Source organism: Epinephelus fuscoguttatus, linkage group LG10 (genome assembly GCF_011397635.1).
Source record: "Epinephelus fuscoguttatus linkage group LG10, E.fuscoguttatus.final_Chr_v1".
Classification (NCBI taxonomy): domain Eukaryota; kingdom Metazoa; phylum Chordata; class Actinopteri; order Perciformes; family Serranidae; genus Epinephelus; species Epinephelus fuscoguttatus.
The window spans coordinates 41,694,176-42,810,015 of record NC_064761.1 but is presented as its reverse complement, the minus strand read 5'-3'; the positions used below and the strand labels follow the sequence as shown (position 1 = coordinate 42,810,015).

At 42.8% G+C, this 1,115,840-nt stretch overlaps 26 protein-coding genes and 1 long non-coding RNA gene across 61 annotated transcripts; 16 read left to right on the top strand and 11 right to left on the bottom strand.

Annotated features, from left to right (window-relative positions):
• Positions 1-77,397: 77,397 nt before the first annotated feature.
• On the bottom strand, positions 77,398-81,269 carry faslg (Fas ligand (TNF superfamily, member 6)). The gene is made up of 4 exons (XM_049588217.1): positions 79,112-81,269; positions 78,429-78,495; positions 78,266-78,325; positions 77,398-78,174 (listed from the first exon to the last, which is right to left on the bottom strand). Exons 1-4 carry the CDS (start codon positions 79,469-79,471, stop codon positions 77,756-77,758), a joined length of 906 nt encoding a protein of 301 aa, XP_049444174.1. The 5' UTR covers positions 79,472-81,269; the 3' UTR covers positions 77,398-77,755.
• si:dkey-86e18.1 (uncharacterized protein LOC557342 homolog) lies at positions 79,224-84,937 on the bottom strand. Of its 2 annotated transcripts, XM_049588216.1 has the most exons (6): positions 84,819-84,937; positions 84,417-84,457; positions 84,265-84,339; positions 83,987-84,176; positions 81,450-82,025; positions 79,224-79,357 (listed from the first exon to the last, which is right to left on the bottom strand). In XM_049588216.1, exons 1-5 carry the CDS (start codon positions 84,883-84,885, stop codon positions 81,469-81,471), a joined length of 930 nt encoding a protein of 309 aa, XP_049444173.1. In that variant the 5' UTR covers positions 84,886-84,937; the 3' UTR covers positions 79,224-79,357; positions 81,450-81,468. The 2 variants fall into 2 exon arrangements, with proteins under 2 accessions (XP_049444173.1, XP_049444172.1); XM_049588215.1 differs by lacking the exon at positions 79,224-79,357 and having other exon boundaries at positions 81,398-82,025.
• Positions 84,938-89,670: 4,733 nt separating this feature from the next.
• On the bottom strand, positions 89,671-93,840 carry LOC125895370 (CARD- and ANK-containing Inflammasome Adaptor Protein). Its single transcript, XM_049587126.1, has 4 exons — positions 92,676-93,840; positions 92,326-92,509; positions 90,505-90,727; positions 89,671-90,420 (listed from the first exon to the last, which is right to left on the bottom strand). The coding sequence occupies exons 1-4, from the start codon at positions 93,838-93,840 to the stop codon at positions 89,671-89,673; spliced, it is 2,322 nt and encodes a 773-aa protein (XP_049443083.1).
• A 3,093-nt stretch (positions 93,841-96,933) lies between these two features.
• On the bottom strand, positions 96,934-98,999 carry jun (Jun proto-oncogene, AP-1 transcription factor subunit). The gene has a single exon (XM_049588212.1). The coding sequence runs from the start codon at positions 98,645-98,647 to the stop codon at positions 97,664-97,666; it is 984 nt and encodes a 327-aa protein (XP_049444169.1). The 5' UTR covers positions 98,648-98,999; the 3' UTR covers positions 96,934-97,663.
• A 65,938-nt stretch (positions 99,000-164,937) lies between these two features.
• Positions 164,938-213,576, top strand: LOC125895968 (uncharacterized). The gene is made up of 4 exons (XR_007450228.1): positions 164,938-165,053; positions 167,260-167,425; positions 167,633-167,710; positions 213,474-213,576. It is a non-coding gene; the product is annotated as an uncharacterized LOC125895968 (long non-coding RNA).
• Positions 213,577-223,355: 9,779 nt separating this feature from the next.
• On the bottom strand, positions 223,356-230,167 carry prdx6 (peroxiredoxin 6). Its single transcript, XM_049588208.1, has 5 exons — positions 229,986-230,167; positions 227,561-227,717; positions 225,151-225,294; positions 224,766-224,912; positions 223,356-223,694 (listed from the first exon to the last, which is right to left on the bottom strand). Exons 1-5 carry the CDS (start codon positions 230,075-230,077, stop codon positions 223,569-223,571), a joined length of 666 nt encoding a protein of 221 aa, XP_049444165.1. The 5' UTR covers positions 230,078-230,167; the 3' UTR covers positions 223,356-223,568.
• Positions 230,168-230,293: 126 nt separating this feature from the next.
• plpp6 (phospholipid phosphatase 6) lies at positions 230,294-242,428 on the top strand. Its single transcript, XM_049588220.1, has 2 exons — positions 230,294-232,063; positions 237,006-242,428. The coding sequence occupies exons 1-2, from the start codon at positions 231,571-231,573 to the stop codon at positions 237,371-237,373; spliced, it is 861 nt and encodes a 286-aa protein (XP_049444177.1). The 5' UTR covers positions 230,294-231,570; the 3' UTR covers positions 237,374-242,428.
• Positions 242,429-242,648: 220 nt separating this feature from the next.
• On the top strand, positions 242,649-249,412 carry LOC125895932 (flavin-containing monooxygenase 5-like). Its single transcript, XM_049588187.1, has 11 exons — positions 242,649-242,725; positions 244,040-244,178; positions 244,327-244,515; positions 244,624-244,789; positions 244,981-245,123; positions 245,212-245,411; positions 245,558-245,693; positions 245,779-245,998; positions 246,090-246,162; positions 246,922-247,174; positions 247,267-249,412. The coding sequence occupies exons 2-11, from the start codon at positions 244,047-244,049 to the stop codon at positions 247,414-247,416; spliced, it is 1,662 nt and encodes a 553-aa protein (XP_049444144.1). The 5' UTR covers positions 242,649-242,725; positions 244,040-244,046; the 3' UTR covers positions 247,417-249,412.
• A 2,678-nt stretch (positions 249,413-252,090) lies between these two features.
• On the top strand, positions 252,091-258,873 carry LOC125895928 (dimethylaniline monooxygenase [N-oxide-forming] 2-like). Its single transcript, XM_049588172.1, has 12 exons — positions 252,091-252,152; positions 252,327-252,458; positions 253,648-253,790; positions 254,013-254,201; positions 254,310-254,475; positions 254,645-254,787; positions 254,932-255,131; positions 255,267-255,500; positions 257,477-257,598; positions 257,686-257,758; positions 257,875-257,944; positions 258,032-258,873. Exons 3-12 carry the CDS (start codon positions 253,659-253,661, stop codon positions 258,401-258,403), a joined length of 1,701 nt encoding a protein of 566 aa, XP_049444129.1. The 5' UTR covers positions 252,091-252,152; positions 252,327-252,458; positions 253,648-253,658; the 3' UTR covers positions 258,404-258,873.
• Positions 258,874-263,875: 5,002 nt separating this feature from the next.
• On the top strand, positions 263,876-275,915 carry LOC125895933 (flavin-containing monooxygenase 5-like). 3 transcript variants are annotated; one of them, XM_049588189.1, is made up of 10 exons: positions 263,876-263,971; positions 266,454-266,628; positions 268,285-268,473; positions 269,477-269,642; positions 269,789-269,931; positions 270,039-270,235; positions 271,255-271,390; positions 271,795-272,014; positions 272,218-272,290; positions 273,010-275,915. In XM_049588189.1, exons 2-10 carry the CDS (start codon positions 266,497-266,499, stop codon positions 273,407-273,409), a joined length of 1,656 nt encoding a protein of 551 aa, XP_049444146.1. In that variant the 5' UTR covers positions 263,876-263,971; positions 266,454-266,496; the 3' UTR covers positions 273,410-275,915. The 3 variants fall into 3 exon arrangements, with proteins under 3 accessions (XP_049444146.1, XP_049444147.1, XP_049444145.1); XM_049588190.1 differs by lacking the exon at positions 263,876-263,971 and adding an exon at positions 264,070-264,928; XM_049588188.1 differs by lacking the exon at positions 263,876-263,971 and adding an exon at positions 264,070-265,051.
• Positions 275,916-278,213: 2,298 nt separating this feature from the next.
• Positions 278,214-314,148, top strand: LOC125895930 (flavin-containing monooxygenase 5-like). 12 transcript variants are annotated; one of them, XM_049588178.1, is made up of 10 exons: positions 278,214-278,362; positions 278,874-279,012; positions 280,753-280,941; positions 281,096-281,261; positions 281,572-281,714; positions 285,461-285,657; positions 287,293-287,440; positions 287,578-287,785; positions 287,863-287,935; positions 288,041-289,135. In XM_049588178.1, the coding sequence occupies exons 2-10, from the start codon at positions 278,881-278,883 to the stop codon at positions 288,453-288,455; spliced, it is 1,671 nt and encodes a 556-aa protein (XP_049444135.1). In that variant the 5' UTR covers positions 278,214-278,362; positions 278,874-278,880; the 3' UTR covers positions 288,456-289,135. The 12 variants fall into 12 exon arrangements, 10 of the variants coding, with proteins under 10 accessions (XP_049444135.1, XP_049444134.1, XP_049444141.1 ...); XM_049588177.1 differs by lacking the exons at positions 278,874-279,012; positions 280,753-280,941; positions 281,096-281,261; ... (4 more) ...; positions 287,863-287,935; positions 288,041-289,135 and adding exons at positions 294,654-294,792; positions 296,134-296,322; positions 296,477-296,642; ... (4 more) ...; positions 303,742-303,814; positions 303,920-305,300 and having other exon boundaries at positions 278,248-278,362; XR_007450225.1 differs by lacking the exon at positions 278,214-278,362 and adding an exon at positions 304,685-305,300 and having other exon boundaries at positions 278,671-279,012; positions 288,041-288,805.
• A 906-nt stretch (positions 314,149-315,054) lies between these two features.
• Positions 315,055-341,923, top strand: prrc2c (proline-rich coiled-coil 2C). 3 transcript variants are annotated; one of them, XM_049588132.1, is made up of 34 exons: positions 315,055-315,292; positions 322,140-322,309; positions 322,460-322,634; positions 322,745-322,854; positions 323,172-323,297; positions 323,413-323,714; positions 323,832-323,911; positions 325,082-325,218; positions 325,352-325,439; positions 325,552-325,732; positions 325,828-326,473; positions 326,590-326,762; positions 327,183-327,444; positions 327,572-327,782; positions 327,861-330,305; positions 331,167-331,330; positions 331,452-331,606; positions 331,746-332,205; positions 332,299-332,384; positions 332,474-332,668; positions 333,321-333,578; positions 333,864-333,956; positions 334,092-334,193; positions 334,290-334,461; positions 335,874-336,095; positions 336,210-336,331; positions 336,422-336,600; positions 336,732-336,963; positions 337,076-337,186; positions 337,341-337,535; positions 337,674-337,774; positions 339,350-339,476; positions 339,593-339,835; positions 339,959-341,923. In XM_049588132.1, exons 2-34 carry the CDS (start codon positions 322,195-322,197, stop codon positions 340,220-340,222), a joined length of 8,532 nt encoding a protein of 2,843 aa, XP_049444089.1. In that variant the 5' UTR covers positions 315,055-315,292; positions 322,140-322,194; the 3' UTR covers positions 340,223-341,923. The 3 variants fall into 3 exon arrangements, with proteins under 3 accessions (XP_049444089.1, XP_049444090.1, XP_049444088.1); XM_049588133.1 differs by having other exon boundaries at positions 315,055-315,451; positions 336,219-336,331; XM_049588131.1 differs by having other exon boundaries at positions 315,055-315,451.
• Positions 341,924-344,127: 2,204 nt separating this feature from the next.
• On the bottom strand, positions 344,128-354,833 carry myoc (myocilin). 2 transcript variants are annotated; one of them, XM_049588204.1, is made up of 5 exons: positions 354,102-354,833; positions 350,358-350,423; positions 350,183-350,275; positions 345,369-345,580; positions 344,128-345,277 (listed from the first exon to the last, which is right to left on the bottom strand). In XM_049588204.1, exons 1-5 carry the CDS (start codon positions 354,592-354,594, stop codon positions 344,696-344,698), a joined length of 1,446 nt encoding a protein of 481 aa, XP_049444161.1. In that variant the 5' UTR covers positions 354,595-354,833; the 3' UTR covers positions 344,128-344,695. The 2 variants fall into 2 exon arrangements, with proteins under 2 accessions (XP_049444161.1, XP_049444162.1); XM_049588205.1 differs by lacking the exon at positions 350,358-350,423.
• Positions 354,834-361,387: 6,554 nt separating this feature from the next.
• On the bottom strand, positions 361,388-373,654 carry vamp4 (vesicle-associated membrane protein 4). Of its 2 annotated transcripts, XM_049588231.1 has the most exons (9): positions 373,192-373,654; positions 372,299-372,447; positions 371,307-371,408; positions 369,347-369,393; positions 369,094-369,144; positions 367,914-368,014; positions 364,851-364,930; positions 362,965-363,016; positions 361,388-362,878 (listed from the first exon to the last, which is right to left on the bottom strand). In XM_049588231.1, the coding sequence occupies exons 2-9, from the start codon at positions 372,299-372,301 to the stop codon at positions 362,853-362,855; spliced, it is 462 nt and encodes a 153-aa protein (XP_049444188.1). In that variant the 5' UTR covers positions 372,302-372,447; positions 373,192-373,654; the 3' UTR covers positions 361,388-362,852. The 2 variants fall into 2 exon arrangements, with proteins under 2 accessions (XP_049444188.1, XP_049444189.1); XM_049588232.1 differs by lacking the exon at positions 372,299-372,447 and having other exon boundaries at positions 373,192-373,647.
• rangrf (RAN guanine nucleotide release factor) lies at positions 372,682-375,933 on the top strand. Of its 2 annotated transcripts, none has more exons than XM_049588228.1 (2): positions 372,682-372,899; positions 375,114-375,933. In XM_049588228.1, the coding sequence occupies exon 2, from the start codon at positions 375,118-375,120 to the stop codon at positions 375,697-375,699; it is 582 nt and encodes a 193-aa protein (XP_049444185.1). In that variant the 5' UTR covers positions 372,682-372,899; positions 375,114-375,117; the 3' UTR covers positions 375,700-375,933. The 2 variants fall into 2 exon arrangements, with proteins under 2 accessions (XP_049444185.1, XP_049444184.1); XM_049588227.1 differs by lacking the exon at positions 372,682-372,899 and adding an exon at positions 374,739-374,943.
• Positions 375,934-380,519: 4,586 nt separating this feature from the next.
• itpa (inosine triphosphatase (nucleoside triphosphate pyrophosphatase)) lies at positions 380,520-384,795 on the bottom strand. The gene is made up of 8 exons (XM_049588226.1): positions 384,714-384,795; positions 384,416-384,473; positions 383,095-383,159; positions 382,936-383,009; positions 382,817-382,848; positions 382,594-382,706; positions 382,435-382,511; positions 380,520-380,845 (listed from the first exon to the last, which is right to left on the bottom strand). The coding sequence occupies exons 1-8, from the start codon at positions 384,774-384,776 to the stop codon at positions 380,713-380,715; spliced, it is 615 nt and encodes a 204-aa protein (XP_049444183.1). The 5' UTR covers positions 384,777-384,795; the 3' UTR covers positions 380,520-380,712.
• Positions 384,796-384,961: 166 nt separating this feature from the next.
• On the top strand, positions 384,962-396,229 carry mettl13 (methyltransferase 13, eEF1A lysine and N-terminal methyltransferase). The gene is made up of 9 exons (XM_049588157.1): positions 384,962-385,193; positions 389,249-389,521; positions 389,635-390,103; positions 390,198-390,397; positions 390,484-390,676; positions 393,356-393,520; positions 393,657-393,869; positions 393,970-394,101; positions 394,461-396,229. The coding sequence occupies exons 1-9, from the start codon at positions 385,041-385,043 to the stop codon at positions 394,751-394,753; spliced, it is 2,091 nt and encodes a 696-aa protein (XP_049444114.1). The 5' UTR covers positions 384,962-385,040; the 3' UTR covers positions 394,754-396,229.
• A 312-nt stretch (positions 396,230-396,541) lies between these two features.
• Positions 396,542-425,679, top strand: dnm3a (dynamin 3a). Of its 2 annotated transcripts, XM_049588152.1 has the most exons (21): positions 396,543-397,318; positions 399,434-399,507; positions 401,050-401,199; positions 401,292-401,495; positions 401,713-401,811; positions 402,589-402,749; positions 404,687-404,829; positions 404,922-405,057; positions 405,159-405,226; positions 405,362-405,500; positions 405,599-405,685; positions 405,795-405,865; positions 405,961-406,021; positions 407,044-407,070; positions 407,713-407,826; positions 412,536-412,645; positions 416,742-416,853; positions 417,506-417,667; positions 420,536-420,759; positions 420,844-421,002; positions 425,274-425,677. In XM_049588152.1, exons 1-21 carry the CDS (start codon positions 397,158-397,160, stop codon positions 425,305-425,307), a joined length of 2,496 nt encoding a protein of 831 aa, XP_049444109.1. In that variant the 5' UTR covers positions 396,543-397,157; the 3' UTR covers positions 425,308-425,677. The 2 variants fall into 2 exon arrangements, with proteins under 2 accessions (XP_049444110.1, XP_049444109.1); XM_049588153.1 differs by lacking the exon at positions 407,044-407,070 and having other exon boundaries at positions 396,542-397,318; positions 425,274-425,679.
• A 1,706-nt stretch (positions 425,680-427,385) lies between these two features.
• Positions 427,386-431,042, bottom strand: pigc (phosphatidylinositol glycan anchor biosynthesis, class C). Its single transcript, XM_049588218.1, has 3 exons — positions 430,959-431,042; positions 429,336-429,567; positions 427,386-429,237 (listed from the first exon to the last, which is right to left on the bottom strand). Exons 2-3 carry the CDS (start codon positions 429,561-429,563, stop codon positions 428,581-428,583), a joined length of 885 nt encoding a protein of 294 aa, XP_049444175.1. The 5' UTR covers positions 429,564-429,567; positions 430,959-431,042; the 3' UTR covers positions 427,386-428,580.
• A 1,499-nt stretch (positions 431,043-432,541) lies between these two features.
• tmed5 (transmembrane p24 trafficking protein 5) lies at positions 432,542-439,456 on the bottom strand. Its single transcript, XM_049588225.1, has 4 exons — positions 439,124-439,456; positions 438,409-438,506; positions 438,143-438,323; positions 432,542-435,762 (listed from the first exon to the last, which is right to left on the bottom strand). The coding sequence occupies exons 1-4, from the start codon at positions 439,310-439,312 to the stop codon at positions 435,547-435,549; spliced, it is 684 nt and encodes a 227-aa protein (XP_049444182.1). The 5' UTR covers positions 439,313-439,456; the 3' UTR covers positions 432,542-435,546.
• A 2,798-nt stretch (positions 439,457-442,254) lies between these two features.
• suco (SUN domain containing ossification factor) lies at positions 442,255-495,673 on the top strand. 3 transcript variants are annotated; one of them, XM_049588137.1, is made up of 24 exons: positions 442,255-442,534; positions 463,934-464,054; positions 468,215-468,316; positions 470,387-470,721; positions 471,516-471,650; positions 471,979-472,165; positions 473,833-473,944; positions 474,451-474,578; positions 474,712-474,779; positions 474,900-475,007; positions 476,548-476,653; positions 478,416-478,436; positions 478,731-478,786; positions 480,276-480,367; positions 480,716-480,781; positions 481,706-481,789; positions 484,151-484,235; positions 484,508-485,896; positions 486,055-486,142; positions 486,256-486,360; positions 488,422-488,576; positions 489,723-489,814; positions 490,646-490,701; positions 492,384-495,673. In XM_049588137.1, the coding sequence occupies exons 1-24, from the start codon at positions 442,482-442,484 to the stop codon at positions 492,930-492,932; spliced, it is 4,293 nt and encodes a 1,430-aa protein (XP_049444094.1). In that variant the 5' UTR covers positions 442,255-442,481; the 3' UTR covers positions 492,933-495,673. The 3 variants fall into 3 exon arrangements, with proteins under 3 accessions (XP_049444094.1, XP_049444097.1, XP_049444096.1); XM_049588140.1 differs by lacking the exon at positions 471,516-471,650; XM_049588139.1 differs by lacking the exon at positions 478,416-478,436.
• A 3,843-nt stretch (positions 495,674-499,516) lies between these two features.
• Positions 499,517-509,297, top strand: mysm1 (Myb-like, SWIRM and MPN domains 1). Its single transcript, XM_049588151.1, has 20 exons — positions 499,517-499,680; positions 499,874-499,949; positions 500,044-500,114; positions 501,827-501,901; positions 501,993-502,071; positions 502,218-502,316; positions 502,539-503,073; positions 503,175-503,406; positions 503,482-503,612; positions 503,723-503,826; positions 503,905-503,982; positions 504,098-504,180; positions 504,279-504,333; positions 504,735-504,785; positions 505,144-505,218; positions 505,305-505,493; positions 507,955-508,087; positions 508,292-508,397; positions 508,531-508,588; positions 508,714-509,297. Exons 1-20 carry the CDS (start codon positions 499,625-499,627, stop codon positions 509,068-509,070), a joined length of 2,643 nt encoding a protein of 880 aa, XP_049444108.1. The 5' UTR covers positions 499,517-499,624; the 3' UTR covers positions 509,071-509,297.
• A 1,975-nt stretch (positions 509,298-511,272) lies between these two features.
• Positions 511,273-526,431, top strand: oma1 (OMA1 zinc metallopeptidase). Its single transcript, XM_049588191.1, has 8 exons — positions 511,273-512,082; positions 513,897-514,125; positions 514,369-514,542; positions 514,708-514,815; positions 517,567-517,695; positions 517,892-517,966; positions 520,173-520,322; positions 524,327-526,431. The coding sequence occupies exons 1-8, from the start codon at positions 511,715-511,717 to the stop codon at positions 524,675-524,677; spliced, it is 1,584 nt and encodes a 527-aa protein (XP_049444148.1). The 5' UTR covers positions 511,273-511,714; the 3' UTR covers positions 524,678-526,431.
• Positions 526,432-538,563: 12,132 nt separating this feature from the next.
• Positions 538,564-892,508, top strand: dab1a (DAB adaptor protein 1a). Of its 6 annotated transcripts, XM_049588158.1 has the most exons (20): positions 538,564-538,810; positions 544,828-544,953; positions 555,669-555,748; positions 749,864-749,917; positions 807,478-807,751; positions 832,713-832,852; positions 838,703-838,801; positions 853,904-854,035; positions 861,873-861,992; positions 862,456-862,494; positions 862,954-863,016; positions 864,436-864,489; positions 874,887-875,033; positions 876,815-876,877; positions 878,746-878,842; positions 879,759-880,165; positions 881,870-882,065; positions 882,154-882,302; positions 883,661-883,757; positions 890,405-892,508. In XM_049588158.1, exons 5-19 carry the CDS (start codon positions 807,682-807,684, stop codon positions 883,739-883,741), a joined length of 1,857 nt encoding a protein of 618 aa, XP_049444115.1. In that variant the 5' UTR covers positions 538,564-538,810; positions 544,828-544,953; positions 555,669-555,748; positions 749,864-749,917; positions 807,478-807,681; the 3' UTR covers positions 883,742-883,757; positions 890,405-892,508. The 6 variants fall into 6 exon arrangements, with proteins under 6 accessions (XP_049444115.1, XP_049444118.1, XP_049444116.1 ...); XM_049588161.1 differs by lacking the exons at positions 538,564-538,810; positions 544,828-544,953; positions 555,669-555,748; positions 749,864-749,917; positions 874,887-875,033 and adding an exon at positions 767,675-767,946; XM_049588159.1 differs by lacking the exons at positions 538,564-538,810; positions 544,828-544,953; positions 555,669-555,748; ... (1 more) ...; positions 862,456-862,494; positions 862,954-863,016 and adding an exon at positions 767,675-767,946.
• Positions 892,509-897,504: 4,996 nt separating this feature from the next.
• LOC125895918 (FYN-binding protein 1) lies at positions 897,505-915,720 on the top strand. Of its 5 annotated transcripts, none has more exons than XM_049588146.1 (20): positions 897,505-897,807; positions 898,458-899,530; positions 899,642-899,793; positions 903,630-903,824; positions 903,917-904,205; positions 904,290-904,417; positions 904,803-904,831; positions 904,976-905,010; positions 905,213-905,381; positions 907,611-907,770; positions 909,769-909,895; positions 910,016-910,050; positions 910,126-910,210; positions 910,379-910,413; positions 912,161-912,230; positions 912,341-912,412; positions 912,543-912,562; positions 912,779-912,812; positions 913,213-913,324; positions 913,407-915,720. In XM_049588146.1, exons 1-19 carry the CDS (start codon positions 897,799-897,801, stop codon positions 913,307-913,309), a joined length of 2,814 nt encoding a protein of 937 aa, XP_049444103.1. In that variant the 5' UTR covers positions 897,505-897,798; the 3' UTR covers positions 913,310-913,324; positions 913,407-915,720. The 5 variants fall into 5 exon arrangements, with proteins under 5 accessions (XP_049444103.1, XP_049444102.1, XP_049444101.1 ...); XM_049588145.1 differs by having other exon boundaries at positions 898,338-899,530; positions 903,630-903,818; XM_049588144.1 differs by having other exon boundaries at positions 898,338-899,530; positions 912,546-912,562.
• Positions 915,721-919,488: 3,768 nt separating this feature from the next.
• prkaa2 (protein kinase, AMP-activated, alpha 2 catalytic subunit) lies at positions 919,489-1,113,865 on the bottom strand. 3 transcript variants are annotated; one of them, XM_049588173.1, is made up of 10 exons: positions 934,097-934,337; positions 931,215-931,356; positions 929,996-930,089; positions 928,075-928,219; positions 927,070-927,157; positions 924,612-924,836; positions 924,335-924,497; positions 923,871-924,209; positions 923,660-923,786; positions 919,489-922,516 (listed from the first exon to the last, which is right to left on the bottom strand). In XM_049588173.1, exons 1-10 carry the CDS (start codon positions 934,194-934,196, stop codon positions 922,266-922,268), a joined length of 1,674 nt encoding a protein of 557 aa, XP_049444130.1. In that variant the 5' UTR covers positions 934,197-934,337; the 3' UTR covers positions 919,489-922,265. The 3 variants fall into 3 exon arrangements, with proteins under 3 accessions (XP_049444130.1, XP_049444131.1, XP_049444132.1); XM_049588174.1 differs by lacking the exon at positions 934,097-934,337 and adding an exon at positions 933,688-933,859; XM_049588175.1 differs by lacking the exons at positions 931,215-931,356; positions 934,097-934,337 and adding an exon at positions 1,113,860-1,113,865.
• Positions 938,161-976,839, top strand: plpp3 (phospholipid phosphatase 3). Of its 2 annotated transcripts, none has more exons than XM_049588214.1 (7): positions 938,161-938,761; positions 957,328-957,482; positions 960,363-960,455; positions 962,706-962,893; positions 962,992-963,049; positions 966,566-966,742; positions 974,559-976,839. In XM_049588214.1, exons 1-7 carry the CDS (start codon positions 938,623-938,625, stop codon positions 974,685-974,687), a joined length of 939 nt encoding a protein of 312 aa, XP_049444171.1. In that variant the 5' UTR covers positions 938,161-938,622; the 3' UTR covers positions 974,688-976,839. The 2 variants fall into 2 exon arrangements, with proteins under 2 accessions (XP_049444171.1, XP_049444170.1); XM_049588213.1 differs by lacking the exon at positions 957,328-957,482 and adding an exon at positions 957,827-957,984 and having other exon boundaries at positions 938,163-938,761.
• Positions 1,113,866-1,115,840: the final 1,975 nt, after the last annotated feature.

The following is a 1,115,840-nucleotide window of genomic DNA, read 5'->3' as shown; positions in this document are numbered from 1 at the left end:
GACAAAAAAACAACTACAAAGAGACACAAAATGACCATGAAGAGATACAAAACAACTACAAAGAGATACAAAATGACCATGAAGAGATACAAAACAACTACAAAGAGACACAAAATGACCATGAAGAGATACAAAACAACTACAAAGAGATACAAAATGACCAAAACCCACATGACAGCCTCACAGAGACACAAAAAAACAACTACAAAGAGACACAAAATGACCATAACCCACATGACAGCCTCACAGAGACACAAAAAAACAACTACAAAGAGACACAAAATGACCACAACCCACATGACAGCCTCACAGAGACAAAAAAACAACTACAAAGAGACACAAAATGACCACAACCCACATGACAGCCTCACAAAGACAAAAAAACAACTACAAAGAGACACAAAATGACCACAACTCACATGACAGCCTCACAGAGACACAAAAACAACTACAAAGAGACACAAAATGACCATGAAGAGATACAAAACAACTACAAAGAGATACAAAATGACCAAAACCCACATGACAGCCTCACAGAGACACAAAAAAACAACTACAAAGAGACACAAAATGACCACAACCCACATGACAGCCTCACAAAGACAAAAAAACAACTACAAAGAGACACAAAATGACCATGAAGAGATACAAAACAACTACAAAGAGATACAAAATGACCACAACCCACATGACAGCCTCACAGAGACACAAAAAAACAACTACAAAGAGACACAAAATGACCACAACCCACATGACAGCCTCACAAAGACAAAAAAACAACTACAAAGAGACACAAAATGACCATGAAGAGATACAAAACAACTACAAAGAGATACAAAATGACCATGAAGAGATACAAAACAACTACAAAGAGACACAAAATGACCATGAAGAGATACAAAACAACTACAAAGAGATACAAAATGACCATGAAGAGATACAAAACAACTACAAAGAGATACAAAATGACCAAAACCCACATGACAGCCTCACAGAGACACAAAAAAACAACTACAAAGAGACACAAAGTGACCATGAAGAGATACAAAACAACTACAAAGAGACACAAAATGACCACAACCCACATGACAGCCTCACAGAGACACAAAACAACCACAAAGATACACAAAACAACTACAAAGAGACACAAAATGACCATGAAGAGATACAAAACAACTACAAAGAGATACAAAATGACCATGAAGAGACACAAAACAACTACAAAGAGACACAAAATGACCATGAAGAGACACAAAACAACTACAAAGAGACACAAAATGACCATGAAGAGATGCAAAACAACTACAAAGAGACACAAAATGACCATGAAGAGATACAAAACAACTACAAAGAGACACAAAATGACCATGAAGAGACACAAAACAACTACAAAGAGACACAAAATGACCATGAAGAGATGCAAAACAACTACAGAGACACAAAATGACCACAACCCACATGACAGCCTCACAGAGACACAAAACAACCACAAAGATACACAAAACAACTACAAAGAGACACAAAATGACCACAACCCACATGACAGCCTCACAGAGACACAAAACAACCACAAAGATACACAAAACAACTACAAAGAGACACAAAATGACCACAACCCACATGACAGCCTCACAGAGACACAAAACAACCACAAAGATACACAAAACAACTACAAAGAGACACAAAATAACCATGAAGAGATACAAAACAACTACAAAGAGACACAAAATGACCACAACCCACATGACAGCCTCACAGAGACACAAAACAACTACAAAGAGATACAAAATGACCACAACCCACATGACAGCCTCACAGAGACAAAAAAAACAACTACAAAGAGACACAAAAATGACCACAAAGAGACACAAAACAACTACAAAGAGAAACAAAATCACCACACCACCACATGACAGCCTCACAGAGACACAAAACAACTACAAAGAGACACAAAATGACCATGAAGAGATGCAAAACAACTACAAAGAGACACAAAATGACCATGAAGAGACACAAAACAACTACAAAGAGATACAAAATGACCACAACCCACATGACAGCCTCACAGAGACACAAAACAACTACAAAGTTAAACATATTGACCATGAAGTGTTGCAATACCACTACAAAGAGACACAAAATGACCACAACCCACATGACAGCCTCACAAAGACAAAAAACAACTACAAAGAGACACAAAATGACCATGAAGAGATACAAAACAACTACAAAGAGACACAAAATGACCACAACCCACATGACAGCCTCACAAAGCCAAAAACAACTACAAAGAGACAAAATGACCATTAAGAGATACAAAACAACTACAAAGAGACACAAAATGACCACAACCCACATGACAGCCTCACAAAGCCAAAAAAACAACTACAAAGAGACACAAAATGACCATGAAGAGACACAAAACAACTACAAAGAGACACAAAATGACCATGAAGAGATGCAAAACAAATACAAAGAGACACAAAGTGACCATGAAGAGATACAAAACAACTACAAAGAGACACAAAATGACCACAACCCACATGACAGCCTCACAAAGACAAAAAACAACTACAAAGAGACACAAAGTGACCATGAAGAGATACAAAACAACTACAAAGAGACACAAAATGACCATGAAGAGATACAAAACAACTACAAAGAGACACAAAATGACCACAACTCACATGACAGCCTCACAGAGACACAAAAACAACTACAAAGAGACACAAATGACCATGAAGAGATACAAAACAACTACAAAGAGATACAAAATTACCAAAACCCACATGACAGCCTCACAGAGACACAAAAACAACTACAAAGAGACACAAAATGACCACAACCCACATGACAGCCTCACAAAGACAAAAAAACAACTACAAAGAGACACAAAGTGACCATGAAGAGATACAAAACAACTACAAAGAGATACAAAATGACCACAACCCACATGACAGCCTCACAGAGACACAAAAAAACAACAACAAAGAGACACACAATGACCAAAACCCACATGACAGCCTCACAAAGACAAAAACAACTACAAAGAGACACAAACAGTGACCATGAAGAGATACAAAACAACTACAAAGAGATACAAAATGACCATGAAGAGATACAAAACAACTACAAAGAGACACAAAATGACCATGAAGAGATACAAAACAACTACAAAGAGATACAAAATGACCAAAACCCACATGACAGCCTCACAGAGACACAAAAAAACAACTACAAAGAGACACAAAATGACCATAACCCACATGACAGCCTCACAGAGACACAAAAAAACAACTACAAAGAGACACAAAATGACCACAACCCACATGACAGCCTCACAGAGACAAAAAAACAACTACAAAGAGACACAAAATGACCACAACCCACATGACAGCCTCACAAAGACAAAAAAACAACTACAAAGAGACACAAAATGACCACAACTCACATGACAGCCTCACAGAGACACAAAAACAACTACAAAGAGACACAAAATGACCATGAAGAGATACAAAACAACTACAAAGAGATACAAAATGACCAAAACCCACATGACAGCCTCACAGAGACACAAAAAAAGCACGACCAAGAGACACAATAGGACCACAACCCGCAGGACAGCCTCACAAAGCAACAGAAACGACTACACAGAGACACAAAATGACCATGAAGAGACACAAAACAACTACAAAGAGATACAAAATGACCACAACCCACATGACAGCCTCACAGAGACAAAAAAACAACTACAAAGAGACACAAAATGACCACAACCCACATGACAGCCTCACATAGACACAAAAACAACACCAAAGAGACACAAATTGCCCATGAAGAGATACAAAACAACTACAAAGAGATACAAAATGACCATGAAGAGATACAAAACAACTACAAAGAGACACAAAATGACCATGAAGAGATACAAAACAACTACAAAGAGATACAAAATGACCATGAAGAGATACAAAACAACTACAAAGAGATACAAAATGACAACAACCCACATGACAGACACACAGAGACACAAAACAACAACAAAGATACACAAAATGACCATAACCCACATGACAGCCTCACAGAGACACAAAAAAACAACTACAAAGAGACACAAAATGACCACAACCCACATGACAGCCTCACAGAGACAAAAAAACAACTACAAAGAGACACAAAATGACCACAACCCACATGACAGCCTCACAAAGACAAAAAAACAACTACAAAGAGACACAAAATGACCATGAAGAGATACAAAACAACTACGAAGAGATACAAAACAACTACAAAGAGATACAAAATGACCATGAAGAGATACAAAACAACTACAAAGAGACACAAAGTGACCATGAAGAGATACAAAACAACTACAAAGAGATACAAAATGACCATGAAGAGATACAAAACAACTACAAAGAGATACAAAATGACCATGAAGAGATACAAAACAACTACAAAGAGACACAAAGTGACCATGAAGAGATACAAAACAACTACAAAGAGATACAAAATGACCAAAACCCACATGACAGCCTCACAGAGACACAAAACAACTACAAAGAGACACAAAATGACCACAACCCACATGACAGCCTCACAAAGACAAAAAAACAACTACAAAGAGACACAAAATGACCATGAAGAGATACAAAACAACTACAAAGAGACACAAAATGACCATGAAGAGATACAAAACAAATACAAAGAGATACAAAACAACTACAAAGAGATACAAAATGACCAAAACCCACATGACAGCCTCACAGAGACACAAAAAAACAACTACAAAGAGACACAAAATGACCACAACCCACATGACAGCCTCACAGAGACACAAAAAAACAACTACAAAGAGACACAAAATGACCACAACTCACATGACAGCCTCACAGAGACACAAAAAAACAACTACAAAGAGACACAAAATGACCACAACTCACATGACAGCCTCACAGAGACACAAAACAACTACAACGAGACACAAAATGACCAAAACCAGCACGTGTCTTGGTCCTGTGGCCCCTTTGTCCCATAATCTGCCCATGGTCTCAGTGTACAATAATGTGTGGCACCTGTACAAAAGTAAAGCTTAATATTTTCATTTGAATGCATTTTGTGTGGCTTGAGGAAAAGTCATCCAATGTGGGACTAACAGAACAGGCATCATGGTGTCGTGCTGCTGTTACATGTTTGCCCCAGGTTAGTCTGTGACGGTTATTAAACGTGAAATGAAGTAGCTTTCCATTTGCTGCTTTAAAGAAAGAAACACTCAAACCTGACTGTTATTGAAACAAGTAACCTCAAGCTGATTCATAATTTTAACTTCATCCGTTACAGGGTGACTAGAAATAGTTTAAAAAGTTCACGCGACCACTTCTGTGTTTTGTTTCCTAGAAACCAGCTCAGCTTCCTTTACATCTCTCCCTACACCCCCTGATCAATATTATGGGAACAGTGATTGAAGCGTACATGATGTGGGAGGTTTCACTCCACTCGCTTTGAGTGCCAGCATCACTGTGAGCCGCCGTGCAGCAGAGCACACTGTCAGCCAATCAGCTCCCGGTGCGCTGGTTTCACTCCTGCCTCTCTCTCACGCTGTGCGCGCGCGCGTGCGTAGCCGTCTTTCAATGTATGTGTGTGTTTGCAACCCCCCCACCCACACACAGACGCACCGACAAAATAAAGAGTAGATCACGAGCGGTTTCTTTCCAGTCACTCCCCTCCTTTCAACTTGCCCACTCGCCTCATAAAAGCGTCGCTGACATCCTGCAGGGCGCACAGAGCACTGATGGAGCGGAGGAGGATGGATGCTAACGGAGGCCGCGTGGTCCACCGGAGAAAGCGCACGAGGAGGCTGGCGATAGTTGCAGCCGTGCAGAACGTGCTGGTGACGGCGTGCCTGGCGGTCACGCTCTACGTTTACTGGGACGTTCAGGTGAGTGAGGAGCTGGACTTTTTTTTTATCATTACAAAACTGTTATTTCTGACATCACTTGAATGCAGCATGATATTATGAGCACTGTATACATAGTAAACTGCACTCAGTGCTGCTGGCTCAGTGTAGATTTATTTCAAGTACTGCTCAAAGTTTACATCAGAATCTGAAGCACAACAACCACCTCATCTGCTTGTGCACAAATGAATTAACATTAGCTGTTACACCTTATAAAACCCAGACAAACTTTTTTTTTTTTTCATACACAACATGGAAACTTTTCCCTCGGTGCTGCTGCGATACATTCATACCATGAGTGATGATGAAATGTCTTGTTTTGTGAAAGCAATCTCAGGAGCTGCATAAGCAACTTGTACTTTGTAAAGAGACTGAGACCACAAAATTGTCCTTATTGGCTGCTTTTTGAAATTGAAACATTTCCTTAACTTGGTAAAATTCCAACATTACCACTTGATAAAAAGGCTGAGAAGTTATAAGCGCTGTTTTTTATAGTTTCTTCTCGTGCTTGTACTGGCAGCAGCTATTCTGTTTTTACTGAGTCATGCTTTGAGTACGCAACAGTTTTAGACTTACATTTTTTTTACCAGCTGAGGAATGTCTCCAACTGTGGGCTTCCTCACAGAGGAAATCACACATGCTCTTACATCCTCCCGCCTCGATTCACCTGCTTTAACAATCAAGCTGTGCATCAGCTCCAAATCCTTCAAAATTCAGCAGTTACACTTTTGACCAAAACAAAACAATCCTCACACAGCACATCTATTTTGGCTTCCCTGCATTGGCTTCCAGTTTCTTTTAGAATTCATTTTAAAGTGCTTTTAGTCACATACAAGGCTCTCAGTGATCTGGCACCGGAGTACTTAGCCTAGTACTGCTAGTCTGGGTCCTCTAACTTCTCCAGAGTACAGGTCAAAGGAAAAGAGTGATTGAGCCGGTCAGTCCTCGCTCCTCGGCTCTGGGGCAGCCTCTCGCTGAGCATCAGATCAACTGACTCTGTTCAATCTCAAAACTTACCCTTACAGATGGGCCTTTCCCTCTATAGTTGTTAGAATTACTGCGTGTATGGGTGTGTATGTAATTGCAGCCATGTGCATCGTATGCACACATACAGGTATATGTGTGTTTAAGTGTATATGTTAGTGTAGGTGTCTGTATATGCTTATGTCTTATTAATACCACTTTTGTATATTTGCCACATTCAGCTCGAAATGTGTTCAACAAATTAAATTATTATAATTATTAATATTAGATGTTACATTTTCAGTTTTCAGCTGTTCTCCCTGTGAGAGAGCTTTCTCATACAGAAAAAAATATTGACTAGGATAGTGACTAGCTGCTGTAACACAGTGTGCTCATATTCAAACAGGATGCCACACTGGACCTTTCACTATGATCATATATGGAACAAACACACCGCCTTCATAAAATCTACTGTGGTTTTCAGTTTTAATCTTAAGCCTAGAGTCGTATTTAAATCCATTAAAAGTTTGCTTTAGTCTGGTAGAAGTGTCACCTTTTAAAAGTCAGAGACGACAGGAATGGGTGTTGAGAGCTTCTCCAGATATCCTATGACCTGGATGACTGATAGTCGGCGTGGACATATCAGAAGAGTTACTGTATAATGATCATTTTAATGACTAACATTTGTTCTACATTCAGGCAGTGGTGTTTATCGTTGCAGTGCTACTCTCACTTCAGTTATTAATCATCCCACTGTGAGACTTTCCCTAGTTTCTATCAGCCTGCCTGTTTTCACACCATGTTAACTTAACCACCGTATCAAACAAACAAGTGCTTTGTGTTTCACAGAGTCGACCACCGAGAACAGAGCAGCCTTTTCAAAATAATATGCACATAGAGTTTTCTGACATACCAGGTGAGAAAAATACTTTTATTTCTGTCCTTTTTCTTGTTTTTAAACACTCATCTTGAAAAAAAGTTTCTCAACAAGCTGTGTATTGACTTCTTTCCCCTCATTTTCTACATTTGTCTGTCTGACACGCCACCTTTCACCCTCTAGACATCTCAGGAAATGTGACGCTGGCCTTCCCTGATGTTAGTAGCCAGAATCAGATGATTCTGGCCAACAAGAAAGACAAGATCTACATCAACTGCACTGGACCCTATGTTTTGTATGTGCGCCTGTGTTACCTGGATTTTCTGGAAGCAAATGCCACAGGGACCCTGCAGCTGCAGGTAGTAGGAAAAGAGGAAAAGACTCCTTTCAGCTTTCCAACCCTGTATGCTACTGCACATGAGGTCTGCAGGGTGCTCCATGATATAGTCTACCTCAGCAAAAAGAATGAAGCCAGTCTGCACTTGATTTCCTCACTTGGGTTCAAGATTAAGCATGCCCGTGTGGGCCTGAGCTATTTGCTGGGGAGCCAGTGTGTATACCAGTGAGAGCAGGTGAACGCTCTCTGAAGGAGGAGACATGAAGATCAAAGCTGACTGGTACGAGGAGGGAAGAAAGCTCAGCACTCGTGTTCATCTGCCGCTGTGAGAACAGACACACTAAGCAGGACTCACGCTGATGGTATGATTTGTGTTGTGTTTATGCCTCGACCAAAGGAACTACGCACCTGGAAGTCTCATCAACTTGTGCATGATCCTGGGCAAGAGCAAATCATATGATTACGTTGGTGGTGATTCTTATTTTGTAGATATAAAATAGCTAAAATAACTAAAGCCAGAGGAATAACTTCCCTTTGATAAGCAGCCCCTTTTTTGTGTGTAAGCTCAAATTTTGGCTACTGCACTTTTTTTATTTATTGATTATTTTCTCCATCAATCAATTAAATGTTTGTCATGTAATTCTGGAGAAAGTTATTTGATTAAGTCTCATTTTCAGGTCTTTAATCAACCCAAAGTGTTGGTATTTGACACAGTCTTTATACAGAGATGGACGACATGACAGCTCCTCAAAAGTGAAGCCGGAACATTTTGATCTCCTCCTGGTGGCTGGCCGCAGTATAGCTGATAAACCCTGCTCCCTCCATGTTCGCAGATGGGACATGGACCAAACTAAAACTCAATAAACACCAAAGATGGTTTCTGTCATTTGCAGTAGTTCTTAACATGCTGATGTTTGATAAAGTGTTAGTTTGACATCATGATTGACAGTGCTGTGTGCCAACTGGTGTGGTCGCAAACGGTGGTGCAGTTCGCAATTGGTGTATGGGCAGGAACTCCGTACAAAGGAGAATGCTACTGCGCAGTTTCTGGCTCCAACTGACATCAGCAGCGCAAGGTGGCATATTTTGGCTTCATTTTGTACAACAGGAGAAAAACAGAGGTGCATTGTCTATTGTACTTGATGACCTGGAAATGAGACTCCACAATCAACTATCTTCCTCCAGAAATGCATGCTGCAGTTTTAATAGTTTGGTTATTTTAAACATCAAATAATAGTAAAAAATGCAAATGATGTCAGACAGGGGAAAACAGCAATTCATCACATTTAAAAATAATCTGGAACCATCACGTTTGGCGTTATTGTTTGACAAATGACTTGAATGTTCATCAATTTTGTAAACAGTTGCTTATTTTTCTGCATCACAGTCATGGTCCTTGTCTATTTGAGGCTCACTATCCTGTGAAATGACCACGACCTCTGAACCTGAAAAAGATCATGTTTTTGGTTAAAATAACTACAATTGTTATAAGTATGTCCTAAAGTGACCTAACAATGTGAATCTGACTAAAAGTGTTTGTTGAGCGATCCACCAAACAGACCTTTTCATTTGAGGTCTTTCTTGCTCTTCATACTTTCTCTGGGGCTGTGACTTTAACCACCACCCATTACGTGACTTTCTTGAACCAGGAAATTCATGTTTCGTGACAAAGGATCTCATTTGTCTTAACATTGGCACTGTGTCCATTGTGCAGGCACGCAATTTCAACACAATACGTCGTGAGGTTGTGGTCATTTCATGCATTTCTATGAGACCAGGTTGTATCAAAGTCTGTCTGGGACTCAGCCACACCGTTATAAAACAAATGTACCGTCCTGTTTTTTAAATAATCCTGCTGCAAAATGAGCAGCTGTTGTTGAAGTAAAAATGTTTTACACATGTAACAGGTTAAAAAGCAGTTTTGCACTCCTCAGGTGCCTTCTAGTTTATAAATATATATGTAATAGCTAATATACCATCATTTTAATTTGTTTGTGTACTACCGACTAATTGTATTTGTTATTGGTGCATTTTTCATGTGAAGCTCCAATCTGAGTCTTACAAACTTTCTGTGTGCTGTGCGACTGTACCAAACATGAGCTCAAAAACTGTTTATCTCACTTGAATTACCAGACTGGTGGCGTTCACCACAACAATAGCAGCCTCACCGACATGGTTATCATCTGCTGATGCCACCGGAGGGTTAAACACATGTCAGACAGGTTTGATGCTGCAGTTGCACTGACATGCAGACAGCTCAGGGTAAAGATCAGAGAGGAGGTGGATGAAGAGGAAGTTGACTGTTTTGATTGTATTTGCACGCACAGTGCTGAAGCTTTGTCATTTTGGTGTTTTTCTTTACTGTGCCTAGTTATGAAGCAGGAACCAAGTGTTGAATGTTCCTTGTGTGTTAGTGAAGCTATGATATTTTCAATGAAAAGCCGTGTTGTAATAATTATGAGTAATAATGATTAAGTATGCTGTAAGGCACATTTGACTGTACTCTTGACAAAGCATAGCACGGTCAGGTTTACCATCTGGCCCAAGCTTTAAACAATGTCCTGTTCAGTGTCATTTTTGTTTTAAATTTATTGGTTTTGATCTCTATTATATCATAAATAAAGTATTTTATATGAGATCATGTGTCTAAAAGCAAGATCTTTTTTTTTTTTTTTATACCCTAATGTTTATCATTGATGGTTTGAATGGCTACCACAGTTTCTTATTAATGTGAAATTATGGGGTGATATGAGAATGCCACTTTATGATTAATCCAGGGGATATACTGTGTGGCTAACTCATGTAAGCTTTGATACTGAACACGTTTAAATGAAACTTTAATAAAAGAAGTTTCCATTTGGCAATAAGCCTCTCTTCTTTGTTTTCCCCGCCCGGCCGCTCTCGCTCTGTCTCTCCCTCTCTCTGTCTGTCTATCCGCTGAGAGTCAGCAGTTTCGTCATCATTACCTGTCACGTTAAACACTGTTTAACCAAAAGTGAAAGCTAATTGCAGAAGGATCCCTCTCGCGTCACACAATAGCCTGACGTGTCTGACCACAGCTGGAGGTCTCAAGAGATTAAGGTTGCAGTTTCAGACTCACTTCCAGGTGTTTGTTCTTCTTTCTTTTATTTAGCTTTTTAATCAAAGGATGGTATCGTGTTTGTTTGAAGCTCTGAATCTACAGCGTTGCTTGGTTTTAGTTGGCTCTTGTCATTTCTAAAAATAGAGCAACAGACATATTTCCATAGAAAGCATGTTTAGACACAACAGGCTTTCCAGGATGTGGGTGGAAAAAATTCCACTTTAGTGTTGCAATTTGACAGTTTGTCTGCTACTCTGGTATCAGGAACAAGGATGGGTTTAGTTTTGGCTGTGTTTGATTTCTAAGTCACGAAAGTCACGAGCCCTTGAACACCTCCAGGTATACAAGTGTAAACATGTGTACGGACGTGTTCAGTGTTACTGTACAAGTTCCCACAGATCCTTAAAAAGTCTTGAAAGGCACTGGGTTAATTAAGCTAAAAATAAAGCCTTTATTGTAACTAAAAAATCTTATATCAATCTTTCAGAGATAGGATTTTATGAATGTTTTTTTTTCTGATGTTGCATTGTAAAATCTCAAAATAATCTGTAGCACTGATTTTTTTTTTAAAAAATACCTCTCACATACAATGGAACAGATCTCACAGATCTGGACAGTGGGGTCATCAACACTTATGTGTTTCTGCTCAGACCAGAGGATCCACTGTCTGCTCGCTAGCTGTCACTGCACCTTGACGACATGGAGAAGTGTTATTTTAATGCAGTACTTCTTAAATGAAGAGTTTGCAGCATGGCTTAAACAAGGCTGCTGCTGCCATCATTAGTCATTAGTCATACTTCTACTGTTATTATACACATGTGACTATTGTCACACATGTATACTGCCAGATATTAATACATACTTTCAACATATTGTACCACAGTAGCCAGAACTATAACTATAATATTATTACTTTCATTAATGTTGTTGTAAGCTACTGTCATTACCTGCATCTCTCTCTCTCTCTCTCTCTCTCTCTCTCTCTCTCTCTCTCTCTCTCTCTCTCTCTCTCTCTCTCTCTGTCTCATTGTGTCATACAGATTACTGTTAATTTATTATGCTGATCTGTTCTGTGCGACACCTATTGCACGTCTGTCCGTCCTGGAAGAGGGATCCCTCCTCAGTTGCTCTTCCTGAGGTTTCTACCGTTTTTTTCCCCGTTAAAGGGGTTTTTTGGGGAGTTTTTCCTTATCCGCTGCGAGGGTTCTAAGGACTATGCGGGACTTGACCGGGAGCCAGTGGAGATGGATGAGGGTGGGGGTGATGTGCTGCCAGGGCTTGGTGCGGGTGAGGACCCTGGCAGCTGAGTTTTGTACATATTGGAGCCTGTCCAAGGTTTTGTTTGGAACCCCGAACAGGACACCATTACAGTAGTTCAGGCTGGTAGAGATGAAGGAGTGGATGAGTGTTTCTGCAACTGAGTCGGTGAGTGATGGCCAGATCTGGAGATGTTTTTCAGGTGGTGGAAAGCAGATTTGGTGACAGATTTGATGTGGGTCTGAAACCAGGTTGTGGACCTCAGCAGATGGTAAGATGGTGGCACTGTCAATGGTTAGGATTAGATCCCCAACCTTCCCGAGCAGTGCCTTGGGGGCCACAACCATGAGCTCTGTCTTGTTGCTGTTGAATTTGTGTAGATTAGATGTCAACCAGGATTTTATTTCGAGGAGGCAATTGCTGAGAGACTGAGGGGGCAGATGGGCACAGGGTTTTGTACTGATGTAGAGCTGGGTGTCGTCGGCATATGAATGAGACCATGGCGGCAGATGATTTTGCCTAACGGGAGCATGTAAATGTTGAACAGAAGGGGCCAAGCACTAAGCCTTGGGGGACACCGTGATTGACGGAGGGGGGAGGAGGAGGAACCAGCATGGGTTACAAATTGTTTATGGTCAGAGAGGTAGGAGTGAAAGAATGAGAGGGCGGAGTCAGTGAGGTCAAGGTATTTTGCAAGGCGGGTGAGGAGGATGGGGTGGGGGAGACGGTGTCAAAGGCTGCAGAGAGGTCGAGGAGGATGAGTATACTGATCAAACCAGAGTCAGCGGCGATGAGGAGGTCATTGGTCATTTTGAAAATGACAACAAAGACACAAATATGCCTCAAAGAGACACAAATTGACCTTTAAATAAATATAAAATGACAACAAGGACACAAAACTAACAAAAATGTTACCTACATAACTCAGTGAGAAACAACCAACTGCAAAGAGACAGAAAATGACCAAAAAAGGCACAAACTGACCTTTGAGGACACACAAAACGGCAACAGTGAGATGCAAAACAACCAAAACAGACACAAATATATCTCAAAGAGACGCAAAATAACAACAACAGAAAGCACATCTGTGTGTCTTGCTCGACAGGATGGGAATCGCGGCAGTGAAATCCTTCACGTAGGATTAAAAACACAAAATCATCAAGAAAACCTGCCAGTTATTTCCCTTGTGTGTGTTTTTATTATTATTTTTTAACATTTAAAGTAGCTTTATCTAACTTTTTCACTGGACCAAAAAATTAAATCATGTAATATGTTTTGTCTTCTTCAGTTTTGGGTTTTGTAAAATTGGTCCTAAATTTCATTGCAAGTGAGGTTAAAAAAAGGTCCTAAAACATCTTAAACCTAACTTGTCTGGAGCTGTATGAGGGAGCCTGTAAAATCAGTTTAGACTGCATAAAATGCTTGGTGTTATGAATATTAATTTTCAGAACATTTGCAAGTTTAACCCTCATTAACTGACTTTTATGTTGTAAGTACAATAAATCATTCAGTCAATCAGAGGTAACAGTTATTTGAAGGCTGTGTCACTCCCTCATGGATGGATCACTGAACGGACCTGCCAGGCACAGGCCGGTGCCCAAAGTGTCCGGGGCCTCCCAGGCCTTCAGTTGCAAATTATCACTCAAATGAACATGTATCGGTCAGGAAGAGACTCAAAGACCACAAGGAGACACAAAATACTACAAAGCCAAACAACATGACAAACAAAATGTTACAAAACAACCACAAGGAGACACCAAATGAATACAAAGAGACACAAAACCACCACAACCACCTGTGTGTCCTGCTGCTATGCATGCACACACTGCATACTTCATATGAACAGTGATCTTTGTTTTCCTTGCTGGTTTTGGACCACATCCCAGTCCACTATGGCCTCATGCCAGTCATAGTAAGACAGTCACAGATAAAACACTTGTAACTTTAATGATTACAAGTGACTAAATCTGACCTGTCATCTGATATATATTATGTATTTATATATTATCACCTTTGTTTGTAACCACAGTTTAAACCTACCCATACTTTCAGTTACAATGATCCAACATCATACTCCCACTCAGATGATTTATTACAATGAGCTGAAAGGTCAGCTCCATTGTAAGATATACACAGGAACAAGCTTGCATGAGATATGCAAATATAATGGAAGGAAACTGTGATGACACAGCAAGTTAAGTCCTCACAGGTTGTGTCCTGAAATGAATCAATATCATCAACATAGGCAGCACAATGATCATGTTTGCTTTAAATCCTGAATTACACTATACTACAACTACAAGACAAAGACAGCTGTTTATTGAGCTCATGTAAGCTGGAGGAGGTGGTGAAAAACACCTTGTTACTGAGGGTTTTTTATATTTTCAGCTGATAGGATTTAAAAGGGTCTGAAATGGTGCTTGATGACTGCATACATGATACCATGCTAAAAGACTGAAGCTAAAGTTTGCAGTGTCTTGTTTCCGGTTGATGATACGTGCAGAAGTTCTGGAAATAAAGCATGGCTCTTGTACTGAAGTGTTGAGGCAAGCATATGTTGTTCCTGAGCTCAAAACCTTCTTAATATGACTCATTAAGACCTTTCAAAGGGTTTTATGTTAACAGCGATGTATTTTCCCTCGGTCAAATGTTTAATGTATGTGTGTTTTCCTGAGTCAACATGTTGAAATTACCCACCTACAGCTTATAGCCTACTTACGTCATACCCCTTGAAGCCTACGCCCTCAAATTTGCGGGCAACACAGTTTTCCTGACTTTTGACATTGATATCTCAAAAACAAAACAGATTTTTACCATTCAAACTGCATTTGAAATGCCCATATTCCTTTGTGCTTTGGCAATTCAGATTACAAAGCTAGCCCTTACCATTCTCTTACATTGTTGGTTTATATCAAGAGACGTAGGAGCCTGGTAAGGTAGGGATGACCCCATGTAGAGCTACTTAGTGCTAGTGTTAGCATGGTGAGGAAGAATGTAGAAACATAATCCTCTGTGACTTAATTTCTAATTTCTAAACTGTATCTTTTCTTTTTTGACATTATAAGTGAAGGATTATGACTACATGTGTTCTTCAAGTCTAACCCTAACGTAACTGATATCTCGGGTAATGCTGGCTGGGTTGCTGGAGCGTAGCCTTCTGTGAATAAAGAGCAGGAAACACTAACATCAGCCTAAACCGTATTAGGATCCAGACCAGCACTTCCACACAGTGGCGAGTACTACACAGACAGTAGAAAGGCAAAAGTAAATGTGCGTCTACTCATGGATGAGAAGCTAGTGCTCGTCACAGGGCAAAATATAAATGGCGTCCTCCTCTTGGCTGAGCTGCAATGCTAGCTAGCTCAGTAGTGAGCTAGGTGAGCTAGCAGTAGATGCACGCTTCCCTTTGCACCGTTATACAGTTGAAGGGTGAACGTCTGTGGATTATCTTGAGTAACTGGGTCATAATTTCTGGCAAGGGACATTGCTTTTGAGTTTTCAATAGTTTTCCATGACTTTCCATGTCAGGATATGACGTGCAAGGTACCCTGGGTGCGATGGTTGTTAACGTTCTGGGGTGCCGTGTCAACTTTAGCCTGTTACATGCATCATCTGTTTTTAAAGTACACTTTAACTGTTTGCATATAGTCTCTTTCAGAATAAACACAATACGTTGGTACAACATTGTGAATTGACTTTTTTTTCCTTCTACAATAAATGCACGTGGTTACGATTAGCCAATGCACACACGTGGTTAGGGTTAGGCTAGTCTCTATATACACACTCTGCATTCATTGAATGTAGAGTGTGTAGGCAAACCCCAGAGATCTTGCCTCCGGAAGAAGAGCGGAAGAGCCCTGGTTTCTGGTTGTAGGCTGTTTGTAGTCCTCGTGATATTGACCAATCACGTTTGAGCCGGCTGCAGTTGTTGCCAGGTTACGCTCCGTGTGGTGAACTAACGAGGCGGAACATAATTGGCGTCACTGTAAACTCTGAATCCATCGCAATGGTTCAGCATATTTACTTATATATAAACGGAAGTCGGAAACAGAAATTCACCTTCTCCGCCCAAATCAAACTGGACTGCCAAAAAATCGGGGGTCTGCCCCCAGAGGCTGTATTCGCCGTCTGACTTCCAGCAGACGGCGAATACAGCCGATGAGTTCCGAGAATGGGGTTAGGCAACAAATGCATTTGGTTGGGTTCAGGAAAAAGAACAGGGTTTGGCTTCTCAGTCATACGGGAAGCGAACACCGGCCTCCCGGGTGAAAGTCGGTGGTTGTTGGACCCATTTACCAACCCTCCCACCTGCCCCACTCAGTCATCCGTTGCCTTGAGTTTTTTTTTGTTGTTCCACTGCATTATTCCCCCAATGCCACTGGGCGCTGTCTACGATAATGGCAACTACGTGTCATGCAGATGTGAAAGGACTGCATTTTTTGACAGTGTCTGACGCTGGAAGTCACTGACCAAGCACTGCTTGTCAACGACTACCGAGTGAGACAGGGTAGGCACTACAGACAAGAGGAAAAGTATGTATTTTTGATTTTGTGAACTGTCCCTTCAAAGGATAACTGCTACAGCAACAACAGAAAGGACGACCCCGTTAGAGAGGTTGGATATTGACCCCAGACAGCAATAAATGATTGGAAATGAGAATATTAAAAAAATGAAAGCTGTATTACGCATCAGGATTAGCATTTTTTGGCCACCACATACAGTAAAAAAATAATTCAGTCCAAAATTTATTCTAGTTACTTTTCTGTCCTTCTGATGGGGACATTTGGCTGAATGCATTCTTTAATGATCAACCACTTGTATGGATCAAAAAGCTTGGGACAGAGAATCATTCTTACGTAAATGCTGTTTAAATAGTTTGCTCATATAATCAAGCCGTCCTCTTACAGTGTTAAGTCTGAGTCTCATCATACTTTATGCTCACGATCTTTTGCCTCGCTGACGACCTGAGGCTGGTGCTGTGTGCACAGTATATCATGACAGGAAAAAGAAAGTCAGTTTCATTCAATGAAAACCTTGGTTTTTTTCTGAGCTTATGGCTGCTTGTGAAACCAGTGAAAACGAATGTGCATGGGGAAAGCACCTGTGATTGAAGCCACCCTTGTGAAGTGGATTGGTCATGCCCAGTCACATAACTGCCCCTTGAGTGGGCTCTCAGTGAGGGAAATGTCAGAAAAATTGGCGGCGAGCCTGGAAGAGTACAATTTCAAAGTTTCCTTAGGCTGGTTTGAACAACTTCAGAGAGAAAGAGGAAGTTGTCTTTAAGAAGCTGCACTTGGAGGCTGCTGTGTAGCAATGCTTTCTGTTATATTACTTTATATCCATGTGGTAAATATACAGTTGTCAGTTCAACAATAATCTGCATTAAAAATAAAGAATAAAAAAGCATATGATAATCATCTGATCATATGATGTTTATATTTGGGGAACTCTCACAGATTATGTGCTCTATTGTACCCTCTAGCAACAGAAGCCACTTTTATGAGACTCAATTTATAGGCTCTGCAGGAGCTGAACTCTGTACCTTTATGGTGATACTGCTCTTGTAACCTGTCACCTACTATTCTAATAAAGTGTTTTAAACACAGTTCGCTCAGGAAGTGCAAAGGGCAGCACATAAAAGCTAAAAGGTGCTCATGACTGACGGTTGGTTGTGGTTTTATCTTTGCAAGAAGTGTTGCATTTTTAAGTACTAATCACAGTCATGGAGACATTTAGAAAAAAGGAAGCAAACAAAGCTTCACTGATTAGATATATGCTGCAGGCCTTTGGTAGTTTGGTGTGATATGATCATTGGAGAAAATAATGGAAATGAACTACTCCTAGTCTTACTCCTACAACTTGAGTTTTTCAAAAGAGTGAATGGAATCTTTTATACTGCTTTTATACAGTGACTGGAAGATGTTGGAGAATGGGATTTTTGAGTTGATTCTACACCCAATTTTTATCAGTTTATACAAACAATATAGGCAGACAGGAGGCGGCCTGGTTACAGTGCTATATCTGGTGCTTTTAGGGACTGTAGGAATAGCAATGTTGGTTGTTTCCTTAGTCTACCAGAAGGGTCCAGACTGAAATATCTCAACAAAGTATGGATTTACATGAATTTTTGTGGACATTCATGGTCCTAAGAGTATGAATCCATCTGACTTCTGTCAGAATTTCCTTGAAGGCCATGAGCTCATCAAGGTTTTCACTTATCCGGTGAAATTTTTCAACAATCCAATCTTGGATTATTTGCGCCAGTTTTAACAGACATTCATTCCACATATCCTCATACAACAGTTTGTATCATATCTTACAAATTAGCGCACCACAAATGCTGTTGTCACGTTACGTGCTAAAGCTACATGTGTTAGGTTTAGGGGAAGAATCACGGTGACTATGTACCTTAAAATAACTCAAAAGGTCCCACACTGGTCTCCTAGTGGAAAGTCCTGTGTTTTGTGACCCATTCGCCACCCCGTCCTGCCAACTTACGACATGAATGTATAAAGAGAACTGGGTACTGCGTTGGAGGTGGGACTTCATTCATTCCTACAAAGAATAAAGACTCCCGCCGGCTGAGCCAACTACTTCTAGTTTAGTGCTCCGCTAACTTGAAAGGGGATTATATTGCGCAGACTGTCTACTGTTAAATGTTATCTGACCAAACGCATCAAATCCGGATACTGGAACGAGTAATTTGCAGGGATTGTGATGCTCAAAAATATATATCCACTGATTAACAGACGTCTCTTTCACAATTTAAGTCTATGGGAAAAAGTCTTTTTGGGCCCATGGCATCACGTGGCAGACTCAAAAGTTATAACTCCAATCTTTGGCCACTACAGAAATTAGCCTCAAAGCCTGGTGCACTTACTCAGAATTTTGCTCTCACTACTTCCTTCTTTACTCCTGTCAGTGCATTACATGTGATCACAATCCTCCCGATTACTTATTATTCACTGTTATACATGAATTACTAGCTCATGATTACATGCGTTGTGTACAAAATGTACTGCATTACTTTTTGTAGGCAGATGCACAAACAGTGCATTAGAACAGCCTGATCATAATGACTTTGGTGAACTTTGGTTAACATTTTTGGTTCCAAGTGAAGTGTCTTGACATCTATTGGACTAAATCTTGTGACATTTGTAAAATTGTTCCTTGCAGTATTAATTGCGAACTCTAACAGTGATCCCTTATAGTGGGGCGGCATAGCACAATATTTTTCTAGAATCGTTCAGTTTTGATAAAAGCACCAAATGGAAAGGCAGCATGGTCAACATGGAAGTTGCTGCCAAAACTGACAGATACACTACTGACGCTGGCAAGTGGAATAAAGGAGATCCCAGATGATGCAATGAGCATTATTGAGAGATTAGTCATACTGTACTTCTCTTTGACAGAACCAACACTGCTGTACCGAGTTTTTCCATGGAAAGAGCTTCCTTCTTGCGTCATCTACCTAGCTATCACAAATTTGGTGCTTTTATCACAAAAATGAACAATTTTATAGCTATGCCCCCCACTATTAACATTTAATCAATTGCCAACTGTCAGATACTTTGGTTTATGACTAAATATTTGCAAAACTAAGGTATTGCCCTCAGCCTCAACTGTCCTCCTGTATTTGGTGCTCATCAGCAAACAAATGTTAACATACAAACACACTAAAGTAGAACTGTGAATTCTGACATTAGCATTTAGCTCAAAGCACAGCAGAGCCTGAGTACAGACTCACAGAGCTGTTAGCATGACAGTAGACTCTGTAGACTGTTTGTTAGAAACTGGTCTGCAGACACCAACTATTACAGGCAGGATGAAGCACTTGAGGGTGCTACATGAGCACAGCTTGTTAAGGCTTAGACTCTGAGGATAGGGACTATCTAGAGTTTCCAATACATTCACAGCATAACTCATTATCTATTGAACTGTCTTTCAAATGTCATTAAAGGCTTGTAGGTGGAACCATGTACAGTAGAAGTGCAGAACCACACAGCAATGAAGGTGCTGTTAGTGTGGTATAGGAGGGACCTTCAGTGAGGGTTTGGGGTAAATCCCTGTGGGTTTGAGTAATAACTGTGGTTTCAGGTTAACAGCAGTTTCGACTATAACAGGTTTCCATACAGGTAGCAGAATGAAAGAATACTGTAGTTGCATGTAGAACCTGAAAGCCCACTGTGACCATCGGTGGGACCACACATCTCTCGTTATGATATCTGCATTTGGGGACGCTTGCTGTCGACTGTTGTTGACTGTCAGATTTATTTCAATTTTTAAGAATAATAATCTATATATGCATGCTCTCTGAATGACTCAGTGCTGCAATGATATTCTTTGTGAAATCTGAAAATTGTTTTCAGAGTGGATGTGCTGCTGTAATTTGGTTCTCCCCTTTAATTACCCAATATATTGGCTACGAATAATTAAAGCGACTGCCTGGTTGAAAACCTTGAGCAGTTGAATTAAAATGTTATGCAATAATTCTTGTGCGTGGCATGTAAAATCATGTCCGCCTCATGGTTGAAATAATGAAATTGTTTCCAGAGAAAGTCAGGCCGAGAAGCTGCTATTTGATTGGTTTAATCGTGATTCATGTGAACTTATTTACAGAGAAATAAAGCTTGAGTCACTGGCTCCACTGCTAGTGATGTGCACTGGCAAACTTACTTATATGTTGTAATGGAAATTATTAATATTATCTAAATGGTAATCAACTATATGATAGAAAGGATGTAATTATATAAAGTCTATGCAACAGTTAACACTTATACAATGGAAACTTTAAGCCTCTGTACTATGTGCCACTAAGCAGAAAGACTGTGAAGTACAGGACATTTACTCTTTGTCAGTGTATAACAAGCTGTGTGTGCTTTACTTGATGTCCAAGGGCATGACTAGATGTGATGGCCTAAACTGCTTTGTCACCCCTCTGAGGATGCTATTAAAGATGCCTGACTTCAGCATCTGTCTGTGAGTATAAGTATCTGACATCTCCTGTGATCAGGGCTCACTCTTCACACTCAGCTCACTCGTGACTGAGTACATGTGTTTGACTCAGTACATGTGTTTTGTCTGGTAGAATTTGCCCCCACAAACTTGGCATTGTTGGTGGGATCACTGTCACCTGGAACTTGGCGCAGACGGTAAAGACTGTGCACAGCTAGAGCGCCCGAGAAGTGGGGACCTGACACCTGAGGACTGGGGCTACTGTTTTTTTATTGCTGTTGATAATTCTTTGCTGTTACGTCTTTGTTTTTATGGACTTTTTTCATCACTTTATGATGATTCTTTCTAACCCACTGAATGTGAGCTTAATGCTCAGTCAATCTCCCCTGAATAAGCAATGGTTTAAATTTAATTTCTTGTGCACAGACAGACAAACAAAAGGCCTGCAGGGTAGTTGTGGATCAGCTTACAGTAAAAATTAGGTTCTAGCTTATTATGGTGTATTCTCTTGAAAAAACTGCAACTCACAATAGAGATCTGGTGTTGTTCGGTTTTTCAGATGTCTTTTTTTTCTGACAGAACCAACTGTGGTGATCATAATTCTTTGTCAGAAAATGTACTGTGCAGTTTTACTCCAAAGAAAATTACAATGATGCTGTTTGCAGTAGCAAGTTGTTTTGATTGCATATTCAGGTACACATGGACATAAATCCAGCTTGCACGTGGTTAGACAGTTAGGTTTTTGGACTGTCTGTGCCTCTGGCTACGAAAGCAAGTTTGGTGAAAAACATTCTGTATAGTGCCACACCTCTGTGATTTATTAGACTGTAGGCATGAATAATACTGAGGCGGTATGTATCTGTTTGTGTTTGTCAGCTGGAGCTTCCAGAAACACTGTTGTAATTGTAGTCACACGCATGCCAAGCCCTGCATTATTTCCGCAGCCAAGCTTCAACAATAAAACTTTAATAGAGGGGGAATTTTCTGAAGAAATCTAGTTTTTATTATTGAAACCTGTGGTTGTCAAACTTCTTTTAAGTTTCATGATTTCAAATAAGGAATCTGTTTTCTCTTGAGGTTGACGTTCCTCCACCTCCATGGAAATATATGGACTGTGAAACTAGTGACAGACCAAGTCCTCACTCTGAAGATGATGAAACTGAACTCGAGTGAGATAAGAAATGCACAAGACAGGACTGTGCAAAGAGACAGACAGATAAGCAGTTTCCGTCTGCTGTGTGTCCACTCAAGTCTAAAATGTGTCATCAGACCTGAGTAATAGAACTGAAGCCAAGATGGATATAGAACAACAATGATGATGCAAGGGCTGTTCTTCCACTCAGTGAGTGTGGGAGGGACAATAACAATGATGTAACAGCAGGCAGTTTCTCTTCGTGGAGGAATTTCCTGCTAAATGGGTCAAGGTAAACAGGTAGACTGAAACACAGAGACTGGGAGGGAAAGACGGGTTGTTTAAAAGGTTGCTTTCATGTTTCATTGTACATTCGTGTTTCAGTTGAGCCGTCACTGTTTTGCCACCCCTGCATTTGAGCGAAACAGGTTGCAGGGACAGATAGAGTGGGCAGGTGAAAACACTGTTTGCCTCATGCGCTAGCCAAGTCTTATCATAAAGAGATTGTGCAGCCTCACCTGTGTCTCCATGTTGATAACACAGCTGTTTGTAATGCAGTTTACATACAATCTCTTCGTGTAGGAAGAATGGAAAAGCTGCAAATCATAAGGCACACCAGAGATGACAGTGCAGGCTCAGGTGTTCATTCACGCTTGATAAGTGTTCTACACAAAAATAGCTCTTGGAGGGAAAATGAGGTCTTCTTCCAAAAGCAGAAATAGCTCTGCCTGTCTGTGCATGTACAGCAGACACAGCATTTCTTTTCAATGGTCATCATGAACGTAAGAGTTTGTGGAGTAATAGTGAATGATTGAGTAATGATCAGTCCAGCTCACGTAGTAGAGTGTGTATGAGTGGTGAGGAGCGAGAATGTATTCCTTTAAACACCAGGACGCTGCCTCAGCGACAGACTGTTTAGTGCAAGTTTAACAAATTCCTCATCAAATATGAAATCAACTTTAAGACACATCTACAAGCATGACTGCGTCTTGTATGCCAGTTCCAGGAGATATAAACCAAATGTTTTTCAAGGTCCTGATATGCTCTGTTAGAGACTACTATGAACCAGAGATTACAGACAGCGGACAGTGTAATTATTAAACCAGTTTTGTTGCGTGGGTGTCGAGGGATTCCCTCAGCTCTCACTGTCTGCTTTTTATTGTGCAGGGGGCGGAGTAAACTGAGCTTGGGATTCCCACTTTCATTTTAAGTGTGTGGGAAGACATGTGCTATATTAAGGGACAAGGAGTCAATCTCCACAAGTATCTCAGTCTGCATCATGGAGAGACATCAGGCAGGACAGGAGGAGGCACTGGTGGAGGTCAAGTTGGAAATGGATAGTTTGGAAGCCCTTCATGGACCCAGAGGTTCACCTGCTGACCGCTGTGGCTGCTTCAAGTGTGCAGTTGGTCTGGCAGCAGTGATGGGATTGGTCACTGTGGCTCTAGTGGCTGGCTTTTTCCTGCATTTTTTCATGTTCATGCCATCATGCAACCAGGTGAGTAACATCTCATAGAACTGATAGAAAGTTCTCTCCGAATATATCACTTATGTATCATGTCTATGTATGCATGCATCTCAAATCAGTGTCTTTCTACAGGACGCCCCACCATCGAATGATACAGCAAAAATCAACACAACCTTTAAACTAAAAAGTAAGCATCACTTGAATTTCAGTTGCTTTTGACTTTCCTATTTTGATACTTGTTTCTCAGTGTGCTGATGGAAAATATTTCCTTTTCCTCCACAGTGAGTGGTGACATCTTCACTGTCAATAAAACTGCAACTTACTTAATCTTCGGATGGGTGAGATTCTCAGACGACACCAGCAAAGAGGTGACACTCATGCAAACGCTGAAGGGAAACAACAGGACCATTGAAAAGAAAACCATCGAGGAGGAGTTCTGCTTTATAGGCCAGAAGGTCATACTGTTAAATAGCAGCAGTTTAAGCATTTACTCCAAGTCTCACTACACAGACAGCTTGTTCCATGTCTATGAACTCTAACTGGGCTGAAACCAGGCAGCCTGCATGTGAGCAACACAAACTGCTGTCTGTTTATATGTGGAATGCTGCTGTATTAAGCTGTCAAAACCTTTTGCTGTACGTAGATGTTATGCAGTTTCTCTGGATCCACATGTGTGCACTTATCAGGGAGTAGTTTCATGAACAGCTAAGTGGTTGACGGCTGTGTTTGCTGTGGAGAGTGGGTGTGTCTCACAAGGAGGGATGTCATTTTCCTCCAGAGGTGAGCACAAAGTGCACTCACAGGTGTTTTAGCACAAGTTTATTCAACGTATTGTGGAAGAGCGCTGACCGAGAAACTGTAGAAATGCCCATGTTCCTGATTGTTACACTAAATTCAAGCAGGGTCTCCTCAGGTGAAGCAGCTCACTTAATTTGAAATATACATATTGACAAGAAATTGCTACAAAGCCAAAAGATGTCTCATAACAGTAATGAAAACTCATACTGTACTTTACATTCCTCCCACCCATTCGAGTGTTAATTGCACTTTCACAAGAAAAAGTTTCTTCTTACTCATTTTCATCTCTCTGATTGACGACTTTACCTGTGAGAACGACCAACCAGGTGGGAAATGCAAGTTTCATTTTCAACTCACTCTTAAAGTCAAATTGAAGGTTGTCAAATTGACAGAGGTCTCGGGAGTCTTTAACGCTGAAAAACTCCTGAAGCCTGCAAATGAAAGTTTGCTTTGTATTTAATTTTGCTGTGTTGAGGATGGACACATACTGCTGGCTGTGATTCTCTCTCAAACACTGGGATGCCATATTGGTATTAGCCCAGAATTGTATTTAATCCAAATCATCAACAGATTGAGCACGCTGTTTTCAGAATGCCCTCTGATATAATGTTTATTATTATTATTTTTCGCACTGTAAATAAAGTTTGTAATTATTGTGACTTTGTAATAAAGTTCTCTGTTTTCTCTAAATGTTATATTGTTTTATTGGTAGCTTAACGGAGTAAATTGTATTATATAACCCACAACCCCATGTGTACATTGAAGGAGTCGCTATAATTGTGGATACATTGGCTGCAAAATGTCCCCACAAAAATGCACTATAAAGTTTAGCTGAAGCTAATTTAAGGCTCCAGCACAGTTTCACAAATCATGTGGGTATCTTTTAGAGTCCTTTGTGCAAAAATCCCTCTTCCTCTTTTATTGAGGAGTTGATTCAACTGTGTGGCCACACTGGAGTCTATTGTGCAGTTGAATTGTATTGTGTCATACAGAGAGATGTTTCTCTCACAAAAGACTTATTTCTCTCAAATGTTGGTCACAAATTTGTCATCCATGTTAGTAAGCACTGCTCCTTTTCCAAGGTAATCCATCCATCCACCGCTACGAGTGTAGCGTATCAAGATGAGCAGCATGACTACACAGGTACACAACCAACGAATTTCTGCACAGATGGTCTCAGGGAAGCTCATGTACATGCACTTCACCAGAGTTGTCAGCTGACTACAGCTCAGTACTGTAACTGAGTTGGCACATGTTCACCTTTAATGACTTCTGGCACTTTGAGAAGTGTTTTCTTCATGAAAGAATCTCATGTGACCAAAAAATGTGTATCTGTAGCTCGATGTGAAATCTGTAGCTCAGAGTGCCTAATAAATGTCTATTCTGAGGTTTAAACTACACATTTTCGAGTTGCCTTTTATTGTGACCAGCCCACGGCACACCTCTCTAGTCTGCGGACGTGAGGCCAGTTAGATGTGCTGCCATATTCATGGAAACAGCACTGAAGATGACTTATGGTAGTGAAAAGAAGAATCAGTTCACAGGCGACAGCTCTGGTGGACATTCCTGCAGTCACCATGCAAATGGCACGCTCCCTCAAAACTTGAGACGTCTGTGACATTGTGTTGTGTAATAAAACTGCACATTTTAGAGTTTTATTGTGAACAACCCAAGGCACAGCTGCGCAGTAACCATACTGTTAATCAGTATCTTGATATGCCACACCTGTCAGGTTTATGGATTATTTTGGTAAAGGAACATGGACTTTTAAAATGTGTGCGCAAAATGTGAAAGAAATGAGCATTTTGTATGCATAGAAAAAAAAGCTTAATCAGTCAATCAGACTTTATTTATATGGCACCTTTCATACAAAGAAGCAGTAACACAAAGTGTTTCACAAAATAAAACAGTAAAACAATGACCTCCCACGTACATACACAAACACAGAGAGAGAGAGAGAGAGAGAGAGAGAGAATAAGGAATAAATGACATGATAAAAAAACTCAGCAAGATAAAAACAGGAACTGAGGAACTGGGGAACCCCTTAACCCCTTTCAGACCGTTTTGTTGCTGTTTGCAATTATACTGATTTCATTTTCATAGATTGATTGACTGATTTCTTATCACTGAGTTTAAGTACTGACATGCATCTGTTCTATTTATTCGGTTGGTACCACCATGCAGCCCGCCAAGTGTCTGGGTGGAGGAGGAGATTAGAAACTGATAGTTGTAATACAATGGAAAAGTAATACTTTTATAGCCACTTTAAAATGACTCAGTATAGTCATATAAATAATGTGCTGTGATTGTGTTTTTCATTTCCTTTTAACTGTCTGTTATGGCATTCAAACTGATATATTATGATGTTATAATGCCCATAAAGGAGGACAGACAGCCATTTAACAAACCTGATAATGTGTAAAAATTGCAATAACAATTCAGTGTAAAAGCTAACCTGCTCTCAGATATAAAACAGTTACCTGTTTCGGCATGACACTTCAATGTTACACCCCCACATATTTGGTCAACAGACTGCTCTTGTGAGCTGTAAATCACTTTTGTTCAAAGAGGAAGTGAAAGTCATTGTGATGCAATATTTGCAGGAACACCTACAGTTCGACTGCCCCAGGCATCCACCCATTCACATATGAGTAGCATTGCTTCATCTAACCAAAACCAAACACACACATCACAATGTTTATATTACTCTGAAGGGACTTTTAATCAGCTTGATAGTGGTACAGTGCTTTTACCAAGGTCAGACTGGGAAGGGAAAAATGGCCTTGAGGCAGGGAATTTACTGATACAGCGTGAAAGGCTGCATCAACCAGTAATTCACATACATGCTATGAGGTGGTTTGTCAGACTGGAGAGAAGACATTAAATAAAACAAGCACATACAAACCAGGAAATATAAAAACATCCTTATAAAACAGATGCTTTTTAAACATTTACAGTGACAAATTATTTCACAAATGCGGCTCAAAGGTAAAATGATCTAGTCATCATCATATTTCTCCTGTTTTAGCCTCTCTGCACTGGCTCACTGTAAAATCCAGAACTGAATTTAAAATCCTACTCCTTAGTTACAAAGCTCTGAATGGTCAGGCTCCATCATATCTTAGAGAGCTCATGGTGCCCTATTATCCCACCAGAACACTGCGCTCTGAGAATGCAGGGTAACTCGTGGTCCCTAAAGTCTCCAAAAGTAGAACAGGAGCCTCTTCTGTGGAATCATCCTCCTGTTTCGGTCCAAGAGGCAGACACTGTCTCCACATTTAAGACTAGACTTAAAGGGGCAAAAAGCAAAATTGTTTCACCGCTAGGTTCGCTGTTGTGCGCTGCCTGTAGACCAAAACAAAGTCTGTCATGAGCCACTCCTCCCTCTACCTCTGCAACCCCCCCGCCCAACTTGTCTCATCTAAACTTAGTTTAGCAGCTGGCAATGTTTTTCACTCACTCTCGGTCTCTGCTGTGTTTAGCTATCCCCCTGCCTACTTCAATGATGATGGTGCCTGTAATAAATGTAATATATTTGCTGAGATGGAGGCGAGGCTCAGAGACTAGAAGAGCTGGTAGAAGCGCTCCATAGCTGTAAGTTACTCCAGTAGCTGGTGGCAGCTGACTCGGCTAGAGCCATCGCCGGATCCCGGCTAGTGCTAACACCAGGAGCTAATGCTAACATTCCTACTCTTCTCTGTGAGTGAGAGCAATGTTTTAGCCTGGCTACATTTTACAATGCTAATTACAAATGTTAGCTGGGCTGCTGAGCTACTCACCTAAGACAACCGTAACGCCTGACCCATTGCTGGGACCGAGCCGCTAATAACTCAAGCTCCGGACATTAACCCATGCTACGATTGTAACATTAAATTTAATTGAATCAACATAGCGACATGTGCCTAACGTTACTGTAACACTAACTTAAACAGACATTTGACTTTATGTTGTTACTTACATGTTACCTGTCCAGAAGAAGAAGAGCTAGCTCCGAGTCAGATTGTAGCCCCTTTAGCTCTCGCAGTGCTCGAGTGTTTCTTTAGAGGTAATGTCGGATCCTGGTCGTCTTCAGGTGAACATTTCGTTCCGCTCTCTGCCATTTCGCTTCAAAAATACGCGCTGCCATTGCTCATTGGCTGTAGCCTTTTATAGGGAGGGAGGGCTCTGAGAGGAGGGAGGAGGTGACGATTCACATGAACGTACATGAACGCGCAGCCGGACCGGCTTGTAAACAATGGGCTGGACACAACAACAACACAGAGAGAGGGTGTGTGAGGTCATGCTATACTCCAGATGAAATTACACCTCTAGTTCTTCACATAGCGAGTTTTTAATTCCTTCAATCAAGAAATGATGAATTTCCGCTTATTGCTCCTTTAAGACTTTCCTCTTTGATAAAGCTTATAGTTAGGGCTGGCTCAGGCTTGCCTTGTACCAGCCCCTAGTTAGGCTGACTTAGGCCTAGTCTGCCGGGGGACCTCCTATAATACACTGAGCCCCTTCTCTCCTTATCTCATTTCTCAGATTCTGAAAACATTCATGTTCTCTTACTGCATGTCACTAACTCGGCTTCTTCTCCAGAGCCTTTGTGCTCTACTGTCTCGCAGGTTTCCTCCAATGACGACTACGCCTTGATTGTGGTTACAGTGCTGTCGTGGTCCTGCCTGATGCCTCCTACTACTGCTGTAATTATTAGTCATGCTTCTACTATGATTACACACATATGATTATTATTGTCACATACATATACTGTCATATATCAATATTTTCTTATAACATATATATGCTACTTTACTCTCTCTCTGTCTCTCTTTATGAATCATTTTGTCGTATGGATCACTGTGAATTTATTATGCTGATCTGTTCTGTACGACATCTATTGCACGTCTGACCGTCCTAGAAGAGGGATCCCTCCTCAGTTGCTCTGTCTGAAGTTGCTATTGATTTGAGATTCGATCAGCATCCTTTTTCATTAAGGTTTCCAGTCCTCTGGTTTCTGTTGGCCTTTACATCTTCCTGTGAATTACGAACAGCCTGCCAGTACTTGTGGTTTTCATACAACAGATACTCATTTTCAACTAACTTTCCCACTATTTCATAAGCTGCTCTTTCAGCCTCTGTTCAACAGTCAGTTTCAACTATACAAACCACATTCACTCAGTCAGTATCTGCATAACCCGCAGGACCAATATCCACCTGTATTATGCAGGCTGACAAAGTAACTTCATACTTAACAGTGACTTGCTGCACCAGTTGCACCAGTCCCTGGGCTGGTACATTTACTACATCATACATTTTGATTTTGTAGTTTGTGGTTTGAAAATTATAATCCTTTGTTGTTACCTATGATTATCCCGACATGATAGTAAGACCAAAGTTATCAAGTCAATTATACTGAAGTACTATGTGTAACAAAGTCAAATGTACATTTGTAATATTAAGTGTGACAAAGATAGTTAGAAGCTAAAGCCAAACTATAGGCTACAGATCAGAGTGTAAAAGTGAACCACCACATCACTGCTGATCGCCACACAAGACAATGAATATAACGGGAAACTTTGCGGATATTGAACCAGCTGTGTGGCATCGCAGTGTGTGCAGATGAACGGTGTTTGGCTTTGCCCAGGTACCGCTGCCAGCACCAGGACCTCCATCGCTGGACGGGCAGTGATCTCCAGGGGAAGTCAAACAACACACAACACAATGACACACAGCTGGTTGAATATCAGCAAAGTTTCCCTGCTTCCCTTCACTGGTTCCTGTACAGCAGGGTCGGTCTTTGTTTCACTGTTATAATCATTTAAAAGCAAAAGCAGCATGTGTATACATTCAGTAGGGTATATCTTCAGTAGCTAGCTAGCTAACCCTACACTTCTCAGGGTTTGATTTTGGTTTTGGAACAGGGAAGAAACGTATATCTTTTTCCAACCTGTCCAGGTAACGAGTATCATTAATACACGACGTGCCCCAGGCACAACATTTAGCTCCAAATCCACAAAACCAGCCTGGAAATGAAGGAAATCTGAAACGACTGCATTAGACTCAATGGAGCACAACTGTGTTGTTGTCGGACCCTGGTCTGAGCCGGCCCAATGCTACATTATGATTGGCCAGTCTGTGTCCGGGGGCGGATGCAGACTGGAGGCATGGGGGGCAAAGCCACACATTTGAGTTTAAAAATAACAGGACAACACTGACTCACAAATAAGACTCAAACCCCAATCTCCTGAGCGACAGTCCTGTGCTTAACCCATACACGCACTACAGCTTACTCCCTCTGTGGACTGGTGCAAGTTATACTATGTCACCTGACCTTCTGACTTTGTAATTTTTTTCTCATAGATTACCACTTTAATCTCAGAGAATACCACAGTTTGGCTAGTACAAGCACTCTGACCTCTTTGCCCTAATCCTAACTGCTCCTGACATCAACCTACTGGCCAATCACAGCAAGCAGTGGGATCTATAACAATAACATGGTGCAGAGATGGATGTAAACGGGTAAGTATCTGCAGTGTGACTATTCTGACCTGGATTCAAGTAAGAACTTGTATAATCTCTGTTTAACCCTCCTGTCCAGCTTCACTCAGTCTATGGTCACAGCTGTGATGCTGCCAGCTGGATCAACTGTTTTAAAGGGATAGTGCACCCAAAAATGAAAATTCAGCCATTATCTACTCACCCATATGCTGATGGAGGCTCCGCGCTCATGTGTGCGCACTTACGCGAGACCAGCGAAAGCATGAGCTTTGCTCACCCGTGTTTACATCATGTGACATGTGCACTGCAGGGGGAGACAACAGTAACCACAGTAGCTAAAAGATAATTTGCACTACGGTCTTTTAGCAAAGGACAGCCCAAAATGTCTGAAGACTTTGAAATTGAGGAGGAACAGCATTTCTTTGTTGAGCCGTATTTGTTTGAGCCCGAGTATACTTATGTGGAACTCAGGCTACTGGACGAAGCAGCCGCCACAGCTCATGAGCCTAACCCTCAGCCAGCCACAGAATACCAGAATCAAGCATTGGAAACCTGGTGGTGTAGTTGTTTCAAATGCAAAGCAGTGCCAACGGATGAGGAAAGTCTTTGCTACTCAGGCTGGGAATTGGCTGTGCCTGCACTTGACAATCTGGACATCAGTACTGACGAGACTGCTGCTCTTCAGAGATCACCAATCACCCTGAGTGTACACACGTGAGCGCGTAGCACAGAGAAGCAGTCAGAGCTACAGGCTACAGTGAGGCTAAAAACAGAGTTCGCATGACGTTTTTCTAAACAACTTTTTATGTTGGGGCTGCAGCACACTTGGATCACTACAGATGGGCATGTTGGAGATATTTTGTGGTTTCAGTTTTGTGTTCTTGGATGTTAGTCTGGGGCGCCGTCAGCCCCCATTAGATGTGCTAGCCGCTCCCCCCACCGATCTCCACAAGGGATGTGAGGACTCTAAGACTAGACTTAAGACTTTCCTCTCTGATAAAGCTTATAGTTAGGGCTGGCTCAGGCTTGCCCTGTACCAGCCCCTAGTTAGGCTGACTTAGGCCTAGTCTGCCAGAGGACCCCCCTATAATACACCAGGCACCTTCTCTCTCTCTCTCTCTCTCTCTCTCTCTCTCTCTCTCTCTCTCTCTCTCATATCCTATTACTGCATCTTGCTAACTCTGCCATTCTGGATGTCACTAAGCACCTTTGTGCTCCACTGTCTCTCAGGTTAACTCATATCGCAGCGGTGCCTGGATACGTGACGTGTGTGGTTGTGTTGCTGCCGTGGTCCTGCCAGATGCCTCCTGCTGCTGCTGCCATCATTAATCATTAGTCATACCTCTACTGTTATTATACACATATGACTATTGTCACACATGTATACTGTCAGATATTAATATATACTTTCAACATATTGTATCACAGTAGCCAGAACTATAACTATAATATTATTACTTTCATTAATGTTGTTGTAAGCTACTGTCATTACCATCTGTCCTGCATCTCTCTCTCTCTCTCTCTCTCTCTCTCTCTCTCTCTCTCTCTCTCTCTCTGTCTGTCTCTCTTTCTGTCTCATTGTGTCATACAGATTACTGTTAATTTATTATGCTGATCTGTTCTGTACGACATCTATTGCACGTCTGTCCGTCCTGGAAGAGGGATCCCTCCTCAGTTGCTCAGTTGATTGATAAGTCTGATCATGAAAATAGAGCTGTACAGTTAATAAACACCTAGCTAGTTTCACTCAAGTTTTCACTGCCCATATTAAATGTATGCTGGATGATCATCTACTTTTTATTCTTTGATAAACTCGACTGCAAGTGCAGCTTGAAACAAACAAGCACACAATACCCAAAATCCATGCAGGTATAACAAAATCAATCAATCAATCAATCAATCAATCAATCAATCAATCAATCAATCAATTTTATTTATGAAGCCCAATATCACAAATCACAATTTGCCTCACAGGGTTTTACAGTTTACTGGTATCCCTCTGTCCTTTGGACCCTCACAACGGATAAGGAAAAACTCCCCAAAAAACCCTTTAACGGGGGAAAAAAAAACAGTAGAAACCTCAGGAAGAGTAACTGAGGAGGGATCCCTCTTCCAGGACGGACAGACGAGCAATAGATGTCGTACAGAACAGATCAGCATAATAAATTACCAGTAATCCGCATGACACAATGAGACAGAGAGAGAGACAGAGACAGATGCAGGACAGACGGTAATGACAGTAGCTTACAACAACATTAATGAAAGTAATAATATTATAATTAATAATAATATATTAATATTTAATAGTATACATATGTGACAATAATCATATGTGTATAATAACAGTAGAAGTATGACTAATGATAACAGCAGCAGCAGGAGGCATCTGGCAGGACCACGGCAGCAGCACAACCACACACGTCACACCATCCAGGCACCGCTGCGATATGAGTTAACCTGAGAGACAGTGGAGCACAAAGGTGCTTAGTGACATCCAGAATGGCAGAGTTAGCAAGATGCAGTAATAGGATACGAGAGAGAGAGAGAGAGAGAGAGAGAGAGAGAGCGAGAGAGAGAGAGAGAAGGAGAGAAGGTGCCCGGTGTATTATAGGGGGGTCCTCCGGCAGACTAGGCCTAAGTCAGACTAACTAGGGGCTGGTACAGGGCAAGCCTGAGCCAGCCCTAACTATAAGCTTTATCAAAGAGGAAAGTCTTAAGTCTAGTCTTAAATGTGGAGACGGTGTCTGCCTCCCGGACCGTAACAGGAAGATGATTCCACAGGAGAGGAGCCTGATAGCTGAAGGCTCTGGCTTCTGATCTACTTTTGGAGACTTTAGGGACCATGAGTAACCCTGCGTTCTCAGAGCGCAGTGTTCTGGTGGGATAATATGGCACTATGAGCTCTCTAAGATATGACGGAGCTTGACCATTTAGAGCTTTATAAGTTAACAGTAGGATTTTAAATTCAATTCTGGATTTTACAGGGAGCCAGTGCAGAGAAGCTAAAACAGGAGAAATATGATCACGTTTCTTAGTTCCTGTTAGTACACGTACTGCTGCATTCTGAATTAGCTGGAGAGTTTTTAAGGACTTACTAGAGCTACCTGATAATAGAGAGTTACAGTAATCCAGCCTAGAGGTAACAAAAGTGTGGACCAATTTTTCTGCATCTTTTCAGGTCAGGATAGGCCTAATTTTCGCAATATTACGCAGATGAAAAAATGCAGTCCGTGAGGTTTGTTTTAAATGAGAATTAAAAGACAAATTTTGATCAAATGTTACTCCGAGGTTTCCTACGGTAGTGCTAGAGGCCAGAGCAATGCCATCTAGAGAAACTATGTCATCAGATAAAGAGTCTCTGAGTTGTTTAAATAAGAACAATAACTTCAGTTTTGTCTGAATTTAACATCAGGAAATTGGTGCTCATCCAGGTTTTTATGTCTTTAAGGCAATTATGAAGTTTAGTTAATTGATTGCTTTCTTCTGGCTTCATCGATAATACAACTGTGTATCATCCGCATAACAATGGAAATTTATAGAGTGATTTCTAATGATGTTACCTAAAGGAAGCATATATAGAGTAAATAGGATTGGTCCGAGCACAGAACCTTGTGGAACTCCAAAACAAACTTTAGTACGTAAGGATGACTCATTATGAATGTGAACAAACTGAAAACGATCAGATAAATAAGATTTGAACCAGCTTAGTGCAGAACCTTTTAGGCCAATTAAGTGATCCAGTCTCTGCAGTAGAATTTGATGGTCAATAGTGTCAAACGCCACACTAAGATCTAATAAAACAAGTACAGAGACAAGTCCTTTGTCTGAAGCAATCAGAAGGTCATTTGTAATTTTAACTAGAGCTGTCTCAGTGCTATGATGCACTCTAAATCCTGACTGAAATTCCTCAAATAAATTATTATCCTGGAGAAAATCACACAGCTGGTCTGCGACTACTTTCTCAAGGATCTTTGACATAAAGGGAAGATTAGATATTGGTCTATAGTTGGCTAACACCTCTGGATCCAGGGTGGGCTTTTTTAGGAGAGGTTTAATTACAGCTACCTTAAAAGACTGTGGTACATAGCCTGTTAATAAGGATATATTGATCATATCTAATATATGAGTGTTAACTAAAGGTAAGACCTTCTTAAGTAGCCTAGTTGGGATGGGGTCTAAGAGACACGTTGATGATTTAGATGAAGAAATCACTTCGGTCAATTCTTGAAGAGAAATCGGGGAGAAGCAATCTAAATATACAGTACAGGCCAAAAGTTTGGACACACCTTCTCATTCAATGCGTTTTCTTTATTTTCATGACTATTTACATTGTAGATTCTCACTGAAGGCATCAAAACTATGAATGAACACATGTGGAGTTATGTACTTAAAAAAAGGTGAAATAACTGAAAACATGTTTTATATTCTAGTTTCTTCAAAATAGCCACCCTTTGCTCTGATTACTGCTTTGCACACTCTTGGCATTCTCTCCATGAGCTTCAAGAGGTAGTCACCTGAAATGGTTTTCCAACAGTCTTGAAGGAGTTCCCAGAGGTGTTTAGCACTTGTTGGCCCCTTTGCCTTCACTCTGCGGTCCAGCTCACCCCAAACCATCTCGATTGGGTTCAGGTCCGGTGACTGTGGAGGCCAGGTCATCTGCCGCAGCACTCCATCACTCTCCTTCTTGGTCAAATAGCCCTTACACAGCCTGGAGGTGTGTTTGGGGTCATTGTCCTGTTGAAAAATAAATGATCGTCCAACTAAACGCAAACCGGATGGGATGGCATGTCGCTGCAGGATGCTGTGGTAGCCATGCTGGTTCAGTGTGCCTTCAATTTTGAATAAATCCCCAACAGTGTCACCAGCAAACACCCCACACCATCACACCTCCTCCTCCATGCTTCACAGTGGGAACCAGGCATGTGGAATCCATCCGCTCACCTTTTCTGCGCCTCACAAAGACACGGCAGTTGGAACCAAAGATCTCAAATTTGGACTCATCAGACCAAAGCACAGATTTCCACTGGTCTAATGTCCATTCCTTGTGTTTCTTGGCCCAAACAAATCTCTTCTGCTTGTTGCCTCTCCTTAGCAGTGGTTTCCTAGCAGCTATTTGACCATGAAGGCCTGATTCGCGCAGTCTCCTCTTAACAGTTGTTCTAGAGATGGGTCTGCTGCTAGAACTCTGTGTGGCATTCATCTGGTCTCTGATCTGAGCTGCTGTTAACTTGCGATTTCTGAGGCTGGTGACTCGGATGAACTTATCCTCAGAAGCAGAGGTGACTCTTGGTCTTCCTTTCCTGGTCGGTCCTCATGTGTGCCAGTTTCGTTGTAGTAGCGCTTGATGGTTTTTGCGACTCCACTTGGGGACACATTTAAAGTTTTTGCAATTTTCCGGACTGACTGACCTTCATTTCTTAAAGTAATGATGGCCACTGGTTTTTCTTTAGTTAGCTGATTGGTTCTTGCCATAATATGAATTTTAACAGTTGTCCAATAGGGCTGTCGGCTGTGTATTAACCTGACTTCTGCACAACACAACTGATGGTCCCAACCCCATTGATAAAGCAAGAAATTCCACTAATTAACCCTGATAAGGCACACCTGTGAAGTGGAAACCATTTCAGGTGACTACCTCTTGAAGCTCATGGAGAGAATGCCAAGAGTGTGCAAAGCAGTAATCAGAGCAAAGGGTGGCTATTTTGAAGAAACTAGAATATAAAACATGTTTTCAGTTATTTCACCTTTTTTTGTTAAGTACATAACTCCACATGTGTTCATTCATAGTTTTGATGCCTTCAGTGAGAATCTACAATGTAAATAGTCATGAAAATAAAGAAAACGCATTGAATGAGAAGGTGTGTCCAAACTTTTGGCCTGTACTGTATATTAGGTTTTACAGCTGTGTTTGAGGTTAGATAGGTACTATCTGAGGACAGGAGGTCATGAATTTTGCCTCTAATAGTCAGAATTTTGTCATTAAAAAAGCTCATAAAATCATTACTGCTAAGGGCTAAAGGAATACAAGGCTCAATAGAGCTCTGACTCTCAGTCAGCCTGGCTACAGTGCTGAAAAGAAACCTGGGGTTATTCTTGTTTTCTTCTATTAATGCTGAGTATTAGTTTGCTCTGGCATTGCGGAGGCCCCTCTTATAAGTTTTGAGACTGTCTGTCCAGATTAAACGAAATTCTTCCAGTTTGGTTAATCGCCAATTCCTTTCAAATTTTCGCGATATTTGTTTTAACTTACGGGTTTGAGAGTTATACCAAGGAGCGAACTTTCTTTGCTTTGTTAACTTCTTTTTAAGAGGAGCTACAGAGTCAAGTGTTGTTCGCAGCCTACGGCGCTATCGACAAAATGATCAATTCGGGAGAGGTTAAAGTCGGCACGGGAAACCTCTGTTACTGAAGGACTTGGTATTGAATTTAACGACGGAGTAATCTTTTCCTTAAATTTTGCGACAGCACTATCTGATAAACATCTAGTATAGTAACTGTTGCTGAGTGGCGTGTAATCGAGTAAAAAGAAATCAAAAGTAATCAAATAATGATCCGATAGCGAGGGATTCTGTGGAAAGACTTTTAGGTTATCAATTTCAATTCCATACATCAGAACTAGATCGAGGGTATGGTTAAAACAGTGAGTGGGTTCATGTACACCCTGACTGAAGCCAATGGAGTCTAATAATGAGATAAACACAGTAGCCAGGGAGTCATTATCAACGTCGACATGAATGTTAAAATCGCCTACAATAATAACTTTATCTGATTTAAGAACTAAACTGGATAAAAACTCTGAGAATTCAGATACAAATTCAGAATATGGTACACTATAACAAATAAAAGTGGCTGAGAGGTTTTCCATGCCAGCCATGCAAACTCAGAATGGAACATAAATAGTATGCAGCCGTTACTGTAAACGGTTAAGTAGTGAATGCCCTGCCTTTTCCACCCACACACTGCAGCTGTTTACATACTTGAACAATTGATGAAACTGTTCAGGCTTTGAGCACATGCAAGGAGAGAGAAAAAAAAACACATTGCAGAGATATGAGTGGAATGTTAGCTGGCGGGATCTGAATGCTACTTTGGAATATTGTTTCCTTTATACTTTCTAAGCATCAGAAATTCACATTGTCTTTCTATAAAAATAACAGTTCTTGTCTCATGTATCACATATTAATTTCTGTAACTTAAAGATACTCTCATTATAAATGCTTTCAGTCTTTACGTTTGTACATTGACTGAAGAGGGTGTCAACAGTCCTGCTGAGGCTAGTAAGGTTAATGACTAATAGGAAGCAGGGTAGACAATGAAGTCAGGGCAGGAAACCCAACAGCCACAAGTAGACTGGTAGAGAATTACCTGCAATGAAATGTCAGTTATGACGGAGTGAGATTAAACAGAGAAAGCAGACACAGATAATGGGCATAGATCAGACAGCAGACGACAATAAACAGCAGCTGTGAATGAGCACACATTAAGGTTTACACAGATTTGGAGGTATTGGTGTGTGGACAGGCTATGACCTTGGTGGGTAACAAAATAAGCAGCACTACTCTCAGTTTCACAAACAGTCATAGAAAGTTACCCAGCAGTGTTGATCTGTCTCACCATGTCATGTAACTGAAGATGAAAGACTAGGTGAGCTCAAAAAGTGACTTCTGACAGTTATTTCAAGCAGCAGGTCACTCAAAAAGGAGACGTATACCACTAAAATCAAGAAAGAACACAACATGCTAACACTGTGGAATAGTTTCATATTGGCATGAATTAACCAAGCCAGTGAATTATGGAAACTAAATATGGTCAAAAGTATTCTAGCTGTGTATCACCATATCTGAATGTGTTCAACATTTTATGTGAATACATTTAAAGTTGTGAATGTGTAAAAACATTTTGATCAAATGAATTAGAATACAGGTGCAGGTCCAGATCCCAAATTTAAGACTATTTTAATGACACACTCTCAGTACCTTTGGAACCAGCCATAACCCTTCAGACATGGTACCTAGACCCTAGGTCTCCTTAGCGTTTCCACCACAAACAGTACCCTGAACATTAAAGGGATAATGCACCCAAAAATGAAAATTCAGCCATTATCTACTCACCCATATGCCGAGGGAGGCTCAGGTGAAGTTTTAGAGTCCACACAACGTTTTTCCAAACAACTTTTTATGTCGGGGCTTCAGGACACTTGGATCACTACGGACGAGCAGTATGGAGATATTTTGTGGTTTCAATTATGTGTTTTTTGGACGTTTGAATCTGGGGCACCGTCAGCCTCCATGAGGTGGAGTTGTGTTGCTACCTCCTCTCCCCTTGGATCTCTGCAAGTGTTGTGAGGACTCTAAAACTTCACCTGAGCCTCCGTCGGCATATGGGTGAGTAGATAATGGCTGAATTTACATTTTTGGGTGGCCTATCCCTTTAACATTTTCAGAACAAAATAGAACAGGCTGCAGTGAGAGTCTCTCTCCATGGGATATTTAAAAATAGCAGCATTGTGCATTTAGTCCTTCTCAGGCAAGCTCAGGGGTTTAGTGTTGCTGTAACCCACAGGAACGACGCTCAGTGAGTGAAGATTAGAATATATGCCGTTATATGATGCTGAGAGCAGTTGATACAGTATAAAGAGTGACAAAGGCCTCGTAGGTTTCTCCCAGGAGACCACTATCCATGTCCCGTGTGAAACCAAAGGTCAATGCTGGTTGAATGCAATGCTATGTAAATCGATGCTGTTTTAATGTAATGGTACATTACTTAGGTCACATTCTTCACTCACGTGACATATTTACGTCACATTAAGTACAAAACCCAAAACCAGTGAAGTTGGCACGTTGTGTAAACCGTAAATAAAAACAGAATACAATGATTTGCAAATCCTTTTCAACCTATATTCAATTGAATACACTGCAAAGACAAGTTACTTAATGTTCGAACAGGTAAACTTTGTAATTTTTTGCAAATATTAGCTCATTTGGAATTTGATGCCTGCAACATGTTTCAAAAAAGCTGGCACAAGTGACAAAAAAGACTGAGAAAGTTGAGGAATGCTCATCAAACACTTATTTGGAACATCCCACAGGTGAACGGGCTAATTGGGAACAGGTGGGTGCCATGATTGGGTATAAAAGCAGCTTCCCTGAAATGCTCAGTCATTCACAAACAAGGATGGGGCGAGGGTCACCACTTAGTGAACAAATGCGTGAGCTGATTGTCGAACAGTTTAAGAACAACATTCCTCAACGAGCTATTGCAAGAAATTTAGGATTTCATCATCTACGGTCCGTAATATCGTCAAAAGGTTCAGAGAATCTGGAGAAATCACTGCACGTAAGCGACAAGGCCGAAAACCAACATTGAATGCCCGTGACCTTCGATCCCTCAGGCGGTACTGCATCAAAAACCGACATCAGTGTGTAAAGGACATCACCACATGGGCTCAGGAACACTACAGTTCGTCGCTACATCTGCAAGTGCAAGTTAAAACTCTACAATGCAAAGCAAAAGCCATTTATCAACAGCACCCAGAAACGCCGCCGGCTTCGCTGGGCCCGAGCTCATCTAAGATGGACTGATGCAAAGTGGAAAAGTGTTCTGTGGTCTGACGAGTCCACATTTCAAATTGTTTTTGGAAACTGTGGACGTCGTGTCCTCCGGACCAAAGAGGAAAAGAACCATCCGGACTGTTATAGGCGCAAAGTTCAAAAGCCAGCATCTGTGATGGTATGGGGGTGTATTAGTGCCCAAGGCATGGGCAACTTACACATATGTGAAGGCACCATTAATGCTGAAAGGTACATACAGGTTTTGGAGCAACATATGTTGCCATCCAAGCAACGTCTTTTTCATGGACGCCCTGCTTATTTCAGCAAGACAATGCCAAGCCACATTCTGCACGTGTTACAACAGCATGGCTCCATAGTAAAAGAGTGCGGGTACTAGACTGGCCTGCCTGTAGTCCAGACCTGTCTCCCATTGAAAATGTGTGGCGCATTATGAAGCGTAAAATACGACAACGGAGACCCCGGACTGTTGAACAACTTAAGTTGTACATCAAGCAAGAATGGGAAAGAGTTCCACCTGAAAAGCTTCAAAAATTGGTCTCCTCAGTTCCCAAACGTTTACTGAGTGTTGTTAAAAGGAAAGGCGATGTAACACAGTGGTAAAAAGGCCCCTGTGCCAACTTTTTTGCAATGTGTTGCTGCCTTTAAATTCTAAGTTAATGATTATTTGCAAAAAAAAAAAAAGTTTCTCAGTTTGAACATTAAACATCTTGTCTTTGCAGTGTATTCAATTGAATATAAGTTGAAAAGGATTTGCAGATCATTGTATTCTGTTTTTATCTACGATTTACATAACGTGCCAACTTCACTGGTTTTGGGTTTTGTACTTATGGATCTGGGTTGATTGTCCTTTTGGGATAAATAAGGTCGTCTGAATTGAACTGAACTACACAGTCAAACCCAACATCAACACTGGGTTGTTGGTTCAGTTCAAGGTTGTTGTTACTTGATATCCTTGGAATGAGATTACGCAACCAACTATTTTTCTCCAGAATAATTGAAGCTTTAAGAAAGGGTAAACACCTATTCCTCAGAAACTGAAAACTCAGTGAGCCATGCCCTAATGGTTTTATCACAGAGAGGGATCCTTACAATAAGATGAGACAGTGAGATCGTTGCGATGCCCCAACACATGAAAACGAACACAATATAATGGCTAAAGGCTTTGTTAGGTTGGGCGATTCAATGTCTGAGAAAATGATAAACAAAAAGTGAACTCAATATGACTCAAACATTCCACAGTGTTTGTTTGTTTGTGTTGGTAAGCTCTGGTCTGCAGGTTCATTGGAAACCGGTACATGTTAGTAAATATATATAAAATAATATAAATATATATAAAAAAATTCAATGTCACAATACCACCAAGAATTTCCAACATGTTCTCATCCCATGTTTCACATTCTGCCACTTTGTCAGTGGACTATAAAGTCTTCATATTATGTGCTAGGTATCCTCCTGTGTCTGCTGATGACGTTCCGAGGCATCACCATCAACAAAAACATGGTTAGGTTTTGAAGAAAACATCTCGGTTTGGTTCTACATTCATGAGGTAAACTAACACCGGAGTCCTGGGTGAAAGTGCAGGGTTTATTAGACCCATCCACCACACCTCCCACCAACCCTATGGGGACTTTCCAGCACCTTATATTACATCATTATTGGCAGCATTTTAATCTGACGCCATCCAGCAGTGTATCATATCACCCCGACATCACTGACAAAGCGGCAGTATTTGATGACTTCAGAATGAGAATAGGCTGGAATTTTACATTGCTTGTTATTACCGGTGATTGAAATTACAGCAATTGTATCAGGGGCCCACCCTGGCCCACCATCGGGGGTGCCACTGGATTTATCCAGTTCTGAGACAGAAACCTGCAAGAGTCATTCTCGCTGGCAGAAGATGATGAAGCCATCAGTATGAATGAGTGTGAAGAGCATAAAAGCAGTCTCACTCCAAAGTCGTCAAAATCCGACGCTTGGGCAGTGACCCGCGGCATCAGAAACCAACGAAAAAGGCATCCTTTAATGCTGGCATCATACGCGGCCAGTTGCCGTTAGAGTTCAACGTCGCCCTGCGGTGTAACCACACTTTTGTTGCCTGAACCTAACCATGTGTGTTTGTTGTTGAAGGAAAAGAAAGTCAATTCGTGGTGTCATACCGACATAGTGCGTTGATTTTGAAAGAGGCTGTGAACATTAAATTTCCTGTGAAAATGGAAGTATGTTTTGAAAGAAGACAATGCATGTAACAGGCAGAACTTGAGGAACGTCAACAAACAAAGTCCATGACCAAATGTCGATATGTGACGAGGTCAGAGTGAGAATGTGTTGCATAAAACATAGACTCCCAAGTCAGTCTTTAGACGCTTTGCTTAACTAAAGACTGATGACTTTCTCCCTGATTTTGTGTTTAGATGGGCGGATACAATTTCAGAGTTTAAAAAAACTCCCTACATTGCAGAACCAATAGTAAATCCGCAGGGCGGTCCTTCGGTGGCTCGCGGAACTCTTGTGCTCGTAAACATAGTCTGACTGCGTTAGAAGTTTTAAACAAAGTCGCTGTAAGTCCTTCATTTCCACAATCTTGTGGACTGAGCACATGTTTGATAAAACAGAGTTAAATCTCTCGGCATCCATTTTCAAGCTCTCTGTGTGTTTGTTTCCTTGCGGACGAGAAAAGAGGGAGCGCACATTTCCAGGAGGGTGTGTCCTTTTCAAAAATGCAAGAGGCGTTGTTTTGTTGCCGGCCGTTTTCTCCGGTGTGTTAAACACACTTTAGAAAGGAGTGTCCCCAGACTATCAGAAGGCAGAGATCTCTGATTGTCTGGTGGCGAGACTACATAAAACATAATGTAAGATTCCAAAACAGTGCATGTTTCTTATGTATTTGTTGTATTATGTGAAGGATCATGTTGTAGTATTTTGCTATAAAAATCAAGTGTATTGTCTGCCCTGTGCAGTTACCAATACTGCATATAGGGGTCACTGAACCTCTGGTGCTTAATGCAAAGTATTCTAATTTGATTCATTCACAGTCTGCTGCATTTGTTATCAAGATAACACTCATAGACTGAGTTGTACACCTTAACTGAAACTAAGACCTCAACTTTCTCCCAAATTAAATGCACAGAGCGACATCCTATTGCTGCAGGGACTGTACCTTTTTTCTGACAGTGTAACAATAACAACTCCAAGGGGGTCCACCAGTATTTATTATTTTAGTCAGCAGAATGGTTCCTGGAATTGTACAGTATATAATAAATCTCTATAAATTGCTCACAAATGCCTATAACATGTCTATGAAGGTTAATGCAGCTGGAGCAGTTCACAGATACCGGCAGAGAGCTGCAGGGGGGATTCCCTGTGCCATCTTGAAGCTTTGTGAGCCTGTTTATGGAAGGCAACGATAAACACAGGCAGCGGTAGACAAACAGCTCTGACAGAAGCCCACTCATGACGCGAGATAAAGCCTATCACCCCGTGTGGAGGTGGGACGAATAAGCCCCGCGGTGGCTGAGCGTGGGGGACTCCCCTGTCCTTATATTGGGAAATCTATCTCTCGTTGTCTCTGATTCTCTCTGTCTGTTTCTCTCACTGTCTGTGCTTCTTCCTCCCCTCTCCCTTTCTTTCTCTCTCAATTTCGATCTCTGCCCATGGCAGCGTCCTCACTGCAGTTTCATCTCACCCCTGCCACATGTGTGCACACAACACTTCTTGATTTTCCATAGAAAGGTGCGAGATGTTTAAGTAGGTCTCTCTCTCTCTCTCTCTCTCCCTCAGTGTCCTGACACTGTCCTCTCTGATGCATAAACAGGTTCATAATGACTCAGCCAGTAGCAGAAGCCTGTTCCACACTGCTCTCCACTCCCCACAGCCATCACAATTGCTGTTTTGGGAGCACAGTACCAAAAAGTGTGGGTGTGTTGTCCAAGAAATGTGCCCATCTCCTCCTTGTGTGAATGAAATGGAAAGTATGAGTTTACCAGAAATGTAGGTTGCAGATCAGTAGATTATATAAACAATAATTTCTGCAAATAACTAAGCAGTTTTTATTTTTTGGTCTAGTGCATTGCAAAGCAAGATCACCACAAAGTTCCAATGTGATGTCATGTTTTAAGTGTTACTTGCAGCATTTCAGCATCAAAGACATTAAAGACACAATGTTGAGACTGTGCTAGAATTACCATAAACGATCAGACCACGCCACACATGCTGTATTTCTTATCACGGAGAGGTTCTGCAAAAAGTGTCACTTTGCAACAGGGTTTATGAAAGACCTGCTCTATATTTTATAGGAGCCCTATGCGATATTCAGAGCATATCTATGATTCAGAGGTTGTCTGCACACAGCTCTCAACGTGTGGGTGGCTGAGCCGGCAGCTAGCGGCTAATGGTGCTAACAAGGCAAACAGTGCTAATGATGGCAACAGTGCTGACAGAACTAACAGCGTTAACCAGGAGGAAACCAGAAGGTGGGCACTAAGCTTACGTGACAACAATGTTTCGATATCAGTGGTAACTGCCGTATGAGCGCAGTACAGAGTGGCTGTCATCAGCTAGCCATTTGGATAATCAGGTTCTCCCCAGCAATGACTCCCAGCTCCTTCTGGGGGACCACGAGGCGTTCCCAGGCCAGATGAGATATATAATCCCTCCAGCGTGTTCTGGGTCTGCCCCAGGGCCTCCTACCAGAGGAACATGCCCAAAACACCTCTAATAGGAGGCGCTGAGGAGGCTCCTGATCAGATGCCCAAATAAAATCACAACCAATTTAAGTCCAATATTATTTATCTTTTAGTTCTGTTTTTGGTCTCCACCAACTCCTGAGGGAAATGTCTATCTCTGTAGCTGCTAAATGCTCCACTGTGTTCACCAGCTAGTCACTAACTGTATCAGGGGGTTTTAGAGCTTTTCAGTTTGTCGTAGTGCAACTGAAAACAACGCTGCAAGAGCGGTGAGAGTGAACCAAAATGGGACGGAGCTGAAACTCACTACAAAACTCCGTAAAGCTGAGAGGAGCTGCAGATTCAGGTTCATCACCACAAGTGGCTCCTTTCACACTGTCACGTTGTTTTCACATTGTTAATATGAATGGATTACTGTCATACTGTCATGGCACACTTGAATAGAACTGAGCAATTGTTAATATTATTTGTTACACCTGTGTTTTTCCTACTGTCAGAGGTCGAGAGTTCTGCCATCGTTTTGATCATTGCTTTACTTAAGTTAAAAGAGCTGAGTTATTTGATAGGTGGCAAGAGAAAACAATAATTGGATGTCTATTTGCTAATATATTAAAGCAATATTTAAATAAAAATGTGATGACAGTTGTAACATTGTCAGCTTGTCTTGTCATGAGTGCCAATCTGAACAAACCATACAGTCATAATAAAACAGTACAGCTGAGTTTTTGACCGTTAAACTCTTAAAATACTAATTGTGGAGTTTATTTCACTTTGATTCTCTGAAAATTTATTAAAGAAATACTGAAAACCATGTGATGTGTTAAATGTGTATCAAGGCTCATGGTTTAAGGTTTTGGAGCCTTTCTCTTACAGTACACACACATATTTGTATTCTTGATGTCTTTAAGGAACATTTTGTCCCATCTACTGCAGATGTGCTAATACAAGGGGTATGTTACCTGCATTAAAGATGCCACCAGTTGTCACCAGAATGATTTGAAAAGTGTTTTGAAGGCAGTTTCTCTGACCCATATAATTAATCTGACAGGAAGCAACCCTTCTTTCCCAAATGTCACATGCTGCTGTTGTTTGTATCTTTTACAGGAAATTAATCAACTAAATGCTGATTCTAAATTGAAATATCTGTGAGAGCAGTAAATCTTACAAGTCCAAACTCTACTGTATTACTAAGAGTGCTTGTAAAGTCCCTCCACTCACTTTAGTTTGACCACCAAAATGACACAGGATATAAAACTGAACCAATCTAGGGTACTTTTTTGAGTGTCAACATCAAAAAGCTTTTGTAGATTGAATCTTCTATATTTTAATGAAACTGAAATATAGCTTTTGTCTTTACGGAGAGATGGTGGGAGGTGATTTAAAGAAGCCCCTGCAGATCGGAGCCCACGGGACTCCCCCACATCCATGTCACTCTCTTTTCTGTGAAACGTAAATCTATTTATGTCTTTAAAAACAGTGAATGTCCCGCAGTGAATGTAACAGTCAAAGCTGAGCTGAATGATCAGACCTACAAGAGTTACCTCAGGTCAACTACATGAATACAGGACATAACACTGATCAACTTTCATGAATGAGAACATGTGGGCAGCGAGAAAAGGTTTAGAGACTCATTACTACAATGCTAGGCAATGCTATAGTCTAATGCTATATGCCATCCAAGGGTTTTCTTGGGGAGTTTTTCCTTATCTGCTGTGAGGGTCCTAAGGACAGAGGGATGTCATATGCTGTAAAGCCCTGTGAGGCAAATTGTGTTATGTGATATTGGGCTTTATAAAAAAAAAAATGATTGACTGATAGTAATTCCAATAAATATTAGGGGGCTAATGTGGTTAAGTGGTATTGCCGTACCCAGTAGAAGCTGTTGCTTGACTGCTGTGGGGAGGTGCAATCTGTGTCCCTGTACTGTACTGCCTAGCGATTTCATTGTTTTTTAAATGTACTAAAAGGAACAAAACTAGAACAGGAAGTTGTGTTGATGTTTGTCATTAAAAAAATATAATAAAAGGTCATAAAAAAGTCATTGTATAGTATGTCATTAAAAGATATTTTAAAAGGTCATAGCATAGTCTGGCATAATAAGGTTTTTAAAAAGAAGTAGTACTGTAATGGTCATAGCATATGGCATAAAAGGTCATAAAAACGTCATAGTATAGTATGTCATCAAAATATCAGAAAAAATGTCACAGTATAGTATGTCATCGAAATATCATAAAAAATGTCATAGCATGGTATGTCATCAAAATATCATAAAAAAAGTCATAGTGTAGTATGTCGTCAAAATATTATAAAAAAAACATCAGAGTACGGCATATTGTCAAAATATCCTAAAATATGTCATAGTTTAGTGTGTCATCGAAATATCACAAAAATGTCATAGTATAGTATGTCATCAAAATATCATAAAAAAAGTCATAGTGTAGTATGTCGTCATAATATCATAAAAAATGTCATAGTTTAGTCTGTCATCGAAATATCATAAAAACATCATAGTATAGTATGTCGTCAAAATATCATAAAAAATGTCATAGTTTAGTCTGTCATCGAAATATCATAAAAAACGTCATAGTATAGTATGTCGTCAAAATATCATAAAAAACATCATAGTATAGTATGTCATCAAAAGATAAAAAACTTCACAGTATAGTATGTCGTCAAAAAATCATAAAAAAAGTCACAGTATAGTATGTCGTCAAAATATAAGAAAAAACGTCATAGTATAGAATGTTGTCACAGTATCCTAAAAAATGTCATAGTATAGTATGTCATCAAAATATCATAAAAAAAGTCACAGTATAGTATGTCGTCAAAATATAAGAAAAAACGTCATAGTATAGAATGTTGTCACAGTATCCTAAAAAATGTCATAGTAGAGAATGTCGTCAAAATATCATAAAAACGTCGTAGTATAGTATCTCGTCAAAATATCATAAAAAACGTCATAGTAGAGAATGTCGTCAAAATATCATAAAAAACGTCATAGTATAGTATGTCGTCAAAATATCATGAAAAACGTCATAGTATAGTTTGTCTTCAAAATATGATAAAAAACATCATAGTATAGTATATCATCAGAATACCATAAAAAAAGTCATAGTATAGTATGTCGTCAAAATATCATGAAAAACGTCATAGTATAGTTTGTCTTCAAAATATGATAAAAAACATCATAGTATAGTATATCATCAGAATACCATAAAAAAAGTCATAGTATAGTATGTCGTCAAAATATCATAAAAACGTCACAGTATAGTATGTTGTCAAAATATCATAAAAAACGTCATAGTATAGTATGTTGTCAAAATATCATAAAAAACGTCATAGTATAGTATGTTGTCAAAATTTCATGAAAAACGTCATAGTATAGTATGTCGTCAAAATATCATAAAAAACGTCACAGTATAGTATGTCGTCAAAATATCATAAAAAACGTCACAGTATAGTATGTCGTAAAAATTTCATAAAAAACATCACAGTATAGTATGTTGTCAAAATATCATAAAAAAACATCATAGTACAGTATGTCGTCAAAATATAAAAAACGTCATAATATAGTATGTTGTCAAATTATCATAAAAAACGTCATAGTATAGTATGTTGTCAAAATTTCATGAAAAACGTCATAGTATAGTATGTCGTCAAAATTTCATGAAAAACGTCACAGTATAGTATGTCGTCAAAATATCATAAAAAAAAGTCACAGTATAGTATGTCGTAAAAATTTCATAAAAAACATCACAGTATAGTATGTTGTAAAAATATCATAAAAAACATCATAGTACAGTATGTCGTCAAAATATAAAAAACGTCATAGTATAGTATGTCGTCAAATTATCATAAAAAACGTCATAGTACAGTATGACGTCAAAATATCATAGAAAACGTCAAAGTATAGTATGTCATCAAAATACCATAAATAATGTCATAGTATAGTATCTTGTCAAAATTTCATAAAAAACGTCATAGGATAGTATGGCGTCAATATATCATGAAAAAAGTCATAGTTTTGTATGCCGTCAAAATATCATAAAAAAACGTCATTGTAGAGAATGTCGTCAAAATATTATAAAAAAAGTCATAGTAGAGTATGTCGTCAAAATATCATAAAAAACGTCATAGTATAGTATGTCATCAACATATCATGAAAAAAGTCATAGTATCGTATGCCGTCAAAATATCATAAAAAACGTCATAGTAGAGAATGTCGTCAAAATATCATAAAAAACGTCATAGTAGAGAATGTCGTCAAAATATCATAAAAAACGTCACAGTATAGTATGTCGTCAAAATATCATAAAAAACATCATAGTAGAGAATGCAGTCAAAATATCATGAAAAAACGTCATAGTATAGTATGTCATCAAAATATCATAAAAACGTCATAGTATAGTATGTCGTCAAAATATCATAAAAACGTCGTAGTATAGTATGTCATCAAAACATCATTAAAAAACGTCATAGGATAGTATGTCATCAATATATCATGAAAAAAGTCATAGTATCGTATGCCGTCAAAATATCATAAAAAACGTCATAGTAGAGAATGTCGTCAAAATATCATAAAAAACGTCACAGTATAGTATGTCGTCAAAATATCATAAAAAACATCATAGTAGAGAATGCCGTCAAAATATCATGAAAAAACGTCATAGTATAGTATGTCATCAAAATATCATAAAAACGTCATAGTATAGTATGTCGTCAAAATATCATAAAAAACGTCATAGTAGAGAATGCCGTCAAAATATCATGAAAAAACGTCATAGTATAGTATGTCATCAAAATATCATAAAAACGTCATAGTATAGTATGTCGTCAAAATATCATAAAAACGTCGTAGTATAGTATGTCGTCAAAATATCATAAAAACGTCATTGTAGAGTATGTCGTCAAAATATCATGAAAAACGTCATAGTATAGTATATCATCAGAATACCATAAAAAACGTCACAGTATAGTATGTCATCAAAACATCATAAAAAACGTCACAGTATAGTATGTTGTCAAAACATCATAAAAAACGTCATAGGATAGTATGTCATCAACATATCATGAAAAAACGTCACAGTATAGTATGTCGTCAAAATATCGTAAAAACGTCGTAGTATAGTATCTCGTCAAAATATCATAAAAAACGTCATAGTATAGTATGTCGTCAAAATATCATAAAAACGTCGTAGTATAGTATGCCGTCAAAATATCATAAAAAACGTCATAGTAGAGTATGTCGTCAAAATATCATAAAAACGTCGTACTATAGTATGTCGTCAAAATATCATAAAAAACGTCATAGTACAGTATGTCGTCAAAATTTCCTGAAAAACGTCATAGTATAGTATCTCGTCAAAATACCATAAAAAACGTCACAGTATAGTATGTCTTCAAAATATCATAAAAAACGTCATAGTACAGTATGTCATCAAAATATCATAAAAGAAGTCAGAGTATTGTATGTTGTCAAAATATCCTAAAAAACGTCATAGATTCTGCCTAAAATGATGGCTGACAGCAGCAGAGAGAGCAGTTTCAAAATTTTGCAGTGGGAGAGTGCACCTTGGCTGACCGTCCAGTTGGTTTATAATTGTGGATTAAATACTTCAAACCACATAATTCTTGCAGATAAAGGCTTTCTAAAAGAAGACACTTTGCCTCAGGGAGTGTCAGTGACTAAGGCACCATTGAGATAACTGTGGTGAGCTGATAATGACATAGCCTATAAAACAGGAAGCCCAGCGTCAAAGCGTGATTGGATAACTACAAAGGTGAACGCCCATAGTCAGCTGATGAGAGGATGCAGTGGGAGTGGGATGGAGAGAGTTATGAATGAATGAGCACATGGAAGGTCTTCCTGATTGAACTTACACTGAGCTTCATAAAAAACATTATTGTATTGTATGTAATCTAAATATTATAGAATATGTCATAGTACAGTTTGTCTTCCAAATATAAAAAAATGGCATGGTATAGTATGTCATCCAAATATCATAAAAAATGTCATAGTATGGTATGTCGTCAAAATATCCTAAAAAACATCATAGTATAGTATGTCGTCAAAATATCATTTTAATCAGGAGAGACACGTTTTTTTAGTAAAATAATATTTATAAACATGTGCACATAAGAATGCAAAACGTGAAAGGTTTTTGGTGATTACACCCTGTAGAGATGGTGTGAGTTAAGAAGGATGTTGAGTCCATAGTCGAATAGAGACCCCCCCCCATGCGTGAAGATGCGATGACAGGAAGATGGAGAAATGACGATCATCTGGATGAGCTGAAGAGTGAGCCTTTTTTGAGCTTGACCTGGACTCTGGTTAAGATGGCTGGAAGTGACCGGGGTGGAGGTGGATGCGAAGATTCTGCCTAAAATGATGGCTGACAGCAGCAGAGAGAGCAGTTTCAAAATTTTGCAGTGGGAGAGTGCACCTTGGCTGACCGTCCAGTTGGTTTATAATTGTGGATTAAATACTTCAAACCACATAATTCTTGCAGATAAAGGCTTTCTAAAAGAAGACACTTTGCCTCAGGGAGTGTCAGTGACTAAGGCACCATTTGTTCAACATGAAAGTGAAATAAAAGTATTACGTCAGGAAATATTGCAATACTATATGAATCACATGGAAAAAGGACATTCCTTGTCTGAATATTAACAGTGATGTAGTATAGTACATAGTCCAGCTGGGCCTTGGAAAATATGAATAAAGATTGTTGTGAACAAATGAGTCAATTCAGGACAGTATGGATAACCATGTCTGTTTGGAGGTATGCTGCTTTTTCCATCAGGCTTTTTCATCAGATCAGCAATAAGGACTGAGCACACGGAGTTTTTTGTATGGGATGTACGGGGATGAACCTCTGGCTCATGTGAGCATTGCCAGGAAACTCACTGAGGTTGCCCTTGAAATGACCTGTGAAAAATAGCTCAAATGTAACTGGCTGTTTCATGGGTCTATATGTGAAGTGGTCCAAAGAGAAAATCCTGCAGAATGGTAGCATTTGTGCGCACCAAGTGTGAAAGTGAGGCCGGCTGAGATAACTGTGGCGAGCTGAGAATGACATAGCCTATAAAACAGGAAGCCCTCTTGAGTTGCTGCTATAAAAACGCATGTTAAACACTCAGCATGTATCACAGGGATATCACACGGTAGTAAGGTGAACATATGTACACCAGCACAGCACAGTGTTTGGTTCAGTATAGGTATGAATCCAACCAGCGGATTGTTTCTGAGGATTTTTGCTCTGCTTAGTGTCATTAGTATCTGCGTTATACACACATGCTGATTTACATGAGACATCTGTAGTGAAACAAGAGACCTATAGTGCAGATATCCATCAGCTGTGTCCTGGGGCATGTTGGAGTGAAACGGGGAGTACAGAGGCCTCCCTTAACACTCTCCCTTCCCAAACATAGAAGGGTTGAATCTCATTCAGTTTTCCATGGTGATGGTGGCACTGATAGCAGAAACTGGGACAGGGACACTACAAAGAATATGTGTTGCATTCTACTGTCTTCAACAGGGGGTCCATGACCCACTGTGGGGGAGCAGGGAGTCCTCAGAGTTAGTGCATTAGGGCAGCCAAATTATTGTTTTATTTTTTCTATTTATAGTTTCTATTTTCAAAAATTAAAATATGTATAATATAAGTCTTCTTCTTCACCTATCTGAAAAAGCAAATTCAGGTCAAGACTGCAGGCTGAAGGTGATATGGCCCTCTGCTTGACAGCCTCCATCAACCCAGTTTAATATGCACCTCATGAGGAGCCATACACGCCCCCTTTTTTTGTTGTTTTCAATGTAGATGGAGCCATGCTCAAACACCAGTGCAACACACTCGCCTCTGCGCCTTTTTTTCAGGGCGCAACAGCTGCACCCTGAGACCAAGCAATCACAGCTGACAGAGATGTTTCCCTTCTTCTGTAAATATCAGTCTGTGATGAATATGAAGAAGAATTTGATCATTTTATTGCAGAGCTGCCAGAGCTTCACATCTGTCCTACAGACAATATTTTTGGCCTAATGCACACTAACAAAACAGTGCCTGGATGAAGATCAGCTCTGCACTCAGGGTTTCAGGCTATGATACAGTGTTGGTTATGGTTGCTCAGCAACCTCAGGCATAACCTGCATCTGTGCCCTTGAAAGTGGCACAAGAGTAGCAGCCAGCGCCCTACCTCATGTTTTCCAGAGAGTTAAAGACCCTTATATTCAGCAGGGGGCCCCGGTTCAGTTTCTCATTCAGTTAAGGGGTCCTTGGCCTGGAAAATGTTGCAGATCTCTGGGTTAAAGCATTTAAACGATTACAAATAAGATTACAAATTAGATGTGAGCAAAAACTCAACATGCAATATGTGAATTAATAAAAAGTTTCTAATCACCAAGCAAACTTTTTCTTTCATCCACCATGTTTGTGCAGATATGACATCAACTCAGCAACTCATGTACCAAAGGTGTCACTGACTTCAGGGGGTGTTCATGTGAGTTTTTCCAGTCGGGAAGTCATTTTTCCAAACATTCCAAGACCACACGAATTGAGGGTTAATCTGCAGATGCTCCAGGTAGAAATGTTGTTAGTTTTTGAGCCAAGGCAAAGTCCTTGTGAAAGAGGGCTTGAACTGAGCCCATCTCTAGCCAGAAATTCCTTTTGCTAAATGATTTTGTCAATCACTCGTGGCTCCTGCCAGCTGGTTCAGAGGAATGAAGAACATCAGAGTTAAAAACGGTATAAAACAGTCTATCGCCACAACCATGAGAGGCCTTTGAGCATAAAGTCATCAATGTGCTGAATCAAATATCCAAAGTCCGTTTGATTTCAAGTAACAGTAAATGATATGAAGAATGTCTCAGGGTTATGAGGCAACACAGACGTGCCTTTACCTGTTCTGAGATCTGACTGAGCCGTGTGGGTGAACTGACAGTGTATGGACCATTTGTTCACCTGCCCTCAGTACCAGACAGTTACACAGGAAGTCTTCTGACCTGCGTGGTGTAATGAAGAGGATGTTTATGTGTCACAGCGGAAAAGACAGACCATGTGGTATTGGTAGATATACTATGTTCCAACATCACCTCCCACGGTATATCAAAAGTAAAAGGAAATGGATGATGGTGGAGTGACTGTAGGCGAGCTCTACGTACATACATACACAGAAACACACACACACACAGTGGGGGAGGGGGGGGGGGGTGTCAGATGGGCAGATGGGATTGTGGTACAGGTGGAAAAATAAATGGTCTTGTGACATAGAGCAGAACACCACAGACTTTCCCAAATACACGAGAAAGGAAAAATCAGCTCCTTACTCCTACTTACATGTTCTTGTCTCGGACTGTACTTTGATTGATCTTCTTCACAAAAAGTGGTTGTTGATGTGCGAACGCAGCAAATGTCATCTGAGGTCAGCTCTAGACTGCACTGAGGGTCTATCAGGAAGTCATTCATAATCTTAATCATGGAGTAAAGCACTGAAGCCAGTCAAGCCAAGTCAATTAAGTTTTAAGTGCTGTAAAGATAAGAGTTTATTTCTATTACAGATACTGAAGCTTCCACTCAACTTTTCACAGTTACTGTCATGAGTCCTCATGATTCTTCACTATACCTGCTCATGAAATCGATGCAAAGGTGATGATGCCAGGCTTAACAGGAATCAGAGAAGAAATCAAAATGTGCAAAACTAACGAACATCTTCCTTTGAATTTGTCTTACTCTTGTTCAGTGCACTTACACAGTCAGCTGACCTCAGGCCTCACCCATATCATTTTTAGAAATTTACTAAAAGCTAATAAGTGTGGTCCTAAATTTAAAACAGAATCTGAACTTAAGTCACTTGCAGATTTTCTAAGTTTTGATTCTCAGGAAATAAAAGTCTTGACTGAACATCCTCGCATCTATCCAACAAAACAGGCCATTTATCCATGCTGAAACAAGGGTAATGACTTTTCTACAATGATCTGCCACCCTTTTTTGCAAAAATATGATGAAGTTAAGGCAGCAAAATGTCTGTAAAAGCAGAAGCACACTCTCTAGTGTCAAAGCTACTCACTTTACATAACTCAATTAAATGCTCTTATGAGGCATCTCTGCTTTACAGAGCAACAACATACACAACTGCATGTGAGAGCTGGAGGCTGTTAGCTGCGGCTGCTACAACAGCAATTTCGCAAATCTTTTAGCTCCACCCACAGATGGCTCTGTATCAAATGCTACAGACTTGTGCTACAGACATCCCCATTTGTACAACCTTGCTGAATTTGTTATACATGGAATTTTACATTGAAGAGATATGGTAGTTGATCAGTAGTATGGTGGTGTTTTACTAATGGCCACAAGGTGGGGCTACTGATGACATTGTTTATATGTCAATCACTTGTCATGGAGAACTTGTTTACCAAGTTTCATTTTATTAAAGTAAACAGAATTGTAAAAGTATCATGTTTTATATTACTGTTGCGCCCCCTGGAGGCAGATTTCTATGCCATCTCAAACACTTGTGCAATGTGGCTGTGTGGACAACATTCTCAAATCTGGTTGCAATGCAATCAGGCAGAGGCTTCATAGGTTTGGATGATGTTGCATGATACCCAAAACAAACTTGAGTTTTGTTTGGGGTCATCTAAATGTGGTATGTACCAAGTTAAGTGAAGATTAGATGGAATATGTGCTAAGAGAAGCAAAAAAAAAAAGTGCATATAAATTCATTCATTCATTTACTGAAACCCCTTATCCTGTTGGATGAGAGGCAGGGTTCACCCTGGACAGGTCACCAGACTATCACAGGGCTGACACATAGAGACAGACAACCATTCACACTCACATTCACACCTACGGACAATTTAGAGTCACCAATTAACCTGCATGTCTTTGGACTGTGGGAGGAAGCTGGAGCACCTGGAGGAAACCCACGCTGACACAGGGAGAACATGCAAACTCCGCACAGAGGGGCTCCCAGACCCTGGATTCGAACCAGGAACCCCCTTGCTGTAAGGCAACAATGCTAACCGCTGCACTACCGTGCTGCCATGCCTTTAGCACTTGTAATTATTGAGATTTCAGCTTTCAAACATAGCTCCTGTTGAATAAAACTGAAAATTATAAATTTGAATTGAAAAGATGAAGCAAAAGTGTGTCAAAGTTTAACTGTGTCTTTGCATATCTAATGGAAAAAATACAGTATTAACAGCACACTCAGACTCTGAATTAACTTAATTTCCTTTCTGAGTTAAGTTTTTTTCTGAGTTCACAAACTGATTAGATTGGAGATCGGAGTCTGATGTCATGTTCTTACTCACCACACATTAACACACTTTTTACTTTACCGCAAATGTCAGCTAACAGAGGAAGGGGGGTGATGTGGTGAGACTGTCTGATATTCCACTTGATTATTTTCTAACACCTCTGACGTTGTAATTAAACAAACCCCTGGATGTCCAGGTCTGGAAAAAAAAGCCCACACCTCTGACCAAAAAATATTATATATAGATACAGACTTATGATGTAAAAGAAATGACACAGAAGCTGAAAAGTCCCTTCACCAGTGAAGGAAAAGAAGAAGAATCCCTCACATGGTAGGAGGAAAGATCTACTATAGATTAAACTCAAGATACTGGTTACGAGTCTGAGCTCATAAACTCAGTCGGGTCATTGCTGTTGGTTCAGTTTTATGCACACTGAGGACCAAAAAGCTGTAAAGCTGTTCTATAAGTTTTGTGAGTTCAACCAGACCCCCTACAACAATTACAAAGCATTTGTGTACCTTGTGGCTAGTTCAGAACTACTGAACCCCTCAAACGTCAGCTTCTTGGTTTGGTACGACTCTTCTTGCCCCTGAACCTCTGAAGGGGGCTCCTGCAGGAGGCTTATTCTCCTGGACCTCGACCGAGGTAGAACGTCAGGCAGGAGGACCTGCTACGCCTTTCCCCTGTTTTCTCACCTCCGCATGCTCCCAGCAGGCACAGTACCTGAAGACCAGTTAGTGTGCCAGACACAAGGTTTGCAACTAACTTCCCAGCAACAAGGAGAGCCAAGTCAAATTAGCACCAGACTTCTAACTCTGCAAGGACACCGAGCAACCTGACTCCTCAGATCTGCATTTTTGGAACAAGGACACAGCAAAGACTGCATCTGCAACCCAAGTTCCTTCCAGCCTTCAACTGCTGGCTAACAAAAGCAGCACGCCACAGCATCTCCTTCAGCCCTCCATCCATGTGACTACTGGGCATAGCAAGCTACAGCAGTACAGCCTGAGCAGGACTCTTAGCCTTTATCAGTGCATGTGTTACATGCACTGATCGCTTTTAAATGAGCTATTGTTGTGATCTTCTCATAGTTAGTGTAGTGTGCACTGGACGTATACTATATGTGAAGAACTAAAACTACACGCAAATTAAACCCCTTCCAACTGAAAAACACCCAAACTTAAATTATATCACCACAACTCAACAGGCAAACTCCTCTGCACCAGCTGCCCCTGTGGCTGGAGGCCAACATTTACTGCAGCGCTAAAAGATAAAACCATATGTAAATAATTTACTAAAATACAGATAAAACAATGTACAATGAATAACACAAAATATAACATAAATTGCAATCAGCTCTTTGCCTGTAAATTAAACACAACACATGTTAATCTTCATCCACCCACAGGCAAGCATGTGCACAGGAGTGTTCACAGACTACATTCAGGTGGATCTCACAAACTAAACTGCAACAATTATCAGGGGTAAACTCTGTTGACTCACGGTGCTGGATCTGCCATGTTGTTACTTTGCCCCTTCTGGTGGTAACTGCTGAAGGAAGTGGATAAGTGGTGATGAACACTTATAAATATCTGAGTATTTTAATTAGTGTATGTGTAGTACCTGGTTTTTAAAAAAAAAAAAAAGACTAAAACTGAGATTTTATTTTTGAAATAAGTTGTTTTTTCCTTTAAATATAAAAAAGCAACTTGTTACCATCATTTTTTGTTTGTTTTTTGTTTTCTTTACCTGTGTTGCTTTCTGATGATCTTTGTCATATGCATACCTCTGCCTATTGTCTTAATATGGATAACACATCTTGCTGTGTTTCCCTGAGGTTCATTACTAATTGTAAAGTCTTGACTCACTATTGTGAGTTACAGTCCACTCTCAGGGAGGATGGCCTGCTCTGGCCTTCCATAGGCTCTGCCATTGGTACATCCTTATATATATAGTATTATGCGCTGCTCCCATACTACCCCTGTGTCTCTATCCCACAGAAAAGTGTTGGACAATACTCTTTGCATTTTCAGGGCTTATTAAATCTCAATTAGGCAATATTTGATTCAGCCTGATCAGGTCAAAGTCTAGTTCAATCAATCAATCAATCAATCAATCAATCAATCAATCAATTTTATTTATAAAGCCCAATATCACAAATCACAATTTGCCTCACAGGACCCACGTAGCTGATAATGAAAAACTCCCCAAAAAAACCCTTTGACGGGGGAAAAAACAGCAGAAACCTCAGGAAGAGCAACTGAGGAGGGATCCCTCTTCCAGGACGGACAGACGTGCAATAGATGTCGTACAGAACAGATCAGCATAATAAATTAACAGTTACATGGCATGTATGTACACCTGCAAGTGGGACAGTCTAGCTGCTTCTCTCTTTCCATCTTTCAAAGGTCAAACTGTGCAATTGTTGAGACAGATAGTGGCTTCACAATAAAGTAATAAACACAAAGCACCAACTGTAAAGACAACCAATGTGTATGATCTAGGGGTATGATTCACGTTTTCATTAGCATATAATCACCTGACACTGAGAGATGTGTTCTTGTTATCTTAGAGTAAGTACTTCATAACTGTATAGGCAGTGGGTCCTCGTCCACGGAGTCCTTAATGTTGCTCTGCCATGAGCAACAGACAAACCAAACACTTCTCCATAGAGGGCCATTCCCATTTTTACCCTGAAGAAAGTGAAGGCAGTCATAGGTATGGGTACAGATATTACAGAGAACAGCAAATAATCAATGTGGGAACTAACTGCACAACACCAACAGCACAGTTTATTAACTAATTACATGTGTAATCATGATTTATTGGTGCAGCAGTAGAGCTCCACACACTGTAGGTAGCAGCTACTCAACATCAGCTGGGTACTGTGTGAAATCGGGTGTTAAGTAGCCGGATGGCTTAGAAATAGAAACTCACTATGATAATGCTGATCTTGACACCATCTGTCAGATGGCAGCTGGGTGAACAGTGTGTGTGTGTGTGGTAAGAGACACTGACTATCACACAGGCCTTCCGCAGACAAAGTGTGTAGGAAGTGTCTGAATTGGCTGGGAGCTCCCTGCCAATCATCTGCTTCACAATTCTCACATTACCACCCTCTACAGTTGTGTGCACAGCTGCCAAACCATAAAGTGATGCAATCAGTCAGTGGTGCATGGGTTAAAGTTTCACCAGGCCTATGTGCCAAATTTCTCACAACTCTCGAAGAGGAAGAGGCATTGAAACACACTTAAGATGTTATCAGAGCAGCCATTCTACATCACTTACTGCACCTAAAGCTCAAGCTCTACTTTGTTTTTGTTGCACAAATAAGTAATTTGTTTATAACTAGTCCATAGCCACTGGTAGCTTTGTCACCTTCTGCCTATGCCAGTCCTCAATGCCTATGTGCAGTTTCACATAGATTGACCACGTCAGTGAGTAGAAAAACGTGGGACAGACAGAATGACTGACTGACAGAATGACACACTGACAGTTTCCGTGATTATGTACAGCATACCATACCATGACTTAGTCATACCAAACATTAGAAACAACACCAACATTGGTCCACAGGGGGAGCCACAGCGATCGGTCGCATTTTAGCCATTTTGAAGCATTTTTCTGTTGTTATAGCGCCACCCAGTTGCCAATTAGAGTTACATTTCTCCAGTCACCTTGAGGCGTCCTGTTCTACATATCTACCAAGTTTAGTAAAAATCCATATGGCGGTTAGGCCTAGATAAGAAATGAGCTCTCTAGCGCCCCCATTTTGTTTGATGGGGTCAATAATGGAGGGGTCCCCTCAGATTATGTGTGGTCATATGCCTACAAAGTTGCGTGGTGATGGGTGAAACCCTTGAGATGTTCTACACCTTTATGTGATGAGCCACGCCCTCCGCAATATTCATTGCCTTATAGAAGCTCAGTTTTAGGAAGTTTTCCAACTTTTGCCAAGAGGGAACTTTAGATATTGCTCCCTAGATTATGTTCACCCAGTTTCATGCAGATCGCTCAAACTTCCTAGGAAGAGATCCATTTGAAGTGTTTTTCAAAAAATTCAAAATGGTGGAAAATGGTGGACTTTTGTTTTAGCTGCCACTGGGTTATTTTTCCAAATCATTCTCACTCCGACCACGTCACATATAGACGTTTGGTCATGAACTTTCCACATCCAGATACGTAGTGCAAGGTACCACGTTATGTCTGTTACATGCATTGTGTTCTTTGTAAATATACTTACGTTTTCACAGGAAATTTACTTTTACATAAAGTCTCTTTCAAAATAAAGTTGACATTTTTTTTCCTTCAACAACTAACACAGGTGCTTGGGTTTAGGCAACAAAAACATTTGGCAACAGGGTTTTGATTATTATCGGGTTTTATTTACTTATAATCTCACAGGAAGCGAACACTGCTCTCCTGGGTGTTGGTGTTTGTTGGACCCATCCTCCACCCCTCCCCTCCGCCCCACGCGGACTTACCCCACCTTATTTTTGTTCTTGTCCCACTACCTTTCCCCCTGAAGCTGCCATATGTCGTTGAACTATGACGGCAACCAGCCGTGTATCATGCTGATGTTAAAAGTGTCACTGGTGTCAAGGTGTCAAGTCACTGCCCAAGCGCTGGATTTCGACAACTTCGGAGTGAGTCCAGGTTGACTTTTCCTCTTGTAGTTCCAACACATTCTAATTACAATACTGACACCTTCTCATGCCGCTCTGTGTGTGATACTGATGCAGAAGGCACCCTTTAGCATCTCTGTGTGATGCACTCTTTAGCATCTGTATGTGACGCACAGCTGTCATGTGGCTGCAGTTTGGTTTAAGTAACAAAACTACTTGATTAGGCTGAGAGAAAAATGTGTGGCACATTGTGTGGTCCCATGCATACTGACTCACATGAGGACCAGGCAAGGAATAATAATTCACATACTTCAACAAATAAATTAGTAAACATATATAAACATTCTAGTGCATTGCATATTACTTAACTACATTCATTGAATGCATGGGCTCGCCAGCCATGTGAAGAAATACAGACACAGAGTAAACCAACTATGTTGTTGACCACTGTCAACATTTAGCAGCCTGATAACAGCAGGAATAAAGGACTTAGAGTAACGATTTGTTCTCCTAAGGAGTGCTTTGTAATTCTGGCCTGAGGGCATTAAGGTGAATTCATTAGACAGGACATGATTAGATTGGCTGATAATTCCTTTTGCTGTCACGGCTATATATTTCTCCCAAACTGAGCTTAAGTCTCTCTGCTGGACTCCGATTATCTTGGTCAGACCGTAACAATACTGTTCAGGCTGTCCTATCCCTCACAGACAATCCATTTAACCTTGTGAAAAGTTACAAGACTTTTAATAAATATCTGGTAAAAAAAAAAAAAAAAAAAGCTTTAAATGGTGTTACGGACTTTAAAGGAGTTAAGTTTCCGCAGTAGGTGTGTTCTTTGTTGTCCATGTTTGACGATTGACTCCATGTTCACGTCAAACTTCAGTTGGGAGTCGAGCAGGGTCCCCAGATACTTTTAAGTGTCAACAATCTGAACCTACTTGTCTTGTTTAGTGGTATCTTTGGGTTAATCATCATTTTTCGTAAAATCAGTGATAAGGTCCGTAGTTTTTGACATGCTGAGGTCGAGGAAGTTAGCATCACACCAGTTAACAAAAGCAGGTAGGGCACAATCATGGTCTGACTGAGCTCTGAAGAAGATGGTCAGTGGACTGCACTTGTCTTCCGACCACTCAAAGCACTTTAACACGACATGTCACTTTCACTCATTCACACACACACTCACACACTGGTTGCTGAGGCTACCATACAAGGTACCTCCTGCTTCTCAGTAACCATTCACTTGCACTCATACACCGATGGAACAGCCATTGGCAGCAATTTGGGGTTCAGTATCTTGCCCAAGATAGTGGACAACCGCACTCTACCTCTGAGCCACAACCATTCTAATACGAGACAGAAGTGAAGTGTTGTCCGAGGACATTATCAGGTAACAACCCTTTTTAGACACATGTAGCTGTCCATGAACAAAATAAAAAGCAAAGGGGAAAGAACACAACCCTGGAGTGACTATGTGTTTGATGCCAGGGCGTTGGACATAACTCTGTTGACTAAAACCTGTTGGGTTCTGTCCGGTAAGAAGCTGAAAGGCAACAATAAAAGCTGATCAGGAAAGTTAAAACAGGAAGCCAGATGATCAATTAAAATGTGAGGTTGCATTTTGTTTAAAGGGAAATTTCGGTTTATTTCAACCTGTCTCCTATCGTCCTAAATTTGGTTCAAGTGACTAGTGACATAAAAATAATAGTTAGCATGTTAGCCGTTAGCCTAGATACAGCTGGGGCGCATAGTAGTGTCAGACCTGTTAAAACGTAAGTGAAGGGGCAACCTTCAAGTGCAAAGTTGGTCCACTAAACAAGCTTTTTTCCACAAAGACCGCCTCATATCGTTAGGATAAATGTCAGAGAACATATAGAAAACGACATGTAAACGTGTTGTCTTACCTTACCGGTGTGCTGCCATGTTTGTTTACCATTTAGCTCTGCTTTCCATAGCGCGGCCGAAATATATCTGGCGAGCTCTAGATAAAGCCCACCTGGATACTACTCCAGGTGGAGGTGTCTCGTCCTCGGTCACATCCAGACCTTGAAAATAAGGCTGCAACCGGTCCCATTCCTTGCAACAGAGGCATTCCTCTTCTGTGGGCACTGGGGCACAGCATTCACAGATACACCACCAATCTCCAGAGCTACGCAGCCTTGCAGCAGCCATTCCTCCTCTCTCGTCCTCTACCTGTTGCGCCTCTCTCTCTCTCCTCCTCCGTTCTTCAATTTCACGAAGCTCTTCGTCAGTGTATTCTGGCTCAAATAAATAAGGGCGGCCATCAAACTCTGCAAAATCAAATTCCTCCTCCACAAAGTCAAAGTCTGGCAAAAAGTCAGCCATTATTCTATAAATCTTTCATAAAATAAATGAATGAACTTTTCAGGCTACTGTCCGGTTCTGCCTTCCAGCTGTTGCTGCTTGTTCTCGCGAGATTTCGGCCGTGCTTTGGAAAGCAGAGCTAAATGGTAAACAAACATGGCAGCACACCGGTAAGGTAAGACAACACGTTTACATGTCGTTTTCTGTATGTTCTCTGACATTTATCCTAACTATATGAGGCAGTCTTTGTGGAGAAAAAGCTTGTTTAGTGGACTAACTTTGCACTTGAAGGTTGCCCGTTCACTTACGTTTTAACAGGTCTGACGCTACTATGCGCCCCGGCTGTATCTAGGCTAACGGCTAACATGCTAACTATTATTTTTATGTCACTAGTCACTTGAAACAAATTTAGGACGATAGGAGACAGGTTGAAATAAACCGAAATTTCCCTTTAAGGCAGAAGCTGCACATGAGAATTGGGTTTCTTCATGTGCTTATACACCGATCAGCCAAAACATTAAAACCACTAGCAGGTGAAGTGAATAACATCGAACATGACAAAGAGCTTTAGGCATCAATCTAGCTTTCAAATTCCCCAGATCCTGATCTAATTGAGCATCTGTGGGATAATCCAGTGTCCCAGAGGTCCTTTGTCTAGGCCTCGACAGGTCAGAGCCAAGTCCAATCTATGGAGGAGCCTCTGGCCTGTCGAGGCATGAAGACAGGACCTCTGGGGGTGTCCTGTGTTGTCTGGCACCAAGGCGTCAACAGATCCTATGAGTCTTGTGGTTTGCAAGGTAAGGTACCAGCATGCCCAGTGGATGTTCGATCTGATTGGGAACTGGGGAATTGGGAAGCCAGGTTGATGCCTTGAGCTCTTTGTCACAGCCATTCCTGAGCAGTTTTTGTGGTGTGGCATGTCCTGCCTGTCCTTGTCCTCACATTTTCATGATGTGACTCTGTAGGTCTCATGTTTGTTGACAGTTAGGCTGCTCATTTCTATCCAGTTTCCACTTGGCAGCCAAAGTAGAGCATGAAGTCCCCCCCCCCGGACACAGACTGGCCAATTATAACATAGCATCAGGTTGGCTCAGACTCTGATGCAGTCGTTTCAGATTTCCTCCATTTCCAGGCTGGTTTTGTGGATGTGGAGCTAAATGTTGTGTCTGGGGCACGTCATGTATTAATGATACTTGTTACCTGGAGAGGTTGGAAAAAGATATATGTTTCTTCCCTGTTCCAAAACCAAAATCAAACCCTGTAAAGTGTAGGGTTAGCTAGCTAGCTACTGAAGATATAGCCTACTGAATGTATACACATGCTGCTTTTGCTTTGTATTGACTCTAAAAAAAGACCGACCCTTCTGTACAGGAACCAGTGAAGGGAAGCAGGGAAACTTTGCTGATATTCAACCAGCTGTGCGTGGTTGCATTGTGCGCAGATGATGTTTTACTTCCCCATTGTTTTACTTCCCCCTGAGATTCCTGTCCATCCAGCGGCGGAGATCTGGGTGCTGGCAGCAAAAGCAAAGCCAAACACCGTTCATCTGCACACACTGCGATGCCACAGAGCTGGTTGAATATCAGCAAAGTTTCCCTTTATATTCATTGTCTTGTGTGTCGATCAGCAGTGATGTGGTGGTTCACTTTTACACTGTGATCTGTAGCCTATAGTTCGGCTTTAGCTTCTAACTATCTTTGTCTTTTTAACCTGTTGTTGCTGCTGAGTCAGTTTGACATCCTGGATATATCCTTCAAACACAGACTGTAGACCCCCCCCCCCCCCCCCCCACCCACCCACCTTTCAAAAAATATGATAATATATCTTATATCTTCAGGGAGTTGAGTTAGTTACAGTTTGGGCTCCATGGTTACTCTGGCAGCTTGTTGGACCATCATGAAGGGGCGGGGTTTAGCGAAGGGTCAGTTAATGTGTGCTTATTCCAGAGGTTAGCAAACTAATTACAAAACCATTGCTGGGAAACAACTCTAAAAACCAGCGTTTCTTGGAGTATGAAACACAGCTCTGTTGTATTTCGTTTAGTTTCTGTTTATTGTTGACTATTAAGTCTTTGCTATGGTGATTTGCTTTAACTAAGAAACAAAAGGGTAACAACTGTATGACAAATGTAATCATACCAAGATCTGGAGGAAAGCTAGATTATAAAATCTGAGGTTCAGCACAAACCTAAGTGATTCTTTAGTCATCACGGTTTTTGTGTCCCTGTCAGAAACAAGGTTTTTGTCACACTAACTTGTCACTAAAAGGAGCACACAAAAATGACAGATCAGTCATTATTTTTAATATATAAAAAGTGTTCTTTTATATGTAGCTGTTGCTTTATTTCCCTTGTTCTTTAAATGTACGAATAATAAGAAAAACAACATTTTATATTGTGTAGATTATTTTGTGTATATTTGCACTGCAAGAAGACATTAGCAAGCCAACATATGGTTAGATTTAAAAAAAAAATGCCATGTCCACAACAGTCATTTCCATAACTGTGTTTATAGTGATAACAAAGACGTATCTTACTATATAATGACGAAAACTCTGTGTGTGTGTGTTCCACGTTTTTCTCCTCACTGACTTGGTCAATCCATGTGAAATTTGGCACAGTGGTAGAGGGTCATGGGAGGATGCCAATGAAGCAATATTACATCAATTGGCCAAAGGGGGGCGCTATAGCAACCCATTGAAATGTCAAACTTTGAATGGGCATATCTCATGCCCCGTATGTCATAGAGACATGAAACTTTGCACAGAGATGCCTCTCCTCATGAGGAACACATTTGCCTCAAGAACCCATAACTTCCGCTTATATAGATTTTCCACCATTTTGAATTTTTTGAAAAACACTTCAAATGGATCTCTTCCTAGGAAGTTTGAGCGATCTGCATGAAACTGGGTGAACATAATCTAGGGAGCAATATCTAAAGTTCCTCTTGGCAAAAGTTGGAAAACTTCCTAAAACTGAGCTTCTATAAGGCAATGAATATTGCGGAGGGCGTGGCTCATCACATAAAGGTGTAGAACATCTCAAGGGTTTCACCCATCACCACGCAACTTTGTAGGCATATGAGCACACATAATCTGAGGGGACCCCTCCATTATTGAGCCCATCAAACAAAATGGGGGCGCTAGAGAGCTCATTTCTTATCTAGGCCTAACCGCCATATGGATTTTTACTAAACTTGGTAGATATGTAGAACAGGACGCCTCAAGGTGACTGGAGAAATGTAACTCTAATTGGCAACTGGGTGGCGCTATAACAACAGAAAAATGCTTCAAAATGGCTAAAATGCGACCGATCGCTGTGGCTCCCCCTGTGGACCAATGTTGGTGTTGTTTCTAATGTTTGGTATGACTAAGTCATGGTATGGTATGCTGTACATAATCACGGAAACTGTCAGTGTGTCATTCTGTCAGTCAGTCATTCTGTCTGTCCCACGTTTTTCTACTCACTGACGTGGTCAATCTATGTGAAACTGCACATAGGCATTGAGGACTGGCATAGGTAGAAGGTGACAAAGCTACCAATGGCTATGAACTAGTAGTCATGAAAATGAAAACGCCAGTGTTATATTACTAAAAAATCTCACACCAAAATTGACCAAAGTTTAAAAATGAGATGATTTTACTGCTTGTAACTAATTTATTTGGTTTAATTTTTTACCATTTTGAAGGGACTCTGCTGTGCAGTGTTGCATTTTCTCCATGTCTTTTCATAATACAACATAGTATGTCAAAAAGCAGTATGAGGTAATGCACAATGCTTGATGGCACTTGGTTGGTGACCATTCCTTGTTCACTTTTTGCAGCGTAGGATAGTTTGATTCAATTATAAAGGGTATCATTAAACTCACCGTAGACTTCAGACTCTACAGTGAACAAATCTACATAGTGAATAATAAATTGTGGAGTGGTGATCAAAAATGCAATTATTGTTACATCAGCAGGGTTGGGAAATACAAGACACTTCGGGGTTGTGAAAGAGGAACAATGTCATGGTAATACTAATTCAGCTTTTTCTAAATATATTAACTGGATGTGCCTCCTAAACTTGTGTAACTAAACATAAAGAGTGCTTCCTAGGTATTTTATACACCCCCGTGTCCCGAACATGCGTGAAATCTACGCATTTCACAATTTTGGCAGCATTGCCATATGGTTATTACTAAAAACGTAACCAGTTACTTTGAGAATTTTTTTAAAGGAGTCATGATGCAAAAACCAGTAAGACTAGTCAAAGTAACATCATGCAGGTTGCCTAATACTTATAGCTTCAACAATCTCAGATAAAAAAGCTCACAAAACAAGAGAAAAAATAATTTTACATTGAATATTTTGACAGAAGGTATTTGTGTCATTAATCGGCTAAAATATATCATGTGCAAACATTAAACTACATGTGTTTAGCATGTTATCTTATTTCATGTACTAAAAACACTGCAGACATTTTTTATTTTATAAATGTATACACTCATCGGCCACTTTATTAGGTACACCTTGCTATGGCACTATGTGTGTGGTTGTGCTGCTGCCGTGGTCCTGCCAGATGCCTCCTGCTGCTGCTGCCATCGTTTGTCATTAGTCATACTTCTACTGTTATCATACACATATGACTATTGTCACACATGTATACTGCCAGATATTAATACATACTTTCAACATATTGTACTGCAGTAGCCAGAACTATAACTATAATATTATTACTTTCAATAATGTTGTTGTAAGCTAATATTTTAGTAAATATTTTAAGGTATTTTATAATTTTGTAGATACAAACAAAACAAACAAACATGGGATTGTAGTTTTAAAAAGAGTACAGTTTTAAACAGGAACACTGCTTGGAGAATAACGACACCAAATACCAGTTCACAGAAAGGGCCTAATGTCAAAATCCTCATTAAGGCCATTAGGTGACATGGTATTGAGAAAGAAGATCCAGTAGGTCTCCCTTTGAAGGAGTCTTCTTTCAATATCACCACCCCTACGTTGTTTTATAACCCTCTCCACTCCTAGATAGCGCAGAGCACTGACGTTGTGGCCTGCTTTTTTAAAATGGGCCGCAACAGGGCTGTGCTCGTCGCCTAATCTGATCTTGCTCCTGTGTTCACTGATTCTGGTACGTAATTCCCTGGATGTTTTCCCAATATACGCAAGGCCGCATGGGCACCGGATCATGTAAATCACATGTGTGGTACTGCATGTGATGGTCCCACGAATAGAAATGTTGCGACCTGTGTGTGGATGGGTAAAAGTCTTGCACCTCTGCGTGTAGACGCATTGGGAGCAGCCCCCACATTTGTAGTTACCATCTGGTAGACTGAGAGGTTTTGGTGTGTTTTGGGGGCTGATGTCACACTAGTTTGGGTGGTTCAGTGAACACATGCTTGAGTTTAGGGTCTGCCTTTTTTCTAGGTTGGAGGCACTCTTCTTGTGTCATCTGGTCATAGCGCCCCCTGGCTGCAGCGACCCACTCCTGTCTCTAACCTCTATTAAGGAGCCTGTTGGAAAGGTCTGAAGCCTGTGCTGCATGTGTGCTGTCATCACTGCATACTCTGCGAATTCTGTGAAACTGACTGATAGGCAGGCTTTTGATAAGTGGTTGAGGGTGAAAACTGTCTGGAGTGGAGAGGGTTATAAAACAACGTAGGAGTGGTGATATTGAAAGAAGACTCCTTCAAAGGGAGACCTACTGGATCTTCTTTCTCAATACCATGTCACCTAATGGCCTTAATGAGGATTTTGACATTAGGCCCTTTTTGTGAACTGGTATTTGGTGTCGTTATTCTCCAAGCAGTGTTCCTGTTTAAAACTGTACTCTTTTTAAAACTGCAATCCCATGTTTGTTTGTTTTGTTTGTATCTACAAAATTATAAAATACCTTAAAATATTTACTAAAATATTCTAAAAAGTTTCTTGTCTAATAGTAAAGTTGTCTCTTTTGTACTGTGTTTCCCCAATAACAATTTGTTTATTTTGTATATCTGTATTCTTTGCACTTATTGATATGCAAATCCTTTGTGCATACTAAGTAGCCATCATATGCCTATATATGGCTCACTTGAACGACTGTTTGTTTGTTTGATTGACAGATGACGTGGGTGGGATGACACCTGGCTCTTAGCCTATATGTATACCTGCCACCTGCCTTTTCATTCATTCTTTTGAAGTTGCCTGAGGAAGACCGTTTGGGTCGAAACGTTGCTTTTTTAGTCATTAAAAACTTACTGGGAGCTCTAATTCAGTGTGCGGATATTCTTTTTCTTTCTGCATGGACCCCCATTATCCAGCACCTGACCTAAAGCAGGATTGGATGTGCACACAACTACTCTGTCTTCATAGATTCAACAAGGTGCTGGAAACATTCCTCAGAGATTTTGGTCCATATTGACATGATGACATGATGACATCACACAGTTGATCCGTGACACAAGGTGTCTTCACATCCATCTGCTCCATGATGTCATCATGGAGGAGTGGGAGAGGATTCCTGAAGCAACCTGTGAGCTCTGGTGAACTCCATGCCCAAAGGGTTAAGGCAGCGCTAGATAATAATAGTTGGCACACAAAATATTGACACTTTAGGCACAAATTGGACATGTTCACTGTGGGGTGTACTCACTTATGTTGCCAGCTGTTTACATGTTGATGGCTGTGTTTTGAGTAATTTTCAGAGGAAGGTAAATCTATACTACTCTATAAGCTGTACACTGACAACTTTAAGTTATATCAAAGTGTCATTTCTATAGTGTTGTTCCATGAAAAGATATAATGAAATATTTGTAAATATGGGAGGGGTGTACTCACTTATGTGAGATCCTGTATAACCTAAGAGGGCTTAAAGTAGAAACAGTGAAACCGTCTTTTAAAGTCCTTTTTTGAAAATAAAATGTGATTCTTGTGTGGCTGTTGTTCATTAAATCCAACACAGTAGTGAGTCTTTCATGATCACACTTGTCATCTTCAGATGATGTAGCTGCTCGCCAGCTGGGTAACAACACATTTCCCAACAGCTTCTGCTACAGGATAGTAACCAATACGTGGGGCAATAAAATGTGAGGCTCTTCATCTTAATAAGAGCTCCAAATGGGACTTGAGTTTGAAACCAGCTTTAGCTAAAGAGCCTGAGTTCAAATTTAGGTCCCTTACAAACTCAGGTAGGTGACAGGAGCCTGAGGCGTGTTATTAATGATATAGATGACACGTTGGCGCCCTCTAGTGGCATAAAGATAAATTGCATGGCAAAAGTTTGATACAATCAATAAAAGGAAGTTTGTAAAACCATCGAAAATATGTCTGAGTTTTATTTTATTTTATTTTATTACCTACATATGGTTGAATGTTTTGTCACAATGTTTGTAAATTATGTCTATTGAGCTCATGTAGTTTCCAGCATAGTCTGCCCATCTCAGGCTGCTCAAGGTCAAGTAAGTAGGATTTAGGAGGATGCATCCTTATTCGCTGTGAGGGTCCAAGGACAGAGGGATGTCATATGTTGTAAAGCCTCTGGGGCAAATTGTGATTTGTGATATTGGGCTTTATAAATAAAATTGAGATTGAAATGATAACAGGTATCTTTTCTCTACAGTTTAATCACCTGAAAATAAGAACTGTTGTGTTTTCATTACCTTCGAATGAGCTGCTTATATCTACATATGGAGCGGGTCCTCGTCCATGGAGTCCACCATGTTGTACTGCCACGTTTCTACAGTAGCCCAAAACAGACAAACCAAACAGGCAAGTACAGTGCTTTCCTTTCGGGCACTGTAGTTGACAGCCCCTTTGTGACGAGTCGAACAGCTTTGGAAAAACAACGCTGTATCTTATCAGACAACAGCAAACACACAGCACACAGTAACGACATGGACAACATCATATATACTGTACAACAGCACACAGTCGGAGACAGCAGCGTACACTCGGGCCTGTTCAGCGAGGCCTATTATGGCTGGCTCTTCCCAAAGTGAGCCCTTCTACACCTCAGTGCTCTGTACCTGCGCCCAGAGGGCAGTGGGACGAGGCAGTGGTGATGAAGTGGGCGCATGATGTGTTGTTCTATTGAGGTAGCAATGCGTGCAATAGCCCTGATGTTTAACTCAGTGAGGTTGGGTGTGGGGAGACCAATTATCCTGGCAGTGGCATTAGTGACGCGTGTGACTTTGGCCCGATTGTACCAGATAACATGGTTGTTTTAGAGAGGAGGAGACCTCTGTGGATAATTCAGGTCCAGGTAAAACAAACTCCTGAACAAAGACCACTGGAGAAATCCACCGAGAGTTCACACTTGGCACATCAGAGAACTCGCAGCTGGTTGCAATCTGCAACACTCACCACCAGATGCCACTAAATCCCACACACTGCTCCTTTATGTTGCATGACAGTCTGCTGCAGTGTTTTGATAGCAATAGTGACGGGAGCCATAGTAAATTAAATGTCTAAAATTAAATTTGAATTTTCATCTTTTAAAATTTAGTTGAAGACATTTTTTCTTTAGCTGTGCATTTAATAAGCCGGGTTAACTCTTTTTAATTAAATTTCATTTTCGTCAGGTGTGCTTTTATTTTTACTGGTTTATTGGTTTATCTATTATTTTATCTTATTATCACCTTTTATTGGTCTATTAATGTTATTTTCGTTCTTTTATTTCATATATATTATTCTCTTTTAATAGTCTAGTTTCAGTATTATTATTTAATTTAAATTCATTTGTCATTTTTTTTGTCAGTTCTGTGTCACGTCTTTGTATTTTTATTGGTTTATTCTTCATCTTAATTATTTCATGAGGTTTTATTTTATAGTTTCAATGGATTGTTACTGGCTTTGTTTTGTGCCTGTAACTCCTACCTCGCACTTTGTGCAGCACACTGTGCTTCTACTTGGAATGAAATGTGTTATATAAAGTTTTGCTTGCTTTCCTCAAGAAAAAAGAGAAAACACCTGCAAATGTAAAAATAAAAATAAATAATGTAAATAATAATGATAAGTGAATAATGACATGTAAAAAAAGATTTTTTACATTTATTTGGAGGATTTAAAGTTAAAGGATTAAAGTTTTGTTTGTACAGTTTGAGCTTTGTCAACACTGACATTTTACAGCATGTGGTGCCATCGAGTTTAACGTTTGTTTTATTCATGTACAAGCAATGAAATATAGGTTTAAACACCAGACGTATCTTTTAGTGTTTGAAGACTAAATAAAAGAAGGGTAGAGTGAGAGATCTGGAAGTTTTAAGTAAACCTGTCCACATTCATGATAGAGAACAAAAAGAACAAAATTTTTCTTGTAATAATGAAGCAAGACATTGGTAGTTATAGCAGAACATCAGCGCAGTGCCCAGGAATAATTCATATTTCAGATAAGAAGTTGCATCAAATGCAGTTCATAAAATATTTGATAGATGGAGCTAAAGACAAGGTGCAGCTGGTACCCGGCTTTTCCTCGTCACTGTGGCTGAACATGGGTCATACTGCATCATCTGCAGCTTGTCGATGTGCGGGGACTCTTACATACTTAAATATGTGGACGTCTGTAGATTAAATCCATATGAACGTTTTTAGGTCACGCTAAGACTATGTGCATTGATCTGCCTCCACTCCTCTGGTTTTTAGTTTGCCCATCAGGTGCTTGAACCTGTGTGCAGAGGTTTGCTCCTGTTCAGCCACATGAACATTAGTGAGGTCAGCCACTGATGCTTACAGGTTTATACGTTCAGCCTCTATGACACTGTTTACACCTGGTATTAAGATGCATCATGGGTTATCAGATCACAAGTGGACAGCTTAAAGTACAGGAGGCAGTGTATCAAATGTGTCCTCAATGCATCTTGACATCCTGTGGTTCCCAACTGGTCTAGCCATGGTGTCCAGATTTCTCCTCAGGCATTAGCTCAAGGTCCGCACTGTTTAATACATTCAGCATCATACTTGCGTTTGGCCATGTTGTCAAGCTAGTTTACTGTCTCTGTCAAGTAGCTGTAGCTGATATGTCACTTCAGATAAAAACTCTGTGCTGGAAATTCACTGTACTTAAATGTACAGTGTTTTTTTTTTTTTTTTACAAACTTGACACGTTTGTGGACCCGTGACCCACCACCAGTTGGAAACCACTGGTTTAGACTGCATCTGAGGTGGCCTGGGCCACAAATGGCCACAATCTTTCAGCAGTGTGTGTGCTCATATGTCCTGGGCCACATGGAGGGGTCGCCCACTCAGCTGACATTCTTGCCTATCAGCTCCCACCAGTAGACGCTGCACTGAAGCTGCTCTTTTCCTGGGGAAAAATCAGTTTAACGTCTGACCGGTTACCACAAGCTTACACAGCAGCAGGTGTTAAACAACCCCAGCAAACTCACACCGACGCCTCCATGGCTTAACTCTGTTGTTAAACCTGTTAATAACCAGTAGGTACCAGCAGTCACTATATGTGTGGGTGGGCGGATTCTCACCAGTGAGCGTATAGCACAAATCTGCTGCAGGTAAAAAACACACATTTGGTCTATGCAAATAACAATCATATACAAGTTTATCTGCATGTAGAATGGGGAATTGAGTTTCGATCACAAGCGGTGACTGGAGGTGCATGTGGAGACGCATTCTAAGCCCAGGTGTGAACAGACTTTGAGCTGTGCACTTGTGATCCGATCACAGGGTTCATGTTAATAACCCCGTGTGAACAGGCTCTAAGTCTGCGTTGAGGTCAGGGCGCTGCACATGCCAGTCCCACACACTTGGAAACACAATTCTTTATGGACCCAGCACTGTGCGCAGGGCCATTGTTATATTGAAAAAGCGTCTTCGCGTTGGAAGTACGCCATTCGTAAGTGCTATATCGTAGGCAGCTGAACTTGCTGGCGTTTCTTGAAGACGTTTCGCCTCTCATCCGCAACCTTAACGACTCTGAAACTAAGAGCTCACATGTGACCCCTACGACTCCGTAAGGGTTCACACACACACAGGGTTTAAAGCCTGCAACTCTGTACCAGTCATGTAAAACTGAAGAAGCTTCTTGGAACGTCTTCAAGAAACACAAGCCAGTCCAGTTGCCTACGATATAGCACTGATGATTACCATGACAGTACACCATTGTCCAAAATATCACTGTATATGATGTAGCATTGAGATTCCTTTAAAGGCCGAATCACCTTCTTATTACAAGTATTGGATCCCACAAGAACTGTTAACATATTATTTTCTGCCACAGTTAGATCTCTTTCTTTTTGCTAATTCCAGATTATTCAATATTTCTGTTTGTTTGTTTTTTTTGGTCTTTGATGTGTTCTTGTTGGTTTCAAGCGGGTTGAGTTTGGTTGGAAAATGGTGATGGATTTGAGTCAGAGTTTGATGACAGTTGGTGGGTTGTCTGGCCATTGTCATATCTGATGAATCCATACCCACACAGTCCTGATGAAGCGCAAGAGCTGGCTTCTTCAACATTACACATTACACAAATAATATCTAAAAAATATAGCGAGATATATACAGGAAATACCTCAGTTTTGAAGCAAAATTTTAACTTTAAATGATGGGTTCAAAATTTTCAAGTCCAATTTAATAGCAAAATTCCAATGTAAGAAGTAGAATACATTCTAGTTCAACTGCTGTTAGTATGAGTGCATATCTTAGAAAGTTTGTTTTCAGAAATACAAATCCCTCTTTATTATATCATATTAGATTTGTTTGATTTTTATTTGTCACAGAAAAACAACCTCAAACTCTTCCATTGGATTTCTATTAGTAAGGGATCACTTCACGGCCAGTATAGGGACATGAGAAACAACTACAGCAACCAGTAACCCTTTGAATGTACATATGTCAGTATTGCTTTAAGATAGACCTGAAAAAATGCCCACTCACACCCTCTAAACCAGTGTTTCAACTCCAAGTTCACGCCTGTAGCAAACATGAGCTTCTCTATTATGAATCGTGGCTTTAACTTTTGTGCAAATGTCACATAAGCATTTATATGTCATGATTAGACGCTGAAGTGATTGCTTAACCGGATATTTCACCTTCCATTTAGTGGTTTATGAAGCTTCAGTGCATATCTTGTGAAGTAACCAAACAGTTCTCTCTAATCATGCTATCTTAACTTTATCTCGCTGTGTGGTTTTTAACTTCTGCAGTAAACAACCTGCCTTGCAACATTTGGTCTGGCCTTCAAATGGTCTGCGTAAGTTAAGTGCTTATTTACATCTTTATCCACTGGCTTCACTTCAGTTTCAAATGGACATACACTATAGAAACTTACAGCGTGCACAGGTGGGATCATAGAAAAACATAAATTACTGTATTCTAATTAAGAGGAAGGGTGAAAAAAAAGAAATCATCAAAATGCTAAATTGAAATGTCCATGAATAATGAGTGTTACTCACATGGAACACTGCACATTTCATCCTGGCACAGCATACAAAAATGACCATTATTATCAAAATCGATATAAGAGGATTGCCATGCCGCCTCGTCTGATTGCAACACGCTTGACAGGGTGCTGTTTCAGGCTGACTGAAATGGAAACAGATACAAAACAAGTTTTTACAGCCCCCTTTTTAAGTGAGGTGATAAATTTTGAGTCAAAAGAAAGATCTGTGGTAGGGTCTCACTTTAAACAGCCAGTATTGTGATGAGTAAAAAGTGATCGGAACAAGATGCAACCACAAGTCCGTCGATTGCAGACGAAGTGTTCAGACTGAGTTATGTTATTAAAGTTGCTAAATAAAACCCTGAACACTCTCACATCCGTGGTTCTACTGAAAAAGGGTGTCACGATAACTGAGTAAAGCTTCACATAACAAATTAACCGTTGATATGTTTTGTGAAATGTTGCTTTTTTTTCCCTCTTGAAAGGCATGAACACAGGTCACCTTTACACGATATCACTCATGAATCAACTTGCTGTAGTAACATGCTGATGGGAAAGAGAACACAAGGGGTCTTTTTTTGTTTCTGTTGATCAGTAACCACTGAAATTCAGTGGGGACCTTGTGGTTTAGGCCGAAATGACTAAAACACGTAACTTTGTCTGTGTTAAAAAGAAGTATTCTGCTCTTGTTACCAGGCACTCCGGGTCTGCAGACAGAAATGAACTGTAAACTGTAACTATTAAAGGAAGCATGAACTCTTTCACAAAAATCAATGTGCGCACAAGCAGGACCCTCATGAAGTTCACACAGGAAGGAAACACACGTCAAACCTGCCCCTGTCTTCTCTCCACATCTGTGCCCAGCCTGCACGTCTTTTCACACACATTGCGTGAACATGAATGTTTGTGGTGTACTATACACAGCACAATGAGGGTGTTAAAGCTGCGAGAGAAAACTGCAACGATGCAAGTGCACTGCACTGTCATCTGTAAGCTTCATTTTCAGCTTTTTAATACCCAGATTGTTTTTTGTGCCTACATGAGATAACTACTGCTTTGGAGAGTTTAACCGTATCTTTCAAAACACCAAGCTAGACTTCTGCTGCACCTCCGTGGAATATATGGAAATCAAGTTCATCATCAGGAGCAAAACCACATTTGAGTTGGTGTCTGTATCTAAATACTTTCCAGTGGTCATGAACAAAACTCGTGTGGGTGTGTTACATGACAGATGAGCAATACTCTGTTTCACCAAATAAAACTGCTTAAATTATCTTTATTTACTTCCAACAACCATTACATAACACGTTCTTACACATTTAGACATCATACATGTCAGATCAACACTAAAATAAATATTTTAAAACTGCTACACCTAAACTAGTGTTAGTGTTAACTGACTCTCTCAACATTTATAAAAGGCACAATATTTGTTTATGCATTTGTGTGGAGACTGCCTCTAAGAATTTCGCTACTAATTTTAAAGCTGTTTCGTATTATGCTGTTCAGTGCAGCAGTTACAGCAATCACATTCATCTCAGCCATCAAAGTGATGAGTCAGACTAAGAGACTCTGACCAGTTTACATTCTTTCATTGGGTAAAATTTCTACACTAAGACACAAAGCCTTTAGATCTTGTAGAGACCAAAGAAGTTGGCGTAATGTGTGTGACTAAGAAGGGTGGGGTGAGATACATTCACAAAAACTCTGTCAGATTTCTGCAGCTGCAGGGCAGAGCCGAGGTAACTCTCTGTGGTCCAGGAGTGTACCAGCTGCTGAGAGCAGAAACCTGCTCTGTGGGCCACCATCAGGGTCAGGGGTGAGGTGTGCCCCACTCTCCTCACAAACACAGTGTGATCGAAAGAGGATGTGGGGGAGCAGCCCCTAAAGAGCAACTCCACTCGAGAGTAAATGTGGTAGAGTCCAGTCTGGTTTACTTGCAGGGCACCATCTTCAGGCCTGTAAGCCACTGCTCCAGATATGAACGCCTGACCTGTCTTCCAATTCCATCGCAAAGTCTTTGGGAATGTTACACTTTCAATGCGCCCTGCAAGAAAAGAGGAATGATGTTACCTCTTTCAGCTGGATGTTAAGATAGAGATTCAGAGTATAGGTTGCATTTTTTAATATTATATTACCTATCACATGTGCTGCAGTCCTGTCTTCTTCCTCCTCTCTTTTCATCTCATGATTATGACCTGCAACAACCGTCAGATTAGAGTCACATCACCTCTTCTTTGAATTCACTGGGAACATCTTACTGGGAGTAATTTACGTGTCGTGAGAGGTGTTTATATTTACCAATTTGCTTCTCAGGTGCATTGAACTCATTATGCGCCAGTGGTTTCACGGTAGTTATGGATTTTTCCTTTAGTGACACGAAAGAGAAACAGAGAAATCTCAATACCACATCACACAGACACTTGTGCTTTCTTCTCGAAGCACTCTCAGAGCACAAGTTATAGAGAGGATATCCTGTCTCTTCGGACCAGTGACCACAGATGGTGCGATTAAGTCCTTGGTTTGCATTTTTAAATGTCAGAGCAGAGGTGAAGTATAATAACCCCTCAAGTGGTGGCAAAAAAAAGGTGAATCAATTACTAAACTTTGCAGTGTTAACTTTCCAGCCCTGTGTTCCACTCTCCCACCTTACGCCTTTCTGTCACCTCCTTTCCATGCAAAGGCGGGAGAAGTGACACCTTTTTTTTTTTTTAATTTGTAGCCTTGCCCCATTAAAACTACACAAGAAGCAATATTCTACACAAAACAATACTATTCCTATTGGCATTATATCTTTGCAACCACTGCACAATTATTACTTCAGTACTTTGCACAGAGTCATCACTTCACTATTTCTTGACTTTCTACACTGTGGTCAGTTTCACAGCCTCAAAATCATATATCTCCACACTCTCACTTACTAAATTTCAAACCACTCTTCTATGCTTTCTTATTGTCACTCCATATTCACAGTGCTCCCTTACCAGTTTCATGTCCTTCAGCTTGTCCTTCATTCTTTCAATCTGGTAGGCTTGGAACCCCAGGGCTGCAAACACCAGCAGGAACAGCAACAGCACCACTGTAGCCAGACTGGGGCTGACTCCCATGCAGCCCCGACTTTTCTCACGGCTCCTCACCCTCTCCTGGGCCGGCGGGAAGGACCAGCAGGGTATGAGACCCGGTGGGTGGGCAGAGCGCTGCTGACCTCCACCTCCATCCACGAGGAACACCTGTGGGAACGGATAGCTCTGATCACAGCTCATGGTGCAGGTCCTGCTGTAAGACAAAGTGTGTGTGTGTCTGTCGCCTCTGCATGAAAGAGGTGTGTACTTTTGTCTGAGCATCTCTGTCTTAAAAAAAAAAAAAAAGCTTCAGCTGTCACTCACCACCCACAAACCCCTCCCACACCAACTATGGACTGAAGACAAGTGCACATCACTTCTCATTAACTTATACATGTCAAGAAAGTATCAATCTGTTCCCCTCCTCCGGTCTGCACTGCAGCACAGCATTAATAAGGACTTACTGCATGGTTTGTACTTGAAACTACAGAACTTTACTGAACTTAAAGACACAGTTTGGGTGCTGTCTTTGCACAGAGCACACAGAGGACTGTTAGTGTGAAGGGAACAGAAGCTCAAGGCTTCAGCTGACCCGTAACCTCACTAACCACCATCAAGTCATCAGAAATAGAGCTTTTCACAAATTCCACGAAAGGAAAGACTGAGCAACCACGAACACAGTCACCTGCCAAGCATTTCTTATGCAGCGCAACAAGTTTTTGTGACCCAGGTAACATACTTTTTAACACTGATGGGGATTTCTCTGTGATGTCACTGCACTTCTTCACATCTGAACCATGCTCTGATTCTGAACATCATCTTTAATATTCAACCCATTTAAAAGAGCATTACTATTAAAGTGTATTATTATTCTGCCAGTCTTTATGAGACACAGTGTGTTAGTAAACAGTGAGACAGCAGTTTCAGTAGCACACGGTGTATTCTTGGTGGGAAGAAACTGCTGCCACATGAAAAGGACATGTTTCTGTTTCCTGCTTGAGAAAAGCTGGTAGTGAGAGACAGCAATACTTTAGAGGGGTGAGAATTAACCCCAAGTGATACCTCATAGATGCACTTACAGGAAAGCTGAACATGTACACACTGCTTTCCTCCCCACTTAATGACTTAATACCATTGTGGTCTCTCTGCCACATCTGGAGGATATAGGCAACTGGTGCTGCTCTTTTATTGTGGTTGCATCAGTTTCCAAAGACATCAGTTCTTATCAGTTGATTAATAAAGAAAAACTGCCGATGAATATTAATAAGCGCCGTCAGTGGGCTTTGGTGGGCACTTTTCCGACCACATAGATGGGAACTTATGCAGCCGTACAGGGGAGGCTGCTGCAGCAGTGAAACTTCAGATTCCTTATGATTTACATCAACTGTGAAGCCAAACCAATTTTTTATATTGCGTAAAAGTTTTTTTTTTTTTTGCATGATGTGGCACCAGCAAAGTAAGCTCTCAGGCCTCTGCTTTGTCCACTGTTGCAAAAGTTTCATTTCCATCCCGTGCAGAGACGAAGGGAAACTCACCTTGCAGTCTGCATACAGAGCACTAACTAAAAGGGTAACTACGTCAAGCTTAACCATAAAATGTACAGGGTGTCTGCACTCTACAGGCTGATGTGTCTGTTTCCCAGAAGTGTCATGCTGAAAGCGGTCCTCGCAGCAGCAGCAGTAGCAGCAGTGGCAGAAAAGAGTGGGTTAAGTGGGAGGGTGGGGGTTTGGGGTCTAACCAGGTCGTTTTCTGTACCGTTGCTGCTCCAGTTAATAAAACCAGACAAGGAGACTAAAATGTTTCACTGAGTCAGCAAGTATCTCTATCGATTACCGTATGTTTCTCACAGTCTCCCTTCTTTCTGTTGCATAATGGAGGTAGTTGTGGTTGTGATGACTGATTACAAAATAGAGTAGAAAATTCTAATGAATCTCAGCCTGAAATGAATGACATTTCTCATTTCTGTCTTGCAAGCGTACCTTTTTCCTTACGCGGCAGCTCTTATGAGCAAAGTTTCAATATTCAGCCTCTGTATACCATTTTCATATTGAGAAATTGTGATTCACATGACTAAAAGAATAAATGAAATATCCTATCTAGAATGACAGAGTTAGCTCATGCTGACATTCGAAAACAATATAAAAATATATTTTGTCTCCACAAGCCACCACTTACGAAGCTTTTGAATGAACACAGCGCATCAACAGGTTTCATAAAACACTTCACTGTAATTAAGATGTAGAGAAATAGGGACCATTACATTTCATGATCAAACAGCATCATGTGTCACACTCCTCATCAGAAGAAGAGTAACAATCTAGTCCCAGGACATGACCTGTCCTCTCTTCTTCTGTCCCAGTGCTGGATGATTTCCCATGTATCCTTTCTGCTGCTTCACAGTCTGACTTACGATCTTGAACGACACTTTTCTGTTCAGATCCCACCGTTGCATTGCCATCGTTCTGTGCATCTGTGCTGTGGGTTGAAAATGTTTGCTTTAATGAAGCGTTAACAAGGTTTGGAAGGCCGGACTGCAGCACCCTGGCTAGACTCTGTGTTTGAGAGGAGCCTCGTTGAACTGACGGCCCTCTGAACGCAGCAGCCGCCACCGCCAGCTTTGTTTGGTCAAAGGCGAGGGGCCGGTCCTGGTGTGCACACACTGCCTCTGAAGATTCTGAGATTGGGTTGGTGGGGAGGGGAGTGTAAAACTTGGTCTCTGAATGGCTGGGAGGTCCCTGTCTCTCAGGGGCTGAGGTTTTGTTGCTGGTCAAATCACTCTCACCTTCGCTCAACTGACTGCTGCCGTCATGTGGCTCACAGGGCCGCGGGTTTTTAACTGTAAATGAAAGTGAAGATACACAGAGGCATGAATGGTCCGATGTTAGTGCCTTGAAGGAATAGCTCACTCAAAAAGAAATCTGAGATAGAAGCAGTATATAATGTAAAAAATATGCAGTTTTTAAAGGTCCATGTGTGGGATTTAGTGGCATCTAGCATTGAGGTGGCAGCACTCACACTCCTCCTGTGTGCCAAGTGTGTCAGAGAACTATGGTGGCCTACGCAAAAACACAGAAGGTCCTATCTAAAGCCAGTGGTTGATGTGTCAATCAACAACATGGCAGGCTCCATGGAGGAGGACTTGCTCTGCATGCCTTGACATAAACATCTTATTCCAAGGTAACGAAAACGAACAATTCTTAGTTCTTAATTCTTAGAAACAGTTACGAAAGCCGCAGTTTGTTGTAGGTGTGTCATAGCACCATTTAGTTTCGTGTAAAACTGCTCAGTGAAGTACACTTCTCGCACAATATACGTCACCTACATCAGCTAGCTAACCAGGTAACTTAGCTATGTTCCACACATACATGTAATGTTATCTTACCTGCTGTGCTTTATCCAGCGACTCCTGATCTTTTTATGTGCCAGGCAGCAAAAAACAAGCAAGACCTGTTGCCCGTGTGAGTATATCCTGATACAAAACACACAGGCGCCATAGCTTCAGCAACAAAGAAAGGTGTGACGTCACCTACGCAACATGTGTAGTCTTTGTAATTCCTGGATGTATGAAGAGAAATGGATATAGCGTTGGAGGAGGGGGCCTGTTCCTATAAAAGTTGCTCGGTGGCTCATGAAACTAAAAAAAAGCAGAGCAGGTGCACTACAGACTTTCGCTGAATGAGCTACTTCAGGTGTAGTGCTTAATTAGCTTAAATGGGGATAAAATTATTCAATGCTGCGGTTCGTCTAGCCTTTCCAAATGTTATCAGACCAAATGGATCAAATTCTGATTGTAAAATGAATCATTTGCGTCGGTGGTGATGCTCAAAAAGATGCAACCACTGATTTGCAGATGTTGCTTTTGCCACAAAAGTCTATTAGAAAAAGTCTTTTGGAGCACATGACATCTTGTGACGGACATAATTCCACTGTCTGGTCACTGAGATAACGGTCTTCATAGCGTGGCACACTTCCTAGGGGCCTGTCTTAATTACGTATTCAGAATTTTTACAACAAACTGCAACTTTCTTGTCTTGCAAAAATATGTTTTAAATTGACAACCATCATGTGTGTAATTCATGGCACAAGTCAAACAGGATCTAACAATTATTTGTCTCTCACCATTATCTACCATATAGCGCTGCAACGATGACTAATCGACTATTTAAATAATCGGTTTGAGTCATTTTTCATAGAAAAGTACAATAAAAGTACCCCAAAATACTCTTATTGCAGCTTCTTATGTTCAAATATTGGCAGCTTTACACACTCTCCCATGACGGTGAACTAAAACCCTTTGGCGTGAGTACGAAACAAGACTTTAGATGACATCATTTTGGGGTTTGGGAGAGACAGACCGACATTTTTCAACATTTTAACACATTTTTCGATAAAATGATTAGTCGGCTAAACTAAGAAATAATCAACAGATTAGTTAACAATAATCGTTAGTTGCAGCCCTACTACCATACGTATTTTTTCTGAAATTATGTCTCATGGCGGTCCATCAGAAGGGGAGGGACTTTGCCTAACTATTCCCATTTCTATCTACATCCTTGACGGGATATTTGACCATGCTACATCTGGTTAAACCTGGACATGGATCTGTCCCAGCTGCCTTGCAATGTGCTGTCCTGATATACAATCCTCACCTTTATTTTAGCTAACATTCTTAATAGAATTTTCTTTTGAGAGTCAAACCAGGATGGTGATTGAAATATATCTCAAGACACTGTTTGCTATACGAACACATGCTTTTACTGTGTGTGAGAGATGAGTCATAACCTTTGACACACTGACCGATTCTTGGAGCGTCTTGCGTGTCTGCTCTCCTCTTGCAGTACGCTCGAGGAGTCCAGGGCTTGTGTTTGCAGGCGGGGTCAAGAACTCGTAGTTTGGCGATAAAGCTTTTGTACTCTCTTTCTAAAGCTTCGATGTGCAGCTGGAACTCAGCTATCTTCCTCTCCGGGTAATGGGGCAACTGGGATTGCTGGGAGGAGAAAAAAATCATTCAACTTCAGACAAGGAAGTCAGTGTGATCTCTGTACAACCAAGACTGTAAGAAACAATTTACATACCTGCAGATAATACTCTATATCATTCTTGATGCTGGGGATCCATTTTTTCACTGAGGAGGCGGAATTAAGAGTTGACTGTAAAGAAAAGTGTGTTAGCTGAAGCAAGTGAGGTGAAGTGTTAAACTGATAACAATGTATTACTCATTCATTACCAGCTTGGGTCTCCGTTGGTGTCCATCTTTGAGGCGTCCCTCTGTTAATGATATAATGAAGGAGACATTAGTGTAGGTGCCTGAAGGAGCTCAGCATGTACTGTGAGTGACATGGTGAATGATTCTTAAGGAGACAAAAGCAGGACTGTAAGGAAAGAATGAAAAGCTTTGAATATTACTTACAACAACTACCTTATCTTACCTTACCTTATCTACCACCTTATATTATCCTCTTGCTTTCATTGCAACCACAAAGAGTGAACGTTGATCTAATAGCTGACTTAGCATCACTCTAGCTAATAGTTTAAGCTAGCTGTCCGTGCAGCAGGGTGCTTTTATCGGCTAAATATTAATTAAACATTAATTAAATAACACAGTATGTCATGGCTGCAAGCTGCTTACCTTCTCTCTCTTTCTGGAGCCAAAGTCTGTTCAGCTTCCCTTGTTGTTTCTCCTCGTTTCGAGCCATTTTGGACTTCACCCCAGAGATTCTGCGACACCACGGCTCATAATGAACAATGTCACGTGATAAACAGTAACTGTCACGTGACATTGACATCACATGACAGCAACTCAAAATCAGTGGAGCAACTCCCAGCGTCATAATAATAATAATAATAATAATAATGATAATAATAATAATAATAAATCTTTATTTATATAGCACAACAAAACAAACGTACAAAGTGCTTTCTTTGACAAAAGAAAAACACTATTTAAAAGTTAAACAACAACACTGAGCAAAATGATCTACATATGAGGAAAAGTAAAAGAAGTAAAATGAAATAATGTAAAATAATAACTGAAATAATCACTACAATAAATGATTAAGAGGAAGCCGTTGTGTATATATAAAGGTTTAAATAACTGACTTTACAGATAAAAGTGAATTCAGGCCACAAACCCTGAGAAAGTGCACTTATTAAAGGAGAAGTCTGGTATTTTGCACTTTGGGCTCCATTTCTGGGTTGTTTATGATGAAATAGAGTAGTTAAGACCAAAATAGTGACTAATTTTGCTACGATTGTTATGTCAGAACATCAGCGAACACCACTGAGCACTCGGTGACTTTCATGGCTTTGAACACGAACGTTCACGGTGGTTTCTGGACAGGTTCACACATGGCCATAGGCAGCAGTGTTAAGCCAGGCAGGGAAAGCCATATTCTCCGAAAATTAGCAATTGTCACTATTTTGGTCTGAGCCACTCTGTTTCATCCTAACTCGGCTTCTTCTCCGGAGCCTTTGTGCTCCACTGTCTCTCAGATTAACTCATATCACAGCGGTGCCTGGACAGCGTGACGTGTGTGGTTGTGCTGCTGCCGTGGTCCTGCCAGATGCCTCCTGCTGCTGCTGCTGCTGCTGCTGCCATCATTAGTCATTAGTCATACTTCTACTGTTATTATACACAACTATTGTCACACATGTATACTGCCAGATATTAATACATACTTTCAACATATTGTACCACAGTAGCCAGAACTATAACTATAATATTATTACTTTCATTAATGTTGTTGTAAGATACTGTCATTACCTGCATCTCTCTCTCTCTCTCTCTCTCTCTCTCTCTCTCTCTCTCTCTCTCTCTGTCTCATTGTGTCATGTGGATTACTGTTAATTTATTATGCTGATCTGTTCTGTACGACATCTATTGCACGTCTGTCCGTCCTGGAAGAGGGATCCCTCCTCAGTTGCTCTTCCTGAGGTTTCTACCGTTTTTTTTCCCTGTTAAAGGGTTTTTTTGGGGAGTTTTTCCTTATCCGCTGTGAGGGTCATAAGGACAGAGGGATGTCGTATGCTGTAAAGCCCTGTGAGGCAAATTGTGATTTGTGATATTGGGCTGTATAAATAAAATTGAATTGAATTAAACAACCCAGAAATTATGCTCAAAGTGCAAAATACCAGACTTCTCCTTTAATAATGTTCTTAGGAGAGATTTAAAGAGGAACGTGAGCATGCTGGTCTGCACAGCATTTTTGCCTCACATCAAGAGGGTTTTTGGTTTAAACCCAGAGTGGGGGGCCACTCTGTGCAGAGTTTGCATGTTCTTCCTGTGACAGCATGGGTTTTCTCTGGGCGCTCTGGCTTCCTCCCACATATGCACGTCAGATTAATTGGTGACTCTAAATTGTCCATAGGTGTGAATGTGAGTGTGAATTTGTCTGTCTCTGTGTGTCAGCCCTGTGATAGTCTGAATCAGGAGGCGAGCATGAGCTAGCTCACTTTACAGCTCAGCCGAGGAGAACACCATTAATGTTTACTTGTCTTAGATCTCTGTCAAGAGCATATCATGATTTCTGGAAAGAAACATTAGTCCCTTTTACACTGCCAGAATTTCCACAAATGTTGGGCCGTTTTGCCAGCAAGCTGTGAGCGTTTAGACACACAGAGCCGGATTGGCGAGTTGATCCGAGCTGATAGCAGGAATTAGCGAGCAGCTAGTCGCAAGAGGGAAACACAAACCTGACAGACACTGTAAAGATGAGCAACTGGGGAGACAAGGAATTGTGCGCCCTCCTTGTTCTCGCAAACGAAGAGGCCATTAACCGTCAGATGACGGGGACGGTGAAGGACGGGCCGACTTACGAGAGAATCGCCGAAGGACTGACCAGCCGCGGCTTCCCTCCCACGTCACTGTTTACGTCACACACTGAGCTACATGTTTTGTTACTTGCTCACGCCCCCCATTGCCCCGAAAAAGGCACATTCTGTATAAACAAAAGTAGGTAGGCGGCATTTTGCCGCACTCCCTGATTTTGTTTTTATACTGCCAATGCTGAAAGAAGAGGGGCTATTGCTAGTTTCTCTTGTTTTATTTTTTTTTTTTTGGCGCTTTGAGCACCACAAGTGGAGTGCCATTCGGTCCCATAATATTAGAGAAAATGCGGACATCTTCATGCCTGATATCTTCACCACTCAGCAACACCAAATCAATTTAGGATGATCAATAGAGCAACAATAGCATAGCAAAAATATGTGATTTTGGGGTGAACTGTCCCTTTAAACCTCAGGGTGTCAAACTCATTTTAGTTCATGGGCCACATTCAGCTCAATGTAACCTCTGATGGGCCGGAGCAATTACACCATTGGAGAATAACCTGTAAGTACCATCAGCTCCAATATTTTCGCTTTTTTGTGTAAAGAATTACACATACATTTTGTAGATGTTTATCTTTTTACTAAACAGAACAACAGCCTGAGATGTCTCAAGAAAAACAAGTGTAACATCAACAGTTTGTCTCAGATTTTCCACATTCAGTCTACTTCTCACTGTCATTGCGTGTGCATTAATCCACACATTTCCTGATACAGATGCAAGCTGCTGATTAACAACATTTGGCACAATGTTCAATATCTTAAAACATGATCACAGTAAGTAGGCATTGTTATAGAGAGCTGTATTCTGGTCAGGGTGGAAAAGCATCTGCATCAGAATTTTACATGAAGTAGGAAACACATTGTTTAACTTGCTCCTGAAACCTGGCACCTCTTAGTCATCTAGTGGGCTGGACTGGGCCTTTTGGCAGGCTGATTCTGGCCCACGGGGCATGTGTTTGACACCCCTGCATTAGGCTATGTAATGATTTCTAACGGACTATTGAAGAGGAAGTGCAATGGCACTTTCCTGCATCCACACAATGGAATCCAACAGCAATATGAATATCAACATACAGATCAGGGTTTTGCTTTACACAGAAGTTGCTTTTAGGTATTTAATTTCTGTGGGAGAATTCCTGTGTGTGCTATCTGTGTCAGCTCAACATTTTTGTAGCATTCTCTTAAAACATGTTTAACATAGTAGTATTATACTTACAATCCATTTTTCTTGTGTAAAGATATTGAATGATGAGTAGCACAATGGAAACGTGATGCAGGGGAATGCAATGAATTTCAAAGAACTGCAAATGTTGCTTAACTGAGAAAAACAGAAAACTAGAGAAAAAAAAAATCCCACCATGACCTTTCTGGGTCTCCAGTGGTTTTGGTTTCGCTGTTAGCCACTTGCCATGTTGGTCTTTTCTTTAACAATCACACAGGAAGAAACACATCACAAGGCTTATGTGAATCACCTGGAGTTATCTTTCTCAGACAATCATCTAGCACAACTGCATCTTTGCACATCTTAAGTTGATAAAGGGTGAAATATGGGATGATATTTGCTGTAGAACAAAACAGGAAGGTCTCTTAAGACTGTGTTAACCACAGGCAGCCATCTAACATAAAAGCCATTAAAAAAAAAAACATTGATTATGAGGTAAGGAAACCGAGTGTGCAAAAATTCTAATTAAATTCTAGTTTTTTAAAGACTCATTCCTGTACTGCTATATATGATATATATGATGCTGACCCAAAGACCAGACATTTTAAGCACACAAAAAATACCAGGCCCAGGTCAAAGGTGATACCCAATACTAGGTCAACTTGGCAATGCCCCAGTGCTGGCAAAAATTTACTCAGTAGTACCCATTAGTACAAAAACCACCCATTACACCTAAAACAGTGGGTTATTTTGACCCAGATTTAGCGATATTTGTTTAAAATGACTCAGCCCATTAACATGCGGTTATTTTGACAAACAAAGTCATGTTAATATTTCAATTGGGTCATACATTAAACTAGAAAAGAGTGGGTACTTTTAGCGTCACATTATTTTTATTCTTTACACTGGGTCATCATTTAAACCAAAAAGAGGTTTATTCCAGAACTGGGGTTGTATTTGGTTCAGATATCAAGAAAAACGTTATTGACGCAGAGAGTTCTGGACATGGGAAAGGAGGGTTTATTACCATATATTTGCTTTAATAGCCCTAAGCAACCAACATTTGGCTCCTCCAGTCCGCATGTCGATGTTGGGCAAAATACTGAACCCCGAATTGCTCCTGATGGCTGTTCCACTGGTGTGTGAGAGTGTGTGAATGGTTACTCAGTAGCAGGTGGCACTGTGTGGTAGCTTCAGCCACCAGTGTGTGAATGGGTGAATGTGATATAAAGTGTAAAAGCACTTTCACTGGTCAGAAGACTAGAAAGGCGTCTTTCATGCTTTTATTTCTTTTTTTGTTTGTTTATTTGTTTTTATCATGAATTATGCAAAAAATAGTCCTCAATACCTTTCACAGGATATGACGCAAGGTTTGAGATGTGATTTTAATGAGTGATGGAGTGGAGTCCCTGAACTTGTGATAAGATAAAAAATCATTAAGCTGACTTTATATTTTCAGTTCCTGTTGTTTGCTCTGTAAACTCCTCTCCCTTTATTTGATAAGAAACATCTTCCTCTTGAGTAAAGTAGCAATGCTCTCATGTTCTGGGGTGTCTCCACTCTCTGCCACCTGCAGAGGTGTCTTCCCCACATTATTTGTAGCCTGCAGACTCGCCGTCTTCTGCCGTCCCATGAGCCCAGCCTGGCCCCAGTTTACAAGCCTCTTCACTGCCTCCTGGTGTCCACCTCGCACAGCACAGTGCAGAGGAGTGTCTTTACTTTGATCTGTGCTGTTGATCTTTGCCCCGGCCTCCAGGAGCAGCACCACCACACTGTCGTGGCCCCTCTCAGCTGCACCATGGAGCGGCGTTTTCCTCCATGCATTCCTCTCCTCTATGCCTTTGTTATTAAGTAATTGTAGAAGGGCTGATACTGCACTAGCATGCCCGCCAGCTGCTGCGTAATGAAGAGGTGTGGAGCCATCCATGTCTTTAGCTCCTCCCTTTGCCTTGTGGGACAACAGTGAGGTCACAGCAGCCACTTTTCCCTCCATAGCAGCGAAGTGGAGGGCAGTTTTCTTCTCGTTATCAGTGGTGTTTGGGTTGGCTTTGGCTGACAGCAGCAAGTCTACCACACAGTTTTCTCCCTGGGAAGAGGCTGCCCAGTGCAAGGCTGTCCTCCCCAGCCTGTCTTTCACTCCTGGGTCGGCCTTTCCTTGAAGAAGTGGGATCAGTGTGTCTGCATGGCCCTGCTGGCTGGCTACATGCAGAGGGGTCAGCCCATCCTGGGCTACCGCATTCACCTAAAGAAATGACACACAACTCTCAGTCTCCAGAAACATTAAGAAAAATCGACTAAATGGACACTAATGACCAACTGCTTTTACCTGTGCTCCAGCTCTTAACAACACATCCACTAATTCTGACCTGTTGCACTGAGCTGCCAGGTGTAAAGGGGTTTGGGCTTTAGGTCCAGCGATGTTGGCCTCTAATCCTGTTTCCAGTAATGTCTGCACTATGGGCACAGAGCCACTGTGGACAGCCAGGTGCAACGCTGAAGACAAGTCGGATAAAGTAGCATCAAGTTTGGCCTGTTTGGCTAGCAGCACTCTGAAATAAAAAAAAAAGAAAGGAAAAAATCACTACTATAAATTCATATATTATTTCTATGATTAACATGAACAACTCTCCCAAATCCAAAACTCAAATTTGTGATGTCATGGGTACAAAGTCTGGAGCTGCTCCACAGATAATTAACTGGGGAACAAAGTTATAGATGACACCCAGGGAATGTTCTCAGTATATAGAACTGAGAACACTACTATAGAAAAAGCTCATTTGGGTGTAGGAAAAGGGACCTCCTATGATAAACTGAGCCCCTTCTCTGTCTCTCATCTTGGATTCTAGGTTTTGGTTCTTTTCCATTCCTTTTACTGCATGTCACTAACTCAGCCTCCACGTTCTTCTCCTCACTGACTTGGTCAATCCATGTGAAATTTGGCACAGTGGTAGAGGGTCATGGGAGGATGCCAATGAAGCAATATTACATCAATTGGCCAAAGGTATATAGATTTTCCACTATTTTGAATTTTTTGATTGGATTTTTACTAAACTTGGTAGATATGTAGAACAGGACGCCTCAAGGTGACTGGAGAAATTTAACTCTAATTGGCAACTGGGTGGCGCTATAACAACAGAAAAATGCTTCAAAATGGCTAAAATGCGACCGATCGCTGTGGCTCCCCCTGTGGACCAATGTTGGTGTTGTTTCTAATGTTTGGTATGACTAAGTCATGGTATGGTATGCTGTACATAATCACGGAAACTGTCAGTGTGTCATTCTGTCAGTCAGTCATTCTGTCTGTCCCACGTTTTTCTACTCACTGACGTGGTCAATCTATGTGAAACTGCACATAGGCATTGAGGACTGGCATAGGTAGAAGGGGACAAAGGTGACATCTGTCTGCCCTGAAGGAGGGGTCCCTCCTCAGTTGCTCTTCCTGAGGTTTCTACCATTTTCCACTTCCACTGTGAGGGTCCAAGGACAGAGAGATGTTGTATGCTGTAAAGCCCTCTGAGGCAAATTGTGATTTGTGATATTGGGCTTTATAAATAAAACTGAATTGAATTGAAAATCAGGCTCCCATTCATTATCTGTGCAGCAACTCCAGACTTTATATTTGATGGCAGCTCAACTTGGTTTCTGGCTTTAAGAGAGAGAAGCTCATGTAAATATTGGTTGAACTTTCCTAGACCATGGAAACAACATATTGAAATTCTGCAGTGTTTCCCTTTAAGATATGCAAATAGCCAATGAACTGAAAAACTGACTCAGAGTAAATATGGACTTATTAGCAATTAAGCTGGCAGCTTATGCTCACCAACAAAGTCATATTGGATCCATGTAAAGACATAACCAGTAAAGAGAAAGAGCTGCAGCAGTGGACATAGACTATATAGATATAGATTATACCCCCATATTTGTGTCATATAGTATGTGTTGTGTGTGACGGATATTACTTAGATATATTTCTATGTTCTGTTATTGTTCATGTCATGGTGTGTCACTTCCTGTGAGCAAAAATCAGAAAAAATATACAACAAAAACACAATTTAAAGCCACTTTGTGTAAACATCAACAATCACTCAAACTGGCACCCCCTGCTGGTAAGTGTCTTAACAACACTGAGTCCTTGTTGGACAGGTACCTTAAGACTTCAGTGTGCCCCAGCTCAGCTGACAACAGGAGAGGAGTGTAGCCTTGTTTGTCCAACATATTCACATTTGCTCCACTGTCTATGAGAGTGGTCACCACTCCATCACGGTTCTGTTTAACAGCTGAGAAGAGAGCAGAGCCCAGTGTGTCTTCACTCGGAGCTCCTCTGGGGTTATCTATGATCCAAACAAGACACAGTGTGAGCGTATGTTTGCAGCTTTGTGCTTTATTTATGTGCTATTCATATCTAAAAAAAAAAGCAGTCTGCTGCATGGTGACGTAGCATACTTTAAGCTGTGAAATAATATTATAAGTATCATAGTCTTCTGTGAAGAGACTCACCAAGCAACAGACGGAGAACTGATTCTTGGTTGAGCTTAATGGCTTCATTTATAACATCATAGTCAGCTTCAGCCCCTGCGTCTAGAAGGACAGTCACTGTTTTCTCATTGTTCCTGGAAACTGCATAAAACAGAGCTGCTTTTTTATGGCTGTTTCTGGCATTGACAGCGGCCCCGCTCTGCAGCAGCAGCTCAGCCAGCCTCCAGTTATCCTCCACGGCTGCTGTGTGAAGAAACATGTCCTGTGTGTGGCTCACAGACTGCTTGGCCTCCTCCTTCACCAGGACTTTGACAGATTTCAGGTGTTCATTTTCCGCTGCCAGGTGAACGGGGGTTTTGCCGTCTACATCCTGAGCGTAGATAGGGGCCCCAGCTTGTATGAGGGCAGCGACTATCTCAGTGTGATCCCTTCTGGCTGCTCTGTGAAGAGCTGTGTGACCTTCATTATCCTGCAGGTCCAGTCTGGCTCCTTTATGGATCAAGAGCTCAATGATGGGCAGGTGACCATTTTCAGCAGCTACGTGTAATAGAGTCTCGTTGGCTGAATTGACAGTGTTAATATCAGTGTCATCTAACAGCTCCTGTAGCAGTACTAGCTCCCCGTCTGTTGCAATCATGTGGATGAGATTTTCTGATTGACTTTGTTCTGGTTTGTGCTTCTCTGGTTTTAAAAGTGCCACAGTGCCTCTGTCTTCTCTTTCACGGCTAAATTTCTTAGTTCCTTTGGTGACAAGTAAAGTGCTAGTCTTGTGAGTGACAACCATCCCCTGTTGGTCCCTCTCCAGCAAATATCCAATCAGCTGTCTCCTTGTGTCTCGAACACGCTCATTCACACCACCCACATAGGTCTTGATTTGCTGATAGAGGTCGGGTTCTGCCAGCATAAGACACGGATGAAAGAATATCCGACATGCCCTTTCACCTCTGGCCTCCAGGATGTCCAGGACCCTGGAGTTTTGATCTTTGCGAGTCCTGATGGACAAGACGATGGATCTCTTTGCTGCTGTCATGACCCCCTCTGTGACGAGGAGATCCAGTAGATCCTCAGTATGTGAGATCCCATACACTAGATCCCTTCTCTTTGCCCGGATTACATCCACAGCGTAGGGGTTGATACAAGCTGATGCTGCGGCCTGAGCGTCAAAGCCTTTGAGTATATTGAGCATTTTAAATACGCTGGGAAACTACAGATTTTCTTAAGCTTTTGCAAGTTGTTGTTGTAACTTGAAGTTCTGGTTTTATTTTCTCAGCCTGCCTTATTGCCAATGGAGACACCTCACCCTAGCAACAAAATACAGACAGAAACCATTCAACATACAGATCCATCCAGCTCAACCTGCCCTTTGTGGGATTATGTGACATGCTGACATTGTTAGTTTCCATTAGCATTTCTGCAGCATGGAAAAAGTTTGTAATTGAAATAATAATACACTGTTTGTATGGGGTTCCAGGATAACCTTGTACGTGTGAGACTAGACTAACCATGTGTGGGTGCAGAGATGGTGCACTCCCTGGGTTAACCCCATTCTGCCTAATCTCTGAATCACACCTACACACCTACATGTGTGAAAGCTTGTTTTTTATGAGCTTGAGCCAGTTTGCTCCAAAACATGAGCCAGGTATTTTATTTAAAGTTATTCAGCAGCACATGTCAGGTGCACAGTGCTGTCAGTCCTCATAACTTGGTGCAGGCGATGGCAGGGAACAACAGACTGATGGTAAATGTGCAGATATACTGCACATAAGAGGGCTGCATTGCTTCTTTTAATGCATTTGAAATGTTACAAACAATGCAGGGCTTCATCATTTTCTTTAAGTTATTTGTATGTGTCAAATGTGCCACATTAAGTCAGCGGTGAAATAAATATTTAGATGATTTTCTTGAGTACATGCAGCAACACTTTGGCACTGTAAAAACACAAGTTCTAGATTTAATTCTAAAAATCAAACTGATGCACAGGCTGATAGTGTAGGCAATATCTAAATATATTATTTAATTATTATAACTGATGCAATAACATGTGAGCAGCATTATAATACTTGCTGTGGACTCTTCTACTTCATGGTTAAATATTCTGTCTGTAAAATCTTAACCTGCAAAGCAACCAGCAACTGTAACTGTCGAACAAATTGAAGGGAATAAAAAGTTGGCTGTAATATTAAATGCAGTGAATTAGAATTATAAAACAGTAGCCTACTCCTATGTAGTCTTAACAGCATCATGTTTGTAGTTATTAACTACATATGTACAGTTAGACTGAGATATTGAGTTTTCATTGCGATTTTTAATGTTAAAATCTGCATTTATTTATTTATTTATTTTACAGCCAATAGGACACCGATTTGCTGCCGTTGCAATCTCTTCATTGATTTGCCCTTGGGCTGTCCAGTGTCCCCCCTTGGATAACTTCTCAGGGCTCACCGTATTATGCAGAGATTACTGAGTCGATTCACTTCCCGTAATACACGCCTCCTCCGACGTGACGTAGATCTTCCGAGCGCTCCCTCTCCTTATATGGGAGGAAAGGACTCCGCTTTCCGGAATGATGTCATGCTGCCCCAAATTTATGAAATCCGAACAGGTTAAAGCAGATTTATAGAGAAATAACAGCCCAAGGTGTATTTATTATAGTATAACATATATGATAAATAATAATATAGTCTGGAATCAGAATAAACCTGCCTCCAAATGATCAACTTTTATGGTTGGTTCATAATTTAATTGCATATATAATAATTGATTTTGAATTAATGTACTTTAATTTGTTCATAAATAAATCATGATAAAACTGTTGAATTAGACGCATTTGCATCAATATATGTTCATTAATATATGAAAATCCTCCTCATGTGTGTATAAGGAAATATATATATATATATATATATAAGAAAAACAAACAAATAAGAGGAAAAATGGAAAGAAACAAAAGGCAAAAACAGTATTTACACAGTGACAGAGCAGCACATTTGCTTCACATTTAAGCTTTATTGTGTATTAGGTGTTATCCCTCAGACCTCTATATTTTATAACCTGTTTTCTTTATTTGGAAATTAAAATCATAACTGTGTTTATTTAATGCAATGAGCAAACACAAGCTGCAGCAGTGGAGACATGAAGACTTAAATCCAGCAACGTTTCATTTCATCTCTCAGTGAGTCAGTCTGTGTCGCCCTCTAGTGTTTCATTATGAGCAGGACGCTCTGGTGGCTGATGAGTGCTCAGCATCAAACCCATAACCTGAGCAAGTGCCACAGGCTATCTGACAGATCCCGCCTCATCCACCTGCTGTAATGAGGTTGCTGGGTTTATAAGCTAAACGTCTTTACTTTCATTTGCATACAGCCCCTGGATTTTTTTGTTTTCACCTCATACATGTTTGACAAAAGAAATCCTTCTCATCTAGTCAAAGCTGATCATATTGGGATGGATTCACCAGCTTTACTGATGGATGGAGGCATACTATTGGCCCAATGCTCTGAAGTTAAAGGCCTGTCAGTGAGACTAGTATCTTGTGTTTTGTTCTTTGATGTTGCAGCTAATATATTGATCACATTTGATTGATATTTGTTGCTTTAAGATACCTTATCAAAGAGGATGTTACAGCATATTATCATTTAAAGAACATATTCTCCTACAGAAGCACATGGACTTTCACATTTTAGTGTGAAAGTACTGTTATTTTCTAGGTGATATTCAGTGTGTCAGCTATGATGTAGCTAATGTCTATTCATTTGCAATACAGGACCTAAGACTTTATGAGTTTGTTTCAACATGTTTGGGCTTTTTTGATTTACACCAGAACAGGAAATAATGTTGAATAACTGCATGGTGCAATACACCAGAGGATGGCCTGTGATTTTCCTGTTGTTATGTGTCAGATCAGTGATGTCTTCAGTTGAGATTTATTGCTTATTTCAACATGTTTTGACTCAGTACCAGAGTGTCGACACCTGACAACAATGTGAGGTGTTGTATATTTATACTCTTCAGGTAGGTCTGTGTGTGCGGAGACATGTAAGTGAACATCTAAAGCCCTGTTTGCAAGATTGGCCTCCATCAGTAGTGCACGGCCTGTCAGCTAAAACACAATCACTTAGCCTGGATCAATACTAGCACTAATGGAATTTACCTTGAGGTACTGGGAACTAGCAGCTCTTGCAACATGTTGCAACATGTTTTATTGTTTGAGCTCCTGACATGGCACACCCACTTTTTTTTCTGTCACACACTTTTTACAAGAACACAGAGGCAATGTTGCTTCATTTCATCTGGTTTATTTTCTTAAATATTGATTAGTTTCTGAAGTGCTCAGAAAACAAAACATAAAAAATTATACAGTATTCTTATTACAAATGGTAAACATAAGTACTCCAAGTTGATCTTATATACATATAACAATGAGTGAAACCCCATTAAACAACTTTAGAAAAAAACAAGTACATCTTGAAGCTTTTCTAACTGAATTTCTTACAATTAAGAAAACAAGTACATTGTACTGTAACTCAGAAGTCAGGCAGCTTTTGTTACAACTTTTCAGCCGTTTAGAGTTGGCCAACACGCCCAAGTTTGAAGCCAGTATGGCTACAGCAAGAAAAGTCTCTATTGCAGGTTCTTAAATCCTCTAATACTGAATTTCTCCTTTGATGGTCATGATAAGGTCCATGCAGAGCTGGGTGTAAATCAAGAAAACTTCAGTCCTGTCCAGTTCTGTAAAAACAGCACGAAACAGAAACAGAAAGGTATCCTGCTTGTTGCCATGCCCCCTCTGGTTCATGGCTACTGTCACTGTCCCGAGCCCCTCTCTGGGACGCGCCACCCGGGGAGCGCGTGGCACTCAGGAACTTTAGTGCGGCCCCAATCCTGCCAGTGTCGCGCCACATCATCCCAAATCCCGCCACGGTTTCGGGAGATACAGCCACTCACTATCACAGGACGCGTCCGTTTCGTTCAACTACAGTCTTTCTCTCTCCGCCGCCGCTGACGCCACCTCAGAAGGTCTGGAGCTGCTGCGTTAACATGAGCTGGCACCCGCTGTTGACGTGGTTCATCACCTTCTGCTTCAGCTGGGCCACCTGCTCGCGCAACATGTTGGCGGTGGACGCGAGCTCCGAGTTTTGGGACTTGAGGTTCTTCACTTTGTCCTCCAGCCTCGAGATCCGCTCCAGCTTCCTCTTCCGGCACTTGGAGGCAGCGATGCGGTTCCTCATCCGCTTTCTCTCGGCCTTGATGCGCTCCTGGTTCTCCATGTCGATTGGGGAGAGAGGAGGCGTCTCCCCCGGCATCTCAGGCACGGTTTGGGGCTCCTCTTTGAGCGCCGTGAGCCGGGGGAGCTGGGCGGCGGATGGCTGCCCGTAGATGGGAAGCTGCGGCGGGGCTGCGGGGAAGGACATGGTCGGGGCTGAGGTGGTGTAGCTTGGTGCCGAGACGGTGCTGATGGCTGGGTTGAAAGTGTTCAAGTCCTCATACACCGGCGAGTCGGAGCGCATGGCTGTGTTGTTGTTGTAAACGGTGGCACCGGCAACAGATGAAACAGGCGGCAGGGCAGTGTTGACACTGGTCTGAGCAGCTGAGGTGACACTCACATTAGTTGTGCCCGGCATGTGCTGGTGGTGGAGTTCAGCCAGAGCTCGGACAAACCCCTCAGCGAAGCCCTCCTGCTCGTCGGTGACATTCTTGGGACACATGAACTGTGTCGGGGTCGGCGTGGTGGTGATGAGCCCGTTGCTGGACTGGATGATGAGCCGCTCCAGCTCCGGCGAGGCCAGCTTCAGCAAGCCCACATCAGGAGAGGTGAGGATGTCGCTGGCTTTGGCGCGGAGGTGAGGTTTCAGAGTGCCCGTCGGATCGCTGAGGTTCAGTGTCATGTTGTGTTTCAGCACTTTGGGGTTGCTGTATCCGTAGCCGGCGTTGTCTTGCTGGGAGAAAGCGTTGAGTGAGTCGTCATAGAAAGTAGTTTCCATCTTGGTATACATGGAAGAGAAACCAAAATACTACAAAGTCTTTTACAAAACTACTTTTCGTCCCCCCCTCTCTTCTTCCTGGTTTATCAGATGAGGGAAAAACACTGGTTTCCAAACGTCCTCTCTGTGCGTAAAAACTTCCAAACTCTGAGTGCGCACTGTCTTGACACAGGAATCAGAACTTACTTCTTTGAGCCAGCGATGGTTGATTGTTGTTGTAACAGTTCACAAAGTCTTTGCCAAAGTATCCACAGTTCTTGTGAGTCCGTGAATGAAAAGCTCTCTAACTTTTCTCTTCAGGCACCGACTCAGTCTGTGCGCGCTTCCTCCTCTGCCCGGCTGTGTATATACTCTGAGCGCTACAGCGTGGAGGCAAACCTTATCTGCTGCCGCTGCCTCTCTAAAAATAGCCATGATGTCATGACGGGGCTCTCCCATTGGCTGGTGGGCGTGTCGCGAGGCGGGGCCCGGCCCTCCGATAAGGTGCGTTGCCTTGACGACCACCCAGAAGATTCTGAATCTCGCGGTGGATTGTGGGATGAGGTAATGCTGTAAGGAGAGCGTAAGCGCGGTGCATTGTGGGATGACGTATTGTTTTTGAATATCTGGTTACCCGCTTTACTGTCAGTGGCGGGACAGCCAGTGTTGCTGCTGCATGAGGCTCCTCTCACCAATTATTTTGTTGTGAAACAGCTCCGCTATATATATATATATATAAAAAAAGATATTCTCTGTCTTTAATTTATTACACTTTTTCTATTTAATTTAACTTTCTGAAAACATACAAGTCTTTAATTTAACCACCTAAAAGCCCTTAAAAGTACAAATAAATGCCTCTAATAAATTTAATAGAATAAAATATATTCTGTTAAATTCATGAATATGTTTACAGTTATTGAAAATGACTCTTTCTCTTCTCTTTTACTGCATATTAGAAAATTTACCTCACTTCATAACAGTCAGTAACACAAACAGTAGCCTAAATGATAATTACAATCTATTCAGCTCTTGCATTCAAGTTCATGACTGTTTATATGGCTTCAAAACAGCTTTTTTGTGGAAAAAAAAAGGATTATTCTCAGGAAATATAATATTAAAATATGAATAAATAAAATATATAATATTATATTAAGCTATTCAGGGTGTTCCATGTTTGTCTGACTTCAAAATACCATTTTGTGATACCAGTGGCGTAAGGTAGTTACAATGGGCCCTAATACTTGCTAATTAGGGACTGTTCGTTACTTGTTGGGGGAAGGGGGTGGTGCAGACAGGGTGAGACATGAAATATTCTTAAGCACTAGGGAGCGACCCATGCTTTTTAATTTTGCTCAGGGGAGGGGCATAAAATTGAAATGGTTGTATTTTGTATTTATTTTACTGCTAGTGTTTTGTTTGTTGTTTGCAAAAATGGCTTTCGAACCTGTGTGTTTGGAACATAGACTGTATAAAAAATATGGATGTAGTCACCGTGACGTCACCCATTGGTTTCTGAGGAGCGGGTTTGAAGCTCAAAGTAGGTGGTTCTGGCCGTCGCCATCTTGGCAGTGCCTGACTCTGCCCAACTCCTAGGCCAATCAAACATGGGCAAAGAGGTTGGCCAAATGAAGCTTGGTTGCTTAAACAGGCCCACCTCACTCGAAGCTGCTAAGTTAGCTAAGGCTAACAAGCTAGGCTAACAAGCTACGCTACTTTGGCTAGCCCTGTGGTGTTGACTGCTCCCACTCATGCTGCCGCTTGGTGCCAGCTCCCTCACAAAACAAAACATCCAAAAGGCACAAACACGGCTGAGGTCAGGTTCAATGACTTGCGAATTAGCTGAGATGACGAATAGCAGAAAGCCAGCGGCTAGTTAGCCACCCGTGATGGCACCACCTGTCACTCAAAGTGACCACGCCCTTAATTATTTGTAACTTTAAGCCTTAATAAAATTTAAACGGATGAATTATAAAAAAATTCACCCCCGTACAGTTGTGATAAAAGGGGAAATTAGCTATAGAGACCAAAACCGTTTTTTGTACCAGGCTGTAAACGTGTTTATTTCTGCTGTAAAGTTGAGCATTTTAACATGTGGGTCTGTGGGGACTGACTCGCTTTTGGAGCCTGCCTCAAGTGGCCATTCAACGAACTGCAGTTTTTGGCACTTTCGCATTGGCTTCACTCGTCATCCCTGGAGGTTGCTGCTTGGTTTGGAAGGTATGTTTTCTTTAAAGTCACCAAAATCATAGCCACAAACTGTAAAAACAAATAATTGTAGGATTTTCAAATATCCAATGGTCCTTGGACACGTCATGTGCAATGAACCCTTCCGTCAGAAAAAAAAATTAACATAATCAAATCTGAGTTTAAAATGGTGACATTTAACCAAAATCACTTTATTCTGTGTCTCGTTAAAAATTTAGCCAAAACAAGCATACGTGATAAGAGTGAAAACCAGAGGCTTTTGTCAACGCCACGATTTCGTCCTTTGTTTTTAATTTTTACTTTTAACTTTCAAACATCAAAGGGTATGTTTAAAACATCTAATAACAAATTTATGGTGGAGGGAGGTTCATGCATTTTCTGCCAGTTGCTCAAGACAAATCTACAAAAGAAAATAGGAAATTATTCGTTTAATAGTTTTTTATTGGTAAATTATAGTTTTTTAAATAGTTTTATGTAGAATAAGTTTATAATTTGTTATAGATTGACACTGTTTTACAAAACCAGAAAACCATGATGGAGATGGGCATGTATGGAAAAAAAGGACCATTTTTGCTTTAATGTGAGTTCTTCTTTGAACACAGGTGTATTTCCAGGTGGCAGTCGGGCCCCTCCACCCCATGGGCCCCAGTGCAACAGCACTGTCTATATTTACGGCCCTGCTCTTGTCCTCTCTTACCGCTGCTTTTATGTTTGAAAGGTATGAGTGTTTGCTCTGCTTGTCAGTCTTAACAGATTTTGCACCCAAACTAGCTACCGTATATTGTATTGACTTGTCACATGATCAACTAAAAAAGTATCTAAAAATATCAAAAAAGAAAATGAGAAAATTCTTTAATTTAAATATACAGTACAGGCCAAAAGTTTGGACACCTTCTCATTCAATGCGTTTTCTTTATTTTCATGACTATTTACATTGTAGATTCTCACTGAAGGCATCAAAACTATGAATGAACACATGTGGAGTTATGTACTTAACAAAAAAAGGTGAAATAACTGAAAACATGTTTTATATTCTAGTTTCTTCAAAATAGCCACCCTTTGCTCTGATTACTGCTTTGCACACTCTTGGCATTCTCTCCATGAGCTTCAAGAGGTAGTCACCTGAAATGGTTTCCACTTCACAGGTGTGCCTTATCAGGGTTAATTAGCGGAATTTCTTGCTTTATCAATGGGGTTGGGACCATCAGTTGTGTTGTGCAGAAGTCAGGTTAATACACAGCCGACAGCCCTATTGGACAACTGTTAAAATTCATATTATGGCAAGAACCAATCAGCTAACTAAAGAAAAACGAGTGGCCATCATTACTTTAAGAAATGAAGGTCAGTCAGTCCGAAAATTGCAAAAACTTTAAATGTGTCCCCAAGTGAGTCGCAAAAACCATCAAGCGCTAACGAAACTGGCACACATGAGGACCGACCCAGGAAAGGAAGACCAAGAGTCACCTCTGCTTCTGAGGATAAGTTCATCCAGTCACCAGCCTCAGATATTGCAAGTTAACAGCAGCTCAGATCAGAGACCAGATGAATGGCACCCAGAGTTCTCGCAGCAGACCCATCTCTAGAACAACTGTTAAGAGGAGACTGCGAATCAGGCCTTCATGGTCAAATAGCTGCTAGGAAACCACTGCTAAGGAGAGGCAACAAGCAGAAGAGATTTGTTTGGGCCAAGAAACACAAGGAATGGACATTAGACCGGTGGAAATCTGTGCTTTGGTCTGATGAGTCCAAATTTGAGATCTTTGGTTCCAACGCGTGTCTTTGTGAGACGCAGAAAAGGTGAGCGGATGGATTCCACATGCCTGGTTCCCACTGTGAAGCATGGAGGAGGAGGTGTGATGGTGTGGGGTGTTTTGCTGGTGACACTGTTGGGGATTTATTCAAAATTGAAGGCACACTGAACCAGCATGGCTACCACAGCATCCTGCAGCGACATGCCATCCCATCCGGTTTGCGTTTAGTTGGACGATCATTTATTTTTCAACAGGACAATGACCCCAAACACACCTCCAGGCTGTGTAAGGGCTATTTGACCAAGAAGGAGAGTGATGGAGTGCTGCGGCAGATGACCTGGCCTCCACAGTCACCGGACCTGAACCCAATGGAGATGGTTTGGGGTGAGCTGGACCGCAGAGTGAAGGCAAAGGGGCCAACAAGTGCTAAACACCTCTGGGAACTCCTTCAAGACTGTTGGAAAACCATTTCAGGTGACTACCTCTTGAAGCTCATGGAGAGAATGCCAAGAGTGTGCAAAGCAGTAATCAGAGCAAAGGGTGGCTATTTTGAAGAAACTAGAATATAAAACATGTTTTCAGTTATTTCACCTTTTTTTGTTAAGTACATAACTCCACATGTGTTCATTCATAGTTTTGATGCCTTCAGTGAGAATCTACAATGTAAATAGTCATGAAAATAAAGAAAACGCATTGAATGAGAAGGTGTGTCCAAACTTTTGGCCTGTACTGTATTTAATTGAATAAAATAAACGAAATAGTTTAGTCATAATTTTTAGGGTTATGTAGAGTAAGCATATCATTTTGTTAGACATTGTTACTATTACTGACCAAAAATGAGGGAAAGAAAGACAGACAGAAAGCCAAGTTGATCCGAAAGACAGACAGGGCGCATGAGGGCATATTGCCAATAGCAAATGACACACTGTTTAATTTAATATGAATTCTTCTTTGAACACAAATGTAGTTCTGAGGTGGTTATCTGAATCATTTGTCAGGACACCCCAGTCAATCACAAGGACCCTCCATCTCACGGCTCCAGTGCAACTGCACTGCCTGACAGGCTCACGAAATTATCTTCTGTTCTGCAAATCAAGTTTAATCCCTTTCATGAATAAATTACAAATGCCTCCACACATTTCTATAATATACTTCTCTGTTCTCTATTTTGTCCCTTGCCAAATATCTACTTTGCAGCTAAATCAGAGCTCTAATTTCTGTGGTTACAACTGGAGGAAAGACGTGAGCTCAAAAAACTTGGAAAAAGTGAATGAAAACTGTTTCATGAAAACAAATTATATATTTTTCCGTGTGTGGTGGAAAGTCTTCTTGTTCTGACTGTCATTTTGCTTCTCAGTCTGGAATAACACGGTGGTCTCTGGTTGGTGGTCCCCTATAAATTGTCCTATATAACACACACACAAAGAACATTAGTTAAAATTTGACACCTGGGCAGGTTAATATAAACATAGACATATTTACTTATTTAAGAAATGCATTAAAGCTCTGTTATTTACCTGAAGTGTCCACCGTAGTGAGTCATGTACTCTGGTACCTACCAGTCTTTCCTCCCTGCAGTCATTAGGAGACAGATTTAATAGGACCTTTTTGCTTCTACCGCTGCACAGACCACACATCTAAAAAGCTGCCTTTAAGACCTTTTATTTCTGCTACAACTACAAATTGTTAAAGATAGATTTACAGACGTCTGTTCATCCTCATAAAGAGCAAGTGCATTTCCTATTATCCATGTCAGGGTGTGTAATTAGTGTAGTGCAGTCCATTGTCCCCTGGCCCTTGGTCAGAAATCACAGCTGGTTTAATGGCAGGAGGTTAACCGGTGTGTCTTACGTGTTCCCCTCTAGTCCTCCGCACTCCCACTGTCTGGGTCATTTTCTGCCCTGCCAGCTTTACCGCCTACTATCTCCAGCACACCACGTCTAAATATGTCCCCCTTGTGTGACAAGTAAATCAGTCCCCTGGCGCTGGCTGGCTCAGAGAGGCACCTAAGGAGGATGAACCAGATCATAAAACACCACCACAGTCTGACTTTTTATGGCTGCTAATGCTGTCTTTATGTACTGTTGTATATGTCAAACCATGGCAATCAATAACGTCAGATATAATCTGATCTAACTGGTTGACTTAACTGATCTTGTGAAGTTTATTTTTTGATTTAAATGCTTGAGAGAAGGTTGCTTTGCTTTACAGTCATGCACGCACAAGGGGAAGGTGAAGCTGGGTCACACGTACGTGGAACTGGCGTATAACAAACCTTTTTATTTCTCTATTTTCTTTAGATGAAGGTTAACAAGTAACTCCAAATTTGAACAAACTTATACACATTCCTTCATTCACTTTGTCGTACTTTTATCACTGTGGGGATGAAGTAAGACGAAGCAGAATAAGGACTAGTCAAGCTGCTTGTTTATGGGCACATTCTGAAATATTTATCCACTCTGGCTCATTCATCTATTCATGATTGCTTTCCTTCTGAATCAAAGCGCATGAAAGAATCATAAGTAGGTGGTCTAGTGCCCCCCACCTGACAGCAGGGATCCTCATGTATGACTTCACCCATTGTCCCAAATAGACGAATTAAGTTAGGGCAAAACACATGATGTCATTTAAAGTTATTATCTCGTTTAAATTAAAGCTCTTTTCAGAGTCAAATCCCATGGCAAAAGTCAGACCTTGGTAAATTCTGTTTTATATACTTTCAAATAGTGTTTAATACAGAACCCTTAAATGTTTCAATATGTGCGGAGCGCTGGATGAATTGGGTCTGCTTTTCTTCCCTGGTCGCCATGCGTAAAGTTATAAAGGGGTAACCACAGCAGGGTCGTTTGCCAAAGTAATTTTCTGTGGAGGAATGTATGGGAGAATTAACATGGAGGAGCCCCACTGTTTAAGTCACTATTCAACACGAGGTTGGGATATCCTGCTGCTGTCTTGGTTCAGGGCCTGGTCATTTGGTCACTTGTGGTCACATGCAGTACTTATTCAGTATTGTCATCACATGGAGAGAAGACAATTTTTAACAGTGTGGAGACACGCTGCCAAAAAGTAGCCACATCCAATTTGTAATAATTCAAATAATAAATTCTGATATGGATTTTTTTTTTTTAAATATTCTGCCTCATATAAAAGATATACAGATCATAAATCAGCAGACCATATTTCACAGATTTTAGTTGATTCACTGCCACCAGTAAAACGGGGACTCTTTTTTAAGACTCGGTGCTCTTATTGAATTATTTCTGGTTGGTGGGGCTCACTGCAGGCTCTCAGGACTTTGGGAAGTGAGGTTTCGGTACTGTGGAAAAAACAAACTACAGCACAATAGATGGATAGGAAGCAGGATAACTTAGTTAGTACTTTGCCACTTTCCATCTGTGGAAAATCCAGAATCAGTGATGATAATATGGTTTCTGCTGCACTTCAGAAACGCACAGAAGCTCCATCTGTTTCTTATGTTCATTGTTTGGTCAATACCCTCTCCAACTAAAATACAACAGGGTTTCGTAGATTTTCACAGAAAATTATAGTCGTGCAATGTCGATAAATCCCAAATAAGTATAGCCGGCCCAAACCATTAAGCAACATCAGCAGTTGGTAAGGACCTCCTGACCCTTAGAAAAGAATTTTAATGAACACAAGACAATAACAGAATACAAATCACACTTCCTAAACAAAAACTGACAACATTTTGTTCCAAAATTAATGACAAGACAAGCACTGAAGTCAACACACACTGGGATACGAATCTTCCCAAGCTATTCTTTGACAGTTTGCCAGCACTGCACCCCATCATTTAAGTTAAATAAATTGGAGGGCTGTTTAAGAAAGTGGTATCATTCTTTCTATGCAGCCAAATGTTACTATGTCCTTATGAATTTTATTTTATTTTATTTTATTTAACTTTATTAACCTTTGTTTAAGCTGAAAAAAACTTGAGATTAAACATCTGTTTTTCAACATTGTCCTGGCCAAGACAGCCAGCAACATCAGTTACAGACTGTTAACATATAACAAATATACAAAATCAAAGTATTTATCTATTAATTTTTTCATAACCGCTTATCCTGTTTGGGATTATTGGGGGCTGGAGCGAGAGGCAGAGTTCACCCTGGACAGGTCACCAGACTATCACAGGGCTGACACATAGAGACAGACAACCATTCACACTCACATTCACACCTACGGACAATTTAGAGTCACCAATTAACCTGCATGTCTTTGGACTGTGGGAGGAAGCTGGAGCACCTGGAGGAAACCCACGCTGACACAGGGAGAACATGCAGACTCCACACAGAGGGGCTCCCCCACCCTGTGTTGGAACCACATAAGAAATCTGGGGGAGTAGCACAAATGTACTTTAAAATCTAGTGTACGAAAGGTCACTGTAATGATATTAATATGAAGGAAAAAAATGCAAACCAAGTCCTGCCTAGGGCCCCCCTAAGTCCCGAGCGGGCCCTGCAAAAAAGCACATATTATCTACAGTGTAATGTGTTTAGTTTTGCAGGTATTGTGGTCATAAACCAAAGTATTGGACAAGTTGAAATTTTGACGTTATGTCTAGATAAAAACTCAGTGACGTTATCACCGATGTTCATGGCAATCCATACAAAAGTTGTTGAGACATGCCACTTAAAACATTCAGTTGTCAACGTCAAAGGAAAAGTCAGGGGCCCACCAAAGTCATTGGGGTACGTCACCTGGGAACCATGATTTTCTGTTTAAAATATTGTACTAATCCATCATGCAGATTTCACAGGGCAAGTAAAAAAATTAGCAACATATCCTCGACTGTTCATATGATATCAAACAAATTAGTGCCCCGCGAATCATCATGTAAAGTTTCATACTGAACGTAAAATTATGTAGGTTAGGTTTAGTGGAAGAAACATGGAAGAAACATATCATACAATAACTTGAAGTTCCTTTGGTTTCACACAGGACACAAACACTGGTCTCCTGAGGGAAAGTTGTGTGTTTGTTTGACCCATCCACCACGCTTATGCAGACTTTCGCTCTTCATACTACTTCCTCCGTTACTCCTGTCAGTGCAACAGTCACATTATCGCAGCCTTTCCTAATACGTAGGTTATATGTACTCTGGTGTGTTACTTTTTGTTGGTATACCTGGGAACAGTGCATGAGAAGAGCCTGATATTTGACCTCCTGTTGGCAGTGGAGGGAAAGACAGGAAATTACCAAAGTCATTAGGATTCATCCTCTGGGGACCACGACCATCTGTAACATGTTTCAAGGCAGTCCAACCTACAGTTGTAAAGATATCTTAACATATCGTGTAAGATAATTAAAACATTTATACTTTACAAGTCATGGTGATGCTTGCTCTTCTACTGTATTTTATTTTCAAGATTAATAATGAACAAAGACAAACTCACACAAACTATTTGGTTTTTTTGCCAAGTGCTGTGTTCCTGCTCAGCTGCATCCTGACCTGAAGAGGTACAATTTGCCCTTCTGAGCTGTTGAGTCTTGAGTCTTTCCTCTCAACCAATCCCTGCCTCTCACTGAAGTTTTCTATCGTTACCTCCCCCTCTCTCCTGAATCTCACCTCCTTCACTCCCTCTATCCTGACATTACCTCTGCACTGTTTTTCCCTCTGGACCTGATCCCACATGTCCTCAACTTATACCCTCGACACACTTTGCTTTTCTCTTACCATTCTCCTCCTCCTCTCTCCCTCTCATCTTACTCCTATCAGTGGCTGTCCAGGCAGCAGGATTTCCCCTGTGATGGAAACAGGCTGTGGCCCAGTTGTATTGTTTCAGCAGTTCTTTTCAGTAAAAATCTCAGAGTGCCTTCTGTGTTTGTGTTGGTATCATTTAAAGTTAAAGCACTGGCCAAAGCACTGCGCAGTACAAAGGACGAGAACAAATGTAAAGCCAGTGAAACATAAAAAATAAACTTTTGGTCTTTGCGTCAAACTGAACATCCCCTGAGGTCTGCAGGGCGAGAGAGAGACAGGGAGACAGACCGTTGAGGCCTTTGAGACAGTGCGCACTCACAATGGTCTTACCCTGTCAGAGCAATTGTTGTTTCAGCTGTTATGTGAAGGAAAAAAATACACGACGGTGTAGATTGTGTGTCGGACTGCCCGTAAGCTTGTAAGCTCAGATGTGCAGCGTATGTGTGTACATGTCCGGGTGTGCCTTAACTGTAAGTGCATGAATGTATTTATCAAGAAACGTGTGCATCAGTGATTCCCAACCAAGGGTGCCTCTAACCCAGGAGGAGTGTGGGATAAAAACTGGAGTAGCAGATATTTTATAGAGCATCATGGATAAATGGTCAAAATAGCTAAAAATAAAAGTTAGATTATTTAAAAAGTTATCTAAAAGTTATAAATGGTAAGAGCAGCTGAAAGTGATGCTTGTTAATTTGTCAAAAGTAACAGATGTTTGATGGAAAAAGCTTAAAATAATATAAATGGTTGAGATAGTTAGCTTAATAATAAAAAAAAAGGTAGTTATTAAGGTAAAAGTCGTGGACAAATAGTTGAAACATCTGGCTTTTTCCACTCCTAATTGTAGTAATATGAATGCAAACCTAACCATGCCATACTAAACAGTTCAGCTGTATGGAAAATACGAATCAAATTTTGCTTTTATAGTTACATTTATATCTTTTAAAGTTATATGATATCCCATTCTCTGAACCCATCGGCTGTATTCGTCGTCTGACTTCCGGCAGACGGCGATACAGCCTCTGGGGGCAGACCCCCGATTATTTGGCATTCTGGTTTGATTTGGGCGGAGGAGGCGAATTTCTGTTTCCGACTTCCGTTTATATATAAGTAAATATGCTGAACCACTGCGATGGATTCAGAGTTTGCAGTGACGCCAATTAGGTTCCGCCTCGTTAGTTCACCGCACGGAGCGTTTAACCTGGCAACAACTGCAGCCGGCTCAAACGTGCTTGGTCAATATCACGCGGACTACAAACAGCCTACAACCGGAAACCAGGGCTCTTCCGCTCTTCTTCCGGAGGCAAGATCTCCGGGGTTTGCCTACAGACTCTACATTCACTGAATGTAGAGTCTGTATATAGAGACTAATGATATCCACTTTAAAATCACTGCTTTTGGAAGATGACAGGTGGTATCCATGGAGCCTCAACCCAAACTTCAGAAGAATGTGTACATTTCTGCAAACCAAAGAGACGTTACATGCGTACATTATCACACCGTGGTAAACATGGGGTTATGTTTAGGCACAAGAAAAGATCATGTTTCAGCTTAACATACCTGGCTTTGGGTCCCTAAGTCCCCGCTTTAAAAGCAGCGATATCTCACTTTTCATGCCACTATCTCAGCAGCAAACTCAGTGATGTCTCTGTGAAAAACAAGAACCTTTCATGCCACTATCCTGACTGGAAACAGTGACACATTGCTACAAAACATCCATGTTTGATAGCTAAAGCTGCTGAAGACACAGCAATGACTCACTAAATCACAGCTGGTATTCTTGCTTGTTGGTCTTGAACAGGTCTGCAGTGATCTGCAGGTGTCTGACTACGTGTCACGCCATCCACCATCCCCTCCATCAACTAGCTCATTTATTTAATCACTTTAGAAATGTTGATATGATTCTTATGCAGCATGCAAAAGTAACATAGTCATGGTTTGCAGGAAAATACAATGCTGGAGACTGGGCTGGTTGCCTACATGAGTTAATCTGACAAAACTGTGGGGGTGTGTCTGACAAAAAAAAGGTTGAGAGACTCTGGTCTACGTGATAGAGAGGGAATGGGAATGTAGACTGAATGATCTCACTCCACAGTGAGATTTAATACATATCCTAGTTGGATATAACCTTCAGGACAAAGCAATGATATCAATGCATCTTTGAATAACAATTTCAGGGTTTTTTTTTTGTCAAAACAGGATGTTCTTCTCCTCTTTCCCACTTCTCTTTTGTTCTTTTCCTCTTGGCCCTTATCCTGCACCACATCTTTCTTTCTCCCTGATTGCCTCCTTTTTATCATCCTTACCTGAATTATGTGCAGTGTGCACACACATGCTCATCCTCACGCATTAACAAGACACTGTGGCAGCCATTTTTTTAATGAAAAAGGAAAGACACAGCTAAATGACAAACGTCCCTCTTTCCCTTCTGGATTTACGATGTGGTGTAAAAGCAGGAATCGTTGTGTTTGATTACAACACACACACACACACACACACACACACACACGCACATACAGTGAATCTCCCTGAGTGATGTCTCATTGTTCCGCCCTTCACCGAGTGCAGAATGAGTGTTTGATGCCCGTCTTCCACGGCGTTTTTCAGGCTCTGTTTTAATTAATTTGCTCATAAAATGAACCATGATTCCCAGCAGCCTCTCTGGCACCCTCAGCTACAAAAGACTTTATTAGCTTTGACAATTAATCGCCGCTAACTACCCAGACTAATCACATCTGAGATTTATTGTTCAGAATCATATGGAATATCGATTGGCTCTCCCTCATTCTGACCCTTTCAGCGCACCGTAACTCACCCGGCAAGAGTACAATGACATCATTGGGTAAGGGTGGGCACACTGCAGGTTCTTTGACTTTACTTTGGCTTTTTAGGCCACAGATGCTGTTTTATCACAGCTAAGAGGGAATCAAGAAAACACGTTCAGTTAAAGACGGGATCTGTATGTTTTTAGGGGGCGCTTGTCTGCATGCACTTTTATTTGTTGTCTCAGAGTAATTTAATCTATGAGAGTGAGTCTGGGCCTCATTATGTAAATTAAATAACCTCATCTACAAAGAAAGGCAGAGTGAGCCACAGCAGGACTCACACACACGACACACACTCAGAGGCACACAGAAGCACACACACATGCATACAGACAGGCAAAGTAAATGGTCTTTTTGACACCACATAGTCGGTTGTGTGCACGTGTGCAGCCTGTGTGTGTGTGTGTGTACACACTCAGGGACCTGTATGAGTCGTCAGCTGGCTCTGTTCAGCCTGTAACAGGGAGGCGAGTGTGTGAGTGTGTCACCAGGGAAAATGATCGATAGCTATTAAAACCCACCAGTGCCTCGATCCAGATGGAGGACTATTTGTGTGTGTCCGTGTGTGTGTGTGTAGCCGTGATCAAGCACTGTGTTTGTACAGGTGGGACACTGTATGGCGGCAGCGCTAACCTGTTCCACTCCATTTACCTCTGCAAGCTGGGGGGACCTCACCAACCGCACAAGGTGTGTGTGTGTGTGTGTGTGTGTGTGTGTGTGTGTGTGTGTGTGTGTGTGTGTGTGTGTGTGCATTTTTGTTTTAGTTCGTCTTGGGCTGCATTTGTGTGTTTGTGTTGTTTGTGTGTATGCAAGTGTGACTGGGAGGTTGTTCACGTGTGTTTGGACTTGCTGGTTATTCTAGCCTGGCTTTTCAGAGGCAATAAAAAAAGTAGAGGGAGAAGAAGGAGGAGAAGGAGGAGAAGGAGGGGGAGAAGGAGGAAAAGGAGGAAAAGGAGGGGGAGAGTGACAGGACTGAGCGATTGTTTTAAGTGTAGCAGCAGTTTCAGTCTGCAGCCGAGAGAGACCGAAAGAAGGAAGAATGGAAGTTTGTTCATTTTCATTTGCTGAAGAAGAGAGAACATAAAGACAGGTCAGAGAGGCTTTCACAAATAAAACATGATCTACAGCCTGGTGAACATTTTCTTAAATTATATGTTATTGGATATGTGATCAGTATAAGTGAACTTGATCGTGCAGACTGCAGTCCTATGAAACAAGAGACACGCAACTGTAAAAAAAAACCAACCAAAACAGCCTCCTCTCTTTTTTCTCTTTTTTCTTGCTGGCTCTATCTCTCTGTGTCTCTCATGCACACATGTACCGTATGTGCACGCTCACACACACAGATCATCCTCACCACCCTCCTCTGAGACGGCTATGAAACCTGATCACAGATCAATACAGAGTGGGTGTTATGGTTGAGGGGGAGGGGGATCAGTTTTTCATGGTTGTCTGGCTGTTGGATGGCAGATTTTATACCACTTTATGCAGCACTAAGACCGATTAAAATTACACACCATGACACCTCAAACTTTGTTCACATCAAGTGTTTGATCTCTGTTTCGAGGATTGTTTTGCTGGACAGCAGCCAATATGGCAACAAGTGACAATTATGTGATAACGGGGAATGCTAAAAGATAAAGTAAATGGCCGTCCACACCAAGAACTACAAACATGGGCGAATTCTGAGATAGTGGGCCTCTGGGCAAAGACATGCAAAAGGCCCCACCACCTCTCCCACATAGAAGCAAGATACACAGACTTGTTAGTTGTTTAACCTCTGTGGTTTTGTCTCTTTGTGGCTGTTTTATGTCTCTTTGTAGTTGCTTTGGTGTCTTTGAAGCATTTTGTGTCTCTCTGTAGTTGCTTTGCATCACTTTGTAGTTGCTTTGTGTCTCTGTCTGGTCTTTTTATGTTTCTTTGGGGTCTTTGTGGTAGTTTTGATTCTCCTCCGGGTCGGTACGTGTCTCTTCAAGTTTAATTTTTCCATTGATGGCCAGGGGTCCCTGACATTTTGGGTTGAGCCTGAACCTGGTCCGCCCTTTCATTAATGACTGACTGACTGACAGAATGACACACTGACAGTTTCCGTGATTATGTACAGCATACCATACCATGACTTAGTCATACCAAACATTAGAAACAACACCAACATTGGTCCACAGGGGGAGCCACAGCGATCGGTCACATTTTAGCCATTTTGAAGCATTTTTCTGTTGTTATAGCGCCACCCAGTTGCCAATTAGAGTTAAATTTCTCCAGTCACCTTGAGGCGTCCTGTTCTACATATCTACCAAGTTTAGTAAAAATCCATATGGCGGTTAGGCCTAGATAAGAAATGAGCTCTCTAGCGCCCCCATTTTGTTTGATGGGGTCAATAATGGAGGGGTCCCCTCAGATTATGTGTGGTCATATGCCTACAAAGTTGCGTGGTGATGGGTGAAACCCTTGAGATGTTCTACACCTTTATGTGATGAGCCACGCCCTCCGCAATATTCATTGCCTTATAGAAGCTCAGTTTTAGTAAGTTTTCCAACTTTTGCCAAGAGGGAACTTTAGATATTGCTCCCTAGATTATGTTCACCCAGTTTCATGCAGATCGCTCAAACTTCCTAGGAAGACATCCATTTGAAGTGTTTTTCAAAAAATTCAAAATGGCGGAAAATCTATATAAGCGGAAGTTCTGGGTTCTTGAGGCAAATGTGTTCCTCATGAGGAGAGGCATCTCTGTGCAAAGTTTCATGTCTCTACGACATATGGGGCATGAGATATGCCCATTCAAAGTTTGACATTTCAATGGGTTGCTATAGCGCCCCCCTTTGGCCAATTGATGTAATATTGCTTCATTGGCATCCTCCTATGACCCTCTACCACTGTGCCAAATTTCACATGGATTGACCAAGTCAGTGAGGAGAAAAACGTGGAACACACACACACACACACACAGAGTTTTCGTCATTATATAGTGTACCTGGAGAAAACCCAAGCTGATACAGAGAGAACATGCCAACTCTGCACAGAAGGCCTTCCCCACCCCAGGATTCAAACCCCCCACCCTGGGTTCAAACCAGGAACCCTCTTGCTGTGAGGCGACAATGCCATACACTGCACCACCGTGACGCCCCATGACTGTAATGGTAACTATTATGACAACAATGTGCACACTGCACACTTCAGCTGTGACGGCCTTTAAATTCAGGTGGTTTTTAATTGGGTGTCAGTGTTTTAATCCTTCATTAAATAATCATTCTCGGTGAGGACAGCCAACAGTAGCACACGCAAACATCAGTTATAAAGGTATGTCTACTTGACTAACGTGATCTACACAGCTGCATCAGAGTTGGCACACATTAGTCACCATAGACTCATTTTTAGTGTTAGTTTTCATGGGAGCCTGTGACCTGCAGAATGCCACTAACCATAGAAACTCAGCACAGGATAACTTCTGGTTAAATAAACGGTACTTGCGTCCTGTTTCATTTTCGCTGCGATAGGTTGCCATGGTGTCCTGTACACTTTGGTGTCAGAGACCAATGGCAGACATTATGTGTGTGTGTGTGCGTGTGTGTGTGTGTTTGACACTAGTTTGGGCGAGGCTGAAGGGAGGAAGCAGCAGTACATAGCTGAGTGACAGTAGCTGACTCCGATACCCCACTCCATGCTGTGTCTACCTGTAGCTGTCAGAGTGTGTGTGTGTGTGTGTGTGTTGGCACGTGTCTCTGCTTCATAACACAAAGTCAACAATGAAACAATGAATCTCATTCTCTGATTTTTTCCCCCTTTTATTGTTCAACACACTTCTTTTCTAAATGATATATTTTTTTCCCATCTCACAGTCCTCTGTGTTTCCTCTCACTGACTCTCTGGTATCATTGTGCGGATTAGCTAATAAACGTGTTGGCTGTCCTGTTGCCGTGCCAACCAAGCAACAAATATTTGGAGCTATGTGGCACCTTCCACCAACATTCCAGGATCTGCTGTTTTGGAAAGTTCTTCTGTCAGTCGTCTCTTTCTCCTCCTCCTCCTCCTCCTCCTTCCTTCACTCTCCATCCAGCTTTCAGCCCTTCCTCTCTATCTCTCTGTCTCTCTGTCTCCCACCCTTCACTGTCTCTCCCCTCCTCTTTCCTGTCTCCCTCTAGATAAATGGACTCTTTGTCTCCTGGTAAAATGAACTTGAAAACAGTAGTTGGGACAAGTGGTTCTGTCTAACAGCAGGAACACACACTATAACTGGCCACCAATGCAGATCAGGAATAGCAACTGCTTTGTCATTATAACGGGCTAAATAGGGATTTGACATGCCCACTGCTCCGAGGGAATATTACCGCTACTCCACTCGTGTTCTGTAAATGCTCTGACACTTAGGAAAGATAAAGAGCATAGATAGGTCATAATCCAATGTAATCAAGGCCGTGTCAGTGCGATATGCAGTGTGCATAGTATAAACAGGCAGTAGATGCAATGACAGCGACACCTCTCACTATCATGCAGTCAAATACACACAAACACATGCAGTTTCAAATCAAACACCAAAGCTGGGCGGACTTTTCTCGGACCAGTGGTGGAAACTAACTGCTCAAATACAGTAAGGTACTTACTTGAGCAGCATTTCCTCACACAGCTGTTTGAATGATATCAAACAAATTAGCGCCCAGTGGATGATGTTACATACTTAACATAAAGTCACTTAGTGTGGAGTTGTACAGATTAGGTTTAAGTAAAGTTACATTGGTTAGGTTTAGTAAAAGAAACATAGTTAAAGGGAAATTTCGGTTTATTTCAACCTGTCTCCTATCGTCCTAAATTTGTTTCAAGTGACTAGTGACATAAAAATAATAATTAGCATGTTAGCCGTTAGCCTAGATATAGCCAGGGCGCATAGTAGCGTCAGACCTGTTAAAACGTAAGTGAATGGGCAACCTTCAAGTGCAAAGTTAGTCCACTAAACAAGCTTTTTTACCACAAAGACCGCCTCATATCGTTAGGATAAATGTCAGAGAACATATAGAAAACGACATGTAAACGTGTTGTCTTACCTTACTGGTGTGCTGCCATGTTTGTTTACCATTTAGTTCTGCTTTCCAAAGCGTGCCTGAAATCTCGCGAGAACAAGCAGCAACAGCTGGAAGGCAGAACCGGACAGTAGCCTGAAAAGTTCATTCATTTATTTTATGAAAGATTTATAGAATAATGGCTGACTTTTTGCCAGACTTCGACTTTGTGGAGGAGGAATTTGATTTGCAGAGTTTGATGGCCGCCCTTATTTATTTGAGCCAGAATACACTGTGAAGAGCTTCGTGAAACTGAAGAACGGAGGAGGAGAGAGAGAGGCAACAGGTAGAGGACGAGAGAGGAGGAATGGCTGCTGCAAGGCTGCGTAGCTCTGGAGATTGGTGGTGTACCTGTGAATGCTGTGCCCCAGTGCCCACAGAAGAGGAATGCCTCTGTTGCAAGGAATGGGACCGGTTGCAGCCTTATTTTCAAGGTCTGGATGTGACCGAGGACGAGACACCTCCACCTGGAGTAGTATCCAGCTGGGCTTTATCTAGAGCTCGCAAGAAATATTTCAGCTGCGCTTTGGAAAGCAGAGCTAGATGGTAAACAAACATGGCAGCACACCGGTAAGGTAAGACAACACGTTTACATGTGGTTTTCTATATGTTCTCTGACATTTATCCTAACGATATGAGGCGGTCTTTGTGGAAAAAAAGCTTGTTTAGTGGACTAACTTTGCACTTGAAGGTTGCCCGTTCACTTACGTTTTAACAGGTCTGACGCTACTATGCGCCCCAGCTGTATCTAGGCTAATGGCTAACATGCTAACTATTATTTTTATGTCACTAGTCACAAATTTAGGACGATAGGAGACAGGTTGAAATAAACCGAAATTTCCCTTTAAAACGTAATTAAAATCACTTCACTTGATTTCACACGGTTTCAAACACCAGTCTCCCGGGGGAAAGTACTGAAGTGGAAAGTCCTGTGCTCTGTGAGCCGTCCACCGCCCTTACCTACTTCCTTCTTTACTGCCGTCAATGTATTTCATCAGCTTAAGCCTTCCCAGTTTCATGGGTCGTATATGAATTACTGGCTAATGATTTCGTGGGTTACATACAAATTGTAGTGCATAACCTTTCGTACGTGCAAGCACACAGTGCATGAGAACAGCATTTCTGTTTGGAGCTGCTTTATACATATTGTGCAAACAACAAGTCCTCCAAATAATGTTGTGTTGCAGAGATGATTGATGCCGTCACTCTTTTTAGGATGATGGTCTCTGTGCAGACATTGTGAAATTTATTTGAAAGCTATTGTTACAAGTTATGTGTGCAGATTGTTCATACAAAATATAAGCATAATGAAATATGATATTCATACAAAACTTGCTAGAGATAAAAAACAACAACTACCAAACAGTTTAAGTAGTTGAAATTAGCTCCATCTTGACCAATTAAAAAATGCAGCTTAGAGTTGTGTATGTCTATGATTCAAGCTGAAAACACAACCGTGCCACAAAGTGCTGCCCCTAGCACACACTGGATGTGTTCCACTGCAGCTCGTCAACAGACCGTTGATATATATACGTAGATGCCGCATTCAACGGCGCTCCTCATTGGAGTGATACGTCAACGCAGCCGCCATCTTGCCCAGGCGGAGCCGCGCTGCGTAATGCATGTATGTCTATTGAGGCGGGAGACTATTTATGATTAAAATCATCATTACTCGCTGAATTCTCAACCGATTTTCATGCGGTTTGGTTTGTTACAATCGTCAGACATGTAGTTATGATACAGGATACTTGGTTAAATAAAAAATGCAGCTTTTCATACCAAAATATTTGATCTGATGTAGATAAAGTAACAGTAATAGTTCTACAACACATTTAAACTAAACTTTCCCCATGTAATAAATATTCTTTTTTCTTACTAGATGTACAATGCCCACCATGATGTCATTTAATTATTAATTTTGACTGTAAATGTTTATTCACATTTCACACAAAGTGCAAAAAATAGTGTATCAGCAGGGTTGTGCCGAGCTGCAGTGTAGTTACACATTCTGATTAACAAATGTTGGTTTTGTACAAGTGAAAATAAATGACTTAGAGCTGCATGTTTACACAGAATTTTGCTTTAATCTCATATGTATAACACCACAGTGCTCATGGGAGCCTGGACACAGAACTGTTTACATTATTAGCTCATATTTACAAAAATATAATACAGAGGGAGTCCCTCCGTAAACTTAAACAGACAGTCTGAAGTGACAGCTGCAGATGACTGAGGAGTCACTCGGGACAAAGTTCTTTCTCCTCACTGCTGCTACCCATGCCCGTCTGCTATCTGTGTTTTTTGGGAAACTACACACAAAATAAGTGTGTCAGAAAAACGCAGTTCCACATAATTTGTAGTTACAATTCAGGCCACACGTTAACTACTATCGTTATATTGTGTTATGTCACGTTGGTGCCATGAAACAGATAGTTGACAATTTGGAATAACACATACACCAACATAGCTGTTTGACAAAGCATCATAATTTTATAAGTAATATTATATAAATGTTAACCTTTTTTCATTAAGTTGTGTGACATAGCGTTAGCTTAATTTGGCATTAGGTTACTTTACTTGATTAGCTTAAAAGAAGGATCACTTTTTGAGATATATATCTCATTAAACATGTTCGTAACAGTAAAATATTGTAAAACAACTTCTTACCTGTGGATTGTTATTCCCTTCTGCTTGGTTTTAACACTTCTGTCATTCGTACACCCAAATGCAGAGCAAAAATGTGGCATTTTTGCCGAGTCTGACACGGGTCTGAACCGGTCAGAGCACCTAGGCAAGATGGCGGCGGTATTGACGCAGCCCACAAGGCAGGGTGCGGCATCTATGTATGTATATCTATGGTCAACAGACGACCACAAAAGGTTATTACTACTTTTACTGAAAGATCCGTACCTCGGCATTAGCTTAAAATCATGTGTGGACAGCCACTAATTAAACTTGATTTCTCACCTGGAGAGCCAGTCTCCAGAGCTATCACTCACCAGGTGGGCCATTGTCTTTATAATGACGGGATTGTGGGTTGTGAGTCTCTCCTCGTTCATTCTTTGTCACACGTTAGACACAGAAACGGCAATAGACTGCTCTGTATGCATCAGTAGTGAGGAGAGGAGTCGAGCTGCCATAGGAGCTGGTATGTACAAGCAGAGAGTGAGGGGGGGACTTCATTTAATTCCAGGGGCAGCGAGGCTGTCCAGGAGTGCCGACGTGTGTCTTGTTGCGACCAGTGTGGGGTTGTACATTGAAAATAATAGGGGCATATTTTTTTATGAGCAGTGTTCGATGCTAGTGTGTTTAGGCCTTCAGAGTGTGGGGCGGGATTGTCTGTGCCCAGTTCTCAACACGGAGGTGGCTAGCAGCTAACAGCGCTAACCTTATGAACAGCGCTAACAATGGCAACAGTGCTGACAGAGCAAACCTTGTTTCCTGGGGTGAACCGGCGCTTCACGTCTGCAGCAATGCCATCCCAATATCAGCAGTAACTGTCATATGAGTGCAGTGCAGAGCGGCATTAGCTAGCCAGTGGGACACTCTCACAAGGACTCACAACAGTTAACAGAGAAGCTCAGATTACAACACACATTCTGAATTTGCACACAGCTCCTTTAAGCAGAAAAATAATCCAATCCATTTGACACAATGAGAACTTCAAGTCTTGTAATACAAATGCAGTTGACAGATAACATTTTACTTACTGTAATAAAATATTGATTGCAAGACTTTTATTTGTATTTTTACATTTTGGTATCGCCACTTTTACTCAAGTACGGGATATAAATACCTCCCCCTCCACTGTCTCTGACAGTCTTAAAAACTTAACTTAATAATGTCCTACATAAAGTACAGCAATAAATGCACGCCAGTGGAATGCAGAGTTTCAGAACCGTAAGACTGAAATGACAGATAAGAACTTCCCCTAATTGATATGCCGCTTCGATTTCATTTTTCATTTCCTTCCTGTTTGTGCTTTGCAAACCTGAATCAGTGATCAGTGAATCCTCAGTTAATCACTGGATTAAGTTATGACTTGGCCGAGTTATTGTTGGGCTGCTGAAAGGCGATCAATTCTTTTAGCGTGAAATCTGAAACTTCTGACAAGTGATATACAAGTAGTGCCTGGGAATGTGCCTGCCTGAGGATTTACGTGCAGGCTTGCACACACTTACTGTGCACACACACACATACACACACACACACACACACACACACACACACACACACACACACACACACACACACACAAAGTCAGTAGCTGTTGCAATGTTCAGTCTGCATGCTGATGAAAACCAGGAGCAGTGGAGCTCTGCGAGGCATCCAGCTCATCTGGTCTGTCTCGTACAATTCATCTTAAAAGGGGTTTACACCATGATGTGACATGTGTGTAGACAGATACGCAAAATGAAGCACAACCTATTTTCTTATCTCAACTGATTGTTAGTTATTAGATGACTTTGCTTCTAATGTTGCCCCATTGATCACTTAAAGGTAAAGTCTGAACTTACCAAGAAAGACAGCGGGACTGTTGTTGTAAACTGAGCTTTTAAGTGTCCTGTAGCTGCTCAGGGTGCAGAATTTATGAGATCAGTGCAGGTATACAGTGTCTGATTTGCTACTGTGTTTTTGTCTGATGTTACAGTGTCTCATAATGTTATGATCTTTATTGTGTTTTACTGCAGATGACCTTTTCACCTAAATCAGTGGAAGTCCATAGCTCGTGTGTCTCTGAGTAATCAGTGAGTGCAGTGGGAGTGATTAATTTTTGACTTGTAATTTCTAACAAAGTTCTTAGAGGAGATAGCGATCTTGCAGCATGTACTATGTGTGTGTATGCACATTATTTGAGGTGGCTGCGATCAGTGCCTAACTCTGTGGAATGCACTTCCGCCCTCTCAACCAATCATTAATCTGTATTTACTCAGTGTAGCTCGGGGCACTCTGGCCGTGAGAAATCTTTCCCAAATCACCTCTCTGCTTTAGCACACTTGGCCGTGTGTGTGTGTTTGTGTCTGGTGTGTGTAGTCAGACTGGTTTGTCAGAGAGGAATAGAAAAAAGTCTCAGCCGAAACTGACACTGGCGCATGCACATATATGCACATGCTGTCCATGTTTCACATGCAAACACACACGAGTGATAGAGTGAGCGCTTGGAATCCTGTCTGCACTTAGAGCCCTGCCTCTGTCTCAGAAGGTTAAGGGCTACGGCTCTTATCACATACTGAGAATGTGTGTGTGTGCACGTGCATTAGTGTACTTATATGTGTGTGTTTGTTTAACCCTGTACACATGTGTGTAAATTTGTGTGTGTGTGTGTGTGTGTGTGTGTGTGTGTGTGTGTGAGTGCATGTTTGACAAAACACAGACAGGCCCATGGGACTGCTCAGGCTGTGTGTTTTGGCTCTGTCAGGCAGACCATTACTATGGCGTCGAAGGTCAGGTGGTCCGACCAGAAGGCCCAGATATATTTGTATGCTTGAATTAGGTATGCAGGCCTGATGAATAACCTCTCTGGGAAGTTGATGTGCACTGCCTTGGTTCCCAGTGGGTTTTGTGGGATTCTGAAGACGGTTCCCAAGAGCATTCTGCATGTCTTTGTGCGGCTGAAGGGTGAGACACAGATGAGACAGGCCACCCTGGAAGGCCTGCAGGTTTTATACCTGGTACTCCCTAAAATAAAGTATCCTTGAGAAACACTTTGATTGCTCACCTGTGTCAGAGAGATTACAAGCAGCTGTAGAAACTCTGGTGATGTACATTAAAATATGAACACATGTTCTTAAGTCAATCCTTCTTTTCTCCATCACCAGGGAGCTGTTATTGACTTTGGCAACCGAGTTGTCTGCTGTTCAGCACTGAAAGAATTGGACCATCACTTTCATACATGGACAAATTTTTTACATAACATCACAATATCTAAAGATACACTTTGTAGAAGTTTCTTAAAAAAAAAAAAAGACTCACGAAAGGCAATTCCCCATCATCATCATTTATGACCCTCTAAAAGTGTGTGGTGGGGTATTTATCTGCAAAAGCCTTTGCCCTCTGCCCGCATTTTCTAAATTTTACGCTGGGCACACTTGCAGGTGTGGTCGGGACTTTATAAAAAGGTGGCAACAAGGTGCCAGACTGTAAAAAGCATGCATCAAAGAGGAAGCTATGAAAGTTGCAGACACAGTACTGAAAAACACAAATATAGCAGGCGAAACACGAAGCAGTTGGCTTTCACTTTCTCTGGCAATACAGTTTACAAACAGTAGCCAACAATTCCTGCACGGTATACCTTTAAAATACAAACGTTCAGAATTCAGAGTCAACAAAGAGAATGACAAATGTTTTGTTAATACACCACCAGGAAGCGTTGGATCAATACTGTTTGATGACTAATGACATTGTTCCTCATGCCATGATGAATAAAGAAACCTCAGTGATACTAATTACGGCATGCCACACAACAATAGTGCTACTATAACTAATAGCGACACTAATGCTAACACTAACAATAATACTAATACTACGAACTCTTCAGTCACATGGAGATGCAGATAATGAAAGTTCTGTTTTCACTCAAGATATGTGTGTTGGCAGACAGTAGAAAGTCGTCCTGCAGCCCACACATACCCAGGTTACCTGAGGTCAGCGTTCGGCCAGGCTGACCCACTATCTCGCTTCTTCCTCTCTCCTCTCATTGACTCTCTGTTCTTCAGAACCGCCTCTCCTGTCTCCTCAGTCTTTTTATCAGGTGTCGTCATGCATCTTAGCAGGCTGTTTTTAATAATGAATGTCCCGAGGTCTCTGTTTCTCTCTTTTTGTTTCCTTCTCTTTGAATCCAGGTCAACAACCATGTTAATCTTGGGTAACGGATTCCTCAGTGGTTCTGCACAACCCTGGTCGTTTCCCTGGTTTCTGCACGCAAAGGTGATTGTGAAGACATATCACGTCTTTAACTTTACTTCTGGATCTATCTGGTCTGCAAATAATTTAAAAAACTGTTGGTCCCCCTGTCTCTTCATGTTTCCCTTTGCAACTGTAAGCCATTAAAAGCAATAGTTTCACATTTTGGGAAATACCTTTACACACTTTCTTGCTGAGACTTAGATGAGAAGATCGATACTGCACTCACGGCCGTACAGTAAAAATGAAGCTAAAGGCAGTTAACTCAGGGCGCTCTCAGACCTAGAGTTCACTTGCTTTGGTCCGAATCACGGCAGCATTCACAAGCGGACCAGATCAAATGCCTTGTGTGAGAAAGCTGCTCTTGATTGGTCAGAATTTCCATGTGGGAAAAACCCAGGAAGTAAAGCAAACGTTGAAGAAGAGTACACTTGCAAGATAAATGTGACACTTTCTAATGTCACAATGGAGGGACAACTACGCAGGTTGATTTTAGCGCTGCTCATCGTGGACTATATTGCTGTCATTGTTCATTTTAGTCAAAGCATACAGTTTGAAAACGAGGCGCGGCTCCAACTAGAAAACAATGTTTTGATGCATTGGATGTGCCATCTCTTCAAGAAGGTCTTGGTTCGGTTGTTTTGGTGAGGAACCAAATGTGTGTTCACACCTGCCCAAACAAACCACACTTGAGGGGGAAATGAACTTGAGTTTGATTGAACCGATCCAAACAGGGCAGGTGTGAAAGCACCCTAACGGTTTTTAGGAACTCATCCGTCCTGAGGGGTTGTTGTGATCACAACAATTAAGGCAAATTCAGCGAATCCCCATGAATTCCGCACAAACTTGTAATATTATCCAATCACTGTAACTTAACCATAAATAGTCTTTTTAAAAAGTGGTTATCAGTGTGTTTAGCGACAGAGTTGAGCCGTTTTGGTGTTGGTGTGAGATTGTTGGGATTGTTTAACTGACAGAAAGAGCAGGAGGAGAGTGGCTCATGGAGACAGTCCTTCAGCACTGCGCGAAACACCTGAAAAAAAAGACCATCCAAAGAAGTGCCTGTGAAATCTTGGATGGGCTTACCACTGGCACTATAGAGAAGTTTTTTATAGGTTGGATCCTGTTTTGTTTGTCTTGTTCACCAGGACTCGCATGTATTGTATATGTGGGCGACACCTTATGACATTCCTGCCAATAGTTTTACACTATTCCAGTGATCTACATGTGTTGATAAGATGCCAAGATACACTGAAACACACCAACAGAGGCAGGGAAGAAGAAGAATGCTAGCAAGTGCACATGAATGCTAACAATGTGGGATTCAAAATGTTCTTCAGATGGATTTATGATGAAGAAAATGTATGCTACATGCTGGTTACACCTCAAGGGTACACAACAAATAGTGAAACAGCAACAACAAGGTTGTCTTTAACCTTTTTGTTCTCTAAATACACTTTAAAATCAAGTCTCGGAAGCATCGATATAAATGCCACATCCTTTCTGTCCAACCAGAGCAGATTAAATGAGCTGTCTAAGTTGCAGGTGTATGAAATAAATGGTGTACTTGTGTTTGTCAGGACTTTTCAGCTCTTATTTGTGAACAAATTAAAGCCAGTAGCCTTAAGTGAAATGCACCTGATTGATAAATGTACTTTAATTGCTTAATTGTGTCGGGCCTGTCAAGCCCACATATTTAAATGACATTTCCAGACTGATGTGCATTCAAACGGGCAGCAGAGGAAGTCGTTTTGGCGTAATAGCGATAAATGAGTGGGCCAACTGGCACTAATTACCCATTGTGCATATATGTGTGTCAGACTGTGAGTCTGTGACAGGCTGGATAGAGACACCTATGATAACACAGCTGTGTCTTACTCCCCTGGGTCTGGCAGTGATTATATTGGAACTGAATGACTCCCTTTTCATTATTGCGTTTTAAACATATTTGTCTTAAATTTCAGCTTTGCTTCTGCCCATTGTGCTCTCTCTGTCTAACGTGTGGGACGGAGAAATGGAGAGAGAGATGGAGGTGGAGAGAATGGACAGACGTCACTGTCAGTCGATGTAGGAGCTCTCAGACACTCACACACTTTCATTCAGCTCATCACAAACGCCCCCACTGTCTTTGTCTGTCTGGGTGCCATGCCGGGTAAAAGTGGGCGCGTGACGTTATAGTGGAGTAGGATTCCACTCTGTGCTTTTGACGTGCGTCCGCCCTCAGCCGTGTATCTGTGTGTGTGTGCATCGACGTGGTTTTGTGAAGGGGGACAAATTTGTATGTGTGGTTTTGCACAGCACAGAAGTGAAACCAGTGTAGCCTCGGAGATGGCGCCGTCCTCTCTCTTTCAACCATAATGTGAAATTCGCAGATCGAAAGAGCTGCATGACACGCATACAGCGGCCTCGAAGGCCTGCTGTTTCTGTTGAGTGTGCTTTATTTTGTAGCAACAGTTACACGCTCGCACCAATAGCAGAAATTACAACCAAGTCAAGTCAAGTTTATGTATTATATGTTGACAGTGACATTTAGATATTGCACATGAAGAACATAAAACACGTGAGGATTGCACTGCTACCCAGGAGGCTAACCTGTTTGGACAATAGACCATCACAGAGGCATTTCACAGCCATTTGCCACTTTTGAGTGCCACTCTGCCAACCTGCTTTTCAGCTGTGCCATGTTGGATATACGCTGTAAGTGACTGATGTAAACAAATCCCTGACACGAGGACAGGCCTCAGTGGAGCACGAGTTCTGCCTTTCAAGAGCAGCAGGAAGGACTCACAATGAAACTACTCAGGCTGCTTCCTTTTCTGTGCAGAGGCTCTGAAAAGGAGGCACAGTGCCAGTTTCTTCTCCTCTAGCCCGAGGTGTTTTTTTTTTTTTTTTTTTTATTATAGAAAGAACTGCTCAAGAGTTTGGGAACATACAGAGCAAATAGTTTGATGGGCTGCTGACAGATTGATTGATGACTTTGTTTGTGAAGGTTCTGCAAAAGCTGTTCAGGTGTTACATTAGCACGTATTAAATACACACCATGTTATTACGCGGTTTTGTCATGCTCCCAATGCACAAACTTTCACATGCACCATGCCATGTTGTGAGAAATAAGCAAAAAGGCGCTGATGCATACACTTGAGTCATTGTGCTTGTGCACCTGAAAGCTGTGTTTATTTTCCCCGCTGCTGTACATGCAAGCTCCGCTTTGTGTGTCGGTCCTGAGAGCAACTTCCTGAGGCTCTCTCCAAGCTTCCTGTCTGAGAAGTCAGAGGTTATCTGACAACCCCGCCCCTTTCAACCCACACAGGTCCATGCAGCTGTTTCCTCTGATGATTATGGATCAGACTGAAACACACATGCACACATGTTCTGGGATTTCAGGAAGGCCATAAAAAGTGCAAAAGCTACTGGAGGAATAGTTCAGTTTCTGCAAAGTCTTGCTGGGAGGATGCTTTTCTGTGTTTTGTGTGTTCCCCAACTTCTCTTTTTGACATGTGTGAGTGTGTGTGTAGAAGGGGTGTGGTCGTGGTCTCAATTCTAGGACAGGAACTGTTCTCCAAATGAGTGTTTGCGCCAGTGTGTGTGTGTGTGTGTGTGTGTGTGTGTGTGTGTGTGTGTGTGTGTGTGTCTGTGTGTTTTTGAACATCTGCTCCTCGTTGGCTTTGCTTTTCCTCCTCTACATGACCCACCCTTGTAGTTGGCGCTGGACATCCAGCTTTTCTGCTGTTGTCTATGAGAAAGAGAGGAAGACAGAGAAGGAGTGAGGAAGAGATGGAGAGGGGGAAAATCTGCAGCCCTTTCAGCAGAGTGTTAAAAGATTCCATTGTCAAGGGATTAGCATCAGTTGATTTTTGCAGGCTTCAGCTCTCTGTTCCCACTTTTCTTATCCCCATCTCTTTTCTTCTCCTCCCACTTTGTTTTCCTTCGCTCTTCCCTTCCTTCCCCTCAGTGTTTCTCCTGTGGCCTTGCTCGCCCCATCCACCTCCCTCAAGGCAGCAGATGTTGGGTCTGTGTCCAGATGTTTTCTGTTTATCACTCTCCGGTCACATCTTTAACAAACTCTCGTACGGTAAACATTTACAGAGGCGTCTCCTCTCCTCTGCTGCCACACTGCAAAGCAACAGGCACGAGAAGCGACTCTGACAGAGAGTGAAAGAGAGCGAAGGAGATAAATCCAGTGCCACCTACACATCCACATGCTTGTTGCCGAGAGCGACAACTGTCCTAATAAAACAAACACAACGCAAAGACGCACACACTGACACAAATACATATATACAAATGGATTCAGGTATGCACGCACTTCATAGTTTCTGTACTGCTTTGAGTACATCTTCTCTGCCGGCGGTGCTGACTTGACAACAAAGATCTCTCTCTGTCACGTCGCATGCAACCAGATTCATAAAGGAAGTCCTCAGATCTGCCTTCAGATCTTAGTCTTGAAAAGCATTGCTAACATAGCTGCATTTTTCTTTTTCTAACCATCCAATCTGCAGCTTCTCTCTCCCCTCTGACTCGTGTCCATCTGACCTCTCTGTTGCTTCATAGCTGTGTCATGCACGAAACCAAATCCTGGGAGGGATTTTTATTGATTTGTATTTTACATTTAACTGAGACATCATAATTCTGTCCCTGCTGCTCTCTCACACGCAGCCACGAAGGGAAGCATCGGCTATTAATATTGAGCAACTTGGCGGTGAGATACCAATAACAAGATCATAAATAATTCTCCCTGCATCTCACCTGGCTTGTTCTGGCATGGTGGTTTGATACAGCAGGCAGAGAGACAAGCTTACATACCAGCACAGAGACAGATAAATGCCCATGCATGCTTACACACCTTCAAGCAAACATTTATACTACATATGTGTGGGTGTGTACTTTTTCCCTTTATAGCCATTAACATCTGTTATATCTCTAAACAACGTGTATTTCATAACCCAATCTGTAAACTGTTTTATATTTCTACTGCTCATTGATAAGTTTTGTGCTTTTAGAGCGTACATCTTGGTCTTCCGGCTAAATCCTCCAAATTATTGACGAGGTTTCATTTTAAGGTTACATTAATAATATATGGATATGTGCACTATTTTTGTCATGCTAGCAGTGTTGCTTTATGGGTGTTGGTCTGTTAGTCAGCAACTGTGGTCAAGACTGAAATATCTCAACAACTATTATTCAAACATTCAAGGTCCCCAGAAGATGAATCTAATAATATTTGGTGACTTCTTAACTTTACTTCTAGCATCATCATCATCAGGTACAATTTTTCATTTGTCTGTTACTTTAGTTTATGACCACATACATGCAGAACTAATGACATTCCCATCATCCTCAGCTATGCATTGTGTTTACTGCAAGTTACCAAATGCTGGGGCGACCTGGTGGCTGACCGGCAGACTGCGAACTGTTGAGGTAAAGACAAAACAAAAACGTTAGCTTGCTTACACATGGTAAATAAGGTAATATGATAAATATAATCTGCTAAACATCAGCATGTTAACATTGTCACTGTTAGCATGGTTATGTTAGCACTTATCTCAAATCACCTTGTGCCAGAGCACAGCAGTTTTTTATACTTTCAACTAGGGGTGTAACGGTACACAAAAATCACGGTTCGGTTTTTTTCAGTACAGTAATGAAAAAAATAGACAACTATTAAATATCTTTTACTTATTGGTAACCTTATTAAAACATACCACCACAGCAGTTAACTCTTTTTACCCAATTTTTGAATGAAACAAATATATATAAAATCCTGCTTTTTCACATTGTTTGAATGAAAATAGAAATATAAAAGTGAAAAATAAAATCCTGCTGTTTTTTTAACACATTTTTTGAATGAAAAATATAAATATACATTTCTGCTTAAACAGTTTTACTCAGTTAAAATAAAAAGTATAGTGCAGCTGGTCAGCTTTAAAGCCTGCTCAGATTCAGTTTTACTAGGAACTTACTTAGCTTTCCCACTTTGTTAAAGTGCAGTAAACAAAACATGCTTATATCTGAAGTGCAGCTTAAACAATTTTACTCAACTCCAATGGCGTTGGTTATTTCTTTAGCATGATCAGAATGGTCAGGGAAACGCTCTTTCTTTTTAAACGATGACGATATTGTAGTTTGCACCAGATTGCTTTTCCTAGTGGTGCCGGTGTTCAAACTCGGGTGGTGTCACTTTAGATGCGTTAGCATGTTAGACGTGTTTCCAAGTACATACCTGACCGCTGTTCTGCAGTGTCGGCACACTGCTTTTGTCTTGTCAACTTGTTTATTTCCATCTTCGTATTTTACCCTGAAACCAAAGTAGGGATGCACTGAAATGAAAATTTGTGGCCGAAGCCGAATATTATTAAACGCTTGGCCGAATACCGAATATCATTGTTTAGTTGTTCATTAGTTTTTGCAGATGAACCCCCTCCAGATTAGTGTTGTCACGGTACCAAAATTGGGACCCACTGTGCGATACCAATGAAAATATCATGGTTCTGAGTAGTATCACAATACCACAGCAAAAATGAGGCAGATGTGCCTTTTGTCATTTATAAAAAGATAAATCACTTTTCTATAATACATCAGTGATATTTCAATGGAATAAATTACTTACTGACTTATTCATACTTCAAAAACAGCATCAATAAGTGATTAACATAGGGGGGATCAAAATAAAATAAATAAATAAAAATCAACCAGCCACCCTCCTCCCCTGACAAGTCCCTTCATAAGTAAAGAACAGTCCCTAAAGTGCGGTGAGGTTTGTGGGCCGTTACCTGCCACAAAGAGAGAAATGTGAACGGCTCGTTTCTCCTCTGACACATCACATACCTGTGTGCCGCCATGGCTCGGCTGTTCAGGTACTTCTGGGCAGTCATGACACCAAGAAGAGGATATTATTGGAACCGACTTGTCCGTCGCCGGTAAGCCGATGGCCGCTGTATTTGACAGGAATACGTTAACGTTACTGTCTGTGTCTGTGACCCCCGTTCAACCCACAACCGGTGGGATTCGCCTTTCGTTTCTGCTGCTGGTTGAAATCTGTAGGCTGCTCGCACAGCGTGCTGAATGATTTAAGCCTATTTTGCTCGCTCAAAACTATTTTTAGTCGCAAATGCGAGTGCCGTGACGGACGGTTCGCCACACTGCTGACATTTCATTCCACCCATCATGGCATGCCATTTGATTGCGTTATCAAAACACGCCGCTATTATTCGGCCTTGCTTTTAACTTATTCCACTGAATACCGAATGTGTGTTTTTTTGCAATATTCGGCCGAATATATTCGGTTACCGGTTAACTAGATATTTTAAATGGTTCGGCTCGCAAAAACAGAATTAAAATAAAACAAAATAAAACAAAATAATATCCTGCGCCCAATACTTCGGTACAGGGTCGTGCCGAACCGAAAGTCGCGTACCGAACGGTTCAACACAAATACATGTACCGTTACTTTCAACACGTAAGCCCCTTTGAAACAGCCTCGTGGAGGTGGATGTGGTTGGTGGTCAGATGCAGGAGAGAGGTGTGTGTGTGGGGGGGGGGGGGGGGGGGGTTTGCTGGTTTGCTCTCCCTTTTTCATGACCAAGAAGGACACTGCCTGAGTTTCTGGTATAAGACTGAATCAACTGGGAGACATATACTGGAGGAGCTGGCCACATGTTGTTGACTGATTTTGTTGTTGTTGTGTGCTAGGCAGCAGTAAATAAAGGTATTGCATTTGTTGAATCTGTGTCTGTGCTGGAGAACTCACAGGGGTAGCAAGACTACGAGCCTGTCCAAGGCAAGAATGTTGCACCATTATTTTGCCTTGACTTCTGTGCCACAATAAGATTTAAAAAGGAGATAGGAGAAGTTGGCAGCTAATTCAGAGAAGAAGAACAGCAACAAAAATGTCCACAAAATGGGGAAACAATGAGGTCTGGGAGCTTCTTACTCTCAGAGTGGAGGACAAGATCAACCACCATATAAAAGGGACAGTAAATGATTGTTATTGATGGTGAAGTAAAGGGTCGTCGTTATAAAAGGGGCAATAGATGCTGTTGAATACACAGGTAAAAGATAGGCAGACAGACAGGCAGGTCATTGGAGAAGAAGCTTTAGGAAAGACAGACTGTCAGACAGACAGATACTGTAGATGGACAGGGCCACAGCAGCTGATAGTCCAGTGAGTGACAATGCTGAACCTCAGGTTGCTGAACTTGACCGCAGGCCCAGACTCTGACAGGGAGGTGTGACCCTCAGTTTGATGACATGGCACCCTGCTGCCAATGAGGGGGATAGGAGGCTCCTCTCCTCTCCTCTCAAGTCTTTTTTACGTCGACACAACTGACCCAACACTACTGTATCTTCCTCCTCCTCATTCATACCCCCTCTTGCCTCAGACATTAATCCCACTACTGTACCTCTTTCATTCCTTGGGGTTTCTGCTCCTCTTGTTGCGCTCCCCCTCCCCCTCGCTCTATCACCCCCTGCATCACTTATCTAGGTGATGACATCCATCTCATGTCGCAGCAAACAGACTACTCTGTGTGATGTCCAGGTGCTTAATCCTTCTCTTATATCCAGTTAGCCACCGTTAGTCCTCTGACACGCTGGACTGGGGACATGGAGCCAGGGAGTGAGGACATCAGACAGACAGCTGCTGCCGTGGGGTGACAGTCCAACCTCCCCCTACCCTCCCTCCTCTCCCCTAAAGCTGGGTATACACTGCATGGTTTGAGCCTGCTTTAAAAACGTTGTTGTTTAATTCCAACTCATTGTGCGGGTAAATTGTTTGTGATGTAAAGCTTAAGCTCACGATTTATGTGTTCACATTGTACGGTCCGATCATCAGGCCATGACCTGAGTGCTCAAACTGTACGTGTGAAACTGCTTGTCAGCCCCTGTGGACCGTTCAGTCTTTCGACAACTGTTAAGATTTGTTTGAAAGTTCAGAAGCAGGTAAACTTTTGTTTGTGAGTGGAGTTCTGTAACGTCACAAGTACAGTTCACAATGAAGCATTACTGCCAACATTCATATCAGTCGTGACAGAGAGGCAAGATGCCTTCCAATCCGGTGTCCCCCGTGGGACCTCATTTCGGAAAACAAATACACACAGTATTGTGCTATGAATCACAGGTATGATGTTTGTCAATTAAAAAGGTAATTTTGTAAGTCACTAAAGTGTCACAGTACCATTTAATTGTGCATGAAACTGCTCAGTGAACTACGTGTCTCAGCTTGCATGATATACGTAACTAACACCAGCTAGCTATCAAGTAGGGTAACTTAGCTATGTTCCGTACACAAGTGTAACAATGACTCTCTATCCAAGGACTGTTTAACCAAAGTGTGTTTTATCCAACAACTCCTGGTCCTTTAATCAGGCGGGAAAATATTCAACTATCAAGACTTGTTGCGCATGTGAATATAGCGGTACGAAACACAGAGGCATTGCGGCCTCAGCGAGAGAGAAAGCTACGCGACACGTGAAGTCATCTGCATATTTTCACAGTTTTAATCTGTTTTTTTGTAACAAACTGTGACTAATGCAAATACACATTTTTCTGAAATAAGGTCCCATGATGGTCTATCAGAAGGGGAAGGATTTCACCTCTTTATAGAGGAAGGAGATATAGAGGACACCAAAGAGATACATATGCTGTTGTCCAACTCCTCCAACCTGGCCTCCATGTTTTCCATGCCATGGCACTTTCAGACATCCTGTTTGCAATTTTCTGCAGGCACACTGAGAGAAAAGGGCACTAATCTAAGGGAATCAATTCATAGCTCTGCCTGACGATGTCCAAACAAGATATCTGACACGCCAGAAATTCATCCGAATGTCCAATGGCTTGTCGAGAGCAGCTACTTGGGCCATGGTTGGTCCTGAAGCTGAAATTCAGTCCAACTAGTTGGATAATCGCAAATGAGAGAATCAGCACCTAAAGGCAGCATGCCATCAGTTTTAGTCTTTCAATTGATTTTTATCCATTCCATTTATGGACCCACCCAGAACAGTAGCAGCACATTTAGTCTGCAGACAGACCAACAGCTAAAACAACTCACAGACAATGGGAATGTTTTCCTCTCCGTGCCAGCAGTTGTACTTGGCTCATTTGTCCAAAATTTATAGTGGAGGTCTGGTTGAGCCTTTTTCTGCTGAGTGACTGGAAATAGTAAGTGAAGACTTTTCCCCCTTACACTTTTACAATGTTGCTGGCAACATCTGTACATCTGCCTGTATATGAGCGGAAAAAGCAAAGGCTTTAAGCCTAAATGCCTATTGGAGGAAATGTGCCCAACATGGTGAAACGTGTGTTTATGGTTGATAAAGCATCAGTGCTAGTAAACACTGTGGATCTGCACGCATGCATAAAGAAGACACACACACACACACACACACACACACTTATTCATTCCACTTAGTGGTTCTGAGAAGGAGCAATGCTCCCCGTAAAGTACTGAGTCATGAGTATGGCCCAGAATTCAATCATTGTTTTCCCTCTGGTCCCTGAGCTTGATTCCCATCAGAAACACACACACTCACACACATACACACACACACACACACACACACACACACACACACACACGCACGTGCTCGATACGTCTTCCCATCAACACATTACTATTATCCATTGCTGTTTAGTGGCTAATAAATTTACATGCCTGCCAACTGATGCGCGTCTTTACCACTCGAACAAAACGCAAGGCCTGAGTGCGTTTTGGGCAAATGCGTGAGTGTGTGTATGTGTGTGTGCCCTTGGGTATATCAGTAATGAAATAAAAAGGCTGATTTCATGGTAACTGCTTACAGCACAAGTCCCATCCCATAAATTGGCCATCTTCCATAGCTTATTGTTTTAAATGGCTGGAGTGGAGAGAGATAGAAGGATAAAATCTAGGGACTGGAGAGAAAGCATATAGAAAGGTTTATGGGAGGAGGAGGAGGAGGAGGAGTGGTTGATGGATAGATAAGAGGAAGACGGACAAATTATGAAAGAGCAAGCTGGGTCAAATTTATTTGTTGTAAGTCACTGGGGAGTTCTAGAAAGTTTACTCAGTCGCATAGCTGTCAACTTACCAGCTTACCTGGATTAGTGGAGCCCTATTTTATCCACAAGCAGGACAGAAATGTCAAGAATGACTCTCAGAAATGATTTAGTCCAAACGTGGCTCGAAGCAAGTATGTTTGAAAGTGAGAGGAGAGGCAGAAATGTGAGAAGAGAGAGAAGATGGATTGTAGAAAACGTGGGGTGTGTTTCAGATCAGGGGTGGAGGAGGGGTGAGATGGGATGATGTGGAGCGGGGCGAGATGCAGAGATGGCGGAGTGAAGGGAGGGGAAATCCCTCAGGGAGGTTCATCTGTCCACATATGTAATGAAAAGATAGTCATCCATGTACCCGCCTAATGCAGTGTATCGATGAACAGCTAACAGCCTCTTTCTCTCCCTCTCTATAATCGCTTGTGTGCAGCAGCGAGGTTACGGGCTTTGTTGAGGTCTCCCTGCCTGGAGGCAAACCAAAGCCTTTCAACTTGGTGGCTTGCGGACCACCCTATCCCACACTGGTATGCACTCTATCCCCCTCTATCCCTGGCTCTGCAGCAGAAGTCAGAGGTCAGGAGCTGGCAGGTGATTGGATGTTGTTGTGGTAAGGGAATACTGGGCCGCTAAGTGCTGCAAAAACACCAACTGTCTCTGATATTGCTGGCCACAGGCCTTTATCCTACCAGTGTGTGTGTGTGTGTGTGTGTGTGTGTATGTGTTTGCATCTCTCCTGTGTGGTGGGGTGTGTGTGTGTGTGTGTGTGTGTAGGTCAAAAAGGGACAAGGACCAGATTTTTGTCTTGAACTAGACCTTCTGAACCCCCCTCACCTGGAAATTAACAAGATCCATGTGTGTGTGTGTGTGTGTGTGTGTGTATGAGACTTTAAAAGGGCCATATTGCCAGTTCTAATATGTAAAAATATCCTCAGATTATATCTGCCGTTAAATTAAGTTACAGTTAGAGCCTTAAGCTGACCGACAGTAACAGTTGGACATGCACACGCATGAAGCCAGTTTAGGTGCTGGAGAAGTTAAGTCAGGGGAATGCAGACAGACTCTCCAGTAATGTTTTTGATGACCCCAGCTGTGGCTACCTCATAAACCTGCATGGCTGGAAGCGCAGAGTGTAGAAGGAGAGTGAGAAGAGACAGGCAGGAAGTGGTAGAGGAGAAGAGTGTTCAGAAACAAAAGATTTCCACAAGATTTTTGTCTGTGTAAAGTTTGCTTGATTATTCTTGAAAGAGCCAACATTTGGCTACACAGTTGTTAAAGAAGCAATGCTTGCAACCTGCTGAAACTTCTCCTGTGTGCCAAGCATGAACTTCCGGTTTTCACCAGCAACCAAATTATGCACAGAGGTCTCCTCCTTTCCAAAATGAATGGACCCAGAAATTTAAAACTGGTAAAAATGCAGAATAAAGTAGATTAAGGTTAAAAAAAAAATCACTGTTTTTCCAACGCTTTTGTAGCAGAGCAGCTGCTAACTACAGTGGCTGACAGGAAAACACAAATGGCCTTATCTAGAGCCAGTGTCTGGTTTGTCCACTCTGGGCTGTTGTAAAAACATGGCGGTTAAACATGGTGGTACAACATGGTGGACTCCATGGAGGACACACTCCCTGTGTAGATACAGAAGACTCATTCTAAGGTCAAGAAAACGTATCAATTCTTATTTTCAGGTGATTATACACTGAAGAAAACATACTCATTATAATATATTCTATTTCTGCCAGTATATCTCCGTAAATCCTGCACACTGGACCTTTAAAACATTGCTATGTGATTACTAAGATGTCACTAGCTGGTTGGCGGACCATCAGGAGATGGATCCCACGTAAAAAAAAAAAAAAGGTAGCACGTTAGTTGCAAAGGCGTCTGGCTGTGCCACAGAATGCAAGGCCAGCCCTATAAATGCAAAAGTCTGCCCGTGAGTGAGGGAACGAGTGACTGATGACGTGAATGCTGGTGTTTCTTCATTGGCTGGTGCTCTTTCAAAAAAAATAGTTGCTGACAGAGCCGTGGGAGCCAACAGTTGGTCCTGTATTACGTCCTCGGAGGGGGGGCATTTATTTACAGCCATACTGTTTGACTGCCGTTATAGTTCTCTAAAACGTCCTCATGGGGCGCATACAGCTGTTGTGTTTATGGCTGCTGTTCATTTGTTCCAAATCTATCGCACGCTATCATAGTGGCCAAAAGCTGCGCAGCCTCCACCAGTCACGCAGGGACTTAAATCACCAGCCGGAGCTGAAGAAGGGAGGGTGTTAGATGATCAGTGGCTTCAGCTCAGGAGAAAGAGGGTCCTTCCTGCTGTGTCCAGGTGACTTATTCTTCATTTTAAGATGCATTTACATGGAGTTTTTAGTTGCACTGCAACAGCAGGCCAGGACCAGCACTGGAAGCAAAAATTGTTACTATCATACATCTGTTGAGTCAATGCTGCCACTTCCCATTTCAAATTTAAAGCCATTGCTTTAAATAAAAGGCCCTAAAACATCTCATAGATGTTCCAGCCATGTATTAAATTTTGACCTGGTCTTGTTACCAGGTGGAGCAGTTGCACAGTACACGACTGGGTCTTTGAAGTGGAGTTTCCAGGTGTTTGAAGTGGTGGTTTTATAGGTGGATGCTAAGGTTGTATGTTGTAAAGTTGGCATTGCATAATGAAGTCTGAAAAATCTCCTCCGAGAACCGTCACCTTATCATGGTGGAGGAGTTTGAGTGCCCTAATGACCCTAGGAGCTATGCTGTCGGGGGCATTTTGCCCCTGGTAGGGTTTCCCATGGCAGATTGGTTCTGGGCAAAGGGTCAGACGAAGAACGGTTCAAAAGACCCTTCATGATGGTTATGATCAAGGATACGTGTACCCGGCCCGGAGGGTTACCGGGGCCCCGCCCTGGAGCCAGGCCTGGAGTTGGGGTCCGTGGGCGAGCGCCTGGTGGTCGGGCCTTCGCCCGGTGGTCGGGCCTTCGCCCATGGGGTCCAGCCGGGCCCAGCCCGAACCGGCTACATGGGCTCGTCCCCCTGCAGGCCCACCACCCGCAGAGGGATCCAGAAGGGATTGGTGCAATGTGGATTGGGCAGCAGACCAAGGCGGGGGCCTTGGCGGTCCGATCCTTGATTACAGAAGTTGGCTCTTGGGACATAGAATGTCACCTCTCTGGTGGGGAAGGAGCCGGAGCTTGTGGAAGAGGTTGAGCGCTACCGGCTAGATATAGTCGGCCTCACCTTGACACATAGTTCCGGCTCTGGAACCCTAGTCCTTGAGAGGGGTTGGACTCTCTCCTTCGCTGCAGTTGCTCCGGGTGAGAGGCGGAGGGCCGGGTGGGCTTTCTGATAGCCCCAGACTCTCTGCCTGTACGTTGGGGTTTACCCCAGTAGGCGAAAGGGTTGCTTCCCTGCGCCTTCGGGTCGGGAATGGTCCTGACTGTTGTCTGTGCTTATGCACCGAACAACAGTTCAGAGTACCCACCCTTTTGGAGTCCCCGGGACGGGTGCTGGACAGTGCCCCGACCGGAGACGGGACATTGTTCTGCTGGGGGACTTCAATGCTCACATGGGCAATGACAGCGGGACCTGGAGGGGCGTGACTGGGAGGAACGGCCTGCCCGATCTGAACCCAAGTGGTGTTCAGTTATTGGACTTCTGTGCGGGTCGCAGTTTGGCCATAACTAACACCATGTTCAAACATAAGGATGTCCATTGGTGCACGTGGCACCAGGACAGCCTAGGTCGCAGGTCAATGATCGACTTTGTAGTCGTATCATTTGACCTGCGGCCATATGTTCTGGACACCTGGGTGAAGAGAGGAGCAGAGCTGTCAACTGATCACCACCTGGTGGTGAGTTGGATCAGATGGTGGGGGAAGACGCCGCGCAGACCTGGCAGGCCCAAACGAACAGTGAGGGTCTGCTGGGAACGCCTGGCGGAAGAACCTGTCCAGATCATCTTCAACTCCCACCTCCGGGAGAGCTTCGACCGCGTCCTGAGGGCGGAGGGGGACATTGAATCCGAATGGGCCTTGTTCCGCTCTGCCATTGTTGAGGCGGCGGTCGTGAGCTGTGGCCGCAAGGCCGCTGGTGCCAGTCGCAGCGGTAATCAGCCGTCAGGCTGAAGAAGGAGGCCTACAGGGCATGGTTGGTCTGTGGGTCTCCAGAAGCAGCTGATGGGTACCGGCGGGCCAAGCGGAGCGCGGCGGCGGCAGTCGTGGAGGCAAAAACTCGGGCGTGGGAGGAGTCCGGTGAGGCCATGGAGGAAGACTATCGATCGGCTCCAAAGAGGTTCTGGCAAACCATCCGGCGCCTCAGGGGGGGAAGGCGGCAACTTGCTCACACTGTTTACAGTGAGGGCGGGGAGCTGCTGACGTCAACTGGGGACATTGTCGGGCGGTGGAAGGAATACTTTGAGGAGCTCCTCAATCCCACCAACACGTATTCCAGTGAGGAAACAGAGACGGGGGTCTCGGGGGCGGGTCGTCCAATTTCTGGGGCAGAAGTCGCCGAGGTGGTGAAACAACTCCGAGGCGGCAGAGTCCCGGGGGTGGATGAGATTCGTCCCGGATATCTCAAGGCTCTGGATGTTGTAGGGCTGTCTTGGCTGACACACCTCTGCAGCATTGCGTGGACATCGGGGGCAGTGCCTCTGGAGTGGTAGACCGGGGTGGTGGTCCCCATTTTCAAGAAAGGGGACCAGAGGGTGTGTTCCAACTACAGGGGGATCACACTCCTCAGCCTACCCGGTAAGGTCTACTCCAGGGTGCTGGAGAAGAAGGTCTGGTCGATAGTTGAACCTCGGATCGAGGAGGAGCAATGTGGTTTTCGTCCCGGACGCGGAACCGTGGACCAGCTCTTTACCCTCGCCAGGGTGCTGGAGGGGGCATGGGAGTTCGCCCAACCAGTCCTAATGTGTTTTGTGGATTTGGAGAAGGCTTATGACCGTGTCCCCAGGGGCATCCTGTGGGCGGTGCTCCGGGAGTATGGGGTGGGTGGCCCCTTGCTAAGGGCCATCCAGTCCCTGTACCGAAGGAGCATGAGTCTGGTTCGCGTGGCTGGCAGTAAGTCAGACCTGTTCCCGGTGAGGGTTGGACTCCGCCAGGGCTGCCCTTTGTCACCGATTCTGTTCATAACTTTTATGGACAGAATTTCTAGGCGCAGCCGAGTGGTGGAGGGTGTCAGGTTCGGTGACGGGAGGATCTCGTCCCTGCTTTTTGCGGATGACGTGGTCCTCCTAGCTCCATCGAACAGTGACCTCCAGCTCTCACTGGGGCGGTTCGCAGCCGAGTGTGAAGCGGCTGGGATGAGAATCAGCACCTCCAAGTCCGAGGCCACGGTCCTCAGCCGGAAAAGGGTGGATTGCCCACTCCAGGTCAGGGGGGAGGTCCTTCCTCAGGTGGAGGAGTTTAAGTATCTCGGGATCTTGTTCATGAGTGAGGGTAGGATGGAGCGGGAGATTGACAGGTGGATTGGGGCAGCGTCAGCAGTGATGCGGGCGCTTAACCGGTCCGTTGTGGTGAAAAGGGAGCTTAGCCAGAAAGCGAAGCTCTCGATTTACCGGTCGATCTTCGTTCCAACCCTCACCTATGGTCACAAGCTCTGGGTAGTGACCGAAAGAATGAGATCGCGAATACAAGCGGCCGAAATGAGTTTCCTCCGCAGGGTGGCTGGGCTCAGCCTTAGGGATAGGGTGAGGAGCTCAGACATTCAGGAGGGACTCGGAGTAGAGCCGCTGCTCCTCCACATCGAGAGGAGCCAGTTGAGGTGGTTCGGGCATCTGGTAAGGATGCCTTCCAGACGCCTCCCTTGGGAGGTGTTTTGGGCATGTCCAACCGGGAGGAGACCTCGGGGCCGCCCCAGGACACTCTGGAGGGACTACATCACCCGGCTGGCCTGGGAACGCCTCGGAGTTCCCGCGGAAGAGCTGATGGAAGTGGCTGGGGAGAGGACTGTCTGGGCTTCCTTGCTGAGGCTGCTGCCCCCGCGACCCGGACCCGGATAAGCGGAGGACGACGAGTACGAGTACGAGAAGTCTGAAAAATGCATAAAACTAGTGATGAAACTGTGATGAACACAGACATTGCTAAGACATGGTGATTGCTGAGATGTTAGGTTGCTGGGTCTTCAGAAGATATATGGGTTGCAAGTTGGTTGGTAATTGCTGGAATATGCTTGAATATTTGAAGTAGGGTTTCCAGCTGATACATGGGTGGTTTCAAATTACATTGTGTCCTAACTGAGTGAGACACAAGCAAGTGCAAGCAACAAAATTTCTTCTATTGCATTGATTTCTACTGGATTGTAACCAGGGGCGGTGTGGTGGTTAGCACCGTCGCCACAGCAAGAGGGTTCCTGGTTCGTTCCTGGGTGCGGGAGCCCTTCTGTGCAGAGTTTGCATGTTCTCCCTGTGTCAGCGTGGGTTTCCTCCAGGTGCTCCAGCTTCCTCCCACAGTCCAAAGTCATGCAGGTTAATTGGTGACTCTAAATTGTCCATAGGTGTGAATGTGAGTGTGAATGGCTGTCTGTCTCTATGTGTCAGCCCTGCAATAGTCTGGTGACCTGTCCAGGGTGAACCCTGCCTCTCGCCCAATGTCAGCTGGGATAGGCTCCAGCCCCTCCACGACCCTCAAGAGGATAAGCGGTTAGAAAATGGATGGATGTTGGAGTCAGACACCACCCCAAAAAGGCACCTTTTGCATAGGCATGATGCACCATTTGGCCACTGGTAACAACGTAATATCACGAGCTGGAAAGTCCCTGTAGGGCGGGCAGGAGAGGAAGTGGATAGGTCTGACAAACCCTGGACTTTCGCTCATGAGCCCCCTGTTCGCTTCCCGTGTGAAATGTTGAACCAAAGGATGATCTTTTTTCTAAACCTAACCATGTGCTGTTGTTGCAAAAGGAAATAAATATGAGTTGTTTTACCAACGTTGCAAGTTTATTTAAAAAAGACTATGTATCTAACAAGCAGAAACTGCACGTCCGGTGAAAAAGGAAGTGTATTTTGAAAGGATATAATGCATGTAACAAGCGTAATTAACACAGCGTCCCAGAACATCAACAGCAGACGCAGGAGGTTACCTCACGTGTTATATGTAGACGTAATAATCCACCAACAACGGTATTTGACAAATTAGGATGAGAACACGTTACATTTAACTATAAAACCTTTAATAAGGTGGCAGCTGTGCAAAGGCTTCGGAGCGTGTGCCAAGAAACCTACGTTCAAAGTTACTTCAATCACCTTTCTCTCAAATTCAAATGCTCAGTTTGAACTTCATCATGTCATCTTCACCATGTCTACATGACTAAATGCACTGAGTTGCTGCCCCGTGATTGGCTGATTAGCAATTTGCATTAACAAGAAGTTGAACACATGTTCCTAATAAAGTGGCCAGTGAGTGTATACCTACCTGTTTTACACTCTTTGACTAACAGGTTGAACCCTTTTGTGAACCGCTTGAAAGCTTCAGTGCTTCATGAAACTTCATCTCTCAATCACTTACAGCAAGAAGGCTGCGCACCCATCTTCTACGTGGTTACATCTCCAGTCTGATCTCGAGCGCACAGCTGATAGGTACATAGTTTGTTTACATGATGGAGCAGAAGTGCATATTTAAGGGATTCATTAGATCTGGACGCAGTGAGAGTTGGATGCTCACTTGCTGTTCAGAAGCAGTGTCCAAACTGTTTAGAAAAACTGATAAAAACTAATAAAGGTTTGAAGTTGAATAAAAGGCTGCCAAAACATGTACAAGTTTGTTAATGTCAGATTGGTACAAAAAGTCAAAGCACACTTTTCCTCCACAATCTGATGTGTCATATGTGTAGGTGGGAGGGGTAGGACGCAGAGAAATGAAAAGCTTTAAATTATAATACGAGTGTGCATTGCAAGAACACATAATGAATAGAGGGAGTCTGAAGGAAAGGTACGCCCTTGCCTTTCTTGTCTTCAAATCAGCTTTTGAGGCACTGAGGTTTGTGCGAGTGTGTGTCAGAGTACGTGAAGGCGGCTGCTAATGGATGACACGTGACATGACATTTGTAGAGCATGTTCGTAGGTTTTGAGATGTGACTTCGAGTTTGGTAGACAGATGAATGAGACACACACACACACACACACACACACACATACAATCAGTGTTTTCGGCTGAAGGTTGCGGACTGAGAGGATTCACTAGTAATTATGGGTCTATTCTCATCACTCTTCATCTGAAGGCTAAAGTGCTCTCTTGGCACTCCCTCCTCCACTTTAGTTTGATTGAAAAGACTCTCAAGTAGACACAGTTTCAAACATGGTTTAGCTGAAACACAAACACACACATACATACGAGCATGCAAGTGCACAAAGCACACATGCAAACACACACCACAGCTGTTGTATAATATTTTTTATGAGCACACAATGCTCTCTTGGCAGTGCCTCGGCTCCCCAAAGTTCAAACACCCTATAGTTGATATCCTGGGTTAATGCCAGACTGACTCACTGCTCTCATACACACACAAGCTTACACACCCGTGCACAGCCCTAAAGCTTTGACTGCTCAGTGCCCTTGCCAAATGTTTCACTGCAACGGGGAACTGACATGCAGCCGTTTCTCATGTAAGCTAACTCTTTGTCTCACATCTACTCCACTTCTCAGCTTTGACTCTCCCTCCACAGCCTGCAATAAATAATCACAAAGTAATGCCCAATAATTAGCTGGCATAGGTGTGAGAGAGGACTATCGAGCCCTCAGGAATGAGATGATATAGAGGCAAGGAGCACAGAATGAAAGAGTAGACTGAGGGGAGTAAAAGATTAAAAGGTGATGGAGTCGTGCAGACACGGCAGACATCGGAGCAGCCAAACAAACCCGGTGACCCCTCTCCTCGGCCCAGTGCGTTCCCTCTGATGTTCTCCTCTTTTGGCAGCAGTAAGACATCTCCATCCCAACCCGGCCCTGCCCATCCTCTCGCAGCCTCACCTAGCATACCAAATCATGGCCCAGTCCAGCAGAGCAGCCCCGCCCGACTGCTCACCCAACCCTGCAGGAGGCAAAGCATGGAACCTCTGCTGCTCATATGAAACACTGGAAAACTTTAATAGCTCCATAATATTCAAAAACTCCCCCCAGCTCTCCTTTTTTTTCTCCTTCCTACGAAGCAGTCACATTCTTACTGCATGTGCCACAGATGTACTGCCTTTATTGTAGCACTGTCACTGCTATCTTAGTCTTACTTTCCCACTCTATCTCATACCCATTCTTAGCTTTCTCTTTCTCCATCTTCACCCCTCGCGCCCACTCCACCACAGCCTCCACTGCACGCTGCCTCATCGTCTCGCTGGCTTGCTGTAACAAAATCAGGGGCTTAGAGAGCAGTCAGCGTCGAGATCCTCCACAATGCAAAGCAGATGTGTGACACACACACAAACACACACACACACACACATACATACACACACACACACACACACACACACACGTGAGCAGCCTGGAGCATTTCGGGCCAGAGGGTGGAGAGAGAAGTAAGCAGAAACAGCTCTGTTGCTAGGATACAACCAAAATAAAACAGGCGCGGAGAGCTGCAGACTCTCGCTGAAACAGGCGGTTTGTTTCACACACACACTACTAACTGTCAAGACTGGAAAACAATGTTTTGAGAGAGTCCTGGGAAAATAGACGGGCTGAACTCGTAGGCTCTCACAAACTCTGTTGTGTCAGGTTTCTTGCACTCGTGTCTCGTGTTCAGCTCGAGTTTGTTCACAATCAAGCAAAAAGATGCAAATTGCTGGCTTTGGCAATCTGTTGCTCATTATGTTTCAGTGTGGGGTGAATGTGTGTGAGTGTATTCATGTGTGTGGAGAGTTGAGGAGTTCAGGCTTGCTGTTACATGCAAGTGTGTGTGTGTGTGTGTGTGTGTGTGTGTGTGTGTGTGTGTGTGTTGTGTTCAACAGAGGAAATCTCTCACTGATTGAACTGTTTTCCAGGGTGCTTATCGCAGCCAAAGGTCTGCTGTCTTCCTGATGGGGAGCGCAGGAGTGTGTGTGTGTGTGTGTGTGTGTGTGTGTGTGTGTGTGTGTGTGAGAGAGAAAGGAAGGGAAAGAAAAGGTTGGCGGCTATCTATCAGTGTCAGACAGCTTGTCCATCCAACTTACTTTGTCTTTTGTCTCTCCCTCTGTCTGTCTCTTTCTGCTTTCTGTGGTATTCTGGCCTCTCCAGTTTTAGCAGTGTTACTTTCATGGTTGTTAAATACATTCACATGAACGATTCCTCAGACCTCAGACAGAAGGTCTGCAGGAATGTTTATTTCCCCGTTCACCAGAACAGGTGCTATCTTCTTAGAAATCTCATGATGGCTGTAAGCACTCACCAACCCACCCACCTACACACACACACACACACACATAAAGCCAAGGGGGATTCCTGGGACTAATGTTTAACAGGGAGAAATTGGACTGCACCATCAATTTAGCTCTTTGTGTGCAGACACTGTGGTTTACTCTAGATAGCCGGGCCAAGCCTCAGAGATAAGACGACTCTCGGTCTGCCTGTGGGAAACATGAAAGCATTCTCTTAAAAACTGAGTTCTCCCTCTGTGTCTTTTCCACCCTCTCTGTAAGCATGTGAATATGAGAGAGCAAGATTTTGTGGGAGGATTTCAAACTTTAAAAGCAGCTATGTGTCACAAAGATTTTTTTTTTTACAAGTCCTACAATTGCACCCTTAAAGTGTTCATATCCCATCTCATCAAATGCCGCCACTTTGTTAGTGGCCTTACATGTCAAATTATGACATGCAAGGTACCCTCCTTTGTTTTGGTCATTCAGGGATGGCGTGTCAATTTGTGCTTCTTACATAGTTGTGTCTTTTCAGAACTTCTGTTTTCACAGGAAATGTATAGTGATTTAAAATAAGTACAGTTATCTCATGACATATGTCATGGAACCTGCGTCACTAGTGTAGCATGCTGTGAATACTAGCACACTACGTTGTTATTGAAATAACTCCACTGATTTGGTTTCACTGGGGAAACCAACAGCAGGCTTGTTTGACCCATCCACCACTCTTCCCACCTGCCCAACAGGAACTTTCTCACTCTTTATACTGTAGTAGCTGCTGCCGGCATCACAAACTGCGACTGCTGGTGCCTATCATAAGTCCTTTTAAACAGGAATTGTGCAAATTTGCAGGAAAGCCCAATCAGTCTTTTTTCAGCATTGGCAGTATAAAAGCAAAATCAGGGAGTGCAGCAAAATGCCGCCTACCTACTTTTGTTTATACGGAATGCGCCTTTTTCGGGGCAATGGGGGGCGTGAGCAAGTAACAAAACGTGTAGCTCAGCGTGTGACGTAAACAGTGACATGGGAGGGAAGCCACGGCTGGTCAATTCTCTCGTAAGTCGGCCCGTCCTTCACCGTCCCCGTCATCTGACGGTTAATGGCCTCTTCGTTTGCGAGGACAAGGAGGGCGCACAATTCCTTGTCTCCCCAGTTGCTCATCTTTACAGTGTCTGTCAGGTTTGTGTTTCCCTCTTGCTACTAGCTGCTCGCTAATTCCTGCTATCAGCTGTTTCCTGTTTATCCACCGCCAGTGGCTCGCACGTGCAGCGTCATCAACAGCTCCTCCCACAAGTCATCAACAGCCCCTCCTGTTGCAGAAGGCCGCCTTGGTCTGTTTAAACTAAAAGGGTTCCACCAATATGTCTACCCTACGAGGCGGAAAATTGGGCACCTTGGATCAACTCGCCAATCCGCCTCTGTGTGTCTAAACGCTCACAGCTTGCCGGGAAAACGGCCCAACATTCACAGTAAATCTGGCAGTGTAAAAGGGGCTATAGTGATGCAAAGGGCGCCTCAGTGCATGGGTTTTGGTCCACAGACAAAGTGGGGGTATCTGATGAGTTGGATAGTCTCCTGCTGTGTCAGAAACAGCCACCGCCTAGTTTGTATCATACTGCCATGAAGGGCGCCTCTGTGCGTCACTGTCTGACACTGAGATCCACTGACCAAATTGAACTTTGACAAGTTGGGAGTGGGCTGGGTAACCAAAGGATTAGCATTACACTTACCATGTATGTCAAGTGCACCACATATGTGCAGTTCTGTGGTTTAAACACATAAACCATCATACATGATGAAAACCTGTGTACTCTAAATGAAACATTTTCAGCCTGACGTGGTGACAGCTTTAGGTTGTGCAGCTGGATATCGTCATGTTTTCCATATTTGCTCACATGCTGGGCATTCGCAGTGACTTGTAGAGGTCATGAAGAAGAAGAATGGATGTTTCTAAATCCCACAGTCTTCATCATATCATAGCTGAATACATGTCGCTCACCTCGAAGTCAGATGTTAATGAGCAGAGAAAAGTTGCAGGTATACGTTTCAGAAGAAGTGCGGTAGTTAATCTGCAACTTGCCATGCAGCACACACACACACACACAAACACACACATGCACAACTGCACATGAACACACACACTCATCTACGCCCATACACAAACAGACCTACCATGGTGAGTGCAGTGAGTAACTGTAGATTACAGGAGCTGTCAAACTGGCTGCTGGAAGGAGGCAATTAGATCAGGGGTTGTCTTGCTAATGGGCTGCCTGACCCCAGACACACATACGCACACACACACACACACACACACACACACACACACACACACATTTACACGTACACACAAGCAGAAACAGAATTTCTTCGTTACACTCCTGAACTTTACCCTAAACAAAAGCAGTGTACAGTTAAATGTGAGGCTGCCTTTAGGCTCAGAGGACTATGGCTCGCTCTCTCTCACACACACACACACACACACACACACACACGCACACACACACTCAGACCAGGAGTGCAGGATATGCAGAGGCATGCACCACACTAAGCCCTGACACACAGGTATGAAAAAGATTCCACTGGAAAACCACCGGAATACTGTACCGTTTCCCAGGATCTCCTAACTGTTAGTAAACACTGTGTGTGTTGTGTGTGCCCGCATGTGAATATGTGGGTTTGTAAGGATATATATATCAGTGTGTGTCTGTGTGTGTCTGTGTGTGTCTGTGTGTGTGTGTGTACAAGAGGGTGTGGGCCCGTGAACACGTTTTAGGCAGACAGAGGATTCATTGTGATATGGTCGTGTCCCTCAAGGCGCTGGAATCTGGCACATTGTCTTTGTCGGAAACTCAAACCATTTACAACTCTCGACTTGTTTTGATCCTTTCAGAAAATTCCATTTCCTGCGGTCGTTTGGGGAGTGACTGTAGAGAAGCCTCTGGAAGGAAAAGCCTCATTATGGCTTCAGTGGGAGTTGGAAGGCTTGACTTGAAGGTCAGTGCCAGCCTCACACGCTGTAGTTTCCCTGTGGGAGGGTGAACTGTGGATGAAAAGGTGACCCGTAGATAAGAAGAGAACGCAGCGTGGGTGCTTTGGTACTCGATTGGCAAACACAACCCGTTGAGAGGAATGCTGCTGTAAGCTTCACTTGTCAGCACAACCTGTTTGACCATGGGAATGATTTGGTTAATGATTGATATAGTCATTGTTTTAGTTACTCTTTGGTTCACTCAATCAAAATATCAGTTAACTGTGCATTAAAGGAATAAACCACCTGTTTTTGAGCTTTTCCTGATTTTTCCATGTGTGCTCCTTTTCCAGCTCTTTACCAGTTGTGGCCTCGCCTGCTAGTCTGTTCAGCAGCAGTTTCCCACAGCCATGCATGCAAGGGCAAAATCTTCAGTCAGACATTGGAGGGGGGATCAACCCTGTTGGAAGTACTGAAAATAAAATTTATAAGGTAAAGGTAACAAACAATCAGCACTTCATTAAAATAAAGTATGAATTGTCAGTGCTGCTGATCTGAGAGACGAGGCTGTGTCTGTACCTGCTCTTATGTGTATCAGAATGCACACACACCGGGCACACAGTCTGTATATGAGCAGATTTTGTATTTCTCTTTTTTTCATTATTAACTTTTTACCCAGCAGCGGCATGCGCCACAGACAGCGCACATTTCACGTGTCCATTTGACCAACAACATAATGATAACTGTTACGCTGCTATGCTAAACCTGGTTCGTGAAATCGCATCAACTAAGGCTAGCAAGCCCGTAACTTAGTGCCTCTCCCTGTGTGCTGCATTAGACGTGAGAAATGTGCCTGGACTTCCCTGGTGAGCGTGACCTTTCCTATCTGGGGGTTGTGTGTGGTTGACTCACCACCAGGCTGCCTCTTTTGCTCCTCGCGACCATCTCGCTTGAACCGAAAGACTCCACTGGACGCCCTTCAGGTGCCGTTCTGTCGGACCAGTCAGCCAGCTCTTCGTCATGGTTGTTCAGAGTGAAAGTGGATTCACATGGATACTTCGTGGTGGCGTGTGCAGTGCCTTTTCAGTCTCTCTTGTCTTCAGAATCTCCTGCTTCCGGTGTCTCCCTCGTGCCGTACCTGCTCAGCTCAAAGGCTAATAGTGGCTAATGACTCAATACCACCAGCCCCTAAGTGTGACATCAGTGCTGACCCTGCCTACTGTCACCTGCTTAAACCACACCCACATCTAGGACACATCCACTAACCTTCCAATACAACTATCATAACAATAACCTTTTGTTTAAAGCAACACAAAAACTACAGCAACCCAGTCACCAGAATAAATGTTGGCACTGTACGACTCTGCAAACCACAGATATGTTACATGTTGCATGTTATTATGTAGCAGATATTTTTAAATTTAACATTTCAGCAACACTTTGCTTAATATGTTGTTAAGTTCAGGCACAAAAACCAATCAGTTTTGGTTTGGTAAAGATCATGTTCTGGCTTAAAATACCCGGTTTGGGCAGCACGACCCTGGTAGGAAAACTAGTGATGTCTTGGGTTAACAACCACTTCTCGTTCTCATATCCCAGCTGGAAAAGCAGCAACGTCTCTGCAAAAAACACCCTCATCTGGTGCCTAAAAAGCCACTGAAAACACAGCAACGACTCGCTAAATCACAACTGGTTTTGTTGTTTGTTTGCTTTGGAACAGTGGTCTGCAGCTTGGCAGCACGCCACCAACTATCCCCTCCACCTGTGGATGAAAAAGTCAGCACCTATACGACGTCACTTTAAAAGCGTTGACATAATATGTGTAAAACATGCAAATATAATGTATTCTTGGTTTGCAGAAATGTACAACGCCATCATTTTCCTGTGGTGATTGGGCTGACTACAAACCAAGTTAACTAAAGACAAGTGACAGAGTGAATCTCAGATCATCCTCCAGCCTGTTACACCCAACCAGATGTGTTCATCAACAGCTGCTGTAACTTGTTCGTATTTAACATACGCAACAGAGATGCTGGGTTTGTATTTCACCAGACATGTGAGTGATGCACAGCTGATGTGTTCACTGCCACTGGTTGACATTTGAACTAACATGAAGCAGTTCAGTGAATCCAGTGTGTTATGGAGTGAATGTTGAGGAGAGAAAATGACTTTCTTTCAGCTTTTGGAGGCTTTGGAGGATGACTGGTTATTACAAATACTGGGGGGAACAAATTTTCATATTTCATATATTGGTGATGACATAACCCATTCGCAGTGATTATGTGGTTGTGTGCATGCAGAGTCGAGGGATTTTATTTTTCCAGTGAGTGTCCACACACATGTGCATGTGTCTGTAGGTTTGCATGTGTAAATGTGTGTTTCTGTGTGTGATGTAATGTCTGAAGGAGCCGCTTTGCTCACTGCTTCAGAAATACAACCAGGATGACCTCAGCTGATGCAAACTTCATGGACAGTGTGAATCAAGGAACTGGAGCACAGTGAGGAAAAGAGACAGTGTGAGGGAGGGAGGAGGAAGGAGACAAGCTTCAAGGTACTCTATGTGGCCAAAAGTATGTGGACAGTGGCTCTTCTCGAATTAAGGGAAGTCTCAATGCCACAACACACAACAATATTTTACACACAGACAAACAAGGTAGTTCAATGTAAAAGAACACTTAAAAATTATTTAACACAAATATTAACCAATTCAAAGCAATTAATCTTAAAATCATAAAATGGAGTAAGATACAACATTTTAATAGAGTTGCAGCAGCGTGAAGCGTAAAAAGAAAGAGTTTCAGATCTGTATTAGGAAAGTCAGAGCAGGCTAAAGTGAATAGACCCTAGCTGTCTTTTAGTGAGCTGGCTTCTCTGATATCTACAGGTAGTGTGTGCCATAGCTTTGGGGCGTAATCTTCGATCTTCTTACAGCTGTTTCTGGGAACCTCCAATAAACCAGCAGAAGATGACTGCAGTGTTCTTGGGTCTGTAGCTCGGTCCTAGCCCATGTACATGTAGATCTCTTCCTAGGAAGTTTGAGCGACCTGCATGAAACTGGGTGAACATAATTTAGGGACCAATATCTAAAGTTCCCTCTTGGCAAAAGTTGGAAAACTTACTAAAGCCTGATTTATGGTCCTGTGGCGTACCTACATCATTGCCATGACGTCGTCGTGAACCCTTCGAACTTCTCCATCACTCCATTTCGTCGCAGTGCAATTCACCGCCAGAGCGGTAGGGGGCTGCGTTCCTTTCCTGAATGGTTATCGTCGTCTCTAGTTGATTCTTTGTTTAGCTTCCGGCTTTTCCGGTCACAGTGAACAGTGGCGACCGAGAGAGAGAGACTCTTGCTGGAGTTGGAGTTGTTGGATGTCGAAGAAAGTATGTTAATACTGCAACATCTACATCGCAACAGAAGATGTTTAAAGATGGCGGGGATGGTGCAATCTGGAAATACGGAACTGGAAATGCGTTGCTACCAAGCAAACCAATCACAGCCCTCTCGGTCTGCGCTGGGTCTGCGTCGCCTCGACGTGTAGTTACATTTTTTGGGAGGTGGACGTAAGGCTACGCCAGGGGCTACGGCAAGTCTCCTGTGTAGCCACGTACCCTACGACGTAGGTACGTCATTGATTTAACGCAGGACCATAAATCAGGCATAAAACTGAGCTTCTATAAGGCAATGAATATTGCGGAGGGCGTGGCTCATCACATAAAGGTGTATAACATCTCAAGGGTTTCACCCATCACCACGCAACTTTGTAGGCATATGAGCACACATAATCTGAGGGGACCCCTCCATTATTGAGCCCATCAAACAAAATGGGGGCGCTAGAGAGCTCATTTCTTATCTAGGCCTAACCGCCATATGGATTTTTACTAAACTTGGTAGATATGTAGAACAGGACGCCTCAAGGTGACTGGAGAAATTTAACTCTAATTGGCAACTGGGTGGCGCTATAACAACAGAAAAATGCTTCAAAATGGCTAAAATGCGACCGATCGCTGTGGCTCCCCCTGTGGACCAATGTTGGTGTTGTTTCTAATGTTTGGTATGACTAAGTCATGGTATGGTATGCTGTACATAATCACGGAAACTGTCAGTGTGTCATTCTGTCAGTCAGTCATTCTGTCTGTCCCACGTTTTTCTACTCACTGACGTGGTCAATCTATGTGAAACTGCACATAGGCATTGAGGACTGGCATAGGTAGAAGGTGACAAAGCTACCAATGGCTATGGACTGGTTAATATTACTGAGAAAACATCCAGGGCTGGAGCCTCTGCCACCAACTTTGTGGGAACAGTCTTAGAATGGTCATTTCCTGTTTCAGGATGACTCCTGTGGACAAAGTGAGGTCCATGAAGGCGTTTTCCCAGTTTGGTGTGTGAATATTCAACTGGCCCGCACACAGCTCTAATCTTAGCCCCACCCAACACCTTTGGCATGAACTGAATGATGGTCTGACCTGATTAACTCTTGTATTTATTTGGCATTTGCTTTACTTCCACATTGTTTGTGACCCCACTGGTGTAAAAATTACAACAATAATATCCCAAATTATCATTTTGTTTCTGTAAATGTTTTATTTTTCCTCTCTCCTGACCTTAAATATTGAAGTGGCAACTTTTTTTTCTTTGCCACAAAGTAAGCTTAGACATTTGATGAAGGTGTGAAATGTTAAGTGTATTTTTGGAGCAGATCACTGCTGCAAGTTTTTCTTCCAAAGCCTTCCCAGAAAAGTGGGAGCTGATGTAGCAGTAATGGCTGGGAATGAGATGTTCAACAGTCACATAAGGGTGTAATGTTTGGGTGTCCACATCCACAAATACACACATGTGTAAACCCGTGTGCATGCACACACAGACACACACGCTGTGGGGGTAAGCAGGTCCAATGAAGGGGATTCTCCGAGCGTGCCGGGCCGCCTGTCAGAATGCGGGATGGGTCGCCCGCTTTGTTTAGCTCAGACATGGTTTTCCAGCTAATTTCTGTGCAATGTGTATGAATGGGTGTCGTGCATACGTGCCTACATGCAGATGTGAACGCTGGGTTTGTGGCAGAAAGAAATAGAGAGGGACACGAGAGAGTGAGGGAGGTTATTTGTGTGTGACAGAGGGTAGCCTGTATCTGTAGCGTGTGACACACAGTGCTCTCTCTGCAGCAGCCAGGCCACAGTTTAGGGACTTGTGCCAAGGGACAGAATAGCCTGTCTGTTTCCTGCCTCTTACTGAGCACTGATTGACAGCAGGGCTTCTTTGTGTGTGTGTGTGTGTGTGTGTGTGTGTGTGTGTGTGTGTGTGTGTGTGTGTGTATGTGTGTGTGTGCGTGACTTCTCTGCCTCTCTGTGCATGTGCATATCAAACTGACACATTGACAGAATCACACAACACATCGCATGAACGGGGGATGTAAAGAAATTGCCATCTCCACAGAAACAAAAAAGACACCCAGCCTCCTGTCAGATTGTCGTATTTAACAGTGTGTTTATCAGGACCTGTTTTGTTCGCTATATCACATTCATTTCGCACAAAAACACACAACTCTGGGGAACACATGCCCACAACTCACACACATTCTCACGGATCTGTCAGCCTCCATTTAAATAAACAATTTCTCCACAGAACATACTGCGGTTTATTTATGCAGGGTGTCAGAGTGCACACATGAACACACACACACGTACACGCACAAACACACACTCCGGTCTCAGCTGTCATGTTTCTAGAGTGTCAGGTTGTGAAGAGCAGAGGTAGCCGCCTCACCTCTGACCTCACTGTGGTCCCTCGAGTTCATGAGGACTGTAGACGCATAACATGTGTATCCGAGATTTCAGCATACAGACGGAGGAAGGCAAAGATCAGTGTAGGGAGGGTTAGAGTGTGTTTGTGGAGGTCAAAGCGTCTGCAGAGGAGATAAAGAACAGATAAAGATTAAAGGAAAAAAAACAGATGTTTGCAAACAGGAACAAAGTACAGGGTAAAGGATGTGGCTGTAGAATAGCAGAAGATACCACATCATTTAGACTGCAGAAAAGAGTCTGAGCACCTTTTATTTAGAGTGGCACAAATAATGAGCATGTAAGAAGAAATCCAGTCACTAAAAATGATCTATTATTGATACACTAATTGACACTAGTTATGCATGAAATTTGGAAATGGCAATGTCGGACCATCTTGCACGACACTGCCTGAAATCTTTACATTGCATAAGCAATGTCTTAAAATACAGCAGTGGCAACATAAACCTCCCCACTAATTTAAGAAGGTGACATGCACACTGATACTAAACTTGAAGAGAGGAGCAGTCAACACAAATACTGCAAGCGTTAGCATTTTATGCTACTCCAAAAACACACTGGCCTCATCTCGCTGTTCTGAATAAAAGTGTAACCGAGGCCAGGTGCTTTTTTTATGTACAAGAACATGCTCTCATACAGTGTCTATGCTTCAGTATTTGTCATAGAAATATGTTTATTTATCTCACATTTTTATTATTAAAATAGGTTAAATGAGAATATCTAATACTTACTACTAGCTGAATCTAATTGCAGAATTTCATCATTTTTTTATTGGATTGTGGACTGTATCAAATCATTTAAGAGGGAGGGATACACACCCCTACTCATTACCAATTTTTATTTATTTATCTAACCTCCATTTAACCAGAAAAACCTCTTGCAATTAAACGACAGACAGACAACACAAAAATACACAATAAAAATGTAAAGCTCTAAAACACAATATAAAACACAAAATAATATTATTACAAAGAAAAGCCAAAAAGTAATAGTTAATATATGAACGGCTGAGAGGAACCAGTGAGTGCAACTATAAGTCCTTCTGCAGAAGATTCCACACATAAGGAGCTGCAGACATAAATGCTTGCTTGCCAAACTCTGTACGTACCTGAGCTACAGGCAATAAAAACATGTTTTGTGAACACAGAGCAGAGCCATTTCAGTATTTTCTTACTGTTCACACATAAGTATGCTGGAAGTAGGCCAAGTATAGCATGGCCCCTGGGGTTCACCCACAGATGAGGTGGTTCATATTATTTAAAATGATTCACAGATGAATTAGTAAAATCAAACATGTGTTTAATTACACTGAAACTTTACTTTTGTTTGGCATACTTTATTAAAAACATGCTACCATGATGCGATAGGTGTTGCCACTTAAAGCCACAGTGTGTAGGAATTTCTCCCATCTAGCGCTGAAATTATATATTGCATTCAAACAGATGGCGCACTCTAGCGCCTCACTGTTTCAAACACGTATTGCAACAACTATAGCCGCTGTGTACCAAAAAGCTATGATAACACTGATGAAACCATGTCATCGATACTACATGGAGTATTCTTTCAGGCTCCTACACAGGCACACGCAATGCGAGTTGACAAACCCCATCCTCACCATGCTGGCTGTGTTTACAACGTAGGACTGTTGGGGCGGATGTAAATTGAAACAAACCAATCACGTCTTGTCCTTTGACAACTGACAAGTGGCTCAGCCTCACACACCTCATCCCTCTCCTCGCATTACTGCGCCGCTAACAGCTGTTAGTGGCCAGCGGCACTACTGCCGCATAATAAAGTCCCACTCTTTGAGCATAATGCAGGTTCATGTATTATGCAGCATCACTGGAGACGGAATCCTCGTCGCCAAGAAAGTGCAAAAGGGAATCAAAAAGGCAGCGTGACCGGCGAATTAAAAAAACAAGGGTCAGCATTGGGGTTGCCTTTCCCAGGTGGAGAGAGCTCCTGAAGGAGAAAGGTAATACAATCACAGGCCAGCGCTAACAGCTAACAGCGGCGCAGTGATGCGTGGAGAGGGATGAGGCTGTTAGCAACTGGCCGCTAACAGCCAACAGCGGCGCTGGCCTGTGATTGCATTACCATTCTCCCTCAGCAGCTCTCTCTACCTGGGAAAGGCTACCCCGATGTGGGCCTTCATTTTTTTTAATTTGCAGGTCACGCTGCCTTTTCTATTCCCTTTTGCACTTTCTTGGCGACAAGGATTCCGTCTCCCATGATGCTGCATATGCATGACCCTGCATTATGCTCAAAGAGTGGGACTTTGTTTCAAATTTGCCAGGGTAGTAGCGAAGCGCCTCTTGCTCCTCTCCTTCGGCTCCTCAGTCACGCAGTGCTGGCCTGGCTCTCAACAAAAACGCCGAAGGCGGTGCTGTATGTCCCTTGCTGGCGGGTGTATTCTCAAGATGGCGAAACGTAATGGAACCCCACAGACGACTTACCCGCACAATGAACAAACAAATCCGAAATTCTCCTTTTACAAGAATAAGTCAGATTATTGGTGGAGGTAATAGTACACCAGTGATGACATATTTATGAATGCAGACATCGATTTTTGCCAATAAACAACTGAAAATGTTACACAATGTCCCTTTAAAGCAACACTGGAAATTTTACGCTCTTCTTTGTTTAGGTTAAAATGCTAGAGATAGCATTGCCAGAGATAAAAACTCATAATTATACCATTCTCATATGGTTCTAAGAAAAATCAGAGCATCCTGTCTGTCTTCCCCACGTGGAGGCCTCCAACTGACGTAACCGCTCGGGTCAACATTGGCTCTGCTTTCGAGCAATGGCGAAGACGGGTGCAGCTTCATCCTGAGCTGAAAAGGGACGAGATGGTCGCAGAGTTTCTGCTGGACAGGTATTTTTAGTTTGCCTCTAATGTAGCATAGGCTATAACGTTATATATGACAACACAGCATCCAGTGGCTAATGGCTAACGATAGCCTACTGTAGCGTCGCCTCTGAAACATTAACGTTATCTTCCTTGTGCGTTTCCACTTACTAGTAACGTTAACACTTCTATCTAACGTTAGCACTGTAACCTTATTCTAAAACTCATCAGTCATCACTGACTCCGGTTCAGTTTTAAAACTCTCCTCTTCCACGTATCTAAAGTTACCATGCCAACGCCTACGTCTATCATAGACGTGATGAGGATGTAATGGAGGAGGGGGGAGTAGGTAGTAGTAGAGTTGTGGATGTTCAAATTCTTTCTAAAGTGTGAAATGCAAGAAAGGTAAGAGTAGCTTTAATATAAAGATAATGGATTAATAGAAGTCCTTGTATTGAAGGCTGCCAACTGATTATCAGTCGTTTTCCGTTGGGGGTTGGAGGGAAGAGGTTCAATACTGGACAGAATCATTGGGCAGCGTGGTTTGATCTGATGAATTTGTCAGAATGTGAGCAATAAGAGCACAGACATGCTCACTCTATATGTTGTATTACTTGTGTTTTTATATTGGTGCAGACAAGGTTAGAAATGTAGACGGACAGTGCTGCAAAGGAAAGAAACAAGCCAGGAGAAGGATACACTGTGAACAACAGCGCACACTCACACGGTTTTGTTTCACGTTTTGTTTTACAAAACAAGATATGACAGACGTAAAGGACAGCGGTAAAACAGTATCAAAACAGAGTGTAAAGAGGACGCACATGTGGCGGAGCCCAAGGTGTAGTTTATGTGTTTTGTTTGCTGAGGGAGAGAAGTGGAGCGAGGAGACATTAGGAACTATAAACAACAGAAATTGGACACATCATCAAGGGCAGCTGATACCCCCCCCCCCCCCACACACACACACACACACACACTCCCCACCCTCTCACTGGCCCCGCCCACTCCCTGCAATGAGCCCCCTAGACATTCACTAAAGGACTAAACAGGAATCCCCAATAGCCCCCTGACAGACTGACTGACTCTGCATGGTCTACATCACACACCCACCCACACACACACACACACACACACACACATACACACTCAGTCTCAAAGGCACACATGCATTTACACACCAGCTTACAGACAGCACAGAAATAACCTCAGTCTGGGGTATTACCATACACACTATCTGCCCAAGAACATCACCTCATCTACTGATATCACACTGCAGCACTTTATGGCTTTACCACATGTAGTCATTTAAAAAAAAAACTGCACGTCTTGCTTCTCTACGGCTTTTCCCTCTGATATATTTGCCACAATCAACTCTCCAACCTTTCTGTCACTGGTCTCACCGTCTTCTCTGTTTTTCATTGTTTTCATTTTGCGGTTCTGTTTTAATTTCTCTTTCACTCTCTTTCTCACAGTCACCCAAATCCATACGCTAACTCACTCTGTTTCCTGAAAGCACTTCTCTCAGTGTTTATTTCATCAGTACACATTCTGTCAGCCCTCCCACATTCACGTCGACACCACTGGGTGATGCACAGGTGGTGTCTGAGTGACAGTGAGAAAGTGCAGAAGAAAGGAAAGGTCAGGAGTTCCTCAGCCTCTAGTTCCTGACACTGCATCACCTCCCACAGCAGCGCCAATGTGCTTTGGTTCCCCTCAGTGCTCGGTGAAGCGCCTCAACAACAAGGAGGGGCTTTCTTGCGCCCTTTCCCCTCAACATTTGAATAGCACTTACCATTAGGGTTTCCCCTCAAACACAAAATACCGTATAAAGTGACACATGAGGGAACTGTATGGTCTTAAGAAGCCAAAGATTGGGGTGATACATTTTAACTGTCAAAAATGACAAAGTCCTGGGTGTCTTCACGGACACTCAGAGAGGTTATTTGGGAAAACACCTGCAGGAAGTGAGTGTGTCTTCTGGTTTTGGATTCAGCACTTCAACAGAATCAAGATTATAAGAAGGAACCAGAGTTTCATAATAATCCCTGTCATAAATGATGAATAAGACCTCTGCTGTATCCAGATGGCCACTGCTGTGTTTGCCTGAGAATGTAGCTGTCCTCAATTCATCTGTTAAATCCCATCCATTACTCCTTTACACACCATTCAGTGAGAACTGTAGAGATTCAACTTACTGATTTATAATTTTTCCGACTGTATCTATTTTAGCTTTAATGTCCCTCAGTCATGTGACAACCTCTGAAGATCTCGTTGGACCCCAATATCCACTGAATCTAATCTGAATATCCTCTGCCGCTTTTGCTCCCTGCGCTTCATCGTAATAAGTCATTTCAGACCTCTGCAACAGGCTGAGGTGTCCACATCTGATGATGATTCAGTGGTTTCGATCAGTACACACTTACTCGAGCATGAAGGAGCTCTTTATAAAGCAGCATTATGTCAGCAGCAATTCAAATACTGTGTTTAGAAGATAATGCGTGGTGCTGTTGAAAAAAAGACTGGGTGACATCATCAGACACATTCAGAGGAAATCCTTAAAATTCAAAGGAATAGTTTGACATTTTGGTGTAAGGGCTTAATCACACTCTTGCAGAGGTTGCATTAAAAGATCAATACCACCAGTATATCTGTAGCCAACAGCCGCTTAGCTTAGCATAGTGTAATGACTGGAAACAGGTATAGCAGCTCTGTCACAAACAGTGTCGGGGGTAATGCATTACTCAGATTACTTTTTGTGGTAACTAGTAACATACGGCGTTAGTTCTGTGAGTCAGGTAATCCATTATATTGTTACACATCCGCAACATCTCTGTTCATCTCCTACTTCTTGTCAGGCAGTATGCAGCCACCTGCAGAAGTGTCATTGGCAAGTGACATGGTAGAGAGGGCAGCTTTTACATTGTGGAAATATTCACATTATTTTGATTTTGCAGGTGAAAAACATCACAGTGAAATGCAACACTCCCTAACACATGGTGGGGATGGCGATGCTACAGCTCCCAAACAGCAACGACTAGCTTTTAGCTCAGCCAGTACTGTCACCCCGAGAAAAATTAACAAGCTTGTAGCTGGTTATGTTGTGGATGAGATGCTAACAATCTCAACTGCTGTGGAGGTAGATTTGTAATCAAACAAAGCAGTAATGAAGCATTTTGAGGGCAATATAGCTGTCTGTCATTCCTGTAATTAGCCTGCAGAGATACAGATTATGTGTCGGGAGAATCATTTTAAAGAACACGTGCATCCTGTGGATATTAGCAGCAACATACACAAGGAATAGTCAAGGGGTTCTACTCTAAAGGCCCTGACACACCAAGCTGACAGCCGGCTGTTGACTTGTTGTTGAGTTTTTGCAGTGTGTCCCGCACCGTCGGCGGCTTTTCGGCCAATTGAGCATGTTGAATTGGTGGCGGAGCTTGTCGGTGAGAGAGATCACTCTGATTGGCTGTTCAGGTTTTATTTCCTCACCCCTGTAGCGAGTGAATCTGCCTGTAGTGAAACCGGGGCTAACCGGTGCTTCCTCCTCAGGCTCCACTTCACTCAGCTGCCCCACAGACCCGCTGCTTCTTCCCACTTTAACCTGAATAACAAACCGGAGCTAGCTGGGAGGCTAGTGGAGCGTTAGCTGCAGCATGGCCGGAGGGAAGCACAGCCAGTTAGCCTCCGCTAGTCTCTGAGCTAGCCCCGGCTCTCCGTTTGGATCCATCTGGAGCACCGAGCCCTGGTTTGTTATTCAGGTTAAAGTGGGAAGAAGCAGCGGGTTTATCGGGCAGCTGAGTGAAGTGGAGCCTGCGGAGGAAACACCGGGACCGTCTGGATGTAGTAGTTACTCCGCTCTCTCTCACGCAGACGCAGAACGTACGTGCTACTTGGCTGTCGGATGTAGTCCATGTAGTGTGTTCAGATGCAACTGACACAGGGCGACGTGAGGCGACGTAGACGACGCAACAGTTGGCTTTCATCGCCGCTAGTTCTTTGATGTCGGTTTGGTGTGTCCGCACCTTAAGGACTTACTTTAGTCAGTTGGTAACGCTGTTAGGTAACAAGATGATGTTACAAGTTACTTTCAAAAGTAACGCCATCCAACACTGGTCTAAAAAGGAACCTACCAGCAGCTCTAAAGCTCACTGATCAACACTCTCTCTTTTTTTTAAAACTGAAGTTTAAAAAAGACAGTTTGCTGCGATGCCAGTTCATGCTAGGTTTTGTTGTCTGTTGTCTCAAATCGTCTCGTCTGTAGGTATCACACCATCCACCATCCCCTCCACCTCCCGGTGACAAAGTCAGCGTATATACATGTAATTACAACTACGTCACTTTAGAATGTTAATGTGAGACTTATCAGATGTAATGTGTTCATGGTTTGCAGAAATGTACGCCAACATTTTCTTCAGGCGACTGGGCTGTTTATGCAGGGATATGTGCGAGACTATTTCCTGGCTGGGAGCGATCGCCAGGCAACGAGCAGAGGCGTGTTAATTAGTACGATTTAGAGGTGATGGTAGGCAGATTTTGTTACCTTCATACAGAGCCAGGCTAGCTGTTTCCCCTGATTCCAGTTTTCATACTAAGTGAAGCTAACCCTCCCCTGACTGTAGTTTCATATTTACCATACAGACATGAGAGTCATATCGATCATCTCATCTCGTCTTGACAAGAAAGCAAATACCTATGCGATCCAAAACGCTAAACCTCTCCCTTGTCTTTCACAGACCACAGTAACAGCTTAGGTGAAATGAGTGGTGTTTCCCTGTTATTGCCACTTCAGGCAGACGTTCAGTTCAGCACGAGGCTGTGGGCAGATTTGCTATGTCATGATGGCTGCTCAGGACACATGATCCGCTCCACTGCATGCACCCTGCTGGTTTCTGTATCAGGTCAAGCTCAGCGTCAAGAATGTCTTCTATTTCCAGTTGACCTGCCGTGACAGCTAGTTATATACCCGGGTTATGCGATTAGGGCTGCCACAGCGGAGGAAGAGGAGGGTGAGGAAGACGAGTGTGGGGTTTCCTGGGAAGCTCCCAGTCAGACATCTGCTGCCATCACTCTCCCACCCTTCCACTCCCTCCCTCCCACTCTCCCATCACTCTGTCTATCTATCTGCTATTTGCCCTCTTTCTCTCTCAGTGCCTCAGAGATGGCTCTTTGTGGCGAGCGGCAGCGCTCCACTGAATAATTCAAAGAGCCAGCAGGGACAGACAGTGGATTAAGTCCCCGTAGAGGAGGAGGAGGCAGAGGGATGAAGAGGGAGAAAAGAGGGGATTTTACCCCATTAAACTTGAAGGGCTGTGAGGAAATTCATTGACGAGGCAGCAGGGTGGGCACAAGTGTTAAATCAGTGGGACAGAAAGAAGGGGCACTGTCAGAAGTGAAAGGGAAAGGGAGGAGAGAGTAAGCGAGTGAGCAGCGCGTCACATGACCATCGGGAGATCCCTGAGCAGGGCGGTCACCTGACTGACTGGAAAAGCACCCTGCTGCCTGAGATGGATTCCCAGAAGTTACGTCTGTGTGTGTGAAGCCATGCCTCCTGTCCTTGTCCCTAATACAGATTACAGTATAGCAGCTGGCTGAATTATGTGACATTGATCGTCACAGCATGGGATATGTGCGTCTTTTATAGCGTCAAAAATTATACAATTAAATCCTGCAGTTTAAACACATTAGAAAATGAATTTTCTAGATGTCCTTCAGATGTCCGTCTGTGTTTAAGTGTTGGCAGCCGGGATGAAAAGAGGATTTTGCTGAAACAAAGCTGTGTGTTTAAACGTCAGGGAGTGTTGAGTTAGTGTGACTGATCAGAGTCTGAACCAGGGTAATTCTCTCTTTTCTTCTTCTGCTTCTGCTGCTGCTGGACTTTTGGGCCAGCTGCCTCACGCCCACACAGTCACACACGAATACACAATCTCACACACCAAAACAACCAGAACGTCATTTACAGTTCAGTGTGCTTCTAGTTCAGAAAGTCAGGGGGATTTGATCAGTTGGCTTTGAACAATTTGAAAAATTGTTTCTAATTCCTTGTTGATTTGAAATTTAATTCGATGAGCTCTGAGTTTAGGGTTATTACTCTGCTCGGCTATGATTCGTAGTTTCTGTTGGATGGTATATGTTGGTCTGAGACCACTGTGGTGAGTCACTATCCATTTAGTGGCTGTGTGTGGGGGTGGAATCAAGAGGGTTTGATCAAATGTTTGTGTGTAGTGTCTTGTGGTCTAAGACTTTTTACAGCAAATCTCGTTATTCTCACTCTCACATTTTAATTCAAACGAAAGAAAATTCAAAGATGCCAGAGTCATAGTGAGGTTAGAATATTTTCATTGAACAAAACATGACACTTGGTGTTTTAAAACCCACAATATGGTGATATGTGTAGTGCAGTTTGGATAAGAACGGTGTTTATATCTTGAAAAGAAAGAAAACATTGAAAATACTATATGGATATATATGATATACTATACCTCTATATTGGGAGTGTTGCCATATATATTGCCTATAAGGCAATATATTATTATTTTCATATAATATAAGTGGTTAAAACACATAATTTAAAACCCACTTACTCACTTACTGCTTTTAACCACACTTCCAGGTCTTCTTCATTGGATGGAGTTTGGTTATTTGTCATAATGTGACCTACATGTAGAAATTTGGTTATCGACCAAGTGTGGACACCAGTGCCAGTGGTTGTGACGGACTCTGCCACCACCAAGAAAAAATGACTATACAGAGAGAAAATTGCTGAATGTAAATACATGGAATAGTTTTTGTAGTAAAAAATGCCAACCATAAATAGTATCAAAAATCATTAAAAAAAAAGGATTATGACTTTAAAATCCATCCATCCATTTTCATCTGGTTCATCTGGGGCAGGGTCTCGTGGGCAGCAGGCCAAGCAAAGCCCCCCAAACGTCCCTCTCCCAAGCAACACTTTCCAGCTCCTCCTGAGGGACCCAGAAGGCCAGATGAAATGTGTAATCCCGCCAGCGTAGTACTTTGTTAAACTGCTGTTTTCACAACTAAGAATGAACACATATATTTCTGTATCAAAAGCTTTAAAGTCAGTGGGACTTCATATCATTTTTTAAAAGTTTATTGAGAACTTTTCAAATTACCTTGATGATTTCAACACAACACAGTTTCCTTATCTGAGACCAGACACTTTCCTATGAAGCAGGATGGTGAGTAAGACGTTAGTAACGGAGGTTTAAAGGTTAAACAGATGTGAACTTTATTCATACTTCACGTGAAGTTACGTGCTCTGTCCTGAGTCTTCTTCATACCCAGCTGAAACAGTTCATGCTAAGGCTGGTTGAGCAGCATCCAAAGCCCTGTGCATTCTGGGAGTGTGACTAAATAAACACATTGCAACCACAACTGCACAGTTCGTTGATGGACTTTATGACCCTTCTCTGTGCGCAGCGCCTTCAGGCTTTGTAGCAGTGGATGAAAAATGCACTCGGCATGAAAAGACGTTACATACTTTCCATGCGTGCACGTTGGTTTGTGTTCCCTGGAGGACGTCCGCACGTTAGTTTATATGTCCCCAGTGGGAATCTGGTGTTTGCTTTAGTTCCGGGTGGGTTGCGCTCTGGGTTTGTGGGTCGGTGTTTTCAGGCCAGTAGCTCCAGAAACAGGACCGGGCAGGACTCCTGTGTTTGTAGAAGGAAGCCACGCAGCTGTTGTTGCTCTCATCCCCCAAAATGTTTGAGTGAAAGAATGACAATTATGACAAAGTATCCCCTGGTTCTGGGCAAATGTAGGTGAGGTTAATATGTGGAATTCTTAGAGGCTTACTGAAATACACGTAACCAGAGTTGGTTTCAGGGCGCCCACTCTTGTTTCAGACTATCAATAATACTACAGATACAGACCTCTAAACACTGGCTCTGCTGTGAACAAATGTCGGCCAACATAACTGCAATATGCATAATAAAAAACAGAATAGCTCTGTTGTAGCCGCCATTAATCACACAGACATCTGGACATCGATTCAATTTATTAAACTGCAGTGTATCTCAGTTTTATACATGCTCCTCTGCCTCAGATTCCATCTTCCTTGCTCTCTATCCCTCTTTCTCCCCCTCTAACATAATTGAAGTGAGCTTCTCCTCTCCTATGTAACCCAATGCTTGTCCCACAGCACTAAAGTGTCGTTTGGGCCGCAGCTTAAGTACTCGGTGTGCTCTGCGCTGCGCGCTAACTCGTGCAGATCAGCAGAAGCCCAGATTAGACAGATGAATAATTCATCTTATTGCCTTAAATGCAGTTTGTGGTAAAAGATAGTTATAAATCCTATTAGACTTCTGACCCTGTTCATTTCACTGCTATGCCCTGAGGATCATGCTGTGACCAACATTATGGAGCGGTTCAAAGCAGCGCTACACTGATTATTCTTTCTTCTTTCCTGATCTTTGTCTCTTAGTCACTCGGTCTGTCTTTTATGGGAGGTGACGACTCTTCATTATTCCTGCCGGGACCCAAGGACAACAGGGCACATCTGGAACCGCACCGCAACCGAGTGATTTACACATGTATGGGAGTGTGTGTTTTATGTCCATGATATTGACTGTCTTGTATAAAAATGGTGGAAAGTAGTATTCAGTTTGGAGGAGCAGCTTCTTCAAGGCCAAGACAAACATAACGATTTTCTGCTCCTCCTTCAGATCCATTTATATAATAATGGATGTCAACATATTGGAGTGAATTAAGGTGGGGTTGGTGTTAGCCATCATCATCTCTTTAATAATTAATGCAGGTAATGTTTAGCGTGGCTGATATTATGATAATGGGTTGATGCCGCCCAAGTGGATCAGCATGTTAAAACCATAATGTTTTTCCTGAGTGAGTGAGTGTGTGTGTGTGTGTGTGTGTGTGTGTGTGTGTGTGTGTCAGTTGTTTTCACTATGTCTGTCTGTCTGTCAGTCTGCCTGAGCTGCTGTGTCTGTCGGGGGTGAGATTAACCTGATGATCTCATACTGTGGGTGATGCAGTCTTACGGCAGGTGAGTCATCAGGCAATGCTGTGGGCCTCTTACTGGAATAAAGACACGCTCAGATCATCTCCCCTGCAGCTTTTATCTACTGCTGTACTTACTGCTGCATCATCTTCCTGTCCTCCCTCCCTCATCACGTTGCCTGATCTCACTTTCCTCCTTCACCACACGCTCTCACGATCCTCCCCCATCTGTTTTTATATTTCCCTTCCTGCCGAAGTTGTTGCTTTTTTCCTCTTCTCTGTCCACATCATGGCCCCTCTCTTCTTCTTGAATATCAATTTGCAGTGAGTAATAAAACAACAAAAACTTACTCCCTTTCAAGTGAGTAAGAGTGTCTGTGTGCTAAATATGAAGCTAAAGCCAGCCGGCAGTTAGCTTAGCATAAAGGCTAGAAACAGGGGTGAACAAACAAACATTAACCAGTTTGAAGGGGGTAATGTCGCCTACCGGACAATGATAGACTACTCTGGCATGGACCAGGGAGAAATAGTCCAGCGAGAAACAGTCCAGCCCGTTCTCACTCCCAACTCGTCAAATACCACTGCTTTGTCGACGTTGGTGTCAAACACTGACGCAAAGAGGTGGCATGATATGCACTAGGTGGTGGCAGTTTGTGATGTTGCCAGTAACTACCGTGGTGAAAAGAGTGGGACAGTCCATATCCGACGGGTGGGAGAGGAGGTGGATAGGTCAAACAAACACCGGACTTTCACCCAGGAGTCTGCTGTTCATTTCCTGTGTGATACCAAAAGTCAATGAAGTTATTTTAATAAGAACGTAGTGTGCTAGTATATGTAGCATGCGACACAAGTTACATATGTTAGCCAAACCATGATTTTTTTTCTAAACCTAACCATGTGCCTTTGTTGCTTTAACAATAAACCTAAAAAAGAGTGTTTTACCTATGTTTTAAATTTATTTTGAAAAGACACTGTATGCTTTTAAGGAGCACAAACATTTACTGTAAAAACGGAACTTTATTTTGAAAACACACAGTGCATGCAACCAGCGTACATTGACACATCGTCCCTAAACGTCCAAAACTGATGCAGGAGGGTAAGCTACCTCATGCGTCATATCTTGACATGTAGGTCCACTGACAAAGCGGCGGTATTTGACGAATTGGAATGAGAAAATGCTGAATAGTCTGGCACATGACCTCCTGTAAAGATATTAAACTTTGGTTTTTGTACAGAGTAAATTGGAAACAGACTACTTTTCAACTTTTCCAACCTTAATGTTTCCGCGTGAAATTATTGTTTGTCTCGCGATCGTAAAGACAACTGGATTACTTTCCAGTTTCCTCAGGGTCTAGCAACAGGGATCTTTTTCTTTTGCCAGGTAGAGTTTCCACAATTATTTCAATTGTTCCACCATCAGCTATTTTTGCCACTGAGGACTGACTAAGAACTAAGTAACGAAGAACTTAGGTTGATGCTCTTGTAACTGGGGATAGCTACTGATAGCTAACGGGGAAAACAAAAGCACTTTCCTCTTCCTGTTTTGGTTGCACAATGGTAGACACACTTCCTTTGTGCTGTAAATGAAACTCTAAACTCTGATGGTATCATTATTCATAGCATAAAGTTATAGCAACATGCTTGTCTATTTCCATTTTAAACAGACGAGATATAACATGTTAATCAGTGAGCTCTAGGTGCTGATGGGCTGATTTTGTTGCCTCTGTTCCCCCCGTTTCCAGTGTTTATGCTAAGCTAAGCTAACTCACTACGGGATATTCTCATCTAACTCCCGACAAGAATTAAGTGTATTTACCAAAATATAGAGCTATTCCTTTAACGCCAAATAGATAAGTTAATAAATGAATCTAGAGTAGTTACGTCTGAGGCCTTCGTCAATTGCCGACTCCTCCGTCCTCAGCTTGTTTCTCCTTTATTCGTCCTCTAACCGCTTTTCCTCCAGCTTTTCTATGTCACCCTGCCGCCTATTTGCATTTCTACTGCTGCTTGTGTTTTATGCCCTCCATCACACAGCAGTAAACACAAGAGCCACAGAGGCCGCTGGTTTGTTTTTTTAATTAGGTAAATGGACTCGTGTCTGCTGGACCAGACTGAGAAATCACTCTCTGGACTCCAGCGCTGTCATAACGATTTCTTAAATTAATGAGTTCAACTAAATGTTATTAAAATCTTGCCGTGCAGTGGGTGATGTGTTCTTTTACCCAGTGCTGTTTTTGTTTTGGGTTTCCTAGGTTTGCTCCCGGGCTCTGACAAGGTGAACACTCCACAGTTTCCAAACAGCAGAGTCGACAGATGCTCGTGCCAAAAGGGGAATTCACCCACGCAGCGACCGACCTCAAACCTCAGCCTTACCTGCTCCTGACAGGCTGCAATCTGACTCTCCCACACCCACACAAGGTGAGGCTTGGCTGGGTTTGACGGGCGGAGACGTGGCACTGCCCATCTTTCCAGGGTGGATCCCTTTAGACACAACAACAAACATGCGCTCAGACAGACGGGTATTATCTGTTGTTATTATTGGAGATAATTATGTCAGATAATTATATCTATTAGCTATGTTGTGTCTTTTCAGCCACTCCAATGTCAATATTATTTCAATTTCAGTCCTGAGAGCGCTGGACCCCATGGGAAAATACTGCGGGTCGGAAAGAGGAGGTGTGACGGGACTACGACGTAAGTGAGGTGCATAGATTTATTTATTTATGTAATAAACTTTAGTAATAAAGTTCTAGGAATAATAATTAAAAACACAATTATTGTATTTGCACAACAGTTTTAAGGTATTCAAGAGCACTTCTATCCAAAAACAGAAAAGCTGAATTTCAACTTCGTTTTAAAAAAGAGACCGAGAGAGGACAAAAACATCTAAAAACAATAATTGGTTTAAACAAGTACTTCAGTAAAACCATCATATTTCTATGTTATATGCCAGTCTACTGGCTGTATCCTATTGTAGCGTAAAAAAAGAAAATCCCATCTCTGTGTTTTTTCTTATTACCAAAGACACACTGTTACCCAACATCCCCTGTTTCCTTGTCATACATGAGCATTTCTGACTTTTGAGGGACTGTTTCACTCACAGAGGGCTTTTGTGTGCTGCAGGTGTTGAGGTATATGAGGCTGTGCTAAGGAGTGTTTTATTCCTACGGGCCCCCTGAGGCCCCGAGGCCTGGTCCAAGAGAAAGACCAGAAGCTGTTTCAACTTCCTCTACTGTTGTTTTGTATGGAACACAACTTCAAACACTGTACGTCAGAGCTCACAGCCAACCACAGCTACACACACACACACACACATACTTTATGTTTCTGTCTTTTTTTATTACCCAAACTTACCCACGAAATTAAAGCCTCTTTCTGCTGCTGTCCTTTCAAAAATAAAGACATAACTGTGCATTGTTTTGCAGATTGTGGAAGGACAAGACTTGGAACAACAGCTTGTTTACATGGCTGTAAATTATATCTTATATATGTCGAATGAACAGCCCGCCCTATTATTTGCTTGAATCACTGAAATCTACAGGCCTATATTTGGGACAGGCCCTTAATTCCCTTCACACAAAACTGTTGCTCAGCAGAGATGGGAAATACAATCAAACTGTTGATTGAAACCAGTATGAATATTATTTGTATAAAAATTAGATCACAGTTATGAATCATTCATTTGATCTAGCTGCGACAGACAGCGCATCAGAGAGAGTGAGCGTTGCAACACTCAGGGATTACTTGAGGCACCTGGCATACTGACGCAACACCACTTTATCCTGTTAAAACAATACTCATATCTTGGATTAATTTCTGTGAGAAACCATTTTAATACTTTTGATCTGAGGACACTTATGGACTTAAAGCGACACTTACCTTTCTGGAACTTTTACGCTTTTCTTTCTTTAGGTTAAAATGCTATTAATAAGCTGATGGCACACTAAAATGGAAGTGAATTCCACCAGAGATAAAACCTCATAATTGTACCATTCTCATATGGTTCTAAGAAAACACAGACCAATCATTGCATGGATTGGCTGAGCGTCCTGTCTGTCTTCCCCACATGGAGGCCTCCGACTGACGTAACCGCTCGGGTCAACATTGGCTCTGCTTTCGAGCGATGGCAAAGACTGATGCAGCTTCATCCTGAGCTAAAAAGGGACGAGATGGTCGCAGAGTTTCTGCTGGACAGGTATTTTTAGTTTGCCTCTAATGTAACATAGGCCATAACGTTATATATGACAACACAGCATCCAGTCGCTAATGGCTAACGTTAGCCTACTGTAGCGTCGCCTCTGAAACATTAACATTATCTTCCTTGTGCATTTCCACTTACTAGTAACGTTAACGCTACTATCTAACATTAGCACTGTAACCTTATTGTAAAACTCATCAGTCATCACCGACTTGTTACCATGCCAACACCTATGTCTGTCATAGACGTAATGAGGATGTAATGGAGGAGGGGAGAGTAGGCCTTTGGAGGGAGGCGGGAGTTGTGGATGCAAATTTTTTCATGCGTGCTGTGTGAAATGCAAGAAAGGTAAGAGTAGCTTTAAGGAATAATCAAGGATAATCAAGGAATAGACGCATTATTTGAGGTAGCCAACAACCCGTTTTTATACATCCAAAGAATTTCTATAAAAAAAATAAATTAATTAAAAAGAACTGCTTGGCAACCAGACGAGGCGTCTCACTGAGACAGGCATTTATTTGTCAAAATGTGAAGCCACACCAGGCACATAAATGTAAATGTAATCAGTTACAGTCACTGAGTAAAAATATGTAAATATGTAATTAAATTACAATTACTGATCCAAATGTTTGTGATCTTTAAGGGGTCACATCTGAATATATTCTTTACGATAAAAAGTTCATTCGAGTAACAGTTATTCTGTCACTGTGCAGGAATGCTGCAGGATATGTTTCACTGATAAAAATATAAAAATACCAATAGCAATAATTATAAATAATATATAAGATTACATTTTTAAAAAGGTGGTATTACAAGTAAAAGTCATATTAAACTTCTACCTTTCACTGTGCTCTTGCCACACATGTTTACAGACTGGAGTAAAATCTCACACTTGTGTAAATACTTCTGCGAGGCAAAGACTTCGCTTCATCCCTCACAGCAGAAGACACAAAATTTCAATTTCAGCAGCATTGTTAGAACCAAAGTTTCTGTTTGCATCTGGAGGATGGTTACTAGCATTAATGTTCAGTATAAACTTAGTTATTGGGTTGTCTTACAAATTGTTTCTTACTTCTTCTGATACAGCAGCTTTATAATGCAATTCTTGGGGGACAAAATCCCTACAGAATATTTTGTGCTATATATAATATAACACAAATTAGTCAGGCTTAGACTGATGATATACAATACAATGCGTAATATATAGCACCAAATGGAGTCCAGCCAACAGGTAGAGCAGCAGAGACTGAGCGCTCCCAGTATGGATTGTGTTAGCGTCTCTAAAGCCCCTGGAGCCACAACACTGACCTTTCCTGTTATGGAAATGTACTGCTGGCTGTTCTAGGCCCACAGCCACACGCTGCTCGTTTGAATGGTCACACAGGCCCCCTTCTGCTGCCTGCCTCTTTCCTGAAGACTGCTTTTACTGTTTGAGCTGCTGTGCGAGCGCACGTTTGTGGAGCATTGTTCGACAGAACGGGCACGATGTGTTCCCTTTTTATGTTATTCTCTGTCTTTATTTTGGCAACCTTTTACTCTACTGTGCAGTACAATTGTGCGGAAATTTACTCTGAACTCCTCATAATAACCGATACATTATGTCTGCTTCTATCTGTGTGTGTGTTGGATGTAAACCAGCTGATTTGTGATTCCAAACCAAAAAAGTCCAAGTGAGTGGAGAGTCTACTTGTTGAGTCGCAGTAAAGTTCATGCTGCTCGGCGTCACAGAGCCTCCCCTCCCTCCTGTCCGTCACTGTGATTAGGGGATAAACTGGGGCAAATGAAGTGACATGTTTTGCTTTGCAAAGAAAACAGAGCTGTGTTGATCCTCACGTGTGGAGTTGTGTGAGCGTCGGAGCGGGGGCTCGTGCTGCACACTGGGTCAGCAGTGATGCAGCGCTGCACTCTGTCCGCCATCATCTGGACTTTCCATATGTGATGTGATTAGAAAGCAATTTGCTCCTTGACAATGTGATCCAAGAAAAACACCTGCTTTATTAAAACAAAACAAATTACCCCATTTAGCCCCAAAGACAGAACGGCACGGTTTAGCGGCCTCAATACATCACATGGATGGATTATTATAAACAAATAGAGGTTTTAGGAGAAAATCAGAGTACGGCGAACATGATCCTTATCGTGACGTATGGCGGCACTCCACCTAAACCTCCAGTATTTTCGTTTGACCCACAATCTGGGCTGAGAGGCTTAACAGAACACAGCTGAACATGGCTGTTTGGATTATCAGAAGTCGCGTAATTGCAGAGAAAGATCCACTTTAGATATGCTCTGTGCATCTCAGATCAAGTACAGTATTTACATGCTGTGCTGTGCTGCGCGGCCTCTTAATCTACAATTTTCATTTAAGGAATTTTTAAAGTAAGTATTACAGTGTAGCACAACTTAAAGGGATAGTTTTGATTTTTTTGAAGAAGGATTTTATGCAGTACTTATCGATTGTCAGTGTATTGAATACAGTAGATGTCAGTTTGGAGAAGCAGGATGGAGCCTGACTCACTCCGACCTTGTCACACATGGACGTTTGGTCGTGGACTTTCCACGTCCGTATTCGACATGCAAGGTACCCTGGGTGTGTTGGCTGGACATTCTGGGACACCGTGTCAAGTTCTGCCTGTTACATGCATCATCTTCTTTCAAAATCTGTTTTCACAGGAAATTTAAAGTTTACATGCAGTCTCTTTCAAAATAAAAGCACTACGTCAGCAGAACACTGAGAATTTACTTTTTGCTTCAGCAACAAATGCACGTGGTTGGGATGAGGCAACAAAACTCATGGTTAGGTTAGAACAAGGTTTGGCTTTATAATCTAACGGGACGCACACACCGCTCTTTGTTTTTGCTGGACCCATCTACTATTACTTCCACCTGCCCCACTCGGACTTTCACTGCCTAAATTCTCATTCTTGTCTTCTTTCCTTTGACGCCGGCAAGCGCCATTAAACTATTAAGACAACCACGTATCATGCTAACGTTAAAGGACAGCTTGTATTATCAGTGTCTGGCGCTGCAAGTCACTACCCAAGCGCCGGATTTCGACAACTTTGGAAGTGAGACCACGTTGTCAGCAACAAAACATATTTTATGCACCAAAAAAAGTCTAACCCCAAAAAATTTTATATAAGTTTTGGTGAATGCTGATGGGGAGGATATTCTTCAGTTCTCTGTCTATGCTCTCAGACTCCACTGGGAAAAACTATGATTTCACATTGTTGAACACGGGAACCTCTGATCTACTGTTGCCTCTGTCAGTTAGTTAGTTTGTGTTGCTGTGTGACTTTGGTGAATCCAAACTAACCTTTTTAAATGCCAAAGTTACACACTGACACAGTCAAAATTACCGACCAAGGCAGTGGATGAACAGCAGCTCCTGTGCTCCTGTCAGTTGAGTCTGGCTTGGAAGAGAGCGATGTAATGGCTTTATTTTCCTGTCATTAATCGCTGTTTGACGGTAAGGAAAAGCAGTGAAAATGTTCTAAATATATTACACACTTCAACTGATATTGACTTTTTTAGGTGGCTTGAATATGTGTTGTCGCTGACCCTGTCCTCAGCAGCCCATTTCTTAGCTTCCGTGTTCCAGCCTGCTTCTCCAAACTGGGGGCGTGCTGACTGACATCTACTGTATGTAATACACCATCTATGGATAAATACCTCATACAAACCCACTTCAAAAGATCTGAACTATCCCTTTAAATATTGAGTTTCTCCAAAGCCTCTAGTAGCAACAGGCTCATCTTTCTGCATAGTATAATAATGTGGCTGTAAATTTCACATTGTTGAGAAATGAAACAGATTGCGCCCGCGGGAATTACACTGCACTGGGTTACATAAAAAACAAGCTACCTTGTAAAATAAATATTTCTGGATTGATGTGGCTGAAGCGTCAGAGAAATTGGAAGATCTATAGCAGTTTTTCCAACACGTTCTGTATAAATGGGAGATTTTAAAGACAACAATTTTGGCGAGAGAGGTTTGGCCACAAGAAAGTCCCCTGAGGCAGGGGGGGATTATACAGTGTGACGTAAACAAAGATCAGTCCCTCAGTGCTGGTAAAAATAGATTTAACAAACATCTTGCCAACAGGAATTTGGATTATATTTGACTTGAAATATCCTAGAAATGCCATGCAGCTTAGCTCTGCTTAGGCTTGTGAAGCGTCCCATTGTGAGGGCGTTTGTCCCCCTGCAAGCCTTCAGAGAATGGTAATCGCCTTGCCTGTGTTTGTGGGATGTTAGCGTAGCATTGCGTGCCTCAGCATTAGACTAGTCAGCTGTAAGCCCGGATTGTTTATGATTTTTCAGAGAAACTAAGCACAGTGTGATAATCGCTAAGCTGCTGGGATGCCCTTTCAGTTTTGGCATTTTGTACAATTTTGGATGCTTCTGATGTACAATGAGGCCTTTTCATACAATTGTTACACCAGTAAATCTCAGCTGAATGTGTGTTCTACTCAGAAATCCCTGTGCTACTTCCCTTGTTGGTCTCTAAAGAAATCTGTGTTAGAATCTGTTATTTTTTAGTGTTGCAACTGGCGATCTTTCAGGCATGACTGGTCTTCTGGAGAAACCAAAGAGTCAACAGTGTTATCTCCTCTCAGCACAGTTTCTCTTCATCAGCCAGGGTTACCCCCTTCTGCTTATCTTTATCTTCTGATGAGGTCAGTAAGCTCTGTGAAAGGAAAGACCAACATATTCAGAATTTTCATGTTTCTCAGTATTTTAGACTTGTTGTTTTCACGTCCATATGCAAAACCAAAAACATTCTCGTCTGTTTTTTTATGCTTCACTGGACATTTGCTTTCTGTTTGCCTCCTCTCTGTGTTACTAGTTTCTCCATCATTCACTTTCTCTTCTGCAAAGCTGCTGTTACTTTATTCAGCTCCAGACGTCCCCTCTGCCCCCGAGTGTCTCTGTCTGAATATGCTGTGCCTGCGTAGGATGCAATGGGAGAACAGCCAAAAGCAGCATCCCTCACACATGAAAAAACAACCAAAAACATTAGATTCCCAGGCAATATTCTTCCATAACCACCACACTTTGCTCGTTGTTTTGTCATCATGTTGTTCTTCTGTCCAAGACTCACTGTTGCCATATCTGTATTGTATATTGTTATGTAGAATAAATGTTGCCTGTTTTTGCAGCCAGGATATGAAACATTTGTACATTATGTGTTTAAACATTATGCTTCTTTACGTTTCAACGTTGCTCTGGTTAACATGTGGTTATGTTTAGGCACAAAACGTCTTGGTTATGGTTAGAAAAAAGATCCTGTCTCAGCTTAAAATACCCAATTTTGGTGCCATAGCCAACACTGAAAACGTAGCCGTTGTCTCGCTAAAAATATCTCAATGGTCTCTAGCCTAGTCTCACATCATCCTCCATCCCCTCCACCTCACAATGACAAAGTCAGCTTATACATATGTAATCAGAACTTCATCACAAATGTAACGTACCCATGACTTGCAGAAACATACAATGCCAACATTTTCTTCTGGTGACTGGGCTGTTTTATTTTGGCAAACTGTCGTCATTCTAGCGTGTCATGTTTCTGAGCCAGATGCACATTGCAGCATCGTTTACTTCCTTTTTCTATCATCAGCCGATGAAAGCCTGCTTTCTGATTCCTGTTTGTTGTTAGACTGCACTGTCAGACCACCACTGTCTTTGTAAGACAAGCAAATAATATTTTTATGTCATTTTATTTTGTAATTTTAGCAATAGTGTTATTTATTTGCCAAATCACAAAAACAAGTCTGGAGTTTACAGTCATGTCAGCGCTCTGTGAGGTTTAGGCCCTGCAGTGCTTTGAACTAAATGCTGTCATCGACATGTTAACATGGTGCCATCTTAGTTTAGCATGTTAGCTAAAATTTGCACCAATCGCAAGGTACAACTTAATCAAATAAGAATGTACTTAACTTAGCAGGTATTTGCTCATAGACCAAAGTATTGGACAAATTAAAAGTTCCACCTGATGGTGGCATTAGAAAAAAGTCCAGGTCACACCAAAGTCATCAGGGTTCATCCTCTGGGGGAAAAGAGTTGTTGACCGTCAGAGTGATGGACAGACTAGCATGGCTATAAAAAGACCAAATTTCCTTTAATGATGATCAGCAGTGTGTTTGTAAAAGTAAGACAAACTTCTGCGTCCCTGCTTTCAAATTACAGAGTCGACCAAATATAGTACACATCTGCTGCCAACGGTCACATCTTAATGTCTGTTAAGAATATCAGCAGCATATCAGTTTGGCACAGTTTGTTTATGAGTTGAATTTAGCAACTGCTCAGGATTATCTGAAAAACGACCCGTGGTGTTCTGTGGAGACAAACTGTCCAAGTGAACCAGTGACACAAGGGTTTCCAGATAGTCAGAACACCTCCTTTTTCAGTGTTTATTAGCTCCACAGTGACAACTCCAGGCCAACAGTAAGCAGGGATTTGTCTTTCGAAGAGTTGGCCTACTTACGCCAAGAACACAAAAGTCTAAATCTGTTCTTTCAGCGCTTCTCTGTGCGCTCTCACCATCACAGACAGACAGACAGACACACAGACAGACAGACAGACAAGATTCCAGCACTGGTGCCAGGCACAATAGCGTGTGTGTGTGTGTGTGTGTGTGTGTGTGTGTGTGTGTGTGCGCACGTGCATGTGTTTGAGTGTCTGTGTCAGCATGTGTGCATTTTTGGACAAGAGATGGAGGGTGTTAGTGAGTTCAGAGGAGAGCGGTTGGGTGAAAGAAAAGAGAGATGAAGCAGATGCTATTTCTCAGTTGGGGCAATGTTAACCCTGGGCGGTGCCAAGAGGCAGCAGCCGTTGGCACGGGACTAACAAGTGTGTGTGTGTGTGTTGTGTGTGTGTTGTGCGTGTGTGTAATTGCAAAGACGGGAGGGGGGGCTTGTCTCAGTATTGCATTAGCTGTGCCCTTATAAAGACGGGAGCAGGATATACTGTTCTCATACTGAAATGCCATATTAAACAAACACTAAGCAGTGGGTGGTGAAACAGTGTGTGTGTATGTGCGTGCGTGTGGAGGGAGATGGTGTCTTTCTCTGTGTGAGGCCTTTACGGGCTTTAGGAGCTGGAGACCGCAGTCCTCTTGATGTTAAAATAGACTGTATGTACTTACAGGCTCTATACACTCTGTGCAGAAAGGCAAAAGATTCAGCCCTATTATGTTCTGTGTGCAAAAAGGAGGGTGAGTCAATTATGAGTGGACTGTTAGTGCTCACATGGAAGAACGAGAGCAGCTGATGAAGAATAATAAAGGCATCAGTATCACTCTGTCATTTTCAGTATTCTTTTTGCAGCATTATAAACATATTAAATATCAATTTGGCAACACCCATGGTTATTAAAGTACCAGCAAGTGTGATTTAAACAAACTTGACACTGACTTAAATCAATTCTTGGCCTTTAGCCATCCTGCAGAGTGCAACCTGATTTCATGCTACACATGTCGCAGTTTCAGAACACAGTAACTCTTTAACTCGTCTTGTTCCATGACTCGTCACCAAAATGATATGAAACCCCATTTATGATGAATAATTGATTCACGCTAACCTCAGTGACAAATACTTTGCCATAACTGCTTCTCGATTAAAGGTTCTGGATGTGACTTTCAGAACATTAATGTAGCAGCCACCATTTGCTATGTAAATATATAGTGGAATAAGAGCGTCCTGAGCAGATAATGACGTCACACTACCTTCTTTAAGGCCGTAATGCGAGCTTGTCTGTTGTCCTTTGTGGCAAGCCGGTCTGGTTGCACATGCATGTTAGTGTATTTGTGCATCCCACTGGCTAGCTCATCGCTGCCGCTTTGCACTGCGCTCATACGGTGTTTCAATCAGGTGAGACAGAGGAATGAAGTAAAGATGATATTTAACACAGAATATGAGAATATGATTTGTGCTGATTAAGATTTAACAGAAGTCTTTGGTGCAAAGTCACCAGAGGGAGATATTTTGTGATTGAGGGACATCTGAGCGGCACCAGGATAAATCCCCCTATGGAGTCCAGACAGTGGTGATGGTGGCTGATGACTCTGAGGCTGCTGAGGCGGATGAGGCTGATGAATCCGTAAAGACTAGGTGGTGATGTGGAGGTGGAGGGCGTACAACTGCAGCAAGAAAGAACTACGACAGAGAAAGAACCATGTTTAAAATGAGGAGCAGTAAGATTGTTGATTGTGAATCAGCTGAAAATCAGCTGATGACTCAAGACACGTAGAGATAGGTGAACATGCGGGCAAGTAGTGAATGGCAGGGTGAGAAAGTAAACGTACAGCCTGAGCACAAAAAGTATCGTCCTCCTCGCTGAACTTTCACTGTAGCTTAATTTACCGCTAAAATCGGGATGTCATCATCACAGAAGCATAGCGCCCACCCTCTGGTTCCCCCCTGGTTAGCTCTGTCAACACTGCTGACGTTGTTCAGCACTATTTATGGAGTTAGCCCCATCAGCCGCCAGCTGCTGACTCAGTCATCTCCACGTTGAAAACCATGTCCAGACAACTAAAGTGCTCTGAATTTTGCATAGAGCCCCTTTGAAGTCGTCTCATGTTTCATCAGAATGTTTCTAATGTTAATAAGTACTAAGAAATGTTTGGTTTGCATTATCAATAACTTAATACAGCTCTGGTACAGCTGTGGTGGATTAAACAGTTAAAAGTCAAGCTGTTAACAATGAGATAAAATTACAAACAGAGACAGTGGATTATTATTATTTGCATGTTTTGTGTCTGGTAAATCCATCGTGTGTGTGTGAAGGCAATAATAAGAGAGAGATAATAACTGAATGTAAATGCATAGCTGAGAAAGTGGAGATCCTAAATTGCACCAAATATGGCGTCTGATTTCAAAGTTTTGAGGATTCTAACTTTTACGTTTTTTCTAACGTTTGCTCAAGTAATGTCGTGGAGTGCAGCCACTGTGAGACGTAAGGACTATGTAGAGTTTGGATAATTATTTTCATCAGAAAAACAGGTGAAAATCAATAATGGAATCATAGTTTAAAAATACAAGAAACCCATTTATTAGTTTGTTACACATTGGCTCATAAGCAGAAGCTAGTTTGTGTTTCTGCTCTCTTGTCTTACTACCATGTGTTGCCAGAGACTTTCTTTGAGCTGAAAACAAACTTTTAGATGCATTAAATTCGGGCTACAAAGTGATCTGCTGCTTTTAAAGCAAATTTTATTTGGTGAATATCAGTAAAGATTGAAAACAGTGATCCTTAGGAGCTCAGTCATAAACATTCAGTGTAGTCTGATGTGTATCACCTTCTACAACAGCTTAAGATCAAATTGACCTTTACAAAAGGAAAGCTAGTGTGCTGCTCCTTTTCCTCTTTCCTCTTTCCTCTTTCCTCTTCCTTCTTCCTTTCCTCGCTCCCTCCTCTCCTCTCCTCTCCTCTCCTCTCCTCTCCTCTCCTCTGTCTTAAGGTCACAGATCAGCATGTGTGTGGCTCACTCCATCAGCTCTAAGCAGCTGGCACAGGTTGACCCCACTGGTATGGTCCGCTCACACTAGTATTAACACACTCATACACACACGCACGGGCACACTCACATACAATTACACAATCGCACGCTCAGCAGCGACACTTTTAGGCTGACTACTGTAGGAAACACGCACAGACGTGTGCATGAGACACACACCAAATGTTTGTTATGTCTGTCTGTGTGGTATTGTGCGAAGCAGGCCCCATGCAGAGCGTCTCATCTACTTCCACAGTGTGTGTGAACCTTGTATCTGCGTGGTTCACTGCCCTTTTTTTGTGGATGAAGAACAAACGGACAGTAAATTATTGGGTGGGAAGACTTCTTGAAAGAGGCAGGAGACATATGATTGAAGATCAACAAGAGAGGATTACAAACCCTGTTAACGTTGGACTCTCATTTCTACCCCACAGTGCCCTTGTTTTTAACCAACTCTCACGTCCTGCCTGCTTTTAACCTAACATTGGTTTTGCTGCATGACTGCAGCATTACTGATCGCCCTCATAAGTACCTTTGGCCTTTAAGGCAGCAGTTGGCAGAGGCTGGCAGAGGCTGTTCACGTTTTAACCACCGGGACTGGCTTGGCAGCAAAGAGTGTTTGAGAGTCTTTAAGTATTTTGGCATCACAGGTCAAATCTAAGCGTCTGGTGGAGAGCGCATAGATCTGTCTCTGGTTACAGCAGTACACTCTGTATGTACTGACACCCACTTACACAAAAAAAATACATCATATCCATTCCTCTACAGCAAACGAAGAGAAGTGATCAACAAATGAAAAATGGGAATCTACTTCAATGCAAAGACAGAGTCCGAATCAAGGCTGTGTTGGGCAACTTTAAAGGCTTAATGGATTTATAGTTAGAGAGTAAGATGAGAGGACTGATATCAGTCCATCTGTGTGGTCGTAACTTCTGCATGAAGCTAAAGCCACATGTGGGTTAGTTTAGCTTAGCATGTAGACCATAATCAGATGGAAACAGCTAACGTTGCTCTTTGCAAATGTAACAAAATCCACCTTTAAAGTTCACTTATTAACATGTAATATCATTTTTGATTAATCATACATGTTGTGGTTGCACGGGAAGTTATGTGTCGGACTATTTCTTGATCAGTGACAGTGACTCATGGTGACAATCAGACCCTTGTACAACCACAACTTGTCATTCTTATTTTTTTATGTTGGATTACACAAACAAGATATAACATGTCAATTAGTGAGCTTTAGAGGTGCTGGTAGGTAGTGTTTTTTTCTTTGGACAGATCCAGGTCCCCTGTTTTCAGTCTTTATGCTAAGCTAAGCTAAAATGCTTAATATATGGCTTCATACTTACCACACAGACATTAAGAAGTTATCAGTCTTCTCATCAACGTTGTCAAGAAGGCAAATAATAAACACGTCTCCATAAATGTTATAAACTATTCCTGTTATTATGCGGTTCAGTTTACACTCTTTAACCTTTGCATTAACATGTATGGTTTCACACTTTTATTTTGTTGACAAAAATGTCATCTCCTGCGCACCACAGTCTGCACTGCACTTGGAGACAAGTCAAGACAAAGTCATGCTTGGAAGCAAATGAGAAAAGAAAAAATATTTCTCTTCCATTTTAGGTTGCAGTGTAGTCAGCTCGCTGCTTTTAATGAGGCTGCGGCTGAGTGTGCGTGAGGGTGCTGAGTGAGATTACAACTTTATTTGAGGCCTGAAAGTTTTGGTAAAACACAAAAACATTTAAAGAAGAGAATTGTCAAAAATTCACGACAGCTATAAAGTAACCCTGAGTTAAATTAATATTTCACTGCTGGGAAGATGGCCTTTTAATGAAACAAGGTCTAGGAGGTAAAAAGAAATTAGTGCCACAAAAAAAGAGAAAACAGAGAAAAGGGATGATTTTGCTCAAGAGGGAAAAAATCTTTAACTTCCAGAATGCACTGCACCGCACCAGACCAATAAATACTGCCACTGGTGGGTGACGTAATGTGAACATGTCCGATTGAAACAATGGCGGCCGGCTGGCAAGAAACAATCTCATACTACAGTTGAACAGTAAACTAAAACATCTCTGTCTCTGAAAACGTTTGAGGCTAAAAATAGACAAGTCAGAAACAGAATCTTGGTTTTAAATTTCATCAGTGCTGCGTAGTGTAACCATTTGATCTCAGTTTTTTAAGCCTCTGTCTCCACTCTGCAGGAAACAGTGCAGCACCCACTTCCTGTTCACAAACTCACTATTACAGTAATAATGCAACATACTCTTGATATATTCCATCAGCACTGCCTAGTTTTACCATTTCATAGTGTAAGATGAGAATTATTTTCATGAGGACACCTCCAGTATATTGTCTTGTTCCCTCTGTTCATTATTTTGCATCTACATAATTCAGTGTTAACAACATTTACATTTTTTATTTTGCTCTTTATGTTAAAATCGGAACTTTTTGATATTGTGCACCTTATTTGCAGGTAATGAGAGCTATGATTAAGTTTGGCGGAGTGATATCTACATATATATATGATGCAAGATGCCACTGTGGAGGTGGGTGTGGTCCGTAGTCAGCTGCAGGTAAGAGGTGTGGGGGAAAGGCTCAAGAGAGTAATACCAGGTGAGCCGATTGACACAGCTGCTGCTGGTTTGCTCTGATTACATCTGTCCCTCTATCATGCAGTAGTGTGCTGGCTCTTTGGGGTAAAACTGAATGGACTGTGCTGGAGGAGCCAGGCAGCCACAGGCACATGTTGATTTAGTTGTTGTCAACTGGGCAGTAGTTAATAAAGTATTGCATGTAAAGAGAGTGCTGAATCTGTGCGTCTGTGCTGGGGGGGAGTCACAGAGGAAGCAAGACTGTCTTGCAACCGCTGTGAGGTAGCACCTCTACCTCCACAGCCACCACTGTTGTTGATGTTAAGTTGTCCTATGTTCTTTTTCGGACATTAAAGTGGATCAAGAAGCTGTCCCTGTGCTCTTACTTCACCCACATCCCTCTGAAAGTTAATTCAGTAACTAGTAAGTTTATAGGTACGTTAGGAGAGAGAAACCTGCCTTACAATAGGATTTCGGTCTGAGTTTGAGAGAGAGGGGTGGGTCTGTCTCTTGAACTGCCTCAGTAGCCTACTCTTTGTGTCTGCCTGTAGTTTGAGCAAAACTACTCCACCGGATGACGTAAATTACGACACCTGACAAAGTAACGCTGTGGGGCGAGGAGGAATATCTAGGCACTGGTTAGATGAAGGGAAGTTTACCACAGTTAATTTACACATACTACACACATCGCTTTGATACAAAGCTGGTTGAGAATTGGCGACGTTCCCCTTTTAACTGCAATGTTTCACTGTGTAGTTTTCTGTGACAGCAGCCATCTTCACTTTATTCTCACAAAGACAATGCAAGAGAGAGAGACTGACTGAGTCTTAACATTGTGGTGTGGCCTGGTGTGTGTGTGTGTGTGTGTGTGTGTGTGTGTGTGTAGGGCTCGATGCAGATGTAGGGCTGGCTGAGCGCCAGCAGCAGGGATCTCTGGGAGCAGACCCAGGCATGATGTCATTACCAGCCAGACCAAGGAGCCGCAGTAATCTGTGACATTGTGTCTTTCGAAGGAGAGAGCCAAGCACCCAGTGTGTGTGTGTGTGTGTGTGTATTTGTGTGTTAACATTATTTTTGAACCGTGTGTGTGTGTGTGTGTGTGTGTGTGGTAAGGGACATGGTTATTGTCACTTTTCTGTGTCTGGTGTCTGTCAGTCACACTCCTCTTTCATACTCTCCTCCCTCTGGTCATCAAAAGATGACCCTGAGAGGTTCAAGTGTGTGTGAGCGTTTATGTGTCTGTGTCAGTCATGGAGGTGAAATATGAGACTGTCTTGCTGTTTTCTCTTTTCTATTTCAGGTTTATGATTTTAGAGGGACAGACAGACGTCTGACAGGATGACATTTCTCAGTGGCCACTTGAGTTTACAGCTGATGTGATTTGGATGTTGGAGGAGAGGCAGTGACAGTCTGGCCGTCTAATCCAATTGGTCTTTTTATAGGATGGAAACGACAAAACTCACCATGACAATTTTTCCCTTTTCTCATTCACTTCAGCCTGCCGTTTCTGCGAGATGTATGGGGCCTGCCTGATGCTTTCCATGTTATATTTGTTTATGCTTGGCCAGTGAGGGGGAGGCGAGGGGGAGGCATAGAGCCAGAGAGAGGAATCATTGAAGTGCTAGCCAGTGTTTATGTTTGTGTCTGGATTTCCCTCTCTCTCTTTTCCCTCATACCCACAACAGCAAGCGGCTTCAGTTTCTTCACCCCTCTCTCTCTCTCTCTCTCTCTACCTGTCTCACCCCCTCCCACACTCAAATACAATTCAAGTCAGCCCCAACTGAACCTGTCCTGCCTTCATTTTCCCTCCACCCCGCTGTCTCTCTATACACCTGCCAAGCTTTACTCTCCTGCCTGTGTTTGTGCTCCAGTCTGGCTCTTGGCGTGGTCCGTCTGGACGCTGAGGAGAAGGAAAACCCGTCAGGTGGAGCACAGCTGGGAGGAGCTCTTAGGCCGGGAAGAAAGAGAGCCTGTGGTGCAGCACGGACTTCATGGTTTTCCATCGGAACGCCGAAACCCAGACGTCTGAGCAAGCTTTATCAGGAAGGAGTTTGCTCCAAATGCACATACTGTGCAATAGCACACAGAATATGAACTGGAGAAGGAGTGTGTACATTTGTCCCCTCTGTAGTGGAAACTTTAACAGTCTGCTTGACTCATGCTAACTCGCTCTTTCTTTTTCACTCTGTCTGTCTGCGCAAGTGTTCATGTGATCGTGACTAAATTGAATCGGCACTTCAGGTTTCACTTGTCAGCACGCAGTTCTGTTTTCAGAAGGTAGGTTTCAGATGACGACCCAGTCCCCCATCAACGTCTCTTTCTACCCCAAACACATTAGCACCCTCACTGCTGCTCCAATGAGCCCTCTCACCTTGGAACATGAGGTTCACCCCGCACTGCCTTTAACTCATTTCATCATAATTTAGGGGTTCAGAGGTTCCCCCAGGCTGTAAGACTGAGACATACAACAGCACTAAGCTGCCTGTCATCGCTCACACTGGGAGACGTGCAAAATGTCAACCACCCAACTCTGCAACAAATTTATATACGTTGAAACATATTATGCAATATATTAAATGAGATCCGCTGGCTCAACGGCACTTCCCATTGACATTCCTGATTTTTCTATGGTGTTCCTCAAGGTCTCAGTGTCTTGTTGTGGACTATTTTTAATAATTATCGAGTGGTTATAAATGCTTAAATTTAGCACCAAAACTGTGTCACAAATGTATCAACCCATAAAATGCTGTCACAACTTATGAGACATAAATTAGCAAAACGGTCATGACATGCTTCTATTATAATGTTCCAAGGCCCTAACAGTTTTAATAGGTGTGTAGCCAAAACAAAATATTTATTACATATTCATGACAAGAAAAACTTGTCACACAGTGCTGAGCTGCGTCTCAAATTAATCTCCAGGTTGCCTGTTTTCAGATGACGCATACGACTTTATGTGACCTGCTTTCTCCCCAAAAGAAGACAAAAATCTGATGAGTTAAAACATAAATGTAAACATATGGTAGGATTCATACATAACGTGCAATGTAAAGATCATCAAGATATTTTAATGGCGCATCCGCTTGAAGCTTTGTGCAGATATATACATTTTCATTCTGAGTTACCATAAAACAATTGCAGCGTCATTTCCAAATCTTTGCAGGCAAATGTCGTAAGTTAGTGCCCACGCATTCAGTACGAGAACAGTGTTGTTTTCCCAGAAGACAAACAAACAGTGAAAAGGGCTGGTCATTTACCACAGGGCCACCAAGTTTGTCAGTTGAGCATTACTGGAAGTTAAAAGGGGCATACTTCTATTTTTAGTACAACTCCTCCCATTGAAACTGTCAACCCAACCATCAATGGTTTTGTTTACACTGTGTTTGTTTTTAATCTTCTTCAATGTGAATCATCGATCATTAAGAAATATCTTAATTTAGTTGCTCACATAATTTCCCCATTGCATCTTTAAATAACAGGCCTGTACACTATCAACACACTCATGCAAACACTCATTATATCAAAGCTTCTTAGGGTGATTATGGTTACTGGTTTACCTGTGATTACAGGAATTGTTTTTCCTAATTAGAATAATTTAAAAAAAAAAATTCCAGTAACCTGGCTCTGTCTCACTGGGATTTTTGCTGTAGTTTACTCTTGAGAAAGTGTAAACATGTAGAGAAACCTTTAACCTTTGGGTTTGCACTTTCTGTCCACCTCTGCACCGGTTGCAGAGCTCTGAATCTCTGCCGCGCAGCCACATCTGCTGAGGTTCACCTTGTGCACTCATCTGCATCCCTTCTAACTCACCATACCTCTTCAGATCAGGCAGAGAGGGATTCCCAGCTTGTTCACGGTTAGTTAGCCCCCCTTCCTGCGTCGCTGTCACCTCCCACCTCTCCTGTGGTCTCTCCTGCCTACACTGTGGTGACTCTGTCAGTGCGCATGAGTCAGTTAAGGGCTATGGTAGAGACATGCTGTGGTTTACTGATCTTTGTGGCGAGCCTGATGAGAATCCATAAGAAGGAGACCCCCATGATGCCTCACCCGTAACCACATAGGGATGCACTAACACATGCAAGGTGTGTGCACAGTCTGTCATTTTTGCAGAAATGAAACTAAGTGAAATGACAGTTTAGTTTGATTTTTACCAAGATGATTTTGTCATTTTGGACAAGGTGTAACATTGTGATATTATTGCAATACACTGGTTTTTAAACTAAGACAAAGCAGACTGATGGTTCAGGGAAAGAATATTTGTTCCACAGGTTGTAAGTAAGCCAACAGTTTAGCTAAAAGATGCAAACTAATTTAGTTGCAGGTAAAAATTACATTGGAAAATGTAACTATGGTAACTAAGGGCATAGGTTTCGTTTCAACATTTGGGGGGGACACGTATGAAACGGGGGGTTGTGGGTTATCCACCATAAAACTTTTGAGCATCAAACACTCCCAATTTACTGCATTGTGGTCAATTTTAATGCACCAGATTGTGCCTTTTTGGCATAATTTTATGGTGTTAATGTTATGTTATGTTATGTTATGTTATGTTATGTTATGTTATGTTATGTTATGTTACACCCATGGTGGTAAGTATGGTAGGTGAAAGTGTTCTTTTGTTTTTCAGATCAGTTTGTCAAACCTGTTTGACAATAGAATCTATAGCCATGCTTGCTAATTTGTTGGCTGTACGTTGTATATACAGTGGTGCTTTAAAGCTAAATGCTAACATCAGCATGCTAACATGCTCACAATGACAATGATGTTAAGCGATATAATGTTTGCTAAGGTTACCCTCTTAGTTTATGAGTTTAGCTCACTTACTTTTCCGTGATTAGCACTACAAACAGCTGAGGCTGATGGGAATGAGTAGTTTTGCAAGTATGGTCATCAACCAAATTATTGGACCAATTTGACCTCGTAGTGGCTCTGTAAGGAAAATAAAGGGATCTCCAAAGTTGTTACAGTTCATCCTGAGGGGAAGACATTAAAAACCACAAACGTCGACAACATGTTGGCATTAAAAGCAAAGTCGGGAGATCACTAAAGTTTGTTGGCTTCATTTCTTTGGGTCCAGGAATATCTGCAACACATTTCCAGTAGTTCTTGTTTAGTGTTGGGCAGACCAACAGACTGACTAAAATCACTAGAGCTATACCGCTAGCTTGGCTAAAAACTGTTAGCTGAGCCCAGTCACTAGGAAAAGAATGTTGGCATTGTATCTTTCTACAAACCATGAGTACATTACATTTGCACATTTCATACGTATCATGCCATTGTTTCTAAACTGGTTTAGTATAGCCAATGAGCTCACTTCGTCTTTCGGATGACATGGAGGGGATGGTGGATTGCATGACACCTGGGCAGACGCCTGCCAAGCTGCAGACTATTGCAGACCTCAATTGACCTATGGCTAAGTCCCGCCCTCAAACGCAATGAGCCAATCACAGTGCGTATAGCCATTCCCATACACTGGGACATTCTCTGCCTGGACGTCCATTGAAATGCATTACAGAAAGTCAGTTTTGTTCAGTTTTATGAGCTTTTTCTGAGATTTGAAGTTTAAAAATGGTCAAACGGTGTGCATGGGGTACATGCAACTCTGACACAAGGTATCCTGAGAGGCTGGGTGACCAGGTGTATTTTTTACACTTTAAACCACATCTCAACAGAGAAAAGTGTCTCCTTTGGATAAAGTTGTGTGGTAACGTTAGACCACAACATCAACTCAACGTGAATAAGATTAACAATGATGTCTACATCTGTTCTAAGGTAAGTCAACATTGTGTTTGAGGCAACATATTGTCACTTTGCTGGAAAGAAATATAAAGTTATCTTTAACATCTCTAGCTAACGTTAGCTAAAGTTAGCCTAACGTTAGCTCCTAGCTGCGTTGTTCATCATGTCACCTTGTTTGCTGGGAGTTCATTAGCCTATTTTGTTCTAGTTTTGTACTTTGGTGATGGTACATCATTGTTAGCTGTTGTCCAAAGGGCTCTAGTTAAGCTAACGTTAACTTCTGGAGCTTAGCTTCATTAACTTATCTGTAATGGCAGAGATAACAAAGGTTGGCAAACGTTATGCTGAATGATTCAGTGTAAATACTGTAGCACCAAACTAACGGAGAGACACTCTTGGTAAAGATGGTAAAAAGGCCGTTATCCTTTTCTCATATTCTGAGCCAAAAACCTTAACTTCAGTGGCACTTTAACTTGTTGTCTTTGATGGCGACGGCAACCAGATGCGGTTCACAAGCGTACACTGTGACCTGTAAATTTTGGCTTGTAATTTAAGCTTTTCATCGACCTTCTCAACAATAAAATGATGAATATATCCCTCCAATGCGTAGTTTAGGCCCTTTTGGTTACTTCTCAATGACATCTGATTGTTATGTCTCCAAAAATCATCAGTTGCCTCCTGTGAAATGCCGTGTACTGTGACACCTGCCATAGCGCCGGGCACTGAATGTTGATAGTTTGTCCGAGTGAGTGGAGGGGGCGTGGCTTAGCCATAGGTCAATTCGAGACCAACAAACAACAAAAAATCATTGTGTTGTGATTTAGCAGGACATTGCTGTTGTCCAGTGGCTTTTTAGGCGGCAAAGAAAGGTGTTCTTTAGCACCGTGTCACTGTGTGTCCTGCACGAGTGGTGGCATGAAAAGTGATCGTTTCATACAGAGACATCATTGCTTCTCCTGCTGGGATTACAACCTCACCTAACTTCATGTTAACCACAGCGCTGTTGAAACGAAGAGTTTAATATGTCCACTACATAACATGCAAATGTAAAGTATCCATGGTTTGCAGACACACAAACAATGTCAACTTTTTTTTCTTTTTTTTTTTTTTTTTTGGCAACTGGGTGTCATGATCCAGGGTTTTTTCATGTGTAGTCTGGTCTCTAGGGTATTTTTTGTTGGGTTTTCTGGTAGATTCACTCCTTGTGTCATGTCTGCTTTTATTTCTGGTCTTTGTGTGTTTTCCAGCCTTGGTCTTTGTCAGCCCCACACTGATTAGTTTCACTCACCTGTTCTTACTCTCCCAGTTAGTGCCTTTCTATGGCAAGCTGTTTTAACATTTAATCGCTAGACTGGATATTCATTACTGATATCGGCAACATAATTTTGCCTAGTCAAAACTCTTACTCAAGATATCTATAATTAGATTTTGCCTAGTCAAAACTCTAATTACAGATATCTGTAATTCAGTTTTGACTAGTAAGATTCAAACTACTTTTGCCATTCATGTGTGTGGGGTTTGTCATTGTAGATATCTCCAATGTAGTTGTAGATATCTACAATTCTTATTGCGGATATCTATAACTGAATTGGAGATATCTGTAATTCAGTTGCAGATATCTACAACGTCATTTTGACTAGTCATAATTCAAGTTCAAGATATCTTTAATTATCATCAGTTGAAGATATCTACACGGTCCTTTCTAGATATCTTGAATTGAGTCGCTGTCGAAATGATGTTGTAGATATCTGCAACTGAATTATGACTAGTCAAAATGACGTTGTAGATATCTGCAACTGGAATTGTAGATAGTCATAATGTAGTAGTCAAACGGCCTCTCAGCTCCCCGCCTGTTCCTCTCCCTCATCACTTTATTCCCCTCACCTGAGTTTCTCTTCCCTTTTCCTGCACCTGCACTTCATCCCCTCGTCACACTAGGAGGCCGTTTACACTTACACGGTGATTTTGATAAACGGAGACATCTTCCTTCGTTTGTGCCCTTCGTTTACACGCAAACGGAGATTTCTCCTCTGAAAACGAGTCTTTCTAAAAACTCCGGCCAGAGTGGAGATTTTGGAAAACTCCGGTTGCGCGTTTGCATGTAAACTGAGATAAACGGAGATAAACAGAGTTATAGGCAGCCGATGTCACAGTATGCGCGGAACTTGCGCCTGTGTCAAAAGTGTGACCTATGTTGCTATGGTGACAATGGATACATGGAAGGCTTGAGCTTCTCGTTACACTGCCACCTACAGGTTTGGCATGCTCTTGTGTATATATACACGGGTAAGTGTAAACGAAGATCTTTTTGAAAACGGGGACGGTAAAATGTCCGTTTATGAAAATAGCCAGCCACGTGTAAACGGCCTCTAGTTTGTATTCAAGCCCTGGTTTTCACTTCAGTCTTTGCTGGATCTTTAATTTGGTTGCGTGATGTTCAGTTGCTGTTTCCTGGAATAAAAAGTGATCACTGAGTTGGTCAACTTGTTTGTTGCATTGTCTGTATCAATGTTGCAGTGTTCTCACATCTCAGCAATTTAAGTTGTTAAAGAATCTGTGATTTGGTTTAAATATTTCCTCTTTTACAGGCGATAGAAACATTGAATCAGAGGCCTTGTTTAATATTTGCACAGAGGTTCACTATTCTTCGATAGCTGATTTGTCGAAACCTCTCTAACCTTTCAGGAGGCCACAGGTTTTATTTAAATGTCATTATGTGGGGCGTTAACTTCTAGCTCGAAGCTGTGAGCAGTACAGGAGAGGGGATCCCGTCATTGAGACACCACCCCAGCAGAGTGTCACAGATGCACAGCAGAGCGCTCACATGGACCCCACGCAGTGTGTAGGCGGACCGCTGCTTGTCACTTATAATAGCTGTGGGGGGGATTCTGAAACTGCAAGGGGGGAAAGGAAAACCTTCCTTTTAAAGTGTGTGTGTGAGCGAGCAATGGCAGTTGACAAGCGAGCTGAGGTCGCAGGTACATGGCCTTTATCACACCCACTCTTCCTTAATATCTGCAACTGTAACTGCCTCTCACACACTCTTTTCAAACTGTACTTACAATCAGATGATCTTTTTAGAGATTCAGCGATTTAGAGATTCATCCATCAAACGTGATCTTTCAAGTGACAGACAGTATTGATCATGTAGAGCAAGATGAATGAGGAAGTTAAAATAAGGTTTCAGGGGACAATTTTTCTCATTTTCTTCCCAAAACAGAGGTTGCCAGTTCCCATCCAGCAAAATCTACTGGTGCAGCAATATGAATAGGACCCCGCAACAGCTTCCCACCAATAAACAAACACAGCCGTGCCATCCAGATGCACTGCTGAACCCAGCTCTCTCTGCAAGATATTCCAGTTAATTAAAACACAAAGGGCGATTTCACTCTTGTGTGAGGAGATAACCTTACTGGAAGTCACAGCTTCCTATGAATGACCATGAGTTCAGTCAGACATCCAGGCTAGCACAATAGGACACCGAACCACTTAGCGAGGTGGTGACACGGTACCGTACTTCAGCCAGTGAAGAGTATGGAGCATTCGCATGAAGCTGTGAAGGTGCTGTTGTTCTCGGCGAGCGGGTGTCCTGGTTGATAATTAGGTCAGCACAGCCCTCCTGGGAGGAGAGGGCAGAGGGGACACTGTAGAAACCCCTGAGCCCCATCACAGCCAGATGAAAAGAAAACACTCCCAGTACAGGTTCCACATGTCAGGGCGAAGGGTGAAAATGTGTTTTAGATTTTCCTTCTTCCCTCTCCTCTCTGGTCCCGTTTGATTCTGAGCTGGAGGGAAGTAACCTCCTAAGAGCTTTTATAACACCTCTCCGTCCCAGCGTTTGTTTCTACACTATGTGAGGTTGTGTGTGCGTACTGTGATGTGGTCTAGCATATCTGATTCTTCCTTCCTTTGGGTTTTAGCTAATCCACTTCTCTAGGCTTCCTTCCCAGAACAGCAAGACCTTTCTAAAGAAAACAGGGCAGAGCAGCACCTTGGAAATCCCTCCACCTCTCTCATTAAAGATGAGGATAAAGACGAAGTTGATTTTCCTGATTTAATTTAAGCCGGTGAAACTGGACCTCAGCCACGTCGCTCCGAGAGAGGGGTGAAAGACAGACAGCTGGAGACAGAGGGGGACACTTAAGTGAGCAAAGAGGAATCTGTTATATCACTTTCCTGCAGTTCTGGCTGCAGGATCTGAGATCCATCTGTTTAAAGGTTCTGCATATATTTCAAGTCAAACTAAAATTAAAATTCCTTTGTGCTAAGACTTTCTGTGTGCTTTGACTTCCGCACTTATTTGGTCAAAATTGTAATTACCAAAGAGAAAAAATGCTGTTGAGCAACTTCCAAGAGCCGCCAAATAGAGCCACACAACCTCCCCATCACAGAGACGTGGAGAGAGAGGACAGACTATACAATATACTCACAGTACAGACACACAATAGCTAAACTAAACCAAAAAATTGAGTTTCAGAGACTTTGTTTCCTGCATCCTGGTGACTTTAGAAAAATGAAAATAACAAACAATGCATCCGCATCTTTATGTTAAATAAATTAAATTGTTTTTGGTTCATGACCCTGATACTCCAGCAGAGTGCCTGGTGGAGTGCAGGAGGCCAGGCTGTAGGCTCGCCTTTGGGACCCACAGCCAGCTGTCGTCCCTGACCAACACAGGCCCTCGGCCCTGGATGCCTAAGCAAGGCAGAGTGGGAGCACGCAGTCTCTAGACGACAGCTAACCCCCAAGACATCCCTTAGACTCCCACTAGAGCATCTTGTTGGACTTATGCACGTATAATGCGGTCAGCACGAACATGTGGTGCTCACCAACAGCCCACCTGACATATGTGGGCCTGACGGGTACCTCTCTGTGGCCCTGGAGGGTCGGAGAAGAAGGGAGAAAGGTGGAGGTGCCAAGGAGTAGGAAACAGTACACTTTACAGTTGTAGGGCGTATACAGTGCCGGCAACAGGTTTTGGTAACATAAAGAAGAAAAGGTTGGAAAATTTGTCAAATATACTAGAGAACTGTGACCCTGAAAGGAAATCGGGAGAGGGCGACGGGTAACGGGGAGTTTCCCTGGCAAGTTTGACACAGAGAGACAAAGACAAGTACACAAGGAGAAGATGGTGGGACACAACACTCACGGCATCTCAATACAGAAAACATTTAAGCCATGTTTTACTCGCCCTAAGCACAACCTAAAGTGCAGTTTTACACTTTATGTCTATCTCTGTCAACTTGCTGCTCATGCTACGCCTGCTGTGTAGACATGTTGTGAGTGTGCAACCAGTGACTCAGCAGGTGTTGAAATAACATGAACAAAAACTAAAATGTTGTTGGGATCAGTGCTGACATTAACGAGCCAAGCAGTTAGCCTAGTTTGCTAGCTTTTTTTCCCCTGAGCAATACAAATTTAACATCATGACAGTTGCTGTTTAATGTTGTTAAATGACAACTCACTCACATTACATAACCACCGCGACGTGGACTTGATGAAAAAGGGTATCATGTACTCCACTCCACCACAGAAGCTGACAGTGCCTTTCCTAGCAAAGTTTCAGATGCACAAGTCATCCACTCTCATGGCAGAGGCCCAGCCAGAGGCTTGAAGCTTAGACATGTTCACTTTGTCTGAAACAGATTTTATACGACTTTGAAAAATGGAAAAAAAAAACATGCGAGATAGCTGCAGTGTCATCATAGTTTGTAATTCCTTACAAAATTCAGATTCAGTTCAAAATTAAGTTGTCAAGTCAGGAGGAAATGTCATGACATCCACTTGTATTTAGGGAGAGACGGACGCTGTGTGAATGTTTGTGGTTGCATCCTGCACGTGCATGCGTCCACGTTTGCGCATGTGCAAACATGTGCATGTGGTTGTGTACATCATAATGACCCACCAGCAGAATTGCACGTCAGGCAAATGACAGACCTGCAGAGATAAAGACTGTTCTTATGTTCATGTAATTCAAACAATAATCTGCTGTGGACTCGTTGATCCTGCCAAGCTGGGAATCTTCTCTGTAATCACACTCCTCGCGTTTGCACTGAAGAGAAGAGCAACGATTCCTGTCTTCTATCAGGTCCTTCCTCTTTTTATAGCCGTCATTAATAATACAAAAATCCCTTTATCACAGGAGTTCTAAATCACATGTATAAATGTATAACATGTCCTGACACCCAGGCTTATTTTAACATCCTAGTATTGTTGCCTGTGGGGTCAAACAGGCTCTAACTGAGGCCAGGCTGTATTTTCCATTTTCATTCTGTAGGCCAACAGAGTCATCTCAACAAGTACAGCGTGTGTATGATTTTAACGTCTTCCTCTGACACATGAGTGTGAATGTCAGCTTTGTGGACAGCAGTGTATTTGTCTCTGTCAGCAGCCCTTCAGCGCCAGCAAGGATCAAAAACGGTGGAATAACAATCCAGGAAACCAAACATGCTTCAACTGACCGAAGTCTACAGTTTCAGCTGGCAGAGGACGTAAACGAAAAAAGGTTTTTAGTGAGATATTTCTGTCCTGCACTGGAAAGAGAAAAGGAGAAACCGAAACATGGAGAGGTGGAGTGAAAAACGATAATTTCTCCTGAAAATATTAGTAATACAGGTGACCGTAAAATACCCATGAAGCAGTTACCTTGTTGTAAACCAGGTGCTATTGTGAACTTCTGGTGAATCACTGTGAGTGGTCTGCTTACTGGAAGAGTGTGTGGGCCACACAGATTCACACACCAAAACCAGTGTATCCACCCTTTAGGTTATTCAGTATGTAAGCTGCAACATGCTGAGTAAAGGCAACACAAACTAACTGAACTGGACAGACTTTAAAAGTGCAACTTTATCTTTACTGTTCCATCACCTTAAAGCAGAGTGGGAGTAAAAGTGGTCGTGTAAATGCACTTGAGCGGCAGGTCGTAGTTCCCCTCACAAAGGGGGAACTGGTGTATTCAAAGTAGAGCGAGAGTGTGTTTTCACAACTCAAACCTGAGACTACATCCTCTCATCTCACACCGCCAGCTGTGTTTTTGTTGTCTATCCCTCATTTTCTGTCTTTCTTTTTGATTCAGAATAAGTGCTGACAGGGTCTTTCAAACACTGTCGAAACTTTTCTTTCTTCAGGCTCTTTGGCTATTGTTCACTTTAAGTTGAACTGTCACAACCTTTATGTCCAGACAATACCTGCGTGAACCATATTTAAGACCTTGTGCACCGTAAAGTGACTCGCAACATTCTGCTCTTTGCTCGGATTTGCACTGTGCGTCTACGTCATGTAAAAAAAGCTTTTTGTGGCTAACTGAGTAAAATGTATTGTGCAGATGTGTCCATGCTGGATCAAAAACTGCACTCATATCTGCTTGACAAATCATCCCCTTAAAACTCCCCCACCCTCTAAACTCTAGACCTCCCCATACCCCCTCCTTCTGCCTCTCTAGGGAGCCACTACAGGCAGCCTGGCTCCAGTGTTCTGCACTGAGAGCCAGGGGGTCTCCATGGAGGGCATACCCAAACCGTGAGTCCCTCCTCGGGGGCACAAGCACTCTCATCACCGTGGAATCACAGTGGAGTGGGGGGGGGGGGTCACGTGTGGTCATAAACACAGTGCGAGCACAGTTAATGAGTCACAGTAAATCCCTGATCTTGGCTGACATAATGTGTTGTTTGGTGGAAATTTAAGCAGGAAAGTTGTTGTGGAAGCGAAGAGGAAAAGGTCTCTCTTCTCACTTCTTGACTCACTCCTTCTCACTCGTTATCTATGTGCACGCTCTCTTAATCTCTGCATAAACATGACCTTCAGTAATGAGCACCACACCTGAATTAATAAGGAAATGAGAGTTATGGAAAAAAGTTCTGCCAGTGTGACTTACAGTCATTAACATTGCCATTACAACAAAAGGCTGCCAGAACCTAATTTCATGCTATATACGTTACTTAGAATCAATCTCCATGAAACCCTGTACCACTTGAGCACAAATATTCCCAACACACAATCTTTTCCCTTAAGTAGCTTCAAAATTAGATCAAATATTTTCTTCCTTGCTATCTCTGCCATCTTCCTCTTCCAGTAGGCGTCTTAATCAAAGCCACAGAATGCTACTGTGCATCAGAATTATGATGAGTAAAATATTCACATTGATGCTGTAGAGATGTTGTATGCAACATTTTAAACACACTTCCTGTTACTTCAGCTCTGGCAAAGCACACTTTTACACTCTCTTTTACACTTCTGATTTCAACGCTGATAGTTCCTGCATGGCACTTAGGCACAGCAGTGTCGGACGATGGGTCAGTCTGTCTGAAACTTCGATCCCTACAGGAAAAATCTCTACAACTGTTTGATGGATTGGCAGAAAATATGGTGCAGATATCCACGATCCAAAGACAACAGTCCTCTTGTGTTTTTTCTTCTTGCACCACCATGAGTTTTCGATTAAAATGTCTTAACTTCTAGTGCCATCCATGCCATTCCTATGAAAGCTGCTCAGTAGCATGTAAGGCAAGAGATATGAAGTTATAAAATTACCCACATTTGCTGCATCATGGGACCCACAGAGCAAAATGCACCAGGGACTTACAGCGGTCAAGCAGCTAACTCCCGGTTTAGCCCCCCGCTATCTGAGATAGAAATTATTTAATCCTGACGAGGATGGCTAACCGCGCTAAAGGACCAATCTGGGGGGATTTTTGGAATTATTTTGCATGGAAGTTGTACCCCCTCTTGTATGCATCTCTATTACCATGATTGCATTGTATTTTTATTTTTGTTTGTCAAGACTGAGTGTTTCTTTTGATGTGTAGAAGAGTCATGTACCAACCTAAGCAAAATCAATATTTTTTTTTGGGTGGAACTTGTGAAGCTCAAAAAAGTATTGACTGATTTCTAAACATTTTTTTCATAATGTAAATCTATGGGGCAAAAAGTCTTTCTGGGCCTCATGGTGTCATGTAACAGACCCCGACTTTGAAATTACACATTTGGCCATGAAGTAAAATTGGCTTGAGAGCCCAGTGCTGCTCCTGGGGGTTTCCCAAACACCTGCAAAATTACTGACATCCCCATCAGCCTCAGCTGAAATTTGTGTTTAATGCTAATTAACAAATGTTAGCATGCCGACAAGCTAAACTAAGGTGGTGAACATGGTAAACATTATACCTGCCTAACATCAACATGTTAGCCTTTTCATTGTGAGCATGTTAGCAATTGTGTGCTAGCATTTAGCTCATAGCGGAGGGGCTAGTGTATCTGTAGGCATTTATCTTGTTTACTCTTCATTTAACCCTTTCAGTACATTAACTTCAGTTGCTAATATTTCAATTTATACTGCAGTTCCTAACATTTCATATCCAAACAATTAATATTTGACAGCACAAGTTATATCCCAAATGTTGCCTTTTCAGGTTTGACATGACAACTTTAGTTAATTTTGGTCCTGTCTGGGTGAAAAGGTTTACCTGTATATATGTATATAACTCTCTGATGACAGTCGTGCAGTTCAGTATTGCATTTCAAGATAGATGCACGATCATAAATCACCTCTTCAGTGGAGGGGGTTTTTTTGTCTTCCCTGCTGGTAAAAGTTTTGGGGGAATTTACCGCCTTCCTCTCAACAAATTTGTCCACCTGACTGCACAACATACAGTAAACAGGTATATTATATTCAACCTGATAAAGGGCATTGTTTCATAAAAAACAACCGCTGGCACTTTCACTCGCTCACTATAAATGCAAACAACATGAGCCAGTCTGTGCGGATGTAGCTATGTTCACACTCCTCTGTAGGCTTCTGATTCTTTCTCACTGTCACAGATTCATTTGCGAATTGCCCTGTTAGAGACCCACAGGCCACTTAGAGCCTGTTGCCCTCTGACCTCTGGGAGGGGTTAAGTATGGGAATGAGAGGGTCACAGAAAAGCTAAGGGTTAATTGTAGTCCCTCTTAGAAGTAATCGCCAACATCACCCACGCCTAGTGCCCCCCCTCCACTGCCTCCCAGCATACACACACACATTTGACAGCTACAACAGCGGCTCAGCTCTCTATCGTCTACAGTGCCCCTTCATATCCTGGCCTGCAGGCAAACAGTCCCTCTTTTTATGTAGACAGATAGATGTTCAGCTTGTTTCCTGCTACATAGTTAGCATACCACAGAGCGCTAGAAGGTCAGGCCTTGCCCAAGCCTCTCCCCCAGGACTTGGGCTGGACTGTACCCCTGGGTCACCCAAACACACAACCAGACTATAGTCTCAGACATTCAGACATCATTGTGGGACTAAATACAGCAGGGAGTCAGCGCTGTCTACCACTGCAAGGGATGAGGCCGGGGAGGATCTGTAGGAAGAGGAATTTTAATTGGAGTGGAATTTTCTGCTTTTTTTTATAGAGCTTGACTTAATTTATTCAACAATTGCAGTTTGTCATCGTATTTGAGCTTTTCATTTGAAGGACATTGTGGGACTATGTGTGTGAGAAGCGACATGTATGTGTGTGAGCATTCATGTGAGGCAGAATGGATGTGATTAGAGGACTGGGTTGAGCACGGCGGGGAAAGAGGGCCAGATGGAGAGACAGAGGATTGGAATGGGAGGGTAATTGGTTGCGATGAAAAATGAGAGTCCTTGACCTTTTGTTACCTCCAGGGATGGCTGATAGCATGAGAGCCCATCCAATCACCCCATCCCCGTGCCACTCCCTCACCCATAAAGATCTTTAACTACAGGGACGGAGGACAGGAGGGATGAAGGTAAAGACAGGCGGCTGAGCTCAGGGGGGGAGTCGCTTGGTTGTTCTTGGGCGTGGTGGACTCTGTTAGTGTGTGTGTGTGTGTGTGTGTGTGTGTGTGTGTGTGTGTGTCAGGGTCTCAGCTGTCTCAGCCTCCATTAGTCTCTAATAGGGCTGTCACTCTGGGCTTTTAACTGTGCTTGTTAGCATGGCAGACAACCAACAAACCCACTGCCCCATCTCTTTCTGCACACCCAGTCCCAATCCCACAGATGTCCCCATTAGCATCACCCCCTGACCCCCCCACCCCCACCCCCATCCAGGTCCCTGCACTTCATGTACAAACATACACAAGCACGCTGGGTGAGACAAGTCCTACCTCAACCGCAACACCTGGGGTGGTGGTGGTGGTGGTGGTGGTGGGGGGGGATTCTCGACAGCGCTGCTTTCTTTGGAGCAGATCAACAACTACATGCTGGCTCCGTAATCTGATGAGCATACAGTTTTAGCGGGAATTCCCCAGCGTCCCCAGTGTGACCTGTTGTGTCTGTGTGCAGCGTGGTGACAGGTGTGTCCGTTAATTAAAGCTCAAGGCTAATGACAGGGCGGCAGACCTGAAGTCTAGCTGAAAAGAAAAAGGGGCCCAGGGGATGGAGAATTGCCGGCACGAGTGTACTTGTAGGTCGAAATCCTCACTGTTGACAAATGACTAATAACTTGAAGAAAAGGGAGAATCTGAAATTCAATTATATGTTTTCAAGTGACTAAAACAAAACGATGTTATTGACTTAAATGCATAGTTGTTAAAGGAACTAAACTGAAAGCAAAAATGATGTCGCCCATTGGTTGGTGGACTCTTGTTTTAAAGCCTTAAGTTTGGCATTTCAACTGTCACCATCTTGGTTTTTTGGAGCCAGAAGTTACCATTTATGGATGAAGGGGTCGAACTGTGGAGGAGCAAGGGGTGGAATTGATTGAGAACCCTAGGACAGTATCGGAAGACAGCCCGTCACTCAAAACAGCTACGCCCTTAATCGTGCATAAATTTAAGCCTTAAAGTGAAATTTCGGTTTATTTCAACCTGTCTCCTATCATCCTAAATTTGTTTCAAGTGACTAGTGACATAGAAATAATAGTTAGCATGTTAGCCGTTAGCCTAGATACAGCCGGGGCGCATAGTAGTGTCAGACCTGTTAAAACGTAAGTGAACGGGCAACCTTCAAGTGCAAAGTTAGTCCACTAAACAAGCTTTTTTTCCACAAAGACCGCCTCATATCGTTAGGATAAATGTCAGAGAACATACAGAAAACGACATGTAAACGTGTTGTCTTACCTTACCGGTGTGCTGCCATGTTTGCTTACCATTTAGCTCTGCTTTCCAAAGCGCGGCCGAAATATATCTGGCGAGAACAAGCAGCGATCTCATACCGTGCCTGAAATCTCGCGAGAACGCCTCATTGCCTCATCGCTCGAGTTGAAAATATTGAACTTTTGAGGCGAATTCGCGTGACGCTGTGCTGCGAAAGCCAATCAGCGTTGAGATTCTCCCGACGTCAGTGACGTCTTGACGCCCTGACGTCCAGTTGTTGACACAACAATAAAATGCTACTCACCGGAGACAGATGGACAGACGCTCCGCAGCTGAAATGGAGCGCCTGTAGTTGGTGTCCTGCCAGGAGATCCTGGCACCAACCCTCGCCAACAGGTCCTCAAACTGGGCCCCAGTCAGCCTGAAGTATCGCTGAAAGTGGCTATCATCCAGACGGAGTTCCTGGAGGAGGTGGTGAAACTCGCCGAGCTGGATGTGCTTCTGCAGGATAGGGTGAACCCAAAAACGACAGCGTTTGGCCCTCCGACACATCTGGGACTTCCAGAGCAGGTACAAAGTAGCAGTGGTGGTTATCTCAGCCATGGTTGAGGAGAGAATGGCGGGCCAGATGTTGTTATCTAGTGAAAATGGACGGGCTCGCTACTCACGCGACTGACGCGATAACGCAAATTAACAAAATGGTCCAACGTCCAAACTCACGCAATAGGCGCAGCGCGTTACACGCGTTATGCGCAAGTAATTCGCTTCACTCACGCCCGGTGTGAACGCACAGTATCAGGAGGCTTGCACAGAACTGCAAGGAAACAAACATCCAACAGTGAAGAGGAAGGGTTATTTTCAAAAAACAGGACAGAAGAGTCTCACTGGAGAGATGCTGAGATCTGGGAACTTTTGCTGGTAAGGGCCGAAGCTGAAATCGTCAGACAAATTAAAGCAACAGCAAGAGACTCTTGTTTTTGACCAAATTACGAAGCAGCTATGACCGCAGTGTAATGCGTATCATGTCCTGCCTCCTGCATGCTCTACCCAGGCGCCACCCCTCACCTAAACCATATGGAGTGTTTCCAGTAGGTAAGAGCGCTTCTAACACAGACAGTCTCCTGTTGCGCACTATATGTGTGAAAGAGAAACTCAGGTCCATGTCCAGACATGATACTCCAGACAGTGTGGAGTTCAAATGAGAAAACTGCTTATGTTGCATGGTTGAAAAAACTCAAGTTGACTTTTGGTTTCACACAGGACACAAACACAGCTCTCTTTCTAATACATTATTGCCATGGATGGTATTAGATTGGAGTTAGTCGAAAGCCTGGTGCGTCTCATACAGACACTGTAAGGTGTCTTGTGCATCTGTAACAGAAGCTACAGGCCACTGACCAGGCTGCCGTATTTGACACCCGGTGAAAGAGAACAGCTTATTGGTTCATTACGGCGCCAACAACTTTAACAACTTCAAACATTTTTTTGTTTGAGAATTTATCATTTTCACAGTTAAAGTAAAGAACTTTTGTGTTTTAGCGTGCAGGAAGGCAGCAGCACATGGTAAAGTTAACTCCCTATGCTATTGCATAGGTGTCAGTTCTTCAGTTGGAGCTCTGCAACACACCTGGAGACCATGGCAACAAAATTAGATGATTCACTGACCAATGGATACAGAAAAACTGAATAAGCAGATACTATGGACTAACCAGGAAATGGGACAAAGAGCTCAGATACATGGGGAGGGAATTAAAAACGAAAAAAAAGCAGAAACAGGGAAGGATTGAACCCGAGAGAGCAGGCAGCTGTGAGGAGGTGCAGTTTGTCCTTGTTAAACTCGCAGCCATATGGCCGGCATCTGAGCATGGTTCTGGAGGTGATTTTTATAGCCACTTTTATAGCTTGGCAAGCTCGCACTGCTCCAATGAGAGAGTGCCTGCCTACCTGCCAGTGCACGGCCATTCAGCTGATGGAGAGGAATAAACATGAATAATGTCCTGAACTTTATTCTACATTCGGAATATTAAAAAGCGCCGAGATCCTATGCCTTGAAAAGAGATTAGTTGGGATATACGGCTGGGGCTGCTCCCCTGTCCTTCCCCTTTTGTCTTTTCTTTGCTACATTTCTTTGTCCTCTGCTCGATCCATCATCCAACCCTCCAGGCCTTTTTTGGACTATTAAGAGTTCATGGTGAAATATGTTTATCTGAGAGAAAACAAACACTGTTGATTTCAGTCATGTCTTTCCACACTCTGATGGATAACAGCATTTAACTTAAATTCCTCTGCACTAAAGACGTGCCGTGGTCACAAATCAGAGCTCACACCAACAAACAAGGTAAACGTTTCAGTATACAGTGGTCCTCAATCACATGGCCCCCACTTGGCCATTATAATCAATGATCAACGCTTAACAAATCATGCTTGATAGTAACAGCAATGATTACTGCATTTTTCAGATAAGCACATGCTGAACTGTGCACAAATTCAGCACTTGGGGATCATTTTGCACACTTTTTTTTCTTCCTTAAATAGTCAAAGAAGCACAGTTCCCTCTAAGTCAAACCACACTATGGGAACCTGTCTTCATTCATAGTCACACACATACATTATATCTGCCATGCAGCTAATTTCTTTTCATCTTTTCCCACAAAGTTCATTAGGTTTTGCTGCCGTTGTTGTTTGACTTGCCAAGCCTCTCCACCAAATTGCATTTCTCAGGCATTTCTCTCAGCGTTTGAACTGGAAATATGAAGAGGATCAGGTTTCCGTTGAGGGGAATTGGTGAGTGTGTGTGTGTGTGTGTGTGTGTGTGTGTGTGTGTGTGTGTGCGTGTGTGTGTGTGCGTGTGTGTGTGTGCGCGTGTGTGTCTAAATGGAGGTTTCTCGTCCTTTGTGAGACTCTTTTGTAGACAGACAGATGCTCCACACACATATGGCGGTGCGCTGGCTGAGATTTTGCACTCAGAGTTTAAAGTGAGTTTTTGTTGTTGTCAGTTTGGTAAAGCTGATCAGCTAGAAAGCCCAGGTTTAAGAAAGTTCACAGTGGAAAAAAACAAATAACATATGACGTGAAAATTATAACAATAAAAGCAAAAGAAAAACCTTGGATAAGTGTTTAGGAAAGAAAACCTCTAACTGAACAACATAAAATTATGCACAGGAAACAATGATTTTAAGGTCACAAATCTGATTGGCTCACTCACAACATGTCTTACTAAGTCGTGTTCAGACAGAGAGCAAAGCAGATTTTTGCTTTCACGCAAATTTCACTGGACAGTTTGTGCAGTCTGTGTTTATTTGCCCCAAAGAGCCAATGTACCAACTGTATATACGTGAGAAGTAAGCTAGCTAGCAACTGTGTGTGAGGCAGTGTTTCTGTCTTTGTGCTCAGCTCAGCCTCTGACTGAAAGCAGAACTCATCAGAAAAAGATTAGGACGCCCCGGGATAGGCAATAATCACTTCGCTCTGGAGCGTGTTTCTGTCTTTCCATTAAGTGTGTTTCCATCCACCTGTTTTTATGTTTGCGGACAAAAAAAGCTGGGTGGAAATAATGAAATTTAAAAAAAAAACAAAGGTTGAAATATCACAAAAAAGTTTTTACTCTTTGCTGAGGTGGAAAAGTTGGTGCATCGGTAAAAACGAAATGCAACAATGTGCAATGGAAAGAGACAGTGATTTAATCATGACATTTATAACTTGTCACAGAAGAGACAAAAAGTAGCACCAGATGAAAACATCAGGTCTGTCTGAGACAAAGAGGACACAGGTGCATTGTCTCAAATCGCATACATCTGTACTAACACTTAATATTTTGAGTGCATTCACATAATAATATTAACAATATATTTATTTTATTTTATATTTATTTAATATTTTCTCTACTTGTATATAGCTGTGGACACTTTGAAATGTCTTGATCTTCTATATCACTACTTTTTAGAGTAGCAGAGGTGCCTCTTCTTTCAGGTATTTCTTCTTCTTTATTTTTTCTTCTTGATATTACATCACAGTATGACGGTTTACACCTGATGTTCTTTGTCATGTGATCATCAAGTTGTTTCGATCTTACTTTTTCACATGCTGATTGTGAGTATCATTATTATGTATTGATGTGAATTGATGTGTATTGATTATTAGCATTATTGACGATGATTTGTATTGTACTTTGGTGATTAGATATGATCATATATGTATGTATATGTATTTTTTATTATTCTTTTGTTTACCACATCACATGACCTGTCAGGTAATCCCTGACATTGATTTAAGCAGGCGTGTCTCTGTACCAGTTTCACGTCTGATGAAGGGCCTGTGCCCGAAACATCACATGTGGTGATATTCACATTAAATCTTTGGAGCTGTATCTAGTGTGCAGACTCAACTTTTTCTACATTAAATTAGCAGTCTGTAATGATTTGGTACCATGAACGATAACACGAATGCTAATGCTAGTTTGCTAACTAGCTAATTTGCGATCGTCATTTCTGGTGAGTGCACAACGGCCATGTTTGTTTTGAGACAACACTACCCTGTCGAAATTTGCGCACTACGCCAATACCGTAAGTACATAGTGCACACAGTATACTACATAGAAGTGTGCTAACGGAATTATGTGATTTGAGACACACCACAGGTGCTTTTCCATCCACCTCTACTTATGCGCATTTTCAATTTGCACATAAACTAGAATTACCACTTTGAGGTTGTACGTCTCCATGAACCAGTCAAGTTTCTCACAGTTTACATCCAATGTCTGTGAAAACATGGATGCTTCAAACACATCGCCCCACGGCAGCACAGGAGATCTATATAATCAGCAAAGTTTCAAGGTGGACACTCAAGATTAGTGTCACTAAATCCATATCTGACCAAATGTCTTGAGATATGATGCTGAATAATGGCCAGAAAAGTGTTTTTCCAGAAAATTATGATGTCACAGTGAAGTTGACCTTTGACCTTTAGGTTTACAAAATTGTATCACTTAATTTTATTAGACATTTGTGTAAAATTTTGTCAGAATTAGCAAATGAAATCTTGAGTTATGACCAAAAATATGTTTTGTAAGGTCACAATGGCCTTGACCTTTGACCTTCCACCACTAAATTCTACATTTGGACCAAATTTGAGGAAACTTTCTGAAGGCCTTCTTCACAAGAATGAGACAGATGCAAGTTCACAGTGACCTTTGACCTTTGACCACCAAATTCTGATCAATGATATTGCGGCTCCCAAATACAGTGAGTTCAAAAATAGCCGCCAACAGACACCATAACAGGAGATATGATCAAGTCACTGTCTTTGGTTTAATTGTTCTCACTGTTTGATGATCCAGGTGCTTCAGGTTTAAGACTTGATTGACTTGCAGGATGACGCTATAAACTGATGGTCTTAACTGTCGCGTTAAAATGAAAACAAAAATCCCCAAACAAACTTTTCCCAAATGAACAGGCCTTTACAAAAAACAACAGGACAACCTGAAAACATAGTTCCTCCATGTGTGAAGGCATGAAAATACCTGCGTGTAAACGCCAAAAGTTTTTTAAAACTCTGGAAATATCGCAAAAGGGTTTTTATGTTTGGCTGCAGTGGAAAAGTTGATGTATCCATCAAAGGTAAATGTGACCAAGTGCAGTGGATTCAGTGGACAAATGATGTCGTACAGTCATGACGCGCTGTCATTGCATAGACCACTGCAAGTTCGCTTTGTTGTCTCTGAAAGCTTTAAACAGCTTCTGGATGCACACAGGGCCGTGACCAGAACTCTTCCAACAGCACATAGTATTATTTGTTCAAACCTCTGTATTTCAGTTGTCGAGTGTGCTCTCTGTTATTAAACATTTATTGTTTTCCTTTGTTTGAGGTTTGACTGGCATTCTCTTACTTATGTCATCTCATCTGCTGTGGCACCCAACTGGAAGATTAGCCCCTCCTTAATCAAATGCAACTCTACAAGTACTGAAACTCTGCTGATGCGTCAGAGTGAGTACAATCTTAGATAAACTCTTGAGTCTTTGATCTGTTGTCAGAGTCTGTGTCATAGATGAGCATCAAAGTTACATCCATCTATCGGCAGGCTTGACACACGTGCGTGAGTGCAAAGTGAAACACACACTGACGCAAATGTTGGCTGCGAGATTGAGAAAAGTGATCGTTTATCTCTGCGTCAGGTAACCACATCTGTGGGGCCTGTGCTCATGTTTACATCATGATAATAGTGTCTCAACTCACCACATGGCCTCGCTCCAACTCTCTCTGTCTCTCTTTTATCATGACGCTGTGGAGGACCCGTGGATCGTGGGCAGCTTAAACAGTTCCCCCTCTCTTCCCACTCTCCCCCCTCCCACGTGCTGTCACATCAAACCTGACCTTCAGAAACTGACTGCAGGCCCGCTTCAAGTGTGTGTTGTGGTTTTGGCAAATGGCAAAACGGGGATATGTAGGAGGGAGATGGAGGGAGACAGGCACGAATTCAAGTGGAGGAGAAAAGATGGTTAAAAATACTTGATTCGACAGCGTTCATGCAGATAAAGGCAGGCAGAGAAAAGCACAACCGAGAGGAGCTGAAAAGAAGGGTGGTACAAAGCTGAAATGTGAACTCCTGCCGAACTATTGTAAGAGTAGCTGCTCCGCCTGCAGCTGCCCCGGTAATCTTTCCCACTGCTCGTTCCTCCTTCACATCTGTCCTCATTCCCCTTCTGATGACAATCTGATCACCAAAACAAAGAAGCTCTCTTGATCCTAAAAAATCTGGCCACACACTAACATGAGGGTACCTCCATGCCCAAACACACTCCTGTATGATGGATTGGTGTGTCGTAAAATCTTAAAGTGTGCATTCCAAAGAAAGAGAGGAGCAAGGTGGAAATAACTCCAGGTTGATGCACGCAGGGTGAAATGGAGGAGAAAGGAGGGGATGTTAAATGGAAAATGGCCGTGTGCCAAGTGGCAAAGTGCCCTTTCAGCTGCCTGCTTGTTTTATACACACTCCTCCATCACAAACATTTCATCGCCGAGGACAAGCCCCTGCGTTCGTGTACCTGCAATAACTTGTTCCTTTGACCATAAAATGTAAAAGGCTTTGTTTTGCAGGAGGACGCTTAAGACTGTGCTGTTTAGCAGACGGGGTTGCGGACACAGAGACATGTAATTTTAGAGTGCAGCCCTGCTTCCTGTCAGAGACTCATAAAGAGAGATGATAACACACTCATGGAGATGTGCCTGTCACAAGCCTCTCGAAGTGCCTGATAGTGTGTGTATGTGTGTGTGCGTGTGTGTGCGTGTGAGCAGCGTGCTCATCAGTCAAGCTCCTCTCCTCCTCGTCTGCATTCAAAGAAGTGTATTGTCTGCTCTTATCTGTTCATCTGTGCAGAAAGAGTGGAAGGACAGGAGGAGGAGCTGAAGGTTGTTGCTAAACCTCCTGTTGCCTCCCTGTTTTTAAGCTGTGATTTATTTTCACCTCTTAACTCTGACAAAACAGACAGACTGCCTATTACTGAGTGATGAATGATGCTTTTGACGGGGTCATCTCAGACTTTAGGACAGCTCTGCTTTCTCCAGTCGGCCATGAGCTGCAAAGAGGTGACAAATGGAAGGAAAACCTGAATGACTGAGCAAGAAAAACGAGAGCAGATGCTTCCATACAGGTCTCGAGTCGTCTCTGACTGGTTTGATGAGTGTGAAAATGATGGGAATCATTTGCTTCAGCCTTCACAGTCACCAGATCTTTCAGAGCCAGCACCTAACAAGTAATTCTTCCTTAGGTCAGGGATGTTCTCCAAAGCTTTCACCAGGCGGTTACAGTTTGGCTCATCATCATTTCAATCTGCATGAACCAAAACAGTAAAGTAAAGCAAAACAGGCTGCAATGTAACCACTTGGGGCATTTGACACCATCAATTTACCGCTGCTAAAAGTGCTTGTTTTTGCCACTGACAGGCTCAAGTTGGAAAGGATCACTACAGACATAGCATAGACCTTTCATTAAAGAGTAAGATCATTTGTGTTTGACCAGAAACAGCCCCAAAATCACTATCGCCAAACCCATGGATGGATTACTGAATGGGAACATTTAGTGGCCCATTTCTGGCATTGGTGAACAGCATGAGTTGTCTGCGTTGAGAACAACTTTCAACTCAAGTAAGGTATGGTGAACCACATTAAATACATTTTGCAAAGATTCAATGGCCTGTACAAGAGTTGACGCACAACAAATCACTGTGTCATCAGCATAAAAATGAAAATTTGCGCCTGGTTCTGACACACTTTGACCCAGATTATTTATATAAATAGTAAATAAAAGTGGACCTAATACAGAGCCCTGTGGTACACCCTTGGAAACAGTTACAGTATCTAAGCATAGATCTTCACTCTTAATGCACTGGGATCTGTCACTAAGATAATTGGAGAACCTAGCAATTGCTTGTTCAGAGAGTCCCGAGTTGAGAAATTAACACATATCAACCAGGAAGAGACTCACAATGACTGCAGAGGAACTGCAAAGAGACACAGAAAAAGAAACACAAAACCACAAAACAATGCATAAAGACTACAAAGACATGCAAAATGATAAAAAAAAAAAAGAAACACCACAAAGTCTGCATGTTTTGCACCTATGTAGGAGAGGTGGTGGGGCCTTTTTTATATCTATGCCCATTTCTTCACATATGAATAAACAGTAATTTTATCATCACAAAACACACTTTATTCAGATTCAACAGAAACAAAATAAAACTCACAAAACCCTTCTTGCTTTGTCCGTCCACTGTTCCAACAATCACCAACTCTGGTTTGGTTGAAATAAACCCTTAGTTCACCCAGTTAGATGTGAAGATATGCTGCCTCTATACACACCATTTAAATAATTGCTTATTTAAACGGCGTCTGGTTGGTTTAGCAGTAACGATTTCAGGACTGTTTCTGGTTAAAAAGAATCTTACACTTTGACAGAAAGGTTATCTCTGTAGGGATCCTTTCCAAAAGGCTGTCAGATACTTAATAATAATCTGAACCTCTCAGTGGCAAAAACAAGCACTTTTTTTGGACGACACTAACGGTGGAAACCTGTGGTTACATTACAGCCTGTTTTACTAGTGCAGGCACGCTCAATACTGGACCAGCTTCAAAAGCTGTTGCTCCCATCAGTCACTTAGACACAAAAACATGGGAAAATAGGCTCCAGGTTTAAAAATACTGAAGTTACCCTTTAAGTGGAGGCAGAATAATAGTTTTCAGAAAATGAATTGCAAGTATTTCAATCACAGTAATGAGTGGACTTGTGATTAGCTTGTTACTTTCTATGTTATAATGTGAAGCACTTTGAGCTGCCAAACATAAGCCTTTGGTAGTATTGGTATATAACACTATTCAATGTGGTACAGTATAGGTATTGTTTCTGCTGTATTTAGAGTTCCCAGCAGAGTAGTAACCGCAGTGAATGCAATAAAACAAAGACCTCTATTTAAAAAGGGCTCTGTTTGCTGTTAAAATGTTGGATCTGTGATGTGCAGCTTTTGCCCAGTGTGTTCTGTGAGTGGTATCAAGTAGATTTTAGTTGCTATTTTGGAAAGTAAAAAAAAAAAATTCCCCATATCCACTATACCCCACCGTGCCTGATTGTCAGTGCCCTGACATGAGAAAACCTGGCTGGGTACAGGCCAGCTGGAGCGGCCCTGAGCTCCTCTGAGAACCAGAGTTACAAAGGCTCACTGTGCTGGAGTGGCACTGAGAGCTGTGCCCTGGCAGCAGCTCTGAGACTTAACCAACGCTGGGCAACACTTGAAAAGACGTGGGATTTTTCTGTCTGCCTTTCACCTCCATCCACCTCGTTCTATTTCCTACTGGCGTCGCCCTGTCTCACCTTTGCCGTCTGTCTCTGCCTACATTTTCATAGGTGGATGTCAACCTGTCTTTCTCTTTCTGTTTCTCTTTCTACTTCTGTTTATTTCTCTTCTCTTTTCCCGCTCCCTCTCCCAGTATCACTGAGATCAGATTGTCGCTTCCAAAATAGCTTGCCCTTTCGCACGGTAATCCACTGGCAGCATTGTTTTTCAAAATACAGAGTGAAGGGAAGAGACTCTTCTGCCCTGTTTGCACATGTTTTTGCGTCAAATCCCTTGACAGCATGTCTGCGACGTCATCATCGCGAGACGGCTGGGCTGAGATCAGGTGCCTTGAGTTGGAAGCATGGCACTAATCCTGCTTTAAGAGGCCTAAATGGCACCCACTATCTCGCAGCAGGGAGGTAGGGATAAAGTCAAGTGATAACAGGACAGACAGAGAGAGTCGGGGAAATCCCTGTCGAGACCACGCTCCTATTCCGAGGCCTGAGCCCTCCCCTGCTCTACCTCAAACTGGGCCTAAATTAGGCTGCTAAAAAAAATTTCCCACCAAAAAAGCTGTCAGACAGCCAGTAACCTACCTGATGCAACCCACTTCACACGTACAGCTACAGTCTCTGTCTCTTCAGTGGCTAAATTCCAGCACAGAAACAGGAAACACAGGAATTATAGCTGCAATTATTTTTTATCAGTTTTAAGAAAACATGTGAAACCCTGTGGGATATCTGCGACATTTAGATTTGTGATACTCTTTTTAAACCAGTAGTAACACAGACAGCCAAAGAATGTCCTGGACTGAGCTTCGGGCCTAATCACTTTATCCCTTCTTGTGACCGCATCACTACTGTCCCAAACACCCTTACACAAATACTGTACTGCTACAAGAGTTAATACGACCGAGGCCTTTGAGAGAGACATAAATATCCAGGGTTACTCAAACAAGTCACATTTTTGCACCATTCTTGCGCTCGCTGTGCTTGGATCAGGTTAGTTTGTCCATAATCTGAGATCAAACAGCAAATGTTTGACTTTCAGTTTGTTATTCCGTGCTACAGATAAGCTGATATGCGAGGCGACTCTCACCCAGTTGCAACCCTGGAGCAATGGTGTTAAAAATGTTTCTCTCCCTGTGCCACCTCTTTGGAGAGAAAGTGTTGTTTATAAGCTTTTCTTTTGTGAGATTATAAATTAAAGCAATATTTCAGTGTTTTTGGAAATAATCTGTTTCCTTGCCAAGAGTTAGATGAGAAGATTGACACCACTCTCCTGACTGCAGTATAAGGATATATGAAATTATTGTCCAAAAACAAGCCGGACTGAGGGACACATAAGTATAAATATCTATGTACTGGGGATGCATATGTTGCAATAACCATAAGTGGCCATAAAGTGACAACAATTTAAAGGCAGTGAGAGCTGTTTCACACAACGGCATGCTGAGATCAATAAATCAGATCAATCAGATGGTGAGATTATTTTTAATTATAAACAGATTTAACTGCTCTTGTACAGATCACATCTATATTTTGTAGCCTTTCAACAGCCCCAGTGATTGAGGGTTGGTGGAGTTTTGGTCTGGCTGCTCTCTGCGAATGGAGTCAGTGACAGACTTGTGTCGTCTGTTGGATGCTGAGTTTGAAGATGGGAGTGGAGATTTGTGGTTTTTCCATCTTTAGTGACGAAAACTCTGTGTGTGTGTGTGTCTGTTCCACGTTTTTCTCCTCACTGACTTGGTCAATCCATGTGAAATTTGGCACAGTGGTAGAGGGTCATGGGAGGATGCCAATGAAGCAATATTACATCAATTGGCCAAAGGGGGGCGCTATAGCAACCCATTGAAATGTCAAACTTTGAATGGGCATATCTCATGCCCCGTATGTGGTAGAGACATGAAACTTTGCACAGAGATGCCTCTCCTCATGAGGAACACATTTGCCTCAAGAACCCATAACTTCTGCTTATATGGATTTTCCGCCATTTTGAATTTTTTGAAAAACACTTCAAATGGATCTCTTCCTAGGAAGTTTGAGCGATCTGCATGAAACTGGGTGAACATAATCTAGGGAGCAATATCTAAAGTTCCCTCTTGGCAAAAGTTGGAAAACTTCCTAAAACTGAGCTTCTATAAGGCAATGAATATTGCGGAGGGCGTGGCTCATCACATAAAGGTGTAGAACATCTCAAGGGTTTCACCCATCACCACGCAACTTTGTAGGCATATGACCACACATAATCTGAGGGGACCCCTCCATTATTGACCCCATCAAACAAAAGGGGGGCGCTAGAGAGCTCATTTCTTGTCTAGGCCTAACCGCCATATGGATTTTTACTAAACTTGGTAGATATGTAGAACAGGACGCCTCAAGGTGACTGGAGAAATTTAACTCTAATTGGCAACTGGGTGGCGCTATAACAACAGAAAAATACTTCAAAATGGCTAAAATGCGACCGATCGCTGTGGCACCCCCTGTGGACCAATGTTTGTTGTTTAATTTTTCCTTCCTGCTGGAGTTAGGATTGCTTGGGTAATTATAAACAGAGTAAGACATATGTTTGCGTTGTGCAACATTTTTGATGTGCTACAATAATGTGGTGACACATAAATAAAGCAAGAAAAAAGAGAAGGAGATTGAATGTACAGAATTTGTATGGTGCAAAATTTAAAACAGGTGTTATAGTATTGAATATCATTCTGTTATTGTGGCCATAAACAGTAATCCCATCATATCGCACAAAGCCTAGACTGTATTTAAAAATATGTAACTATAGCCAGCAGCTGTTGCGGAGCGAGAAAGAAAGTGTTTATTTCCCAAAATGATTCCTTCCTATTCCTTTAAAACATGAAATGTGATTAGTGGTTTAAAAACTTTCTCAGATCTAATCAGTAAAATCAGTGGCGGTAGTTTTGCTTGGGCGGTTGTGGCTCAGGAGGTAGAGTGGGTCATCCACTAGTCTGAAGATCGTTGGCTCAATCCTTGGCTCCTCCAGTCCGCATGTCAAGGCATGAACCCCAAATTGCTCCTGATGGTTCACTGGTGCATGAGTGCGTGTAAATGGTCATTGAGTCGCAGTGAGAATGATGAACTTCCTCTGAGCATACACATGTATAGGTTAGTTTGCAAAGTGTGTATGCTGACAAAAGTTTGGTCACGTGACAAAGTTTGTTTTCAGCTGCACCCTCAGGTGGGATACACCCACACCCACACAGACTCTGGTAAAGGGCAGCTCCTGACCCTTGATCCTCTAAGGTTTCAGGTCAGACTGGAGGTGATGAGCCGCCACACTCAGTGGCTTCATGTTCAGCATGTTAGCGATAGAGTTGACCTCTGCATCATGGCCACTGGGTCAGTCCAAGGTGTGAAGCCACTGACCCGACATCTAAGCTGTTGTCTCTTTCTCTCTTCATTCCCAGCAGACAAATGTGGCCGTATGTCGGATCCCAAACATGAAAAACATAGTCACACCAACCCGTTCTCACCCCCCATGTCCTCCTCCTCAATTCCTTTGCCCTACCTATGTATAAATAAACATGTGTACAGGCGGTCGACTCACCTTTCCTCTCCACCATCCCCTACTTAAATAAACATACAGGGGGAAGCGAGGGGTTAATAGGGCCAAGTTTAGGGAAAAGCAGGCGAAGGGAGGGAGGGGTGGAAGGTGAGGGAGGCCCAGGGGAGCTCATTATACTGAGACAGAGGAGACATTAACTCACACACACACACACACTTTGACACAAACCTCCAAACTTCTTTAACGCACACATAGAGACTTATTACTCCCCATGTGTAGCATATGCTGGCTTAAAGCCCCATTAACACAGAAAGTTTTATAAGCGTACTTATTGAAAGCAGTAACCCAGAAAACTCACTAGTTCCTGGTGGGGTGAAGCCTGCAAGCTACATTATAACATGAGAGCGGAATATGCTTTCCAGGATATTAAACCATGTGTAGCAAAGAATTGGGGTCTTATATCTGTGGTGTTAAGTGGGGATTTTGTCTCGAGTTAAAGAGAACTTTAATATCTTTAGGGGGATATATTGGCTGAAACTGAAAATAATATATTAAGTGTGTTTTCTTTAGTGGATAATCACCTGAAAATAAGAATGGTTGTGTTTTTGGTACCTTAGAATGAGCCGTTTATATGTAGCAGGCTCCCATCTATGGAGATCACCATGTTGTGTCTCCATGTTTCTAATGCCCAGAACGGACAAACCACACACTGGCTCTAGAAAGAGACATTTGCATTGTAGTTAGAAGCCCTGCTGTAATGAGCAGCATTACTGGGAACACTGGTATTCTAACTTGAAACTGCTTTATTCCTTGTTTTGACTGGTTGAAATCACCCGGTCCATTCTTTTTGGAGAGGAAGAGACCTCTGCAGATAATTTGGCTCCTGGTTAAAACCACCTGAAGTTCTGGATCTTAAATTATCAGAGAAAAATGGGAGCACACATTAGCAGGTTAGCAGCTGGGCGAGCAGCCTATCTACAACATGCCGAACAGTGTCTAAGAAGCACGGATTTGTAACACGAAACTGCCTTTCTCTATGTTTATACCAGTTTGAATCACCGTCTCTGTTTGTTTTGGAGAGGAAGAGGAAGAGGCCTCTGCGGATTCTGCTCCTGCTAAAAACTTCCAAAATGCCTGGATCAGACAAAAAGTGAGCACACGTTAGCAGGTACTGAGCTAGCAGCCTGTCTCTGATGAGCGAAACAGCGTAAAGCCTAGTTCACATTACACGATTTTCACCCTGATTTTGCGTCACAGAGACTATCGTAATCTTTTGAGTGTTCATAACGTACACCGACGTGTTTCTGTCTTCGGAAGTCTCGCCAACTGCGTTACGACCTGTGTGCGCACACCACAAGACTTCTCCACCGAGCCCTCGCCGACAGAGCCCCAGATAATGTGGTGACGTCACCAAACTTGGAGACGACACATCAGACGAGGGGGCCACTTGCTCGTAGGCTTGTTCACACATGAGGACTCGTCGTGGCAGACTATCTGCCAACTCACCTCTGACCCAAGGTGGCTCTCAAGATCTTCTGCGACGTCAAAATGGCGGTGAAAATTGTGTGATGTGAACTAGGCTTAAGAGAGATTTGTAACGTGAAACTGCTTTTTTCAGTGTACTGGATTTAATCACCTGGTCTGTTTATTTTAAAGAGGACGAGACCTCTGCAGATAATCCAGCTCTTGCTAAAAACCTCACGCTGAAGGAATTCTAACCAGGAGAAGTTTCAGCTGGTTGCAATCTGCAATCCTCACTGCTAGATGCCACTAAATCAGAACAGGTATATATGTGATATTATAATAACATTCCATTGTTCTTTTTCTCTTTCCCTGCCTCTCTGTACGTTAGCTTGGCAGTGTTTATTTACAAGTGCTTGTTTTATGATCATCGCTTTAATTGATAGTTAACCATGGCTCTGCTCTCCCACTGTTGGATGAACATAAACAAGTACTAAAGCAAAACATGTGTCACTCTCTCAGCTCTGTGTGTGTGTGTGTGTGTGTGTGTGTGTGTGTGTGTGTGTGTGTGCTCACATGACCCGGGGTGTGAGAGCCAGGAAAGCCAGACTGGTTTCATTATGCTCCAAACTAGCCCCATTATGGTTAGGGAAAATCATCCAAACCCTAAACAGTTGCTATGGCAACGGCATGTCACCTCTCTTTTTTTTTCAGCCTCCCTCCCTCCCGTTCTCTCTTCCAATTTCTTTTCGTTCCTCACCTCCGCGGCCTCCACCCCTTCTTTGCCCCCTCCTCCTCCTCCTCTGCTCTCCCCACCACATCACACTCAACACGCACACAAGCGCAAACTGCCACGCACGCACACACATGAACGTGGCACTCGCTCTCTCTTCCCCCAGCCTCTGCCCTTCTCACACCGACTGCCCTTCGCTTTAAGAAAAATAAACCAGTGGAAAAGAACACAGAGGGGAAAGAAACAGCAACAGGGGTTTGGAATTGTAGGATCTCTATCTTTTTTCCTCTCTGTTTTATTTTGTTCAAAGGTTTGTGTTCCACACAAGGTTTTGGCCTGTCCACTTCCTTTCCTCTTAAGTCCAAGTCAGGTTTCAGTGTGGGGGATAAACGCATGAGGAGTGTCTGAGTAAGATTCTTTTGATGGTCTGTTTTCAGTGCTCCAGGAGACTTACTCCTTCAGTCGTAAAGAAGTCTACCTGCCAACGAAAATGCTGCGTTCACAGTGTCCATGGTGTTGAAAGGTGCACTAGGTAGGTATATTAAGTGTTAAAAAAATGTACCCAGTGCTGAGGAAAATGCCCACGGTCAGGGCCGCTGCTAGCCATTTGAGTGCCCTAAGGATATTGATTTGTTAACACCCCACCCCAAAGAAACTCTTAATGACAAGATTATGATTGATGCCGATCATACTGGACTGTTTTTGTGCCCCCTCCGGCACTGGTGTCCAACCCACAGCACGTAATGCACATGCCCATAGCAGCAGTGCTGGCTAGGGCACATGCATAAGCACATACACCTGTGCGTGCATGAATTTGCAGTATATTTAAGGGTCAGGGGTTTGGGAGTATGAAAATATGGTCACCCTAAATCGATACCCCTCTCATGTTTAAATGATAAATATACAGTAAGGCCACAGCCAGCAGCTGGTTAGCTTAGCTTAGCATAAAGACTGAAAACAGAGGGGAACCATAGACTGTAAATAAAGATGGACAAGGCATCCTCCTTTCCTCCCACTGTACAAAAATTAAGCCAAAATATCCCGGATAGCATCAAATAACTAATTAAAATCAAACTTTTTGGAAAAATAAACACTTAAGCAAGTTATCAGCGTGATAACAAACTACCTAAAATGACAGAAACCATCTCTTTTGATATACGCTTTTGATTTTTAGTGCATTTCTCATCCACTAATATGGAAGAGACCCAGTTTATGACCTATGTGCAGCCAGCCACCAGGGGGCGATCGAGATGTTCTGGCTTCACTTTTAGGGTGCTGTCATGTTGCCATCTTTACTGTACAGTCTACAGGGGAAACCTGTAAACCTTACCCAAATTATCAAGGGATTGTCGGCACTACTTCTGCACTGTGCAGGCTATAGAGCATGTGCACCAGAGACTTAAAGCAGCGGTGGTTGGCCAAGTGCGACTGAACGTCTAACTGCCGCTGGCTGAACAGTTTACTTCAGGTTTAACGCTCCACTAAATTAACTGGGGATAATATGATTTAATCTTGCAGCTCTTGTAGACTTTCCAAATGTTATCTGATCAAATGGATCAACTCCTCATGGTGAAACGAATCATTTAGCTGGGATTGTGGTGCTCTTAAAAAAGGTTTTCCACTGATCTTTTTCCCAATGTAAGTCAATAGGAACAAGTATTTTTGGGCTGCAGGGCATCATGTGATGGACCCTGGAAACTGCAGCAGCCCTGTTTGGCCACTATGAAAATTGGCTTCAAAGCCTGGTGCATTTTCTAGCGGCCTGGGGGACACAGCTGGCCTGTCGAGCACCTACCAACACCTCTTAAGCTCACTAATTAGCACATTGCATTGCATTTGTTTAATATGTACAAGAAGTGTGAAAACATCAACTTTTGGTTTCACACGCTGAACAATTTCTAGGCCGGCTGCACTGACCTCCTGGAGTCACAAACAAACAAGATATATCAATCAATCAGTGAGCTTTAGCAGCGCTAGTAGGTGGATTTTATTAGCTTTGGACGGAGCCAGGTTAGGTTTCTCCTCATCCAGTCTTCATGCCAAGCTAAGCTAATGTCTGTTATGTGTATATGTGACACACAGTCACAAGAGTGGTATCGATCTTCTTTTCTAACTCATAGCAAGAAAGTAAGTAAGTTAAAGGGTTAAAGTGCAAATATCCCCTGAGAATACTGAGAGTGTGGTTTGAGGAACCTGAAACACACACGCACATGCTGAAAAGATTATTAATGACTTAAAGTGGTCTAGTAGTGCTGCGCTTTGTGGCAGGTCTGGTGGTCTGGGATCCTTATTGGGTTGTGTTTGATGTCTCCTCTTAATGGCAAAATCCGTGCAGTATGATCTCTCTCACACACACACACACACACAGGCACACTTTATTATGTGAACAGCCATTTGCCTTGTCGCCATGATAAAGCTCTTGGCGCTCTACTGGGGTGGTTTTAAAGCCCAGACACCCTTAGCCATTACTCAGGTGATATGCCAGCGGCTGGTGATCAATGTGTCTCTAATAGAGAGAACGGGGGGAGCAAAAAGCAAGAGAAAGACAGCGATATTGATAGAGAGAGATAAAGATAAGCACAGAGAGTGATTGCACTTTTACCTTCTCATCCATCACCCTGTTGGTAGAGCACTAACTGGCCCTAACCTGCTCTGTAGTAATAGCCTGTCTGGATGTTGTATTTACGAGGTGCCATCAAAACAATGGCATTTATCTAGGCACTCAGATCATACACTTTCATCACTTTTATCATTATGTCTTCGCCTCTGCGTGCAGGTGTGTGTGTGTGTGTGTGTGTGTGTGAGTCTGCTGAAAGGCTCGTTGACCCGTGCTATAGTGAGAGTGAGGAAAGCTCAAGGGTGAGTGTCGAATGCGAGGCGGTTAATGCTCCTTAAAGTTCAGCCAAATCCTGAGGTCAACACGCATGTTTCTGTTTGTCTGTCTGACCTTCAGTCTGTTGGTAAGTTGGTACAGAGAAATGCCCTGCCCAGTTGCCAGAATACAGTGTTGGCATTGTACATTTCTGCAAAGCCACGGATATGTTACAATTGTAGGTTTCAAAAGTATGACGTGGTTCAGATATGAGCTGAGCTTCTCATCAGGAAGAGGAGGGGACAGTGGATGTTGTGACACCTAGGCAAGCTGGCTGTCAAGCAGCAGACAGCAACAAACTACTGTTCAAGACCAACAAAAGCGGGTCTTTTTTAACATGTTTGGGACATTCCAAGCCGTATTTGTACTGACAAAAGTGGGTACTTTTTCAGCAGTGTTAGTGGCAACAACAGGAGGTATTTTTCAGTTCAGGACATTTCTGGTGGTGTTTGTTGTGTCAAAAGCAGGCATTTGTTTAACAAGATTTCAGGACATTTCTGGTGGTGTTTGTTGTGTCAAAAGCAGGCATTTGTTTAACAAGATTTCAGGACATTTCTAGCCATGTTTGTAGTTACAAAAGGAGGTATTTTTAACAAGAGTTTGGGACATTCAGAGCCCTGTTTTTAGTGACAAAAGTGGGTATTTTTAGCAAGAGTTTGGGAAGATTCAGTCGTGTTAGAAGCAACAACAGGAAGAATTTTTTTTTTACAAGAGTTTAGGACATTTCTGGCAGTGTTTGTTGTATCAAAAGCAGGTATTTTCTACAAGAGTTGAGGACATTTCTAGCCATGTTTGTAGTTCCAAAAGGAGGTATTTTTTAACAAGAGTTTAGGACATTCAGAGCCCTATTTTTAGTGACGAAAGTGAGTATTTTTAGCAAGAGTTTGGGACATTTCTTGCGGTGTTGGAGCAACAAAAGCAGGTATTTTACTGTAGGGACAAAAGCAGATATTTATTCACAAGAACTTGGGACATGTCCAGCTGTGTTTGTAGTGACAAAGGTGGGGATTTTTTAACCAGAGTTCAGGACAGTCCCAGACCTTTTTGAAGTGACCAGTGTATTTTATGCAGAAACATGGTGGGTTTTGCACCTAAACACACCCACATTTTAACCACAGTGTTGTCAAATCACAAAACTGAGGTGTGAAATGTAAAGAAATGTAAAGAAAAACATGTCCGCTACAGATGAAATGTACAAATGTTACATGGTTTGCAGAAACGTACAATGCCAATATTTGTTCTGGAGATTTGGTTGAAATACCCACACATTTTGCAGGAGATTCAGATTATAACCACTGTAAACCATACGGAAGATTAAACAGCACCATGAGGGAGGAAGAAACAAAGAGAAGAGCTGTGCAGTGTTTTGTCTGTGCATGGGAAAGGGAAGCTGAAGAAGCAAAAACTTTGATAAGCGGGGTTGAGTGAGACGGGGGAGGTGCAAGTGTGTGTGTGTGTGTGTGTGTGTGTGTGTGTGTGTGTGATGTGGAGAGTGGGGAGGGCGAGAGAGTGCCAGGCAATGTAGGAGGGAGAGAAAGAGAGGGCACGTCTGGAAAGCATCAAGCCATAGCTCGGCATATGTGCGAGTGTACATGTGGATGCATGTGTTTCGTAGCTCCTCTGGTCTCTGGCTTGTTAACCCACAGGTCACGGGCAGCTTCAATGCCTGGCACACAGCATAGGAATAATGACCTCTTCCATAGCAAGCACATGCTCATGAATTAACACGCATACACAGAAACATACACCCTGAGAGTGTGTTCATGCCATATTTTTTATGCATCTTTACGTCAAAGGTCTGCAACACCTTTAAAGAAATACTTTGACATTTTGGGGAAACATGCTTATTGGCTTTATGTTATCTTTGGACAGTCAGGCCAGTTGTTTCCGCTAGTTTCCAGTATTTATATTAAGCTAAGCTACCTGGCTGTAGCATAGTCATAGTTAGCGTACAGACGTGTCGATCTTCTTCTTTAACTCTCGGCAAGAAAGCCAATTAATATTACTGTAGAAACTACAAGTATCAAGCTCATTTTGCTGATACGGATCCTCTCCTGGTCATCACCTCTCAGGAAAACTGGAGCCTGGTGAGTCTGAGAGGAAAACATCTTCTTCTCTGAGATAAGCCAAGTTTGGTGGGAGGCCACTCCTTTCAGAGTGCTGTTTATGTCTTTGATCAGCAGTATGATTGCGTGTGTGTGTGTGTGTGTGTTAATGTTATGGAGAAGGGCAGAAAGAGAAAAAGAGCGAGAGAGAGCGCAGCAGCTGGTGTGTTGTGTTTTGCCCTGTGAGACCTGGCCTGGGCTGGTGTTGTATTACATGTACTAGTGTTGCCAAGGCGAGGTGGGGTGAGTTGGCTCGATAGCCAAGAAGTGAGGAGTGGCAGATGAACAGGAGGGGGAGGGGAGGAGGGTTTGGTACTGGGCAATAAAGCCAGCGTCTGACACCCAAAGCGCTTCTCATGCTCTGGCACAAGCTATTGTAGTCTGGAATTTGAGAAATGCATTTGATCAGTACGGTGTGTCTGTGTGGGTGTTATTTTGGACGACTCCTGGGGACAAAACAGCCACCAGAGAAGGGAACGAGAGGAGGAGGAGAGGAGGTGGAGGGCAAGGGTTACCTGATGAATACTTGTACTTTCATCGCACATTTGAGAAGCCAGCATCCAGCGTTTTTGTGAAGAAGAATGTGGGCCCTTTCTGTTTCTACACAGAAGGTCTGCTATCTGAAGAAGAGGAAGAGAATAAAAGAAACTGTAAATGAAAACACAACATGGCACTGTTTCTTTAACCTCTGAGGGGTGATTCTGTTAATTGAGCAACTGATTAAAAAGAAAAAAGAAGAATAACATTCCAGTTCACATTGTGTGGATGACAGGAGTGAAAAAGGAGGAGATATTTTATCTGGCTCTGCACACCCTCTGCCTCCCTCCTCACTCAAAGGGAATCCCATCTTTTCTCTTTGACCTCAGCATTCCTCAGACTCCTCAGAGTGAATGCAAGGCCAGGGTGTGTGTGTGCATGTGTGTGTGAGAGATCAGTGCTCACCTTCAAACTACTTCAAGTAATTAATATGATCCTCAGCCATGCAGTTTTGAGGGTTGAATAACTCACAGAGGAAACCAACACTTCAGTCCTGGTTTCAGTGTCTCATCTACAGTTGAGGCCGACCAGCTCAGATGTGTTTACTGTGGCTGAGAAATGAGCGTTGCTTCAGCCCTTCATCTGTGTTTGCAATACAGAGATGTGATGGATACAACACCAGCACATGGACATTTTATTTACACGATGCTGCAGAATTAAATGAAGTAAAAACATATTTATTGTTCTTAAAAATGCATCAATAAAAAAAATCTTTTGTAGCCTGCTTTTTGTGTGATTAATCCTACTGTGTTATTCAAGCAAGCTAATAATGGTACTTAATTAATTAATATATCTTCAGCGTTGGAACAAGTATGCAACTATATAAAAATACTCAATTACAAGTGAAAGTTCTGCACTCAAATTTATATTTAAACAGGTTCTATGGGACATTCAGAATATATGAGTCGTCTACACACAGTACTCATCATGGAGGTGGCTAAACCGGTAGCTAGCAGCTAACGGTGCTAACAATGGCAGCAGTGCTGACAGAGTTAACAGGGTTAAGGCCCAGACACACTAAACCAACTTCAGAGAACTAACAACAATGAGAGCTGCATCACCATACGTCACCTGTGTCTCGGCCAAAAAGTTGCACATGAGCACGTTGCAAAGACACAACCAACGGTGAATCAGCACTTATGTTCTGCGCTTGCGTGAGAAAATATCTCTCTCCTCACCAGCACATGGACGTTGTCCGTAATCGTCATTCTAGGGACTAGCACCAACAAAGGCCAACGGTACAGGACACGCCACAGCAACAAGGGACACAGAGGCTCACGGACGGCCCAACAGTGATGGACTGCAGACTAGGGCCCGACCGATTTGTGGCTACAAATCATCTTCTAACCACTTCATCACCGATTTATAGCCATTAGAGAATAATTATTATTGTGTTAACACATATTTTCATCACTAATAAAATGCAGGGAATATGGTGTTTTACTTAGAAATGATGTCCTTGTGTTACTTTTTGCACTATAACCTGTCTCTGTTAAATGGCAATAATAAGAACAACTTTGGTACTGTGAACATACATGTGAATGTCTTAATTCATATAGACTCTGCATGATTATTTTATTTCCCAGAGGTTTACTGCCTTTTTGCACATCATATTTTTGATTCATTTTGTGTTCAAATTGTTCTTATGCTGCTTGCTCCACACAATTTCTGATAATAAAAGTATTTGAAAATAGTAAAATGTTCTTCCTTCAATTTATATCTTTGTAACGAGTGTTTGAACTATATTTAAGCCATCAAAAGCAGGTATTTCGGGGAGTTTTAAATTGAAAAACGTAAAAATTTAATCTGCCGATATATCGGTTATTGGATTTTTTTACTCCATAATATCGGAATCGGCATGGGCCCCAAAAAATCCATATCCATCGCGCCCTACTGGAGACCGTCGGCTTGGTGTGTCATGGCCTTCAGCCAGGGAGGAACCAGAGGGTGGGCACTGTGCTTCTGCCACAACACCTTCCTGATATTAACGGTAAATGCTGTACTAGCACAGCGCAGAGTGGCAGCAATGAGCTAGCCACTCAGTTTCCAACACACACAGAGGGAACATGACTTCATTCTCTGCTTTGGACGCAGAAATATATCCTCCATGACTGACATTATAAGACTATCAATCAATGTGCCTCATCACTGTACTGTTGTATCAGGTTGAACTGGGGCTAGTTTTACCCCTGTACAGTTAGATAGTGCAGTTCACTGATTCTCAACTTGGGGTCGGGGCACAGACTCCCAAGTGAATCGGAGGGTCGTGAGATTAACTGGGGAAGAAATGAGGAAGAACCCAAATTTGGGTTCATATTTTAGACTTTTCTCTAGTCTGTGCTTTTCATGAAATATATAAGGAATTATGGACAAAATTTTTCCAAACTGGAACATAGACTTTTGCATGAGTCTGGGTCATCTGTACCTTCTGACCCCCCTGATGGCGGGCCTAATCTTGATTTACTAAAGTAACCAATAACTACAACTCTCTATGGTGAAGTAGAAATGACAATATTTCTTCTAAATTTGGTGGAGTCAAATAAAGCATCATAAAATGGATATACTTAGGTACAAATACCCTGAAATTGCACTTTGAGTCTATACTTGAGTGAGTGTACATATGTAGTTACTCTCACTGCATTCCACCCCCCCACCCCCCCTTTGGCTGCTCAGCCGGTAACTTCCATCTGGAGAATGGCATTTGAAAGCCTGGACATGAAGCACAAAACAAACAGAACGATCAATTTAAAAGACTAATCCATGGTACATTAAGACATTCAGACAGCCAGGACATTAGCCTGTAATGCTGAGTTGGCAAAATGATTTAAAATGCAGATTAAAAGGGGAGAACGTTTTGTAAATCTCACTGTGTACTTTGAGAAGCACTGCCGAAAGTAGATAAACTTAATGTGACCAATCCTCTCTTTAATTAATGGAAATGTAAATAGACTTGTCATTTCTGTACATGTGGTACCACTCCCTATCTCTGCAACTGTTCAGAGCAGATTGGTGCTTTCACCCTAATTGCTGTCAGGGGACACCATCAGTGGGCCAATCACTGTGCATATACTGCCATCTACTGATCAAGAGTGGTACAGCAGCAAAACACCAAGGATGACATTTCATGAGGTTGTAGGAGGACATCTAGTGGTACAGTAAGTACCACTCTACATAGCAGAGGAAACTGTTAAAGAATATGAAAAGATTCAAATATTCAGAGGACTCTTGTGAAAAGTGTTTATTGAAGGAAGCAAGGCACTGAACACTGACACTGTAAATACTCCCGGCTCATTGCTGGACATATTGCATGACACTAGTCATCAAACCAGGCAAGTGCATCTATGTTTTGGTCAGTTCTATATGTGAATTACCAACCAGGGATTTCAGTTTCTCAAAGAGCAGTAAACTAGAGAAGGATGTAACTTTAAGCGTATCTTCAGGGCTGGGTGTAACGCAAGTACGATTTCCCAGAAGGCACCTCTTTAGTGGTCACACCGTTGGGGAAGAGAGCGGAAGCTTCAGCCTCGGAGAGCGTGGGAATGACCATGACTTTGTCACCAGGCTGAAAGAGACACAACAACAAGGAAGTGTGTTTTAGGAGCAGGGTCTAGTTTTAAAGTCTTGTAGGAAACCTTCGCTGTGATAATAATCGTGCGTCTGTGGCATGTGGCTTTGGGTCCCGCTAAAAATGAGGTCACATAATTGTTTGTTGGAAGGAATGCACATAGAATTTGTCATATTTATCAAGCTAGATTGTTTTAGTGTGAGTTGCAGAGTGTTTGAGATATCGACCGTGGAGATGTCTGCCTTCAGTCCAATTAAAGGCACTAGATGGCACACTGTGTAACACTGCAGAAGGAAGCGTGACTTTTGGACAAGAGGCTCGTGACAGCACAAGATGTAAACATTAATGGCGTCCTCCTTCGCTGGGTTGGAACATTAGCTAGCTCAGTGGTGCTAGGTGAGCTAGTAGTAGATGCACGCTTACTTCTGTGCAGTGATACGGTTGGTGGGTGTTGTTCAGTAAAGAGAAAATAGTTCCTACATTAAACTGCTCGCAACAAAGTCTGTGGATTATCTTGAGTAACCAGGTTTTGATTTCTGGAAACAGACATTGCTGCTGAGTTTTTTGAAATGTATTTTTTGGCACTTGGAGCACCACAAGCTGAGTACCATCTAGTTCCAATATCTCCAACATTTGGCAACTCACACCAAAACAATCTAGGTTAATAAACAGCACATATGTATTTTTGATTTGGGCTGAACTGTCCCTTCTAGTGTCTTTAACACCGTTTTGAAACTGTTTATCTGAGCGCTGCTCAGTTATGTAATGAGAAGCAGGAGGCTGAAACAGTTGCGTTAAAAGTTTGGACTGACTGTGAGGTCTGTACTGTATCTGAACACAGCCGTGTCATTGGAGGTGGCAAGTGTTACGGAGAGGAAAAGGAAGTAACTGCAGAAACTTACAAGGAATAAAACACACTTTGGGAAATGTGCTTATTTGCATTCTTGCAAAGTGTAAGATGAGAGGGTTGATACCAGGCTCATATCTGTACATAAGTTACAGTTACTGTAGGTTAGCTGGGCACCGTTCACCACTCCAGGGCAAGAAACACACAGTTTAACCCCTTACCTTCCAGTCAACAGGTGTGGCAACTTTCTTCTGCGCGGTCAGCTGCAGAGAGTCGATGACTCTGAGCAGCTCATCGAAGTTCCTCCCTGTGGTGGCGGGGTAGAGGATGGACAGCTTCAACTTCTTGTCTGGGCCAATCACAAAGACCTGAAGTGGGATAAGAGATCAGAGGGTCACCAAAACACCCAGAATATGCCTCTTTTTTAATACAGTGACAAATACGTCCATAAAAATATTAACTCAAAGGTTTCACTTGCCATATTTCTTTGCTATTTCTTCGTTTGCCAGCTGTTAATTTTAGATCACAATGCGGTCTTTGTCTTTCTACTGATGTTATAATAAATATGTCCAGCATTGAGTGTAAAACAGGCGGCAGGTATCTTACACAGCGAGCAGTGAGGGGCATCCCAGCCTGGTCTCTCTCATCAGGGTCCAGCATGCCCAGCTTTACAGACAGCTCTCTCTTGTCATCAGCGATGATGGGGTATGGCAGAGGAGTTTCAGCTGCACCGCTAACTGCCATCACATCCTATACAGAGAAAGAGACACGTGTATCCTTTACACCTTTGATAATGTGTGCATGTCATCACTGTGTAGTTCTCACCATCCTGACAGACCATCTCCATCATCCCAAGGGTGTGATGAGTGACCAGAGGCCTTTAATCTTTAACCCTATGATTGTACAACCAACACTGCTGTCTCACAGGTGTTAATATAACCTGTGAGGAGCAGAGGAGCAGGTGGTGATGAAATCAAAACCACACAGTTGATCTAACTTGACACTTGCCAAGTGAACATTCCCTCTTGGACCAATCAGTGGCCTTGCTGAGGAGGCGACGTTGTGATGTCACAGTTCACTAAACCAAGATTAACACTGTAGATGATCACAATGCTGTGTGAGAGGCAAGCAAGTGCAAATGAAATCAAGTTAATTTAAAGAAGTTACGTAAAAATAAGTTAGACTGAAATTTAAAAAATGCAAATAATTCAGCTCAATTTAAATACAGAGCTAAATACATAATAATACCAAGAGATGGATAAGAGAATCAGAAAAAGAAGAATTAAACTAAATCATTTTAAATGTAATTTAATTTAATTCTTCTTTTTCTCTTCTTCTTCTTCTTCTTCTTCTTCTTCTTATTATTATTATTATTATTATGTATTTAGTTTTGTATTTAAATTGAAATGAACTAACGATAGTTTTTAAATTTCGATCTAATTTATTTGTTTATTTATTTTATTTTAGGTATGTAGTGAATCCTGCCTCTTGCATAATGACGGCTATATAGGCTCCAGCCCGCAGGTGACCTTGTACCAGGATAAGCTGTTACAGATAATGATTGAATGAACCACTGTCTTAAATGTGATTAAAATACATAATATAATAAAATCAATAAATAAATATAAGTATTCAAATTAAAACACAAATTAACTTCAATAATAAATAAAAAATAGAAATTAAAAGTCTGATCAAATATTAGATTAGAATAAAATAAAAATTGCATTTTTTTAATTACATTAAATCTTATGTAATTTAAAAACATTAAATAAAAATGTGATTCTATTTTTTTTAAATATTTAAAATGTTAAAGAAAAATCAAACAATTAGTTATGTTAAAAGTAATTTAATTTACAAATTAAATTAAAAAATTAATTACATTGAAACCGACAGATAGTTTGGTAATTATTTAATGTAATTAATATAATTATTTAACTGTTAAACAAATATGGATCTGTAGAGAATTGTTTCGATATAATTTTTTTAGAACTACGATGTATACGTTTCCTTTTTTCCAACAGTATAAAACATTTGTACTCATTATATTCAGAAAATGATCTAAACATAAACAGAAATAGAAAACAGCATGGACACACACTTCAGCGTGTTAACCCATTGGTCAGAAAAAGCTGCATTTAAATAAATAAAAAAATAAAAAACAAGGAATGAAACATACTAGAAGTAACTGTCGGCTCCACATTATAATCACATGTTTGTGATATGTGCCTGGGCAGAATATAAAAGTACAAGTTTGGCAGAGCCCTACTCACTGTATTAATACAGCCATGACAGGACGCCATCGTTGATGTAAAGATGGATTTTTGTATGTCATTGGCTCCATCTGACAGAGGTCCCAGACTTTTTGGATCCATGTATTGTATGTGGGAGCATCTGCTTTCAGCCATCTAATGCTTATACACTTTAAGGCTGCTGTACATAATATATGTAAGAGGTCTTTCTTATCGCTCACATTCAGACTTTCAGGGAAGTTTTGATTTTATTCTTTTAATTTAAAAGTTCATGATCTGCAGCACATGGCCTTCAGACTGCCTCTAACTTCTCTCAGACTTGTGACCTACTTTTAGCTCTAAAATGCTCTTTGAATTACTCTTAGACCAAAAATGTATGAGTCCTAAAGTAAGAGCTGACACACCCTTTATTTGTAGGAGTTTCGCCTGACTCAACAAGTTAGGAGAAACTGTCAGCCCTGGGATGTTTAGTGGATACAGTCCTTGGGGATTTCAAAAAAAGACACTGAATGAGTTTGGTTTTGGTCAGACTGGGAGGACTTTGAATTCAGGAAACTGGACAACAAGCAGTGACTTATGACACTACTGGGAGTGTTTCTTAATCATAAGCCACATGCAAGCTTTAAAATGCTGCTGTTACACAATAAAAGTTTACCCACTCCACCCACAGTTATCTGGCCTGCTAACAAACTTATCCTTTCACCTCCTACACACCACAGGTCACAGTAGAGGAATACAGTATGTGTGAGTGAATGTGCATCCCCCACCTTGCTCCAGTTGCGGTGATCCTCGACACCGTCAATGGACAAGGCAATCATCTTTACATCTCGCTTCTTGAACTCTTCGCTGAGCTTAGCGGCACGGGCGAGCTCAGTGGTGCAGACAGGGGTGAAGTCTTTTGGGTGGGAGAACAGGATACCCCATCTACAGAGGAAAACAGGCAGAACACAATAAGGTCTTTGCTCTGTTGCACAACACAAACAAAAAATTACTAGGAGAAGCAAATGAGGCCATAATCATCAAACATTCACGTGTTCATATCTAAGACCTTGCAAAAGTTTGGAGTTTATGGAGCAGTTAGCAATTCAGTAAACTAAAGATCAAACCTGCACGTAGTTGAAATAAGTTCTGCTCCCATGTGTCTAAGTATTTAATGCACATTACATATCATGTAGTTTCTGTATTGTGTCTGTTGTGGTTGTACATTTATGTCTGGATCCACCCATGTTTCCCACACAATCTACAATTTAAGGCTCAAGAGCACAAGTAGAGAACATTTAGTCTCAGTGGAGGAAATTCCAGCCGCAGATTGCAGCAACAGGTGTCTGTGAATCTGGCAGACTCCAGCTCGAAACATCAGATCCAGCTGCGCACTAAAAATGCTGCGACGATGAGGAGGTCGAAGAGTGAGATGGACTAGACGAGCACGAAACTCTTGAAATCTTTGGTCTTTTAAAGGATAACTCACCCTTGAATCACATGAGTTTTGTGCCTCACATGATTTATGTGGATTTCCTCTTCAGTGTGTTCGATGTGTTATCACATGATGTGGACGCAACAGAAAAGAGTTGCTCCTCACAGGCATTGTGATCACCTGATTGTGGGGTGACCAGAAGTCCTGATTAGATGGAACAGTCTTATTGTGTTGAAAAATGTCAGTCTGTCTCCCCCAAACCCCAAAATGATGTCATCTAATGTCTTGTTTCATACTCACGCCAAAGGGTTTTAATTCACCGTCATGGGAGAGTGTGTAAAGCTGCCAATATTTGAACAGAAGAAGCTGCAGTAAGAGTATTTTGGGTACTTTTATAGAACTTTTCTATGAAAAATGACTCAAACCGATTAGTCGACTAATTGTTGCAGCCCTACCCTGGACACAGTTTGTAAGAGGGATGTGTGCAAACGCTGATGTTGATTTAAACATTAACAAGGAGTAAAAAGCTTTTTTGCAGCAAAGACTCAGCCTATAAATTCACATTAAACAACACAGTCCAAATATGGGCTACTCTCAGACAAGTGATAAATCACAATGTATTTTGGATATGAACACCACTCACAGGCTTCAAATGTGTCTGTAAAAAGTTGTTTTTTGCCCTGCTGGGATTGGCAGGTTGCAACTTCCTCTTGGACAGCGCCAGCAGAAAACAAGCTCAACCAAGCGCTGCTGACAAACACAATAGGCCCTAAAACTGGGGCACACTGTCAACAGATAACAGCGTTTCACAGTCCAAAATCTACTCCCATTAAGTTAGGAAAGAAGTTAACGCCCATCTACTGGTAGGTAGTCTCCTTATAATCATGGCAGGTTATGCCAGTTTGGAGATCAGGGCCTGCTGCACCACTGAGCTCAACCGTCAGGATAAGGAAACAAATCCTGAAATACTGTATTCAAATCATGAGATACAATACGCACTGTCAAAAAAGCAGAATCTAATTTGTAGAAACGTTTTTGGAATATGTTGCTAGATCAGAACAGGTAAATCTATCCATGTGAAAATGATTCAAATAGCACTTAGTTGGAGCATTGTAAAGTCTGCCCTGTCCCACCGCAGGCTGCATGTGTGTGTTTGGCTGTAATGCATGTCATACTATTCCTTTCTCTCTGCTGGCATAAAAACCAGCTGGGCCCAACAGGGTTAGATACCAGAGGGGATGCAAGCCCTGAGGCACGGCTCCAAGTTCACACACACCAACACAATACAGGCCTTGTGCTGCCTGTGCTCACACCTGACTAATGAATGTGCCAGAGCAGATAACTGAAAATAAAGAAGCCCTGCTGCCACTGATGTCCTTTCAGTCTGCAGCTAGGTCAGCTCTATGTTCAGCTTCATAAGCTTTCATAACACAGACATATTGTGTGTTATATATCGTATTTCTGATCAGTTTCTAATCGAACAGTCATGCTTGTGTAACCCTATCTGTGTCAGCCAGCAGGTGTCGCATGACAGTCACAGATGGATCACACACTGGTGTGTCAGATCTCTATGAAATCATGCGCCTGAGCTTTTGAGCTTTTGAGAATTAATCCGCACTCAGATCAGCGTCAAGCCTCTCAGTGCGACAACAAGCGCGCGCACCACCAGCTCCCCGTGGCTCCATCAAATGCTGCACTGCTACAACATGATTCACAACTCCGATTAAAACACATTAAGTCAGCAATGTGATGCCTGTCCGGTGAGCTCGCGCACTTACGAGCTGCCCAGGAAATCGTGGAACTTGATCCTGCCGATGGTGGTGTCGGCCTCGAAGTTGGGGAACTCGTCTCCCAGCAGAAGTCCAGGCATGGTGGGCTCTTCTCTGCAGCTCAGACACAGGAAGAAGGAAGAGGGGCGACCTGCAGGCTGGTCTGGAGTGATCAGGACCTCTTGAATGGACCCGGATAGAGGCGGGATTAACTTCTGTGATGTAATCCATGCGACCAACCAGGGAAGAGTTGGGTTTTTTTTGTACAACTTTATTAAAACAGCAGCAACAGTGTTCAAGCAGAAACGCAAAGAAGTGTATAAAAGCCAGAGGTGGGGCCAAGTCATCGTTTTGCAAATCACAATCAAGTCCCAACACTCATTTGGTGACCAGTGACACGCTGTCAGCTCTGGGCACTTTACGCACACACAGTCATCTTCATAGAGAGACATTATCTGCGCCACAAGCTGGTTTACACGAGTCTCTGGGACTGCCGCAGTGTGTAACAAATGTCCCTGCATCATGCTCCTCCAACATAAATTCACTGTGTGTAATGTGTGCCTATGCGCCCTCCGTGCGCTCTTACGCGCGCCATGTGGATTCCTACTCTACTCACAACATCGCGACTTTTTTCCGCTCTACATCACCTTAGGCCAGACAACAAGGCACGCACAAAAAGCATGTGTTCTCCTTTTCCTTCACATAAACAGATGTTCACAGAGGACGAATGCGCGATGAGAATGTGCGCACCTCATGCAGACTTCAGGTCAGGTGCAGGTAATGTGAGAAGGAGGTGATTAACAGACCGAGTATAAGTTTAAACAGACGTTATAAATCCGAGGAACAGAGTACTTGTGCATGTTTCTGTCTTTGTACGTTCACACTGTTTTAGTCATGATTCTGCAGAGTTTTACGCATCTGGCCTCTACTCTGCTTGGGCATTTTTTACAATGCGTAATTATCGTCCCGGCTCCACACGACTGCAGGTGCATCATGTAAATGGAGGGTAATGCTGTCACTGCATTGCATTCACACAGGGCCGAGAACAGAGGAGCAGCACCCGGACTGCGTCTGGGTCCAACCGGAAGATGGAGAGAGATGGTGAACAAGGGGGAGGCACTTTGTTCATTTTGCTAAGTGGGATGCCCCCCTCCTCTCCTCTCCTCTCCTCTTCACAGCCGATTTGGCCGCTGAATTGTTACATCAGTCACAGAGAACATCCACTAAGGCACAAAGTGATTATTTGGGTGCTTAGGTCAGAAAAAACTTGGATGAGAAAACGTCTCCAACTATGTTAGTGCATTTTATTGTATTCATTCTCTATTTTGGGGAAATTCAAAGTGCGCTTACAGAGACAGAAGAGTCAGAAGACGCCGTTCACGCGCGCATTTCCAGAAAAACACAATTTCCCAGGAACCTTTGCGCGGAGAACAACAAAGATGGCGATTCAGCTCAATGTTTCAGGACGTGATAAGAATTTTGAAACGTACAACAGATGAATTAAAGGAGCGACAACCGGCACAGCACTGCAGAGAATTTACCACTGCGCGTCAACTACATCACACCCGACTACGTTAGCAGGTTAACAGGTGAAATGCCTTCTCCTAAAGCTAAAAACCCCGGTCGCAGCGGAGGAAGCCCGGTGCTCGGCAGCTCCAACGGCCGTTACGAGTTCATGTCGCTGACGAAGCCGCTGAACCGGTCCTCGCCGCCGCTTCTCCTCCAGCGGCAGGGATCCGACCCGACCACCGCCCGCCTGCGAGCCTCGGAGAGCCCCACTCGGCGCCGGGGATCCAGCTCCTCCACGGGCTCTGGGAGCGGCCAGGGGCTGGCAGAAGAGGACGGTATACGGCTCAACCCCTCTTTTATCCGCGTAGCGCTCAGCTCGCTCCTCGCCATCGACCTGTGGATGTCTAAGCGCTTGGGGGTGTGTGCCTGTGAGGACTCGTCCTGGGGGAGTGTGCGCCCGCTAATGAAACTGATAGAGATATCGGGACATGGCATCCCCTGGCTGGCTGGGTCCGCCTACTGTTTGTACAAGAGTGACAGCGCCGCAGGACAAGAAGTCATGCTCAACCTCCTCATGGGTAAACTATTTCTGTTCCTCCATATGTTGTCACGCTGTGTCTCCCTGTAGGAGCACATTAACGCAGAGACAGCTTTACTTACGCCTGTGCAGACAGGTCTCGTGGTACCACTGGCTGAGCTTGGCTGAGATGCAGTATTTGTGTCACTCACGTCCCCCAGCTCCTCCCTCCTCCCTCCCATGTGCGCCTCTTCTGTCAGATCTCACAGGTGATCCCACCCTCCATGACTATTTATGTTCATTTTCTGACCCATTTTGTCTTTCCTTCACCAGTACTGGCATATTCTCACATACAGATGACACCTGTTGTTCATTCTGGCCTTAATCCACCTGTGTTTGCAGCTACTGCGGCAGCCGGCTCCAAATAAGCTGCCTGACTGACACACTGAAGTATGTACAATGAGGAAGGGATGAGATTGGTTTCAAGATTTTTCAGAAAAGCAAGGTGTTGATCAGTGTGAGCTGCAGTGCAGGTCCATCTGAATCAAAACACGTCATGCTTCATTCACCAAATGTTCTCTGCTGTCTTGTTTTTATTAGGGTGGTCTCAGCCTGAGTGAAGCTCAGTGGCCTGAAGGAGAGCTGCAAGTCAGGTTTAACTTTGATGGACTCAACATGAAGCTCACACTGGTCTGCACTTTATCAGACACACAGCAAAGGCATCCCAAAATTGATTTAAAAACAGAAATTCAGTTTCACATGGATTGTGTCAGTTAAAGGAATACTTCACCCACAAAATGATCATTTGTGTATCAGTTACTCACCTCGTGTTACTTTGAAGTCACAAAGAAAACTTTGTTTTCTCGCACGAAGAACAAAGAATCCAACAGCAGAAAGTTCTTTATAAACTGAAGTAAACAGGGGCCCTGTTTAACAACAGCAAAACTATATCAAAATCTCCATTTAGAAACACTCACACAACTTGTGCAGTATAGTCCAAGTCTCTCCAAGTCACCAAAACGCTACCATTTAAAATATTTGCACGTCCAAGTAGTGCGTATGGGCAAGTGTTTGACCTCTGCTCATGCATTCTATTGATTTGCCCAGCCACACTACTTGTCCGTGTGTGAGGGTGCTTTCACACCTGCCCTGTTTGGTTTGGTTCAATCGAACTCAAGGTTTGCCCCCTCAGTGCGGTTCATGTGTGCAAATGTGAACACAGCAATCACACTCAGGTGTGCACCAAAACAACCGAACCAAGACCTTCTTGAAGAGGTGGTCTCAGTCCGGTGACAGTTCGTTTGTGGTGAGAACATCAATCCGAAGCAACTGCAGTCACATGGCACATTGTTTGGGTTAAACATGAGCATGTTACAGTCCTGGAGGATTATTAATGTGCACCTCCTCCTGTACTGCCTTAATATGCACATTCAGCACATCCAATGCATCAAAACATTGTTTTCTAGTTGGAGCCGCGTTTGCCTCGTTTTCAAACTGTATGCTTTGACTAAAATGAACAATGACAGCAATATAGTCCACGATGAGCAGCGCTAAAATCAACCTGCGTAGTTGTCCCTCCATTGTGACATTAGAAAGTGTCACATTTATCTTGCAAGTGTACTCTTCTTCAACGTTTGCTTTACTTCCTGGATTTTTCCCACATGGAAATTCTGACCAATCAAGAGCAGCTTCCTCACACAAGGCATTTGATCTGGTCCTCTTGTAAATGCTGCCGTGAGAACACGAACCAACTCTAGGCAATGTAACAAAATTAGTCCCTGATTCGGACCAAAACAAGTGAACTCTAGGTCTGAGAGCACCCTGAGATGGTTAATGCAAAAGTGCTTCAAAGTCTTGTTGTTAAACGTGGCCTCTTGTGCTGCAATTTAACAATATATGTCATTGTTGTTTTCTATTTCAGCGTAACACAGGGTGAGTAATTGATATACAAATGATAATTCTGTGGGTGAAGTATTCCTTTAGCAGCCAGTACAAATCTGTAACAAGGTAAAGCACATGCTGGATGCTAGCAGGCTCCCCTCATTTGAACTTTCTTCTCCGAAACCCATAAGTTCACACGGGCATGCACTTTGTATGTCAAGATTAGCCTATTGTTCCAGAAAGAGGATTTGTGCGTCTCCTTTCTCAATTTCAGAGATCAGGTTGTTTTGCCCTGTAACACAAATCCATAATGACAGCTTTGCAGTTTTGTACAATATGAGCATTAGACCTGTTTTCTTTTCTGTTTTTGTAATGAATGGTTTTCTTTTGGTGTGAATTGAATAACGGGGTAGGTGCCTCAGTAATTATGAGGCAGGCCGAGGTAAGTCTGTGTTGTGCATGTTGCTCAGAGTAGAGAAGCTGTAATGAACACTTTCTCAGGGTTCCAATGTGTCCTGGAAAACTTGGTTCTAGCTAGTGCAAGTTTTGCTGTCATGGAAACACCTGGAATATAATTAAAATGAGTAAATATCCTGGAAACTATCTTCGTTGTCCTGGAAAGCTTTAATTGAACTTAGTCATTCAGATCCCCTACAGGTGCATATTGTGTTTGAAACAGTTTGGATGACTCACTGCTAATTTAGGGAGCCAGCATATGATTGAGTCGCGCTGGAAAAGTGCAGTTGCGAGATGTCCACCAAAATCGCTAACTTAAGCAAACAGCACAAGCTTTGATGACAGAATGTAATTCCTGCGACACTCTTGCGGTGTCACTAGTTGTCATGCAACCAGTAGCTTCCTGCAAGTTGTCATCCCTACCCTGAAAGATGCTTGTCAAGGCTCGGACGTACTTTTCACATTGAATTTCCATGGTAGACATGGACGTGCACGTGCACAGGGTTTTATTCATAGTACAGTTGATGGTCCGTGTCAGGCCCTGGCAGTAAACAGGGAGAGCTGGGAGGGGAGCTGACCGTCCTCCTACTGCCAACGTCAGGTGAAACTGAAACTAAGACGCTGCTGCCGGGTCTGGAGGGAATGGCCGTTAAATATCCAACTCAAAACTAACGTCACTGCTGTGCAGCGGCTGCAGCTGGCTTGACTTTAGTGTAGTAAATTGACCTTAAACTGAATTAAAAACCCATTGACGTCAAACAAAAGGAATAGGCCAGATGACCGTATTGTACAGTTAGCAGTTGAAGCGGTTGGTTGTAATGAATCTGAGACACTTCATCGTGAACCCTGCATCATTAAAAAAGGGAGGAATATAACTGAGGTAAAATGTGTCGATGATGTAAGGCCTACCGGTAAATACTACAACTGTTTGTGAGCAAGTGCTGTCCTGTTTTGTCAAGAAAAATGTCCTGGAAAGTCCTGGAAAATGTTTTCTTAAGAAGAGTGGGAACCTGATCAGCACCTGTCTGTGATCTGTCAGAGATTTGGTGGAATGCGTGTCAGTATTAGCTAGTGCTGAAAGTTGATTCCTCGATAAGTCATTGACACCAGTTCTGATAGATGATTAATCTTTCAAGACAGTGGCTTAATGAAAAAGCTGAGCAGTCTCTGGTGTCAGTATCTCAGATGTGAGGATTTGCTGCTTCTTTCCGTGTTACATCAGTTTGAAGATGCAACATTGGGCTCCTGCAACTTGTTCTGAATATTTCTCTTTGCTTTCTGTTTTTAGATTTTGTAGTGGTTAGTAGTTTGTCAGAAATGTTATGTCAGGAACCAAAATATTGACAAAGCAGTTTGTTGCTTAGGTTCTCAAGTCCTGATTGTATTGAATGATTAACCGAACGTTCCACCTCTGTTACGTTTTTATGGCTGCTGCCAAGTGGGCTGCAACAAAAGCTGCATTTAAGAGGCATTGAATGATTGTGCATGTAGAGTGGGAGCTCTCTCTCTGTTCTCAGTAGATAAAGCTGCAGCAGGGAGGAGAGGTCCAAGGGTGCACGGAAGGTTAAAAGTATTGGATAAAGATTTATTTTGCCACCAGACATCTTTCAGTTGTCATTTAATATTTAACAGTCAACCTTCTTGAATGCCTGATGTTAGTCAGAGACAGCCTCTGGTCCTCTGCATGGACAGTTTGTATCTACAGACCCGTAGACCAGCTTTTAACAAGTATTTAATTGTATTATTGTGCATTTAAAACAGGTAAGTATTAAGAAGGTCCCACCTCATCACAAGTTTTTGTGAGTCACTGTGTCGTCAGGATTCTGTCATGGACTAAATACTGACCTCAGATCAAACCTGGCTTTGGTTAAATGTCTGAGCAGCTCTCTAGTTATGAAGTTTTCAACAGCAGCAGTTATTGGACCATTGAGTAGTTATCAATAATGAATAAAATGAACCGTTGCATATTAATTTTTGCTGAAATCCCTTCATTGGACTGCCAGCAGCGATTGGCTCAGTGCCACCTGACTGTTGCATTAATATTTCAGCACTGCAGCACTGGAGTATATAAAGCAGCCTCTATATATGCTCGATGCAACGGCGCAACAAAGAAAAGTCCTCTCTGCTCAAGTGAAGGGCAGCCTTTTAAATATGAACTGCAGATCAGAGCTTTGAGCAGGCCCGACCCTACATGGACCCGCATGGTTTCTGTCCTAGCCCGACCTTAGCCAGAACCACAGCAAGCTTAAGTCAACTAAAGTACTTTCGATGCAGTGACAGACATTTGTGATACATACCTGTGAACCCATCCCAGCTAAAGTTTGGAGAAATAGCTGCCCAGTCTGGCCCAAACCCAGCGGGTAAGGGCCAAATGTGATCCAGGCAGAGTCAAAGCTCTACAGCAGGTATTGCAGCAGTTTCCGTCACCACAAATTGTTTTTATAGACTGGTTCTGATTTGTTTATATCATCCCAATGAAAGAAACTATTTTTAATTTTGCTCACAATCTGTTTCTGTCCTTGTGGTGCAAATCTGTACCAAGGATGTTATTGAGGTTGCAGTAAATCCTCTCTTTATGTTTCTTGATATTTAATTCAAGTGTCTGCCAGTGGCTTTTCTGTTAATGTGATTACAGCATAACTCATCTTCCCCATCTTCCCCTCCAGGCCTGCTGTTGGACCTGGTCCTGGTCGGCATTGTTAAGGCAGTGGTGCGTCGGCGTCGGCCCGCACATAACCGCATGGACATGTTCGCCACCTTTTCCGTGGACCGCTACTCCTTCCCTTCAGGCCACGCCACCCGTGCCGCCATGTGTGGGCGCTTCCTGCTGGCTCACCTCGTGCTGGCCGCCCCACTGAGGGTCCTCGTCCTGCTGTGGGCCAGCCTGGTGGGGCTGAGCCGAGTGCTGCTGGGCCGGCACAATGTGACTGACGTGATGTTTGGGTTCTGGATGGGCTATTGCCAGTATAACCTTATAGAGATGTTGTGGCTTTCACCTCAAACCCTGCAGGGGCTGCTGGGACAGTTAGCTTAACACTGAGGGGCTAGAGGGAGGAGGGATGGCGGTTTAAATCTTGATTGTCAGAGCACATGCACACCTTTTGTCTTTTAGACTGATATATAAGAGGAATTGTCTTTTGACTAGAGAAGAGCGCTCTATCAAACACAGCTGTGTTCTGCTATTGTCCAACAATTAAGGTGCGAGTGTGTAGGGTTTAGGGGGATCTATCGGCTGACATGGAATGTAACATTTCTAATTATGTTTTCATTAGTGTGTAATCGCCTGAAAATAAGAATCGCTGTGTTTTTATTAGCTTTTTATGAGCACCTCATGTCAACACAGGGAGCAGATTCTCTTCCATTGAGCCCAGCATGTTCCACTACCATGATTCTACAGTAGCCTAGAAAGGACAAACCAAACACTGGCTTTAGAGAGGGCAGGGTTTTTGCATTTTTTCGTTACCTGAAGGCCACTGTAGGTTCATATACACATTTGAAAAGAGAGGTGTGAGCAGAGTGGTATTAAGTTGGTTGCAATTCGCAAACTTACCACTAGATGCCACTAAAGTTTACACACTGCTCCTTTGAATTCAGCCCTCATTTCGAGATTTCGATAACTAGCCTTCCGTTAGTAAAACGTACAAGATTTTTAATCAGCGTAGACCACAAGAAACAGATTTGTCCACATTATTTCCTTCAACTCTAAGTAAGCTTTTGTTGCTGAGGAAGTGTTAATCGTGTGAGCCCTCCACTTGAGGATTTGACTTAGATATAACCTATATACACTACAGAAGAAAGGTTAAATAATCAGTCAAGCTTTATTCAATAAAAACACACGCAAACAGCAGTAAATAGTACAATTTTACTACATTTTACTAAATACTGTTATGTAAAAGCAAATGATGCTGTTCCCTGTTCAGAGGTTCAAAGTGTCCATTAAAAACTGCCGTTTAACAGCTGCTCACAAACCTAATTGTTTCATAGCGTGCTCACAGATTTAAGTCCCCTCCTGTTCTTAAACTTTTATTTCTACTTTACATCTGATAGGATTAAACATTAAATCATCTCAAGTAGACACACCCAACCCCTCATAAACTCTAAGTGGACCAATATACTTTCCTTATTGACTTTGGCATCCCTATTTCTTTGAAAGTATCACTGTTGCATTACCAGTCGACCAAAGCATATCATAGATTACTGATTACTAATCAACTCTGAAAGATCACAACCTCATTATTATCAGGGGATATACGTCAGAAGTCAGAAGTGTGTGGAATCCTCTTCTCTGGGCACTGACAGTTTCAAATAGTGTAACGAGGCTGAAGACTGACATAATGTACAATACATCTGTCCATAAGAGAATGGAAAGCTACATACTGAAGGTGATAACTGTATATCTTTACATCTTCATTGTAAAGTAATAAACCGTCCGTTCACTAAATATAACCCTCTAAACTGATATCACAGTTTGGCTCATTGGTAAATGAATCACATATTTGCTGTTTTAATGAAAACCAAACTTTGGTAGACTTGACATTACATGAGCATTTTGAAGTCGTCAATCCAGACCTTCCTCTGATTTCATCATCGCAAGATGTGGCTGCGTGTTATCAACAGTGCAGGGAAATGAAACGTGCCTGAAATGTGTTCAAGTTGATAAACGTGCTCTGACTGAGGCTGATGTTAATCAAGCTCATGAGCCCACCCATAAAGTCTCAGCCCAAGCTGACGTACTGAGACTTTTTAAATGTATTATTTATTTATATTTGCAGTTGAATCACAGGGTCAACCTGATTTAATTTTTGTTATTGGTTCTTACAGTCATTTGGGAGATTTAAAGGGATAGTGCACCCAAAGATGTAAATTCAGCCATTATCTACTCACCCATATGCCGAGGGAGGCTCAGGTGAAGTTTTAGAGTCCTCACATCACTTGCAGAGATCCAAGGGGAGAGGAGGTAGCAACACAACTCCACCTAATGGAGGCTGACGGCGCCCCAGATTCAAACGTCCAAAAACACATAACTGAAACCACAAAATATCTCCATACTGCTCGTCCGTAGTGATCCAAGTGTCCTGAAGCCCCGACATAAAAAGTTGTTTGGAAAAACGTCATTTGAACTCTGTTTTTAGCCTCATTGTAGCCTGTAGCTCTAACAGGACACTTGGATCACTATGGACGAGCAGTATGGAGATATTTTGTGGTTTCAAAACTTCACCTGAGCCTCCCTCAGCATATGGGTGAGTAGATATTGGCTGAATTTTCATTTTTGGGTGCACTATCCCTTAAAAACATTTGTTAGAATGTATAAGGGGCACTTTAAATCAACACCTTCAGGTGATGGTTTCCTATCACCTGAAATGAGAGCTTGCTAGATTTCTGCACTGTGAAAATGCTGCTAAAACACTGGCATTGTACTTTGTTTGCCCCAGCCAGTTTAGCAAGCACTATAATAATTACAGTCTGATAGATATGATCGACTGGTTATTCATAAAGTTAGACAAAAATGTACCAGAATGTGTAACTATCCACATCATTTCCCCCAGCGCTGTGGCAGCACCTAGTTTAATATTGGCATCGAGCTTGGATGAGGACACCTGGAGTGCTGCCAGTGTTCCTGGATCAGTGATCACAGTTTGAAGGTCAAGTTTTGTAACCTTCAACACGATTGTAATGAATGGCACTACAGTGTGTACATACAGGAGGTCTTGACACACAAGAAAGTCTTCTTAGGCAATATCACGTGGCACTATGGGTAGATTTCTCGTGACTTTAATCTTGAGTCATGGGTTTTCATCATGTTTTTAGATTACCCATTAATTCTTTGTTAAAGGCAATAATCGGTAAAGGGATAAACAGCCAGACTGATTTATATCCACGTACTGGCTGCTGACTGAACGATACTAATTTAAAAGTTTAAATGACGCCAGCAGTTGAGATGTTGTAACACAGAGGGGTGTTTGACGTTAGCAGTGTCATGTTGACTGACATGTAAGCCATCTGGGGGCACAGCATGAGGAGAGCTGTGTTAAAGTGTGTGCTGTGCAACATCTGTGCCAAATCTGAAGAGCAAATATCACTGTTCACAGGCAGGAGATGTGTCATTAAAGCAGTGGTGACCCCAATGGGGGGGCAGGGGGGCCATGGCCACCCTGGTAAACATTGCTTTTCCTTTTCGTGACGACTGTACTGGGGTTGATTTTTAAATATATATATATATATATATCTGTTTACATTTAGGCTTAAAGTTATGCATGTTTTAGGGCAGGCCACTTTGAGTGACAGGTCGTCTGTTGATAGTGTACTCGGCTTCTTGGTCACAACCAACCCTCGGTCCTCAACAGTGCCAGCCTCTCGCTCAAATATGGTCACTTCTGGCTCCAAAAAAACAAGATGGTGACAGCCAAAATGCCATAGTTGATGCTTCAACATGGGAGTCCACAAACCAATGGGTGACGTCGCGGTAGTTAGGTCCTTTATTTTTACAGTCCATGGTCCCCACAAGTCTCCCCTAAACTTGCAAGGGCCTGTTCCCAGCAAATCTTTGGTTCCTTACAATCAATGCACTCCTTCAAATTAAAGCTGTGTACTTGGCTTTTAAGGAAAAAGATCATATATATAAATGAACAAAACACATTAAAACAGGATTATTGTGGAACTTAAAATGTTAGTCTATGCACATCAGATAATTAGTAATATTAACTGTTTTAAAATACCCTGTATACTACAGCAGGATAAATGAATCCCTGAAATTTATGGCCTTTGGTTTTGGTGTGCTGTCGCAAGATTTTCAGTGGCCCCATTTGGCCACCCTTATGAAAAAATTCTGCAGGCACCACTGCGTTTAAAAAGGTGTTTTAGCTTATTTGCAAGGAAGCAAGAAATCAAAAGATTAGCCCACAAACAAGTCATAAATCCTGTCTTTATTGTCAGATATGTATCCCAGTAGCCCACCAGGTAGAGCATGTACCATTGAGGCCAAGTCCTTACGGAGTCTAGCCTGGGCCCTTTGCTGCATGTCATCCCCTCCATCTCTCCTTTCTCTGTCACTATCTAAATCATCTAAACGAATAATTGCAACTGTTGAGCATAATTGCTGATATTTTTCCAAAAAGGTTTGGACTCAAGAGATTTGAAGAAAAGTAAAGGAGCTGTGGTGCGTACTACTGCATCACATCCATTCATTTATTTCATGTGCACAGATCTAGTAACTGCCTGACTTTTGCTGGTAAGGACACGGCCGCTCTTCCAGGGTGAAGCAGATTATTTAACAAGTTGCGCAACAGCTGGCTCAGTCTCACTCACTGTACACAGATTTCTTGGTACTGCTAGAAACCAGAACAAGTTCACCCTAATTTCTATGTGTGTTGGACGCTAATAACTTGTCTATTGATTTGTACCATGATGAGTAATGTAGATCAATGACCTCCGTGTAAATGTATGAACTACATTTGAACCTTAAACTGAATCCATTGTAGACTTTCAGTGACCTCTCACATGCTGTGCCCTCTCTCTGCAATAACTGACCACTGAGTGAGCGATAAGATGACCAGCGAGTGATGTGGTAGCTTCCATTCTTTTAGTTTTCTCAGCCTTCTGTCGCAAATCTAAATATGCTGGATGGTGATATTGTGACCAAATGATTTTTATGATGATTTGTGTTGTTTTATATGTTGATATTGCAGTGATACAGACACTTAAGGAAAAGATGTTCATCACAACGATCACGAAATAGATTTTGCACATTCCACATGTCACCTGTTTACTTCACGACCATGAAGAAAGATGCATTCTGTTTGTTTATTCAGCTTTCAGATATTGTCAGCACATCTGTTCTTGCACATTATCAAACATGAAGACAACAATATATTTCACTGCACTCAGTTTTGCCTGCTATATACTATAAATGATATTGTGTGATTCCTGTATAGACTCTGTTCCTAATGTATATACATATACCTGTATGGTCATGTGATTACACTGTGTTATGTTCACTGGATTTTAATGTGCTGCTCAATATTCACTGAGGGCTTGTTCTTGAATGATTTGATTGTAAGAATTTTTAAATAAACGGGGAACATATGTGAAACTGTCTCATGTCATGATAGACAGATACGTGACAATAAAGTAACGTGCACAATAGTTTCTCAGTTACTCATCAGTATTCTTCCATCCATGTAATCTAATTCAGAGGACACAAACTGAACTTTAGTCAAAATCAGTCCCACTGGATTTCAGTAAACACAACCCAACTGGTGCTGCCTTTTTTGGACAGAAAAAAGAGAGGGAGATTTTTTTCTCCATCACCATCTTACTATAAAAGCATGTGCACAGGTGACGCCCGTCCTCATTGGCCCTGCACAAGAAAGGACAGACAAGGATAGAGGTAAGGCGGAGAGCTGCTATACTTGTATTTCTGCTATATTTAACTGCAGAATTCATTTTCTTAAAATTGTTGTGGTTGAGTAAGTTGTTAATATGTCAGTGAGATGTCTTCTGTTACCCATTCATGTGCAAATGATTAAACTGCAACGTGACTGTGAATCGAACAGAAAAGGTTTGTGCAGAATAGGTTTTTTTTGCACATTTCGCAGTGATGAAATCACAACACTGAATCTTTGCACATATGTAGTGTAATAAGTGTACGATCTGCTCTTAATTCTACCTCTTGTAACTGAGAAAGCTACACAGCAGAACCTGTATTTAGTGCAAAAGAGTTCAGTTTTACTGCTCTATGCTGCAGACCATGCAACCAGACATATTGTCAAAGTCATTTTATAATTCAGTGCAGTTTCAACAACAAAAAAATAAATGAAATCATGAGACAGAATGAAATGCAGATGAGAAACCCTGGTTCATCAAAAACAATGCATGCAGCATGCATGTAGTACAGAGTAACATTTACAACCTACAAACCCTCTAAGACTAACCAAGACTAACCCTAACTACTACATGTTCCCAAGACATTTATCCATCACTGCAAACATTGATGAAGGATGTAATTTCATGTAACTTGGAGTGAAAGCTCAGTTCAGTTCAAGTTTGTTTTTTTTAAACTAAGTTTTTATTTCAATTCCAGCAACTTATGCATTCATTTTCACAATTTACATTCTTTTTTCTGGTTCTACAGCTTTGCCTATGTGGCTTACAGGCAACAAAAAGAAATTAAAATAAACCAAGCACATCCCAGCTTAAAGTATTAATTTCTAAATAAAACAAAAGGTATAAATTAGGGAAAAGGAATGTTTGACAAAAAAGACTAAATAAAAAAAAGGTAACGGTAAAGGTTAGGGAGGGGAATTACATGTGTGTGTTTACAGTGGCATGAGTGTATGTATGCATCAAGAGGTGAGTCAGGTAGGTGAGCTAGAGATACATCTGTACTGTAAAACATGTAGGCAGATTTCAGTCACTTCACTATGTTAGTAAGGCCAGGGGGGGGGGCTCCAAATTGGCACAAGGTTTTAATGTGATTCCAGCACACATGCCTTCAGTTAGACTGTTGGCAAAGCAAGACCATACATGCACTAAATACTGCTCTAATGCTCTAATGCACAGTGGCATTCACCGAACTGTCTCACAGATTACAGTGGGCTGGAATGACTTGACACATTTGGCGTGATGTACTTGGGAATGATGCACTTAAATGTGATGACAACCATGAGTTTAAAAAATCTATTTTTCTCTTTCCGTCCCGCAGCTCCACCATGGTGCACAAAGTAGCAGTGATCGGGGCAGGCCCCTCTGGTCTGACCAGCATTAAGGCTTGTCTGGATGAGGGCATGGTGCCAATCTGTTTCGAAAGCAGCGATGATATGGGCGGACTATGGAAGTTCAAGGCAGGTCACCACTCCAGAAATAAAAAACAGCCTTTTTGTGTTTATGCTTTAAGCTATCCAAGTTGGGAGCTGAGGGATCACGTTGCTGCCAGATCTCACTGTTTCCTTTTTCCCACATTTCCTGTCATGTAAAACCTCTTATCTGCAGGAGGTTTCTGATCCAAACAGGGCTAGCATCTACCGCTCCCTTACCATCAACATTTCCAAGGAGATGATGTGCTACAGTGACTTCCCCATCCCTGCTGATTACCCCAACTACATGCACCACTCTAAAATCCTGAAATACTTCAGGATGTATGCAGAACACTTTAAACTGCTGCAACACATTCGCTTTCAGGTAACAAGATACAGTAACAGTGAAAGGAGTGTGTGGCTCATTAAATGTTTTCACTGCAGTTCCAAACAATCCACAAACTAATCTACTGCGTGTGTTTTTTATATTTAGACATCAGTGAAGAGTGTTAAACAGAGATCAGACTTTTCCCGCACTGGTCAGTGGGAAGTGGTGACAGAGAACAGAGATGGACAGGAGGAGAGGCATGTCTTTGATGCCGTCATCTGCTGCTCTGGTCACTACACCTACCCTAACCTGCCGCTCAAAGACTTCCCAGGTAAAAACATATAGCTTGCACATCTCTTGCCCAGGCAAGACATCTTGTTCTGACATCTATTTAAAATGAGTTAATGAGTTAAGTGAATGTTTTTCACGTCTTGCTGTTGGAACAGGATTCCAGTATTTCTTGTAACACACAACAAAAAGGAGTAACAAAACATATAAAGACAACGTTCTGCTGTGTTTCAGGAATTGAGACGTTTGAAGGCAAATACTTCCACAGCTGGGACTACAAGGGGCCTGAACACATGATCGGGAAGAGAGTGGTGGTCATCGGCATTGGTAACTCAGGAGGTGACATCGCTGTGGAGAGCAGCAGAGTGGCAGAGCAGGTTGGCGGAGTCTTTTCTGATTGCTCTTGTCTTCCTTCTTTTTAGTTAATTCATGCGTGTTTGTGTCTGACTATTACTCTTGTCATAGGTGTATATGAGCACTCGTCGTGGCGCCTGGGTCATCCGTCAGGTTTCCGACAACGGCCTGCCAGTGGACATGAAGTACAACACGCGCTTTGTCCACATCCTCTTCCAGCTGTTGCCCATCAACGTGCTTAACTGGATTGGCGAGAACAAACTCAACGCCATGTACGACCACACCATGTATGCCCTCAAACCCAAACACAGGTAGGTGCTGTCAGGACTGCACAAACTATGACTCTGCATAAAGTCTGACTTCCTCACATTGTTGCAGATGCTGAAGCACATTCAAGCACTGAATCTGTGTCCAGTATTCATTTTACAGTATCTTGCTTCTTCTGCTGCCTCCTCAGACTCTTCAGTCAGATCCCAGTGATCAACGATGACCTGCCGCTGAAGATTCTGTCTGGGTCGGTCATTATCAAACCAAACGTGAAGGAGATCCGTGGCTCCACCGTGGTGTTTGATGATGGCAGCATTGTGGAAAACGTTAGAGAACTTTGTATCCAAGGATATTTTCTTTATTTCGAGCATGATTAAATCTTATCTCTAACTAATACCATCCTTGTTACAGGTGGATGTAATCGTGTTCGCCACAGGCTACAGCTATGATTTCCCTTACCTGCCGAGCAATGCTATGTACAAGTCCGGGCACCGTGTGGGTCTGTACAAGCACGTCTTCCCTCCCAACCTGGAGCACCCCACTCTGGCTATTGTGGGCTTCATCCATGCTCTTGGAGCCATCATGCCCCAGGCAGAGATGCAAGCCCGCTGGGTCGCACGTGTCTTCAAAGGTGAGGCTGCGTGTTCATTCTATCATCTGCCACTAGTCAGATTCCAAGCAGCCTATTTACCCATGTCTGTCTTCTGTCTTTTGCACTTCAGGGAAGAAAAAGCTGCCCTCAAACCAGGCCATGATAAAGGCTGTGGAGCAAGACACCAAGGACATTTCCAAAAAGTAAATCTCCCAGTATTCTTTTGCCTGATTATTTGTTGCAACTAACATTGTCCCAAATTCTGTTATGTCCCTCTGGAGTGAACAGATGAGAGCACTTGTATTTTTAGAGCTTCATTCCTTTTTTCCTTTCGGCCAATTGGCAGCAACACAATTCTTAAAATTAAATTAATTTATACATGTGGAAACACCCCAGTCTGAGTGCACACAAAGAATGCTATGTTTTATATAGATGACTGCAGGGATGATGTTTTTTGGTAGGCCGACGCAGGAGTTAGCATCGTCCTGCGATGATTGGATTTTGGATTATTGCCTAAACTAAACTCTGTGGCAAACAAACATTTATGTTATTTACATGTTTTGTTCAGCAAATTAATCTTCTGAGGTGTAAATGCAATCGCCGGAAGTAAAAAGCTAATGCCACACGACAGTCGCATGAGTTAACATCATCACCACAACAAAACTGATGATGTTCTGTAGTCTTATGTAGCCACTTCTTAGCACTTTTTAAAGACACCTTAAAGCTTCAAAATTCAAGAGTTGGATATTTACTGACATTTGTGCTCAGAACCAAATGTGAAAATCTCTTTATATATCTACAGACCTTATTTAAGGTATTCAACAAAAAACATTTTTAAAAAACCCACTGACTTTGAGATGAGAAAACAAGGAGTGCTAACATGCTAACTCATCTTTGCGCTATTACTATACTGAGTCATTGCTTTTACATTAATTTGGAGTTCTGATGTTTCCTCTCCACAGCTACATTGTGTCAAAGCTGACACCCCTGCAGGTGGACTTTGTTTCCTACATGGATGACTTAGCTGGGGAAGTTGGGGTGCGGCCCAGTCTCCTCTGGCTCTTCTTCACAGACTACACAATGTTTAAGAAGGTTTTGTGGGGACCCGTCACTGCCTACCAGTACCGCTTGATGGGACCAGGGAAATGGGAGGGAGCCCGCAAAGCAATCCTTACCCAGTTTGACCGCATGTACCAGCCACTAAAAACCAGACAGGTCTGAGTCCCTACTTATCTGAACATCAAGTATAAATTACGACTGATTGTCTGGACATTTGGCTATAACCTTCTACCTTCCATCTCTTGCAGCTGGAGGCACAAGAGCCCTCCATCGCTGGCCGCCTGTTTAAGCTGAGCCTGACTGCCATCGCTGGAGGAGCTGCTGTCTACTACATCCATGTGCGCAGCCCAGACACCATCCCTACCCTGCTGTCCAAAATCCGCCCACAAGCAGTCTAAACATGCTGCATCAATCAAGCAATTCGAAACATGCTAACCAAACACTATATCTACTGCTTAATCTAGTTCAGTTCACTCCTGATAAGCTGGTGATTATGGCAATGATTAGAGGGGTCGCTGTCTGAGCTGTTGATTAATACTCCAGGTATTCTATTCATTAGTCCATCTATTGCATCTATACATTTAGTTTATCTAAATGCCTAAACTTTTTCCTAAAAAGAAAAGTGATGCTGACATGCAGCTATTTACATTAAATAAAAAATGTACAGGAGATGTCACAAATCCTGGTTTACATTGTGTATCTACACAATTATTCGCAATTAACACAAACACTCATTGCCAATGAGGACTGCTGTCAGCATCCATTCTGTGCAGTATCCTAGTCGTGGTTAAATATAGACGAATAAATGCTTACTAATAGTATAAAGGCAGATTTATACTTGTGCGTCAGCTCTATGCAAAGCCTACGCCGTCGTCTATGCACGTGACCCACGCTGTGTGGGCATTTATACTTGTGGTCTGTCTGTGTCACTCTGCAATTACACCTCCAAACCACTAGTTGGCATTCAGGTTTCTGTGAAGTGCTGTAAAGTTTAATTGATTAAAACTCACCCAAGCAAACAAGAGGATCCAAACTTGGCTGTGCGTTCCAGTCCCCACAGTACCACACTATAGAGTATACCAGAGAAAGATTTACATGTCCCAGTACACGTAGGTGAGTGCAGTATGCCAAAAATACCAGGATGTTCTACTACATCTGGTCCGATTTTGCAGTTTGCAAGCCAGCATGCTTTTCTGGCTGTTCTGACCCACAGTCCTCTGCACAGCAGACGATATATCACATCAACTGAGCTGCAAACAGATGACAGCTTGACTGCTGATCGACAGCTGTCAGAAGTCGCAATAAAGGATGACAGTGGATTCAAGTAACTGATGACGAGAAGAAGAGTAATGATAGGAATATTGATTGTCTAAGTTAACAAAATAATTGTAAATATTACAAACAACAACAGGACATACCTATAAAAATAACCAGAGATGGGACCAAGTCACACATGTGCAAGTCTCAAGTAAGTCTCGAGTCTTAACCTTCAAGTCTCAAGTAAGTCCCAAGTCATTTTTTCTTGGGCAAGTCAAGTCAAGTCACAGGTTATGTCAAGTCAAGCCAAGTCAAGTCCAAGTCAAGTCACTTTATTATTGTAATTTTACCTGCAGAATCTGATCTTAATAAAGTGAAAAGACAAGATATAAGTAACTGTCAGTGAACATCATTGGCCAATGTGTCCAACCTGTTTAAAAAATATGACAGTAATTTGGATTGGCATTGTAATTACTGATATTCAGTAAAATACATCATGGAATCAAACAAAACAGAAATAACTTCATAAAATTATTTATTGATGGCTTTCAGTCTAAACAAGATCACTTCTGCCAGCAGTGTTTGAAATATTTTAGTTGCCAAGAAAAAAAAGGCAAACATATAAAAATCTGAAAGAATAAACCTGTTATAGAGCATCAGAAACATCTGTATGTGTTTCAGACTTCATCGCTGCAATGTTTACTTTGCAGGGACGACCCCCATGCGCACACACACACACACACACACACACACACACTAACCAAGGCAGCGGCCAAAATCTCCCATTTAGCTCATTTAACCCTGTGTTGCTCGTTCATAAAACGTACAGCTGGTCTTGTGATGAACCGGTCGAAATGTTCGCTCACGTTTTCTGGGCTTAATGTTAGCAAATAAATTAAAAAACAAGCCTCAGCCTGCGCTCCTACTGGGTAATCAACATTATTTTTTAAATTAATTTATTAATTTTATATTCAAACTGAAAACATGATGTGAATAACACTCAAGTCATTCAAGTCATCGTGTCTCAAGTCAAGTCAAGTCGCGAGTCTTTAACTTCCAAGTCCGAGTCAAGTCTCAGGTCTTTTATTTTTTGTCAAGTCAAGTCACAAGTCATCAAAACAGCAACTCGAGTCGACTCAAGTCCAAGTCACAATGACTCGAGTCCCCATCTCTGAAAATAACAATGATAGAAATGCAGATGTAATTTCACTGTTGCAAATATCATATGTTAGAATCTACAATCTGTGCAGTTACAGCTTTAAAGTTAAACTACATACTTTGCAAAGTATCAACAGCAGAGCTCTCCAGTTTAAACTGCCTCTCCGGTGAACTCGATAAGTGGCGTTTGTTTATCTCCAAGGAAATGGATATAAAAGCAAGTTCAGGGCGTAATGTTATGAGACACTATACATCCCAATGTTGTGCATACTGCATGCAACAGTACATACTTTTTAAGGGCAGCTGCAGTGCATACTACAAGTAAAAAGGAAAAGTATGTGATTCAGAATACACCCTGAGTCTCCACACTTTGTGCATCCAGTAATCCATCTGACCTTCTGCACTACATGAAAGTCATGCCACTTCCTACACTGAAACACAAAACTGCAAGTAAATGTAAATAGATTTTACAAATGTGGAGTGGCAGAAGATAGATAAGCTAAACCTGTTTTTTTATTCCTTTGTAATTTCTTTACTGTCTGTTGGAATTTGCTGAGCTAACCAGACGTGTTTACGTCATACTTAACTCGAAGTCACCATGAATGTGAAAGAGTGTTTTTTCTGTGTGAATAAAGCAATATGTTATACATCTCAGGTGACTTTCATCTTTTGTCCTGCCCTACTGAAATATAATTATATAATGGTAAGCATACATTAAGTGAAAAAATATGAATGAAATAAGATGAAGTGTTCTGAAATACTTTACCTGCAAAGCAAGGTTTAAAGCCCTGAACACATACGGTCCACCTACACTGGTATCTTCACTTATTTTGGCTGGTTAGATATGTCTAATAGGATATATATTAAACATATATATTTTGTTTATTTAAATGCCTAAACTTCTGTGCAGAGTTTGCATGTTCTCCCTGTGTCAGCGTGGGTTTCCTCCAGGTGCTCCAGCTTCCTCCCACAGTCCAAAGACATGCAGGTTAATTGGTGACTCTAAATTGTCCGTAGGTGTGAATGTGAGTGTGAATGGTTGTCTGTCTCTATGTGTCAGCCCTGTGATAGTCTGACTTTTAGCAAGGAGTCTTAGACTGGTGGTGATGTAAGAAAGTTCTCAGAGCAACTCTGAGCAAGGAAGGGACAGAAACTTGTAGCTTAGTGAGGAGGTGTGGTTGACCCCAGCTAGGTCTGATGCTTGCTTTTAACAGATGTGATTGGTTGTCACAGACACACCCCTTTGTGAGCCTGCAAGGTGAGGACTCCCAGTGGAAATGAAATGAACTGCTGACTGTGAAAGTCCAGGGTCGTGTGATCACTGAGGGTTGAGACAGACACAAGTCATCACTGCTGCACTGTTTCCAGTTTTCCAAATATCACTTTATTTCTGGTGTTGTAGCATTAGTTGGGAAATGTGTGTGTATATCACAAATGAGATCCGCCACATGTTGTCCCTGGACGACCTAATCTGTAGCATTTTATTTTCTCTGCAAAATGCAACAGATTTTTCTCCTGCCTCTTTGTGTTTCCATTTTCTCCTCTCCCTAAGAAACTCTTAAAGGGATAGTGCACCCAAAAATGAAAATTCAGCCATTATCTACTCACCCATATGCCGATGGAGGCTCAGGTGAAGTTTTAGAGTCCTCACATCACTTGCAGAGATCCAAGGGGAGAGGAGGTAGCAACACAACTCCACCTAATGGAGGCTGACGGCGCCCCAGATTCAAACGTCCAAAAACACATCATTGAAACCACAAAATATCTCCATACTGCTCGTCCGTAGTGATCCAAGTGCTTGCGTGCGAGACCAGTGAAAGCACGTGAACACACATGAAGGCGGTGCCCATGTCTCACGGTCTCACGCAAGCGCGCACACATGAGCGCGGTGCGAAGAGAGGCAGTCAGAGCTACAGGCTACAATGAGGCTAAAAACAGAGTTCAAACGACGTTTTTCCAAACAAATTTTTATGTCTGGGCTTCAGGACACTTGGATCACTACGGACGAGCAGTATGGAGATATTTTGTGGTTTCAATTATGTAATTAAAGAGGGCATAATAAAGGAGTGGCAGGTGGGCTGGGAGAAAGAAAGTAAGGGGAGGCATTTCTTTTCTATACAATCTCTAGTCAATAGGAAATGTCATTGTAGTTCTCCATTCCGAAGGGACTCTGTTAAACTGTGTAGGTTGAGGTTGGGTCATTGTGGTTTAAACCAGTCTCTTTTTATTATAGGAAAGCACGACACAGGTCTATGTCACTGTGGGAGGCCTGAAACAGTTAAACATGTGTTCTTAGAATGCAGTCAATACAACGCTGAAAGGCAGAGACTATTTTCCCAAATGGCAGAATTAGAAGTTCAAGTTTTCTCTATCACCTGCAAGCGCAGGCGTGCTCGATACATGCGCGTGCCCAGGCATATCTAATGGACAGGCTTGTTACGCGTCTGAGGCTGAGATTGTTTTTGCGAAGTGTTTCATTAGTACGGTTTCGGCGTAATACATGTGTTTGGGCAGCAGGGTGAAGCACGACAGGATAGATCAGACTTGGGTTGTGTTGTATGAGCTGTGTGAGAGTTTGTGAACACATGTTTTGATAGTTTGCTGCTGTTAAACTCCGCCCCCTTTAGTTCATCAGGAATGTTCGTTGCTTTAGACTCTGTTCAGCATGGAGGCTTGCAGGGAAAACAAAATGTTCCTCACAAACTCAAGATAACGTCGTGTGAGTGTACAAGTGACTCTGTGGGTGAAGTGCTCATTTACATGCAGAAGCATTTAGATAAGCAGGTTAATGTATTACACTACCCTAAGCTTTTTATTCTTCAGTGTGGTTTGATGTCAAAGATTAGCTTTCCCTGTATTTATCTTCCCTTCTGAGACACCATTTCCTCTCCAGCTGACAGGGTTAAAGTCCCTCCCCTGCAGCACTGTGTTCCTGACTGGTTGATCAGCAACAGCTCAGTTCGTTACAGGGTGTACTGCGTTTGACCGCAGCTGTCCAGGAGTTGAAATCAGCCTGCAGGAGAAGGTGAGAGCACCTAACATGTGCCCCTGCCTACAATGACTCTGTTGACATGCTCAGACACATTTTCTACCTGTAAATCTAATCTGCTTCACTTACTTTAACTTTATACGATATTCCTACAAGTTTTAAACCACTGAAGGATGTGAGCTACTTGGCATTGCTGTTCTGAAATCCTTAAAATCTAGATTTGCTGAAAGGAACCCTGTTTGACTGTGCCAGAGTGTAGAAGTATAGATATGGATCATGTCTAATCTGTTAAAGGAGTCTAATGCTTGGATGCTGCCGCATGCTGTTTGTGCATGTTTTCTCAACATATATTAAAGTCCGATCAAAAAGCTGTGATTCATGAAGAGGGGTGGATTCTTGTGACTCTTGAGAATCTCCTTTTGCAAGCTTATGAAATTGGCACATGCAGCTCTTTCATGTGGGTTGATAAGAAATGCCACTTGACTGCATGAATATCTCTTGATTTGAAGTGAAAAACAGATTGCTGTGCTCACTGATGGTTTTCATTAGGAATCTTATAACAACAAAACCTGTCCTTCAGTACAGATGTAACAGGGTCAGTTATACAGCAGTAACGTGTAACAAATTCAAATGTACATTTATAATATTAAGTGTTGTTGCTCTTGTTATTGCCTGACACGCTCAGGCCTCTGTGGTCAGTATGTGGAATGTTTGATACCCAGTTTCTGTACCCCTGCGGTCACCTTTGGGGGTACCCCACCGATAAAGGAGTGTCTCCCATCTTGCCTCTCCTGTTTCACTGTTGTGCTCCATGAGAGAGGGGCTCAAGTTTATGTGGTCGTAATTGACGGAGGATTTTGTTTTTAGTTGTCAGGAAGATGTCTACAGCCTGGGCCTCTTTATATCAGCACAACGCAGACAGCGCTAGAGTGCAGTTATTTAAAAGGCATGCTGTTAAAGGTGGTTTTCACTTCACCAAAATCCAAACCCACATCAGTCCAACGTACAGTAATATACCAAGCAATGCAAGAATGGAATTCACTTCCAAGTCATATTATACAACAAAATAATATGTGGCTTAAAAAACTGCCAAACTTTACTAATTAATGAGTATTCTTTGGTGTGCAAATGTGTCATGGTCATTCCATTCTATTGTATGTTTATTTATCTGTTCGGGTTCAGTCAGAGCTGGTTTATTTACCTTGTATTATGTAAACTATGTCAGCTGTTTCAGCAATGGTTCGACGTGTGGCAGTGGTTGGAGCCGGCACTTCTGGTCTGGTCTGTATCAAGACCTGTGTCGATGAGGGCCTGGAGCCTGTCTGCTTTGAAAGCAGTGATGACATTGGCGGCCTGTGGAATTATAAGGTGAGTGGGGGCACCATTTATTTATTCATCTTGTCACCAGTTCAGGATTTACCACCAGATACTGTATAGCTATTGAGTTTTCCATCTCATCGAAAGCAAGTCGCACATTTATGACGTATGACAGAGTTTAGCTTGTGCATAACAATGATTATCAGCACTATTGGAACAGTAAAATGTCCGTATCAGCTCTACAGTATGTCTTGTTTCCCTCTGTGTCCACAGGAGGCATTTGAGCCAGAGCGAGCCAGCATCTATCGCTCCTTGGTGGTCAACACCTCCAAAGAGATGATGTGTTTCAGTGATTTCCCCATGCCTGCGGACTACCCAAACTACATGCACAACTCGCAGCTGCTGCGGTACTTCAGGCTCTATGCTGACCACTTTGACCTGCTCAGACATATTCATTTCCAGGTGATTCCTTTTTCATCATGTCTGGCGCATCACTGTCTTTATAAAAGTTTCTACAACAAAGTCAAAGTAATTAATGCATGTGTGTATGTGTGGATGTGCATGTCTTAGACAAAGGTAAAGAGTGTCACACAAAGGCCGGATTTCTCTCAGTCCGGTCAGTGGGACATAGTGACCATTAACAGAGATGGAGAGGAGGAGAGACACGTCTTTGATGCAGTTCTGGTGTGTGCAGGCCACTACACCCATCCAAACCTACCCCTGTCAGAATTTACAGGTTGGTAAACAAATAGAAAACACTTTTAAACATCTCACTCCTCCATCAAACTGAAATGTTTTGAATTTGATAGAGGACTAAAGTGAGTTGATTTTCCACATATCTGCACATTCTTGCAAGAAATATATTTAATATTTTCCTTTGATCTGTGCACCATCTGTATCTCCAGGACATGAGACGTTTTCTGGCAGGTGTTTTCACAGCTGGGAATATAAAGATGCAGATGCCTGCAGAGGAAAGAGGGTGGTAGTGGTTGGCATCGGCAATTCTGGAGGAGATGTTGCAGTGGAGATTAGCAGATCTGCAGAGAAGGTGAGACAGAGGAGATTAGAAAAGCCTCGTCATTGTTGGTAGAGAAGCAGCAATATGTTCTGTCCTGCTCTTGCATTGCACCGCACATTGTTCCACCAAAAGAATAAATGTATTCACAACCAGGCCTTTTACTCTCTTTGGCAGACATTCCTCAGCACACGTCAGGGGGCCTGGGTGATCGGCAGAATGTCCAATTATGGTCTTCCCCTAGACATGATACATATCACCAGGCTCAACAACTTCTTCTCATGGCTTCTTCCCAAGTCTCTGCTCAGCTGGTCAACAGAGAGAGAACTGAACTACAGATATGACCATAAACTGTACGGCCTGAAGCCGAGATACAGGTGACACATTTTGACCTAGATGGCATCCATTCCTCTCTGCCTCGTCATCCCAGTGTGAGCATGGTGGTGTAATGTGACATACTGTTCGTAGCATGATATGTTTGCTTGACTCCCAACATTTCCTCTCTTTCTCAGAGTTTTGGAGAAAAAGATTTTGATCAATGATGACCTTCCTGGTCGAATCCTTCAGGGGGCGCTAATAATGAAACCCAATCTGAAAGGATTCAAGGACTCTGGAGTTGTGTTTGAAGATGGCACCGTGGAGGAGAACATTGACGCTGTGGTCTTCTGTACAGGTTATAATGGAGGCTTCCCATTCCTGCCAGCCGCTTTAGTTAAGGGGCCTCAGGGAGAGTTCAGATTGTACAAGTAGGTATATGGTGGATGGCGCAAAAGTGTGAATGTACTTATTTAATTATATTCCATTTCGTCCTAAAAATATCGCCCTGAATCCTACACACTGGACCTTCAACTCATGAGTCAGATATGGAGATAGAGTAGACATAGTCGAGCATATAACTCAGGTTTCGAGGTGCTGGTAGGATGAGAGCCAGGATAAGTGTTTCCCGATTCCAAACTTTATGGTAAGCTAAGATAACCGGCTGCTGGCTCCAGCTTTCTATCATCCCATCTAACTATTGTCAGAAAAGTAAACTGGCGTATTTCCCCACATGTCCTTTCCTGTTCCTTTAAAGGTCCAGTGTGTAGGATTTAGTGGCAAATATTACTGAGGTAGCAGATTGCATGTATGTATGTATGCTGGACGACATGAAGGTGTGAGTGGCCATAGCTTGAGCCAGTGTTTGGTTTGTTCTTTCTGTGCTACTGTGGATCAACATGGCGGACTCTGTGGAAGAGGACCTGCTTTGTATGTAGATATAAACAGCTGATTATAAGGTAATGAAAAAGAATTGTTCTTATTTTTAGGTGTTTATAAACTAATGAAAACGTAGAATTAATATTATATACCATTTCTGACAATAGAAACCTCTAAATCCTACACACCAGACCTTTTAATGCTTTTGTTAGTATGCATGTTTAAAAATACTTTTACAAATATATGTATTTACTCAGTGTTTGACATTTACTTGTATGATAACCAATAAGAATTACTTATTGAACAAGCATGTAGTGATAAGTCTGACACAAAAAGTCTGGTTCTCCAGAAGGCAACAGGCAACGTATAGGAAAAATAAATCAAGCTTGTATGCATTTTTCCACATCATGTATTTTTAGATAATTACTAGTCCATAGCCATTGGTAGCTTTGTCACCTTCTACCTATGCCAGTCCTCAATGTCTATGTGCAGTTTCACATAGATTGACCACGTCAGTGAGTAGAAAAACGTGGGACAGACAGAATGACTGACTGACAGAATGACACACTGACAGTTTCCATCATTATGTACAGCATACCATACCATGACTTAGTCATACCAAACATTAGAAACAACACCAACATTGGTCCACAGGGGGAGCCACAGCGATCGGTCGCATTTTAGCCATTTTGAAGCATTTTTCTGTTGTTATAGCGCCACCCAGTTGCCAATTAGAGTTAAATTTCTCCAGTCACCTTGAGGCGTCCTGTTCTACATATCTACCAAGTTTAGTAAAAATCCATATGGTGGTTAGGCCTAGATAAGAAATGAGCTCTCTAGCGCCCCCATTTTGTTTGATGGGCTCAATAATGGAGGGGTCCCCTCAGATTATGTGTGCTCATATGCCTACAAAGTTGCGTGGTGATGGGTGAAACCCTTGAGATGTTCTACACCTTTATGTGATGAGCCACGCCCTCCGCAATATTCATTGCCTTATAGAAGCTCAGTTTTAGGAAGTTTTCCAACTTTTGCCAAGAGGGAACTTTAGATATTGCTCCCTAGATTATGTTCACCCAGTTTCATGCAGATCGCTCAAACTTCCTAGGAAGAGATCCATTTGAAGTGTTTTTCAAAAAATTCAAAATGGTGGAAAATCTATATAACTGGAAGTTATGGGTTCTTGAGGCAAATGTGTTCCTCATGAGGAGAGGCATCTCTGTGCAAAGTTTCATGTCTCTACCACATACGGGGCATGAGATATGCCCATTCAAAGTTTGACATTTCAATGGGTTGCTATAGCGCCCCCCTTTGGCCAATTGATGTAATATTGCTTCATTGGCATCCTCCCATGACCCTCTACCACTGTGCCAAATTTCACATGGATTGACCAAGTCAGTGAGGAGAAAAACATGGAACAGACACACAGTTTTTATATAGTAAGATTGTAGGACTGTCATGTATTATTGTAATGTATTACAACCTTAAAGGACGACATTACGGTTGTTGTTTTTATTTTATTTTATTTTAGGAGACTGTTTCCTCCTTCTCTTTCCCAACCCACACTGGCTGTCATGGGTCTTATTCAGACAAAAGGACCAATCATGCCCACTGTGGAACTGCAGGCGCGGTGGGCTGTTAAAGTCTTTACTGGTAAACAGTTGTGAGCTTTAAATGTACACACACAAACACTCAGGCCTGAGAGGCAAAATATTTCAGCTGGTGTGTTTTATCTTGAAGGTTTGAGCCGTCTTCCACCTAAAGAGAAAATGCTGGAAGTCATTGATTGTGAGAGGATGAGATACATGAAAATGTAAGTGTCTTCACACTGGTGTCTTTCAGTGGTACAGGCATATCATTTACGTTCTGCCTGTGGAAAGAAAATATCAGTTAAAATATATTGTGTTGAATCTACTCTGTCTTTCTCAGCTTCCACTGCCCGCGACAGGCGGCTCTCCAGGTAGATTACATCCCTTACCTGGATTTCATGGCTGGGGAGGTCAGTTCAGTTCAGCTCCATTAAGTTGTGTTGCCATTTGTATTGTATGTGTCAGACACAACCATCATGATAACCTTCTAATCACAGATCGGGGTTCGACCAAACTTCCTGAGACTACTACTGACTGATCCTGTGCTCTGGACGAAGGTCTTCTGTGGCCCCTGCACTCCGTATCAGTATCGTCTCACTGGGCCTGGACAATGGGCCGGAGCCCGTCAGGCTATCCTCAGTCAGTGGGAGCGGGTGGCCCAGCCGTTCAGGACCAGAGTGGTACCAGAACCAGAGGGCAGGCCGTCTGTCCTCTTTTCCCCCTGGCTGCTCACATTTGGAGGAACTCTGACATTGGCTGTCCTTCTGTCTAAACGTGGGATGTTTCCAGTGCTGCAGGGTGCAGCTCAGATTCTGGACAGGTGCAAGACTTTCTTGAGGGACTCCTGGTTCACTGGTTACACACAATAACATGATAAAATCCAGGTCCAGTCTGTGACACAGGATCGAAATCCTTTATGGTACAGTATGATGTAAAATGTAAGAGACACTGATTATAGATCCACCTTTTAATATCCGTAATGATCTAAGAGAGTACACAGACGTAATGTAATCTAGTGTTTTTACTTTGTGTGGGGTGTGCAGAGAGAGCCAGCCTCACACTTTTAATTTGGTGAACAAATATTGTACATATAATAATATGGGGTTATAAAATTGTGAAAGTAGTTTGCACTCTTCTGACAGATGTATCAGTTTTAAAGTAACCTGCACACGACCATCCTGACACAAGAAGAATATCTAAAAAGAGAAATAATGAAGCCTGATGATGCAGAAAAAACATTTAATTGCAGTATGTGTCCAAGAACAAGTTATGAACACTCACGTGGATCAGACGAAACATGGGAGTTCTCATGAAAGCCAATTAAAAGAAATAAAACCTGTGTTTTATTATCATTATTCTTATCTTTAGTGTTTATTAATATAACCTTTATTTAAACAGGGAAGGCCGTTGAGAGGAAGCTCTCTTTTACAAGTATCCCCTGATGGATTACTGAACAGGGGCCCAAACTGTCAGGGGCCTCCAAAGCCTTCACCTTTAGGTCCCGTTTATACGACAACGATTTCAACTGAAAACGGTAAACTTTAGTTGCGTTTTGGCCGACCGTTTACACGACAGCAGCGTTTTGGGTTCCTGAAAACGCAAAGTTTTGAAAACAGGTTCCAGAGTGCAATTTTTTGGAAACGGCAGCGTCTCCATTATCATGTAAACTTGCAATATGCCGTTCCTCTGAAAACGGAGACTTTTCGCACATGTGCATTACGGTTCCAGTCACTAGGTACATGCGAGAAAGTCGACCCTCACAACAACAATGGCGGACTCCCGAGCTCTGCTTGTGCTGCTCACCTTGCTGAATTCATCAACGCTTCCCCATCAGTGTAGATTTACTGTAGCAACTCCACCTCGTCGTCCGTCCAGACGAACGTTTGTGCAGTTGCCATTTTGTTTGTTTATACATCAGCTCTCTGTAGAAGGAAGTGTAAGCGTCACACCGCCAACTACTTGCCTGGCATGTATACTGCAGCGTTTTGGTCATTTTTGCGGATCCATGTGCACGGCGATTGTTATCAAAACGTTGTCGGAACTTTTTTCAAAACGAAAATGAGAAACGATTCTGTTTTCAGTGGATCGTTTTTGTGCAAACACGGCCTTAAAACGCCACTTCAATTAACACGTACTGACTAGGAAGAGATTCAAAATGAATAGAGACACAAAATAACTACAAAAATGAGCAAAACAGCTACAAAGAGACACAAAACCACAAACAGAAGCATAATGAGGACAAAGAGACGCAAAACTACATCCTAGTGTCTTGCTCCCGTGCAGAAGAGGTGGCGGGGCCTTTTGCATATCTGTGCCCAGGGGCCCACTGTCTCATAATCCACACATGCTGATTGCAGTTCATACAAAACAATAGAAGCACATGAAAGTTACAGTATATATATATATACATATATATATATATATATATATATCAATAAATGTTGACGAGTAGTTTTGGCACTGTGGGCAGGTGCTAAGTCCTGCTGGAAAACAAAATCAGCATCTCCACAAAGCTTGTCAGCAGACAGAAGCATGAAGCGCTCTAAAATCACCTGGTAGACAACTGTAAAAAATAAATCAAACTCACCCCAGCCACCCACTTCCTATGGTAAACAATGAACAGTCTGTTACTAACCCTTTTTCTCCACATTACTCTTATCCCAGCCTGAAGTCTGCTGCTTTCAGTCCTAGAGTTTCCATTGTGCTTATGTGGTCCCACATGATTCATGGACCGATTTCAAAATGTATCAAGACCATACTACTTTTACCATATTACTTATTAGGGGGTGATCACACAGAAATGAGACGCTAGAGACGCGGATGCTTCAAAGACACTTGAAACGCTGGAAGCGCTTATTCAGTGCGTGCTAGCTACTATTGTTTCTTCATTATGTTGTGCCCCTCGGTCAGATGGTCAGATGGTTGATATCTAACCGAGGAGGGTCATATGTATATATAAAAAAAAATCAAATAAAAAATCACCCTCTCACCCTCTCAGTGTGGTGTCTGCATCATCCTCATCTTGGGTCCTCTACCAGAGGCCTGGGAGTGTCAGGGTTCTGCACAGTATCTTAGCTGTTCCTAGGACTGCACACTTCTGGACTGGGGCGTCAGACGTTCCTGAAATCTGCCGGAGCCACTCTCCCAGTTTGGGGGTCACTGCCCCAAGTGCTCCTTCTACCACGGGGACCATGTCAACTTTGACCTTCCACATCTGTTCCAGCTGTTCTTTCAACCCATGATACTTCTCCACCTTTTCGTGTTCCTTCTTTCTGATGTAGCTGTTGGCTGGTATCGCCACATCTACCACCACTGCCCTCTTCTGGTGTTTGTCAACCACCACGATGTCTGGTTGGTTAGCCAGCAGCTGTTTGTCAGTCTGGAAGCTACAGTCCCACAGGATCTTAGCCCTGTTGGTGTGTGGTGTGTCCCATTGGGATTTGGGTACTTCAAGTCCATACTGGGTGCAGATGTTCCTGTACGCTATCCCAGCCACTTGGTCGTGCCTGTCCATGTGCACTGATCCTGCCTGCATCTTACACCCTGCCACTATGTGCTGGACCGTCTCAGGGGCATCTTTGCACAGCCTGCACCTTGGGTCTGATCTGATGTGGTGGACCCTGGCCTCTATGGCCCTGTGCTGCGATGATTAGTGCCTCCGTGCTGTCTGTCAGTCCAGCATTCTCCAATGAAACTTGCCTTGTCATGCTAAAAGAAGAGGTCTTTCACAAACTAGTAGGTCTTGTGTGTAGGGTTTAGAGGGAAAAGTTGGCAGCAATAGAATATGAGTATGTTTTCTTTAGTGTATACCTTAGAATGAGACTTTTATATTTATACAGGGAGCTGAAGTAAATCCAGGAGTGTAGATTACCTGAGAAACAGCACCATCCTGTGGCTTCTTTGTGTTACTTTAACACAGAAACCCATCACACACACAAACTTGTGTTTAGTTTCATGCAAGCGACTTTATAATCCAGTATTCAGATGGTGATGTTTGTACCACTGAGGCCAGCTGTGTTTTCTATCTGTTTTTTTTTCTTGAGTTAGGGTAACAACTTTATTGGTAGGTCTTGTTTTACACTGAATTTCTCCATGTTACTATAAACGTGTTTTACTTTAATATTTCTGTGTGTGTGTGTGTGTGTGTGTGTGTGTGTGTGTGAAATTTTAGTAATTGGCATGAGCAGAAATAGTAGTGGGCATACTATGATCTCAGTGGAAAATTAAAAAGAAAAAAGAAACGCAAACGCACCTCTCCTACATAGCAGCAAGACACAGTAAAGCTTGTAGGACTTGATGTTACAATCCCTTGAATAATCAGCTCAGCTTCCTGCGTGGTATCTTGAGTGGGCGAGGGGTAAATACTTCATTGGGGTCATCAGGTGGGCACCCTCCATCCTTGGTGTTTCGTTGATTTAGGCCCACAACACCTCCAGAGGGCTCAACGGCGACACCTGGCGTCCCAGATGTGCCCCCCTCTGTTTTTACCCCTCGACGGTCATCTCGCAGCCCAACTGGGGTCCTTCCTCTTTATCCACAGCCAGTTGTTGCCTCGCTCGGCAGCCTCTGAGATTGACTTTACTGCTTGGTGGAAGGCCTGTCCTTTCACCCCCATTTTCTTAAGAAGACTTGTTGTGGTCTTAGCAACAAACCCTCTGCACCCAACTTCTACCAGAAACTCTTTGGTACGCCAATTGCGTTGGAAACAAAGGTTCTATGTTTCCCGCTCAACCAAGCGGGAAACATAGAACCCTTTTTGTGTAAGCGGGCAACATAGAAGCTTTTTTTTGCAGGGTTAAGTGGGGAACATAGAACCCTGGAAACATAGGGATGACCCCGATACGGTAGCTACTGTAGCTAGTTCACTTGTTTGCTGTCTAACTTGGAGCCTTTGGAGCCCTGTGTTCAACTTTTTTCAAATGAAAAAAAGAAAAAAGCTAGGGACATGTAGGCTACCCTAAAATATTATTTATTGATTCATATTTAGATTCAGACAACTTTATTGATCTCACGTGGCCACATTGAATGGCCCAAGTTTAAAAAACACACACACACACACACAGACACACACATATATGTGTGTGTGTGTGTGTGTGTGTGTGTGTGTGTGTGTGTGTGTGTGCCTGCAGACGTGTGTGTGCCTGCAGACGTGTTGCGCCTATTCGAAAATAGGCACACACACACACACACACACACACACACACACACACACACATATATATATATAATATATATATATGTGTGTGTGTGTGTGTGTATATGTATATATATATTAGGGATGGGTCACGATTTTCGAATTTTCGAATAGGCGCAACACGTCTGCAGGGCGATTATTCGAAAAATCGTCGAATAGCCATGATTTTCGAATAGTGTTTTTGCTTGTGCTGCCCATTCCTAATACGTATATATATAAAGTAAAAACTATTGTTACATCCAATATTAAAAGAATGTGTAGCCTATTATTTTTGTTTTTTGATTCATGGAGAAAGTATTTTGAGTATTTTAAATACAAAGATTCCTCCACTCAAAAGTATTGTGTTACAAATTACATTTTTATCAGCCTCATCAAATACAAATTACAAAATACTCAAATGTAATTGAAATATGTATTTTAAATGCAAGTAATAGAAATACTGCCCATCCCTGCCTGCGCCTGCAGACCTGTTCAGTAATCCATGCTTGCACCAAGCACAAAATGCCTTGTGTGTACAGTAGGTTTGTATAAGATGCCAGTAAGACACATGCATAGTGCTTCAGAGCTGCAAGAGACTACAACACTGGCTTTTCAGTGAGGTGTAGAGAAGAAGCATCCAGAGACTGCTGATTGATCCTGTGCTTGGGTCGAAGGTCTTGAGAGTGTCTGTTCCTAATTGGATTTCCTCATCTTATACATCATAGCAGAAAAGCCTTTTTGAGGTGGTGTGTACATGATTAATCATATGAACTCAAAGATTGTTTCACATGAATGCTGGCCTCAGCTTTTACAAATTAAATGCTGTGTACTGGCACAAAATTTCAGCACCTAAAGCGTTTTACCGAGGTTGTGCTGACTCGAGGTTGCACTTTGCCTTCTGTTTAGCCAGTTTGGCTTTTGATACTTATTAAACAGGGACCACCCACCGCCTAATCACCCTGTGTTAGACCCTTTGTTCTTCGTTTCAAGTTACATCTATATTTATATGAACAAGAAATTACATTATAATGCACTTTCTAATAAAGCTGATATCCTTTGATAACTCCAAAAAATCTTGGTTAAACTAAAAACTCACTTCCCAGAAAGTGTGCGCTACATTTGTTTCCTCATGACTTCCTTTGTTTAGGAGACCCGCAGCCTGTCAATCATCAATCTGACCTGTCTGTATGTTAAAGCCTGACTGATAAACAAATTTTAAGAGTGGAGCTTTGGTCCATTGTTACTCTGTCCCTGTGAAGAAGAGGTAAGGCTGATGCAAGTTGCTCATGTTATGTGTTGGTTAGCAACTGCAGTTAGCGTTTTACTGGTAAAGTAGATTTGAGGGTGGTCTTCTGAGAAGTTGCTGTTCAGTTGCAAATGTTGTAGCAATAATCGTTTCTCACAGCAGATTATTTTGACTTGTCATAGCAGGAAATATAGGCATTTCTAAAGACACTGACGATGGCTTTGTTGTGTTCACTTCCAGCGAGCCATCATGCAAAGCAGCTAAATGGAATTCAGCCATCATTGATTTGATTTACATTTGTGCTTTTCCTACTGTAACAAGTCAAAATGTCTGTGTCCTAAAGGGTGTGTTTGTGCATGTGTTTCCGTGTTGACGTGACAGAGGTACAGTGCAGTTATAATGTAAAGCATCATAGTTACTCCTCTGATATGATCATTCGCATCAGAGAAATTATTTGACAAATTAAATCTAACAACTTTGAAGTAGCGCCCTACTTAATCTGTGGCCTACCATATACTTAACATGTTATTTGACTTCCTAAATAAGTCTTTCTAACCTGAATCTTGAAATCTCTTCCAACATGAGCACTTTTGTTTCTCTGTTCCTGCATGAATCAAATTCATCTAAGACTTATGTTTGAAATGGGTGTGTTTAAGACCCAACTGCAGCACAGCAGACACACAGGTACAGTTGGTAATGACTTTAATGTAGTTTGCAGCAGGCACAGGAAAATGCAGAGGAAATGTCCAGCAGGTGAAAATCCACACAGCATAGACACTGAAACCAGTGTGGCAAAACAACAAGAGTCTCTGCTCAACAGGGAATCACAGGTTGGATCAAAGAAACTTGCACTGTTGCGACAAGGCAGGAAATCTCCACACAACCACAGGAACAGGCAGACTGAAACCAGGAGGGCAAAAGCAGAACTCGTGGTTGGGGGCAAAAGGCTGAGGAAATTACCAGGATTCAGGCAAGGTTGGCAACAGGCACTCAGTCCGGGAGTAGAAGTGATGGAGAGTCTTGCATGCAAAGAACAATCTGGCAGTGAGTGTGTGGAGAGCAGGAGTCTTTATACTGAGCCAGTCTGATTGAAAGCAGGTGAGTGGAGTTGCCTTGATGAGATGGGTGTGGCTGGCAGTCAGAGTGGGGTGAATGGAAAAGTACTGCATGAGGTGAGCAAAATGGCAGAACTGTGACAACGTTATTTCGCAGCAGATAGTTCAACTTAACGTAGCAGGAATCTATCATGTTCATGTGGCAGAGGACTTTTATTTTGATTAAATTAACAGATTGTCTATTTGCATGGGGGTGAGAATCGTCACTCTGCAGCGATTTGGCTATTTACACCCATCCATACAATGCTTTTTTATGGATCCCAGTGCATGCACGTCTCGTCACGTGTGCACCTTTAAGGTCTGAGGCAGTTGAGATTAGGTCAAAAAGGTCTCTACTACCTAGAGGAGTTGCAATCCAAAATAAGATCTCTTCTTTGTCCAGCCTATTTCTCAGTATAACATCAGTTTGAGTTTATGACCCTTTTTTTTGTTTGTATTTCTTAGATGTAGCTCCTGAGAAGTTCCTCTTGTCTCAACACGATCCTGATAAAAGATCTTAAAAATTCTCTTTTTCCTCTCACTGCAGGGATCTTTATTTGTCTGGAATAATCAGCTCTTGAGTCAACAGTGAGATCCAAAAGAAAATTTGGTTGGCTTATAAATGAGGCTGCACAATTTCAGAAATTTGTCCAAGTGATCAAATTCAAGTCTCAACTCTGTGTATTTTAGATTTAAAGTGAGCTGACCTAGTTTAAAGAGTGACACAGTTTGACATAGAGGATGAATGGGTTAAACTTATTGACTAATGCTGACTTTCACACAGGAGTCCGAGGTGTGAGCCAGGGCTGGCTTATCATTTTCAGACTCAGTTTACTCATTGTTTTGTGTTTTTAGGATGCACTAAGCTAATGAGAGCACCCTTTGTACAGGACTTCAGCAGAACAGCTGAACAGACTCTTTGTGTTAGAGCCATATTTCAACATTTCAGGACACCCAGGAATATTATCCCAAGCAGCAGGATCACTGGCTGCAGACACCTGGGTGCTTGCCATGATGATATACACCTGGGTGTTATTAACCACACTGACCAATCACCTCACACTGACACACATGCTGTTTCATACATGTCCCCACCAATGTTGAGATGAAACCTACATGCTTTGCTGGTATTTGTTACACCTGTGTACAAGTTCTTTTAGGAAAAAGTGTTTTAATTTCACTTTCTATCCACATTTTTCTGGAAAACAAAGTTCATGGATGGAGCCACTGTTCTTTAGAATAAGATGAGACTTTAATCTTGTTTAGTACTCGTCTGTCTCACACCCAAATTAATACAATTATCCTTGATTGATTCAAGTAACCTAAAACAAGCCATCACTTATATGCTAATTAATCATTCAGAAATGATCAGCTGTAAATGACAATCAACATAAAACTGCTTCCAGTTCCAGCCTCTGCGTCAGGTCAGAGCTCTTGTTCCTCTCCAGCATGGTTCAGAAGGTGGCAGTGATCGGCGCAGGGATTTCTGGTCTGACCAGCATCAAGGCCTGTGTGGATGAAGGTCTGGAGCCCACCTGCTTTGAGAGCAGCCATGATATTGGGGGTCTTTGGAGATTTAAGGTGAGGGAGAATGTGTTTTAAATGCTTGTACGTTATAAGCTTGCATTGGCGCTGCAGTCATGGTCATTTGTTTGAAATGTTAACCTGTGTAGGGATGTGCCTGTAAATCTGACAGTAAATGAAAGAGGATAAGACCTCTATGGATCTCATGTGGTCCAAAGATTATTTATGCTAAAAAAAAAAAGAGCTGTCATTCACAAGTTGGTTACCACAACTGGTAAGGCCCTTAGAGCACTACACTAAGTTTTTGGGAGTTTGACCCTTTGATGCCAAACACTGTATCATACAGGAAGATAAATGAGAATATGTGAACTTGTAGGAGCACTGAGGATGCAAATATAAATATAGATTTTTTTTAATGTTTTGTTTTGTTTTGTTTTGTTTACTTGTAGACACAATATAAATCAATAATAACACACTGGTAACGAGAGACTTCCCTACAAGACCTGAGGCTTATGTTGCTTACACAGAGCAGAGTCTCAACATTTTTTGGTACTGTTGTTTCTTCTCTGTAGATCACTGGTTCTCAACCTGTGGCTCTCGACCCCCACTGGGGGTCGCCAAAGCCTCAGGGAGGCTGAGGGCCAGATGAGCTGCCGGATTTTCGGCGAATGTTGGGCCGTTTTGCCGGCAAGCTGTGAGCGTTTAGACACACAGAGGCGGATTGGCGAGTTGATCTGAGGTGCCCAATTTTCCGCCTCGTAGGGTAGACATATTGGCAGAACCTTTTAGTTTAAACAGACAGAGGTGGCCTTCTGCAACGGGAGGGACTGTTGATGACTTGTGGGAGGAGCTGTTGATGACGCCGCACATGCGACACACTGGTGGTGGATAAACAGGAAACAGCTGATAGCAGGAATTAGCGAGCAGCTAGTAGCAAGAGGGAAACACAAACCTGACAGACACTGTAAAGATGAGCAACTGGGGAGACAAGGAATTGTGCGCCCTCCTTGTCCTCGCAAACGAAGAGGCCATTAACCGTCAGATGACGGGGACGGTGAAGGACGGGCCGATTTATGAGAGAATCGCCGAAGGACTGACCAGCCGCAGCTTCCCTCCCACGTCACTGTTTACGTCACACGCTGAGCTACACGTTTTGTTACTTGCTCACGCCCCCCATTGCCCCGAAAAAGGCGCGTTCTGTATAAACAAAAGTAGGTAGGCGGCATTTTGCTGCACTCCCCGATTTTGTTTTTATACTTTTTTACTACACCACTCACTGTCTGTGGAGCAGCTCCAGACTTTACATTTGATGACACCACAAATTTGAGTTTTAGCACTCTAGTTTTTTGATTTTGTTCATTTTTACTTGTATTTCTAGACTGTCTTAGACCACAGGAATAAAATGTATGAATTTTGAAAATAGGTGAAGTTCCATTTAAAGGAAAAAGGCTGGAAACCACTAAACAGAATCCAGTTGCCACACAGTGTTATATTAATGCTATAATTGTCCACCAGAGACAGTAAAAACCGTTTCACCTTGAATTTTAAAAGTCCTTTAAAGTTTGGGACATATCACAGGGGAAATGTGTAATACTATTTATACTGTACTGTAGTGACCGATTTGTTCATGTTGACAGTTAAATTGCAGACAAAGTAAGTTAAATGATAAAGAAAATGTTTGTCCCTATCTATCTTCATATCGTCCCTCTGCAGGAGAAGCCAGAGCCTGGGCGTGCCAACATCTATCAGTCGGTGATTGTCAACAGCTCCAAAGAGATGATGTCTCTCAGCGACTTCCCTCCTCCAGCTGAGCTCCCCAACAACATGCACCACTCTCAGGTGCTGCTGTATTTTCGCCTCTACGCTCAAGCTTTCAAACTGCTGGAGCACATACACTTTGAGGTCAGTGACTTTAAGGACTGGTGGTATTGTTTCTGTATGAAGTTAAAGGGACAGTTCACTCCAAAATCATAAACACACATTTTCCCTCTTCCCTGTAGTGCTATTTATCAGTCTAGATTGTTTTTATGTGAGTTGATCTGTGTTGGGAAATATCAGCTACGGCAATGTCTGCTTTCTTTTGCATATACTGGAACTGGATGGCACTCGGCTTGTGGTGCTCAAAGTTGCAAAAATAAACATTTAGAAAACTCAGCAGCGATGTCTCTTTGCAGAAATCATGACCGGGTTACTCAAGATAATCCACAGACCTTTCTGTGAGCAGTTTCATGTAGGAACTATTTTCTGTCTACTGAACCACACCCACCAACCGTATCACCGTGCAGAAGGAAGCGCGCGTCTACTGCTAGCTCACCTAGCACCACGGAGGTAGCGAACATGACAGCTCGGCCGAGGTTTAATGTTAACATCTCACAAAGTCATGAGAATGAGCCTCTCCAGCAGCTCAGTGGCCTAGTGGTAGAGTGTCTGCCCTGAGACTGGGAGATCGTGGGTTCAATCCCCGGCCGGGTCACACCAAAGACACCAAGACAGTAAAGCAAATGCTTGGCACTCAGCATCAGGGGTTGGAATTGGGGGGTTAGATCACCACATGATTCGCGAGTGCGGCACTGCTGCTGCTCACCACTCCCTCAGGGGATGGGTCGAATGCAGAAAAAAAAATTCACACACTCAGGTGTGTGACAATCAGTGGGGCTTTAACTTTTAACTTTTGACTGAGTGGATGCACACTGTTTGTTCTTTCAGATCTGACAACATAAACAATGTAAATGGGTTCCTTGATACTTCCTGTTGGCATGTTTGTTAACGCAGTAGCTGGCAGGAGGTTAACAGGGACCAGAGCCGTTGCCTCTAAATAGGGGACTTAAAGTGAATAAGAGGGCATAACAATAAACCTAATAGATAAATATCAGTGTTAATTCTTGTGTGTATGTGTGTGTCACAGACTAGCGTCGTCAGCGTGAGGCAGACCCTGGATTTTGAGGTGACAGGCCAGTGGGAGGTGGAGACACAGAGGAGAGACGGTCAGAGGAAGACTCATGTTTTTGATGCAGTGATTGTTTGTACCGGACACTTCACCCGGCCTCACCTGCCTCTCAGAGACTTCCCAGGTACCAGGAGTCATTATAAACACTATGTTTTCTTGCTTCATATTATGTCACCCAAGATCCCCCACTGCATTTGACAGAGACACAGTGCAGCTGCTAATCCAACTCCAGAGAGCTATGAAAATAATTCACTTTTTTTTTCATCTCAGGTATTGAGAGCTTTGAAGGCAGATATTTCCACAGCTGGGATTATCGCAACGCTGAGGGTCTGCAGGGCAAACGAGTGGTGGTGATAGGGATTGGAAACAGTGGAGGTGATATTGCTGTGGATGTCAGTAGAGTCGCTGAGGAGGTACCATATTCAACTCAGTTCTGTATTTGGCTTTATTCTTAAAAAAACAAAGTGACGCTTAAACATTTTAAAAGCTGAGCACATGAATGTGCTGTCCTGACCTGCAGGTGTACCTCAGCACCAGGAGCGGAGCATGGGTTGTCAGCCGTTTGGGACCGGGAGGGATCCCAAATGACCTTATTGGGACTTCACGAATGGATATGATGATGTACAAGTTCTTCCCCTCGTGGATCAACAGGATGGTGGTGAAGGGGCTGGAAAAGGCTTTGGACCACAGACTATATGGGCTGAAACCAAAAAATGGGTAACAGACAAGATACTTTAGATGAACATCTTTGTCTTATTGTGTGGTCAGTGTGATTATTTTTAAGCATACATATCAAAGTCCACAGTCTTTCTATGTTCATACACCCTATAATACACTGGCAGAGCTGACAACATACAGATGATTTTGCAGGTTACAAATGTTCATTTTTCTTCATATTTCATCCTTAGAAATGGCAACGAAAAAGACTTAAACACAATGTGATTCATGTCAAAAAGTAGAATTTCCAGTTGTCTTATGCAACCACTTTATAATTCTAGCACCACACTGGGCATCACACTTAAAAAAAGTCCCATCACATATATGTTATGCATCAGTGAAACATTTGGCCTCATGGTGGTGCTAGAGGATCCAAAGTGTGTTTAAAGCAGGTTTAAATGCCTAAATTAAAATCTATTTGTAATAAGAAGGTGTGAGCCCGAGATGGACAAGATGTAAATTGCAACATTTCTCCTGGTCTGGTATGAACTAAAATGAACAAATGTACTTTTTACTTCCTGAGCAACAGTGGCTTCTACGCTGTACCAGGCAAGTCTACCTAACTACTGGAACTGGGCAGCAGTAGCTCCTTCCATCGAGATTTGGGACTTGGCTTAGGTACCAGAGGGCAGTTGGTTCAAGTCCCCATATGGACCAAGTATGGAGTGTGGTCTGGTAGCTAGAGATGTTCCAGATTGCCTCCTGGGCACTACAGAGGCACAGAACCCCCAGCTGCTCAGGGCTCCTGTCCAAGGCAGCCCCCCTTCACTCTGAAGTCTCTCCATTTAATGCATGTAGAGGTCCTGTGTGTGCATGTGTGTGTGTGTGTGTGTGTGTGTGCATGTGTGTGTGTGTGTAATTCAGGCCTGTGAGAATGAAAGAATGAATGAAAAATTAAATTTCCCCTCGAGCATTACTAAAGTATATTTTCTTCTTCTTCTTCTTCTTCTAACTGCACGCTGAGTGTGTTTTGTGTCCTCATACACTGCCCTATCACAGCCCTGTTGTCCTTTATCCAGGTTTTTTGAACGAAACCCTGTTGTGAATGACGACCTGCCTGGTCGGATCATCTCAGGTCGTGTTCAGATGAAACCAAATGTGAAGGAGTTCCGTGGGTCCAGTGTGGTCTTTGTCGATGGGAGCATCATAGACAAGGTGTGTATTAGTACAGTTCTTAGACTGTGTACCTGATCTTAATCATATAATATAAATATAATATTGTTGCATTTAGTACTGTGCAGGGCTGCAGTGATATACTGGTTTTAAGGTACAGTATATGATGTAAAAATTGATGGTTATTAAACCATGAAAAAATGCTAATAATAACTCTTTAATTTTCATTCCTTTAGGGATCATACTGACTGATAATAATGTAAATTCTGTATCACAGTGATCCTGTGATTATGTGGTTATAACATGAAAATCTTTGTAACCCTAGTGATTCTCTTTCCTTTTTGTTTTCTGTACACACAAAGTAAAGGTAAGTAGAAGTCCATCTAATAGTTGTTTTGTGTGTGTGTGTGTGTGTGTGTGTGTGTGTGTGTGTGTGTGTCACACAGGTGGATGTAGTGGTGTTTGCCACAGGCTACAACTACAGCTTCCCCTTCCTGCCTCCGGCTCTGCAGGCTAAATCTGGATACAGCCTGCGTCTCTACAAGCACGTGTTCCCTCCTGCACTGACCCAGCCTACGCTGGCTGTGGTGGGCTTCATCCACGCTCTCGGGGCAATAAACCCTGTGGCTGAGTTACAAGCTCGCTGGGCTACAAGAGTGTTTAAAGGTAAAGTACAGCACTTTAACTAAAAGTTTCACGCTTGGTTTATCATAAAGCAACAGGGTGATAAAACAATTTTCAGTATGTTTCATTGGCCTGTTAATGAGGGGCCTCGGTCTCCAGGACCCAAACAGGCCATTAGAGTAAGACAAAATTAAATAATTTTAATTGCATGAATTTTTAGTGAACTGTTTTTTTTTGTCATGCAGGCTTATCAACCCTCCCGTCAGAGGAGACCATGGTGAAGGAAATTGAAAAGGACTCAGTGACGATGCATCAGAAGTAGGAATAAGCGTAAAACTTATTGTAGATCCATGTGAAGATGTTGAGATTATAACACAATCCATTTCAATGTTGCGCGTACAATCCACTCAGCCTGCAATTAATAAATTAATTTAATTATTGATTAATCTGGTGATTATTTTATCAACTTAATCAATTAATTATTTAATTAAAAAACAGGTAAAACCCCAAAATATTCCGTTTACAACTAACATCAGACCAAGAAAAGCAGCAAGACGTCTACTTTGAGAACCTGGAATCATTTTTGCCTGAAAATGACAATTAATTAATTATCAAAACAGTTGGCGGGTAATTATCTTTTGATCGACCAATCGAATTATTGTTGCAGCTCGACAATCCAAATACACTTTTATACATCTGGTAATTGTGTCACACAGTTAATCTGTTTCTAATAACGCCTGAGTTGGCTCATCACATCCCGAAATTGTGAAGTTTCTGCTTTATTTTTCTATTTTGAAATTGATGTGGTCTATTGGTGACAAAATCATTGGTCTGTAGTGAAATGTATTTGCGATTGCCAGGTGTCAACCTGTAGATGGCAGTCAGTACACATAGTTATAACACAACAACCCTATTATTACATATTGATATTCAACTGAAGTGTTTGGGGTTTAGTTGCTCTTTTAGTCCCTTATTAAAACAACATGTTTTGTTTGTGTGTTCGTTTTTACAATGGTCTTTGTCTTCCTCTCTGTCAGATATATGTGCTCGGAGCTGAACCCTCTCCAGGTGGACTACACCCCCTACCGGGACTTTCTGGCAGAGCAGATAGGGGTCCGACCGAACATACTGTGGCTCTTCCTGAAGGACCCCAGACTGGCACTGCAGGTTTTGCTGGGTCCCTGTACTCCTTATCAGTACCGTCTGACTGGACCGGGTCAGTGGGCTGGAGCCCGTCAGGCCATTCTCACTCAGTGGGAGCGGGTGTTTCAGCCATTCAGGACCAGAGTGGTACCAAACCCAGAGACCAGACACTCCTCCAGACCAAGTGTGATGTTTTTCTTCTCAGGAGCTGCTCTGCTGTGCTGCCTCTGCTACAACAAACACTCCATTTCCTCTTTCTTCTGTCTTCCTGCATTCTTCAGAGCTCCTCAGTGAGCTGATTGCATTAATGATAACATGATGACGGAGGCAGCAGTGAAGCAGCACACTACTGTACAACACTCTCTATCTCTAAGTGCTGAAGGCACACTGCACTAATTTGACAATTAGAAATAAAGTCTTCATTATTTTTATAATTAGCTTTCTGGCCACCCACTGAGGGTCTGTACAAACCCAGCCCAGTCGCCAGAATGAAATGCTGGCATTGTGCATTTCTGCAAATCACAGATATGTCACATTTGTGCGTTTCATATCATATCAACAATTCTCAAGTGACGTAGATTGCATGTATATGAGCTTTCTCATTAGGTAGAGGAGGGGATGGTGGATGGCTTGATGCTTAGCTAAGATGGCTGCCAACAGCTGACAGCAGCAGACCAGTACTGGAGACTGATAAAATAGGTGTTTTTTCAAATAGAGCTCGGGAAATATCCAGCCACATTTGTAGTGTCCAAACCGAGTATTTTTTAGCAAGAGTTCTGGACATGTCACACTGTGTTTGTAGCAACCAAACCGAGTATTTTTAACAAGAGTTCACTGTGTTTGTAGAGAGGGAACCAGGTATTTTTTTTGACTTAAGTTAAGGTCATATCCAGCTGTATTTGGAGTGACAAAAGTTTGCCATGTTTGTAGCAACAAAATCGAGTATTTTCTCACAAGCGTTAGAGGTATTTGTAGCGACTGAACTGGATATTTGGGACACGTCCAGCCATGTTTGGCAAGAGACTTTCCCACGTTTGTGGCAACCAAACCAGGTATTTTAAGTCAAAACATGTTTTCCTAATCTTGGCCGGGTGTTTCTGTGCCTGAACCTAACTACACATTAACCACAGTGTTGTCACATCAAATTAAAGATGTAACAGGTTTGCAGAACCATAGACCTACAATGCCAGCATTTATTCTGCCAGTGGAGTTGAAGAAACACGATGTAACTTTGGCGACTGTACATTTGAAATCATTCTGCAGAATTAATCTGTTTACCAGTGACAAGTGACGGTATATGTGATGACATTTTAGTCTTTCCTGCTAATGTTATTGTTATCAGACCCGTTGACTCAATGTTGGGTTTCATGCTAGTTGATTTTGGCCTACAGGAACGCCTTCCTGAGAGGTTCTATTGCTTCATGTGATTGCAGGAGAGTTTTAATATGATGAGGAATTGACCTTGATGCGCAGAAACAAACTAATAAACTGGATAAAATGGAAGTCGCTGTGTCATGCTAAAAGAAGAAGTCTTCCACAAACTTTCAGTTTCAGTTTCAAGCCATTACTTCTCCTTCACATCAAAATATCACACTTTCATGTTAGAAATGAAACAAAAACGGTATATTGTTGCAGTGATTCACCCTTAGCATTTGCCATGGAAAATCTGATTCTACACAATAAAATGCAAAACAAATGCAAGGAATATTTACACAGCATCATTTCAGTTACTTCAAATATATTGTGAATTGTTGCTATTTGTTTAATCTAGCCTAAATACGAGGAAAGAGGAATGTCATACTATAACTGAGAATTAGCCATGACTGGGTGTCCAAGAGATCCCATTTTTTTTTCAGCACCGCTGCTGGAATACACTGCACTTTTAGACTTTTACCTTCATGTCAGATTAAAATCAGTTGTCCTTTCACCTGGTCTGCAGAAGTGAATAAACCCGACTGGGCGATAAGCTATCACCAGTCTTCTCAGATAAGAACCTGCAGATGGGCACAAGGACAAAGCAGATATTTGCTCCCTTGTACCTCTTTTCCACCAAAATTAGCACATGTACGCAAGTTTTTTAAACACAAGTAAACCTGCCAGGGGCGGCCGGGCCGGTCTGTTCCAGGCTGAACCGGCCGGTGGTCGGAACATTTTTTTACCCCATAAAACGCAGCCGCGGTGGAGCGCAGCAGCCTGCCCTCACAGCCGCAGGTGCGCAGGTGGCAGTGGCACAGGGTGGAACGTCAGACTGGGTCAGTCTAATATTTTGCATATTAAGGGGGGATACCAGCGGTTAGCAAGCACTGCCTACATGGCCCTATCGTCCCAGACGGGTCGGGCCGGCCCGACAAACCCGACCAGACCCGCGGGTTCGAGCCGAAAAACTATGCAAATGACTCGGGCCGGGTCGGGCCTCAGGCTTTCTTATTTTCAGGCAGACAATCAGGCTAATGCTGGTGTGTCGGCTGCGTCGGGTCTGGGCTTAAAAACCCGCTGGGTCGGGTTGTAATTTTCAGGCCCATTGAGAACTCTAGTTTGTGTTTTTGGATGTGTTCAGGGCACACAGAATATTAAAGGTAGCCTACCAGCAATGTTACACCATACGTGCATAAAGCATCAATCTGCTTTATCAACTAAAAATAAAATCCATACTGGCTGACCAGAAAAACGCACAAATTTCTTTATTGCAAAAGAAAACATAGCCTATTTCAGGAGAGAGTCTGTGTTCACAGTTAAAAAGATAATATTGGAGTTGAAGCAGAGGGACAGGACAATGCCAGTCATAGGAGTGAGGAAGAGGAAGAGACAGATGAGGAGGGACAGGAGGAGGAGGAGGAGGAGATGGAAGAGGAGGTGGAGGAGAAGAAGGAGGAAGAGGAGGAGGAGAAGGAGGAAGAGGAGGAGGAACCACCAAATAAACAGAGCCAGGTACAGGTGCAGTGTGCAGGACTGGGTTGGCAGTAGGTCTTTGCATAGAATTATATTATATTCAATACACTCTACTGACTGACTAATCTGTGTGTGTTGTGTTTAATATCATTAGATTGTTTTTATACTGCAAATAAAGTATTCATGTTAAAATTACGGTTCCACTTGCGTCCATCGTGCGATCGGAAAAAAGGCCTCTCCAAATCTGAAACCTGCTAAAAAAGGCTTTAGACTCCTTTCCCATTGGCAGTAAACCAGAGCTGTGGACAAGGCTCTGCAGCAGGTTAATATGCCTTTGTGTGTGGAGGTGTTTTATTTATTTATTTATTTATTTTTTGTGGTGTGTCACATTTGACATCACAGACACTCCAGTGAACCTGTTAGTGAACAGTAGAAAGCAACATGTAGGCTTGTGAAAACTTTGCACTGGTTACTTATTTTTATATATCTCTTACTTATTCAGTCTCTCTTTCAAACTCAGTGCAGACTAGTCTGGATCGATGTTTGAGTGCTGCTTAGGTGGAGACAGATGGCATTTTGTGTTGGTGCGTCATTGCATCTCGACGGTTAAGGGGCTAAAATTTGCGTGATCACTCAGGTGTTTTGTTTCCATTATTGCCGATCAGAGCAGGAGCTGATAAATACCAGTGACAACTGCAGAGTAATTTGACCCGGGTTTAAATGCAGATTGTAATTTTTCCATTACATTAAAATGCCAGATGTTAGCGTGTGCTAGCGGGTTTCTTGTGCAGTGGAAAAGGGGCTTTAGAGTATTGTACAAATGGTTCTACAAAGTTATAACCTAGTGCTGATACTCAGTTTTAGGGCAAATCTTTTAGATTGGATATGCGACTGCCAGTATAACTTTCTATTTTTGTTTAGCATTTAAATGTATCATGGTTATTAGAATAGAAACAGCCAACTAAGACTTTGGCCCCTGAATCCATCACCCAGTAAACTAGGAGGCTGTTCTTGCTATCTAAGCTGAGCACAAAAAGTAAGGAAATTTGTGTTTGTTAAATTATTTCTTTCTCAGTTGAACTATGCAACCAGTTCAATAAAGTGCTGAGGTATGGTGGCATGCTGCTGTTCAAAACTTAATAAATGAAAAGTAGCCAGTGCATATCTCTTCGCACAGATAAAGGTGTCCATCCCACCTTATCATATAAGACACAATGATGGGTGGAGTGCAGAGTGATAAATTGAGTCCAATGAAGTGAGAGTGGAGGCAGAAGCATGTCTATAGATAACATCACCATAATCCAGAACTGATAAAAATACAGCCTCAATGATCTGTTTCCTACAAAGTAAGGGAAAATTTAATTTGTGTCTATATAAGTATCCTATTTTGTGTTTTAGTTTACTTGCCAGTATGTCAATATGGAATTTAAATGTTAGTTTCTGATCCAACCAGATGCCCAGATACTTATATACTGAAACCCTTTCAATACTGTGTCCTGTAAAAGTGGTGATGTGTAAACTGTCATCTGTAATATTTCTGGCTCTTGAGAATATCATGTATTTGGTCTTGTCTGCATTAAGAACTAATTACAGATTGAAAAGTGAATGTTGTAGTTTGTCGAAGGCTTGCTGCAGGATTTCAATGGCTGAGTGTGCAGTGTTAGAGGTGCAGTACAGAACTGTATCATCGGCGTAAAGATGGGCATTAGAATCGAGGATAGAGGATGTAATGTTGTTGATACAAATGGTAAACAGGACAGGACCCAGTACTGAACCCTGTGGCACACCCTTTGTTAATGGTAGAAATGTAGAGCGATTGTTTCCTAATGTTACACATGGTCCAAGGTGTGGCTATAAGTGCACTATCACATTCCTCGTTGTATAGATACCAGGGTGCTCTGAGTAACTGCTTGACCTAATCACAGTGCCTGCTCACCTTTATGACATCACAGCAAATGGTCATGATAGAGATGAATTGATTGACAGACGTGTGGTTGGAGAGAGCGTTTTTAGCTCACATTATGTGTTTTAAAATCAAACATAGGCCTACTCAGATTCATCATGATGTGGACCCCAAGGTTGTTTGGCTCCCATAAGCTGCTTTTGTGAATCGTGGGGCCACTCAGATCCATTATGATATAGAGCCCTGACAGTGTGGCCCTCTGCCATCTGGTAGATTGTCAGGAAAAAGGGTGCTGTTTGTTTGCTTTTGCTCCAGTTCAATAACCCTGACTCTGCACTGCCACGGGGGTCGTTTGGGGATACAGATTGTTGTGCACAGTCTCTTTATTCTCACTCCGCCCACTGCTCAGATACACCCAGCACGGAGAAGTCGTTTCCTCATCCGAATCGAAGAAGGTAAGAAATCATGGGCTACGTGCCAAAATATAGTATTGTAAGTTTTTGGTGCATTTTTGTCAAGATTTTTGTAAAAAAAAAAAAAAAAAAATGCGGTTAAACTTTTAACTGCTGTATTCTGAGACTGTTGACACCGGCTTTGCAGAGTCAAGCAAACAAGATGTTAAAGTCGAGTTGCGAAAGTAGAGTTGGTGTCTGAGTCAGTGCATTGCTTCTAATGTGAAATATGTAAAACTTGTAGCTACACATTAACACGTGATGAGCTTTGATCGTGGTTGCGCAACATTTAGAGAAACCAGTTAAAACTGAAACAGAAGGCGGGCTGGTGATCATAGAGCCCTATAAGATAAATGTTGCACATCTCGTTTTACTGCATGCATTGCCTCTTCTGTGATTTTCAGACAGACTGATATAATTATCCGACTCAGCAGAGTAAAGAAGGGGACGGATCTCTGTGTTCTGGTGCTGTTTGCAGATCTTGTGTTACTTAGAGTGAAAACATTTGTTTCAGCTGAAATATGACTCGTCGTGTGGCGGTGGTTGGAGGAGGAAGTTCAGGATTGGCCTGCATCAAGTGCTGCCTGGATGAAGGGCTGGAGCCAGTCTGCTTTGAGAGCAGCGATGACATTGGTGGTCTGTGGAGGTTTAAGGTGGGTCACGCTGCACACTGGTTCGTTTCATTTTAAGTTAAGATGTGTTATATCCAGGCAGCAATTATAATATATGTTGAGGGACACAAATGCCACTCCCTTTGGCTCTGTTTGTTCAGCCAGATTTGTTTTTAAGAGAGTTCACCATCTTTGTAAAGAACAAACTGAGGATATGTCACGCTGTGTTTGCAGCAACCAGCAGGCCAGCCATTAGGAAATATGGGCAGAGGGACATATTTTTTGTATATTTTGTACATATCACTATGCACAATGTTTTACTTCCTGCAATTATAATCCATTTAATCATATTTATATAAAAGCAAAATCAAACATTGACTGATCAAATTACTGCAAGGTTGCTTTGGTTGCTTGTCATTACAAACAGGGCAAACTGTGATAAAAACAAACAAACAAATAAAAAAAAACAACTTTTTGCTACAATCAAGACTGGACATGTCCCAAACTGCATAAAAAAGGTCCAGCTTCGTTGCTGCAAACACGACAAATTCATGTTAAAAATAACCCCTGTGGTCACTACAAACACAGCTGGACATGTCCCGAACTCTTGTTGATAATACCCAGTTTGGCTGAAACAAACATGGCACACTCTCATTAAAAATACTTGCTTTTGCCACTACTAAAACAGCTGGACATGTCCTCAACTTCAGTCAAAAAATACCCATTTCCCTCAATACTAACACAAACTAACTCTTGTTAAAAAAAATACTCAGTTTCGGGGCGTCGGTGGCTTAGTGGTAGAGCAGGCGCCCCATGTACAAGGCTGTTGCCGCAGCGGCCCAGGTTCGAGTCCGGCCGTGGCCCTTTGCTGCATGTCTCTCCCTCTCTCTCTCCCCCTTTCACACTTAACTGTCCTGTCCATTAAAGGCAAAAAATATCTTGGAAAAAAAATAAATACTCAGTTTGGTTGCTACAGGCACAGTGTGACATGTTCCAGACTCTCACTTAAAATACCCAGTTTGGTCTCTAAATACACTGTGAACTCTTGTTAAAAAATACCTGGTCTGGTTGCCCAGCCTGTCCTCAGGGAAGTCAAAGGGTACAGATGACCCTGGGCTAAGGTCAAGGAGGGCTCATGATCTATGGTCTATGGTTGACCCTTTAAACGGATCAAGTACAACAAGTTACTTATAACCAAAAGTATTTTAATCATTAAAACTTATTTCAGCATGCCATGTGATACTCCCACCCCCTTCACAATACCTGCAGGGCACACACATGGCACACTGAAATGTGTTTTTAATCAGAGTTTGCCATGTTTGTAGCGACCAAACCAGGTATTTTTAACAAGACTGTCAACTTTATAGCAACCAAACCATGTCATTTTTAACCAGAGACCCCCATGTTTGTAATGACACCCCCAACAAATTTTCATTATTTATTCTAGCCCCCACCCCTTCATTCAGTTATATAAGGTAATGAAAAAAGGTCATAGTATGATATGTCCTAATCAAGTTATAAAAAGGTGATAGTGTGTGCGCTCTTGCTGTGCAGCCCTCAATCATATGCTGGCACTCAGCCATCAAAACTTTGAGAACCCATGATCTAAGATTTTTGTCTCAAACTGGTTTAAAAGCTCAGTTTCGCTCTTCAGTTTATAAAAATTCCTCTTGTGGGAAATTCCCCCCATACCGCCTCAATGATTGGGTCACATAAGGTGCAGATTGAAAATGGTCCACCCCAATGTTAAACAGGTGATCATGGCCTTGTGTTATATTGCAGGAGAATCCAGAGCCAGACAGAGCGAGCATTTACCACTCTGTCATCATCAACACCTCCAAGGAGATGATGTGTTTCAGTGACTTTCCCATCCCTGGTCACTTCCCAAACTACATGCATAACTCCCTCATCATGGACTACTTCCGGATGTATGCTGACCACTTCCAGCTCACCAAGCACATACGCTTCAATGTAAGGATGCTTCACTGACTTCCCTGAAAGGATGCAATATTCTCAGCTGAGTTGTAAATGTAAAATAGTGTTACTGCTGGTTACTGCTCACCTCAGAGTCGGTTTGCTTTTCTGTTATCAGTAAACTGTTAACTGTTTGTGCCTCTCTGTTCAGACCAAAGTTTTGCAGGTGAAGCAGAGATCAGATTTTTCTCATTCAGGCCAGTGGGACGTTGAGATCGAGAACAAGGACGGCAAAAAGGAGAGACACATTTTCGATGCGGTGATGATCTGTATTGGACATCACTGCCAGCCCAACCTGCCACTGCATGACTTCCCAGGTATCGTTTACAGCCTATAAATATCCTTCAGTTTGCTCAAACACAAGTAGTGCTGCTCGTGTTCTAGCAACACAAAGAGGAAATTGTGTCAAAGTGAACCTTTGACACAGTCTGATCTAGCCTGTAACGGCAACTCTATACAGTGTGGTTATGTAACATGATATCAACAGAAAGCAGCTCCACCCAGAGAGAATAATGTCAGTGAAATGTCATCAACACTGACCTGAATTATATTTTTATAACAGTGTCAGATACAGATCACAAAGCTCTTTGTCCAGCAGTCAAAAGTCTTTGTCTTTGTTTCTCCCAGGCATTGACACCTTCACGGGAAAGTACTTCCACAGCAGAGACTACAAGACTCCTGAGGAATGGAGGGATAAAAAGGTTGTAGTGATTGGGATAGGAAACTCTGGAGGAGACATAGCAGTGGAGCTGAGCAGAGTCACCAAGCAGGTCAGGATGACATAGTTACATATGGTGAAACTGGTGAATAATCACTTACTTATTTTCTTGTATTCTGTCATTCATGTCAGTCAATAAAACATTTTAATTCACCATCTTCAACGCTCAGATCAAGAGACAATGGCATCCTTAATTCATTCAACCTTTATTTATTCTCGAAGAATCATTTAGGGCTTGCCTTCATTTTCAATGATTTCGAGAGTACAAAAAGACTAATAATATGCAGATAAATAGAACAATTAAAAAACAGTAACAACACAATTTAAAAACCGTTACATTCAACGACAGAGTATTCATGTACCATGATTTTAAACTGACCCACTGGAACAAGTGTCTGTAGTTTTAACGTTTGTTGTAAAGTGTTCCATGTGAATGCAACAGAGAAACCAAAGGCAGTTTTACCAAATGAAGTGTCCATGGTACTCGGAGCATGAGCCAGTTGCTAGAGCATGTTGAGTAGCAATTGTGAGACGTATTCATTAAGGAGGTAATATATGATGGCATCTTGCCAGTTAAAGCTCTATAAATGAATATGAACCAGTGCCTGTCACGTCTCACAGTTAGAGGAGCCCAGCCCACCTTTTCATATAAAATACAATGATGAGTGGAGTAACAGTAATGAATCTGAGGGCAGAGTGATAAACAGAATTTAGAGGAGCAAGTGTGGAGGCAGAGGCATTCCTATAAACAACATCATCATAATCTAAAACGTTCCGTTTTCTGTAAAACATCAGAAAATTTGTTTTGTTCCTGTACAGGAAACCAAGTTTTTGTCTTAGTTTGTTTGTCACAGAATCAATGTGGGACTTGAATTTGAGTTTGTGAACTAACCAGATACCAAGATACTTGTATTCAGAGACTCTTTTCATACTGTGTCCTGTCAAAGTGGTGATATTTATGCTATGGTCATCAATATCTGCAACTCTAGAAAATAACATGTATTTGGTATTATTTGGATTGAGAACCAGTTTCAAGTGAAACAGAGTATGTTGTACTTGATCAAAAGCTTGCTGAGGGTTTGAATAGCTGAAAGTGCCGTGTTAGCCGAGCAGTACAGAACTGTATCATCAGCGTGAAGATGGGCGTTACAGTTTGTGATGGTGGATGCAATATTATTGATATATATTGTAAATAAAACAGGACCCAGTATTGAACCTTGAGGGACTCCTTTTGACAATGTCAGGTAATTAGAATGATTATTATTTAAGACAACCCATTGCTGCCTCTGTGACAGGAAGTCAAGACTCAGAATTAAAACCAGCTTCACGTAACCTCTGAAGGAGCAAAGAATGGTCAACGGTTAATATAGTTTTACAGTAGAATCCAGAAGCTCAAATAACATGAGCAGTCAGACAATAACACAACGTGTCTAATAAATCCACAGTTCAGCCAAAACACCAAATACTCTGAAAGTTAAACTGAAGATGAACCATAAAAATACAATGAGAGTAGGAAGGATGTTGAACTGATTCCTGTGGTCATTTGACGATTGCAGAAGAAAAAGGGAGTTGGTTGTTGTGAAACACACGTCTGTGGGGCTGTGCAGTGTGTCACAATCGCTAGTCTGAGAACTCCACTTTGACCTATTCTTACACCTGTTTTCCTTACTAAACAGATAAAGCACAACTGTACGCTTGGGCTGGTGATTTGGTTTTGATCCGATAACAAGCAATACAGGCCAGAATCGTCAATACCAATACCAATACCAATACCAATACAATACTTTATATTATTAAAAGTGTCATGATTTATGAGGCGAATGATCAGTCTCCTTAAGTCACAGCTAATGTTGACCAGTTACAGTTTGAAAATGTAACATTAACAAGTGCTGAAGATCTGGGTTGAGTTAAATACTATTTTCTCTAGGCTAGAATATACTTTGATATTCCTTTTATGAGCCTCTTTGAACAGACTCTGCCAGTAAACTCTGTCTCTGTGTCAGAGGTCTGGACGCCAAGACATCTCCCTCCCTCTCCCTTCGTTTGGGTTGCAGCTCCAAGTTCTCTGTCTCATGATTTTTCTTCTTTCATGAAGAGGAAAAAGCGGCTATTATGTGGCGGATTAAACTAATCAGGCTTGGACATTCTTTCTGCACTAAACGTCCGTGGACAGCTACGGTCACACAGATGTGCACGCAGTGCCGTTCATAGTAGATATGAGGGTTCACATCAGCCCCCATCAGTAAACAGGAGGGCTGTTACGTGAGCTTACCGTCGTCCTACTGCCGACATCGGGTGAAAGTGAAACTAAGAAGACACTGCTGGGTCTGGAGTATGTTGTTTGAGCACAGAAGTAAATGTACTAGATGTGTTCTCGACAACAGAGCAGTGTTTGCAAACACAATTTAACTCTTGAAATACAAATCAGTATGATGCAGAATAGACGAACTAATATTTGATCCAGCAATCACCAACTCTGACTAGGTCGAAAAAAGTTAGATGTGAAATTGTGCTGATCTGCACGCTGTTCAATCCCCCTTGTTCTCAGCTGTCTACTGATTCTTTAGAGACACCTACAGTACATCATGTTTTAACTAACATGCCACTAATGGCAACAAAAGAAACAGGGAAATAACAAGTTCTGCTTCATTGTTTGTTGAGTCGTCACACCAGAACCTTACCCCAGTCAGTTCTAGGGTGTGTTTCAAATCTTTTTCTTTTTACTTACAGTAGGTATGTAAAGCTGCCTTTACAAAGTACATACTGTTGCATGCAGTATGCGCACAATCAGGACATACTACTTCCTTACTGCGCCCTGAACTCTGACCCTTTTGTTCATTCATCCGTTACTTTGGAGATAGAACAAAACTCCATTCACTGAGCTCGCCAGAGACGGAGATCAACCCAGAGAGCTCTGCTGTTGTTATTTTGTGTGCAGTTGAAACTTTAAAATAATAACTGCAGACATTGTAGATTCTAACTTATTCCCCACAGTAAAAATACATTTATATTTCCTCTTAATTTTCTTGTCATTTGCTGTTGTCGGTTATCTTTATGATTACTCTGTTCACTTAAACAGTTAATATTCATGTTATGACTGTTCCACTGGTCATCAGTCACTTGAATGCGCTGTCATCTGTCATTGTGGCTTCAATGTGATGTATCTTGCACTGCGCAGAGGATTGTGGGTCAGAATAACCAGAAAAACATGCTGGCTTGGATCCTGCAAAATATGACCAGATGCAGTAGAACATCCTGGTATTTTTTGGTTACAGCATTTGACATATAATGTATTGGGACATACTTAATCTTTTTCTGGCATACTAAATAGTGTGGGTATTGAAACGCACAGCAAGACGGTGTGTTTACTGAGAAATTTATACGGAAGTTAGCCCACTACAGCGGTCACAAATACAAATAAAAATAGCCGCCACTCTGATCATCCTTCTACATTGATTTGAATAGGAATATCCATTCTTCTCTCATACTATTCCTATGAGGTGATGCACCACAGTAACAGTGAATATAATGTGCTGCACACACATACAATGACAGTAAATGCAGTAAAATTCTGCTGATGATGTTCTGCAAGATATAAAAGACATTTTGGGTTATGTCACAGGTAACAGAGCCACAGACTGGAGTGAAATAATGTCCCAATTAAATGCATTTTACAGATACAACCTATAAGTTTGAGTCCACCTTATAATATGCTATTTCTACATTACAGTAAAACTTGGCAAACTGTATTTCTCATGTACCAGCGTGATGACTGACTGTCATGTCTTCTCTTCATAGCTTTACCTGAGCACGCGAAGGGGAGCCTGGATTGTAAATCGAGTTGGGGACAACGGGCTGCCTTTGGATCTGCGTTTGAACAGGGTGCTAGATTTTGTGCGGAAAATCCTTCCCTTTGGTGTTTTCTGTGGTTTAGCAGAGAGAGTGCTCAATCAAAGATTTGATCACGCTCTGTACAATCTCAAGCCAAAGCACAGGTACTGTATTTGCATCTCTGGTTTTTTCTAAACAAGCTATAGCACAGCTGGACCCTGCACACGGCAGACTCTGATTTTGTTCACACAACACATTAGTCCAGATGAGGATACCACTGTTAGCCAGAGTAGCTGTAAAATGTGTTGTAGATATTCAAGGATTACTGAACGGGCCTACCAGCCACAGGCCCACAATCCTGAAGTGTGAGCCCTGGGCAATCATCTGCAAAATGTCACTCAAATACTGGTACTGACCAGGAAAATGACCCCAAAGAGATGCAAAGGAACTGCGAAGAGACACAAAATAACTACAAAGAGATGCAAAACAACTTCAAAGAGATGCAAAATGACCAAAGTAGATACCAGTTTACCTCAAATAGACATAACAACTACAACAAGATACAAAACCACCAAGAGATGCAAAACAACAACACAAAATGAGGCGAAACAACGATAAATCTGGGTGTCTTGCTCCTGTTTTGGGGATGGGGGCTGCATATCTGTGCCCAGGAGCACATTGTCTGATAATCCACTCCTGCCGAGACAATGGATGTGAACAACTATGCTGCCCCCTCATAGCTGTCATTTATAGTATAAAACAACGGGTCAAGTCCTTCTTAATTGTATCTTGTCTGGTCCACGACCACAACCTATTCTCACATGATACAAGTTATTACACACTGTAACACTGCATAAAACTTCTTACCATCCAAACCCACACAGACTTCACATCATCTTCCAAGCATGTTTCACCATTCTCTTTTTGTCCTGCACACTCAATGGTCTGACGGCACCATACATTTAATAGATAATCTATAACTGTGTTCTATTGCAGAAGTAATTGCATAATCCACTTCTATACACTTTTTAAAACATTAGTAATGTTAGAACCTATTTAATATCATCATGCCACTACTGGTGCACCTCAACCTGGGTGTCCAGACCCCCATGAGGGCTCTCCAAAGCTTCACGGGGGATGGCAAGGCGTTCTTGGTTGTAAAGGGTGTAAAAAACGTTTTTTAAAAATATATACAGTAGGCCTTATTTAGGTTAGATTTTTATTCAAGAGATAAAAATCTGTCAGGAAGAGGGCAGGGTGAAGACTCGCACAACAGCTGTATTCACAGAGTCCTCCCTCTCTGCTACACAGCCTCGTCCTCTATGGGAAAAGTGCACAGTTAAAACAACCAAAGAGCTGACAGAACAATGGGCAATTTGTCAGATAGAATATTAATAATAATGCACTCAAGGACACCTTACAAGACAATTAAAAACAAGTAACAATATGTCAAAAAAATCTTCATATTTACAGTAAATAATCTGCTTACAGTCAATACAAACTGGCTTTTTTTTACACAAACTTCCTGCAGTTATTGTGTTCACTATTTGTACTATTGTATCATACAGTTTATCAGTTGGTTCTGTACTGTTGCTGCTATGCGTTGAATATAATATGAAATATTTAAAAAAAATGTATGTCACTTAGTCAGGGGTCGTCAGTTTGCTCGATGATAGAAGAGAGGTCCCCTAAGGAAAAAGGTTGAGAACCACTGTGTTAGTCTCTTGGTCTTATTTTAATGATTGCAGTATTTATCAGTTTTTAGTAACATTACTAATCAATGTGAACATATATTTCAGGTTGTTCAGCCAGCATCCCACAATTAATGATGAGCTTCCCAACCGCATCCTGTCTGGAACAGTTCAGGTGAAACCCAACATCCGCAGGTTTCAGGGCTCCAGTGTGGAGTTTGATGATGGAAGTGTCGTGGAAGATGTCGACCTGGTGGTAGGTTATTACTGTATAGCCAACACACTTGTGCATTTACACTATAGCCTGTTTATTCTTCTGCCTCTGTACATGTTCATAAACAGCAGTGTAGTTGGCCTATAGTGTGTGACTAACATGAGTCCCCTGTCTTGCAGGTGTTTGCCACAGGTTACAAGTTTTCCTTTCCATTCCTGGCCTCACATGTGGTCTCAGTGTCTCAGAACAAAGCATCTCTGTACAAGTATGTGTTTCCTCCTGAGATGGACCGCCCCACTCTGGCTATCATTGGTCTCGTGCAGCCACTGGGAGCCATTATGCCCATCTCTGAGATGCAGGCCAGATGGGCCACACGTGTCTTTAAAGGTAATACAGGCTCTGTAAAACATGCAACCTTTTATCATCACACAGTCTTTTTACTGAAGTCTTTAATTTTTAAACAGGCTGCATCAAGCTTCCCTCAGTGGCGTCCATGCTAAAAGATGTCGAGTGTAAGAAGGAGACAATGGCCAGAAGGTACAGCAGTGGTTTTACTCTGCTTTGTGATTACTTACATATTTAGGATCTGAAATGCATCAAATCTTGTTATGCACAACATGTTCAGCTCGGGTCTCGTTTCAGGTATGTCACCAGTCAGAGACACACCATCCAGGTTGACTATGTCAACCACATGGATGAGATAGCAGAGCTGGTGGGAGTTCGCCCCAACTTCTTGAAGCTGCTGCTGACTGATCCCAGGCTGGGACTGACTGTGATGTTCGGTCCCAGTACTCCATACCAGTATCGTCTCAAAGGGCCAGGAAAATGGGCTGGAGCCCGCCAGGCCATCCTCACACAGTGGGAGAGAGTGGCTCAGCCCATGCAGACCAGACCCTGCTGTGATCCCGAACCCAAGAGATCATTTATGTGGCCTCTGATCCTGTCAGCTTCTGCTGTGGGCTTGGCTGCATACGTTAACAGGAGCAACCTTCCAGATTTCCTGCAGGATCCCACTATACTGTTGGATAAGATAAAAGCGTACCTGCCTGCACATTAATGTGAAATTCATACTCGTTCCTCTCATCGTCATGTGTTCGTCTTTTAACACATTCTTCATACATGTTTGCAGTTTCTCCACTAAACTACACCAGCACCGAAATGCATTTACTAAAATATGCAAGTCAATGATGCCACTTCATGGTCGCTTGAAAGACCGACTGATGCTATACTGTGCCAAACATATATTCAGCATATTCCACTGTCTGTCTAATTCTCACTGTAAGCTTTAATTGCAGTATGTAACAATATTGCTTCATTTGCACGACCAGAACATGAAGATAAACTCGACTTATAGGCAATGATGCTGCATTTTAATTTCTTTTTTGGTGTGTTTTTATATTATATAAGGTAACTTGCATCGCCCAGATGCTTTCTACACACCGAAGAATACACTATGTTTTTTTACATATTTTTTTTTTCTTCCTTTTTACTAAAAAACTAATGTGAACACTTCATTACATTCCTGGAAGAAGACTCGAGTATCTAAATGCACAGTCCAGGGTTGTAGTTGAAGCTTTGTTTAAAAAAAAAAATAACACAGATTGATACAGTAACACAGGTGTAAATGTGGCCCATATTTTCTATGTGATGAATGCTTTCCTTTGATGAATTTTGTTTTGAATACTTTGAATTTTTAAGTAAATAAAAAATAATCCCAGGGATTAATAATGATCTTAATTTTGTCACAGGTAAAGTTAAACAAACAGTTACACTCAGGCTGACATATAACACAAAGCACTGCACAATACGCTTGCAGGCTAAAAGCTCTTAACTACGGAAGCACATTGCATTCACTGGATAAAAAAAAAATTAGACACCTTATCTCGTAATTACGAGATCCTTATCTCGTAATTACGAGAAAAGATCTCATAATTTCAAGATAAGGATCTCGTAATTATGAGATCAGGAAACGTGTCACATTAGCCACTGCTTCGCTCAGAACCACATGAAGGGGGGTCGGAACTACTGTAACCAGCTGCCACTCAGGTGGTGCCATCTTGACTGTGTCTGTAATGACTCATTAACTCTAAACGGTCCGTGAAAAAAAATATTTTTTTCCAGCGGATGTCAGTTACAACATGATTGAGCTAGCAAAGCTGTTTTGTGTTGCTATGTGTGGTATTTACTCAGTTTTGGGAAATCACGATGTCTAGAAAGCACCAGTGGCTGCAGCTGACAGGGACAGCTAACAGAAGCAGCAAAGCTAACATCACGACGTCATCTGTTAAAAGCCTCCCATTGTCGGATATGACATGAAACTACTCCAGTTAGCTCAATCATGTTGTAACTAAGACATCCGCTGGAAAAAAAAATTTTTTCATGGACCGTTTAGAGTTAATGAGTCATTACAGACAACGCTAACGGTGAGATAAATGTGAGATATTCATATATATATATATAGCTAAAATCTGCTGGTTTTATACCCGGAAGTATTTAACAATAAGGCGATTCCCTCCGAAGGGACACTAACAACTCAAAGTACACGTCAAATAAAATTTCTCCAAACATTTTTTTGTTATTTTAGGTAGTTATTATCACGCTAATGTGTGTTCAAGTGTTCATTTCCCCCGATAAGTTGGTTTTAATTCGTTATTTGATTCTATAAACACAGTCTGACCATCTCGAGCTTTTATTTTGGTACTTCCGGTGACCGGCAGTGTGAATTTGCATATTAGCTAAATATTTAGTTTCACCCAGAACATTTAGATTCAACATTTAACATTTAGATTTAGATTTAGCATTTAGAATTAACATTTAGGTTTAGCAATTAGATTTAACATTTAGATTTAGATTTAATACCGGCGGCACGGTGGAACTGTCACCTCACAGCAAGAGGGTTCCCGGTTCGATCCCGGGTGTGGGACCCCCTCTGTATGGGGTGCCGTTTGTAAAGTGGCTCACGCTGAAAATAACATCAACATTTTTCCATATTTAGCTTCAAACAATGTTTGAAAAAGTGTTGTGAATTTTTTAATGTCACCTTTTACCACATTACAGCAATATTTGTTAACTTAGAAATATATTAAATAGTTAAATCTAAATATTAAATGTGGCACCTAAATGTTAAATGTTAAATTTAAATATTAAATCTAAATCTAAATCTAAATGTTAAATCTAAATGCTAAGTGTAAATCTAAATATTAAATATAAATATAAATATAAATGTTAAATATAAATGCTAAATATAAATATAAATATAAATATAAATGTTAAATCTAAATATTAAATATGAATCTAAATCTAAATGTTAAATCTAAATGCTAAATATAAATCTAAATGTTAAATGTTGAATCTAAATGTTCTGGGTGAAACTAAATATTTAGCTAATATGCAAATTCACACTGCCGGTCACCGGAAGTACCAAAATAAAAGCTCGAGATGGTCAGACTGTGTTTATAGAATAAAATAACGAATTAAAACCAACTTATCGGGGGAAATGAACACTTGAACATACATTAGCGTGATAATAACTACCTAAAATAACAAGAAACGCGTTTGGAGAAATTTTATTTGATGTGTACTTTGAGTTGTTAGTGTCTCTTCGGAGGGAATCACCTTGTTGTTTACAAATACTTCCGGGTAGAAAACCAGCGGAATTTAGCTGTATATATATATATATATATATATATATATATTCATATATATATATATATATATATATACAGTACAGGCCAAAAGTTTGGACACACCTTCTCATTCAATGCGTTTTCTTTATTTTCATGACTATTTACATTGTAGATTCTCACTGAAGGCATCAAAACTATGAATGAACACATGTGGAGTTATGTACTTAACAAAAAAAGGCGAAATAACTGAAAACATGTTTTATATTCTAGTTTCTTCAAAATAGCCACCCTTTGCTCTGATTACTGCTTTGCACACTCTTGGCATTCTCTCCATGAGCTTCAAGAGGTAGTCACCTGAAATGGTTTTCCAACAGTCTTGAAGGAGTTCCCAGAGGTGTTTAGCACTTGTTGGCCCCTTTGCCTTCACTCTGCGGTCCAGCTCACCCCAAACCATCTCGATTGGGTTCAGGTCCGGTGACTGTGGAGGCCAGGTCATCTGCCGCAGCACTCCATCACTCTCCTTCTTGGTCAAATAGCCCTTACACAGCCTGGAGGTGTGTTTGGGGTCATTGTCCTGTTGAAAAATAAATGATCGTCCAACTAAACGCAAACCGGATGGGATGGCATGTCGCTGCAGGATGCTGTGGTAGCCATGCTGGTTCAGTGTGCCTTCAATTTTGAATAAATCCCCAACAGTGTCACCAGCAAAACACCCCCACACCATCACACCTCCTCCTCCTCCATGCTTCACAGTGGGAACCAGGCATGTGGAATCCATGCGTTCACCTTTTCTGCGTCTCACAAAGACACGGCGGTTGGAACCAAAGATCTCAAATTTGGACTCATCAGACCAAAGCACAGATTTCCACTGGTCTAATGTCCATTCCTTGTGTTTCTTGGCCCAAACAAATCTCTTCTGCTTGTTGCCTCTCCTTAGCAGTGGTTTCCTAGCAGCTATTTGACCATGAAGGCCTGATTCGCGCAGTCTCCTCTTAACAGTTGTTCTAGAGATGGGTCTGCTGCTAGAACTCTGTGTGGCATTCATCTGGTCTCTGATCTGAGCTGCTGTTAACTAGCGATTTCTGAGGCTGGTGACTCGGATGAACTTATCCTCAGAAGCAGAGGTGACTCTTGGTCTTCCTTTCCTGGGTCGGTCCTCATGTGTGCCAGTTTCGTTGTAGCGCTTGATGGTTTTTGCGACTCCACTTGGGGACACATTTAAAATTTTTGTAATTTTCTGGACTGACTGACCTTCGTTTCTTAAAGTAATGATGGCCACTCGTTTTTCTTTAGTTAGCTGATTGGTTCTTGCCATAATATGAATTTTAACAGTTGTCCAATAGGGCTGTCGGCTGTGTATTAACCTGACTTCTGCACAACACAACTGATGGTCCCAACCCCATTGATAAAGCAAGAAATTCCACTAATTAACCCTGATAAGGCACACCTGTGAAGTGGAAACCATTTCAGGTGACTACCTCTTGAAGCTCATGGAGAGAATGCCAAGAGTGTGCAAAGCAGTAATCAGAGCAAAGGGTGGCTATTTTGAAGAAACTAGAATATAAAACATGTTTTCAGTTATTTCACCTTTTTTTGTTAAGTACATAACTCCACATGTGTTCATTCGTAGTTTTGATGCCTTCAGTGAGAATCTACAATGTAAATAGTCATGAAAATAAAGAAAACGCATTGAATGAGAAGGTGTGTCCAAACTTTTGGCCTGTACTGTATATATGTGTGTGTGTGTGTGTGTGTGTGTGTGTGTGTGTGTGTGTGTGTGAATATCTCACATTTTTCACGTTACTATATCGCCGTTTAGACTAATCTGGTGATTGTAAAGTCTATAAACACAATGATTGAACAAACATTACTATCACGTTCTGAAATTAATAACATGGTTATTGTAGATTAGCGGGGCTAACCGTTAGCTGTTAGCCCCGTTAGCGTTGTCTGTAATGACCCATTAACTCTAATGGAAAAAAATATTTTTTCCAGCGGATGTCTTAGTTACAACATGATTGAGCTAACTGGAGTAGTTTCATGTCATATCCGACAATGGGAGACATTTAACAGATGACGTCCTGATAGCTTTGCTGCTGCTGCAGCCACTGATGCTTTCTAGACATCGTGATTTCCCAAAACTGAACAAATACCACACATAGCAACACAAAACTGCTTTGCTAGGTCAATCATGTTGTAACTAAGATATCCGCTGGAAAAAAATATTTTTTTCACGGACCGTTTAAGAGTTAATGAGTCATTACAGACACTGCTAACAGGGCTAAGAGCTAACGGTTACGGTAACGGAGCTTGTTATTTTAGGTAGTTATTATCACGCTAATGTATGTTCAAGTGTTCATTTCCCCCGATAAGTTGGTTTTAATTCGTTATTTGATTCTATAAACGCAGTCTGACCATCTCGAGCTTTTATTTTGGTACTTCCGGTGACCGGCAGTGTGAATTTGCATATTAGCTAAATATTTAGTTTCACCCAGAACATTTAGATTTATATTTAGCATTTAGATTTAGATTTAATATTTAGATTGAACATTTAGATTTAGATTTAGCATTTAGATTTAGATTTAATATTTAGATTTAGATTTAATATTTAGATTTAACATTTAACATTTAGGTGCCACATTTAATATTTAGATTTAACTATTTAACATATTTCTAAGTTAACAAATATTGCTGTAAATGTGGTAAAAGGTGACGTTAAAAAAATCACAACACTTTTTCAAACATTGTTTGAAGCTAAATGTGGAAAAATGTTGATGTTATTTTCAGCGTGAGCCACTTTACAAACGGCACCCCATAGATGTGGACCCCAAGGTTGTTTGGCTCCCATAAGCTGCTTTTGTGAATCGTGGGGCCACTCAGATCCATTATGATATAGAGCCCTGACAGTGTGGCCCTCTGCCATCTGGTAGATTGTCAGGCAAAAGAGCGCTGTGTGTTTGCTTTTGCTCCAGTTCAATAACCCTGACTCTGCACTGCCACGGGGGTCGTTTGGGGATACAGATTGTTGTGCACAGTCTCTTTATTCTCACTCCGCCCACTGCTCAGATACACCCAGCACGGAGAAGTCGTTTCCTCATCCGAATCGAAGAAGGTAAGAAATCATGGGCTACGTGCCGAAATATAGTATTGTAAGGTATTGGTGCATTTTTGTCAAGATTTTTGTAAAAAAAAAAAAAAAAAAAAAAAAAGCGGTTAAACTTTTAACTGCTGTATTCTGAGATTGTTGACACCGGCTTTGCAGAGTCACAGTAAACAAGACGTTAAAGTCGAGTTGCGAAAGTAGGGTTGGTGTCTGAGTCAGTGCATTGCTTCTAATGTGAAATATGTAAAACTTGTAGCTACACATTAACGCATGATGAGCTTTGATCGTGGTTGCGCAACATTTAGAGAAACCAGTTAAAACTGAAACAGAAGGCGGGCTGGTGATCATAGAGCCCTATAAGACAAATGTTGCACATCTCGTTTTACTGCATGCATTGCCTCTTCTGTGATTTTCAGACAGACTGATATAATTATCCGACTCAGCAGAGTAAAGAAGGGGACGGATCTCTGTGTTCTGGTGCTGTTTGCAGATCTTGTGTTACTTAGAGTGAAAACATTTGTTTCAGCTGAAATATGACTCGTCGTGTGGCGGTGGTTGGAGGAGGAAGTTCAGGATTGGCCTGCATCAAGTGCTGCCTGGATGAAGGGCTGGAGCCAGTCTGCTTTGAGAGCAGCGACGACATTGGTGGTCTGTGGAGGTTTAAGGTGGGTCACGCTGCACACTGGTTCGTTTCATTTTAAGTTAAGATGTGTTATATCCAGGCAGCAATTATAATATATGTTGAGGGACGCAAATGCCACTCCCTTTGGCTCTGTTTGTTCAGCCAGATTTGTTTTTAAGAGAGTTCACCATCTTTGTAAAGAACAAACTGAGGATATGTCACGCTGTGTTTGCAGCAACCAGCAGGCCAGTCATTAGGAAATATGGGCAGAGGGACATTTTCCAAAGTGGACCCCTATTTTGTGTGTGCAAAATTTTGTACATATCACTATGCACAATGTTTTACTTCCTGCAATTATAATCCATTTAATCATATTTACATAAAAGCAAAATCAAACATTGACTGATCAAATTACTGCAAGGTTGCTTTGGTTGCTTGTCATTACAAACAGGGCAAACTGTGATAAAAACAAACAAACAAATAAAAAAACAACTTTTTGCTACAATCAAGACTGGACATGTCCCAAACTGCATAAAAAAGGTCCAGCTTGGTTGCTGCAAACACGGCAAATTCATGTTAAAAATAACCCCTGTGGTCACTACAAACACAGCTGGACATGTCCCGAACTCTTGTTGATAATACCCAGTTTGGCTGAAACAAACATGGCACACTCTCATTAAAAATACTTGCTTTTGCCACTACTAAAACAGCTGGACATGTCCTCAACTTCAGTCAAAAAATACCCATTTCCCTCAATACTAACACAAACTAACTCTTGTTAAAAAAATACTCAGTTTGGTTGCTACAAGCACAGTGTGACATGTCCCAAACTCTTGCTTAAAATACCCAGTTTGGTCTCTAAAAACACTGTGAACTCTTGTTAAAAAATACCTGGTCTGGTTGCCCAGCCTGTCCTCAGGGAAGTCAAAGGGTACAGATGACCCTGGGCTAAGGTCAAACGTCTATGTTTGTAGTGACACCCCCCAACAAATTTTCCTTATTTATTCTAGCCCCCACCCCTTCATTCTGTTATCTTTAAATGTATTAAAAAGTGGAATGTAGGCTATATCACTGTCCACTGTTGTTAAGTGTAAGTATGTCATAAAGTAAGGTAATGAAAAAAGGTCATAGTATGATATGTCCTAATCAAGTTATAAAAAGGTGATAGTGTGTGCGCTCTCGCTGTGCAGCCCCCAATCATATGCTGGCACTCAGCCATCAAAACTTTGAGAACCCATGATCTAAGATTTTTGTCTCAAACTGGTTTAAAAGCTCAGTTTCACTGTTGAGTTTATAAAAATTCACATAGGTCACATAAGGTGCAGATTGAAAATGGTCCACCCCAATGTTAAACAGGTGATCACGGCCTTGTGTTATATTGCAGGAGAATCCAGAGCCAGACAGAGCGAGCATTTACCACTCTGTCATCATCAACACCTCCAAGGAGATGATGTGTTTCAGTGACTTTCCCATCCCTGGTCACTTCCCAAACTACATGCATAACTCCCTCATCATGGACTACTTCCGGATGTATGCTGACCACTTCCAGCTCACCAAGCACATACGCTTCAATGTAAGGATGCTTCACTGACTTCCCTGAAAGGATGCAATATTCTCAGCTGAGTTGTAAATGTAAAATAGTGTTACTGCTGGTTACTGCTCACCTCAGAGTCGGTTTGCTTTTCTGTTATCAGTAAACTGTTAACTGTTTGTGCCTCTCTGTTCAGACCAAAGTCTTGCAGGTGAAGCAGAGATCAGATTTTTCTCATTCAGGCCAGTGGGACGTTGAGATCGAGAACAAGGACGGCAAAAAGGAGAGACACATTTTCGATGCGGTGATGATCTGTATTGGACATCACTGCCAGCCCAACCTGCCACTGCATGACTTCCCAGGTGTCGTTTGCAGCCTATAAATATCCTTCAGTTTGCTCAAACACAAGTAGTGCTGCTCGTGCTCTAGCAACACAAAGAGGAAATTATGTCAAAGTGAACCTTTGACACAGTCTGATCTAGCCTGTAACGGCAACTCTGTACAGTGTGGTTATGTAACATGATATCAACAGAAAGCAGCTCCACCCAGAGAGAATAATGTCAGTGAAATGTCATCAACACTGACCTGAATTATATTTTTATAACAGTGTCAGATACAGATCACAAAGCTCTTTGTCCAGCAGTCACAAGTCTTTGTCTTTGTTTCTCCCAGGCATTGACACCTTCACGGGAAAGTACTTCCACAGCAGAGACTACAAGACTCCTGAGGAATGGAGGGATAAAAAGGTTGTAGTGATTGGGATAGGAAACTCTGGAGGAGACATAGCAGTGGAGCTGAGCAGAGTCACCAAGCAGGTCAGGATGACATAGTTACATATGGTGAAACTGGTGAATAATCACTTACTTATTTTCTTGTATTCTGTCATTCATGTCAGTCAATAAAACATTTTAATTCACCATCTTCAACGCTCAGATCAAGAGACAATGGCATCCTTAATTCATTCAACCTTTATTTATTCTCGAAGAATCATTTAGGGCTTGCCTTCATTTTCAATGATTTCGAGAGTACAAAAAGACTAGCCTGGTTCCAGACCATAGACCCCGCCCACTCAACTGAGTAGGCTTGCATCTCTGGTCTGGCATACTGCAATGAATTTGCGATTTATCTCATCCAAACGATGGACGGACCAATGAACGCCAGGGTTGGGGGCGGGTCTAGCGATTAGCCAATCAGCGCCGCGCTAATGTCAAGCTGTACGCCGGTGGGTAACTGGTGAGGATAACAACAATTGCGACCGCTACAGATACTACAGACCACATTAACGATGTTATCAAGGTATTTCGCCACTACTTGCGTTAATGGAGGATCAAATTAAGGAAGCTGCTAAACTGGATTTAACGGCGATGCAGCTGGGCGTGCACAACGACGGAGACATTTTAAACGGGCAATGCTCGCTTGTTTTCGGCACCCCCGAGGCATGGATACTAATGACGTCAGATTCTGGGTGAGTTGTTGATCTCTACTGATTGGTTAGGGAAAAATCAAATTCCCTCCCCCTTGTAAATCGCCTTCAATGGAGGCGATGTCAGACTGAAGGTTCTGAGAGATTCAGTCTGACACTCAGGCTACAAAAAGACTAATAATATGCAGATAAAAAGAACAATAAAAGACAGTAACAGCACAATTTAAAAACAGTTACATTCAACGACAGAGTATTCATGTACCATGGTTTTAAACTGACCCACTGGAACAAGTGTCTGTAGTTTTAACGTTTGTTGTAAAGTTTTCCATGTGAATGCAACAGAGAAACCAAAGGCAGTTTTACCAAATGAAGTGTCCATGGTACTCGGAGCATGAGCATGAAAATTTGTTTTGTTCCTGTACAGGAAACCAAGTTTTTGTCTTTGTTTGTTTGTCACAGAATCAATGTGGGACTTGAATTTGAGTTTGTGAACTAACCAGATACCAAGATACTTGTATTCAGAGACTCTTTTCATACTGTGTCCTCTCAAAGTGGTGATATTTATGCTATGGTCATCAATATCTGCAACTCTAGAAAATAACATGTATTTGGTATTATTTGGATTGAGAACCAGTTTCAAGTGAAACAGAGTATGTTGTACTTGATCAAAAGCTTGCTGAGGGTTTGAATAGCTGAAAGTGCCGTGTTAGCCGAGCAGTACAGAACTGTATCATCAGCGTGAAGATGGGCGTTACAGTTTGTGATGGTGGATGCAATATTATTGATATATATTGTAAATAAAACAGGACCCAGTATTGAACCTTGAGGGACTCCTTTTGACAATGTCAGGTAATTAGAATGATTATTATTTAAGACAACCCATTGCTGCCTCTGTGACAGGAAGTCCTGGAACCATTTGCAAGACTCAGAGTTAAAACCAACTTCACGTAACCTCTGAAGGAGCAAAGAATGGTCAAATAAATAACATGAGCAGTCAGACAATAACACAACGTGTCTAATAAATCCACAGTTCAGCCAAAAACCAAATACTCTGAAAGTTAAATTGAAGATGAACCATAAAAATACAATGAGAGTAGGAAGGATGTTGAACTGATTCCTGTGGTCATTTGACGATTGCAGAAGAAAAAGGGAGTTGGTTGTTGTGAAACACATGTCTGTGGGGCTGTGCAGTGTGTCACAATCGCTAGTCTGAGAACTCCACTTTGACCTATTCTTACACCTGTTTTCCTTACTAAACAGATAAAGCACAACTGTACGCTTGGGCTGGTGATTTGGTTTTGATCCGATAACAAGCAATACAGGCCAGAATCGTCAATACCAATACCAATACCAATACAATACTTTATATTATTAAAAGTGTCATGATTTATGAGGCGAATGATCAGTCTCCTTAAGTCACAGCTAATGTTGACCAGTTACAGTTTGAAAATGTAACATTAACAAGTGCTGAAGATCTGGGTTGAGTTAAATACTATTTTCACTAGGCTAGAATATACTTTGATATTCCTTTTATGAGCCTCTTTGAACAGACTCTGCCAGTAAACTCTGTCTCTGTGTCAGAGGTCTGGACGCCGAGACATCTCCCTCCCTCTCCCTTCGTTTGGGTTGCAGCTCCAAGTTCTCTGTCTCATGATTTTTCTTCTTTCATGAAGAGGAAAAAGCGGCTATTATGTGGCGGATTAAACTAATCAGGCTCGGACATTCTTTCTGCACTAAACGTCCGTGGACAGCTACGGTCACACAGATGTGCACGCAGTGCCGTTCATAGTAGATGTGAGGGTTCACATCAGCCCCCATCAGTAAACAGGAGGGCTGTTACGTGAGCTTACCGTCGTCCTACTGCCGACATCGGGTGAAAGTGAAACTAAGAAGACACTGCTGGGTCTGGAGTATGTTGTTTGAGTGCATAAGTAAATACACTAGATGTGTTCTCGACAACAGAGCAGTGTTTGCAAACACAATTTAACTCTTGAAATACAAATCGGTATGATGCAGAATAGACGAACTAATATTTCTTTTTGCTATCAATTTTGTTGATGCAAGGATTGTTCTTGAAAATGAAAACGTAGTATCGAGGGTATCAGTCCGCCACCCCTACCATACACCAATCCAGGTCTCTCTTTTTTAACCAAACTATAAGGTTTGTGCTATTGCCTTGTTAAATCATCGTAAAACACACATCATTCAAACTCAACAGACACAAAATAAAACTGTGTTTAGCTATTCCCCTGCCTACTTCAATGATGATGGTACCTGTAATAAATGTAATATATTTGCTTAGATGGAGGCGAGGCTCAGTGACTAGAAGAGCTGGCAGAAGCGCTCCATAGCTGTAAGTTACTCCAGTAGCCATAGTAGCTCTAGTGCTAACTCCAGGAGCTAATGCTAACGTCCCTACTCTGCATGAAACGGAGCCATGAGCCACGGGCTCACGGAGAAGAGTAGGGACGTTAGTGTGGCAGCTGACTAGTGCTAACGCTAACAGGAAAGCAGGGAAATAGCTAAACACAGCAGAGACTGAGAGTGAGTGAAAGACATCGCTGACTGCTAAACTAAGCCAAACTAAGTTGGCTGTTTAAGTTTTATTTCCTCGTCCCTGTAGCGAGTGAATCTGCCTGCAGTGAAAGCGGGAGCTAACCGATGCTTCCTCCTCAGGCTCCACTTCACTCAGCTGCCAGCACAGCCAGTTAGCCTCCGTTTGGATCCAACCGGAGCATCGAGCCCTGGTTTGTTATTCAGGTTAATGTGGGAAGAAGCAGCGGGTATATCGGGCAGCTGAGTGAAGTGGAGCCTGCGGAAGAAACACTGGGACCGTCCGGATGTAATAGTCCGTGGAGATGCTGCGGTACTCGGCTGCACAGACAAGGCGAGCGGAGGGTGGTAAGAGGGAGGAGTGGCTCATGACACACTTTGTTTTGGTCTACAGGCAGTGCACAACAGCGAACCTAGCGGTGAAACGTTTTCGCTTTTTGCCCCTTTAACTAACATGCCACTAATGGCAACAAAAGAAACAGGGAAATAACAAGTTCTGTCTCATTGTTTGTTGAGTCGTCACACCAGAACCTTACCCCAGTCAGTTCTAGGGTGCGTTTCAAATCTTTTTCTTTTTACTTACAGTAGGTATGTAAAGCTGCCTTTACAAAGTACATACTGTTGCATGCAGTATGCGCACAATCAGGACATACTACTTCCTTACTGCGCCCTGAACTCTGACCCTTTTGTTCATTCATCCGTTACTTTGGAGAGAGAACAAAACTCCATTCACTGAGCTCGCCAGAGACAGAGATCAGCCCAGAGAGCTCTGCTGTTGTTATTTTGTGTGCAGTTGAAACTTTAAAATAATAACTGCAGACATTGTAGATTCTAACTTATTCCCCACAGTAAAAATACATTTATATTTCCTCTTAATTTTCTTGTCATTTGCTGTTGTCGGTTATCTTTATGATTACTCTGTTCACTTAAACAGTTAATATTCATGTTATGACTGTTCCACTGGTCATCAGTCACTTGAATGCGCTGTCATCTGTCATTGTGGCTTCAATGTGATGTATCTTGCACTGCGCAGAGGATTGTGGGTCAGAATAACCAGAAAAACATGCTGGCTTGGATCCTGCAAAATATGACCAGATGCAGTAGAACATCCTGGTATTTTTTGGTTACAGCATTTGACATATAATGTATTGGGACATACTTAATCTTTTTCTGGCATACTAAATAGTGTGGGTATTGAAACACACAGCAAGACGGTGTGCTTACTGAGAAATTTATACGGAAGTTAGCCCGCTACAGCGGTCACAAGTACAAATAAAAATAGCCGCCACTCTGATCATCCTTCTACATTGATTTGAATAGGAATATCCATTCTTCTCTCATACTATTCCTGTGAGGTGATGCACCACAGTAACAGTGAATATAATGTGCTGCACACACATACAATGACAGTAAATGCAGTAAAATTCTGCTGCTGATGTTCTGCAAGATATAAAAGACATTTTGGGTTATGTCACAGGTAACAGAGCCACAGACTGGAGTGAAATAATGTCCCAATTAAATGCATTTTACAGATACAACCTATAAGTTTGAGTCCACCTTATAATATGCTATTTCTACATTACAGTAAAACTTTGCAAACTGTATTTCTCATGTACCAGCGTGATGACTGACTGTCATGTCTTCTCTTCATAGCTTTACCTGAGCACGCGAAGGGGAGCCTGGATTCTGAATCGAGTTGGGGACAACGGGCTGCCTTTGGATCTGCATTTTAACAGGGTGGCAGATTTTGTGCAGAAAATCCTTCCCTTTGGTGTTTTCTGTGGTTTAGCAGAGAGAGTGCTCAATCAAAGATTTGATCACGCTCTGTACAATCTCAAGCCAAAGCACAGGTACTGTATTTGCATCTCTGTTTTTTTTTTGTTTTTTTTTTAATAATTCTATCTATCATAGCTATAGCACAGCTGGACCCTGCACACGGCAGACTCTCTGATTTTGTTCACACAACACATTAGTCCAGATGAGGATACCACTGTTAGCCAGAAAATGTGTTGTAGATATTCAAGGATTACTGAACGGGCCTACCAGCCACAGGCCCACAATCCTGAAGTGTGTGTGTGTGCCTGGGCAATCATCTGCAAAATGCCACTCAAATACTGGTACTGACCAGGAAAATGACCCCAAAGAGATGCAAAGGAACTGCGAAGAGACACAAAATAACTACAAAGAGATGCAAAACAACTTCAAAGAGATGCAAAATGACCAAAGTAGATACCAGTTTACCTCAAATAGACATAACGACTACAACAAGATACAAAACCACCAAGAGATGCAAAACAACAACACAAAATGAGGCGAAACAACGATAAATCTGGGTGTCTTGCTCCTGTTTTGGGGATGGGGGCTGCATATCTGTGCCCAGGAGCACATTATCTGATAATCCACTCCTGCCGAGACAATGGATGTGAACAACTATGCTGCCCCCTCATAGCTGTCATTTATAGTATAAAACAACGGGTCAAGTCCTTCTTAATTGTATCTTGTCTGGTCCACGACCACAACCTATTCTCACATGATACAAGTTATTACACACTAGTCCATAGCCATTGGTAGCTTTGTCACCTTCTACCTATGCCAGTCCTCAATGCCTATGTGCAGTTTCACATAGATTGACCACGTCAGTGAGTAGAAAAACGTGGGACAGACAGAATGACTGACTGATAGAATGACACACTGACAGTTACCGTGATTATGTACAGCATACCATACCATGACTTAGTCATACCAAACATTAGAAACAACACCAACATTGGTCCACAGGGGGAGCCACAGCGATCGGTCGCATTTTAGCCATTTTGAAGCATTTTTCTGTTGTTAGTCTCTTGGTCTTATTTTAATGATTGCAGTATTTATCAGTTTTTAGTAACATTACTAATCAATGTGAACATATATTTCAGGTTGTTCAGCCAGCATCCCACAGTTAATGATGAGCTTCCCAACCGCATCCTGTCTGGAACAGTTCAGGTGAAACCCAACATCCGCAGGTTTCAGGGCTCCAGTGTGGAGTTTGATGATGGAAGTGTCGTGGAAGATGTCGACCTGGTGGTAGGTTATTACTGTATAGCCAACACACTTGTGCATTTACACTATAGCCTGTTTATTCTTCTGCCTCTGTACACGTTCATAAACAGCAGTGTAGTTGGCCTATAGTGTGTGACTAACATGAGTCCCCTGTCTTGCAGGTGTTTGCCACAGGTTACACGTTTTCCTTTCCATTCCTGGCCTCACATGTGGTCTCAGTGTCTCAGAACAAAGCATCTCTGTACAAGTATGTGTTTCCTCCTGAGATGGATCGCCCCACTCTGGCTATCATTGGTCTCGTGCAGCCACTGGGAGCCATTATGCCCATCTCTGAGATGCAGGCCAGATGGGCCACACGTGTCTTTAAAGGTAATACAGGCTCTGTAAAACATGCAACCTTTTATCATCACACAGTCTTTTTACTGAAGTCTTTAATTTTTAAACAGGCTGCATCAAGCTTCCCTCAGTGGCGTCCATGCTAAAAGATGTGGAGTGTAAGAAGGAGACAATGGCCAGAAGGTACAGCAGTGGTTTTACTCTGCTTTGTGATTACTTACATATTTAGGATCTGAAATGCATCAAATCTTGTTATGCACAACATGTTCAGCTCGGGTCTCGTTTCAGGTATGTCACCAGTCAGAGACACACCATCCAGGTTGACTATGTCAGATACATGGATGAGATAGCAGAGCTGGTGGGAGTTCGCCCCAACTTCTTGAAGCTGCTGCTGACTGATCCCAGGCTGGGACTGACTGTTTTGTTCGGTCCCAGTACTCCGTACCAGTATCGTCTCAAAGGGCCAGGAAAATGGGCTGAAGCCCGCCAGGCCATCCTCACACAGTGGGAGAGAGTGGCTCAGCCCATGCAGACCAGACCCTGCTGTGATCCCGAACCCAAGAGATCATTTATGTGGCCTCTGATCCTGTCAGCTTCTGCTGTGGGCTTGGCTGCATACGTTAACAGGAGCAACCTTCCAGATTTCCTGCAGGATCCCACTATACTGTTGGATAAGATAAAAGCGTACCTGCCTGCACATTAATGTGAAATTCATACTCGTTCCTCTCATCGTCATGTGTTCGTCTTTTAACACATTCTTCATACATGTTTGCAGTTTCTCCACTAAACTACACCAGCACCGAAATGCATTTACTAAAATATGCAAGTCAATGATGCCACTTCATGGTCGCTTGAAAGACCGACTGATGCTATACTGTGCCAAACATATATTCAGCATATTCCACTGTCTGTCTAATTCTCACTGTAAACTTTAATTGCAGTATGTAACAATATTGCTTCATTTGCACGACCAGAACATGAGGATAAACTCGACTTATAGGCAATGATGCTGCATTTTAATTTCTTTTTTGGTGTGTTTTTATATTATATAAGGTAACTTGCATCACCCAGATGCTTTCTACAGACCGAAGAATACACTATGTTTTTTTACATATTTTTTTTTTCTTTCTTTTTACTGAAAAACTAATGTGAACACTTCATTACATTCCTGGAAGAAGACTTGAGTATCTAAATGCACAGTCCAGGGTTGTATAAATAAAAAGGAGCCCCACCAATAGAGGTTGTTGGCAAATTAATGTATTTTATTACAACTATTTTCTTTTCTAAAGCAGTTGAAGCTTTGTTAAAAAAAAAAAACAACAACAAAAAAAACACAGATTGATACAGTAACACAGGTGTAAATGTGGCCCATATTTTCTATGTGATGAATGCTTTCTTTGATGAATTTTGTTTTAAATACTTTGAATTTTTAAGTGAATACAAAATAATCCCAGGGATTAATAATAATCTTAATTTTGCCACAGGTAAAGTTAAACAAACAGTTACACTCAGGCTGACATATAACACAAAGCATTGCACAATACACTTGCCGGCTAAAAGCACTTACAATTGTTTAACTATCAAAGTTTTTGATAAAGACACAGCTCAGAGGAGATCAGTGTTCTGAGATTTGTATAATAAAAAAATCAGTAAAGTGAAGTTCAAAAGCTGTCTGTGCATGGCTCTCTTTTATGACCACCAATATCCACCTTGCTTCACCAGTGTGGTGTGCAGAATAATCATGAAGGCATTATTAGACCAGGAATATCCTGAGTTAGAGGCTACAGTATGCTGAGCATTGTATATTAGATTATTAGATATATTAATCAACCTATATTAGATATTAGATTAATCAATCTGGAAAACACAAATAATTTTTCAAAAAAATTGTTTTTGTTTTTAATTTTTAATGTGGTTGCATCAGAAAATTAAACGACTAAGTATTTTCTACTAAGTGACTGATAAAATAACAGAAAACAAAAATCAATAATTTCTGTTAATTCAATTTTTTTTGTGATTTTTTTTTTATGTTTTTTGCATGCACTGAGAATGGCCGTTGTGCGCATCTTGTGAGACCTTGCAGGGTGAAAAAAGTGGCACTTCTGTCATTTTAATGATTTATGAGGCGGTTTACTGTTTATGATATGAACCAGTATTATCCAGTTCACCAGTGCAGCTGTCAGGCCAAGCATTTTAATGATGATTACATAAAGTCAGCGCCCCCCCAAATGGGCTTTGGAAAGACATTCTGGGTTATCAGTTACAGAACAAGAGCGTCATTGTCTCCTCTCATACTATTCAAACTGCATCACATGATAACTGTCCAAACTCCCATGAAGGTTTGGACCATGAATTATTTCATCGGTGAGGTTTAACACAGGAAACCCGGCACAGTGCACACAAGCAGGAAGGTGTAATTGTGTGTACTTTGACTTGGTCACTCCTCCGTTCATAACACAGACCAAGACCTGCTGTTGTGTACTAAAGTTTCTTCATGCATGTGCTGACTGTGAGCTAAATGTCAGATTACGGGTTAAACTGAGCAGTTGCTGCTCATTATTCTTTCGGCTGCATTTAACCTGTGCAACAGTGAGCTTGCTGATTTTGCATCACAACAGGTGAGTGATTTGCAGGATTGCATGGAGAGACTGGGAAACTGGATGTGGTTTTAAATGCAAACTATCAGCTTTGTTTCTCATTAGTGTTTGGGTGAAACTGTTTTTTGCAAGCTCAAAATGGCACACAGTTTACTGTATATTCTGAAATGGATCTGATGTATTGTGTGACTCAGCTGGGTTTTACTGTGCTTTCTTCTTATGATTTAAATTAATGATGCATATCAATTTGATTTCAGGTAGCCTGCGATCTTTTAAGTTGTTCCTTACAATAGCCAAACGATCTTCATCTATTATCTGTGCAATATGACAGGACTTTGATCTTAACTACGTTTTACATTCAGAAATATAATTTCTACTTAATGTCCCTCCGCTCATTTGATATATATAAGTTTAATTTATTGCATTTATATGTAAAAAAAACTATGTAGTGGAGAAGAGTTGCACCAGATTTAGCTTTATAGCTGCATTGTGCTTCACTTTGTTGATGTCTTATGATATTTAATGCAACATTAAAGGGAGAGTTAATATTTTTTGAGGTGGGTTTTTTTGGGTTGCTCATCCATAGTCAGTGTATTACCTTTAGTGCATGGTGGTCGTAGCGCCCCCAGTCTGGAGAAGAAGGCAGGAATGCTAACACAGACGCTCAACCGTGTGGATGGAGGGCAGCAGCAAAACATATAGTAAGGGGCGTTCATGCTACCGCGTGATAGCTCGGCAGTCATTTTAATGAGGGGAAGGCGGCAGAGAGGAAGAGGTTTCCAAAACGGCAGTAGGGGTATGAAGTGGTTGTCCCCCATATGCATGCCTGCAGATTTTGCTGAGCGCTGAGTTCACTGTCTAAAACTTCTGGTGGTTGCTGTCTGCCCCATAGGCCTGCCTGACCAATCAGTTAATGGGCATCAGGGAAGCACAATAAGGACAAGATAGAGGAGCTAATAATGTTGGTGTCTGAATACTGGGAGTCACACAGTGCCAGCAACACAGCTTGCTACAGTATGCAACTATAAGCCAGTGTTCAACAAAGCATCTGCCTGGCATTGCAGCTGCACCTTTCCACCTTGTCGTCAGATAGGCCCTTTCCTTTGACACTACATTTTCTCAACCATAGGACTAAGATATTCGTAGACATGTAAGAAGCCAACTCTAAAAGAAGGCAACAAATCTGCAGTCTATAACAGGAAACAGTCTTGGTGCTGACCAACTGTTTTTTATGTTGCTTGTAGTTCCATGTATTTGTCTTCTTATTACAGACAAAAAGTTTTTCAGACTAATCTGGTCCATCCTCCTCAGAGCTGAAGTATGACTCGTCGTGTGGCGGTGGTCGGAGCAGGTGCTTCAGGTCTAGCCAGTATCAAGTGCTGCCTGGATGAGGGCCTGGAGCCTGTCTGCTTTGAGAGCAGTGATGACATTGGTGGTCTGTGGAGGTTTAAGGTGGGTCACACTGCGCACAGATTCCTTTAATCATACAGTATATATATAGAAAGTGAGGATAAATATATTTTCTCTTCGTGGCTGTTACTGCAGGAGAATCCAGAGCCAGACAGAGCGAGCATTTACCACTCTGTCATCATCAACACCTCCAAGGAGATGTTGTGTTTCAGTGACTTTCCCGTCCCTGGGCACTTCCCAAACTACATGCATAACTCCCTCATCATGGACTACTTGCGAATGTATGCTGACCACTTCCAGCTCACCAAGCACATACGCTTCAATGTAAGGATGCTTCACTGACTTGCAGAGAATTATATGACTCAAATTTATCTTGAATGTAAAATGTTGCATTATTTAAGATGATGTAAGTTGAATGTATAAGCACTTAATGCACCTTTTTATCTGTGTCTGCCTTGCTGATGTTCAGACCAAAGTCTTGCAGGTGAAGCAGAGACCAGATTTTTCTCATTCAGGCCAGTGGGACGTTGAAACCGAGAACAAGAACGGCAAAAAGGAGAGACACATTTTTGATGCAGTGATGATCTGTATTGGACATCACTGCCAGCCCAACCTGCCACTGCATGACTTCCCAGGTATCGTTTACAGCCTATAAAAAACTGGTGCACTCAGGGACATTTTGTGCTGCGGAGCATGAGAAAAAAAGATTAATAATGTGATTCATGAATCAACCTTTGGCACATTAGGAGCACCTTATGGGTAGACCACACCTTATTATACCAGTGGTGGTTGCATAGGGTAATTATAAAAATTATGTGGTGTAGCCACCACATGAAGACTAACATCAAAGTCCTGTGTGAAATTTGTTTTTGAAGTGTCTCCGTGATCCATAATGTTGCTTAGTCGTACAAACCAGTGTGTTCCACCCTTTTCGGCTTGTGGCCCCTTAAAGTGTCTGCTTTAGTGATGTGGCATTTGCGAACAAGCCGAGTCTTTGAACCGGCTCTTTAGAGTGAACGAGCCAGTTCCTAATTTCTTTGTTTGTTGCTTTAATTTATTCTGGACATGACGCCAGCCAGCTAGTTTGCATGTTACCCAGCATGCAGTTCGGACATGCTGGAACAAGTCTGAATTTAGACTGTAAACTTGTTATTGAGAGCCCTTTTGGCCGTGTTTTGGGATAGGGGGAGGTTGCTGGTTATTCTGGTACGAACGGGACATGTTCTGGACTGTTTTGTGAATGTTTGTGTGTGCATGACCATGACACTTTATTCACGTCGTGTTGATGACCCCCCTCAGTTAGAAATGAACGGTAGGACGGTAACCCACTATCTGTTAGCAGTTGCTTGTATTGACAGGCTTGTTGTTTATAAAAGGTGTTGCTATGGCTACACTAAACTTTATATCTACGGAGTCTATCCTGGGTCCGTATTACAATATCCAGATCATGTGATGTGATAAATCAGCAATGCAGAACACACACACCCACACACACATAGCAAAAAAAAACAAAAACAGAACAAAAGAACCTCATCTTTGAACCAGCTCTTCAAAGTGAACGAGAAATCCCATCACTAGTCTGTTTGCAACTCTTTTTTACAGGTTGTAAATATCAGCGGGTTGTTAGCACTTTGACCTAATCAATGATTGTCTGCTCTAAACTCACAGATAGTTTCACTATGAATGAGTGTTAGAGGTCTCAAGCATCTGCCATTTATAAAGAAAAATAAAAGATCACATTATCACTTGAGGAGAGTTTGGCAAATATGATTATTTTCACAGTTTCCGAAACGTTTTGCCTGATGCTATTGATGAATATCTGAAACAATCGATTCATTTCTTTTTTTATAATGTGTCACAACATCTTGATGCAACCAGAGCACAGGATTAGATTTTTTTTTTTTTTTTGTTTAAATCACTCAATACCAATATGTCAAAAACCCTCGTTGCAACAGAAGCAATGTGGCATTTATTAATTTATTGTAAGTGGCTTTGGACAAAAGAAAGTCTGCCAAATCAACTCCTAATTTAACTTAATGATATATAGAAATATATTAGTGTAGGAGCCAGAATGTGCATTTAATCCTTGTTGTGTATTATTTGTTTAGGCCACACACTATCTTTTGGTCACTTTCACCTCCAGTAGTGATTGGCACAGGTGTAGGTTTGGTTTCACATTATTTTACCTGTTTATTTACTGGCGTCGCAGCTTTTAGACAAAGAGGGTGAATGAGAGTGGGAGATATTTTCTGTTGACCATCACTGCAATCACATATTTAAAAGACATAAAAATCCATCTAATTTTGCTTTAGTTCTTCAGTTGTTTGTTGAATAAATCATCATAAAATACATTGTTGGACTTCAGCATGGAAATCCTTGCATCATCCAGTTTCCAACAGAGTCCCAAACAAATGTCATAGTGTTATGTGACACAACAATGAAAAAACAATAGGCAGGCGTACAACCTTAGACTAGACACAACTGGGAAAACGTCTCTACACAGAGAGGGGAACAGTGATGGGATTACTGACAAAAATGTCAAACCTTTTTAAGATGAGAAAACAGAACATTTTAAATGAGTGAAATGATGACAGAGAGCGAATATAATCTAACATAACTTGACTTGAATTGAACTTAACTTGAATAATTTGACATAGAACAAGCAAAAAATGGATTTAGACAGCAGGGATAGTTAAAGTTGATGCATTTAAAAATAAAGTAATGCCAGTAAAATTAACGTCTCATATCAAGAGGGAGCCAGCCTAGTATGAATCTGCAGGTAACAATTAGCGGGTGAAGATCAGTTTTAGAGGCATTCTGGTAAACAATGTCATTCTAGTCCATTATTGGTAGTAAGTTGTGAAACAAGTTTAATGTTAAAAGTGTGATGCATTCTGTGTAACCGTCACAAATCTGTCCTCTCAGGTATCGACACGTTCAAGGGGAAGTACTTCCACAGCAGAGACTACAAGACTCCTGAGGAGTGGAGGAATAAAACGGCTGTAGTGGTTGGCATAGGAAGCTCTGGAGGAGACATAGCAGTGGAGCTGAGCAGGGTCACCAAGCAGGTTGGGCCGTTGACGGAGACTTTGATGTGTCAGCCCTGACACAATGCTGGCATGATGGTTTATTTTGTATTCTGTATTCACAGCTGTATCTAAGCACTCGGAGGGGAGCCTGGATCGCAAATCGAGTTTCTGACAATGGTCTTCCCCGTGATATGCTCAATGACAGGATGACTCAATTCATGCGCCGTATCCTTCCCTTCAGAGTTATCTGCAGCATGGCAGAGAGAAAAGTCAACAAGAGATTTGATCACAGTCTGTATAACTTGAAGCCAAAGCACAGGTATGATAGCAACAGCAGAGCTTCATTGATGGACATGGATTGTCTACTAGGAGTTGTTTTATCAGTGACATGTTTGCAGTGTTACCTATCAGTCTGAATTTAACTCTCAGGATTTTCAACCAGCATCCCACAATTAATGATGAGCTTCCCAACCGCATCCTGTCTGGAACAGTTCAGGTGAAACACAACGTCCGCAGGTTTCAGGGGTCCAGTGTGGAGTTTGAAGATGGAAGTGTCGTGGAAGACGTCGACCTGGTGGTAGGTTTAGTTATTAAACATCTGTATTCACCCTCACACACAGTACTGCAGTGTAGTTGGCCTATAGTGTGTGACTAACATGAGTCCCCTGTCTTGCAGGTGTTTGCCACAGGTTACAAGTTTTCCTTTCCATTCCTGGCCTCACATGTGGTCTCAGTGTCTGAGAACAAAGTATCCCTGTACAAGTATGTGTTTCCTCTTGACTTGGACCGCCCCACTCTGGCTATCATTGGTCTCGTGCAGCCACTGGGAGCAACTATTCCCCTCTCTGAGATGCAGGCCAGATGGGCCACACGTGTCTTTAAAGGTAATACAAGCTCTGTAAATAAGCATTTAGAACTTGTGCTCCAAACTACTTCCTTTACAGAAATATAATGAGAACAAGAAGTAAATTCCCTTCCCATGGTTCTTATTATGAACAGACAGCATCAAGCTTCCCTCTGTGGCGTCCATGCTAAAAGATGTCCAGTACAAACAGGAGACAATGGCTAAAAGGTAGAACTGTGGATTTTCTAATTCACAATTATCTATTTGGGATCTAAAATGCATCAAATCTTGTTATGCACGACCTGTTCAGGCCAAGGCTCTCTTTCAGGTATTTCCCCACTCAGAGACACACCCTCCAAGTGGATTATCTCAGATACATGGATGAGATAGCAGAGCTGGTGGGAGTTCGCCCCAACTTCTTGAAGCTGCTGCTGACTGATCCCAGGCTGGGACTGACTGTGATGCTCGGTCCCGGTACTCCGTATCAGTATCGTCTCAAAGGGCCAGGAAAATGGGCTGGAGCCCGCCAGGCCATCCTCACACAGTGGGAGAGAGTGGCTCAGCCCATGCAGACCAGACCCTGCTGTGATCCCGAACCCAAGAGATCATTTATGTGGCCTCTGATCCTGTCAGCTTCTGCTGTGGGCTTGGCTGCATACGTTAACAGGAGCAACCTTCCAGATTTCCTGCAGGATCCCACTATACTGTTGGATAAGATAAAAGCGTACCTGCCTGTATAGTGATGTGCAAATATTTTTTAAATTCACATCTGATGTGATTATGACTTTATAAGACATGCTGATTTGCTGGTCGGCACTAGCTGAGTATAATAAACATAGCAGAAATAAATTGAAAAAAAAAAAATCTAAATAGATATAAATGTCAAAATTAAACCCCAATAAGTGTTAAATTCTTAGTACAGTAACGTATAAGGAAGCAGCAGCATTTTAATGTTCCAGCTGGTCTGTGTGGACATTACTTTGGACCTCTGGCAGTTTCTACTACATCACTCCGTCTCTGGGCTGGACAGTGAACTAAGATAATGCACACTGGTCAATGATGCCACCTAATGGCAGCTTCTGAACTCAGCTGATGTTTGCCTTGGAAAAAAAAACTAAATGAAACCATATTTTTCTCTACATAATCTGTATTTCAAACTTTGAGCATGTGAGCAGAGACAGGAAGTGAGCAGAATCAGACACATGGAAATGAAGTACTGAGAAAACAAAACTAAAACAGCTCCAGACATAAAAAGACAACAAAAACAAAACAAATCTGACACAAGTTAAAGTAGAAATAAAGACGCCAGTGAATCGTGACAAAAGGCTCACTCTTGTCACACAGTTTTAAAGATGGTGCTCACATTTATTATTTTGATAGTTTGATGGTTCATTATTTTGATTTGAGGAATTTTGTGTTTGTGAATACATTGACAAGAAATGAAATTAGATTAATAAGGAAAATGCATTCATATCATTGTCACAGTAATGAAAGACCCCAAATATAATATTCCTATAATATAATGGTGGGTAGAGCAGGTGTCCCATATATGAAGGCAATGTCCTTGCACCAATGGTCACGAGCTTTATTCCAGCCTGCTGCATGTCATCCTCCTTACATGCTTAGACTGCCCTATCTAATAAAGACAAAAAGACAACCAAACAAATGTTTAAAAATGAATAAATAAATAGTAAAAGCCAAGAGAATGTTGCCAGCTATCTTTCCACTGCACGTGTAAAATTACAAGACCAAAGAGAGAAATTTACATGTGACTCATTAACTTTTTAAAGAAATGTTCCACTGGATAAAAGCTACGGATCAATTTAATAAAACATCCTTTACCTTATTTGTTAGAAGAAACTTTTGTAGCAAGGACCAAACCTTTCTTTCAGTCAATGTCAGTAACAAAATGACTCCAATAAAGTGCTGCTGCAGGTTGACATTGTTAAACATGTAGGTACATACTGTACATGAAATAATGTTTTGTACAGTGCTTTGTGTCTCACTGCATCATCCTGCGATCATGTGATTACGGATCTCTTTGAATCTGTGTAAGTAGCTGACTCTTCTTCCTTTGCAGAGATGACAAGGTGTCAGTCGGTGGTAGCTACAATCAAGAATCAAGACATCAAAAATCAGCAGTGACAGTGAGCAGCTTGTGTCCTGTTCAGCACATCATCAATAAGTTCATCATTGGCATTGTCAGTTATCATAATAATCAATAAAGACTCAGTAATGAAACCTCTATGTGGACTGAGTTTGATCTGAACTGCATCAGTCTTAAACTGACCGCCGCTCGTGAAGCACCGGTAGACCCCGGAAGAAGAATGGTCCACGCGTGACTCGTTAACATTTGGGTTGCCAGGTTTAGGTATACCCGGGATATGAACGTTATTCGAGGGATGTTAAAGATTTGATATGATTGATAAAATATTTTGCTGATTGAGTTGTTCAACGCCTCGGTTGCCAAACTGTATCCTATTAATGCGACTTTATAGATCTGTTAAGTTACACTACAGATACCAGACATGAATTATATTAGAGGACTCATCAGCAACATAGGCTGTATTAGACAACCTCTTTAAGTTTAATGTGGGCATATCTCTAAACCAGAAAGATACAATAATCACTTGATGGGTGAACTTGTCAAATATTACTCAACATCATAGTATTTTTAGAGTAACATATAACCTGAGATAAATAATGGATTATATGTACAGAACTGTATTTGCTTGTCATCAATCAAATCACACAGTGATTGTGATTTAATGTGCAGCTTACTTGCTGTGTTTTAATAGCTTAGGCCTAATACTTATCATTTCTCACTTTAATCAGTCTGGTTTTTCCACCATTTTAGTTCACTGTTAGTAACTCTTGTACTTATTGCGCTCCTGTTGTTACTCTATTATACATTTTGTTTTGCTTTTGCTCCTTGAAAACACTTGTGTCTTGTATATTTGAATATTTTTCCAAATATTTGATACTCAGTTGTTTTAAAACTGGGCCGAGTGAGTGACCCTGACCTGGGGAACCTACTGAATTGTTGAAATTGTGGTTACTGTGCTTAGTGTTAGTGTAATTTGAAGCATTGTGTGTCACAAAGATTTCCTTCAAGATAAATAAAGTTCTGTTGAATTGAATTTATTACATTTTTATTTATATTTGTTTGTGTTGAAGTAAATCCCACAGCCACTTGCATATTTTACCAGCATTTTACTGGTGGCTGGTGCTACTTTCCAACACTGACTCTAATCCTGGGTTTAATGTAAATAATTAACCTAAATGTATCATGTGTACATTGAAAGAAAATATTATCTTTTATGTGCTGCTCATTTACACAACTTTATCATAAGGTAGATCTTTAAATGATTTTAATATCTTTAAAGTCAACGGTAAAGAAGAGTAATGAAATCTGGATTTAGGAGTCTGACTCTTTTTTGGTTGAGGGATATTGATGGTGACAGATGTGTGTGACTGAGCACCTGCGCACGGGGTTCGGGTTTGAGAGAGGGGGATAGGAGGCGATAAATCTGGCAACTACAGTCTGCCATCTTTGATTGTGCGACAGGCCGCGGCGCGAGCGGGGCCTCACACAACTAGAAAAACGGTCTGACACGAGATAACGGGTGGGGATAGACACGGAACCACGGGACGACCGCGCACCGGTTCCCACTGTAGCGGCCGAACAGACAAGGACCGACTGGCGGCTTGAAACGGCGCAGAAGACATAAAACAGAAGCCGTGCATGTGGAGAGCGGTTTGTTGGCAGCCAGCGAGCAAGGTAGCTAACCATCGTTAGCCGAACTGGGTTAGCAGGCTAGCCAGCTTTTGTAATCCGCCGGCCAGACACATATTCGTCCACCACAAACCAGGCCGAAATCGGATTTCAAGTCGGGCCGCGCAACAGCCGAAAGGACAAAGAAGGCACCGGCGGTGGCAGGTGGGTCTCCGTGTCATGCAAGGTGACAAATTAAAGTTGAGCCCTGTAGCTGGTGTGTTGCTGCTCACACAGCGCTAGCTTGGTTAGCACGCTTCGGCCACTGAGGAGCTCAAAGTGGATGTGATGGCGACTAGTGAGAAACGAAACTATGCTAAACGATGCAAGCTGGCGGCCTGCTCTCTCAACAGCTTCGTGGTTCATTAAAATATATGTTGTTGGCTAGATTGTAATGTTCATATTTTGTGTTCCACTTTCCCCCAAATTAAGTGTTATTGTAGCCCGGTGTGGTTGAGTTCCGGGCGGTGAGGGCCTCTACTCCTTGCCGGTATGAGCCACCCAGCCCACCAGTAGTTTGATTCATGGAGAAGGATGGCCTGCACACTACTCAGTGGCAGTGATTTACAGAAATAAGGCTGCTTTATAAATGTGGCTTTCATTACATCCGTGTTTTGTCGTCTCCGAATGCGTCTAAATGAGCTGGAGATGTATTGTGATTTCATCTTGATTCCTATAAAGCCCTGTGTACAGATCAACACACCACTTTCCTTCTCAGTCATGATATCTTGCAGATCCAACAGATGTGGTCTGAAAGGAGAACATTTTTATTGTGTGAGTCTGTACATTTGAGAGCTTGGCAGGGTTGGGGTGTGAATTGCCTCCAAATGATTCATAACCTCTATTTGCAGATGTGGAAATCACCTAGATTACTTACTAACACATTATGGTATTGTCTTATAGATATGCATCCATGACTAGACACAGGTCTGCATCTGGCTAGTTATAGCAAGGCCATTCACTTATTGATTAGGGTAGTGCTTATTGATTGCCCCCACAATGATACGGCCTGATCAGAGATCTTTTGTTGAAGATGGATCTTCTGGAAGGCTCAAGCATTGATTTAAGCACAAAGAGATGCTCAGTAATTATGTCTGCGCTGTGATTCTCTTTGCACTTGTAATAAGGATGGATATCAAACTTTAAATGTTATGCGCTGCATTGGTCAGTCACCTCAAGTGTTCCCGTGTGTATATTTCAAACTGACATTTTTAGTATCAAATGTTTAACCACTCCAATGAGCGAGAACGTAGCCTTCCTTCAGCTTCCTGTGCGTTTAATTAAATTACCAACAACTCCCAGGGGAGACCATCTCAGTGGTATTGATGGCTTGGCATTGGAGAACCACAATAAACTTAAGTGGCCTCCAGTGCTTAGGTTTTTCTGTGCTTTGTGTTCCAAGAAGGCCCTCGCGTTGACCCTGATCAAAGTAACGATTACTCTGTTGATGCTGAACACGTGCTAATGAGTGAAAGGAATAGATACAACAATATATTTTCTATTTGCTGCCCAGGACCTGTAGTCCAGTGTCTTGATTTTTATTTTCACTGCCCACACAGCATACTGATGTAAAGTTACAGCTTTTGTCGTATTGTTGTGGCCAGTTGATCAGATGATTAGCATATTATACTTACTGTTATTATTGTAGAGATTTTAAACCAGAGCTCTTCACTGGAGACATTACAATACAAGCCTTTTCTTTCAGTACCCATCATGTAGGTCATCTACATGTCTTCCCATTCTGTGACTGGGTGAGTCCCATGACCCACTGTAAACAGAAGCTAGGGTGCATGAGCACAGGTAAGCCAACCTGCGGGTTGAACCTAGGTGTAGATCCTGCAATGCAAAAGACTGCACAATGTGCAGTCTGGGCACTACGTTTTTGAGTTCAAGCATCAGTCATTCCACCAATAATCTGAACAGTAATCATGTACAAATTGTAAAGCAGCACATTTGATTTCATACTTCTAGTATCAGATCTAAGACATCTAAGACTTTAAGATCTAAGACTTTACTGTCCATATGGTTTATGGATGGAAAATGCCAGCCGTATTAGAACAGCTGAAATCTTTGAGGAGCATTCCTTACATGTTCACACTCAAATAAACTGGTTCTTGTCAAACAGAAACACCCAAATGTTGGTGTTTTGTGAGCTTTGCAAAAGGGTGGAAAAAGACTTGCTTTGATACATGGACTGTGCAGAAGTAGTTGCAGGGGTGCAGGGTCATGCTGGAGGTGGGGCTGAGCTGATTGCAGCTGGGGCGCAGGGATGCTATTGTATGCTTTGTGACAAATCTTGGGTCTTTTTTGCAATCTGAAAATACTTCAGAGTGGGATTCAGAGGTCCCTCCTCTTTGCCCTTAGTGAACATATGTTGATAGTTTAAGAGATGGAGTCAGGCATTGTACATGGATTTGACCCCCTCTGTGTGGAGGGCTCATCCAAGGTGACTTTACGCTTCATGGTTCTCCTGTGGTTTCATGGGCACTGAGCAGGTAACATAATTGATGGTTCTTTGCACAGAGGAAACAGGACTGTTATTTGGCCTCTTATCAGCATTTCCTCTTCCTGTCTGGTCCCTTATTTCAAACACATCCTTACACATATCATATCCTTCTATTCCGTGCTATTTTACACACATTTGACGTAGTTCCTCCCGCCACCAACCTCTGTCCCATACTCCTTAAAGGGACAGTGCACCCAAAAATGAAAATTCAGCCATTATCTACTCACCCATATGCCGAGGGAGGCTCAGGTGAAGTTTTAGAGTCCTCACATCCCTTGCGGAGATCGGTGGGGGGAGTGGATAGCAACACAACTCCACCTAATGGAGGCTGACTGCGCCCCAGATTCAAATGTCCAAATACACAAAATTGAATCCACAAAGTATCTCCATACTGCTCGTCCGTAGTGATCCAAGTGTGCTGCAGCCGCGACATAAAAAGTTTTGAAAAACGTCATATGAACTCTGTTTTTAGCCTCACTGTAGCCTGTAGCTCTGACTGCCTCTCTGTGCTCCACGTTCACGTGTGCGCGCTCAGGGTGATCGGTGACGCACGGTCTCTGAAGAGCAGCACTCGACTCCGGTATTCTGCGGCTGGCTGAGGGTTAGGGCGGCTGCTTCGTCCAGTAGCCAGTAGTAGTTCCGTCCGTATACTCGGGCTCAAACAAATACGGCTCAACAACGAAATGGTGTTCCTCCTCAGTTTCAGAGTCTTCAGACATGTTGGGCTGTCCTTTGCTAAAAGACCGTAATGCAAATTATCTTTTAGCTCTGTGGTTACTGTTGTCTCCCCCTGCAGTGCACGTGTCACATAATGTAAACACGGGTGAGCAAAGCTCATGCTTTCACTGGTCTTGTGCAGGCACGCACACGTGAGCGCGGAGCACAGAGAAGCAGTCAGAGCTACAGGCTACAGTGAGGCTAAAAACAGAGTTCACATGACGTTTTTCCAAACAACTTTTTATGTCGGGGCTGCAACACACTTGGATCACTACGGACGAGCAGTATGGAGATACTTTGTGGATTCAATTTTGTGTTCTTGAACGTTAGTCTGGGGCGCCGTCTGCCATTAGGTGTGCTAGCTACTCCCCCCACCGATCTCCGCATGGGATGTGAGGACTCTAAAACTTCACCTGGGCCTCCATCGGCATATGGGTGAGTAGATAATGGCTGAATTTTCATTTTTGGGTGCACTATCCCTTTAAGCTTACCTTTCACAAGAACAGAATCAGAGGGTCTTTCTCGGTGAATTATCTCATTTTGTGTGTGTGTGTGTATGAGGTAAAGATGTCTTAAGAGTCCCAGAAAAACACCCTCAATCATCAAGTAACAACAAGAACTGTGTTGCAGTTTACGGAGTACTTAAAAATGATGAAGTGCTCCTGCTACAGTAAAACGTTTTGCCTCCACATCTCCTGTCAAGCATCACTGCATCACGTGACAAAATTGCACTAGAGACACTGATTTTAATGATGATGAATGCGACGGTGTCACTGTCTTCTGATCTGTGAGCAGTCTGCTCCGCCAAATTTAGAAGTCACACTCAGCCTGGTTTTCAACTACAGATTAATCCAAATATTTTTTTTATGTCTTTTATTGTTCTGCTGCACACAGTGCACCCAAACAAGTATGTGTTGATGTGTGACAGTGCTCAGGTCGACTCGGACTGGTGTCGGTACTTTGTCGCAACTCGTGGTGTGTTGACTTAAAAGACAGAGACCGGTGAAAACACTAATTGCGTGTTGTCACCTCTTCAAATTTGAAGATCTCTTGGAGTCTGGGCCCAGCTTCAGTGTGTGGTGTTGTTTCTGGAAGAAGCATTTTCAGACAGCTGCAGAGTGTCTGCAGATACTCAGGGCTAAAGCCTCAATTGGTGTAATGCATCAAAGTGTCACCATTCCTGGGCTTTCAGTGATCAACAACCACTAAAGAACTAGAAAAATGTCGGATAAGATTCTAATAGTGTGTGTGTAGTCTGCACTGTCCCATTGCGTCATTAATGGACACTTTGGACACCTGCTGCAGAGGCACAGAAAGAATTTGACTATAGCAAAAACGATACTGATGCACTTACAATATCTAATTTTTTAGTGCCTTTATTTTCCATTTACCACCAAAAGCAAAACTTTTAAAGGCATAGATATATAGTCATTTAGTTTTTTTAAAGTTTTAGGATTAAAATCAGGCAATACTCAGTTTTAAAAATGTTTTTCCTCATGTCAGAAGACTCTAAAAATCCTGCAAAACATGATCTCAAGTATTGGTTGAACTTTCAAAATGTGTTTTTTGTAAAGCAACTAAGGAGCTGTATTGGGTAGCATCATTACTTCTGTTTAAAGAAAAGAAAGAAATTGCAAGCTGGGTTTTATTGTTACAATTTAGGCTCTCATTGCATTTGACAGTATTTTATGAAATAAAAAAAAAAGACAGGTTTTTGTCAAACGAAAGGACTTCTCCTTTAAGTGGATGTTTCTTTGCAAGGTGCTCCAAGGCCAAGTTGCAGATAGCGCCTGAGCTCATCGTAGCTGTCAGCTCCCCCCAACACACACACACACACACACACACACACACACACACACACACACTCACAGACACTGTTCCACCACTGCTCTGTTAATAATAAATGACCTCTGTGTGACTTAGGAAAGACACTGCAGCCCAAAACATGCTGTCTCTCTGTCCATGGTACTGCTCACTATAATTCGCTTTCTGCCTTGTTTCTTGCTGCCTCTTCAGGTCACCCTCAGTGCCACCACCACTTATTGTGTTTTGCTGCTTTCTGATATCTGTTTCATACTGTGAACAAAATAAGAATCTTAGATTTGTCAGTGGTGGACTTATCTGATTTGCCCAGGACCCCCGTCCAAACTCAGTCTAGACCCATTAGAGTTCTCTCACCTGTGCAGACCACAGATCAGATTTTGCACAGTTGAAATTTAGGAGTGCTTTCATCTGCCAGAGTGGTATCAATACAAATACTGGCTTTATTATTTAATCAGGTATTGGCCCGACATTGACAATCCACAGTTAGGAACGGTTTTTTTTTCAATGTCATTATTAAATTTAGCAAGTTTCCTCTTGTCAGGTACATTCATGAAGTCATGGCAGGTCAGTGAGTCAGATTTTTGTGCCAGGGCACTCAGTGTCCTCAAGCTACTGTCAGTAAAAATGACTGTAATGAGTTCCACACAGTGATGTATTTAGATCCAAAATATGGGGAAAAGAGAGCATTAGTTTCAGCAGATACCCTGAGGATAGTATACTGGGAGAGATAAAATCAGATCAAAGGGTGGCCTGGTAGATTTTAAGGCGTCAATCATGAACTGCAGCATCCCGGTTCACATTTAACAGACAAATCAAACACTGACTCTAGATAGAGCCATTTGTGTTTTTTGGGTTTACACATCCGCCACTGTAGTTAGCAGCCCCTCCACGATGAGCTGGAAAGTGTCGTGGGGAGACAGATTTTTAACGTGAAACTGCTTCAGTCAATGTTCTTACTGGTTCAGATCACTGGGTCGGAGGAGACCTCTGCAGATAATTAACCCCCATTTATTTAAAAAAATAAAATTTAAAAAAACCTCCCGAATGTCTGCATCTTAAGTGCTGAACAGCATCAGAGAAATATTGATTTTTAACATGAAACTGCTCTACCTCGTTTTACCGGTTTAAATCACCTGCTCCCTTGTTTTTGAGAGTAAGAGACACTTGCAGAGAATTTGGTTCCCAGTACAAACCTCCTGAAAAATCAGTACTGATAGAATCCTAACTGGAAGTTTTTGCTTGATGGGCCTGGTAGTTTTTAAGATGTCAGCCATGAACTGCAGCATTCCAGTTCGCGTTCAGCGTGGGACCTTTGTGGGACCATTCCCTGTCTCTTTCTCACCTGATTCTGTCATCTCTCTGCTAAAAAAACAGGTCCTATTCACTCTCTTTGATTAGAGACATGTGATTTGTTTTACTTTTTGTGCCATGTAATTAGTGTGAGATAATCTCTATTTCTTTGCAACAGAATCCTTCTGAGGTGACTTCTTTCATTCTTCCACCCTCTGAAGGTTTAATGCTTCAGCTTCTGCGCTACCATCATTCTCAGCTCTTAGCTTGTACCCTGACCAAACTCCATGTTGCAGCATGCCAACACAAGACATTGCACTAAGCATAGTCTCTCCCCTATTTATTTTTTTCTTCTGAAAGCAGATGCAGAGCAGCGTCATTGCTCTGTAAACCAGCATCAGCCTCAGGTGTTGGCGAACATCAAAGAAGGTTCAGATATCTTTATGGTCTAGTGTCCAAAGCTGATAACCTCCTCACCTTCTGCGATCTTGTTTTTCTCTCACCCACGGTCTGTAGGAGGCTGGTTCTGGGGGCGCGGCCAAAGGACCAGACTCAATGAGTTTCCAGCGAAATGTCCGAGAAGTCAGGGCAGAGCACCAAGGCAAAGGATGGCAAAACAAAGTATGCAACCCTTAGCCTCTTCAACACCTACAAGGGCAAATCTCTGGAAACCCAGAAAACTGCAGGTAAGCCCCCACAACTATTCCTGCTGGTGTTTTGTCTTTAAGCTCAGTTGATCGAGGCAATGTCATATCTTGAAAGATAATTCTTCCTGACTCTCTTAAAAACCCCTAATTTCGCTGCTCCTCTGTGTGTGCAATGTTTCTTCATCCCAGTGGCTGCCAGACATGGGCTCCAAAGTTTGGGCAAAGTTGCTGCCAGCCGGCGCATGCCCCCTCCGGCCAACCTGCCCAGCCTGAAGGCAGAGAACAAGGGAAACGACCCCAACGTCAACATTGTCCCCAAAGACGGTAGTGGCTGGGCATCTCGAACTGAGGGAGGGGAGGACAGGTATGTGAGCTTGTGTGCGCATCATCCCTTTTGTTACAGTTGGAGGAGTTTGTCATCTAAGTTTTAAATCATGAGCGTTGTTTCTAACTGGCCTGTTTTATGTGCCACAGGCAACAGGACACGCCCCCACCCCAGAACAAACCAGCAGTGCTCCAGCCACAAGAGCCTTCTATTGGGGGCAGCCGCTCCTGGGCCAACAGCAAGCCTACACAGCTAGACGGTAAATTTGCTCTTCACTTGCTCCTTAAACAATACACCTACTCATAAAGCACAGATTACCTGTGGTCCTTCTTGGCATTTATGTAGGAGGTTGTGAACACTATCCAGCATGTTTCCTTCTTTTGTCCAAACAAACAAAGGCACAATGCTCAATTGGTTTACCTCCCTTAAGCATTACAGTGTGCATGGACCGTCTGATCTCTGCTATATGTGATGTGAGGTTGGAAGTGGTGCTGAGGATTAGACATTTCAGTGTTTCTCTGTAGGTCACTGTATTACGTTAAATCTTGGGACTTGTGTGCGTTCATTATTGTACAGGAGCTCCTCGTGTGAGCAGCCATTTTCACCAGGAGTTTCCCAGCCTGCAGGCGGCTGGTGAGGTGGAAAAAGGGGAAGGTCAAGAAGAGGAGCCTTATGGACCAGGCCCCAGCCTCAGACCTCAAAGTATGGCACATAAACATCGTCCACTGATTGCTCTCTGTTTGCCTGGTGTTAAAGAACTACAGCCACTCTAAGTCAAGTCAAATAACAAATATCTCTCCTTTTTCTGTCGTGATAGATGTTGGCAGTTGGCGTGAAGGTGGAGGCAGGAATTTGAACACTGCACCCAGCCCCCCTGAGATGGACAGCAGGGGTCTGGAGGAGGTTGGTACGGGACTTGGTACCTCTACACCACCAGGGGAAGCTGAAGAGGCAGGGCGAAACGTAACCACTGACGTCCAGAGGGAGAAGAGGGATGGCAGGGAGAGGTTGCCTCCCTCTGCTCCCCCTCCTCAGCCCAAACTTAATGGGGGGCAGCAGCCTCCTGCTGGGGTGCCAACTCACTTTGACCCTGCTTTCAGGAGCATGATGCCACCCTACGTAAGTCACTGTTTGATATTCCAGACAGACACTGTTAGGACTTCAGACTTAACAGTATCTAGTTGTAGTGTTTTTCTCTTCTCGTCTGTATGATGATCGCCGTCTTTGTATTTTTAGATGTTCCACGCCTATCCTCAAATGACTTTTGGCCTAGGACAAGGAAACTTCAGATACCCTGTACCACAAGATGGAGCAAAGTGAGTTCACACCTTAATGGCTAAATCAGAGATACTTGTGTTTAAGCAAAATAAAAGATGCATTTTTAAATTTGTATTTAATTGTATCAGTGCACAAAAGAAATATAATCTGGAATCGATTATTAACAAAACAATTGCTAACTAAAAAGTCCAGTGTGTAGGATTTAGGGGGATATATTGGTAGAAATGGGACATAATATAATAGGTGTGTTTACAGGTGTGTGATCACCTGAAAATAAGTCATGTTTTCATTACCTTAGCTTTAGCTGTTCATTTCTACATGGGAAGTAGGTCCTCGTCCACGGAGATCACTTCGCCATGTTTCTACAGTAGCCCAGAGCAGACAAACCAAACGCTGGCTCTAGATGCGGCCATTTGTGGTTTTGCATTTTCACGTCAGCCACTGAGTAAGCAGCTCCTTCACGATGAGCCGAAAAAGGCCAGAAAAAAAACCCACCGATTTTTAACGTGAACCTACTTTATTCAGCATTTTTACTGGTTTAAATAACTGGGTCTGTTTTGGAGAAGAAGAGACCTGCAGATAATTCATCGCCTGAGAAAGAAACCTTCCAAATGTCTGGATCTTAAGTTATCAGAGAGAAATGATGAGCACACATTGGCAGGTGCTGGGCTAAAGGCTCATCTGCAATGAGAGATTAGAGAAATACTGATTTTTAACATGAAACTGCTTTATTTAGTGTTTTTACTGGTTTTAATCACGGTTTTTGAGAGGAAGAGACCTCTGCTGCAAATTTGGCTCCCAGTACAAACCAACTGAAGAATGAACACTGAAGGAACTCTAACTGGGAGGTCATGCTTAGCCGAAGGGGAGAAGTTTCAGCTGGTTGCAGTCCTCACTGCTAGAAGCCACTAAATCCTCCACACTGCTCCTTTTAAAGACACAAGATTTTATACTTGCTGCATATGTATACCAGCTGGTATTTATGAAAAGAAATGAACCTAACTACAAATGTAAGATGTTATAAGCTCACACAGAAGCAAAGCACTCATATCAGCATAAAATTAATCTTAAACATTTCAGGTCCTATGCAACAAATACTGCCCTCATACCTTAGCTCCTTATATAGAGCTGAGTAGAAGCAGTTGTTAACACACTAGACCAAGTGCGATAATGGCCTCTCTTTCCTTTTTTCCCTGTTGGGTTGCCAGGGGTCCTCGTTCAACACGACCCCAGCAGCCTCCCCCTCAGTCCTGGCTCCAGGACCCAGACAGACCCTCTATCATCAGTGCAACGGAACTTAAAGAGCTGGACAACTTAGACACGGATGCTGATGAGGGCTGGGCAGGTTTGTAGTTAAACCTATGAAATGTAGTTATTAACTAATAAGTCAAACATATGTAATTTCACACAATAGGGTAGTCAGTCGTGAACTGCACATAATTTTCACATCTTTCAATCCCGTCCTTTCTTCACTGCAGGAGCTCAGATGGAGGTGGACTACACTGAGAAACTGAACTTCAGTGATGATGAGGAGAACCAAGCTGCTAAAGACAAAAGAGAAAACTGGTGAGTCTTTTATTATTGGAGTTGAAGTGCGTGACTTTAGAGAGCTAGTGAACTGGAGAGTATCTGTTGGATGTCTTTTGTTCTTACTTGACTACATTGATATTACTTTCAGGGAGTGGATGGGTAAAGTGGAGCGTATAAGATCTCGGCCACAAGAAGGTCAGGAGGGCTGGAAGGAGGGTGCCGAAGACCGTGGGGGCAGTAAAACCTCATGGGCTGATGGCGATCCTAGAGCGCCATCACCTGGCAGTATGGGACAGTACAATAAGTCAGCTCCTCCACAGGACTTCCAGGTAAAGCTGGATATGCATTACACAAGCCTCCCATCATGTGTACACCTTTTATTTGATCAAAAAGGTATAGCTGTACTAATTTCTTTGCTCTCCAGGGTGGCAGTCGTTCTGTTGGTGGCGGAGCTCCACGAGTAGCCAAACCTCAGGCTGCTGCAGCACCTGGTGCTGACGAGGACCCTGAGGCCTGGCGACAGAAGCGCAAGAAAGCACCAGAAGTTTCTGAAGCTGTAGAAAGAGCGAGGCGGCGGAGAGAAGAAGAGGAGCGGCGGATGGAAGAACAGCGGCTTGCTGCTTGTGCTGAAAAACTTAAACGTCTCAATGAAAAACACCGACAGGCAACTGAGGGCAAATCACCTATTCCTCAGACCACCAGTGATGAAGCAGGATCTACGCAAGAGGAAGAGTCCTCATCAGCTCCTGCTCCTGTATCCAGTCCTGCACCTTCAATCCCAGTTTCACAATCACAGGCCCCAATCATGCAAGCTCCTCTACCTGAGAGGGTGGAGCGAGACAGGGAGAGGATGGAGCGAGAACGAGAGAGAGTAGAACCAAGTGTAGAGGAGGAGGTTCTCTTGCCTCGTCAGCCCAGCCCGCCCGTCCAGAGACCCGTGGCTGTAGGTCCAGAGCCTCAGAGTGAGGGAGAGAGCTCCCTGGCTGAGGTCGGCCCCCTGATGGAGGAGAACCAGACAGACAGGACACCAGTGCCTATCCGAGACTATTTCAACATAGAGGACAACAGAGGTGAGCTAGCTCCAAGCCTTGTTTTAAACTTGCACATACAGTATATGATAAATGTACGACTGACTGCCATTCTTTCAGTTATAGATATCAGTACTGTTGGTTTTGTTTTCCTGCAGTGGATGAGCCCCACCTGTCTCTGCCTCACATGGACACCCCCAGTGGTGAGGAGGTCCCTGTGGCACCACCACAGCTGGAAGGAGAGGCAGCAACTGCTATGCGTCCCTCTCTCACCTCAGGCTATTCCAAACAGTTTCAAAAGTCTTTGCCACCTCGTTTCCTCAGACAGCAGGTATGAATGTCCACGTCAGACTTCTTTAGATAAAACAGTTTTAGATTTTGTTTGGTAAACTAAAATATGTGGGAGTGTCAGGGACTAGTGAACATGTTTCCAAGTCCATGTGAACAAAAGTGGGACTTTTGGTTGACTAGAGCTTTTCATAGTGGACATGTTGACTGTTCGCATTAGTGTGTGTCTGTGCCATATGCAAACGCCTGGGCAAAGGTGCTGTCACATTGGTTTTGGTTGAAGCAAATAGTGAACATAAATGGCAATTTAAAAAGCATTGAGTTGTTGAAACTAGCAGATATGACTATGAGCCATCAGAACTACAAAGACAGCCACTTACAATGTAGTGTGTTATATGCCATTAAAAACATCAGCTTTCTAATCTTACCTTTTCTTTGTTACTGTCCTGTGGTGGTCTTGTAGGAGCAGATGAAGCAGCAACAATGGCAACAGCAGCAACACCAGAGCGGGGGCTCCGTGTCCCCATCAGGTGGTGGCGGTGTTTCAGCCCCGCAGCAGCAGCAGCAGCAACAACACCGCTCCATGTATCAACCCATGGGCCCCCACCACCAGCACCTGGCCTCCATGGGGTTTGACCCTCGCTGGCTCATGATGCAGTCCTACATGGACCCCCGCATGATGTCAGGACGTCCTCCCATGGACATGCCAACTAACATTCACCCTGGTAGGGAGTTATGTGGAATTGAAATGGAGAATGTTTGATTACAGGTTCTGTCACTACTGACACTGACAAGCTGACAGATGTGCCACACAAACTGTTTATTAAAGTCACTCTGTTTTGTCCCCTCTAGGGAGGATGCCTCCAAAGCAAATAGTGCGCAGAGAGCCTGGTGACAACTCCAGCTCCAGCTCTGACTCCTTTGACCATTTGACTCGACCCATTCGTGACCATGGCCTGCCGTCAGACTCCCGGATGGTATGGGGATCAGACCCATACCCACAATCAGAGCCATTACCATCTGTAACTCCTCCAAAAGGACGGGAGGATGGCAAGGAGCCAAGGTAAAAATAAATAAGTGATGATATAAGAAATCTACAATATTTTCTGCACAAGACTAAAACAGAGTTGTTTTTCCACAGGATGGACTCTGGTTTGGATCTGGACAGGGGTCTCCCAGCTATGTATCCCCAGGATCACAGTGCATTGGACTCTCATAAAAGTAACTTCTTCCAGGACCCTACAGAGTCCCTGTCAGCATTTACCCAGGGCCCAGAGGATGTGTCGGGGCCTCTAGACAGGGTCCCTGTAGGCTCAGCGTTTGATCCTGAGGAGCCAGGCCTACCCAGTGGTGAAGAAGTAGAAGCTCTTGGTCAAGCTATGCTTCAGAGGAGTGTCTCCCAGGGCTCCAGTCACTCCCTCAAGTTGGATGAGCCCAGGTTTGACGGGCTACCCCTGGGAACAAAATCGCTAGAGCTACAGGATACAGGAGAACGAGCTGATGATAAGCCCCAAAATGAACTCTATCCCCAGGCTGCAGTGACTAGCAACAGGGCTACACCTCCTGCTGATGGATTACACAAACAAGAGAAGCTGTCCCTGCCAGCACCTAGCAAGCAGAAAGCTGAGCTACGCTGGGGTGGGAGATCAGGGGCCGGACGCAGAGAAGGACCAGGGGGAGAGAGACCTGTCCGCAGGTCTGGGCCAATAAAGAAGCCTGTCCTAAGGGACATGAAAGAAGAGAGAGAGCAAAGAGAAGAGAGAGAGAAGCGTCACGAGAGAGGGGAAAGGGGAGACCGGTCCAAAAAGGATCAGTTATCAAAAGCTCCCTCTGCAGCTGCTGCTGTGTCTGAGGGCTCCAGACCTCAGGGTGAGGGGAAGAGAGAAGCTGCCGAGGCTGAGGAAACACAGACTGGCCATCAGAGAGTCAGAGACTCCCAGCCTTCATCTGGAGCTCCCACGTCTTCCTCTCAGGAGGAGAAAACAGACAAGCCGCCCAGCAATGACAAACATCCAGAACCCAAACTACCCTCCAGGAAAGAGTCGAATCTTCCTCCACGTTCCTACCGACGAGAGGAAAGGGAGAGGGAACGTGAGAGGGAGAAGGAAATAGACAAGGACAGAGAAAGAGAGTGGCCTGTTGACTCAAATTTCAAAGGACGTGGTCGAGGGGAATATTATTCCAGAGGGAGGAGCTACCGGGGTACTTACAGTGGCCGAGGCAGGGGAAGTCGCGGTCGAAGCCGGGCAGAGTACAATTACCGAGAGCCCCGTTCGCGCTCTGATTTACCTTCTGCTGGAGGTGCTGCTGCCTTTCGCAACAGGGAGGAAAGCGAAACACGCAGCGAGAGCTCAGACTTTGAGGTTATACCAAAACGTAGACGGCGTCGTGGTTCAGACACAGATTCTGAAAGTGAAGGTGGGAGAGAGTCTGCCAGTGATACTGGACCCTCTGACCGTGAGCCTAGCACTAAACCTAGCCGTCCATTGAGACGAGAGCTCCCTGGGGAAGGCCGGCCTGGGCCCCACAAGCCAGGCTTTGGACCTCCTCACATGGGTGAAAGGGTTGGACCAAGAGGGGATGATGAAAGCAGACCCAAGCCAGGATTCCTTCCTAAAGGGGAGCCTTCTCGGCGAGGAAGAGGAGGACTATACAGTAGACGAGGTGGAGCAAGGGAACGCGGTGGCCCTCGCTCAGGCCCTCTCAGACGGCCGGGAACTAGAGAGTCCTCTTCTCAGTGGCCCTCTAAACCCATGGAGACATTCAGGCCTGAGGACGCTGAGTCCACACCAAGATATGACAATCCTGCCGCTGACAGACGACCCCCTAAGTCTGATGGCAAGAAATTTGGGGATGGTGCTCCTCAAAGTAGTAGAGAAAGGCCTCGTCGATCCAGACCAGCACGGCCTCCAAGGCAAGATAAACCACCCCGCTTTAGGCGCTTGAAAGAGCGCGAGGCTGCAGTGTTAGCGAGTGGTGAAACGGCCCCAAGCCCCCCTGTCCCTCTACTCCCAGTGCCTGCTACTGCTGCTGTCCCTAGCTCTGCCCCTGCCCCAATCTCCCTCTCACCAACTCTTTCTAGAGCTCCAGGAACCCCTGTAACTGTGCCTGCAGAAGTGGCTTCCACTATGCCTGCACCTGACTTGTCCTCCCCTGTAGAAGCACCCTTGCCTGAGACCAGCAGCCCCACCATCACTGCAGTCGGTACCAAATCACCTGACTTGTCCAACCAGAACTCTTCAGATCAAGCCAATGAGGAATGGGAGACTGCCTCCGAGAGCAGCGACTTCAACGAAAGGAGAGAGCGAGAGGAAAGGAAAGGAGCCCTGGAGGCTGCTAATGAAGCAGCCACTGCCTCTGCCCCGGCACCTGCACCCCCCCAGGGCTCTTTGACCCCCAGTAAAAGCCCTCCTGAGGGAGGGGTGACTCCAAAACGTGAAGGGGCTCCTGCAGCTAAGAGGAGTTTCTCAAGTCAGAGGCCTACAGAGAGACAGAATCGTAGAGGCAACAGTGGAGCCAAACCAGGCCGGAGCTACACAGGGGGCAAGGGAGAGAGGAGGGGAGGGGCCAAAGCTGGCCGCAAAGGGTGAGTTTGAACAATCAGGCTTTTGTCTGTTGTTAGGCACTTACTTTGGCTGCCTACATTAACACTTAGCACAATGAAGTTGACTCAATGAACAGCGTGCGGTAGAGTAATACTGCAGGTTTATTCCCACACAATAAACCTTTTGTGTAGTATTCCTCCTAATTAATAGCTGCAGTGCAACTTAGTGTCCTGTCATTTACTATAAACATGTTTTGATTAAAAATAGGGCTGGGCAATACATCTGTCTTGAGACAAGTCCAGACATCACCTCAGATTCTGGATATTTAAGTGTTGTCTTTTTCTGGTTTTAAAGCTGCGTAACAGTAAAGTTTCTGAACTTAACAGACTGTTCTAGCTCTTCTATTATTTCCCTTTTACCTATTTAGTCATTTTATCCACATTACTGATGACTGTTAATTAAAAATCTCACGTAATTTTTTTTGTGAAAGCACCCTGTCGCAATATCAATATTGAGGCATTTGGGCAAAAAATGTTTTGATATTTAGTTTTCTCTATTGCCCAATCCTAGTTATAAATTGCTAAATATGGCATCAGTGTGGTGGTATTTTTAGACTCTAACTGTAGCATAGCAGCAGCATTTCTGATGGAGAGCAGAGTGAAAACGTTTTCTCCCCTCATCTAAGTGCATCAACACTCTTGTCATCTTCTTAAGTCAGAGGACGGTAATAAAATAAGCAACAAAGTCATTGTTTTTTGCATTTAATTTGCATGTTATCATTCGTAGTATCTTAAGGCCTCCTTCACTACTCCACTGTTGTTCTCACTAACAGTATAATGTGCAACATAGTCTCCTTTTTTGGGCTTCAGTTTGTCTGTAACATACGTCTCTGCTCTGAACAGCCCTGCAGCTCAGCAGAACGCAGACGGGACAGGACAGACAGCTGGAGGAGCATCACAGAGGCCTACAAAAGACCAGTCTGGCCGTCGCAAAGATGAGGCCAAACAGGCCGCCAAGAAGCCCAAAGAGAATGCTCTCTCTCAGTTTGATCTCAACAATTATGCCAGTAAGTCCACCCTGATGCATGACTCTTACTGATGAGCCTGAAACCTGTACCTGACTCCAGCTGTTCTCCACTTGGAAACTCAATGTTCATGTCGTGATCCTCTGTTGTCCCGTCACTGTAGGTGTTGTGATCATTGATGACCATCCAGAGGTCACCACCACAGAGGACCCGCAATCCAGCGCCAATGATGACGGCTTCACTGAGGTGGTCTCCCGCAAGCAACAAAAACGGCTGCAAGATGAAGAGAAACGGAAAAAGGAAGAGCAGACTACTCAGGTAAGAGGAGGGCTTGCACCACGTAGTTAGAATACTCAAATTACAACAGCAATAAAAACCTTCAATGATAATTAGCTATACCTTTTTAATGTGACATTACCTCTTGACAAAGAATACTCAACTTATACTGCTCCGACAGAACTGGAGTAAAAAAGGCTCTAGTGAGAAGGGCAGAGGAGGTGGAGGAAAGCTGCCACCAAGATTTGCTAAAAAGCAGTCATCGCAGCAACAGCAGCAACAACAGCAGCAGCAGCAGCAACAACAACAACAACAACAACAACAACAACAGCAGCAACAGCAACAACAACAGCAGCAACAGGCCTCACAGTCTCAGCCTCCTGTAGCCTCTACACCCCAGGCCCAACAGCAGCCCTCCATTTCTGCTCCCCAGCACCCTCACCATGCTCCCTCCCAGCCTGCTGCATCCCCTCAGACTCTGGAAGGCACAGTGGCTCCAATGCCCTCCATCCCCTCTGCCACTGTGGACTTTACCCCAAAGAGCCTACCCCCCGCCCCCACACAGACACACAGCACTCTGGGTACAGAACTGTGGGAGAACAAGGTAGCGGGCTCCACTGTCCTTCCTGAAGTCAAGAAGCGTGAGTGGATAAGTCAACTCTTGTTCAAAATGTTGAATTTGTCTGAATTTATCAGCAAGCTTTTGTCTAAAGTATGTAATGTGCATATTCCAGTTGGTCCAATCAGCCCTCCCCAGCCACCCTCTGTGAGTGCCTGGAACAAACCTCTTACCTCCTTTACTGGCACTGTCTCCTCTGAGGTATGTTCCATATGTTCGTCTCATCTTTTGTTGAGTGTACAATCCTTTTTGCTGAGTTCTAAACCATGAAAAACATTGTGTTGTTTCAGGGTGTGAAGCCTGGATCAGAGGGCAGTGTGGAATTGGCAATAGACAGCATTCAGTTTGGAGCGCCATCGTCTGCAGGCAGCACTGACAGTGACGGAGTTCCAGCGTTGCTAGAAACTGGCTCTGAAAACAAACTACCTGCTCCCAAAGAACAGAGACAGAAACAACCTCGAGCTGGCCCAATCAAAACACAGAAGGTAACTCAGCTGTGGAGGAAACTCCGAGGGTGAATTCACAGGGAAATGGATAGAGGCTGCTGATAGCACCATGAAGTGGGCATGACTTGCAAACATGCCCATAAAATTTTGTAGTGCAATTTGGCTGGGGTTTTTTTGCATCTAATTGCAGTTATGTATGTTGCAAAGTATGAAACACAGCAGGCAGAACAATGGAAAGAAAGAAGAAAACTAACATTTTCAAACTGCAAACTACACATCCTGACCGCTCAGGCACAGAGGCATTACTCAAAGCGTGAGGCAAGGAATTTAAACTTGACAGATACATACTGAATTTGGGATTTAATATCCCAGTTAGTGCACTCAGTTACCGTCAACTATCTGAAGATATTCATAATTTCACTACAGCTGCTTGTGTAGTGTTGTACCCAACTCAGAAGGCATGAAAGCACTGAGAATCCTGAGTTTGGCAACGCAGTTAGGAGTGCATTGCGCCCGTTGTGGGTGCTTCAGAAATTACACGGTTCTTTCTTATTGGTGCAGATTTAGTGGCCACAAAATCCATGCATTTGTTTTGTGAATTCGCCCATTGATGTTTTAAGCTGTTGAACAAGAACATGGGTTCCTATTCATTATTGAAGTCATGTAAATGTTTAATTTCTCCGCTCCCCAGCTTCCTGAAATGGAACCAGTGGAAACCAAGGAGTACAAGCCGGGTCCCATCGGTAAAGAGCGCTCTTTAAAGAACCGCAAGGCCAAAGACGCACGTGGAGGAGAAGGCGAGGGGATGGAGGCAGGAGTCCCTGGAGGAGGCGTCAGTAGAGCCACAGACTCCAGTCCTCCCACCAGTGACACCACAGTACCAGAGCTGGGAGGAGACATTGAGGGCATGATCACAGTCCCCTCAGCAGAGTACAACAGTAACTCTAAGGTATGTCGGTGTCACATGACCATGCGGCTAGGTTTCTTTTTTTTGTTGTTGTTGTAGATTTAAGATAGTGGGATTGAGCTAAGTTGTCATTGGTACCTCTCATTTACAGTAACTCAAGATCAAATGTAATAGTAAATCTGTTAAATTATGACTTCATCAACTCTGTTTTTATTCTTCTTAATTTTTGTGAGTTTATATTAATTGTTGATGAGCACAATAAAAAGGTAGTGTTACTGCAGTATAACATGTGTCTGTGGGTTCTGACTTTGTGTCTTTGCTTCTCAGGAGTCTGTCACTGACTACACCACACCCTCCTCCTCAATGGCTGACAGTGTTCCCACAGTGGTGAACAAAATAGAAGAGAGTTTGGTGGCAAATGTGAGTACACATCTTTATTTGGTACAGCCTTCCTTTTAATTTGAAGAGATGACCCACCTGTGCCACAGTCGTGCTCTAATCCCAACACTAGGTATTATTTAAAGACTGATTTGGGGTGTTTTTGATGTGTTTCAGGTGGCTCTACCCCACTCATTGCCCCTTCCTCGACGAGAGACCCTGCAGCAGAGCTCCAGCCTCAGCACTGTCTCTCCTGCTACTGTTGACCTAACACTAAAGGTACTAAAGCAACACTGCTGAGAATGAGCTGATATTTTAAGAAAATATTCAGTGAAACATTACCATAACACTTGTTTCTTTCTGTCACCTCCCCAGATGGAATCGGCTCGTAAGGCATGGGAGAACTCACCAAGTCTAGAGAAGAACTCTCCAGTCACCTCCTCATCCTCCCCCATCACCTCCTGTGCATCCTCATACTCCACGTTCTCCTCGGCCTCCATGCCACAGATCCCTGTGGCTTCTGTTACCCCCAGCACCTCACTGTCAGGTAACAGAATTCCCAGTTAACTTATCTACTGTATATCTCCAACACTACTAGGGCTGACCCAAAAAATTCGAAGCTTCGAAGCTTTGTTCGATGGCACGGGATTCGATTGTGGGGAGAGAAAAAAAAAAATCGAAGCTTCGGGGCTTATTTTTTCCCTTTTTTTTGGGGAGGAGGCCTTAAACGCAACACTAACCCCCACCAGTCCGATACTGACAACGAGCACACTCAGAGCTGGCAGACATGTCCAAGAGGTCATCAGATGTGTGGTTGCACTTTAAAATATGCCCCGACAACCCCCAGAAAGCAGAGTGCCAGATTTGCCAAAAGCAATTGGCATATCACAACTCAACAACAAATTTGGGAAATCACTTGAAAAACGTAAGTAGTAACTAGTAGGCCTAATATGCATTTTCCAGTTCCACTGGTCCGCTCTGAGTTTGGTGTCAGACACTTCTGATGCTCTGAGTTGCGCATCTGTTTGATTGTGCTGCAGTGTGCGCTGAGGGTTTTTTTAATTTAGTGTTCAATCAAAAGTTAAACACTATTTATCACCGACCATTAGCGTTTTTTCGTTTGTGAATATTTTTATCTTAATTCTAGTGTTGGAAGAAACTACGTTTTTTGCCAATTTTTTTTCCGTTTGTTTGTTTTAAATTACCCCTCCCCCTTGTCGAATGCTTCGAATTAAATTCGTTCTGAGCTCCAGCGCTTCAAATGTCCATAAATTGATTTGAGAGGTCAGCCCTAAACACTACTGTGCGTTGACACACAGTACTCTGGCATTCTGCACCAGTGTTAATTTCCTAAATGAAAACTATGACGAGAAATGTTTGTCAGCTACCTTTACTTCCATAACGAAGACAGAAAATAGATAATTGATAATAAAAACTATGACAAAATGTATGTTTGTTTTCGTCGGCAACAGTAAGACATCAGTGGTGGTCTATGGGACATTCAGAATAAGTTGAGAGGAAAACGGTGATAAATTATTTTTCTCTGACAGAACTGAAAGTCCAGTTTTAATCACTGACTGTGGGAGGACACAAGTTTAAAGCTAAAGCCAGACTAATGTTGCAGATTTAGAAATAATTCACGCTGAAATAAAGTTACTTTGCTGCTTCTTAACAGTGACATTGATAAGTCAGAGCTTACAGTGAACCGGGGTACAAATCCAAGTTCTCTTGTTGTCTCAAATTAGTTATTCATAGTCTCAATGTTTGAGATTTTCAGCTTGTCAAATGATGATCAGTAAGTGTGTGCTCATAAATCATCCTTTACACCTGTCAAAAACTGCTGGAGAAAATGTAAATGTGTAGAAATGATTTGTAGTTGTAAATAAAAATGTCTGAACAAAATTTCACCATTTGATACAAGCATCTTGTGTTCACCATGTGTTTCTCTCCACCCTGCAGGTTCTGGTACCTATACCACATCATCCCTCAGCACCAAGACCACCACGGCCTCTGACCCCCCTAACATCTGTAAGGTGAAGCCCCAGCAGCTGCAGGGTGGGAGTCTGTCCTCCTCCAGCAGTAGCAGTAGTAGCAGCAGCTTCTCTCAGTTGGGCTGTGTGCCTCCCCTCCTGCCCCAGCAGCAGCAGACCCCACAGGTGTACGTCTCTCAGTCTGCAGCAGGTGAGAGATGCATGGCCACACCTCTTTGTTTTTTATACCCCTATTTCAGTTTTATATTTGAAGAACTGTTCACTACATTAGCAGTTACTAACACTTAAACCCTTGTATGTTGAGGTTCTGCAGCTCAGATCCCAGCCTTCTACATGGACACTAGCCACCTCTTCAGTACCCCCCACCCTCGCTTGGCGCCTCCCTCCCTGGCGCAGCAGCAAGGTTTCCAGCCCGGCCTCTCGCAGGTAGAGTTATCTGTTGGTTTTTAACGAGCCACAGAAATGCTTTTTAACATCAGAGGTAAAACTACCTGTCTGTGTTCCTCCACCTTATAGCCGACAGCGGTGCAGCAGATTCCCATTCCTATCTACGCTCCACTGCAAGGTCAGCCGCAACACCAACATCAACACCAACACCAACACCAACACACACACCAGGCTCAGCTTGGACTCAGCACTGGTCCTCCAGTTTCCCAGCCACAGGACCTGTTCAGCTCCTCACTGCAGCCTTACAGGTAACACACAACACTGCACACGTATTCAGTTCTCTGCTACAAACACAGCTGAAATATACAGTACGACTGAGGCGCCAGTTTCCCTATTTTGAGGTACAGTTATCTGATCCTGTGACCTGATCTGTCCTCAGGTCTCAGCAGGCGTTCATGCAGAGCAGCCTGTCACAGCCCTCCATGATGCTGTCAGGACCATCCTTGCACAGCTATCCTGGCGTGCAGGCACCTGAGCTGGGCAAGCCTCAGTCTAATCTGGCCTATCAGCAGGCTTCCTCCACCCAGCACATTCCCATTCTGTTTGAGCCGCAGCTAAACCAGCCTTCTGGCATGGGAGGCTCCCAGCTCATTGATACACACCTGCTGCAGGTAACCAGTTTGCTTCACTCTACTTTACAGACTTGCATTTTGCCGTACAAACATCTGGAATAAATTTATTTTGCATACATTTCTATCTGATATATCTGTGGCTTTGGTTCAGGCTCGACAGGGGATGAGTCAGCATTCAAACATGTACTCGGGGCAAGTGCAACAACATGGCCAGAGTAGCTACTACAGCAACACTCAGTCGCCCAGCTCTGCAATGCAACAGGTAACCTACATGCAAACATAATAATAGACAGTGTTAATAAACCTTCATCTTTCTTATCACACAACCTAATTTGTTTAACTTCCAGGAGTGTGAAACTCATAGCAGTGTTTCGCTTATTAGTGTGTAACATTTGTGTGTCTTTGTCTGTCTCAAGGTGACAGTCCCTCTGCCAAGTTCCCAGCTGTCCCTTCCGAACTTTGGCTCGGGTGGAGGCCAGCCTCTCCTGGCGCTGCCTCCGACCCCTCCCCAGGCCCAGCCCCCCAACATCAACCGTCAGCCTCCAGTCTCCCAGCCATACCGAGGCATCATGGGCCCCAGCCACAGCATGATGCAGCCTCCCACCAGCAAGGTACAGTACTGTGTGCATTTGTGACTCTCAGACACACAGGCTGAATTTTATTTCTAAAATTTGAGCTGTGAAAGTTTTTTTTTATAGTTTGAGTTGTGTTTTTTTTATTGGGTGTGTTTGTGTGTTGACTCTTTGTAGATGGACATGGATCTGAAGCTCTTTGGTAGTGGGATGGATGTAAAGCCTGGAACCCCTCCTGTCGGCGCCAGGAGCACTACACCCACCTCCAGCCATTACAGGTACCACCCATAAATTCACATTCTATCTGGTACACAGTCGAACCTAAAAAGCCACACCAAGTATAACTTTTTTTGGGGGTAAATATTTGCATACACAATCGGCACTAAAACTTGGAAGTGGCCATGTTGCCATGCACTGCTATCTGTCATGGTTTTATTTTTAGGGTGTTTGTTGCTACACAGACTAAAGTCAACAATGTATAAAGTGTGGTTGACTCATCATGTGTCATTTTAATGCACTTTATACCAGTATTGTAAAACACACTGATTTATGGAAACCACAGTATCGTTGCACTGGTACTAGCTACGCTTTTTAGCTCCTTTCTCTACCAGCGAGTTCACACACATGCACACCACTCTCAGTGCCTCCGTAGCTCCAGCCCCTCTGCTAATACACGCCGAACATTTCCTACTGCTGCAGCTTTACATTAAAAGCATTCAACAGGCCAAACATGAGTTGACCTCTGTTATAAAGGGTCACATGAAATGCACTGGGGCTTTTTTTCAGTTAGCTGAGCACTTACCATTATCATTTATCAAAAAATGTGTCTACAAGACAAGGCAGCAATTTTTGGTATTTGTTGACAGTGGATCTGTTTTGAAATAATGCAGGGACTCATTAAACAAAAAGGAGCAGCCACGGTGAGCTGTTAGACGAAGAGCTGCAGGTGACAGTTTGCACAGCTCAAACTTAGTGAGGTAACATTAGCCACCTTTGACCTTAACTGTGCCCTTCTGTCAGCAGACTGCAACATAAAATCAGACCATGGTTGCTCACAGAATAATGGAAAAAGGCCAGTTATTGCCAGACGTTATTATTAAAATGACAACAGTTTGTTCTGCTGCGCTCAGAACTCTGTGACCTGAAATATTAAACCACATTTACTGTTCCCACTGTAACTACAGATGTCACCAAATCAGCCAGTTATAAATGCTACAGTTGTTCTGCTGTTCTCTGCTACTAACTAGTCATTGTTGTCTTGTGATAGCCTGGTTATATTCAGGGTTCCCATGGTCATGGAAAACCTGGAAAGGTCATGGAATTTCACAAGTACATTTTTTTCAGACCTGGAAAAGTCGTGGAATTTTGTTGCGTATAATGAAATTGTTACTGTAACCTCCCCCGTAATGTAACAAAATGGCAAATTTATTTTCTGGAGCTGTGATGTAATGTAGCTCTAACATGCGTCTGTGTGACATTTTGTTTCCCATCACATACGTTTGTTCATTTTCTCGCCATTCTCCCTCTCTGTTAATGAATGCCAGCTAGCTGACATTAGGTTCGAGTAGAGTTCGACGTTGATATGTTTGAAAATTGCCGGACAACTCAGACAAGAAAAAAAAACACATTATGGGTCCTTGAAAAGTCATGGAAAATTTTCTACAGATGTGTGGGAATCCTGTCGATTTATCTCTAAATTAAATTTTAACTTGTGTGCCCTCAATGTCAAATTTGCCGAGGTGTATTGAAAATGGTATAATATATATTTTTCAAGGTATTGTATGGAAGTTAGAAATTCCAGTATCGTGTCAACACTTCTTTATACACATGATTTCATTGTTCTCTTCCTGCAGAGCCAGCTCCACGTCTCCTAGCAGCCAGTCCAGTAAGATCAACAGCATGCTGTACCAGAAGCAGTTTCAGCCCAGCTCTGCCGGCATGAGAATGACGCAGCACTTCCCTGGCCAGTTCAACCCGCAGGTAGAGTCATTATCACAAAACTCAGATTTTGATTGTGTTTATATAATGAACTGGTTGTTAACATGAAAGTTAACTGCAAACCATTTATTTATTTTGTTTGTTTCTCTTCATTTCAGATTCTGTCTCAGCCCAACATCGTCTCTCCTCTTGTTAGACCTCCTCACGCAAACTCGTTTGCTGGAGGTGTCCAGCGCTCTCCCATGGGCCCTCCAATGTCACCCAACGTGGGTGGTGGTCTCATGCCCCATCCCCGGCCTCAGCACCCACAGCACAGCCAGCACCCTCCCCGAGGACCTCCTGGCCCCTCGCTTGCACCCAGAGGCACACAGGCGGCTCTAAAGGCTGAACAGGACCTAAAGGTCTGGTTCCCTGTTTTATCTGCTGATTCTGTGCATCTGTATTAACTGACCGCTCAGATGGTGAACCAGTCTTTCAGTGAAGGGTGGGTTGGCTGATTTGATTTGTTCTTTATCGCCCTGCAGGCAAAGCAGCGGGCCGAGGTGCTCCAGTCCACTCATAAGTTCTTCTCAGAGCAGCAGCAGCAACAGCAGCAGCTCAAGACCCCGCAAGTCAGCAAAGTGTCTCGGCTTGATCAGGGGGGGAAACCTCCTCTCGACAGCTCTGCCTCAAACCACCAGGCAGTCGGCGACCGCCAAGATACCGACAAGCCCCCCATCTCCACGGCCAAGCCCATACGGACTGGCCCCATAAAACCGCAGGCCATCAAACCAGAAGAGAGCAAGTAAAGAGCTGACGAACCTCTTCGGATGACAATATGAATGGATGGAAGAGAGGAAGAGAGAGAATCTAGCCCCATTCACTCAGTCACCACCTCATATCAGCCCTGGGGGACAGTGTGGGGGAGGAGGATGAGTCGATGCTAGTGGTTACTGAGAGTAGGCACTGTCCTGCGTATACATAATCCTCTTCCTCTTCTTTCTTCCCCTATCTTGTCCCACTGTAGGTGGCGGCGTTTGAGTTGGATTCTTCCATCATATTTAGAATGCCAATAAAATGGCTGCACAAGTTGTTCCATAGAAATCTACTGAGACGGTAGATAAGAGGAGAGTTGGAAAGAGAAAATTGAAATGAGATTTGCTGCTGAGTTTGCCATTTTTATAGCTCTTGGTTTCTGTTCCTTTTTTATTTTTATTTTCCCCCAAATAGGATCACACATATTATAGGAGAAACCTGTTTTGTTAACGAAAGAATGAATCAGTTTTGTTTTTGTAGTCGAAACAATCTTGTTAAGGAGATGTCATTTAGTGAAGCACACTTTTTTTGTTGCCCAATCTCCCATCATAACTAATCCAGAGATTTGTGCACGTGGAAATGCACCTCATTACGCTCACTTCAACGGTTTCATCCACGGTCACCATACAGAGACATGAAATCAGAAATTCTCGTCATTTTGTTTTTGTTTTTACCAGAACGGAAATGTGAAAATTACAGCAGTTGATTGCAATTAATGATTGATTTATTGATTTGTGAGCCTTTGCTCCTGCCTTCTGCTCTCATCTCCTTGCCTCAGAATTACTGATGTGTTGGGGGTGTGTGTGTGTATCGGGTGTGTGTTTGTGGTATAAACAGGGGGAAAGCTCGTAGCTGGACTCTCCTGTATATTTAGCCAAAGGTTAAAGCAGCGCGGAGATGATGTCACAGCCTTTTTATTAGGATTGCTGTTGTCGTGGCAGCAGAGTTTTGATTTGACTTGCAGGATTACACAGATGATGTATGATCACTACATACAGCTGTTCCAGTTTAGGAGCTACTGTCACACACCCTTTCACTGCTTTCACACACATCCTTGCTGTCACACAAACACACACCTATACACACTTTACTGTAAAGCACCCAGACCTGCTGCTATTGACTGATTTCAGTGCCCTTAGCTAGAGTATAGCAGGATAGGGCTATTTAGAGGAATAGAAACGGTGAAGAGTTGAGTGTTGAAACAGTAGAACACTTGGAGTGTGTGTATGTCAACCCTCACGACGAGGGGGAACAAGAACAGGACAGAGAACAAGTAAACGGATGAAATGAGAAGCCTCAAGTACAGAAGCGTTTGGGCAGAAGGACACTTATTGTTTTGTTGTCTTTACTGATGAGAGCAATCAGTGCTGTTTTCTGTCTCTGCCTCACCTCCGCTGGCTGTCCCACCCACAATGCTTTCATCTCGGGGTTGTGGCGACAAGGGTCCTTCAGAAATGTACAGTAGTATGCACCCTGAGGTGGGGAGGGCGTCCTCCTCGCCTCTACCCTAGTCGGGGGAAGAGTCCTTGCTTTGGAGGATGGATGCGGGAGGGAGGGTAATGATTTTTTTTTCTTTTTTTTTTTCTTTTTTGTTGAACTTGTACAGGGGTTTCATCGCTGTATTAAAATATGTACGGTCTTATTTACATTCTCTTGGTTTGGTTACAGAAACTAATAAAATAATATACTGTTGAGATGCTTTTCAGTGATGTCTGGTTTGTACTTAGAGCCATCGTACACAACGTTTCCAACTTTAAGTTTGCCCCACATCACATTGGTATGGATTACATTTTACCACCAGGTGGCACAACAACATCGAGAGTGCTTAGATAAAGAAAAAACCACTAATGCAATACTTGTGTTCATCTTTCAAGTGACGTGCCCTTTTAAAGCTTTAAGGCTTCATCACTGGTTAAAAAATGATTTATTAATGGTCTATAGATCACTTACTAGCCCATAAACAGAGCAGTGTTTGAGGTTTGGGCTGGTGTTCATCCTCTGATAGCACTCTTTCTTCGTCTTCTGAGGGCTACAAGGCATCTGATTTACAATAAATTAACTGGCAACCTATAAAGATAAACATCTGCAGACTTTAAAACACAGTTATTTCATGCACAAGTCAATGTTGAGATTTTGGGCTATTTTGATGTCGTCTTTCAAGTCTAGTCAAATTTATTTATATAGCACATTTAAAAACAACCTCAGTTGACCAAAGTGCTGAACAGGCTATGCATTATAAATAGAATCAGTAATGAATAAAATAAGCCGAATAAAATAAACAATACAACATCATACAGTGAACAATAAAAAGATCATAAGAACAAGATGTCATGCTTAACAAGTGCTGAAGGCCAGAGAGAAGAAATGTGTTTTCAAAAGGGATTTAAAATGCTTCAGAGTTGGGGCAGCTCCTATTTCAATCAGGAGAGATACTGTCGCCTTTACTTTTGAGCCTGGATCTTAGAACCTCCAGCAGTGATAGATTTGTAGACCTCAACGCTCTCATTGGCGTGTGTGTAAGGAGGCCAGTGCAGGTGTGATGTGATCACGCCGGCGGGCTGCTGCATTTTGAATCACCTGCAAACGCGGCAGTGATGACTGGTCGAGTCCAACATACACAGAATTACAATAGTCTAGACGCGAAAAGATGAAGGCATGAATTCCTCTCTCTCAAAGTCATGTGGAGGGAGGTAGGCCTTCACTTTACTCAGGAGTCTAAATTGAAAGAAGCTTGTCTTAACTGAACTAATCTGTTCAGACTCTGAGACTAGTGGAAAGAAACAGTCCAAAATACACAAATAGCTGTTTGTTTTAGTTCAGATTTCTATTCTGGAAATGGATGCAAAAAGCAAATATTTAATCAGACTTTGCATATTTAAACATAAAATTTCAGAAGATCTAACGAAAAAAGTTTTGTCTCTGCAAGTAATAAATGCAGGGATTTCATGATGTATTACTTTTGACTCAACAGTCATGTTTTCACAGCTTGGCTAGCTGAAAGTGATTTATAAAACAAGACATTGCTGTCCTGTGAGAACCACACCTCTCCAAAAAGTCACTCTCACAAGTCAGAAAAAGAGCACCATTTCAAACTTTCCCTTTTTTCAGTTGGTTTATGGTTCATTTAGCCAAAGGGGACAGTTTGCCCCAAAATCAAAAATGCATTTTTCTCTGAGTGTTGGAGATACCATCCTTCACAGATGTCTGCCTTTTCTCCAATATAATGAAACTAGATCAGCTTGTGGTGCTCAAAGCGCCAAAAACTACATTTGAAAAACTCAACAGCAATGTTTCCTTCCAGAAATCATGACCTGGTCACTCAAGATAATCCACAGACCTTGTTGTGAGCAGTTTCATGCAGGAACTATTTTCTTTCTAGGATCTACATCTGTCAAATGCATCACATCACCGAGCAGAAGGAAACATCTACTGCTAGCTTCAAACACCCCCAAGGTGGCTAAAGTTACAGCTCAGGAGCACGAGCTTTGTCCATGAGTAGATGCACGCTTCCTTCTGCATCGTGATTCGGTGGAGAGAAAATGGTTCCTACATGAAACTGCTCACAACAAGGTGTGTGGATTAGCTTTAGTAATTGGGTCATGATTTCTGCAGAGACATTGCTGTTGAGTTTTTTTAATTTTTTGTGCCATCTAGTTCTGGAGAGAAGGCAGACATCTCTACGTCCGATACTTCCAACACTCAGCAACTCACACCAAACAATCTAGGAGTTCAGATTTTAGTGACCATATCAGGGGTTTTTATTTGTCAGCAACCAGCAATGTATATGATTTGTTAACGATTAATAAAGTTATTTGTTTACAGCCTATAAGCCCTCTTAAAGTGGTACAAATACTTGTCTGAAGTGCACAGTATGATACAATAATGGCCACATAAACTCTTGTAATTTAGGAAGAAGTTTATTTCATTTGAACATTATGTCATTGCGTTGACTACAGTGTACAAGTACATGCAATATTCAATACATGCTGAGTGAGAGAGCGGTTTATTTAATACAAGATGTTGACAGGTGAAACACTGCAGGGCGTGTAGTACCACAGGAGTTTGTGTTGGTAGTTGTATGCTTTGATTATCCCACTTAGCTTGTAATAAAATGCATTAATCTTTCAGTCCTCAAATATATATATAGTTTATCAAGAAAACAACAAAATTATACATCTGAATTAAAGGCAGTACAAAAATAATTCCTCTACAAACATGCTTGTGGGCCGTGCCACAGCAAAAGCCCTCCCACTGAAGAAAATAAAAATAAAAAGCACACCTGCGGGGGACACTGTTCCTGAAACGTCTTCATTTCACGTTGGAGTTTGGTAGTTAGGCCTTTCTACACGCTGATGGTGTTGTCTTTGTAACTACGACTACCACACACATTATGCTCTAATGCTTTGAGTCTTTGAAGCAGGAACAGGTGAGCAAATGTCGCTTTTCAGCAGTCACTCATGGCGGCCCTAGTTGGCCTGCTGGCGCCCCAGCCGGATGTCATAGGACACCATGTGGAAGTTGTCCCAGGCGAACAGCTTCCTCTGGGCCAGATTATAGTCGATCATGCTGTTGTAGCGGTACTTGTTCTTGAAGGGGATGAAGACGGACTTCCCCTGGCTGGTTTCAGTATCGTACATGTAGTTGATGATGGTGTCGGGCGCCGTGTAGCTGGCCACGGTGTACAGCTTGCCGCAGATGATGAAGGAGTTGGCTACAGAGTTCTTCCTGATGTTGGTCTCCCAGCTCCTCTTCACCTCCAGACTGTGTGGGTCCAGCTGCGAGATCACGATGGCTCCTTTGGCCTTGCTGGTGGAGTAGACGGCCCACAGCCCCTTCTCATCCACAGACAGGTCGATGTCCGTGTAGCCGCCCCAGGAGTAGGGGTACTGGCCGTGGAAGCCGGCGTGGGGGAGGTCACGACGGGCAGCGGTGGTCTCAGAGGCCAGGTCGAAGCGGATGATGGAGCGGCTACGACGCCTCTGATAATACAGAGAGCCTCGGTACAGAGTGGCACCAGTGCTCTCCACCAGCTCTGGCAATATCAGGACCTGTAACGGGAAAACATGAGACAATAACTAGGAATGACCTCAGATTTTTTGGCTCATTCCCATGACCAAATATCATCCACGTGACACTGACCTTAGATGGAAAGCCTTTAGCGAGTTGATCCATGTCGTCATATCCAAACAGCTGCCTGACGTCAGAGCCTATGGTGTCGATTCGCCACACCATGCTGGGTCCATAAGGCGAGACGGCTTCAGGGTCCTGCATCCAGACACCGTATTTACCTGCTATGTTGTCTGCCTTCCTGTGTGTGACCGGCTCACCAACAGAAACCAGCTCCCCACAACCTGCGAACAGGAAGGAGACGGAACGTGATTTGTGAGACACGTTCAAACAAGCATGAATTTACAATGGCTGCGACCATGTACGTGCATATATCCCGCCATTGCCCCATTTTAGCCAATTGGCTTGACCAAAAACACATGGCGTTTTAAGTCTTTGGTTACAGTTGGTTTGGGTTGGGTTTAAGGACGATTGGGAAACAATGAGGGGCTTCAACGATCTTGCAAAACAGTCATCCTCAAATCAAAATGTTCTTTATAAAGTTGATCTGACTGAAAGAAATACTCCACCCCTCAAATGACCTTTTGGGAATTTGTGAAAAAAAAATGTATTTTTCTCGCATCTGATAAAGAAAGAATCCAAAAACTGTAAAAATCAGGATGAATGGAAGTTATAGGGGTCTCATTTATCCAAGCGTATGCTCAGTACTTTAATTTTTAATTAAATTTTAAGCTGCTCATCTCAGCTGCCTATATTAAGTGTTTCAAAGTGTTAGTTTCAATTCACCAAGGTCACACAATAACACAAACAGAGATGGCTGCAGTGGTACACCAGCAACTCTTGTGTTCAGCGAGGCAAAATTACCGTTTTTGTCAGTGAAGTCTGGCTGTGACTTGAGCATAGATAAGTTTCACTTTGAGCTCAGCTCCCCATCAGAGAGGGCTGTGTGTGTCAGGAGTAATGAGCAGACAACTGGATAAATGAGACTTGAGACTTGCACCTCGCAAACTGTGTGAGAGTTTGTAAATGGATGTTTTGATATAGCTAGTTTTATTGTTTTTCAGTGCAGACCCCCAGTTCATCAAGAGTTTACTCCGTTTTTGGATTTTTTGTTCACCGTAGAGGCATGCGAGAAAAACAAAGTTTACTTCATGAATTTAATGTAACATGGGGCGAGTAATTCATATACGAACGGTCATTTTGGGGGGTGAAGTATTCCGTTGAGGTGACTTCAGGAGACAAGTCATGGGGTCAGTGGCACATTAAAGGGGATCTACATGTATGTGGCCGAGGGGATGATGAAGGTAATCTGATAGCTGGTCAGGGGTGAGATGAGGTCATCATCTCTCATCATAGAGACAGACATCATGTCTAGAGATGCTGCCTGACATCTCTGTTAGCCTCAACTTTGTCTGAGTCACCGCCATCAGAGCAATTCATCCTGGGCAGGAACTTCCCGCTGCTTGTCTTACTGGGAAAACGATAAGGCAGGCTGTATATTTACCACTTCCTAAAATACACAGTTGCTCTCCGGTCCGGGACGTAGCACCAGATCAAGGCTGGATAGAAATATACGTCTTATAAATACACACCATTACCATTTAACCTCCCTGCGGTGTGGTCTCATCAGAGATTGTATGACTTCACGTGTTAACTGCACGTGTATTTTTATGATCTCCCAAACAATCGAACCTGCTGAGAGGCATTCAGTAGCACATGGTGCAGATTTGAGAAGGGGGAGGGGTTAACAGCGTGTGACACCCTTGTTAGGGGTGCTTTCCTTTTACATTTACGACACAAACGTGAAACCCGGGCAGGCCCTCATACCTGCGGATTGGCATGACTCTGGTATTCTTGCCCCAAATGCTGCAGTATTAATAGCAGTATTTGCTTTGAGGCTGTCAGCAGGGGGGGTTGAGTGTCATGTTTGCCAGGTCAGATGGACAGAGGGGGAGGAGGAGGAGGAAGAAGGGGTGAGTGAGAGGGGTAGTAGCTGTTGTGAGTGGATTTTATGTAGAGAGGCAGCATATCTTCACATCTAACTGGATGAACTTTAAAGGTTTATTTCAACCAAAATAGGGGCGATGAACAGTGTTGTTGGAACAGTGGAAAGACTCACTAAGATGCTTTTGTGAGTTTAACTTTAATTCTGTTGACTTTAAAAGAAGTGTATAATACAATGCTAAAATTACTGTTTATCTAAATGGAGTCTGGTGGGTTGGGGCTGTTCCTGGTTCAACAAAAAGCATCTTACTCTTTAATAAAAAGGTCTATCTGTGTAGAGAACCTTTCCATAATGTGTGTCAGACACTTACTAAATACTAAAAACCCAATGTCAGTGGCAAAAACAAGCACTTTTAGTGGACATAAATAGACACTGCAAATGAGTGTGTGCATTTCAGCCCGTTTTGACACTGCCATGACAGAGCTCTCACTCAATGCCAGAACAATTTCAAAGATCATTGTTGCCGTGAGAAACTCGACACAAAAACTTGTAAAACACTTGCAGACATTTTTTTTAAAAAAATATTTTTACATCTTGTATTGTTTACATAAATTTAAGCTGGGTTGCCATTTCTTTGCAGTTTGTGCGTCAAAGCTACCAACTGTTGATCAGTGGGATAGGACGGAGGAATGTGTATCACACTGATGGCGTGTCATTGTGAGTATGCACAATACAAACAAAAGGCTCCACAGTGCTGTCAGTGGTCAAAGACTCCACAAGGTTCCTTTAAAGCAAAATTTCAGTTTATTTCAACCTGTCTCCTATCGTCCTAAATTTGTTTCAAGTGACTAGTGACATAAAAATAATAGTTAGCATGTTAGCTGTTAGCCTAGATACAGCCAGGGCGCATAGTAGCGTCAGACCTGTTAAAAGTGAAAGGGCATACTTCAAGTGCAAAGTTAGTCCACTAAACAAGCTTTTTTTCCACAAAGACCGCCTCATATCGTTAGGATAAATGTCAGAGAACATATAGAAAACCACATGTAAACGTGTTGTCTTACCTTACCGGTGTGCTGCCATGTTTGTTTACCATTTAGCTCTGCTTTCCAAAGCACGGCCAAAATATGTCTCGCGAGCTCTAGATAAAGCCCAGCTGGATACTACTCCAGGTGGAGGTGTCTCGTCCTCGGTCACATCCAGACCTTGAAAATAAGGCTGCAACCGGTCCCATTCCTTGCAGCAGAGGCATTCCTCTTCTGTGGGCACTGGGGCACAGCATTCACAGGTACACCACCAATCTCCAGAGCTACGCAGCCTTGCAGCAGCCATTCCTCCTCTCTCGTCCTCTACCTGTTGCCTCTCTCTCTCTCCTCCTCCGTTCTTCAATTTCACAAGCTCTTCGTCAGTATATTCTGGCTCAAATAAATAAGGGCGGCCATCAAACTCTGCAAAATCAAATTCCTCCTCCACAAAGTCAAAGTCTGGCAAAAAGTCAGCCATTATTCTATAAATCTTTCATAAAATAAATGAATGAACTTTTCAGGCTACTGTCCGGTTCTGCCTTCCAGCTGTTGCTGCTTGTTCTCGCGAGATTTCGGCCATGCTTTGGAAAGCAGAGCTAAATGGTAAACAAACATGGCAGCACACCGGTAAGGTAAGACAACACGTTTACATGTCATTTTCTATATGTTCTCTGACATTTATCCTAATGATATGAGGCGGTCTTTGTGGAAAAAAAGCTTGTTTAGTGGACTAACTTTGCACTTGAAGGTTGCCCCTTCACTTACATTTTAACAGGTCTGACACTACTATGCGCCCTGGCTGTATCTAGGCTAACAGCTAACATGCTAACTATTATTTCTGTGTCACTAGTCACTTGAAACAAATTTAGGACAATAGGAGACAGGTTGAAATAAACTGAAATTTCCCTTTAACTAGCAACTAACTGGTGGATTCAATCACATTTTTTATTGTAGCAGGGGGACACTAGGACCCAGGCGAAATATGGCCAATCAAGGTGAGAGCACCTGAGCTGTTAAGAGGCTCATGGAGCACAGGTGTGTGAGCTTCATTCTACATTTGTTAACACTCCTGTGCACATGCCTGGTAAGCCAAACAAACTTTGTGTTTTAAATAAATGTTTTTGTTGAGGCAGCAAAGTGGTGCGAACACGTCCTGGTTTCTAAGTATAAATATTATAGAATTAGAATATTATATTCTTTAATGTATGGTTTTATCTTTCAGTGCTGCAGTTGGTGTTGGCCTTGGTATACGAGAGCAACTGGTGCAGTGGGAGCTCACCTGTGGAGTTGTGGTGATATAATTAAAGGTTTGGTGTGTTATTGGTAGAAGTTTGGGTGTTTTCTGTTGAATAAAGAGGCTTATTTTGTGTGTAGTTTTGGTTATCCACATATCGTATACTTCCAGTGCACCAGCCTATAAATTGGTGCACCACAGGGGGTGCAGCAGGACACACTAACTTTTAATTGCTTTTATATTACAGCTGACTGTTGGCTTTGTTACTGAAGTTCACCTGGAGCTATGTGAAAGTGAACTTGGGTGTTACATTATTTTTCAAAATGTTCATCGGTTATCTTACTATGGTTTGTGGTTTTGTTTGTGGTGCAGAGTAAAGGTTTTTCTAACATTTTTTATTGCATTCCTAAAACCATTTGTTCTTGCGTAACACGAAAACAATCCAGGGATTTGCATGATGATGGTTGATGGCGCACTTTTGTCAAATTGCATTTCCATTGCACAGTATGGCCATTAAAGTAGAGACTGATTTTAAAAGTCTGCAGTGTGTTAAATAAAAATTAATGTCTTGATGTTCACTATAATGGATTGGACGAGTTTGCAAATAGCAGAAATGGAAAACTATGGATGCCTGACTTGTTAGAAAACCTAGATTCAAAGAATAATTTAAACTGAAAAGACAGACCTGTGTTGTCCTCAGATCCATCAGGAGCTGGCACCTCTGTCACCTCGGCCTTCAGCTCCTGGAAGCCCGGAGGTCCGTACTGCCACGCTGAGTCTGACAGGGAGAGATGGAGACATGGGTTTAGCTGAATAAGAAACTGCAAGGTGGAGGTGATGCTGCAGGAAACGTGTCCCACCTCTCAAACTACTGCTGTCTCCCTGCCTGTTGGGCCTGGTCATCAGGTGAGACATTGGATTGGAACCTAAACACACACACACAGGCTGAGTTTAGTGATTCCTGTTGCACATTTCACAGCAGCGTACAATAGTTAAGGGAGATTGTTTGTGTACCCAAACGTGGCTATGGCTCTACTGACAGCAGGGAATGTGACAGCAGAAAACAAACACCGCTGAATGGATTCCCAGCTGCTCCGGAGTCAGGCAGTCGGTAGATTGTACGACCATAACACACACACACATTCAACACCCATCTCATCAGCGCTCTCAGCTTTATGCCCTCAAAACTTTAAACCAGTCATTTGGCCTCCTCTCCCCTGTATAACTGTCAGGTATCAGCCTCCTTTATTCATCCCTTCTCTTGTTTCTCCCCATTTACCCTCAACCCTGTCCTCATTTTCACTCCTTCCTGAAACCATTACTGCCTGGAAACACAAACACTGATGTTTACAAAAGACAAATTAGCTTCTCAAAAATGTTTTCATGACAATATATATAAAGTGTGTGTGTGTGTGTGTGTCCTCAGGTATTTGTTTGTGTGAGCACGTGCCCTCTGTGTTCTTGCACGTGTGGTTTGTCCGGTGATTTCAGGCGCATAATGAGCCCTAATGATGCAGAGAACATTAAGCACCAGCATCTGGAAGCTGATGTTGATTCTCAGCGTTGATGACGAGGAGAGGGGAGCTGGCATGAGAAAGTTGTTAAAGGTAAGGGTTGAGCCCGTTTAGAAGTTTGTAAAGAAAAAGGTCAATGGTGTTTTGAGGGTTACCGCGGGGGTTAAAGTGAGGCTGTTCCCAGAGGACACAGCCATTCATCATCATCCCAGGTAAACAGCCACGTTCTCTTACTGTCTTTTCCCCGTGGTGTGTGTGTGTGTGCGTGTGCCATATGTGCCCTCATATCCTGCCTCTTTGTTTGGGATGTCACTGAGCAGACTACCATAAACCTCGCAGACCAGACAGGGCTTAATTTCCAGGGGGAGGCTCAGCCAGAGGAGCCAGCAGCCGAATCAACTGCTGCTTACAGAGTTCAGCTGGAGCATTCCCATAATATTGTTGTCATGAACATTTTTGCATCCAGGCTTTTATTTTTCCTCCATATTCATAATTCATGGTTCAGTCAACAGATAGAAAAAACACACTTAAATTGATCTAAAAATCAGCCACAATCTGTCCATTTAGTCCCTTTGCCTTCTGCGTGATGTGTATGTTGACTGGAACATCTTAGGAGTTAACAGAGCATCATTTATGACTGCTGGCTGCACACTCATGAAAAGTAAACATATGAAAGACACAGTGAAATCAGCTGTGTTTTGGTACTGGGCTAAACCTGATAAACTGCACATGCATGCTCTCCTCAGTGACCAACTATAACTTGTTTAGGCACGTATTTATATTAGTTCTGCTTTGAGCACAGGCCAGCAGAGACGTGGACTTGAGTCACATGACTTGGACTCGAGTCAGTCTTAAGTCACAAATTTGATCACTTGAAACTTGACTTGACAAAATCAGAAAGACTTGCAACTAAAACTGAACTTTAGCACCCACTTGGACGTTTGTCTTTTGACTAAAAAACACTTGATACATTCCCCCAAGCACAAAGATCAAAAAGATCATAAGCGCTTTTCATCCCCAGCAAGTCGACACGTTAACTCCCAAGATCCACTTTGGTGGAACCCATCCAGTAGCATCCAGTCAAGCTGTAGGACAGAACCATTAAGAACTGACATTACATTACTGAGCGCCAGTTGAGGAAAAAAAAGCTACAAAAGATAAGTGCGTTAGCGAACAAAAACTATGCGGTGGTCAAGAAAAAGCTAATAAAAGCATGCAAAACATGTAGGTAGAAAATTACAGACGAAGACCAAGCAGCAACCTCCGGGGTTCAAAAATGAAGCCAGCACAAGGTGCCAAATATGACACTTATTTCAATGGCCACTTGAGGCTGGCTCTGGAAGCCAGTCAGTCCCCACAGACCCCCGTGTTAAAATGCCCAACTTTACAGCCGAAATAAACATGTTTACAGCCTCGTACAAAAAAACAGTTTGGGTCTCTGCAGCTAATTTAATTAATTTTCTTTATTAAAGCTTAGAGTCATGCATAATTAAGGGTGGGGCTGTTTTGAGTGACAGGCTGTCTGCCAGTAGTGTCCTTGGCTTCTCAGTCAGATCCACCCCCCACTCCTCCACAGCGCCAGCCTTTCACCCAAATATGGTCACTTCTGGCTCCAAAAAACCAAGATGGGATGTGACTCAGGACTTGTCAGTCTTGTTTTGGGACTTGAGCGCAAAGACTTGAGCCATACTTGTGACTTGCAGAACAATGACAAAAAGAATATGGTAACTTTAGCTTAAAGGCTTGCTGGCTTGTAAAAGGTCATGTTTGAAGTCATAAATCAACATCACAATATATCAGCTGATATATTTTGGGGTTATAATTGTTATTGAAAGTCATAACCTCTGTTTGAGTTCTAAACTTAAAGTGTTTTCTTTTAAAGTTATGATCCATGCTAAAACACTTTTATCCCTTTGCTCTTGTTCTGTATCGTCCTCTCACTATGATCTATTCCACATCTGCCTCTCGCTCTAAGGGTCTCTCTCTCTCTCTCTCTCTCTGTGTATTTAAGCCTGCAGGTGCAAACATGAGGAGCTTAACAGATAACCTTGAGTATGCAGGAGACAGAGTATATAAACTCTCCTGATGCAGACAGAGTAGAGATGTCTGCTGGACGGGGAGATGGCAAGGAAGGATTTATTGCTGCTGGCAATCTCGGATTTACGGGCACTACACTCTGGGAGCCAGGAGGGCAAACAGAGCGATGGCTCAACTGAGGAAAGAAAGGGGGATGGTGGGTGAAAAGACGAGCACACGGGCTAATTAAACAGATGTTTGGCCACTGCAAACACACAGAATACCGGAGCTTAACCTCACTGGCTCCAAGATAACTCCCCAGCTCTGTGCAGCCCTCTAACCCCTGGAAGTATAGTGTTCTTGGCCCTAAGCCCTCTGCGCCCCCCTCTCCAGCCCTGACCCACCCGGCGTCATCAAAAGCCCTGAGATGAGACCCTGGCACGGAACTACCACTTCCAGAGTGTGCATCACATTTCAGCCCCCCCCCTCCTTCCCAACCAGGCTATTCACGCCGTGCTCGCCATGCAGAGGGAAACACCAGTCATAAAGAAAGCAGGATCTGCTCATAAATACTGAAGTGACCCTCTGTGGCCTGCCACCATCACCCATAAACAACGGAAACCTGAGCCAAGTAATGGGGCAGCCAAGACATCAAACACACAAAAAGGTACATGTGTGCACACGCATTATTCCACTGTTGTATGTCAGGGGATATATGGAGGAAGATATGGTGTCAGGGGGAGTTATACTGGCTATCTTTGTTGCTGCAAACACACACACACACATGGGACCCCTGTGCCTGTGCAAAGCACTGGAATATTGTGTGGATTAATGCATCATTAACTGATGACATTAGAGCTTCAATTTATCCTTCAGTCACAGTCACTGGATACATATTTCAACAGAGGACAGCCTGTCAGCAGGTCTAGTTGTGCATCTTAATTGCAGGATTGATAGGGGAGGTCGAAATATAAAAACATATATGAGCCATAAATCTAATCTCCTATTTATAAATGTCATTAACATTTTTTGGATAGCTCCTAAAGTGTGTGGTGGTTTGAGTGTAACTCTTACCCCCAGCAGGTCTTGTCAGGCCACTGTCCTGCAGAGGGGGGCTCGGTGGCACCACGGGGGTCTGTGGAGGACAGGGTCTGTTCCTCAGCCTCTCCGTCTCCCTCCTCATCTCCTCCATCCTGCGCTGAAGCCCCTCCAGCTCCTTCTCCAGACGCTCCTTCGCCCCCTGCAGCAGGTTCCTCTCCCCCGTGACCCGGTTCAGAGCCTCCTGAAGCCCAGACTGAGCTCTGGCTCCAGCTCCAGCCCCTTGGGAACCTGCAGTGTCCCCTCCGGTCAGTCGGGACACCAGCGCCTCCAGCAGGCTTAGTCTAGCCTTCAGGCCCTCCATCTCGGGGCCCCCGGTTTGCGGGCAGCTGGCCTCGACAGGGCTGGGCACAGTGAAGGTGTACTGGCATCTTCCACTGCGGTCGTTTCCTCTCCACAGAGCAGCTCGGTCCTGTGCGTCACCTTGCAGCAGGAGCCCACACATGCAGAGCGAGAGAAGGAGGAACATACTGGAGACGGTCCGTCCACACAGATCAGAAGTTTAAAGTCTCTCTCTGAAGAATCACTTTCTTCCTTCTGTGCAGCCTTTGTCTATTTGTCAGCTCTCTGGTGGGATTCTCCTTTAATCATCTACTAAATCCCAATTTCCTGATGCTGAATTTCTGTCTTGCTTTGTCTCACTCTTTTCTCAGGTGTCTCTTCTTCTTCTATCCTCCCTTCTCTTGTTCTGTCTCTCCTCAGTGGACAGGTCTGTAACACTGAGCTCTCCCCAACAGCTCACGGGATATTTATACAATCTGGAGGGGAAGGAAGGAGGGAAAGAGGGAAGAGAGGAGAGGTTAAAGGGAGGGAGGGGAGAAGACAGGGGAGGGGGGGTCAGAGGCAAAGGGGAGGGAGGGAAGAAGAAAAGAAAAAGTCGTGAGATGCTGGTTGTTTTGGGGACAAAAACATCCAATGATCACATGAGTTTGAGTGTGAGAGTCCGTCTCTCTGTGAGAGCTGATGTTTTTGGATGCCAGGGTCCAGCAGGGCAGCGCTCTGTCTTTTAAATTTGTGTAATTCAACCCCACTTGTGTCATTTATTCATGTCTTATTTGTGGAAACATCCCCAGATATGCATGATGCAGTCCCATGTGTCAAAGGGGATCGGGCTGAGGTTTGGCCCCAGCGTGGCAGGGAGAGCTGGGCCTCATTGGATACAATTACCTCCTGAGGTGCCGGTGTCCTCTTTCATATTGGTAGAGTGCCAGAAGGTGACGCAAGCAGCCGATAAGGTTGTCATTAAGAGGGGTCGAGGTTACAAGTCAATTGATGAGCGGATGCTTGACGCTGACCCCGACACACACTGGGTCCCTTCAGCTGAGTTTGTTGTGGGCGGTGTGTGAGTGTGAACATGCTGCACACTCCACTCCGTTTTTTTTAAATGTATATTTAATACAACATGAGTGAGCTGCCGTGCACCACAGCTCCCCGAGCTCACTTCCTGTCACTTGCTGCCGGGGTGGATTTGTTTCAGTCCCTCCTCCTCTCGTCTCTTTGCTTTAACACAAAATCACAGCCGCTGCCTGCGAGGCTCGCTTCCACGGTCATGTGAGACGGAGGACGAGCTGTTGTTTATTTTTAAGAGAGGCAGGATTAAAGGTTTGGAAGTGAAGACACTTGCTCAAAGATGCACGCAGTGAGGCAGGTGTGCAGACTCACACACTTTCCAATCACAACAACCCTCGCCTTACAGGTCTCAGCTTACCCTCATATCCTGCGTCTTTGTTTGGGCTCCTGGCTCCTCTGCTACACTTCTTTTCCTCACGCCTCCTCACATGTTCAGACTTCTTGTCATGAGTGGATTCTCAGACAATGACAATGGGCCCCTGGACACAGATATGCAAAGGGCCCCAACTCGTCTCACATAAGAGCAAGACACGCAGACTTTATGGTGGCTTTGTATCTTTTTATAGTCATTATGCATCTTGTGTCTCCTTGTGGTCGTTTTTTTGTCTTTTTGTAGTCATTTTGTGTCTCCTTGTGGTCATTTTTTTATCTTTTTGTAGTTGTTTGTGTCGCTTTGTAGTCATTTTGTGTCTCCTTGTGGTCGTTTTGTGTCTTTTTGTTGTCGTTTGTATGTCTTTGAGGTGAATTTGTGTCTCCTTGTTGAAATTTTGTGTCTCCTCCTTGAAGTTGTTTTGTGTCTTTTTGTAGTCATTTGTGTGTCTTTTAGGTAATTTTGTGTCCCTTTTATGTAATTTTATGTCTTTTGTGGTTATTTTCTGTTGCTTTGTAGTCATTTTGTATCTCTTTGTGGTTATTTTGCCCATTTTTTTAGTTATTTTGTGTCTTTTTGTAGTCATTTTGTGTCTCCTTGTGGCTGTTATGTGTCTTTTTGTTGTCATTAGTATGTCTTTGAGGTGAATTTGTGTCTCCTTGAGGTTGTTTTGTGTCTCTTTGCAGCTGTTTAGTGTCTTTTTGTAGTCATCTGTGTGTCTTTTAGGTAATTTTGTATCCCTTTATATAATTTTACGTCTTTTGTGGTTGCTGTCTCTTTGTAGTCATTTTGTGTCTCCTTGTGGTTGTTTGGTGTCTTTTTGTAGTTGTTTGTGTCTTTTAGGTAAGTTTGTGTCTCTTTTATGTAATTTTATGTCTTTTGTGGTTGCTTTCTGTTGCTTTTTAGTCATTTAGTGTTTCTTTGTGGTTGTTTTGTGTCTTTGTTGTCGTTTGTGTGTCTTTGAGGTAATTTTGTGTCTCCTTGTGGTTGTTTTGTGTCTCCTTGTGGTTGTTTTGTCTCTTTTTGTTGTCGTTTGTATGTCTTTGAGGTGATTTTGTGTCTCCTCCTTGAGGTTGTTTTGTGTCTCCTCCTTGAGGATGTTTTGTGTCTTTTTGTAGTCATCTGTGTGTCTTTTAGGTAATTTTGTGTCCCTTTATGTAATTTTACATCTTTTGTGGTTGTTTTCTGTTGCTTTGTAGTCACTTTGTGTCTCTTTGTGGTTATTTTGCCCATTTTTTTGTTATTTTGTGTCTTTTTGTAGTCATTTGTGTCTCCTTGTGGTTGTTTTATGTCTTTTTGTAGTTGTTTGTGTCTTTTAGGTATGTTTGTGTCTCTTTTATATAATTTTATGTCTTTTGTGGTTGCTTTCTGTTGCTTTGTAGTCATTTAGTGTTTCTTTGTGGTTGTTTTGCCCATTTTTTAGTTATTTTGTGTCTCTTTGCAGTTCATTTGCATCTCTTTGTGGTCGTTTTGTGTCTCTTTGTGGTCATTTTGAGTCTCTTCCTGGTTGCTATGTGTTAATTTGAGTGGCATTTTGCAAGTAAAGACCAGGGGGGCCCCCTGACACTTTGGACCCCTATGCCTATGCCCAGCAGGCCTGTTCAGTAATCAATCCATGCTTCTCGTGCATCCATCTCTGCTGACCTGCCAGGCCACCCCAAACCTTAAAACATCACCTGACCCAGATGCTTCACCCCAGGGAGGCTAGAGGGCAAGGGGTGCAGCGTGGAAGGGTGCATACCCTTTAAGAAATGCACTCTTCCTCTTGCAGGTTGATGCCAGCCCCATCTGCTTCTGTTAGAGCTTGTTTACAGACAGATGGTAGTACCTGCAACTGTTGTCTCGATTGGTTAGACAGATGGATGAATAAAGTACAGTTATGTGTTTGAATTTGAAAACACATCCATCCTCTTACAGGAAATATCTCGACAATGAGAAACTGACGAGAGGGTGGAATGTGAGACACGTGAAACCAAGGAGTGAATAAATCATCAAAGGAGGAAAAGACAAGAGTAAAACCACATGTAAACAGAAATGGAGACAAAAGAGGAGAAAACGAGTGAAGAAAGAATCTCCTCGGAAAGTAGGAGGAGTGAGAAAGAGGTAAAAAATGGAGTATCAGGAGTGTTTTAACATATGAACAATGTTTTATTCACTATATCCCGTGTGTATCACATGGAAATGTATTCTGTTCGTCCTCTAGCTACCAACACATCCACCTCTCCCTGATCTCTGCACTGGACAGGGTGTGTGTGTGACTGACTAATGCTGCTTGGCACATTGTCCACTCTTCTCTCTTGTGAGTCAAATTCACTGTTATATGACTCAAATAACTGCCGCTATGTCGGGAATCTGAAGTCATCCTGTATGAGCCCCTAAGAGAGGACCAAAACATGCTTTGCTGCCAGTGTGGGCGGTTCTCCACACGTAGAGAGCATACAAATTTCCTCTCATGCACAAATATGCAGTCTAGTGTAACACTGAAACATTCTTTTCCCTTGCATTCAGCTTAACAAACAGTGGTGCCTCCAAGGGTGGGCTTGGGGGGCCTTGGCCACCCTGATATAATGACTGCTCCTCCTACAGGCCCTGCCATGCAGAAATAATTTGAGGCTGAAATTGCGTCACTGCAGACGCTGTGGTGAGCACATTTTTTAAGCTACCATGAAGTGGTATCTTGTAAAACTAGACAACGTAAGGCATCCATTAGTAACAACCATGTTTGCATAGCTTGTCAGCACAGGGGCTAAATTACGCTCCAAAGTTAGGCTACATTTTGGCGATGTAACTGTCACAGCTATTTTCAAAGGAGCCCCTTGAACTCTCACCTCATTATATCTGAATGAAAATGGGTTCTATGGGTACCACGATTAAAGCTGTATATTAGTCCTTTAAAGGAAAAATAAACCAGTCTATGTGAAGAGTGATAAGTTGCCTAACATGTATAGATACATAACACATTAACGGGTTTGTTGGGAATGTTAACTGTGCTGGTATAAGTCTATGCACATCAGATAATTGGTAATATTGCCTCTAAAATAAGACACGAACATCTATCAGTATGCGATTCCTTAACTCATCGTTTCCACAGTTTTGTTGTGTGTCCTTATTTCAGTATTATACTAGTGTTCAACACAAAGAAATGCTTCATAGAGGGATAAAAACGCCATCACAGAAATGGCAGTAGAGTTAATTGTGAGTGTTTTTTCACTGTCTAAACTTGTGGAATATGCACATGGAGCAGTAACAGTAGTTGATCAGTGGTGCACACACTCTATAGCAGTGGTCCACACAGTTAAACACATCTGGTGTCATACTTGCGCTTGCTCATGTCGTCGAGCTAGTTTGGTGTCTCTGTCAAGTAGCTGTTGGTTAGTCACTCACTTTACAGCAGGACACGGCACTTCAAAGTAAAAGCTTTGTGCTGGAAAACATCCGGGGCTTTAGCTCTGAAGTGTGAATAATTTTTTATCTGGGGGTTGGGGGGGTTTCTCCCTTGGGAAAATTTTGAATAATTCCCTGTTAAACACGTGATTTTAACGTATTTTGACAAAGAATTTTGACAAAGAATGAGCACTCGTCTTCTATTATTGGGTTGCCCAAATTGTTGGAAACCCTTTGAGAACGACTTTGCAAACACAGTGTGAAACAATGCACTCAACACGAAGAATATAGCGATATTGCACATCAAATTAAACAGCAGAACCTGGACTTTTTATTATTATTTTTTGTTTGTTTGTTTTTTAGTTTCAGTTATATATTGGGGGGGGGGGCATGTCCCCCCTCAATGTATATGGTGACTACTGCCCTGCATGTTCCACCAGTTGGGAACCACTGCTCTGTAGGTTACACAGCTAGCATGCTATGTTGGCTGGCTAAACATGCCATCAGACTTCTCAAAAAAAAAGTTTAAATATAGCCGTATTACATTCATCAAGCTATAAGCTAATTTGTTTTTATGCTAACTTCCTCTGGCACAGTGCGCACGGTTCGTCCGAAATCTGCTGCAAAAGTTAATTTTGTTCAAAATACCCGATGGAAATTCTGGATCGTAAAAAAACGGAAGGTGTAGTTTCACAAACAAGTCATGGAGGTTCTAATAAAAAGGAAAGGACTTCCTGTTAATTCACATACATACTGTAGAGCTGTGTGGAAATGATGCATCTCTCTCCTTTTGGATATGCTTTGTCGTATTTTGAACTTTCTTCTTTCTTTTGTTTTAAATTATTCTGTGTATAGCTGTGTTTTTTGGACATTCATATATGTTCTGCTATCATACATTGGTGTTTGAGGGTGCTGTGAATGGCACAATACTCATAGGACAGGTCATTGTGATTTAGTAGTCAGGCCTCTGCTCCCCAGAGTCCATCTCATCTAATTAGTGGCAGCAGCTGGCTGATTGACCACACCTGGTGGTAATCTGTCTGTGTCTGTATCTGCTCTGTGAAGCACTTATGTCAGTAGCACTGATGAAAGACAATACCTGAAATGTTTGCTGCTAATTTTATTCACTTTTTAAAAAATTTTATTTGTCATTTTTATCTCTTTTTTTTGTCTTTTTTTGCACAGATGTCCTAAATAAGTAGAATTTTTTTTTTTGCATTGATCTCAGCCTGTGAACCTTCTTTGTGGCAGGTATCTTCTTACTGACGACATATTCAGCTGGCCTAAATACAACAGCAAAATTGAATTCCTGAAACTCAATTACAGCCTTTGTTTTTGGAGTGCCACCCCATCAGTGGCCCCATCTGCCCGCCCCTGTTAAGAATTTCTGAGGCCGCCCCTGTAGACAAAGTACCGACCAGAAGCTAAATCAAACCTCCAGGCGTCCACTTTGCACTTAAAGCAAATGACCTGTATCTGTGAGTCTTGAAAAGAGCTGTAACGTTTTACAGCCACTTGTCCAACCAGGACTTTACTACCTTTGATTTCACTGTAGTTTAGCAGCATTGTATGCAGACTGCAGCTATATCATTTCGGCAAGTTTATGACTTGAAACACCCTCTCTCCTCTTCATCTTCAAAGCTGAAATAAGACCGTCACCCCCTGCTGTGCACACCAGCAACTAGTGTGAGCTGGAAGACCATCTGCCATAGATCAATGAAGGAGAAGACCCCTGTGGGCCAATTTAATTTCTGCTCCCTCAGAAGAGTTGCTGGCTGAGCAAAGGGAAGAGCTGTCGGTTTGTGTTTGTGTCTACGGTCCAGAGAGGGTGAACACGGCGGGTCTGTCAGAACAATATCACTTCACGGCCTCCAGTTTCGTCAAACTTTAGTGCCATCTTGGGACTCCACACTGCCAGTAAAGTCACAGACCAATAAAAAAGTTGGGTAATGAGAGGAGATAAAAGAAAGCTCTGGACGAGGAGGGATGGCATGGTGATTAGTTTTTCCCTTTTCACCTCCAGTCATCTTCTTTCTTTCCATCAACCTATTCAAACTTTTCTGTGTTCCCCTCTGACTGCTCTCTCCTTCCTCACTCTTCTTTTCTGATTTCCTCCTCCCAGGATGACCAGTTCAAACCAGATGAAACCAGGCAGAAGCCCTTTAAAATCACTTTATTTCAGAGCAAAAAGGATCAGTATATCACAGTCTTCCAATGCAATGCCAGAGTATTGTACATCATTACAGAATCAATATTTACAGCTAAAATAAATTACTTTAAAAAATAATAAAATGACGATGTAGAGTTTCAATGTATTATACAGTTAATAAATCGGGACACAATGACACCTAAGTTTTGTTTCACAGCTCAACTTTTAACTTGCATCACTTAAAATTACCCCTGCTTATAATGTAACAGTACAGAGACACAAACTGTCCCTTCTGTGGCGACAGGAATACCAGCATTCATACAAGCATCACATTGAGCGATCAGCAGAAATAAGAACTTAAATTAGTGGGGAGAAAAAGACAGAAGCAGTATTAGAAACCAAACAGAACCATCTGCAGAGTGAGAGACAGATTTATGTCACTAGCGGGAAAGTAGGACAGCCGTGACCAAACTGGCCCAGAGCTCGGCGCAACCCAGAAAGTTGGTGAGGAGACATTCATAACCTGGATGTTTTGCTTCGATGTGGTCCTGCTATACAGTATAACAAGCTATCAAGAGGCAGACGGAAATGGAGAGTGGTGATTTACGGAGTGGATGAATGTTAGAAAGCAGGATGTTTTCTGAACAGATGACCTTCCTTTTCTTGGCCCTTTTCCCATCATCTGTACTGAGGAGGAAACATACCTGATACGTGAAATCACTTTCCTGTCAGAGACTTTTTTGATGATTAAAAGAAGCCACCGTTTGACGACACAGATGAACCTCAGATGTTCCCTCGCCTCGTGTTGAGCGGTGAAATGTGCTTGTGTTCACAAAATGTTCCCTATAAACGCTCTCATCCTCGGGCGGTGAGAAGTTGGCACACAAGGAATCATGGGTAGACATCTGAGGTTCATTCACTAAATGTTTAAGCCCGCTTTATATGAGGCTGCTGCAGCAGATTCAGACCAGCTAAACTAAGAGAGACGGTTGGGCATGGATTCCCTGCCTTTACAGTATCTATCTATATGATTAATATGCAGGACCTGGAGTCTCCCTGTGGTCAAGGCAAAGACAGGTCCCTACACGTGATATGTATCATGGCATGGAGCACTCCTTCACGTTGACTAGAGGGCTGAGAGTCAGTGTTTTCTCCCAAACTGCATTAAAATATCCCCACAAGTCTCCTGTGTCCCCCCATTCTGCGGCTTATTTTCAAAGCAGGGATCAAACCGAGCCTTAGCGCTGATCTCATAGCAGATATATGTGGAAACACCGATGATAAGATCTGTACTAAGGGCGAGTAGAGGCCAGATCCTTGAGGGTACACAGGCCGACGCTGGGGATGATGTGGGAGGCTGGCTGGCGCCCCCTAGCTGGAGTGGAGGACTGTGTGCAAAGAAGAGAGAGAGAGAGACAGAGATAGACAGAGAAGGAGGGAGAAGAGGTTTGTCCCCCATCCTCTTCGTCAGACACTAGCGATATCGCAGGATCACTGGAACTGAAAGAGAGAAGGAATATTCAATGACAAGTTCTGCACGTGTATGTAAACGTCAACTGCGCTAGTGTGTGTGGTCTAATACTTACTGATGATAATGAGCAGGAGAGCAACAACTACCAAGGCAATAATCATCTTCATCTGTGGAAGAAACAGCACACATTAAAGACACAGTGGGTAAAAAACCCACTTCATCATATTTGCTGAAACTCTCATTACATCCTGACAGTAGTACATGAGACAGAAATTTGTGGGGGAAAAAAATCACGCTCCTCTGACGACTCCTACTGCTTCTAAAGCCCCATTTCCACCGGGCAGTACGGTTCAGTTCAATTCGGTACACTTCCACTGTGAAAAGTTAATGGAGCCTTTCTGTACCGTCTCCATGTTTGGTCCCCCCTCTGTTGGGGTACCTAGCACACAGATCTGGTACTAAAAGGTGGAGCTGTGAACACTGCAGTCTGATTGGTCAGTAGAGGACGGTCACTCTGCTCAGGGCTGAGTTGTGTCTGGTTTTGAGGCTCATGTAACCACTGTTCATACTGTGGAGAGTTTCATTAGTAAACTGTAACTATAAAATGAAAGGATGTTTTGCTGCCTCTCACAGCAGCTGGAGTCTGAGTAAAAATAACTTCATTCACTGGGCCGACTGCTGGCAACTTTTAAGGTGGAACGTTAACTTGTAATGCTACTCAATGCATGAGTTGATGACGTGAATCCATCAGCACACCTTAAATTTCACTGTGACAACTTTGACCATTACTTTACTAGTTTTTATCTGACAGAAACTTTTAGTAATGAGTGGATCTTCAAGTGTAATTTGGACCGAGACGGCATGCATCCCAGTCCTCATTTTGAGAAAACAACCACATTGTGGAGCGTCATTCCTGTGGGCTACAGCAACACTAAACCCCTGAGCTTGCCTGAGAAGGACTAAATGCACAAAGCTGCTATTTTGAAATATCCCATGGAGAGAGACTCTCACTGCAGCCTGTTCTATTTTGTTGTGAAAATGTGGGCGTGCAGCCTCGTTCTGTGGACAAAAGACGAGGTGCAGACTTCCATCTGTGTCACAGCTGATGAGGAAATACAGCGAGTGCTGGGCGGAGCAGTGAGTGACAACAACCCCGCCCAAACTCTTTCTTTATTTAGTTAGTTAGTTAAATTAAATTAAAACACTAAATTATGTTTCTGAAAACATCTGTGGTGAGAAACAGGCAATGCAGTAACAGAATCTTGATCATATCATATATCATCATATTTTTTAAAACGCTGCCTAGTCTGAAAGTGTGACTGCAGTTCTCGAGCATTGATTGACATATTGACAGCTGCGTTGGAGACACATCAGTTCTGATTGACTGTTTTTGTTCAGCTACTGTGAATTCTATCAAATGCCATTAGGGGCACTCGGACAGTAGTTCCCAACCAAGGGTCTGGGGCCCCCAGGGGGTCCTTGAGGGAGTTTCAGGGGGTTCCTAGAAATATTTTTACTATTTAATTCACTATAGAAGTGAGCTCAATGTGAGTCGGAGACATAAGAGTGACTACTGCTGATAGGTTTCACTGTCTTCATGGTTATCTCCTCACTGTAGGCGATGACTATAGAATTCTGGTCTTAATCATATCTAAAACCCAAATTCCAGATTCAGGTCCCTGAAGTGAAATCTTATCAAATGGGGGCCCATGACCTTCACGTGCATCAATTTAGGGGTCCTTGGTGCAAACAAGGTTGAGGAGCACTGCACTAGAAGGAGGAGGGACATGATTTTTGTCACAGATTATGTGTCTTGTGTATCAATGTGTGGATGTAGTGACAGTTTCAGCAAGTCATTTTTTTATAACAGTAACCAACTACTTAAACACACTCTTTGTAATACTAAAAACGTCTGGCTAAAATGTCAATGAAAGTGAATAAAGAGACAGTGTGAAGGTGTCACAGGCTTAAACACACACATAAAACAGACAGAGAGCCCACCTTCATGTCTCTCCACCACATCCTCCTGTGCAGCTGTTTGGCTCTGCTGCTGAAGGCAGATGCGTTGTCTGATAGGCTCTCTGGGATATGACGTGAGTGCAGCACAGACAAGGACACGTGAGGGCAAAACAAATTGGAGGAGAGGGAAAAACAGTCTGTTAATCACCATGTAAACAATAACCAGGCTATTGTTTTGACTTTGTTGTTTAAGGTGACTCAAAACTGCCTGGCTCTGCGTCGTGCATGTGCAGTTACAATGTGTGAGAGTTACGTAAGCCTTGCTGGTGAGATCACTGCAATGAACAGGTTTTTTAAATGTTAACTACTGGTATTAAATGGTGAACAACAACTTGCTGAATTTATACACAGCGGAGCAAAAACACATTTCCTCAAACTTCCTCCCCTCTGTCCTTGTCGTGACATCCCTCTGCAAAACGCTCACCCACGCTGCTCTCTGTTTCTTGGATACTGTTGTTAACTTGATGTTTATGCATGTTAACAGGAAGGTTACAGCTCCCTAGCGTGCAGCGCTGTGCCTGTCCAAGCCCCTGTCCCTCTTTAGAGTCTTTGTGTTTGTCATGTGTGTGCTGCTTCCACGCCCATGTGCCTGTTAACGACCCGCCGCTACTACAAAGAGAAGCGCTCAGACGTGGCCTCTGTAAAGATGCTCGTTAATCTGACAGATTTAACAACAGGTTACCTGCACAAAGATCAGAGAGCAAACTGCACGTCAATCATGGGATGTTATATTGTGCAAGGACAACACACACTGCAGAGACACGCAATCGGCCACACACATTATACAGCAAGACTCGCATATACACAAAGACTCGTGCAAACACACAAATGTGCTCCAGATGTGCGTCATTGCCTTGGTTGGCCGGTGGACATGACGGAGTAGCAGTTATATAACATCTGTGTGTGTCATGATTAGACCTAATGGACTGGGAAGAGACACAAGCACTTCAGCCTTATCTCTATCTCTGGGGGAGAAGACGACCTGTGCGAGTCCTGTTGAAAGCCTTGCATGTGTGTGTGAAGTTGAGTAACAGAGCGAGCTAAACACATTTCACACACCTGCTCAATATGCACCGAGTAAAAACAAAGAGCAGGGCTGTGTGTATGAGAGTGTGAGACCTGTCAAAAGCCTCCAGACACACACCTGGTAAAACACTAAACCTGGACATATCATTAACACCTTTAAAGTGTGCTGAGCGGATTTATATGCAGGCACCCGCTACTGCTGACAACGTTGGTGTTTTGTTGATTTTTGGACTTAAATTATGTGACATTTATCACAGATTTCTGAAAGGTTTAATGTACAGCTGCAAACAGGGTTCCCACACATTGTAACCAGTACATTTTAAAACATTTTCCATAACAATATTCACAGCCTTACATCATTCAAAACATACTTCCCAGGCCTCTTAGGATAAGCAACTGATAGCACTTACTAACTTTACTCATTTCTTAGACATTTCTGCCTCCAACTACCTGCATATTTACGCCCAATGCCAGACCGGCACATACAGGTACTTTGCAAAAGGTCAAACCAGAGATCCCTCAGATATCAATACAATTAGACGCATGTTAAGGTTACAATTTTGACACATCTATATGCTTTTATGTCTTGTTAAACAAACTGTTTTATAGGTATGTCTGATAATAGTTTTGCCTGAACCGAGCGATATCTGAATAAATGAGGGTTTGAGTGCTGTCATGCCCCTTCAGCCATCGCCTCTCCAAGTGGATTAAAGATCTACTACAGTGGTCAGACATTCTAGATATCTGAATCCTGATTGTAAGGCTAACTTAGCCTTACAATCAGGATATCTAGAATTGACAATTGGCTAACAGGTTGATTATTTAGAGACAGTATTGTCTCTAAATAATCAACCTGGTATTTTCAGGCAGGCCAGTGTCCTCTGACTCTGAACTTGATTTTGACTCTGGTGGCTCAAACATGTACGACTGTACAAGTCCAATACAGCTAACGGATGGAGCATCCATTGTAGTGCTACATGTAAAAGAGGCTGCAGTGTTCCTGTGACGCGGCTTCAGCACATTCAGCAGACGTGCCCCCAGCGTCTCAGAGCAGTGAAGCCTATTTATTTCATGATCTTGAAAAGCAATTTCACAAACTTGGCGACTTTTTTAATCATTCAACTGTGGCTGTGTGCATTTTTCTGTGGGGTGACAAACTCATTACACGTATTTATTTTTGCTTTGCTCTGACTTTAATTGCAAACCATTTCCAGGCCTGGAAAACAGTTTTTCTAATTTCATGACTTTTCCAGGTATCTCATGATCTCTGATGAACCCTGTGCAAAAAGTAGTCAATTAGTTTATTAGTCTTTTGACAAAAAAGTTATTGCCATCTGTTTTTCTAATCAAATAATCGTTTCAGTCATTTTTTTAATGAAAAATTGACAAGCATGTGGTGGTTCAAGCATCTCAAATATCAGGATTTCATGGTTTTCTGCGTGTTTGTAAACTGAATATATCTGAGTTGTGGACTGTGGGCCAGACAAGACAATTGAAAATTAAAATATTCTAACAGCATTTTTCAATATTTACTGACAGTTCACTGACGATCATTATTTGTTGCCCTAGTTCAATGCAAACTGCATCCACTCCGCCAGAGAGGACGGCACAGCCTGTAGCTGATCATTTGTCTTTTCTTTCTTGAACTTGAAATGAAGTTTGTCCCATATGCAGGTTTGCACCAGTGATTTTGAACAACAATGAAGTCATACCTCAACCTTAATAGTTTGATCCAAAGACACATTTAGGATCGCTGGGCCTCAACAACAAATGTTCTCCTTTTCAAATCGATGCACATTGCAGGAATGTTTCCATTAACATAAGAAACTGCCCAGATAGGCCTCCATACAGTGAGGACAACAATCCTCAGAGCCGTGTGCAAACCATCTGTGAGCTACTTGTGGAAACTAACCATTCAAACAAACGAGACTGATAAAACATTCCCTGTAGAGTATGTAACATATGTATGTGTACATATTTTGAACATATGGACACACACGCTGTCCTAATGTGACTCACCCGACTTGTCCTGCAGGTCGTCGAGCCGCTCGCCCCTCTCTATCACCTTGGAGATGTTCTCCTGCATCACATCGATCACCTCATCAACCTGCGACTGCACCCTGAGGACACAGGTTGGTGAGAGAATCATAAATAATGCATGAATCATGTATGATAAAAGGTAGGATTCGTCAAAGATTTATCTTTTTTTGTGGGAACCCACAACAGCACAAAGCATCTGTTTCCCCAACAATGTCCTCTCCTCTATATCTAGACCTGTCCAGCTGGCAGGCAATAAAAAGCCTGTCAGATGGTTTTCAGCCTCACGGTGACCTGCCTGCACCTGTTCAGTATCTGCAGAATTATATTTAAACCTTTTCTTTATTCACGGTGCTCACACCTGAGCATGGCATGACTACTCCAGATTACCATTCAGTCACTCTTATTTCAAAGTAATGCTCAGCAATACCTCTTGGAGAGATGCACAGTCAGCGGGAGAGATCACATTGGCAAAGGAATACAAAAGGCGGAGAGGCTCAGACAGAAGATACACGACAAAGGAATTTGTTTTCTTTCACAATTGATCACATTTTCCAGCGTCATTACACTGATTGTCTCAGACAAGGAGCTGCAGGAAATGATCAGTCTTGGACTTCAGCTTGATTGCATGTTGAAGATGGTAAACATGCAAAACTACAGCCAGAGCAAAACACACCATCAGGGACTGGGGGACACAGAGAAGCATGGGCCGCTACAAACACACATAAACACACTATGAGGTCCTGACCTCAGGGTTCAGACACAGAGGTGAAGAGTCCAGGCAAAGTGCACCCAACATTCCTGGATTCCGTAATGATGGCATCTTGTTTCGGGTGCTCACAATACTGACAAACTGTCCAGTATGAACAGAGGTTGGAGACTCTGGGTGCCAGACTGTCTCAACAATGAACTTCTGTTCTCTGGCCGCCTCTGACTGCAGGTACATGTGGAAACAGACTGCAGAGGGACCAGGACTTCTTGGGAAGGTTACACAATAACCTGCACATGGCAGCCTCTCTTACACAATCTGCTATAAACCTGCAGCTTCTGGTAAACATGACGAGCCGCAGTTGCATAACACCAACACCAAAACTAAGAGTGCTGGCAAAACTACTCTGACCCTCTGGCTTTTAGTTGGGACGAGGAATGTGTTCGTACTTACTGCTTGAATTTGTCATTCTGAGGTCCAAATCTGGGTCCCGTGGGTCCTCTCCTGGAAAATAGGTATTATTGAAGCCCAGTCACTAATTTAATTTAGGAACCATAACAACTTATTTTGCTGCTGATTGTGTGTAGTCTGTTTTCACAAACCATGTTAGCAATATTGCTCTCATTATGTAGGTAAATTGTACATTGATTATTTTTGATTTATTTACAATAAGCTCAGTGCCTGAATAGAATATAAACAAACTCACAGAAAGAAGTCTTCCTCCTCATCTGAGTCCTCCTCCAGTAGGTTCCTCTGTAAAGAAGGAAAAGTTCAGAGGTCAGATAAGGGTAAGCTCTTGATACTGAATGACTGAGTTGAATGATTTCAGACTTGGCTCAGGAAAAGGTTCCAGTACAAGCATCTTGTCAGCTGAAAGGCCCAAACAGAGTTCACTCCTGGCACTCACAACCAGTGCTGCCGATATAAAAACGGACCTCCTGGGACCATATAGCTACTGTACGGATCAATAGATGCTTTTTCTGTCAGCAGATATGCAGATACGCCTAAATACTCTGCTGTCATAGTGCACTTACACTATGATGACTTACTGAAAAATAAAAGCCTCATGTTACTCTGCTGCCCTGCCTGCCAAACCTCAATAAAAACTCTTCCTTTTGTGCTCTCTACGGCTCCTCAACATCAAAATCTGACAGTGATGTTCCGTTTGCAGGGAGGCCAAAACGGACGTGAACAGATTCCAACGAAAGCATAGAGCCACTCTCTGTTCTTACTGGGATCCCAAGGTAGATTATCTCCCAAAAACGCCATCATGATGATCACTTCTGAACCACCGATGGCTTTAATAGGAGCGGAAAGCGCCTTGTGTAAAGTGCTATTCATAGAGAATTAGTGAGGACAGCTGCATTAAATTCTCACAGGAGGGAAAACTGGACCAGGAAGACAGTAAGACTCTGTTTCATATTGGATGGCAGGCAGGAGGACTATACTTCCTACTACGGGGAGAGAAAGGTACAGAAATATAATGCATTTAATTGAGAAAAATGTGCCTTGTTTTTCAGAATTAATGAGATTATCTCAAAATTGTGAGAGAGGTTTTCATGGGGAAAAAATGCTGTTGTTTCTAGATCATAATCTTGTAAATTCTCATTTTTCTGAGCAGATGTTTTTCTATGAAAACATTTCATATAATTCTAAAATAATAATCTTGTTAATTTTAGAAAAAGAGCACTTTTTTCCTCAAGTTAATGCATTATCCTTCTGTAGCAAGGTCTTTACTAGAGATTTTTTATAACGAAAATGAGAGGCGTGGCATCCACGCAGTGTGTTGTTCCATAAATTTAGGAGCAATTGCATTTGATTTACAGCATGCATAGGTGGTTCAGTCGTAATTTAGGTTCAATTTCAAACTTTTCAGTCCTGGTCATCAGCTTTTAACAGTCATCACACACTGCCCACTGCAAAGATCTGAGAGAAGGAAACTCCATGAATATCCTGTAATGTTGACAGCTGCAAGCCAATGCCATGCCAGTGTAGACATAGTCTTGTAAATACACTATCATCTGCAAATAAAAGCACAGAGAATGGAGGCCATATGACGATAAAGACCTTTATAAGTCTAGGGACTAACACTCTCCTTCTGTACAACGTCATTCTCTCTTTCTTTCCACTGTCTCGGATGGGAAACATGAGGGAGAACTGGTAGTTATTATCAGAGGGCAGGGGGTTGGGCACTTAGGGGAAAGCATGGAAGGTGGAAGGGAGCGATTTGTTATGCAAGTCTCCCCGTAAGCTTTGCTTTGAGCCCAGATCAACACAATAGCAAACAGGATTACACAGAGAAACAGAGGACTGACTGGAATCGAGAATCAAGGGAGAGGACAGGGAAGGTGGAGGTGGGTGGGAGGGGATGCTCACTTTGATGAGAACCAGACACTTGGCTACAGCAGCTTCTTCACTTTACCTCCATCAAAGATGTGCTCTTTTGTGCATTCCCACACTTTTCCTTCAGTTTTTCCATCAACACTGATTTCACAGGCATCTTCTACAGTGTATCAAAACCTCAGCCTGATTACAGCACACTGTCAGTTTCTAAATCATCAGGTACTGTCTTTTCCCATCCTGTATTCTGTGTGCCTCCTCCATCCCCTGCTTCTTGATGACGAGCCAAAACCCAAACACCACCACAACCTCCACCCGTGTCTCACCCTCTCGCTGCGAATGGATCCTGTGACCTCGTCGTCATTGAGGTGTCGTTTAAACTTGGGGGGCATGTTGTCTTCAGACTGCTCCTCCCGATCTGGCTCCCTCTGTAGGACAGGAAGAGAGAAAAATCATGACATGGACCGTCTTTGGCACACCTGCACCAAGCCACAATGCTCCTGCTGATCATGAGTGTCACACATGGCTGCCTGCTAAATGAGAACACTCTAATATTCGTAGGCAGAGAGACTGAGCTTGCAGGCATAGCTACGGCCAGGTTATGGTTGTGAGCAGAACATGGAGAACAAAGCATTAAGTGTATGAACAGAGTCAGACCGTAAATCTAAACTCAATCAGTAGTGAATGCATTAATAAGTCTGGTCATGGTCAAGCAATATGAGGATGCCTCTAGTCTCAACACATGCTGGTAAACAGCCTGACTTCATTATTAGTCACAGTGGTGATTTCATTCATTTCCTGTGCAATCTAATACACACCTCTGGAACATGTTTTAAAAAAAGTGGTAGTTCCATTACGCCAGCTGTCTGTGAAATACTGTTCCTCTCCTCTACTATGCCTCGTCAGTAAACACCTATTTAGCAGTCTTTATTCCTAATATTTCTGCTAGGAGCAGGCACTCAGTCTGACTAGCCATGAAAGGAAATACCATCATTGCTCTGAGTGCCTTTGGGTAAAAAACCCAACCATGTCAGATGTGGAAAACATGCTGTTCTTCCAATTATACCCCCTCGAGTCTGTGTTTGGGTGTTACTTGTTCCAAACACCATATGTAACAGTGCAACAAAACAAAACAGTGCCTCAATAAAGTGCCTCTGTGACACTGAACTAAACAACATGTGATCCTCAGGCCCTTCTTTAACCACCAGGAGAGGAAAACACAGCAGTCTCACGCACACACATACACACACACACACACACACACACACACACACACACACACACACAGCCTCTCTCAATCCAACAATACAACTAATACCATTGAATCCAGTTCAGTCTGACACTGTGGCTTTCACAGCAGCGTCCTTTTCTGGCACTGCGATTGGAAAAAAGGCCTTTCAGTAGCCAGGAGAGGAGAGGAACTTTCCAGTAAACAGAGGTGAAGAGAAGCAGGGGACAGGGCTCGCTCTGAAGCGGCGACAGCGTGTAGAGACACAGAGAGAGAAAGAGGAGAAGCCAAGTCTAACATGTTAGGGCTGCAGGAGAGAGGACTTTAAAAGGTGCAATCCAAACAAAGCAGAATTGGATTCATTTCAAAGTTGTAATTTATAACATGGAAATTATATATAGATAAAGTGATGCCAGGTTTGGACAAAAGAACTGAGGAAATTGCATCATGATGACCACAAGAAGAGAACTGTAGATTATTGATGAGCACAATCAATATATGGATTGTAACTTGTTTTCCTCTTAAGAGGTTAAAAAAAGAAGATGCTGTGTTCACTAAGTACAGCTATATTTAGCTGTTTTACTACTACTGTAATACTGTAATGGCTCTATGGTCCGAACAAGGACTCCTTAAAGGAGCCAGAACTGAAAATGAAACTGACATCTCAGGAGCACAGCTGGTATCAGGAATGGTAAGTTAGCCGGTTATGTCACAGCCGTTGACAACTTTAGCTGGTTAATCTGGTTGTTAGCATTAATTTAAATACGCCAGAATATCGCTGTCTACCACATTGTAACCATTAACACCACTACACCTTAATAATTTAAGTGAAAAGGGACCAGTGTAAACGCCAACACAGCTAGCCACTAGCTAATATAGCTAGTTCAGACAGGCCGCTTGGTTCAGTGACAGAGCTAGCTACCACAGCTAAACTAAGCTAAGCTAAGCTAAGCTAAGCTAGGGATGCTAACGTAGCTAACTACCTGCTGTTTCCCACAAGATCCGCTGTCTGCTGTTGGCACACAAACACACAGAGGCTCGGGTGTTAATCCTGGGTTTTCAGGGTCTGATGTGGCTTTACGGTGTTGTCGCTTTCATTTCAAATGCTGTCCGGGCGATGAAACAGGATTATCATTATGGATGCTAGCGGTCCGCTCGTCTTGTCTCCGTCTGAGTCAGCTGACCAGGAAGTGAACACAAACAGCTGGAGGAGGAGAGGGACCTGCAGATGTGCACACAGCGTGGGGACATGTTTCACTTCATTTTTATCATATATGCAGCAGATATACAAATCCATCGTAGAGATATTCAACTCTTTGACACTTCTTTTAATAAATACATACATGTAAATTTAAGTGAGCCCTCCTCTGTTCATGTAATTTATTTTAGTATTTAGATTGAGCTAATTTTTACCTCTAATCTAATAAATGTCAGAAGGAAATATTATAGCCTACTTTTTGCACCAAAAAATATATTTGACAGCTATAGTAACTGTTAAAATAAAATTCACAATTATTATAAATTAATCAACTCAACAATATAATGACAATAATAATAATAATAATAATAATGTTATTTTTATTACAACAATCACTAATAGTACCATTACATTGCACCTTACGCTGTGTTTTATGCCTCTTATCATACTGTACTGTATTATACTACACTCTGTTAATACTGTCTTACCACATCATATTATATTTCTGTTTTAATATAATAATACAGACAACACTAAGTGTCATTACTAAATCACACTTTTTATTTTTCTGATGTACACTTTTTCCACAGAATTAAAATCTATGAATAATATCATGTCACTTTACCTGGTATCGTTGTCTTTAATTGCTCTTTCATTGTTAATATTTTTTACTTCTACTTTTATACTAATTATATATACCTCTTATTTCTAATCTAATAAACGTCAGAAGTAAATATTGTAGCCTAGTTCTTGCACCAATAAATGTATTTGGCAGCTATAGTAACTACTAATTATGATTTCAAATATTAAAAGTTTATAAAATAAAATTAATAATTATTATAAATTAAACAACAACAATAATAATATCAATAATATTACAACAACTACTATTATTAGTATTATTACATTGCACCTTGTGCCATATCTTATACTGTATCATACTATACTATGTTAATATGCCATACAGTCTTAGCACATCATATAAACTCACAGCTATGAATAATACCATGTCACTTTATCTGGTGACGTTGCCTTAAATTGCTGTTTAATTGTTTTATTTTGATATTCTTTATTTTTTCATATTTATTTTTTTCTATTTTTATTTGTATTTTTATGTTTTATTTCTATTTTTAATATTTTTAATTCTACCTTTATACAAATTGTAAATACCTCTTATTTTAATAATTCTCATTTTTATTTTTATTTTACATCTCAATTTCTTACGTAATTTATGTTCTTATCTTACATGAAGTTTATTATAATTTGTTTCACCTCAACCAAGTATAGAGGACTCAACTATTATTATAAATATTAATATGCCACTCACAGGAGCCATTACTCTGTATAAGTATTTTTACTTTTGATACTTACACAAATATTTTTTATAATAATTTCGCCGCTGCCTTTTCAGGGTGAGTGTTTGGCTCACCTGTAGGTGGCAGCAGTGCGCATGACCTGTGTGTAGCGTGCCTTAAATTTAAGCCGTAGAAGAAGAAGACAAACTTTGACCGGAAGTGAGTTCTGGCAGTTGCAGTTGGTAAGCTACGCGTTTATCACGCGGTCTCTACACATATTATTTGTATTTCTTTTATGTATATTCATATATTTTATAACATTTTCCTGAGTCTATGTTGTTTATAAGCACACGGTGTGAATGTAACTGCAGGTGGTTTAAAACACGCTCTGTGTTTGTGTGTGTTTCTCCAGAGAGATGCAGTGTGCTGGAGGCAGCGCTCATCAGCCTCATCCTCTGTTTGGAGGAGCGCTGTCAGCCGTCCTCCCTCACAACGCCAAAGACATCAGTGAGCTGAGGGAGATCCCGGACAACCAGGAGGTGTTTTCCCATGAACACACCGACCAGAGCCTGATAGTGGAGCTGGTGGAGTACCAGGGTCAGGTGGCAGACCAGGACGCCGCCCGGTATCACTTTGAGGACATCGCAGACAGTAACAAAGCTCTAGAGCCAGGTGCTTTTGAAGTGCCCGGTGCTGTGCAGCTACCCAAATCTGAGCTGTCCCTGTCAGACTGCAGCTCTGCCTGGGTGCTGACCGGGACACAGTGTGTGTCCAAGTTCAACGAAGAAGCCAGGAACACAGTGACCCTTCACCTGGGTCTGTTCCGTCTGCCACAGTTCTCCACAGATGTCTTGATAACCTTCAATGACCCGCAGAGCATCAGCCCTGACAGCAGCAGTGCTGCTTCAGCAGAGACACACAGAGAGCCATGGACGGTGCAGGACTTTGAGCGCATGTTGCAGACTCTGACTCTGCACAACCCAGGACTGTTTGGGTGAAACAGCTACAACTCTCTCAGCGTGGGACATTTAAATATATTAGGACTATTTGCTTGCCCTCAAAGTGTTTAAGCAATTCAATGTCGCGGTCGTCCTGCCCCTGTCCCTGTCATGACGCATATGTCCAGCTCTGCCTTTGATGCTACCTTGTTCTGACATTCAGAAACTAACTGAAAACAAAACCTCTCATTGTATAAATATAGTTTTTACATAATAAATGTTTTGGATGGAAAATCTTGGACCATTTGGTTATGTTTTGAAACACCCAATTAAGATTTATTTGCAGGTTTAAAATGTTATAACAGTGGCTTGTTTAGTAACTCTCACAGATGAGATTAATATCATCGCACGATTTGTAAGGCATTTCTGTTTTATGTGGGAAATATGAGATTTGAGACATAGCGTCATAATGTCAAAGACATGCCCCTCTGTTTCCCACCACGCTCCTGTTCTCCTACTCACTGAAGCGTTTCCTCCGTCCTCACTCGTACCTTTCCTTATTTTGCTCAGTAATAATGCCACCATTCATAAGTGTGTTTTTATGCTCAGATACAAACACCCAACAGAGAGTGGAGCATTGCCAGTATCTGTAATGCACAAACCTCTCGGTAATATTCTCCCACTGACACCCAACCCATGCTACTCTGCTCTAACCTAATAAAAACACACAAGTAACGGCAAAGGTCAAAGTAGAACTCAGAAGGTTAAAGGTGAATTCAGATTCCACGTTAACTCCCTCTGGAGCTGTTAAAATGCAGTTAATATTCATCGAGGCCTCGGTGTCTTCGGTCGGACTCAAGTTTGGTCATAAACAGTGAAAATTGAGAGGGAGTCCCAGCAGGAATATGTATTAGGTCAGCTGTTTCCATCATTCACCGCAGTGGCTCCATGGTGGAATAATTCATTAGCCTGAACCTTGAAAAACCTTGGAAAGACTTCTTTCAAGGGTGAGTTGATGAAACACAAAATTTATGGAATGGAAAATGACCCTATTTAATTGTTGCTTTGAAGTTAAGTCCAAGCTTTAAAAAAATCTCAGTTACACGTGCTGTACTTGAGAAAAGGTTGTTTTGACTTGAGTCTGCTGTTTAATAAAACTCAATACAGTGATGGAATTCAGGTAAGTCTTGCATAACAAACACAAGGAAGTGCAGTCTGCCTCCCCAAAGCCACATCAAGCCCTTTGTATCCTCTGGTGCAATCACAAAGGATTAAGATCTCATAAAGTAAGATCCTTTCCTCTCGGGGATCGCGGCGTAGCACATTCCTTCATTAACCACAACATCCACGGTAGCACAACAGCAAAGTCTCCATCTGACCACCTTGACTAAACATGCTGTTATTGGTTCTCTCTGTAATGAAGTCTGAAAACATCCTGTCTTTCAGACCTCATGAGAGTTTTGGAACAGGCACCTGACTTAAAGGTCATGTTAGGAAATAGTTTCGGAGACATTAAAGACTTGAAGTATTTTCCAGGCCCTGAAAAACAGCCTTTTACAGAGTAGCTGCTGGGTTACTATAGTGCAGTGGTCTCAAATATGTTGCCTCGTGATGCAGAGTGGTGAACAGATTAACAGAAGAATGACTGTCTCTTTTTGGCCTTCTACCCCCATTCCATTAATTATTTCATGGCCCTCTGACATTTTACACAACTGCTTTAGATGACCCAAGTATCGCTGAGGATTGACTGAGACTGAGAAACTGTAATAGTTGGATGCATCAAATGTAACTGCATGGAAGCAGTGGCAGAACTCTTGGTCGTGTAAGCTTAAACATTGTTAAATACAATGTTTTCAAAGTTCAAATTCTCTCCATATACAATACTCAGTATACAGGGGGACATCATTGTGTTGCTTCAGTGCTGCAGTCTACACAACAAGAACAGATACACTTAAAAAAGGACAGGCAAACTCTTCTACCTATGCCAGTCCTCAATGTCTATGTGCAGTTTCACATAGATTGACCACGTCAGTGAGAAAAAAAAAGTGGGACAGACAGAATGACTGACTGATAGAATGACACACTGACAGTTTGCGTGATTATGTACAGCATACCATACCATGACTTAGTCATACCAAACATTAGAAACAACACCAACATTGGTCCACAGGGGGAGCCACAGCGATCGGTCGCATTTTAGCCATTTTGAAGCATTTTTCTGTTGTTATAGCGCCACCCAGTTGCCAATTAGAGTTAAATTTCTCCAGTCACCTTGAGGCGTCCTGTTCTACATATCTACCAAGTTTAGTAAAAATCCATATGGCGGTTAGGCCTAGATAAGAAATGAGCTCTCTAGCGCCCCCATTTTGTTTGATGGGCTCAATAATGGAGGGGTCCCCTCAGATTATGTGTGCTCATATGCCTACAAAGTTGCGTGGTGATGGGTGAAACCCTTGAGATGTTCTACACCTTTATGTGATGAGCCACGCCCTCCGCAATATTCATTGCCTTATAGAAGCTCAGTTTTAGGAAGTTTTCCAACTTTTGCCAAGAGGGAACTTTAGATATTGCTCCCTAGATTATGTTCACCCAGTTTCATGCAGATCGCTCAAACTTCCTAGGAAGAGATCCATTTGAAGTGTTTTTCAAAAAATTCAAAATGGCGGAAAATCTATATAAGCGGAAGTTATGGGTTCTTGAGGCAAATGTGTTCCTCATGAGGAGAGGCATCTCTGTGCAAAGTTTCATGTCTCTACGACATACGGGGCATGAGATATGCCCATTCAAAGTTTGACATTTCAGTGGGTTGCTATAGCGCCCCCCTTTGGCCAATTTTTGTAATATTGCTTCATTGGCATCCTCCCATGACCCTCTACCACTGTGCCAAATTTCACATGGATTGACCAAGTCAGTGAGGAGAAAAACGGATCATGGATCAAAGATCATGGATATGCTCTTATTTTTGGCACAATAGTGATAAATAATCTTTAACAAACAGCATAAAGTGAACAGAATCGTCAAAGATGCATTTTGTTGTATGAATTAACCTGCAACGGGGCTGCAACAATTAGTCTATTCATCCATTTAAATGTTAACTTTTAAATTAATCACCAACTAATTTGATAATCAATTAATCAGTTGGAGTAATCTTTTAAGAAAGAAAAAGTTGAAATTGTCTGATTCCAGCTTCTTCTATGTGAATATATTATTATATAAATATTGGTTTAAAAGAAAGAAAGAAAGCCAAAAAAGATCCTGAAAGACTCGAATTAATGCAGAAAACCATGGAAACAAGCGAGGCACTTTGTCTCCAGGTGAAAAGGTGAAGTAATCTCATTCATGTATTCTTAAAATAGAGGCAATCTAGATTTTTTGATAGTTGTCTGTATTAATTTTGAGACTTCCAAGATATTGTTTTCTGCTTTTTTCTTTTTTTAAGCCAAAATTAGGTTTCTCTTTTTTACCAACCTCGCCAAAGAGCACCTGTCGTACCAGCCATCAGAGCCAAGCAGTGCTTCCTACTTCCATTCTAAACTATTGGCTTTTCTTTATGAGACAAATGTAGGAATGTCATATCATGTCTTATCTGAACTCTGATTATGTATTATATTAAAACAATATGATACAGCTGATCTAGACGTCAGTGCACTGAGGAGAGAATGTCTTTAGAGGAATCAAAAAGCTGCTGCTGCTGTAATGGAGTGAAAATGAAGTAGAATGAAACAAAACAATGTACTGTTGCAACACTGACTCCTCCTTGGCTGACACTGTACATCTGAAACCTTTAAAATCCTCTGAAATGCAGACTGTAAGGGCAGAAGCTTGGGGGCCCCTCTGAATGCTGCAGCACTAACAGTAACTGTGTTGACTTTGAGTCCCAAAGGAAAAGAAGCTAAAAGGAGGGATGCCTTCATAGCGATGTCTTTGACCTCTAGTGACCTGAAGTCTGGCACACATCTCCCATGTCCTGTTAAAAACGAGGCTGACAGGTGAATTGAAGTCTCCCTGATGAAGACAAATACGGCTTTCCTGTTCCTTCTCACAACAACTTCCTGGCAAGTCCCCAAACAAAACTGGAGGTCTAAGCAAACAGACTGGTCATTTCATGACCTACAGCACCTTTTCCTTAAAGGAGCGTAACTTTTATTTGCTGAGTATCATTATCTGAAAACCAGGTGCAAAGGCTTTCTTCTGCATCATTGAGGAAGCTTACGTAATATAAATAACTGAGGAAAGTACACGTGAGCGTCATTAAATCTGTGTAGAAGGAAAGTAGATGAAATATTTGGTAAAACACAAAATAACTAGTGATGCCATTAAACTTTAAATGTTATTTGTGTCTGCTGTCTTGTGGTCACACTCAGGATGTGTGTATTTGTGAATGTGTGACATTGTCAGTACATCTGGGAGGCATCAGTCACAGGTGTGTGCACAGTTCCTGCTCAGAGACTTCCAGCTCCGGAGTCATTTATTACCCACACTCCTGTTATCACTGTTGTGTTTGTACTGAACACCCCCCTCTCCTCCTTCAGAGACCCTCACCTCCCACACACCCTGCTCTCTCTGGACTCCAGCCTGAACATCCTTCCCTCGCCAACTCCAGGAGCCCGTCTTGGCAACAGAGTGGTCTGCTGCTCTCATCAAAATCCCTGAGCTCCTCTTTTTATAATTTATGGTCTTCTCCAAATATACGTTTGTCTGTCTTCGGAAGCAAAATCTCAAAAGGTTGTCTCTGAGTGCACACTGTGGAACAATGAAAGAAGTCTTGCAACAATTTCCTCTATCTTTCCACATTATCTGGAGGGTAGTTTCAACATTACTGAACATTCTCTCCACTGACACATGGAAATATGCACCTAAAAAAACAAATAAACAAGGGACTTGTTTAAAAATAAGTTTATTAAAAAGAACACAAAACCACTATGCAGCACATTTTCCACTGCAGATTCTACAAGTAGACATTGTGATCACAAATCTGTTATCTGCCATATCTTCCAGACGAAACAATGAAACAGGTCTTAGTAATAAGGAGTATCCAGAGTCAGAACCTGAAGTTGGCCTAAAAAGGATTCTCTAATCCCCCTGCTTCTTCTTCTTGACCTGTGGTGAGGTATTGTTGGTTTGAGAGAAGTGCTCAGACATGGCAGCAAGCGCCCGGTAGCGGTGAGAGATAGTATTCTTCACTTCTTTGGGCAGTTCAGCATAGCTGCAGATGAAAAGAATGTAATTAAAACTGGTATCCATAGCCATTGGTAGCTTTGACACCTTCTACCTATGCCAGTCCTCAATGTCTATGTGCAGTTTCACATAGATTGACCACGTCAGTGAGTAGAAAAACGTGGGACAGACAGAATGACTGACTGACAGAATGACACACTGACAGTTTGCGTGATTATGTACAGCATACCATACCATGACTTAGTCATACCAAACATTAGAAACAACACCAACATTGGTCCACAGGGGGAGCCACAGCGATCGGTCGCATTTTAGCCATTTTGAAGCATTTTTCTGTTGTTATAGCGCCACCCAGTTGCCAATTAGAGTTAAATTTCTCCAGTCACCTTGAGGCGTCCTGTTCTACATATCTACCAAGTTTAGTAAAAATCCATATGGCGGTTAGGCCTAGATAAGAAATGAGCTCTCTAGCGCCCCCATTTTGTTTGATGGGCTTAATAATGGAGGGGTCCCCTCAGATTATGTGTGGTCATATGCCTACAGAGTTGCGTGGTGATGGGTGAAACCCTTGAGATGTTCTACACCTTTATGTGATGAGCCACGCCCTCCGCAATATTCATTGCCTTATAGAAGCTCAGTTTTAGGAAGTTTTCCAACTTTTGCCAAGAGGGAACTTTAGATATTGCTCCCTAGATTATGTTCACCCAGTTTCATGCAGATCGCTCAAACTTCCTAGGAAGAGATCCATTTGAAGTGTTTTTCAAAAAGTTCAAAATGGCGGAAAATCTATATAAGCGGAAGTTATGGGTTCTTGAGGCAAATGTGTTCCTCATGAGGAGAGGCATCTCTGTGCAAAGTTTCATGTCTCTACCACATACGGGGCATGAGATATGCCCATTCAAAGTTTGACATTTCAGTGGGTTGCTATAGCGCCCCCCTTTGGCCAATTGATGTAATATTGCTTCATTGGCATCCTCCCATGACCCTCTACCACTGTGCCAAATTTCACATGGATTGACCAAGTCAGTGAGGAGAAGAACGGATCATGGATCAAAGATCATGGATATGCTCTTATTTTTGGCACAATAGTGATAAATAATCTCTAACAAACAGCATAAAGTGAACAGAATCGTCAAAGATGCATTTTGTTGTATGAATTAACCTGCAACAGGGCTGCAACAATTAGTCTATTCATCCATTTAAACGTTAACTTTTAAATTAATCGCCACCTAATTTGATAATCAATTAAGCAGTTGGAGTAATCTTTTAAGAAAGAAAAAGTTGAAATTGTCTGATTCCAGCTTCTTCTATGTGAGTATTTTCTGGTTTCTTTCCTCCTCTATGACAGTAAACTGAATATCTTTGGGTTGTGCACAAAATAAGACATTTGTGGACCTCATTTTGGGCTTTGGAAAACACTGAATGTCATTTGTCCTCATTTTCTAACAACTAATAAATGAATTGAGAAAACTATGGAGAGATTAACTGACAATGAAAATACTTGTTAGTTGCAGTCTTACTCTGCATTGCTCAACTAATTTCCAAACAGGAAAGATTGGTGTGTTAACCTACGGCTCCCTCTTGTGGTGTGAACAGGAACTTTCAAGCAGTCCTTACGTTTTGTCATATCCCTCTGGCTGGAAACAGGGATCCCATCCAAAGTCTCGAGGTCCCCTCGGTTCCACAATGCGTCCCTTAAAACACAAAGAGAAAAGAGTGAATGCAAAATCAAACAAACACATACAAATGTGAAGGCAATTTGAGAGAGACTCTGACCTCTGTTTTCCCTCTGAAGAGCTGAACTGGTTCATCTTTGCCAGCAGAGAACGCAAAAGTGCAGAGAGCCCACGCTGATTTATCTTCAAACCCAGCGAGGAGTTTGTACAAACCTACAACAAAACATTTAACAAGATCAGAGATGCTGTAGTCGTGTTTTCTATCCTGCTCTAAATATCTGTGTTAAATATCCCAGCAGTGTCGCATCTATGACGACGCTTACCTTCTGGCTTGAGTTTATCCAGGAACCATTTTCTACAGAAAAATAAAAAGTATAGATGTAATTATCCCTGTTCATTACCACTGTTAAAGATAAAAATGGTGGAAAGTTGTTATACTAACATGTAAGGACCAGGCAGGCCTCCCAAAGCTTTGAAACACAGACAGGTGTCCTCCACTATGACTGGTCCATCGATCTGAGGCCGTAACACAAACATCAGTTTCAATCACTCAACGTGCACATACAGAATATTTACTTGCATGACAGTATTGTAAATGTACCTGCCGTGCAGCCTCCTTACACTTATGTATGGAAATGTCATCTGGCTCTCCTTGGTACTCAGGCACTAGACAAAGAAACAGATAAATGAGCAATGATTAAAGGGACAGTCCACACAAAATTAAAAAAATATAAATTTTTCCTCTTACCCGTAGTGCCATTTATCAATCAAGATTGCGAGTTGCAACGTGTTGGAGATATCATGCTTAGAGATGTCGGCCTTTTCTCCAGTTGGTGGAACTAGATGGCACTTGTTTGTGTTGCTAAAAGCGACAAAATTAAATGAAATTAAATATTTTTTGTCTTTGAAAGCTCAACAGCGATGTCTCTTTCCAGAAATCATGACCCGGTTACTCAACAGGTTAATCCACAGACCTTGTTGTGAGCAGTTTCATGTAGGAAATATTTTCTTTCGACCAAAATACACCCGCCAATCATATCACTGCCCAGATGGAAGCGTACATTTACTGTTGGTTCACCTAGCGCCACTGAGTTTGCTGTTGTTACAGCTCAGCTGAGGAGGACACCTTTAATGTTTTCATCTTGCACTGTCACAAGCCTCGCTTCCATAAGCAGATGCATGCTTCTCTCTCAGTGGTGATACAGCTGGTAGGGATGGGTACTGTTCATAATTGAACCGATATGGTACCGGTATCTGGAATTCGGTACCGGTACCAAATGGTACCTTATTTCGGTACTTTTTAAAGGCTAAACTTCGCAGTTTCAACATTTTATTGAGAACATTTAGGAACAGTGCGGCACGTTAACTTTTGTCTGCACATTTTTTTGTCGCCATTGTTGCTGAGTCTTAGGTGCAAGTCATGCGCTCTCGCTCCGCCTCCACCACAGGTACCGAAATTTGGCACCGATTCATTTTAAGTGAATCGGTACTCGGTAGTACCAACGTGAATCAGTACCAAGTACAAAAAGTACCGAGTTTCAGTATCCAACCCTAACAGCTGGAGGGTGTAGTTTGGCAGAAAGAAAATAGTTCCTTCCTGAAACTGCTCACAACAAATCTGTGGATTATCTTGAGTAACTGGGTCATGACTTCTGGAGAAAGACAGTGATGTTGGGTTTTTTAAATGTATTTTTGGGGTGCAATGAGCACCACAAGCCGAGTGCCATCCAGTTCCATTATAGCGGAGAGAAAGCAGACATCTCTATGGCTGATATCTCCAACACTCTGCAACTCACAACGATACAATCCAGATTAATAAATAGCACGAGGAAAAATACGTGTTTTCAACTGTGAGGTGAACTGTCCCTTTAACCTTACATTTATGTGTTTATTCCACTTTTGGTCTCCCCTTTAATACTTACAGTCAATCTTTTTAGACACTAGTTTGTAGGGAAACTTGTCTCCCAGGATCTGAATGACCTGATGGACGTGACAAAAACAGAGTCAAGCATAAATCTAGCAGAACTGATTTTCTGTCAAATGAAACAAGAGATTTCTGTGTTGAATTACATCTCATGCTCACTGACTATATTTAGCTGTCACAGTCTGGGGCAGCATAAAGGCGACAAGTGTACAAGTGTCCCGCTTGAAACTGTTACGACACGACAGCATATCCGTAAACATTCAGTCTGTCTCAGGTTTGAATTATTTGACTCTTACCTCTTCGAGTTTTTTGGCGTTTCCAGTCACGAAGACCACAGACCGCCCGGCAGGTAGCGCCATGTTGAATGACACCCGGAGGACTAACACTATCGGACTGACTACTTCCGACTCCGTAACAGCCAATAGAACGCGGCTGCGAGTGTCTCAGCGAATCAGCGAGCAGCGTATAGCCCCGCCTTCGGGCACATCCTCCAATCAGAGAGCGGTGCTGCCAGCAATGTTGTCCGGCGTTAAAGTGAATGTGAGATGCCATGTGGACAAGTGACTGTCAACACTCAGGGTAAACTGACACGTTTAGCACTGTTTTAACCGCCGCAGCTGAGAATGAGTCTTCTACCTCGCACTGCTGAGGAGTTCAGCTCCGCCGAATACTGGGAGAGGTTTTTTAAGAAGCGCGGAGAGAAGGCGTTTGAATGGTACGGAGACTACAACAAACTCTGCGGCGTGCTGCACAAATACATCAAAGTCCAAGACAAGGTGAGGAAACATGCTGAACACAACATGCATCAGTATAACGACACTCAAAGTACCCGGTTCTACTCAGTAGCTTCATATAAGTATCACCACATAAAGCACAAGTGTTGACAGTTTGCCTAATGTTACTGTTTGTATTCATTTCCTGCCAAAATATATATCATATACCACAGAGTAAAGACACTCCACTACAAGACAAAGTGCTGCATCCTTCTCTTACCCAAGTAAAAGTAATGTGTATCAGCATATTTGTAGTTTTATGTGTCAAAAGCAAAGCACTCATCATGCAAAATGCCTCCTGTGAGTGTTTTATTATGATCTTTGATATTATTGGATAGCTAATACTACTTTATTTATAATGTGTAAGTAGCATTTTACCCCTCTAGATATTTGAGGTGACGTTTAGTTTAGTTTAATTTTATTTGCACATAATGTTAAAAACAGACTGTATAAAATTTACAAGATTAAAAAGGAAATGTGCCGGAGAGGTTAGAAGCCATTAAAGGCTTATGAAAGAACCTCCCCTCGATTAAATCATACAATAAGGATAAGAAATAAACAAAACAAAACAACAACAAAAAAGGGTGAAGGAAAGCAGAAGGAGAAGAAAGAGGAGGAAAGAGGAAAAAAAATCAAGACAAAACAAGACAGGTAGCAAATAAAATGAACAAAATCAATATAAGATTACGTGTTTGACAATGTAGAAATAAAGAAGAAATAGTCAGACCAAAAACAAGGACAATCCAAACAAGGAAAAAATTATAATTCCAGATTAAAGTTGATTAATTAAATACTTTTTCATTTGATTTTTGAAGATTGTCAGTGAAGATGATGCTTTAAGAGATGATGATAGGTTGTTCCAGAGAGATGGTCCTCTATAACTCAGTGAGAATTGAGCAAGGGAAGTCCGACAAAAAGTTAATTCTATCTACTTACTAAACTGTTGCATAGTTAAATCTAAAAAATGTTTCATATTTTAGATGTGTATCATGTGTTTTGCGTATTAAATTTGAATCTGCAATGTAACCAGCAACTTTAGCTGGAATGAAAAGTCCATTTTTTTGCAATCAAATTTAGTGGACTAGAACTATGTATAATGTACTGCCCTGATCCCACAAAAGTTGGGCACTGTGTAAATCATAAATAAAACAGAATGCAATGATTTGCAATTTTTTTTTTTTTTTTTTACCTTTATTTAGTTGGATACAGTACAAAGGCAAAATACACACATGGACAAAATTGTTGGTACTCTTCTGTTAGAGAAAGAAAAAAAAAACAATAGTCACTGAAATACAGTGGGTACGGAAAGTATTCAGACCCCTTTAAATTTTTCACTCTTTGTTTCATTGCAGCCATTTGCTAAAATCAAAAAAGTTCATTTTATTCCTCATGAATGTACACTCAGCACCCCATCTTGACAGAAAAAAACAGAAATGTAGAAATTTTTGCAAATTTATTAAAAAAGAAAAACTGAAATATCACATGGTCATAAGTATTCAGACCCTTTGCTCAGTATTGAGTAGAAGCACCCTTTTGAGCTAGTACAGCCATGAGTCTTCTTGGGAATGATGCAACAAGTTTTTCACACCTGGATTTGGGGATCCTCTGCCATTCTTCCTTGCAGATCCTCTCCAGTTCTGTCAGGTTGGATGGTGAACGTTGGTGGACAGCCATTTTCAGGTCTCTCCAGAGATGCTCAATTGGGTTTAGGTCAGGGCTCTGGCTGGGCCAGTCAAGAATGGTCACAGAGTTGTTCCGAAGCCACTCCTTTGTCATTTTAGCTGTGTGCTTAGGGTCATTGTCTTGTTGGAAGGTGAACCTTCGGCCCAGTCTGAGGTCCTGAGCACTCTGGAAGAGGTTTTCTTCCAGGATATCTCTGTACTTGGCCGCATTCGTCTTTCCTTCAATTGCAACCAGTCGTCCTGTCCCTGCAGCTGAAAAACACCCCCATAGCATGATGCTGCCACCACCATGTTTCACTGTTGGGACTGTATTGGGCAGGTGATGAGCAGTGCCTGGTTTTCTCCACACATACCGCTTAGAATTAACGCCAAAAAGTTCAATCTTGGTCTCATCAGACCAGAGAATCTTATTTCTCATAGTCTGGGAGTCCTTCATGTGTTTTTTGGCAGACTCTATGCGGGCTTTCATATGTCTTGCACTGAGGAGAGGCTTCCGTCGGGCCACTCTGCCATAAAGCCCCGACTGGTGGAGGGCTGCAGTGATAGTTGACTTTGTGGAACTTTCTCCCATCTCCCTACTGCATCTCTGGAGTTCAGCCACAGTGATCTTTGGGTTCTTCTTTACCTCTCTCACCAAGGCTCTTCTCCCATGATTGCTCAGTTTGGCTGGACGGCCAGGTCTAGGAAGAGTTCTGGTCGTCCCAAACTTCTTCCATTTAAGGATTATGGAGACCACTGTGCTCTTAGGAACCTTGAGTGCTGCAGAAATTCTTTTGTAACCTTGGCCAGATCTGTGCCTTGCCACAATTCTGTCTCTGAGCTCCTTGGGCAGTTCCTTCGACCTCATGATTCTCATTTGCTCTGACATGCACTGTGAGCTGTAAGGTCTTATATAGACAGGTGTGTGCCTTTCCTAATCAAGTCCAATCAGTTTAATTAAACACAGCTGGACTCCAATGAAGGAGCAGAACCATCTCAAGGAGGATCAGAAGAAATGGACAGCATGTGAGTTAAATATGGGTGTCACAGCAAAGGGTCTGAATACTTATGACCATGTGATATTTCAGTTTTTCTTTTTTAATAAATTTGCAAAAATTTCTACATTTCTGTTTTTTTCTGTCAAGATGGGGTGCTGAGTGTACATTCATGAGGAATAAAATGAACTTTTTTGATTTTAGCAAATGGCTGCAATGAAACAAAGAGTGAAAAATTTAAAGGGGTCTGAATACTTTCCGTACCCACTGTAACTTGAAATTGACAAAAGTAATAATAAATAAAGATTTACTGAAAATTAACTAATGAAAATCAGACATTGCTTTAGAATTTAGGCTCAACAGAATAATTTTAAAAAACAAACTAATGAAACTGGCCTGGACAAAAATGATGGTACCCTTGACTTAATATTTTGTTGCACAACCTTTTGAGGCAGTCACTGCCATCAGGTGATTTCTGTAACTCTCAATGAGACTTCTGCACCTGTCGACAGGTATTTTGGCCCACTCCTCATGAGCAAACTGCCCCAGCTGTCTCAGGTATATAGTGTTCAAACTGATATACGTTATTGTGTTTTGTAAATATATATATACTCATTCTGAGTTTGATACCTGCAACATGCTCCATAAAAGCTGGGAGGAAAGAGAAAAGGACCATCCAAATTGTTACCAGCACAAAGTTCATAAGCCAGCATCCGTGATCATACTGGCTTGTGTTAGTGCCCATGGCATCATGGGTAACTCTCACATCTGTGAAGGCACCATGAATGCTGCAAGTTAAATGCAGGATGTGGAGCAACAGATGCTGCCAACCATGCTGTTGTAAGCAACATTGCATGTGTTACAACAGCATGGCTTCGTAGGAAAAGAATACAGGTACCTGTCTCCCACTGAAAATGTGTGGTGCATTATGAAGCACAAAATGCAACAGCAGAGACCCCTGACTGTTGAGCAACTGAGGTCATATGTCAAGCAAGACTGGGAAAGAATTTCACTTTTAATACTTTTAATACTTAAACAGTTAGTGTCCTCACATGCAAGTGTTGTTGAAACATGCTCCTGTTCCAGCTTTGTGTTGCAGGCGTCAAATTCAGAATGAGTGTATATTACAAACAACAATACAGTTTGTCAGTTTGAAAAATTAAATATCTTGTTTTTGTAGTGTATTCAATTGAATGTAGGTCAAAAAGGATTTGCAAATCATTGCATTCTGTTTTTATTTAAGTTTAACACAGTGACTCAACTTTTTTAGAATCGCAGTTGTAGCATAAAATGTAAATACTTAAATGAAGCACAAGTGTCTCAAAACTAAAGTAAATGTGTTTTGTTACTTTCCATCACTGCAGATGAGAGTGACTGATTGTTTTGTGTTTCTGTCCTTCAGGTGTTGGTGGTCGGTTGTGGTAACTCTGAGCTGAGTGAACAGATGTATGATGTCGGCTACAAACATCTTACTAACATCGACATCAGTGAGACAGTGGTGACCCACATGAACCAGCGGAACGCTGAGCGCCGGCCGGGCCTCACCTTCCAGCAGGTGGATGCTACACAAACTCCATATGAGGATGCCAGCTACCAGGCTGCTCTGGACAAGGGCACACTGGATGCTATGGCATCAGAAGAAGAAGGAGCACTGGCCAGGAACATGCTCACTGAGGTGAGAAACCATTGAGTCATGGTGTGCACAGACCACATGGCCTTTCCTCACTTAATAGACTCATCAGCAGGCGTCTTTGCATTCTTGTCACAGCAGTTTTCTTGTGTGTGCAGGTGGGCCGGGTGCTAAGTGTTGGTGGCCGGTATGTCTGTGTGACGCTGGCTCAGGAAAGTGTGATCCAGTTAGCCGTGGAGCACTTTGTTCAGCTGGGATGGGCTGTGAGGCTCCACTGCCTGCAGGAGGAAAGTGGGAAAGAAGAGGATTCCTTTGCTCTGCCTGTCTTTGTCCTGGTCTGCACCAAGTTTCGTCAGCCCATGCCCATGCCTATTCTGGAGATGTGTGTTGGGGAAGATGGAGCCCCTACTCGTCTCACACAGGTAGCAGAGTTGTTGTCAGCTGTGAGGGAGCATCAGGCTTACTCTGTGTTGAAAAAGAGGCTCCGTACAAGCACAGATGCCAGCTCGAACCCGTCACTCACTCTCTGCCACGCCAAAACTGGCCTTCCCAGATACACTCTTACAGTTCAAGATTGTCCTCCAGGTGCCAAGGTGCCAAGATCAAACCAGTTTGCTATTTTCATTGGTGAGCTCTCATGTTTCTGCCTCTCTATGTAAGACACACTGGTGGTATTTTGTTCTCCTTTGCTGATTTTGTTCTCCTCTGCTTATCATGTCAGTGCCTCAAGGCAGTGAGACAGCTTGGCTCTACTGCTCCAGTGAGGGGCGAAGGCAGCTGGCAGCCAGTGCCAACTTCCGGCGCCTGGTTATTGTGGCAATGCACAGGAATCAGGAGTACACAGACATGCAGGCTGTCCAGTCAGAACTCTCACCAATGGTGATGGACCTGGCTCCCCCGGGTATGCCCACCAACCAGCAGGTAAAATGCTCTCTTCGTACAATGAAACATTTCATGTTGCTGAAATGTGCATCAGCGTAATAACTGAGCTCTCTGTCCCCACTCAGGTGCCATTTCTGTCAGTTGGAGGTGACCTGGGTTGGCGAGAGGAGGTCAGCAGAGGTGTGAGTGAGCTGAGCGGGGAGTACTGCGTGGAGAATGTCAGAGGAGAAGACGGAGAACTGTATCGGAGACTTGTTTTCCTGGCTAACGCTGCTTTACTTGTCCAATCAGAGAGCCGTCTTGTCTCTTCAAATACTGGTCAGTTCTTATTCCCTGTTCTCTGTAATTTGTTATGCTCTCTTTTTTGTGATAAACAATATATTACCCATTTAAGTAACACCAACAATGCATAAACGTGTTCAATAAAATGAACAGACAAGAAGCCAACAGAGAAAGAACAAATATCAACAGAAAGTAACAACAAAAACAATAAAAGAAATGATAAATCACACCGTAAAAACATCAAACATTGCAACTGTTTTATAAACAGCATATAGTATTAATATTTTTAATCAGTTGTTATATTGTAGATGTGAATTAATATTTAGAGATGGATGGTAAATTAAAAGAAAAACCTGAATAAATGTGTGCTGAAGCACAATGAATGCAGATGCTTCCACACCAGTGCACTGCACGTTACAGTAAAGCAGTTAACATCCAATCATGCTCTGTGGCATGTATGAAAATACTGAGCAGGCCCAGTTGATTCTGAGTTTGTATCAGGAGGAAAAGATCTAAGTGATTTTGAAAGAGGGTTCCTTATTGGGGTAAAGAGGGCAGTCACAAACACTGCTCAACTGGCCAGTGTTTCAATAGGACAATAACTAAAGTGGCATCTGCATGTAGCTGTGTGGTGAAGACATCAATTAATGAAGTTGGAAATTGTGGTACGCAGTGCACATTTGATATATGAGGAAAAAACAGATCAACTCCTCCTCAGATGACTGAGATCATCAATGCAGGACGTGATCAGACTGCATCAGCAAGAACATCCTGTTGACAGTTACTGTACATAGAGGGATATTATAGCAGGGTTGCAGTGCATAAACCTCTCATTACAGAGATGAAGGCACATTTGAGAGTTCAGTGGTGCAAAAACAAAAGGTACTGGTCTTCAGAGAGGTGGAGAAAAATCGCCTGTATTGGCCGAGCACAGTATCTACACACATACATGGAATTTGAGTCCAGTTTTTGCATTGCTCTCAATGTGCTTACACATAAACAGAAACAGGGAAAGGACAACAAAGCTGGACAAATAATATAAAAAATAGAGAGGACTATTCTGTATACACACGTGTGTGAAATAATAGGTGTTTATATTAACATTATATATAGAACACTACTGTCCAATATTAAAACTGAAATAAAATGTCTATGTGATGAGTAATGCCTCACCATATTCTTGACAAGTGGGTGAGTGCGTGTGTGGCATACACCAAGAGATTTGTACAGGCCTGAATGCTTGACCCCTACGATCAGGGGATCCGATGGCTCTGTTGGAGGGTGGGGGGCATTTTGCTGGCATGGTTTGAGCCCCCTTGTCCCCTTAAAACCCTGGTTCTCAACCTGGGGGTCCTGACCCCCACTAGGGGTCGCCAAAGCTCAGTGAGGGGTCGTGAGGCCTTTTTAAAAACAATACAGTAGGCCTATATGTCAGCATTACATACATTTATTTGAGAAAAAATGAAATATCTAAACTTGTTATTATTAAAGTTCAGATTATTATTATCATTAAAGGTATAAACTTTTTTAAAAAAATCTCTTAGGATAAGGACACGGTGCAAACCTGAACACAAGCCATATTGACAGAGCCTTCACTCTCTGCCAAACAGCCTTAGAGAAAAGAAAGCAGTTAAAAAAGCCAAAGAAGAAAAAAGACAACACAGACTTTGTCAAACAATTAGTTTATTAAGTATTTATGATTGCTTAAAAAAAGAAAACACACTACAGAGATGACGTCACAGCCCAGAGGTAAGGGAAACGCTTAGTATGCTATTTACAGAGATAGCACTGGCGATCTGAACCGGTCAGTGGTGAAAAAAAGCACTTTTAATGCGCAAACTTATACAGGACGCATTAGCCCCCGTTACCGTTTTAGCTCGTTTCGCGGCTCCCGGCTGCATCTGCCTCCCTCAATACTGAACCAATTTTAGAACGAGTTGTACCTATGAATCATACGCACACATACACATGGGGAAATAGGGCCCAGGTTGAAAAATACCAAAGTTATCCTTTAAGGGAAAAGGTTGGGAACCACTGCCTTAAAGGGATGGCTCGTGCAAATCAGCAGCACCAAATCAGGGAATATCTTGAGGAAAGAATTGAAAGACTCCCAGGACCAGTTGCACAAACACCTTAAGTTAAGATTTTTCTCATAAGGTTTCCTCAAAATAAAATCGGTTTCACAAACACCCTTAAATCTTTTCCTAAAGGTTTCTGTAAAATGTTCACCTAAGTATTGATGGTTTTCTCCTTGTCTTGGTCTTATATTTAAGGAATCCCTGCAGTGTGTGCATTCTATTACTGTATTCCCCCAGAAGTATAATCTTTTCCTCCTCTGACCAGTTTGGTTTTCTTGTCCTCTTTCTGTCAGCCATATTTTCCACTATCTAAGTAAAATCCAGCGTTGTGAAAGGATATCATTATCACAAGCATGAGACCAAGCAAACAAACAATCTCCATGGAAACTTTAACCACTGTGAAATCTCTTTCAGCGCCTTTAAGGAATTCTGTGCAACTGTGTAAGTCCTTCAGCTAAGGAGAAATTAAGCCTTAAGTTTCACACTTAAGGAGAAAACTTTTGTGCAACTGGTTCCAGAGATTTGTAGAATCACGTCTACGGTGTATTGAGGCTGTTATGGTGGCACTAAGTGGCCCAACACCTTACTAAGACAGTTAAAGTCTGTTTTATCGTCACCTGTCTGTATGTCCCTGCAGCATCAAGTCACAAGAAGAAAAATAAAAAGAAGGTCAAGCCAACAGCCGCTCCAAAAACATCCACCAGCTCTCTTTCCGTGGACAGTGGCTTCCTCTGCTGCGCTCACCATGAAGTTATGGTGGCTGGCCTTACCATGCTCGGGGTGGGCACGCCTCAGAACAAAGGTCAGCTCACATCTGTTTTGTACAGTCTTGTAAAGGTTGTAGAGGAGAGTGGCGGGAGGAAGGACTGACTGCACAGCCACAGTGTTCTAACTGTTGCATAAAACATCACACTCCTCCCCTCTATCTTGCTTCGTAGATGTCCCAGTGTCAGTCCTCCTGGTGGGGCTTGGTGGAGGAGGCCTGCCTCAGTTCCTACGGGACTTTGTGCCCAATGTTACAGTCGAGGTTGTAGAACTAGACCCTGCTGTGATGGAAGTGGCGAAGGAATGGTTCGGATTCAGACCAGACGACCATTTGACTGTCACTCTGGGGGATGGCCTTGAGCGCATCTGTGCCTTGGAGAAAGAAGGTTAGTGGAGGAGTTGAAGAGATGCCAGTTAAAATGTGAAACTAAACCAGCGAGTACATTAACCAAGAAGTGACTGTGGGTGTTTTTTTTTCCACTGTAGGTGGTCGTTTGTTTGATGTCATCATGTTCGATGTAGACAGCAAAGATAGCACTGTGGGTATGAGCTGTCCTCCTGCTGCCTTTGTAGAAACCTCAATCCTGCAGAAAGTTTTCAGCCTGCTAACCCCCAGAGGTACAGTATTTTTAACACTTTATTTCTCAATCCTTTTCTATGAAATAGTACCAATAAATGTATTGGCACAGACAGTATGTAGGATTTAGGGGATAATTTTGCGCCCGTCAAAAAACTCCTGAACAATGAACACACAATTATAACAGTGAGAAGTTTCAGCTGGTTGCAATCTGCAATCCTCACCACTTGGTGCCACTAAATCCCCCTAAATTTTACACACTGGACCTTTAAAAAGGTCTAATGAAGAGCCCTCTGCTAAATTAAGCTGTCTATTAACAGACACATTAATAATGTTAAATATATGTAATATAACATGTAACCTTCTCTCCTCTGTCTGTCTCTCCTTGTCATTGGACCAGGTGTATTCATGCTGAACCTCGTGTGTCGTGACCCAGTCTTGAGGAAAAGCGTGTTGGAGCGTGTCAGCGCCGTGTTTCCCTCCATCCTCTCCAGAAAGATTGAAGGGGAGGTCAATGAGGTTCTTCTGTGCTCTCGTGGAGAAAACAAGACATTGGATGCTGCTCACATCCTTCAGTCCCTGAACCAAGCAGGCAAGAGTCTGCAGAGCGCGCTGTGCTCTAACAGGACTGAAACCAACAGCAGCCCACACATAGACATCGCAGGGCTGTTAAAAGACCTTAAAGTAGAGTAAAGTTTGTTTCTTACCAGAGGGGGATGGGATTAAAAGATGCAGTGTGTAAGATTTAGGGGGCGATATCGACAGAAACTGAATATTATATAAGTATTTTTTCTTTAGTGTGTAATCACCTGTGAGTAAGAACCATTGTGTGCCATTTATATCTACATAGAGAGCAGGTCTTTGTTCATGGAGATCACCACGCTGCACTGCCTTATTTCTGCAGTACCCCAGAGCAACAAACCAAACACTGACTCTAGATAGGGCTGTGCATGTTTTTGAATCGACCACTGTAGTAAGAAGCCCCTCCATGACAAACAGCATCAGGAAAACACTGATTTTTAAACATGAAACTGCTTTATTCTGTTTTTTAAGGGTTTAAATCACCATGTCTGCTTCTTTTAGAGAGGAAGAGACCTTCTTGGATTATTCGGCTCTTGGTAAAAATCTCCTGAACGTCTGGATATTAAGTGTCCAACATGACAAACAGTGCCGAAGAAACACTGATTTGTAATGTAACAATGTTTTATTCAGTGTTTTTACCACTGGGTTCGTTTGTTATTCAGGGGAGACCTCTGTGGGTAATTTGGCTCCCCGTAAAAACCTCCTGAACGTCTCAGAAAACAGGTGAGCACGCATGGCGCGCTGAGCAGCGTAGGAGATACATTGATTTGTAAAGTGAAACTGCTTCATTCAGGTTTTATCATCACCTGGTGGTTTGGAGAGGAGGGGAAATCTGCAGATAATTCAGCTCTGGGTAAAAAAAAAACCCCTTGAACAATGAACACTAGGCTGCATTAGCGTTGTCGCCTCACAGCAAGAGGGTTCCTGGCAGAGTTTGCAAGTTCTTCTTCATGTCAGCGTGGGTTTCCTGCGGGTACTCTGGTTTCCTCCCACAGACATGTGGGACCTGCAGATACATGCAGGTTAGGTTAAGTGGTGACTCTAAATTGTCTGTAGGTGTGAATGTGAGTGTGAATGGCTGTTTGTGTCTGTGTGTCAGCCTTGCCATAGTCTGGCGTCCTGTCCAAGGTGAACCCCGCATCTCACCCAGTCTGCTGGGATAGGCTCCAGCACCCCTGCGACCACTAACAGGATAAGTGGTTACAGAAAATGAATGAATGAATGAAGGGACACTAGGGGATATCTGACTGGAGAGGTTTCAGCTGGTTGCAGTCTGCAGTCCTCTCACTAGATGTTACAAAATCCCCCTAGATCTTACACACTGTTCCCAGTGGTGTGGTGGTAGGTGATGAGCTGGGTGTACTGCAAGGTAAATAGGTTACTGGGGAGGAAGTGTGTATACCCTCCTATATATATGTGTAGCCTATATTATCTTTGGCTGATAGGTATACTGTAAATGGCCACACCCTCCACTACACCACTGACTGTTCCTTTAATCATGTGCCAACACTGTTTGAGGCATTATGAACTGAATTATAAGAGTAAGTGCTTTCACTGTGCCATTCGGTGCAATATAATAAAAGGAAAAATGGTGTATAAGAAACAATCACAAGTAAAGGACATTTTATCTTTACATCTTAATGTGGGGTTTCAACAAAGAAGTTAATACCAAGGTACATGTTTGAACTTAATATATTATTATTATTGCATAATTTCCCCATTACATGCAGCCCTCAGTTTCTCTTTCACATGCTCCTGGTTTCCAGTGTACCACATGGCGCTCACTCCCTCACTGCCAAAGAATGCAGCAGTGTTATTTACAGTAGATGAATCTTACACTCTGGTTCCAGTTGCAGTGTTTATAGGGCCGCAGCAGAGCCCTGCCCACTCTCTGGATGCGTAGCATTTTAAATATCTGTCGGCTACAGTGAGTGAATGTCTGCCTGCTGTCTGATAAGTCAGGGTACTTTCATTATTGGCTCTCTAGTGTGTCCCTCTCCTGCTCTTCTGCATAAGGGGGTTGCCGAGTTAAACTCACTGATTACCGCGCATGCGCGTTAAACTTGATTCCGTTAGCTGTCAGTAGAATGTTTTCCTCCTGACCATGGACCAAAGTCAGCGCCGCCACCAGCGACCAGCGTCTTAAATGTGCCCAGCGTTTAAGGGAAACAACCCGCTGTGAACTTTCGTCGCTTTAAAGCAACAGTAATGTCCACAGGGAGCTGTTTTCGGAGACTTGAGGTGTGTGAGTACAATCTTGGGCACTGCCGTCGCTCCCAGACGCACTGACGATAACGAGCTATCAGCCGCTGAAGTTACTGAGCTTTGAAAGTTGCCTCCGTCCTCCAAGAAGAGTTTCAGCCGCTTTGTAAGGTTTGTACATGTTGGTAATGGACGCAGAACATTTGTAAGTAGCCGTGAACTATGTTAGCTACCCCGACGACTGGTGTGGAGTAGGACCGGGGTGGAACAGGATCTACAGGAGCTGGGCGGGGAGCCCGGCTGCTCCGTTGCGATGGGCAACCGCGGGATGGAGGAGCTGATCCCGCTGGTCAACCGGCTGCAAGATGCGCTGAGCAACGTGGGGCAGAACTGCAGCCTCCACCTGCCCCAGATCGCTGTGGTGGGCGGGCAGAGCGCAGGCAAGAGTTCCGTGCTGGAAAACTTTGTGGGCAGGTAAGACTCTCACGTGAACTCTGGGTGAACCTGTGCAGCAAGAGACACTATCACCTTACACAACACCTTTTAACTGCACTCACTCCAGGTGGATAAGATGTAGGATGCAACAAGTGTGCCGTTTTCTAACGAAACACTCTTTTATCAGGGGTTTACACATTGTTAGTTTATTAATGTTAATACATATTTTCCCAATGCATGTTTGAGTAGGAGCTCCTCATGAACTCAAAATCATCCTTTGGTGAATGATACAAATCACAGGAAAACTCCAAACTTTGAAAGAGTTAAGAGTTGGAGTCTCCTTGTGATCATTCACCAGTGCTTTAAAGATCATTTAAAAGCCATTAATAACTCAGCTCAACTGTATTTATATGGCACCTTTCATATAGACGTGCAAGGCCAAAGTGCTTCACAAAGCAAAAGTGAAACAACAAGTTTTGCAACACTAGATAATAATATACTAAAAAAATCAATAAATAAAGGTCTGTAAAAACTGAAACCTAAAAAAGGAAGGATGTAAAATTACTCCAGATTTAATATCCAGAGATATTTAATATCCAGAGGACCAAAATAAGAACAGATTTTGGTTTTCCAGGTCGTGAATAATCCCTTTGACTCTTACCTGTCCTGGACCAACATCTGTCAACATATAACTTGAGATCTAATGGCTGTTAAAAAACAAGAAACCAGTCAGTTCACATTTATAACTGCATTTTTACCAAATACAAATACACACCTGCCAGTAGTATTTTTTCACAGCCTCACAATCAAGTAAATGGTTTACTAAACATTAGTGCAACTATTTGTTATCACTGATAAACCCCCTTTTTAACAACACTCATAAATGACATAGATTATATGTATTAACTGTATATGTTTAAATATAAAGTCTGTGGTTTAAACTTATTAAGTTTCCCTAAATGACTGAATGATTTAAAGGCAATGCTGCAGAAAGTGTTACCAAAAAATCCATTATGTCATTATATATGTAATTTCTGGGTAATTCAAATAAAATACTTAAAAATATATGAATTATTAACATTAATCTGAATTTATAATATCCTGATATTATTGTCATGCTAAGAGTACAGTCCCAGCTGTGATCCAGGGGCAGGGACATGCTCAATACACGAGGGATCTGTGTTCCACTGAATTAAAACCAGAACTTGAGGCAACTACTGTAACCAATTACAACGCACTGCTGAAATCACTGTGTTCATACATCAAGGTCTCCACCCAGTTGAGCGGCTTGAGTTATGAGTCTGAAGTGGTGGATGCCAGAGGTGACAGTGTCTGTGTGACAGTAGCCAGTGCGGCACGTTATCTCACTCACGTGCTGTGTAGGTGTCGATGAAGGGGACGAGGTTAATATGACTCTTGAAAAAATAACTGCATTCCTTTAATTAACCTACAAGGCATTGCAGTGCAGTCAGCGCAGACTTCAAGGGCCTAGAATAATCCAGCCTGCTCATGAATAATAATATTGTTTGGGTGAAGTTTAAATGCAAGTGAGGAGGAAACTAAATATTTCCATCCTGTCAGAAAAGAATGCCGGTGAGTGTGAGCGTAATTTCCGAGTTTCAAGACAGTGGAGCTCTGGTAACTAAAGGAGACGCATGTATTGTCTGCAGCAGTACAATGTGTTGCATTGCCAGAAACTATAGAAGGCTATTAATGTTTGCTTTCCTGAGTGTATAATGATATTTGAACACACGCCTCAGTTCTTTGTCTGAGATACGATTATGTTATGACACCCCTTTTGTGGAGGACTGTGCCAGCTGTTTCATGTGGGACAGGATGCAGTAAAACAGACTTCCTGAATCTGATTTTAATAGGAAAGAGGAGGATAATTTCCTGTGCATTTCTGTTTCCTTGTTGTTAAAACTACATTTAACTTGTAGTCCTTATATAGCCTCTCTGGTGGTGTTGATCATATGGTGAACATGTTCTCAACCTGCCTGAACAAGTTGCTGATATTTTGGGTAGTATGGCAACTAAAATTACAACTACTGCACAGCTGACTGTTTTGTGCTCACAGGGCTTTACGAGGCATTGCAACAGCAACGTGTGTTTGTGTGTATATACTTCTTTAATTCAGCTTTTCCTCTCCAACAGAGACTTCCTTCCGCGGGGGTCAGGAATTGTCACTCGCAGACCTTTAATCCTCCAGCTGCTTAGCGCTAACACAGGTAAAGGAACACATACTAGTCACTCCTGCAGCCTGTGCAGTGTCTTTCTTAAACTGCCACCAGGTGGCAGTATGATATTTTACAATGGCTGAGCCAAATCTGGTGCTGGCTCAGAACTGTTAGGAGGCCCTAGATTGTGTATCTTTTGTCCCTCTTGATTCTGCTGTAGAGATGCAAGGTAGCAGGACATATAACATTTTTATTATCTGAAAATCAACCTGAATTGGCTTTTAGAAACTTGCAGGAGAAGTACAATTAAATGGCTTTTCTATATCTTGCTGTATGATACTGTGCCCTGTTAGCCTGACTCACACAAACCTTGGATGAACTGGGCGGGTTTTTATATTCCAAAACAAATCAAAAATTATGATCAGTATAGTTGCTGTTTTAACATGCACAAAGTCCAAGGCTTTACATCTCACAGGTCCACCATGACTTGATGTCCTATTCCCATATATTCTCACATATGACACATCGTTACACACTATAACACTGCATAACATGGTCAAAAACTTTTTGCGAGTCACGCCTTTGCAGACTTCAAATCATTTTCCAAGCACCATGTCGTACCAATCTTTTTTGACATGTGCACTAATAAAGTCTTGACTAATAAACCTTGTGATGGGCCAGCCTCCCACTGATTTATTTTTTTCTTGAATCGTGCAGTGAATATGAGAGACAAAATCTGACAGAGTGGATGTTTAACAGAGTTAACAGAAAGTTATGTATCTTTTTAATTTCACAGCAGTTGTAGTGAGATGCCATTTGAGTTTTCAAAGTTGTAAAGACTTCTCTTAATGCTAATCACAATAATAGTTTTGATCTAGAAGAGCTACAGAGATGACCTTTTGTGGTTGAGACACACATGATAGCGATATTACTTAATTAATCTATCAAAAAACAGAAAGTTCACCAATGGGTGAGCAGCATTCCTGGCTTTTTGGAAACCAGGAAGTGAGACTTGAGACTAAATTTTGTTTTTCTATAAATCTGATAAAGCTGACAGAAATCTTTGACACATCTTTAAAGCCAAAAATTTCACCCAAAAAAACCTCATTTAAAATAAAGATGATTACAGTACATTGTACATTGTTACACTGATGTTCTCAGTAGTTTTAGATTTTGAAGGCTTTTAACACATTTTTAATTGTTTGAAGTTGTGAATTCTTGTCTGAGTCTGAGGCTGTTTTTCAGCACAGGGCAAGTTTAGAGGTTAAAAAATGGAAGCAGATCAAAAAACATTTATAAATCATATTTATTTATATATATGAATCCTTTAAAAATAATCTTTCACTCCAGAAACCAAATCAATGTGTTGATAAACTATAATTCTAAAGTTGTTGTTTTTTTTGTGTGTGTAGGACATGATTTGTCCCAATTTTCAAGAATGGGTCAAGTAATATCAGAACCTATATCATATGTCACACCACCACAGACATTTTTACCACATGTGAATATGTGGTTAAGCAGCTCTTACAATCACAGTATGAATCTATCATTGTTTAACTGACATCTTTCCCCCTGCTCATTGTGTCTTTCCAGAGTACGGTGAATTTTTCCACTGTAAAGGAAAGAAGTTCACAGACTTTAACGACATCTGCAAAGAGATCGAGGCCGAGACACGCAGAGTCACAGGATCCAATAAAGGAATCTCTCCTGTCCCCATCAGCCTACGGATTTATTCACCACACGGTAACACAATGTGTATTTCTTGCAACACGACGAATCCATTCAAGTTTATTTCTCCGACATATGATATGAATGACCTGTGCGTGTGTTTGCAGTGCTGAACCTGACTCTTGTGGACCTGCCTGGCATCACCAAGGTGCCTGTAGGCGACCAGCCGGCAGACATAGAGTACCAGATACGAGACATGATCATGCAGTTCATCTGTAAGGAAAACTGTCTCATCCTCGCTGTCACACCAGCCAACACTGACCTCGCCAACTCTGATGCACTAAAACTGGCCAAAGATGTTGACCCACAGGGTAAGTCACCTGTGTGTGTGGGCGGACTTGTAACGTGTCATTATGACCTGAGAATAAGGCTCTACACACTCATGTCTTTATGGGAGTTAATTATAATTACACTGAAAATATTTATGTCCAAAAGGTTGAAATGGTTGTTGTGTATCATTCGTACTTCCACAGGTTTTGAAATCCTTTCAGCCAATAGAATTTCCTCTGTTTTTCATCTTCCTTTCAGGCCAGCGCACAATTGGTGTGATCACTAAGCTGGATCTGATGGATGAAGGAACAGATGCCCGGCAGATATTAGAGAACAGGTTGCTTCCCCTACGCAGAGGTGTGCTGCTTGTGTTTTTGAGCATGTTGTGTGTGTGTGTGTGTGTGTGTGTGTGTGTGTGTTGAGTCACCTAGCTATAATGCAGTCACTAACTACACTGAGTTGAGGCCCTTTGGAGAGGACTGACATGACTGATATCAGTGCAGCTCTCATTCCCTTTGTTTTCTCCGTCTAACTCTTTTTTTCTGTCTCCTTCGTTCACTATTGTTCTGTTTATTCACGTGCAGTATCTCTCCTTGTATGTATGTATAAAAGGGATAGACAGAGATGGTAATAGTGGCTAGTAAAAGTGTATGTGTGTGTGTTTTTGTGTGTAAGAGCGAGAGAGGAAGGAAAAAAGGCAAAGCAGGGAGTGACTGTGATCGTGTACAGACTGAGTAAAGCACCACCAGGTGCTGGCTCCTTCATGCTTCTCCTACAGTGCTAATGCATTAGCCATGGAAGCCCATTGAAATAGCTGTCCTAGTAGCAGCATAGAGTTGAAACATTAGATATGGAGCCTGGTACAATTACATCTATTACTGTACTAAATAGGGGATTTGGCCCGCTTTATACCACATGCTCTGCTGTTGAACAAACATGTTCATTTCCTGCTCGTACGCTAAAGTCTTAATGGAACAAATGGCGGTCTGGGAGGAGTTCCCAAGGACATGTCAGAAAATGCAAGTTGAATCTGCCTAACATCAGAGTCTGGATTGTTCCCTCTTAGTACTGCACATTGTCTTCCTTACACTGATCACATGCTCTTCATTTCCCTTCTCATTTCCTCCTCCATAGGTTACATAGGGGTGGTGAACCGCAGTCAGAAGGACATTGATGGGAAGAAGGATATTAAGGCAGCGCTGCTTGCAGAGAAGAACTTCTTCCTGTCCCATCCAGCCTACAAACACATGGCTGAAAACATGGGCACCCCATATTTACAAAGAACACTTAACCAGGTTTGGTTACACACACACACACTCTCACACACACACCTGTGGCGGCTGCTGGTCTTTCAAACAGGGGAAGCTCACTTTAAGTTTGCATCATAAAATTTGTATCGTATTTATATCGTAGCGAGGCAGTAACTTATAAAAGGAACATTTAATTGAAGCCGTTTTTCAACCACACTCATGCCGTAGAACCACAGCAACACACACCTCAAAGATTTTCAGATGGGTTTAAAGTCCTGAACTGTACTGTACAAACGGTGAAAATTAGCTACATCGTTTATGGAAATAAGGCACTCTGGACAGCACTCCGTCAGAAGACTCCGCTCGCAAATATTTGCATGGGACTGAGCTCGAAATGTGAAGCGCTGTCAATCACAAAGGGATTCAGCCTTTTAAACAATTCCTCCAATCATCATGCAGACACCAAGCGACCTCTCCCGCCTACCGCTCCATTAGGTCCCAGGGAAGCTGAGCCTCCCTGCAAGTGATTTTGTCGCATTTATCCAATGACCGTCTCGCTTTGCTGCATGAAAAAACTGCTCAGCGCTGTCTCGTAGGAATGCTTGGAGGCTCCGTGTCCACCGTGCTGACATGAGAATGTATGACAGGGAGGTCGCGTTTGAAAACTGGTGATAAACAGCTGACGTTTGAACATGAGAGTCATGATGTGAAACGCATCCTAGCGCACGTTTAATGCAATGTAAATTCTTATGGTAATGTAAATTCAATAGTGCATATTTGACCGTTTCTTCTATGAAATTTTAGGGGAAGTTCAGCCTCCCTTGTTGTCTCAGAGCAATCGCCCCTGCCACACACACACACGCACACGCACTCCTGATTCCCCATCAAATCAGCAAACTTTTTGTTGCTGCCGTCTCTAGAGTCATTCTCCCCTCTGTCACATGTCTGTTCAATGTCTGCCCGGTTAGCACAAGCTAACACAGCAGCAGCTAACATCCAACATTGAGCCCCAGCAAACTCTCACCGACACCGAAACAGCTTGACTCTGTTGTTTAACCTGTTAATAACCATTTGGTAATGTTAGCTGTGTGATGCTAACAGTTAGCGCTGTCACTGTGTGTGTGCAGCCAGGCAAACTCTCACAACTGTCCCTGGCATAGAGCTCACATCCTAGCCTGAGTGCCAGACTGAATCTCTCAGAACCTTCAGTCTGACATCGCCTCCATTGAAGGCGATTTACAAGGGGGAGGGAATTTGATTTTTCCCTAACCAATCAGTAGAGATCAACGACTCACCCAGAATCTGACGTCATTAGTATCCATGCCTCGGGGGTGCTGAAAACAAGCGAGCATTGCCCGTTTAAAATGTCTCCGTCATCGTGCGCGCCCAGCTGCATCGCCGTTAAATCCAGTTTAGCAGCTTCCTTAATTTGGTCCTCCATTAACGTGAGTAGTGAGGAAATACCTCGATAGCATCGTTAATGTGGTCTGTAGGATCTGTAGCGGTCGCCATTGTTGCTATCCTCACCAGTTACCCACCGGTGTACAGCTTGACATCAGCGTGGTGCTGATTGGCTAATCGCTAGACCCGCCCCCACCCCCGGCGTTCATTGGTCCGTCCATCGTTTGGACGAGATAAATCGCAAATTCATGGCAGTATGCCAGACCAGAGATGCAAGCCTACTCAGTTGAGTGGGCGGGGTCTATGGTCTGGAACCAGGCTACTCACATCCCTGCAGCCTCTACAACCCATACAGTCTGTGGTGTAGTAAGTCGAGCATGGTATATTTGACAGTTGGCAGTTCAGCATGCCGAGATGCCACCAAAACGTTTGAAAGTATGGCTACACCGTTCACATTATGGTTATTGAAAGAAGAACTCTGTAGGTACTGGTATCACTTTAAGGTGCTGATATTGGTACTGGTATTGTAATTTTTTAAACAAAACCCAGCCCTAATTATTACTGATAATGTTTGTTTGCAGCAACTGACGAACCACATCCGGGACACTCTGCCAGCCTTCCGGAGTCTCCTGCAGAGCCAGCTTCTAGCCTTGAACAAAGAGGCTGAAGAGTACAGACAGTATAGTCCTGATGACCCTGCACGCAGGACCAAGATAATGCTACAGTCAGTCAATCTTTGTGGATGTGTTCATGTGTATACCCATTTATTGTCTTTTAAATTGTCTATATTTCGGTGTTTCCTCTGGTGTGTTCCAGGTCAGTTCAGCGCCTGGCTGTCGACTTTGAGAAGCTGATCGAGGGCTCAGGCGATAAAGTAGACACCGTGAATCTGTCAGGAGGAGCTAGGATCAACCGAATCTTTCATGAGCGCTTCCCCTATGAACTGGTCAAGGTGTGTGTGTGATTCTGAGTGTGATTCTTGTTTTTCTTTTCAGTAGCTATGTGAATACTTCTCAGCCAAGTGCTTAATAAGTGTAATTTGTTTGTCTTCAGATTGAGTCAGATGAGAGCAAGCTGCGACGGGAGATCAACTACGCCATCAGAAACATCCATGGTGTCAGGTGTGGTATCGAGCTCAAATGCAAAGTCTCAAAAGCTGTTACATCATGTACAATATTCTGTTACGGTATTTTCTTGTTGGCTGCAGTCAATCTACATGTTTTTTCTTACTTCTCTTCATCTGTGTCTTTTTACAGGACAGGTCTGTTCACGCCTGACATGGCCTTTGAAGCCATAGTGAAGAAACAGATGTCGAGGCTAAAGGGGCCGTGTATTCAGTTTGTTGAGATGGTCAGCCAGGAACTCATCAACACTGTGAGCCAGTGTATCAACGAGGTATAAATATGTGTGTGTCATATTCTCGTGCCATGCGCTGTATGTTTCGGATGTCCGTCTGTCTTATATTTAACTTCTGGTCTGTTTTCTCTCAATAGCTGAGGTCTTTTCCCAAACTACAAAATGAGACAGAGAGAATTGTAACCACTGAGATACGAGAGCAAGAGAGTAAATGCAGGGATCAGGTCATTCACACCCAGCTGGACATCACGTTCACAAATCAGTTACATATAACTCTGCTGGATTATCAAGTTTGGTGTGTTTCTCTAGTTAAAGTATGTCTTCTCTGTTCAGGTTTTGTTGCTCATTGACATCCAGCTCGCCTACATAAATACCAAACATGAAGATTTCATCGGCTTCACTAAGTGAGTAACTTCCTCAGTTTCAAACTATAAAGTCAACAACAGATTCTTACCTGCTTAGACAGTAAATATCATGAGCTCTCCCTCTCTCTTCTCAGTGCCCAGCAGACATACAACCAAAGCAATAAGAAGACTGTTGCAGGGACGGCAGGAAATCATGTAAGACTTTCTATATTATATATTTATAGGAGGTTAAGAGTGGATCATACAGCAGGGAAATGCATTTTACAGTATTTTTAACCATGCTAAAGGACATTTGATATGGTGATGGCATCCTACAGACTCAGCTGGCCAGTGCTCGAGTGAAAAATCTCGAACACTGTTTAATAATTTGCCATAAAATTGAGTAAAAACTCATGTGACGCCTCGGGAAGATGCATCAGAATGACTGATCTACAGAAGTGCCACCAGCAATATACCAAAATCTCATACCAGAAATAATCTTGCTTTAGCCCCACCACTCTTACACCAAAAATTAGAAAAACAAAGCTGGCTATACACTCCTCTTGTTTACCCTCCTTTTTGTTCAGAATCATCTTGATCACTTTTAAGCAAACCAAACATAAGTGTACATTTGTGCATGACAGTGTGCTCTCCTTGAATTATGACATTTATTTAAGTGCCAACAGTTCTCTGCAAGCAGCGTTTGAGTGCATGGTTTAATATCATTTTTTCTATCCATCTTATTTTAAAAAAAAAAAAAAAAAAATCAGTAATGTCACCATCCCATGTGTTGTGCATCAATCTGCATCAATCAGAATTCATAGCTACAGATAAATAAATGTGATTTTTCGGGTTCAATCAGTTGATCTTGGCGTTTCTTAGGAATGCAGTCACGCTGAAATGAGGCGCTTTTTTGTGTCGATCTAACATAATATTTATGTGACACATATGAAAGCAGGAATAATTAAAAACATGATGCCACGATTGTGTTTAGTCAGGAAACTTGATGTCTGATGATGAGATTTGTTGATCAGCAGTTCACTTTAACTACATCTTAATAAATAAAAAAGTGTTGTCAGCTATTCACACAACCTCTCATGTTGCCTTCATTGTAGTAAACTGTTAAATAATCAATAGCAGTGTCATCCTAATAAGACAACAGCATAGTATTCCCCTCATATAACTAGAACATTAACTCCATCTTAATTTTGCTCCCTCATCTCCTGTTTTTTCTCCAGGGTGTGGCCCCTCCTTCAAGACTAATAGTAGGAGACCAGTCTCTTAAAGCTCGCTCACTTACTGCTGCCTCCGCTAGAAATATTTGTGTGCAGGATCAAGCTGAAGGGCATGCTTTTTGTCGCTTTGTTAATCATGTGTTTCATCATCTGCAACTGATACACTGCTGATGTTGAAAATGCTTCCCCTCTTACAGTTATAGTAGCAGTGTTCTCTCTCTGCCTCTTGTGATTTCTACCATGTGCAGATTTTAATATTTCCATAGCAAGATGTCTATTTAATTTCTTGGTATCTTTGCGTCATCTCATACTTTCTTTTCCCTTCTTCATCACACAGACTTCCAGTCTCGCTTTTATCTCCAAATGTGTTTCTTTACTTTGTGTGTTTACCTGTGCATCTAGTCTCCTCTTTGACCTCTTATGTCCACTGGTGTTCAGTAAAATGTATTGGTGACTGGGCCATGGCTGCATAATCTATGTTGTATATGTTGTATGTGTGACTAGTTTCTGACATTAACTCTTCTTTTCATCAGCAAGAGTCCACTCTCAGTGTGTGACCTGCTTTGCACACCTTCATATGAGTTATACCTTGCTGTCTAATTTTCCATGAAATGCTCGTGTGATGGTCCGTTCAGTCCTGCAGTCTGATCCTTACCCTTGACTGTTGTGCAGGTCATACGCAAGGGCTGGCTGACCATCAGCAACATCGGCATCATGAAAGGAGGAGCCAAAGAGTACTGGTTTATCCTCAGCGCAGAGAGCCTGTCCTGGTTCAAGGATGATGAGGTGATGCACTCACACTCACACTCACACTAGTGAAGTTGAAACGCAGCAGTACGCTTTTTGTTAACACAAGTTTATTAACACGTATCTCAGCTTGAAACAACATCTTAATTGGGAGGTTGACATAATGAAGTGGAAGGGGAAATCCCTTATCGGTTGACGTTGATTAAGATATAGTCGTCACAGTTTGAGTCAAGCCCCTGCAGTTTCGTTAAAGCAAATGGAAGAGCCCTCTGTTCTGATGTCAGTGGGGCTGCCATCTGTCTGCCTGTCTGTGCCTGCTGTACAGGAGCAGAAGGTCTGCACAGCAAGTGTAGACAGGCAGACACACCACAACAGTCTTATCCTGTCACAGTTGATGTCATGGGAAGAAAGAAGGGCAGAGTGCAGGAAGTGAGGTCAGAAGAGGGGAACACATCGCAGCATTTGTACATGGATATAAACAAGAACCTGTAAACACTCACAGCTGGATGAAAACACTCTAGACGATGTTGTGGATGAAATTGAGTTGTGTATTGTTTGACAGACATAATTGAGCAGTTAGCAGAAACAGTATGTAGAATGTTTCTACAAATTGTTCTCGGTGACCGCGCTAAAATGACTCGAGGGCTGTGTTGTGGACAAAATTAAACACACAGTCCCTGTCTTTAAGGAGGCTTTGTGGCATGTGACACTATTAGAAGCATACCTAAAGGAGCATCTTCGACTCTGTCCAGCCAACCGTTTTCTTTGCATTTTTCTTCTGCCACCTGGACCTGCTAGTGAGCCCCTCCATTTCCCCCATTCATTCCTCTGACGCCCCCTCCTCCCCATTCGTCCCGCTCTCCGCTCACTCTTCCCCTTACTCCCCCTTTTCTTCCTCTTCTGGGAGTTCAGGCATTTGGAGCGGCTCACTCTGACACAGCTGGAGCTGCCCCAAGCCAAACTGAGACACACACACACACACACACACACATACACATGCATGCACAAACACACAGTGGACAAGCTTGTATATACAGTATACAGTACACATGTGGAGTCTGATGTAAACAAACTGGCATGCAAATAGTGGAGAAAAATATACACTCACTCAGACAGACACACGGTCACTTTTCAGATAAACACTGGACCTCTTGAACACAGTGTTCCCAGACACAGCCCGAGGCGTGCATATTGTACACACACAGTGTTATAGGTTTCCTCTCGCTGTCATCTCCTTAGAATCAAATCAACTCACACACACACACACACACACACACACACTTAGCACATCTGCGACACATAAAACAAAGACAGGCAAGCGAATATCTGTTGACCACATTAGAGCAACAAACTTAGGCTGTCACGATGACACATGCATGTCTCACTGAGCTAAATACGAAAATCTAAACCTGTGATAAATTTTGGTTCAGTTGGAATAGTCAGCGTTTAATCCTTGCACCTCCTGGCTACATTGGAGGGTTTATCTGCTGTGTTTTGGAAGGCCTGAGTGCAAAAGCAGTCACCCATATTATCACAGGAGATCAGATCTACTGGCTTCACACACACACATACACACACTCACACACGGCAGACTTCTGCTTCTTCTCTCTTGCAGTTCCCGCTCACACTCTCCCCGCCCACACTACCTTCCACAGACGTTTATTTTTCTTCGAATACTGCCTCCCCCACCCCTTTTTATTTTCTCTTTCTTTACCTCTGTTGCCTTTTCCTCCTTTCTCCCCCTCTCTCTGTCTGTCTCTCTTTTTTCTCTCCCTGTCTCCCCCTCTTTCTCTCTCTCCCCCTCTGTGTGGTTGGCAGTCTCCCTGGGACTGTGCACATTCCTGGCTGGAAAATCTGAAGCTTTGTCCAAACACCAGCTTCCAAGATCTGCCCAGAGAAATCCCACATGGCTGTTTCTACACTGCAGACCTCCCCCTTTTGACTCCCCCCCCCCTTCTCTCAACTCCTCCACAGTCTCTCTCACAAGTACCCCCTCACCCCTTTCAACCTCCCCTCTCCATCCCTGTCGATTGCTTCTATACACTCCGATGTTTTTTTTTTTAACATCTGTAAGGCCATACTGTACATCTCCTTTCTGCGTACCTAAACAGTTGTACCCTCACACTGACCTCTCACTCAGAGTGCAGCATAATAGTTCAGAGTTTAATCTCCACAGCACACTGAACAGACATACATTCCTTCACCCCTCGACTGCCAGGCCTCCACCGGGCAGCCTGAAGAAAAACAGACGGCTCATGCATATACACTTAATCTACACGCTCCCCTCTGTGTGTGTGTGTGTGTGTGTGTGTGTGTGTGTGTGTGTGTGTGTGTGTGCGTGTGTGAGGCCTGTTCCATATCTCAAATCCATTAGTGCAGAGGAAGAGGAGACACAGCTTCAGACACAGCAGCTCTGATGTATGATACTTCACGACCACCCCGGCACCACTGGGAGTATGACACATGCATATACAAAACAGTGCCGTGATGTCTGTGAACACAGGAGTTATCATACTGCCACACAGATGCACATGCAGAAACTCAAATTACCCAATGAGTGGCACAGAAATCAGTTAGTTCAGAGTGCGCTACAGTGAATGTTTGTGAAAGAAGCACAATTAATTAGCTGCTTTACAGCTGTCCTGCGTTGATTGTCGGTAAAACAACAGTGAGACAAGTTATAGCTTCTCTTGCTTAAATGCAATGCATGTTAATATCTCTGCCTTGTTTGTAGACATCACTAGATCTTAAAAAAGACGCTTAACTCAGGTTGGCAAATTCTACAAAATGGATGTCGTTATGCTTGAATTAAGGTAGAGTTAATGGCTGCATTTTGAAGCTGTGAAAGCTGGTGATAGTGAATGCACATTTAAAGGCATTTGCACAGGTTCAAGCAAGAAACATCAGAGAATATCAGACTCTAGATTTGCCTCAGCGCAGAGTACATGCAGGTTTTTCACGTTGTCCTTGAGTCTTGCTGCTGAAGCACTTCCTTGCACAGTCTAACCAATGTGCAGACTACTGTACACCAGTAAGATCCTGAACAGGTAGTCTGAACACTGGGATGACGGAGCAGGACCCTTTCTCGCACTCTCTTCGGCCTCGCCTTTTCCCGCTCTGGCTTTTTTTGCTAGCAGTCCTGCCAGTGGCGGTGTGGATTCGGAAAAAGATTTCCTCTGTTATTCTTTTCTTTCTTATCCTGTGTCGGTGCTGGCAGGGTCGCAAGGTGAGGGGTCTCGCACACACCAGACATCCACTCCTACGGGTGTCCCTCCTCCGGAGATGTGAGTGTATCGCGAGTCGAGCGTCCGCAGGGCTGTGTCCCGGCGTAGTATCCAGTCTTGACGTGGCACATTCACTCATTCAGCTAGGGATCTGCCTGCTCACTCGGGGAAGGCGTAAGGAAATACAGGGAGTGAGAGAACGAGGGAGAGTTAGGGAGGAACTTAGCAGCCATATATGGGTTGATGTGACCCATGGGGAATCAACTTTGGAGTGGTCTGCAGTTTCTCCCCACTTCTCCTGCACGCTCTCTCCTGCTCTCTATGTTCCTCAACTCTTCCTCTTCTACTCTAGCAAAAATCACCTCCCTCAATCCCTCTATCCACCTCTATCCCTCCTCTTCCTCTCTTCATCATCTCTACTTTCTATTTCTACCCCATCAGAGCACCCTATACTCTCTCCAGTCTCCTCCCCCTCCGTCCAAAGCGATCCCAGATGTTGCTGTACGTGCGCCAATCCCGTTCTGTCATTTTTTTTCAGCCTCTGTTACAGGAAGTGGGCCCCTTTGGAAAAAAGGAAAGAGGAACGAAGGAAGAGAGTCGTAGGGTTCAGGGGAGCACTGAGAGAGGGAAGACCAAAATGTACTACCAGCACACTCGCATCTCATACAGCGTGTGTGCACGTTCTTAAATCCAGGCGCGCACACGTACATCCAAGCATAGACAATTTTTAGCACTTCCTCTTTTGCACGCATGCTTTAGTTGCCTCCTCTTTGGGAGTCATCTTTATATTTCATATTTTCACTTTCTTTACGTCATCCATGGCTGTTCCTCTAACCAAGCTCTCTGGAAGCCCCCTTCTCAGAGGTTAGAAAGCCAGAGCAGGCCGGAGAGGAGAGATGAGGGGGAAGGGCTTCACTTTAGGAGAAATGTTGTGTTAGAGCTTGAGTCTGAGTAATGACTTTCACATGTGGGCCCGGCCTCTTTCCCTCTTTTTTTTTGTACTCGTTCTGTCGTTCCCTCCCTCCCTGCTTCAGTTCTCTGTACCCTGCCTCCATGCTGTCTGGTTCTCCTCACGCTGGCCGCTCCACTCCTCCAACTGTTCTCTGTCATTCATAAGTCCCTGTGGTGATGACAGACTATAGACTTATGGTGTCCCCCTCTCTCTCCCCCCTCCCACTGTCTCTCTTTCGCTAGTTAGTGGGTTGTTAATGTGAGTCAGTCTGACAGGCAGACACATCATCCCGTATGAACTCAGGTGCTCTGCTAGCACAGTGTTCCACATCTCCTGTTCTCCTCGCCTTCTGACACTTTTCCCTCTGCAGTTCAAGTTTCTTGGCTTCGCTCTTTCTCGCTGAAAAATATTTATTACCAGACATACAACTATTTTAGCAAAAGCCCCCAACTGAACTGTCTTCAGTCTCTGTTGTTTTTTGCTATCAACACCTGTGCTACCGCTCTGTGATGTCATATTTTACTCCGCATACCTCTGTCAAACTTTATCTCTTCGTATTCTGTCTTTTCCAGGAGAAGGAGAAGAAGTACATGCTTCCCCTGGACAACCTAAAGCTCAGAGACGTGGAGAAGGGCTTCATGTCCAGCAAATTTGTCTTTGCTATCTTCAACACAGAGTTAAGGTTTGTTTGTGTGTGGCTGGAGGTCTGTGCGTGCGCGTGAGTCAGAAAAGGGAGTTCTGTTCTTGTCACCTGCTCGCTGAGGTTTTAGTGATATTTTACGAGGGTGGACATGTCAGAGGAGGAAAGGGAGGAGATGTCAGACCGGCGTTTTGCCCTTCCTTTGACCTCTTCCATTCAACTTTGCCACCGGAACAGAAAGGATATCCAGTGGGTACTGCAGCGGGTGGAGTGTTTTTTGCCTCCAAGTGTATGCCAGGCTGTTGAGGGTAGGGCTGGGTTTGCTAGGTTTATGTGTGTGAAACAGATTGAGAAAGACAGAGAGACAAAGAAAGAGCGTTAGAGAAGGAGAGAGAGAGAGAACGTGTGTGTGTGTTTAGGAGCTGGAGCCGACCCAAAGCCTGGCTGATTGTACCAGAGCATGTGGGCTTTGTTTATAATTCTGTGCTATGCTGCATTCGGACACACAAACTGGATTTGTGTGTGCATATGTGCGTGTGTGTGTGTGTGTGTGTGCCTTTGCCAATATGTGTGTGTGTATAGACCACAGCATACCGACGGCAGGCTCATTAAGCAGCTAATCAAAGCCAGAGAGCTTGGATCAGAGATGAGGCTGCTCTTGTTTGGAAAGAATTGCTCGACTCACCACAAAAAGGAGGGAGAAAGAAGAATTGGAAGGGCTGAGAGGAGAAAGAAAGCGGGAGAGAGAGTATCAGAGCCATCGGCCAGGAATGTGTCAAAGTCTGTCCTATGGCGCCCCCCCTCCTTCCTGCGCCCTCACTCTCTCTGTTTCTCTTTCTGTATTTGTGTGCGTGCGTGTCTGTGTGTGTGTGGCAGACATTGCAGTGGTTTTGTCCCTGTCTGACAGTAATCAAAAACCTCAGGAAACTCTTCAAATCTAAAGCAGTCAAGGATCTGGGCAGAAATTCCTCAAGATGAGTGAAAAAACTCACACTGACTATGAGCTGAGGAGAGGATAGCAAGAGGGGACGGGAGAAAAAAAAAATGTCGAAGTGAGTGATAAATCAGCGCAGAGAACAATTTTAATGTGTGCTCGCCAGTGTATATGAATGTTAGCGTCCTGATCTTAGTGTAATAGCACTGTAGTATTGTCATCGTTGGCCTGGCTCCCCGTCCGTTAGCCACCACGCCCTGACTTATTAGCCTCACCCATCCTAGCCCAGCCATAAGCTCACAAACTGACTGCCTATTTCATGATCTTTCTGCATCGCTCGCTGTTTGCCGTAGTCTTTCTCCTTTTCTTTTTTTAATTTCTGTTGTCTCTCTCATTCTCACACGCACACAAAGGTTTCACATATTTGAGGTTAATTGCTATGTGTTCTGAATGTGAGAAGGGAACAACAAAAGGAGGAAAGAAACAACCGAGTGATTAAAGAAAAATGTTTAACAGATGGGCCACAGCCTGCTCCAGATCCCTTGCTTGTTTCTTACTTTGCTGTGCTGCCTCCACAGCCAAAGCACAGAGAGGTTATGATGGTGTGAAGAGGGAAGTGAGAGGAGAGATGGAGGGGAAAGAGGAACAAGGGAATGAATAACAGGGAGAAAATAGATGATGGAGATAAGGGGTTAAGTTGCAGTTAGGGAGGTCAAGCACAGATGTTGAAACGGTTTCATTTTGTCTGTCTGTAGCTGTGCGTATGTGTGTTTCTGCCTAATATCAAGTGCTTGTGTATTTCTCTGTGCCCTTAACATTTATCCGTGAATCATTCTCTCTTTACATTTTTTTGGAAAGGGTTGTACCACATTTTGGAAAGACTTTTAAACCCTTTTTTCAAAGTGTGGTCCACGACAGATCGGTGACTCTGGAGGGGCCCTTTTACACACACCTAACGACGTGTGTTACTCCTTTATCAGGTTATTTACACAAGATGTGGGAATAGGACAAAGGTCATCCAGTGTGCCAATTAAAGGTCCAGTGAGTAGGATTTAGGGAGATATATGGGCAGAAATGGAATATAATATAATAAGTATGGTTTCTTTAGTTTATAATCACCTGAAAATAAGAATCATTGTGTTTTTGTAACCTTAGAATAAGCTGTTAATATCTACATAAGGAGCCACGGAGTCTGCCATGTTGCACCGCCAATGTTTCTACAGTAGCCCAGAATGGACAAACCAAACACTGGCTCTAAATAGGGCCGATTGCGTTTTTGCGTCAGCCACTGTAGTTCGCCATCCCTCCCTAGACGAGCCGAACAGTGTCAGAAAAACACAGATTTTTACTGGCACATAATTTGGCTTCCAGTAAAAACCTCCCAAACAATGAACACTGCAAGAATCCTAACCAGGAGTTCACGATTGGCACATGAGAGACGCTTTGGCTGGTTGCAATCTGCAGTACTCATCGCTAGACGCCCCTAAATCCTGCGCACTGCTCCTTTTAAATAGGTGACTGTTGTTTACACACTGTACACTAGACAAGGCTGTCACAGTTCTGTTAATATTTTTTATAAAATGGAGCGTGGACGCTCCAGCAAATAGGGCTGAACAATTATTTTGACTGATATCGTAATTGTGATATTTTTAGTGATATTAGAGGGAATGATCATTTTCATTTTCATTGGAAACATTAAAATGATTATGGTATGAATTTAGCAGGGATCAATGCCAAACAAAAATGTTTGTAGAATATGATGTGTGAGGCCAAGAAATCTCCACAGTATTTAATTTTAGATAGTATTTTGACACACATTTCACCTTTAAGAAATACTGCGCCTCTGTGGAAAAATTGCAGTAGGCCTTATTGTGATTTTGATAAAGTTTTTGATTAACTGTTGAGCCTTACTGTCAAATAATTAATAAAATGCAGTTTTATTTTACATTTCATTGATAGCATTATGCTGCACAGGTCCATTGGTCTATTGTTGGTGACTTTTAGGAAAACTGAAACTGTCACTGAACAAATGATTTCAAACTAAAATAAGATCCTGCATATATCTGAGGCAAGAAATAGGCAATGCAGTAACAGAATCTTGACTCATATTTGATCAGCGCTGCCGAGTGTGACAGTTTGACCACACGAACAATGATTGACAGCTGCATGAGAAGCTCCTTGGCTCTGATTGGTTGTGTTTGTGAATCCATCAGAGGCAGTAGGAGGGGAGGAGGGACGTGACTTTATTCACATACTGTCTCATGATACAAAGTTATTTTTATCAAATTTACAAACTGTAGCTTTGCTTATTATTTTTATGCAAACACCAGAAATAGTACTTGAAAACTTAACACACAAAATCATGTCGAGCCAATTTGAAGATGTCGGAGAGACATGAGTTTTTCCCTCATCGGTAGGATACTGACTAATACTGAAACCAAGACAACAGCTTATTGTGTTGTTTACTCATAAGGACTGCTTTTAATGAGTTCACATGATGCACACAAAAGAAACCTTGTTCCAATAACATTTGACTTGTGTACAAAGTAGGTCAAGAGCTGAAGAGGGGGTATTAAGAAACACCAAAATCATCCATGTGATTTTTTTCTTCTTCTCTGACGTCTTTAAAGCACACAACACACTAACTGATAATAGGCGATTGGCTTCATCTCAGAAGTAACAGCTCACAGGATACGTGATAAACTGATTGATACAGCATGTGTGTGAGTCTGACAATGTTTGCTGACTTTTTTTTTTTTTTAGTATTACTAGAGAGTACTTTCCTCTCTTCCCACAAGACGTAGAGGAACAGTTGTTTTGTTTCCACTGGAAGTGAACGTGGTAAGAAAGAGGAGTCGGTGGATAGCTATAAATGACTGAAAACATCACTGCTCAGCTGAAATTATCCCACGCATTGTGACGGGAACTCTGGCTACATCACCTACACAGAGTTCTCAAGAGAAACCATTAATAACATGTCTGTGCTAAAAGGTCAGGGTTCCTATTTTGGATAGTGCTTGTCATATGAGATCATTAAGAAACTTGTATGCAAGTGTCACAATCTATGGAGGATTTTGGGATGCATTAGAACTCGGTGTGTTTATTTAATGTATGTATGGCAGTGTGTTTATAACATCGGTATTGTGAAGTGTTACCACTGTATTAGTTTTTGGAGATGTCTGACAATATCACACTGAATTGCAGGAATGTGTACAAGGACTACAAATGCCTGGAGTTGGCCTGTGACTCTCAGGAGGAGCTGGACAGCTGGAAGGCTTCTCTGCTGCAGGCCGGAGTCTACCCCGAGAGAGTCACTGTTAGTACTCTGACCCCTAATTCAACCTAATTAAACCCAACCCTGACCTTAGCTGTGGGGAGCTGCACCTGTCTGCACCTTACCTTTTGTGTTGTACGCACTCACAGGCTTTGCTAACCTGAAACCCCGGCCATAACCCCGAACCCCTCTCTCCATGTTCCCCCTTCTCTTCCCTTGCCAAAGCAGAAAAGCAAGTCCCCCACCCCTTCCATCTCGCTCTGTCGTTGGCTCTTCAGCACAGCATTCTTGGCCCATGATGTCACTACAACATGTGTGTATGTGTGTGTGTTCTAGTCTGTTTCTAATCAGCAGTTCCTCGTCCCTCACCCCACTCCCCCTTTTCTTTCTTCTGCCCATTCCTCCTTACCTCCCTCTCTTGTGTTCCCTCTGTTCTGCTCTCCCTGTTCCTATTACAGTGGCTTTATACTTCTTCTTGTCGCAAGCATAGAGTAGATAAAGAGATATGGAAATACACTTAAGACTGATCTTAATTGCTTCACACATCTGTGTTAAAATGTAATCACCAGCTGTGCTACCCCAGCGGTCACTGCTGCACATTACACAAATACATCCTTGGCTCAAACCACAGGGACAATCTGTACAGTGTATGTTGCACGCACGTCCAACTCCATCTTGTCTGTCTGTCACCCAGGTGGATGGCCAGGGAAACGGAGCTCCAGAGAACTTCACTGACCCCCAGCTGGAGCGTCAGGTGGAAACTATTCGTAACCTGGTCGAATCCTACATGAGCATCATCTATAAGACCATCAAGGACTTAATGCCAAAGACTGTTATGCACCTCATGATCAACAACGTAAGATATCCAGACCACGGGCCTCATTCCAGAAAGTTCCTAATTCTAAAATCAGATCTTAGGATGATATTTTTTGAAACAGTTTTGGTTTAACAGAAACACGTTTCCTAACTGTATTCAGGAGAAAAAGTTACCTTTTCTTGGGATAGCAAGATTCAAGAATTTTATTGTCATTATGCAAGCATGAAAAAAATTGCATACGTGTCATCCTCAAATTGTGCTTACTGTTAAAGAAATACTTCACACATATTTACATTAGAAAAAGGCACAAATGTAAATATTCAGTAATAAAATCTAACAAACATATGCACAAAATATAATAAATATAAGTAAGTATAAGTAACACTCCGGCTTCCTCCCACAGTCCAAAGACATGCAGGTTAATTGGTGACTCTAAATTGTCCATAGGTGTGAATGTGAGTGTGAATGGTTGTCTGTCTCTATGTGTCAGCCCTGCGATAGTCTGGCGACCTGTCCAGGGTGTACCCTGCCTCTCGCCCGATGTAGCTGGGATAGGCTCCAGCCCCCCCGCGACCCTCAAGAGGATGAAGCGGTTAGAAGATGAATGAATGAATGAAGTATAAGTAAGTCCAATGAACTGCCACAGCTTTTGGGGAAAAAGCAGTTTTTCAGTCTCTTTGTGCGTTGGATTTATGTGAGGCTCCTGCCTGATGGGAGGAGCTTAAACAGATGGTGTCCAGGGTGTGTAATGTCTTTGATGAATTAAGTTACCACAAACCCACCCTAACTTAGGGATTTACCAAGTTAGGAATCCTAAGTTATGATGGCATAAACCCTGCCTTATGTTCAAAGTAGGCCAAAATTGGCAGCAGCTCTGTTGTTAGCTCTGTATGGCACTGACAGTGAAGATAGGGAACAACCTGAACACAGAAAGAGATGGGGTTTCCTCTCCTCCGCCGACACAATTAGTGCCTCTAAATCTGTGTTGTTGAAACTGAACACCTGTCTAATTTTTTCCATAATAGCAAGCTAGCTATTGATATAAAGGCTTGTCCATTTCGATTAGCCTACGGGTACAATCTAATCAAAGATACAAGCAGTCTCGTAAAGCCTACGTTCTGAACATAGATCATAGATACAGGCATGACAGGACAGGTGCCAATTAAAGAATCAAATTTACAGTTATAGTCTGGATTTACTGAGATGAAATTGGAGATCTAAGATAGGACAGAACACAGCCACGAGTTTTGGAATTAACTTCTGTCATAGGAAGATTTTAGAGGATTTTTTTTCTGTCATTAAAATGAATTATGAAGTATTTTAGCACTGGAAAGATGGAAAGATGCAAATACTTTTGAAATTGGCGCTACATGACCAGAGAAAAAAGAGGAAAATTGCTGTTGCATTCATTTTTGCTCAAGAGTTAAAAACTACAACTAGCTAAAGGCACTGTGCCACAGCAGACCAAGAAACGCTTGCAAGCTTGGTGTTTTGACACAGAAAACAATCTCGAATTACAGTTAATCAGTAAGCTGAGAAATTGGCAATGCAGTAACATAATCTTGGTTCATATTTGATCAGCATTGCCTTGTTTTATTGTTTGATCTCAGTTTTTTCAGCCTCCACTTTTACAATACTGTAACACTCATATTAAGTCCAAACACTAAAATATGCTTCCGAAGGCATTTCAGGCAATAAATAGGCAATACAGTAGCAGAGTCCTGGTTTGTATTTGATCAGCACTGCCTAGTTTGACAGTTTGATCAGAGTTGGGTTGAGTTTGAGAGAGAGAGACGGGTGGGTCTCTCTAGATCCAATTCTGTACTCTCACTCTCTGTACTCTCAAAAATGCGGAAGTACAATCTGTAGCTCGAGCAGGAGCCAGTGAAAATCCACAATTTGAGCTGGGAGATGAGCTTGCAGATCTGGTTGCTGGTAAGATGGAGAGAGGTTTAGCAATTAATTTACACGTACTACCCAAATTGTTACAGTACAAAGCTGTTTGAAAATCTGCAAAATATACCAGTGTGTAAAATTTAGGGGGATCTAGTGGCCTCTAGCGGTGAAGATTGCAGATTGCAACCAGCTGAAACTTCTCCTGGTTAGAATTCCTTCAGTGTCCATTGTTCAGGAGGTTTTTAGTGGAGGCTGAATTATCTGCAGAGGTCTCTTCCTCTCTAAAACAAACAGGCCAAGTGATTAAAGCTGGTACAAATGATGAATAAAGCAGTTTCACGTTATAAACCAGTGTTGCTTCAACACTGCTTATCATAGAGGGACTGGTGTCTACGGTGGCCGACACAAAAACACAAATGTTCTTTCTAGAGCCAGTGTTTGAATTGTTCACTCTGGGCTGCTGCTGTAAACATGGCGGTGCAACATGGCAGACTCTATGGATGAGGACCTACTCTCCATGTAGATATAAACGGTTCACTCTATGGAAAAAACAAAGTCATTTTACACTTAAAAAAAACCCATAATATTATATTCCATATCTGCCATTATATCCACCGAAATCCTACACACTGGACCTTTAAGTTAAAATATTGCAATTAGGATATTTTTCTGTAATAAGGCCCCTAACTCCTCCTCCTTTTTTTTCTTTCCATTTCTGTCTTTCGTCTGTTACCAACCAAAAGCTCCTTGTCTTTGTTTGGCATTAATCGTCTTCATAGCTTGGCTATTAGAATCTGTACTTCTTTGTCTACCATACGAGCATTTGCCATTTGAGACACAATTTGAACTTATTTCAGTGGCTTGAAAAAGAAACAAGAGACCATAGAAAGAAAAAAGATTTTCACCACCTCATGAAGAATTTCGATCCATAATCCCAAATCAGGGTAAAATATCACTTTACAAAGTCTAACATTTTGACTTGTCACAGCTGTTTATAATCTCTCTCCGTAGGTGAAGGAGTTCATTAGCTCTGAGCTCCTGGCGCAGCTCTACGCTCTGGGAGAATGCTCTGCGCTGATGGATGAGTCACCGGAGCAGCAGCGGCACCGGGAGGAGGTGCTCCGCCAGCACGCTGCCCTGAAGGAGGCGCTCGATGTGATTGGAAAGTTCTCTACCTCCACCTGCACTACTCCTCTGCCTCCACCTGTAGACTCCTCCTGGATACAGCCCCCCAGGTACAGACATACACACACAGTTAAACTACAGCGATACATGGATGCTACTTATATCTTTCACTGAAGGTTCTCTTCTCCACCCAGCCCGACACTCCCCAAAAAGTCACCGACCAGTGGCAGGCCAACAGTTCGTGGCCATGCCCCATCTGCCCCTCGGGTGCCCACTCACAATGCTTCCCCGAGCACTGACGGCCTTCATCAGCTCGCTCGCCAACACCACCGTGCTCCACCTAGTGTACCAAGGTGACGCTGAAACCACACAATTACAGCCTGAAATCTGACCTGTTACATTACTATGACCTCCAGTCTGTCACTCAAACACTGCACTGGCATATACACACACTCATATACACACCATCAAGCCTTGCGCTGCAGAGACACAGGGGCAGAGGGAGTTGTTATTTGAGCTGGGTGGGGGTCTGCTGGAAAATGTGTTTCTCATATTCTCTTTCCCATCAGCCTCAGTAGACAGGACTTCTCTCTGTGCAGCTTTCTACTGGAGCCAGAGACAACAGACTGAGCGCTCTGTCAAGTTTTCATCTTTCTCTCTGTCCTTCATCCCCCCCCTTTTCCCTTCTCTCTCCTAGCATGCATTTGTTTTATTGCCCTCCCCAGTTTCCCTCATGCAATAACCGTTATTTTTCCTTTTTCCCCCCTTCTTCTTTTTCTTGTACATTTCTTCACTTCTCCTCTTTCACTGGTTCCTCCCCTGCTTTTGGCCTGTCTCTCCTTTTTCTCTCTGCCTCATTTCCTCTGTGCTCTCCAATGGTTCTTTAGGTTCTTTCCCGCATAGTTTTTCCTGAGTCTTTCCATCCAACCTTATGCCTCTTTTCCTTACTCAGTCTCTCTCCCCTATAGATATACAGTACATGGGGCATGAGCTTACTTCTTCAAGTCAGGTTTTTTCCCCATCTTTATTCAAATCACGGAAAAGTCTGTTGACAGTACAGATCATTAATTAAGTCACAATTAAAAAGTTGGCATTATGGGAAATTAAAAAAAAAATCCTGCTAAATAGAAATACAAAAAAATATGTACATGGAAATTTGTGAGCAGGAAACTGTGAACCTTGAATCACAGTGCTCCAACATCTGGATTAGCTCTTTGCTAGATAGTGCATCTCTTTAATCTTGTTCTGTAACCAACTGCTATCTCACCTATATTATAGTAATCTCAAGTAATCACTATTTCCTCACCCTTGTTCACTCATTTTTTCGCTGTTCTTCTTTCAAACACTGCCAAACCCCATATAATTCTCCATGTAATAGTTTTCGCAAGTTTTCACATCTTTCATAACATGCCTCTAATCCGGGGGTCAACGGAAAGGTTACACCACAGGCCATTTAAAAAAAAAAAATAAAAAATGAAAAGTTCATTTAAAGGGCAACACAGGTTTATAGCTGCAGTGGAGACATAGGCCTGTGTTTTTAAGTTGTTATTCACTTAGGAATAAGTGGTAAATGGACATTTAATGCTAAAATGTTCCAATTAAAACTTCACTCTGTAGAAAAAATGTTTTGCCTAATAGTTTCAGTTTAATTTTATCCTCATGTTGCTGAGACAAACTGTTTTAGACTGATTAAAGCTACACTTGATTACTTTTATGAAAATACCATGTCAATACAATGCATATACAATGTGACATACAATGTCATATCTGCTGAAACTGTCACTATATTCTGAAAAAAGTGCTCCAGCACACCAAAACGACCAATCAGAGCTGAGGAGTCTCTAACACAGTCAGTCATGTCAATCACAACTTAACTATACTGTTTAGCTGTAAAATGAGAAGGTTTGTGACCCAGCTGCCATTTTGGAAATGGTCTACTCAAGTACCAAGCACGCCCACCAGTCAGACCAGTGGTCTTATTTTACAGCTTAACAGTACACCGAAGGCTGAGACACACCAAACCGACTTTAGAGGACTAGTGGCAATAAAAGCCCCCTGCTACATCGCCTCACGTCGCCAGACCTTGACCAAGAAGTTTCACATGAACACACCGGAAAAACCACAGCCGACAGCCAACTAGCGTACATTCGTGCATACATTCCACCCCTGCGTGAAAGGCGGTAACTCTCCACACCAGCAGACAGAGGAAGTCTGTTATTTTGTCATTTCAAAAGGAAAACTGGACGGCCATCTTTACACTAGTTAGGCAGCTAGCATATTAACAACACAATCCAGTGTTGAAAGAACAGAGTATATATACTGTGTGCCTGTGAACAAATACACAAACCATCAGGAAGCATTTCTGCTAAAGATCTTGATGGCTACAGAAAAATAATCTTACCCTATGGAAGAAGTTTGTTTTGTTCTCACTCCCTCTTGACTTTAGTATTTGTTTACTTTCCTCATTTCCATTTGTCTTCTTGTGCGCTGAGCTGAACTGCTAATTAAAGTTCGGCTGATGCTGTCACTAGCCCCTTTTACACTGCCAGATTTTCGTCGAATGTTGGGCAGTTTTGCCGGCAAGCTGCAAGCGTTTAGACACACAGAGCCGGATTGGCGAGTTGACCCGAGGTGCCCAATTTTCCGCCTCATAGGGTAGACATATTGGTGGAACCTTTTTGGTTTAAACAGAACGAGGCGGCCTTCCGCAACGGGAGGGGCTGTTGATGACTTGTGGGAGGAGCTGTTGATGACGCTGCACGTGCAACCAACTGGCGGTCGACTAACAGGAAACAGCTGATAGCAGGAATTAGCGAGCAGCTAGTAGCAAGAGGGAAACACAAACCTGACAGACACTGTAAAGATGAGCAACTGGGGAGACAAGGAATTGCGCGCCCTCCTTGTCCTCACAAACGAAGAGGCCATTAACCGTCAGATGACGGGGACGGTGAAAAACGGGCCGACTTATGAGAGAATCACCGAAGGACTGACCAGCCGCGGCTTCCCTCCCACGTCACTGTTTACGTCACACGCTGAGCTACACGTTTTGTTACTTGCTCACGCCCCCCATTGCCCCGAAAAAGGCACATTCTGTTTAAACAAAAATAGGTAGGCGGCATTTTGCTGCACTCCCCGATTTTGTTTGTATACTGCCAATGCTGAAAAAAGACTGAGCTTTCCTGCAAATTTGCACAATTCCGATTTAAAAAGGGCTACCGATTCAACATGCTGAATCTGCCAAAATAAAAGTTGACAGGGAGCCAATGGCAACCTCTGAAGCTGAAAAATGAAGCCAGTGCAGACGTGCCAAAAACGAAGTTCATCAAATGACCACTTAAGGCTGCTTCCAAAAACACAGAGTAAATCCACAAAGACCTGCATGTTTTAATGACCAGTTTTACAGCAGAAAAAACATGTTTACAGCCTTGTGTTAAAACTGTTTCGGTCTCTAAAGCTAATTTCAACATTAATGACTGTACAGGGGGCATTTTCTATATAACTGACCCATTTACCTTTTATTAAAGCTTATGCATTATGGAAGGGCGTGGTTGCTTGAGTGACAGGCTGTCTGCGAGGCATCGCTGCATTCTGAGTCAGATCCTCCCCTCACTCCTCTATAGCTCCGCCCTCTCGTCCAAATATGGACACTTCTGGCTCAAAAAACCAAGACGGCAACAGCTGAAATGCTGAACTCTGGGCTCAAACAGCCGTCCACAAAACAATGGGCGACATGATGGTAGCTATGTTCATTATTATATGCAGTGTATGGCGACGAGCCAACAGAGTGAATATGATGCCTTCACAGATGTGCTCTGTGAGTGTAGTAACAGTTTCGGTAAACTTATTTAAAATAAAGTTACCAACTATAGTTTTAACAGATGCCTGTGTGTAACGTCTTTGAGATACTGCAGGATGTAGTCTTTAAAAAGCTTTCTTGAACTTACATGCAGACAGAGACGTAACAATAGCAGATTTGTTGAAGGGACCAGGGCAGACTGAATCAGGTTGTATCGTTAATTAGCCTGTCTTGGATCCTGAGTTCTGTTATACCTTTGTCAGACCTTTTGATTCACCCCGCCCACATCCAGGTGTTTTAGTCTCGTCTTGATGTAATAGGATAAATCTTCGCTCTTGTGTGTCGATCTTCACTGAGAAGTCTACAGCTTTGTTATGAACTTAGGTCCTCACTGTGCAGCGATTAAAACTCACCTGAAGCAGCCACAGAAATGGACCTGAAAGATTTGTATTTCTTTTACAACTCTAATTCTTTACCAGAAGCGCGACAGTAGACTTATAAATTATGATGATTAGGGATCAGACATTATCTCTAAAATTGAATAGTTAGCTCTGCAGTTTATAAAGCTACAATTACAGACCACACCTTCTGATTAAAGTTATCATTTTCTTCTTCTTAAAACCATGCAAATGAAAGGCAGATATTGAAAACCTAATTTTCAGTCCCAGCTGAATAGCAAGGCACTCTATGAGTCACGAGTCTCTGCATGTGATCGACATAGTTAGACAGTAGTTTACAGTCTTTATTAGAGCTCTAAGGTGGTGTCCTGTTAATACTGTTACCATATTGAGCCTTATAGTAATATCTTTGATCTGATCTTCTCTCCAGGAGACAACCTCCAGCTATCCCAAACGTGAAATAACAGTCCTCTGTCCTCAGAACTCCATTACCCATCCACCCCAGTGATCCCTCCAGCTGCAGCTCACTGCTGCCCAGAGACACTCATGACCTGTGTGATGTGTAATCCAGCTGAAGCACGATGCTGGGCTTCTCTCTGTCTCCTCCGGGAGCTGCTGTCTGCAAAATTCACTGAGGCTTGAGCCTGTTTTGTACATATTATCACCGGCCATAAATGCCGGAATGTGCTCGACCGTCTGCGGACTTTCTTCAAGTGCCTGAACTTTGTGTAAATAGAAATCCCAATTTTGAACTGTTCTTCTAAAAGAGAATACACACACACTATTTTCACTGTTTTTAAATAAACAGGTTTATTTTTGAACATGTATCCTGGTTTCTCATTATTTAAAGGTTTGAGATTAAAGAAGTTGTTTTCTATGGCAGCTGTCAATTTAATCTATTTATTACTAATTTTAGTTTCTCCATAGCATTTCCACCTAGCCTGGGAAAAAAACCTTTACTTGCTTTAGCCAACAGCAGTGGTGTCCAAGGACATGCAGGAGACCAAGGGGATGTTGCAAGGGTCCCCAGCAAAATGATAACTCATTTTCAGTTGATTCATATTATGTGAGTGCAGATTCAACATTCACAGTATTGTTTTTCAAATCTTTATTATTTTACTTTTGTACGTTTTTTGGTCTACGACATTCCTGACATGATATTTCTGCATACTTCTAACTACAGAAACCTTTTAAATATTAAACTGTTCCACTCTTTGAGGCATTTCTGCAATTTTTTTTGCAATTTTTACTACATTTTTTTCTGCAATTTGTACTTCACTATTTCTTAAAAATGCAGTGATTTTAATACGAAGCTTTTCTTCTTTCAGCTCTTTTAGACAATTCATCTCAACCTCCGGCTCTGACAGTATTACAGTTTAACTTCCAGCTGTTCGTGCGATGTCTTTCAGCTCTTATAAAATTTGCAGTGAATGGTAAAAAAACAAACCTTCAAAATCTTTTTTAACCTACTCCACTTCTGCATACTTTTTCCTAGACTTTATTTAAGCCTTAACCAGGACACCAAGGAATTATACGTATATTTTTCAGTCAACTACTACTTTTGCACACTTAAAAAAAAAACAAACAAAAAAAAAACATTTAAATGTGAAAACGTTATGATATTTATTATCATTTCTGCTTGTATTCAACACTTTTCCCACCTTCTATGCTTTTTAAAGTAAAAAGCATTTTTCTCTTTCAGGTAATTCATCTCAAATTCCACTTTTAAACAACATTACAATGTATTTCAGCCTGTAGCTTCTTCAGGTCATGCAATTCAGCGTCCAACTCTGCTAGTTTTGCACTTCAGTTTTTAGGTTTTTCAGCAGTGCAGTGCATTTGTGCTTCCAGAATCCTGTTTTCAGCAGTGCTTTGCAAGTGAAGCTGTCAGCATGCACATACATTTAATCTAGGAAATGCATTTTCAAGTTAAAAATCTTAACACCATTCTGCTCCAACTGCAGATACCAAATATATTTTTTTGTTTAGTCTCCCAAAACTCATTATATCTGGGTCTTTTTAGGGCTCCCCACCTTAAAATGTTTGGGGGCCCCTGGTGAGCCAGTACTGGTTGTGTCTCCACGGAAATAAAACACAATCCAAACAGACAGGGAAAAAAAACAACCACTGACAACCATGCAGTGTGTGACGTGCTGTTACTACGACGCACCCTCCTTGTTTCGTGGAAGTGCGGTTCTGTGAGGAGAAACGAGGCCGCACAGTCACAGGCAGCTCGACTGAACTGTGTTAGAGTCATCTGCTGCTAAATGGCGCCACCACAGCAGCCAACACCAACTGCAAAGCCCGCCGTCACGTCTCGCAGCAAGCCGGGGAAAGAAGAGGTGAAGGTATGACACCTAGCGTCCATCACACACTGCGGGCGGTGCTGCGTTCAGGCTCTCTGGTGCCGCACACTTTATTTTGTGTTCACGTCATGAATTGGCTGCCATGCTGCGTTTTCTGAACATGAAAACTAGTCTAACAAAAGGTTTTTATTCTGTAGAAGTGAAGGAGAATATTAAGACAAGATAATCCGCCGACATTTAATGTTAGCTCTTCTTTAATATATTGAAACAAAACAAAAAAATGAAAAATAAACAAAAGCAACAACAGTTCCATTCTTCTTCACACTGACACAAGGAGGTTAAACATGACGTAGAAGTTTAATAACTGGTCTTAACAGGGCAGAGAGCTGCTGCTGTGAGGTTTTTAGGCAACGTGACAGTTTCAACAGGTGTTTTCCATCAATGGGCAACGCCATGGTGACGTCACTGACCAGGGTGTGTCCGGGAATGCATCATGGTTACAAGGAAACTGTTAGCCAATTTCTTTTTTAAATTCATGAAAGCAAATTTAGAAATAAAAAGCAGTATTCTGTTGTTTTCCTGGAGGAGTTTGAGCAATGTGTGAAACTACTTTCAAATGTGACTCATATTTGTCTAGTGTGATTTACCTCTGCTCTTTTGTTACTGTGCTATTAGTGCACTGAATCTGTATTCTTCTTTTGTTTAACTAAATGAGAAAGAGAGCTGCATGTTCTCTGCCCTGTATGATGATAAAGGTTATACTAGACTTCTCCCAGATTTACTCATGTAATCCTAGAATATTGGAAAGGAGAGTTCACACCATTAAAATTAAATTAAATTTGCTTGTCAAAAATTAAAATGAAATCAGCCTCATGTACAACTGACAATACGTTTGAGGCTATTTTTTAATCATCGTTGATTACACTTGGACAGTAGCAGGTAAAAATGATCTTTTAATAACTCCTTTGTATTGGGAAAATCCTTTAAAATCATAATTTGTACATTTACAATTTGAAGCCACTCAGCTCGAGACTAAGCATCCGTCCATTCACACACAACACCAACAACATACTGTACACAACAATAAAAACATGGAGCATCTCCCACAGATTATTAAAACATCACTGATATCAAATTAGTGCATAGCATTAGAATGTGTCCAGTAATGCACGTCTGCATCACGTTAGTTGATACCTTCCATATAAACTCTGAGGTCAACACTTGTAAGACAATAGCAGCTTGATCATTAAAAACATCTTCATGTTCTCTGTGAGAGTATAACAAGTTGTCGTGGCTGTCCAAGCAGATGTGGGCCAGTGATAAAAGAGTTAACGTCTGTCAGTTTGGATCTACAGCACCAACATAACACTGCAAACTGACATTAAATTAATTCATATAAAATTCTCCCTTGGCTTACACATTAAATGTCCACTAGTGAATGAAGTGGCTGAGGTCCTCGTGAATCTCAGCCTCGTCCCAGGGCCCGTGGATGTTGTCCTTGTGCCTCTGCAGTCTAACTAGCAGCAGGGGGCAGAGTAATGTAACACTCCCTAAGGCCAGGGCTAAAAGCACGGCTCCCCCTGGCCACTGGGACCCCAGACCACCCACCCCTCCGATACACACTCCCACACACACCCCAGTAAAGTGCATGGGTGCGTTCTCCCTCAGTCTCTGCAGCAAGCAGGGCCACAGTGCAAACATCAGCAGGGCACAACTGAGCATGGCGAAGGTGTGCAGAGCCCCAGGTAACCTTGAGGCTAAACACACTGAGGCAAACAGGGCTGCGTTTAGGGAGAGGCTTCCTGGGGGTGAGGGCTGGGCATAAGGGAATGACACCAGGTGGGCCAGCAGCATCATAGCAGACATGGCGTACACTGTGTCCGTACTCACAGACTCAGTTAGTGTCTTTAAAACTGGCGAGAAGCCAAAGGTGAAGGAAAGAAAAATAGTGGCACTCTGTAAGTCAGCCAGACGAGTCCGGGGCTCACAGCCTGATTCCACTTGAGACGTCAAGGCTTGGTGCAGTCCATAACCCAACAGGGCGCAGACAAGGCTGGTCCATATCAGCGTCTCAGGGGACAGCCGACCCTGTGAGGACAGCAGAGAGGTGGATTCAGTATGCATTTCATGTACACTATTTCATGCATTAAAAGCACAGTGTGCTCACATATTTTCTAAAGCTTTACCTGCTCCATGTAGAGCCAGACTGAGATAAAAATGGCCACACAGGACAGCTGCTCACCGACGAAGCCTGCTTCTCTCACCACAGCCCAGTAGCGGTACTGCCGGATGCCCTCATTCCTCCGTAATTCCTCCAAGAACCGCTGGTCTACATAGTTATCAGGGAATGGCTGTCGCTCCCACAGCACCTTCCGCCAGGACACAGCTGGACCTGGGGCACTGTCTGGCCCCATCACCCTGACAAAACACAAATACAGTCAGATTTGTCGACGAGGATTTTACTTACCCATCACTCAAAGTAGCTCAGAGTTAACCATCATTTAGCTTTATAGAGAGTGCTGTACAAGCAGAAGAACAATAACAGAAGAGACAGTGGTTTATCACACCAACCAAAATATTAGAAAATGTACAGATATTAAAAGGGGAACGCCACCTAAATTAAGAATTCTAATATGTTATTTTCATGGCCTAGGAAAGTTCAATTAATATTTGTGAACATGAGCTACTCTGTCTCAAAGCCAGAAACCAGAGGAGGAAGTCTCAAACTATGATGTCGTAGGATATAAAGTATGGAGCTGCTCCATACACAATGAATAGGAGACTGATTTTGTGGACGCACATAATGTTTGTTTTCATTTTTATACCCAAATGAGCTTTATTCAAACATAATGTTCTCAGTTGTGAAACAGAAAATGTCCCCATATACTCTGAACACTCCCCTGAGTGCTCTCAGTGCCATCTACAATATCTTTCCCAATTCACTCTCTGTGGAGCAGCTCCAGATTTTACACCCTATGATATCACAAATTTGAGTTTTAGTGCTCTTGATTTTGGATTTGAGAGAGAGTTGTTCATGCTTACTAATATTTTTTTTTATTTTTTATTGTATATTGATCAACATCCTGTGGGAAAACAACAAAACAAGTTGGGGGTTTTTATTGCTAAATTTACTTTTATGAATAAAACAATGGCATTACTGAATTTATTATACCAAAAAATGTCTTATTGTCGTGGGGTTTTAAAGAAACCAAACACCACACATTGTCCCATAAGAATGTTAAGTCTTTAAAGTAGAGCAGTTAGTGTTTAAGTCTTTATTATCGCTATTCCTTCCTGTAGTAACTGACAGGGTAATACTTATAAATAATTATAAAAGACACCTGTTTGGCCCCATTCACGATTAGTCATCAAGAGCTTCTTCCAATATATATCATTTATAAACAGATTTTAATGTGTAATGACAGGTGGAAGGCAGACATCTCTTTTAACTAGTTTGTGCTAATTTGTCTGAGCTTATTTTAATTGTTAGCTTGGATGCTAAAAGGCTATCTGAAATGTAATGAATACATTAATTATTTCATTAACAGCTTGAGTCTATACAGTTTGCTGAAAGAAAGATTTAATCATATCCGTGATGTGTTGCGGTCAGGTGAAGCAATCTTTTCTGAACAGATTTAACTGTAACTTAACATACCCCGGTGCTACTAGCATGAAACTATCGGTACTTCCGGGTTTGACGCGACAATAAAACCAGATATTCCACGTGTACACGCGTGTTTCTGAACACTAACACGTTGACGGTCTGTCTAACAATCTCCATAAATATCTCAAAATGTTTTTCCGCCTACCTGAGATGAAATTTTGTTGAGCGCGTATGCAACTATCTCATTCTGTCAGTTTTCCGGAAGTGGTTAGCAGAGCGTCTGCTTTTCTTCTTCTTCGATTTTAAAGGTGGTTCGCAAACCCGCTTTAAAGGTGCATACCACCACCTACTGTGTCAGAGTGTGTAGAGTCGTGGCGTTAGATGTACCAAGTAAAGAATAGAGAATTAAAAAAATAAGAATAGGACACTGAAAAAGATTTATGTAAATATAAATCTCAAACCTTTACAATGTTAATATCAGTACTTAATATATTAAGAATAAGATATATATCTCCTGTAAGTGTGTAAAAATACACAAATATGTGCATTGTGCTACATTACACTGTGTAAACTAGTGTTACATTCAGAAATATAAAATATGTATTACACTATAATGGTAACTACAATATATACATCGATAGAATAAAGTCAAGAAAAAGAATAGGTATAAGAAGTATGTACAGTTCTGTGCATTGTAAGTTGACTAAATAAATACATTCAGAGGTGTTAAGAATGTTGCACAGTTGATTAATTGCAGAGTGTTGTGGCTGTTGAATTAAAAACTGATTAACCATGCTACATTTACCTCCTGCGCCCTGCTCCTGTTGTTGGATTCTTTAAAAAGGAACGTTACAATCTGTCACCGTCTTCCTTTTCCTTTGACAAGGTGTCTGTGGTGAACATATGTGGCCCCTTCTCTGCGGACAGACCAGCCAATAACCAAAGCATGCCTGCAGGAAGGTAACCTGTGATTATTCTCATCACGCCGACTGTTTAAATACATGTGCCATGCTTACTGTGATATTTATCCATAACCGTGTGTGTCTACATCTGTAAAATAACAGAATCCTACATCAGAGGCCAAAGCCCTCTGTCTCCAACGTGACAACTCAAGCGAGCAGGAAAACTGTCAGCCTCGGCATGGTGGCAAAGGAACCACAAACTCCAAATGCCACAGTAAATTAATCAGATTTGAAATCTTGCATTTACACTTAATGAGAAGGAACATTTACTCTGACTTTGAGTTAGTCACAACGTGTTTGAGTTTTGCCCTAATCTCTTCATCAATCCATCTGCACCTTGCCTATCTTTGATTCTAGTTGAGGACAAGTCCGTGGCTTAACAAAGACATCGTTTCCAGAGGTACTGGATCATTCACAAAACATCTGATGTGCCGGTAAGTGTCATTAATCAAGGTGTAACGATGTGAGGATGAGTAGTGCTGATGACCAGCACAAGCCCAATATCACTTCCTCTCCTTTCAGGCCTCCTCGGCTTCGTCCGCTGTGCTGGACAGAGGTCTCCAGCTCAGCCAGCTCAGCACTAGAGGAGTGTTTAATCATCAGACCTGTGACTCTGCACAACCCGATCCAGAGGAAGACACCAGCTAGTCGTGCAGCTTGATGATTGGGTCACTTCAGCTTCACTTGAGCTGCTGCATGCTTCAAGACACCTTCCCTTTCCTGCAGGTATCTGCATTACAGAGTGATATACTGTCTCCACATGCAATACAATAATTCAATTAAATAACATGTTTTTGCTCAGTAGGAACACAATAGGACGCACAAGTCAGAAAAATGTATGATTGTTTAATTTATACACATTTACAACTACAGGACATTAGTTGAATAAATATCTTTCGATGTTTCCCTCTTCCCCCACTGCTCCATCAGAGAAGTAAAAATACTTTTCAAAGACAGTTTGGCTGTTGACCCAGAGACTTTAACAATGTCCTACTCAGCAACTTATAAAATACTTTAAAAATATTTCTTTATTTTTGTAGAACTTCGAAGCACTTTAAAATAAATCAGTAACTGCTTTTAAAGTTCAAGTGTGCAGGATTAGTGGCATCTAGTGGTGAAGTGACAGAACTGCATCTTCTTCAGTGTGCCAAACACGTCGGAGAAAAAGAAATGTGAACGTGCTATCTAGAGCCAGCGTTTGGTTTGTCCATTCTGGGCTACTGTAAAACAACATGGCGGACTCTGTGGAAGAAAACCTGCTCTGTGTGTAGATATATAAATGGCTCATTCTAAGGCAACAAAAAACACAAAAAATCTTACTATTATGAACTAATGAAAACATAATTATGAATATTATATACCATTTCTGCCACCAGATGCCTCTGACTCCTACACACTGGACCTTTAACTGCAACTTTATAGTATTAAACTATCAAAGATGTATAGAATCTCAACATACAGTACTTAAATTAGACACTGGATACCACAGAGAGATCAGGTGTGCAGAGGAATAGAGAATGGTAGTACACACTTAAACTGAGGCACACAATGACTGTTTCTTTCAACAATAGGCATCCTATATGTTATCGTGGTGACCGACAATACTTCTTACTTACTGTGTGGTAGAACTGTTCAACAAAATTTGGTTTTACAGCACTTAGTTCCAACGTAAGGCCCCGATCACACAGAAAGCGTTTTGCAGGTTGCACTGCCTTTTTTTTTTAATTGAATGCCACAGTAATTAGTATCTAGTTCCTAAAATGTTGAGGCAGAGGGTACTTGCTGTAGCTCTGGTTGAGGGTGAGAGGCTGTCAGCAGATAAACAGAGATCTGTGTGGGCACATGAGACCATAAAAAAGAGGCTGGATTACAGGAAGCACCACCAGTTGGTCCAGGAGCTTTGCTTCCATGATGGATGTTTACAGGCAGATTTTAGGATGTCTTGGAGGCAGTTTGACAACCTGCTGTCAATCGTCAGGTTGCACAGCTCTGGGTATCCAGCAACCGCTACCACCAGATTCTCCTTCATTGCTTACCAACTGTAAACTTGTTGTCGTGACCACTGCAGAAGGCCCGCCTCTCAAATCATCCAATGGGACAATGGGAAAAAAGAGATGACGTGGGGTGATTTTCTGCTCTGAGTTGAAGTTTTTTCGACTCGAAGAGCTCAGAGAGATCCGGCAAAAATGCCACACGCCTTGAGCGCAGAAACACGAGGCGCATAGCAACGCAAAAACAGCAAGCGACAAACTTCATTCAAAAAGCCGCCTTCAGCTGCTAAAACGCTTTCTGTGTGATCAGGGCCTAAGGCTGTTAAATTATGAAGGCATGAACTCACTGTTTGATCTTTATCTTACAGCACAGGGCAAAAGATGGCAACAAGAGCATCCAGCAGGGTAGTGACGAACCACCTGTGGAGCCCAGTAACAACAATAAAAGTAATCTGTTCACAAGCCACGGTACTGTCTTAATACCAAATAAGCAACCAATGAGACAAAAAAAACCTCTTGAGCAGTTCCTTAACTCTCATATCAGAACAAGCTGTGGACCCGTTTAAGATGGTCCCCGATTAAAAACACTCAGGGGCCCATTGTGTTTAATTGTGCTCTACGAATATGAAGACAAAAATATAAGTTCTGTGGCATCAGAGACAGTGCAATGATCAGATGTTAGTTTGTAACGATGGCTGATAAAACGTGAATACCCAACAAAATACGAACGCATTTAAAAAGCACGCTGACGTAGCCAAGGCAGCGAGTGGCTCGTGCATATTAAACTCAGCAGTGTACCCATGTAGTAGTGGTAATGACCTTCCAGGTGACGGTAAGATAGAAATAGACACCAGAGAGACAGGCAGGCCCAACATCTTCACACAGTAGGTGGCTGTAAAAAGACACCCGCCAGCAGCAGTGAGGCTTCACAGAGGAGGGCAGCTGCCATTTAGGCCACAAGTCATGGCAGAGGAAAGTCGAGCAGTAGTCATTAAGAGATTTGGAGATGACCCATTTCCTTTACTCCTACTCCATGGCCCCATGAGTGCCAAAGATTAGCAGCGTGGTCCTACCTAGACACCTGACTTTTTTTGTGTTGGCATGAAAGGGAAAGTGTGACTAAATTTCTAAAAACAACATCAATGTCAACAGCAATGGAGGAAATATTCAAAGGCCTCACTGACTGGCAAAAGGCTGGCAGCTAAACACAAACCACGAAGGCGTCTTAGTAACACAAAGGTACGACCATATGGGGGAAGACTTCATGACAGACTGATTGCACTTCCCACTCTTATTTGGCAGAAATAAATCAAATTCTTCAGACAACATACTATTTCTTCATCTAGTTTATCTCAAATAAAAACATGTCCAAAGAAAAGAGGACATTTTGTTTTTGCAATCGGCCTTTTAGCGTTAGAAAAATAGTCACATCGTAAACATGCATGTTATGTCACTTTCTGCGAAGAATCACAGCCACTAGGGAGGACTATAAAACAACATACAAGTTTTAAAGAGAGACTAAGAGACTTTTGTTCTGTAGCAAAGTTTGCAAAGTTGAGGGGCAGACAGTTATAAGTTCATGTTCCAAATCGGGGACTCCCACTGTCCCACAAACTCCAGTTGACTGAGGACAAGAGCAACAACAGAGGTGACACTGTCATTAAGAATGTCAAAATGTCTGTGTGTGTGTGTGTGTGTGTGTGTGTGTGTGTGTGCGCATGTACAGATGACATCTTGTTTTAAAAGTCACAAGCCAGGAGATCTGCTGAAAAAAATACCAAAGGTATCCGAGGGCAAGTGCGTTAGTTTCTCTCCCTCTGTCCCTCCGTTTGGGGTGGTGTTATGTGCGGATTTTTTTATCTTCAAACAGCGAGCGGACCAGGTAGACCTGAACCGCCGATACCAACATCATAACAATGAGATTTATGACAGACCAAAAGTTCACCCTGTCAAAGTTACTCTCCTGGATGTTTCTGTCGCGAGCCTCGAACGCCCGCAGCACCGTCTGGATGTGCACGCTCTTGCCCAGCCGAGCCTTCACGTTGTTGATGGTGTCCTGGAGGAGAAGACACACACAGGTCAGAATGAACAAACTAAATGCACACACTCACAAAGCAGAGTGATCACACACAGCTTTGAGTCTGTAAGCAGAGCAGCTCAGTCAGGTGTGTTCCTTCTTCCATGAAAAAAAAAAAAAAGTTCCTGCACAGCTGAAACAGACATTTCCTGTCTTTTTAAGCGAGGCCTATGTGACCTCTGACACAAATTAAGACAGTTCCCGGTGAAGGGGCGGTGCAGGCCATTGTGGTGCAAGATGAAACAATTGGTTGCCTTCAGCCAATAGGTGAGGGTTCATGACATTTTCTATTCTTGTAACACTCTCCTTGTGACTTTGCATGTATAAGGGTTTTTCCACGGGTTGGTCCGTTTTTAGCTGCGCTGTGCCAACATGCGTTTCCATGCCAACCCGTGACAGTCCTCTCCCCTGAGATGTGTCCTCAGTGGTTAGACTCCTGCATGTCTGTGCTGCAGACTAGAGACAGCTGTTCTTATAAAGTTTTTGTGCGTTCGGCTCTCAATACTTTTGATAGTCTCCCTGCAGCTCCCTACACTTGCACTCTAATGTTCATATTTGTCCTTGAAGATATCAAGCATGTTTTATTGTATACTTATCACTTAAAGCTGTGTTAATTTACTGCTAATGCAAAGCCAACATTTCCTCTATTGCTGCTTTACATTGAAAGCTTTCCATTTGCGAACCTGTGGGATGCTTTTACTGTCAAGAAATGATAGGAAATGTGTGTGTTTCATTAGCAGTATTATCCTTCAGTATAACCACGTCTCATCAACCAGATATGGACTGGTAGGCTTGGGCAGTATTTAATTTTTCATGCCATCATAGCTTCCAGACATTTCACCAGGGTATACGTATATGACGGTATTTGTTTAACAAAAAAACAAAACGTAAAAGCTGAGCTGCTGGTGATAGAAGTCATGGAGTATATTTACATGTACAGTTAGTGGACTACTGTGCTTGTCCCAGTAAACAAGCACGGGAGGGGAATTGATTTGTTAACTGAAGTATGTCCGACTCCTCTACGATAGGTGGCGATATGCCCCCTTTCAGCTTGTTACTACTGGACCTTAACAATCGAGTGTCGTCCAACTGTTCCACCTCTTTTTTTTTCTTAACACACCGCCATTCTGTGTTTTCATCATCCATTTATTTCAAAATATTTAGGTCTTTCAGCTAACACAGCATAAACTGTCTCCTCGTACGTCCGAAAAAGCACAGCTCTGGATGCAGATTTCACCACGTTGCTACTGGCTTCTTCTTCTGTTACACATTTAATGCTATCAGACTTCCAGGTCAAAGCCAGAGGAGGAAACTGTGGAGCATGTGCAGAGCGCCTCGGCCACTTTTGGTCTGACTGACTGAATTTACACACGAGTAATTCGACTCCTAATCACACTATCTGGGCGTGTTTTAGAAATCTGATTTAGTACAATTTCAGTCCGACTAACATGTTTACATGTATTTTAAAAGTCCGGTTTTACTTGGACTGACACAATTAAATCGATTTTCTCTAATGTCGTGTGAACGCACTAATTGTATCATGTATGTCATTGTCTGTGCTACAGTGCTGTGTTTCTAATACGCAAGTCGCTTACTTCGACAAGTCTTGCTGGGTTTAAATGCTTACGCCCCACAAAACAACGAACAGATAGGAGGACCCAGTGAAACATGTTGCTGCAGTGGGTACCGACGCAATAATGGGCTGAACAAAATAGATGTGTTGGATAAAATCAGGTGGCTTATAACTGCTTTTGTAGTTGGAGGACGTCATGTCAAAATAAAGTTACACGTGGCAATACTCCAGAACATGAGCAGAGGAATTTAGCTTTTTTCCCAGTCCTGTAACGTTATCCTCACCACCCACAGTCGCCATCTTTCTCAACTCAGCTGCCAGCTCCACCACTAAAGGCTGACCTCTGGTGGCGTGAGCTGTGCACTACATTGCCTAAAACATAGCGAGCAGTTAGAAATATTGCAGGAAAGGAAATACAAACAGAGACAGTGTCAGTGAGCTAAAAATAGCTACAGGTGACAGGCTCTTACTTTAGTTTGAGACCAGCACATCTTCAACATGTCACTGAGATAACACACTTTTACTTTGCTCTGCTGTGCATTGAGAAAACACACTGTGTCAGCGCCTCTCAGTACTGCTATATGGTTGGCAGTCTGTTGGGTCGCTTTGCACCCTCTATGTCATCCTGCGAGCACAGGTGGCACAGTGACAAATATCTCAACGGCAGAGAAGAGGGACAAAGTCTAAAACACCTAACAAAACGACTTAACTTAGTTCCCACACAAACAAACCTATTACACAACAACTCTGGAATGTGTTGCATGTCAAATTTGGCTGCCCCCTTACCATAATGTCTTCCAGCCTCATGTCCAGCGTGTCCACTCCATGGACATACTCCTTCCAGTCGTCTGGGTCTTCATCCGTGTCCATGTTGTCCAGGATCAACTCGAAGAAGATGAGCTTCTCGGAGACGGAGCTGAACGTGTTGTCGAAGCAGAACATGTAGTCTCCGTCCTCGGTCTCAACTCTGGAGGAACGCACAGCCAGTTAAGAGTGTGCGCATGTGTCTGTGTCGGTAATGTGTGCACCCCTCGATCACCTGTGTGACTTACGTGTGCACTCCATCTGACTTGCGGTAGTCACTGAACAGCACTTGGCCAGATGGGGAGGAGATGAAGAAGTCTACATCGAGACCTGCTCCATCCAATACCTGTGGACATTGGAGGACATTCACACGTGAGAAGTTAGAGAAAGCGTTGGCGAGAAAATATGCAAGTTTGTGTGGGTTGACATCTTCTCCAGACTAATTAAACATTAGTCTCAAGGTCTTCCTCATGCTCCACTGGAAGTGATGATGCCTTGTCCTCCAGGGTAGACACTACATCAGATATATAAGTGCTTGGGAAGTGTCCCACAGGCAGCAACAAAAGACACCTCCCTGACATCGCCTAACTTTTACAGACAGAAGAGAGTGAGGCTCAGAGGTTGATTCAGTGCTGCAAGCTGCACACTGACCGGCTCAACAGGTTCCCAACAATATGGAAATAGAGGTGGGAGTCACATAACCTGCTGGGTGTCTTACTCAGAGGAAAATGTGATTCAGCAGTGTGGTTTGAATTATTGTTATCTGTAGATGAGAATGCACTGGGATGTAAATTACAACAGCAACCATAAAAAAGGATCAGCAACAAGTGTAATGTCAGGTCAGTGTTTACTCTCGCTGACGGGTTATCAGTGATGTTGCAGACTGCAGAAAGAGAGAAGTAGTTTAGGTTCGCTCTGTTATGATTTTATCAGGATTATCCCCTTTCTGTGAGTGTGTTTTACCTGATATTCAATCTCCAGGGACGCATCTTTCTTCATGGTCTGGTAGAAACACTCCTTGCGACCGGCGGGTAGTGTGAACGTGAAGTCGCTGTCTAAAGACTGAGAGAAGGCAGCCACCACCACAAACCTCTCCGAGACCAGAGCAACAAACACGGACAGGACACTCAGAATCACCCGGACTACCTCCATGGTCAAACTTAAAGTCCAAAAGAGCCAAAATGGCGGTACAGTTACTAGCTACTGTGTTAGAAAGTGTGCGGCGAGGAGGCTAGTTATGTTCGCCCAAACTTCACTTCTGTTGAAATGTTCTCACTCTAACTACTGACGACTGTGGACAGCTCAGGACCCCGCCTGTTTGAAAACACAAAACATTTTTTACTTTTACTTAAAATTATGTCGGATTAAACAAGTATTTTTTAAGGGTACAGTTTTATTTATATTGTACTGATCGTTCGATTTTAATTAGCTACTATAAAAAAATACAGGCACATTTTTTAGGGCTCTTCGCGCATTGCACTCTGGGATATGTAGTTATTCTTTTCCGTGTGGCGCAAACAGAAGAAACCAGAAGATATTCTGCAGCAAATGTCTTTGATTTTAATAACAAAAGTCAAATTTACCAATAGAAGTTCACATTTAAAGAGAAGCGAGAGGACTGACAACATTTATGATATTTGATATTTATTTTGAAGGTGTAAAAAAACCCAGAAAGCAGTATTTACAAATAATAAAAACTCATAATGAAAAGCAATTGCCAATGTATAGCTACTTTGATTTACACAATCGAAAAGGAGTGGGAGGAAGTATAAAGTCATTAAATCCCACCATTTCGCCATAAGTCATTGAGTGAAATGAAACAGACAGCTTCCTTATGTAGCGTAACAATAAATACCAAATATCTATCTTGCAAAACTTAAATTTGCATATAATATAAAAGACCAATTATCCATGACTAGCAAGTATAAACCAGTCCAAATGTATGATGAATATTAATAAATATAAATATCAATATTACACATACTTCTTCATCAACTTGTCCTGCTATCTTTTTAATACTTAAATAAGTGAACAAATGAATATGCATACCAATATATATGTGTGTGTGTGTGTACACCCACATACCCATAAATGAATAAATACTTATTTACATATTCATATGCAATACATAAATAAGTATTTAGTAATTTATGAGTATGAGGATGGGCATGTATTTATACACTGATCAACCAGAACATTCAAAGCACTGACAGGTGAAGTGAATGACTTTGATTATTTTGTTCCAGTGCATTGTTCTGCTGGGAAACCTTTGCTTCTGTCATTCATATGGATACCACCTGACATGTTCCACCCGCTCAAACACCGTTGCAGACCAAGTACCCCCCCTCGTGGCAACAGTACTCCCCAGTGGCTGTGGCCCCCCAGCAGGATAATGCACCATGCCACACTGCAAACATGGCTCAGGTATGACCCAAGGAATGTGACAAAGACCTCAAAGTGTCAACCTGGCCTCCAAATTCCCCAGATCCCAGTCTGAATGAGCATCTGTGGCACGTGCTGTTAACCCACCTCACAACCCACTGGACTAAATGGATGTGCCACCAACGCACTGGTGCCAGACACAGCAGGACACTCCCAGAGATCCTGTGTCCATGCCTCGACAGGTCAGAGCCAAGTCCAATCCAAGGAGGGCCCACCTTGGATTAGGGTACATCTGGGGTACCGGCACATCACAAGAATCCTTGAGCAGATTGGGACCTGGGAAATTTAGATGCCAGGTCGACACCTTGAGCTTTTTGTCACGCTCCACAGGACATTTCTAAACAGTTTTTGCAGTGTGGCATGGTGCATTATCCTGCTGGGGAGCCACTGCCATTGGGGAGGGGGGGTACTTGGTCTGCAATGATGTTTGAGTGGGTGGAACATGTCAGGTGTTCTTCTGACCCACCTTTACATTGACAGGACAAGGAGGACAGCTCGGAGAATCCTGGCAGATAGCTCCCATCCTCTTTCCAATCAGTTTAAGCTTCTGAAATCTGGGAGGCACTACAGCGTCCCTCTGACCAAAGTGTTTTTAAAAAGTCCTTTATTCCAAATGCCATCAGCATTCTTAACTCTTAACTTAACCAATCCACAGATATTGACTTGAACAGCTCTACTGCTTATTTGTTTTATCTTACTTGCTTCAATGTGTTTTTATTGTGTTTATGAAATGTTGTCTGTTTGTATGGTGCTGTTGACTTGTTAGTGCTGTGTACCTTCAGTGTTGGTGAGCCGAAGACAATTTTGTGATTTATTATGTTCTATTCTATCTACATGAATGCCAGAAGCAAAGGTTTCCCAGCAGAACAATGCATTGGAACAAAATTATCAAAGTTATTCACTTCACCTGTCAGTGGTTTGAATGTTGTGGCTGAACAATGTACATACATATCTATGTATATAGATATTTGTGTGTGTGTGTGTGTGTGTGTGTTTGGGGAATTCAAGATTTTTCTTTTCTTAACTCTACCAATGTAAAGAACAATTACACCACTTTAATTACCCATTGATTTTGATGATTTGTGAAACCCTACTAAAAGTTTAAATGAAACATGAGAATGATGAAAATGACACAAATATTTCTGATATAATAATTTTGTGATACAGATATAACATTAGAAATTGAGCTACACTCCTTTCAGTTTTAATAACACATGGATGTTTTTAATAAACCGTTTCAGGGTGTTTTTAAATAAACATTTTTATACAATATGAAGGTGTTGTGGCAATGAGGGAACAAAGTACACGATGTTCACATTCCTCACTACACACCTCATTAAGTGATTTTGACCTTCCACGTGTATTTCCTTTACAGAAACAAGGATATGGATGTTAGTCATTTTTATCGAAACGTTTGGCATCACACGGTTGAGCAATAACTTCACATATTGCGTGCTTTAGTGGTTTGCTTATCAAGAATAGGTGACGCGTCCTGCTCCACATTCACCAACTCATCCCGACCAGAGGGGGTGGGGCTTTGCCAAATACGGTATTGCCACGTCGCCTATGATTGGTCGATGGATCCACAGCTCTGATTTGATTGGTCAGACGTGAAGCAGGGGGTTGAACATACCGAGAGCCAGCTACTCGACAACAGCAGTAGCAGCTAAAGCCGAAAAAGAGGCGGACAGCTGGTCCGCACAATGAAAATTAGCACATCTCAAGTGTAGGTTTTAGCTACAGGAGGACAGTCGTTTGTTCCTTTGTTATAAACACAAGCCCTCAGTCAACTAAAAGGCTTGTCTTCGGTTTATTGTGTAGCCGAGAGAGATTAGAAACCCCCCCAAAGAGCGAGGATGTTGGTCCCCGCGGGAAGATAATGAAGAGGCTGCGCGTTTTGTTGGTGTGCCTCATTGTAGCTCTCCTGTGCTGGTAAGCTAAGCCCGACACCTCCATTCACCTTACCAACGTCACGTCAGACAGGTGACAGCCGTTTCAATAGCTGAACCACGTTTCATGATGATTTTACTGTCCGTCACGTCGCTTTGCTTGATGTCTTTGCCGCAGAGTATGTGTCAGTCATCAGTGTTCAGTGACATGAATCCTCCCTGCTACATAGCTAACATTATCAGCTCGTCACAGTGTGCGGTCAGTGTGATGTTTAACGGATCTGTTGGTAGAAATTAGAGTCTTTCTAGGGTTGTGTCAGTACTTGACAGAAACTGGTTGATAAAGTTTGATGTTTAAATATTATTTAGTGGGTTAGTATGTTAGCTAGCCAACTGTTGAGTAGCAACATGGCTAACTAACCTAAACCAGTGAGCATGGTGTGTATAAGCAAACCTTCTTGTTTGGTGGCTGGTGGACTAAAGGTACTTACAGTTACATTGATAAGATGTGCTTTCTTTTTAATATATATAATGATGCAATTATAACTTTACTTCCCTGTAATTAAGGGATTCAATCACTCATTATTTCACAGTTGGTTATTTTTTAATTAAGCAAGTTGTCCACCTCTAAAACGCCCAAAAAATTGTGTCACATCCACATCATCAGCTAGTAATGCCCCAATTGATGTCTGAAGATTGTTAAATTCGTCTGTGAAACAAATTTGAACCCAGATGACTCAATTTATAATCATATGACATACACAAAACAAGTCTTTCTCTGCATTTGGTGCAAAAAATACAGAGTATGTAGGCATTGTTTGAAACATACAACTAGTAGTAGTCAAATTTAAAATGGATTTACTTTATGTGGGTACCCATTAAGTCTAGATACACATCACAGACACACAAGATCCACTGCAAAACACTAAAGAGCAAGAGTTTACAGTCTGGTGAAAACACTGTGCAAAATTGCATCAGTATACTTTTAGAAATATAACAGATCTGCCATGACATTCAACATTGCACATAAGTTGCGCTCTAATGCACGTGTGGGTAGTTCTTTGCCAGTGTACATTGCCAGAGGTGACATTTGGTAGATTAACGTAACTCATGAATTTGTGTAATCTCAGAGGCACGGAGCAGGTAACAATGCGCAGGGTTTGTGAAATGGGATTAACAGGCCAGCTAACATGCTACCTCTATCCAGATTGGTGACTCAGGAGCTGTTAACCTTTCAACATGTGGCCTGCAGACTGTTGTTTTTCTGTGCTGTCCTGGTCATTTCTTTGCAACAATTTACCATCACATTCCTGACAATGTAGAGATGATTTAGTCCTTTTGGAGACTGTATAATCTTTGCCATGATAAAACAAATGCAGCACACATTTGATGGATTATTAATTGTAGAAAGTACTTCCGTTTGTAAACCTTTAAAAACGAGGTACTTTCAAATGATGTAATACTCTTACTTCAGTGTGATGTCTCCTCCGTCATTACAATGTTTTCAGGAAATGATACTTTGATATCTGTTTTACCACTGCAGAGCCAACAGTAGTTCTGTAGTGGTAACACACAGGGCAAGGAATATCCATTGCATTCATACTTAAGGTCCCTGATCATTATATCCTGTACAAGTTGTTGTTTTTCTTCTCTTGGAAACAGTTTTCAATGCTCACACTTTATTGAGCATGACATGAATGTGATTTTTGTGCTGTCATAAAAAAATTAGCTGTCTTCAGTATGCAGTCTGGTGTAGTACCTTTTATAGTATTCATTTTTTTTTTTGCAAAAGAGATGCAAAATGGTTTAAAAGAAGTCTAAATATTTGGTCAGACTGACAAGTTAAATACGAGCTCACTGATTTAGACTATGGTAAATCCTTGTTTCTTTATTTCCTGAAGAATGATCACATTCCCATAGGTTATTTCAAGAGTTCAGGTATTGCTGGGATAAGCTTTAGCATAGTTTTTCATCTTTATATTAGGCAAATAAAATAGAAAAAAAACACAGAACATTAAAACACAGCAGTTAGGCAGAACAGGGTTCAGCAAGTCAAACAGGGAACTGACTGAAGGATCAACACATTTGTTGTCAGTCATTTAAATTCAAGAAGGGAATATTGGATTATAGAGTAAATTCACGAATGAGACAGCCTTACCTGTTCACGGCTATATTTGATTACAGCCTTGCATGTCAGGTGTTTGCTTGCTTAAAACCTTGGTGCACATTTTCACTTTCCCACAAACTAACTAATGGCCATGCAACTGCACGCACAGACTTCATTACTGATGCAAACCCTTTTAGCGTGCTGCTGTCGGCTTCTCACTCCTCTGTGCCAGCTCTCACACGTCCCAGTGGGAACACAGACACAGGGAATGCAGTCCTTGCAGTAATCCAAAGGTTTCCAAGGCAGCAGTAATTTTAGGCAGAAAGGGCCTCTGTATCTGGAGGCTGGTGGCGAAAGCCTGTTGGGGGTGCATCAGTCTGTCGCTGTGATTCCCCCGCTGTTTTTTAATAACCCTGTGCGGCTTTTATTTGTTATGTGAAGTGTTGTTCTCTGTGTATTACTGTGAGACTACTTTTACTGATCAGCTTGAGATCTTTGTGCTGCAGTGTTTAGAAACGCACACCAAAATGTATTCTGTGTGTGTGTCACGCTCCTGTAGTCAGCAACTGTGGGCTCTTAACTGTGTGTGCTGCAAGCTAGCTTAGGCTGTTGACATCAGCATCACTAGAGAAAGCGTGCATGTGTACTTGAGTGTGTTTGTGTGGGGGGTGCACGTTCCCAGCCATGTTGTCAGTAATCATAGCTCACTACATGCCTATTTTCTCCCCATTTAGATTTTAACTTTAGTTTCTCAACATCAGTTAAGTATGGTGTGTGTCAGCACTTTTCTCTGTAGTAAACACTATCGGACTTTCCCTCCAACATTTGACGTGTTTCTGCTAATTCTGTATTCTGTTAAAGTACCTGCATGGGTAAATAAATAATTGGATTGTTATTATTGCATTTGTACAGGTCAGGACAGGAACATGCTCAAGAGTAATAGCTGCACGTGTTGTCATCATCTCATTCTGTCCCTGTGTCATAGGCTCATTAGTTTCACAGCCATTTGAAGATTATTGTTATGTAATGTGATTAGCACTTATGAGATAACTCTACAGCCAACTGTCCAACGGGGGACTTCATAGTATATTCCATTAAGCATAACAAAAGTCGCGACGCATTACAATTCTCTTGAGCGTGTGCAGGTAAAATGAAGCTGTCCACTCAGTGCCGTTGAATTTAAATGTGCTGACTCGCCTGATTATTTTATAATTCAGTGTCTGTGCTGCTGATTAGTCTGATATGCAATTAAATTACTTTGATACAGTTTAAATTACTCTGGGGTACTGCTGTGTGTTCCTCCTTGTGCTTGCATTACCCACAGAGGTGTTTTGATGCCGTATGTTTTGACATTAGTCCAGTAACAGAACACCGTGGGTTTAGCTCGTCCAACCTGTTTCCTTTCCTAGGTCATCTATAGGATGGGACTGTCTATAGGGGCTTTCACTCACTGTCTGCTGCCAGATCAGGGTTTCCCAACTTGCAGCTTGAAGTCTTGAACAATCTTGTGTCGAGTGTCTGTTTTGTGGCACAAATATTTTTGGAAAGCTCACAATACGTTAAGGGGCTAATGGAGTTTGTTAAACATAGCATCAGGAGAATTCCCCTTCACTACACACACACTTTGCAGTGTTGTGAATAAACAAAGGTTTAAAAGTATTTCTTGACAGTATGCTCCTCTGAGTGGTGTCCTCTAAAACCTGCTCAAAGGCAATGTAAACACTTTTTGCATAGCAGGAAACCAGTGTATAGCCACACGACCCCCTCGTTAAAAGAACTGTGTTGTAAAAGTTCCCCTTTTGGGGCAGTTGTTGCATAAGTAGCTCCGCCTTGAGGTGCCCACGTGTGCAAGTGGCCAAGGAGACTGTTGTCACTGATAGCACTGCCTGTATTTGCCACCAGTAGACACTCTCCAGCACCTGTATCAGGTACTGAGAGAAAATGACAGAGAAACAGAGAAGGCTCTGTGTGTGTTATTTGGCTGCTCCAGCCATGAAAGAGGAGGGAGGGGCTGGGACTTGAAGGTGAAATTGAAGGTAACAAAGCCTTGCCTCGGGACACGGTGACGATGTTGATTACTTGAGCCTTTCCCCGAAGCCCATCACCTCCTAGCTATGCATTTCATCCAGCTGCCTTGTAACGTTTACGGTCCTGTAATACAATATGGCAGCTGTGATTTGCAGTGTCAACACATGCTTGTTTTTTCTGTCCTTTTAGCTCTGCTTTTATTAGATGACTCCTTTGTTGTCCTGCTGGGTTCCTTGTGAAAGCAGTCTGATCGAAGGTTAAAGGAGAATCTCAAATGTGACGGGAGCATTCTCTGGTATTTTCCTAATATTTACTCAATTTTTCTGTTTTTAAGAACACATTTGCCACATTCTGACGTCATGTTGAGTCATGTTTTGGTTGGTCAGAGGAGTATGATCAGTGAGTGATCTCATCCAACCTGGGGGTATTGAGATACATTGCATATACTGTACTGTCTTTCATATCGTCTGAAGGACATTGTTGATATTAATTTATCATGAGTTGCAGACGTCTGCCCCAATATTTCCTTATCCAGAAGTGCCCACACACCGTTCTGTCACGCTATGCAGGTAATGTTCATGAGGACACACTGATTTATAGATAAGACATACATGATTTCTTGACATTCTGTTAAAGTCAGTCACTTGAATAGAAGAAACTCATTGTTTTATCATGGAAAAAATTCAGATAACCAGCTCTTACACAGTGGAGCAATAGGAGTCTATGCTTGCTCCAGTTTGTCACTAAAGGGTTGTTAAGTTGGTTTGTGTTCTTATCTTCTCTTGAGTCAGTCTCTGAGGGAAGATGTTGCATATCTCAGCTCTGTTCAGTGGTATCTGAGGTACTCCTTTTTAAAAACTTGTGAATTTAAATCATTGATTAACTTACAAAGAATGCAGTTGGATTTGTTTTTTAAGCAAAACAAAAGCCTCAAGGTTATCTGTCAGAGCAAACATGACACTTCACCTACATGTCAGAAAACAGCAGAATTATCATCTGCAGCAAGGAAAACAGGCCCGGGCCTCTTGTTCTTAGACATAGGTGTTTGTCATCTTTTCTTTGAGTTTAATCAAATCAATCAGTCACCAGATAATGTGTGCCTTTTGGCATTGTCATTGTTCAATTTGAAAAACAGACTAGGCTGAACTGATTAGTCAGTCATGTACTCGATCAGCAGAAAATTGATCCAAGTCAAGTCAGTTTTTCAATAAAAACACCAAACATTTGGGGGTCTCATTTGATATGGCTTTGATAGCAAATTAAATTTCTTTGTTTTTTGATTGGCAGACACAATAAGCAATCTGAAGATATCACTTCCTGTCGAAAGAAATAAAAACAGGCACTTGTCATTAGGTGTAGATTGTGTTATATTAATCAAAAGAATAAAACCCTCCACAGAAGACTACTTCCATTTGTCAGACTGAGAGACTGGGTCTAACTAGCTGTCAGTGGGTGCGTTACACCATGTTACTGTACGTTCACACCAACAGTGACCAGAGCTTCCAAAGCGGCGGAAGTCATTCATTGTCAATGAGAGCCCGGGGACTTAGGCGACCTGGTCGTCAGCCACACGTCTTGGGCGACCAAAGCGACCGGAGTGGGTCCAGAGGGGGGTTAAAACTCATTTAACTTTATGGTAATGACCTCTGACACGGTGTGGCGACAACCAATCGGAACGCTGACATGCTTCGATAAAGCAGGTCCCAGAGAACAAGCCATGTAACTTTGGTTCCTACAGCACACTTGTTCCGACAATGGATATCGAGAAGTTTATTACTTGCGTTCACGCCCACTCAGTCCCTTTATAATGTGTCGCTGTTCGGTTACAGAGACCAAAATAAAAAGAATGAGGCTTGGGGCCGTGTCGCGCAGGTAGTTGGTTGGTCTGGTGAGTGTTAAAGTGTGTAATGTTTGTAATAGAGGAGAGAAATGCAGGCTAATGTTGCGACGTAGCATGCAAGTCTTCCTTGCTTGGTTTGAATGGGATGACATACGTTTTCTGTTTTCATTGACCGAACATAACTTTCTGTTGGCCAGCTATGAGCTTTTTGACTGGACAACAGCAAGCAGCAACTACACTGCTTTCAAGCCAGTAACCCGCTTTGTGGCTCCTTTAAATTGACAAGCACGATCGAATGTTCAATGACTCACGTGATGAGCAACCAAAGCTGCCACAGATAGTTTTGACAGTAGTGCTTCTTGGGTGTCTGCAAGAGACTTTGCCTCTTTGGAAGCTCCTGGTTTGAACGTACAGTAAAGTTAAAAAACACAGTGATAAAACCTTCCCTGTCCTCGACTGTTGGCTTTGAGACTAGAGGCTCCGTAACTGAGTCCATCTTTCTGTTGTTGTTGTAGCAGAGTTCAGCGCTGCAGGCTGGCCGCTCTGGTTTTATGTGAGGAGACAGAGCTGGACTGGCACTCTAGAGCACACTATTGTTCCTGCCCACTGGCCATGGAGACCGCCGAGCACACTGAGCTCTTTTGCCTGCCGGCCTTCCTGTCCCCCCAGCTGCATGGCGCTCTGTATGTTAATGCTTTACGCTGGCAGCTTTTTATAACATGAGAAATGTGAGGTACTCAGAGTGAGCTAACACCTGAGGCAGACCCAGTGTAAGGTGATGTGAGTACACCAAGGTGTGAAAGGCAGTGGTTGGCGGCAGGGCTGGGTGATCAACACATTATCAAATCCAGATTGCAATAAAATTTCCTTCAATAAAGAAATGAACGTAGGATGCTTGTAGTAAGTATTATTTGTGTGGTGTGTGTTAATCATGAGCAAATCAGGCTGCAGTTTGTACAATACAGTGAGCTTAGGCTGAAGCTTTGACTACTTGTCAGGTGGATAACAGAATCATTGATTTGTAGAGAAACAGAAAACAATGAGTAGAAGCCAGACTTTATTGATCCACTTTGTCTGTTTACTTGACCAAAGAACAACTGGATAACTGAGTAAGAATGCGATATCCGCTTTGAGATAACAGTATTTTGAGTAAAGTCTGGAGACAGTGGAGGTTAGTATAAAGCAGAGACTCATGGTTCGCTGTTAGGTGTCTTGTCTTTTGCCTTAAATGAAAACAAAAAGCAGATGTTAAAAGGATTGAGTGTCATCTGTCATCTTACATCCTTTACTCAGAAAATAGTTCTCTAGGCTTACTTGAGGTTGGGTGTGCCAAGGTAAATCAAATGCAAACTGCTTTTCACTGCATATCAGCATATCTTTGTGTTGTGGATTCTGCGTCATAAACTTGCATTATGTTCTTGTAGATTTGTTTGTGTGACATAATGTTGAAAAGCTTGCAGTCATCTGCATTGAGCCCCATGGCGGTGCCACTCTGCCACAAGATTCGATTAAGATTCTCTTTTTCTTTCTGGAAACAGGAAAGTCTTCGCAGGATCCTGTTGCTCACATAATATTTTTCTGGGAATAGGTAGGCCTGCAGTGAGAGTTGATTGCAGGCCAGTAGCCCGAGGCTTTGTCAGTGGGTAGAATGAAAATATTACTGTTTACTGTATCAGTGAATAGCAATCTGAGGGTGGAAATTGTTGGGTTTTAAAGGTGGAGACTTGCATCAGAACTCTTGGTCGTGTTGTTGCGTGTGTTTGCGTATGTGAGAGGAGAGTGTGACAAAGGCAAGAGAGTTGATTGACATGAATATTTGTCAAATGATTATTCAGTTTGCACTTCTTTTTTTGTTTGATACTGCGTATACCCACTGAATGTATTTACTGAGCAATTAACAGGGCACGTCGTTCAGCAGGTTTTTAATTGTATGGTATTAATCTAAAGGGCTTTAAAGCATGAGAATTTTCCATCTCATGTTGTTTAAATGCATCCCAAGACTTTACTAATGGTTTGATGCTCTGTGTGTTTTTGATAGTTCATTCCACTGAAATCAGCATTGCTTTTTTCTGTCTTCCTCAAAGGGCACAGTTTTTCCCCTCTGAAAATGCTCTGGTTTCTTCTCCTCCCCTCCCCCTCTCTGGCTCACTGCTCCTCACTGTTTACCTTAAGCAGCTACCGACCAGCCTGGCTGTTATGCTTGTGCTGCATGTGGTGGTCTATTTCTTTCTTTTTCTTTGTTAAAGGTTTGGTCTTGTATGCAGCAAGTGCTTGACTGAGTGCGTGTCTGCCTTTTCATTAGTCTGGGTGAGTGCAATGTACAGAGAGGGACTCCCTGTCCATTGTTGATGTATAGTGCTACAGAACATTGTGTACTAAAGCTGATAATGGCATGTTTTGCTTAAGCTTGGATCTCAAGACATACCAACACCATCAAATCCACTTTCTTCAAGTCGCCTGCTAAATGTAAGATCCCATTATCTTATTTCACAGGCTGAAATAAATAGATTTGAAAAATGGGTGTCAGAATCAAATAATTTGCAGCTCATTGATCCAGAAAAAAATTGCTAAATATCAAGATACTATGTATGCATGTAACGTATAAGCCAGAATATCAAAGTCGTCCTGTCAGTTTCCAGGGTTTGAAAAAACATGACGATTCCCTGCTCGGACTGTTTACACTGTAGTATGCATGGTGGTAAATGTAAGCGTTCACTATGCCGCAGCACATGGGTACACTGTGTTCTGAGGTGAATCTTTGATGAGTTTTTGTTCCCCTGCTGTGCCTGACGATGCATTCATACTGACTAGCATTCACGCATTCATTGTTCTCTCCACACCCACCCATGCTAACCCACCCTGGCAAAGTAGCTTTTCCTATCAAATGACATTATATCACATGACTGCGTCCGTCAGACCTATTGTCCAGGGCCGATGTTCCTGATGTCGCATTCCCAAGCCTCTTTGATCCCTGTCTGACTGCTGCGATGCTTCACAGTGTCACAGCTTCACTGTTGCCACCATGCTGTGACTGTAGGTCTTTTGTTTAGCTTCGTAACAGAGAGATTCATGTTTAATTTGCTGATAAATACATTATTACAAAGGCATTTAACACATTGGTATAGATACAATAAAAAACAATGTAAATGCCAATATTGTTATGTTTTCACCAATCAACCCAGACGATAACTGCTTAATTGTATAACCAGTAATTTAAAGGGAAATATCACCCCAAAATTAAAAAAAATATATTTTTCCACCTGTCTGTTGTGCTTTTTATCAGTCTAGATTGTTTTGTGAGTTGCCTAATGTTGGAGATGTCGGCCGTTGGGGTCTCTGCCTTTTCTTCAGTATATTAGAACTAGATGTTGGGTTGGGTACTGTTCACATTTTATCGATACAGACACCAGTACCTGTAATTTAGTACAGACACCCAACAGTACCTTTTTTGGTGCTTTACTTTTGTAGTAAAATATAAATGGCATTTTTGAGCAAGCTGCAGGGGTCACGTTGTAGACCGAAGCACAATTCTGCTCTTTTCTAATCACACGTGGAGCTAATACTCTGTCTCTGTCAGTCTGTCTCCTTGTGTGTATGTGTGTCTGCACATCTAGCAGTGATACTAAAATAATATAGAAATGAAAATAGACCAGAAACTGAAACTATCATGGGAGACTGACACTCAGATTGGTGCTGCAGCAATAGTTGTGGCTCGCTTGGAAGCCAGTGAAGAACTTCCCAGGTTTAGGCGGCTTCCACCTCTGTCTGAAGTTGAACCCGGCAGCTCCGCAGAGCTCCATTGCTGGCGTCGGAGCTCCATGGCTGACTCTCAGGCTTTGGGGCGCTTCATGGCACTTCCTCCTCTTGTCCAATACCTGGCGTTCCCACTCAGACGTGTTCTCAAGTACTGAAATTTGGCACTGAATACTTAAACATGAATCAGTATTTGGTAGTATTGATGTCATTCAGTCGGTACCCGTAAAAGTACCAAGTTCGGTTCCTAACTAGATGGCACTCAGTTTGTGGTTCTCAAAGGACTAAAAAAAAAAAAAAAAAAAAAAACAACTGCAGTGTCTCTTACCAGAGGTCATGACCCGGTTACTCAAGATAATCCACAGACCTTGTGAGCAGTTTCATATGGAAACTATTTTCTCTCTACCAAACTACACCTGCAATGGTATCACTGTGCAGAGAGATTTTGCATTTTCTTAGTATCAAAAATGCTGTTTGTATCTGACTTGGTGCTATTTTTGTGTTATTGAGGTTTGAATTAGTTTTTTTCTGAATTGTTGCATTAATGATTTAATGTAGACAGCACACAGATCTCGAGCTGTTCAGCTTTAATTCTGGATGAAAATGTCCTAAATGTCAGCAGGCTGAAGGCATTTCAGGTAAATGAGCAGCAGTCTCTCTGCCAACATGTAACTTGGCCTACTTTGTGCTTCAGGTTTACCTCCAAATAGAGGTGTGTCTGTTCATTCACGCTACATCCTAGACAGAGGCTCCTGTGTAAATTTTGAAGTATTTACTTGCGTCACAGAGGCGGTGTAGTCAGAGAAGGATCCTTATGTAGCAGAAAGGCAAACAAGCTTTACAAATAGCTTCAACTAGTGTGGATTAATACGAGTATGTGGCCTTTCACTATATTAGATGAACTGAAGTGTTTTATCAAACTGTGATTATCTGGCTTTAAATAGAAACAGGATGAAGTATTGTTGTTCTGCCAGGAACCACTGGGCATGTGCCAGTGCGTTTATTAGCATGGCATTTTAGCGAGAATAATAAGAAAGCGACCAATCAGGTTCTGTTTGAACAGAGAGTGTGACATCTGTTTTGTCCCATGGGTTAAACAGAGCTTTATAAATCCAGGCAAATACATTATCAACTCATTTTCTTACATATCCCTTTTATGCAGGGGGTGAATTTATATTTTAAGCTTGTTGCCTTCACTTATTTTAGACAGGCTCCCTCCTTGAAGTAAAAACAATAAGTAAAATCATACGAGTAGCACTTTGCATTTGATTTAAGAACAGTATAATGTTTCCTGTCAATATCTGTGTGTGTTGATGTTCAGTTTTGAGCTCATGTATGTATTAAAGTTTGAAAAATACACACCAAAGAATCTTGATGTTAATATTCGCTTGTAAAAACTTGTTTGATCACAGCAGATCTGGATCCACTGGTTTCTGTCCGAGAAGAGACACAACCAAATCTGGAAATGAGTCGAGCATATGTAAAAAAAATATCTTCATATCTAGCTAATTATGACCAAACCTGCAACTTTGATTTTAGGAGCTATTTCTTTGATCATAGATTTTCTTCTTTTTTTATACTGAAAGTTTTATCCAGTCAAGTCTTACGACAAATTGCATTTCTGCTTTGTTTCAAAGATTGTTCGTATTTCTCCACCTTCTTGGTTCTGCACATTCATGTTTATCCTATGACTTTCTACCTGTTGGGAACTTGTAACAGGTTAGGAAAGCTCTACAGCTCTCCTAAATCTTAGAGCAGAGAGAGATTCAGAAAGTAAGTTGCTTTCACCCCTAAGGCTAAAAGTTGAACCAGAAAAGCTTCACTCTGAGAGTTTTGTGCCAGTTAGGACTAATTCTTTTCTGCTCTGAGATGCTTGATATGTACAGACCCAGATCCTGGTGCCAGGAATGGGCTTGGGGTCATAATTCTTTAGACAGGATGACGTATATGGCGTATGCCTCTGTAGAGACAGGTATAGGTGCAGGAATGAGTCCTAAAATCTGGAAATGAGTTTGCATGACATTCGACCTTCTACAACATAAATTATGCAGGTAAAAACCCCACTTATGAATTTTAAAGCATTTACATGTCTGAGAAAAGGCAGTTGCTTATTAGGATGGGAAAACAAAGAAATCTACACTATTAAAAAGTTACTGAACTGTATTTAAAGTACTTAAGCCCTTCATTACACTCCCTTTTTTACTATATATATAATAATATCATAATTCCCTCTAATATCTATTTTATTTTGCTGTAAAAACATAAACAAATTTCTCCTTCAAATAACCCTGTTTTTTCAAGTTTCTCCCCAAAACTACATTTTAAAAGATTAAATCTGAAAGATGTGACACGGGTGCTACTAGCCATCTCGTCACACAACCGTGACATCGTAGAGCCCATTCGCCAAACAGACATTGTATACCTCTTGTAACTTTCTGGTTGTTAGTTTTGAGCCCTGCTTTTTAGCCTGCGATGGGCTGATGACTGTAAACAGGGTGGATGTCGGCTGATTCCGATGTTAAGCTGATAAATCTGCGCGTCCCTAGTTGCTAACAAGTTGCCAAATGAGACAACAGAACGCCATCAATGCCGAGCACAGCTTTACAGCCTCGTGGTGGTGGTGACGTTGAAGTCATGCGACCGTGGTGTATGTTGTTTTACTTCTAGTAAGTGCATTTATGCTTCAAAAATCATAAAAATGGTGTTTACCTGTGAAGATTATTCTTGCTGAATAAATCTACAATCTACAATAAATTTACACAGAGTTTATTTTCTGCAATAATCCAAAAACATTTGAAAACTGCCATTGGCTTTTCGTTGAGGGAACCAGGGGTATGGTGATTTCTGGGTTGGCCTACAAAAAGAAACACATCATCCATGAACAACACAACATGTCAGCACACACCCCCCATTCCAGCCCCATTTACCACTTAGTGCCTTTGGTCTGTCCATGCAGAAGAAGATGAACAAATAGAGCAGCAGTGCTCATCTACAGGGCTAATGTGTTTGCTGCAGTAAAGTAGAAAAAGTGATCATCCATTCCCTCAAATCTTTCTCTTGACCCCACTGTTTGTAGGAGAAAGTGGTCAGATGTTCAAATAATATGAAGAATTTGCAGCCGTCAGAAGATCTAGCATTGATGGTTCATTTCTGAATCTGTGTTTTGAATTTCACAGTCCTCGAGTGTAGAATAGAGCCATTTTAATTTCAGGCAGAAGTTGGCGAGAGTTCACTTTTCCAAAGTAAATCTTGTCATGCCCTGGGCTGGCTTTGCAAGTCACACTGGAAGAGGAGTGTACTGCATGTGTGGAAGAATTCAAGACAGTGTACACCAGAGGGAAAAGAGGGCAAATCAAGGAAAAACTGCTCTTAATGTAGGCCGACTTACTTCCCTGATAATGAAAAATATCCTATTCTCTTTGGGTTGAGCTGAAATCAATGTGTCTTCAGTTAACAGATGTACCATAGGCAAGGTGGTAGGGTCTGGTTCAGAAATGTGTGTGTTTGTGTGTGTGAGTTAAGAGAGCTGTTCACCAGTCCAGCCACTATGCCCTGGCTGCCACAGAGATGCACCAGTGGAGAGGATTATGGAGGATCAGCAGGCTTTAAAACAAACTGCTGCTCTACATTATTCCATGCTTCGATGTGGAGGAAAATCAGGACGGACAGGCAAACCTACACACACAAACACGCTCAGTCCTCTAAGGCCGAGCTTTTAGGCTCTGCCCCCACTTTCTCTCTAAATGGTGACGACATGTTTTTGTCTGCCCGGCAGATGCGCTGGCCTACTTTTACTGGCGAGCCCTGGCACACCTCCCTGCCCCACAATCCACCTCTGTCCACGTGGTTCCTGGATTCTCTCTCTTCAGCTCTTTTTCTCTGTATCTCCCTCTGACTGTTTTTTTCTGTCGGCTGTAGAAGTCAACAGTGTGTTATGTGAATATGAACTCTCTGCCTGCTGAAAGGATTTATTCTCTGAGATGTTGCTCTGAGACCAAACAGCTGGGTTTATTCAGCAGTTTTATTTGGTGTGTGTTTTTGCTCTCACCAAGCATGTGATTAGACTTTGGTGAGTTGACCGACCAGTTTAAAGGGAAACTTGAACTAACTCACTCCATCCTGGGCCTTAACATCAGTGACTTGCGACTTCATACAACTAACGTTACAACATGAAAATAAGACAACAATAACAATAACAATACTATATTTAAAACATTGTTAAGAGCTGAGAAAAATAATGTGTACAGAGGCAAAAATAGAACAAAAGGAAATAGAACACAAAAGTTTCAAATCAAACACTACAAATCAGGCGTTAAAAGGGAAAGTTTGCCTATAAAAATATGTTTTAAGCAATTATTTAAAAATGGGTAATATGCTATCCGGCCTGATCTCCTCAGGTAGAGAATTCCGGAGCCTCTGGGCCTTGATGGCAAAAACCCAGTCACCTTTAGTTATCAGCCTCAGTGTAGGGACGAATAGAGAGGGTAGGCTTGAGGATCTCAGTTCACGACTTGGAGCACAGGTTAGCTCAGCCATATAACGGGGTTAAACCATGTTGAGCTTTAGTTATTAAAATAATCTTAAAATCAGTTCTCTAGTTAAGTGGCAACCAATGAAAGAAGGCGATGATCAGGGTGATATGTGACCTACAGTTTGTCCCAGTTTAAATACGAGCTGCAGCGTTCTGCACTAGTTGAAGCGGAGCTACTGGAGATTTACTGAGGCATGTAAACAGTGTGTTACAGCAGTCGAGACGCGAGAATACAAAAGCATGAATAAGCTTTTCTAGGTCAGGAAAAGACACAGCTGATTTAAGTTAACACTATACATTCCTAGCAAGTCAGCACTTAATTCCCCAGATCCACTTTGTTTGAACTGATCCAACAGCGCCCATAAGGACCATGAGGAAATAATGTTGGGTTACTGAGCAGTAGTTGGAAAACCCTGATAAAGATAATTAGATAACAAAAACCATGTGACACTCAGGAAGAAATGAACTGCAGTATGCAAAACATGTGGGTCTACAGAGACAACAACAAACTTGTTTTAACAAATAGATCTAAATTTTAAAAAGCACTGATGATTTTTGTAAATTAGTATAGTATTACTCTGTTGTTAAAATGGCATTACATTTGATGAAGAGTTATGACTTGTTTAGGACGTGAAACTTAAAGTGTAAGATTTAGAATGTGTCTTGGGACTTGGGTGCAAAGACTTAAGACTTGCAAAACGATGACTTGGTCCCACCTCTGCTATTCACACACACACACACACACACACACACACACACACACACGTAAATTTATAATTAACCATGATAACATAAACCCAGTGACTTTAGTATTTTGTCAACGAATTTGTCTTCGCCCTCTTCTCACACTTTTGCTCATCTGTCTCCTCTCTCTGTCTTGCACAGCACTTGATACTGTGACACAGTTTAAGTTTTTCATTTAAGACAATTAAGGTGGGTAAGTCCATCACGTGCTGTCAGTGTGTGTGAGAGAGAAGCTGGTCAGAGATTTAGGCCAGGAGAGGGACAGGCAACAGCTAATCTACCCTGGCTCTGGTTATATGCTGTTGGTTGCTGTGTCATGCTGTGATTAGTGTGTACGATTCTGTTTACCGTGTTTTAACAGCATCTTTTGTGTGATCTGATCACAAGTGGACACCAAGAAACGTTATGATCCGATCACTCAAACCTCACTCTGGGATGCATTTGACCACATATCGTGGAGCGCAAACACTAATGCGTTCTGATACATCCCTAACAAGGACTGTGTCATCAGCGCAGGATGTGGTGGTGGTTTTGGTGACACAGTGATAAGACGAGTTGGACGTAATGTTGTGTAACCGTTATTTGTCCTATGGAAGGAGACATGTTGGGTTCTGCTGAGAGTATTATCTCAAGCTGTACCAACACAACTGCTAACATGCCTAGCAAGCATGATAGCGAGCAGCTAGCGAGAGTGTGGCGGTAATAACCATGCACTAGCCCTTTTGACCTTACATAGGCAGTAACAAAATCCAAACACAAGTGGTCAGCTGGAGATGCATTATTAACACAGGTGTAAACCGCTTTGTGTCTCAGCTGTCCACTTGTGTTGGAAACACTGAAACACATGTTATACCACTAGGTGTGACCGGGCTATCAGAGAGGGCAGGGTGACAAAGCTCGCTCAATCTAAACTAGTCAAACAATAAATAGTCAATTGGAAGAATAAACGATGATGAAGAGAAAGAGCAGGACCAAAGGCAGCACGGAGCAACACCCACACAAGTGTTGTCATGCTTGACACCTCTGAAAATGTTTAGTCACCAGGCAGACATCCTGCCTGAGAAGAGATCGGAGCGCAGTTTGCATGCCATGCAGCTGGTGATAATATTTGACTTGCTGCTGGCAGATGAATCTGTCCTCAGCCTGTTGTCTCTGCAGTTTTGTCTGTGCTGTGTCAACCTGACCAGTTGGTACAGTATAGTTGATTTAATGCTATGTCTCCTGGCTCTGAAAAGTCCTAAAGCCAACAGGAAATATCAGGGGATTTGGCCGGTCAGAACCGGCAGAGCCAGCGTATCAGGAGGACATGTAGCTACTCGCCACAGTGTCTGTGTCCGTCTGTGCAAAGCTGTGGTGCTACGATGGCACCAGACGTATGAAGCTGTTTTCAGAAGTTATCACCAACTCCATCAGAGCTCTAGCAGTGCCGTTCTGTGTATTCATGTTTCTATAATAGGTGGCACACAAGCTAATAATGTCCTCTTCAGCACTTCTGTGAATATTAAAAAATGATTGAGGCGTTTGAAGCCAGAGAAGAATCCAACAGACTTATTTAAATCCCCAGGTGCTTCTGAAGTGGGACAGGAAACGGGGGTAGAGAGAGAATGAGGAAGAGTGTATTTGCAGGCTGCTGACTCATTAGTCTTGCCTCAAGCTCTTCCTCCATTAGCTTGGCATTAGCCCACTGCTAGTATGTAATGTATAGCACACTTGAACATTTGCTTCTTCAGCGGTCTCTGCATTTCTCTCCATTTGTGGGTCATGCATTCCTCCTCCCACTGTTGCATAACTATTTGAATTAAAAAGTAGGTCACGGTACGCCCCCAAATCAGATCGGCCCCTTCTTTACCTTTTTTCCCCCGTCTCTTTTCATCTGCTCTCCTTTTACATTCATCCGTAGAAGGAATGTCAACACTCAGGTCTTTCTTTTCACTCGTGGAGATGGCGCTGAGCGAGGGCGGGAGGGCGTCATGCCCACTTGTTTCTCAGTTCGGGCTCTGATTTGCATGTAGCTCAGTAAAGAGAGAGCATCTGTGGTCCTGAATTGCTCCACATGTTTTAATCTCTGTATTTGAATGTTTAATATTTGGATAACACTTGGTGACTAGGCAGGTTTCAGTTTAACACTGGTTCATTGAGTCACATGGCGGAAGTCAGTGATATTTGCATTTCTCATCACGCGTTTATACAGGATTGTTTATTCGGTGATGTGTTCACTCAAACCTACACTGTGGTGTTTGATCTGTTTTGCCACCCATGTGTATTTACACAAGCGTTGTCTTATCTGGGTGATGGAAGGCCTTTTAAAAAACGATAAACAAAATTTGGTAACAAATGGCTCGACAGCAAAATGATTCTATTAAGCCAGTTTTAACTATTAGATATTAATATCAGCAACTGCAAATACAGATTTAAGACATTGTACAGCTGTGTCAGAATGACATTTAATGCACAGTTAAGTAACTGTTGAAGTACAGCCTTGCAGGTTCTTATCTGAACTAGACTGTGAAACAGCCAACGTTTGTTTCAGAGAATATGCAGGAGGAAAGAGGCCTTGATATAAATAAGCGTATATCTACTTAGCAAACTATTCAGACCATACTAGCCTTGTGAGATGTTTGGAAAATTTGTAAAGCATTTCCGAGGCTTTGAGGCATCCTGTGCAAAGACGGCAGTTGTTATACTCTCAAGGCTACAAGTAAACAGATCATGCAAACATTCAGCAGAGATCCGCATTACCTTACACGCTTTCCCATAGGCACCTTATAGCTGCAAAGTTCTGACTGAAGATGGATGAAATCTAGCATGTGGGAAGTTACTCAGTTGGGATACAATAGAAGTTTTTTGTGTATGAACAGTGATGTGTGGGCCAGGGATTCTGACACGCACTGCTGTATAGCCACACTTTAAACAGATTTATAAATTCTGAGTGGACAGACTTAGTGTGTGTTGAGATCCTACTCGTACATCCTCATACTCTGATTTTGTGTCCCTGTACCACACCTTTCAAACTATTTCCCAAATTATTCTCTATCTCTCTACTGTCTGCTTGTCTCTGGATGGATATGTATGTATATACAGGAAGGCCAAGCTATGAATAATTTCTGAATATCAAAGGTTTTACAAAGCACACAGGGCTGAACTGCTGTGAGATACTGTATTGTGCAAGAGGGATTGGATGGCATTGGACGTGTTTTTTGCAGTTTTTGTCACAATTTTTACTGGATTTTATCTGCTGTCTCAGCGTGCAACTAAAGATTAGTCATTATCAATAAATAGTAATTTCTCCGAGCCTCAGATGGCATCCTCATGTTATATTATAACCAACCAACAGTCCTAATGTCTGAAGCTTTTTCACATTTAAGAAGCCTAAAACCAGCCAATGTTTTGCTTTTTGCCTAAAAATAATCACTGAAATGATTATTTGATGATCAAAATAGTTGCCAGTTAATTTTAGGTCGATTGATTAATCAATTAATTACTGGTGGTGGGGGCTGCCTTTCTAAATTTGGAGTTTTTTGCGGGTCCGTGAATGCAGCACAGACGGAACACTTTCTTTTCCCCTGAGTTGCAATTCGTAGAGTCTTGAGTTTCGAGGTGGATAAGTGATCAGCTGATTCGATCAGATCAGAGGATGAGAGGAGCAGCTGTCTGTGAGTGAAAGCAAACTTTAGACTCAGCACACTGAAGATTAAGTTTCACCCTCACTGTGCCTGTCATTGTGCTGCTCTATCTGTGGAGCAAGTAAGAACAGAACGGTTTATATATATTCCAACGGTGCTCCTAATGAATGGTCCAGCTGCAAAAAAGAAAATCAAAACATGGCAGCAGATGTTTTGATCGTGGCAGCCTGCTACAAATAAATGAATGTGTGGAAAACCCTGGAGTAGCTTTGACTTTGCTGAACGTGTAATTAGAGGGCTTTATCTCTCATTGTAGTCTGTTACTGAGTTACAAAACAAAAGGGATATATTTTCATAGATTTTTCACTTTGAGGTGTTTTTAAAACCAATTTTATTTTAATTCATTTTGAGATTAAAATCCAAACTGTAGACATTATTCATCCTCTCTGTTGCACAGGGATTAAATGATGTCCTCATAATTTGCTGACGTTTGATTTTTACATCAGTGTGTTGCGTAATTATGTTTGTGTCCTCCTCAGTAATAATATGTCGGACACATCTCCCTGTACATCCTTGGGTGTTCAGGGGTTGAGGGTGGAGGGGGACACAGGAGACATTTGAAACGCAGCACAACATAGTTTAAAGCTATGGATCTAAGTTTAGCCAGCAGCCTATGTTAGCCTGTGGTTCATATTTACGCTATAGTATCTGTACACTGCTCAGCTCTTAGGTTTCCCTCACTAGCCTTGTGACGCTTCCCAGCCCTTTATGGGAAAGCGCATATTACAAGGTACTAACCCATATAGGAACATGCGCACAGCTCATCAGCAGGGAGCAAAAACAACAACGGTAAATGTCATGTCCTGGTGTCAGAGCCAGCTGTCCCTCAGAATTTAGATGCAAGGCCTTCATCCTAGATATTAGACTTTGCACCTATGTTCAGCATTCACACAGAGATAAATCTGTCGTGGAAAAGGCAGCAGAGATATTAACTTTTATCTTTACTGCAGCGTAGCCAGAGAGCACATGTATGTTCAGTAATTAGTCAAAACTGTTGCCTGAAAACTCTAAGAAACCTTCACTGTTTGTATTAACACCTTATCATACACCATTGTCATTTGTTCATAACTCTGATAAGGTATACAGCACGGCCCTCATAAGATCCTCTTACAAATTAAGCCTTAGCTGGATGTTCTTGTCATCTTTAATCTCGTCATTCAATCACCTCAGATGTTAATAAGCAGAATACAGATGGAGAGGCTCTGTGAGTGACAGGATACGGACTTGCACAGATGGTTGTCTCTGTGTGATTGTTGAGTATGTGTGCGTACTGCTCATCCCCTTCCTCCCGACAGCCAGGCTGACAGGGTGCTAACATGACTGTCCATGTGTCCCGCTCTCTCCTGACATTGATATTTGACCGCTCAAGGAGAACCGCTCCAGTTTCAGAATCACATGGTGCTTTGTATCTGAGCTCTGCGTTTGTGTGCAGTTTGTCCCTGATGCAAAGTGTTGGCGTGCTTTGAGTTCGATTTTTGCATTAGTATTTCCATAGTGTCTACATACTGTCAGGTTTAAACAAATTTAATAGGTTTTAGAGAGGTATTTTATCTGCATTAACGCTGATTAAGTAATTGGGTGTTTTACTCAATCTGTGTAGGATGAGTAAACTTAAAGCAGACTGCTGACGGACTCATTAAAGTTCAAAGAAGTGTTATAGTTGGTGAGTCATGGGAAAACCTTATTAGCGTCACAGCACAGAGAACATGTTTAGACAGACCTCTTGTCAGTTTAGCTTCACTCTCCCTTTGCTTCATTCTGCTTCATTTGTCACTGATAAGGAAACTAACTGCAGCTGTCTCTCCTCTGCTTGATTCTTATTGCTTCTTATCCTGTCCAGTCCTATTAATTTTGCACTCTCTGTCATCAATACTGCAGTATCAACGCGCATGTAACATCAGCAGTCCTGTATTGAAAAGATGCACAAGCTTTTACAGTAGCCCTGTTGTCCAGCAGAGGTAATGTGGGTCAGTCTCTCGTCACAGTGGCCTTGTTGACCTTGAGCAAACTGCACTTTATTGGTAGCCTTGAAAGTGTTTGAACATAATTGAGTGAACAGGAAAGCAGGGGCCAGGTGTGCCGAAATACAGGGGCTGAAATCAAACTTGTAAAAGTTGCACGCGTGCACACAAAGGTGAGTTCTGTTGAAATGAAATTGAGGGAGAGAATTACGAAAGCTTGGGTTGAAAGACTGATTCAAAGAATGCAGTTTGCCTTGAACAGCTTGCAAAAATACAGAAATAATGAGTGGAATTTTGTTAACACGTGATTATTCACTTTCTGCCTTTATCCTGCTCTGTCTCTCTCCTTGAAGACCAGATTTTACCTTCAGTCCTTTGGGGTTCATCTTATTCCCTTTTGTGTATCTCATGCACATTCAGCCTCTTTTGCTCTCCTACACTTAGTGTTTTTATTGCCTGTGCCCAAAGAGCTCGTGTCAGATGCCCTCCCCCTCAGCGAAGGAAGTGCTCTCACTGTGAGGGAATGATATAGTACAGCCTCAGCATTCTCTTAATTCAAAGGCAGCCATTGCTTATAGCGTACTGTGATGTTGAACTTCTTTTCCTTGTTTTAAACCCATACCTGGTTGTGGAAACGGCAACAACTTGGTGCAGGGTTTTTATGATGAAATTTTGCAACTACTTTTACGGCAACTGGCATCGACTTCACTCTAAGTTTAGTTACATATCCCTCTTGTATGACGTTCACAATAATTTTTCATTGGTTTGACAAATGTTTCCCTGTCTGTGTTTCAGGTACCCCAGTCAACATGTGTATTGTTCAGAGCAGAGCTTGTCTGGCCCTGGTCAGTCTGCGGGGGACAAAAACCCCGAGGGCCAGAAGCAGGAGCAGGAGCAGGACTCCACGCAACACAAGGTGGGTTTACATGTTTCAGATTGAGTGAATTGGGCAGACACATTAAGCATTGCTTTGAAAAAACAGCTTTAATACACCATAATAATAAAAAGCACAAACTTAAATTCTATCAAAAAACAGACCTTGTAATACCAACCTCTTCTTTTCTAAAAAATTCTAATCACAACACATTGACACTATTTTACAAATGCTGTTCACTTTTTGGTTGTTGGAGATGTTGAAAGTCGTCGACATTATTTGCGCTGTCTGGACTAACAGGCTTCTTCAAGACGCATGGAGGTCGGGACAGTGCCTGCAGAATGGCTGAATGGGGCGGTAGTAGGGGTGTAACGGTACACAAAAATCACGGTTTGGTACATACCTCGGTACACAAGTCACGGTTCGTTTTTTTTTTTCGGTACAGTAATGAAAAAAATAGACAACTATTAAATATCTTTTACTTATTGGTAACCTTATTAAAACATACCACCACAGCAGTTAACTCTTTTTACCCAATTTTTGAATGAAACAAATATATATAAAATCCTGTTTTTTCACATTGTTTGAATGAAAATAGAAATATAAAAGTGAAAAATAAAATCCTGCTGTTTTTTTAACACATTTTTTGAATGAAAAATATACATATATACATTTCTGCTTAAACAGTTTTACTCAATTAAAATAAAAAGTATAGTGCAGCTGGTCAGCTTTAAAGCCTGCTCAGATTCAGTTTTACTAGGAACTTACTTAGCTTTCCCACTTTGTTAAAGTGCAGTAAACAAAACATGCTTATATCTAAAGTGCAGCTTAAACAATTTTACTCAACTCCAATGGCGTTGGTTATTTCTTTAGCGTGATGGTCAGGGAAATGCTCTTTCTTTTTAAACGACGACGATATCGTAGTTTGCACCAGATTGCTTTTTCTAGTGGTGCCAGTGTTCAAACTCGGGTGGTGTCACTTTAGATGCGTTAGCATGTTAGACGTGTTTCCAAGTACATACCTGACCGCTGTTCTGCAGTGTTGGCACACTGCTTTTGTCTTGTCCACTTGTTTATTTCCATCTTCGTATTTTACCCTGAAACCAAAGTAGGGATGCACTGAAATGAAAATTTGTGGCCGAAGCCGAATATTATTAAACGCTTGGCCGATTACCGAGTACCGAATACCGAATATCATTGTTTAGTTGTTCATTAGTTTTTGCAGATGAACCCCCTCCAGATTAGTGTTGTCACGGTACCAAAATTGGGACCCACTGTGCAATACCAGTGAAAGTATCATGGTTCTGAGTAGTATCAGGATACCACAGCAAAAATGAGGCAGATGTGCCTTTTGTCATTTATGAAAAGATAAATCACTTTTCTATAATACATCAATGATATTTCAATGGAATAAATTACTTATTGACTTATTCATACTTCAAAAACAGCATCAATAAGTGATTAATATAGGGGGGATCAAAATAAAATAAATAAATAAAAATCAACCAGCCACCCTCCTCCCCTGACAGTCCCTTCATAAGTAATGAACAGTCCCTAAAGTGCGGTGAGGTTTGTGGGCCGTTACCTGCCACAAAGAGAGAAATGTGAACGGCTCGTTTCTCCTCTGACACATCACATACCTGTGTGCCGCCATGGCTCGGCTGTTCAGGTACTTCTGGGCAGTCATGACGCCAAGAAGAGGACATTATTGGAGCCGACTTCTCCGTCGCCGGGTAAGCCGATGGCCGCTGTATTTGACAGGAATACATTAACGTTACTGTCTGTGTCTGTGACCCCCGTTCAACCCACAATCGGTGGGATTCGCCTTTCGTTTCTGCTGCTGGTTGAAATCTGTAGGCTGCTCGCACAGCGTGCTGAATGATTTAAGCCTATTTTGCTCGCTCCAAACTATTTTTAGTCACAAACGCGAGTGCCGTGACGGACGGTTCGCCACACTGCCGACATTTTATTCCGCCCGTCATGGCACACTGTTTGATTGCATTATCAAAACTCTATTATTCGGCCTTGCTTTTAACTTATTCCACCGAATACCGAATGTGTGTTTTTTTGCAATGTTTGGCCGAATATATTCGGTTACCGGTTAACTAGATATTTTAAATGGTTCGGCTTGCAAAAATGGAATTAAAACAAAACAAAATAAAATAAAATAATATCCTGCGCCCAATAATTCGGTACAGGGTCGTGCTGAACCGAAAGTCGCGTACCGAACGGTTCAACACAAATACATGTACCGTTACGGCCTTAGGCGGTAGTTAGCGTATTTAAAAATCAGGGACTGGAATATGCTTTAATAATTAGGGCATTGCACTGCCCAACCTCCCTGGGTAAGTTAATGCCAGGATGCTGAAAAGGAGGCTGTGTCTGATTGTTGAACCTCAGATCTAAGAGGAGCATTGTGGATACCATACTGGTTGTGAAACAGTGGACCAGCTTTAATCCTTCCAGGGCAATGAGAGGGTTCATGCTAGTTTACCCCCCAGTCAATATGTGTATCGTGGATCTTGAGACGGCGTCACCCCAGGGCACTGGGGCTGTTGTTACAGGCCTTACATAACCTGAATGAGTGCTGTGTCCGTGCACTACGCTCCAAGCCTCACGTATGGTTATGACCTTTGGATAGTGACTGAAAGAATGACCTCATTAATACAAGCGACTGGAATGAGTTTCCCCCCGTAGGGTGGCTGGGCTCACCTTAAGAGATAGGGTGGGGAGCCGCTGCTCCTTCACGATGAAGGAGCCAGTTGAGGTGGTTCAGGCATCTGATCTTGTACCTGCTGGGCGTCTTGCGTTTGGAGATTTTCCAAACATGTCTAAGTGGAAGGAGACCCTGTGGCGGTTGACCAAGAACATGCTGGAGAGATTATATGTTTCATCTTCCTTGGGAAGACCTCAGGATCCCCCAGGAGGAGCTGGAGAATGCTTCGGGAGAGAGGGACATTTGGACTATGTTGCTTAGCCTGCTGCCCCAGCGACCTGACCCTAGATAAGAAGCAGTTAATGGTTAGATGGATATTACGTGTGGTTAACATTACTGGCTCATCTTGTTGGCCAGTTGTGGGATGGTCAGCAGTATTATTAGACTCACTGCTCATGGTGAAATGTATGAGTTAGCAGAATACCAAGTGGAATGTGGTGGGAGTTGGGTCATGCACTTTAGCTGCCCACTAACCCCCAGTGAAAAGTAGGAGGCATGGAGAGACGAATGGTGGACTAAAGAGGCAAGCAGGTGGATGGTTGGTGGGAGGGTGAGTGTGTTGCATAAACCTCTGTTGTTCCCACCAAGATAGGCATTATTGAATAAGAAAACAACATATCAGTTGTTTCACGATATCTCTCTAACTTTACGACTGATAATCTTGTTGTGTGATCGAAACTGTGTCAGGGACCCTCACAAAGAGCAGCCATGTTCAGTCCATGAAGATTAGAGGCCTTTTCCAGGTTAAAAGTTACTTAAAAAGCAGCCTAGTTACACGCTGTCAAGAACATTGGCTTCTCTGTATAATGAGTCATAGAGGTGTTTGTGGTAGAGGTCAGGACCTTCCCTGTGAGGTTAGAAATCAGAGTAAACAAAGCTTTCGCAATTCTTAGTGGCTGAATAATGTCAGACTAATCCATCTTAGGTCAGTCTGTGGACGTCACCAGAGCGAGGTGGAGTGGTGCTACCTCAGAACTGGGTCTGGGTTAAATATTTGATACCCTCAGCTCTTATGAATGGGTCCTCAAAGTTGTTTGTGTGTGTGGTAATGTGTGCATGAGTATGAGAATGAATGATAATTTGGGGAAGTGAGTGTGTTTTGGTATGCATGTGTGGGCACTGAAGAAGGAGAATCATTGTTTATGGTCCAGCAACAAACAGGCATGCCAGGGCAGTTCAACAGGCCTGGCAGTCTGTCACTGGCCTTATAACACAGTCTTTGTCCGCCAACAAAAGGCTTTTTCACAACCTGAGATGCAAAGACCTATTGCATCTCACATTTTCAAACAAAATGCTTTAAAAAAAAAAAAAAAAAAAAAAATCCATCAAAAAATTTCTCGCAGAGAGTTTGAGTAGTCGTCGCGTCATGGTGCTTCATTTTTAGCCTGTGATATTTCATATGTTTTAAAGCTTTGTCAACATTGATAATGCCTATTCAAGAATGGAGATTGTTTGATGATGTGGAGTTTATTTCTCTTTCTCCCAGGTGTTGGAAGAACGGACAACACATACATCATACGATATGGGACTAGAGACAGAGAGAGCAGCACGAGAGAAGCTAGCAACACAAAATATACACCAAGAACAGGTAACATCACATGTCTACAAGTTATTAAAAGGTCAAGATTTTATGAACGGGTCAAGCGTGGGTTGAAAGCATATTTTCAGGTCCGTGTTATATATGTCGTACTGTGCTGTATTTTTATGAATTATGATGATGATGAACTCTCTTCTTGTATCCTTGCAGTTCTCATACAACTAAAGTCACATCCAGTAACTACTATTGCTAACTGTAGAATGTTACTGGAAACACGGGATGTTTTTTGCAACTTCAGCGTAGAGTTGTGATGTTTATTACAACTTCAGTAATATCTCTCACCTCACATTCAACACTCAGCACTGTTTGCTCACCGGAGCAGCTCCAGTCTGCATTCATCCTTGCCCATCAGAGGCCCAGCAGCCTTCATTGTTGATAGGCTATTGCTCATAATGTGTAACCAATCAGGTAGTGCTGTGGGTGAGACTTTGGACCTGTCCCAATACCCACACTTCAACTAGAAATACCCACTTGCACTTGGTTGTGCGTGTTCACGTCTAGGCTAGTGGTGTCCCAAAACAGAATTGAGGTAGTGGAAGTGGTTTCCAACACTTTAAACCCGTCCTAGACTCCAAGGGAGCCCCGACCCACACTTTCAACGAAGTGGAAGATGAAATTCCCCAAAACACCTTGCGATGTAGGGGTGGGAATCTCTAGGCACCTCACGATTCGATTCAATTCCGATTCTGAGGGCAACGATTTCGATTATAAAACGAGCCATAAGAAAATTTACACTAGATATTGAAAAACATTATTGTAACAAAGCTGGGAATACATATCCAGTGCATACAAACTTTGTTACTTACTGTGGTTGAGATGACAACACTCCACCAGTCTCCTCCGGTCCATCCTCCTCATCCACAAATCTCAACGGGACTCTCCTGTCCCTTGTCGACCTCCTCGACATTTCTCCTCCAGTATTTACAAAACTATAACTGACTATAACTATCTATGAACTATAAAAATACGTACTATTGCAAAAAAGACGAACGATGGCAAAACTACGAACTATGGTGAAAACACGACAAAAAAAACTCAAAAGCTCTCAAAAAACCACAAATACCATTATTTACAACACTAAATATTTACACAGAAAACGCCACCCAAACTCCACTAAAACGCACCAAAACTCAGCTAAAACACTGCTAAATCACTCCAACTTTTCTCATCAGCTGTCACTCTCCTCCTGCTGTGCTCACTTCCCTCCCCTCCTCCACAGGTAATGACATCACTACCATAATGTACTGTATATCACTGGAAAGCTTCTCAGCTTTCAGAATCCGTGGGAATTACATTGATAGCGTGAATGGTTGAGGGGTTACGGTAATTTGAAAAATAAAAACAAAATTAAAATCGATTATGAGTTTTCCAAATCGATCCTCACATCATTCAAGACAGAATCTCGATGCATCTAAAAATCGATTATTTCCCCCACCCCTATTGCGAAGTCAGCAACTTCGGCAAGTTTTGGAAAACAATTATTACAATTGTTACTATACGATCGGAATGTAGACTATTCAAACAACAGATGGTTGGACCAGCGTAAACTCATCAGCAACTCAGTTGAACACAGCGTCAAAATATTTAAACACATCGACCTCCCTGAACAAAATCGATCAGAAGTAGAAGACGTCGTAGGCGCCTCCTGTTTTCAGCATTTCTCTCCGTTGATTCATCAGACAGAGAAGAATAAACATAGCACACACCACAACACAAGCGCTGGAGCCGGCATTCTCATTGCGTCACTACTACACGTGACGTATGCCGGCACGTTGTCCACGCCAGTTTGCATGAAGTGGTGTCCCCTTTAATATAATATTTCTCACTTCCCTATCTCGCAAATGAAGGCACTCAATACCAAGTGGAAGATTTAAGGGGTAGAAATGGGACAGGCCCTTTGAGTGAGTGTATAAAGTGGTGTGTGCAGACAGAGACAGGTTAGATTGCAAACAATGGCGAGCTAACGCTGTAGAATTGCAATCAAGTAAAAGTGTTTGGGTTTTTCATGGTGTCGACTGATTGTCTTTTATATATGAATGTTTTTGTGTTTTCTCTCACCAGACTGTGAATCCTCGGGAAGCTGAGGTAGAGGAGACCAGGCCTGACCCAGAGTCTGCTACTGTACCTGTTGCTCCTGAGCCAGAGCCCCACCCAGACCCCCAGGCTGATGTGGACCTGCAGACTGACCCCCAGGACCACGAACAGGAGGTCCCTGTCTCCTCCACTCCAGAACCAGTTCCAGCACAGGGCCAAGTGTCCACAGATGCCCCAGCCCCAGCAGAGATCATCAGTGACGCCCCTGCTGCACACCCCAGCTTGGACTCACACCCAGCCACATCCCCAGATGAAGCTGAAAACATACCTACCTCACAGAGTGTCGGCCAGACCCACACAGGGTAAGCTCAGATTCGCTTCCTCATTCCAGAGACCTTTTCTCTGGCATTAGAAGTTGGCTTTAACCACAGAGAAGTCACATTGGAGAACTAAAATTTTAACCTCAGATGGCAAAGAAAACGCTTGTTCCTCTTATGATGGTTAAAGCCAGTTTCAACCTAATCCAGGTATAATGAAGTTAGAACTGTTTTCCGATGCTGCCATTGCACATTTTCTTTGATATTTTTGTTGGTTAACTTTTGTTCCCTTCAGTTTGTATTTATTTTACTTTTATTCAACCACTTGTCAATGACTGATTGCAAACTGAAAGAGAAACTCAAAGGAGAGTTGTTCTGACAGCCTGGATATTTTAGAGTCGCTTTTTATGGAACCTATGGCCAGCGTCAAAGTTACACGGAACTGATTTGAGGCGGTGAAATTTTGTCGAATCGATTTTCCAATGAAAGTTCGTGGACATTGTGGAAAGTCACCTGTTTGAACATGGAACTTTGACCAAGATCATTCTGGATATCACTTGGGTTGAACCTTCAAGAAGAAGACATCCATCCAACGCCTTTCTCAAAGCGGCTGTCAACATTAGGACATTTCAAGATGTGCAAACCAACTGCCCCACCACCAAGCGACCACTCCATCCCCTTTGTCCATCCCTTTCTTTCTCTTCTTTCTGCCTACGCTCTGTGTCCTTTATCTCCTCTTCCTTACCCCCTTCCCTTCTTCTCTCCCACCCCATCCTCCTCTCTCTACCCTCCCCAGTGTAAAGAGGTGTGGTAAACGCCATGTCCTTTCTTTCCCTCAGTGCGGTTGCCAGTGCAGGAGATGAACTCCCAGTAGACAGCTTTGTCTTTGCTGAGCACTCTGATTCACAGTGCGGGGTCATTCCCCCCGAACTGGCAACCTGTGAAAACTCCCCTTTTGGCAGGCCTCTCTTCAGGTGAGTTTCTAACCCCTGGAAGCCAATCAAAGCACAGAGACAGGTAATCAAGGTACAAGCTACACCTCTCTGCTGTGCGCAACCGTCGACCGCTGGCCTTGCTCTCCACTTACTTCTGCTTTTAAATTTTTTTTTTCTTATTTCCTTTTTCCATTGTTTTGCCTGCTCACCACCAAGGACAGTCAATTCTGTCAAATAAATTGAATGCTTTTTAATGTTTTGCATCATGTGTCCAACATTACTGAGAACTTATTTGTGTTTTCAACCCCTCTTTATCCTTATTCCTCCTCCCCCTCTCCACCTCGTTGGCCCCATGTCTGTGCTATAGTGTGGACGAGGCTGGCATAGAGGACCAGCGGACAGACCAGAGCCACAGCTCTGGTCCTGAAGCAGAGGTCCAGTCGACTCCAGGCAATGTGGACCAGGAACAACAACAGCAGCGGCAGGAGCTGGAGGGCGGGCTGTCAGATTTGGACACGGAGGGCAACAGTTCTCAACACCGCCAAGAACCGCAGGTCAGCAGCTTATGGTTCTCAAGTATTTCTCACATGTATCAGTTCATTATACATTCAGTGGACAAACAAGGGTTTTATGTGAGTTAGAAAATCCAAAGCAGGGGTGTGAGCAGAGTGTGGATCTTTTCAGTAGGCATGGGCAGAGACATTACAGTGCTGCAGGTGTCTTGATGGAAAATCTGACCCTAATCAGACATAAACATGGACAGGTGGTGGAAAAACCCGGCTCTTAGCTTCCTGGACACCTTGTCTGTCTTTTTATTGAACAAGGTGCAGTCAGCATATGTGTTCAGGTGACACAAGAGCCATCCTGCTGAAATACTTTTCTTAAAAATGTATATTAGATTATTACACTGTTCAGTTCTCAGTGATTATGTTTAAATGCACACTAACACTCCACTATCATTCAATATATGACAGTATTCTGAATTTGATACAGGTAACTAACATAAACAGCATATTCCGTTCAGACATTCAAGTTGAGCCTTTTTCCGATTGTCGCGTTTTCTGTGTGGGATATGCTGCTATTCAGGTTTTAGGAATATGCATCTCAGCTGGAGTTTTTTCCTGCAGTTGGTGACACAAAGCATGTTGCCTGTGTACAGTAAGATGTGTATATTGTCATGATGTGGGTTTTATGCTCAAAAGAAAAGCCCACATTTCTTTTGGGGAAAAATCATATTTTGATGCAAAAAAGCAAAATGACGCAAGCGTTCCACTTTTCCATATTTTAACATGATAAATGACACATTCTGTCACGTTGAGGGGAGTGTGCATGGATGCATGTAGAGGGGAATGTTAGTGGAATAACAATTTTTATTAGTCATGTAAACAGCTTCGTAGGCATGTTGTCTTTTAGTGGAATAACAATTTTTATTAGCCATGTAAACAGCTTCGTAGGCATGTTGTCTTTTTGGATCAAAGCCTGAATATTTTGTCCATGTAAACATAGTCAGTGTTAGCACCCAAAGATGTTGCTTGTAGCATGGTCAACTGCTGGCCAGATTGCACTGAGAGTTATAAATATTCAGTGTGCGCAGCTGTTCTAGCAAAGGGCAGGTTTTAAAAGTTTCAAGTGGTGAATGCTGAGTCAACCTGCTTTCAGTTGCTTTTTTCATGGTTGAAGGATAATGAAAGACGAGTGTATCCGGGGGAATTTCCTTATTTTTAATGAGACTGTGTGCATTGTGTACAGTACATGTAGTTGTTTTGTTGTTTTGGAGCCAAGAGCTGGTGATTAATCTGCATGTGGCTGCAAAGCTACAGTACACGTCCTGCCAAACGTGTTGTGGTGTTTACATAAGAGGCCGTCTAAGATGGTTGGATTTTTAGGATCAGACTGGCTTCCGAGGTCCAAAAGGGTACTTACATAATCCATCAAAATATTATTCACAGTTCAGTGCATCTCAATGCTTTGGTGGCCTGGGGCTAGATGACTACTACACGTGCGTGTTAGTGACTCGTCATAGCGTGCAATTCATTTAGTGGCTCACTGATGCCATGATACAAAATAATTTCAGTTATATCTTCATATATATTAGATTAGTTGCAACCTGCTGTGGTCTTCTGCTAGAATACAGCATATTAAGACATTAGGTTTGGTGATATATACGGTTTAACTGTCAATATAAGCCTGTGTGTGTGACACACTTGTCTGTGTGTTTCAGACAGGGGATGGCGGTATTGCCAGGGAGACCGATCCATCAGTGCCCAGCAAAGAAGACATCCCCACCTTTGACGAGTGGAAGAAACAAGTCATGGAGGTGGAGAAGGAGAAAAGTGAGTGCATTCATTATTAAAACAGTTAGATGCATGCGCGCAAAGGAAAAGGGAAACACCACGTCCACAGCTAAGTCTAATGTCCCATTAAGTTGTTTTAGAGAGTCTTGCTTGGATAACTCAGAGATACCATGATGATGTTAATCTAACCTTGCGACACATGCCCAGGCGCAGTTTGCAGCTTTGCCTCTGTAGACAAAGGAGCCCTTCACATGTCACTTTCATTCACATCTCATCTTATTGCTTCTTTGTCTTCTTTACCACTATTTTTTCATGCATTGTGTACCTCTGTCATGCCATGTTTGCTTCCTTCCTCGTGTTCATTTCCTGTCTATCTCTCACACCATCTCTCTCTCCGTTCTCTCTTTCTGCCTGTGCACGCCATGTGCAGTGGTCAGCGGAGCGTGTGTTTATGTGTGTTGCATAACCCCTCCACTTGTTCCTCTCAGGCAATGCTCTTTTTCCAGTGTCTGTAATGGGCCTAATGTAACACTCCCTCTGTCCAGGTCAGTCTCTCCATACCTCAACCAGCGGCAGCCCCCATCCAGTGAAGAAGGTCCAGAAAAACTTCAAGAATAATTATGCCTCTGTGGAGTGTGGTGCCAAGATACTCTCTGCCAACAACGAGGCCAAGGTATAACACAAACACACACACATCACCTGTCCCCTGTTGCCCACACACAAACAAATATACTGATACAGCTGAGGATACAAACTGTCATGACTGTCATGCGTCCGCTCATTCTCATTATTCTTGTTTTATTCAGAGCACTTCAGCTATTCTCATGGAGAATATGGATCTTTACATGCTAAATCCTTGCAGCAACAAAATCTGGTGAGTGCACTGATAACACACCACTGGGACACAGTTTGTCTGTAATCGACCCTCCATTTTAGATTTGCAACTTTCATGAGTTTATCTTTAAATAAACATTCTCTGTTTATCTCTCTCCAGGTTTGTGATAGAGCTCTGTGAGCCTATTCAAGTCAAGCAGCTGGACATTGCTAACTTTGAGCTCTTCTCATCAACACCGAAAGACTTTTTAGTTTCTATCAGTGACAGGTATACCCACACAGTTCAATTCAGTCAATATAAGAATTGACTGACATGTTCTCACAGGCTGGTGGTGGGTGTGTGACACACAAAAAGCCCTGCATTGGGCGATGCCGCAGTATGCACCCACCTCTCGTCAAACTTTTTTCCCGTGTTGCTCACAGTGCATCATCTTTTGCAAGTAAATGTGGAGGAAGGAATATTGCTATTGGTTTATTGAGGAACAGTTACTGTTATTCAAGTCAAGTCAGTTTAATGATAAAGCCCAATATCACAAATCACAAATTGACGTCAATGGGCTTTAGAAACCGTAACCGTCAGAAAAAGCGACTGAGGAGGAATCCCTTTCCCTGAACGGACAGATATGCAGCAGATGTTGTGTGCAGAATAGACTAAAAAAAAATACAATTATAGTGTACACAAGCAGGATGACAGAATTAAAGACAGATTATAAACATGTAAAGAACTGATCGGGGAGGATGTCAAGCATCTTCCAGAGGAAACATAAGAATTCTTTGTAGACCAAACAGTTCTGGGGACTCCCTGAGAGGAACTGCTCACTGGGGAGCTCCCCTGAGAATTACATACCTTCAAGGGCTTTCTTTTTTGTTTGTTTGCATTTGCACCACCAATAACACTGAAGTAACATGTATTTCACTTTGAAATGTCAAAATTGCGTTATATTTCCCGTGTCGCATAGGTTATATGCTCAGCAAATCCTGAAATTCACTGTTGGGTCATTTGTCCGTGTCTACCTCCCTGTTTTTGTGACGAGCTGTCGTTTGCACAGCTAACACTGTTTATAAAAAATGGCGGTTGCCGTTGCTGAATTGCCCATTGTGTGTCTCAAAGTTTTTCTTGCTATTTCTATGGTTGGGAGAGTACCTACTCAAAAACTAAAACTAAAATAGTCCCTCAAAATAGCGTACATAATAAAAAGCAGGTTCTTAGATCCAAGAAAGTTCCTCTGGTCCAAAAAAACCCCTAACCTTTAAAAGGAAGTAGTGATAATCAAGTTGTACAAAAACCTACATTTGCCATATTTCTTAGCCTGAATCATGGCTGCACATTAACTAAAACAAGAAGTTTAATGTACAGCTCATAATTTCGCTGCAATTTTCAGTTCTTCATTATTATTTTAGGATTTGTTTTTTGCAGTATGTTGGGTGGAAGAATATTTTCAGTGAAAGGGGACACTCATTTTAGGAGGTTATGAAACAGGCTGGCTCACCTCCTTCTCAAACAGTATTATATAAAACCATCAGGACCAGGACAGGACAAAATCATCCCCTCTCTCCTGTATTATCAGCTCTAACTTTAGTGCTTCCAGAGCCAGGGTTGTCTGTGTTCTGGATGTCACCGTCAGGATTTATTTCCAGCATCACCTCACACCACAACTCATAAATTCCCCCCTCTGTCATGGAAGCAGTCACACGGAGCACAGTGGCATTTGCACCCGGCCTTTTAGAACATGCCAAATTGTGTTTGAAGTACACCGTGGTCTTTACGTGCACACGAGCATCTAAGTTTTCTTTCATTCTGTCTGCAGATATCCTACCAACAAGTGGGTAAAGCTTGGCACTTTTCATGCCCGTGATGAGCGCATAGTCCAGAGCTTCCCACTGGATGAACAGCTTTATGCTAAATATGTAAAGGTACTGCTTTTTTTCTTCCTCCTGCTTTAACAGTACACTTGTGTCTCAATGAGAGAAGCAACAAACAATTTATTTATTCATTCGTAGTAGTGTTGTACTCGATGAATGTACACACAGAAACATTCATTGGTTAAAGCTGTATTTAAAGCTCAGGGGACCTTCTTATGACTTCATGGTAAGTTAGCCATGTCATCAGCGCTGCCTGGAACCCCTCCCTTGACTGGGTGAAGAAATGTGACTGTGTGAATGACTGTGAGGGTGTTTGTCCAAGACAGAGTTTCACTTGCAAGAACAAAGGGCAAATACACATCTCATCGGGCCAAGTCTGTTGTAGTTTGTCCTAAATGCTGCTGACACAGGAAATGAACTCATTATTGTGACACTGAAGGATTACAAATGTTTTTTCTACTGCTCAAATCACTTACCATCGTTCTCACTAAGATTAATTTAAACTTTGACTTTTAAAAGTTTGATGTTATCATTTCTGCATCTCTACATCCACAATATCAGTGGGGGCGGGGGAAACCAAACTCTAAAATGCATCGCGGTTCTCTCTTGAAAGATAAGCTACGTTCCAAATCGCATACTTGTACTTTTTGACCATAACACTGGGCCCCGAACTTTGACCCTCTTGCTCTAATATCCGTTACCTTGGGGATAGCTGTTAGCAAGCTGTTGTACTGTTATCTGTCTGTGACTCAGATGATGTCGTGAATCTTACGTTTCACAAAGGACTGTGGGTCAGAGTAGCCAGAAAAGCATGCTTGCTTGCACAGTTCAAAATTCAACCAGATGCAGTAGAACATTCTGGTATTTTTGACATGCTGTGTATGTATTGGGAAATACTAAATCTTTTCCTGGCAAACTAAATAGTATGACAGTATGAGTATAGTGTCTCAGTGCAGAGAAGTCAGTGTTTGGAAATGTAAACCCAATTCTCTACATGATCACCTCCTGTAAGAATTTGGAAGAGCAGGTTGTACGCTCCTTACAGCTGAACCAAGTGGATGGTGGAACGTAATTGACATAAACATGTGTCATGTGCAGGTTCTACGCTAGGTGACTTCTTTTATCAGAGATGTATGAATAATTGTTTTATATTGCGTCATAGCTATCTTTAGTGTAATCGAACTGTGATGTGCTTGAAGATTCCTAAGTCTAAATTTCACCCAGAAACAAGTGTTGTATCTGTGCTTTTCTGAGCTGTCTCTCCCCCTCACACTTCCACCCTTGATGTTGCGCACTAATTATTCACTGTGCAGACTTGTTAATCAGTTGATTAATGCTCAGTTGATTATCCTTTTTATGTGGCGAGTGTAGGTGTTGTGTGTGTGTGTGGGTGCTCGCTGTGATTCATGCTCTCTATTATGAAATAATTGTGCTTTTATTACATAAACTGATTTTTGTGCAGAAAGTTTCAGGATTATTTGCTTCGGTCAGAACACTGATCTAAGCAGCTGGAAACTGTTTTGTCTCGTGATGTTTTACATCTGTCCTGAGCTTGTCTGTCTGTGTCTGTCCTTCTGTCTTGCTTGTGCTTCTGTCTAACTCCTTGTTAGAAACCTCTTTGTAGTATCTCGCCTGTGGACTGTTGTAGAACAATGATCCAGTGTGTGTCCTAGCAGTGTGTTTGTCTTATGAGAGAGCCAGAGTGCAAAAAATGCTTGACTTGCTTGTAGCTTGAATCTTGAATCTTTACTCATTTCTTTCTCTCCTTTTTTTATTTCTCTCTCTCTGTCCCCCTGTCTTCTTCTCGCATCAGATGTTCATCAAGTACATAAAGGTTAGCACTCTTCTCTCTCCGTCAGAGGCTATGATGCGCTGCAAAGCGCACTCATGTAATGGTCATACACTGTAATGGGTGAGCTTTGGCAGCGCATCATCTTTAATGCATGTGAAAGATATAAAACAAGTAGAACATGCATGTAAACCATATTGTCAGTGCTTTGCAGTTCTAGTATTTATGATCACATATTTGGTGGATTGGGGTGTACAGAGTGGGCACACATATGTTATTGGCTTTGGTGCTGTTGTCTATGATATTTTCAATTTAACAGTTTGTCTGTTTTCCCTGTAGGTTGAACTTCTCTCCCACTTTGGATCAGAACACTTCTGTCCTCTCAGTCTCATCAGGTAAGACAGGAAATAGCATCTTTTATTTCAAGGCCTCTCTTTTTTGATTTCCAGTATCTGAATTGGTATTAAAGCATGCAGAGTTAAAGATCTTCAAATCTTTGAAATATAGTTGCACTGCAGCAAATCCTGGGAGGAAACATTTAGGTTACTGTTCTGTCTTTGCAAGTTAATAGAGACACTAGTCAAGAACAGGAAATTGTATGCATTTAGACTTATTACCACTAGGAGTGGGCACTCAAATTCAATTGTTATACAGTACTCGAAAACTTGCATAAAAATTCTAACATGAAAATACAAGTGTAAGTTGAACAACAGTTGAAAACGAGGGAAATCTGAACACCATAGACCACTGAAAGTTAACATTAAGAAAACAGATGCAGCACTGAAGGACTGTCTCAGAGCTACCTTCCTCACCATCACTTCAACACCTCCCTGGTTAGTGAATCTGCACTTCCTAGGATAGCGAAGGCACCCCAGTCTTCCTCTGATTGGCTAGTATTCATTGCCTTTGTTAGTTGGATTGGTTAGGTTTTGGCAAAAGGAGTTACTATGGTAAGAATGTCAGGTTAAGCCAATCAGAGGCAGAGTAAGGCAGAATAGGGCGGGTCATGCCTTCACTATCCCAGGAAACGCATCTTTGTCCCCCCTAGTGTCTCATAATAAACAGAGAGAGAGCAACCGAGAGGCAAGGAGGTGCTGGGCGAAACAATACACTGCGCACAGCTCCACTATGTGACAGGATTTCACCCATTGTAATAGTAAATAAAAATGTAAAAGTCATGTTCACATGTGGGAGATTGGGTGGCGATTACTACGTCCAAATCAAGTATCCGAGTGCTCACGCCCGTCTCTTAAATCTACACACTGCTTTATTCAGCCAGAACCAGCAGACCAGTTTTCAACAAGTCATTTGACTTTGTCACTGATAAAAAAAAAAAATTCTGCCTGTACTACTGTGTTTTTTACCCTGAAGAATGACTCCAGTGTCAGTGTTGGTTTATGCTTCATTGTACCACAACTCCAGGAAATATGCTGTATCTTCACTCTTAGATAATAGCGTAGTAAGAAATTTAGTTGATCTTGTGATCGCTTTCTTATTCTCCATCTCTCGTACACACTCATGAAATCCCGATTGAGATTGCTTCATGTTTGTAGTCAGTGTGTTTCATCTGTTCACATGTAAGATTTACTCTAATTTTCAAGCCCTCTCTTGGCCACACAGTTTACCTTACGCACACATGAAGGCACTTGCACCTACATGTCTGTGCCAGATCAGCGAGGTCATCAGGGTCTTGTTCTGAAGGAGCTGCTATGGGGGTTTAAAGGGACAGGATAACTGTTCAAATCTGAGCAGCATGTTTTTTTAAAGCCGGCTTTCCACAGAAACATTTTGCCACCTCTTCTGTGTTCGAATATCAACCCTTCTCCTTTTCTGTAAGGTGTAGGTTTGTTTGTGTAACAGAGTACATGCGTTTGTTTTGCGTAGGGTGTTTGGTACCAGCATGGTGGAGGAGTATGAGGAGATAGCAGATTCCCAGTACCCGTCGGAGCGACTGGAGTATTTGGATGAAGACTATGGTAAGATGGTAACCTGTTGTGTCTTTGAATAGGAATTGTTTCTTGTCAGCTTTAAGCTACATCACATGGCAGAACAACGTGTGCTGCAAATCCCCAGACGACAAAGGACCCTGAGATGGGAGTCAAATTACATTCTTAGTCTCCGACTTAGTCACCAAGTAACTTGAGTTGGAGTTAACGATTAATATTAGCTGCCTTTTGCAGCCGAGGTTCCTCTATTGACTCCACAAATCTTGCAACGTTTTGTGATGTTTTATTGTAGAACTCCATAAAAGCACATGTATTTATTGTTGAACTTTATGTATTGTTATTGTGACGATTTAAGTTTACATTTTACCTTTTCTTCAGATTATCCACCTGGTTACCAGCCGTCAGAGGACAAGGCGTCTAAAAACCTGCTTGGCTCAGCAACAAGTATGTACAGACAAACATGCAGCTATGTACGGCTACATTAACAAAGACTAATCTAAAGAAAATAAGCTGTAATGATGTGTTTGACATCAACAGATTAGGTGACCTTCACAAATATTAAGACATTAAAAATTAAGGGCTAGAAGCAGGGACATTTTCAAGACTTATCCTGTGATAAGGCCAAGCAGCTGATGCTTCCTTAAAATCCTGAAAAGTTGTTGTTGACTGAAATGTGTCTGGTGTATCTGATACTGTATGTTGAGGAAAACAACAACCGTAATAGAGTTTTCCAAGTCAGTGAGGTTCTATACAGTCAGTGCGGCAACGTAAGGAAGCAACAGTATGGATTAAATATAGACTCATTCCCTGTATGGCATAGTTGAATGCTCTCTCAGTATCCTAACCCACACTGAGAGCTGTAGACTGGGGTTTGTGTTGCAGAAATTTTGCAGCTTTCACTAGTCTTTTTTTTTTTTTTTTTTTAAACCACATACACATGCGCAAACACACTGGTGCCCCTCTGTCTCCTGATTTAGCAGAGGGAGGACTGGTGCACCACCACATACAAATGCTGTACACACAACCCTCCAGGGCTCAGACCAGAAAACCATGAAAAACAGCAGACGAACACATCACTTTTTTCTTTAGCTGGACATGCATGAACAAGGGAGAATGGGGACAAAGGGAAAGCCTGAAGGAGAAGCTGGAAAAGAAAGTTCATGACAGAAAAGTCGAGGAAATAATGTTGACACAGTTCAGAATAGCAGCGCCAGAGAGGAGAGTGAGGGAAAAGGGAAAAACAAATGGCAAAGCCTGTGGTTTCATTCACACCCTGTCTGGCCACATGCCGCTGCCCGTCATCTTATTTACCAGGAACCTCGTGCATTTCAAAGTAACTGCATTGTGTGTGTTTTCTTTTCCTTTCAGATGCCATCCTTAACATGGTAAACAACATTGCTGCTAATGTGCTGGGTGGCAAGCCAGAGCTGGAGGGAGGAACAGAAGCAGGAGGTACTCATCCTTTATACACTTAGTGCTTCCTGTTCCTTTTTTTTTTCTACCCTGCGACACTTCACGTCCACATCTCTCTTGTAAATGGACCCTTTTCTGACTCTCCAGCTAAAGCCTGTCCCGTCATTTTAATGTGAGGTGACAAAAATGTGACACAAATATTGTGGTCTGTGTTTGTGGGATGCTGCCCTTGAAACAGCTTCATGCACCATTTTGATTAATGTGCATGGTATTTTATTATAGTCATTGAACGCTGCATAATGTGCATTCCTAAGCTGTGGTGTGTAGGGGAAACGGCCACATGCTGAGTTAACTAAACAATCTATTTTAAAGGTCTCCTCTGGGTGGAGTGACACTGTAAAAAATAAAAGGCTGCCATTGTGCAAGCCATTTACAAGACTGTAGATTCTCGACATGCTTGACACACAGTAACAGGCTTGATTATAGTTTAAGAGACAGAAGGGCTGAACATTATAGAAATGCATTTGCTTCCCATCTCTTTGAGCAACCACACCTTGTCACAGTGCAGTTGGAATTAAAACTGGTTTATCCATGTTTAACATTGATGCTTTGCAAATCAGCTCACGTAAAAAAAGCTCTTGTAAAGTCTGTTGAGCATGAGTCACCCATCTAGTTTAAATGCCATCATGTGCGTGTCCCTTAGAGCTGTATTGATTTGCTCAGATCAGTAGGTGGTATGAAGTTTGTCTCCATTATCATTATGTATAAACGTTTAGATTTGGCTGAGGTGGCACGTCATCAATGCAAAGAAAATGCAAAAAAAAAAAGCAGATGGAAACGGATGGCAACATCAAACATTTGTTTGAAAAGGGACATTGCAAAAAATAATAAATACACATGGTATAAGACTGCCAGAATGACCCAAGAGGCATTTGTTTTTATCTATAAAGGCTTCCTAAAATATATCAAAGCTATAAAAAAACAAAGAATCAGGGCCTACAGTTTAAAAGACTCCCTAAAATACATCACAGAAAGAAAAACAAACAAAAAAAGACAAGAATAGGTCATGCAGTGTAAAGATTGGAAGAGGACACACAGCTTTTTAAAGTACTGCAAGCAGTAGTGATATATGTACGTGTAGGATGACATCGCAAACAAACAGGTCATAAAGATAGCAGCTGCAAAAACAGTGTTTGGTGCTGACATGTGTTTGTATTAATCATCCATTGTTTTGGCTAACATGTTTCCCAAAACATAACAAATCAAAATGACGACTAATAACCGCTGCACACAGTGGTTATGAACGTAAGAGAAGAGGCCCGTTCATTCATTACAACTACATAAATACTTTTCTTGAGAATATTGGAAAACACAAGTTGATGGAAAAAGTGTCATTTGCATTTGCTCTGCAAAGACCTTTTAAAAATAGCATTCCATGAAACTACCAGACTCTTTCTTCTCCTGCTCTCTGCTCATACTCGCACTGTTCAGCTGCCCCTGTTTCTCCCTTTCTCCTTCTCTAACCGCCAGCAAGCCTGTCTCCCCACATATTGTTTAAATTAACTGCTTCTGAAACTGGGTCACTATATTTTCTTCACTTAAATGCGAGCATATGCATTACCCTGAGTGTTCATGTGTAATTCAGCCGAAAGAGCCAGATGTTTATTTGGCTGTTGGCAGGAGGTCTCCAGCAGCATTTTAGCAGAACTTTGGCTATCTGTGTTTTACTTCTTGGCAGACCAGCTTGGATGAATTAGACGGAGGGGGGTCTATGACGCCAAGCCTGCTCCTTGCGCTCTCTACCCCACAGAACTGCATCAAAATGACTCGCTCATCAGCTTTTCCCCTGTGGCATTGACTTAAAGGGCAAACTCGGCCTGACACACAGATTTCAGCCAGATTATTTTGTTTGAGCTCGCATACAATTTCTTTTTAGGTTTGTGTTTCTCTCTAAACTAAAACAAGAAGCAAAAACGACTCTTAAAAGCACTCTTACACTCAGAGAGGAGAGTTACATAATTAGTTTATAATTAAATGACTCAAAAATGTAGTTCACAAAGCCATCCCTCAATTTACTGTCATAGGAGAAACTTTCCACAGTTCTGCTTCGGATTTCTGTTGACACCCGCAGAGTAAGCAGGGAAGAGAGAGTGTGGGAGAGAGATCAGTTCGAACTGGACTAGACTGGTTCGCAGTATTTCTGACTTTTCCAAACATGGGCCTGCCAGACAGGCTGTGCAGGGAAAAGGGTCTCTGTTGTGCTCTCGGCCTCCTACAGCCACACAGGATAGGGGGTTAAAACCTGCCACTGCCAAGCTATATGTTTCTGTGCACGCTTTAACAGGGACCAAGTGTTAACAAAGTCCTGTTTGTTGATTGTTTTGTTTTTCCAAATTCTAGGTAATATAACAGCAGAGGAGGATGACAAGAAGGGGAGCACAGAAGTTACACCTAAACCTGCTGAAACACCTCAGGACTCTGCAGTGTAAGGCCAATTAAAGACCAATAAACCATTATGAATGTAAAGTTTATGTAACTATGTTTACATGCACACAAATATTCTCCTGTTATTATGACATGAAAATATTCTGTGTCACAGGTCATGCAAACAGCATATTTTGTTTGGATATTCAGAATCAGGCCTATTGAATAACGTATTGAATGTCGCAGCAGGATCACTTTTCTTCTGTAGTCCTCCAAAAAGCACAAAAGCTCTGTTAACATGCTTCTAAATTTGTATCTGTGTCTTTCCTCCAGACTGGAGCAGGCAGACCCAGAGCACCCTGAAACCCAGAAAGACTCAAATGTCTCCAGTGACTCTTCCACACCCTCCCCCTCATCTCTGGAATCCCATGAGGACAGACAGATTGTCACTCTGGTAGAGGAGGAGGAGGATGAAGAGCCCAGACAGTCTACTGTCACACTGATGGAGGAGGAGGGAGAGGAGGAGGAGGAGGAGGAGGAGGAGAAGAGAGAGGAGGCAACGAGGAGGGAGGCAGACAGGAACCAGTGGGACAGCCAGGCTTACTGTCCTTTCTCCTCCCTCTCTTCCCTGTCTCTGTCCTGCATGGCCACCCTGCCAGAGCTGCTTCATCGCTGGTGCTCCGCCAGGCTGGCCAAGGAAAGACTTCGCAGCCTCAGGCGGAAGCATTTGAGCACTCAATCACAAACACACCCCGATGCAAAAACCCCTTCCCTCACACAAACACCTCCACTGATCCCTGCCCCTGTGCCCACACCTGTCAAGGAGGCTCCTCCCCTCACAGAAAAAGCTCCAGAGCCCGAGGTGGCTGTTAAGAGCCAGATTGAGGGGAAAGTCTTGGGTGAACTGCACACCACACATCCCAACTCTGACACCCCTGACACACACACTCCAGAGCTCAACATCCTCCTAGAGCCTAGTAGAACCTCCACCATCCCCCCTCACAGTTTCTCAGACATCCACAGTTCTCTGACATTACCCACCCCCACCCATGAGGAGAAGCTGCTTCCTCCTATCAAAGATGCAGCTCTGGACCCTGTCCCCACTCCACCCCTCCAAGCTGTCTTTATCCCAGAAACGCAACAGGCCAGCAGTGCCACCCCCACCCTTACTGTCAGCATTCCCCCGCAGTCTGTCGCCTCTGAGGCTCCCTCTCCTGGCGTTGTGGTTCCCCCTGTCAAAGAGCAGCCCGTTCAGCCTCTTCCCACTGCATCAAGGCCTGACGACCTTATCCCCCCTCCCACTGAACTGCCAACAGCTCCCCCACTGACGAACACTGACACAGACTCGGTGAAGTCAGGCACAGACAGTGGGGACTCACAGAGACAGAATGTCCAGACTTCTCAGACTCACGGTGAGCAGGGGGACTCGCTCAATCAGACTGGAGATTCCCACCGAGTGGAGGACACGGTGGATGAGGACCTGTTGAGCACCAATGGGAATGGCAACGTCCACAGGGCAGCTACAGACTTTTATGCAGAGCTGCAGAATGGAGGAGATTACAATGGCGGAGCAATGATGGGGAACGGCATGTTATCAAACGGGGGAGCGGTGCACGGCTCCAGCCAGAAGGAGAGTGTCTTCATGAGGCTGAACAACAGGATCAAAGCCCTGGAGATGAACATGAGTCTGTCCAGCAGATACCTGGAGGAGCTCAGCCAGAGGTAAACCAATGGACACAATGGGCGCTAGAATTATATTGTTATAACTAGAAAGCATCTTTCTTGTAGTTTGATTGCTCATAAGATTGATATGACCAGTGCCGTTATAATGAATTCAAAAGGGTTCCTTACAGGTTGTAATTTTTGCATGTGTTGCTTAGGTATCGTAAACAGATGGAAGAGATGCAGAGAGCGTTCAATAAGACCATCATCAAACTGCAGAACACCTCCCGCATTGCTGAGGAGCAGGTGAGTTTACCTGGAGGCAGTAAGAGCAAGAGAAGCTGAAGCATAAACAGAAAGTAGTTGTGTGTGTTTGTCTGATAGTACTGACCAATAAATGACAACCTTGTGCTTTTCAGGACCAGAAGCAGACAGAATCCATCCAGGTGCTGCAGAGCCAGCTGGAGAACGTCACTAAACTGATGCTCAATCTCACCGCTACAGTCGGCCAGCTGCAGAGAGAGGTAACATGCCTGTATTGGTGTATTTCCTACTGCTTACATAGTGCTTACAGATTCACACCACTATTTTGCAAACAGTTCAGAAATCATGTCTGTTTATTATTAGTTTTGAGAGTTTAAGCTCTGCAGTGCCAAACACTACCAGAGTCAGACACATGTTAGGTTTCCTGTTGGAAATGGTCTCAACATCAAAGTGTCTGATGTCATACTGAAATTGAGCAGACCACATGGAAGTGGGGCTGCGCAGCACATTTGTAAAGTTTCATCCATCCATCCATCCATCCATTTTCATTGCTTATCTGGGGCCGGGTCGCAGGGGCAGCAGGCCCAGCAAAGCACTCCAGACATTCCTCTCCCCAGCAACGCTTTCCAGCTCATCCTGTGGGACTCCGAGGCGTTCCCAGGCCAGATGAGATATGTAATCCCTTGAGCGTGTTCTCGGTCTGCCCCTGGGCCTCCTACAACGTGCCCAAAACACCTCCAGTGGGAGGCGCCCAGGAGGCATCCTGATCAAATGCCCTAACTACCTCAACAAATATGTGACTCATTATAATATTAAAAGCTCCTCCAGCAAGCTGGTAACTAGGACATTTGGAGACCATGCACAACACACAGTTCAATTGTCCCAAATATTTCTGTAGGTCATTCCCAGAACTGGCTATTTTCAGTCCGTTGACTCCTCAAAATTTTAAAGTTGCTGACCTTCGTTGAGAGCACACAGTTGCAGTACAACTTCTCTGGCAGTGTAAAAAATCCTCCCAATCTACTGCCAATGACAAGAGGGAATGTTGTGCCCAGCAGGATTGAATTACATTGGAATTATATAGATGTGCGAATGATAAATGCACGAGTAATGTGTTGAGCAGACACAGCTGGGAAAACATTAGATTTTATATAACAGACAAGAACCAAGGATAAGACTGTTGAATGTGAAGGAAAATGTCCCAGTAGCACATCAGTGATTCTATTAGAGATTGTAGCAGATCCGAATATAAACCTATCCACCATTATAAGTGAAGAAGAAGTCAGAGACATTGAAGCAGATTATTTAAGTCTTTTTTGCGGCAGGTAGCTCAGGTTATTGGTAAATATAAACAACAAGCTTTCAGCTCGAAGCTTAATTTGGATGATAGTTGAATGGGTGAATATATGTTAATTTATTCATGAAAAGATACTAAGTGGATCTTGAGGTATATTTATTTATTTAGATAGTTAGTTAGATTCCAGGGTCAAGAATGAACTGGGTTCGCAATAATGCTTTCAGATCTTTGCAGTAAGATCATACTTTAGGACACAGCGTTAAATACACAACCTGCTGCTAACACATTTGATAATTAAATCGTTCTTTGACATCTTAATGTAAGGAAAGGAATTAAAACCCCCTCCAGTGGAAGTCAAGTTTTTAACCAGTTTTTTATATGCTACAAGACATATAAGCAAAGTAAGCAGTCATGACTGAGCATTTCTGCCTTGGAACTGCAGTGTAACAGTGACAGATTCAGAAACACGAATTTTGACTTCCTGGGTTTATTATGCAACAAACCCAAAGAACTGGTCCCATATTGCTGCGGTGACACTCGGGCTATCAGAGGGGAGGTTGTATTTTGCAAGCTAAGTTTCCCTTGTCCCTTTAACTTGTCAGAGTTGGTGATCAGAGCAAGTCTGATCTAACAGCAACACATTATTAGCTGTTTTATAACAAAGTGAACTACAAGGCTCATGTTATCTATTACCGTTTGAAAACAGACGTTCGTGTGATTGATGAGCGGAGTCAAAGGTCAGCAGGGCGGTGATAACATAGGTCAGCACATGCTAAATGAGGCAAAGGTGTAGAGTTACATCAGAGACATTTTAAGGAATGAGGAGATTATTTTTCTCATAGAAAAAAAATAGAAATATCTAATTCTGATTAACTTAAATGAATTTAAAGGGGTTTAATCAATGTCCAGATGGAAACCTTAATATGTTCGTACAAAACTGTTATGTTTTTTAAAAGAAAGTGATTTTCAGACTTGTTCAGCTGTTCACAGTTGTCATCGTATCATTGTTTGACTTCCTCTGCAGGTATCAGACCGTCAGAGCTACCTGGTGGTGTCTCTGGTTCTGTGTCTGTCTCTGGGCCTCCTGCTGTGCCTGCAGTGCTGCCGCAGCTCCACTCCTGCCCCCAACACCAGCACTGCTGTCCTTCCCAAGAGCAACCACTACCCCAGCCCCAAGAGGTTTGTCAGTCACACACACTCCTGCAGTGTATTAATGGGAGATTTTACTTCTGCTGGCTCTTAATTCACTGAGTTATTTATATTATTGCTCTACTATTCTGAGAGCTGCCATCTCTTCTTCTCTTTCACCCAGTTTTATGATTCTGCTTTCAACCTCTTGCACTCCACCCCCACTTTGTAGCAAAAACGCCTAAAATGACTGTAACTTCTGAACCGCTTGTGAAACACAAGAAAAACACTCTAGGTGACACAGAGACAGAGTAATGGGCCTCTGAAGTCAGTAAAAAAAAAAATTGAAGATTTTGCCTAAAATAAAATAAAAAAATGTTTTTCAGGATGAATAACTGTCTGTGTCTTCATCTGAGCAGGTAAATGACACTGTGGGGCTGTAGGCACACTATCAGTGAACACTTGTTTCAAATTTGAAGAAGACTGCTCAAAGTATGACCATTCTACAGTGTTTTTACCATGAAAAGATCCAGGCGGAGCTCCAAATGACAAGTCGGTCACTCTGCTTCAAAACAGTACTGTCAGTGATCAAACAACACTCAGCCAGCTTCAAACATTGTACCTTATTGAAATCAGGTGTGATTATGATAGCTGATGTTGTTTATGACACAAACACCATATAATATCACCAAATGAAGCCATATGAAACGTGAAAGTTATGATCCCACTTTCTAGACGGTATATCTCAGCCAACAATAGTGGTAGGAGTGAGACTCTTACCTTTTATAAACCAGCTAAGACCCCGCTAACAGGTCTGCATAAGGTCGGGAGTGATCCTTTAACTTTTCCTGTTGAAAAACGGCATGACATGACTTGTCACCACTCATCACGATTTCGGACTTTGTGTGTTTAGGCTGCTCTGGTGCGAAATACATAAGAAATAAAAGAAAAACGTTATTTTTGAAAAGTCGAGAGCTCCCTGAATCTGGCAATACCAAACATCACATGGTTTGATGACGTAGTGCACCTGGGAGATACCATTTAACAGAGGAGGAGGGGAGCGAGGACGTGTCACGTCCTCGCTGCACGTGTTATCTGCTTGCCCAAGGCTGTCATTCCTGTCCTGCCACTAACTGTAGGACACTGGGTAGAGACGATGTACAAAAACACAAATGTCAATCTGATTCTTCTTGACAGATGCTTCTCCTCCTATGACGATATGAGCCTAAAGCGCAGGGTGACCTGTCCGCTTGTTCGCTCCAAGTCGTTCCACTTGTCCTCTACAGAAGGTAAGAGCCGCCTCCTGTAAACACACACATGATACTCAAGTCTCTCCTCACACCTGCCCTCTCTGTCTTTCTATCTATTGTGTTTCCCTCTCTTCTTTTGTCATTGTAACATTGATACTACAGTCGTAGGTCACTGCAAAGATCATGTTATCGCTACTGTCAACCTTTTCAGACTAGTTGCGTCAGACTGCTGCAGCTCTTTCCACATAACTGTCCACAGCATCCTAGTACTATCTGAGTCTTTCCTCATTCTTTCTTTCTTTCTCTCCAGCTCTCCTTCAGTCTGTATCTCTGCTGTTTCTTCTCACACATGTTGCCATGCTTAGTGGCTGCAGATATCCCTGGTGTTGCTGGTGCCTCGAGCAACACAAGTCCACAGGGAGAGGCTGGTGCAAGCAATAAAAGAATAAAGTCTTTGACTCATGAAACCTAAAACTCCCCCTGCTGTTCATTATCCCTCAACTATGTGTGTGTGGGTGTGTGAGTTTGCCCTTGAGGCTGAGAGGCTGTCATTGCCAGCTTGTGCCCACTTGCAGGCTTAAGGGATATAATAATAGAGCATGGTGCTTTGCTGGCTCATGGTAGACATTTGCAAGTAGTAATCAATAATAAAATAACACGCTTTCCTGTGATTTTAGATCAACCTTGTTTTTAGTTTTAGTCGAATGACTTGTGTACTCTAATGTGTAGACGTTAAGCCATGATTAGAAAATTGATATTTGCAGTTGCATCTTTAATAAAACTACTTGCAAGGTCACTTCATGCTTGTTACATGTATGTATTCCTGTTTGCCATTCCATCATTAACCTGGCCCCTCTCTCCCCTCCCCAGTAGGTCCAGATGACTTGTACATTGTAGAACCTCTAAGGTTTTCTCCAGAGAAAAAGGTACAGTGTTTGTTCCGACTGCTGCTGTTGGCTGTGACGGCCGCCTTACTTTAAGTGCTGTGTGTTTTCTAGTGTCAGTCAGTGTGTACAATAAGTGTTACTAGAGCAGTGAATGGCTTCCTTCATCAGTCACTGATTTCTGTTCTCAGTGGAGTAGCCGGTATAAGGGAGCAGGTGTTAAGATTCAGCCCACTCCAAATACCTGTTAACCACTTCTTTGCGGACACATGTGGGCGTATTTTCTGACTTTGAAAATGAACAACAAAATTAAAACACATCAGAGATCTCTTCTCTGGTGAAAATGTCTGGTGAAGTGAATAAATAGTGGTGTACTGTGGACTTAAATCACAGCACAGCACTAGGTTCAGCTATAAGCCCCTTTTACACAGCCTGTTAAAGGCAGGAATGTTGCGCCATTATCCCGCTTCGCCATTCTGTATAAAAGGTACAAACACAGGATGGAGTAGTTCCGCTTTTTAAGACGGCAGCGAAGGAAGTAACAGAGCTGAATCAGCGCCTGTGTAAAATGTGTGAGCCTGCAGGATGGGACGGGTGTTTGGGTGTGTAACCCACCACCGGAAGATTTACAAAGCAGTTAGCACCTAATTCAAAAACGAAGACCAGCAACTGAAAATGTCTGCGCCTTACCCTCCAAGTAGAGGACAAGATCATTCGCCATGTAACCAGGACAGTAAATGAGTGTTATTACAGGGTTTCCCACACAATTTGTGGCTCATTGCCTCCTCTACTCCAGGCACAGACAGAGCAGCAGAGCATGAAGCGCAGTGAAGGAGAAAGTTAATTGTTAATTCATACAGTTTTAGTTAGCTTTAGTTATTGTTTAGAAAGCACTGCCTGACAGATATGTTAAAGCCAAGACACACCAAACTTCAGAGAACTAGCGCCGACAAAAGCCCCGTGCTGCATCGCCTCACGTCGCCTGTATTTGGCTAAAAAGTTGCACATGAACACACTGCAAAGACTTCCACCTGTAGCCAGCAAGCAAGTACGTTCTGCGCCTGCCCGAGAGGAAATAACTCTTCACACCAGCAGACGGCGGTCGTCTGTCATACAAAAAGGGAAACCGGGAGACCATCTTGACGCTAGTTAGCCAGCCAAACCATCAGGAAACATTTCTGCTAAAGAGCTCGATGGCCAAAGAAAGACAATCTCACCTTATGTGACAAGTTCGTTTTGGTCTCACTTCCTCTTGACTTGTCCAACGGTGCAGGACAAACCGCAGTGACGGTGGCCATGGTCGCTCACTGATGACCCAACATTGACTGACAGCCGACTGTCGGCTTGGCGTGTCACGGCCTACATATGTCACAGTAGATGCTGACCCTGTTGTATTACACATCACGCCCATCACGCCTCTTTTGCTTCCAGAGCGCCGCCGTGCTCTCTAAAATAACACACGGGAGCATTATGCCAGTCTTTGTTGCAGCAGTATTGCAGGATCTCTGTGTAAAAAGGGCTGTGAATATTTGTAATTTTAATGTTTGTTTCCATCAAATCCCAGATTCCATCATTCCCTATGAAACTTTCCCACCCTTTGATCCATTTGTGTGACCTCAGTGTCTGGCAAAAAAGTGGTTGATATGGCTTTACATTATTAGATGTGTCGTGAATGTCTTTAAAATTTTTTAGCTTCTCCTCTCTCTTTTTTTTTTTCCCTGTAGAAAAAGCGTTACAAGACAAAATCATTGGACAAGGTTGAGATCCTGAAGCCAGTCGATCCCTCTGCTCCGCTCACAAACGGGGGTCCAAACTGCAACGGCTTCCTCCCATGCCTCCCCGCGCCACCACCACCCCCGCCTCCTCCTCCTCCTCCTTCTCTCCCACCGCCACCCCCTCCCTCTGCAGTGGAGGTGTCATCACTGCCCACTTGCACCTCCAACAAGGAGTTCCCCTCAGAGACCAGCAGCTGCAGCTCGTCCACGCACTCTGAGGAGTCCTACACGAGCCGCCTCCCCCCTCCCTCTCCCATCCCCTCTGCTGGCCTGTGCAACGGACACAGCCTGCCTTTCTCCCTCCAGCAGCATCCCGCCAAGTCCCGCCAGGAGAAGCGCTCGATGAAGCGGCGGAAGTCGCGGCAGACGGAGCTGCACTTCCCCGCCATGCGAGGGGGCAGCGTTGGGTCTCTGCCCAGCCTGCAGCAGCTTATGAAGGGAAACAAGGAGATCAGTGTCGGGACCATCGGGGTGACAGCAGTCACCGGACATGTCTGAATGCTCACACTTTTACACAACTTTGTATTCACACACACACACACACACACACACACACACACACACACTATATGGTAGCAGACTTGTGAGGAGATGAGGTCTTAACTGCATCCCAAAGAACCACGTTTCCCATGAGCACCCAGGCGCACCGTGGAACTCATTCAGTCCTCATTCACTCCTGTCAAAGAGCTGTTTACGGTTACGTGCCTTTATATCTGTTCTCGACCTTTTAATGCTAAAAATCTAAGAACTGTGGATGCGGACAGAGAGACACTGTGGTGGGGACTGACACATTAATACAAGTCAAATCCATTGAAGTGTGTTCAAGATGTTTTTTTCTACTGGATAAGCACATTGTCCCATGACAGGTGAGCACCAGTAAGCTTTGATCCCCACTCTGAGCACAGTGAGGAGAGGCGCTGGCCTCAACTCAACGTTCCTTCACGTACAGGGGGCATCAAGAAGTATTAGGCTGCTCTATTGGATGAAATGTGTCGCTGTGAGAGAAGTGTGCAGAGCAAGACAAACTACTTCTCTTATCCTTATTTCCTTCTGTCTTTCATTGCCATCTTTTTCCTCCATTCTGTCTTTATTTTGCACCCTAACATGACTGCAGGTGTTTGTACGGGACCAGAGTGCTCAACTTTCATTGTACACCAGACTCTCTGCTCCTCTTCCTCTGTCTCTGTCTCCATCTCTGTCACACTGTCACAAACCAACCACCAGAGCTGAATGAAGAACATAATTTTACCTGTCTGAGTGTGTTAGTCCTTTCAGTTTAACCTCCCGTCATGAATACAGTTGCAGCAGTCTGTCGATCCTACGAGTTCACGATGAACTGTGCCTACTCAGTTAGTTTGGGCTGGGCCCGGAGAGCGTGCTCACATACTGTTACAGAGGATATCGTGACTGCGAGGAAGGTAAAGGGTTCAAACAGGCTTGAGGCAAGTTATGTTTTTTTCTATTATTATTTTATTATTTCTTTCATCCATAACTGAGCCACGTCCCTCTCTTCTCGTTGCTGGTGTGGTGTGTTGAAGTTATTCTCACAACCATTGTGGAGGCATACGCTTCCTGTTCAGGGCACAGTGTACTGTAGGAGCACATTGGGTTGCGGAGCTGAATGTTTACTCTTCTGTCACACACACACAGACACACACACACACACACAGACATCCTACTGGGACCCTGCAGCCGAGTCTGACAGACCAGTTTTATTATTTATCTATTTATTTATTTAAATGACTACAGATTTTTTTCGTACATAACTTTGCTTTCCAGTCTCCCACTCCTGCAGCGTCAAAGTAGTTTATCCATGTGAGTATGTTACGTAGAACAGTGAAATGCACTTAACCGCGCTGACACGTGGCGATGGTGAATGGCTCGACCACAGACATCTTTTTTCTCCTCCTCCTAATATTTTTTCAGTTTGGGCTCTGACTTTACAGCAGCCCCTTATTCTGTCTGCCTCAGCCTCAAGTATCAGACAAGTATAGCAGTCACACGTCCTGCAGCAGCTTAGATATCCGACAAGAAATAAAGTGTTGATTTAGGAAACTTCATAGGATCGTCATACTGCTGCGTTTGTATTTGTCCAGAGCTGCTGGGTGGTTGGAAATCGTGGAAAGGGCTAAACTGAGTGTTCATTATTGTCCTGTCTTCTGTGTGCTTGTTTCAGCGTCTTCGTCGGGTTGCTAACCGACAGATTTTAACTCGCCCTGTTCATGATTACATGTCTGACCTACGTTAACATTCAGTTTAATGTTTAAACAGCGTAGGGAGTTGCAGATGTGAGAGGGCGTTCCTTTTTAGATAATATTATGTATGTTTTTCTTTATTGAAGCAGTTTCTGACAGGCTCTGTGTGGTTGGACTTGTGCACATTTTGACAGAGATTTTTCTTCTCACTCTCAAAGACGCATCATTACCTCTTCTGACCAGCGCCCTCTTCACTTATCTTTACCCACCGAGGTCACCTCTGACCCCCATTGCACGATTTTCTGTGACTGTGAAGAAAAGTTTTAATATGCCTGCTTTTATTAACCACTCTAACATGTTCCCATTAGGAGCTGGAAATGCTTTGTCAGCCTACACGCCTGCTTCCCTGGTCTAGCTGATCCCTTTGTGCATCCTCACTCTCATTTGTCGTACACTCTCGTCTTTTATTCACTTGTCATTGCTCTTTGACTTCATGTGTTCACCCCACCTTGAATGATACTCATGGTTTTTGAGGAGGAGGATATGAATTGTTGAATAAAGGGAACGCAGCAAAGATGGGTAAACTTGGAACACTATTAATGTGATTCTGTATGTTCCACAAGCCGAGCAAATCATGAGTGATATTTTTTAACCCTTTTTGAATGTGTTACGGTCTTATGTTCGTGTGCGTGTAAACATGAATGCATGAGAGAATTTATTTGTTGTTGATCTCGTGCGTGTGTGTGTCTGTGTTATGAGAAAGACTACTTTGAATCTACTTATCCCATAACACAGCGACTAGGCAGAATGCCCTCGGAGAGAAATTCTAGCTCAGTGTGCACTTTGTTTGACTCCTCGCGCCTTTTTTTTGTTTTTCTACCTTATATGTCAAGTGCTACCTTTTCTTTCTCTATCCCTCTCTTTCTCTCTGTGATTACTCTGAAGAGCTGCACAGTATTTTTGAGCAGGAGTGAGTTACTACAAACTTGTAGTGCCATTAGAAACTGTGAATTTCTAAATAAAACCTTTTTTTGTTGTCTTTCAGTTTGTCTTTGACTTTTGTTGTGGGTACCTTAAAAATCAGCTGCAGTGTGGATACAGTTTATCAATTATTATTCAGTCTTAAATCCTTCGTAGTCCATACAGAGTGACCGACAGTCACAACCTAAATGAGAGGGTGATGCTCAGAAACTGATCATGGGAGTAAAAATGAAGCTGATACTTGCAGCAGAGAAACTGGCTGATTAAAAACAGCACTTAATTACTTGATTATTTTTTGAAGTAGTAAAGAGCACTTAATGTTCAGACATGTTTATGTTCAATCCATAGCCTCCTGAGACCCAGCAATTCATTTTTGTCCACTCGAGGACATTATCTCTCACTCTGTGAAGGCCAGTTTTTCCTAAGTGGACAAGGAAGGAAGGAGGGAAAGAAGGAAGGACAGAAAGAAGCAAGGAGGGATGGAAGGAAGGAGGATGGGAGGAGGGAAGGAGGATTGAAGGAGAGAAGGAAGGAGGGCAGGAGAAATGAATTAGGGAAAGAAGCAAGAAGGGAAAGAAGGAAGGAAGGAAAGAAGGAGGGACAGAAAGAAAGAAGGAGGGAGGGAGGAGGGACAGAAGGAAGGAAGGAAAGAAGGAGGGAGGCAGGAGGGACAGAAGGAAAGAAGGAGGGAGGGAGGAGGGACAGAAGGAAGGAATGAACAAATGAATGAATGAATTGCAATGTATTTTTTCCCTGGGTCTCAGGAGGACACAAACGAGAGAGAAAGGAATCAGCTCAAACTAAGGTCGTCGCTGGAGCGTTTCACTACGACTGCAAAACAGGTTTTAGGAAGTTGAGATGAATGACCTTAATACTCTTGCTGTAAAACAAAATCCAGCAGGGCGTTTCTGGATCCATGTACGGCATCATTCATGACAGGGTTTAAGTGCTGGTAGTAAGTGTGCTTACAGTCGGTCAGTTATTGCAAGAACTGGAGAAATTTATGAAGCATATGTTTCACAAAAGAGTGCTTTACAACAGTCGTCATCTTCATTAGCAACATTTTTCAGGTCCTAACATTTCTGCTGTTGGTTGTGTTGGTGTTTTGTTCATGCAGGACACAGAGGCACTGACTCCACACAGATATTATACTATATCTGTGGCTCCAGAGCCTCATGCGACCCTTTAGCCTGTCTCCAGTGGCTCCCTGTGGCTTTAAAAAAATAAATCATATGGTAATGAATAACATTTTAATTTCTATATATCATTGTAGTGGACTGAAAGAAATGTTTACATTCTCTAACGGTAAAAATGTGTCGCCTATACACAGTATAATTTTTTTTAATGTTTTCAATTCAAATCATATCACCACAACTTTATTTATCCCAAAGGAAATTCTTGTGCCAGATAATGCTTCAAATTACACTTACACTAAGTACAGTAACCACCATTTCAACAATTCACAACCAGACAAATGGACAATAGTGTATTAGATATCTGGCAAAATACATAAATATACAATATAGATGTGTTTCAAGGAGCAAAAGCAAAAACCAGTGCCTAATAGAGTAACAATAGGAGTACGACAAGAGTTAATAAAAATGAACTAAATGATGGAGAATAGCAGACTGCTCCTGATAATAATGTTATATCAAATACAACAATGACAAGTAGTATTGCACATGACTGAGAAAATGATATTGCAAGTGAACATGAGTCCTCCTTGCTGGTCTCAGTCTACAGCCTAATGTGCTCTGACAGGACCCCAGAGGGCGTGCAGGGAGGGAAAAGGCACTGTGCGGATTATTGAGTAGTTTTCTAAGTGCTGTTAAGTGCATCTCTGGCCTGGCACCTTTTCCTCTAATGTTTCTGAGGTCATGTCTGAATGAGCCTCAGTAGTGGTAGCTAATGTTGAATCTTCCCAGTGAGGCTAGCTACGGACTCCAAATCCAAAAATGTCACAGTCTCTGAGGAAAATAGAGACATTAATAATAATTAATAATGGGTAGACAGATTCATTTGTTTTCACCACCAGCTCTGACCAAATGTTAATAAATAGCCCTCTGCTGGTGAGCCACCTTGGGCTAAAACATATTAAGGAATGCTCATTTAGATGTATAATTATTATTATTATTATTATTATTAGCATTATTATTATTAGCATTATTATTGGAAAAAATGGCTCTTTTGATAGTAAAGGTTGCTGACCCCTGTACTACAGGATATTAAAACAAATATTAGACCCGTGTAGCATGTTATATTTTCTTTAGACAGAATCTTGACTGTCAGACATACCGGTATCTAAATTGTTTTTGCTACTTCTTTTTAGCCTTTCTTTAGTAACAAATTCTGGCAATTACAACAGGAAGCTGATAATTAAGTACAATGCAAATTACAGATTGAGTTTAGGACTCTCATTAAAAATAAACAAAAAAATAAATACACTGAAATTTAGGAATGCGCGATGATATTGGCACGTCACCAGTATTGGCCAATAAAAGCTTTAAAGTGAACTATTGGAATTGGCCAACATGCTTTTTCATATTTTGCACAATGAAAACTATTGTATTTCATGTCTCCATCTGCTGGTTGATCATCATGATAAGAGTATGCATGCATCGTGTTAATTCCACAGAAGAGACTTAATGATCAACAAAACTAGGAGGGGAAAAGGTGGATATATTGATATTGATATCAGTTATTGGACAAATTAGTTGTTACGTATCGGCATATCGGATATCTGCAAAAAAACAACAAAAAAACAACAATCTAATATTGTGCATCCCTACTGAAAATAATCTAAAATAAATTAAATGGTCAAATATGTGAGGCTTGTTTGGTTTTGGTACATTTCAGTGCTTCCTTAAAAATTTAATTTATTCATGGAGACAAGGAAATATCGTCAGGCATTAGGCGAATGAATCTAGATGTGTGGCTGAATTGTTCAGTCATGATCATCAAGTTGTTGTACATCATTTCTGTGTTTTATTTATCCTCCATTAGCACTCCAAATTTAACACAATATATTCTACACTGATCACTTAAGAGTTCTTTTCTGATATCCAATTCTGAAGCAACTCCCTAAAACATGTCATATATTTACAAGCAAAAAAATAAATGTTTTGTTTTTGCTTCTTGGGCTTTCAGTGCACTGTGCAGCTGTAGGCTGTTACTGGTTGTATAAGATAAACTATTTCCACTGGACCTGGACAGACTTCTGCTGGAAAAACCTGATCGCTTTCTCATCAGGCCCAAACAGAAGTCTAAAAAAACTGGCACCCAGCTATGCTGCTGGAGGGTATGTGGAGAAATCATGGCTGACCGTGCCCATATTTCTTGGTCTTGTCCTTCTATTCTTTCTGGAAGGAACTTGCAACAATCATTTCAAAAACTTAGTATTACTACAACATTCACATCCCTTTATCTTGGACACATCCCTGATGGACTAAGTAAAGATCTGTCTACTAAAGATCCTGCTGGCAGCAAGTAAAAATGCCATTACAAAATACTGGCTGCAGAAAAAACTGCTAGCCCCCATTAATACTGTGAGACACTTAGATCTTCTGCAACAGATGACATATTCTATACGACTTCAAAACGAATTGGGGGAAAACAGTGGGGGAAATTGTGTGTTTATTTAGCCAATGAGACAGACTCCACGTGATTATTGTATGTACCATATATAACACCTTACTTTAATTTGTCATGCCTTTGGAAACATCCCATATTTGCTTTTTGTCCCCTGTGTACTGCATTTCTTTTTGAATTTATTTTTTATTTTGTTCCTAAACGTAAAAAAATCATCATAAAGAAGTATTAAAAAAAAGATGAACCATTGTAAAACTTGGTGATCAGGACATCTCTACTTTTGTTGTTTGAATTTCCTGTAATTTTCATCAGAGAAAGCTGCACATGTTACCTCCCGCCACAGGGTGTCGCTGTGCGCAGAGCTGAGCGCTGTGTTCCTCTGCTGCTTCTCTCTGTCCTGTCTGCTGTTTACGTTTAGCCACCAACATGGAGGACGAGGTGGATGTTGATATCGAGGGAGACGAGTTTGACAGCAGTATTAGGTGAGAATATTCACTGTTTGTGATTAATTAACTTACACACTGTCTGACGGGCATGTTTGCTGCAGTCTGAGCCGGTTCACAGAGACCTGGTTATTGTCTTCAGTCCCGCAGAGCTCGGTACAGCTGCGGTTAGCTGTCCTGTGTGTCCCATTAATGAGAGGTGTCCCCTCGGTGTCTTGTCTCTCTGTTGCAGTGAGCTGGACGGAGGAGGTTTAGTCCAGGAGCAGCAGTTCATCCAGTCTGCGTGGAAGAGCAGCGCAGGGATACTGGTATGAGTACATGAAGCTAATAGTCCCTCAGTGTGTGTGTGTGTGTGTGTCTCAGTGCTGGTGTTGACTCTGTGTGTGTCTCTGTGTTGTGCAGCCATGGGAGCTGGACAGCTCCATCAGCCCAGAGAACAGAGAGGTGATAGAGAGGATGCTGCTGGAGGAACAGTATCCTTTCACTGACCCTGAATGCATCACAGCAGTGGGAGTGATCCTGACATAATGGCTACACAGTGTCCAGTAGCTTCACTGCAAACTGCAGGCCTGATGAGCTACAGGTTCATGATTAAAGATTAAGGTTGCAGCATTATACCAGTCTTCAAGGTATACTGGGATATAAAGGTTGATGGTTATCATACCGTGTACATTTGCTTATATACGACATTGAAAGAAAATGCAACTGAACTCTCCTTTATTGTAGTTATTATCTGAGGGGAGACTTTTTACACACTCTTGTATCAACCAAATGGTTTCAAATTTTAATTAACTAATACAACATTTGTTCAGCCAACAGTAACCCTTCATTTTCATCCCTTTAAGGATCATTCTGACTGATTAATATAGATTCTGTAATACCATGAAACCACATTATTTTTTGGGGTGATTCTCGTACTGTTGCAACACTGCTCAACATTTAATACGTTACTGTTATGTCGACATAGTCGAGTGGAATTTCTTGCAGTGAGCTCCACGCACAGACATAAAGGATAAAAATAAATACATAAAGTAAGTGAAAACCAGACCATTTAAAGTAATAAAATAATAAAAACAGCAGCACCATGAAAAATAATAAAATAATAAAAAAAATAGCAGTACCATTAAAAAGAATAAAATAATAACAAAAAATAGCAGTACCATTAAAAAGAATAAAATTATTAAAACAGCAGCACCATTAAAAAGAATTAGAAGAAGAAGTAATAGTGGTACCATTAAAAAATTTAAAATAATAAAAGCAGCACTATTAAAAAAGGATAAATAATTTCCCCTCGGGGATCAATCAAGTATTTCTGATTCTGATTCTGATTCTGAAAATAATAAGAAAACAGCAGCACCATTAAAAAAATTAAAAAATAGCAGTACCATTAAAAAGAATAAAATTATTAAAACAGCAGTACCATTTAAAAGAATAAAGTAATAACAGTGGTACCATAAAAAAGATTCAAATAATAAAAGCAACAGCACATTTAAAAAGGATAAAATAATAAGAAAATAGCAGCGCCATTAAAAAATAATAATAAAAAAACAGCAGTACCATTAAAAAGAATAAAATAATAAAAAAACAGCAGCGCCATTAAAAAGAATAAAATTATTAAAACAGAGGCGCTATTAAAAAGATGAAAATAATAAAATCAACAGTACCATTAGAAATAATAAAAAAAAATTAAAAACAGCAGTATCATTGAAAAGAATAAAATTATTACAACAGCAGTGCCATTAAAAAGAATAAAATTAACAGTTTGATGCAGTTCGCATCACCTTGTATCTGGAGCCAGCATTTTGAGGTAAAGAAAACACAAGGATTCATTTGTTCAGCTTATTCTACACTAAATAAAACAAATGTACTATGTTCCATTTCTGCCAATATGCCCCCCTAAATACTAAACACTGGACCTTTAAATTACAAAATAATATTAACAATAACTTTATTTATATAGCACTTTACGAAAATAAGTTGGAAAGTGCTTTACAAAGACATAAAAACAAAAATAAAAGTAGAACTGAAAAAGTAATAATGATAACCAAAGCATGAAATACTCAAACATAACAAAAACAAGTAAAGTAAATGGAAGAATAACTGATCTACGAGAAAACACTGCTGACAAAGTGCGTTTTTAAGAGAGATTTGAAAGAACTCTGTTGGTCCTGAACCACACTTGTAGATACTACCTGACAGGTGAGGGGATTCCTGACCATATATGGGAAAGTGATGCTCACAACCAGCCCAAAGTGAAGAAGTAAGTCAGTTCTTCCTCCAGCATTAACATGAGCAGATTACACCTCATGTTGTTAGCAACCCTGTCACACTTCTGCCTGTCACATGTTCAGGTCTCCAGCCAAGACGTCGGCCTCAGGATCATCCTCTCGTTGGTCCAAACAGGAGAAAGAGCTGTTTGAGGAAGGACTGGTGAGATTTCCTTGTCTCTGGAGGCTATTTGCAGCTTGGGTTTACAGGCCTGTAACAGATGTAACACTTGTTTTATATGAGGCACTTTGGGAGTGTATTGTTTAACATACTGGGTATTGTTAAACAATGGGTGTGTGTTTCTGCAGGCTCAGTTTGGTCGAAGGTGGACAAAGATTGCCAAGTTGGTGGGCAGCCGTTCTGTTCTTCAGGTCAAGAGCTATGCCAGACAGTATTTCAAACACAAGGTGAGACTTGCCTTGGCTTTCTTCCCGTGTTGTGCTGCAACCAAAGCGGCACACAAGGCTCACATGCTTCAGTTTGTTAATACAAGCTTAATTACAGTCCCTCATAGTTAAACTTGTGTTTTCCTCAAAACTCTTTCACAACCAGAAGACATTCCTCAGGAGGGCTTGGGAAATAAGAATGAATAACAAACCAACTCTGTCGTCATATGTACATTTTTTCAGGCCAAGTCAGAACCCAGAGCTGCAGCTCCCTCTGCAGGTCCTACACTGCACCTACAACCTCCTCAGCCCACTTCCAGTCATGTATCCACTCTGACAAACACTGTCCGCATAGAGAAGCTTTCTGATGAAGAGGACGAGGAGGTAGACATCACTGACGACCTGAGCGATGATGGAGAGGGTGACAGTAAACTGCAGACTGTGGTCAAAACCGAGCTCTGTGAGCCAGAGAAGATAACGGGCACTGAGTTCCAGACGGACGCAGAGGAGCAGAAAGAGGCAGGTCTGATTGAGACGAAGGACCAACCCAGCCACACGACGCTGTCTCCACAAAGTCCTCAACCCTCATCTTGCCTCCCTTCCTCACCTGGGCCAGATGAGAAAGGCATAGAGAGAGTATTACTACCTCCGAAGAACTTTCAGTCAGGAGCTCAGACAGACTCAGAGCAAATGGACGATGAGAATGAAGACCAGAGCTCCCAGTGTGAGAGCTCAGCACAGACTGGTCAACTGGAAGAGGCCTGTAGTGACGACACAGGTAAGACTCACACCTGCCATTTTACGTAAATCCCCTCATGATGACATCCCAACTTTTTTTTTTGCTTGTGAAGTCACACCATGGTCCTGTTTGCCTGCCAGATGCTGCTGATAAAGCTGAGCGGAGTCCAGCTGATGGACCAGAGGAAGACCAGGAGGAGGAAGAGGAGGAGGAGGAAGAGGAGGAACTTAAGGCCCCTGAGCAGGAAATAGAGATGGACACGGAGGCCATCACTGAGGATGAGAAACAAGCAATCCCAGAGTTCTTTGAGGGACGACCGTCCAAGACCCCTGAGAGATACCTCAAGATCCGAAACTACATCCTGGATCAATGGTAAAAAACTTGTTTCGTAAATTCTGTCACCACGGCTCTGCAGAGGAAGTGCTTGTAACTGTTTTTGTTCATCAGGTTGAAGAGTAAGCCCAAGTACCTGAACAAGACGTCAGTGCGCCCTGGACTGAAGAACTGCGGAGACGTCAACTGCATCGGGAGAATACACACCTACCTGGAGCTCATTGGAGCCATCAACTTCAACTGTGGTAACTTTACTGAGCCTATGATGACTGTCCTCTGTTTTTTGTTTTTTTGTTTTTTTTTTTATAAAGTATGGCTTCCTTTTTCATTTGGAGCTCCGCCTCTTCTCTCACAGAGCAAGCAGTCTATAATCGCCCAAAGGTGGTGGATCGCTCCAAGCATAAGGAGGGCAAAGATGTGCTTGAGGCGTACCAGCTCGCCCAGAGACTGCAGAGCATGGTAGGTGCCCACAAACTCTCTCACCCACCTTCATGCATCTAAACTGTGAGTTAACTGCTGTTTGGCTCCACCTTTTAGCGGACCAGGAAGCGCCGTGTGCGGGACGTATGGGGAAACTGGTGTGACTCTAAAGATCTGGAGGGACAGACGTATGAGGTTTGGACTCACTCACACTGCAATTTCAAAGCAAACTATTGATCACTGGGTGGATTTGCATCAATATATTTAGTGTTATATTTAGTATATGTACTGTTTGGTGTGTTTTTGTCAGCATCTGAGTGCTGAGGAACTCGCTCTGCGGAGAGAAGAGATGAAGAAGCAGCCTAAACCCTGCAAGACCTCCAGATTCAAAGGGTAAGCGTGATGACTCAGGCAACATGTGCTGAATTCCCCACAGTCCTGTAGTTATATATTAATATAATAGTAACTACTTATGATTTCACTCCTTCTAGGTCGTTTGATCCCTTCCAGCTGATTCCCTGCAGGTCTTTTGGAGAGGATGTACAGGTCAGTGGACATTTACTTGATTATTGCAGTGCACTTTATTCTGACAAAACACCGCTGCCAGGCTTTTAACTCGTACTAAGAGAAATGACCACAAATGACCAGTCGTTGCCGCCCTCTACTAATGGCTCCAAAAACTGAGTGACCTCTTTTAAATTTCTTTTCAAAACTCACTTTTATCGTTTGTCTTTTTCTTACCTGATTGTATTTATTGTTACTTGTCATAGTATCTTATACTGTTTTCTGTCTTGTACATTTTTATATTTATTATTGTTTTTATTGGAAAACACATTGTAACTTTGTCATTTATCCTCCTGTTCAGTCACCAGCAGTGCGACGCATCTTGCAAGACGGGAATTTAATTTTAAGAAGTATTAAAAGCTCTTCTTTGCTGTTTTCCTCAGGAACCATTCCAGGTCATTGTGTGTGCAGAGACTCTTCTCATAATGGACATGGTATGCTTCACACACAATCAGAAATGCTTAATGTATTCTCTCTTGGTATCATCCTGATGTGTTAAGAGTTAGTCAGCTGCAGGTGTGACATCAAACTCTGTGACCCATCAGATTTTGTGACTGAGTACCACACAAAATCACTGCATTTTGTGAGTTGTTGAGTGTTGAGTTAGGGTTAGGGTTTAGGGAAAATTTAGTGTAACTCATGCACCATGAAATGTTTTGAAACTGTTAATCCACTGACCTGTAAGCCAGGCCTATAAATGATTACTTTTTGTTATGTCGTGGTCTCATTTATTCTGTCACTATCATTTCTTGTATTTTAAAGTTCAAAAAATGATTAATGTGTGATTATCAGCATGCCCACGTGTCGCGGGGGGAAGTCATCGGTCTGCTCGGTGGAACTTTCAGTGAAGAAGAGAGAATATTAAAGGTAGGAAAATTAGTGATAAGGAACAATGGTGAAGATGAATTTTGACATTTGTATTTAATGACAAATGATTCTGTGTGTCTGTGCAGATCTGTGCTGCAGAGCCATGCAACAGTGTGAGTACAGGTTTGCAGTGTGAGATGGATCCCGTGTCTCAGACACAGGCCTGTGACGTGCTGTCGTCCCTTGGCTTCAGTGTGGTGGGCTGGTACCACTCACATCCCACCTTCCACCCCAACCCTTCAGTCCGGGACATAAACACACAGGACCAGTTCCAGGTAAAAATGAATGGATGCAGCCAAGACTGTGTTTAATAAGACAGCTGAAAAAATACAAAGTAAATCGAAGCCTCGTTCTTCAGTTTTACACAGATGTCACTGAGAACATATTCACTTCATCCGTAATAGTTTGGTGCAGCAGCACAGGCAGTCACACACAAAAAACTGCAGAGCATAGTCAATAAATCATACAAGATTATTGACTCCCTCTCCTATCAGTTGAATAATTATATTACAAACACAATCAAAAGAACTGCAATACGTCTCTTTTTTCCCCAAAAAATATTTCTATGGAAAACAGTGTAGAATAACATAATAATAAGTGTACGGGCATGCATTTTAAAATTTTTATATAAAAAAAAGAATAATGTTAATAACCAACAATAAAAAATGTGCGCATGAAGGACATTAAAAAAAGAATCCAAACAAATCAACATCCACACACGTCATCCTGGCTCACTTAGACAGAAACGTGCACATACACATGACACAGTTTACCAAACCAGCCCTTAGCCCACTATTTCATTTCTGGGATTTAATATTTAAAACTTTTTGAACAGTGTTTGGACGGCTGGTTGCCCCGACTCTTCACCTCCAACACATGGACATGGGATTAAGAATGTTATGAAAAAGAGAAAATCAGTTGTTTTATCAAAGGATTAACGGCACGCTTCTTTGCCACCTGGCAACCATTTTTAACTTTTGTGGCAAACATGGAAGCTCAAAAATTGTAATGAAACATGCTATACTCTACCTAGACTCACAAGTCAGTCTTTAGACACTTTGCTTAACTAAAGGCTGATGACTTTCTCGCTGATTTTGTGTTTAGATGGGCAGATACAATTTCAGAGTTTAAAAAAAACTCCCTACGTTGCAGAACCAATAGTAAATCTGCAGGGCGGTCCTTCGGTGGCTCGCTGAACTCTTGTGCTCGTAAACATAGTCCGACTAGAAACACGTGTAGCGGTACAAAATGGCTCAAGTCACTGTAAGTCCTTCATTTCCACAATCTTGTGGACTGAGCACACATTTGATAAAACAGAGTTAAATCTCTCGGCATCCATTTTCAAACTCTCTGTTTGTTTCCTTGCGGACGAGAAAAGAGGGAGCGCACATTTCCGGGAGGGCGTGTCCTTTTCAAAAATGCAAGAGGTGTTGCTTTGTTGCCGGCCGTTTTCTCCGGTGTGTTAAACACACTTTAGAAAGGAGTGTCCCCAGACTATCAAAAGGCGGAGATCTCTGATTGTCTGGTGGCGAGACTATACTCCAGAGTCCTGCACGGGTCCAGTTTTCAAGATCCGCCCCGACCCGACCCGGCGACGTACAAACCCGCACCCGAACCACAAACCCACGCATCAGGCCAATTAGTACCGCAACCCAGTCCGACCCGTTGAAACATGACCCGCAGCCTGACCCATAACCCAGATTTAAAGTAATCATTTTGGGTCATATTGGCTGAATATTGAACAGCATATCGCCACAGTTAGGGTGCCAGTAAGTAAACAACGACCTGAATGAAGCAGCTCTCACAATAAAAACCTGACTTCAGCTCCATCATCAACCCTCTGTGTTCTTCTCCCATACGAGCGTAAAAGCACTCGTTTCTTACGTTTAATGCTTTTAAACTCTTACTCTATGTAAAGGAACTTTACATGTGTAATAATAGACTTACTTTCTGTCCAGAGCGACGTTCAGCAGTTACGAGCCGTCACGTGTTTTTAGAATCCATCAAGGAGAGAAGTAATCCATCAGGGAAACACTTCAGAAACATTATAAAGTGATAGTTGTACGTTTTATCCACTTATTTCTCAAATACCTAAATAATTATTTACGCGATCCGACCCGCATGTTATTTTTTCCACCCAGATCCAAACCTGGGGAAAAATGTTTTTTTAAAAACCACCCGCAAATCAGCTGTTTTTGCAGGTACCCGACCCAGTGCAGGACTGGGCTTGTTCGTGTGTTGATGGGTGGATGTGGTTGTCTTTTCATTCTTACTGGTCCTGTGTTTTCTTATTAATATAAGTACTACACTATACTCTATATCTTTATTGAATTACCGATAAAAATAACTTGTTAAAAAAAACAGCTGTTCCGAAAGTAGCTGTAAATCTGTCAAATATGAGAAAAAATTGACAGCATATCCTCTCATTGAATATTTAATTTTCTCTGAACATTTCTCACTGACCCTGACAGGTATCAATCTTGTAAATATTTTCTGTGATTTTTTTTGTTGTTGTTGATGTTGTAAATGGTGTCTGTTGTGTTAGTCATGGGTCTAATATTGTCTCCAACATTGAGCTGACCCACTGTGCTGTGCCAAAAGCAAGTTCCGTTGACCTTGGCTTTGTGGGGTCATAAGTGATTGATTGATTGATTGATTGATTGATTGATTGATTGATGAGAGAAGTCACACTGGAGTTAGTCTATGTGAACATGTGTATGTGAACATGTGTTACAGAGTTATTTCTCACGTGGCGGAGCCCCCTTCATTGGGATGATAGTGAGCCCATATGACCCAGCCAATGCCTCCCCCCATTCCCAAACTACCTGCTTGTTGGTGAAAGAGAGCCAGGGGCCTTCAGGACCACAGAGTAGGTTTCACACACACACACACACACACACACACACACACACACACACACACACACACACACACACAAAGCCATGATTCCAAACTTCAAAACAGTTCAGATCAAGAGGCTTTGAAATCAAGCTGACAATGTAGGTCAGTGATTTCAGCACATGGTAGCAGTTTATCCTCTGGCTGAGTCTCCCTCTCTCTGTTCTTCCCTCAGAGCTGCCCTTCAGATTCGACTTCCTGTCATCACAAGACATTCCTGACTGGGAACAGACGTTGAGAAGAGCTCAGTGGATCATCCACAAATACTGTCAAACACCTGGGTGAGTGAGAAACAAGATCAGTCGTCCTGGCACACGTGGTCTGATGCTGATCCTGCCTTTTTGTGATTTGGAACAATTTGTCTTAAAGTTTAATGGTGGCATATCTAAACATTTCCTTTTCTGTTTATGGTAGGAGTGTGCAGATGGACAGATTTTTCCGAAAAGATTCCCATCTCACCTGTCTGGAGAAGGTCTGTCCAGCCTATCAGTCTATTTACTATTCACACGTACTAGTGGCGAATGGCTTCATTAACTGATTTATCTCTTCTATGGTTTAATTGTCACTTGACCTCTTCCATCCGTCACCTCCCTTTAGATGCTGTCATCTCTGGCCAGGTACCTGGAGCCCCTGCCAGATGAGGAGGGAGACCCCTTCCTCATCCAGATCCAGGCACTTTTCCAGTCAGACTTTATTGCCAAGCAGCAATCATGTGACCAGGAAGAAGGGGAATCTTTAAATATCTCATCCAGACCAATGGACTCAGATGACTTTGCTTTTCATCAGCTGATCAGTGAGGAGAGGTCCCAGACGGGAGGAAGAGGCTCTGATCTGGACTCTGGCAGAGCTTCAGACAGCAGCGTACAGCCTCCTACATCGACTACAGACACAACCTCTGAGCCAGTGTTGCATCTGGGCTCCGTGCTGTCGACTGAACATGACTATCTACTGTGATGGTCCATATATCAGACCGTTCTTAACACAATATTCAACAAAGTATAAGCTTTTATGTGAATATGAAATGATTTTGTATCAGTGTTACCAACTTATTCATTTAGTTTTTTAACATTTTATTATTTTAGAAAAGTCCTTTAACCAAAAACTGGAAAGAGAAGGAGAGTGTGTGTGTGTTATTGAGAGAAAAAGCATTTCACTTTTTCACTTTGGTAGGTTTCTTTTAAACAGGAAAATAAAAATCTATTTTCATATTATGTTGTCTTGTATTATTTTTGTGTTAACAGCTTGATCAGCATATTTTTGTTACAGTGCTTTAAAGGTTCAGTGTGCAGGATTCAGAGGGAAACATAGCCAGAAATGGAATATAATACCATACGTATGTTTTCTTTAGTGCATAATCACCTGAAATCAAGAATCCTTGTGTTTCTGTTACCTCAGAATGAGCTGTTTACATCTACATAGGGAGACGGTCCTTGTCCAGGGAGTCCGCCATGTTACACCACCATGTTTCTACAGAAGCCCAGAACAGACAAACCAAAAACTGGCATTATGGCCATTTTCATTTCTGCATTTTCGCGTCGGCCACCATAAGCAGCAGCGCTAGTGTCAGACAAACATATTTTATAACTTGAGACTGCTCTTTTCGATGTTTTAACCGATTTAAATCACCTGGTCCATTTGTTTTGGTGAGGAGACCATTCTGCAGATATTTGGGCTCCCAGTAAAACTAGCCTGGTAAGACCATCCTGCACATATCTGGGCTCCCAGTAAAAACTAGCCTGGTAAGACTATCCTGCACATATCTGGGCTCCCAGTAAAAACTAGCCTGGTAAGACTATCCTGCAGATGATTGGACTCCCAGTAAAAACTAGCCTGGTAAGACCATCCTGCAGATGTTTGGGCTCCCAGTAAAAACTAGCCTGGTAAGACCATCCTGCAGATGATTGGACTCCCAGTAAAAACTAGCCTGGTAAGACTATCCTGCAGCTGATTGGGCTCCCAGTAAAAACTAGCCTGGTAAAACCATCCTGCACATATCTGGGCTCCCAGTAAAAACTAGCCTGGTAAGACTATCCTGCAGATGATTGGGTTCCCAGTAAAAACTAGCCTGGTAAGACCATCCTGCAGATGATTGGGTTCCCAGTAAAAACTAGCCTGGTAAGACTATCCTGCAGATGAATCTCTGTATCAATCTGGACATGCTGTCACCTCCAACACTTTCAGAGGGCGGGAGTAGTCCCCTTGATAGACAGATTTTAATTCTGGAGAGTGTTTAGGGTGGTGCCAAGTCCAGACTAAGGGTGAGTCCCAATTCTCATTCTTACCCCTCCCCCTCCCCCTTCGTCTGCGTCTTCCCCTTGCCCCTCTATACAGAGTTGAGCAGGCTAGGGGTAGAAACGTTCCCCTAAGAAATGGGACACCACTCGATTACCGTTTGCGTCATCATGCCTTCCTGCAAACTGGCTGCTACGTCAGCAGAAGTGACAAAAATGCTGTCGTCTCAGGTTGTGACACACGAAGGAACACGGAAACGTTAACGTCGGCAAAACCGCTCGAACATTGTATTAATTGTATCATGAAACATGAGTGCCGTAATTATGATATTAAAATGCTGAAAATACGTATGTGCGATTCTCTGGGAGATCGTTCAGCCAGCCGTCTGTTCAATGGTTACGTGGTGGATGATGCGAAATTCCTCATAGCTCTCTCTTTCAAATGTGGTCCTCCAAAATCTTCGTTTCAAGGGCTATGTAGCCCTCAGTCTTGGCCCTAGCCCTTACTCCAAATGAGGGTTGAGACACGTGAACGCGCAAAACCAAAGGGAAGGGGGAAGGGGTGGAAATGAGATGCACCCTAAACCTTGAAGGAACTCTAACTGGGAGGTTTCAGCTGGTTGCAATGTGCAATCCTCACCGGTAGATGCCACTAAATCCCCCTTAATCGTAGACACTGCTCCTTTAAGAGGCTGTTGTTTTGGGACTTATCTGAAACTAGTCTCCTGCATGTAAGCGGATATCAGAAAGAAGTCACAGTTTCTCTTAATGAAAATACTAACTGTATATAGTGTATTTTTTTTTTTTTAATTGTCCCGGTATTCGTAGCTACTAGCTTCCCGCAACCGTTGACTTTTACCTATCGCGAGATAACTTTCCTCCCGGAACGTTCCTCGCGGAGTCGTTTCTAGGGGGAATCATTATGGAGGCAGGAGCCCAAACAACCACAGCTCCGTTCATTCTGTTATGAAGAGTACTGACGTCTCGCGTCGCAAGGAAACTATGTATTAACTCGACGTGTTAAGGTTTTATAAAACAAACTTTTGGGACAGGCGCGGACATTTTATTCGTACGGATGTTGGGCAGTCGTGGTAACCAAGGTTACTCGGAGTTAGCGTCCATCGGTAAGTTAGCAGTGACATTGAGAGCTGCGGACAGTTAGGAGCTAACCGGTATGAAATTAACGAGGTGAAGTTTTATAAAAAGTTACGTTAATGTGCTATGACGGTCATTTGTACATTAAGATGAGGAACTGCGACCCTCTCAGATATTACGCGGCGGCGTGTTTGTAACGTTAGTAGGTGCAAAAGAGCTCAAGGAAACTATACAAGAGTGAATCAGGAAGTGTTTCTCTACTAGCAGGCACCATGATCTTCCTTTGCGTAAATCTTTTAAGGAGCAACCGCGTCTTTTCTCTCTCCACACATCTGACACAAAAAGTCCAAGTTTGCAAACAAGCTGCTGGACACCCTGTGAAAAAGGCGTCCTCACAGATCAGCTGTTACAGACACTTTAGAGCTACTCCACCTGCACCGCCTCTCCTCTTCTGTAGCAATGGGAGGACAGCTTGTTTACAGATTGCTACCAAAACCTCCTCACCTCTGCACTCCGCCCGTGTCCTGGCACAGTGTGGACACCACTTCCACACCTCAGCTCCTGTGAGGGCCCTGCCTGCTCCTCTCATATGGTTGGTGCTCAAACCTCTGCAGAAGCTCATGGCCATAATCCTGGGCAGGTAGGAGACACACTGGAGCTGTTTGTGGGAATCTCCTCTGTCAGCTGTAAATTATGTCCCCAAAAGAAAACTTTGTCAACATCTGTTTCATCTAATAATCAGATCAAGTATTCAGATTGTTCACCTCACTTCAGTCATTTATTTGTCCAGCAGCAAAATGTCTAGTGGACCAAAAAATAATGTATAATATCATTCTAGCAGGTTTAATTTGTATTAATAATTCATATTTAAAAAGTTGATAGACAAAAATATGGTGATATATGCTGTATCCATTTTTTCTGTTTACACATGTACAGAGAAATGTGTTCAATGCCTTAAGGCACAGTATTATTTAATTATAACAAATAAAGTACAAAGCACGTTTTGTTAATTAACTCATTTTAATTAACTGTTAAAAAATCCCTCTTTCATTACTGTAATATGTGTATATCTACAGACTTTTAATTATTTATTTTTAGTCTTACATACTCCTTATTTCAGTTGTCCTTTGTGTTTTTTGTTTGTTTGTTATTTATATAGTTTAATTAATTATTTTATTGAACAGCTCCTCCCCACTGCTGTCACACTCACATGTACTACACACTTGTAACCCTACACAACAGACCGCCCACTCCTCTAATACACACATCCCACAGTGATGTGGGAAAAAACTTGTGCTGTTGATCAGTCTTTATTTTGATGAATAATATAAGGAACTCAATGAGTCACAGACAGTTGAATATGCTCTCAGAGGAGAGAAGATGCATGGACACAGCCATATAGAAAAACTTAAAGTAACAGAACAATGACTCAGCCTTTTATAGTGTATTTCACACATCACACAGATGTGTCTATAACACTGGAGTCTAGACAACTACAAGGTCTTCATCCTGCTCTTTCTTAGCCTTCAGATATTCTGGAGCGTCCTCACATGCCTGCATGCAGACAGTGAAGGACTCTGAGGCTGAAAGTGCTTAAACCCTGACCATGGATGAATCATATAATTGTACAATTATTATTATATGTGGTGATTTTTAGATACTTTCACATTGAATAATTTTTCCACAACGCACATCAACGTAACATATCTACAGTATGTTGGTCACATGCTCGATCACACCCTTTTTTTTCTTGTTGTGTTTGTGTTGTGTGTACGATGCATGTTTTGACCTGTCGTGTCAAACTTGGCTGTTTGCCTTTTGTGTTTCGTTCTGTCTTGTCTGATCTGCTGTGACTTATCACACTAATTTGAAATCAAAATTAATCACTGAAGCAGACTGACTATATCAGTATTCTTTGGCATACACAAGGTTTAATATCACACGAATCAGTGAGGCACCGTTAATTTATTTGGTTCTATATGAGTTGGAGAACTGAATCAGAAACATTTTCCCCCATAATAGAACTTCCTGTAATACAGAGAGTTGATTTGTTTAGTTACTGTTTAAAAAAGGTCTTGGTCTATTTTGTCAACTTTAATATTTGACAGTTTCCTCAGGGAAAACACACAGAATGACTGTTGCTGTGAACATATTTTATGTGTGTTATGATGCTATTTTTTCTGCCAGACCTACTTTGAGATGTGTGTGGGTCTGCCTGGATTCCTACATTTGTACTAGAACTTTTGCTTCTGCTTTGTCTTACAGCATTTTCTAATAAATCCCAGACATGCACGTTTATCTTTTCTTTTCAGTCTTCACCACTGTAGTGCAGTATATGATTTCAGATGTGCTGCATGAGGCTGTGTGAGCCATAGACATGAAACATATACATATAGAGTGAGGTGACCTACATAAAGAGATATCACAGACCTCGTGGCCTTCGTTTATGCACAGGAGTTTAAGGAAGTGGTGGGTGGCTCTACCAGACAACCGCCGAGAGCTCATGCGCGAATGGGCCTGGCAGCGCCGCTGGCATCTGGCAGCGGGGGCATGCGTTGCCATAGTGATTGTAGTCCTCCTTCTCCTGACCCACCTGGATGAGTCCCCGGTGACTGGACGGACCCGCCTCCTGGTGTTCAGCAGGGAGAACTACATGGAGCTGGCAGCTGTGACTTCAGCGGCGGTGAGGGAAGGACGGGAGCAAGTGTGTGTGTGTGTGTGTGTGTGTGTGGACAGGGGATTTAGAAGATTACAAACTATCCTTTTTGCTCACACAAGATTCATTGAAATGAAAACGGTGATGACAATTAAAATGTCATTTAGTAAATGGATGAAGGGGGAAAAATTTAATATGAGGAGAAATTACGCAAATGAAATTATTCCTAAAATGCTTAAGTGTGTGTGTGTGTGTGTGTGTGTGTGTCAGTACATGGAGGACTTTGCAGAGCAGTTGGTTCCAGTCACTGACCCCCGGCACCAGGTGGTGGAGCGGGTTGTGCAGCACCTGGCGCAAAGAAACCAAGACATCCCTGAAGTGTCTGAAGTCACCTGGAGCGTCCACGTGGTGGAAGGTCCCAACGTCAATGCCTTTGTCCTCCCGGTCAGTAAAACAAAGACAGACGCACACTTACACCTCTCTTCGTCTTTTATGTCTATTATCACATTATAGCATCCTTAAAATCACGTGAGGATTTTTTGTACACATTGAAAGAATGTCTTCAAACACCATATGGTTCCGATTTGATTTGTAGTTTCCTTTATGTAGAACGGGAAAGTGTTCATTTTCACTGGGATGCTGGAAGCTGTGGCAGATGTTCATCAGCTCACCTTTGTCTTGGGACATGAGATGGCTCATGCTTTACTGGGTCACTCTGTAAGTACACAACGCTCTGCAGACTGTGACTGTTCCTGTGGCTTCTGTTTCTACCCTTGCTTGTATCACCATGTATCATCATATAATCAGGGGTGGGTAGTAACACATTACAAGTAACGCACATAAGTGAAAAACTTTTTACTTCATTACATTTGACATCTATGCTTCACCTGTCTTTTGACCACAATGTGATGACGATGAAGTAAAACACAGAACAAGGGGCAGATTCCAGCGACAATCTCTCTACACTCTTTGTACCAAAATCCAAAAAAGACAACTCATAACATCTGCAAGCTTACTGAACCCCAGTGCCACAGACTGTGGATGAAATGTAGTTAGCTAGCTAATGTTAGCCACAGGTATGTTCATTTTTATGTTAATCTTTGATGTTATGATAATGACATTAACTTACAGAGTAGCAAGTAGTCAGTTGGGCTTTTAAAATTATTAATCCTCATTAAAAGTGGTTAGTGTTGGGGCATCGGCGGCTTAGTGGTAGAGCAGGTGCTCCATGTACAAGGCTGTTGCCGCAGCAGCCCGGGTCTGACTCCAGCCTGTGGCCCTTTGCTGCATGTCACTCCCTCTCTCTCTCCCCCTTTCACACTTGTCTGTCCTATCAAATAAAGGCTAAAAATGCCCCAAAAAAAATCTTTAAAAAAAGTGGTTAGTATTATTAAGTTGTTAAAAAATTTAACAGATGCTTTTATTATTTTGCACTGGCCCACACACCCTGGACAACGTTAAAATGGAAAGTAGCATGTAGTTTGAGTAATTTAACAACCCATTACTTTTTAAATCTTTGCTGGGGTGAGTTTCTTTAATGGTGATTTTCACTTTTACTTGAGTCATTTTTTTATGGGAGTTATTGCACATTTACTCAAATATAGATTTTCAGCACTGCGCCCACTGCTGCGTATCATTATTACTATTATTATTATTATTATTATTTTTTTACAATATTTCTTTTTAGCTTTTTTGCCTTTATTTGAAAGGACAGCTGAAGAGAGAAAGGGAAGAGATAGGGGATGACATGCAGCAAAGGGCTACACATTGAAATCAAACCCAGGCCACTGCGGCAAGGACACTTTAGTACAAGAGGTGCTCGCTCTACCAGGTGAGCTACTGGGCGCCCACACTGCATATTATCACGTGAATTTTTTGACTAGACATTAGAGTCAGTGACATTATTTTTTGACAGATGAAATCATTTCAGGAATTTGCCATAATGACCTTGAAACACATTAATAATCCACTAGTTGACATTTTGTTCCAACTGCTTCACGGAACAATAGTGACAGGCCAAAGTTGTTATTGCAGCTATGGAATAGGGAGGAAATTATTCCATATTTATTCACAGAAAGAACTCTCTCATCGTCTGCATTCATTCTTTAATTCATTCAGTGCAAGCTGCAGTTATATGAGGGAGTCAAACTAGGGCTGGGTGATATGGAGAAAATCAAATATCACTATATTTATCCATATTGAGACGATATTGTAGGGTTGACTGTTGGTGCTTTCACAAAATATTTACACCATAAGATTTTTGATAAATAATTATCAGTCACGTGGATACTATGACTAAGTGGGTAAAGGGTAATAATACAAGTTCAAAAAATTACCTCACTTTGTTTTAATGCAGCCTTTAAAACCAGGAGAAGACAACACTCACTATGTTACAGTATCCAAAATCCAAGAAGGTATCTAGTCTCATATCATGACATTGATGTAATGTTGATGTATTGCCCAGCCCTGAGTCAAACTATTTAAATTGCACAACACACAAAGACAGCACTGCTGAGTTTGATGCAGAAAACTTGGCAACCTGTTTAGCTCTGTGGAGGATGACATGCTGCAGTTTACAGAAACCTGTGTGCAGTGTGCTGACATTAGAGAGGCTTAGTTGATGGTAGCAGACCTCGCTGTGCATGAGGATGAGTCACTGAAGACACTTAAAGTGCAAATAATGTTCAAGAACAAAGTTAAGTCATTTCGAAGCCCTTGGCACACAGAATAGAAGTTATAGCTGGAAGTCTTCCAGGTTTCTCCCACACAAGCTTTTAAAATATGTATTTGTTGGACCTCCTATAGGTATGTGCATTATACACCGAGATCTCCTGACTATTCATCATCAGCCCCCCCCCCCCCTCCCCCCCACCCAATCGCAGCAGTATAGTAATGGCTGAAGTGGCACTGGTTGCAGTGTTGTTGCATCAGCCGGTGATAAAGACTCTCTGACAATCACCTCCGAACACTCACTAATCCTCTCTGCGCTATGACGACCAAAGTCCTGTCGACCTAGGGCACTGTCGTGCTTTATTAATTCTCCACAGATGGCTGTTTTTACTCTGGCTACAAAAGCCCATTCTTCTTGTTCTAAAAAAGTGTCTAATGAAGTTGTGTGTATTTCAAGACTTTAAACGTCCTCGGAGGAAATGCTTGAAGGAGATTTTAATTAGATGAAGGGAATGAGCATCGATGGGCTTGGTATTACCCAGTAGGTGTGCTCTATTGGATTGGCTGTTAAAACCTCTAAATCTGTTACAGCGTTAAAGTTCCACTAAAATAGATGGGAACAATCAATATGTTCCAGCTGCCTTGTTCACCTCCCAAAACTTTTTACCTCTATTATTCTCTCCTTATCCCACTCTCTTCTTTTTTTTCCACCCCAATCCCTCACTTTCTTCATTCCTTCTTTGTCTCCTCTGTCATCTCCTCCTTGTCATCCCATGTCCCTTTGCCCTCCTCCCCCAGGCAGAACAGGCCAGTCTGTCTCATGTCATAGACCTCCTGTCCCTTATTCTGCTGACAGCCATCTGGGCTGTGTGTCCTCGAGACAGTCTGGCTGTGCTGGGACAGTGGGTACAGGACAAGCTTTCCCAGGTGAGACCTATTCCAGAATGTTGCCCACACACACTGTACAACACAGTTTCCTGAGGAAAAATGTGATTATTCACACTTTGCACACAGTGTTCACTGACAATGCAACACCTCCTCAAGTCTGTCTGACAAGCACTGAAATATACTTGGACTTTAATAAGGGAAGTAAGTATCAAGACACCATTTGTCTCTCCCTCAGTTGATGTTCAGCCGTCCCTTCAGCAGGAAACTGGAGGCAGAGGCCGATCACGTGGGATTGCAGTTGGCTGCTAAGGTATCATCATCTCTAATTTGTTCTTACTTAAAGGGACAGTTCACCCCAAAATTAAAAAAAACATACGTTTCCTCTTCCCTGTGGAGCTATTTGTCAGTATAGACTGTTTTGGTGTGAGTGCCAAGTGTTTGCGGCATCAGCCATTCAGATGTTTTGCCTCTTTGTAATATAATTGAACTAGATGGCACTCGGCTTGTGGTACTCAGAGCTCCAAAAAAATAACATTTGAAAAACGCAACAGCAATGTCTCTTTACAGAAATCATGACCCGGTTACTCAAGATAATCCACAGACCTTGTTGTGAGCAGTCTCATGTGGGAACTATTTTCTGTCTACCGAATTTCACCCACCGCCACATCACTGCACAGAAGGAAGCGTGCATCTACTGCTAACTCACCTAGCACAACAGAGTTAGCTAACGTTTTGTCAGTGAGTAGATGCACGCTTCCTCCTGCCCAGTGATACAGTTGTTGGGTGTAGTTCGGTAGAAAGAAAATAGTTCCTAGATGAAACTGCTTACAACAAGGTCTGTGGATTATCTTTAGTAACAGACAGACATCGCTATGAAGCCAAAGCCGAATAAAATCAAACGCTTGGCCAAATATCATTGTTTAGTTGTTCATTAGTTTTTGCAGATGAACCCCCTCCAGATTAGTGTTGTCACGGTACCAAAATTGGGACCCACGGTACGATACCAGTGAAAATATCATGGTTCTGAGTAGTATCAGGATACCACAGCAAAAATGAGGCAGATGTGCCTTTTGTCATTTATAAAAAGATAAATCACTTTTCTATAATACATCAATGATATTTCCATGGAATAAATTACTTATTGACTTATTCATACTTCAAAAACAGCATCAATCAGTGATTAACATAGGGGGGATCAAAATAAAATAAATAAATAAAATAAAAATCAACCAGCCACCCTCCTCCCCTGACAAGTCCCTTCATAAGTAAAGAACAGTCCCTAAAGTGCGGTGAGGTTTGTGAGCCGTTACCTGCCACAAAGAGAGAAATGTGAACGGCTCGTTTCTCCTCTGATACGCCACATACTGTGTGCCGCCACGGCTCGGCTGTTCAGGTACTTTTGGGCAGTCGTGACGCCAAGAAGAGGACATTATTGGAGCCGGACTTCTCCGTCGCCGGTAAGCCTTATCTTGAGCCGCGGAGCACTATGGCCGCCGTATTGCTGCTGCTGGTTGAAATCTGTACTCACACAGCGTGCTGAATGATTTATTTTGCTCACACAAAACTATTTTTAGTCGCAAATGCGAGTGCGGTGACGGACAGAGTAAAATATCGCCACACTGCCGACATTTTACTCCGTCTGTCACCGCACGCTGTTTGATTGCGTTATCAAAACACGCCGCTATTATTCGGCCTTGCTTTTCACTTATTCCACCGAATACCGAATGTGTGGGTTTTTTTGCAATATTCGGCCGAATATATTTGGTTACCGAATATTCGGTGCATCCCTAATTTTTGATTATGGAGTCAACTGTCCTTTTAAAGAAAAACTACAGAGTTTGCACATTCAGTTCAGCTTACTTGTCACGAGGAGTACTACACAGCCAGAGAAAACAGTTGTATAATATATTCTGTGGCTCTGGAGGATATTTCCAAAGTTTGAAAAATATTTCCAAATTTCGCCTATTTTTCTGCCTGGTTTTGGCTTGCTTTTAGTGTCTTGGCCAGATGACATCAGGGTTATCTCGGCTTGGGCTTTCAAGTTAATTGCTTTTACAGAAAGCCTGGAAGTGTGGGGTTTAAATAAGGGGTGTCCAATGAAAGATGCTATTGAGTTGCATTATGCACAATGTAGGATCCAGTATTTTTGGAGGGTGACCCATGCAAAGGACTAGTGTTTCAACTTTGACCATGTTTTTAAGTTCCCTGACTTTATACCCTTTTATGTAATATGGCATCACTAAAGACCATTGATGCCTTTTAGGGGTCATGATTAAGGAATAGCTTAAAACCCTCTTACTCCTAGTAATCAGTGTTTTCACATTGCAAAATCATAGTTCTCTAATGTAGCTGTCATATCTTGTAATATGTCTGCAGGACACTAGGGGGCACTGTTGTCAAACTAAACTCAGTTGATATGTCAGTAAGGATTTTCATCCCAGCACAAGACAGAGGGATGCCACGATGTGTGTGTCTGTGTGTGTGTGTGTGTGTGTGTGTGTGTGTGTCCTTCCCAGGCGTGTGCAGATGTGCGAGCAGGACCCGTATTCTGGCGGCAAATGGAAATCAGAGACCAGCTGACAGGAGAGCCCAACTTCCCCGAGTGGCTGTCCACACACCCGTCGCACAGGAACAGATTCACTCAGCTGGACCGCCTCGTACCACAGGTACAGACACAGACAGTAATGATTCCCCCGCTCAGTTCAAAGAACAGCATGAGTAGCTCTTAAGTTTCTTTTTACCTCAATTATATAAGTAAACACATTCCTGCTGCTCTGATTCATGTGTTTGTCTTAAGTAAAAGACTCTTTGATCCCTGTGTGAGGAGAGAGCACTACACCTGTCTGTTGTTTAGGAGAAACAGTGTAGCTTTCAGAGCTGTTGGAAGGAGTCTTAATGGAACTAATGAAGTGTCTGGAGAGATGTATATCCACCTGCAGACATGTGGCGAGGAGGGCAGAGAGGAAGCAGAGATGCGGGGAGGAGAGGAAAAGATGCAAGGTTTTAGGAAGACAGGAAAAACATTTTGCCACACAGGGGCCTGGATGCCTGCTTAGCTAAATGTCTTTGAGGCTTTGAGTTCAGGACCTGAAAGGAAACAGCCCCACGGTAGCAGCTCGATCTCACAGGCTCACACACTGTGCCAGCACTGTGGCAAGACAATCAATGGTGTCTTAAGGCTAGAAGGAAATCAACAAGCAGTTAAGACAGCAACTACTATGGAAAGCGTCAGCATCCACAATCATTACATCTGACATGTGTGTCTGTGTGTGTGTCTGAGGCAGAGAGAGAGAGAGAGATGTACAAAGCATTAGGCAGAGGTAAATTTAACCTTGAGCATGAGTTGGACTGCTGGTACACCGTCAGATGCTCCGAGCACGAAAGATGAACAGATGGGTAAACCACTAATTGTCCATCAGGTGCCTGTGTCGTTGTGTGTGTGTGTGTGCATGTTCTATGTGTGAGTGTGTTATAATTGTGCCTGTGCAACATATCATATCCCTGTGTGGTAGATTGACCTCTAGCAGCAGCCGTTGTCGAGGCCAGGCTGCAGCCACAGGCAGTGAAGTGATGAAGACTGTTGTTTGGGGATTCATCGGCCTGCACTGTGTGTGCGCTGAGAAAACACTCTGATATAAACCCTCCTCACACCAAACTGTTCGATCCAGCATGGCGGCACATACGAGCCAGTTAACAGCTGAGCTCAGTCGGGTGAAAGTGGCGCATAATGTGATGTTTTTAACCTTGCGAGAGGTGACAGCATCAAGCTACTTAACCCGACTCTTCTGAGGGCACTCCGCCTCCACTAGTGCGCTCATCATCCTTAAGCAAAGCGCATTAAGTCCACTGGTGGCATGAGAGGGAGAGCCTGTTGAGTGGGAAGCCAATTGCATGTATGTATGAGTCTTGTAGGTGAGTCTAAGTGAGAGATTAATGAGTTTGATGTGTGTGGGGGAGTGTGTGAGACAGACAGAGTGTCTCTAACTGCTGGGAAGTGCTTGTTGTTGGTTCCTACCAGCTTTGCTCATCCTACCTATATGTGACAGATTTAAAGATCCCATATTAAGCTTGTTTTCAAGTTCATACTTGTATTTTGGGCTTCTACTAAAACATATTTACATGCTTTAATGTTCTAAATAAATGTTATTTCTCTCATACTGAATATACCTGTGTTCACTCTTGTCTGAAACGCTCTGTTTTAATGCCTGTCTTTAAGTCCTCCTCCCGAAAGCCCAGTCTGCTCTGATTGGTCAGTGTTTGCAGGTGTTCCACGTCCACACTCTTGGTGTCTCTGTACTGTCATTGCAGCCAGGGCGCTACTGTAACAGCATTGTAGCAGCGGTTTCTATCTCTATATAGTGTAGTTGTGACATCACACCTTCACAGTAGTCGCGATGGCTCGTTTAAAGGCACAGTTTCTGAATAGAGGCTGTGTTTTTCTCTGTGGGTTGAGCATTCTGATACTTTGCCAGTATTTACACAGCACCTATTCTTGCTTCACAATAAAAAGACAGGTAAATTTGACGTTCTAAAGTATGGAACCTTTAAAGAAGAGAGGCTGCATAGTGTTATAAGTAAGGGTTAATCCACTAGTAGGTGTGTTCCAAACAGTTTTAATGCACAATGTGGGGGCGAAGAAGTTGCCTCCGCCAAGTGCATTAAAACCGTTTGGAACACACCTACTAGTGGATTAACCCGCTTATACCATGGTCATTTGCCAAGAATATAGGAATAAAAGGATTCGACAACTTCTGGTGAAAGTTTTGTACTCAAAATCAAAAGTTTTTGAAGCAAGAGCTTACTATTGTCATGACAAGGAATAAACTAGTCCCTTTTACAACCACGCCAGTTACAGTAGTCACAGTAGGACGGGATGAGGCTCAGTCGCTTCAACAAAGCCAAAAGTAGCCTATTAAAAATTAAAATTAAGCTTGATTTAGGTCAAAATTATTCCACAGTGTGGTTATTGTTTATAAAATGATCGGATCAAGTAGTGAGTCGTGACCCAGTGTGCAGATAGGCCATCAGGCAATGATAGACATTTGCTAAATTGATTAGATTAAATAAGAGACACAGCTAGCTTCTATTTCAAATAAAGCAGATAACAACCGAACTGCTACTTAAAAGAAATGTTAAAAACAGCCATTTCTGTTTGTTCTTTCCCTCGGAAGTTGTTTGACAGCTGCAGTGGGGTTTTTTCCCTCGGCAGTTGACAGTTTGACAGCTGCGCTTGTTAATGTTGCTATGGTTACAGGCTGGTTAGCGGATGAACTACGTGTGCATTAAAGGGTTTTAACGCATACCTGCTGACCAATCAGAAAAGAGTATTCACCCAGACTATGGTATAATACTTTATGCTGTATCAGCCGTGCTAGCCGTATCTCAACAACTACCGGACAGATTGAGATGGAATTTTACACAGATATTTATGTTCCCCTGAGGATGAATCATGACTTTGGTGATCCCCTAAATTTCCCTCTAGTGCCGCCATCAAAAGGTGTCAAAAGTTCAGTTTGTCCAGTACTTTGGTTTATGACTACCTGCGAAACTATAGGAATGCCCCTCGTCCTGAGCTGTAGTTGGTGTTGAGTTCATATCAGCAAATGGTAGCATGCTAACACATCAAACCATATATCACCGTAGTAAATTGTAGGCTCTCCAAGTACCATCATTATGACCAGCGTTAAATATAGTAGCGTAGGCCTGTCCTATCCAGATATGGACAAAGGGGTAGCTCTGATACACCGTAAGGCTCAGCCCCTCATCATCGCCTACGGAGACTTCATTACCACTGATTAGCTACTGGCACTTTGAGCTCAGCTGCTTGAAAAATTCTCCTTCTGATCTGTGCTTTTCTTCCAAGTAGTTTTATTTTGGAACCATGGAACCATTAATTTGACCTCTGCTTACTAACTTGCCATCACAGCTTAGCTCGTAACTAATTATGGACTACATAGCAAGGTGATATTGAAACAAAAATATTACAGGGAAGGTAAAACCTATTTTGAATTATATTTCAGGGATCTTTTAGTTTCAGGATTTTCTTTTAAAATGCAGTAATTTGGTAGCCTTATAATTATTTGAATTATTTTTCAATTTTTGGTAAATATTTTGTTAATTTCTCCTCGTACCACCATTGGTTCATGTACCATAGTTTAAAAACAAGTGTGTTAAACCCAGATGTGTTAGCATTTAGCCTTAACACCACAGTGCTTTAGTGCAGCCTCACAGAGCTGCCACAGTGGCGCGGGTGCAGACTCTTGTTGATTATTTCTGTGGTGTCCCGTTTTGTTTCTGTGTCTTCAGCTCTGCACATCAGTTGATCTCAGTGTCTTTGTTGTGTTTGTTTGTCTTTGTTTCTCTTTGGGCCTTCACATTCTCCTCGTCTTCTTCGTGTCGCATTCATTTCAGATCACAGCAGCGTTTTGATGAAATATCCTATCTACCTATCACAAATTAAAAAGAACGAGTAACTTTCTTGTTCTGCTACACTGCAAACAAAAACAACAAATGACTCACCACGACACAAACAAAGGCATTTCTCATCAGGCTTATCAATCCATCTTTGTACTTATTATCAACAAACTTCTTGCCTGAAGTTACGGTAAGTCACTATATATTTAGCTGTGAGTGTAGCTTAATGTCTGTTCCTCACTCTGTCTCTGTCCAGGCTCTGGAGCTGAGGGAGAGCTGTGTCTGCCCTGCTCTATCACCCACTGACCCTCGTGCAGTCTTCTCCAAGAGTGTCCGTGTGTTGCTGGAAAACGCTAAGCACCAGGGGAGAGGAGGGCCAGAAAGGGCACACAAGCCCCACCTGCCCCACCTGCCCCACAGCCCGGCCTCACTTTCCACTGGACTGCCTGCAGCTCTGCTCGCTGAAACTGCCCCTCCTCCTTCCCCAAAGGTGGATCAAGAAATTAAAGGCCCAGTCCCATCTGTGGCTTCAGAGTTACCTATAGCGTCTGTCCCTGCTCCTGCTGAGGAGGAAGGATCCCAGCCTGTGGTGCAGAACACCAGCTGACAGGGGCGTTAAAGCCTCACAAAGTTTTTCATAGACTGGCTTTTTAGATGAGTGAATGATTGATATATAGGTCAGCTGGCATATTTATCAAACTATTTACTGCTGCTTATTGTCTATTAAATTTCAGAGGCCCTGGGTGCACAGGTGGCAGAGGAGTAAGGTTTAAACCTACCAGCACAGAGACCAAGGGTCAGTCCTTTTCTTTTCATTACACACTACTTGTGGTTGCCAGCACAATAGAGGGTGGAGCCGGGGGTGGTGCTGTGAAAATAAGTGGCTTTGGAGAAAATTGGTGGAAAAAGTCAGCAAAAAAAATAATAGAAAAAGAAAAAAAAAATCAAGGCCCCTCCTAACCTTTCCCTCTACTGCAACACCCTGCTGACTGAGCTTCAGAGAATGTTATTCATGCCTAGTGGCTACGAAGATGCCACATTAATTAGACAACCTCGAACAGGGAAGTGCTGAACGAATCTTAGCAAAGCTTCCATACATCGCCGGATTAATATGTGCATTATTCATCGACACACGGCAACAGACGAGAGTAAGCACTTTGCGTGTGCATGTCGGCGGCTTCGTCCATGGCAGGCCGAGGACATCTACATTCTAATTATGACTACTGCATTCTCATGCCACACACACAGCACTTTATGCATTCTCCACCCCGAGGGACTTAATGGTGTAAATTTATGCCGGGTTGTTTGCAGGTTTTAAAACACAGCCTTCTACGCTGGAATGCCAATATCCACCGTCAAGCTTTGAGAAATCTTTCATGGGATTTTGTAAAATCTTATTTAACAAGGCAAGTTGACTTAGAAAACATTCTTATTTACAACAACAGCCTGCGGGAGCAGTCGCACAATGTAGAGAGGAGGGCAGTTATGGTTCATATCTCGGTAATCTTTTCTGCGTGTGCTGAAACAAAGTAGCACACTTGGTTAAACTGTGAAATCAAAAAAGTACTACTGTGTTTTCATATGGGATAGATTATTTTATTTGTGTCACACATTTTAGGTTCAGGGTCTGTATACAATACAATACACCGGACCACACTCCTTACATGTGCTGTGGAAGCTTTGTTTTACTGCAAGCAGGGAAGGTCTATATTAGAATCTATTAGAATAAGTGGCCGGTGATAGGGTTTGCACAAAAAAGAGCATTGAAAAGCCGAGGGAATATTGGCTTTTGCATATCAATAACTCAGCAGGAACGTGCTCTGTTTACAAGTGGCGAGCAAAAAAATAAATAGAAGAAAATAAATGTTATTTGGGCTTTTTTTCTCTCCACTGCAAGATCCCCTGAAATCCAAGTAAATCAAAGATAGACATTTATTTATATACAGTAGAAATGAGGATTATGGAAACACAATGTAATATTTACTAGTGTTGTCACGATACTGGGTGAAAACGGCAATAATTCTTTGCACTGTATCAATATTCAATACCAAAACCAATGTCAAAATTGACACTGAGGGCATACAAATCAAACTACTATTATAAAATAGGGTTGGCACAGTGAGCGCGTTTACATGCACACTAATAAACCGATCATTATCTGATTTCTGGAGTTACCTGATTATTCAAGTGGTCATGTAAACAGCATAATCCGATAGGCTTTATCAGATAAAAGCCATTATCTGATTATGAGAAATCAGATAAACTCATCTAGCTTTTTCCCCAGTAGTCAGATTATTCGGTGCATGTATACCCTTTAATCTGGTTTCTTTTGGGTTTTGCTATTTTATACTCCCACTCCACTACATTAATCTGACAGGTTTTGTTTACTTTCAGATAAATATTTTACATAAAATAATATATTTTTATATTCTCAGTGTTTAAATTGTCACTTTTATTTTATCTTACTTATATGTTATGCACTTTGTGTGACAAGTTTACATACAATACACTTGTATATTACACTTTGCAGTACTTTTACTCCGAATCTACCCAAAGTATGTAAAATTGGCTCCACATTGATAAACTACACATTAGAATGCTCTCACATGTATTTGTTAATGATAAAAACAAACAGTACTGTAAGAATATAAGCTGTCAGCATGATGAGTGCTTTATTCTGCAAATATATGACTTGCGTACTTTTCAAGGTTTTTCAAGGATATGAGTACCTACTGTAACAGGAAGTTTGAGTTTTATGTCATGTACTTGGGGAGAAATCCAACTGAAGGACTGAATCATGTAAACCAGGTTTTTCTGATTATCACATTATTGAAGTGCATGTAAACGCGTCAAATTGGATTATTACCATTACCTGATTATTCCCAGTTATCTGATTATTGTGCGCATGTAAACGTGCTCAATGATGCAGCACTGTTGCCTTGCAGCAAGAGTGGAAGGGTTCAAACCTGCACTCTAGCTGGGGTTCTTCTGTACGGAGTTTGGAGTTTGATTTTAAGATTTTATTGCTTGTTTTTAAGATTTTAAATGGCACGGCACCTCCTTATTTATGTGAGCTTTTACACATCCACACACCTGTCAGAGCTCTGAGGTGACATCTTGACTCCACATTTTGTTTTTGTTCGTTTGCCCTGTGTTTCTGTATTTTGTTAGATTCTTTTATGCTTGTGAAGAACTTTGGTCTGGTTGCTTTTAAATATGCTATATAAATAAATTTGACCTTGACCTTGACCTTGCATGTTCTCAGCGTTGGTTTTCTCTGTGCCCTGCAGCTTCCTCCCACAGTCTACAGACAGCAGGTTGGCAGGTTAGGTTAATTGGTGACTCTAAATTGTAGGTGTGAATGTGAGTGTGAATGGTTGTCTGTCTCTATGTGTCAGCCCTGTGATAGTCTGGCGACCTGTCCAGGGTGAACCCTGCCTCTCACCCAGTGTCACCTGGGTAAGCTCCAAACCCCCCGTGACCCTGAATGGGATAAATGGCTATGGATAATAATTGAATGAAGAAATATAACAAGGCTATATCTCGACAATGACAACTTTTCCCTTCTTGGTTAGTAGCGGAGAACAGCAGAGTGACTGTAGTAAACATTAACAATATGAGAGAGAGAGCTGGTGTTCTTGTAGCAATACTGCAGAAAATGACAATTGAAACCGTTTCAGATATTCAGAATCAAATTGAATCTATTAATCAATAATTCAGTGAGAACCACTTAAGTCAAATAAACCTTTATTTCCATTTGCAGTATATTATTTGGTGGTATGGCTCTGTTCTGGGGCCTCTCTGCTTTTCCTCAGGCCTACACAGAAAGCCTGAAGCAGAGAGAGCAAACCTCTCTGCCCTTCCATGCGCCTACATGGAAAGCCTGAGGCAGGGAGAGCAGCAGCAAAGACCCCCCGGGAACAGAACAGCGCAGCATCAGTAACAAACAGAAATGACATTGATAAGTCAGACACAGCATGAAAAGGAGGAGCTGGGGTGGAGGCAGGTTGCAAAGCAGCTTGCAGAGGAAGCAGCAACAGTAGGCAGGCCAGAGCAGTTTAAACAGGGCGCTGAATGAGATTTGCCAATTGGTTGCATAGAAAGGAATCATGTGATCTATCAGCTGACTCCCTTCCATTAATCAGCTGCTCCATCAGTTGATTGGGTTGTTGGAGATCAGCTGATGTAGCTGGGATGTGAGCTGAGCTTGACACCGTGTCCTGCCTGAACTGTCACTGCAAAATGTTCCAATATGAGTGGACATTAGGGGCCCCTTTGTGCCAAATGTTTAGGGAAGGACCCCAAACATTTGCCGAGTTTGACTCTCCTGACGCTGTGCCCCTGGTTTGAATGTGTGTAAGAGTAAAAGGAATCAAAGCTCTCCCTTTCTCACACCAACCAGTCACACAGTGAGGAAAAGATAAGAGGAGATGTAGACTGAGTCCTGTGAAGTGTTCATACGTGTGCGTGTGTGTGGTTGAAACAGTAGTAGCAGTTACTTATTGATGCCGGGCTCCTGGGGAAACTCCTCGCTGGCCTCTCACAGCTGATCACACAGACGTACAGTTTGGAAATCTTGTAGATGAGATTACACCAAGCCAGTCGTAATCAAATGAAAGCTACCAGAATTCCCATCAGTCAGCTTCACCGCAGTGCTTTTGTAATGCCTGCCAACTGTTACAAGTTCTTGCATCTTGAATACGAGATCAATCTTGTGATATCTCTGTGTAAAGTTTCCTTTTGAGCATGGACCTCCGTGCTTCCTGCTGCAGGAGACAAGCGGAAACTAAAGCTGAGATGACTTAATGTGTTGCTCTTCCTGGTCACACAGATTCAACCTTTTTTTTAAGGATATTTGGATCCACAGTTTTCATTCATTTTAATGGAGACTTCCCACTTCCTGGTCACATTGTTGTGTATGCACGCTGAAGCATCTGGATGCAGCTCCCTCACCACTCAGAGAGAAATTGGAACATGAGCAGGCAACAGATGACACACTCACACCCAGAGGTAATTGTAATGAGCGTGATACAATACACACACACTGCGCTGAGTAATTGTAGCCTACTGCTGGAGTCTAAACAATACTGCAACAGAGGGCTTAATCAAGGAAAACAAAGAGACAGCAGTCAGAGGGATTGAAAGGACAGAAATAGAAAGTAGACAAAGTGGAACCATGGGGGTTGACAGAAAAAGATTTATTTCAGGTGTGTGAAAAAGAGCATCTTCTTGGTGTTATTTACATTTAAATCAAACATTTGATTTTTAACATATTTTAATAAAAGTACTGGATGGGAAAGTCCTTCCATTCCATGTGGGTTCTCTGTGTTCGCATGCATAGCCTTGGGCGCATGAGATCTGTTCCACGAAGTGAGCTAGGAATCAGGTGTCTACTTTATGTCTGTAAATGCACCTCAAGTCTCAGATTGTTTTGTGTTTGTATATTTTTCCGCCCACTAGAGACATCAGACTGCTTCTGAGACCTCTGACAAAACCGCTCGCAGGTATTTCAAGATATTGACAAGCAGAGCAGCGTTGAAAAGTAGAAGAAGGAGAAGAAAAGGTAGCACACCCACAACAGAGAAAGCTGAATGCACGCTAGACAGCAAACTCAAGATGCTGTTTCCCCCAACAAAAACAATCCCAGAGAGAGTCAGGGCAGTGCGAGAGCAACCCAACACATCTGCTGTGTAGGTGGCTGAATGATGTCCCAGAATGCAGTCTGGCTGCCCTCTGACCTCCCTGTGGAGTGTTGCTCGAAGTGGCTCATCCGCAGTTCCATTTCTTGGATCCACCCCGACACACACACACATCTACACACATGCAGCAGCTGGCTGCGGCGTGTAGAGGGAATATGGTGATGGAAATGTGTGTGTGGTTGTGGTAAAAGTTGCTGTGTCCTTCCGCTGTGCATTAATTATACATGTGGCATGTGGGTGTCTGATTGAAATGAATATTTTACTGCTTTTAATCACTGCCATTGCCAGAGTGATGGAGCATCTGGCTGTGTTACCTGGGTAATTAAAGACGCTGTCTCACACATGCACACATGCAAGTCTCAGAGGTTGTGTCTGCAGGATGAGACGGAAGCACTCCAGAGGCTTACTAATGAGTAAAATTAGATTTGGAATGTTTTGAAGCAATGGGGCCCGTGGAAAAATAAAGATTGCTTTTTGTCTAACTTTGATTAGCAAAAAGCTTTTCATACAGGCCAGAGGACAATGGAAAAACTCTTTCAGCTGATGTGGCATTGGACAGAAGTAGCCTGAGCTGCAGTTAAAGGTACACCATGCAGGATTGTCTTTCAGAAACAATGTTTAGACTCATACAGAGAAATCCCTCTCGATCGTCACTTATGGCACAGTAGAAGTTTGTGGCAGTGAATTTATCTGCATAGACTCTGCCCTTCACCTGTATTTTCTTGTTCTCCTCTTATTTTGCTATGTTCCAAGACAATCCAGCGCTCAGGTGAGACTGGGACTTTACAAAAAGGTAACAACCAGGTGCCAGACCATAAGCGTCACGCATTTAAGAGGAAGCTACAGGGCGTCGTGGCTTAGTGGTAGAGCAGGCGCCCCATGTACAAGGCTGTTGCAGCAGCGGCCCGGGTTTGACTCCAGCCTGTGGCCCTTTGATGCATATCACTCCCTCCTTCTCTCCCCCCCTTCACACTTGTCTGTCCTATCAATTAAAAGCTAAAAATGCCCCCAAAAATATCTTTTAAAAGGAGGAAGCTATGAAAATTGCGGACACAGCGCTGAAAAAACAAATACAGTGAACGAGAGTGAATCTGGGGTTAGCTGTCATTTTCACTGGAGATACAGTAACTGACAGTACGTGCATAGTATACCTTTAAACCTTAGTTCATTGTCATGTACCAAACTCTTGCACATCCACACTCTCAGGTCTTCCTCCTCTGTCCACCTCACTGTCCCGACAGCCCGCCTGACCACCGTGACGTCTGGAGCCTCCAGCCGCTCTGCCCCCCGCCTCTGAAACTCCCTCCCAGTGGACATTCGAAGCATCAACTCTCTCTTCACTTTCAAACCCCGCCTCAAAACTCATCTCTTTCAAATAGCCTATTCAGTACGACTCCCATCCATCTAGCCGCACACATCCACTATATACACAGAATTTTATTTACTGACTTGCTTTGCTTAATATTTGTTGTATTATTTTATTTTATTATTATTATTTTATTATTTTTTTTATGTTACTTTATCTTATCTCATTGACTTTTTTAATCTGCTGTTATTTTCTCTATCTTTGCCTCTAAGGTGACCTTGAGTGTCATGAAAGGCGCCTATAAATATAATGTATTATTATTTAATTATTTAGTACGATGAGTGTAAACGTAAAATCTTAATTCTTTGTTTTTTGATACAACTGACAAATGGCTGTCCTAAATTTTCATCTCTCACTGTTGGGTCCGTGTTTTTCTGTGAGTAACAATTTAATCTTTTGTTCCTAAGTTTCAATTTGTCACTTCCTGTACACTGAGAAGATTCCCCGCTGAACAAACCTGCCAAAAAATGTATTTTTAGCAAATAGGGCAAAACTGGGGCGCTCAGAAAGGCTGGGGTTGTTCTTCTCTGGTGCAGTCTATAGTGGGATCTAAGTAAGCTGATCGCTGTCCTTTTTTCTACCTTAAAACCCTGCATAGTGCAGCTTTAAAGGGAGAGTTCACCCCGAAATCAAAAATACATCTTTCCTTTTACCTATAGTGCTCTCTGTCAGTCTAGATTGTTTTGATATGAGTTGCAGAGTGTTGGAAATGTCTTTTGTAGAGATGTCTGCCCCCTCTACAATATAGTAGAAATAGATGGCACTCGGCTTCTGGCGCTCCAAGTGGCAACAAAATACATTTAAACACTTCTGTCTCTTCCCAGAAATCATGACCCGGTTACCCAAGACAGTCCACCTACCACTTTAATATAGGAACTGATTTCTTCCTGCCAACAGCGGGGAGCGTGCATCGACTCATGGACAAGAGGCTCCTGCATGTGACAGCGCAAGATGTAAACATTAATGGCGTCCTCCTCGGCTGAGCTGTAACGTTAGCTAGCTCAGTGGTGCAAGGTGAGTTAGCAGTAGATACCTGCTTCTTCCTGCATGGTGATATGATTGATGGGTGTAGTAGGAAATAGTTCCTCCATGAAACTGCTCACAACAAGGTCTGTTGTTTTTTCTCCAAATCTTTTTATTGACTTTTCTGCAGACATGAACAAGTCAATACAGCAGTACAGAGTCTAATAAAGTGTCTGTGGCAGAAAAAAAACAACCAGAAAACAAAGAATTGGAAACCCACCACCCATCCCCCTCCCAAAACCCCATGCTGGATATGGTCACACGCACATAAAATAAATAAATATGATTTTTTTTTTAATTAAAAAGAGATTAAAAAAAATAAAGTATGAAATAAAGTTGGATAAAACTATTGACTAAAATAAAAATAAATAAAACCAGGCATGAAGTGTAGTCAAAGGACCATTAAGTAAGCCTGCAGTAGCTGTGATTAATTATACCAGATAATTCCTTGATCCATGCACACGATGTTGTTGAGTACAGAGTGATAGTAATAATAAAGAACAGGTGAGATGGAAGAAGCACACAGAAGGACCGTGAGGAACAACAGTGAAAAACCCTCTGTCCACCTCTAATGGGGGTATCAGAGGATAACAGCTAGCTGGAATAACAGCTACACTTGAAGTGCATGGACCCCGCGTCCAAAATCATTTTGAAAATGTAATAAAACTCCGCTAATGCATTTCAAAAATGAGAACTAGCACCACCACTAGCCATCAGCTAGTCTTGCGCGAGTTGCCATATAAACGCAGCACGCCTGCAGGGCAGACTAATCGACCACGGTGAGAAATGATGCTATAAAGGTGGAGTAAATGACATCTTTTCAAGTCAGTTTTGCATGCCGCAGCTTCAGGGCACTTGGATTACGACAGACAAGCCATTCTGACGTTTTTGAAATGCATTAGCGCAGTTTTATTACATTTTCAAAATGTGCCTTCCGTGCACTTCAAGTGTAGCTGTTATTCCGGCTAGCTGTTATCCTCCGATACCCTGAACAAGTTTTGTAGATTAAAAAACTACACTGGACTTCTTGTCAGCATGAGGGTCAGTAAGTACTGTCTGTGTTTTCATTCTAAAGTGGCCATTTCCTTTAACTCTTGTTCTTGTCCAACTGTATTTCCCCCTGATGCCGCTGAGTGCCGGTAAACTATAACGCTGACCTGCCACTTATCTTGCCGATGTAAAAGGACGGCCTTTTTCGTCAGTGTCTGATGTAAGTCACTGCCCAAGTGCCGGATTTCGACAACCTGGAGTGAGACCGGGTTGTCTGCGTTGGTCACCGTACACACAGTAATGGCCTGAGAGAGCCATGCTTTGCTCGGTGAAGCTTAACATATCTATCACAGAGAGCTAAAAAATGAACACAACCAAAATGAAAATTGATCTCCAATTTCTAGTTGAAAATGATTTATAAATCTGGTATTTTTTACACGGTCTTTGGTCGGTGGTTTTCCTCGGATCTGTTCTGTCTGTTGTGTGAACCAGAGTGAAGAAACTGTCTTGCACGGGGTCATCGAGGCTATCTGGGTATTCTCTTTCAACACACAATACGGGTCTTCCTCTAATGGCTCCTCGTGTCTTCCCCGTCTGTCTTATCATCTCGATCTGTGCCCGTGCGAGCGTGTGTGTTCATGGTTGAACTGGTAGAGGTTTTTATAGTCTGGCTGCTCTGATGCTATTAGAGATTAGGATGTTAACACAGTCCCTCATCTGACTGCATCGATCCCCAACCCTCGCAGTGGAATCACATTAATACTAACAACGTCAGGTACAAGCTTTGTAGCTCTCTTTACCCCTCTCTCTCTTTTTACATCTGCTTCTCTGTCAGTGTTGATTTGAATTTGAATAACCAGCGTTCTTCCCCGTCTTTCAACAAGGAGAGGGTGCAATCTAATGAAGGGAAAGAGAGGAGGAAGATTGCAGAAGCAGAGGGGGACTAGAGGATGTGGAAATGAGATGAGATGAAACGGTTTAAATCAGTCTTCCTCAGCTGCTTTGACACCGGTAGCTTTCAGTGTTTGAGTGCATACATCAAGTCACAACTCGGGGTAAGCGTATTAAGATAGTGAACAAGTATCTTTTTATGGTCCCATGAGGAAAATGAACAGCATGCAACGGTACGGTTTACTTAAGGACAGGTGGTGACAAAGTCAGATTAAAGGTCGGTGATGACAATAAAATATAAAAACTGACATCGAAAATTTGAATTTAAATACATGTTGTGAGAAACACGTGCCTCTTATAAAGGCATTGTATTTTACATTTGGTTTTAACCCCTTTTAGAACATGATGTTGGCCAGCTGTGAGGTAAGATATGTGTTCTACTGGTGTAAACAGGACAGAAACCAACACAAACCTTTTTTTAATCCTTCTCTTCGTCCGTCAGTGCAGCAGTGCATTATATTCTTCCTCTCAACTCCTCTGTGATCCCTGTGAATTCAACAAGACAACATGGAGGGAAAGATTCACACCAAAACACTGCCTGTGCTAAATTCAACAAACTGTGACAGACCCGGTTGGACATTCAGACCAAAAGCACTGTACAGCTGGCAGGCACAGTAGGTGTGTTTTGATGGCTTCCACTTTAGAAGAACACCTTTAACACTGATATCATCCAGACCTCTTAATTAGCTTATGAAAAGGTTTGATTTCATTCATGTATATATGACTGATATATGGCTTTATGACTGCAGTAAAAAAAGATTTTTCACTGAGCAGCTGACCCTGAGATGTCAGATTTCAAAGCCTCTCGAAAGCTCATGAAAGCACTGTATACTAGGGTGACCATATTTTGATTTCCAAAAAAAGAGGACACTCGCCCGGCCACGACATAGCCTACTTAAATGATACTCGCAGTTTACTCAAAGATGCCTTATCATTTTAATATATTTAAAATTTATATGTATGGATAGAAAATTCAGTTATATTACAAAATAATATCTCTCAAAGACAGAAATTCAGATAGGCCCCTATAGGGGACACATACACACACTAGAGTGTGGCGATCCAAGCCCAACGGTACCCGACGGGTCGGCCAGGTTCGGTCAAAAATGTACAGTAGCTATAAATTGTATTCGGGCTCGGGTCGGATTCGGTCAGCTTTCAGTGAAAATGTAGTGTAAAAATAAATAAAATCCTATTGTCTGTCCTGTTCATTGCTTGGGCACTGTTATTTACATGACAACATCTGAACACAACACACACAGACACACATTGGCTGTTTGTTTCTACCTCTCCCCTCGCTGGAAGTCTCAGACCTCCAGCTGCCCGCCCCCGCCTTGATTAAACACACACAGAAAACCGGACATTATCATCAGTTTATAAAACCCCCCCGGACGCCCCGGACAGGTCGTGAAAAGTGGACATGTCCGGGCAAAAGAGGACGTTTGGTCAGCCTACCGTATACTAAATAGCCTTCGCCCTGGTCTGAAAGAAAGGGCTTCTTCCTATATTAGTACAAGGCTGTTAAATGAAAGCTAGGACATGCTCTCTGTGGGGTTTTACACATGTGAGATGTAACTAGAGCTGTGACGATGAAGGGTTACAGCAGAAACAAAGGGATGGTGTCAGCTCAGGTGCTTTTTGGGTGCGCTTGGATGGATGAATACACAATAGAATGTTTTCATATACGAAGCACTTGTTTAAAGTCTTCTTTTGAGGACCTATTCTCACCCATATCTTTAATTTTCCTCTCAATTATATTTGATCCAAGGCTGACTGTGGACACCTCAGCAGGTGAATCAGTCATCCCCATGTTCTATGATAGTGCGCCAGCTATTGAGCCTTTCGGCAGGTGCAGACCACGTTTCATTGTGCATGTGTTGGACCCCACTGATACGATGCAGTGTGGCTTCTCTTTTTAACCTCTTTGCATCAGCAGCAGGGCTCTACAGTAATGTCTGCCACTGCCAACCATTATGAGAAACTGGCAACCACTTGTAGCCTTTGTAGCCTCTTTTTAGCAATAAAGAACACGCACAACAAACAACAACACATAGACTCCCAACCAGACAACGCTGCATGTGCACTAGTGCATTTACTCATGTGTGCACAGAGGGAACTGTTCTAAGGACAGTGGTGAAGCAAATTAAGTTGTTTGACTGTGGGGAGAAAAGTTTGACTAACCCGTCGACATCATAAACTTATATGAAGTTAATTTGTTAACTTAGGTTCAGGAGCAGGGCCACGCCTCAACCACACCGCTGATTACCTGCCAATCCTATGTATACCTGGTCAACCCATCGTGCTCTGTTTGTCTGAGATTTCCTGACCCAGCCTCCCTTTCCTTCCCTTCATCCATCACCCTCCCTACCTCATCCCTACCAACATTCCTTCATCCTCGCTTCCCTTCTCCCCTCATCTCCTCTTATTCTTCTTCTTTGAGTCCTTTGCCATCTCAAATGTCATTTTGCCAGCATCTAGCGCAGGTCACAGCTGATGGGGTCGGTTCGGCCAGGTCTCGGGGCTGCACTGGGGGGTATCGTTGCATTCCAGTAGGTGGGACATGGTCTGTACTGCTCCACAGCTGCATTTGTATTCTGTGTGATATTTCCATTCTTTCATCAGTGCTTTGCACCTCCCCTGCTCCACACGCAGCCTGTTGAGGGTCTTCCAGGTTGGCCATGGGAGGTCGTGCCCGCTGGCGAGGCATTCGATTAGTGTGATTCCTCTCTCTGTCCATTCTTGGGCTCGGGTGTTGAGTCTGAACCATTCATCTTCCCAGATGTCGGTCCTTGCGGGTTCCTTGGATGTCTGGAGAGGTGTGACTGTTTGCAGGAAGCTGGATCTGGATTTCAGTCTGGGTGGGAGTGCTGTGTGTCTGTGCAGGGGGTGCCTTGTGTCTTCCTCCTGTGCTCTCCGCTCATCTTGAGCGATGATGGATCGCCTGATGTGAGGGGGTGCAATGCCAGCTAGGGCATAGAGGCATGGGACAGGGCTTGAATTTATGCATCCTGTGATGATCCGGCAAGTGTCATTAAGGGCTGTGTCGATCAGTTTGGTGTGCTGGGATCGACTCCAGCTTGAGCAGGCATATTCTGCTGTGGAAAAGCAGAATATGCCTGCCTCTTATTAAATCTGGTGCATACCTCTCCTAGATCTCATTCTAGGTACTGTCTGTGTGACTGTAATCAGCTGGGGCGGAAAACGCCTGAAACAGAACCCCCACACTGAGTCTCCCTCTGCCCGATCTTCAGAACATCCTCCCGGACCAAACAGAGGACATCACTCCACTACCACACCCACTAACATCCACTCTCCAGTCCTCAACACCTCCTGCGTTACACTTAAACATTTAAACAACATACTGTTGTGGTGTGCTCTTTGCTAGTGAAGTGCAGATTGTTTCAACTGACAAAGAACCAGATGAACCTGAACAAAAAAACAAAAGGGAAATTTGTTGTATCCCAGCATCCTTGAGCTGGACTGAAAATTACACTGCAAAGCATGTACAACACACACCTCGATAAGGGACTCATCGAGTTCACTAATTCAAGGTAGCCCATCCTGCAGAACCACAGGGCCGGACAACCACTGCAGCTCGAAGCAACACAAGTGGGCAGCTCAACGACATAATGAGGTGTTGACAAAACTGTCAACATCGCGCAAGGGCATAGGTTTTGTTTTAACATTTAGGGTGACACATATGAAACAGTGGATTTGTAGGTCCTCTGCCAGAACATTTTGAGAGTCTGGTGAATTTTTGTGTTTATGCATCTTTTTTTTGTGTAAATAATTTTGTCAAAAAGGGGGATGCGCATGCTCTGAAAAATGACAAACCACAAACTAAAAAGAATTTTGTTTGGATACTGTGAAAAAGCTTTGGAACATTTTTTATGTCACATTTTGATTATTAAGCTTCCATATAACCGCATAGTATCTTAAATATGCAAAATATAAGATGACTAAAATGGCAACCCATTTTAAAAATTAATGTTGAACCTTGAGTCGCCTCAACAACATGGTGAAATGTGTCTGAGACAGTGTTTGTCCAACGAAAATGTTTCTAGAAAGCTCTGTCTGTTATTGCTTTATGTTTACTGCCACTAAATAAATCTGTTGATGCATGCATATATCAACTTTATAATAATAAACCCTGCACACATACACAAGTGTTTTCATTTTGACCAGACCACAGTTAAGTTTAGCAGAGCTTGTCTGAGCACCAGACTCAGTGTGCCAAGAGAGATGAAGGTCTTTTCAGGTAATCATATGCAAATTATTAAAATCCATATCTGTCCATAATTTACAGTGATTATGATATGAGCAAATACAAAGGATAAAGGTGTCTGAGTTGTCCCACTGCTGACAGGTGCATCAGGAGGGAGGGACATGTCAATCAAGTGGGAGTGTCTGCACACACCCACACAGTCGTGAGAGGAGGTCTAATCAGGGAAGTGGGAACACCTGTGTGAGTCAGTCTGCACCACCTGTGTCTTACAGCTATGATTAGCACCGCAGCTATGTCGGTGGTAAAATGGCGAACAAGATATGGTTCAGTTCATTGTTGAAGAATCTTCGGATATCCGTAGTTTAAATGCATTTTTTATTTTGAACACAAGGGAGCAACGATGAGCCCGACACGGCTGTGCAGCCAGTTTGAGGCAGAAACGACGATGAAGATGTAACTGAATATTTCTTGGAGAGTTAGCCACAGGTGAGATTTGTGCTTTATTTATGCTTAAAAGATGATAGTGACTCTCTGTGTTTGAAACCAGGATACTAAGGACATGCAACTAATTTATTATGCTGGCTAAACATGTTCAAATGTTACAGGTTAAAATGTCCCACAAGTCGCAGTCAGTAAGTTTATTCATCTAAATAAAACATGCTACAGTGTTTTATGCTCTTAGTACATTTAAGGTAACTAGTGTTGTGGAGGGAACTACATGTAATTAAACTAATAATGTCTAACAACATTTTGCAGTGGCTTGTTGGTAGATCAACTACATTAATATTTGCATAATGATTCAAGTGGTTTTATGACATTTATTTTTGTTGTTGCCATTTTTTACCTCATCAAATTCAAATGGCTCATCCAGATCCAGTTGGTCAAAATCGGGTAGAAATTCACTACTCCAAACAGTCGCAGTCGTAAGCTCGCTCCAGTGGTAACTTCCTGCAGCAACTCAAGTCTTGCGAGATCAACTGCCATAAAACACTATAGACTGTATAGTAAAACACCAAAGAAGAAGAATCTCGTGAGACCAGGCTTTCACTCTCTGACTGAGTGTTTTGACTTGCCACAACAAACGTGCGAATTTTTACCCAATTTTGACCAACTGGATCTGGATGAGCCATCTGAATTTGATGAGCGCCCGTATTTATTTGAACACAGAGTACACGGACACAGAGCTCATTGAAACTGAAGAGCGGACGAGGAGAGAGAGGGAGCAGCAACAGGCAGAGGAACATGTCTGATGTTAGTAATTATACTAACAATCCAAGCCTATCTGTGTGAAAAAAATGCACTTTTAGTGGACGTATTTTGACGTTGTTTGACGCTGTCTGAGTGCCCTATTATTTAATATAGCGCGCTCACGGGCTGCAGGCAGGTCAGCCCTAGCTTCATACTGGAGAAATGTCACATATTGAACATCCTATCACTCATTTAGACAAAAGGAGATCGGAAAATAGGGCCCAGGTTGGAAAAAAAAAAAAACAGTAGTTCCCCTTTAAGTAAAATAAACAACGAAATGTCAGTGAAGACCTGCACGCCCACGGGCACAACTACATTTGCTACCAACAGAAGTGTCCACTGGTGGCAAAAAAATGACAACTGCGTCAGTCTGCAGCTAGCAATGACAGTTGTGCTGTGCAGGGTGCCAGGTGTGGGATAGGGATCATTGTGGGTCAGGCTAAAACATGCTACAAGTTTAAATGTATCAGGTTAAAACATGCTACAAGTCGAGTATTACACTAAAACAGGCTACAAATTCAAATGAATTTGGCTGAAAAACATGATGTAAGTTATAGTTTATTAGGTTGAAACATGGCTGAACAAGAAAGAAATGGTTCGACTATTCCTAGTGGTTACTCAGGGAAAGAGGACTTACTTTAGGCATTTGTGTGTGTTTGTGTGCGTGTGGGAGACTGATTGAGAGTGTGTGTGTGTGTCTGCCTGCTTACAGCTACTTACCAGGGATATTATGAGGGATTAAGCCTGGAATAAATTACAATAATTTCACATTAATCCTTGTACGTTTGTTTCTGTGACGTTTGTTTTAAATTTGACATTATAATTCCAGCTTACTGCCGGGGGAAACCATCATAACATCTGAGGAAACCTTAATGCCAGCCACCACTACATGCTGTTAGCTAAGGTTCACAAAACAGATTTGGTGCCAAAATCTTAGTGACTGGGAATAACTGCACGCTTTCTGTTGGTTTGAGTCCAGCTGAATTCTGTACGTGTTAAATGACGAACTTTGATAGCTGAGACTTGGACAACGTAAAGGGAAAACCCACAGAGCCTTTCCTAATTCAAAGCACCAACTCACGCTATGCCTCAAAGTCCTCCAGATCTGCCAAGAAAATTAAGTACCTCAGTGCGTATGTATATACATGTCTGTATGTTTGCCTCATTCCAACATGCATGTACTGTAAAGGGGGGAAGGTGTTGAAAACTAGCATTGAGAATCCTTGTGTCTGTTCTCCCACATGTCTTCTCAGTTCCCCTCCCCTTCAGTCGTCCTCTCAGAGAACCCCATCCATCCATACATCCATCCATCCTCACTCAGCTTAAGCAGTGCTGTCTGTTCGCCGTCTCGTTGTCATGGTTTCCATTATGCTTCCTGCCTGCTCTGGTTTGAAGGACAAAACGCTGATGATGGTTAGTCTTTAGAGGCGGAGGGAGAGAGCAGGAGACAAAACAAAGGAGGAGAATGTATGTATATATGATGTACTTTTTCTTTTTTGTCGCTGGTTGGTAAATGTCATCTCGCACGCAGATAAACATGCACACACACGCTGTGGTCTTCGATCCACATCCCCAGGGTTCCCGAGAAGGTAGAAAGGCAGCTTTATGCCAATACCCCCTTTGGCGTTAGATGTTTAGCTCTAGCAAGCCTTATCTTTTAACTGATCAATAAGCAGGTGGTACGGCACTCTCTATGGGATAGGCTGCAATCACACAGGACTGCACTGAATCAAATGAGCGCGCACCAGGCCTGTGTTGTGCACACTGTGTAGCAATACAGGAAAAAAAGGACTGGCTCTGAAATCTAAAACTAGCACTAGTGTGTGTGTGTGTGTGTGTGTGTGTGTGTGTGTGTGTGTGTGTGTGTGTGTGTGTGAAGTCTTCAGACTGTCAGAAATTAGGCTAAAACGGTGGACTTTATTTAGCTGACCTGGTTGGAGAGTGAGGAGGAGTCAGCGGAGATGAGTCGGGAGGGAGACAGGCATGGAGTGTGTGTGCTGTGGTGAAAACAGGAAGCAAAGAAAGAGCTTAAAGCTCAGTCCTTTCTCCACCACACGCATCACCCCCTCCACTGTGTGATTCTCTCTCCCCCCTCACCCCGCTCTCTTATTGTAAGGTTCTTAGGGCCTTCCTTAACTTTTAATAAGAGTCTTTAATAAGTCCCCAGATCATGGCTTGGTCGGTCAGGGCTTCTATTTCAACACAGCTCTGCTTAATCTCACTCTAAAATAGATCTGCTCCCTCCACTCTCTTACTCTCAGCCCCTCTGCCTCCTCTGTCTGTATTTCTCCACAAGATTGTAAAAGTATTTAATAAACTACTGGGGGATCAAGCAAGGTTGTATCGTCCTCTGTGGTTTGTGTGTGTGTGTGTGTAGGCAGCCTAGCAAAGGTACATGACTGGGGACGTGCCAGTTTTATTTCTATTAAGAAGGATCAACAGGAATGTTTTCAGAGGGAAATTCCTCAGTTATCACAGCGATGAAAGGCAAGTTTGGCAGTGGTGAGGATGTGTTTTTTTGCATTAATGTATGAAGTGATGACAGCCACGCTGAAAATGTAAAAGTCAGGTGAAGTCAGAATTAGGCCATGTAGAGATTTAGTCTAATTGTCCCTCCAGCTAGTGATATGTTTGGCCTCCTGTGACTGTACCATTCACCGAAAGTGACTCAACCATCACACACACACGCACACACTTTGAATTTCTAAATCGGCTCCTAAAATGTGTTATCCGTGCTGGAGTTCCCAGTTTCCATGGTCTTCATGGTGATGCCATGGTGCGTCTGTGTGTCATACTTTAGTTTCAGTCTCTTTGGCCTACTTAGGCGTGTTGTAAGTAGCACACTGAGCTGCTTCTTCTATCCCCGTGGACTCGGGCTGAATAATTGAGTGGTGCTGAGGCCGGGTAATAAGCTACACTGCTGCTGTAATAACCTCCTGGACAATGTGTGTGAGTGTGTCAGTGAGTGTGTGTGCTCATGTTGCCTGTGCGCGGTAATGACTGCTATTACTCCAAGGCTTGGGAGCAGACACATGCTGCTTAAGGAACCAGACATGTTATGTGAGCATGTGTGTTTTTGTGTTGTCTGTATGCAGGTTACAGGAGTAAAGATGCACAGTCTGTTTTGTGGTGTTGGTGTCTTTATGACTCAGACAGAAAGGAACCTCCTGACTGTCAGTTTAAGAGCAGGTGTCCTCCATAAGCTCCTCATGCTGTTATAGCCAGGTTCATTCTGCAAATATCTTATTTTATGTTATGTATTTTTATGCCTCTGCGCTGGCATCAGCCGTGGCTGGAGGCATTATATTGTCTGGTTGTCCTGTTCACATGAATGCAACATTTCAAATACACTTATAAGGAATTTTCAAATTTCAAAAGTCCACTTGGACAGTGAGGCACTGATTAGAATTTGATGGTCAGAGGTCAAGGTCACTGTGATCTTGTGTCCATCTCATTCTTGTGAATGCAATATTTCAGGAACTCCTGGAGGGTTGCTCTATTTTTTCATCTTGCCTGTGTGTCCTTGTGTCAGTCCGTCCTTTCTAACGTCTGGGGTTTTTGCAGGTCTGTGAATGCAGCACAGCTGGAACTCTTCTTTTTTCCCTCAGTAGCAGTTTTTGGAGTTTTCAGTCATGGGATGGATAATGTATCAGTCGATTAGAGCTGATCAGATCAGCTGGATGGATGAGAGGAGCAGCTATCTGTGAGTCAAAGTTTCACTTTCACTGCGTCTGTCGTTCTGCTGCGTTGTCTGCGCCCTCAATCTGTGGAGCAAAAATAACCGAATGCTCACCTGGATATATCCCAACAGTGCGTCTAATGAATGGTCCAGTGACAAAAATAAAACATCTAAACACTGCAGCAGATGCTTTAATCATGGTGGCCTGCCTCAAATAAATGAATGTGTGGGGGAAACCCTGTTGGTTGTCCACCTTGAACCGGTGCTGATTGTGTAGCTCTTCTGTGCTGCCGGGTTCAAGATGTGTGAAGCATCCATTTTTAGAAAATGTAGTTTCTTTGCAGCCACATCCATATTTGAAGCATTGTCAGCTGCCAATCCTGCAAATTGACCTGGACACAAATGTAAACTGCAACTTGACCGGTTGGAGGAGGCTGATAACTGCGAGGCAGGAATTCTAGTTAATATGTTGATGTGCATATTTGTTGCATTCTGTTCCGTTCTGTCTGGTTGGGACCAGGAGGGTGCCAGGTTCAAGTCCCCATCTGGACCTAATGTGGAGCATGGACTGATAGCTGGAGAGGTGCCAGTTTGAGCAAGTCATCACTCCCCAACTGCTCAAGACGCCTGTCCATGGGCAGCCCCCCTGCTTTGACATCTCTTCATTTAATGCATGTATAGATCCTGTTTGTGCATGTGTGACAGAGTGGAGAAAAAAAAAAAAGGAATTTCCCTTCGGGGATTAATAAAGTATTTCTTCTTCTTCTTCTTCTTCTTCTTCTTCTTCTTCTTCTTCTTCTTCTTCTTCTTCTTCACCCCACTGACGGGTGTTGTCACCATCGCTAACAGCAACCCCCATTTTCTTTTGAATTAGTCAAATGGCCATGACAAACACCTCTCATTTTATTTCTATGGATTTCCCTTTTTTCTCTTATTGATTTATAAAAAAGTAAACACTTGCTAAAAGCTGTTGCTCATGCAATTGTGTGAAATATTGTGTTGAATGACAATAAGCTGAATTTGTCACCTTATCCCAAACTTCACGTACACTCACTGGGAAAATAATCCTGTTAAATAATTAATGTTAACTATGATAATTGTCATGCAGACCACTATGACCCAACTTCAAGAGCAGAAGTTGTTTTCTATCAACAATATTTTGTCTACCCCCCACTTTTCTGCTTCTCCCTCCTCCTGTGTGTGTGTGTGTGTATAACTAAGAAACACCCCCCACTGTCAAATGGTACACACCACTCAGCAGTTTCCCCCCCGCCAAGCACCAGTATCACTGTACAGCTGAGCGAACCCCTCCCCTGCTGTAATCTCAAACCAGCATCACTTAGAGCCCATAAATTCTTGATGCACAGTCCTAAACCTGGAATACTTCAAACCCAACTCTCCGCTTCACTCTGCCTGGTCCCCTCCCATCTCTCTGACTGACTGATTGGCTGCTTGTTTGATTTGTTGATTCCATTCAATAATTCAAAAGTAGAATCATAAGCAAAATCCAGGTGCTTACCAGACAGTGTATATAACACCTCCTGATGCCACCATCTTTCCTCCTTCTGCTTTGTAGCTCTCGCAGATGAAAGCGATGCCTCCTGGTTACTGAAACATGACAAATCAGAAGGAGAGTGGAAGAAAAGCCATTTATCAAAAAGTTGGAGTTGACAACTGTGTTTTCCTGCAGTGTCGCACGTAGGTGAGTGTGTTCTCTCTTTTGGCTTTGTGTACACTTTGAAGTGCACGTCACTTGTTCTTGTACTCGGCGTGTGTTTATGAGAGCTGCGGGACTAGAATTACTGTCCCTGTTGTGTTGCATGCAACAGTCTGCTGCAGACAGACTTGCAGACATTTCCTCTTGGCAACCTGTGTCACCCTCCCTCTCTCCTCTTGTCAGTCTGTCCATGTCTCCATTTTGTTTCTGACGTTTGCTCACCGCCTCATGTTGACAACCAGTATAATAGTCTGTCATTCAATCACCTTGTTGCTTGGCTTTGGCTGCTCCGCTAACAAAATCACCCTGCTACCCAGCTAACTAACTTCTGAAATCACACACACTCGCTCTCACACACACTCTTGAGTTAAAGCTGTCTGTGTGATGGATGTGCACTCTCAGACAGAACTGCTGTGTGTTGCATCTTAACCTCCAGCCTCACCTTCAGGCTATACCCACAACCAAGGCGTGTGTGTGTGTGTGTGTGTGTGTGTGTGTAAGGAGAGAGTGTTTGATCATGAATACTTTTTCTGAAAATACAGTGGAATGTGTGAAAAAACAGGAGACACAGGGACTGACACACACACACACACACACACACACACACACACACACACACACACACACACACACACACACACACGCTCACACACGCTCCTAGTGGCTGATAAAGACCTTTTTGGCAGAGGTTCTCCTCTGTGCTGTGGGCTCATTAATGCTCTGAGTGTGTCCCTGTGACTGAGGACTAAGCCCTCAGCTCTTATCAACAACACCAGGCCTGGTCGGCTACACACGTACACACCAACACCCTCACGCGCACACACACACACACACACACACACACACACAATGGATTATGAAGAGTGTGGATAAGTCGCCAACATCAGCTCCGATATCCCCTTACAGGACAATGACAGACACCCCCCTCCCATCCCACTGTCACAGTCAGTGTGTGTGTGTGTAGGGTTGGTGGACGCACTGCTTTCCAATTGATCCATTTGTATTTGTTGATCCATCTGTACACAGTTCCTGTCATGGATAGGTCATTTTGTGAGTGTGTGTTTGGTGTGAACTTGGGCATTGTTGGGTGTGTCGTCTCAACACAGGACGACAATGATGATCATGCCTCTTCTTCTTGTGGGTGCTATTTGTTTCCGCCAGCACACACACACACATGCAAGCACAAAGTGTGGGGTTATTTACATATTTATTACTGCGCTGTGCTTGTGCTCCACAAATTGATATTGTGTGTGTGTATGTGTGATTAACTGGGTGTTGGTGCAGAGTAATGTTACAGGCCTGGTTCAGTGAGGACAGTGTGGGCGGCTGGTGGTTTATGGCTCTTTCAAGTTGGTGTGTGTGTGTGTGTGTGTGAATTGTTTGTTGTTCCCATGTATTGTTAGAGCCCTCAGGCGATATCTATTCAGCTTGGTGGAGAATTATTATTACTTTATCCTCAGGGAGAGCAGAGGTGACGTACTGCAACACCTGCCACCCACCACCACTCCCTGCCACGTTCCAACATACACACACCCCACACACACACACACACCTCTGCAGACTTGAGGCGTCTTCCCCTTTTCGTGTATTAACACCAAGGTCATGGCACAGCCCTCCAGGACAAATAAGCATTGATTCTTATATCTTTTTTTTTTGCACATGATGATGAGGGAACAACATGTTTACATGCAGTCGCAGGATTTTTTTTCTGTGCAGTGTCTCATTGCAAAAAAAATTTCCTGCATTATTAAAAAGTCAGGTTTTCAGGAATGTTACGCTGCGGTCTCATTTTCAATTTATACATTTTAACAAATGCTATTATGGGTTTTGAGTGGATTTTATTAGCCCGGAGGTCGCAACAATTGTTCTGCCTATTACAGACCTTCAAGTAGAAACATGCAAATCACCAAAATTGATGCTGTAGTTTTAACAACAGCAGCAATATTATTTTACATCTTCACACTCTCAGTTCTTGCTTTCAGCCTGAGGGTGTTTTGAAAGATGGAGGGGACTCTCCTCACATCAAATCCCTCTTCCCCCTTTGTCCAGCTCTCCCTCTTTTTCTCCTGCTAAGAGCAGCAGACGTTGAGGTCTCAGCATAAAAACTATATTTTTTATTTCATTTTGAGCTTTTTAATCTTGGCTCTCTGTACAAGAGTACAAGTGGACCGGATGTCCTCTGGTGAGTTCAGATCTAATCACGTTGAAAGGCAGCCAGTGTAGCCTGCAGCGCTCGATAATTGGTTGACCCCAGAAACACTCCAACTCTTTTTGAGGATTTGATATTTTACGGCTGATGCTAAAATGTGGACGGCTGGTACTAACGATGGTTCTCCCTGCTTTACTGTCTAAGTCATCAGATGGTCCTCCCAGATTTGGACCAGTCAGGCGGCCAGCTACTTATTCACAGCTATGTTACCATTAGCATGGCTAATTAAAGACTGCATCTGCGGCCTGGAGAGAAGGAGAGGCAGAAAGGGCAGGTTTTAAGCGAGCAAGAGGCAAAGCTCTGTCAGTGAAGCAACACTTGGGGAAGGGGCCGAACTTGTGGACACATTCTGAAATTACAGTTTGTCCATTTTCTCTTCAGTGGTTTGTGCTGATTTTTTTTTTTTTTGCACCCTGCCGAGGCTGTAGAGCGTCATTGTCTGTTTGCCTTTGTGTGTGCATGTGTTGGTGTGTGTGTGGTTGTAACCCTTGGGCGTTTCTGGTGCACGCGAGTGTTCCTTTTGTCTGTTGAGGGAGTTGAGAAGCATCTCTTTAATTTGGTCTATAATTGAATTTGGCCCATGGGCATGCCATACTCTTTTGAGAGATGGCAGCAGATGAGAAGGGGATGAAAAGAAGTGGCAGAGGGAAAGAGAAGGGGACAGGAGATGAGATGGCAGAGTGGAGTGGAGAAAAAGGAGGTGGCAAATGGGTGGAAGATGTGTAAATGTACAGAGGTAAAGAAAGGAGATGTAGGAGGCTGAGGGAGGACGCAGTATTGCATCCTCAGTCATCTGTGAGACTTCATAAGGACTGTGTGCATGGGCTGGCAGTCAAGTCAATATGACATATGAATATTGCAGGAGCCATTCTCTCCCCTCCTGCCCTCCTCAATTATTAATGTCTGGCTCAGAGTTGGCTCAACTTTTACTTGAGGCCCTCCTCTCCACTACTCCTGAAAATAAGTGAGAAACTCAGACATTTGGACAAACGGACATAAAAACAATGGAAAAAGGAGCCCGCCAGACAGGGAGAGATCTACCGCCCAGCGTGCAGGGAGCAGAATCAGGCGAGGTTAATCTACTCATAATTTATTTCCACAAGAGAAATGGAGCTCACTGTTTGTTTTCTGCAATGCATTGTCAATCCAAACAATCCCAAAGGAAGGAGAGGTCTGTTCCAAGAGCCAAAGGCAAGACCACAGTGCCTACTACAAGCTGCTGCAGAAATGCAGTTATCAGCCATTTTAATCACCTTTTATTACTGGATTTAAACAGGCTGCCAAGTTCAGAGCAAAGCATTCTCAATTTCATGCATGTCTGTGTGTATAAAGTCTTTTTCTCCACAGGAAGAATGTTATCATAAGCTATGCATGCTCTTAAAGATAGAGAGGTGCCAGGTCATTGTAGTTTGAGGCAACATGTTTGATATCAAGATGACTGTTATAGTATACTGCATTCTCGCTGATGTCTTGATGTTGAATCCTTTTGAAGGGTGTGGAAGAAACTACAGCTCATGGCCTTTTTGAAAATCAACACTGTGGTGTTGTGTAAGGGTGCTTAGGGTACATCAGCCTCAAAACGGGTTTAACAGTTGGTTAGAAATGTAGGTCACACGCATAGTATTTTTAAATCTATAGTTCTGAATGTGGTTGTGAAATGAGAACATCTTTATAAAATTCTTTTCACTTTTAAATTGTAGATCAAGCCTGAGTGTGTATATCCCATATGGGTTCTCTCTTTTTTTGGTGACAGATTTAAAGATGAATCATAGACCCTAAATAAAATGGGGCGGCTCGATCCCTGGCTCCTCACACGCTGAAGCACCCTTGGTTTAGACACTGAACCCTATATTGCTCCCAATGGCTGTCCCATCAGTGTGTGAGTGTGTGTGAATGGTTACTGAGCAGCACAGTGTATGGTAGGCTCGGCCAACAGTGTGTGAATGTGTGTGAATGTGACTCATAGTGTAAAAGCGCTTTAAGTGGTCGGAAGACTAAAAAAGAGCTATAGAGGTGCAGTCCATGTTTCCATTAACACATACAGAAAACCAGTCGTCAGTTTTCATGTTAATTGGTCATTATAGAAACTGTGGAAGGTCAGGCTGAGTCATCTGTGCAACAGGTGTAAGTGCACAGACCTGTGAGGTAGAGGTAATTCAGCGTCACACCGGGCTTTAATTGGCCGCAGTCGATCCTCGTGTCAGGCAAGGTGGAATGACCTGGTTGACCCACGTGTTACTGGCTACACTGGTGATGTGCCACACATAAATTACACAGGCTGTTTGGAGGATAACCATTAAAATGAATGATAACTCGTGTCATTTCCAATTTGTGTTAAGTATTATTTAAAGGCATTAAAGCATCACATTAAACGAGCAAGTGTGAGTGTCACATCAGATATGTGAGAGCTGATAACCTTAAAAGTAATGCATGCGTGAAATAAAGTTTTGAATAGGTCAGGGCGGCTAAATTAATACAATGTGAGTGTTTGTCCTTGAGTAACACCATCGCTGGGCAGACTGTTGCCATGACGCCAGCCAGGTTGCTGACATTAGGCTCCTGTTGACCTTACTGGCAGGTGAGAGAGGAAGGTGCGTTGGAGGGAGAGGATGGGCTAAGAGGTGCTGTAGTGTGTGTGTGTGTGTGTGTGTGTGAAGGCTGGAGGTTGGGCTTGGTCAGTGTGATTGACGGGGTGTTGGCAGGGCATCGGCACGGCCACAGGGTGACCTGGGCGCAGGAGATCTGCCCCAGCTGGGTATGGGAACTCAGAAAGTGGATGTCAAGGTCTCCCCATGCTGTTTACGCACTCCACACACACACACACACACACACACACACACACACACACACACACACACACACACACTCTGCCTGTGTTTTGAATGTTGACCTTGTTGCGCTGACAGAGTTAGCAGGAGCAACACCTCTCTTTGGCAGCATCATCTGTTTGTTTAGAGCACTGCAGTGTGTTACTGTGTGTGTTTCTGCACTGCCTGTGTAGTTTTGGTTAAACTCCCACTGGACTCTGAGGAATGGATTCAGCAAAACCAGAGAAGAAGAATAACAAGGGTAAAAAGCAACAGTAGGTTTGCAGTTTGTCTGCCGTAGGCTCACAGTGGATGTTACAGGACATTTTTGGAGAACTGACTCTGGCTCAAAGAGCAGAGATTCAATCAATTCAGTCTTTGAACTGAGCTGATGAAGGCAAATTGACAAGTTGAATGTATGCAGGCTTAGTTTTTGGACATGCATATCTATTAGATTAGATCCCCGCTGTGAGCAGCACCCACAGAATACCTGCAAGTGTGTTTGTTTCACAGTGAAGATAAGAAGAGAGTGAGCTGATGTCTTCATCAGCCTGAGAGGCATCACACAAAGAGAATCGGTGTTGCTCTGTGAGTGTTGCTCTCTATGGGAGAGGGTGATTTATTTTTTAGAGCATGTGCACCATAGCTCTGCGTATTGAAGCTAAACACATGTTCAGTGCCGACTCCTTAGAATCTAGTGTCAAACTGTTCGCACTGACAGATGGTAGTGAACGGTTGGTCAGATTCTTAGTCTTGGGTATTAACTCAAATATTTCTTAATCTGAGTGTAGACAGTTTTCTTACAGCAAAAGTTGTGTAAGACATTAAATTTGTAGGAAATATTCAAAGTGGAAAAAGTATTTTCTCAACCCTGATTGCTAAATTTTAGATTAAATATTTCTTTTGACTTCTCTCATCTTGGGACCACGTTAGAAATAAGTGTTCTCACTTAACATCATAATAACATAGCCCTTAGATTTGTGTTTTTTAGATTCATACATAAATGGAAACAATCAAAAACTCAAATGAGTTTGTGGACTGGACCAGTCTGAATATTCGCTGCAGGATATTAGAGTCGAAATACTTAAAATTTAATTTCGATGATGGTGTAGTGCGTCAACTCTCAGTACTTAAGTCCGGCAGGCAATTTCAACCATGATTAAAAAGTTACTACAAAAGTACTATTTGAACGGGATTAGTTTTACATAGGGATGTGGACTAATGTCAGTTTACCACAGGATGTCTGTAATATAAATGTCCGATTCGCACGGGACAAGAAATCTCCCTAATTCTACCAGAGATGGTAGTGCACCCTGGCGTCACCTCCCTGTCGGCATGTGTGTCCTACGTTGCTTCCTGTAAGCATCAGCTGAAGGATAATAATAATTAATGATTAGCCCATCATCGAAAAAATGCGCAAAACTAGTTGTAAACGCGGAAAAATGGTTGTAAACAGGATGTGACGAAATATTGTTCACACGGGAAAGTGAAAGTCGCTGTAATTTTTACTGACATTACATGCGGCATTCGGACGGGACTAAAATCCCTGGTAATAATTACTTTACCCCACGTCTCCACGTTAAACTAATCCTGTCCGAATAGGGCTAAAGACTAATTTGTTACCTGTCCTTCTTTTTTTGGGAAAAAAAGAGATTAAGTTGTTTTCACCACCTGAACCTGTAATCTCTTCCATATGTCCTCTGCACATACATACATACACACACATACATACACACACACACATACACACACACACGGGTCTCCACTTGCTCCCACTGTACAAAAATAAAGCCAAAATATCACAGATGTGACTGCTTCCATCTTGCACTGGTGGCATCATTTGGAGTCAGAGTCTGTGCACTAGTGATCTCTGCTGAATTAAAGGGCCAGTTTGAGTTTTTTGAATTGTGGCTGTATGAGATACTCATTTATAGTCAGTGTATTACATTCAGTAAATGGCGGTCGGAGCGCTCCTTGTTTGCAGAAACAGGTGGGACTAGCATCCCAGAAACTCAGCTATGCATTGCTGTGGATAAGGGTTAACAGCAAATGGTATTTTAGCAACTTTAAAAAGGCCTACCTAAAAAAAAAAAAAAAAAAAAAAAAAAAAAATCAATCTAAGTGGACGCTATATTTACATTATTTGATTATAACAGCAACAACAAAATGCCGTTCGCTTTTAAGACAAAAGGTATACCATAATGAACCAGAGTATAGAGATATGTAGAGGTGCTGATGTCTACATTCAGTGTAACTAGTCACAGATGATTTCATTTCCTTGTTTGAGCAGCCTGGACAAACACAAGCACACACCATCTTAGAAATCTTTAGAAAGGTGAGGTTGGTTTCAGTCGGATTACGCAGCAACACCTTCTGACCTGAACGGCTGACCTGCAGCATAATACAGTGCACAGTTGGGCATTTTTGCATAGGAATATGGAAGTTATGTGGTTGAGAAAATGTAGTACCAAATGAAATGTAGCGTCCAATTAGACTGATATAGATTTTTTTTTTTTTATTTTAGGTTGGCCTTTTTATAACCCTAACACACAGCAATGCATAGCTGAGCTTCTGGGATGCTAGTCTGTTTGGTTTGTGCAAACAAGGAGCGTGCCGACCACCATCCACTGTATGTAATACACTGACTATAGGTAAGGCTCTCATACAGCCCCACTTCAAAAAAACTGAACTATCCCTTTAACGTCCCACTACACATCTGTCCAACTAATCGTGAGCAGCGCCATTAGTCCCAAGCACACCACTGTCGATCATGACGTTACGCCCTCTGTTTATGGCATCAGATAACTAATTAAAATTTATCAGAAAAACAAACGCTTGACCATACATCAGTGTGACGAGACCTACGTAAAATGACAGAAACCATCTTTATGAAATAATTATTTCATGCGCACTTTGATCGTTGAGGTTGGCTCATGTCCAACATGAGGGGGGCGGGGTTTATGACCTATACTGCAGCCAGCCACCAGGGGGTGATCGAGACTTTTTGGCTTCACTCTTGGGAAGCTGTTATATCATCCATCATATAACAGATATCGATATCATATGATTGCGACAGTCTTATGACAGAATGGTCAGGAATGCCAGTTCCCATAACCATAGTAACTCACCTCTGCCTGCATGCGCATGGCGAGAGAGGAGAAGGAGAGATGCTTTGCTGCTGCTACGAGAGCTGCTAACTGAGATTACTCTGAGCAGCAAGTCGCTAAAAGGGTCTGAAATGTTCAGGGCTACTCATAAAACATTCGAGGCTGTAGCCTCAGACGCCCTGCAGGCTGAGCAATGTCACTCTTCCACACTAGTGAAATTTTTTTAACTAACTCCTCCATCACTGAGCCGGTAGGAATGTCTCTCTCAGCCATGCTTGTTGCTGTGTGCGACGTCATTACATCAACATGTGGAACATTGCCATTATTTTGATAGGATTTTTTTTCAATCATATAAAAAATTACGCCATATTATTGTGAACAGTATCATATGACACACCTCTACTGTGCAGTGTGAGTCATTCTGTATGAGCGTATGGCTAAGTGCACGTGTGTGCTTACATTCAGAGTGGCTTAAATGCCCTTATGTGTGTGCAGCAGTGTCTCTGCCTGTGTGTTGCAGCTCTTGTAGCAGTGATTGACGAGGAACTGTGAGTGTGCAGTAGGAGCAGAGCTCAACCCCATCTGACTGATCTGTAAATATTCCCTGTTTCTGCTGCCTCAGCAGTCTCTGCTGGAGCACAACACATGGATCACATTGGCAGGGTACAGGCAGGGCGGGAGTGGGGGTATGTGGGGAAAGCTAACAAGTATAAGCGAATGAGAGGGGAGGCAGGGAGAAAGTGTGGGGACTGGAGAAATGGAGGAGTGGAGTGTTGGAAAGAAGGGGAGCAGGGAGAAAAGAGCGGGGCTGCAGAGCTCTCTTCATCAGAGCTGCAACATTGGGTCCTCAGGCCCTGCTGGACCACAGCCAGCACCACACAGCAGCAAACACAGAGCATCGACTCCCTCTTTCTCCCTCTGTTGTTCTCTGACTCCGGGCTCCTCTGTCCTCCTTCCCTGTGTCCTCTTCTCTTAATCTAAAGGCTTCGCTATGGATAATACGGGTAGAAGAAATGGATGACAGAGAGAGAAGCTTATAGTTGGAATCAGAGAAACAAGAGTTTGTCAATCAAAAAGAAGTTTAGCCATGTTTCAATTTAAAACATGAAATATTCAAAGCAGTCCTTGAAAAGTAAATCTTTTAACACATCAGAGTCTCTCACTGATGAATTATGCTTCATGTCAAAATTAAGCTTTGCTGTTCCAGGCATCCAAGCTGCTTTTGAGTTGTTTACCATTTAAGAAATGCAACCATTAAAGCCAAAGCAAATAGATGGATGGACAGGTAAGAGGACCTGAAACAGAAAAAGAAACAAACACATAAAAAGAGTCAGATGAGGTCGTCATCTGTTGCCTAGTTCGCCTCTGTCTTTTTTGTCCTCCGGCGTTCAGGCAGTCTCTATCAGCAGTGATGGTGAGAAGCAAACGCTTGGCTTCAGATGAAATGGACATATTGATATTAAAGGCCGATCCTGCAGTGGAGCGTTACTGGGTAATTTTCTAAAGTAAAAGGACATTTTAGTCATGACCTTTATGAATCTATTTCTTTAGACATTTCCCTCTGATGCACACACACACTCACACACACATCCTCATATTCACATTTCACAGCATCGACATGCCGAGTGTTTCGGGGCGGAACTAAAATCTTTTAAAGCCACTTTGTAAGGTTGGTCCACTGGCTAATTCCATTCAGTGTGAAATGAAATTGTGAGCTTCTGTGAGGCTTGTCCAAGTCTTGATTCGGAGGCCTGCAGCTCCTTTAAAGGAGGATTTTAAAAAGAGCAAAGGTTTGACACAAAGTGGCTTTGTTGATTGCGTGAAATTAGGTCCTGCATATGGGCTTTTTACACTGCTGCTGCTCTTATGCAAGACCCCGTTCTCCCTCTTATATAAAGCCTGCTAGCATTTCCATTACTCTTTGACAGAAGCATATGACAATAGCTTTCCTGTGCGGTAATATGATTACATTAACATGGAGGAATGGAGCCAGTTGCTTCCAGAAAGCTCAAATCAAACAGGCTGCTCTCTGAATGGCTGCTTCAGTGCATTTAACAATAAAGACAAACACAAAGGGACAACTTCCTGTGTCAAACGAGAGCTCAGTAGTTTATTGTTTTAGCCTTGTGTGTCTAAAAACAGATATCTGCATATGTGTGCAGAGTCTGTAGGTAATGGGACAAGATTTCGGTATTGCAGATGTTTGTAGTCCAAATAGCACTGACCAACTGCGTTTTAGTGCTTTGTAAACAGTCCGTGTAGAGAGGTGGAACGCATTGGCTGACATGCAATCTCCTAACCCATTAGCTATAATCTGACAATAATTTATCTTTATAGCGGCTTTTTTAAAAACTGTGTCTGCATTAATATGCAAATATCTCTTGACAGAGATTAGCCAAAATGACAGGTGCATGGAAGAGAGTTTTGGCCCAGATATCTGCTGGCTTCACCAGATCTCCCGCAACATTGCTGTTGCCTCAAGAGGCTTATCGTCGTCAGACAGATAGCTGACTAATTCTGAGATTGACACTCTTATAACTAGTCTCTGTGTTCTTTTCTCTGTGTGCATGCTCTTAGGTCAGTTCTTTCGGCCCAAATGCAGCGGAGACAACAATGCTCCTTTGCTGCTGATGAACATTGCAAGCATCCTTCAAAGGGTAAGAGTAATCAGCATTTTAAGCAATGTCTTTGTCGTGATATGACATGCACAAGTGATGTGTGCAGAGCATGTTGAGTAAATAAAGGGGGTGGGGGTGGGGGTGGGGGCATCAATTCAGGCAGCATTTTGCAGGTGCACCACACCTCGAGAGTGTGTTTGATGTAGTTCAAACTGCTTTTGAACTTCTGTATTTTCTTCATGCTTGGGTTGAAAAGAGGCTGTCAAAATCCCATCTAAAGCTTACTGCCACAACAGCTCCAGACTGACACTACTCTCCGTGGATATTATACACAACACTCTGGGACACTATGGAGTATTATTGGACACCATCAAAGAAAAGCAGTGATGGCAGGCCGCTTAATGCAGAGCCATTCACTGTTCATGTTTTATATGGCTTGAGTGAATTTAAAGTCGACATACGTTAAACAAATTGTTTACTGTGCAACTGTAATAAGAAGAAAAACAAACAACTAAACAGAGCTTAAAAATAATGTAATCAAATTGTGTATTTGCAGAATATGAACAGGCTAACTGTAAAACCAAACATCCCTGCACTGCATGCTACATATCAGTTAATTTCATACTTCAATTTCATGTAGTTTTTACTTAATCCAAGATCATGTTGTTGCTGCTTAACCCCAAGCTGCTTTATTGTTATTTTTGCCCATTTTGTTCCTTTGCTGTTTCCTAATATTTGCTGATGCAATGACCCAGTTTACCCACAGGGATCATTAAAGTTTAATGTCAGAGAAATTACCTTCATAGTTTGCAGTTACTGTTTCACTTCTGTAAGACAGTAAGTCAGCACTCTCCAGGACCGTCATCAGATACATCTGTGTCACCAACTCAAGAGCAGATGCACAGAGGGGATTTTAAAGTGCCTCTTTGAAAGTTAGAATTTATACTGAAGCTTCTAGGTTGTAATTTATTCTGAAGCTTCCAGGTCTGTTTTGTGATTGTTTCGGTGTTAGTGGTGCTATCTGTGTGCATGATAGAGAGGCTGGTGAAGCTCCATTCCAGCACATCTCGGAGACGTTCATCCTCTGCTCCATCTGTCTGTGTTGTGGCTAATGGCCTCCTATTCTGTCTGAGAGCTGGGCTGTTACCGCAGCTGATCTCATTGAGCAGATAGCAGAGCACTATTCACAAGTTTACAATACAGCTTAATACACTGAGACCGTCTTTGATTTGACTTTATGTCCTTATCAGGTTTCTGTATTAGGGTTATATGGATGTGTGTGTGTGTGTGTACAGTAAACGTGTTTGTAAGCATTGATGCAAGCGCGGACATTAGAGCGACTGTGGTGAACCCTTTTAGCCCCTCTTTGCTTTTGTGGCTTTACACACAGCAAAGGGTCAGGCCAAACAAACCACTCTTAACACTGTTACACTTAACTGCGCGCGTGTGTGTGTGTGTGTGTGTGTGTGTGTGTGTGTGACAACAGGAAGAGAGAGGGCGCATTGTCACCTCGATATTGACCCCAACTTGTCCTTGTAATTAACAGATAACCTTTAATGAGGCATTGGCCTCACAAGCCCTAATCACGGAAATGTCACATTTATCCAGGCCGCGACACATCCTGGGCCTACACATACATGCACACATAAATATGCACGCGCACACACACACACACACACACACACACACACACACACACACACTCATGCACATACGCATACAGTGGAAAATGTGTTAAAAGTGTCCTGTCATGCCCTAAATGTCATCTGACTGTAATGTTCAGGGACTGCCTCTGTGCTCTTTGCAGATGGGTTGTGTGGGTGTGATGGGAACAGGCTGGGAAATATCAGCCTGTCACAGTGTGTTGTCATCCTGTATTGAGAAGAACAGTGAGCTGAGCACATGAACAAATTAGTTTAATCTGACGACAGTTTTGATTGAATTAAGTATGTCATAGCAGAATCCATTCCACACAGTTAATATCTGATTATAGGAACTGTTTTCCCCTGAGAGGACAATGTCAGAATCATTTCATAAATATGAAAATTGGGAAACAATTATTCTATAAATGAGCGTTCAAACCCAACAGGCACAATCTGTCGGGCCCATTCCTCTTTTCTGTACACACACAGGACAAAATAAAAATGTCATGTCATGATTATCCGGCCCAAAATAAGTGTCATTCACAATATTATCCCAGTGATCATCAAAATTAGGTCTGTACCCGATTCAGTCAGTCAAATCAGTTTTGGCTGTTCACTATGAATGTTTGATTCTTTTTTTTTCCCCCATATCACGTTTTAAACTTTGAACAGGGTTTAGCAGGACGTTCAATGTGACAGTGACATTCATTTATTATAATAAACAGGCTAACTGCATTAATGACGGATCAGAAATGTGCAGCAACATCTTTTGCCAACACTAGACATCAAACAAAAGCCAGAGACCGTGTTGCATTAAGTTGCTGCAACCTTGTAAATTCACAACTTCTAAGCTGAGAGAACATACTGTTATCTCGGAGCCTTGCGGTGCAGAGTCGCTCCTCCATCGTGCTGCTGCCTGTGTGTCTGCAGCTGTCTGTACCAAAGAGTATCGTGAAAGTCTGAAGCGCTCCCTCCGCAGCAACTTCTGAGGACTAAAACGTCCTCAGAAGTTCACACAGCACAGCACGCTGGCTAGCAGAAGAAAAAGGCTGCTTGACTTGGAGCAATTTGAGTCGACTGAGGGGTCTTCTGATGGCACTAACACACACTGCAGTAACATTACCTTACATTTATCAAGAAACAAATGTCTTTACTTCATAATAAATAGGACATGCATTTCTTTAGTGAAAAACAATAAACAGTCTTTAAAAGGCAGACTTTTCAAGAATTTGAAATGGCATTGGATCTTGCAATATAAAATACTGTATGCCAGTGCTTCATCAAGCTATCTGGCATTTTTTGAGGTTGGTGCACACACAGCGATCTCTTTAAGTGCTGCTGGACAAGATATTCACTAAGGCTGGGCCGGTGGATGTGTGTGAGCCAAACACCAGACTGCTATACTGAATTGTACCACAAGATCTAGTCACACTTGGCTCTGTAGCCACTCCCAGATGGAATATAATGACACCATGTCCCAACAGCAAATGTGTCCGAATATCAGGTTCCATTAGAGCTCTCGGTCTAAACTGAATCCATTAAATATGCACATCATGTAAACAAACCACATAAATATCAGCTGTGTGCTTGAGATCATACAGGAGACGTAACTACTTAAAAGATGAGTGAGTACTTGCTATCTTTGTTTGCTTGTACTTTTTGAACAAAATAAAAACACATTTTATATTGTAACATTAACTGGATTTTACATGCAGAATAGCCAAAGGCAAGCCTAGCTCGTTAATAGTGATGGTCACTTACCATAACAGAACCTTAAAGCTCCCTGGCAGTCTTCCTCCTGCCAGATGCCACCGTATTTTGTGTTTTTGTGGAGAACAAAGGTATCATAGAGATAATTCCTCATTTCAGCTTGTGTGAAATGTGTATGTCAGCCGTGTTCAGCTCAAGTCGGTGCACAATGTAGCTTGCAGCCAGTTAGGACACCTCTTTCGTCAGCTTTAAATCTGAAATGTTGCCACACTGGTGCAGTTTTAGTTCTTTTGACTAGCTCTGCCAAGTATAACGGGTGCCACTTGTTCCCCCTCCCGCCTTCACTTCATGTTTCTGCCCTCAGCACAGGTTGCTGATGTGACTACTTTTTAATTTTCCTTTTTAATTTTAAAACGTATGATAATGACAAATGCTGGTTCAGCTGGTTTGCATGAAATCAAACTGGTTTAAGCTCGTACACCTGACTGGACCGGCAAAATCGATCCAGCTCTTTTATTCATGATTATCCAGATAACGAAGATTCACCACCATCCAACCAACTCAGTGTTTTTGTATGGCGATCTGCAATAAAATTGTACGTCGTCCCATCCCTACTCATAGCATCCCTTCGATCTCGCCTCCCCTGTCTCTCTGTCTCTTTTCTGCTTCCTTCCTGCTTCCTATCTGGCCTCTCTTTGAACACAAACAACTTTTTCTGACAGTCCATTTATGGGGAGGTAGATTGATGTGTGTGAGGTTTCGGTGTTTTTTTCCCAGACATACACACTATAAAGAGGAAACTCAAACACACACGCGTGCTCACACACACAGAGGACTGTCTCACATCCAGCCAGATATCCATCAGGGAGCTGTTGTTTGTAAGGAGGTTAAACTCTGCCCTGGATGTGGTCACTCGGGTAAGCTCTTGAGCTGTCATTTTCTTATTGGGGCTAAATAGATTTTCCAGTTTTTCGCTGAGAAATAAATAAACGCCCAGTTTGACAAAAGCAATAAACTCACACCTGAACCCTGATGTCACCTGATAGGTTTGTGGGGCTCTCATAATCTTCTGGAGACCAAAATGCTGATTTATTTAAATACCCATGAATATTATAATGGAAATGTATGGATGTCTCTTTGATTCAGTGAACTGCAGGCTGGGGTTTTGAAGAGGCAAATAGGCTTTCAAAGAGTGACATACAATAAATGCGTTTGGCTCTACAGAATGTGAGAAAGATACTGATTCTATACACAAATATGTACACATCCAGCGAACTTTATAGCTTGTTGATGTTAAAGGGGAAAAAAATGACATGTTTGGCTATTCATTGGCTCTGCAGCAGTGAGTGAGGCTGTGTGAGTGTCATTTCACTGTAAATCGGTTTAGAAGTGAAACTGTCAACTTGCATCAAGCAGATACGTGACGGCCTCTGAATCTTGACGAGATGCGTGTGAAGCTCTGTCGGCCGTTCTGCACTGCAGCCTAATGCAGAGATGTACTCATGTACTGTATTGGTCGCGTCCCCCACCCTTGTGCACGTACACACACACACACACACACACACACGCCAAGTGTCAAGATGTACGAACAGACACAATCACATAGATATTCCCCCTGCAACTTGAGCTCTCGTCACGCCTCCCTGACTTTCTCTCATTGTCTGAATCCGAGATGAATACACACTCAAACACACACTCAGAGACACGCACACAAACAAACACACACATACACAATTGCACAAATTATACCACCCGTACGAACACGCTCTTCTTTAGGTTAGAGGACAATTTGTTCAGCATCTGTGAAATTAGACATGGGTTTACAATGTAGCCTTTTCAATACTGATTACTGTCATACAAGTGTGTGTGTGTGTGTGTGTGTGTGCGCGCGCATGTACTTGTGTGTTTTATTCTGAAGAGAGTTAAATAAAACTCAGTTGTGTTTTTTTTTAGGTTCTTTTGTGAGCAGGCAGCGAGCTTCAATGATAATTCAGGGTTTGCACACGAGGAGACTCGTCTTAATGTACTGTGTATTTATGGACCCATGACATGGATTTTCTTTTTCTTTTTTTGCTTCATGCATATAGCCAAAACACTCCTTCATGCAGGACTGCCTCAGGCCTACAAGGATCTTTTAGCCAAGACTGAAATGCTCTCCAACCTCTTTTCATTTTCTGTCAGTGAGCCATCTATTCACAAGCCAAATTTACCATTCCAGTTTACTGTAAAATTTACTGCAAAATACAGCCTGTAGAATATGTGCTGTTTTGGTGTATCTATTTGGGGAAAAAGCAGTGCTTCACATTTCTGTCTGCAGATGCTGAAAGGCCATATTACTGTATGACAAAGTGAGTGGCACTGAAAAATACTACACAGTGTACCATGGTGAAATATAAACGGATAGAGTTGAACAATTGAATTTAACAGTAATGTTGAGAACCAGAGTTTAAAGGAGCTCATACAGCTTCATGCCCTAAAACATTTTGCTTCCTCCATGTCAATGTCGGTTCTTTCTCCAAGTAAATATTACATTTTGTTTTGGTTTGAGAGTGTGTCTGGGATTTGAGTTGCATGTGGTAAGGTTTTTATGTCTTTATACAACTTCCAGTGCAGCAGAAAATATCCATCAGAGGTGTCCGGTCGTGCTGTCTGTGGCCACCAGGGTTGGAAATGGCACCAGCCACCAGCCAAATGCTGGTTAAGTATGCAAGTGGCTGCTACATGTGCTTCACTCACCAGCCAAAAAATCGTTAATCTATTAAATGACTGGTAGTTCTTGGAATCCAGTCAGAGTGGCAGTGGCAGGTGGACAAAAAGTTAATTTCCAATTCTGGTGGGCACACTTTTAAGGTAGCATTAATATTCATTCCTTCATGTTCTGTAACTGCTTATCCTGTTAGGGGTCACAGGGGGGCTGGAGCCTATCCCAGGTGATGCTAGGTGAGAGGCAGGGTTCACCCTGGACAGGTCACCAGACTATCACAGGGCTGACACATAGAGACAGACAACCATTCACACTCACATTCACACCTATGGACAATTTACAGTCACCAGTTAACCTGCATGTCTTTGGACTGTGGGAGGAAGCTGGAGCACCTGGAGGAAACCCACGCTGACACGGGGAGAACATGCAGACTCAGAAGGGCTCCCCCAACCCAGGGTTCGAACCTCTTCACCCTTGGTTCGAACCAGGAACCCTCTTGCTGTGAGGCGACAGTGCTAACCACTGCACCACCGTGCATTAATATGCATTAACTTGCACTGTGAAATGTAGTACCACTAAATAGTGTCGTCAAAGATATAGATTTATTGATACATATCAATTTTGGATATTTGAAACAGTTTCAGTACTCATTTTTATTGATACTATTGCTACAGCTTTCTTACTCTCCCATCTCTCTGACAGGGAGTTGACACACACACACACACCACTGCAGTGCCCACATAGCCCCGCCTGTCTTCTCACTCGTGTCATTCACTTTAGTTGCATATAGGCTTTTGCCGCACAGTTTTGTTTTTAGGGCTGCAACTAACAATTATTTTCATTGTTGACTAATCTGTCGATTATTTCTTCGATTAGTCGACTAATCATTTTATCGAAAAATGTGTTAAAATGTTGAAAAATGTCGGTCTGTCTCTCCCAAACCCCAAAATTATGTCATCTAATGTCTTGTTTCGTACTCACAAGGGTTTTAGTTCATCGTCATGGGAGAGTGTGTAAAGCTGCCAATATTTGAACGTAAGAAGCTGCAATAAGAGTATTTTGGGTACTTTTATAGTACTTTTCTATGAAAAATGACTCAAACCGATTAGTCGATTATTTTAATAGTCAATTAGTCATCGATTAGTCAACTAATCGTTACAGCCCTAATTGTTTTGTTTTTTGTACTTGCACTTTATTGCGTTTTGAATGTGTGACCACCTCATAGGCTTTTTAACATTTGCACTACCACAATGACAATATTGTTTTCATTAAAGCTCCAGTAGGCAACATTGTTTTGGTATAATTGAGTAAAAATTTTATAATATCCTCTAAGCATAATGTAAATCAAGTGGTCTGAGACAAACAATAGGTTTCTGCACCTCACCATGGCTCTGTGCTCAGACCACTGCGTTCCTATTGGCTGTTCTACTGCATATGTGTGTTCCCGTGCTGCCGGCAGAAGGGGAGAGCAAGCGGCAATGGCGAACAGTGCACCAGGTAAAATAGCTATTCCAGCATTGGCTACAACTGCCTACACGGCTAAACCCAAAAAAAGGAAGACAGAGCTCGGTTCCCCGGAGCCCCGGAGGGAGGGGAAGGGTGATGTGGGGCCGGGCCCGGCCGGAAGACGCGAGGGTCGGCCGTGGGAGCAGAGCGGAGAGCGAGAGCCCAGCCTTGGCAGTATGTGCGGGGCCACGAGGGAGGGATGGGGCGGGCTGCTGCGCGGTGAGGGAGACCCGAGGCTCCCAGAGAAGGAGAAATAGAACCAAGTAGGATAAAATACTCGCGTGCTTGTCTGGTAGGAGGGGCTCAGCGTGGAGACGAATGAAACCTAACTCAGATGAGACTCAAAAATCAACCGTTTTCAGGCTTTCTACATACTACAGTTTGAATGTAAAAAAGTTTTAATTATTGCTGATGTTTACTACAGTCAACTCCGCTGCTAACCAAACAATCGTCATGTTATAGCCTTATTACATTTATCCTTTAACAGAAATTTTTAATTGTATGCCCTTAATGTCAGTGTTTCCTTATGGTATCAAATATCAATTTTTCTTCAAGGTATTGTTTCAATCCCAGTATCATGACAACACTATTAAATGTTTCTGCTGGATCTCTGCTCGTTTTCTGGTTGTTATATATTTGCTTGTGTGCAGCTAATGTTCCCGTCTCCATCATGTCACCAGCTGTAATTACTGGGGATATTTGAGACAGAGCTGCAGATCCTTTATTAAATAACAACCAAATCAAAAACCAGAAAGAAATCAGTCTTGATGATCTTTACACTAAATTTTGATAACGTTGATTTTACTCCCCAGTCAGTCTCAGCTCTAGTGCTTATTTCATCTTCTTATTTTTCCAACATCATGTCACTGTGTGAAATATGGTAAACATGGCTTTGTGTAGCATAAAAAATACACTGGGAAAAAAGTGAACATGACATGTAAATCATGAACTATAAAACAAGGACTGGAAACAAATTTCAACTTGGTGGTTTTCATCTGGACCGGCCCTACTGCTACAGTCTAATATTCAGATATAACAGACCATAGAATACATTTAAAACACATTTACAGCTCAGATACACTCAGTTAAAACCTAATAAGCTGAAGCCACCTGAGTGGTACAACATTGACACTGCTTGGTGCTGCTGCTAACTGGCTAGCTCTGTTTACTGTCACTAACATTAACAGTATCACCTGCTCAGAGGTTGTCATGTCGCTCGTCATCAGCAGCGGGCACGACCTCATCTTCTTGCCCCTGGGCTGGGCTGTAACATAGCTCTGCTGGTGTCAACCTGACTGCTCATCTGTCCATGTTGCTCTTTCCTCCTCTTCATTTGGTCAGCTGTTGTTATTGTTATTACTGCTGCTATAGTTAGAGACACTTTGCAGCATTAGCCTTGAGTGCTTTTTATTTTGTCTCTGACCTTTTCTGCTCCATCTTTTCACTTTTTAGCTCGTTTATCCGTCTAATTGGTATTTTCATTCCACCTACTCCATTCTGTCTGTCTTGATTTCACTTATTTCCCACTTGACCTCTTCTGCTTGACCTCTGACATTACATGATGGACTGATCCACTTGTTGGGGTGCGTGTAGGAGACAACAGCCAGTACCACTGCAGCTGCCATTCAGTGTAGGTAGGCTATCGGCTATTGCGAGACTGTGTAACCCTAATCAGATTGGCTGTTCCAGCATCAAGTGGGCCACAGCTGGCATTTCTTTTTTTCCCCCTACAATATTTTTTCCAGTATGCATTCAGAGGAACCTTTGAACTAGGAAAGTCCTTGTCTGCACATCATGACGTATTTAGTCTAGAAATACAGACTGCGCCCCACACAGTGTGGCATTTTTCTTCACTGGGGTTACATAGGCTACTGTTGTAGGAAGTATGTGTGGGAGCGTATCAGAGAACTGTACCACAAGCCTCTCATGTATGTGTATGAGTGTGTGTGTGAGAAAGAGACTGGACTCCAGTTAAATCAAAGCTGCCTCTGTGCTCGCTCCCTGAATCCCCTGTCGGTGAAAACTCAGTTTGTCTGGGAGCTAAAAGAGACTGGTGAATTATTAAAGCTTGCTGAAGCTTCACTCATAGAGAACCAGCAGACCACTGAGACACCACAACACACACACACACACACACACACACACACACACACACACACTGAGAGGCCAGTCCAATGTAATACCCACAGGGTACCATACTCTCAATCGCTACACATGAAGAATGTTGACTGCTCATGCTGAGCAAAGCTGGTGGATTTCACTGTTTGCAGCTGCAGATGGACTGCTGCAGCCTTTCAAACATCCAGCTATAGGCTACTATTACTTCAGCTCACTACAGCAGGAAAAATATCATCCCACCTGGCTCACAACATTTGCAGCTCGTAGTCTGAACTTAAGAGTCAGACAAGGTTCATGGAGAGCTGATGCTGCATTTCATTCTTTACCCTTTTAAATATTTATTCTGAAGACATATGTTTTATTAGATAAACAGTTGAGGGAAAAGTTGAGAGAGCTGTAACCTCGCTGTGTAATAATTGGTACAGTGACATATAGGCATCTCAGGTGATCCTGCAGATAGAGATGCTGGATGTGGAGGTGCCGAGCTGGTGTGGTTACACGTGTTCTGTGGTTGCGGCTGCTTATGGTCGTGAAATGAACATTCAGTTCACGGGCAGCAGCTCCGGTGGACATTCCAGCAGCCAGCATGCAAATGGCACACTTCATAAAACTTGGCGACATCTGTGGCACTGTGTTGTGTGATGAAACTGCACATTTCGAGTGGCTTTTTATTGTGAGCACCTGTGTAGTAATGATGCTGTTTAATTAGTATCTTGATATGCCACACCTGACAGGTGGATGCATTATTGGATCATGCTGGCAAAATGCTCACTAACACAGATTAAAACAAAATTGTGAACAAAACATGAGAAGAATAAGCCCTTTGTGTGCATAGACAAAATCTTGGATCTTTTATTTTAACTCATGAAAATTGAGAAAATACAAGTGTTGCATTTATATTTTTGTTCAGTGTAGAAGAGACAAACTGCACTTTTTTAAAAAAGCCAGAAAAAAAAATCAAATTTCCAGCTTCCTAAAAATGACATGCACCAGTTACAGCCTCTCTATCCATCCCAGTGACTCTCTTTACAGAGATCTGCCAGACTGAGTTGCTCTTTATAGCTGTGTGCATAGTGTGATTCTTCATGGTGCGGCTTATAATCACATGAGAGGTGTGGTTAGACGGTGCTTTGACATGATTTGAGGCATTTCTCTCTGCACTCATTGTTCCCTTTGCTGACTTTGCTGCACTCTCAGAACAACACAGCCTGGCTCTCGAGAGTATGAAGGCATATTTCATGACACAATTCTGATTTTTAGCAAACCCTGAACTCCCGAAAACCGAAGTACTTTGGCAGATTTTGAATTTCTAGTTGGAGGCGCTGGCACAATTCAGTCACAGGCTCAGCAGTCTTAATAAGATGTATATTGGTGTCGGTCATATTTATATGCTATCAATTTGTCATCAACTCGGTTGTTTTTATGATCAAACCTTCTTCTGTTTCTTAGAATAACATGCAGCCATCCTGAGAGAATAGGGTTCCCTGTGCTGTAAACATGAAGGTGGACAAAGCAATTACATTGTTTTAGTAAATTTTTCCAGTTGAGATAAAATGAGCGCGGGGAGAATAAAGCCACCGTGCCCAGTGGTTTAATTAAGCTGCTAAAATGGAGCTCCGAGCGTAGGTATTAAGCGGAAACATGAAGTCATTTGTGCCACCTAGATGAGCTGATGATCAGGTGATTCCTCTAAGTGCCATCAACACACTCATTCACATAATAAAGTGGTCTATTTAACGCCCAGCTCCATACATCTGCTATCTGCCCGCCATGTTGACCACTGCTGCATTGCAGGCTGAAAATGTCCAGCCTTCAGCCCTAATTTATTTGATTTAAGCCAATTCATGGGCTATGCATTATGACTTACAGCTGTGATAACCTGAGCCTTCAAACCTATATTTTAACCATCTAGTATGTTGTCATTATATCAATACTCTCACACTGAGTAACAGTGTGATGCCTGGACTCCATTTGCTCTGAGAGCAGAGAGAATACAAATGAGCACACTGGCATTGACCCACAGATAGTCCAGGTAACAATGTTTTGTATTAGAGGTGGGCGATATATCAATGATACTCAGCTTATCGCAGCTTGATCACATGGGATGTATAAAATGACTGTATTTTAGTCACCAAATGTAACTTGTCATGTCAAGCATGTTAGACTCACTTTGGCGTTTCAGTTCTGTCACTCTGTCCTGTGGCTATTTTACGTTGACCTGGAGAGCTTTTAGTTTGTGTCCTGCTCACAGTGAATAAATCCTCATGTTTAAATAAAGTACTGTTATAATAAAGTTAAAGTACTGTTATAATAAAATTAAATAAAGTACTGCTATAATAAAGTTAAATGAAGTACTGTTATAATAAAGTTAAATAAAGTAATGTTATAATAAAGTTAAAGTACTGTTATAATAAAGTTAAATAAAGTAATGTTATAGTAAAGTTAAATAAAGTACTGTTATAATAAAGTTAAATAAAGTAATGTTATAGTAAAGTTAAATAAAGTACTGTTATAATAAAGTTAAATAAAGTAATGTTATAATAAAGTTAAATAAAGTACTGTTATAATAAAGTTAAATAAAGTAATGTTATAATAAAGTTAAAGTACTGTTATAATAAAGTTAAATAAAGTACTGTTATAATAAAGTTAAATAAAGTAATGTTATAGTAAAGTTAAATAAAGTACTGTTATAGTAAAGTTAAATAAAGTCATGTTATAATAAAGTTAAATAAAGTCATGTTATAGTAAAGTTAAATAAAGTACTGTTATAATAAAGTTAAATAAAGTACTGTTATAGTAAAGTTAAATAAAGTACTGTTATAATAAAGTTAAATAAAGTACTGTTATAATAAAGTTAAATGAAGTACTGTTATAATAAAGTTAAAGTACTGTTATAATAAAGTTAAATAAAGTACTGTTATAATAAAGTTAAATAAAGTAATGTTATAGTAAAGTTAAATAAAGTACTGTTATAATAAAGTTAAATAAAGTAATGTTATAATAAAGTTAAAGTACTGTTATAATAAAGTTAAATAAAGTAATGTTATAATAAAATGAAATAAAGTACTGTTATAATAAAGTTAAATAAAGTACTGTTATAATAAAATGAAATAAAGTACTGTTATAATAAAGTTAAATAAAGTAATGTTATAATAAAATGAAATAAAGTACTGTTATAATAAAGTTAAATAAAGTACTGTTATAATAAAATGAAATAAAGTACTGTTATAATAAAGTTAAATAAAGTACTGCTATAATAAAGTTAAATAAAGTAATGTTATAATAAAATTAAATAAAGTACTGCTATAATAAAGTTAAATAAAGTACTGTTATAATAAAGTTAAATAAAGTAATGTTATAGTATATGTTATAAGTTAAGTTAAATAAAGTAATGTTATAGTATATGTTATAAGTTAAATAAATTAGCTATAGCTAATAATGTAAACAAATTAATTGGACAAAACAAAAAAGTTTTACACCCACTGTTTTAATTAAATAATTTCTGCCATTTTTCAACCAAACAATAAGAAAAGATGGACTTTGATGATGTCCTCAAGTATTGTGGGGTCATTTATTGCTGATGAAACTATCTGACACGACGGAGGCAGAAATCATGATCACAGGCGAGGAAATATATGAAGGTTTTATTCACGTTACCTTCAGTCATGTTATGTCATATCATTCTAATGAAATACCGATTAGTTAGTCACAACTATTTCTGTAATAATAATAATAATGCCTTTTATTGATAGGTGCCTTTCAGAGCACTCAAGGACACCTTACAAGACACAGTTAAAAAAAAAGCAGCAATGTTTCCATAGATCATAAAGTCAAACAATCCAGTAATTTACAAAAATAAGTTCACAGGTCACCAGACTATCACAGGGCTGACACATAGAGACAGACAACCATTCACACTCACATTCACACCTACGGACAATTTAGAGTCACCAATTAACCTGCATGTCTTTGGACTGTGGGAGGCTTATCGCAGCTTGATCACATGGGATGTATAAAATGACTGTATTTTAGTCACCAAATGTAACTTGTCATGTCAAGCATGTTAGACTCACTTTGGCGTTTCAGTTCTGTCACTCTGTCCTGTGGCTATTTTACGTTGACCTGGAGAGCTTTTAGTTTGTGTCCTGCTCACAGTGAATAAATCCTCATGTTTAAATAAAGTACTGTTATAATAAAATTAAATAAAGTACTGCTATAATAAAGTTAAATGAAGTACTGTTATAATAAAGTTAAATAAAGTCATGTTATAATAAAGTTAAATAAAGTAATGTTATAGTAAAGTTAAATAAAGTACTGTTATAATAAAGTTAAATAAAGTACTGTTATAGTAAAGTTAAATAAAGTACTGTTATAATAAAGTTAAATAAAGTCATGTTATAATAAAGTTAAAGTACTGTTATAATAAAATTAAATAAAGTACTGTTATAATAAAGTAAAATAAAGGACTGTTATAATAAAGTAAAATAAAGTACTGTTATAATAAAGTTAAATTAAGTCAATGTTATAATAAAGTTATAAGTTAAATAAATTAGTTATAATAAAATTAAATAAATTACTGTTATAATAAAGTTAAATAAAGTACTGTTATAATAATTAAATAAAGTTTCTGCATGTTATAATAAAGTTAAGAAAAGATGTTATAATAAAATTAAATAAAGTACTGCTATAATGCTGATTAAATGATACTGTTATAATAAAGAAATCATGATCACAGTAAATATATAAGGTTTTAAACGCACGTTACCTTCAGTCATGTTATGTCATATCATTAAATGAAAGTAATTAGTTATACAACTATTTCTGTAATAATAATAATAATGCCTGTTATTGATAGTTAAATAAGAGTACTGTTACAAGACACAGTTAAATAAAGTAATGTTTCCATAGATCATAAAGTTAAACAATCCAGTACTGTTATAAAAATAAGTTAAATAACAGTACTGTTATAATAAAGTTAAATAAAGTACTGGTAAATAAAGTTAAATAAAGTACCGGTAAATAAAGTTAAAGTACTGTTATAATAAAGTTAAATAAAGTACTGGTAAATAAAGTTAAATAAAGTACCGGTAAATAAAGTTAAAGTACTGGTAAGTAAAGTTAAATAAAGTACCGGTAAATAAAGTTAAAGTACTGTTATAATAAAGTTAAATAAAGTACTGTTATAATAAAGTTAAATAAAGTAATGTTATAGTAAAGTTAAATAAAGTACTGTTATAGTAAAGTTAAATAAAGTACTGTTATAATAAAGTTAAATAAAGTCATGTTATAATAAAGTTAAAGTACTGTTATAATAAAGTTAAATAAAGTACTGTTATAATAAAGTTAAATAAAGTAATGTTATAGTAAAGTTAAAGTACTGTTATAATAAAGTTAAATAAAGTCATGTTATAATAAAGTTAAAGTACTGTTATAATAAAATTAAATAAAGTACTGTTATAATAAAGTTAAATAAAGTAATGTTATAGTAAAGTTAAATAAAGTACTGTTATAGTAAAGTTAAATAAAGTCATGTTATAATAAAGTTAAAGTACTGTTATAATAAAGTTAAATAAAGTACTGTTATAATAAAGTTAAATAAAGTAATGTTATAGTAAAGTTAAAGTACTGTTATAATAAAGTTAAATAAAGTCATGTTATAATAAAGTTAAAGTACTGTTATAATAAAGTTAAATAAAGTACTGGTAAATAAAGTTAAAGTACTGTTATAATAAAATTAAATAAAGTCATGTTATAATAAAGTTAAATAAAGTACTGTTATAATAAAGTTAAATAAAGTCATGTTATAATAAAGTTAAAGTACTGTTATAATAAAATTAAATAAAGTACTGCTATAATAAAGTTAAATAAAGTACTGTTATAATAAAGTTAAATAAAGTAATGTTATAATAAAGTTAAAGTACTGTTATAGTAAAGTTAAATAAAGTAATGTTATAGTAAAGTTAAATAAAGTAATGTTATAATAACGTTAAATAAAGTACTGTTATAATAAAGTTAAATAAAGTACTGTTATAATAAAGTTAAATAAAGTAATGTTATAATAAAATGAAATAAAGTACTGTTATAATAAAGTTAAATAAAGTACTGCTATAATAAAGTTAAATAAAGTAATGTTATAATAAAATTAAATAAAGTACTGCTATAATAAAGTTAAATAAATTAATGTTATAAAATTAAATAAATTAGCTATAGCTAATAATGTAAACAAATTAATTGGACAAAACAAAAAAGTTTTACACCCACTGTTTTAATTAATTAATTTCTGCCATTTTTCAACCAAACAATAAGAAAAGATGGACTTTGATGATGTCCTCAAGTATTGTGGGGTCATTTATTGCTGATGAAACTATCTGACACGACGGAGGCAGAAATCATGATCACAGGCGAGGAAATATATGAAGGTTTTATTCACGTTACCTTCAGTCATGTTATGTCATATCATTCTAATGAAATACCGATTAGTTAGTCACGACTATTTCTGTAATAATAATAATAATAATGCCTTTTATTGATAGGTGCCTTTCAGAGCACTCAAGGACACCTTACAAGACACAGTTAAAAAAAAAGCAGCAATGTTTCCATAGATCATAAAGTCAAACAATCCAGTAATTTACAAAAATAAGTTCACAGGTCACCAGACTATCACAGGGCTGACACATAGAGACAGACAACCATTCACACTCACATTCACACCTACGGACAATTTAGAGTCACCAATTAACCTGCATGTCTTTGGACTGTGGGAGGAAGCTGGAGCACCTGGAGGAAACCCACGCTGACACAGGGAGAACATGCAAACTCCACACAGCAGGACTCCCTCCTGGGAATTGAACCCGGAACTCTCTTGTTGTGAGGCGAACCACTGCATCACCGTGCCGCCCTAGACAGAAATCATAATTATAAATATAGCTATAAAATGATAATCATAAAGTCAGCTTGAAAAGGTGCATTTTCAGACATGTGAAGGGAATCTAGAGGAGATTTGAAAATATTGTGATATATATTGTGTATGGTGATATAGCCTAAAATATTGTGATGTTATTTATAGGCCATGTCACCCAGCCCTGTATTAGTGATGAGCAGGGCTTTCTATAGTGAGATAAGTCAATCACTAAAATCTTTACCAAATTACCTCTAAAATAGTTTAAACCTTCAGGCACTTATTGTATTGTCCTGTTTGACAAATGCCACCAATCTGCTTTTCCAGGAAGGTTAAAACAAATGCATTCAATTATTTGCTAATGCTATTTGATCAAGCTCTTGTATAGTAATTGTCAAAGTCCTTCAAGCTGCCAGGTCTGCCACAGTTTCTCTCTGCATTTGCCATTTGCCGTCATTTTCTAGCCTTGGGAGATTGCAACTAATCTATTCTTGCAAGCCAGTGGCAAGTTGCAGCATTATCTGCTGTGTGTGGCAGCCTCCATTGACTGCAGCTAGTCAAGCTGGCATTCATTATCAAGCAGGTAATAACACAGAGCAGTGGGTCTAACTCAACCGGCAGTGGACTCATTAATATAAACAGGACCCTAAACCCAAACTCAATTTACTTGAAAGCCTCTTTGGAGACGGGGGTTCAGTGAAGAGTCTTTGCCTGAGTGTGTGTATGTGTGTGTGTTTGCATCTGCGTGTGTGTCTAAGAAAGGTATTAATCATTCCTCTCCCACAGCCTACCACACCAACACACAAACAGTTCTGAGTGTGTGTGCATTACAAAGCTCCAATTAGATAGCTGATCAGTGGTGTATATTTAAGTAGTCACTCATCTCTTCTCCCTCCCCACCCCCACTCATATCTCTGCCATTAATGAGTCCAATTAGCACATGCAAATATTTACTTCTAACTAGCATTTGTGATTTATCACACTGTTCACTCTTTAAAACAAACAGTCTGAGTCATTTTTTGTGTACATGTGTGCGTGCACACGTGTGTACGTGGGTTTTCTCTCTTTATTCATGAAGGCCCGTCAGCTCATTAGGCCCTCCTGCAGAGTAAGATCATCAGCAATGCGGGGAGAGGAATCAAAAGACAGTGTTAAGAGGAGGAGAAGGAACATCCCAGTATTCTTCACTGCAATATTCGGCTATGCAGACACACATACACCCCCGTGTATCAGTCATTGATTTAGGGTGTGCGACTGTAATGGGTACCACTCCACCACCATCAGATTAATGACACCCAGACATTGCAGAAGGCACTGGGGGGAGGAGGAGATTAAATAGAGGGAAACAGAGAAATGCTCTTTTAGGGAGTTATTGCTGAGAGGTACTTAAATGTGCTGCACATAGCATTTTAAAATATCAATATATCATTGGCAAATGTGTTATGACACCTTGGTAGAATTGACGTAAATAAATGGTTGCTATTATACATGCTAGTGTTTCACAAAAATAAGACAAAACCCTATCTTCTCTCTGTGCTGCCTCCTTTGTGCTGCAAAGCTGTCCATTCTCTACAAAGTCTGACTTGATGCCGCGCAGTATAAAATGCAGTGTAGAGGCCATTAGAGGCTGCAGGTCGTCTTGGTGATGGCGGCCTTTGTTAGCAGACATTCTGTCTCAGAATTAATGTGCTGATGATTTATTCATTTTAATATGCTGCATGTAGTAGACTCAAGTACAAAGTGTCTCTCTATATTCAAAGTACAATGTGCTTTGTGATAAGTACTCTTAATGAGTGTAAGTATATGATATACTTGGTTTTTATCTACACATGTGTTTGATAAGCAGCTGCAATGCCAGTGGCATTAAGTACATTTATATGGGCCGTCATATTCCACTAACAGTCAGAATAATAGCCCAATCAGAATGAAAGAAAACCCTCATGTAACCTCAATCAGAAGAGGTCGTCCGATCTGACCCAACTGGAACGGGCGGAAGTGGAGGTGGAAATTTCAATTGAGTTGAGAGGGGTGGTGTAAACCTTTGATAATCCCTTCAGTAGGTAAATATCAGCGCCTGATACCATGTGAACACTTAATCCACTTGTTTCACTGGTTAAAATAAATATACTCTTTATGTGCATGTTTGCTCCACGTGGGGGTAACGTGTCGGGGAGGGACAGAAACATGGTGGTAGCAAATATAACTGTGGCTCACTGTTTCCTCCTCTGGGGCCTTACACCTCTTCACTATATCGTTCACGATAATACAGGTATCATTTTTAACATGATATGAAAAATTGATATTGTGATAACAGCAGTATTTTGACTCTTTGACGTCATATTGTTACCCACGGCAACAACAAGCATGGCTGGAAGCTAAATTATTACAGACTCTGCGGTGGTTCCAAAAAGAGGAGCAGCTTCAGTAGTGTGGAATAAACTGTGGCGTCCTGAATGTTTTATGAACAGCCCTGGACTTCTCAGACTCTTTTAGTGACTTACTGCTCAGAGGGAACTCATTCAGCGGCTCCTCTGGCAGCAGCACAGCGTCTCTCCCTCTCCTCTCTCGCCGTGCGCACACAGGAGTCAGTGTCGTCAACTGATTTTGTCATCAAACTTCAGCCCTTTTTAAACAGGAATTGTGCAAATTTGCAGGAAAGCCCAATCAGTCTTTTTTCAGCATTGGCAGTATAAAAACAAAATCGGGGAGTGCAGCAAAATGCCGCCTACCTACTTTTGTTTATACAGAATGCCCCTTTTTCGGGTCAATGGGGGGCGTGAGCAAGTAACAAAACGTGTAGCTCAGCGTGTGACGTAAACAGTGATGTGGGAGGGAAGCCGCAGCTGGTCAGTCCTTCGGCGATTCTCTCATAAGTCGGCCCGTTCTTCACCGTCCCCGTCATCTGGCGGTTAATGGCCTCTTCGTTTGCGAGGACAAGGAGGGAGCACAATTCCTTGTCTCCCCAGTTGCTCGTTCTGTTTAAACCAAAAAGGTTCCGCCAATATGTCTAACCTACGAGGCGGAAAATTGGGCACCTCGGATCAACTCGCCAGTCCGGCTCTGTGTGTCTAAACGCTCGCAGCTTGCCGGCAAAACGGCCCAACATTCGCGGAAAATCTGGCAGTGTCAAAGGGGCTATTGATAATGTAAACCTCGGTGATTCTCACATCTCCACAAAAAAACAACATGTGCAACATGTGTGTGGGATAAATTTTGTTTAATTTTTAATGAATATTTGAAAGTAAACTGTAAAACTTTATCACTGATTTTGTTGCCATGCCATGTTGACTTAATTTTATGTGATATTGTCAAGAATATCGTCACAATTATACCCTGAAATATTGTGATATTATTTTAGGGCCACATTGCCCACCCCTACTCTCAACATGCATAGTTCATGAACGACCGTGCAGTCATTTGGAAATGTTTGTTTCTATTGCTGATTGATAAACTCTGAATTCTGTTTGCTTGAGACTGTCATCCACTGGCTCCTGGTCTTTGGCAGAGGAAGGGACAGTTTCTCAAAAAAGTTGGAAAACAAAAACGTCTTCTTCTGTTATATTTCCTGCAGATTAGACGCCTCACAGCAGGCAGAACCATGAATGATTTCAGTTGGGTTCAAGAAATATTTTCCATATAACTGCAGCATATTTATATTGGCATTGTCTAATCTTTTCCTGCACAATTTGTGTGTATCTGGAGGATTAAAAATTCCACTGAGCAGTATGTCAGGGCAGAATCGTCCCTCGCTGGAACGCTGGAATTATCCTCCTAGAGAATTTTAGATTTTGCAAAATGTAGACACATTAAACCAAACATGCTGACACTTAAGGACGTTACTGTGTTGAAATAGTCATGGCAGAAAAAGTTGCAGTGGTGACAAGCTGTGTTAGTATCTCTTTAAACCCTTTTAGCCATTGTTGCTTACTTCACTCCACATCCTGATAACACTGCCCCCACCCGTCATGGGCTTACCTGCTGATTCTTGCTGTAGCATTAATTTCTGTGGACGCACACGACCAACACTCAGAGGAAGTGCAGGTTATGCAGCGTAGCCATCACGTTCATGTGGGTGCGTCGATAAATAATGCACAACGGCACTCTAAAACATCATGTTTTATCAATGTCATATTTTATATGACTTATCAGAGCAGTGATACAGTTGAAGCAAAGTGCAGTCAAAGAAAAATCATTTAGACATTAGGTTGTGAATGAAAAAGAAGACACATACAGTGATTAATCAGTTACTTGACAAATATTTAATTCTTGCTAACTAATTTTTCAAGAAAAAGAGTCAAAATTACCTGATTTCAGCTTCTTAAATGTGAATATTATCTGGTTTCCTTACTCCTCTGTGACAATAAACTGAATATCCTTGGGCTGTAGACAAAACAATACCAATATGGATGCCATCCTGGGCTTTACAGAACACTGATCGACTTTTTACCATTTTCTGACATTTTTTAAAGCAAACAACTAATTGATTAGTTGAGAAAATAATCTTTAGACCAACCAGCAATGGAAACAAAGGTTAAATGCAGCCTAAAATCATATATGATTATCTATATGTTTATTTGCCACTGGGAAATCATTTGAAAAAACCTTGATTAACACACTGTGCCGTATTGCCAGTTTGCTGGCCACTAGAGATTGAATATTTGGGAGTTCGATGGAGCCCAAATCAAACACTAATATATTCAAGAGTGTGTACCAATTACTTTTTATGATTATCTCTGACCTGTAGGTGGGCGTGACGAAAGGGAATTGGTTTCTCATGTCTTGCCATAAATGTGATTGCACGGTATATGCGTGTGTTTGCATGCATGTATGTATGTATGGGCTCTAATCTGATGGCTGCAGCATGATCATCTGCTATGTTTTATTCATCCGGGAGTCACCGGCTAATGGAAAAGGTGCTTGAGTCCACATGCATATGTGTTTGTACTTGTCTGCCTCTGTGTGGGTGTCTCAGCCAGGGTGGGTGGGGGACCTACTTCTAGTTCTCTGACCCCGATTAGCTGTGTGGATGGCGGCTCTGTAAGCTGTCTGTGGAAGATCGGGAGATAACGTATAGACGCAGAGGAGTGTAAGAAAAACAAAAACAGAGGAGGGGGAAGTTGGACTGTAAGGTATATATTGTGTGTGTGTATAACTCCAGGCATACAGTAGAGTCTGTGTGTATAGTGCACATAGAGGCCGGTGACAACTGATGGTGAAGCAGAGTGAGCTTCTCATTTTTATGGAATTGAATCACTGAAGTCCTTCACACTGAACTGCTGCTCATGTCCAGAAGCTCCGCAGGAAGGCAGGTAAAGCAGATCACATGAAATCAAGTTTATTTATAAAGCACATTCAAAAACAACTGCAGTTGACCAAAGTGCCGTCCAAATGAAAATAATTACACACATATGTATAGCAATGTAACGTGCACAAATATAAAACAGAATAAGAACACTTACGTGAAAAAAGAAAAAATACTAAAATATTAAAACCACTACAAACAATCAAAGGCCATTGAAAATGTGTATGTTTTAAGATTTGTCTTAAAAGTGTCAATGGAGGGGAAGGCTATTCCAGAGCTTTGGAGCAGCTCCTGCAAAGGCACGATCCTCCTTACCCACCAGCCTCGATCATGGGACAGTTAAGACTTTGTTCTGAGGATTGAGAGATGGTAAGAGATTGGGAGTTGGAGTAGGAGCAGAGAAGTTCAGCAATATGGGATGCCAGCCCATGTATGGCTTTAAAAACAAATGAAAGAACCTTAAAATCAATCCTACCTATAGGCTGTTTAAAATGGATTTGCACTGATGCAGAGATCACTTTATTTGAAGCCCTCGTCCAAATCCCTGGGATGCTTGAAGGAGAAGGACCCAGCTTTTAGTCAGCTTTATGAATGTGTATGTCAGAGGATCTGATGAGCACAGAGACTTGTCATCAGCTACTAAACATAAGCATGTTAGCATTGTATCATACTGATGCTGGGATCATACTCAGGATGTTGAGAATCCATCTTGGATTATTTAATTGAAAATATTTTTTTACCCAGCCCTACTCAGGGAGAAGCTGGTACTTCAGAGTGTTGTCCTGATAAATAGAAATAGATAAATAAATAAATAAAATAAATAAAATAAAATAGATAAACTCTCTCAGTGTCATTTTTAAACAGGGTACCACTTATTAATAAGGTGTATAACTCTGGACTTCAGCTTATTGTGGCTGAAAACTCTTTATTACTGAAACTTAAATTTATAACTGCGGTCTTGATGGCTTATTAGAATGTCTGTCTTTCTTAAGAGGGCTTGAGTTTCTCAATTTATAATCCATTATATCTGTAGTTGTAAATGGTAATAAGCTTTAATGAAGATGATTTTGGTTCCAAATGCCCCGCAATCTTTTATCTAGAATTAAATGGCCGAATGGTTCATCAGAGGATACTTCTGATGAATTAAAGAGCTGAAGGGACAAAGCAAGGTCTGAATAAACACCAAGTGGACTGTTTACCGGCCTGGTGACCTAAAAGTTCTCACTCTGTTAATAGCTTATTACTGATCTATAAAGCAAATATGATTTATAAAGTATGACCTATCACATGTTTATATATTACATTGTTGCAAGTGTGTGTTCGAGAGAGAGTTAAGGTGAATGTGAATGTGGAAGCTGAAGCAGGAATTTTCAACAACATGTTAATAAGGAGAGTGGTGGAGTGATAGTCAGTGTGAAGTTCAGTGAAGATCAGTAAGATTCATGTTTATTTATCATATTAGTGTTCACACCTGCCTGTTGGTCTGTTTTTTTCAGATTTCATTTAAAGAGCCAGTGTGCAGGATTTAGGGGGATATATTGGCACTAGAGCACAAACTTCTTGTGTTTATTTAAATTAATAAGTGTGTTTTCTTCACTGTATAATCACCTGAAAATAAGAACTGTTGCCGTTTATATCTACAAAGGGAGTGAGTCCTCATCTATGCAGATCACCATGTTGCACCACCATGTTTCTACAGTAGCCCAGAATGGACAAGCCAAACACTGGCTCTAGATAGGGCCACTTGTGTTTTGCATTGGCCACCCCAAGAGTAGCGTGAGTCAAACGCTGATTTTTTTTTTTTTTTTTTTTTTTTAGTGAAGTGGCTTTATTTTGTGTTTTTAGCAGTTAAAACCACTCGGTCTGTTTGTGTTGGAGAGGAAGAGACCTCTACAGTTTCTGGTGAAAACCTCCTGAACACCTGAACTGTGTCTCAAATTGCATACTTCATTAGTACACTTCTATATAGTATACTATGTGCACTATGTACTCATTGGCGTAGTGCGCGAATTTAGACAGGGTAGTGTTGTCTCAAACCAAACACGGAAATGAAGGCCGCAAAGTAGCTAGTTAGCACATTAGCATTAGCATTCGCGTTATCGTTCGCGGTACCAAATCATTACAGACTGCTAAATTAACCCAATAAACATACTGCTGACTTATACCCGACAACAGTATAGTGGTGCTTAGTGCAAAAAACACGTGTATTTGTACAATGCAGCGACGTTCACGGTCGCACAGTCCTCGGCCGCCATTTCCAGTTTGAAAAGTGGTCCCTCCCCTTCTGCTATGCAGCCAAGATGGCGACCATTGAGGGCGAGAAGTGTCCATACTTCCACACTCAACTTCTTGACTGTTTTGACCTTGTGGGTACTCATAGTGCACTGCATTTTTCCATATTTCCCAGTGTGAACGCACTTATGCACTCAAAAAAAAAAAAGTGTAAGTACAGAACACTGGGTCAGAAGAAATCTGAGCATGCGCTAAGTTAGCAGTGAAAAATGGTGAATACACATTAGCAGGTGCTGGGCTAGTGGCCTGTCTCCAACATGCTGAACAGCATCAGAAAAACAGTGATTTGTAACATGAAGCTGCTTTATTTTGAGTTTTTCCTGGTTTTGATACCAGGTCTGTTTGTTTTGGAGAAGAAGAGACCTCTGTGGATAATTTGTCTCCCGGTAAAAACCTCCTGAACAATGAGCACTGAAGGAATTCTAACCAGGAGAAGTTTCAGCTGTTTGCAATCTGCAACTAGATCGCTGCCAGGAAGCACACATGACACTCTGTGCTTGCCAATACCCGTTTGATCTCAGTGTTTCCAGCCTGCGTTTTTACAATAAAAATACATTATTCATATCCATTCATGCATCAACTTGTCTCATGTCATCATAACGCGCACAAGAGCAGTTTATGTATCCACTGTATCCGATGTTGTGTTGGTCATGCTACAGAAAGATTAACAGTATGGCTTGTGTGCCGTGGATTATACAGGAGATACAGAGCTTTTTTAAAAAGAAAATCACACACTGAATGGTCACAATATTAGTTCCCAAAAACAAAACCCCGCAGATAATTATTTTTCCATATCGTTCAGTCCTACTTTAAACAAGCATTTACAAAGTATGGCTTATTAGGCAGTGGTGCCAGTTTTACTTTTCACCAGCTGACTGCTCATTTGTTGGATGGCTTTTTTCCTTGAGGGTCTAAGTTCATCCCTGGAGTCACAAATAGATGTTACTCTAATAAACACTCACTCTTAAGAGGTGAATTTGCATTCATTTTCCAGAGGATAATCATATGGGAAGACAGTCTTATCTGTATAACTCAACTGAAATGGTATTTTATCAAGGCTATCCCCCACAGATTTTCTCTGTATGATGCTTAACCAAACGGCTTTTAAAATCTTCCTGTGTGTTCTTTGAGTGTATGCTGTGTGAGCCTTTTTGGTGTATGAATGACGCTGTGTGAGCCTCCATCAGCAGAGATGGCCGGCAACATTTACCCTTTGATCTCCAAAGCTGTGCTTGCTGAGTGCTTACGTCTCAAATACAAACCAGAGGGAGATTTTTTTTTCAATTATTTCTCAGCTTCAGCATTCCAACACTGCTCCTCATCTACTTCCTCACCCATCAGTCCCCTCACCTCACCCCTACGAGCCCCCCACCCCCCTCCTTTTCTCTGTCGCTCAGCAACCATCCGTAATTAATGAGCTTTTACAGTTCGATCTGATCTGCCTCAGGATTGGACACGTCTGATAAGCCGAATGGAATATACACACAGGCCTGCCCCTCTCTGCTCAGCACTGCCTGGAAATATAATTACTGGAGGATGAATACACACACACACGAACACACTTAAACACACACAGACTGAGTAAGCCCAGGTTAATACCAATCTTTTTCCTCTTCTCTGCACTAATTAGAAATGTACTGACGAGAATCATTTGTTTGGAAGTTGAATGCACTGTGCACTTGTTGTCGTTATTCAGAGACTCAGAAAGTTAGATAATTAAATCTATTTAATGATACGCTTTAGTGAGTGTATGTGTGTATGTTAATGACATGCTCTGATGCTCTTAATGAGCATGTGACAGTGGCGGAGAGATGGGACAGCATTCCACATCGTTCAGCCAGTCATTACTTAAACGTAATCCATCTCCTCTGTGCCATATGACAGTTAACTCACGCTCTTATCAATCTGCCCCTATGGCCACACTTGACAGCTGTCAATAGACTGTGGCTCCTTTCATCACCAGTAAGTAGACGTATTCATGACAAAACTAATTTCCTAGATGAAATGGTGTTCCAATACCCGTGTGAATCCTGGTGTATAGATCTGTGGGAAGCCACGTTAAACCTGGTCTGCAGTGAAGAATGATGCAGGTGTTTGTGTGTGTGTGTGTGGGTGTGTGTGTGTGTGTGTGTTTGTGTGTTTTTCCTCATAGGTTTGACACAGCGAGCGTGTAAGGGCATAAGCACATCCTATACAGGCACTCATTCAGTGTGGAGTGAAGCAGCACAGTCAGGTTTATTGCTGTGGCCATAGCAACAGCCATGAGTGGAGATGGAGATGACATTTTTTCTTTAGTGGTGTGCACCGAATGTCCTTGTTCAGATGAGAGAAGGAGAGCGAGGGATGAAAACGCAGTCAGAGTGAAGGATGGAGAGAGGAGGGAGGGGTGGAGAGGGCTGGAAGAAATTTTAGAGAAGACTGAGCAGAGGCTTTCTTTCATATCCTTTTAGCTGTTTGTTCTACAAGCTGGCAGAGCTCTGTGACGGACTCTTTATGAGTTTGTCATTTTCTTCTCTCTGCCCCCTTGAACAGTGGCTTTATCCACAGCTGCTGTTACATATGGAGTCACCATGTTGGATCAGGGCAACAATAGAAGAGTAGTGACATTTTACTATTCAACACACAACAATGTGAACATTGTGAACATGTTGCTCAGGCTATATGTTAATGATTTTCCAACTCTTCTGCAGTCTCACCCTGTCTGATACTCATTTTATGATTGCTCTTTTTTTCCCCAGTGGCTGATGCTCCACTTGACTCCCCCCCCACTGTTTATGTGTTCGTCTCTTCCCTCTCCCCTGTGCGGGTGTCTGTATGTGTAGTCTGTCTGAGGCTAATCTTTGTGTTAGGGAGGGCTGAATAAGCCTGTCTTTGTCAGGGCATTAGGTTTGGAGAGGATGAATACATTAAATGATAAATGGTGGTGGTGAAGGTGGCGGCATGTGGATTTGGATTCATCTGAATGCCACCGCCCCTCTTCCATTCCCGTCCCCCCTGCTGTCATAAGTGTGCATTTATGTGGTCTGTATGCCACTTTGTATTTTAAAAGGTCAGTTCACCCAAATTACTAAACGTTTTATCATCTACTGTGTGCGGTATCTAGTCATGCAGATAGTTTCAGTTTGATGTCCTGAGGTTTTTCTTCACAGGGACTATTCATTTGGTAGAAAGTAGTTCTGCTGATACAAACCTTTTCTTTTTTAAATTTGTGTCAAATATTATTTTTCAGTGTTGGAAACAGTGCTTTCCATTCACCTTAGTTGTATTAAAGTGGAGGCAGAGACAGCTAGTAAAGTGCACTCAGTATAGTGCAGATTTTTGCCAGGCGGTCGCGTTCCAGCTGTCTGAGCTGATTGTGGCCACTCTAGACAGTTCTTGTATTTCCAGCAGAGGCGCCAAAACACATTTCAGAAGTGACTTTATAATTATGAGGATGTCTTTCTAATATGTAAAACACAGCCACAAATATTTGATAAATGTCATTCATTATTGGACTTTTAATGGTGTCAACATTGTTTGTAGGCGACAGCACAACAAAGAATGGAATAATAACAATGAACACAACAACAGACAAAGAAAGAACTCAGATTGGATTTGGGTCTGAGTCTGAGTTGGGTACAGCCCTACTTCAATTGCACCTCCAAATCAGAGGCCATGGTTCTCTGCCAGAAAAAGATGGATTGCCCCCTCCGGGTTGGGAGAGAGTTACTGCCACAAGCGAGGGAGTTCAAGTATCCCAGAGTCTTGTTCACGAGTGAGGGTAGAATGGAGCATAAAATGGATTGCCGGTTTGGTGTAGCATCTGCAGTGATGCAGGTGCTGCACTGGACCGTCGTGGTGAAGAGGGAGCTGAGCTGGATGGTGAAGCTTTAGATTTACTGGTCCATCTACGTCCCAACTCTCACCTATGGTCATGAGCTCTGGGTAGTGGCCGAAAGAATGAGATCACGGATACAAGCGGCTGAAATAAGTTTCCTCCATGGGATGGTTCAGCTCAGCCTTAGAGATAGGGTGAGGAGCTCAGGCATCTGGAGGGAGCTTGGAGTAGAGCTGCTGCTCCGTCGCATAGAAAGGGATTAGTTTAGGTGGTTCAGGCATCTGATCAGGATCCTCCTGGGCGCCTCCTGTTAGAGGTGTTCTGTGAACGTCCCTCTGGTAGGAGGCCCCGGGGCAGACCCAGAACACACTGTAAGGATCCTGGTTCATCCTCCTCCATGCCACTGCATCACTTCCGCAGCTCTCTGTACCAAAGAGTAGTGTGAGAGTCAAGAGCGCTCACTCCACAGCAAAATCTGGGCACCAGAACCTCCCTAGAAGTTCATGGTCCTGCACGCCGACCAGCAAAAAAACAAAAAAAAAAGCAAAAACTAATGCATGACTTGAAGCTATCTTAGTCAAGTGAGGGATCTCCGACTGATGATTCAAATCTCTGACTTTCAAGGGGCAGCTCTAAATTTAACTACATAGCCTGCTTGCAGGCAGAAGCATGGCAGAAGCACAAATATGCAAGATACAAAATATGCAAGTCTACAAAATGGGGCAAGCAAACCACTCTGCTTCCGAAACACTCTTGTGGTATGATGCTGTGCGGCACAGGTAACACAATTGGGTTGTAGCTGCGCCTGGTGCAGTTGTCCCTTTCGGCTCCCTGACAGTCAAGATGGCGGCAAGGATAACGAAAATGCTGATTTATTCATCTTGTAACATGCCTTTAGTGGATCACAATATTTCAGAAATGGAATTAATCTGCAGATGTTCTGGTTACAGATGAGACCAGACTTTTCTGTGGATGTCTTTGAGCCATGACGAAGGCCAAAACGTGTCTGCAAGTGACTCATAGAACAGACTAGGTGAGGCAGATTTCCGAAATCCCTACCTGCTGGTTAAGAAGAGGTATGAGTCAAGGTCAATGACGATATGAAACAGTCAATACAAAAGGGTTTCAACAATTGTGAGTCACTGCAACCACGAGAGGTCCTTGAGCATAGTCACAAATGTGCACACAAAAGTATGAGGCTGGTTAGTCAGGTAGATTGTGAGATAAGCTGTGGACAGACAGAAATGCACACACACACACACACACACACACACACACACACACACAACCACACAACCACACGCATGATCTCCTCCTCCAGACGTACTCCAAGCAGAGAAAAGATCAGGGCTCGTCACCATTAGCACAGGGCTGGAGAAATATGTTCCATTGACAACCAGCTGTGTGCAGGTTTCCATTTCAACTAAAAACTGATTCGCACTTGTTGAAGTAGAGTGGAAGAACACATCAGTAACATCACTGGCAGAGGTGATCACTTTGAGTGAACACCTGCAGACTGTTTCAACTTCAAATTGACTTTTGACCCCAAAGACAAGTTTGTCTTTCAGCCAGGTCGAACATGAATTGAACAGAATTGAACACAAGACGGTTGGTTGGTGGCTGCATTTTGTTATTTTGAAGCCAGGGAATGTGCAGTTAAACTCTGACAAGGGTTTTACCTTGACTTCAGACCCTTTCAAAGCTTTCTTTTTATCCCGAGTGAACAAAAATACAACACACCTTGGAGAGGGTGAATAGATTTGTGAGAAGAGAGGATATAGCCTCATCAGAAGGTAAATCACCAAGCTGAGGAGAATCATGAGAGCTGAGGATGAGTGATGTATACTTTAGTTAAGGGAGGGAGGAAGAGAGGATTCTGCTATTAGGTGGAATGTGGTAACTGTGAGAGAGGAGAGGAGGGGGTAGAGGCAGAGCGAGAGCAGGAGAGAGGCAGGCGGGGAGGGGGGCTAGGTTGCTGACTCTGAGCTTTGCTGCGGTGAGCTTTGAGCTAGCGACTCTCTGAGCTCTCTGGCTGTGTGTGTCTGTAGGCTGCTGTGGTGCAGACCGTAGCCTAGCCACGTTAGCCTCCCTCCACCACTTCCACAGCTCAGTCAGCCGGTGCCTCCGGTGTGCTTCAGCTGCAGCAAGGCTCTACAGTCTCTGAGTGTGTCTGTCTGTAGCTGAGGATTTCCTGCCCCTGCAAGGATTCTCTCTCTTTCTGGCCAAAGCAGAGAGAGAAAGAGAGGGACAGGGAGTAAGAGGAGAGCAAGAGGAAGACAGGAGGGGGAAGAGCGACAGCGGGCCGGCAGTGACCTTCGTGGTGTGGTGGCAAAGCAGAGGAGGAGGAACCGGGAACAGGCACAGGATCCATCAGGTGTGTGTCAGCACTTAAAGGGATGAGTAAGAGAGAGTTTGAAAGTCTGCTGTGGGCTTGAATTTGTATTCAGAGGCTGTGCATGGTACAGTAGGAGGGATGCTTTATACGTGGAGCACAGAAATATGTCAGAGCGAGATATCTGTACACTGAAATGCACTTAAATGTCATTTCAAACTGTAATGCAGTGCTAGTGTTCAAGTTAAGAAAGTAGCACAGAGCTGAGGGAGAAGAGTTGTAAGTGAAGAAGATAAGCATTAAGAGAGATATTCTTCTGTGACATGTTGTAGATGGATACATCCTCACAGAAGCCAGATATAGAGATGCTGATATGAAGAGAGGGAGGAAAATATAAATGGAGAATACCAGAGATGGATGGAGCAGGAGAGAGGGGGAGATGTATGTTGTGCCAGCAAGAGCTCAGCGAGGATGACAGGCGTGTTTGTGTGTGTGTTTTCTGACTGGCTTGGACTTGGCTAGCGAGGAAAAACGGCTGTATCGGAGTATCAATCACTGTGGGCTGGGCGCTGCCTCAAGGCTGCAGGCTAGTGTGCACTCACAGCTCTCTGGGAACATTTGTGTGTCTTTTTAAATGTTAATTTGTCCTTCTGTGGGATTATATCTTAGTATTAGTGCATTATGCTTCTTTATTGGCACTGATGGGCTGGAGTCTTTACTATAAAGGGAATGTCTCTGTTGGAGGGAGCTGGCCCTCGTGTAAGGTGCAAGTTACAGGATGTAGTTGTGTGATGTACCGTACATCTACATCTGTGTATACGACAAGACCTGAAGCACTACTAGCATTTGTGCTGAGAGTTTCTGAATCAAATCAGCAGGAGGTTGTAGCGTGTGAGGTTCCTGTCCCTCAGCCAGGAGGCCTGGATTCAGTCCTACATGACAGATATCACATGCTGTGCTGAAGTGGCCTTGAGGCAGTGAATCTCACCATCTAGAGGTGGTGCTGCTTGGTGCTAAAGCTCCGTGCTGTCACTTGTGTCATATTTGTGACATTTTTATACACATATTTACACCCAAGGAAACATGGGCAGGATGAGCACCGTCCAATGGACTCTGGGACATCACATCTCAAGGCCAATCACAGTTTTGCTCATTCTTAGAGTCCTGTTAGACATACACTGATCAGACTGTGATCCAAAATGCAGGAATGTGTGCACCATCGACAGCTAGGTAGAGAGCAGGGGGGTGTGGGAGGATGAATGGACAGGAAAATGGGAAAAGCAATTAAAACGTCTAAGACAAAACCTGCAAGTCACTACATCGGCTCTGAGCCAATCGAGGGGCCTCAGTGAATGTTTTTGTGTCCACATGTTTATGCGCATTTGTTTGTACGACAGCCAGGGCTGGAGAGTGAGGCATAGAGGGAAAATATACCGTGTGTATGTGAGCGAAATCAGGCTTTGATGTGCATGCCTTGAGGATGGTCTGTCTCCCTGTATCCTTCTGTCTCTGTCTTTTGGTTTCCTTTTTCCCATCACATCACATCATGTCTTTCTGAGGTAACAACTAGACATTGACCTACTGAGAATTAAGCTCGACTCAGGCTAATTCATTCTGGACCCTGCGTGACTCAGCAGCAGGAGCACACACACATATACACACACACTTGCAGGCTATTGGTAGTCGTGAGGTTGTTAAAATTCTGGTCTTGCTTCTGTATTGCTACAGTGCAGAATATTGACTGTGAATATTGGCACTGATATAGAGTGGATATGAGGGGTAATATTACTTTGTTTGAAAATAACAAAGGGCTACTGTATCATACTGGCAGCTGTAATATCACACTGTTTGCTGTACTGCATTTTCTGTGTACAAGTGAGTCTGAATGTGTATACAGGTGCTGTGCAGCACTCATAACTTCCTACCCCTCCAGAACATCATCTGTTAAACCAAGAGGGGAAAAATCCAATTACATTCTCCTTACACTGTCTGCCAAAAACGAGACAGGCTTTTTATATCTTTGATTTTACAAATCTCTTTCAATCATCAAATGGGCCGAATGTACCTAAAACGGTATGCCTTTATTGTATTCATTTGGCATGCGGCATGTGTATGGGTTTGAGAAAGTTACGCGTGCATAAATGTGTGTGTGTGTGTGTGTGTGTGTGTGTGTGTGTGTTTCCAGCTAAGGATAAGTGTGTTATCCATGTGGAGGTAAAAGCTTTCCCTTGATAGATCCTGACAGAGAATTCCATTATCTATGTAGGTGTTTTCTATATATCCTCTATGGATGGAGTTCAGTTTGAAGCACTGTATAGGTGTGTGTGAATGAGCAATATAAATGCACATATTTCTTTTACGTAGTGCCTGTGTGTGTATGTATAAGTGCAAGCTATATAAATGCACATATTTATTGTATTTCCACAGTATGTACCTTGTCCTTTTGTGTCCTTTATACATTTAAGAACCCTTGGACATGGCAAATGAGAGACGGAAGGAATGAAAGGAGGAGAGCGTCCCTTCCTCTCATCCCTCTCTCTGGTGCCGCTTGGTGCTATCATGGCTGTAATGAAAGCTCATTTATCTCCATCTCAGCACAATCTCATCATTCACAATGGGATTGCAATAGATCTGGAATGGGGATGAGTGTGTGTGTATTGTTTAGGGGATGGTCATGTATGTGTGTGTGTGTGTGTGTATCACAGTGTATGTTTGAATGCAATCAGTGATGCAGAAATGGACCTGTTGATGTACCTGTTGAGTAGAATGAGTGGAAATGGGTCACATTTGATACAAAAGGGCAGTGTGTTTTTGTGTTTGGTCAGCACTGGGAGGGCAAACTGTTGGCCCAGAATTGCATCAATGGACATAGATTACATTCAGAGGTCAGGGTAAGTAAGCATCCATTTGAGCTGTGGAGCCACCTCCTCAGCTCGGAGCTGAGAGGGGATGAGGAGAGGGCAGATTGGAAGACAGACGCACAGAGAAACAGAGGGACGTGTGTGGAGAGATAAAGGGCTGAGTAATGTCATCATAGGCCCCATGTCCTCCAGGTCTGATTAAGAGCCTCTCTGAGCACTCCCAGACGCTGCGCTGTGATAGGCCAAGGTCATGGCGAATCACGGCGCAGCGCTGCAGATTGATGCTTAACTCCGTCAGGAAACGTTGGAATCTAATTTGGCCAATGGGCTTCCTCTCCACTTCAGATGAAGAGGACGATTCCCCTCGCCCTGGGGCCCTCCGAGGAAATTTGTGTGTATGTGTGTGTAAATGTCTGCTGGCTGGCAGCCTAGTCAGATGAGGGTGTGTGCGCATGTCTGGATTCACTCTGCATGTGTTCCCACAGCGTGTAAATGTGAGTGGAAATCTGTGTGGGTGTGTTTTCATCTTATTGTGCTTGTACTGTCTGTGTGTGTTTGCCTGTCTCTCGCTCATCCAGTTTGTGTGGCACCTCCACACTTGTCAGCGTGTGGTTAAGGAATGCGTCGTAAGTGATTGGCAGGCTATGATATTAGTTTGGGAATAATAAGAGTGTAATAACTCGGTGGCGTTTGCCTCCAGAGAGTGACTCTCAGGTAATCACATTTACTCAACACAATCACTGTCTCACACGCCAGTGCCCGGGACAGGGCCACGCTCTTTTTCATTTCCTCTTATGAATGTCATGAGCTCTGGTATGTGTGAAGTGTTGTTTGTGTATGTATGTGTGTGTGTGTGTGTGATGCTGTCTCGCAGCTTGGTTATGAGTACAAACTGCTTGAGTTTTGCAGTTTCTGTAAATGTCCATAGGTACAGTAAGTAGTGAGAAGTTGTCAGATATCAGATATGTGCGAGTAAAAGGCTGAAAGTACGGCTGTATGTGTGGACACATCACCAGCTGCCATATTAAGAGAAGGTGCTGATACTTATACTCACATCTTTCATTTGTGTAATCCACTAGTGTCCTTTTTGAATGTAGACATAGATTTTTTTAAATGTATTGTTTTGTAATAATTGTGTATACCTGTGTGCTTGTTAGGAGTGCTTAAAGTGTTAGAGCTTTGAAGTCAGGACTTCAGCACCAACAGAGAAAAGTCTGAGGTACTGCTGAGGTAAAACACAATCTTAACAGGTCTGTCTGTGCAACAGAAAAGTTTGGCCTCCCTCCTAGAGAGAAGTTAAGAAATAATGTGGGTGCAGCAACAAAGTGCACAGTCACTGTTTTTTTTTTTTCCAGACGGATCCAAGGGGCTGTTGTAAGTTAAATGCAATGCAGCAGAAACTCAAACATCAATTATGGTGATGCAGTATGGCAGCGTTGGTTGTGTTGATGAAGACATATCTTCTTTTAGGAGAGGCAATATCTACACACTTCAGGAACACCTTTTCATTTGAGCAGCAGATGTTTTCCTCTTAGATTAGTTCTGTCAGTGGGGACAGTAAACAGCGGTGACCTCAGATCCATGAATGAGCAAACTATTTATTCTTCCATGTTTGATGGAAATAATTTAGATGAAGCAAAATTGTATTAGCGCCTTCATGATATTTAAAGGAATACTAAGCAGATTTTCAACCAGCTCTGCTTAACGATGTGGGTAGTATGTGTAAATGAACCGTGGTAAACTTGCCTCTACCTTACCAGTTCACAGATCTCATACTCATCTTTCAGCTCAAATTTACTGAATGACACGTTACATGTCATCCAGCTGATTTTCGTTGGCTCTAGGGCTGCTGTACCACACATTGTACCTCTGGATTTTTGTGTGCCCACCACCATGGACGTAGAGGTGCATTGAGAAAGAGATCTGGTGCTCTCTCTCTCTTAAACTCAAATCAAACGGTATAAACCAAAGAGTTCTGATCAGATAAAAACCAAGAATCTGTTACTGTATTGCCTGTTTCTCACCTAAGATGTATTCAGGAATATAATTTAATGCTTTGGCTGGAGATAGCAGAACTAGTGAAGAAGACATACTGTTTCCTACCCTGTTAAAACAGAGGCTCAATATCAAACGGTAAAACTAGACATTCATTCATTTCTGTAACCGCTTATCCTGTTGGGGGTCGCGGGGGGAGCATATTCCAACTGACAATGGGTGAGAGGCAGGGTACACCCTGGACAGGTCGCCAGACTATCTATCGCAGGGCTGACACATAGAGACAGACAACCATTCACACCTACGTCCAATTTAGAGTCACCAATTAACCTAACCTGCATGTTTTTGGACTGTGGAAGGAACCCCCCCATCCTGGGGTTCGAACCGGGAACCCTCTTGCTGTGAGGCGACAATGCAACACTGCACAACTGTACCACCTAAAACTAGACAGTGCAGATAAAATACAGACCAATCTGTTGCTGCGTTGACTATTTCTCACTTCAAATAATTTTAAGACACTTATTTTGGCATACTTTTTAATGTACCTCCATATCGTTGGTTACCAGCCAGTCACTAGAGATGCACGATATTGGATTTCTTTGCCGTTATCCAATACCCTGGAAATCCAGAGTTCTTGCGTGTCACTCTGGCAATCAGTAATGATGCTCATTACCCATGCCGTTGGAGCCGAGCTGCACCAATCACATTGGTGTATCTGATATAGGTGGGCCAGAGGCGAGCTAAACAGATGACGACAGCGCTGCAACGACGAAGTCCAGAATCAGTCAGTAAACATTGCAAGATGCAAGGACGATGTTTTTGTTGTTTTGCAGACCGGATACAGCAAGAGTCTAATCTACCAGTTAGCTCTGCTGGTAGCTAAGCGCTAAGTATTGTTCTGATTGGTCGTAGTGTTATCCAGTTGTGTGCAGTGATATTTTCAAATGCATGCTAAGTGCCGCCCCTCGAGTTGGGCCGTTTGCATTACTCATAGCCAGACCCTAAATCTTTCTAGGTTTGGGTCTGGATTTCCAGGCTAGTTATCCAATATACCAGTACGGCTGATTCTGATAAGTCATTTTAAAGCCAATACTGGCCGATACCAATGGTGTGCTGATATTATCATGCATCCCTACCTGCCGCCATATTGTTCTCTGTAGAAAGTACTGGACAGTTTAATAAGAATAGCTTTTGATATTGTTCATGCCACATAAAAATGGTTGACCAGTAAAAAATCACGCACTTTCTTTGATTTGGCTTAAACCTTTTATTGTTATTATAGTTAGTCAATTAATGTTAAGCAACCTACAGTTTTTCACTTAACCAGTTTATGAAATAAGGTCCAGAACTCAATGTGTCATCCCCACTTTGCTTGTTTTGTTGAAACAGTGGTAAAAAAGAAAAGAAAAATCCAAATGTATTCAATTTAAAATGATAAAAAAAAAAACAGGGAAAAGCAATACGTCCTCTTATTTGAGAAGCTGGAACCAGTAAATCTTGTTCAAAGATTTTTTGCTTGATACATGAACCCAACAAATAATTGATTATCAGTATTGTTGCTGAATAATTGCATATTCTTTTACTCACTCACTTTGTGCACTTAGGTAAGGGGTTAATGCAGAGAGCGAGAGGAGCTTGTGAAGTGAAAGGTGTTGGAGTCCTCAGTGGCGCAGCAGTGGAAAGAGAGGGAGGCAGCAGGTGGAGAGAGAACGCAGTAAAAGGAGTGGACGAGGGGTAACAATATGGCTGAGCTGGTGGATCGATAATATACTCTCTGATCCATAACATATTAATAGGAGGGAATACATTATTACTGTTAAGAGATGTCAGGTGGACAGGGCAGAGACACACACACACACACACACACACACACACACACACACACACACACCTCTGAGTGCTGGGGAATTTTCAGCTGAGCGAAGGTGAGGGACACAACACTGCATCTGGGCACAATGCCAAAGAATAACCCTCAATCCTCTCCTCTCTCCTCTCCTCATTCTTAACCTTGGGACACTCTGTAGAGCTCCATCTCCTCTCCTGTCCTCCTCCTCCTCCTCCTCCCCCAGATGTACCCCCTCTGTCCATTTCATTTCCTGTCTTAATATCCTGATTGAAGTGGTCACCTTTCTCTGTTGTGGTTAATGAGCAGCAGGTGTCTGAGTGCAGCTCACTCGACCATGGCTGGGACCCGGGGACCATCTCACAGTAGAGCAGCTTCTTTATCAGCCTGGAAAAGAGGAAGAGCCTGCGGTCCACCCTCCTAAAGCATTTTAATGGTTTTTCATGAGGAGGGGAAATAAAAGGGAGAAAGAGAGACACAGGGCAATGTTAGATGTGACATTAAAAGGTGTGATATTAGGGTGTTGTGTGCGACAGAGTTATTGCATTAGGAGTGTGTTCTCACAGTGCTTTTAGTTGTTCAACTCAGTGAGACTGTTATAGTGAAAATAAGCTTGGTTTTAAGAATTGTAGAATCACAAAAACATTATGGTGTCACCTCCTTGCCAGTACAGTAATATACTTATTACACAACCCGTTCTCTTTCCCTGCTCATCAAATACCAATACTTGTCACACCCCTCGGTGTCTGATAGCGATGCATTGGGCACCATTTCGTCCCCGATCACACAGAAAGCGATTTGCAGGTTGTGAAACGCCTTTTTTCGAATAAAAAAAAAATCGAATGCCACAAAAAATGCTTGCTGCACCTCTTTATTGTTGCCAGGCAACCACAGACTCACCTTCTCATTCTAACCTTCCCGTCTAACCAATCTACTGTTTATTTATTTATTTTAGTTATTTGACAGTAATTAGTATCTAGTTCCTAAGATGGACAGGCAGAGGGTACTTGCTGTAGCTCTGGTTGAGGGTGAGAGGCTGTCAGCAAATTTTTTATTGGGCACAGATAAACGGAGATCTTTGTGGGTACATGAGACCCAAAAAAAGAGGCTGGTTCACGGGCAGTACCACCAGTTGGTCCAGGAGCTTCACCTCCATGATGACTGTTTTCAGGCATAATTTAGGATGACTCAGGGTCAGTTTGACAACCTGCTGTCAATCGTCAAGCCATATAGCTCTGGGTGTCCAGCAGCCACTACCACCAGTTTCTCCTCCATTGTTTACCAACTGTAAACTTGTTGTCGCAGCTACCACAGAAGACCCGCTGTCTCTCAACTCATCTGATTGGACAATGGGAAAAAAGATGAGTAAAAAAGAGATGATGGGGGGTGTTTTTATGCGTTGAGTTCAATTTTTTTGAACTAGAGGAGTTCAGAGTGCTCTGGCAAAAATGCCAGGTGCTTAGATCGCAGAAATGCGAGGCACGTCGCAACGCAATTACTGCGAGCAAAAACCTTCAATCTCATTAAAAACGATTACAAAAACATGCCTCCATCTGCTAATACACTTTCTGTGATCAGGGCCTTCGCCTGTCTATGTGATGCACAGCTGAAACACATTGTAACACATAGTTAATGTTGTCACAGTTTGGTTTAGGCAACAAAATTACTTGGTCAGGTTTAGAAAAAAGATCATGTTTTGGGTTTAAATAAGTACATTTGCCATGCGATGTAACATGATGTAAACACATCAGGTGAATGACATCAGTGTGGTAGTGACTTTTGGTTTCACAGGGGACACGAACTGCAGTCTCTTGGGTAAAAGTCCGGTTTTGTTTGACCAATCCACCTCCCCATCCTCCCACCATATTCAGACATTCTCACACTTTATACTACGTCAGTTGCTCTCAGCGTTAAGCCTTGCCACAGATGGGTTTACATTGGAGTCAGCTGACAGCCCAGTGCGTGTCATAAAGACGCTAGAGGGTGCCTTTGGCGTCAATATCACATGTCAGGGGCACGAGAAAGGGCTGATATTTGACTTCCTAGAAATGAGAATGAGCTAAAATATAAACCCACTATAGTACCAGAGTTTCAGAGTTTCAGAGTTTCAGCGACAGTTTGAATCCACACAGTAATAGCCTGCACATCAACAGTGTGCACCTGTGTGTTTATGCAGCCTGACAGCAGCGTTCTGGCTGTGTGAGTTGTCCATTGCAATGCAATGCAACATAGCACAGCAGTTATGTGCTTTGAATACACAACTACATCCACTAGATGTGAAGACAGAGGAGGAAAAACCAAACTGATATGTTGTGAATATAATGATGCATCTCCATAGTCCTTTCTTTCACTCACTCTTGGTCAGCTCTCTGCTGTGATGCTGAAACTATATTAACAACACTGGAGACATGTCAAACCAGTCATGCCATGATTTGATGAGCATACATTTTATATAAATAAAATAATGTCTCATGTGACAGTTGAGCCTTGATGAGACAGAACGCAGATACGCGTTATTCATGCAGCAGTGGTGCAGTTCAGTAGAAAGAAAATAGTTCCTACATTTAACTGCTCACAACAAGGTCTGTCTCCCAAATTCCACCAGATGCGTGTGAGTTGCGTCTGCGCTCCAGAATGGCAGCGGAGCCGATACATTTCAATTCTAGTCAATGTGTGTGTTTCCACCGGCTGCGGCTGTGAGCATTCCGGCTCCGTCACAGCTGCGGCACTCCAGAGCCCTCCGCGACTTCTATTTTTGCTGGACACTGGAGCACAACGCAACAATTCAGCACAGAGCAGATCGTGCGGGGCAGGAAGTTGTGCACAGAAACAAAATAAAACATCCGATTAATTTTCAAAATAAAATACACAGTGTTCACAGCGGATCATATTTCCCTGAACTACACCTTGAAAACGTGATAATGGGAAGAGGCAGGCCTGAAGTCAACAGGTCAGAGGTTTTCAGACGTCATTTCACCCCGTTGACACCATGGACGAGGAGATGTTAATCATGGAGGTGCACTGAGATGTCTTCCTACTACTCCTCTGGTTTTGTGGTTCTGTTTATAGAAACTACATCTTGTTATCGCGCGATTATGCGTGAATTCGCGAGATCTCGTGGGTCCTTGTGACTCCCGCTGTCTGGCGGAGCTGCGCCGCTCCGCACAGCGAACGCAGCTGGTGCGTGTTGATGGACGGCGGAGCACGCAGCGGATAACCAGCGCTGACGTTCCACAACGGACTTGCATCCAGTGGAATTCCGGCGTGTGAATTATCTTGAGGAACAAGGTCATGATTTCTGGGAATAGACATTGCTGTTGAGTTCTTCAAATGTATATTTGGCACTTTGAGCACAACAAGCTGAGTGCCATCTACATCTATTAGATTCAAAAGAAGACAGACTCTATGGCAAATATCTCCAACACCCACTCACATCAAGACAGTATAGAGTGTTGTATAGCACTACAGGTAAAAGCTGAAATATGTATTTTTGATATTGGGGTGAACTGTCCCTTTGAGAACTGTACCATGAGGAACAAATATTACTCTGTTGTGAGTTGTTTTGTAACTAATGGTATGTTAAAAGTACAGCATGTATTCTGGTTATGCGGTTATCAAGCGCAGAAAGGCAGCTTGTTTGTTTAACGCTGTGTATCACATTGTTTGGTGTGTCTTATTACAAATATGTGTGTTTATCTATAATGTATACATGTGTTGTTTGGATTCAGCTATACCTGATAGTGCCTGTGAGTTTATCATGAAACGAGGCACATATAGGATGTATTATTTTGTGTGAATAGTGGAGAGGTTAGCATACTAGTTATCAGTAGTCCTCACCCTTAAAACCCAATGATGTACCCTTGAGAAAGTCATTTAACCTCAGCCATGCTCCAGCGAGCAGCAGAGGGCTGACTGTACATACAGAGCACATCAACATTTGTCTGTGTGTAGCAGAACATTTGACATACAACACTTACAATGCAGAGTATAGTGGTGCATAATGAATCGGGATGTTACTGACCAGTAGGAAGGTATGCAGCGTATAGGGAACAAATGGTAAATAAAAGATGAAAGTCTCCTCCTATGAGCTCCCAAAGCTTTCCAGGATGTCACACCTCTGATTTGATTGGTTGACTGGTGCAGTGTTATTTTTGCTGTCAAAAGGAGGCTGGGTAGGTGCTAATGGATAGCTGCCATTTCTAAGACACAAAAATAAAAGTAACACATACATAGTGGGTCAGCGAAGCCTCCAGCCTACAATGTTACAGTCCTGGTGGAATTCAGAAGCTTGGACACTCCGTCTTTATGTTTGCAGCTAAAAATAGCCCAGGTTTATCATCATCACATGGTCCCTCGGGTGTTTGTTTGTAGAAAGTGAGCAAGGGTTAGAGAAATGGGCACTGCGTTCTGGGTTCAGCTCCAACTTTATGTATTTATCTCTTAGCCACAGCTGAGCTTAAAGTGGGACGAAGGAAAAAAATGGTGGACAGTCGGACAGAGAGGTGGGTGAGGGGGAGCACACACACACACACACACACACACACACACACACAGGGCTGAAGCCAGGAGCCTGGCTCAGGGTTTGTAACTCTGACAAGCACAGATACAGTAGGTCCATATGTGTTGGAGCATCGTACACATTGGGATAAGAAGCATGTGTATTTGTATGTGTACAACTCAGTCACTAGAATGTATGTTTCTGGAAACCACTTGCCCGTAAACCCTGACGGGGAAAGTGATTTAGAAATCTTGCCCAAAGTCAACTTTTACTTGCCTTCTATAAATGGTTTTATTTATTAGAGGTTATCAAATTACAACAAAGACTAAAGCTGATTGTCATGAGAACGTTTATCTGCCTCGCTCTCAAACCTGTGGCAAACTGTGCAATACATTGGAGTTTGACCTACATCAACTAAACTTGTGCTTCCAGGATAATTGAAATGCTCGAGTCTGCTTCAGTCCGTTCACTTTGTCTTTACCTGTCACTATTTCTTCCAAGTGCCTATCAACAGTGTTCACATACAACTCAGAACAGAGATGATAAGAAAGCGAGACAGCAAACTCCTTAGCTACTTCCATCATCAGCGCCAGAAATAATAATGTGTTTGATTTGTTTTTACCACTCGCCCAGTTATGAGTTGGGCAAGTGCAAGTGAGCAGCCTGACATGATATTTTACTTAACCTGGGCAATCGGCTAATCCTTCTTGTTGAACCTTGCATCTGTAGTGGATTTGTTGAAACTTTAGAGGTTATAAAAACATTATGTTTTGTCTTCAAATACCCAGTTTGGTCGCTAAAAACGTGGCAGGAAATGTCTAGTTGTGAGCTGGGCAGGTGCAAGTGAGTACCAAAATTTACTAGCCTGATGTGACATTTTTTTTGCCCTGGGCAATTGGGTAATCCTCATCGTCAAACCTGCATATGTAGCGGGTTTGTTGAAACTTTACAGGTTATGAAAGCATTATGTTTTGAATTGAAATACCTGGTTTGGTTGCTAAAAACATGGCAGGGAATGTCCCGAACTCTGGCTGAAAAACACCCAATGAACAGCCGCCTTTGTTGGTCGTCTGCTGCTTGACAGTCGTCTCACCCGGGTGTCACATCATCCACCATTTCCTCCTCTTCCGGTTGAGACACTCAGCTGATGTACATGGAATCAGAACTACGTCATACGCATGAAGCATACAAATACAACATGTCCGTAGTTTGCAGAAACGTACAGTGCAGTTTTATTCTGGCAGCTGGACTGGTGTGTGTGAGAGACACAGTGAGAGTGGAACAGTGGAGAGCACTAAACTACAGACATAGTTTCACTGCTCATGTCAGAAAAGCACAGTGATGCGGTTTCCCTCTTTTTTTATTCCCCTTTTCACTCTCTCTTTCTCTCCCACCCTTCCCTCTCTCCCTCCCCCCTCCCTCTCTGCGGTGTGAGTGAGGCGAGGCCAGATGAGTTGCTCTGTCAGAGGGAATGCAGTAGTGAAGGAGGAGAAGCTTTATTTCTCAGTGAGAGGTGTATTTTTCTCTTGTCAACAGGCATGGCTGCATCAGCCTCTCCTTGACCCCCACCCCCTCCCACCTCCTCCCAATCTCCATCTTTTCCTTAGATTTCTGCGGCTCTTTTCTATCTTTGCCTCCCCCTTTCTCTCACTCTCTCTCTCTGCCTCCTATCTGGAGCCGTACAGAGGACAGATTGAGGGTATTATTTTTCTTCGACTGAGTTTTTCTGCCATGCGGTGATACTGAAGGTCCCATTCTGCTCCTGTGTCCAAGATAAATCAAAAACATTTTTCTACAGCTGCAATCAATGCCCTAGCCCTTTTTCAACAGCTCTGCCTTTTTCCTCTCTCTTTTACACATAGGCACACACTCTTCTACACACACATACACACACACTTCCTCTTCTCTGTTTCTTCCTGAGGCAGTGGTTCTCTCTTGAACGCTGACATCAGATAGCCTCCCTCCAGCAGTCCACTCCTCTGGGAGGGATTTACATCTCATTTGCATATCATTACAGATTTAATAGAGCAAACTGTGCTCCATCCTGAGTGAAAATGACGAGAGGGGGGAGAGGAAAGGTGAAGATAGCTGGGGAGAGTCAGTCTACTGGTGACTGTGTGTGCCTCTGAGCAGCTGTTACTGTGTATCCCCTGTCTCGCACACAGCTATGTCCCTCTGCAATTAACCATATTCTTGAAAAATAAAAATGATAATGATGATGATGTCATACCCTTGCAGAGAGTGCAAGTGAAACTGGAACAGGTTTCCACAAAATTAGTAAAAATTTAGATCTACAACAGAGCCTTGCTATTTAAAAATCTCAAATTAACTTCACTATTTATTTAATATATATTTATTTTTTTTTTTAGATGTCTTTAACAAACACCTTTTTTTATACCAGCCCAAGATGGGTTACATTCATAGCTTTACACTTGGTTCTACACACTATACTGAAAGAATATAATGCTGTAAAGAATAAAACAGGCCAATCACCAGCTTGACAGACTGAGACCAGTCAAGTGGCGAGCTATGAGAATGACACAGAGGGTCGAACAGGGCAGCCAGGTTTGTAGAGATGGGGATATCATGGATCAGGTGGAAATGGTTACACTTAATTTGTGCACTGCTGCACAGGAAACATTTAACTGAGCTGTAGTTTTCAAAATCTAACAAATTAATTGTTTTTAATTTAATTAAACTTTGAAAGGGTTCAAAAACTAATGTGAAGTGTTGTTTTGGTTACACATTGATTTTAGAACATAGATTGCAAACCCAAGGAACAGCATCAGAAAGACTGATGAAAGAAACCCTGAGAGGTTGCAGTGAGTTACAGAAGCCAGTGGCACAGCAGCTGGATTGATTTGACTTATTGATTTATTTTTTTTATTATTGTGTCAGGCATAAATATTATGCTCAGCTCAAACAACCTTATAAGACACCGTTATTTTTGAAAATGAGTTTATTTAGAAAAAGGCACCAAAAAACATATAAAAATAAATTACAAATAATAATAAACAAACAAAACACCCTGATGTTTTTCCCCCAAGCTTTTGAAACAAACAACTATTTCATTCTGCCATCATCAGAACATTTCCAAACCATTCCTAGACTTTGACCAGACACTTTATTAAAGGTCCAGTACATAACATTTATTAGCAGAAATTGTATTTAATATTCATAACTACATTTTCATTTAGTTATGGTTACCTGAAAATAAAAATTGTTTTTGGAAACCTTTAAGGTTCATTCTCACTGCCGCGATGCGGAAATGCAGGACGGATTTGCAGAAAATTCGTGCAGTGCTTTTCCGCGTTTAAACAATACACACAGGCGTGGTGCGGAATTTCGCGTTGTTGTGTTCCATGTCCGCGCAGTGTGAACGAGTGTGGGTGAAATGGACTAGAGTAGCAGCAGCAGCAGCGAGCTACCAAGCTAATGTTTAACAAGCGTCAACATCAGCTTTCAAATGGTGGCTGTAAATTGCACGGTTTCACACACATTTATTTATTTGTGGCGGCCTGCAATGATTATACCATCTGCCGCCACAAATAGATTTTCTATTTTTGGAGCTGGACTGTTCATTAGGAGCGCTGTTGGATATATATGTGTACATTCAGTCATCAATAGTACCACACTGTCAAAGCGTACTGAGGGCAGAGATGTAGCAGCAGAACATCAGGCGCATTGAAACTGAAACTTAACCGTTTATTCTGCCGGTCTGAAAGTTTGCATTGACTTGCAGCAGCTGCTCCTCTCTGATCTGATCAGCTTTGAACGGCTCAACAGCTAAATTATCCACCCTGTGAGTCATGCACTGCTGCTGGGGTAAAAAATAACTTGCGCTGCATTCATGGACCCACAGAAACCTCCGAATTTAGAGAGGGGACACAGAAGGATACAAAGGGACACACAAGCGTTTAAAAGGAAAACAAAAACAAAAACAAAGTTTCTTTAATGGCATCATGACAGCACTAGTTAGGACTTCAACTTTGTTTTGATCTTGGTTGACAAATTTCTTCTGCCTAGCTTAAAGGCACCTCATCAGGGAAAGTGTTTGATGACACAGCAAACTGAAAGACAGTTTTTGAAATCAATAAGTCACATTATTGTCGTTAGAAAGTGGTGGATGGGCTGTTTAAGACAGTATTTTGTTCCTCTTCTCATAGTGCACAAATACACTTTCACATACAGTTAATAGGCCAGAAAATATGATTTGTTTATGTAAATTCATATCAGTCAGTGTGTGACAATCCTGAGATAAACTCTGGCGTATCACACAGCCCTTTTTTAATTACCTTATTGTGCTGTCTCTTCTCAGCAGCAAACTCCTGGAAGGAAGAGGCTTTTTCAATTAGGACTTCTCCCCCCCATCTGAGCTCCACTCTCTGCCACACGCTTTGTTATTGTGTGTGTGTGCGTGTGTGTGTGAATTATTTGGTAACCTTTCTAATTTCACACTTGTTAAGTTTCCATGTAAAAGGCAACATTTTAGAAGGAAGCCCTCAGGATGGGTGAATGTCATTAGTGACTGTGTGTGTGTCCCTGAGTGTGTTTGTGTGTATGTTAGCGCTTTGATAGTACACAGATTAGTAATATAAAATCAGGGGCAGGTTCGAGTCTCTCAAGGGCCCTTTTTCACACAGACCTGGACACACATACACACAACAAAACACATCACCATACTGTTGCTTACATTCCTGCGACCAAATGAGGTGATCAGCCATTTGCTGTTGTTTGTGATCTCAGGCCTCCCCTGGCAGGCTGCGCTGCTGTTTCTGCCATGACGATTATGCTTTCTTTGCGTTTGTTCCTCTCTCTTTTCCCATCCCTCTCTCGGTCCCTCTCTTTCTCTAATTTATGTGTTGTTGTTGGAGCTGGTGCTGATAGGCCCAGAGATGGCATTTAGCTAAAGAGCAGAGAGGCTGTTAGCTTCTCCATTCATCTAATCAATCTCACTAATGAAACCACTGTCCTCTCCACAGCCTCTTTCTTCCCTCTCTTCTCTCATCCTTCTCTCTACCTGCCCTCTACCCTCTCATCATTTGCTCTCCTTGTGCTTGTATCCTTTAAGTGTTTTGTGGCACACTGTTACCTATTCTCATTTTGTCTCCTTCCCTCTCTCCTTCCATCCTCCCTTCCTTCGTGTAGCTGTCCTAGATTCACAAGTGGTAGCTCTGTTCCCAGTGAGGCTGCTTTTTCTGGTGTTTGCTTCCTCCATTTCAGCAAAACCCATGTCTCCTCCCCTCCCCCAGCAGATAGATGGTGGATTGACCCAGTTAGGGTTAGAATGGGTATTGTACTGGGGGTGTATATGTGCCAAGGTGTGCACATCTGCGCATGCATGTATGCAAGTGAGTGTTTTCACATGTGCACACGGGGCTTCTTGTACATGTATGTGTGGTTTTGATCCTGTGTAGGAGTGCTGGTGCTTTAGAGGAGTAATTTGGTTCAGTGGTTAATCAGTTTTTAATTGGACTTTGAGGCAGTGTTGTCGACACAATGTCAATTTCAGACAGATTATTATGTGCTTTGTAAAGAGGTCTCGTTATATATGAGTATAATCAATGAGGTCAAAGCTAGAACACCAAAAGGTGATACTGTAAGGGGGGTCAGTGCACCTGAGCTGGAACAATTAGCTGATGAATTGATGGACAACAATTTGACAATGAATTAAACAGCTTAAGACATTTTTTTTTGAGGAATAAGACTATGTAGTGTTTGTTGGCTCCAGACTCTCCAATGTGACAATTCCTGCTTCTCATGGTCTTGTTAAAGTATAAACTGAATACCTTTGAAATTAGAGCTTTTGTTTGGGCAGAAAGGACATTTTGAAGTTTTCATTTTGGGCTCTGGGAATATTTTCACCATATGGGTATTTTGCCAAATGATCAATTTATCAATAAAATGCAGGATAATCAAATGTAAAAGATAATGGTAATTGCAGACCTACACTCTGTGTTATCTGACTGGTGTCTCAACAGACAAGGCAAAATCTTAGGGGATGAGATCTGGAGTGCATGGATGTAATAATAGTTTCAACAATAGTTTCTTTATTTAAAAAACTTTGACAGACGTCAAAGGTTATTTTTTTTGTGCTCCAGCCATTATAGCCCCATATGTTAACACGATGATGCAAACTATTGTTGCTCTCCCTCTGCCATACCCTTTATTTTCCACCACAGGACATATCAGTGCTGAATCTATCTTATTCTGAGTCACGACATTAAAAAGGAGAAGCTAGATCCAACTCATCATCCATTTGTAAAGGTGGTGTCTTTGACCCATGGTTAGTCCCATTCACCACTGAGAGTTAACTGGTAATGTAGCGGAAAGCAGAAGTACTGTTGCTATGGCTACCGGCAGTGTAATATTGCACACTGATTTAGTAATGGGGTTAAAATGTCAACACAAACTGTGTATAAGGTGATTCAGATTTAACTGAACAGTCCAGTCCTGACCAGAGGAGAATGTTGGCATTATGTGTTTGTGTAAACCATGAATATGTTACATGAACAAGTTTCATATGTATCAAATAAGTCAGCTGACTTTTGTCATCAGGGGATGGTGGATGGCGTGTCATGTAGGCGAGACGCCCGCCAAACTGCAGACCAGTGTTCAGACACAACACCAGTTGTTTTTTGGACCTGCATGGACCTGCACTTGTGTAGCGCCTTTCTAGGGGTCTGCCCATTTTTCCAACAGCCCATTGTTCCGACTATATTAAACTCATTGTTCCGAAGTCCTGTTGTTCCGAAATCATCATGATGCCCTGTGGTTAAGGTCTGGTTAGGTTTAGGCACAAAAACCACTTGGTTAAGGTCAGGAAAAGATCATGGTGTGGGTTAAAATGAAAAAGAAAGTGACAAATACGTAAGTCGTGAGCCTGCTCCGCCTCAAACCTTTCCCAGCTGACCCAGAGCCGGTCGCGGTGCACCATCAAGGTAGAAATACGCCCGCCGGGAGCCATTCAGCACCGTGGAGAGCTCCCCACACAACCCGGACCCCAGAGTAAATAACAGGAGGTTATGGTGTTTCATTCTCTTCTCTCTATGACACTTGTATCTCGACCAGTAGCCTACTTTTGTTGCGTTGCTGATCCTCTATGGTACACAAATACAGTAATAATCACATATCGGAACAACGGGACGTCAGACTAATGAGAGGTCGGAATAATGCTACAGCACCCCTTTCTAGGCTGAGGCTACCGTACAAGGTGCCACCTGCTACTCAGTTTTTAACACACTCACACACCGATGGCAGCGTCATTGGGAGCAATTTGGGATTCAGTATCTTGCTCAAGGGTACTTCGACATGCAGACTGGAGGAGCCGGGGATCGAACCGCTCTTCTGAACTGATCTTCCGATTAGGGCTGCAACGATTAGTCAACAAATCGATGACTAATCAACTATTAAAATAAGCGGTGACTATTTCAGTTGTCGACTAATCGGTTTGAGTCATTTTTCATAGAAAAGTTCTATAAAATACCCCAAAATACTCTTATTGCAGCTTCTTCTGTTCAAATATTGGCAGCTTTACACACTCTCCCATGATGGTGAACTAAAACCCTTTGGCGTGAGTACGAAACAAGACATTAGATGACATCATTTTGGGGTTTGGGAGAGACAGACCGACATTTTTCAACATTTTAACACATTTTTTGATAAAATGATTAGTCAACTAATCGAAGAAATAATCGACAGATTAGTCGTCAATGAAAATATTCGTTAGTTGCAGCCCTACTTCTGATTCGTGGATGACACACTCTATCTCTGCGCCACCGACCTTTTGTTACGTTTGCACTGGACCGGTTTTATTTATTTTTTTTATAGATACTGAGGGTCTTTAGCAGCACATTGCGGCGATTCCCAGCAGCATTTGAGCCACCAAACCTGGGTGTTTCTCATCCACACATCGTGGCCTTTCCCAGTGATGGTTGAGCCACTGAGTCTGAGTGTTTTTCACCTGCCTGCTTCTGCTTTACCTTCAACTCCTGTGGCACCAAACATGGGTGTTTTAATCCAGTACATGATCTTTTCCCAACCATAACCAAGTGATTTTTGTGCCTAAATCTAACCACACCTTTACCACAGCGTTGTTGAGAAGCTTGCAACACATCTGTGGTTTGCAAACAGGTACAATACAAACAATTTTTCTGTCGATTGGCTTGAACTGACACCTGTCAGCCAATCATTAATTACTAAGCTCTCTTTGTTATTTGGTCACTTCTCTGCCTGTAAATCTTGCAAATCCTATACGTCTCCTCTCCATTCAGTGACAGTTTTGGATATCTAAAAAATGTTGAAAACATCCAAGGTAGCATGCCGAGATGCGAAGTAAAGTAAACAGGAGGAAATGAGTGAAATTGCTTAAAGTGATGAAATGTCTCTTTAGTACTGTAACTCTATCCAGAGAGAGCGAGAGAACAGGAGACAGAGAGAGAGAGAGAGAGATTGCCCTCAGGGTCCCTGTGTTTCTGTCTCTGCATCACTTCATCCTGAAATCTGTATTTGTGTCTGCGTGTGACTACATGCGTGTGTGTGTGTATATATTACCATGTGTTTGTGTGTAGCCTTGGGGTGTTGACGTGTGCTGGACAGAGACCCTACAGAGAGCCTTTGTAGAGAAGTCTTCCCTGCAGCAAGGTCGCTCCTTCCCTCCCTCCCTCTCTCTATATATCCCTCGCTCCTCTCCTCCCTCCATCGGTGCATCTCTGTCCATATCTGTGCAACATTCAGTTTTCATGTTTCTCTCGCTCACTGCCACACACACACACACACACACATACATTTATACCCAGACAAAAAGCACATGCTACATGAATTAATTTTCTGAAGGCAGGTCTCTGGTGAGGCTGGTGGCTGTAACTTCAGAATATAAAGTGGACTCTATATCTGTCATGGTGAGCGTGCTTGTTTGTGTGCGACTGTGACTTTGTGTGGGTCTGCTGGGTAACACCGCTGATTATAATGTATAGATACACTGACTTTTGTTAGAGGACATAACTTGTCCCTTATAGTGCATCACATACACACACAGTCACACAAGCTTATACATTAAAAAGCTGAAAAATCATTCACCGTGTTGTATATGTTGTCCCCGCGTCACAAACTGTATACAGGAGTATGAAATACACACAAAACATTATTCATTTTCAATAGTAGATACACAGAGGGACATTTTGTCCTTGTAATGCTTTGATGTACACTGAAGCGCTGCACTTTTAGTTGACTCTCTGTTTGTGTGTGTGTGTGTGTGTGTGCACTGCAGGACAGCGATACCGTAATTCCCCTGCTCTCCCACTGTGAACAGAGGAGCCGCATTGCCACGATTTTACCTTTGAGCCTTTACTACACACATATAATATGTGTCTCTCTCTGTCTGTCTCACTCATTCACTCACTAACACACACACAGACACACATGCACACACTCTCCTCAGCTGGATGCACATCAATCATAGCTCCAGCCTCACCTGTCATTGTCTTTGTTGTCGCTTATACAAACATCCTTTTCCTGGTCCACCGAGTATGGACCCCAATCAGGATTTACATTCACAGCACAACACCTTTTTGCTCCCATACACACCTCCTCCCACTGGGGAGGAAAATAACACAACAGCAGTGCTTCAGCAAAAAAGCGTAGAGGAGAGTGCTGTTTCACTCTTGCAATTACAGTTAAAAAAAGAAGTGGTGAAATAGAGAAATAGATATGGGTTCTTTGCGGAGGAGTTAAGTTGATTTGTGAATGTGATAAAAGACGAAAAGAATGGATGGTAAAGATGTAGACGGCACAAATGTGAAATTGGGACAATCAAGTCAAAAGGAGGGACAGGTGAGGCGTGTGTCTGTGTGTGTCTGTGTGTGTGTGTGTGTGTGTGTGTGTGTGTGTGTGTGTGTGTGTGTGAGATGAGCCTGCATAAACATGCACAGTGCTGAATGCTGATCAGGGACAATAAAACCTCCATTAAAGATTTATTCTGGAGAGACAGAATAAGGGAGGGCCAGATGATAGAGAGAGGAAGACGGGAGGTGGAGGGAGGTAGAAGGTAATGGGAGGGGGGAAGAGAGAGCACTCAGGTTTGTGTCACAGAGTGGATTATACCAAAGACGCCTCTCTCCACCCATCACTGCGAGACACACACACACACACACACACACGGGTGCTCAGACTCTGTGCATTTTAATAGCCCTGTCACCTCCAGCTATAATACCAGACAATGGCTCTTTGAGCAGACACTCGTCTTCAGAAGTGTCTTTCGTGCTTCCTGACAGGCTCAAGCGAGAGCTAACTGGCTAGCTCACCACAATTATAGATCCCATCTGTGTAGTCAAAGAGCTACGGCAAACCTTAGCACAACAAGCCCGAGGCCTACTCTGTCAAAATGTCACCTGGACCAGGCTGTGCTCCAGGCGAGACACCCATGGGGAAAATGTAATCTAATTCGCCGCCCCCCCCTCCTCCAATGAAGTGTGCTGTCAGCTTTATCTGGAGCTCCAAACCCATACCCCCCTCCTCTACAAGCCCCTGCTTTTTTATCCTGTTTGAGATGATTGAGATTCAGAGTTGATGCTGATGACATTTGAGCAGGTACTTTACTGTTCCCCTCACTAGTGACTGACTGACTGACTGACTTACACACTGGGTGAAACGCTAAATGCATTGAGAGGGGGGGCAGGTGGTGGCTGATGGCATGGAGTTGGAGTCGGAAATGGAAAATGGGACTCGTTGGTGAAAGAGGGAAAGAAAGGAGACAAAGAAGGATGTTGGGGGAGGTTAGGGAGCTGGAAGAAAATCACAATCAATGGAGCAGATATGGGGAAAAGGGGAGTCGAGAATGGATAAAGATGGAAAGTGACGAAGGGAGGAGGGGACGAAAAGCACTAGAGAGATGATGGTGAGGAGGAGAAGGAGGAGGAAATGGAAAAGACTTGAGAGGGAACAAAGGGCATCCAAAGGGCAGCTGGGACAGAAGAGGGCAGAGAGTCTCAGGAGTGGAACATTTACTCCAAAATCAACCAGCGCTGCAACAGAATCAATACAAAGATCCCCATGTAGGCTGCCAGGATTAGTGTGTCCGTATATGTGTGTGTGCATGGGAATGTGATTATCAGTGTGTTTGAGAACACTGTGACAAGGATAATTATGTTTGATTACTAAAGACCCCAGTGAGGGTTTGCATTATCAGCCACTGTGCTCCTTTGGTATTTTCCTAAGCCTTGATGGTGAGCTGCCATCGCTCTGTGTGTTTTTCTGATAGCCCTGTCTTATTCCTTTTCTACTGAACTTGTTAAACAGGAAGTTCTGCATAGTAAATACAAAGTTTGAATTGGTGTCTGTGATTGATAGGGAACTTTTTTACACCCCCACTCCACAGAAGTGGAGCTCAGTAAAGAGTAGTTCAGTCAATGATTAATAATAATTAACTTAATTTGTAGTGGACTTTTGGAGTGTTTACAAAATGCTTTGTCAGACCCAGTAAAAGCACAGTGCTCAGCTAATAGAGAGAGGCTTATAAACAGCTTTAAAACTGAGAATTAAGCAAAGTAAATGACTGAAGATAAAATAAAGTAGCAGTAATACGAAGAATTAAAGAAAAACAACACACTGTGCTGCTGTTGGTTTGTAAACATGAGTTTTGAGAAGTGATTTAAAGGATGGCAGGGATTCTGCTGCATCTTATTGGAAAAAGTTTCCAAATGTGGTGAAGGGTTGTTGACCTTTAGACATCTGAGTGTTGAGGAGCTGAAGAAGCGCGACAAGAAGTTCTCCAGCAATCTTAAAGTCAGATTTGAACTGAACATTGAGCACATGGAGAGGAGCTGAGACTGGACTGGTATGAAGTTGTCTGTCAGGACCAATAAGGAGCTGAACGGCTGCAGTCTGGACTTCTTGGAGTTTAGACAGAGGCCTTTGCCAGTCATTAATTTCTCCAGGCTACTGAAAGAGATGATTAAATTTGATTTGGGGTTTTTGGAGTTTTAAAGCTTCACAATCAATCCAATATTTATCACTATCAGGATTTTAGCTTCCCACAATTAGATGAACATCATTAGCTGTGATGCTGACGTTTAAAATGTGTGCTCCACTCTTAGAAAACTCAACTACATATCATATCAAGCAACTTCTAAAGTAACAGCCTTTACTTTTGAAAAGCTGTCATGCCACTATGTGTGCACCCTGCAGCGGCTGCCTGTGAAAAAGTTAAATGAATATTCCAACTGCAGACAGACAAAATAAAAAAACATCCATTCGTCAGCCTCTATCATCTGTTATTTGCAAGTCTTTCAGATTTAGTAAGGAACAAATCTTATGCAACGAGTGCATGACACTCGTGTCTGCACTGCAAAGCAACACGACTAACTTGTTAAACCACAAGAAAAACCCCACAAACTGCAGTGAGATGAATGCATGAAGGTCATCACCAGCCCCTTTTACACTGCCAGATTTTCCGCGAATGTTGGGCCGTTTTGCCGACAAGCTGCGAGCGTTTAACACACAGAGCCGGATTGGCGAGTTGATCCAAGGTGCCCAATTTTCTGCCTCGTAGGGTAGACATATTGGTGGAACCCTTTTAGTTTAAACAGACCGAGGCCACCTTCCGCAACAGGAGGGGCTGTTGATGACTTGTGGGAGGAGCTGTTGATGACGCTGCACGTGCGAGCCACTGGAGGTGGACAAACAGCTGATAGCAGGAATTAGCGAGCAGCTAGTAGCAAGAGGGAAACACAAACCTGACAGACACTGTAAAGATGAGCAACTGGGGAGACAAGGAATTGCGCGCCCTCCTTGTCCTCGCAAACGAAGAGGCCATTAACTGTCAGATGACGGGGACGGTGAAGGACGGGCCGACTTACGAGAGAATCGCCGAAGGACTGACCAGCTGTGGCTTCCCTCCCACGTCACTGTTTACGTCACACGCTGAGCTACACGTTTTGTTACTTGCTCACGCCCCCCATTGCCCCGAAAAAGGCAAATTCTGTATAAACAAAAGTAGGTAGGCGGCATTTTGCTGCACTCCCTGATTTTGCTTTTATACTGCCAATGCTGAAAGAAGACTGATTGGGCTTTCCTGCAAAATTGCACAACTCCTGTTTAAAAAGGGCTTCTGTTGCCTCACTGAATCCTCGTCCTTGTCCAGTGGCAACTCAAAAATCAATAACAGTGATGCTGTACAGCATGTCACGGTACAGTGACCGCTGTAAAATTAAAAATACCTATCCACCCAGCTCTCAAGAGACAGACTGAAATAACCAATGCAATTTTATTTATTTATCTTTTCTATTTTTTTGAGGAGATGCACTGTGAATAAGAACCAGTTTTATTTTTATGCAATTATTTGTACATTAGCAGGAATGTAGCATCACGTGGAAGTAAAAGCAGCGCTGTGTTAATTTAAATGTGGAAGTGCAATAAAAATTTTTTTTGAATAATCGATCTCAGTATTATTCAGAGTTATTGTAGTTATCATTTCGACCATAATCATGCAGCCCTGTCAAGTTGTAGAAAAGAGGAATTGTAGAAAACAAATTGTTGTGGTTTGATGGAAACAAGGATATGAAATGGTAAAACCTGTGTTTTGTTTCCTCCTTTCTGATCTGTCTCTCTCTCTCTTGCTTACTGTTGGCCTCGTCGTCTCTTGTTTAGGCTTTTGTGTCGGTACATTTGTTTCTCCTTGAGCATTTGGATCCGTGTTTGGAAGGAGGTTTGCAGGTTATTAACAGTTTGATCCCCATCTATTGTGTGATTGCATCTGAAGTGAAGCCAGTGCCTGTTGTCCAGCTCTGCTCTGAGCCTGCTGAGGCTGGCCAACACTCTGTGCCCAACGCACACACACACATACACACACACACACACACACACACACACACACACACTGATAATTATCCACGGCTGAGGGTCAGAGGTTTGTCTGTGAATGTGTATTTGTGTCATGGATGGACTGATGTCCTTATGGTGCTATTGGGACTGGGGCCATTATTGCTTCTTGTCTGTGTGTGTAATAATTGGACTCAGAGACTGTAGAAATCTCTCTCTCACTCTCACTCTCACACACACACACACACACACACACACACACACACACAGAGAGAGCAACAAATATCGAGGTTTTCACGCATCAGTTACAGTTTCAGCTAATTGCTCACCTTTGGCTCCTCCCCCGCCCGCTGGTTCTGACTGTCAGTTCCTGCGTCTGCCTTACCCCCCTGCCCCACTCCATACCTCCACATATGCACACGTGCATGCACTCACATTTATCACTGCAGGTCTCCGCAGTCATGCAGTCATCTCACGTAGCCCCAGCCTCTCTACAAACATATCTTCAGTCTGATCCTGCCCTGCATCAGAGTATTGTGCTCTGGTACACATAGACATACAGACACACACACACGTTCACATAAGCCTGTATATTTACTTTGGTCTTTATCGTACTTTGGGTGAACACTTAAGCTTTTTAACATCAATGAAAAATTGCAAGAATGATGAGGCTGTTTTCTGAAACATTATATTTTACTGTATTGTTGTTTAAAGATGGATGTTGATGATATTTTCACAAAACTGCTTGAATAGACGAGGCTGCTATTGTGGAGCAGTGGTTCTCGTCTCTGGCATTTTATGGATATAATGCATAACAGTAACCGTACAGGACGACTAATAGTCTGTTCAGTTACCCCCAAAAGTGAGCACAATAACTGCAGGAAGTTTCTGTAAAATGAGTGATTTAGATGATCAGATTATTTCCTGTGAATGCTGCATCAGAGATGAGTATTCCTGTAATATTTGTAACCCTAATAAAATTCTCTGTTCTGTATTTTGCGACTTACTTAATAGACCTTTTTGTCAAATTTAGTGTCTCCTTCTCTCTGACACTTGGACGTTATTATATTAGCTCTTTGGTTGTTTTAACTGCATACTTTCCAATGCAGGACGAGGCTGTTAAGCAAAGAGTGAAGGCTCTGTCAGTAAAGCTTCCATTCAGGCCGTCACTGTGCCCTCATCCTGAGACTTTTTATGCCTCCGCTTCTTCAGATTGTCCATCCTTCTGTCTCATTCTCATGAACGGGATATCTCAAAAAGTCGGTGAAGATTCTCAGCCATCCAGGTCATGGTAATAGTAAGTGCTATATCATAGGCAACTGGACTTGCTTGCGTTTCTTGAAGACGTTTCGGAGACGAACTCTTGGATGAGAGGCAAAAACATCTTCGAGAAAGGCAAGCAAGACCGGTTGCCTACGATACGGCACTTACGATATCTCAAAAGCAACTTGAGGGAATTCCTTCAAATTTGGCACCAACGTCCACTTGGAATCAGCAATGAGCTGATTTGATTTTGGTGGTCATAGATCAAAAATCAAGGTCAGTGTGACCTCATCTGTCTCATTCTTGTGAACATGATATCTTAAGACCATCTTTAGGTAATTTTTACAAAATTGGCACAAACATTTACTGCTAATAGAACATAATGGTAAAATAATGACATTTTACATCCAAAAGGCCAAAGGTCAGCTTCACTGTGACATCATAACGTTCTGCAAAAACACTTTTCTGGTCGTTATTCAACACCATAACTTCGGAACAGAGGGGGATGCATTTAGTCAAACACTTAAAGCTACTCTCACCTTTCTTGCATTCACACAGCACTTTGAAAAAATTTGAACATCCACAACTCCTGCCTCCCTCCAAAGTCCCATCCCCCTCCTCCTGCAACTCCACCTCCCTCCAAAGATGTTACACAAGCGTTTATGTCAGTCGGAGTGATGCAGTGATTGGTCGGAGTTTTCTTAGAACCATATGAGAATGGTACAATTATGAGTTTTTGTTTCTGGTGGAATTCACTTACATTTTAGTGTATTAATAGCATTTTAACCTAAACAAAGAAAAGGGTAAAATTTCCAGAAAGGTGAAGTTGCTTTAATTGGTGACACTAATCTCGGGGGCCCGCCTTGAAACTGTGTTGATTGCATAGATCATCAGTGCTGTTTTGTTATGATTTAAATTTTTATTGTGTTTTCTTTTTATAGGGTATACATTTTACATTTACTGCAGTAATGCATAGATCATCAGTGCTGTTTTCACAGAAATGGATGTAAACTGAAAGTGGACCCCCAGGTTGGGCTCCACTGGGATACAAGGTAATCCTAACATGTATATTTTCTTAAACTTGAATTATCCTTTGTTTTGCTGTTTTGGGTTAGCAGCCACATGTATGCTGTTCCTGGTCATATTAACCTCCCATCCCATCATATATACTTTGTTTGGAAACAAATAAAATAATCCCTGGTAATATTGTATTATATACGTAACACTAAAGCTCCAGCCTTGACTGTATATGCTTTAAGAAATTGAACTAGCAGGTACACTACACATGATTAAATTAGATGTCATAACAAGTTATTTTTTCTTTACACTTGCACAGCTGGTAGAAGTGAGCACCATACTGTACATGTTAACTGATGGCCTGTTCAGTTAGATCTGTACTGCTCAACCAGCTATAAGCCTGAGCTGAGGTAAAAGCTGGAGCAGAGACGCAGAGGACGGGAGTTACTCGAGAAACACTGCACTGAGATCAGGGCGCGAGGCTGGAGCTGTCCGCGGTGCTGAATCTCACTGGCTGTGTGTTGATGCAGCTGCATTATACTGAATACTGTGGCTTCCATACTGCTGATGAATAAATATTCACAGATGTCCTGATCCTGTGCAGCCCGCTCTGTGTTGTCGTATTTTCTATTCTGTTGTGCATCCTTACTGAGTGACTTTGAACTGCCTCCTCACCGAGTGTGTCCTCCTACTGGCAGACCTGAGGTCAGGCCTGCTGTTCAGTTCAGATTGGAGACAGCTTTAGCTTTTACACTTACGCAGCTCAGTCCAGCTGGGTAACTTTATCATAAGTACCTCACAGTGTCCTTTGCCTCTGGTCTGCTGTGCATGTGTGCTGTAGCCCTCCAGCCTATCTGCCTGGTCCATACTGTCTCCGTCTCTTTCACCCACACACTCTGAAGACCCATCTCACCCCGCTGTCTTTATCTCTCTGTCTCCTCTTTGTCTTCTCCCACTCCTCTCTGCCTCTCCTTAGGGCTGCTTAAAGTGTCAGTTAAAGCGGTTGGTAGGCAATAATGAAATCTCTTGTTACAGAGGCCTAATGAAAAGATGAGGACATTGCTGTCCCCTTCCCCCTCGCTTCAACTCCTTTCTCTCTCTCCTCCTGTGGATTGGATGGGGCAGATGATGATGATGCCCTGACTGCAGTGTGCCAGTAGCTGTCTGCTTGAACTGTGCAAGCTTATGACTTATTGTATGTGTGAGTCTTATCTTAGTTATTAGTTTATCTCCATGACTATCTGGGTTCCATAGCCCTACTGCCTCCCTCTATCACCCCTCCACATATTAATCCATCTGCTCCCTGTTCACCAGCTCTATCTGACTAAAGCTCCCAGATAGTCTAAAGGCCATAGATAACACTGACATGCTCTTGTCTCCCTTCACACTAATTGAATTGACATGAATTGTTCTGCATCAAAATCAGACTCAACCCCTGGTGACATTTGGTATGTTTTGTTTTTTCACCCCAGCATCGTTCAGCCATTGGCTCTGTGCGCGGATACTTAGTGCACCATGACTGACAGCGAGAATAATTTGTGTTTATATATGTGTGTGTGTGTGTGTGTGTGTGCCTGTGTGACACACTGGGTGCTGTTAATGTGTAGTGGGTGAGCCCTCCTGAGCAGTGAAATCGGCTTATTTCCAACAGCCTCTAAAAACACCTCAGAGGTGCGTTAATGAAAGAGCAGAAAAGGAGGGATGAACACTCCTCTAATCCTAATTTGCGTCTGCTGCTGCTGCCCACACACACACACACACAGTCTGTTTCTGTCTCTCATTTCCTCTCTGAGCTGGTCAGCTATCAAATTCACACGAGCAACATTCGTGTAGAAGTACAAATTTTTACTTGCAAGTGGACCGCTGGTTTGGAAATATTAATGGTTTATTCTTCACACATCTTTTGCTGTTAAATGACTAATGTAAGCTGTGATTCTGGCTGCGTGCCCTGGTATTGTGGCCGGGGTATTAAACAGTATTTGGTGACATTAGACTCTGGCATTTTTGTACAGCCTGAGGGCACGCTCAGATTGATTTCTGCCCCGACACCAGTTCTAAAACCGATACGTCTCTGCCCTCATCCTCTGACCACACGCTGGAATTTAACTCATTTATAAAAGCACAGAAAAATGGCATGTGCTGTCAATATGTGAGCAAATAAACAGTGGATGTGTGAAGTGAAGGAGATAGAGAGAGAGAGAGAGAGAGAGAGGGGAGCGAGATGAAGACAAAGCTGTGGGGGTTGAGCCTTGGTGTTGCATTTTGAGCTTTGGGGCAGGCTTATATTTAATGGCTGGACTGGGGCTAAATGAGCTGAATTAATAAGGTCTGCTCTGAACACTTACATGCCTGCTAAACATACATTTGGGTGGGTGTATGCGTGTGTGTGTGTGTGTGTGTGTGTGTGTGTGTGTGTGTGTGTGTGTCTGTGTGTGTCGTTATTAATTGGGTCATCTTTCAAGCATTTCATGCCCTCTCAACCCAGACTGGGAGGATGTGGGTTTGTAGGCTATGGTTTTGAATGTCATGGATGTACAAGCCTTTCACATCATTTATGAACAGTATGCTTCTAATTCCTTTTGAGTATTGTTGGTAGCAAATTGATACATTTGTTATTGTTATTAATTTATTTTTTACACCTTTAAATTTTGTTGTATTCTTAATTTGTAGGGCTGTAAAGGAAATCTTGGTCGACTGAAATTCTACTTGTTCATTAATTGATTGGTCAGTGAGGGAAAAAATCTGTTGTAGATCAGCCTCGACCTTTTGTGCCTCCACCAAAGTGTTTTCTACTAAGGCCAGCATATTTTATTAATCTTTGCAATTAGAGCGCTGCATATTTACACTATGCTAGAAATAACATCGGCATTTGCAGGCTGCAAATTGTTAAAAATCAACTTTTGGTAAAATGCTTTTACCCACCTGTCCAGTCACTGTGAATAAGAGGTGGGGCAAATACTACAAATACCAAGTGTCACATCCTACATGTACACTGCTAAACAACAATAACAATGAAGCAGAAATTGAAAAAGCTGGCCACACAGTGGCTCCATCCTCTCCTACGTGCTTCAGCATTCCCCTAATCCAGAGCAGGAGCCAGAGCAAGTACTCTACCATGTGCCGATGTTTTTGTGTCTGCAGATTTATCATAGCAACCAGGCGCAACTAAAAAGTCTCAGCTAATAAAAAACGCTGCACCCCTGGAAGAAGACGCCTGGTCTTTTCAGCTTTTCTTTCATGCACACTTGGTCTTATGAAAGTAACACCAGCAATCGTCCAACCACTGAGACTTTGGCCAACAAGAGCATATCGACCAACCAATGGACTGACCGACTAGAGGGCGCCAGCCCTATTAATTTCAGAGTTTAGTATTTTTTTGTCTCTTTCTATGCACTCTTATCAGAATTTTTGCAGACACATGCAGAATATCAACCATGCCTCTCACATATGTATCCCTTGGTGATAGTGTGTGCGTGCACCAGGCTAAATGTTGGCTTAGAATTAAAGAGTCATTCCCCAGTGTGCTCACTGAATCAGTCTGGTGCAGGATCACTACAGGGAGAATCTGGTCCACATCCCCCATCTCCATCCTTCCTTCCCTCGTTCTTCTCTCTGCTCCAGCTTATTAACCCCCAGTTTTCCCATCTACCAAGTCTTCCCTTCTCCACAAACTGCTATCAGTATGTATCTCTCATCTGTCATTAAGAATTCCTCTTCCCTCCCCCTGCTCTGAACTGGATTGGTTCAGTCCAAGTCAGCCTCAGCGGGGGACTGACTCCCCGCAAATAAGGCCAACCATTCTGACATGAAAGGGTACAGCCTCAGAAGAACAAAGAGTGATGTGTGTATGTGTATGTGTGTGTGTGTGTTTGTGCACATTTATGTGTGTCTGCTTGTGATGTCTGCTTGCTTGTGTCTCAGCGGGCATGTTTCACAGGAAGGCGGGTAGTGTGTATTTAACGTGTAGACGTATGTGGGAGTCTGCAAGGACTTTATGCAGTGCATCCTCCTCTTCTTTAGGCTTGCTTGACCACTTCAGGAATGTTGTGTGTGTGTGTGTTTATGTGAGAGACAGGGAGGAAAGACCCAGAGACAAGAAGATGAAACAGCGCGAGTTAGACTCACAAGAGAAACTTTTGTCTCCGTCTCTATCTGTCTCTGACTATCTGAGCCTCTGTCTATCTTTTCCTCATTTCTCTCTGTTTCTTGCTCAGACAACGTGGCCTCTAAGGTCAGGATTGGGCAGGATGTTTTCAGACAGATTATCTAGACAGTGAGGGGACCGTGTTCAAACAGAGGGTCATCCAGACTGCCTCGTTCTATCCACAGGCGAAACACATACAGAACAACCGTGACTCACTTTGTCTCACAGTAGGAAATCCTCTTGATAATAACTGAACTCGGGCCTCCATCCTGCACCTGAATGTGCAGGAAACTGCAAAAATACCACTGCCTGGTTGTGGGGAGCTCATGGGAAGTTCATCCTCACAGACACACACAGACAGCGTGTGTTGTGCAGGATATTGTACAAGTGTTTCCTCAGCAATATATTATCAGATTAGGCTGAATTAATGAGACCCAGTGGAATGGTAAAACTGCTCTTTTGCATCCTTCCTTCTAGTTATCTCACCATCCCTCCAGCCTCCATTTCTTCCTTTCACACTCGCTTCACCCTACAGATCTCTGCACCCCTGATTTTATTCTTGTTCTCTGTTTGCTCCTCCCTCCCCTCACCAGTCATAACCCCCTCTGCTCTTGTTTCTTGTCGTCTAGTTGGGTGAGAAATCGCTTGTGGAAAAGATCTCATCGTGGATATTTGAGGTCTCTTCTTCTTTGACCATCTCACTGCTTTAATTAGACAAACTGTGTCGGCACATTCTGCAACAAAAGACACCAAACTGATGGCTACACACACACATACTGTACATATAGACCACACACATGCTGTATATGCACCCACACGAGCGCGCACATACCCTCAAGCATTTCTGACGGATGGTTCACACAGAGCAGCATTCCTGATTTGCCAGTAAGTTATATTTAATCTGTGCACATACAGTATAATATGTGATTAAATCCTGTTTGATATGTGTGAACGCGAGGAGAAGCTGGTCGTTCTAACCAGCTGCCTGTCTTAATATGTGAGCTGGCATGAAAAGAGGAGGCAGGAGATTCCCTCATCCCACTGTCTGCTTTTCTTATTAAACACACACTGCTTGGAGGACTCTCCTCCTGCAGACAGCGTGATGTGTGTGTGTGTGTGTGTGTGTGTGAATGTAGACTTTATGAATTTGCAAGTCTCCTCTGATACAGGAGTTGTTTATTTCATGATGCAAAATATACTTCATTATGAGTGACACCATGAACATGAGGACAGAGAGGGAAAGACTTTGAATGCGTTAGTGTGAGCGTGCACACGTGTGTTCGTGTAGCCTAGGGGCTGCTTCCTGTGATGTTTAAGCAGAGTTTCATGTCTCCTCTCATTAAATCAAAAGGAATAGATCTTTTTGAAGAATTGCTGGTGTGAGCATTTACATATGTGTGCTTTTTTTGTGGAGGGCTGTCATTGGCTCACCTCTAACAAAGATCACAAATCACAGGGCAAAGTTATTGGTCATTTGCGCAATGACAATGACGGGGTGTGCACTGACGGGGGCACCTGCTATTTGCATTCATATGGGTGCAATTTGCCGCATGCAAAAGGGCTGGATCAAGTGGAGTAAATTGACAGGTACGGTGATTGTACCTCTCAGCTGGTCACATTACTTACACATTACCTTTTTAAACAGCTGTGCCAGTTTCTGCAGGTAGAAAGTCCACAAGGACCAGAGTGGCAATGTGTGAACCTGCCCACTTTGGCTATCCTCAGCAAAATCTATGGTGTAACTACTGTATTGTATCAGGATGAAAATTTAAACAAATTGGATTTATCTGGTGCCGCCTTATGTTCCCTCATCTGAATGGACTGCACCACAGTGTTGTTGTAATCGAGATCAGTTTTGGTTTTGAGACCGATCTTAAGACCACTTTTTGAAGGTCTCGATCATGTCAGGAATCTCAGGAATTTGTTTCAAAACCGATCAAGAACACAACAGTGGGGATATCACTAAACTGTCTGTGTACTGGTCTAGTTTGGGTCTTGACTCGGTCTGAACTTCGTGTAGTCTAGGGTCCTGTCCCAATACCCACACTTTCCCTAGAAATACCCACTTGCACTTGGTTGTGCGCGTTCACGTCTAGGCTAGTGGTGTCCCAAAACAGAACACTTTAAACCCGCCCTAGACTCCAAGGGAGCCCCGACCCACACTTTCAACGAAGTGGAAGATGAAATTTCCCAGAACACCTTGGAAAACAATTTGTTCCTGTATGATCGGAATGTAGGCCATACAAACAACAAATGGTTGGACTGGTGTAAACTCATCAGCAACTCGGTTGAACACAGCGTCAAAATATTTAAACAAATCGACGTCCTGAACAAAATCGATCACAACTAGAAGACGTCATAGGCGCCTCCTGTTTTCAGCATTTCTTCTCCGTTGATTCATCAGACGAAGAAGAATAAACATAGCACACGCCACAACACAAGCGGTGGAGCCGGCATTCTCACTGCATCGCTACTATGCATGACGTACGCCTGCACGTCAGCCACACCGATTTGCATGAAGTGGTGTCTCATTTCTTAGGGAAAGATCTCTACCCTAATATTTTTCACTTCCCTCATCAAGGGTTATCTCGCAAACGAGGGCACTCAATACCAAGTGGAAGATTTAAGGGGTAGAAATGGGACAGGCCCTAGGTCTCGTCTCGGTCTCAATACCCTCTGGTCTTGGTCATGACTTGGTCTCGGTTTAGGTGGTCTTAACTACAACATTGCCTCCTTGTTAAGCTTTTCTTGCATTGGGAAAGAAAAAAGCAAAACAGCGTTCATACGTTCATCTGTAGGTGTAAACACTTTGCTTTCTCTCCATGTTTAAAATAATAAATTATACATGGGCGAAAAGATGCATCAGCTGGGGATAGCATCACACCACCACGGAAGTATGTGTAAATTATGGATTTGGAGATACGAAGTTGAGATATCACTTTTAAAATATTAAATTTTGACATTCTGTGTCCCAGAAATCGAAAGTAATTTAGTGCCCAACTTTAAATAGATTTGTTAATTTTAAAAATGTGGCTACACTTGGGGCCTTGGAGCAGGCGCCCCATGTACAAGGCTGTTGTTCGGCTCCAGCCTGTGGCCCTTTGCTGCATGTCACTCCCTTTCTCTCTCCCCCTTTCACACTTGTCTGTCCTATCCATTAAAGGCAAAAATGCCCCCCAAAAAAATCTTAAAAAAAAAAAAAAAAAAATTGGCTACACTTAACACATTAGCCCACGTGCAGTGAATGTACTAATGATATGCACTTCGTTGGTGGAACAGCTAATAGTTATGAACCTTTGCTTTGGATCCATCACATCTTGTAAAACTCACGGGATAATACCAAACAAGAAAACATCAAAGAGGTCTTTCTTTTTGTAAGCAGGCTGCAGCTAGCAGCACTTTTCCTCTTTCTTCATCCTCGCTGTCTTCATTTTTTGTCTGGCCCAATCAAAGTGTCGGGCAGACAGTGATTCCTCTGGAGTTTTGATTAATAGCATTACATTAAATTTAGGGAGCTGGGAAGTGAGAGTGAGAGAAATGGGGAGAGAGGAGTAGACAGAGAGCAACGTATAAAAGGAAAGAGACACTCAATCCTTTTGTATTTCTCTGTAATAACAAGTCTCACTGTCAGTTGTTTCTGAGGAGGATAAACTGCTGTTGACACTCTGTCCCTGGAAAGACTTTCACTGCAGTTTAGTTCAATTCAAGTCAACACTTCAGTTTAGTTGAATGCAGTGTACAGTTGGAATGAAGACCTTCACATGCCTATTTTTTGTATGCATTCTTTTAATCCGTCATCTCATGAAAATCGATGCGCAGAGAAACCCTGCACCCTGAGTACAATACGTTTATTAATCTATTCTTTGCGAACATTTGCAATACTGTACATAATGGAAGGACACATTTTCTCACTTGGCTTTCTCTGCATTCTGCATTTGGCACGGCGGCTACCTGAAGGGGCTGAGCTGTCCTCCCTCTCTGTGTCCACACTGTTGCTCTTTCTGACAGTGTGTGCAGTCCTCATTCTCTATTTCACCTGTCTGACCTGTTGAAAGTAACAGAGTTATGAAATGGCACTGTGCACCCCATTCCTCTGGTTTTGCTAACATATGTGTCCTGCAGGTAACACCACAATTTCGTCACTGCTTCCTGGTCAAACAGTTCTCTAAAGGCTCTTAACAAATGGGAAAAAATTCAGACTATCAAACCCATTCTGAAAACTAACCGGACTGACACAACGTGAGGTCGTATTTATTTTTAAATGTGCGTCATGTTCGACGAACTTGATGTGCAGAGGCCTTTAGCTAACTTTCAGTTTGGTGTACCAGCACCATCAAGGGCCCCATTGCTCTCTTTCTCCGTCTCTCCTCAATATAAAGTCTTCTATGAATGCTGCACAGATTAAGAAACATTCCCAATGATATTATTCTCAACAGCAGAGCTACAAGCTTTTGTTCAACACTCACCAGGAAAATGTAAGCAGTACAAAGACTATATTCTTTAAAGCAGCTGTTGTTCAGCTATTTATCAACTAACATATTGTGGAAAGGGAAAGTTCCTTTTTTACTGCACTCCCACAATCTTTCCGCAGGCATAAAGTTTACAGATATGTGTGTTTTGCTTTGTCTCCTCCGCATTATACTCGAGCCGGTAAGGTGAGAACTACGTCATCACAGCTGCTGTCCTCTGACTGTCACCAAATGATGTTTGTGGCCTGCGTGGGCACCTGCTTTGGCACTGTGTGTACTGAAACTAGTGCACATCTGTGTTCACTGATATGTGTGTGTGTGTGTGTGTGTGTGTGTGTGTGAGAGAGAGAGAGAGAGAAAGAGTGTGTGTGCATACATTGAGGTGAGTGAATTTGAACACCAGCCAGCAAGCATTTAATTCTCCCTGATGCTCCACCTTCACAGTCACTCTGTGAAAGCAGCAAACTCTGTATCATTAGCAGAATACATTAGTCTCCCCCTGACAGCTTGCCAGCTAAAACACCAATTAATATTCACATCCCACCCTTAATGGAATCAGGGGAGCCAAAGACGGCATCATTTTTAGGAAAAATGGACCGCTGTCCAGATACTATGAGGTCATAGGGCGCATAAAACACAGATACAGGCACACACCAAGATGCACATAATACACACACACACCCACAGTTGCACCCAAATAGATCCGCGTGTGTCTTTAGATGATTAAAGGTGTGTGGGTGAGAAATCCAAATAGAAAATAAGCTTATGTGTGGTGAAATTGAATTTTAATTGACAGTAAAGCTCGACAGATTAATCTGATTTCTGATCTGATTTTACTTGTGTGTCTCATTTTGGTGGGAGATACAATACATCACTCAATGGATATCTTATTAAAGTCCCAAGATTCAATTTCTCCTGTGCCAGGGCAACCATCATGGAGTCGCAGTCGGGCTGACAAGGGATCAACTTCTCTATTTATTTTAGATTAGCTTTTGTGTAGATGATAGCTATTGTGTGCATAGATGAATAGTGCTGAGCCTTTTAAATTTAGCACCAAGATTCTGCTCTCTCTTTAAGGTGGAGTGATTTAGCAGGGTGCGACACAGAGCTGTAGCGTTGGTCAGGTTGTCCTTCCCCATCTGCTCTGTAAAATGTGTTTTCCTGGATGCTGTGTAAATGGATTGAAGCTTTACTCGCCCTCCCACTCAGCAGATCTCCCAACCATACACCTCCCTCCCTGCATGATGCTCAAATGTTTCTCTCTCTGCTGGGCCTCCACCAGTCTGTGAGTGTGTGTGTGCCTTTACTGTATGTGCTTGCTGAGCGTGTGTTTAGTGTTGCTTCACATGTTGTCCTGCACGACCGGCTCACATTTATATCCTGATTGTCTGTGATTTTTCTAGCCTTCAGCCTGTAAGTGTCCATATGTGTGTGTGTGCAATTACTCACGTGTCCATGCATGGGTGCGTTCGTGCGTTGGTCTTTTAGTGTCACCAAAGACCCGCCAACTTGTCCATGTGCACCCCTTCAGGCTCCCCAGGCTCTTACACTCAGTGTGTGTGTGTGTGTGTGTGTGTGTGAGCAGGCACGTCTGCAGCCCTGTTACACTGGTTGTTGAGGTGGTTTGTTACATGTTTGTTGCTCACTGACTTTGCGTGAGACCTTCCTGTATGTAGTAATTTGTTGGGTGAGATATTTGCTGGATACAAATGTGTGTTCATTAATGATGTTTACTGGAACGCCGTTGCACCAGAAGCATCGATCCAAACCAGGCTCTCCGTGTGCGTGTGTTTGTGTTTGTAGCAGTGACTATTGATCTCCAGCGCTCCCAGTAGTGTTTATTCCTACAGCAAGTCTGTCAAAAGCCAAGTGTAAGTAATCCCTCTTCCCCTCTTCCCCATTTCTCTGCCTTTTCTCCCTCTTGTGCTATTTGTCTCACTCAGTCAGATTCAAACGTTCTTTTAAATGATTGTATTCATGTTTTCTTCAGTCTTGCTCTCTTGCCTTTATTTAAATACTGTCAGCATTGTTTGTCCCTCTTTTATTTTGTTCATTTATTTTCTTTGATATGCTTTATTGCAGCTCCGACAAAACCAAAAGCATGAGAATGAATATTTGGTCGGGTAGCTGTCTGTGTTTGTGTACCGCCAACTATTCTACATTGCAGAACATGAACATACTGTAGCATCAAATTACACTTGCTGCACTGTAACTAAATTCCACAGATAATGTCTTTTTTTACCACTGAGTGGAGTCCTATTCGCTGTGTGTAGTGGTTTGTGTTTGAAGCTACGGGGCTCAGTCTCTCTCTCTCTAATTGCTTTTGACTTGCAGCTTTTCAAACACATTACCATGACAAGGCACACTCTGAATCCAAACTGTAATACATTAATTGTTTGTGCTTTCATCTGTCACACAGCAGCTCTGACAAAGACACATACACGCACGTACACGCAATCTTTAATGCTGCCTAATAGCCACCCACATCCCAGCCAGTGCTATGACAATACTTTAATTTGTTTTAATGTTTAATGGTTTGTGTCTTGCCTCCGTGATGCTGAAGCTCACACTGCTGAGTTTAAAAAGAAAACATGGCAGTGTGAGACAGGTAATGTTGATCGGTCTGTAGGCAGTGTTGAAAAGATGACTGTGTCCATGCAGCCAGTCAAACACTGTACGGCTGTCACCCGACATGTGAGAGCGACATAAGGCTATATTTAGACACATTTTTATAACTGAAGTGGTCTCAAGTGATTGCCACAGATTTTGAGTGAATACAGAGCGTGTTGTTTTGTCAGTGGGCTCCGTATACTAGTGTCAGACAAATTTAAATGAACTAAATCCTTCATTCATTACTCATTGCTTTACTTAACAAAGTAATTAGTTACATTACTTTCACTACTCAGTCCAGGTGCATTTACTCCAACGCCTCCATGCCTATGTTGCATCTTCTGTATTTAAAACTTTGTTGAAACAGAAGATGAGACATTTTGCCTTAAAGGGATAGTGCACCCAAAAATGAAAATTCAGCCATTATCTACTCACCCATATGCCGATGGAGGCCCTGGTGAAGTTTTAGAGTCCTCACATCCCATGCGGAGATCGGTGGGGGGAGCGGCTAGCACACCTAATGGCAGACGGCGCCCCAGACTGACGTCCAAGAACACAAAATTGAATCCACAAAGTATCTCCATACTGCTCATCCGTAGTGATCCAAGTGTGCTGCAGCCCCGACATAAAAAGTTGTTTCGAAAAACATCATGTGAACTCTGTTTTTAGCCTCACTGTAGCCTGTAGCTCTGACTGCTCCTCTGTGCAGCCACAGAGCAGCAGCCAGCCTGTAAGATTTTGAGGTATTTAAGTACCATGAACAGCTGGCTTTTTCCCACAGTGTTTCCAGATGTCCAGAAGTCCTGTCCTTCAGGCCTTTGATATCACAATATGAGACAACATGAAAAGACACATTTTCTCCCTCGCTTCTTTCCACTGGAGTTGCCTCCCTGGCTGTTGCCACTTCCTTCCTGTGTCTTGCACTTGGCATCGTGGCTACCTGAAGGGGCCGAGCTGTCCTCCCTCTGTCTCCACACTGTCGCGCTCTCTGTCTCTGCTCTGTCTCATCATCATCCACCTAAATAGGCCAACTACTATCTGACCTGTTGAAAGTAGACTTTCTGAGTCATGAAATTATACTGTGCGCTCAGTTTCTCTCTGGTTGTGAATATATGTGTCCCGCAGGTTATTCCACATTTTCTTGGCTGCTTCCTGATCAAACAGCTCTCTAAGGGCTTTTGACTGATGCAGAAAACGCAGAAAATCGAGCCTTTTTCGAAAGCTTTAATGACGGACGAAGGTTTCAGAGTCGGTGTGCAAATGTGATTGACACAACATGGGGTCGTATTTATTTTTAAATGTGCAACAATTTCGGATGAAAAGTACAGACGTGGTCTGCAGCTGCCTTCACAGTGATACTTACACGGTTCATATACCCTCCAGCTGGACAAAACCAAAGTGATATTGATATAGATTGGACAATACTTACTTCTGCTTTTTTGGTAGAAGCTACCTGCCTCCCCGCACCTCCAGCTCCAGTTTCTCCAGTGAACACATAAATTTGATACTTATCAGCCCTCCATTAAACTCTTGGTAAGATAGCAAGAAGCGGACCCTTAAAATGTCAAAGTACAGCCCACACACCAGAATAAAGTGTTTTTAGGTTTCATATGTACAGCGTAGTTCAGATTACATGTGTATAATTTCTCAGTCCGAACAGGTTTGTTGAAGGTGGCAGTGCTGTTTGGGCTGAGAAAGTCATGTGTAAGTAAGGTAAAGGAGGTTGTTGGGTTGGTGCGGGGAGCAGTGAGACCTGGCATTGGGGGAGTGTCTCTGGGACGCCAGAGATCACTGTCATGGGACCAACTAGACGAAACACTGGTGAAAGGAGGTTCCCACCTGATGACCCCAAAGACATGTTAGTTATCACTGCTCACTGGTCTGTATAGTTAAGCCTTGCCATAATAGCTTATTATAGGGCTTAGGAGGTTATTCACTGAGTGCTGATCCTTTCTCTAGAGCACAAACTTCTTGTGTTTATTTGAACTATGAGCTGAGTTTCTCATCAGGAGGAGGAGGGAATAGAAGATGCAAAGCAGCAAACAGCAGCAGCAGCTCTATTTTTCAACAAGATGTTGGGACATTTCCAGCCGTGTTTGTGACGACCACACGGGTATTTTAAGCCAACATGATGTTTTCCTAACCCTCATCGAGTGGTCTTTGTGCTTAATCCTAAACGCATGTTAACCAAAGCATTATCACAGCTTAAAATTGAAAATTCAAATGTTAATTTTCAACTTATCGGCTACATATGAAACATACACATGTGACATATTCATGGCTTGCTGAAATGTGCTTTGCTAACATTTATTCTGGAGATTGGTTCGAAGTAACGGAGCATTGTAACATCATAACTGACTTTAAAATTGTTTTCTTTATACAACTTGTCACTGAAAAGGTAATCATGTTCACTTTCATGCCTTTCTAAGTCATTTGTTACTGAACACTACCAGTAATTTATAAAGAGTGATTATCTGATCTAAAAAATGTCAATGCCATGCTGTATTTTCATTGGAGTTCATTACATCAATATTTTGTTGTAGGATCAACCAAGTGAGTCTTTTTATAAAAGCAAGAAATGTAAAACCTTGCTGGAAGGTGCTGTAAAAAATATTCAAACTCTAACATTATCCATCTTTGTTTTCAGGTTAGTAAAGGAAGCAGTTCATCTGTGATTACACACAGTGCTCACCTCACTGTAATATGAACAGTGCAGTTTAAGACAAACCATAATTAAGAAGTTCATCACACCCAAACACAATCTTACTGTATGAATGTGGCAGTGAGGTCCAGGACACACGTCAGTGAGAGTGCTGTGGAGCTCAGTAAACAGAGAATGCAACAAAACCTGCCGGGTGCAGAGTTTTTATTTCCCACCGGCCACCCTTAGTAAAATGTATGCACTCGTGATGAATGGTGGGATAGTCGAATGGATTCCACAGGATTGGAGGGGAGACGAGCAGTGGGAAGGGGCAACGGTTGAGAAGAGAGGTGAGATAGTAATAATAAGATTGGAAAAGAAAAGGGAGGGGAGAGATGGAGGGCAGCATGGGTGTTATAAGGGAGGAAAGAGGTTGTTCAGGGTTGAGCAGTGAAGCAGAGAAGCTGTTGCACACCGAGGCTGAATTGTGAGTGTGTGTGTGTGTGTCTGTGGGTGTGTTTGCGAGTAAGCGCCTGTATGAGATGATGAGTTTTCAACCCTAGAACTCAAGGAGCCAAGCGTCCTCTCACCGCCTCAAAGTCACTTTCCCTCCTCCTTTTCCTCCTCTTTCCACCCATCTCCCCATCAGCCCAAAGTCACTGGCTCTCCTCCACTCCTCTCAGACACACACTCTCCCCCTCTCGTCAGGGGGTCCAGTCAGCTCTGGCATTAAGATTCACACCACAACTCCCAGCCATTGAACAGAGGAGTATGACGTGGCTAGACGTGTCTCTTGACTGTGGTCCTCTTTCCTCACCATACCTTTGTTCTCACAGTATATCCCTCCTAAGATCTCTGTAGAAACCACGCTGAAATCCCCCCGTGTATGTTTGTTTTCTTAAGAGTGTGTTGAAACACTGCTTTATGTGTGTCTCTATCAACATTGGGCTTGTTACTCAAAAATATAATTTATTACTTGTTAAACTTTTGCAAAGTAATCTTACTTATTACTCCCTGCCGACAGTAATTTCTTACACTTCTCATGTGAATATCATGGTCATCTCTGGTCAGCACACCTAAGGCCGGATAGCTTGTAAATTATTTTTTACCTGGGTGTTGTCTGTTGGCTGTGACTCATAATTTCTGTTTGATCTGTTTAAAAGATATAGATAGGCGACATTTCACCCACTACATATCCAGCCACAGGCTTCATTAGTTCTTTGTTCTTTGTAGCCTGTAGTCCACGATTAAAATCCAGTTTTGGTTGTTTAGCCAGTGTCAGGCTACAGCTACAGGACTCATCTTTGGTGGGTTGTATTTCCACAAGCTTCATGGTGTGCTGTCAGTCATAGTCGGTGTTTCAGACCAGAAGTTTGAGGCAATGTTTTCCACAGTGTAAAGAGTCTTAGTACCACTACAGTACCTGGAACAATGATGTCCTTGTCATCTCGCCTCCCGACAAAGTCAAGGTAATGGATATGTAAGCATTTTCATCATCTGAGCTGGCTTGCTGCTTTGTGACGTGCATGAGTGATGATTATGGAATTTAATCTGGGATCTGATTGATGGTTAGATTTCAAATGGTTGGGAGGTCGACAACAAAAGTCAGGTTGTAATATTATCACTGGAGTTTTATTAGCAATTTGTTGCATGGCTATTATTTGTGCATGTGATCTGACTATGCTTGCAACAGAAGTTGGTGTCAGTGGTGTTACACGGTGTTTCGGTACACACTGATTTTATGACTTGCCCACCACCTCACTGTCATTTTGATTTTTTTCTACATAAATGAAACCTGTTGGTGTTGTTAAAAATATTGATTTGTTGATACATTTTGATTTTGAATATTTGAAATAGCGTCAGTGCTCATTTTCTGCAGCATTGGTACATCGCTACCAGCTGCACTTTCTTGCTCTCTCTTATTGTTGATGTTTATTACAGTCATTCAACTGTTCTCTGCCACTAACCAAAAAAACATTGTCATTTTCATGTTATTGCCTTGTTATATTTATCTTGTAATGAAAATTTTAACTTGTATGCCCTCAGTGTCAGTTTTCTCCCGTGGTATTGAAAATGGTATCAAATATTGGTCTGTAAGGTATTGTACTGAAGCTATAAATTCAGTATCCTCTAATCAGAGCCCATGTTCATCAAATAAAAAGTCTCCAGGCGCAAGCTACGACTATATGTCCAAGACAACATTCATGGACCTGTGCTACTGACTAGGACTCAAATGTTGAGGAGACCAAAAGGATGACAGAGGAGGAAGCGGTCATCCTCGGTTGGAGGGTGCATCCCATGATAGAGGGGGGAGATGAAGGGATGAGGAAGTCGCCGCCCAAAAGAAACAAAACTTTAGCACATTTATCAAAAAGAAAATCTGTGCTGCCACACCAACTGTTCCTGTTCCGTTTTGTCCAAAGTAAGGGAGAGATCTGGAGATCTAACGTAGTAAAGATCAAAGTAAGCGCTCTGCAGATATTGAGCGTCATTGACGAATATCTTTTCTTGTAAAATGTCTGGTGTAATCGCCAACGCCGGCGTTGTCATGAGTTTATTAACCAGTGGGAAAATTTCCTCACCGTGGCATCCCTAGATCTGACACACATGTGGGTTGTCTCTACATTTCTTTTTTCTGTGCCGGCCTTGGGATTGCACCTCATTTCTAAATTTATCCTCAAAGTGTGCCACCTCTCCTGTGAGTGGCTGCTGGGATTCTGTAGTTGGGGGGGAGGGAAGGCAGAGGGGTGAAGAGGGGTGTAGAGACTGGTGAGAAGAGGGGAGAGCAGCGGCAGCAGGGTGGGGGCGATAATCGGGGGGGAGGAGGAGGAGAGCGGTGAAGGAGGGAGGGGAGTTGTGGTGCATGTATGTGGGACACAGCAGCTCACATCCTTTCCTCTGCTTTCTTCCTCTTTTTCTTATCTCTTCTGCCATCACCCCATCTCTGTCCCCAGGCTGCGGGGTTTATTTGGGGGGATTAGCATTGTGAATGTGTGTGTGTGTTTGTGTGCATATGTCTTGTGTGTAAGTAGCATTTGCACTCACGTTCCTGCTTGCATGGACCCTTATTTGCATATTTGCATGGAAACATACATGTTATACTGAACACCAGTGTCTTTGTGCTGCGTTTATTACAGAATGGACCCTGGAGGACGCTGCACAGCAGATCATCTTAACTATAATACATCGCGGATTACACCTGGTCAGAAACTGTGCACTGTGTAAGAAACGTGTGTGTGTTTTGGGGGCTGATAAAGATATAGCCCTATGTATCCACTTGTGGATACCCATGAATAGAAAATCAATATCCTCAGCAGGATTAATTACTGGGCACACAGCACGTGCGAGCCTTAGTGTGTACATACCACTGGTGTGCGCACACATGACATTTGCTCACCTTGTACAATATTAGTGGGAGAATCTACAAAGCTCTAGTGTTATAGTGTGCCTGCTGCCATTTCACGTCTTCATTGACGTTAAACAATAGCTGTTATGTTGAGGGAATATGTGGCTCTGTATGTGTTGAGATGTGTGTGTGTGTGTGTGTATTGTCTACAATAGCTGCTATGTGTGGTTAATCTCTCTCCGACAATAGCCTCCCTGAGCTGCCAGCTCTCAGGCCCACAGGCCTGGAGTGAAGCCTGGGGAGCGGGGTTGGAAGTCACCCAGCCAGGACTCAAGGGACTGGGCTTGGACTGCCTCCAACTCTCCCTGTGTGGGGATGATTGAGGGGGTTGCAAGGACACTACTGCTCTGCAAAGAGGAGAGCAAGAGAGGGGGATAGGAGAGGGGAGATGATGAAAGGAGAGAACAGATGGAAATGAATGGGAAGGGCATGGAATGAGCAGAGTAGGGGAAAGAGGATAGGCTGACATCTTGTTATGGCTGCTAAAAGCAGTATTCCCCATGCTGTTTGTGGTGCAATCGAAAGAAAAACACAGTCCCCCATCTGTTTATTTCTTTGGGAATTCTTTGTCAGAAGTCCCTGCAGTGAGCTCTGTTACACTCAAAGGGTGCTGAAATTTCTGTTAGCTGCAGTTAATGCTGCTGCTAAATCTGTGTCAAGATAGGTTGATTTTAGTTCTATAGCCACATATTTTCTCAGTACGCCTCAGAAATGGTTCTGACTCAGCCGAAGCTTCACACAAACCTCCACAAAAGACGAAAACGGGGAAAGAAAACGTCGAGAAGAAATTTAGAGATTCCCCGTCCATGGATGGCTGTGGATGTGTAGTAGGAGCAACTGAGGGTGTGAAAACAAGATGGTGTACACTTTAGTTCGTGTACAGGTTTCATTTAACCTTGCAATTTTGTCATCATGTCAGATGATGGTACCTGCTTATTGAAATGCCTTCAGAGCACTGTGGCTTCAGTTTACTCAAATGAAGAAATGAACAGTTCCCTGACACTTTATCTTGAATTCAATAAATTGTCACAAATGTGGTTTCTCTATACGGCATGGACATCTGCTCTGAATGTAGATGGGACATGGACTATTAGTCATAGTGATTTACAGTTACTACACCCACAGTGGCAATGCAAAGGTGCGACATTTAAATGGCAACAAAACCTAATTTGTAAATGTATTCACCCGGTTTCAAATGGGCTTAATTGCCTCAATTAAATAACCCTCTTGACACCGAATGTAAAGATACAGATGGTGCAGTTTCAGTGAGTTTCTTTTCTCTAATTTCCCCACTGACACAGCAATCTTAGGAAGAAAGAACACATTCAAAGTTCACCATCTGTATCTTTACGCACAGCGGTGAGAGGGTGATCATTTATATTTTCTTTGAAACCTCAGAGACTGTGCTAAATCCCATCTAAAATGAATCACTTGAGTCTACTTCAGTCACAATTGAGTCTACACTACATCTGAAATTCTAATAGACAGCAATTAGAAGGACGTCATATCGTTCCGAGCAAGAAAGACAGATTTAGAGCAGTTTTTAATGAAAAGAGTCATCTTAAGGGACTTGGGAACGTGATGTCATGTGACCACTCTGTGCGGTATAAGCTATACTCGTGATATGGTGTCATGCAGTGCACTTGTCTTCAGCTTATGTCATGCCAAAGCTCGTTCTGTAACGTGGTGACTAACTGACTTCAGTGTTTACCTGCAGTATTTAATATTTTGTGGCTTCAGCCAGTGCAGTGAGTGGCAAAATGAGAGACAGGCAAACTGACAGGTGGTCAGATAGCAAAGTCTTGAGCTGATTCAGGAGTTTGGTAGATGGGTTGGTCAAGGCACAAATATTTAAAAATGTAGCTTTTTCGATGGCTTTTGGCCTTTATCCACATAAAAACTGTGTTTTAGGCCACTGAAAACTGACTTTTTGCAAAAACTGGCAGAATGTGCGCAGTTATTTCCTTTGTGCAATTGGCAGACGTGGCCAAATTAGTTGTAGTTCTAAACAGAACTGAACTGTTGTAGGCAAGGCTCTGTTCATTTCTATAGAGGCTGCCTAGTGGTGCGTGAAGCCAGAAAAGTTTGACTCCCTGGGGATCGTTCACATTGTTGGGCCCTTAGAGTAGTGCTTAGATCGGGCCCAAAAAATCCAGCCCGACCCCACCTGAGACTGTGCATGTTCTGTCCGAGCCCGGCCTGTCCCGTCTCTTTTACTGTAATTATGAGCCCGAGCCTGGGTTAAACCCGACATTTTTTTTTAAGGATACGAGTGTGGACATTGAAAGCTGACTCTCGCCTTTCTTTCTATGACAAGCCTTTGTTATGTGCCTCTTAAGTGTCCCTGTCTTTTTGCTGTCATATACTGTACCAGCACTTGGTACACTCGACGAAGCCGATACACACGTTGTCACCGTCGACAACTCACGTGTGGCCAGTGGCACTGTCTCATGCCCCGTATGTTGTTGAGACATGAAACTTTGCACAGAGATGCCTCTCCTCATGAGGAACACATTTGCCTCAAGAACCCATAACTTCCGCTTATATAGATTTTCCGCCATTTTGAATTTTTTGAAAAACACTTCAAATGGATCTCTTCCTAGGAAGTTTGAGCGATCTGCATGAAACTGGGTGAACATAATCTAGGGAGCAATATCTAAAGTTCCCTCTTGGCAAAAGTTGGAAAACTTACTAAAACTGAGCTTCTATAAGGCAATGAATATTGCGGAGGGCGTGGCTCATCACATAAAGGTGTATAACATCTCAAGGGTTTCACCCATCACCACGCAACTTTGTAGGCATATGACCACACATAATCTGAGGGGACCCCTCCATTATTGACCCCATCAAACAAAATGGGGGCGCTAGAGAGCTCATTTCTTATCTAGGCCTAACCGCCATATGGATGGTAGATATGTAGAACAGGACGCCTCAAGGTGACTGGAGAAATGTAACTCTAATTGGCAACTGGGTGGCGCTATAACAACAGAAAAATGCTTCAAAATGGCTAAAATGCGACCGATCGCTGTGGCTCCCCCTGTGGACCAATGTTGGTGTTGTTTCTAATGTTTGGTATGACTAAGTCATGGTATGGTATGCTGTACATAATCACGGAAACTGTCAGTGTGTCATTCTGTCAGTCAGTCATTCTGTCTGTCCCACGTTTTTCTACTCACTGACGTGGTCAATCTATGTGAAACTGCACATAGGCATTGAGGATTGGCATAGGTAGAAGGTGACAAAGCTACCAATGGCTATGGACTAGTTAGATTAGATTTAACAATTCAACTGTTTCACTTTAGTCTGTAGATGTTTAACAGGTTATCGATTAAAGAGCATATGTGACAATTCATGAGCAAACCTAGGGTGGCAGTAGCTCAGTCCATAGGGACTTGGCTTGGGAACCGGAAGGTCGCCGGTTCAAGTTCCTGCCCGGACCAAAATATCAAGCATGGACTGGTATCTGGAGAGGTCCCAGTTCACCTCCTGTTGGTGCTGTTGTTAAAGCCCATGCTCACCTGTACTCCACCAACACAGCTGTTTTCACTTATATTGCCCGATTAGGCCTCTTCTCATTCTGTTTATCATTCAATGCATGTAAAAGGTCCTGTTTGTGCATCTATGTGTATTTCCAGCCTGGGTGTATATGTTTGTGAATTTCCCACCATTGAGTTTCCCCCTTGGGGATTAATAAAGTATATAAAATTAATTTAGTATTCGACCCAGAATAATTTAGTTGAACTTGAACTATTTACTTAACCTGTGCAGCATAGGATGAGTGAATAGGTAATAGTGAGTGAATAACTAAATCACACCTAAAGATAAAGGAAAATGGGTAAAGTGTTGTTGTCAACTAACAAGCATTTGAAATGTTACATACAGTATACTCTATGAACTATCTGAAGGTGTTACTGAGATTTTTTATGTGCTTGTGTGGACAGGAGGGAACAAAAACATTTTCAAAATTACCTGTGGACCTGTGGTCTAAAGTCATAGGGACAGAGAGCTGTGGACAGACGACGTTGTCTGATAAACATCGAGTCACCAGCTAATACAGTATTTATATTAAGTACAGGAAGAAAGTCACGACTCTTCCTTGGCAGTTACTTTTGAGGGACAGATATGACTCACCTTGTTCAAACACCGTCTACAACTTATCCTTAACTCCTGGTGTTTTTTCCTTTGATTGAAAAATAAAACTTGATTTCTGTTTGCTGCTGTCCGCCACTGATGCTGCTGTTAAAGCCTCTGCTCACCTGTCGTCCACCCACACAGCTGTTTTCACTTATGTTGTCTGATTAGGCCTCTTCTCATGACTGTGTGAGCATTTACAAACTGTGCTTGATTGGCGTCTTTCTCACTCTTCTGTTGGATTTGCTGCACATTAACAAAGTTATCTGTGTTTATATACGGGTGCAGTTGGACCAGATTTACTCCAAAGGTGTAAATTATACAACTTTTAATCAAAACACTTTACTGTCACTGTTCTTACACTTACTTCAGCTCTATAGGCTACTTCTTCGGTGCTTTATTCATCTCAGCATGCAGTTGTATAAACAAGAATTTTACTGTTGTCTTTCTACTGTAAAATGTACGATGTACCATCTGTAGCATCTGCTCCATAAACAAACAGCCATGGCAGATAAACCAATGAATAATGTGTTTTAACTTGATATCAATTAATGCAGTCTGATCAACAAATGCTTTGACTAGCGAGGACACGCTGGCCCCAAAGCACCTAAAAGTGTGAATACTTCACAAATGAAAAATGTCAGATACTTACAATTAAAACAGGAAATGTATTAATAAACAATGTTTATTCTGCTAAACAGAATACGTTGCTTTGTAGTTCACAGACAACGATCCCCAGACAGATAGATGAAAATAAACAACACATACTGTACCTTTTTTATTGTTCTAAAGAAAATAACAGCGACAGACAGGGAATTGCATCCTTGTGTATTTTCGTTCGTGGCTGATGTGAGCGGAGTGCTATGGCCTTGTAGATGATCTGAATTTGCATCGCTGCAAAGACATGACTCTAGTTAAATATGATCAAGACAAATGTCTCCCTTCACCTCAACTGACTTATTGGTGATGAAACAGGAAAGTTTCTGGGTCGTCCTGGTGCTTTGATAACACCAACCAAACAGCATGAGTGAAGCATCTCAGACCCTAATTATTCTGACTGAGACCAGATCTCACCAGCACTGAGCCTGTGTGCATAGTTAATCTGCGTGAATGTGTGTGTGTATGTCCTGCACTTTATGTTTATACAATGTGTGGATGGTTGTGGATGTGCAACTTCCCAACGGTTTAATACTGAAGGAGCTATATGTGACATTGAGATTAATAATATACAGCCCCTCCATGATGTTGCAATGTCACAGTCACAACAATTTGTCACAAACTCAGCGAATTTCCATGAATTCTGTCATCTTGCCATTTTGTCAAATTGCTGCTACTTTTCAGTAAATTGACCAATCATCTTAGTTTGCCAGTTATAGGAGTCCCCCACAAACATCACCAAACTCAATTCCTTGTTTTATGGTTGTGAGGATGCAGACATTAAAATCTCACATTTACCAACAAAAATGACTGCTCAAGTGAGACTGTGAAGACGGTTAGAGGCATTTCCCTGATGTTTTGCACAAAAGGAGGAGTAAACTCTTTTGCACTGTGTGCAAATTTTGCTGTAACACAAATGACATCCATTCTACAAACTATTTTCTACTGCAAAACACATTCAGAGAATGACTCAAACACTGTGACAACAGACAAGATGAATCCCAATGACGGAGGCTGTTGCATGCAGGTTTGTTGCAGGTGTGATAGTTTAAATATGCATGCTAATTAGTAAAGTAAGTGAAGTATAAATCACAGACTCAGAACAGTGTGGTTTAATTCTCACTGGAACAAGAGACCTTTGATTTTTAACAAATCATGCACAGGAGAAATGGCAACAGTTTTTGCAACTTTCAATTAATCCTGCAATTTCCTTGCAAGGGAACATAAAACATTGCAACATGCTTTGCAGTTTTTAAAAAAGCTGCCGTAAATTCAAGCATTTTAGTGGAGTTGTGAGCAGAGTCAGAGTCATGCTACCTCTGTAGCCCCTTTTACACTGCCAGATTTTCGGTGAATGTTGGGCTGTTTTGCCGGCAAGCTGCGAGTATTTAGACACACAGAGCCGGATTGGTAGGGTAGACTCGTAGGGTAGACATATTGGTGGAACCTTTTTGGTTTAAGCAGAATGAGGTGGCCTCCCACAACGGGAGGGGCTGTTGAAGACTTGTGGGAGGAGCTGTTGATGACGCCGCACGTGCAACCACTGGCGGTGGATAAACGGGAAACAGCTAATAGCAGGAATTAGCGAGCAGCTAGTAGCAAGAGGGAAACACAAACCTGACAGACACTGTAAAGATGAGCAACTGGGGAGACAAGGAATTGTGCGCCCTCCTTGTCCTCGCAAACGAAGAGGCCATTAACCGTCAGATGACGGGGACGGTGAAGGACGGGCCGATTTACGAGAGAATCACCGAAGGACTGACCAGCCGCAGCTTCCCTCCCACGTCACTGTTTACGTCACATGCTGAGCTACACGTTTTGTTACTTGCTCACGCCCCCCATTGCCCCAAAAAAGGCGCATTCTGTATAAACAAAAGTAGGTAGGCGGCATTTTGCTGCACTCCCTGATTTTGTTTTTATACTGCCAATGCTGAAAAAAGACTGATTGGGCTTTCCTGCAAATTTGCACAATTCCTATTTAAAAAGGGCTTGAGTGTCTCTATGGTTTGTAAGCTAGTTCGGCTGTGCATGCATGTTAGTGTATGTGAGTCCCTGTGATTTTGTCCCATTGGCTAGGTAATTGCTGCATCTCTGCACTGCACTCGTACAAAGGTTACCGCTGATATCAGGACGGCTTTGTTGAAGAAACTTAGCGCCTACTCTCCAGTTCCCCCCAAGTAACAATGTTAGCTCTGTCAGCACTGCTGCTATTGTTATCGCTGTTTAATGTGTTAGCACCAGCTTAGCCACCATCATGTTGAGAACCCTGTGCAGACAATCCTGCCTCAAACTCTGAATAATCGATGTGCTCTGAATTTCGCACATAGCTCCTTAAATATCTTAATGTTGTGTCTTTAGCACAGCAGCATCTTTTTGGGCTCATACACACTCGCTCCCATTTCCACAGATACACACAGATGCATATACACGCAGTGCAGAGAGAGGATCCATGTGAGAAATGTGTTTTCAATAAGACCAGGAGCTTAGTGTATTCTGCGTTAAGAGGAGAGCAAAATGAGCAGTTTTTCTCCAAGGAAATATCTAGAAAGAGATTGGACAGCTACAGCAGTATCACAGATAGTACATGGTAAATGAGCTTAGACTGTGATAGTCAACAGGGAGATAACTATCTCTCCCTCTCCGTCTCTCTCTTGTTTCCACGCTTTTTTCACATTTTTTTCTCAGCTCTCATTTATTCCATCTTCCAATATGCATTTTTACCGTTGCTCTTTCCCTGGTGCTCACTGCTGTTACAACATATCCATCTTGTCATTTTTTCCTCTTTAGAGGTGTATGAGAGAGAGAGAGTGAGCTGAAGAGAGGGAGAGGGAGATACAGTATCCCTGTGTATTTAGCTCTGAGTGCATGTGTGAGTGGATCTGTGTGTGTTTGTGACTGCTACAGTTATGCATGCCTGCGCTCGGGCCGGGCATAAATCATCATTAGAGATGGCAGTTGTGTGTATGTGTGCGCGTGTGCACTCGTGTATGTGTGTATTTCAGTGTATGTGTACACTAAGACAGACCGACTGCAGCAACTGAGCTTTCCATGCTCAACAGGCTGCCTTATTGTTACAGCTCCAGTGCTCTGTTCCACTCCGTTTCCAAGGTTTCCGAGACCTGGGACTGCTGTAAAACACACACACACACACACACACACACACACACACACTGCACTGTCTCTGACAATGGGTGACCTTGCACAGTGATGAGAGACCGGTTGATAAACTCTGCTGCTGGAGTGTTTACTCCGCCTCCATAAAATGGCTCGCACAAGGCTAGCAGGCCAGTAGCTGTGTGGCCGTGGACCAGCGGTTCACACACAAAAATATGGCCTCTGCAGAGCAGCCATTTTACCATCTGACAGCACAGGGGACAGAAGCTGCATCAATTCACACTGGCTCTGTGCGTCAAGTCTGCATAGAAAAACATATATCTCACTTTGTAACCATGAAAGATATCTTTCATCTTCCCTATATGTAAGCACATCCTACTTTGTGTTGTGTATCACTTTTTCGACCACTTTTTTGGCGCTATTGGAATCTGATGCAAACCTCTGTGAAGAAGCTATTGGGCAAAGCATCACTTAAATTAGTTATGGTGCCTATAGTTTTATTATCAGTTAATTTATGTATGAAAAATTTAATTCTTTCTGAAAAATGCACATGAGAATTTCTCCAGAGCTCAAACTAACATCTTCTAATAGTGTCTTCTGTTCAACCAACAGTTGCAAACTCCAAATATGCAGTGTTACAAAATGATCACACATTAGTAATTATTAACACATGACACATAGTGTTGATGAATGTCTACACTTAAGCTCTATTCTCAGTATGTGGTCTCTCCTTCTTTATAGTATACATGGCCGTAGATTTTGGGGGGGAACATGGGACACGGCCACCTCAATATTTAGAACAGGGGCGATTGCTCTGAGACAACAAGGGAGGCTGAACTTCCCCTAAAATTTCATAGAAGAAATGGTCAAATATGCACTATTGAATTTACATTACAATAAGAATTTACAGCACATTAAACGTGCGCTAGGATGCGTTTCACATCATGACTGATGTTCAAACGTCAGCTGTTTATCACCAGTTTTCAAACGCGACCTCCCTGTCATACATTCTCATGTCAGCACGGTGGACGCAGAGCCTCCAAGCATTCCTACGAGACAGCGCCGAGCAGGTTTTTTTTCATGCAGCAAAGCGAGACGGTCATTGGATAAATGCGACAAAATCGTCACTTCCAGGGAGGCTCAGCTTCCCTGGGACCTGATAGTAGGTGGGAGAGGACGCTCGGTGTCTGCATGATGATTGGACGAGTTGTCTAAAAGGCTGAACCCCTTTGTGATTGACAGCGCTTTGGAAATACACACCAGCATCGGCGAGTAGAGTCTTCTGGCAGAGTGCTGTCCGTTTGTACGCAGTTCAGGAGTTTAAACGCATCTGAAATGTGATTAAATGTTCCTTTTATAAGTTACTGCCTCGCTACAATATAAATATGATACAAATTTTATGATGTAAACTTAAAGTGAGCTTCCCCTGTTTGAAAGACCAGCAGCCGCCACTGATTTGGAACGTGTGCATTGGTCAGGCTCTCCAATAAAAACATGAAAGTAGAAATGGACCTTTGACAGAATTACATTTACACCAGCAAATCAATGCAGAATAGGCACAAATTGGTGCACGACTGGTGCGTCATGCCTAAAAACCCTTGTGTCATATGTGTCCCCTTTAATGTTGAAACGAAGCAGTACCTGGTTTTGAATGAAGTATGTATGTATGTTTTAACTCTTAATTTTCCTCTTCTTTCATGGGAATAGGGCTGCCCCCGACTTAGAATTTTCCTAGTCAACCAACAGCCTTCATTCAGGACCATTGTAGACACTGACAGTGCAGCTCCTAAAAAAGTTTCACATTTGTTTTTGTTTTGTTTTGGTCTGACCTGTCTGGTCAACTAACGTTTGGTCGACTATCACGGGGCAGCCCTACATGTGAGGTCCAAAGAAATCACAGTTGACAGAAGACACCTGGACATGAATTCCTTTGTGAGTACACACATTTGGGCACTTCATGGTAAAAGATCAAAGCTAGACAAAGAAAGGATCAGGAAGATCCACAGAAACACCATTAAATGGAATATGCATGATGGTGAGCTAAAACAGAGGTGTCACGTCGCGTTAAAAGAAAAAAAAAAAAAGGAAACATAAGGTTTTGATAAATTGGCTCTCCTCTCTTAAACAGTCCGCCCTCAGCTGACTCATTTGTGTGCGACGATGTTGTGAATTGACCTTAAGAAGAAGCCAAAAAGTGGTCTCACCCACACACTCACGCACACTGTGATAGATGAGCTCAGTGATGCAGTAGAGGAGGACATATGGTTAAGAGTTGGCTGGGGATTATTAATGATAATTTCCTGCTGCCCTCTAGTTACTGCAATCAGCTGCATTCATCAGGAAGCTCGGTGAGAATGAAGGAGGGAGAGGGGAACAGTCTCTGTCGTTCTGCTATCAGTCCCTCTATCTTTTCATCTCATACTGGATCTCCCTCTGTCTGATTTGTGTGTCAGTCAGTGTCACATGCTCCCTGCTAGTCCTCTCAGCTTTCTGGCTCAGTATTAATATGCGTTTTGTTATCTGTTTGGATTTTTCTCAGCATTCAAAACACTTTGACAATCCCTCTGCTTCTGGCTTCATTCACCTGGCAGGCCTCCAGTACTTTGACTGTTGTGTGTATGTTTGTGTGTGTGTGCTTCTGCGGCTTTGCCAGTCCCTGTGTTAAGGGAGGTATCACAACTGACAGTTTCTTTTTCCTGCCTTTCATTTGTATCCCATCATTCATTGTGTGTGTGTGTGTGTGTGTGTGTGTGTGTGTGTGTGTGTTAAAGGAGGCGGTAAAGACTCCTCCAGCAGTTTGATCCACAGATCCACTATCCTCTGCCTACCTTCTGACCAGCTGGGGTGTGTTTCCGTGTGTGTGTGTGTGTGTGTGTGTGTGTGTGTGTGTTGGACGCCAGGCAAAGGAAAATCAATGGTATTAATTTGCGGAGGCAGTGGTGTGAGCTGAGGCAATCTGCTGCACACTGGGAGCCACGCTTTGCTCTGATTTACCGCACACACACACACGGACCCACCTCCTCTTCAATTCCACCTCCCCAAATCGCACCTTCCCTCCTCTTCTTCTCCTGTTTGGTTTGCATTCACAGACAATATCAGTTTACAGTTTATGAGGCACACTGGAATGTCACGCTTCGCTCTCCCCCGCTTCTCTGTCTCTCTCTCTCTCTCACACACACACACACACACACGCTTTCTCCCTCACTAGCCCGCTCACTCTCGTGGTCCAGGTAATTAAAAGGCAGGCTGCTCCATGGTGGCAGGAGGGAGGAGAGGACTGCAGGGTAGGGCAGGGTAGAGTCACCACCACACACTGGCCATGCACAACCTCTGCCAACAAACACATGCACACACACACACACACACACACACTGTACAACCTCTGTCTTACAATACAACATGAACCACATTGTCACAGAGGAGGAAGGTTATGTGGCTTTGCAGCAGCAGTGGTGGTGACAGATTAGTCGCACTAACTGGTCTGCAATTAGCAAAAACCCTCATTTTCTTTCAGAATTACAGTCAATAAATTATCCCTCATAACAGTTTTATTTCAGGGGTTTTATGTCACAATTAATAAACTTGAGTAGATGCACCAGCGCACCACGGTTAATGGGAGAATGACTCAAACTTGACTCAAAGCACTTCCTGTGACAAGTGACACACTCCACGCATTCTTCACACACTCTTCTTGAGTACATCTAATCTACGACCACTTTTACATTTCTGCATTAAAATCAGTTTGTCGGTGTTTAAAGTTGTCATGGCAGAGGCAGTGCAGGTAAACTAATTTGTCATGTGTAGGGGAATTAATTGACACTGATCCTTTCAGCTGTAACAGCTCCTTTCAGGCTGCGATGTGTACTGAGTGGCAGGCTCAGACTGGCCATCAAGAAGTTTTAGCAAAAGCCAGATGGGCTTGGCCGAGCTTGTACCTCCAGCAATGTTGGAAAAAGAACTGAAGGTAAAAAAAAGCAAAGACCTGATGTTGAAACAGCCGCGGTGCCAAAATTATCAGTAGTTTACCTACAGTATACTGTAAGGCAGGTGCAGTGACAGGGAGACCGGGGTAAGATGAGCCACTTTTCATATTCAGGATCATTACATCAAGGATATTATAGTTTTGTTGCTAACTAATATATGTGCATATATTTCAGGATGTTGTGCATCCCTACAAACAAACAGAATGAGTGTGAACATAACTGTTTTGATAATATAGCATGTCTGGGGTAAGTTGTGCCATCTCTCTCCTTCCCTCCCCCCTGCCCTCCCTCCTACCCCCTTACCCCCCACCTCACCTTCTTTCCTTCTCCTCTCTCTGTCCCTCCATGAGTTAAGATATTCCACAGTTATACATGTCTGTACTGAATTAAATAAGACACTTCTTCAAATCCATGCGTATTTTTGTTTATAATACACAGTTCAACAGGTACCAATCTTTTTAAAATTATCATTGCATATAACAACTTCAAAACATTTTAACATAGGCCTGAGAATGCCTTAAAGTGTGCTTAGGAAGAGAACCTTAACAGAAGTGTTTTTGGAAAAAAAACACTGAACTAAATCTGTAGACGTGAATCCTAGTTTGGTGTCCTTGCTAACAGGAGGGCTAATTGTGGAAATTAAGGTATTATAATAATTTTGTTTATTAACACATTTGAGCATACTGAACCAAAACTCTCATTCTCTCATCATCCTTCCTCTATATGTCCTCCTTCATCCTCTCTAAACTCTTCCCTCCATCTTACTCTCGTTCCATCCACCCCCCTCCTTCCTTCCATCCATATCCCACCTGCCCCTTTACTCAATATTCCACCTGTCCAGGTTGCAGGGGAATACAAACTGCCGGGACTTCCTTGCTGTGCCACCAACTCTGTGAGCCGGTGGCTCAACTTACCCCTGTTCAAATTGCTCAACTTACCCCATAGCTACCATATTGACTTTATTAGCCCCCACAGCTAAAATAGTGCACTTTCGTGATAGCTGTACTACCTCATTTTGTAGCTAATAGATACCACAATTAATGTATAAAACAAATGAAAAAATATCTATTTAGGTCTAAACACAATCCCCATAAAACTTATGATAGACTAAATTCACTTTCATGAGTGAAAAATACTTTTTTGGACATAAATCTCTAACCACTGAACCCATGTGGTTCTTACCTTCACAGACTCCATGAAATGATGCCTTCCTCCTAAATATTTGGTTACACACAATTTTATTTACAATTTCCTAGCAACAAGGGGTGGCTCAACTTGCCCCTATGCTCAACTTACCCCAGTCTCCCCTACAGGCCGTCGTCACCTCCCCCCATCACTTCTAGTGGTTTGGTCCATGATGTGATGTCAGAGGTCAAGCAGGAGAATTCAAGCAGGAAATAAATAAAATCAAGACAGAAAGAGTTGAGTAAATGGGATGAAGATTAGAATTAGATGGCTAAAGGAAGAATGAAGAGGTGGAACACAAAAGGTCAGAGACAAAAAGAAAAAACAAGGCAGGGTGAGAAGATGAGGTGGTTGCCCGCTGCTGAGGACGAACAACTTGACGACTCAGCAGGTTACACTGCTGCCTGGTAGCAATGGGGCCGGTCCAGAGGAAAATTGCCAGGATTAAATTTGTTCCCAGTCTGACTCTGCTTAGTGGCTGAGTTTGCCAAAACCAATGAATTAATGCCGGCCTTACCTGAACCTGATGAGACAGATTGTCTTAGAGTTGTACCGATACCGACTTTAGTTGTTCTTATATCTCAGACATGTTAAGATACCTTGACATGTTTCGGAAGAAACTTCCGCCTCCCTCAGAAGTGTCACTTGGTGGTGGTTGTGACATGTCTTTATCAGCTGATAAAGAAGCGTCAAAACAATTCATATCCCATCCATAAACTGCAGGATCTAGTGCAGCAAACAGCTTTGTACGAAGTTGTAAATTATACAGCATTTTATCAACCATTACTGTCTACAGTAGTCAGGAGGTATTACAGTATTACCACCAAGCTTTATGGCATTCATTCTACTATTATGTATTCATTTCTTAATATTTTACATAGAGTTTTAGGAGTTGAGACATACAACAATTCATATCCCATCCATTTTTATTTTACGCGCTAGTATTGGATCGGTACTCGGTATCAGCAGATACCGGCAGATACCTAAGGTTCAGGGATCGGAATTGGTATTGGGAAGGAAAAAGTGGTATTGGTACATCTCTAATTTGTCTCCTGTGATGTAGCTCCACTCAGACTGGGTGCTGGGGGCGGGGCCAGGTGTTCTCTGGTGTGTTGTCAACAGTGCACCAACAGCTCAGCTTGTTCCATTTAATTTAGGTCTAAACAAAAGGAGTTTCTTGCTACCCTGCAGCACAGCAACTTTTTGTTGTTCTTCTTCTTATGCCCTGGCTCCAGCCTCTACAGACTCATGTTACATAAGACCCACCGTGTTCACATTTTCAACCAATCAGTTGGAACGATGACCACCATGTGACCACAGTGCACAGTCCAACAAGACTGAAGCTTGGTAGCAGAATGTACTTGTGGGGAGGAGGTAATGTATATGAACTGCAGGATCTAGCGCGGCAAACAGCTTTGTACAAAGTTGTAAATTACACAGCATTTTATCAACCATTACTGTCTACAGTAGTCAGGAGGTATTACAGTATTACATTAAGCTCCGTTTGTCTCTGAGCAAAATAAACACAGACAGCCACCTGCCATGAACTTCAAACTGAGTCAATTATCATGTTTTATGAGTTATTAAAAGCAACATCATACACATATTTTTCACTGTGACAACTAAACCTGCATTTGATGAACTCAGAGGGACATTTTTCACACTTTTTATGATGTTTGATGATTCTCAGTGATGGTTCCGATGAATATGTCTATCATTCAATATAGAAGTACACATTAGGACAGCGCTGTGCCTACATTACTCACAGCTATTTATTATAGCAATTAGGAGGCATTTTCAGCTTAGTGGTGGATGTTTGGTACATTTACAAACTAAATGAGCTGCCAATCTCCATTATAGCATCAGTATTTATCCTGGTATTTCATTCACGTACACTGGCTGTGATAAAACCCCCTTTGTCACAGTTATGAGATTAAACTCACACACATACATACAGTTATGAGATTTAAATGCACGCACAAATCAGGCACGCTGCTCTTGCTCTTCCTCTCTCCATGTGTCCAGCATCACACCAGACATGACTAATCCACTGTAGAGTGTCTTAATCCAATCAGACCTGTTGTCTGCTGAACCGAGACACGGAGGGCCACCGCTCTGATATTGTTAAACATGTGTGCACAGCACAGCACAGCACACACATTTTCACTCAAAACATCGCCTTGTACGGGTATATGCTGTATTTAAAACCTCAGGTATGTGTCTGAGACCTTATTTTGTAGCTCTTGTTTTGGCAATTGTTTCCATTAGTTTAAGTAGTTATACTTATATTAATCTCTATAAACGATATCTGCATGTTTGCAGAATCTGTAGGGAATGGTGCAAGATATCAGTAGTCAGAAGCGTTCTGGTCTGGGTTGACCAATCATGTCTGAGTGACAGTGAACAGTGCTTGTGGAGAGTAAAAAGGCACAATGCACGGGTCGTAATGATATTTTAATACCTGTCGCCTTTTGTCTTACAACGATTTAGCATTTTAAAAGAATTTATCTGCGTTTATATGCAAATATCTGTATATAAAGATTAGCTGAAATGACTGGTGCATGGATGAGGAAGCCAGATATCTGCTGCTTCACTGGAGCCCCCAGAATATTGGTCAGTGCCCTCCGAGGCTTATCGTCATCAGCCCAATATCCGCTGGCTTCTGAGATTGTTTTTACATTGGCTAAACAAGAGTAATTACTGAAAACATTGCAAAAAATAACTGCTGTGTGGTAAGAAACTCAAGAAGATAAAACATGGAGACAGTTTAGCCAGATGATTGTAATCCAAACCCAAAGCACCTGAAATTTAACGAGGACGGGATGATTTGATCCACTGGATCAGTATCGGTGTTGATACTGACTTTATTCAGTAGATTGCATGTCTGCTCATTAATTAATCATCAGTCAATCAATTCAGCGTCATACTTGTGTTTGGCCATGTTGTCCAGCTAGTTTACTGTCTCTGTCAAGACGCTGTCCATTTGACAATTACTCTACAGCAGGAAATGACACTTCACAATAAAAGTTCTGTGCCAGAAATTCACTGTACTTCAATTAAAGTGGGTTAGGGTCCATTTTTCCATTTTTTTGCCTCAGCCTGTTTTTACTATGTTTCATGTTACATTGTTTTGTCATTTGTCTGTGGAGTGGATGTCACCATCTTGCTGCTACCCACGGGTATAAATAAAGTAACCTGAACCATTCAGAATCGACCCGCTACCCACCAGTTGGGAATCACTGATTTAGATAATCTCTCTAAACTGTACAAACTGGTCATCTGGCTCCTTATTTCTTGCTGTAGTGAACCACAGCAGCTTTGTTGCTTTGTTCCAAAATCTCATCAAGTACTCAGGTAAGTACAATGTCATGTTGCTGCATGTCGTACCCCTCTTTCTCCTCTCATTTGCTTTTTAAATCTCATCTATTATCTGCCCAATAAAGACAAAAATGTAAAACAAACAAATACACAAAAAAAATCAATGACAATTCTGTAAAAAAATCAGCCACACAGAATATTCTGATAAACTAATCCAATATTATTTTTTAGCCTTATAGCTGGGCAACTGAATATTTTAATTTACTGACATTGAACATGTTATTGCTTTATATAATTATAAGATTGTAATGAAAAACTAAGAAAATATGTTTTTGTGTTAGATGTGTGAAGACAGTACATTTGTGATTGTTGTATAATTTTTTTTTTTTTTTTTTTGCTGACGGTTGCCAGATTTTCTGTTACATTGTCTGATTTTATGGTTTTGAATTACGTTACCTAGTGGGTATTAATATTCTATGTTTTATAATCCATGTCAGTTTCTTAGGATGGGAGCGCTGCCATTTCCATGATGAATAATGAATTCAGAAGTCGAACTTGGAAGCCTGCTCTTGAAATACTAAATTTCCTCTGTCTCAGCCAACCCTATCAGCCCTCTTCCTGGTTGCTGGTATCCTGCTGCTCATCATGACTGACATGCATGGTTGCACACAGTTTTTTTAATTGACTTGGCTTTTGTTTTAAATAACATAAACAATGCAAAGCTGCCAGGTGGCGGTTATGAGGCGCAAAGTTATTACTCCCACACTCAGATCTCTCACATGGTGTTAAGATGCTTTCGTTTTTATCTCTCAAGTCCTTTTTGATTTATTGGGATTCATAGCTCAGCACCCATCTTTGCTTTACCTTCTCGGTGCTGTCACTCTCTGTCACGAGGCCAGTCTTAGTCTTTTCTTCCAGCAATCAAAAATACACACAGACTCAGATCTCGCCCTGCTGTCACACAGACTAGAAATACTGAGGAGGAAAGAAAAACTTCGGGGAGATGAACTGAGATGATTTCAGTTGTGTTGACTCGTCATTGACTATTTGCTGTTGTTTGCGGGGATGCGGATTGTTGATGACTGATGTTGTGTTATAGCTTTTCTCTCTGTCATCTCAGCGAAGGAGAAAAAAAATTCTCTTCTCCGGTCTGCTTTCATCTCGGAGACCTCAGACTCTTGCCTGTTATTGAATAGCTGAGGAGTCATTTTCTAGTCCTTGTGTCGGAAAGAAGAAACTCACGCAAGACAAATGGTCCAATTCTACTTTAACAGGCCCATTCATATTGTAATAGAGGGCTGGAACAAAGAAAGGAGAGAGCTGGGACATTAGGAATGGCACAGTCAGCCTTACTCACTGTGTTTGACTCTGCGTGAATGTGTGTGTGTGTGTGTGTGTGTGTGTGTGTGTGTGTGAGAGAGAGAGGAGTGAGTGAGGGAGGGAAAGGCAGAGGGGCAGAGAGAGAGGGAGAGAGGTTTTTCTCTTTAATTCTCTCTGTTGGAGATGTACTACCTCAGGGATATTCTGCCATCTGATCCATTTTAGTCGTGTGGCAAACAGCCAGGGCATCTTTTCAATTACAGAGAAATGGATAGTGTGTGTGTGTGTGTGTGTGTGTGTGTGTGTGTGTGTGTGTGTGTGTCCATGGGAGTGTGCATGCACGGGTCTGTAAGTGTGTGTGAGTACAGAGGGAAAGACAAAGACACAGCAAGCCAAAGAGAGAAAGAGAGAGCAGGGGAAACTGAAAAAAAAGAGATTTTAAGAGGAAGCATAGTGCAAAGCAGCAAAGGTGCAAGCCGGGGGTGGGGGGCTGTATTCCTCCATCACTGGCTTAGGACTCATCAAGAGGGAAGCGTCCAAGAGCAAGATGAGAGGGGAAGTGGGATTGAAGAGAGAGGGAGCTGGAATAAGACGGCTTTGCCATGGAGGGAGAAAATACTGCTCCCCCTCTGTCTTTAAGCCGAGCAATAATTTAAAGCCTCGGCCCTCTGAAGCCTTGGATCCACATTGACTGGTCATCTTAAATCAAATCAGGGCAGTGGGCTGGCCGCTCAGTGTGTGTGTGTGTGTGTCCGTACACACATATGCAGAGAGAGCCCCTGGTCTACTCTGAATTATTGACGGTGGAGAATAATTGATTGGTTCACCTTCAGGCCTATCAGCCTCTGTCTGAGTGCACCACCTCATATGAGCATGCCTCCTCCTGTTTAACTCTCACTCCCTCACACTCTTGCTTTGTTCTTTATCCCCGTCTTTCTCCTCCTACTGCTTGTTTTTTCTTAAAGTTATACTATGCAGGATTTAAGTCAAAAGACAATGTATGGACTCATAGCAGGGTATTTTTCCCTCTGCCTGTATTTTCTCATTTCTTTATTATCTGTGTTCAGGATGTTTATAGGCAGGTACCCCCACAGTGCTCCAGTGAAGAAGGGGCTTTCTTAAAAGGTAGCCACCAGGTGCCAGACAGTAAGGAGATGCAGCGCCAAAAAAAATGCCAATATAAGGAGGTGAAATGCCAAAAGAGTGAATCTGGGGTTGGCTTTTACTTTCACTTTCACTGGCGAGCTTTTACCAAGGATCCTACCTTTAAAGAGCTCATCCAACAGAAAACTAAACATATTTTCTCACTTTGCAGTCGTGGCATTGAGCCGCACAGTCTGGTTCTGATTACATGTGCCAAGGTTTTAAGATACCTGCCTATAAAACCCAATATAGTACAGACTGTAGAGATTTGTGTTAAAATGCATTGATGAATTTAGCTGGCAAAACTCAGTAGCAATGAGTCTTTTCTAAAAAATGTTCTGGCTGTTCAGGATGGTCCATAGACCGTCAACAGTTTTCATTTTCATTAATAAACCAGCACGTGAAAGGAAACAATCTGCATGGCTCAATACACTTTAGTTCTTTGGGTAAACTAACCTTTAAAGCCTACGTCAGTCTTACAAGTCATTTCCTTTTTCCTTATTTCTTATCACTTCCTTTGTCTGTCCTCCCAGCTACTGTTGACAGCCCTGTCCATGACAAGCTGTGCAGTATGTGATCAGTCATGGCTCTCATAGTGTACCAGCACATGCATCCAATCAATAACATGATTCTGCAGGCAGGAGATGACCATGACATACAACTGCTGCCCTGACATACATGCACATGCACTAATACACACACACGAGCAGAGGTGCACACACACATGCTGGGCTGACATACAGCCCTGCTGCTTTGACAAGGTGGAGATGAGGTGAGGATGGATGGATATGAATGGATGGACAGATGGGGGGGGTGAAGGTAATGGAGAGAGGTGGATGGTGCAGATGCTGCTGCTGGATGTCTGTCGGTGACAATGGTGTCTGATGCTCTCTATCCTGTGTTAGGCCTCACTGAGAGCTGGACTGTTTATGATAAGTCTCCAGGTATGGATTTTTACATCCTCCATAACTCTAAAGGCTATACGATGGGCCGCCTGGCAGGTCTTACAGTTTAAAACCCAACAAAATATAGAGCTCAATTACCAGCTTACTGTGCAAATCTTCTAGTCACAGAATGCTCGCTGCATCCCTTGGGTTGTTTGGGGTCCTTTTTCAAAGCCGCCATGAACCATCCCTTTCCCTCCTCTACAGCATAAATGCTAACATGGCAGACTGTAATAACCTCTATTGAAATCAGAGAGTGGCACAGATGCCATATAACTGTGTACTGTATCAACAGCTGCATAGCCTGCGCTCTTATTATTGAAACTATAATAATCTTCTTATAGTCGGCACGCAATTCAAATGATATTTATGCTTATTACGCAGACCCTGTGCTGTTTGTACACTTTCATTTGAGACTGTGGAAACTCCCCAAGCTCACCAGTGATAGTGTATCACAGCGCAAACTGCACATTCTGATTCAGCATTATTTCAGCTACAAAGGCGGCGCTGCAAATCCCTTACTGGCAATTCTCAGTTCTCTTTTCTTATGTTAGTGTAAACAGCCTGCACCTGCTGCTTGTTGTATCCATATCAGTGTTGTGCTGGCGGGACGTATGCAGTACTCAGGTGTGTTATGCAAATGTGTGAACCTGGATTAGACCAATGGGAGAGTTAGGATAGTGTAATCCTCTCTCCTGTACACTTCATTATCATATTCACACCATGGCCGTGTCCTGTCTAATAATCCCTCTGACTCAACCCACCTCAGAGACAGAGACAGGTAGAGGGTGAGACGGGGAGAGAGAGACACACAGAGGCATCCTTGTAGCATCTCCTCACCCACTGCTTTCTCCTCTGAATGTGCTGACTCCATCAGAATCCCTCACAGCTAAAAGAGAAGTCAATTAACCTGCATGCGTCTCTACTCGCTCCCTTGTGTGTAGGTACGGTGTGTTTGTGAGTCTTGTGTGTACATCTGTGTGTGTGTGTGTGTGTGTGTGTGTGTGTGTGTGTGTCAAAGCTTATGTGTCTGCGTTTGTCTATTTGAATGATGGGCAGGGGCGCGCTAATCCTGTCGCCTTAGCTTGTCACCGCAGTCAGCTCGCACAAACGGGGGACACAAAAGCGTTGACACAGATAGTGACAAACACACAAAGCCACACAAACTTACGTCCATTCCATCTTAGCCGGGATAATTAATCATTAAAATGTGTTTCTGCAGAGTGTTTGTTTTATGAGCGTCCACGTCACACTGTTGAGTCCCGCTGCTCTCGTGCTTTGCTTTTACTGTCACACACTGGCAGAGGAACACGGCTTCTCTGTGGGATAGAATTATTAGATGGTCCTCAGTCTCAGCTTGGTGTCTCTATGTCTTAACTGTGACAATATGGAGAGGGAGAGAGGGAGAAAGAGAATGGGTAATAGAGACAGACAGAGCGAGAGAGAGAGACCACAGTACGTGCCACCAGAGGTAATTAGCAGAGCAGCTGTTTGAGAGGAGGAAGCTATAGCCGTGACACTGCAGGAAGGAGCTGGGGGAATAATTAGCCGGTAACACCCGTCAAGCTTTCACAAAGAGGAGATGTGTTATTCTACTTCTGCTCTCCACTGAGGAACGCCAGACCTCCACGCACGGTCCAACACCTACTGACTTCCAGCCTGCAGATCCTTCTAGTTAGATGGAATAGACTGTCACATGTGGATATGGCATGTGTGTGCCATGTAGCTGCTCCACGGGCCATATTTAGACCATGTTAATTGGGTATTGATTGCAGCGCAGTCAGTAATGATGTATGAAACTTTCAGGTGAGTCTGTCAGTGGAGTGCATGTTATATATGCATATCTATATGTGCATGTTCCTCCTTTAGTCAATAACCATCACCATTTTCAATCAAACCTCTTCAGCTTCTATTCTTCCTACAACCCGATCAATGCACTCCAGCATAACCAGCCTGCACCACCATCATACACAACATTTTAATACAACAAAGCTTTGACAAATGACATTTGCTCTGCCTTTGTGCTACAATGGTTTCAAAACAGCAGGATGGTCTTTCATTTATTCATTTATGTGGCTGTGTCTAGTTTTAAGTGGCTTTTAAAAAGTCTGTATTTTTACCGTGTGGCTGTGGATTGCAGCTTTCATTGCACCAGTACCAACAACAGCGGTGAGGTGGGAATACTGACAGGGAGTGTTAATTTATTAGAAAGTTAAAGTACATAGTATGTAATTAATTAGACCCACTTTATAGACATTAAGGATTTTAATTTAAATTCAGAGAAGCTTATTAGTGCTTGCAAAACACTTTAGAATCATTATCATGAAGTTGTATAAAAAGGACGTTTCTATATGAGCTCATTTCATTGTGATAGAATTTTGTATCAGCAGGTTCTGTCATTGTCTCTGTCCAATATAGCACGGTGACATACTGAACTGCTCGCACAGTACGACTATATTCTTCTCCATCTGGGAAATTTGTGGTCTAAATTAAATCTGAACATGTATATTTAACCCACATCATGACATTTTTACAGTGTAATAACAGTGTGCATTGTGGTCCTCTGTGTGCAGTTGGATTGATGTTCCTCTCCAGTCACTCTGCAGTGCAGACGACCTAAAAGTACAGCAGCAAATAAAGTTACAGAAACTATTGTCATCTGTCTCCATATATCCACTGCTATAGCAGTAACCTGGTTATGGTGCACCTAACCACAGCCATGTCATATCCCCAGTGTCACATCGTCTGCCTCGGAGGCAGCCCCTGTCTCTTCAAAAAACACTTTGAATCTTTCTTTTTTCTCGAGCTGCTGGAGTTATCAGATTAAGACCTTTGTCTTGGTGAAGTGGAGAAAACCTAATCGGCAGAATAAATGGTGGCAATGTACGTTTCACGACATTTGTTACATTTATACAATATTACGTAGCGGATACATTGAAACTTTATGTTTCGAAATTGCTGTGGATAACATGTGGTTAGGTTTAGGCACAAAATCCCCATTGGCACTGTCCTGTCAGGAAACACAGCAATGTCTCAATTGGAAAAAAGGGCTGCTTTCTGTGGCACTATCCGCGATGGGAACACAGTGATTACTCGCAGAAAAACACCCACATTTGGTGTCTACAAAGCCGGTGGAAACACAGCTATGACTTCCTAAAGCACAACTGGTTTTGTTGTTTGTTGGTCTCCAACAGTAGTCTGCAGCTTGGCAGGCATCTCGCTGAGGTGTCACATCATCCACCATCCCCTCCACCCCCTCGTGACAAAAGTCCTTTTTAAATAGGAATTGTGCAAATTTGCAGGAAAGCGCAATCAGTCTTCTTTCAGCATTGGCAGTATAAAAACAAAATCGGGGAGTGCAGCAAAATGCCGCCTACCTACTTTTGTTTATACAGAATGTGCCTTTTTCGGGTCAGTGGGGGGCGTGAGCAAGTAACAAAACGTGTAGCTCAGCGTGTGACGTAAACAGTGACGTGGGAGGGAAGCCGCGGCTGGTCAGTCCTTCGGTGATTCTCTCATAAGTCGGCCCGTCCTTCACCGTCCCCGTCATCTGACGGTTAATGGCCTCTTTGTTTGCGAGGACAAGGAGGGCGCGCAATTCCTTGTCTCCCCAGTTGCTCATCTTTACAGTGTCTGTCAGGTTTGCTGGCAGTGTAAAAGGGGCTAAAATCAGATCATATACTGTCACTTTAGAAACACTGATATGATACATATGAAGTGTGTAAATGTAACGTCTTTGTGGTTTGCAGAAATATACAGTGCCAACATTTGATTTCTGGTTTGTCTCTGTCGCAAAAATATAATTTGGAAGGAAATGAAACATGAAAAGTGAAAATGATTGCTGGTATGAGAGAGAAATACATCCAGAGGGAGATGGTGTTAAAGGAGGTTTGTTTACAAAATAAAAGACCGATTTTTACCCTTTTTTTGTAGATAGTCATTTGGTGTTTCTGAAGTAGAGTCTTCTGTATATTACAGCCCTCAGACTCACAATTTGCAGTCAGTCTGCTCGCTCAACTTAATTTCCACACTGACTTTTGAAAGGAAGCTATCAGAAATGAAATAGGTGGAGTTGGATGGAATAAATTCTCTATACTATATATCTGTCAAACAGTGCATTTATTCTCTGCTTGCTAAGGAAGGCAGTGTACTCTAAACAAAATTAAAATCTGGATTTTTCAAAGGCTGTTGTATCTGCCCTGTTTATGTAATGATGCCCAGGTGGAGGAGGTGAAACATGTTCCAACAAACACACAAAAACCCAAATAACCAGTCACATGAGCTGGTCCATCAATCGTGGGTTCATTAAAAGGCTGTGTATGAGGCTGTGTGGAAGTTTCCAAAACTTCAGCTGGCTTGCATGTGCACCGTGTGGGGACTGAAGTGGTTTGCTTCCTTTTCATTATAAACCTCACATTCTGTCTGCGCGCCAAATTCAGTTTTCTTTGGCGTATACTGTCGCTATGAAGATCCAAGCTTTGTCGCACCCAAACCGTCCTCCTCCTCCCTCTTCTCCGTCTCATTCCCCGTCTGTATTGTGGATAAGTGCCTCTCCATTTCGGCATCTAGGGTAGCCATGAATAGGCTCCATGGTGTGTTGGCTCCGCAAGAAAGCCTGTCAAGTTTGTGTCCACTGTGAGTCCCTTTTTACTATGCTGAAGCATTTAGCAGCTGCTCTCTTTCTCCCCCTGCACTCCCTTGGAGTGGGTGAGGGGGTGTGTGTGTGTGTGTGTGTGTGTGTGTATTTCCGCGCCCTAAGCACTCTCTACCTAGAGATTACCCTTCATTTTGCAGTGAGCCACTGGAGCTGCTGACACAGCTACTTCCTATAGAGAAACTTTGCATATGTATTGACTCTGTATGTGTGTCTGTCCCCATGTCTCCCACCTATTCCCACCACAGCACAGTGTAAGCTACTGTATTCTGTAGCTCAGCGTGCCTTTGATACTGTCACACCTCTTCATTTCATTCATTACTCCTCACATTCACATGAGAGATTTGTGTTTACTTTGCATCTTACTTTGTAGCTTTAGATCTGTTAAGGTTGTTCACAAGTCCTTCAAAGCCCCGGTATCACACCGGTGTGTGTAAGACAGTGGACATAATGTGTGTGTGTATGATTTTGTATGGATGATGCTATGGGACTGGTTTTATTCCCAGCGCTCTGAGACAGCAGTCAAACGGGTCATAAATATACAGGAGCATCTGTTTGAGGTTCACACACACACACACACACACACACATGCACTGCCCCCGCAACCGGAAGGGCGTTGGCTTTTTTTTCTCCCCTGACAATGCTGACACCTCCCAGTGGGAGCCTGCATCGTTATGGCAACTGGGACAGTTGGATTTGCATATTCATGAATACTAATGAATGTACTGGAATGGAAATTGAATGTTAAAACTTTTTTTTCTCGGGCCATATGGTGGACAGTGCTCAGGGAGGGAACTGAGTTCACTTTGAATTTGTTTATGCATGTTGTTATAGGAAGGATGAAGGCAAGGGCTGAGGAGGAGGAGGACATTTACTGTATGCTGAGTGTTTGAGTTTGTGTTTGAGTCAGCCAGTGATTGCGAGGGATGGAAACTTAGGGAGTCTGATGGCGGGGTCACAGTGCGCTGCTTCCGAGAAGTTTTGTGTGTGTGTGTGTGTGTGTGTGTGTGTGTGTGTGTGTGTGTGTGTGTGTGTGTGGTGTGTTTTGTTTTTTCTTGTTGCTGCTTTCAGAAACACCTAAAGGTCCAGTGTGTGGGATATATTGGCAGAAATCAAATATAATACAATAAGTATGTTTTTGTGTATATAATAACCTGAGAATAAGAACTGTTGTGTTTGTGGTACCTTAGATTGAGCTGTTTATATATCCATAAGGAGTGGGTCCTCGTCCACGACGTCCGCTTGCATTTTTCGTTTTCATGTTGGCCACTGTATCTAGCAGCCCCTCCACAGTGAACCGAACACTGTCAGAGAAACACAGATTTGTATTGTGAAACTTCTGTATTCAGTGTTTTTACTGGTTTCAGTCACCACGTCTGTTTGTTTCGGAGAGGAAGAGACTTCAACAGATACTTCTGCTCCCGGTACAAACATCCTGACCATGAGTTCACGGTTGACACGTGGGAGAAGTCTCAGCTGATCACAATCTGCGATCCTCATCGCTAGATACAGCTAAATTCTACACGTTGCTCCTTTAAATAACGAGTGAGGTGGGTCTGAAGTTTTAGCACTGCTACCGAGAATCTGGACCTCTGAGCCTACATCCACAAGCATATGTTTTCATTTTAAAAGGAGTATCTATTGCCTAGTGTCCACACTGCTCCAGTGTTTCGGAACCCTTTAAAATGAGACCTCTGAAAACACTGCTGACCTCATTTTAGTTGGAATATTCTGTTTTAGTCTGGATGGGCAGAAATTGAGACTTTTGAAAACGACAACACTTTTGCATCTCGACTGGGTCCTTTCTGTCACCTGTTGAGCTTAAACATTGTAGCTAGGTCTACAAGCCTTTTGTGATTTTATCGCTCTTTTAAAGGTTCTTATTTCCCATGGCCATGACTTCTTCTAGCAATGAATAAATCTCCCATTGCTGCTATAATGTGTCACTGCATTTGCTTTGCAGAAACTTCCAGTCTTTTTTTGCTACCCTAACAGGTCCATCTCATTGTTGGTCCGAGCACAGAAATCTCTTTTGGATATCTCTGTAGTATTTTTAACCAGCCACAGAGGAGACAGTCTGCTTCCTGTTTACACCGGAATGTGCATACTTAGTGTACATGAGTGGTCATGTGATGTACGTTTTGAGGTGTGTTAGTATGAACAGAAATTATTTCTGAAGTGGTGCCAAAATGCTCTTGTGTATGGAGATTGTTTTCTTTTTAAAATGAAAGCAAATTAGTGTTGCTGTGGCAGTTGCTTGTACAGATATCTATTCAGACCACTTTTGTCCAGTTGAGTGTGAGGGGCAGAATGACCCCTGGGGGTCACTGTCTTAGTCTTGTTTTATAGATGATTGTGTCTCCCTCTTGCTCTCAGTTCAGCCCAGTCACGTTGTAACTTTTGATATTTCTGTTGTGTTTGAAAATGCAGAGGGAGCAGTGTGTGACACAGCTGTTGAATTATGAAAACAAACTGCAGGATGAGTCACAGCAAGGAGATGCTGCTTATGCTATCTGGCTCGTCTCTCCAGTGTGCCTCAGGAAAACAGCGAGAAGGTCAAAGGTCAAATGTTTTATTAAGAAGCAAAATCTTAACATGTATACAAGTGCAGTGGTGAGGGCGTCAGAGTGCTTTCCTATTTCCAGGGATTAAAATACCACATGCAAATGTACGGTAGTGCATGAAAAATTTGAGCTCGCAGGTAATAATGCATTGACACTCTCATGCCACACATCCATTCTCTCACGCAGTGAATAACTCATTTATTAGTGATAGCACAACAGCGTGAAAAGAGAACACGGACCGAGCACAGATAGATGTGACAGAGTAGCACGGTGCAACAGCACCTCTGTATACGTCATATATCATATAAGTCTTTTGTAATATATATGATGCAAGCTAAAAGTCCTAATATGATAAAACAGTGTCCATAACTTGTCAAAATGTTCCTGACTATGACCTTAAACAATTTGAAGTAATTTCACTGCTACTGTACAAGGAAGGTCATCTCAAATGATATTGTAACACAGTGAAAACGTGCTAATTCTTAAACTCTCATAAATGAAATAAAGCTTTTCTTCTAGAGGTTCGCTTGAATTTTCTATGTAACCCTGCTCAGGATGATCCTGACCACAACCATGTAAAGTCTGAAGTTGTTTTACTGTACAGTTTTAGAGATAATTAAAAGGAAATTAAGCCCAATTCCCAGTACAACATTAAAGGGAAATTTCGGTTTATTTCAACCTGTCTCCTATCATCCTAAATTTGTTTCAAGTGACTAGTGACATAAAAATAATATTTAGCATGTTAGCCGTTAGCCTATATACAGCTGGGGCGCATAGTAGCATCAGACCTGTTAAAACGTAAGTGAACAGGCAACCTTCAAGTGCAAAGTTAGTCCACTAAACAAGCTTTTTTCCACAAAGACCGCCTCATATCGTTAGGATAAATGTCAGAGAACATATAGAAAACGACATGTAAACGTGTTGTCTTACCTTATCGGTGTGCTGCCATGTTTGTTTACCATTTAGCTCTGCTTTCCAAAGCATGGCTGAAATATATCTCGTGAGCTCTAGATAAAGCCCAGCTGGATACTACTCCAGGTGGAGGTGTCTCGTCCTCGGTCACATCCAGACCTTGAAAATAAGGCTGCAGCCGGTCCCATTCCTTGCAACAGAGGCATTCCTCTTCTGTGGGCACTGGGGCACAGCATTCACAGGTACACCACCAATCTCCAGAGCTACGCAGCCTTGCAGCAGCCATTCCTCCTCTCGTCCTCTACCTGTTGCGCCTCTCTCTCTCTCTCCTCCTCCATTCTTCAATTTCACGAAGCTCTTCGTCAGTGTATTCTGGCTCAAATAAATAAGGGCGGCCATCAAACTCTGCAAAATCAAATTCCTCCTCCACAAAGTTGAAGTCTGGCAAAAAGTCAGCCATTATTCTATAAATCTTTCATAAAATAAATGAATGAACTTTTCAGGCTACTGTCCGGTTCTGCCTTCCAGCTGTTGCTGCTTGTTCTCGCCAGATTTCAGGTACTGTATGAGATCGCTGCTTGTTCTTGCGATATTTCGGCCGCGCTTTGGAAAGCAGAGCTAAATGGTAAACAAACATGTCAGCACACCGGTAAGGTAAGACAACACGTTTACATGTCGTTTTCTATATGTTCTCTGACATTTATCCTAACGATATGAGGCGGTCTTTGTGGAGAAAAAGCTTGTTTAGTGGACTAACTTTGCACTTGAAGGTTGCCCGTTCACTTACGTTTTAACAGGTCTGACGCGACTATGCGCCCCAGCTGTATCTAGGCTAACGGCTAACATGCTAACGATTATTTTTATGTCACTAGTCACTTGAAACAAATTTAGGACGATAGGAGACAGGTTGAAATAAACCGAAATTTCCCTTTAATCATTTCCTCACATTTGAGCCGTCATAAAAAAAAAAAATCTGTAATAGCTTTGCTGAAATTTTCAATGACGACCTCCTCAGATTGACCCGACTGTGACCATGACAAATTTAAAGTATTCCACTCCAAACTAAATTATAATAATATAATGATATCTTTATTTATATAGCACCTTTAAAAACAGAGCTTACAAAGTGATTTGACAGACAAAGCAAAAGCAGTGCAATGCAAAGCAAAGACATGATACAGAAAACAGTAACAGATCTGACCTTAAGAAGACGGCGGCCGAAGACAAAGAAAAACAATAAAGAGATGATGAAAAGATTAAAAGATTAAAAGACAATGATTGAAAGACAACATTACATAAAAGCAAGTCTGTAGAAATGGGTTTTAAGAAGTGATTTAAAAGAAGTTACTGATTCTGCGAGATTGAAGGTTAGTTGTCTGCCCGCTGCTGTTGTGTAAGTGTGGAGAAAGGACGTTTACACCAAATGCTGCTGTAAAAACATGTTTTGGTGCAAATACAAAAGATTCGGCACATGTAATATTTCAAGTTACATGCAACAGTGCATGTACACAGAAAAAAGTATTTCGAGCCCTGCTGTTTCTGCGTTCTTTTGCTCTATCCTTTTGAATCTATGTGAAGAGCCTGTTACGTTTACCCCGTCTTGTGTTTTATCTCCCAAACACTGAACTGTGCTACAATACTCCACTGTCTCCATCCGTCTCATTCTCTTCTCTCGTCACACTGTAACCTCTTCCCAATCTCAGTTCTTCCCAACAGTCACCAGTGCACATGTCCACCTCACGAGACGAGCTCATTAGTGGCTTGGGGCTAAGTGTTGCTTTTAAAAATGCCATTTACTTCAAATCTCACACACACACACACACACACACACACGGAATAATTGCCAAATGTTGTCACCTCCACTAAAATTCTAATTGCCACCTTTCCAAACTTAACAGAATAGATGAAAGTGCTCCTGCAAGCTTTCAATTCCTTAGTGCATGATGCACACACAAACACACACAGTGCAGGGAGTGAGGAGAGAGGAGTCCCTGGAGATTGTTGCTCCTCAAACAGAAGACGTTTACAAGTGTTCCATCTCATCAGGCCCCCTCTCTCCCAAGCCCTGCACCACCACGGAGGGAGGAATACAGGTTAAGTTGTGTGAAATCACCGTGACAGCACATGCAAATTCACCACAGCCCACCCACAATGGAACCTGTCAATCTGAAACACTGTCTCCCTCCTCCTGTATAGGCGTGTCTGTGTGTCTGCCTGATCATAATGAACCTTTTTCCTGGTGCCATCAGGATACCAAAGTAGCTCCGCTTGAGGCTGTTCAGCTCCAGTCCATGTCTCATCTAGCCAATCGTAGCCCTTGGGCCTCTTTGCTTGTTCATTTTGTAAGTTGTGAAACCGCATGTGTATGTATGAGTTGTAATTTGCATGTTTATGCAAACCGTCTTTTCTGAACAGCAACATACACATCCCCAAGAGCAGTTTCACTCAGCTGAGTTTACCACTCACAAACAAATTATAGGCCTCCTCTTAATGTGTGTGTGTGCGTGTGCACGGACATCCTTATGTTCATACTTGCACTATCTGCAGGATTACTTGGAATCTTGACGCCTTTCCTGAGAGGAATGAGAGGAATTCCTGATTTTTGGCAGAAAATACATGTTGTCCTCGCTAACTGCTTATGTTTAACTCCCCCAGTTCTAATCTCTACTCGTAATTGTCTAATCAGATGTATTTACAGATGCACACTGGGCTCTCTGCCTTCCACCATTCTCTATATGCAGTAAGCTCCTTATGTTCCACCACGTCTCCCATTTATTGGCTCAGTCTCCTTGTGGATTTACACTTTGTCCGTTTGCTTCACAGGTTCCCTTATTTATTTTTGTAAGTCTGTGATTTTTTGTTGTGCAACACATGAACTGCTCTCCACTCCATTGTTGAAAAGGGGTCATTTAGGGATCAGCTGTCAGCATAAGTTTGTTCCTGGCTGTAACAGTATCCACTTTATCCACTGCAGTCAGTTGTTGGAGAGAAGTTGCATAAAGGAAAACCATGGAGTGCCGGTGTTGTAGAATAGGAGCTGCCAGGATTAATGCTGTTCCCCACAGACAGGAAGTATCAGATAGAGCGGAGGAAGTTTGGACCGAAGCCGAGTACGATGTTACACCTATTATCACACAGTGTCCCACAGTGCAGTGAGAGTCACAGCTAGTCGCTGCACACAGGGACACACTGTTTATACACATGAGCACAGGCTTTCTAGCATAAGGCACATACAGGGAAAAAATGAGCACAAAGCTGTATATATTTGTGCACCTTGTTTGATAAAAATCTTCTGAAGAGTATCAGGTATTGAACATTGGATCCGACTATATGCTTGCCAAGGCCAAACTGTATCTCTCTTTGTGTTAAGTGTGTGTGTGTGTGTGTGTGATTTCATTAGGACCAAGTCCCCAGCCTCCTTTATTTGCCTATTTGGTGTTTGTTGTCACTAGCCCAATTTGCATGTTGATATCAACTCATTATGATCTTTAACTGAGTTGATGAATGTAGATTATGCATCTTGGTACTCAGCTACTTGCCGCAGTGGGTGCACATGTACGTACACATACATATGGGCGCACAAATGCATACAAACACACACGCTGGGATCTGAAATGAATATGTATGTCCTGCAGAGGGACAGAGAGGAAAGATGAATAGTAGTGTTGTTTTACACACTGATTCACTGTCTCCTCCAGTCAAAGCAGAGCGAAGTAGCACAGTGAAGTAAGAGAGGAAAGGATTGCAGAAAAGAAGGTGAGGGGGGTCATCTGTTCTCTGTAGCATTATTCACCACATATTATGTCTTTCTTTCCTGCTTTTTACTCCCTCACCCACTCCCAGTGGGACATACCACCCTCTCTTCTTTCTCTTTCTTTCTTTTCATGTGTTTCAGCAGGGACAGTAAGCTAGCGTGATGAAACCAAATGAGGACGAGTGATGGCAGCAGAGGGAAAGATGTCAGGGTTTTCAAAAGCGGAATGACCAAGAAAGAGAAAACAAACTTGTTGCATCTCCTTTTAAGGGCTCATAGTAATTAGAGTAGATCCCACTTTTTACTCTCTGCCTCCCTCCACCTCTCACTCTCTGTGCCTATCACTTAATCTCTGTGTAGATGAAGTGATAAAAAGCTGAGCCAGTTGGAGCAGAGTGAGCAAAGGCAGACAGAGAGTCTGGATTTAGATGGTGTTTTTTAGGCCGCTGTGCTCTGTTACCAAGCAACAAGCAGAAAAGTCCTGAGTCACTGGGTTTCTGTGGTGAAAGCAGCTGATCTCGCCAAGGTCGGGGTGAAAGGTCAATGCAGCCCTCCTTCCAAGAAAATATTGACTCAAAACAAATAAAGCAGCTGCAGAAAACACTAAAAAAGTGTTTGAGTTTGATGCCATCGTCTGTGCTCATTTGTGAAGGGAAGGGAGGGAGTGCGTCCGTGTGTGTGCATGTACTGTAGGCTGTACAATATGTGCCGAGGCTTGTGTAAGTCCTTGGTGGCTATTTTGATGCTATGCATGCATGCGCAACATGCATGTGCATGTTTGTGTGTGTATATGGTTGAAGTGACCGAGTTAACCCCATAGTGTGTGAACCTGAATTATTCATAGTGTGAAAGCCCACGAGACCCTCTATCCTCAGTGTTACAAATGACTACCTTCCTCCCTGTATGCAGACGCAGACTTCACGCTTCAGTCTCTGGATGGCGAGGGTAGTGGTTTTATGTTTATTTTATGTTTTTACAAGAGTATAAACTTCCCAAGTGCCGCATATCATTCACTGGAATATAAATTAATGTGTCACTGTTGGATGGAAAACTTCTCCAATGCAACAGACGAAATTAAAAAAACGTTGCTAGATCAGGAGTATTTGGACACTTTGCAGATTTTAATGGGTTTTGAGGAGGCTTAGGTCTCAGTGCACCACATTAAAAGGATGCAGTGGGATTGGAATCTGGTGGGCCAGACTGGATCCAACGTCAGTGTTATGCAGAATACATTAACTCCATGTTTAGCATCATTGTTACAGAAATGAGAAGGTGGAAAACCTGCAGAGGGGGGTGGGTGCAGGAAACAGCCATGCTAGCGGCTCTGTGAAGGTTGTAGCCAGCAGTGTTTTGAGCTAAATGCTTGTTATTGGGACATATCACTTAGAAATAATAAAAGTCAACCTTATGGTGTCAGGGTATCACCAGAATCATTGTATTATATTATAGTATTGTATGCAACTGTATTAGGACAGTAAATGTCTGTTCAAAATGTGGGCCAATCCATTCAGTGTTGACTGGATAATAAACATTTTTGACCTGCTGTTCAAAAATCTACCAAATGTCATGAAAATCCATTTCATAGATGTTTGGATATTACAGGCTGGACCAAAGTGATGGACTGACCGACCTATTGACATTGCCATCCCTAGAGCCATGCAGCTAGCTTGGCTCATATATATTTAAAAAGCAGGATATTCTTGTAACATTTGTGATCATTTCTCAACTCACTGACTTTGACAAGAATATTCATTTTGTTTGTCTGCAGCTAATACCATGGCATTTCATTTATTTGCATCTCAGTCAAAGAGAATAAGAACTCTACAAGCCTGACGTCTATTTTCAAATTATGAGATTCATTCATCACATTCATTCACACTTGGTGTCTTGGTGTTGTAAGGATGTGAAACAGTTTGAAATCAGATATGTTTGACATCATATATGACCCATTCAGCTCATTTGAACCAAACCTCTGTCTCTGTTGTGACTGCTGACAATAAAATGCTGCAGAATCCTGCAACTGTACATTTATAAATAAAATCTGATATAATCTTACATATTAATATACAGTATGTACTGGTAATAAGTCACATTAAAAACAGAATACATTAGACAACTAGCATTGTTTCGTCTAGTCAACATCATCTACAGCGAACACTCATCCGCTGTTGCTGTGATCAGAGCTATTAATCAGTGGAAAAGCAGACAGACAGTGGGTGTACAGTGACTCAGCTCCCTCCTCATTGTGTCTCATTGTGTGTATCGGTGTGTGGGTTGGCCGGCAGCTCCCTGCGGCCCTAAACATTGACGGGGGAACCTTTGGTGAGCCTTGATGATGATTCATAGAACTGATTCCAGTCATGAATATGCTCTGCAAAGGTTCTAGCTGGAGCTCGCACACATGCTAGTCTGACTCACCACATGTAAACTGTGGCTATTAGCCTGCCAGTGGCTATTTAGGCTGGCATTCTCACCTCCTTCCGCTATCTGTGTGCTACCGTTTTCCAAATTCCCTTCGCTACAGGTAACAACACAACAACAACCACCAAGCAAACACCCTACATGCTGAAAATGGCAGATTTTATGACAGTGATTTGGATCATGAAATAAGGCATGGCTGCTTTGTTCTTTTGTTGAATTATAAAGCTCTACAATGAATAAAACCACTTGTGAGCGCACCTTTGAAGAGCTCAGACTCCGTCTCACAGGACTCTTATGCCTGATGTTGATTTGTTTTCTGACATGGCCGGTCAGAGTTGATCATTTTACCCTGGCAGCAGCATGCACCACTGGCACTGACTCCACCAATGTACGAATCTGTTCCACTTCACATTAGCTTGTCTGTTGAGCCACATGCAGCTCCTCTGTGGTTTTAGAGGGTCCAGTGAGCTCCTCCAGAGCTAAAGTCCAATCAGGCTTCACCTCTAGCGCATTGATTATCAAATTATGTTTGTCTAACACTGTCGACATCTGGTGTACTGTTATTGCTTTTTGTGGCGTTTACTTTTGCAGAAAATTTGACATTTTAATGACAGTGCTTTTCTCCTCACATGCAAAAACGTGTTCCCTCCAGATGCTATTTTGCAAGGGCACTCTTTACGCAGGAATTCCACTGGATGCATGTCTGTTGCCGAACGGCAGCGCTGGTTATCTGCTGCGTGCTCCGCCGTCCGTGAACACCCACCAGCTGCGTTTGCTGTGCGGAGCGGTGCAGCTCCGCCAGACAGTGGGAGTCACGAGGACCCACGAGATCTCACGAATTCACGCATAATCGCGCGATATAACGAGATGTAGTTTCTATAAACAGAACCACAAAACCAGAGGAGTAGTAGGAAGACATCTCGATGCACCTCCATGATTAACATCTCCTCGTCCATGGTGTCAACGGGGTGAAATGACGTCTGAAAACCTCTGACCTGTTGATTTCAGGCCTGCCTCCGCCCATTATGACGTTTTCAAGGTGTAGTGCAGGGAAATATGATCCGCCGTGAACACTGTGTATTTTATTTTGAAAATTGATAGTTTTATTTTGTTTCTGTGCACGACTTCCTGCCCTGCATGATCTGCTCCGTGCTGAATTGCTGCGTTGTGCTCCAGCATCCAGCAAAAATAGAAGTCCTGCGTATCTGTTGCGGAGGGCTCCGGACCGTCGCAGCTGTGACGGAGCCGGAACGCAGCACAGCCGCAGCCGGTGGAAGCACACACATTGACTAGAATTGAAACATATCGGCTCCACTGCCGTTCCGGAGCGCAGACGCAACCCACACGCATCTGGTGGAATTTGGGGGTTACTGTATTCTGGACCTAACACTGTCCAAGATGATTGTGATTGGTTTAAAACAGGGGTGCCCAAATACTTCTCAGTGGAGGGCCAAAAATGAATCAGGGTGGAGGGTCACGGGCCAAAACTAAACATTCATGTTGCAGTGCATTTAATTAAATGACTATGATATAACTATGCAAAATAAACAGTCATACAAAGTAATTTAGAAAATGAATAACATTTCTGTTTATTGAAAGCAGAAAAATAATAAGTACCAGGCCTATGTCTCTAAAAACATGGGACACAACATGTCCCTACAAGACCAATATATTACAGTCTCCACTGTCTTGAACAGTCATTTTCAAATAGGAATATAATTGATCAACAGCTTTAGCTTTTTAGCCTTTTCTTGTAAATCACTGAACTGTGTTTACATTAATTTCAGCTGAAACATTAACCATACGGAGCAGAATATGCTCCAAAGTGCCAGACATTTCACGCCTAGGCCTCCAATACATTCATCACTGCTGACGGGAGCTAAACAGCGCCACCCTACCCTCAATGTAACACAATGCTGATTTGTGGTCAGTAGAGGAAGTGCAACAATAAATAAATATTTAAAGAGATATTCCGACTGCTGGCAGCGGGAAAATAATAATTATTTAATTATTGAAAATTTGAGCATGGGCCGCGGGCCAAAACTAATCGGTTGGCCCGCGGGCCCCAAATTGGGCAGCCCTGGTTTAAAAGAATACAAACAAGTCAGAGCATTTTTTTGCCTATAGCAAAATGATAATGTGTGCTTCCAGACCTTTTTCTTAGCGCTGACGCAGCGCTGTGAAGATAGTTCTAGCTACATGAGACTACACACACACACACACACACACACACACACACACAAACTTTGACTGGCAGGTGCTCTCTGTGCATCTACGTCTTTCTCTGTGCGCCATATTACATCTGCACAGCGCTCCTTACAGAGTATGTGGCCCTGGGGGCTGATTTAATGGATGAATGAAGTGCACACTAATAGCTGCAAATACGTAGATGCTTGCACACACACACACACACACACACACACACACACACACACGCTCTCACTGAAGCGAACATACCACATACAGGCACATATTTTAACACAAGTATGCACGCTTCTACTCGTAATAACAGCAACACAAATGGCTGCCACTCTGCTCCTGACAAGTAGTGGGAGGGAGGATGGAGGGAGGAAGACTGCCAAGAACAGTGTATCAAAGGGGAAAACAGAGAGAGAGAGAGACAGAGGAGAAGCATTGGAAGATGTGACTGTTATATACCGTCTGTCTCCAAATAGCAATTGTTTCATTTCTCCAACTGACTGTCTCTTCCAACATGCAAAACTGTTTGTGTTATGTGTAAGAGGGACATTGAGCAGAGATGACTGGGTCAGATACCAGTCACTTGTTTACACATAGCTGCCTCTCATCATCATGTGGTGAGTGAGATAATGATTGTAGAGGCACAGACAGAGACCAAGGCTGTTATAGTCAAAGCTTTTTGACCTCTGGCCCCATTTGTAGCTCTCAAAATTTTTTTGACTCCAGCAATTGGGGTTTTTCAGTGCCGTCAGAAACTGTCTCTATAATGGAGTGAATGGGTAATAATTTTAACATCATATAAAACAGCAACTTGACAAGATGTTGTACAGCAGTTCCTGCAATCATCAGCCCCAATGAGACTGCATCACTGAGACCTCACATACTTTGCAAGCACAGAAATGACTTTTATCTAAATGCAACATTTGTCATGGCGCTTGGTAAATATTGCAGGTGAGCGTGTGGGTGTTGTTCCACACTTGGATGTTCCTGGTGTCTCGTGAGGGAAAGGATAAGGTTAATGTACAGAGAGTGAGCGCTACGGAGGATTATTTAGATAGAGCAGGGATTTCACCTGTTTCATCTAATGAACACAGCAGCTTGTAATCAAATCCACATCAAGGCTGCGCTGCCTGCCTGCCTACACTGTGTGTGTGTGTGTGTGTGTGTGTCTGTGTGTGTGTGTGTGTCTGTGTGTGTCTGTGTGTGTGTGTGTGTGTGTGTGTGTCTGTGTGTGTGAATTCCAGCAATAGGATGTTTTTTTTTTTATTCTAGTACAAATATAGATTTTCATATCAAAGTGTAAAGTAATACACCGAAATAGGTTTAATAATGTGGTAGCTGGGAGATGCTCTACTTGGAAGAGGTTTCTAAAATATTGGCTAATATCCACATACATTTTGAGTTACAAATAAGTTAAGTCTCTATCTGTGTATATCTATGAGTGCTTTCCATTTTGTGTGTGTGTGTGTGTGTGTGTGTGTGTGTGTGTGTGTGTGTGTGTGTGTGTGTGTGTGTGTGTGTCTGTGTTCTGTGAAAGAATGGACACGACTGTCGTAGCTTGGACATGGATGTCAGCCTTGTAATCCAATCGCAGGGCCAGTAAATCAAATTATAGAGAGCAGCTAAGAGATGGGTGTGTCTATACAGTGCCAGGCAGAGAGATGGAGCTGGGCTCTTTGCCTAGAAACACTGTTATAAAGAGTTGTCAAGCAGCCTCGTAAAGGCAGCCATGTTGGTCAACTGGTGTGCAAGATTAACACTGAGAATTAATGCCTACAGCTGATGAATCAGGTGGCGGTGGGTAGTTTACAGTTACCGAAAGAACAGTTGTTGTAGCTAGCTTATAATTTATTTGTGGGTGTTCGACTCAGACCAAGCCCCAATTGCATTTATTATTTTTAACCCTACATCATGTTTTTGATTGCTTCTTTGCCCCTTGTAGCACAGTTACAAGAGGTATTGGTTGAAATCTTTCCCTATGAAAAGGGACACCTCTTCAAGACCCCGTATACATCATCAGTATCATCATGGTCTTAAATGGCATTTACATAAACAGATGTGACTATGCCAGTAATGGTATTACCACAGTGACTTAGCCCATTTTCCTGACGAAGATAGAAAAGCATAGCTCATGATTTGTTTCACAAATTAAGTTTCATGCTATTAATCAATGAAACAAGTCATCAATTAAAAAAGACCACCGCTTCATTACCAGGCTGGTAGCGGGCCCCGTTGCTAACATTAGCAGTCCTCACTAATATTAGGGGAGCGTTAACAAGTGCAGCAAATATTGCTGCTGGACTTAAGTTGAATTTTGGGCACCATATGCTATCAAAGAGGGGGAATGTGACATGGAAATATGTCAAAATGCGCGACTGTCGTGCACAAATCAGCAGTAGCAGTGTAACGTTTACTAGCTAGCCAATAAGCTACCGAGACATCAGCATGCTACTGGCATTTTTGTTGTTTGAAGTGCTATATTGTAGGCAACTGGACTTGCTTGAGTGTCTTGAAGACGTTTTCACCTCTCATCCAAGAGGCGTCTTCAGTTTTAATGGACTGGTGAGTAGTTGCAGGCTTTATACTCTGTGGGCAGCTGTGGCTCAGAGGGGGTCGTCCACCAATTGGAAGATTGGCGGTCCGATCCCTGGCTTCTCCAGTCTGCATGTTGAAGCATCCTTGGGCAAGATACTGAACCCTAAATTGCTCCCAATAGCTGTTCCATCCATGGTAGCCTCGGTCAGCAGTCTGTGAATGTGTGTGTTAATGGATGAATGTGACTCAGTAGTGTTAAAAGTGCTTTTACAAGTGCAGGTCCATTTACCATTTATACTCTGTGCGGGTGTGAACTGTGCGAGTGTGCGGGTGTGGTCTAGGACACCACTTATCACCCACCTAAAATACAGTCTTGGGATCCCTCCCCAGACGATTTAACACCCATTCAGACCTGGATCCATCCAACCCTAATGACACACATGATGGTCAACGACTCACATGTGACCTCAACGACTCTGTAAGGGTTCACACGATATAGATGACCATGACCTGAATGACTGAGAATCTTCACCTTCATCTTCACATTTTTGCTATTGTTATGCTTGCTGTGAAAAAAGGACCATGATATATCAAAACTACATTCGACTAAGATAATCACAATTTTTTAAATCTTTATTAACAAAGAAAATACATTTGTGGGTTTCCTTTGTTCGGCAACAATCCTGCCAAAGATTCCTCATGACCCTCGATTTGGAATGTGCCTCTGAACATGGAGAGCCCCAAAACTTCACCCTACCCTCTATCCCGACAAAAAATGACACTCTACATCTGCATATGAATGGGCAAAACAGATGGCGAAGGGCTAAGTGGTAGGGGCAAGGTGTGTATTGGGATTGAGCCTTAATGTGAGGGACATCCTCCATGTTTGCCAAGTAGAGTGATACATTGCAACAGGGATGTAACGATCCATTGATCCGGATTGATAAATCGATTCAATGATCAATGATCCAGTTTCATCTGTGCTAACTGAAAACATCGATCTGTATCGTCATCTTCAGGATATTGTTCCCTGAATTGCATTGTTTCGAAATCGTATCATGGCAGACTTTGTAATATCGGCAAATATCGTATTATTGTCCAAAGAATCAATAGAATTTTTTATGGTGTTGAAACCAGTGATTTACATCCCTACATTGCAAGTAGTGCTTATAGAAAACAGAGAAACGTCTCTCAGGTATACAGTGGTTGTTGGGGAGAAGGGAATTAAAGTGAAGACACTACTTGTCAAATGAGAACAAGGACATTCAGATGAAAATGTCTTTAAATTAATCAGAGGAAAACTCCTCATCTGTTTGCCTCCCGCTTCCTCCCGTTTGATTCATTTCTTTATGCAGACAAATGTATGGTGTCGCATTCAGGTTTTGTGTGGGCTTGTTTGCTACTATTTCACAGCCTGTTCTAATATGACACTATACAAATGGCTGTGGACAGCATGTGTGTGTTTCTGAGAAGAAGGATGGGGTGGGGAATAATATGTGAGTAAAAGAGAGAGAGAGAGGGAGAGACAAGAGAGGCTGCTTGAGTTAAATTGGAAAAGTAAATCCTTTTGGTACGATGCCAAATCATCACAAATGTAAAAATTGTGAAGCTAAGAGTGGGGAAGAGAATGGAGAGATAAGGAGTATAAAAAAGCAGGGAAGCAAAAACAGAAAAATGAAAAGAGGTAGGAAACTAATATAGGGAAGTAACAAAATGTAAATGGCACTTGAATGTAATTGTATGTTCTCACTGTCTCAGTATTTTCCTGCTAGTTTGTCTTCTCCACCTCCCTGATTCCATCTCAAACAAACAGGTGCAGACGCAGGAAATGGTGTTGAAGCTCTATTAGAGGCTTCGGAAATGGAAAACAGATCTCACTTGAACTAAAAAGCCGACCTTGTCACAAAGTTCTCATCTAAAAAGCCCCTGAGTACAATTAGCTAACTTTGCATGGCTGCTAAAAGGGTCTTAAGAGATGTGGGTTTCACTTTGAATAAGGTTAGCTGCTGCAATGCTGCTGAATAAGGTTAGCACTGCCCTTGTATATCTAAATGGGGTTAGCGATTGCAGCTTGTGCTTTGGTAATCATGACGTTTGTTCTCTGCTGAATGCTAACGTCGATGCTAACCCAGTTTCATCAATGCTAACGCTGTCTTCCAAATTGAATTAATTCACAGGAGGATGTCAACAATAACCCCTAGAGCGCATATGAGAGGGAACAGCTGAATCCTGAGTGTCTTTGCCTCTTTTTGACTCTGATACAAACGAAGCCTCGCCTCGCAGTGCAGTCTGTGTCTGTTTAAATGTGTCTTTATAATCTTCTCCCTTTTTACTGAAAATCAGACACATATTCACTCCACATGCTGCAAAGATTTAAACTGATTTTAATCTGCCGTATGCATCAAAGATAATGGTAGGGAGAAAGCACACAGATGTATATGAGTTAGTGTGTGTGAATGTGTGTGTCTCTCTGTGTGCGTTTTTATGAAGTTGAGTTAATGTTATGCATTAGCTAAAAATGTCTTTCCTCATCACAAGAGACCGGGTTGTATAATCCAAGCCCGTTTGAAGTATTAGTGTGTGTGTGTGTGTGTGTGTGTGTGTGTGTGTGTCTGTACAGTACATGCATACACATATACACACTAGTGCACATGCTTGTGTTCATGTACACACACACACACACACATGCACATGCACATGCATGCCCGAATGGATTATTTGCTGTGTGCAAGAGATCCAACAGCCTCAGCCAATTCTAATGAACCAATTATAGTAAAGTCTTTTCCTCCCTCTTCTCTTCCATTTGATAGTGAGAGTCATACTGTGGACTAAGCTGCTTTACTTTATTGCATCTCATTAACTTAACCAAAACAATGTTTGAAGTCCAAATCAGCTGTTTAAAAAGAACATGGTATCGAAATGACGCCCAGACCCGAAGTTAACTGCGACCAGAAACTTGATTAAATGTTCAAATCAACATAACAGGTAATGGGTTGTAACTCTACCTGTGAGCAATGTGCTGGATTCAATTCTTAACATGATTTTTATGAACAACTATTTTCGTCTTACATCTCTGGGAGGTAATACGGGCAAGAGGAGAAGATCATCTTAGCCGTCCACGGACCAGATCCTGAGGCCAGGAAAGAAATTGTCTGTGTGCCTGAGCAGCACTAGACTGACCTCCACTCAGCTCTCTGTACGTGAACTTTGTCTTTCCTTTGATCCAGTTCCCACCCAAGTCCATTTCAACTCTTTTTAGATCAATATACATTTCTCAGAGATGTAAAAATGAAAAAAAAATCTTTCTGAAAAATGATTCCTCTCAGAACTCTGTTTCGGGAGGCACTTTTTAAAATGAATATCAGACATTATTCACCCGGCAGCAGAGACCACGCAGTAGAAACATATTGTAGACTTGTAGAACTAGAATTTGAAAAACATCTTAATTGAAGTTGACAAAGGAGGTGCCATTGTCATAACGGGCAAGTGTAATTATGACAATGACGTTTTCAGAACAACTTCAAAATAAAGTTGAATGGGTCCCAGTCATGTTGAAGAGCTGCTTGTATTATTTAAAGAGGGTGTTCTTGATGATTATATTTCTACAAACAAGTCAAAATGTCAAGTCAAAATAAAGACTTTCATTTTTATTTTTTCTTTAATTGATCCAGAGGTGGACATGTGCACTTAGTCTTTGTATACAAATATTGACCACCACCAGCTGTTATGTGGTATGCTCATCTGACTGCACCATAGGGCGACATGCGCTCTGTAACAGAGTTGTTGAATATTGCAGTAACAATATAACGTACGATAAATAAACAGGTACTAAATGTACAGTTTGTAGGGTTTAAGGGGATATATTGGCAGAAATGGAATATAACATAAGTATGTTTTCTTGGTAACACTTGAAGGTATCTACATAAGGGTGACATGACACTGTCATGAACTTGTTATAAACATTATGTACATGTTATAAACGTTTTTAACTGCTGTGATTTGGTTTTTGTAATAACAAGTTGACATTGTTTGGGTTGTCTTAATTATGACAACTTGACATTAATCAAAGTGACATTACCAGAAGTTGTCTTTGTCATGACGAGTTGACATTAAATTTGTTTGGGATGTCCTTATAATGACAACTTGACATTAATCAAAGTGACATTACCAGAAGATGTCTTTGTCATGACGAGTTGATATTAACACAAAAAGACATTTCTTGTTAATGTCAACTTGTCATGACAAAGACATCTTCTGGTGATGTCACTTTGATTAATGTCAAGTTGTCATAATCAAGACAACCCAAACAATGTCAACTTGTCATGACAAAAACCAAATGACACTTAATGACAGCAGTCATAAACGTTTATGACATGTACATAATGTTCATGACCGTGTCATGTCATAGTTATGACAGTGTCATGTCACTCTTATGTAGATACCTTCAAGTAAAGTGCTACAGTTTTCTTTATGGTAGAATCACCTGGAAGTAAGAATCATTGTATTTTCGTTACCTTAGAATGAGCTGTTTATATCTAAACAGGGAGCAGGTCCTCGTCCAAGGAGATTGCCAGGTTGCATCACTGTGGTTCTACAGTAGCCCAGAATGGACAAACCCAACACAGGCTCTAGATAGGGCCATTCACTTTTTCGCATTGGCCACTATAGTTAGCAACCTCTACGCATGAGCAGCATTGTAAACGTGACACTGCTTTATTTTGTGTTTTTACCAGTTAAATTACCATGTCCGTTTGTTTTGGAGCAGAGGAAACCTCTGTGGATAATTCAGCTCCCACTTAAAACCTCCTGAACATCTGGATCTTAAGTTATCAGAGAAAAAAGGTGAGCAGACATTAGCAGGTGCTGGACTAGTGACCCATCTGTGACGAGCTGAACAGCTTTAGAGAAACTGTGATTTGTAACGTCAAACTGCTTCATTCAGTGTCTGCCCTGGTTTAAACCACAGCGTCTGTTTGTTGTGGATAATCTGGCTCCCTGTAAAAACCTCCTGATCAATGAACACTGAAGGAATTCTAACTGGGAGAAGTTTCAGCTGTAGTCCTCATCTCCAGATGCCACTAAACCCTGCAAACTGCTCCTTCAAAGTGTACTCAGTTATCTGCCGTTCTGCCTCCTTCAGTAGACTGCTAAAATACAAGTGGCTCGTTAAATTAACAAATAGGAAGGAAATTATTTACAACAGTCTTTCATTGAACAAATTGAGCATTGAACTGAACACAAAAGGCACCAATAAAAATGCTCTACTTACTTTGTTTACATTTTATGTGCCGTTTTCTACCAATACTCTCTTTCAGCTGACTCAAAAAATCCTGTGGAGCCTTTAACAACGTGTTTATTGCACACGTTATCAACAAAACAAAAGATATATTGTGTAGCCCTACTCAAAAGCCACTGAGATACGTTTTTGTTTCTGATGTGTTCTTCATTATTACTGCTACAAGACTTCATTTTCCTTTAGAAATGCTTGGTGCCAGTAATTATTTGAACATCCACCATGGTTAGCATAGCCAGCTTTCAGCACCATGTAGATAAGGTGATAATTCTGGTGCTGTCAGAGCTTACACTGGGACAGATGTTCACTGTGCTAGACTTACAGCAGTAAGACTAGAGCTTTAATTACTGAGGGTGTTTGCTTTGTGTCATTGTGTTTACATACAATCCTTCATTTGTTCAGTAACAGCGTTTTTCTGTTTCATACCTCAGGTTAGACTGTTGGCCTGTGCTACGTGTTGCTATAGGAACCACAAAGGTCAATAGAATACCTTTTGAGTGGGTCTGTCAAGGCTCTGCGTAGGAGACAAATTTACCTGTCTGGCAACACAGATAGAGAGAGAGAGAGGAAGGGAATCGTTTCTATTGCTTCCCTGTCTTTTTTTGCATCTCTCGGCTCCATGTTTTGGTCCCTCCCTCACAATAACCCCTCTTTACAAGCCTCCTCTCGTCTCCTCCATCCTTCTCTCCTCACTGGTTTATAGACAGATCTCATCTCCTCTCTTGCACCACACATTGTACTTCTAGAGAGGCATTCTCATTGACACTGACAGCTATCTAATTGCCCTTGCATCCTTATGAGTAGCTGTGGAGCGTGCTCCCCCCTCCCAAATCCCCCCACCACCCCAAGCTATTACCAGAGCTGGTTCTCTGCTACATTGTGTGGTATTTTATAGTGTGTCTTTCATTGTGCACTGGCTGTAGCCAGTAGTGCCTCATCAACTTACAGCTCGATAGAGTAGTTCAGAACGGAGGATTTCCGTCAATGATGGGAGGTGAGAGGAGGGGGAGGGAAACGAGCAGGGAGGAAGAGACAGAGAGCAACCTTTCCTTTACAGATCCATTTTAGAGGTGTTTTTGTGCTGGCATGTCAAAGAGAGAGTGTGTTATGACGGTGTTGATGCACAGATGGGCATCACAAATAGCAGCGTGATGAAATTTTGTCGCTTGGTTTTATGCATTTCTGCACAAACCACAGCACACACACACACACCCCTACACATAGTTTTTATAGAGAAAACATTTTTTGGTAATTCAGTCCAGTTTTTTTAAAAAAACCCATTTGATTAGCATAAACAAGACATTTTAATAAGCAATGAAATGAAAAACATAAACAATCCTCTGCACATGTACACACAAACAAACAAACATGCACATCCTCACGTGTGTGCACACACTCACACACCCAGAGTTTGATGAGACAGATGGCAAATGGCTGGTGGATGAACCAAACTGTCCGTGTTATCTTTAGGTGTAATGGTGCGGTTAATGATTCTGCCTTGCTTGAACGCTATAGAATATTACATAAATTACAATGTATGCACTATCAGTTAGTGTGAGAGACAGAAGAATTTATCTTAGTTTGAGTAGCTGTTCATTAGCCCTCTCTCCCAGGCATCCAGCGATATGAGAGTCTAAACCAGCCAGACAAAGGATCAAAGTTTTGCCCTGAAACTTGGTCTGTTTTTAGCTTGACCCGATTGGATTAGCTGGTTATTAGGATGCGGCGCTGAGCTTCAAGGCTACAGCATGTTTTATAACATCCAAACCTCGTAGTGGGTGGATTCAGCTACATGTCCTTGGAGGGAGAGACAGCGAGAGAGGCAGACAGACTGTGTGTGCGTGTGTTGGCATATGTGTGTATCTGTGTGTGCCAGTATTGTGTCGTATTTAGTGTCTGTTTGAAGAGGATCGGACGGACAAACCTCCTGAGTTTATTGATTCTGTTCTAGCCTATCCTTCCCCAGGGACAATGCCACACTACATCACTTCCTTCCACACCTCTGTGCGCTTTTCAGTGTGTGTGTGTGTGTGTGTTTGTAATAACCCCACATGAGCACTATCTGGGGCTATGTTATGTTGCATGTTGCTACCTCTGTGTGATTCCCCTGAGAATACACAAGGCGCTGGGATTATCCCGGCCAGTCTCACATCACCTGAACCAAGTCATCAGTCACTTCAGTCTGTGTGTGTGTGTGTGTGTGTGTGTGTGTGTGTGTGTGTGTGTGTGCATGTGTGTGTTTGGGGGAACGCTTTCACACATAATTCATATGTTCCCTCTGCTGTGTGACAAGATGCAAGGATTTGTGAACATGCCAAAACAATGCCTGTGTGTGTGTTGCGCACACTTGTGGCCACGTGTGTGTGTGTGTGTGTGTGTCTGTGAAATGTATTTTCTTTTGTTTCCTGTTCATGTGGGAATATGTTTTTGTTGAGATGCTTGCATGCAGTTTAGAAAGCAGTGTTTTGTTTAGGAATAGCTAAACAAAGACAGGAGTGAGGCAAAGAAGGTCAAGATTAAACACAACAGACACTATGACAATAACACTTTTCATCGTAGTAATTTAGGGCCTGTGTCCACGTTACGTTTTTCACTGGCAGAAAAGCGGTGGCAGGGCGCTGGGGAGCGCCTCATCCTCGCAGTTCATTAAAAAAAAAAAAAAAAAACAAGCAAAAAAAAAAAACTGCTCCCAAAAAGACACAGTATGCATGGGTTTAGTTTCTATGACAACAGTATCTTGACATTACAGTTTTTCTCAATTGTTTACACGCAATTTTGAAAACAGGGCTCCTTTTTTCAAAATATTCGCACAATTATCCAAACACCACACTCAATTTGCATAACTCCTAGATTGTTTGCAAAATGACACACTTCAGTCAAAACATATACACATATTTATAAAAATGCTGTTTTGTTTTCATCTCACTAACACAGTCTTCAAATGATCAGACACTATTGCAGTCAGTTACACACTACAGTGATCAATACAAAATACATTTGTAAAAATCCCTATTTTAGGAAATAGCTGGTCTAGTGCTAGACTTTTTTGCCAGACATTTTTATGTAAGGGATAATTTAGATGACAAGAAGATATTGTCAAACCCACAACATTCTTCATGATTACTTTGAGGTATACAGAGAAAGTACACAAATACAACAAACAAACACAACACTGATTGCAGACTGCTGCAGACTGAAAATATTTATTTCTTACCACACTCAGTTACAGTAACAGATCAACAATGAAAATCAGAACAAAATAGTAGTTTTTCTTACTACTGTAAAGTGTAGACAAATAAAAATTCCTTTATTGGGTTTAGGAATGGGGAGTATGGTGGAAGGTAAAAGACTGCAAATTCAGGGTGCTCATGGAACCAACTGTGGACCAGAGCAGATCGATGGAAAGATACATTGTCCCAAACGACAATGTACTGCATGTGGTCCACTTGGTTTACAGTAAGCACCTGTGTGCTTCCACACCAGGTGGATGTGATTATCCAATTTGTTCATTAGTGTGGTCGCTGGCAAGCAGGGGCTTTGTAATGAGAAGGAAGTAACCTCACAATCCTTATCTTAAGGTGTGATAATGCATGTAGAGTTTTGCAAATCACTGTGTGTAATGTTTTGCAAAAAGTGTGAAGCTGAGTCTGTGCTTATTGTTGTGCAACTATGGACAGGTGTTTTGCTTCTTGAGTGTAAAGAGCTGTTAATTGTGTGAAAATTTTCATTTTAGTGCATAAACAACTGTAAAAACTGTAATATTGGCTAGGTTAGCTAACATAATACTGTGTTAACAGAGGGTTGACTGCACAGTGAACAACACGCTGTACGTTAACGTACAACACTCACCAGCAACATTCAGTGTCTGACGGCTGATCTGCTCCCACGAATCGGCTTTTCTGTCTTTGTTGTTGTGATAGTTTCTCACTGACTTATAACACAGCTCTGGATCGACAGTAGCTAAAGAAGCAGCAGTGATGTCACCAGCAGCTCTCTGAAAAGTTGAGAGATTTTTTTAAAGCTAAAAGCGTGCAGAGCAGCCGCACAAAGAGGAGGAATGCTGTGAAGAAAGACGCTGGGCACACTGTTTTTCTCTAAGGACACATAAGCTCTGTCCTTGTTTGGAACAGTTGAAAAAGACGCTGGTGCTCAAAAAATATATTGGATACAGGCCCTTAGACTCTTTATATGCTATTATTTGAAAAGAAATAACAGACTGCTTTCCAAATTGAAATAAAGAACAATTTTATGTATAATCCATGTTGCCGTGTTTCAGATATCAAACTCAGTGATATCTTACACTTGTGAAAAGTGCTAAATATGTTAGCTACATCATTTTCATAGCTCACATTGTGACTTGTCATAGTAGCTTAAGCACTGGTGCAGCACAAAATCTGACTCTGGTCTGTTCTTTTCCCAGTAAGCCATGACAGTGAACCAGCATGCACAATACCAGGACTGAAGCAGCTAAATTGAATTCAGCCATCATTCAATGTTTTATGTACACCTGTTTTCCCTACTGTGTCATGTCCAACCCACGCTATTTCCTGGTCATCAAATACCGATACATGGTCGCGCCTCACAGTGTCTGATACTGACGCACAAAGCACGTATGTAGTTAACTTACACTACTTATTTTAACCCAAGTTTTTCCTAAACCTAACTGAGTAGTTTGGGCTCCTTATACTAACCAGAAGTTTATTTTGAAAAGTCACTGTATGTAATGAATGTAAACTGCACATTTCCTTTGAACATGGATGCTTATTTTGAAGACACTGTGTGCATGTAATAAATGGAAACTGACACCAGGGCCACACCGCCCGCGGAAGTGCTGCGAATAGCCTCGAAGCGCTGAGAAGCGAAGCCAGTTTCCTTTCGGCGCCCATGTTAACTGATTGTGTCATTGGGCAGCTCCGCCGCTGGCTCGCGCCCTGCAGCGATCGTTTCAGCGCCTGGTCTATTTTCTGCATGAGCCGCGAGCGAATGTGTCAAGCCGGGCAGGAAGTCAGCTGGTTAGGGAGCAGAACCGCTTGTCGACCAGCATGGAGAAATGCGCGTCTGAACGGAAGTGCTCTGACTCGCGCAAGAATTTCAGTGCGCTACGCTTCGTAGCACTTCCACAGGTGGTGTGGCCCTGGCGTGATGCGTCAGAAGAGTGAGAAGGTGTTGCCATGTCAAAATCTAACATAACCACAGTATCCAACATAGCTGCGAATGAGACAAACCTACTATACATGACATACTGTACATTTGTGTGTATTGTATGTGTAGGTAAACATGTTAGATCACTGCTATGCTGTATGTTTAGTTGGAAATACATACTTTTCTCAAATACATTTTAGAAATAGCTTTTTCATTAATGAGCCTAAGAATGAAATAAACCAAAATGACATCCTCATATTAAAAGTAAATCTCATAAGGCTGCTGTCATCAGGCTTGGAGAAATGAGCAAAAAACATTCATAGAAGACAGTGTGCTTTTTGTTTAAGGTCATCTTGTAAAGAAACTCCCTGAAGAAAAACTATGAAAACATCTTTCTTTAACTTTGGTTTGAACACTCTGTCACAGTTTGAGATTCTCTTTTGCTATGTGTTGTTTACTCATGATTTAAGAATTAAAAAGAGGAAGCAACGGCGAATGTTAGCTTACAGTGTGACTGGCAAAATCTTATTTCGTTAGACAAGACATGATTGGACTCTTTATACAGATTCCCAATTTGCATTGACTCCTAAAAAAGAGACAAATTAGGCATCTGTGGAAAAATCTCAGGAAAAATCATTATGGTTTTAGTCAGGTCAAGACTGAGGCCACAGAATATGTGATTTATTTCCAGTACTGATACAGATCTGGACTAGTGTGGGTGTAAGAGAGCCCAAGCAGGCACTTCACCTTTAAGCTGTTCTGTTCCTTTGGGGGAAGGGTCTTTTTTTATATATCTGTAGGACACAGCCAATCAGATCCAGGATCAAAGGGCAGGGGTCAGAGGTCAGGACCGCATTGACAGCAGCGTATTCTTCTGACCACCTCCGGCCAGGTCTCATCTTAATGCTGCACCGGGGCCAGATTTGTGATTGTTGTGCCGGGTTGAGGATTGCTTGTCGGGATGGAGAGCTGATTTGCGATGGGCAGAGAATAGTTATTTATTGAGGTTGGCTGAGGGGGTAAAAGGTGAGGTAATTGGTTGTAAGCTGCAGATCTGAGGTTATAGGAGCAATGAATTGTGGTCTCAACCACGTCCCATAGGTTTCCAGAGAATGTTGCCACATGGATGCAGCACAGTATCACAGTCACGCCGTGTTTCAGCCCTGTGAAAGATAAATTATTATTTCACAGAAGGACACTTCAACCTCTAAACATTGGCAGGGCCCAGTTTTTAATATGCTTGCTTACTAACAGAGCTTACTAAATAAATTAGGATGGAGGGTCTCAATTTTGGTGCCAATATAACTTCAAGTCCAATTTGTTTCCCTACCGTAGCACTAAATTGGAGGGATTGAAATAGAAGTCCAAGCCCTTGCAAATTTGTTATAGACTTTGGATCACGGCTTCATTATACACACTCATTTTCTTTTTCTAATATTGTGCTGCATGTAATTTCCCTGCAAATAGCCAAAAAGGATATATTAAGTGTTATCAGGCTTTGGGCTCTGATCTGTGCTGATACATTTGAAGGTCAGACCTCATAGAGGAAATGGAAATAAAGAGTATAATTTAATCTCAAGTGTATTGTAATAAAACTAGACACACAAAATGAACCGCATGGACAGCGTACGGTCCATTGTTTTAAAAGCTGATAGACTAATTGTATTGCAACAAGGACCACTTTGGAATAAGTGAACACTTCCACAGCCACATAATGAAATACAAACTGAATGGACGGGGGATAGGAGAGTGCTTTGTGTGTGTTTGTGTGACAGGAAAAGGCAGAGAAACATTCTCCCATGACAGTGCATTCATTTGTGTGGATCCATGTCTGTTCTCAGTTTGTTTTCTTCCACGTGATGTATGTGTGGTTTGAACTGTCCTCTTTTTTTCCTCTTCTGTTTATTCAGAGGGAGCCTAAGAGGAGTGTCTCAGGCTGGCTGTTTTGTCTCCCACACAGGCTGATAATCGCTAATGTGTTAGCTGTTTTCACAGAAAGTGCCAGACTTTCGGAGGAAACGCAACGCCACTTCAATTTGCACCTTGTCTTTAGAAACGTGTGAACAACAGCGAGAGAGCGTTAACCAAACCCTTAGGGAATGGTCTTTAAAAATGATGCTAGTGTAAAAAAAAATAAGTGTGAGAGAAGGGAGAGACGAGGGCATCATTAAGGAAGAATATGGTGGATTCTTTGAGTCCATACCAAATGTGTCAGTGTAGAAATTCTGCTTTTACTTACTGTATCTTCACCCCGAAGATGCAGCGCAGATTAAAAATGACAGTGATTCATCGAAGGTTGAGCTTCATAGATAGATATGTGAGGCGAATCGCTGGCAATAAAAAAGACAATTTTGTTCCTAATGTGGGGGATTGGGCCTTTGTGACAGTCTCTATAAAGAGACTTAACGTCCCCCTCAGTGACTCCCCTGTCCCAAAGCCTCAATGCCACCTCTTCATACATATACATGGCTGCTAAAGAGATGGTTCATGAATACTATCAGGGTCCCAGTCTCCGAAAGTATTGTCTGTGTTCCTACGTGAGTGTGTTAGAGAATGTGTGGTAATTTTTTTTCTCATCATAAATGCTATTACTGGCTGTATGTATTCAGCTCTTTTGCATGAGCGTCTCCAGTCGCCTTGTCATCCTTGCAGCAGTTGTAGGAACCAGTGCGGCTTTGTGTTCATCAGCCTCAGCAGTTGTGTGTTTTTCTAGCCATTATTGCCTCTACAGGTACCTTCACACCAAGCTCTGCCGGTAATGGTTTTCTCTCTAGTGGGAATATGCGCTTAAAAAAAGGCTTTACTAGGGTTAACCCTCAGTGTGTGTGTGTGTGTGTGTGTGTGTGTGTGTGTGTTTACATGTGTGTCTGTAGGTTTTGTAATCTTTGTGTGTGTCCATGTGGGTGAAATCTTTTAATGCAACTGTTTATCAGAGGAAAAGCCTGAGGGCAAAATTCTCTTTCTCTCTCTCACACTCACACACAAACACACACGCATGCTCTTTAATGAAATGTTAGCTGTTATGGAGTTTTGCAGTGGGCCTGTGTGTGTCTGGGTTCTGAGTCTTTATCAGTAGTGACTTGATATTGTGTATGTTCAGGGGGAGTTAGCTGTGTTAGGCTGCAGCTGCCAGCTTTCTCTTTATTACGCTGTGCTGTAACTGAGCTGGAGCACTAGTCCCAAGCCTACTCTCTGTGTGTATATGTGTGTGCATGCTTGTGCGTATGCTTGTGCGTACCTGTGGCAGCTGTCATGAGCATGCTGTCTAATCATCTAATGTGTCACTCTTCACAGTGGAACAGATTCCATACTCTGGTCGCTGTCACTCTACCAGGGAGCCATCTCACCTCTCTGTTAGTTAGTCAATCAGTGTTTTAATTGTGCCACAGTGGGAGTGTGAGCATATGTTTGTCAGGGACGTTCTTTAAAGGTGTACTAAACAGGGATTGTCAGTTACTGTTTGTAGACGGTATCGCCAGAAAAAGTGAGAGCCAATCCCAGAGCCACTCTCATTTGCTACAGACGAATCCGGGAACAGCTCTGTGTGTTCTGCAATCTTGCGGCACTGCCATTACTGTCGTGGCAGGTCGTCAGTGTCTGCTGCTACCTGCTGACACTGATGACCTGAATTGGTAGGATTTCGATTCACGGTTTGATTCAGTTGGGGATATTTCAGTTACACTTAGTCATATTCACAGCGCCGCCATCTTTATTGACGTCATCACTCAGGGTGGAAAACACCCGGAAAACTCAACTTTGCAACATGTTGTACTGTTGTGTTCCTGGTGTTACCTCCTTTAACGTGCTTTGACGTCAGTAATGATGGCGGCGTTGTGAATATGGCTAATACCAATTTTTGTTAGAATGTGAAAGAGATTCTCAGAGAGCTAATAATGTAAGTTTTACAAGGAGTTATTAAAAAAAAAAGAATAAAGTCAGAACATGACCGAATATTTTATAACAGTGATGTTTTTAGAGCAGCATCAGTAATATTAAAACAGCAAAGTCACAATATAAACTCAGTATCCCACTGGAAACAAATCAGACATCCGTCCTCTCTCTGCTGGGGAGAGTCACTGCCTGCAGGTCACATTACCGCTGGTAACTTTTAGATAAATTGGCAAACTAAGTTAAACAGTTAGACAAAATGTTGTTGTTTTAGCTTGTTAGCAACAATTTGAGAGACTGTGGACAGAGCAGATTAAAATGTTACTTTTCTACATGTTTATGTTTGCTGAACAGGTGCATTGATGAAGTATTGGCTTTGTCCTTGTGGAGGTTTTATTGTGCTTTCAGTAACATCTGTCAGCTCAAGTTATCTGCACTTCCATATTTGTGTGTCTGTGTATGTGCGTAAAAGTGGCGCAACAGCCTCAGTCAGTAATTTTCCATTTACTCTGGATTCCCTGCCACTCCTACCTGTCTACCTATCACCTGTCTGCACATTCACCACACCCTCCTCATCAAGGCAACTCAGTACACTTGTCCCTGATGACACACAGCCAGTACATATACCCCAGCTTCAGAGACACTCATTGCTAGATTGTTCTTCACCACCCATGCAAGACTGTCCAGCGCTTTATTCTGGACTGATTTCCCATCACTGACCCTGGCGGCATCTAACCTGCCTGCTTCGTGTGATTCCCAGTAAACGACTCAACATTCTGTCCCTGACCGTGAGACCTGCTTCTGTGTCCTTGGTTCCTGTTTACATGTGGCTAACAGGCAATGTATGTAATGTTACTTTGTCAAAACTAACATTACACTGGAAATAAAAGTAAGAAGAGACAGACACCAAGGCAGTAATAGCATGTTTTTTTAAAAAACGTTTATGTTTTTAACTTCTGGTACTTTCCCCGATTGCTTGATAAAAAAAGAATAAAAACATTTTAGGCCACTGTTTCTGTGATTTTACTAGCTTCTCTTGGATGCGTGCCACTTAAGTATTGCACCTACTTGCTAGTTGTTGGTTTTTTTTGAAAATAAAATTCCAACCCCACCTTTGTGCTGTGCCCAGGAAGAAGAAGAAAAAAATACAAGCAGAGAGCAGATAACTACACTGCTACACACTTCTGGTGGGTCATAACTGATGATTTTAAGGAATTACTTTTGTAGTCTATACATCTTTTTTTGCTGCATAGTGTACCTTTAATACAGCAGTCTTTACACCAATCACAAATCCAGACACACATAGGACAGAAAGAGAGCTAACGAAAAGTTCAGTACATAAAGATGCAAACAACTTCCTGTAGAACAGTGCACATGGTGGGTTATTGGTGGCTTCCGACAGCCAGCAGTGAGCACTCAACATGCTTGGTTGTTGTTTTAACTATGAGTGCATTTTTGACACTGTGTCTTATTTTCTTTCCTCTTGAATCCTTTTCACACAGACGAAAAAAGCTGATTGGCGGCTTTCTGTGTCAGAGAGTCAGAGCAGCATTTTTCAGATGACAACTAAGCTGCCTGTAGACCAGAGCAGCATTCCACACTGTGTCACAGGGGTGCCTCACAAAACATTTCACAGTTTACTACTGTATATACTTTTATACCATTGTGTATGTACATTGTGATCCTCGCATCAGAGTTTTAGTATACAGACTAGTATCTTTGTTGCTGTGACAATTTGTATAACTTGATATCCATACCGATAAAACCTTTTATATACTCATACCACATTTATACATCTTTTTCTCAAATCAGATCTTTCAGACAGACTGTCCTCATTGTTATTTGCAAGTGATCAGATTGGATTTTATGTCCAGACCATAGACAATAAAAAAGTGTAAAAAAAAGGACGAGGCATCTCCACTTACCCCCATTTTACAGAGGTAAAGCTAAAATATCCCAGATATGAAACACTTGAACACACAGCAGTGTGATAAAAACTACCTTAAATGACAGAAACCAACTTTGGGAAAAACTTATTTGGTGTGTATTTTGAGTTTTTAGTTTGGGTCATGTCCCACCCATTAACATAGACGGTGGGGTTTATGACTTATACTGCAGTCAGCCACCAGGGGGCGATTGAGATGTATCAGCTTCACTTATTTTTTCATCATCTTTGGTCCAGACATCACAAACATGAGTTGCTGTGGTAATGATGTTGGCATCAGTAACTACGTAGCTATGCTGATGATGTGGCTTTTTATAGCAGAAAACATGAGAAATGATGGTCCATAATTTTCTCCTCCCAAAAAATCACACTGTCAAGTTGAGGTGCAGAACTCCACCGTTGGCATCTGTCAAAGGACATTTGTTTTCAGTCATAAATGATGTATTGAAGGCAACTGGACTTGCTTGAGTTTCTTGAAGATGTTCCACCTCTCATCCAGCAGCAACGATTCTGCCCAGCACTACCCTCACTCCTGCTTGAATGTTGTCGTCCTGTGTCATGTTGTGAGCGGAGTGTCTGCCTGTCCTTGAAAAGACTTAAAATGTCTTAAATTCTTTTTTTTTCTTTCTTTTTTTTAATATTAGGCCTTCGAAGTCTAAAAATACTCTTAAATTTGAATTTGTGTGGTCTTAATTGACAGATTTTATCTGATTTAGTTGTCCATCTTTTAGTTTCTTTTTCTCAAAATGAGTCAAGGTGTTCTACATGAAATCCAGATTTCTGGTTTTAAAAATCTTTAAACCTACCACTGAACCTAATCTTTTTACTTTATACTTTTATTTAAAGATGTGTTAGTTATCACTGCTCACTGGTCTGTATAGTTAAGCCTTGCCATAATAGCTTATCATAGGGCTTAGGAGGTTATTCACTGAGTGCTGATCCTTTATCTAGAGCACAAATTTCTTGTGTTGAACGATTGAACAAACCTGTTGGCAAAATGTAGATTAACCTAACTCAACCTAACAACCATATCCCTACATAAAACCTGCCTCTGCATGGTGTCACATATATACTACTTACCTTTTATACTTTATACTTCTGTCTTATTCAATGCTTGAATTAACCTGGAAATCCAGATGCCCCGCCCCTAGCAAATTCTAATTTGCACTGCACAGGGATCTGGCCCCGACGAGCAGAGCCCGCTGAATTGCCATCGGACCAATCAGATCAGTCTATCTGACAGAGGCGGGCTCTAGGCAGGCATAACATGGTGAGGACAGTGCTGCGCTGTAAGAGTTGATAAGTAAACAGCCAAGGTGGCGGCTACCCAACAACCGTGTCCATTCAGTTCAACATTTTTGCCATTTTGCCGACGGGATACTGCAAAAGCATAATATATCAGTTAGACCCACTGTTCGGCAAACAAATGGCACTTAGTGCAATGAATACGTCACCTTGTTTTTTGCTCTTATTGGCCATCGTGCTATCCAATTGCATGCGGCGGCATTTGAGATGCTTCCATTAGTGCCGCCCCTTGGGTAGGAAGGGTGTATTGGTGAGAGCCAGACTCAAAATCTTTCTAGATTTGAGTCTGGATTTCCAGGCTATGCTTGAATAAGAAAAACGATGATTCATCCAACAGTCTTGAATTTACTTAAAAATCATCTTGAAAAGGTCTTAAGTGTCTGATAGCTGCACACACCCTGGTTGCGAGTGACACATAAGACACTATTTTAGCAGATTTTACCATCCAGACTGAGACACATCACATTTTAAACCACCTCCAAATGCTCTGATTTGTAAGATTCACATTTCTTTTTCTTTTTTGCTGTCCAGACTTTCTGCTATCAATCTGGACTTAATTTGGATATGCAAAGAGAACGGTTTTTGGGTGGCAGTCTGAACAAATCCTAAATCATCGCCAGTAAAACGTGCTACTGTGCGATGGAGGATTGATATTGCTCTCCAGCAGGAGAGGTGTTCAAAGAGTTTAGACCGCAATGCTTATTTAAACCGCAGCTTGATTTGTTGTCGCCAAAATAAGTCTTTGTGACGAGACTGAAGTATATGATTTTGATTAATTGGACCCACATTGGTGAAAGACTTGATAATGTCAGTGACTGGATTGCTACCGGGGCTCCACTGTGACTTGGGCATTGAGAAGGTTGGCAGTGTGTGACGAAAGAGGCCGTGCTCTCTGACAGACCTTGCTCTCACGCTGTCTAAAATATATGACTCCAGGTGATGCGCAGTGCTAATTAAAATTGATTACATAGCCCTGCTGGTTTTGTGCCCTTCAGTAATGGCTCTCCTCTCTCGTATTCATGTTCATTCATTCTCTGCAGTTTTAACAGCTTTTCGTGTATTCTTGTCTTCTCTCTTTTACTCTTGTTTCATTTGGTGCTTTACTCCTCCCTTTGTGAGCCAGTCGGCAATGCATCTGATAATGATAGTAAAAATATTGTCATTTATTGGTGTTATGCAGTGCGCATGGCATGCACATCCACGCACAATCACAGACAGACAGGCACAAGAATTTCTCAGCATGACCTTATTAAAAGGAGTCATCATCATTGCAGGAAAAAGCTAAGTACTTGTGGAGAAAATGACACCACTGCTAATGAGGACATTGCAATGACTTCCTCAATGAGCATTAGAGACAAGGCGGAGGAGAGAAGATGTAAAATGAGAGAAAGGCTAAAAGAACAAAAAGAAAAGGACCAAGGGAGAAAAGGTGTGATTGATTTGGTCACATGGCGAGACGGGCCGCAGATGCCCGGTACAATAAGAGGGCTGCAGGCTGAAGAGTCCAGTGAAACCTTGGCAATGAGAAACGGACCACAGGTGTCTATACATCAGCTCCTCGTTCTCCTTGACCACCTGTATCTCTGAGCCATTCTGTCAACGTCTCTACCAATAGATTGATACGGGAAACATTTTCCCTTCAAGCCTTTCCCTCTGTCTTTTTTCATGGCTTTATTTTTCACTTTCTCAGCCTGTCTTATTCTACTAGTTCAGTTCACATCCTCTCATCGCTCTGCTGGATCCACAGGTTTGTGCTCGGGTTTTGATTTGTGTTTCTGTGTGTGTACGCGCGCAGCTGCTATAGTGTTTGTGTGTTTGTTTGTTTTGTGTGTGTGTGTGCTATGTGCATATAAGTATGTTTCTCTACCTGCCCAGGCTTGGGATTAAACGTCAGTCTCGTAGATTGATGTTCTCTCTGATAGAACGCCACAGCAGGAGTGAATCCATCGCAGTTTACAGATGGGAATAGAGAGACACACTTCAAAGAAACATATCGAATATCGAGTTCAGAACGCACGAGTCAACGCGGCACACGCTCAGACTCGAATGCAGCAGTTTTTATAGACTCACTGTCACATCCCGTCAGCGTTTTCCTCGCAAGCAGAGCGGTGTGTTGACTGTTGACGGTCCATATTCAACATAGGATGAGCTTCTATGAGAGAGCATCAGCAGTAAAGGGCAGGAGGTTAAATGCTTCCTTTTTCAGCACGTACAGGGGTCGCGCACTGGTAATGTGCTGCGAGTGGCTGGCAGTGTGCCATGCGGAAAGGGCACACTTCTACTGTTTCAGCGAAGTGGAAGAGTGGGGGAGGGCTCGTGTGTGTGTGTGTGTGTGTGTGTTTGGATGTTTCTGAGTGCGTGAACATATATGAGTATGTGTAAGTGTATGTGCATGTAGGTGTGAAAAAGAAAGGGTGTGTAAGTGTATGAAGTGAGTGATTCATGGCGCAGGCCAGGGAGTGATGTACCTCTGCTGCAGCTCTGGCGTTCATCCATTTTTTGAGAACATTTTTATCAGACTCTGTGGGTGACCTCTCTAATGTCGTGTGTGTGTGTGTGAGCATGTGTGTATCACTTTAATACTGTAAATGCAGTCATGTCAGGTCTTACAGTATGTGTGGGTGGGTGACACTAGTGCTGAAACAATTAAGTGGCTGATTAAGGGAAACTTAAAGGGACAGTTCACAACAAAAACAAACGTAGATATGTTTCCTCTCTCCTGTAGTGCTATTTAGAGACAGAGAGATTGTTTTGGTGAGTTGCAGAGTGTTGGTGGTGACAGTCATAGAGATGTCTACCTTCTCTTGAGTATAAAGGAAGTAGATGGCACTCAGCCAAGAAGAGAGGCTTTCAATGTTTACAACTGTTTAGTTTAGTTTAGTTTATTTGCACATACATGTATAGAAAATCCGGGAAAAAGAAATTAAAAGTTTAAACATTGTGTAGGAGCAGTTAGAAGCCAAAAATGGCTCATGAAGACACCTCTCCTGTTAAATTACAACAATCATACATAAAAAGAAAAAGATAAAAACAAAGATTGCATAACTGAATAAGAGTTCCAGACTAAGAAGTATTACAAAAGTGTTAAAAATGTACAATTTACAAAAACCAAACAAACAAAACAAATAACAAATGAATCAATGAAGTGTTCAGAGTCTTTGCAAATGAGAGTCCTTTTCAGATGTTTTTTGAAAAATGATACTGTAGATGATGATTGTAGAGATGGATAAAAAATTGTTCCAAAGAGATGGTATTTCAGTGAATATTGATTAAGAGTCCAACACTATAGAAGATGAAGGTCCTCAGCATGTCTTGTGGAATATGAGTGAATGTCTGAGGAAGACGCTGGAAAATGCTCGGCAAGTCATGAGTGAGATGTACATATTTATACATGAATACACAAGACTAGTGTATTTTAGCAAAGCTCGTCACTCTCCAAAATGTCTTTTGAATTAGAAAAATCTTATTGAGATAAGTAGGACATGTGGCAGCCCAATATGAGGGTAAATTAAGCTATAGAAAAAAGTTAAGTTCAATATGGTATTTCCAAATATAGGACAATAATTATTATGTAAGCTGGACTCACCTGATTTGAATAGCGGTATGACTTTAGCTACTTTAAGGGTCCCTAGGTACAGCAGGACGCCGGTCATTCATGAGCATACTCACGCTTTTTTCCCTGCGTGTGATATGGTTGGCAGGTGTCGTTCTTTGGAAAGAAAATAACTCCGCCTTGAAACTGCTCACGAAAAGGTCTGTGGATTATCTTGAGTAACCAGGTCATGATTTCTGGATTGAGATATTAGCACTTTTTTAGACAGGAATTGTGCAAATTTGCAGGAAAGCCCAATCAGTCTTTTTTCAGCATTGGCAGTATAAAAACAAAATCAGGGAGTGCAGCAAAATGCCGCCTACCTACTTTTGTTTATACAGAATGTGCCTTTTTCGGGGCAATGGGGGGCGTGAGCAAGTAACAAAACGTGTAGCTCAGCGTGTGACGTAAACAGTGACGTGGGAGGGAAGCCACGGCTGGTCAGTCCTTCGGTGATTCTCTCATAAGTCGGCCCGTCCTTCACCGTCCCCGTCATCTGACGGTTAATGGCCTCTTCGTTTGCGAGGACAAGGAGGGCGCGCAATTCCTTGTCTCCCCAGTTGCTCATCTTTACAGTGTCTGTCAGGTTTGTGTTTCCCTCTTGCTACTAGCTGCTCGCTAATTCCTGCTATCAGCTGTTTCCTGTTTATCCACCGCCAGTGGGTCGCATGTGTGGCATCATCAACAGCTCCTCCCACAAGTCATCAACAGCCCCTCCCGTTGCAGAGGGGCGCGTCATTCTGTTTAAACTAAAAGGGTTCCACCAATATGTCTACCCTACGAGGCGGAAAATTGGGCACCTGCAACTCGCCAATCCGGCTCTGTGTGTCTAAATGCTTGCAGCTTGCCGGCAAAACGGCCCAACATTTGTCGAAAATCTGGCAGCGTAAAAGAGGCTATTGATATTGAATTTTTCAAATGTATTTTTTTGGTGCTTTCAGCAGTACAAGCCTAGTGCTGTCTAGTTCCATTATACTGGAGAGAGGGCAGCCAAATATTTCCAACAGTAGGCGACTCACACCAAAGCAGTCTAGATTGTTCATAAACAGCACTACAGGTAAGAGGAGAAATGTGTATTTTTGATTTGGGCTGAACTGCGACATTAACACTTTGGAATATCTATCACTCATTTGTCATTTATTGGGTAAAAGTACCAAATATTTACTGGTTGCAGCTTCTAAAGTGTGACATTGTAACAACAGTGAAACATTTGAACATCTGAATATCTCTTCTTCTCTCCCCTGCCTCCCCCTGGAACAGCTGTAAGAGGTTAGTACCTTATCACTATTTCTATCACCACTCTTGTAAGCTGCGACTGATTCTGAACAAGCTTTCTTTATGTGGTCGTAGTGCGGGTGAATGACACAAAAAGAGCCCTGAGGACTATTATATGGCCTCTCTTGACTCCTTTTTTTCATAAATTATGGTTTAAGGTCCAGAATGGCTCTCAATCCTTCTTGTGGGATTTTATGGTGGCAGACAACAGTAACAGTGTGTTTTCAGTACGCCCACAAGAGTCCTACAGTAAGACTAGATTTCTCATTTCGGGACTGAAAAAGACCTGCATGCTACATTTACAGGCATTAAGTCCGAACTAGTCATGCTGGAAAATGTAATTCATTTCACAAAGTCCCATATTGTCCGGACTCTCAAGTTTATACATGAGCCTATCTGGCCTTCTACAAATCCCCCCAAAAGTGGAAACGTTCTTAGCGAGCGGCAGCAGAGGAGCTGTCCTTGGTGCTGAACTCACAGGAGATTTGAGAGCTGGAATTTACTGTTTCTGTGGAAGTTTTCTGCTGCAACACTGGGTAATAAATGTGCTGTTTGGGACACATGATTGTATCTAAGACATTATGAGAAGTCAGTCCTGCTTTTATGTCGAGTAGACAGTTTGCGGCAGAACTCAGGAGATGAAAAATCGTCGTTTGTACGTTCTTTTTGTGGCTTTGCGACTGTTTGTCTAAGCTTTATTTTCTCTCTCGCTCATACACTCATTTTCTCGCAGTCTGTGCATGCGTCGCTTCCCCCCGCCTCGTTCTGATGTTGTCAGAGTGAATTTTTTGCCACATGCAAATATTCAGAAACAATCAATCATGGTTCAACATGATTTCAGCGTTTGATGATTGCCTTATGCACTCACACTTGGGAAATGTCTATCAAAAACACAGACTGCATTAAATAAATATTAGGGCACGTTTCGTCCTCTGCCTTTATGAATACTTTAAGGCAGAGCTACAGATCCAAGCTGGTGCGTCTGTGAGGAATGAAGCATTAGTTGATCTGACTGGCTGCATGGATATGTGGAAATCTGATTGATTTGGCTCAGTCTGCAGGACAACAGCGAGTGTAGCAGCATTGCATCATGGCGCTGCTGTCAGACAAACCCCTCATACCTCCAGTGTTGATGTTTTATCGCTTCTGACTGGAATTGAATTGTGCTTTTCTGAGCGCTGTTGTTTTTTTATGACCGAAGGGCCCTCAGGGACCCATTACAAACCCGTTGTGTAGTTTCAAAATGCCCAGGCATCAATTGGAATATCTGACTGGATGTTAACTCAGTTCCTCACAAAAACATACATTTCGGCAGTACAAGCCTTGAGTCTGACAGCAGCAGTAGGTGTGAGTACTGAGTGCGTGTAAACAGATGGTGGAGAGCAGAGATGGCAGAAGGCTCAGAACTGTCTTCACTCCAGCTCGTCTCCCTCCATGTACGGGAATGTTAGTTCACATCACACTGAGAAATGCCTCCAGCAACATCTTTCCTGCTGGTCGGCATTCTTCAACACAGTCAACCAGCACATACGTAACACACACACAACCTCTCTTCATATACACACACTCTCCTCGCCACAGAAAAGAGATGTCTGCCAGATGTGTACCACATCTATATGCTGTTGTCCATCTGCCTTTTTTTCTTGTTTGTACTTATATGTGCATGCAAATGAGTGTGTGTGTGTGTTTCTCTGCTGTAAAAGACACACTCGTTAGATGTACATTCTGAAGCACACTAATTAACAGCCTCGTTAAGACTCAAGCAGCTCTCCTGCCGAGGCTGAGAAACAGTCACACACACACACACACACACACACACACACACACAGATCTGCACGTGTAGCCACACATACACACTCATCAATATATGCATATACATTAGGAAACATATCACAATGCGCAATCACAAGCAAAACATTAACATGCATGGACTCACTGCACACACAAAGGCGCAGCTACACTCGCACACTGACTGTAACAAACACAAACAAGCTTTTTAATCAGGACACCATCCATCATTATGAGAAAGCTGCATGTGCTGCTGTTTGTGCCTGAGCATTAATAAAGGTCATGCTTCATGTGTGGAGAGTTATTGTTTAACTGTAATACTACAACGGCAGTCATCTGTGACTGCTGTCAGTCCAGCTCTCACACATGTTCCAGTATGTCTTATTTCCCACGCAACATTTACAGCGTTGTACATGGGAACCACAGCAGCCTCGCACCGCCCTGTCTCCCACGACCCCCTTTTTTTCCCCACCGCTTCTGTCACTCCCTCATTCTGTCACTGGCTCTACTCCAGTGATATGCATATGCAAATTTGGTGCTAAATTACTAATTATAGTTTATTGCAGTAACAGCACTGCAATTAGGGAAGGCAGTGGTCATGCAGAGGAGAGACTAAGGTCAGCACAACATTTTGACACGCTAGAAATTGCAAATTAAAGCAATAGCTTTGCAGGAATCTCCATAAAAGCTGTCCTCTCATGACTTAGCTCGCCAGATTAAAATAGTTGGCTTTATTGGTGATGAATGTATTCACTTTGAACTTGTCACTTTAAAGCTGTAGTCTGTAACTTAAAAAAAACAACAAAAAAACATCTTTTCATATTCCTGAAACTGTCACTGTATTCTCTCTCAGATAATCTGTGAAAGAAATCACACTCCTCTGCCTACTCTGTTGCCTTGTAGTGTTTCTAATGGCCCAACTGCATGTGAACAAAAACAAGCAATCAGAGCAGAGGAGTCTGTAATGCAGCCGTCAATCATGACAATCACTGCTTGTGAATTGCGGTCAGACTCTCAAACTAGGCAGTGCTGATGAAATCTGAATCCAGATTCTGTTCCTTTTTCTCACCTCGAATGTTTTCAGAAACATATCTTACTGTATAATGAGAAAACTCTGTGTGTGTGTGTCTGTTCCACGTTTTTCTCCTCACTGACTTGGTCAATCCATGTGAAATTTGGCACAGTGGTAGAGGGTCATGGGAGGATGCCAATGAAGCAATATTACATCAATTGGCCAAAGGGGGGCGCTATAGCAACCCATTGAAATGTCAAACTTTGAATGGGCATATCTCATGCCCCGTATGTGGTAGAGACATGAAACTTTGCACAGAGATGCCTCTCCTCATGAGGAACACATTTGCCTCAAGAACCCATAACTTCCGCTTATATAGATTTTCCGCCATTTTGAATTTTTTGAAAAACACTTCAAATGGATCTCTTCCTAGGAAGTTTGAGCGATCTGCATGAAACTGGGTGAACATAATCTAGGGAGCCAATATCTAAAGTTCCTCTTGGCAAAAGTTGGAAAACTTCCTAAAACTGAGCTTCTATAAGGCAATGAATATTGTGGAGGGCGTGGCTCATCACATAAAGGTGTAGAACATCTCAAGGGTTTCACCCATCACCACGCAACTTTGTAGGCATATGAGCACACATAATCTGAGGGGACCCCTCCATTATTGACCCCATCAAACAAAATGGGGGCGCTAGAGAGCTCATTTCTTATCTAGGCCTAACCGCCATATGGATTTTTACTAAACTTGGTAGATATGTAGAACAGGACGCCTCAAGGTGACTGGAGAAATTTAACTCTAATTGGCAACTGGGTGGCGCTATAACAACAGAAAAATGCTTCAAAATGGCTAAAATGCGACTGATTGCTGTGGCTCCCCCTGTGGACCAATGTTGGTGTTGTTTCTAATGTTTGGTATGACTAAGTCATGGTATGGTATGCTGTACATAATCACGGAAACTGTCAGTGTGTCATTCTGTCAGTGTGTCATTCTGTCTGTCCCACGTTTTTCTACTCACTGACGTGGTCAATCTATGTGAAACTGCACATAGGCATTGAGGACTGGCATAGGTAGAAGGTGACAAAGCTACCAATGGCTATGAACTAGTGTTAGTTAACTTTCAACTACGAAATGAGAAAGTTTGTGACTCAGCTGGAAACATTTGACCAAAGCACCAACTCGGAACAACTCTTTCAATTTCCAGCTGAACGGAAACACTAGAATATGTTTTTGAAAGCATGTGAGGTGAGAAATTGGCAAAGCAGAAACTGAATCTTGATTCAGATTTGATCAGCATTCCCTTTGACAGTTTGACCGCGGCTCAGGAGCGGTGATCGATGCGACTGACAGCTGCATAAGAGACTCCTCGGCTTTGATTGGTTGTTTTCAGTGTGCTGCGGAAGATTCTGGCATATGCCATTAGAAGCAGAAGGAAGAGGAGGAGGGACATGATTTTTTTCACAGATTATCTGTCTTCTGTTTTTCTGTCAGAATACAGTGACAGTAAAAGTTATTTTCTTATCCTGTGTGATCACACTCAGTCTATCATTACATCGAATGTTTGCTTGCAGATAAAACATTTCTCTTATTTGTGTGTTTGTGTACAGCTTTATGTGACATCACTGCACTGTATATACTCCAGGATTGTTCCTGCATGTGTTTGCAATGCTTATGTGATTTAAACACTCTGAAGGACATGTTTGTATTGTATGCCTCCCATTATGTCTAAACGCATATCTCTCCTCTCCATCTGTGTATCTGATAGTAATGAGTATGACAGAATAATGCATTCTAAATGCCTGACAGAGAGGTAAAACTGTGGCTTCTTTTTCCCTCTGTGCCTGTGGTTCTGCATGAGTGACCATTTAAACACACACAGTACAGAACAACACACAGTAACAAGCACACACAAGCAGCGTAAAGGCCATTTGCTACTTGCTGCATTCTGTCTTCATGACGCTGCTCTCACCGGGCAACTCACAGATCCCATAATTTAGCCCTTATCTTGCTGGCGGAGGTTGTTTGTAGGGGAATGTGTGTGTGTGTGTGTGTGTGTGTGTGTGTGTGTCTGTGTGTGTCTGTGTGTGTCTGTGTGTACGTGTAAGTGTGTATGCATTCAAGCAGCCATTTTTGTGCCTGCAGACCAGGCACCACTAACTCCGCGCACTGTATTTACCACCACCTTGATTTGCTCCATTGTTTGAGTCTTAAAAAACAGTTTGCATTTGCAATCACTCTCCGCTACTTTGGCTAATTACTGCGTTTCACTGAGTAGGTGGTGCAGTGAAAAGGGAAATGCAGGCAGCGTATTATAAAAATGTAGAATGCTTCGTCAATCATCCAAGTTACTCCGCTCAGATGTGAGAGTTTAACTTTGGTAATTATTAATGCAAAAAGCGGTGTGCTGGAGGTGGAGGTCTACAGGAGGTGGGCTGGCTGGCCTTGAGAAAACCCGCATTTTGCAGGAGCCAGGAGCTGAAAAGTGAGATGGGATCAATGCTGCAGGTCTTATTTAGATTCCAATTACAGCCATTTCTGATCAATTGGCTCCTCTCCACACCGGCAAACTGGGGCTCTGCCTTTGATCAATGGCCACACACACAGATGAGCTCGCATACACAGAAACACAAGCGTGAACACACTTTCACTTTTGGCTTTCACACATGCAAACACACACACACACACACACACACACACACACACACACACACACACACACACACAAGCACGGATGCAAAACCATCCAAATGTGTTTGATCAATGCCCACTCGGCCTGAGAGCAGGATCTGCATTATTTCATGCTCTGTAGTTCTAATTGATCGCAGGATAAAATGATTAGTGAAGGAATCTTTCATGTTGTTATTTTTCTCTTTCCTCACGCCGAGCCTCCTGGAACTCATTTGCAAGGAGAAGCGTTTGTCCTTGGATGTGTGTTTCTGTGATTTTGGTTTTGATCTCTGAAAGACGTAACAGGTACTCGTTCAAGGAGCTGGCAGATTCCAGTTGCATATTATGATGTCATGCTTTGTGAGTTAGAAAATGATAGATTTATCTCTTCAGCACCGGTTGCGGTGCATTTTACCTGAATTATTTCGCTCGTTTTGATGAGAAAACGTTCTAATCTGATTGATGCATACACTACATGACATATTCATATTCATGTAACTTTTCATCTTGCAGTCTGTCAAAGTTTATTTTTCCATGGGCGAAACAGTGGAGGGTTAAAGGTTTAAAGGTCTAGTGTGTAAGAATTTCTCCTGTGTTTCAAGCATGTAGGAAAACTATGGTGGCTGATACAAAACTCAAATGATCTTAGCGAGAGCCATGTTTGGTTTGTCAGTTCTGGGCTGCTGTAGAATAACATGGCGGACTCCATGGAAGAGGACCCGCCCCTTGGTTGATACAAATGGCTCCAGTCTAGGCCCAGTCTACACATATACAAACGTTTTGGCCTCTTGTCCACACGCAAACCGAGTTTAAGGTCACTAAAACGGTGCAGATGTTTCAAAATCCTGGTCATTGTTCAAAATGAAGAGTAAAATGGAGTGTTTGGGAATTGATGGCATCACCTCCTCAATTTGTGCTTGCCCATTGTTGTTTTGTGTCACAAGCATATGCTAGAAACAGCAAAGGCAGACGGTTTGTTTTGTTAGCGTGGTCTAATGACTGCTGTACACCTAAGCTTGGTGTTGCTGCATCACTTCACAGATGAACGGAGGCGTCTGCTGCGCCCCGTGTTATTTTGTCCACCTTAGTGTCCCTGGTTTAACGTCTGCCAAGCTACAGTTTTAGATCAGACCTGGTTGAACTAGCAGATGGTCGGACACTTTCCAGGGTGGGATTGTTTTCAGTGAGAATTGGAAGGAAAACTTTTGCATGTACGGAGCATCACGTGTATCTTTGGGTGAGCTCCTTCATCCTTATATTGAATGGGAATCAACAGTGATGAATATTATATCCTATTCCTGCCTATATATCCCTCTAAATCCTACACACTGGACCTTTAATCTACCTGCTGCCATCACCGAGCTGTTTAGGTGCCTTTGAATGAGATACTGAACTGTAGATGTGGAGAAAGTGGCCAACTGTATACAACTTGGCAGATAGAAGTGCTTCACAACTTTTAATTTTGGACTGTATCCATGTATGTGTGTTTATAAGGAAGAAAAAAAACATATTTGTAAGTGGGTGGTGTCAGTGACCACAGTTTCCCAAGACAAAAACTTGTGTTTTGTTAAAGAGCACTAGATGACCTGAAATAGTTGCAGATGGCTCCATACACATGTCCACAGATGTACTGACACACACGCAGTAGCCTGGACTCCTCCCATGCACTCTTCCAGCATGCGTTTGTGTCAATATGTTTGCTTTGTTTGGATGCGTCAGTTCATTTTGTTGACTTATTTTCTGCATCAGAAACAATCGCTGCGGCAATTGGGAAGGGGATTAATTTTATGCAAATGTATGCAAATAACTGTGACACAGAACTCCATCCGCATCGGTTCTATGCAAATGATGTTTGCTAAACAGGCGTATTGGAAGGGCCTGCATTTCCCAGCCCCCTCACATCCCACCCACCCCTCTTCCCAATCCATCCTGCTCACCCTCTCCTCCTCTTTGCCACCATTGCCCCTGTGCTTCTTTTTTTCTATCATTTCCCCTTTTGGCCCCCCTTCAGTCTCCTCTAATCCCCTCTCCACCCTTTTTTCTCACTTGGCCAGGCACTCTGCCTGGTCCGATCTCCCCAGTCTCACCCAACACACTCCCCCCTCGTCTCGCTCCCTCTCCCCTCTCTTCTGTAATCCTCCTCTTCATTCCTCCCCCTCTCATCCTTCTGTGTGCTGCATGGCTGTTAGTGGTGTGAGGAGGCACTAATGGGGCTTGAGGAAAACATTGTCATAGTGCCTGGAAAGCGCAGAGCCGGGAGCCATCCAGGAGGCAGCCACGAAGGCCTGACATTAGACTTGCTAATGGAAGGTTAACAGAACAGAGAGAAGACGGGATGGAGAGGGAAAACACAAGGACTAGAGGAGATAAAGAGGACAACGGGACTCCAGCGGCAGCAAGAAGGGTGGCACAGAGAAGGAGATATAGATGGAGACAAAGTGTAACACAAGAAAAAAAAAGAGAGGGAGAGAGACAGACAGAGGCACTTCCAGGGGAGATGGCAAACAGTCTCATCCACTGTCAGCCCGTCCTGCCAGCACTTTGGGGGGAAGGAGGTAGACAGAAGGGAGAAAGGGGGGAAATAGGGTGTCTCTTTCCTCTATGCTCCAATCCTCTTTTCTGGTTTCCCATTTCATGAGAAGATTGTGGCATCACGCGTGACGCTTCCCTTCAAAGGCGAGGGAAAGTGTGTGTGTGTTTAAATGTAAGGGAATTCATACCCCCCCTATCCACCCACCCCAGATTCCCCAGACAACCCCCGTGACACACACCACTGCCATCACAGCAGGAGAGAAATTCTTATAAGACTTACCCATCCATGGTTTTGTGCTCATTTTTAATAGCACCAAGGAAAGTACCATTGCTAAAAATAGTGGCTTTACAGAATTAAAGCTTTAAAAAGAGTTTGTCTCACTGTGACTGAAGTGCCAAAAGAGCACTGTGGTGCACTGTGAGTGCCATGTGGCGCACTGAAGCAGTTGGTCACAGGACGAGGGCTGAGAGGGAAACTATTTCCCCACAGCTTGTGTGGAGCAGCCAGCCACAGTCTCACGGCTAAATGGCATTTGTGAGTAATATGCTTTTCTCTGCTGCAAGTGCAAGCAATGCAATACAGCTAAGTAATATCTCTCTGCAGAGCAATACTGTCTGTCAGCATTATATGGATGAGTTGATGTCTGTGACGTGCGTGTGTGCGTGCGTGCGTGCGCGCGCGTGTGTGTGTGCATGCACTTACAAGGGTGTGTGCATGTGTGCGCGCTTGTCAGATCCATTTAGATTGCAGGTATAGCAGTTGGAATGAACTGTTGGGAGAAAGAGGGAGAGAGTCTTGCGTTAGCCATGCGTCATTAGCATTTGTGACCAGTCGCATGGTTGACTGTGTTTCGGCCATTAGGAAGGAAGTGTGGAATGAGAGAAGGAGAAAGTAAAAGACAGAATCACCAACTACGATGAATGCACAGGGATTTGTCTCTGTAGCATTACTGCAGAAACATTGTTAACCTCCATATTAAAGGAAATTACAGTTTATTACAGCTCGGGTCTTTGCAGTTTTGGCCACCATTTTTGTCAGTTATGATGTCATTGTGCTTGATGCATTGAACAAGTAATTGCTGAGATCTGGGAACATTGCAACATTGCTGTCAGCGGTCAATCAGACAGACATTCACACCAAGTTTGAAAGAGACAGTGATTTAAACAATACTTCAACCTCCAAATGACACTTTGTATATCACTTACTCACCTCGTGTTATGTTGACTTTGTGAAGAAAACTTTTTCTTGAAGGCCTCTGGTGAATGACGCTATATCAGAACATCAGATTATGCCAAACAGCTTTGTTTTGGCTGTTGACTCTTGTTTGGTGGATTGGATGATTGAAGTCTGAAGAAAGAAGACATATTGGCAATATAACAATTCATTCATTTAACAAGCAGGAGCCTCAGTAGCGTGTGGAAGAACCATACACAGCCACAACAGCCTGGCGCCTCCTCCTCATGCTGGTCACCAGCCTGGTCACACGCTGCTGTGGGATGGCGTCCCATTCTTCAACCAGTATTTGTCGCAAGTCAGCCAACGTGGTTGTGTTGGTCACTCTGGCACGAACAACACGCCCAAGCTGATCCCACAAGTGTTCAGTGGGGTTGAGGTCAGGACTGCTGGCAGGCAATCCCATCCTCTCCACTCCCAGATTCTGGTGGCAGTCTCTGATAAACCCCGCTCTGTGGTGATACTAAGGCTCACTCCAAGTGATGCCGCAACTTGGTTTTGCAGAACACCAGCTTGAAGTTGCCCTATCGCACGGACCCTATCCAGATTGGTCAAACTTTGCATGCTGATTCTTGGAGCAGACACCCACTGACCACAGTAGCAGGACCCATGCTCACAGGTGCCAGAAGCTCAAAACAAGAGCCAATAGCAATAGCAAAATAAGCTGTTTGGCATTGGCGGAGGTGCACCCCACATACTCAGCTCTGCTGCTCATCCCACAAATGCATGTTCCTTACAATTGTGGCACCATTTAAAAGGGAAATAAACAGGCTTTCCAACGGTATAAGATTTATTGCCAAGAAGCATTGTTACAACAAATAAATAATCTACCAAACACAAATTCCCTTTTTTGTGCTGAGTTTAGTTTGACTTCAATAAAGAATTTTCTCAGTTTTGGATTATTCATTCACCACGGAGGCATGCAAGAAAAGGTTTTAACAAATTCAGCATAACACCAGGTGGGAAATCAATTTAGAAATTATCAAATGGGGGATGAAATATTCCTTTTACCACATTATCGAAACCAACTCTGAAATGTTGGTAGTAATCTGTTGTTGCACTGGAAAAATGTGTGTGTGGACCGACATGAAGTTTGGTAAGTCAGCGATGAGCCAGGAAGTTAGTCTGCAAACTGATTGCTGTTTAGAGGTTGACCTGGGAGTTTGTGCACAACCTGTCTGATCATCTAACTGCTCATTTGTTGCCCTGTCAGATATTAGTGATGCCGCTGTGTACACAGATCTCATCATTTAACTTGTACGCTGTCATTAACCAACAGGTGTTATAGCCAGCTCTACAAAATAAGACCAGTCGAATAAACCGGAATTATCCTTTAAGTCACACTGAAAATAATGGCAGTGCAAAGGGACAGTGAAGGGTTTCTGAAACTGACTGAGCAACGACAAGGAGGGACACACACACACACACACACACACACACGCGTGCATGGATGCACACACAGGGCACCAGACAATACAGATTTATGTGGCAATACAATGGCATGGCAGTTGGTGACAGCCACTGCGGTGACATCCAAACTCAGCAGGCCTCCGGCTCAGTTCTCTGTGTGTCTGTACTGTATGTACACACTCCAGTGTCTCCAGCAGCTCTCATCTGTCATGGCTATAGAAGGCTGCTGTGCCACCACGAGACGCTGCTCTTTGGTTGTGACAGACATCTTGCTGTGTATGAGCGTCCGTATGTTGCTGTTTATGCGGCTGGTACAACAAGCTAGCTAAACGACTGAGCTACACGCCTGCAGCTAACAGCCCAAACGAATATGCATTTACTGTAGACACGGATACACACACACACACAGTCGTGACATATAAGCATTCATATCCATTTCAGCTGTTTAGATGTGTTTTGATCCCATGAGGCCAAACGTGTTATTCTGTCACTCTGGATACTATCCAGCAAAGTTGTCTGAACAACAGCGGCTCTGCTGTTCCCGCTGCCTGCTTTCTAATTCACGCTCCGTCTTCATGCTGTAGCAGAGGACAGGGTAACGAAGTGAGCAGAGATGGATGGGGGGATATAGAGAGCGAGAGATGGTGACACAGGGAGAGATAGAGAGAGAATAAGAGAGGGGGGAAAGAAGGATGGTGGAGTGAGATGGTGCGGGGAGTTTGATTCCTCTAGTTGTCAGAGGCGCTGCATTATTGATGTGCTGAGGATCCCACATTGTCGCCGAGATTCTCAGTCTGTCACGTCACGTCCTGTGTGCACGCCTGTGTGTGGCTGTGTATGTGTGCGCGCATGCCGCACTAGTTTGTTGTGGTCGTACAAGTCCCGCAGGAGTGTTACCTGTCAACACCTCCATATCACAGCGAGCTCAGTCAGTGACAATGCTGTCTCTGTTGCGCTGACCACATGGGAAGGACGTACTCACACACACTTCCCCGCCGATTTGTGGGAGGAGGTGATTGTGTGTGCGACGGGTTTTGTGTAGTATTGTGGATTCTCTTGGGTCTCTCTAAGTTTCCACTCGCTGCATGACTGTGATTTGGCTTTGTCAGTCTGCATTATGAAGTTAGAAGTAAGCCGAAGTAGCTCACCGTGTGATTGTGCATGTGTGTGTTTTGGGATGATGAATCTCTGACATTGAAGGATGGCCCTTCTGCTCTGAGTTTTATCTCATGAATTCTTTACGCTGTCTCCTCAGCAGACAGAATACCTCACCATTGGTTACAAACACAGCAGTGCATGATCAATATATTCATGTCACACTGTACAGCCACCAGTGCATTAACGAGACTACAGCTAAAAATCTGTTCACTATTCCTTCCATTAAGTGGCTATTTGTTTAACCTATAAATGTCTAGAATGTAAAAATAAAATGCCAGTCACAGTCTCCAGCAGTCAACGTAAAATCTTTCAATGATCTTTGATGTTTGAAGAATAACACAAAACACAGAAAGCCGACAAATCCTCATATTCCTCATAACCACAAATGTTCAGGCATTTTTGTTTGATAGATGTCTTCAGAGGTTAAATTATTACTATTCATTTTCTCACAGTTGACGAATTGGTTATTTTAATTTTTCACCCTTTTCTTCAACCAAGGACGGCACATTTTTTAATCTCCAAACATCAAATCAAAGTAAAGAATAAAACGGGGAGTGCTACACAGCAGTCAAGACACTGTGTGTTGGTGATAGTAAAGAATCAGGTGCTCTTCAAGGATAAGGCAAGCAGTTACATCAGAATAAAAAACAATGACTGTCCAAGTTACTTAATGTAGACTGCCATAGAATAGGTTGTTGGCACTCTGAAAAGCATCTAAGGCACTCAACCCTTTACAAATACATGGATGACCAACGTGTACCGACCTAAGGCTCATTTATACTCCGTATAAAACATTGCAGCATCAAGCCATATTTCCGTGAGTCCATGTGTCCTTTATGATGGCATAGATGCAGCCAATAGATTGCATTTCAGGGCAGAGTCAAACGTTTTTAGACAACAACAAATGAGGCAATTGTGGAGGAGGTCATAATATTGTATCTTAACATGTTTCTGGTAGACCTGGATCAGAGACCCTGCTTCCCAGCGGAGATTGTCACAACCAACTTCAGACCAGACCTTGTACTTTGGTCCCCTTCGAGTCAGAGCGTTTACATCATAGAGCTCACAGTGCCCTGAAAGGATTCTGAGGCCTACGAGTGCAAGAGGCTTCGGTATGCTGAGCTGGAACAACAGGGCTGGAAAGCCACGGTTCGCCCTGTTGAGGTTGGCTGCAGAGGCTTTGTGGACAGATCAGCTACCAGCCTCCTCAAGGACATGGGAGTCAGAGGCCATGCCCAATGTCAAGCCATCAAAGCCCTGTCCAGTGCTGCTGAAAGGGCAAGTCAGTGGCTCTGGATCAGGAGGAAACACAACATCTGGGCCCCGAAATGACACCAAAGGGCAAGGCAGCATCGAGGGGTGTGATGAAGGAGCTAAAGCAGAGGGGAGCACAACAGGGACGCCAGTTGTTGCTGTTGAACCCTTTGGAGGTGTCGTGGGCCTATTCACTGAAAACACCTATGAAGGAGGGCGCCCACCCAACGAACCATAGCTCCTTCAACCACCCATACCTGTGATGACATCATCATCCCCATCCCGTCTCTCAAGGTATAAGCAAGGATTGTAACATCTAGTCCCATTCAGGTATGAGGCCAGGCACAAGCGTCATTAACAGGTGGCTCGCTCAGTGTGTGACGTGCACTTGTAGATAAAATATAGGCCTATATTAATGAAGGTTCATTAGTACGGTTTTGTGTTTCTCTGTAATGGAGCACAGTGTTAACAATGTTGCTTGTTCCGTTCCACCATTATTTAAATTTCTTCGTTGCCTCCTACGTTCGTATCTCACTTGACCTACACTACACTGCCTCCATAATCTCTGGTGGTACTGCTCTGTTTTAACTGTATCCATAAGCTTTCAGAAAACTATGGCTGTACCCAAATATTCGGATATTTGAATGTTCGTTTCTATGGATAGGTATTCGTCATGAAAATTTGGTATTCGATATTTTTTTTTTTTTTTTTTTTAACTTTTTTTTGGTGCTAAATGTAGTCTTTTTGTTGTTGGTAAATGTAGGTTATCAATAAAAATCAAAACTTTTAAATTGCATTGTTAAAAATGTGAAAATATAGTATCGCCTACCAACGGAGCTTGTGCGCACGGGAGGCTTTAATGCATCTGTCTGAGGCTGTGGATCAATGCCAAGTTTTACCACTTTATCACTATTCCCTCTAACTTGTAGCTGTTTTTTCATTATCTTTTGAAGTTAATATGAATTATGGAACCGTTTTTGTCAACGTTTGTTTCCCCCGTTTTGTACAATAAATTATTGTTTAAAGCTTCAACAAGTTTCTTTTGGAGTGCGTGACACAAGTGTGTTTTGAAAACGACCGCGGACTGTCACCTGCTCAGTACCTTTGGATGCCATGACAGTAATAGCCAATAATGTCAAGATATCATTTACAGACCGATTTAACAGAGGATCACTGCTGCCCGACCCGCAGGTCCATTTGCGGGTCCCGCGGTCAACCCGCGCATCACTACTCAGCTCAGTCTATAAGGCTGTGCTTGTTTCAACGGTTCCGATTTAATCAGAAGACAAATTAAACAGGATGAGTAGCCAATGTGAAAATTAAAAGAAAGCATAGAATAATGTACTGAAGGATACTGTTGTGCCATCACATTTTTTTGGTTTCAGGAGCGAAGTAAACAATGAGTAGCCTACTTCATATACAGTGCTGCTTCAGAGGCTTCTCCAGCCTGACCAGAGTACAGTTCTCTGAAATAACAATAAAAACTTACTGTGGTCATATTTTAAGATCTTGTGTAAAACACTGTCAATCCGCAGCTTCAGTTCAAAAGAAGTGTGAAAGAACGGAGACATACTGTTGAAATTGCACTTATTTTTCTTGGGACATCTCAGGCTGTGTATCCGTTTTGGAAACTGATGGACATTTTCAAAATGTACCTCTTTACACTAAAAAAGGGGAAACAGTTGGAGTCACTGTTATTTAAAGAGTACTGTGCAGTGGTTTTACTTGTCCAGCCTGACCCTTGAGATCAAATTAAGCTGTACAGTACGTGGCCTATGAACTAAAACTTGTTTGACACCCCTGGTTTAGACCACCTCGGATGCTTTAAAGAACCCTGCTCACGTATGTGATTTCCACAGACGCTGCTCCGTTTTTTGATGAGCACATTTGTAGATGCAGTGCAAGTATCAGTGCTGTTAATTCACTTAACTTAAACAGTGTATAGTTAATCCTTTTTAAGACTTATTAAGTGAACACCAACCTTTGTCAGCTGTTAAATAATGCACCTATTTACTCTATAAAAACTTTAATGAAGATACAGGATGAAAAAATAAAGTGCCTTGCAGAAAGTTGCTGCAATTAAGTTTTTTACTCCTCAGATGTCTTGTGAAGTTTAATGTCTCATTATGGGCTCAGCAGTGCAATGTTTTAATTTATCGGTGAGAGCTGATGGCTTGTTTCCAATCCACTATATATTAAGGGATTTTTTTCCCCCTTTGTCTATAGTGCAGATGCACATTAAACACAGGGAGATGTACCGTTGTTGAGATGCCCATGCTTAACAATTTCAATTAAATGCCAGTGCTCCCAGTAAGTTACAGCAAGTAGAGTAATAAATGTGTTTGACTCAAATCATATTTCATCAGTGCTTCTTTGGCTTTTATTGCCATGACCTTAAAGCGTGTATAAGCAGCCGCTGCCTTTGGGCTGCCGGCACACACCACCATCAAGATGACACACACCCTCACCCTTCAACTTGCAAAACTCCCACTCGTATTTCGCTTTTATCACATGCCATGAACTGAGCTCTGGATTCCATTTTACAGCGACTGTAATGCAAGAACTTATAACTTTTTATGACAATTTGTTCATTGGCGAAGGACTTCACTTCAAGAATTATCTGCAGTGAAAAGCAATTATCTGAGAAAACATAATAGAAACCAAATGACAGACGGACAGATAAAAAAAGAGAGGGAGAAAATGGAGAGAAAGGAATAGATAGATGGAGAGATAGAGAGCGTATTGTGCTGGCCATCTTCCCAGCACGGAGGGATCGATCAGCAGAACGAGAGAGCCTCACTATTTCCTCTGTCGGTAGAATGAGCCAGGCTAATAATGGAAAGCAGTCATCATCTCCCCTTGCTCTCTCCCTCTCCCTCTTTCTTTGCCTCCATTCCATTTTTCTGGGAAAACAATCATAGCCTCGTCGGAGGGCCGCCTCACTCTCCCACCATGATCTGACATTTGAAAAACAAACCCGTTTAGTCGGAGAAGTGGGCGTCAAACGGCAATGAGCCTTCTGAAACACTGACTCACGACATCCGGGGGGAGCTAACACACATATGCACACACACACGCACACACACGCACACATAAATGGTACACCGCATGAAGCTGTCAAAATCCCTCAGTGTATCCCAGCCCCACATCAGAAACAATAGAGGAATCAAGAAGGCCGGAACTCAATGGTCCAATCACGGCAGCTGCATCCGCTGCTACCTGCTAGTCATAACGAGCTAAACGACCTTTTCCACTGCACTCATTTCTGCCACTCAAACCCTGTCCGTCACTCAGCTCCAAAACACAATTACTGCCATTCAGGAAGCCGAGAGGCCAAATGTTTGCTACTTGTCATTTATGCAAGTGTTGTCCTTTGTGTGTGTGTGTGTGTGTGCGTGCATACGTGGGTGTGTTTGTGCCATTTCTCGCAGGTGGTAAAAATAAATGTAAGCCTTTATGTTTCTTCCCTCTCTTTGCTGTCATATCTGATTTTCTGTGCCTATATGTGCCCATATTTCACATTTGCTCAGATACTGAAATGGAGACACTAATCTTGGGGGCCCACCTTGAAACTGTGGCGGTTGTGTCGATCTTCTGTGCTGTCGGGTTGAAGATGTGTGTGAAGCATTCATATTTTAAAATGTGTAGCTTCTTTGCAGCAGCATCCATATTTTAAGCACTGTCCGCTGTCATGGCTACATACGAGTCTGGACACAAATGGATGTAAACTGCAGTTTGATTGGCCGGCACAGGCGCACAACCACAAAGCAGTAATTCTAGTTTCAAGAGAGCCACAGAGTGTAGCCTGTAGCTCTGATTGTTGCACTGTTTCCCACTCATTGATTGTAATGTTGGTTAGAATGTCAAAAGGTAAGATGTCAGGTGACAGCAAAAACAGATGATCAAAAGTTTACTTCTATGAGTTATTTAAATCTATTTTGCAGTATATTTTGGACTCAGAGGCTTTGATAAGCTGTACACACAACATGATCACTTTGTAATGTTGCTATGGTGAACACCCTAGCAACATTTATCCAACAGACACAACAATATTTGGCGCCACTTGATGACTGTAACACCAGGTCCACACTGGATACAGAAGCGCCGCGAAATGCTTCGTTTAACCTTAAAGGGAAACAAATGTTTTTTTTCAACCTGGGCCCTATTTTCCAATCTCCTTTTGTCTAAATGAGTGATAGGATGTTCAATATGTGACATTTCTCCAGTATGAAGCTGGGGCTGACCTGCCTGCAGCACGTGAGCGCGCGCTATATTAAATAATGGGGCACTCAGACAGCGTCAAACAACGTCAAAATACGTCCACTAAAAGTGCATTTTTTTCACACAGATAGACTTGGGTTGTTAGTGTAATTATCTGACAACATAACGGAAAGGAGAAATGAACGTGTGTGTTTACCTTTAGCTGGATTCAGACATGTTTCTCTGCCTGTTGCTGCTCCCTCTCTCTCCTCGTCCACTCTTCAGTTTCAATGAGCTCTGCGTCCGTGTACGTCTGTGTTCAAATAAATACGGGCGGTCATCAAATTCAAATGGCTCATCCAGATCCAACTGGATCTGGATGGCTCATCCAGATCCAGTTGGTCAAAATCGAGTAAAAATTCAGCCATGACTACTCCAAACAGAGTGACTCCTCGCGTTTGTAAGGTCACTCCAGCGGTCACGTCCAGCTACAACTCAAATCTCGCGAGACGTGAGATTTCATAGCCAGGCTTTTCTGAGTGAGTGTTTTGACTTGCCACAACAAACGTCCCAATTTTTACCCGATTGGAAAATAGGGCCCAGGTTGAAAAAAACATTAGTTCTCCTTATAGCAGTCGGGCTGTTCACACTAGATGCGCTGTGTTTCAGATTTCCATGGTCGACTTGCAATCTGCAGTGACAGTTTCGGCATCTGGTGTATTTTTTCCGCATGCTGTGGGCGGATCTGGGGAAAAAAACACACTTATAATCTATTTTGAATTAAACAAAGGATACATTAGATATGAAATAAATTTTCTGATTATGATTAATGATTAACTCTGCATCCCATGCTTCCACATTTTTGTCAGTTGAGTCTGAACAGAGAGCAAAAAAAAGACAGACATACACACACACACACACACACACACACACACACACACATACAAGCAGAGACAGAGCTTTCGGTGTGATTAGAACGGCAGAGGAGCAGAATCACTTGCAGACAGTGAACAGCCAGGCGACTGCTGACAAGCGGCTGTGCAGCAACTGACACGGGGCGCTTCTGAGTTCAGTGTGAACATGGCGTAATTCTAGTTTTTACTTCCCTTCATATTCTGGTGTGATCTCTTCCAACACCTATGGAAAATACCAGGCTCTTTTGCTGCTAATCTACTGTGTTCACCCAACCGGTTGTCATGCCCAGGTCGTCAAATACCGATGCTTTGTCGGACCCTTGTTGGCATCTGATTGCAACTCACAGGGCAGACTTTTGCATATCTGACGCACAGCTGAAACACATAGTGACATGTAGTTAATGTTGTAAAATGATCGCAGTTAGGTTTAGGCAAGAGAACTAATTGCTGAGGTTTGGAAAAAGTAGGCGTGTTATGTAACACGTGAAATGACTGTACGTAAATTACGTAATGTTTCGTTAAACAGTGGTGACTTCTGGTTTCACATGCGACATGAACTGTGTAGTCTCTTGGATGAAAGTCAGTTTTTTCTTTCCCCATCCACCTCCACTCCCTCCGGCCCTTTGTGGACTATCTCGCTCTCACAACATCACTTCCTGTCAGTGTCAAGTGTTGCTGTGGATGGGTTACATTGGAGTTTAGTCACTAAATGCTGTCAATATCAAACACCTAGGGCTGTGATAAAGCATTGGAATTTGACAACTCTGGAATGAGAACAGGCTGCTTCACCGGCTTGCTGGTTGCTAACTTTGTGTTTACTATTTGGTGATTCAGTGAATTTATCAGAGCTTTTTTTGTTGTTGTTGCAGAAAACATTTGCTTGCTGCTGCTGGAAATGAAATTCTCTGTGGGTTCATCACTACAAGCGTCACCTTTCACATTACACACAGTCTTTTGATCCGTTGTTGATATAAAAATATTGATTTATTGCAGTTTTAAACCTTCATATATTCTTCATTACTGGAGCAGCTGTTGTTGGATCACACCACTGTTGTGACACTCTTACTCAGCACAGCTCACAGTGATGGTAGAGTTACCTTTAGCTCTTTGTTGTGGAAAACAAAAGCATCGGGGGGAGAAGCTCTGAATGAAAAGCTCCATCTTACTGAGTAGACTGCTCAGGGCTGCACAGTTCTCAACCTCAAAGTAAACACCACAGCAAGCGTGTGCACGTGTGTGCGTATGTCTGTGTGTGCAAGTCCTGCTGATGTCAGAGAGAACAAGCTGTCATTCAGACAATAAGATCACAACAGGGATGTGGCACCAGTATGTGACACATGTCAGTGACGGCTTACAGGCAGCGACTGTGTGTCTGCTGTCTGACATACTGGAAGGCTGAGAGACGCAGACAGATGGAGAACTGGTAGATATACGTACATACTGTAGACAGATAGGCAGACAGACAGATGGAAAGAGACTGGTCCTTTTAACCCACCACCTTCCTCCTCCCCTCTTCCATGTAGAGGATCCCAGTCCAACTCTCCTCCAGCTGCTAGGTTGTCTTTTCAGATCTTTACAGCTATGTCATCATTCCTCTTTTTATCTCATCATCCCACCACTAAAAGACTAATGTGGATCACACCTTCTCCAACTCTTTCTTCTTCATCTTCTCTCCTTTCCTCTCGTTTTTCTGCTCCCTCTTTTTCTTTCCACTCATCTCCCTCCTCATCTCCTTTTCCATTCACTCCTCACTTCTCCTCGCCTCCTGTATCTATGCTCACAACCAGATTGCTATCTGGAGCACAGTGTGGGGTCATTAAAATTCAACATCCTTGCACAATAACTTTAAAGAGTGCTTTTTAATAAAACACTAATGAGGAGCACTTCCTATCCGCTGCTCAATAGTCTGTTTGTTTCTTCCTCACTCGGTTTCCGAATGAACAAATGAGAAATGTGGTACATCCCTGTAGCTCCGAGTATTTTGTATGTTCAAATGAAATACTTTTTACTTCTTAGACAACAGTAGGTTAAAGGGAATGACACTGCAAATTTGTGAGCAACCATATTAAACTGTCTTCCGCTCCCTGATTGTCACATGTGGATCTTCTGGACTGATATCCTGTTCAAGAACAAATATGAAAAGAATATTCCCAAAATACCATTTAATTCTGATGTTAAGGATCACTGGCATGTTATACTGTAGTGTGTGTGTGTGTATTTGCCTGAACTTTTATACTTGTGTGTGACTTTGAGGTCATGTACTCTCTACGTTTTGTGAGCAAGCAGCAGCTTCCTGGGCTGAACAATGAAGTGCCAAAAACTGCAGCTCCTCTAATGGCCCCTGGAGGGTTGCCTCAGAAGCCGGTCAATCACCATAGACCACCATGTTTAAGTGCCCAACATCACAGCCAAAATAAACATGTTTACAGCCCGATTCAAAAGATGGTTTTGGTCTGTATAACTAGTTTCCCCCTCCATGACACCTGCACGTGAGGTGAATTTTTATGCAACTAACCCCTGTAAATGATACCAACGTTGTGCATAATTAAGGTTGTGACCATTTTGAGTGGCAGGTTGGTGCTGTCTGTTGACAATGTTGGTTAGGTAACATACTCATGGTAGTATAGGTGTAACCTTAAGTCCAGTTCAGACCAATGATTAGCGACGAGACGAAACCTTTTTAGAACACTGCAGAGAAAAGTTGCAGCGGTGTGAAGTGGCCGTCTGAGCTCGACTCAAGCTGGCCGTCATCTGTTTCTACAGCCAATCAGCTTGGAGTGAAGTCCGCTGGTCATGTCAAAATGAACACAGACAGCGTGTTTGCTTGCTTTGAAACGTGCTCCGCCCCCACTGAGCCCTCTGTTTCTGTCCTCATGGTATGCCGGTGTCGGACGGTGGGTCACTGCTGCTGCTCGCTGTATTTGCTTGCATGTTTCTACTCGTCTTGTCGCAAATCTTTTGTCTGAATTGGGCTGTAGCTGTCACTTTCTCAGTATGTTTTTAGTTACAAAAGCAAAAAGACCCTCTGAGGAGTCAAATGTTCAGTTTTTCCTGTAAATACATTTTGTTTTTTATAGCTTTAAAGAAATACTTAACCCAGCAGATGAGCATTTGTATATCAGTTACTCACCACATGTTACCTTGAATTGGTAAAGAAAATGTTTTTCTTGCATGCGTCCAGTGGGTCATGTTATAGCGAAAATGCATGCGTTTGGCAAGTACTGAGCATATTGGATAGATGAGACTTGGATTGTACTGCACAAGTTGTGTTGTAGACAGATGTTTGCCTTTATTGGAATCTTCGTTCACATTGGAGGCATGCTAACAAAAACAGTCTTTCTCATGACTTCAAGGAAACATGCGTTGAGTGATTGATGTACAAAGTGTCATTTTGCCTGTGAAGAATTACTTTAAGCCGGTTTTATGCTACCCAAAATTAGCATTAGCATTTTCGCAGTTAACCATATGATGTGTCTCAAATCACATACTTCCGTTAGTACACCTCCATGTAGTATACTATGTGCACATTGGCTTAGTGTGCGAATGTCGACAGGGTGGTGTTGTCTCAAACCAAACACGGCCGTTGTGCACTCACCGGAAATGATGACCGCAAATTTGGACCTCTTCTCCTTCTTTTAATGCCTAATTGTAACCGACCAGTGGAGCAATACTGCCACCGTTTGCCCACAACGTCAAAATGTGCAGCTGTTAGCTAGTTAGCAAACTAGCATTCGCGTTATCATTCGCGGTACCAAATCATTACAGACTGCTAAACTAACCCAACAAACATACTGCTGGCTTATACTCGACAACAGTATAGTGGTGCTTAGTGCAAAAAACACGTGTATTTGTACAATGCAGCGACATTCACGGTTGCACAGTCCTCGGCCGCCATTTCCAGTTTGAAAAGTGGTCCCTCCTCTTCCGCTACGCAGCCAAGATGCCGACCATTGAGGGCGAGAAGTGTCCATAGTTCCACACTCAACTTCTTGACCGTTTTGAGTGCACCATGTGGGTACTCATAGTGCACTGCATTTTTCCATACTTCTCAGTCTGAACACACTTATGCACTCAAAATATTAAGTGTAAGTACAGAAGTACGTGATTTGAGACACAGGGATAGACTGTAAGGCACCGTGCTAACCAAGCTAGGAGCTAGCGTAAGGTTTAGCTCCACCTTATGGACACTTCTGGCTCCAAAAAGATGGCGATGATCAAAATGCTAACCTTGATTCTCCAAAACAGGAGTCCACAAACCAGTGAGTGACGTCACAGTTGCTACATCCATATTTTTCATACAGTCTGTAGTTGTGAGCTGAGGATTGAGAATGCTCTTACCAAAGCTACAGACCTCAGCTTCACTACACACTCCTCTATTAGACAAATAATCTTGTTAATGCTTGGACTGGCCTCCTAAATGCCTGATTAATGCTTCCAAATGTTCCTGCTTGTGTATTAATAAGCACAGTGCATGTAAAGTGGAGTGAATGGACACAGACAGCGAGCTTATATTCTATAGGACTTATTGTCAGCATTTGTCTATATTGTGCGTTTACTTGCTCACTTGGTGCACATGTATGTTTGCAGATATTCCTTTGATGTAAAGAATAAGTAAATGTTTCTGCTTTGTTTGCAGAGCATCTCATTTCACTAGCGCACTCCTGTAGTTGTTAGTTTCCTTGACCGGCTCCTGCAGTCTGTGATGTGCACGAATGGGGCCGTCAGATAATCTTCAGCTAGTTGTTCACATGTCTTTGATCATTGCTGCAGAGCTGCTCAGTCAACACAAAATCGGCATCTTTAAAGGTAAAATATGCCCATCTCTACTATTTCCTCACCTCCTGCAGTCAGCTAGAGTTGGATGGTGCGTGTATGTGCGTGCCTGTAAGTGTGTGTTACTGTGCTGTAATTGTAGTATGACATCTACTGCTGACAAAGTGGTTTTAACTCCAGTTGATATGGACTCTTGCTGGCTAGTCTAGACGTTTCCTCCTACACCTCACTTCTGGATGGAGCGGGACAGAGACTTTGATGTTGACATCTACATTACTAAAGACAGGAGGAGAGCGAGAAGCAGAGTATGATGGAGAGAATAAGAAGCAGAGAAGCAAAGAGAGATACAGTCAGCATAGGGTGCTTAAGAGTTTAGTTAATTATATTTATTTGCCGGGGATGATGTACGAGAAACATTGTCATAGAGATGACCAGATTCAGCTTCTTGCTAATTTTCATCTACAGCTGCACAAAACAATTTTCCTAAGAGGTGTTCCCAGGAGCCATAATAAACTGAAATGGATGGATATGCAAACAGTATAAACTTATGCATATGCAGGCGCACAGTGAGCATGGACGGATTGAAGTACAAACTGTCTAGCAGCCTCCTAATCTGATGTGTGTGTTTCTGTGTGTGTGGGTGCATGTATGAGTATCCATGTGCAAGGCAGTGTTTTGCTGCTGGGTTTTTGTGAGAACGGCGGGTTTGGGAATCACTTAACTTCTGTCACTAGCTGTTATGTCTCTCCCAGCCGGAGGGACAGGGGAGGAGACAGAGGAGGAGAAGGAGAGCGACAGAGTGAGAGATAGAGACGGAAGGAGAGAGGCAACCAGGGAGCTGCACAGCTTTTACCTGAACTGAGTGATTCATAAAAAGTAACTTTTTTTTTTTTTTGGCTGTTTCCATCTCTTTTGTACATATGCAAACATACGCATCGTTTTGTTTGGTCTGTGCTTCCATTTGCATCAATTACTGTCTTGAAAATGGAGAGAGAAAACGTGCGAGGTCTGGCCTTTTTAGCTCAACACAGCAGCCCTGAGCAGGGTTAAATATTCCTTTGCTCCTGCTCTGCCTCTACCACGTTGGATCTGTGTCATAATTTGAAGGAACTGTAGCTTTTGGCTGACAAACATGGACATACTGTACCTCAGCGCGTGGGTATGTGTGCCCTACATACACAAACACACACATGCACTGACATGAATGCATACAAGGGCACCCATCTTTCTCCTGTGTCTGTGTCACTCAGCCACCCCCACAGCAGTATGAGTCCTGTCTCTACATCCTCCTCCTCTCATCCTGAAAGGTCAGGGCTCATCACCATGTCAGATGGAGTTTATTCATTCCTTCTCTCCCACCAACGTCATTCTCACCAAGTCGGCTGTCAGAGTGGGTGAATGTCATGCACTTGTCAAAACCGCATCTCCAGGATTTCTTCGCTTCTCCTCCTCTCTGAACGCTGAGGCTCCTGTGTCGCCCTCAGGACGTGTCTCCTCTTTTCATGTTTCATTCGTTTACATATTACGCATAAATATATGCACGATGCAAGCAGTCATGGGTTTCTTCATTGTTCATTTGCCTGTTTGTGTCTCTGATTTGCTTGCAGGTGAGAAGAAGAAAGCATGTGATGAGATTTCCCTTAAATCCAGCCATTATCTTGACTCAGAGCTCAGCCTCTCTGGCTCTGCTGCGTATTATCTGATTGCACACAGAAATTCCTTGATGCTGCCTGTGCAAATTGGTTTGCCAGACGCCGTACACATGAAGGCGAAACTGAGAGAGGGAGAGGGAGAGGAATCCGTGGCAATTAACACCACCTCTTTACACAGGCTACTTAAAATCCTTTCACTCTAAGCAAAAAAAAACCTGTCTCTCCTCTCTCTATCTCTTTCCTCTCGTGGGCTCTCCCACTCTTTTTTATATCCTAACCAAAATATGAGTTTCCCCTGTTGGTGTAGTGAAGCACGGCGGGATTGCTGAGCCCATGTCTGCGCACACTCAGATGGTCGTTTGAGAATTGCTGGTGTCAGGATGCATTAAACAGGTCAGACTGAGAGCAGTGTGATGTGGGCTAATTTAAGGCATTAAACCAAACGAACATAAATGTTTTTGCCAAATAGCCCACAGCTACAGTCAAGACAGATTAGAAGTGGGGGCTGAGATCTAAAATTGAAACTCACTGTCAGATGTGTTACACTAAAAGCAGAAATATTACATGCCAGAAGATGCAGCTTGGCATACTTGGCCCTTAATTACCCGTCTTGTAAAAACCTGGTTTGGAATTAACGGTTTGTGGTTGCTGGCAGCCATAATGGCTATCATTAATTCTTGTCTGCTTTGCTGTTGTGGTCCTTCAGCTCCTATTGTCCTTAAAGCGGAGGCTAATACGAGTGCAGTGTATTGGGCTTTCAGTCCTGCTCTGCAGCCAATTAGAGCGACAGCAGCTCGTCTGTGTGGCCCAGTGGAGCATGTCTGGTTCTGTCCAAACCTGACCCCACTACTGCTCCCTCGCCTTCCGCTGAAAACTGCAGATCCATTGCGACCGCTTGGTGCTGTACAGCCAGACTGCATCTGTGGGCGACTGTGTCAAGTGTGAAGGGTCCTCAGGGCCTTGGTGACCTACCATGCAGAAGATTTGTTCCAAGCTCTCCAAGTGAGTTATATGGGTAGCACTGTGTGTGTGGGCAGGTTAGGGGACAGCCAGGGCGCAACACGGCTTTTCCATCGGCCAGACAAAGTGTGCTGATCACCCAAAGTCAACAGAAACTAATACTGCAGGGGTTAGCCACAAATCCACTCGCTTTTAGAGAGGGGGAGAGAGTAAAAGTGAGAGAATGGAAGGTGTATTAAACGCTACGGGCCTCACTATCCTATTCAGAGAAGAAAACATGGCAGAAGGTGGGGAAAAACAGGGACAGAAAGAAAGCAACGGCTGTAAAGAGTTTTGAAATGCCAGCACCAAGTGAGCAAATGGTAAACTGAAATACATTTAAGTCTGGTTTATTGATGCGGTGGATTTGAGGCACTAGCAGATGTGAGTTCCCTTTCAACCTGCAGCACCGCCGGATCACAGGCCCAGACTCCCCAGGGAGCTACACTTTACCAAACACACCACTCAGCTATGGATCGAAATAGAAAATGAAGGATTTTTTTTTATCCTGTGACAAAACGGCTTTTTGAAATAAATGTCTCTGTGTGTCTCTTTCTTGTGGGAGTCGTATAGGTCAACTACCTCAAAGAAAGCAGTCCATATTACCTGCTGTTAAATTTATCTTGCATCCAACAGGCACCCACTGTATGCCTTAGACTCTACATTATACATCATACACAACAGTTCTGAATTACGCATTTATTTCTGTCTTAAATGTGCACACACCACATTTCACCTGTGCGAACCAGCCGATAGAGAGATGTACAGGAGTGCGGTCCGTGGGAGCAGATCATGATTACTACGGCTGTGTGTGAACAGTCTGTACTGTGCTGCAGCAGTCAGACAATATAGGGAATCCATGGGGGGAAGCTCCCACCCACCCTCAATTACAGGCTCACACTGACAGCCAGCCTTTTTGCTCATCAGCCAGCCAACCCACCCGGTCGTCAGCCAAGCCTGACTCTCCTACCCCCACTCCCAGTCAAGACACCCCCCTACCTGCAGCGCTGAGCCTTCACGAGCCCCTTCACCCAGTTTCCAGCTAACCTTTGCTTTCTTATGTCTGAAACATCCTCAGTAACTGCTCTTCTGTGTGTCTGACACACAGACATGTAATGTAGTGACAAAACAGTTAGTTGATTGACAGAAAATGAGTCACCAACGATAATATAATAATTAATTGATCATTTAAAAAAAAAAATTGCTGGTTCCAGCCTGTAAAATGTAGCCTTGGGCTGTTTTATGTCATTTTAAATTTAGTATTTTTGGGATTTGGATGACTGGTGAAACAGAACAAGCAATCTGAAAAAGTCTCCTTTAGCTGGAGAAACAATGATGGGCATTACTGGCTATTTTCAACATTTTATGGACAATATGGTGAATAGGTTAATCCAATAAATGACTGACAATGAAAATAATTGTTAGTTGCCGCCCTACTGACTGTTAAGTCCTGCTTTTAACTTTGTATCATGTTGATTGAATGTCTGATGCAATTTGAAAGACAAAAATGATCTAAAATCTGAATATATTATAGTGAAGATGGACACATTTTATCTAGATTCTGTATTGTATTGAAGCATAGAATTGAGTTTCAATGTTGAAGACAAAAATCACGTTTCTTACTGCTGATGAAGAAGATGAAGACGAAATAGTCTGTCACACACAGAAACCAAACTAGGGCTGTACCAAATGTCTTTTCCTTGCTTTCTAATAAAACTTTGAATGTCTGTCATCATATTTCATGATAAATAAAGAAATAAAAGATCCAGGCACAAAATCTTCAATTTGAATAAAGTTATTCTTTAGATTAAGAGTTTTTATTAAATCAATTTTCTTTGATGAATAAATGTAATTTACGTTGCTGTTAGACTGCCAGATTAATACAGGTGCGTGCCTCCCTTTGACCGCATACAATAAGTTTTTGAAAGGCTGAACACCTACAAGTATGGACTGAAGTAGAATATTTCATTAGATAAAAATATGTTGTGAATTTTTTAAATTATTACATCTTTCTTTCTTTTCAGTACAGTTTGACTTTTGGACTTAACAACTCACTCCACCTCCGGGTTGGGAGTGAGTTACTGCTCCAAGAGAGGGAGTTCAAGTATCTGAGGGTCTTGTTCGCGAGTGAGGGTAGAATGGAGCGTGAGGTGGATCGCCGGTTTGATGCAGCATCTGCAGTGATGCTGGCGTAGTGCCGGACCGTTGTGGTGAAGAGAGTTTCCTCTGTGGGGTGGCTGGGCTCAGCCTTAGAGATAGGGTGAGGAGCTCAGACTTCTGGAGGGAGCTCGGAGTAGAGCCGCTGCTCCTTCGGGCTCTAGTTTCACAGACTGAGCGAGGTGGGGGCGCAGCGCACCTGCGCTTCGCCAACTGGGTGTGGCCAGGCGGATTTTGCAAGTTTGGCACACTGTGCGCCTGGCGCAGCTACTCCTCTTTCCCACCTCCGTTCCTCCTACCTGCGCAAGTTGGAAAGAGGGAGGAGAGAAGGCGTGGAGTGGGTTTTACACACATCACACCAATCAAATGAGCCCCTCTCCTCGCCCTTAAATGCATTGCACAAAGGTGTAATGAGAGTTTACTCAATTCGCCATGGCAGAAGAGAGCAGCAGCGTCAGACGGCCAAACTTCTCCCAGGAGGAAACTGATGTTTTGGTGCGAGAGGTTGCGTTTCTCTCGTGTGCGCTCAGTCTTTCTCTCTCGCAGTCTCACTCTGTTTCTTTTCTTTTGACTTTTCTAAGATGACAGATGCTGAATATATACTCCCTATCTGATGCTGTGGCTGTTTGTGGTTGGCTGAGAGGGATGTGAACTCATTAGTTTGCAGCTGTGTTAATCAAATCAGGTTGGGTTTCCATTATGCGTGCCAAACGTGCCAAACGGTGCCAATCCCCTTTGATCTGACATCAGATGTGACGGGACAGTCGATATAGAGATACATTTATGTGCTGATTGCAGATAGTTGCATTGAATAGTCTTTTTTTGGGTATTTATTGCATCGTTAATGTGCCTGATATTCTGGAAACGTGCCTGTGAGGTTTTGGTGACGTGTGCGTACTGTCCGCCGGTCAGCCAAACTTCGGCTTACACTGGCTGCGCTCCGCCTGCGCTGACAGTAGACCTGGTTTCAGCTGGCGAGCTTTTAGCGCACCTTCGGCGAAGCCTTTTGGCACGAAACTGTCACTGCGCCAAGCTGGATCTGTCGACAACTCCCCCTGCTGCGCCGCCACACCCATCTCAGCGCACCTCGGTCTGCCAAACTACCAAACTGAGCGTGCCTCGGGTTGCGCTGCTCGAAACTAGCTCTGTGCGGGGTTCGCCACCCTGCACCGTGCCGGGAAACTAGAGCCCTTTGTATTGAAAGGGCTCAGTTGAGGTGGTTTCAGATCAGGGTCATGTCCCGCTGGTAGGAGGTCCCAGGGCAGACCTAGAACATGCTATGGGGATTAGATATCTTATCTGGTCTGGGAATACTTTGCTCAGCCTGCGTGCAGTTACTTACTCATGAACGTGCAAGCTGTAGCAGTAGTAGCAACTTGTAACGTGTAGCGGCTTTTAGACCCTCTAGACTTCCAACTCTCCCAGTTGCCAGCCAAATGTATCCTCGATCCCCTCCTAACCACCTCAGCCCCGACCCCCTGACCCCTCAGAGCTCCTCCAGTATCCATAGATTATCTTCTGTGTGTTGAGCCCGGGGGGTACCAGCAGGCGATGACAGAGGGGGGTTGGTTCACAGCATCAATAACACACGGGTTAACACGGCCCTCACTACACGCCACATTGCCTCTAACCACATGACTCTCATGTACTCGCTCACCTCCACCTGCGCTTCACCCTCTGTCACTCTTGTGTCTGTCTTCCTCTTGTCCACTGTACACTTTGACACCTTCCTCATGTCTCTGTTGTCGTCATCTTAGCCCACCAAACATATAGAAGCCACATATTTATACTAACATGCGTGTTTGAAATATTTTGAATGTCTTGATTCTCCCTCCTGCTGATGCTGCCTCTTTTTCTTCTCCTCCTCTCCCCTCTCTGTCTTTTTATTTTCCCTCTCTCTGGCCGTCACCGTGCTCCCTGTCTTCTGGTTCCCTGAAGCCCTAATCAAGGCTCTCAGATGAGGCACACAGAGTCAGAAAGAAGAGAGCACGGAGGCTCCCAGTATGTTCACTAATAGGGCAGAGGTTAGAGTCTGTCAGCTGTGGCCATAAAGACTTTGGTGCTGTGGCTCTGACAGCACATGGCTTCTTCTGAGTAACCAGGAGACCCAAGTGCTAATGCAGACGGCACGGCCCGGTCACAGGCGAACTGCTTGCTGCAACGCGTCAAGAGCCCCGAGATGAATCCAAGACTCTGAAACAAAACATTTTTTTTTCACAGAAATCACATAAACAGGAGCCAACTCTTCTTTTTTCACTCTCACATTCCTGTCTCCTCTTTCCTGCAACTTATCCTCCATCACGTGTGCCGTCTCCACCCCCACTTGCTGTGACTTAAGCTCAGGTAATTTGAATATGTAGATGTGAAGTATGAATGATTAATTAGGGTAATGCAGGGGGATTCAGAGTGCTATACCTCGTCTATGCTGATATTGAATGACTACAGCTTATTTGCATAGATCTTAACCTCATCCCACCAGTGTAAAGTCCACTTTGAATAAATGCACATCTCCAAAAAAGGGACGAATGAAACCAAACCAGTAAAAAGCTGACTGTTGTTACTTGACAGTTTTGTCATTTCCAGTTTGCTAAACTAACCACGGCCCAAATGTTCCAGTCACTGTGGGATTGTTGGGAATGTCGGGGTCGACAAATGTGTTAGCTGATGTATTAGCCCAGCTTATAGCCTGACATGTTACATATATGTTACCAACACAGGGTCAGCGTGATCGATCATTTCCCAAGCCCTGACTGGTTTGATTTTCTCTCTTCTCTAATTGGGCACAGGGGACCGGTGGTGGACCTGAGATATGATCACACTGCCCTTTTGGTGTGGCAGAAAAACACGCAGCGCAACTCTCGCACATATAAATAATTACAGAAGACTGCACACGAGTGGCGTTTTCTAAAAATCAGAGGGAGACGGCAAAAGAAAACAAAATTTGTGATTGGAACGACTGTTGTATATTAAAAAAAAAAAAAGAAAAAAATCACAGTAATCATTTCCCCATTATGTCTTTCATCAAGCTCCATGAGAGTTTGGTGTGTTTTAATCATAAATAATAATGTTGATGTTTAATCTCGTCTGTGTGCTGCTGGAGCCAGAACAATTGTCATTTAGTCAAAGAGGAACCTTATGTTAGATGTCTAATTTCAGACCACTGGAAGAAACCCCCCTCTGATTCAGTGGAGCTGCTGGAAAAATGCGCAGAGAGACTGTAATTGAAATGTAGTCAGAAATGATTTTTTTTCTGTTAAGTTGAATTTGATAGCCTCCAAACTGTGAGCACATTTGCATATTTTTAATTAAATGTCTGGCCATGTTTTTTGAAGATCATCTAAACCAACTTGTCACTTCCTATATTGTGGCATTAACTAATTAATGTTTGCCCTGACTTGTCAGTTTGTATTTGTCTGTTTATTCGTTATTTAGGATACGCAGATCTTGAACGTCTTTTCTGCCACATGAGAAAACTTGCTGGACTGTGTGTGTGTTTGTGTGTGTTTGTCTGCCCCGTGGTGCCTGTGTGGTTGAACTGCATGTTCCTGTTCTGTGTAGCGAATTTACATACCTCCTCTCAGCAAACATTTCTCTGCACGTCGTTGCCTTGACCAATCACACCTTTGCAGAATGGTTGCCATGACAGCCTTATAGCCTCAGCCTCTGCAGGGCTGCCAGAGGTGTGTGTGTGTGTGTGTGTGTGTGTGTGTGTGTGTGTGTGTGTGTGTGTGTGTGTATTCTTGCATTTTTGTGTTTCTGCCACAAACACATAGCCAAAGAAAAGAAGTAAGCAGTGATAAGGGCTCAGTTTAGTCTTGTGGGTGTGCTGGCGTTCTTATCTGTGTGTGACGGGTAACACGGCCTCGCTGTAGAGGAAGAATATTCTCCGGAGAATCCCACCAGTCTGATTAATAGCTCATTGGTGAAGAAGCAGTAAAAGCGGTCAGTTAACATCAGTCCCCAATCATTCTCAATCAATATCTTTCTTTGGTCGGCTTCAGTAGCTGGCTTTCAGAGGACATGTTACTGGGGTAACGGTCACTAACCTTTACTCCTCTATGACATGAGAAGGTGAACTACACGTGTGTGTATATTATGTCCAAGCGTGTATGTTTGCGCGTTATATCTGTGCACATATTTAGCTTGTGGTTAAATGTTTATCCGTATCTGCCATGTGTTTGTGATTGAACTGTATATAGCCAAGTGCCAGAGGCTCAGTATGGGGTGCAGAGGGGGAGACACATTTTCCTTTCATTCTGTTTTTTTTTCCACCAGACCTCATAAATGTCAAACATGGGTTGAGGAAATGATGCTTGTTTAGATTATTTAGATTCATCCCACATTCATTCCCAAAGACCTGCAGTTTTCCCTGCTTCAATTTGCTTCACAAATGGACATACTGGTGTACATATACAAGTGCAAGTGCACAACACACAGAGGCACACACATAATGGATGTCAAAAAGAATTGTTTGGTTTTCTCCCAAAGGCTGGGGGGCAAGGCAGCTGAGAGACGAATACTTAATCACACGTACACAAGTGGAGGAAAACACACCGACACGACGCCCCCACACTACCACACAGAGGAGTGAGGGTATGGGAGGAATGTACAATGACTTGCAGGTCTGGTAAGTGCTGCGAAGGAAAGGAAGACCGCCAGAGAACGGGGGAGGTGTGGGCGCAGGGGGCAGTCTGGGGTCAATTAGTATTCATAAAAGACAAATGAATCCATAGCTGTGGCCTAATACCAATTACTTTTGATCACCTAATCAATTAGGGTTGGTTAGGGTTACTGTAGCTAAATAGAAAATTAAGTGCGACATTCACCATTGGCGTCGAGATGACTTTTCATCAGCCACCACATCGGACATGTTAATTTCCTCATCAAGGTGGAGCATGGAAGGATATTCGCCCGCCTGGTCGGAAATGCACACTGCTGCACACACACGCAACCACGCGCAGTTATTACAGGCCCTTTATTAAATATCCCTGTGGCCCCTTAATAGACAAATAGCATCTGATTCTATCAAGCGGAGTATAGAGAAAGAGAGAGCGAGGGAGGGGAGAAAATTAATGGAGTCCTCGGTGGCGGAGAGAATATGCAGCACTGAGAGACAGAGTAAATGAGTAATTCAGAACTGATTGATTGTACAAGAGAGAGTGAGAAGTGGAGAATGAGTGAGAGTGCAAAAGAGGGGGAGATATAGAGAGGCAGAGACAGATAAAAAAAGGACCAGGGACTGCAACAGAGGGGGAGCGATTGGAAGTGAGGGGAAGAAAATGGAATGTAGAGATGTGATAGATGGATAGCGAGAGAGAGGGATTCAGACGAGGGAGAGATGGAGTGGTAGTCACTCCCCAAACCTTCGCTGGGTGGTTATTAAGCTAACACTCCTCTGCACGCTGTATGTCTTGTGTTACTGCACCTTTTCTTTCCATTCCCACCCCTAACCTAGTTTAAGTTCAGCTATCGCCTCGGGCTTGTGGAAAAAGGAGTGGCAGCAATATCAGGTCAAGCCCGGGGAGGGGAAAAGCCCAGTGGTTAGTATTCCCGGAGTGTCGGAGGCAGAGATGGAGCGGAGAGTGTCTGGTGGGGGGCAGGGAGAAGATGTCTCGAGGAGGAGGCTTTAACTTGGCTAAAGCTAAACGCTGGTGGTCTTCTGGCACTGCTGCATGTGGCTTTTAACATCACTTACATCGACCCTGTGTTCTAGAAAACCTTTTTAAGAACACTATTCATTTTATAGAAGATGTAATTGTTGCCTGGTGAGTGTGACGTCCTCTTATGGCAAAGAAGTGGTGGGTGCAGTCAGGGGGTTTGCATCCTTTATTCTGTGTGTTGTTGGGTTTAGGCCACCGAGGTTAAGTTAAGCACTGTGGTTTTGCTTGACTGTTGTCAATGTGTCCCATGTCATGTAAAAAGTTCAAGTCAGCATCAACTTTTTCCTGCGGCACCACGAGCAGGTCAAAGTTCTGACGTTTCCAGTGGAGTATCGCAACATTTTCTCAGAAGGACTTGGCACCAAATTTTGGACAGACCATTTCCATTTACCAATGATGTATCCTTCTGACTTTGGTGATACCCTGACTTTCCTCCAGCTGACATTTCAATTCAGTTCAAGCTTATTCATATAGCCCAATATCAACAAATCAGCCTCAGAGGGCTTTACAACATACAACACCCTCTGTCAGCAGATACCCAAAGCCAAGGTATTGGTGTCAGTATCAGGACTGAAAAAAGTCGGATTGTGCATAGCATGTCGCTTAAAACACTGCTGTGCTAAATTCCAGCTTCACAGGTTACTATCATGGCTGTTAGACTCTAATGGCTGATTTATGGTCCTGCGTTAAATCAACGACGTGCCTACGTCGTAGGGTACGTGGCTACGCAGGAGACTCGCCGTAGCCCCCAGTGTAGCCTGACGTGCACCTCCAAAAAATGTAACTACATGTCGAGGCGACGCAGACCCAGCGCAGACCGAGAGGGCTGTGATTGGTTTGCTTGGTAGCAATGCATTTCCGGCTCCGTATTTCCAGATTGCGCCAACCCCGCCATCTTTAAACATCTTCTGTTGCGATGTAGATGTTGCAGTATTAACATACTTTCTTCGACATCCAACAACTCCAACTCCAGCAAGATTCTCTCTCTCTCGGTCGCCATTGTTCACTGTGACCGGAAAAGCCGGAAGCTAAACAAAGAATCAACTAGAGACGACGATAACCATTCAGGAAAGGAACGCAGCCCCCTACCGCTCTGGCGGTGAATTGCACCGCGACGAAATGGAGTGACGGAGAAGTTCGAAAGGGTTCACGATGGCGTCACGGCAACGACGTAGGTACGCCGCAGGACCATAAATCAGGCTTAAGTCTCGTTCAATATTTAACCAAGACCACTACCTTTCTGCATGCATGCATGTATCTGAATTTCAGTGTAGCCATGTGTGAGCACATACTGTATGTGAGGACAGCTGGCGGATGTATGCATGACAACAGAGCTCACTCCAGGTGGAGTTCATCACTTCCTGTACTGTAATATGTGGATTGAATCTCCACTCACACTACATGTGTCACACGTGCAGATCACACCCAGACAGGCGTACATGTGAAATAATCCTCATTCCTGCAGATTCATTTCTCTCTGCCCTCCATGTCTTGCCCTCTCTCTAATTTGTCTCTCTCCTCCTGCTCATCTCCATCCCCTCCTCCCTCCATGTCTTTGAGGCCAATGGCCGAGACAGGCTTGCACGATGCAGTATTGATGTGGACGGTTAGTTAGCTCTTCCTCCACATATAGTCCTTCCTGTCTAATTAGTGTCGAAGGAGAAGAGCCTGTCACGGTGTGTGTGTGAGTTGAGTGTGTATGTGTGTGTGTGTGTGTGTGTATGTGTGAGTGTGTGTGTACACGTGTGCCCTAGCCTCTGCTCTCTTATCTCAGAGCTCTCATTAACCAGGCTTTGTTTTCCTTAGCTTCATTAGCATTCCCATGACAGTGGCTGTTACCTCAGTGCTAGGCTAAATGCTAGGCTAAATGTTAGCAATAAGAAATCAGTCTGCCCCTTGTCATTAACATTAGCCTGTTTACATTGTCTAAGTGTTCGTAAGCGCAGTGACACAGATTTCCCTAACAGCTCTTTGGCAGTGTGTCTACATATCAAGTGTTTGCTTTTGCTGTTCTGCTTTAAAATTGTGAGAGACAAATCGTCTCTGCTGCCGAATATGTTAGTCCTGCTTTCACCTTTGGGTGAATCCACTTGTCTGTGCCCATGAGGAGTCCTGGCTACTCTATTAACATGAAGGCAGCATCTGCACAGACATGTTTCCTCCAGGTGTAGGACACTGTGCAGTCTCTAATATCAATCCCTGGCTCGAATGCAGAAAGAAAACAGGGGAAATAGGAAAAAGCAAGGAAAGCACCAGGAGGGTTGCTGTTCTATGGACAGGCGTGGGGGAGGTGGAAGCAGAAGAAGGGGAAAAATGGAAAATGGATGAGTACAGCAGAGGGGGATGGAAGGGGGGGTATGTTTTAGGGGTCCCAGTATATGTTCCTCATTATGATGAGGTCCTCTCTGGGGAGCTTGTAGTGAATCAGGCGGTGATATGTAAAAGACACCAGGCTGTTACCGGAGATCACCTGTGCTAAGGTGATGCAGGAGCGAAGGGTGCAACTACCATCCATCCGTAATGATCACCATGGAGACCGTGTATCAGTGAGATGAGGAGGAAAGAATGTTCAGCTGAACCCACCATAGTCCCAGAGGAGGGGTTCATAGGCCACTCTGCATTTCCTCCATCCATCTTCTCCCTCCCTCTCCCACTAACACCAGCCACCACCCCCAACAGATGAACCTTACACATGGCTCCCTACCCCAAACCAGCTATCAAAGAATCGTAAATGTGGTTTAGAAGAAGGTTCTGATGATCCGTGGTTTCTGGTTGTGGAATGATTTAACTGTAGTTTTGGGTACTGTTGCTTCTGTTGTTTTATAAATCAAAACCGCCTCGTCATTCTGTGTACAAAGTACGATCATGGAATGCGGGGAACAGAGTTGTCTAGCCTCTGAGCCAGGAACGAAGGTGGTAACAGTGCCGAGGCAATGTCTGTATGAATGGGACAGCCAGCAGGACGGGATCACAGATGTGATATTTTGATGACATGTTATAAGTGCAAAACTGTCAGCATGTTTTTCTCTAAAAATCCATCTACCACCTCAGAACCAGTCATAATGCTGTCAGGAAAAAAAATGCAAGTTGTCTCTGAATATAAATATCTGGGCATCCTGATCGATTCTCGTCTGTCTTTCAAATCCCATGTTAAAAAAGTTTGTCATCGAGCCAAATTTAACTTATCCAACTTCTGCTTTATCAGAAACTCAATGAACACCAACGCAGCCAAATTGTACATGAACACAATGATACTGCTGCCTCTGTCTGCTCTTTAACAACTGCCTGCCTTATTCTTTTGCTTATGTCTGTCTTGCTGTTGTTTGTCGCAGTCTATGTTTGTTTTTTGTGAATTAGGCTGCTTTGTAATTGTTATTTGTAGAGTCTTGGCTTGCTCTGCTTTTATGTTTGTGCTGCTATGTTTACCTGTTACTATATTTTTATCTTATATCTTAAACTGCATGCAATGATATTGTTTTAAACTTCTAACTTTTTTATTACTTAGGCTGCCAACTCAGATCTGGCCAGGGACTGCGAATGAAAACTAGCCTTTTGGCTAATTCCGGTATATTTACAGTTCACTGTTCATTAATATGCATTGTCCCTGATAAATAAACAAATAAATAAATAAATAAACCCACTCCGGGAGATTTAAAAAAGTAGCAGCAGGCGACTAACTCAAAGAACACCAGCTGGAAATATCTGCAAATTGGGAAAACAATGAGTTCCAGGAGCTCCGTACCCTCCCAGCAGAGGACGAGATTAATCACCATATAATAGACAGTAAATGATTGTTTTTGCCAATTTATGTCACTGTTATTTTTCATAAAGTGCCGCCAGCACGTTTCCTACACTAGAGGCTGATGCAGTTGTGTTACATGTCATGCAATAACAAACAGGAGTGGAATGATGGTGCGGCCATTTGGTTCTGTGTAAAAATGCAAAGGCAGCACAAAGAAGGGACTTTGTAGCAGCCCTATAGCACGATCTCTGTGTAAAAATCCATCCGTCCACACATCCTGCGCTGCCTCTGCATGGTGTATAGCAGTGATACAGAGCAGGAACAGGACAGCACCTCACAGTCCCACTATTACACCAGTCCTTGTTTCCCATAAAGCACACAACTCCTTCTCCCCTTGTCTCACCAAAGTCATCTACTCTGTCAGATAAGCACATGGAAAAACAGTCGCAAAAGAATATCACCGATCCTGATATCCCGTCGGAAACTGATGCAGCCTGAAGCAGTGTCCAGTTGTTTTTCCAATGCCTGTACAATGGCTAGCATGATGCTAGTTTGGCTGTGCCCATCTTGTACATCTTTTCCTCAAAGTTTAGTGATGTTACAGCCTTTTTAGAGCAGAAAAGTCATCGTTTGTCTACTAATTAGGTGATGTCTTAGATGAATATAGGACTACTTTATTTTACATTATCAAGGAGTCACCTAACTCAACGCATGCAGTATGTTCACCTTTTTGTGTAGGTGGGAAGCTCTCGATACCAAACAATAGCAAGGACAGGAGGAGAGGTGTTTATAATTGGATATCTTGTCATCTTCCTTTACATAACCAGTTTTCATTAGCTTTGTCTTGAGACATTGAGGCATTTCAGCATTGTCTAATGTTTATAGGAAGATGGTTGGCACACAGTACAGCTTCAAGTTACAAGGCCTCCTCAAGCTGTATAACAAATAAACAGCAGCATTTCGGTGAATTGTACCGCAATAGGTTTATCTAAAGAAAAACTTTCCTTGACAGAAAAATTGGATTCATGGTGTACCTTCAAGTACTACTCCACCAGTGCATTGGTGTTTCTTCCCAATCAGTGTCTCCACTGTATCCTCCAGCCTCCTTAATCAGATGTTAAATGTGATTCCTCACACTTGTACTATGACTGACTGTGTGAATACTTGCAGTATTTTTCATTTTGCATATAAGAGTAATTGAAACATCAGACAAGATGAAGCTCCACAGTAGTGTATCTAAAAACTTAAAGCAAGAATCCCTTGGAGCGTAAGCATAAAAAACGTGAGTGGAAATGCATGAAATACGAAAACTCTCAAAAATATTGTGAAAGTTTGAAGCATGGGGGAAATGGAAAATCTCCATCGTCCAGTGGGCTCTCTGTTATTATACATCGCTGGTGCTCTTTAAAATTACGTTATCTCGCTGTGCCATCTTCTGCAGTGGCACCTGACTGGAGAATTAGCACCACATACTGCTTATCTCGATGACCCAGCTCTCAATATTCGCACAACAGCGATGGATGGAGGAGCATAGCGCATTTTCTTTTGCCAATTTTCTTTTAAAATTTGTGTTTGGATGGAAACCCAAGTGCTTTTTCATCAGCACAATGCTACACTGTTCAGTCTGTAAGGTATTCTACCTGGTACGTGCAGTTTTATGGATCTGATCGGCCAGAGCTCTGCGCTGCCAGACACCAGATTGCGCTAACGCAGAAATTGTGCAGGGATCAACTCTCTGTTTGATTGCCCCTTCTTTGCCAGAACTCTCAATGTTTGCAGCAACAATGCTGTGGTCTCATTTTGGACACGATGCTATTGTCACTTCAAATGCAGCTTTAAAACGAAGCTAAAGGGGCTTAATGGGAGAAAAACTTAACTATCTGAAACCCTGTTGGATGTCAGCCTTACTGAATGTGCGAGTACCTCAGAATCAAAGCGCGGGGGATTCTTTAGACTCACCAGTTGGTACCACTGTTAAAAAATAACAGGGAGAAATCTGTTGTTGAAGAGACAGACATTCTTCAGCAGACAGTTGACTCAATGATCCATGATGTAATGCAGCGACAAGACATGTATTTTGAGAAAGGGCTGTGTCTATGTCTCTGTCTTCTCTGTCAGATGAATGTTACTCAGGGATTGAGAGTGGCTAGACAGATGTGAGTAATTATGAAGAAAGCTGTCATACCTTCTATCCATTCTTCCTCATCCTCGTCTTCCTCTCTCCACCCCCTCTCCTCTCCCTTCATCACTCTTCACTCCCCTCTCTTTAAACCGCCCACTAACCCTGTCTATCAGCGGCCCGCTGCTTACATATCCTTGCAGAAGCTGAAGTGGTCATTATTCACAGCTTAGGCCATGGCTGTTTGCTGTGAAATAGCTCACAGTGTGCTAACATGCGTTCAGAAATGCAATTAGCATAGCGATTAGCATAGCTATTTCACATGTTAACCCGTCAAATGCACAGGCACCTCTCTCAGGACCCCTACAGTCAGTCCTGACAGTACACTCAATGAAAGGCCATGCCTTTCCATCATGCACTCATTCCTCTCTGAGGTGGGAATAAAGGAGAGGGAATGGATGTATGTAAAAAAAAATGAAGGTAAGAAATGCAGAACCTTTCTTTCCTTGCCTCTTTTCTTTACTTCATCCCTTCCCTCCATCTCAGCATCATGCAATGTTTGTCTCAGTATCAGTTTGGCCTTTTTCGTCCACAATACGTCCCCAAGGATCCATTCGCTAAATGGGAAACCCCTCTTACTGATGGATTTACACACACACGTGCACATGGAGCACAAAGTGGCAATATAATAATGTTATTTCAACAGCATGGCCAGTGACCCCTCTAAAGAGGATCCCTACTGTGGCTGTATACACATAACCTTAATAATTCACTCACACACTGCTCTCAAGCACACACATACACACACACACACAAAGAAAAGGTCTAAATAATTTACAGAGAGAGACGTCTAGCCCGAGCATGAATAAGTAAGAGGCAGCCCACTGGCCAATTGCGCCCCTCTCACCGCTCCTCTCTGACCGCATACACAGTTTAATCAGCACATAAATATTGCATTTCTTGCTTACTTGATAGGCTCACTAATTCTGTATTCAATTTTGTTTTCATTTAACTACCACTTAGTGAGTCTACAGATTGTGATGCTAAGAGACAGACTGGAGACACTTTTTCACATGCATTTGAAGAATGGAAACACGAGGAGATGCAGATGTTTAATTCATTGTTGCTGTAATTAGATACCATTAACCTACAGTATGCGGCTCATAGCTTGTGATTTCTTTTATGCTTTCAGACTAAATGCTTGTTCCTTCCCCACCTACTTCCTCTTGTTAGTGTGGCTTTAAAAAAGTCTTTGCCAACTCTAACAAGTCCCAGTTCGGCTGTTCTCCTTCTATAATTCAATTCCACTCTACACACACAATAACCATTGGGGGTGTTTGTGAATTTATTTTATTTCTTCATTTCATCTGCATGTGTAACTGAACTTTTAAACATCCACTCTTAGTTTTATTGCAGTCTCACATTCTTTCTTGTATTTTTCTTCTATAAAACCTCTCAAAGCACTGATTGTAGCAAGTCTAGGAATGTAGCTGATGCCAGTGTCATTTGTGGGGGAATATTAAATTTATTACACATAAATTGAATATGATTGACCAATCAAGTGATTTTGGAGTACCAGATAGGGGAAAAAGCATCAGTGGCAAGATAAGAGAGATGCTATTACTGTGTGTTCCTATTATTATGACTGTGTCGTGATAAAAATAATAACCAATCTTATTGAAAAAGCATTTCACCATTAATCTTAATACAAAGCAGCATAGCAGGGGTTTTAATTCAATATCCAAAATATGATTAACCAAACAGATACATTTATTCCTCACTAAACAACAGCACTATAAAGACATGACACAAACGGATTATAAATGGGACATTAGACTTTGTATAGATAACAAAGAGTGGATATTTTTGGATAAGGACCTTTGACCAAATTCTCTTGTGGTGAATATTCGATGAGACAAATAATAGGATAAATGAAATTGCAGTTAGTTGTGCAGTAACCATCATTTGGGGAAGTACTGGTCATGGATGGATTCCTGAATGGTCTACTGGGCGTCATGGGGTATCAGTGTCAGGCCCCCCCCCCCCCCGGCATTCACCTGCAAAATGTCACTTAAATTCCACATACTGACCAGGAAGAGACTCAAAATGACCACAAAGAAGAAAGACCATAAAGAGATGCAAAGGGACGGCAGAGAGACACAAAATAACTACAAAATTGGGCAAAACAACCACAAAGAGACAAACAATGACCAAAAAAAGACACGAAACCACTAAAAGATGTATAATGACTAAAAAGAGGTGCAAAATCACCATGAAGTCTCTGCGCTTTTCTCTTAAGGCGAGTTCACATTACACGATTTTCACCCTGATTTTGCGTCGCAGAGACTATGGTAATCTTCTGAGTGTTCATACCTGGGGACGTGTGTTTCTGTCATCGGGAGTCTCGCCAACTGCGTTACAACCTGTGTGTGCACACCACAAAGTTTCTCCACCGAGCCCTTGTCGACAAAGCCCCAGGTAACGCGGTGATGTCATCAAACTACGTTTTTTAACTTGGAGGCGACACATCGTAAAGGCATGGATATTCTTCCCAGTGTTGAATCAGGTGCTGATTCTCATCCCAGCCGCCTCGGTCTGAGGCCATGGTCCTCAGCCGGAAAAGAGTGGATTGTCCACTCCAGGTCGGGGGGGAGGTCCTGCCTCAGGTGGAGGAGTTTAAGTATCTCAGGATCTTGTTCACGAGTGAGGGTAGGATGGAGCGAGAAATTGAAAGGCGGATTGGGGCGGCGTCAGCAGTGATGCAGGCGCTTAACCGGTCCGTTGTGGTGAAAAGGGAGATTAGTGAGAAAGCGAAGCTCTTGATTTATCGGTCAATCTACGTTCCAACCCTCACCTATGGTCATGAGCTCTGGGTAGTGACCGAAAGAATGAGATCGCGAATACAAGCGGCCGAAATGAGTTTCCTCCGCAGGGTGGCTGGGCTCAGCCTTAGAGATAGGGTGAGGAGCTCGGACATCCGGGAGGGACTCGGAGTAGAGCCGCTGCTCCTCCACATCGAGAGGAGCCAGTTGAGGTGGTTTGGGCATCTGGTAAGGATGCCTTCTGGACGCCTCCCTTGGGAGGTGTTTCCGGCATGTCCAACCGGGAGGAGACCTCGGGGCCACCCAAAGACACGGTGGAGGGATTACATCGCCCGGCTGGCCTGGGAACGCCTCGGGGTTCCCTTGGAAGAGCTGACGAAAGTGGCTGGGGAGAGGACTGTCTGGGCTTCTTTGCTGAGGCTGCTGCCCCCGCGACCTGGACCCGGATAAGCGGAGGACGACGACGTTGACGACGTGTTGAATCAGATCTGCCTCCAGGGCCTGGGTCCAAACACAACACGCTCCCCGTGATCCTGTGGACGCCGCCTTTGTTGTTGTTGCTTGCCGGCTTGTCAGTGTTGCCAGATCTTGGGAGAAAAACAAGCAACCAGGGCTATGGAAACAAGCCCAAAAGGATGCGTTTAAATAACTTATTAGATGGATATATAGAGAAAGGTGACTTTTAGAGAGCAAGTCCAAATAAGGTACTCCACTTTAGAAACAAGCCCAAAGTCGCAGCTAATAAGCGGACCTGGCAAACCTGCAGCTTGTCCTCCTCACATTTCTTCTGTCCTCCTGCGTGCTGACGTGGGACGTATCCCGCCTCTCATTGGCTGATGCTCTTTGTCAGTCATGTCTCCAGTTTTCTAGCATGCCAGATATCCAGTCTCAGTCACAGACGAGGGGGCGACTTGCTCGTAGGTTTGTTCACACATCTGCCGACTCACCTTCGACCCAAGGTGGTTCTCAAGATCCTTTGCAACGTCAAAATGGCGATGAAAATGGTGTAATGTGAACTCGGCTTTAGGAGCAGGGGTGGTGGGGCCTTTGGCATATTTGTGCCCAGGGATCCATTGTCTCATAATCCGCCCATGGTGCTGGTCAATACTTGCATGTTTCCAGGAGAGAGTCAATGGACGTGTACGACTCGATTAACATTTGAATCATTACTCAAAGCTCATAGTTCGTGGAGCAATGTTGATGACTGATTTGGAAAGTCTGACTTAAGGCCAGTGAAATGATACCAAACATTACATAGGTAAACCTGACTATGATCAAATGACTTTAGCCACTGCTATAAATGAAATACTCAAACTAATGAAGCAAATCAAACAACCATAATTCTACTAACAGCATTACTGAAATGCCTCCATTAAATAGCCTGCAGAGGTTCTTTAACTTGCTATCAATATATTGATTTTCTTCATACATAAAAGTTGGCTCTTTAATTAGATTGTACATTTCCCAAATTAAATCTTAATTCTCAAGTACTACAATACACGCAGGGGACATTTTGTACTCACAAAACACAACACATAAAACAGTGACTTTAAATTAGAAAACAATTACAACAGTGTGTAGTCAATGCAGCTCCTGGGTCCTGTGGTCCTGATCGAGGGGTTACACAGCAGGGCTGCCTAGACATGTGAGGGAGGTCCCGCAACATAAAGTTCATTACACAGAAAGTTGTGTATTGGCTGTCTTTGACATAATGCTGCTTGTGTAGTTTAAACCTCCTCCTGAGCCAGTGTGCTGTCACTCTGTTGCTTGCGTCGTCTAGGGTTAATAGATTAAGTTCCACTGTCTCTTCGGACGTAATGTTTGTCACTGTTTTACCAGGAGACGTTTTTTGTCTCAGAATTTGGACTGACTGTCTCAGAGAGGAGAATCGCTGTCTGGTGTCAGAGGTTGAAGAAAATTGTGTTTTCCTGCTGTGGTTTTTACCAGGAGATTGATAAGACAGTGAATTGATAAATGTCATTCAGGCTTACATAAAATCATATTGTGAACATTACTGTCCATGTAGGCAAAGCTACAAAGCTTGGCCCTGTAGGCCAACGTTGTTTGTTTTGTCAGCTGACAATTACGTGGTTAGTGCCGCTGGCTGACAGATTACACTGCATCTGAACAGCTTTCCAAGCCCTCGCAATTACGTGTTATGCAGTGCACTGGCGTACTAAAATGAAGCAAACCCACTGCTGTAACAAAAGTGCGATCCTGATAGACCTACACACAGATCTCTGATAGGAAGTTTAGCCAACCCAGAAGCAGCTCTGCTGGGAATTTATCTCATGTCTATGTGATGATGGGCAGATGCTCTGAAACACCAAGATGCCCCAGTCATAACTACAGTACGGGCTTACCTCAAACTACAAGAACCTACATTGGTACCTTTATGGTGCTTTCAGTGCAAAAATGTGCTCCTGCTGTTTACCTTCTGTGTTTTAGTGTGTACGATAAGGCTCAGTTTAAGAACATGTTCTGAGCCTTGCTTGTAGGGAATTATGTCTGTGTTTTTGTGAAGAGCTGTAGTTTGAGTTGGAAGGCAAAACAAAAACCTGAAAGACTGAGACAAGCTGTCCCGACTCATCTTAAATTTGTAATCTAAATAACTGAGCAAACACAAAGCTTACAAACAAGAAGCGCCCTGGCTTTCTCTTCCTCCGTCCCTCTCAATGTGTGTGTGTGTGATTGGCAGCATAACAGTTGCATAAAACACCCTCTCCTCACATCACTTTCAGTTCTGTTTCATGAGGATTCTGTAATACTATCTCTCTGCCTTCCCTCCCTCCCCCTTACCTGCTTGTCTTCCCTCCTGACCCATCAGTCTGTGCTGACAAAGCCTGGTACTGTCTAGCACCCCGGCATCTTAATGGTCAGGAGGGCACCCTTACTACAGCAGCACAGATCTTGACAATTAATCCAGGCTGAAGAAGTGAAAAGGAGGAGGGAGGATCAACCGAGAAAACAAGATTTCTGTGTCTCTTTCTCTGTCTTACACGCACACTTCTTTCTCTGGTACTTCATCTCTCTCAGCAGGGGATTCTTCTGTTCTCCTGCAGTTATCTCTGTGGCTCTCTGAGTGTGTCATTTTGGTAGTAATTAAACTATCTGTTAAATCAGTGATGCAGAGGCTTACGGAGCCAGGCTTTGACTCCTTTCATAGCAGAAGCTTTGGGAGCAGCTTGGATGAAATACTATGATAATTTTGACCGGAGAAAGGTTCTGCAGAGGAAATCTCTGTATGTATGCATGATAGGTGAAGCAAGAGGAATATGGAGAGAGACATCGAGGCAAAAGGTTTCAAGGGAGAGTAGACGGAGGGAGAGGCAAGGAGAGGTAAAGAGGGAGAGGAGTATAGAGGGAGAGGTAAAGGGAGAAAGAAAGCGAAATAGCGTAAAACGTTGAGCGCAGGGTGCTGCATGTCGGCGGGTATCAGGGGGAGTATTTGGTGGCCGGGAGCCAGTATGAGTGAGATGAGGGGAGGCGAGTCTGCAGAGCCAATAAATTACGGGCCTTCAAGCCCCACTTTACATTAATGGAATGTGCAGCGCTGCTCTCTCCAGTCGGCCGCTGAGATTAAAGAGTAGGGAAATGGCTATGGACAGGCTCTCCCCAGCCTGGGCTCTCTGTGTGATATGGGCCTTCAGAAACCCACAGAGTAGCCCCATGGCCCATGAAACGGCGACGGCTGTGCATGGAGGTCCAGACTGAGCATTTTACTTAAGAATACATCCCAACAAAACCCGCAAGGTGTCTTTGCCTTGTGATTGCAAGCTGTGGGCTTTGGTGCTGCCGAGCCAGAAAAGGTGGTATTTAGAGCATCAGCAGTAATGGCACAAAATCCTCGCCTGGGTTGTTTATGTGAAACACTGTATTAAAGATCCCTTTCTGGGAAAGTCAACCTGGATACAGTGTGGGACTCTGAAGATTTCTTACAGATTATGTGGGATAAAGTGTGCGAGTATGAGAGAATGGCTGAAGCATATCCACCTAAACCCCGCTCCCTTTCACAGCCCCTAAACCCATTACCCCACTATTCATCTCTCAATTGAACTGTGCCACCGCTGTGTCTGTGCCTGTCTCCTGGTGGTTTTAGACTTGTTTGATGGAATCAGATGCATCTGGGAAGATTCAATTAAAATGCCGTTGCCTTTCTTAACTACTTCTCATCGCTCGCATGTCTCCTGCCAGTGTTTTAAAGTGATTACACACAATTATTTCAATTAGATGTCAGGAAGTAGTGCCATCATCATCAGACAGTAATCAGGTTGTGGTGGAGCAGTGGGAGACAGAAAGCGACAGCTCCTCTCATTCTCTTTCATTAAAGATGGAGGAGAACATCGCAGAGCGTTTTTGCTTTTTTTTTTTTTTATTTTTTTAAATTTTCCTTCTATTTTTCACAATGTGGCACACTTTTAGAAACGCAGAAAAAGACACTTTTGTACCCCCCTGCAAGCTGTTCTCATCTCTGCTAATGAATGAAATCCATTTCTGGATCTCTGTCTGAGAGACGGGTGAATATGAGGGATTGAGTGAGGCACAAAGGAAGAGCAGGCCTCCTGTTGTGTCCTGGACGGAGTCAAATAGAGTGGGAAGAGAAAGGGAGATTATACAGTCAGCCTTCTGGCTATACTTTACAGTGTGGAGCAGTTATTATAACACCTGAATGAAGTCCTGTTGTCTCACTGAAAATTTCAAATGTAATTCAAATTGATGCTGATGTGAAGAATTACATAGACACTTTTTCTTCTTTTTGTCCACCTCCTACGTCGCTCAAGACTATATATATATATATATGTTTCTTCTTCCTTTGCTTCCATTTTGAACTAAACTACTTCACCAGTATTCTTCAGCTCGTTCTTCAAAATTGTCGAATGCTCTGCGTACTTTCTTCTGCTAAAGGCACATACCCAGGAAAGGCACATACCCAGTAAAGGCACATACCCAGTAAAGGCACATACCCGGTACCTACAATCAGGTAGTAGAATTTGGCATTGATTTAGCACTGAAAAGAGGTGGCACCAAGTCATTATTTTGCAATTCCCAAGTCAAGTCCCAAGTCATAATGCGCTCTTCACCAAATGTAATGCCATTTTAACAAAAGAGTAATATATTAAATTTACAAAATTCATGAATATTTTTTAAAAATCGTATTTATTTGTTAAAACAAGTTTGTTGGAATTTGTTCCGTCTCTGCCTGTAATTTACAACCAAGTGTTGTATACTGCAATTTGGTTTTAGTTGACCACTGTAGTTTTTGTGCGTGAACAAAATTATATTTGCTATCTTTTTTTCCAACTGGCACTCAGTAATGTAACGTGAGGTCTTTGTTGTTCTCTCCTGCCATTTGATTGGATGCTGTCTGATTGGTTTTAAAAAAGTGGATCCGGGGAATTAAGTGCTGACTAGTGGGAATGAATAGTGTTAACGTTAGTTGATTCAGAAAATGAAGGTAAATGAATCGATTTATGGCACAATTTTTCAATAATTTTTTGATCTTTTGACTTGACCTCACAGCAAGAGGGTTCCTGGTTCAAACCCAGGGTGCAGGAGCCCTTCTGTGTGGAGTTTGCATGTTCTCCCTGTGTCAGCGTGGGTTTCCTCCAGGTGCTCCAGCTTCCTCCCACAGTCCAAAGACATGCAGGTTAACTGGTGACTCTAAATTGTCCGTAGGTGTGAATGTGAGTGTGAATGGTTGTCTGTCTCTATGTGTCAGCCCTGTGATAGTCTGGTGACCTGTCCAGGGTGAACCCTGCCTCTCACCCAGTGTCAGGTGGGATAGGCTCCACCTCCCCACGACCCTCAACAGGATAAGCGATTACAGAAAATGAATGAAGTCAGAAGGCTTTTGTTCGAGTGAAGTCACGAGTCATTGGTGGTATTGTCTAAGTCGATTTGCAATTCTTTTTGATTATATCAGTCGCATCAAAAGTCATCAAATTTGTGACTTGAGAAGTCCAAGTCAAATGACTCGAGTTGACACTTCTGGTACCGAAACTCATCCGTGGTTGTGATGGGCTATGGTGGTGTGTGCCTCTGTTGGAGCTCCAGTGCACTGTCCTTGAGGAGCAGAACATGCTATAGGAGCTCCCATGGGACTCAGGTATGGTAACAGAGCTAGCGCAGGAGCTGCTGAGGCTCAGTGTTGTGATAACAGAGGCTTTGCAGGAGGAGACACACACAGCATAATGAACAACCCACCGCCTACTGCAGCAAAGGCTGCACACACAAACACACACGTGTGCACCCATGTAGAAACACACATGCGCTCACATAAAGTGCATGTTCTTCTATAATCCCGTCTTTCTTTTGTTGTGTTATTTTCATACAACATCACAATGCATGCACACATGACAGTACAGACACACACACACACACACACACACACACACACACACAGTTATGAGGCAGCCCAGCCCTCTGCAGCACATGCTTGGTTGCATAGCCGAGGCCACGCTGACTGCATGTCTTACAGCAGCATCAGTATGCTACGGGCATGGTCCCGTGTCTACACCACTCTCCTCTCCCTCCCTTCGTCCACCTCTCTTTTATGCCTCCGTCTCAGTTCTCTGTCTTACCTCCATCACTCTCTCCAGGCTTTCTCTGCTCTGGTACTCCCTCCATCCCTGATCTCTCCCTCTTTTAGCGTAAAACCGAGCCAGATTGGAGCTGCTTATTACTACAGAGCCGTTGTGTATTCATCTCTTTACTATTTTCAGCCTCCTTATCTTATCTGTGAACAGTGTGTTTTCCTGTACTCCCTCATATTCCACTTCTCTCTGCACTTCATCTCTCCCCGGTCTCCCTCCTTCACCATGTCTTTGCGTCACTGCTGGCTTCGGATTTCGGGTCCAAGTGTGAAGCAGCATGCTAGGCTAATTATACCATTAGGATCCAGCCATACTGGCTAATGGTTTTTTTTTGCTTCTTTTCTCTGTTGTATTGTAACCAGGGGACGAGCCCATTAATTGCCCCGCTGATGACTGTCATCACCCACACCCCTCTATGTCCGACACAGAGGGGTAGAGTGTGTATATATTTGTGTGTGTGTGTTTGTGTGTGTTTGAGTCTCAGCGGGTGTCTGATGGGAGGGTGCTCAAGTGTGGAGGACTCATCATGGGTTATTAGGAGCATGCAGGGGGTCCATCAAGCGTGAGAGAGATAGAGAGATAGACACGGCAGAGAGATGAAGAGAGGGAGAGATGGTTACGAGAGAATCATTCCCAAAGCAAAGTAGCGCTGGTCCTAAAGTGTGGCTTTGAAAGAGACTCATTGAGTTTCTCCTCTTCCTCTCCTCTTGCATCTCTATATTTTTTCTTTTTATTTCCTGAAAATTTGGGTACATTTTTGTCCTCATGAATAATAGTTTTTGACAAAGAGACTAAACTTGGTAAAGTTGGGGGATTTTCATGAGACTAAAAAATAATGATAAAAATTGAATCAGCAGAGGGCGAGATATCCTGACTTCTCGTCTCCACTGTTAAAAATGCAGGATTTCACACCTCCTGCAACTCTGTAGTGTTGCATGATTAAAATGTAGGTATTTTTTTTCATAGCTTTTTGTTAAAAACGGTTCAGTACTAGAATATCCCAACATTCTTTACTTGGTGTTGCTTTAATGTGTCATGATCAGGGCACAAACGACTCAGCATTCATCTCCGTTGATAAAACGCAAGCCTCAGCTTTTTAATTGAGACAGAGGGCTCTAGTTTCGCAGGCCGGGTGAGGCGGAGGCGCAGCGCACCTGCGCTTCACCAACTGGGTGTGGCCGGATGCAAGTTTGGCACACCGTGCGCCTGGCGCAGCTACTCGTCTGTCCCACCTCCGTCCCTCCTACCTGCGCAAGTCGAAAAGAGGGAGGAGAGAAGGCGTGCAGTGGGTTTTACACACATCACACCAATCAAATGAGCCCCTCTCCTCGCCCTTAAATGCACCACGTGAAGGCGTAATGAGAGTTTACTCAATTCGCCATGGCAGAAGAGAGCAGCAGCGTCAGACGGCCAAACTTCTCCCAGGAGGAAACTGATGTTTTGGTCCGGGAGGTCCAAGCTCACAGTGTCTGAATATACGGAACTGCGAGCAGACCTCCACGGGCTGATGATGCAAAGGTAGCCTGGGAGGAGGTCACCACAATTGTAAATCATTGTTGCGCTCTCTCTTTCTCGCTCGCAGTCTCACTCTGTTTCTTTTCTTTTGACTTTTCTAAGTTGACAGATGCTGAATATATACTCCCTATCTGATGCTGTGGCTGTTTGTGGTTGGCTGAGAGGGATGTGAACTCATTAGTTTGCAGCTGTGTTAATCAAATCAGGTTGGGTTTCCATTACGCGTGCCAAACGTGCCAAACGGTGCCAATCCCCTTTGATCTGACATCAGATGTGACGGGACAGTCGATATAGAGACACATTAATGTGCTGATTGCAGATAGTTGCATTGAATAGTGTTTTTTTGGGGGGTATTTATTGCATCGTTAATGTGCCTGATATTCTGGAAACGTGCCTGTGAGGTTTTGGTGACGTGTGCGCACTGTCCGCCGGTCAGCCAAACTTCCACTTACACTGGCTGCGCTCCGCCTGCGCTCAGAAAGTCAGGCTTTCTGTTGTGAATTCCTAGTCTCCTGAGGCCTGTACTGTGAAGCAAGTTTAACATACCCAAGATACCTTCTTGATATCTGGCTCCACTAAACCTAACATTAGCCGAGCGAATAATTGGTATCACAGAGCTGGTTATCAACTAGCTCAGTCAGCTCTTGGTTTTGCTTCCCATCCACGAGTGTGTTCATGTGAAAGAGGCGTGGTTGTCAATTCCAATAGCAGCAGCATCAGAACCATGAATGAAGAAGTCTGTTTTGGGACGGCAAAAAGTCGTATTCATTGTAATGTAAACAGCAGAGTAAAAAAAAGTAGATGCACTAGATATAATTTCCAAATATCAAAAGTAGGCCAAGGCTTAAAATACATGTAGGTATTATTATATATGACTTAAATAGAAAGTGAGTGTTTTTTTGCTGTGTTGTTGGAATATGAAGGAACTCCTCTGAATGTCTCCCATAAAACACTTTAAAAAGTAACGTCAGACAGTTTCTGTGACTGACGTAAAGAGTGGCATCGTAGTTAATGATGAGGTCTGTCTGACTGAAATGTTGCATTTCTAACAACCGGAGCCAATTAACAGTGTGTGGATTATTTGCCTTTGGTTTTTATTTCCATTTCTCATTACACAGGTGTCTCATGTTATTCTGAGCTGCAGTGATGGAATCAGAGTGTAAAATCCACCACACTGTCAACTATCACTCCAGGGATAAAATAAACTTTGCACAATTAAAACGCAGCTAAAAATAATTGTGTGTTTAGCGCGGTAAATGATTTCTCTGTGTGAAAGACCTTCTATAAAAGACAGAGTGGGAATAGAAAGCCTGGAGCATTTTGAAGACTCTACAAACCCTATAAACATATATAATCTTTTTTTTTTTTTTTTTTTTAACCTGTGGTCAGGATCCTTTGTTTCCAGTGGTATGATTGGTCAGTGGTTGTGGTGTTGACAGGTTGTGATCCGATCCTGTGAAGTTACGGAGCAGGTTAACTATTCAGCAGAAGGAAGGAGGATGCACAACTCCAATATTTCCAATCGTGTTGGGTGCAAGTTGCAGAGGGATTCCAAAGAAACTAGTAGGCAACAGCACTCACGAAAGACTAGAGTCAAAATCTATGTTTTAATGGGGCAACACATGGCCAAACAAAATGACAGACGCACGTATCCTATGCAACAGGCATAGGATATTTATATCTTTTGGTTCTTGAAAAAAACGCTGTGATTATTTTTCTTTATTCTCTGGCTTCATGTGGCAGAAAAATCACCAGCTCAGTCATTAGACAGTTGTATATGATCACTATGGTTACCGCTACAGGCACAGCTACCAGCTCTCCAAACAACGTAACCTCCGAACTGAGCGCTTCCCAGTTAATGAAATGAAATGAAAACCCCAGCGTTCATGCTTGTAGATGCTAGATTTCAGTGCTTTTCCGACTTCAAAACTCCGACTTACAAGTACAACTGAATGCACCATTAGTCATAGCACAAACACCGGGCTATCAGTGGATCAGCTGTGCAGTGTTTTTAACCGAGAATTACGTGGAAAATTGAACACCTTGCTTTCCCAACTCGGCAAGGATCTGCTCCAGCCTTTCCCCTTCTTGAATTGGTGTAATGTGGATTGATCACTGGTAAGGCTACTGCCGCTGCCATTTCAAATTTGTGCTGCAATGGGTGGGGGGGGGGGGGGCACCATTCCCAGTGCCATCTGCGCGCATGCTTGTGAGTGCTGTTGCCTACTAGTTTCTTTAGATATTCAGCATAAAACAGTGATTTGTCGCCATCAAAAGTAGACTATTCGACTATGTGGTTATTTGTTCCTTAGGTAGGTAATTTCACTTTGGTTTTATTTATTTTTCTGTCTAGTGTAATGCAGGGGTGTCCAAACTTTTTTGAATGGGGGCCAGATAAAACAACGTGAAAATACCTGGGGGCCAACTGATGCCCGCATCAATTGTTTTTTTTTGTTTGTTTGTTTGTTTGTTTTGTTTTTTCAAAAAAAGGGAGACAATTGCAACCATTTTTATCTTTTAATGAACCATTACTACTTGATGCCTGTCTACAAACTGTATGATAGTCCTATCATTGTGAGATGAAGGGTAAAAATGCGAAGTGATCTTGCTTGATTAACTATTATTATGATAAGTGCCACATATGGTATATTTTGAAAATCAAGCCGAGGGCAGATTAAAATTGGTCTGTGGGCCAGACTTTGGACGTGCTTGGTGTAAAGGATTGGCTCAATGCAGACTGAGGACAAATTTAGTTTAATTGCATGTAAATACTGAGAAATGACATGATAGAAAATATTAATAAATGTAAATTTGTTGGAGGTGGTGCAATGTTCTTGTGCTTTTCACGGCGCTTTGTTTAGCATTGTCACAGGTTCAGAGCCTGTTACTATGATCATTTCTGTAGGTCTGTAATTTATCCATGGTAAAAAAAAAAAGAATGCCACAAGCTGTTATTGTATCACAAAACATGCATTGATAGCACCGCAACCAAACCCCTCAGGATTACAAACAAGATTTTGATAACAAATAATACAAACAACAATACTGTCGAATAGTCCTTAAAAATGTACGCCTTCAATTAAACAAAAAGACGTGTGTTGCAGGGCTTTGCAGTCCATCTCAGCCAAGCAGGGCTGAGTCTATCCCTCCCCACCCCCGTCCCTGCTAGCCAAATCTTCAAATAGTCACTTTTAATTACGACCAAAGCTCTGCAGCCCCAAAAGTGTTATTTGTGACAGCCCTTCTTAAAAGTGAAGCAGCTTTGTAGTATTGAAAGCCCAAGGTTAACCCTGAAGTTACCTCGTTAACCCCAAAGTCTGCTTCATAGTACAACCTCAGTAGCCTGGTCAGACCGTCCTCATAATTTGAGCTCAACATTCTGTTTTGCTCTCTATATCAGTTTGGACTTGGGAGTAGGCCTACTTGACTCTACAGACAAACTCCATCAGCCAAAAATAAAATAAATAATAATAAAACACCGGGGAACACCTTCATCACAAATGCTGAAAAAGCTGAAGAATTGAGCTTTTTGGAGGAACGGTAAAAACGTCTTTGCGTTTGAGTATGCTGCAAATGCACACTCTTGTCCTTGTGTATTTGGTGTTATCGACTCTATTTCTTCAATAATTTCACTTATTGCTGTGTTTCCTAATGTTGACGTCAATGCATGTTGCTTTGCAGAGCCGCCATTACTGTTCTGCAACCTGCAGCCTGCATTTTACGACATCAACTACAATGCGGTCCCTGATTGGCTGCTTACATGGTCAACTTCGGTGCATATCTCTCCGGTGGCACCGAGTTCAGACTGATACAGAGGGTGAAACAGAACATTGAGCTCACATCTTACCAGGCTACACAGGCCCAAGCTGAGATATCTCTGCTGACTTCACTGTGACCTCATCAGGGTCATTTACTCAGCTCTGAGTGCAAAACTGTTTCCACTGTCTCAGCAGATACTATCCATGACTAGTTAATGTGATGACTGTGATGATGTCACACAGGGGTGGAGTGCTGCTTTAAAAAGATGTCTTTACTCTCATAAAAACATTTGTGGGATGAATGAGTAGTATAATGTGGCATTAAGTAACAGGTTTCACACTCTCACACACTCACCCACACACTCACACATATATAGTGTGTACATACATACAGTACACACACTGGTTCCTCTCATTGGCCCCTGTTAATTTTCTGCGACGCATCCTCACAGCACATGAAGGCAGATAAGGATAAAGGATAAGAATCTAGACAGCCTTGTGCACCATGATTAATTCATTCCATACTCTGCTTTGCCCAGAATGAATGTGCAGTTAATATTTAATATTCCTACGCTTTTTCACATGATTGCAACATGATTATGAAAAGGACACATAGTGGGTGTGCATGTTTGGGAGGTGAGAGCGAGAGGGGCAGCGGGAAAAATAGAGAGAGGGTTAAATCATACGTTTTGTAAATTGCATTGTTAATACTGTTTGTGCTTACCAGTGATGCTAATGTGACGCCTAAGTAATTGAAATTGGAAACAAAATTAGATTGAAAGAGACAATTAAAGAGAGAGAAAAGGAGGGAGATGACTGGAGAGGGGGAGGACTGCTGTAGGAGGAGAGAGCCACAGCATTACCATATGTATTTCAGTGTGGGGGGTGAAGTGTGTGCTGACACAGTTTGTTGTTGTGCATCTAAGCAGCACAAGAATAAACACAGACTGCACCTCTAGCTTTATTTTCATGCTGCATGGAACGAGAATTCAATTTATGAAACACAGCAATGATAACTACAGAGTGTTTGCAGTATATACATTACACTCTTCCCTCTGGAAACAGGCGGCGTGAAGGAAACACATGCATCGTAACAGCGAAAAAGAAAGGCGAGAAAGAGAGGGAGCACAGATTTCATGATAATACAGCCCTTGAAATGTTATTATTGTTCATAATTGGAGACTTTAATAAGCCTGCTGTTAGGTCATGGTGTTTTAGTGGTGTGCATTACAATAATTTACCAGCTTCAAAAAGCAATGGAGACTTTGGATAAGCCACCATGATGTCACACTAAAAACACCCCCCACACACACTTCACTGCCTCCCTTTCTACATAGTAATTACATTGCTGTAAAGATGCATGTAAATATCTCTGCAGATTAATGTAGAGAGGAGACTTATGGGTGCAGAGGCTGGCAGTGGGGCTGAGGGTTGGGCTGGTGAAAATTTTTTTTAAACCACTTTGAAATTAAGCCAAACACTGGACATGACTGCTATACCAAATGTTACCAGGTGTCGCACTTGACTCAGCAGCCATTCCTTGGTGAAACAGAATGACCACTGAGTATTGCAGTGGGTAACATCAGAGCTCTCTGTCCACACTGATTCCCTTAAATATACTCTTCTGTCGCATCATGTAAACAAACCACACAGCTATTAGCCGTGTGCTCGATCAGACTGTAGATGTTACTGCTTAAAAGATGGGTAGCCTCCTTGCTGTCCTCCTATGTTTGTACTTTTAAATCAGAAAACACATTTTTGAGATATTTACTGGAAAGTTACATAACCAACAGCAAGTCGGTTGTTACGGGTGATCGTCATACCATAAACTTTTGACTCCCTGGTAAGCTCCTTCCTGCCAGCTGCCATCTTACTTAGTGTTTATAGTAAAATAAAGAGGCATCGTAAAGAAAATCCCACATTTCAGTTTCATGAATTAGCCGTTACTCGTCCATTGCTGTGTTTTCAAAGTGAGCGACAAGAATAAATAGAAACAAGTCAAAAGTGTAGCTCAAAATGGAGCACAGCGTCGCTCTTTCATCGGCTTCAAATCCAAAATGTTGCCATATTGACCCTCCACTAAGCCCTGCCCCTTTGTGATGGTCCGACAAGCTGTCGGAGTAAATATGGAGCCCACACTGTAACTAACTGCACTCCCTGAAGAAATCATATTTTTGGAGAAATGAAAGAGAGAAGCAGACAGAGGGGTCTACAGTCTGTGTTTGAAGGATATATCCAGGATGTCAAACTGACTCAGCAGCAACAACAGGTTAAAAAGACAAAGATAGTTAGAAGCTAAAGCCGAACTATAGGCTACAGATCACAGTGTAAAAGTGAACCACCACATCACTGCTGATCGCCACACAAGACAATGAATATAAAGGGAAACTTTGCTGATATTGAACCAGCTCTGTGGCATCGCAGTGTGTGCAGATGAACGGTGTTTGGCTTCGACCTCGTGACGCTGCCAGCACCCAGACATCCACCGCGGACAGGCAGTGATCTCCAGGGGAATCCAAACAACTTAACGGGGGGGACTTAACGATGGATCAGTTGGCACAGTTTTAGTTTTCTTTGCCGTGGCTACTTTCATCACCACCAAAAAACACAGTAACTTTGTAGTCAACAAACTCAACATGTGCTGCTTGTCTCCTCTTCCACTGCCCCCGAATACTGAGCTACTTTATTTTGCTGGTGCTCAGTTAGAGTCAGGCACTAGTGGCTCTGTTAGTCCATTTAGAAATGTATTATATTTGTCACATTGTCCTGTTGCTTCTTACTAATGCTTTATAAGTTGGATTTAGCACTATGACCCCATCAGCACATGTTGCTGATGTAGGCTACTGTTTAGTTTGCTCAGACATGTCATAATGACAAATATCAGTCCAGCTGGTTAGCATGAAATCAAACTGGTTTAAGCTCATACACCAGACCAGACCATCAAAACCGGATATCAATCCAACTGTAGTGGAGCTGACTCGCAAACTTCCCAAATCTCCACAACAAGTTGTGTATGCCCCAGTGGGTCAAAAACAAGCTGATTGGTTGATTCAGCTTCCTTTCCAGAGAAAAGATTGAAATTAAACACTGGAACTGAAACTTAAAATCCATACATGTGTTAAACAGCCATCACAACTTCTCTAAATGACATGAAATCTATGTGTGCTTAAGTAGTGACAGAGAATTCCTGCGTTCACACACACACACGCTGCAGACAGTGTCATGTTGTTGCAGCCGTACTATTGTAAATGTAATATGAAGTAAGAGCCATAGGGCTGATGGAGAAGTTAATTAGAGGCCAGGCCAGTCATCTCCACCTTCTGACCCATTTCCACCCCTCCCGTCATCCCCCTCTACATCTCCCCGTATCTGTCATTCACATTCCCACCACTGCTAATGAGCTTATTCTGAGCCATACATTAAGTCTGCAGCTGTACCTTTTTCTCCGTACAGTGCAGCTCGCCTTTTTTTTTTTTTTTTTTTCCTGAACCAGAAACAGAGAGATGGCTGCTCGTTCCTACCATGTCTCCAATTAGATGCCCCTCTATTCATCCTTCTGTCATTCCTCCCTCTTCTCTCTATCCTCTTGTTTCTCTTGTCTGCCAGTGTTGGAAGCAGGTTGTAAAACAGGCCGCCTTATCCAAATGGAGACAAGCCCCGCGGTCACTGTAGTTTTGTCACATTAGCCTCTTTAGTCTCAATGTGTGTGTGTGTGTGTGTGTACGCGCATGTCGCTCTCTCACTCTGTGTATGTGTGTGGGTGGGTGTGTGTGTGTTTTGAGGCTGAGTGTGACATTAGCCTTGCAGTCACAGGTAATGATCTCATCTCCCCACTGGTGACTAGAGGCACACAAAGAGAATTACACACACACACACACGCACACACACACACACACACACACAGTGTGAGAGGGATAGATGGGGAGCAGAGACTGGTATTGTAATGGTACTCTAATGGGCTACCTGACAAGTGCTTTTTCTTAATGATATGCCTCTCCCCTCCCCCTCCCTGTTTCTCCCTCACTCTCTCCTACAGGTGCATTTTCCGTCTTTGAGGAGTGATATGGACACCAGGTGTGGTGACGTCCAGGTATGTAGTCAGTGCTCAAAGCACACTGTTTGCGACCATCACACACACCATCTTTTGAGTAATGCCGTCTTGTCATCACATAACGACCTGCGATCTGTTCTGCCACTTTGACCTTTTGTTCAGCTGCCGTTAAACCAAAGCTCTGACTGTGTCTGATATCACTCACCTATTTGCTCTGCCCCAATTCTGAGTGAGAATTTAAAGTGACAGTTCACCCTAAATTCAAAAATACGTATGTTTCCTCTTACCTGTAGAGCTTTTTATCAGTCTAGATTGTTTTGGTGTAAGTTGCCAAGTATCAGCCGTAAAGATGTCTGCCTTGTCACATATATAATGGATCTAGATGGCACTCGGCTCGTGGTGTTGAGATGTAGATATTAATGGTGTGCTCCTCAGTGTTGATATGTGAGCCAGCAATAGATGCACACTTCCTTATGCATGGTGATATGGTTGGTGGTTGTGGTTTGGTAGAAAGAAAATAGTTCCTGGATGAAACTGCTCATAACAAGGTTTGTGGATTATCTTGAGTAACCTGGTCAACAATTTCTGTACAGAGACATTGCTGTGAGTTTTTCAAATGTAATATTTTGGTGTTTTGGGCACCACAAGCAGAGTGCCATCTAGTTCCATTATATCAAGATTACATTTCTGCGACTGATATAGCCAGCACTCTGCGACTCACATCCAAACAATCTCTCTAAGGGTGCAGGGCAGCATTTACAAGAGGACCAGATCAAATGCCTTGTGTGAGGAAGCTGCTCTTGATTGGTCAGAATTTCCATGTGGGAAAAATCCAGGAAGTAAAGCAAACGTTGAAGAAGAGTATACTTGCAAGATAAATGTGACACTTTCTAATGTCACAATGGAGGGACAACTACGCAGGTTGATTTTAGCGCTGCTCATCGTGGACTATATTGCTGTCATTGTTCATTTTAGTCAAAGCATACAGTTTGAAAACGAGGCAAACGCGGCTCCAACTAGAAAACAATGTTTTGATGCATTGGATGTGCTGAATGTGCATATTAAGGCAGTACAGGAGGAGGTGCACATTAATAATCCTCCAGGACTGTAACATGCTCATGTTTAACCCAAACAATGTGTCATGTGACTGCAGTTGCTTCACATCCAGGTCGGAACACCTTCTCACCACAAACCAACCGCACCAGAGTTCCTTTGGAACCGGGCCGAGACCACCTCTTCAAGAAGGTCTTGGTCCGGCTGTATTGATGCACACCTGAGTGAGACCTGCCCAAACAGACTGCACATAGGCAGTCAAACAAACTTGAGTTCAATTGAACCGAACCAAACAGGGCAGGTGTGAAAGCACCCTAAATAAGACTGCAGGTAAGAGGGAAATATGTATTTTCAATTTTGAGGTGAACTGTCCCTTTAATGCAATATATTGTGCCTTCAAAACTCCACACAATCAAATTGATGTGTTTGTGGCATATTAACTACTTTCAACCATCCCACAGTGCAGTGTGTTGCATTTTAAAGGTGCAGGAATGATCTTTGTGCGACACCTGTTAGTAATGAAACCAAATGGCAAGGATTCACAATTGTCATAAATGTCAATTAACTGCTCCCTATAGATAAAACTACTCTTTTGACTGTGTGTGTGTGCTATATAGCATGTCTGTCATAAAGAGTGAATGAGGAGTGATTTTGAACGCAGCTTAAATCCGTACACATACCGAATGGCGACAGAGCAAGTAGATAGATTAGCATAAAAACTCACATAAGCTACACAGCAGTCATCTCCACACATGACATTAATCACACAAAAACCTGAGTGAGTGCACAGGGGAAACGATGCCAAAACAAACCAGGGGGTGCTGAGGCAACAGCCAGCAACAACAGACGAGTGCTGCAAACTCTGCTCTGAGTATGTTGTTTTGAACCTGTTGAAAATTAATGAAGCAGCAAACATGAGTAAAAACAGCAGCATGAAGGCACAAAATGACAATCAGATTCTCAGCTTTTTAAAAATCAATTCTGCATTGTAAAATAAAATCATATCTTTACTGTTTGGATTTGGTATTGTACTGGGAGACCGCCACAGTTCTACATCCTGCAGCTCCATCTGATATGGTTTCAATTTGACAAACCAAACTTGCTATTACATCCAACATTTGTTTAGCTTTGAATGCTGCGGCCCATCCACCTCCTATCAGATCTGACGTTTTTTTCCCCCCAGCTCTGAGCAGCCTCTCCACCCCACAGACGCCCCACAGACACACTATGATGCTCTTATATTCCTGGCTCTCTATTTTTCTATTTATACCCACTGAGATGAGCAATGAGCCCCAGGCAGCCCTCACTCACCAGCCCGAGCACACGTAGACACACACCGACACAGAAACACACTTTCTCTCTCAACACACACCCACTTACACACACGCTGTGAGTTAAGGCTGAGGTGGAGGTTAGATGGTTTCATCAACAATGTGTCTGACCATACGAACTAATGTAATGCAGTTAGCTGTATTGCCTAGCCTCAGATAGCACACGGAGGACTGGAGTTCCCGCTGTGTCCTTGCTCTCAGCCTTGTGTTTAGGCATTCTGTGGCACGGCCTTAAAGGGAGAATCCGCTCTAAAATGCCAACAGTGTCTGCTGTTCCTGTGATATTGCTCACTCTAGGTTTGTAAACATGAAAACCAGTCCCTCCAGGATTTCGCGGGCTATTTTTGGGATTGTTGTAGTCTGAATTGCGTAATTTCACCTCCCGCTTTTCTGAATAAATGCAATGTGTGCTGCAGTGTTCAGGGGTGTTTTGTTTTTATATTATATTATAATTACATTATCATTTATATTTTTTATATATTGATAGTTGTGATGTTGCTACAGATTGAAAGCTTATTACCATGACCAGTCAGTGTTTCCCACAGAATTATTCTCTATCTGTGATGGTGGGTCGGGGGTGCAATAGCCATTTGCTGCAGCACTGAAGGACCGCCTCCGTGAGCCGCTGTCCTCCTGCCCTCTCTGCCTGGTTAGCATGAGCTAACACCAAACATTGACACAATTGCCAGCTTTTATTGTCATCGCAGTGGAAATAAGCCTTTGGGCTTTATTGTGTATTTTAATCCTCAACGATTTTTAATTAATGTACATGAAACTGATCTGCAGTTACTCATGTATGTTTTTTAATTGTTGTCAAATAAACCTACCTACCTACAAAGTGATCTCACCCCTACTCGTCATGTTCTGCGGCTTGGGCAGAAGCCCTGCAGCAGTGTTTAGCATCTGACCCCATAACGGCTCAGCTCTGTTGTTAAACTTATTAATGTAAGATGAGAATTATTTTCTTGAGAACATAACCAGTAGATTGTCTTGTTTTTCCGTTGTTCATCATTTTGCATCTACATGATTTAATGTTAACTACATTCATATATTGTTTACATATTTTAATTTGCTCTTTACGTTAAATTTGGAACTATTTAATATCGTGCAATGAGAGTTATGATTATGTTTGGCGGAGTGATATATATAAGATGTGAGATGCCACTATTGTTGTCGATGCTCAGTTGTCCTACGTTCTTTTCGGACATTGAAGTGGACTTTGATAGTTAATTCAGTAACTAGTAAGTTTATTTTTGAGACGAAGAAGAGAGAAACCTGCCTTACATTAATAACCTTTGCATAACGTTAGCGGAGTGATGCTAACAGTTAGCCCTGTCACTGTGTGCGTGACTGTGTCCCAGACAAAGAGCTCCAGTCCTGCAGCAGTAGTCTCGTGATAAACCCAGAGAGAAAGAGGAGCTGAGTGATTTAAAAGCTGTGTGCAGCTCTGCAATGAAATGAGATATTACCTGTTTTAAATAGTCAAATTTGTGTAAGTTGAGGTGATTGGACAAAATTGCAAGGTCGCTCAGAATTTACAAGGATTGGCTCAATTTGTGTTAATTGTGGCGATCGCAGCATCCTTGATGGTCTGGAAAACATGATAAACAAGCAAGGGAAGACTGTCTTGGCAGAGTAATCGTGACACCCACCTTGACGCAACACTGTGGCAGTAATCGGGGCTTTTTAGTTGGTAGCTGTAATCAAAACAGTGAAGTTAAGTAATTTTTAGGTGTAAAAGCTCAGGTCAGTTTTATATGAATCCATAAAGTCTTCTGACTTTTTTCCTGAATCACTGCCAAAGAAGCAGCACGACAGAGGGAGCGTGCGGGTCAACACCAATATCTGTTTTTAAGTGGATTTCTAAGCTTTAATTAACTCCAGCAATCAAAAAACAATTAGCAGTGAGCCATTAACCTGCTTGTTTTTCTGTGACCTCTACTGAAAGGTGAGTTTATCACATTAAATACATGCCTGCACTCGTACACCTGCACATACCCATGCATGCAGGCTGGCACACGCAGAGCGAGCGAGCTGGAGTACTACTGTGTAACTGAACCAGTTAAAAATGAATGAAGACAACATCCATGAGAAACAGCACATCCTGCATTATTTACAATATTGAGTATACACTGAAGCTGTGTCAGCTTGACTTGTTCCACCTACTCTGCCCTCCTTTCCCCTTTCAGTGCTACCATCACCCCCCTTTTCCTCCCACCCAACACACACACACTTTTCCTCCCCTAACCCCCCTCGATGAGTGATTCTCAGAGTTTACCAGAGGTTGAGCAGGGTCAGTATCATAACTCTTCAGTCCAGTGGAGAGGAGGATAGTGTACAACAGATACTCTTATCAACTCTTCACTTCACACTGATGCATGATTCTCCTACTTCATTTTTATACACTTTTATACACACATTTCTCCTTAGATAAGTGTAGATGTACTGGCTGTCTGCAGTGAGGACTTGTCTCTGGGAGCATGAGGGTTGATCTTAACACATACACTTTTATATATCATGTAGACATCAGAAGAAATGCTGTAGAAGTAGCTGTTTGAGAGGCACGTGTTACATGAAGTATAATCATGTCTTTTTCACATTTATGAAATGAAAGCTTGCAGTAATGGTGGACAGATAAATGTCTCTGATTGTAGATTTTGAAAACTGAAAATACAGATAGCCCATGGCTGTTGGTTGATTACACCCCTTAACAATAAGGTAATGCTTAGCTTTGGTTCTATTGCAGGTTTCTCAGTCCATTATTGTGTCCTATGATGTGTTTTACATGATTGTCTAGCAGATTGTCTGTGTTGTTGAGAAGTTCTCTCCAAGTCCACACAAGACGATTGTTCTTCACGAGGATCAACTTGATGTTCTTGATGCCTCGCAGTTGTCAAGGTTCCATCCAAATGTAGCACAAAAACAAAATGCCAATTAACACACATTCAATACTGCTATGCAAAAATTAGAAATTGGGGGCTGACGTTAAGTTCATAGTTTGAAGTTGCCCCAAAATTCCAATTAGTTTACATTCATGTCACAATTCTTTTTTGTATATAAAATTTTGTGATCATCATTCACTCACAGATATATCCCAAGATTGGTCGGATGCTTCAACTTGAAGTGTCATTTCAAATTTGTCGCTGATGTGGAATCTGTGCTGATTTGTTCATAAAACTTCCTCAAATATCCATATGAACAGGCTCCAACAGCACAGTGTCTAAAGTGCAATTCACACTAGAACAGGAGGGAAACGCAATTTGATAGGGAAGAGATACCACACCATTGTTGTGTTAGCACGGTGGGTGCTGTAAAGCAAGTGTTGGTCACGTCACAGAAGTGAGCGGTACACATGTTCAAGTTCGTACGTTGCAAACTGATACATTCACTTCACCAGGCACGTGCAGAAGGTGGCTGAGGGTGCACACTAGTAATGGGCGAAGCAGTTCTTTAGATGTTACTGAATCACTAGATTCAGTTCATTAAAATGATTCGTTCCAAAGATTTGTTCACCGAATCGTTCAGTGCTTGGCGGGAGGAGCCCTGACTGTGTACTGCGTAGTCTGACTCAGTCTCTCTCCATTGCTGCTGCTGCGTCTGTCCTGCACTGGTGAGTCTCATTACTGGCCAGCTTAACATTTTATGTTTGTTTATCTGGAAACTAAGTCTGTTAAAACAATGGGGAGGTGTGTGATTGTGTTCAGGTGGCTTGACTCCTGGCTACATTAGTCGTTAGCTTGGAGAAAACAGTCCCTATGAAAGTGTATCACTGAGAAGAAATGATTTGAATCATTCAGGGATCAGGGTTACGTCGTTCACCGAGTGATTTGTTCACCGAGTGATTTGTTCACCGAGTGATTTGTTCACCAAGTGATTCGTTCACCGGGTGATTCGTCACGCGGTAGGCAGTCCCTCCCTGCACCTTGGCTGCCTCGCGACTCGCGAGTGATTCATTGTGCTGAAAATGATTCAGTTCAGTATGTTCCCTCAACAGATTAGTTCTTTTGAACTATTCGTTCGCGAATGACACAACACTAGTGTGCACACACCTTTGTCCCCTTTGCCCCTTGATACCCAAGGTCCAAGCCAAGACATTTTATTGCATAGTAGACCAATTCCAATCATGATAAAAATTGAAGTTATTCTACTGTGCTGCTTTTTACTCAAAAAATGGAGATCTAGAGTTAAAATATCATCAAATAATTATGTTTGTCATAAAAACCTTTCCTTCAGAAGTTTGCTGAGAGTTTCAATGGATTCCTCTTGTGGACGACCCTGATTATGACCGAACAAAGGTTCATGTTCCGTACAGTTTTTGAGAAATATAAAAAGGAAAGTCCTCAAATTACATTATAAACATTCATAATTCATAAATTCATTCATTCATAATTCATAATTCATATAAACATTCATAATTTCCTGGTATTAAAAATTCCATTTAAAAGAATAGGTCGTGAAATTTTCAAAGTATTCCTGCTCAGAGGTACCCTGATTATGGCCATGACATATTTTATGTGATTTTACTGTACAGTTTTTGAGATATATGAAGGTGAAGTCAGCTCAAATGACATGACAACATTCATAATAAAAAAAATATGGGCACATTCAATGAACATGCTCTTTTAGAGCATTCATACACCAAAGTGTTGAGAGCATTCAGCCAAACAGCTGGTTGCACTAATTCTGGTCTGCTGTCATTAAACCATTGATTGCAGAAGAAGGTGCAAGATGACATAGTTATAAGAGCAGCAGCAGATTCCTTTATAATCTTGATGAAGGTTACAGTCTTTTCATCTCTTCACAAAGATGTGATGTTTTCATCTGCTGTGATTTTTCATCCCTTTATTGATGTGTGATGATACACCGACTTTTTGGCAATATGTGGACTTTATTTTGGATTTCTGGTGTTTCCACTGATGTTTTTTACACACAAATTGAACATGCCCATAAAAACACACTGGCCATAGTGGCATAGTGTGTTCTTTAACAGCATGATTTAGAAGGCCTATGTTTTATGTGGAAGTCATCTTACTATCTTACTATCTTACTATATAATGACGAAAACTTTTTTTTTCTCCTCACTGACTTGGTCAATCCATGTGAAATTTGGCACAGTGGTAGAGGGTCATGGGAGGATGCCAATGAAGCAATATTACATCAATTGGCCAAAGGGGGGCGCTATAGCAGCCCATTGAAATGTCAAACTTTGAATGGGCATATCTCATGCCCCGTATGTCGTAGAGACATGAAACTTTGCACAGAGATGCCTCTCCTCATGAGGAACACATTTGCCTCAAGAACCCATAACTTCCTGTTATAAAGATTTTCGCCATTTTGAATTTTTTGAAAAACACTTCAAACGGATCTCTTCCTAGGAAGTTTGAGCGATCTGCATGAAACTGGGTGAACATAATCTAGGGAGCAATATCTAAAGTTCCCTCTTGGCAAAAGTTGGAAAACTTCCTAAAACTGAGCTTCTATAAGGCAATGACTTTAACTATCTGCCTTTCAACATGCTACCTCAACTACTAATGTACAGTTTTAGCACACTAACTATCCCACTATTGGCAATGGTACTACTGTACTTGCAATAAAGCAATCGTACAATCAAATTCACAAAAACTCTGTCTGAATACATTGCTCTTCTTAATGGGTTCAGTTGACTATTTAATCTGCAATTTCCTATGACCTGTATCCCAAACACACACCATGTGAAACTGTACGTGGGCAACTGTGCACTCAGTGGGTATGGACTAGTTTCTTTTATTTAACATGTTAATTTTTAATCATTTTATGTAAAATGACTTAGACAGACACATCTCCTTTTCTAACATTGAATGCTTCATTCTTGAGTCATTAACTGCACAAAATAAATTGATAAGTAAATAAATAAATAAATAAAGCAGAGCTGGAAAATTCTCACAGGCGAATGAAACGAGGAAAATTGGAGCTTCATGAAGAAAAATAAAAGACAACAGTTTGTAATGTTGCTGCTCATGTTATCACCCCTGCCTCCTGCCACCTCCAGTAAGACCATGTTAATATTCTTTCTGCTAATAACCTCCTTTAATTACTTTTCGGACACAAATTATGTTGCTATAATGAAACATGTACACATCCACTAAGTAGGAGAACAACTTTTGATTCATGTATTTATGTAACTGATTTGTCTCGTTTTTAAAACTAAACAAACAATTGTCTTTTTTAGACAAACACATTTGTGCCACACCAGATCGACACATAATCACATTACTGTTGTGACAAAAGTCTTTTTTATTTAGTTTTTTTTATGCCTCAGCACCTGCGATAGCTGTAGCTGAAAGCATTATGTTTACAGGCTGTCCGTTTGTATGTACGTAAGTTCCATTCTTGTGAATGCAGTATGGCAAGAATACCTTGAGGGAATTTCTACAAATTTAGCACAAATGTTCACTCAGACTCAATGATTTGAATACATTTTGGTGGTTGTAGGTCAAAGGTCAAGGTTAGTGTGACCTTGCATTTGTGCCATTCTCGTGAACGTGATATCTCAAGAATGCCTTGAGGGAATTTCTTCAAATGTGTCTAAAGAATAAACTGATTAGAATTTTGGGGTTGAAGGTCAAAGGTCAAGGTCTCAATTATGAAACAATGCATAGGATCCACACTAAAAATGTATGTAAGACCAAAAAACAAAAATGTTGGTGCCAAAAAAATATTCAACAATCTCTACAATCAGGGTTTGAGTCGCCAATTTCCCTCTTCCAAAATGTTCGTAAGCATTGGTCCCATCAAGTCTGTATGCCTCTTTCAGGCCTTGTTTTGTATGTATTCAGTACTGATAAGTGAGACCCAAGGTCAGTGTGACCTCACAAAACAAGTTCTCTGCGGTAACTCAAAAATTCCTTAAATGATGAAGTGATGACATTTTGTATGTATTTTGTAAGTCAAAGGTCAGCTTCACTGTAACATCACAATATTCTGCATAAAACACTTTCCTGGCCATTACTCAGCGTCAGGAACAGGAGGGGAGACATTTGGTCAGATACTGAATTGGTGACTCTGATCTTGAAGCTATGCTGAATGTAAAGATCTTCTTGCTGCCAGGGAAGGATGTGTGTGAAGCACCCATGTTTTCACAGACATGGATGTAAACTGTAAGAGCCATAATGTACTTGCTGCAAACAACGTGAACACGACCGCATCATGGTTGCCATGCGTGATCTGCGTTTGTTTGATCTGTCGGCCACACATCTCAACGCGTGGTACTGTGACGCATGCGAAATGCAATATTGACATGACCACTAGAGGCGCTCATGCGATTGAACACAGTGACCATGAGACCAGACTAGACAGACTAGACGGAGTCGCTGTCGAAGCAATGGCAGAAACTTTTGAAGGGAGCCTGACAGACCTGGTGCGGAACTACCCGCATCTCTACAAGGTTTCCACGCTGTTACATAGTGACATAGTTCTTCTTCCTCATCAAGCATATGAAGGGTATTCATGTTTGTTTACAACACCCAGCAGCTGAATTATTTTTCCTAGGATGGCGAAGGCATGGCTCACCCTACTCTCCCTCTGATTGGCTAGTAGTCATTGAGTGTGTTTACATGGACAGTTTAATTTCCTTTTCATTCGGAATGAAAGTTCATTCCTATTAAAAGTGATGTTGTAAACACCTAATTCAGAATGAAAATGGCCAATGTGATTGAAAATCCACTCTGATGTAAGGGGCTGGAATATTCCGTTTCTAATTGCGACAGAATTTCTCGCACTTGTATACACTCATTCCTCTTTAAGTTCATTCCGGTCTTTCTGCGCATGTTCGTTTCCTTGCCCTTCTGGCGCGATGACGTATATAGCGTGCATAGCAACAGGCTGAGATAGGGCAGTCGGACTCGTTGCACTCACCGGTTTCCATTCGCCACAGCACGGTCATCTATCTCCCTTCTTCAACCTTCTGCCTCCCTTCTCCTCCTCAACAGACGAAGCATTAGCAGAACAAGGTTGTTGTCGTACTGCTGCTTCAAGAATATAAGCAAAACAAGCCAGAAAAAGGCACTAAGAACGGCAGCATCAAGCATCTTGTTATCCGGAGCGAGGACTACAGTGTTTTCTTCCGGGAAACATAACATGTAACGTCCGCCCCACCCCCTATCCAATCAGAAACCTTCCCTGCCCCAAACCTTGCGTGGACCCGAATAAAGGCGATTAAACTGATCTCCCATGTAAACCCTCATTCGGAATGAATATTTCCCATGTAAACTACCTGGAAAAACTTTAATTCCAAATGATTTCATTCAGATTTATTTAATTCCGAATGAGAAACCATCATGTAACTGCACCCATTGCCTTTTTTGGCTGGATTGGTTAGGTTTAGGCATGAGGAATGAGATTGGTTAGGGTTAGTGTAAGAATGTCAAGGTAAGTCAATTGGAGGCAGAGTAGGGCGGGTCTTGCCTTCGCTATCCTAGGCATGCATTACCCCATTTCTGGGTCATATTTCTGTTGTCTGCCCCAGGTGGAGACAGCCAGTATTGTGCGTTTTGGCTGCGTAGTGCTGCAGCAAGCATATACACAGACACAGTGCATTATGTACACGTACGTTCAATCAAGCGGTAAGTCTATTACGGCCTTTTTCAACCAGGAAAATCCACATTGAGTGTGCTGGTCAAGACAGGCAGCAGTACAATTAAACAAAGTTGCAGACATATAACATTTCTCAGAATCACAGCATGAGTGTACAATATCTTTAAAAGACTTAATGGGAAAAACAGTGTTGTGGTGACGTATGACACAGTTGGTTATTTTATTTTAGAGTGGTGTAGGTGTCAGGGCTGATAGAGTACAATGAGTTCAGACTGGCAGCAGTGCTCACAGCGACGCTCACACAGAGGTGGGATTAGATACCCTTTGCTTCCCCTCTGTTCTACGGGGGAAACCCTTTGTGTGTGTGTGTGTGTGTGTGTGTGTGTGTGTGTGTGTGTGTGTGTGTGTGTGTGTGTGTGTGTGTGTGTGCGTGCGCAGATGTCAGTGTATGCTGGAAATGTGTTAATGAAATATGATGAAATATGATGGCTCCTCCCAGAGGCAAAAGCCCGCAAAGTTACACATCCTGATGAAAGCATAAACATGTGTGACATTTCAGCAGAGCACATCTTTATATCTAACCCCCTGTGGGTTAATACACGCACCCACACACACACACACACACATGCACACATACACACTAGCTCACAAGTCAACCTGTCACCTAGATTTAAGTTGTGATCATGCTCAGCAGTGTCTCCCTTTCTGTTTCTGTCTCTTTTCCTCTGTATTTACATATGAGGATACAATAAGAATGGCCTGTCACATTGTCAAAACTCCCCTGCATGTGTTTGCACATAGAGTTCTCAGATTCAATATATTTTCTCTCTCATGAACCATCTCTCCTCATCTCCACTTGCTCCTGTACTCTCTTCACATCTGTCAGGCACTTGATATCCTGATACATCAGAGTTATTGAAGAGTGGCATGCTTTGATAGCTACGGTTATGCTGGGATGTTTCGTCTTTGGAGGGGGGTCCGGCTTCATAGCCCTGTTCCATCTACCTCTGCCTACCCTTCCTCTCTCTATCGCTCATTCAGTCTTCACGACACACTCACACATCCACAAACGACGCCCTGGTGTTCGCAGCTAAATAAGCAGTATGGGAGATAGTAGGTGAGACAGGTCACCGTGTATGTTTATGTGCATTTGGGTCATAGCTAATCTCATTTCATTCGTGGTGTGTCTAACAAATTCACCTCCAGACGTATTGACACCTTTTCAGAGGAGACTGTGTCATTTACAGGCGTCAACGAACATTTGATTACTATGTCATGTGACTACACAGTAAGCCACATTGTCAGGTAGTATGGAGGGATGAGATCTGGAGCACACGGTTACAGTTAAAGCTTTTAATACGGTGTAGCAACCAACATGTTACTGCCATGATGTCCTCATCAGTGGCGGTGAGGATGTTTAATTTGCCTGCATCCAGGTAAAGCTGCATCTCGTAGCATGGACAGGTCCTGGGCTTTTCTCATTCATCCAGCCAATGGCATACACAGAATGCAAAAATATACATCATAGAAAAACTGGTGTATGTCGCCCGAACAGAATGATGCCTTTAAAGGAAGGATGTCTGTTTCACCTGGAGCTGAATGAGATGTCACACGATTATGTTCTATTATGTATGCAAAACATGGATGGGCCTCCACCCTACTGTGCTGTAGTATTTAAAGGACTTAATCCTACTGGATTTACATATTTAACACATCTGAAAACGTATGGACAAAATAAATACAGTCATTCATCTTGGGTGCCTTGATGTACGTATATTTATGAGCTATGGTATTGGCTAGACGTAACGCCCACAACCTGTCTGTTTTATGAGATGCCTCTTTTCACTCGGAGCAGGCGTTCTGAATTTTTTCACCTCCACTGCGTCTTCTGAAGCTGATGAGGACCTGCTGTTAGTTGCTGCATCTTTCCTAAAGTTTGAATGATGAGTGTGTGTTCCAGATCTCATCCCCCCAAATCCCGTCTCATTGTCCTCTCTGGTGAGCCATGTGTTTGAGCTCTGAATTGGCATCATTTCTATCCAGAGATTCCCTCATCCATATGAACATGTTTTAATACTTTCTACCATGTATCTGATGTATGAACGTTGTTGGTCAACATGTGTTACTTGGTACATGGCTTAAGATTTTAATCAGGCTTACTGTCCAATGATGAAGTGACTGTCAGAGACCATCCAGCTGTACTGTACTGCCACTACTGTAGCTGAGCAGTGTTGAGCTGTGCTCAGGCAATTAGAGAGCTGCCTTTGTTGCCTTTAACGAGTTTGACCCGTTTTGCTGATAATACGCATAAATTTCCATTCTTTCGCCTTTTCTCTGTTTTTCTCTCTCTTGTCTCCCTGTCGGTCTCACTCTTTTTCCACTTCCTCTCTCTGTCCCTTTCTCTGCATATGTGTGTATTAGAGGGATCCTAATCCTGTGAAACAATGTTTAGTGTGAACAGTAAGACGGAGCCAACCTTCACGTTCTCACCGGGTATCATATCCATCTGGACATTCCCATGGACTACCCTAAAGAGAGTGTGTGTATAAAGAAGTCTGTGTCCCTGTGCGTGTGTTTATGCGATTACATCTATTCAGGTGTATTTCTGTGTGACTGCTCTGTGTGTGTGTGTGTGTGTGTGACATGGGAGTGAGAGAAAAGAGAGAAAGCTAGCTGCTGGCTTGCCCACATGAGCATCCAGGAGTTATCTGTTCAGCCAAGCTGAGACAGACAGACAGAGACTGTGAGGGAAAGAGAGGAGGACGGTGAGTGAGGGAGGCAGATACTGAGGGAGGGAGATATGGCAAAAAAGGGCAGAGATACTGAAGTGTGGGAGGGAGATAGACAGGAGGGCTCTGCACAGATAGAGAAGGTAAACTACAGCTATACTTAGGTAGGAAAACAGCAGGGAAGGAAAGATGATGGGAGGACAGCGTATTGGGGAGGTGGGGTGGTCGAGAAAGAAAGGAGGGGTGAGAAGTTTATTGAGATGTGAGGTTGATGAGATGGAGAAATTAGGATTTAACTCAGGTTTCAGATCATAGAAGTAGACTTAAGCCCTTTTTAAATAGGAATTGTGCAAATTTGCAGGAAAGCCCAATCAGTCTTCGTTCAGCACTGGCAGTATAAAAACAAAATCAGGGAGTGCAGTGAAATGCCACCTGCCTACTTTTGTTCATACATGGCTGTATCCTATAGATTCTATTGTATGTCAACCCAGTCTCCAGAAGAAAATGTTGGCATTGTATGTTTCTGCAAACCCTGGATACGTCACATTTGTACATTTCATACATAGCATATCAACATTTCTCTAAATCGACATAGTATATGAGCAGACTTTGTCATCGTTAGGTGGAGAGGATGGTGGATGATGTGATAACTGGGTGAGACGCCTTGGTGTCCAGAGCCAGTCCAGTGACTTTCACTTATCCCCAGGATGTCCAGGTGGTATCGTTTCATCTTACTGAGGATTTGTGCTGTCTTGATGGTCTTGTATGTGGTTTGGGAATGTTCCAAGGCGGATCTTGGATTTTGGCCCTAGTAGACTGTCTTTTGCACTTGCGATTTCCTCTCGGCTTCCATCAGGAATGGTCACACTGCCAACGTTTTGGTGGCTGGGGTCTACTAAGTACCTTATGTCAACAGTTTTGCTCATTGTAGTTTCTGTAACACTGTGTTTTATGGGGTGGCATTAGCCCTTTTTAAATAGGAATTGTGCAAATTTGCAGGAAAGCCCAATCAGTCTTTTTTCAGCATTGGCAGTATGAAAACAAAATCGGGGAGTGCAGCAAAATGCTGTCTGCCTACTTTTGTTTATACAGAATGTGGCTTTTTCGGGGCAATGGGGGGCATGAGCAAGTAACAAAACATGTAGCTCAGCGTGTGACGTAACTAATGACTTGCGCCTTGCGCCTCCACGGAAAGCTGTGGCTGGTCAGTCCGTCAGCGATTCTCTCATAAGTCGGCCCGTTCTTCACCGTCCCCGTCATCTGACGATTAATGGCCTCTTTGTTTGCGAGGACAAGGAGGGCGCACAATTCCTTGTCTCCCCAGTTGCTCATCTTTACAGTGTCTGTCAGGTTTGTGTTTCCCTCTTGCTACTAGCTGCTCGCTAATTCCTGCTATCAGCTGTTTCCTGTTTATCCACCGCCAGTGTGTCGCACGTGCGGCGTCATCAACAGCTCCTCCGGCAAGTCATCAACAGCCCCTCCCGTGGTGGAAGGCCGCCTCGGTCTTTTTAAACCGAAAAGGTTCCACCAATACGTTTACCCCTACGAGGTGGAAAATTGCAGCTTGCCGGCAAAACGGCCCAACATTCACAGTAAATCTGGCAGTGTAAAAGGGGCTATTGTTAGCACAATGCCCATGAGCCAGTGTGCTGACTTTTGTCTGGCTCCTCTCCTGAGATCAGACTGGTAAGGTTGAACCTTCCAGGGGCCACAGACCACCCCCAGCATAGCTCTCAGGGTCTTAGAAGCACACAAGCCTCTCCACCACAACAAGGTAACAGCACAGGGAGAAGGGGCGAGACGCCTGCCAAGCTGCACATCACTGTTCAAGACCAACAAACATGAAAACTGGTAGTTTTTTAGCGAGTCAGTGCTGTGTGTTTCCAGCAGCTTTTAGGCATCAAACGTGTTTTTTTTTCAGGGACCAGTCCGTGTTTTTCCAGCTTCTTTTTAGCCCCAAATGAGTGTTTTACACTGTGTTTCCACTGTAAATAGTGCCACGAAAAGTGGTTGTTTTTTTTACAGAGACATTGCTGTGTTTCCTTGATCGATGGATATGTTACATTTGTACATTTCATGCAAATAATATCAGTGTTTCTCTAAAGTGATGTAGAAAACTATTGTCAGCTGGTTTTGTCATCAGGAAGTGGAGGGGACAGTGGAAAGTGAAAACCTTGGCGAGACGCTTGCCAACTGCAGATCACTGCACGAGACCAACAAACAAAAGTAGCTGTTTTTTAGTGAGTCATTGCTGTGTGTTGCCTGCAGCTTTTAGGCACCGAACGTGGGTGTTTTTTAGGGACCTGACACTGTTTTCCAACGGCTTTTTAGCCCCCAAATGTAGGGGCTTGACGTTTGGTCATGGACTTTCCACGTCCACATACGACGTGCTAGGTACCCTGGGTGTGTTGGTTGTTGACATTCTGGGACACCGTGTCAAGTTCTGCCTGTTACATGCATTGTCTGTTTTCAAAATACACTTCTGTTTTCACAGGAAATGTAACATTTACGTAAGTCTCTTTAATTATAAAAGCACTACGTAAGTACAACACCGCAAATTGATGTTTATTTTACTTTGACAACAAACACACATGGTTGGATTTATGAAACAAAGGACAGGGTTTGTCTTTATACTCTTACGGGATGCGAGCACCACTCTCTTGTGTGAAACCCTTGCCACCCGCCCCACTTGGAGTTTCGCCACCTCAACTTTCGTTCTTGTCCCGCCGTGTATCATGTCAATGTTAAAGGACTTTTTTCGTTTGTTTCTGACGCCGCAAGTCACTGCCCAGGCGCTGGATTTCAATGATTTCGGAGTGAGATCGGGTTGGACGTGCCTGCGCAGTGTGACGCTTGGTTGTGATGTTGTATTTCATGTCAGTAGTGATGTGATAACAAAAGCAATGTTGTAATGAGCTGTTTGGTTTTGGAGTAACTGTAATATTAATACTGACATTGTATTAGTAATTAGTTACACTGCTCGTTACTGGAAAAATTAATATTATTACTGTAGCACGTCACACCCCACCAACAACTGTGTCTCCACCAACTTTGAAATCAAGCCTACACTCTCGCTTGAATGTGGAAGAAAAGGTTTAGTTGGCAGACTGCTGAGTGTCCTCCAGTCTTTGCACAGATGAGAGGAATTGTGTCCAGACTGGGACTCCCCGACCCCTGACAGCAGCACGCCACATCTGGAGAGGAGGATGATCTGAGGTGAGGAAGTGGAGAAGAAAGGGAGTGGAGGTGGTGCAGGGGCAGAGAGGTGACAGGTGGTGTGGATTAGAGGGGGCAAGCTGCACAAGGTTAAGGCTTAAGGAAGAATGGAAGAACGGCATGAAATGGCAAAATGCTGTGGTTCAGTGAAGTCAGCATCTCTGCATCATCCTCAAGTTTTCTTTTGTCAGTCTTATTCCAATGAATAAAATAACAGTGAGGACGCTGTGTTTTCTATCTTTAGGCCTAATTTACCTCACGTTTTTCATAGTTCCACAAACTTACAGTGTGTGTGTGTGTTCCTGCTCTCAAGGTGAGGGATGAGTTTGCCAAGTCCATGACTCACATACAGTTGAGACTGCATGAGTTGAATGTGGGTGGTTAACTAATCAATACTCTCTGGTGAATGACTGGGTGAAGGCTGCGTCACGATGACTGCTTGTGTGCATCCATGACTCAATGAGTGTGTTCTTTGCAGCATTACTATGTGTGTGATGGTGGCAGTGAACTTTTCACAATACAGTCATCCTTTCACATCCTCTAAACTACAAAAAATACACTTCCTGGCCAAACAGTGACGCACAAGTCTGACGTTTCCTCCGCAACTTTTAATTTCAAACCCCAAATTCCCCCAGCAGCCCCTCCTCCTTCCTGTCTCCTTTCATCTTTTCTCGCTCATTATAAATTTGTTAATATACATTTTTCTAAACCCTTCACCATCACCCAGTGCTTTTCTTCTCCTCACCCCCCCCTCCACTCCCACTCCTTGAAAGCTGGAAATCAGGACAGTTCAGCAGCGGAGGGGTTAAGCTGAACCCGGCCTTGTGATTGGCTGCCGGCCGGCGGTCTAAACCAGCCTACAGAAAGAGGTAACCAGGCAACCTCAGAGAGGGAGAGAGAGGGAGAGGAAAGAAGAGGGGGCAGAGGAGCGAGGAGGAGAAAAAAAACGCGCTGAAAGAAGCCTGACATAGTTTTGTGGGGATTGTGGAAAAAGATGTAACGAAGCTTGCAAGCGCTCTCCCCGGGATGGAAAACTGGATTACTCTCCCTGCTGAAACACACTGTGGATGTCTGAATAAACCAGGAGGAGATACACGGGAATGAATGGATTCTAAAGCCTTTTCACAAAATGGGAACTAACTGTGCTCATTTTCGCTGTAGTGCAAAGGTAAGTGCGCCAATGCAAACAGGCTGAACGGATGCAGCACAAGTGGCACAGCTCGTCTCGGTCCCGTGCGCGGTGGGGGCCACAAAGTGTGTACTTGTACATCGGTGTGTGGTAGTTAGTGTTTTAGGATGTGAGAGGAGCCTGTGGATTCAGTGTGCTTCTCTGCTCCTATCACTGCAATGAATTATCTAGTGCTGCTGCTGCTGCTGGTGCATCGGGATTTTAGTGTGTGCGCGCGTCTGTGTGTGTGTGTGTGTTGGGCGGGTGTAGGGGGGAGTGACCCCCCCATAGAAACACAGTGGTCAGGGGCTGTGTGTGTGTTTGTTAGTGGTGTTAGGCGGGAGGTTTGCTGCATTTGGCATCTGTGTCCCCAGCGTGTGTAGTTGTTACAGTGCGCCCTTCTCTCGGAGCGGATGATGCGTAATTGCTTTCTATAAAGTGATAAAAGCGGTGCAAGTTTTTCATTCCTGCACATCTTATAAATATCTGCTGTTTAACGTGCACGTCAGTGTGCGTCCCCTTGTTATGTGCGCGTTTTCCTGCTCTTTTACCCCCAGTGAAAAAAATCCAAGGGACTGGGGAAGCCTGTCTTTGGCACTCCATGGTGACTTTATAGTAACCTTATTATGCTTCTGCAGTACAGTGTGTTTTATGACCCTGTTTGCACTTATCCTTATGATTTTATTCATTTTTTACAAGTGCATAATCACATATTACTCACTTTATTCCATGTTCTTTTATAGACTGATGCTTTCAACCCCTCCTGTTGTTAAATTAATGTTCCCAATGTGTGGGGTTTTGTCCACTTTGGAGGGTTGACTCGCAGTGGGAGTTAAGTGAAATGAAGTGCAACGCCTAGGTTACACTGGTGTTGAAGTGCTAGTGCAGAAATGTAGTCAATGGTGTGTAGGTTATAGCCGGTTCACAGTCACTGGGTTTTGGTTGATGGAGGAAGGGAGAGAGGCGGAAGGGGGGAGCTGAATGGGCGACCCGGTCAGTTTGCTTTGGGGGGGCCCGGGCTCCGCTGCAGCTAAAAGCCGCATTAATCATGAAGCTGGTGTGCTCTGCAGACCCTCACTCTCTCCTCTCTTCCCCCCCTCCTCCATGCACACAACCTGCATCAGCTTTATATATGTAGGCTAGCAGGTGTGTATGTGTGAAGAGGTTGTATCCTGTCTGCATGTGTGAAATGGGACTGGATTTGCAATAAAATCTCTACTCAGTGGGGATTTATTAGGTTTAAAATCAGTGTGTCACTCACAGGCATGCCAGGTGCACCCAGCCACCTGCATGTGTGTGTGCATTTACACAACAACCACTCTTTTATTCTGAGCTCCTGTCAGTTTACTTGAGTGTTTCCCATTTGTGATCCACGAGCTTCATGTGATCCTTTGCAGGTGGTCCCTTAGTCTTTACAGCTTGCCACTTTATGCAGACATTTACATAGTGTTAGGTGAATTTTTGGTTCAGCATAAAACTTTTCTGAGTAAAGAGGAGGCTTTCCAGACGTCAGAGGTACACCGTGTCTCCAACTCAGGAACAAACTCAGAGTTACAAGCTTACTTTTTCAAGAACAGACACCTCTATGACCGATATCCTCAACATTCAGCAGCTCACAAAACAATCTGGAGTGATAAACAGAAATACAAGGAAGAGGAAGACTGTATTTTGATCTCTCTATATATATATCTTACTCTACCACATCTGCCTTTCTTGGGAAGAAAAAATGAACTTCAGGCACTCATGCGTGCAGCTGGGACACATGCAGTTGAATAAAGTTAAAAAGCCTTTATGCAAAAAACATGGCTGCTTACATTAAAACACGACCGGTTTCAACCCTGAGGTCTTCATCAGGGTGCAAAAAGCGTGGACAGGAGTCAAGCAAAACATTTTATAAGCTTGTCAGTTTACTATCAGATTTAGATTTTATACATTAAACACTGACATCATAAAATATGATGCACCTCCACTGGATAATTATATCCTAAAAGTACTCATTAGACCACCTTCGTCTTTAAAATACTTCTTATACAGTACAAACAGGGGACCACCCTTCATAATGAGTATTTGTAAGTACATTTCACAGCTGTCACTTTTAGCTGTGAAAGCAGAAATTTGAATGCAGGACATTTATTTTCACTTTGTTAATTGTACATTGTAGTCCCTCTGCTGTAACCAAGGTTAAGGATTTGAATACTTTTTCCACTCCTGCCAAACAGACCTCTTACTTCTGCCTGTATGGGCCCAGCAGGCGACTCCAGGGCGTCATAGTAACCCACAGAGTATTGTGTGGAAACTCTCAAAGAAAACCCTGTTGAAGGCTCTCTTTCTCCCTCTTTCAATTCTCATCTCCATCTGCTCCGTCTACAGTCTCAGGCTCCCCTTTTTTTTTCGTACCCATTCTCTGTTACTTTCCACTACCCAGCCTGCTTCTTGCAATTTATTTTGCCAATGCAGCATAGTAGGTGTTGTGTCTGTGTGCTGTATAATGGTCGACAAGGCAGTCTGAATGGATGTTGGGCTCAGTCTTAAACAGAAAAGATCTCCTTTAAGCTGTGTAGTTTTGACATGGGGAACTGTTTGGAACCCGGAGCTTACTGTTCAGGTTCCTAAAGCTTTTTACAGCTTTTGCAGAAGGAAGCTTGTAACTGTGAATTTGTTTCTGAGTGGGAGACATGATGTACCTCTGATATCTTGAAAGCCTTCTTTTTATTAAGAAGAGTTTTATGCAGCACACAAACTCACCTGACACCATGTTAATGTCTGCTTAAAGCTGTAAAAGAAAGCACCATCTACAAAGAACTACATCAAGCTTAAGATGTTAAACTGTGTTCTGTACAGTTTGAACTACTGTACTTTAAAGTAAGGGTGGTCATTGAGCACACTGAAGTGTAGTTGCCTTTGGGATACCAGAGCCACTGAAAACCAGTTGACCTGAGCCCAACTGGGTCCAGTTCCACCTTTCTAGCCAAGTCGAAATGAACTTTCATTGGTCCCACCAGTACTGAGAAACAACACAGTGTGTTTTTATCAGCCAGGGAGAATGTAGTCTGACTAACATGATGTCAGCTGTGGTTATAGGCCTGCCACTTCTACGTGCTAACATTTCAACAAAGGCATTGTTACTGTATCCCAGGCTTAGCGCTGAGAGTTGTTCCGATACCGACACTTGTATCGGTAATGCCTTCAGCACTGCCTAAAATGCTGGATTGGGTATTGACAAGTATGCAAGTTCATACACGATCTGATACCACATGGTTTATTTATTATTAATAAACTTTGAAGTAGTTTCACACCTGAATAAAACAGCAGTTTTTGTGTAAAAAAAATTTCTTCGCTGCTCTAATACCACAGCAAGTTGCGCTGTACAGCTACTGGCATTCACTGTTTTAGAGCTGTGAAGAAGAACTTTTTTCTGGTGTTACTTGATCAATATTTTACACAGGATAAAAGAAAGTTCGATGGCATTCATTCTCTCCATGTATCAGTTTATGTTTTACAAAGGGTTTAAACTGAACAATGCCTCACAACAATGATAGCAATCATTTCACATCAACATAAGTAGTGAACAGCTGTTTATTTTTTTCTTTTTAAGTGTTTAGCCAGGTTTGAAGTGTTTCCTCTTTTGTTCTGGAAACTTTGGAGGCACCATTTGCACACCGGTTTTTGCGAGTTTATAATTACTCCGCTTTCAACTACCTCAGATGTAAAATATCCACACACGACTCCTACTACCTGACTTTCTGACAAGTTGAGGTGTTGTGGCTCCAGCAGCACTTGTGGAAGCCATTGTTTCTAGTAAATACGATGGAGAACAAGTGTTCTTCTTTGGCGCTCGTCCTCGGCACAGACTGATGTGCGTATACTGCCCCCGTCAGTTCTGACAAGAATCGACACGGCCCGCTGAGGGCAAAGTTGTATCCGGAACTTACGGTTCCAAAAAATAAATAGGTACCAACATATTTTTTGGGTGTTGGCATTGATGGGGACTTGAGCCTGTGACCCTCCACCTCCTGATCCAGGTCCCTATAGACTGAGCTACTGCCGCCCTATACACCCAGAGTAGTGTTGTCTCCTATACCAGAATGATAATGGGTGCCTCTAGACCTTTCTGTAGTGCTGACACAGTGCTGTGAAGATGGCCTTCCTTCATTAGACGAGGAAGAATTTGACAAATCACTGCCTTGCAGCACTGTGACAACCAAAATGTTGAAACAACATGTATTAGTGGAATTCCTCCCATAACCTGTTTACCCCAAAGAGTGGTGTTGTAATCTTATTCACATTGCTGCCTACTTTGCTGTGGCACCTCAGTGACACTTGTTGCTATGGATACAATTCAATGCCACAATAAACTGACGGACTATTCAAGTTACCTTCTCGACTCCACGCAGGCGGTGTCTCAGCGGCACTGCTTTATCAACAGTGATGAAAACAATGAATAGGCAGCTGCAGTGGAATAAAACTTGTGCATGAATATAAACATTCAACAAGTTCCCCTTCTGAAGTTGATTGGACTGTACATTTTTTCTCACTTTATCTAACTTGACAGCAGCAACACAACTCCACATTCAGATTAATTTTCCTTTGGAACATTTCTGACAAAGGTTCAGTTGCTCTTGGGTCCATTTTGTACAGCTTTGCCTTTAAATGGACAGTTGCATTAGGTGGATGTCAACGGCACTTTGTAGGGCAGCTATATTTTTTTTGTATCAGTGAAACCTCCCATGAGGTGATAAATCCAACTCATGTTTGACTTTCTGATCAGCACTGTGCACTTTTAAGGCCCAGACACACCAAACAGACATCAAAGAATCAGTGGCATCAAAGGCCAACTGTTGCATTGCCTCACGTTGCCTGTATCCTGGCCAAAAAGTTGCTCATGAAAACACAGCAAAGACTACGGCAATTGCCAGCTAGCACATACATTCTGTGCATGGTGAGAGGACATAACCCTTCATGTGAGCAGACAGAAGTAGTCTGTATTTATCATTCAAAAAGGGACACTGGAAGACAGATAGGTAGGATTCAAGATGCTAGTTAGCCAGTTAGCACATGAATGACATAACCTGATGTTGGTTGAACAACCGATATTCACCTTGTGTTGGCAAACAATAACACAATTAAGAAACCTTTCTGCTAAAGAGCTCAATGTGTAAAGAAAAATAGTTTTACGTAATAGGCAACAAAATGACAGGTTTTTCGGATGCCCCTTGACTTTAGCCTTTTTTTTGCTTTTCTAACTTCCGTTTCTCTTCTTGTGTGCTGAACTGAACTGCCAGTCAGAGTGAATTCATTCACAGACGGGCTCTTCAACAAGCTGAATCAGCCAAAAAAAGGTTGACCGTGTCCGACAAGTGCCAAAGGTACGGGACACACTGCAAAAATTAGGGTGACGGACGCTTAATGACTGTCCCATGTTGACCATCAGCCGACTGTCTGCTTGGTTAGGGTTGCCTTACAGCAAGAAGGTTTCTGTTTTCAAGGGTGGGGGAGCCCCTCTGTGTGGAGTCTTCCTGTTGTTCTCCCTGTGTCAGCGTGGGTTTCCTCCAGGTGCTCTGACATGTTCTCCCTGTGTCAGCGTGGGTTTCCTCCAGGTGCTCCAGCTTCCTCCCACAGTCCAAAGACCTGCAGGTTAATTGGTGACTCTAAATTGTCCGTAGGTGTGAATGTGAGTGTGAATGGTTGTCTGTCTCTGTGTGTCAGCCCTGTGATAGTCTGGTGACCTGTCCAGGGTGAACCCTGCCTCTCGCCCAGTGTCAGCAGCATTGGGCTCCAGCCCCCGGCTCAGACCTTTTGAATGCTACATTTCCTGCCCTCACCTCTGTAAGTTAAGTCCAGTGCACTGGGGGGCATCTCAGCACATCTCTGACTCAGGACCAGGGTTATATTCTCCTCGGTATGAGCTACAGATGCTGCAAAGAACTCTATCCTGCTTAAATGTATGTCAAAGGCAGAATTGTCATGCAATAAAAGAACAGAAAAAAAGAAATTCCAGTGAAATGTATTCGTTCTTAGCTGAGGCATTTTAACCAGGTTGAAACATGTTAAATATGGGTATTTTTTTTTAAGTAGGGGGTTCCACTGTTACAGAGAAAGGAAGGAGGGAGAATTGACTGACTCTTGGCTGGCTGCCCTTCCCATTGATCCACATCCTGTGTGTCTGTGCGTGTGTGTGACATTCTCTCAGATATAATTGGCATCGGGAATATCTTTACAGCCCGCTGGGAGTATGTGTGTATATATGTACCCTATTTCCTGGCCTTTATTCACTGTAAGGCAAATTGAATGTGCGTTTGTGATACCATGCAAATCAGCATCCATCACACAGACACACACACAAACCTTAAGACACCACGTGTGCACAGAACTATCATTACCACCAATCACTATTACTTATTGAATACCAACAGGCACACTAAAGCACAATACACGCACACATATACACACACAACCCCGCAGAAGGGCTGTGAGAGAGCAGAGCAGTCCATCCAGAGGTGCAGATCGAGCTGCCAGCTAATCTGCCTCTGCAGTCTGTAATCTGTAATCTTCTTAAAAACACTCGCAATCTGTCCACACCACTGGGATTAGCATCTGCAGACACAACAACAGCGCGCACACACAAAAACACACACTTTTTGCTGCCTTTACATTTGACCGCGAAAAGACTGCTGCGTGGGTTTGCTGTGCTCTGCTTTTGCAGGCCAACTTCTCATCTTTAGACGGCACTGTGACTGTGAAATAGAATTAGCAGATAAACAGAAGGAAATGCTGCACAGTTTGCTCGTTTGCAGGCCACTTCACCTACAGTATAGGTCTAGGTTATGTAAAGTGTGTACAACACTATGCAGGAATTGGATGATAGTGGTGAAATGGGCATTGATAACATTGTACTGACACCAGTGCCATTATTGATTCTGCTTATCGGTTCAGTTCTTTATTGATTCCTGATCAATTTTCAATGTGAGGAAAAACAGTAGGCCTACACAGGTTTCAGCATCAATGCAACAGTTATATTTTAAACTGTTTTGTTTTCTCAGAGTCTGAACACAGTGTAGATGAAATGCAAGAATATTTGTACAGAATTCGTCCTTATTCAGGTTTGGGCATGCTGCTCAGTTGGGAAGCAGAGGCTCTCATATTAGAGTGTCAAATACATTTAATTCCTGGAATATAAGCTGGTATTGTAGAAAGATGTTTTGGCATATTGCTGCGCTTCCTGCCCTTACTTAAAATGATCATTTTACCAATCGTCTGTCTTCTTGAAATGAAGCCAAGCTTTGGACCGTTCTTCGTCTCCAGCATGACTCCTCTTTGTTGCAGGTTTCTAGCAGAGTGGATGCATTAGTTTGATGTCACTGTTTTGCAATGCACACCTGTCAGAAAAACATGACAGCATTAAAAAAAGGAATTGATAAATTTGGCTGCATATGATTCTCTACTGGAACAGGTTCTCAATTCAGTTCAATTCAGTTTTATTTATAAAGCCCAATATCACAAATCACAGTTTGCCTCACAGGGCAGTTGCCATCCCTGAGTGTGTGGGCAGGTTGGGTTTAAGTCCAAGATGGTCCAAAAGACTTTACAGTGATCTTCATAAACTGCATGGATATATTTTTATATTTACAATAGACTATAATAGATTGCTGCTTGAAGTTTTTCGCTACAAGACTATAGACTGCAAAAATAATGGACGCAGCTACTAGGGCTGCCAAAAGCACCATGAAATTGAGTTCGAATATTTTCGAATTAATTTAGTAGAGTTTGAATGATATTCAGATCAGATTTATTATTATTATTATTATTATTATTATTATTATTTTTTTTTTTTTTTTTTTTTTTTTTTTTTACAAAGAACACAAAAAATAAGATGCTTATTGCTGACGCAATATGAACGTTACACTCGGATGAAAACACCCGTTCTGACCCCCCCTGAAGTGCCAGGTATGACCAACTTCTGCCTCACTATCTGAGCAATGTTTGGATACTTCAGTGCTTAGTTTTCCACCACAAGAGTGGATCCTGGTCGGCTCGTAGCGGTGTCTCATTCTGGTAACGTTTCATCTTTTCTTCAAAAAGGGTAGGCAGGGAGGCAGCAGGTGCAACCTGAACAGGTCACACATCGTGGACAGCACAGTGGGTGGTGTTGGCGCAGCGGGCTCCTCCGTCGGCGCCTCTCCCTCCGTTGCTGTGTCCCTCTCTGGCCTGGCTTGTGCGCGAGCCATCTCCGCCCAAATGGGATTCGCAATGATATACAACATTATTACAACAACAGCGCGCACACACAAAAACACACACTTTTTGCTGCCTTTACATTTGACCGCGAAAAGACTGCTGCGTGGGTTTGCTGTGCTCTGCTTTTGCAGGCCAACTTCTCATCTTTAGACGGCACTGTGACTGTGAAATAGAATTAGCAGATAAACAGAAGGAAATGCTGCACAGTTTGCTCGTTTGCAGGCCACTTCACCTACAGTATAGGTCTAGGTTATGTAAAGTGTGTACAACACTATGCAGGAATTGGATGATAGTGGTGAAATGGGCATTGATAACATTGTACTGACACCAGTGCCATTATTGATTCTGCTTATCGGTTCAGTTCTTTATTGATTCCTGATCAATTTTCAATGTGAGGAAAAACAGTAGGCCTACACAGGTTTCAGCATCAATGCAACAGTTATATTTTAAACTGTTTTGTTTTCTCAGAGTCTGAACACAGTGTAGATGAAATGCAAGAATATTTGTACAGAATTCGTCCTTATTCAGGTTTGGGCATGCTGCTCAGTTGGGAAGCAGAGGCTCTCATATTAGAGTGTCAAATACATTTAATTCCTGGAATATAAGCTGGTATTGTAGAAAGATGTTTTGGCATATTGCTGCGCTTCCTGCCCTTACTTAAAATGATCATTTTACCAATCGTCTGTCTTCTTGAAATGAAGCCAAGCTTTGGACCGTTCTTCATCTCCAGCATGACTCCTCTTTGTTGCAGGTTTCTAGCAGAGTGGATGCATTAGTTTGATGTCACTGTTTTGCAATGCACACCTGTCAGAAAAACATGACGGCATTAAAAAAAGGAATTGATAAATTTGGCTGCATATGATTCTCTACTGGAACAGGTTCTCAATTCAGTTCAATTCAGTTTTATTTATAAAGCCCAATATCACAAATCACAGTTTGCCTCACAGGGCAGTTGCCATCCCTGAGTGTGTGGGCAGGTTGGGTTTAAGTCCAAGATGGTCCAAAAGACTTTACAGTGATCTTCATAAACTGCATGGATATATTTTTATATTTACAATAGACTATAATAGATTGCTGCTTGAAGTTTTTCGCTACAAGACTATAGACTGCAAAAATAATGGACGCAGCTACTAGGGCTGCCAAAAGCACCATGAAATTGAGTTCGAATATTTTCGAATTAATTTAGTAGAGTTTGAATGATATTCAGATCAGATTTATTATTATTATTATTATTATTATTATTATTATTTTTTTTTTTTTTGTTACAAAGAACACAAAAAATAAGATGCTTATTGCTGACGCAATATGAACGTTACACTCGGATGAAAACACCCGTTCTGACCCCCCTCAAGTGCCAGGTATGACCAACTTCTGCCTCGCTATCTGAGCAATGTTTGGATACTTCAGTGCTTGCTTAGTTTTCCACCACAAGAGTGGATCCTGGTCGGCTCGTAGCGGTGTCTCATTCTGGTAACGTTTCATCTTTTCTTCAAAAAGGGTAGGCAGGGAGGCAGCAGGTGCAACCTGAACAGGTCACACATCGTGGACAGCACAGTGGGTGGTGTTGGCGCAGCGGGCTCCTCCGTCGGCGCCTCTCCCTCCGTTGCTGTGTCCCTCTCTGGCCTGGCTTGTGCGCGAGCCATCTCCGCCCAAATGGGATTCGCAATGATATACAACATTATTGATAGTATTAATTAATTATTAATGATATTCAAATTATCAAATTATTAAATTTAGGTTCGAACTTATAAAAAATATATATATTCCAATATATTTCGAACTTCGAATTTTTTTTGACAGCCCTAGTAGCTACTGTAACGTCACCCCTTGGTTTGTGGATCTCTGTTTTGGAGCCTTGAATTTGGCATTTTGGCCATCGCTATCTTTTTGGAGCCAGAAGTGACCACATTTGGAGGAGAGGCTGAAGCTGTGGACGAGTGGATCTGACTCAGTGACTGCTGTCACACACAGCAGCTCCACCTTTAAATATGGGTAACCTTTTGCCTTAATAAAATGTGAAGGGGTGACTTGTATAAAAATTCACCTGTACAGATGTCACAAATGTTCATATTAGTTACAGAGACCAAAACTGTTTTTGTACCAGGCTGTAAACATGTTAATTTCTGCTGTAAAGTTGGGCATTTTAACATGAGGGTCTAGGGTTGACTCGCTTCTGGAGCCACCCTCAAGTGGCCATTATAGGAACTGCAGTTCCTATAATGGCCGTTGGCACTGCCTCATTGGCTTCATTTTTCAGCCTCTGAGGTTTCTGCTCGTCTGAAAGACTGGAAATGAACAACCATGATAACTGCTTTATTTTTTCATGCACATCCAGCTTCTTTTTTAGCCCTTTGCCTCTCTGAGCATAATCGCCCCTCCACATCTTTACCCTCGCAGTGTCCTTTCTGTGTTTTCTCAATCTCTGTCTTTGGTTCTCCATCTCTCGCCTGTTCCTGCTCTCTCTGTTTTTCTTAGCGCTGCTCTCTCTCTCTACATCTCTCTGTCTTTCTCTCTTTCTCTCCCTCCATCTCTGCCTGTAGTGTAGCTTCGGGGATCCTCTTGTTTCAGATGAGATGTTGATTATGGAACTGAGACTCTTGAGTTCGTCCTTTTTTCCTGCTCACATTCACACCACCATTAGTATTTCACATCATCATTATCACATTTTCTTCCATTTTCTCTTACACACTGCACTGCTGTACACGTTTGGTCCTCTGCTCATTTCTTTCTCCAGTGAGCGCCACTTTGGGGTGAAATCGCAAAGGTGTTCACTTTGTTAATGAGTTTTCACAGCAAACAAAAGCACTTTAGAGTGGGAGGTAAAGACACACATACAGAGGCATGTGCCACACTGGAGGAGTCACAGCACATTAACACTTCAATTAATTGAACGCCTTACATACTCATTTCCCCAGAAGTCAAGATCCCTGACCACCCCTCCCTTCAAACCTCTCTCTCTCTCTCTCTCTCACACACACACACGCACACACACACAGCAGTGATGTATGGTGCCCTGTGTCGTGCCTCAGCAGACCCCAGCAGTATTACATGCTCCTTGTGACATTTTAGGTGCTGGAGAGAATGCGGGCAAACAAAGCATCATAAATTACATTTTAATTTGTGTTCCCTGCCTTTCATCCAGCATGTACAAAGGAGCGGAGATGCCTGGTTTTGTACCATATTCTTTATTCAAGGAATACAATAGATAATGAATGCATACAGCACGGGAGGGAGACAGGGAGTGGGCTCTCAGGTTTGCTGGGGGGTTTGTTAGCTACACTTCCCTGTGGAACGGCTCCACTGACTTCCACACTCACTGTGAGACTGCAACAAAGTTAGAGAAAGAAATAGGCAGAGACGGGAATGGAAAGATGTTTTCCTTAGAGGATTTCCTCTTTATATTTCTCCCCCTCTTTCTTTCTCTCTTTGTCTCTCTTGCTTTCTCTCCATCTGTGCTTTTCTGTGGCTGCTCACTAATGAATTTTTAACCATCCCATGATTCTCCCCTTTGTCTCTCCCTTACTCTCTCTGTTTGTAAAGATTAGCCACAATTCAATATCCATCATTAGCTCTTGTCTTCACTGCACCTAATTCACAGTTAGGTTTCATGGTATGGGAACTTACTGCGTGACAGGAGCTTTGCATGTGGGAGTGACATAGCCTGTCTGACCCTGTCCCGCTTTGAAAGACAAGGTGCTGGTAACCTAATTCAATTCTTCATAGGGGATGTGAGGGTTGCCTTGTGTGCCAGACATCTGTTAAAGCAGATGAAACAGGGGAGGAGGAGGGGGTGTGAGTCTGGCATATGTATCCAGGACAGAAGAGCAGTCCCCGGGCCGGAACCACATCCCGAGCTGCCTCCCTGGAGCATCTGGTGCCCGGCTCGTACAGCACTCGCCGGGCTCAGAGGAGCGGGTAGACGCCCAGATGCTGCTGCATTCAGCCTGCTGAGCTCACACTCTCTGATGTGCGCTGTCACACTTAGATACGCTCATGCATGACATACATACACCACCGCACGCATTTTCACACAGCTACAAACTTGTGTGTTTCTGCTCACGGCTCTCAGCACTTCAGTGTCGCACTCAGGCACTTTTGTGATCACAGAATCGAGTTTTATGTGGTTTCATGGGTCATGAAATCTGCTCAACCCATAAACCAAGTTAAGTTTCAATTAAGGTAGAAACATAAAAATGATCAAAATGGGATTCTTCTTCTTTTTTTTTTTTAATGCAGCATTAAAGCAAAATTTGAAAAACTCTGAGACTTCAGTTTTTACTGTGCAGGTAGAGCATATTTTGCAACTGCATTAAAAATACCAATCCAAAACAAAAGTGATAAATTCTGCTGTTTTTCTTTACACCTCTGCAAACAGTTTTTATGGACAAACTCACGGACAAAATGTTTATTTATGAGGAAAATGAACTGAGGCGTAAAAGAGAAGGAGCTCAGAGGAGGTCAAGGCTGAGGTGAGGAATAACTGAAGCTCCTCAATGTCAATGGTGCTGCTGAGCTGTGATTGGCCATTTCACTGCTCGGCCTCGGCCATTTGTCCTCCACGCTGAGTCGTCAACACTCACACACAAGAACACACACTTGTGCACATGTAAAAACTTGGACACGCACTGCTACTGTCTTTGCCCATCACACTACCTCCCACTGTGCCCCTTGCACACACACCACACACACACAAACACGCTCTCACACACTCTTTGAGCCCTCCTCACTGCGCCATGCATTTGGAGAGGTGAGGGAAGCAGATTGAATGCAGTCTATAGGCCACATTTTGGACCTGCTGTGCAGAGGTCAGTTGCCTTGACTGCCACAGTCACCACTGAGAGAGAGTGGCCAGGTTCTGAATGGACAAGCCTAATGCATTTTAAACTAGTTTGCACTCAGTAGAGAGTATGTTATACCAACAGTGATTTTTAAATATTCACCAAATGTTACTCATTTCCTCTGTGTCCCATTGCAAACTATTGCATTTCACCTCTTGAGACAGACATATTGTCACATTGTGAACTGGCACGTAAGACATACATTCTGGCCACTTTGACACACTTAAGCCATTAGATTTTTGCCACATCATAAAGGCTGCCTTCATACCAATGCACAAGGATTTGGAGCTCTGCAGAGAGGATATACACAGTTTGAACTGGAAAAGAGCTTTTCAGCGCCAACTTGTGGTTTAATTGGACCGTTATCAGGCTGGTTGTGCTCATATTGCCAAAGGAAAGCAAAGTTTGTCAATGTTGTGGGAACTTCCCCAGAATTATGAGGACTTTTATGAGAGATCACACAAACCGTCACAGCACTACAGGCAAGTGCAGCTAATCAATGACCAGTAATTCCTTTCCCCTCAGTTGGGCTGGGTGCTTGATACCTTTAAGGTATTGATCAATAACCCAGTACCAAGTAGTGCTAAAGCTTCTCCAGTCAAACAATTCCTGCATTTGATTCATTTTCTACCTAGATCATGAAAAAAACGACTATTCATGTGGTTTTGCTTAGGGATGCTCAATGACATTGGCTCATCATTAGTATTGGCTGATATTGGCTTTAAATGAAAACTACAGTCGGCCAGCATGCTTTTTCTGTGCAGAAAATGTCTCATCTGCTGGTGGGCCATCACAATTAGAGCATGCATGCACAATATGATGTTAATTCCACGACAGAAGAGACTTGATATCACTAAAATTAGGTGGGGAAAAAGTGGATATATTGATATTGTTATCGGCCAAATGAGTTGTTACATATCGCATAAATTGGATATCAGATATCGGCAAAAACTCCATTATCGTGCATCCATATTTTTGCTTGCTGCCAATGACCACAAGAATTCTTTGACTTAATGCAACATGTGATTGGCCCACTGCAGCTACGACCCATGCTGGTGAGGTGAAGTTGAGTGCAGTGTATTTGATGGAGTTGGCAGTTCAGTGTGCAAAGATTCCACCAAGATATTTGAAAGTAGGGTTTTGCAGTGAGTCAATATTATATCAATATTGTGTCATGAGGCAAGATATCATCTTAGCGTGTTGTCTTTTCATGGTTTTAAAGGCTTCAACACATCTACAGTTTTCATGAGACTTCAAATAGACAGAATGACACACATGAATAAATAAACAGATCTCCATAGATGAGAGTATGTCCAGTAAGATCCATAAGCAATAATCCACTTATATAATCACTACCACAGGAAACATTTTTCATTTGGAGCACATCTTTTGTTTAATTTTTAAGAATAGTCACTTTTACATTTAGTACTTTGGCCAGCTGTTGCAGTATGTTCGTAATTGGTTCAGGAATGGCTGAGTTGATGACTCACTGCTGCAGCTTTAGTGGAATTTTTCTTTATATATTTTGTGTTCATCCATGGAACAACCAGGTACACACAGTTTTACTAATACATTTATATGTAATGTTGTTAATGCTTCTCACACACACAATCAACGCCCTCCTAATGACCCAACATATATCCCTCCAGTGGCAGTATTTTCATTTTTTCCACATCTAAATGTTGTTTACTGGCAGTTGTGTAAGAGGATTTGACCCGCAGACACATAAACACACATTAGGAGTAAAGATAAAATGAATCGGTCCTCACTTAACTGCTGGGAATTTTCAGCTCGCATCAGCCCAGAGCTAGTTAGCATGGCTTTGTGCTTCAGATTGAGCTGTAAAAGTGGAGCTTTAGCACTAGTAAGGATGTACTTATTAGACAAGCATTTAGAGAAAATAAAATACAGCTGTACCGTTTATTTTATGAAAGTCTAAAGTAGCTTAAAGCTGCATTAAGCAATTTTCAACTTGTGGTGGGTAAAAGACCCCAAAACAAACGTCACAGTAAGGAGCTTGGATAATGTATCAGCTTATCAAGTTCTTACGGCTAAGCCCGTAGCTGTTAGCAAACAATTGCCCACTTAATCCAGCAGAACCAGCGCAACATGAATATCCCATTAGAATCCACATTCTCTCCACCTGTTCAGTGCAAGTCTAATATTTACTGGTACTTTGTGCCTGGTGTGGCCCACTACATGCTGAGATTAAGTGGGTGTCTCTCTTGCTGCTTTGTTCCTTCAGCTCGCCACCAGTTCACACTGATCTAGACAGTGAAAAGGCAACGTATCATGAGGTTTGGCAGTCTGGCGTTTGAAATGTCTGTATGGTCACTGGGCTGCATTTTTATAAACTTTGACAATCTGGTCACATCACTACCTTTTCCTCTCCTTGCTGTTCGTGTACTCATACAACTGAAGTTACATTGAGTAATGACTAATACTAGTCTGTTTTTGCAACTTCAGTATTAGAGATTCATATGTTTATTACAACTTCAGTAATATCTGCTGTCTTAATTCAACACGCAGTTCTGGTCTGCTACTCACTGGAGCAGCTCCAGTCTCTTATTCGTGATGTGTAACCAATCAGATACTGCTGTGGGCGAAACATAAGCCCTTTTTAAATCAGAATTGTACAAATCTGCAGGAAAGCCCAATCAGTCTTTTTTCAGCACTGGCAGTATTAAAACAAAATCAGGGAGTGCAGCAAAATGCTGCCTACATACTTTTGTTTATACAGAATGTGCCTTTTTCGGGGCAATGGGGGGCGTGAGCAAGTAACAAAATGTGTAGCTCAGCGTGTGACGTAAACAGTGACATGGGAGGGAAGCCGCGATTCTCTCATAAGTTGGCCCGTCCTTCACCGTCCCCATCATCTGACGGTTAATGGCCTCTTCGTTTGCGAGGACAAGGAGGGCGCGCAATTCCTTGTCTCCTCGTTCTTTTTAAACCAAAAAGGTTCTGCCAATATGTCTACCCTATGAGGCGGAAAATTGGGCACCTCGGATCAACTCGCCAATCTGGCTGTGTGTGTCTAAACGCTCGCAGCTTGCCGGCAAAACGGCCCAACATTTGCCGAAACTCTGGCAGTGTAAAAGGGGCTATAGTGTGACTGCAGACAGAGGGGCTGCAGCCAATTTAGCGCATTTTTCTATATTTACTTATTTAACGATAGCATCATGTGGCTGCAGATTGCAATGATATGGTTATTGGTTGTTAATTTATATGAAGTGGATTTGGTGAGTTCGACTCAGTGAGTCAAATGTGGCTGTAATTTGTGTGAAACTGCAGAATTTGGTGTTAATTCTTAGTGGGATTAGTTGTATAGTCATTATATTATTTAGTGTCAACATGAACAATGTTGCCTTAAATATCTTTACCATACAAACCAGGCACTGGACTCGGTTAATGCCAAATCTAGCAGATAGGCATTACCAATGAAAATGGATTGAAAGTGCATTCAGCAGATTTAAAGACCCAGCAGTCTTCTGTGTCCATATGTGTGTGTGTGTGTGTGTGTGTGTGTGTGGTCAGTCTCTCAGTCAGGGGTCTTCTTTAAGGACGAATGGAGGATTCAATCACCTGCTCTCAGGTCATTTGTGCTCCTTGATCGAGTTCCACTGAGCATCCACTAGACTGACACACTCGACTGGGCTGCTGGAGTCGCACACACACACATACACACACACACAGACATATAGGAAGAGAGCGAGAGGGAGTCAAATGATGAAGGGGACATTCAACTGAAGGGTAAATTATTTTTTTCATTATAAAAGTGCTTTTGATGGCCCCCTTACCCTTAGGCCATGACCTGTCTCGCCCTCTTTTTTGCTCTCCGTCGCGTCTCCTTCACACTTACACACACACACACACGCGTGCACACACACTTCCCCTACATTCTATATCTGAGCATTAAGATAGGCAGCCTTCAATTAGCTTGATATGCTTTCAGATAACGACTCCTCTCTATCCATAGCAGTCTGGGGGCTGATGAGGATGATAAGTAATTTTGGGAATGAGGGTGTTAAAGGACCACCCATTCAACCATGGGGCCATGCTCTCTATGTGTGTGTGTGTGTGTGTGTGTGTGTGTGTGTGTGTGCGTGCGTGCGTGCGTGTGCACATAAAGCTGGATTAATGGGATAGGCAAGATCTAAGAGCTGCAAGATTAAATGACTGTGAACTGATTTGATGGTTTCAATCACACACATCCATAATAGCCATGCCTGCAGCTGACAGAAATATTTGGCGGGGGCTTATTTTGAAGTTGATAATATGATGTGGATGAGTGGACTTCCATATTTGGCGTGTGTGTGATTTCAAATGGCACACATGCTTATTTCGGCGCTGTGCAGCCTCACATTGCTTCAGTCTTACGAGGCAGCTTGTAATAGCAGCTGTACTGTAAAAGAGATACTTCTAAAGTGAGCTTCATTTATCTTTCCTTCCCATATTTTCCCATGTGACGCTACGAATGTAAGTAGGCAGAGCAGGCATGGAAAGACTGTTCTCTTCAGCATGGAGCCTATCTGTAAGGAGTGTGTGCTTTAAGCAACTTTTTCACGTCATAAAGCAGCAAAGTGCCACGGCAGCCATTACGGAAAGCCTGCGTCCTTCTGGGCAAAAGAAAGAAAAATTAAAAGTGACATAAAAAGTAAGGTGAGGAGAAAAAGGCTCTATTTGAGGCATGTGTTTAAAATGGAGCCATCCAGAAGGGAAATAAATAGGGAAAGGAGTGAATGACAGAGGGAGGAATAAAGACGGAGCAGCAGGAAGTGAAAGACGGAGGGAAGTGAGGTGAGAAATGGTTGTGATTGCCTGGTGTGCCTCACTGAGTTCTGCTGTTATTAGTCATACTACCTGCTGCTGTGATCTGCCCAACTCACCTCACCCGCCCCCCGCCTGCACCCTGCCACCTGTCGTGTGCATGTGCCCTCATGCGTTTGTGTGGATGTCTAATGGGTTTTAGAGCTGACGATGAGTCCACTGTCTCACCTTTCCCAATCCCCCCCCCCACCACCACCACCACCACCGCCGCCACCCCCCTCTCTGGAGACTCTCCACTCGCCTGGAGAAAACACACTCTTACCTTGGCCTTTGCTGTAAATCGCCCCTCAAATGAGTTCTCACTGTGATCCCCTCACGCTGCCTTGGACCAGAGCTCTCTTGAGAGAACAACTTAATGATCCTGAGTCTGATAAACGGAGGCCCGGGGAATGAATGGAAATGTGCACTGAGGGGAATATTTGAAGCCTATATTGTCTATCAGGTGGCCTTACCCGAGAGTGGACCTCTTCACCAGAGTGGATTGACCTCCGCAATTTATTACCTACACCACTGACATCCATCAGATCTCAGCCCTCAGGGACACGAACGCAATAATAATATCACAGCAGCCCTATACTCGCCATATGACTGTCTGCCCGTTGCTGTGGCAGCCTGTAGGGTTTATTAAATGACTGACTGGATGGTGCAGTGGCTTCCTCTATGGTTTCTGTACAACATACTGCCTCCTTCTGTGAACTTTAGGTGAATGATTTGTTTTATGCTTGGGTACTCTGGCTGTATGTTGGCAGTAAGACTGGCAATACAATCCTGTAGCCCCATCTCCATCACTAGTCTGATCCTTCTTCTTCCTTCTCATCTCTTTCAACCGTTCCTTCCTGTGAGGGTGTTAGAAGCTTCACACTTCATCATATAGGTGGTGGCAGTTTTACATGTTGGTCTTGTGTTTGAGTAAAAGCCCATTTATGCTCCCTTCACGTATAAAAATGTATACGTCCATTTCAAACGATGTTACCGTCACTGCCCACATACTTCTATGCATCCTTTACGTTGGCATGGATGTTAACCAATATATCCACCAGGAGGCAGCCCAGAGTCAAAAGTTTATGACAACAACAAACTCAAAAACAAACATGGCGACTGTGGAGGAGATATTGATAATGTACCTCTTGCATAAAAGACAAAAACAGAGGGACCCCAGTCGGAGGGCGCGAGGCTCTGCGGAGAGGGAGGCCTCTGTGTTTGAGACGGGAGCGGGCGGCGGGAGGTCGGACGTTCCCAGAGAGGGGAGAGAAGAAATATAACAAAATAAGATAAAATAGGAAAAACCTGTCTCCCTCTTTGATTTTATTTTCAGCGTTTAAGGCGAAAAAGTTCCGCCATTGTTATTTCTTCTTCGTGTCTCACTAGAGTTACGTATTGGGTAGTGACAGCAACACTGCCCCCGCGGTTCCCGGTGGTACTGCTTCGTTTGGCCCGTATCCGTAAGCTTTATGAAAACGTGCAGAAATACGGACGAAATGAACGCGGAGCACGGACCGTATCTGGATCCGTATTTAACGTTGAGTATAAATGGGCCTTAAGACTCACTTTTCCACAGGAATCACAACAGTAATCTTACCCAGTCACATCTCTGCAACACCTTCAGCATGGCTTTAGTTGGTCCTGAATGGTGTCACATTAATATAAATGCTACAGCAGCACAAGGTGTATAAACCAAGAAATGCTGCAGATGAGCCAATTTTAAGTTCTGATGAAATGTTTGTCGTGTCAGATCACTCTGTAACATTAAGTTTTTGCAGTTTCCTCCTTTGCAATGCAGGGCAATGGGGGGAAAAGTAATAATTTGAAATCCACAATAATCCTCAGACAGTCTACTTAAATGTGCTACTCACAGTATGATTAGCAAAATGCTTCACATACAACATGCGAGCAAACAGGAGTTAAATCAGAGTCACAGACTATTTCTATCTAATAAATAATGAAATTGATGAGAACATTTATTAGATGATACGGTTGAGCTGATCGATGATGCCGTCATCCATCGCCCATGGCCGTCAGTCATCGACCACTTAGCCCAACAGCGTGATTTAAAAGCGAGTGAGTGAATGGGGCAGAGCTGGGTGGAGAGTGTGAGAGAGGAGAGATGTTCATTGGTATGCGTCATGTAATGCAACTTGACCCTTTATCAGTATAAACGGTGTTGTCTAAATGTATATCGTGCTTCAAAATATATCGATATATTGTACATAGTCGTTATATCGCCCAGCCCTAACACACACCTTGAAGAGCACTGCTGCAGTCACTTCTAATTGTCCCCCCAAACAACAATGTCATCGTCCAACAGGATGTTTCACTGTGGACATGCTCATATGCCAGTTTGGTAGACTTCACCCAACCCTACTAAAGAAACCTATAATGAAAACTGGGGGTTGGCATCCCGTCAGTGGAGCAGCCTGTAAAACAACTGAGAACATGTTTCCTTCATGTCCTTATTTTATTATGAAGCTGCCACTGCCAAAACAGTCTTCTCATGGAATGGCCTGCATCTATATCGCACTTTTACCCAAAGTTCTTTACAACTTGCCTCTCATTCACGCAGTTACACAAGCATTCACACATAAGTTGGGTTTCCATCCACCTATTTTTATTCGCATTTTCAACAATTGCGAAAAAAAACTTGAATGAAAACACCAGAAATTCGAAATAAGGCCAAAATATGGCAAAAAAGTTTTTACACTTGAGCTGTGTTCGAAACGTCCTGATTTTGTGTTTACTATATAGTGCACTACATGGGGAACGACTGAACGAGATTTCGGACACTAATTGAAATTTTCTGAACGTTGTTGCATCAGTAGCTGCGCCGCATACTGTTGTGACACAAGTGGACGCACCGAGCATCATGTAAACAAACTGGGCGCTTTGAGGATGATCGAACTGTATGGTGGTTGTACTTTATATCAATAAATTGTTGAAATGCCAATGGTGTGGATGTTTGGTTTTGTCAGCTATGGTTGTGTGTCTGCATTGTGAGCTGTAATAGCCCACGATAGTGCATGAGCTACAAGCTACCTGGCTCGTGCGAGCTAAGTGGCTATTGTTAGCTCGTGAGCTAACGTTACCGGCTAGCATCCTATTCGTTTCTTTTCTTTTTGTGTATTAAAATAATTCTTTATTCCAAGGCATTTTCCACACATCGACAATGTTACAGTTGAGATAGTACGTTTGCGCCGGAGTTTTTAATGGTAGCATTAGCTAACTAATGCAAATACAGGACATTGGAAATTGTTCTTCTTCTCCTCTGGCAAAAGACGACCACATTGCATTGTGGTATACGGGAGTAAAATGTAGGGTACATTGTTTGTTCACTCACATTTGCTGTGCATTGTGGGTATTTTATAGTCCACTATATAGTGAATGAAATTAACCGCGGAGAATTCGAACAACACTACAAAATGGCGAACACACTATATAGTGCACTATATCCGTGATAGGGAGCGATTTCAAACGCAGCTTTGGAGGGGGTGGAAAAGTCAGTGTATCAATGGAAACAGATTTAGCGAATAAACGATGACGTAGGCTACCGGATCCTACTTCTACGTCACACACACACCTGTGTGAACTTAGAGAGAGGTAATTACTCCAGTGTCAGGTGAGTGTATTTCACAGCTTACCTGAATAGACTGGACGTGTTGAATACGGCTGCATCATGTGCGCTGCCTGGTGTACCAACACAGACATCATGACATTATGTAGGCTACGCTGACAACACTGATATGAGTGTGATGAGAGCTCTCGCAGTAGCCAAGAAGTTCCCAAGGAATCTCTCCATCTCGTCATAATCTTGGATGAACCGGTAGTTGTTTACATCAGTTGTGGACATGAGACGCTCTCAATGACGTCAGGTGTTCTTTTGCATTATTATTTTTATTTTTCACGAGAAGCGCCACCTTCTGCTCGACCTGTTGACTCCCAACATGCATAAATTCACATTTTCTTTTGCGCATTTACACAAAATTCGCTTAAAATTTGTGATGCATTTGGATGGAAACCCAGTTATAGATGGTAGCGAGCTACAATGCAGAGCACTGGTCTAATGATTAGTGGCAGTTGGGGTTCAACGTCTTGCTCAAGGACACTTCAGTGTGTAGACAAGTGAGGCCAGGGGCTGAACCGCCAACCCTGCATTGTACCTGCTGAGCCACGGCTGAGCCATTACCAATCATTTGCATAACGGAGACTTATGTTATGAAGCCCTAAGCCCATTACTTTAACTGATGTATGGACCCAGTTATGTTATAGACTCCATGCCTGATAAAGGCTCTATTGTGAGGTGTGGCTGTGAGTGATGATGTGTTTGTGTCGTAAGGTGTGTGTAGCCATCCCGTGGAGTGTGTTATGACTGGGCCAGGGGAGTTCTCAGGGGTATAGCTGTAAATTAAGACAACAGCAGAGATGGGAGGGATGGAGGATAGGAGGAACACTTCCAGGTGTTACAGAGCGTTTAATCACTCACCTGTGAGACTAATGAGATGAGCCGGCAGGCCACACACACACATACACACCTATATATGCCCACACGTACACGCACGCTCATACGCTGGTGGGACTAATTACCCAAACTCCACCACGGTGAACACAGCACGGCTGGTAAAAGCTCCAAACACACATACAAATACGCGACAGCTTGCTGCTGCCTCCCCAACTCATTACACCGCTCATCTCCAGCTCCTCTCCTCATCCCGTCGCCATCTGAAGGAGACACGGAGGGAGAGGAGACGAGAAAGGGAGCAGAGTGGTAGCTAGTAGGTCAGGAGGCAGATAGGCAGAGGCAGCTATTCTCCATGCAGGCTGTGGCTGCAGGCAGCGCTACAGGTAACAAACACATCAGTCACATACACAGCGCACCTGTTACTGTACAGATGGCAAGCCCTGGGAGAGAGGCAGGCAGAGCAATGAAGAAAGATGAGCCATCAAACAGAGAGGGAAACACAGAGGAGAAGAGACAAAGAGAAGGGAGGAATGATATTTTTCACGGGGAGATTGTTAAAGGAGATCGAAGCAGGGGAGATCCGGAGGGGGCTGGTGGTGTGGGGTCAGGGGGGGCTCCACCTGTTTGTGTAACGCCATGGTAACAAGGGAGTAGGACTGAGGGGAAGATGGAGGGAGGAGGCAGGAGGAGGAAGAAAGGGAGGGATTTCCTCACCTGTGTCCTCTGCCTGCAGCAGATAGTCCTGTGTAATCTAGTGAGTCTCTCTCCAAGTTCTATGTATATCATTACACATGCACACTCACATCTGCATCTTTTTTTATCTCTTTTCTTTTTATCTCTTTTTTTTTGTTCAACCTCACATAAGAAATAATCCTCTTCATTACCTGCACCCTCATCAAAGACACTGTAACATTCTCCAAAGCTCTTTTTGCACTTGAGATCTGCCATTATAATTTTTTCCTCTATAATCATAGAATAAAGGGTTTTAGTGTGTGTGTGTGTGTGTGTGTGTGTGTGTGTGTGTGTGTGTGTGTGTGTGTGTGAGGGAGCGTGTGTGCATGTGGTTGTGCCCCCAGCTACATATCTTAATCTCCTGTCTATTAGCATATTCAGAGTTCTCCTTTAGCTGGTGGAGGCATCTGATAGGCTAATTTCACAGCCCCGCTGGCCTTCATCTTGCTCCAGGAAGTGAAGAGGATGATGTGTCTTGGGAATAAGATGAGAAGAGAAAAGAAGTGCTCCAGCCTGCTCTGTCTCACTCGCTCTCTCAACAGACCCAGCTGAATTCTGAATGAGCTGAAGGTAGTCTGGAAAATCTAAAGATTAATTTTGACAAAAGTAAACTCTTTGGGTTGTGCTGTTATTGGTATAATTTTAGTTCCTATTTTGGGCTGTTGGTTAACTCTGATCCTGAGCGATCTTTAATTGAAGGAACAGTGTGTAGGATGTAGTGGCATCTAGCGGTGAGGATCGGGGGTTGCAGAGTGCAACCAGCTGAAACATCTTCCATGTGCCGGAGGCAAAGGTAAAGTGAGTCGTTCAACAATCAGAAGATCATCCGTTCGATCTCTGGCTCCTCCAGCATGTCCAAGTATCCTTGGGCAAGATACCAAACCCCAACTTGCTCCTGATGGCTGTTCCACTGGTGTGTGAGTGCTTGTGAATGGTTACTGAGAAGCAGGAGGTACCTTGTATGGTACATGGGTGAATGGGTGAATGGGACATGTAGTGTTAAGGCCCTGACACACCAAGCCGACAGCTGGCTGTCGACCAAAGTTGAGCCGTCAGTGAACGTCTGTCGGCCTACTTTTTGCGGTGTGTCCTTCGGCGTCGGCGGCTTTTTGGCAGATTGAGCATGTTGAATCGGCGGCGGAGCTTGTCGGTGAGAGAGATCACTCTGATTGGCTGTTCAGGTTTTATTTCCTCGCCCCTGTAGCGAGTGAATCTGCCTGTAGTGAAACCGGGGCTAACCGGTGCTTCCTCCTCAGGCTCCACTTCACTCAGCTGCCCCACAGACCCGCTGCTTCTTCACACTTTAACCTGAATAACAAACCAGAGCTAGCTGGGAGGCTAGCAGAGCGTTAGCCGCAGCATGACCGGAGGGAAGCACAGCCAGTTAGCCTCCGCTAGTCTCTGAGCTAGTTCCGGCTCTCCATTTGAATCCAACCGGAGCACCGAGCCCTGGTTTGTTATTCAGGTTAAAGTGGGAAGAAGCAGCGGGTTTATCGGGCAGCTGAGTGAAGTGGAGCCTGTGGAGGAAACACCGGGACCGTCTGGATGTAATAGTCCGTGGAGGTGCTGCGGTGCTTGGCTGCACAGATAGGAAACCCCTTGGCTGACAGGACTTCGCTACTTTGTTTATCTCATGCATTCCTCGGACTTCCGGTTTCCCTTTTTGCGTTATTTCCTCTCACGCAGGTGCAGAACGTACGTGCTTCTTGGCTGTCGGATGTAGTCCGGTTAAGTGTATTCAAATGCAACTAACACAGGGTGACGTGAGGCGACGTAGACAACGCAACAGTTGGCTTTTGTCGCCGCTTGTTCTTTGATGTCGGTTTGGTGTGTCAGCACCTTTAAAGCACTTTGAATGGTCGGAAGTCTGTTTTGCAGTCCATTTACCATTTAACTCCTGATGAGGATTCCTTTGTTCAAATTATCCACAGGAGGTCTCTTCCTCTCCAAAACAAACCAGGCTGATAAAAACACTGATTAAAGCAGTTTCACGTTACAAATCAGCGTTGCACCGACGCCTTTCGTCTTGTCGCAGACAGGCTGCTAGCACCTGTGGTCACCTTTTTTTCTCTAATAACTTCAAATCCAGACGTTCAGGAGCTTTTTACCTGGAGCTGAATCATCCGCAGAGGTCTCTTCCTCTCCAAAACAAACGAACCAGGTGATTAAAAAAAGGGTGAAAACACTGAATTAAACAGTTTCACGTTATAAATCAGTGTTTCTCCTAGCCTGTTTGGCACTTTGCAGACGGCCCACTTGTCTAGCATCTGCTAATGTGTGCCCACCTTATTTCTGATCCAGATGTTCAGAAGTTTTTACTGAGTGAAATGATCCTTCTCTCCAAAAGAAACAGACATGGTGTTTTAAATCGGTACAAACACTTAATAAAACAGTTTTGCGTTACACATCAGTGTTTTTAATGACGCTGCTTATTGTGGAGGGGCTGCTGCATATGGTGGCCAACACGAAAATGTCGAGCCAGTGTTTGGCTTGTCTGTTCTGGGCAACTATAGAAACATGGCAGTGCAACATGACCATGTCCTGATATAGATATAAACAGCTCATTCTAAGGTAACACAAACACAATGATTCTTATTTTCAGGCGATTATACACTAAAGGAAACAGGTAGAATGTAAAGAACAAAACTAATCACAGGAAAATAAGCAGTTTTCAGTGTGGTGCAGATAATTGGACCTTCACATGCTCGTCTAACACTATTTTGGGGCCATAACCCTGTAGATATCCTGCACAGCAACATGGTCGGATTAATTTTGCAGAGAACATTTGTGGTGCTTTGTAGAGCTCTTCAAGAATACTTGAACATTTGCAGTATTACAGTGCCTTTATTATAACTGTGTTGAGTTCTTCCTCAGATTTCCCAGCTATTTTTATTCCAACAAACCAAAGGGATTCTTCAGCCATTATTTTCTTTACAAGCTCTTCTCCAACATTCATTTTTCCGTGAATACATTTTCTCTCGTTGCGAGAATTGAACATGACACGAGATATTTCTGACCAAAACTCTTTGACTAAAACTTTGACCACATAATGTGAGTGAGACATTTTAAATAAAAAGCTCCATTTAGCACTTGCGGTATCTTGCCAGTGTGTTGCTTAAAATATGAATACTTTTCCTACTTTTATCCCGTCTATCTCACAGACAGGGAGGGATTTTAGATTTCTCCATGAAGCCGTCTCTGAAAATAAAACACAATCTCCAGAAGTGCAGACTTGTGTCTTATTCCTGAGTAGCTCATAGAGGTCATGTCGAACATGAAGCATCCACTGGCCTTTAATATTAATCCACACAGATGCAATGAGCTTCTCTGTGTGTTTGGCAGTGGGCAGTGTTGTGTGTGTTTGTGTCTTTGTGTGTGTTTGAGAGAGGAGGAGGAGGACTGGGGGAATCAGAATTGCCTATTCCAGTCACACAGATCGTCTTTCACTCCTCAGCCTGTGACAGCACATTTCCTTCCCTCTTCATGCTGGTTGCCTCTTCTCTACCAGCTCCCTTTCCCCTCTTCCTCCTCCTCCTCCTCCTCCTCCTCCTCCTCTTCCACCCCTCTTTCTCTCAAATGCTAATGCAAATTCAAATTAGCTTTATTGGCATGACAGGGATTTGTATATAACATATACTAGAGTACGGTAATAACAGTGAATTTCTTGTTGTTCTTTCTTCTAATCCCAGCTGCCTCTTTCACTTTTGCCACAACTATCTTCCTCTCCGGCTCCCTCTCTCTTCCTCTTCCTCTCTCCCTGTCCTCCTTTTTGTTTTCCACACACCTCTCCCCAGCTCCCCTGGCCCTCTCTGTGCTGGTGTATGTATTGGCATCATTAGCAGCAGCACTATGATGGATGGCACTGAGAGGCTGGGCCCTGACGGGGTGGGACTCTGCTTTAGCACACCATCATTACCTGCACCGCATACACATACATACAGATAACGCACACACCGAAGCACGGATGTATCACGCTGATTCTGTGTGTGTGTGTGTGTGTGTGTGTGTGTGTGTGTGTGTGTGTGTGTGTGTGTGTGTGTGTGTGTACTTAGGTATCCGTACCAAAGTGCATTTAAAACGAATGCATGCCTGAAGCAAATGACGTCATTCAGACGCCTGCTTACAGATGGAAAAATGACTATTGAATTCTAACATCCCTCTTTTCTTTCTCTCCCTCTCCAACACACACATACAAACACACACGCTCAGAAACACACACAGCCTTTTCTGAGTTTTAAGAGGTTTGTATTGACTTGGAGTCCCACAGGGAAGTGAATGCCAATAGCCCCTCTACTCTCTGTGAGAGTTCAGACAGACCAGCAGTCCAATAGACCATAGGGTGCTAAAAGGGTCTATTTCAAGAGCTGGCAGAAAGTTTCACCTCCAGGAACTTTCACAGACTCCATATGCAGCATGAGATTTTCGCACATTGCCATGCCGTGTGTGTGTGTGTGTGTGTGTGTGTGTGTGTGTGTGTGTGTGTGTGTGTGTGTGTGCGTGCGTGCGTGCGTGTGTTTGGATGAAAATGTTTGCGCAAAGTTCAAAGAGTTTGGAATTCAGAAATGGAAATTATGCAAATCGTGTCCTGAGTCTGACAATCCCGTGGTGATTTACACCGACTCTGTTGATGACATCGGAGGGTGCAGTCTTTATCTGGGCTTGATGTGCATGCGTGTGTGTGTGTGTGTGTGTGTGTGTGTGTGTGTGTTTGAGGAATAGATGGATGGACTCAAGTAGAACAACAAACAAATATGAAATTTAGTGTGAGAAAGTGTTAAATATCCAGCTTACTGTGCCACACATCGGTGCTGCTGTTACTCCCCTGTGTGTGTGTGTGTGTGTGTGTGTGTTTGTGCACACGTTATGTGTCTGTGTGTGTGAAGTGGTGTGGGGGCTGATCACATTGTCAGAGTCCATAAGAAACAACAGGGCCTTATTAAACACGGACACTCAGTAAAGATTGATTTTGTTTGGCTGTCTGTGTTTTAACTGGAAGGGCAGGCGGCTGTGACAGTGTGCGTGGGCGATTAGACACACGGGCAGGAGGCAGGAACTGTGACTGACTGATGGCCGCTAGTGGCAGGAGGCTGCACGGGGAGATCCTGGGAGAGAAGATGTACTTGTACCCCCTCGGGGGGTTCTCCCAAGGGTTTAAAGGGGCAGATTGAACCTAGACATTCCCTCTGCGGTCTGAGTGGGCTCTGAGGACCGAGGTGGAGAATCTGTTCCTCCCCCCTGCAGCGCAGACAGACTGACAGACAGAGTTTGAAGCCATCGATAAAGATCACCCGTTGGCTTCTCCAGATGTGTGTCGTGGAACAAGTTGCTGGCAGCGAGCTGCTCAGGCAGGGCACGCCAGCGGCTTGCAAGTGAAGAAGTTCAGGGCTGTTATTGTTGAAGGTTTAGCCTAAAGCATCCTTAGCTTCTTTTAGTCACTGCCTACTCCATTCCTCTACCATCCAGTCCTTCCCCCTCTCTATATCATGTCTTTCCCACTTTAAAGCATGAGCAGAACTGTGCGATTTTACTTTTACAAGAATTTAAACATTCCCATGAGTTGCTCCAAATAAGCTCCACGTGCTTCTAGGGAAAAGAGCACACATTATATGCGTGTATGCTTGTGTTATCACGTTTATTAGTGAGCTGCTTGTAAAGAAAATAAGATTGCATTGTGCAGCCTGGGAAAGGGCAAGGCTGATACACTGATACTTCTCCTGATACATATTCACACACTGATCACAGATCAAATACCAGTCATCTCTTTCCCTCATTTTCATGTAAGGTAACATGAGGCCAGATTGCTGTGGCACTACACGCTGAGTCGGCGCCCGCCATGACTGAATGAATCTAACTGTTTTTTAGGAAACTCAAAATCTTTACAGTGACATTGACAAAGATACTGTATCCAGTATTTATCAGTAAAGTCATGGCCGATCCATTAAAAGGTCAGCACAGGCACCTCTACTGATCCAACGTATTGGATCCCTGAATCTCTAGAATGGGCACTACAGTGCTGCTATATTTAGAGGTGTCACCTCACTCACAGCTCAAGTTAAAATCCACCAGCTGTGTGGACTTTGCATGATGCTCCCAACTTGATTTCAGACCTCTAAACCCTATTGATGGCCATTAAAGTGGGATGGTAAAACAGTCGTTAAATATCGACTTCGGAGGCATGATTTGGAGAGGGGATTTTTTTTCTGCATAGCTCGTTGCCTACCTAAATACAGCCATTGAAAAATGGTGATGGTGTGATCGATGTTGCCACACGTTAAATAACTCTTACTCTGCGTATTTCTTTGAAAACTGCGAGGTTAACTGCCCGATGAAACCCCAGCACAGCTTCCAGGTTAAATGAAAATGACATCTGGTGGATGGCACTTGCTACTCGGGCTGTAACGTTAATTACATTATCAACTTATGCTACGATAAATGAACATGACCTCGATCATGTCGCTAACCTCAATATTGCTTGCTCTATTTACATGTGTTTGTTTACATCAGAAGGTTTTTTTTCCCCCAGTTTTCCCAACTATTACAAGACCTGGGTGCAACGGTTCTGTCTACGTGCACGAGTCAGAAGAACAATAAAACATTACTGAAAAGATGACACTGCATAGCTTATCTGTAGACTGCAGCTGCACTTTTGGATTGTAAGAAGCACAGTCCTTATAGTTATTAGCTTGCCAAGCCCTGGCAACGAGCCAAAAAGTTTGTCGTTTGTAGTTTTACCCTCTAACAAGTTCACATCCTTCACTCTGTAAATCCACCAGCAAACTGCCCAGCTCCCAGGCCGTCCATCCTCGGCGTCACACTGCCAAATTACTGAGGTACGGCGTTTCCAGAGCTTTGCAAAGCTTGCCTATTAGTCGCAAGAGGAGTCACTTGGTTTTGGTTTTGTTGTCCAACTTAAAGACTCACACTGAATAATGTCTGGCTACTTTTATGAAGGAGCAGCAGTTAGTTACTTTCCTAATAGTACATTAAATACTTTTTCATATTCCAATGTCTAATTATTCTTAAAAAGTCCTAAAAGTCTGTTGCATTTGTTCTTTCATTACAATGTTAATACATTATCATTATATCAGAGGCATAAACTGGTCTCAAAATGACAATGATACCGTTTATCTCAGTTATTTATGGGACAATATATCGTCCAACAAAAGTAGTTATTGTGACAGGTCTGCTCGCTACTGATTGGTTTGGGTTAACATTAACAAACTGAAGTGAAACAAATGTCACTTTAGTAGGATCATCAGGTGATCGACGGAAGGAGAACACCAAATTGCCAGTAGGTGTGATATGAGTGTGAGAAGCTTCTCTTATTTTTTTGGTATCCTTGTGACAGACTGGCGAGCTGTGAAGTGTGTACCCGCCTTTCACCCTGTGAGCTGTGATAGGCTCGCAGCCACCTGTGACACATGATAATAAATGATGGATGGATTAATATTTTAGTGTCTGCATGTGTTTGGGGTGGCTCCTGGGTTATGTAATCTTCACCCCTGTTCCTGTGTTTATTGTGTGACACTGTCTGTGACACAATTGGTGTCCGTAGAAAATGATGCAGAAGCAACAGTAGTCATTTTCTCTAATTCCTCTTCATCCATCTATCTGTCTCTGTGTGTCTGCCGTCAGCGGCACAGTGTGATAAGCCTGTGGTACATTTGTGTGTGCGTGTGTGCATGTGTGTGTTTGTGCAACAGCATCGTGCGACACCATGATTAAGTGTTTTGAATAATTGATGATTGCATCCCTCATTAAGTCTCAGTCTCCTGCTCCGGCAGGCTCTGGCTCTATTTTTATGCACCAGAATCCTCCTCTCCTCTTTTCTCTTCCACTCCACAGATGTAGCAAATCCATCACTCACTTTAGGCGCTGCTGATGGGGGTCCAGAGGGGCTGTGGGGGATCTAAATCATTTTGAGTGGACATTTTTAACAGGCCAGCAGCACTATGGACTGCAGCTCAGTGATGATGGTTTTCTAGAGCAAAGAGCGACCCCTGGCTTTAGAGCTGGCGGGGACACACTGGCTGCAACAGGCAAATTGTTGACTGTGAGCGTTGGTACTTTCTCGCCTCAATTGAAAGAGCCCCAATCCTCTTCTCTATTGTGTCTGCTGTCATTCCCTGTACACTATTTATTCATTCATTCACGCACCGCTGATGCATAAAATTAAATAAGTGAGGATGCCATGAAAATAACTAAAAATTGTATTTATTTGTATCTGAGGGGTCAGGGGAACACACAGCAGACCCTCTGACCGGCCTGGTGTGTGTGTTTGTTGTGCTCTTGGTTGATGAGGATCATTACCATATTGCTGACATTTGCCTGCTTCTGTCCACCACAAGAACCCATCAATCAGTGAATCATTTGCAGGGAGGAAGGAGCTCCAACACCACTTCCACATGTTGCTGAGATTTGGGACTGATGAATAACATGCAGGAGGTCTGGATGTGTGAGAACCATCTGCAGCAATTTAGTTTTCCATGTGTTTGCTAAAAAGATGAGAATGTTGCAGACGGATGTGGTAGAATAGTAGCGTGAGATTGAAGGAGGCGGCGGGGAGATCAGACTGACAGACAGACAGACAGACAGACAGAGAGACAGAGAGATGGAATCAGAGCGCGGGTTTGTTAATAAAGGCATATCCACAGTCTGTCGGCAAAGCCACAGCTTCCACTCTGCATGAAAAAGGAAGCCTTATACACATTGTTGAGCACAACCAATTTACATTTTAGCACATTAACAAGGCAGAGGAGACACACACACACACACAGGGGAGGTGCAGGGAGAACGAGATTCGTTTTTCATCTATTTCCCCTTAAAACATGAGAAAGGAGGAATTCCCCAAAGAGAGCGCAGCGCTTTGATATCTACAGCCCCGTGTCTGTAAATAGGTTAGGTGAAGACGATGTGAGGCGTGTGTTTGTGTGTGTGTGTGTGCGTGCATGTTTTTGTGTTAATTTGCGATCGGCACGTGCATGTGAATCTGTCATCTTGTGGTGTATCCTATTTCTGGCAGGGGATTGTGGGTGGGAACGTGTATGTGTGTGTATGTTTACCTTTTCGTGATGAGGCCTCTGCTGAATGTTCCTTCTAGTCATTCAGGCAGGCAGGGAGCCATGTGGAGTACCTAGAGCAGCTCAGAGCCCCGTGTTTCCATGTTTCCCTCCTGCAGTGTGCTGTTGTGCTGGCTGGTGGCCTGGCTGACTGCCTGATAGCTGCACTGCTGTTCTTATAGGCCTCCAGGCCTGCTGCAATGGCTGGTGCTTTATCCACCAGACAGCTGCAGTAACAATTTTGAGGCGTTGTTCGTATGTGGTACAGATGTAAGCACTGTTGAAGTCACGATTTTTATTTTTCCTGCTTCAACCTCGAGAGGGACTGTCTGAAGTCTAGTGCTGCAAATGTGGTGTTGGGGGTGTAATGGCTCTTTAGATCAGTGTCAAAAGGACCCTTTTTACCTCAGGCCTGGTATAATCACACTTTAGCTGGGCTGTGGTATGCAGAGCTGTGATCATATGCATTTCGACAGCGACCTTACATCAGGCGTTAACTGCATTGATCCATGATGTTGTGCCAGACAGTGCCAGTCTGTAACCTCAGCTAACCTGTGCAAATGCAGTGTGTGTTCGTGCAGGTGGTTAGAGAGATTTTTTAAAAGTCTATCCTTCTATGTTTAGCTTTTATCACTGAGCTACACTTTTTAGTTTTCTGTGGTTTCCTCCATTTCTTTGTGTAGATGTTCTTAGTTTCATCTGTTTATCTTGGGTTATGGCTGAAACTAATGATTATTTTCATAATTGTTTAATCTGCTGATAACTGTCTGAATTAATCAATTAGATATTTAGTATTTAAAATGTAAAATAAGAAACGTCCTGTAATGCTGATCATAGTTTGCCAATCCAAGATACAGAGACATCTTCAGTTGCTTGTTTTGCCCACACAATGGTCCAAAACCCCAGTATTTTCAGTTGACTGTTACATAAGACAAAACAACGGAGCAAATTCTCAAATCTGAAAACCTCCAACTGGGTAATGTTTGGCATTTTCCCTAGATGAATGACATAAAGAATAATAGATTATCATAAAAGTTGCCAATTCTCTATTGATCAACAAATCAGTTAATTAACTAATCATTTCAACCTCATTGTGGATCAGTAAAAACATGGTAATACCCTCAGATTTTCTCAAAACATGTTAGCACTCGGTTGATCAATAATCAATGATTGATCACTGTTCAGTCAATCAAGGGGCCACATCTTTAACCGCAAAAAATGCCAGGTCGGACGCTGGGTACTACTCTTGTGCCTACAACTATAAAGGGCGTGGAGGCAAGTTGCGTCTGAGGTTGCTAAGCGACCGTAACCAGCACCGTATCATAGCTTACTCACCAGAAATCCTGCGTGCAGAGCTGATCTTCTTCCAGGCGCTGTTTTTTAAGTGTGTAATCAGCCAAAAATATTGTCTGTAGGACAGATATGAAGCTCTGGTAGCCCTGAACTAGAATCATCAAATTCTTCTTCGTATTTATCACAGACTGATATTTATGGAAGAAGGGAAACATATCTGTCAGCTGTGACTGGTTGTTCCTCATCACGTGACATGTGGTGTGCGCTGCGTTCCAAAAGTTGAACTCTGTTTATCTCAAGGCACAGCCATGGCAGCTTGACATTAGGTGCTCGGGAATGTGTGCGTGCCGCAACAGTAGGGCTGCTTGATTACAGAAGAAATCATAATCACGATTATTTTGGTCGAAATTGAAAACACGATTATGCAGTGCATGTGATGACTTATATGTTTTACACGACAGCATGTCATTTCTGTCTCTACATGGTCTTGCATTAACAATTCTCCTCTGCTCTCTGTATCGCGCACGGCGAAGTTTGGCCATGATGCGCGCACACACACACACACACACAGACACGTGTGCGCACACACACATACACACAGACCAACCTCTGTGGCCCTCCCTCTGCCATTTTCCGCACGCTGTTTTTGAAATCTTCCGCGATCACCTGACCCTCACATTGTTCGTAGTTCACCTACTTGACTGGCTCGTGGAGTGAACAGAGGAGAGGAGGGGTCGGCTTCCATAGAAGACAAAATAACATCTCCAGGCGTCTGTGACCAAAAATGGTTTAGCTTAGATTTCATTCATTTTGAAACTGTTTGACCTCAGAATCGTAATCACGATCACCAGACAATTAATTGCACAGCCTCACCCTGTGGCATTTGAGCACACTTACTGCATGTCTACATTGAAAACAATGAATTTGAGGGCGCACAAAATATGGCATGTGTACAGCCCCTAAGGATATTTTAGTTCATCCCAAGTGAAGTTTGGCCATTTGTTGAAGAGTTACAGGTGGAGCGGGCAGCAGTTTTCATTGACAGAATTATTACATGTCATTTATGTTTCAAATATAATTCAATCACAGTGGTTGCAGTGGTTAACACTGGTGCCTCACAGCAGACGGTTACTGGTTTGAACCCAGGATGGGGGGTTTGCAACCTCTTCAAATTGCATGTTCTCCCTGTGTCAGTGTGGGTTTCCTCCAGGTGCTCCAGCTTCCTCCCACAGTCCAAAGACATGCAGGTTAACTGGTGACTCTAAGTTGTCTGTAGGTGTGAATGTGAGTGTGAATGGTTGTCTGTCTCTATGTGTCAGCCCTGTGATAGTCTGGTGACCTGTCCAGGGTGAACCCTGCCTCTCACCCAGTGTCAGCTGGGGCAGGCTCCAGCACAACCGCAACATTGCTGTGAGAACTGGATTTGGAAATAAGGAAATTACTTAAAATTTTCCACCCTAGTTGGTCTGTTTTGCAATTTAATCCTCGCCTTCTATCAGTCATACTTTGTTCTGTGCTTATCTCTTAAAACATGTGGCATTGACGTGAATGACGCTGTATTTCATGTATTGTTGGCTGAGGGTTGGACAGAGTGAAGTGATATGCAGCAGTTATCTGACACTGAACTTTAGCCTACAGCTCATATCCTCAGGTCTCTTCCTTCCTTGTACCTCCCCCTCCTTTCTCCCTGGCTTTCTCTCTGGCACACAAACTAACATTAACTCATTCACCTATTGGTACGTCCTGTCCTCTCAGCAGTTGATCTTTCACCCTTCCTGCTGTCCCTTTAAGTTACGCCCTGTTTCATTCTTCACCACTCTTCTTCTCTTCCTGAGTTGGTGAGACTACTGAAGTTTGGTGGGCACTGTATTTTACATACTACAGATCACAAACTGGTAGGTCTCAATATTTTATATCTTTAGTTATTGCTGTTAACGTACACATTTTTCTGAGTTCAAATGGTCTTTGATTGACATTATGTCACTCTGTGGTTTCCTGTAGTAGTGTGCTCTGTCAGTTGACCTTTCAAGGTACATTAAGCATCTCTGAGCCTAAAACTAAGAACATTTGATGGCGTTGGATTGTAACGCAGTCTCAAGAAAGATTGTTCATTTGCCATTCAGACATCTGAACCATGACAGACTGTAACATGGATAACCTTTTGTACTCGCAGTCATGGTTATTCATCAACAAGTATACAGCTCAGAGGAGAAATGTGTTGCTGATAAGGGCTCTGCATCAGTGTCAGGATACAAAGGTGGCGAGGTTGGTGAGTGGAGAGGAGGAGGAGGAGGAGGAGGAAGATGATGGGGGAGGAGGCAGAAGATGGACAGAGCACAGGTAGAGAGAAGGGTGGTGTAGAGGTGGTCTCTATGATTATTCATTATTGAGAGATGGCAGGAGAGCTGAATGAGTGGAGCCGCTAATCTAACTCTGAGCCTGATGGACAGAACACAATTACCCTGAGAGTGGGAGGTGGGAGCGAGAGAGGGGAGGCTAAAGAGCCAGCACCCTCCCACCCCTTTTCTCTGTCTTTCTTTTTTCTTTCCTTTCGCCTGGCAGACTTTACTGTAGCTGCAGATGATTTCTGGGCATTAAGCTCCTATTGGCAGCATCCTGTTTATCAAGTCACACACATACAGCGGAGTGCATACACACACACACACACACGGGCAGATCCTCACATCACCCACTCGCGCCTGTTGGCAGCGCCCCCATTTACGGGCGTCCAATTTACCGCTCGTTCCCTTCTCCTCCTTTCCTCCCATGCGCGTCTCCTCTGGTGCGGCTTCAGATTGCTGTCTAAATCCAGACACACTAAGCCGTGTTCCACGTCCTCCTCTGCTGCTACTTTTAGCTCGCGCGCTGATTCCAGGTCAAACCGCCACTACAGTGTTCACGATGGCTTTTGATGGCGCTGCTCTTTCTTTCATGTTGTCTGTGTGTGTGTGTGTAAGAGGCAGGGAATTTGTACAGCTGAAGCTAGACATGGGCTGCCTTTTTTTTTTTTTTGTTGAGAAATTAGCTTGTTCTCCCCTCCAGGGACTGTAGCTTAGATGTAGAACTCTTTCCCCTCGAGTCTCCAGAGAAACGACCATATGTCTGGAGCCTTGGAGAAGTCTGGAGAGCGGCGCGGCAGCAGATTTTTCATTTTCAGCCTTCAGAGTCTTGTTTCTTGCTCATTTTCACCAGTAGAGTGGTGGCTGTTTTGCTTGCAATGGTTGGATGAGTTGGACTTCTTCAACTAAGTGAGTAGTGCTCTCGCAGGAGCAATTTAGCGGACAGAATATGAACTCGGAACTCATTTTGCAATTTTTCCGTGATATATTTTTGATTTTACACTCGATGTAAAAGCACAGAAACACGTCTTAAATCCTGGGGTTTGTAGCTGGAGAATTAAAGCTGTTATTTTCTGGGTTAAGGCAGTTCAGGGGGGTTTCTAGACTGCTTCCTTTCTGGTCCAAGTCGAGGATTAACAGTCTGCCTTTCTTAAACACAAGCTCCAGATGCTGCCTGAAAGACTTCACAGCTAGAAGGAGAAGAACAAATTCAGAGAACAAAAAGGCGAGAGAAGGGGGACAGAGGGGGACATGTTCAGGGTTAGAGCTGGAGCCGCTCAGACTCCATCCTTTCAGTTCTGATTTTACTTCCTTGGGCTTTTTTCTCTCCCCTTTTACCCCTCGCTCATTATCTTACTCACCCACTCTATGTTCCCTCACCCCTCACTTTCTTCCCACTCTGTTCATTTCTCTTCCCTCTAACCCCTCTCTCTTCATACTCACTCTCTCTCCATCCATTTGGTGGAACAGTGCTGCTGATAATGCCTGTAATTGGAGTGACTCACACTTTTCCAGTGTGTTTGGACCAGATAAAGAATATTGTCAGCATTTTGCCGACATGGCCTCTGCTGGCAGAATTAAATGGACTCTGTTCTGTTCTGTCTGCAGCAAATTAAAAGCCTCTCAATTCATCTGTTCTCGCCCGAGGCTCACAGGGGCCTCCTATTCACACAGAAACACCGTGGAGAGGGGGAGGAAGAGAATAAGAGAGATTTCCCTCTTACCCAAGAAGCACCAGACTTTTCGTTTTGTTCAAGTCTGCACTCTGCCACTGTTAGATGGAGATGGAGAGGGACGGAGAGGTCAAGACTGATAGTCTGAGGAGAGCTGAAGAGCAGCTCAGAAGGTAGTCAGATTCATTATGCAGCATGTCAACTTGCAGCTGTCTCCTGCTGTCTTTGTACTTCACCATCTCTGCGTAAGAAAGGAGCTTGTCTGCATTTGTGTGTGCATGTAAATGGGTGTGTGCTTTCATGCATTCACGCGACAGGGTTAGAGTGCGAATCTGAGTGTTTTTGGCTCCTAAGTTGTCGTCGTCGCTGCCAGTCAGCACTTCAGAATAAAGTAGCGGCAGATGGGCAAAGAAGGGACAGACTGCTGGGGCCAGAGGGGACCACCAGGCACTGGACAGAGCCCAGGGAGGGTAACGAGTGTGGTCGTAGCGTTAAAAGAAAATTACAATTTCATCCAGCATGGCTTATTAGTTTTGGCCATCTTTGATACTGGTAATAATAACACTGGAGCCACAGAGTTAATTGCCAAGATCTAGGAATGGGACAGCTTGTTGGAGGAAGTTAGACAAGGCGATGAGCAGATGAACAGACAGGTTTTAAACGTCCAGTTTAGCCAAATCTTTTTTCTTTTTCTTTTTTTGTAAAAACAAAGAGGTTAATGTTAATTTATTACCTGGTATCACTTGAAATTAGCCGTCGCAGGTTACAAGACAGGTTCAACTGTGACCTGCTTTACTTACTGTTGTTGTGTGCACACACTTTTCTATGCAATGAGGGATTATAACCAGTAGGGGTGGGCGATATATATATTACACTCAGTGTATTGGGGCTTGTGTCACGTAAGATGCATTAAACGACTATATTAATATTAAGTATAAATTGTCACGTCATTTTTTTTAACCCACCAGCACAAACATGATATGTCACACACACTCCCTGCCCATCCAGGCCACTTTCTTGTGAGGTGCGATGTGTAATCTTGTACCTGCAGGACTCCAGACTGAGACCATTTAGCGGCATTTTGCGACCATGGAGCACCAGTGTGACTTGCACATATTGATGAATGAACTTAAGAGCTGTTTGTTTGTTTCCTGCTGCAAGTGAACAAATCCTTGAGCTTAGCGGTGCCACTGAAAGAGTTTAACTTTCTGCTAACACCTAACTGTTTATCGGGATCTTTGGGTTCACAGGAAAGATATTAAGACAAGGGGTTTCACTTTAATTTATTTAATTAGAGAAATAGTTCATTAACAGTTCTTTATTTAATCTATTGTAACAGTACTTTATTCAACTTTTTTATAGTTGTACAATATTGACCTTATAACAGTACTTTATTTCACTGTATTATAACAATACTTTCACACTCACATTCACACCTACGGTCAATTTAGAGTCACCAATTAACCTAACCTGCACATCTTTGGACTGTGGGAGGAAGCCGGAGTACCCAAAGAACATGCAAACTCTGCACACCTGATGTTGCCTTACACATAAAAGAATGATCCCAGTCCCCACACTGAGGCATACAGCTTGTTAACTATGCGCTGGTATTGGACTCTAAATTGGTCGTTCTTTGTCTCTATGTGTCAGTCTTGTGATAGTCTGGTACCCTGCCTCTCGCCCAGTGTCAGCTGGGATAGCATAGTTCTTGCCCCAACATTGTTATAGTGAGTTCCCAAATCATAGCAATTAACTCAATGAGTGCAGTGACAGGAATGATGGCTAAAACTAAATAAATAAGACCAGGATTGTAACTATCCAGAATTTTGATTAAACTGATCAAAACTCTTGGAGAGGTGGGATTGTATTTTAAGCAGTGTCCTTGCAGAGACACATTATTGACAGGAAGCAGGAAGTGTGGAGCAGGTCTCTACAGTCTGTTACCATGGGCAACATCTACTCAAGGCCCCCGATCAGAAACAAGCTCATTGTCATGCCTTCTGAGAACTCTTGCAAGGTTTCGCCTGCCAAGAGTAAACAGCGCCTAACTGAAGCAAACCTCTTTCTTCCTCTCTGTCTCCCCAGCTCTCTGTGGGTGTGTGTGGGATGTTGTGTCAGGGCTAAAGCCCATCCCTCTCCCATGAGCCCGTGTGCCCACACACACACCTGGCGCCTCCACGCACACACCCGGCGCCCACGCACGCACAGCCGGCACTGACGCTGTGAACTGGACCCTCGGAGCCCAGCGGAGCCAAGCGGAGCGGAGTCTAGCCCAGTTGGAGCCTGAGGATGTCAACAGAGACAGAGCTACAGCCAGCGGTCAGGCCCAGCAGCGTCAGACGGGACTCCAGGAGGAAAGGTAAGTACATGATCCACACCTGCTGTACAGTTAGGAATATCATTATTTCTTTAAGTCATAGAGATGCCACAGTGAGGAAATGTTATAAACTGGTAGCAACTCCTGTGTTATAGATTACACTGGACATTTTGCAAGAAAAGATGGGAGGGGAGATGACGCTCAATATCTGTTTTTGCTAGTGCAAATCGACCACTTCCCACTGCTACGGCTTTACATTGATACATCTAACTGGCAAAACACAAGCTGACTTTTATTATGAAGTCACAGAAAATGCAGTGTCTTTTTCAGTGCGATAGTACTAACGCTGGTGTTCATCCAAAATACATCTACCAAACAAGACAACTGTCATTTTTGGCCTCTGTTGACAGCTGATCCATTTGAAATATTGCAGGGAGGAATAGAACAAAAAGGAATAGTCACAGTGATGAGAGCTGCAGGCAACAGGCTGCACACCTCCAACTTCTTAGTGACGTAATCAAATCCTTCTCCCTCATTAACGATAATAGGTTCCTTATTAGCACTGGGTTAAAATCCAAAATGTTGCCCAATAGGCAATTTTGCTTTTTGCTTTGACACCAAATCCTTCGCCATCATCTTGTCGGTCAACTGTCCTTACTTTTGTTACTTAATAAGTGAAATCTGACCACTGCTACTCTGTTCTGTTAATCTGCTGCTGCTGCTGTATTGAGCACCTTCAAGCCCTTTTTAAATAGGAGTTGTGCAAATTTGCAGGAAAGCCCAATCAGTCTTTTTTCAGCATTGGCAGTATAAAAACAAAATCGGGGAGTGCAGCAAAATGCCGCCTACCTACTTTTGTTTATACAGAATGTGCCTTTTTCGGGACAATGGGGGGCGTGAGCAAGTAACAAAACGTGTAGCTCAGCGTGTGACGTAAACAGTGACGTGGGAGGGAAGCTGCAGCTGGTCAGTCCTTCGGCGATTCTCTCGTAAGTCGGCCCGTCCTTCACCGTCCCCGTCATCTGACGGTTAATGGCCTCTTCGTTTGTGAGGACAAGGAGGGCGCACAATTCCTTGTCTCCCCAGTTGCTCATCTTTACAGTGTCTGTCAGGTTTGTGTTTCCCTCTTGCTACTAGCTGCTCGCTAATTCCTGCTATCAGCTGTTTCCTGTTTATCCACCACCAGTGGGTCGCACGTGCGGCGTCATCAGCAGCTCCTCCCACAAGTCTTCAACAGCCCCTCCCGTGGCGGAAGGCCGCCTCATTCTGTTTAAACCAAAAGGGCTCTGCCAATATGTCTACCCTACGAGGCGGAAAATTGGGCACCTCGGATCAACTCGCCAATCCGGCTCTGTGTGTCTAAACGCTCGCAGCTTGCCGGCAAAACGGCCCAACATTCGCCGAAAATCTGGCAGCGTAAAAGGGGCTACAGTTTATAATTGTAGCATCCGTCATCCAACTAAGTATTGATTAAAAAAGACCACAAAGGGGACAATTAGCAAGTGAAGTAATTGGTGTATGCCGGAACACGGTGTAACACCAACTAACACGGCATGCCTACTAAGTTGTGGTGAAATGAAGTATTTCTTGAGGAAAGGAATCCCTTCACTAAAGTACTTTCTCAGGCAGTGCCATCAGTGCTAGTAAGAAAAAAGGTTAGACACACTGGTATACAAACACACATCTTTGTCAGCTACTCTTTCCCCCTTTATTTATGATGGATTTGGGTTAGACAACAGCATGCAGGGCGGCTGTTGTTCATAGCTAATTAACAGGTGCGGGGGTATTACGGTACAGTAGGTTGCTACCAAACAGGTGCGGGATGTTGTGGTTGTTGAGAAGCAAACAGATCCAGGTGTGAAAAGCTCCAGAGGCAGGTAGCTAGCAGGTGTATGAGAGCAGGCCTGGGTGGTCTCAGAGCAGAGGTGATGCCAGGGGCCAGGCTGGCAGCCATCACCCAGCTGCTCGGTGCCACCTGCCCGACTGCGAGAGCGACGCCCAGCATTCTCTGAATAAGCATCTGATTGATGTAGCAAAAACTCCGGACACCGTCGGGAATGACACTTAATGGATGCACACAACCACACAGAAACCCAAACACGCACACACACACATACACATACACTCACTATCACCTGCAGCAGATGCCTCATTGCACATGGTGCGCCTCAGCCCCTGCAAACAAGCGTCGGTTCCCCCATACACAGTGTGTGAGGGAAGGCTGAATGCCTCTCATGTCCTATTTAGAAACACTATTGTTCTGCTGCAATGGAGATCATGTTCATCATTCAGACTGCTCTCCATATGTGGGGAGATGCAGACACACACACACACCGCGCACACACACTCACTAGGACTGGGATTGAAGCCCAGAAGAGCATATGAGAGGAAAGATGAATGGTTTGCCTTCAGCATTTAGACTTGAGGGTTTTTAGCTTCTCTCCTCTGCCTTCTTACCCGTCTCCATTTCTCTCTCTCTGTCCCTCACACACACACACACACACACACACACACACACACACACACACACGACTTGTCTCATTCTGCATCTCTTTTTTGAAAAATGGGATGTACAGTTTACTCGGCCACAGAGTCGTCGAGCTGAGCTCACACAGAGCCCTCATCTCTGCTCTGATCTGGGTCATTCTTCCCGACAGACACACAGACACACAGACACACATGCGTACACACACACACACACACACACACACACTCAGCAGGGTGATGAAAGTCAAATGCAATCATATACCACACACAACCAACAAACCTTCACTGGGAATAGGAAACCTTGATAATGTTCCTGTTATTGTGCTTCATGTGTATGACCTGAAACCCTCGTGTACATACAGTACACACACACACGTTTGTGTTTCTGTCCTGCCTCGAGTTTCTGTCTCTTCGGAGGAGCTGGATTTAAATGGAAATAGATCCACTGAGTAGCTGATCATCATTAGGGTGTAAATGGCAGCTCCGCCGTAGTGAAAATCCCTGCAGGATAGTCCTTAACTCTTCTAATACTCTTCCTCTCCCTCCTCATCCTCTTCCTCCTCCGCCCACCACTCTGACTCCTAAATGACCTTGCCCTGAATGAGTGAGACACAGAGTGATCACGACGAGAGAGGGAGAGTGAGAGAGACTAATGAGTCAATGTGAAGGAGAGCTGTTTAATCTCAGGCCTTTGTTTCACAGCTCTGTGCTGAAGAATGTGATGAAAAAGACTATGGGACTGCTGCGTGTCACACATTAATCACAGACGGTGTGTGACTGGGTCTGTGCGTCGGCGTGTATCTGTGGGTCTCTGTGCATGTGTGTGTGTGTGTGTGTTTTTTATACACACAATTATGTTTGATCGCTGAGTTCGGGGCCGTTCTTCTAAGAGCACCTTTTTCTCTACATGAAGGTTTTTATTGAATTACCGTGACAAGATGGAGATAACCTTCGACCTTTAGCATTTACATGACCTTAAGTGAATAACAGCAGCTCTCTGCTTCTGTATTAGTCAGTGTTTTTGGTCAGGCTTGGTTCTTGAAGTATAATAGTCTTTATTAATCCTCAATAAATCCAGAGAGATTACATCTGTGCACCTCTCTATCCCTCTCTGATTACTCCCCACCTCCTTCCTCCCCAACCTCTCCTACTTATGAAATCATAACAACTTCAGTATTAATGTCGGTATTCATTTAGATGCCTGGTTACGGACCCTGTAGGCTCGTGCCTTTGCAACAAAGCACCGCCTACTCATGAGCCCTTATCACAGTTTCCACAGGTATCTGTAAACTCTGAGCAGTCCAGACAAAGAGTTATGTTTCCCCCACAGATGATTTCATTTGGTCAGTTTTTAGAGGCTTGCAGAGGTCAAACTCTCCAATATGTACCAATAAAAAGAAATAAGACCTGAGAAAACTCAAAAATTTAATGCGATCCAGAACAACAACCCTGCCATGGCATCTGTCTTCATGAGGTCATAATGATCAAGGATTGGTGACATGTTAGAAATGTTAAAATTCACTTATATGTTTATTATTGAGGTCGTAGTTACTGTACAGGTAACGTTGTGCTAAACTAGTGGACTGTTTCTTTTTTCTTTTGTCCTCACCCTGCAGTTTGCTGTCTGTATTCGATACCTCTTAAGGTATCGACTGAAATAACCCAGCACCAAGTGGTATCAAAACTTCGATCCATTTTGTATTCAGATTAGGGTTGTCATGAGAACCGATACTTCAGTACCAAGTCAATGCCAACACGCCGGTACCCGTTTTTTTTCCGGTACCGTAAGTACCGGATACAACTTTGCCCTCAGTGGGCCGTGTCAATTCCTATTGGAATTGACGGGGGCAGTATACGCGCGTTAGTCGGTGCTGAGGACGAGCGCCGAAGTAGAACGCCTGTTCTCCGTTGTCTTTGCTAGAAACAATGGCTTTTACAAGTGCTGCTGGAGCCACAACACCTCTGCTTATCAAAAAGTCAGGTAGTAGGAGTCGTGTGTGGAGAGGGCCTCATTTATACGGCAAGCGATGCATTCACGTAGCGCTCGAGAATGGCGTTTTCATTTTGGCGAGCACGTTAACAGGTTAGAGCATTCACACCGCATCCATTCTACGCACTGCTTTTGCGAGCAAGCTCAAAAATAGAAGAGACGACGATTTTTTTATTGTGCGAGTCGCGAGCGCATGGTCGCGGTATTACAAAACACAAAAAAAATTTCAACAAAAAACACGAGTATGTGTGTGTTGTGACCTCTCTTGGCCACCGTAGACATCTCCCTCTTGACCAAGTGAAACCTGACAGGCACATGTTTCATGTACTTACCCATTTGTACGGCTAAATATTAATTCTTTAGCGTTGGAATCGTCACTGGCACGTGAACCTGTCCACCCTGGGCTTTGGGTCCAAACTCACTTCTTCTTCTTTGGGGTTTATTGGAGATGGTGCAAACTGTGCAAACATGGTGCACTACTGCCACCAACTGTTCGGATGTGGTTTGTATTTTGATGGGACAGCAGCGGTCTGTTCGGTTTTGGTGTGAATACACATGTGCTGCCGCAACACTTGTGGATCATTTGCTGTGTAAATGAGGCCTTAAAGTTAAAGTTTGAAACAGTTTTAATAAAGTAGTGAATTTAGAAATACATGAGTTCTGTTCAGATCTAGAACAATGAATATTTGTATAGTTTGCTCGGTGTGGTGAAGTCAAACACGGTGTATTTGACAGAGTTGGCAGTCCAGTGTACTAAGATGCCACGTAAATGTTCAAAATGATGGCTATACTACACGCCTGTGAGATCTGGCGGCGTTTTACACAGCTGAATGCTTCCAATCACACAAATGAAGCAGAAAAAAAGGATCCAATGAAGTACTTTATTGATATTGGTATCATTTTAAGGGCACTGGTACTGTTATCATTTTATCAATGATACCCAATCATACACCCCCGTAACTATGACCCTAATTCTAAAAGATATAATTGAATTAACACGACTGTGACAGTGACAATAAGAAGTGATCATTATAGGGACCATAAAAGACTTCATGGCAGAACTATTGTGTTGGATCTGAGTATGTCTGTGTATGTTATTCTGCTTTCCTAACTTGTATATCAGTCACACAACCTCTCTCAATGTATTGCACCCTCTCAGAGGGTGGGGGGGTGCACCTATTTAGGCTTTCACAAGACGTGTAGTGGTGCTGTTTGTGTCCCTGTCTGTCTAATGCAACCTTAATGTTATACAAAGGGATACAGCTCCAGTAAGATGCCTAGAGTGGATGTTTAATTAGCATATGCGTTAGCTTTTTTTTTTTTTTTTTTAAAGGAAACACATTTTGATATTCTTCCTCATGATCAATAAAACATGGAGTTGACAGTCTGCCAGTGGAAGCACTTTTATGTGCATGTCAAATTAGAACAGCGAGCCAATTTGACATTTGAGCCCAACAGCAGCAGACAGTTTTGTCTCCACTTAAAACTTTTACATCTCAGCGCCCACCTTGCTGATGAAGTACGATGAACCGTGGACGCCTTACTCCGGGGAACCTTTGAATCGCATTTCTCACTTTCACAGCGCAGGCAAATCATCCTGACATCACAACGTAGGATTCCAACAACACGGCATTTTGTCAAATGTAGCGTAATTAATATAATTACAGATTACACTTAAGATGTTACAGCATGCTTAATGAACATATGCTCTGCTTTTACTTCACCCTCCAGAGGATCTCTAGTCAAAACAGGGCATGGTGTTGGTCTGTTGACGAGCTGGCAGAGAGACAGTGGAGTTTTATCTTACAGTACTCTAATTTGGTTCTGTTGTGTAACAGAAAAACACAAATGTGTGCAGTGTTTTTTTCACAGCTGATGCAGTGTGAAGTTCGTTTTCCTCCAGTGGCTCCATTCTGACAAAACTAAACAAAAAGCACGAACAGATACAGCTAAAAATAGTGAAATCCCACAGTAAAAAACTGTGCTGATTTTGGCATATCTCTCTGTGGAGCTGGCATTGTGCCCATATTGTTGCTACAATATGTGTGGATGTTGATGAATATTTGAGTCTGGCCAAATGTTGGTAAATTGTGGCTCTGATTGGTTAGCTTGTCTATCCACGCAGCCTCTCTGGCTGGTAACCAGCAATCATTTGGATAATTTGCATGTTGTTCGGTCCTTAGGCCCTTATTGTAAACATAACAGCACTGATGTTTGTATGTTTGAGATTTATCGCCCACTCCGGCCAACAGACAAAGTTTTTTTCCTTTTCTATTTGCAGTCATCGTATTCATAACATCATTAAACGTTCAAATAAAACATTCACTGATGCGTGTCTGTCTTTCATGATGTGACACCGAATATGATTACAAGTTATAATAACTTCCGTTGCTGTCAACACACGCAGTCAACTGTCATCACAACTCCGAAAAATCACGACTCTCCCACAATGGGATTTAGCTGAGGATGTGTGGGAGTGTGTTTCTACAGTGTAGCTGGCAGCCAACGGCATGAAAAAAGTGGTTAAGGGTTATAGCTGTGCAGCTGTTAGCCTTTGTGTTTGTGTGTGTGTGCGGATGCGTGTGGGTGTGTGTTTGCTCGTCTCTGGTGTGCGATTAGCAAACACATTATCTTCTTCGTGTGGATATTATGCACACATCCAGTCTATCTGGCACAATCACCGAAGCCATTTACTCTGATATCTTTCCCTGGGGAATCTTAGAGCACAAACAACGGTATTTTGAGTGTGTGTGTGGTGCATGTGTTTGTGTGTGTGCCTTCTATGAGAGGTAATCAGATCTGTTCCCTCCAATCAGACAGAGATTGAATTGAATTGGCTGTCTGCTGTTGTGGTTGTCAGTGGAGGCCAATAGTGGATGGGGTGGGGGATAGAAGACAACAACGACACTCACCAGCAGATAGTGGCACACGCTTTCCAAACGTGGCTTTTCCAGCACTAAAACTATATTTAGAGATAACTGCCTCCACTCTGTCCTCTCCTGCTATCTGCTGCCCTTCTCTCCCATCAGTTTATTCCTGGAAAAGTAGTGATCTATCCATCCTGCTGTCTACTCTTTTACCCTTCTGTGCTCTCATCGTACTCATCTATTTATCCATCTGATTTCTTTTTTGCAGCACTATAATAACTTAGGAGAGAAGGTAAGGGTGGTAAGTTGTGATCAATGCTATTCCCAGGCTGGCATCACATTCCACGCAGCAAACCCCACATCTTCTTTCTGTGCAGCAGCTCAATGACACACTCCTCTGCCCCTATTCCTGAGTGTTAAAAAAGATTCATCCAAGCTTTTAAATGTGACCACGACGAATAAGCATTCAAAACGCCTGACTCAGAGAGAAAAATATATATCAGTGAAAGCCTTTTATTTGCTTTCCTGAGTCTTGGACTGTGTGTGTGTGTGTGTGTGTGTGTGTGTGTGTGTGTGCACGCGGTAGATTGTGTACTCTGTGATCCTCTCAGTATGTTCAGCTTAGTCCTCTCCTGCACACTAGTTGGTGTGGCTTTGCCCACCGCATCACTAACTACAGTCTCCATAGCAACAGTTTGCTCCGTGCTCATAATTTGCACAAAAGGAAAAAACGTCCCAATGTCACACACAGGCTGGAATAGAGGCTGATACTCTCACCCTGCTGTGCTGGTTGAAGGACTGTGCGTTGAAAGGACATTTCTCATTTGTTAGATGTTGACGGGGTGCTGTTTTCTATTTCAGTTTTCTCACAAAACACAAACAGAGTCGGTGGTCTGTGCAGAGATCAAAGATACATCAGTACTATGAGTTATAGCAAAATATGTATTGTTAATTTTTTTATGTTTTGTTAGACTATTGCATAACTCCATTTTCTTTTAACTTGTGAAGGTGATTTATAATTGAAAGCACCAGTCATCCCATTTTGAAGTGAACAAAATCACGTCAAAGTGATTTTTCACATTTCTTATTAGTAATTATGTTAAAGGAGCTATATGTAAGAAATCTAAAGCAAATAGTCGTAAAATCCTCCTAATATGTCACAGAGACTAAGGAATAATGTTCATGTAACATACTGATCTCACCCACAACAATAGTACAGCCAGAATATTTGCATTTAAAAAACAGTTTTACAGTCCACAAATCATGTTTATGTTTTGAATTTGTGTTTTGGCCTGTTGCCCCACCCACCGCCGTCTACCAGTCACACAGTCAGTAGAGTCTCAGCATCAGTTACAGTTACGACTGAGCTACAGCAGCACGGCAAGCAGCATTAGCAGTGTCCCGGTACATAGCATTAGCAGCCGGCTCCTCCTCAGCTGTATCCCGGCAGCAGCGTTAGCAGCAGAGAAGCCGGACTTGCTCCAACGGTCCGCTGGAAAACTGAAGATCAAGGACGTGGCGACGTGGCCCTGCCACGGCAGCCACCCGTGGGCAAACAAATCAGTCTCCAGCGTGCCACTGTCCAGCAACCTCGAATCTGTAGGGGAGGGGGGCGACTCGCGGCAGTATTTTGAATTTGAGTGCAGTAACCGTTTTGGCCACATTCTTACATACAGTGCCTTTAATATTAAAAGGAAGAATAAAAATCTCTGGAGCAGCAGAAATGCTCCTTTAACCTTCAAGTCTCTGACTGGGCAGGCCAGTGTACATGTTTGATTGATAGCTGTGCCGGCAGTAGGTCGTGAACAGATCTACCTCAAGAGCTTGCAGGGCAGAACCTTTTCAAGAACCAAGACCCTTTTCAGGAACTCAGGAGCTAAACCTACGCTTCATCTGGTGGAGCCAGGAACTAAATTTAAGTCCTCAATGACTGTTCCAGGTAGGGGTGGGCAAATATCCATTACCCGCTATATAGCGGCTTGTTCCACATGGAATGTATAAAATGACTTTATCACAATTATCAAGTATAATTATTTAAAGGGATAGTGCACCCAAAAATGAAAATTCAGCCATTATCTACTCACCCATATGTCGAGGGAGGCTCAGGTGAAGTTTTAGAGTCCTCACATCACTTGTGGAGATCCAAGAGGAGAGGAGGTAGCAACACAACTCCACCTAATGGAGGCTTACGACTCTGTTTTTAGCCTCATTGTAGCCTGCAGCTCTAACTGCCTCTCTGTGTACTGCGCTCACGTGTGCGCACTTGCGCGCGAAACCAGACATGAGCACGTGAACACACATGAACAGTGCCCATGTCTCACGGTCTTGCGCAAGCGCACACACGTGAGAGCGGTGTACAGAGAGGCAGTCAGAGCTACAGGCTACAATGAGGCTAAAAACAGAGTTTAAATGACGTTTTTCCAAACAACTTTTTATGTCGGAGCTTCAGGACACTTGGATCACTAGCAGTATGGAGATATTTTGTGGTTTCAATTATGTGTTTTTGCATCTGCAGGGCTCCAGACCACGACCATTTAGTCGCATTTTTCAACCATGGAGCACCAGAGTGACTTGAAAATGCTATACATTTATGAATTGGAGAGCTGCTGTTTTTATTTTCCTGTCACAGTGAATAGATCCTCACATGTCAGTTTAACTTTTGGCTAACAGCTAACTGTTGACCATAATCTCAAAGTTAACAGCAAAAACATCAAGACTTTTGGCCTGAGACGAGCTGGGTGCTTCAGAATAAAAGTATCAGTGGTTCCACTTTGATTTATTTCATTGAAACAAAACCTTATTTAACTTTATTCTAACAGTACTAAATTTAACTTAATTATAACAATACTTAACATTATTGAAACAGCACTTTATTCAACTTTATTATAACAATAACTTATTAAACTTTAATATAACAGTACTTTATTTAACTTTATTTTAATAATACTTTAATTAGTAGTTTATTATTTTAGTAGTCTACAGTAGTTTAAAAGAGATTTTTGAATATGGAGATATATATTGTGTATTGTGATATAACCTAAAAATATTGCAATATTATTTATAGGCCACATTGCCCAGCACTAAAAACAAAAGTTCCTCTTTAAGGGTTAGTACTTAACAAAAGTTCAGAAACTTTAGGGGCTAAGTTTGGCAGAGCTGATTGATCAAACACAGACGTTCAGCAACTTGTGTCGGCCCGCGGCTTCATCCACAAAACAGGGAGGTGTTGTTGTAAAGACATCAAACTTTATTTACTGATTGTTTCATGGTGGTTTTGTTCTAAAGCAGAAAAAATAACCATCAAACACTCAGCAGATCATCCGCTGTGGAGTTTCTTTTCTCCTTTTCCAATTCTACGTGCCTCCTTTTCTTTCATTCATCACACCCAACTCAAACATCCGAGTCAGGCAACAGAACAACAGAATTACTCTCTCTCTCTATATTTCCTGTCTGTCTCTACACTGTAACTACCTAATAAAACAAGGCAAAAGAAATATTAAATTCAAATTCTTTGTACTGATTTATTTTCTGAAACGAAACAGCAGGACATGTAATTAAATTTACAAAGACAATCTTTATGGTGCTGACTGAAAAAAAAACAACCAATTTAATTACAGTTTGACTTAAAGGATGATTGTGATAGTGTGTACACAGTGAGGAGATGTGAGAGAGTCAGAGACATGGAGGAACATTCTGGCAGATGGCGGAGCTTCCTTTTTCTTTTCATGCTCTGTGATGTTCCTCAGTCCTCCTTTGCTCCATCCCTCTCTTCCAGGACCCCGGCGGAGTGAATGAAGGGAAGGGGTTCATTACACAAGATGAGAAACAGAAAGATAGAGAGGGGAAGGACAACAACTTCAAGTGGTTCCATATTTTGGCAGAGATGACAGACATGAGAGAAGGCTTTGTTCTGGCACACTCGCCTTGGCATAAAAGGAGGACTGCTGTGTTTTGAGGAGTTACCTGTGTTCTGTGTTTCCTAATGCTTTGAAAGAGGGGCCTCTAGTGTTTGACAGTCACACACACACACACACATCCGTTCATAAACACACACGCGCGGACTTACACACAAGCGAGCGCACCTCCTGTTCACACAGACTGTGGGATTTAGGAAACAAATAGTTTTGACACTTTTCAGTCAGAAGTGTCTTTTAGTGTTTGAACAGACTAAATTGCGTGTGTGTGTGTGTGTGTGTGTGTTCAGGTAAGGAACTAACACAAGAATGACAAGGACAACGTATGAGGTGCTTTTTCTGCTTCTTTTGAAGAACTACTTGTTCTGTTGCAGCACTATATGAACATTAATGCAGAGCTGGAATTGAGCGTGTGTGTGTGTGTGTGTGTGAGAGAGAGAGAGAGAGAGAGAGAGAGAGTGGCGGCTCAGGGGCGACCGACAGTGCAGTCCACGGGGGGAACCGCTTCAGTGTTGCATGACAGGATGCTAGCGGCTTGTTTACACAGCCCGCTCTCTGATACCCTGTCAGAGCCCAGAACACACACAGCTGCACCCACAAACAAAACGCATGCACATGCATACACACATACATATGCACACAGACCCAGTCACATGCACACTCGCAAGCCATGTTTCCCTTCGTTAGTGAGACCAATTACCTTGTAATTAAAGCCGGGGCGAGAAACGAGCTTTAGCACCAAGAGTCCTACATAGACGGAGGGATGCTGGGTGGAGGAGGAGAGACAGAGGGAGAGGGAGTTCACAGTGCTGAGAATGGCCTCATGCTAGCAGAGCTATTGTTGGCTCCTTATTAGATGGGGAGGACATAGAAAAGGCCGACGTGGAATGAAAAGGTAGAGGAGGTGATTAAATCACCTTATTTCACTATAGAACATGCTGTGTTCATGTTCTGTTGTGTGTTTGTATGAAATCCATTTCCTCAGATGAAAACAGGGCTCAGATGATGTGGAAGGCGGTGGTCATTAAGTCTTAATCAACACTGTGTTGCACAAACAACAATTTCAGTGTGTAACATCATGCTAACGTCAGCTGAGCACCTCTCTCCAGGTGTACATGTTATAGTGAAAGTAAGATTCTGTAAAACAGAACACACATGTATGAAAACAGTTTAGCCACAGAGAATGATGCCATGCTGAAGAGTGCAGGCACAGGGCAGGGAGTAGTGCTGTATTAAAAGCTTCAAGCATTTCCTAAAGTTCGACTTCGCCGCATACCGGTAAGGGAGCACTGAAATTTAACTCATGCCATGATAGTCGTGCGAACACTCATAAAATCCTCAGCGGGTTTGTTGCTGGATAAGACGATCAATGCAAAGAAAACTAACAAGCACACAACTCATCCAGGCCCACAGTGAGTGTGTGCATATCTAAGAGAACGACTCAATTACAACTCAGTGCAGCAAAATATGTGGTAGAGCTGGGAGATATAGTTAAAAACATCTCAGTATTTTTAAACTTTACTAAAGTGTAATAGGCACATCAGTTTAGTGAACCAGCATTTCATGAATTCCAAATATCTGCACAGCACTGCACCACACTTCAGACAAATAGCCAAAACATGTTGCCAGTTACCAGAAGACGGGCACATCTGTGTACTTTGTGTTGTTTTAGTGCTTCCTCTTAAACTTGTTCTTTTAATGTGTTGTTATTCCCAACCGCACCACCTAGCAGACACCTGGAGAATCATGAAAACTAATTTGATCAGTGGTCTGAAAATGCCACGAGTTCAGTCGCATAACTGTGGTGTGTAGGATCCATGAACGTCTGCCTAAAACTAGGCTCCCACTCGTAATGTTTATTGTGTGTTCACTTTGAAAGCAAGACTTTCCTCAGCTTTAAAGATGTATAAGCTGTACATGGTAAATACAACGGCGGTTTTTCTCCACTCTACATCTCTGAAGCTGTGAGAAGAAGAGGAGAAGCTGTGAGAGCAACAACCCTCATTTTATCCAGTAGTCGAAATATGGCAGGTCATGTGGTGTTGCGACCTGTTCTCATTCCCAGGGCGTCAAATATGGCAACCTGGTCAATTGGCTTCTTTTCCCAACACACAAGGCTCCCTACAGTATCTGTATAAGAAGAACCAGGCTGTCAACTAAATCCAATGTAATTCTGTCCAGGGCAGTAACATCATAGAAAGAACAAGACAGTCTGAGTAGGGTGTCGTGGATGGGTCAAACACACACAGGACTTTCACTCAGGAGTGTTTGCGTCCTGTGTGAAATCCAGGAGACAACTTGAGTTTTTTCAACCACAGAATGTAGTTACTGGTGTGCGACATCGTCTTCATGTTGCTAGCTCTCTCAGTGACAGCTTACCAGCTCCGAACCATAGTTGGGAACATGCTGGCTTATTTACATTAATTTAGCTTGGCACGTTATCAGCTGGTAACTAGCTTCTCGTGGTCCGGACCACTCTGCAGAAGAAAGGATGGCGAGGTGTTCCGGTGCCATTCACCAACAATGGCTTTATTGCAGCCTTAACCACAAAACAATAAACATGGCCTTCCCATGAGGTTGAACAGGAACCCTGAGCTCATCTGGACGCTTAATTTTTTCTTCCCTCTTTGCCGCCTGCCGTCTTCACCATGGCACCCTGAGAGAGCTGCTTCCCTCCATATTCACAAAAGGAAGCATCCTAAACCTGAGGTAGTTTTGGTGGCGAAACCTGCATTTCCTGAGAAAGACTGGCATTTGTTTTGAAAGACACTGTAGCATGTAACAAGTGGAAATTGGGAAAGTAGAAACGAAAACGGATACATCCAAAACTCACACTTGATGGGTACCTATAGCGTCATCGTTTGAAGCGTAGGGCCACTGACTAAACTGCTATATTTGACAAGTTTGAACTGGAAACATGTTGTTGTAGCTTTGCACGACAACACAGAGCCCCGAGTTACCTGTTTAAAATGTTGTCTTGCACTTTCAAGGGTAAAATTGGCATACAGGTTCCAGGTTTGCTATTTATTCTGTTCAACTTCAGAACTTTAGCCTGGAAATCCAGACTCAAATCTAGAGAGATTTTGAGTCTGGCCCGATACACCCTTCCTACCCAAGGGGCGGCACTAACTGGGCATTTCAAATGCCGCTGCACAAAATTGGATAGCACAATGGCCAATCAGAGCAAAAAACAAGGTGACATATTCATTGCACTGAGCCCCATTTGTTTGCCAACCAGTGGGGCTAACTGATATATTATGCTTTTGCTGTATCCCGTCGGCAAAACGGCAAAAACGTCCTTCCTGGAAGCGAAGGCTTCTAGGGCAGTCTTCTGTTCCTCTCTCAAGGAAAAAGATAAGTGTAGTTGGCTTAGTGTTTCTTCCAAAGCTAAACTGAATGGACGCGGTCCTTCGGACGCTGCCATCTTGGCTGTTTACTTTTCGACTCCTACAGCGCAGCGCTGTCCTCATCATGTTACTGCTGGCCAGAGCCGCCTCTGTCAGATAGACTGATCTGACTGGTCCAATGGCGATCCACCGGGCTCTGCTCGTCAGGGCCAGATCCCTGTGCAGAGCAAATTCGAATTTGCTAGGGGCGGGGCATCTGGATTTCCAGGTTAACAGAACTTAACTTCCTACTGAAAGTGTTTTAAATGACATACAAAGTGCCTGTGCTGTCAAAAGCTAAAAAAACAAATGTTTTTTTAAAAAAAAGTTTTGGAGGTGTGTCTGTTATCCAACTCCCACCATACACAAGTCAAAAGATTTCTCTGTCTGCTTTTCCAAAGTGACCTTGGTGTAGGGTGTGTGTGGGGGGTGGGGTAACGGGATGATAATGGGCAGTATGTTGCATCTGTCCCTGACGTATTTTCAACTCTAATGTTTTTCTGCTGGTGAGGATAGTTCTGGATGCCTTGGGACACACGTGTGCACACACACTTTCATGCACAGATAGCTCAGGTCTCTGGCTGTGCGGCTGTCATCCAGGTCACAGCAGCGGGTGGCGGGTAGGGAGGTGGAGCTGGGGAAAAGGGGGAAAGAAACACTGATGGAGAGAAAAGGAATGCTAGGATGAGAGAAGAATAACTACCCCACTATAGCTGTTTTAGATCACCCAGAAGTCTTACTTTACTTAGTTTAACTCTAAAGCCTTCTCTCTTGATGAATTACTTGCGCTTGAAAGAAGCATCTTCATTTGGTAAACACAACAGCAGTCATATTGCAAATAAGACAGAAAAAATGAACCTTAGCAAACGCACAGCACTCATTTATTTGATGAGTGGCAACATTACTTTATAATCTCATTTTACACCCGGCGTTTCACTTCAGCAACTACGGCTATGTTTTTGTAACATGCGCATATGCATATACTCAGTCAAGTGTGAGCTTTTGTGTGCCAAATCAATCGGCCAGAATTAAGCATGAGCAGAAGGGGAAACTTGTTGTTTTCTTGGCACATGCTGTTTGTGGGTTTAAAGGAGTCTGTGTTAGAGTGGGTATGAGTGAGCGCTTCATCTGAACAAGTCTCTGATAGGTAAAGAAAGCACAAAAAGCCCACACACGTTCTCGCACACACATTCGGCAGCGGGTTTAGAAGCAGGATTAATTGGAGAGTAACTGCCGGGTTCCCTCATGTGCTGTTGAGTGTTTGTTGGGAACCATCCCAGCTGTAGTTAAGAGCCTCTGGGTGCTTCTTCATCTGAAGCACAGTGAAACGAGCTACTCACTTTACCAGTAAACAATACAGGCCTACTGAAAATAAGCAGTGGCATCAGCTTTTGTGCCACTAACGTCACATTTTAGGAATATCAGGTGTTCCACAGAAATAGGAACAGGAAGACGCTAACAACCTCCTGTCACAAACCAGGAAAGTCCACTTTTCGTATGCATAGAGAGCTGCTGCATCTCTCACTCATAGTCAGTGGCCTCAAACTAACAGCCTTAGTCTCTATTGTCTAATGAAATTAATGGACTAGACTGTTATGCGCTATTGGCCGTACACTTTAAACCCTTTGCACTTGGCTTCAATCTTCAGCTTGGATGATCAGCATGCATTTGGATGGAGAAAAACTGCACCATTGAAGATCACCCCGAATACCTCTGCAGGTCATCTGAAGCGTGTTTGGACACATTAACATCAGTCTAAAAGCAGGACAGTTCTAACCTTTTGTACTGGAACTGTATGAGTGAACAGGTCATGTGGCAGGCAAATGAGATGGCAACAAAATGAGCTTTTCTTGTGAACAGGAAATAAGCCAGACAAAGTGACTGTCGATTTCAACAAGAGTGACTGTGATTACATTCAAGGGACATTACAGCTTAATACTACTGCAAGAAGTTTGATGGGGTAAGATACACGAGCAGTCGATCAGACGAACAGTAAAATTTATAAAAAATTATGAGTCATACTGTCCATTGAAAACATACATCACAGTTTATAGACCAACTTTTTGGTATAATACTGAGTTACTGTACTGATGTGGCTTTTCCATGCTGTGTTGAGTCACACCATGCTGCATTGATTTCCATAGACCATCTCCGGAGTTTTGTCAAAGCACACCGCCAAGCAGGTTGTATCTGATAGGCTTCATCATCCTTATTTAGCGTCAGAATTCAGTGATTCAATCCATTCCGTCATCCCGTCTTTGTTTTTCAAGCAATAAGCAGCAACATTGTAAACAACAACCTGAAAATCCACAATGAGAATTAGCCACTAGCAAATGACCATTGGATCGTTGGGTGTCATGAGTTAAAGACAGCTGTATGGAGACGCAAATCCCTGCAGCACTGGGCTAACGCGCCAAGTCAAGCCAAGCCAGCACATGTGTATGGAAAAGGGCTATCACAGTAGCTGTGCATGCTACAGCTTTCTTGAGGAATAAGGAATCATTACCTGTGTTTCAGCTTTTACCATAGACTGTATAAAACATGTAGATGTAGCCTTAGTGACGTCACCCATTGGTTTAGGGACTACCATTCTGTAGCCTGGAGTTCAGCATTTTGCCCTTCGCCATCTTGGTCTTTTGGTGCCAGAGGTGACCATATTTGAACGAGACAGTGGAGCTGTGAAGGATTGAAGGGTGGATCTGACTAAGAACTGGAGGAAACCGCCATGGTTGCAACTAGTCAGACACCACTATTAGGGTGGTGCAGCGGTGCAGCGGTGCAGCAGTAAGCATTGTCGCAAGAGGGTTCCTGGAGCCCTTCTGTGCAGTTTGCATGTTCTCCCTGTGTCACCATGGGTTTTCTGCGGGAACTCCGGCTTCCTCCCACAGTCCAAAGACATGCAGGTTAACTGGTGACTCTAAATTGTCCGTAGGTATGAATGTGAGTGTGAATGGTTGTCTGTCTCTATGTGTCAGCCCTGTGATAGTCTGGTGACCTGTCCAGGGTGTATGCCACCTCTCGCCCAGTTTCAGCTGGGATAGACTCCAGAGCCCCGGCGACCCCCAACAGGATAAGCTGTTACGGAAGATAAATGAATGAATCTGCATCTTTCCTCCTTCTCACACCTTTTGTACGCTCCATTTTCTCCCCTCACTTCTGTAAGTTAAGTCCAGTGCCTTGGGGGGCATCTCAGCGCATCTCTGACTCAGGACCAGGGTTATCTTCTCCTCAGTGTGAGCTACAGATGCTGCAAGGAACTCTATCTTAAATGTATGAATAAATGAATATACCGTCTATTTCACTCTATTGGGACCACAGTTTACAAAATGAACATCATGCTCTATTGAATAAGATTTGAAACCAGCTATTGAGACCATGAACTTGTTCGGATAAAGTTTACTGAGGTCATAAATCAAGTGAGAAATCGGCTCATTTTCTCCCAGACTTACATCCAATCAGTGCAGTCGCCCCCTGCTGGCCATTAGAAAGAATGCAGGTTTAAGGCACTTCTGCATTGGCTTCACTTTTCAGGCTTGGACGTAATCCCTTGGGTTTCACCTGCAAATATTACTCTGTCTTAACTGTTGGCTTGATTACAACTCGTCAGTGTAGCCATGTTGCAGAGTTTTCAGTATCTCAGGAATGACTTTGGTGAGTGCAGTGTCTAGGAATTTTGCAGGAGAAGAAGAAATCTGATTCCAATATGTATGTAATCTAAATGTAACCCGAGCAAAGGGGAAGAGTCATGCAGAACAAAGGGGGGTTGGGGCTTTAGCGGAGCAGAGGAGGTTAAAAGGGGAACTAGTTGGAAGAGGGTGATGGAGGGGCACACAGGAGGCAGATGGTTACAGCTGCCAGGGGCGATGCTAGGGGCTTCCCTGAAGGGCTAGCCGTACTGTACCAGCAGTCACCTGCCATCTATCACCTGTGGAAGTCAGTGTGTGTGTGTGTGTGTGTGTGTGTGTGACACAGAGAGAGAGAGAAGAGAGTCAGGGGGGTTCTGCCTGTCATAACGCTCTAATCCTGAGTGACATTTATCCAATGGAGGCCTCGCTCATTCATCCATCCATCACGTTCTATTCCTCCTTTCCATCCTTTGCTCTGCGCTTTATGTCCTTCCCTCCCTCTTTGCTTGTTGCTTCAGACAGACAGTCAAACCATCCCTGCATACCAAGTACTCGCACACACACAAACACACACACACTGTACGAGGTATTAACTGCTTTACTATAGCCCAGAAAGCTGAATGCCAGACATTACGACTCCGGTGCGGCACTGTAGCTGTCTATATGGTGTGGTCTTACATGTTGGGCTGTGCAGATGTGAGTAGAAGTTTGTATTTGTGAATGAGTGTAAAAATGAGTGTGTGTGTGTGTGTGTGTTCACCTGTGGAGCTGCCACGACTGATGCTCCAGAAGATTCTTTAATTAGTGTTGTATGGTAGGTGTGTGCTCATGTGCTTGGTTGGGTTTCTGATGATAGAGGAAGACGTTCAGCTTTTGTGTGTGTGTGTGTGTGTGTGTGCGTGTGTGTAACAGCCATGACAGATGAAACGGAAGATTCTTTCATTAGTTGTGTGTTTGAAGCTCAGCAGGGTCACAGCAATAACAGACATTTTTTTTTACAGCAGACTGAATGCTTCCCCTGCTGACACACAGGGACACGCACACTCACACGTGCACACACATGCACACACTCACAGGGATGGCTTTTCATGGAACATGCTCCCAAAAGGTAATAATATAAACCACTCAGCAGGAGAAGTAACCCTGGACCCCCTCTACCCTTTTCTCTCTGTCTTCCCCTCTTGGCCTTTCTCGACTTCTCCCTCTCTCTGTGTTTCTCTCCCTCGGTGTGCTAAGTATAGCAGCAGTAATGGTGATGGATGCAGATGGAGGGAGCAGGTCTTAAATGTCAAACTCAAATGAAAACTGCTGTTCCCTTGAGACACAAGCAGCTGGACACATCCACTGTTATTTAACACACAGATATACTGTACATTCATTCACTCAATTATAAAGTCCTGCAGAAGATATAACAATGAAGACATTTATCCTCAGATGAGAGCATGTAATTTCTAACAACATTTTATAAATTACTTCAAAGTTAGGGGCAGCTATGGTAAAAATGGTATTGATACTTACTTCAGATTCATAAAGGCATTAATAAAAATAAATATTTTAATTATACCAAAGAAAATGTTTTGTTTTTTAAAGATCTATCCAATCGCAAAAGGTTTAAGATCAAACTCCAAGAGGGTGTTTAGGGTGAAAATGTAGAATGCTTCTCTTTGTAAAAGCATATTGTTGATGTCACCTCCTTTGCCCTTGTCTTCATCTGCAGTAGGGTTGGGTCGGGTCTCGGTAATACCAATTCGGTCCGGTACTCCGTCTTGGACCGGGTTTTATTTTTTGAGACCGACCGGACCGCATACTCAGGCAGAACATATGCGGAGCGGACGCCGTGGAGGTCCGCCCGGTAAAAGTGGACGTCCGCAAGCCCTGTGCGTGCAAAGCACGACCGCGCGGACTCCGCTCCGCGCACCAGTGTCACACAAATGACTGTTCGGCATGTGTTTTTCACATCGCGGGGATTTTCCACGGACATTTTTACACTGAGTCCACTCCGCTTAGTACGCCTGAGTCTGTGAGCACCTGTGTCTGCCTCTTCACCGAGCGCACAGCAAGCAGGAGAGAGAGGGGGGTGGGGCGGGGACTGAGCAAGGAGGTGCGAGTGCGCATGCGCCTCTACTGTAGCCTGGAGTTTGTTTAATAGTGACGGGGAGTCGATAATGGCAGACAATTTAGTCTCGATGAAATCAAGGAATGTGCCACTATGGCAACACTTTGGCTTTGAGCCAGACAAAGGAGGCAACCCTTGTTTGCACTGATTGAGTAAGCTGCAAAATTTATTTGTAAGGAATAAAAGAAACAACTTGTTACTGTCACTCTGTTGTCCTAAGGTCAATTTTTTTTTTTATTTTAAATGAGTCAATTGCGCCCCCAAGTGGCGAAAATCCGGTATTACCGACTTGATGCGGTTTTTTATCGACCCAACCCTAATCTGCAGTGACACGTTCACTCGAGTATGCCTTTCACAGACAGGCTATCTCTAATGTTAATACACATTTGATATGGTTTTCATATGTCTACACATATGTCTCGAGCGCAGCCGGAGGGAGGAAGGGGTCCGGTTTGGGGACCTCAGAATTGTATCTCTGCTTTTCGCAGATGATGTGGTGCTGTTGGCTTCATCACACCATGACCTCCAGCATGCACTGGGGCGGAGTGTGAAGCGGTCAGGATAAGAGTCGGCACCTCCAAATCTGAGGCCATGGTGCCCCCACGGGTTGGGGGAGAGCTACTGCCTAGAGCGAGGGAGTTCAAGTATCTCGGGTCTTGTTCAGGAGTGAGGGTAGGATGGAGCGTGAGATGGATCGGCGGTTTGGTGTGGCTTCTGCAGTAATGCAGGTGCTGCACTGGTCCGTCGTGGTGAAGAGGGAGCTGAGCCGGAAGGTGAAGCTTTCAATTTATTGGTCCATCTACGTCCCAACCCTCACCTCTGGTCATGAGCTCTGGGTAGTGACCGAAAGAATGAGATCATGGATACAAGCGGCCGAAATGAGTTTCCTCTGTGGGTTGTCTGGGCTCAGCCTTAGAGATAGGGGGAGGAGCTCATACATCTGGAGGGAGCTCGGAGTAGAGCCGCTGCTCCTTTACGTCGAAAGGGGTCAGTTGAGGTGTTTCGGGCATCTGATCAGAATCCTCCAGCTGGAGGTGCCCCGGGCACGTCCCACTGGTAGGAGGCCCCGGGGCAGACCCAGAACACACTGGAGGGATTACACATCTCATCTGGCCTGGGAACACCTCTGGGTCCTCCAGGAGGAGCTGGAAAGCGTTGCTAGGGAGAGGGATGTCTGGGGTGCTTTGCTCGGCCTGCTGCCCCTGCGACCAGAATGGATGGATGGATGTCTACACAAAGTATTGGCTTTGTTATTATTTAAATGTTAACGTAAACAGAAACTACTGCAGATTTTATTTGTGGTTTTCAATATATAACCTGTTGAAATTATTTCAGCATGTGTGTTGGTACTCTTCAGCACATTTTAACAACACCCTGATAATACTGATAAATGTAATAATTTTGGTCGCCATCGTGATATGAAATTTTCATACCATTACATATCTGTGTGCTAACAAAGGCAAGGAAGAAAAAGACTGCAAGTAAACATAAACAAAGCACAATTTAAAATATTAACAGTCGGCTTTGCAAATGTTTTATGAGGCACGCAACGCACTCAACACATTGTTAGACCTGGGTGGCACACTTAATGTGTTTTTGTGAGTAACACTGAATGTTTGTTTACAAGGAAGCTCCACAGGGCACCTTTAATTCTGACTGGCTGTATAAAAATGTAACTTCTTTCCAAATATTAAGTTAAAGTTTCCTGGTTTGTTTTCACAAGCAGTCAAAGAGATTTGAAGCTGTGGTTTTTCCAGACAGGCGACTCGTGTTTGGATGTGACAGTTATACTGTACTGTTCAGTATGAGTGTGTTCTTTACACACAGCAGTGGTAGTAGCATGTTTCATGTTCCTTACACAGGGGAGAGAGATGGCGGGTCATCGTAGCCGCTGAGCGAACATGCTTGTTTATGAGCGCTCTCGCCTGTGTGCACATTTCACGGGACTGTTTCAACTTTAATGAAGGCAATATTTAAATGTCTTCAAACGTCCCCGCGTCGAACAGAAACAATCCTCCAGTGGTTTAATCACTTACTCTCATCTCAGCCCAACTGAGACTTGACACACAATAGAGAGAGCGGTTCTCTCTCACTCTCTCCAAAATAAGGACAGATGTTCTTCAGCTCTTTTGTCTCCCAAGACTTTGAGGCAGACAGTCATGATTTACTCTAAGTAGGATTGTGACTGAGTGTGTGTCTGCTCAATGATTCAGAGGAATGAGCTCAGCCACACAATATTTGTGTGTGTGTGTGTGTGTGTGTGTGTGTGTGTAGGCATTGTTTTTTTTATCAATGGAGAACAGAGTGAAGTGTTGTTCACTAGTTTGCCCATTTTTCCTTCACATGGGACAGGGAAGATTTTCAGACAAATACATTTTAATAAACATGATCTCCAGCAGCCTTGGACTTTAAAACCTGCTGTGTTTGCTTTCACAGTGCAGGTCATAAGCTTTATATATAGATGGACGACGTGTCTCCACTTCCTCTCACTGTAGGAAAATAAAGCCAAAGTATCCTGGATACGGCCACTGAGTTAAAGAGGTGTAAATCACCAGTTTCATCACGATACGATATTATATCGATTCTTTGGATAATGATACGATACTTGCAGATATTACAACGTCTGCCACGATATGATTTTGATTCAAGTCTCTGCATCTCCCGACAGAACAGCTTGGTTGAATTTCAGCCTGCGTGCACGTCTTTTCAGCTGAACATTGTTGAAACAGCAGCTAATGTCGCTGTACTGGGAAGTTAGCGGAGATGTTGTGTTTTATCTCATAATGGCATTGTTTACGTACGTCATGTGCTCTGTCTGTTGACCCCTAATTTCTCCGAAACCCAAAATATTTCCACTAAATAAATAAAGTTATCCTCGTTGTCTTTCTCTCGGCTGCTTTCCATCTGCCTGCGGCTGTTTGACAGTGACACAGACTTTCAAAATAAAAGCATGTCCTATAAGATGATATCGATCGATGTTTTCACTTTGCATCAATGATGTTGGATAGTGGATCATTGAATTGATATATTGATCCAGATTGATAGATTGTTACACCCCTACTGAGCTATTGATTGCGAGAACATTGATTGGCACGCATAGCTGTCAATCATCATGTCAACCCCTTTTTTTTATAGCATCAAATACCTAATTAAAACCAAACTCACCAGGAAAAGGAACACCTGAACATACTGCAGCGTGATAAAACCTACCCAAACTAATTTGACCCTTACTTTGATGTTTTAGTTTGGCCCATGTCCCATCCGCTAACATGGAGGGGGCAGGGTTTATGACCTGTGCAGCAGCCAGCCACCAGAGGATTATCCAGATTTCTTGTCGTCTGTCTTTATTACACAGTCTATAGTGCAGGGCTATGAACGCAAGGCCCAATCCAGCACTAGAATCCTGTAATTCCTCTCATAATGAGGCCTTTTGTAGCCTTAAATGTCCTTAAACATCGTCCAACCTCTAGAAATCCCACGTAAATATAATTCAATTCATGTAATGGATTTAAAGATGGGCATGTTTGTGTGTGTTCATGTGCAGACCAGCAGACAAAAGCTGAAGGAGGAGGGAGATTAGTGTCGGACAAAGGTGATTCAATAGAGCCATATAACACGATACTCTCGCCTGCGGTTAAAGGGCTCGTTTCTACGATACTGCAGTGCTTTAGGGACTCTGTGTGAATGAAGGGAGTGTGGAAGAACGAAGAGAGGAGGAGTGGGACCTCTCCATCACTCCGACTATGACCTTCCAAGAGTCACGCTGTTATAGAGTACAGAACTAATGCCTCAATATATTATCTGAATATGCTGCATTATCATTATGCCTCTCCCTCTCACTATCGCTCTTGCAGTCTTTCGCTCACACACTCAGAAACACGATGCAGAGACACACACAGATGCAGGAGTGTTTCACCTATACAATATTTTATGATGAAATATTTGCGCACTGCAGGTCAGAGATAGAGAAACAGAATTGGAGGAAGACGGAGAGAGCACGACACAAAGAGAAAGAGAGTTTAGCCTTTTGAGCGTCTCTTCTGTCTCTCTTTCTCTGGTCTGTATTGTGTGTGAAGTGGTAGTTGTAGTCACTTCAGGAGATAACATACAGACTTCCTGGACAAGAGCAAGGTCAACACACCCGCGCCATCGCGACACTCACTAATGCATGCGCACAATGCCAACAATCTCGCAACACAATAGAGGGTGAGGAGAGAGGGAGGACCGAGGGAGACGGCGGAGATAAGAACAAAATGTCACACCATTATTTCGCAGGAGGAGTAGCCGGAGAGGAGAGCAGTCACAGTTATAACTCTAATCCCGCTGAATTTTCATTGATTAACGTGTCTGAGTGTATTGACCGGTGCCATTCATATGATAGCACAGTTCAATGCCCCAAAGCCTCCAATCTGACTTAGCAACATAACAAGATGTTGCTACCATCAGTAGCTTTGACCTGCACCATGGTTGTTTTTTTGTGAGATTACTGTTGAAGTCTTTTGTGGTCCATGTGATTGATGATCCCGGGGTAATAGCACTGGTCTGAGGGAGATGGAGGTCCTTGACTGGAAGATGTACTGTAGACTGCAGAGCGTGTGTGTGTGTGTGTGTCTGCAGGGCAGGATCGCAGCGAGGCGGCTCTCATCAGGCGTTTTAAGGGTGATGGCGTCCGCTACAAGGCCAAGCTCATCGGCCTGGACGAGGTCACTGCTGCCCGTGGAGACAAACTCTGCCAGGACTCGATGATGAAGCTCAAGGTAAGGAGCGTTTCTCTCTTCTTCTCTTTTCTTTCTGTTAATGCGCCGTAAATTAAGAATGTACGTGCTCTTTTAATTTACTGCTTAAAGCTACAGTTGGTGACTTTTATAGAAATAGCCTTTTGTCATATTTGCTAACAGTGTCAGTTCTGTGATAAAAATCATGTTACTCTGCCTCCTCCTATTGCTTCTAATGGCATCTGCAAGAATCCACAGCGCGTGAGCAAAACAAAAAAATTGTCTCAAATGCAGCTGTCAATCATGTAGGGCTGCCCCTTAAAGGTTGAAGGTTCGATGTGTCAGTCAGAGACCCCTCAGTCGGCTGAGATTGCTTCAAGTTGAGCACTCCTTTTCGTTCTCCACTAGTTAGCGTACTGCTGGGGAAGTTTTGGTCCCCAGATTTTGCTGTGGAGTGAGCACTCTTGACTTTTACGCTACTCTTTGGTGCAGACGTGATGCAGCAGCACAGAGGAGAAACTTTCCACCATAAGGCTCTGAGATATTATCTTCTTTCTTCTGCTTGGAAGTGGTGAATTTACAGCTCACAGACACTTAATACAACACAGACTCTGGCTTTTGTTTGATATCTGACGTCTGCAAAAACTGTTGTTAGCTCAGTTAGCTTGTTATTATATACCATAAATGCCGCTGTCACACTGAACGTCCCGCCGAGCCACGTTCAAACCTTTAAATGTTATATGGAAAACAAAACAAAACAAAGAATCGTTGAAAATCCATATTAAACGTCCAAATCTGATTTGACTGAAGTACTTCCGAGTCAGTCACTGCCTGTGAACTGTGGTCAAACTCACCAGCGCTCGTCAAATATGAATTTGCGCTTTCATATTTCCAAAAAATCAAAATCAGACAAATTTGAAACATTCAATTTGTTCAAATAAATTCAAATGTCATCTAATTTTAGCAGGTGAATCTGAAAATTTGTCATTATAGTAGAGTAAAAATACAACAAACAGTATAACACTACGTTACTTCTCCATCCACGGTGTAGAACTCAAAATACTTTTACACGCTGTTTCTCAGATAGTTTGCTGTCGCGATTGTTCACTCAGGTTGGATTTGCTTGTACAATAGCAATACTCGCTTAAGTCCAGTTTACTGATAGGTCAGGAGGACATGCAGCAGGTCAAGCTAATAATAAAATTTTAGAGCATCATCAGCATACTTGCCAACACTGGGTTGTGAAAAATAGGGAGATGTTTTTTTCATCGGTGTATCTGCCCAAGACGCATGGTGGCTACTACACCGGCTGGAATGTAGAAAAAGTTGAGTCCGCACACTAGATACAGCTCCCAAGATTTAATCTGAATATCACCACGTGATGTTTCGGACACAGGCCCTTCATCAGACACCGGCTGGCTCTAACCCAGGGGAAGGTCTCGGTCCATGCTTTGTTGAACCTGGAAGCATATTTCTTTTTTTCTTTTTCGATTTTTCTTTTCTTCGGAGGAGTGTCAGGTATCTCTCTTGCTCTATCCATCTCTGTCTGGGCACTGAACTGAGCGGAAGACAGAAACCAGCGAGTGACTTCTTCTTCTTCTTCTTCTTCTTCTTCTTCTTCTTTTCTGGCAGTATCAACGCTACTTGGAGTATCAGTGCCTCCAGTGAGTGACTGAGTCATGTCACCAGTTTGCCTCATACGCGCAGGCAGGCCAGGGTTGCCAGATACTGCGGCAAATATCCCCCACAATATTACTTGTTTCCTTCACTGTAAAATCGGGAGATTAGCAGGAGAAATTACTGACCTGGAGCATCGCAGGAGATAGGATTAAAAATCGTGAGTCTCCCGCGTGAATTGGGAGAGTTGGCAAGCATGATCATCAGCTTGATCACAAAGCAAACTACTTAAAGCGGTCTGTTGTGCTGATAGACTCAATTTTAAATTCACACAGGTCCTTACAGATCGAAAATTAACAATGTTGGAACAAACAGTTGAATTTTAAATAAAAAGTGACAGCCCTGATATGAATTAAAACAAATTTATTGTCATGTTTAGATGTGTAACCCAGCCGCCATGTTGACAACAGTGGAGCCAAAACAAAGCCCAGCACACCAGCCGGAGCAAACTTTCGTTTTACAGCTAAACAGTACACTAAAATATGTTTGTGAAACATTTGAGGTGAGAAATGGGCAATGCGGTAACAGAATTTGAGAGTTTGATAGAGGAGCAGTGATTGACATGATTCACTTCTGCAGACTTGTTGGCTCTGATTGGTTGTTTTCCTTCAGCTGCAGTGAATTCTTGCAAATGCCATCAGAAGCACTTCAAGGAGGAGGAGGAGGAGGAGGAGGAGGAGGAGGAACAAGATTTGTTTTTCACAGACTATCTGTCTCATGCACTACTGCCAGGATGTAGTGACAGTTTCAGGAAGTACAACAAGAAAGTTAATTTTATAAACGTTACCAACTACAGCTTTGAAGCTTGCTACGTACACAGATCTTTGCATGTTAGTAGCAAGAAGTGACATAATATAACATGACTGCCTACAGCCACATTAAGTACCATGACCCACAAAAACCACTGAACATCAATACACAGTTGCAAGTCCATGAATAGTTCTTCAAATTCATGCATATTCTAGAGGCCATTTTTTAAATATGCATGTTTTATACATCACAGCATAACCGCGCCTGTGTGTGTGTGTGTGTGTGTGTGTGTGCATACGTGTATAGTTTGTTGCATTTTTTTAGCACGCTGCCAGAGGAGAAGCGTTGGAAGGAGATGAGGCAAAAATAAGGACGTTATAATTTATAGGCGCGGTGATGATCAGTGCAGGGGCAAGTTAGGAGGTTAGCCATATGGATGAGAAGAGGATCGGGGTGAATGTCTCATTTGCAAGGACAGGAACAATTAGAGGGAGAGGTAGACAGATGGGGCAGTTAGCAGTGGAGAGGAGGCTTATAGGAGGGGAATCATTTGGATGATAGGTGAGAGGGAGATGAAAGGGGATAAAGATGAGGAGAAATACGGCATTTATTTATTCATTTATAACTAAAGTCACAACAAACAAGCTGATATAGTGAAGTGCTTTACTGGAGCATGTATATGAAAAACACATTGCTTCTCTCACGCTAGAAATGTTCAAATATACCTCAAAACTTTATGTAAGACTTTGCAAATGAGTGTGCGTGCGTGTGTGTGTGTGTGTGTGTGTGTGTGGCGCCTTATTCATTATTAATTTTCCTTTAACACATGGGATCCACAGACCGCAGGAGATGTTTGAATTGAGAAAATTACATTTACGTTTTGTTTATGTGTAGTGAAAACTCTATCCAGCCGGGGCATGGAGGGGTGAGGAGAGGATAGACAGCTCATTGATCAAACAGCTTCCCACCTCCTCATTTATTCAGACAGGAAATCCATCAACTCTTTTTCTCTGATCTCCCCACCTCTTCTTTCATACTGCTCCTCCCTCTCCTTGCCCGACTCGCTCGATTCTCTGATCTCGCTCCTCTCTTTTCTTCTCCTTTTGTGACTCACCTATGCAAATGGAGGTGGGGTGAACATAAGCGGGAGTTTCACCCTTAGATACACTTACAGAGTTATAAATCAGTTGTGTTGTCGTGTCATTGTTGCAATTTTACTTTTTGCTGTACCTGCCTTGTCTGATTTTGTCAGGTATTATTGATTTCCTGCATTTCCCAAGATGCATTTCAGTCAACTAAGATATATAAACCAAAAAAAAAAACAAAACAAAAGCATGTGTAGGCTCATACAGAAGTAATCCCTCTCAATCAGAAGGTCCACCCATTACTAAAAGTCCTCTACTGACCAATCAGACTGCAGTGTTCACAGCTCCACCTTTTAATACCAGATCTGTGTGCTAGGTACCCCAACAGAGGGGGGACCAAACATGGGGACTAGTGCTGCATGATTAATCTAATCGCAATCGCGATGTCAGGCTGTGCGATTACATAACCGCATAAAAGGCTGCGATTTGCGATTTAATGTAAATAAATATTAACATGTGTACCTGTGAACGTGACTGCCTCTCCTGTAGTGTGTGGAGTTTGTTGACATCATGTCCACAAGCTATCCTGGTGTGTGTAGCACGTATGGTCAGGTGACCACCCAGCGTGCAGCGTTGACCAACACAGACACTAAAGAAGAGCATGAGCACGACCATGAACAGGCTGAGTTGGTGGCGAAAAAAACCCAACGTCTTTTATATGGCGATACTTTGGATTCAGGTACGGCGACGGTGAACAGTAAAGGCCTCTACACATGATCAGCTGTAAAACCGCTTTGTGCTGGCTGTCCTGTTGTTTGTCTACGGAGAGGGTGGCCTGGCAAAGCGGCACCGCTACCCTTGGCGTCGCGCACCGCTCGGATTTTTGGCCCGAGCACTGCGCTCAGAGCTGAAATTATTTGAACTTTGACTGAGTTTACCTCTGACCTCTGCGCTGCACCTGGCGGTGAGCGAAGCACGTTGTTCTTATCATGTGAAGGCCACTTAAGACGTGCTGTGTAAAAGTTTAAAAGTTAAAAGCCCTTTTCACACAGCGCGCACAAAGCGCAGACCTCTGCCGACGAACCCATTCATTGTGTATGTGCTACCGCGGCACAAGAGCGTACCGCTGAGCTGAGCAGCATGCGAGAGGGAGCATGGCGCGGCGTCTGCGCACCGCCAGCCTGCGCTCGAATTGAAATTTTTTTAATTTCGCCGCAATGTGCTGTGACGACATCTCGGTGTGTCCAGTAGCAGAGGAGAGCCTGAAGTAGACCCGGAAGTGGTCACCATGGAGCTGTAGCTCCTGAACGAGCCTGTACTCCTCCAAATCCTGTCTTGCGCGCCTTGCTCTTCCCTTTTTCTGTGCTCTATCTGTTGTGGGCGCCGCGAAAATCGCGCTCTGTGTGACAAAGGCTAAAGTCGCCACGTCCCGCGGCAACACGACCAATCTATATCAGCACTTGAGACAGCACAGAGAAAAGTAGGAAGAGTGCATGCGAGAGAAAGCCGAGCCGAGTGACGTTAAAGACAAAGAGACAACTGAAAGCCATCAGAGGCCAAAAGAAAAAAAAAAAAAAAAAAGCTACCAGAGCCTCATAAAGCAACAAAGCACAGTTATGCAAACATTTGTAAGTGTCACAGGGAAATCACGGACTCTGTAACAAACTATACAATAACAAATGAAAAATTGAGCAATTTTCGGGTTCAGCCCGTGTGACATGCTGCTGTGTTGTGCTATGGCCTGAACGCAACACAGGCTCGCTCCGCTGTGTGTACAGTGCCGTGCTGCGCTGCTGTGTGAGCAGCGTGTTTGACTGTGCTCAGTCTGTTGATGGCTGACTATTTCAGGTCAGGTCAGTGCCCTCCTAATATAATGTAGGGGAAACACTGAATCAAGCAAGAAGACTTATTATATTGTAATTGCAATTGCAATATTGTCTACTCAAATCGCAATCGCACATTTTTATCAAGCAGCACTAATGGGGACGGTACAGAACAGCTCCATTGGAACCATCCACAACTTTTCACAGTGGAAACGGAAAAAATATGGATTATTGAGGCTACTGTGGAGGAAAAATGATCTCCCCACCTCTGATGAATTTGTCTTTGACCATTAGCTGACTGATTACAGAGTGATTCTAATTCAGGATGTTTATTGTTAATTTTGTAGAGCGTTATATTGACTTACTGACAAGTAAAAGAAAAATGGATAATCCAACAAGAAAATGGTCTTTTGGGAGAGACGGGAGCCAAAAGAGATGCTCTTCATGGATTTATCTTCCAATGACGCTACTCATGTGTTTCTGACCTGCTTCTAACATGACTGTTTACTCTGTGTGTGTGTGTGTGTGTGTGTGTGTGTGTGTGTCTCTGTCCTCAGGGTATAGCTGCAGCAGCACGGTCTAAAGGAGAACACAAACAGAAGGTGTTTCTGACCGTTTCCTTTGGAGGGATCAAGATCTTTGATGAGAAGTCAGGGGTAAGCTCAGACGCAAATGTGTGTGTGTTTGTGTGTGTGTGTGTGTGCCTGCATGCAGTGTTTCTGTGTATGCGTGTTTCCTCTGTTAATGAGGCATCTCCACGAGAGGGAGGGGCCCCCGGGGAAATCAGGAGGCCCTAATTGAAACCCTGAGAACAAGGCCTCCGTAGATGAGAGAACATGGCTATCCCATTGTCTGCCTCTCAGAAAACAGCGACAACACTGGTTCTAGATTATGCTCCAGGATTATGCATTTTCAGTCTTACATGGCTGCTTTTCTGGTTGACCGGCTGGATCTATGCAGGCTTTGCTGTCCTACTGATGTCATTCCTCCACTTGTTTTTAATCTCTCATTTCCCTCTGTCAGTCGGTGTGCCAGCCATCTTTTTCTTACTGTTCAGTAAGAGATCATAGAATCACCTTAATGACATAAATCACAAAAGAGATATATTGACAACGTAGAGATTTACAACAGTAGGACCTGTCATAAACAGAGGACACTCTATGGAGAGATAAACTGTGAATTCAGTTGTTGCAGAGCGACTGTGCTTGCAGCTCAAGGGAAAGTGGCCGACAGAGCGTAATGATTTCTTTCTCAAGGATCCTCTGACAGGTATTGTCCAGGTTCGATTCCCCAATTGGCCATACCTGTCACAGTATCCTTGAACAAGAGAGATATAATGCCTACACTCCTCAGGATACTTAGCGCTGCCGTTAGAGGACAGCCTCACTAAAAACGCCATTTTGCCTCCATTTGTGTAAATAAAGGAAAATTAAAGCTGTAGTTGGTAACTTTAAAAAAAAAAGTTTTTGGCATATTTTCTTAAACGGTCACTGTGTCGAACATATTTTAATGTATTTTTTTAACTGTAGAATGAGAAAGTTTGCTCTGGCTGGTGGTCGGTATTTGGTTTTGGCTTGAGTGTTTTTAACATGAAGGCCGGGTCACAATCTTTCTCTCCATGGAGGACTCTTGCAAAAGCCATTGGGAGGACTATGAGGGTGCAGAGCAACATAATTTTGCAGGCTATCTGTCTCCCATACTACTCTCAGGCTATCCACCTTATTTTCAAACACAGAAGTAAATAGTGATCAATTTGTCCGTGACTTCCGGTCAGCTGCTTTCCCTTATTGGAGCTAACGGTGCAAGCTAATTTTTTTTCAATTTTCAATTGTTTGTTAGTCAATCAGTTAGTTAGTTAGTTAGTCTGTGTATTTTATAATAATAACTGTGCCCATGTTTCTGTTATCCGGTAATTGCCAGTAAAAATAATTCCCTCTAAACGCGAATAAATCACACGTCTATCAAAAACTATGAATCAAAAAAGCACAATCTATCCTGAGTGAGACAAACTGCTTGATCCCCGTCTCCAGTGTACCAGCAGAGAACCTGCAGAACCGAATCAGCGAAAAAACACACCAGGCTACACAGCCTCTCTACCTGAGCAGCTGAAGCTGCGGCTCGCACCCTCGACACACAGACACACAGACGGTGCTTCTGCATGCCAGCCAAACGTGTGCTCAACTGTGAGAAATAAATATGTGAGCTGTACGCTGCTTTTCTATCTTTCTTTCTTTCTGTCAGCGACATACACTCCTAACACAGGACGGGTTGTTTTTATTGACTGAGTTGATTATTAAGCCACAGAGATGCGCGGATCGGCTCTGATAGCACCTGATTCACCATGTACGCATCAATCATCCAGCCGCACCCGTCTGCAGCTGCACGGACATTTCCACTGCTCTGTGTAGGCTAAGTTACCTTTTAAATTACCTTTTAAAGCTTTCCAGGTGATTTATTCTTTAACGATTAACTTCAAATATTTGAAGTTAGTCCTTTCAGTAATGTAAACATTTCCATGCGCGCAGTAATGTCACGGTAGCAAATACCGTGGGACGTTTACACAGTGGTCAAGAGTGCTGGACCGGAAGTGTTGCACAAAAAAACGAAAGCTGGCTGCGTTCTGTTTTGCTGAAACTTATTTCAGTCAGGAACACTTTAGTGAAAGAAAACTTTATTTCCATTGCAGTATTATATTTGATGGTATGGCTTTGTTCTGGGGCCTCTCTGCCTTTCCTAGGCCTACGCAGTGAGCTTTTTCCACACGCCTACATGGAAAGCTTTAAGGTGGAGAGAGCACACCTCCCTGCCCTTCCATGCGCCTACATGGAAAGCCTAAGTCAGGGAGAGCAGCAGCAAAGACCCCCCGGGAACAGAACAGAGCAGCATCAGTGACAAACAGAAATGACACTGATAAGTCAGACACAGCATGAAAAGGAGGAGCTGGGGTGGAGGCAGGTTGCAAAGCAGCTTGCAGAGGAAGCAGCAACAGTAGGCAGGTCAAAGTAGTTGAAATCAGGCGCTCTGAATGAGATTTACCAACTGGTTGCATAGAAAGGAATCATGTGATCTATCAGCTGACTCCCTTCCATCCATCAATCAGCTGATCCATCAGTTGATTGGGCTGTTTGAGATCAGCTGATGTAGCCAGGATGTGAGCTGAGCTTGACATCGTGTCCTGCCTGAACTAACACTATGCTCAATTTTTTTTTATTAAAGTTACCAACTGTAACTTTAAATCCCAGGGACCAGTTGCACTAAACACCTCAAGTTTTCTCCTTAAGTATGACACTTTAGGCTAAATTTCTTCTTAGCTGAGGGATTTACACAGTTGCACAGAATTCCTTATAAGGTTTCCTTTGTTAAGGAAAAACTCATTTACTGCATTGACAGAGATTTTACAGCGCTACAAGTTTCCATGAAGATTGTTTGTTCTTTTGGACTCGTGCTTGTGACGCCTGTTATTGTCTCACAAAGTTGTCTCATAGTTAGATGGTGAAAAAATGGCAGAGGAAAAGAAGACAAGAGAACCATATTGATCAAAAGATTATACTTCTGGAGGAATACAATCATAGAAAGGACACACTACAAAGTAAATTGGATCCCCAAATACCAGAAATCAGAAAACGATTGTAGGAAGAAACAACAAAAATGAATTCAGTCAAATGTAAAGTGAACACTCTTCTCAGGCTGTTAGTTTTTTCCAGTTACCACAATAACTCGATCATGTCGCAGTTAAGATAGAGTCAGAGATACCTTAAGCTTTTTTTTTTTTTTAACACCTTGTTTTGGTTGCTAAGGTCCTTTGTGCAACAGTCAAGGGATTCCTTAAGTTTAAGGCGAAGACGAGAAACCATAAATAGTTAGGTAAGCATTTTAAAGGGGAACTAATGTTTTTTTTCAACCTGGGCCCTATTTTCCGATCTACTTTTGTCTAAATGAGTGATAGGATGTTCAATATGTGACATTTCTCCAGTATGAAGCTGGGGCTGACCTGCCTGCAGCCCGTGTGCACGCGCTATATTAAATAATAGGGCACTCAGACAGCGTCAAACAACGTCAAAATACGTCCACTAAAAGTGCATTTTTTTTCACACAGATAGGCTTGGATTGTTATATAATTATCCGACAACATAACGGAAAGGAGAAGTGAACGTGTGTGTTTACCTTTAGCTGGATTCAGACATGTTCCTCTGCCTGTTGCTGCTCCCTCTCTCTCCTCGTCCGCTCTTCAGTTTCAATGAGCTCTGCATCCGTGTATGTCCGTGTGTTCTCCGTGTTCAAATAAATACGGGCGCTCATCAAATTCAAATGGCTCATCCAGAACATGTCCGAATGCAGCTAAAGGTAAACACAGATGTTCATTTCTCCTTTCCATTATGTTGTCAGATAATTATACTAATAATCTGAGCCTATCTGTGTGAAAAAAATGCACTTTTAGTGGACATATTTTGACGTTGTTTGACGCTGTCTGAGTGCCCTATTATTTAATATAGCGTGTGCTCACGGGCTGCAGGCAGGTAAGCCCTAGCTTCGTACTGGAGAAATGTCACATATTGAACATCCTATCACTCATTTAGACAAAAGTAGATCGGAAAATAGGGCCCAGGTTGAAAAAAACATTAGTTCCTCTTTAAGGAAATCTTAAGGAGAAGACGTAAGGGGGTTTTGTGCAACTGATTTATTATGAGGAAACCTGAACTAGGCCTTTAAGGATAATTGTAACTTCAGGTGTTTTGTGCAACCGGCCCCAGAAACTTCCAGAAAAAGCAGCTACAGACTGCAGCAGGGATGACATTTTTCTGCAGGCGGACTCAGATGTCAGTGTCGCCCTGGTTCCCTTCCCTGGTCCGTGAAGTGTAAATGCAAATGCCAGAAGTAACAAGCTTACGTCACCATACACTATGGTTGCATGACGTAATGTCACCACCACTGCGAGGCTGTAAAGCTGTGCTCGGTGTGGTGACGTTTGTAGTCTAAACTAGCCACTTGTTAGCGACCCCTTTTTTTAGGCCACGTAAAAGCTTCAAAATGTACAAGTGGGATATTTACTGATGTGTTTAATATCGTAAAACAAAACAAGAAAGTCTCTTAAGCTTGTGTTAACCACAGACCTTACTTCAGGCATCGAACCAAAAACCCAATTTAAAAGACCCATTGACTTCAAGACGAGGGAACCGGGAGTGATAAAATGGCAACTCGTTTACTGGTTTTAGGATTCATTCCTGCGGCACTCTATGAGGTGTTCAGTTTGCTCACTGTGGCCCACCCAGATCGTCTGTGCATGTTTGACTTTTTGCTTTGGCAGCTCCAGTGAAACAGCCTTATTTTTAAAACATAATACAGCATTAACATCTGCTGTTGTGTGCGTCGTGTAAATATGCAGAGTGAGCTGTCGGTTTAACTCTGCTCTGTGTGGCTGTCAGCGGATCTGATTGTGGATGTAGTCTGGTTTAGACATAATTTGATGCTCGCTGCTCCACACCTGGCTTTAGTGTCTGAGATTTACACCTCGACAGGAGCTGGATGTCACTGCCACTGTGTGTGTATATGTGTGTGTGTGTGTGTGTGCTTAGCATTAATTCAAAAGTGCAGGGTATTAGACAGGCAGGACACAGTAACCAGTGGCCTCCCACATGGCAGCCATATTGCATGCAGCCAAACTCATCCCTCACCAGTCCAATCCCTCTTTTTTATAACCCTCATTTCTCTTCGTCTCATTCCCCATCCCGATGCCACGAACCCTCTGCACTGAAAGATTGAGGGGGATAAAGAGAAAAAACCAGAGATAGATAGAGAGGTGGAGAGTCAAAGGGGAGACGGTGTGGAAGAGAAGAAACAAGAAAAGGGTGTGAAGAAATGAGGATGTGAAAAGACAGATAGAGGGAGGATGGGAGGGAGGGACAAAGACAGACTGAGACAGAGTTAGAGGGATAGGTGGAGAATCAGCGAGCATATGTCAAAGTAAAGCTCTCTACAGGGAGACCTTGTCCTCTGTCTCCGCACATTAATATTAACTATAGAGATATGCTGTCCTTACTATCAGTCCTTCAACCACTTCTAATGGCTAGGGAAGGAGGGAGAGGGGGAGACGGAGAGAGGGAGAATGACTCTGCTGAGGTTCAGGGATCTTGACAGTCTCGTTCCCCTCCTGTGCATCAGTCAGCCGGATGGGCGGATGGATGTATGGGTGAACGAATGGATGGATGGCCTCTCTCTTAGAGGAGGGAAGGTCGTGCAGGATGGAGGGAGGTGGTGCTTGAGATGGAGGAGAAGAAGAGAGGAGACATTAATCTAGCAGAGGGCAGACCAGCATGTCTCTCTCCCTCTCTCTCTCTCTCTCTCTCTCTCTCTCTCTCTCTCTCTCTCTCTCTCTCTCTGTCAGCTTCCCCCCCAAGACACATACACACATAGAGACACGTGTGCACTACCCTCTTCAACCCTTTTTGTCAGTCTCGTCAGGGCCGCTGCACCACGTCAGGTCAAGAACTCACAAGAGTGAAGGGCTGAGCTCACCGGCCTGCTGCTCCCTCGGAGAATGAAATCAGAAAGATCAAATTAGTCCAGTTCAGCCGGCAGAAAGGATCATGTTAAAAAAAAAAAAAAAAAAGTACACATGAGGGAAGGCTATGTAGAAAAGACCCTGGAGCACAGTATTCATATGGAGGCTACCCAGAGAGGCAGCTGTAGCAAGGCAAACAAGACAGAGGATGGTATTAACTGACAGATCCTTCCATGAATTCACTTTGGGTCCTGTGTTGACCAACAGAGACCACCCCACTTACTGTATTCAAGGAAAACTTCACCGACGAAATGATCTTTTGTATATCAGTTACTTACCTTGAATTGGTGAAGAAACCCCCTGTGTTCCTCACCATGGTCTACACACACATTAATCCCCATTCAACCCAACATTCACCCCCCAAGCTTGACCATCAAGTCATCTCCCCCTCCAGTAACCCCCTGTCATTCCTCTCTCCACTCCTGATTAAAGGTATGGCACGTAGCTACTTCCATGTTTCAGATGATACGTCATGTTTGTCGTCGACCAATGAAGATGAGTTTACATATCACCTTGGGTTCGTCCTTCACCTTCTCAAAATGATCCCACACTTTGGATTTCCTGCCCGACATGTTATTAACTAGCCTGTGGAATAACCGCAGGTACCAGACCTGGAAATTTATTGGCTGTACACATGCCGTGTCTTTAACCGCCTGGAGGTCAGGCTCTGGGTGTTTGCAGCATGACTCCTGTCTGACTGCTGAGCATGGCCTCTTCCTGTGTCTGTCCTTTCAAAGTAAATTCCCACATGGTCCAGTCATATAGGTTTTGATTTATTTTGACAAGGTGCAGCCCCTAATAGAGTTTCACATTTGTTTGTGTTTTTGTTTTTTCTGCAACTAAGCGACCAGTGAAATCTTGCCGACTAATGACCCTTCTGTTTGACTAATGTTGACCATTAGGGGGCAGCCCTGCAGAAGTGTTTTTAATAGTAAGGTTTTAGCTAAAATACATGTGTTTGGGAAGTACTGAGCATGCGACTGGATAAATGAGACTTAGATTATACTGCACAAATTGTGTGAAGTTTGTAGTTTAGCTGTTTGTTAAATGCAGCCCCCCTTTCACTACAATTCATCGAGAATTTTCTCGGTTTTTGGATTCTTCGTTCACTGTGGAGGCATGTAAGAAAAATGTTTCCCTCACCAATTCAAGGTAACACAGGGTGAGTAACTGATATGGGTAAAGTCTTACTTAAATTAGAAGGAGTGGACTGAGGAATGACAGGGGGTTGAGATTGGAGGCTGTGATGACCTGTGGGTCAAGCTTGAGGGGATGAACTGTGGGTCGAATGGGAATTAATATGTGTGTGGACCAGGAGGTGTCATGGCAGGGAACACAGGGGGTTGGACTCAGGGTGAGGGCAAGATCTCAAGAAAGCAGAAGAGAAGACAAGGGAGCAGAGACCGGTTTTGTTGGGCCAGATAAGCCCCTCATGTGTCTTCATTCTTTCAGACAAATTCTGAGCCAGCTCTGTGTCAAACTATTAAGTTATCAAGCATTATTCATAAGTAAGGTTCTGCTTTTGTGCATGTGTATTTGTGTCTGTGACTGACTGACTAACTACAGCAGTGCCACCTCTTACAAAGAGCTAATAACACCTCAACTCTAATCCCAGTCCTGTCCAGTTGGGCTGGAGACTGGACAGCCTCTGAAGGCCCTCTTATGACGGTCTCCCCTTCAAGAGGATGATGTGAAGAGCAGGGACAGAGTGAAACAGTATTCTACTGCCTCTCCTCCTCCCAGCCTAACAGGGAATATCTTGGTTCAGTGGCCAGCAACTGCTGAAGGGCACGCTGTCCAAAGTCCCTCAGAGACACTGACACTGTGTGTGTGTGTGTGTGTGTGTGTGTGTGTGTGAGAGAGAGAGAGAGAGAGAGTGAGAGAGAGAGAGAGAGAGAGAGAGAGAGATTGTGAGAGACGGACTAATAGTGCATAAACAGTGCTGGAGAGAAAAGAAGAGAGAGTACACAGTCCGTATTGACTTTTTTTGATACACCCACCTGTGTGTTTTTTGCAAACAATCCACTTCCCCAGAGAATGCATCTGTTTAAGCAACTTTGAGCGGCATCTGATAGTTGATGCTGCCAGACATGTCGGCTCCAGCAGCGGCCACCCTCCTGGGATTTAATCTCACTGTTCTGTCCAAACTTTATCAAGACTGATACAGCAAAGACATTTGAATGTTTGCAACAAAAACAACAGCAAGTCACAGTCTTACTGGCAAAAAATGTATGTCGTGTTATCAAGAGACCTAAAGAGAATAATGACATCTCGTGCCAATTACAACTGGGTACAACTGTCTTTTTGTAGCATACAAGGCTCCCACAGATCCTTAAACAGTCTTAAAAGGCATTGAATTCATTCATCTACAAATGAGGCCTTAATTACTACTAACATGTCTTAAATAAATCTTTCAATAGTCCTAAATGCTCAGACATGGGAAGAAGGATTTTATGAATCTTAATTTCTGACGTTGCATTTTTAAATTTCAAATTAATTGGTAACCAAATGCCTCTTGCAATAACATCACTCAGATCAGGATAGCGGAACCGACAACACTCATATTTTGTTTGTCACCGGGATGCTCAGAGCAGACGATCCACTGTACCATGGATGATACGGGGAACTTCATATTCAACGACCACCAGTGTAGTTTTTTAATCCACAAAACTTGTTCGGGGTATCGGAGGATAACAGCTCGCCTGATTTTTCCATACACTTGAAGTGCATGGAACCCACGTCCAAAAAATGTAATAAAACTCCACTCTTGCATTTCAAAAACGTCAGAATGGCTCGTCCGTTGTAATTGCCCGAAAGCCACGGCATGCAAAATTGACTTGAAAAGACGTAATTTACTTCACTTTTATAGTATAATTTCTCACCGTGGTCTGTTAGCCTGCAACTCGCGAGACTCGAGAACAAGAACAAGAAGTACAAGAACGTTCTCGAGTCTCATGCGAGTTGCCACGTAAACACAGCAAGGCTGCAGGATTGGATTACGATGGATGAGCCATCACCAGAGGGAGATATTTTGTGACTGTGGGACATCTGAGCAGCAGCAAGACAAATCCCCCTATGGAGTTCAGACACTGGTGGTAGCTGATGAGGCAGATGAGGCCGATGAATCTGTAAAGACTAGGTGGTGATGGGGAGGTGGAGGGCGAGAAAGCAAGAATGAACTATTGCAGAGAAAGAACCACATTTAAAATGAGGAGCAGTAAGATGATAGGCTGATAGAGGTGTGTCGCTGTGCTATTGGTTGATTGTGAATCAGCTGAACACTTAATTGACCTACCCAGACAATGACACCTAGAGATAGTGAGTGAGCATGAATGCAAGGAGTGAGTGGCAACGTGAGAAAAAAACTTACAGCCTGAGCATGAGAAGTATTGTCTTCCTGGCCGAACTTTCAGTAGAGCTTCATTACAGGGCAGTACTGTACATATGAGGCTTGCTGTATTGTATTCAAGAAGTTTCCTAGACAACATGATGGTAATTAAGGCTGTGGAATCTCACATGCAGAGTGAGAAACTCAAAATTGCCAAGAAAACCCGCCAACAAATGCCATGTATTTCTGAGTTCTGCTTTACCCTCGTCTCTGGCACACCTCTTCCTCTAGTTCTGCTGCCAGCAGCAGGGTCAGGACTAACAGATTTTTGAATAACTTTTGGGTGTACGCCTACACAGAAAGCGGAGGTACTGTGGTGCCTAAACACTGGGAGAAAACAATAATCATACAACTCAAATGATGGAGTAGGAAAGTGTTCCCCGCAATGTTCCCAGACTCCGAAATATGTCTGTTTGTGTTTTTTTTCTACAGTTTTGTTATTTTAAAATTGGCCTTAAAGTTTGTTCTGTATGGCATTGAAAAACAAAGTATTTCATAACTGTACTAACCCTGGTGTAGATAAGAGAAAAATCTGCAGCAAAAGTTTGAGTTCCAATTAATTAAGAAGGGCAAGGTTGTTCTATTCATTATCTCTTGGTGACCAAAGCCACACAGAATGTTGCTTGAGTGCTGCTTTGAAAGCAGAAAGATTACTAAAATTTATACTTCCATCAAATTGATTTGAAGATTTCATTTGTGTTATGTGTATGCATGCAATGTACCAAGAATTAAAATTAAATGCCCAAGGTTGTTACGGGAAATTCCAAAAGCCCAGTTTGAATTCTTATGTTTAGCCGTACATTTTCTGCCAACTTGAGAATGAAAGTGCAAAGTTCATTCCACAGTCAGCTTCATCACTGACGTCACAGTGTTACCCATTAGAATGTGCGCAATAATATTTTCTCGACAAATCTTTGGCAGTAAAATAGATTTGTTTTCTGTCGAGTAGAGGCCAGGGTAAACTGCTGCCATGAATAACCAGTGGCATCCGTACCACACCTCCTCTACACAGCACACATGAAAGACCAGATGCAGTCTGCCAAGATCCCTGTGGAACATTTTCAACACTTTGTTAAATCTTTACATCAAAACACTGGCTAGTATAGGCTGCACCTGACAAACTAGGTACTGACTGTAAGTATATGTAAATTGTCTCTGCTCTCTGAGATGTAGCTTCGACCAAGATGAAGCAGTGCAGTTGAATCTTTGCAGTCGTCTCATTCGCTTCTCGCTTTGAATCAGAGTCCGTCTTTGTCACCTCGCCACCCACCCAGAGATAATTCAATAACCCCTGCAAATGAGCTGTGTGTGTGTGTGTGTGTGTGTGTGTGTGTGTGTGTGTGTGTGTGTGAGAGCACATGCACTGCCTTAGATGTAATTTTCATGTCAATCAGAGGTGATAATAATAATCATTACTCTAATTATTAAATTTAGAAGACACAACTCATACAATGATTATCTATTTCTACTGAGGCTCTTAGTGTGTGTGTGTGTGTGTGTGTGTGTGTGTGTGTGTGTGTGTGTGTGTGTGTGTGTGTGTGAGAGAGCAGCAATGCCCCCATGTTAAATTGGTGTCACTCTGCTCTGCCATGTCTTAGGTCTGGAATAGCTTCAAAGAGAGCAGATGTGTGTGTTTAGCCTCTGATGTATAGAGCTACAACCCCTAGCATGCACTCAAGGGCTACTGGGTCATTATGTTGACTGTGTGTCTTTGCTCCCAGCATGCAGCTGGCACACACAATAACAACAAAGCAGACATTTAGTGTGACTTAACAGAGGGCTATTGCATATTAAGTTGTGAATTGTGTTTGTGTGTGTGTATGTGTTTGTGTGTGTTGTGCGTGAGGGCACAGATGAAGTGATCAAGTCGACAGCTTGCCGAGCTGTGATTGTCACTGATCCCCCCTCTGTCCTCGGGAAAAAACAGTGCCATCTGCCACAGGCAATGCCAGCTTGGCACTCCCCACCCAGGCTAAACTAGAGAGGGCACGGGAGCTAGGAGCAGTTCAATACAGGATACAAGGTCTCCGTGTGAGAGGGTTTGTCTCTGCATGTACACTTGGGGGAGTTTTCGTCACACAGGTTTTTGAGGAGGCGTACAGCAATTTGGTGAATTCTCTGGTTGCATTTTGAATCTTTGTGTGGGAATGACGTCTCCAGTGTTTTAGTATCAGTTTGTACACCTGAGAGTTGGCTCAGTCACTTAAGTTCATGTGTCATTCATGAAAGTTACCTGGTTTCAGATCTGTAAATTGATCCACTCCACCAACTTTGAGAAGAAATAAAAAATGACCAATGAGCGCCGTAGGGGCACTAGCAACTAGTAACACTAAAGGCCCATTTATGCTCAACGTTAAATACGGATCTGGATACGGACGGAGCCTTCTCTCCGTGCTCTGCGTTCATTTCATCCGTATTTCTGCACGTTTCCATAAAGCTTACGGATACAGGCCAAACGGAGCAGTACCACCGGGAACCATGGAGGCAGTGTTGCTGTCACTACCTGATACATAGCTCTAGTGAGACACGAAGAAGAAATAACAATTCAATTTCTCTCTTCGGCAGTACTAGAGAAAAGAATTCTCCGTCCTCCAGTTGCGATGTATTTAACGGCCTCACCGACCACCGCCTCCTACAACGCTGCCTCTGTTTTTGTCTTTTATGCAAGAGGTACATTATCAATATCTCCTCCACAGTCGCCATGTTTGTTTTTGAGTTTGTTGTTGTCATAAACTTTCGACTCTGGGCTGCCTCCTGGTGGATATATTGGTTAACATCCATGCCAACGTAAAGGATGCATGGAAATATGTGGGCAGTGACGGTAACATCGTTTGAAACGGACGTATACATTTTTGTACGTAAAGGGAGCATAAATGGGTCTTATTGCTGAGTGCCACAACCAATGAGGAGTGAACACTTTGGCTGCCGTAGACCAGATAGATGCTACTATCAAGGCTATTCTAAAGCCCCGCTTCCACTGAGCAGTTTGGTACAGTTCAGTTCGGTATGCTTTTTTCCCATTTCCTCAGTGAAAAGTTGTGGATGGTACCAACAGAACCGTTCCATACAGTCCCCATGTTTGGTCCCCCCTCTGTTGGGGTACCTAGCACACAGATCTGGTACTAAAAGGTGGAGCTGTGAACACTGCAGTCTGATTGGTCAGTAGAGGACGGTCACTCTGCTCAGGGCTGAGTTGTGTCTGGTTTTGAGGCTCATGTAACCACTGTTCATACTGTGGAGAGTTTCATTAGTAAACCCTAACTATAAAATGAAAGGATGTTTTGCTGCCTCTCACAGCAGCTGGAGTCTGAGAAAAAATGACTTCATTCACTGGGCCGACTGCCGGCAACTTTTAAGGTGGAACGTTAACTTGTAATGTTACTCAATGCATGAGTTGATGACGTGAATCCATCAGCACACCTTAAATTTCACTGTGACAACTTTGACCATCACTTTAGTTTTTATATTGTCTCTCTTGGATGACATACATTTACATAAGAATATATATTAATTTCAACCGGATTATGTGAACTGCATATATCCCAATCCTCAGTTGGAGCGTTGTTCCTGTGGGCTACAGCAACACTAAACCCCTGAGCTTGCCTGAGAAGGACTAAATGCACAAAGCTGCTATTTTTAAATGTCCCATGGAGAGAGACTCTCACTGCAGCCTGTTCTATTTCGTTCTGAAAATGTCGGCATGTGACCTTGTTCTGTGGACAATACACGGGGAGCATAAATACAGTGAGTGCTGGACAGAGCAGTGAGTGACAACACCTGCCCACACTGTACTGTTTGTGGCAGAAACACTAAGCAGACCTAGGGTCTAGGTACCATGTCTGAAGGGTTAGTTTTGGTTCCAAAGCTACCATACTGAAAATGTTTTGTGCAGCGGGGCTTAAATTGACATGTCTTATGAGTATTGTCCAACATCGTAGTTTGTTTTTACTTCACTCTGCTCCACTCTTAAAACCTCAGCAAAATGGGTGTGCTGGCATGGCTACGCATCAGCGTGGACTTAACATGACATTAGATTCAGGTGCATACATTAGTCTCTAGTGATTGGTTAAGGGGAAAATCAATCTCCCTCCCCCAGGGGAATTGGTAAGAGTTGAAGCAATGTCAGACTGAAGACAGGAATGGAGTGTAACGAGCTGACAGTTCTGTTTGATATCAGGCAATCATGAAATGTTACTTGCAAAGCAGTCTCTTTGTTACCTCCTGGACTGATAAATGAGGCCAACGCCATAAACTGCTGTTCCTTGTACTGCCACTTGAGGCTTGCACCTAAAGTGAGTCGATCCTCATAGAGCCAATCTTAAAAATGCCCAACTTTACAGCATAAATAAACAGCCTGCTAACCAAAAAGGGTTTGGTGTCTATAGGTTATTTCTAGGGACGCACCGAATATTCGGTAACCGAATATATTCGGCCGAATATTGCAAAAAAAACACACACATTCGGTATTCGGTGGAATAAGTGAAAAGCAAGGCCGAATAATAGCGGCGTGTTTTGATAACGCAATCAAACAGCGTGCGGTGACGGACGGAGTAAAATGTCGGCAGTGTGGCGATATTTTACTCTGTCCGTCACCGCACTCGCATTTATGACTAAAAATAGTTTTGTGCAAGCAAAATAAATCATTCAGCACGCTGTGTGAGTACAGATTTCAACCAGCAGCAGAAACGAAAGGCGAATCCCGCCGGTTGTGGGTTGAACGGGTGTCACACACAGACAGGAATGTATTCCTGTCAAATACGGCGGCCATAGTGCTTCGCGGCGCAAGATAAGGCTTACTGGCGACGGAGAAGTCCGGCTCCTATAATGTCCTCTTCTTGGCGTCATGACTGCCCAAAAGTACCTGAACAGCCGAGCCGTGGTGGCACACAGTATGTGGCGTGTCAGAGAAGAAACGAGCCGTTCACATTTCTCTCTTTGTGGCAGGTAACTAACAAACCTCACCGCACTTTAGGGACTGTTCTTTACTTGTCAGGGGAGGAGGGTGGCTGGTTGATTTTTATTTCATTTATTTATTTTATTTTGATCCCCCCTATGTTAATCACTTATTGATGCTGTTTTTGAAGTATGAATAAGTCAATAAGTAATTTATTCCATTGAAATATCATTGATGTATTATAGAAAAGTGATTTATCTTTTTATAAATGACAAAAGGCACATCTGCCTCATTTTTGCTGTGGTATTGTGATACTACTCCCAATTTTGGTACCGTGACAACACTAATCTGGAGGGGGTCATCTGCAAAAACTAATGAAAAACTAAACAACGGTATTCGGTACTCGGTATTGTGCCAAGCGTTTAATTTTATTCGGTTTCGGCTACAAATTTTCATTTCAGTGCATCCCTAGTAATTTCCCCCTTTATGACAACTGTAAAGGGATAAATTTTTGAATAAGTGATCCTTTAAAGGTTTGTTATGCTGTCGATTAACGGCCGCTTTAATTGCCAGGCTGTCTGTGAGGCATCACCACAGTCTATAAGTCAGATCCGCCCCTCGCTCCTCCAATATGGTCACTTTTGGCTCCCATAATCAATGATGGTGACAGCCTAAATGCCGAACTCAAGGCTTCAAAATGGGAGTGAAGAAACTGATAGGTGACTTCACGGTGGTTACTTCCATTATTGGTATACAGTCTATGGAATAAAGTCAACATATGTAGCAGACAGTTCCTTGTTATAAGCACAAAGTCGTAAATTCTAAAATAAAAGTAATAAAAAAAATACAACTGTAATCTTTTGTTTGTTGGCTGTCTGAATCATTTATTAAACATCCTGTGTCTCGTGTTCCTACAGGTCCTCCAACACCACCATGCGGTCCACGAGATCTCCTACATTGCCAAGGACATCACGGACCACCGAGCCTTTGGCTACGTCTGCGGGAAGGAAGGGAACCACCGCTTCGTGGCAATCAAGACCGCACAGTCGGTCAGTGTCAGTGTGTAGGCAACTGTGTGTGCATTTCAGTGTTTCACAAGCGTGTGTACATGTTTTCCCCATGCACCCGCTGTGTGTAGGTTAATGTATGATTCAGCGGGGTCTTTTCTCAGTAACACGAACCTCTTGACATTTAGATAAGGACCCTTGAACATCAGCTCATGTTCCTTTGTGCCGTTCATCAAACAAACTGTTTACCCTGTAGAGCTCTAGTTTTTGTGTGTGTGTGTGTGTGTGTGTGTGTGTGTGTGTGTGTGTGTGTGTGTGTAAGGTTTCACATTCAGCCCTGCAGCCACATACTCTATATGATATTGAGTACCCCTCTTGGACCTGTTATGATTGTTGTTGCTGTTGTTGTGTCTATGTGCCTGGCTTGTTTAGTCTGGATCCAGCTGGCTCGCTCTGTAGCCATATTGATTTCCCATAGTGAGTCGATGAGGGTTTGAGTGTGTGTCACCGGCTCTAATGGCATATCCATCCTCCCAGGGCCATGAACCGTGGCTCTTTGACTTAGACAGATACACACAGCCTCACACACACACACACACACACACACACACACACACACACACACCAGGCTGTACTCTACAATTACACCAACCTGACTTGCACTCAAAAAATGTTGCTAACAAATGCTACTCTCCAGAGCATAGTAGCACGAGGCTAAGCTCTCATCAGTCACCTAAGCTGTCATTTACCTGACGGGTGCCTGAGGAAAGGTCACAATTATATTTTACTCACATTTTCAGGATTTGAACCCACCATCACTCGTACTCAGACCATTAGTCGTGGAGCAGACGATGAGAGGGGTGGAGGCGCGGAGCTTATGGCAGAGGCTGAGGCTGTAATTGGAAAGTAACCACTTTGATGTGAATTAACAAAGCGTCTCTGTCGTCATGAAGACTAAGACTTAAGGTTGTTCCGAAAAAGGCCAATTTAGGGGTACATTCGAAAGTAATTGGCTTACCACTCAACTCGAAGTCTCAGCACAAGAAGGACGTGTTTTATTTAGCAAGTTTTAGTGGAGATGGAAGGACACTAATTGTGTTAGAAAGGCTTTCGTCCACAGACTCTAACTTCATCACAGTCTTTGTTATAAGGTTTTTTAGAAAAGTTACAATTGTAATTAATATGAAAAGATCTATTTGTTACGAAATCAGCTTTGTATCCAATTTATTGAAAGGCTACAGAGAGTTTAAAGACCTCTTAGTGTCGGTCTAGACATTTAGACTGGGTGTTTTTAAAAAGTTATTATATCTAAAGTTATTAAATCTTTTATTTTAGTCTTTTTGAAAAAAAACTGAAATAAAATTACTCCCATAAGAGCAAGTCATAACAGCAACCACAGATGAAAAATAATGTAGTAGTTGGTTCAGCCGTGATTGGTGAGTGTCGCTTTCTGCTGTTTCAGAACAAGCTTTAATTTACTACTAATGGAAATATATTTAACACTTACCAAACAAAAAACACCCAGTTTGTAATGTGCAAGGTACATTGACGTGCAGTGCTCCACCTGCTCTGCCACCTGCACATATGACCAATTAGTTCTGCGGCCTGACTCGAATCTGCAAATCCTGTAATAAGCCATGTGCTGTTCAAATAATTTGGTTAGGCAGCATACTTAAAGTCGGTGGGTTCAGTTGTGGATTGGCGGTTTGGCGTGGCATCTGCAGTGCTATAGGTGCTTTGCCGGACCATCGTGGTAAAGAAGGAGCTGAGCCAGAAGACAAAGCTTTCGATTTACTGGTCCATCTACGTCCCAACCCTCACCTATGGTCATGAACTCTGGGTAGTGACTGAAAGAATGAGATCATGGATACAAGTGGCCGAAATGAGTTTCCTCTGTAGGGTGGCTCGGCTCAGCCTTAGAGATAGGGGGAGGAGCTTGGACTTTCAGAGTGAGCTTGGCGTAGAGCCGTTGCTTCTTTGCGTTGAAAGAGGTCAGTTGAGGTGGTTCGGGCATCTGATCAGGATCCTCCTGGGCGCCTCCCATGAGAGGTGTTTCAGGTGCGTCCAACTGAAGGACGCTGAGAACGCCTTGGGGTCCCCTAGGAGGAGCTGGAAAGTGTTGCTGGGGAGAGGGATGTCTGGAATACTTTGATCAGCCTGCTGCCCCCACGACCCGGCTTCAGATAAGCAATGGAGGAATGGATAGAGCACACTTAAAATTATTTTTATATTTTTGGACATTTCATACATATACAACTACGATATCATATTTCAAAACGATTCAGGAAATGCATTTCAGATGAATACTTTTTATGCCTCCACGTTGGCAAAAGCAGTGGCCGGAGGCATTTTGTTTTGAGCTGTCAGTACGTTCCATTCTTGTAAAAGCGATATCTCAATAATGTCATGAGGGAATTTCTGTAAATGTGGCACCCACGTCCACTTTGACGTAACAATGAACTGATTAGAGTTTGGTGGTCAGGGGTCAAGGCCTCTCATTCTCATGAACACGATAGCTCAAGAAGACCTTAAAGTAATTTCTTCAAATGTGGCACCCACGTCCACTTGGACTCAACAATGAACTGAATAGAATTTGTTGGTCAAAGGTCACTGTCACCTCACAAAACTTTTACAACTTATTACAAAATTAGAATTGTCTAATAGGATAAGATGACAAAGTGATGACATTTTATATCCAAAAGGTCAAAGGTTAACTTCCCCGTGACATCATAATAGTCTTTAAAAACACTTTTCTAGCGATTACTCAATGCCGTATCTCAGGAACAGAAGGGAAGACATGATCGGATACTGAATTGGTGTCTTTAATATTTAGTGTCCACTTTGAAACTGTGCTGATTGTATAGATCAGGGGTCGGCAAACTTTACCATCAAAAAAGCCATTTTTGACCAAAAATAAAAATATGTGTGGAGCTGCAAAATATAGTTGAGCCTTGTAATGAAGGTAACATAGCCTATTAATTCTAAATTAGCCTATACTAGCAATCTAAATTAGCATTCATTAATATGTTTCTCATAAGGTGGCTACTGTGCAGGACATTATTTATGATTATTTGGTACTTTGATTTGCAGAGCTGGCAGTGAAAGCAAACAAGAACTACTAAATTCTCATGTTATTCCAAGACTTTTACTTTTTTGGATTTAGCATCCATAGCTAACCAGCCAGGGAGACTCAAGACTATAGCCACTGCTATCAAAGTTCGGCACTATTTCAAGGAAAAGGTGCCAGACAGTAGATGTATTATGCACATTTTAGTTGTAGACATGTTAAAACATTTATTTTATTCGGTATATAGGCTTCACATTTTATAATCTGAGCATGTAGGGATTTCTTTAGGCCTACAGCATTGATAAATGAAGATTAAAACGTTTGCTTTTTGGTCAAAGCCACAGCGAACCACTGGAGAGGGGCTGAAGAGCCACTTGTGGCTCCGGAGCCACAGGTTGCCTACCTGTGGTATCGATCTCCTGTGCTGTCGGGTTTAGGATGTGTGAAGCATCCACATTTCAGAATATGTAGTTTCTTTGCAGCACCATCCACATTTGAGGGATTGTCAGCTGTCATGGCTACAGAATGAGTCTGGACAGACATGGATATAACCTGTAACTGTAACTTGACTGCTTCGTGAAGGCATACAACTGCGAGGCTTAAGTTCTAGTTGCCCTTATTAATAACATTGAGCAACACATCTCTGCAGTTGCCTATAAGTAACACAGCTGATTGAGGCGGCTTTCATATTCCAGCTGGCGCATAAGACAGAGCCGACACACAAACTCAGCAGTCAGAGGATTAAAGTGTTAAAACATTAAATCAAATTCTAACGATTATTATTTTATTTGAGTGTATTCGTCATCCACCGCCTACAATCCAACCCACATGTACTTTGTTTCATCCAGAACCAAACCCAGAAATAAAATCAACACAAAATACCACTTGCGAATTACATTTTTTGCAGGTCGCACACTGGGTCCACGACATGAGGCAGGACAGTTTTTAGTTCAGTGTTTCCAGCTTATTTTAGTGGCAAAACATTTTTGAATCTATCCAAAATGTCAGTTGTGTCAATCAAAGGTGTCTGAGCCCGGAGTCACTGAGCAAATGCTTCTGTATGAGTTTGACACCAGGGTTCAACGGTTACAGATAAATAACTCCATCTTCAGAGGAGTCAGAGAGGACGTACAGTACAAGTTTGAAAGTTTCTCCCTGGTTTTTACTTTGTGGTCATTGCTGCATGTACTTCCTCTAGCTGTATATTCAGGCATATCCTCTCGGGGTTGTCAAAATTCGTTTTAGGAAATGTAGGAAATAACTAGCTGAATTTCATTTAGATGAGGCAGATGGAGGGAAATTCAATATACCAAGAAATGAATTCTTGATAAATTCACTGGCAGAATATCCTGGAGTCTGTCTATAACCAACACCAGAATTTAATTTGGGTAAAGGGTGAATCTATTGCATTAATCTTCAGGCGGATTTGAACCAAAAATTCTGATCAGAGCAGATTTTAATAAAACAGCGTATCTGCAGTAAAATCTTTATCACTACTTTTTGTTGGAATCATTTGTCACTGTTGCTGTAGGCTATGAATTAGTCATCTGATTCAAGAGAGCTGAGCTGAGGTTATCTCATCTCTTTGGTCCATTATGGCCACTTCTCCTAGATCATCCTTGAAGCTTTCTGCATTTACGATTCCAGAATTCACTGCTCGTCTCAGCTCCCCGTGTCTTCTCTCTTACCTACAAGTTTTGATACAGAAGGAGCGAAAAGGAGAAAGAGACAGATGGGAAGAAAAGATGGAGATTAGAGCATGTATTGTCAAATGCAAAGAGGATCTGAGTCTGACAGAGTGACAATATGTTTCACTGTTGGCTCAGCAGGAGCCACCGTTTACCCTCGTGTGTCTGTCAGGAGCATTATGCGGCTGGGAACATCTTGCAGAAAGGCGACACTAAAATAGAACTACTTTATGCAAGGCAGCATTCAGTCTGTTAACTCTGGGTGCACTTGGCATAGCCCCAGTCAATAATTGATTTGGTCTGAAACACCATTGTATTATAAGACACTTCGCTGTAGTTTTAAGTTGTGAGTCACCTAACTTGTTTATCATCTGTACTTTTGCTCCCCTGACAAGAAAGGTTGTACAAGGTAAGACAAGCGCAGAGTATCTGCTCTTGTCAGTGTCTGAACCAGGCCTAGAGAAGGAGCAGAGTATCTAGTGATTGCTCCTTAATCTGGTTTATAGATCCCAATCACAGGCAGGACGATATATTTAGAAATTCATAGCCTGGAACCTCCATTTTCTGAGTTTAGTTACTTTCAGCACTTACAAGGATTGGCGAGTATTTAACTAATCACAGGGGGAAACAATCAGTCACAGAGACATTGTTACTTTTAATGAAAGATTTTAGACAAACTAATTGCCGAATTGGCAAAAGTGCCAAATTCAGTTTGCTGCCATTTTGTTTTTCGGCATGCTGCCTAATGGAATCATCCATAATCGGCTGTCAGCAACCCAACCCAGTATGTCTGACTCAGTCCCAAAGAGGCGCTGAATTAGAAAAATGCAAGGGTCTTTCTCAGTTGGGGCATGCTGCCACAGGTGGGAAGATGAAATATAATCCAGGCGTCATAGTATTAAAGTGATTAATAGTTTGAATCAGACATCAAAACAAAAGATTTTGTAATTCTGGAAAATCATCATCTTGGTGATAATGCATACCAATGCAGCCGGGTGTGGGATAAGGTGAGCCAGGTGAAACTTTTCTGCCACAGCCCTCTGCATTGGGGACACTGCTGTGCTGGTGAGAAAGACCATAATGTTTTTTGTTACAGTGCTATTGTTGGTCTGACCATGGTCTCAATCTCCTGTCATGAGGTAGGGCAGGTTCAGTAAACATTAATCACTACATATCTAGAATAAGCAGCCATGATTTATTTAATTTAAGTCCCATTGAGATTGAAAATCTCTTTAACGAGAGACCTGGCCGAGGTTGGAGCCAAGAAAAACACATTTAAAATGCAACAGATACAACATATAATACAAAAAATCAACAATGAAACAACAACTATTCAAACAAAGTGGCCTCGCAAGAAAAACAAGCACATGTCTTTGTCACCACATTCTTTATGATGCCCTTAAATTCATCAGTGCATATAAGTGTTTCTAATTTTAGGTCTTTTTAAAGATTGTTCAATGTCCAAGGTGCATAGTCAGAAGATGCAGTTTTCGGTTTCACTTTTTTTTTTACACTTTTTGTTGCTTTTTCAGCATTAGAACAAACAGTACGTTGCAGATGTACAAACAACATTTAAAATTAAAAGACGAAATAATAAGGAAAATAGAAAAGAACGTGCACATTCTTCTTGGCAGTGTGTGACACAGGCTGTCATGCAACATTTATACCACATCATACTGTGTCTTATGTTCATCCACTTAGCATAGACACAAGGATGGGACCCAGAAGTATCAACTGACACGTTATTTATCTTTACCGATCATCTCCAGATAGGAACCCCAAATATTTCTGAAAACCTTTACACTGTTATTATTATTATTTGTGGATAAGCTACTCAAAAGCAGCTATCCTCAGCAGCTCATCACTCCGTTCTTTGAGGCTGAATTTCCCCCCTCCTCCATTGCGTCCTCATTACGTCTATGATAGACGTAGACGTTGGCATGGTAATGCTAGACACACGGAAGAGGAGAGCAAGTGTAGTAAGTGCTACAGTAGTGCGTAACAACCAAGACAGTCAACCCCGGAGTTTTAAAACTCAACCAGAGTCAGTGATGACTGATGAGTTTTAGAGTAAGGTTACAGTGCTAACGTTAGATAGTAGCGTTAACGTTACTAGTAAGTGGAAACGCACAAGGAGGATAACATTAATGTTTCAGAGGCTACGCTACAGTAGGCTAATGTTAGCCATTAGCAACTGGATGCTGTGTTGTCATATATAACGTTATATGTTATATTAGAAGCAAACTAAACATAACGTTACCTGTCCCGCGCATGTCCTGCATATAACGTAAACGCTAACGTTAGATAGTTCTGGTGACTACAGGGCTACAGGCTAACCGTTAGCAACTGGATGCTGTGTTGTCATATATAAAATTATAGCTACGTTATAGTTACATTAGAGGCAAACTGAAAATACCTGTTACGCAAGCGGTTACGTTAGTCGGAGACAGACAGGACACTCAAGTTTTCTTAGAACCATATGAGAATAGTATAATTATGAGTTTTTATCTCTGGTGGAATTCACTTACATTTTAGTGTGCCATCAGCTTATTAATAGCATTTTAACCTAAACAAAGAGAAGCGTAACATTTCCAGAAAGGTAGGCTAAGTGTTGCTTTAACTTCCAGTGTCTCAGCACTGTCCTGTTCCCTGTAGTGAGGCTAGTTTCACCCAGGAGCACACTTTGAGGACAGGTTAGTCTCCGTTGGTAAGATGCCCACTGTACAAAATGTGGGACCCCCAATGAAGTCTGTTTCCAGTATATTGTTAATACATTTGACAATAGCTGACCAAAAGTCATGCACCATTTCACATTCATACAGCATGTGGACCAACGTGCCCCTTTATTTGCTACATCTCCAACAGCTATCACCCTTCCCAAGCCCCAGCCTTGACACTTTTGATGGAGTCCAAGCTCACACTTTCCACACCAATGGCGATCCAGCTCTGTTACTACCTCTGCTGCTGGATTAAAGGCTGAAAATCTCTGTCCCCTCATTCTGTGTTCGTACCTGTCAGATAGAACAGCGAGGCCGAATAACAACGTAACATTCCCGCCTTGACCAGGCAGTGTGAAAGGCCTTGTGTGTTAATGGGGGTGTATAATGTGTCCTTGTGTTCTTAGGCTGAGCCTGTGATCCTGGACCTGCGGGACTTGTTCCAGCTCATCTATGAGATAAAGCAGAGAGAGGAGATGGAGAAGAAGGCCCAGAAAGACAAGCAGTGTGAGCAGGCCGTCTACCAGGTACACTTCCCATCTCTCTGTTACCTGTTTTCTCCCTTTTTAACCTTCCCTTAATCATGTGCCATAGGTTTGATGAGCTTCATCTGAGAGACTCTTGACAAACAAGTCAAATAAGACTTGAAATGAAAAACATCAAAGCAAGCGAACGACTTAGGGAGGTTTCATCAGTGTCACCATCTGCCCATTTTGCTTATTTCACCTTTCTCTGTTCCGTCTTCTCTGCATCTCCTGTTTAATTTTTCTTTATCTTTCTCTGTGTGTGTCTCTCTCTCTGATGATTGCCAAATGATTATCTGAATGCCGGGAAGCTGCTGTGTCTCGCTGTGCTTGCCGCCTACTCTTTCTACTCCACCGGCTTAACTCTCCGCCTCTTCCCTCTCTTCTGCCTTCTCCCCTCTGCTCCTCTCTCTGTCTCCTCCCCGTGTGATCTCTCCCTCTATTTCCTGCCGCCGCTCATCCGCAGACAATACTGGAGGAGGATCTGGAGGACCCGGTCTACCAGGTAACTTCCTGACCAATTGCATCGCTGCTGTCAACCTGCTGCATTCCAGTCAGCTTGCTCCTCTGTGTGTGCACTGTGGGGAGACAGCCCCTGTTTGGTTACAGCGTGGCAGTGTGGTACATATCGGAGGGTTAGATGTCCGCGGATGTGTGTGTGGAAGCAAGGAGACGTCCAAATATGAGGGTCCTGTGTGTCTGCATGTCTGCCAGTTGGGGGTGCATGATTATCTGAAAGATGTATAACTTTTCTCAGCTGCTTTTGGAGTTTTCGCTGCTTAAATTCTCCCCCATGTGTCACCGGGATCTATTCTGCAGCTGCTTTTTAACGAGAGCCTATTGACAATGCTGTTTGACTAATCACCTCTGCAATTTCACCACTTTTCTCTCTCAATTTCTTTATCTTCCAATGTCTCTCCTGCTTCCTTGTTTCCCTCTCCTCCCTCCGCTGCTGACGTTGTAGTACATTGTGTTTGAGGCGGGACACGAGCCCATCCGTGACCAATCAGAAGAGAGCATTTATCAGGTACTCACAAGCTCGTCTTGTGTCGCTTGTGTCTCAGTTATATTCTGGTCATGTTGTGGTCAGCTGTGGTTAAACTCCCAACAACAAGAAGCTCTTAAACAGAAGAGATTTAATCTTCCGTTTGCTTGCCAATAGCTACATCACTCTTTAACGGGATGGATACATTGTGGCCTGCTCATAAAATTAACAGCTGCGTTTTTCCACTCGTAAAAATTGTACAAAGAGTAAATAAAAGACGGTAAGAATCAGAGGCAAACAACCAGCCAGCACTCTCCAGAGGGGCCCGACAGCTAAAGCTAGCTACCCCAGAGAGAGCAGCCTTTCTCTGGGTGTACTCCTAAGAGGCGTGGGTAGACCTCGGAGGGATGAAGAAGGGGGGGAGGGTACGGTGCATGTGGAGGGGATGTGGAGGTTATTCCTGGCCTGTGTGGAAGGCGGACCCCTCCTCTTTTTTCTTCCTCTCCTCCCCTCCCTCTTTTCCCGAGGAGATGAAAGAAAGCGGGGGAAAGAAAGATTAATCACCAGCCTCTCGTTTGATCTTTAAATAAAATGGATTGAAAATAGACGGAGTGCTGGCGCGTGCACAAACATACACAAACAGAAAAATGCACACACACACACATTGATACAAACAAACCCCCACACACACATCGGGCGTAAGAAACGTGAGCCTCAGCCAGCCTCCAGCCACAGAGGAACTAATGTATGAATAAAGATGGCAGCTTCTGGAAATAAACATGTGGAAGAAGTAACAAGGCATTGAGAGGAGGAGAAAGACGGGCTGTGCTAGATAGATATCCACATTCTTCATCAGCGCTGTGTTTTCATTTACCGCACAGTGTGATTAGGGCACAACGAGGGAAGAATAAAACTTTACTTTAAACATCGTGTTGCTGCAGGTGAAACAAAAGCACAGGAATCCAAGGATTCACACATATCAGCAGTTTGCTATCAGTGCTCATTGTGTCTTCTCATTGCACACACTGTCAAATCTATCTTCCTGTGTGACATGGAGATATTACATGTCTCCATGTGTGTGACAATCTGAGTTATTACATGTCTGTGAGTGTGATAAGCAGCCTTATCCATTCTTTATTAGGGAGAAAGCCAGAGAGAGGGGGAGACCATCACCGGAGGCCCCTAGTCTTCTGATTAGCCTAGTAGATGAGTTCTCACTCCACAGATTTTAATTCTGATTATCCATGCGCACACACACACACACACACACACACACACACACACACACGCTCTCACAATCTACTACTGATTGATTTGGATCCTGAGGAGCCAGGTTTCAGGGTTTTGTCTTGGCATCCAGTGCTGTACCAGTGATGTGTAAAGACTGTTTTGACTGTGTGATTAAACCAGAGGTAACGGGCTCTCTTGGCTGTTCTCTGACCCTGTTGGACGATTGTGTAGGTTCCCACCAGTCAGCAGAAGGAAGGGGTCTATGACGTCCCAAAGCGACACCCAGTGAGTGACCGTGTGTTTGCCCGTGTCCCACCGCCCGCCTCAGCCTGCCTCCCCCTCTCAGACAAACCTCTCAGCTGTCCCACTCTGACTCGAGCGTAAAGCCCTTCCCTTTCGGCGCCCTCTCCTTTTTTTAGAGCCTTGTGAAGCTCTAATTTCGCAGTGATTCTACTTCCTGTCAACATCGCTCCTGCACAGTGATCCAGTGTCTCTTTAATTTTTCCCTGAGAGGTTTGCTGGGACTCAGTGCTCGTGTGCAGTGTGCTGTGCTCCTCCTCTGCTTGTGCTGTGGCTGTGGTGGCTATTCTCCTTGTGCTCTGTTGTGGTGCCTGCTCGTTATGGTGAACCGGGATACCGTGTGTGAATATATGTGTGTGTCGTGCTCGATGAAGCATGCTCAGCTGTGGTTTGCCAGCGGTGAATCCAGTGCATGACCTCATCCCAGATTGCGCTGAACACGTTTTGTCACTGTCATCTGTCCTTTAATGGATACAAATTATGTGTCTGACTATAAATGTGCATGGCCTCATATTTTTTTAAATCTATATATCAGGACGCATATAAGTAAGGCTGTTTGCAGTGTAAATCTATATCACTGTTGTGTGTGTGTGAATGTGTTTAAGCTCCAGTTATTGCCTCACACTGCCAGTGGTAATAATGAAAGATGACCTTGACCACTGTCAGGCTGCACTATAACTCAGCTGCTCTTTTATCTGCCTATAAAGATGCTAGTTATATTGTTGCCTGATTTAATCTGCTAAAATCTTCACACTCCCAATAACCAGGCTGCTGTGCTGTGCGTGTGAATGTGAGGTTGTACATGTGCATGTGTGTGCATTTGTATGTGAACACTTCGTCCCATGCTGCTGCTCTGTAGATCAGTATTCCCTCAGTCCATCCAGAGCCCTGCAGCTCTGTGTGTATCGCCCCTGCAGTGTTGTTTTTTTTATCCTTAAACCACTAAAACTGGACTCCTCCACGTCACTACTGGCAGCCCCAATCCCACTCCATGAATTTTGGTAGACTTGGAATCAGTCTCGCAGTTTCCTGGCTGCATATTATCCCCAGCTTTGGTAAGGAGCTTACAGGCACCATAGTATTTCTGTTCTCTCCTCACCCAGCCCACAACACATGCTGCTATTTGGATTGCCTTTGCGTTGGCAGGTGTCTGAACGTGAACAAATCCAATATTTCTCTCTTGTTGTGCAACCAATTGGACTAGTCGTCCATTCTAGTTTAAATAAAGCAAATTCAAGTCTTCTCTGCTTCCCAGTCAGTCAGAGGGAGTAAATATAACCCAGGATCATAGAAATATAAATGGATCATACAAGTGTAAGAATGTGTTTTGTGGCAGACAGCTCGTATTGTAATTTGAAGATAATGTAATTGGGTTTTAAGATAAATCCAGACTCACAGAGGGCAGAAAACAGCTGCTGTGCTGCTCGCTCTGTGGGCTGAATCTTTCAAGCGTGTTGCACCACAAGTCAGTGAAGCCACAGCAGGTCTTTTCCATCACGAGTCAAAATGCTGCTTTCGTCTTTTTTTGTGATCAGTAATTTTTATTTTAAACAGAAACAACATCAAATAGGACACATCATGTGGGTGTATAAAAACTGAAGAGGTTCCACAGTGAGACAAACTTAGCAATACTAAATGATAAAAATCTAAATAAATGAATTAAATAATCATTGGCAGACGTGTAAATAAGTGAGTGTCACATGACACAATTCTAAATGGTTCTTAAGGATTTGAGCCAGTCTGTTACCTTACAGTTGCATCAGGGACAGAGTAATGAAGGAGATTTGATTCACCCACTTAGCATAGTATTTCTCCACCTGATTGATGAGCCTAAAGGAGAAGCCCTCATGTGCAGCCACGATACCCAGTTGGGCGAACCACACCCTGGCTGGCAGTGACGTGATCACCTTCCATTCTGTTACAATGAGTTTTGTCTGGGGTGCAGGCGAGGGTTTTAGAGGGACAGGATCAGACAAGCTGACAAACAAGCTGGGGCAGAATGGGATGTCTCATTTAACGATCATTTTGATACTCTCATGTACAGCAGACCAAGATTTTTGGACCACAACATGCAGAGCAGTGTGCCAACGCTCAGCTCACACCTCTAGCATCTCAGGCTGTCTCTTAATTTCACCCTAAATAACCTTGAGGTGGACCAGTATACCCTATTCATTATTTTAAACCACACTCGATTCATTCTCAGTTCCCATGATGATTTCTTTCAGTTCTTTACAATGTTGTTCTATTCATGCTCTGTGAATGATAGGTTAAATGGACCTGCATTTGTATAGCACCTTTTTAGTCATCCGACCACTCAAAGCGCTTTTTTTTTTTTTTACACTACGAGTCACATTCATCCATTCACACACACATTCACACACTGGTGGCCAAGGCTACCATACAAGGCGCCACCTGCTACTCAGTTTTTAACACACAAACACACATACACACACACACACACACACACACACACACACACACACACCAATGGAAGCATCATCGGGAGCAATTTGGGGTTCAGTATCTTGCTCAAGGATACTTCGACATGCAGACTGGAGGAGCTGGAGGACAAACCGCTGATCCTCTGATTGGTGGACGACCCCCTCTACTGTACCTCTGATTTAAGATTTAAGATTAAATGCTTGATTGTAAAAAGTTTTGCTGCATTCTTCTTCTCTGAAGCCTCAAGGAGAAATGGGGAATTTCTGAAAGCTACAGTATCTTACATTTAGTGGAAATAACTGAAGAAGTGTCAAAAACTGTAGTCTCGCCACCAGACGATCAGAGATCTCCGCCTTCCGATAGTCTGGGGACACTCCTTTCTAAAGTGTGTTTAACACACCGGAGAAAACGGCCGGCAACAAAGCAACGCCTCTTGCATTTTTGAAAAGGACACGCCCTCCCGGAAATGTGCGCTCCCCCTTTTCTCGTCCGCAAGGAAACAAACACACAGAGAGCTTGAAAATGGATGCCGAGAGATTTAACTCTGTTTTATCAAACTTGTGCTCAGTCTACAAGACTGTGGAAATGAAGGACTTACAACGACTTTGTTTAAAACTTCTAACGCAGTCGGACTATATTTACGAGCACAAGAGTTCAGCGAGCCACCGAAGGACCGCCCTGCAGATTTACTATTGGTTCCGCAACGTAGGGAGTTTTTTTAAACTCTGAAATTGTATCCACCCATCTAAACACAAAATCAGGGAGAAAGTCATCAGTCTTTAGTTAAGCAAAGCGTCTAAAGACTGACTTGTGAGTCTACAAAAACTGATGCTGAAATGGCTACAAAGCTGCTGTTGTAGGCAGTGCAAAGGAAGTCATTGTTAACACCAACAATCAATTCAGCTACTTTACCCTTTAAAACGTGAGCAAATTGGCTATACTTCTTGTTTTTAAAAACACAGGAAGAAGGCAATGAGCAACGAAAGACAAAATTACCCCCAAAAATTTGCAAAAACATTCATTCAAAGAAAATTCAAAACAAGAAAATTAGTAAAAAACATACAAACAAACAAAAAGACCTGGAAAAAGTGCTAACGATGACAATAATTAAAATTGAAATGATACTAATTACGTACCATGATTTTAAATATGTAATAATAATAGTAATAATTGTAACTATAGTTTTTCGCTCGCTGTTTTCCTCAGGGATCAAAGGTTTAAGTACTTGCGAAATGCATCTGAAAGCAACACAAGTGAAGTGATGTTGCCCCAGGTTTCAAAGGGTTAAATGAGCTGTATAGCCCAGTGAACGGGTTAGTTTAAATGGTAGTTTACTCATATATAGACATTTTTAAAAACAGATATTTCCCTCTCCGTTTTCAAACAAAATTCTGTCCATATGTTCTTCATTAAATAAAATATCTCAACTACACTAGAAGGCAAAATAGACGCTCACAGCTAACGCTTGCCGGCATTAGATGAACACAGTCTCACCTGGAGATCTCATTGCCGTTGGTTCCCCTTTGATATTCAGAAGATGGAGCTTACTAAGAGGTACCAGTGATGCTCTGAACATGCTAAACTTTTCCCTTCCACCATCTACTGGCTCGTCGTTTCTGGTGGACTTTAAACTGCGGATGCTGAAGTGGACTGATAACATTGGGTGCAGCAGACGCCTCCATTTGGCGGTGAAGTGGTGCAGCATTACCAAGTTTAAGTTCCAAGCAGTGGTATAAAAAACATAAGCAGAACAGTAGTCCACCATTGTTACTGTTTCTGGTGCATGCTCATTACACAAAGCAACAATGGGCATGTGGCAGTTTAGGAGATGACATCATCATTTCCCATACACTCGGTTTTACTTGTCCTCATGGATACAAAGTCTTAAAGAATTTGCACTGGGAGAACAAATCTGTCTTAGTGACCTAAAATTCAGATTGTGTGTGAACAAGAGGCCAAAACATTGAGGAAAAAATCTATTTCTAAATATATCTGTATAAATGTAGACAGGGCCGTAGTGAACAATCTTTTTCACAAGGTTTGTGATGTGGAAAAATCCTGCAGCCTTGATCAATCTTCATTTTGATGAATAATAAAATGAACCCGATGAGTCACAGTAGATCTTACTTGAATATACATTTAATACAACACAAATCTGACCTCAAAGAACACTGTGGTGCAACATCCATACGGACACAGCCATACCAAAACCTAAAGTAACAGAACAATGATTCAGCCTTCTATAGTGTATTTCACATGTTGCAGATGTGTCCAACATTGGAGTCTAAACATCTACAAGGTCTTCATCTTACAATATGTCAGCATTCAGCCTCCTCACACGCCTGCATGCAGACAGTGAAGGACTCTCTATTAAAACCTTGACCATGGATGAATCATATTGTCATACAATTACTATTATTACAAACAATGAGATTCAGATACTTGATATTGAATTTTTTTTTTTTTTTTTCACAACAGTTTGCATTTGGGGTGAAATAATGCATGAAATAACACTTAAGAGGAAAAGCCAGAAAGAAAGAAAAACATTATGAACGCAGCAGTAGCACCTTTTGTGACATTACTGAGTGAGGAGTGACCAGAGGTGGCAGCATTTATCTGACCGTTGTATCTTAGAGCGGATTTACAGTTTATTTCATTGGGAGAGGAGGTTCATTGTCTCCTCAGCAGGAGGATTGACAGTGAACAACAGCGTTAGATGAGATCATCGCTCTGTGAGTGTGTGTGTGTGTGTGTACACACTACACCTGGAATGAAATGATACCACTGGCAGAAATGCGACATCCTGTCTAAAGCTATCTCTTCTGTTGTTTACTCTGTCACCTAAATGATGACAAATCAATAAAACACACAAACACTTACAATAAAGCGATTTCAGTCTATTGAGCCTTTGACCCCTGTGAGAACTGTGTGTGTGTGTGTGTGTGTGTGTGTGTGTGTGTGTGTGTTGAATCAACACCAGCCCACGCTACTGCAGAATCCACACGTAGAGGTCAGCATGTTACCACCTAACAGCCAAACACACCAGCTCTCTTCTTGGGCTGCATCCGACTAAGAATTTTCCCAGTCGACTAATAGTTGTAATTTAGGGTCATTAGTTGACTAGTCGCCCGCATGTTTATGATATTAATGTAATTATTGAATTATAAATTTTGGTGGTTTGAGTTGAAGGTGTGAGAAAGAATAGTATCAGTAACATTGTTAACACTGTGCTACATTACAGAGAAACACAAACCGTACTAATGAACCTTCATTAATATAGGCCTATATTTTATCTCCAAGTGCACGTCACACACTGAGCGAGCCGCCTGTTAATGATGCTGTGGGCTAATGGGCATGTAGTTACTTCCATGTTTCACATGATACGTCATGTTTGTAGTCGACCAATGAAGATGAGTTTACATATCACCTTGGGTTCATCCTTCACCTTCTCAAAATGATCCCACACTTTGGATTTCCTGCCCGACATGTTGTTAACTAGCCTGTGGAATAACCGCAGGTACCAGCCCTGGAAATTAGGGGCGGTACACATGCTGCGTCTTTAACTGCCTGGTTGACAGGAGGACGGGCGCTAGGCTTTTGTGCCTCCTTTGTGCCTTAACAAGCATCGTATCATAACATACCTGAAATCCTGAGTGCAGAGCTGATCTTCTTCCAGGAGCTGTTTATAAGTGTGTAGGCCTGTCGTCTGTGGGACACATGTAAAGCTCTGGGTAGCCTAGTAGGACACTTCCTTTGTCTGTCCTTTCAAAGTAAATTCCCACATGTTCCAGTCATATAAGTTTTGATTTATTTTGACGAGGTGCAGCTCCTGATAGAATTTCATGTTTGCTTGGTTTGTTTGGGAGTTTTTTTTATTTTGTGCGACTAATCGACCAATGAAATCTTACCGACTAATTACCTTTCTGGTCGACCAGTAGGGGGCAGCCCTACTCTCCTCATTGGATCACTATGATACATGATATGATATTGATATGAAGCCCTGTATGGCCCATTTAAGTGGGTCATTACCATAAATTAAAATATGGCCTGGCTTCCTGGTTTGAATTAAGGTCGCTGGTCGTTGGTATCTGTGTGTCAAAGAGTGACTGAGAAAATGGCTTAAAGGGAGAGAAATAAATCCAGTCTGGGTGTGTTGAGCTCAGAGTTGTGAGTCTGTGTGTGTGTGTTTGTGTTTGCATGTGACAGTTCAGCCGTGTTTTTGACCGTGTGCCAGTGTGATCAGTCAGACTGTAGGGGATCAGCAAGGTGGCGTTAATTAAAGGGGCTGCGATAATTGTATGCAGAACACATGTGCACAGGTAATTACTGTTACCCTGGAGATGGCTAATTGATAGGTGGTGGCTGCACTGATAAAGATAAAGGGCTGGGCAAAGAGATGGGCGAGAGTGTATAATGGGCGCAGAGGGATAATTGGCAGGGCATGAGAGAGAGGAATGGACGGAGAGAGAGTGAAGAAGGAAAGGCAGCAGCTGACTGTAGCTTTAAACAAGGATAGTAGACGGTGTGTATTTCTAGCAAACTGTCAGGTAAATTGAAATGTTCCAAAAAGATTAAGTACATTTCATCAGTGGAATCTAAATGAAACATTATGAGTGCTGAGTTTCTGATATAAAAAAACATCCAGTTGAAAAATGGATAACATTTCCAGAACAGATTAGTATTGGGCAAGCTGTTATTGTTCTTCAGCATCAGCTAATGATGACCATACGTCATGCTTTCATCCAAAGATGGGAATAGTCTCAGCAGTATTGTGGTGCACCAACTACTCTTGCTTTGCCAGACCAATCTGCACATCATGTGTCAGTGCCAGCTCTGCCAACAGGTCCTGCAGATCCCACCATCATTCCACTCTAGATGAAATATGTTTTGGAAGTTGTTTATACAGTCATATTTTTCAGTTGCGGGTGTGAAGTACAGTGGAAACTGCTTATAGTGATCACAAATACAGTAATCAACCGCTTGTATGGATCAAAAAGGTTGGGACAGAATCAGACAAATGCTGTTTAGATTAGTGATTCCCAACTGGTCCAGCCACAAGGCCCAGATTTCTCTTCAGTCATTTGTTCAAGGTCCACACAGTTTAATGTATTCAGCGTCATATTTGCAGCTAGTTTGTTGTCTCTGTCATGCAGCTGTCTGTTAGGCCCAATCCCAATACCCCCCTTGTCCACTACCCCTTAGCCCTTGGCCCTCAAAATGAAGCAACGAGGGGTAGAGGTAGAAACCTTTCCCTAGGAATTGGGACACCACTCACTACGTCACCGCGTCGGTTACGTTCACGCATATGAAACTATTTTAAACAGGAAGCTGCGAGCCATCTACATTTCCAACCGGCATCTACAATGGAGTCTCATTCATCCTACCGATCACGTTTGCCGCATTCATCATGCTTCGTTTGATGAATGACAGATGACAGGGGGACTTCTGCTAGCTAGCTAACCAGCTAACATTACGAGGCAGCATAGTTATACTAGCTGGCGTGTTATCGTAATGTGGAAAGTCCAACAATTTTGCAGAACAGGACAGATGACAGACGCCAGATAGTGCGAGCTAGCTAGCTAGCTAACAAGCAACCTGACGATGGCAACGTTAGTTATATATGAACTTTTTTTACCCGTCTCTTGCTCGGTGGTAGCCATGGCGACGTCTACGCGCAAATGTAGGGGTAGGGCCAAGGGGGGTATTGGGACGGGCCCTTAGTCACTCACTCAACAACATGAAAAGGAGAATTAAGTGTGTTTTTTTATAAACGTGACACGTTCATGAGATACTTACTGTCCGTTCAGAATGGACCCGCGACCCACCAGTTGGTTTTAACAATTCTCTTATATAATTAAGTTGTTCGCTTACAGTGTTAAAAATTGTCTTTTCATACATGAGATCCGAAAAAAACAACAACATATGGAAAAAATTTAAAACTACAGCAGTTCTATTTCTTTTTACTTTACTCCCATGGTCCTTTGTGTTTGGCCAATATCAGACCATATTGTCATCTAGTTACACTCTGTTACCATCTTCAGTCTGACATTGCGTTCACAATATCTGTTTTCCCCAGGGGAGGGGATTTGATTTCCCCTAACCAATCACTAGAGACCCACATGTCCGCCTGAATCAAATGTCATTTTAAATCCACGCTGAGGTTTTTAAGAGTGGAGCAAAAACAAATTATGATGTCAGGCGGTATGAAGAAGACATATTGATTTAGATCCGCCTATGTTGTCTTTAGCGCTTGCAATTGAAGAAGAGGAAAAAGAAAAAATACTTTATTAATCCCAAGAGGAAATTCAATTTTTTCACTCTGTTGTCATACACACAGGCCCGAGTACACACACGTGCACAAACAGGACCTGTGTATGCATTAAATGGAGAGCCCTGAGCGCCCTGAGCAGTAGGGGTTATGTGCTTTGCTCAAGGGCACCTCTCCAGCCACCAGTCCATACTTCATACTTGGTCTGTTGACTTGAGCCAGCAACCCTCTGGTTCCCAAGCCAAGTCGCTATGGACTGAACTATTGCCGCCCCAGCACTGCTTGACAACGGCATAAGTCCTGCCAGTGGCGCTGATTGGCGAATCGAGTCCTCCCAGGGCTCTCATTGGTTGTTTTTAACCAAGAAACTGCTGATTCATGTCATGATGCCAGACGAATCAGTTAACTTGAACTCAGTGGAGTGGGCAGACTCAAAGGTCTGGCACTAAGCAACCTTTGTCGTGCAGTAGCAAGACAAAGGTTGCTTAGTGCCAGACGAATCAGTCAACTTGAACTCAGTGGAGTAGGCGGACTCAAAGGTCTGGACCCAAGCAACCTTTGTCTTGCAGTAGCACGTCTGCTTCCAGCTCACTACCTGAGGCTGATAAAGGAAATCAGTTTCTCTCAATGAAAAACGTAGTGTCCTTTAAGCTTATCACAAAAATGAGTCAGCGAGATGCAGCAGTTAAACTTGGAGTTTCTCTGTGTAGTTGACTCAAATAACGAGAAACATGGCTGCCAGTGATGAAGACAGAAAACAAATGTGCACAGGGAAAGCTCCTGTGGTCAAAGCTGCCCTCACCATGTGGAGTGATAACGCCCGGTCACGTAATGCCCCCTTGAGCGAGCCCTCGATGGCAGTGCTGTCTGTACATTACATTATATTAATGCGTGAGAAATAAAGAGAAAGAAAAAATTCTGTTCTAATAATCATCCCATTATAGCGAACAATGTGACAGATGTGATCACTATAGGAGGCTCCCACTGTACATGCAGATACACCAGTATGGCTCACAGCTGAGAAGCATGACGGCACAAGCTCTATCAGCTGCTGGCTGCACAGACACAGTTGGATAAAATCATTTTTGGCTTTATTTTAATGGGATTTGTTGCTGATAATAAAAAGATCACATAACGCCGGCCTTATCCTGTAATATTAAGACTGTAATTCACTTTGATGAAGATCCAGCCGACGATGACACAAAGCAAGCCAGCAGAAAGGAGGCTGTTTTTCCCTACAGTGTAACATACTCTCTACCTTTGCTCTGACATACAGCATGTTCGTTAATCCAGCTCCTGTCTACCTTTCTGTCTGTCTCACACTGTGGTTCCTGACACAGGGGAGCAGGCTTTGCAGAAACACAAAGGGGGTTTAAACCTTAGCTCAGCGCTGTAGTATAGACTAAAGGTGGGGATGATCTTTAAACCTTTTTAAATCTTTACTTGGGCTCCGAGTCTGGCAGGAAGAACCTTGCTCTGTGTGTGAATGTGTGTACATGGGTGTGTTTAGTGACACCAGCAGACCATCATATCTCCCTCTTAAATACGCCTCATTTCACCTCACTCCCTTCTGTCTCACCCTTTCTCTGAGTGTATGGAAAACAACTAATTTGTGTGTGTGTGTGCACATTTTCATCCCACCTGTCATCTAACACTGGGGTTGTGATTGCAGAACGGACATCAAAACAACCCCTTCCACCACCATCATCATCAGCATCATCATCATTATGATCAGCCCCTCCAGCAAGAACAAACTGAACCCCAGCAGCAGCAGGCAGTGGCAGATCTGATAGACTTAGACCTGGACATGGTGACTGAGGTAAGGTGCAATATACCACAGAAGCACAGCGCTCCTGTTGGTGTGGTTTTAGACAAAAGCTCGGCGGGTTTTCAGTTTGTGTGAGCAGGGAACATACTGTCCTAAAGGTTACCCATCAGCCCTAATGAACAGCTTCTTCAGGCATATCCTCAGATGATTTCCTGTCTCCTGTCCTCATCCGTTCAGCGCCACTTTTGTTCCTCTCTAGTCGTAAGTCACCCCAACTCTTGACCCCTGTCACTAATGAATAAAACATGCAACCTTGCCGTTGCATAGTAACCAAGTTGAGGCTGAAAGTACAGTGTGTATGGGTGCACCTGTGAGTTCACATCTGCATGTGTATGAAAGACGGAGGACGAGAAGAGAAAAACACCCCGGTAGCTCTAGAGCGGAGGTCCTTTAAGGGCAGAGTGGACGTAAAGGTCAGCGTGTCTGTCAGAGAACCGGTGGGGGTCGGCGGGGTGAGCAGACAGCGGCGGTCATCTCGCCGACACACGCAGAGTCGGGCTGCTCGCAGCACATTAACAAAGCATTCATAACACTCTGATAATCACAGCAAACCTGACCCCCACAACCCCACCACCACACACGTAAAGAATATTGAGTCAAGTGGCTTAACTTAAAGCAGACAGAAAGTCTATAAACTTCCTGTACTATTTGAACACTCGCTCCAGTGGCATTTATCCTGTGCCGGGAGTTTCTGTTTGAAGAACATTAGCAAAGGCTCTGTGGTATTGACTCAGAGCACTCAGTGCCACAACATTCAGTAACAGCTACAGGAATTTTTATGTTAAGGAGAGTGTTTTTAAAATGCTTGTTTTTAAAATAAAAAATCCCATGGACATACTCTTATCAGTCCCTTCTGCATATCTTGGATATGTAGCTTATCGTCTTGTTGGGTTGATTTTTATCTGCTACGTTAGACTCCGCAGCAACAATAGTCCATATTACATCCTCCTGCCCCCCCCCCCCCCCCCAATCTGTGCAGAAAAAACATACCCATCTAGACCCATGACTGTAAAACACCATGCTCACAGATCCATTTTCTGATAGATGTAAAAAGAACTTTGTGACCTACGAGAGAGAACGAGAGGGGAGATATTCTAAGAACATTCATTATCTCAAAAGAAATTATCCGCATCCATGATTTATGCAAATCTCTGACCATGTATTCAAGGCTTAAATTCCTTTATGACTAAAAATAGAGTTTCCTTCACTTGCCACCGGCCTAAAGATATTATTAATGTGGGGAGATACTAAAGAGAGGGGATCATGGGGAGACTGTGAAAGGAAACAGAATGATACAGAACAAATTCAGATCAAATAGAAAGGCTGCTGTCTTTGATAGCTATTCCCTCTGAGGCACACCACACATCCTCTTCAACTGGGGAACCGTAATGACTTGTCCAGAAGAAGACACTGGCGCAGTAATGATGCAGGGGGGTGTGGTAGCTGCTTTTAGCCCAGCTGGTTGAAAGCATCTTCATGTGGAGCAGATGACAAAGATTGTGAGTTTCTTTCCCCCTTTGGAAGATTGTAATAACTCTTGGTAGGTATGTCATCATAATCATTTCATCTCATTATCCCATCTCTCCTCACCCCTCTGTCACCTCCTTTGTGTCGCTGCCACAGTGCTCAGGTAGGTGCCACAAAAGCTTGTGTCGTGTTGCATGCAGTGTGTGATGCATGTTGCACTGGAATGTAAACTGACCCAGATAATATATAGAGAGCATAACAGCAGTGTTATTGTACCTGACTGGTATACTTTCTTTTATTCTCAGAATATCAACCAATTAGAGATTTTTGGAGACATGTCCACACCTCCTGACATCACCTCTCCATCGGTGAGTAGCTGTCACACATGCACAGATTGTGGTTGACATCTTATAAACTGAATCGCAATGTTTGTTTAAAATAACTTACGGGTGCAAAAGCTACCGCAGTCTGTTAGTTTTTAGCCACCTGAAAAAATGAATATCAGTTTAAAGGTCCAGTGTGTAGAATTTAGAGGGACATATTTGTGGAATGTAATTTCTTTAGTATATAGTCACCTGAAAATAAGAATTGGTGTGTTTTCATTATCTTAGAATGAGACATTTACATCTACACAGACTGCAGTTCCTCGTCTACAGAGATCGCCATGTTGTACCACCATGTTTCTACCAGAGATGGCGGACTCGAGTCACATGACTTGACTCGAGTCAGACTCAAGTCCCAAATATGATGACTTGAGACTTGCTTGCTTGATAAAAGACTCAACTTGACTTTGACTTTGTATTCATGACTTGAGACTTGACTTTGACTTGAAACAGATGACTCGAAAGGACTTGGCTTTAATTCAGTATTAAAGGCACGTTAAGCACCGTTGGGCGTCACTTCTGTTTACGTTCAACAATGTTATCAAACACAACGGAGCTAGCCCCGACATACAAAGTTGTTTGGAAAATCTCTTTTTAACTGCCTCTCTGGGCACCGCGTTCATGTGTGTGTGCTTGCTTTCGCTGGTCCTGCGCTGGCTGGTTGGTGCAGCCTGGACCCAAACGTTTTTGTTGCCATTTGCGGAGCCTGGGCTGCCTACAGAGACCGGACTTTTTCACAGCATATTCAGAGGACATGTAGCTAGTGGATCGTGAGGAGATGTTTGCTGTATGTGACGTATGACTTGACTTGTGACTTGCTTAACCTGAGCAATGACTCGACTTGACTTGCTTGATTCTCACCACAACTAACTTGGGACTTGCTTGAGACTTGAAGGTAAAGACTTGAGACTTGCTTGTAACTTGCACATGTGTGACTTTCCCCCATGTCTGGTTTCTACAGTAGCCCAGAACGGACAAACCAAACACTGGCTCTAGATAGGGCCATTTGCATTTTCGTATTGGACACCGTAGTCAGAAGCCTTTCTGCAACAAGCAGCATTGGAGAAACACTGATTTATAACATGAAAGTGCTTTATTCAGTATTTTTACGGGTTTAAATCACTTGGTCAGTTTGTTTAGGAGAGGAGGAGACCTCTGCGGATGATTAGGCTCCCAGTAAAAACCTCCTAAACACTGAATTCTAAACAGGAGAACTTTAAGCTAGTTGCAGTTGGCAATCCTCACCACTAGATGCCACTAAATCCCCCTGAATCTTACACACTGGACCTCTAAGTGTACGCTATATTTAGAATATTTTCACTGCTTTACCTTGCTATCAGATAGCCTTTACAGAGGGGGATCATTTTACTTTGCAGAAGGTTGGAGTTGCTGGTCTAGCACTGCCTCGATTTGTTAATGTGTAAAGTAAAGCGCAGAAAATCTTACAAATACAGCGTACACTTGCACGGATATAGATTTTGTTGGTGGGACTTTTTTTAAGGTGACTAAAATACATTTTACTGTGGAACCTGTCGACAGCAGTACATTGTTAAATGTCTGTGCTGGTGGATTTGGTTGATCACAGACACTAGCAAAGAAACACAGTACATAAAATAAGCACAGCAGAAGCATCACATAGCTTGGACCACCAGGTATGCCACAGTTAAGGCCGGAAATGATAAAGGAAATGAGCTATTTTGCTGATGTCCCATATTTCCACAATTGACATCAGTTGCCAGTTGTCTACCCTGAAGTGAGTGTTGGTGTCGCAGTGATTTGGTCTCTAAACTCCTAACTGTATTTCTGATGATGTGCTTTTTCCTCAATTCCACCTCTGATCACAACCCGCGCAGACCCCCGCCTCTCCAGCCAACACCCTCGACCCCTCGCAGGGCCTGCAGCCTCCCACGGAACTATTTGCTCCCTTCAATCCTGCGTCTGTGCCCTCAGGTAGGACCTTGTTCATTTTCTGCTTAAATACACCACCGCCACAAGCGGAGGGGAAAACAAACGCAGCGGGAGAGAGAGCGTCGAGAAAAGGAGATGAAGGGGAGCTGGAGAGTCAGAAGCTTCGGAGGCGGAGGGCAGAGGAGAGGGGGGTTGAAATAAATAGAGGGGGACGGAATAGAATTGAAATGTAGATGAGGGGAGGGGAAAGAGGAGAAAAGGTGGTGTTGGTTGTGTGTTGAATATGAAATGCATCATTAGCTTGCTGCCTCAGATGCTGCTGATTTACCTGTGGCTGAAGCGACTGTGGTGGTCAGGGGAAAGGAACAAAACATGCTGAGATGATTGTAGTGAAAACTCTCTGTATGCACAGGGCCACTGTGAATTACACGTTGGTATATATTTTATAGTTTCCCCGGTCTCTTCTCCTTTGCTCCAATCCTCACCTCTGTTCGTCTCCTCTCCCCTCTCCGTGCATATGTCAGGGTAGCAGGGTGGCCGAGGTTAAATGTCAACTTTCTCTGCTGTGGGTAACAACTGGAGACCAGAAACAGGCGAGCAGTGAGTGTGTAATAGAATGAGCTTCTGCTGATGAGTTTGAGTGATTTTAATGAGTGTGTGTGGGGTTCTTCCTTTTCATAATGACTCTCCCTCATTCTGGAGGTAATTATGATAGTTCACCATGACCATCAAGAGACACCACATTAGCTGCAGGCAGAAGTAGGGCAGCACTCTCTGGTGATGCATGGGTTATTATCTGTGTGTGTTTGTGTGTAGAAGTAAAGCAGTGAGCATATGCACTGTGGGTATTTTAATCACTTCCTTCTTTGTCTTCTTTTTGACTTTATCATTAAAATTTGACTAAGTACCGACCTTTTCTTAACCTCAAACTCTTTGTTCTCCCGCCCCTCACCTCCAGGTTATGTGACGATGGGAGCAGTACCCCCCGGCCACTGGTCACAGCAGGCGTTCGCTGCCCAGACACCGCTGGCCTTTGGGGTCCAGTCTCCTCTAGGTCCGGTCGCCCAGGTGCTGCCGGGCGGCCAGCCTCTGATCTGGGGCCAGGCCAACATCTTCCCTGCCACCCAGCAGCAGTGGGCAGCCATGGCAGCCGGAGCCTTCCCCCCTACAGCCTACCTCCCTGCCCAACCTGTGGGCACTCTGCCCGCCGCCATGTTCCAGACTCTCACCCCCGTCACGACTGTGACTCCAGCCGGCGAGAGCCATTCAGGTGCTGGAGCCAGCGCCTCAGCTCCCTCCCCTTCAGCGTCGTCGAGTCCGCAGCACGGGGAGAGGGCGAGGAAGATGGGCAAGGAGATGTTCAAGGTGGGGAGATATCGGACCAGAATTGGTCCATGGGACCAGAATTATGATCATTAGAACTATATTTTCTAACTTGTCTTTTTAGAAAGTGTGACACAAAGAAAAGGCAGCAAAAATCAATCAGAGGAACCAGGAACCATGTTTAGCTCGTCATTTGTTTCTGTTGTTTCTGGAGCATTATATGCCTTTATTAAAAAACCGACAGGGAATGAGGGGAGAAAGATGAGGAACAATATGCACAGGTCCCTGACTGGTCATAAACTGGGGACTTGTGGACATTGTCAGTGCCATAACTTGACAGTCTATGCCAGTGGTTCCCAACTGGTGGGTTGCTGTCCAAAAGCGAGTCGAGGGTCCACTCTGAATGGAGCACAAGTGACTCGCGAATGTGTCAGGTTTCTAAAAAAGACACTTTATTTTGAAGTACAGTGAATTTCCAGCACAGAGCTTTTATTATTAAGTGCTGTTTCCTGCTGTAGAGTGAGCGACTAACAGACAGCCACTTAACAGAGACAGCAAACTAGCTGTACGACACGGCCAAACGCAAGGATGATGCTGAATATTTTAAACTGTGTGGACCTTGAACTAATGACTGAGGAGAAATCTGGACCTATTGTGATTTAGATAATCCCCCCCACCCCCCAGGTGAAGGGCTGAGTATCGGTACTCAATCCCTTTAAGGTATTGACTGAAATAACCCAGGGCCAAGTAGTATCGAAACTTCAATTGCATTCCATTTTATTGATCCAGATAGAGAAAAAAGGTGAATATTTGTATGGTTTTGCTCCCAGTCAGTCACCACAAGATATTTTAGGCAACTAAATGCTTTCATTCTCATGACATATGGAATGAAGTACTCTTTTAATATCAGTATCACTTTATGGGTACCGGTATTGGTGGTGATATCGTAATGTTTTAAACAATACCCAGCCCTACCCACATCTGTGTTTCATGTGGTGCATTTGCACGGGATAAGCAAAGACTGTATTAAATTTGAATTTACTGAAAATGTTCCCGGATGTTATGTCAAGGCTCTGCATGGGTCAAAGTAAATGCATTAGAAAAGGTTCTTTCATGCAACTCTGCTCACTTTAATGACCACCACAAGTCAGGCAGCAGGATTCCAACAGTGTCACTTTACTCCCTTCAGATGTATTTGAGCTCTTTTTTTCTGCAAATGGGTCTCCATGCTGTGAAGCAAGATAAGCCTCCTGAACTTGCACCCAAAATGCTGTCAGAACTTTTATTTGTAATTGCCAACGCAGCCTCCATAATCCTCAAAACAGACCCCAAGACGCCAATTTGCACGGGACTAATATTATTACATGACCTCCGTGTTTAGAAACATTTGATAGGTTTTTACTTGACAAATTATGGACATGGCAAATTTGCACTGGATTAAGATCATAGGTGACCTTAATTATTACAGATTACTAGAGGCCCAGGTTATACTAGGCCTAAAGACTGTAATCGGTGCAACGTATCCTCACACAACAGTTTGCATGATATTCTACGACTTATGTTGCGTACTTAACCTAAAGTTACAGAGGTATAGGGAAGTGAAGTTGCTGTGGTTAGTTTTAGGAAAAGAAACAAAAAACACATCAGAAATAATAAAGTCTGAGTTCCATTTTGAATGCACCTGCAGTGAGTCAAAGTGTTTAAGTCACTGTGCCCAGTTTAAACGTCAGCCTTCTTGACCTTCAGGATTTCCAGCTGGCGAAGCCTCCGGCCATGCCGGCGAAGAAGGCTGAACAGCCCGGCTTAGCAGGAACCTCAGAGGCATTCAGCACTTACTTCAGCCGTGTGGGCACCGCCCAGGACACAGATGACTGTGACGACTTTGACATTTCTCAAATGAACCTGACACCAGTCACCTCCACGACACCGTCCACCAACTCACGTAAGAGCTCAGCTATTCGTGTTTGTCTGTTCTCTAAGTTACACGCTTTTCCCGTAGCTACATCTGACTCGACTCATCCTCCCTGCAGCACCCACCCCAGCTCCCAGGCAGAGCTCTCCCTCCAAGTCCTCAGCCTCCCATGTCAGTGACCCCCCCACCGACGCCACAGACCCCCCCACAGACGACTCATTTGGGGAAGCAGAGGGCAGCCCAAGTCGCAGTGGAGAGGAAGATGCTGTAAGTGTGTGTAGTTGTGTGTGTGTGGAATAAGTCAAGTGTGTGTGTGCCTTTAATAACTCACTCCTTATGCTGCTATAACCTGCGCAGCATGTTGAGATCTGCTGATAAATAGCCTTTGTAGCGGTGTTGGCGGGCCAGGTAATCACTCTGGCTGATTAGGGGGCCGATGCTGTTGTGTCCCGTAGTGTGTGTTTGTGTGTGTGTGAGTTTGTGAGTTTGTGTCTGTGCATGTGTTAATGTGCACATGGAGAGTGTGTTTCTGTGTGAGCATGAGCAGTGGTGTACCTGCATAAGTATGTGGTTCTGTGTGTGTGTGTGTGTGTGTGTGTGTGTCTGCCTGGTCAACACAGCGTTAAATTAGCTGGTGGAATTGTCAGAGACATCATTAAGCTGTTATTAATACCAGCCAGGTAGCATCCATACATCACCACTTCTATATGGACAGACTCATCTGTGGCGAGATAGAGGAGAAATAACGTCCCCAATTCTTCTTCCAGGGGCAATTAATATTTATTTTAACCAGCAGCACCTCCATCCAGGAGAGATAGTGAGAGAAATTAAGGAAAGATGAGAAGATAAAGAGATTTTTACGGAGGACGGAGAAACTCCCTTTGCCTTTGACCAAAGTCCTTGCAGAAGGAGTGACCTTCCAAGAAACAAGACTTTTGTAGCTCTTTCCTGCCATTTTTCTTTCTGTCTCCTTCTCTCTCTTTTTTGTGTTTCTTTCATGCTTGCCTCTTTCTTCTCTTTTGCTCTCCACTCTCCAGGCGTGAAACATTAGTTTTATGCCTCCAATCCAGCTATTATTGAAAAAAAAATAGAGGACTTTCACACTGCTGAAAATGTCACCGGGCCTGAATAACACCCAGACACTTTACACAACCCAGAGAAATGTGCATTGGTGGCGGCACCCAGTGAGTGAGTGCGGCGAAAAAGGTTACAAAGAAAGACGGGAAAGACGGAGCGAAGGCAGAAAAACAACCTCCCACTCTCTGCGAAGCGAGGTGTGAAAAGCGGAAGTGTTTTTGGAAGAAGAGAAAAAGCAGGGGATCAATAGAACAAAGGCTTTTATAAGAGAAAGAACTGTAAATGAGTGCTCGCATGTATGTTTGTGTGTATTTGCAAAAGACTGCGTGGGCTGTGGGTTCTGTCTCCAAGTGTCCTTATTTCTCCTCCGAGTATTGACACTTTTTCTCTTTTGCTTCCTGTTTACGTCTGCTCTTTTAGTCTCTACCGATCCTGCAGTCCTTCTTTCATAATTATTCTTCTCTGTCTACTTCCACTCCCCCTTACTTCCTTCCCTCCATCGACTTTTCTTCCCATACTTTCCTTCCTCCCCTTCTTCCCATCTTTAGGCGTGTGGTTCTGGGTCGCCCTGCCCCAGCGAGACAGCAGAGCCCAGCCCAGACCAGGCCAGTCCAGAGGCTGGGAGCTAGATAGCAGCAGGGCAGGGTAGGTATCAATACCTCTCCTGTCCCCTAACACCTCCTCCTTCACTTCCCAGCCCTTACCTGTTCTCCTGGTTGACTGTTGCACATCACACTGATCTGTCCAGGTTCTCCATCTATTTTTTCATATTTTCCTTCTTCTGTTGCGTCTTTGGTCTCATTTCACCATTTCCCTTTGACTTGCTGTCACGCATGCTCATGAGAAGGCATGTGTTTGACTGAGTGTGAGTGTCGTGTGTGTGATCATGGAAGGATTACTGAATGGGCCGATCAGACGCAGGCCCTGGGTCCCAGAGTGTCAGGGGGTCCCCTGTCCTTCACCTGCAAAATTTCACTTAAATTAACACATACTGACCAGGAAGAGACTCAAAATGACCGCAAAGAGACACAGAAAGACCACAAAGAGAGACAAAGGAACTGCAAAGGGCCACAGAATGACCAAAAATGACAGGAAATCACCTCCAAGAGACACAAGACCACGAAGATACACAAAATAACTTCAATGGGACACAAAATGACTACAAAAACAGGCAAAACAACCACAAAGAGACACAAAATGACAGAGAAGACAAAGAGACACAAAGCAACAACAAGGAGACACAAAATTACTTCAAGGGGATGCAAAACAACTACGAAAAGACAGGACACAACCACAAGAAGACAAAAAAATGATCACAAAGACACAAAATGACCAAAAAAGACATACATTACCTCAAAGAGACACAAAACAACCACAAGGAGACACAAAATGACTTCAAAGAGACATATAACAACTACAAAAACAGGCAAAACAACCACAAAGCAACCATAAGGAGACACAAAATTACTTCAAGGGGATGCAAAAATACTTTAGAGAGATGTAAAACAACTACGAAAAGACAGGACATAACCACAAGAAGACAAAAAAATTCACAAGGAGACACAAAATGACTTTAAAAAGACACAAAATGACTTCAGAGAGACACAAAATGTCTATAAAAAGAAAGCAATCACAGGCAAATGGCCTCAAAGAGACACAAAACAACCACAGGGAGACACAAAATGACTTTAAAAAGACACACAACACCTACAAAAAGAAAATAGTCACAAAGAGACACAACATGTCCAAGAAAGATGCAAATTACCTTAAAGAGACACAATATAACCACAAGGGGACATAAAATTCCTTCAAAGAGACATAAAACGATTACAAAAAGACAGAATACAAACACAAGAAGACAAAAAATGACCACAAAGAGACACAAAACAACTACAAGGAGACAAAAATGTCTCCAGAGAGACACAGAATTATCTAAAAGAGAAAAAACAAGCACAAGGAGACACAAAATTACTTCAAGGGGATGCAAAATTACCTCAGAGAGATGTAAAGCAACTACGAAAAGACAGGACATAACCACAAGAAGACAAAAAAATGACCACAAAGAGACAAAATGACCAAAAAAGACACAAAGGACCCACAAGAGACACAAAACAACCACAAAGAGACACAAAATGACTTCAAAGAGATACATTACAACCTACAAAAAGAAAACAATCACAAGGAGACAAAAAATGTTCAAGAAAGATGCAAATTACCTCAAAGAGACACAAAATAACCACAAGGGGATGCAAAATCACTATAAAGAGACATAAAACGACTACAAAAAGAGAGAATACAACCACAAGAAGACACAGAATTACCTGAAAGAGACAAAACAAGCACAAGGAGACACAAAATTACTTCAAAGAGACACAAAACGACTACAAGGAAACACAAAATTACTCCAGAGAGACACATATTAACTTGAAAGAAACATCAAATCACAAAAAGATGCTTAACAACTACAAACAGATGCAAAACCACCACAAAGTCAGTGTACCTTGCTCCTGTGTAGCAGAGGTGGTGGGGCCCTTTGCCTATCTGTGCCCAGGAGCCAACTGTCTCATGATTCGCCCATGTGTGTGTGGTTGTGCATGTGTGAGTGTTTGCTTGTGTTTCACTCTGTGTGTTGTTGAAGCCTCGACTGGAGTTTTGTAAGTATCTCTTCTGATGTGGCATCACGTGTGTGAGTTTTTCAAACAATAGGTGACATGTTCATCACGCATGATCACTTTGGCCGTAGTGCTCCGTGCCCTCATTGTGTCCTGTCTTTGTGACGTGTACTTAAATCATGCCCAGTTCCCTGAATAGCACACATCTCACTTGGAGAGCCAATAGCGTGTGACAGCCAATCAGAAACTGTGCACTTCAGTGAACAGGACGTCATCTGGGATTTGCCAATGTTGTGCGCAATATGCTGATCTCGGATGTTTAGCTTAATATAAAAATGATGCGTGCTGTCATTTTTATGCATTATGTATGTTACATGATGAAATGTAACTCATAATATGTGCGTTATTGTAAGAGGATCAAACTGAGAACGACAAGCAGCGACTATCAGAACTCAGGGAACTGATGATGTGTGTGTTTTATACTTTGTGCGCTTCATCCTGCAGGAAAACTTTCACACAACTTGCACAGGCTGGAAATTTGTTTTAGAGATGTGTCAACATGCTGTTTGCACAGAGACAGAGGGGCGGGCACACAACACACACACACACACACACACACACACACACACACACACACACTAAAGAAGAGAGACGTTTTGATCCCTGCCTCCCTGCCCGGTGTCCTCACCCACACAACTCCCGAGTGTGGCTCCTTAATGATAGCTGCTGGCACTCACATAGGGAAAAATGTAATGGTTTTGTTTTCATCAGCTAATACTGGGGTGCCAAGATTAATGACTGCCCTGGCATAATTGGCATTAATTAAAACCCAAGAAGCCTTCTAGTCCTTCCCCACTCCAGGAGAGGAGGAGGGACGGCTGAGCAGCCTCTCTCCCCTGTTGGCCACCGTCCTCATATAGAGACAGTCTGAAAGCTGCAGGGCAGCAGGTGGATGTGGGCCTTAAGTGGGAGGACGGATTGTAGAGTACCGAGTGCTGAGTCTGGCTGCACACTGACTGTTATGGCCAGAAGCACCGAGTTTTTCCTCTGTAGTAGGTGGACTGCTTTGGTCCTGGTCCAATGACGCTGCTCCCATATGGTGTTTACTTGCTCAATCACATCGACTTTAGACAACTCCCCAAACACCCCCCCAACACACACACACACACACACACCTGTGCAATAGGCCCAGTTATTCCCCAGATGAGCACACCTGTGATCGATACTGTCACCACCTGTGCTCACATTGGAGCCAAAAATGTGTGTTTGCTGCTGGCCATGACCGCCTGTCTTGTCCTCCCCCTCCCACTGTGTGCTTCAGACAGACATGTGTTCAGGCTAGTGGGAGTGTAAGTGTTTTTTCTGGGGTGATCTCATCATGTCCAGCGAACGCTCCCGAGTCTCAGCCGTGAAATGGCCTGCTTCCACGGTTCACTGAGCAATCTCACATTGCTCCCCCGGCCCAGGACCTACCACTCACACACACTCACACACACACACACACGCACATTAAATGTCCACACGTGTACCAGCCAGGCCAGATATTTTGGCCTTCAGGCTGGTGCTAGGCCAGCACATCGCTCATACCTCATACCTCCACCCGGTTCCTCCCCTCCCTCTCTCGGGGTTTATGGAGCTGAAGCGGCCCCGCTTGGCAGCACTGGTTAGATGATGCGGGATGACACTGCCGGGCTGTGGCTCTGGTGCAGGGGCTGAGCAGTGTGTGCTTGCTGTCACTGCTTGTCTCAGCCTCTTTGTCACCTCTCTCAGGGCTGCTGGCAGCTACTTTCTGCTGACTGTCTGGCCTTGGCCGGCCCCACAGTTACAGCTCTGTATCCCAGAGCCCAGAGCCTCGGCTAAAGCATCTCTCCCAACTTTAACTCCACTTTTATGTGCGGATGAAAGCCGATGCAGATTACGCAACAGGTCAGGTTTTGGTGTGATTTTGAGCGTGAAGCAGCTTTTTAAAAGTCTTTCTCCTTTTTTTTTTCCCCAGAGCTGCTTTCAGACACAACATGAATAAAGTCTTACTTTATTTGTGAAAATCTGAACACTGAATTGATTTTACCATGTGTGTGTTTTGGCCCCAGATAACCAGTGGACAACTATTAATATCATGAACATTAACTTTAACAGGGCTACAACAAGCTCCTGTTTACATTGTTAATAAATCTGCCCAAGATGACATTGAAATCCCTTGATTTGTCAAAGTGACAGCCCAAAACCTAAAGATATTTCATTTACTATTACATATTGAGAACCTGGAACCAGAGAATGATGTTTTTGTACATGCAACTGTGTGAACAGAGCGTTTATGTAAAGATAGACTATGCAGGATAACAATGTATAGAATCATTCATTCATTTTCAGTAACCACTTATCCTGTTAGGGGTTGTGGGGGGACTATCACAGGGCTGACACATTAGCCCTTTCAAGACAGGAATTGTGCAAATTTGCAGGAAAGCCCAATCAGTCTTTTTTCAGCATTGGCAATATAAAAACAAAATCGGGGAGTGCAGCAAAATGCCGCCTACATACTTTTGTTTATACAGAATGTGCCTTTTTCGGGGCAATGGGGGGCGTGAGCAAGTAACAAAACGTGTAGCTCAGCGTGTGACGTAAACAGTGACGTGGGAGGGAAGCCGCGGCTGGTCAGTCCTTCGGTGATTCTCTCATAAGTTGGCCCGTTCTTCACCGTCCCCGTCATCTGATGGTTAATGGCCTCTTCGTTTGCGAGGACAAGGAGGGCGCGCAATTCCTTGTCTCCCCAGTTGCTCATCTTTACAGTGTCTGTCAGGTTTGTGTTTCCCTCTTGCTACTAGCTGCTCGCTAATTCCTGCTATCAGCTGTTTCCTGTTTATCCACCGCCAGTGGCTCGCACGTGCAGCTCCTCCCACAAGTCATCAACAGCTCCTCCCACAAGTCATCAACAGCCCCTCCCGTTGCGGAAGGCCGCCTCATTCTGTGTAAACCAAAAGGGCTCTGCCAATATGTCTACCCTACGAGGCGGAAAATTGGGCACCACGGATCAACTCACCAATCCGGCTCTGTGTGTCTAAACACTCGCAGCTTGCCGGCAAAACGGCCCAACATTTGCGGAAAATCTGGCAGTGTAAAAGGGGCTAGTGAGAGAGACGACCATTCACACTCACATTCACACCTACGGACAATTTAGAGTCACCAATTAACCTGCATGACTGTGGGAGGAAGCTGGAGTACCCAGAGGAAACCCACGCTGACACAGGGAGAACATGCAAACTCCGCACAGAAAGGCTCGCCCCTTGCTGTGAGGTGACAATGCAAACCACTGCATCACTGTGCCGCCCAGAAGTAGTCCCTCTCAATCATCACTTATGAAGAGTGTGGCTGTGTATTTTTCTGCAGAGACTCTACCCTCCACCTACTCTATATTGTGTTATTGCCTTTTTATTCTCCATGTCCAGGGCGTGTGCCCCCACAGCGCTCAGGTGAGGTCGAGGCTTTATTAAAAGGTAGCGATCAGGTGCCAGACTGTAAGCAGCAGGCTTCCAAGAGACAGCACAGAAGAAACACAAATATAGTGCGGCAAAACACCAAATGAGAATGTATCTGGGTTTGGCTTTTACTTTTTCCTCCAGACCCTCACCTGTTCCTCTTGACTCTATGTTAAGGAGGTAGAGTCTCACAACTCAGGATAACCATCAGGGTTTCCCCAAGTTAGACATGTTCGCATAAATGTGTCTTTGCTTCACTTAATGCCGTATGATTGAACTGAGGGGCAGCACACAGTGGCAGCAGAGACGGCTGTATGTGATGAGATTTGCATAACATCATTCATTTTTGGGCTTAAAATGATGTCACACATCAGCAGAACCTCCTGTCACTCTAGTCTGCTCACATCCTCAGTTTGCATCCGATCCTATGAACATTAGGTACCAGATCCATGTGTGGCAGCTACTAGCAGACCCCAAACTCTCTGCACAGAGTGAGAGACGTCTTCCAGAATATAATAGGCCAGCCAGTAGTCTCCAATCAAGTTGTCTGCATGGCAGATTGAGTGGCTGGCTGTAATTATGTGTACGATAATAACGGGCCCATTGTGAGTGACTGCAGCAGGCTTGGTGCTCTGACTGCAGGGTGTTCCATCATCCGCTGTTGTCTTCCGGCTCAGTTGGGGAGAAATACAGACATGATGACTCATAACTGGTCTTTCAAGGCGCTAGTTTATACCTCTGATTCATACTGGTCCTGGAGGGAGCCTGCAGTGGGAGAGAATATGCATGTGCGTGCACAATGACACACTCAGAGACAATAACTCACACACACACACACACACACACACACACACACAAAAAGCCTCCGAGAGTGAGGGGTGAATTTTTCAGTGGGAGCTCTCAATGAGCTGAGAGAAGTGACGTCGCCTCCAAAGTGGTGCGCTACTGCCACCTGGTGGCCATGGTAGGTACAGGAGCTAACGAAGCTTTGCAGGTCTGGATCTGACTTGTCGGGGCTTGTAGGTGATACTTGCAGTTCGGCTGGTCGAGAGAATGAATCAGAATTATGAACTTGGGTCCTCCCTTTTAATTGTGCAACATTCAGATGAACTCTTGAGGTCAAACATTACAAATCCAGCCAGGTTTATATATTGAGAGGAAAAAGAGGCTGTTTAAAATTGCTGATGTTTTTCTCTCTCATGCACAGAAGGGGAAGGACCCTCTCTACGCCCAGATCAACAAAGGGAAGAAATAAAGAGACACACAGGAAGACAGACCTGACCAGCACTGAGAGAACAGGAGGAGAACCCTCACCTTGTGTGTGTGTGTGTGTGTGTGTGTGTGTGTGCGTGTGCGTGTGAGTGTCTGGCACATTTCCCTGCCAAGCCCTTCTTCTACTCCTCCTCCGGCTAACAACCTCCCAGGAGGAGCCTCCACACTCCCTCTGTCCTCCTCCTCCTCCTGTGCTCCACCTCCTCCTCCTCTCTGCAGCCTCCTCTCCTCCTGAGAGGAGAGAGCCCTCTTGGTCATTCACTCCAGGCAGGAGGGATATCAATCACTGAGACGGATCCAGTTCTCCCTCCACTGCGCTGTCTTCTCCTCTCCTCTCTCCTCCTTGTGGCGACTCACACCCCAGCCTTACAGAACATAACCTGCTCCTTCCCTCTCTCCCTCCTTCCCTCCCTTCCTCCCTCCTCCCTGTCTTCGCTCTCACACTCCTCCCTCTGCCTCCTGTGTCTGGCCAGAGACTGTGCTGCCAAGGAGGGACTGAATCAAGCAGTGCCTCCCTGTCTCCGACACACACCCACGCAAACACGCACGCTCATCGGGATTAGAATGATCATCTTTCGTTTTTAACTGACAGAATCTGCATCTGTAGCGAGGAGATCCCACAGGAGGAGCTTAGACTCTAACGAGCCTATCAGGGACGGCCCGTTACTGGGATCACTGCTTCTGATTGGTTGGTTGGTTCGGGCGTTGTCTCCCCATTCTTGTGAGTGTCTGCTGGATCACTATGCAGAAACAGACTCTCTGGGAGCTACTCACACACCAACTACACACATACTGCGCACACAGCAATCAGCCTACATGCACCCACCACGCACACACACACATGCACACACACACACACACACACACACACACTCATCTCTCACCCTCTCTAACATGCATACACACAGTGATTTGCCAAACGTCTCTCCTCGCAGACAGACTCACACAGAGGCCAGAGGACCGGACATACTGAGGAATGGACCCTGAGAGGGAAGCGAGTCCAACAGATTCTGTGATCGAACTGTTCATTCTCTATAGCTTTTGTACAATACCGATTAAAAAAGAAAAAAAGAAGAAATTGAAAAATGGAATTTTTATTTTATAAGTCAATCAAGCCGCTGGGGTCAGCTCTATAGGAGTTATAGAGTCAACATGGCTTTAAGGCATCTGATCGTTGGTTTGCCAAACTCATTTTGTAAATAACGAAGACAACAACCATTCTGTCCACCGGACTTCTGTGCCATAAAATAGGAAGGCTTCAGTTATGCAAACTTGACGTTAACCCAAGCAATACCAACATATGTTTTCTTTTTCCTGTTTTGTTGCCCTCTGATATCATTTTGTTCTTGTGCATGGATGTTGTAGGTCTTCGTCTTAACCTCACTTACTAATCCTGATTCCAGCTGCACATCTTTACCCCTTATTGGTCCTTTCAGAGTCCCACCACCACATGTTATTATGTCCCAAACAGATTTGCTTCTGCAGTTTATGTTGCCACAAGTACGCACCGCAGCCCCACGTTTTCGCACCACTCCCTATGTTGCAGTCTCACTCTCCTCCACCTCCCCACCCCACACCACCCCCTCCCAGAATAGTCTTTAAGATACAGTGATGCTCTGCCCATCTGTCTGTCTGTCGGTCAGGTGCCAAACCGCTGCTGTCCGAGCGTCTGTGTGTGGACTGCAGCAACCTCTGCTACAACTACATCAACTGTGATGCCAATGACTCCCTATTTTATGGCCAGAGTCCCCATGTCACTTGAGAACTCTTTTGGACTATGACGTTGATTAACTTAAACATTTGACAACTAGAAGACGAGCAAAGAAGTTGAATAAAAAGGGAAACGTTGCTGTTTGAGTACATAACATTTCTAGACCTATTTTAACTTTACCTCAGCTAACAGTTTCTTAATGTAAATTGACACATTATTTTTATCTTTATGAATATGACATTCTACAGTGGGTTTTTAGATAATTTTTTGGTTCTCTCTTGATTTACGTATTCCACCATGTATTACTGTTACAAATAAACACATCCCAAATGACTGATACGTCTACTTATGTGTCTTGGTTTGTGTGTGTGTGTGGAAGAGAGAGTGTGCCTAATGGTGTGTGCCTGGCAGAGGTGACCCTCAGTGAGGCTGTAGTTAGTGTAAAGTGAGTGTTACAGTACTTTGTTGTAATTTAACACAGCTTTAATGGCCTGTCACATTCTGCTACAGCGGCAGCCTCTAATGCAAGCTGTCATAGGCTTTATTAGCAAGCGACTACAAAACAAGGACTTCAGGCTTCTTCCTTTAACTTTACTTCTCCCTTCCTCCCCGTGGAAAAGGTTAAGACATTAGAGCACTTTGTTGATTCCATATTATACAGGAGAAATGAGAGCTGCAGACTTTATCCATCCATCCATTTTCATTCGCTAATCCGGGGCTGGGTCGCGGGGGCAGCAGGCCGAGCAAAGCACCCCAGACGTCCCTCTCCCCAGCAACGCTTTCCAGCTCCTCCTGGTGGATCCCAAGGTGCTCCCAGGCCAGATGAGATATGTTACCCCTCCAGTGTGTTCTTGGTCTGCCCCGGGGCCCCCTACCAGTGGGACGTGCCTGGAACACCTCTAATGGGAGGCACGTATGAGGCATCCTGATCAGATGCCCAAACCACCTCGACTGACCCTTTTTGACTTGAAGGAGCAGCGGCTCTACTCAGAGCTCCCTCCAGATGTCTGAGCTTCTCACCCTATCTCTAAAGCCTAGTTCACATTACATGATTTTCACCCTGATTTTGCGTTGCGGAGACTATCGGAATGTTTGAGTGTTCATACCTGGTGATGTGTGTTTCTGTCAGCGGGAGTCTCGCCAACTGCGTTACGACCTGTGTGTGCACACCACAAGATTTCTCCACCGAGCCCTCGCCGACAGAGCCCCAGATAACGCGGTGACGTCACCAAACTTGGAGACGACACAACGTAAAGACATGGATATTCTTTATTATCCTGGGTCCAAACACAACGTGCTCCCTGTGATCCTGTGGACGCCACCATTGTTGTTGTTGCTTGCAGGTTTGCCAGTGTTGCCAGATCTTGGGAGAGAAACAAGCAACCAGGGCTATGGAAACAAGCCCAAAAGAAGCGACTGCAGTCTGACATACTATCATGCGTTTAAATAACTTATTAGACGGATATATATAGAGGAAGGTGACGTTTAGAGAGCAAGCCCAAATAAGCAACTCCACTTTAGAAACAAGCCCAAAGTCGCGGCTAATAAGCGGACCTGGCAACCCTGCGGCTTGCCCTCCTCATATTTCTTCTGTCCTCCTGCGTGCTGACGTGGGACGTATCCCGCCTCTCATTGGCTGATGCTCTTTGTCAGTCGTGTCAGCCTTCTCCAGTTTTCTAGCATGCCAGATATCCAGTCCCAGTCACACACGAGGGGGCGACTTGCTCGTAGGCTTGTTCACACATGAGGACTCGTCGTGGCAGACTATCTGCTGACTCACCTCCAACCCAAGGTGGCTCTCAAGATCCTCTGCGACATCAAAATCACAGTGAAAATCATGTAATGTGAACTTGTCTTAAGGCTGAGCCCAGCCACCCCAAATCTCTCTCACACATAAAAACACAAACATTTTCTCTCTTACCTACAGTGCCAGCTCACCGTGCAGTTAGTTTCAGTTTTATGAGATGAGGTATTGAGAAGTTCATTCATGATTTTTTTCATTTATTTATTTTTTTGCTACCACCCACATACTGTGTAGCTGAATGGAATTTTGTTCATCGCATTGAAAAACTACATTTGACAGCAACATGTCCTCCCAAAAACACTGTCCCAGATACGGGATAATCCACAAACCTCACCGTCAGCAGTTTTCTTTGGGAATATTTCTTCTGTGAAAACTGTCAACAGTGAGGTCTGGATCGTGCCGGATTACCGGTGTTGCATCGAACAGTGTTGTTGCATAACGCCCCCTCAGTGGTAATGGCTTGAGCTAAGAGTCTGGTTCAGGTTTAGGTAAGGGCTCATTATTTTTGCAAAGACGAGTTGCAGTTGAATTTTTTTTCAACTGTATTCTTTTTTAATACAGTGAGTCTCGCACATTAAATCCAGTTCATCACTTGTGTCACAAACTTCAGACTGATGTCTTTAAACATTGGCAGATAAAATATGAACAATTTGCATGACTGGATACAATCAAGGATTAGTGGAAAAGTGTTTTTGTAGGATTAACTGACGTTTTAAAGGGGAACACCACCCCAAATTCCAATGTTATTCCCATGGCCTTGAAAGGTTCAATCAGTATTTGTGAACATGAGCTACTCCCTCAAAGCCAGACACCACAGAAGTAAGTGCCAGACTTGTGATGTCGTAGGGCAGGGGTGTCAAACTCATTTTAGTTCATGGGCTACATACAGCCCAGTTTGATTTCAAGTGGGCCAGATCAGTAAAACCATTGCATAGCAACCTATACATAACAACCCCCTCAAAATGTCCCCCTTGTTAGTTTAAAGAAGTTCATTCTGAAAATGTTCATTCATTTACAAAACAAATGACCAGCCTGCGACATCCTGAGAACAATATGTGCAAATTAACAAGTAAATTTCCCACTGAAGCGAAAAGTATTGACAAAGCAGGGTTCCACTAATATTGTTTCAAGACAGAAGTCTGATACAGATTCTTTGGTACTGAAGCTGCTTGTTGAGAATATTTTGCGCAGTGTTTACTATCTTTAAACATGACCACAGTAAGTATTGATTGTTATTTCAGAGAGCTGCATTCTGGTCAGGGTGGAAAAGCCTCTGAGGCAGCATTTTACATGAAGTATCTACTCACTGTTTCAGTTGCTCCTAAAACCTGGCACCTCTCAGCCTTCACATGTGCTTCAATATTAAGTGCAAAGTCATCTAGTGGACTGGATTGAACCCTGTGGCGGGCCAGGTCTGGCCCCTGGGCCATATGTTTGACACCTCTGTTGTAGGGTATAAAGGCTGGAGCTGCTCCATAGACAATGAATTGGAACTTTACTCTATTGTAGTGGTCTCCATTCTGAAACAGAAAATGTACCCAGATACCCAGAATGTTCCCCTGAGTGCTTTCAGTGTAATCTATTACATCTTTCCAAAGTCACTGTCTATCAATGTTTTCAGACCTTCAAGGACTTTTTTTCTGTCTGCATTTGCAACCAATAGGAACACGGAAATATTATACTGTGAACAGGCTGCCAGTTGGAATAACAACATTAATTTTAATCATGTATATCCACCATTACATATATGCTCAGTAAAGCCTGGACTTTACTGACGGTCCCTTCGTCCCTGAATTATTCCATTTTTTTCTGGTTACAAGCTGTTGTCTGTCTTTTGTGCTGTCTGTTGTTTACAGACTGGCTGTTCATTCAATTAATGTACCTTTACATCAGTCAAGGTTTCCCTTCAGTGCCTACTGTGAAATAAAAGCTGAAAAATTCCCTCAAAACGGCGTCCTAAGTACCTCCATCGTTCCTACTTCTTGTGGTGCAGACTCAAGAACTATGCTGTGTCTCAAATCACGTACTTCTGTACTTACACTTAATATTTTGAATGCATAAGTGCATTCACACTGAGAAGTATGGGTTAATTGAGCAGACTGTAATGATTTGGTACCACGAACGATAACGAATGCTAGTTTGCTAACTAGCTAATTAGCGGTCGTCATTTCCGGTAAGCGCACAATGGCTGTGTTTGGTTTGAGACAACACTGCCCTGTTGAAATTCGTGCACTATGCCAATGAGTACACAGTGCACATAGTATACTACATGGAAGTGTACTAACGGAAGTATTTGATATGAGACACACCAATACTTTCTTACAACCATGAAAAAGTTATTCCGGCCGAAGACACCTTATGAAGTAGTTTCAGACTTTATATCCTATGACATCTCAAGTTTGAGTTTTAGCACTCTAGTTTTTGGATTTGGGAGAGATTTGTTCACTAATATTTTAGCGACCTGTTTTTGGACTGTGTTAGACTAGAGGAATAAAAACAGGAATGTTTTTGGGGCCATTTTATCACTATTTGCTGTGTTATGAGTGGGTACATTATTAATATTTAAGTTGTAATGATTCAGCATTGTTGAGTTACTGGTAGCTTATTATTTCATTGTCATATATAGTACTTTGTATATTGTTTCATTTGTATTGTCATGTGCAGTGTTTAAGCGGAGTCATCGTGTTCCCTATAAGTTAACTGGTTCCTACCTGTGCTTGTTTTGTGGGGACAGTGAAAGAAGTTGCTGTACCCCTAAGTCAGAAAGTGTTGGTATGGTCTTGCTGTGTTGGTAAAAATTAAACGTTGCCCACAGCCTGGAAGAACTGAACACCAACCATCAAGACAAAAGGGTTACACACGTATGAATTTTGAAAATGGCCATAGTTCCCCTTTAAGTTTAAGTTTCATGTCCAGTTTAAATGGTTTCAATCTACCAATATTCCACTACACAGACCAGACCAGTGGGTTTCTGTTAATAACCAGGGAAACAGAGGCCTGTGAGTCAAACCAGCAGCCCTGTCTGTGTATGAGGTCTCAGCTCTGACACACCTGTCGGCACAAGCTCAGGTTGGCAATGACAGAGAGTATCCTTTAAAACTGTGTCAGGGAGGCTGTGTGCCTGTAACATATGGTGTATTGATGTCATATTATAAATGCCTGCCTAAATACTTTTGTATTCTGTGTAACAAACCTGGAATGTTGACTGACCTCCTTTGTTTCCTTTTCCTCAAATGTTTACCCTCATGATCCAGCTGAAGCTGCAGACAACACACCGTGACTCTAACGATGTATTAATGATACATCAACTCCTCACTACAAGAAACAAGCTGCTTTTGAAAAGGTGCAGGGCCTAATGTGTGCAAAAGTCGCAGTGGAAAATGAACAGTTTTAAAAAACAACTGCAGCGACAAAGTTTCATGACAGTGACTCACATTTGCGCGTACACGTAGTGCCAGCTGGGCCACATTCCTGAAGGATAAAAAAAAAAAAAAATCTGTTGAGAGTCAGTGTGGTGCGTTAAACTCAGACCCGTTGGACGAGACGGACTGTTTTTAGAAGATGAGTGTGAGTATTCCTACTCAACCTCATTCCAACACTGAAACCGTCTCTCGCGCGCATGGGACGCACACTCGTCTCGATCAGCGCGGAGGAGAAAGACGCACAGGTGCGACGGGTCGATAAAAATACGACAACTTATTGTTAGTGGTGGATTTTAATCGGTACATGATGAGAAACTGACGAAGAAACTCGCTGGAGTTAACTTTTTTTTCACTACGAAGACTTTTGTCGTTTTAGTGGATAATTAAACACAATGGATCAGGTGAGTTGTGCTTTTTATATCAAATCCTTCCTCAGTGTGTATTCAACGATGATTTATGACATTAAAACGACACTATTTGCAATTATTGAGATATTTTAAACTGTGCTAACAGGTGTAGGTCTGCTTCCTGTCACAATGACACCATCTAACTCTTTAATACGCTGTGACTGAGTCAATGTCTTCACAGTAGATGGATTAATTGAGCAGATACTGTATTTCTTACTCACTTGTAAGACTCTTATTACGTGAGTGTGTTGACAGTCACCTGGTTTAAGCACTACAAATCAGGTCTGCCTACTTTCTCTCTTCAAACAGAGAGTGGTAGATATGTAAATGCAATAACAACACAACGATCACTGTGCTGTTAAGGCTGATACACTGCCGTGATTTCATTCTTACTCTGAGCTTAGCACCACACGATCTGTAATATCAAGTGACATGTTTTTGTGATCTCAATCAGGTAAACTTAAATTCTGTAGTTGCCTGATAGTGGTAATATATCTCAGCCTTATTCACTGTCCTTTCACCAGGAGGACAAATTGGACTTTATGGCCCTGAGGGCCAAGTTTCAGGAGGGAGAACACCTCCTGAAGCAACCCAAAATCAAACCTGCTCTCCCACAGAAACCAAAAGTTGTTCCTCCCCCACAGAGTCCCACTCACTACATCCCTGCAGGAGCACGCCCCTCCCTGCTCACCACCATCAACCAGAGCCTGGACGGGAAGACACCACTTGCTCCCAGAGTGGTCTTCAAGGACGACAAGAAGGAGAGCAAAAAGCTTCTCAGCCAGGTGAACTCTAAGGGGAAAGACAAGAGTGAAGGGAAGCTGAAAAAGAGTAAAGACAAGTCAAAAGGAAGCAAAGAGAAGCTCTTTGCTGATGAGGATGCAGAGGAGCAGAAGCCGAAGAAAGAGAACGGTAAAGACAAGAAGCTCCCGCTGCTCCCTGTAGCACCCAAGCAGAGCACTGCAGAGCTGGTGCCAGCCACGCCTCCACCTAAAGCCACAACACAAAAGAAGAAGGGCTTCCTGGGTTTCAGGAAGTCAGGAAAAAAAGATTCAGTGGAGGTCCCAGCAGAGCCCATCCTAGACAGCCCCAGCACTGATGTTCCTGGACCAGCTCCACTTATCCCAGTACCTTCTGACTTTGGTGACACACCACCAGAGCCGGAGATGGCTGCACCAAAGGCTCTAATGCCAAACATCCCCACCTTACCAAACTCAAGTGCTGCAGTGGAAATCACCCCACCCTCCACTATCCCTGCCTCTCCTGACTTCGGCCCACCTCCTGCCTTTATTCCTGATATCCCAACTCCTAAAGTGCCAACGCCAGAGATTGAAACTCCACTTGAGATAGAAACTCCTGCGTTGCATGTTTCCAGGCCTGCAAGCCAAAATGAAATCATTCCCGGTCCACCCAGTGCTACCCCAACCCCTCCACCCACTCGTGCCATCATTGATCCCCCACCAGTGGCCTCTACTCCCTCACCATCACCTCCTGAGCCTGAGATTGCAGTTGAGGCTGTAAACATAGCTGCGGTGGAGACGCCTCCTCCTCCAGTGGTGAATCGTACTTCCAATTCCACGCCATCTCCAAAACCTGAGCATCCGATCTCAGCCCTCTCAGCCCTCTCCAGGGCGGAGGACATGAGCCCAGTGAGAAGGAGTATACCATGTGACCAGAGGATCTTCAATGCTCTGGAGAAGGCACGCAGGAAGACCAGGTGAACAACACACAACTTTATCAGTGCAGTTCTTTACTTTCAGAACTATACCATTTAGTTGTCGATCATTGCAAAACACTAACATCTTACAATGCCTTCATCTGGTTTCAGCCCACAGACAACCTCCATCACATCCTTCTCTGCCAGCCCACCTCCTTCTGAAGAGTTTCCCCCTTCTCAGAGTCCCACCATCTCTCTCCCAGAGCTCCCACCCATTGATTATGCGGGGAACGCACCCAAACCAGTTAACGGCCTCGACCACCGTAAGTCTGAACTAATCACTGCAGAATTAATTTCCTTTTCGCTTCTTGTTTCATTATTTCTGAATTTTCTTTGACTCTTTACCTGAACATGAAGTGCACAACAGCATATCTCATCATCAAGTGTGCAGAGTGCAGCTACAGAACATCATTTGTCAGTGTAGGGTTTCAACTATACAGAAAATGTGGTATGTATAGTATGGTTTATGCCACAGGGTTGCTTCGGGTGTTGGTTTGGAGAGGCAGCTTTAGAGAAACTCACACACACACACACACACACATAACGAGAACAGTCCTGACATTCCTCTGTTGTGCCAGAAACAACTGAGCAGCAGGTAGGGCAAAGCTGCAAAGGTATGTCAGCAATGACATGAGGAGGAGCAATGACAGGAGCATGTCCATCATTATGACACAGAGCCGCAGTGACAAACACTTTAATGGCTGTGCAGCTGACAATGCATGAGATGAAAAGTGAGTCTGCTGCTGTGTTAACACTGAGTTCATTTACACAGAGATTATTAAGTCTGCATGTCGTAGAGCTATGAGCAACGAGGAAAACGGGATAACATCATTGAATATCACAATAACGATATTACTTGTGATAAAAAGACATATTACAGTTTACGAATGTCTCCTTAGTCAACGGTTTGTATGATATCTAAGGAATTAGCGCCCCACAAATGGCATCGTCGTAATGTACTAAACATAAAGTTATGTAGGTTAGGTTTAGGAAACAAAACTTGGTAACGTAAAGCCAAATACTTTACATGAAGTTACGTAGGTTAGGTTTAGGCAAGTGAAGTTGCGTAGGTTGGGTTTAGCAACGTGGTTGGGCATAATCACATTATGTACTTAACGTAAAGTAACATACTTAACATAAAGTTATGTGGTTATATTTGGCCAAGTAAAGTTACGTTAGCTAGATTAAGGAAAAAACACAGATGGGTGTTGTCACGTTACTTACTTGACGTAAAGTTACATACTTTACATTAAGTTACGTATGTTAGGTTTAGACAGGTCAAGTTGTGTGGGTTTGGGTTAGGAAAAGACACGTGGTTGGGCATCATCACGTTACGTACTTATAAAGTTATGTAGATTAGGTTTAGTCAAGTAAAGGTGCATCAGCTAGGTTTTAAGGAAAAAAACACAGATGGGCGTCGACATGTTACTTGAAGTAAAATGACATACTTTACATTAAGTTACGTATGTTAGATTTAGGCAGGTAAAGTTGCGTAGGTTGGGTTTAGGGAGAGAAATGGGAACTGCCCATTAGTTCGACAGCCCATTGGTTCGACATCCCATTGTTCCGACCATATTAAACTCATTGTTCCGAAGTCCGTTCCGAAATCATCATGATGCCCTGTGGTTAAGGTCTGGATAGGTTTAGGCACAAAAACCACTTGGTTAGGGTCAGGAAAAGATCATGGTGTGGGATAAAATGAAAAAGAAAGTGACAAACACATAAGCTGTGAGCCTGCTCCGCCTCAAGCCAGTCGCGGCACACCATACGCCCGCCGCGAGCCGTTCAGCACTGTGGACAGTCGGACTAATTGGATGTCGAACCAATGGGCTGTCGAACCAATGACATGGACCCAGAGAAACGTGGTTGGGCATAATCACATTATGTACTTAACGTAAAGTAACATACTTAACATAAAGTTATGTGGTTATATTTGGCCAAGTAAAGTTACGTCAGCTAGATTAAGGAAAAAACACAGATGGGTGTTGTCATGTTACTTACTTGACGTAAAGTTACATACTTTACATTAAGTTACGTATGTTAGGTTTAGACAGGTCAAGTTGCGTAGGTTGGGGGTTAGGAAAAGACACGTGGATGGGCATCATCACGTTACGTACTTAAAGGTAGGATCTGGAGGATTTCCAAACAAAACAAAATATAGACATATACAAATGAAATCCTGCTTAATCATCACCTATGGGCTTCTACTCATGTGTGGTGGTGACTCTGTTTGCAGAGCTCCTGCCCTTTAACTGTATTTTGATGTTTTTGTGAGCTCAGACTGCTTCTGGGCGGAGATTTCCCCAGCCAATGAGAGAGCACAGGTGCCGTGCCTGAGCGTGTCCGAGCATGTCCGAGCGTGCACCAGCACGAGCCTTACCTGAACCTCTTCTGTGAAGCCGTCTGCCATACCTCCGGGCTCCGTACACCCGGGAGAGTTGAGCCTGATGGGAGGGGCCAAATTTGAATGTGTGTTTACAAACAGCAACTGGAAAATCCTCCAGACCCTACCTTTAACATAAAGTTATTTAGATTATGTTTAGTCTAGTAAAGGTGCATCAGCTAGGTTTTAAGGGAAAAAACACAGATGGGCGTTGACATGTTACTTGAAGTAAAATGACATACTTTACATTAAGTTACGTATGTTAGATTTAGGCAGGTAAAGTTGCGTAGGTTGGGTTTAGGAAGAGAAACGTGGTTGGGCATAATCACATTATGTACTTAATGTAAAGTAACATACTTAACATAAAATTACAAACATGAGGTTTGGTCGAGTGAAATTGCAAAGGTTAGGTTTAGGAAAAGAAACTTGGATGGATGTTGTCACGTTACTTATATAACATAAAGTTTCATCCTCTATATAAAGTTACAAGTTACGGAGGTTAGGTTTAGGAAAAGACACATGGTGATGACGTGCCTTAAAAAACTCAAAGAGCACTTGGTTTCACACCGAACATGGTGACCGGTCTCCTGGGAGAAAGTCCTGTGTTTGTTTGACCCAGCCACGACCCAAACCTGCATAAATCTTTCACAAACTTTTGCTCTTTACTCCTGTCAGCACATCCGTTGACAGCAGCCTTTCTGAATACATGAATTATACACGCATTCTGGTGCATTGCTTGTTGTAGGAATACATATGAACACAGCATGAGAACACCGTCAGTGTACTTAAAGGGAATTATTTCCAACATTATTTTACTGAACAAACTGAACATTGTTCGGAGCATAAAAGGCACCAACAAAAACAATATAAGTTACATTTTAAAGTTGTGTTTTCTACTGATACACTCTTTTTAACAAACTGAAAAATTCCTGAGTGCAGTATTAAAGTCTTTAACCATGATGATAAAAAAATATATATGTTATGCAGCTCTGGTATGTAGGTGTTCACACATCTATCAGTGTTAAACAGCCTCATGCTGTTTACCATTTCAATGCCATTGTCACTTATCATAGTGTAGTAACACTCATATATTTCTGCCAATTCCCAGCGGCCTTTTATTTTTATTACTTAATGTGCAGTGCAGAGTGATAACATTTTCAGAACAGTTCAATATAAATACAAGTTAGAACAGATATATTTTGCATTCCAAGTAAGAAAAGTGATGTACTTTGATGTAATGTGTAGAACAGAGTACCTTACAAGTTCTTTAGATTATAAGAAATGCATTAACTTAAGAAATGTCTTAAAAGGTAAAAATAAAAGAAAGACTCAAAGATTTTTAAAGCGAGGTACGCTGTGTGTTTCTTCATTAAGGTGTCCTGATTTTTCACTCGTTGCATTATCTCTGCTCTGCAGCGTTCTATCACAACAACTTCCACACAGACTGGTTTGGTCTCCTCACAAATCAAATTCTTCCACTCAGCTTGCTCTTGTCTTCTCTCACTCTCCCTCTCTGTGCTTGGAATCTTCATTCTGGTGTTCCAGCTGAAGTGTTTTACTGTTTTGACTGTGTTCATATGCAAATCTAGCTGCTTAAATGTCTGTAAGATTTTAATTTAAGACTTTGTAAAACCAGTAAACATCTGACAAACAAGCAATGCACAGAGATTCTAAGCATGATACACTTGTGTTAATACATGACGTCATTCTTTGCAGGGCAAGCCTCTCCAGTGTTGGAGGGTATCAGTGAGGAGGGGTCCAACCCTATCTCAGAGCTGTTGGTGGTCCCACCTCCTCCACCCAAGAAGATCCCCCGAAACACTGGGTCTCTGGATCCTACTCCAGAGGAGCCAGGCAGACCTCCATCTGTCAGCCTCAATGAATTCATCCCTCCTCCTTTGGAAGGTAATGGTGAGCTCACCATTTTGTACTTACAACTTTGTGAACCCAACTTAAACAGCCCCCTGAATATTGTTTTTATATTGTCCCCTCCTCATCTACAGAGATCCCTGCTCCTCCTGAATTCGGGACCGACACCACAGATGTCCCAGAGTTTGACGACGTGGCCTCAGATGCTCACTCTCCAGAGCTGCCGGTGTCACAGTGGAACGGGGAGGAGTACTCAGGTCCAGATTCTCCAGATGGACAGAACCCGCCAGAGTTTTACGGCAATGGGGTAACTCCTCCAGGAGTGGAGGTCCCTGCATCACCAGTGTTTGGGGCCGAAAACCAACACAATTCACTACCGGAATTCTCTTTGCCTATCTTTCAGGGGTCCCCACCACAGGCAGGGTGAGTCATCCTGATCTCTGTGCTTGGAAATACTCGGTCATCTCTGAGAACTTTGTTTTGATTCTTTCACTCTAACTCACCCAGGCTCGAAACTACTCAAGTTGGCAACGGTGTCTACGCAAGTGAGGAAAATGTCTATGAGGACATCTCCACATCTACAACCAAAAAGAAAGGGAAGAGTGACGGCAAGAAACGCAAAGGACCACCAAAGAGTAAGGATTCTCTTTGGTCAACACTAGCAATGAGACGTTAGAGTTTCTGAACACCAGATATAATCACAGCAGTCATATCACATTGATAAGAAATCTAAATAAACACATTATGTTCATGTATTTGCTGTATGATAGTGCACGTGCATCAAGTGTGACATTTAACTAGAATCTCTAGTTCTAAAGATGCTGAAGTCTTTCGTCTATTCACCCACAAATTAAAATAACAGAAGGGTGGACTACAATGCCGATCGCCATAAATAAACAATATTTTCTTGTGTGAGCAATGCATCAAAACTGAATAGCACTGTGTAATAGTACCATATGCTGTGAACCTTCCTTGTTTGTATTCTAAGCTGACTTTTTTGACAATTTGTTGTTTACACAGATCCATATGCTGAGGCACAACAGGAAGCCGTAAGTAGCTTTGTGATAACTAAGTCATTCTCAAATATACAAAACAAACACATTTTCTGAATGACAGCTGTTGCTTATCTGTTGGAGATGCCACTGATGTAGAATAAACTGAATCAAGCTTTATCTCTTCGTTGGTGTTTACAGACTGAAGAAAAAACCAAGACGGGCAGGTTTGGCAGGTAAGGTCTTACTTCTTTTTTTTTTTGTTTTTGACCCACTTCTCTTTTCATCTCAGTTATCCCCCAGACGCTGTTAGCGGTGAGGGAGTTCGGTCCACCTTTGTTTCCCTCATAATCTCCTCTGCCATTTAAACATGCAGCGAGGAGTCCCTTTCAGACAGGATGATATCCATCTCTCTTTCTCTCTCTCTCTCCTCTGCAGGGGCGACAAGAAAGCTGCCACAGAAGGGCCGGATGAGAAGGAGCTGAAAAAGAGAGAGAAGCAGCGCCTGGAAAAAGAGAAGAAGGAGCTGAAGGAGAAACAAGAGAGGGAAAAGAAAGAGCAGAAAGAGAGGGAAAAGAAGGAGAACGAGATGAAGAAGAAATTCAAAGTGAGTGATGTTGTTTGGACGGAGGAGGGAGGTATAGAAGGTGAACGGGCAGCGGGGGAGGGTGGGGTATATGTCTTGGCGTGCAAACCTGTCTGGATTCATTCCTCCAAGTGAGAGAGTTGAGCTGAGCAACATGTGCGAGCTCAAATGGAATCTGTGTAAACATTGTCTCATTGTTTCTCTGACAGGAGATCGATAGGCTATTCTTTTCTTCTGTGATATACCATCAGCATATTCTAACGACAGAACATGACTCTCTCCAGGATCCAGTGGGTCCTGCGAATGTTCAACTTGAAACCGACATCTCTGGCCAAACAGAAAGAATAAGATGCATTATAGTTACTGAAGAAAAAGCAAGACGGAGAACTTTCATCCAACTCATTCTTGCATATTTTAACCTGCGTAGCTGTTCTGCTTCATCCGCTCTCAAAGCGTTAGCAGGCAGCTGTTGAACAAGCCCTTGTACATGACCTGCCTAACACCAGACTGCAGGCGGACACAGTTAAGCCCCAAATCTACCAAACACTGTCAGTATGGTACCTGTGTTGTACCTAGACTGTAGGTCCACCCCCACCCACCCACCCCCCTTTCACTCTGTCCCATGCAATAAAGGCAAGAAATAATCTTACAAAAAAAAAAGTTGCCAGCAGTCGACCCAGTGAGTTATTTTTTCTCAGACTATAGCTGCTGCAAGAGGTAGCAAAGCATCTTATACTTACAGTAAAACTCTCCACAGTATGAACAGTGGTTACATGAACCTCAAAACGAGACACAACTCAGCCCTGAGCAGAGTGACCGTCCTCTACTGACCAATCAGACTGCAGTGTTCACAGCTCTACCTTTAATACCAGATCTGTGTGCTAGGTACCCCAACAGAGGGGGACCAAACATGGGGACGGCACACGACAGTTCTATTGGTACCATCCACAACTTTTCACAGTGGAAACGGAAAAAAAGCGTATTGAACTGTACTGCTCGGTGGAAACGGGGCTTTAGTGACAAGCTGGTGAACACAGTGAAGAATTTAGCAGCTAATGAGTCAGTTATTTCCCTCAGCAGATGGTAAGGAGATGAAAAAGAGTTAAATTAGAGCGGATATTAAACAAAAAAGCAGTTAGTGAAAATGAAACACTAATAGTCTCATGAATGCATTCCACACTGTCATAAGAGGTGTTATGTCATGAAAGGGGAAGTTCATTATTTTCCAGCCTGGACCCTGTTTTCCCATGTTTTTGTGTCTAAGTGACTAATGGAAACAACAATTTATGAAATTGCAGTATTGAGCGAGAGGGCTGAAGCTGTTTGTGGTGGAACAGGCTGAGGCCTTTCACCCTCAACGTACGGCCACTGAAAGTGCTTGTTTTGCTTCTGACGTGCTCAGATCTCATTCAGAGTGTCTGAGACATTATGGAAAGGATCCTTATAGATGTAGACCTTGTTGTTAAAGAGTAAGATCCTTTTTGTTTAACCAGAAATGGTCCTGAAATCACCATCACCAAACCCACAAGACTTCATTTCAACACATGATCATTTTGGTGTGTATAGAGCCACCAGAGTTGGCAATTGATGGAAAAGTGGGAAGACAAACCAGGACAGCTTTTGTGAGTTTTATTTTGTTTCTGTTGACTTTGTATGTATGTGTTTTATGATGATAAAATTACTTCTTTTTTTTTTTTTTTTTTACATGAAGTCTGGATAAAGGTTTGGTGATGGTTATTTCAGGGCTGTTTCAGGTTAAACTAAAAGGATCTTGCTCTTTCACAAAGAGGTCTTTCTCTGTAGGATTCTTTCCATGATGCTGTCAGACACTTAAAATAATCTGAGCCTGTCTGTGGCAAAAACAATCACTTTTAAGTTGACAGTGCAAACATGCTTCAAGTGGTTACACTGCAGTCTGTTTCACGGCAGTCTTCTCAATATTGGACCAATTTCAAAACGTGTTGTTCCCATCAGTCACTTAGACCCAAAACGTGGTAAAATTAGGGTCCAGGTTGAAAAATATCAAACTTGCAGGAAAAGCACAGGTGAAATTCGTATCCGTAATAATGGCTAAGTTCCACTAAGTGTGAGCTATTCCCATGAGACAGGACGTCCTCCCTTAAACTGAAAGCAGCTTTTCCTGCTGTGAAAAAGGTCTCTCTCTCTATCACAAGTATGTGAGCTCTGTTATGTGCATATGTACAAACAGCATGTGAATGTGTGGTTTTAACCTGCTCCTGTATTTGTTAGATCACAGGACAGGAGGATGCCATGTACCAGGCAACAGTAACTGTGACGACCAAGGGACGTAAGCACGATCTGCCCGTCACCAACGGTGACACCATCAGCATCATCCGAACAACCAACTGTCCTAAAGGGAAATGGCTGGCCAGAGACAGCAGCAACAACTGTGAGTTAACAACAAAAAAAGTAAACTATGTCATTAGAAATGTGCTCACGTCAAAGGTAGAGGGATGCATAAAGAAAGAGGTCTATTACAGGGTCCTTCAAAGAGTCTTAACCTCTTGAGACCTGAACTTTTGTTTGGTCTACATTTTTAATTTCTCCTAGCTATTTGGGATCAGCAGGACCCAATAAGTGGAGTAAAACTTGAGATGTACTGATACCACTTTTTCCTTCCCGATACCGATTCCGATCCCTGAACCTTAGGTATCTGCCGATACCGAGTACCGATCTGATACCAGCGCATAAAATAAAAATGGATGGGTTATGAATTGTCCTAAAACTCTATGTAAAATATTAAGGAATAAATACATAATAGTAGAATGAATGCCATAAAACTTTTAATATTATTATTATCCAGTGTTGACACAGATCAAGACACAGGTTAAAGTGCAGCCACACAATTTAAGGCTACAGTAGAATGCTTTTTAAACTCCGCTCCGTTTCCGTTTTGTTTGCCTGTAGCGTGCGTATGCGTAATGACATGAGGCATTACGTGGTACACCTAAGTACATAGGCTGTACTTGTATGGCAAGCTGTTTTAACATTTAATCGCTAGACTGGATATTCATTACTGATATCGGCAACATAATTTTGCCTAGTCAAAACTCTTACTCAAGATATCTGTAATTAGATTTTGACTAGTCAAAACTCTAATTACAGATATCTGTAATTAGATTTTGACTAGTCAAAACTCTAATTACAGATATCTGTAATTCAGTTTTGACTAGTAAGATTCAAACTACTTTTGCCATTCATGTGTGTGGGGTTTGTCATTGTAGATATCTCCAATGTAGTTGCAGATATCTGCAATTCTTATTGCGGATATCTGTAACTGAATTGGAGATATCTGTAATTCAGTTGCAGATATCTACAACGTCATTTTGACTAGTCATAATTCAAGTTCAAGATATCTTTAATTATCATTAATTGAAGATATCTACATGGTCCTTTCTAGATATCTTGAATTGAGTTGTTGTCGAAATGACGTTGTAGATATCTGCAACTGAATTAGAGATATCTCCAGTTGCAGATATCCGCAACTACATTGGAGATATCTATAATGAGAAACCCCACACACATTAATGGCAAAAGTAGTTTGAATCTTACTAGTCAAAATCTAATTACAGATATCTGTAACTGTAGTTTTGACTAGTCAGAATGACGTCATAGATATCTTCAATTAAAATGCATACTAGTCACAATGACATTATGACTAGTCAAAATGGTGTTGTTGATATCTATAATGGTAATTCTGGATAGTCAAACTTAGCGATTAAATGTTAAAACGGCTTGCCATAGTACTCGCCGATACCGATACCGCATTTTAGGCAGTATTGGAGGCATTTCCGATACTGGTATCGGTATCGGTACAACTCTAAAAAAAAAACTAGACATTGTTAATTATAATTAAGTCCAAATGTCCTAAAATGAATACAGCACTGGCAGCACTGTCGCTAGCATTGGAAAAATTTGTTGCCATATCAAACTAGACACATTATTAATCATAAATAAACAAGTTTCTGTCCACTTTTGTGTCGGGATCTGCCGCAGCCTGACTTGGCAGAGATGGCTGCCATCTTGTTTTTACATGGATTAGTGTATTTTGCTCTTACTGCCACTAGATGGCACAAAAAAGTGTCCACAAACGAGGACAACAGGTCTGAGTTAAGAAGTGTGAAGTATAAGGTCAAGTAAACCCAAAATGTGATGTCCTCACATGAGGATACAGGGTCTCAGGAGGATACTGGGCCTTGATGTCATGAAATGATCTTAATTTAAAAAGCATTAAATTTAAGTGTCTTCTACCTGTAAACACCTCGTATTAGTGTTTGTGCACCTCCCTTATACACAGCTAACTGTATAAAAGTGTTTGCACAGATAACTTTATCTCCTGTGGTCTCTGATTGCTGATCGCACCGCTGACTCTGTGAGTGTGTTCCAGATGGCTATATTGCGGTGGATCATGTGGAGCTGGACATAAAGGAGATGTTGGAGCTGGGAAAGAAGGCTGCAAACACACACAAGAGCAGCAACAATATTATCGAGGATGTTGCAAGATCAGGGAGCAGGTACATGTGCACATGTGATAACTTATACCAACAATCCAATGAATAACCATCCTCACTCATTATTCATTACACTGTTAAATTTAAAGGATGATTTATAGCTGTTGTTGTCTCTTTTCTCAGGACCTCAAACCACTATCCTCTGTCAGCAGAAAGCTGTAAGTTTTAATAATGATAACAGTATATGTTTAAGTTACTCTGCAGCAGTTTGATGTTGATGTTGGTGTGTTCAGTCACAGATGACAGTGAGGAGTGGACCGGTGATGATGACGAACCTCTGTCCCCTACCTCGAACACTACAGATCCACTGGCTCCAATGTAAGTCCATGTTAGCCTGAATCTACTGCACAGGGCTGAGCTGTTCACTTTTGATTTATACAACAAGATACAGACCCATGATGAGCCTTATTGACGATGATCTCTGATTAGTCATTTGTATTTTTTCTTAACCAAAGCCATGTCTTGTCAATGTCTTTTCCTCCGCAGCGGTCACTCCAGGACGCTCTCAGTGCCAGACATGGGTAAGAAATTCCAAACCAGACTTTCTTCAGCAAATTGTACTTGTAAGCTTAACAATAGGGTTAAACAAAGTGTGTCTGCTTGTGACAGTAGGTTACATAACCACACGTCTCCTCCATGTGTTATCTTGATGCGAGTGTGCAGATACAACAGAGAAGCGATACTACAAACAGATGGATTTTTACGTCAGATTAAGTTGATGATTGTTTCAGACAAGCACAGGATCCATGTACAAGCCTTTATCATCAGATGGGCTTTTAAAGAGCAGCAGAAATCTTTCGCCATCTATGCTTCTGTGGCTCCAAGTTGAAGGTGTTGTGGAGCCCTAGCAAAGTTTTTAGTGACAAATTTATGTAATAACTTTCGGATTATTAGTTAACACCAAGTCTTGTATCTGTAGGTCAGAACAGGAGAGGTGATGTGTGAGGCTACATCTTTTTTTCTCTCGTTAGTTGTTAAGCGTTGGTGATCAAAGCACAAAGACGATAAATCACGGACGAAAATCACGGAAGTTTAGGACTGAGCTTCTCCTCTGAGCTGGCTGAGAATGAGGCAGGAGGGTGAAAAGGACAGGTGCATGCTGGCATTCTAAAAACAATAGGAAGTTAGTGATTTGTTTTTTGTTTTTTTCAGCTGATTTGACCTGCTCATCAACTCAGCAGCAGCGGCTGTAACGCACAACTCATGGAGGCAATTATGGGACTTTAAAACCCACTTCCTCTCATCATAACTCAGTCAAAGTTGAACACAAAGATGAAATATAAATATTCTAATAATCTGGTGACTGTCGCCTCCATAAATCTGCTTGGAAATCTAATCACTCTTGAACTTACCTGAGAATCATCACGTTTTAAGTTTTCTTCGGTATCACAGTAATCCAGTGACAGCTGACTGTACATCCATGGGTACACTGCAGACAGGGTATGCTAATAGCTAACTCAGGTATAAAACACATAAACTAGTAGCAACCTAGCTAGCTAACTGACTCTATGGTGACATTATACTTCCTGTTTACATCCCCCAGACTCCCAGAGCATTATTGGAAGTGTAGTCTCAAACCGTAGAGCATGATTGTCTCAGGGGCCGTACACACGCCATGTTGTGCCTTGTTTGTGCCAGCTGTCAAAAGGTTGCATCTCAGGAGTCAACCTTTGCAAGCACCGTGTCATAGCCTATTTACCTGAAATCCTAAGTGGCAGCCCCGATGAAGGGAAAGATATCTGTCGGCTCTGACTGGTTGGTCGTCATCACATGACATGCAGTGTGCGCTGCTGAGTTCCAAAAGTTGAACTCGTTTTATCTCGACGCACAGCTGTCGTGCCCTAAAAAAGAAGGTGCTCGGGAATGCGTGCGCATCGTGATGGCATCGCTCTGGCTTTTGAGCACGCCTGCCAAAACAATGAATTGTGTAAATTTTATTCATATTGCATTCTAAGTTGTGTGGTTCAATCAGTTCGTCTGAGCCACAGTGTCAGACTTTAGAACTTGAAAGTATCATGACCTCAGTAGCGTTGAACGTGGCATTGTGGTGACACTGGCCACTTAATTTAGTCTGAGGGGTTTTTAAACTTAATTTAAAGACACACTGACCTCTTAGCTCTGTTTGCATACTTTAACAGTGACTCACAACCTCACTGGATGAGCCGGTTGTTTGAGTAAACAGGAAGATGTGATTATGGTATGATTAATGCTTTAGGTGCGTGACGTTAAAGTGTATCGCATTTACCTCTCATTTATTCATTTTCTCAGGAAACAAAGACCTCAGTGTAAACCACGCGCACAGTCAAAGTGACCTCAGTGCAGATGGCCCCCATGTCCAGTGAGTTCACCTGTTTCTCTCTTACAGAAACACACACACACACACACACACACACATACACAGATGCAGAATGTGGATATACAATACATGTGTGTTTGTCTTTTAATCAGAGCAAGACATGAAGCACTTCAGAAGCTGGCGACATTTTTCCATTCACCCAAACCTGTGGAGCCAGCTGCCAGGTAGGCTCAGTGCACAAATGTTCACCTGCTGTACACACACACACACACACACACACACACACATATGTGCACATGCACACGCATACAAATAAGGTTTTAATTTTTGCTTTTTTGCTTTTTTTTTTTTCAGCAGCACTGAACCAGAGAAAAGTAAGTGATGCATAAAATATGCCTGATCCTAAAATATAGAAAAATGATATAGACATCTTGCATGTGAATACAACATAGATTATATAAAATTATTTATGTATAATGGTGTGTAACATGACCATTCAATCACTGGAAAATCCATCTGTCTCCCTTATAACACATTTGATGTGTTTGATAAATGGATTTTTGAAACTTAATACTCTGTTCCTATCTCAGGTCCTGTGCCTGTGAAGGAGGAAGCAGCTCCCATGTGAGTAGGGTTATAAAACACACACACACACACAAAGAAAAATGCCGAACATGTTGTGCAACCTGTAGACGGACAAGCTTCATTTCTGTCTGTAATGGGTTGCTAAGCATGAAAAGAGCGTTTAATTCTTTTTGTGTTTGAGAGAAAAAGAGACGGACGAAGAATCCCCTCCTCTCCTACCAGGAAGTTACGCTGGCTGATGTCCTGGTAGAAGAATGAGTCGAGTCCTCGTAATGTGCTTTTCACATTTATCAGTGGTGTCATATTCATGGTCAAAATGAGGTCACCCTCCTTTGTCGCTGCTGGCACAGTAACCAACATGGCAGCACCTACATACTAAGCAACAGTTTCTGGGCAACACGGGGAAGGTTGAGTTATTTTGAAATGTGTTTTTCTGCAGGCCTGAAGCCAGTTCAACACAGGAAGTTGATTTAGACTCTACTGATATGCTCATTTTACCTCCTCCTGCCCTGTATGCTGACCTGGCCGCAGAGTAATTATCATAAAACCAGGTGAGCATGAATCACCTGGACTCTCTCGTCACTCACAGCTCTGTGCACTTCACACACTGACATGATGTCTTTCTGTTTGTAGCAGCTGGGCAAAAAGCAGCCAGGCAGAGGAAACAGGATTTGTCTATGTTATTCTTCACTCTGTGACCCGTGTCAGTCACATAATACTGTGACAGTAACTTCATCTTCTTGATAATAACCTTTTTTACCTGGTGACTGCATTTGTGGATCAGTATGATGATGAAGAAGAGCAGGATTTGGGGATTTCTCAACAAGCGACACACCATCTCAGCAACTAGAACTTTTTGTGCGCTTTTTTTGAAGCACTCGCTGTGAAACCAGAGGGACAGTTTGCCTGGTGGCTCTGAGTGACTTTGAATATTGGACCAAGATGAACTGCTGATCCTGGGAAAGGACTTATGAACTGTTGCAGACACGCACCCTGGAGGCTGTTGTAGGGAAAATTACAAACTTCCTATGCAAACACCAGAAAGCTAAATCTATTTAAAGTGGAAACAGACAACTTTTCAGCTTTCCCCACTAGCATTTCCAAGGGGTATTATTGTTGGCACCACTGTTGCAAAGACAACCGGCTCGCTTTACATGTACTTCTGAGCTTAGCAGCCACCACAGTTTCACAGTTACTTCGGTTGTTCCACTGTCTGTCATTTCCGCTACTGGGGATAGTAACTGCACAGAACGTACACTGATACTCTTTAGTAACTGTGGATGGCTACTGGGGAAACAAAAGCACTATCCTCTTTCTGTTTTTTGGTTGTGCAATGGTTGATGCACTTCCTTTGTGCCATAAACAAGCAAACATGATTGCATAATGACAGTGAGGCTTATGGGGAACCAGTCTCAACACGAATAGTGTCAGTATTCTATAGCCATTAGGGTACAATTACACATGAGCAAAATTAACAGTGGTGAATATTAGCCTTCCGTTCACTTCCATTCAATGCGAGCAAAGGGGGACGTTGAATATTTGCTTCTGGTGGCAAAGCAAATCACATCTTCACATCACGTGGAGTTCCTCAGGGAACTATAGTGACCTTTGCTTGGCAACGTTGCAGCTTCAACTACTAGCAAAGTAGCACGTGTGGAGGAGACAGTGATTGTTGCCCTGTTTGACCAGCCCATACTGTATGATATTGGCCATGAATAACACAAACTGCCCCACATGAGAAATGCTGCTTGGCGAGAGACAGAAATGGAATGTAAGAAAATGGAAAATAACATCATATTTCGTTGTCTTTATCAGCACGCTAGCTAACATTAGCCAGAAAGCTAGCCCATATTATCGCCTTGGCAGCGTGGCCACTCGCCTGCATTGCTCATGTGATTGTACTCTGACATTGTGTAATCCATATTTACTTCATACTGACAAGTTAAAGCAAAAGAAATTGTCTATTTTCACTTTAAAATGGTGGAAAGAAGGAGGGGACAATGAAAATGTAGATTTTTCGTAGACCAGGGAATTTTTTAAGGTTAGGACGCTATCCTGAACGGGGGATTGTTAACTAACCAATTCCATCCATGTTCCCAGTAATCAATAGTCTTTCTTCAGGCTCAACCACTAATCCAACAGTTCAGTTATCGGTGTCTGAATATTTATCGTCGTCTACATATAGCAGTTTCAAGGGCTGGATGGAAATTGGTGTCTCACAAACTTGTTACCAGTTTACAGTGTTGGTAGCAAATGGATGAATAGTAATATAGCTGATAAACTTACAAATGAACAAAGACTTAAAGGTCCAGTGTGTAGGATTCAGTGATGTCCAGCAGCTGAGGGTGCAGGTTGCTGCCAACTGAAGCTGCTCCCGTGTGATGAGCGTGGCCGACGCAAAAACGTGATCGGCCCTGTCAGAGAAGTGATTTGTATGTTCTGGGCTACTGTAGACACAACATGATGGACCTCATGGAAGAGGACCCGCTCAGTACGTAAATATAAACAGCTCATTCGAAGGTAATGAAAACAGTGATTCTGTGAATATTCTCCCTGAATCCTACACACTGGACATTTAATATGATTTTAGGTTTGGTCATCAGCAGTAATTAAAGAACCTGTATGTGGCCAGCTCTACCCCACAAGTGTTGTGATCTATTTTAGTTTATTTCATACTGCATCTATAGGACTATGGTTAAAGTGCAGTTCACCCCAAAATCAGGAATGCATTTTTTTTGTCCTCTTACCTGTGGTGCTATTTATCAGTCTAGATTGCTTTGGTGTGAGTTGCACAGTGTTGGAGATATGTTCCAGCACATGTTCACTGTTCCAAACTTCCTGCTGCTGAGAAAGGGTGATGAGAATGGAAGAAACGAGCAAGAAGTTTTCATTTACCTCTTGGGTGACCCCGCCAGAATGTTCTGGGAGCCAGTGAAGCTCAGTAACATCAAGTGGAACTTTGAGAAGTTTCTGGTGGGACTGGACGTGAAACCGGTGAAGAGTTGGCACCAATGTTTTAATGTTTCAGAGGTCAAAGCTGACATTTGCAGATACTTCCTCCAGCTGTACACACGAGATCTTTAATTCCATCTCTGACTCATCGTACTGTATTGTTCATCTAATGATATAGTCGCAATAAGATACACAGGATAAGTAGTGCTAATGGAGACTGTAAGAGTGAGGCACTAGATGGCGCTCAGCTTGTGGAGCTCAAAGCACCAAAAAAATTCATCTGAAAAACAAACTGCTAGCTCACCTCACGAGCATGAGCCTCTCATTCATGAGTAGATGCAAGCGTCCTTCTGTGCGGTGATGCGGATGGTGGGTGTAGTTTGGCAGAAAGAAAATAGTTCCTGCATGAAACTGCTCACAACAAGGTCTGTGGATTATCTTGAGTAACCGGGTCATGATTTCTGGAAAGAGACATTGTTGTTGAGTTTTTCAAATGTAATTTTTTGGCTCTTTGAACACCACAAGCTGAGTGCCATCTAGTTCCACTTTAATGGAGAACAGGCAGACATCTCTTCAGCTGATATCTTCAACACTCTACAACTCACACTAAAACAATCTTGACTGATAAACAGCACTACAGGCAAGAAGAAAAATATGCAATTTTTATTTGGGAGTGAACCGTCCCTTTAATATTGTTTAAATTGCTCATTTTCTTCCAAGTGTTTGTGTTATTATGTTGTTTTGTTTTTGTACATGAATATCTTTTCTACTTTATTTACCCTCATTATTTTGTTAGAGATCATTACAGATTATGGAAGTGTTTATGTAACGACTCATGTCATAGTATTTAAATGCTGAGCTTTTAACATATAAGGTGTAATAATTATCTTTAATGGTGCACCAATAAACAACATGGAGCATAATCTAAAATACACAATCTAACAATTCAATTAGTGTCATTTGTGTTGGTCATAGGTGCACCTTCTGGAGGGAAGCGTCACCCATAAACTTTATTTTCTTACATTTTTATGGAGCGGATGTCTGGCAGGTGTCAGTTTTATGTGCCGCCTTTCTTCTTATGACTTTCCCCTCGAGCTGATGAATAATACGTGTTACAGAAAGAGAAAGTCGTGTGATGATCACCCGAGGTCATTTTCATGTAAAATATTGTTGACATCTAAGGGTGCATTTTGTCTGGAAGAAAAAAAACCCCCACAAAACTAATCCTCTGTGATGGGTGTGTGTGTGTGTGTATGAGTGTGTGTGACACTGACAAAGCCTTTAGGGACAAAAACATTTTTCCTTTTATATGTTTGTTTATTGTTTTTCAATAAATACTCATTAAAGTGCAAATCATAACAGCAATATCATGCAGTGCATAACAAGAGAAATCCAAACCCCAATCAGACAGAGACAGGGAGAGACAGTTGAAACACACTGTCACATTCTTACACACGCACGCGGAAACACACCCTTACACACATTCTTTCACAATTACCAGTGTGCACACACACACATACATACAGACACACACACACACACACACACACACACTGGGGTATTTAAGGTTACACTAATCATAAGAACCCCTCCACAGATAAACAGCCTTGCTGTTGCAAATACTCACTTTGGTACAACACGTTAAAGTCTGTATTTGATTAGGCCCCCGGCATGTTTCCCAGCTCTAAACACAAATTAGAGTTTACATGACTAACATGCCACTGGTAGTTGCATACAGGTGTAATGGTACAGTACTACATCTGACAGTAAATACTGGTTATATTGGGAGTTTTTAAATACAACCCATGACCTCTCCCAGATAGTGCGCTCCATTGATCGACATGTCATACTGTTGTTACGAGCAGCAGAATCAGGGATGGATGCACAATGGGCCAGATGTGATCCTGATGTGACCAACGCAGCTCACTATCCACAGGACAGGTCATTTAAGACACAGCAACAGAGTGTAATATAGAGGTTTGACTGAAGAACAGAGATTAGTGTTTACAGGACTGCGTGTGCAGTGGCACGTGTCTCGCGGCAGGAAGCACAGTTTCTCCCTGACGTCAAGGTATATTCAGTCAGTGGTGTATGTGGCGTCACAGACAGCGAAGGCAACCCGACACAAGACACGTTAACAGAACATACATGTAATAAAGGGTTTCAGCAGAGTAACAAAGAATGTGGCTTTCACTGTTCAACCAGAAGCCTTCACAATTCTCTCATAAGGCAAAAACTACTGACTCGATGCAGACGATGATGACTCACAACAAGTAGAGAACCAAACTACGTCAAATTATTGTAGGTCCAACAAAGTACTAGGTTAACACTAACTAACTGAACACTCATAGTTGAGAGTGATGTGTGCAAACCTCCAACATGGCCAAATTCTCCCCAATATTCTGAAATATTATCCTATTATTCTTACGTTATACCAACTATATAAAACGAAAAATAACATTCATTTTGCCCTTTTGCCAATCACTTGCCCCAAACCTGTGAAAATAACGAGAATGAACACAATGAATTGGCCATTTTGGGGTTTCCTATTCATGACATCAGTGTAAAGCAGAGTTCGTACTATCCCTCCAACCTGTTTTATCAAAAACAGTAGAAAGGCAACAGTCCAGCACTCTCCATCAAAATAACGCTGCTTTAAAAACCAAGAACAAACCCAGAGAGAGACGGACAGGAGGATCTGCAACTGCAACTAATTTTTTTATATATTATTTATTAGTTATTTTTATTGTCGATCAATCTGTACATTATCAATTAGTTGTTTGTTCGGTCTATAAAATGTCAGAAAATGGTGAAAAATGTCCATCAGTGTTTCCCTAAGGCCATAATGATGCGTTCAAATGTCTTGTTTTATCCACAACCAAAAGATATTCAGTTTACTGTCATAAAGGAGTGCACCCCCACCCCCCACTCGCCTCGTCTGTGCCGGCAAGCACCACAGCATCTCGGACTATCACATCCAGACGGTCCCGGTGTTTCTTCCGCAGGCTCCGCTTCACTCAGCTGCCCGATAAACCCGCTGCTTCTTCCTACATTAACCTGAATAACAAACCAGGGCTCGGTGCTCCAGCTGGATCCAAACGGAGAGCCACTAGCTGGGAAGCTAGCGGAGGCTAACTGGGTGTGTTAGTAGCTGAGTGAAGTGGAGTCTGAGGAGGAAGCACCGGTTAGCCTTGGTTTCACTACAGGCAGATTCACTCGCCACAGGGGCGAGGAAATAAAACCTAAACAGCCAACTTAGTTTAGCAGTTAGCAATGTCTTTCACTCACTCTCGGTCTCTGCTGTGTTTAGCTATTTCCCTGCTTTCCTGTTAGCATTAGCACTAGTCAGCTGCCACGCTAACGTTCCGGATTCACATGAACGTACATGAACGCGCAGCCAGACCGGCTTGTAAACAATGGGTTGGAGATCAACACAGAGAGAGGCTGTGTGAGGTCATGCTACACTCCAGATCAAATTACACCTCTAGTTCTTCACATAGCAATTTTTTAATTCCTTCAATCTAGAAATGATGAATTTCGCTTATTGCCCCTTTAAATGAGTCAGTGATTAATTTAATGGTTGACAGCTGATTAGTTAATCATAGCTACACTGCAGCACCAGCTTTCACTTTTCACTTTCACACTGATTTTGAAAAAATATTCCATGACAACACAACACTAAACTCAGCTATGGTCTGATCTGTCAGGACAATGCTCAACATTTACATAAGAAATAACACCATTGAAACAAAGGAGCAGAAACAACAGACACGGTGAAGTTTAGTGTGAGGCAATAAAACAGTAAATCCACACGAGTTTTAAAACGCAGACTCAACAGACGATGACGAAACACAAACACCAAACATCATGTCCCTTTGTCACTTTCTACCAACTGAACCAATCTCCCAAAGCATTGCAGAGATCCTCCGAACAAAGTCAGTAAGAAAAACATGACATCATGTGACACACTCTACCCATCTCCACTACACACACTGGCTCATACACACACTCTCCATAAACATATGCACAGTTACTGTGTTGCATTCTTTAAGGCAACTGGAGAAAGGTTTCTGTGGCTTATACTGTCCTGCAGCAGATACACACCACCTCGCATGGATTTGTCATCTTCCTCTCATTGATTATCATCATCACCTCATTATCTGTCCACATACACAGACTCAGGGCTAATGAAGTTTAACTCTGCTAATATGATTGGTAGCAATTTTGAAAACTGATCGACTATTGGAGCAATTTATCAAGTAAATACTAACATATGCTCTGATTCAAGACCTCAGATTAGGCTCTAAATTCTGATGCACATTTTTCTCATTTTAAAAGGCTTAAAGGAACAGTGTGTAAGATTCAGGGGGATTTAGCAGTGAGGAATACCCATTGAAACCAGCTGAAACAATCCCAGTTACAATTCCTTCACTTTTGGCTGTTCAGGTGGCTGGATTATCTGCAGAGGTCTCTTCCTCTCTAAAACAAACAGACTAGGTGATTAAAAACACTAAACAAAGCAGTTTCTCCTACGCTGTTTGGCACATTGCAGCTGTACCTGCTAATATCTGCTTACCTGATAACCTTATGTATGCTCATCTGATTTCTGATCCAGATGTACAGGAGGTTTTTACCATGAACCAAATTATCTGCAGGAGTCTCCTCCTCTCCAGAACAAACAGACCCAGTGAGTTAAACCGGTAAAAACAGTGTATAAAGCAGCTTCATGTCGGAGGTCTGATAACTAAAGATCCAGGAGTTCAGGTTTTTACCAGGAGCTAAATTAACCATAGGGGTCTCTTCCTCTCCAAAACAAATGGACCTGGTGATTTAAACCAGTTACATCACTGAATAATGCAGTTTTACATTTACAAAAATGTATTTTTCTGACATGCTTATCGGGGAGAGGCTGCAAACTATGGTGGCTGATGCGAAAACGTGAACGGCCCCGTCTGGAGCCAGTGTTTGGTTTGTCCATTTTGCGCTACTGTAGAAACTTTGCCATCTCCTTAGACAAGGACATGCACCCTATGTAGATATAGACATCTCATTCGAAGGTAACAAAAACACGACAACTCTTATTTTAAGGTGATTATACACTAAAGAAAATGATGACCCCCCCTAAATCCTGCACACTGGACCTTTAAGTCAAAAAAAAAAAAAAAAAAAGAAGATAGTTAATAATTGTAGCCCTAAAAATTGCTACACTCTTCATTACAAACAGCACATGGCGTCTGTCTTTTTCAGCTTACTGCGTATGTGACTGCCTGCCATGTCTGTCCTCCTGATATCTCCGGCCTGCTCGCGCTTTTTAAATTACATTCTGTGCATGCATGGCTGAGCAGCATATTAGCAGTTGCTCAACTTGTCATTTGTTAAGGGCTAAACTGAAGTGTAGAGGAGTCTGTGTGTGTTGTTGCATATTTATGACAGTTACTGAATGTATAAAATGATGGTTGTGTGGGGAAAGAAACAGCAGATGTACGGTATGAACGGCATCTTTGAAAAACACAGAGACCGACCATAGCTATGTGAGAAGTCAGGTAATACGGTGGCTGTGAAAACTCATGTTAGATGGTGTGTATCTGTGCTTCATCACTAAATGCAGGACACAGTCGGCACCATGCAGAGTATTATCGCCCGACTATCCCGCTGCCTCTCTAGGTTCATTAATCTTCTACAATCTATTCAAAATCAGGATAAAACTCTACGTCGATGCAGTGCTTAAATAATATAACTACAGCGCCTAAAAAACAATCTCTCAAAAATAAATATGGATCTGATATCTAAATAATAATCATCTTCTTTATGGAGTATAAAGTCTGTTATTTGGTATACCCTTGTCAACCTTTTCAGCTATGTAATATAAATATAATATACATGGATAACAAAAGTTTCTTTACAAACCATAGAATATAAAACCTGAAAATAAATTTTACATGTGCTAACGTTCCCTCAGACACAGATTTTATGTCAATTTTAACAACCTTCATCAAAATATAAGACGAGAAGCAAAACTGACCTCCGATCAGTGTTTGGGGAAAACTCAGCAGGCTTTCCCGCCATTTAGTGTTATGGTAGGCGATGACGTTTCAGCAGTTGATATAGATTGAAGGTAATTGTGGGAGGAGTGACAGTGGACTTGACCTTTCCTGACTCCGACACGACTGCGTGCTGTGACCTATTGCCTATGGCCTTCAATATGTCACAGATTCCAGTCCCAGGATCAGTTGTCATAAGCTGTGGCTGCATGTTTAAACTCTGAGACTCTGATCTAAGGACTGTGTCAAAATACGAAAAGAAAAAAAAAAAAGGCTATTAATCTGCCTCTCTGAGAAAGGATTCCTCTCTGTGTCTCCCTAATCTGAAGTGACAGGCTTTGCTTTTTACACTTCCATTCACCCTTCCAGGCCAATACAGCTGGAACGGAGATGGAGAGGAGACAGAGAGAGGAAGTCACTCCTAACATCTACACTCCCCGACGTCCCGGATCAGCAATTGGCTTAAAAACCCCACTGACATCAAGGTTACAGATACATCTCAGCGTGCCAGCGTAGTGATGAGGCTGGCACACATTTCAAAGAAGTCCATGGTGTGTGATCCCTGACGGGGGGTGAGTAGAGGGTTGCTACCGGACAGGGACCCCGGGAGAGAGGAGCTGAGCTGGGGCAGATCAATCGCGGGGCTCGCTGAGTCGATGCTCAGTCTGGGTCTGTGGAGTCCGGCTGTGGAGCCTGATCTCTGAGGAGTGGACGAGCCCGATTTAAAGCCAACTGCCTCGATGATGTCATCTGGGGGTCACATGAACAGAGGATAGTAGTGTCAGCATTTAACAGAGGAGCAGTTCATGACGTGAATGTAGGCTAATTACTGTATGAGAATCATGCCATAACCAAAATAAATTTGAATTATGTGTTTGAGTTTTTATCTAGTCTTTCCCCACATGCACTTATAAATCCATCTACTGAATTCAGCATCAATTCTAACCAGTTACAGTTATGTTAAAGCTGGAGTGTGGGACGTTTGCAAATGAATGAACCAAACAAGTTCACACAGTGCTGATTGAGATGATCACCGCCAGGGAAAGCTCTCTGTATCTCGCAGTATACCAGAGTTGTTGTGTCTGTGGTCACTTTCTCGCACTGGTGCGCTGGAAATTATGCAATTTTCGTCAATTAACCAGAACTCAAGGGAGCAGGAAGTGGGAAGAGAGCATAGCAACAGAGCAGCAGATAGGAGTATGGGGGGAAAATCCTAAGAAGCATCAAAGAAAGGTTTCTGGAGTGGATGCTGCAGATAAAAAAAGAAACCTGCCATTTAGAGAAAGGATTAAAGTCAGACTTTGAGAGAGCGCTCCTGGGGGCAGAGGAGATGGGGCGAGATCACCTGCAGGCATACATCATGAGTGTAATTACTCTCACTGCCAGAGGGTGGAGACAAAAGCTCCACACTTTAGCTTTAATATAAATTCAAGTAAATTAAACGCAGAAAATTATTTTTTCAAAAAGCAGTGCCATGTGTGCCATTTGTACTTCTGATCACTGACATCATGTAACTTCAAATCTGTGTGATAAAGACAAACAGTTGCATGTAGAAAAGCACATGGCTATGTACAGCACATGTGTATTTAAAAATATATTTAAATCAATGTCAAATCTGAAATTGTGGGTAAAAGACACAACTAAATACACATGAAAGATATGAAGTGACTGATGCGCTTGCATTTCAAAGAGGTGACCTGTACAGGCTCAAATGCATTTATGCTGGGACAAGTGCCCAAAGTGCACTCTGCTGCCTGATTTGCATCAACACCACCTCAGCTGTTCCAACTCCAGCAACTCAAGATTTTAGATCCACGAAACAGGGACAGACAACTGAACTGCAGGTGAAGCCATGTACAGTGTAAATCAAAAACAGTTTGGGATATCACCAACCATCGATGCTCTTGAAGTCGAGGAGGTAGGATCTGTTGTCCACCTGATACAGCTGCAGGCTCATTTTCACCAGGTTTCCCGTCACTGGATTCTTCCTCCTCACTCGCAGGTGGTACGGGTTCACCACCTATAGCACAGAATAACAGACTGTCTCGTTTGTACGCAGACCTTTGTATGTTCTGTATTTATACGTGTAAGACATATCCATTACCTTCCAGTCGAAGCTGAGCTGTCTCATGGCCCTGTACACTTCAGCCATGATGTCATAGGGTCTGCTCTGGCTCCTGATACCGAGGTGCCACTTGGCCTTCTTCACTGCTAGCGGTTTGGGCCGAGTGGTGTTGAGAGCATCCAGAGGACAACGAGACTTGGGGCTGTCAGCCAGCAGCGGAGGCATCCTCTCTGGGTGGGGTTTGATCCCGGGGGGCAGCGGCATGCCCTCCTCTATGAAGGAGCCCTGGGGAGGACTGGAGGCCAAGTAGAACTCGCTGGCCTGGGTCATGATGCGTCGGTTGTCTATTATGAGGTGATAAGCTACTGCAAGCTGATCCTGCATGAACAGAGGGAGGATGGAGAGTCAGTTGAACACCACTGAGATAACGAGTTAAAGCTAAGGACAGACCTTGAGATTACTGAAACCTACAACGACTCCACTCATGAATGAGTCTTGTGTACCTGTGGGTCCCCGCTGTAAAGGCTGGACACAACCTCAGACTCAGTGCATTCAAACTTCTCGCACACTTCCCTGACAGCCTCTTCATCCAGGACTGTAGCATCATACGAGGGGTCCTCGGGGAACAGGTAGCCTGGCAGGTCCTGCTTAAACCACTCATGTTCCCTGACAGAGGAGAGGATAACCACTCAAAATCATCACTCTTAACTACAAACACAAACCTATATCGAGTGAGGCTGGTAATAATTAATGCCAAAGTGAACAGAGTAGTGTGAGCACCTGATGTCTTTGATGGTGGCTCTCTTCAGAGGATCCACCTGCAGCATGAGCATGAGCAGCGAGGCCACAGAGCGAGTCAGGTACTCAGGGATGTAGAAGACGCCTCCTCTGATCTTCTTGAACAGCGTGGGGACGTGCTCATCGTCAAAGGGCAGAGTGCCGCAAAGCAGGGCGTACAGGATCACGCCGCAGCTCCAGATGTCCACCTCTGGGCCTGCATAGAGTCTGACAGAGTGATGAGAAGATGTGACACATAACAAAGAAGAAGATCCATAAACAATGTGTCACTCTTGTGGGTCCACTGGAAAAGCAGATAGCACTTTCTTAACTTTTAAGTGCTATCATATAGCTTTAATATATAAATACTAGGGGTGTAAGGGTTCACTAAATTCACTGTTCAGTTCGATACGCAGTGATGTCACGGTTTGGTATGTTTTTGTTACAGCAAAAAAGCAGAAATTTACTTAGTTTCTTTAAAAACTATCATCATAAAGCCTGATGTTTTTTTACTTTGAACCTTGACGGAGCTACACCTGAGTGACCCGTCCTCTGGGGTGTCTTCTCAGCAGCATATAAAACAAAAAAGCTCCTTAAAAATATTAAATGTCATACAGTAGTTATAAACAAATAGGAACAAATAAACAGTTCTGTTTCTGAAACGAAAGGGAAAAAAAAATATCCTTGTTGTCTTTTGTTTAATTTAAATGTATAAAAACTAAAATCATAATGCTGCAGGGATACATTAGCATGTAGTGTTTGTGCTGCCCCTTGTTTTCGTCTCGTTACCCCGACTGGCACACTGGTGAAGTCGGCATAAATGAGTTGACATGTTTGAAGTATTCTGCACTGATGTAACCTACTGATGTGGCTCCCAACGCCAGACCTGTAGGTTATCAGGGGAACGTTTTTTCTGGTCTGGAGGGGCAGAAAGCAAATTGCCTGTCGCCATGTCGTTTGGCCTGCCTTGTTGAGCGCAGTGGCACTGAGAACATTATGTTTTGTAACATAGCTGTACATTTTATTTTTAAATTATAACAGGATTAGTTTAAAGAATTGTTCGGTTTGTAATATGTCCTGAACCAAAAGCCTCATACCGACTGATTCACTGGAGACTGATTTGTTTGCCCACGGGTGGCTGCCGTGGCAGGGCCGCGTTGCCGCGTCCTTGATCTTCGGTTTTCCAGCGGACCGTTGGAGCAAGTCCGGCTTCTCTGCTGCTAACGCTGCTGCCGGGATACAGCTGAGGAGGAGCCGGCTGCTAATGCTATGTACTGGGACACTGCTAATGCTGCTTGCCGTGCTGCTGTAGCTCAGTCGTAACTGTAACTGATGCTGAGACTCTACTGACTGTGTGACTGGTAGATGGCGGTGGGTGGCGCAACAGGCCAAAACACAAATTCAAAACATAAACATGATTTGCAGACTGCAAAAAAATTTTTTAAATGCGAATATTCTGGCTGTACTATTGTTGTTGGTGAGATCAGTATGTTATATGAACATTATTCCTTAGTCTCTGTGACATATTAGGAGGATTTTACGACTATTTGCTTTAGATTTCTTACATATAGCTCCTTTAATAAATACAGATTTTGTTTAAGTGTCATTTGTAGCTTTTGTGAAGACAAAATGCACACCCATGGGCGACACAATTGGTTGTATAGTGTTTCCACTGCTTTACAGGTGCCGGTAGTGCGCTAAGAAATGCAGCAATGCGTCACCAAAGGCAGTGAAGAAGAAAATTCCAGGCAAGTAATCCACGATTTAAAATTTACTTTGCAACTGTTTATGAAGAAGTACATGCATTTTAACATATTTGTTAAACCATACGCATACACAAGGTGCGCTTGGGTGTGGAACAGTGAATGTAAACAGCTTTTTTGTTTGTTTACGAGAGATCTCCACAGGGCAACTAAGAGTTGTTTTCTGTCAGGTCGGGCTTCAGGCAGTGTTTAAGGCTACATTCACACTAATACGTTTTTGTTTTAAAACAAATAACTACTGCTACGTTCACGCTGAGCTTCCACACTGCTGCGGCACTTTGGAGCTTTTGCAACAGAGACCTTTGAAAACCCTGCTGAAACAATTTTAGTTGGAAAAAAGCCTGTTGCATTTTAGTCTGGATGAGCGGTCACGGTGACCAATAAAAACAATGACACGCAATGACCATGTTCACATCCCAGTTGGGTCTTATCAGTCACGATGTGTTGAGCCAAAACATTACAGCTAGGTCTACATAACCTTTTATGATGTGGGTACTCCTTTCCTATTGTCATGTGTGTTACTGTGGATGGAGGCGGTGCTAAAACCCTCGTGTTTATGTTTTAAAACACTGTTTTAGTCCTAAACTACATTGTTCCTAAAGCCATATAAATAATGCTGATTAAGTAACTGTCCTCCAGACGTAAATAATTGTGATTAATCTTATAGCCGTGATCGTACATGTGATGTGATCACACACCTTCCTGAGATGACCTCTGGAGCAGCATAGTTGGGCGAGCCACAGCTTGTCCGTAGGAACTCCCCATCTGACATCATGTTTGACAAACCTGTTGATAAATGCAAGACATCCTTCAGTCTTCACTCTGACAGTGACACAGTTTAACAAAACGATCCTCTGTTATTATATTACTGTTATTGATCCTATGGTTTAATTGCACATGGCCCACCACAGAGAGGGTGAGTTATACACTGTGGACGTCGCAGATATCTCTATCCTTATTTACCCACCAAGACTCTAAGCTCTAAACACAAAGCTCATCTAATTGGATGAGCTTCTCCCAGCCTGCCTGGGCCACACGCTAAACACCACATGCTCTGCGATGTGCTGACCTTAACTTTATCTTTTATCCCTGTTCCTTTAAGACTCTTTCACTGCTCACTGGTGTTTGTTGCTCTCAGCCAAAACACTCCTGCTGCTGCACAACCCTGACGCACCCCCACGATTCCTTCCCTATCAGATGACACTGGGCCTCAAGGCTTCCTGCCAGACATGATATGAAACCTGGCCGTTGCTAGGGGGACCTCTCTCCACCCCACACACCCTGCTGCGCACAAGGGTCTTTGTGTGTTTGTGAGAATATTTCTCTTTTTCGTGTTCGTATTGCATCAGGCACAGTCTCCAATCAGCTGGAACAATTATGCCCCAACTGTTAAGAAACTGTACTCAGTGAGAGATGTATTTAATAATGAGGTCAACAGGTGCATGATAGTGATTTCACACTTTTCTTTAAGTATATAATTAAGAGTCTAATTATGCTTTGTACTATGACTCTGCAACAAATGTTGCCTCTAATCAACAATTCAAATTACTTGTCAATTCCACTCAGCTCTGCCATAGACTCTGCCTCTCTGTCTTTCTCATTCCCTCCGTGAACATTTTCTGTTGTGCCTTCTCTTTTCTTAAATTCCCTAACAATCCTTCAGCCTCTCCCTCTTCCTGTAACTCTGTTGTCTGGGATCTTACCAAAGTCAGCTATCTTGGCGTTCTTGCTGGCATCCAGCAGGACGTTCTCAGGTTTGAGGTCTCTGTGGACCACCATGTGCCTGTGGCAGTAGTCCACAGCTGAGATAATCTGCTGGAAAAGGCGGCGGGCTTCAGTGTCCTCCACCTGAAACACACAATATAAACAGACATGATTAGACTGTGGCTGCTCTGAGTGTTTCTGTGATTGTGTGGAAGGATAAGGAAGTTATGTGGTGTCTTGTTTAGAACAAATGTATCATGTTCTGTGTTGGGTTGGTGTGGCTCAGGACCCAGGTGAAGCTCAAGTAGGATTATTCTATTAAAAATAAAGACCCCAGAGGAGGTCATCTCTCCATAGCTGTCAGTAACAGCTCAGTGTTTTGAACATGGAAGTGAACATTTAAAGGTGTGTAAATGGGGCATTAAAATTATCACTGACGACTCTCAGTTAGAAAGGTGAAGCAGTGATGGTGTGTGGGAACACTGTTGCCCAACAAACTTTAATGTCTCATTATCTATAACTCATACCAAATGACAATTTCTACTGACTGTGTGACTGGTAGACGGTGGTGGGTGGCGCAACAGGCCAAAACACAAATTCAAAACATAAACATGATTTGTGGACTGCAAAAAATTTTTTTAAATGCGAATATACAAAACTATAATATACAATATACAAAACTGCACAGAAGGAGGCATGCATCTACTCATGGACAAAAGGCTCGTGCTTATGAAAGCGCAAGCTGTAAACATTAATGGCGTCCTCCTCGGCTGAGCTGTAACATTCACAGGGTCAGTGGTAGGGATGCACCGAAATGAAAATTTGTGGCCGAAGCCGAATAAAATTAAACGCTTGGCCCAATACCGAGTACCGAATGCCGTTGTTTAGTTTTTCATTAGTTTTTGCAGATGAACCCCCTCCAGATTAGTGTTGTCACGGTACCAAAATTGGGACCCACAGTACGATACCAGTGAAAGTATCACGGTTCTGAGTAGTATCAGGATACCACAGCAAAAATGAGGCAGATGTGCCTTTTGTCATTTATAAAAAGATAAATCACTTTTCTATAATACATCAATGATATTTCCATGGAATAAATTACTTATTGCCTTATTCATACTTCAAAAACAGCATCAATAAGTGATTAACATAGGGGGGATCAAAATAAAATAAATAAATAAAATAAAACTCAACCAGCCACCCTCCTCCCCTGACAGTCCCTTCATAAGTAAAGAACAGTCCTTAAAGTGTGGTGAGGTTTGTGGACCGTTACCTGCCACAAAGAGTAATGTGAATGGCTCGTTTCTCCTCTGATACGCCACATACCTGTGTGCCGCCATGGCTCGGCTGTCCAGGTACTTTTGGGCAGTCATGACAACGAGTTATTCACCTGGAGCCGGACTTCTCCGTTGCCGGTAAGCCGTTATCATGCGCCGCCGTATTTGACAGGAATATGTATTCCTGTCTGTGTGTGTGACCCCCGTTCAATCCACAACCGGCGGGATTCGCCATTTCATTTCTGCTGCTGGTTGAAATCTGTACTCACACAGCGTGCTGAATGATTTATTTTGCTTGCACAATACTATTTTTAGTCGCAAATGCGAGTGCGGTGACGGACGGAGTAAAACAACGCCACACTGCTGACATTTTACTCCGTCCGTCACTGCATGCTGTTTGATTGCGTTATCAAAACAAAAACCGCTATTATTCGGCCTTGCTTTTCACTTATTCCACCGAATACTGAATGCATGTTTATTTGCAATATTCGGCCAAATATATTCGGTTACCGAATATTCGGTGCATCCCTAGTCAGTGGTGCCAATATCTATAAGTCACTCACCACCTCAGACACTGCTTAGCAATGCAAATACTGACTATGAGGTTAATAATACTAGTCAGTTAACAGATGAAATGTCTTACCCGTCCATGTTTGCAGATGTAGTCAAACAGCTCACCTCCAGACACATACTCCATGACCATGAAGAAATCTGTTGGTGTACTTATCACCTGGTACCTGAAACACAAACATGTCTCTGTTCACATGAACTTGCTGGACATTAATTAACTCCCTTACATTATGTCCCTAAATGTTAATATAACTGTAAACATACCAAAAGGCTTTTGTCTCAATCTCTAAAATAAATGTATTTACTTCAAAACTGCACGGAACTAATATACAGAAACACACACACAGATAGGTGAGGCCGCGCTGTGATGTATGGCTGCTGAGTGTAGGCATTACTTTCCTAAAGGTCAGGTATATTAAGATGCAGGCCCAGTCTCATGAATGGTTGCTTTTGTGAGATTCTGTGCTTCATCACAATCTACTATATTCCTGTCGAGTCGGGTGTTGCACAACTCGGCCGGCACCGTGGGAGAAATAAACACCAACAAAATCACACATACAGATTCTGCGAAATCTAAACAGCGAGAGCACTTGAGGGAAATGTTAGGACATTTATTCTAATTCATTTCAGTTCATGCTGGTTTTACAAACGCTGCAGATGTATCCAGAGTCTGCTCTGCTCTGTCCACAGTCCTGGAGCAATCTGCAACAGTGCAAACAGGATGTGTATGTGCCTAAAATATATGCATGTTTCTGAATGTATATGGCAGTGACAGAGTGTTCAACAGCACTTGAGCTTCTGACCTAAGAGCTCACATATCTGCCATAGCTTACAGTGCGACAGTGGACTAACCCTAACCTAAAAATAACACAGAGATTGTTGAGAGAGACATGGACTGACAAGGAGAAGGAGAAAGATGGGACACAAGGTCAGATAAATAACCCATGACAAGCTAAGATACCTGAATGAGGACAAGAATTTAGTCATGCAGGAACTACAGCGACTTCTATCATCTTATCTGGATATTTGAACGAACCACAAGTGCGTGTGCATTGCCAATGTTTGTGTGCTCCACCTCCTGGGAGCCCTGTGGGCATGCTCAGTACAGCGCAGCTGTAGCTGTAGTAAACAAACAGGAACACACAAAGCATGCCACAACACAGAGGGAACACAACATAGCAAAATACCCACATTACAACAGCCACTTATTTAACAGAGCTCAGTTATCTCCCTGTGTCGGCGCTCAGAGTCTTAAAGTCTGATAGAAGGATGTGTCGTCTTTCTCTACTTACAGCTTGATAATGTGTGGGTGTCTGAACAGTTTGAGATTCTGGATCTCTCGTTTGATCTTCCCAACAACATCGAGACTGCGGATCTTCTGTCTGTTTAGGATCTTTACAGCCACTTTATGGCCCGTCAACTGATGCTCGCCAACTGGAAACAAAAGAATACAGATATGAAGCACATACAGCACACAGATGGTAAAACCACAGAGCAGCTCATCATAAACAAGACAGTTAAGCACAATATGGAGGAACAAAGAGAGGCAGAGGCACTAATGGGTTACGTTTTAATTTAGAGAATTGCTACACAGTAGGGCTGCAACTATTATTTTCATTATGGATTAACCTGCCAATTATTTTTACTACATGTCAACAACATGTCATGAAACTGTAAAAAATGCTCATCACAAATTCCCAAAGTGACGTCTCTAAAGTGCTTCTTTTGTCCAAGCAACAGTCTAAAACCCAAAGACTCTTCATTTACGATCATATATGACAAAGAAAAGCAGCAAATGTTTGACATTTTTGCTTGGAAAATGTCTCCAACAATCAACTGATAATTAAAATAGTTGGTGATTAATTGTCTTTCGGACCACTAAGTGATTGATCAACTAATTGTTGCAGCTCTACTGCACAGCAGACTTCAACAGAGCAGTACATTTTTATTATAATGCAGTTTTAAGTCTTAATTTAGAAAGTTGTTTTACAGTAGGGCTGCAAATATTATTTTCATTATCGACTATTCTGCCAATTATTTTTTACTATTAATCGCTTAACTGATAAAATGTCATGAAATTGTAAAAAATGCTCATCACAATTTCCAAAAGCCCAAAGTGATGTCTTTTTGTCCAACCAACAGTCCAAAATCCAAAGACTCTTCGGTTAATGTCATATATGACAAAGAAAATCAGCAAATAATCAAATTTAAGACGCTCGAACTGGAAATTGTTTAACATTTCTGCTTGAAAAATGACTGCAACGATCAATCAGTCATTAAAATAGTTGGCCATAAATCATCTTTCGATCAACTAACTGATAAGTTGCACGGCAGACTTCAACAGAACAGTATTTTTTATTATGATGCAGTTTTAAGATTTAATTTAGAAAGCTGCTGCACAGTAGGGCTGCGACTATTATTTTCATTATCAACTAATCTGCCGGTTATTTTCACATTCAATCGCTCAATCTATAAAACGTCAATTAACTTCGAAAATTGCTCATGACAATTTCCCAGAGCCCAAAGTGACGTCTCTAAAGTGTCCAAGCAACAGTCCAAAACCCAAAGACTCTTCATGTACTATCATAAATGACAAAGAAAAGCTGCAAATTCTCAAATATAATCATTTCAAACCAGCGAATGTTTGACATTTCTGCTTGAAAAATGACTGTAATGATCAAAATACTTGACGATAAATCGTCTTTCGATCAACTAACTGATAAGTTGCAGCTCTATTGCACAGCAGACTTCAACAGAACAGTACATTTTTATTATAATGCAGTTTTAAGATTTAATTTAGTAGGGTTGCAACTGTTATTTTCATTATCGACTAATCAGCCAATTATTTCGCTCAATCTATAAAATGTCAGTTAACTGTGAAAATTGCTCGTGACAATTTCCCAGAGCCCCAAGTGACGTCTCTAAAGTCCTTATGTTGTCCAAAACCTAAAGACTCTTCAGTTAAATCATAAATGACAAAGAAAAGATGCAAATTCTCAAATTTATGAAGCTTGAACTGTAAACTGTTTGACATTTCTGCTTGAAAAATGACTGCGATCAATCCATTATTAAAATAGTTAATAAAATTTCTTCCTATCGACTATTTACCAAGTGATTGTTGCAGCTCTGTTGCACAGACAGAACAGTTAACTTTTATTATAATGCATTTTTAAGCGGCCTACTGTAGCCTTCATCTTTTTTCCATATCTTTAATTGTGCAGGGTGTTGGAGCTATAAGCCTTTCTTATTAGGCTCTCAAGCCAAGATGCTGCTGCTGCTGCCAAACTCTATTAACAGCTTGACTACAACAATATAAAGGTGCATGAACTGCTCTTTCTCCCACATAGAGATGACCTTAACACAAACATGTCATTAGTAACATTTGATTCAGTTAAAGCAAAGTGAACTCAGGCTGCATGCATTACTGAGAAAAAAAAATCTCTCCATTATAAAGAATTAAAGATGTGACGTCAGCCCTGCCTTGAGGTGCGTTCACCCCCTGCTAAGCTAACACATCCCCCCAACTGCGCACACAAGACACAGGCTGGGTGAGCGTGGACTCAGAGCTCACAAGGTCACGCAGAGTGTCCGAAAACTAGCTAAGAAAACTGAAATAATATCCTGTGAACGGCCTCTCGAGCAAAACTTTACCGCTGTGACAGGTTTTCTCGACTTACTTCACAAGCTAGCAGCGGTGGGCTAACGTTAACACCGGACTAGCTTAACCGCTCACAAACATTATGTCAGTTATATCAATATGCTCACACGGTGGGTTTCGGACAAGCTGTGCGCCTCACTCACGTCCTTTACCGCGACAAAACCATCACACTAACTCCTCTTTTTTTAACACAATGCGACACTATTGTGAGTATGACTGTGCATCTTCTTGTAGCTGTTGTCCTCCAGGTAATTCACCTGCCATAGCTGATAACAGCAGCTACAGTCAGAGGGGCTTCAGAGGAAGAATTTGACTTTCAAGCTGGCGGATTCACGGAGCACATTTACGCTTTAAATCGCTCCTGTCGCCGGCGTTAACCCACCCAGCTACGCAAACTGCTCACCGGCCGCCGGCAACTTCAACAGTCCATTGACTGTGGGCGACTACTTGAATATTACTCCAACTGAAACACATCCACACATTTAATCTCGGCGTGACACAAAAGCGTGACTTAACTCTTCACTTTCCCGAATGTCCCCACTCCGAGCGTGTCGCCGAGGATGTAGTGTCCGATCTTTACCCTGCCTTCGTGTTTCTGTTGTTGCCGCTCTGCCATCTTCTCCGTTACCGACGGCTGGGTTCGCTCGGTGCGGCGGGTGTGCTGCCTGCCTGCCTATGGAGCGCGCGGAGGGGCGGGGCACTTGTCTCCCTGCGAGCGAGGACGGGGAGAAGCAGCGAAGACTCGACCCCGATAAACGGGCACTGTCAGGTTTACTGTAAATACTGGAGCAGAGGAAAAAAACGTAAGTGCCAAAAAATGCTCTCCTGGAGGCCATTTGGCGTCTGACGTAAAGCACCGAGTGTGTGTATAACCGGGATTATCTCTCCTAGAAACCAACGACTTCTGCCATCCACCCTGTGGGTGTGCGTATCCACCTGAACCGGTGTGTGTGTCGAGTTTTGCACCCTGGTTAATTAGCTGATGAATACTCTCCACATGTCTAAATCACCCACAAATTACAATATATAGAATATTAATTAAAATGGAATAGCCACGAGCAACACATCAAATGTAGTTATGTTTTCAGTAATAAAAAATGCTCTGTTATATATTATAAAGGCAATAATTATAATACATATCATTTTCATTTTCAGATATAGGCCTATTAAAAAATGGAAAGCTAGTGTGTATTTAGAGTGTTATGCAGGCTTTATTACTATTAATTAGTTAAGTGTTAGCATTTCATAAGAATGCATTTCAAAAAAGGTTGCAAAAAAGTTCAATCATATGCTGGCTTCCTAAAATGGCTCTCAGTTATCAACACTTCCCCAACCCCTGATCTAATGCTGTGTTCCAGGCACACGTTAGGCCAATGTAAAGATGGGATTAGACACGAATTCCCGCAGGGTGTCGCGATAGGCGCGATGGACACTATGGGCATGACGCGAATTATGATAAACTGCGCAAATGAAGCAATTCACGTCATAGTTTATTGAAAAATCTTAGTTTAAGTCACCAATTCGCATCACGTTCATTCATCGATTCAGCGATTTCATGCTCGTATGACACGGGTCAATACAAAATATTTTAGTGTTCAAACTTGCATGAGGAACAGGACACGAGAATTCACATTAACACAACATAAGATTTTCTTTCTTGCTTGCTTTTTCCTTTAACCACTGCACAACTGTGCTAACCAGGCCCGTTGTCAGATGGTTCTAACCCAGATTAGGGTAGCATATTTGTGTGGAGTTTGCATGTTCTCCCTGTGTCAGCATGGGTTTCCTCCAGGTGCTCCGGCTTCCTCCCACAGTCCAAAGACATGCAGGTTAATTGGTGACTCTAAATTGTCCGTAGGTAGCCCTTTACACTTAGCCCCTTTTACGCTGCCAGATTTTCCGTGAATGTTGGGCCGTTTTCCCGGCAAGCTGCGAGCGTTTAGACACACAGAGCCAGATTGCCGAGCTGATCAGAGGTGCCCAATTTTCCGCCTCGTAGGGTAGACATATTGGCAGAACCCTTTTAGTTTAAACAGACCGAGGCGCCTTCTGCAACGGGAGGGGCTGTTGATGACGCAGCATGTGCGACCCACTGGTGGTGGATAAACAGGAAACAGCTGATAGCAGGAATTAGCGAGCAGCTAGTAGCAAGAGGGAAACACAAACCTGACAGACGCTGTAAAGATGAGCAACTGGGGAGACAAGGAATTGCGCGCCCTCCTTGTCCTCGCAAACAAAGAGGCCATTAACCGTCAGATGACGGGGACGGTGAAGGACGGGCCGACTTATGAGAGAAGGAAGCCAAAGGACTGACCAGCCGCGGCTTCCCTCCCACGTCACTGTTTACGTCACACACTGAGCTACACGTTTTGTTACTTGCTCACGCCCCCCATTGCCCCGAAAAAGGCGCATTCTGTATAAACAAAAGTAGGTAGGTGGCATTTTGCTGCACTCCCAGATTTTGTTTTTATACTGCCAATGCTGAAAGAAGACTGATTGGGCTTTCCTGCACATTTGCACAATTCCAAGTCAGCCCTGTGATAGTCTGGTGACCTGTCCAGGGTGAACCCTGCCTCTTGCTCAATGTCAGCTGGGATAGGCTCCAGTCCACCCACAACCCCCAATAGAATAAGCAGTTACAGAAAATGAATTAATGCTCTAAAATGGGCAGTTCAGCTGTTGAGTTTCCAAAAATGTCTCCTGGGGGAAAGGTTTGTTGCAGACCCCCCCTTGAGGGTCATGTCCCCCCAGTGTTAAATAGGTAGTTACGTCCCTGGTGAGACTGTTCTGAAAGACAGCACCCTCCCTCTGAAAAATGGGGAACGTGTTTGTTTTGGTTTTGCATCTATAGTCCACAGCTGAGGCCATCAGAGCATTGAGAAGGATCCATTATCCATATGGGCTGTCAAGCTGCTCCATTAGGTCAGAGATAGTTTCACTGTTCTCTCACAAATAAGTGCATCCCACATTGTGTACACCATCCCTGCAGTTATGTCATAGTGTCATATTTCTCTTATTTTGTTGGCCCCGTCTCTGCTGCATCAGCGTCAAATTGGTGATAATTTTTAATTTAATTTGTGTACCAGACTGGACTGGTGAAAAATAGGCCTGAAGAGTGAAACTGATGGCTCTAACCACTAGATGGCAGTGTAAGTTTAATTTATCAGTATCAAGGCTCACTCTTGACAGTGCTTCTGCTGCTTGTGCATATAATATTTGAGCTCTCTCTGGGATTGGAAAGCACTTGTGGAGCTTGTGCATGAACGTTTTCTTATCAAAGTAAAAAAAAAAAAAAGAAGAGGTTTTGAATCATTTGCCTTTAAATACACATAAATACCAGTTAATCAAATTGAAATTTCCACTGATAAATATGTTTAAAATCTAGACAAAGTAACTGAAAAAGTTAAAGAAGTCCCCACTACACATGTCCTTGCAAATAAAAATGATGGATCATTAACTTTTAAATAGTCTTCATATGGACACTGACAGAATATATATCGAGAGAGTTTTACTATCGTATTTGCAAAATACACAAAAAGGATAAACATCTTGTTTAGGAGAATTTTTTTCACTTTTTCATCATATTTTAATATAAATCTTTCATAGAACTGATGAAATATCATCTACTGTTACCATTTTTTCTGTAATATTAGAAATATTTGCTTTAAATATCTTCTCAGGATGCAAAGAGGGCAAATATTCCCACTCAAGATTCAGATTTAGATTTTGTTGTCATTATCCAAACAACGAAACTGCAAATTTGTCATCCTCAAGTTGTGCATACTACTAAAGGCAAGGCAAGGCAATTTTATTTATATAGCACCATTCATACACAAGGCAATTCAATGTGCTTTACAAAGGAAATATGTTAAGATAAAACATTAAAGGAACAATAGATCATTAAAAACAAAAGCTAAAAGCAAGAAAAACAGTGCAGAAAATGTATTTAAAAAGCAAACATAAAGCAAAAGCAACAGCAGACAAATATAAAAACAATAGCTACAGATTATCCTAACTAAAAAAACTTAACACATATTTACGTACAGAATAAAGCACGAGTGTAAGAGATAAGAGATATTCAACAATAACATCATATAAGCACAGAAAATAAGCAGTTTTTAATACTTTTTATTCATCAACATTTTTTACAGTTAGGAACAAAAGAAAAAAGAAAAGAAATATGAGGTAATGGGATGTTTACAGAGACGCGAATAAGTAATATTATTTCTGAAATAATAATTTATAATATATAAAAATAAGTGCAACTAACAAGTGTGCAAGAAGCAGCAGCAGCAAAGTCCAATGATGTGTAGTATGACAGATATGAGGTGAATATTGCACGCGCACAGTAATGGCATCTCATCATTTAGTCAGATAGGGCAGATGTCTGAGTTCATTGATGCCACAGTGTTTGTGAAAAGGCTGTTTTCAGTCTTTGTGTCCCGTCTCCAATAACAACATATTCTGAAACGCTCCAAACCACCATCACTCCAGTGCGCATGTCGTACCTCGCGTAACCGCCGGGGGCGCTGCATCCCCGCGCGGCTCTCTGCCCTCCTCCTGGTCACCAGTCTGAGAAAGTTTTCCATGCAGGGATGGAGGTGATTACCCACCGCTAGCAGAAGAGGGAAGAGGGCTGAGCCTTGAAGCTGCCGGGGGAACTTGAAGAGAGCAGGGGGAGGAGGAGGAGAAGAAGGATTGATATAACAAGAGCGGCTGTCGATGCGCAGCGCAATTCTCACTCACTCCAAGTCTTTGAACCAAGAGCGATAAAGGGGAGCGGGCTTTCCATTCATTTCAAGCGCAGGCAACTTTGCTTTCTTGAGTCCGTGGCGCGGGTCCGTTCACCATTTAATACTTATGTTTTAACCTTTTTTAACGAGACATCAGCAGATTTGAAACTTCACGAGACCTGCGAGCCGGGGAGTTTGTTCCCTGCTGAACTGCATGACATTTCTTTTAAGGACTTGAGAGCCTGACAGACTTTCTTCACCTACCTACCGCGTGGTGTGGGATTTGGAGCTGAAACGGGGAGTTCTCAAATGCAAAAGTACATGTATGAGAAAGCAATGGCCCAAGAGACAAGGAACGGAGGAACCTCTACGTTAAATAACAACAATGGTGTTGACAACAGTAAGAAGAAGCTGCTAATAGCGCTCGACATCTTCTGTCTTCTACTTGGTAAGTTTATTAAAAGTTAGACTGTCTTTATCATGATTTCAGTTGTTTAGTTTTTGGATCAAATCAGCTGTTTTACACCACAGAGTCTTTAAACACTGGATTCACACACACACATAAACAACAAACAGATTAAACAGTGCCCGCGCTTTCTAATGGTTGGCAGTAAAAGCCTTATCGTTTTAAAAGTATTGCCTGTTATCTGTCACCACAAGGCAACTTAATCTGTAACATCCCATTATCATCCAGCTGCAACACACCACCCCATGCTGGGGAGCGCGCACAAAACACTACAATACTCAACTTATTTGGCTTTTATATTGTTAAACATAAACAGCTCATAGTAAACAATCTCACAGTGAAACAACACATATAATCAGTGCAAGAGGAACTTTGACATTCTGCTTATTGACTGACACGTGTGTGTGTTTCTCTCAGCTGAGACTTCAGGATGAAAATGTTGTCATCACATCATATTATAGACTGATCATTTCAAAGTCCACAGAGCATCACTGGGACACAGATGCTCCTGCCGCCTGCCAACATGCCCGGGGCACAAATGTTTTGAAGTGTTGTAACCTGCCCTTTTACTGCCCTTTAAATAGCCCGTGACACCCCACCTGTGCCCTCTGTTCATCTGACCCTAAACCCTCCAGAGGTGCCATTCCAGCTCGAGCTGTCCACACACAGGGATGCAAAGTGGCTGAAGTAAAAAAAAATCACAGTGTAATTAAAGTATTGATCCACAGTTGATTAAAGTGTCACACAGGCTGTGTTGGGTCTGATGTGCTCCACTTGTTTGTGAGTCTGTGTGTTCGTCCTAACTTGTTATTCCGCTTGCGTCCAGAGTCAGTGTGCAGTGTTTATGTGTGTGTTGCTTTGATAGCCGGTTTGTTTTTGGCTGTTGTCACTGTAGCCCAGTCCTTTTAGTTCCTCGCTCTAGTGGCCCCCCTTTCTCTTCTCTTTGTTTTCAATCCCTCCGTCTCTCCTTTCTCTCTTTTAGAAAAGGATTATGGGAGTTGCGCTCAGCTTCTACACATTCTCTCCCAGAACCCTGCAAATCCCTGGCCAGCTGCCCCCGATCACTCCACTTCAAATTACTTTCTCTCTGCCTCTCCTTGGCTTTCTATCTGGCCCTTCTTTCTCCCTCTCTGTCCAGGGGACTGCGTGGAATAATTGCTTAAGCATGTGTTGTGGCAGGGGAATGCCTCTCCAATCTAACAGAGAGAGATGGAGAGGCAGGACGCGTGGCTGACCAGGCATTAGAGGAGCAGGTGGGAGCCACACCAGCAGCTTTATATGGAGAAACTGAGGCATCAACAGTAGTAATACAATATGCAGCGTCGCCACACAGGAACAGGGTTTTATCACCCAGGATGTTACAAATGGTGCAGATTAACTCCACGTTGTCTGAAGTGCTGGGTAGAAAAAGCAGATCTGCCCGACAGACGCAAAGTTTTCCAGTGGGTGTATGTTGGTTTGCGTATTAAAGAACCTCAGACAGAGATAGGCCGTTTCATCTGAACACATAAAAATGTAGATGAGCTTTGAGCACATGTGGAGTGAATTTCCTGCACGACCAACTTCCTCCGCTGGTAAAAGCTCCTCTTTGCCGTGTAAGGGCAGCACACACACACACACACCCACACACATGCATGTAAACACAACAGACACACAATGCATGTAAGCACACAGACACAAATGGGCTCACAGATTCTCCTTTGTCATGCTAAACACAATCTGGCTGCTCAGTGGTGATTGGTTGGCCCACTTTAGTGGTTTGGTGGGGAGGTTACACATGGGGGTTTCAGTGGGTGGAGGGACAGGGGGGTTAAAGGAGAGGAGAGAGGGGGCTTATCAGGGGGTCCTGAATGAGGAATGCGGGTGTGTAGAGGGCTCAGAAGAATGCTCTCAGAAAAGGCTACAGCTCACCACACAGCTAGTTAATGCATAAATATCTCGTTACCTTTAATTAGTTTCTATCTGCCAGCTGCTGTTACACACACACACACACACACACACACACACAAACACACGGTGCAGTGACACCTTTCTATAGGTTGTCAGTCTGCCAGTCACACACCCTCAGGCACAACTAATGATTCTGTTAGCATAAAGGACATCTGAGGCCATCTATAATCACACACATGTGTACAAACGAAAAAATGGTTCCCTCCTTTTGTTGCCTCCGCTGATCAAGGCTAATGATGCATAAACACAGCAGGATCTGAATGGTGATTAAAAAATGTATACACGCACGCACACACACACACACACACACACACACACACACAAACACACACACACAAACACTCTCACCCAGTGCTCAGCTGCTGAGACCAGAGTTTCAGAGTACGATTTTGGCTGCTGAGCCCAAGAATCATCTGCTGATTTCACTTTGGCTCGGGTTCCACTCTTACTGTGCAGCAGAGATGATTTAACGACGCCATAAGGAGCACACACTCTATAAATACACAAACTCAACCGCAGGCTGGGACGTTTCATTCTTCTCTTTCTGTCTATCTCACATGTGACCCTGAACATGGCTTCACGTGCTCTGATAGCCGACTATCATCGGGTTTAAAGTGAATGTTTATTGTGAAAATAATTTGCTTTCATGAAAGCATTCCTCTCAAAGTAGCCTCACCTAAACCCAGATTAAGTTTTACACAATGCAAAGGAGATTATGCATTGTGTGTTTGCATTCGTGGCTGTCTGGGTTTAGAAGCCACTCAGAGTTTGCGCTGCAGGGGCCTTTTTGCAGAGTATAAACATGGACTGTCCAGGACTGGCTCCATTGACTTTCACTCTTGTAGGTTGATTTAAAAGCTCTGCTAGATATGTGGGTGTTGCTATAGTGACAAGCCTTCATGTGAGGCCCAAGCTCGCCATTTTTCTTTCAGCTTCTCACATTTCTTGGTATCGGCTCTGATCTGTGATACAGTCAGGTGTTTGGTGACGTGATTTTCCACGAGCGACAGACGTGGAGATTGTTATTAGCAGCAGAGAGGAGTGTAACCTTTTGGCCCCGGGGAATCGGCTTCAAAACTGGCCCTGGAGCTTTAACCCTATATGGCTCTGGCCCAACTCCTGCCTCTCTATTAGCCGCTATAGCATTACAGCAGTCAGTCACACAGCCCCTCATTAAAGCTGGAGAGGTTTAACCTCTACCTCTCCAGGCCTCAGCCACTTCAATCCTGAGCCGCTCCACAAATATTTTCCAGAATTTCTCAAATTCTTCATCTGGCTGTAGTGCCTTGGCCAGAGACTCTTGATGTGACATCTGGTGCAATTTTGGGAGTGAGTGAACCAGGGGGCACGCCGTGTGTGTGTATGTGCATAGTGGTGCTCAGGAAAGGGTGGGAAACGGAAAGGTAGTGTCGGTCGGAGGTAGGTGTGGTTGTGAAATGAAATCCTGTCCATTTTTTTTTTTTTTACCTCACAACCCATTTCCACCCCCCACACCCCTTTCCTTCCCTCTCCCCTCCCTCTCCACTTGAGCATGTCTTCCCTCTTCTCAACTAGCTTCGCACTAATGGAGAGAAATGTCACGAAAGAGGTTTGGTAGCAACATTAAATACGATACCATGTGGTTAGTGTATGTGTAGAAACTTATCCTCCCGACAACAACAAGATAAGTAGCTTTTGCCAAGTGTCTCGCAGAAAACTGTAATCAAACAGCAAGTGGGAGGCCCTCATACACAAACCCAAACACGGGCTCCTATCCAAAGCTGCCGACCTTAATCTGAGGGCAAATATTCTCAGGAGTTCTGCATGAGTCTGTCTGTTCAGGGGCAGGAGCTGACTGAGCAGAGAAATGGACTACCTACCCAGATATAGGAGCCTAAAGAGCAACGGAGAGGTGGAATTAAGTAGGAGAAACACATGCCAGTATATTCATTTCTCTTCAAAATCTGCCATGTCGAGCATCACTAGTTTGGGTGTTGTAACAGTCAACAAAATAGATTTAAACTAGCAGCCATTACGTTGCTTTTCACAATCTCCCAGACGGCACGTGTATCTATTGAGGACATGTATTGAATAGCATTTTCTGTGTCGCACTTGATGCTCCTTGTCAGTTTATTCTTCTGTTTGTCATATAAGGTCAAAGGTCGGGTAGAAAAGAGAACAAGTGCCTGCAGCGCTCTCCGTATGACATTTCCCGCACTAACACAAAGCTGAGGGCTCAGTGGACACACACAGAGGAACATGTAACATCAGGTTCAGTTCTGACAATAGTCCATGTATGGTATGATATTTACGCTGTGATTACATCCCTGCATGTATGCTTGTGTGTTATCTGTGGCTCTAGGCGGTGGCTTGTGGTGTGTGTTTGTTATGGCTGCAGGACGAGGGGAGGTTGGGGCTCTTAAGAAGGTGAGGAGGGTCCTCTGGCAGACGACCATCACTTGATTATGTAATAAGATAAAGATCAGCTGATGTTCATGACAACGGTCGTGGCCACAGGGCTGCTCGTCCTTGAAGAATGTATGGAATTTTAAGTGTGCCTTTTTGTGTTGATGTATATTTTTGATGGATAGTAGCGGTGGTATTGTGGCCAGACTTGTGTGTGCAACATTTCTGCCTGTCATTGTGACATGTGGCTGGTTTTCTGCTGGTGCATGAGCTAAATGACAAACCCTTGGGGTTTATGTCTGCGCAGGGCTGCGATTAGAGGTGTGCGGGTGTGCATTTGTGTCCCGTGGGGGTTTACGAGGGAGAGGGAGCACCCAGAGCTGTCATTACAAGGACTGTATGGCCCGAGGGGTAAAGGAGTCTATGTGTGCGTGCACTTATGTCTGCAATGCGTGTGGGTAGCATGTGTGAGGCATCTGTGGCTCAATTTGTGTGTATGTGTGTGTTTGTGTGTGTCCCATGTGGTTCCCGTGGGCAAGCCAAAGGCATCAGGTTGACTGATGTGACTGTGTCTCTTTAAACTGGTATACAAACCAGACGCATTCATCTCGTAACTATTCCCCCAACGTCTCCGTCCTGGCAAACAATTAAATTGCACAATAAAAGACTAAACTCTGACAATAGATGAGCAGCAGCTTGTAGTTTACACTTTGACAACAATAGTGTAGAAAAGCCTCTGCCTCTCATATCTCTGCACTCTCTCATCTATGATTATAACCCTCTTAGGTAAACACCCTCACACTGCTCATTTAGATAAAGCAGAATTACTGGGCTGCTCCCTGCCATAAACTCTTGTCAGCAGCCATTCTTGGTTGTGTTTAAGCTTGTGTTTGAGTTGCAGTGGGTGTTGTAATTGAATATTTTTTGGAAATGTGTGTGGGCAATGGGCTCATTCATAAACGCCTGATTGGTCATTACACCCAACTCTGAGGTTTTCTCACTCTTACACTTGTCTTTCCACGATCATATGAATTAGCACTCACTATATATGGTTGTTGTCTCAGAGCAGTGGTTCCCAGCTGGTCCGGCAGTGGGATTCAAGTTTTTCTCCTTAGTCATTAGTTTAAGATTCACACAGTTTAATACATTGCTCATCATACTTGCATTTGGTCATGTTGTGGAGCTAGTCCGTTATTTACTCATTCTACAGCAGGAAATGGCACTTCACAATAAAAGCTCTGTGCTGAAAATTCACTGTACTGTCACTTGCGGTCCATTAAGAATAGACCTGTGACCCACCAGTTGGGAACCACTGGTCTTAGAGTTTTCTAAACTGACCAGACTGCTCTAGCTGTTCTCTTATTTGCCTTTACCCACTTTTTCCATTATATATACATCACTGATGATTATTATTCACAATGCCATTGTGTAAATATTTTGTGAAAACACCAACAGCCAACCCTACAATATTGTTGCTCTACTGATATTGAGATATTTGATTTTCTCCATATCATCCAACCCTAGTTAGACTGCATGCACTTCAACCAGAGATACACTGATCTATTGGCCAAACATCGGTAGGGGCCTCGGTACTCACCTTATTGAGCCATCAGCCTATCAGCAAATAAAACAATATTCACTTATAGCAGTGGCTGACATTTTTCTGTGTCGCACCAATTTTTTTGCCGGCAAAAAAGCAGGGCTTAAGGCCCCGTTTATACGACAACGATTTCAACTGAAAACGGTAAACTTTTGTTGCGTTTTGGCCGATCGTTTACACGACAGCAGCATTTTGGGTGCCTGAAAATGCAGCGTTTTGAAAACGGGTTCCAGAGTGCAATTTTTTGGAAATGGCAGCATCTCCCTTGTCATGTAAACTTGCAATATGCAGTTCCCCTGAAAACGGAGACTTTTCGCACATGCTAATTACGGTTCGAGTCACTAGGCACGCGCGAGAAAGTTGGCCATCACAACAACAATGCCGAGCTCTGTTTGTGCTCCTCACCCTGTTGATTTGAAGTGAAATGTAGATCTGTTACTGTAGCAACTCCACGTCGTCGTCCATCCAGACAAAGTTATCTGTGCATGCTTTCGCCAGTGTGTCTTCTTTGTTTTGATTTGTAATCACCGTGTTGTAGAGGAAGGCGCTTCAGCGCAGGCGCATGGCGTCATGCCGTGGTGTTGCTTTGAAAATTTACACTGCCACCTATTGACAGCGTTTCCAGTAGATTTTGCGGCTCTGTGTGAACGGGGATTGTTTCAATAACGTCGTCATATAAACGCAGAAGTTTTTTAAAACGCAAAGGACAGACTTTTCTGTTTTTAGAGACACCGTTGTCGTCTAAACAGGGCCTAAGACTGATGGCATCCTGACATCCCAGGGACAATAGAAAACGTGTTCGGGACCAACAGAGATCCTGGGACGCCTTCAGAACGAAAGGACACAGTAAAGTCACTATTGACGCACCGTTGCGTTCACTGCATGAACAGCAAAGCCTTATTGAAAGCTGGCTAACGTTACCTGTTAGCAGCTGGTGGCTGAAAAAACAGTTACAATTACTTTGTTTGCCTAGAACAAAAGCTGAAGTAAACACAAACAACAACAAAAACAAAACACCAGTATAAGCTGTCAGTCTAATTGTTATCTTAAACAATGTATTGGTATCGACTCAGAATTTCACAATCAAAGCATCCCTAAGTTCTACGTATTAAAATGGGACCAGCAGCTTGAAAAGAAACATTGCTATTAGCTTTAATGTAAATAGGAGCAGCAGGTGATGTTATACAGCAGCGCTTCATCATAGCCAGCAGGCTGAGAGCTGCCGGCCCCATTTCATCTCTCTGCTCCAACACACTGTCCTCGCCTGGGCCTCCTCCCTGCTGTTACACAGGCTCCTCTGTCTGTCACTTTCTCTTACTACATTGCCCACTACAATCCTCTGTATTTGTGTGTGTGCGCATGCTGTGCGCAACCAGAGATGGGGGGTGGGGGGTTGGGGGTCAGGGAGATTTCACTGTTTCACTGAGAACAATGCCCCTTTTGATGTATCTCAGCGCTCTTTGTTTCGTTAACGAGGACCAATGGGCCGGTGGCAGACAGAAGGAGGATGAAATGGAGGGAGGGGAAAAAGTGAATGAGGTAGAGATGATGAGAGAGTGAGAGACCCTCCTCGCCGGGCACTCAAGGCCGCTTGATTATCTGTCAGAGGTTTATTGCTGTTGCTGCTTCGAGCAGTATTGTTGACTGGATTGTGGGCTGTGGTGTTTATCTGCTCTGCTGTGGCCAGCGCTGGGCAGTAATCAGCTCAGCATCTTTATTGGCGCTGGCCTTATCTGTGCTGCAGCCACTGAGCCCTATCCTGTTTACATACAGAGAAGAGGCCGACTGAAGAGGCTCCCTGTGATACTATACATCATGCAGAACATTCACACTGTTGCTCCAATTTAACACCTATTGTCTTCAGATAGATACAGCCCATGATGTGTGCAGAGGTGAGCGGGATATTTAAGGAGCAGATGAGGGGAAGGAGTGCGAGAAAGGGAGGAACGTTCTGAGTGAAGTTTAGGAGAGCATTATCCAGACAGAGGCATCAGGTTTCAAAGACTCCACAGCCCTCTTCTCCGTGGCCAGGCTTTTGTCCCAGGGGGTAATAATGCCATTATGGCAACAACAGAGAAACGCCCAGCCAGCCAACCAACCAACCAGCCAAATAGCCTGATCTAGCCCCTGGGCGCTGCTCAAGTTTCCCTTCACTGGAGCAGCTGTGTGTTCGTTCGTCCTCCCTCAACAGACAGTGTGGCCAAGCATTAGGAATGTCTTGATGACTTGTAACTGATCTTTTTAAAACACATTATAAATATCCTCTACTTGCTAATGTGGACCAGAGTCCCACAAAATCGTGTTGAATCCAACATCTCTTCAAATGTTCCTATAAGCCAACAGCAACACGGAGCCAGGAAGCAGCATTCGGAGGCTGCCCTCGCAGGTGCCTGCTGGTAAAAGTCCCCCAGAGAGTGTCCCAACAGATGCCTGTGTGTGTAAAAGGGCATTTATTCCTGTGAATAAAAATCTCTCTGAGTAAGCACATGCTTCAGCCAGCGGCCCCCCGGTCGCTGCAGCATTCATACAGAGGGGGAAAAAGGACAGGGATTCACTCTGCGCACCACTCTGCTGACCTCAGCCACTCCTGCGTGTGTGTGTGTTTGTGTATCGGTGAGCTTTGTACATGTGTGCAACACATCAGCAGCTTGTGGAAACAAAGCACTGATATCTGAGGCCAAACATCTGTATCAGTGTGCACGTGCGCATGTTCATGCATTTGTTTATAAATGTATATTTTCCTAAACAGTGATTAGGCGTATAGAGAGAACCTGGGTGGTTTTTATGGAGCCGTGTTTGTTTATTTGGATTGTGCGAGCATTTTTAAAACCCTTTGTGGTCGACAACTCAAAAATGTTTGAGAAAGGCTTTGCTGAAGTTGCCAGTGGAACCACAGTAATCCACTTTAACACCCACATAGCCACACACACACACACACACACACACACACACACACACACACACACACACACAGGCACACACTCTCAGTTATAATACGCAGTGTTACAGTGACATGTGCTCCTGTACCCTACAGTATAATCTGAAATTGATGTCACATCCCTCACCTTTGACCCTTGGCTCTGTAGCTACTTCCAGGGCCTGTCATGAACCCCAGCTAACCCATGCACTCTGTTCCCAAATGTCTGGAAGGCCACACATACTCACGGCCTCAGTGACCTACAGATAAAGTGAACTGTGTGGGCTTGTGCCGCTGTGTAGTGTTGGATGTGTGACAAATTTCAGAACATCCAAGGCATCTGCATGGCAGGCCGTATTTAAAACCCCAGAGGTCACAGTGGTGTTTTAGTTGACTGCTGAAGAATGCGTCTGTGTGTGTGCATGTGTGCGTGCCCTCTCTAAATGTTAAGATATATATATTAAAGGTATAGTTTAGAACTTCAGCCACCTACGAAAGTCCCTGAAAGATCAATATCAGTTTGAATTTATGCTACATTCAGTATATTTTCACTGCTTTACATGGCCGTCAGCCAGTGATTTCCAACAAGGAACTAAAGCCGTTCTATCGCTCTCTTCAAAACCAGATTCCATTGTGAAAAACAGTGATTTAACATCGCTGGACACAGGAGCTGCTGGTACACCACCGCCCCAATCAGGTTGTTTGTTTGTGTTATGGTTTGACTTCGGCTTTTAAAACGGTTAGTTTGGATTCACCAAAGTCACACAACAACACGAACAACCAAACTGATCGAGGCAGTGGTAGTCCGGCAGCTCCAGTGTCCAACATTGTTAAATTACTGTTTTTGTGAATAGAGTCTGGTGGCTTGGACGAGTGCACTGATTGGAGCCGTTAACATCTTCTCTGTTGACGAGGCTGTCTGATACAAGGTCAAGTGGAGAAAATGTTCTATACTCTTTTGTAGGTGACTCTTTTTTAAGTGGCCAAAATCTATTTTGCTGCTGCCCCAGTCCTCAGCAGTACATCGCTCAGCTTTCATGGTGGTACTCCTGTCTGCTTCTCCAAACTCGGGGCTTGCTGATTACCATCTACTCTATGTAACGCACTGACTACGGATAAAAACCTCACACAACTCCGCTTGAAAAGATGTGAACAATCCCTTTAAGGCTGAAGATGAAGTGCAAGCTAATCTGTATGAGTTGCTGTTGATATAATTCATTAAGATTTGACTTATTAACATACACCAAACGTAGAATATCTCCATGGCAGACTCCGCAATTATTTTCCACCCGCACACTGTTGCCTCTGAGCCAGCTCCCTGCTCACCTGCCCTCGCTTTGGCAGAACAATGTCCGCCATCAAGTGGACCTGGCTCTGAGCCACTCATTCTCTCTGATCCCTTGTTCTTACCAGACACACTCAAACAGCACACACGCTCTCACTGTTCACACACACACACTTCAATTACACTGGGGCTTATTGCTGGAAGAGAGCATTTATCCAAATTAATGGACTAGAGGGCTCTGCTAATGCACGTAGTTGAACAAGGACACCCTCTCTGTTCGTCTCTTTCTCTTCACACACACACACACACACACACACACACACAGAGTCACACACATATCATGTAACTACAACATAATATCTATACATATTTCCTTTTAGGCCACTTTAGAGTGTCCTTTAGCGACAGAGGTTATGTTGCAGGGTGTGTGTGGATGAACTGATAGAAGTGTGTCAAAAGTTTCCTCAGGAGACTGGGATCGGCCTGAAATAGACAAGTGAAGGTAATGGATCTGTACACATGAGCCGGGTTCTTCTGTCACAACAAGGCAGACACAGATCAGGTTGTTTCAAGGTTTGTGGTGAGAAATGTCTGATCCATAAGATGATGTTACGTAAAGGGATTTAAAGACAGGAATATATTTGTACACATACATTTTGTGTTTGGTTCACAGTAGTCTTGGGCTGCGTCAGGAAGTAGTGAAAAGTGCGAGCTCAAGATGGTGTCTTAAAATTCTTTGTTTTGACCAAGTAACACCCCCAAACCCAAAAATATTCAATTTACAACTTAAAACTGAGAAGTGAAGCTCATGTTGGGCTTCTGGTGATTCCCACTTCTACTAACTACATATTCTCTGCCAGATTTTGGATCTTCAGGCGCATGAAAAACAAATTGGTCGCTACCAAAAAGCACTGAGGTTTGATAAACAGCCACACTCTGAGCCACTGATTCCCCAACAGTTATCTGATTGTTTGCAGAGTGGTGAGAAAAATCACAGAAGAAGAGAAGACAAAGTCGTGATTGATTGACTGGTCAGTCTATGGAGTGAAGTCCCCCCCAGCCCCCGCCCTCTGTAACCGTCCTCTGAATTCTTGGTCCCACTCCTTGTCAGGACGGGTCACACTGGGTGTGCTTGAGAGACAGGAGGAGGAAATCCTCCATTAGAGCACGCCACAATACCTCTTCCTCTGCGCGGCTACGCCTCCCATTCACCTCTCACACTGACTGCTGACGCTCCAGCTCGCTCACCATAATCACGATATCATTCTAATTCTGCTCCTGAAAGCCATGAAAGCTCATTAAAATGTCAATAGAGACATGGAGAGGGGAGAGAGTCATGAGAGAACGGGAAGCTTGTCACTATAGCCTCAGCAGACACACAGGTGCTGCTCTGCAGGGTCATTTGTACCATGTCAAGGGGAATTAACCTTTTGAGCAACGCAGAGGTTTAGCTGCCTTAAGAATAGTTATTGTGTCCTGTTCTGGCAAGTACAGTCGGTCTTAAGATGGGAGAAAATAATAGATCTCTGATCCTAACCCTGCAGGACAGAGGGACTTTGGACTTTATATTAATGAGCGCTGTTGAAATTCATGGAAAAACAAAACAGCAAGTTCTAACTGTAGCGAGCTGAGGGAAGAAACACATTTCTGTCCTTTATGTCTGTGAGAAATGTAAAAACCAGACTTAGTCGTGTAACTCCTGCTAATCTAAGTGCTAACTCGCTATACCAAATTTAACTCCAAAGCCAATCAAACGGGCGCCGGCTGGTTAATCTCTCTCACACAAACAAATGCGTGCATTCACTCACTCTCACACACATACAAAGCAAGCTGTGGTCAAGTGTGTCGGACTGAGCTGCTTCTTTTACAGTTTCTAATTCACAGTGATGATAAATGTATTCAAGATGGGAATGTTTTATGTACTTTAAATGTAAATAAAGAGTGCAGAGTGCATAAAAATCATTAAAAAACGGCTTGTTTATTAAAAAAGAAATCCAGGGGAGGATTCCCCCTGGACTCCCTAACACAGTGGTTCCCAACTGGTCCAGCCATAAGGGACATATTTCGCTTTATATTCAACATCCTGCTTGCGTCTGGCCATGTTGTGGAGCTAGTTTGCTGCCTCTGTCAAGTAGCTGTTGGTTAGTCACTCACTCTACAGCAGGAAACAGCACTTCAAAATAAAGGCTCTGTGCTAGAAAGTCACTGTACTTCAAAATAAAGTGTGTGTGTCACTTGCGGTCCATTCGGAATGGACTCTCAACCCACTTTTGGACCACGACCCACCAGATGGGAACCACTGCCCCAACAGAAGCCCCTTTTACACTGCCAGATTTTCCACAAATGTTGGGCCATTTTGCCGGCAAGCTGCGAGCGTTTAGACACACAGAGCCGGATTGGCGAGTTGATCCGAGGTGCCCATTTTCCGCCTCGTAAGGTAGACATATTGGTGGAACCCCACTGGCGGTGGATAAACAGGAAACAGCTGATAGCAGGAATTAGCGAGCAGCTAGTAGCAAGAGGGAAACACAAACCTGACAGACACTGTAAAGATGAGCAACTGGGGAGACAAGGAATTGCGCGCCCTCCTTGTCCTCACAAACGAAGAGGCCATTAACCGTCAGATGACGGGGACGGTGAAGGACGGGCCAACTTACGAGAGAATCGCCGCCTGACCAGCCGTGGCTTCCCTCCCACGTCACTGTTTACGTCACACGCTCAGCTACACGTTTTGTTACTTGCTCACGCCCCCCATTGCCCGAAAAAGGCACATTCTGTATAAACAAAAGTAGGTAGGCGACATTTTGCTGCACTCCCCGATTTTGTTTTTATACTGCCAATGCTGAAAGAAGACTGATTGGGCTTTCCTGCAAATTTGCACAATTCCTGTTTACAAAGGGCTAGAGGTTCGGATGAAGTCCTAAACGTCCTCATAACCAAGAAACACCCCTGTGTATACCTGACCTGTGCTGGGCTGCTGCAACTGGCCCCTGGTCTCCTGTCATTTTGCAAAAGTGGCCCCTCTGAAAAGCGAGTTAAGTGTCCCGACACTAGACCTTTAAACTTCTGAACATATGCACGCAAAGCATATATCAACAAATGCAAACATACAGGGATTTCTAGCATGCAGTGTAGCGTGAACATGTGAGTGGATTTACAGATGGAAAATAAGTACAGCACACACACTTACTCACACACACACACACACACACACACACACACACACACACACACACACAGGCCCTGCAGTGACCTCTGCATATAAACACTGATTCAACCAGCCAAAGAAATACCTCTCTCTCTCTCTCTTCCTTCACACACATTCTCTCTTTCTCTATCTGACCTGAGGTAAGTAGTCTTTAGTGGTCTGCAGAGTTTCCTCATAGACTCAAAGAGAGAAATGCATGACAGGATCTGATAATACAAATAGAACTGTTCTCCAAGCCACCCACTTCACATGTGTTTTTTTCTCTTGCTGTATTTTCGCCATACTTTCTGTCTCTTTCTCAGAATTTAAGGGTTTTTTTAAGGCTCCAATTATTCTCAGACGCCATTTAAAAGCAGCTCAGCGCCTTGATAGCTCATAAGGCTCATTGGCTTCAAAAGCTCAGAACACACAACCTCAAACATAAAACAGAAGGTGAAAGTAGTTTGACGTAATGTAGCATTGAGCATTTAGCTTCCTCTTTGGAAGTGGAACAGGAGTGTTGGAAAGCATAACAGGTGTTTCTCCTCCTTCAGTGAGGGTTTGAGAATCCCCAGCATTACTGAATGTTTCTGACCTCATGTCAGAGCTTGTAAAATAGTTGTTTTTTAATTCACTGACGCACCACAGGCCTTTGCCAACGGCCCAGCCCACCTCTTTCTTTTTCTCCCCTTTCTGTTTTTATCTCTCCGTCCTCTGACACTCCCCCTCCTCTCTCTTCCTCTCTCTCCGGGTCAGCGGGGCCCTGTGAAGGTCACCCGCTCTTTATACCATCGCCATTAAAGAGGTCATATTTCTTCACACCGCTGTTTGCAGATGAGGCTCAGATGGGCTGCGGGGTTAGAGTGAGTTTTAGCTTGTGCTGAGAGGGTCACGGACTGATTGTGGTATGCCCACATACCAGGCTGTTTTCAGGGAAATGGCTTCGGGGGGCAGCACAAAAAAGCTTGGCATTTCAAGTCTGGCAGCGTGCGGACAGAGAGGCTTTCATAAATTCTCAATAGATAGTGTTGAGGTGCTCAATCGCTCGCTCTCACTTTCCTCTTTCTGTCTTTCAGCTGGTTAGCGCCTGAGTTTCCCATGGTGTTCTCCGATTGGTTTAGCCTTTAAGCACCGGTTTGCATGTGTGTTTGTCTGTGTTTGTGTGTGTTTCCCATGTCTGTTAAGCCCATGACCTCCTTTCACATCTCCTCATTAGCATGTGAATCCCCCCTCCACAAGTAGGCCAGAGTGGAGGGACGGAGAAAGAGAAGGAAGGAGAGGGAGGAGAAAATGGAAAAGCAGAGGAGAAGCTGGCATGAGAGAGAAAGCATGATCCAGTTTCAGAAAAAGTTGTTTGCCCCATCTCAGTGTTTACCCAACGCAACTCATTTTGTTCATGGACTGAAGGCATGGAGGTTCTCTGTGTGTTTAAGGTATAAACTGTACCCAAGTGAGTTCACAGAGGCATTAAGCTTAAAGACAGAAAACAGACACGCACATTGCCCCTGTAAGTCTGTGTGAACAGGCTCACCCAAAGCTAACCCTGCCTGTTGTGTGGACAGTGTGGTTCTCAGACACCACCAAAGCCTGGCCCAGCCCTGTGTGGGCCCACCAGCAGCTTGTCCAGCCCTGGCGCTGCACCCTGTTTGTGCAGGTGTCTGCCTCAGTGACCATCCCATCTGTTGCCCTCTGCCACACACTGGAGAGAGAGACAGTCTGCTTCCATTACACTGGAACACAATCACAGATAAATGATTGAAACTCTTTGCGCCATTTTAGTGGCTTTCAGCTGTTGTTGGTAAATAGAAGGAGCTAGCCTTGAGGTCCATTTAGCAGCTGTTCTGGAGCTTTAGATCACATCATGTGAGCTTCATCAGCAAACTGAGTATCCCTAGTTTCCATTTTTTTATGAACACTTGCCTGTTAGGAAAGCTGAGTTTTGAGGCACGTTGTCAGGGTTTGGCTGCGGTCCGTGAGACGTCACCGCTACCCACTTGAGGGCAGGCTGCTCAGCCTTTGGACCTACTCCTGAGAAGGTCCATCTCCGCCGCAGCTTAGCGTGGCACGGTGCGTCTAAACTGATATGGAAACAAAAATTGGTGCAACCAAGAGTGCCAATTGAAAAAGGTACTAGTTAACCACTTAGCATGTTAACATTATTGTGTGCTAGTGACCACTAATGGAAAGAATTACAAACCATTTCTGCTGAAGAGTAAAATGGCTAAGAAAAATAATCTTACCTAATACAACAGGTTTGTTTTGATATCACTCCCTCTTGACTTTGGCCATTTGTTTGCTTTTCTAAATTTAGTTTCTCTTCTTGTGCACTGAGCTGAGCTGCCAATCAGAGTGATTTCCGTCGGCTCCGACACCGATTCAACACGCTGAATCAACCAAACCTCAAGTGACAAGGAAAGACTAGTGACAGTGGTGCAGGACACACTAAAACTCGGACAACTTACACTTTCAAAAGGCTCAACTTGTAGACCATCAGCTTGGTTCATTCTTGACCTCAAGAAGCTTAAGTTTTTTGGAGACAGCTTTCAAAATTATAATTTCCTACGGTCAAAAACCACCACCACATATATGAATGCAAAAAGAAGGATAAAATAAGGAAAAACAGCACATTTTTCCTATTTAGTCATTTTAGTGTGGACATGGACTCGTTGACACCTGGGACAACACTTTCTTCTTCCAAGTGGGAGCAGATGTCACAGTGTGGATGTTAAGAAGTCTGTGAGAGCCTTGAGTGTGTCTCCACAAGAATGCATACGAAAGTGTGTTTTGAGGTCTTTAAGAAGTTCATGCGAATGGTTATTGGTGAGTGCTGTGTTTTTCAGCACAGACCAGTAACATGATCTCCCTCTCCCCATTACTGGTGAGACAACAGCCGCGGTTCTCAGCCGCATTAGGAACATTCATGCGTAGATTTCTGACTTTGACCCAAATGTCAAAAATCCCTGTGATGTGAGCTAACCACACGAACCGCATGTGGGAACAGTTTCTGTGCAGTCTGATGTTGAATGTATATGCTGGTGTGTCAGTGTGTGGGTCTTCAGGACGCCTTCGTGTCTTGAGCTCCCTCTACTTATGAGCTACTACAGTAGTACGCACACACACCAAACATGCTCTCATGCGAAAAATGTTCCAGAGTTGGGTGGGCTTAGTTTTGTTTTTCTTGGTGTTCACACTTTTTAAAATCCCTGAAGGAAAACTTTCAAAGTCCCAGCCAGAGTTTGCACGCCTGTATTTGTACTGCTTTGATTTGGAGATATGTATTTATTTTCTCTTCATCAGAATAGTATGTGGATGTTCACTGAACTTCCAGTCCGGCTTTCAGCTTCTACATTTGTTGTTGAGGTAGCCGGACAAAGCTTATCCAGATCCTCATGAGGGCTGGTATTAATAGTTGGACATTTTGGGAAATACGCTTATTTGCTTTCTTGCCAAGAGTAAGATAAGAAGATTGATATCACTCCCATATAAATATGTGGCTACTGCAAGCAGCTGGTTAGCTTAGCTTAGCTCAGTATGGAGACTGAAAGCAGAGAGAAACAGTTAGCCTGGCTCTGTCTATAGCTGTTTTCTCATATGAACCTCGGACAGTGTTTGGAGAAACAGGTCTAGAGTTTCCCTTTCACACATGCACACAACAGGAGATTGTCAGTTTCAGAAGCGTTCTCACCTACTGGAAATACGCTGTTTAGTGTGGGCGAGGGGTGGCACCTGGATAGAACATAAAAGAGGGAGGACACAACACAGATTACACTGCAGTCATGTGGCTGGTTTGTAATTTGGTCATTAACAACAGAGTCTCTTGACGCTCTTTGAATTTGTCTGACGATTTCGGCTTCAGCCCTTACCGACAGAAGTTCCTGAACACCGTCATCTCTCCAGTTGGACATATTCATTGCCGTCTTTGTGTAAATGATAGGGATGCACGATAATATTGGAAAGGCCAATATGCTTTTTGTTATTTTGCACAATGAATGAATATTACATACATTGAAAGGTATTGTATTTCATGTCTCCGTCTGCTGGTGGGCTGTCACGATGAGAGTATGCATGCATAATATGATGTTAATTCCGCTACAGAAGAGACTTTGGAAATTGGTATTGGTTATCGGTCAAATTAGCTGTTACACATCGACATATCAGATATCGGCAAAAAATCCAATATCATGCATCCCTAATAAATGACCCTGTTTTCTTCCAGTTTCACAAACTGCATGATAGAAACTGATCAACACACTGACTCGCTCACTGTGAGAGTTCGTTTAACATCCAATCCAACTCTTTCAGACATTTGCATTCTCACACACAGTTCCTCTGTGTAATGTCGAGATAATTTCAGGTGTCCAGCATGTGTGATAGGGGCTTATCAATACACCAAACATGGTGGCCATCAGGCTCATCTAGGTACAAGCTCAGTTGCTTTGTCTTTCACTTTTACTGGTGACATTCGTATGGAACCTTGCTTGCTTCTTTTTCTCTCCTCTCTTTCGTTGCACTGGACCTGGGCTACCACACGGTGCCAAAACAATTTCTGCAAACCATGTTAAGTGACAATAATAATAATTAAGTATCAAGTATCTGAAGGTCATTAAATCCACCCATAAACACCTCTGAAGGTCAGTCTCGTCATTTGTTTTATACATCCCAAACCTGGATTTTGTTACCAGGCTAGCTGGGTTTTTTTTTCTGTCAGCCTCTTTGCTAAGCTAAGCTAACTGGGTCACTTCTACAAATGGAAGACATTTCAACACTCTACCTGGAATGGCACTCTCTTCCCCTGCAATCCATAGCGCTAAAGTTCCCACAATGTGTTGACATAGTACTCGTGTTGGTGGGTTTCTTTTGTCTCCAATAATGGACCCCAGGCCCTGAATGTCAGTGTGTATTTGCTCTGTCAGGAGGAGGAGGGTCTCCTAATGCTAAAGAATAAACCTCAGTCTCTATAGCCTGTTGTCAGACTGTCAACAGGAGCAGCAGGAGGAGGTTTGCTGAGTAAACAGCCTGATTAGTATTAGCATGAGCTCACACACACCTGCGAAGGTCTGTTTATGTGTGTTTTAATGTGATTCTTTTTTCTTCAGCTAACAGGTAAGTGAGGTTTGCTACATGATGCAGTATGATTCCCTGTGTTAGGCGTGTCTGTGTGTGCGTGGTTTCATACATCCATTCATGTATGTGTGTGTGTGTGTGTGTGTGTGTGTGTGTATAGCTATGCTGCCCAGCCTGGTTCTGCACCGTACCTCTATTCGTCCATACCAGCGGGGTCTCTACTGCAGTGACTCCAGCCTGAGATACCCCTACAAGAAGAGCACCGTCCCCTCCTCAGTGCTTACTTCTGTTGGCTTGACACTGCCCGCGGTGTCCGTAAGTCCCCCCGACACAAAGAGCGCTCGCACTAGGGGAACACTGAAGGCAGAAACAGGGAGGGCGGATGGTTCATGACGGTGGCTGTGAAAGTTTTTAATTTATAGTGTCACTTGAATCTAGTTAAAGAAATCCATCATTCTTCTAAGCGGACCTTACATGCCACCCTCAGACCCCGCCCACTTCTGCCGTGATCCCCTGGTGCCAGTGTGCTCCTTGTGCTCCCCCCTGTTCTCTCCTGTTTATGTCTGTGTCACTGACCTGTGCTTTTATGCTTTCTTTCTTCTCTCCCTCTCCCTGTCTTTCTCTCTCTTCGCTCCCCTCTTTCCTTGTGTCTTTTGTAGCTAGCCTGCCTTTCCTGATCATTGAGACTAGCACCATAAAGCCGTACCAGCGCGGGTTTTACTGTTCGGACGAGTCCATCCGCTACCCCCGAAAAGAGGGAGACACCATTAGCGATGCTGTGCTTTGTGGTGTTGGCATTCTTATTGCCATCTTCTCTGTAAGTCGACCTTCACACCTCCCTTTGTTTTTTCTGCTTTTTAAAGTCACTTCTTTTTTAACTCTTAGATATCTTAGCCCGATAGAGTACTCTCACTAACATAGCCCCTGAATTTAGAAAGTTTGAGTGATTTCCTGTCATGCAGTGTTTTCTAAAACACCCCAGTCTTTTGCTGTCAATGTGCTCTACATGTCCTACCCTTTCATCCTGTGATGTTTTCTTCGTCATATTTTATTCTTCCGTATCAACTTTGAGTCATCCAAGCCATTTATGACGGCCTGTTTTTATTACTTCACTAAGCGGGTCCGAGGTGGCGAGAGGCCCCCTAAGCGACATTTGTGTGTGGGCTGACGCATGCATGCCAATGGCCAAAGAGATTTTTACAAGCCCCTGGTCCATTCTCATACCTCCCACTCGTATTCCTGCACCCTCACTCCGTGCCCTCTCTGCCCTGCACATGACTTTGGGTTAATGTGTCAGTGCTCTCTCCCATGCCCGCAGTGCTACACTGATAGCCTGAGGCATCTCACTAGTTAGCAACTGCATGAAGTCTTCATTCCCATGACTTGACTTTTGCTCCAGAGAGGGAATGGCTCCAGGATAGTGCCAGCAGGATTAAGCGTGGGGTCAGGGTTAGTGGAAACATGTTATAACGACATGTGTATGTGCATGTCAATTAATGCCACGTGGTCAGTCTAGAGCATCTTTACAGCCCCCTCATAAGTTCCCAGACGTCGCTTAGGTTGGTGGGCACACACAAACGCTGTACCAGCTCAGCTCTTCTGCTTATTGGAACCAGGAGACTGCTAGTTAGTTCCCTCACATGTTCACGTGTGGGCAAAGTTGGCGTGTCTCACGCAGCTGTGTTTCATTAGTGGCGTCTACTGCCATGCCAACACCATTCCTCTAACACACATGCATGCTCACTCATGCAGGCACGCGCACATGTGTGCACACATAGACATGCACTGGTAGCAGATTCCAGTTGGGCCTCTTGTTTATCCTCGCTGCGAGGGAAATCCCAACAGTCCTGCTGGTCCGACATATCCATGTCTGACGGGCTGCGTTTCCACTGTGAGAAACGCAGTTAGCCATAGCGAGATAGAGTTCAATAAGCACTGACGATCCAAATAAACCCTTCAGGCACCAACTGAGCCTTCTGCTCTGATCAGGAAGGCCTGCCGTATCCATGACAGGCCCTGTCTGCACTTAGACACCCAGATACACAGCAATAAACCAAGACAGGGAGATAGCAAAGGGGAGGAGAGGTTTGAATGCAGATTCTGACAAGCCAAATAAACTTCTCTGTCCTGTATCGGCCCCCTGTGGTTCTAATCTTAAGCTTAGATCAAAACAATTCATTGACAATAGCACACACACTCTAATACACCGCCATGTTTGTTTCTTCTGGCTGTGAGCCTGCCAGCTGACCACCCAACAGGCAGGATAGGTGTGTTTATCAGGCCTAACAATACACAAACAATACATGTAAATACACAAACATTATGAATCCGTATTAGGCGGTCAGGGGAACACTGAGCCTGCAGATGTGCACACATTTAAAGTCTTAATGCTGGCTCAGAGATGGGCAGGTAAATATTTTCCTGAGAGATTGGGTGAGAAGGTAGGCAGAAGACTGAAGCCTTGTGTGGAAAGAGGAAGGAAAGGGAGATGTGGTTAGTGGTGGAGAGTAGCCGGTCCGTCACTCAGATACCCCAGGTGGTGCAGATGTGATTGACATGTCCGTGCCTGGAGGGTTGGCTTGGTGTAAGCCCCCTCAGTGTAGATGAGGTCTTTCCATGGGCCCCAACATGACTTAAAACCTTCTGGCTGGAATGCCACAGGATCCAGGGTTAGCCCACTAGACTTAAGCCCTAAAGCAGAACATTGTCCTCATATAAATCCTCCTTGTATCAAAGTCAGGTCGGTGTGACTGAGACATCAACCCAGTCTGGATCATTTGTTTTCATATTTTCCTTTCCCCTTGCCTTCACTCTCTCATTATCCTTCATATCCCACTGAAAAAGGCCCCATCACATCATTAAGCAGAGCATCACCACTCATTTATAATCTCACATCACATCAAAACTGCCTGAGGGAAAGGCAGGCCATGCTCATTCTGTATGTTTGTCTTTGTGTGAATCTCATTCTGTCTCTCCTGTCTGTCCTTTCCACATCCTCTCTGCTCATTCTGGAATTACATTAGACTTCCTGCATGATACACACTCAAACATGATTATTTTACTGCATGTTTAAATGCATCTAAATCTAATGTACGACTGTAGGATATAGCAGCATAATAGCTGTAGAATTTGTCTTATATTTGTGATCAGTGTCGGCTGTTCTGTGATCTAAATAAAAACTATCCTTTCTTTCAGATTGTGATTGGAGAATGCTTCAGGATTCACCAACTACATGAGGGAACCAAGTCTTTTGTTGGGAATCCTTACGTCGCAGCCCTCTACAAGCAGGTCAGCTCTCCTTAAGTGTGCTTTCTTACCCTGGGTGCACAACCTAACGCGTTGACGGATTGACACTGACTGGAAGTCATTCATTCCAATGGAGGTGAAAATGACGGATAGTAACGGACTAGCGCGCAGCACGGCAGCGGTTCCATTGACCATTGGACCGTGGAGGCATTGGATTTTTCCTATTTGGGCACTGACAACATGGGAGAAACGGAGCGTTACAGTGCCGGAAGTGGGAAATAAATTGCAATCGCAGTTGTAAACAAACAATATCACATTTATTTATGCAAAAGAAAAATAAGCATAAGCTTTGTTTCCACTATTAAAAGTGATTGTTGACCATAGGTTGATTTCTATGCGGTTGATAATTAATCTATATTTTCAAATTTTGCACTCATTTCCATAGCCTATTTCACACCTATATATCAGCTCTTTCAATAGTACACTACTCAACTCGTCTCAGTTCAGTTGGTATGGTGACAGTCAACATGAGAGATCTTCGCAGGAAGATATTGCTAGCTCTTCTGCTGGATGACTTCGCTAACAACTCTCGCCGACAGCATGCTAGCTAGCCGCCCGCATCTGGCCAGGTCCGTCAACGACGGAACCTCGCGGCGTTGTTCTGGGGGTGGGGAATGTGTTGGGGAAATGCTCTGTTAAAACAGGAAAAATAGGTTGTGCGCCCGGCGTTATGTGTTCAGGATATTGCATACATATCGTAAATGACTCGTCGCTAAACACCTCCCCTTAACCTGTAGAGGGGTACTCTGTCTGTATAAAGAGTTTGGATGGTGGATTCTTATTTTTAGCCTCATCACCACTAAAATACAGCACAAGTGTAAGAAAGGGTTCAAACAGTGTCTGCTCATGTAAGCTGCCATTGTTAGCATGTCGAGCTAACTAGCTTACTATCTACAGTAGTAGGCCAAGGAGCTTTTCATACCACATTTTGTGGGTTACAGACTCAGTTGAAAAAAGTCCTGCTCACGACCAGCACTCACTGTGTGGGAGCCGATCCTGGATGCTACTATCAAGACCCTTTCCCACTGCGCAGAATAACCACTAACCACTAACACCCACTAGCATCTGGCTTTTTTATTTAATTAGAAGGGCAACAGTCGGCATCACTCCTTGTCAAACGACTCGGCAATAGTCACAGGTATTTACTGGCTCTAGCTCAGCTTCCATTGGCTGTGATGGAAGTACAACACCCAGTTGGATGTGCTAATGTTAGGCTCTTTGCTAACACGATGCAATGACAGCCCATCACAAAATAATGTCCGTGTCCATCCAAGCAGTGCTCGAACATCGTTCCAAATTACTCAGCACTGAGTTTAAAAGAGAAATTGAAGGAGTAGCCTTACATGAAGAGAAGAGACAGAGAGGCATACTTGTCTGCTGGAGAGCGGAGCGCACAGCTCTTATCGCTGATTTTTAACAGGTTTTCCTGTGTTTAAACAATCCATGAACAAGCGCTAATTTTGGTGGAAAAGGGGTTTCAGAGTGTAGGCTAACAGCAGCTCTGTCTCGCTGAATTGGATTTGGGGTACAGCATTATATTCCCCGAATACATCAGTTAGTCATCAAGCCTTAAAGCTTTTTTTCTTGTATTGTTTGAAGTGAAACAGTTTAGAAATACAAATGATGAAGCATTAATCTCATCTTTGTTTTACATGGCCAGCTATATAAGATGAGCAGCTGAACAGGTTTATGTTAGAATGAAATAACAGCCTGATTTTACAGTTTTTCTCGTCATATTTACAACTTGAGGACTTACAATGCACTGCAATATAAGAGCAATGCTATCTATATCCATGTCTTCTACGTGGATCATCATCCAGAGAGGGTGCTGACGTTTTGCCTGCGACATGTAGCTTTAGCCTCAGTCTTTTAGCATGATATTCATGTACTGTATGAAACCATCAAGTGCACATTTTAGACTCCTTTATAGGCTTCTTGGTTTAAAATGGGGCTGCTGCAAATGTTACAAAATCAGCCAGCGACAGCATTTCAAACCAATTTGTTAAGCTAACATTATTTTTAGTGAGTTACAGCTGGTGAAATCTGTAAGCAGCAGCTGCCACTTACGCCACAACAATGAAATGAGAAGCTTGTTTTTGTTTACCAGTGTCTCACAATGAGGACTCATTGTTTAGGAATTACTAAGAATGTTGAGTGGCAAATGCGCCACAGTTTTTTTTAAGTAAGCTGCTTTGTTATTGTGTCTAACCATTGGTGTGTGTGATCTTGCAGATGGGTGTGTTTCTCTTTGGATGTGCCGTCAGCCAGTCGTTCACAGACATTGCCAAGGTGTCGGTGGGTCGTATGAGGCCCCACTTCTTAGATGTGTGTAAGCCAGATTTCTCCACCATCAACTGCTCGCAGGGATACATCACCAACTATACCTGTGCTGGCAGTGAGAGTGATGTGCAGGAGGCCAGGTTTGAGAAAACACCATTACATACACGATATGCAGTAAATATGCTGGACTGAAAAAATCCTTTGATTGAAAAACTGACTGAAGATCTTTACTCCACAGGAAATCCTTCTTCTCAGGACATGCCTCTTTTTCAATGTATACCATGCTCTACCTGGCTGTAAGTAACCATTAAGCTCTCTTGCACACACACACATCGTCACACACTCACATTCATGCAAGCACACACATGCAGAGAGCCCCAGAAACAATGATTTACAGATCATAGAGGGAGTCATGGAAAGAAGGCTGGGCTGTGATTTAGGGATTTACCGCCTGAAGACAAAACATTGTTCTGATCCACGTCTCCTCCTCCTCTTCTCTATCTCCTCACTCAGTTCATAAAGAGTTTTATTCTCCTTTTTACCCCTCCGAGAGATGGATGGATGCGCTCCACCTGTTTTCTTAAGAGCAGCTGCACGTGCACTTCCTGTCCTCTCCCATTTCCCTCAGTCTCTGCCTCTCACTCCACCTGTTGTGGGTGTCGGGTGAGGCTTAGCACCCTCAAGGCATTTCATGCTTCAAACAGTCTAATTACACACACACACAGACAATCGCCAGCTCATAGCTCCCCAATCATCTCCTCCTTCTCCTCTTTCTCTGAAGAGGGAAGAAGACAGTCAGTGTTTTGGGTCTGGCTGGCTCAAGCTTTGTTAAAGGGTGGTCTCGGTTCTCACAGTGGGCTGACAGTGGAAGTTCTGGTGTGTCGTAGTGTATTGTCATGCAGTGAGAACTTGCTGCGGGTATTTCCCAGCCTCTGGTTGAACCTACAGCTGCATTCTGGTCAGAGCAAGGAAAAGAGATGAATTAAAAGCAGGGGAAAAAGCAGAGAGGGAACGGACATGTGATGCATCCAGACCACAGTGTGACACAATAGTCAGAGACCAGTGTTCCAGCTGCGGCGAGCTCAGGACCTCAGCCAGAGGAGGCTGGTGCAAACAGTGGAACAGAAAGAGGAGAGGAGGTACAGCTTGTAGTTTATGTTTTGGAACATAAAACCAGCCTGAAACAAAGCCCACTGGAGGCATTCCCAGTGGAAAAAGGAATCTGCAGCATTTTTGTTTTGTTTTTGCCGGCTGAAAACGAGTCATGTGACATCACGTTTTCACTCACAGAGCCTCCTTCTCTCTTAAAATCTTTTTGAAGACGTAACATTGTGTTTCTCATTTGTCGTCCTCAAGGAGATGTTGCTAATCTTAATTCAAATCAATAGAACATGAGGATGGATATTGGCTGCAAGTTTAATCGCTAGCTTAAGATGCATGATATATCCCATAACAATACATTTAAAGATGATGCATTTCGGTCGCCATATTCATTTTCTGTCCTTTTGGTCAAATAATAGAATAATTAATAAATCAACCATTCATGTCTGCACTGGATAGATATAATGAATCCTCTCTTTCTTAGGTCTCTTTTTGGCCCTTGTTTTCTCCCCCTCGTCCTCACCAGGGTGAAAGTGTCACTTCCACAGTGTGGCTGTCGCCTAGCTCCCCCCCCCCACAGCCCCCAGTCGTCTGCTAATTGCCACTCTTTGATTTCGAAGCACTTCATTTCCTGCCAAGCTCGACTGGGAGCTGCGTTTGCGTCTGATGTGGTTTTGAGCTGCGACTTCACAGCATCGCTTTCTTCTGCGATGGCACATAGATAACTGGCACACACGACACGGCACGCTGCTCATCTACAACCGCAGCCACAGAGAACAAGCGTGTGTGAGCATTCATGCGTCCTACTGAGCTATCTTTTGTTTTGTCTAATGTGCAAACACATGATCCAGTGGCAAAGGACTGGGCGCGTTTCTGTGGGTTATTCGTGCTTACTGGGCCTGCTGTCGCCGAGGCAGATAGCATGTTGTTGGTTAAATAAAAGCCAATATGTTTGTTTGTGACCACAGCTATGCTTCTGTCTCACAGCATGGTGTGAACCAGAAGAGAGGATGGGAAGGGGGAAGCCGTGTAAAACGAGCCCTCGCTCTCATTCTTTCTCACATTGTTGTGTGTTTTCTTTTATTGAACACTGAGTCATAGCGAGAAAGACAGAGGGAGAAGATCTTACTGGAATGAGCTGGATTCCTTCAGAAACCACCAGACTTTGTGTCGCTCTTGTCTCCATCTGTCATGGGAATCTGCTGGGACTCCGTTTGTTGTTGTGTTTTATTGTTGTTTTCCTCTGATCTAACTGTTTAAGACGCACAACAAATTTATGGGAGGACAGCTAGGGTCACAAAGGCAAGTGCCTGAGTCTATTTAAGTCTGAGTTTGATTTATAGAGGAGACGAAAATCCATTTTGAGACTTTAAGAAGGTCGTTAACCTTCTGAATTGCTTATCGTGACTTAATGTGTTCACACTTCTGCTGAATCAGAGTTGGATGAGTTATTTGGGTTTACTCACTGCCACCCACTCAGATAGGGCCAAGTTGAACGGGTCACTGTAACTCTCTCTTTTTGGCTAAGTGCTCATCCTTTCTCCTACAACCTCTATCAAAGCCTGCTTAAAACTGAGAGGTTACGGATGTTGCGTCATGCCTGCAGGACGCCAGACAAAAGTACTTATCAGCAGTCCTCGCCCGCTACCTGAGAACCACATCGGAGGAAACCTGAAGTCTAAACATCCCTGCTGCCAGGGAGGAGAGAGCGAAAGCAGAAGGGATGGGAGGGATCACTTCCTCTGCGTCCACAAGGAGAAGAACAATGACAAAGTGTTGTAGAGGAAGTGCAAGGGAGCTTTACACCTACAGGAGCTTATAGTGGATGGGGGTTGATGGGAGGCACTGCGGCTTTCTGCTGGTATTGTTAGCCTAGCTGATTATAAGACGCAGGGTAGACCTTGGCTGAGGCGGGCCCTCCCATGCCCTCTGTCTCTGGGTGTGAGAGACAGGAAGTTGGAGGGTACGAGTGGTGTAGAAACACAGGATGTCTGAGGGACCTGGGCTGATCTCACTGCTGTGCGTGTTTGAGGATATAAAGAGAGAGACGGCGTGTATTTGCACTTGTAAGAGTGACTGAAAGTGACCTTGGACCCAGTCATTCCTGTTTTGGCTCTTCTCTGTCTTTATCATGACCCAGAAGATGGTTTTTGGCTGCAGGCGCAGTGGGGGGGTGCATCCGCTTTGTCCTCTATTTACTCTAATAGAGGGGAGCGAGTTCATCCCTACAAAGTGTTGAAATGTTCATGGTAGGGTATGTATGCATGTATGTGTGTGTGTGTGTGTGTGTGTGTGTGTGTGTGTGTGTGTATTCCAGTGGCTCTCTGTGGTCTTGCTGTTTTTACAGCTGGGATGTTTAACCATGAATCAGTCATGTCCGGGTCTCAGGCAGTCGAGTGTGTGTTGTGGAAGAGATTATGTGTTTCTTTGCGGCTCTGGCCAGCCTGCCCACTTTGATTCAGTCTAGACCTCTCAGACAGTAATAATACACATGCACACACACACACAGAAACACGCGCTGCAGGTGTACAGCTTGGTGTGCAGGTCATTACTGGCATCAGAGAGGACTGACAACCACACTGATAATGCATGTTTTTCACCAGTAAATTCTTTATTTAAGGGTTTGTGTGTCAGAGTTTTTACACAATAACTGCATAATTGATTCTGTTGTTTGGAGGAAAATAAATAACATCATCTCTCTGTTTTCTCAGTTTTATCTCCAGTCCAGGTTCTCATGGCGTGGCGCTCGTCTCCTCCGCCCGCTGCTCCAGTTCACCCTGTTGATGATGGCCTTTTACACCGGCCTATCACGTGTGTCCGACCACAAGCACCACCCGACCGACGTCCTGGCTGGCTTTGTGCAGGGAGCCCTGGTGGCCTACTGCATAGTGAGTACACACATGTCACGCAAAGAGACACATAAATCCAACATGCAACCTGCTTGAAAATATAATCTGAGTGATAAAGCACGAAGGCATATATCTTTCCGCAACTTAATACTTTTCTATAATTGACCATCGGGGATCCTACAGACGCACCGACCTTCAAATAAAGTCTGCCTCCGCCTAGCTCTTTCTTTGACTTTTTCTGTTCTCTTCTTTCTCTGAAAAAGAGAAATGGAGCAAGCAGTGAAGTGAGGAGAATCTGATTCCCTTTAATGAATAACACATTGCGTGGAGTCAGGCCCTTGTTCAGGAGGGTGTGCGTGTGTGTGTGTGCTAGTATGAATCTGCAAACTTCTTTGCTACTTTTGTGACATATCGTCGCAACAGTTGCCAGATGATTTTCGTAACCCTCGTCATTACACTAAGCTAGACGGAGCCAAGGAAAATTGAATTCGGGTCAAGAGGAAAATGGAGGGAGTGTAAAAAGAGAGAGAGCAGGAGCGCGTGCGAGAAAGAGAGAGAGAGGGAGGATTAGCCTTTGAAACAGGAATGAGGGCTGTTAATTATTTTGGGTTTTTTATTTGGCGGCTCTGGTTCTATCAGCACAGCAGGCCCCTGCTAAACTCTGCTGCCTCTGGGAAATGCATGGAAAGACACACTCACACACACACACACACACACACACATGAGCAGCCCTTACCTTTCTACACGATCCAAATCATGAACGTGGAAAGGATTAGATTCATAAACTTTAGCAAGACCTCAGTAGTGGCGCCTAGGCAGACTTTGGCACAGCTAAAATGCACATGCACGCTCTCTCTCTCACTCACACACACACACACAAACACACACACACACACACACACACACACACACACACACACACACACAGCACACCAGTGTCCTTGAATGCCAGGATTATTCAAGCATCCAAAATGAGCAGAAATCAGTGAGTAACAATAGACAGTAATGCTCTGGCAAAATCAGCACTCCTCCAGCTGGGCGAAGCTCCTGGACGACATCAGCTTTGACAAGAGGGGGAAAAAAGAATGTTCTCAGAAATATGCTCAATGTATGAGCTTGACCTCTGAATGGGCAGATCTGGCAGGAGGAGCGAAGGGAGGGAAGTGACAGGAGAGAGGAGCCTTGTCTACATCTTGGCTCGGGATGAGCGTGGGTTTAATCCAACTCGGCTATTCCACAACCCTCAGAGAGACAGCTTAACACACAAACACACAGACGCACTGTTCACATCCACATGCATACACAACACATGTACATACGTATACACAGACGCACGCACACTCATTTTGAAACCCCTGCCGATCAAGGCGGTGAGGTTAGTTTTACGATCCTTGACGCCCGTTCTGATTTGCCCAGTCTTAGTAGAAACACACATCTGTGAATACTTTAGCTCGGCTGTTTCAGCCTCTCAATGAGCAGCAGAGCAGAAAGGACCTGACAGGAGATGAGTGGAGGCAGGACAGAGGCAGTATGAGGCCTGTTTGCCTGAAAAAAGCCAGCAGAAAGAACTAAATCAAAGCATGAACATACTTGGATCTTATGTTAACAAGTGTGCAGGTTCCAGTCATTAATCTTTTAAAAGTAGAGTTTGAAATGTAAGAGTAAAAGCACGAGTTCACACTTTGAAATCAGAGATGTTCAGAGCACTGAAACAGTCTTTTAAATGTCTCCGCTTGGATCTGCTACATGTCCTCTTGATGTACAGTGATAGTTGTTCATAAGTGTGCCTTTGATTTGTCTTTGAAGGTCACTGAGAATACACTGTAACAACATGACGAAGGCTTTGAGGGTTCAGTCTGTATCCCATACTGGTTGTAGAAGCAGCTTTGTTGTTGGAGAACTTTGGGCGTCATTTACCCACTGTTCTTAAGAAGACATTTCTTCTTGAAACTTAGTTTTCACCAAAGTTTTCTTATTTGGGATTTGTTCTTGGGTAAGATCAGACTCTACACACTCTCAAGAGCATTGTTACACATACTTTGTGCTGAAATGTTTGTGCACAACAATAATATTTGTATAATTTACAATACTTATAAATAGTTATGTTTTATCACTTTACAAAAACCATTATGGTCTTTAAAGGCCATGATACACCAAGCTAACCATCGTCTGTTGGTCAACGTTGGGCCATTGGTGAGCGTTTGCTGCCCTCATCACTGAGGTATGTCCTGCACCGTTGGCCCTTGTTGGCGCTAGTTGGCGCTAGTTGGCTTTTTTTCCGCCAATTCAGCGTGTTGAATCAGCGTTATCAGTTCAGCTTAGTGCACGAGATGAGAAACAAAAGTGAGGAAAGTAAACAAAGAGCTAAAGGGGATTGAGATCAAAACACACTTGTTCCATTAGGCAAGATTAGTTTTCTTTAGCCTTTGCGCTTTTCAGCAGGAACGTTTCGGTTCTCGGTTCTGCTTCTTCTTCATCTTATTTGTCCTTTTCTTCTATTTCTGTGGGTGCACACGGCCCTGCAGTCTCATGTCCTTTTATGAGGATTGGTGGCGTGTTTACCTTTGCTGGCACGTGCATTAAACTTACAGGGACAATAAGATTCGATAAGACTTTTCTCAGGACCTTTCTTCAGATTTTAGGAATAAAACTTAGGAAGATATTGGTGACCTTTGTAGCCAATCATTCTCATAAGATGCTTCCATGAAGCAGTTGATATTTAAGAGCCCCAAGGCAGCTTGGGTAATGTGGTCCATAAATCTTTCCTGAGCTTGTGTACGTACAGTGGAGACATGGAGACAGCAGCCTCCAGACACTCACACTGCACTTGTCTTGATACAAAAGTCTGATTCAAAGAACAAAAGAATGCAGTGGTGCAAATTATTGGATTTTCACGTCAGTCCCAAGTGTGTGATTGTGAACAATTGTTCTAAATATCACATGATGAGTAATAAAGCCTTGTGGAAAAGTATCTTCCTTTCCAAATACATTTGAGTAATTGGCTGTAGAGAATTGTATTATTCCATGACTTTATTGTCAGGGCTATTCCAGGTTTCCCCAGGCTACCGTTACCTCTTTAATCCCACTGCTCTCCGTGTTGAGTGCCAGTAAATGAACAATACAAACCTGAGGCAGGAATGAACACATTCATGTGTAGTGACGTGTTCGACTGCGGCTTTGCTGTAAGTTAATTGCTGCTTTGTCTTTCCTCACATTTGATGACAGACGGTGTCTGAGTCGGATACATTAAGAGTTTTTTTTTTTTGTTAAGAATATGTAGATGAATGTCTGTTTTGAGTCAGACTCCAGACTCTGTCTGCAGGGCTCTGATCCAGAGATTCAAAGAACCACAACAGGAAGTGGTCCATCTGTCCTACCTGGCACTTCCTTTCAGACGCAGTGACCTACTTTTCAACATGTGTGGTAACAAAGGTCAAAAGGGCCCAATCCAGCAGGAAGCAGCTGTCCGAAAGCTGGGGCAGCGCTTTTCGAGGTTCATTGTCACAGTAAAGAGGAGTCGGGTCAGGCATTAAAGGAGGAGGGGGCAAGAGGATGCTGTCCCTCCCTCTCTGTTTTAAACACACGAGGACAAGCTGGATATGCTCAGGGTCTCAAATGTTAAAGCTGCGTGGTCAGTGAACTTGTGTAGAAGCAGGAAGTCATTTTTTTTATCACGCAACTCAAGTCTCTAAATTCTGAATTATATGCGCAGTGCAAACAGTTAAAGGTCCAGTGTGCAGGATTTAGGGGGAAGATAATATACTAGACATGTTTTGTTTCATGTATAACCATCTGAAAATAAGGGTGCTTTCACACCTGCCCTGTTTGGTTCGGTTTAGTGGAACTCGAGTTTGTTTGCCCCCTCAGTGTGGTTCGTGTCGGCAGGTATGAACACAGCAATCACACTCAGGTGCGCACCAAAACAAGCGGACTGACCTTCTTGAAGAGGTGGTCTCAGTCCGGTTATAAACGAACTCTGGTGCGGTTGGTTTGTGGTGAGAAGGTGTTCCGACCTGGATGTGAAGCAACTGCAGTCACATGACACATTGTTTGGGTTAAACATGAGCATGTTACAGTCCTGGAGGATTATTAATGTGCACCTCCTCCTGTACTGCCTTAATATGCACATTCAGCACATCCAATGCATCAAAACATTGTTTTCTAGTTGGAGCCGCGCCTCGTTTTCAAACTGTATGCTTTGACTAAAATGAACAATGACAGCAATATAGTCCACGATGAGCAGCGCTAAAATCAACCTGCGTAGTTGTCCCTCCATTGTGACATTAGAAAGTGTCACATTTATCTTGCAAGTGTACTCTTCTTCAATGCTTTTTCCCACATGGAAATTCTGACCAATCAAGAGCAGCTTTCTCGCAGAAGGCATTTGATCTGGTCCGCTTGTAAATGCTGCCGTGACAACACGAACCAACTCTAGGCAATTATACAACTTTGGAACAACATGAGTCCCTGATTTGGACCAAAGCAAGACAACTCTAGGTCTCTAGGTCTGAGAGCACCCTAAGAATCATCATGTTTTCGTTTTCTCAGAATCTACATAGAGAGCGGGTCAACATCCATGAAGTCTCTGGGTTTGAATCACCTGATTTAGAGAGGGAGAGACCTCTGCAGATAAAATGGCTCCTGGTGAAAACCTTCTGAACACTGAAGAAATCCTAACCGGGAATATATGCTTGGCACACGGGAGAATATTCAGCAGGTTGCAATCTGCAGTCCTCACTGCTAGTTGCCAGAAAATCCCACACTAGACCTTTTAACTTACTTAAAAAACTTGACATTTGACATTGCGAGACATGCAGTCGTTTGATATTTCCTCACAAATGTGTCAGAGTTCCATCCTCTGACCTATATTGGCTGAATGCATTAACCGATGTATTGTGTGGTTAGGCTGCAGATATATTCATGGTTGGTTTCATGTGCGTGCGAACAAATTCACTGGCGGGGGTCTGGTGAGTAACGGTGGTTTTTTAGAAATTCACAGTTCCTGCAATGTACTGCACTCACTTCCTGTGTGACTCACTTACTTAATGTGTAAGGCTTGATATTTAAATAGTGGTTAAGGACAATTAGAGGCAAACTCTCTCTCTCTCTCTCTTTTTCTCTCACACATGCACACACGCACACATATATGTATTCATATTCAGTGCATGCACTGTTTTTTTTCCTGCAGTAGAAGCCTAACTGCTGAGTCTGCATCTCTCAACACAAAAGAACTGGAGGCTGTGTGTGTTTGCATACATCATGCACAGGAAGTGGTGAGGTCGTGATAAGCCTTCCACCATGGCCGGTTCGGGGGCGATAGGTTGGAGGTCGGGTGACGTGGCAGCAAGGCCCACTATGATTGGACACCGAGCATCCCCGATGGAAAATGAGCTCAGGATGTTTCCAAGAACGGGTGATTCTCAGAGATATGACTTCACATCATATCCCCCCACACTGCGCTAATTATATCATATATGATATACCATATTATGATGCACAGAAGACGCTGTACAAACTAACGGCTGTACAGACAAAGAGCCCTTTTAAGGCCTTGAAAGCAGCTGTGTGTTAAGGAGGAATCTGTATACGACTGATGTCATCTATGAGTCAGAGGTCACCAGTGAAGGTCTTTATGGTCAGTAAATGTCAAGCTGTAGCAGAGGAGAATGTCTTTGTATCGAGTGAGTCTTTGTTTTATAAATAGATCACCGGCTGCAGGTTGACCATGGCCACTCGTATATGTTTCCCCGTATGAAACCAGCATGTATTTTCACTGCGTATTTTCTCCCATGAGAGTTATCCGTGCTGTTTTCTTGGAGGAGCTGGTGCCCAGTCGGCTCTCTTTCTCAGAGCTCGCTGTTGAATGGCAGCTCCCCTCTCTTGGCCCTCCCTCCTACTCGTCTCCCTGGCACAGGCCCTCTGCTCGCCCTCGACTGGCAGCACGGAAGGAAAAGCTGCTGCGCCTGCCAATTATGTGTGTGTTTGTGTGTGAGTCCGCAGCTGAAGCCACTGTTGCTCATGACTGACCCCAGACCCTTGTAAGTGGAAACGGTAATCCACTCTTTCAGTGGACAGTAGTTTCCATGGTCCCACTTCCTGTCCACCCATGCCCATTTTCCTGTTTGACATATGATGTCATCAGGATCTCAGGAAGAGATTTCTTTTCTGCCTCTTTTTTATTTTTTCTCCAGCATCCTTCGTTTGCCACCAGCAGCTGCCAGGCTGACCTCAGAGTTGATGTAAAGGGGGAATTCACCCCTGGCATCATTTAATTGCGGATTAGCTCGGGTTCACTACGTTTGATTGTCAGTTTAGAGTGAGCTACACTAAGATCACTTCCTTCAGCCAGATTACTCAGCGCTGCTCGTTTGGGGATTGCACAAAGGGTGGCACTTCTCATCATGGCATCATAAAGTAATGCAACATTCCCTTTTACACTTCTCGCCAGCTCACAGCTCCCATGCAGACATTAACAACACGTGGGTGTACATACACATTAGCCCTGTTCAGACCTGCTGTGTTTTACCCAGACTGTCTCCAGACCCAGCTAATGGGTGCAGTTCACACCTGTTATTAAATTAATCTGACATTTCACTTGCGCAATTAGATTTTTTTTCTTGTGTAGAGAGTGTAGCTGCTGTTAATCCGAGCAAAAAACATGTTTGAGCCCAGCCTCAGAGCCAAGAGGAGACACATGGTGGTTATTTGGTAACTTGGGAGTTGTCTGGCATAGGCAAATCAGCTGAGATAGGTTTATCATGACCGATGCAAATTACAATGAAAACTCATCTGTCCTTGAATGTGGTGCATTTGCATTAAAATCGAACTGCTAAACTGTACACACATGCCCGAAAAACAGCTCCATATTTGGTTTGAGCCACTGGATCCCGTCTTTATCATCTCCACCAGGTATAAGCTAGGTGGTTTGGTTGAGTGTGTGTGTTTCTGTCTGTCTGTGTGCAGCTAATCTCACAAACTACAGGACCAGTCAGCCTAATATTTTATGTGCACATTTATGACTGTATACTTCAGGATCTTCATGGTTGCGGTGATTCACAATTGTTGAAAAACCTGTCTTGTATCGTCATTTTCTGCTGGCTCCTCACTCCTCTTCATCAGCCTGTAGGGGCTATCAAGTCCTCAACAACATCACATAGCATAAACATTGAGCAAAAGGCATTTCTGACAGTCAGCTCAGCTAAAAACAAGAAGCCACAATATTTCAGGTCTCATTGTGGTCTTTGTTGTGGCTCAAATGCTGACATCCAGAGAAAAGTTCAGTCTCATTTTAAACCAGAGCATCTTCAAATTAATTCCATACTTGGTTTGTTATGAACCAGTAAGTCAGACATGATAGGAGATTTTTTTTTTTTTTTTTTTTTGCCACAATCATGGCCATAAAGGAGCCAGGAGGGACAGTTTAACCAGGCGCAACCATTCTGAATGGACCGCAAGTGACTCGCAAACATGTCAAGTTTGTAAAAAACACGCTTCATTTTTAAGTACAGTGAGTTTTTGGCACAAAGCTATTTGAAGTGCTTTGAAGTGCCGTTTCCTGCTGTAGAGCGAGTGCATAATGGACAGCTACTTCACAGAGGCAGCAAACTAGCTCAACAACATGGCCAAATGTAGTTATGACACTGAATATAATAAAATTTGTGGATCTTGAAGTGATGACTAAGGAGAAATCTGGACCCTGTGGCTGCACCAGTTGGGAGCCACTCGTCTAGAGTGGCCTCATGCTGAGAGCACTTTGGGATGATGTAGTCCCTCTTGTTTTCCTCTGAGTCTTTATGTCTTCTCTGTTTGCTGCTGTCCTTCAGTTTCCTCACCTCTCTCTCCCTCTGTCCCCCAGGTGTTCTACGTGTCAGACCTGTTTAAGCCCCGGGTGAAGCCAGCCACGCCCCCGCCCTCCCCGATCAAGAAGGAGCTGCTCCCTTCTTCCGACATCATCGAGAGGAACAACCACCACAACATGGTGTGAGAGAGGCCGCGACTACTTCCTGCGACCGAGGAGCCAATCACAGCGCTGCTCACCTCCCATCGGACAGTAGAATGTAGCGACGAGAGACTGTAGCTGCTTCTCAAACGGCACCCTCCTCCCTTTTCTGCGACGCCCAGCGAGGCGCTGTGTGGACTAGGGTGTCAGATTTGAGATTTGCACAGCAGAGTCCACTCTCACTATCCAGACATTTTTTATTTACTATTATGTCAACTACTAATCAACATTTGAGCCCATCATTTTGAGCACAAACAGAAAAGAATTGGAAGCTAAAAGGCAAAACGAATTAAGAAATTGACTTGACAGGCAGAGCTGAGGGTGTGGAGGTTTGATGGAAGTGTAACCACATGAAGGGAAAACACTTGTGAAGAAAAACAAATGAAGAAAAGACACACAAAAAAAGACAAACCCCCTGCCTAGGGAGAGAGGGGGTCCCAGTGATGCTTCCTCTCTGAACTCTCTGTGGCCTTGGAACATCGTAGGACAACAACTTCCTTTGCTATGGGAAGGATATTACTGCAATAACTAGCAGCATAGAAATATTAACAGTATAGAAAAATATAACTTATAGCACTGTTTTTAAAGTTCATTGTCCATTATCACCACTTGCTGCCTGAGACGTCAAACTGACAGAAAACTTGATGATGCTGACACACACGAGACAGAAATATCGACTCCTGGAAGCTGAGCGAGCCTGATGTGGTTGTTTCATAAGACTCCATACTCAGGCAGGATAAAGTTAGCATAGCATGGCTTCTATAACAGTAACCCTGCACCAGTAGGTCCACTGTAAGGATCATATACTGATCTTTTAAGGCCGTTGTAACAGAGCAGAGCAGAGCAGTCCGTCGGGTGTCTTTCTTCTTAAATAATCTGTGTCTTTAAGAAGTGAAGCGACCTCATATACCTCTGTCTCCAGATCAGCACGTCAAGCTTTTTGCAGTGGACTCTCAGAGCGGCCCAAACCCGGGATGTTGCATTTCTTGAGGGTTAGATGTAGTAAAAGGGGGGATGTATTCTGTGGAAGGAGGGAGGCAGATCTCACAGCCGCCCAGCACCTGTATAAGAGGCGTGGCTGTGCCATGCCACTTCCTGGTGTTGGGGAGGAGGCATCTGTTTGGCTTCCGTAACAGGAAGTGGACGGGTGGACAGAGTGAAGGGGTGCGGGCTGTCACCATGGAAAGAGGGTGATGAATTACAGCTAAGCTGGCACATTATTTTGGGATGATTTGGGCTCTTTCCGCTGGCAGGGAGGGGCTCTCACCCACCCAATCACTCATTGGCGATGGATGTTTGTCTCTCAGTGTGTGTGTACACTCCTGTGCTTGTGTGGGTACGCTTGTGCTTGTACATGTACATCCTGTGTGTGTGAATGTGTGTACATATGTATGAGCGCTGTGAAAAGGAACCCCCCCACCTCTTGATAAACTACGTGTGTGTTTTGTAAAACACGCACACTGTCAGCTGTGCCAGGTGTGTCTGTGTGTATGTGTGTGTGTGTGTGCGTGCGTGTGTGTGAGAGCGAGAGCAGGTGAGAGTTATAAAAACTGTGGATCTAATATTTTTATTCTTTGCTAAGAAGCATCTTTTAACCTTGTATGTTTATAGCCTGTCCCTGTATAATCACTAACAGTTGTACAGTACAGACACAGAAGCCCTTTTTATTTTACAGCCGACTCAGATATCCTCCTCCAACAACACACTCCGCCATGTTGCACATCTTTCTCATCGTATAGTCCGTCCTATCATTTCACCAAGCCGTTTTCACTCTTTTTATAAATATATAAATAATGTATAGATCACTAAAATTAACTCTGTAAGATATTGTTTCTTGACATGTTTAGATATATCCACTATGATTACAGACCTGTGTTCTCTACAAAATGCTGCTTAAAAAGCATCGATTGACAGATTTTTGTATCTAGATAACTAAACTATTGTAGATTGTTATAGTTACGTTTGTAATATGCATTCAACAAAAAATACACCCACAATTGTATGAAAATTCAATATTAGTATTTTTGTATTGTCTCATTTTTTTGTACAAAGACATAGTTGCAATGCTGTTTTTTCTGCTAAATGTACTTAGCTCTAATACATGTGCTTTTAAATAAAAAGCTCATTATGAACACAACTTTTGGTTTGTCTTCCCTGTTGATCCTGCAAATGCATGTTTAGATGATGTTAGTTTTGTACTGCCTGATGGATTCTTTTGAATATTAGCAGCTGGAAATGATCCCTTTTCTTTCCCCATTCACAAGACAATATAAAAACTGCACACAACTACAAGTACATTTACCCAGGTACTTTATTACAAGTTTTAGGGACTTATGTATAACAAGTACATTCTGCTGATAATACAGTCGACAGAAGAAAACATTGGTATGGGATGATGCTGCAAACCATGAATAAGTTCCATTTGCTTGTTTCAGACATACAGCAACATTGACTTTGTCATTAGACGGAGGGGATGGTGGATGGCGTGTCACCAAGGCGAGATGTCTGCCAAGCTGCAAACCACTTGTCAACACCAACCAGCAACAAAACTGGTTGTCAGTATTCCAGCAGGGATAGTGCTATGAAGAGTGATTGTTTTTACCGAGACGCTGCTGCATCTGCTGCTATAGTGGCATAAAAAAGAGGTGTTTTTTTTTTACTCAGACATTGTTGCTTTTCCTGCTAGGATGGTGGCTTGCAAAGTGATTATTTTTTACGAAGACATCCCTGATTTCCTGCAAAAAAAGCAGTTATTTTTACCGAGACATCACAACATCTCCTGCTGGTATCGTGGCACGAAAAGTGGTTATTTTTTACAGAGACATTGCTGTGTTTTCTGCCAGGATAGTGGCATCAAAACCAGGTATTTTAAGCCAAAACATGATCTTTTCTTAACCATGACTAAGGGGTTTTTGTGCCTAAGCCTAACCACATTAACCACAGTGTTGTTAAAACAAAAAGTTCCACCGTATCTGCAACACAATAATGTACAAATTCAACATGCATGCAGAAATGTACAACGCCAATATTTTCTCTGGTGATTGGGTTGTTGCAATAGTGCTGCAGAGATAAAACCTGTAAGAGAGGATTTACAGTGTGTTTTGTGCTGTTGCTACTTTTACACACTGGAAGTGAAGGATCTGAGTACTACATTCCTCCACCACTGCTTAATATAGTGCCAGTGAATATAGAAGCTGCAGAAGTAACACTTTTGCAGCGGCCTCACCGTGACCTTAGTTCCTCTTGTCGAAAATACCACATGAAATACACAAATACGACACACACTTAGACATGGGCTCAGAAGTGTGTGTGATTTCACACTTGGGCAGACACCAGACCAGAGGGGCTGGCGTCACTGCGTGCATGTAAGTGTGAGTGTGTGCCATCATGGTTTGCCATTCTGACTGAAACAAGAAGTGTCATTTTCTCCACCACAACGTGTTTCAACCAGGGAGAGAAAAGCCTGAATGACACTTCTCAAGTGTGTGTCACCCTCTTTTTGATAACACAGTGATTAAATTCAAAAGCTGTGCTGTAATCGTGCACAGCAGCACACCATTTAAACCGCATGTACACGTAACAATATTAGGTATTTAAAGGGAAATTTCGGTTTATTTCAACCTGTCTCCTATCGTCCTAAATTTGTTTCAAGTGACTAGCAACATAGAAATAATAGTTAGCATGTTAGCCGTTTGCCTAGATACAACCGGGGCGTCAGACCTGTTAAAACGTAAGTGAACGGGCAACCTTCAAGTGCAAAGTTGGTCCACTAAACAAGCTTTTTTTCCACAAAGACCGCCTCATATCGTTAGGATAAATGTCAGAGAACATATAGAAAACGACATGTAAACGTGTTGTCTTACCTTACCGGTGTGCTGCCATGTTTGTTTACCATTTAGCTCTGCTTTCCAAAGCGCGGCCGAAATATGTCTCGCGAGCTCTAGATAAAGCCCAGCTGGATACTACTCCAGGTGGAGGTGTCTCGTCCTCGGTCACATCCAGACCTTGAAAATAAGGCTGCAACCGGTCCCATTCCTTGCAACAGAGGCATTCCTCTTCTGTGGGCACTGGGGCACAGCATCCACAGGTACACCACCAATCTCCAGAGCTACGCAGCCTTGCAGCAGCTATTCCTCCTCTCTCGTCCTCTACCTGTTATGCCTCTCTCCCTCTCTCCTCGTCTGTTCTTCAATTTCACCAAGCTCTTCGTCAGTGTATTCTGGCTCAAATAAATAAGGGCGGCCATCAAACTCTGCAAAATCAAATTCCTCCTCCACAAAGTCGAAGTCTGGCAAAAAGTCAGCCATTATTCTATAAATCTTTCATAAAATAAATGAATGAACTTTTCAGGCTACTGTCCGGTTCTGCCTTCCAGCTGTTGCTGCTTGTTCTCGCGAGATTTCAGGCACGCTTTGGAAAGCAGAGCTAGATGATAAACAAACATGGCAGCACACCGGTAAGGTAAGACAGCACATTTACATGTCGTTTTCTATATGTTCTCTGACATTTATCCTAACGATATGAGGCGGTCTTTGTGGTAAAAAAGCTTGTTTAGTGGACTAACTTTGCACTTGAAGGTTGCCCCTTCACTTACGTTTTAACAGGTCTGACACTACTACGCGCCCCGGCTGTATCTAGGCTAACGGCTAACATGCTAACTATTATTTCTATGTCACTAGTCACTTGAAACAAATTTAGGACGATAGGAGACAGGTTGAAATAAACTGAAATTTCCCTTTAACACATACATTTAAAACTTTTCTGAGTAGTTTTCATGCGAGCATGACATGACGAGGAATAAAAGAAAGGAAGAAGTTAAAAAAGGAAGAAAGAAAGACTCAGACAAGAGCTGTCGAAGCAGTGAACAACTGGTACTTACTGTATGAGCTGAATGAGTAAAAAGGCAGTCACTTAGTGCAATCATTGGACTGATGTTATCATTATAGTGGCATGTGTGTTTCCCCTCAGTGTCCTGTAAAGTGCAGTCTTTTATTGACAGTGACAGTACAGCTGGTCTGAGGTCAGTTGTAAAAAACAGCACCAAACTGAGATTTACGGTGCCTGTGAACAGCTGGTAGGCCTGGGGTCAGCCATGCGTGGCTGTAATAGTAGAGGGCCTGCTGCCGAGGCAGAGAGGCCCATGTTGTGGTCTTGTTTGGCAGCAGTGGAGCAGAGCAGAGCTGGCACGGGGCCGTCACAGGGAGGCCAAGGCATTACATAGTACCGTACCTCTCTCAGTGCAATGGGTGTGTGTGTGTGTGTGTGTGTGTGTGTGTGTGTGTGTGTGTGTACTGCATCACATACTGCACAGAACATCCACTCACTGTTTACTCTCATTTACATGAAGCTGATGTTTCCGTCATCTTAGTGTCCAAACTTTTATATATAAAAAAGGCGAGTTCCTGTTGGCATGTGGAAACCTTGTCGCTCTGTCGGTAATGTTGACATTTTAACACAAGTTGGATGGATTATGTCCTCTGTGGGCTGAGGAATTCCTCCACCCTTGGTCTTATAAAAGCTCTTCAAAACCCCTTTGGATAATCTACAGAATGCACCGTGGTCACGTTAAAAACAAGGCTGTTTTTCCTCAGTTTATATACTGGAGACACAGCTTCCACCACACGCTAATGCTTCTGCAAATATGAAGCTTTCACGCATAGTGGTCACTACAAAGGACAGCGATCAAAAGGCCATTTCCTTGAATATGCATGGCTTTTGATGCCGTAGTTGAACATCAATCGTCAAAGTGGTCATCCCATACGCTGCCACCTGTTGGCCAGCCTTTATAGGTGCAACACAAATCTTTTGAAAAACCAAGATGGCCGACGGAGGGACGGAGGGAATGCAATGCTCACCAGCTCATGCCAATACTTCCACAGCAGGAGACAGACCCCTGTAGGTAAGTCAAATTCAGCAACATCAAGTAACATCTAATGCCTACCAGACACCAGAGGACTGTGACAAGACTTTTTGTTGATTTTTGACACGCTGAAGTCTCACACTCTTTCGCATCTACACACAATGTGATTTTTTAGTCACACATTTGCAGATCTTGCAGAGTCACGTGCAAGATTACAATTAGATTCCTTTTGAGATTATTTCCCATCTTGCTGCTGGTGGAAAATGTTATTCCAAAGCCCATTTTAAGAAATGTGACATATCAACAATTCCTTATGTGTCTGCAAAAACATCTAACTCTAGAAACACAAGATAAAAGGTGTCACATGTCAGCAGTATTCTTGTCCGTTCAGCATCAATCTGGTCGATAAAGATAAACAGTGTTTGTGCACAGAGTTGCCTCAACTCGCTACCAGCCTCTACGTGTTAGCTGGTGGATCAGATACACACTGAATTAAAACACAGCCTCTTGTTAACTCTACGTACGAGAGAACTGAGAATTGTTCACTTGCACTTCCCCAAAGTGCCCTCCCTGTTTACTGCCTGTTTGCTGCTGGAGTGAGTGCCCATCATTGAGCTTCACTATTTGCATGAGCCAAGACTAAAAACTTACAATGATACTGAACATGTTTGATCATACTGGAATGTCAAGACGACCACCTCACACCAAACACATAAGATCATGGGAGCATGTGACAACATTGTCTGTGACAGGGAAATCACTTGAAAATTGGTTTGTTGTAAGGCCTGCATAAAGAAAAATACAGCTGCTAAGTTAAAATTCCCAAGTACTAATTTTATGTGTGGAGAGAACCAGGAATAATCATCATCATGCATTGCCTTACATCATACAATTACTGACTGATGATGCTTGTGGCAGTGATGATGATGAATACCTGCTAGCAGATGCTAGCAATAACCCAATTGCCAGGAAAAATGTTGCCACTGTATGTTTCTGCAAACCACAAATATGTTACATTTGCATGCTAATATGTAGTGGATATATTAAAGCAACGCTGTGGTTAACGGGTGGTTAGGCTTAGGCATAAAAACCACTTGGTTATGGTTAGGAAAATTCCATGTTTTGGCTTAAAGTACCCAATTCTGAGGGCATAATCATGCTGGAAAATCAATGATGTGTTGGTTACAAACAACCACCTTTTGTGCCACTACTCCAGCTGGAAAAACAGTAATGTGATGCTAAAAAACACCCACATTTGGTGCCTAATAAGCCACTGGAAACACAGCAACAACTCACTGAATCTCAACCAGTTTTATTGTTTGTTGGTCTCCAGCGGTGGTCTGCAGCTTGGAAGGCTTCCCTCCTTCATTCAACGCCATCCACCATATTCTCCTCCTCCTGATGACAAAGTCAGCTCATATATGGAGTCAATTTAGAAATGTTGATATGATAATATGAAATGTGCAAATTTAACATATTTATGGTTCACAGAAATGTTCAGTGACACCATTATCTTCTGGCAACTGGGCTGTGAGCTGAGGAGGCTGATGCTTGAACAGTATTAGAATATGTTATATTTGTATATGAGTGTTAATTTGTGAACTAGAGTACCAGCATCAAAGATATATTTTAGTTTATAGTTTTCAGAAATTAATCATTTTATCCAGTGGTTTGTTAAATATATATTTAAACTGGAACACTCAGAGAGTGCAGACCTCCGCCAAGCAGCTCGGATTTCCCGCCATTTTATTATTTTATCCACTTCGCTTCAACCAATCCCCACCAAAATTTTATCATCTGTTCCTTGTCCCATTATCAACCCTTTATGAAAATTTCATCAAAATCCGTTCAGAACTTTTTGAGTTATTTTGCAGACAAACAGACCAACGCCGGTGAAAACATAACCTCCTTGGCGGAGGTAATGAATGTTTCCAGGGCAGCTGAGGCTCAACGATAGAGCGGGTCATCCACTAATCAGAGGATCACTGCTTCGAGCCCTGGCTCCTCCTGTCAGCATGTTGTAATATCCTTGAGAAAGATACTGACCAATTTGTAAGTAAGTTAAAAACTGTGTAGCAGGTGGCACCTTACCATCAGCTTATGAATGTGCACTCTGCAAAATGATTCATGCTTGAAATGAAGACGTTTTTTTAGCATTAAAGAAATACATTTGTCACATTAAAGTTTTTAAGTGAGTTGACAATTATTTTAAGATGTTGGTGGAAGCCAAAAACAATTTTGAAATTTCTGAGTAGGACTGATTTAGAATAATAAGTTAGAATATCTTTAATAAAGTAATTTGATCATTAAATATTGCCACAACTTTTGGATCAATACTATGTTAGTTCAACTCAATTAAGCTTTTCGATGTTAAAGCAAATCATGTCGGCTGCACTAAACTAAGTTGGTTTGTCAGTTGTAAAAGACTCATTGGATTTACTCAATAATGCCAGAGTTGGCACCACTTAAAAAGATGCATGCAAACTGTTAACTTAATTTGTTAAAGCTGAGCCAGTGTGTGTGAATGGGTGAATGTGATGTAGTGTAAAAAGAGCTTTGAGTGGTCGGAAGACTAATAAGATGTTATCCAAGTGCAAGTCCATTTACCGTTTAGTTAAAACCTCAAACCTGCACATGTGAAAAGAATCTTGAAAAACGCATGTTTAAATATACATTACAATATATTTTCTATGCCTAAAGAGAAATAAAAACACTAAGGGAAATAAAAATTCCCATCTAAGGTTGCCATAATAAAAGGGTTTTCATCAAGTGAACATGCAACATAACTGAGTAATACAGCCAATTAAACATTTTTGATACACTCAAATGTAAATAAAGTGTCATTTGACAGCTGGTAAGTGTCAGCGGCGAGTTAACCCCGTTCTGCTCAACTGGACTTTGTTAGAGATTCCAGTATAATTGCTGTGGAAAACCTTTCCTTTCTGAGAAGACGCCTGACAGATTGATAACATATGTGTCCACATGCCATATGCACCAAATGACTGAACAGGGACATGGGTGAATATCACACAGGTCTGCAAAACGTTTGTCACAAGCAGGAATGCAGAATTAGAAAGTGGGAAATATTCATTTTAGTTTATATTTAACTCAGCACAGTAGCGGAGAGTCAGCATGTGTGTAAGTGGTTAGAGTGGCTCTCAGCTGGCGATTCCAAAACACGGTGGACTAACAGACTTCTCCTCATGCCATGTAGTGGTTGTAGTCAGAGAGCCCTGAGTGAAATGGTCCACTGGCACACATGATATAAAAAGCATCGCGGCATAACAAGAGTGCTACTGTAGGTGGCTCCGGTTTGGCCTGAACGTTGCGAGTGAGTGTGTGTTAGAGAGAGATGGAGCTGGGTTGTGGTGAGGGTGGCACCTCCAGGAGAGCCGTCCATAGGCCTGGAGCTCTGAGGGCCTTTTCTCTGCAGCACGGTCCAGGGAGCAGAGAGGCAGCTGGGCCCGGGGAAGCACACAGGCTGGCCAGAGGAGAGCCAGAGGAGAGCCGGAGGAGAGCAGTGTGGGCAGGACTCTGCACTTCCTTAAGGGAAATGGGAGCAGAGACTCCCAGCAGTCAGCTGTTTACAGTATGTCAGTGTCTGTTTTACACATGAGGTGTGTAGACATAATATGACCCACCTGCAGGACACAGAGTGGACAAAAAAAATGAATCTAGTGTGCAAGAAAGAAAGAGAAAGAGAAACACTTTGTGCCCCACATTCCACCTCCTGATTGAAATGTTTTCCATCCTGACATGAACAACTGAAACAGAATGATAAAGAACAGCAACAGCTTCCTCCACCACCTGCACCCCTGCCCTGCTGTGTCACCTCAGATTTCACAGAAGGAATAATTTCCTTAACTCAACATAAACAGACACGTTGGGAAAATGGAGCAGCTTTTAAATAAATGACAAGTGTCGACTGATTTTGTAAAGTATTAACCCAGTTTTTGGTCTATCTGCAGTATTATATGTGTTTCAGTGGTTAAAATAAGGACACGGTGGGGTGTCAGTCAGAAGGAACATGTGTAGGCAGCAGGAGGATTAATACTTACAGGATTAATGCCATGTTTTTATGATGATGATCCGGCATGAGAACACTACGTCTTTGTTCCAGCTAGAGAGATATTTTGGAGCAATTTGATATGAATGAAAATCCAGTGAGAGTAAAAAGGAGTCAGACATCAACCTCATGTTAATTGTGACAGACAGGAAGACTGGATTAACCTATTTCATGTGTTCTGATTTGAAAGGTTCATATTTGTGTGCAGAACAAACGGTAGGTGTAATAATAGTAAGTGAGAGCAATGAGGAATATTCAGTTTGAAGTGTTTGTCAGGGTTTAGCTGTGGCTCTATGGATATCAATACCTGGCTCCTCTAGTCTGCATGTCAAAGTATCCTCAAGCAACATACTGAACCCCAAATTGCTCCTGATGGCTGTTTGATTGGTGTGTGAGTGTGTTAAAAACTGAGTAGCAGCTGGTAGCTTATATGGTAGCCTCGGTCACAAGTGAATGTGTGTGTGAATGGGTGAATGTGACTCTTTGAGTGATCAGAAGACTAGAAAGGTGCTATATAAGTGCTGGTCCACATATCTGTCGGTTAAACCACATCTTTCCAGAGTGAAGTATCTTAACAACTATTGTAAGGCTGTAGCCGTAAAGTTAACAATGAGGTGGACTAAATCTGTCGTGGGGTCTTGAGGTGCCTCCCAGAAAAAATTCAAACTTTGAAAACTAATATCCTAATATATTTTTTATCATAAGCAAGTACAGCTATATATTATACCATGCAAATATGCAATAAATCTGTTTTTATTTTGCAGCCTTTTTTTGCATTGTTGAGGCCTAAATTGCCTGATTTCACGGTAGCTTTTCTAAAAAACTTTTTGAGGCATTTATTTGCAATGAAATTAAGCAGGCAAGTGAAAACTGCAAAAATTCTTGTGATGCTGTCACAGATTTGGAACCTATTATGATGAGTGTTCAGCTTTCCGACAACAATAAGCCACTGTTGCTGTTCGACAGGGTGTCTCTCTGAGCTGGTCTCCCTCTGCTCGGTTAGCACAAGCTAACACAGCAGCAGCAGCTAACATCCAACACTGAGCCATTAAACAGTCCCAACTATCCCACACCAACACCGAAACAGCTCAAGTCTGTCATTAAACCCATTAATAACCGTTGGCTAATGTTAGCCATGTAATGCTAACAGTTAGCCCTGTCACTGTGTGTGTGACTCGCTGAGCTCACTCACGCAGCAGCGGTTTCATGATAAATAGAGACAGTAACTCCTTTTACACTGCCAGATTTTCGGCGAATGTTGGGCTGTTTTGCCGGCAAGCTGCAAGCGTTTAGACACACACAGCCGGATTGGCGAGTTGATCTGAGGTGCCCAATTTTCCGCCTCGTAGGGTAGACATATTGGTGGAACCCTTTTAGTTTAAACAGAACGAGGCACCCTTCCACCACGGGAGGGGCTGTTGATGACTTGTGGGAGGAGCTGTTGATGATGCCACATATGCGAGCCACTGGCGGTGGATAAACAGGAAACAGCTGATAGCAGGAATTAGCGAGCAGCTAGTAGCAAGAGGGAAACACAAACCTGACAGACACTGTAAAGATGAGCAACTGGGGAGACAAGGAATTGCGTGCCCTCCTTGTCCTCGCAAACGAAGAGGCCATTAACCGTCAGATGACGGGGACGGTGAAGAATGGGCCGACTTACGAGAGAATAGCCGAAGGACTGACCAGCCGTGGCTTCCCTCCCACGTCACTGTTTACGTCACACGCTGAGCTACACGTTTTGTTACTTGCTCACGCCCCCCATTGCCCGAAAAAGGCACATTCTGTATAAACAAAAGTAGGTAGGCGGCATTTTGCTGCACTCCCTGATTTTGTTTTTATACTTATACTACAGCTATGTGACAAATAGAACATAGCAAAGACATTAACATGAATATGCATAAACACATCAATGGTTTGTTGCTGTGTGAATGCGTGGCTGATTTACTGCAGGTAACTGCTATGATATACAGCATTAGTGCTGGTTGATTGATTAGCTCTTGCATAGTGGTTTCTTTTCACCAAAAATGTTTCCACTCCATGCAATTACAGACATTTTTAGCGCAAAATAACGTATTGACGTTAATGTTTCCTTTTCATGCATGTCCTGACGGAAGTGTTATTGCAGCACGGTGGTGCAGTGGTTAGCATTGTCACCTCACAGCAAAAGGGTTCCTGGTTTGAACCCAGGGTGGGGGAGCCCCTCTGTGTGGAGTTTGCATGTTCTCGGTTCTCCCTGTGTCAGCGTGGGTTTCCTCCAGGTGCTCCAGCTTCCTCCCACAGTCCAAAGACATGCAGGTTAATTGGTGACTCTAAATTGTCCGTAGGTGTGAATGTGAGTGTGAATGGTTGTCTGTCTCTATGTGTCAGCCCTGTGATAGTCTGGTGACCTGTCCAGGGTGAACCCTGCCTCTCACCCAGTGTCAGCTGGGATAGGCTCCAGCTATAAGCAGTGACAGAAAATTAATGAATAAATGAACTTTGCTATGATAGCTAATATTAGTGATGGCTGATATATCAGCACTCACAAATTGGCCTATTTGTGTTACCCTTTCATTCTTTGTCCCAGAGGATGAATCCCATTGACTTTGTTGATCCCTGACTTTTTGTCCAGCACCATCAGCAGACCAAATGTTTCCCTTATGCAGTAAAATATCTGAACATCTGCTGAATTGGCACAGAGTTTTGCACAGACATTCATGGTTCCCAGATGATGTATCCTAATTATTTTGGTGATCCCCTGACTTTTCCCTTTAGTGCCACCATGAGGTTCATATTTGTGGTTTTAACCATTGGATTGACTTGGAACGATTTGCCGTTCAAGGAGCCTCGTTTCTGAAATGTAACTACTGCATGAATATAAAAACTAATTGCCTGCCTCACACGTAACAACACTATCCCTGTGTGACATAGTGTCTGTGCACGGGTGGTGAGCTGGATGGAAAAACAGGGAGAGGAGAGCGAAGGATAGAAAGTTAATAAATTTCACAGATGTCAGCCGCACGCGGGGGTTAACAGGTGATTATGTCATCTTCATATAATCGGCCTCTGTGTCCACCTACTCTTCTGTGCTCTGGTTCTCTCAGATCCACATTTCCTTCAACATGTCTTGCGAAGCCTCATTTAACTTCTTTACAAATATTGCGTCTGAGTTTGTGCGCAAGGATTCAGCCTTATTCACTAACCTAAATCCTCTTATTTTCAATTTGAACAACGTAAAAGCTGCATTACGTTTCACCTCATCCGTGACTCCCTGTATGGAAAAGACATCTCCCCCTCCCGTCAGTCCCCTAATGTCCCATATGGAGGAGTGGACAGGTCAGAAAAGGAGCACAGGGATTATGTTGCTCTGATCTTTTTACTAGACATGATTTTTACAGATGCAAAAAAGTTTTATTGGTGGTTATTTCATTTTTTCTACTGACACAGAGATCATTGTACCAAACATCATGGTTAAGACAGAAACATCAAAAGGAAAAACCTAATGACATCTTGACCTCTTTGAATGCACACACACACATATAGAAACACACACTCACCACAGTCATCATCTCCACTGATGCAGTCAGGCAGGTTAAACAAATCCAGAGTGAAGTTTTCTATTGGTGTCTAGTTTCTTTAGAGCAGATGAAGGCCTGGAGAGATTAGAAAGAAAGGGGGACAGCGGATGAAGGGAGAGCAGTGACAGGTGAGGAGGAAATGGGGTAAGACGACTGCGATGCAGGCCTCTGTGATCCTTCAAATGTACAAAATGGAGTTAGGCAAGCGTCTCTCTCCCTCTTTCTCCTCTGCCTTGTTTTCTCTTCAAGGTTGCCAAAGGGAATTCTGTCATCCAGCCAAAGTTGCTTAAACCCCCGTGGATCACCTGCTCACGCAACCCCAGCACTCAAACCCATATTGCTCCCACATGCACACACAAACAAAAACACATACATGCATTCTCCAGCAGCGCAGAGCCACTGGGTGATCACTGGGAGTCAGAGTACAGCTCAGTCCCTCTGGCTGTGATCCAGAGGCTGCTGCCTGATTTACTGGACATCCAGCGTGTGTCCGTGGAGCGTTTGTGTATCTGTTGTGTCATCCTGCAGGGAGCCAACTGTGAGCTCAACACTTGGGGACTATGCATCTGCCTCGCTGACAACAAGCTGAATACCTACTCCAGACATTTGGCCCATCCATTGTACTCGTAAAGATGTGATGTTGGCTCTGAGGAATTTACTGGAATTTGTGCGTATTCAGGTTGAAAGCTGTAATTTGACCGAATACAGTAAAGTAGGGGTTATAGATCGTGAAGCGCATGATTCAGTGCTGGTATCAGTTTGTCTTTCTCTGCGGGAATCAGAGGGTAACAGAGGAGAGTGCAGCTTTCTGCAAGGTTTCATAAGGTCAGACACGGGACTAGATCGAGGCAAGTTAGGGAATGTGATTTAGTATGTAACAAAGCTCCCAAAGCTCATCTATCATTATCTACAATCTGGCCCAAGCTTATGTAAATGCATATACAGCATATGTGTGTGTATTCTTTTGTGTACGTGTGTGTTTCCACATTACCCTAACTGAACACTCATCCCAAATCTCTCTGGAGAATGCTGAAATATTTTTGTGGTGAATCTCCCCACACGTGATTCAAACTTAGTCTAATCTGCACCACATTGTTCTCAAAGGAGCTCCTAATGTCTCTGACCTAAAGTATTTTTATGCACATGCTCACACATAAACCTCAGGGTTGTGTTAGTTGTCAGATTGAGTCATTCCAGGTTCATGGGGTTCTACGAGAATTTAGTGACACTGCAATTTCTTACAACTGACAGCTCAGAGACAGCAACAGATAGATAGATACCAGAGCTAAATGCTGACACAGTAATGCTAACATGCTCATGTTAAGCAGATATAACTAATGTTTGCCATCTTTAGCGTGTTAGGGTGCCAATATCAACTAATCAGCGCTAAGCACAAAGTACAGCTGAGGCCGGTGACAATGTTTTGCATGTATTGGGTCAGAAACCAAAGTACTAGATGAATTCAAATTTTGACCTGATGGTGGTGCTAACTGGAAAGGTAGCTGGTTCATTCTCTGGGGACCATGATAGTGTGCACCAAATACAGCAATCTGTCCACTAAATGTCGAGATGTTTCAGCCTAAACAAAATGTAACCCTCATGGGAAAGCTAGGCTAACTTTGAGATCTCAAAAATGTGAGTTACAGACACTCCGTTTTCTGCATTCTGTTGACTTTTAAAGGATGAAAATAACAATAATTTAATTAGGCTGCCCGGACCCTATTGTTTTGCTGCATGTTCTTCTTCTTCTTCTTCTTCTTCTTCTTCTGAGGAAATCATACTTCCCATGCACGAAAAATCGCCAAACTTTGCACAAAGGTCCAGTCCCATGCCACATTGCCTCAGCTGCAAAAACAGGCCAATAGTCCTCATGGTGGCGCTACAGCAAGCCTCTAAAGTTCAAAATTTTGAAAATTCACAACAAATCAACCATATGTGCTACAGATTTGCAACTTTCACCAAAATGTAGCCCCAATACTGAAGAAACTTTTGTACATTTAAACCTACTGCAAATTATGAAGTCCATCACTCTGTTTTTTTTCAAAAACAGTAAAACTTCTTAAACCTATCTCCTCCCACAATTTTTGCTCAATTGACACCAAACTTGCTACATCTTCAGACTGTCCTACACAAACAATCCACACAGATTTTTGATTTATCAAAAATTGAGCCTACAGTGCATCAAAATGTTTGACTGTAAACGGTTCTTGCTAAATACATTTTCAATGTTCATTAAAAAAAAATGATAAAATTCTAGAGTCATGGTAGCTGATGGTTGGAAAATTTCAGAATTTTATCTCAAAAACTGAATTTTTTTTTACAGCATTTTGAATTTCGCTCTCATGCGAACAATTGGAGTCGATGCAAAAATGCCATTTTTAAACATCAGTTTTTCACTTATGGAGCAAATCAATCATTGTTAAAAACAAATTACCAACATCTCCATGCTGTCTAGATGCAATTTGTGTATTTTCGGATTTTTGTCTTAATAACTGAATTTTTGACAGCCCTTTGAAATCTGTCTTTACACACTAACAGCTGCTGTCTTGCACACAGGTAACTGGCTTAGTCAGTTTGTGAAGCTACATATGACATTTCTGTTTGCCAATTAGCTCAGTGAGATAGAGGATGGTTCTTGGTGTTGAAGATTATGAGTTCAAGCCTCAGCTAAGGCAGAATGGACATTCTAATGTGAAAGTCCTATGTTCAGGCATCATGCTATGTGGATTAGAGACTGCTATCATCCCTTGTCTCTTTTCCCTGTTTATTTGGCTTAGCTATCAGTCAATATGCAGAGTCTATCCAATAGCTACTTTTACATTTTAAAAATTGTCTTTGTCACCATGGATAATGTTTAGCTTTAAGCTAGATCAGGCCAGTTTGTTCATAATTGCTAGCAGTTAATGTTATTCTTACTTTCTTGTTCTTGAGTTTTTTCTTTCCTTTGTATATTATGAGTCTGATCACTTCAGCCACTCATCCACAATTTGAAGGGCATGCCATAATTATATGATGTAACTTCTACGTTGTGATATGCTTTGTTTTAGTGTGTGTGTTGCTCAGAATTGCCTAATTTTGCCCCGCCATTGCTGCGCAGCAGCTATAATTTGGTTTGGTCTTTGGTACATGACCCTGGTACTCAAGCAGAGTCCCAAGTACTCAAGCAGAGTACCAGGGGAGGAGGGGAAGCCAGGCTGTAGGCTTGGCCCATACCAGGAACCCACAGCCAGCTGTCCTCCCTGGCCCACACACCACTTGTTCCTACATGCCAAAGCGAGGTGGAGCATGAAACTCAGGGCCTCTGGAAGACAGCTGAGTACCCCAGCATGGTGGAGGGCAAGCCGAGTCCCCCCCAACCCTCAAAGCACCCCTCAATCCCTTAATACAGCATCCCATCAGATTTAAGCAGGGTGTATACTTCTGCGTCGAATCAATGCTGTACTTATGGTGTGGGCTCTGACGTGCACCTCCCCAGAAATGCAACTGCACGTCACGGTGGCACAGACCTCCTGTCTCTTTCTGTAAGCTGAAACCATTTCCCTCAGTGGAAATAAAGATTTTATTTACTTTAATTTCACAGATTAGAAAAAATAAATTGTGAAGACAATAAAGCCTCCACAAAAATAGCATTTTAAGTCTTGTGTGTGATTTATCCTGGCTTCATATGAGCAGAGGAAATCTCCACTAGCTGGCTAATTTGCTAATTTACACAGTGTAAAATGCCATAGGCTTGTGCTAATAATGTTAGCAATTTGTATTTATTTGGAAAACGTGTTTAGTATATAGTGTTTATATAGAGACAGTTGTTTTGTCAGTGAACCTTGTGAGTTGTAATGGAGCCAAATTTTGTAACCTTACCTTTGTTAAATGTTACTGTTTTCGCTGGCTTCATATGAGTAGAGGAAATCTCTGCTAGCCGCTAGGCTAATTTATACAATGCAAAATGTCATAGGCTTGTGCTAATGTAAGACTGAATTTATATTTTATGGGTAAAAGTTACTGTTCTCATTGTATTATTGTTCACTGGAGCATTATTGAAGTATTGCCTGAATTTTTATGGCATGTGTTAGTGTTAGCCACTTGGCGGCGCTGTTGAAACAGCGGGTAATGTGGAGGTCAGATTTAGGGAGAAGGAGGAAGGAAAAACGGAGGATAATCGTATGGCTGTTTTTGTGACCTGTGTTCAGAGACTGCACTAAACGTTATGAACAGAACCCAGTACGTTGTTGGACTCATTCATTCATGCACACACACCCACGTCGCTTACACTAATAACGTTAGCATGTTGTATTTGTGGGGAAAATGTGTCCAGCAAAAGACAAGGGCTTTGTCTGTGACTCTTGTTAGTTATAATGAAGCTGATTTGTGTACTTGTAATTGAAATTGTCTCTATTAAGCCATGTTTAAATTGTGTTTTGAATCATTTAAACTTTACAGCACCTTATAGAAACCCCACCACCGACTAGTGTTTTGGAGGTGTAACTGCAGCAGACACGCCACCACACAAGTATAAATCCGCCTTTATGCACGCATAACATGGTCAGCACAGAGAAGGTGTCCAATGGCAGCGATGCCCAACTCATGTGGGCCTGATGGACGCCCCTCTCCAGTCCTGGAGGGTCAGAGAAGGACACAGAGAGGGAGAGACAACAATAGGTTGGAAACCGTACCCTATTAGACTAGTAAGGCTTATAGACACTGTACAGTGCCAGAAACAGGCTGTGATAACAAAAAGGTGCGAAAATGTGTGATAAATTGGGAGAAATATTGGAGAACTGTGAGCCCAGGAGGAAACCGAGAGAGGAAAGTGTGCACCAAACTCATCAAGATACATCTTTTGGGAGCCATGAATGTCTGTACAAAATTTTGTGCCAATCCGTCCAATAGTTGTCAAGATATTTAAGTCTGTAGCAAAGTCATGGTCCAACCAACAGAGCCATCCCCACAGCTGTGCTAGCAGGCTAGCTCAAAACAAGACAAAAATTGTGAGGACTTGAGCAAAGACAACAAAAAGACAGGAGCAGACAGAGGAGTGCGAGTGAGGGATGAAAGACAGAAACAGATGAGCGACGAAGACAGGGGGTCAGGGTGACATGGACTGAGCAAAGGCCTTAACGTGAGATTACATGCTTGTCTCTGTTTGACCCCCAGTTAACTCCATGTTGTGCCTGTCGGTGCTCCCAAAAGAGGTCCATTCCCACACTGTCATTGTATACATGTGTGTAAATGTGTACTTATACTTGATACATAGAGGGGACCGAAACACTTTTTAGCCAACAGAGTGGGGACATTTTTGGAAAGTGATTTTAAGGCCTGTTTGAGGGTCAAGACTTGGTTTTAAGGCTCAGGTTACGATTAGGTCATGTTAGGGCTAGTGAATGCATTATGTCAATGACGGTCCTCACAAAGATAGAAGTACAAGAATCTGTGTGTCTGCATATGTGTGTGAGTGTGTATGTGTGTGTTTTTTCTCCAATCTATGACCCATTTACAAAACTCCCTGACCACAAGTCACACATCTGAGTTACAGGAATCGACTCCTGGGTTTGAATCCCACCACAAATGTTTTATCTCTGACTCCTCACAGGACACTTGAACCCCCCATGATGTGTGCAGATGCTACGAGCAGTGCAAGGAAGTGAGTCAGACTCTGAGAGAAAAGACAGTGACCACTTTCACTACACGTCCACCCCCTACAGAAGGCTTTCACTCAGCATATCTTAAGAAATGCTGAGGCGTGGCACAATGCTGTAAACTGTCCGCAGCCAGATGCTTGTTTGTTGTCTCTGAGGCCTGGTGAGCAACAAGATAATGTCTCCTTTGAGAGTGAACAATAACTGTCAATGTATGTTTTATGGCCTCTCTGAGAGACAATGTCAATGATGTCTTTATTGCCAAGACATGTTGAAGAGCCTCATTCTTAAATGAGAAAGAAAGTCTGCTGCTCTAACAAAGTAACTGCTGACGCTTTGGGAAAACAGTTATGTTAATGGCAGTTTGAGGAGACATGCTGTCCTAATGATGGCCTTGTCCTCTGCTGTGTTCAGCTATTAATATTTAGCATGTATTTTACAGCATCATTACTGTCACATTACTATAAACAAATGGGACCATACTTTCTCCAAATACCATACTTCGTTCAAGTAGTTTTCCAAACTAAGACCAGCCTCTTTCTTTCTTTCTGTCACAAACAGGATGCTGCTAATTGCTTTGTTTGTGCTGGAACAATAGCGTTTCTCCATCTCCTTCTTTGGTTCTCCAGATTCTTTCCCCCACATACCCCCTTTCCACCAACATGGAACGAGCTAAGTTCTGGTTCGTGCACATAATCTTGAACTGTTCAGAGAATTTTGACCAAAAAATAAATAGGTTCAGATAGTTGATTCCCAGCTGAAACACAAAAACAGCAGGTTTTCCGTGCCCTGTGCAAACCAAAGAGAGGATAGAGTCTTGCATGTAGCAGTAGTCCATGTCCTCTTATCATTAAAAGCTTATATCTGCAATAACGGAACGAATGCTTGTAGGTAATCAATTTGCCATTTTGCTAGAATGTATTACTTCTGTTGTGCATTGTGCAATGCCCTCGGTTGATGATGCATCCTTGATTACAATAGTTCTGCTCAAAATTGGTGGGCTGGTTCGCTAGATGGCATTAAGGGCCCGAGAGTCTTGAACAGATCTGGTTAAAGAACCAGAGATATTTTGGCGGAAAAGGGGTATCTCTCTATTGTGTTAATTTCAGAACTAGTCATTGCCTGCCCACTGATGCCAAAGTCCAAAGTAAATAATTCTGACTCCGTATTCTCAGTTTCTGATCTAAAATGGTCCCGGTGCATCTGCTTGGCAAAATCTGGACACCACTAGCAAACATTTACAGCTTCGTAAGTATCTACAGAGAACCTAAATCAATTGCCACAGCATTATCAGCGAAGAGAAAAGCTATATAAAATAACTGTCTTTCTTGTCTTTGCTCATTAGAATAACGTACAACACCAAAAAATTGTGTGTACAAGTGCCAAGCAAAATAGTGTGAGCCACAGCCAACAGCATAAAATTGTAAAACTTGTGTGCATTCATTTTTGCCATTATCATTACAGCATCATACAGCATGTTTCAAAAACACAAACACTACATAAAACACTAAATAAGTTAATAATTGATGAAAGGTGATACTGAGTAAGGTTCACTGTTTGCGCCACCATGTTGCTGTGACGTCGGTTCAGTCAGAAAACACTTTATTTCCATTTGCAGTATTATATTTGATAGTGTGACTCTGTTCTGGAGCCTCTCTGCCTTTCCTCAGGCCTACACAGAAAGCCTCTTCCATGCTCTTATGTGGAAAGCCTTAAAACAGAGAGATCACACCTCTCTGCCCTTCCATGTGCAAATGAAGAAAGCCTGAAGCAGAGAGAGCAACCCCACCCCCCCACCCCCCTGCCCTTCCATGTGCCTACATGGAAAGCCTAACTGTGCATTCCCACCAAAAGCTTCATAGTTGCCTGTGGGCGCTCTGGTCGCTCTGACATCGCTCACACTGCCAGCTCCAGCAGGCGCTTGCAGCGGCAAAGGCAGCGGGGCCCAGGAGCTGCAGATGTGTCCATCTAGGCTGACCGGCGGTGAACTTTACAAGGATGAACAAATATGTGTCTTCACTATGTATTATTCATGACTTTCATTACACAATTAAAATAACGCTAATAAACACATATGAGTGTGAGTCTTTTATAATTATGATTTTACCCTCCTGTTGGTACGTAAGGACCACTGAGAAATGTAATTGGTGGTAAATAAGCGGGAGCTCATGGATCGCACTTTCGGAAGCCTCCTTTGTATTGCATTGGCGTATTTGCTGAGGAAACACAGGGCCCGTAGCTGTCGGGCCGCCTGGGTCCACAGAGTCCTGCAAACCCGGCAACACAAGGAATTTCACCGGCTGGTACAGCTCTGGGAGAGCCCAGACCTCCATATCCGAATCCCGGTCTGCAATTGGCTGCTGCTTCGGCGGCAGCGCTGCTCATTTGCATAAAGTTCAGCTTCTCTCAACTTCTGCTTGATGCTCTGGTCGCTGGCATCGCGGTGCTTGCTGCAGTCGTCTGAATTAACGCTATGATCAATGTGTGTTTGTTGGTAAAATCAGGCTTGGTGGATCTTGGAATTCCGACTTAAAAATGACCATTCCGCTGCACTTTTCACTGTTGGAGGTCATTTTTAACACGTTCAGAGTACAGTGGTTTGCAGGGTAAGCACCCACAGTATCCTCATCACCTGACTACCATCTGCCTGCACAACTGCTCCCATGTTGCTCAGTAGCACTTGACATCTGACAGGAAGCTGCACTGGCCAATCAAATACATGCAAGAACACATTTTTACTTGACTTTGTAACTACAACAACATATTTCTACTGTTTACCTTGTGATTGCTGTGGATAAAGGTAAAATGATCACCACCATGATCATCCTGTCTGCAAGTATTATATACCACAGTGCAGCATTTTGCCGTCTTATAAACTTTTAAATTCATGGATCTGTCACTCAAACTGGACTTCTTGAATTGTAGTTTGAATGTCACCGCAAGTCAGTGTGTTTACCCTGAATGACATGCCACCAACAACATAGTCCCTTGGCTGTTTTTGGTTTGAGTGCCCACTAACTCTTTTTTCTTTTTACCTAACTTGGTTAGTCTTGATGTCCAAGGATAAGTCTGATTTCTAGTAACATCAACAGTAGCATCAAGTGGCCATGTTTGTTTTGTGCCATGAAACAATGTCTTCCGATTGTCCACATGAAACAAATCCAGTAGTACAAAGTAAATACAATTAGGAGAGGGAGAGGCTGCCAATCATCTCAGCAGCTGTCAGCTGGCTCAAAGGTCTTTTGTCACAGCAGACATTTTGACTTGTCAGAGGAGAGAAGGCATGGCTGCTACCTTTAATAAACCATGACAGTATAACAGTGACCAACATGCACAATACCAGGAACCTCACACAGATGCAGCTAAATGGAATTCAGCCAGCATTTATGTTATTTACACTTCTGCTTTTCTTCATAGAAAAAGTCCTGTTGGTTTCCAGTAACTGTACAAATGTACAACAAAACTCAGAATGAATGAAACAATACTTTCAGAGGAGAGAAGGCATGGCTGCTACTTTTAATAAACCATGACAGTATAACAGTGACCAACATGCACAATACTAGGAACCTCACACAGATGCAGCTAAATGGAATTCAGCCAGCATTTATGTTATTTACACTTCTGCTTTTCTTCATAGAAAAAGTCCTGTTGGTTTCCAGTAACTGTACAAATGTACAACAAAACTCAGAATGAAAGAAGCAATACTTTCTTGGTGCTAACATGCAGCACATACCAAATAAATTCCAGTATTTATTACATTCTGGACTGTAACGCAAGTAGTAACACTTTTATCGCTCTTATCTTTAATCTCCAAATGTGTCTATTTTTCTTAGTGGGCTCACTGAACATGTCTACATGTCTTTTAGCTGTGAGAGGATGAACCTCTTTCCTGTAATTGTCTTTGGGATGTTTTAAAATTTATTTGGACATTTATATTAAGTCTAGGGAGTGATTTGACAAATTATTCAGTTTTCTGCCTTTGGCCAAAAAACCTTTCCTCCAGACAGTTTCTTTTACTGGAACAGCAACAGACTATTATTATTTCCCAAAAAACTTACTACTAATATCCCACAATACAATGGCTCACTCTGAATTGTGTATTCCCAGGAAGATTAATTCAGCAGTTGGTTTGTTCCATGGAAAAACAAGCCACCTGGACAGTGGGAAAGCCAGTCATCATGTCTGCAAGTTTCAGGACTTACACTTGAATGAATGCCAGGAAGAAAATAGATTTTTTTTTTCAGTGTTTGGATTTCTCCCCCAAGAAATTTTGAGTGTCAAACACTCAATTTTTTTGCATTCTTGTGACTTGTTATGCACCAATTTATGGTGAAAATATCACAGTACTTCCTGCTTCAACCGTGCATAGTTGCTTCTTCATCCCTCTGATTTATGTCAGACTACAACGATTATTTTTGAGGTTTCATTCAGCCACAACCAACTTTACCAGAGGCATTGTTGCATCTATGAGTTGCATTCTCTGCTATTATCATGTTTTTACTGGGGGTTTTACTGCACATGTTCTAAATATTGAAGGGGACATGCCCCCCCCCAAAAATCTACACCTATGGATATCAGTGCCCTTATTCCTACTGTCTTGTGTCTAGGAGAGAAAAAGGACTCTGAATGAAAAGAAGGGACGCAGAAGAAGCATGAAAGGAAAGGAAAGAAGAGATGGTGTAAAGGAAAGAAAGGAAAGAAAATATTACGGAGGAGAACGAGGTAAGTTGTTGGGAGGTGTGGCATCACATCTTCAAAGGATCTTAAGTTTCACGTTATGGAACTTCAACGTTATTAAAGCAGGAAAATGTGCAGATTTACGAGGTGTGGCAGATCTCTCTCCCTTGAGCCCCCCTCCTCAGGGACTGATGTGGGTAGTATGCAAGACTGAAGGCAGGGCACTCTGGGGTTATGCATTGTTATTTCGCTCCTTCCCTTCATCTACCTTCAACTCCTCTTCCTCCTGCCCCCTCACTCCTCGTCATCCTGACATCTGGTTTCAATCTAAAATGAGATTACAGACGTAAGCGCTGCATCAACAGCAATCCCCCCCTCTCAGCTTTTTGTGTTCTTGTTACGTTGTGTTGCTCATTTCCAGGCAGTCCTGAATGACTGATTTGGTTTTGCAATAAGGGGGACTGACTGGGGATTAGTTGTTTTTTTTTATTTATTGAACTAACTCATAAGGAAAATAACCTCTTGTTATCCCAGCTGATCATGAAAGAAAGTTAAAGGAATAGAGCAGAGATACTCAGTGATGACCAGCAGCGCACTGACCATGACATCCAGAGGTGAAAGGTCAGAGGTCAGGATGCAGGAGATCATGTGTTAGAGGTCAGAGGTTAACAGGTAGCACAGAGTGCTGGAGGATGAAAGGTAAAAGGTTGTTTATAGCTGCAGCGAAGGAGGACACCAAAAGGGCATCCTTCTATCAGGCGGGGGTGATCTGTCTGTCTCGGCTTCCTGCTGTGACGCTGCTCATCTTCTCTGGGCTCTGTCTATTATCTGCTGTCTGTCTGTGTCTGTGTACCTCAGTGTGTTTGTGTCCTCAAGATCCATGGATGAACAGACATTATTATTTATGTTTGGTGTTTGAGAGTGGGGTTTAGTAACCTGGTAACTCCGGGTAGGTCAGCACAACAACACCAAAATGTCACCAAATAAAACATCAAAACAAGAATGGAACAGATTAGAGCGTTAAACATGGGATTTTCCAATGACTGCCATTCCGTCAGTGAGATAATAATTTCAATATTGGTACCAGCCTTCTCACCACATTGTTTTGGATTCACTGTGAGAACTTAGTGAGGAACTTTAGCAAAATTGCACTTAAATAAAGTTGGGAATGACAAGAGAAAGAGACAGCAGACGCCAAATTCCTTACTTTTAGTCCTTACGAGTATGGGTCAGGCTCCAAAAACACTGGATCCTAATGCCACTCAACAGTGTCTTTCACGCCTTCCTCCTACATGCCCATCCATCTATCCATTTACATCTGCTTATCCGTGACGGGTCGCGGGGGCAGCAGGCCAAGCACCCGAGACATCCCTCTCCCCAGCAACGCTTTCCAGCTTCTCCTGGGGGTCTGCCCTGGGGCGTCCTACCAGTTGGACATGCCTGGATCACGTCTAACAGGAGGCGCCCAGGAGGCATCCTGATCAGATACCTGAACTACCGCAACTGACCCCTTTCAACGCGAAGGAGCAGCGGCTCTGAGCCCAGCCACTCTTCGAAGGAAACTCATTTTGGCCACTTGTATCTGCAGTCTCATTCTTTTGGTCACTACCCAGAGCTCATAACCATAGGTGAGGGTCCGGTCCTTGTATGACCCAAGTGAGAGCTGCGTCTGTGTACTTGGTGTTAAGTCAAACATGACCTCAGTGGGTGTTGGCCTCTGCCAGAGTTGTCCCTTGTCACCGATCTTGTTTGTGATATTCAAATACAGGATCTCGAGGAACCTCAGAATTGCGTCTCTGCTTTTTGTAGATGATGTGGTTCTGTTGGCTTCATCACACCGTGACCTCCAGCATGCATTGGGGCAGTTTGCAGCTGGGTGTGAAGCACTCGGGATGAGAGTGGGCACCTCCAAATCAAAGGCCATGGTTCTGGGCTGAAAACCAGTGGATTGCCCCCTACCGGGTGGGAGAGAATTACTGCCTTAAGCGAGGAAGTTCAGGTATCTCAGGGTCCTGTTTATGAGTGAGGGTAGGAACATGCCCACTCCTTTCAAAACCCTCCTCCACTTTAGCCCCTTTCCCACTGGACAAAAAACCCACTAATGCCCACAAACATCTGGCTTTTGTCTTCAGTGGGGAAGGTTACAATCGGCATTAATTCCTGGTACAGACGATTCTGCAGTAGTCACAGGTATTTCTTGGCTTCAGCTCCAATAGGCTCTGGTTGGCAGGGATTGAAACACAACCCCTGCATGGACATGTGGGTGTTTTTTTTCACCCCACTTCTGGCCTGATGCTATTATCTATTGGGCAATGTAACTGGTCTTTAGCCTATTTTTTATTGAGTTTTCCTGCATTTAAAAAAAAAAAACCTGTATACACGCACTAATTAGGGTGGAAAAGGGTATTTGGAACACAGTCTTCCTGTTAAAATAAATCCCAATGTGAAAATGAGATGACCCATATGACATCACAATGAAATCATCAGGGTCGTTTTTTTTCAAACTCTTGAAAGCTCCTTCAGAGCCACAGGAGACATGATACAACTGTTTTCACAGGTCAAGTTGTAGATCATGTGCATATTTGACTGCAGGATGTATTTGCCACATACATCTCAATATAGTGACTGTACAGATTTTAGCTATAGATAGCTATCAGTATATTCACTTATTATGTGTGTGTGGGGTGTGCCTCTGCAATGTGCTTTCTGTGTAGGCACATGGAAGGGCAGAGAAGTGTGCTCTATCCACCTTAGGCTTTCTCGTCATACCGCCAAGTATAATACTGCAAATGGAAATAAGGTTTTCTTTTACTGACGTGGTCCTGGCTGAACTACATTAAGAGTGCACCACTTCCTGCGCTGGCACTTAATGTTAAATCCAAAGGTGCAGAATCATCTAATACCAAAAAAATTCCCAGAGATACTTGGATAGCTTGTGTGACAGTTCAGCCCCTGACTGATTACAAAACCTACTCCAGTTTATAAATATTTACATCCAAACTCCTCTCTTTTCTTGCTCCAGTGTTGTCTCATGCAGTTTTTGGGATTATCACAGATTTGTTTTCTCAAATTGAAACATTTTTAACTCATGCTGACCACTCTTCACCTCAATTTGTACATTCTAAAACAAATTTGTTTCTGTTCCTGTCAATTTATTTCTTTTCAGTGACTTTATTTGCAGTGGGGACACATTTACAATCCACTTTTCAACCATTCTCAACATTAGCTTAGACATGATTGCTGCTGCGGAGGCTCCTAAAAAACTGGGTACATTAAAATGTGGTTCTGGATAAATGGTGGATAAACTGATGCGGTCCCTAAAGTCATGGAGGTGTCTGCATTTGGGTAAGGACAGGAAAGGGGGGCGTGTATCCAGGTCCAGGTCCCGGGGTTTGTGCTGACGCTGACAGGGGAAAGGTTCAGAGTGTGTGTCCAGGTTAGGGCTCAGGTCCAGCTGGGTAACGTCCTGTTTCTCTCCCCGCTGGCAGCAGCTGTGGTCACAAACCCACAATCCTTCATTCACACATAAGCACGCAGTTTCTATATGCAGAAGTCAGCCAGAGCTCCCATGTCTCTTACCTAAAGGGAGGGAGACAGATGGAGAGACAGAGACAGGGAGAAATGTACCACTGACTCTGAGAGGCCCTAAACTCAGGTAGAATGTAGGCCAAGCTCCCAGGAGAGTGTGTGTGTTTGAATTTCTTTATATTTAACATTCACAGAAGCACCATTTATACAGCATGACTGAGAGTGTGAAATATGAGTGTGATCTGCAGTGAGCCAGTTGAGTCTTACGGCTCAGAGTGATTTATACACATCTCAGTGTCACTGCCTTTTTCTTACAGCTGCCATAAAACAAGATAGCAACAGATTGTCTGAGCAAAATGCCTCTCCAGACAGTTCCACTGAGCTTATGTAAGTGCTTAAATGCTAGTATAAATCTGTGTGTGTGTGTGTGTGTGTGTGTACAAAATGTACTGTATGAAAGGCCACGTATGATTTTTCATCATCATAACTTCCTGTCGGCTGAGACCGAACATTCTGTCTCAAAGACTCGCACGCACACACAGTTTAGGATTAATTATGAATTAAGGAAGCTGCTGCCCACATGTGTTGCTCGAGATAAGTTTTAACGTGGACACCTGTAAGCTTTTAAGATTTTACGGTTTACTTTATTGTCTCCCATGGGAGCAAATCGTCTTGGATTAAGGGAATAGTTGAATCAAAACTAAACATCACAATAAAACACATTATATAAGTACCAACATGCAGTAAAACAGCCAGGGGTCATCAGGGGCGTAGCACACAGTTCTGGACCCTGAACACAGGCATTCTCTATGGGGGGCCCCATCTCCACATCTACAGCTATTCATTCCAGTGTCTTTGTGGGCACTAATTTTACATGTTTATAAACATACTATGAAGCCACTTCAGCTTACCCAGGATGTTTTCTCGTTATCTGGATTGACTAACCCTAACATCGACCATCTGGATAATTGGTACTACAAAGCTGGTTATCAACTAGTTCAGTCAACTCTGGGTGCTCCTACCCAGCCATGATCCAGCCATGAGTTCATATGAAAGAGGCAGGGGTGTTAATTATGAGCGACACCATCAGAACCATGAATTAAGTATGCTACCTCATATGATATGAGATGAAACGGTGCTGAGAGGGTCTGCCGCTGCGAGACAGTAAAATGTTGGTGACACAGGATGTAAACGATACTCTGTAATCTTATAACAGAAAATGTAGAAACGTTGAAAATACTATCCAAAAACTCACCGTCGGCCGAGACTTAAAACTTGTAAGTATCACCAGGCTGAGTACTGAAAACCCAGGCCTCTAGTTTCCCGGCGTGGCGCAGGGTGGCGAACTGAAACCAGGTCTACTGTCAGTGCAGACAGAGCACAGCCGGTGTAAGTAGAAGTTTGGCTGACCGGCGGACAGTGCGCACACGTCACCAAAACCTCACAGGCAGGTTTCCAGAATGTCAGGCACATTAACGATGCAATAAATAGCCACAAACCACTGTTCAATGCAGTTCTGTATATTCGGACACTGCGAGCTTGGACCTCCCGGACCAAAACATCAGTTTCCTCCTGGGAGAAGTTTGGCTGTCTGACACTGCTGCTCTCTTCTGCCATGGCGAATTGAGTAAACTCTCATCACGCCTTCGCGCGGCGCATTTAAGGGCGAGGAGAGGGGCTCATTTGATTGGTGTGATGTATGTAAAACCCACTACACGCCTTCTCTCCTCCTTCTTTCTGACTTGCGCAGGTAGGAGGGACAGAGGTGGGAAAGAGGAGTAGCTGCGCCAGGCGCACGGTGTGCCAAACTTACAAAATCCGCCTGGCCACACCCAGTTGGCGAAGCACAGGTGCGCTGCGCCCCCGCCTCGCCCGGTCTGCGAAACTAGAGGCCCCAGAGTTAACCCTGAAGTTACATCACTAACTTGGAGTTACGAACTGTGGAGTTATCTGAGTTCATCCGAACTCTTTTATCCATCCTCCAGGAGTTCCACACTGATCAGTTTAACTGATGGATGGAGAATTTAACGGATATAATTAATATATTGTGCTGACACTAGGGGACCCTGTTTGCCTGGGTCTTAACCTTAACCTTTGAATCTGCCCATTTCTCTGAGTTTGATTTGACTGATTTGTCTGGCATTGTCACATGAATCAGCTGTTTCTCAGCCAACCAGCACCAAAGGCAGGACTAATGTCATTGTCAAGCTGGTGTCAAGCTTTGACAAGGGCTATGATGGAACCAATGAGTAGTCGTAATAATGGCAAGAACTATAGACAAGATAGACGCTGCTGTCGAGGCTTTGTTTTTACTTTGCTCCGTTCAGCTCTTAAAACCCAGCAAAACAGGTGTGTTGGCATGGCTATGCATCAGTGTGGAATTAAAATGAATAATGAGTCAGGCGAATACATTGGTCTCTAGTGAATAGTCGGGTAAAATCGAATCCCCCTCCCTACACAGAAATCTGTTAAATTGGATGCAGTATCAGACCGAAGATGGAAACAAAGGATAATGAGTTGACAGTTCTGTCTCATATCAGGCAAGGCCCCCATACCTCCCTCCAGGATTCATTAACGCAGAGTTCAAAATGGGACAGATGAAATCCTGTTGGTCTGCCAAATAGTACACTGCTCAAAAATGTCCTGGGGGTGAGGGGTGTGGACGTTCCCATAATCTTCCCATCCATCTGAACCAAATTAAATATTTAAGACCTTAAACTTGACCAAGGTTTTCATATGGACTCTATTGTAGTGTCAAAAAAGAGAGCATATTCCTGCAAACAACATCCTTCTCTTTAATGTTTCGTTGGTTCTAAATACTTGCTTCTTCGAGGCACTTTTGTAAAATCTATTTTTAAATAACTTCCCAGTTAACATTTGTATGTGAGCCCCATGTGGTTCGTAAATGAGCTGAAAAATGGGCCCTGTATGGTGTTGTCCATAAGTTCCATAATGCCAGTTGTCCACATGGGTGGGTTTACCCAAGTGGGCCCCACATGGGTTGTGCTACGATTACCTGGGTACCAAGTGGGTATGGGCCCACAATGGGCATCTTATCTTGGGCCAGTCGGGTAAAATCACCCATCTGGACATGGAATCCTTGGACAATCCCATATAGGGCCCATTTTCCAGCTCATTTACTACCCACATGGCCCCACGTACAAGTGTTGGCTGGGTTATAGTTTGCAGATTGTGTGTCACAACTTTAGAGGCTAAAAAGAGCTTTGTGAATTATGTATTGCCACATTTAAGGAATACTTCACCCACAAAATGACCATTTGTAAATCAGTTAGTCACACAGTGCTGCCTTGAATTTTGAAGAAAACTGTTTTTCTCACATGCCTCCACGGAAAACAGTGAACAAATTTATTCACTGATTGATTGGATGCAACATTTAACTAAAGCAAAACTACATCAAAACATCCATTCACAAACTCTCACACGACTTGCCGAATACAATCCCGATCTCAATTATGCAGTCACATGCGCAGCTCTTCCTAAACACATGGATTTTCACAAAAAAAAACAAACCCCTCAGTAGGCTTTGAAGAGAGCATGACTAAGTCTCTCTTTTAGTTCAGTTTTAAATAAGGTTTTAGTGAAAATGCATGTGTTTGGGGAGTACTGAGCACACGACTGGATAAATGAGACTTTGATTAAACTGCATGAGCTGTAAGAGACTTTGTTAACAGTTTATGTAGTTTTGCTTTTGTGAAACGTGCTCAAATTTTCCTCATGAATTTAATGTGACACAGCATCACTGATAGATTTACAAATGGTCATTTTGTGTAGCATTCCTTTAGGCCCTTGAAAACATCTTTAGTCATTGAACTTCATACTACAACAGACGGAAAAAGACTCAGTTATTTGCCAAACTTTAAACAGTTTTACATAAGAGATTTCTGCATTTGAAGTTTTTGTCTAAGCTTTTCTCACTGGTTTGAAGCAGGCAGATTCATCTACACCAGGTTTCAGCAACCTTTACTATCAGAAGAGCCAATTTTGACCAAAATCTGTGTGATGCTGCAAAACATATTTGAGGCTTTTAATGGAGGTAAAACAGCTTACCAAGTCTAAATTAGACTTCACAAGGTGGCTGCCCTGAGGTGCACAATTTATGATTATTTGGTATTTTAACTTTGCAGAGCTGGCAGTGAAAGCAAACAAAACTACAAAATTCTGTATTTTATTGCGAGACTTTTACTTTTTTGGATTTAGCATCCATAGCTAACCAGCAAAGAAGACTCAAGACGAGCCACTGCTATCGAGGTTCTGCAAAATTTAAGGGAAAGGCAGTAAATGTATTAGTTTTTGAAATGCTAAAACATTTTTTAATTTGGTATTGAGGCTTCCCATTTTTACAATTAGAGAATGTAAGAATTTCTTAAGGCCTACAACATTGATATAAAATGTTGCTACAGAGCTGCATATTGCCTCCCCTGATCTAGACCAAGACTAGGTCAAAACATAACATGACTGGACAGTGGATAATGTTCATCTGCAATTTTCTGTAGTGATCCCAGCAATATTTGCTCCTGAAGTAAACTCAATATCACATGACAACTGATCTCAGACAAAGGCCTTGTGATGGCGCAATCGATACTCTGTCATGGCTGTGAAAACAAAAGGGACATTACACATGAGGAAAGAATTGTAGTAAACATGGTATGCACGCATGGCAGCATATTCTTTCAATTTCGGGGTTTCCGCTGGCATTTTTAGGGGCTTATGGTGGTTTGTATGCTCGCACTGCAAGTCCTGTTTTTCTTCATACAGGATAGTAGCACTCTGCACATATACTGCAGCACTTATTAACTGCTCTGTGTCTTTCTATTAGACTGTGAGTGTATTTGTGGTCTAGACAAATAGAAACTGTGCAGTGGGTACACAGACTAATGAAGCATAATTCATGCTGCTGTTACTGTCTGCTCTGAGTTGGACTGCAGCCTCTGTCATGATGTATTTGGAACTGCGACTCCTGTTAACTCCTGGTTCCACAGATGATGTAAACAATAAAGCAGCCATGTTTTTCTCTGTGACAGGAATTAACTTTACCAAAGCATAGTGTGTTTTTGTGATATAATCAGTATCTTATTTCCAGTTTCTCCTCATTACATTTCTTGATGTCCACCCACAGTTTGAGGACTGTATGCGCCTATTCGCTTTGAAAATGCAACAGTCAGTGGAGAAACTCCAACACTCAACCACCCAATGGTGTAACTACATCACTCACTCAGTCCGGGACAGACTTTTGCCTTTATAGGGTTGGCCCCGCTTTGCCACAGCTCAGCCAAAAAAAAGTGATGTCACATCCTTCCACGCACCAGTGACAATTGGGCAATGTTTGAGTAAAATATGATGACACTTGTTTGCTCATGTTGGCAGGCTGCTGTCAATCAAATCTGATCAAACGGCACCCAGATGAAGCTGATTAGATGAGTTTTAGAGTGTTTTTAAGTTTCTGTATGTGACATTCAGAGCGTTAACAGAGCAGCAGAGCACTGTTTGCTATGTAAAGATATATTGGAATAATGGCGTCCTGAGCAGAGAATGAAGTCACGCTACCTCTGTGTGTGTTGTAATCTGAACTTCTCTTTGGTTTGTTGTCGTGAGTGTGCATGCTGGTGCATGTGTGTATCACACTGGTTAGCTCATTGCTGCTGCTTTGCACTGTGCTCATACAGTGGTTACCACTGATAATGGGAGCGCAGCTTTGCAGAGGTGTAGTGCCCCCCAAACAACCCCAAAACCCCAAACATTCGGCCACAGGGGGAGCCACAGCGATCGGTCAGATTTACCAAGTTTAGTAAAAATCCATATGGTGGTTAGGCCTAGATAAGAAATGAGCTCTCTAGCGCCCCCATTTTGTTTGATGGGGTCAATAATGGAGGGGTCCCCTCAGATTATGTGTGGTCATATGCCTACAAAGTTGCGTGGTGATGGGTGAAACCCTTGAGATGTTCTACACCTTTATGTGATGAGCCACGCCCTCCGCAATATTCATTGCCTTATAGAAGCTCAGTTTTAGGAAGTTTTCCAACTTTTGCCAAGAGGGAACTTTAGATATTGCTCCCTAGATTATGTTCACCCAGTTTCATGTAGATCGCTCAAACTTCCTAGGAAGAGATCCATTTGAAGTGTTTTTCAAAAAATTCAAAATGGCAGAAAATCTATATAAGCGGAAGTTATGGGTTCTTGAGGCAAATGTGTTCCTCATGAGGAGAGGCATCTCTGTGCAAAGTTTCATGTCTCTACCACATACGGGGCATGAGATATGCCCATTCAAAGTTTGACATTTCAGTGGGTTGCTATAGCGCCCCCCTTTGGGCAATTGATGTAATATTGCTTCATTGGCATCCTCCTATGACCCTCTACCACTGTGCCAAATTTCACATGGATTGACCAAGTCAGTGAGGAGAAAAACGTGGAACAGACACACAGTCATTATATAGTAAGATGACAACAAGTTAACATCAATACAGAAGCTATATTTGATAAAGACACTGACTTTAACCCCGTTGAAACAAAACCAAGCAGCAACCCTCTGCAGCTGAAAAATGAAGCCAACACAGAAGTGCCAAAACAGCAGTTCCTCAAATGGCCACTAGAGGCTGGCTCCAGCTGCCAGTCAGTCCCCATAGACCGCCATGTTAAAATGCCCAACTTTGCAGCAAAAATACACATGTTTACAGCCTGGTTCAAAAACAGTTTTGGTCTCAGTAACTAATTTCCCCCTTCATGACGACTGTACAGGTGTAAATTTTAATACAACTCACCTGTGTACATTTTATTAAAGCTTAAAGTTACACATAATTAAGAGCATTGCCACTTTAAGTTGCCGTAGTGTCCTCACCTTCTCAGTTGGATCCAGCCTCTCATCTCAATATGGTCACTTGTGGCTCCAAGAAAACAAGATGGCGGTGGCCGAAATGCCAAACTTGAGACTTCAAAACAAGAGTCCACAAACCAGTGGGTGACGTCACAGTAGCTACATCCACTGTTTTATACAGTCTGTGGACAAAACAGGCAAGCTGGCTTACATGTTTATTGATCAAATATGAAAATGGATGATCAGACTGTGATACTGACGTAGAAGAACAGGGCACAGGAGCTTAAAGTGTGTAAGTTGCCTTTTGTGAGTTGTTGTTTTTGTCTTTGTTGCCCTTTTCCTTTGTCTGCCTGTTTTGTTGTTGATTGCTAAATATGATGTGCTGTTAAAAGGGTCGGTTTTATAAGGTGTAGCTTCAGCCTACACCTTTCTCAGACTGCAGAAGTGTCTAGGTTATGCTATGACAAGCTACTTCATTGTAATGTTTTGCACTGTGCTATCGAAGCCATTTTCTGTGAGGGCCTGTGACTTTATTTACATAAATTTGTAGAATTAAACATGATGTTCTTATTTCTATTTGCAGACCAAAATAAATTCTAAATGAAAAAAAATCTGAAATCTAAAATGTTCTTTGACTAAATTGATCATTGGGTGATGGGAAGGCCCAGAGGCCAGAGACCCCTGGATAACAACTGAAAGGTGGAGCTTCAACTGCTTTTTTTATGTATTAAAAACAATCAGATTGCAATTAAAAGTAATCCCATCATCAGCCCACATATGGCAGCTCACCTGGCAAACACAACATTATGATGACCTCATTCGCTCATCTCCTTTTTAAATGATAGCTGACACATTTGTCCAGGCGCTCTGGGTGAGTGATTTATGGGCCCACAGCCTAAAGGCACACATACTGTACCGATCTACATAATTACAATCAAACATGACGTATAAAAGATTGATGATGTTGATAATCAAACCTCAACCTGACAGAATACTTTGATCTCGTACATTTCCATGGCGTGATAAACATTGTTTTTCACACAGCAGATAGTGTTTTGTAATTAACTCTTCATTTGCGTGCCCATCAGTGACTGACACATGAAACCACTTGGCTGCGAGTATTTGTACACTAAGTGTTTCCTGTCTGAATCGCGGGTTGCCACAGAGCAGCTGGGGAATGTGCGGACAGAGACTGAGGTTTACTCTTAATTGGGTCTGGTAATCCTTCTGTTTATGGCCCTATTATAGTCGGACAAGGAGGGGCTGTCAGTGCACATTCCTCCAAGCTGTGTTGTGTAAGTCTGCTTCGCTGGAATTGTAAGTTTCCAAATGCAGCATCAGTGTGTTCTTGTAATTAGTCCTTGATGGTTCCTGTGAAGAAAATACACACAAGCATTTCTTATCTTTCACTCAGTAGGACACGAAATACCAAAACTCGCCCCTGTATCCAGACCCAATGAGTTTAGCACCCCAGAGACCAAAGCTGCTCCATATAAGGAGGCATTTGCACGCCGATCCTCTGCAGAACATAATGCACAGGAATCGCTATTTCAGTGTAGAATACATTTATTTTACTCGTCAGCTCGTGTATGTATAGTGTGTGCATGCCTGTGTGTATGTTAGAGACCAGAACGTTGTTTCTTCTGGGACTCAGAGCCTGGGAAAACCATGTTCATGTTCACCCCTCTGTGCGTCTCTGGCTTTACTTTCTGTATGTCTTTTTGCATTACGCAAACTTTTCACTGTAATTTTCACACACTCTTTCCTCACTGATCCCTCTTTGAGAGTGCTACGCTCGCACAGTGTTAAATTAGAGCTGGCACAAACATGCTTTCCCCACGCTGAAGCTTAACTCAGGCGCCCTCTCACACAGTTAAAGGGAGGTAGAGAAAGAATAGATGAGATGGGAGAGGGAGAAATGTGGTTCTCCAGTTTCGGAGAAGTGTCTGTTGTTGTTAATGATGAAGAGAAGATGGGTTCCTCTGAGAGCTGACAGAGGTCGGGGGGTGGAGAAGGCTTTCTGGTCTCCGTCCAACATATACACAGTCATACAGATGTCAGCTATTCCCAATTTACTTAAAGCCACTCTAGATTTGTCTAGAACACAACAATGTAATGAAAAGTGCAGGCCAAAGCGAGTGCATCCTAATGAGGACCAGACAGGCAAATGAATACCCTGAGATGAACTTGGATCTGCAACAACGGCGGCACTGTCCTGGCCATCTTGTGAACACGAGGCTTACATTTTGGGGAGCTGAAGTAAGGCCGGTAAACCCAGGGGAGCTGCCATGTCTTGGGCAGTTTTCTGGAAGAGCCTCAGCGAAGGTTATGGCTATAAAGATGTGAACATAAACACGCAAAAGCATGAAAAGCACACGAGCACACACGGTTAGTTTCAGTTTTAGTTTCTGTCTGGCCTGAGAATTTCCCAGTTTGATGAAGGTCATACTCACAGTGTTCCCTTTCCAGCAAACGTCATCAGGTTGACATATCAGCCCCTTTAGTGAGCAGGAAGAGTTCATCATCACTCCCCTGGGGCTGAGAACTCAAGCAGACAGCAGCAGGATTGCAGCAGACTGGGGTTTTGATTTTTTAGCAAGAGCAGAATTCCACTTGCATGATGCTTTTTCTGTGCTTTGTCTGGAGCTAGAAAAAAAACGACGATATATCAACACACTCATCAAACCACTTTCTTTCTTTGTCCTCCAAAAACACACTCACTCTGGAATATCATGAACATTATGTATTAGTTCACACAACAGAAACCTATCATTTAAAAAGCAAACTGCTCAATGGGATTGAAATTCACACACCACTGTCTTGTCCGTTGCAACGGTTCCTTTTTAGCAAGTTAGAAAGCAACTGTGGCTTTGTCATTCACCATGCTCATACACCACCACACCCTCTGTACTTTCAACCTCAAAGAGGAGACTTTCTACACAGAGATCACGCTGTAGGGTCGCTACAAAGTCCCTTCTTTATGCTGCCTCGGCATTTTTACACAGGACCAAATGATGGCAGCATCATTCTGCTCCAGTGTGTGATCATACATTGCACCCTGGCATCCAACAGTCCAAAGACGTGTGAAGGACATGACACGTTAAGCCTAGTTCACATTGCACGATTTTCACCTTGATTTTGCGTCACAGAGACTATCGTAATCTTTTGAGTGTTCATACCTGGTGACGTGTGTTTCTGTCAGCGGGAGTCTCGCCAACTGCGTTACGACCTGTGTGTGCACACCACAAGATTTCTGCACAGAGCCCTCGCAGACAGAGCCCCAGATAATGCGGTGACATCACCAAACTTGAAGGCGACACATCGTAAAGGCATGGATATTCTTTATTATCCTTTATTATCCAATTATCCAATAGAAGCGACTGCAGTCCGACATACTATCATGCGTTTAAATAACTTATTAGACGGATATATAGAGGAAGGTGACATTTAGAGAGCAAGTCCAAATAAGGTACTCCACTTTAGAAACAAGCCCAAAGTCGCGGCTAATAAGCAGACCAGGCAACCCTGCTGCTTGTCCTCCTCACATTTCTTCTGTCCTCCTGCGTGCTGACGTGGGACGTATCCCGCCTCTCATTGGCTGATGCTCTTTGTCAGTCGTGTCTCCAGTTTTCTAGCATGCCAGATATCCAGTCCCAGTCACAGACGAGGGGGCGACTTGCTCGTAGGCTTGTTCACACATGAGGACTCGTCGTGGCAGACTATCTGCCGACTCACCACCAACTCAAGGCTCTCAAGATCCTCTGCGACGTCAAAATGGCGATGAAAATCATGTAATGTGAACTAGGCTTAACACAACAGCGTCAGCCTTGAGTGTGACATATGACATGTATGTTGGAAGCATTTTATAAACAACAACAACAAAAACAATGACATAACATGTCAATCACAATCATTTACCTTCTCTGTTAGTGGCTGATCTCGTCCTCTGCTCGGAGGCTAAGCAGTTTCCAAATCTCATTGTTTTCCCTATTTGCTGACTTTTACGGCTGCTGTTCTTCTGGAGGAACCAAACAGCACTGGAGAAACACTGATTTGTAGAGTGAAACTGTTGTATGCCATTGCTTTTACCTGTTTTAGTTACAAGGTCCATCTGTTTAGAAGAGGAAGAGATCTCTGCAGATAATTCGGCTCCTGTTTCAAAACCTGAAGAAATTCTAACTGGGAGAAGTTTCAGCTGGTTGCAATCTGCAGTCCTCACCGCTAGATGCCACTAAAACCTCCCAAATCCTACACACTGCACTGAATGCATCAGTGATAAACCCCTATAATAAATATAACACTATGAAAGGGGCCAATCTGCATGATAAGTGCTTTTCCTTGTGTTACTTTAGATTTACATTTTGCTTTGAATACTTTTCTACTTTTATGTAAGATTTTCAATGCGGAATGATTTTTAAATTGTAGTATTATTACTTTTACTTAGCTAAAGGATCTTAGTACGTCTTCCACCATCTTAAAACAGAGCAAATACTGTATAACTCTTCATATGTTTTGCCCCCTGAACCTAATTCTTTGATAAATGCAGAAACAGAACAAACACAGAAACCTTCAGTTACTGTAACACTACATCCAATAAACCTCCTGTGTATTTCATATCTAAAGCGTTGTGGTGAAAGAGCTCTGCCCCTCTCCTGACCTTGTCACTGGTGAGCAGTATCACAGCACCAGGAAAGCTCTGTGGAATCATTCAGAGCCCCGTTTTGCTAGACTACTATGGTGCAGTACAGTCATCTAAGACCAGTAGACGGCTATCATTTTATGGCTACGTTTTTAAAAACCAGACTGTAAATGCCATCTGCTAAGGCAGTTTGAGCTGCCTCCATTGTCCACCTGCATGTTTCCTGCCTTTACTGGAGTCAGCAGAGTCTGGTCATGGCTGAGGCTTTGGACGGGCCTCTCCTGCTCTTATGAGCCACATGTCGTCCCGTTGACAGCGCCCTGGTGTTGTGGTTGGCTGCTTTCTGGATTGGTGGAGATGGTGAAATGCCTTAAAGCCGCACTCTCTGAGTTTGGTTTATTTAAATGCTTATCAGTTCGAGAGTAAACCTCGGGGCCATGATTCATGTGCATGACTTATCATGTCCAAATCACTTCTGTGGTTTATGGTCGGAGATAAGAGGATGAGTTGTGGTCAGGCTTGTTTTGTTTGCTCGGCCATTCGTTACACAGTGCTTTCCGTTTACCCCTTTATCTGTGTGACCTTTCACCTCATTCGGTTCAGAGGTCACAGCTAAAGGGTTAAAGGGGTTATGTTAGCATCTTCCATCCTCCTTTGACTTGTGTATATTTTAGGAGCGTCTGTAGAATCGGTTGTGAAAGTGAATATAATGTGATTGTTGCATTGTAGTTTATATGTGTGTTTTTGTCAAAAAAGGGGGGAAACGAAGAGACTGTACCTCTCAAAACAAACTTTGTCTGCATCTCACAAGAGGAGAAAATCTAAAACCGCTCTGCAACTCCTGCTGGGATTTCATGAGCACAAACACAAGAATTACACACCATCTCACTCGGTCCATGTACGGGTAAAATATGTGAGGTGTGTTTTCGAGGTGAGTGATAATTTATCAAAAACACATGCTGTGCTGTTCGGCTGCCCTCGCCGCTCCGCAGTTTTTTGTCTCATTAACTCCTTTGCACCTCTTTGCCTTCGCACTTCTTTATCTGCACTGCTGCCAAACTCTCCAGTTATTTCTTCTTCTATCATTCCCCTCTTTGACTTTTTCTCTCCCCCAGTCTGGGACTGCAGGGCCTACATGGTAAATCTACCTGCACCGGCTGCACAGTGCTGCTCTCCTCCTGCTTTGAGTCCATGTGTTAGATCCTCAAAGGTTCAACAGCTCAGTTTCTCTTGTGTTCTTACCATCAGTATCCCAAACGACAGACCTTTATGCAATACTCTCGCTCCTCCTTAGCATTCTCCTCCTCCCTATCTCAGTCTAAATCCCTCTTTTCCTGAATCCCTGTCTTTAGTTATCTTCCTATAAATCAAAAACACATCATTTTCTAATTTTAAACAGACCTCAGGGATGAAATACGCGCAGGACAGGAGAGCACATTCCCTTAGGTTATTCATGGTAAAAAAAAAATCCAGATGCAACATTTTCTTAGCACCAACGTGATCAGTGTTCCTGTGTCAGATATACGGTGTACGTGCATGACAATTTGATGGCATGGAGGTGAAGGCCATAAAAGTAGGTTAGGTGTGTGATGGTCGTTGGATCGTAGAGAGAGAGGTGATGAAGGATGCGTGAGCGGAGGTGGCAGCGGGGTTGTTTTTCACCACCTCTCCCTCGTCCTCGGCCTTCTCTGTGGAGCTCAGCGGGAATATAACACACCCTGTCTGCTGATCCACATATCACACATTCCTGTGTGAATAAAAAGAGCGGGGGGTGGAAAAGGGAAGCAAAGACAAGGAGAAGGAGAGGGTGATTTGATACAGACGAGTGGGCATCAGCCGTGGAGAAAGAATGAGGTTGGCATGCTGTGCACAAGAACACATCATTCATCCAAAAGAACTACAAATCAAGCTCAAAGCTGACACACACTCGCTGATAAACAGGTGATGTGATCCATCAGTCAGCGTCTGTACGCTTGTACAGTATGTCCCTGCGTGTGCCCATACGGAGCTCATATTTAGAGCTGTGTGTGTCATACAACTGTGTGTGCGCTGCTTGTTTCATTGTGAGCTTTAGGTGTGTTTATTTTATTTGGCAAAGTTCTCCATGGGCCTGCCACTTTGGGGAAATGTGGGCCAGTAACTGGACATATCCTGTCGTGAATGAAGTCACTCGTACATAGATAAGATAAAACGTCACATATATACGTAAGCATGGGCTTCCTCACATTACACACCACGCAGGTCAGCTCAGGAAGTGGGTGATGAGGATTCATCATGAATCATCAGAATTATCCATAACTTTCTTCTAATTAAATGATTAGTTGGACATTTTTGGTGAATATACTTTTTTTGCTTTCTTGCCAGGAGAAACATTTAAACACTGATGCCACTCTCATGTGTCAAAGACCAGGAGCAGGGGGAATCGGCTAGACTGGCTCTGTCTAAAGGGATTTGAAAAGAGCAGGTAAAAAAATTGGCGAGCTTAAATGTGCTTGTTGGCCAGATTTGTTACCTTTGGACAGAGCCATGCAAACAGTTTCCCCCTGTTTACAGTCTTTTTTGGAAGCTAAGCTAACTGACAGCTAATGGTAGCTTAATAGGCTACTTACTGTATGGATATGAGACTGGCTAAGGTGTAATTTCCACTGGGGATTGGTGGGGCGGGGACACTGGGGGCATGTTCCCAATGAACAATTTTTTTCCTCCAAGAACAAACACACGTGGTTAGGTTTAGGAAGAAAGAACAGGGTTTGGCTTTATAATCATACGGGATGCATACATGGTTCTCCCCGGTGAAGGTCGGTGTTTGTTGAACCCATCCACCATCCCTCCCACCCACCCTACTTGGACTTTCACCGGACTTTTGCTGCCTTAACTTTAGTTCTTGTCCCGCCATGTCTTCCCTGATGCTGCCGAGCGCCAGTAAACTATAACGGTGACTGGCTGCCTGTCATGCCGACATTAAAGGGATAGTGCACCCAAAAATGAAAATTCAGCCATTATCTACTCACCCATATGCCGAGGGAGGCTCAGGTGAAGTTTTAGAGTCCTCACATCACTTGCGGAGATCCAAGGGGAGAGGAGGTAGCAACACAACTCCACCTAATGGAGGCTGACGGCGCCCCAGATTCAAACGTCAAAAACACATAATTGAAACCACAAAATATCTCCATACTGCTCGTCCGTAGTGATCCAAGTGTCCTGAAGCCCTGACATAAAAAGTTGTTTGGAAGAATGTCATTTGAACTCTGTTTTTAGCCTCATTGTAGCCTGTAGCTCTGACTGCCTCTCTGGACACTGCGCTCACATGTGTGCGCTCTGTATCCAGTCTTCATTGCTGTACAGACATGAGAGTGGCATCATGCTCATTTTAGCCTTTGCAAAATAAGCAAATAAGCGTATTTCCCAAAGTGTTCAATTATTCCTTTATGATTGTGCTGTTCAAGAGTGGAACATGATTGAAAATACATGTCCTGTCAGCTGACAATAAAGAGCTGGAATACTCTCAGCGGTGTAAGGCCATCAACCTCTCACAATCTCATGAATTTATGAAATCCTATTATATTGCCAGCACCCTCCCTTGTTATCTTTTTTAATTAGCTGGCAAAGGTTCAGCGTGCAAGATGCCAAAGTTCATTCCCCTCCTCCTGTTTCAAACCCAAGACCACTGAGTGAGATTGAAAATTCCACTCCACTTTATTATTATTTATGAAGAAATTACTCCTCGGTCAGAGAGGAAAATTGCTTCTGGTATTTCATATGCACTTCCTGGAAATTATAAAGATAATGTAGAGAGGGGAGGCAAGAGAGGTGAGATGAGTGATGAGGAGAGGATATGGAGGAGGGAAAGATGAGTTCAGAGAGTGAAGAGAGCGGAGAGAGTGGTAATATCATGAAGAAGGCATCCATCAGAGATCAGGAGGGCATCAGTGGGAGTGGGAGTGATAGTGAGAGTGCAGTCTGTCTCCTGGCCTTCAATCAGTAAGAAACTTCATTAGAGATATTGCGAGTAGACGTTATCAGAGTCAGAGAGAAAGACAACACAGACAGGAGGATAAATGAAAGGAATAACTCAGTCTGACCTGTGACCCCACCTCTCAGTGAGTGCAGGAAGGGAGCACTCAGTGCGTCAGACCTTTACACAAAAATCCATCACTCACCCTGTCTACTGAGCTTATCTCCTCTCATACTAAATGATCCCATTTCCACAGGAAAAGATGGAGACAGCAAGAGAGGGAGATGTAGGGTGTGGCGGCTCCCCTGAACTAACAAAACTTCCACCCACCTTTGTGAGTGTTGTTTCATTTCACACCGGGTGGACAATAATAGAAGAGCGGAAGGAATTGGCGATGAAGTGGGAAAGGAGAGGAGAGGCAGCTTCATCACCATAGTAAATATTCGCATTGTATCTTTCTGCAATTCACAGGTAAATTAAAAGTTTGTGAATAAGTTTAGGCAGGCACGAAAACATTTGGTTATGGTTAGGAAAAGATCATGTTTGGACTTATAATACTTTGCACAGTCTTGGCAGGAAATGCTGCTGATGTCTTGCTATGTCTTGGTGGCTCAATTGTCGCTGGAAATAAAAAACGTCCACTTTTGGGGACACAATCAGGGCTGGAAATGTTGCTGACATCTCGTTAAAAACCCCACTTCAGTCAGGACCACTTTTGTCAAAGAAACTTTATTTCCATCGCAGTATTATATTTGAAGGTATGGCTTTCTTCTGGGACCTCTCTGACCTTCCTCAGGCCTATACAGAAAGCCTAAGGCAAAGACAACATACCCCTCTGCCCATGCATGCACCTATGTGGAAAACTGAAGGTGGAAAGAGCACATCTCCCTGCCCTTCCACATGTCTGCATGGAAGGCTTAAAGGCAAAGAGAGCAAACCGCTCTGCCCTTCCACGCGCATATGAGGAAAGACTGAGGCAGACAGAGCAAACCTCTCTGCCCTTCCACGCGCATATGAGGAAAGACTGAGGCAGACAGAGCAAACCTCCCTGCCCTTCCATGTGCCTACATGGAAAGCCTACGGCAGGGAGAGCAGCAGCAGCAAAGACCCCCAGGTAACAAAACAGAGCAGCGTCAATGACAAACAGAAATGACATTGATAAGTCAGACACGGCATGAAAAGGAGGAGCTGGGGTGGAGGCTGGTTGCAAAGCAGCTTGCAGAGGAAGCAGCAACAGTAGGCAGGCCAGAGCAGTTTAAACAGGGCGTCTTGAATGCCATGCTCTGGAAAAGTCCCTGATATCTTGTAAAAAAAACAAAAACAAAAAAACAGCCTCTTTAGGTGGTACAATCACTGCTGGAAATGTTGCTGATGTCTTGCTAAATCTCGTTGTTTGCTGATCGTGAACAGTGGGGCTGCAGCTCCGCCTCCCAGTGACACAGTCAGCTCATACACGTGTAATCAGAACTATGTCATTTTGGAAACATTGATATGATAAAGTACAAATGTAACATATCTGTGGTTTGCAGATATGCCAACATTTTCCTCCTGTGACGAGAGGAGAGGAGCAGAGAGGAGAGGAAAGGAGAGGAGGATTTCAATTTAGCTAAATAAGTAATGTTAGTGGGATCTGAGCAGTATTAATAGAGTTTCATTTAAATGCAGACTTTTTTTTTTTTTTTTTACAGTCCAGGGGTGTGTAGATGCTAGAGTTATGGTGTGGGGTGGAATAATGAATAGCACAAAATGAGCGATAATCCCATCCTGAGGAGGTTGGATACACATTTCCTGTTTACCTTGTAAATCTGAAATCAAATCCTGGTAAAAGACATTGGACGGTTATGGAACAACTGGATTAAACATGGAACAGATGAGGTTTTCCCCCTCAGCCCTAGATTTAATTTTGGCTTATGGAATTTGGTTTTCAAGACACTTTGCAATCCTTGGTGCAAATATGAGAAGAAAATGAGAAACACACATTATTTTTGGATCTGCTCGCAACATTTAAACACTTTTAGCTTTTGGATTGGGGACTCAAAGTGGAATAAAAGACATCACGCTCTCTTCCTGTCTCGAAACTTCCTGTTTCCTGTGTTCTAGGAAATGAGACGCACATGTGTTCTATTTATCCATCAGAGAATGTTTAATATGGTTATGACTTTAATATTGTTGTAATCCCTATCACCCCCCCAGGCCCATGGTTGGACACCATTTGTCAACTGGCATCAGACGGGATATGAATCCAACACTTATCAGCAAAAGTCACTTTGTTTTTGGAGTGATGCTTCCAGACTGAACATGTCTATGACTAAGTGCAACACTATTGTGACAGCTTTCATGTTATCACCTCACACCCACATAGCATAATTCACAATACACAGTCTGACACACTGTTCACTGTTACGCTTCCCTTTCACTCTGAAAAAGGACATGCAGGAATATTATTAGAAGGTTGTCAAACATTCACACATTTTCTCCATCTAGTCCTGACTTTGATCAGCTGATTTCACAAGCACACATAAATAGACGTGGCCAGTACCGCTCCATGTTTCCAAACACAGATGGAATTTCCACTGGCTGGTGTGTTTTGTCACTCTACTGCAAATCGCATCAACTCCTAAATATACACACATCTTAAAGACATACTATACAGCCCTCTGGCACTTCATGGTTTAGGTTAAAGCTGTTATAATCTATGTTTTTGGCTCCACAGACTTCAACTTTAGTGTTTTAGTTCACTCTTATTGCTCTCATCAGCAATGCTCCAGGTACAGCAGGATGCTGTTTTTGGCAAAAGGCTCTAAAAAAAACTCACTGTATATGAGCTGCCAAGCACCAAACGGACAACAAACATAGACTCTGTTAACACCTGGTATTAACAAGCATCTTGGGTGATCACAGGTGGACAGCTCTAAGTACGGGTGTGAATGAGTCTTGAGATCCGATCATTCAGACCATATTCGGAGATGGTCTGGGCTGCATGTGGTAACATTCTTTCGGCAGTTTGTACGCTCGGGCACACCAAGTTGTTTGTCAACGTCGAGCCATCGGCAAGTGTCTATTGGCCTGGTTTTAGCAGTGTTTCCTGCACCGTTGGCACAAGTCAACCCTTTCCTGCCATTTTGTCATCAGATTCAGCGTGTTGAATCTGTTGCAGAGATGGCGGAGCCCGTTTGTGAACAAAATTTCTCTGATTGGCAACTCAGCTGAGTGCACGAGAAGTGGAAAAGTGAGGAAAGGGCATGAGATCAAAACAAACTAACTAACTATAGGACAAGATTCTTTTTTTAGCCATTGATCTCTTTAGCAGAAATGATTCTGATTTATTTGTATTATCATTTGCTAGAGCACAGTAAATATGCTTTGTTCTTTCAACATTAGGTTGTGTTGATAATGTGCTAACTGGCTAACTAGCGTTCAGTCAAGAACACTTTAGTCAAAGAAAACTTTATTTCCAGTAGCAGTAGTTTTGCAGTATAATATTTGGCAGTATGGCTCTGTTCGGGGGCCTGTCTGCCTTTCATTGGGCCTATGCAGAAAGCCTCTTTCATGCGCCTACATGGAAAGCCTAAGGTGGATAGAGCATACCTCTCCGCCCCTCCACACGCCTGCGTGGAAGGCATTAAGGCAAAGAGAGCGCACCTTTCTGCCCTTCCACGTGCAAACAAGGAAAGCCTGAGGCAAAGAGAGCAAACCTCATTGCCCTTCCATGCACCTACGTGGAAAGCCTAAGGCAGGGAGAGCAGCACACCTCTCCACCCTTCCACAAACCTGCGTGGAAAGCCTTAAGGCCGACAGAGCACACTTCTCTGCCCTTCCATGCGCCTACATGGAAAGCCTAAGGCAGGAAGAGCAGCAGCAAAGACCACCTGGGAACAGAACAGAGCAGCATCAGTAACAAACAGAAATGACACTGAGAAGTCAGACACAGCATTAAAAGGAGGAGCTGGGTTGCAAAGCAGCTTGCAGAGGAAGCAGCAACAGTAGGCAGGCCAGAGTGGTTTAAATAGGGCGCCCTGAATGAGATTCACCAATTGGTTGCATAGACAGGAATCATGTGATCTATCAGCTGACTCCCTTCCATCAATCAGCTGATCCATCAGTTGAATGGGCTGCTTGAGATCAGCTGATGTAGCTGGGTTGTGAGCTGAGCCTTATACCGTGTCCTGCCTGAATTAACCTTATGCTTAGTTCTTGAATCCATCTTGTCGTCTTCCCTTTTTGAGTGACGAATACAAACTACCGCCGCCTGCTGCTATGGATACGTAGTATTTCCTCTCACGCAGGTGCAGAACTTACATGCTAGTTGGCTGTTGGCTGTAGCCATTGCATTGTGTTCAGGTGCAACTTTTTGGCCGAGATAACGTGAGGCAACGCAACACTTTGCCTTTGTCGGCACCAGTTCTTTGATGTCGGTTTAATCTGTCTGAGTGTTAACAGCCCACAGCTTAAGTGTTTTGGTTTGCTCTCACTGCTTTCATCCGCATTGTTTTCAGGCACAGCAGGAAACTGTTTTAGGGAAAAAGCTCTAAAAAACCACTGTACATGACCCACCCAGCACCAAACAGCAAACAGACAAGTTGGCAACTAATTGGTGAGCACAAGTGGAGCATGTGGCAGCTAAAGAGTCAGTTATATTTGCCAGGAGTTGTCAGACAATACATCTAAGAGTGGATATTGGATTTACTCTCACCAGGTGGCCAGAGACACGACTCAGAATGAATGCTAATGTTGCTTCATATCTGCTGGATGTGTAAATAAGCAACTGTGTGTTAACAAGTGTGTTTACAGCCTGTTTCTGTTTACTCCCTAAGTGGCCAAAACATCAGTTAAATCGAGTTTGAGCAGAGCTTTCTTGTTGTATTTTAAAGTGGTGAGAAACGCTTTTGACACTTGCCTCATTTGATGTCACTGTTCTCATGACATCAGTAAAGATTTCGGGTACACCATGTTTTGTGGTCCCACACTGAGGCTCCAGCGGGGAGGGGAGAGGGGTTTTTGAGGGATGGATGCCAGATTAAAGTCATCACAAAGCGCTGTGTTAGAGATGAGTTAGGATCCTCAGTTTGATTGCGGTGGCTAATAGGCTCATGACTCCAAGATTGTCAGTTTAAAAAACCCCTGATTGATAGAGACATGGGGAACCACATGCTGTAAACACAATACACCCAGAGCCATAAGCTCACTATCACACGAGAACACACAATGCACATGCAGGCCTGAAATGAAGCACTCATACCCACATTGTGACTCACATATACATGCACACACAGACATGCTATAGCCACACACACACATGCTGAGATTGTATAAACACAAACATGCTTCCACTGCGTTCTCTGACAGTGGAACGTCTCAGAGTTGTTGGCAGGATTCTGGTTCCCACAAACACCGCAGCCCAAAGCCCAGCCTCGTCCCGGCCTCCATCCGCATACCGTGAGGAGTCAAGAGGAGACAGGCTGGAGCTCTCAAGAGTGTTTAAGAACCTCTAAGACCCCTGACTCTGGTTGGACCGGGGCTCCGTCAACATACAAACAACAACACCAGTGGATCTGAACAAATCTGCGCTGGGTTGTGACACAGGGTTCATTCGCAGTTCTCTGAATTTTACAGAGACAGAGAGAGGCAGAGGGAGGAGTGGGTGGGTGGGTGGGTTAGGAAAATTAAAATAAATGTGGCAGTAATTTAGATTCCTCATAATGTTGTCAGATCCACCACAAAGCACTTCCAGCTTCAGGAAAAATGCTTTTTACACCAGTCAGAAATTTTACTAGTGAGTGTGCGTTAGAAGGAGCAGGTACCATGCTGACTGATCACTATTACTCATTAATATCCAGCCATTTCTATTGTTATATATTTGGAGTTGAGCACGGATGAGTAACACTTCTTCACACCATTCATTAAGCACTGGGCACCAAAGACCAAGGGGTCACAACACCCCATCTAGTGGATGCCATTATAATTACATCAAGCTGAGGAGCCACTGGCACTGTATGGATAGAGGAAGTTAATTAGTACAAGGGGAAACTTAGTGTTCAATATGATCTAACATAAAGCCATTACAGTGTTCCGGTCGGTCTAAGAACCCTTGAACAAAAGTTAATGGAAGGTTTTTCCCGACCTGCCATTAAGACTAATGGGAAAACAAACTCTGCAAACTCAGCACTCTGTGAGTGTAAACATTTGGCAATCGTATAACGAGAGAGAGAGAGAGAGAGAGAGAAAGAGTGTGTGTTGTAAAAGGCTGAAATGGCTCCGGTAACAGGGCTACGTTATGGCAGCTATCATTTGTGCTGTAAACTGCACTCTGTAACATCATCCACCTGACCCCAGCTGGAAGCCTCCTGTGGAGCAGCCTGTGGCCCCTATCCTGTCTCCATAGGTGTATATTTCGGGTGTGACACATCCCCCTCAATATTTAGAACAGAAGAGGACTTTTATATGATAGAATTAAGGACATTTACACTATTAATTAATGCAACATATGCTCAGATTAGAGCATAAAAATGCACCAGAATGCAGGAAATTAAGTGTTCGATGCTCAAAATGTTTTGGCCGAGGAACCCCAAACTCTGGGCAAAGACCTGCACAAGGCCCCACCACCTGGACAAACACACTATGTAGTTGTTTTGGCTCCTTTTGTTTTTGTTTTGTGTCTCTCTGTAGTCGTGACGCATCTCCCTGTTGTTTTGTTTCTCCTTGTGCTAATTATGTCTCTTTGTGGTTGTTTTGAGTCTGTGGTTGTTTTGCCCCCTTTTGTAGTCATTTTGAGTCTCTCTGTAGTGGCTTTGTGCCTCTTTGTAGTCCTTTGTGTCTTTGTAGTCATTTTGAGTTTCTTTGTAATTGTATTGTGCCTCTTTGTAGTCATTTTGTGTATTTTTGTGGTCATTTTGAGTCTCTGTAGTCATTTTGTTGCCCTTAGAGGTCATTTTGAGTCTCTGTAGTTGCTTTGTGCATCTTTGTAGTCATTTTCTTTACTTTTGTAGTCTCTTTGTGCCTTTTTGTAGTCATATTGTGTATTTTTGTGTTCATTTTGAGTCTCTGTATTCGCTTTGTGCATCTTTGTAGTCATTTTGTTTATATTTGTAGTCTCTTTGTGCATCTTTGTAGTCATTTTGTATATTTTTGTGTTCATTTTGAGTCTCCTTGTAGTTGCTTTGTGCCTTTTGCAGTCATTTTCCGACCATTAGACATCATTTTGAGTCTTTTTGTAGTTGCTTTGCATCTCATTGTAGTTAATGTATGTGTCTTTGTGTTCCTCTTTGAGTCTTTTTGTGGTTATTTTGTGCCTCTTTGTAGTTGTTTTACATCTTTGTGGTCATTTTGAGTCACCTCCTGGTTGGTGCTCACCTCTTAGAGTGTCATTTTTCAGGGGAAGGTCGAGGGCGGCCGCTGAAACTTTGGGCCCCTGGGCCTGTGCCCTGTAGGCCCGTTCAGTAATCCATCCATACCCCAAACCCACCATTTCATATGTGTCCACCCCGATGTCACAATGAAGCTTCCGACCCTGCCTGACTCACACTGCCTCCTAAATCCTCCACATTGTGAGCTCCACTCAGACCCACTTCCAGGCACCCACCTGCAGTGCAGACGCGCTGTCGCTCCCAGTGTACAAACACACGACCAGTCAATGAGGTGAAAGTGTGGTCTTCCCTTCATGTTGGTGGGAGAGGGGGCCATGGGAAGGTCCTTCCAGGAACAATACACTCATAGAGAGGGTTATTTATAGTAAAGGGGGACATGGCGATGAGATGACCAGTAAAGGCTATCACACAGTTCCTGGCACAGTGAGACGGTTTGATGGCTGTGCCAGGTGACCGGAGGGGGGAGGAGGGGGGTCTCTGGCAACATCCTCTTCCTCTTCTCTCTTCCTTGATGGCCGACAGCATCCGTCTCGTGTCTCCTTCAGTTTTTTCCTGTCAGAAGTGTTTTGTGAGTCATGCTTGGTATATGTGGTTTGGGTACATCTACAGCTGCCACATAAATCATGTTGTTGTCTAGGATACATCTCTGTGCTGCACTGCATGTGTGTGCATGAGTGTGTGTGTTTGAATTTATTGTGGTTCTGCACAGTTTTACTTCAGCGCTGGAATATCAACCAGGGCCCATGTTTATCAAACAGAAAAGTGATTTTTGAGCAGAAGTAAAATATAAAAATAATAATAATGCAAAATACTAAAAAAACACTCCAGCAGTCTGTAAAGCTGTTTAAGAGCCTGCGGGGTCTTTAATGTAAGCTGTTATCTAAAGAAAACACTTCTGTGAGATGTTATGTGTCTTTTTCGTATTCAAAGGCATACACAAAGCATGACCTATTCTTGGGTCTTTCCTGCATCTTTTTTTTTGTCTGTAGTTTTCAATGTGATACCACGGTAGATTCCACTTAATAGTTCCCTCTGGTGTTGCTCTTCTACCAGCAGTTAACTTTCCTTTTTGTTTTTATTGAGGGCAATTTATGATACTTTCATGTCTACTGTATGATCTATACTAGGGATGAGTACGTACACCATTATCTGTATCTGCGTCTGTCACTGCTCAACCAACTAAATGATCTGTATCTGTACTCAGAATGGGCGGGCTTTCAGAGAGAAGTGGGTGGGGTTTTAACCAAAAGTGGGTGGGGCTTAAGTAGAAGTTATTTTAAACCTTATATTAATATGGTTTGATCAGAAGTTGCTATAGTTATTATTAATTAGAAAACAACTTGCACAACAACCTCAGAATTGAGCTTCAGATCGTTTTTGATCACAGTTCACAGATTAGGGGTGAAACGATCCATTGATCTGGATTAGCACTAACATTAGCTGCTCTGTCTCAACAATGTCGGCCTGAAAAAACACGTGCATGCAGGCTGAAACTCAACCGAGCTGTTCTGTCGGGACATGTAGCTGCTTAAACCAACGGTGAGCAAGAACAATAATAACGTTACATCTCATTTGTGAAGCTATGAGTAGAGGAAAAAAAGTCTGCTAGCCGCTGGGCTAATTTCTGCAGTGTAGACGTGCTTAAGCTAATGTGACCAGCAAAAAACAGTTGTTGTTGCTGTGAACCTGGACAGTTATTACTGAGAGAAAGGACTTTCTGGAAGAAAGCACTGAAGGCTAATTTATGTGTTAGTGAAGTCAGTATAAAGTTAACTTTACTGCACTTAAGCAGTTACAATTGCTGACATTATTTATGTGTTGTTTTTATCTTTTATGGCCAAAAGCAAAAATAAAGTAGTGGCAGCTTCTTCTGTAACAGATTGTGTAAAATGGGCAGATAATATTGTGTCGTATTGATCGCAGGCCCTGAAATTGCATCAAAACTTATTGTGGCAGACTTTGCAATATTGGCAAATATCTTATTGTTGTCCAAATAATTGATATAATATTGTATCGTGATGAAACCAGTGATTTACACCATATTAATATGGTACTCGTTCTGATAAAAAGGCACATTATCTGCACCGTTTGGTCCGAGTATTCGGCTCAACTCCAGTCTATACTAGACCATATAGATATTTAATTGCTACTGGAGATGTTAAAACTGTACTATAATATCTAGACCATACTGACCTTTGTTAAATAACGTCTAGATGTAAAGATTTTGTCAGAGAATGAACATTTGGGCAGGTGTGATGTAAATCCCTGTCTGATTGGTTATTCATGCTCAGAAAATACCCTCCATTCACTCTTACAAGCTGGCAGGGTAGTTTTCAAAAATCTAGCCCATTAAACATATTTACCGTCCATGTCAAAAGTCAAAAGCGTTCATAGCAGATTTGCACTGAAGAGTGGGGTGAAAAGATGCCTGTTAAAGTGAGGGGGGAGACACAATATGGTTTAAATATGGGGATCATACAGTCTGCTCAGTGACAGAGAGAAGTTCAAACCCAGCTTACATTTTCACCTCGGGACAGTTGGCCCGTCGTGGTGTGAAGTGAATGTCAGATTGTCGGTTTTGGAAGGCGGACACAGCCCGTCCAATCCCGACATCAAGAGAGAGGGTTTTTGAAGTTGTTCATATCACCTGTGAATCAGTTCTGATGAAGTATATTGGCGCCTTTATAAATGTGTCTTACTTTTTAACTCCTGAATTGGCTCCTGAGTGCAGTTCATAGAGGTTTAATAAATCCATCCAGCCTGGTTCCAGACCATAGACCCCGCCCACTCAACTGAGTAGGCTTGTATCTCTGGTCTGGCATACTGCAATGAATTTGCGATTTATCTCATCCAAACGCTGGACGGACCAATGAACGCCGGGGGTGGGGGCAGGTCTAGCGATTAGCCAATCAGCGCCACGCTGATGTCAAGCTGTGCGCCGGTGGGTAACTGGGGAGGATAGCAACAATGGCGACCGCTACAGATCCTACAGACCACATTAACGATGCTATCAAGGTATTTCGCCACTACTCGCGTTAATGGAGGACCAAATTAAGGAAGCTGCTAAACTGGATTTAACAGCGATGCAGCTGGGCGTGCACGACGACGGAGACATTTTAAACGGGCAATGCTCGCTTGTTTTCAGCACCCCCGAGGCATTGATACTAATGACGTCAGATTCTGGGTGAGTCGTTGATCTCTACTGATTGGTTAGGGAAAAATCAAATTCCCTCCCCCTTGTAAATCGCCTTCAATGGAGGCAATGTCAGACTGAAGGTTCTGGGAGCTTCAGTCTGACACTCAGGCTAAAATCCATCCTTAAGGCCACTAGAAGTGAAAGTGGAAGCAAATATTTTGCAGGTTCAAAATAGCAAAGCGGGGAAAATGAAATTAATCACCACTGAGTCAGGTGTCTTCATGGCCTGCCAGCACTCAGACAGTTTCCATTTCTCTCAGACAGACAGATGGGAGAGGAGAGAGCTTTATGATTTCTGTCTGAGGGCTTCCAGGAGGCAGTGAGCATATTGGGTCACACGATGGTCACCTGTCGTTTCTCACTCAGCACTCACCTCCTGGCAGTCCAAAATATAGGCTACAGTAATGTAAAGTGTCTCAGAGAGTCAGAGGCCTAAGGAACAACTGTCTGAGTTCTGTCGACAGTAAGAATCAATCAGACGTGCAGTTCATATGTTCAGTGTCCTGACGGAGACCCAGAGGTGGGTGGTCACTGTGTGGGTGTGTGGCACCTCCCCATGTTTACTACCAGGAACATAACTCTACTGGAGATAAACCACAGTGTCTCTGTGGCTCCAACCACTGTGACTCAGACTATTCAAACCACATTCCAGCTGATTTACTGCCGCTTGATATTAGTGTGTCACTGTTTATATACAGTATTTATGCAAATGTCTGCAAATGAATGCCTGTGTACACTACGGACGTGCACTATGTTCTTGTCTAAATGTTGTTGACTTTGCTATTGTTTTGCAGAATTCCTCTGTCGCCACAAGTCACTTGCATCACTCCACTCTCATTTGTTTGTTGTATTTTTCTGCAGAATGTCCTTTGCAGATGTCTCAGATCGTTCTCTCCTCACTTTCTGTGCTGGAGATCATTCCCGACACAGATGCTGGTTGTTTTCTCTGCTTGCCTGGCCTTGCCGGGCTCTGGAGCTTCTCAAGTGTTTGGGTAATATTTCTGCACCCCAGAGCAGAAACCATTTGGCAAGCACCTGATATGGCCATATCAGTCTCCAGCTTGATCTCTAATCCCTGAGTTGCGCAAATCTGCAAATGGTGTTAGGTGATTTGGACGATGTTGACAGGGACACTGAAAGTAGAAAAAAAGATTCAGCCACAAGGGATTTTAGAGGCTTGTGGTTCAGAACTGATGTTTGTCTTCCACTGAAATCATTTTTGCAGCAAAAAAATGTTTCTTTTGAATCTCTTGAAACTGCTGACCACCACCTCAGAGCATAAACAAGCTTGTGTTTGTTCAGCCAAAACATCCTGAATCCTCTGGGAGGACTGGCATGCTTCAAACCATGTGTGTTGGTTATCTGTGCGTGTATCAATGTGCTGTCCTGCTCTCTGTTTTTGTGATGTCTTTTTGCTGGGTCCAGAGGGGTTTTCTTAGAAGCACAGACCTCCCTAAAGGAGTCAAAGATCGAGTCCTGCGAGAGAAGAAGAGAGGTGAAAGAGTGATGGAGCAGAGTCCTGAGATTGAATAAACAGAGGTGATGACGGCCGCCCGTCATAACCACCCATCTAATCTCTCAGGTTTATGGGGGCCAAGTCCTGGTGAGCACCAAGACATGCAGCTGATAGTGGAGGGTGTGAAAGGACGGGTTTGAAGTGATGGCGTGTAAGTGAAGTGAAGTGTGTGAGTGGTTGATTAAAGTTAACGATGCAAAGCGTAGCCGCTAATGATGTGCAGTTTGACAAAATGGCAACAGATATGCATGAGCGTCTTCAAGAGGGGCCTCGTCCTACAAACAGCTTGTAGAGATTACTCTCACAGCGTCAGGCACGGATTACATGGACACCTCGTGATGAATGCATTGCAGACGAGAGCTCTCCATACTTTCCCTCACAGCGGCGTGCCCTGTAAATCTGTATGGTGAATTTGATTGGTCAACCTGGACCTCCTGAAAGAGTGCTCCTGGAAAAGTCCAAAGGGACAGAGCATGAGCAATATTTCTCTTTTATAGCCTTAAACTCTTAACCAGGCTGTCACCGCAGATAACACACAGCTTAAAACACAGAACTTACTTCACCTTTCCTTCGAGCAGCAAGTTTCTGTTGCTTATTTTCAGTGTACCATATAGTATATAAAGCAGTATCTTAAACTGTAAAAAGACATTTCTTCTATAAGACAAGTGGACATGCTGTTAAAATGCAACCTTAATGTGGCCCCTGGTGATACAAAGTAAGAACACTTGTGCCAACAGCTGGGAATGCTAAAGCTACGGTACAGTGAGTCAACACTGAACAGCATCTTTCTGTATGACACAACAATGAAAATATGCTCAAGCTTCTACAGATAAAGCAGTGATTTATACAGGATGTACTGCTGTCCAGTTTCTGTATTTACACTGTTATAAAGAAGTAATAAATTCAACAGGACATTGTAGTTGTGTCTTGGTTTCCTAGCTTGCCTCCATTCGCTCTTTTTATGATGACATCCCACAACAGGGTCGCTACAAAGCCCCTTCATTATGTCACCTTTGCTGGCATTTCAGAAGCAAAAGAGGCGTGACGGGTGTGACATGTAACCCAACAGCACCTGCGTCTAGTATCTGCAGCATTTTCTCAATAATGTCAACTAGTCCATAGCCATTGGTAGCTTTGTCACCTTCTACCTATGCCAGTCCTCAATGCCTATGTGCAGTTTCACATAGATTGACCACGTCAGTGAGTAGAAAAACGTGGGACAGACAGAATGACTGACTGACAGAATGACACACTGACAGTTTCCGTGATTATGTACAGCATACCATACCATGACTTAGTCATACCAAACATTAGAAACAACACCAACATTGGTCCACAGGGGGAGCCACAGCGATCGGTCGCATTTTAGCCATTTTGAAGCATTTTTCTGTTGTTATAGCGCCACCCAGTTGCCAATTAGAGTTAAATTTCTCCAGTCACCTTGAGGCGTCCTGTTCTACATATCTACCAAGTTTAGTAAAAATCCATATGGCGGTTAGGCCTAGATAAGAAATGAGCTCTCTAGCGCCCCCATTTTGTTTGATGGGGTCAATAATGGAGGGGTCCCCTCAGATTATGTGTGCTCATATGCCTACAAAGTTGCGTGGTGATGGGTGAAACCCTTGAGATGTTCTACACCTTTATGTGATGAGCCACGCCCTCCGCAATATTCATTGCCTTATAGAAGCTCAGTTTTAGTAAGTTTTCCAACTTTTGCCAAGAGGGAACTTTAGATATTGCTCCCTAGATTATGTTCACCCAGTTTCATGCAGATCGCTCAAACTTCCTAGGAAGAGATCCATTTGAAGTGTTTTTCAAAAAATTCAAAATGGCAGAAAATCTATATAAGTGGAAGTTATGGGTTCTTGAGGCAAATGTGTTCCTCATGAGGAGAGGCATCTCTGTGCAAAGTTTCATGTCTCTACGACATACGGGGCATGAGATATGCCCATTCAAAGTTTGACATTTCAGTGGGTTGCTATAGCGCCCCCCTTTGGCCAATTGATGTAATATTGCTTCATTGGCATCCTCCCATGACCCTCTACCACTGTGCCAAATTTCACATGGATTGACCAAGTCAGTGAGGAGAAAAACATGGAACACACACACAGACAGAGTTTTCGTCATTATATAGTAAGATGGCATAACATGGCAATAACAATCATTTACCGTCTGTTCTATGTAGGCCGGTCTTTCCTCTGCTTGGAGGGTAAGGAGCTCCTGGACCTCATTGTTCTGCCAGTTCCGGACATTTTCAGCTGCTGTTCTTCTTTGAGTTAGCTGCTAACTGCTTTCAGCTGCTTTTTAAATTGCCCAGTGGTGGGTTGCACACATAACATGTCGTCAAAACGTCACATCTGTCCTGTCTGGCTGGCTCTCCCTTTTACACAGACGTTAATTCAGTGCAGTTACTACCTCCACTGCCAGCTCAAAGGCGAAACAACTCTGCTGAACAGGTTAGCCGTGAAGGTTTTTTTTTTTTTTAAAATTGAAATGAATTAAATCACATATTTTAGCTACAGGTTATCTCTTTATAAGGGGTGGCCACAACATACTGATACAGTCAATTAAAAAAATCATTCATAACTTGTTGTATAGGCCCAGTTGAATATTGCCATAATAATGTGTGGTTATGACCAAATCCCATGGCACCCCTGGATTGGCATCCTGACACACCAGTGTGCCACAGCACAGCATTTGAGAGCCACTGCTGTAGACTGTATAAAAGCAAAGGACTTAGCCACCATGACGTCACCTGTTGGTTTATGGACTATCATTTTGAAGCCACGAGTTTTTGCTGTCGCCATCTTGGATTTTAGAGCCAGAAGTGACCCTTTTGGCGAGAGGGTGAGAGGACACCGTCTGCAGACACTCACAATGGACTCACCCTTAATAATGCGTAACTTTAAAACATAATAAAAATGCACGGGTGCAGTTGTTATTAATGTTGAAATTAGTTGTAGAGACCAAAACAGTTTTTGTATCAGGCTGTAAACATGTTTGTTTCTGCTGTAAACAAGTAGAGCATTCTAACATGGGGGTCATGGGGATTGACTCGTTTTTGGAGCCAGCGTCAAGAGGCTGTTCAAGGAACAACAGTTTTGGCACTTCCACATTGGCTTCGTTCTCCAGCCCCGGAGGTTGCAGTTTGGGCTGTGCTTGCTACTTTCACTTACAGTGCTAAAGCCAAAAACAGTTCCCTTTGGTTTACATGTTTTCTCATTTCCCTATCATCTGGAATTCAGCTCTGGGGCCTTTTCTGTGTCACTACTGTAAATTCCTCTTTATCTCTTTGTGTTGTTAGTTGTTACCTTATCTTTCAGCTCCCAGTATCCACTGCCAGTTTACTGTTTTATGTGGAAAGATCATTACGGCAGTCTCCACTTACGTAATATGTGAGTGATCTCAAAGAGAGGACAAGAGTTTATTGGATTGGGACTGAACCATTTGGTGCAAATGACCTTCAATTTCACTACTTTTTCACTACTTTGCTTTTCTGGCGAAGTTTGAAGCAGTAAAATGGAAAAAGCCTGAGCGGACTCCATTAGAGGTTACATGTTAGATTGGATCTGTTGTTAAATGAGGTGCTCTACTTCAGCGTTCTGTCTTTGTTCTTTTTGGGCACACTAACAAGAGGTAACTGCAATCAGCTGTAAAATATAAAACCAATGTACCGTGGCCGCGCGCACACATGTGTGTTGTTCAAATCAAGAGCAGAGATGTGTTACACACTTTTGGCCTGCAGCTATATATTGTTTCAATTGTGTCGGGAAGTCTTTAATTCAAACCAGGAACTCAAACAAAACACACCCACTTACACACGCACGCACACACACACACATTTGGAAATGTTCAAATAAATTTAGAGCAACACGTTCCTACCAAAAATACAAGACACATAAAGTAGGAGGCAGCACAGCACTCTCACATTTATCACTGACTCATCCCGTGTGATTCACAGCTCACCGTTATCAATCACATGACTGTTGTTTAATAGACATGGAATCGTTCACTTAAGGAGGAGCTGCTAAAATAAAAAGAACAAATGATGCCCACGCTTTGTTTGTTAGTCAGATCTGCTGCAGTGAAGTCTTTGTCTCTGCAGGGGTTTAGGTGGTGGAGGTGGGGCAGGGTGAGACTGTAGGGGGGACAGAGGCCTCTTGGATGGTTTGATCAATGATCTTTGCCATCAGATAAATGTCCTTTTTATCTGATATTCATTTCTTATCTTTTGGCCAATGCTGCTCTCAACTTAACATTTGATTTTTAGAGGAGCCATGCTGGTCATTACTACATACCTCATCACTGGATGTTCCCTGTGAAAAGCCCTGTCACCACATACACGCCACATATTTTTGATAACTGATATTTTCCTCTTTGTTTTGACCTCAAACAGAGTGTTTAGTCACTAAAATGAAGATTTTTAAAAACTCTTCAGAGCATTTGGGAAACGATGACATCATGTTCTCAATTTGTGCATGCCCATAGTTGCTTTGTGCAGGGAGCCAGAAACAATAACAACAATGGACGACTACGGGTTTGCTAATGTGTTTTTAGCACTGATTGGTCCAATGACTACAGTAAAACAGCAATTAAAAGCCTAGTTCCCATTTAACACCCAGTCCCTTTTACTATCCTGGTGTTGCTACGCATTTTGACAAATAAAGGCCTGTCTCGAATAAAGGCCTGGTCTGGTTACTAGGCATTTTATTTTTTTAGAAGTTCTTCAGATGTATAAAACCATGTTGTTGGCTATCCAGTTGACTTCAGCTGCTTCAATCAAACATACGAATATAAATGTTTAAATTTTTGTCAGTATAGAGATGCTACATATTGTCAGCTTGGTTAGGTTCTCCACAATCCAATCGTTTAGCTCATTTTCATGAAACTACAGCATGAGCACCAAAGAAGACAGTAATTCATTGAGACTTAAGTGGTTACTCCCTACAGTACCTCTGATATATAGTCAGTTATATCATCAGAATATGTGTCCAATCCTCAATTAAGTTATTAATATTCCTTCGGAAGATTGAAAAGTGTATTTCATAAATATGAATCCAAGTTGTGAGTATTGTTTTAACAGGTTAAAGTGGTGTTGTGTCGGTATGCTGGGTGCTGTAAAATTAGTGTCGTGACTCTTTCACTATGATGCACAGTCTCTCAGAGATACATCAAATTAATTATTCATAATCAATATGTTCTTGAAAGCCTCATTTTTGAACAAGTAATATTCATACTGGTTTGAATAAACAGTTTGATTATATTTCCCATCGGCGTCAGGTTTCTCAGTCTCAGTGAGGCAGAATGCAGCAGTGAAGTGAAGCGCTGTTAAACTCGTCGTAGCATCTCGTGTCGTGAGATACTTAATACATAGTTAACAACAAAGTGTGAGCATAGAGAGTGAGCCTGTCAGTGCAAACGTTTCTTCAATCACACAAGCACAGCGAGAGATGAGTGCCTGCTGCATGTCACATACCGAGGACAAATGCCCTGTGTGTGCCAGACCCCTACGTAAAGCCCCGCCCAGCCTCTAGTTCTGCACGCTGTTTTTTGATAATCATAATTTTCCTCCCTGAGCAATTGCCACTTTATTGTGGTCAGGGGGTTTGCATGCCTCAGTGACCCTAAGAGCTATACCAGCAGGAGCTTAGTCTTCAGGTGGGACACCCGAGTTGGACAGGTCTTAGGGTAGAGGCCTGACAAAGTGCAATCCATTTCTTTAGGTTGGGGGCTGGACACACAGCTAACAACAACCCAATTCTATGTAGAAAACACTGTTATCAACAACAAAACAAGCGGCGAGCACATTTAAGACCACGGTGACACCCTCTATAGGGCACTCACACAGCGTCCCCACATTCCGCGAGTGAGTGAGTGAGTGAGTGAGTGACCTTTATTTGTCAGCTTTACCTATGGCAAAAATGTGCTGGAGCATGATGCCCCCTTCACATTTATAACTGCCCCCTCATATGTGCCTGTCTAGAATCAGGCTTGTCAGTGAATTAAGCAATTAATAGCCCGGGCTATTAATTGAAGTTTTACAGTACTTTGCACATTAATTTAGTGTTGCTGCATCACTTCAAGGATGAACAGAGGCCTCTCTTGCTTCTAATATTATTGGTCCCCCTCAGCGCCTGCCATTCACACTGGCACTAATGGGTCTGCTTTAAACGAACCCTGGTCCACCACCGGATAGTTCAGTTCGTTTGGAGCGCTTATTTGAACTCTCAACTACTCATTTGGTGCGGACCAAACAAATGAACCCTGGTCCGCTTGAAAACTGGGGGTCTCAGTTCACATGCAAGTGAACCCTGATGCGGTTCACTTACAGTGGGAAATGCAAACAGACTATCCAGTGAACCAAAGAGAGGAAGTGACGTACATGACGTACAGGGCAGTGCATTTTGGGTAGGAAAAAAACAAAGCCAGCAGCGCAAACCGGGAGAAGCAGAGGTAAAAGAAGAAAAGGTTGGAAAATGAATTGTGGGCAGACGTGGAGTCGTGAGGAGGCACAGGCGCTTATTGATACATGGTCAGAGGACTCTATTCCATTGTTTTTGTGGTGACCAAGCCGGCTGAAGAGGATGGATTTCCGTTTTCGGTCCTGGCCAATCGATGAGCCAGGTTTTCTTCTTCCTCGTGCTTTTTTTTTACCTGGTCAGTGGTCGTTTCAGGCAATACTGCCCGCAAACAAGCAGCTGTTGTAACTGCATGCCATTGTTTGGTCCACTTTTAAAAGTGCAGCGGGAAAGCGAACCGAACTAAATGAAGGTCTGAAATTTTTCAGCATTCCCCGCCCAATTGAACCGAGTCCCCTGGACTATCCTGGTGTGAATACGCACTTAAAGTCTGTTTTGGATCAGGCCTGGTCGAAGCAGCAGATGGTGGGACACTCTTATGAGTGTTACTGTTGTCAGTGAGGATTGGAGGGAACACTTCCGTCCTGAGCATCATTCATACATTTGAGTGAACTTCTTTGTCCTAATATTGAATTGGAATAAACAATGTTTTTTTAAAAAGGTGGGCTGTACGCTTCACTACCTTTTGTGATGAGGGGAGACTGCAGAACACTGCTAACTCCTGCAAATGTATGTGTTTCTGTGTTCTAGTGTGGAAAGAAATTTTTGTAAAACAAAGGTTGTGTGGACAGGGGGAATATGTTGGTTTTCAAAAATATCTGTTCATGTGTAGACAGGGCCTCAATAAGGCACACAACACATGTTCTTACGCACATCTGGACATGCACACCATAACCACACACACAATGATACTGCACAATACTTCCAGGCGTCAACATCAATGCCGCAAAGAAAAACAAATCATGCAGCAAACCACATACTGTACATTTTTCCTGATCCAAAGAATAGACAGTAAAATATGTTTTAAACACAAACACATTATGAAAGCTGATGTCCATGTGTCACCCAGATACTCTGATAATGCAAAAGTGTCCGTTTCATTAAGTGTTTTCATTATCTCATCATCCACCAACAAAAAAAACAAAACGTTCTTTACCCTTACGAAACATCGTATTTTTAGATCATGATATAAATGATGTTTAAAAAAAACAAACAACAAATGTTCTGCTGCATGTTCTCTGCAGCACATGGACCTCATATGTGTGTGTCCCACATGAGGAGCCTATTACACTCTACTATATTTCATACACACCAGCTTGTCCCACAGTCAGGGTTCCAACCAAAAGCAGAGATTTATGACAGGTGGCCGACTCAGGATCCACACTCACCAAGGGGCCCCATTAAGGAGCCCGTTAGTTCACACTATGCTCTCCTTTTTTATTCACCACAGATGAAATTTTACATGTTTTTAACTGATTAGAAACACTTACTGCTGTATTCTGTGAGGCAGAAAATGTAAAAGAAATTCAGTATCACGCAGCGGGCTTTGCATCAGTTGTTTTCCTGTTCCTCTCTATTCTGATGGCATCGTAGTGTTCCTACAGTCATGTCTGTCCTTGTTGGCCTTTGTTTCGCTGCAATGTTTTGGTGGTCTTGCTGGTGTTACAGTTCACTTCAAAGATGCTTCAGCTTGATGATGATGATCTCAATGCATATGTTCTATAAGTCGGAGAATACATTTGTCGGTCTGCAGTATTTTCTTTAGGGATAGTTGGTTCCAATGTGGTGCAGTCTAAAAGGTGCTAAGCTCCTGCAATAATGGAGAGAAATCAAACTCATTAACCCTATGGGCCCTAGGCCTTTTTGGGGAATTTTTCCTGCCTTTACTTTTAAGCTCATATCACAGTCATTATAAAGGCTACATACACATGCTATATCTTGTTTTTGTTTTTTTTTCAGGACAATCTGGGCTATCCAGATTTGCCATCATTTCATGTCCTTCTGTGTGCCTGTATTTTATATTGATTTTTATATCAATGAAAAAAAAAATTTCTTACATTTTTACATGTATCTCACCGTAGCAGGTTAGAAGTAGACATATTCTGCCATATATGAAGAGGGGAGACTCTCTGGAATCTGGCAATATAAGAACCATGATGGTGGGACATTCTGTCACTTCACAGCTGTCCAAAACATGTGGTTTGTGCCAGGCGGACATGATTGCCAATATTTTTTCATTCCTGTGTGTTCCTCTATTTTTTCATTGACAGGTTAGGATCCGTACACATGCCACATCCTTAACCCCCTGGAAAACACAGTCAGTTGTTGCATGCTACTTTTGTGCCTTTTTTGAGCCAACTTACAAGAGCGCAACCTCATCAAGCCCCATATCATAGCCTGTTTTCTTGGGTCCATGTCATTAGTTCGACAGCCCATTGGTTTGACATTCCATTAGTCCGACTGTCCGCGGTGCTGAACGGCTCGCGGCGGGCGTATGGTGCACCGCGACCGGCTTGAGGCGGAGCAGGCTCACAGCTTATGTGTTTGTCACTTTCTTTTTCATTTTAACCCACACCATGATCTTTTCCTGACCCTAACCAAGTGTTTTTTGTGCCTAAACCTAACCAGACCTTAACCACAGGGCATCATGATGATTTTGGAACGGACTTCGGAACAATGAGTTTAATATGGTTGGAACAATGGGATGTCGAACCAATGGGCTGTCGAACCAATGGGCAGTTCCCATTTTCTTGAAATCCTGAGTGCAGAGCTGATCTTCTTCCAGGCGATGTTTGTGTGTCGGCCAATTGTTGGTGGGACAGATGTAAAAGTCTGGTAGCGCTGCACTAGAATGATCAACTTCTTATGCCGGAATTCCACTGGATGTGCGTCCCTTGCAGAACGGCAGCGCTGGTTATCCGCTGCGTGCTCGGCCGTCCGTCAACACCCACCGGCTGCGTTTGCTGTGCGGAGCGGTGCAGCTCCGCTGGAAGACATCTCGGTGGACCGCCATGATTAATATCTCCTTGTCCATGGTGTCAAAGGGGTGAAATGACGTCTGAAAATCTCTGACCTGTTGACTTCAGGCCTGCCTCCGCCCATTATGTAGTTTTCAAGGTGTAGTGCAGGGAAATATGATCCGCTGTGAACACTGTTATTTTATTTTGAAAATTAACCGGATGTTTTATTTTGTCTATTTTATAATAGAAGTCCTGCATATCTGTTGCGGAGGGCTCCAGAGTGCCACAGCTGAGACAGAGCCAGAACGCAGCACAGCCGCAGCCGGTGGAAGCACACACATTGACTAGAATTGAATCCTATCGGCTCCACTGCCGTGCCGGAGCGCAGACGCAACCAACACGCATCTGGTGGAAACTGGGGGTTATTTATCACACTGATATTTACGGAAGAGCGGAAGATATCTGCAGGCTGTGATTAGTTGGTCCTCATCACATGACATGCAGTGCACGCTGCTGTGTTCCAAAAGTTGAACTCTGTTTATGCTGGTGTTTGAGGTAGCCTGCTGTGTGTCTACATTGCTTGGAAACGCAGTGATGGCTCGGTGAACAACTCCCATGTTTGTTGGCTCAATCCCTGCTAAAAATGAAGCAGTGGCTCTGTAAAAAAACACCCACTTTTGTTGGCTCAATCCCCGCTGGAAATGCAGGGGTCGCTGAAAACTACCCACAAGTAGGGGCAGAAACGCAGCTGGAAATGCCTCAGTGTCTTGCTCCTAAAACACTGCTAATGTTTGACCAACCAGACAAGCATAAGGAAAAACAAGAAATTAACTTCTAAGAACAATGGATGATTAAAAACTAACAGATGTTGTTGGTTGCTCTTGAACAGTGGTCTGCTGCCTTGACATCACGCTGTCCCCCATCCCCTCAAGCTCTGGATGACAAATTCAGCTCATTTACGTGTCACCCCATAACAATGAACATGGCACTTTAATAGCTGAATGGTATTCTTAACATGCTGATCAGTGCAGTAGGGGCCCCCTAGCCTACATCTATAATGCTGACAACCGCAATTAACGTCCATTTAATAGGGTGATAACATTCAAACTGAGTGTTTACATAGTATTTCAGGAATGTATTATTGTTATTATTATTGAATATTATAAGGCATAAAATGAACTGTGACCTAGTGTTCCAAATGTTTTATGATTCAGCATGACTTCATAAACAATACTACACATGCCATAAGTCAGTGACTGGGGAAGAGGGCCCACAAACAGAAGTCCCCCCTCTTCTGCCTGGAGGCCTATACATGAACGCAACCCTATCTCCTGTCAGCTATAGTTGGAACAAGTGTATTTACCGTAATCGCAGGATTGTTTTCACTCCTTTTACTGTCAGAATGTACAGTTAACTTGTAAGGTCAACACTTGAAAATGGGAAACATTTGGAATCACTTGGAGTTTGGGGTTTTTCCTATTGTGCAGGGATGAACACAGTGGGGGAGGGACACGGAGATGGACGGAGGAGGTTTCAGGTGAAAATGTATTGCGAGAGGAAGACTTGGATCAGCAGTGGGCTGAGGGGGGTGGATGGATGGGGTGAAGAGACAGAAAGCAGAGATCCCTGGGCGATGGGCCTGGTGCCATGTTGATGTAAAGGTAAAGTACCGAGCAGTGGGAGTCGCCAAGGTTACTGAGCCCAGAGAGGCCCAGCATGTATCTCAGCCAGAGGCCCTGGAGCCATACATGTTGTAGGATCCCTCTCTGAAACATATGGTGGCAATCTTTACAGAACGCTGGGGTGCAGAGAGGGAAGAGGGGGAAAATGGGAGTCAAAAGACATGGAGGATAAGAAGAAGGAGTTTTAGGGAGGAAAGGGATACTGGGGAGAAGGGGGTAGTATTTAATTCACTTCCAAGAAGAGCAAGTCTGTTTTCCATCCAAAAAGAAGTTGTTTTGAATTTAACTGCAAGTTTAGGATGAGCATTGGAAAACATTTTTGGGGCGTAAATCATCCGAAGTGAAAATCCCCGATGTGAGTGTCACAATCCCCGCTCTTTATTGGGTTAGGATACTCATGCTTTTTATTTCATTTTCAGATGAAACTATACACTCAAGCAGCTCTCCCATACGAATAACATTAGCACCATTGCGGGGTTTCATGACATCCTATAAGTTGTTGCATTGAGGCTCTCTTTACCCTGGACGTGGATTCAGCTGGAGCCCTTCCACCCGACACACCCAGCGCCGCTTGGCTCCCGCACATGAAAACAGTCGTCAAGCTGTCACATTAGCGAACACGCAGCATAGTTTAGCTCACATTAATTAGGTGATGTAATGTACAACATAGGAACCTCAAGCCTAGAACCATTTAGCTGCACTTTAAGTATTCAGACTGTATCATTTGACGCCATTCATCTTCCTCCACTCGGCTCTGCTTGGTGGTCAAAGGTCATTTGGTTCCTCCATAGTGGTACAGTTAAAAAATCAACATGGGCCAATTATCCCGATTTACAGCTTCCATTGAATCAATGAAAAGCCTAAAAGCAGATAGAAGTGATAGGTCCGAAGGCCGGATTTACAAGTGAAATAACATTGTAAAATAATGACGTAGTGCCTTTACATGCAGGTCTTATGTGATGTTTTCTAACCTTACTGGAATCCACTGTCATGTTATATACTTTATGGCAGAATTATGCAAGTCTGTAGACTGGTGTTGTAAGAATCACGTCTCTCACAGGGTTGTAAAAAAAAACATGAAGCAGAATCCTGGTCTGGGTTCTGTCTGCGTGTATGTTCCCTGTGAGCTGCGACAACACGGAGATCAAAGACCAGCACTCCTGGGAGGAGGATTTGTTGCTGTGCTGTGGTTTCACTGTTGGGGTTTGATGTCGGAGAGGCAACCGCCAGGTAGGAAGCCAGAACGGGAGGGTGTGTGTGTTGAGAGGTGCAGACGGAGAGAAAATTTTGTGGAACAAACTTAAGATGACAAGAGTTCATAAGTTCACATAATGTTGAAAATCACTGTTGACTTTTCAGATGTGCTGAAAATGTCCAACGTTATGCTGATGCTGCCGAGTTCAGGAGCAGGCTACATGGCTCCATACAGTTTAAACACCGCAAAACACACAAGAGCCAGAAAGCAGGATCAGAGAGTTTATGCTCGAGCCCAACTGCCTTCACCTTAGCCAATGTATTGATATTTTCCAAGCTTCCGAGTGGCACAGTGGAGCAGAGGTTAGTATGGTCAGTTCTAATCCAAGTTTTGGGGGTTCAAACCCCAGGGATGTGGGAGCCTTTCTGTGCAGAGTTTGCATTTTCCCCTGCGTCAGCGTGGGTTTCCTCCAGGTGCTCCAGCTTCCTCCCACAGTCCAAAGACATGCAGGTTAACTGGTGACTCTAAATTGTCCGTAGGTGTGAATGTGAGTGTGAATGGTTGTCTGTCTCTATGTGTCAGCCCTGTGATAGACTGGTGACCTGTCCAGGGTGAACCCCGCCTCTCGCCCAGTGTCAGCTGGGATAGGCTCCACCCCCTGTGACCCCCAACAGGATATGCAGTTATGGAAAATTGATGAATAATTAAGTATACTTTTTTTAAGTTTTGGGCTGCTGCATTACACATGTCACTGTTTTTCCTACCTCAGTTTTAATGGACTTTGGTTGTTGTTAAGTTTCCAAGTTTACCTTTAATATTTACCATATTTGCTGTTAGTGTTCCTTTTTTTGCTGAAACGTCAACATTCAGTACTGGTTGGACACTACTTTCCTCTGCAGCACTGATTGGATTAAACCAGCTGGGCTTTCCTCAGGATGGATGGAATTTTTCTAGGTCAGCTGAAAATAATAACAAAAATAAATGGTGATCTTGACGTACGAAATGCTGCACAACCAGCTGAATCTTTCATTATGAGCGCATGTGGAGACCAGTGTACACACACACACACACACACAGCAGAGATCCAGCTCCTTTATCCTCCTCTGAGCCTCTGTGTAATCAGGCCTCCCAGGCGGAGGCTTTCTGGACAAGAGGAAGACCAACGCTGGTTGGAGAACCAGGATCCGAAAGAAGCTTCCAAGAGTTGTCCTCTGGGCCCGGGACTGGGGGTCCTCAGTGGGGGTGTACACCTGTACATGTGTCATAGACAAACAACTGCTGTCTCTGTTAAGTGATTTCTGGATGAACCGCAAGAGGAAATTGCCTTCAGGATTCAGTAAAGTTTTTGCAGTGGTGCATTACTCTTGAGTGTGTGTGGTGTAACACCAAGTGTTCCTCTAAAAGCCGGCCTCGCTTAGTTTCTCTTTTTCCTCCTTTGTTTCCCTCACAGTCCTGACACACTCAATAGTCCAGGCAGCAGGGTCTCCTCCAAAGCACTGACTCCATCTGAGAGGAATGCGTGAGCTGGATGCTCTGACACACGCACACAGAAAGGCACACGCAAGTGCACATTCAGGCATGCACACATGAACGGATAGGGGCAAACACGTGCACGCACATTCACATCGCTGACTCTGGCAGGAGAGTATCTGGCAGCAGCAGGTGGTTTCAAAACACTTACCGGAATCAGAGTGGCTTCCTCACCGAGGCCACATCGCTGACGTGTGTCACTAATATTTGTGAAAATCAGATCATGGTATGAAGTTCTCAGAAAAGCACCATAGACCTGGATTAACCTATCAGATTTAACCTTTGGGGGCTCCAGTCATATTTACTTTCACACCTACGGGAAATATTAGAGTTTTGTTTCCTCTAAACTTGCATGTAGGAGGAGATGGGAGCACCGAGTGGCCCAGCACTGGGTCTGTCTCTGTGTTCATCCTGATAGATTGAATGTACTCGGCTTGTCACCTAATGCATGCTGGGTTTGGCTCCAGCTCGACTGGTGACCCTGACCAGGATAAACGCATGGGTGTTTAATAATGGATGGATGAGCGGACAGGCTCGATTCAGATGCACATCGCAGACATGATGACATCTGTGATGCCTGCATTGAAATCAATCCACATGCTGGATTCAGACTTGGACCACTTCATGCCAGAGGAATTTAGGCATGACTTTCACTTGGCTTTACTCAGATCTTTGGCTTCTCCGTCCTCCTCTCCTCCTGATTGTGGAAAACTGGGTCATGGACTTCTCACCTTTTCATGTTTTTGTGGTAAAACCTTGTGGTAAAGCACATTTCTTCACATATGGTGCTTGTATTTGCACCTTACATATGGTACTGTGCTTGTAAATGTGCTTAAGTGGGAAAATGCTGTTTTATAAGAGCTCCTTGTTGCCAAAATAAAATAAACTTAAGGAGAAAAGTGAGCCGTATGTGCTTTGGCTTGCTGCTGAGGATGAATGTTGCTCTTAGAAAGACCTTGGAGCAGTTTACTGGATAACTAACTTTACAGGTTTCCATCACAATCACGAGGGCACTGTGGATGCTTAAGTTTAGGCAGTCTTTGTTTGTCTGTGACTGGGGACATTAGGTTCAGTTTGTTTTGCTTGTGTTAGCCTGACACCTATTAACCAGTAAATAACCAGTCAAGAAAAAAGAAAAACTGCAAAATAACATGAAATAGAAGAGGTCTTTTCCCACTGCCCAGCCTCCGGTCTCCACTGGTTAGCTAACGTTAGCCTTAGCGGTAGCCTCTACACTGTGCCACACCCAGGTTGGGTTGGAGCTAATGTTAGCTAGCTAGCAGCCCAGCTCATTTAGCTATTACAGATAGTAACATTGTCCTTGTGGCGGGACATGTGGTTGTGGAAACATGGCGGCCAACCTCTGGTTTCCCCCCAGGTAGCCTGGTAAGTAGGCAGCTTTATTTTGGGCCCAAAAAAAACCTTTAGCACTGTTAACTACCAGCACATCACAAACCTGCACTGTTAACTGTGCTAATTGAGCTAATAGTGAAAACTTAAAATGCTACAGGAGTTTTGTGGCTCAAAATTGAGCAACCTACGTCAGCTTTGGCCACGCAGCACTGTGCCACACGTTAGGTTGTAGCTAACGTTAGCTAGCTAGCTAGCTAGCAACACAGCTCATTCAGCGATTACAGATAGTAACATTGTCCTTCTGGTGGGACATGTTGTGGAAACATGGTGGCCAACCTCTGGTCTCCCTACAGGTAGCCAGGTGAGTAAGCTGCTTTATTATGGGGTAAAAAAAAAAAACCTTAGTATTGTTAATCATGTAAGCACCAGAAACCTGACACTGCTACCTGAGCTAACAGAGCTAATAGTGATAACTAAGTTAACAATACCAATGAGGTTTTGTGGCTCAAAACTGAGCAACTTATATTAGCCTTGGCCGCTCTGCATTGTGCCACACCCGGGTTGGGTCAGAGCTAATGTTAGCTAGCTAGCAGCACTGCTCAGCTATTACTGATGGTAATATTGTCTTTGGGCTGGGATATGTTGTTGTGGAAACATGGCAGCCACAAACATGACACTGCTAACTGTGCTAACAAAGCTAATAGTGATAACTTAGTTACTTACTGACAATGCTAAAGGGCTTTCATGGCACAGAACTGAGCAACTTATTTGAGTCTTGGCCACTCTGCACTCTGCACTAACCGGGTTGGATGAGAGCTAGCCGGAGGCTCTACTCGTTTGGTATTACCACTGGTAACATTGTCCCGCTGATCACTAGCAGTAGTCACGGAATGAGCGGTGCCGCTAGCTAGCTTCCATGGCACCCAGCTGTTATGCAATGCAGAGCAGCCAGGCTAGCAGTGGAGATCGGAGGGTAGGCAAGTTAACACATCCAGCTGGATGTCTGTCTCCCAACAGATCCAGTTGGTGTGCAGTGCAGTAAACTGAAGAGTAGCAAAAATAACCAATAGATCAACATGCATAACCGGTCAAAAATATTTTCTGCAGTTAACCAATTAGCTTCCCTGTCTATGATATTTGCGCTAAATAGATCACAGACTCAAAATGAGTGGGCTAAAAATGGACCCAGTTTAGGTCCATATAGCACCAGTACAATATTGGGTTAACCAAACATATATTGTAGGTACCTGCATGTATACAAATATACTGAGACATAGAGGGAGAAGACATACCAGTATGTCTGCAGTCCTACATACAGTACGTCCGATTCTAAAAAATCCAAACCTCTCAGTTTCCTCTGTGTATCCTTGGTCTCTCCCTTCTTAAAAATAGACCGAACCAAGTTTGGCCCTTAAGCTGTAAACCACACTGCAGCAGGCATTATCCTCTTTCAGTCAATGAGCAAAGGGACAGGTGTATATCGATGCCACACTGTAGCCATTTGTGCCGGCCTATGCCGAGGGCTGGCAGGATTTGGAGGAGTCGTTGTCGCTATCATTTATGGGGACCGTGCTCCAGGATCAAAGCATTGCCTGCGTGATTGAACCTGAGCCCAGCGGTAAGAGGAGAAGGTGTGCATGCATGCCTGGCGCACGTAGTCCAGACTGTCCTGGAGCTGCACTGTCTCTGCTTAATGCTGTTCGAATCAATCCACCTGGATACAATATCACATTGGGTTTTAAAATCAGCCTCTGAATACCAGCCGCTGATCTGCAGATATGTTTGTAACGTGTGGAGCAAAGACACTCCAATAATGCGTCATACAAAAAGAGTCATGCTCTGATTTTTCATGGGGTGACTCACAGAGGAGTTAAGACAGTTCTGCTCCACTGGGTCTGACCCCGAGTCCAGCGCCCCACCTCTTATTCAGCCACAAATTGTTGCCATTACAGTCATTACACAGAGGGAAAAGATGAGGGAAATGGGTGTGTCTGACGCTCTTCATTACGCATTCATGGACCCTAGATCCCCCTCAGTGACGAGGGGATTTGTGATTATTGATGACCCACTTCCACCTTGGTCAGAATGGGGTTCAGTGGCTGAGCTGCGTCAAAACCCAGAGGAGAACGATCCAAGAGTGACTCGGAGGACTAGAATGCCTTTCTGAATCTGCTCGCCTGCAGACTGTGTTGACTGGCATGCCACTGCTTTAGGCCTGTCTGTGACAGCTGAACTTGCTGTATTGGTCAAGCATGTGCGTGTGCACCTGTCAATGAGCACAGGAAGCGGCTTGAGTGGAGCACTGGTGTGTGAGTGGGCGCTGAAAATGCAGTGCAAGAAGCAGTTTGCCTTGTATCCTCATTGAAACCTCATAAATGTATGGTGGGTCTTTAAACACAAATTCAGTCCATTAGTCTTGGTATTGGGCATCGATAAGTTCTTTACATTATCTTGGAATCGTAAGTATTGATGTCGTCCATGTGTGGGCGGATTATGAGACGTGGGCCCCTGGACACAGATGTGCAAAGGGCCCCTCCACCTACAAACGAGCAAGACACAAAGTTTGTGGTTGTTTTTGCATCTGCTTGTGGTCATTTTGTGTCTCCTTATGATTGTCTTGAGTCTTTCTGTAGTTGGTTGGGTCTCTGAGGTAATATTGTGTCATTTTTTGTCAGATTCTTTGTAGTCCTATTGTGTCTATGGTGCTTATTTCGTGTCACTTTGTGTTCATTGTGTGTCTCCTTGGGAGACACAATGACTTTTTGTTCTTTTTGTCTTTTTGTTGTCATTTGGATCTCTGAGGTAATTTGTGTGTTATTGGCTTTTATTTGTCTTTTTTATTTTGGTCATTTTGTGTTACTCCGTAGTCATTTTGTGTCAGTTTGTGGTTGTTTGGCATCTCTTTATGGTCATTTTGTGTCTCTGTGAGGTAATTTTGTGTCTTTTTTTGTCATTTTGTGTCAATTTGTTTTTTTCTTTTGTGTGTCCTCATGGTTGTTTTGCATTTTTTTTTGTAGTTATTATTTGTCTCTTTGCAGTTCCCCTCCATCTCTTTACAGCCTTTTGTATCTCTTTGTGTTTATTTTGTGTCTCCTTGTGGCTGTGTCTTTTTGTAGTCGTTTGGGTCCCTGAGGTAATTTTGTGTCTCTTTTGGTCGTTTTGTGTCCCTTTGTAGTCATTTTGTTTCTCCGTGTAGTTGTTCTGTGTCAGTTTGAGGTAATCTTGTGCCCTTTTCTGTCAGTTTGTGTCTTTTTGTAGTCATTTCGTGTCTCCTTGTGGTTGTGTTGTGTCTCTATGTAGTTGTTTGGGTCTCTGAGGTAATATTGTGTCTTTTTTGGTCATTTTGTGTCAATTAGTAGGTTTTTTTTGTGCGTCTTTGTATCTCTTTACTATTGTTTTGTGTCTCTTTGTAGTCATTTGGATCTCTTGCAAATGTTATTTTATATCTGTGGCAATTTTATCTTTTTTGGTCATTTTGTGTCTCTCTATAGTGGTTTTGTGTCTGTTTGGGGTAATTTTGTGTCTTTTATTTCTCAGTTTGTGTCTCTGAGGTAATTTAGTGCCTTTTTTGTCTCCTTGTAATTGTTTTCTTTCTCCTTGTGGTCGTTTTCCACTTTCTGCGGTTATTTTTTGTCTCTTTGCAGTTCCTTTGCATCTCTTTGTGAGTTTTTGTGTCTATTTGTGGTCACTTTGAGTATGTGTTCATGTAACATTTGACATTCTGCAAATGAAGGCCAGGAGCACCCTTGACCCTGGGCCTGTGCCCCGTAGGCCCGGTCAGTAATCGATCCATGCCTCTATGTCGTATTAACATTAATGTGTCTGGCTTGACTATTCCTGTGTGATGCTTGTTTGTGACATAGTTTGGAGATGAGAGCTTTGGATATTTAAATGATCTGTAGCCTCTTTCACCCAGAGAGACGTTAAATCACTTAAACTGCTTAATAACATTAACTTGAATATTTTTCAGATCCACCATCTGGCATCAGTGAATAGAATAAGTTAAGGAATAGTAACATCTTTTGGAAGGTCTCTTGGTCTGCATGAAATGCCAAAAGTAATAAACGTTTGACAAATAGGAACAATATACAGGAACATCTGAAACATACTGAGACTGTTTAGAGATCATTTCGGTTCTATTTCTCTGGAATCTGTGACCGATCGTGCTGAAATACGAGAAGTTCATGTCGGGTAAGGCCTCATTCAACCCTCCTGGAGTTCAAACCAGGACTGTCCTTTTTATATATTTAGATCTACACCTTTTTTTCCTCATACTTGTGAAGAAAATATTCCTGTTTATACCTTTAATTGTACAGTTCTGTTGTCCTTGGTCTTAGCTGTTATGTCTATTTCTGTTTAAGTACATTGAGAGCATGCTAAACCAAATCATATGAAATTAAAGTTTTTAGCATCAAGCACTTAATTTCCTGCATTCTGAGGATTTTTTATGCACCAATTTGTGCTTTTGCTGCATCAATCCATGGCGTAAACCTCTTCGGTTTTGTCAAAATAAAAGTTCTCTGCTACTTTCATGTTTTTATAAGGGGAGACAAATGCACATGTTCTAAATCTACGCCTGTGGGCAAAAGTACCACCAAGAGAGTGCAGAAATGTTTTAACCATGCCGGCACAATAGTTTGATTCTGCTCACTGTGTTTTTTTCAGTACTTGTAGATGTTTGTGGCAACATTGTGCTCCGGATTTTTCCCAGTTTCACAATGACTCTGCTTTCTAAACACAGTTGTGGAGCAGCAACACCAGCCGTCGGTCAGGGGAATCCATCATCGTTGTTGCCAAACATCTCGGGACATCTGGCAACAGCAGTGCAGCGAAATGAGAGTGTGCAATTAAACAACCTACGCTGGAATGTCTCATTTGCGTCCTAAGACTTCCTCACTGAGGTTTTGTGTTTGGTTATCCTTTTTTCCCAGTGACTCACACTATAAAAACAAATATTCCCCTCAATTTCCCAACACAAAAACACAGAGTATATAAACCAAATCAAAGCCCGGGAACTGAAAAGCTTGCTTACTGTATGTTCAGTTAGTATGAGGTGACTGTATGGTGTTCTGCTCATTGTCAGTGCTGCAGCTAAATCAGCTCTTAAGTGCAAGTTGTAGTTATTGTAGTAAAATATATGTGCAGTTTATTTTAACAAGAAGTGGAACTGGTTGTGTTAATGCACTTAGCACTGCGGGTATTTAGCACATCCGACCGCTAACCCTGACTGGCCCCTTCAAAGCAAATGTGTCACCATAGCTAACTTCATTAACTGCCCTTTGACAGCCTTCCAATCCTGTATGATTAAAATGAGAAACATCGATGTGCAGGGTGAGACATCATGACTGTGCCGATCAGCCTGAAGTGTTCTGAATCAGCACCTTGACAGCTTTTCACTTGTGTTCCCTCCTGTGGGAATAAAATGCTGACAAAGCAGGAGAGAAGCATGCAACCCTCTCTGACGCGATGACAGAGGCGCACCGCACAAATACACAAACTAGTGAACACACACACACAGACACAAATACTCCCACAATCAATGTTTCCTCGAGGTACAGGAAACCAAATAGAGTTTAACTTTTTCGGCAAAATAAGTAAACAGAGTGGCAGGCCGTACTTATGCAGGAATGTAGTCGAATGTCCCGTCAGTTCTGGAAAACTTCTTTCTCAATCTGCTTCTCAGGTATCCACGCCAGAGCTGCAAGTGCATTCTTGCAGAGCTGACGCAGAGGGACACTTCATGAGACACTGCTGGCATGAAATCACTTCAACTCAAATCCCCACAGACGATACGATGAATGTCTTGGTCTGTGGAAAACCACAAGGCTCATTAATAACTAAGTCCTACAGGCGATTTATGGATTTATTGTTATAAATGTGAGTCAGTGAGAGTGATGGATGATAGGGTGAGCTTCTTTTCGTGCAACAGTGGATCCATTTTTGACTCATGGCTTTGGGCCCTCTTACTGCTTTAGATGTAACTAAAATCAGACGGAATTGTCAGCTTGTTGAACTCCATTTCCATCGTCTGTCTGAGATTGCGTCCACTCTGACAGATTTCCAAAGGGGAGGGGAAATTGATTTTCCCTAACCAGTCATTAGAGATCAACGTGTCTGCCTGAATCTAACATTATTTTAAATCTACACGGATGCCTAGCCATGCCAACGTACTTGTTTTGCCAGGGTTTCGAGATTGGAGAGGAGTGAAGTATAACCTGCCGTATTGACAAGACATCGATTTAGAACAGCTTCAATAACAGCGCCTATCTTGTCTATTACGCTTGCTATTGTTGTTATTACCCTGAAGTGGTTTCGGCACACCACTTGACGACAGTTGGCTGTGTCCCGCCGTGGTGCTGATTGGTTAATCAAGACGCCAGCAGCGCTCACTGGTTGTGTTTTATTTTAACCGAGAAACCACTGTTTCATGTCACGATGCCGGATGAATCAGTCAACTTGGTGGAGTGGGCGGATTCAAAGGTCTGGACCTAGGCATGCTTTAGGCTTGAATTGTGGTTCTGTAGAGGTCCTGTCTTTTCAGACACACACAAGCAAACACTAAGTCAGCCAGCCTGAGGGCTTCTGCAGTTTCCATAGCACAGGATGTGACCTCATCACCTTTCATCTCTGACCTAAATGCCCTCTCACCCACTGGACACTAGGGGTGGGAATCACTGGAGGCCCCATGATATGATCACAATACAATATTGTGAGTATTGTGACAGTATATATAGACTGAATCAAAATGTATACAATAATTTCCATGTAGAAACCCCCTGCATCGCAGACATAAAACAGCGCAGAGCAAACGCTGCCTCAGTTGGTTAGTTTTTAGCCATCTTAAAAAAGGCCAATCTAAAAATTACAATATTACTTTAAGTGTAGGCTATATTCAAAATATTTTCACTGCTTTACCTTGCCATCGGACAGCCCTTTCTGACAAGGAACAGAAGCCATTATGTCAAAGTCTCCAGACTTCACTGACACAAACATTCATTTTAGAACACAGAAGTTGCTGGTTTGTCGCTGCCTTGACTGGTGAGTGTGTGAGATAAAAAAGTGAAAATATTCAAAATATAACGTACACCCAAACTGATATTGACTTATTTAGGTGGCTAAAATACCTTTTGCTGCAGCCCGTCCACAGCGGTACATAGTTTAGCTGTATTACCAGAAGATTTGGTTTATTAAAGATGACAGCAAATCATCACAGTACATGAAATAAACACAGCAGAAAGGTCAGATAGGTCGGACTTCTGTGTTTAACTTTAATTGTTATAGTTACAGCTGAAAATGACAACAGAAATAAACAAGTCTGCCGATTTCACATCTCTGCAATTCAAAACATTTGGCAGTGTTAGCACGACGTCACAGTGATTCAGTCTATTGCTATCCATCCATCCATCCATTTTCATTCGCTTATCCGACCAAGCAAAGCAAACCAGACGTCCCTCTCCCCAGCGTCACTTCCCAGCTCCTCCTGGGGGACCCCAAGGTGTTCCCAGGCCAGACGAGATATGTAATCCCTCCAGCACGTTCTGGGTCTACCCCGGGGCCTCCTACCAGTGAGACATGCCTAGAACACCTCCAGCTGGAGGCGCCCAGGAGGATGCTGATGAGATGCCCGAGCCACCTCAACTGACCCCTTCTGACGCGAAGGAGCAGCGACTCTACTCCGAGCTCCCTCCGGATGTCCGAACTCCTCACCCTACCTCTAAGGCTGAGCCCAGACACCTCACAGAGGAAACTCATTTCCACTGCTTGTATCCGCGATCTCATTCTTTCAGTCACTACCCAGAGCTCATGACCATAGGTGAGGGTTGGGACGTAGATGGACCAGTAAATTGAAAGCTTTGCTTTCTGGCTCAGCTCCCTCTTCACCATGACGGACCGGCGCAACGCCTGCATCACTGCAGAAGCCACACCGACCCAACATCTTTATGACCTTCTTTATGACTGCAATATACTGCTGTTTATTACCTTTTTTCATCTGCAAATTATTTCCCCCACCCTATTGGAGACTTTGGAAGAGAAGAACTGAAGAAGAACTGCCAGACTCAAAATGAAGCATTTATGTACAGGTACATGGCATCAAACCTTTACAACTTGAGACATTTGTATTTATGTGTGGCTGCATAGACGCATTGAAAGAAATAATAGTTTGTTTTATTTCCCTGGAGGGCTGAGGGCCAGGGAGTGAACAGTACACCATCAGCAATTACTAAAGATTTAATTAGAGTTATGTAGAAGCTCACACACTCACTTTTAGGCATTTTGTTTTCTGTCAGCACATCTGAACTGGCAAATTAAGGGACTCATTTCATTGGCAATAAGAAGAAAGAGTCATGTCTGTTACAGACACCAAACAAATCTGACAGTGCAGCATCCAAACTCTTAAATGATACCAAAGAGAGTGAAGCAGGCTGTCTCTGAGCGCAGCATGGCACTGATTTGGCACACAACCAGAGCCACTTAGGGAGAGATGGCAGCAAAGGCCCTCGACTGATTTTTAATTGGACGCGGCTTGTTTGATCTCACAAAGCTCCCACTGTGCTGTCTCTCCTCTCTCATCCCTCTAAGCTCTCCGCGGGCCTATCAGAGGTCCTGGCTGCCCATAAAGCCAGAGGTCAGTGGCTAATGGCTCAATAATGTGTGGATTGTTGTGGAGAGGAAAGCGGGGGAGAACATGGGCCCAAAACAGCAAGAATCCAGTGATCACAGTCTGATACAAATACGAGCTTTGTGAAGAGAGTGAAGAGAGAAGCGGAGAAATATTTCTGAAGTGCCACATCATACCTAAGAGATGTTTTTATGATTGCTGATCTCGTTCCACTTCTCGAGTGGACTGGACGTCCTACACACGCCGGGTTATTGAGTGCCATTACGCAACTCATCGCCAGAGAGAAAAGTCTGTTTTCTCACTCTGGACCTGAGGATTGTTATCTTTCCCATTAGCCTGAATCGCTGTGTCTCTGTATGAGTGTGTGTCCATATATGTGTGTGCCTTTAATATATACACAATAACAAGTGCACGCTGGTCCGTGTCTAATACTCCTTCCTGGACATCACTCATAAAGGAGGGTCAGGATGAGAGTGTGGGATTGAAGTTTGGAAGACTGCTGAGTAAGCGGTTTCCCTTACACCCTGAAGCTTTATCTCCCCTCCTGTGTTTATCCTCTGAGTCTTTCTCTTTCTCTCTCACACACACACAGCTGACCGACCAAAGCCCCGACTGTAATCTTCGAAGGTCATAAAGATGTGAGACTTTCCTCCGCGGGGCTCGCACAGGCATTTCTTCAAAGTGTGGTAGATGTGTGTGTGTGTGAGAGAGAGAAAGGGACCGAGGTGCTGATATTTCCTCTCAGGGCCTGACTTCACACAATGACCACCAGCCGCATGTAATGACTTCACCTCTCTGCTCCCCTGTTAGGAAAAGGCACATTACAGTAACTTGGACAACAAAGTGTTCCCGGGCCTGCAGGTGGGAGCTGTACGGTGAAACCCGCACACACCAGACTGCTTAGCACATGAAAACCTACATCTGACTCCTTTGAAAATATTTTGCCAGGCTGTAACTCTAAGCTGTGGATGCTGAAAAAAAAGAGAGGAAGGAGGGGGGGGAGAGTAAAGAGACGAGGGGAACGAGCTGGACTTCCCCTAACTCTATGACACCCTGCTCCATGTGATTTTTCTACTTATAACCCCACTTGACTCACTGCATAGCACATTTTCGCGTCCCAAGATACACGTTAACTAATAACTCTAAATCACATTTCCTAAGGTATGTCTCAGCAGTGATATAAGTGCTCCTCTGTGGCTCTGTGACCGGGGTGGTCACGAGTTATGATTTCGCACAGCTCTCTCCTCTCCAACACTGGACATTAAGTAAGCTGCTTCCAAAACAGAGCTGGTATTCTTGTCTAAATTGTTTGGAGAGACCGGTGGATGACTAGATAGGTATTCATCTCTGCGGATGCCAAGTTATTTTGTGTGTGTCCATGTGTGCGGGTGTGTTAATTTTAGATTCAGTCACATTTGGCCAATCAAGGGAGCTATGTGGGGTATTCATTAAGGCAATGAATTTGGCAAATTAACACAGCTCCAGTATATATTGGTCAGAGGATGGCCCTGGCTCAGACCTCAGACATCCAGAGATTGTACATTTCAAGCCAGCAGTGCTGTTTACTCTCCTTGCACTGACATTACCTCCAAACACTGTTTGCTTCCAAATTGGAGAACAAGAGAGGAATTGAGGAGGAAAAAAAATTTGTGAAAGTAACAGAAGATGCCATGTGTTCATTTAATCCTCAGAGAGTGGGAAACACATCCTCAGTTTTAACCTGCTGCAGAGCAAATGTTTAGAGTGTAAATGTGAGAGTGTAATGTGATTTAAAGTGCAGACTCCAAACTCCAAAGACACAGGAGACAGCAAAGCAGGGTTTTTGAGGAGATACAGGCCACTGATATTAAGACAAGGAAGCTTCTCACAATGCATGGAGGGTTTCATCCCAAGTCCAGCACCCTGAGACTGTACACTAAGCGTAACGAGTGGGGCAGAAGACTGGTGACCATCAGAGCCACTGTCCAGGATGAAACAACCAAGATCCCAGAATACATCAGGAAGATGGCCCCTGAAGATGAGCTGCTAAGTGAATACCTCAGGCAGAAGTGGAGGACGAACCATCATGGAAGGACAAACCCCTGCATGGCATGTACCACCGACAGATTGAAGAAGCGTCTGACCAGTGTCTGGAAAAGGCTGGACTGAAGGACAGCATGGAGGCACTAATCATGGCAGCAGGAACAGGCACTTAGTACAAGATCAATAGAAGCGGAGGTCTACCACAGCAGACAGGACCCCAGGTGCAGGCTGTGCAAAGACGCTCCTGAGACAGTTCAGCACATAACAGCAGGGTGTAAGATGCAGGAAGAGCGTACATGGAATGCCATGTCCAAGTTGCTGGCATAGTGTTCAGGAACATCTGCACTGAGTATAGGAAGTCTCAAGGTCAGAATGGAAGACACCCCTAAAGTGGTTGAGAATGGCTGAGCTAAGATCCTGTGGGGCTTCCAGATCCAGACAAGCTGGTGATGGCTAACCAACCGGACATCGTGCTGATGGACAAACAACAGACAATCAGGAAGAAGCAACACAAGAAGCTCGAAAAATACCAAGTGCTGGAAGAAGAGCCAGAAAAGATGTGGAGAGTAAAGGCAACAGTAGTGCCAGTGGTGATCGGAGCACTCTGGGCTGTGACCCCCAAACTGGGAGAGTGGCAGCAGATTCCAGGTACAACATCTGATGTCTTTGTCCAGAAGACAGTCCTAGGAAGAGCTAAGATACTGCACAGAACCCTCAAACCTCTGGTAGAGGACCCAAGCTTGAGGAAGACACACAACCACTGAATGAAGAAGTGATTCGATTTTGGTGGTCATAGATCAAAGGTCAAGGTCACTGTGACCTCATCTATCTCATTCTTGTGAATGGGATATTTCAAGAACACATTGAGGGAAAGTCTTTAAATCTGAAACAAACGTCCACTTGGACTCAATATTTGATTGATTAGAGTTGGTGGTCAAAGGTCAAGGTTAATGTGACCATGCGTCCGTCTCATTTTCATGAATATGATATCTTAAGAAGGCCTTGGCTAGTTTAACATTTTGCATCAGTCTTCTCATCTACCAGCAAAACTATGGACAAGACTAACCCATTATACCCTATGGAACTATAAGCTGGAATGGATGAGTGTTGTACCAGAATAAAAGTGACACCAGCATATCTGTTCAAGCTCTGTTAGAATAAATAAATAGAAATAGTAATTTTCTGATTCTTAAACAGCTTCAGTTCTTAAAATGTTCCAAAATGCAATTGAGCCAAACATGAGCTCCTCAAATTTTAGTAATGATATGAAATAAAAGAGTGTGTTCTGGTCATGTTTGGCAAGAAACGTGGCAGCTAAGTTTAACCAGCAGCAGGTGGTCTTCTCATCGAGAAGATTCAGTGGTTTGATTACGAAACAGCTAATTCCAGACCTCGGCCACATTACATTCAGGCTGTGCAAGACAGCGATGCCTGCCAGAATAATTATGGGCATCCCAAGAATTTGCAGCGACAGTGTATGTACTGTATAGTAGGCATGGAGTCAGGGACTGCAGTGACATGGAGCCTGTTTGCCATCAGTTATTTCTAACTGGGTCACAGTGCTTTTATCAGGCCATCCAAGAGACAGAGCTGGATCTGTCTGGAGCTGGAGTGGAAAATACCTGCAGCTCTCTCCACAACAAAAAAACTTCCCATTTTTGGACTGGTGTGTGTGTGTGTGTGTGTGTGTGTGTGTGTGTGTGTGCGGAGTATGAGAGCACCTTATATGAAGAAACACAAACACACACACACACACACACACACACACACACACTGACGCTTTTAAAAACACCAATGATGGACTTACCATGTCCCAGTAAGCCTCTCCAAACTCATCCCCCTCAAACACACACCTCTCTTACTTTGTGTGTGTGTGTGTGTGTGTGTGTGTGTGTGTGCACCTAAGATGATGGAAAGAATGTGGCAAACTTTGGCCTAAATAACAATGAATGCACACACACACACACAGAAATACAGACTTTGGTCCCAGTGGTGCGGAGTACAGAACCAGAGCCCAGTCTGACAGAGGAGCGTCTGAGTGTCTGTGCGTTTTGGAAAGGGAACATGGCTCCCAGCACAGTCATATAGATGCAGGTATAATATATACGGCTCTGAGTTCCCCTCAGAGAGCTGGAGGACTGCAGGAGGAGTAGAGAATCTGGGACCAGAGGAACAACTGGTGATTCAGCAGCAGCAGCAGCATGTCTGTCCTGGAGGGAAGAAAAGACTTTTCTTAAATAAATAATGAGTGAGGCAAAATTCATACACAGAGAACAGTGTCATTATTTTGGAAATGTGTTCAGAAATGTTACAGAAGTGACCTAACGGAGTTAATTCAACCAACCCGACCCGTTATGAGAGCCAATCCACCCCACCTGACCAGTGGTTCCCAACTGGTGGGTCACGGTTCAAAAGAGGCTTGCGGGTCCATTCTTAATGGACAGAGAAATGCTTGCTTGCTTGCTGCTAGGACACAATGTTAGTCCTACTTTTTTTAGAGGGCAATATTATTACTGGAAATCATGACCAAATAGATTTAAATATGTCGGACATTAACTGCTCTGACTGGTCAAAAACCACATGACAGAAACCCTGAGCACAGCAGAGCTGATGATAAAGCTGCTTGCTGTGTGTGTTTTGAGAGAGACAGAGAAACAGAGAGGGAAATGATCCTGTAAGTTATTAATAACTTACTCAGAATGCTGCTTTGTCACTTAATGACTCACCTGCCTAAAACTTGCGGCATGTTCTACCAACCCAAATCACCCCCGCAACAGTGGGTCGACCGGTGCACTGGCCTACTGGGCAGGAATTGCTACCAAACTTTTCAAACCATTTCAAGAATGTGAAATGTATCAACCAATCACAAGACATCTTAAAGTGATAGTTCACCCAAAAAAAGGCAATTTACTCAATATTTACTCACCTCAGTGCTGATATGAGGATGGATTAAGATTTCCAGTTCACAAAACACTCTCAAACAGCCTTGCAGCCAAATTCAGTACAATTGAAATGAATGGTGAGATGTTCTTAGCTGAATTGTTCTGTGTTTTGTGAACTGGAGATCTTCATCCATCCTCACATCAGGACAGGGGTGAGTAGATAGTCAGTGAATTCTCATTTTTGGTGAACTATCACATAACTTCACATTGAGGGAAACAGTTTACCATTTGGGGAAATACACTGCCAAGGGTTGGATGAGAAGATTAATAGCTCTCTTACATTGGTAGAACAAATTTTAGCCAGCAAACATTTGCTTAGCTTAGCATCAAGAGTGTAAACAGGGGGAAATATTTAGTCTGGCTCTGCCAGAATTTAACAGAATCAACACTTATTAAGTCACTAAATTAAAACATAGAAGTCACTGCCCAATGAATAGTCCCAATCATGATTGATTCTTAAGGTGCTTGCACATGATTGCCAATTTGCTGACGCCACAGTGCTTGCCATTGGCTTGACCCAACGCTGATCTCTCCTCCATCCTACAGTTGGATCTTTTTCCGCACCCCATCTCCACCCCCGCCCCCCGCCCCCTGCCTGCGTTCTACTGTAAAATCATTGGCTCTACATGGAAAGGTCAGCGCCAAACGGGGTCAAAGTTCAACAAAATTGAACTTTCGGCATCACGTCAAAACGCCGGTGAAGCCCATAAAGCAACGCCGAAGTCGAAAAGTACCCCGACGTCAGCGTTAACACCAGCTTCCATAGGAAAACAATGGCATAGTGGGCATGAAGAGATTTTTTTTTTTTTTAAGATATTTTTTGGGGCATTTTTAGCCTTTATTTGACAGAACAGACAAGTGTGAAGGAGGGAGAGAGAGAGAAGGAATGACATGCAGCAAAGGGCCACAGGCTGGAGTCGAACCCAGGCTGCTGCAGCAACAGCCTTGTACATGGGGCGCCTGCTCTACCACCAAGCCACCGACGCCCCCATCAAGAGATTTTTAACGCTGGTCATGTGCAAGCGCCTTTAGATTTTTGATTGGGCCCAAAACGTCAGGCCAGACCAGTCAATGGTCAGTGACTATGGGTGTCAGACAAAAAAGCCGTCCTTTCCCATTGGCATGACACATGGCCAGTTGCAGTTGTTGTTTAACAGAGCCTGGCAGCATCGGGGGGAAAAAATGGGCGAGGAGGCTGGTGTTTTCTTCTTGCAAGATTGTTAATACTACACAACCGTATTGCACATCAGCCACTCATATTGCACATAACATCAGCACACAACAGAGCACCATAAGCAAAACACAACACAACCCCTGATCATGATGTTGCTCGATGCTTAGGTGTGATACTGTTATGTGTAGTATGTGTTTTCATGTTGTTGTTTTTTTTATGTGTATGCTTTTCATTTCTTCTGGACTGTTACTGTAAGGCAGCAATTCTTGTGAAGTTCCTGAGTCCAAGATAAAATTCCCTACAGAGACAATAGAGTGTATCGTACCGTATCGTATCGTATCGTATCGTAAAGCCAACCATGTGCTATCATTGCCTAAACCCAATGACATGCGTGTGTTGGTTAGATTTAACCACGTGTGTTTGTTGTTGAAAGAAAAAAAAGAACATAAAGTGTTGCATCGACGTAGTGCGTTTATTTTCAATGAGGCTATATGCAAACTGTAATCGAAGTGTATTTTGAAAACAGACAATGCAAGCAAAAGACTAAAGTTGACACAGCGTCCCAGAACGCCAACAACCAACACATCCAGGGTAACTTGCATGTCATATCTTGACATGAAAAGTCCACAACCAAACATTGATAGGTGGCGAGGTCGGAGTGAGAATGTGTTGACCCAACCTGCATATTTTTTGTCTGGGCCCGACCCGAGCCCGAACCATAACAGACATTTGTGACGTGGGGTCATTCGTAAATTGTTGCTCCAAGCACTGTTGGAATAAACTGTTAAGCTATTCAGAGCATCAGCGACCGAGGCTCTGAGCACTCTGTTGGAGGAGACGAAGCAGCAGAGCGCCAAACATAGTAAAAGTAAAACGTTTAGAATATGGAAATTAGCATGAATATGGAATATTTAATTATAACCTGTTAGTTTCTTCTTCAGTGTATTGTTTTCCTCTTCAGTGTTTTTACAGTTTTAGTTGGACTTGTGCACTGAAGGCAGAACAACATTTCTTCTGAATAGCTTCTTCATCTCTGTTGACTCACATGAAGTTTGCTGCCATGTTGGAGAGTGTTTCCGTACCTTACTGTGTTCCTCCATCGTTTCTATGGATTCACAACAACTTGATCGATGTGTGTAACTGTATGATGTCACCGAAGCACAGAGTTGGAAAGTCTCAAACTCTGTGAGAGACAGTGGGGAATATCAGGAAGCCAGGAGTGAGTCCTTACATGGGACGACATGGAAGCTGGTCATCATCACGCGTTGACGCTGATTTACTGCGATTCACTCCCATGGAGCTGGAACATTTAAGAACATGTCTTTGCAACTCTGTGTGTTAGTGTGTGAGTGTGTGTGTGAGTGTATGTGGTAACTTAGCTCATTTCACAGAAAAGATTAAATCCGAGCCAGGTTTTATATTTTATTTATTTCTATATTTTTAGTTCTTTAGACACAGTGATCCCAGTTTGACGCAGCGGGGTCCGATTACTCTCCTTTCTCAACCCGCCTGTCTACACCCAGAATGGCATCACCACCCACCACTGACAGCTCATGATATAATGTCACCATGTGCTCTTACAGTGTCTCACTCCAGTCAAGCTTACAAAACACTGTCCACAGCAGTTCAGACAGTGTTTTGGGAATTACACATGATTTGGTAACTTTGGCCCCTTTTACCTTCTGTCTCTTTGAGGCTCAGGAGGCTCCGGTTAACTGTGTCGAGTTGCTTTTCACGCTCTTGTTAGCAGCTCTGCTTTGAAGTCTTCTGGGACCAGTCTGAGTCAAGTCTCTGTTCAATTAGAACAAGTCAGAGTCATGTATGAGGTCTTGTCAAAGAAAGTCCAAGTCGATTAACAAGTTTGTATAAGCAAATGGCAACTCCAGATTTACGTCTTCAGCATTTTTTCTTTATAAAGCTGTATAAACAGCTGTCCTTTTAAAGTACTCTAGTGATTTAGTATTGCACTTTAATAAAGCTAGAGGGTTGCAAGAACCACATTTTTATGCCATCACACCAGCGATACGGCATCTTGTGAACGCGACATCTCAAGAACATGGTAACAGAATGTCTCTAAGTTGGGTACAAACATCCACTTGGACTCAACGATGAACTGACTGGTCAAAGTCACTGTGACCTGGTCCATTGCATTCTTATGGACGCGATATCTCAAGAACACCTTGAGGGAATTTCCTCTAATTTTGCACAAACGTCCACTTGGACTCAATACGTGCGTTTACATGGAGCCATGTATTCCTTTTGCATTCGGGTTAGAAGCCCTACCTGAATAGAAATGCTCCTTGTAAACACCTCAACCCAAATGAAAACAGCCAACCCGAAAGAAAATCTAATCGGGTGCACAGGGGTGGAATATTCCTTTTCAGAACCCGAATGGAAGAATTTTTCTGTCTTGTATACACCTCCTACCCAATTCCAGCCATTCTGGTCTTTCTGAGCATGCTCGTTTCCTTGCCCTTCTGGCGCGATGACGTATATAGCGTGCATAGCAACAGGCTGAGATAGAGCAGTCGGACTCCTTGCACTCACCAGTTTCCATTCGCCAAAGCACGGTCATCTATCTCCCTTCTTCGACCTTCTACCTCCCTTCTCCTCCTCAACAGATGAAGCATTAGCAGAACAAGGTTGTTGTCGTACTGCTGCTTCAAGAATATAAGCAAAACAAGCCCAAAAAAGGCACTAAGAACAGCAGCATCAAGCATCTTGTTATCCAGAACAAGGACTACAGTGTTTTCTTCCGGTAAACGAAAACACGTAAAATCCGCCCCGCCCCCTATCCAATCAGAAACCTTCCCTGCCCCAAACCTTGCACGGACCCGGATAAAGGCGATTAAACTGATCTCTGTGTAAACCCTCATTCGGAATGAATATTTCCCATGTAAACTACCTGGAAACACTTTAATTCCAAATGATTTCATTCAGATTCATTTCATTCTGAATGAGAAGCCATCATGTCACCGCACCCAATGATGAACTGATTAGATTTTGGTGGTCAAAACGTCAAGGTCACTGTGACTTTGCATCCGTCTGATTGTCATGAACATGATATTGTGAGAACCTTTGGGGCATTACTCAATGTTGGCTCAAACATCCACTCCACGTCCATTCATGGGTTATGGCCAAAAACGTGTTTCTGGCTGTAACACAAATGTCTAATAGGATAACATGATGAAGTGATGACATTTCATATCCAAAAGGTCAAAGGTCACCTTCACTGTGACATCATAATGCTCTGCAAAAACACTTTTCTGGACATTATTCAACATCATATGTCAGGAACAAAGGGGGACACATTTGGTCAGATACGAAATTCGTGACACTAATCTTGGATGTCAGTCTGATTGTATAAATCTTCTGGTTTGCAGAGGCAAACAGCTGTGAGGCAATATTTCTAGTTTTGTCTTGGAGAAGTAGCTATACCCAGCATATTGTCTAGTATGGGTCAGACCTGAAAAATACATTTCCCATAATGCATCTCACCAGCATCTTTTTGTTAGTCTATTCTGTAACTCTCTGTAAAATATATTTTCATTCCTCCAGTAAGTTGTAACACAGGCTCTCTGTTATGAATTTGTATTTTACAAGCCAGATAACATCCTGATGACATCACTTGAGATGACAGCTCCCTCCTGAGCTGTAATACAACTGATTTTCACAGGCTGAGTCCGGTATGATGAGTAAACTGTCTTTTCAAGTCTTTTCAATGCAGAGGCCTCATACAGTGATTCAAGATGTGCAGCAAGGCTTGCCTATCACAGCGTTATGTATTTTTTTTTTTACTGTTCCAACATTTACCAGGCCACCACTTGAGACTTTCTGATATTTTTGCTTTCAAGTCTAATGGCCAAAATACATGGAACACGGTTGCCTTGTGACACATCTGCCATTATAATCAACTGATGCTGCTACACTTCCCTACGCAGGCACCACACTGCTCAACAGTAATTTTACACAGCTGGTATATGTGTTTTTCTCTACAAGCAGCTCCGCAGCCCTCCAACAGGTAAAAACTACATAGAACTGTGTAAAAAAAAAAATGAGTACACTCTGTTTAAAAATGATTAAAATTATTAATGTGCACCTCCTCCTGTACTGCCTTAATATGCACATTCAGCACATCCAATGCATCAAAACATTGTTTTCTAGTTGGAGCCGCGCCTCGTTTTCAAACTGTATGCTTTGACTAAAATGAACAATGACAGCAATATAGTCCACGATGAGCAGCGCTAAAATCAACCTGCGTAGTTGTCCCTCCATTGTGACATTAGAAAGTGTCACATTTATCTTGCAAGTGTACTCTTCTTCAATGTTTGCTTTACTTCCTGGATTTTTCCCACATGGAAATTCTGACCAATCAAGAGCAGCTTTCTCACACAAGGCATCTGATCTGGTCCTCTTGTAAATGCTGCCGTGAGAACACCAATCAACTCTAGGCAATTATACAACTTTGGAACACAAGTCCCTGATTCAGACCAAAGGAGATAAAGTATAGCCTATGCTTCTAAACTCTCCATAACCAAATGGCAACTGCATGATCACTTGGCAAAACTCAATATACACAAAATGAGTCCTGCAGCAACCACACGCTGCAAAGACAGAGTCTGTATAGCAGGTATAAAACCCTGCTTCTCTCTGCCTACTTGATGCATCATGTCCATGCCTCATGTATTTCGGCCATAAAGTCTACAGTTAAGCTCCTAGCGCACTGGTATCTACCTGGTGAATTCAATTCATATAATTATTAATAATATAACTATTATAATTATTTCATGGTGTAACACAGCAATACAAAGAAGGCAACTTTCCTGATCCTGTGTATTTTGTTATTTAAAGTTACAGCAGTAAATATTACATTTAATCACATATTAAAAGCTTGACCTGAAACCGGGCTTTACCAGGGTGTTGAACTCATTTTAGCTCATGGGCCACATACAGTCCAGTTTGACCCCATGTGGGTCAGACCGTTGAAATCACTGCATAATTAGCGATAAATAACAACACCTCAGAACGTTTCCCTTACTTTTATTGTAAAGAAGAACAAGCACATTCTGAAAACAATCCATTTACAGAACAGACAATAAACTGCCTAAGATGTCTTGAAAAAATAAGTGCAGATTCAACAGTACATCTCAGTTTTTCCACATTCAGTCAGTCTATGATTCACTGTGCATGTTCCCATACATTTCCATTTTTCCATACATCGGTCAGATGTAATTCTGGCATCACCACACCAAACTAGAGCAGAAGCTATTTAGGAAGCAGATTAAAATATCGCCTGCCTCATAACCCATTTATAAATCACAGGTTTTGGCAGTGCCTTATCAACAGGGTCTCACCCATATTGTTTTAAGATAGAAGTCTGATACAGATTTTTGTACTTCTTGTACCAAAGCTGCTAACTGACAAGATTTTGCAGTTGCATCAATATTATGTGTGCAAAGTCATCCAGTGAACCCTTTGGTGGGCTGGTCTTGTCCCATTGGCTTTGTGTTTGACACCCCTGGGATATACCAAGATAAAAAATAATGGGCTCCAGTATACAGCCAAAAAGATGCCAAATGCTGTTCTGTTCAGTGTTATCTGAAAAAGCTGGTACTGGTCAAGGCATCACTGTTGATGTTCACTGTCTGAATCAGAAGGTGAATGTTTTATATTGCTATATAATATCTGTAAAGCCTTTACATACACAGGAGTGAAGTGTTATGTAATTGCAAAGTTGCTGCCGTATGTTGTTACACTGCTGCTGAATGGCCTCGTATGACGCCCGACTCTGGGCTTGAGCTGCTCTGTGAGTGTGCTGCCCACAGGAAGTTCCCACTGCTCTGGCTATCAGGGCGGAAAATGAGTGTTTGTCACCCACTTTAGTCACAACTCTCTCTGTCTGTCTCTCTCTAATGCACACACACACACACACACACAGAGACAGAGTAATACATAGACCATGGATCATTGCCTCACATCCTTTTTCCCACAGCAGCAGAAGCAGACTAACAGGGATCTAACTGTTTAATTGAGCCTGAGCTGCTGGATTATTCTAGTTGTAGTTTTAGGAAGTCGGCTCAAAGACCCAAAGGATTTCATGAGAAAGTTTTTCTTGCTTTCAATTTGACATGCAGGTCATGTGGCTGTTGACTTTGATTCAAACTGTGTCAAAAACATGCTGAAATGTAACTTTGAATAAACAGACCGAAAGTGTTGGCAGTGTGTGAACAGGGTGCTTTTTCGATGCACCTGTCTTGTCATGCAATGATGATGATCATTTTAAGACTGTAAAAAATGACATTATAACACCAGAAGCCAGACTGTAACCGTTGGCAGCCAAATGAAGTATTCCTCTGATGCTGTGATGTGTCTTTTATAGGACAGTGTGAGTGCACATACCTTATAACAGATTACAAAATAGTCAATATAACTGAAGGCCCCTTCACACCTATCGTGTTTGGTTCGGACTTTTGGACTTTTCAGTCTGATCAGAACCTACTTACGTATGCGACTGGTGTCCGTAGATCCGTAAATATACGGATGATGCCTCCAGTGTCCAACGCAAGGAAATGCATTTCTTAACGGATGGATAGAAACCTGATGGAAACTACCTGTAGCCATGTTAGCTAAGCTAGCACACTGTCATACGGTCTCTCCAAAATCCAACGCAAAAGTTCATTTTTTTTTATGTACTTGAGGCAAATTCCGGACTGAAATATTATGAAGGAGAGGAGTCTCGCAGACATATCGGACATCACAGAGATTTCCATAGGAATGAATGGACTTCCGGTTGCCTAGTCTCCGTACATGGAAAGGAGGCGTTAGAGACAGAGAGAGATCAGACAGCTGGTTGCAATCGAAGCAGAAGAGATATTAGCAATTATGTTACCAAGTGGTTGTAAATGTACGTTTTAGGTTTCAGTTTGTCTGTGAACAAGGCAACATAACAAATGAGTTGTGGTAGCACACGGGTAGAGGAGACATCTTCATAAAGAGTCCGTTAGAAAGAAGTCTGACGCTTTTCAGTTGTTTTCCAAGTAGATGAGAAAAAGAGGACAAGAAAGGACAGGAGAGCCCATCTACAAACAATCCATCCATCCATCCATCCATTTTTAACCACTTATCCAAAGCCGGATTGGAGGGGCAGCAGGCCAAGCGAAGCATTCCAGACATCCCTCTCCCAAGCAACGCTTCCCAGCTCCTCCTGAGGGACCCCGAGGCGTTCCTAGGCCAGAAAAAATATGTAATCCCCCCAGCGTGTCCTGCGTCTGTCCGGGGCCTCCAACCAGTGGTATGTGCCCGGATCATCTCTAACAGGAGGCGGCCAGAAGGCATCCTGATCTGATGCCCGAACCACCTAAAATGACCTCTTTGACGTGAAGGAGCAGCGGCTCAACTCCGAGCTCCCTCCAGATGCCCAAGCCCTTTACCCTATCTCTACAAACCATACGATTTGAAGTATGGAGAGACACAGGTCACGTTGGTGATGAGGACAGGAAGTAGGTGTGTCACGTATAGTTCTCTGACCAGATTAAATGAATTCCTACACAGTGTAAAAAACAAAATGTGACTTTCAGGATTGAAAAGGCTCTAAGTTTCAATATAGTGGTTTCGAAATAGAGTGAGTGCGCACTAAGTGTGTACATGGCTCTGCCTTCTTGCATGCATGTATCTTCGTATGGTCCCTGTGGGTGTGAGCAGCACTTGCTCAATATAAGTTCAGCAGGTTTAAGATCTATGTTTTATTTCTCCAGTGGAGCTTTCTCTCTGTTGATCACAAAGCGTGAAAAAAGCAATAGAGAGAGCAGCAGAAGGTGATAAAGAAAAGAGAATTAATGAGTTTTGAAAAGGTTTTTGTGGGCGTCATGTGTGAAGCCAGAGTTGGTCGGTCAAAGGGGATGTAGAAATGTGTGTGATAAAAGTCAGCTGGCTCGAGGAGCTTTCTTTTTGTGGGAGTGACCTAATTTCAGCAGAGAGTAAAGAGGTGAAAAGTCGAAGGTGGCTTGATTCACATTAAGTTGAAAAAAAGAAAGGTTCTGCTGAAGGTCCTCTCAAGGCCAAGAAGTTGAGAACCTTGGGAAAGACAGAAAAGTCATGTCATGGTTCAAACCTGGCACAATTACAGTACCATCCGAGACTAAGCCGGGCAATCTGCAGGATGCATGGTGGAGCTGATTAGAGCTGACAACATCTGTAGTGCAACGAGAAGACAAAGATCTGCTTTGGTTTACACAGAAATGAGCTGTGTCTCAGCGTGTGGGTGGGAGCATTGCACTGCTTTTTTTTGTTGACTCGCAATATTTTCCTGTGGAAACTCAGTTCGATTGTCTGTTTTGCAATCTGTTATAAATTCACGAGGTTTAAGCTTTAAGTTTTCGCTCTGATTGTTTCCTGTCAGTCCCAGTATGCTGTATTTAAATTGGATTAACCGTGCTGTCAAAGCTATACTCATTCATGGCATTTTAAAAGAATGACAACACAACCAGGCTGCGCAAACAAGTAGTAAGGTACAAAATAATCAGACTGACGGGGGTCAAAATTAAACTTATACAAGGATTATACAAATGCTTTAGGTTTCATCCTTTTTGCCATTTTCTTTATTGATTTTTCAAATATTTACACATGAGTGTGATTATTGTCCCCTGCAGGCTTATGTGGTTCATGGGAGACTGAGAATGGGACTCATTCCAGTGTGATCACTGTGGAGCAGGCTTTGATCAGAGAACAGTCATGCAGCCCAAAGCTACAGAAACTGTTGGCATGACGCAGCCACCAAAAGAAGCAAATGTTAGCTCCTCACAAACTGGGGCAACAACAAAAAATAAAGCAGTTAGTAGAATAAATAAAGAGCTCAGTGGTATGTATTGAGTTTTTCAATATGTGTGCAAATGTATAGGTTCGATTTGGATTTAGCTGCCTCAACTCCCTGCCACCCTCCATTGGTTTGCTGCACTGTTTTCGTGGGAGGAGACGATGGGAATGAGAGGCAAAAATTAAGTTCTGATAATTAAGATTTCTCACTAAAATAAGTGTTGCTTTTTGGATCAAGGTAGACGCAACATTAAAGGGATGGTTCAGATGATTTGAAGTGGAGTTGTATGACGTATTTATTTATAGTCGTGAAATCATATAGACAGCATGCTTCCAGATATAAGAAGCAGATAGGAGTAGCCATAGATATCATATACAGTAGATACTTCATTGACGGCTTTGGCCTGTTTCAGCGATGCGTCAACGTCACCGCCATCTTGGGGAGGTCACAGCCGGCTTGCTAGTACTGTTGTGTATGGAGATAAGTCTTCAGCAAACGTGCTCACTCAAAAGTGTAATTGGGTGCCAGTCCCAAAAATTACAGCAAAGCAGAAAAACCCGACAGCACTCACTAATAAGTATAATACTTTTTAATACAGTGAATTGCACAGCAGCAGTCGAACGGACACGTTTCAGCTCGTAGCCGTCCTCAGCGTTAGGAAATGGCCACTTTAGATTGAAAATACAGACAGTACTTAGTGACCCTCATGCCGACAAGAAGTCCAGTGTATTTTTTTAATCCACCAAACTCGTTCGGGGTATCAGAGGATAAGAGTCATCTATGATTATATATATCTATGGGAGTAACATCACGGAAGCTAAGCTATATATGGTTGTGGACGGGTGTCAGCAGTGCCCCTGTCCACCCTTGTTCTACTGTTGAGAAAATGTAGTACCAAAGGAGAGGAGTTAAATGACAACAATGTATACAGGTGAATATATTCTAAATGAAGTGCACTGAAACTGATATTGACTTTTTTTTTTTTCTTTTTAGGTGGCCGTTTATATTTTGGTGCTAACCCCCGTCCACAGCGATACACTGCTGAGCTTCTGTGTTGGTACTCCCACCTGCTCCTCCACCCTCAGGGCACACCGACCTTGTTCTACTGAAGGTAAAACACAGCAGGAGTCATGGGGACCCACGAGATCTCGTGAATTCACGCATAATCATGCGATTTAACAAGATGTAGCTTCTATAAACAGAACCACAAAACCAGAGGAGTAGCCAGAAGACATCTCGGTGCACCTCCATGATTAACATCTCCTCGTCCATGGTGTCAACGGGGTGAAATGACGTCTGAAAACCTCTGACCTGTTGACTTCAGGCCTGCCTCCGCCCATTATGACATTTTCAAGGTGTAGTGCAGGGAAATATGATCCGCCATGAACACTGTATTTTATTTTGAAAATTAACCGGATGTTTTATTTTGTTTCTGTGCACGACTTCCTGCCCTGCACAATCTGCTCTGTGCTGAATTGCTGCGTTGTGCTCCGGTGTCCGGCAAAAATACAAGTCCTGCGTATCTGTTGCGGAGAGCTCCGGAGCGCCGCAGCTGTGACAGAGCCATTGTGACATTAGAAAGTGTCACATTTATCTTGCAAGTGTACTCTTCTTCAACGTTTGCTTTACTTCCTGGATTTTTCCCACATGGAAATTCTGACCAATCAAGAGCAGCTTTCTCACACAAGGCATCTGATCTGGTCCTCTTGTAAATGCTGCCGTGAGAACACGAACCAACTCTAGGCAATTATACAACTTTGGAACAAAATTAGTAATAGCAAGCGAACTCTAGGTTTAAAAGCACCCAAACATAAGACGGCTCAAACTGAGTTTTATGACCACCTTACACCAAGCGTTCGCGATCACAGGAGCGCGTCCAAACTCTTTTATTCGGACATTGAAAATTTTTCTGTGACACTGAAATCCCTTGAAAAGTCATTAGGTGTGAGGCCAACATTACTTTCAGGTGATAGAACAAAATGAAAAGTAACCTCTAGATAGTCAGTATGTGAGTTAATGTTTCACCACTCCTCAGATCCACCACTCCCGTCCTGTTTCATTCTCTTTCCACTCTGTCTTTCTGGAACTAGCTCTCCAGAGGGGTTTGGCGTCCCACAGCCGCAGTGTTTCATTGCCTCCGTACTTTACCTCTCAACAGAATTATTTTTCATCACTGGGTTACGACCGTTCTGAGCCTGAAGACTCTCAGCTCAGATACATCATCTTCTCACTGATCCCCCAACAGATTTGAAACACAGCTTCATCTGAACTGTCCAAACATTGTGGTTTGTTCGGCAGAAAGAGACAGTGAGCAAGAATGGCAGAGACTTTGAAAGGTTCATCTGCTATATAATCAAAAAAACAACTAATAGATTGCAGTGCAAGGGTGTGTTTTCTATTTTGAGGCGACACTGAGAAAACAGACTCTCCAAATGTTGCTTTCCCAACATGAAACTAACTATGGTGGCCCCCAGCAAAGCCTCTTCATCCAGACCCCAGCAAAGGCACTAAATTTGATTTAACCCTGAACATCTACCAAACGGACAGATTAGGAGTTGGTACACTCTGCTCATGTTTCCTACTCAACCTCGAGGGCAAATATGGTCCTTATTTTTGATTCCCTGCGCACTTCACTTCCCTTGCTGACTTATTTTATTAGGCTTTACTCGTTAGTGGGAATTTTAACGTAATTCACATCACATTTATTTTCATTCACATATAAACCTTGCATCCCCGTCCAACAAATAGCCATAGATGAATGGAGTGTTTTGCATAAGTTCACTTTACCCTGGATTCCAAGAAAGCCACTCGATCTGGGTGAAATAGCACTGCAACATTTTTCAAAATATCATCTGGCCTTTTTAATGGGTGTGGACAGCCCAAATGACTACCACGAATCCCTGAGCATTTAAATAATCACTGTAATGTTTTAAGTTTTCAATTTAGAGTATGTTACTGTGATTGACCACTGGCACCTGAACATACTTGCCCTGGAGCAATAAACCCCACCCACTGATTTATACAGGCTAAAGAAACAGGCTCAGAATGATTTGGGCAGTGTTTTAGCTTTAGCCACGTTAGGAATGTTCAACACTCAGACAATCACAGATAGTGCACCTCAGTAATGAAAAAAAAACCTGGGTACATGCATACATAAAGTAAAAAAAAAGGACACTTTGGTTCACAAATCACAAACTGTGGCCCCACAGAGAGCTGCGAGGCCTGTATGAGAGCTGGCAGGACTATCAGGAACGTTCTGTCCTGTTACTGTTCAGCTCAACTTTCCCAACACACACAGCAGAGACCGAGACAAAAGGGCAAAAGTGATGAGCGGAGAACAAAACAGAGAGGGTCGGACAGAGAGTGAGCGATCCATGCAGTGAAGAGCTTGCCTGATTGAAAGCAGAGCATTGGCTTAAAGATCACTGGCGAGGTGGAGGCCACAGTGTCAGTGTTCTTGTCTCAGAAACATATTTTGAAGCTAAAACAAAAATGAAAGAAGAATATCAGCAGAACGCTGAATATGAAACTACAGCCAGCTTTGTAGTTAGCTTAGCTTAGCACAAAGACTGAAGACAAAGGGAAACAGCTAGCCTGGTTCTGTTGAGGGTAACAAAATACTGCCTACCAGCACCTCTGAAGCTCACGCATTAACCTGTTGTATGTCCTTTCTTAGAAATCTGAACAAAAATGTCTAAAGCGACAGTTCACCCCCAAATTAAAACACGTATTTTTTCTCTTATCTGTAGTGCTATTTATCAGTTTAGATTGTTTTGGTGTGAGCTGCCAAACTCAGAAATCATGGCGTGGTCACTCAGGATAATCCACAGACCTTGTTGTGAGCAGTTTCATGTAGGAATTATTTTCTTTACTGCACCTACCAAGCGTATCACTTCACAGAAGGACGTGTGCACCTACTCATGGACGAGAGGCTTGAGCTTGTGACAGCACGAGATGTAAACATTGATGGCATCCCCACCAGCTGAATTGTAATGTTTGCTAGCTCGTGGTGCTAGGTGAGCTAGCAGTAGATGCACACTTCCCTCTGTGCAGTGATATGGTTAGCAGGGGGCTCGTCGGGTAAAAGAATGGTTATTTTTTGCATCCACTCCTCTACAGTCAATGAACAGAAGGTTCGCTCATACTGCTATTAGTTATTACTTCATTGTAAAGAAACAAAAAATGAAAGCAGACAACAGTAATGACATGAATCCCAATTATTTTGGGGGATATAGCCTGCAAGCTAGCAGGTTGAACTAAATGTTTCGCTACCAGCATTATATTATTAGAGTTGATGAATGCTGATTTGCTTGATAAAAGTTTGTACAGATCGAGTTGGTACAAATTACTTACCATTAGTTTGCGTTACTTGCTTCATTGACGTCACAAATAAAATGATTTAAGAATTTGACAAAAGGGGATGAATTCATAGCATCCTCCATCTTTCTCTTCTTTTCCTTCCTATGTATACTAACGGCACTGGACAGGTGCATCACTGCACAGAAGGAAACGTGCATCTACTCATGGATGAGAGGCTCAGGCTTGTGACAGCACAAGAATAAAACATTAATTCTACCCTCCTCGGCTGAGCTGTAACGTTAGCTAACTCAAGAGAGCTTGCAGTATGAAACTATTAGTTACAAAATGATTGCTGCTATTTGACATCTTGCGCTGTCCTGAGCACGAACCTCCTGTCCATGAGTAGATGCACACTTCCTCCTGCCATCTAGTTCCATTATATTAGAGAGAAGGCAAACATCTTTGCGGCGTATATCTCCAACACTCAGCAACTCACGGCAAAACAACCAGATCGATAGATAGCACTACAGGTAAAGCCCACTTCAGACCAAAGATTCACGACAAGACCAAACCATTTTAGAACGTTGGGAAGAAAAGTTGCAGCAATGTGAACTGTCTGTCTGAGCTCCTCTGATGCTAGTGTCACCTGCAACTCCGCTGGCCAAATCACCAGCAGCTGGTTTTAGGATGTACTGTAAAGCACGTCGCCTGTTTCTACAGCCAATCAGCTTGTAGTGAAGTCTGCCGATCAAGTCAAAATGACCACAGGTGGTGTGTTTGCTAGTTGCAGCAGGTGCTCCGTTGCTGCCGAGCCTTCTGCGCCCATCCTCATGGTGTGCCAGTGTCGCTGTATATGCTAACACCCTCTACACACACACACACACACACACACACACACATTCTCACTAACTGATTAATTGGCAGCAGTTATTTGTATTATTGCAGTGTATTGATTATGATATGATTACAGTCCATCTGATGCTCGTTTTGTTTATGTTTCTTGTCATTTTAATCACTTTTACAAATGCAACTGCAGCCAGTATCTCACTGTCATGATCCTTATTCATATTATAAGAAGCTACAAATTATATTCAGACACAAAATAAGCCTGAAAAGATGGAAAACAGAACAGCAGTACAGAGAGTTGTTGCATAGAGATGATACACCATCTCATCTAGTTGCACTGGAAGTAGTTGCCTGTTTCAACTTGTCTCGTCATGAATCTTTGGTCTGAACTGGGCACATGAGAATATGTTTTTCTTATTTTGGGGGGAAATGTCTCTTTAAGTATTAAAAGAACAACTTGTGGTTTTACGGAGGGTTATGAGCCGGAGTGCGGACACATGACTGGTATAGGACTCTCATCCAAAATGTCAAATTTCATGTGTTGTCCCAATAAATTCTTTGGTATTTTATCACTTTTAACAAACAAATGCAATATAAGATGCACATGTTTGTATACATGCAGATGTCTGGGGAAAAAAACACATTTATACAAGCAAACAGGCGGAAAAACAGCGGTTATGTAGTAAATGTGAACAGTTTTAAGAAGGAGAGAATTTAGATTGTAAATAATTCCAGTGGAATTAATTTAGCTGGTATTTTACTGCTGCCTACATCGTGTGTGATCTCCATATAGAGGCCAGGCATGCACTCATTTTATAGGTGAACCACTAAGAGGCTTAATTGAACACTCGTGCCTCAGCTAACACATAAACACATTAGCACTCAGGACGCAGATAAACATAAATAGCTGAGTTGTATAATGTGGAATAAGGGAACGATTAACAGAACATTTACATTCATTTTATCGTGTTTATTCAGGAATGGATGATGTGTCAGCTGTGATGATGGTCAAAAGCTGTTCGAAGGAGCCATCTTTAATATTTTATTGCTTTTTTCTCATCATGTATGTTGTGGAGGGCGCTGCGCATGTTTCACAGATGTTCTGTTTTATTCAACTGCACTTTGATATCTTGCTCAGTATTGTAATGAAAGCCACAGAATGGGAAACATTATTGGAAGATATTTGTCAGAGGAATGAGATCCACATGGGATCTGGATCCAATCAGAATCAAACTCTTGTTTGTTTGCGCACTGAGAGAGGCTGAATCAAACCGCCATCTGATTGATTATTAATAGACTTAGTCATGTGTTTAAAGAAAGAATGTGTGTGTGTGTGTGTGTGTGTGCATGCACGTGTTTGTGCGAGTGCTATCTTAACTGGGACAAAGTATTGAAGTTGGCGCAGCAAAAGTTTCAAGACATCGCCAAGAAAATAAACAAATTCTGGAGGGGATGAAGTTGTATTTTTTTCTGTTAAATAATAAGTTGTCACGAAATAGACCACCGCCATTACCAGAGGTGTGCTCACTCCTCTCCCTCCACATTTTCTTCCCTCTCCAAACCTACTCGCTCTCATTTTGACTCTTGATTCAGTAATGAATGCTCACCTAATTCAACACAGATTGAGCAACATGACATACTTTACTTTTATTTTTTTTACACTTCATTTGTGTGTGTGTGTGTGTGTGTGTGTGTGTGTGTAGTGTGGACCCAGGGGCTGTTTGTCTGACTTCACTCTATCATGACTCTGACCCAAAATGTAATTTAATTCAAAACATTCAAACAATCATTTCAGGACACAAATATGGCTCCAATGAAACTTAATGCTCTAATCCCCAAGGTAACAGTACGGTTGAGTCGAACCTTCAGCGCCGTGTTTACAGTCACACACACACATACGAGTCTGTGCAGAAGATTACGGGGCAAAGTTGCCAGAGTTTTTTCTGCTCAACATGTAACTGTCAGAAAGTATCAGTCAACACAAACTTTAATGGCAAACCTCAGTGTTGCGCAATTATGGATCCCACCAGCTTTCTGGGCAGAAGATCTGTAACCAGCCTGCCGAGGGTGGCGTCCTTGTTGCTGTGTTAGTGACTCCTGCTGGCTGGTGGAGAGTTTGTACAGAATGAGGAAGGACATAGCGTGATCCTTTACAAACGTAATGGCCGCCTGGTCAGGCTCCTCTTTGACAGGTGAGAAGAAACAACTCATTTGGCCTTGTACACTAATCAGTCTTGAGAAGAAATTTCTGACATTCACCAATGTTTTCCTATCTGGGGTTTGTTCCTCCGTAAGAACACAATCTACACACACATTAAAGAGCACGCTTTCTTCAGTTCTACAGATAAATAATATCACAGGATTTAAATTCCAATAATATTTTATATTTTATAATATAATGCCTCCACACCAGCAACAGCTTTGGCTGGGGGCAAAATGATTTCATGTTATTCAATTATTTCTGTCCGCATCCCATTCTTGTGATATCTCAAGAACACCATGACGGAATTTCTTCAAATTTGGCACAAACATCCACTTGGACTTAACCATAAAATTATTACATTATGGTGCTCAAAGATCAAAGGTCAAAGTCATGGTGACCTCGCGTCTGTCACCGTCCTGTGATTTGCATTATTTGAAGAATGCCTTGAGGGAATTTCCTAAAATTTGGCACGGACGTCCACTTTGACTCAGCGATAAACTAATTGGATTTTGGTGGTCAAAGGTAGGGCTGTACCTGACTCACAATTATGACAGTCAAATCAGATTTGACCATTTATTACAAATATTTAACGATTCCTTTTTTTTCCATATAAAGTTTTTAAGATTGAACGGGGCCCAGCAGGACGCTTAGTGTGACAGTGGCACTCATGTAATATAGTAAACAAGCTAACTGTGCTAACGACGGATAGGAAATGTGCAACAACCTTTTTTGCCGATACTAGATAACAAAGAAAAGCAAGAGACTGTGTAGTATTAAGTATCTGTGAGCTTCTCAGCAGAAAAGAGAAGATAAAGTTATCTCAGAGCCCACGATGGAAAGTTTGTCCACAGCTGTCTGTATCAAAGCGTAGTGTTAAGATCAAGATAACTTGCTCTGCAGCTAAATCTGGGGGCCAAAACATGCTCAAAAGTACACTGCACTGCACACTGACTAGCAAAAAAACAAGAAATCCACTCGAGGCAGTCTCGGTCGACTGAGTGTTCTCCGACTAATGATCCAAATCTCTAACTTTCAAGGGGCGGCCCTCGTCAAAGGTAAAAAAAAACAAAAAACAAATTAGGCAGAATTACAGCAACATGCACGACATGTGACAAGAAAGTTCCACGCAGCATATTGGTACGTTGATTTTAAAAAGTTCAGTATCATCCATCCCAATTGCACAGCGCGCTTTGTAATTGGGTCGGATCCAGATTGGATCATGTTCCCACCACAAACGAACCACTGTGGAATATGTTATTGACTAGTATTTCATGGTCAATCATTTTTGAGACATGTCCCTCAAAACCGCAAACATATCAACCTGCTGGTGGTGCCAGAAGAACAGTCAGGGGATCACCAAAGTCAGTAGGATTCATGCTCTTGACTCCATAAACATCTGTACAAAGTCTCATAGGAATTTGTGCAATTGTTTTGAGGTTTTTTGAGTCTGTACCAAAGTGGTGAACCGACTGACCGCCCAACTGACGGACAGAACAACACTGGCTGGAGCCTAAAAATGCAAAAACAACATAAGAAGGGTGAAAATCTTGGAGGACTTCCATCAGTGAGAATGCCGCAGTGCCAGGGAAATGCCCCGCCACCGCCACAATGTCTGATATACGCTGTTTCATAAAAGTAATGCGCTCACCACAGCACCAAATTTCCTCACATCCCATATGTGACTGCCTGCATGCATGTCCACATGTGGGCTTGTGTTTCGATGTTTGTGCCCGTGTGTATGTACTGTAGGTCTGAAACAGGAAACTGAGGGAAAAAAACACCACTTTAGTAGATCCTGTGTGTGGAGGCCACTGACCACAGACACACCACAGAGTGAGAGGAGCTCCACCGCAGGCTGCAGGGTGAAACAGGAGAGGTTTGAGCTGACCGGGCACCCAGCAGTCACCAGAACTGTGGCAAAAGATCCATAGAACAAGATTGATAACGTGGCTGTCCGATACATATGTGCACATACACACTCATGCATGCAGGCACACATCCACCTCTCTCATCTGGCTGACATATGTCCTCTTGTTGCAGTTTGCACACAATCAAACACAGCAGCGTGAGAAGATACGAGCTATTCTTAAGCCCCATTTCCACCAAACACTTTTAGTATGGTACCTTTGGAACCAACAGTAACCCTTCAGACATGGTACCTAGACCCTAGCGTTTCCACTGCAAACAGTACTCTTAAATCTGGGCGTTTTATATAGTGTGTTATCGTCCACAGAACGAGGCTGCACACCAGCATTTTCAGAACAAAATAAAACAGGCTGCAGTGAGAGTCTCTCTCCATGGGATATTTGAAAACGGCTGGTTTGTGCATTTAGTCCTTCTCAGGCAAGCTCAGGGGTTTAGTGTTGCTGTAGCCCACAGGAACGACACTCAACAGTGCTTTTTTTTTTCTCTGAGTGATGATTAGACACACATAACCTGGCCCAAATTAATATAAATTTTTAAACGATTGAAGAAAGAAGAAAAACTAATGGAACGGTCGAAGTTGTCACAGTGAAATTTAAGGTGTGCTGATGGATTCACGTCATCAACTCATGCACTGAGTAGCATTACAAGTTAACGTTCCACCTTAAAAGTCGCCGGCAGTCGGCCCAGTGAATGAAGTTATTTTTACTCAGACTCCAGCTGCTGTGAGAGGCAGCAAAACATCCTTTCATTTTATAGTTAGGGTTTACTAATAAAACTCTCCACAGTATGAACAGTGGTTACATGAGCCTCAAAACCAGACACAACTCAGCCCTGAGCAGAGTGAGCGTCCTCTACTGACCAATCAGACTGCAGTGTTCACAGCTCCACCTTTTAGTACCAGATCTGTGTGCTAGGTACCCCAACAGGGGGGGGGGCAAACATGGGGACGGTCAGGAACAGTTTTATTGGTACCATCCACAACTTTTCACAGTGGAAACAGGAAAAAAGGTGTACAGAACTGAACTGTACTGCTCAGTGGAAACAGGGCTATAATGAGTGCAAAGTCTTCATAAGTGCAGTGGTACTTTTTCTTCCCTGTATCATTAGCTTCCATACAGATAAACCCAGGATTGATATGCTACAGAGGCCAGTAAGCACCTCTGCTCTCCCAGCGAGCGCACACTAGACCAGAGGGGCCAATAATTCAGGGATTACCCAACTTTTTCAGTTCTATTAATCTTTAACAATAAAACATGATGCACTCCTATGACTCATTCATTACTTTATCAGCTGCAATCATCAGGGGCTTGTAGGGGAGTAAGGAAGGGTGACAGAACCCAAAAAAAAGAGTGATCGTGAGGTGAGGGATAAGAAGGATAGCAGGATTCCCAGGAAATGAAGATACAGGCAGTAGTGGCCTGTGGAGAGAGGAGCGGGGGGGTGATGGAGAAAGGGGATTGAGAATCGGAGGAGGAGGGAGGGCTGAAATCAAAACCATATGCAGGCTGAATCTCCAGTATTGTTCCCAACTCAAACCAGCTGTCCGCTCTTGGCTTATCCATCAAAATAAACATTTTCTCGATGGCCACGAGCTACACTGGCCTGTTAGTCATTAAAGAGCTGCAGCCTCACACTCACTGGATTACAGCACACACCAACAAACTTAAAGGAATTTGAATATTAAAAAATGCAATATTTTCTGTGCATCCATAACGTGCACTTAGATTTTTCATATGCAGAGGTACATGTTACAGTCGGAATCACTGAGAGATGATCAAGGGACATATGTTTCCCGCACGCTTGTTTGTTTGTTCCACAACGACCTCGCCTCTTTTATAGCTGTTCAACCTGAGTTTACTGGCTCAAGGTCAAAGCATTCTGAAGCAATTACTCCAGGGCCCTTGAAGATGAATCACATATTTGTTTTGCTCTTTGCTGGCTTCGTTGCTGCCATTAAAGTTTTCATCAATTTACAAACCACTGCGAGCACTTCAAAGACTTCCTTCAGCTGAATGAGTCTGTGTCAAGGGTCTGTGTTCGGTCTGTTCGTGCATGCCAAGTAACCTGTTGCCAGTGAAGTCAGTGCCTCAGAACTCAATCACTTAGCTGTCTGTGTAGCTTCTGATCTGCAGGATCTCCATGGACAGATAAAGAGGGGGAAGTGAACGATGGGTTGTGGAAGCTGCTTTCATGTCTTGTTGCATTTCGATTAATCACTTTATTGTTTTAACAGCGAGCATGTGTTAACACATATACTGTTTGACGGGGGAGTGTGTGAGGTCAGAGCAGGCGCCACAGCTCAAAAAAGTGGGTCTACGTATGGGTTCCTAATGGTTGATGAATTTTATTGCACTGGAAATATGAATCTTACTCTGTATAGTCAATTATACAGTAAATAACAGCCATAATCACTTTAGGTCTAAGCTCCACAGAATAACCTTGAAGTCCTCACTGAATTTTCCATCCATGTTTTGACGTGTTGCTGCATGACACAGGATGTGTTTGGGCTGCAGTTAATTATAAAAGGAACTCGATTTGAATTTTAACAAGAGCTCAAAAGTAGATTTAAGCCACTTGAACTGCAACCACAGTATTTAGAGAAATGGAAACATTGTTTTTGCAGACACCCAAATATACAAGTCTGACCTATTTTACTGCTGCTAGTGCTGCTAATGCTAATTAGCTTCACGCTGCATTGATGGTTTTTTACTTTACACATAAGCCCGTTTCCACCAAGCAGTTCAGTTCAGTTCGGTACGCTTTTTTTCCGTTTCCACTGTGAAAAGTTGTGGATGGTACCAATGGAACCGTTCTGTACGTCCCCATTTTTGGTCCCCCCTCTGTTGGGGTACCTAGCACACAGATCTGGTGGAGACAAGTGGAGCTGTGAACACTGCAGTCTGATTGGTCAGTAGAGGAGTCAGTAGTCACTCTGCTATCGTGGAGAGTCTTATTAGTATAAACTGTAACTATAATATAAAAAATTGTTTTGCTGCCTCTCACAGCAGCTGGAGTCTGAGAAAAAATAACTTCATTCACTGGGCCGACTGCCGGCAACTTTTAAGGTGGAACGTTAACTTGTAATGTTACTCAATGCATGAGTTGATGACGTGAATCCATCAGCACACCTTAAATTTCGCTTTAACAACTTTGACCATCACTTTAGTTTTTATATGACACACACTTTTAGTAATGAGTGGTTCTTCAAGCGTTTATGTCAGAGACGAGGACTCGAGTCATTGTGACTTGGACTTGAGTCGACTCGAGTCGCTGTTTTGATGACTTATGACTTGTGACTTGACAAAAAATAAAAGACTTGAGACTTGACTCGGACTTGGAAGTTAAAGACTTGGGACTTGACTTGAGACACGATGACTTGAATGACTTGAGTGTTATTCACATCATGTTTTCGGTTAGAATATAAAATTAATAAATTAATTTAAAAAATAATGTTGATTACCCGGTAGGAGCGCAGGCTGAGAATGGCGTTGTCATGATTGGATCACTACCCTGTCAATCAGTCATGCCCTCTCTACGTACCTTACGTGTTTATTGGAGAAACAAGCCCTCTTATATCAGATAGGCATCAACATGTCAGCAGGAGGGGTACCGAGAGTCATCATCTTTGGCTTTCGGAATTACCATTATTACAGCAAAAGACGAACAGCACAGTGCAAGACATGCGGCATAAACATGTCAGACAGCCAGACGACAACTTCAAACTTTGTTCGTCATTTGAAGAGCCACTCTGCCCAGTAAGTGCTTGTCAATTAGCTAATATTATCTGGTTAGTCGGTAGTTAGCTAACGTTAGCTTGATATGATGCGGGGATGGGGTGGGTCGTTTTGGTGGAACTTGTTTTTTAATTTATTTGCTAAAATTAACCCCAGAAAATGTGAGCGAACATTCCGACTGGTTCATTACAAGACCAGCTGTACGTTTTATGAACGAGCAACACAGGGTTAAATGAGCTAAATGGGTGATTTTGGCCGCTGCCTTGGTTAGTGTGTGTGTGTGTGTGTGTGTGTGTGTGTGTGTGTTTGTGTGCGTGCACGCATGGGGGTCGTTCCTGCAAAGTAAACATTGCAGCGATGAAGTCAATGTTTACTGACAGTTACTTATATCTTGTCTTTTCACTTTCACTTCAGACTGTATATAGAAACTACATACCGAAAGCATTTGGTGGAAACAGGGCTTTAGTTTTGCAGGCCTTTGGTCATTAATCAAAGTATCTGACAAATTGAAATTTGAACCTGCATATGGCACTAGAAGAATCATCAGAGTCAGCGGGAGTCATCCTCTTTTGTCCATAATTGTCTGCACAAAATTTCATGGTGCATGTTCAGCAGTTTTTCAGTTGTTACGGTCTGGATCAGACAGACCAGAGCGTCACTGCCATTTATAGAGGCATGCTGCTAACATGGCTAAAAATAAACTGCAATTTATGTTCAAAATATTATCACAATTAATGACTGAACTACTGCCACGTGCCACAACACTGCGCACACTGTAATACTGATAAAAATCAAAAGGGCTGCAACAGTGTTGCTGAGCCAGAAACTAAATATAGCCTTTACATATCGGCTGCAGCAGCACTTAATCTCACTGTACATGCATGCACACGCAGACACACAGCAGTCATGTATGCAGGCCTTATTCAGGGATCAACACAGTTAACCACAGTCAACTGCAAGCCTAAGAATATAACACACACACACACACACACACACACACATCTGACAGCCCTAATAAGGGAAACATAATACACACACATTCTGTGGTTTGCAGATGCTCAGGGAAGAGAAGGTCCTGACAGTAAACTGATGCTCTGACGCTCTCAGACATCTGGCCTCCCCAGATAAACTTAAACAACCTCAGTCATAAATACACAGCACCATGCACAGCAGACATGACAGAAGACAGAGGTGCTGTTAAAGGAGAGAAAGATGGGGATAACACTGCAAAGCAAAATATAAGACAGGTGGGCAAAGAGAGTAGATGTTGAAAACATTACATAGAAGAAAGGGTCCGGGCAGTAATGAGAAAATAAAAAACAAGCGGACGCAGTACAGAGAATACCTATAGGCTACATAAGAGGAAGGGGGAGTAAAACACACAAAGAGGAAACAGAGGAAGGGTGACTCGGTGCCTCCTGCAGCAGAGGAGTTTCACGTTTCTCTCCGAGTCTTTTGCCACCGTCTATTGTCCTACTGTCCATATGTTTCCTACCATCAAGCGGTTATGTGTCAGACAGAGTTATGCTAACGGGACCGGGACTAGCCTCTGCCAACAGACAAGGGCGTGCAGGCCGGACAGTTTGGGTGGCCTTGTGCAATCACTGTGCAGCATCCTTCCTCTCGATACTCCACCGTACATTAGCTCCATGTCTGTTTTGTCTCAGCATTTGTGAGATGACGATAGATTAAAAAGTGTTTATTTCTTGTTGTTTGGTGCTGAGGGGCAGGGCCGGCTGTGTTTGACCACTGAGCTGCTGCATATCTCCCTGAAGGCTTTGCTGTGTTCAGTGCCAAGAAAAGCAGCAAAGGCTTTAGACCTGCAGAGGCCTTATCCTGCTGCCTCACAGGACTATACGTGAGTGTGAGCTGAGCATGTGGAGCATTTTGAGTGTATCCACCTTTGTGCACGTTTCAGTGAGGAGATGGACGAAAGGAGTGTGAGTCTGCATCCATGTGTGTGGTGAACACATTTGTTGAGTGATTTGAGGAGTACAGTTTATCCCAGGTTTAGGCCACGTTAACCCTCTCCTTCCAGAAATGACCTTATCATGCTGCTCTCTCTCAGACAGGACAAATAGGCCCACTGCATCACATGACTAAGAGGTAGTGAATAGCGTCTAAGTCAGTTGAATTTCATACATAGATTGCTGCACAGTTCACACACACACACACACCGTAAACATCCTGTGGTATGAATGTGCTTCTCTGGGTTTGAAAGTCAACCCTAGTGTAACCCCAAAAAGGAATAACACAGCAGCTACTGTTGAGACCAGCCTATAGAACAAGCTGCTCATTACGTAACCGTCAACAGACACAGTGTTGTGCATGAGAGGAAATACTGTACGTCCTACTGGTATACAGCAATTATTGTATCAATAGACTGCGACTCATAGTGATTTCAGGAAGGCAGCGTGTCACACTGTTGGTTACAGCTGTGGATTCTTTCATTGAAGTCTTTAAAGGAATACTTCACCCACAAAATGACCATTTGAATATCAGTTACTTACCCTCTGTCACACTGAATTTGTGAAGAGAACTTTGTTTTTCTCACGTCTCAGCAATGTAGGAAGGATCCAAAACAGGAAACATTATCTACGAACTGAAGTCAAAGGGGGCCGTGTTTAACAACAGCAAAACTATAAACATATATAAAACTAGAAACTAAAAACTCCCACGAACTCTCACACAACTTGTACAGTAGTAGAAATGCTTTTCATTTCTTCCTGACTATTATTGTAAGGCAGCAGTACCTGTGCAGCCCCTGAGTCCAAGACGAATTTCCCTATGACAGTAAAGTATTGTATCCTAACCCATAGTATCGTATCGCATCGCATCGCATTGTATCGCATCCTATCCTACGCTATCCCAAAGTATTGTATCGTATACTATCCTATCCTAACATAGCGTGTTGTATGGTATCATATTGTAGTGGATCCTATCGTATCCTATCCTATCGTATCCTACCGTACCGTACCATGTCGTGTCATGTCGTGTCATATTGTATGGTATCCTATCCTTTCCTATCCTATCCTAAAAAATCGTATTGTATCGTATGGTATCCTATCCTAACATATCGTATCGTATCGTATCGTGTCCTGTCCTGTTGTATCATATCGTACGGTATCCTATCCTATCCTAACAAATCGTATCGTATCGTATCACATCGTATCGTATCATATCGTATCGTATCGTATCGTGTCCTGTCCTGTCCTGTTGTATCATATCGTATGGTATCCTATCCTTTCCTATCCTATCCTAACAAATTGTATTGTCTTGTATCGTATCGGGTGGCACGGTGGTGTGGTGGTTAGCACTCTCGCCTCACAGCAAGAGGGTTGCCGGTTCGATCCCGGGTGTGGGAGCCCTTCTGTGCGGAGTTTGCATGTTCTCCCCGTGTCAGCGTGGGTTCTCTCCGGGCACTCCAGCTTCCTCCCACAGTCCAGAGACATGCAGATTGGGGACTAGGTTAATTGATAACTCTAAACTGTCCGTAGGTGTGAATGTGAGCATGAATGGTTGTCTGTCTCTATGTGTCAGCCCTGTGATAGTCTGGTGACCTGTCCAGGGTGTACCCTGCCTCTCGCCCGATGTCAGCTGGGATAGGCTCCAGCCCCCCCGCGACCCTCAAGAGGATGAAGCGGTTAGAAGATGAAGATGTATCGTATCGTATCGTATCGTATCCTGTCCTGTCCTGTTTTATCATATCGTATGGTATCCTATCCTATCCTATCCTAACATATCGTATTGTATCGTATCGTATCGTATCATATCGTATCATATCCTATCCTATTCATCATATTGTGTCCTGTCCTGTCCTGTTGTATCATATCGTATGGTATCCTATCCTTTCCTATCCTAACAAATTGTATCGTATCGTATCGTATGGCATCGTATTGTATCGTGTCCTGTCCTGTCCTGTTGTATCATATAGTATGGTATCCTATCCTTCCCTATCCTAACATATCGTATCGTATCGTATCGTATCATATCGTATCATATCCTATCCTATCCTATCCTAACAGAATCCAAAAACAGGAAACATTCTTAATGACCTCAATTCAAAGGGGGCTATGTTTAACAACAGCAATACTATATCAAATCATTTGTTTACAAACTCTCACCCAACTCGTGCAGTATAATCAAGCGGCAAATTCTAGGCGGAAAATTTAGGCCAATGCAGAAGTGTCAAAAATTGCAGTTTTGCAATAATACGCAAATACTGACTGGAATGTAGCTGTAAATGAAACATGAATTTATTGCAATAAAAGTATTTAAAAAAAAAAAAAAAATTGCACTTCATCAGATGGCCACTTGAGGCTGGCTCCAGAGGGAAGTAAATCCCCATAGAGCCCCATGTTAAACTTCACAGCTGAAATAAATGTGTTTCCACCCTGGTACAAAAACCGACTGTGGTCTCTATAACTAATTTCAGCATTAATGACCACTGTACATGGGGCAGGGGGGAAAGGCCAAACTTGAGGCTTTTTTAAAACTCTACAAGCCAGTGTGTGATGTCATGGTTGCTACATCCATTATTTTATACAGTCTGTGAGTGTATTCCAAGTTTTATTTATCCAGTCGTACGCTTACTACTTCCAAAACACATCCATTTTCACTAAAATCTTACAATTTTATACACTTCCGCAAAAACATTCTCAAGCACGGGTGAGTAGCGCATGAGTGCATGAGAAGAGTTTGAACATATGTGCTTGTTCAGGTGCCCTACTTGTACGCAAGTGTTTTTAATAGTGAGGTTTCATTTAAATGCATGTGTTTGGGCAGAACTGAACATGTGACTGGATAAATAAGACTTGGATGATATAACACGAGTTGTGTGAGAGTATGTAAACAGATGTTCTGATATAGTTCTGCGGTCGTGAAGCGCAGTCCCCTTTTACTTAAATTCATCAAAAATGTTAAGCGTTTTTGGATTCGTAGTTCACCATGGAGTCATGCAAAAAAACAAAAACAAAAACAAGTTTTCTTCACAAATTCAAGGTTACATGGGGTGAGTAATATACAAATAGTCATTTTGTCGGTGAAGTTTTCCTTTAATTGTGACTAAGTTGTCCTGCATAACAGATTTGTCTTGTGAAACAAAAGAAAAAGAAATGCCTGTAAAATCTGTGGCGTGACAAAAGTCAGCAGGACTGTTGGGAGCTGTTACCCAGACCTTACCCAGTTATACTGCTGAGCATGAAACAATCGGGATTAAAACAATGTGTAAACATTTCTGTGTGACTCTGTGACTTCAAAGTCAACTCTGACTTTTAAAAGTTCTCCAGCTTCAGAGGAAGAACGGGGGGGTGTAGACAGAGCATATCCACGGCCCTCGGGGGTTCTGAGAGGGAGTGGAAAAGACAGAGACTCTCCATTGATACTTAACACAAACTGCTGACTGTTCCCTCTCTCTGTGGGTCAAACTCTCTCCCACTCTCATGTTGCTTTCCTGTTGTTAAAATAAAAGACTTGACAGTTTAACTCAGGATGCAGAGTTCACTGCCAGGTCTCTTGTGTCGCCTTCTTTTCTGCCTTTATCTTCAGACTCTTTCTAGCTGCAGACCTCTAGAAAAGTGAGCTGCCAGGTGCCAGTCTTTCAAAATTAATCACATATCTGTCAACTTTCTCTGTGGCAGATACATTCCTTTATCAGTAGGAGTATTTCGCAATGGTAAAATCATTTCTGTAAACGAACCCCGTGATCTCTGGAACCCTGTGTTGTACGTTTTTCTGCAAGTAGTGGGAATGTTTCCTGTAAGCTTCCTGCTGTACTTCAAAGGTAACTTTGTGGTTAAAGAAATATGTTAGGTAAAAACTACAGCTGGAGAAGTGGACTTATTCCCTGCTCGCTTTGCCTCCATCTGTGTGGCAGAGACCACTGCAAACTCTTCTTTCATCTTATCTATCATCATTTGCCAGACTGAAAGTTGTAAAGCACTTTTGCATTCGCAGGTGTGTGATCAAAACTAACAAATACTGTTAGAGTCATCGACTTAAATCAGCTGTACTGAAAACTGAGTCGCATCACGAGTTGCCTCAGCCTGTTGGATCAGCCTGTGATTTATTTTTTTTACATTGATTTTTGGTGTGATTTTAAATCCAGCCCTCAGGGGTTGATGATGTTGGTTTCCACTGACTTCGTTCATCAGGATCTGATGTGTGATTGAAGTGTTCCCTTCACTTTTTTTAGCAGTGTACTTTAAACTTCCTCAAAATGGGCGAGTAGCGCACCAAGGCATCAGCGTAAATGAAATAACATCTTATCAAAGTTACCAGAGTAAAATTAAAAGTAATTCTTTTACCCATTGAATTAAAAGTTTAACATGTGGGAAATCGCAATCAATACCATGTTAAACATGAAGCTACAGTCAGTTAGCTTAGTTTAGCTTAAAGACTACAAACAGGGACTGCCCATTGTTCCGACAGCCCATAATTCCAAATCCCTGTTAGTCCAAAAACTGTCCTACTAGGCCAAAATCCCATTGCTCTGAAGGCCTGTTATTCCAAAAAAAAAAAAAAAAAATGCTCCCATGTTCCGTTTCTCTGAAAATACACTCTTCCTGAAGTTAAGCAACCCAATCACCAGACAAAATGTTTGCATTATACTCTTCTGTAAACCACAGATGTGTTACATTTGTCAGCAACACTGTGGTGAAGTTTCGGCACAAAAAACACTTGGTTATAGTAAGGAAAAGCTGACATTGGGTGAGAGGCGGCGTACACCTTGGACAGGTCGCCAGGCTATCACAGGTGTGACACACAGAGACAGACAACCACCTACGACCAATTTAGAGTCACCAGCTAACCTGAATGTCTTTGGACTGTGGGAGGAAGCCGGAGAACATGCAAACTCAGCATAGAAGGAACCAGGAACCCTCTTGCTGTGAGACAACAATGCTTACCACTGTATCACTGTGCCGCCCTTCTGTGTCTTGTGTGATTGAATATTTTAAATGTCTTAACTTTATATTTATACCAACATATTTTGAAGTATATTGTGTTGCTAAATGGTTAAAACTCTATCATGTCATGATGATTTATGAGCTCATCAGAATCAGCACTGATGTTTACTCGTGTCCCCTCATCACAGGTTGCATGTGAGTTGTGAGCAGTATTTCACATTGCAGGGGGGAAGACTTGAGAAGAGTCCAAAATATAATCAGAATTTTGTGTCCTTTATTATTCTCTATCCCAGTAAAAATAATTTCCAACCACTTATTTTATCTCTCATAACTTAGGGGGCAAACTGACCTCCAGGTTGGAAACAACCGCTAATTCTTCAGTGTAACCAGTACAGTTGTCAAATAAACATGATGGAATTAAGTGTACAGTATTTGCCTCTAATATGCAGTGGAGCGAGACTTCTCAAAAAATGAATACAACAAAACAATGACAGCATCAGTCGTTTCAGTAACAACAGATGTTTACGATGCCTGATATCAGACAGGATCATCAACTCATTATACTCTGTTTCCATCTTCAGTCTGACATTGTGTCCACTCCAACTGATTTCCGTGGGGGAGGGGGATTCAATTTTCCCTAACCAATCACTAGAGACCAACATATCCGCCTGAATCTACCATCATTTTAAATCCACATTGATGCATAGCACACCTGTTATTTTAAGAGTTGAGTTGAGCAAAGTAAAAACTAACTATGATGTAAAACATGGATTTAGTACGGCCTCAATAGCAATGTCAGTGTTGTCACACAACTATTTTAGCTAAACAAAGCATTTCCTTTGCATGCATGCTCATAACAAATTCCTTCACAGGAGAAAAATCCAAAAATTCTCAATTTAGCAATAGCGAAAGTAGTTGTGTTTGGATTTCCATGAGCCCACAAATGGATACAAGAGGATTGGATTATATTTCAGATATTCTGCTCTCCGTAATGCCATTAAATTGAAAACTTTTTCTAGGACCAGTGGAGAGTTTAGGGAGATGACTACTATGTAGAATCTTGGGGCGGTTGAGGCTCAGGAGATAGAGAAGTCATCTACCAATCGGAAAGTTCGATCCCTGGCACGTGCAGCCTGCATTCTAGTGCAGCATACTGAACCACAGTATGTGCCGTCAGTGTGTGAACGCATTTATGTGATGAGTAGGTATCAACTTGTATGGCAGCCTTGGCCACCAGTGTATGAACGTGTATTTGAATGAGTGAATTGTGCTTAAAGTGCTTTTAGTGGTCTAGAAAAGTACAATATAAATACAGGCCATTTACCATTTAATCCACCACATCTGCCCGCCAGCTTATCACCTGTCCACACATTTCCCTCTCCTGCTGGTCCACCACATCCACCTCACCTGTGGATCATTACCTCCTGCTAGTATAAAGACTTCACAAGCTTCACAGACTCTCCTTGCCAGATTGTTCTTTGTCATACCCATGCAAGACTTTCCTGCTTTTATTCCCAGACTGCCTCCTCGTTGCCAACCTCGCCTGTCTCTGACTCACCTTCTTCGTCTGCTCCCCAGTAAACCACTCAGCCTTCTGTCCTCGACTGAGAACTCTGCTTCTACATTCCTGGTTTCTGTTCGCATGTTTCCTGTGGCTGGTTCCTCGACTCCCCACCAGTTCTGACCTGCCTACAGCCGGCTCCTCACTGGTTGGCTTCCGTTGTGTGTTCACCTGGTATCGAACCCTGTGCTCCTCTGACATCCCCTCCCGTCAGCTCCCTCAAGGTACAGCTGCACATGTTTAACTGCACGTCATTGGTGTGCATCCAGCCGATTCGGTGTGCCACACCAAGTGGTTTGGACTAAACTTGTGTCTTGGAAGGTTCTGAGCCAACAAATTGACTCTTGTTTTTTCCCCCAGCCCCAGGTCTTTGGTGCTGCTGCTGGGTTCAGACCACACCTGTGACAAAGTGTAACCAAACCATAAGCAGCCCAGTTGCCAGAAGAAAATGCTGGATGGTGGATGGTGTGACACCTCAGCAAGATGTCTGCCAAAGCGCCTGCCAAACTGCAGTACACTATTCGAGATCAAAAGACAACGGTTGTGCATTAGCAACCTGTCATTGCATTTGCTGCCAGGATAGTGTCACAAAAGCAGGTATTTAAAGCAAAAACATGATCTTTTCCGAACCATAACCAAGTGGCTTTTATACCTAAACTCAACTACGTTAACCACAGCGTTATGGAAACATAAAGAAATGTGAAGTTTTAACCAGGGGCGATTCTAGGATCAGAGGTTTAGGGGTGCTGAGCACCCAGAGAGCTGCCCGGACAGGCAAGATAAATTTCACTGTTTTGTACATTTTAACTCAATTTCATTCCCACATTTGTGAAAGAAAAACACTTTTTGGTAAAGTCTGTGACTAAACCATCAAATCTGATAAAGGTTATTTAAATGCTGAGCCGCAGCAAAAGAGGAATGGATTGGAATCATAAAAGAAACATATCGTAACCCTAATTTCTGGGGGAAGACAACTCATTCTGATACAGCAGCTCCTCAACATACACATAAACAGTATGTATGTTTCTGGAGTAAACCATCCCCCTATAGTGAGTACCAAAAATACCAAAAATGGGCCTTGGACTTATTTTTTGGACTTTTGTTTGAAATGCAATGCACAACATGTAACATTAAAGCCTCAGTGTGTAAAAATGGTGATTAACAGTGACATCAACAGTCAAATTCTAGATTGCAGCACTCACTCGCGCTCACTCACTCAAAAAATCTCTCAAATTTTAGGGGTGCTGGGATTCAATTTAGGGGTGCTTCAGCACCCTCAAAAATGGGCTAGAAACACCTATGGTTTTAACATACAGTACAGGCCAAAAGTTTGGACACACCTTCTCATTCAATGCGTTTTCTTTATTTTTATGACTATTTACATTGTAGATTCTCACTGAAGGCATCAAAACTATGAATGAACACATGTGGAGTTATGTACTTAACAAAAAAAGGTGAAATAACTGAAAACATGTTTTATATTCTAGTTTCTTCAAAATAGCCACCCTTTGCTCTGATTACTGCTTTGCACACTCTTGGCATTCTCTCCATGAGCTTCAAGAGGTAGTCACCTGAAATGGTTTTCCAACAGTCTTGAAGGAGTTCCCAGAGGTGTTTAGCACTTGTTGGCCCTTTGCCTTCACTCTGCGGTCCAGCTCACCCCAAACCATCTCGATTGGGTTCAGGTCCGGTGACTGTGGAGGCCAGGTCATCTGCCGCAGCACTCCATCACTCTCCTTCTTGGTCAAATAGCCCTTACACAGCCTGGAGGTGTGTTTGGGGTCATTGTCCTGTTGAAAAATAAATGATGGTCCAACTAAACGCAAACCGGATGGGATGGCATGTCGCTGCAGGATGCTGTGGTAGCCATGCTGGTTCAGTGTGCCTTCAATTTTGAATAAATCCCCAACAGTGTCACCAGCAAAACACCCCCACACCATCACACCTCCTCCTCCATGCTTCACAGTGGGAACCAGGCATGTGGAATCCATCCGTTCACCTTTTCTGCCTCACAAAGACACGGCGGTTGGAACCAAAGATCTCAAATTTGGACTCATCAGACCAAAGCACAGATTTCCACTGGTCTAATGTCCATTCCTTGTGTTTCTTGGCCCAAACAAATCTCTTCTGCTTGTTGTCCTTAGCAGTGGTTTCCTAGCAGCTATTTGACCATGAAGGCCTGATTCGCGCAGTCTCCTCTTAACAGTTGTTCTAGAGATGGGTCTGCTGCTAGAACTCTGTGTGGCATTCATCTGGTCTCTGATCTGAGCTGCTGTTAACTTGCGATTTCTGAGGCTGGTGACTCGGATGAACTTATCCTCAGAAGCAGAGGTGACTCTTGGTCTTCCTTTCCTGGGTCAGTCCTCATGTGTGCCAGTTTCGTTGTAGCGCTTGATGGTTTTTGCGACTCCACTTGGGGACACATTTAAAGTTTTTGCAATTTTCCGGACTGACTGACCTTCATTTCTTAAAGTAATGATGGCCACTCGTTTTTCTTTAGTTAGCTGATTGGTTCTTGCCATAATATGAATTTTAACAGTTGTCCAATAGGGCTGTCAGCTGTGTATTAACCTGACTTCTGCACAACACAACTGATGGTCCCAACCCCATTGATAAAGCAAGAAATTCCACTAATTAACCCTGAAAAGGCACACCTGTGAAGTGGAAACCATTTCAGGTGACTACCTCTTGAAGCTCATGGAGAGAATGCCAAGAGTGTGCAAAGCAGTAATCAGAGCAAAGGGTGGCTATTTTGAAGAAACTAGAATATAAAACATGTTTTCAGTTATTTCACCTTTTTTTTTGTTAAGTACATAACTCCACATGTGTTCATTCATAGTTTTGATGCCTTCAGTGAGAATCTACAATGTAAATAATCATGAAAATAAAGAAAACGCATTGAATGAGAAGGTGTGTCCAAACTTTTGGCCTGTACTGTACCTGCAACATAATAATGTGGAATTGTAATGTACTCAAGGTTTAAATGAACGTGCAATGCCAACATTTCCTCTAGCGATTAGGTTGCCATAAACATAGTGTTGTTACATCGTAAAACTGATTAATTTTCAGCAATGATTTGCAAGGGTTTTGGAGGACACAAACAAATGGTATCGCCCTGCCAATAGGAGCGTCAGATGTGCCGTTTTAGAAGGTACACACAAACAAAACATTCTATCATTTAGTTTGGAGGACTCGCGGGAGCACAGGTTTAAACTTTCAGAAGATGTAAAAGAAAGAATGTGTGCATCATAACCATAATCAGATGCTGCCCTTTACAACAATGTCCTGGAATTTTAATATCACGATGCCACATGGTGACGGAACAGCCCTTAACAAACCAGCACTATCCTGCCTACACACACCCACACACACAAAATCACAGTCAGATGAGAACACACACACTCTCTTTCACATTACCTTATCGTTTACACCACATACTGAGGCATTTAAATCTAATGGCCCTATTCATATGTCACATTAATGAGGAAAGCAAACTAAGTGTTACCTTCTTCGCAGCTTCCCTCCTGAGAGCTTCAGGCTCGGAGGGAGTCAGGATGAGCTCATGTGCTGCTCTGTAGTCTTTTCTTCTTATCTCAGCACACACACACACACACACACAAACACACACACAGCTCAGGGGCTTAGCAATTGTCTTGGACTCTAATTTCTCGACAGTGACCTCACAGTGGAGGTGTCAGGGTTAACACTGTGAGTGATGTGGAGGGCTTCGTTGGTGATATAGTTTGTCAAAGTGGGCTAATCGTATTGAAACACTGCCTCGTTATGTAAACACACCTGTGTCCTGTAATGATGCCAGGCCCACTCCTCCTCACCCTCAACATTCCTCCCTCCTCATCTGTTTCTCCACATCCCTTTTTTCCATTCCTAACATCCCTTCTTCCCCCCTCTCCTGTGATTTACTCCAGTTTTGGTCCAGTGAACCTCTCAGTTTCCTCCATCTTTCCGCTCGTGTTGCCCATTCTCAAAAGTGCCATGTACTTAGAATAGCCACACACACACACACACACACACACACACACACACACACACACAGACACCTGTTTTATAGATTTTTATGGAGGGCACTTGTTCTAAGAAAAGGGGAGGATTGCTTTCAGATGCAGAGGTAAGAGTGTGACTCGTGAAAGATATATCTGTTTTAAGTAGGATTTTTTTCATTTGGTGTGTGTGTGTGTGTGTGTGTGTGTGTGTGTGTGTGTGTGTGTGTAACCCCTGCTGTCATGCACAGCTCACATCTGCTGTTCATTTACTTTACGCTCATCTCCCATGTATCCATCCATCCAGTGGGTACACACACACACACACACACACACATGCACAAACATAAATACACACTGCTGTTCCTCCACAGTGGTCTTGGTAACATAATCCTGTCATGTAATAATGCCTGCAGGCGACTGATAAACGTAAAATGAAGAGAACCTATAAACATGAGATAAGACCCTCGACCACGGGGAGGCCTGAGGTCAGGATGAGGGCTGACTGGAAACCCCTCAATGAGGTCGGCATAATTTGGACCGGACACTGGATCCAGCTGGAGGTCAAAGGTTACTGGGTCAGTGTGGCGGGATGGTCGTGTGTTTGTTTTCCTGTCTGAAGTGTTTTGTTTGTCCCATTCACACAGTACTGGTCAAGTTACTTGAAAATGTGATGAATCACTTGTTACTTATTACTCATTGAAAACGTCATATTACTCAATACAAAAAAGTGGATGTGATTACATCCCAAAACACACTGGGTCAAGTCACCCAGTTTCAGGGACTATATTCTAATGCAGAGGGAACAATGACCCAGATATGACCTTGTTGAGCCCATACACAGGTCGCTGGTTTGTTTTAAAACTGGGTCAAAATAACAAATTTTTGGGTATCAGTGGTGACCCAGTGGTTTTAATTTTCATGAGTATTGTGTGAACTTTACCCAGTTATGGGTTGGTGCCAGACTGACCCAGTACTGAGTACCACGAATGACCCAGATTGGATTATAATTGTCTCAGTATTATTGTTGAATTACTCAGCCCGGCTCTAAAGACTCCATACCCACACATGAAGAGATTAAAATAGAGACAAACAAGTCTGTTTTTATGTGGCACATTTGATTGACTTAAAGGTCAAGTGCGAGGATTTAGCAGGATTTAGTTTTTCTGTAGAACAACATGGCTGACTCTGTGGAAGACGACCCGCTCTGTATGTAGACATAAACACCTTATTGTAAAGAAACAAAAACACAACGATTCATATTATCTGGTGATTACAAACTAAACATAGTTTGGAATATTAGGTGAGCACAGGACCAAAGAGCAGCACCGATTAAGGCAGGACAGTTAGTAATAGACTTGAATGCACCGCTCTGATAAATACAAAGTGAACAAACTGGTGAAACAACTGGGAGAGTCAATGTCCAGGTTCGGAGCCTTCTGAGAAGCAGGTTCAGGCCAGGACTCTTGGCATGGGATGCCAAAGCCAGAAACAGGTGAGTAGACGACGATTAGTTCAGTTCAGTATTGTGCAATGGGACCATAAGGGAGTAGGCAGAAGGTAATGTCAGACGAGCAGGGAATCCACAACCAGGAGTACACACAGGAGAAGCCAACACACCTGTGCAGATAAACAGGCAGATAAACAGGTAAACCCATTATCGAGAGCTGAGAGATGGTCTCTCCAAACAGCCTCAGGGAACAGGTGAACGGAAACCAGGAAGGCAGAAGCAGAGCTCTTGGTCGAGGACAGAAGGCTGAGTGGTATACCAGGGAGCAGGCGAAGCAGGAGAGTCGGGGGCAGGCGAGGTTAGCAACGAGGAAGCAGACAGGGAATAAACCCTGGAAAGTCTTGCATAAGAATGATGAAAAACAATCTGGTGATAAGGGTCTGTGAAGCTGGAGTCTTTATAATGTCAGGAGGCAATGATCCACAGGTGAACGGCAGGACCGGCAGGAGCAGGAGATGTATGGGTTGGTGATAGGCTGGCAGGTAGGTGTGGTGGAGAGGCGGGATGAATGGAGAACTACTGAGTAAGCTGAGAAGATGGCAGGTATGGCAGGTCCGAAGTGCCCACTTTGACAAATGGATGCCCCCAAATCCTACACACTGGACTTTAGAGAGCAGAAGTGGAACAGGTAACCTTACATTTTGGAGGGCATTGATCATGCTGATGATGACATCATGGCATTTATCAAGCAGAAACAAGCGATTTTTGAGAAGGGCAAATCTCACAGAATCCTGTGAGAGAGATTTCAGATGTCCATCCATTTTCAACCGTTTATCTGAGGCCAGGTTGCAGGAGCAGCAGGCCCAGCAAAGTATTCCAGACATCCCTCTCCCCAGTAACACTTTCCAGCTCCTCCTGGGGGATCCTGAAGTGTTCTCAAGCCAGAAGAGATACGCAATGGAGCACCTCTAACAGGAGGCACCCAGGAGGATCCGGATCAGATACCCGAACCACCTCAACTGACCTCTTTTGACACGAAGGAGCAGCGGCTTTACTCCAAGCTCCCTCCTGATGCCTGAGCTCCCTACCCTATTTCTAAGGGTGAGCCCAGACACCCTTTGGAGGAAACTCATTTCGGCTGCTTATATCTATGATCTCATTCTTTCGGTCGTTACCCAGAGCTCATGACCATAGATGAGGGTTGGGACGTAGATGGACCAGTAAATCGAAAGCTTTGCCCTCTGGCTCAGCTCTCTTCACCACAACAGTCCGGCACAGTGCCTGCATCAGTGCAGACGCATTACAATCAGATAAAAATACAAAAACATTCTTGCATTAGGCCCATTGTAGTTTAACAAACAGTCAAGCTGTGGTTTGGAGCTGTTCCTTAACAGTTAGTTTAGCCCTTGTGACTGCATGTAATAACACTCCAGGGGAACCATTGCCTTTATAGAACAACTATTCAACAGTCTCACAAACAGTTCTGATAAAATTAACTGGTGCTTTAACATGTCCCGGACCAGTCGACACACACACTGATATCGTAATAATTTTAATGAGACCACTGCATTGATTCAACTGGGGTGCCAACACAGAGAGCAAAGGGAAAAAAGTTGCACCTGGCTCGATATGTGGCCTTCCTGGTAGATTGCTTTGTGAACATTGAATTTCTACTGTTCACCTTGAGATTGTCGTCACAAAAATTGAAATGATCATCACTGATAAATTTGCAGAGTTGCAAAATGCTGTCTCATAGTATTATAAACTTCTGACCATATTTTACCAGTACCTGACACAACACGTCGGCCCCTTTCACTGTTTCAAAGCAGGGCTGTTTGGTCTGAACACACTGGTGTATGTGACATGTGATGCACATGTGATGCACATGTAAGTGAATCCAGACCCTCCCACATCAGCACCGCGTCTCTGGTTACACGTCTGGAAGTAGTTTGTCCACATCTGACAGCATCATTAAAAAACAGGACTTGTTTTTCACCTGTGTGTATTGTGCAAGTGTACGCAGCCCCGAGTGATTCTATACAAACAGATTTATCATTAGCATTACAATACCTCTCTGCCCTAATGACACCCGTCTGAACGAGCCAAGTCAATGATGGAGAGCTGCGGTGCTGTCATTAGTTCTAACATAAGAACTGATGAATTGAAGAGACCTGGGGACTGATCCCTCAGCCCTGCCGAGTAGAGTTAAGTTACGTTTGCAATAATACACAGACAGAAAAAGTCACACACGTGTGCGCCTGGAGAGGGAGTAGGAAGAAAACAATGGCCGTTACGTAACCTAATAAACACAGAAATGTGAAATGGTGCTTTCTTTATGAGGTCACACTGACAAGAACTAATCCACTCAGCCTGATGTGCGTAAACTGAAACATCCCTCAGCAACTGGAGGATGGAAAAGTCCCAACCAGACTTTTTAACAAAGACACAGAGCAGGTCGGGCTCCTGCAGCAACAATGTGTTTTAATCAATCAAGAAACCTTTGAACAAATAAAATGTAACAAACCAAAAGACGACATGCTCCAGCAGTCTGTGATAATGTTTGGTAATCCACGTGGGTGTGTGCATTCAAGTGTGATTACAGTTGCCTATTCGTGTTGTAATGTGAGTGCCAACTGGAGACTTTGGTGCCCACACCAGCAGAGGAAAACTCACAGCCAACAGTTTAGTCACCAGGGAGGGGATGAGTGGTGCATACTGTACTGTAATATTTCCAAGAACCAGCTTACCACCCCCGTCACTGAGAGATCTCTTATCAGCTGATGATAGGAAAGTAATAAATACTCTCTGAGGCGCAGCCAAATGAGTTGTGTCAATCAAAAGAGCGGCCTAACCTGAAGCCTAGAATCACTGCTGCGAGATCCGCTGTGTGTGTTTCTGTTAAGTATCATACATCCACGCTCTGCGCCTGCCTCATGTATGACCTATGGTAATGATCCATCTATGTCTCACCTCCGACCCTACAAAACTAAACCAGGTGTGTGCGGTGTGAGTGCAGAAGGGGGAGGCATGAATGTGTTTGTGTGCATGGAGGACCCCTGCCTATGCTGAGTGACAGGTTTGAACTGTTTCTGGTACCATGGGGCTGACGGAGGGGAGTCTTTCTTCTAGTATTCTCTTCTCTCCTCATTCTACACAGCAGGACTCGTGCCTGTCCACGTGTTTACCATCTGCTGACGTCACTGAAGATTACACTGACAGCCATTACTGAGCAGTGAAGAGAAGACAATACTTGAGCAGCAGAGAGGAAATTACAGCAGCAGGGACAGTACGGCCTGTGTTTAGAGTCATGACTAGAAACAGTCCATCATCCAGTGGGTCCTGTCCTGGTGGCTGTGGAGCAGGGACAAACAGAAACAGGTGGTCTGCACAGGGTGATCAGAGCCAGGGGTCAGGTGCTGGTCTGACCCCCCGCAGACACACAGGACACCAGGTAAACAACCTGCTGACAGGAAATCCTCTCTGTCAAACATCAGCAAGAGAGCGACGTCAGACTCCTGACCCCAGAGTCACCAGCTACACACACACACACACACACACACACACACACACACACACACACACAGCTTTCTTTTTATGTTTTGGCCATTTATAAAGCATGTCTCATGCAACTTTTTTGTTTTTTGACTTTCTTGTTGTGTTGTTGAGCCTTGCAGATGATTTTATTTTGATTTATCCAGGTGAGCCACTTCAATACAGTGATTTTTGCTTCAACTCCAGGATAATGTGGTGTTCACAACATTGAGAAATGACAAAACACAACTACAGCCATGCTAGCAGCTCTGTGAAGTTACTCCAGGGATGACGTTTTTCTGTAGTTTGACGCAGACGTGAGCATCGCCCTGGTTTCCTCGTCAAAAAGCCTATGGGATTTTTCCACTGGATTTTGGATTATTGCAGAAAATAAGCTCTGTGGCAAACAGAAGTCTATGAAACTTACATGTTCCATTTTGCAAGACTGTCTTTACAAATGAACGCCACTTTTATGATTTCTGAAGTCCAAATGCAATCGCTGGAGGTAAAAAGCTAATGTTAGGCTGTAGGAAGGAACTACACCCAGGTTACATGACTTAATGTCACCATCACAACACGGCTGTAAAGCTGTGTTTGGTGTGATGACGTCCTGTAGTTGCATTTAGCCACTTGTTAGCAACTGCCTTTCTTAAGACACATAAAAGCTTCAAAATTCAAGAGTGGGGTATTTACTGATGTATTTTATGCAGCAGAGCAAAATATGAAAATCTCTTAAGCTTGTGATAACCAAAGACCTTATGGCGCGTTCCAGGCAACCCATAACACGTGTTTTTACAACCTTCTACCAATGAAAGTGCACTGGAATGACAGTCAAACCCGTAACTTACCATCTGTGAACTCGTACCAGATTGATGTACTCCCAGTTATGCTCTCTGACGTCACACAGCCCTCTAAACCAATTACCTTACTCCTCTAAACAACAACGGCAGCCCTATGGATGCGGTGTTGATGCAGGTGATACGCGGTGAGAAATCACTGCTAATGTTTACGCATTATTGGCAGCCGCTCTAACAGCTAGTTTCCAGTACAAGAATAAATCAATACAAAATACGTTTCCAAACACACAAACTTAAAATAAAAAGTATAACAGCATCTGTGACCTTATGCGCCATTTCTACTCGTCTGTTTCGCTCAAATGAGCAAGGAACCGGCACCTTTGGTGACAGAAGTGATCATAAACAAACATAAACCCCGCACGGTCCGCCATGTTGCTTTGACAGTTTGGCGTGACTTGCCTGGAATGCTATGAAGTCGTGAGTCATGACTTGAGTGGTGACTTACGGGCTCAGAAATTTGCCTGGAACGCAGAATTATTTCAGGCATAGATGATTGGGCCCATAGAGAAGGCGCAGTAGAGACTTCTGCTTGCCAAGCTGGCTACTTCCAGCTCAGTGCTCTGCTAACATGAATGGGAAGGAATTAAAAGACTAAATCATGTGGCTTTTCTAGACTTTCTGAATGTTATTGGATCAAATGGATCAAATCAAGTGGGGGTTGTTACACTCAAAAAAATGTATTCACTCATTTACAGATGTCTCCCTCACAATCTAAGTCTATGCAAAAATTATTTGTGGGCCACAGGGCACTTCCTAGATGCCTGAGTCATACGTATCCATAATGCTAATGTCAGCATGCTAACATGCTCACAATAACAATGCTAACATGCTGATGTTTAGTCCAGATTTTTTGCCAGTGGCGTTGCCTTACATCCTGCATCACAGTGTTATTTGCCTGATGCACGCTCTCGTCAGCTTGTATGTGGTTGTCTCGTCACTTTTTGGAAAAGCTAGCACAACTATTCATTCATTCATTCATCTTCTAACCGCTTCATCCTCTTGAGGGTCGCGGGGGGGCTGGAGCCTATCCCAGCTGACATCGGGCGAGAGGCAGGGTACACCCTGGACAGGTCGCCAGACTATCGCAGGGCTGACACATAGAGACAGACAACCATTCACGCTCACATTCACACCTACGGACAATTTAGAGTTATCAATTAACCTAGTCCCCAATCTGCATGTCTTTGGACTGTGGGAGGAAGCCGGAGTGCCCGGAGAGAACCCACGCTGACACGGGGAGAACATGCAAACTCTGCACAGAAGGGCTCCCACACCCGGGATCGAACCGGCAACCCTCTTGCTGTGAGGCGAGAGTGCTAACCACCACACCACCGTGCATGTTCACCAGTTAATCCTGGGTGACAGCTGCATTGTTTCTGATAAGTCACGTTTTTGCTAAATTTGTTCATTGTCTTGGAGAGCACAAATGAAACAAACCAGCAGAGAGCTCCAAACCTGGGTTCATACAACTAAAACCACCTGTCAGGCAAGTGATTCGGTTGAACTGAGCTCACAGAATGACTCAGATTCCAGAAGAATTTACACACACATACCCAAAGATGACGCATAAACACTTTAACGTATTGAAACCAACACATTCCTGCAAATACGCCTCCTACTTCCGCACAGATTTCTGTATCATTTACAAGCAAACACTCCCCCCACAAACCCTGAGGCATCTTCCCTCACATCCACAGTCACTGACCCTCAAACCTCCCTTCCAAGAAAGTCTCATAGCAGGGTTCACAATACAGACAACACAGTTCCCAAACATTCCCCTAGCAGTTCCACTTAAATCAAAGTATGAGATAAGAGCGGCAGCTGCTCTGTTACAGTCAGAAGCTCCTGTTAAAGTGCTACAGGAATAAATCCTGAAACCCAGAAATGAGTTAGCATTGTAGCGCTCCTGGTTACCTCTTTTTGAAGTCAGTTGTTTGTTTCTTTAAATGGGTTTTAGGTGAGATGCCTGAAATAAGGTTTGTGGTTGACAAAAGCTTAAAAGAGTTCCATGTCTTATACTACAAAATAAAATACATGAGTCAATATACCACTCATGAATTTTGAAGCTTCTGTGTGTCTCAAAAAAGGTGGTTGCTATCAAGTGGCTAAATGAGACGAGTGTCATTAGCTGAACACAGCTTCACAGCATCGTTGTGGTAGGGATGTTGAAGTCATGCAAACATAGTGTAGTTCATTTATAGCCTTTAAAGCGGGATTTATACTTCTGTGTCAAATCAACCCTACACTGTAGCCTGACATGCACCTCCCCAGAAATGTAACTACACGTTGCGGCAACGCAGACCTCCTGTCTATTTTGCTAAGCTGAAACCATTTCCCTCAGTGGAAACAAAGCTTTTATTTACTTTAATTTCACAGATAAGAAACAATAAATTGTGAAGACAATAAAGCCTCCACAAAAATAGCATTTTAAGGCTTGTGTGTGATTTATCCTGGCTTCATATGAGCAGAGGAAATCTCTGCTATTCGCTAGGCTAATTTGTACAATTTAAAATGCCATAGGCTTGTGCTAATAATGTTAGCATGTTTGTTTGGAAAACGTGTTCAGGGCTCAACAGTAAGGATTGCCCGATTGCCCGGGGCAAGTAAAACTCAAGGTCGGGCATGTAAACGAACAACTCACTTGCCCAATTGGGCAAGTTGCTAAAAATAGTAAAAGTTAATAACTAATTGATAAAATAAATGTATTTTAAAACGTGCTCTTCTGCTCTGATGCAGCGGTCTCTCTGCCTGAAGTCACAGGCACAGCTGTGTAACAATGTCCTGCCCACAGCGCCCATTGATATTATTTTGCACGACGGACGCTTCATATAACAACAGAACAATATACTATTTATGGTGTTGTGTCATCGTGTCATTTCTGTCTCTACATGGTCACACGTTAACAATTCTCCTCTGCTCTCTGTATCGCGCACGGCGGAGTTCCGCCACACACACAGATGAGCACGCTAGAGTGGCTCGGGCCGCATTTTCCTGACCAAACCTGACCCCGAGCCCGGTGCAGTTTGTCAGCTGACGTTATTGAAATGGACAGTGTGTAAATAACCAACAGACTGCTGTTACGCACAGACAAACACGCTGCACTCCGAGCAGCGCAGCACGGCACTCATGCGGAGCTTGTGTTGCGTTCAGGCATTGTCACGTAAATAACAACTTCCAGCACTTAAATAGGTCATAGCACAAAACAGCAGCGTGACTTTTTACTTTCATTATATTCAATACAATTGTATGTTCCTAAATCTTGAGACACCTCATATGTAAGCTAGACAGACATTTCACCTGCTCATTACTGTGCACACATGTACTGTATGTACTTAGTCCTAAAGAGCCCTTCTGGTGCCAGTAGATACACAGAAACATCCCAGCAGGCTGTGCTTTGCAAGCATACAAAAAAGTTTCACGCATGTGAAAATTATTTTTCATGTGTGTGCTTCACCTCCGCTGCTACAACTCCATCCTAGGGGAAACACTGCTGTGTGCGTTTTGTGCAACAGGTGGATGTGGTAGTCTACTGGTAGAGCAGAGAGAGAACTAAGCAGCGTTGAAGTAGAGTAGAGCAGGGCAGAGAGATGGAAGCAAAATATATTAAACCTGGTGTTAATACAGCAGAACTGGAGAGAGGGGTGAAAAATAAATGGCTCAAAATTATAGACCGAGAACGATTGACAGATTTTTCACTTTAAGCCCTGACACTGTCATATTTGTGTGGGAATCAAGCTACAGTACATGACATATGTTGTTTTAATTAATAAATACAGTGTGAATAAAGATTATATAACATAAAAATAACTGCAGTCTTTGTTAATTGATAGCCGCTTAAATTAAAAAACTGACTTCGGGCAAGTAGATCTCTGACCAACTTGCCCGACTGGGCAAGTGAAAAAAAAACCTTAGCGTTGAACCCTGGTGTTTAGTATAAGACAGTTTTTTTTGTCCGTGAACCTTGCGAGTTGTAATGAAGCTAATAACATTAACTTTGTTAAATGTTGCTGTTGTGCCCCTCCACAAGCCGCTAGGCTAATTTTTACAATGTAAAATGTAACAGGCTTATGCTATAAACATTAGCATGTTGTATTTGTGGGGAAAATGTTGTTAGCAAAAGACAAATGTTTGTCTGTGAATGCTGCGAGTTATAGTGAAGCCGATTTGTGTACTTGTGCTTGAAATTGTTGTTATTATGCCATGTTTATTTATTTATTTTTTATTAACCTTTATTTAACCAGGAAGTCTAGGAAGTTTAAAGTGTGTTGAAGTGCAGAGTGACACAAACACATCACCGCACAAGTATAAAATGCTCATACCGGCGCAGGCTAGAGCCGATGCAAAGGTAGCCTATAAATCCCACTTAACTTTAGCTTTTTACTTCTGGCAATTGCATTTAAGCTTCAAAAATCGTAAGTGGGGTTTGTTTGTGAAGATTATCTCGCTGGACAAAATATGGTTTGTTGGCTACATAGGTTTTCTACAAAAATTCCAATGGAAAAATCCAATTGGCTTTTTGCTGAAGACACCAGGGCGACGCTAACTTCCAGCTTGGCCTGCAAAAAGCACCATCCCTGCAGCACGATATATTGTAAGATTTCTGTTCTGTTATTCCAAGATGCTGTTGCGTGTGGCACAACTGTGGACAGAAAGCTTTTTGCAGAAGGAGTCTAGTAGTTGCGCACCCCCCTTTAAAAGAGCACGATGGCTAACAGAACCTGGCAAACATTATAGAAGAGTGAGAAAAAGCCGTTAACGCATGTTTCTGTTGTTAAGTCATTAGTCAGTCTTTTGTTGGCCAAGAATGATCAAAGCCCAGGGGCCCTGTGTATTTATGAGTTGGGGGGTATGGTAGCCAGTTGTGAGCTTTATGTGTATGTGTGTTTATGTGCAAATATGTTGTGTGTCTTTTTGTGCACATCTGGGTTCAGGCCCAGCGTTATCACACTGCTGTGGATAGATGGACTCGACTCAATGCTCCCGCAGGATGCTGCTTTTTCCAAAGGTTTGTGTTAGTGCTGCAGCACTGATGTCCTCTGATCCACAGCCAGGCACACAAACAAGAGGGTGTGCGTGTGTGTGTGTGTGTGTGTGTGTGTGTGTGTGTGTGTGTGTGTGTGTGAGGTATGTGTGTGTGCGGGCTCCTGCTTTTGAAATATGTTTAGTTTGGACTGAGGTGTAGAGTAGCAGTTTGCCAGGGAATAAAACAGTCCTAACTGGCTGGAAGAGGGCTAGTGGGGGTCTCAAGTAACTGATCTGCGTTCAGTGGGTGGTAGTAAATGGTTTCATCAAGGGGTCAGTTTGCTGGTCAGTGCGCCTCGGGGCTCCAACCGTGAGATTCGGTATTTTATCAAAATGCCAAGTGCAGCAAAGCCTCAACGATGTGTCAAATTGTCTTTCAAACAGATCTTCAAACAACAAACCCCTTTATCTGTGCTCCAAACCTCCAAGGAGTCTCCACCTCACAAAGACTCCACACAGCTCTTCGCCCTCTAGCCCTTCTTTCACTTCCCTTCGTTTTCAGCTTCCTTCTCCTCTTCCTCTCCTACTGTCTCTGTCCCTCCTCCTTCCTCTCATCTCGTACTTCTGAGCATATGGAAATCTCATTCTGTATTCTGTGTGATAGTCGTTTGTGGGACTGTTGCTCCGTGTCGAGGTTGACATCCGTGTGAGTGTGGCGTCTGGTGCCTCCCTGGCTCCTGGCGCTCTCTTTGACGGAGCTATTTCAGAGCTGTGATACCGGAAAACACGCACACATGCACAGATCTGTAAATAGAGCAGTGGGCTATGATGCCCTTTAAGAAGCTGAGAAAGGAAAGCTGCTCGGTGGGGATTGAGTTTCCGGATGGTATCTGAGACAGGACCTCCTGATGAGCGTATGGAAATGACTTGATGAAGAGTTAGAATCAAGGGACAGGAGAAGACAGAAGAGCACAAGAGGCGATGACAGAGGAGACAGAGTTTTAGAATGTCTTTATTAATAGTCCTTTTTCTGTATGTTGCAAGTCTTCTTTTTGATCTCTTTCCTCCAAGGCAAACCCTGGTGAAAATACACCAACACCTGTAACTTTTGATGACGCTCACTGGTGAGAAGAGACTTTCCCCACCAACACAACATTCATCAGTTGATCAAATATGCAAAACCTTCTACGTCAAAGTTTTTCTGACAAGTGACCTCTGTCCATAGTGGGTTGTTTGGGTGTACAAAGTGTTGACTCAGAGACTGCAAGTCTCCTACTGTCACTCAACACTGGTTTCTACTGACCCAGCCCATTATCCAGAGGTATTATGTCCATACTGGACGCTTCCCACGATCTAGGTTCAATGCCAACATTCAGTGCCCGCTCAGGAAGTAGTATGCTCTTTATGTTTCAAGGCGGAAAGTCAGGGTGTGGAGGTGGCCCCGGGGGATAAAGGGGCGAAGTTCTTCCCCTTCCAGTGGGCCGCCATGGGACCTCATTTCGGAAAAAATATGTATGGTATTTAATGGCAAGAGATGAATCATTTTATGATCCCGTTTGAACTGTGCCATGAATTTCACATTTGATGTTTTTCAATTCAATCTGATGCTCATTTTATGTTTTCCACTGTTTCAACATCACTACTACACGTGCAACAGTAGCCAGTATCTCACTATCACTATCCTCATTCATATTTAAAGAAGCTACAAATTATATTCAGCCACAAAATAAGTCTGAAAAGCTGGAAATCAGAACGGAAGTACAGGAAGTTGTTGCATATAGAGATGATAAACCGTCTCGTCTAGTTGCACTGGTGTGAACTGGCAGGTTTTTTAGAACGCTGCAAGTAGTTGTCTGTTTCAACTCGTCTTGTTGTAAATCTCTGGTCTTAACTGGGCATAATGGGAAATAATCAAACAAGTAACTGGCCTTGCTCATTATTTTGCTTCCTGCCTGATAAAACAGGAGTTGCTGGATAAAATACAGGATGAACACAGGTAAGATAGCATTACATTTTTGCATGGAACATAGCCAGGTTACATTGCTAGCTAGCTAGTTGGTGTTGGTATACACACACACACACACACACACACACACACACACACACACACAGACACAAAAAAACGGTCCCATGGGGATACCAGAAAGGGAGGAACTTCGTGTCTCTATTGGCATACAGAGACCAGAGTTTGCCTCCTGTCACAAACTAGCAATTTATGTTTGGGTTTTAGCCATGCTAGCAGCATGATGCTATGGATTAAATGTCAGTCTGTTGGGCGGTCTGCCACTTTGGTCCAGACTTAAATATCTCAACAGTAATCTTTTAATTGCCAAGCCCTAAACCTAACCATGTTTTATTTGCCATAACCATGGTATTTCCCCAACCAACCATGCTGGAGTTGTCAGACCCAGATATTGTAGAGAGTTTTTAAAACGTTTAGATGTTTGTAAAGAGAGAGTTGACTGTAACCAGGGATTTACAGAATGGTCCAATGCTGATGTTCTTATCTGGGGATAGGATCAGATGTCCGTTGTCAGGATCTTTTTCTAACCTCAACCATAGATTTAAGCCCCTTTTATGCAGCCTGATCAAGGCAGAGATGTTGTGCCATTGCTCAACCTTGCCTTTCTGTATAAGACGTACAAATGCATATTGGGGGAAATTTGTTGTTCCACCGTAAAGCCAGCAGTGGAGGTAGTGACAGAACAAAATGGATGTCTGCGTAAAAGCACACAAGATGCCATACTGTTGTGTTTCCTGTCATGTCTTTTTTGCTCCTAGAACAACGGCATGCTATCTAAGGGTGCTTTCACACCTGCCCTGTTTGGTTCAGTTCAATCAAACTCAAGTTTTTTGGCCCCTCAGTGCGGTTTGTTTGGGCAGGTGTGAACACAGCAATCACACTATTAATTTGCGCTTCCTCCTGTACTGCCTTAATATGCACATTCAGCACATCCAATGCATCAAAACATTGTTTTCTAGTTGGAGCCGCGCCTCATTTTCAAACTGTATGGTTTGACTAAAATGAACAATGACAGCAATATAGTCCATGATGAGCAGCGCTAAAATCAACCTGCGTAGTTGTCCCTCCATTGTGACATTAGAAAGTGTCATATTTATCTTGCAAGTGTACTCTTCTTCAACGTTTGCTTTACTTCCTGGGTTTTTCCCACATGGAAATTCTGACCAATCAAGAGCAGCTTTGTCACACGAGGCATCTGATCTGGTCTGCAATTATGTAACTTTGTAACAACGTGAGTCTCTGATTCAGACCAAAGCAAGACAACTTTAGGTCTGAAAGCACCTCAAATCACACACTGGGGCAGTATTATGCTGGCATTGTTTGATTCAGTGTATAAAAAGCATAGTGGTGGGTCTTCTTTACAGCAGTACTGTGTAATCTCTGGTCAAAAGGCACTTCAGTTGCATAAACTTGACCAAATCTTACCCATATGCGTGGCAGATCAGAAAATAAGTATGAATCATTTTTGTAACAGTCATGGGGGTCATTTTAGAAGCAAGCAACAAATAACCTCTTTTCCTGTTTTGGTATGAGGAGTTGGATGTGAATGAACTCTTCGCAAGTCTTTGAACAATGCCTATATATAAAACAGATTATTTACAACTATACAACACACACACAAATGCGCAAACCATACACACGACACACAGCTCTTCCGCTTGTATAATCATCACTGTCCTTTTGCCGCTACATGTGCAGGACCTGGACCAAGCTTGTCTGGACAAGTCCCCTGAGGTCAGCTTATCAGCTCTCCCGCCTGGTGTATCCTATACTTGGGCCTATGAATGGCCACTACAGGTTCATATTGTTATGCCGCTACAGTGAGGAAAGCTTTGGAGGTGTTGAAAGTCTGGAAGTCACTTATTTACCTGGACAATAGCCACTTTCCACAGAGGAGAAAAACATGTGTGCTTCCCTTCAGTGTGTAGGCTATTGTGTGTTCAGGATCTGTACATAGATGTCTTCATTGAAGTAATCTCATAATATAATAGCACTATCACACCGTGTTCTTGCTGCAACACCTCAACACAGTCATGGTGTCCCAGAGAGAGCATTACATCATGCCTGTCAGAGTATAACTGGCAGTTCCTAAGCACCTCGGGAGAAGCTTTGTGTCCCAACACTGCTGTGGTCAGGAGCAGAGGTTACTCTGTGCAGAGGTGAATCTTACAGTACAGCCTGGGAGGTACGTTATGTTTGAGAGGGCGTATGTCACTCCAAATAAAGTGTGTGGTGACATGCAGGTCCCCACCATCTGCACCTCACCACATCTAGAGTGTGTTATGAAACAGGATCCTTGACTGTATATAGGTACTAACCAGAGAGGAAAATACACTCCCTTCAGCATCCTCGTGTGCATCTCAACAGTTCCTGTTTTTGGAACCAACTATATAGGGTATCACTAATGTACAAGCACGTACACACACACACACACACACACACAGCCCCGCCAAGCAAAGGAGGAAGAAGGGCTGTTGAGAACCTTTAAACAAAAAGTCATTTTTAGAAAGGTCCTCTTGAGCGGGGAAACAAAGGGGGGAAGTGACATGACGTCGCACAGGAGGGAATCTGAGGGTCACCGGTGGCCTGACGGACACGCCTATGGAACAGTCTCACACATACACATTCACAAGCTCATTTCACGCAGACACACACGTTTGATAAACACAGTCAAGGTCTCTCTGCGCTGCTCTCAAAATAGCCGTTTCCTCGTCTCCCTACTTATTTGCTGATATTAGAATCATAAGGATGTTTTGTATCCATGTTCTCTTTCCTTCAACAGAAACCACAAGAAATGCATCGTGTTTTATCAAGGGATGTTTTGATTATCTGTCCTGATCCACATATAAACCTGTGATAAACGGTGATGTAACATGGAGGGAATATTACATAAATTCCCTTTCAGGCAGACACAGTCAAATAATGTGGCTTTATTACTGACAGATATTAACCTGGAAATTATTATAAAGCATTTGGTTGTAGTCTGATTGTTCACATGAGCTGCACATCCATTACAGCATGTTTCACTTCAAACAGGATACTGTTGTGTTTACAGGAAGTGTTTACCAAACATGTTAACCAACCCACTTCCTTTGCATCTAAACATAGCTCTGGACTACAATAATGGCAGAGAATACAATAGAATAGAACAGAACTGTCTGAAATCATTACTTTGCAGATGCTGCTGTCGAACATTTTTGCTTTACTATGAGCCTGTTTATACCATAGACTGGACGCGGCTCATGTGACGTCACCCATTGGTTGGTGGAGGAGTGAGGGATGGATTTGACTGTGAAATCGAGGACACCATCAGCAGGCGGCCTGGCACTCAAAGTGTCACTGCCCTTAATTATGCGTAACTTTAAGCCCTAATAAAATATGAATGGGTGAGTAAAATAAAAATGCACCCCCTGTACAGTTGTCATGGATGTTGAAATTAGCTTCAGAAACCAAAACTGTTTTGTGTACCAGGCTGCAAACATGTTTATTTCTGCTGTAAAGTTGGGCATTTTAACACTGGAGCCTATGGGATTGACTGGCTTTTGGAGCCAGCCTCAAGTGGCCGTTCAAAGAACTGCAGTTTTTGGCACTTTCTGTGTTGGCTTTATTTTTCAGTCCTGGAGGTTGCAGCTTGGTGTATGCCTGGTATAGAGTGCCGAAGTCACGCCCCTTCCGGTAGAGCTCATGGGACCTTAGATTGGAAAAAATATGAATGGCAGTGAATGGGGAGAGCAATATTATCTTTTGTTCCCGTTTGAGTTGTGACATGAAATCCAAATATGTTGTTAATGAATTTAAAACATACATTTTAAGGTCAAGAAAGTCATACTTTGTGGTAAAACTGTTGAGATATAAGCTTTTTAATTAGAAAGTCTCAAGAGTACACAGGAGGCGGTCGCTTATGTCATGTCATAGCTTTCGCTGGCTTCCTGCAGCTTGGCCTCCCCGCTGAAATTCCACTGTTTTATGATTAATCGATTTATGATTGAAGATGTCTGTGTGTTTTGTGCCAGGTTACAGTCACTCCAAGCTGCAGGAAGCGAGTGAAAGCTGTGACGTCACATACGCGACTGCCTCCTGTGTAGTTTTTCTAATTACGTTTTTTTCAAAAGCTTTCAAAACCAAAACAACCACTACATCCTGCATTCATGACATAGTCAGGATATCAAGATATGTGGTCAAATGTCACACGGTGATGCAGTGGTTAACATTGTTGCCTCACAGGAAGAGGGTTCCTGACTCGAACCTGTGGTGGGGGTTTTGAACCCCGTGTCAGCGTGGGTTTCCTCCAGGTGCTCCAGCTTCCTCCCACAGTCCAAAGACATGCAGGTTAATTGGTGACTCTAAATTGTCCGTAGGTGTGAATGTGAGTGTGAATGGTTGTCTGTCTCTATGTGTCAGCCCTGTGATAGTCTGGCGACCTGTCCTGGGTGTACCCTGCCTCTCGTCCAATGTCAGCTGGGATAGGCTCCAGTGACCCGGGACCCCTAACAGGATAAGCGGTTATGGAAAATGAATGAATTAATTAATGGTCAAAAGCATCTCACACTACCTTAGCAACTGGTCTGAGTGATCAGATCACAATGCATCTTGGTGCATCTAGGTACTGTCCACTTGTGATCAGATCACCTGAGACACATGTTAGTACCAGGTGTAAACAGGGCCTGTATGTGCAGTAATGTGAGTGACCTCAAGCCAAACAAACGGACTAGTTTGGCCTATAGTGCTTCCATTCATTGTAGATAATTATTGATATTGGTTATATATTCATTCTTCAGAGAGTTATGCTGGATCTGGAAATGAGGACAGGACAGTTGAAGTCAGTCTCTTTCTCTCATGCACACATAAAAACACACGCACACCTCTGACATGTGGTGTATGTTAAATCTGTTACAGAGTGTATGAATCTCAGAACCAGAGGGGGTCAAGCCATCAATCAGCCTCTCTTTTTTCTCTCTCCTCATGACGCTCAAGGCTACGAGGGGAAACATATAATTTTGTTTACAGTAACAGTGACTTTAAAGCTTTAGAGCCTTTTTCCCGTTTCAACTCAAAATAGAATGAGCCGGGGAGCTGCATGCTGCTTATTTGTACACAAAGGTCTACATCACAGTGAGGGCCTGTCATTGTCAACAGGGTAACCTGAGGTAATCAGGGTAAGCTGGACTCTAGTCTGAAAGGTAAATAAGGAGATTCAGTTACATATGACTTGCAAAGGGCAATGTAACTGCTTCTGAGGAAAATGTGGAGCTGCTGCAAATCACACGCATACATGGCGCATGTGTTTAAGTGGTGCAGAGCTAACAGCATTTTCTCATTGATCCAGATGTAGGGTCATACTGGTCGTAATTCAATATGTGGACAGTTCCTCTGTGTAACTGTAGACTCAGCCTTGATAGGATAAGTTTGGAGACGAGGGAGGGAGGGTGTAAAATGTAATAAACAGCCACACACTGCAGGAGAGAGTAAAACAGGGCTGACGCTTGTGATCACACTTCAGTGGACGTAAGAGCTCACAGTTGGTTGCTTTGAAATGCAAACTCACAATCAAATTACACAGAGTCATGTTTTTGACATATTCAGTCCAGCCTTGTGTTTGCTGATGTTGGCTATCCATCCTGTCCATTGTTTGATGGTAAGAGTGCTTTGATGACTGCCTGTTTTGGGATGCTGCATCTTACGGTGTGTAGAGCCAGAGACTGTATTATAACGACAGCTCCCAAAAAGTGAAGCCAAAACATCTGGATCACCCCCTGGTGGCTGGCTGCAGTGTAGTTCATAAACCTAAGTTAGCATAGAGACATGAGCCAAACTAAAAAATCAAGGTACACGTCAAACACATTTTTCCCAAAGTTGTTTTTTTTGTCATTTTTGGGTTGCTGATGTGTGCTCAATTGTTTGCTTATCTGCTGAGTATGGTTTTAAATAGTTATTTGATGCTATAAAAAGTGGTTTTGACGTAATGATAGATAGCCATGTGTGCCAATTGTTGTGCTCACGATCAATTGACCTATGGCTAAGCCACGCCCCTCTCCACCCACTCGGACAAACTATCAACATTCAGTGCCCGGCGCTATGGCAGGTGTCACAGTACACGGCATTTCACAGGAGGCAATTGATGATTTTTGGGGACATAACGATCAGATGTCATTGAGAAGTAACCAAAAGGGCCTAAACTACACATTGGAGGGATATATTCATCATTTTATTGTTGAGAAGGTCGATGAAAAGCTTAAATTACAAGCCAAAATTTACAGGTCACAGTGTAGGCTTGTGAACCGCATCTGGTTGTCGTCACTATCAAAGACAACAAGTTAAAGTGCCACTGAAGTTAAGGTTTTTGGCTCAGAATATAAGAAAAGGATAACGGCCTTTTTACCATCTTTACCAAGAGTGTCTCTCCGTTAGTTTGGTGCTACAGTATTTACACTGAATCATTCAGCATAACGTTTGCCAACCTTTGTTATCTCTGCCATCACAGATAAGTTAAGGAAGCTAAGCTCCAGGGGCCGGTTGCACCAACTGGTCTTTACGCCTGGTCGTAACCCCTAAGACGGTCTTTGTTAAGACCAGTCTTAAGGAGTGGACTTACGCCGGTTGCACCAACAGGGCTTATGCCTGGTCTTAGCTACGCTGGTTTTAGCTGTGCGCGTTCATGTGAATGCCCCCGGAATGCCCCATGCGGCCTGCCTAGAGGAGCGCGGTGACGTTAAATGATGCGCCGCTGAATCACCCCGCATGCTTGACGGATGTCAATTGACGGTTGACAGCCCCTCTCATCTGTGTTGACAGTTTATTTACAGTTTAAGATTTGAAGAAAACATGAAGGATCAACGAAAAACTTTACCGACACTGAAATTAGAAAATGAATCAAGCTGTACAGCCAGCACACAGATGTATCACAAATAAGAAAAAACAGTCGATATGGGCAGAGATAACGGGGCACATCAATATGTGTTCAGACTCTGGCTGCCTTCATACAGAGGCTGACACGAGGAAGAAGTGGAAAGATCTTCTCAGCAAGGCAAAAAAAATACATCTCCTCCAAAAAAAAATCATTCAACTGGTGGGGGTCCTCCCCGAAAACCTCAATTTACAGTGACATCATTGTTGACGTATTTGGGGAGGATTCCCCTGCCTGCTGGGAGGGCTGGTGGTAGTGCTGCGTTGCAGCCTGACACAAACTGTAAATCCGGTGACAGCTCTTCAATAAGTTCAAACAGATCTCTCCTACTGAACTGAAACCTCTCAATCAGCTCCTCGTCATTATATAGGCTATGTCCAATTGCTTCTGTCCCTAATTACCCTCTCCCGTCTACTCGTATACAGACGGTGGATGAGACGTGCCATAATCAAGCTGCGCTCTCTGCGCTCTAGAGCGCATGAGCACAGCTTGATAATGACCTTACACCTGCTCTTGACTAGGCGTAAGATTTACGCCTGGTCTTAGTGAGAAGAAGGCTTAAGCCCTGTTGGTGCAACCGGCGTAACTATTAGGTCGGACTTAGAACGCCAAGTTACGACCGACTTAGCTTAAGACCAGGCTTAAGACCAGTTGACGCAACTGGCCCCTGAAGTTAACGTTAGCTTAACTAGAGCCCTTTGGCAACAGCTAACAATGTACGATCACCAAAGTACAAAACTAGAACAAAATAGGCTAATGAACTCCCAGCAAACAAGGTGACATGATGAACAACGCAGCTAGGAGCTAACGTTAGGCTAACTTTAGCTAACGTTAGCTAGAGATGTTAAAGATAACTTTATATTTCTTTCCAGCAAAGTGACAATATGTTGCCTCAAACACAATGTTGACTTACCTTAGAACAGATGTAGACATCATTGTTAATCTTATTCACGTTGAGTTGATGTTGTGGTCTAACGTTACCACACAACTTTATCCAAAGGAGACACTTTTCTCTGTTGAGATGTGGTTTAAAGTGTAAAAAATACACCTGGTCGCCCAGCCTCTCAGGATACCTTGTGTCAGAGTTGCATGTACCCCATGCACACCGTTTGACCATTTTTAAACTTCAAATCTCAGAAAAAGCTCATAAAACCCAACAAACTGACTTTCTGTAATGCATTTCAATGGACGTCCAGGCAGAGAATGTCCCAGTGTATGGGAATGGCTATACGCACTGTGATTGGCTCATCGCATTTGAGGGCGGGGCTTAGCCATAGGTCAATTGTGCCGCTGGCGATTGGTCGAACGGGTGTTTGGGCGAGAACTCAATACCACGGAGATCACTACTGCACAGACTCTGGCTCAAAATGATGTCACCAGTGCAAGATGGCAGCAGCCATAAGCAGGATATTTTTGCTTTACTTTTGTGCAGTGGGAGGAAGTGAAGCTGTGTCTTTCATGATATGAGGTGAATAGGTCTACAGTAATGGTGAGATGCTCTGTTGATGGTGTTTTGTTTTTTGCTGTTGTGTTAGAGTATTTTTCTGTTGATTTATTTGAGGATTGCTGTACGGTACAAACTCAATTTCAGAAAGGACTAATAAAGCTATCTAACACACCATGTAGCCTTCTTTGTGTTGTGTGACCCCAGAGAATGGTGTGAACACTTTGATATAACTTATGGCTATTTGTAAGACTAGTGGAACTAGATAAGCAGGGATGTTGTCCGGACAGCTGAGCAGGCCATGGCCTTCAGAAGAACTGTCTGTCAAGCCACTGGGGCCACCTGATATAGCATTGCCTAAACGGATACAACGCAGATGCAAGGTCTGGTCAAGCAGCTGGGTATCTGCTCTTTGTCTGTGGGGGGTAGGACTCAGGGCACCAGGTCAGGGTTAAAGAATGGCATCACCTGTCAGAGGGCTCAGTAGATTTAGGACTTATTAATGCCTGGATCTGTGGGAATGCTCATCCAACTTTTAGCACATTTTTCCACTTGTATGCCATTTGGGCCCTCATGCCACCCTCATCGAGTCTGTTTCTGACAGTGTGGTCAGAAACATGCACACCAGTAGCCTGCTAGAGGTCATTTTGTAGGGCTCTGGCAGTGCTCCTCCTGTTCCTCCTCACACAAAGGAGCAGATACCAGTCCTGCTGCTGGGTCAATGTCCAGCTCTCCTTGTGTAACAGCCAGTCTCCTGGTGTCTCCTCCATGCTCTTGAGACTGTGCTGGGAGACACAGCAAACCTTCTTGCGACTGCACGTATTAATGTGCCATCCTGGAGGAGCTGGTCTACCTGTGCAACCTGATTGGGCTGCAGGTAGAGCCTCATGGTACCAGTAGTGACAAGGACACTAGCAGAAGACCAAACTAGAGACGAATCAGTCAGAGCAACTGTCTGTGGACACCACATGTAAAACCATTCCCTTTTTGGGGGTTGTCTTGCTTTTGCCTCTCCATTGCACC

Bases quoted from the DNA above. Each gene is read 5' to 3' on its own strand.
- faslg (XM_049588217.1), bottom strand. From the start codon at position 79,471: ATGCTCAGACAAAAGTACACACCTCTTTCATGCAGAGGCGACAGACAC. The intron at 78,496-79,111 runs GTAAGGGAGCAC...GTGTCACTAAAG, and splicing joins AGCTGAAGGACATGAAACTG to GAAAAATCCATAACTACCGT. The intron at 78,326-78,428 runs GTAAATATAAAC...CGGTTGTTGCAG, and splicing joins TGCACCTGAGAAGCAAATTG to GTCATAATCATGAGATGAAA.
- si:dkey-86e18.1 (XM_049588216.1), bottom strand. From the start codon at position 84,885: ATGGCTCGAAACGAGGAGAAACAACAAGGGAAGCTGAACAGACTTTGG. The intron at 84,177-84,264 runs GTATGTAAATTG...TTCTCCTCCCAG, and splicing joins ATATAGAGTATTATCTGCAG to CAATCCCAGTTGCCCCATTA. The intron at 82,026-83,986 runs GTCAGTGTGTCA...TTTCATTTACAG, and splicing joins GCAAGACGCTCCAAGAATCG to TTAAAAACCCGCGGCCCTGT.
- LOC125895370 (XM_049587126.1), bottom strand. From the start codon at position 93,840: ATGCTCAATATACTCAAAGGCTTTGACGCTCAGGCCGCAGCATCAGCT. The intron at 90,728-92,325 runs GTACCTGTCCAA...TTTTTATTTCAG, and splicing joins GGGCACACTGAAGTCTTAAG to AGTGCTGCTAGCCAAACAGG. The intron at 90,421-90,504 runs GTAAAAGCAGTT...TCATTTCTTTAG, and splicing joins TGTTAAGAGCTGGAGCACAG to GTGAATGCGGTAGCCCAGGA.
- jun (XM_049588212.1), bottom strand. From the start codon at position 98,647: ATGTATACCAAGATGGAAACTACTTTCTATGACGACTCACTCAACGCT.
- prdx6 (XM_049588208.1), bottom strand. From the start codon at position 230,077: ATGCCTGGACTTCTGCTGGGAGACGAGTTCCCCAACTTCGAGGCCGAC. The intron at 225,295-227,560 runs GTGGGGGATGCA...TTCTCTGTATAG, and splicing joins ATCACCGCAACTGGAGCAAG to GATGTGATGGCAGTTAGCGG. The intron at 224,913-225,150 runs GTAAGATACCTG...ATCCCACTTCAG, and splicing joins TGCCCCTCACTGCTCGCTGT to GTCTTTGTGATTGGCCCAGA.
- plpp6 (XM_049588220.1), top strand. From the start codon at position 231,571: ATGCCTTCTCCTAAAGCTAAAAACCCCGGTCGCAGCGGAGGAAGCCCG. The intron at 232,064-237,005 runs GTAAACTATTTC...CTTCCCCTCCAG, and splicing joins CATGCTCAACCTCCTCATGG to GCCTGCTGTTGGACCTGGTC.
- LOC125895932 (XM_049588187.1), top strand. From the start codon at position 244,047: ATGGTGCACAAAGTAGCAGTGATCGGGGCAGGCCCCTCTGGTCTGACC. The intron at 245,124-245,211 runs GTTGGCGGAGTC...CTCTTGTCATAG, and splicing joins GCAGCAGAGTGGCAGAGCAG to GTGTATATGAGCACTCGTCG. The intron at 245,999-246,089 runs GTGAGGCTGCGT...TTTGCACTTCAG, and splicing joins GGTCGCACGTGTCTTCAAAG to GGAAGAAAAAGCTGCCCTCA.
- LOC125895928 (XM_049588172.1), top strand. From the start codon at position 253,659: ATGGTTCGACGTGTGGCAGTGGTTGGAGCCGGCACTTCTGGTCTGGTC. The intron at 257,599-257,685 runs GTAAACAGTTGT...TTTATCTTGAAG, and splicing joins GGCTGTTAAAGTCTTTACTG to GTTTGAGCCGTCTTCCACCT. The intron at 257,759-257,874 runs GTAAGTGTCTTC...TGTCTTTCTCAG, and splicing joins AGGATGAGATACATGAAAAT to CTTCCACTGCCCGCGACAGG.
- LOC125895933 (XM_049588189.1), top strand. From the start codon at position 266,497: ATGGTTCAGAAGGTGGCAGTGATCGGCGCAGGGATTTCTGGTCTGACC. The intron at 266,629-268,284 runs GTGAGGGAGAAT...GTCCCTCTGCAG, and splicing joins GGGGTCTTTGGAGATTTAAG to GAGAAGCCAGAGCCTGGGCG. The intron at 270,236-271,254 runs GTAACAGACAAG...TCCTTTATCCAG, and splicing joins GGGCTGAAACCAAAAAATGG to GTTTTTTGAACGAAACCCTG.
- LOC125895930 (XM_049588177.1), top strand. From the start codon at position 294,661: ATGACTCGTCGTGTGGCGGTGGTTGGAGGAGGAAGTTCAGGATTGGCC. The intron at 296,323-296,476 runs GTAAGGATGCTT...CTCTCTGTTCAG, and splicing joins CCAAGCACATACGCTTCAAT to ACCAAAGTCTTGCAGGTGAA. The intron at 303,665-303,741 runs GTAATACAGGCT...ATTTTTAAACAG, and splicing joins GGCCACACGTGTCTTTAAAG to GCTGCATCAAGCTTCCCTCA.
- prrc2c (XM_049588132.1), top strand. From the start codon at position 322,195: ATGTCCGAGAAGTCAGGGCAGAGCACCAAGGCAAAGGATGGCAAAACA. The intron at 334,194-334,289 runs GTACTAAAGCAA...TCACCTCCCCAG, and splicing joins CTGTTGACCTAACACTAAAG to ATGGAATCGGCTCGTAAGGC. The intron at 336,964-337,075 runs GTAACCAGTTTG...GCTTTGGTTCAG, and splicing joins TTGATACACACCTGCTGCAG to GCTCGACAGGGGATGAGTCA.
- myoc (XM_049588204.1), bottom strand. From the start codon at position 354,594: ATGTTCCTCCTTCTCTCGCTCTGCATGTGTGGGCTCCTGCTGCAAGGT. The intron at 345,581-350,182 runs GTCTGTCTTTTC...TCCTGTTCGCAG, and splicing joins TGGATCTGAGGACAACACAG to GTTGTGGGGAGCTGGTTTCT. The intron at 345,278-345,368 runs GTCAGTGTCACG...TTCCCGTTACAG, and splicing joins CTAAAGGCTTTCCATCTAAG to GTCCTGATATTGCCAGAGCT.
- vamp4 (XM_049588231.1), bottom strand. The intron at 369,145-369,346 runs GTGAGTTTGTTT...CCTATTTTCCAG, and splicing joins GAGGAGGAAGACTTCTTTCT to GAGAGGACCCACGGGACCCA. The intron at 363,017-364,850 runs GTGGGCTCTCTG...TTTCTTCCACAG, and splicing joins TGTGGTGGAGAGACATGAAG to ATGAAGATGATTATTGCCTT.
- rangrf (XM_049588228.1), top strand. From the start codon at position 375,118: ATGCAGTGTGCTGGAGGCAGCGCTCATCAGCCTCATCCTCTGTTTGGA.
- itpa (XM_049588226.1), bottom strand. From the start codon at position 384,776: ATGGCGCTACCTGCCGGGCGGTCTGTGGTCTTCGTGACTGGAAACGCC. The intron at 383,010-383,094 runs GTACATTTACAA...TTACGGCCTCAG, and splicing joins GTAAGGAGGCTGCACGGCAG to ATCGATGGACCAGTCATAGT. The intron at 382,849-382,935 runs GTTAGTATAACA...ATTTTTCTGTAG, and splicing joins GGCCTGCCTGGTCCTTACAT to AAAATGGTTCCTGGATAAAC.
- mettl13 (XM_049588157.1), top strand. From the start codon at position 385,041: ATGAGTCTTCTACCTCGCACTGCTGAGGAGTTCAGCTCCGCCGAATAC. The intron at 390,398-390,483 runs GTAAAATGCTCT...GTCCCCACTCAG, and splicing joins GTATGCCCACCAACCAGCAG to GTGCCATTTCTGTCAGTTGG. The intron at 393,521-393,656 runs GTCAGCTCACAT...CTTGCTTCGTAG, and splicing joins GGGCACGCCTCAGAACAAAG to ATGTCCCAGTGTCAGTCCTC.
- dnm3a (XM_049588152.1), top strand. From the start codon at position 397,158: ATGGGCAACCGCGGGATGGAGGAGCTGATCCCGCTGGTCAACCGGCTG. The intron at 399,508-401,049 runs GTAAAGGAACAC...GTGTCTTTCCAG, and splicing joins GCTGCTTAGCGCTAACACAG to AGTACGGTGAATTTTTCCAC. The intron at 420,760-420,843 runs GTACAGACATAC...TTCTCCACCCAG, and splicing joins TCCTGGATACAGCCCCCCAG to CCCGACACTCCCCAAAAAGT.
- pigc (XM_049588218.1), bottom strand. From the start codon at position 429,563: ATGGGGCCAGACAGTGCCCCAGGTCCAGCTGTGTCCTGGCGGAAGGTG. The intron at 429,238-429,335 runs GTAAAGCTTTAG...CTGTCCTCACAG, and splicing joins TCTGGCTCTACATGGAGCAG to GGTCGGCTGTCCCCTGAGAC.
- tmed5 (XM_049588225.1), bottom strand. From the start codon at position 439,312: ATGGAGGTAGTCCGGGTGATTCTGAGTGTCCTGTCCGTGTTTGTTGCT. The intron at 438,324-438,408 runs GTAAGTCACACA...GCGTTCCTCCAG, and splicing joins AAGTCAGATGGAGTGCACAC to AGTTGAGACCGAGGACGGAG. The intron at 435,763-438,142 runs GTAAGGGGGCAG...CTTCTCCTCCAG, and splicing joins TGAGGCTGGAAGACATTATG to GACACCATCAACAACGTGAA.
- suco (XM_049588137.1), top strand. From the start codon at position 442,482: ATGAAGAGGCTGCGCGTTTTGTTGGTGTGCCTCATTGTAGCTCTCCTG. The intron at 480,368-480,715 runs GTAAGATGGTAA...CCTTTTCTTCAG, and splicing joins GTATTTGGATGAAGACTATG to ATTATCCACCTGGTTACCAG. The intron at 489,815-490,645 runs GTAAGAGCCGCC...TCCCCTCCCCAG, and splicing joins CCACTTGTCCTCTACAGAAG to TAGGTCCAGATGACTTGTAC.
- mysm1 (XM_049588151.1), top strand. From the start codon at position 499,625: ATGGAGGACGAGGTGGATGTTGATATCGAGGGAGACGAGTTTGACAGC. The intron at 499,950-500,043 runs GTATGAGTACAT...TGTGTTGTGCAG, and splicing joins AGAGCAGCGCAGGGATACTG to CCATGGGAGCTGGACAGCTC. The intron at 508,398-508,530 runs GTGAGTGAGAAA...TGTTTATGGTAG, and splicing joins AAATACTGTCAAACACCTGG to GAGTGTGCAGATGGACAGAT.
- oma1 (XM_049588191.1), top strand. From the start codon at position 511,715: ATGATCTTCCTTTGCGTAAATCTTTTAAGGAGCAACCGCGTCTTTTCT. The intron at 517,967-520,172 runs GTATCATCATCT...TGTCCTTCCCAG, and splicing joins GATTGCAGTTGGCTGCTAAG to GCGTGTGCAGATGTGCGAGC. The intron at 520,323-524,326 runs GTACAGACACAG...GTCTCTGTCCAG, and splicing joins TGGACCGCCTCGTACCACAG to GCTCTGGAGCTGAGGGAGAG.
- dab1a (XM_049588158.1), top strand. From the start codon at position 807,682: ATGTCAACAGAGACAGAGCTACAGCCAGCGGTCAGGCCCAGCAGCGTC. The intron at 832,853-838,702 runs GTAAGGAGCGTT...CTCTGTCCTCAG, and splicing joins ACTCGATGATGAAGCTCAAG to GGTATAGCTGCAGCAGCACG. The intron at 861,993-862,455 runs GTACACTTCCCA...GCTCATCCGCAG, and splicing joins GTGAGCAGGCCGTCTACCAG to ACAATACTGGAGGAGGATCT.
- LOC125895918 (XM_049588143.1), top strand. The intron at 903,825-903,916 runs GTGAGCTCACCA...CCTCATCTACAG, and splicing joins TCCTCCTTTGGAAGGTAATG to AGATCCCTGCTCCTCCTGAA. The intron at 905,382-907,610 runs GTGAGTGATGTT...TGTATTTGTTAG, and splicing joins AGATGAAGAAGAAATTCAAA to ATCACAGGACAGGAGGATGC.
- prkaa2 (XM_049588173.1), bottom strand. From the start codon at position 934,196: ATGGCAGAGCGGCAACAACAGAAACACGAAGGCAGGGTAAAGATCGGA. The intron at 927,158-928,074 runs GTAAGATCCCAG...ATTTATCAACAG, and splicing joins CGCCAAGATAGCTGACTTTG to GTTTGTCAAACATGATGTCA. The intron at 924,837-927,069 runs GTGTGTGATCAC...TCACTCTGTCAG, and splicing joins CCAGAGGTCATCTCAGGAAG to ACTCTATGCAGGCCCAGAGG.
- plpp3 (XM_049588213.1), top strand. From the start codon at position 938,623: ATGCAAAAGTACATGTATGAGAAAGCAATGGCCCAAGAGACAAGGAAC. The intron at 957,985-960,362 runs GTAAGTCGACCT...CCTTTCTTTCAG, and splicing joins TTCTTATTGCCATCTTCTCT to ATTGTGATTGGAGAATGCTT. The intron at 963,050-966,565 runs GTAAGTAACCAT...CTGTTTTCTCAG, and splicing joins ATACCATGCTCTACCTGGCT to TTTTATCTCCAGTCCAGGTT.